General features: G+C 45.0%; 5 protein-coding genes across 14 annotated transcripts; 3 read left to right on the plus strand and 2 right to left on the minus strand.

Annotated features, from left to right (window-relative positions):
- Positions 1-7,549: 7,549 nt before the first annotated feature.
- On the minus strand, positions 7,550-108,306 carry UVSSA (UV stimulated scaffold protein A). Its single transcript, XM_069744902.1, has 14 exons — positions 108,205-108,306; positions 100,996-101,103; positions 98,489-98,819; positions 96,958-97,078; positions 93,813-94,178; positions 93,318-93,427; positions 92,790-92,918; positions 62,773-62,869; positions 39,008-39,173; positions 38,448-38,573; positions 18,452-18,635; positions 18,256-18,367; positions 12,940-13,120; positions 7,550-8,018 (listed from the first exon to the last, which is right to left on the minus strand). Exons 2-14 carry the CDS (start codon positions 101,091-101,093, stop codon positions 7,925-7,927), a joined length of 2,115 nt encoding a protein of 704 aa, XP_069601003.1. The 5' UTR covers positions 101,094-101,103; positions 108,205-108,306; the 3' UTR covers positions 7,550-7,924.
- Positions 108,307-133,923: 25,617 nt separating this feature from the next.
- MAEA (macrophage erythroblast attacher, E3 ubiquitin ligase) lies at positions 133,924-205,244 on the minus strand. Its single transcript, XM_069744903.1, has 9 exons — positions 204,819-205,244; positions 186,576-186,758; positions 169,239-169,442; positions 149,310-149,432; positions 147,939-148,015; positions 143,932-144,040; positions 141,144-141,277; positions 138,597-138,792; positions 133,924-136,261 (listed from the first exon to the last, which is right to left on the minus strand). The coding sequence occupies exons 1-9, from the start codon at positions 204,885-204,887 to the stop codon at positions 136,166-136,168; spliced, it is 1,191 nt and encodes a 396-aa protein (XP_069601004.1). The 5' UTR covers positions 204,888-205,244; the 3' UTR covers positions 133,924-136,165.
- An 85,275-nt stretch (positions 205,245-290,519) lies between these two features.
- Positions 290,520-786,886, plus strand: CTBP1 (C-terminal binding protein 1). Of its 10 annotated transcripts, none has more exons than XM_069744905.1 (12): positions 290,520-290,647; positions 498,055-498,214; positions 525,870-525,968; positions 672,445-672,501; positions 725,231-725,385; positions 736,556-736,700; positions 737,185-737,391; positions 752,593-752,807; positions 763,674-763,804; positions 764,755-764,882; positions 765,574-765,691; positions 785,611-786,886. In XM_069744905.1, the coding sequence occupies exons 2-12, from the start codon at positions 498,157-498,159 to the stop codon at positions 785,795-785,797; spliced, it is 1,500 nt and encodes a 499-aa protein (XP_069601006.1). In that variant the 5' UTR covers positions 290,520-290,647; positions 498,055-498,156; the 3' UTR covers positions 785,798-786,886. The 10 variants fall into 10 exon arrangements, with proteins under 10 accessions (XP_069601006.1, XP_069601008.1, XP_069601010.1 ...); XM_069744904.1 differs by lacking the exon at positions 290,520-290,647 and adding an exon at positions 295,386-295,527; XM_069744907.1 differs by lacking the exon at positions 672,445-672,501 and having other exon boundaries at positions 290,534-290,647.
- A 184,498-nt stretch (positions 786,887-971,384) lies between these two features.
- On the plus strand, positions 971,385-1,005,219 carry SPON2 (spondin 2). The gene is made up of 6 exons (XM_069744915.1): positions 971,385-971,577; positions 971,876-972,098; positions 986,069-986,292; positions 993,441-993,632; positions 994,071-994,245; positions 1,000,555-1,005,219. The coding sequence occupies exons 2-6, from the start codon at positions 971,885-971,887 to the stop codon at positions 1,000,731-1,000,733; spliced, it is 984 nt and encodes a 327-aa protein (XP_069601016.1). The 5' UTR covers positions 971,385-971,577; positions 971,876-971,884; the 3' UTR covers positions 1,000,734-1,005,219.
- A 54,097-nt stretch (positions 1,005,220-1,059,316) lies between these two features.
- Positions 1,059,317-1,088,617, plus strand: LOC138658371 (transmembrane emp24 domain-containing protein 11-like). Its single transcript, XM_069745819.1, has 5 exons — positions 1,059,317-1,059,539; positions 1,061,963-1,062,063; positions 1,062,663-1,062,788; positions 1,087,061-1,087,207; positions 1,088,426-1,088,617. Exons 1-5 carry the CDS (start codon positions 1,059,416-1,059,418, stop codon positions 1,088,573-1,088,575), a joined length of 648 nt encoding a protein of 215 aa, XP_069601920.1. The 5' UTR covers positions 1,059,317-1,059,415; the 3' UTR covers positions 1,088,576-1,088,617.
- Positions 1,088,618-1,153,433: the final 64,816 nt, after the last annotated feature.

A 1,153,433-nucleotide genomic window follows, 5' to 3' on the forward strand; every position in this document is an offset into this window, starting at 1 on the left:
TGTGCAGGTTTCTTTGCCAGGCCAAAGCAGTCAGGGTCAGGGAATCACCAGTTTCGTAGTAGGAAACACTGCATCTAGGGCACCGGCGGCAACAATACCATCTCCCACCGTCTCTCAGTCTGCCATGTCCACCGGCACCCCCGCTAGTTCCACGATCTCCAGCTCTCCAGTCCAGCTCACCCTACATGAGACTATGGTTAGAAAAAGGAAGTACTTAGCCTCGCATCCGCGTACACAGGGTTTGAACGCCCACATAGCTAGACTAATCTCGTTAGAGATGATGCCCTACCGGTTAGTTGAAAGCGAAGCTTTCAAAGCCCTGATGGACTACGCTGTACCACGCTACGAGCTACCCAGTCGACACTTTTTTTCCAGAAAAGCCATCCCAGCCCTCCACCAGCATGTTAAAGAGCGCATCGTCCATGCACTCAGGCAATCTGTGAGCACAAAGGTGCACCTGACAACAGATGCATGGACCAGTAGGCATGGCCAGGGACGTTACGTGTCCATCACGGCACACTGGGTAAATGTGGTGGATGCAGGGTCCACAGGGGACAGCAAGTTTGGGACAGTTCTGCCTAGCCCACGGTCTAGGAAACAGTTGGCTGTAGCCGTTCGCACCCCCTCCTCCTCCTCTTCGTCCTCCTGCAGAAGCGAGAGCTCGTCCACAGACCGTAGTCGCACAACCACTCCATCCGCAGCTGCCACTGTTGCACACCAGGTCTCCCATTATGGGGCAGCTACTGGCAAACGTCAGCAGGCTGTATTGGCTATGAAGTGTTTGGGCGACAACAGACACACCGCGGAAGTTCTGTCCGAGTTCTTGCAGAAAGAAACGCAGTCGTGGCTGGGCACTGTAGATCTTGAGGCAGGCAAGGTAGTGAGTGATAACGGAAGGAATTTCATGGCTGCCATCTCCCTTTCCCAACTGAAACACATTCCTTGCCTGGCTCACACCTTAAACCTGGTGGTGCAGTGCTTCCTGAAAAGTTATCCGGGGTTATCCGACCTGCTCCTCAAAGTGCGTGGACTTTGCTCACATATCCGCCGTTTGCCCGTACACTCCAGCCGTATGCAGACCTATCAGCGTTCTTTGAACCTTCCCCAGCATCGCCTAATCATAGACGTTGCAACAAGGTGGAACTCAACACTGCACATGCTTCAGAGACTGTGCGAACAGAGGCGGGCTGTTATGTTTTTGTGGGAGGATACACATGCACGGGCAGGCAGTAGGATGGCAGACATGGAGTTGTCAGGTGTGCAGTGGTCGAAGATTCAAGACATGTGTCAAGTCCTTCAGTGTTTTGAGGAATGCACACGGCTGGTTAGTGCAGACAACGCCATAATAAGCATGAGCATCCCCCAATGCGTCTGCTGATGCAAAGTTTGACGCACATAAAGGATCAGGCGTCTGCAGCTGAGGAAGAGGAAAGCCTTGATGACAGTCAGCCATTGTCTGGCCAGGGCAGTGTACAGGACGAGTTAGCGGGCGAAGAGGAGGAGGAGGATGATGGGGATGATTATATTTTTAATGAGGAAGCTTTTCCGGGGCCACTGGAAATTGGTGGCGCGGCAAGGCCGGGTTCTGGTTTTTGGAGGGACACAAGTGACGTGGATTTGCCTGAAACTGCCCCTCAACCCAGCACAACCGCAGATTTGAGAACTGGAACTTTGGCCCACATGGCGGATTATGCCTTACGTATCCTCAAAAGGGACACACGCATAACTAAAATGATGAACGATGACGATTACTGGTTGGCCTGCCTCCTTGATCCTCGCTATAAAGGCAAATTGCAAAATATAATGCCACATGAGAACTTGGAACTAATATTAGCAACCAAACAATAAACTCTTGTTGACCGTTTGCTTCTGGCATTCCCTGCACACAGCGCCCGTGATCGTTCTCACACGAGCTGCAGGGGCCAGCAGACCAGAGGAGTTAGAGGGGCAGAAATCAGAAGTGGCGTTGGCCAGAGGGGTTTTCTGACCAGGTTGTGGAGTGATTTTGCTATGACCGCAGACAGGACAGGTACTGCAGCATCAATTCAAAGTGACAGGAGACATTTGTCCAGTATGGTTACAAACTATTTTTCATCCCTTATCGATGTTCTCCCTCAACCGTCATTCCCATTTGATTACTGGGCATCAAAATTAGACACCTGGCCAGAATTGGCAGAATATGCATTGCAGGAGCTTGCTTGCCCGGCAGCTAGTGTCCTATCAGAGAGTATTCAGTGCTGCAGGTTCAATACTAACAGAAAAAAGGACTCGTCTGGCTACCCAAAATGTAGATGATCTAACCTTCATTAAAATGAACCACAACTGGATTTCGAAATTTTTTGCCCCACCTTGCCCGGCTGACACCTAGCTTTCCTATGAAAAGGTCTTGCCTGTGGACTATTCTGAATGCCTTTTCCAATCTCGTAATTTTCTGCACCTGATTGTCCAGCATCCGACATGTTAACACCTCCCTAAATGGCCAAACGCCCCACACGGGGCCGTGGTATCGACACTTGGCGACAGCACCCGTGAGAGTGCTGTTTGTCTGAAGAGGTGGGTGTGCCCGCTTTTGGTCGACGGCACTGCCACTGGGTCCCTCCTAGTACAATAAAGTGTCTCTGGCGGTGGTGGTGCGCACCCAACGTCAGACACACCGTTGTAATATGAGGGGCCCTGGGCCTGTACCGCCGGCCACAAGACAGTTTCCCCCCCCCCCAGCTCAAACAGTGCTCTACCACTTGCAAAATTATCTCACAGCTCCACCAATGTTTAGTCTATGCGCTGACATCCTTCAATGCCTGCCACTGACAATACCATTGTAATGACATTTTTGTTATGTTAGGCCTTCGAAGCCTGTCTGTGGTCACTCCTTCCACTATGCCTCCACTGACCACACCACTGCTGCCCGTGTACCCCTGGAACCAATTTAAAATTGCCTACAGCCAGCCCAATTTTTTTATTTTAGGCCTTCGATGCCTGTCTGCGGTCACTCCTTCCACTAGGCCTCCACTGACCACACCACTGCTGCCCGTGTACCCCTGGAACCAATTTAAAATTGCCTACAGCCAGCCCAATTTTTTTTATTTTAGGCCTTCGATGCCTGTCTGCGGTCACTCCTTCCACTAGGCCTCCACTGACCACACCACTGCTGCCCGTGTACCCCTGGAACCAATTTAAAATTGCCTACAGCCAGCCCAATATTTTTATTTTAGGCCTTCGATGCCTGTCTGCGGTCACTCCTTCCACTAGGCCTCCACTGACCACACCACTGCTGCCCGTGTACCCCTGGAACCAATTTAAAATTGCCTACAGCCATGTGTTATTATTTTAGGCCTTCGATGCCTGTCTGCGGTCACTCCTTACAATATGCCTCCACTGACCACACCACTGCTGCCCGTGTACCCCTGGAACCAATTTAAAATTGCCTACAGCCAGCCCAATTTTTTATTTTAGGCCTTCGATGCCTGTCTGCGGTCCGTTCTTTCTACTACTACTACACTGACCAGGCCACTGCTGCCCGTGTACCCCTGGAACCAATTTAAAATTGCCTACAGCCATGTGTTATTATTTTAGGCCTTCGATGCCTGTCTGCGGTCACTCCTTCCACTAGGCCTCCACTGACCACACCACTGCTGCCCGTGTACCCCTGGAACCAATTTAAAATTGCCTACAGCCAGCCCAATTTTTTTATTTTAGGCCTTCGATGCCTGTCTGCGGTCACTCCTTCCACTAGGCCTCCCCTGACCACACCACTGCTGCCCGTGTACCCCTGGAACCAATTTAAAATTGCCTACAGCCATGTGTTATTATTTTAGGCCTTCGATGCCTGTCTGCGGTCACTCCTTCCACTAGGCCTCCACTGACCACACCACTGCTGCCCGTGTACCCCTGGAACCAATTTAAAATTGCCTACAGCCATGTGTTATTATTTTAGGCCTTCGATGCCTGTCTACGGTCATTCCTTCCACTAGGCCTCCACTGACCACACCACTGCTGCCCGTGTACCCCTGGAACCAATTTAAAATTGCCTACAGCCATGTGTTATTTTAGGCCTTCGATGCCTGTCTGCGGTCACTCCTTACAATATGCCTCCACTGACCACACCACTGCTGCCCGTGTACCCCTGGAACCAATTTAAAATTGCCTACAGCCAGCCCAATTTTTTTATTTTAGGCCTTCGATGCCTGTCTGCGGTCCGTTCTTTATACTACTACTACACTGACCAGGCCACTGCTGCCCGTGTACCCCTGGAACCAATTTAAAATTGCCTACAGCCATGTGTTATTTTAGGCCTTCGATGCCTGTCTGCGGTCACTCCTTCCACTAGGCCTCCACTGACCACACCACTGCTGCCCATGTACCCCTGGAACCAATTTAAAATTGCCTACAGCCAGCCCAATATTTTTTATTTTAGGCCTTCGATGCCTGTCTGCGGTCACTCCTTCCACTAGGCCTCCACGGACCACACCACTGCTGCCCGTGTACCCCTGGAACCAATTTAAAATTGCCTACAGCCAGCCCAATTTTTTTATTTTAGGCCTTCGATGCCTGTCTGCGGTCACTCCTTCCACTAGGCCTCCACTGACCACACCACTGCTGCCCGTGTACCCCTGGAACCAATTTAAAATTGCCTACAGCCAGCCCAATTTTTTTATTTTAGGCCTTCGATGCCTGTCTGCGGTCACTCCTTCCACTAGGCCTCCACTGACCACACCACTGCTGCCCGTGTACCCCTGGAACCAATTTAAAATTGCCTACAGCCAGCCCAATTTTTTTATTTTCGGCCTTCGATGCCTGTCTGCGGTCACTCCTTCCACTAGGCCTCCCCTGACCACACCACTGCTGCCCGTGTACCCCTGGAACCAATTTAAAATTGCCTACAGCCATGTGTTATTATTTTAGGCCTTCGATGCCTGTCTGCGGTCACTCCTTCCACTAGGCCTCCACTGACCACACCACTGCTGCCCGTGTACCCCTAGAACCTATTTATAATTGCATAGAGCATCCTTTTTTTAATAGTAGGCGTACAAAGTCTGTCTGCGGTTCACTATTGAAATTGTCCTCCACTGCCCAGAGCACTGCAGCTTGTGTACCCCAGTAACTTTTTTCTGCTGCAGTGAGCCACATTTTTGGTTTGAGTCCTACTACCTGTGTCTGTCTGCGCCACTCAATTCAGCTGTGTTCCTTTGAAAAAAGCTGAGCGTCAATAGTCTTGTTTTCAGCCTCTAGGAATTTTAAAACTGCATTGGGTGTACAACTTTGGTAGGGCCTACTAACGGTGTCTGCCTCCCCAAGGTGTTCCCCAGGTTTCCTCTCCATTGCTTCAATCTTCATGCTCTCGTTTAGTAGTTGTTGGAAACTACGCTGCATTAGGCCTACAAATTGGGTATGGGGTGTAGAGAGATGGTGTGTTCCACTCCAAGGTGTTCTCCAGGTTGCCTTTCCTGAGCTTCAATCTTCATGCTCTCGTTTAGTAGTTGTTGGAAACTGCGCTGCATTAGGCCTACAAATTGGGTATGGGGTGTAGAGAGATGGTGTGTTCCACTCCAAGGTGTTCTCCAGGTTGCCTTTCCTGAGCTTCAATCTTCATGCTCTCGTTTAGTAGTTGTTGGAAACTACGCTGCATTAGGCCTACAAATTGGGTATGGGGTGTAGAGAGATGGTGTGTTCCACTCCAAGGTGTTCTCCAGGTTGCCTTTCCTGGGCTTCAATCTTCATGCTCTCGTTTAGTAGTTGTTGGAAACTACGCTGCATTAGGCCTACAAATTGGGTATGGGGTGTAGAGAGATGGTGTGTTCCACTCCAAGGTGTTCCCCAGGTTTCCTCTCCATTGCTTCGATCTTCATGCTCTCGTTTAGTAGTTGTAGAAAACTACACTGCATTAGGCCTACAAATTGGGTATGGGGTGTAGAGAGATGGTGTGTTCCACTCCAAGGTGTTCCCCAGGTTTCGTCCACATTGCTTCGGTCTTCCGACTCTCGTTTAGTAGTTGTAGAAAACTACACTGCATTAGGCCTACAAATTGGGTATGGGGTGTAGAGAGACGGTGTGTTACACTCCAAGGTGTTCCCCAGGTTTCGTCCACATTGCTTCGATCTTCCGACTCTCGTTTAGTAGTGGTTGGAAACTACGCTGCATTAGGCCTACAAATTGGGTATGGGGTGTAGAGAGATGGTGTGTTCCACTCCAAGGTGTTCTCCAGGTTGCCTTTCCTGAACTTCTATCTTCAGGCTCTCATTAAATTGTAGTTAAATGGAACAACTGCATTTGGCGTACTAGTTGGTTTGGGGCCTACTATCGGTGTCTGCCACTCCTTGCTGTTCTCCTGGTTTCCTGTCCTGAAATTCCATTTTCAGGCTCTTGTTAAGTAGTTGTTAATGTTAGACTGCATTTGGCCTACTAGTTGGGTTGGGGCCTACTATCGGTGTCTGCCACTCCTTGCTGTTCTCCTCAACTGAACAAAGCTGGGCCGCCTGTTTACTACGGTTGCCAATTTTGAACTGCATGTCGACTACTTACTGATTTGGGCCTACTCTCTGTGTCAGCCTCTCATTCCTGTTGTCCTCCACTGCAATGCCCCCTGGTTAGTCCTGTGTTACCAATTTTGAACTGCATTTAGTCCACTTTATTCTTTGGGCCTATATCTGTGTTTCCTCCTCATCCTGCCCATTGCCCAGCCAGTGATAGATGAGTCTGCTGGTACATTGACCCATAACGCAAAATTCCCCGTGCACGCTACACAGCAAGATTGTGACCCTGCTGAAAGTCAGGTTCCTCTTCCCGCATACCATACCACCTTACACGGGGACAAAGAGGAAGGTGCAGATGAAAGTGCAGGTTCCTTCATCAGGTGGGGGGAGGAATACTAGTTGGCGACGTCACTGGCACAGGGCCTCTCATAGTACGCAAAAGTGTTGCTGCCGGTGGGAGGCGCCCCCGCCGTGCAAACACACCGCTGTACTTTGAGGGGCCCTGTGCCAGTGCCAACGAGTGGGCCCCCCCTGCTTGCTCAGGATCACAGCACTTGCAAAGTTTAAATACTTACCTCTCCCTGCTCCACTGCCGTGACGTGGTCCAGATTTACTGGGCCCACTAATTACTTGAACCAGCCCTACCCCCCACAACTTTAGCCAAATGACCCCCAATTTCAAATGCCTTCCAATTATTATAAGGTAAATTACGATTGACAAGCTTCTTTAACAAGAATGGATGTTTTTGCCATTAAAATGGGCAGTGTAGGTGTTTTCCTGGCCTCCACTCACTGCCGACTATGCTCCCCCATTGACTTGCATTGGGTTTCGTGTTTCGGGCGATACCCGACTTTTCGCGATAATCGGCCGATTCCACTCGACTCGACTTCTAAGATAGTCGGGTTGTGCGAAACACGACTCGACTCTAAAAAGGTCAAGGTCGCTCAACCCTAATCCACACTAATCGAAAAAAAAAATGTGGAGTTACTTTCTGTAGACTGGAATAACACTTTAACTGCCCCCCAATTCACCGTTTGATTTTAACCTGATCACGTACAACAGAGCAAGTGCACAAAAAAAACACACAAATATTTGTCTTTAATTTTTTTTTTTTTTTAAAGATTCTTTTAAAACTTACTTACTCGGGGTTTGTACTAAAATTCTACTATTCTTGCAAATATAATATATATATCGTATATATCATTTTTTTTTTAACCAAGTAATTGCAATTTTCTTTAAAATAGCAAACACATCTTTAAAGTCTTTTTAAAAAAAAAATCCATAAAGTACAACAAATTATGCAAATAAGTTAAGCCATAACCATTAGGGGGAAAAAAAATATCTCAATATATTACAACAATTTTTCTTTAAAAAAAAAAAAAAGGTCCTTAAAACAAGTCTTCCATGTAAAAGGCGGCTCTGGATGCTTTATCTCTCTCTCTCTCTGGCGGGTTTTAATTTAATGCATAATTAAACTGGTTTGCAAACTTTTCGTGTCGCCGCTGATCCATTTGGTTCATTGCGCTTATCATTCGTTTTACTGATCGCCTGCAAAAGGGAAAAAAAAAAAAGAAAAGGAAAAATTAGACAAAAAAAAATAACATAGGTCGCGGCTTTACTTCTACCTTTGCCGGAGTGTTTATAAGGTATGTAAGAGGGAAAAAAAAATAATAATAATGGAGGCGGTATCATTAATTACCGCTCGTCCCTCCCGTTCTGATCAGGCAGAACAAATTGGACGTGTTAAGTAAATTAAGTGCCGCCATACAAATAGTTTTTAATTCAACAAGGTTTTAATAACAGGAGTAAACAAATTGAACTCCGGCTTTAATGTGCGCACTCCACCTTTTGTCATTATTCTTTACCGCCGACCTTACAAGATAAATGGCAGCCGTCCAAGCAGGACTTGCGGTAGACAAAGGCGCGGCATCCTTGTTATCCACATTGTGCCGGGCTACGACCGTCTGGATGTCCTGTCTTAATCCAATTTAGAAGCCTCTTCCTAATTCTCTGCCGCTATTGATCCTGGGCACATACATTATTTATACGTAGAGCCTGGGTATGGGGTGCACTGACGGATACACATATATTAATGTCTTGGCGCGTCGCAGATCCTGATCAACGTCAGTCATTGACCATATTCGAGATAGGTAAGGGCTTGTTCACACAAAAATAAAAAAAAAACAGTTTTACAGTGTCAACAAAATGAATCAGATTTGTGAAATATGCTTGGTTTTCCCTCTATAAACCCAGGGCTTATAGAGCTATAAGACGTTGTCTTATTCTAGGACCTTCTCTATGGTGGACAGTGGTGATCGGGTGTTGTCCGATCATGCTCGGGTGCCAACAGAGCATCTTCAGCATGCTCGAATATTATGTTCGAGTCCTCGCGGCTGTCAAACAGCCAAAACACATGCAGGGGATTGCCTAACAAACAGCCAAACTGTGTATGTGTTGCTGCTGTCTAACAGCCGCGAGACATGCCGCCGTGGGGACTCCAACATAGTATTCGAGCACGCTGAAAACACTCGGTTAGCACCAGTCCTTCTGTGCTTAGACCCCGCTCTACGATCTCCATGCTGAATACTAAGGAGACATAGGCAATCACTGTGCCGATTTGGAGAGTACATAAGAATATGGGGTCCTGAAGTGGTCTTCAGCCATCACTTGAGTGTTAAGACTTCATCTGTAAAATACTCCACTCAAGGCCTCATTCACACGTCTGTGTTTCCAATAGTGTGGTATGTTTTTTTTTTTACGGATAGCACACATAGCCATTATAATCTATGGCACTATACACGTCTGTTTTTCTAACGAGTCTGTGAAGAACAAGTGTTTGGTACACCTTAAGGTCATGTTCACACATTCAGTATTTGGTCTGTATTTTACATCAGTATGTGTAAGCCAAAACCAGGAGTGGAGGAAAAGTATAATAGAAACATATGCAGAACTTCTGTAATGATCACCCACTCCTGGTTTTGGCTACAAATACTGATGTAAAATACTGACCGTGTGAACATGGCCTTATGGTGGCTTCTTTTCTTGCACCTCTTCACAGTTCTCCTTCCTTGGGTTTTGTCCGCCTTTTGCTCGGCGTTATGGTTGTGGCATTCCTTATCCGGATGGTTTAGCCTAATTCATCATTTGCGACTTTTTTGAAAATGTTGCAAAACCTTTGTGCAAATGTGAAAAACTACTTGAAGACTAATGTTAAATGGGACCCCCCACCTTTCCCAAGAGTCCCATGTGAGTGGAGCGGTGGTTGACCATGTGCGCCTCTCCTCTATCCGTTCTCTAAGGGCCGCTGGAGATGGAGGAGCGCAGTGGTCGGCTGGTCTTCGGCACTCCCATTAAGTATGACTGGAGAAGAACTGCGCATGATCCACCACCGCTCCACTCACATGGAACGCTTCAGAGCCCCGGATGTCGAAATCAGTGGGGCTCATAGCGGTCTGAGCTCCAGCGATCGGGAAGTGATCCTCTATCCTAATGCTGGTTCCGCTATTCCTACCACCTCACATACACATGCAGTATGAGTGGGCATGTATCCCGCGTGGGGAGAGGACGGACATTTCGGGTGGTGACTAAGAAGATGCCTTTCACAACTGTTCCTCTCCAAATGCTAATTGAGCAATCCAATGGGCATCTCCAGGTCATGACTGGAGCCTCCTCTGTCCTGGCAGTTGAAGTCTCTCCAGCCTTGACTGCCATCATCGACTCTCACGCCTGCATAGTAGAGAACAAGAGCTGCGCAGGCGCAATAGGCTGTGTTGATAATGTCAGCTACATCAATGAAGGCAGGACAGACTGAGCCGAGCGGTCCGGTGGACGTCTACAGACCGCGTTCGGCCTTCACAATCTGTCTCTCCAGCCTTGACTGCCATCATCGACTCTCACGCCTGTGTAGTAGAGAACAAGAGCTGCGCAGGCGCAACAGGCTGTGTTGATAATGTCAGCTACATCAATGAAGGCAGGACAGACTGAGCCGAGCGGTCCGGTGGACGTCTACAGACCGCGTTCGGCCTTCACAATCGGTCTCTCCAGCCTTGACTGCCATCATCGACTCTCACGCCTGTGTAGTAGAGAACAAGAGCTGCGCAGGCGCAATAGGCTGTGTTGATAATGTCAGCTACATCAATGAAGGCAGGACAGACTGAGCCGAGCGGTCCGGTGGACGTCTACAGACCGCGTTCGGCGCACCCTTTGCCTTCACAATCGGTCTCTCCTGCCTTGACTGACGCCACCACGCGACATGTTGCGTTGCGCCTTCCCTAAAGTGGAAGCGGAACAGATTATGCCGACTTAGTCTCTTAGATGTACGAGAAGGGGCTGCAACGACAACACAAGGAGGGTTTATACAGTGATTATCTGGTGCCTGCTTCTCCTCACATGGCGTCAGGACGCCCCCAATAGATGTGGTCGGGTTCAGATGATGCGTACCATCTACTTCATATTAAATAAGCAACAATTTCCTTGGAGAATAAAACATAAAAAAAAGAACAGTACAAGGCAATCATCACCGTCTGTGAAGAACATGCGCCAGCTGCTTCTGGAGACATGGCGGGCAGAACGGCACCAGGACGTGGCCGCGTCAGCCGCCTGCCACAGGACATCTTATTTACAACAATCGGGAATTACTTGTCAGTGTTTCCACAGCTGGACGCATGATTTCCCTCCAATTCCCCAGAGCTAATTAAATCTGGTTTGTTCTCAGGGAAAGGGCGCCGTTAATTGATGTCTGGTACACTCCTATAGATGTCCATCCGCACGGTAATTAAGACCTGTTGCTGTCATATAATTTGTGTTGTGATAGCAGCTGTCAGGCGCCATGTTTTATGATGTGTACTGGGGTATGGAGCGGTGCTGGTGTACGGGGGGACCGAGGCGCAGACACTCAACCTAATTACGAGACTATTAGAAAACTTGTCTGGATGTGAAGAGTAAAAAGAGCCATGCAAAGCGGGGACGTTACCGCGCCATCTCCAGATCATTCTCATACATGTGGCCTAATCCTGACAACCTGACGCTCTCCAGCCTGCGATCAACAGTCTACAAAATGATCACCTATGTACCGTATAATGTATAGATTGGAGATGGGTCCCCCCCACTCATTGCCAGAACAAGGGCTCAAGTCCCAAACTGCCAGGAATGGATGTCGTGCAAAAAAAATGGCTACCTTCTTCATAGACTTTGGATGGAGTCCTGAGCTTCCGTACATCACAAATGGATCGGCAGGATGTGCGTGTGTAAAAGGCTGGTCAGACCACCAGAGACGAAGAAATCCCCATCCTGGTGATGGGTGGGGGTCCTCCTACCTGTGGTCTTCAGATTTGTTTTGCAAAGTGTCCTCCTGGGATATTGTGTTGTGTTTTTGCAGCCAGCTTAAAAGCTGTGGTTTGATTGTAACTGAGGCCAAAGCTCCTGGCTGGTAAGAGCCAAACAGAACCACTCGGGTCCCTGGTCCTTTTACAGACTGTCTGCCATGAAGTCTTGTGACAGCGGGCGGCCATATTGCTGTTGGAATACTGAAGCAGGTAGTTTCCATCATAGGTTGCTCGGGGGGGGCACTTACTTTTACAGCACTAGTGTAAAAACCACTTCCTTAGGACAATATTGCTCTATTTTTTTTTATATCTCGAGAGAGAAAGCACATGACATCATGTTTCTTCACATTCATGCCAAATTAAAGAAGAAATGATAATGAGAGGACAAAGGCGGCGGCTCATGTTCATTCTGCAGGAGCACATCGCTCCTCTGGCTCCCGGTCGGGGGCACTGCGCTCCTGATGGTTGACAATTTAGACCCGCTGCATGTCTGAGGCGCCCGGTCTGGAGGCAGTTTTGCCTCTTCAGTATCGGAGGAGTGCTTACAAGTAGCGATGAGCGAGCGTGCTGGGTTAAGGTGTTATCTAAGCATGCTCAGGTGCTCACTGAGTGTCTTCAGAGAGCTCGAAAAACATGTTTGTGTCCCTGCGCCTGCATGTCTTATGGTTGTTTGACAGCCGCAACACAGGTAGGGACTGCCTAACAAACAGACAATCCCGCATGTGTTGCTACTGTCGAACAGCCACGAGACAGGAACATATTTTTCGAGCACGCCGAAGACACTCGGTTAGCACCAGAGCATGCTCAGATAACACCTTATCCCAGTATGTTCGCTCATCACTACAAGTAACGTGTAAAAAAATGTGCTCCTTACCTAGGAGACCGACCACCGCTGATACACAGAGGTGGTCAGTAACCTACGCTACGAGCTGTACACTATAAATTAAAAATCCCTCCGTTCTCAAGAACAGAGAGGAGTTTTCAATAAAGTAAATAGTAAAGTTGCTTGCTTTTACAAACACAAAATAACCCTTTAGGCAGTCCTTCCTCCATGACATCAGATCAGCCCCCGGTACTGGAGGCGGTAGGAACCCCAGTATACCCATGCATCTGGGCTTAGAGGGCGGCGCTGGTCGGGGTCTTACGTGTTAAACACTTTCTTCTCCAGGCGGGAGCGGGACGTGTTGGCTTTCTGCTTCAGGTCCGTCAGGTTCGGATACTTTTTCTTCTTCTTCTTTTTCTTTCCTTTCTTGTGACATCTGGATGATCCCAGATCCTCCCCGGTGGCTTGCTCAATCTCCCACATCACTTCCGGGTCTCTCCAATCTGGGAAAAAAAAAAAAGAAAGAGAGAAAATGAAAATTACAATGAAAAGTGATTCCAGGACTTAGGGTATGTGCACACGTTCAGGATTTTTTGCGATAAAAACGCATTAAAAAAACGCATACATATGCATCCTATCATTTAGAATGCATTCCGCAATTTTTGTGCACATGTGTTTTTTTGCCGCAAAAAAAAAACGAATCGCGGTAAAAAAAAAAAGCAGCACGTTCATTAATTTTGCGGATTTTTCACGTTTATCCCGCTATTTAATGCATTGGGAAAGCTCTGGAAAAAAAGCGCAAAAAATGCATGCGGAATTCTGGCAGAAATGTCTGGTTTTTGTCAGGAAATTCCTGCAAGAAATCCTGAATGTGTGGACATACCCTTAATGCCAGGAGGCGGCGTAAAAATAGGGGGAACCTGGAAATGTATAAATCAATCCTTGCAGTTATCGGCAATCTTTCATTTTTCCTCCTTTTCACTGTTTCTTGGGTTTTGTGGTGACCCGGTGCCTGGATTCTAAAATAAACTTCTCCATTTTATTTTTCTATTTTAAGTCTTTTGAAAAATTAAAACGTCCTTTTTAAATTCCATTTGTGTTTCCGTTCTCCGAGACTTTTTTTTTTACTCTTCTGTTGATGGATATACGAGGGCTGGTTATTCGCATGGTGATCGGTAATATTTTATTGCTACCATGTTGGGGTACATACGATTTTTTAAATTGCCTTTTTTTGTGGGGTTTGGAAAAAAAAAAAAAAAATACAGAAATTTTCACGTTTTTTTCCCCAGACTGTCAAAATGGTGAGAGTGAAACTTTTAGCCTAAAATGGATCTACTCATAATATTTTTTTTTTTTTTACTTCCCCCTGGAGGAATTGAGCGCACTTGCACAATATATTTCTGTCCTTTAGAATTGCAGAATAATGAAAAATTAAGAGCAGAAATATGACGGCAAAGGTTTCCCGCACGCTCCCGGCTGTAGTCGTGAAGAGTCCGCGTTCTCCAGAATGGGCCAATTTAAATGCCGCGGTCAGCGATTCTGAGAATTAGCAGCGGTGACCCGAGAGAGCTCTGATTGCAACGTTTGGCGGCTGTACAACACAGCCAGCACCCGCCGTGTAAAAAGAGGACTGCGATCCTGAGCCCAATCCATATATATGTACCCCTGACGTGCACTGCATATCACATACAGAGAAGGGGTTTTCTGGTTACTGAAAAAAACAAAAAAATAATAAATAAAAATGGTGCATTACTCACCATCCCCCGGTCCAATTTTGAGTCTTCGCTGCTGCTCCTGCTGTTATTGTTTGCAGCCACTCAGAGCTCAAAGGCTTGGGCAGAGCAGCTGAGCTTAGTGATTGGCTGCAGCATTATTGCAGATAGCTACAAACCTCAGGAACAGAGGTGGAGACTCAGTGATGGACCTGTGGAGGGTGAGTAAAGCTTTTTTTTTTTTTTTTTTTTTTAAATGCATCTGGGAAGAGGGGTTTTCCTAAACCAGAAAATGCTTTTACAAAGGGTCATCCCAAGGCGGCCGGAAGCCAAATCCTCTTTTTGACCGCTGCACCTGGTCAGGTGGACGTTTCCGCTATCAGTAATGTTCCCAGCGGTCAGAACCCCAGGGATGAATACCAATGTATCCCCTATGCTGCAGATATGGGGGGGGGATGACCATTTTTCCATTCCCGCTATTGCCTTTTCCAAAGACAAGAGTGGAAATCCCGTCACTCAACAACCCGACCGACTGCTCGAGTTCAATCCCACCCCCCGTCTCTGCTTCCATGACTGGTGCGAGACGAGATACGGAGGATTAAGGGACCTCGCGCAAATAATAAGGCGTCACAGTTTAGTAACCGAGCGGACGAGGCGATTGTTTAAACACAAGGAAAGGAATACCGCCACTCAGTGCAGATAAAATGAGCGCTACAGCAAATGAAGGAGCAATTTAAAGGCTTTTCTGAAAAATCAATAAATGAAAAAAAAAACAGCAATTTTTTTCTTTTTTTGAGTGCTGATGGGGTCTTTGTGTATTGTTACCGAAATTTAGTGACGGGGGGGGAAGAAAATGACAGAGTTTGTGGACGGACGGGAGGAATCAATACTGTAGTTAGCGGAGAGATGCTATTTCACAAGTGACTGGCTCAGGTACGGCCTCCGCCGGATTGTCCTCGTACCTGCCCGCTAACAGGCGGCCCTCCTCGCCCGCCACACCAGAAATAGCCACTTAATTTGCTTTAGTGTTTGAAGCCGCTGGAAATGATGAACACTGCAGATTAACAGGTCAGAGCAATCAGGTTTAAACCGCAGGGGTCAGCTCCCAGCCGGAGGGGGCCGAGAACATGTGGTCGGGGGGCTGCGCATCTAATACCTTCCTCGACGCCTGAAGAATCAAACTTTACAATGGACTGGGGAAAAATAATATCAATAAAAAATATATTAAAAAAAAATCATGTTTAACCCTCTGAGGACCAGGTCGGTGTCATTTTTTTTTCGTTATTTTTTTCCCTCTCCTTTTGTCTACAGCCATAACTTTTTTTTTTTTTCAGTATGATTACAGCGATACTTCAGATAGAGATATATAGAGTTTAGTGGATAAAAATTTAGGCCCCGATATATCAAGACAGGTTTTTTATTCTTAGATTTTGATGAAGGGGCAGGGTAGAGAAAAAGGCTTGGACCTGGTCGACCGTTATTGTCGCATACCCTTTCTGGCGCCATGGGAGTGATTCAGAAAAGCTACAGGTACGGTTTGCATTCTATATGGTCCCACTTTAGGCCGTAATGGCACAGTGAATAAAACAAAAAAACGTAGAGTGGGACTAATGTGGTCTTTCGCCTAACATATTAAGGAGGCCGTAATGGCACAGCGAATATAAAAATCGCAGAGTAGGACTGCCCCATGGGAATGCCGTGACGTGGCGGGGTGGCTCAAAGAATTGATCAATTGTTTGCTAAATATCTCATTTTGATATACAGTCAGAAATTAATATGTGCATGTGCATTTTTAGTATTGCGTTCTGACCACTAGCAGCGCTGGCTTCTCCCTTTTGTTAGAGAAAAACGCACCAGAATCATTAAGAAGCAGAATTTGTGGCATAATACCGCCAAATACTGCCAGGATAACAATGCCTTATATAGGACACATAACACCGCCAAATAGTGCTAGGATAACAATGCCTTATATAGGACACATAACACCGCCAAATAGTATAACAATGCCTTATATAGGACACATAATACTGCCAAGTAGTGCCAGGATAACAATGCCTTATATAGGACACATAATACTGCCAAGTAGTGCCAGGATAACAATGCCTTATATAGGACACATAACACCGCCAAGTAGTGCCAGGATAACAATGCCTTATATAGGACACATAACACCGCCAAATAGTGCTAGGATAACAATGCCTTATATAGGACACATAACACCGCCAAATAGTATAACAATGCCTTATATAGGACACATAATACTGCCAAGTAGTGCCAGGATAACAATGCCTTATATAGGACACATAATACTGCCAAGTAGTGCCAGGATAACAATGCCTTATATAGGACACATAACACCGCCAAGTAGTGCCAGGATAACAATGCCTTATATAGGACACATAACACCGCCAAATAGTGCTAGGATAACAATGCCTTATATAGGACACATAACACTGCCAAGTAGTGCCAGGATAACAATGCTTTATATAGGACACATAACACCGCCAAATAGTATAACAATGCCTTATATAGGACACATAATACTGCCAAGTAGTGCCAGGATAACAATGCCTTATATAGGACACATAATACTGCCAAGTAGTGCCAGGATAACAATGCCTTATATAGGACACATAAAACCGCCAAGTAGTGCCAGGATAACAATGCCTTATATAGGACACATAACACTGCCAAGTAGTGCCAGGATAACAATGCCTTATATAGGACACATAACACCGCCAAGTAGTGCCAGGATAACAATGCCTTATATAGGACACATAAAACCACCAAGTAGTGCCAGGATAACAATGCCTTATATAGGACACATAACACCGCCAAGTAGTGCCAGGATAACAATGCCTTATATAGGACACATAAAACCGCCAAGTAGTGCCAGGATAACAATGCCTTATATAGGACACATAACACCGCCAAGTAGTGCCAGGATAACAATGCCTTATATAGGACACATAACTCCGCCAAATAGTGCCAGGATAACAATGCCTTATATAGGACACATAACACTGCCAAGTAGTGCCAGGATAACAATGCCTTATATAGGACACACATCCTAGCATTATTTGGCCATACAATGTGTTCTATAAATGGAATGGTTATACTCGCACTATTTGACTGTATTATGTTTACTGTATACGGAACTTTTCTCTTAGAACTATACAGCAGAATTATGTATATCTTGACACTATAAATGTGGAAACGTGTCTCCTGTATATGGCATTTTTTACTTTGTACTATTTGGTGTTATAACGTGTCCTGTATAAGGAATTATCTTGGCACTTTTAGGCAGTATGTGTTTTGTATATGTCATTTTTAGCTTTACAATATTTAGTGGTATTATGGGTCCTGGATTTGACATTTTAATCTTGGCACTTAATGGAAGTATTGTGCTTATGGCATCTTAGCACTACACGGCAGTATTATCTGTTCTGTATAGTGTGTTTTTTTAATCTCTGCACTACATGGCGGTATTATGTGGGCTACAAACTTCATTATTATCTTACCACTATATACGGGATTACTATGTGGCAAGATCTTATGAGCTATATGTGGCAATGCAGCGAGGCTCGTATATTGCACTATCATCCTGGCGCTATACGGGGGTCATTTGCTGAATTATATGAGCTGCATAAGACAATATTACCTTAGAACTATAAGCCAGTATGACTTCTGTTGGCTTTGTATGGCAGCACCGTCATCTTAGCACTATATGGCATATTCTTAGCAATATATGTATTATGGGAGATGAAATTATAAGATAACTGTTTTTAAAATGGAAGTAAGGGAGCGGTGGGCTACTTTGCAATTTCTTCAGCGTCTCTCCCCAGCAGCATGATCTCCCCTTTAAGTGCTCGTACAATAGGAATAATGGCGTCACACACAGACTGAGGACAGGCAGTGCTACAAACCTTGTTCTCTGGCCTGTTTCTCAAACTTCTCCTTGGCTTCTCTCTCTCGGTCCTCGGGATTCACAGGCACCCCGAGCTCATCTCGTGGGATTATCTTCCCGTGGAAAGGACACTTTAATAAGAGCAAAGCAAAAGGAAATCGGGTAAGACCCTAAATGACACCACGGGTACTAACCCACCCACGACGCGCGCCCACCTTTATCCGGTCTTGCCTCTCGCACAGGGACCCGTTGGCCAGCGGCGCCTTGCACTTGTGCTGGACGGGCACAAACTTTCCTGGGAAGGAGATGTATCGGGTTTTCAGCATCGCCTCCACCTCTTTATTCTCAACCTCCTCTTCTGTCTCATTGGGGGCCCAGAATCGATGCTGGGAGCTGAACCTGTATATAGGAAGAGGACGGCTCACTCATATATACATGGTATATACTGACAGTACACGGCCTCCAACCCAGGGGACCGATGGTTAATGGAAAACTCCAGCGAAAGCGAATGCCCCGCGCCGGGCCCAGCGAACACACTCCACACTGCTATATCTCTACTTCACCCCTAATCAGTCTGGTTCTGCTGTATCTATATGAAACGCAGGATGACAAACTCCGCTCCACTACATCGGACTGAGATACAAGTGGTCAAATTCATCCGTCACATCAAGATATTGCCAATAACAAGCCCCACAGAGAACAAACCCCTCGCTCCTATAACTATAGGGGGTTACAGATAACCAATCCCTCACTGCTTCTTCTATAGTGAACAAAATGCAGACAACGAGCCCCTTCTGCTCCCCCTATAGGAAGTTATAACGAGCCCCTTCTGCTCCCCCTATAGGAAGTTATAACGAGCCCCTTTTGCTCCCCCTATAGGAAGTTATAACGAGCCCCTTCTGCTCCCCCTATAGGAAGTTATAACGAGCCCCTTTTGCTCCCCCTATAGGAAGTTATAACGAGCCCCTTCTGCTCCACCTATAGGAAGTTATAACGAGCCCCTTCTGCTCCCCCTATAGGAAGTTATAACGAGCCCCTTCTGCTCCCCCTATAGGAAGTTATAACGAGCCCCTTCTGCTCCACCTATAGGAAGTTGTATATAACGAGCCCCTTCTGCTCCACCTATAGGAAGTTGTATATAACGAGCCCCTTCTGCTCCACCTATAGGAAGTTGTATATAACGAGCCCCTTCTGCTCCACCTATAGGAAGTTGTACATAACGAGCCCCTTCTGCTCCACCTATAGGAAGTTGTATACAACGAGCCCCTTCTGCTCCACCTATAGGAAGTTATAACGAGCCCCTTCTGCTCCACCTATAGGAAGTTATAACGAGCCCCTTCTGCTCCCCCTATAGGAAGTTATAACGAGCCCCTTCTGCTCCCCCTATAGGAAGTTATAACGAGCCCCTTCTGCTCCCCCTATAGGAAGTTATAACGAGCCCCTTCTGCTCCACCTATAGGAAGTTGTATATAACGAGCCCCTTCTGCTCCACCTATAGGAAGTTGTATATAACGAGCCCCTTCTGCTCCACCTATAGGAAGTTGTATATAACGAGCCCCTTCTGCTCCACCTATAGGAAGTTGTACATAACGAGCCCCTTCTGCTCCACCTATAGGAAGTTGTATACAACGAGCCCCTTCTGCTCCACCTATAGGAAGTTATAACGAGCCCCTTCTGCTCCACCTATAGGAAGTTATAACGAGCCCCTTCTGCTCCCCCTATAGGAAGTTATAACGAGCCCCTTCTGCTCCCCCTATAGGAAGTTATAACGAGTCCCTTCTGCTCCACCTATAGGAAGTTGTATATAACGAGCCCCTTCTGCTCCACCTATAGGAAGTTGTATACAACGAGCCCCGTCTGCTCCACCTATAGGAAGTTGTATATAACGAGCCCCTTCTGCTCCACCTATAGGAAGTTGTATACAACGAGCCCCTTCTGCTCCCCCTATAGGAAGTTATAACGAGCCCCTTCTGCTCCCCCTATAGGAAGTTATAACGAGCCCCTTCTGCTCCCCCTATAGGAAGTTATAACGAGCCCCTTCTGCTCCACCTATAGGAAGTTGTATATAACGAGCCCCGTCTGCTCCACCTATAGGAAGTTGTACATAACGAGCCCCGTCTGCTCCACCTATAGGAAGTTGTATATAACGAGCCCCTTCTGCTCCACCTATAGGAAGTTGTACATAACGAGCCCCTTCTGCTCCACCTATAGGAAGTTATAACGAACCCCTTCTGCTCCACCTATAGGAAGTTATAACGAGCCCCTTCTGCTCCCCCTATAGGAAGTTATAACGAGCCCCTTCTGCTCCACCTATAAGAAGTTGTATATAACGAGCCCCTTCTGCTCCACCTATAGGAAGTTGTATACAACGAGCCCCTTCTGCTCCACCTATAGGAAGTTATAACGAGCCCCTTCTGCTCCACCTATAGGAAGTTATAACGAGCCCCTTCTGCTCCCCCTATAGGAAGTTATAACGAGCCCCTTCTGCTCTACCTATAGGAAGTTGTATATAACGAGCCCCTTCTGCTCCACCTATAGGAAGTTGTATATAACGAGCCCCTTCTGCTCCACCTATAGGAAGTTGTACATAACGAGCCCCTTCTGCTCCACCTATAGGAAGTTATAACGAGCCCCTTCTGCTCCCCCTATAGGAAGTTGTATATAACGAGCCCCTTCTGCTCCCCCTATAGGAAGTTGTATATAACGAGCCCCTTCTGCTCCCCCTATAGGAAGTTGTACATAACGAGCCCCTTCTGCTCCACCTATAGGAAGTTGTACATAACGAGCCCCTTCTGCTCCACCTATAGGAAGTTATAACGAGCCCCTTCTGCTCCACCTATAGGAAGTTGTATACAACGAGCCCCTTCTGCTCCCCCTATAGGAAGTTGTACATAACGAGCCCCTTCTGCTCCACCTATAGGAAGTTATAACGAGCCCCTTCTGCTCCCCCTATAGGAAGTTGTATATAACGAGCCCCTTCTGCTCCACCTATAGGAAGTTGTATATAACGAGCCCCTTCTGCTCCACCTATAGGAAGTTGTATATAACGAGCCCCTTCTGCTCCACCTATAGGAAGTTGTATATAACGAGCCCCTTCTGCTCCACCTATAGGAAGTTATAACGAGCCCCTTCTGCTCCACCTATAGGAAGTTATAACGAGCCCCTTCTGCTCCCCCTATAGGAAGTTGTATATAACGAGCCCCTTCTGCTCCACCTATAGGAAGTTGTATACAACGAGCCCCGTCTGCTCCACCTATAGGAAGTTGTATATAACGAGCCCCTTCTGCTCCACCTATAGGAAGTTGTATATAATGAGCCCCTTCTGCTCCACCTATAGGAACTTGTGAATATATATGTTGAGGGGGCACCACGGCCTATAGAGTGGGATCACCCTGACCTATAGCATACGCATAACCAAAAGGACACAAGAGAAAAAGTAAAGGTCATACAAATGGGGATCACCACAACAAGGATTCAGCTAGGGTATATACAATCTTTATTAGTACACTACAGTACACATGAAAACAGGTAATAAAGTGAACACACACTTAAAAACAATTTAAAAATAGAATTATTCTTACCGTTAATTCGGTTTCTAGTAACTCACCACGACAGCACACCTGGAGGATGTTACCCCTTTCCTAATAGGGACAGGAAATGACAAGAGGTTAAATAACCCCTCCCTCATCCTCCCCCTCAGTGTTATTATAAAGGACCACAGGAGAATGAATGCTTCAAATTATATTTATTCTTTTCAGAACGTATAACAAGCATAGGGAGGGATTACTCCTGCTGTCGTGGTGAGTTACTAGAAACCGAATTAACGGTAAGAATAATTCTATTTTCTCTAGTAACCACCACGACAGCACACCTGGAGCAGTACCCAAGAGTAATCTATTAGGGAGGGACTATAGCCCCAAGGACTTTTTCTCCAAAGGCTAAGTCCTCCTTTGACATCAGGTCTAGCCTGTAATGTTTAGAAAATGTATGGACCGAGGACCACGTGGCCGCTCTGCATATTTGCTCAATGGAAGCACTGGCTTTCTCGGCCCAGGAGACAGCTGTTGCTCTGGTAGAGTGAGCTGTGAATTTCTCTGGCGGTGGAAGGCCTTGGATCTGATAGGCCTCCAAGATTGCTCTCTTGATCCAATTGGCAATTGTAGATTTGGAAGTCTTCTTTCCCTTATTCTGCCCATGAAGATGGATAAGTAAATTTTGATCCTTCCTAATTTTATCTGAGATCTGAAGGTAATAAAGTACCGTTCTTCGAACGTCTAAAGTATGGAACTGTTGTTCCTCTTCATTTTTTGGTTCTTGATAAAAGGAAGGGAGAATTATCTCCTGTGACTTATGAAAGTCAGAGACGACTTTTGGAAGAAATGATGGATCCAATCGCAGAATAAGCCTATCTTGTAGAATCCTCATGTAAGGTTCATTGATCGACAGGGCCTGTAGTTCACCTACTCTCCTGGCTGTCGTTATAGCTATCAGGAAGGTGGTTTTCCAGGCGAGTCTATCCATTGGTATTGATGACAAGGGTTCAAAAGGTGGAAGTGTAAGTCCCTTCAGAACTATATTGAGGTCCCAAGACGGGACTATATTAATGGATCTTGGAGATATGCGGGATGCTGCCGTCATAAACCTTCTTATCCATCTGTGTTCGGATAGAGGTTGGTCGAAATACGAGCTTAGTGCCGACACCTGTACCTTGAGGGTGCTGGGTTTGAGACCTTTTTCTAATCCATCCTGTAGAAAATCAAGGATTCGGGCTAAGTTCGGCCTATCTGGGTTGGGCCGTTCAGGAGCACTCCATGATATATAGGTCTTCCATATTTTCTGATAAATGGAATTGGTAACGGTCTTCCGGCTTTTCTGTAGCGTACTAATGACCTTCTTTGATAGCCCTCTGGTTCTCAGAATTGAGAATTCAGAAGCCAGGCATTCAGGTGTAATCTTTCGGGGTCTGGATGAAGTATTGGCCCCTGATAGAGGAGGTTCTTGATCGGAGGTAGTGCTATTGGTCCATCTACTTTTAGGCTGATGAGGGACCCAAACCAACTTCTTTTGGGCCAGAATGGAGCTACTAAGATTACACTGACTCTTTCTGTCCTTATCTTCTGTAGGACCTTTGGTAGAATTGGTAATGGAGGAAACGCGTAGGCCAGAGAGAATGTCCATGGTTGGGCCAATGCGTCTACTCCTAGCCCCGGATCGGTTGGATCTAGAGAAAAAAATTGATCCACTTTTGTGTTCTGGGCGTTCGCAAACAGGTCCACTTCCGGCTGACCCCACTTCCTGACCAAAAACTGAAAAGTCTCTGGGTCTAGACCCCATTCTCCGGGATGGATCTTTTCTCTGCTCAGGAAGTCGGCCTGTACATTTATTTCCCCTCTTATGTGCAGGGCAGAAAGAGAGAGAACATGTTCTTCGGCCCAGGAAAATATTCTGGCTGATATGGCCTTTAGATCCTCGTGTCTTGTACTTCCCTGATGACGAAGATGGGCAACTGTTGTCATGTTGTCCGAGTAGATCTTGATATGGGAATTCTGTACAAGCGTTACCGCTGCTTTGAGGATTTCCTCTACAGCCTTTAATTCTCTGAAGTTTGAGGATCGTTGACTTATCTCGCTTGGCCAGCTCCCTTGAAATATGTGTTGGGCTACCGTAGCTCCCCAACCTTTTTCGCTGGCATCTACTGTTATAGAGATTGCTGGATCCTGCGACCAGGAAATTCCCTTCAGTAGGTTTTCCTTTTGTAGCCACCACGTCAAGGATGACTTTACGTGCGGTGGTATCCTGATCTTTCTGTCCAGAGAATCTGGGGATCCGTCCCAATTTGACAGAATTTAAGTCTGGAGTACTCTGGTGTGGGCTTGTGCCCATGACACCATCTGGATGCACGACGTCATGGTCCCGAGAACCGACATGGCCCATCTTAGAGAAGTTATCTTCTTGTCCTTCAATGTTCTGATCTTTGCTGTAAGCAAGGTCCGTTTTTGATCTGGTAAAAAAGATGTCTGGCTGCGAGAATCTAGTAGGACCCCTAGAAAGACCTTTGTTGTTGATGGAACCATCTCCGATTTCTTGTGGTTCACTATCCAGCCTAGGGACGATAGGATCTGGACTACCTTCTGAAGGTGTTCCTGAAGAGTGGGAACTGAGGGGGCCACTATCAGTAGGTCGTCGAGGTATGGAATTATGCATATTCGTTGACCTCTGATGTAGGCCATTACTTCGGACATGATCTTCGTGAATATCCTCGGGGCGGAGGATAGCCCGAATGGCAGGACATCGAATTGGAAATGGTCTACGTCTTTTCCCCTGGCGACTGCAAATCTTAGGAATTTTCGATAAGCTGGATGGATTGGGACGTGGTAATACGCGTCCTGTAGATCTATCGTCGCCATGACGAAATTTTGTCCTATGAGGGGTACTGTGGACCTTACCGATTCCATCTTGAACCTTCTGTAGGCGACATGTTGATTCAGAGGTTTTAGGTTGATTATTATTCGATGGGATCCGTTTGGTTTCTTTATTAGAAACAAATTTGAATAATGTCCTTTGTTCTTCTCGTCTTCCGGGACTGAGGAGATTACTTTGTTGAGTAGAAGATCTTGTACTCCCGCTATCAATATGGACTGTAGCTTTGGTGTAGCTAAAGATGTTGTTCTTGACATCTTTTGAGGATATGATATCAACTCTATTTTTATTCCATCTCTGACTGATGTTAACGTCCATTGGTCTGAGCAGATTGCTTGCCAGTATGGGAGGAAGTTTGAAATACGACCCCCTACCCTGGTGGCGTCATTGTTTTCTCTGGTTTTGAGGCTGGGAAAGAAAGAGATTTCTGTCTCTCCCTCCTTTTGGGTAACTCCAGCGCCCTGTTTTACCCTTGCCTCTGTATTGAGGAGTATGCTCTTGTTGAGAGCGAAAGGGTCTTTTCCTAGGGTTTCTAGGTTCTGGCAATGTCTTCTTTTTATCTGAAGCTTTCTCCAGTAGATCATCCAGGGCCGGCCCAAACATATAATTCCCCTTAAAGGGAATCGAACAGAGCCTCATCTTTGAGGTCATGTCTCCAGACCATGATTTCAGCCAGAGTGCCCGTCTTACAGAATTTGATAATCCTGATGACCTTGCTGCCACCCTCACGGACTCAGCTGAGGCATCCGCTAGAAATCCTGTCGCTTTCTGGAAGATAGGTAGAGAGGCCAGGATCTCCTCCCTGGGAGTGCCTGAGGACAGGTGTTCCTCTAATTGACCCAGCCAGCGGTGCATTGATCTGGCTACACAGGTAGACACCGAATTGATATTAAGTAAAGATGCAGATGTCTCCCAAGACTTTCTTAGCAGCCCGTCCATTTTACGCTCCAGAGGGTCCTTTAACTGGGAGGCATCTTCAAATGGTAGCGTGGTTTTCTTAGCTACCCTAGCGATCTGGATATCTACTTTAGGAATCTCCGACCAGCATGAAGCAGTTTCGTCATCTACCGGAAAACGTTCCTTAATTTCTGCCGGGGTGGTCAACCTCTTTTCCGGAGTCTCCCATTCTTCTAGAACTAAATCACGGATGTTTCTGTGGATGGGAAATACTTGTTTTTTCTTAGAACGAAGACCCCCGAACATCTCATCTTGTACTGATTGAGCTGTTTTCTCTTCTTCAATCTCCATAGTCTTCCTCACTGCTGTAAGGAGTTCTTCTATGTCACTGGAGGAGAAGTAGTATCTCTCCTGCTGAGAAGCCTCTGAGTTTAAGGATATTTCACCTTCCTCTGGATGTTCGTCCGACATCTCCTCCTGAGATTCCTCATGCCTCTCATCCTCTGGATTAAGCTTCCTTCTCTTAGCTTCCGGAGGAGTACTGGGGGAGGGTGTGGGCTGGGAGAGTGTGGCCAGAGAGCTTCTGATCTCGTGCTGGATCAAGCCTTTAATCTCTTCCATTAGAGATGGCTGCTCTTCTCTGACCACTTTTTCTGTGCATTCTTTGCATAATGTCTTCTTATATGAAGAGGACAGTTTCTTTGCACAGACAGCACATTTTCGTGCCGCTTTGGATCTGCTTCCTGATGCGGGTTCCTTGTCCCCCTGAAAAAAAGGGGGAGAAGGAATCATAAGATTGCAACCCGCATCAGGGAGTGGACACCCAGGGCCAGATTACTTACTGGGGCCGGGATGGTGCTGGGATCTGCAATAGCAGAGCGAGAGGCAGACGTCTCCATGATTTTCACCACACCGTGGTCTTACCTGAGACGTCTTCTTGTCCGGGGCTCTTAAATAGGCGACCGGACACAGCACCTGTCCTCCTGTGAGAGGACCTCCTCCTCCAATGTCCGGATGTGGGGGGAGAAACCGCCGAAATCCACGCTAACTGACATGCGTTCCAGCGTGGAACGCAAAGGAGCTTCCTGAGTACCGAAGCCGGCCGGCGTCTGACGTCACTTCCTGCCGCCGGCTTCAGACCGGAAGCCCTCATTGCGCGCACAGCGCCGGAGGAGGAGAGGGGCTGGAGAGCTCAGAGAGGCCTCCAGCCGAAGAATGCCGCCCAGACCTTGCCTTGACGGTGCGGACTGGTGGCGGAAGTCCCGAGTCCGGAGAGACGGGAGCAGCGCTCGGGGAAGAGAGGTAAGTCTGCTCCCCAGCTGCCCGGCATAGAATCGCTTTCCCCCTGGTGACCGCTGCCGGCACAGCACACCTGGGATGACCTCTTCATCCCTAGTAGGGACAGGAAAAAACACTGAGGGGGAGGATGAGGGAGGGGTTATTTAACCTCTTGTCATTTCCTGTCCCTATTAGGAAAGGGGTAACATCCTCCAGGTGTGCTGTCGTGGTGGTTACTAGAGAAAAAGGCAACATTCTTGTCCCTTGTAACTTCAGCCCGAAATAGGGCTAACACCTGCACCATAGATCATAGATCAATACCTTATGAGGCAATACCTATGTGGACATCACCACAAAAATACACAGAGTTCAATAAAACAGACTGGTTATATGTATAACAGAAGACAGAGTAAAGGGCAACTTAACCAGAGTATCACATAATACCATGAATACAATAACTAATGCAGCCGTAAAGGGCTGCCCCTAAATGAAAACAAGTCCCTGTCTGGCATAGCATAAGAGCAATAAAGCTAACTTGCATCACCACAAGGGGTTAAATGCAAGTGAAAATATCACAGAGCCCTGAACCCAGCCCTGCAGTAACAATACCATGGGCTAGAAGTGTGTAACTGGTCAAAAAATAGCGCAGGTGAAGCGGAGACCCAACGCGTGTCGCCCCACTCAGGAGGCTTCGTCAGGGGTCCTGAGTGGGGCAGTTACACACTTCTAGCCCATGGTATTGTATTTGCTGGGCTGGGTTCAGGGCTCCGTGATATTTTCACTTGCATTTAACCCCTTGTGGTGATGCAAGTTAGCTTTATGGCTCTTATGCTATGCCAGACAGGGACTTGTTTTCATTTAGGGGCAGCCCTTTACGGCTGCATTAGTTATTGTATTCATGGTATTATGTGATACTCTGGTTAAGTTGCCCTTTACTCTGTCTTCTGTTATACATATAACCAGTCTGTTTTATTGAACTCTGTGTATTTTTGTGGTGATGTCCACATAGGTATTGCCTCATAAGGTATTGATCTATGGTCTATGGTGCAGGTGTTAGCCCTATTTCGGGCTGAAGTTACAAGGGACAAGAATGTTGCCTTTTTTAAATTGTTTTTAAGTGTGTGTTCACTTTATTACCTGTTTTCATGTGTACTGTAGTGTACTAATAAAGATTGTATATACCCTAGCTGAATCCTTGTTGTGGTGATCCCCATTTGTATGACCTTTACTTTTTCTCTTGTGTCCTTTTACCTATAGGAAGTTGTACGTAACGAGCCCCTTCTGCTCCACCTATAGGAAGTTGTACGTAACGAGCCCCTTCTGCTCCACCTATAGGAAGTTGTACGTAACGAGCCCCTTCTGCTCCACCTATAGGAAGTTGTACATAATGAGCCCCTTCTGCTCCACCTATAGGAAGTTGTACATAACGAGCCCCTTCTGCTCCACCTATAGGAAGTTGTACATAATGAGCCCCTTCTGCTCCACCTATAGGAAGTTGTACATAATGAGCCCCTTCTGCTCCACCTATAGGAAGTTGTACGTAACGAGCCCCTTCTGCTCCACCTATAGGAAGTTGTACGTAACGAGCCCCTTCTGCTCCCCCTATAGGAAGTTGTACGTAACAAGCCCCTTCTGCTCCACCTATAGGAAGTTGTACATAATGAGCCCCTTCTGCTCCACCTATAGGAAGTTGTACGTAACGAGCCCCTTCTGCTCCACCTATAGGAAGTTGTACATAATGAGCCCCTTCTGCTCCACCTATAGGAAGTTGTACGTAACGAGCCCCTTCTGCTCCCCCTATAGGAAGTTGTACGTAACGAGCCCCTTCTGCTCCACCTATAGGAAGTTGTACATAACGAGCCCCTTCTGCTCCACCTATAGGAAGTTGTACGTAACGAGCCCCTTCTGCTCCCCCTATAGGAAGTTGTACGTAACAAGCCCCTTCTGCTCCACCTATAGGAAGTTGTACATAACGAGCCCCTTCTGCTCCACCTATAGGAAGTTGTACGTAACGAGCCCCTTCTGCTCCCCCTATAGGAAGTTGTACGTAACAAGCCCCTTCTGCTCCACCTATAGGAAGTTGTACGTAACGAGCCCCTTCTGCTCCACCTATAGGAAGTTGTACATAATGAGCCCCTTCTGCTCCACCTATAGGAAGTTGTACGTAACGAGCCCCTTCTGCTCCACCTATAGGAAGTTGTACGTAACGAGCCCCTTCTGCTCCCCCTATAGGAAGTTGTACGTAACGAGCCCCTTCTGCTCCACCTATAGGAAGTTGTACATAACGAGCCCCTTCTGCTCCACCTATAGGAAGTTGTACATAACGAGCCCCTTCTGCTCCCCCTATAGGAAGTTGTACGTAACAAGCCCCTTCTGCTCCACCTATAGGAAGTTGTACATAACGAGCCCCTTCTGCTCCACCTATAGGAAGTTGTACGTAACGAGCCCCTTCTGCTCCCCCTATAGGAAGTTGTACGTAACAAGCCCCTTCTGCTCCACCTATAGGAAGTTGTACGTAACGAGCCCCTTCTGCTCCATCTAGCAGGGATGTCACACTCCAATACACAGAGAGTCAAAAATTAAAAGCTTGAATAAAGTCACCGCCCAACCCTGATATTTATTAATAAAAGGTCTACAATTGAGAGTTTTTAATTATCAAATATAACAATTAACTTTTTCTTATGGAAACAAACTAAAAAGGGGTTGTCCCATAAACAAAGTGCATTTTAATTAATAGATCTTATTATATTACACCAATATTTTATTTTATGATATGTAAGAGCAGTAAAAAGCATAAAGGATAAAAAAAACCTTAAATAAAGTATGATGCCAACAAAAGTGCCCTGACACAGTATCATAAGCCCACAGTAATTTCTTCCACAGTACTCCCCTCCGTCATTCCCCCCAACAAACAATGGTGCCCAATCACAGTATGATTCTCCAACTGTAATCCCCACACAGCCCTTCATATAGCAAAATGACCACAAAACGTGCTCCATATAGTATAACTGAGCCTTGCATTGCTTTCTATACAGTATAAAGGGCCCCACATAGTGATCCATACAGTATAACGACCTCATATTGCTTTATACAGTATAATGGACTTCACATAGTGCTCTATACAGTATACTGTCCTCACAGTGCTCCATACTGTATAATGGCCCCATTTAGTGCTCTCTACAGTATAATGGCCCACATAGTGCTCCGTGCAGTATAATGTCCTCACAGTGCTCCATACTGTATAATGGCCCCATTTAGTGATCTCTACAGTATAACGGCCCACATAGTGCTCCATACAGTATACTGTCCTCAGTGCTCCATACTGTATAATGGCCCCATTTAGTGATCTCTACAGTATAACGGCTCACATAGTGCTCCGTACAGTATAATGTCCTCACAGTGCTCCATACTGTGTAATGGCCCCATTTAGTGATCTCTACAGTATAACGGCCCACATAGTGCTCCATACAGTATACTGTCCTCACAGTGCTCCATACTGTATAATGGCCCCATTTAGTGATCTCTACAGTATAACGGCCCACATAGTGCTCCGTACAGTATAATGTCCTCACAGTGCTCCATACTGTATAATGGCCCCATTTAGTGATCTCTACAGTATAACGGCCCACATAGTGCTCCATACAGTATACTGTCCTCACAGTGCTCCATACTGTATAATGGCCCCATTTAGTGATCTCTACAGTATAACGGCCCACATAGTGCTCCGTACAGTATAATGTCCTCACAGTGCTCCATACTGTATAATGGCCCCATTTAGTGCTCTCTACAGTATAATGGCCCACATAGTGCTCTATACAGTATACTGTCCTCACAGTGCTCCATACTGTATAATGGCCCCATTTAGTGCTCTCTACAGTATAATGGCCCACATAGTGCTCTATACAGTATACGGTCCTCACAGTGCTCCATACTGTATAATGGCCCCATTTAGTGCTCTCTACAGTATAACGGCCCACATAGTGCTCCATACAGTATAATGGCCCACATAGTGCTCTATACAGTATACGGTCCTCAGTGCTCCATACTGTATAATGGCCCACAGTGCTCTATACAGTATACTGTCCCCACAGTGCTCCATACTGTATAATGGCCCCATTTAGTGCTCTCTACAGTATAACGGCCCACATAGTGCTCCGTACAGTATAATGTCCTCACATTGCTCCATACTGTATAATGGCCCCATTTAGTGCTCTCTACAGTATAACGGCCCACATAGTGCTCCATACAGTATAATGGCCCACATAGTGCTCTATACAGTACAATGGCCCATATAGCGCTCTACGCAGTATAATGGCCTAACAAAGTGCTTCATACAGTATAATGGGCCCTACATTAAAAAAACAAACTCCTCATCCTCCACTGCTCCGGTCTCTTCATGGTGTCTTCAGATCCTCTGTAAATCTCGGTACAGGGAGTGCGTTGCGTCATTGCGTCCGCTGCTCTAAGACGTCAGATGTAAAGGGGGAATGATGTGAGAGGGAGCGTCAGCTCAAGGATGCAGATATGGGTGAAAGTGGGATACTGGGCAGGAGGTCCGCCTGGCGGCAAGGGCCAAATATACTCTGGGGATCTGTCCGGCGTCGGTAGCCAAATATACGCACCCTGCGGGCCAGAGTCTGACATAGGAAGTTACAGATGAAAAAATCATCCCTGTATAGGACAGACCCCATTTCTGCTCATTTCTAGGAATTTGCAGATGACTACGATGATTCCTCTGTAACAAGCATGGAAGATGTACATCACAACAATGAAGAAACTACCGCCATACTCCATGTCCACTATCGCCATTATCTGCAGATCTAACTCTGTATTTTCCTCCTCCAGGAATGTGGAGCTCGCCGCTGTCCCATCTGCGCAGGCTAACGAGGTCTGCGAGTGCCGGCCGTGGATGGACGGATTACGCCATCACTGACCTGACATAAGTTTAGCTACAAATTCAGCTCGTCCAGAAAGCAATTAAACGACACAAGTAGCGGTACATGCTCAATACGGCCTTGGCGGAGATAACCTCGCTGTGCAGGAGAGGAGCACACAAAACGGTAAAGCTGCGGCTCAGGGTATGTCAGACTGACGCCATCTAGTGGTGACCTCACAAGAGCTGCAGTAACAGACACAGCCTCTGCAGAAGAGTGGCGCTGTCTCGGTATTCTTCCCATTTAGATGATTTTTTTTTCTCTAATTATTCAGGATTCTATACTTTGAAAACCTCACTTTTTTTCCCCTCTAACACTTCATGTTCTGCAGAGATCACTTCCCAACAGATTGTGTTTTAAGCCTATGAGGTCAGACGGGCACCGGTTGTGCTTTATCAGGCTATTTCAGAACTTGTATAATGGAATGGATATAAATAACACAGATGTGAACAGAGACTAACCCCCCTCTATTCAAGCTGGAGGCATAAAACACAAGGTCAAAATTTATAATAGACACATCTCACCTCCTCCTCCTCCCTGAAGTAACACCCACACAGGTGTCAGAGCATGCCCACAACACTCTCCCATAGAAGTAAATTGGAGTCAGTGACAGCTCACCTCCTCCTCCTCCCTGCAGGACCCCTCTGCGTAGGTCAGAGCATGTAGACATCACTCACACATGAACTTTTGCACAGGAGGATATCATGTATTCACCTGCACATGGTTCCCAGAGCATGCCCACAATACTCCCGTAGAGGTCAAGAGATGGTTACAGCTCACCTCCTCCTTTCTGGAATGACTTTTAAACAGATCACACTGCATCAGCCACATTTTCTACACCAGTCATTAGGTGATTGTCAGAGCCCAATATATATATTTTTTTATTTATTATATCAGTATCTGGTTTTAACCAAAAGAATAAGCAAACAATCAATGGATGTCTTCCAATCACAGGTGGAGGTTACAGCTCACCTCCTCCTCCTCCCAGTTGAGCAACTTCTGCCCAGATCACAGAGCATGCCCACACCCATTTTTTATAGAATTCAATGCTTACAGCTCACCGCCTCCACCCTGCACTGTGACTTCTGCACAGATGATAGAGCATGCCCACAACCCCTTTCAATTACATATAATGGTTACAGCTTGCCTTCTCCTTCCTCATCTGCGACTTTTGCACAGTGCATATCCACAACCCTTTCCTATAGAAATCAATAGTTACAGATCACCACCTCTCTCTTCCTGGCACAGATCACGGAGCATGCCCACTACATGTTACTACAAAGGTCCATAGTAGATGGTTGAATATCACCTTCCTTCTGCACAGTTAATTAAATGAGCTTTAGCAGCGGCTCAACAGCAGTTTTCCTAAAGTCGCGGACCCCTGATCTACAGAATTTTGGAATATTTTAAACAAAAAAATAAATAAAAAAAAATAAACAAATATGCATAAATTTTTAAACTTTTAAGAATGGAATCTCCTCCAGAAAGTCTTCCCATCCCCTCCTGCATCTTTCCTCGCTCTGGTCACTGCGGCCGCGGATGGAAGTAAATTATGTTTTGTTAGTTTGGCAGATCTGTAGTAATACGCTGTGAGGTTCAGAGGTGTGCCCTCTATTTTATGGCCAGGCATAAAAGGGAGAGCGTACAGCGAGCGAGCGACAGCCGGTGAAATATGCTTTTGATTTCACCTGTGACTTGAATAACTCAGCTGTAAAATAAAAATGCCAAGACTCCGACATGTGCCAGGCGAAGTGGGGAAACGGACGGAGCTGCTGCTACAGCCACCCCTACTAAAACCGCAGTACGAAACGGTGTCAGAGCTGCCATGATGGAAAGCCAAGCTGTACTACAGGGTCGAGATATTAGGAACATTCGGTCCGGTTGTGAACTGCGTTACAAACGGAGGACAACATTTCTGATTCCCTTTAAAGCAGGGATGTCAAACTCCAATAGGCAGAAGGCCAAAACTAAAAGCTTGGATAAATATAAAAGGTTCGCTGGCGACTTTAGAAAAGAATGTCTGTCTACAATTGAGGACGTTTTTCCTTATACTCAAATATAGCGATTAACTTTTTTCATATGGAAACCAACTTACAGGGGTCGTCCCACGGACAACCTAAATTTTAACGAATAGATCTTAGAATAAAATATTGAAGTAATAAAATGTTATCTAGGCGCAGTATAAAAAAAAAAAATCACCCTGACAAAGAATGGTGACCTCCATCACAGTACGATTCTCAAACTAATCCCCACAGAGCCCTCCTTACAGTATACCGGCCTCACATAGCTCCACACAGTATAATGGCCTCACATAGCTCCACACAGTATAATGGCCTCACATAGCTCCACACAGTATAATGGCCTCACATAGTGCTCCATACATTATAATGGCCTCACATAGTGCCCCACACAGTATAGCGGCCTCATATTGCTCCACACAGTATAATGGCCTCACATAGCTCCACACAGTATAATGGCCTCACATAGTGCTCCATACAGTATAATGGCCTCACATAGCTCCACACAGTATAATGGCCTCACATAGTGCTCCATACAGTATAATGGCCTCACATAGTGCCCCACACAGTATAGCGGCCTCATATTGCTCCACACAGTATAATGGCCTCACATAGTGCTCCACACAGTATAATGGCCTCACATAGCTCCACACAGTATAATGGCCTCACATAGTGCTCCACACAGTATAATGGCATCACATAGCTCCACACAGTATAGCGGCCTCATATTGCTCCACACAGTATAATGGCCTCACATAGCTCCACACAGTATAATGGCCTCACATAGTGCTCCATACAGTATAATGGCCTCACATAGCTCCACACAGTATAATGGCCTCACATAGTGCTCCATACAGTATAATGGCCTCACATAGTGCCCCACACAGTATAGCGGCCTCATATTGCTCCACACAGTATAATGGCCTCACATAGTGCTCCACACAGTATAATGGCCTCACATAGCTCCACACAGTATAATGGCCTCACATAGTGCTCCACACAGTATAATGGCATCACATAGCTCCACACAGTATAGCGGCCTCATATTGCTCCACACAGTATAATGGCCTCACATAGTGCTACACACAGTATAATAGGCCCCACAGTGTGATGCGCTCACATAGTGCTCCATACTGTATAATGGCCTCACACAGCTCCATATAATGCTCCATACAGTATAATGGCCCACACAGTGCTCCATACAGTATAATGGCATCACATAGCTCCATATAATGCTCCATACATTATAATGGCCCCACATAGTGCTCCACACAGTATAATGACCTCACACAGCGCTCCATACAGTATAATGGCTCCACATAGTGCTCCACACAATATAATGGCCCCACACAGTGCTTCATACAGTATAATGGCCCCACAGTGCTTCATACAGTATAATTGACCCCACATAGTGCTCCACACCACAGTATTATGCCCCACATAGTGCTTCATACAGTATAATGGCCCCACATAATGCTCCCTACAGTTAAATGAGCCCCATATAGTGCTCCATTCAGTTTAGGCTCAATATAGTGGTCCACAAAGCATAATGACCTCACATAGTGCTAAATACACAATTATTATTTTTTTATTCACATCACATAGTTAACATAGTAAGGCCGAAAAAAGACATTTGTCCATCAAGTTCAGCCTATATTCCATCATAATAAGTCCCCAGATCTACGTCCTTCTACAGAACCTAATAATTGTATGATACAATATTGTTCTGCTCCAGGAAGACATCCAGGCCTCTTTTGAACCCCTCGACTGAGTTCGCCATCACCACCTCCTCAGGCAAGTAATTCCAGATTCTCACTGCCCTAACAGTAAAGAATCCTCTTCTATGTTGGTGGAAAAACCTTCTCTCCTCCAGACGCAAAGAATGCCCCCTTGTGCCCGTCACCTTCCTTGGTATAAACAGATCCTTAGCGAGATATTTGTATTGTCCCCTTATATACTTATACATGGTTATTAGATCGCCCCTCAGTCGTCTTTTTTCTAGACTAAATAATCCTAATTTCGCTATTCTATCTGGGTATTGTAGTTCTCCCATCCCCTTTATTAGTTTTGTTGCCCTCCTTTGTACTCTCTCTAGTTCCATTATATCCTTCCTGAGCACCGGTGCCCAAAACTGGACACAGTACTGTTATGTTTGCTAATGACAGGTGTTATGAAGGCAATCCAGAAACACAGTGTGCTTAGCGATCAGAGCGCACACAGTGATCTGACAAATACCCAAAAATACAAGAACGAGCTCTGAGACGTGGAAACTCTGTAGACTGCACACCTGATCCTATCCTAAACACAACTAAAAGCGGCTGTGGATTGCGCCTAACAACTACCTAGGCAACTCGGCACAGCCTAAGAAACTAGCTAGCCTGAAGATAGAAAAATAGGCCTGACTTGCCCCAGAGAAATTCCCCAAAGGAAAAGGCAGCCCCCCACACATAATGACTGTGAGTAAGATGAAAAGACAAAACGTAGGGATGAAATAGATTCAGCAAAGTGAGGCCCGATATCCTAGGACAGAGCGAGGACAGTAAAGCGAACTTTGCAGTCTACAAAAAACCCTAAAGCAAAACCACGCAAAGGGGGCAAAAAAAACCCACCGTGCCGAACTAACGGCACGGCGGTACACCCTTTGCGTCTCAGAGCTTCCAGCAAAACAAAAGACAAGCTGGACAGAAAAAAAGCAACAAAAATGCAAAAAGCACTTAGCTATACAGAGCAGCAGGTCACAGGAACAATCAGGAGAAGCTCAGATCCAACACTGAAACATTGACAAGGAGCAAGGATAGCAGCATCAGGCGGAGTTAAGTAATGAAGCAGTTAACGAGCTCACCAGAACACCTGAGGGAGGAAGCTCAGAAGCTGCAGTACCACTTGTGACCACAGGAGTGAATTCAGCCACAGAATTCACAACACAGTACTCCATGTGCGGTCTAACTAGGGATTTGTACAGAGGCAGTATAATGCTCTCATCATGTGTATCCAGACCTCTCTTAATGCACCCCATGATCCTGTTTGCCTTGGCAGCTGCTGCCTGGCACTGGCTGCTCCAGGTAAGTTTATCATTAACTAGGATCCCCAAGTCCTTCTCCCTGTCAGATTTACCCAGTGGTTTCCCGTTCAGTGTGTAATGGTGATATTGATTCCTTCTTCCCATGTGTATAACCTTACATTTATCATTGTTAAACCTCATCTGCCACCTTTCAGCCCAAGTTTCCAACTTATCCAGATCCATCTGTAGCAGAATACTATCTTCTCTTGTATTAACTGCTTTACATAGTTTGGTATCATCTGCAAATATCGATATTTTACTGTGTAAACCTTCTACCAGATCATTAATGAATATGTTGAAGAGAACAGGTCCCAATACTGACCCCTGCGGTACCCCACTGGTCACAGCGACCCAGTTAGAGACTATACCATTTATAACCACCCTCTGCTTTCTATCACTAAGCCAGTTACTAACCCATTTACACACATTTTCCCCCAGACCAAGCATTCTCATTTTGTGTACCAACCTCTTGTGCGGCACGGTATCAAACGCTTTGGAAAAATCGAGATATACCACGTCCAATGACTCACCGTGGTCCAGTCTATAGCTTACCTCTTCATAAAAACTGATTAGATTGGTTTGACAGGAGCGATTTCTCATAAACCCATGCTGATATGGAGTTAAACAGTTATTCTCATTGAGATAATCCAGAATAACATCCCTCAGAAACCCTTCAAATATTTTACCAACAATAGAGGTTAGACTTACTGGCCTATAATTTCCAGGTTCTGCCCATTCCCCTTCTGCTCCGGTCTCTCCAGATCCTCTGCATCTCTGTACAGCGGGTGCGTTGCAATGACACCATCGCTGCGCTGAGACATTAGATGCTGAGGGAGAATGATGGAAGAGGGAGCGTCAGCTGATGCTCAGTCCTCCTTCACTGCTTTCAACTGGATAAGTATATAGGATGCAGATATAGTTGGAAGTGGCCAAACATACGCACCCTGCGGGACAGATTTGGCCCGTGGACTAGAATTTGACAAATGTGCTTTAAATTGTTGATGGGATTTTTTATATGATTTCACTGTAGTGTTCTGTGCTGGTGAGGAGAAGCAAGGATTCAGTGGATGTATCATCTGTTCTGTGCATAATAGTGGTTTGTAGGAACCACTATATCAGACAGCACTAATAGATACACATATCCTGTGCACAAAAGTGGTTTGTATAAGAGTACAGTAGCTTCCCACTAGGGAGACACTTGGCCAGGCTGCAGATTGCTTAATTGTGGTCTAAAGCTCAGGGGGCAATAAGTATACTGGAAATGGTGGGCTACAGCTTTTCTTTATTACTCTCTCTCTCCTAACGCCCCAGTCTGTACCTCCATTTTGGCCGACCTCACAGTCGTTGGTGATAAAGCACCAAGATTCTGGTCCTATGATGGCAGATCTCCAGGTGGTTCCTGGCCCGACATTCACCTCCTTGTAAACCGGACCATCCTGCATTTCCTTAATCTCAGCTCTGGTGGCCAGACCATGACCTCTGCTTAAACAAACCACCTCGTAAGAAAAACAAGCCCCCGTAATTAATACTAATAAGGCTGGGAACGCAGACATCCTCCACCCCACAAATCCCCACTTGTGAAAAAGACAAACAGTTTACTAACTTGATTATTTTGCCAGCTGTGGGCTGCTCCGTCCCCCAGTAGTGGAGATCTAATCCGAATGGGACGACAGGTGCTCTCGATAGCTCTTCCTCCCGCTTTACACTTTTACTGCTGGGCTCGCCTGAGCTGAGAGAGGAACACTCAAAATCAGTTAACGTTCACTGAGCAAGCGTGATCGGCTGATCGGTGACGATTCCAGACAGTACCACCTCCAGGTCACTGCAGTAGGTACAGAGTCCAGGAAAACGCACATTTGTAATGCCAGCCAATTAATGGCCACCAATCAACATTACAGAGTTTCGCTTGAGATAGATTTAGTATAAAACCAGGCTTTATTTAGGATATAGGGCTTCCACGCGTGGCCACCAAATTTACACAAGAGTACAACATAGAGCTTGGTGGACAATACAGGAGTCGGGGGCCCTAAACATTTGCCTAAAATATTTCTGACAGTGTTGCCCCAAAAGGTAGGATGTTTATTAAGCATTTCTTGTATATTCAATGGAAACTCCAGACAAAATGATCTGCGAGAAGATCTTGAAGGTGAAGTCACCAGATACCTTGATGCTGAGGAGGTGGAGGCCAACAGCCGGTCCCGCATGGCTTTTAGCGTTGCAGCAGCAGAAGTCGGATCAGATTCCTCATCCTTCCTTTTCGGTCTCCGGGGTCTGATGTGTGGCCTTTTGTTTTTCGCACGTTTGGTCAAATTTGGCGCAGTATCCAAACCTGGAACGATGACGTTTGTTAGTATAAAGTGGTCAACACAAGCGGGAAATACCAGGAGAGTGGACAATTCCATTGGTCAACCAAGCGAGAACCATCATAACAGGTGGCCACATTTTGTACAAAACGGAGATGAGCTGGACACGACTAATGGACAAAAAGTGGCCCCACATTCGGGAAAGAACATGGAACGTTTTTCTTTTTTCTCTGGAAATGGTGTGATCAAGTATCATGGGTGTCTTAAAGTATCTTTATGCATAGTAACCTCCTGATATTACTCAAGAGCTTCATTTATGAACAGGAGTGATCCACCGGAAAAAGCGGAACACAGGTGCAATGTCTAACGCTTCACTTTTTCTTTTAACCCCCCTACTGGAAGTTGGGCTATAGTGGTAATGATTAGTAAAATCTTTAAAAAATGTAAAAATAAAGTTTTCCAAGATTAAAAAGAAAAAAACTTTTTTCGGAAATAGTTTGACATGGCTAAGCTGCAATAACACATACAACCTGTGCATGGAGCTGTTTTTGTAAGAAATAAACAAGATTTTTTTTTTTTTTACAATCCTGGACAACTCCTTTACCATTTTAAGTAATTTATTACTTACCAAGACCCCAATTCACCAACTTCGGGGTTGGTTTTTGTTTTGGCGAGCGAGGTTGATTCTTTTCGGAGTAAAAATCTGCACAACTTCATTTCAATAAGCATTAACATATTGCGCAGAAGGTTCAAGATGTGTAAAAAAAAAAAAAAAAAAATTAAAGATGTTCTACTCTAATTGGGTCTCGGAGTTCCATTGTGCAAAAAGTCTAAGAATATGAATAAGCTGAAAACATCTGGATAATAAAAACCACCCTTAGTCACGGACTGAAAAAACTGGTAGAAAATGGGAACAAAAGCCGTAGTGAATTTAGTTCAAGAAAAAATACCCAACATACATAAAAGTAGTAAGAGTGAACTGTGGCCTAAGAGTCACCATGTGCCCAAACCTGTCTTGTAGTTTGTGCCATCTAAGTTTGGGAGGAACACTTGTCTGTTTTTCTGCTTCAAGGGTCCAACAATCAGCACAATCAGCTCATGCATGCCAGGTTGTCCTACTGCTGGGACCCTCAATGATCACTTGTGATCGTTGTAGAACCTTGATGGCAAGAGTTGAATACTCCCCTTCTAGGAAATGGAGGTGTGTGTGTGGGGGGGGGGGGGGTAGGGGGGGGGTGTAACCTCTCTATCAAACTATATTATAAATGTAATTCTTCGTACATGATGCAGGATGTCATTTCCAAGGGGAAGGTGGTGCACGACGTAGGATGTCAATTCCAAGGGGGAAGGGAGGAGGCGGTAAAACAACGCAGGATGTCAGTTCCAAGGGGGGGGTGGCGGTACACGAAACAGGATGTCCGTTCAGAGGGAGGCGGTACATGAAGCAGGATGTCAGTTCAGAGGAAGGCAGTACATGAAGCAAGATGTCCGTTCAGAGGTGGGCAGTACACGAAGCAGTATGTTAGTTCAGAAGGGGGCGGTACACGAGGTAGGATGTCCGTTCCGAGGGGAGACGCGGTACACGATGCAGAATGTCAGTTCCAAGGGCAGAGGCGGTACACGATGCAGGATGTCAGTTCAGAGGACGGAGGATGTACACGACAGAGGCTGTACACGACAAAGGCTGTACACGACGCAGTATATCAGTTCCAAGGGTGGAGGCAGTACACGATGCAGGATGTCAGTTCCGAAGGGGGAGGCGGTACACGAAACAGGATGTCAGTTTAGAAGGAGGTGGTACATAAAGCAGGATGTCAGTTCCGAGGGGGGCAGTACACGAAGCAGTTTGTTAGTTCAGAAAGGGGCGGTACACGAGATAGGATGTCAGTTCCGAGGGGGGAGACGGTACACGAGGAAGGATGTGAGTTCCGAGGACCGAGGCAGTACACTATGCAGGATGTCAGTTCCAACGACGGAGGCGGTACACGATGCAGGATGTCAGTTCCGAGGGGGGAGGCGGTACATGACATAGGATGTCCGTTTCGATGAGGGCGGTACACAAAGCAGGATGATGTCAGTTCCAAGAGGGGCCAGTACACAACGCAGGATGTCAGTTCCGAGGGGGGGGGGGTACACGACAAAGCAGGTAGACAAAGCAGGACGTCTGTTCCGAAAGGAGTGGCACATGAAACAGGATGTCCGTTCTGAAGGGGGCGGGACACGAAGCAGGGTGTCAGTTCTGAAGGGGGCATTACTCAATGCAGGATGTCGGTTTAGAAGGGGGATGGTGCACGAGGCATGATGTCTGTTCCGAGGGGGTGGTACTCGATGCAGGATATAAGTTCAGAGGGTGAGCTGTACACGATGCAAGATGTCAAACAAGCCATACACATCAGATTAGTTGGCTGAACCTGCAGAATTCGGCGAGATCATCCAATTGGTCCCTGAAAAATGATGCTGAGAAAGTGAAGGATCCGGCATGTTGAATTCCAAAGGCCGATCCCTCTATTCAGCACAGAGCTAAGCCCGCATTGCAGGCTCTCTCATAGAGAACACAGTAGTGACTGGCCGTGACGAATGTTAGCAGATATAGTCATCTAATATACACAGCCAACTTTAATCTACAACGTCGGTGCCACGCACCACCCCATAAGTCCAGTACTGGTGGTCTAGAACTCTTTTTCCTACAGTGCCATTTTTATCAAACCGCAAAATGGAAATTGCTTCTACGGTCAGGCATCACTGGCGATGTCACCAATTCACCGTTTATACACCTTTATGATAACCACTCATATGGTGGGTGAGGGGACCACAAAGCTATTACTATAGGGGGGGGGGGGGGAGAAAGATCATTTGTGTTGTAAAAGTGTATAGCTCTCCTTAAGTCCATTTTAAATATTATCGAATGTCCTGACGCAAATCTGCAGCAATCTCAAGTGAACAAATCTCTCGTAGGATCCTATAAAGAATCACATTAAAATGTTTGCGTGCAACGGCAACAACGCGGTAAAAGAATTCTCTCTTTTTATTCTCTTAATGCCTTAAATGACCAAATGGCACCTATTTGCTGGGAGAAATAAAGAGGACTGTGTTCAGGAAAATCAATCGATAGTGGGAAATAGAGAGGCAGGGCTCCCGGTTCGGAGATAGGCCGCGGAATGCTGACATTATTGATTTTAGCCAGTTCAGCTGGTCTGGTAATTAAAATGTAAATTTGAGAAAGAGATTATGTCCTGACAGAAATGGTGGGATTAGAGAGGGTGATAAAAGCCCCTGCGTGAAAATTCACTTGCCGGAGATAAAAGCGGAGTCTATGTACCGGGTCTTAACAGCTGTGTGGGCTTACTAAGAAAAACCTAAATAGGACTGCTCCGAGCTGCCCCGAGGAGTCACACAACACGCACGGCAAAAAAAATGTATGGAGACGACTCCGAAAATAAATAATCACCTCCGCTGTGGCTTATTACCCTCATAAAGTACATTCCTAGTTTTGTCATTTGAAAGGAAAAGGGCTAAGAAAATAAATTACGGTAATTAAAACAAAAGGTATGTCAAATCTGATAACTGCAAAAAAAAAAAGTGTCAAAATGTAGGTAATCAGACTACATAGGGTTTGTTTGTAGTCTGTTACCATGGAGACATAGAAACTGTACACACAAACTGATACATTTTAACAAAAGGTATTCTGTACAGAAGCATTCTTCAGCTACCCGCTTACATGAGTAAAATTCTAAATCAGGAGGAGTACAAATTAAGGGACGTGCATGGCCATTGCCGTCAGTCTTAAGGTTAGGCAGTCACGCCTAATGGAAGGAACCTTTAAAGGGGTTGTGCAGGACTTGGTATAGGGTCTCAGTATCAGACAGCGGGACACCCATGTCAGTCCCATAAAAAAATGCTTTTCAAAGACCATATCTTCCAGAAGTGAATACGGCGCTACTCAGTTTCCATTTACTCAATATGCGCTGAGCAGCAGTACCTGAGAATGGCCACTACGTGGTGTACGGAGCTGTGCTGTTCCACTTTGTGCAGTTTATTTCAGGCCCATGCGGGACAAGGAAATGGCTAATCTGTGTCGGACCCCTACAGATCTCATATTGATGGTGTAGCAAAGGGAAATGTCATCAATATCCAAATTCTGGACAACCCCTTTAAGTACATGCTGTCACTGCCTGTAAGGAAAAGATAGCTTCAGACACTGCAAATGAAGTAGATCACAAGTGCTCTTGGCTCTAGATCCCCGTGCACAGATAACGGCGTGGTGTAGGGCAGCCACGCAAGGGTGGTGATAAGACGGTGAGGGTAAAGCACACTGCAGGCGCGGGGCTTCTTCATGTAGTGCACAGATAAAGGAACATACGAGGTGCTCTCTGCTGTGGACGCTTCCTCCTCTGTGTCGCTCCCGGTTTATCGCGCTCGCTGGCAGACAGATTGAAGCGAGCGGAGCTGATGCTATCAGCCCCTGGACATCATTGTCAAACATAGTCTATACATTCAGCCCGTACTTCACGTATACCCTCAGCGATTCTAAGGACGGCGGACAGAGGCCTAGAAAGCTCCCGATTCATCAACTGCAGTTTTCTTTTAAGTCGCTTTATTTTTTTATGGTTTTGGAGCCAAAAACGGTTTATGAATGATGCACAAAATCAACTTTTTTTTTTGTCTATAAACTTTTTTTTTTTTTTTTTTAACTCAGAAAGGTGCATGTTCTGCAAAAAATGTAGGGAAAAAGGTGGGGTACATTTCTACTAAATCCACTCATAATATAAAAAAAAAAAGAAAACAGGTAAACACATAAAATAAACTTTAAAAAATGCACAAATTTAAAACAATAAAGGCACAAAAAAGACAAGCTAGATAGAACTAGGTAAAAAAGGTGCAAATGTAGCAATGAATAGGACCCAAAGATTCCTACTGCATTTTTACAGTCTCATCCCCTTATAAAAAAAAGAAAAAAATCTCTAATTCTAAAGGCAACGTACAACTTCTCAAAGAATTTTTAGATGCCACCAGGAAAAATATTTCATCAGAACAATCTACAGTCTTATGGGAAGGGATTCAGCGCAACCTAAATTTACTCTGCACTTTTTATGTTTTGGAGTCCAATGGGCGGTCTTATTCAGTGACTGCCTTTCACGTATGAGTAATGGGTAGGACCGCCCACTGGACTCTTAAGCCAAGACCCAACAGGAAATTTAAAGAATAAAATTCAAGTGTTACATTATCTATCCCCATGCTGCCTGCGACTCCGACACCTAGTTCAACGTAACAGGTTCCCTCTAATTTGAGCTGTTTTTTTTTGCTTTTGGTTATGCTGCTAATCTGTGTTGCTTGGGGTGAGCTCTGGACAAAATCAGTCTCCTTCCCCTTCTGGCATCTGACAATATAGCGAGGAATTCTTTTCAGTTATTCTGCCATGCGCCTGCAGAAATCTCTATCCTTTTCCTGACAAGGAGGCATTTTTCCTGCAGCGCCACCACTTCAATAAGAAGTCAACATTACCACTGCAGCCAGAGATTGGTTGCAGCGGTAAAGCGACTTGAAGAGCACGTCATTGGCGGTGTCTCTTATGACACACTCTTCTAGCGATCTGACCACTTATGGATCCGCCAAAGACCTCGGCTGCAGCTTGGGGGTGGATCCACAGGGTTACGTGAAGGCGAGTGTGCTCATTGGCTCATTGTGTTCCTCCAGGGTGGATCCTTAGCCATCCTACACCAGTGCACAGTAAGGGGGAGATCACCCCGTGCGCTGCTTACAGCCTACCCTTTGACTGTCGACAGATCCCGCCAGACTGCATCACTTCTTACCTATAAGGAGAAGCGCCTTCCATGGCCGGCAGTGGCACAGTCCGTTCCTAGTGATGAATTTATGACTCTATTAGGCTCCAGACTGTGTAAACAACATTTTTTTAATCAGCGACCGGGAAAACCAGTATCTACAAAAAGCAATTACTTCTTTGTTTTAATCATGTTTTATTCTCGTTTAATTACAAAGAGGAAATGATCACTTCCCCGATGCCTCGTATCAAAAGGCATAAAAGCAGCTCCTGCAAGAGGCAGCCTGATGGATGGACGCGCCACTCCACTCCCACAGCCATCTGCATCCTTCCGCCTCTACACATTCATCCTACAAGTCTTATACTTTGTTGGTGGGTTTTTTACCCCACCCCGGCAAAGTCATGTGATTCAGCATTAAAGGGAATGTGTCATCAGAAACAGACCTAGTCTTTAAAAGTTAGATGTATTTTAAGAAACTTTTTTTTTATTTTTCATATTACTATATTACAAAAAAAATAATCCTGCAAATCTAACATTTGCAATTGGCCCAATATTAGACTCAAACTTCCCGTTCCCTTTATTAGCCACATGGACTGTAGCGGCAACAGACTGACTCACACCTTGTATAGAAAAATGATCTAAGAATGTTCTATTCTGGGCAAAGATCATTGTGAACGGAGGCAGAGGAGGTGAGTTGTGACATCCCCTATTGTGAATGGTGGATCCTGTGTTATCTACTGTATATAGAGATGTTATCAGTCATTATACAGGAGGAGGTGAGCTGTGACATCACCTATTGTGAATGGTGGATCCTGTGTAATCTACTGTATATAGAGATGTTAGCAGTCATTGTACAGGAGGAGGAGGTGAGCTGTGACATCACCTGTAGTGAATGGTGGATCCTGTGTTATCTGCTGTATATAGAAGTGTTATCAGTCATTCCAAAGACATACTGATAGGGATTCTAGATTGTGAGCCCCATCAGGGACAGAGATGATAATGTGTACAAAACTGTAAAGCGCTGCGGAATATGTTAGCGCTATATAAAAATAAAGATTATTATTATTTATTGTGCAGGAGGAGGTGAGCTGTGACATCACCTATTGTGAATGGTGGATCCTGTGTTATCTACTGTATATAGAGGTGTTATCAGTCATTGTACAGGAGGAGGAGGTGAGCTGTGACATCACCTATTGTGAATGGTGGATCCTGTGTTATCCACTGTATACAGAGGTTATTGGTCATTGTATAGGAGGAGGAGGTGAGCTGTGACATCACCTATTGTGAATGGTGGAGCCCGTATTTACTGTATAAACAGGAGTTATCAGTCCTTGTACAGGAGGGGAGGTGAGTTGTGACATTGTGGATCCTGTGTCAGAGGTGAGCGGTGACAAATGGATTATAAAATAGAGAGGAGGAAATAGAAGTCCAACATTAGGCCTAATAGTGGGAAAAATTCAAGGATTCTGGTAGTAGTATGTATGTATGTATATATATATATATATATATATATGTATATATGTATATATATATATATATATATATATATATATATATATATATATATATACACACACATATACATACACACATATACATATACACACACATACCGTACATAGTAATCTAAAAATAAAATTTATCAAAAATGTAAAAAAAAAAAAAAAAGCAAGTTTATCATAACGGGATTTAACCAATAAATAATTTTCTCATGACATACTCACATTAAGTCACAGAAAAGCTGGAACTATAGGATATATTTTTTATTCTGTGGCTCCACTGTGCTAATGGATAGATCACATACAGGCGCATCTTATTAAGTACTTACTGATTTACGAGTTGGTTGTAAATTGAATTTTGCTTCAAGGGTGACACCACAAAATGCGCCTTGTTGTGCGGCCGAAACTCCGTCTGCCTGCCGCCGCCAATGGCCGCATGAGTATGGAACAAAACTGTGCAGCCGAGCACGTAGCCCGAATGCATGGCCAATCCAATCATGATCACAAATGACCTTCTGCCATCTCACAGATACACAGGAGTTCGTATCCATCACAAAATTACATACCAAGCGGGGAACACATTATATTATTCTTAATTGTTTCTGTGGCAGTAAATAATTTTTTCATTGTAATTTAAAAAGTGTGTTAATTTTTGCTCTCAATTACGAGCCAATTTGACTGAAGGATGCCCAAATTCGATGCTTTTCCTTAGATTCATTGACAGAAGGCATCATCAATCAGGACAAAGGTGAGAACTGTATTATTATACAACAGCCTTCGGCTCGATCTCAAGCCTTGGCGACTTAATGGATGAACGCTGTTGGAATTAGGAAGATTGATCTTGTGCAAGCCTTGATAGGTCCACCAGATTCTTCTCCGCCATTATCTTGATAGTATCGAGCCATTGGGTTGCTGGTCTTCCTCTTCGCCTTGTTCCTTCCATTCTTCCGACCATGATGTCCTTCTCCACTGATTGTTCTCTTCCTATGTCGTGTCCAAAGTAGGCAAGTCGTAGCTTGATGATCCTTGCTTCGAGTAACATGTCTGGCTTGATTTGTTCCAAGATTGATCTGTTTCTTCTTCCTGCCATCCACAGTATTGATAACATCATTCTCCAGCACCACACTTCAAAAGGAGTCGATTATTCTTCTGTCTTGTATCAATATCGTTCAGGTTTTGCATCCGTATGTTACCACAGAAAAGTCCAAACTATGTACAACCCGTGTCTTCGTCACCAGTGAAATGTTCCTCGATTTGAAGATCTTGCCCAGTGACTTCATTGTTGATTTGATCATAGGTATTCTCCTATCGACTTCCTGTTTTGTCGCTGCATCTTGAGTGATCATTGGTTGAAGTCCTTTACAACTTCCAGTTCGTCACCGTCCATCTCAAATGTGTCCCAGTCTTACCTGGCAATAGTTACTATTATGGTCTTTGTACGGAGTAGCAGTCCCATGTTTGAGCTTTCTATCTTGACACCACATAAGTCCTTTATTCCATCTATGCTCATTTCTATCAGATTTGTATTATCTGCGTATTTAAGATTGTTAATGATTCGACCAGCAATTTTTATTCTCTTTTTCCAGCCGTCCTGATAATAGGTCCTGCATATAAATTGAACAGAAATGGTGACAGGATGCAGCCTTATCGGACGTCTTGCTCTACTTTGAACCATGCAGTGTCACCATGTTCTGTTCGGACTGTTGCTTGTCGATATAAAGGTTCCTAATGAGGCTGATGATGTGGTTCGGTACACCCATATCCTTCATGATATTCCAAACTTTCTAGTGATCAACAGTTGAAGGCTTTGCTGTTGAACCAAAAACAGATGTCCTTTCATTCTTTGGTCTTTTCCATTATCCATCTAATGTTGGTAAATCACATCTTTTGTTCCTCTGCACTTTTCTGAATCCTGCTTGTTCCTCTGGCAGCTCTTTGTCAAAGTAAGGCTTAAGCAGTCTTTGTAGGATCTTCAGTAGTATTTTGCTGGTGTGAAGTGTGAGTGCAATAGTCCAATAGTTTCCACAGTTGGTACCATCTACCTTCTTCGGAACAGGAATAAACATCGATCTGGTCAAGTAATTGTACCATTTTTCCATATCTTGATGCAACCAGCACATGCGTTCATCACTGGATTATTGATGCATCCACACTTTGGTCAGATTGTGATCCGAGAACTCTCGTCTCGTCACACATACCCACAGGGTCCTATACACCAGGCAGACACCATGGAAGAGTCCTTCTGGCATCTGTTGGGATGATTTATGTTAGTCTAATTATTCTCAACTATACTGTACAGTAGTTGGGTAGACAAATTCTAGAGGCTTCACAGAAAAAGAAAAAACATAAGAAAATCCTATGCAGCATATGCTGTGGTTTTGTTGCTTTTAAAATGGGAGCCCTATGGGTGACGGAGGCCACTGGATATGGTACATAGTGGTGTACGGTTGCCACTGTATATGAGAGACAACGGGCGACTGATGTCACTATGTGGGAGAGAACAGGCAACTGAGGCCACTGTGTATGGCAGAGAAGGGGTGACTGAGGCCACTGTATAATGGGAGAGAACGGGCGACTGAGGCCACTGTATGTGAGAGAGAATGGGCAACTGAGGCCACTGTATAATGGGAGAGAACAGGCGACTGAGGCCACTGTATAATGGGAGAGAAAAGGCGACTGAGGCCACTGTGTATGGCAGAGAACGGGCGACTGAGGCCACTGTGTATGGCAGAGAAGGGGTGACTGAGGCCACTGTATGTGAGAGAGAATGGGCAACTGAGGCCACTGTATAATGGGAGAGAAGGGGTGACTGAGGCCACTGTGTATGGCAGAGAAGGGGTGACTGAGGCCACTGTATAATGGGAGAGAACGGGCGACTGAGGCCACTGTGTATGGCAGAGAACGGGCGACTGAGGCCACTGTGTATGGCAGAGAAGGGGCGACTGAGGCCACTGTGTATGGCAGAGAAGGGGCGACTGAGGCCACTGTATGTGGGAGAGAACGGGCGACCGAGGCCACTGTATGTGAGAGAGAAGGGGCGACCGAGGCCACTGTATAATGGGAGAGAACGGGCGACTGAGGCCACTGTATAATGGGAGAGAACGGGTGACTGAGGCCACTGTATAATGGGAGAGAACGGGCGACTGAGGCCACTGTGTATGGCAGAGAAGGGGTGACTGAGGCCACTGTATGTGAGAGAGAAGGGGTGACTGAGGCCACTGTATAATGGGAGAGAACGGGCGACTGAGGCCACTGTATAATGGGAGAGAACGGGCGACTGAGGCCACTGTATAATGGGAGAGAACGGGCGACTGAGGCCACTGTATAATGGGAGAGAACGGGCGACTGAGGCCACTGTGTATGGCAGAGAACGGGCGACTGAGGCCACTGTGTATGGCAGAGAAGGGGCGACTGAGGCCACTGTATAATGGGAGAGAACGGGCGATTGAGGCCACTCTATAATGGGAGAGAACGGGCGACTGAGGCCACTGTATAATGGGAGAGAACGGGCGACTGAGGCCACTGTATAATGGCAGAGAACGGGCGACTGAGGCCACTGTGTATGGCAGAGAACGGGCGACTGAGGCCACTGTGTATGGCAGAGAAGGGGTGACTGAGGCCACTGTATAATGGGAGAGAACGGGCGACTGAGGCCACTGTATAATGGGAGAGAACGGGCGACTGAGGCCACTGTGTATGGCAGAGAACGGGCGACTGAGGCCACTGTGTATGGCAGAGAAGGGGTGACTGAGGCCACTGTGTATGGCAGAGAAGGGGTGACTGAGGCCACTGTGTATGGCAGAGAATGGGCGACTGAGGCCACTGTATAATGGGAGAGAACAGGCGACTGAGGCCACTGTATGTAGGAGAGAACGGGCGACTGAGGCCACAGTATATGGGAGAGAACGGGCGACTGAGGCCACTGAATATGGGAGAGAACGGGCGACTGAGGCCACTGTATGTGGGAGAGAACGGGCGACTGAGGCCACTGTATATGGGAGAGAACGGGCGACTGAGGCCACTGTGTGTGGGAGAGAAGGGGTGGCAGGCCACTGTATGTGAGAGAGAACAGGCGACTGAGGCCACTGTGTATGGCAGAGAACGGGCGACTGAGGCCACTGTATGTGAGAGAGAACAGGCGACTGAGGCCACTGTGTATGGCAGAGAATGGGCGACTGAGGCCACTGTATGCGGGAGAACGGGCGACTGAGGCCACTGTATAATGGGAGAGAACGGGCGACTGAGGCCACTGTATAATGGGAGAGAACGGGCGACTGAGGCCACTGTATAATGGGAGAGAACGGGCGACTGAGGCCACTGTATGTGGGAGAGAACGGGCGACTGAGGCCACTGTATGCGGGAGAACGGGCGACTGAGGCCACTGTATGAGAGAGAGAACGGGCGACTGAGGCCACTGTATATGGCAGAGAACGGGCAACTGAGGCCACTGTATGTGGGAGAGAACGGGCGACTGAGGCCACTGTATATGGGAGAGAACGGGCGACTGAGGCCACTGTATGTGGGAGAGAAGGGGCGACCGAGGCCACTGTATGTGAGAGAGAAGGGGTGACTGAGGCCACTGTAAAATGGGAGAGAACGGGCGACTGAGGCCACTGTATAATGGGAGAGAACGGGCGACTGAGGCCACTGTGTATGGCAGAGAACGGGCGACTGAGGCCACTGTGTATGGCAGAGAAGGGGTGACTGAGGCCACTGTGTATGGCAGAGAAGGGGTGACTGAGGCCACTGTGTATGGCAGAGAACGGGCGACTGAGGCCACTGTATAATGGGAGAGAACAGGCGACTGAGGCCACTGTATATAGGAGAGAACGGGCGACTGAGGCCACAGTATATGGGAGAGAACGGGCGACTGAGGCCACTGAATATGGGAGAGAACGGGCGACTGAGGCCACTGTATGTGGGAGAGAACGGGCGACTGAGGCCACTGTGTATGGCAGAGAACGGGCGACTGAGGCCACTGTATATGGGAGAGAACGGGCGACTGAGGCCACTGTATATGGGAGAGAACGGGCGACTGAGGCCACTGTGTGTGGGAGAGAACAGGCGACTGAGGCCACTGTGTATGGCAGAGAACGGGCGACTGAGGCCACTGTATGTGAGAGAGAACAGGCGACTGAGGCCACTGTGTATGGCAGAGAATGGGCGACTGAGGCCACTGTATGCGGGAGAACGGGCGACTGAGGCCACTGTATAATGGGAGAGAACGGGCGACTGAGGCCACTGTATAATGGGAGAGAACGGGCGACTGAGGCCACTGTATAATGGGAGAGAACGGGCGACTGAGGCCACTGTATAATGGGAGAGAACGGGCGACTGAGGCCACTGTATGTGGGAGAGAACGGGCGACTGAGGCCACTGTATGCGGGAGAACGGGCGACTGAGGCCACTGTATGAGAGAGAGAACGGGCGACTGAGGCCACTGTATATGGCAGAGAACGGGCAACTGAGGCCACTGTATGTGGGAGAGAACGGGCGACTGAGGCCACTGTATATGGGAGAGAACGGGCGACTGAGGCCACTGTATGTGGGAGAGAAGGGGCGACCGAGGCCACTGTATGTGAGAGAGAAGGGGTGACTGAGGCCACTGTATAATGGGAGAGAACGGGCGACTTAGGCCACTGTGTATGGCAGAGAAGGGGTGACTGAGGCCACTGTGTATGGCAGAGAATGGGCGACTGAGGCCACTGTATGCGGGAGAACGGGCGACTGAGGCCACTGTATAATGGGAGAGAAGGGGCGACTGAGGCCACTGTATAATGGGAGAGAACGGGCGACTGAGGCCACTGTATAATGGGAGAGAACGGGCGACTGAGGCCACTGTATAATGGGAGAGAACGGGCGACTGAGGCCACTGTATAATGGGAGAGAACGGGCGACTGAGGCCACTGTATGTGGGAGAGAACAGGCGACTGAGGCCACTGTATAATGGGAGAGAACGGGCGACTGAGGCCACTGTATAATGGGAGAGAACGGGCGACTGAGGCCACTGTATGTGGGAGAGAACAGGCGACTGAGGCCACTGTATAATGGGAGAGAACGGGCGACTGAGGCCACTGTATGCGGGAGAACGGGCGACTGAGGCCACTGTATGAGAGAGAGAACGGGCGACTGAGGCCACTGTATAATGGGAGAGAACGGGCGACTGAGGCCACTGTATAATGGGAGAGAACGGGCGACTGAGGCCACTGTATAATGGGAGAGAACGGGCGACTGAGGCCACTGTATGTGGGAGAGAACAGGCGACTGAGGCCACTGTATACGGGAGAACGGGCGACTGAGGCCACTGTATGAGAGAGAGAACAGGCGACTGAGGCCACTGTATATGGCAGAGAACGGGCAACTGAGGCCACTGTATGTGGGAGAGAACGGGCGACTGAGGCCACTGTATATGGGAGAGAACGGGCGACTGAGGCCACTGTATGTGGGAGAGAACGGGCGACTGAGGCCGCTGTATATGGGAGAGAACAGGCTACTGAGGCCACTGTGTATGGCAGAGAACGGGCGACTGAGGCCACTGTATGCGGGAGAGAACAGGCTAATGAGGCCACTGTCCATACTGGAGGAGTTGGAACGGGAAAGTGCTCCCACTACTTCAGGTACATTCCCCACCTCTGTCGTCCCCAGATCCACCGCTTTCCCCCCCTTGTCATTGTACCCACAAGTTGAAATTTTCAACAAACTGGTTTTGGAAGATTTTAGAACTATCTCCGAAAAAAAGAAGGGAGATAATCTCACTTGGGTGCAACGTTAGGCCCTTAGGGAATTAAAAGCTATGAGGGACATTGTGATTAAATCAGCAGACAAGGGGGGGAATGTGGTGCTGTGGCCGACAGATGTACGAGAGGGAATCGTTCCGACAATTGAAGGATAAGGAAGCGTATAGTATGCTACCTCAGAATCCTACTGTGAAATACACAGCAATTTTGGAGGAAATCTTGGATAGGGCTTTTACGCAGGGTATCATCCCTAAGAAAATCCGTGATGGTTTAAGCACAAGGAATCCGGTGGTCCCTACCTTCTATCTGTTGCCCAAGATCCACAAGGATCCTTTAGTTCCCCCGGGTCGTCCCATTGTCTCTGGCATTGGAGGGCTGTGTGATGCGACTTGCAAATTTATTGAATATTATCTTCACCCACTTGTGGAGACCCTACCCTCCTATGTCAGAGACACAACGGACATCCTGGGGAAAATAAATGGCCTCTCCCTCGAACCAGATATGCTGATGGCGGCGATCGATGTGGAATCGCTTTACACAAGCATAGGACAAGTTGATGGCCTGAGGGCCGTATCTTTCTTTCTGCACAATAGCAATTTGGATGTTGATCTGTGTTCCCTGGTCCTGGAGCTCCTGGAATTTATACTGACACACAATTATTTTACTTTTAAAGATCGTTTTTTTCTTCAACAGCGTGGCACTGCGATGGGCGCGGCCTGTGCGCCCTCGTACGCTAATCTCTTTTGGGAGAGGGAGATTTTCGGGGAGGGCGTGCGGGCCGCCTCCCATGCGCAGTGCTGGTATCGTTACATAGACGATATTTTCGTCGTGTGGCAGGGTACCGAGCCTGGTTTTCGAAACTTCATCCAGGAGCTGAATTCAAATCCCTACAACATCAAATTAACGTATAAAATCAATGCCGAAGAGATTGACTTTTTAGATATAAAAATTCTGGTGGACAGTATGGGCAATATCCAGAGTGATGTTTTCCGTAAGGCGACTTCGGTAAACTCACTCTTACATGCCACCTCTGCACACCTGTCCTCAACTATAAAAGCAGTCCCAATTGGGCAATTTTTAAGGATGAAAAGAATCTGCTCTTCGGATGTTTTGTTTGAGGACCAGGCTCGGGACCTTTCCAGGAGATTCCGGGACCGGGGATACAGCAACAGGAGCATCAAAAATGGATACTCCCGTGCAAAAAGGGAACGTGATGGGCTACTGTGCAGAGTTCCATTTAGGCCTAGGAAGGATCCGCCCTTAAGGTTTATATCAATGTATAATAACCAGTGGGATACTATGAGACAAGTGCTGCAGAAGCACTGGGCAGTGCTTAGAACAGATCCCAGCCTAAAGCGTATTATTCCGAATCGACCGTTGCTGACGGCTAGACGAGGGAGAAATCTTAAAGATATACTTGTGAGGAGCCATTATGTAGCCACCCCCCCAAATATTTTTGGGACATCTAAACAGAGATGGGGTTGTTATCCTTGTGGATCTTGTTTGGCTTGCCGTAATATCGATCGGGCCACATCTTTCACTTCAGCAGATGGGGGTAGGGACTACTGGATTGTGAACTACATATCTTGTAGCACCACATATGTGGTTTACTATGTTGTATGTCCCTGTAAGCTCATTTACGTGGGACTTACCTCACGTGAGTTACGGATACGGACGAGGGAACATGTGAGGGACATCCAGGCTGCAAAAAATTGCACTGATCCATCTGACCTTAAGACGATCCCTGGACACTTCAGGCTGCGCCACAACTGTGACCCCACCGGTTTACGGGTACGGGGCATAGATAGGGTACATTGTGGTACCCGTGGTGGTGATCCTAAACGTGTTCTGTCGCAGCTTGAGTGTCGATGGATAGTCTCCTTAGGCACCATGTCTCCCCACAGTCTGAATGAAAAGCTTTCTTTTGCCCCATTTCTTTAATTTCGTTCCAATGATGCCCTCCCTCCTTCCTGCTTCCTTTCGGTTTTAATATAGTATGTTTTCAGATCATGTGTTTTATTCTTTTATTCTTTTCACTCACAGTGTCCTGTATATTTGGTTGTCCTTGTCTTTGCCTGTATAAACCCACTACTATAGTTGGCAACTGCCCTATGGATACACTTGGATTCGCCTTGGAGTTGATCCCGGAAAAATGAGGCTGTAATTACATATGGAGGATGCGGGAATAATTACGTTACTAAGCTCTTCACCTATAACAAAGAACTGTTGACAATCAAGCTTCGTTTCAACAATTGATATTCGGCACTCCTATAACATATAGATTCCTAGTGCATATGTATGTTAATCAGGTTTTTGTACTGTTTGTGTTTTTATTCTTTGGACCCTAGTTATGTATACATACTGTATTAAGCTATTGCACCATGACTTGATGTCCATCCTCAGCCATGGAAGTATCTTCCCTTTGTTATATTGTGCCACTGAGCGCTCCCAGACACGCATGCGCCGTGTGATCCCAGACTTGCCTGCGTCTCCAAAGTAATCCTTATGGCTGCGGTCCGGGCCAGTGACGTCACAGGAAGCTTTTCCTTTGACCCGCACCGCAAACCGGATGTACGGACGCGTCGCATGGCAACTTGGATCCCGCCCTGCATGCTTTCATACGGGCTGGCTCTCAGGGCACACATAAAAGGCTGAGACATGTCTGGTGTATCCACACGGCCCCCCGAAGAAGCCCGCAACGCGAAACGCGCGTCGGGGCAGTGCGGACACACGGTGGATAGCGTTATCATCTCCCCACATGGGTAAGCTATAATTAGAACCGATTGCTGCTATTCTTGCACTTTTTGCACCTTTTTGCACTGGCACCTTTATGTATATAACAGATGGTATGCAACAAGCAGCATTGGCTTGTTGTCAGCAGGCATCCGGATTGATTTTTTTCGGCCTGTTACACTAGTGTGACCCCTGCCTTTTGGTTCAGTGTGACAGGTTTTTGAGCCTACGCACTTCAGTGGCTAAGTACTTTCTCAGGCCTGTTTCTATAGGGATGATCCGCTTTGTGTCACCGTGTATTCGGTCTTTTTGCTCTTTCCTATCTGTATACTCGTCCAATTGTTACTATGTGTACATTAAGTGTTTCTGAGTTTGTAATATATTTAATAAAATGATTTTTTGATTGGATTTTATTCTCTATATGTGGTTATTAGATCTCAGATTTTGTATGGGTCTGGTGTTCCCTTTTCTCATGTAGGATTTATGTCGTCTTTGGGACTGACTCTTCTTGCTTTATGCAAGTTTAATAGTTGTACGGATATCTAATATGTCGGGTTATGTTAATTACTGAGGCCACTGTGTATGGCAGAGAACGGGCGACTGAGGCCACTGTATGTGAGAGAGAACAGGCGACTGAAGCCACTGTGTATGGCAGAGAACGGGCGACTGAGGCCACTGTATGTGGGAGAGAACAGGCGACTGAGGCCACTGTATGTGGGAGAGAACGGGCGACCGAGGCCACTGTATGTGAGAGAACAGGCGACTGAGACCACTGTATGTGGGAGAGAACAGGCTACTGAGGCCACTGTATATGGGAGAGAACGGGCAACTGAGGCCACTGTGTATGGCAGAGAACGGGCGACTGAGGCCACTGTATGTGAGAGAGAACAGGCGACTGAGGCCACTGTATGTGGGAGAGAACAGGCTACTGAGGCCACTGTATATGGGAGAGAACGGGCAACTGAGGCCACTGTGTATGGCAGAGAACGGGCGACTGAGGCCACTGTATGTGGGAGAGAACAGGCGACTGAGGCCACTGTATGTGGGAGAGAACGGGCGACCGAGGCCACTGTATGTGAGAGAACAGGCGACTGAGACCACTGTATGTGGGAGAGAACAGGCGACTGAGGCCACTGTATATGGGAGAGAAGGGGCGACTGAGGCCACTGTGTATGGCAGAGAAGGGGCGACCGAGGCCACTGTATAATGGGAGAGAACAGGCGACTGAGACCACTGTATGTGGGAGAGAACAGGCGACTGAGGCCACTGTATATGGGAGAGAACGGGCGACTGAGGCCACTGTATGTTTGAGAGAACAGGCTACTGAGGCCACTGTATAATGGGAGAGAACAGGCGACTGAGACCACTGTATGTGGGAGAGAACAGGCGACTGAGGCCACTGTATATGGGAGAGAAGGGGCGACCGAGGCCACTGTATATGGGAGAGAAGGGGCGACTGAGGCCACTGTATGTGGGAGAGAAGGGACAACTGAGGCCACTGTATATGGGAGAGAAGGGGCGACCGAGGCCACTGTATGTGGGAGAGAAGGGGCGACCGAGGCCACTGTATGTGGGAGAGAAGGGGCGACCGAGGCCACTGTATGTGGGAGAGAAGGGGCGACCGAGGCCACTGTATGTGGGAGAGAAGGGGCGACCGAGGCCACTGTATGTGGGAGAGAAGGGGCGACCGAGGACACTGTATGTGGGAGAGAAGGGGCGACCGAGGCCACTGTATGTGGGAGAGAAGGGGCGACCGAGGCCACTGTATGTGGGTGAGAAGGGGCGACCGAGGACACTGTATAATGGGAGAGAACGGGCGACTGATGACACTATCTGCCACTTGCACTCAGCACCTTTCTCTAGCCGTTGACCTAGTAAGATTTCCAGCAGGATGCCTTTGTCTGTATGATGCCAATAGACTAGGGATCCAATAATGACTTCATACATATACACCCCAGGACATGTGCATTTCAGTCCTGCCATATGTCCTCAGCTCATAGGAGCCGGCTGCCAACGTTGGGGACGGGTTGTAAATGTACAGAGACTTTATTAATGAAAGTGATTAAAAACACTGGACGTCATCGTTTGCTTTTGGCACTTGGTGATGGCTGACGGCTTCACAGCTTTTTATGTACATAATGAAAGGGAAAATGTAGTCGTTATGATCTTCTAATTGTCAGTCATGAGATCAGATCGGCAAAGTCCGTGATCTCAGATAAATCTAGTGATTGGACTGATCAATGATCTGTGCCGCGTCAAAAGGAGTCTGAGCGCTATGTGGATCACTGGAGATCAGTGGTGATCAGACATCATAAAAATAATGCAGAGGCGGTCACACATGCACACTTCTGCTATAGTTACACATGGACTTGGGGTCAACCCCAGTCTGGTCAGCTGTGGGGGTCCCAGTGATCATATCACTAATGGATGGGTGATGATTGTTTATGTTGAACCCTTTAAGAATTGGCAGTTCCTTCCCATACAGCTGTCGCCCAAATGTCCAATAGACAGAACATCTGCAAAATTTGCAGCAACTGACACACTAACCCATTGCCGTAACGAAAGCATAGCGGCACCATAAAGCCAATTTCCAGTGTACGTCATTAGCGCTCCTCCAGAAGGAAGAAAACTATCTCACATCTCCTACAATCATAGCCCAAAGTTCTCAGACTGAAATTCTGGTTTTCATACAGTTTGATGCTTCAGTGTTATTCAATCTTTAGCCAATTGTTTCTATAGCTACTAAAGTAAATTTATCAGCATTTCATAAGCGTTTACGGAGAAATACATCAAGGTTAAGGAAAGACTCAATATTCATAGTGTTGACACTAATTTTTCAAGACTTCTTCCTGGTCGTGGACTCAAAATGTAAATGTTTTGTTCGAGCCACTGAGTTATCACTTTTGTCTTCTGACACGGTCTCCATCATGCATGAGAAACCATTGGTCATCACCAAATTGCTCTTAGAGTGTTGGGAGAAGTTGCTCTTGGAGAATGTTTTGATCTCATTCTTTAGTCATGGCCGCGATCTTAGCCAAAATTGTGATCGAGCCCCCTCCATGGATGAAAAAGCCCCCCACGAATGAATAATCTCAGGAGGCTTGACTGTTGGCAGACACGGGACTCATGGTAGAGCTCACCTTCTCTTCTCTGGACAATCCTTCTTCCAGATGTCCCAAAAAGTCCAAGGGAGCTTCATCAGAGAAAAGAACTTTAACCCAGTCCTCTGCAGCCCAATCCATATACTTCCTGCAGAAGGTCAGTTTGTCCTTGATGTTATTCTTGGAGAGAAGTGGATTCTTTGCTGCCTTTCTTAACACCAAGCCAGACTCAAACAGCCTTCACCTCACTGTGACACCTGCCTGCTGCCATTCCTGAGCAAGCTCTGCACTGGTGTTAAACAACGCCTGTAGCTGAATCCTCTTTAGGAGATGGTCCTGTCACTTGCTTGACTTTCTTGGATGCATTGAAGTCTACTTCTCAGAAATAAAACCTTCTTATATGATCTGATAAATGATTGAAATAGGAGCAATCTTAAAAGCGGCAATGTCCTTTACTGTAAAGCCTTTTTGATGCAAAGCCATCATATGACAGCACGTTTACTTAACCATAAATAACAGAAAAAGACAATGATTTCAAACACAAGCCCCCTTTTCACAGCAACCAGTCTGCTCTTTTATTTCAATCAGACTGACGGAGTGATATCAGCTGCCTTGTCCCCATTAACACTTCCTCCTGAGCCAACAATATGATCACTGAAATGATGGAAGCATTGTGGCAGAGCTGAAATTCAGTGGAAATGTTTTTTTGTTATTAGGCTTATGCTCAAGGCAAGGAATAACTTTATAATTCATCGGATTGCTCTTCATATTCTAGATTTAATGCAAATTGCCACTATAGAAACTTTAGCAGAAAATGTGAAAACTAAAATTTGGGTCAATCTCAAAACTATAGCTATATCTGGGAGATATGCTAATGACACAACTCTCTTATATTAAACGTCCGGAGCTTGGCACAAATAAATATATACAAGATGCTTTCTTCTTCGTGATTAGATCTGGATTTACGAGCGTTCATCCTTTACATCCAACATGTTTCCACGAGCAGCTGTAGCTCAGAACGCAAGAACACGGAGAATAATATTCTCACACTTTATTATTGTGGTGCACACAAAGATCCAAAACCCTTCCCGACTGTCCGTTATCACGGGATCAATTTAATCCACTCATCAGATATTATCTCCGGGCCGCAAGTAAAAGATCAGCAATGTCAAGTACTTGGAGAGGCTTTTGACCTTGCAAGAAACAGAAGGTGAGCACGTGAAATACATTTATTTTGTAGCTTCGCTCGAGATTTTTTTTTTAGGTAAAACCGTAGCTTAAAAAATAAATAAATGGCAGAACATGCAACATTTCTTTTGTCATTTTATTTAAAGGAGATTAAAAAGTAAAGTTAATAATTGATAAAAGTTGCTAAAGCACAAAAAGAAATAAAAATTTGAATCAACTCTTTTCAACATGATAAAAAAAAATAATATTTTAAAAAAGCATATTTAGTATTGCTGTGTCCGTAAATGTCCGATCTATGAAAATATATTATTATCCTGTCTGACATATGCCAGGAAAAAAAAAAAATGTAAACGCCAGACTTACGGGTTTTTTTTTCAGTGCATTATATGGTAAAATGAAAGGTGTCGTTCAAAGCTACAACAACAAAAAAATAGGCCCTCAAACGGCGATGTTAATGTAATAATAATAAAAAAAATTGGTGTAAAGTTGGGGTGGGAGGGAGATGCAGCTGCAGATGTTCCTTTAGTGTAAGAGAGGAAAGGGATGAGCTGGCAGGAGACAGCTGATTGGCTGAGAACACAATAGGAAAAGCCCTCAGCAAGAGAGAGAGAATGGAAAACCACATACGTAATTGCAATATAAGGAATTTTACCATGATTTTTTTTTTTAAATTATATATATTTTTAGTGTAGAGGTTCAAGTGATCAGGTGGGTATTAGGTAGCGTTCACACAGGCAATGCGGTTTGCTTTCATAAAGCTCCAAGGGATCCAAACCCAAAAATGGCCTCTTCTGGGCACATAAGTATCACAGCAAATAAACAGTAGGGGCATATATAAGTGTGAGCTCACCCGGACAGACAACAGTTCTTTCTCCCAAATCAAACTTTACACACAGGAGAGGTACGGTCCTACCAGTATCGCCTTAAGCCTGAGCTCCAACTCCAAACAGAAGTGTTCAACTCCATACACTGCTCAGACTGAACAGGCTGCAGCTGCCACACAGTCCTCTGCGGCTCTAACACACAGACTGCTCAGCTTTCCTAGCTAGCCCGTGCAGTCTCCACTCAGAGAGAGATCCTGGCTTCTCTCTCCCAGCTATAGCGGACATTTTGGCTGGTCACTCACCAGCTTCAGCACACTTCACTCTGCTCAACACTGCTGCAGCAAGAAGGAAAGAAGAGGACGTCATCGTATGAAGATTGGAGGCGCTGTAGCCGGCCCGCGACGCACATCAGACGGGACCGCCCCTGGGTGAGTATAATCTAACCTGTTTTTCTTATCTTTCAGGATACATCAGGGGCTTATCTACAGCATTACAGAATGCTGTAGATAAGCCCCTGATGCCGGTGGCCTTAGTTTATAGGCCAATTTTGGGGTGACAGATTCCCTTTAAATGAATCAAGTCAACCAAATATTCTGTCCAAAGATAAAAAAAAAACTCGAGCGCACTCACCGGTATTCAGGCGTCAAACTTTATTCGGACATAACGTAGTGCAGCAGGGAGGGATGTAGATGCAGATGGACGACAGCCGTTTCGTGCACAAGGCACTTCAACAGGTAGTTAAAGAGGCACTAAGAATTCTATAAGTCAAACTATAACCTATATTAAAAGGGGTTGTCCGCCACTTAGACTGTTTTCATAACCATCATGGGTGGACCTGTGAGACCTGCAACCACACGTCAGTCCCAGCAGGAAGAGGAAGCACCTAAACCAGTGGGGAGACCAGAGGAAGATCGGGGGAACGGTAAGGGAAGTAACATTTTTTATTTTAATGAAAACCTATTTTAGGTGGACAATCCCTTGTAGAAATTCTGAAATAGAATTTGGCTCCTGGCTATTTTATGGAAAGCTTACATTACATAGACGACAACCCAAATCACAAAATAAAAAGCGGAAAGGGAGGGGCAAAAGGAAAAAAAAATTTAATCTTCCGCCTTTTCTGCCTTCGATCTCTCAGGCACGGCATTAAGATCCCCACTGTCGACTCGATTTTGCGCAGAGTTTACCGACTTAGCTAGACTCAAAATATTTAGCAAATTTTATTACAGGTACGTCGGCGGGGAACTTGCAAAATATGGCAAATGTGCATGTCTTTACACAGGCGAGGTGTGCGGCCGACGCTCTTTTATACAAACCTCCTATAGAGTGTAATTGTACAGTGCGCGGAAGTGTCAGATGGCTCAGCGTAATGGGATTTAATTAAACAGATTTACTGTAATTCGAGAGCTCCCCGGGAAGCAGTTTACAAGAGCGGCGTGTGAGGCTGGATATTTTTCTTCCACGGCAAATAAATATCCTTTTATAAATATTCCTTTGTAGTCCGCATAGCAGCGCTGGGCTTTAAACTACAAGGCTACATGACGGAATGAAATAAACCCGCAGTCTCAGAAGATACTTCCCCTACAAAGTATTTGTTTGTCTGCAACCAATCGTGGCGTCCCTATCTCTGTAATGACTTCCTCGGCCGGCAGTCGGAGAGATTACCCACAACAATGATCTCTTTATTACTTCATAATGGCTGTTTATTTAGTTTACTGCTGCAGTTACACGCCAGCACGGAGATTTTCACAGCTGGACAAACTCACCGTACTCGGAGCGAAGGTGGTCCGGAATGCGAGGCTCGTAACCTTCCTTCTCGGGGACTTCTTCGAAATCGTTGTCCTCTTCTTCACTGTCTGTCACCTGAGGAGGATATTAAAAAATGAAGGGCGATAAAGCTAATTTTGCCTTTTTTTCCATAACAAACCAAGGAAATGCAAAACCCATATGTAAACACAATCGGACCCCACCAGAAGTACCATCAGGCAAGGTAGCAAAATTGAAACAGTAGGATTATGGTCTTCACCATAATTACTGAAACCAAACTTATTATGGAGAACAGGGTCAGTATAGATTCAGTTTTTAGTAAGTTTCTCCTAGTGGTGACTGTGGGCAACCAGAATATTCCCATAACTTTTATCTAATTAGATGTGCAATTGCTCATCTTCTAACTACTAGAAATAAGAAGACCTACACTCCTGACACTCAGAGAACCTGTATCCTCTGCTAATGCTATAGAAGGGGTGATAACATAAGGAAAGGTTCAATAGTTCCCAACTCCACCTCCTGGGGACATTGGAGGATGTGGTTCCTGAGTTCCCAACCCCACCCGCTGAGGTTATTGGAGGATGTGGTATCTGAGTTCCCAACCCCACCCCCTGACGTCATTGGAGGATGTGGTTCCTGAGTTCCCAACCCCACGACTTCATTGGAGGATGTGGATCCTGAGTTCCCAAACCCCACACGCTGAGGTCACTGGAGGATGTGGTTCCTGAGTTCCCAACCCCACCCCTTGAGGTCATTGGAGGATGTGGTTCCAGAGTTGCCAACCCCAACCCCTGAGGTCACTGGAGGATATGGTTCCTGAATTCCCACCCCCACCCCCTGAGATCATTGGAGGATATGGTTCCCGAGTTCCTAACCCCACCCCCTTGGGTCATTGAAGGATGTGGTTCCTGAGTTCCCGTTCCCAACCCCCTGGGGTCATTGAAGGATGTGGTTCCTGAGTTCCCGTTCTCAACCCCCTGGGGTCATTGAAGGATGTGGTTCCGAGTTCCTAACCCCACCCCTTTGGGTCATTGAAGGATGTGGTTCCGAGTTCCTAACCCCACCCCTTTGGGTCATTGGAGGATGTGGTTCCTGATTTCCCAACCCCACCCCCTGGGGTCATTGGAGGATGTGGTTCCTGAGTTCCTAACCCCACCCCTGAGGTTATTGGAGAATGTGGTTCCCGAGTTCCCAACCCCAGTCCCCTGGGGTCAATGGAGGATGTGGTTCCTGAGTTCCCAGCCCCACCCCTGAGGTCATTGGAGAATGTGGTTCCCGAGTTCCCAACCCCAGTCCCCTGGGGTCAATGGAGGATGTGGTTCCCGAGTTCCCAACCCCAGTCCCCTGGGGTCAATGGAGGATGTGGTTCCTGAGTTCCCAACCCCACCCCTGAGGTCATTGGAGAATGTGGTTCCCGAGTTCCCAACCCCAGTCCCCTGGGGTCAATGGAGGATGTGGTTCCCGAGTTCCCAACCCCAGTCCCCTGGGGTCAATGGAGGATGTGGTTCCTGAGTTCCCAACCCCACCTCCTGGAGTCATTGCAGAATGTACTGGGGGAAGAGAAAAAGTTAACAGTCTGTGATCGGTAACAGGTGAGAACATGAAAAATGTTTCTCTCTCAGTAAAGGTAGTGCAGAGGGAATAAAATAGAGTAACAGGCTATGATTGGTAAGAGGGATGATAACATTAAAAAAAAAAAAAAAAAAAAAAAAAAAAAAAGGATCCTGTACTCCCCTGGGCAACAAGACAGAGGAGATATCACAGTAACAGGCTATGCTAAGTAAAAAGGGTCGTACAAGAGAAGACAGAAACATGCTATGATTGGTAAGAGGGATGATAATATGGAGAAGGATCCCATACACCCCTCCCCGCCTCCCCAACCACCACCGAGATGATAAAAAGCAATACAGGGAAGAGATCACAATAACAGGCTGTTAGGTTAAAAGCGAAAAAAAAAAAAAAAAAAAAGAGGTGATAACATGAAAAAAGTTCCTTCATCCATCTGGGCTCAGTGACGGTTGTACAAGTAGTAGTGAAGACAATAACATGCTGTGATTGGTATGAGGGATGATAACATGAAGAAAGGATCCTGTATCTACGAGGCGACAAGAGCAGAGTTTATAATATTTGGCTATGATAGCTAAAAAAGGTTAGTGGAGAATGTACAAGAAGAAGAGAAGACCGTTACATGCTGCGATTGGTAAGTGGGATGATAGCATGAAGAAAAGTTCCGGCACAGATAGATGCAATAGAAATAAAAACACTGCTTGCATCATCAGATGTCCGTTTACAGTTATGAATTTCCTACAGAAGTCAAAGAATATTTAAAGTATTACGCAAAAAAAAGGAAAAAAAAACAAAAAACAAAAAAAACACACACACACACACAAAGAAGCCCTGTATTCAGTGGGTCGAGATAAAAAAAATAAATAAAAAACAATAAAAACAAATCCAATATGGAATAACCACCCAGTACCCATTTACCCGCCAGGCTCACTTCACCCTACATACGAAAAATAGCCAAAGACCAAAAAGACTCCTAGCCATCCATGGACGGGGAAATTGTACATTTTATTGTAAATTTATGGTAAATCAAGATCTTTGAAGAAGTCCTGTCGAATTTACACAAGGACATTAGAGCAGAGCTGTGAAATCTAGTCATCACCTTGACCTCTCTAAAATATTCCTTAAAAAGGTAATACCTCAGCAGATTTTGGCTATGTAATCTTAGAGCAGCATGTTATAGGGGCAGAGACCCAGATTCCAGCGATGTGTCACTTACTGGGCTGTGTGTTGCTGTTTCAAGAACATCAGTGTTTTAACAGCAGGAGATTATCAGTAGAGGACTAGGTGTCTCGTGCCTCCTGGTCCAACCACATCCCCCACCACTGATTAGCAGCTTTCTGTCAATACACAGTGTACACAGAAAGTTGTCAATCACTGGTGTGGGTGGGTTTATACAGAGAGAAAGCTGCCAATCAGTGGTGTGGGTGGGGTTATACAGCGAGAGAAAGCAGCCAGTGGTGTAGGCGGGGTTACACAGAGAAAGCTGCCAATCAGTGGTGTGGGTGGTGTTGTACAGAGAGAGAAAGCAGCCAATCAGTGGTGTAGGCGGGGTTACACGAGAAAGCTGCCAATCAGTGGTGTGGGTGGGGTTATACAGAGAGAAAGCAGCCAATCAGTGCTGTGGGGAGTGTCACACAGAGAAAGCTGTCAATCAGTGGTGTGGGTGGGGTTATACAGCGAGAGAAAGCAGCCAATCAGTGGTGTAGGCGGGGTTACACAGAGAAAGCTGACAGTGGTGTGGGTGGTGTTATACAGAGAGAGAAAGCAGCCAATCAGTGGTGTAGGCGGGGTTACACGAGAAAGCTGCCAATCAGTGGTGTGGGTGGGGTTATACAGAGAGAAAGCAGCCAATCAGTGCTGTGGGGAGTGTTACACAGAGAAAGCTGTCAATCAGTGGTGTGGGTGGGGTTATACAGCGAGAGAAAGCAGCCAATCAGTGGTGTAGGCGGGGTTACACAGAGAAAGCTGACAATCAGTGGTGTGGGTGGGGTTATAAAGAGAGAAAGCAGCCAATCAGTGGTGTAGGCGGGGTTACACAGAGAAAGCTGACAATCAGTGGTGTGGGTGGGGTTATAAAGAGAGAAAGCAGCCAATCAGTGGTGTAGGCGGGGTTGCACAGGGTTCAGCATTCAGCGCTCTGCTAGAAATGCAGCAGAGAAGCGTGTTTGTATCAAAATGGCAGCATGCAGCCCATCAAGTGATACATCGCTGGATTCAGGCTCTTTGCCTCTACATCATGCTGTTCTCAGTTTTCATAACAAAAATCTGCTGACAGATTCCTTTTAAATAATTTATGGGCAGTTTTTGCAGATTGGCATGCACATTACCCTGTAGAAAGAGGGCCCTGCCATTAGGAAATATTGATGCCGTAAAGCAGTGTACTGGCTTTGGTATATCCACATGAAAGCCATAGTCACAGAGCATTGCCCCCACCATCAAACTGCCTCCACTGGCTTGTGTATCAGTACTTCATCCATTGCCGATTATTAAGGACCTTGGTTTTATATTGCACAGAACCTCAATATCTCACAGCCCACTTGAATGCTTGGCTAGAAAGAAGTTCTAGGTGTGAAAAAAGGATGAGCCTGCACTATGCAGCAATGCATCATCGTACCTGCAGAGGGAGCCACTCAGTGCCCCACAGTGCCCATGCTACCAGGCAAAGACCTGGCGGCTCTGTGCCACAACACCACAAGGCACCAACAGCAAGACAGTTTGGTGGTGTGACCCAGAGCCCAGCAGCATGGATCTTGTTGGATGCCCGGTTTGCTGCCGCTTTCATCACTTTTTCATGACTTATTGACGACACATACACCTTCCTACATGAGGCTTGAAGAGGTCACCATGACACAGCAGTGGACATAATACTTATTGATCCAAAGAGTTATTATGATTAAAGATCTCTTTTGTTACAATATGTTCTTAAAAATGATTCTTAAAGATTTCAGTTGTCCTTACTCTCCATCTCCAGAAATCTAAGGGCCTGGTCAAAAAAATAAGGATCAAAATTGTCCATTTATTTGTTCTCATTTTATTCCCACTTCTCTTCTGAGTTTTCCATTTTTTTTATTTTTTAAAATCCACCATACGGATCTTGAGATATGGATCTTTTTATTTCGTGCTTTATCAATAGGATCCTCTGGGGCGTGTCTCTAGGCTGCGCCGCATTACCATGTGAGCCACGCCCCCTTGCTTTACGCCATAAAAATGTGCACTCAATAAAAAGGTCCATATCTCAGGATCCGTATGGCGGATTTTAAAAAATAAACTATCGGTATACTCAGGGGACTGGTGGGAACAAGATAAGAACAAAAGCTGGTCACCTTTCACATTTGCTGTTAAATATGTATAAATTACAAATAGTCTGGAAAACATTGCGCCTCTTCGAATATTCCCATCTCCTGTTTGCCGCTACAATAGCCCTCTGTGAGTCCTGTCTAATGTACGGGTGGGGGCCAATCTTCACGCTGGAGAATCTGTGTACTGATAAAAAGAACATACTTTCCCCTTAGTCCTCTCTTCTCCCATAACCCGCCGACATAATCAGATGCAAATTCATTTTGTTTAGGTACGATGCATGAGCGATGCATTTAGACACTATGGGTCCCATCCATCACGGGAAACTGTAATTTTTGTTATCAGTCTAACACTAATCAAAAGGGAAACCCTGCCACTATCGCTGACCTGTGAAACGTCCCAATTATACTCCTGGAAATGACAGGAGCACTTAACTTCCTCGCTGAGCAAATGACGACGATCAATCAACTCTGAATAACAATGAGCTGCGGAGCTGAAAATTATTTTTTGTATAGAATCTCCCCGGGAATTTATGAAAGGTGAAAAGCAACCCAAGGTTTTAGGGGGCATTACCGCTTTCAGTGACAGCCGCGCATATCAAACACTAAACACAATTTATGGATTTTAATTTCCTAAAAAGGTAGATGCGAGTCTGGCTCTACAATGCATAACATATAGTGCCAAGCCTCCACAGGAGGAACGTTATCCTTATTTAGGACTTTCTTAAATATAGAAGTAGCTCCTTGACGCTGACCTCTGATACACAAGACCTTAAAGTCCTACTAGTTCCATTACATAATCCCTAATCACAAAAATGTGCTGACCAAAAGTAATCTCTTTTCATTAGGATTTTACTAAAACTACTGTGATCACTAGTGATCGATAAGAAATCAACAAGTGTTACATTTCCACACAGCACTCCCACAGGAGAAATGAGGAATTACACAATTCTCACTGAAATTAATGAGCTGGCACTTGGGGTTCTTCCAAAACTTTTTTTAATTTTATTTATTTATTTTTAGATCCTCATCTCTCTAATAAATGAAGGCGCATTTGGTTCTACAGTCCATTTGAAATTGGACTTTAGAACCATAAAAAAGCAGTTCCAGTCAGACAGACAATCTTACACCGCTACAGATATTTTTGTACATAGTTTACCATTTTTCGGAACTAAAAAATGTGATTAAACCAATAGCCACCACCTCACCCTGTCCCTCCTGCTGACATTGGCCCTGGTGGGCTGTTTGACTGGCCCAATATTTGCACTTAAACTTGACTTTGGCCCCGTTTCTTGACTTTGGCCCCGCTCTCGCTTTTGGGATTGATCATGCGTCTATTTCCAACCATTGACTACATCATCATCTCATCCTCAAACTGCAATATTCCTGGTGACCACCATTAGTGCCGTTCCTGCCTAAATTACTGGTCCATAAGAGAACCTGGTAGAAATTATTAATTTTTTTTTTTTTTAAACGACAACATTTTTAAAGAGCCGTTAAAAAAAACACATGATAAAACCTAGTCAGGACGTAGGGGGGAAATTAAGCGCAGTCATGAACGGATTAAAATATCCACATCACTGGTGTTTAACATAACATTGCTGATAATTTTCCTTATCAGAATTTTTTTTCACAGGTTTTTCTAAAAGTGTAACAGTCTTCTTCCCCTGCAACGTCTTTTTCACTCACTGGTAAAAGTCAAATTTCCAAGAAAAGGCGGGTTAGCAGCTCACTGAGGAATCAGGCTAACTGCTGCCTATAGAAGACTATGGAAAGAGGAGTCAGAAAGGAGCAGCTGCAGAGAGGGACAGAAGCAGAGAAATACAGACGGTGCTGCAGCTTTCTAGTAAGTGTTTTATATCATCTAATCTGCACTGCTAAACAAGGCTGTGGAGTCGATAAACCAAACCTCCGACTCCAAAATTTCCATGACACCGACTCCACCAAAATGGGCCCCAACACTAACTCCACGACTCCACAGCCCTGCCAAGGCCGTGGAGTCGCTAAGCCAAACCTCCGACTCCTCAATTTCCTTCACACCAACTCCACAGCCCTACTAAACAATGCTTCTTCAGAGAAGGGGGTGCTACAGGGAGGCAGGACCTGTTTACTTACAATTGCTCATTTTGCCTTTCTTCCCAGCTAATACTTCTCTTTTCAATTGGATCTATGACATCACATGACCAAAAACTGACTAGCGGAATCGGTCTAAGCTCTATGTAGAAAGGGGAGGTCAATTTTCTCAAACACAAGTCATGAGTCACTGCAAAAGTCCCTGGAAGGGAGGAGGGGGTTGGAGGTTGAAGAGGGAAATGAGTCATACTAGGACAAGAGACTTCCTGTTTCTACATAGGAGCAGAGAAAATAGAATTATTCTTACCGTTAATTCGGTTTCTAGGAACCTTCCACGACAGCGGTACTGGAGGATGTCTCCCCGCCCTAATGGGGGACAGGAAACACAAAGAGGTTAAATACCCTCCCCTTCCTGCCATCTCCAGTGTTTTTTCTGGACACAGTAGTATGTATAGTTACCACTTAAGTGCAGGAATCATCCAATAAAATCATCAGATAGGGAGGGAAATTAGTGCTGTCGTGGAAGGTTCCTAGAAACCGAATTAACGGTAAGAATAATTCTATTTTCTCCAGTCACCTTCCACGACAGCGGTACTGGAGTAGTACCAACAAATAATTTCTAGGGGGAGACAACCGCCTGCAGAACTGTTCTGCCGAAAGTTAAATCCCGGTTGAAATCAAGCCTGTAGTGCCTGGTGAACGTATGTACTGATGACCAGGTGGCAGCTCTGCAAATCTGCTCCGTAGAAGCGTCACCCCTCTCTGCCCATGATGTTGACACCGACCGTGTAGAATGGGCCTTCAGTGATGGAGGAGGTGGGATTGGGATGAGTATGCCAGAGATATGGCTTGTTTAATCCAGTTGGCGATAGTATTTTTCGTAGCCTTTCTGCCTTTGTTCTTCCCGGAGAGTTGAATGAAGAGATTTTGGTCAATCCTCCAACTCTCTGTTTGTGAAAGATAATGTAACACCACTCTGCGGACATCCAGAGTGTGGAAGGACTCTTCCTTCACATTAGAAGGATCCGGGTAGAATGAGGGCAACACTATGTCCTGACCTCTATGAAAGTCTGATGTTACTTTAGGTAGGAAGGTAGGATCTAGACGCAGGATTATACTATCAGATGTTACCCTTAAGTAAGGCTCTTGTATGGATAGGGCATGTAGTTCTCCTATCCGTCTGGCCGAGGTAATAGCCACTAAAAAGACCGTTTTTAGGGTAAGAACCTTTAATGAAATCTGAGATAAAGGCTCAAAAGGATCTCGAGTTAGACTCTTAAGGACCAGATTAAGGTCCCAAGGAGGAGTATTGTTGAGAACTCTGGGACGGATTCTAGTTGCTGAAGTAACAAAGCGCCTGATCCACCGATGTTTGGCTAGATCCTGATCGAAATAGGAGCCAAGTGCTGAAATTTGTACCTTTAAGGTGTTAGGCTTAAGACCCAATTCTAGACCCTTTTGCAAGAAGTCCAGAATTTTGGCAATATTTGGATGAAATGGATCAGGAATGTCTGGAAGATACCACGATGAAAACCTCTTCCAGATTTTGGCATAAATGGCATTTGTTATGGGTTTTCTACTGTTCTGGAGAGTATGAATTACTCCATCCGAGAGACCTCTTGCCCTTAGTATCTCGGCCTCAGAAGCCATGCTGAAAGATTCAATCTGTGAAGGTTTGGATGCAGCAATGGACCCTGACGAAGATTTTCCTTCTGAGGTAGACACACTGGACCTTCCTGAGCCATGTCTAACAGGGCGCTGTACCAACTCCTCCCTGGCCATGTTGGCGCTATCAAAATCGCCGTAACTCGTTCCGATCGGATCTTCTGTAGAGTTTTCGATATTAATGGGATCGGAGGGAATGCATAAACAAGGTCGAACCTCCATGGGTGAGAGAACGCATCCATGCCCAGTACTCTGTCTGTCATATTTAAGGAGAAATAAGTTCGCAGCTTGGCATTCTGACTGTTGGCAAAAAGGTCCACCTCTGGGATCCCCCATCTGGAAATCAGGGAGAGAAAGACCTCCTGGTCCAGACACCATTCTCCTGGATGCACATCCCTTCTGCTCAAGAAATCTGCCTGGGTATTGGCTGACCCCTTCAGGTGAATTGCTGAGATAGAGAGAACGTGTCTCTCTGCCCAGAAAAAAATGTTTGAGGCTAAGGTCTTTAGTTTCCTGAATCTTGTGCCTACTTGATGACGAAGGTATGCTACCGTGGTCATGTTGTCGGAATATATTCTGACATGGTGTCCTTGAACAAGGGAGGATGCAGCTCTTAATGCTTCTTCTACTGCTTTCAGTTCTCTGAAGTTTGAAGAGCTTGCTCTGATGTCTGGGCCCCAGGTGCCCTGGAAATGGTTTCCCTCGACTATAGCTCCCCATCCCCTTTGACTGGCATCCGATGTTAGTGTCTTTAGTGGGATCTGATCCCAACTGACCCCCTTTTGGAGGTTTCGAACCCGTAGCCACCATGCCAGGGATGCCTTGACATGATTGGGAAGGCAAACTCTCTTGGAGAGAGAACTCTGCTGACCGTCCCAGGATGATAGGACATGGGTTTGGAGGATTCTCGTGTGGGCTTGTGCCCAAGGTACCATCTGGATACAAGATGTTAGAGATCCCAGCACAGACATGGAATGTCGTAGCGTAGGAACCTTCAGGGTTCTGAATGCCGTTATCTTCTGTACCAGATCGAGTTGACGTTCTCTGGGCAGAAAGGATCTCCTCGCCTCCGAGCCCAGAAGGACTCCTAGGAACTCCTTCCTCCTGGAGGGATGAAGGTCCGATTTTTCTAGATTTGGGATCCAACCCAATGATTTTAGGATTTCTAGAGACCTTGTTAAGTCGGCACTGAGGCGGGAGACTGAGGGAGCGACAATGAGAAGATCGTCTAGATAGGGTACTATGCAGATCCCCTGAAGACGGATGAATATAATGGCTTCTGTCATGATTTTTGTAAAGACTCTGGGTGCTGAGGCGATTCCGAAGGGAAGGGAGTTGAACTGATAGTGTACTATCTCCCGATCCTGAGATATTGCAAATCTTAGGAACTTCCGGAATTCTGGATGGATTGGGACGTGGTAATAAGCGTCCCTCAGATCTACTGTAGCCATCGCCCAGTCCTGTCCTATCAGAGGGATCGCTGTCTTGACCGACTCCATCTTGAACCTCCTGTAGGTTATTACTTGATTCAGGGGCTTCAAGTTGATTATTATTCGGTGCTTCCCCGAAGGCTTCTTGATCAGAAACAGATGGGAATAGTTTCCTCTGCCAATTTCTTGCTGAGGTACTGGGGAAATTACTCCTTCCTGGAGTAAGTTCTGTAGGCCGGAAAGGAATGCGCCCTGAGGGCTGAGACTCTGTAATGAGGTTATCCTCATGTGATGAGGGGGAGGGCTCTCGAACTCTAATTTTAGTCCATTCTGAATAGTGTCGAGTACCCACTGGTTCGACGAAATGGACCTCCACTGGTTGATAAAGTTCGAGAGACGCCCCCCAACGCCCTGGGCGTAGTCACTGCTTTTCTGGGGTCTGCTGGGACTGGGGAACCAGGATGTTCCTACCTTTCCCCCCTTTAGGATAGCTCCAGCGTCCTGATTTGCCTTTCCCTTTGAATTCCCGTTGGAAGGGTTGCTCTTTTGAGGGACGAAAAAAACGTTTCTTCGGATTTCTCTGTTCCGGAAGCGCTTTCTTTTTGTCCGTTGCTTTATCTAGAATATCATCCAGGGCCTGCCCGAACAGATAGCGGCCCTGAAAGGGAATGGCACATAGTTTTGTTTTGGACGTTATATCCCCACTCCAAGACTTGAGCCATAGAGCTCTTCTGGCTGAGTTAGAGAGAACTGCTGATTTGGCAGCCACTCTTACGGACTCTGCCGAAGCATCGGCCAGGAAGCCCGTAGCTTTCTGGAGAAGCGGGAGAGAATCTAAGATTATTTCCCTAGATGTTCCCCGGGTAAGGTGGTCTTCCAGCGTGCGGAGCCAACGAAATAGGGATCTAGCCACGCAGGTGGACGCAATGTTTGTTTTAAGGAGATTGGTAGAAGTCTCCCACGATCTTCTTAGTAAACTCTCCATTTTGCGGTCCATAGGGTCTCTGAGTTGGGAAGAATCCTCGAAAGGGAGGGTTGTCTTTTTTGACACTCTAGAGACCTGCACGTCTACCTTAGGGGTATCCCACAGAGAGACATCTCCATCGAGAGAAAAACGATTTTTAAGTTCAGAGGGAACAGAAAGACCTTTTTCAGGCGATTCCCATTCATGAAGGATGAGACTCTGTACATTCTCATGTATAGGGAACCCTTTTAATTTTTTAGGTTTCAACCCACCGAACATCTCATCCTGCACCGATGGCTTCTCCTCCTCCTCCTCAACACCCATTGTCCCCCTGACCATACTGATTAACTCCTGTATGTCCTCTGAGGAAAAATAATATTTTTTACTCTCCTCTCTGGGGGTGGAAGTGGAGCCCTCATTCTCCCACAAATCCTCCGAGCCCGAGGAATGAACTTCACCAGAATCTGAATCAGAAGTAACCGCCGCCGTCTTCCTTTTTTTAGGAGGAGGTGGCGGAGGTAACAGAGACTGGGAAAGGGCCGATACCGAGGATTGCACTTCCTGTTTAATGAGGGATTTAATGCTCTCAAACAAGGATGGCTGTGCTGAGCGAATTATTTCATCGGTGCAGGGCTGGCATAGTCTCTTCTTGTAAGAAGAAGGTAGTTTTGATGCACAAACACCACATTTACGATCTTCCGATTTTGTCTTGGAAGATCTGTCCTTCCTAGGGGCAGAGGCCTTGTCTCCCTAAAAAAGAGAGAGAAGGGGACTAAGTATATGGCACCCTAAGGAATACAGGGATAAAGGGACCTTAACCCACTACTCACAGTAGGAGGGAGGACGCATGGCTCGGCAGAAGCAGAGATAGATCTGTCACCCTCCATGGTCAGTCAGCACTGTAGTCCAGTCAGTCAGACAGGGGGCCTTACCTGGAGGTGACTACCAGGGTTAAATACCGTGGAAGTTGCGTCCCATGTTGTGCTCCTCCTCCCGGTCCCAGGCGTAGGGGAAAGACCGCTATGCCGCCAACAGAAACTGCAGTCCGACGCGCGTGCGTTCCACCGCTGGAACGCACATGCCGAGAACCGGAAGTTCGGGTACTTCCGGTTCGCGCGTCCACTGTTTCCGACCATGAGGAGAGGAGGAAATGCCGGGGAGCCGCGCGGGGACCCCGGCCGCACCACACCGCTTTACTCCCGAAGGAGTGCGGGAGGAGCGGAGAAAGGGTCCCGAGTCCGCACCATGTGGGGAGACGGGAGCAGCGCCGCAGGGAGGAGACACATCCCGACCCAGGCTGCCCGGCTAGGTAAGACCTGAGTGCTCCGATCGCCGGCCACGGCAGCACTACCGCAGGACCTCTTCATGCCCCAATAGGGGACAGGAAAAACACTGGAGATGGCAGGAAGGGGAGGGTATTTAACCTCTTTGTGTTTCCTGTCCCCCATTAGGGCGGGGAGACATCCTCCAGTACCGCTGTCGTGGAAGGTGACTGGAGAAAAGAGAAGAATTAGCTGGGTAGAAAGGCAGAATGAGCAATTGTATGTACACAGTGCAGGATAAAAACTTTGATGGGAGGAGGAATGCTTCTTTAATGGGGCTGCCAGAGAAAGCAGGCGTATAGTGCACCCCCATAGACAATGAATGAAGCAGAGGTTGAGCATGCGCACTGCTGCAACAGTCAAAAGGAGGCTCGGAGTTCCAAAAGTTCCAATTTCCGGGATTGTGGTGGTCCTGGCAGTCGGATCCCCAGCAATTTACAAAATATCCACTATCCCATGGATGGGGAATAAGTCCTAGGTCTTAGGATCGACATTCAGTACAATGTCAGTATCCTGGGATCAGGCAAGATCCATAAATCAAAGGCGAAGAGGAAAGTTTCTGCAATGTGCGCCCGTTCCCAGTACTGCAGCCCTTTCTCATAGACAGGGCTGATCCGCGGCACCAGGCACAGTCACATTTATATGGGTCTAGTGCGGCAAAGGGGTAACAGGCTACTGACTGCACTGCAGCGCCTCTTTTCTTTGGAGGTCCCACAATCATAAGTTACAACATTAAAAGGAGTCGCCCCCTTTCTGAAAAGTTTTTCATATAAACTCCATAAATAACCTGTGCTTTATTCACCCTCCATGTGTCCGGGGCAGAGTCTCCAGGTGTCTGCAGCCAATGACGTGGACGGCAAAAGACGATCAAAGCCGCTGAGCTCACCGACTGGCTGCAGCGCTGTCGTCAGGACATCAGTGCTGCATAAAACAGACACCAGCGCCGAGCCTGGGGAGGGTGAGCAAGGCTCACTTTTTTTTCTGCTAACAGAGCCTAAGATTTTATTTATTTATTTATTTTTTTAAAGGTGACAACCCCTCTAATAAACCCGGCTAAACATATTGATTTTTCATTTAATAAAAAAAAAACTAAATAATCTGATAGATCTCGGTAATCAGCCCTAATAAACCGATGTAAAGTAATTATACAGGGAGGGGGGTACGGCCAGAAGCCATCACATATAATCCTCGGTGTCCACCCATTAAATACATTTGCCAATTAATCTGTTTTGCGACCTCAATTATTTCTCGCCCGCTTTTTACGCCTTTTGCCTGAAATAAATAAGTGAAGGCAGCGGAAGCCGTCCTCAGACACGAGAACTCTAAACTTCATTTGTCTTTCAGCGAGCTTGATGGCTGCGCATTTAAAAACCCATTCGGTCTTATAAAGTAAAAATTAAGTGTGCTCAGCTGTGATGGCGACCATCGCCTCTGCTATTTATATGCTAATACAGGTGGAAGCCTGAAAATTATTCTGCCATGCCAAGATCTCATGTGCATCTACTCAGCGAGGAGACGGGAGGTCTCTACCAGAAGGAGGTCATGGCCGGCGGATGGAACTGCTCCACTACTGCCCGGCCAGCACCCGGCTCTGCCCAACTACTGCACGGCCAGCACCCGGCTCTGCTCCACTACTGCACGGCCAGCACCCGGCTCTGCCCAACTACAGCACGGCCAGCACCCGGCTCTGCCCAACTACTGCACGGCCAGCACCCGGCTCTGCCCAACTACAGCACGGCCAGCACCCGGCTCTGCCCAACTACAGCACGGCCAGCACCCGACTCTGCCCAACTACAGCACGGCCAGCACCCGGCTCTGCCCAACTACAGCACGGCCAGCACCCGGCTCTGCCCAACTACAGCACGGCCAGCACCCGGCTCTGCCCAACTACAGCACGGCCAGCACCCGGCTCTGCCCAACTACAGCACGGCCAGCACCCGGCTCTGCCCAACTACAGCACGGCCAGCACCCGGCTCTGCCCAACTACAGCACGGCCAGCACCCGGCTCTGCCCAACTACAGCACGGCCAGCACCCGGCTCTGCCCAACTACAGCACGGCCAGCACCCGGCTCTGCCCAACTACAGCACGGCCAGCACCCGGCTCTGCCAAACTACAGCACGGCCAGCACCCGGCTCTGCCCAACTACAGCACGGCCAGCACCCGGCTCTGCCCAACTACAGCACGGCCAGCACCCGGCTCTGCCCAACTACAGCACGGCCAGCACCCGGCTCTGCCCAATTACAGCACGGCCAACACCCGGCTCTGCCCAACTACAGCACGGCCAGCACCCGGCTCTGCCCAACTACAGCACGGCCAGCACCCGGCTCTGCCCAACTACAGCACGGCCAGCACCCGGCTCTGCCCAACTACAGCACGGCCAGCACCCGGCTCTGCCAAACTACAGCACGGCCAGCACCCGGCTCTGCCCAACTACAGCACGGCCAGCACCCGGCTCTGCCCAACTACAGCACGGCCAGCACCCGGCTCTGCCCAACTACAGCACGGCCAGCACCCGGCTCTGCCCAATTACAGCACGGCCAACACCCGGCTCTGCCCAACTACAGCACGGCCAGCACCCGGCTCTGCCCAACTACAGCACGGCCAGCACCCGGCTCTGCCCAATTACAGCACGGCCAACACCCGGCTCTGCCCAACTACAGCACGGCCAGCACCCGGCTCTGCCCAACTACAGCACGGCCAGCACCCGGCTCTGCCCAACTACAGCACGGCCAGCACCCGGCTCTGCCAAACTACTGCATGGCCAGCACCCAACTCTGCCCAACTACTGCATGGCCAGCTGCCGCCTCTGCCCCACTACTGCCCGGCCAGCACCCGGCTCTGCCCAACTACTGCATGGCCAGCACCCAACTCTGCCCAACTACTGCATGGCCAGCTGCCGCCTCTGCTTGTCTACTGCACGGCCGGCACGAGACCTCAATTGAGAGGCGCCATGGCAGACATATCAACTCCTCCTAAGTCCATGCAAAAGTAACGACAAAGCCACAGGCAATCCACAATATACATTTATTCCCCAAAGACAGGTAGAGTATAAAAATATATAAAAAAAACAAACAAACACGTACCATAGGATGATTTTAAATATATTTTATTGTAGGTGATAAATATAAAATACAGATAAAAAAAGACTAATATTCTGAAATGTAAAAAAATATAAATATGTTTTTAAATTTAAAAAAAACAGTTTTTTAAAAAAAAACATGCAAAATGTAATATTTACAATAAAACAAAAAACATTGATAAATAGAATTTTTTCAGCTATTTATTTTTTTAATAGACTGTTTTCATTGAGGGATAAAGTGTTTCGGAGAATCTCTGTGCCCCCGTCACTCAAAAATCAGTACATTACAAATAATATAAAAGGTGAAAAATAATAATAAACTAAACACCTATAGTAGGCATAGTATAGTACAGTATGGCAAAAGGGAAGGGAAGAGAAAAAAAAAAACAAAAAGTGTATATCGGGGCCCTTAGGTGGACATTCATTCTCATTACCCCGGGATATTGTGGCGCAGTTTGGTTTTCATCTGAATTATCTTTATTTACAGGGCAATGAATTTCATGGCCAATTTCACTGAATTTGATATGGCGCCCAACTGCATTAGCCCTACACGGAGGGGGAGAAAAAAAATCTATCAGGTACCGAGATGCTAATTTCTCTCTGGGGACAAAAAACCCACAACCCTTTGTTTTCGGTCTTTAACAGGATTTCTGATTGCTTTATAGCGCGGCACATCACCGGGCTGTAATCAAATGGAAAGAGAAGCCTCACGGAAAATACGAGGGAGCTCAGAAATTATTATTATTATTAAAAATAAAAAATACAGGGGGAGATAAAAGTGTAAAATGTACCCACATTATATCATAACTGTATTATGTATTCTGCTGCAAATTATTATTTCGTATTTGTATCATAGCGTTTCACGCAGGTTGATAAATCTGTCTAAATTTTAAGACAGCGTAGTCCAACTTTACACTTATATTGTGCCAGAATCAAGACAAAATTTTGGTGCTTTTTTTTGGCGCATTAAGCCGCACCCCTTCCTCTACAAGCCGCACCCCTTCCTCTACAAGCCACACCCCTTCCTCTACAAGCCACACCCCTTCCTCTACAAGCCACACCCCTTCCTCTACAAGCCACACCGTTTTTATGCAAAGCCACGCCTCATGGGTCTTTTGACCTGAACTTGACAGCGTCCACTCCATGAATCACAACCCGTGAGCAGAGCATAAAACGCGGATGTGTGAACGCGGCCTTATGGGCATGATAAATATGGTAGAAGTCACAAAAGACGGCCCGATTTATGTAGAAAAATCTGTGCTCCATGGGTTGTCTCCTCTTCAGGAGCGCACCGCTCCCCGGCCTCTCGGCTTCCTGCACCTGATGGGGGAGCAGTGCGCTCCTGAAGACTGACAGTTCTGACTAGCAGCATAGTCACACCACTCTCCCCAACTGTGCCCCCCCCCATGCCGCTATATTAGACAGCATATTGCCTGCATTCAGCGATCGTCAACTTCTACAAACTTTAAAAAAAAAAAAAAAAAAGAGCTCGAAAGCACTGCCTAGGAGACCGGCCTCTGCTGATAAACCACAGTGGTGGCCGGTAACCTAGATAACAAGAAGTAAACTGTAGAATTTAAAAAATAAAAAAAGAATGAGGAGGAAAAAAAAATAAATAAAAAGACATTCACTTTTATTAATACTTTATATAGAAAAAAGCAGTTTTCTATTTTTTTTTTTTACCTCCTTGTCACATCACTGCCCCTATGGCAACACTTCCTGCTCTGCGCACCACTTTGCCACCAGCGATGTGGACGGTGATTATCGAAAATCTGTAATAAAACTCATCATCGAAGCCCCATGCAACCTATCCAAGCACAGAATTCATTATTTTATTCACAGTAATGGAAGAAACCGCAGCTGCAATCCTTTACTTTGGGCAACGAGGTTTTGTTTTTTTTAGCTTTGATCCGATATTGTTAACGATATCGTTGCATTTTGTGACGTAGCAACAATATCGTTAAGGAAATCGTTATGTGTGACAGCGACCAACGATCAGGCCCCTGCTGGGAGATCGTTGGTCGCTGAACAAAGTCCAGAACTTTATTTCGTCGCTGGATCTCCCGTGGACATCGCTGGATCGGAGTGTGTGACACCGATCCAGCGATGTCTTCACTGGTAACCAGGGTAAACATCGGGTAACTAAGCGCAGGGCCGCGCTTAGTAACCCGATGTTTACCCTGGTTACCATTCTAAAAGTAAAAAAACAAACACTACATACTTACCTACCGCTGTCTGTCCCCCGGCGCTGTGCTCTGCACTCCTCCTGCACTGGCTGTGAGCGTCGGTCAGCCGGAAAGCAGAGCGGTGACGTCACCGCTCTGCTTTCCGGCCGCTGTGCTCACAGCCAGTACAGGAGGAGTGCAGAGCACAGCGCTGGAGGACAGACAGCGGTAGGTAAGTATGTACTGTTTGTTTTTTTTTACTTTTAGGATGGTAACCAGGGTAAACATCGGAATACTAAGCGCGGCCCTGCGCTTAGTTACCCGATGTTTACCCTGGTTACCGGCATCGTTGGTCGCTGGAGAGCGGTCTGTGTGACAGCTCTCCAGCGACCAAACAGCGACGCTGCAGCGATCCGGATCGTTGTCGGTATCGCTGCAGCGTCGCTAAATGTGAAGGGGCCTTAAGACATACGGATCGATGCCAGACAGGAAGTGTTGTCGTAAGAACATAGGAAGAGAAGAGCAGCGGACATCGATTTCATGACTTTTCAAAGATATAAAGGTCTTCGATACGGTTATAGATACTTTTATTTTGCTTTTTTGAGCATAGCATGTGCTGATTGACACACACCAATGGGTTAAAAAAAATAATTATGAAGTCTTCATCAATGAAAGTGCTAAGCTGAAGAGGAAATACACTTTATATAAAAGGTGATGAATACAATCCCCGATCTGTCACCCTGTAAGTGACGACGCACCGGCTCCATTTATCTGGCCGGAAAGAAATTGTGTGTGCAAGGTGCGCCCTCTGGTGGTCACCACATAAAATGCGCTCTAGAGACAAACACTCCGGGATGGCGGGGCCTTACAGATGGGACAAGCATGTGAAGGGGCTCAATTATATACCTAAAGCATTGCCACGCACAGTATTATAAGCACCTTTGCATATTTTTTTTTTTTTTATTGCTTAGTGCTCAATGGCTTAGTTCTAAGAATATCCACTTTTGCCTCCCCAACCGATTCATACACAGCTTCTAATTTTTTTTTTTTTTGCAGCATGTGACACTATGGTTTCCCTCCATTCTCCTAAGGGCTTATGATCAAGTTTCTGGAAGTAAAAAAAAAAAAAAAACACAACAAAACATTCCTTAACCCCTTCATGACCTTGGGATTTTCCGTTTTTCCGTGTTCGTTTTTCGCTCCCCTCCCTCCCAGAGCCATAACTTTATTTTTCCGTCAATATGGCCATGTGAGGGCTTATTTTTTGGGAAACAAGTTGTACTTTTGAACGACATCATTGGTTTTACCATGTCGTGTACTAAAAAAACGGGGAAAAAAATTCTAAAGTGCGGTGAAATTGCAAAAAAAGTGCAATCCCACACTAGTTTTCTGTTTGGCTTTTTTGCTCGGTTCACTAAATGCTAAAACTGAGCTGATATTATGATTCTCCAGGTCATTATGAGTTCATAGGCACCAAACATGTCTAGGTTCTATTTTATCTAAGTGGTGACAAAATTTCCAAACTTTGCTAAAAAAAAAAAAAAAAATTGCGCCATTTTCCGATACCCGTAGCGTCTCCATTTTCCATGATCTGGGGTTGGGTGAGGGCTTATTTTTTGAGTGCTGAGCTGCCGTTTTTAATGATACCATTTTGTTGCAGAGATAGATATATATATATATATATATATATATATATATATATATATATATATATATATATATATATATATATATATATATATATATACACACACACACATACATACATACACACACACATATATACATGCATACAAACATACACACACACGTACGTGTGTATATATATATCTCTTTCTGTAAGTTTTTCAGTATATTTGTATGGTAAAGTGTATGCTGCCATTCAAAACAAAAACTTATCCAATCCCCCGCCCCCCCACAAACACCCAAAAAAAATAAATAAATAAAACAAACAAGAACAAGCCCTCATACAGCTATAACTACGGAGGGGGGAGAAGAGGGATTTTTGGTTCTTACTTTCTTGGAGCCTTCATTGGGGGGGGGGGGGGACACAGGTAACCATGGGTGTATGCTGTTGTTACTAAGAGGCTGACACTATGCAAATAAAAAAGAAGTAGCTCCTCCCCAGCAGTACACACCCTCCGACAGGCACCAGGCAACTCAGTTGGTGCAAAAGCAGTAGTAGGAACAGGTAATATAAAACTCAACCTATGTACCAACCCACAACAACGGCACGTTGGCCAACACGGTACAACTTCAAGGGAGGGCGCTGTGTCCCCCAATGAAGGCTCCAAGAAAGAGATTTTACGGTAAGAACCAAAAATCCCTCTTTCTTTCTCGCCTCATTGGGGGACACAGGTAACCATGGGACGTCCAAAAGCAGTCCCTAGGGCAGGATATTCTGCAGAAAAAGAGGAGTTAGGTCTGCCGGTCAGAAACCACCAACTGCAGTATCCTCCTACCCAGGCTCGTGTCCGCGGAAGCCTGAGTATGCACCTTGTAGAATTTAACCCCTTAATCCCATATGTCGTACTATCCCGTCGAGGTGGGGTGGGCCTTAATTCCCACCGACGTGATAGTACGTCATAGGCGATCGGCCGCGCTCACGGGGGGAGCGCGGCCGAGTCAGCTGACTATCGCAGCTGACATCCGGCACTATGTGCCAGGAGCGGTCACGGACCGCTCCCGGCACATTAACCCCCGGCACACCACGATCAAACATGATCGCGGTGTGCCGGCGGTACAGGAAAGCATCGCGCAGGGAGGGGGCTCCCTGCGTGCTTCCCTGAGACGATCGGTACAAGGTGATGTGCTCACCTTGTACCGAGCGTCTTCTCCCTGCAGGCCCCGGATCCAAAATGGCCGCGGGGCTGCATCCGGGTCCTGCAGGGAGCACTTCCGGGTCAGGAGCAGGCTGCAGCGACAAGTGAGACCGCCGATCTCACAGAGTGCTATGCAAACTGTGAGATCGGCGATCTGTAATGTCCCCCCCTGGGACAAAGTGAAAAAAAAAAAATTTCCACATGTGTAAAAAAAAAATTAAAAAAAATTACTAAATAAAGAATAAAAAATATTATTCCCATAAATACATTTCTTCATCTAAATAAAAAAAAAACCCAATAAAAGTACACATATTTAGTATCGCCGCGTCCGTAACGGCCCGACCTATAAAACTGTCCCACTAGTTAACCCCTTCAGTAAACACCGTAAGAAAAAAAAAAAAACGAGGCAAAAAACCGCTTTATTATCATACCGCCGAACAAAAAGTGGAATAACACGCGATCAAAAGGACAGATATAAATAACCATGGTACCGCTGAAAACGTCATAATATTGTCCCGCAAAAAACGAGCCGCCATACAGCATCATCAGCAAAAAAATAAAAAAGTTATAGTCCTGAGAATAAAGCGATGCAAAAATAATTATTTTTTCTGTAAAATAGTTTTTATCGTATAAAAGCGCCAAACCATAAAAAAATGATATAAATGAGGTATCGCTGTAATCGTACTGACCCGAAGAATAAAACTGATTTATCAATTTTACCAAACGCGGAACGGTATAAACGCCTCCCCCAATAGAAATTCATGAATAGCTGGTTTTTGGTCATTCTTCCTCACAAAAATCGGAATAAAAAGCGATCAAAAAATGTCACGTGCCCGAAAATGTTTTCAGTAAAAACGTCAACTCGTCCCGCAAAAAACAAGACCTCACATGACTCTGTGGACCAAAATATGGAAAAATTATAGCTCTCAAAATGTGGTATTGCAAAAAATATTTTTTGCAATAAAAAGCGTCTTTCAGTGTGTGACGGCTGCCAATCATAAAAATCCGCTAAAAAACTCGCTATAAAAGTAAATCAAACCCCCCTTCATCACCCCCTTAGTTAGGGAAAAATAAAAAAAAATGTATTTATTTCCATTTTCCCATTAGGGCTAGGGTTAGGGCTAGGGTTAGGGCTAGGGTTGGGGGCTAAAGTTAGGGTTAGGGTTTAGATTACATTTACAGTTGGGAATAGGGTTGGGATTAGGGTTAGGGGTGTGTCAGGGTTAGAGGTGTGGTTAGGGTTACCGTTGGAATTAGGGTTAGGGGTGTGTTTAGATTAGGGTTTCAGTTATAATTGGGGGGTTTCCACTGTTTAGGCACATCAGGGGCTCTCCAAACACGACATGGCGTCCGATCTCAATTCCAGCCAATTCTGCGTTGAAAAAGTAAAACAGTGCTCCTTCCCTTCCGAGCTCTCCCGTGTGCCCAAACAGGGGTTTACCCCAACATATGGGGTATCAGCGTACTCAGGACAAATTGGACAACAACTTTTGTGGACCAATTTCTCCTGTTACCCTTGGGAAAATACAAAACTGGGGGCTAAAAATAATTTTTGTGGGAAAACAAAAAGATTTTTTATTTTCACGGCTCTGCGTTATAAACTGTAGTGAAACACTTGGGGGTTCAAAGTTCTCACAACACATCTAGATAAGTTCATTGAGGGGTCTAGTTTCCAATATGGGGTCACTTGTGGGGGGTTTCTACTGTTTAGGTACATTAGGGGCTCTGCAAACGCAATGTGACGCCTGCAGACCAATCCATCTAAGTCTGCATTCCAAATGATGCTCCTTCCCTTCCGAGCCCTCCCATGCTCCCAAACGGTGGTTCCCCCCCACATATCAGGTATCAGCGTACTCAGGACAAATTGGACAACAACATTTAGGGTCCAATTTCTCCTGCTAACCTTGGAAAAATACAAAACTGGGGGCTAAAATAATTTTTGTGGAAAAAATTTTTTTTTATTTGCACGGCTCTGCGTTATAAACTGTAGTGAAATACTTGGGGGTTCAAAGCTCTCACAACACATCAAGATGAGTTCCTTAGGGGGTCTACTTTCCAAAATGGTGTCACTTGTGGGGGGTTTCTACTGTTTAGGTACATTAGGGGCTCTGCAAACGCAATGTGACGCCTGCAGACCATTCCATCTAGGTCTGCATTCCAAATGGCGCTCCTTCCCTTCCGAGCCCTCCCATGCGCCCAAACGGTGGTTCCCCCTCACATATGGGGTATCAGCGTACTCAGGACAAATTGGACAACAACTTTTGGGGTCCAATTTCTCCTGTTACCCTAGGGAAAATACAAAACTGGGGGCTAAAAAATAATTTTTGTGGGATAAAAATTTTGTTTTATTTTTATGGCTCTGCATTATACACTTCTGTGAAGCCCTTGGTGGGTCAAAGTGCTCACCACACATCCATATAAGTTCCTTAGGGGGTCTACTTTCCAAAATGGTGTCACTTGTGGGGGGTTTCAATGTTTAGGCACATCAGTGGCTCTCCAAACGCAACATGGCGTCCCATCTCAATTCCAGCCAATTCTGTGTTGAAAAAGTAAAACAGTGCTCCTTCCCTTCCGAGTTCTCCGGTGCGCCCAAACAGGGGTTTACCTCAACATATGGGGTATCAGCGTACTCAGGACAAATTGGACAACATATTTTGGGGTCCAAGTTCTCTTGTTATCCTTGGGAAAATAAATATGTGGGGGGCTAAAAATCATTTTTGTGGGAAAAATAAGATTTTTTTATTTTCGCGGCTCTGCGTTGTAAACTGCAGTGAAACACTTGGGGGTTCAAAGTTCTCACAACACATCTAGATAAGTTCCTTGGGGGGTCTAGTTTCCAATATGGGGTCACTTGTGGGGGGTTTCTACTGTTTGGGTACATCAGGGGCTCTGCAAATGCAACGTGACGCCTGCAGACCAATCCATCCAAGTCTGTATTCCAAATGGCGCTCCTTCCCTTCCGAGCTCTGCCATGCGCCCAAACAATGGTTTACACCCACATATGGGGTATCAGCGTACTCAGGACAAATTGCACAACAACTTTTGTGTGTCTAATTTCTTCTCTTACCCTTGGGAAAATAAAAAATTGGGGGCAAAAAGATCATTTTTGTGAAAAAAATATGATTTTTTATTTTTATGGCTCTGCATTATAAACTTCTATGAAGCACTTGTTGGGTCAAAGTGCTCACCACACCTCTAGATAAGTTCCTCAAGGGGTCTACTTTCCAAAATGGTGTCACTTGTGGGGGGTTTCAATGTTTAGGCACATCAGTGGCTCTCCAAACGCAACATGGTGTCCCATCTCAATTCCAGTCAATTTTGCATTGAAAAGTCAAATGGCGCTCCTTCCCTTCCGAGCTCTGCCATGCGCCCAAACAGTGGTTTATCCCCACATATGGGGTATCAACGTACTCAGGACAAATTGTACAACAACTTTTGGGGTACATTGTCTCATGTTACCCTTGGTAAAATAAAACAAATTGGAGCCGAAATAAATTGTGTGTGAAAAATGTTAAATGTTCATTTTTATTTAAATATTCCAAAAATTCCTGTAAAACACCTGAAGGGTTAATAAACTTCTTGAATGTGGTTTTGAGCACCTTGAGGGGTGCAGTTTTTAGAATGGTGTCACACTTGGGTATTTTCTATCATATAGACTCAAAATGACTTCAAATGAGATGTGGTCCCTAAAAAAAAAATGGTGTTGTAAAAATGAGAAATTGCTGGTCAACTTTTAACCCTTATAACTCCCTAACAAAACAAAATTTTGGTTCCAAAATTGTGCTGATGTAAAGTAGACATGTGGGAAATGTTACTTATTAAGTATTTTGTGTGACACATCTCTGTGATTTAAGGGTATAAAAATTCAAAGTTGGAAAATTGCGAAATTTTCAAAATTTTCGCCAAATTTCCGTTTTTTTCTCAAATAAACGCAAGTTATATCGAATAAATTTTACCACTAACATGAAGTACAATACGTCATGAGAAAACAATGTCAGAATCGCCAAGATCCGTTGAAGCGTTCCAGAGTTATAATCTCATAAAGGGACAGTGGTCAGAATTGTAAAAATTGGCCCGGTCATTAACGTGCAAACCACCCTCGGGGCTTAAGGGGTTAACAAAGGTATGCATGGATGACCACGTTGCGGCCTTGCAAACCTGCGAGGCCGTAGCTTGGTGACGAACTGCCCAGGAAGCTCCCACAGCCCGGATAGAGTGAGCCTTCACATCCGATGGAGGCCATTTGTCTTGAACACGGTATGCCTCCAGAACCGCCGAACGGATCCAACGAGCAATTGTGGACTTGGAGGCGGGGAGCCCCTTTCGCCGCCCTTTCGAGACGATGAACAGAGAATCGGCCTGGCGAAAAGAAGCAGTTCTGGTCAGATAAATTCGGATAGCCCTGACCACATCCAACTTGTGAAGAGATTTCTCCAAGGGATGAACCGGGGAAGGGCACAAGGAAGGGAGGACAATGTCCTCATTGATGTGAAAAGCCGAAAACACCTTTGGTAGAAGGGAAGGAACTGGACGAAGAACCACCTTGTCCTGATGCAGGACTAGGAAGGGAGAACGACAGGATAATGCCGCCAGTTCCGACACTCTTCTAATGGAGGTGATGGCGACCAAAAAGGCCACCTTCCAGGATAGAAGCGAGAAGGAAATGTCCTGAATCGGTTCAAAGGGCGTACGCTGGAGGACGTCCAAAACGAGGTAGAGGTCCCAAGGCTCAACAGGAGGACGATAAGGGGGAGCTATATGACCAACCCCCTGGATGAAGGTCCTCACCTGAGGCAGGGAGGCCAGGTCTCTTTGAAAAAGAATGGACAGAGCAGAAATCTGACCCTTCAAGGTGCTAAGGGAAAGATCCGAATCTAGACCAGCTTGAAGAAAACTGAGAAGGGATGGAAGGGAAAAAGTCATAGGAAACAGACTGTTGTCCTGACACCACCATAAAAAAGCCTTCCAACACCTGTGGTAAATACGCGAGGAAGCCGGTTTTCTCACCCTTATAGTCTGGATGACGCTATGAGAAAAACCCACGTCCTTCAGGACGGCGGCCTCAACGGCCATACCGTTAAACTCAGAGACCGAGCATTCGGGTGGAAGAGGGGGCCCTGCGAAAGAAGGTCCGGACGATCCGGAAGCCTCCACGGAACATCCGATAGCATGTTCACCAGTTCCGCATACCAGGCCCTGCGAGGCCAATCTGGAGCTACTAAGATTACGGGGACCCCTTCTGTCTTGATCTTTTTTACGACCCTTGGGATGAAGGGGAGAGGTGGAAACAGATAGGGCATCTGGAACTGGGTCCACGGGATCACGAGAGCGTCGCATCCGACGGCCATCGGATCCCGAGATCTGGAGACGTACTGGGGAACCTTGTAGTTTGCCCCGGAAGCCATCAAGTCGACGTCTGGGACGCCCCACCGCTGGCAAATCTGGCTGAAGATAGCGGGGAGGAGAGATCACTCGCCCGCCACGATGCCCTGGCGACTGAGAAAGTCGGCTTCCCAATTGTCCACCCCTGGGATGTGGACGGCTGACAGAGGGAACGTGACCTTCCCCCCAACGCAGGATTTATGCCACTTCCACCATGACTTGTGTGCTGCGAGTCCCTCCCTGTTGGTTTATGTAAGCCACGGCCATAGCGTTGTCCGACTGAATGCGGATCGGTTTTCCTGAAAGGAGAGACTCCCAGCGGATGAGGGCTAGGAAGATGGCTCTGATTTCCAAGAGGTTGATAGGGAGGCGCGCCTCCTGAGCAGTCCAGTGGCCCTGGGCCGTGAGGTGGAGAAAAACTGCTCCCCAACCTTGGAGGCTGGCGTTGGTGGTGATCACCTGCCAGCGGGGAGGGAGAAATGACCTCCCGCGCAGAATGGAGGTGGACAGTGTCCACCAAGAGAGACTGTTTCACTCTGGGAGAGAGGCGAAACGGGCGATCCAGGGAAAGTGGATTCCTGTCCCAGGCAGACAGAAGGGCCAGCTGGAGGGGACGAGAGTGGAACTGGGCACAGGGGACCGCTACCATGGAGACGACCATCTTTCCCAGAACCCTCATGGCGAGGTGGAGAGACGGAGGCTTCGGGCTCTTTAGAGCTCTGACCCCCCGACGAAGAGAAAAGAACTTCTTGGGAAGAAAGACCTGAGCCTGAGAGGTGTCAAATTCCATGCCCAGGAACTTCAGCCGCTGAGTTGGAATCAGGGAAGACTTCTGGTAATTGATTATCCAGCCGAGGCGAAGAAGCGTGTCCAGAGTAAGCTGGAGGCTCTGGCTGCAATCCCGACGGGACGGACCCTTGATTAAGAGGCCATGACAGCTACCATGACCTTCGTAAAGACCCTGGGCCCAGACGCCAGACCGAAAGGGAGGGCCGTGAACTGATAGTGATGACCCTGGATCGCGAACCGGAGGAATCTCTGATGTCATACGCAAATATGGACGTGAAGGTACGCATCTCGGATATCCACGAAACACAGAAACTATCCCGGTTCCATGGACGCGATCACCGAGCATAGAGATTCCACCCTGAAACGCCGAATCCGGAGATGGTGGTTCAGCTGCTTGAGATACAAAATTGGACGGAGAGAGCCATCCTTTTTTGGAACCACGAACAGGTTTGAGTAAAAACCCCAAAACCGCTTGCGACGAGGCACCGGAACTACGACTCCTGAGGCGAGGAGCGAATCGACGGCCTGGAGAAGTCCTGAGAGGTGGGAGAGCTGTTTGGGAGGACGAGAGAGCAGGAAAAATCTTCCTGGGGGCGAAGAAAATTCTATCTTGTAGCCTGAAGTGACGATCTCCCTGACCCAGGCATCGTCGACTACCGATAGCCAAACCTCTGAGAACAGAAGAAGCCGGCCTCCCACCCTGGATGGATTTCCAGGTGGGGGCGACCCGTCATTTATTAGAGAACCTGGGCACCGAGATCCAGATGGTCTTGCGGGGTGGCCCTTAGCCCTCCAGCGCGGTGGAGGCCTGAAAGAAGGTTTTCTTCGGTCTCCTTGTGAGGAAGAACGGTCCAGGTTGGGGTTTCCTGATGAGGTGAAGGACCGAAAGGGACGAAAGGACTGAGGGCCCCTCTAGTTGAAGGGACGTTTCGGCTTGGATTGGGTAAGGAGGTACTCTTACCACCCGTAGCGTCCGAGATCATTTGATCCAGCTGCGTGCCGAGGAGTATAGAACCCTGGAAGGGCAGACCAGTGAGAGATTTTTTTTTAGAAGCGGGGTCAGCGTTCCACGCCTTTAGCCAGAGAATCCGGCGAATGGCCACAATGTTGCTGTTAGCCTGGTAGAGCAGGCCGCTGCATCAAGGGAGGCATTCATGAGGTATTTACCCTCAAGAGAAATCTGATCCACCAAGACAGTTCCTCAGCAGGAGCAGAGGCCAAAATGCCCTTGCGCAGGGTCTTGGCCCAGGCTGACACAGCCTTGGCTACCCAGGACGAGGCGAAACTAGGATAGAGGGAGGCTCCGGAAGCCTCAAATGCCAATTTTGCTAAAGCCTCGATTTGCCTGTCCGTGGGGTCCTTAAGGGAAGCTGCGTCCAGGATAGACAGAACCGTCTGCGAGGATAGCCTGGAGACGGGAGGGTCGACCTTAGGAGACTCGGACCATTTGGAGACAAGGTCGGAGTGAAAAGGGTAGAGCACGTCAAGCCGTTTCCTGCCAGCGAAACGCTTGCCAGGGTTTTCCCAGTGTGTAGACGTAGTGTTGTCAAACTCCCTGTGATTAGGAAAGAACCTAGAGGGACGTTTAATCCGTTTAAATGCAACGGAGACGTCCTGAGAGCTCGCTTCATCCTCCTTAAGATCAAGCGTCTGAATGATAGCCGAAATAAGGCTATCAACTATCTCCTGTGTCCCGGAAGTGTGATCTGCATCCGAGTCAGATTCTGACAGAGGATAGGTCAGACCCGACGTCCGCCTGCGAGGAGGGGGAACGGGCAGATAGGGGAATCCCGTCCAGGGAAGTGGACGAGGATCTAGATAAGGTCCGTTTTCTGTCTCTTTTGTCCGGTCTGCCTCTGTGAGGGTCTAGGACAGGTGCAAGCGAATCGCCGTGTGAGGCGTTCGTGGCACTGGTGGCATTCGAGAGAAGCGGGATACGTTCAAGTGCCTGGACCAGGGACTGAGAAACCTTAGTCAGGTTGGACACTGATTGAGACATAGCAACAGCCCACTCTGGGGGAGGAGGGGGGTGCACTCATCCCGGGACCTAGGAACTTCCTGAGGGACGGACATGGTGGGAGGAATGCAGGATCGGCAGAAAGGTGAAGGCTGACCTGAGGCCCACTTTTTCTTACAGTGAGCGCAGGTGTAATGGATGGCCGTAGTGGCAAAGGCTGGGGTAGGGTCGGACATAGGTGGATATTACCTTGTCCTGGAGCGGAGAAGTACTGCCGGGAGGAGTTGAGCCCGAGAGAGCAGTAGCGCTGAGCCTGCTGACAAACAGCGACAGTGGTAGCCGCAGGTGCCCGTGTTCCCCCGAGATTCTTCTGTCCCACGCGGTGAGCAGACGCTGACAGGGAGCAGGAAGTCGTAGAAAGAGCGCTGAGATAGCGCAACGCTGTGGGCGGGCACAAGCGCTGAAGGGGGAAGCAGAAGAAACGCCCCCAACAGCGCTGAAAAATTCTCGGCCGCAATAATGCAGGCCGCCACAAGAGGGCGCTCAAGCACCAAAAAGGAGAAAAGCCGGGAGAGACAGAAAAGAATTGTGGGCGCGCGCCTGCAAGTTTAAATAAAAAGGAGGGAAAAATGCCAGCGTTATGCGATCCCTTACCCCTCGGTTTAGCGCATCCCGGCGTCTGAAAATGCGGCCCTCTCCCCTATCAAAAGAAAGCCTGGTAAGATCTGGAGATCACTGCCGAGCAGGGTGGGGGAAGGAAGGTGGGGGGGTTGTTGATTGAAGACTTCCTACCTGGAGATGAGGAACCATCAGGATCCCTGGTAGGAGAGGGTCCTGGAAGAAGTCCTCCTTCCCGCGCCACGAACTCTCCGGCGCAGAAGACGGCATCGACCCCTAACCAGGGGGAGAGGGTCACTGGAAGTGACCGCCGTCTTCCTCTCAGCCCACTCCGAAGAGAGGGATGAGGAGGGGAATGGGGCAGGACTGGCCACCGAGAAGAGGTCACCCTGAACACCCAAATGGGTGACAGGGGACAAGTCCTGCCCAGCGGGTCCGAGAGGGTGCGATGTGGGTAATACCACACTGCTCTCTCAGTCGCTCAAAGTGGGGAAAACAGGGTGAGAAAACTGCACCTTGTTACCCTGAAGAAAAGAGTCTGAAAAAGAAAGGGGAAAAGGTTAATGAACAAAACAAATCCCTGTAAAAGAAATGCGGATCTGGGGTTAGATCCAGGTCCGCCTCCTACAGACACTAAGCAAAAACTGAGTTGCCTGGTGCCTGGCGGAGGTATACTGCCGCGGAGGAGCTACTTCTTCTTTATTTGCATAGTGTCAGCCGCATACACCCGTGGTTACCTGTGTCCCCCAATGAGGCGAGAAAAAAAGTAATTGGTCTTGGAATAAAAAATAAAAAAAAAAGAAGGAGGGAGATCTTTTATTGCAGTTTTTTGCTTCACGGGACTAAGGCGGTCACAATTGCACCACATAAAGGGTCATGTCACTCACCTCTCCTCTGTTTCGGGACGTGCACTCGATATTCAGCTCCTTTTGCTTCTTCAGCGCGGCTTCTAGTTTAGTCTTCAGGTCAATTGCACATTTTAGGCTGTCGTCATTGATTCCAGCTTTTGTGAAAACCTTCATTGAAAAAGTAAAAAAGTTAAAATAACTAAATTTCCATAAAATAATGCTTCTGAAAGAATTTAGCCCAGTGCAGTTCCTTTAATATTACTCCTGGAAAGGTACAAGCTAACTAAAAATTGGGTGTATACAATTTTTAATGGTGTTAAGGCGTGATCATTACATACGCTGTCTAACCAGTGCAGACGGTACAGGGTTAAACCTTGTCAGGAAGGGGAATAGAGACAGCTAGTTATCAATTAATTCCTTCATTAATTTATTGCCAGGAGGTATAACAATGGAAAAGCACAAGACCAAGAAAAAAAAAATACTAATTTACTAAATTTGCATTAATAGATTTGACGACATGAAAACATGAACACAAAGTGGAGGATAAGACTGTTTTCCCACTGGTACCTGTATCCAGGACTGAACTGCTGGCCAGTACTTGTTCTTCGCCACTTTACAGGCATCCTTTAAGCTGTTGAGGACGTCGGTATTATCTTCATTCTCATTAACTTTCACGTCTATGCAAAATGGAGAAAGTTCTTTTCAGCGCATGACAAAAAGACAATGATGAGAGCGAGCAAGGACCAAGGGGAAAGCGAGAGCGAGCAAAAACCAAGGGGAAAGCGAGAGCGAGCAAGGACCAAGGGGAAAGCGAGAGCGAGCAAAAAACCAAAGGGAAAGCGAGAGCGAGCAAAAAACCAAAGGGAAAGTGAGAGCGAGCAAAAAACCAAAGGGAAAGTGAGAGCGAGCAAAAAACCAAAGGGAAAGCGAGAGCGAGCAAAAACCAAGAGGAAAGTGCGCTACAGAAAGGGGTAGCGAGCAAAAAAATAAAAATAGAGATAATCATATCATTTGCCAGATTACAGATTCACAAACGGTTTCCCTATCCCGCAGAGCTGTCACCTGTTGAGATTTCGATGTCCAGCGTGTACTTGTGAGAGCCCAGCCCATGTTCCCTGATGAACGACTCTTCCACAGGCTCAAAGTCATTGTCTGACTCATCCGAGCTGGATTCCTTCAGAGAACTTTCCACCTTTTCCTCTCCCTTAGATACATGGTTGAGGTTGGGCAGGTCTTTGCTGCAGCAGGGTTCCTCGTCATCGGCCTCGTGTAATCGGGCCTTCGGTTTAGGAGAACCACTGCCCATCGGTACGTCGCCTCTTTCATCTCCTCCACCACTGACCAGACTGAAGTCTTCAGGGTCGGGCAGTAACAAGATGAAGCAGTTCTCCATCTCCGTGAGGCAGGATTGGATGTCCTCTAACATCTCTGGAAAACAGACGGTAAAGTTAATTTTTTTTATATTTTAGTGGCTAAAAAAAAAATTCAGAACAGTGGGAAAAAGAAAAAAAAAAGTAGCTCGCGTAACCGTAAATTGTTTAGTTTTCTGTCGATGGAGGAGAGTGAGGGCTTAGTCTTTTGCGTGCTGAGCTGACTGTCTCAATGGTACCATTTTGGGGTACATACAGTGTGGCCGTAATGTTATATGAAACCCATTACAAACACTACTTTGCAGGACCACCTTTCACTGCAGTTGCTGCTGCAGTCTTTGGGGGTCTGCCTCTACCAGCTTTGAACATCTAGAGGTGACATTTGTGCCTCTTCTTTGCACATTCGCTCAGTGAGATTGGATGGAGACTTCTGAGCAGCAATTCCAATTTTTTTCACAGATTCTCAATGCGATTTAGGTCTCGACTGTGACTGGGCCCGTCACACACATTAATATGCTCTGGTCTAAACCCTCCATTGTAGCTCTGGCAGGATGTTTAGGGTCGATGTCCTGCTGGAAGGTGAATCTACGCCCCAGTTTCAAGTCTTTTGCAGCCTTTAACAAGTTGTTCTCCAGAATTGCCATGTATTTAGCTCCATCCATCCTCCCATCAACTCTAAACGGCTCCTAAAGAAAACATCCCCTACCTACAGCATGGTGCTGCCACCACCATGTGTGACGGTAGGCATGGTGTTTTCAGGGTGATTTTGTTGTTAGTTTTGCAGCACACATAGCGTACTGCATTTAGCCCAAAAGGTTCTGCTTTGATTTCATCTGACCAGATCACCTTCTTTCACATGTTCACTGTGTCCTCTACATAGTAACATAGTAACAAAGTTAGTAAGGCCGAAAAAAGACATTTGTCCATCCAGTTCAGCCTATATTCCATCATAATAAATCCCCAGATCTACGTCCTTCTACAGAACCTAATAATTGTATGATACAATATTGTTCTGCTCCAGGAAGACATCCAGGCCTCTCTTGAACCCCTCAACTGAGTTCGCCATCACCACCTCCTCAGGCAAGCAATTCCAGATTCTCACTGCCCTAACAGTAAAGAATCCTCTTCTATGTTGGTGGAAAAACCTTCTCTCCTCCAGACGCAAAGAATGCCCCCTTGTGCCCGTCGCCTTCCTTGGTATAAACAGATCCTCAGCGAGATATTTGTATTGTCCCCTTATATACTTATACATGGTTATTACATCGCCCCTCAGTCGTCTTTTTTCTAGACTAAATAATCCTAATTTCGCTAATCTATCTGGGTATTGTAGTTCTCCCATCCCCTTTATTAATTTTGTTGCCCTCCTGTGTACTCTCTCTAGTTCCATTATATCCTTCCTGAGCACCGGTGCCCAAAACTGGACACAGTACTCCATGTGCGGTCTAACTAGGGATTTGTACAGAGGCAGTATAATGCTCTCATCATGTGTATCCAGACCTCTTTTAATGCACCCCATGATCCTGTTTGCCTTGGCAGCTGCTGCCTGGCACTGGCTGCTCCAGGTAAGTTTATCATTAACTAGGATCCCCAAGTCCTTCTCCCTGTCAGATTTACCCAGTGGTTTCCCATTCAGTGTGTAATGGTGATATTGATTCCTTCTTCCCATGTGTATAACCTTACATTTATCATTGTTAAACCTCATCTGCCACCTTTCAGCCCAAGTTTCCAACTTATCCAGATCCATCTGTAGCAGAATACTATCTTCTCTTGTATTAACTGCTTTACATAGTTTTGTATCATCTGCAAATATCGATATTTTACTGTGTAAACCTTCTACCAGATCATTAATGAATATGTTGAAGAGAACAGGTCCCAATACCGACCCCTGCGGTACCCCACTGGTCACAGCGACTCAGTTAGAGACTATACCATTTATAACCACCCTCTGCTTTCTATCACTAAGCCAGTTACTAACCCATTTACACACATTTTCCCCCTAATGGCCCCATGGCTTTTTGAACACTTCAGACGGGACTTCTTATGGCTTGCTTTCAAAAATGGCTTTCTTCTTGCCACTCCCTCATAAAGGCCAGATTTGTGGAGAAGACAACTAATAGTCGGCCTGTGGGTAGGTTCTCCCACTTGAGCTGTGGATCTCTGCAGCTCTTCCACAGTGACCATGGGCCTCTTGGCTGTTAATCTAATTAGTGCTCTCCCTGCTTGGGATGTCTGCGTAGGTTGGCGGCCATGTCTTGGTACGTTTTCAGTTGTGTCATACTCCTTCCATTTTTGGATGATGGACTGAAAAGTGCTCAGTGAGATGTTCAGAGACAAATTATTATTTTTTTTTTATTTATTTATTTTATAACCTAACTCAGCTTTACTCATTTCCATAACTTTATCCCTGACCTGTCTGGTGTGTTCCTTGATTTTCATGATCCTGTTGGATCCCTAATGTTCTCAAACAACCCTCTGAGGCCTTCACAGAACAGCTGCAATTATACTGAGAAGAAATTACACACAGGTGGATTCAATGTACCAATTCTGTGACTTCTGGAGGCAATGGGTCACTCCAGATTTTATTTAGGGCTATCAAACTACTGGGGGCTGAATACAAATACACGTCACAATCTTCAGATTTCTTTATCACCTCACAAATACTTTCTACTTTGTGATAGCATATCACATTAAATCCAAATAAAATACACTTAAGTTTATGGGTATAAAAAAAAAAGTGAAAAACGTGAAAAAAAAAAAAAAAGTGGGAAAAGGTCGTGGGGGATATTTTTTCAAATATATTATTTACACACACACGCAATGTAAATTTGGGGTCTTACCTTCCATCTCAGTCTTTGCTTTTTTGGCTTTCTCCCGATAAATATTTTCTAAACGTTTCTGCTTTTCCTCTTCCCGTTTCCTCTCTGCTACCGTCCTGGAGCTAACATCCTGGAAATCCACCTGAAGTGTATCCACATAGAATTTAAGTACTTAAGATGCTCGTGCTGTACGAGAGGCAATAATAATCCTTGATAATACACAGAGCGTTGTGCTCCTTCAATACACGAAAATAAAACAAAACTCTGCAATAAACAGTATTTGCTTTCTCACCGTTTTGTGTACGCAGTTTTTATGCAAACTAGTGTAACTTAATAAATAGAAAATGAACAACCAGTGGCTTCTCCCAGGGTGTAATGCCCCAGAAGAAACCAGTATGGTGAAACTCGATTGGCCACGGAAGAAACCAGTATGGCGAATCTCGATTGGCCCCAAAAGGAGTCCATAATGGTGAAACTCAAGCGGCCCCGGTAGAAATTGGTAATGGTGAAACATGAGACACCGTGGAAGAAGTTAGTAATGGTGAAACAAGAGTGTCCTCAAAAGACATTGTTAACAGTAACACTCGAGTGGCCCCAGAAGAAGCGAATAATGGTGAAACACAAGACACAGTGGAAGAAGCTGGTAATGTTGAAGCAAGAGCGCCTCCAAAAGACATTGGTAACATTAACACTCGAGTGGCCCCAGAAGAAGCCAGTAATGGTGAAACACGAGACACAGTGGAAGAAGCTGGTAATAGTGAAACAAGAGTGTCTCCAAAAGAAATTGGTAACGGTAACACTTGAGTGGCCTTGGAATAAGCCAATAATGGTGACATGAAACTCGAGTGTCTCCAGAAGAAGCCGGTAATGGTAAAAATCTACTGGCCCCAGAAGAAGCAGATATTGGTGAAACGCCAATCTGGGTAGTCATGTAAAATGATATGATGGACTTTAACTGGTGTATTTTAGGTATAATACCGTATTTGCGTGGCTGAGCCCTGATTTAGCATTACTGCACTATATTGTAGCCTTTTGGGAATGCAATTTTCAACATCTCGCAGAAGAGACAGGTACAATAACTGTTCTAAATCCCAGGGTGAAGCTGGGGATATACAAACATTGACTGATCTGATTGAAGGAACAGCACAGCTGATTTTTTCAAGACTTGATCCTCAAACCAAGTCACAAATCGGAGTATAACACCAGTATTGAAACTGCCGCCATGTGTTAGGGTCATGCACCGGCCCCTCTCCTTACAGCTGCAGGATGAGACCCGAGGTGGTAATATCGGGTCTGGGAGACATGTCTATTACTTTTCCAGACAGAGATGAATCCAAGAACTAATTTTCTATGGCTGAAGAGATGTCTCAGCTAGAAGCTCAATGCAAACGGTTACTACATTGGACGCACTTACAGAACAGGTGGCTCCTGAGCGCCCCCTGGTGTCATTTGTGGATCATAATGGACATGTAAAAAACAAGTACGGTAGAAAAGGGGGAGCGAAAGTGGAAATACGACAATAACTACATCAGAGCCACACACTGATACTCACCTTTTTGTTCTGTTTCAAAAAGTGATATCCCAAGGAGAGTTTCTTGTAGGCTTCCCCAAACTTCTCGTTCCATTCCTGCACAGCCTTAATGGCCAAGATTTTGAGTTTCTGTGCCACTTCCTTAGGAGGCGGCAGTGGCTGCTCATAGTCTGTCTCCACAGTGAGCTCCAAGAACTCCTGAAAGTTGGAGATGAGCAGAGTCCTGAACAAGTGCGACCGACTGAACAGCTCGCTGACTATCTGAAAGGCGGACAGGCGGATTTCTGCATGCTCCTGATTCAGCTGGATCATCAGCAGGTGGTAGACGTGTTTAATCTCCTCATCTGAAGATCTGAAAAATAGAAAAAAAATAAGTTACATAACTTATTCTAAAATGATCCTGAGTTACATCCTGTATTATATCCCAGAGCTGCACTCACTATTCTGCTGGTGCAGTCACTGTGTACATACATTACTGATCCTGAGTTACATCCTGTATTATACCCCAGAGCTGCACTCACTATTCTGCTGGTGCAGTCACTGTGTACATACATTACATTACTGATCCTGAGTTACATCCTGTATTATACCCCAGAGCTGCACTCACTATTCTGCTGGTGCAGTCACTGTGTACATACATTACATTACTGATCCTGAGTTACATCCTGTATTATACTCCAGAGCTGCACTCACTATTCTGCTGGTGCAGTCACTGTGTACATACATTACATTACTGATCCTGAGTTACATCCTGTATTATATCCCAGAGCTGCACTCACTATTCTGCTGGTGCAGTCACTGTGTACATACATTACTGATCCTGAGTTACATCCTGTATTATACTCCAGAGCTGCACTCACTTTTCTGCTGGTGCAGTCACTGTGTGCACACATTACATTACTGATCCTGAGTTATATCCTGTATTATACTCCAGAGCTGCACTCACTATTCTGCTGGTGCAGTCACTGTGTACATACATTACTGATCCTGAGTTACATCCTGTATTATACTCCAGAGCTGCACTCACTTTTCTGCTGGTGCAGTCACTGTGTACATACATTACATTACTGATCCTGAGTTACATCCTGTATTATACCCCAGAGCTGCACTCACTATTCTGCTGGTGCAGTCACTTTGTACATACATTACATTACTGATCCTGAGTTACATCCTGTATTATACTCCAGAGCTGCACTCACTATTCTGCTGGTGCAGTCACTGCGTACATACATTACATTACTGATCCTGAGTTACATCCTGTATTATACTCCAGAGCTGAATTCACTATTCTGCTGGTGCAGTCACTGTATATACATTACATTACTGATCCTGAGTTACATCCTGTATTATACTCCAGAGCTGAATTCACTATTCTGCTGGTGCAGTCACTGTATATACATTACTGATCCTGAGTTACATCCTGTATTATACTCCAGAGCTGAATTCACTATTCTGCTGGTGCAGTCACTGTGTATATACATTACATTACTGATCCTGAGTTACATCCTGCATTATACTCCAGAGCTGCACTCACTATTCTGCTGGTGCAGTAACTGTGTACATACATTACATTACTGATCCCGAGTTACATCCTGTATTATACTCCAGAGCTTATCTCACTATTCTGCTGATGCAGTCACTGTGTACATACATTACATTACTGATCCTGAGTTACATCCTGTATTATACCCCAGAGCTGCACTCACTATTCTGCTGGTGCAGTCACTGTGTACATACATTACATTACTGATCCCGAGTTACATCCTGTATTATACTCCAGAGCTTATCTCACTATTCTGCTGATGCAGTCACTGTGTACATACATTACATTACTGATCCTGAGTTACATCCTGTATTATACTCCAGAGCTGCACTCACTATTCTGCTGGTGCAGTCACTGTGTACATACATTACATTACTGATCCTGAGTTACATCCTGTATTATACCCCAGAGCTTATCTCACTATTCTGCTGATGCAGTCACTGTGTACATACATTACTGATCCTGAGTTACATCCTGTATTATACTCCAGAGCTGCACTCACTATTCTGCTGGTGCAGTCACCGTGTACATACATTACATTCCTGATCCTGAGTTACATCCTGTATTATACCCCAGAGCTTATCTCACTATTCTGCTGATGCAGTCACTGTGTACATACATTACTGATCCTGAGTTACATCCTGTATTATACTCCAGAGCTGCACTCACTATTCTGCTGGTGCAGTCACCGTGTACATACATTACATTCCTGATCCTGAGTTACATCCTGTATTATACCCCAGAGCTTATCTCACTATTCTGCTGATGCAGTCACTGTGTACATACATTACATTACTGATCCTGAGTTACATCCTGTATTATACCCCAGAGCTGCACTCACTATTCTGCTTGTGGAGACACTGAACACATTAAGGCAGTCAGCAGTTACACAGTAGAGGAGGAGAGGGTAATCTGGGGTATACAGATGGTCCTTATAGTGGGCATATTACGCCCTGCATATAACGCAGCCTCACATTACACTCACCTGCAGATCTTCTTCAGCTGCTTGAGCTTCTCTGGGTTGGGCTGTGGCTCCCCGGACGTGGTCAGTGACTCCACCAGCTCCTCTAGTGTCGGCTCCATCCTCACATATCTGGGGAGAAGGATCAGGCATCAACAGAGGGAACCTTACTGGAAACAGCAGAACGCTGGAACTGTGTCATTGTGAGGACTTCTCACTGGTGAGAGCTCGTTACCATCTTATCTAGGCAGATTTATAGCAATCAGTGAGGGAAGAGGGGACCGCAGCGCTGCAGACAATCACTGAACTTGACGGTTCATAGTGGTTCGTGCAGGGACAGTTTCTGGCTGCTGTCAAACTACGATCAATGCTAAATCAGAGCTGCAGAGAATGGGACCAAGGAAGCAGAGGCAGCGCTGGACCCAGGGAGAGGGGGCAAGGCAGAGGTTTTGTTTCCTTTTGTTTATAAGAAACTGCAGCCGGGTACAAGGATTTTCTGACACTGGAAACCCCCTTTAAGAAAACATCACACTGTCCTCTATCTCCTCGCACAGGGGCTGTGTCTGTGGCAGGTCTCCTTTCCAAAAAAACAGCAGAACCAGCTGCCCAAATCACAATACGGCGTAAAAATAACGATACACTACAAGTAACAGCTAGAACGATGAGATATCACAATGTAAGAAACAGAATGTCCTATACGCCACCGCAAACCCCGGTAATAGTGGAAACGATGAGACATCACAATGAAAGAAGAGGCACGTCCTATACACCACCGCTAACCCCGGTAATAGCGGGAATGATGAGACATCACAATGAAAGAAGAGGCACGTCCTATACACCACCGCTAACCCTGGTAATAGGGAGAACGAGGAGACATCACGATGTAAGAAGCGGCACGTCCTATACACCTCCGCTAACCCCGGTAATAGGGAGAACGAGGAGACGTCACGGTGTAAGAAGCGGCACGTCCTATACACCACCGCTATCCCCGGTAATAGGGAGAACGAGGAGACATCACGGTGTAAGAAGAGGCACATCCTATACACCTCCGCTAACCCCGGTAATAGGGAGAACGAGGAGACGTCACGGTGTAAGAAGCGGTACATCCTATACACCACCGCTATCCCCGGTAATAGGGAGAACGAGGAGACATCACGGTGTAAGAAGCGGCACGTCCTATACACCTCCGCTAACCCCGGTAATAGGGAGAACGAGGAGACGTCACGGTGTAAGAAGCGGCACGTCCTATACACCACCGCTATCCCCAGTAATAGGGAGAACGAGGAGACGTCACGGTGTAAGAAGCGGCACGTCCTATACACCACCGCTATCCCCGGTAATAGGGAGAACGAGGAGACGTCACGGTGTAAGAAGCGGTACATCCTATACACCACCGCTAACCCCGGTAATAGGGAGAACGAGGAGACGTCACGGTGTAAGAAGAGGCACGTCCTATACATCACCGCTATCCCCGGTAATAGGGAGAACGAGGAGAAGTCACGGTGTAAGAAGAGGCACATCCTATACACCACCGCTATCCCCGGTAATAGGGAGAACGAGGAGACGTCACGGTGTAAGAAGAGGCACATCCTATACACCACCGCTATCCCCGGTAATAGGGAGAACGAGGAGACGTCACGGTGTAAGAAGCGGCACGTCCTATACACCACCGCTATCCCCGGTAATAGGGAGAACGAGGAGACGTCACGGTGTAAGAAGAGGCACATCCTATACACCTCCGCTAACCCCGGTAATAGGGAGAACGAGGAGACGTCACGGTGTAAGAAGCGGCACGTCCTATACACCACCGCTATCCCCGGTAATAGGGAGAACGAGGAGACGTCACGGTGTAAGAAGCGGTACGTCCTATACACCACCGCTAACCCCAGTAATAGGGAGAACGAGGAGACATCACGGTGTAAGAAGCGGCACGTCCTATACACCACCGCTAACCCCGCTAATAGGGAGAACGAGGAGACGTCACGGTGTAAGAAGCGGCACGTCCTATACACCACCGCTAACCCCGGTAATAGGGAGAACGAGGAGACGTCACGGTGTAAGAAGCGGCACGTCCTATACACCACCGCTAACCCCGGTAATAGGGAGAACGAGGAGACATCACGGTGTAAGAAGCGGCACGTCCTATACACCACCGCTAACCCCGGTAATAGGGAGAACGAGGAGACGTCACGGTGTAAGAAGAGGCACATCCTATACACCACCGCTAACCCCAGTAATAGGGAGGACGAGGAGACATCACGGTGTATGAAGCGGCACGTCCTATACACCACCGCTAACCCCGCGAATAGGGAGAACGAGGAGACGTCACGGTGTAAGAAGCGGCACGTCCTATACACCACCGCTAACCCCGGTAATAGGGAGAACGAGGAGACGTCACGGTGTAAGAAGAGGCACATCCTATACACCACCGCTAACCCCAGTAATAGGGAGGACGAGGAGACATCACGGTGTATGAAGCGGCACGTCCTATACACCACCGCTAACCCCGGTAATAGGGAGAACGAGGAGACATCACGGTGTAAGAAGCGGCACGTCCTATACACCACCGCTAACCCCAGTAATAGGGAGAACGAGGAGACGTCATGGTGTAAGAAGAGGCACGTCCTATACACCACCGCTAACCCCAGTAATAGGGAGAACGAGGAGACATCACGGTGTAAGAAGCGGCACGTCCTATACACCACCGCTAACCCCGGTAATAGGGAGAACGAGGAGACGTCACGGTGTAAGAAGAGGCACATCCTATACACCACCGCTAACCCCAGTAATAGGGAGGACGAGGAGACATCACGGTGTATGAAGCGGCACGTCCTATACACCACCGCTAACCCCGGTAATAGGGAGAACGAGGAGACATCACGGTGTAAGAAGCGGCACGTCCTATACACCACCGCTAACCCCAGTAATAGGGAGAACGAGGAGACGTCACGGTGTAAGAAGAGGCACGTCCTATACACCACCGCTAACCCCGGTAATAGGGAGAACGAGGAGACGTCACGGTGTAAGAAGCGGTACGTCCTATACACCACCGCTAACCCCGGTAATAGGGAGAACGAGGAGACGTCACGGTGTAAGAAGCGGCACGTCCTATACACCACCGCTAACCCCAGTAATAGGGAGAACGAGGAGACGTCACGGTGTAAGAAGAGGCACGTCCTATACACCACCGCTAACCCCGGTAATAGGGAGAACGAGGAGACGTCACGGTGTAAGAAGCGGTACGTCCTATACACCACCGCTAACCCCGGTAATAGCGAGAACGAGGAGACGTCACGGTGTAAGAAGAGGCACGTCCTATACACCACCGCTAACCCCAGTAATAGGGAGGACGAGGAGACATCACGGTGTATGAAGCGGTACGTCCTATACACCACCGCTAACCCCGGTAATAGGGAGAACGAGGAGACATCACGGTGTATGAAGCGGTACGTCCTATACACCACCGCTAACCCCGGTAATAGGGAGAACGAGGAGACATCACGGTGTATGAAGCGGTACGTCCTATACACCTCCGCTAACCCCGGTAATAGGGAGAACGAGGAGACGTCACGGTGTAAGAAGAGGCACATCCTATACACCACCGCTATCCCCGGTAATAGGGAGAACGAGGAGACGTCACGGTGTAAGAAGCGGCACGTCCTATACACCACCGCTATCCCCGGTAATAGGGAGAACGAGGAGACGTCACAGTGTAAGAAGAGGCACGTCCTATACACCACAGCTAACCCCAGTAATAGGGAGAACGAGGAGACGTCACGGTGTAAGAAGCGGCACGTCCTATACACCACCGCTATCCCCGGTAATAGGGAGAACGAGGAGACGTCACGGTGTAAGAAGCGGCACGTCCTATACACCACCGCTATCCCCGGTAATAGGGAGAACGAGGAGACGTCACGGTGTAAGAAGCGGCACGTCCTATGCACCACCGCTAACCCCAGTAATAGGGAGAACGAGGAGACGTCACGGTGTAAGAAGAGGCACGTCCTATACACCACCGCTAACCCCGGTAATAGGGAGAACGAGGAGACGTCACGGTGTAAGAAGCGGTACGTCCTATACACCACCGCTAACCCCGGTAATAGCGAGAACGAGGAGACGTCACGGTGTAAGAAGAGGCACGTCCTATACACCACCGCTAACCCCAGTAATAGGGAGGACGAGGAGACATCACGGTGTATGAAGCGGTACGTCCTATACACCACCGCTAACCCCGGTAATAGGGAGAACGAGGAGACATCACGGTGTATGAAGCGGTACGTCCTATACACCACCGCTAACCCCGGTAATAGGGAGAACGAGGAGACATCACGGTGTATGAAGCGGTACGTCCTATACACCTCCGCTAACCCCGGTAATAGGGAGAACGAGGAGACGTCACGGTGTAAGAAGCGGTACATCCTATACACCACCGCTATCCCCGGTAATAGGGAGGACGAGGAGACGTCACGGTGTAAGAAGCGGTACGTCCTATACACCACCGCTAACCCCGGTAATAGGGAGAACGAGGAGACGTCACGGTGTAAGAAGCGGCACGTCCTATACACCACCGCTAACCCCAGTAATAGGGAGAACGAGGAGACATCACGGTGTAAGAAGAGGCACGTCCTATATACCACCGCTAACCCCGGTAATAGGGAGAACGAGGAGACGTCACGGTGTAAGAAGCGGCACGTCCTATACACCACCGCTAACCCCGGTAATAGGGAGAACGAGGAGACATCACGGTGTAAGAAGAGGCACGTCCTATATACCACCGCTAACCCCGGTAATAGGGAGGACGAGGAGACGTCACGGTGTAAGAAGAGGCACGTTCTATACACCACCGCTAACCCCGGTAATAGGGAGAACGAGGAGACGTCACGGTGTAAGAAGAGGCACGTCCTATACACCACCGCTAACCCCGGTAATAGGGAGAACGAGGAGACGTCACGGTGTAAGAAGCGGCACGTCCTATACACCACCGCTAACCCCGGTAATAGGGAGAACGAGGAGACGTCACGGTGTAAGAAGCGGCACGTCCTATACACCACCGCTAACCCCAGTAATAGGGAGAACGAGGAGACGTCACGGTGTAAGAAGCGGCACGTCCTATACACCACCGCTAACCCCGGTAATAGGGAGGACGAGGAGACGTCACGGTGTAAGAAGCGGTACGTCCTATACACCACCGCTATCCCCGGTAATAGGGAGAACGAGGAGACGTCACGGTGTAAGAAGCGGCACGTCCTATACACCACCGCTATCCCCGGTAATAGGGAGGACGAGGAGACGTCACGGTGTAAGAAGCGGCACGTCCTATACACCACCGCTAACCCCGGTAATAGGGAGGACGAGGAGACGTCACGGTGTAAGAAGCGGCACGTCCTATACACCACCGCTAACCCCGGTAATAGGGAGAACGAGGAGACGTCACGGTGTAAGAAGAGGCACGTCCTATATACCACCGCTAACCCCAGTAATAGGGAGAACGAGGAGACGTCACGGTGTAAGAAGCGGCACGTCCTATACACCACCGCTATCCCCGGTAATAGGGAGAACGAGTAGACATCACGGTGTAAGAAGCGGCACGTCCTATACACCACCGCTAACCCCGGTAATAGGGAGGACGAGGAGACGTCACGGTGTAAGAAGCGGCACGTCCTATACACCACCGCTAACCCCGGTAATAGGGAGAACGAGGAGACGTCACGGTGTAAGAAGCGGCACGTCCTATACACCACCGCTAACCCCGGTAATAGGGAGAACGAGGAGACGTCACGGTGTAAGAAGCGGCACGTCCTATACACCACCGCTAACCCCGGTAATAGGGAGAACGAGGAGACGTCACGGTGTAAGAAGCGGCACGTCCTATACACCACCGCTAACCCCAGTAATAGGGAGAACGAGGAGACGTCACGGTGTAAGAAGCGGCACGTCCTATACACCACCGCTAACCCCGGTAATAGGGAGGACGAGGAGACGTCACGGTGTAAGAAGCGGTACGTCCTATACACCACCGCTATCCCCGGTAATAGGGAGAACGAGGAGACGTCACGGTGTAAGAAGCGGCACGTCCTATACACCACCGCTATCCCCGGTAATAGGGAGGACGAGGAGACGTCACGGTGTAAGAAGCGGCACGTCCTATACACCACCGCTAACCCCGGTAATAGGGAGGACGAGGAGACGTCACGGTGTAAGAAGCGGCACGTCCTATACACCACCGCTAACCCCGGTAATAGGGAGAACGAGGAGACGTCACGGTGTAAGAAGCGGCACGTCCTATACACCACCGCTAACCCCGGTAATAGGGAGAACGAGGAGACATCACGGTGTAAGAAGAGGCACGTCCTATATACCACCGCTAACCCCAGTAATAGGGAGAACGAGGAGACGTCACGGTGTAAGAAGCGGCACGTCCTATACACCTCCGCTATCCCCGGTAATAGGGAGAACGAGGAGACGTCACGGTGTAAGAAGAGGCACGTCCTATACACCACCGCTATCCCCGGTAATAGGGAGGACGAGGAGACATCACGGTGTAAGAAGAGGCACGTCCTATACACCACCGCTATCCCCGGTAATAGGGAGGACGAGGAGACATCACGGTGTAAGAAGCGGTACGTCCTATACACCACCGCTAACCCCGGTAATAGGGAGAACGAGGAGACGTCACGGTGTAAGAAGCGGTACGTCCTATACACCACCGCTATCCCCGGTAATAGGGAGGACGAGGAGACGTCACGGTGTAAGAAGCGGCACGTCCTATACACCACCGCTAACCCCAGTAATAGGGAGAACGAGGAGACGTCACGGTGTAAGAAGCGGCACGTCCTATACACCACCGCTAACCCCGGTAATAGGGAGAACGAGGAGACGTCACGGTGTAAGAAGCGGTACGTCCTATACACCACCGCTAACCCCGGTAATAGGGAGAACGAGGAGACGTCACGGTGTAAGAAGCGGCACGTCCTATACACCACCGTTAACCCCTTCCCATCGGGCGCAGTCTGTGTCACACAGCCAGCACATGAGCACTGATTGACAGAAACTGAAATACAAGTTATTTATCCTAGAAGAAAGAGGGGGAAAAAACAAAACACCCAATCAGGAAGGGGTTAATACAGACTGGCGGCAGCAGGTGCCGCTCCTGAGCTCATTATTATGGCTGAGCACAGATTATACCACATCCTGCCCCCCACACACAGCGCCGGACCCCCGGGAGCCTCCTACCTGCCGGCAGCTCACTGTACGGACTCCGCTCGCCCGGACTTGACCAACGACACCAAACGCACTCAGAAACCACGCCTCTTCCGCTGTAAACAACGACGTCATCACGTCACGCACAGTGAGGGCAGCGTCCTGGCTTCAGGCGGGGTATGATTTACGTGTCGTCATGGCGATACGTACCATTGAAGTAAATCTCGCAAAACTTTATTTAAAAACACAATAACTGATAGCCTTTCTTATAGCGACCAATAGGATAACTACTTTCATTTTGTACCGTAAACTATCCTCAGGACGGTTGCTATTGGCAACACCAATTTTTTTTTTTTTTGCAACTTTTTTTTTTAGATTAACCTACCCGATCATGGCTGTGTTAGCACCCCTATGAATGCTCCTGCTAGATGTGTTATTAAAGGCAGACGTCCCATTTAAAAATAAATAAAGCCCCCACCAAACTGTGGTACTGCTTTCGATGTCCCCAGCCAATCTGCTCCCTTCCCCGGGGGTCGTCATACGACCGCTGCAGTCAATTAGGGTATGTGCACATGTAGAAAGCTCCTCTGCGGATTTTTCCCCAGCGGTTCTGATAAATCCGCAGTGCAAAACCGTTGCGTTTTTTACTGCGGATTTATCGCGTTTTCTATTGCGGATTCCGCTGCGGTTTTATACCTGCAGTTTTCAATTGGAGCAGGTGTAAAAACGCTGCGGAATCCGCACGAAGAATTGACATGCTGCGGAAAATAAAACGCGTTTCCGCGTGTTTTTTTCCGCAGCATGTGCATTGCGGATTTCGTTTCCCATAGGTTTACATTGTACTGTAAACTCATGGGAAACTGCTGCGGATCCGCAGCAAAATCCGCAACGTGTGCACATAGCCTTAGAGGCCACACTCTGTCCGAGCAAGAAGAATCTACTTCCTAAGCTCTTGCTGCTGGGTCAGAGGGGAGTTGGCTACTGATTGACTGCAGCGGTCACAATCAGGAGAGGCGCCGGACACCGTACTGAGGAGTGGCGGGTTCTGGTACATCAACGAGCGGCGGTGGGGGGGTTGTTTCTTTCAATGTAAGACCACCATCACCCCATGGACTCCATTTTTGAAATGGACAAGTGCTTCAGTATTGATAGAGGAATATAAAACTTATTTTAATGATTTGGGATTTTTTACGCCTTTTTTTTTAAAGCTTTGTATTGGCCTTGACAGGGAAAAAAAAATAAGTCAGCGATTTCACTGCATGAGAAAAGCGGTCGGAGTTACATCCGGAAGAGTTTTATCATATTTTCTCTGACGGGGGGAAAAAAAAGTAACTTTTCTCCACCTTCTCATTTCACTTACTACGTATTGGGATATGATTTTGGAGATGGGAACGCCCCTTTAATTAGACACTTGGAATAACATCAAGACAAGTCTCCGCGATTTTGATCATACATCTGAACATCCCTATAAACTATCAATAGGTACAAGCGGTATCCGTGAAACACACGTTTAGCGTGAAAAACTGACGAGAAGTGAGCCCGTACAAGCGGATGGAGCTTTATGCATGCAAAAATTGTTTTCAAAGAAAAGGTTTTTTTAAAAAAAACACATTTACAGTAATAATTAGTCATGAGCGAATATACTCGTTACTTGAGATTTCCCGAGCACCTCCAGGGTCCTCCGAGTATTTTTTAGTGCTCGGAGATTTAGTTTTCTTCGCCGCAGCTGGATGATTTACCGCTACTAGCCAGCCTGAGCACATGTGGGGATTCCCTAGCAACCAGACAACCCCCACATGTACGTATGCTGGCTAACAGATGTAAATCATTCAGCTGAGGTGATGAAAACTAAATCTCCGAGCACTAAAAAAATACTCGGAGGACCCCGGAGCGTGTTCGGAAATCTCAAGTAACGAGTATATTCGCTCATCACTAATAATAAAAAAAAAAGCGCATTATGAAAGCCTTATATATAATAAATTTACTCCCAATTAAGATAATCTGCTCAGGGAGCAACACCTTTTCTAAAATGAAAACCATATATTGACCTGAAAAAATACTAAGGCTCTCCTAAAAAAAAAAACCTTGAAAAAACCTAGAAAGAGCTAAGGAGTATAAAGCCACGAATAAATAATAATGATTTTTATTGGTACATAAAAAGGGAATAAATATGCACAACATTAAAAACTGGAGATATAGGACAGAGATAAATCAAACCAAGGGTATGCTAGTTTATTTTCAACATTTTCTAAAATATTTAACAGCTATGGACACAGTTCACATAGTAAAAAATATATGTTTCTCTTTATTAGTGATGATTACATTTGTTTAATAACATTTCGCCAAGTTTCTGGCTGCAATCCGTAGGGTATGTGCACACGTTGCTGATTTTGCTGCGGATCCGCAGCGGTTTTGACGCTGCAGATTCGCAGCCGTTTCCCATGAGTTTACAGAACTATGTAAACCTATGGAAAACAAAATGCGCAGTTCACATGCTGCGGAAAAAAAGTGTGGAAACGCTGCATTGAATATTCCGCAGCATGTCAATTCTTTGTGCGGATTCCGCAGCGGTTTACACCTGCTCCACAATAGGAATCGGCACAAAACTGCATAAAATCCCCGGTAAATCCGCAGGTAAAACGCAGTGCTTTTTCCCTGCGGATTTTTCAACATAGGTGCGGAAAAATCAGCAGAGATTCAACTATGTGTGCACATAGCCTCATTCTTTATTTCATTTTCAGCTCACCTTGATATGCAGTTTGCAGCCTGATCCAAGTTACTTTTTGCTTGTCGGATGGTCTCTCTCAGTAATATAGGCTGGACATGATGTCTTTGTCTATATAGGCTGGGTGCGGACACCCATAGATTCCCTCATCCAAGAGAATCGGGCCAAATATGTAAATGTCACTGATCAAAGTGTGCTCTGATTCTCTCAGATAAGGAGAAGATGGAGGAAAAAGAAATCTCCATTTTGGGCGGAAATCTGTCTGCACTCAGATGAAGTGCAGTCTGATGTTTCCAACGCAGTTCCTTGATATGAATATCGGATCAAACTCAGGCATGCAGAGATTCAAAATTAAAAAATCAGACTTGTGCACAGCTCCAAAGACCAACATTGTTCCAACTGCGATCTGATGTTCTGACATCGTACCAATACTACAGTCATCTGCATGAATCCATAAACCCAGCTTCTATCCTTCACTTATTTGCTCTTGATGTATTTTCCTCCTTATTACTGATGAGCGGGTTATCTGAGCATGCTCGTGGGCTAACCGAGTGTCCAGTGAAGATAAGGGGGACGCTTGAACGCTGCAGCCCATCAACTGCATAATTTACAGTTTATCTGAACCAGAAACCAGCAAAGCCATGTCAGGAACTGCTGCACTCTGCACAATGACATAGCTCTGCCATGTGAGGTGCTGCTGTACTCTGTTCAGTGATGAAGTTCTGCCATGTCAGGTACTGCTGCACTCTGCAGAATGAGGTAGCTCTGCCATGTCAGGTAGTGATGCACTCTGCACAGTGAGGTAGCTCTGCAGTGTCAGATAGTGATGCACTCTGCACAATGATGTAGTTCTGCCATGTCAGGTAGTGATGCACTCTGCACAATGATGTAGTTCTGCCATGTCAGGTAGTGATGCACTCTGCACAATGATGTAGTTCTGCCATGTCAGGTAGTGATGCACTCTGCACAGTGAGGTAGCTCTGCCATGTCAGGTAGTGATGCACTCTGCACAATGATGTAGTTCTGCCATGTCAGGTAGTGATGCACTCTGCACAATGATGTAGTTCTGCCATGTCAGGTAGTAACATAGTAACATAGTAACATAGTTAGTAAGGCCGAAAAAAGACATTTGTCCATCCAGTTCAGCCTATATTCCATCATAATAAATCCCCAGATCTACGTCCTTCTACAGAACCTAATAATTGTATGATACAATATTGTTCTGCTCCAGGAAGACATCCAGGCCTCTCTTGAACCCCTCGACTGAGTTTGCCATCACCACCTCCTCAGGCAAGCAATTCCAGATTCTCACTGCCCTAACAGTAAAGAATCCTCTTCTATGTTGGTGGAAAAACCTTCTCTCCTCCAGACGCAAAGAATGCCCCCTTGTGCCCGTCACCTTCCTTGGTATAAACAGATCCTCAGCGAGATATTTGTATTGTCCCCTTATATACTTATACATGGTTATTAGATCGCCCCTCAGTCGTCTTTTTTCTAGACTAAATAATCCTAATTTCGCTAATCTATCTGGGTATTGTAGTTCTCCCATCCCCTTTATTAATTTTGTTGCCCTCCTTTGTACTCTCTCTAGTTCCATTATATCCTTCCTGAGCACCGGTGCCCAAAACTGGACACAGTACTCCATGTGCGGTCTAACTAGGGATTTGTACAGAGGCAGTATAATGCTCTCATCATGTGTATCCAGACCTCTTTTAATGCACCCCATGATCCTGTTTGCCTTGGCAGCTGCTGCCTGGCACTGGCTGCTCCAGGTAAGTTTATCATTAACTAGGATCCCCAAGTCCTTCTCCCTGTCAGATTTACCCAGTGGTTTCCCGTTCAGTGTGTAATGGTGACATTGATTCCTTCTTCCCATGTGTATAACCTTACATTTATCATTGTTAAACCTCATCTGCCACCTTTCAGCCCAAGTTTCCAACTTATCCAGATCCATCTGTAGCAGAATACTATCTTCTCTTGTATTAACTGCTTTACATAGTTTTGTATCATCTGCAAATATCGATATTTTACTGTGTAAACCTTCTACCAGATCATTAATGAATATGTTGAAGAGAACAGGTCCCAATACTGACCCCTGCGGTACCCCACTGGTCACAGCGACCCAGTTAGAGACTATACCATTTATAACCACCCTCTGCTTTCTATCACTAAGCCAGTTACTAACCCATTTACACACATTTTCCCCCAGACCAAGCATTCTCATTTTGTGTACCAACCTCTTGTGCGGCACGGTATCAAACGCTTTGGAAAAATCGAGATATACCACGTCCAATGACTCACCGTGGTCCAGCCTATAGCTTACCTCTTCATAAAAACTGATTAGATTGGTTTGACAGGAGCGATTTCTCATAAACCCATGCTGATATGGAGTTAAACAGTTATTCTCATTGAGATAATCCAGAATAACATCCCTCAGAAACCCTTCAAATATTTTACCAACAATAGAGGTTAGACTTACTGGCCTATAATTTCCAGGTTCACTTTTAGAGCCCTTTTTGAATATTGGCACCACATTTGCTATGCGCCAGTCCTGCGGAACAGACCCTGTCGCTATAGAGTTACTAAAAATAAGAAATAATGGTTTATCTATTACATTACTTAGTTCTCTTAGTACTCGTGGGTGTATGCCATCCGGACCCGGAGATTTATCTATTTTAATCTTATTTAGCCGGTTTCGCACCTCTTCTTGGGTTAGATTGGTGACCCTTAATATAGGGTTTTCATTGTTTCTTGGGATTTCACCTAGCATTTCATTTTCCACCGTGAATACCGTGGAGAAGAAGGTGTTTAATATGTTAGCTTTTTCCTCGTCATCTACAACCATTCTTTCCTCACTATTTTTTAAGGGGCCTACATTTTCAGTTTTTATTCTTTTACTATTGATATAGTTGAAGAACAGTTTGGGATTAGTTTTACTCTCCTTAGCAATGTGCTTCTCTGTTTCCTTTTTGGCAGCTTTAATTAGTTTTTTAGATAAAGTATTTTTCTCCCTATAGTTTTTTAGAGCTTCAATGGTGCCATCCTGCTTTAATAGTGCAAATGCTTTCTTTTTACTGTTAATTGCCTGTCTTACTTCTTTGTTTAGCCACATTGGGTTTTTCCTATTTCTAGTCCTTTTATTCCCACAAGGTATAAACCGCTTACAGTGCCTATTTAGGATGTTCTTAAACATTTCCCATTTATTATCTGTATTCTCATTTCTGAGGATATTGTCCCAGTCTACCAGATTAAGGGCATCTCTAAGCTGTTCAAACTTTGCCTTCCTAAAGTTCAATGTTTTTGTGACTCCCTGACAAGTCCCCCTAGTGAAAGACAGGTGAAACTGCACAATATTGTGGTCGCTATTTCCTAAATGCCCAACCACCTGCAGATTTGTTATTCTGTCAGGTCTATTAGATAGTATTAGGTCTAAAAGTGCTGCTCCTCTGGTTGGATTCTGCACCAATTGTGAAAGATAATTTTTCTTGGTTATTAGCAGAAACCTGTTGCCTTTATGGGTTTCACAGGTTTCTGTTTCCCAGTTAATATCCGGGTAGTTAAAGTCCCCCATAACCAGGATCTCATTATGGGTTGCAGTTTCATCTATCTGCTTTAGAAGTAGACTTTCCATGCTTTCTGTTATATTTGGGGGTTTGTAACAGACCCCAATGAGAATTTTGTTACCATTTTTCCCTCCATGAATTTCAACCCATATGGACTCGACATCCTCATTCCCTTCGCTAATATCCTCCCTTAAAGTGGACTTTAGACAAGACTTTACATAGAGACAAACCCCTCCTCCTCTCCGATTTTTACGATCCTTTCTAAACAGACTGTAACCCTGTAAGTTAACTGCCCAGTCATAGCTTTCATCTAACCATGTCTCGGTTATTCCCACTATGTCAAAGTTACCTGTAGATATTTCTGCTTCTAGTTCTTCCATCTTGTTTGTCAGGCTTCTGGCATTTGCGAGCATGCAGTTTAGAGGATTCTGTTTTGTTCCAATCTCCTCACTGTGGATTGTTTTAGAAATGTTCTTACCTCCCTTCTGAGTATGTTTTCCTGGGTCGTCTTTGTTCGAGTCTAATGTTTTTCTTCCCGTCCCCTCTTCTTCTAGTTTAACGCCCTCCTGATGAGTGTAGCGAGTCTTCTGGCGAATGTGTGTTTCCCAGGTTTGTTGAGGTGTAGTCCGTCTCTGGCGAGGAGTCCATCATACCAGTAATTCACACCGTGGTCCAGGAATCCAAATCCTTGTTGTCTGCACCATCGTCTTAGCCAGTTGTTTGCATCAAGGATCCTGTTCCATCTCCTGGTGCCATGCCCGTCTACTGGAAGGATAGAAGAAAAAACTACCTGTGCATCCAGTTCCTTTACTTTCTTCCCCAACTCTTCAAAGTCCTTGCAGATTGTCGGTAGGTCCTTCCTTGCAGTGTCATTGGTGCCAACATGTATCAGAAGAAATGGGTGGACGTCCTTGGAGCTGAAGAGCTTTGGTATCCTATCGGTCACATCCTTGATCATCGCACCTGGAAGGCAGCATACTTCTCTTGCAGTTATGTCCGGTCTGCAGATGGCTGCTTCGGTGCCTCTCAGTAGTGAGTCTCCCACCACCACCACTCTTCGTTGCTTCTTGGCTGTACTTTTTGCTGTCACTTGTTGCTGTGTGCCCTTTTCTTTTTTGCTTGCTGGTATTGCTTCATTCTTAGGTGTGCCATCTTCATCCTCTACAAAGATTTGATATCGGTTCTTCAGTTGTGTGGTTGGTGATTTCTCCATGGTCTTCTTGCTTCTTTTGGTCACATGCTTCCACTCATCTGCTTTTGGAGGTTCTCTGACACTTTTTGCACCTTCTGTGACCAGTAGAGATGCTTCTGTTCTGTCTAGAAAGTCTTCATTCTCTTTGATGAGTTTCAAAGTTGCTATTCTTTCTTCCAGACCCCGCACCTTTTCTTCTAAAAGGGCCACTAGTCTACACTTCTGACAGGTGAAATTGGATTCTTCTTCTGGTCGATCTGTGAACATGTAGCACATGCTGCAGCTCACCATGTAGGTTGTCACATCTGCCATGTTGCTCCTAGATCCTGCTGACTTGCTGTGTGTTTTCCTTCTTGTGTAATCTACTCAGCCAAGCTCTCTTGCAATAATGTCCTACAGGCAAAAATTCTTACGGCGCGCGGTTTGGTGATGCTTTCGAAGCAGCTGGTCCCGGCTGTACCCAACGATCTTCTAGCTTAGGGAGACTTCGCTTCTCCCAGAAGGCACCTGGAATATGCAAATTAGCCTCCTGAAGCTTGAATCCCTGGTTTGGTGATGCTTTCGAAGCAGCTGGTCCCGGCTGTACCCAACGATCTTCTAGCTTAGGGAGACTTCGCTTCTCCCAGAAGGCACCTGGAATATGCAAATTAGCCTCCTGAAGCTTGAATCCCTGGTTTGGTGATGCTTTCGAAGCAGCTGGTCCCGGCTGTACCCAACGATCTTCTAGCTTAGGGAGACTTCGCTTCTCCCAGAAGGCACCTGGAATATGCAAATTAGCCTCCTGAAGCTTGAATCCCTGGTTTGGTGATGCTTTCGAAGCAGCTGGTCCCGGCTGTACCCAACGATCTTCTAGCTTAGGGAGACTTCGCTTCTCCCAGAAGGCACCTGGAATATGCAAATTAGCCTCCTGAAGCTTGAATCCCTGGTTTGGTGATGCTTTCGAAGCAGCTGGTCCCGGCTGTACCCAACGATCTTCTAGCTTAGGGAGACTTCGCTTCTCCCAGAAGGCACCTGGAATATGCAAATTAGCCTCCTGAAGCTTGAATCCCTGGTTTGGTGATGCTTTCGAAGCAGCTGGTCCCGGCTGTACCCAACGATCTTCTAGCTTAGGGAGACTTCGCTTCTCCCAGAAGGCACCTGGAATATGCAAATTAGCCTCCTGAAGCTTGAATCCCTGGTTTGGTGATGCTTTCGAAGCAGCTGGTCCCGGCTGTACCCAACGATCTTCTAGCTTAGGGAGACTTCGCTTCTCCCAGAAGGCACCTGGAATATGCAAATTAGCCTCCTGAAGCTTGAATCCCTGGTTTGGTGATGCTTTCGAAGCAGCTGGTCCCGGCTGTACCCAACGATCTTCTAGCTTAGGGAGACTTCGCTTCTCCCAGAAGGCACCTGGAATATGCAAATTAGCCTCCTGAAGCTTGAATCCCTGGTTTGGTGATGCTTTCGAAGCAGCTGGTCCCGGCTGTACCCAACGATCTTCTAGCTTAGGGAGACTTCGCTTCTCCCAGAAGGCACCTGGAATATGCAAATTAGCCTCCTGAAGCTTGAATCCCTGGTTTGGTGATGCTTTCGAAGCAGCTGGTCCCGGCTGTACCCAACGATCTTCTAGCTTAGGGAGACTTCGCTTCTCCCAGAAGGCACCTGGAATATGCAAATTAGCCTCCTGAAGCTTGAATCCCTGGTTTGGTGATGCTTTCGAAGCAGCTGGTCCCGGCTGTACCCAACGATCTTCTAGCTTAGGGAGACTTCGCTTCTCCCAGAAGGCACCTGGAATATGCAAATTAGCCTCCTGAAGCTTGAATCCCTGGTTTGGTGATGCTTTCGAAGCAGCTGGTCCCGGCTGTACCCAACGATCTTCTAGCTTAGGGAGACTTCGCTTCTCCCAGAAGGCACCTGGAATATGCAAATTAGCCTCCTGAAGCTTGAATCCCTGGTTTGGTGATGCTTTCGAAGCAGCTGGTCCCGGCTGTACCCAACGATCTTCTAGCTTAGGGAGACTTCGCTTCTCCCAGAAGGCACCTGGAATATGCAAATTAGCCTCCTGAAGCTTGAATCCCTGGTTTGGTGATGCTTTCGAAGCAGCTGGTCCCGGCTGTACCCAACGATCTTCTAGCTTAGGGAGACTTCGCTTCTCCCAGAAGGCACCTGGAATATGCAAATTAGCCTCCTGAAGCTTGAATCCCTGGTTTGGTGATGCTTTCGAAGCAGCTGGTCCCGGCTGTACCCAACGATCTTCTAGCTTAGGGAGACTTCGCTTCTCCCAGAAGGCACCTGGAATATGCAAATTAGCCTCCTGAAGCTTGAATCCCTGGTTTGGTGATGCTTTCGAAGCAGCTGGTCCCGGCTGTACCCAACGATCTTCTAGCTTAGGGAGACTTCGCTTCTCCCAGAAGGCACCTGGAATATGCAAATTAGCCTCCTGAAGCTTGAATCCCTGGTTTGGTGATGCTTTCGAAGCAGCTGGTCCCGGCTGTACCCAACGATCTTCTAGCTTAGGGAGACTTCGCTTCTCCCAGAAGGCACCTGGAATATGCAAATTAGCCTCCTGAAGCTTGAATCCCTGGTTTGGTGATGCTTTCGAAGCAGCTGGTCCCGGCTGTACCCAACGATCTTCTAGCTTAGGGAGACTTCGCTTCTCCCAGAAGGCACCTGGAATATGCAAATTAGCCTCCTGAAGCTTGAATCCCTGGTTTGGTGATGCTTTCGAAGCAGCTGGTCCCGGCTGTACCCAACGATCTTCTAGCTTAGGGAGACTTCGCTTCTCCCAGAAGGCACCTGGAATATGCAAATTAGCCTCCTGAAGCTTGAATCCCTGGTTTGGTGATGCTTTCGAAGCAGCTGGTCCCGGCTGTACCCAACGATCTTCTAGCTTAGGGAGACTTCGCTTCTCCCAGAAGGCACCTGGAATATGCAAATTAGCCTCCTGAAGCTTGAATCCCTGGTTTGGTGATGCTTTCGAAGCAGCTGGTCCCGGCTGTACCCAACGATCTTCTAGCTTAGGGAGACTTCGCTTCTCCCAGAAGGCACCTGGAATATGCAAATTAGCCTCCTGAAGCTTGAATCCCTGGTTTGGTGATGCTTTCGAAGCAGCTGGTCCCGGCTGTACCCAACGATCTTCTAGCTTAGGGAGACTTCGCTTCTCCCAGAAGGCACCTGGAATATGCAAATTAGCCTCCTGAAGCTTGAATCCCTGGTTTGGTGATGCTTTCGAAGCAGCTGGTCCCGGCTGTACCCAACGATCTTCTAGCTTAGGGAGACTTCGCTTCTCCCAGAAGGCACCTGGAATATGCAAATTAGCCTCCTGAAGCTTGAATCCCTGGTTTGGTGATGCTTTCGAAGCAGCTGGTCCCGGCTGTACCCAACGATCTTCTAGCTTAGGGAGACTTCGCTTCTCCCAGAAGGCACCTGGAATATGCAAATTAGCCTCCTGAAGCTTGAATCCCTGGTTTGGTGATGCTTTCGAAGCAGCTGGTCCCGGCTGTACCCAACGATCTTCTAGCTTAGGGAGACTTCGCTTCTCCCAGAAGGCACCTGGAATATGCAAATTAGCCTCCTGAAGCTTGAATCCCTGGTTTGGTGATGCTTTCGAAGCAGCTGGTCCCGGCTGTACCCAACGATCTTCTAGCTTAGGGAGACTTCGCTTCTCCCAGAAGGCACCTGGAATATGCAAATTAGCCTCCTGAAGCTTGAATCCCTGGTTTGGTGATGCTTTCGAAGCAGCTGGTCCCGGCTGTACCCAACGATCTTCTAGCTTAGGGAGACTTCGCTTCTCCCAGAAGGCACCTGGAATATGCAAATTAGCCTCCTGAAGCTTGAATCCCTGGTTTGGTGATGCTTTCGAAGCAGCTGGTCCCGGCTGTACCCAACGATCTTCTAGCTTAGGGAGACTTCGCTTCTCCCAGAAGGCACCTGGAATATGCAAATTAGCCTCCTGAAGCTTGAATCCCTGGTTTGGTGATGCTTTCGAAGCAGCTGGTCCCGGCTGTACCCAACGATCTTCTAGCTTAGGGAGACTTCGCTTCTCCCAGAAGGCACCTGGAATATGCAAATTAGCCTCCTGAAGCTTGAATCCCTGGTTTGGTGATGCTTTCGAAGCAGCTGGTCCCGGCTGTACCCAACGATCTTCTAGCTTAGGGAGACTTCGCTTCTCCCAGAAGGCACCTGGAATATGCAAATTAGCCTCCTGAAGCTTGAATCCCTGGTTTGGTGATGCTTTCGAAGCAGCTGGTCCCGGCTGTACCCAACGATCTTCTAGCTTAGGGAGACTTCGCTTCTCCCAGAAGGCACCTGGAATATGCAAATTAGCCTCCTGAAGCTTGAATCCCTGGTTTGGTGATGCTTTCGAAGCAGCTGGTCCCGGCTGTACCCAACGATCTTCTAGCTTAGGGAGACTTCGCTTCTCCCAGAAGGCACCTGGAATATGCAAATTAGCCTCCTGAAGCTTGAATCCCTGGTTTGGTGATGCTTTCGAAGCAGCTGGTCCCGGCTGTACCCAACGATCTTCTAGCTTAGGGAGACTTCGCTTCTCCCAGAAGGCACCTGGAATATGCAAATTAGCCTCCTGAAGCTTGAATCCCTGGTTTGGTGATGCTTTCGAAGCAGCTGGTCCCGGCTGTACCCAACGATCTTCTAGCTTAGGGAGACTTCGCTTCTCCCAGAAGGCACCTGGAATATGCAAATTAGCCTCCTGAAGCTTGAATCCCTGGTTTGGTGATGCTTTCGAAGCAGCTGGTCCCGGCTGTACCCAACGATCTTCTAGCTTAGGGAGACTTCGCTTCTCCCAGAAGGCACCTGGAATATGCAAATTAGCCTCCTGAAGCTTGAATCCCTGGTTTGGTGATGCTTTCGAAGCAGCTGGTCCCGGCTGTACCCAACGATCTTCTAGCTTAGGGAGACTTCGCTTCTCCCAGAAGGCACCTGGAATATGCAAATTAGCCTCCTGAAGCTTGAATCCCTGGTTTGGTGATGCTTTCGAAGCAGCTGGTCCCGGCTGTACCCAACGATCTTCTAGCTTAGGGAGACTTCGCTTCTCCCAGAAGGCACCTGGAATATGCAAATTAGCCTCCTGAAGCTTGAATCCCTGGTTTGGTGATGCTTTCGAAGCAGCTGGTCCCGGCTGTACCCAACGATCTTCTAGCTTAGGGAGACTTCGCTTCTCCCAGAAGGCACCTGGAATATGCAAATTAGCCTCCTGAAGCTTGAATCCCTGGTTTGGTGATGCTTTCGAAGCAGCTGGTCCCGGCTGTACCCAACGATCTTCTAGCTTAGGGAGACTTCGCTTCTCCCAGAAGGCACCTGGAATATGCAAATTAGCCTCCTGAAGCTTGAATCCCTGGTTTGGTGATGCTTTCGAAGCAGCTGGTCCCGGCTGTACCCAACGATCTTCTAGCTTAGGGAGACTTCGCTTCTCCCAGAAGGCACCTGGAATATGCAAATTAGCCTCCTGAAGCTTGAATCCCTGGTTTGGTGATGCTTTCGAAGCAGCTGGTCCCGGCTGTACCCAACGATCTTCTAGCTTAGGGAGACTTCGCTTCTCCCAGAAGGCACCTGGAATATGCAAATTAGCCTCCTGAAGCTTGAATCCCTGGTTTGGTGATGCTTTCGAAGCAGCTGGTCCCGGCTGTACCCAACGATCTTCTAGCTTAGGGAGACTTCGCTTCTCCCAGAAGGCACCTGGAATATGCAAATTAGCCTCCTGAAGCTTGAATCCCTGGTTTGGTGATGCTTTCGAAGCAGCTGGTCCCGGCTGTACCCAACGATCTTCTAGCTTAGGGAGACTTCGCTTCTCCCAGAAGGCACCTGGAATATGCAAATTAGCCTCCTGAAGCTTGAATCCCTGGTTTGGTGATGCTTTCGAAGCAGCTGGTCCCGGCTGTACCCAACGATCTTCTAGCTTAGGGAGACTTCGCTTCTCCCAGAAGGCACCTGGAATATGCAAATTAGCCTCCTGAAGCTTGAATCCCTGGTTTGGTGATGCTTTCGAAGCAGCTGGTCCCGGCTGTACCCAACGATCTTCTAGCTTAGGGAGACTTCGCTTCTCCCAGAAGGCACCTGGAATATGCAAATTAGCCTCCTGAAGCTTGAATCCCTGGTTTGGTGATGCTTTCGAAGCAGCTGGTCCCGGCTGTACCCAACGATCTTCTAGCTTAGGGAGACTTCGCTTCTCCCAGAAGGCACCTGGAATATGCAAATTAGCCTCCTGAAGCTTGAATCCCTGGTTTGGTGATGCTTTCGAAGCAGCTGGTCCCGGCTGTACCCAACGATCTTCTAGCTTAGGGAGACTTCGCTTCTCCCAGAAGGCACCTGGAATATGCAAATTAGCCTCCTGAAGCTTGAATCCCTGGTTTGGTGATGCTTTCGAAGCAGCTGGTCCCGGCTGTACCCAACGATCTTCTAGCTTAGGGAGACTTCGCTTCTCCCAGAAGGCACCTGGAATATGCAAATTAGCCTCCTGAAGCTTGAATCCCTGGTTTGGTGATGCTTTCGAAGCAGCTGGTCCCGGCTGTACCCAACGATCTTCTAGCTTAGGGAGACTTCGCTTCTCCCAGAAGGCACCTGGAATATGCAAATTAGCCTCCTGAAGCTTGAATCCCTGGTTTGGTGATGCTTTCGAAGCAGCTGGTCCCGGCTGTACCCAACGATCTTCTAGCTTAGGGAGACTTCGCTTCTCCCAGAAGGCACCTGGAATATGCAAATTAGCCTCCTGAAGCTTGAATCCCTGGTTTGGTGATGCTTTCGAAGCAGCTGGTCCCGGCTGTACCCAACGATCTTCTAGCTTAGGGAGACTTCGCTTCTCCCAGAAGGCACCTGGAATATGCAAATTAGCCTCCTGAAGCTTGAATCCCTGGTTTGGTGATGCTTTCGAAGCAGCTGGTCCCGGCTGTACCCAACGATCTTCTAGCTTAGGGAGACTTCGCTTCTCCCAGAAGGCACCTGGAATATGCAAATTAGCCTCCTGAAGCTTGAATCCCTGGTTTGGTGATGCTTTCGAAGCAGCTGGTCCCGGCTGTACCCAACGATCTTCTAGCTTAGGGAGACTTCGCTTCTCCCAGAAGGCACCTGGAATATGCAAATTAGCCTCCTGAAGCTTGAATCCCTGGTTTGGTGATGCTTTCGAAGCAGCTGGTCCCGGCTGTACCCAACGATCTTCTAGCTTAGGGAGACTTCGCTTCTCCCAGAAGGCACCTGGAATATGCAAATTAGCCTCCTGAAGCTTGAATCCCTGGTTTGGTGATGCTTTCGAAGCAGCTGGTCCCGGCTGTACCCAACGATCTTCTAGCTTAGGGAGACTTCGCTTCTCCCAGAAGGCACCTGGAATATGCAAATTAGCCTCCTGAAGCTTGAATCCCTGGTTTGGTGATGCTTTCGAAGCAGCTGGTCCCGGCTGTACCCAACGATCTTCTAGCTTAGGGAGACTTCGCTTCTCCCAGAAGGCACCTGGAATATGCAAATTAGCCTCCTGAAGCTTGAATCCCTGGTTTGGTGATGCTTTCGAAGCAGCTGGTCCCGGCTGTACCCAACGATCTTCTAGCTTAGGGAGACTTCGCTTCTCCCAGAAGGCACCTGGAATATGCAAATTAGCCTCCTGAAGCTTGAATCCCTGGTTTGGTGATGCTTTCGAAGCAGCTGGTCCCGGCTGTACCCAACGATCTTCTAGCTTAGGGAGACTTCGCTTCTCCCAGAAGGCACCTGGAATATGCAAATTAGCCTCCTGAAGCTTGAATCCCTGGTTTGGTGATGCTTTCGAAGCAGCTGGTCCCGGCTGTACCCAACGATCTTCTAGCTTAGGGAGACTTCGCTTCTCCCAGAAGGCACCTGGAATATGCAAATTAGCCTCCTGAAGCTTGAATCCCTGGTTTGGTGATGCTTTCGAAGCAGCTGGTCCCGGCTGTACCCAACGATCTTCTAGCTTAGGGAGACTTCGCTTCTCCCAGAAGGCACCTGGAATATGCAAATTAGCCTCCTGAAGCTTGAATCGCTGGTTTGGTGATGCTTTCGAAGCAGCTGGTCCCGGCTGTACCCAACGATCTTCTAGCTTAGGGAGACTTCGCTTCTCCCAGAAGGCACCTGGAATATGCAAATTAGCCTCCTGAAGCTTGAATCCCTGGTTTGGTGATGCTTTCGAAGCAGCTGGTCCCGGCTGTACCCAACGATCTTCTAGCTTAGGGAGACTTCGCTTCTCCCAGAAGGCACCTGGAATATGCAAATTAGCCTCCTGAAGCTTGAATCCCTGGTTTGGTGATGCTTTCGAAGCAGCTGGTCCCGGCTGTACCCAACGATCTTCTAGCTTAGGGAGACTTCGCTTCTCCCAGAAGGCACCTGGAATATGCAAATTAGCCTCCTGAAGCTTGAATCCCTGGTTTAGTGATGCTTTCGAAGCAGCTGGTCCCGGCTGTACCCAACGATCTTCTAGCTTAGGGAGACTTCGCTTCTCCCAGAAGGCACCTGGAATATGCAAATTAGCCTCCTGAAGCTTGAATCCCTGGTTTGGTGATGCTTTCGAAGCAGCTGGTCCCGGCTGTACCCAACGATCTTCTAGCTTAGGGAGACTTCGCTTCTCCCAGAAGGCACCTGGAATATGCAAATTAGCCTCCTGAAGCTTGAATCCCTGGTTTGGTGATGCTTTCGAAGCAGCTGGTCCCGGCTGTACCCAACGATCTTCTAGCTTAGGGAGACTTCGCTTCTCCCAGAAGGCACCTGGAATATGCAAATTAGCCTCCTGAAGCTTGAATCCCTGGTTTGGTGATGCTTTCGAAGCAGCTGGTCCCGGCTGTACCCAACGATCTTCTAGCTTAGGGAGACTTCGCTTCTCCCAGAAGGCACCTGGAATATGCAAATTAGCCTCCTGAAGCTTGAATCCCTGGTTTGGTGATGCTTTCGAAGCAGCTGGTCCCGGCTGTACCCAACGATCTTCTAGCTTAGGGAGACTTCGCTTCTCCCAGAAGGCACCTGGAATATGCAAATTAGCCTCCTGAAGCTTGAATCCCTGGTTTGGTGATGCTTTCGAAGCAGCTGGTCCCGGCTGTACCCAACGATCTTCTAGCTTAGGGAGACTTCGCTTCTCCCAGAAGGCACCTGGAATATGCAAATTAGCCTCCTGAAGCTTGAATCCCTGGTTTGGTGATGCTTTCGAAGCAGCTGGTCCCGGCTGTACCCAACGATCTTCTAGCTTAGGGAGACTTCGCTTCTCCCAGAAGGCACCTGGAATATGCAAATTAGCCTCCTGAAGCTTGAATCCCTGGTTTGGTGATGCTTTCGAAGCAGCTGGTCCCGGCTGTACCCAACGATCTTCTAGCTTAGGGAGACTTCGCTTCTCCCAGAAGGCACCTGGAATATGCAAATTAGCCTCCTGAAGCTTGAATCCCTGGTTTGGTGATGCTTTCGAAGCAGCTGGTCCCGGCTGTACCCAACGATCTTCTAGCTTAGGGAGACTTCGCTTCTCCCAGAAGGCACCTGGAATATGCAAATTAGCCTCCTGAAGCTTGAATCCCTGGTTTGATGCACTCTGCACAGTGAGGTAGCTCTGCCGTGTCAGAGAGTGATGCACTCTGCACAATGATGTAGTTCTGCCATGTCAGGTAGTGATGCACTCTGCACAATGATGTAGTTCTGCCATGTCAGGTAGTGATGCACTCTGCACAGTGAGGTAGCTCTGCAGTGTCAGATAGCGATGCACTCTGCACCAATGATGTAGTTCTGCCATGTCAGGTACTGCTGCACTCTGCACAATGATGTAGTTCTGCCACGTCCGGTGCTGCTGCACTCTGCATAATGACATAGCTATTAGTGATGAGCGAATATACTCGTTGCTCGGGTTTTCCAGAGCACGCTCTTATGGTCTCAGAGTATTTGTTAGTGTTCGGAGATTTAGTTTTCATCGCCGCAGCTGAATGATTTACAGCTACTAGCCAGCTTGATTACATGTGGGGATTCCCTAGCAACCAGGCAACCCCCACATGTACTCAGCCTGGCTACTAGCTGTAAATCATTCAGCTGCGGTGATGAAAGCTAAATCTCCGAACACTAACAAATACTCGGAGACTACCCAAGCATGCTCACGAAAACCTGAGCAATGAGTACACTAGCTCATCACTAACAGCTATGTCATATCAGATGCTGCTGCACTCTGCACAATGACGTAGTTCTGCCATGTCAGGTCCTGCTGCACACTGCATAATGAGGTACTGTAGCTCTGCACAATGACGTAGCTCTGCTGTGTCAGGCGCTGCTGCACTCTGCACAATGAGGTAGCTCTGCAGTGTCAGGTAGTGATGCACTCTGCAGAAAGAGGTAGCTCTGCCACGTCAGGTGCTGCTGCACTCTGCACTGTTACATAACTCTCCCATGTCAGGTGCTGCTGCATTCTGCACAATGACGTAGCTCTTCCGTGTCAGGTGCTGCTGCACTCTGCACTGTTACGTAACGCTCCCATGTCAGGTGCTGCCGCACTCTGCACAATGCTGTTGCTCTGCCGTGTCAGGCACTAAAAGACGCTTTTTATTGCAAAAAATAGTTTTTGCGTTTCCACATTTTGAGAGCTATAATTTTTCCATATTTTGCTCCACAGAGTCATGTGAGGTCTTGTTTTTTGCGGGACGAGTTGATGTTTTTATTGGTGACATTTTCGGGCATGTGACTTTTTTAATTGCTTTTTATTCCGGTTTTTGTGAGGCAGAATGACCAAAAACCAGCAATTCACGAATTTCTTTTTTGGGGGGTTTATACCGTTCCATGTTTGGTAAACTTGAGAAGGCAGTTTTATTCTTCGGGTCAGTACGATTACAGCGATACCTCATATCATTTTTTTTATGTTTTGGCGCTTTTATACGATAAAAACTATTTTATAGAAAAAATAATTATTTTTGCATCGCTTTATTCTGAGGACTATAACTTTTTTATTTTTTAGCTGATGATGCTGTATGGCGGCTCCTTTTTTGCGGGACAATATGACGTTTTCAGCGGTACCATGGTTATTTATATCTGTCTTTTTTATCACAGGTTATTCCACTTTTTGTTCGGCAGTATGATAATAAAGCGTTGGTTTTTTGCCTCTTTTCTTTAATTTTTTTACCGCATTAACTGAAGGGGTTAACTAGCGGGACAGTTTTATAGGTGGGGTCGTTACGGACGCAGCGATACTAAATGTGTACTTTTGTTTTTTTTATTATTTCAAGAAATGTATTTATGTGAACAATATTTTTTTTCTTTATTTAGGAATTTTATTTATTTATTTTAATTTTTTACACATGTAAATATATATTTTTTTTTTACTTTATAACATTGCCCCAGGGGGGGCATCATGTTATAGGGTCATATCGCTGATCTGACACTTTGCACAGCACTGTGTTACATCAGCGATCTAACATGCAGGCCTGCAGGCTTACCAGCGCTAGCTCTGAGCAGGCGTTGTAAGCCACCTCCCTGCAGGACTCGGAAGTAGCCCCGTGGCCATTTTGGATCCGGGGCCTGCAGGGAGGAGATGCTCGGTACAAGGTGAGCACATCACCTTGTGATGAGGGTCTCAGGGAAGCATGCAGGGAGCCCCCTCCCTGCGCGATGCTTCCCTGTACCGCCGGATTGCTGCGATCATGTTTGATTGCAGTGTACCGGGGGTTAATGTGCCAGGAGTAGTCCGTGACCACTCCTGGCACATAGTGCCAAATGTCAGCGGCCGAACGCATGACGTACTATCCCTTCGGTGGTCATACGGGCCCACCCCACCTCGATGGGATAGTACGTCATATGGGATAAAGGGGTTAAAATTTGACTAAAGTTTTACCTATTGAACCTGTTTTATGCCCAGGTGTTGTACATTTTTATTGGTTCTCTTCCGATCCTCCCTCTTTCTCCTCTCCATCCCTCTCCCCCACCTTTTCTCTCTCCCTTTACCTTCTCTCTCCTCAACCTCTCTCTTTTCCTCCCTCTCTCCTCAACCTCCCTCTCACCTGCCCCACCATCTCTCTCCCACCCCCTCCCCCTCTCTATCCTCCCCGCCCTTTCTCCCCTCCCTCTCTATCCTCCCCCCCTCTATCTTCCCCGCCCTTTCCATCGTCCCCCGCCCTTTCTCCCCTCCCTCTCTATCCTCCCCGCCCTTTCCATCGTCCCCCGCTCTTTCTCCCCTCCCTCTCTATCCTCCCCCCCTCTATCCTCTCCCCTCCCTCTCTATCCTCCCGTCTCCCTCACCCTCCCTCTTTCCATCTCTCCCCTCACCACCCTCTTTACCTCCCCACCTCCCTCTTTTCTTCCCCACCCTCTCTCCCCCTCCCTCCCTCTTACCTCACCTCCCTTTCCCTCCTTAGGCTGTGTGCACAGATTGCTGATTTTTTGCATTTTTTTAGCGTTTTCCCCGATAAAAACGCTATAAAACTGCAAAAAAAAACAGCATACATTATGCATCCCATCATTTTTAATAAATTCCGCAATTTTTGTGCACATGATGCGTTTTTTCCGCAAAAAAAACGCATCGCGGTAAAAAACGCAGCATGTTCATTAATTTTGCGGATTTTTCGCGGATTTCCCACTATATAATGCATTGGGAAATGTCTGGAAAAATCCACACAAAAAAAAAAAACACCAAAAACGCGGTAAAAACGCGCAAAAACGCATGCAGATTTCTTGCAGAAAATCTCAGGATTTTCTCAGGAAATTTCTGCAATAAATCCTGAATGTGTGCACATAGCCTTACCCTCTCTCCCTTTACTCTCTCCTCTCACCCTCCCTCTCTCCTCACCACCCTCCCCCCTCTCCTCATACTCCCTCTCACCCTCCCATTCCTCTCACCCTCCCTCCCTCTTTACTGTACCTCACCCACCCTCCCGCCTCACCCTCCCTCTTTACCTCCCCACTCTCCACCTCTCCTTACTTCCCCACCCTCCCTCTCCTCATCACCCTCTTTACCTCCCCACCCTCCCTATTTACCTCTCCTCACCACCCTCTTTACATCCCCACCCTCTCCCCTCACCCTCCCTTTTTCTCCTCATACTCCCTCTCTCTCTCACCCTCCCTCTTTCCTCTCACCCTCCCTCTTTACCTACCTACCCACCCTCCCTCTCTCCTCACCTCCCTCTTTCCTGTACCTCCCCACCCTTCCTCTCCCCTCACGTCCCTCTTTACTATACCTCCCTCACCCTTCCTCTCCTCACCTCCCTTTCCCCCCTCACCCTTCCTCTCCCCACCCTCCCTTTCTTCACGTCCCTCTTTACTATACCTCCCCTCCCTTTCCTCACCTCCCCCAACCCTCCCTCTTTACCTCCCCTCACCCTCCCTCTCCTCACCTCCCTCTTTACTGTACCTCCCCACCCTCTCTCCCCCCCTCTTTACCTCCCCACCCTCCCCTCCCTCTTTACCTCCCCACTCTCCACCCTCCCTCTCTCACCTCCCTCTTTACTGTACCTCCCCACCCTCCTTGTCTCTCCTCACCCTTCCTCTCTCTTCATCCTCCCCAATCTCATTCTATTTCTCTTCACTCTCCCCACCCTCCCTCCATCAACCCACACCCCTCCCCAACCACCCACTCCCCCCTACCCACTCCCCCCCTCTCCCTCCCCACCCACTGCCTGTCCCCACTCCCCCCAGTCTCTCTCCTCACCAACCTGTTATTTCCACGGATATAGCTTCTTCAACTGTTGTCCTGGAGATAAAAACACCGCTGTGAAGCATGCGCGGATTCTTGCGCAGGCACCGAAGGCTTCGGACAGAAAAATCACATCTGCAGTTATATTATAGATATATAAAAATTAGATTACTCAAAAGAATCCCTCGGAGTAAATCTAAAGACCAGGAGGTGGCACCAAAACTAAACTGTTGAAGTCACAAGAATATTTTCTTCCAATGCATCCTTTTTATATGTTGAACATATTAACGTTACCTCAGAGGACTGCGACGATCCATGAATCAGACAGTTCTCATGATTAGTAATAACGATCACACCGGCGGCCCTCCTGCCATAGGAATCTCGGAGAGACAGTGAGGACCCTTCTCTGCAAAGCAACAACAATAACCTGAACAGTATTGTCTTTTGGGAAAGATCGGTGCACGCCTTGGGGCTTCTTCACAAGTCAATTCATTTTTTTGAAAGCAGAAACAACGGTCCAAGTTTCTTGAGTGTTTTTGATCAGACTCAGGCCGCCGTCACACATGCGAGTTTTACGGACGTAAGAGCGCAGAATCTACGTCCGTAAAACTCGCAAAAAATACGGCACAATTATTCTCTATGCCCCTGCTCCTATTTGCCGTATTTTACTGATCAGTATTATACGGCTTTCTACGGCCGTACAAAATCGCAGCATGCTGCGTTTGTCACCGTACTGCGCAAGAAATACGCCAATGAAAGTCTATGGAAGCGTGAAAAATACGGATTACACACAGACAAGCAGTGTGACTTGCGAGAAATACGCAGCGCTGTTAGAGAGAAAAGCCGGTAATTCAGTGCGGTGTACAGTAAAATCACACTGACAGCTTACAGTAGAATAGGTAGAATAAATGTGTACACGTAGAATAGGTATATATATATATATATATATATATGTCAGTGAGACACATATATGTATATATATTAATATTTATTCCAGCGCTATACAGCTTGAAAGCCGGTAATTCAATTACCGGCTTTTTCCTTCTCCTTCCTAAAACCCGACATGATTTGAGACATGGTTTACATACAGTAAACCATGTCTTCTCTCCATTTTTTTTGCAGATTCCACACTACTAATGTCAGTAGTGTGTATCTGCAAAATTTGGCCGTTCTAGCTCTTAAAATAAAGGGTTAAATGGCGGAAAAAATTGGCGTGGGCTCCCGCGCAATTTTCTCCGCCAGAGTAGTAAAGCCAGTGACTGAGGGCAGATATTAATAGCCTGGAGAGGGTCCACGGTTATTGGCCCCCCCCTGGCTAAAAATATCTGCCCCCAGCCACCCCAGAAAAGGCACATCTGGAAGATGCGCCTATTCTGGCACTTGGCCACTCTCTTCCCATTCCCGTGTAGCGGTGGGATATGGGGTAATGAAGGGTTAATGCCACCTTGCTATTGTAAGGTGACATTAAGCCTAATTAATAATGGAGAGGCGTCAATTATGACACCTATCCATTATTAATCCAATACTAGTAAAGGGTTAAATAAAACACAAACACATTTTTTAAAATTATTTTAATGAAATAAAAACAATGGTTGTTGCAGTATTTTATTCAACGCCCAATCCAGTCACTGAAGACCCTCGTTCTGTGAGTAAAAAAACATAATAAACCAACAATATACTTACCCTCCGCAGATCTGTAACGTCCAACGATGTAAATCCTTCTGAAGGGGTTAAAACATTTTGCAGCAAGGAGCTGTGCTAATGCAGGCTGCTCCTCGCTGCAAAACCCCAGGGTATGAGGCTAAAAATAGATCAATGATCTATATTTAGCTTCATTTGCGGTGAGGCGCCCTCTGCTGGCTGTTCATAGATCGTGGGAAATTACCTAGAAAGCTCCCAGGCTTTCTAGGCAAGTTCCCACGATCTATAAACATCCAGCAGAGGGCGCCTCACCGCAAATGAAGCTAAATATAGATCATTGATCTATTTTTAGCCTCATACCCTGGGGTTTTGCAGCGAGGAGCAGCCTGCATTAGCACAGCTCCTTGCTGCAAAATGTTTTAACCCCTTCAGAAGGATTTACATCGTTGGACGTTACAGATCTGCGGAGGGTAAGTATATTGTTGGTTTATTATGTTTTTTTACTCACAGAACGAGGGTCTTCAGTGACTGGATTGGGCGTTGAATAAAATACTGCAACAACCATTGTTTTTATTTCATTAAAATAATTTTAAAAAATGTGTTTGTGTTTTATTTAACCCTTTACTAGTATTGGATTAATAATGGATAGGTGTCATAATTGACGCCTCTCCATTATTAATTAGGCTTAATGTCACCTTACAATAGCAAGGTGGCATTAACCCTTCATTACCCCATATCCCACCGCTACACGGGAATGGGAAGAGAGTGGCCAAGTGCCAGAATAGGCGCATCTTCCAGATGTGCCTTTTCTGGGGTGGCTGGGGGCAGATATTTTTAGCCAGGGGGGGGCCAATAACCGTGGACCCTCTCCAGGCTATTAATATCTGCCCTCAGTCACTGGCTTTACTACTCTGGCGGAGAAAATTGCGCGGGAGCCCACGCCAATTTTTTCCGCCATTTAACCCTTTATTTTAAGAGCTAGAACGGCCAAATTTTGCAGATACACACTACTGACATTAGTAGTGTGGAATCTGCAAAAAAAATGGAGAGAAGACATGGTTTACTGTATGTAAACCATGTCTCAAATCATGTCGGGTTTTAGGAAGGAGAAGGAAAAAGCCGGTAATTGAATTACCGGCTTTCAAGCTGTCTAGCGCTGGAATAAATATTAATATATATACATATATGTGTCTCACTGACATAGAATAGGTATATATATATATATATATATATATATATATATATATATGTGTACACATTTATTCTACCTATTCTACTGTAAGCTGTCAGTGTGATTTTACTGTACACCGCACTGAATTACCGGCTTTTCTCTCTAATATATGTGTCTACTGACACATTATATATATATATATATATATATATATATATATATATATATATATATATATATATATAGACAGTATATATATATTTTCTTTTCTTTTTGGGACACATGGATCACTTCTATAGCGGTATGTTGGTTTTGCTAGCCTGCGAGAAAACCACGCAGTACGGATGCCATACGGATTACATACGGAGGATGCCATGCGCAAAAAACGGTGACACACCCTGCCTACGGAGGAGCTTCGGACCACTTTTTTCGGGACTTTTCAGCGTATTACGGCCGTAATATACGGACCGTATTGTTTTACGCTGTGTGTGACGCCGGCCTCAGGGTTTGGCCATATTTTTTTTTTTAAATAGTTATATTTTTTTTAAGCCTCTATCAAACAGTCCATGATAAATGCACACCATTCGGATGGCATCAGAAAACTGTCCAATTTTTTTCATGAACCCATAAACTTGCATTGACGAGTTTGATTCGCCACTCTGATTAACCCCTTCACACCAAAGAAGACTTTTGGTTTTCGTTTTTTTTTGTTTTTTTTTTTACAAGAACCATATCCCCCCCCCCCCCCATCCCCATCAATATAGCAGCCATGTGAGTGCTTGTTTTTTTTTTGCGGGACGAGTTCCACCATTTTTTTTTATTTACCATGTTCACTATATGGTAAAACTGACCGGGTAACATGATTCTCCAGGTCAGTATGGGTACACAGATACCAAATATGTACAGGTTCTTTTTTATTTATTTATTTAAATTAAATTAAAAAATCTGAAATTTGTAAGAAAAAAGTTTTTGCGTTTGGCAACATTTTCAAAGACCTGTAGTGTTTCCATTTTTCGGGATCTGGAGCTGGGTGAGGGCTTATTTTTTTGGGCCCTGAGCTGATGTATTTATTCATACCATTTGGGGGTAGATACGTTTTGATCACCTCATTGTAATGTTGCGGCACCAAAAAAGTAAAAAAATAAATAAATTCTGGCATTATGATCTTCTGATCGAGTGTGCTATACAGAACATTGCAAAAATCACGATCTCCTATGAAGGCTGGTCACAAGCTGGTGTTCACAGGAGGATCGTCATGAGGGTCTTCAGCAGACCCCCCGGGTATGATTGATGACAACCCATCGGCACGCCGCAATCATTTGACGGGAGCTGATGGGAAGGTTGAATGATGCACTTCCGGCTAGCACATATTAAATCCCAACTTTTTGTATCCGTGGGTATTGGAATAACAAAACAAAAAAAAAACAAACAAAAAATTAACATGTGTAACTACAATAATTTTTTTTTATTTTTGGCAACAATTTCAAGGGTGTTAACACTTGTGATCATGACTGTATATAATTTTAGCGAATAATACCATTATTATTATTATACCCATTCCCCATACTTTTTCTTCGTGAACTTTATTTGTTGCACAGCTCCCCACTATTTTAATCATTTTAATGAATTTAAAAAAAATTATACTTTTTCACCAAAAGTTTTATTGTTTTTGCAATTCTAAACTTTATCGGTAGCTTAGATCACGATTGACGGCGGCATGTGACGGGGTTAAACTGATGCGATTGGAGCAAGCAGCAATCACATCAGTTACTGTCGGTTATTGGCTATGTAACGTAGCCGTCAACTGTGCGGCATGAAGCAGGCTCAGCTCCTGCAATGTCAGACTCAAATACACGGAGGGACAAAATTAAAAACTTGGATAAAGTTGCGGGCCAACCTTGATATTTATTAGAAAAAGGTTTACAATTGATGAAGTTTTTCCTTATCACATGTAACAATGAGGATTTTCATGCGAAAACAAACTTAAAGGGTTGTCACCCTTTAATACCACCACACACACACGGTATGATGGCTGTAATGAACCCCCCTCAATCCTCTATGGTGACCCAAACACAGTATGATGCTCAACTATAACACACAACACAGTATAATGGGCCCCACATAGTCCACCTCGCAGAATAATGGTTCCCACATAGTCCTCCTCGCAGAATAATGGGCCCCACATAGTCCTCCTCGCAGAATAATGGGCCCCACATAGTCCTCCTCGCAGAATAATGGGCCCCACATAGTCCTCCTCGCAGAATAATGGGCCCCACATAGTCCTCCTCGCAGAATAATGGGCCCCACATAGTCCTCATCGCAGAATAATGGGCCCCACATAGTCCTCCTCGCAGAATAATGGGCCCCACATAGTCCTCCTCGCAGAATGGGCCCCACATAGTCCTCCTCGCAGAATAATGGGCCCCACATAGTCCTCCTCGCAGAATAATGGGCCCCACATAGTCCTCCTCGCAGAATAATGGGCCCCACATAGTCCTCCTCGCAGAATAATGGGCCCCACATAGTCCTCCTCACAGAATAATGGGCCCCACATAGTCCTCCTCACAGAATAATGGGCCCCACATAGTCCTCCTCACAGAATAATGGGCCCCACATAGTCCTCCTCACAGAATAATGGGCCCCACATAGTCCTCCTCACAGAATAATGGGCCCCACATAGTCCTCCTCGCAGAATAATGGGCCCCACATAGTCCTCCTCGCAGAATAATGTCCAAGCATTGTTGGCTTTCTTCTTCCATCATGGTTTTCAACTATATGGGCATCAGTAACACCTCTATATAAGTTTGATAACACAAGTCTCACAATAGGTGATGTCACAGCTCACCTCCTCCCCCTCCTGTACAATCATCAACATTAAACACATGTATACAAATTAGTAGGGTCAGTCCCTCGCTGCTAACGTCCTGGTGACTTTCGGAAAGGGACATAATGTATAAATCTAGTATTAGTCTTAGTAGCCAATGTGAATATTACTAGAAATCTGAATTTTTTTTTCTCATTTAACGTAGATTGTGATAAAAAACAACAAAAATCTGATTTAAACAATAGGTAATTTTCTGATGACAAATTCCATTTAAAAGGAAAAAACAAAAGCAAAAAACCAATAAGCTCTGAGGCCCCCTGTACAGTTTTTTTCACATTGTTCCCCATACTCCTCTATATTTTAAACCCCACTATCACATGCCATTTTTATTTGCCCCCTGGACGTGGCTGGCTGGTCACAATCTTAGAAAATCCAGGCAAGAATTAGGTAACAGTCATAATGTGCTGCAGTAATCTGCACCAAGAGCAATTAAGCCTCGGCACCGCTCCAAACCCATATTAAAGATTTCACTCCGAGACGTAAAGAAAAAAATTACGGTAAATAAAAACACCAGAATGGGCATCAAATTTACAATTTTTTTTTTTTTTATTAGCTAATGAACACCGACATGCAAAAATAAGCACTAAATACAGATTTCTACAGCACTGGTTCCTAATGACTCGGAAATACTAAAATGTTCTTCTGCGGTGGATGAAGATGGTTCCTGCGCGGCTAAAAACTGAACCGTGGCCTTTCCTGCAGGGTTGGGGGGAAGCCTCGAGGCTAATAACTTCTTAAAAACATAGGTCCCGGGAGCGGAACAGAGATCCAACGCAGGATGGAAGGACTGTAATGTGTCTCCATGTCAGTGGTACATTCTGAAAGCTAGGAATAAGGCAGCAATAGCGGATATGATCCCAAGACCTAACACAGAACTAACGCCGCCCCTTACCAAAAGGGTCAGGAGTTAAAGAGCCGCTTCAGTTTTCTCTTCTGTTTCAAAAATAAAAAGATTGCTCACAATAAAAAAAACAAAAAAAACAATTAATTTCCTAAAAGTTCAAAATGTTTTATTTCCGTTTTTTTGCACTTTTATGATTTTTTTTAATTATTATTTCTCGTTTTTGTTGTTGTTGCGCATTTATAAATCTTTGGTCGCAATAAAAGTGGATAAATGCAACCGTGAAGAAGGGCACCCGGCGTCCCCGGCGGCCCGTTGTGCGTGTGATGCTGCCGAATGTTGGACCCTTCTCCCCCCACCTCCGGCGGATCTTCGGCAGCGTTAGGGAGGCACGTCATTGACATCTACATGATGTAGACTTTCTCGGCTTGGGAGAAGTTGAAGACTTCTTTGGTTCTTGGGCAAGTCACTTTGTCATCTTGGCGAATAGAAAGGAGAGACTGAATGGAAGGGGAGAAAGAAAGAAAAATTCTAAATTATCACACGAGTTTTAGGACCCCACGTGTTCCCTGCGAGAAATTGTGAAAAATAGTCTCTCCCCCCAAAAAAAGAGAAGAAAATGGACCATAATGCCACCTTTTGGCAGCCATCGCTTTCCGAGAGGTTGTATACAAGGCAACATCTGACCAGGAGAAGTACCTTCGAAACCATCTGATCAGCACATGGGAGACTCTGGCTTGGCCACTAAAAATCATGGTAGTAGAGAAGAAATGGCGGTGGTGTCCAGGGATGCCAAGATGAACCAGGTGTCCAAAATTATTTTAAAACCGCGCGTTTTAGAGTTGGATCATCTTCAGGTGTAATACATAGGCAGTGCACCTGAAGGAGATGATTTTGCATCTCGGCTTTGGGAAAATGGCCACCGCGATCTCTAATGCGCACGCGCGGCATCCCGCGGCCATTTTCCTGAAGCCCCGTGCAGCAGAGCACTCGATCTGCGCACGCGCGGCCCCAGGAAGATGGCCGCCCCCACCGACGAAAGGGATGACAGCGCAGATCGCGCGCTGCTTCTTCACCACTACGCCACCAACGTAAAGCTGAGGAAGAACCAGCGATGTCACCACGCCCTCCCGACCTGACCAGCCTGATTGACAGGCGAAAACGGCGACTTTGGTAAGTTATTTCTCAGCATAGGTGGGGAATCGGGGTACACTACATACACTATAGGAACACACAGCGCAGGCCCTTTTTAACAGTATTTATAGCTCAATCTCAAAAAACGGGGTGACAGGTTCCCTTTAAGTAAATAGGGCAGCACACTGCAGCGCTGAAACATGCAAACTTGAAACACGAAATTTGAACTGCATTACTGCACTAGAAATGTGAAAAATGAGAGCGTTTAGCGCATAAAAATGGCCAATTTTGTGTGTACCTGGTAGCCCTGGTAGTCGTGTTTCAAGTTTGCATGTTTTGGCGCTGCAGTGTGCTGCCCTATTTACTTAACTATATACGAGTTGGCGACTCTAGGTTCAGCACCTGTTCACACTGAGTCTATGTTTGGATGTGCCGGTCAGGTTTTTGAAATGTATTCTCTAGCCTTCTGATCGTGCACTCCGCCTTCTAGCCACAGGTGTTTTAATTACAGCAGGTCCAATACCCCTCCACATAGAGAGAATTTTAGTCTAGGAAGAGGTTTCACATGTACCCATTCAGATGGAGACGTTTATTCTCAGCGAGGTAAGGCAAGTGTAGGACCTGGTATAAGAGAGATGCCGTAAAGGGGCTACCAGGTACACATAAAATTGGCCATTTTTATGCGCTAAACGCTCTCATTTTTCATATTTCTAGTGCAGTAATGCAGTTCAAATTTCGTGTTTCAAGTTTGCATGTTTCAGCGCTGCAGTGTGCTGCCTTATTTACTTATGATCTTGTCCCTGAAATCCTTATGAAGCTCTTTGGTCTTGCCCATGTTGTAGAGGTTAGAGTCTCACTGATTAGTTGAGTCTGTGGACAGGAGTCTTTTATAAAGGTGACTATGTAAGGCTACGTTCACATTAGCGTCGCGTCGCTGTTGCGTCGGCGACGCAGCGGCGACGCGCCCCTATGTTTAACATAGGGGACGCGTGCGTCTTTTTGCACGCGTTTTCCGACACGTGCGTCGTTTTAGACGCTAGCGTCGGACGCAAGAAAACGCTACAAGTTGCATTTTTCTTGCGTCCGATTTCGTCAAAAAACGACGCACGCGTCGCAAAACGCGCGCGTTTTTGCGCGCGTTTTTCCGTGCGTCGCGCGTTGCGTCGCCGACGCAGGGCGGCGCAACGCTAGTGTGAACGTAGCCTTTGACAGGTGTCTATAATGCAGGTAACGAGTTGATTAGGAGCGTCTAACTGGTCTGTAGGAACCAGAACTCTTAATGGTTGGTAGGGAATTAAATATTTATTTCTCACTGCAAAATGCAAATAAATGTATATAATTTATACAATGTGATTTTCTGGATTTTATTTTTGATATTCTATCTCTCAATGTTAAAATTAACCTACCCTTAAAATTATAGACTGTTCATGTCTGTCAGTGGGCAAACGTACAAAATCAGCAAGGGATCAAATACTTATTTCCCCCACTGTATATAGCATCGTCGCATCTACAACAGCACAAAGGATAGAATTAATCCTTGTGGTGAATGCTGTAAAAATCAAAAAACCTCAATTTGGTCACCGTACGATGGTTGGTTCTTGGAAAGAGGGAAGGGAGGAGTGAAAATGCCTTGTTAATGCAGCGGATCATCGGCTTTGCCGATCACCGAGATCCCGCGAAGAACAGAATTTGAGAACTCACGTTGTATCCGTAGACGTAGCCATTGGGCAGCATCATGGGAGGGTTGTTCTCATTCATCACGTCCCCCGAGATCTTGCACACCAGCCTGGAGTTGGCGCAGTGCGCCATGGGAAGGGGCTGCGCCAGCTTACTCAGGGACTTGCTGCACACCGGGCAGTCAGGGTTTTTGGAAGTCCCGTCCTCTTTGTAGCACTGTCTGTGAGGCGGTTAAGGGTAAATCAGAAGAACTGGTAATATGACATTTTAGATTAAAGGGGTTGTCCAGCACTGCTCACACCTTCATCGGTTACAGGGGCTAAAGTGTTTTTCTTCCAGTATAAACATTTATCCTAAAACTTGATCCATAAGGTTTTGTGAAACTTCTAGAAACAGCGCCACTATTGCCAATGGTCGTGTCTGGTATTGCAACTCATCCTATTTACTTCAAAAGGACAAGAGCTGCACTACAAGACATAGCTCAGTGGTAAGACTGGTGGGGTCTCCAATCAGGATGGATTTTTTATTCTAGCTATAGGATAATAGGCGGGAACAATACATGCTAGGAAGGTAGAGAAAGGTAGTCCTTGCACTTATAGTGCTGACAGAATGCCGATAAAGGGAAATCATGCCCAAAACAGGAATGCAAGATAATTAGGACAGTTCCTGGATATACATGTAAAGTGCACCAAGAGGAGTTTCACCTCGCTGTGGTAAAGGAGGGCAGCACGCCCACGCTTTTCTACTGGTATTTTGAGGATCTGCACCAATTGGAACTCTTCTCCTTGGCAGTGCGCATGCTCCACCAGTGCGCCATTCGTTCCTTATGGGGCGGCCGAGTGCGGTGTTTGGCAGCCCCATAGGGAATGAATGGAGCAGCTGTCAGACATCCCATCTGCCGTGCCACTTTGTAACAACAGGGATTCGATACCTCTTTTGGGAGACAAATTTTCCATTCTGCCAATTGGTGCCGGCACCAGCGGCCGGACTCCCACCAATCAGTAACTGATTATCTACCCTATGGATTCCTGATAACTTGTTTCCCCCGAACCACTTTAATGTGTCACATCCTTCTGAGCACAGTAGTATCTCGTCCCCTGGGTGCTCGCTATGCAGAAACCGATCACTAGATCACAGAGAGCCGTCTTATTCCCTAAACTTTCAGGACATTTCCCTGTACAGATCTGCTAGTTTCCATGCAGCAAAAGCAGTGGCGTTATTAGACACAGACGGGCCCCGATGCAACATTTGGACCTGGGCCCCATCTGCATGTTGGTCAGATGTATGGGGCCCTTGTAGAGTTCTAGATCTTAAATATATACGCGTTTGCCCCCCATGTAATGCTGCCCCCCATCCTGGGCCCCTTTCTGAAATAATGACTAACAACCTGGGCCCCTTCCTGTAATCATGTCCCCCATCCTGGAATAATGACCCCCATCCTGGGCCCCTTCCTGGATTAATGATCGCTACCATGGGCCATTTCCTGGAATAATGACCCCCATCCTGGATTAATGACCCCCATCCTGGGCCCCTTCCTGGAATGACCCCATCCTGGGCCCCTTCCTGGAATGACACCATCCTGGGCCCCTTCCTGGAATAATGACACTCATCCTGGGCCCCTTCCTAGGAATAATGTTCCGCATCCTGGGCCCCTTCCTGGTATAATGTCCCCCATCCTGGGCTCAATCCTTGAATAATGTCCCCCATCCTGGGCCCCTCCCTGGTATAATGTCCCCTATCATGGGCCCCTTCCTGGTACAATGTCCCCCATCCTGGGCCCCTTCCTGGTACAATGTCCCCCATCCTGGGCCCTTTCCTGGTACAATGTCATCCATCCTGGGCCCCTTCCTGGTACAATGTCATCCATCCTGGGCCCCTTCCTGGTACAATGTCATCCATCCTGGGCCCCTTCCTGGTACAATGTCCCCCATCCTGGTATAATGTCCCCTATCATGGGCCTCTTCCTGGTATAATGTCCCTCATCCTGGGCCCCTTTCTAGTGTAATGTCCTCCATCCTGGGCCACTTCCTGGTGTAATATCCCCCATCCTGGGCCCCTTCCTGGCATAATGTCTTCCATCCTGGGCCCCTTCCTGGTATAATGTCCTCCCTTTGCCACAACACATTTAAAAAAAAAACAATTCTTTGTACTTTCCTTTCTCCGCATCCTCTTCCATAGCCGGCGCAGAGGCCAGCAGCTGACTCTGGCAAGCCCGGCCACTGATGAGCATGCCGGCGTCAGCTGCCAGCCTCCGATTGGCCGGAGTCATTTATTGCAGTGCAGGGAGCCAGCATGTCTCCACACCGCAATACATTACAGCTGAATACACATCCTCGGACTCACATCCAGCTGAAACAGGCGCAGGAGACATCGGGCCCCTCTCCTTTACGGACCTGATTGCACCCTCTACAATAGCAATCATTACGCCCCTGAGCAAAAATGCCCCAAGTAATACATGAACCACAAAAACCATTCTGGCAGAGCGTGCAGCCCAGATCCAGGGGTATCACCGACAGACACTGAAGACTTTGTGAGGCCGCACAATCCAGGGGTCCGCAGTGTGAAGGATACGGTGTTTTGATGGCAGACAGCCCTGCTTGCAGAGTTATGGTAAAGACCGAGTTGTTTCCCAGCTGGTGTAGTCTATAGTTGTCATAGCGGAACTGTTGGATGAGCATACGCCACCGGGCGGGGTCCAGGAGGTCCTAGAAATAAGGGGATCATTATAGAGAGGTCTCATCACAGTCATTATATAGGTTTGCTATCAAAATGAATCTTCAGGAGCACATTGCTCCCCTGCCTCCCGATTTCCTGGTTGACAGGGGGCAGAGAGCTCCTTGTGATTGACAGTTTGGACCAGGATCTAGCCTGCATTGCGCTCTCATCTCAGGCAGCTTTTTGGGGGGTTTAGACCTCTGGGACCCCTACTAACCCTAAGAATGAAGGGGACACAGTGCTTGTGTAATCTCTCTCTGTACAGCACCATTCCCGGCCACGAGGCCGAGCAAGGACCTGCACAAGACTTGATCATTTAAACCACCGCTACGTCTCATCTCTCCCGATCACTGGTGGTCCCAGTTCTGAGACCTCCACCGACCATTACGTGACCAACCAGTAAAGAGGGACCCGATCAGATATCGCCCTTTCTTTTGAAAGAGGAACACTAAAAAGAGAAATATCTCCACTCTAAGCACAGACGGACCAGGAGAGATCACTCACTGATGAAGAGCGGAAGATGACGGCAAATCCCGAAATGGTGATTATAGCTTGGCGGACAGAACCTGTAATTTACCGCTGTCTCCCCTACAGGGCGATCCGCAGGGACTGGATGGAAAGCGAGGAGGTTAATTACACGGTATTACACATTTCTTGTGTTATCCAAACTCCAGGATTAGAACATCACTTACATGTGTAGATATCTCTCCAGTTCAGATTTCCGAGGCCTTAGAGGCTATGTACACCCTCATTTCTACTTTATTGCTCCTTTGCTTCCTAAATGCAGAGTTAAGCAACTTTCCAAACGTTCTACATTAACGACATTCTACATTATGCATGGCGCACCCAAACTCTCGGGGTTTATGTGGGTCAGAGAATGGTGGAGATAGATGGAAAACAAGTATGGTAAATGGGAAGGTGCTCCAAACCAACCTCTCTGGCCGCACCACGGGCGCCACAAACTCTCTGGCTGCACCACAGGCGCCACAAACTCTCTGGCCTCACCACGGGCGCAACAAACTCTCTGGCCGCACCACGGGCGCCACAAACTCTCTGGCCGCACCACGGGCGCCACAAACTCTCTGGCTGCACCACAAACTCTCTGGCCGCACCACGGGCGCCACAAACTCTCTGGCCGCACAACGGGCGCCACAAACTCTCTGGCCGCACCACGGGCGCCACTAACTCTCTGGCCGCACCACGGGCAACACAAACTCTCTGGCCGCACCACGGGCGCCACAAACTCTCTGGACGCACCACGGGCGCCACAAACTCTCTGGACGCACCACGGGCGCCACAAACTCTCTGGACGCACCACGGGAGCCACAAACTCTCTGGACGCACCACGGGCGCCACAAACTCTCTGGACGCACCACGGGCGCCACAAACTCTCTGGACGCACCACGGGCGCCACAAACTCTCTGGACGCACCACGGGCGCCACAAACTCTCTGGACGCACCACGGGCGCCACAAACTCTCTGGACGCACCACAGGCGCCACAAACTCTCTGGACACACCACGGGAGCCACAAACTCTCTGGACGCACCACGGGCGCCACAAACTCTCTGGACACCACGGGAGCCACAAACTCTCTGGTCGCACCACGGGCGCCACTAACTCTCTGGCCGCACCACGGGCAACACAAACTCTCTGGACGCACCATGGGCGCCACAAACTCTCTGGACGCACCACGGGCGCCACAAACTCTCTGGATGCACCACGGGCGCCACAAACTCTCTGGACACACCACGGGCGCCACAAACTCTCTGGATGCACCACGGGCGCCACAAACTCTCTGGACACACCACGGGAGCCACAAAATCTCTGGCCGCACCACGGGCGCCACAAACTCTCTGGCTGCACCACAAACTCTCTGGCCGCACCACGGGCGCCACAAACTCTCTGGCCGCACCACGGGCTCAACAAACTCTCTGGCCGCACCACGGATGCACTGAGCACCTGTGATTGGTTGGAACTGTCATTTTCTGTCGACAGACTCACTTTAACCTACCCATAGAAGCAAGAAGTATTTGACCGCTTCCCTTTAAGGTGAAATAAAAGAATGACGTACAATTAAAACAGAAATCTCCAAGAAATAACTGGAATCTTGGAATCCTAAATGAATGTGGATCCAAGCCAATAGATCCAACTGCACATAAGAAAAGGGGTCCACGACATGTGAGAAGGTGGTTTGCGGTGGAACTATTCTACCACTCGGGCGCTGCCTCGGTGCTCCTCTGCAGAGTCCTTTGTTAACAGGACACATGACCACTGCAGTCAATCACTGGTCTTCGCAGTCATACCCTGATATGTGATCTGTGAAGCCAATAATTGGCTGCAGCGGTCACATATTGTAGACCATATGTCAGCGCTGCAAAACTCTAAAGGGCACCAGAGTTCGATTATTTTTTTTTATTACCCCTGTAAGGCCATGTTCACACTGCCACAGTGTCTTACATCTGCAGCTAAATTTATGCACACGCTACATAACATCAACGTGACGCTTGGATGTAAATCGGCCTGCGGTGTACATTTTTACGGTTTATCATGCCAATCTACGCTGCGGATCTCCCCTTGCGCAAATGGAAATCTTCAGCAAATTTTGTAAGGTCGCTCCCCGTGCCGTACCCAGGCCGCACTCACCTTGTAGGGAGAGATGTGCGTGTCTGAAGGAAAGGCCAGCATCCCCATCACTTGTCGCACTTCATCCAACTGACTTCCTTCTGCCTGGCTAAAATGTTTCCTCGCATGTCTGGAAGGAAGGAGGTAAGAATTAATTCAAGAGACAGTACTGAAAAACAAGTGGCCATTACAGATAACAGGGGTCATCTCACGGCTGGGGGTCCGACCACAGGGTCCCCCTCCAATCACAAGATCGGGGGGGATAAAACTCCGTAGTGAGGAGGGGTCACAGAGTGTCTGCAATGCTTGGACTGTCCACTGGTGTCAATAGGCGCCATGCAATGCTTTATTTCCCCTGTGGGGGCACTGCAGGACAGTTTGTTTACTGTAGATCTCTAGGGGTCTAAAAGGCGGGACCCCCCTGTGATTTGGAGGGAACAGATCAGCAACAGATTCCAGCTGTAACGTACTGCCGACATCCAATAAAACGGTCAGGATCAGAGTCATCTCCGACGCTGGTCATTTAGATGCAGCATCTAAAGATTTTGACAGAGGGGGCTTCCTCTGTGCCAATCGGTCTCAAAAGCTGCCAGGGTCCGGATCGGCCTCCCTAGGTCTGCCTGCGAGATTTACCAATCGTGACCGATGCTACGTTCTAGAAACCCCAACGACCGCAAGAACGAAGACCCCGAGACCCCCATCCCTCCCTACTGCATGACCAAGGGACGAGCATGAATGGAGTGATGGTGGAGCAGGACCCTCGACACTCCTCCTTGGTCATGTACGGACCCCCGATTCTAGTGATAACCTGTATATCACCGGTCAATAAACACTCACCACCTTTAAAAGTGATCGTCCCACCCTGACATTCCATGTCCATGTACCCCACTAGGATATTTGGCCCCCACTATGTGCTGCTCTGTAACAGGGTCTCCTGCTCCATCAGACCCCGCATATCTGAGCATTTCATAGACAGCCTTTCTTTTAATAATGGTCGCCATGTAATTTTACACTTACCCCTGCAGGAGGCTAGCGCAGATTCAAAATATAAATGGACATGCATTTTCAAGGCAAACACACCAGCCTCATCAGGTCTAAGATATAGAATATATATAATATAATAATAATAATATATATATATCTTAGAAAAAAAAGTTATTCAGGTGATTTAGGACCACATCAAACTTTCATGTGGACATAAATCAGCTGAGAGGAGCTCAGTGAAAGACAGATACAAGAGTTATAACCTCTCCTGGCAAAATGAGCTCACTGACTGACCCTCAGATAACTCATTCTGCAGCCAGCAATTGACCATTTAACACTGTTACTATAGAAGGCAATCGGTGCAAACATGTTTAGCGAAACCCTATTGCCAAAATGATTTTTAGTCGAAAAAATTTAAGAAAAAAAAATACCAAAAACTGTTCAAATTTCTTTAAAAGGGTTGTCCAGGGCTTGAGGTTAAAGTTTGCAGTTGCTCTATGTGACTGCAGGCTTGTGAATCTTCAGTGCACGCTGTGAGAATTCTCCGATGCCGATGCTGAGAGCGGGCGGTCACATTACCGCAAGTATGTAATTTCCATACTTCCGGCCACATACCGACTAGACATGTGCAGCCTGGCTCAATTCAAGTCTAGTCTGCACGTGACATGCAAATCTCATACTTACAATCACATGCGCACTGCAAGGATTCAATAGTCCGCAGTCACCGCTGATATACAGCAAGGGACCCACACACAGTTCTAGCACAGGCTTCCCCCTGCTGTCCACTGCAATTTATGGTAAAAGAAAAAATAAGTGCATCCTTGGCTTCACCGCCAGCTTACCTTGTGTATAAGGAATTGCTGATAGTCCAAGATTTTAATCTGATGCTACTTTACATTTGCAGCCATTAGGACTCATTGCTGAACGCGCTTTCAGGGACGATTTTTAGAGTCATCCCTCAAATTGCTGCTCATCGTAATGCCGGCTCACGCGGCAGCAGGTTATTACTCTTGCGTTTTAAAGCGGATATCAATTGTGCGTTAAAATCCTTCTGCAGTTAAAATACTCATCATGGCGCCCACTGCAGCTATTTCCTTATATTCCTTATAGTTTAGAATGTCCTCGAGTCAAGTGCTGGTGGTCACACATGCCGAGTAGATCAGTCCCACCATCTGGCATTGGGGCATTTCCTGCTGCTTGATCAGCTGCAGGGAACTGCTGATACAAATAGCCGCCTCCCGATGAAACTCCTGCAGCTGCAGTCAAAATCAGCATCTAACTGGTTAGCCAGAAAAAGAGGGCTGCTAGATGTGGAGCCCGCAATACTGTATGGAGGGCTATGTGGGGGTCCATTATACTGTATGGAGGGCTACGTGGAGCCCAATATACTATAAGGAGGGCTATGTGGAGCCAATTATACTATAAGGAGGGCTATGTGGAGCCCATTATACTGTATGGAGGGCTATGTGGAGCCCATTATACTGTATGGAGGGCTATGTGGATCCCATTATACTGTATGGAGGGCTATGTGGTGCCCATTATACTGTATGGAAGGCTATGTGGGGCACATTATAGTATACTGAGGCCTATGCGGGGCTCATTATACTGTAAGGAGGGCTATGTGGTGCCCATTATACTATAGGGAGGGCTATGTGGTGCCCATTATACTATACGGAGGGCTATGTGGTGCCCATTATACTATACGGAGGGCTATGTGGTGCCCATTATACTATACGGAGGGCTATGTGGTGCCCATTTTACTATATGGAGGGCTATGTGGTGCCCATTATACTATATGGAGGGCTATGTGGTGCCCATTATACTATATGGAGGGCTATGTGGTGCCCATTATACTATATGGAGGGCTATGTGGTGCCCATTATACTATATGGAGGTCTATGTGGTGCCTATTATAATGTATGGAGGCCTATATGTGGGCCATTATACTATATGGAGGCCTATGTGGGGCTCATTATAGTATACGGAGGCCTATGTGGGGCTCATTATAGTATACGGAGGCCTATGTGGGGCCCATTATACTATACGGAGGGCTATGTGGTGCCCATTATACTATACGGAGGGCTATGTGGTGCCCATTATACTATACAGAGGGCTATGTGGTGCCCATTATACTATACGGAGGGCTATGTGGTGCCCATTATACTATACGGAGGGCTATGTGGTGCCCATTATACTATATGGAGGGCTATGTGGTGCCCATTATACTATATTGAGGGCTATGTTGTGCCCATTATACTATATGGAGGGCTATGTGGTGCCCATTATACTGTATGGAGGGCTATGTGGTGCCTATTATAATGTATGGAGGCCTATATGTGGGCCATTATACTATATGGAGGCCTATGTGGGGCTCATTATAGTATACAGAGGCCTATGTGGGGCCCATTATACTATAAGGAGGGCTATGTGGTGCCCATTATACTATACGGAGGGCTATGTGGTGCCCATTATACTATACGGAGGGCTATGTGGTGCCCATTATACTATACGGAGGGCTATGTGGTGCCCATTATACTATACGGAGGGCTATGTGGTGCCGATTATACTATATGGAGGGCTATGTAGTGCCCATTATACTATATGGAGGGCTATGTTGTGCCCATTATAATGTATGAAGGGCTATGAAGAGCCCATTCTATATGGAGGGCTATGTGGTGCCCATTATACTATATGGAGGACTTGAAGACCACGCCCACTTGGCTAACTAGACTAGAATTATATTCAGGGAAGAAATGGCCATATCTCAGGAAGAGAAAGGAGTAGGAACAAAAGAAAAACAATGAAGGATTCAGGAGAACAGTGTATTTTACACAAGGTTAAAAAAACAACAACACATTTATGGAAAGTGAAAGGTCCTCCTCAAGAATGACCATGTATACTATGCAGAAGATGTAATATGGAGACAACACATCATACATTTATCATCCGGGCAATGTTTTCTGTTGCATCCCTCCATTGCTATATGGTCATATATACGGTATATTTCTACTCTCCATACGGAACATGGCACTCGGAGTTCTTACCTAACAGCGTCCAGTCTCTTGTTCTGTCGGATTAGCTCAATGAACTCCTGGATCCTCAGGCTGAACTCCAGGCAGCTCTGGAGAAGGTAAAGAACATGAGACGTTACTTGTACGATAAAATAAGGACAAAACAATATTAGTAATTACCGCCACTTTGTGACTGGAACACAAACCAACAATGTTGTGATCGGATATTGACCCCATCAATGCCTCTATATGTAGCTCTCAGCTCCACAATACTCACATTCTGTATCCCTGACCAGTATATACCGTATACTACGCTGCCAATGGCTAAGTGTGGAGCCGACTTATTACAGTAATCAGTTTTACACCTTTTCCCAGGAACGCGAAGGTCTGTAGCTTTGACATTTTGAATCAAGAGCCTTATGCAATGTGCACTGATCTGATGATTAATCTCGGGACTTCATCCTCTCTGCTGGATATTGGATATTTGCATTTGTCAAGTCCCACTTGTCACAAGACTAATTACTTGTTTGGCAGCTTACTTTGTACTTACAGGTCCACTGGCATTTCCTCAAAACGTAATAACTGCAGGGGTGCAATCAGTAAGCCTGGGGCCAAATAGCCCGAGACGCCATCTTACTATGTCCACCAACCTTAAGGACACCATTACTACCCCAGTGCACCTCCTTGACTCCATGAACTTACACTTTTTTCCATTTCCAGACAGATTCCACGCTTTTTTTGTGGGGAAAATCCCCAGAATTAATCCAAGGTGAACCAAAAGCTTGAATGTTACAAAAAACTCAAGAATTGTCAAAATACATATTTGTGATTTGATTCGGGTGAATCCAACAAAATTAGCTGGATTTTAAAGGGTTGGGAAGGGTTTAAAAAATATATATTAATCCCATTTCCCTGGCCCTCACTTGTCTCTGGGCAGTACTCAGTCACGTCTTCTTCTAGGTTGCTCTGGTCCTTTTCTATTTTCAAAGTGATATTTGACACCTCCGGCGCCGACTAGGCCTCATCAGTTTATGATGTTGCGGCTGAAGAACGTTCTGACGTTGCATTAGGCTTAGTCAGTGACCATAGGTACCTAGACGAGGAACGGGAGGGAAGCTGCATGGATGGACTTTGTTATCTTTTGCTTATCCTGCTCTGGGATCTGTAGAGACTTCAGACCATACAAAGGCACGTTCGAATTTCCAGACTGAATTCAAGACAATCTCCAGAATTCAAAATTTTGCTCATCTCTACCCTTCGTCAGATCCTTTGGCGGTGGCCCCAAACCTCCATCCATAATAGCTATGCCTACAACCCAAAAACTACGACATTTGTGGTGTATCGTGAAACCTTGCAAAAATACCCAAAAGTGTATCATCGTAAATGAGCCATGGCTTCCCGTACCTTCATTTTCCTAAGTCTGGACTTGTTATCGTGGCACCATGCCAGGCAGGTCATGGTTTCTTGTCTTTCAAGGGATTCCTCCACTTCTTTTGCAGTCAGGAACATTTCTATATTTACCAAATCCTACAAGAATCAAAAAAGTCAATATATTAGTACATTGCAAAATTCCTCGGAAAAGAATGAGCCACATCAATGATGGCTGCTGTTCATATTCTTCCTTTGTCCATTGTCAGCATCCATTGCTAAGAATATTTTTAACGAGCACCACTTTAAGGGGTGCGACAAGTTCTGGTGCCAATGCAAAAGGTTTCAGAAGGGACCTAAATGTTCCCCATAATGTACCAGCAAAGCCAAATGGCACCATTAGGGCTTGGTGCTACCCGTGTTAGCTCCTACACTGTAGCAACTAGGGGGACCTGTGTTACTGACTGTTAGTTGCCAACAGTGAATTTCATTTTTTTTCCACCCATTATAACAGGACTATTGTCCTGCTTAGCTTCCTCTCTAATGAACGCTTAATACAGGCAAAGTAGACATACTGTACAAAAACAGTCAAAAAAATTTGGAAACGCCTACAATGGTTTGGCTTGTTTTTATTAGAATGTGCACACTGGAGATTCAGACTGAAGGCAGCAAAATCAGGAGGGAGCACAAATGGAAAGGAAGAGTAAAAAAAAACATGTGTGAAACAAACCAGAATGTGTTACACCTTAGATTCCTCAAAGTTAGCCTCCTTTTACTCAGATGACAGCTTTGCACTCCCTTGGCATCAGCTGCTACCAAAGCTGGCTTCCAATGAACAGGTCTGCCCCATCAAGAGTTCATTGGTGGAGTCACAGACCTTCAGATATGGTTTGTGATCAGGTAGGTTCTGCAGAGGCCATGTTGGTACACATCTCTGTACATTGTTCATTCCTACTCCACAACTGTTCTAAGCCAGAAAATGGCAAGAACGACTCAACTAAGCAAAGACAAACAACAGTCCATCATTGCTATAAGACTTGAAGATCAGTCAATTCAGAAAATTGCTAGAACGTTGAAGGCATCCTCAAAGTGTATTCGTGAAAACCATCAATGAAGATGATGAAATTGGCTGTCATGAGGCCACCCCTGGAAAGGATGACCAAGAATTGCCAAGTATCAAGTAGCAGACACAACTCAACATTAACGGTCCATCGAAGACTGAGAAGTAGGACATTTTGGTAGAATTGATGCCGCAACTGAGGACCTCAAACAAGAAGAAGAGATATGTTTGAGTCAAGCAACACAAAGACGTGACAATAGATCAGTAGAAATCAGTACTATAGTCTGATGGGGGCAAAATGTGAGAAATTAACTACTAAGCCCCATATCTTTGTGAGGCACAGAGAAGGGAGTGAATGCCTTCTACAAGTATGGAGCCCTCTGTGAAGCATGGAGGAGGAAGCGATGGTCCGGGGGTTCTAAGCTGGTGATTTATGAAGAATTCGAGGTACCCTTACCAAGCATGGCTACTACAGCATTCTGCAGAGACATGCCACTCCATGTGGTCTGTGCTTATTGGGTCAATCATTTATGTTGCAAAAGGCACATTTCTAGGGAATACAAGGACTATGTGACTAAGGAGGACAGGGAAGCGCAAGTGCTGCGTCAAATTACATCACCTCCATTACTCGAGCTGAACCCAATGGAGATAGTTTGGGATGAGGTGGACCGCACAGTGAAGGCAAAGCAGCTGACAAATGATCAGCACCTGAGGGAATTCCTCCAAGACTGCTGGAAGCCATTCCAGGTGGCGACCTGATGAAGCTGCCTAAATTAACGCCAAGGCGGTTTAAAGCGGTCATCAGAACAAAAGGGGTATAATTTGAGGAATCTAAGGTGTAACACATATATTGGCTTGTTTCATACGTGTTTCTTTGCTCCTTGTTTCCATATTGGTCCCTTTGAGTTATTGCTGCCTCCAGTCTAAATCTATAATGTGCACAATCCAATGAGAACAAAAAAAAAGCCACTGCATGAAAAGGCGAGTCCATAGTTTTGACATCACGTAACAGCCAAACACAGTAATGAGTAGGCATGGTTCAAGCTTTGTGGTTACAGTATGGTTTCTAGAAGATAACAAGGGGATTACATAAACCAACAAACTAAAGCCCCCATACACGTTAGATGTCTTTTGGCCAAATGATGGTTTGGTTGGTCAGCCGGCAGCTATCTCGCCCGGCTCTCCCATACACAGGAGTGCTTGCTCTACTGAACAATTGTGTTCTCTAAAAGAGAGCCACCGCCAGACAACAGGATCGGCAAAATCAGTCACGGCAAAATCAGTCATGTTGGATATCGACAGGTTCGACCCATGTTCATCTAATGTGTATGCGGGAGATAACACTCCATCTTGTCATGCAATTCCCCAGCACCGGCAATCTAAAACTCCGCCGATAAGAGGAAAGAGTAAACAGCTGTAAAAATAAATGTCAACTTATTTTTCACCGGCGTTTTCCTTTAAAGCTGAAAAGTTTTAACTATCAAATACAGAGGCAATAAAGAATACCGGAGGCTGAATTTCTGTGGTTCCCGCGCTCCCCTCCAAGAAAACCAAAGCCAATAAAGCAATATAAAGAACAGCTGTTCAATAGGAAGAAAACAATCACAAACAGGAAATATCACGACGCTCATCCTGGTTTGGCAAAAGATCTCAAATTCCAGAGATAGCTGTGAGAAGAGGATAAAAAAAAACTAAGCTAAAGCAAAAACCCATAATACACAGACAGTCATCGCTTGCCGATGTGTCACTGTATGTAAACGTGTCGGAAATCCAGTGCCGGTGATAGGAGGAAGATGTGCAGTACCTGGCCGCGGCCACCACCTGAAGACGGAGCAGCTCCACAACTGAGCGGTTCCAGCCGCCAACACAGAACAGCTGATCGGCGCAGGTTTCAGGGGTCGGACCCCAACTCATCAGACAATGATCGGTTGGGGTCATCAATGATAAAGTAGTAGACAAACTCTTTTAAGAGGAGAAGACCTTTTGAGAGCAAAAGGCAAGAAAGCCACAAGGATTAAGCAATATTACCGCTAGTCTTAAAGAGAGTGGTATCAGTACACACTACCGCGATACTCAAGACACATTCATAGTACAGGATAGATGTATAGAAGGAAAGTTGTTGGATACTAGGTCATATATGTACGCAAAACACATGAACATAAATTAGTGGACCACAGAAGCAGGGCTGTGGAGTCGGTAAGCCAAACCTCCGATTCCTCAATTTCCATGACATCGACTCCACCAAAATGGACTCCGACTCCACATCCCTGCACAGTAGGACACGTGTGTAGGGAGGACAATGGGACAATACCAGTTGATGCGATTCAACCAAGTGGTTTAGGAGTATCTTCACCAACGGTAAAGAGCAACTTGTGACCTTCTTCCTCGGTTTGGAGTAAACTCCTGAAGAATGCTTCGCGCCCTTCTTTTCACCGCTTGGGTGTTTTTGGAAACCTGAAGCGTTTATAAAAGCCACCTAAAAAACCTGAACATGTGAACAGCAAGTCATTTTTACATAGAAATGCTTATGTTCATTCTATTGAGCGTTTAGCTAGTGCTCTTTAAGGGGGTGGGGGGGGGGGGGGTTTCATACTGGAATCAGCATGAAAAAAAAAAAAACATTGGATACTTAGAATTGAGAGTCCTCGGTGGACTAACTGAAAAGATGGTAACAGAAATTAGTTTGACAAATACAGCTCTGCAATTGGTTAATAGGGGCAAATCCTGTTGTCAGGAACTGGGAGAATGATGGAGTAACTAAGGGACGGCTGTATACAAATTATATTGAAACAGATCTTCCGAATCCAGAGGAGAGGTGTTTGGTAGTGAGGTGAGAGTAGTCACTGTCAAACATATGAGCGTTCAGCCATCTATAGAGAAAGAAAAATGGTGCAATCTCAATATTAGAGGAGTATTCTATTATTGCCGTATAGTCAATCCTCCGATGTAATAGGGCAAGTAACCTGAGCCTCAGTTCGGCAAACAACATGGCTGCCTCCATCCTGACCCCCCCTCGGAGACGGCCCGATGTACAGATGAAGGATGGCGCCTATCGAAAGCATTAAAATGTTGCAGGCTAACGCGCTGAGTTTCTTAAAAGCTCCGCTGAAGGGAATCGAGACGTCTTGGAAGGAAGCGATGAACCTGATTTATTTTGAATTGGCATCCACAGAGATTATTTGGAACCGCATACATATGTCACGCTGTGACGGTTCATTCTTCAATGGAAGAGAATATAAAAAAAAACCTTCTCCTCTGTGGGGAGCGGCACAATCCAATGTGTTGCAAACACAATAATCCCGTCCTGCAAATGTTTGTATTAACATAAAAATGAGCTTGTTCCAGCACATTGAAAGAGGAGGCATTTCCGGAGGCGCGGGGACTGAAAACCCGCACAATAGAAACGTTCAGCATATGACAGTTAACCGGAACAGCCCCGGGGCGGACGAAGGCGCAACGCAGCAATATTAGTAATAGATAGTGTGGTGAAATATATATATATATATCTATATGTGTGTAGGGACATATGTCTAGGGTTATATGTGTGACCAGTGATAATTTAACATCTGTCCTGAAGGCAAGTCGTACCTAGGTGTTAATAGGTACTTCCTTGGAACTAGTAGAAATTTTGTCTCCAGATCTCACCAGGGGATCTGGCCAAGGCCAAGAACAAAAGGAACACTTGACACCTCTGAGGTCTTGGAGGGGAGATGCTAAATTGCGGCCTGAGGGAAGGTTTCCCTGGGAACCATTTCACACGTGTCTCCAGAGGAAAATAATATATATTCATTGGTAGAGCTGCCGTGCCCAATCAAACAGACCGCAATTATGATATTAACCTGGGAGGCCGGTCTAGAAACCTGACCTCAGACCAAAGTTATAAATTTAGGCTGCAGACAGAGAATTGTGTTCACATGTGAGGGCGGCCTGAGAAGCTGATGTGTTCCACCAACTCCATTCACCCCCCCTCAGGAAGCAGAAAGCAAACTACCAGTTAGATGATTTCTGCAAGTTTATCCTGTTTATTTTGACATTGTTTGCATAAGTTGTATGTCTTTTTATTATCATATATTATACCTTTTTCTTATTGTAAGCATTGAACTTTTTGCTATTAAAGTATAAAACCTTAACAAGTTGAACCTTGAATGTTCTAAAGAATCCATAGCCAAAAGGTGTGTGAGCCTTATGAGTGATAGACATATTTTTATTAGTATTATTAGTTCCAGGACTCATCGCCTGTGTATTCGATGAGTGGTGGCAGCACGTATGAGCGGGTGTGTGGCCTGGGTCGGTGTGTGATTTATGCTCCCATTACAGCATAGGACAGAGGTTGAATGCTGGACTGAGAGTGGGGAGATAGATTAACCCTTGCAGGCACAACCCCAAGTCACGTGTGGGAGCAGGCACGTGACGAATAAGTGACACCACGGAGAAGGGATCTGTGACAGATAGAGGGTACGAACATGCATGGCCAAAACAGACAGATATGGAGGATACATGTTCATGGGGTGGAGGTCATCCATCAGCCACATGCCACCAATAGACTCCAATGATGAAAAAGCTAGGGCTACAAAGAGACATTGCCCGTCCAACATTAGCTAGATTGGTCACCCCATAACCCCCCATATTACTCTTTCCTGGATGACATGAAATTGTATTAAACTGGTTTCATGACAACATATATACACATATACAGTACATACATATATGGGGCAGCTGAGAGCTCATGCTTTTATCCTGGAGGGGACCAATATCCATGACCCTTTCCTAGGCTATTAATATCAGCTCGCAGCTGTATGACTAGCCTTTGCTGGTTATTCATTATAGGGAGACCCTACGTCTTTTTTTGGGGTCCCCCATTTTAATAGCCAGTAAAGGCTAAGTATACAGCTGTGAGTTGATATTAATATCCTGGGAAGCTCCATGGGTATTACCCCCTTCCCAGGCTATAAACTTCTGCCCCTAACTGTCGGCTTTCCACCTGCTGGTTATGAAAATTACACAGGAGCCCACACCATTTTTTTTTCCAGAAAAATAATAATTTATTAAATACATGTACAGTAAATTGCACACACACTATACTAATTATATATGTGAATATTTTATGAGTATATATCCATTCTATTCTGTCGGGTCATGCTGCGATTTTATGGTATGCGGCAGATGAAATGTCGGGTTTTCAAGGACATGGATGTGTTATAAAAAATAAAAAAAATCGGACGGTAAAAGCATGGTCTGCGTGACGTGCAATTCTTTTCTCACACCTATTGACTCGCATTGGCGAATCTCATCCGATATACGAGGACATCGCAGCAAACTACGATACTATATTCTCAGTGTGTGTATTTATTTAACTCTTTACTTACAGGTTTAGTAATGAGGGTGCCGAGCTTCGCTACTAAACCTCGGGATTGGTGTCCGTGACAGCTGCTGGCACCAATCCCAAATCCAATTACCCCAATGTGTCTGCACCAGGAACAGCCTGCCAGAATTGGAGCTTCAAATATCTTCAAAAGTTTTCACTAACTTTGAAATTGTTATCATAAGTAGTTGCACTGCTCTAAGTCTTCCATTAATGGCCTATCAATACAAAAAAATTTTTTTATTTAAAAGGTAATCTGTCAGCAAGTTTTCATCATATAATCTGACAGCAGTATGATGTAGGGACAGAGACACCGCTTCCAGGGATGCATCACTTTGTTTACTGGGTGCAACTATTGTGTTACAATCTCTGCTTTCTCTGCTGCAGATCTAGCAGAGCTCGAATGCTGAGCTGTGTATAACCTGACCCCTCCACTGATTGGCAGATTTCTGTGTATACTGTCAATAGGCTGCCAATCGGTGCTGGGGGGGGGGGGGGGTTGGATCAGGAGGCACGAAACACCTAGTCCTGTAGTGATAATCTACTGCTGATAAAACACTGATTTTATTGAAATCGCAAAACACAGTCCAGTAAATGATACATTGCTGGAATAAGGGTCTCTGCCCCTACATCATGCTTCTCTAGGATTACAAAGCAAAAACCTGCTGACAAATTCCCTTTAAATTGTAAGGGGTGACAGAGACTGGTATATTCCCCCACTCCTTTAACCCCTCCATGACCTTGGGATTTTCCGTTTTTTCCATGTTCGTTTTTCGCTCCCCTCCTTCCCAGAGCCATAACTTTTTTATTTTTCCGTCAATATGGCCATTTGAGGGCGTATTTTTTTCAAAACAAGTTGTACTTTTGAACGACATCATTGGTTTTAGCATGTCGTGTACTAGAAAACAGGAAAAAAAAATTCCAAGTGCAGTGAAACTGCAAAAAAAGTGCAATCCCACACTTGTTTTTTGTTTGGCTTTTTTACTAGGTTCACTAAATGCTAAAACTGACCTGCCATTATGATTCTCCAGGTCATTATGAGTTCATAGGCACCAAACATGTCTAGGTTCTATTTTATCTAAGTGGTGAAAAAAAATTCCAAACTTTGCTTAAAAAAAAAAAAAAAAATCTGCCATTTTCCGATACCCGTAGAGTATCCATTTTTCATGATCTGGGGTCAGTTGAGGGCTTATTTTTTGCGTGCCGAGCTGGCGTCTTTAACCACTTCCCGCCGCAGCCCTTTTTCGTTTTTGCGTTTCCGTTTTTTGCTCCCCTCCTTCCCAGAGCCATAACTATATTTTTCCGTCAATATGGCCATGTGAGGGCTTATTTTCTGTGGGACGAGTTGCACTTTTGAACGACATCATTGGTTTTACCATGTCGTGTACTAGAAAATGGGAAAAAAATTCCAAGTGCGGTGAAATTGCAAAAAAAGTGCAATCCCACACTTGTTTTTTGTTTGGCTTTTTTGCTAGCTTCACTAAATGCTAAAACTGACCTGATATTCTCCAGGTCATTACGAGTTCATAGACACCTAACAGGTTATTTTTTATGTAAGTGGTGAAAAAAATTCTAAACTTTGCTTATAAAAAAAAAAAAAATGCGCCATTTTCCGATACCCGTAGCGTCTCCATTTTTCATGATCTGGGGTCAGGTGAGGGCTTATTTTTTGCGTGTCGAGCTGACATTTTTAATGATACCACTTTGTGCAGATACGTTCTTCTGATCGCCTGTTATTGCATTTTAATTCAATGTCGCATCGACCAAAAAAAACGTAATTCTGGCGTTTCAAATTTTTTTCTCGCTACGCCGTTTAGCGATCAGGTTAATCCTTGTTTTTTTATTGATCGATTGGGCGATTCTGAACGCGGCAATACCAAATATGTGTAGGTTTGATTTTTTTTTTTATTGATTTATTTTGAACGGGGCGAAAGGGGGGTGATTTAAACTTTTATATATTTTTTTTTTTTTTCACTTTTTTTTTTTTTTTTTTTTTACTTTTGCCATGCTTTAATAGCCTCCATGGGAGGCTAGAAGCTGGCACAACTCGATCGGCTCAGCTACATAGGAGTGATCATCAGATCGCTGCTATGTAGTTTAATAACAGGCTTGCTATGAGCGCCGACCACAGGGTGGCACTCACAGCTAGCCGTGATCAGTAACCATAGGACCTCTATGGTTACTATCCTGACGCATCGCTGACCCCCCGATCATGTGACGGAGGTCAGCGATGCGCTCATTTCTGGCCGGATGTGCCGGTTAAATGCCGCTGTCAGCGTTTGACAGCGGCATTTAACTAGTTAATAGCGGCGGGTGAATCGCGATTTCACCCACCGCTATTGCAGGCACATGTCAGCTGTACAAAACAGCTGACATGTCGTGGCTTTGATGTGGGCTCACCGCCGGAGCCCTGCATCAAAGCGGGGGATCTGACCTCGGACGTACTATCCCGTCCGAGGTCAGAAAGGGGTTAAGCAAGGCCCGGTTGAAGCTGGTACTAAATGCTGTATGTTCAATTTCTATATACCTACTGTTGTGTTTTGTAACACTTATGTTCTTCATGCTACCATTTGTATATTGAATATAGGGAAAGCGTAGTAACAGCCACTAGAGTGGGGCATTATAGCACAATGAGATTAGAGATAGGAACTCAGGAACAGTAACAGTTAAATTTGGAGGGGCCTGCTGTGGGTAAGAAATGGAATTTCCTGTTTTCTAGTCAGTGGAGCCAGGGAGCTGAGACACCTCAGGAGGGGCCAGTGAGCCCGGGTAATTCCGGAGGGCCTTCGAGCCCCGCAACGTTGAAGCAAAGGGACCCAGCCCTCCAGGGCAACCAGGCCAAAAGTGCAGCAGAGACAGCAGCAGAGAAAGAAGCGAAGACAGCAGTAGTGAGAGCAAGAGTCACAGCAGGACAGTAAAACAGGTCGCTCCCAAAAATGTGGCAGGTTGCTACTTGGGCAGACGCCCTTATGTCTGGTGCGAAACGGACAGGGGAACTCATAAGAGTAGTCAAGCTGGACAGGAAGGACACTGCGATACCATGCGGGTCGGGAAGTCCCAGATATGAAGTGAAGGACATAGGAAAAAGCACAGGGAAAGCGAAGGATATAAACTGTGTGGAATCTTATGTGGATGCTGCAAAAGACATGGATGTGCTGAGAGAAGAACCCAGTAAAGTTGTCTGTTTAAAGTTGAACGTGAACTCTGTCTCTATTTGTGTAACACCACCAGCAGCAGAACTTCGGCCGCTCAGATGGGACCCTGACGGTGCAGATGATGTAGCTGAAGGTTCGCTAAAAAGGGGACACTGTTTGCGTGCGGCGGGAGGCCAGGGCACGTGTAAGCAGATAGTCTCAGCCACGACTACGACCTTGGCCCTCTCTCACAAAAGGATTAAAAAAATATAAATAAATAATGATTAAAGAGGTTTTCCAGTTTTGGAAAACCAGTCTCCACTGGCGCATTTTGATTTCAAAATATTATTATTATTAATAATAATAATACGTTTACTCACTGTCCCCAGGTCCAGCATTGCGTCCTCACCACTGCTCCTGGAGTCTGTGATTGTCTATTTATTTACAACTAACTGCAGCAAGGTATGAGGGGTTTTTCAGATCCCAAAAAAAATCTCTGAAGAAAAAACTCATTGCCATGGAAGTTGTTCCGTAAACTACGATATTTTTCTTTATGTAATTACACCATTTCTTTGGCACACAACGTCTCCAAGACAAATGAAAAAAAAAATAAGGGGGTAACTTGAAAATAAAAGGCTTTAATGGGTTACCCAACTTGGCAGTAGCGAGATGCCCTCTGTTCACTTTATACATGTAGTGACAGCTTTCTACACACATTTCCATATAAGCACGCAAGCTTTAATTATCAATCACCTTCCCACTTTTTTTTTATTTTTTATCATCCACATCACGTTCGATATTCAGAAATCCTCCAGTGATTTTCTATTTCAGAACGAAAATTGATGCAAACCCATTATTGGCGAGGCTCCTTGATGATGGCTGCCATCGGGCGGTTTCTTTTTATTTAGACGGGTCTCGGTGATCAGTAGGAAAGGAACCTTTGCTTCATTTACCTCCTCGCGCAGCGCCCATAATGACATACAACTTACAGGCTCATTTTACATACATGCGTCAGAGACATCATATTGATAGATGCCCGTGTGGAAGATAATAAGGGCGGAACAGTTGCAGGGAAAAAAAAAAAAAAAAAGATTGTGAATAGTGAAGGGTGAACCCCTGAATGTTCGGGTTAGGCGAAACATCTAAAAAAAAAAAAAAAAGTTTGGTTCGGGTACCAGAACAGTACCGAAACCGGACCTCATTGAGATGAATGGGGAGCCCAAACATCCATTGTTTGTGACATCACAGCAAACATGGGCTCTGATCAGCAATAAGATCCTTATTGCCAGTGAGAGCGCTGCGGTTCCCACGCTTTTTACAGCCGGTCACAGGAGTCGGCTGATATGAGAGTACTACTCTCATCAGCGTACGCCTGCTGTCTGATGACCGCGAGAGAAGGTGCCACTGATGGGAGTATTCAACTGCCGTCGCTTATAAATAAATAATGACATGGGGTGTATCTTCTATTTTTGACAACCAGCGCAGGGAAAAACTGAAAACTGCGGGATGCAGCCCTCAGCTTTATCATGGCTGGTTATCAAGGGGTCCCACGCCTTTTTTTTTTTCTTTAATTAAATTATTGAAATAATAAAAAAAAAAAAAAAAAAAAAAAACACACATGGTGTGGGGTCCTGCCCATTTTTGAGAACCAGCAAAGCTAAAAGAAGACAACTGGGGACTGGTATTCTCAGACTGATAAGGGGCAATGGATATTGCCCCCCCCCCCCCCAGTCTACAAAATAGCAGCCCGTAGCTGACCCAGAAAAGGCGCATCTATTAGATGCAGATTACCCTGGTGCGGTGGCAAGTGGACTACTAGGGATGGGGCTGATGTCATCTGTTTTATAGCTACTGACATCAAGCCAAGCCTGTGATGGTTATCAAAAATATAAGAGGCCCCACAACATTTTTTAAATTTATTTTTTATTTATAGTACAAGAGCCAGCTGATGGTCATCAGTGGCGCCTGCTCTAGTTGTTATCAGTATGAGTAGTACCCCTCTCATCAGTCGAAGCCTGTGACTGGCGGTAACCTTTTTACCGGTCACAGCCGCTGGCTCACACTGTCATTTCACAACATGGGAACCGCAGATCTCTGACAGGAGGTAATAAACCTACCGTCGATCAGAGCCGCCGATGTTTCTCACACGGTCACACAGATGGGAAACAGCTGATATTTGTGGTGTCGAACACAAACATTAACACCCACTTCATAGAGAAGCCAGTGTTTGGGGTCAGTGCACGGACACTAGGTGTTCGGCCGGGACCCAAAACTTTACCGTTTGGATTCACCCATCTCTATTTGTGAACCCTTCAGAAGTATTAAAAAATCTAAACCACAAAAGTTGTACAATGCGATCCTTCCCCCCCAAAAAAAAGTCTTAAGCTTCCATACACAGATGGCTGGCCTCCAAACGAAGAATCGGCTGAACAATGCTTCGGCAACAGCCATGTTGGCCGTCTCCCCCAAAGTGGCACTCCTTCATCCGAGCGCTACAGTGTTCTGCATGAGAGAGCCAAAGGCTAACATTTCTGTGGGAGGCTTATCACCGGGAGAACAATGTGATCGGCAGTCCAAGATTGACCGTGCCCGACTGACATCTCCCCTCCAATGATCAGTTGGCCAGCAACTTCTTTTACACAGAGTTGACCAAACAGTGACATCTGTGGGTTTCGCAGACATTAGTCAAATGTGTACGGGGGTGATTAGTTAGGAAGAGATCTTTCACGGGGTAATACTTCTTACGAAGAGCTACCTAGTGTAGGAAAAGCCTTACAGACAATGCTCCCTGGGGAAAAAAAAAAAAAAGTATGCCAACTAATTCTACTTCCCAGTACCACCGACGAGAAGATTCTCAGCTTTTTTGGGCCTAATTTACCAACCTTGAGCTAAAAGGTTTGTTGTAAACTTCATCTTATGTCTCATTGGCAACGAGGTGGAACCATCAATGTGGTTATTCCCAATTCCTTCCGGATACTTTTATCTGTCTGCACTACCTTTACTGACTAAAGACCTGTTATGACCTGGTGGTCAGGACAATAATGGACCTGGTGGTTAAGAGCACACGGAATGACCTGATAGTTACTGATAATAAGGACGAGCTCTGGGACGTGGGAACTCTGCTGACCGCAATCCCTAAACCTATCAAACACACTAGAAATAGCCGTGGATTGCGCCTAACGCTCCCTATGCAACTCGGCACAGCCTAAGAAACTAGCTAGCCCTGAAGATAGAAAAATAAAGCCTACCTTGCCTCAGAGAAATTCCCCAAAGGAAAAGGCAGCCCCCCCACATATAATGACTGTGAGTAAAGATGAAAATACAAACACAGAGATGAAATAGATTTAGCAAAGTGAGGCCCGACTTACTGAACAGACCGAGGATAGGAAAGGTTACTTTGCGGTCAGCACAAAAACCTACAAAAAGACCACGCAGAGGGCGCAAAAAGACCCTCCGCACCGACTCACGGTGCGGAGGCGCTCCCTCTGCGTCCCAGAGCTTCCAGCAAGCAAGACAACAAATTAAATAGCAAGCTGGACAGAAAAATAGCAAACCAAAGAAATACAAGCTGGAACTTAGCTTCTGATGGGAAGACAGGTCACAAGAACGATCCAGGAGTGAACTAGACCAATACTGGAACATTGACAGGTGGCATGGAGCAAAGATCTAAGTGGAGTTAAATAGAGCAGCAGCTAACGAATTAACCTCGTCACCTGTGGAAGGAAACTCAAAAACACCCACCAGAGGAAGTCCATGGACAGAACCAGCAGAAGTACCATTCATGACCACAGGAGGGAGCCCGACAACAGAATTCACAACAAGACCACACACCCCAATCAAGACACTACTGATACAACGTCCAAGTCCAGCTAGAGTGCCATCTACTTTTGTCTCCTTCTTCAAGATGGTCTCTAGGCTTCCAGTTATGACCTACCAGTCCATAAGTGCTAATTAAAAACATATAGCCAAATTCTGCAAAATTGATATCAACGGTAAGAAAAAAAAAAAAAGACAGAGAGCAAAAGAGTAAAGGGTCAACGTCTGGGAAAGAATTATCCGTTATCTAATAGTATTTGATTTTACAGGCAATATTTACTTTGATTTCTTCTAATTGCAGCGTTATCTAACAGTGTTTGAGCTGCCCTCTGGGGACCCCAGAGAAAATGTTCTCTTTTACATCTAGAATAGAAAGCTTCCAGCAAAAAACTAAATAATACACAGACAGGAATGATTCATCACGTAGCAAGATCCATAATGAGGGGCTGCATGAAAGGGATTAAATGACAGATTTTTTTTGCAGAGATAAAACCATTTACACGGAGACACAAAGCACATAGACAAGGGTATCAATTAGTTGGTTAGCACTTTGTTCATTTTCGCGGAGCAATGTGAAAAGACTCCATTTGCATATGCTTTTCATATTCCCATTAAAAAAGAAAATAATGTTTTAAAAAAGTTGTTAATGTTTTGGTTTTTTTTGTACCAATCAAAGAGAAAAAGTAATGAACGCAAGATACTTTTCTTTTCCCCCCCATGTAAAAGTTTCTGCTGATCTTTAACCAATTTTGGGTTTCATGACCTCTGTAATCATCATAATAACATTTTCCAATATTATACTGGCCGATGAGAAGAGATTTTCTCTACAGTAATAACCCTACAAGACACAAGATGTCCAACTAAGGGGTTTCTCGGCCAACAGTTGCGTACAGAAATGTAGAATTTCAAATCGTCCAGTGGAGAAGTAATGACGATAGGTTAAGTTTCTCCTGAGCTTGCTTTAATCTTGATTAGAAAAGAGATTGGCCAGGAAATGTTTTTTTATGCTTTGTTAACTTTACTACAGATATGATGTCCACCAGATATAAGGTTACTGTACAGCTAGAAGGTTCCTCGGTTAACATTCAAGATTCCAAGTCATCCAATGAGAACATGGATTTCAGTTGAGTGTAGAACTAAGACCTTTCAGGTGGGCTTTCTTAACCAGCTGAGAATTTCATGATCTCAATTAATACCAAATTAATCAATCACAGATTGGCCAGCCATACATTTACTAATGTCAACCTTCCTATAGATCGTTTAACCGGCGACCTTAAGGTACTATAGATAGGTGATCTCCTGGCCAATATACAAGATTACTAGGTCTTCCAATGACGTCAGTTCTAGGGAAGTATTAAGCTGGGATCCCTCCAGTGAATAAGTAATGACGACAGGAGATTCTTCTTTTCTCGGTCAAGTTTCTGCCGAGCTTCTTTTAAGAAGCTGACCTCGATTAGTACCACACTTTGTTGTCCAATCTTCGATTGGCTAAGGGGAGGTTTTACATACTGTATCACCTTTAAAGGGATGGCCAGCAGGCATAATATAAAATTGCTCGATAGCTGAAAGGTGTCTTGGTCAACATTTAAGATGATTTTAGGTCATCAAAAGACAAGCTTTATTTCATGGACATGTACAGCTCGGACTCCTCCAGTGGAGAAGTAATGACGGCAAGAGTTATTGATTTTGATAAGTACTATATTAGACAATTGCAGATTTCCCAGCCCCACACACAGGGAAACAGATCTCACATACTGTGTCAACCCTATTAGAGACCTGATAGTCAGACATAAGTGTAATTGACATCTGTGTGGTCTCTTGCCCAATAGTCAAGATCAGTAAGGCTTCCAACGCCCAGATCAGTTTCAAGGAAATGTAGAGCTGGGACCTCGACAGTGGAGAACTAATGACTTTAGAAGATATTTTTCTCGTCAGGGTTCTGTTGGCCAATTTTAAACAGTTGACCTTGATTGGTCTATCTAATGTAGTAACAATCTTAGTTTTGGAGAGCTTTGTATACTGTGTTAACTTTACGAGACACAGGATGTCCACTATGAGGGTACTTCACAGATAGAATATCGCTTGGTCAACATTCAAGTTTTAAAATCATCCAATGACCAGATCAGTTTCAGGGAAGTGTAGAACTACGTTCCTTCAGGTGGAAAAGTAAGACTGCAAGATTCTCCTGAGCTTTTTAAAACCAGCTTAGAGTTTCTTGATCTCAATTAATACGTCACATATTAGCCAGCCCCCTCATTTAGAAGAAGAGATTTTAGGTCAACCTTCTTATAGGCAGGTTGTCCAACAGACAATGGTACTTTATAGATGGGTGTTTTTTTCCTTTGTCAGGTTTCTATGGAGCTTTTTTTAATAAGTTGACCTTGAATAACACCACATTTTATTGTCCAATCTTTGATTGGCTCAGAGAGCTTTCACAAACTGTATCACCCCTACTAGAGACAGGATGGCCAGCATGTATTGATCAACATTCAAGGTCAGTAGGTTATCCAATGACAAAATCTGTTTCAGGGAAGCGTAGAGCTTTGACTCCTTCAGTGGTGAAGTAGTGATGGCAAAAGAATCTCTGTCTACTTTCCGTTGAGTTTTTTTTTTTTTTTTTTTAACCAGCAGAGAGTTTCTTGATTTCGATAAATAATAAGTTCAATCAGTCAATAACAGATTGGTCAGCCCCAAGAAGAGATTTTACTGTGTCACTCCTACTAGAGACAGGATGTCAAACAGACATACGTGTAATTGACCATCTTGGTGGCCAATGTTCAAGATCAGTAGGTCTTCCAATTACCAGATCAGTTTCATGGAAGTGGAAAGCTTGGACCACTCGAGTGAAGAAGAAATAATGGCCGGAGATTTATTTTTTTCTCTAAAAATGCTCAGAAACATAACAAAAAGTTGACCTTGATTAGTATAACATTTAATCATTTAAGCTGAGATTGACCATGGAAGATTCTTTTTTAATATATACATACTACGTCAACCCTACAATAGACAATGTCCAACAGATGTACGGGAACTTGACATTTGGAGGGTCTTTTGTCAATAATAGAAATCAGTAGGTTTTCCAAGAACATGCTCATTTTCAGGGGAAGGTATATCTAGGACTTTTTGAGTCTGAACTACTTTGAAGTTAATAGGAGTAGAAAAAGTACAAGAAAATTCAGTCCACTGGGTTGTGAACATCCAAATCTGCAGACACATGCCAGCCCAACCAAGTCATCCAATGTCAAAAAGGACATTACGTATATATAAAGAAAATCATCTGACTCATACCTTCATGCTCCATATATTGTAGGCTTTTTAGCCCTAGAGAGGTGTCTTATCAGGACAGGGTCCCAACAATGAAGGACGCCTTGATGAAGGCCTCACATATATTGGCCAATCTATTCGCTAAGTACCTTCTTTTTACTGTAATTTTCCTATAGCTATTCTACAGCTCCAATTTTTCTTACATGACTCAGTGTAGTCTAGACGGCCAAGGATACAGGATCAAAGGCAGAAATCTCTTATCTCGACACACAGATTTTCTTTATTGGTCACCAAGGTCAACGAAAATCAAGGGAGAGCGGAATCAAGAAAAAGACATAGCTCAATTTCTCTTCTGGACTTTTACCAGATACAAATCTTAACTTTACTCATGCACTGACTAAAGAAGAAATAATTGACAGCTGTAACTACCCTCTGGACAAGAAAGTCACAGTATCTTCTGGAATCGGTAGCCTTCCTTGGCCAAAAATTTAGGCTAGGAATAAGTAAATGTCTCATATTAGCCTTAACCAAGAGGCCAATGCAATTACAATTGAGTGTTCTCCAATGAGTAAAAGACTCAATGAGTTCATGCACCCAAAAGAGACCTCACCCGGGGCAAGTCTGCAGCTCGGGCTTTCAAACAGATAGGGCTATGGCTTGGATTCAGAGAGTCAACCTACAGGTGGCTATGTGAGCCAACCATTGTAAACCCACAACTCGATGTTCACTAGAATTTGGTTTACTTTGCGGCCTTGCTTTAGTCTTGCCCACTGTCGACCATATCGTAGCCTTGTGGAACCTGTCGTAACCTCCTTAGCACGTCATTATACATTTCAGATCTCAGCCTCCCCCATTGTTTTTTTTTTCCAAAATTTTTTTAACTTTCATTAGTATGTGTGTGTGTGTATATATATATATATATATATATATATATATATATATATATATATATATATATTTATTATCTTTTTTTGTACACCTTTTTGAATTTATTATATTTCTATTCTATAAGCTGTGGGGTTTTTTCAGTAGGGTTTGCGTAGGTGTTGAAGCAAATTCCGCTGTCAGCGCATAAATCGGAGAAATTGACTAAATGCAAGAATATGATTAACCCTGATCGAAATCACATAAACTAGCCGATACACATGAAGCTCGTTGCGGGATCTGCGACTATAAAAATAAAATATTCTGCGTTTTTGTTTCCAATTGTGAAATCCAAGGTCATAACGGTATCAAAATCAAAATCATTCCCGAGTAACAAGCCAGCTCTGATGAGCCGCCTTTATAGCCCGCTCTATCAAAATCATTTGTTACGGCCGCTTCTATCCTTCTGACTCGCCGCTGTTTATCACCTCATTAGAGAGCTGAAAACCATTAGCAAATTACCTCAATAGTCAGATTTGATTAGCGCAGATTTTTCTGCCGCCACCTGTTGATGTACAACCTCTTCTCATTATTTTCTTGGGTAAAAAAAAAAAAAAAAAGAATAAAAATTCAGATAATTCCATGTAAAAGAACTTGCGGAGTGAATGTGGACGTGCACAGAGACAGAGGCCTCGTACGTAGGAGATGAAGGACTTCACATTCTGAATATATTGATGACTTTTTTTTTGGAAGGGGTCAAGCAGGGGATATTAAAGAGTCACATTAAATACGGAGATGGATTCTTGGGTACCCTAATATTTTTGTTGCCATTTTGCTTTTTTCATTGAGCAACAATTCAGTATTGCTGTGGCACATACAGTCCTTATAGACACTCTGCTTAAATTGCCCAACGCAAATACAACTTCCCTTCGGGACGCGATATCTGGTTACCGATGAGGGAGTATGGGGCTCCTCAACAAAGACTTTATCTAACTGTTTAGACGCCTCAGCTGTTATTGACCATGACGTCTACAGGGGTTACATACCGGAGATCGTCGGAGGTTCATCCGATTACACCAGAACTGTTGGAAGGCGGTAGTTCGTTACAGCCAGCACTCATCGTCTCCTCACACCATCACATAATCGTATGTCAGTGATCGGTAAGGAGTCGAGGTGGGATATACTTTCAAAATTGGAGCAATCAGCCACTAAAGTATCACCAGAAGCCACTGGACACATTGGATGGATCATGTTAAGGGATGGAATTAAGAGCGAAGGCCGCCACAACAAGCAACAGTCATATCTACACACAGGAGCATCACAACGGAAAATGTATACCTTATGTAATATATATATAAAAAAGAAAAGGTCATATGAGAATGTGATAACTAACAGTTTCTTCACCCTCCGCTGCCATTTTACAGAAATAGTTTACTTTATGTATGAATTACTTTATGCATCCTGTATTATACCCCAGAGCTGCACTCACTATTCTGCTGGTGCAGTCACTGTATACATACATTACATTACTGATCCTGAGTTACATCCTGATTTGTACCCCAGAGCTGCACTCACTATTCTGCTGGTGCAGTCACTGTATACATACATTACATTACTGATCCTGAGTTACATCCTGTATTATACTCCAGAGCTGCACTCACTATTCTGCTGGTGCAGTCACTGTGTACATACATTACATTACTGATCCTGAGTTAAATCCTGTATTATACCCCAGAGCTGCACTCACTATTCTACTGGTGCAGTCACTGTGTACATACATTACATTACTGATCCTGAGTTACATCCTGTATTATACTCTAGAGCTGCACTCACTATTCTGCTGGTGCAGTCACTGTGTACATACAATACATTACTGATCCTGAGTTACATCCTGCATTATACCCCAGAGCTGCACTCACTATTCTACTGGTGCAGTCACTGTGTACATACATTACATTACTGATCCTGAGTTACATCCTGTATTATACCCCAGAGCTGCACTCACTATTCTACTGGTGCAGTCACTGTGTACATACATTACATTACTGATCCTGAGTTACATCCTGTATTATACTCCAGAGCTGCACTCACTATTCTGCTGGTGCAGTCACTGTGTACATACATTACATTACTGATCCTGAGTTACATCCTGTATTATACTCCAGAGCTGCACTCACTATTCTGCTGGTGCAGTCACTGTGTACATACATTACATTACTGATCCTGAGTTACATCCTGTATTATACCCCAGAGCTGCACTCACTATTCTGCTGGTGCAGTCACTGTGTACATACAATACATTACTGATCCTGAGTTACACCCTGTATTATACTCTAGAGCTGCACTCACTATTCTGCTGGTGCAGTCACTGTGTACATACATTACATTACTGATCCTGAGTTACATCCTGTATTATACCCGTGTTTGGTCTATGCGGCAGTCTCACCTCTACGCCGCGGTCTCACCTCTATGCCGCTCTGCCTGGCAAGCTTCACCGCGGTGTTGTAGTAGCCGCAGCGTAGAAGATGTTCCACCATCATGCGGTCCATGCGCTTCTTCTTCCACATATTTACGGCAGGAGTCTGGTCGCTGCTGTGCTCCTTCAAGTGCTCGATTCGCCTTTTGCACAACTTGGCGCTCTCATCCTCCGCCTGGATGGACTCCACCGCCTGGACGGAGAGAAGTGACAGATAAAAGATGGGCACTGGTATCATTAAAGAATACACACTATTTGCTGCGATCAGGAGTGTAGACAGGCTCCTAATTTATTTAAAGAGGTTCCTTTTGTTTGTTTTTTTCATAAATAATTAATCACGGCAAATTTCTCTGAACTCCGGCTCCCAAACCTTGCGTCACCATAGCCATAAAATAATTTGTGTAAGGTGTTGAAAAGTCAGTAGAGACAGTTGGTGCTTGTAATGTTCTATGGAGGGGGAGGAGCTAGAGGCAGAAGCGGACATTCTCTGCAAGTTCTCCTGAAAAGACAGTTACACATACCCTTAAAATCCAAGTGGTTTTCATAGAAGAACAGCAGCAAAGAAAAAAAAAAAAAAAACTGGTGAGCGACAAAGTGCCACAAGAAGGTCAATGGGGATGAGAATTAGTGTTCTTGTCGTTTCAGGAGAACTTGCAGCAGAATGTCCGTGTCGGCCTCTATCTCCTCTACCTCCATAGAACTTTATGAGCACCAACTGTCATCTATCTCTGGAATGGGAAAATCTGTCTTTATTGAAGACTGTCCAGAAAGAGAAAGAAGCAGATTTTGCTAATATTTATTAAGAAAAATAAAAAAAAATATTATTTTCAGGTGAACTATTGATTGTGATAATAAAAATTTAAAAACGGCGATTACTCTTTAAAAGGGAATCTGTCGGTTGGATCAAACCCCCAAACCGCACATATAGGAAGGCTGGTATTAGAAGAAATAAAGAAGTTGATGGATTTACAGGTCAATGTGTTGCTGCATTCTCAACGATTTAGTTTTTGAACTCCTATGCAAATGAGACGTTAAGTGCTCTGGGTGTGACCGAGCACATCTGGAGACTCTGCCTCCGAAGGTTGTTGTTTCCCCGCCCAGCACCAGATTCTTTGGCTTGATTGATATCTCACTGATTTCACTGCCCGGTGTCAGGGATCAGCTGCAGCCCTGGCTTCCTCTTCATGTTCAACCCTTAGGTAGGCGGGGATAGTAACGCTAGCACTGATTGGGCGCCGGGGTCACATGTCACAACACCTTACATGTAAGGTAAAAATGACAAAACGTATGACAGAGCCTCCGACATGAGAGTGAGCTTAGCCTGACATCGCATTATCTGAGACAATTTACTTCTGGCACCTTCACAAATTTGGTGTCCTTGCTGGAAAACACTACCAGCGTTCATATCATAGCAACTACAGGAAACTTGTTACTCACTCCCTCTGTGTAATACTGCAGCTCACTACAATTGTCCAGAGTGTATATCTCCAACCTTCCTCCTTTACCCTGAGACACCAGAACGGTTTTAGGCAGGGAGGAAGGAGAAAACCGGCGCCGCCTCCAGCAAGTTGCCGCCTCAGGCACTGGCTCTGTGCTTTTTCACAAGTGCAGAGGTCATTGGACAGCAGAAAGGACACGAAGCTGAGCTGTGCCAAAAAAAAACGGTTAGCTTATTCCAGTTTTATAACAGGGATTAACTTTTATTGTAATTCTGCCCATAATAAAAACAAAGATTGGGGGGCGCTGTAGGGGAAACAAGACAGGAAGTGTTAATGCGTTATCATACCTAATCTAAACATCTGAAATATGCCACCCCGGGTTCTTAACCCCTTCACCCGCCCCCCAAGCCTTTTTTGACCTTCATAACCAGGCCAAAATTTATAATTATGACAACTTTAGGTGGTAATTACTCTGGAAATGAAGTTAAGGTAAAATTTAAAAAAAAAAAAAAAAAAAAAAACACACAACAACAACTTAAGACCCTAATTTTTATTCTAATACAAGGGTAACAGGAGAAAACAGATCACAACTGTCACGACAGAGCTGTCGGGTGACCCGGGACCAGGGGCTCCTTCCCTGTCCTTAAAGGGAACCTGTCACCCAGAAAATCGCGGGTGAGGTAAGCCCACCGGCTTCAGGGGCTTATCTACAACATTCTGTAATGCTGTAGATAAGCCCCTGATGTTACCTGAAAGAGGAGAAAAAGACGTTATATTATACTCACCCAGGGGCGGTCCCGCTGCTGGTCAGTTCGGATGGGCGTCTCTGGTCCGCTGCCGCGTCTCCCATCTTCAATCCAAGACGTCCTCTTCTGATCTTCAGCCACGGCTCCGGCGCAGGCGTACTTTGCTCTGCCCTTTTGAGGGCAGAGGATAGTACTGCAGTGCGCAGGCGCCGGAAAGGTCAGAGGCCCGGCGCCTGCGCACTGCAGTACTTTGTCTGCCCTCAACAGGGCAGAGCAAAGTACGCCTGCGCCAGAGCCGTGGCTGAAGATCAGAAGAGGAAGTCTTGTAATGAAGATGGGAGGCGCCGCAGCGGACCGGAGACGCCCGTTTGACCTGACCAGCAGCGGGACCGCCCCTGGGTGACTATAATATAACGTCTTTTTCTCCTCTTTCAGGATACATCGGGGGCTTATCTACAGCATTACAGAATGCTGTAGATAAGCCCCTGATGCCGGTGGGCTTACCTCACCCGCGAATTTCGGGGTGACAGGTTCCCTTTAACACTAGGGGGCGCCCTAGCTCGCTCTGCTCCCTGGGATACTTCAGATGGCGAAGATGCCGGGGCCTCCGTCCTTGCCTTATCTCCCGAGTTAGGCCTCGGTCTGTTCTTTTGCCCCACCAACCCGACAAACAAGGCAACACAAACAAGGGTTAACAGAAAACTCCAGACATACAAAATATTCACTCACACATAACAGAGGAATGCAGCAGGGCGTGGAGGTAGGGAAATAAACTAAAATAGAGAAGGATATGGAATTACCACACATACAAACCAAGCAACAGTCACTTAGAACTCCTCCAACACTCCTTCTCATAGAAACTCGTTTCCCTCCGTTAGCCATACAGCAATAAAGCTAGCTCTGATGAGGATTAGTAACAGAGCCCAGACTATAAAGAGAAAAGGAGTGGCTAACTGAGCACAGGGATTTCCAGCATGGCATATTCTTCCTTCTCGCAGAACAAATGAAGGAGAACTGCTTCTTCTCAGCGCCGAAGTAGGAGCAATCAGACGTTGTGGTCTTATGACTCCATGCTGTTGCAGTAACACCTGTGCAAGAACATTTGTTGTGCAATTTCTCTTGAGAACGCCAATACTCCATATGTGGGGGAAAACTACTGTTTCGGCACACAGCAGGGCTCGGAAGAGAAGGAGCGCCGTTTGACTTTATGAATGCTAAATTGGCTGCAATCTAGTGCAGATGTCCTGTCGCATTTGGAGAGCCCCTGATGTGCCTAAATAGTGGAAACCCCCCTGAAGTGACACCATTTTGAAAACTAGATCCCTCAAGGAACTTATCTCGATGTGTGGGGAGCACCTTAAACCCCCAGGTACTTCACAGAAATGCATAATGTTGAGCTGTGAAAAAAAAAAAAAACAACCTTGTAGTTATGGTTTGAGGGTGCAATGCCACATTGGCAAAGCCCCTGAGGTGCCAGAACAGCAAACCCCCCATAAGAGACTTCATTTTACAAACTACACCTCTCAACGATTTCATCTAGAGGTGCAGTGATCACATTGACACCACAGGTGTGTCACAGAAACTTTTGCCATTGGGCAGTAAAGAAGGAGTAATTACATTTTTACCACCAATATTTTGTCTTAACCCCAGGTTTTACATTTTCACAAGGGGAAATAGGTAAAATGACACCAAAATTTGTCCCGTAATTTCTGTTAAACGTGGCAATACCCCACATGTGGCTGCAATGTACTGCTTTGCCACACGTCGAGACTCGGGAGGGACGGAGCGCTCTTTGCCTCCTGGAGCTCAGATTTTCCTACAATAGTTTGCGGATTCCATATACAGAGCCCCTAAGAGCTAAAAGAGCAGAATTCCCCCTCAAGTCACTTCACATTTGGAAACTATAACCCTTTGGGAATTTATCTACAGATGTAGTGACGATTTTAACTCCACAGGCGTTTTCCAGAAACAAGCAGTGGTAGACGTTGTCGAGCGAAAATTGCTAATCTGCTATTGTAGTGCCCAGTACGTTGCAGTGCCCAGTACGTTGTAGTGCCCAGCTCATTCACCCATAAATTAGTGGGGCTTTTGGATCTGGGAGCACAATCTGCTGCATTTCTTTTTTTTTGGGGGGGGGCAGGAGCCATTTCGCTTTTCCAGAGTCTTTGTATTACCACTAATGTGGAAGCCCCCTTTATTTCTACTGACAGATGATGGACCTGTGGACTCTGTTGAAGCTTTTGTTGGGAACATTTTACATAATGTTTGGGATCACATTTATCCAGCGCTCTACGCTGACCACTTACCGTATATACTAGTGTAAAGCCGAGATTTTCAGCACATTTTTTTGTGCTGAAAACAAACCCCTCGACTTATACACGAGTCATTGTCCAGAAAGCTGGCAGGGGAGAGGAAGCGGCGGAGCAACGGCAGGAGACGGCTAACAGAAGACATTATACTCACTCTCCTGGAGAAGCCGCTGCATCTCCGCCCCGGTAGCTCTTCCTGTGCTGAGCGGTCACGTGGTACCGCTCATTAAGGTAATGAATATGCACGCATCTCCACTCCCATAGGCGTGGAGCGCATATTCATTACCTTAATGAGCGGTACCACGTGACCCCTCAGTGCAGGACAGCTGCAGCGCTGGGACAACGGAGATGCAGTAACGGCGCGAGTAGGGTGAGTATGACGGGGGGGGGGGGGGGAGAGGGAATAAGCCACACATACCAGGACAGGACGGGCAGGAGCCACACATAGCAGGACAGGATGGGGGTGCCACACATACCAGGACAGGACGGGGGTGCCACACATACCAGGACAGGATGGGGGAGCCACATACCAGGACAGGACGAGGGAGCCACACAGACCAGGACAGGACGGGGGAGTTACACATACCAGGACAGGACGGGGGAGACACATACCAGGACAGGATGGGGGAGCCACATACCAGGACAGGACGGGGAGCCACGCATAGCAGGACAGGGATGAGAGGACAATGCACCCAGTTATATTTGAGTCAATAAGCCTACCCAGTTTTCTGTAGCAAAACTAGGTGACTCGACTTAGACTCGGGTCGGTTTATACTCAAGTATATACGGCACTTTGAGGTTTCCATCTAAATCTCCGAGTGACGTGACACATGAAACCCCTGAGGGATCCATTCACTACAATGAAGCAGCAGAGTTACGCTGGACTCCATCTGGTCTCTGTTCAGCATTGTCCTTTTCAGAGTTTCACAAAACTAAGCTGGACTGCACTTTTATGCACACCTAGAAAGGACACCGCCAGATCATAGGCAAGACAGCATCCACAGTGCCTCCATCTGCCTCATTATACGGAATCTTCTGTAGCAGGTTCCATCTGAATCATGTATTTCAGAGATTAGGGTATGTGCACACGCTGCGGATTTGGCTGCGGATCCGCAGCTGTGGGTCCGCAGCGGTTTCCCATGCGTTTACAGTATAATGTAAACCTATGGGAAACGAAATCCGCAGTGCACATGCTGTGGACAAAAACGCCCGGAAACGCAGCAGTTTACATTCCGCAGCATGTCAATTCTTTGTGCGGATTCCGCTGCGGGTTTACACCTGCTCCAAAAGAAAACTGCAGGTGTAAACCCGCAGCAGAATCCGTAATAGAAACTGTGATAAATCCGCAGGAAAAACCGCAGCGGTTTTGCACTGCGGATTTATCAAATCCGCTGCGGAAAAATCCGCAGCCCTCACAGATATGTGTGCACATACCCTTACACTGAAACCCCGGTGTAAGCGCTCAGAGCAGTGCGCGGGATAAATGTGCACCAAGCCTTACTGCGATCTTTGGGAGACAGAATGGACAAAAAAAAAAAAACAGCAGGTGAAGAATTTTTTTACGCCGCTCCTCATGAGGTATAAGTGATTTAGGCGACTTTATTCTTCTGGCCGGTGCGATTACATCGATACCAGATTTATATCATGTTTTTAGGTTTGGCTGCTGTCACACACTAAAAGACACTTTTTCTTGTAAAAACTTTTTTGCATCACCACATTTTGAGAGCTATAATTTTTCCATATTTCGGCCAACAGAGTCATGTTATGGCTTGTTTTTTACGGGACAAGTGGACATTTCTATTGGTATCATTTTCGGCACATGACATGGATCGCCCTCTATTCAGATTTTTGTGAGGCAGAATGAACAAAAAACAGCAATTCAGGAAAGCTTTTTTTTTATGCCGTTCTGTGTGTGGTAAAATTGATAATGCAGCTTTATTCTTCAGGTCAGTACGATTATAGCGATGCCACATTTATATCTTTTTTAATGTTTTGGCGCTTTTACACAACTATTTTATTGAAAGTAAAATACATTTTTGCATCACTTTATTCTGAGAGCTATAACTTTTTTATTTTTCCGCTGATGCAGCTGTATGGCGGCATGTTTTTTTTGTGGGACAAGATGGCGTTTTCAACAGTACCATTTTTATTTACATTTATGTTCTTGATTGGGTTTTATTCATTATTATTCATTTATATTTATAATAAAGCATAATTTTTTTGGCTTTTTTATACTATGTTTACTGAAGGGATTAACTACTATGACAACATTATGGGGCTGATCATTTGGGATGCAGCAATACCAAACAATTTATATTTATATACTAGCTGAAGAGCCCGGCGTTGCCTGGGCATAGTAAATATCTGGGGTTAGTTATAGCACCTCACGTCTCTTATTTTCCCATCATGCCTCTCATTTTCTCCCTTACACCTCTCATTTTCCCCCTCACTCCTCTCATTCCCGCCTAACACTTGTCATTTCGACCTCACATCTGTCATTTTCCGATCACTCCACTATTTTCCCTCACTCCTGTCATTTTGCACTTACACCTTTTCATTTTCACCTCACACCTCTCATTTTCACCTCAGTATATACATGTTTGTCATCTCCCTTATATATAGTATACACCTGTATGTCATCTCCTGTATATAGTATATACCTGTATGTCATCTCCCCTGTAAATAGTATGTACCTGCTGTATGTCATCTCCTCCTGTATATTGTATATACCCATGTGTCATCTCCTCCCATATATATTATATACCTGTATGTCATCTCTTCTGAATATACTATATACCTGTATGTCATATCCTCCTATATATAGTATATACCTGTATGTCATATCCCCTGTATATAGTATATACCTGCTGTATGTCATCTCCTCTTTTATATAGTATATACCTGTATGTCATCTCCTCCTGTATATAGTATATACGTGTGTCATCTCCTCCTGTATATGTATATAGTATATACCTGTGTATCATCTGCTCCTGTATATAGTATATACCTGTGTCATATCCTCCAGTATATAGTATATACATGTATGTCATCTCTTCCTGTATATAGTATATACCTGTGTGTCATCTCTACTGTATATAGTATATACCTGTGTGTCATCTCCCCTGTATATAGTATATACCTGTGTGTCATCTCCCCTGTATATAGTATGTACCTGTGTGTCATCTCCCCTGTATATAGTATGTACCTGTATGTCATCTCCCCTGTATATAGTATATACCAGGTTGTCATCTCCTTCTGTATATAGTATATACCTGTATGTCATCTCCTCCTGTATATAGTATATACCTGTATGTCATCTCCTCCTGTATATAGTATATACCTGTGTGTCATCTCCTCCTGTATATAGTATATACCTGTGGGTCATCTCCTCCTGTATATAGTATATACCTGTATGTCATGTCCTCCTGTATATAGTATATACCTGTATGTCATCTCCTCCTGTATATAGTATATACCTGTGTGTCATCTCCCCTGTATATAGTATATATGTGTGTGTCATCTCCCCTGTATATAGTATATATGTGTGTGTCATCTCCTCCTGTATATAGTATATACACGTGTCATCTCCTCCTGTATATCGTATATACCTGTGTCATCTGCTCCTGTATATAGTATATACCTGTGTTTCATCTGCTCCTGTTTATAGTATATACCTGTGTGTCATCTCCTCCTGTATATATTATATATCTGTGTGTCATCTATTCCTGTATTAGACCGCGTTCACACGTTATTTGGTCAGTATTTTAACCTCAGTATTTGTAAGCTAAATTGGCAGCCTGATAAATCCCCAGCCAACAGTAAGCCCTCCCTCTGGCAGTATATATTAGCTCACACATACACATAATAGACAGGTCATATGACTGACAGCTGCCGTATTTCCTATAAGGTACATTTGTTGCTCTTATAGTTTGTCTGCTTATTAATCAGATTTTTATTTTTGAAGGATAATACCAGACTTGTGTGTGTTTTAGGGCGAGTTTCATGTGTCAAGTTGTGTGTGTTGAGTTGCATGTGGCGACATGCGTGTAGCAACTTTTTGTGTGTCGAGTTGCATGTGACGTTAGCGTAGCAAGTTGTGTGCAGCAAGTTGTGTGCAGCAAGTTTTGCGCATGGCGAGTTTTATGTGTGGTGCGTTTTGAGTATGTGCAAGTTTTGTGTGAGGCAACTTTTGCATGTGTTGCAACTTTTGTGCATGTGGTAATTTTTCCGCGTGTTTTGCGTGTGGCGAGTTTTCCATGAGGTGAGTTTTGTACGTGTGGTGAGTTTTGCGTGAGCCTAGTTTTGCATGTGGCGAGTTTTGCGCGTGGCGAGTTTTGAGCGGCGACTTTTGTGTTTCGACTTTTATGTGGCGAGGTTGGTGTATGTGTGGTGAAATGTGTGCTGAGAGTAATATGTGTTCAAGCACGTGGTAGTGTGTGGCGCATTTTGTGTGTGTGTTCATATCCCCGTGTGTGGTGAGTATCCCATGTCGGGTCCCCACCTTAGCAACTGTACGGTATATACACTTTGGCGCCATCGCTCTCACTCTTTAAGTCCCCCTTGTTCACATCTGGCAGCTGTCAATTTGCCTCCAACACTTTTCCTTTCACTTTTTCCCCATTATGTAGATAGGGGCAAAATTGTTTGGTGAATTGGAACGCGCGGGGTTAAAATTTCGCCTCACAACATAGCCTATGACGCTCTCGGGATCCAGACGTGTGACTGTGCAAAATTTTGTGGCTGTAGCTGTGATGGGGCAGATGCCAATCCCGGACATACACACATACATACATATATACACATACACACACATTCAGCTTTATATATTAGATATACATATAACACTTATGGGTACAACATATATACACTTCTTAGTATTTTTTATTTATTTTTTTTTTTATTTAGTCCCACTATGGGACTTTCAGGTGCCTGATCGCTGTGATAAAGCATTAAAATGCATAAGCATTGGTCTAAATGGCTGGTCAAAGCCTGGTGACCCGGATGTCGTCATGATGACCTCAGGTCACCATGGTAAAGATCGGGCCCTCACGATGACTTCGCAGGGGCGCAGATTGAAGGGGAGAGGGAGTTCCATCTCCTTGCTTTTCAAATGCTATAACCGATATCATTTGCAGCATTTAGGGGGTTAAACTGCCAAAAGCTGTGCAGGGACGGCTCCTGGCAGTTAGAGTGGGGTGTCAACCATCATGTTAGCTGAAAACCAGGCAGCAGTCGAGTGCGCAGAGCTCCTGCGGGCGCAAGTTCACCATGACGTACCCAGTATGTCCAAGATCGGGAAGTCATTCCCTTCCATAACGTACTGGGGACGTACAAGGTTGGGAAAGGATTAATATGCATAAACGCCATTCCAAAGGTACTTAATGTGTGCGAGTCTGTAGCCCACCACCGACAAGCCCAAGCCTGGTCCCCATGCATAAGTCATTAGCAAATTATTATGGAAAGAATTGGGGTCAGCCGGATTCTACTTGTACCTAGAAACAATGATAATTTGGTAATTCACAGGGTGCAAGGAAAAAAAGAGAAAAAAAATAAACATCCTAGACTATGTAATAAAATGCTGCGAATTGAGGGAGTGCGGAGGAACGCGGACGCGCTCTCATTGTCCAATCCATCAATGTCCCCGAGCTGCTGGATTGAAAAGCAAACATGCTGGGACCAGAATACATGTAAATCACGGTGATTGATTTGACGTCCCTTTCATTCACTGCGCCCCGGATCGGCGGTCACACATTGTTAACTGGATGCGAGTCCACTTCACATTCAGGCGGCGTACATGGCGGCATCGCAGACAAGCAACGTCAGACCTGGGACGTGCGAGTGAAGACCTCACAAATGAGGAGAAAACGCCGATCCTACCAAAGGACAATCCCCTAAAACTAAATCCCCCACAGTAAATCCATGAATCAGCTTTTTAGTGGGGGGGGGGGAGAGATTTCTCCGATGGGCTATGAAGCCACCCGGAGGATCCACGGCTGAAACCCCTGGTCAACTTGGGGGAAGATAAAAGGCGCCATCTAATAAATAGTTGCACAGAGTCCTTTTTAGAGAGAAGCAGAAGCAGCTCTTCCCTCGGTGGGACCACCCTCTATAATATTTACACTCCTAAAGAACCCAAGAACCCAAAAGTTTATTTATTCTTTAGATTTTTTTCCTCCACTTGTTCCAAGACCTTTAACTTGGTGTTTAACTCACCGCAGCCTCGAGTTGACAGTTTTATTCAGACCTTTTGAGTGTACATATGACATTTTAATCAATTTTTATTGTATTTTTTGAGAGAAAAGCCATGTAAATTCTGATGTTTTATAGATGTATAACATTTTTTTAAATTTATTTATTTATTTTCTCTTTGGGCTTTCAACGTACAATTAAAAAAAAATGTTATATTTTGATAGTCAAGACTTTTTTTCCACAAGATTATACCATTGTTTCCATATTAAAAATGAAGAAAAAATAGTCCTTAAGATTTTTTTTTCATTTTAATTTGTAAAAAAAAAACAAAAAAACTTTTCTCTCCTTCATTTTCTAGTCCACATAGGGGACTTGAACAGGTGATCGCTCCTTCGCTTATACCATTTAGATAAATTGTGGGTTCTCCTATGCAGTTCAGCCTGTGGCTATCATGGTAGTTACAAGGGCCCATCAGGTCTGATCAGCTTGAATGAAAAGTTGTCCCTTCCTCTCCCCATGGCTTCACCCAACCACTAACCATGAGTGGAGAAAAAGTTTTGGTGTTATTCATATTCTCTGAAAAAAAGGCAAAGAAAGCAAAAATTCTGCCGGGGTATGTACACTTTTGAGAACAACTGTATATACACTGCTCAAAAAAATAAAGGGAACACTAAAATACCACATCCTAGATATCACTGAATGAAATATTCCAGTTGTAAATCTTTATTCATTACAGAGTGTAATGCGTTGAGAATAATAAAACATAAAAAGTATCAATGTAAATCAAAATTAATATCCCATGGAGGTCTGGATTTGGAATGATACTAAAAATTAAAGTGGAAAATCAAATTACAGGCTGATCCAACTTCAGCACAAATGCATCAAGACAAGGAAATGATGCTCAGTAGTGTGTGTGGCCTCCACGTGCCTGTATGACCTCCCTATAACGCCTGGGTATGCTCCTGATGAGGCGGTGGATGGTCTCCTGAGGGATCTCCTTCAAGACCTGGTTTAAAACATCAGTGAACTCTTGGCCAGTCTGTGGAGCAACGTGGCATTGGTGGATGGAATGAGATATGGTCTCCCAGATATGCTCGATTGGATTCAGGTTTGGGGAACGGGCGGGCCAGTCCATAGCTTCAATGCCTTCATCATACAGGAACTGCTGACACACACACACACACAAGGTCTGGCATTGTCCTGTATTAGGAGGAACCCAGGGCCCCCTGCACCAGCATATGGTCTCACAATGGGTCTGAGGATCTCATCTCGGTACCTAATGGCAGTCAGGCTACCTCTGGCGAGCACACGGATGGCCGTGCGGCCCTCCAAAGAAATGCCACCCCACACCATTACTGACCCACTGCCAAACCGGTCATGCTGAAGGATGTTGCAGGCAGCAGATCGCTCTCTATGGCATATCCAGACTCTGTCACGTCTGTCATATGTGCTCAGTGTGAACCTGCTTTCATCTGTGAAGAGCACAGGGTGCCAGTGGCGAATTTGCCAATCCTGGTGTTCTGTGGTAAACGCCAAGCGTCCTGCACGGTGTTGGGCTGTGAGCACAACCCCCATCTGTGGACGTCGGGCACTCAGACCATCCTCATGGAGTCGGTTTCTAACCATTTATGCAGACACATGCACATTTGTGGCCTACTGGAGGTCATTTTGCAGGGCTCTGGCAGTGCTCCTCCTGTTCCTCCTTGCACAAAGGCTAAAGTATCGGTCCTGCTGCTGGGTTGTTGCCCTCCTACAGCCCCCTCCATGTCTCCTGGTGTACTGGCCTGTCTACTGGTAGTGCCTCCAGCCTCTGGACACTACGCTGACAGACCCAGCAAACCTTCTTGCCACAGCTCGCATTGATGTGCCATCCTGGATGAGCTGCAATACCTGAGCCACTTGTGTGGGTTGTAGAGTCCGTCTCATGCTACCACGAGTGTGAAAACACAGCCAACATTCAAAAGTGACCAAAACATCAGCCAGAAAGCGTTGGTACTGAGATGTGGTCTGTGGTCCCCACCTGCAGAACAACTCCTTTATTGAGGATGTCTTGATAATTGCCAATAATTTCCATCTGTTGTCTATTCCATTTGCACAACAGCATGTGAAATTGATTGTCAAACAGTGTTGCTTCCTAAGTGGACAGTTTGATTTCACATAAGTTTGATTTACTTGGAGTTATATTCTGTTGTTTAAGTGTTCCCTTATTTTTTTGAGCAGTGTATATACAAAAGAGATCTGCCTTGATGCTCAGTGTATTAGCGTGGCTCTTCCGTGCACGTATTTTAATTTTACAATTTAATTTGGAACAGGCACAATGTCTCAGAACGTCCCACATTATATGACGATGACAAAGGTAAAGGCTAAGTCTGCCGCTAAATAGTGATGAGCGAGTATGCTTGTTACTTGGGTTTTCTGAGAATGCTCAGGTGGTCTCCGAGTATTTTGGGCATGCTCGGAGATTTACTTTGTGTCACCACAGCTGCCTGATTTGCGGCTTCTAGACAGCCTGAATACATGTGTGGATTGCCTGTTTGTTAGGGAATCCCCACATGTATTCAGGCTTTCTAGCAGCCGCAAATCATGCAGCTTCGGCGACACAAAGTAAATCTCTGAGCACGCCCAAAATACTCGGAGAACATCCGAGCATGCTCGGAAAACCCGAATAACGAGAATACTCGCTCATCACTACCGCTAAACCATCACAGCTCATCATCCGAATATCAGCATCCCCATAGTTAAACATGGGTGGTGGTCAGCATCATGCTGTGGGGATGTTTTTCTGCAGCAAAGACAGGGAAAATGGCCTAAGTCGAAGGGAAGATGGATGGTGTGAAACAGGTTATGCTCAAGAATATCCCTGTATTTCAATCTGTCAGTGATTTGAGACTGGTACAGAGGTTCATCTTTCAACAAGACGATGACTCAAAATACTTTCGCAAGCCACTATAGGTACTTCAAAAGTCGTGACTCTGCCATTGATGCGGGCTCCAGCGCTGAGCCAACATCTTTTCAGACACACAACAGCTGACATGATCAGCTGTTATGTGCCTCTAACAGCTATGGGTGGATCAGAGATCCACCCACGGCTGTTAACCAGTTAAATGTCGCTGTCAAATAACCAACAGCGGCATTTAACACGAGCCAGGCGGAGGTGTGTAACAGATCCTGCCCAAGAGTTGCCATAACAGCCGTGGGTCATCGAAAGAACCCCCTGGCTGTCATATTTAATCCCCTACAAAAGTCAACTCGTGGCCAGCATTCATAGGAGATCATGATTTATGCTACATACAACTGTCGGGTATAGCACAGGTATTAGATGATCGCAGCTTTGTGTCTAAGGGGACTGTTGAAGTCAGTAAAAAAAAAAAAAAGTTAAAAAAACAAAATAGGAAACGCCACAATTAAATTTTTTTTCTCAACCGCAACATTGAATATCTACCCCAAAATGCTATTAATAAAAAGGTCAGCTCAGGGTGCAAAAAAGAAGCCCTCACATGGCCCCAGATCCCGACAAAATGGAGACCCTACAGGTATCAAAAAATGTGTCACTTAAATAATAAATGAACCCATACATGTTTGGTATCTGCGTACTCATACCGATCTGAAAAATTGCATTGCCAGGTCAGTTTTAGCATTAAACAATGTATAAAAAAAAAACAAAAAAAAAAACACCAAACTAATTGCGGAATTGCACTTTTTTTTTTTAGCAATTTCACTGCACTTGGAATTTTCCTCCAGTTTTCCAGTATGCTAAATGGTGTTATGCAAAAGTACAACTCGACCGGCAAAAAAGAAAGCCCTCATACGGATATATGGCGGGAAAAATAATAATAATAAAAAAAAGTTATGGCTCGGAAAATAGCAAGGTAGTGAAGGGGTTAAAAATCTAATGATGTGGAAATGATCTGATCTGCATAGAGGTTATAGTACAAGTAGGAGAGGAGGTGAGCTGTAACATCTATTTTGAATCCTGTGTTATCTCCTGTATATAGAGGTGTTATCAGTCATTGTAATCAGGGCCGGCTCCAGGTTTTCGTGGGCCCCAGGCAAATGTCTCAGTGGGCACCTTTGACACATACCACGATTCATGATGCACAGATACAGCAGAGAAATATAGGTATAGTACAATGCAGAAGATTTCACTTCTTACATTACATGAGTGATATCTATTATATATTCTACAATAGCTCAGAAACCAGACAGTATAATCCTCCATACAGTATTATGGGCATCACATAGTCCTCCATACAGAATAATGAGCACCATACAGTGCTCCATACAGTATAATGGTCCCCATATAATGCTCCATACAGTATATATGTCCCCATACATTGCTCCATACAGTATAATGGTCCCCATATAATGCTCCATACGGATTAATGATCCCCCATATATTGTGCCATGCAGTATAATGGTCCCAATATAGTGCTCCATACAGTATATATGTCCCCATATAGTGCTCCATACAGTATATATGTCCCCATATAGTGCTCCATACAGGATAATGGGCCCCATATAATGCTCTATACAGAATAATGGGCCCCATATAATGTTCCATACAAAATAATGGGCCCTATATAGTGCTCCACGCAGAATAATGAGCCCCATATATTGCTCCACACGGTATAATGCTCCCCATATATTGCTCCATACAGTATAGTGGTCCCCATATAATGCTCCATACAGAATAATGGGCCCCATATAATGCTCCATACAGAATAATGGGCCCCATATAATGCTCCATACAGAATAATGGGCCCCATATAATGCTCCATACAGAATAATGGGCCCCAAATAATGCTCTATACAAAATAATGGGCCCCACATTGCTCCATACAGAATAATGGGCCCCATATAATGCTCCATACAGAATAATGGGCCCCAAATAATGCTCTATACAAAATAATGGGCCCACCTGGCTACATACAGAATAATGTGCCAAATATAATGCTCCATACAGAATAATGGAGACCAGACCTACGGCCAGTTGGGAACGAGGAGAGGTGAGTATTTCAAACAGTTTAAAGCACGGGGGAGGCCCGACTCAAGGGCACCATAGCCTGCCGGTGTCCACGACGGAAAGTGGGCCCCCCCCCCGCTTGCTCAGGACCCCAGCACTGGTGGTAACGCCAGCCCTGATTGTAATACTGCCTCTGCCGATAATTAGATGACTGAAGAGAAATGATTTCATCAGAACATCAAGTATCAGCGCATCATAGGCCCAGTGACCAGAATGAAAACTGCAAATTTTAGGTTTCTTTTAGTGACTTACTGACTGGTAGTGGATCTCGCCAGCACTTTGCACAAAATGGTTGGACAGGCTAAATTTTTACAGGTCTTACCATTTGCTCACGTCTAACCGCTGCTTATCTCCATGCTTACAAATAATGTTACACCATATATATGGCAATGAGGAAGAACTATGTAAAGTTTATGGCTAGCATAAAATATAGCCATTTCTGCAGAAGTTTGGTAACAACATGAGGTCATTCAAGGTACACAGGGGCGGCCATTCAAATGTCCATCTCCCTCCCGCATACTTCCCCAAATACACAAAGATACAAATGAAGCATTCACTGGGATGAAAGACTGACATCAAAGGAGAGTCGGACTAGAAGAAGGACAGCCTCAATCTTCTGCTTCTTATCACTAGAACCACTGAAAAAATATCACCTGATAACATCAAAGTATGACGTGGCCTCTCGGAGGAGATGTGAAGTGGCAAAAAGTACAAGTGTATCAAACGTACATATCATGGTTCTCTGAAAAAAACAAAGACCTACCCCGAAATAAGCCCTAGTGTGATTTTACAGTTTTTTTGGAGTATGCTTTAAATAAAAGACCTACATCAAAAACAAGCCCTAGTTAGTCAAGACTGGTTTTTGGGGAAGATCTGGCAACAATTGTGTAATCACCGTCTGAGATATGCTCGATCTCCAGAGACAAGTCTGGAGACTCTGCAGGCCATGGTAGCACATTTAGGCCAAACAGTCTGCTCACAGAAACCTGAGCCACATGCGGCCGGGCACTGTCGTGTTGAAAAACGGCTCCTAGGACACTTGAGAAATGGTTCTTCATGGTGTTGACCATGTGGTCTCCAGATCAATCTCCGGCTACCATCGTGTCCAAGACAAAAATCGGTACTCCATTCCTGCCTCCGTTGCCATCTTACGCCGTACTAGGATAGCCTTTGAGAGCAAATGACGTGAGGTCAATAGAGTAAATTTAACTGGACGTCTGGCTCGTAGCCCAATGTAGTGCAAATGCCTCCTGATGGTTTAGATGCCATAGGCTCAGTATGTGATGTCCAATTTCACTTTTAGAACAGAATGGATCATTTTGGAACAACTGATGCTCCAGTTCTCCAAAATGTCCCAGCTGTTTTTTCACCACAAGAACACCAAGCCGCATTTAGTTTCTGCTACCGTGAGCACCCTGTGTGACCTAAGAATGCTACCATGGCCTGAAGCTTACCCGGACTTGTCTACCATCGAGCACATCTGGTACATCATGGGTACGGCAATTACACATGGAGCTGCCAGCAGCGTATAATATACATATCATATATACAGTCTACAAGTGATGACACTACAGTACACACTATGTCTCAGAAGATACATAAACTAAGAAGTAGGTTTACCTTTCTCTTAAGAACGCTCAGTTTCTCCACCACTCCGTCCAGCAGGCTGACCACAGAGTCTACAGCTGGGCAACTACTCAACGTCTTTTCCAGCTCGGCCACAACCATGGTGACGTGGCTAGTCTCTCGATCTATGTTTTTCTGCGCTGCCCGAAAGCGCTTGTTAAGAGTCTCATAAGGAACCTGAAAGAAAGAAAAGGGATATAACCGATGCTGGAGAAAGGTCCACGTATCCAACATAGTGCCTAGAGGGTCTCATTTCCCACCATGAGCAAAACACATGGCAGTATGACGGGCACAAGGGGGCATTCTTTGCGTCTGGAGGAGAGAAGGTTTTTCCACCAACATAGAAGAGGATTCTTTACTGTTAGGGCAGTGAGAATCTGGAATTGCTTGCCTGAGGAGGTGGTGATGGCGAACTCAGTCGAGGGGTTCAAGAGAGGCCTGGATGTCTTCCTGGAGCAGAACAATATTGTATCATACAATTATTAGGTTCTGTAGAAGGACGTAGATCTGGGGATTTATTATGATGGAATATAGGCTGAACTGGATGGACAAATGTCTTTTTTCGGCCTTACTAACTATGTTACTATGTTACCATGAGCAGTCTTGTTTCTGAGCTTTAGACTTCATCTAACATGACATTCTAGGTCTGGAACTTGCCGTCAGAGATCTACTAGAAATCGGCCATGTTAATGGTCACAGCGCTGATCTGTTTCTCACCCAGACAGTCCTCCATGTCCCTCTCGCTGTTTGCCATAGTGAGAGAACCCACTTATCCTTCCAATTGTGCAGGGACCAGCTTGAGTAAATCAAGGCCTAAAGAGCGACCAGAACATGATCTGATATCCGTGACCAGAGAAACAATAACGGCTAGCACCAGACAAATGTCAGGCTTTTCCTGGACAGTGCTATATGCTGCATAATTGGTGGTGGCCATATATCTGGGTCCACCATGGGTCCCCAGAAAGACAGGGCTCCAGAGTGGATTTAACGATACTTCTCCCTTCTAAGCTTTCCTTGCACAACGATCCACGGCTGCTTCTTTGTGCAGGAAGTTATAAACACCCACATCAACTTGAAAGGACAAACAATAAAGGGGACACAGACACTGTGCTTTATTTCCGTTGGCACGTACAGCTCTTAATAAATTGGGCACAGCTATGGGCTTCTCGTGTGCCCCAAACAGAGATCAACACCAGTCATCAGCTGCCATAATTTCATAATTGAGATCTAATGATAGTAAATCTGACGTAATTGGTCATCTCCATCTTCTGCTAAACCACGAAAAAAAGACCAAATGCAAAAGTTCAAAATGTTGCTTCCCTATATAATGATTAAGCTTTACGTATTAAAAAATGGAAACTTCCTTTAAAGGATCTGTTGACTACAATGGGCAGCCATTTCTAATAGGATTATATAATCTGATAATCAATTGCTCTTAAATCCTCCTCCAGACCAGGCAGGGAAACAACACATTGCATGGGGGTCCCCTACACCAGCGGACATGAATATTTAGTGCATCCAGGGCCCTTGGGATGAGTCTAGTTATCTGTATTGCACACTTTCCCAATGCATGAGACATCATAATCCTTCACAGCCCGTCTGCAATCTTTCCATAAACGCTTTCCCTGTGGAAGAGTGATGTGGCGGCTTCTCTCAGCATCATGGTGAGCCAGGAATACCATTACAAACACAAGCAGCAGAGTTCTGTGCAAACGCACGCACCCCGACCACAGACGCACGCACGTGCCCGACCACAGACGCACGAGCCCCAACCACAGACGCTCACGCACGTGCCCCGACCAGACGCACGAGCCCCAACCACAGACGCACACGCACGTGCCCCGACCAGACGCACGAGCCCCAACCACAGACGCACACGCACGTGCCCCGACCAGACGCACGAGCCCCGACCACAGACGCACACGCACGTGCCCCGACCAGACGCACAAGCCCCGACCACAGACACACACGCACGTGCCCCGACCACAGATGCACGTGTCCTGACCATACGCACGAGCCCCGACCACAGACGCACACGCACGTGCCCCGACCAGACGCACGAGCCCCAACCACAGACGCACACGCACGTGCCCCGACCAGACGCACGAGCCCCAACCACAGACGCACACGCACGTGCCCCGACCACAGACGCACACGCACGTGCCCCGACCAGACGCACGAGCCCCAACCACAGACGCACACGCACGTGCCCCGACCACAGACGCACACGCACGTGCCCCGACCACAGACGCACGAGCCCCAACCACAGACGCACACGCACGTGCCCAGACCAGACGCACGAGCCCCAACCACAGACGCACACGCCCAGACCAGACGCACGAGCCCCAACCACAGACGCACGTGCCCAGACCAGACGCACGAGCCCCAACCACAGACGCACACGCACGTGCCCAGACCAGACGCACGAGCCCCAACCACAGACGCACACGCCCAGACCAGACGCACGAGCCCCGACCACAGAAGCACGTGCCCCGACCAGATGCACGAGCCCCAACCACAGAAGCACGTGCCCCGACCAGATGCATGAGCCCCAACCAGACGCACACGCACGTGCCCAGACCAGACGCACAAGCCCCAACCACAGAAGCACGTGCCCCGACCAGACGCATGAGCCCCAACCACAGACGCACGTGCCCAGACCACAAACGCACACGCACGTGCCCCGACCACAGACGAACACGCACGTGCCCCGACCACAGACGCACACGCACGTGCCCCGACCACAGACGCACACGCACGTGCCCCGACCACAGACGCACACGCACGTGCCCCGACCACAGACGCACACGCACGTGCCCCGACCACAGACGCACACGCACGTGCCCCGACCACAGACGCACACGCACGTGCCCCGACCACAGATGCGCCGATCAAAGACACGCGCCCCGACCACCATGGCTGTGGAGTCAGTGCCATTTTGGTGCAATCTGAGTCCGAGTTGGAGTTGGTATAAAATGGACTGACTCCTAAAATATATAAAACATTGGATGCAGCAGTACAATGCAGGATGTGCTGTAAATATTTTCGCAATAATTTGGGAAAGTTCTGAAATGTCCTATAAATGTCTGTTCTGTTACTCATCTCAGGATCTAGGCTTTTCGGTGAGATGAATCTGTGCTGCACTTTATGCACACGCTCAGTAGTGACCAGTGCTGTGGAGTTGGAGTCGGAAGTCAGGAAAATTGAGGAGTCGGAGGATTGGCTTACCGACTCCACTGCCCCGATATCTTAGCAGAGAAATATGCTTCATTCTCCATTTAGAAGCCTCTTCTTCCCTTCTCTGCAGTCTACTGAACTAGTAATGTATTCATTATAACAATAAAAATAAAATTAAAAAAAAAAAACAAACAAACATTAACTCAAGACCGGCTGCCGGAAGTAAAACCTCCTATTATATTTTACAGAGAGGGTTAGAGGAGATAAGGAGGGAATAGCAAAGTGGAAAAAAGGGCAAAAAATAAAGGCGGAGCTTCCACACAAGTCTTTTAATCTTATCCCTGAGCTGGATTCATAGCTACACTGCTCAGTTCTACTGTAATGTCATCCTTGCCTCTGCCGCTTTTGTCTGTGTGGTAACTAAGGAATGGAGAAAATTAATGCATCCTAGTGTGCTGTGCAGCATGGTGGCTCAGTGGTCAGCCTTGCAGCGCTGGAGTCCAGGTTTCTAATCCCACCTTGGACAAGATCTGCAAGAAGTTTGTATGTTCTCTCCCTGTTTGTGTGGGTTTCCTCCGGGTTGTCCGGTTTCCTCCCACATTCCAAAAGACATACTGATACGGAATCTAGATTGTGAACCCCATCGGGGACAGCGATGATAATGTGTGCAAAACTAAAGCGCTGCGGAATATCTTAGCGCTATATAAAAATAAAGATTTATTATTACTAGATGGTGGCCCGATTCTAACGCATCGGGTATTCTAGAGTGAGTATGTATGTACGTATGTACAGTACAGACCAAAACTTTGGACACACCTTATTTAAAGATTTCTGTATTTTCATGACTATGAAAATTGTACATTCACACTGAAGGCATCAAAACTATGAATTAACACATGTGGAATTATAGACTTAACCATAAAGTGTGTAACATGAAATTATGTCTTATATTCTAGGTTCTTCAAAGTAGCCACCTTTTGCTTTGATGACTGCTTTGCATGTCTCGGCGTGTCAAGCTCCTAACCTTCCCTCTCCCCCCTCCTCTTTTCTTAAATAGTTATATACTCACCCTCCGGCGTCCAGCGAAGCTGTCCCTATGCGCGCGATGCTGCCGCCAGCTTCCTTTCCCAGCGATGCATTGCAAAATTACCCAGATGACTTAGCGTTCTCACGAGACCGCTACGTCATCATCTTGCGAGACCGCAATGCATGGCCCGGAGCGTCACGAGGAGCGGGAAAGGCGCCGGAAGGTGAGTATATAATGATTTTTTATTTTTTTTTTCTTATTTTTAACATTAGATCTTTTTACTATTGATATTGCATAGGCAGCATCAATAGTAAAAAGTTGGTCACACAGGGTTAATAGCAGCGTTAACGGAGTGCGTTACCCGCGGCATAACGCGGTGTAATGCAGCCATTAACCCTGTGTCAGCGCTGACTGGAGGGGGCACTGAGAGTAGGAAGGGGCGAATTCGCGGCCAGACTGCGCCCGTCGCTAATTGTCTGTCACAGAAATCCCAGCAGGCCGCGACCAGACAGACAGATGGAAGTGCCCCTTATACAATTATATATATAGATGTGCTCTGTATTAAAGACATCATAGCAGTTAGTCTCACTTACCACTAGCTCAGAGAGTACTGAAAATTTAGATAAGAGTCTGAAGTGGAGGTGGAGGTGAGGGGGTAGTGGTAAAAATGTAGGATGCAAGTCCATTGGCAGAAATTGCTTTATTCCTCACTAGATGGCGAATCGGGAGTCTAGAATCCATACTTTATTTATTCAAATGTAAGAATAATACAATTAATAAATAACAGTAAGAAAGAACAAAAATAATAGGCAGTATATGGAGAAAACACCAAACAAAAGTTCAAAATTGGTGTGAAAATGTCACTGAACCACTTCACAACTAAATATATATAGTTTTGGTAAATGGTATTATCATTTTTTTGACGAAATTCGGCAGGAGCTTGAAGAGCAACGTCACTGGGCCCGCCTCCACGCAGTAGAAACTTGCTGTGAGGTAAAAATTCAAAAATCACACCAAAATGGCGGGCGGAGTGTGTCACAGTACGGCACGTTTCTGATTGGTCGCTCGCAGCAGGCGGCAACCAATCAGACACTGGACACTGTTGACGTCACTTATCTCCGGACATTAACTCCGGACATTAGCTCCGGACATTAGCTCCGGACATTAGCTCCGGAAGTTGGCACAAATTGCAGGAAGTAGTATTCTAGGCAATTATATATTAGATGTGCATACACAGGACAGCTTATTCTAAAACAAAAATACAGCAAGCATGGTGCCTCATAGGCTTCCGTCCAGCATGCATATATATATATATATATAGATAGATAGATAGATAGATAGATAGATAGATAGATAGATAGATAGATAGAGAGATAGAGAGAGAAAAACTGCACTTACTAGAGATATAAAAAGCCAACCGGCAGCGCGAGTGTGACCCCGACCTTACTGTTACTGTCAAAGGGGCACACTTTCTAGGGGACAAATGTGGGCACTGTTTTCTAGGGCACTTGCACCCAACATTACTATATTATAGAGGGGTGCTTTAGAATTTAGAGGTCACAGGGAACCACACAGCAGGGGCAGTAATAGGGTCACATACGGCAGCAGCGGCTCAGTATTGGGGTATCAGGGGCAGTAATAGGGTCACATACGGCAGCAGCGGCTCAGTATTGGGATATCAGGTGTAGTAATAGGGACACATACGGCAGCAGCGGCTCAGTACTGGGGTATCAGGGGCAGTAATAGGGTCACATACGGCAGCAGCGGCTCAGTATTGGGGTACCAGGTGTAGTAATAGGGACACATACAGCAGCAGCGGCTCAGTATTGGGGTATCAGGGGCAGTAATAGGGTCACATACGGCAGCAGCGGCTCAGTATTGGGATATCAGGTGTAGTAATAGGGACACATACGGCAGCAGCGGCTCAGTACTGGGGTATCAGGGGCAGTAATAGGGTCACATACGGCAGCAGCGGCTCAGTATTGGGGTACCAGGTGTAGTAATAGGGACACATACGGCAGCAGAGGCTCAGTATTGGGGTACCAGGTGTAGTAATAGGGACACATACGGCAGCAGCGGCTCAGTATTGGGGTATCAGGGGCAGTAATAGGGACACATACGGCAGCAGCGGCTCAGTAATAGGGTATCAGGGACAGTAATAGGGACACATACGGCAGCAGCGGCTCAGTAATAGGGTATCAGGTGCAGTAATAGGGACACATACGGCAGCAGCGGCTCAGTATTGGGGTATCAGGTGCAGTAATAGGGACACATACGGCAGCAGCGGCTCAGTATTGGGGTATCAGCAGGATGAGGAGTTTGTGCAGGATGGGAATACATGAGGACGGTGGTGGAAATGTGAGAAGTCAAATGTGTTTTTGTTGTATTCTCTGCAGACGAGTTGTAGCTGGAGGAATTTGTCATGTCGGTCTGGGCCATATGGAAAAGACGGGAAAAGTGAATTATTCCACCATAAAGAACATCAGCGGTAAGTCACCATCTGTAACTGTGCTGTGATCTCTTATATGTTCTGTAGGGCTGGTATCTACCACTGACCATATGTCGGTAATATCAATATTGGTCTTTATATAAAAGATTATTTTCAGCAACAGCGCGGTCGTCTGCTAAGGTTCTCCTCCACTATTTGGGTTAGTCACCCAGGTGTAATCAAGGTTACCTGGTTAGGAGCCCACTCAGAAGTTTTGCCCCCCCTTGAACCAAAACCCTAGCTACGCCTCTGCCTAGAACCCCTACCACAACATCTAAAGTCCCTTTGTGTGTCCCTTACCATGGACCGGATTACTCATGGGCCACAGTTTGCCCAGATCTGTCCTGAAAGCATCTGAAAAATACAAGCCAACATTCTCCGTAAATGTGAACAAATGTCCACACGTCTAATATCTAGGGGCACCTATATTTCTCCCTTTGTTTCCCTGGCTTTCTTCTAATATTTAGCTAATTAAACCAACAAACACGGCTGTAGCCTAAAGGTTTAATTAAAAAGAAAAAACTAATAGCAAAATCAAAACTGACAACACAACAGAAAAACGGCATACAATTACATGTCCTAATAGCAGAAGATATTTGGAATTACGGTAATGTAGTTAATCTCTGAAAAGCTCCATCATCATATGCAAGACTGGTTTTACCCTTACAGAAAACCTCGCAATCATAGAATTATTTCCTGCAGTTTCTCCAGAATCTAGCCTTGAACACCAATACACATTAAAAAAAAAAAAAAACAAGAGCAAAGGAGGCCCAGAGTGAGCCATAGACAAGGAGACGCTCGAGAGCAATGGAGGCCAGAGTGAGCCATCGACAAGAGGAAACGCTCGAGCGCAAAGGAGGCCCAGAGTGAGCCATCGACAAGAGAAGACGCTCGAGCGCAAAGGAGGCCCAGAGTAAGCCATCAACAAGAGATGCTCGAGAGCAAAGGAGGCCAGAGTGAGCCATCATCAAGAGGAGACGCTCGAGCGCAAAAAAGAGGCCCAGAGTGAGCCATCAACAAGAGGAGACGCTCGAGCGCAAAAGAGGCCCAGAGTGAGCCATCAACAAGAGGAGACGCTCGAGCGCAAAGGAGCCCTAGAGTGAGCCACCAACAAGAGGGGATGCTCAAGTGCAAAGAAGGCCCAGAGTGAGCCATCAACAAGAGGAGACGATCGAGCGCATAGGTAGCCCAGAGTGAGCCATCAAGAGGGGATGCTCGAGAGCAAAGGAGGCCCAGACTGAGCCATCAACAAGAGGGGATGCTCGAGTGCAAAGAAGGTCCAGAATGAGCCAGACAAGAGGAGATTCTCAAGTGTGAATATGTCCTAGAACAAGACATCAACATAAGGAGAGAAGTGCAAATGAGAAATCGACAAAAGGAGATGCTCAAGTGCAAACGGGTTCTTGACTGAGCCATCGATAATAGAAGATTCTCGAGTGTGAACAAGTCAAAGTGACTCATCAGCACAAGCCAAGACGAGTATAAAATGAGCCCTAGGGTGGACCATTGAAAAGACAAGACGCTCAAATGAAAACAAGCCCTAAAAAGAGCTATCAAGAAGAGGTGATGCTTGAGTACGAATGATCCCTAGAGTGAGCCATCAAAAAGAGGAGATGCTCCAGCGCAAACAAACCCTAGAATGAGCCATAGAAGAGGCTATATGAGTGCCAATGAGTCACTGACAAGAGGAGATGCTGGAGTGAATGAGCCCCAAAGTCAGCCATTGATAAGTGGAGACAATCAAGTGCAAATGAGTCATAGACTAATCCATCAATAAGAGATTAAGAGTTCAAATGAACCCTAGAGTGAGCCATCAGCAAAAAGATACGAGTGTGAAAGAGCCTTACAACGTGAATAAGCTGTAAAATCGGCCATCAATTTAGGATATGCATGAACTTTTACAATCCACTACAACATTGAGATATACCCAAGTGAGACCAAATCCTAGATGTGGGCATAAGCATAACATCATTGGTTCATATGAGCAAAATGGAATAGAGAGCATCCCTGTGTTACACATGTGCTCCTATTCCTGCCTGCTGTATTTAGGTTTCTGTTCCTGGATCCATCTCAGTTGAGAAATAGAAGAAAACATACGGATCTGTAGGCAGTCTGTCCCCTCTTCTTACGGGACCTCTTGACCAATCATTCCAACTCCCCGCATTTGAAAAAGTAAAAAAATTACTGTTATTATGAAGAGTTAAGCAAGTTGAAGATGAAATGATCTCTAAAAGGCCTAAAGTTAAAGATCAGACATTTCTTTTGTATTTTTGAAGAGATATAGATATAGACGTATCACCACCTTTTCAAAGTACCACAGCTTGTATATGCTTTTTGTAGCCAGCCAAGAGTCTTTCAATTCTTCCATTTCTGTGAGATTCCTGGGTCATCTTGCATCCTCTACTATTTTGAGTCTAGTCACAGATTTTCAATGATGTTCAGATCAGGGGACTGTGAGGGCCTTTATAAAACCTTCAGCTTGTGCCTTTTGAAGTCGTCTATTCTGGATTTTGACATGTGTTTAGGATCAGTATTAGAGATGGGCGAACCCGAACAGTAAAGTTCAGTGTCTGTACCAAACACCTACTGTTTGGGCACGCACACTGGCATGAACTTCACCAGGAAGTCCATGTTACTGTTCAGGTTCGGCCCCCCAAACACCGGGTGCTTGTAGCGCTGTCTTGTGCATGACAGCACGGCAAACACTGCTTCTGACAGGCGGTAAAATTATCTCACAATGAAGAGGCAAGTTCACCGGAAGAATTTCACTGCGGTGAGTTTGAACTGCGGTGAACTCGCCTCTGCACCGTGAGACTTTCTCACTGAGCAAGTGGGGATCTCAAAGAGGTCACCGCAGTTCATTGGGCTGGCTGGGAACACAGCCTCAGTGACAACCTCAATGACGTCACTGCAAGTCACTGTTGTTGCGCTCCCAGCAGCTCATTCCCGTCGCATCTTGGCACCGCACAGGTTGAAAATTATTTATCCCCCCCGACATGGATTAAGGAGAGGTAGAGAACGTCAGAAAGGTGTAGGGATATTGCATTTTTTTATTTTTGTTTTATTACAGGAGATGAGGGCATCAGTGGAATTAGACGTTAGGCGAATATAACTGTGTTATTTTTGAATAAAAATGGAAAAGTGTTTTGTTTTATTTCAAATAAGACACTTTATTCTGGCTGCGTGTTTATTTACCACACATCTATAGGCTTAGTAATGGATAGGTGTCTCATAGATGCTTCTCTATTACTAAGCCATAAGCTTTAGGTCACTGGACAATACAAAGGTGACGTCAACCCTACAAATATGAACCCCACTTGCCACCGCTACAGGGCAAGTGGGAAGAGCCGGGCAAAGCGCCAGAATTGGCGCCTCTAATAGATGTACCTTTTCTGGGGCAGCTGCGGGCTGCTATTTTTAGGCTGGGGGGCAATGTTTATGGGCCCTTACCAGCCTGAGAATACCAGCCCCCAGCTGTGAGCTTTAGCAATGCTGGTTGTCAAAAATGGGAGGGGACCCAATGCCTTTTTTAAAAATTAAAAAAAAATTGGAGTGGGCACCCCTCTATTCTTGATAACCAGCCTTAGGCTGGGGTCACACTGCGTTAGTGCAACCCGTTTAGCGCTAAGCGCTAGCGGGTTGCGCTAACGCAATGTCTTTTTCGGGGTCGCGTTAAACGTCCCCGCTCTTGCAGATCCCCGATCTGCGAGAGCGGGGAACGGACCTCGGGCGCGCCGCGGACGCTGCAAGCAGCGTCCGAGGCGCGCTACAAAAGAACGGCACATCGCTAGCGCGTGCCGAAAATGACACGCGCTAGCAATGCGCTTTAACATTGCGGGCAATGGGAGCGCTAACGGACGCGTTGCACGGCGTTAATTTCGCCGTGCAACGCTGTCCGCTAGCGCTCACATTAAAACGCAATGTGAACCAAGCCTTACTGAACCTGACAGCTGAGGGTTGCATCTCCCAGCTGTTAGTTTTGCCTGGCTGGTTATCAAAAGTAGAGAGGAACCCACAACATTTTCTTTTCTTAATTATTTATTTACAACGCAAGTGCCAGGCGATGAATACTCCCATCAGCCGCTCCTGCTCTTGGTGTTATTAGCAGCAGCTGATGGAAGCAGTAGTGGCATCAGCTGACAGCAGTGACCGGAGGTAAAGTTTATGCCTCCGATCACAGCTGCGCGCTCACGCTGTCTTTTAACAGCGTGGGAACCACGGCTGTCTAACCGGCGGTGATGATTTTACCGCTGATCAGAAGTGGTGTTTGCCGCGCTTTCCTGCGCATGACAGCACGGCAAACACTTGATGTTCAGGCTCCCCATTCAAGTGAATGGGGTCCGAGTACTGTTCTGGTACCCGAACTTTTTGTAACTGTTTGGCCGGACCCGAATATCCAGGTGTCCTCCCATCTCTAATCATTATGCATTTGTAGAAGCCATCCTCTTTTCAACTTAAAGGGAACCTGTCACCCCGTTTTTTGAGATTGAGCTATAAATACTGTTAAATAGGGCCTGCGCTGTGTGTTCCTATAGTGTATGTAGTGTACCCCGATTCCCCATGTATGCTGAGAAATAACTTACCAAAGTCGCCGTTTTCGCCTGTCAATCAGGCTGGTCAGGTCGGGAGGGCGTGGTGACATCGGTGGTTCTTCCTCAGCTTTACGTTGGTGGCGTAGTGGCGTAGTGGTGAACAAGCAGCGCGCGATCTGCGCTGTAATCCCTTGCATCGGTGGGGGCGGCCATCTTCCTGGGGCCGCGCGTGCGCAGATCGAGTGCTCTGCTGCACGGGGCTTCAGGAAAATGGCCGCGGGATGCCGCGCGTGCGCATTAGAGATCGCGGCGGCCATTTTCCCAAAGCCAAGATGCAAACTCGGCTTTGGGAAAATGGCCGCCGCGATCTCTAATGCGCACGCGCGGCATCCCGCGGCCATTTTCCTGAAGCCCCGTGCAGCAGAGCACTCGATCTGCGCACGCGCGGCCCCAGGAAGATGGCCGCCCCCACCGATGCAAGGGATTACAGCGCAGATCGCGCGCTGCTTGTTCACCACTACGCCACTAACGTAAAGCTGAGGAAGAACCACCGATGTCACCACGCCCTCCCGACCTGACCAGCCTGATTGACAGGCGAAAACGGCGACTTTGGTAAGTTATTTCTCAGCATACATGGGGAATCGGGGTACACTACATACACTATAGGAACACACAGTGCAGGCCCTATTTAACAGTATTTATAGCTCAATCTCAAAAAACGGGGTGACAGGTTCCCTTTAAGCTTTTTTGTACAGATGGTGTTATGTTTGCATCAAGAATTTGTTGAAATTTCATTCAATCCCTCTACCCATGAAATGTGCCCCGTGGCATTGGCTGCAACACAACCCCAAAGCAAGATTGATCTACTCCTATGCTTAATGGTTGGAGAGGTGTTCTTTTCCTGAAGTTCTGTGCCATTTTTTCTCCACACACAACTTCAATCATTGTGGCCAAAGAATTTTATTTTAACCTCATCAGTCCACAGGACTTGTTTCCTTGCATACTTCTGACGTTGAATTTTATGATAAGGAATGAGGACGCAGGAGAAGTTCTCTTCTGATGACTTCCATGAAGGGCAAATTTGTGCAGGTGTCTCTGAACAGTAGAACAATGTACCACAATGCAAGAGTCTGCTAAATCTTTCTGAAGATATTTTGCAATCAAGTGGGGATTATGATTTGCCTCTCTAGCAATCCTACGAAAAGCTCTCACTGAAATTTTGCTTGGTCTTCCAGACCTTATCTTGACTTCCACTGTTCCGGTAACTTCCATTTCTATATTACTTTGCAAACTGTGGAAAGGACAACTTGAAAACGATTTGCTATCTTCTTATAGCCTTCTCCTGGCTTATGGGCCTCCACCACTTTCATTTTCAGAGTGCTAGGCAGCTGCTTAGAAGAGCCCATGGCTGCTGTTTTTTGGCACAAGGTTAGAGAAGGCTAGGTTTTTATAAGGCTGGGGAATTTGCATCACCTGACCTTTCCTAATGATGATAGTTAACAAGCCATAACTAACAGGTTAATTAAGGTCTAAAACCGTGGCCAAACTTTTGCAATTTTTAAAAATGTAAATTATGAAAAAAAATCTCATTTTTTGGCCTAAAATACAAAGTAAATGTGTCATTTTTAAACTTTCCTTACTTGGATATTGGGACTATAAAACTCTGACACCACCTATCTAATAAAGGATTCACTCTCTGAGCTCAGTTTGTTTATTTAAAGGGAACCTGTCAACAGAATTGTGCATAGCAACCTACACAATGTCAGGTCGGCGCCGTTATACTGATTAAAATGATATCTTGGTTGATGAAATCAGTCTTGTGGTTGTTTCTTAATTTTTATTTCCAGTTTTGTGTTAATGATATGCTCGTGTTCTAAGGCGGGGTTGGTGTATGTGGTCCTCTGATTAGATATTTATAATGCAGACTACTGTCAGGTCACTGATCTGCCCCCTAGTTTACATAATGAATGCCATCACATACTGAATAAAAAACAAAAAACACTTCTGCAGGCAGGTGCCAGCCATGGAACCTGCGCTGCAGCATACACGCATGGTTACTGTGCCCTTAATCCCTTTATTCAGATTTACTTGAGCAAGAAAAACAACAACAAAAAAAGTCATCTTGAAAATGGCGCCCAGGGAAGTCAGCGGAGGGGGGAGGCAGTGCTGCAGAGTGGAGTCTCATTACAAACACTTCTAGAATCTCTCCCCTTACAAAGTTCTGTCTGCTTTGCCAATCTTAAACATGTATCCACATACAAGGGGAAACAAATAACATGCCCCCGCTATAGCTTAGCACAGACTGTGTGTGAGACATAAAGACAGTCTGCTCTCCTCAATGCAGAGTTATTACATGTGCTGGAGAACAGCAGACTCGAGTGTGAGTAACAGTTTTCATCTCCCGCAGTCAGTGTAGGGAGGGAGGGAGTACAGCAGAGTAGGCAGCACACCTAATTTGGCAATGTTACTGTTAACTGGTCCTGCCAATAAAGTTCACTTGAAAGGTGATACTAGAAGTATTAGTAATGAGACTCAACTTACACCACTGCCCTCCCCCCACACTGACTGCTGGAGATAAAAACTGACAGTCAATCACACAAAGGTCTGCTGTGCTGCAGTGAGGAAAGTAGACTAAAGTATTGTTGGAGGCGTGCTTTTCTTTTCGTAGTTTGTCACTGCCTACTAATGATTGGTCAGCATCTGAAAGAGGAAGGGTTACACGCCCCCCAGTGAAATCTCTCTGGTAACGCCCACTGGAACTTTAGCATTAACTAGTTAGGCGCCAAATACTGCTAATATCTTGGAGAGGCAAAATTAAAAAATAAATAACGGTTTATTCTACTCTGCAGTGCCAATCACATTGTGTGCCTGGATGCACATGAAAGATTTGGTAACCAAGGCCCTTTTTGAGGTGATTCAGGATAGCATAGAAAAAAAGAATGACACTGCCATAATAGTAACAGAATACTAATATTTTACAGTTTTAAGGAGATAGTTTAATTGCCGTTCAAGTCAATGACATCCATTTAGTGCACAGACAGGACAGTTTTTGCCATGTGGGAGGGGCTACTCAACTTTGACAAGTTGCATAGGGCTGGCGGTGCAACTTTACTTTATCTGCATTCTAGGGAAGGAAGATGAAGTGCATAGGTGTCCATAATGAAGGTGGGAGAGCGAAAATCTTTCTGATATAGATAGATAACACGAAAACTGAAACCGGCCGCAATGACACTTTTCTGGCCTCCGTCTGGTGAATAGGGGTCCACAGGCATCCTAAATTCAATGCCTCCTGGACCAATGAGGTGGAGGGGGCACTGCTATAACAACAGGACAAGAGTCAAATGTGTGTGGGCGCCCTTGACAGTTGATTGCCAGAGGAGTTGAGGATTCGGCATGTCCAATTTAAGGAAAAGCCACAGCCAGAAATGTCTAACAGTGGTTCTCATGGAGAACAAGGGAGCACTCGGGCAAAATAGCCGCCACCTGAACAGTTGGTCAAACTATTGTTTGACCTACAGCTATCTTCAGTGCATGGGGGCATGAAGGTTTTCAAGGAAGGGTGGGGGGATTACTGGCTCGAAGACCTTTTTATAAATGTGTCCAGTTGCCTATATTTGATGGGCAGTACGTTGGCTCAGTGGATAGCATTATTACTGGGTCCTGGGCTAAAATTCGACCAAGGACAACATCTTCAAGGAGTTTGTATGTTCTCCCCATGTTTGCGTGGGTTTCCTTTGGTTCCCTCCCTCACTCCATGCCGTACTGGTATGGAATCTAGATTGTGAGCCCCAATGGGGACATTGCGGATAATGTCTGTACAGCGCTGTGGTATATGTTGGTGCTATAAAAGCAAAGTAATACACTTTCACATGGATGGTGCGGCACGGAATCCAAAAATCAGGCAGCAAAACCATGAAAAAAAAAAAAAAATACAGCGACGGGTATAATTTCTACAGTTGTTGTGAAAATCAACCAGTCATTGGTGATGATATTGGGCCTTGTAGTTCTCCACCTACTACACTGCTACAAGTTGCACCAGAATCAGTCGGATATAAAAACTTCTTCACGAAGTAGATGTTTTCCAGCAGCTGCACATTCCTGTGCATGAGTCAAACCTCTGCTCAGCAGAAAGGATGTGAAGTCACGAGGAGACCTGAAAAGAACAGGCTCCTCCAGAACCGTCTACACTATGCAAGAGCGCCGCTTCCTCACTATCATTACACAGGAAGCCATTAATGATACCCGCCGCTGCCACATCATAATAACACAGCGGCAACACATCTGTCCGGCCCAACAATATACACCGCAGACAACCGTGGATGTAGATAGTTGAACTATTTCTCATATTTTACACAATTACTTGACGAGTTCTTCTCTTTAACTTTTCTCTGATGTGAACCGCTTCTCAACATATGGTGGAGGAATGCGGGCAATAGGGGATTGCAGCTGAGGACTGCGAGAGGAGAGGAGTTGTTGCCATGTCTCAACAGTCAATGATGGCAATACTCCATAGATGCCACAAACATCTGCCAGTAAGACTTCATTCAGACGTGGAAAACCCAAACTCGTATGTCTACGTCGCTGGCAAGTTCAAGTCACTGATGGAAATTGGGTCCTATTTTTTCACAAAAATTCTTACCAAATTATAGCAAGGAGAAACCTAACAAAGCTACTCAACTGTAGGGATCTAGGTATCAGGTAGACCCTATCCATTGAGGATCTCCATCTATCAAACGGATGAAGACCTCCCAAGACTGTAAAGGATCTGTGACATACATGAGAATGGCAATCAGAGAACTCCCGCTCTTCTCGACACTTCCCCATGATTCAAGGATCAGCCAAAAATCCAAAATGTATGGGCCCTCACAGAAAACCAGTTATCTGCCAAATATCCATAATATCATACTGGGAACGTAAGAGAATAGATCTCTCAGACCACCAATACTCAAGACGACCGGTGTACCTCCAACCAACCAAGAACCACCAAGAATCTGCCCAAACTCCAGGACTGCTAGTCAACCAGTAGCCACGTTTCTTCCAGAGTTCCATCAAATCTCCAGAACAAGAAAAAGATCCCCCAGACATTAACCATCCGCAAACCCTTCTAGCAGAGATCATCTAAACCTCTGGGCCACCAGAGATATCCTATACTGGACTTAGTTAAAAAATAAATCTAGCATAAAAATGTATGATGGATCTCAAAGAACACCCGCTCTTCTGGGGACCTCCTAGGACCAACAGGGATCTTACAGACCTTCAAGAATCTAGAGAACGACCAAGATTATGGAGAACCAGCCAAACCACCAGCATCTGAGATTTATCTGTAACATTTCTTAAAACTCCGGGAATCGTAGAAGAACATGGATCTCCCAGACTACAAGTGAACCCCCAAACCACCAGGGCTCACCATGAATCTGTCCAAACCCCAGGACTGCTAGTCAATCACTAGCCACCATGTTTCTTCCAGGGTTCCATCAAACTTCCAGAAGAAGAAAGTGATTCCCCAGACATTTCATCAGCGACCTACAGAACCTTCAGCACTGGACCACTACAGTGCAAATGTTTTTGTTTTTAAGACTTTTACACCAACTTTTTGGGAAGTGCACAGGGCTTAGCCAAGAGGGGTGCGGCAGAGGACAACCAACAAATTCATCACAATTCATGTCACGAATTTGGCGTATATGACGACAGAATAATCCACGCGGCACACATCACCATAGAAATACACTCCAGTCCCCGTATGGAGCACATTTCTTGAGGTGCACAATGAGAGATGCACCAAATTCTTAAAGTGTTAGTTTCAAATTTGGAAGTTAATGGGGCAGGGGGATAACATTTCCAATCGCTGACGGCTGGGACCACCAAGATCCTGAGAATTGGGGTCCTGAAATACTATGTGAGTGGAGGCCGATCGTGTGCACTGCTCCTCCGTTCATTCTTATGGGAGTGCAGAAAGTTTCGCTTGGCAATCTCTGGTGGTCTCATTAAAGGGGTTGTCCTGTTCTTTAGTACTGATGGTGTATTTTTAAGATAGGTCATCAATATCAGATCGGTGGGGTTGTGACACACGGCACCGCACCGATCAGCTGTTCCCTTTGCCAGCAATGGCGAAACAGCACAGCTCCATCAGGTGCACAGTTGACGTAGCGGGGTACTGCAGTCACCCCTATAGAATGGAATAGGGGTAGATGTGCAGCACCCGGCCGTGAAGTTGATGGAGCTGTGCTGTTCCGCCCTGCAACTTATCACATCCAGCCACCGCCGGCACTGGGAACAGCTGGACGTCGGGGGTGCCAGGTGTTACACCTCCAGACAATCCCTTTAAGACTGACTAGAGCAGAAGTGCTCTCCTGCACTCACATGGGCTCTCCAGAGCATCGGATTAATGGGCGACCCAGCAGTCAGAAAGTGAACCCCTATCCCACCGCATTAGTTTAAGAATACCCCTTTAAGAGGCGACGAATTGCGGCGCAGCCTGGACGAATCCCGATCTAGTTGAGATCTTTTTTTTCTTTCTTCAGATCTCCTCTCGCTGTCAGCCAGCGACACAAAATCTCTCCTTAGTAGTTTGCTACAATGTATCGCAGGAGATACAATTGCAACAAACCTTCAGCTGTGTGACAACAACAACAAAAAATGCTTCCATTCGCTGACAGCAAGCACTTGACACTTCTCATTACTTTATAACATTACGGGGGAGGGGAAAGCAAAAAAAATAAACCGTGAAACGCGCATCGGGGCGGCGTGGTCAATCTGATCCGATCAGCACGTGCTTAGGAACAATTTTCGGCATTTTTGAACTGACGGCGTCGACGCTTTGTGGTAAAAACGGACGGGCTGGGAAGCCGATGCAGTACGCCGTACAAAGTGACGCGTTTTAGGAAGATGGAGCCGACAGTACACAGTGAAAGCGTCAACGCACGCCCCCAACGCCCCAATGTATGCCTGACCCCCGGTATGGGGCATCTAGGAGACGAGAACACAGCCATGCACCCTCACACAACATGACACACCTTCAAAGTGGGATACTCCTGAACCTTCAGAGCCATTGAGAGCTGAGCAGCTGATTCCTGGACCGCCATCTTGGACTGAAGGTGGGGGGAGGGGTTGACAGCACTACATGCCCACACTCCTGGGCATCATGGGTAATAATTACCGGACAGAAACAGACCCGAACGATAAATCGGTACAATCACTAAAGAAAAAAAAAATCGCTCAGGGCGGGCGCAGTGAAACGTACGATACAACTTGACAGCTCAGCGGCAAAACAATTAATGCCCCAGCGCATGCCCGTACAGCGCGTCCCCCTTGTAGCCACGCCCACTTTTTTTTTTCCTTTCCCCAGCTCTAGCCAATGAGTGATTGCGAGCGCGACCAATCAGAGGCATTAGCCTTCTGACACTTCGGGTCAACTCAGTGACGTAACAATGAAAGTGGGCGTGGTATTAGGGAGCAGCTGACAGTGGAGGAATTTCTCGCAACCAATAGCTTAAAAAAAAAAAAAAAGCAATGGCCCGCCCCTCTTCATTTGTAGGGCGGGATCGGATGTGATAGTGACAGGGAAACGGACGAATGGGACTGCGTTCTGTTTTGCGTGGCAGCCAATCACAACGTACGCTGTTTATTATGTGTGCCTACTCAATTTTACTGAAAGAAATGATAAGCGGGCGGGCAGGTAAAAAAAAAAAAAAAGTGACAGTTTTCCAGTGTTTTGGCTACTTATTTTATGACAGCTTTTTCTATTATTATTATTATTATTATTATGGACAGGAATAAAAATAAATGACTTTGGCTTATAAAAAAAATTATAAAATAACAATTAATGTTAATTCACACATTTTCTATTTTTGTCCAGATAAAATTGTGTTTCCTGTATTCTCTAGTCAGGGAAAAGCTGGGTGACAGAAAATACAGCCCTGTCGGGAGCCGTCATCCTGCTTTCCCGAGCTTCTAGGGCATAGGGGCGCCATATTGCTGGTTGCCATGGTTTCCTAGCGCTGTAACTATAACGCTGAGGAATTATCTCCTTATTTTTGTGTTTTTCTGGCCCTTTCGTACTTGGCGTCACAAGCTGGGATCTAGGGCAGAGCTGCATTTACCATTTTGAAAGGCTTCAGAGCTGAAATCTCCCAACATTCCTTGCTGGCTTGGATGCATGGCATTCTGGGTAGTCCCTGAGCCACTGTGGCCTACAATCTGTCCCCTATAATAGCGCTTGGGTGGGATAGGACGAGGCGGAGAAACCCCTGGCCCCCAGAATCCCTCAGAAACCGAATATTTCCCCGTCTATGCGGCGACGGCACTGACACGTAACAATCCGCACGTCTGCTGTGGAACAGTCTGTGTCTGGGGGTTTTATTTAATTCCTTCCTGATGGGGCAATTTTTAGTTTTTGCGCTTTTATTATCTCCTCCCCTTCTTCCGAGAGCCTTTTTTTTTACCCATCAACATTGGTCTTGTATTTTTTTTTTACGGAACGGTTGTAGCTTTCAATGACACATTTCATTACACATGTAATGTACTAGAAAAAGAGGTGAAACGGTGAAAATAAGACACAATTCCATTATTGTTTTTTGGGTATAGTTTTTCAACGGCGTTCACTGTGCAGTAAAAATGAACCGGTAATACAATTCTCCAGGTCAGCACGATTACAGCGATCACATACGTGTGACCCCCTCCCCATATTTTAATTATGTCCCCATCCTGTACTAATGTCCCCCATCCTAGCCCCTTCCAGTAATAATGTCCCCCATACTGGTGTAATGTCCCCATCCTTGCCCCTTCCAGTAATAATGTCCCCCATACTGGTGTAATGTCCCCATCCTTGCCCCTTCCAGTAATAATGTCCCCCATACTGGTGTAATGTCCCCATCCTTGCCCCTTCCAATAATAATGTTCCCCATCCTGGGCCCCTTCCTGGTGTAATGCTCTCCATCCTGTACCCCATCTGGTAATAAGGTCCCCAATACTGTGCCCGTTCCAGTAATAATGTCTTCCATCCTGGTGTAATGTCCCGATCCTGGGCCCCTTTCAGTAATATTATCCCCCATCCTGGGCCCCTTCCAAGTATAATATCCCCCATTCTGGTGTAATGTCCCAGTCCTGGTCTCCTCCAGTAATAATGTCCCCCTTACTCATGTAATGTCCCAATCCTTGCCCCTTCCAATAATAATGTCCCCCTCCTGGGCCCCTTCGTGGTTTAATATACTGTTGTACTCTAACACATTTTAAAAAAAAAAAAAAGATTCTTCTCACTTTCCCCCATTTCCATAGCGTGCGGCATCCTCCTCTATACCTGGCACAGAAACCAGCAGTTGAATTCAGCATGCCAGCTATGAGGGACAAATGACATCACTGCTATGAGCACTGCCTGTGACTGGCACACCGACGTCAGCTGCTGCCATCCTCTGATTGGCCGGCGGCATGTATTACGCTGCAGGGTCTCAGCAGGTTTCTGCACTGCAATATTTCAGGTGAGTGTGCATCATCTGTGGCAGTTCAACTCAGTCAGCAGAATACGGAAGTAGAAAACAGGAACACTGTCTCTTTAAATCTTCAGTTCCATTATTATATGGCGGCATAAACCAACAAGAAGGGGAAAGTAAACACAGCTCTTCAGGCAAAAACAGGAAAGCAAAAAAAAGAAATGCTGTACACAGTTCATACATTCCCTTTAAAAAAAAAAGTCATAATAGGAGACAAAGGCTGCGGTCGACAGGGAATCAGGATTAGGTGAGTATAAGCACTTTTCTGGCTAGTGTTCCAGAGTCCGGTTTGTTTGAGCCTGTTCCAGTATCCGAATCCTGTCCTGCCAGTGAGTCAGCGTCCAGTCTATCCGGTGACCCAGAACCCGTGTTGTCTGAACAGTGTCCGAATCCTGTCCTACCAGTGACTCCAAACCTATGTCTGTGTCTGCAATCCTGACCTCTGGGGTCAGCAATTGCAGTACTGCCTAGGAGTGGTACCTGGCGGCTACCTGCAGCTCAAGCCTAACTCCATCATCAGGAGCTCTAGCGAAAACCAAGTAGCTGCTCAGCCATGCCCCTCCTAGGTAAGCCCGGCATGTGGCACAGTGGGACCACCAGCCACATTTGTAACACCATCATACTGTGTGGGTGGGATTATACAGGCATCCTACGTGGTTTGGTGCTGTGGGTCCATCATAGTGTGTGTGTGGAGTGGGGGGGGGTGACACCTCAGGTTCCTGGTTGTAACAGTAGCATTGCTTTCCTTAGGCTAGGGTCACATTGCGTTAGTGCAATCCGTTTAGCGCTAGCGGATTGCGCTAACGCAATGTTTTCTATGGGGCAGCGGTCGGGGTCGCGGTAACGTCCCCGCTCTCGCAGATCCCCGATCTGCGAGAGCGGGGAACGGACCGCGGGCGCGCCTCGGACGCTGCAAGCAGCGTCCGCGGCGCGCCAGGAATCACTGGCGCGGCGCTAGCGCGTGCCGAACATGGCACGCGCTAGTGAAGCGCGTTCCCATTGCCTTCAATGGGCGCGTTAACGGCCGCGTTGCACGGCGTTAATTTCGCCGTGCAACGCTGTAAGTTTAACGCGGTCCCATAACGCAATGGGAACCCAGCCTTACGGGGAGAGTGATGTCATGCTTGGGAGCGAGGGAGGATCTTCTTTATCAGGTGAACACAAGCATACAACATGTTCACACTCCAGGCCAGAAGAAGAGGGAGCTGTGATCCAGCTTGTGGATGGCTCCCCTATATATACATTCTGGTCTGTAGGGAAAGTTAGTTGGTGAGAGGCGACAGTTAGTGCCAGACAGCTGACTGAAGCAGTCTGAGGCAGAAAAGAAGGAAGCTGAGGGGCCGTGCAGCAACGAGAAGTGCTGCAGCTCAAAGAGAAAGACGAACGGATTGTAGTGAGCTTGTAGAAGAACTGAAGCGCAGGAGAGTGAGAACTGTGGAGAATAGCTGCGAATGAGCTACCTCCCTGCAGAGGGCAGCCACCAGTAGCCGGAAGACCGAGGTTGTGAGGGACTCCAAGACTCAGAGCAGAAACCGGCAGGACAGCTGGACTACACCAATACTGTCCGCCCTAACACCTGGACACACACCTAACACCATAAAGTCCGGGTCATGATAGAGATCCTGTAAAAAGGCTTGAGCTACCTGTCATATGGGTTAGTGTCCCACCTTTAAGAAGGACAGCGAGAACAGTGAGGACCTTGACAGAAGCCACAGGCAGCAAGGGACTACACCACGGCGCTAGTAGGAAGGCTTCTAACTCCACCTGGTAAAGGGGACTCTGAACTTGCTTCCAAGCTGGCTGGACCCTGCCTTTACCTGTGATCTGGTACCCTGGACTGTGGCTGCCTGAAGTCTTCAGTAAACCAGGTAAAAAGACTGCAAACCTGTGTCCTCCGTTTCTTACTGCACCACTCACCATCTTCATCTACATACCGGGTTTCCTCAGGATCCAGCTTCACCTGTAGGAAGTTATACCATCTTAGCTGCCATAACATCACCCCAGCGGACCCCTTTATGCAGCATCGGTCATCCCTGACCAAATACCACAGGTGGCATCACAAACAAACGTTATTCACAAAACCCCTTTAAAGACTTTCCCTTTAACATGGGCACCCAGGGCCACAGACCGGGTCACCGCCGCCGTGTCACATCCGTTTAAGTACCGGACCTGGTACGGAGTACCCCACGACCCTTTCGGGCGTTCCAGGGGGACTGTGGAAGAATCATTCTGTGTGGAGGGAACTGTGGGGACATTATACTGTATATAGGGGAGGTATAGAAAACGGCACACCAGGGTTATTGAGTACCTCCTGAGAAACCAGAGGGGAGGCCGCAACACACTACCAACAAAAAGAAAGGAAAATGTGAGGAGAGATATGAAAACCCAAGGTGAGAAACTAAGACTCATTCAAATGAGAAGGAGGCGAGAAGGTTAAGGAGTACCAAAAATAAAAGGAACAAAAATGAAATCCCTAGAACCTAACAGTGGTAAAAGGAAAAGGTGATGGGAGCGAAAGCAAACCAAACTACAACAGGAACTGTTTACCAGCAAAGGTAAACCCCTTAGATAAAGAGCTGGAACTCCTAAATACACATCCACTAGAAAGTATAGCCAGCAAGGAAGTGCAGAGAAGGGATACTAGATAAAGTCCCGACCAGAATGTGATGGGGAAACCAAAAATGGAAAATGGAAAACATATGGAAAGGAGCACACCAAGAAGGGAGTCACGCACGCGCCCAGACTGAATGGCGCGGGCATACGGGGGTGGTTTGTGGCCCCACTGTGCCACAAACCAGACTACCCTGGAAGGGGCGTGACTATGACAGCTGCCTGGGTTTTCACTGGAGCCTCTGATGGTGAGGTCAGGCTTGTGCAGCAGGCAGCTGCCAGGTGCTACTCCAGGGTGGTGTCTGGCTGTGGCTGCTGATCCCACTAAAGAACGGAGCGGGCACGGCTGGCACTCTGGCTGACAGGCGGGCACGGCTGGGACACAGGCAGGCAGACGGGTACAACAGAGACACTGGCGAGCAGGCGGACACGGCTGGCTCTCTGGTAGGCAGGCGGGTACGGCTGGAACATAGGAAGAACCGGTAGGGACCGGTCTGCAGGCAGGTATGAGAAACATGTAGGAGCCTGTACAGACAGGAGGACTAAGTAACATGTAGAAGGTGGAACTAAGAGAGGAGAAGGAGAAGGCAGAGCCAAGGGCGGAGCCGCAAGAGGCGGAGCCAAGAGCGGAGACGCTGGAGGCGGAGCCAAGAGCGGAGACGCTGGAGGCGGAGCCAAGAGCGGAGATGCTGGAGGCGGAGCCAAGAGCGGAGATGCTGGAGGCGGAGCCAAGAGCGGAGACGCTGGAGGCGGAGCCAAGAGCGGATACGCTGGAGGCGGGGCCAAGAGCGGAGATGCTGGAGGTAACGCCAAGAGCGGATACGCTGGAGGTAACGCCAAGAGCGGAGATGCTGGAGGCGGAGCCAAGAGCAGAGACGGAGCCAAGTGCAGAAACACAGGAGGGGGAGCCAGATAGAACCGCAAAGAGCGGAGCCAGATAGAACCGCAAAGAGCGGAGCCACAGAGCAAAGCCAGAGAGTACAAAGCAAGGACTGAGTGCAGAGCTGCAAGAGTGCGGAGTGTAAGCAGACTGAGAACACAAGGAAAGAAAGCAGGGAAGGAAGCCACAGACGAGGAGACCGAGAAAAGACAAAGTACAGACAAGGCAATAGAACAAGACACAGGGACAAAGACACAGGGACCAGGATATTCTGCCTCCTGGAGGGCGGACTACAAGAACAAGGCAAAAGCACAAAGAAAAGCCTCCAGAGAGGGAGTAACTCAGAGCAAGGCCAGGCAAACTCAGCAGCTAAACACTAACTGAGCTAACACATTGCACAGGCCCAGACCACTGGGTGGAGCTGCACTAAATACAGGAGGCCTCTTGGTAATTGGTCAGGAACTGATTGGACAGGTGCACCTGATTCCTATAAGAACCAGAGAGTTCAGGCGCCGGCCCCCTATACACATAGCCATGAGGCATGCAGAGAGCAGAGACACAGAACATGGAGCTGGCATTAAACAGAAAGCACATCATGGCCTGGAGCAGTGGGTAAGATTGTGTGAGAGATGTGAGGCCATGCTGTGATGCCAGCAGAGTTGTTACAAAGGGAGAATAGGGACAAAGGATCAATCAGCATTTGGACAGGGAAGAAAAAGAGCAATAACAGGCAGAAGAACTGACCACAAAGCAACAGGTCATCGGATCGAATCCCCAAACCGAGCCATTACAGTGGGAACATCCTACTTTGAATGCGGGGGTAGTGGAGCCACCATCCTGGATATACAGTGAAAAGTGAAAGGTTAACAATGTTTTGAACTTTTGAGTTTCGGGCTCCATGTCTCACCATCCACTACTTCTTTGAGCTTGAGACTGCCATCATTTTATAAGCAAGCATCTTGGCTATCTCATACACAAATTTGACTTTCCGCTATGTAGCATATGATTACTTATGCAGATTCATTGCTACCAGTTTGCTCTTCACTGTAAGTAGCTGTAGGACCATCATACTGTATATAGGAAGCTGTGAGACCATCATACTGTTTATAAAGAGATGTGGGACCATCATACTGTGTATAGGAAGGTATGGGGACATCGTACTTTATGTAGGGAGCTTTATGGGCATAATACTGTGTGAGGCACTTTATGGGCATCATACTGTGCAGGGGTTATAGGAGCTTCATACTATATATAGGGAGCTGTAGGGTATCATACTGTGTGGGGGTTTGTGGGGACAACATAATACTGTGGGGGGATAACTCAGGACATAATAATGCATGACGGGCTGTGGAGGGATTATATTGTGAAGGGGCCATTAGGGGCTACATGAGCATTATTACTTTTTAAGTGGGGGCACTATTGGGGCATTATTACTTCTTAAGTGGCTTTTGGGACATTATAATTTTTGTCTTTGACATAGTTACTTTAGGGGGACACTCAGTGTTAAGGATAACAACAGGTAGATCCCACTGCTAACACCAGTTTGTCAAGGAATAACACTTCGCTGCCTGCAATCTTCAGGACAATTACGCAATTGACTGACGAGTAATGGACGAGGCCACAGCTGTTTTTAACACTAGGCCAGTTATTGAGGAATTGTCAGTGAGTGTCTAGTATATACCCATTTGATTCCAAAGCATGGAATATATATACTGCGGTACGGTCACGGCCAAACTCCACAATATTAAAAGGAACTAGCTGTCACCAATCATTATACAGGCTGATCGGGCACCTGTTCCACGTAGCGTATGGCTTCAGGGGTGCAATTTATAGAGCAATAGGCACAAAGCTATTCAATTTTATTTGTTTAATCTGAAAAGTATGCATTGTTTATAAAAATATACAAAGATGTTACAAAAGGGGCAAAACAATACAGTATATACAATTGCATATAATAAAAAGGATAAACAGAAAAAATGAACTAAATTAAATAGTGATGAGCGAGTGTACTCATTGCTCAGGTTTTCCCGAGCACGCTCGGGTGGTCTCCGAGTATTTGTGACTGATCGGAGATTTAGTTTTCCTTGCTGCAGCTGCATGATTTGTGACTGTTAGACAGTTTGATTACATGTGGGGATTCCCAAGCAACCAGGCAACCCCCGCATGTACTCAGGCTGTCCAGCAGCCGCAAATCATGCAGCTGTGTCAACAAAAACTAAATCTCCGAGCAGTCACAAATACTCGGAGATCACCCGAGCGTGCTCGGGAAAACCTGAGCAACGAGTATACTCGCTCATCACTAGTCACCACTAGGGTTGAGCGAAACGGGTCGAACATTTTCAAAAGTCGCCGACTTTTGGCTAAGTCGGGGTTTCATGAAACCCGATCCGACCCCTGTGCGGGGTCGGCCATGCGGTACGCGACTTTCGCGCCAAAGTCGCGTTTCAATGACGCGAAAAGCGCCATTTCTCAGCCAATGAAGGTAAACGCAGAGTGTGGGCAGCGTGATGACATAGGTCCTGGTCCCCACCATCTTAGAGAAGGGCATTGCAGTGATTGGCTTGCTGTCTGCGACGTCACAGGGGCTATAAAGAGGCGTTCCCGCCGACCGCCATCTTACTGCTGCTGATCTGAGCTTAGGGAGAGGTTGCTGCCGCTTTGTCAGAAGCAGGGATAGCGTTAGGCAGGGTCCATTAACCACAAAACCGCTTGTGCTGCAGCGATTTGCACTGTCCAACACCACCCTCGGTGTGCAGGGACAGTGGAAGTTTTTTTTTTTTTTTTTTTCCCCTCAGCGCTGTAGCTCATTGGGCTGCCCTAGAAGGCTCCCTGATAGCTGCATTGCTGTGTGTACGCCGCTGTGCAAACCAACTGCTTTTTTCAAAGCACAAATCCTCTTGTTCCTTCCTTTCTGCACAGCTATCTTTTTTGTTTGTCCACACTTTTTATTTCATTTGTGCATCAGTCCACTCCTTATTGCTGCCTGCCATACCTGGCTGAGATTACTGCAGGCAGGGAGATAGTAGCTGCCTGCCATACCTGGCTGAGATTACTGCAGGGAGATAGTAATTGTAGGACATTCCCTGTTTTTTTTTTTTTTTTTTTTTTGGTGGGAGATTAAGATTGGCAATTTGGCATTTCTGCTAGAGTGCCATCCCTGTGTGTGCCATCTCTCTCACATAGTGGGCCATAGAAAGCCTTTTCATTTTTCTGTATTTTTTTTTGTGGGGTGTATAAATTCTCCCTGATAAAAATACAGTGGGAGATTAATATTGGCCTTTGGGCTTGTGTGCCAGTCCTGAGTGTGCCATCTCTCTCACAAATAGTGGGCCATAGAAAGCCTATTTATTTTTTTTTTTGGTTTTATAAATTCTCCCTGAAAAAAAGGGAGATTAATATTGGCCTCTGGGCTTGTGTGCCAGTCCTGAGCGTGCCATCTGTGCCAGCCCTGAGCGTGCCATCTCTCTCACAAATAGTGGGCCATAGAAAGCCTATTTAATTTTTTTTTTTGTTTTATAAATTTTCCCTGAAAAAAGGGAGATTAATATTGGCCTCTGGGCTTGTGTGCCAGTTGTGAGCGTGCCATCTGTGCCAGTCCTGAGCGTGCCATCTCTCTCACAAATAGTGGGCCATAGAAAGCCTATTTAAATATTTTTTTGGTTTTATAAATTCTCCCAGAAAAAAAGGGAGATTAATATTGGCCTCTGGGCTTGTGTGCCAGTCCTGAGCGTGCCATCTGTGCCAGCCAGCCCTGAGCGTGCCATCTCTCTCACAAATAGTGGGCCATAGAAAGCCTATTTAATTTTTTTTTTTGTTTTATCAATTTTCCCTGAAAAAAGGGAGATTAATATTGGCCTCTGGGCTTGTGTGCCAGTTGTGAGCGTGCCATCTGTGCCAGTCCTGAGCGTGCCATCTCTCTCACAAATAGTGGGCCATAGAAAGCCTATTTAAATATTTTTTTGGTTTTATAAATTCTCCCAGAAAAAAAGGGAGATTAATATTGGCCTCTGGGCTTGTGTGCCAGTCCTGAGCGTGCCATCTGTGCCAGCCAGCCCTGAGCGTGCCATCTCTCTCACAAATAGTGGGCCATAGAAAGCCTATTTAATTTTTTTTTTTGTTTTATCAATTTTCCCTGAAAAAAGGGAGATTAATATTGGCCTCTGGGCTTGTGTGCCAGTTGTGAGCGTGCCATCTGTGCCAGTCCTGAGCGTGCCATCTCTCTCACAAATAGTGGGCCATAGAAAGCCTATTTAAATATTTTTTTGGTTTTATAAATTCTCCCAGAAAAAAAGGGAGATTAATATTGGCCTCTGGGCTTCTGTGCCAGTCCTGAGCGTGCCATCTGTGCCAGTCCTGAGCGTCCCATCTCTCTCACAAATAGTGGGCCATAGAAAGCCTATTTTATTTTTTTTTTGGGTTTTAGAAATTCTCCCTGAAAAAAGGGAGATTAATATTGGCCTCTGGGCTTGTGTGCCAGTTGTGAGCGTGCCATCTGTGCCAGTCCTGAGCGTGCCATCTCTCTCACAAATAGTGGGCCATAGAAAGCCTATTTAAATATTTTTTTGGTTTTATAAATTCTCCCAGAAAAAAAGGGAGATTAATATTGGCCTCTGGGCTTCTGTGCCAGTCCTGAGCGTGCCATCTGTGCCAGTCCTGAGCGTCCCATCTCTCTCACAAATAGTGGGCCATAGAAAGCCTATTTTATTTTTTTTTTGGGTTTCAGAAATTCTCCCTGGAAAAAAAAAGGGAGATTAATATTGCCCTTTGGGCTTGTGTGCCAGTACTAAGCGTTCCATCTCTCTCTCTCTCTCAGTCAGTGGGCCATAGAACGCATATTTTTGGTTTTATTTGTTTTCTAAATTCTCCCTGAAAAAATCATTTTATTTTATTTGGTTTCTAAATTCTTCCTGATAAAATCATATTTTTTTTATTATTTTTATTTCTAAAGTCTCCCTGAAAAAAAAAAAAAAAAAACAACCAAAAAAACAGTGGGAGATTAATATTGGCCTTTCTGCTTGTGTGCCAGTCTTGACTCCTGGGTGTGCCATCTCTCTCTCTCTCTCTCTCTCTCTCTCTCTCTCTCTCTCCAATTGTGGTCCATAGAAAGCCTATATTTTTTTTCCTTGATTTGGGTTCTAAAATCTACCAGAGAAAATAACTACATCAATCATTGGTAGAAAAATATTGGCCTCTGGGTTTGTGTGCCACTCCTGACTCCTGTGTGCGTCATCTCTCAGTCAGTGGGCCATAGAACGCCTATTTTTGTTTTTATTTGTTTTATAAATTCTCCCTGAAAAAATCATTTTATTTTATTTGGTTTCTAAATTCTTCCTGATAAAATCATATTTTTTTTATTATTTTTTTTTCTAAAGTCTCCCTGAAAAAAAACAAAAAAAAAAAAAACAAAAAAAAAACAGTGGGAGATTAATATTGGCCTTTCTGCTTGTGTGCCAGTCTTGACTCCTGGGTGTGCCATCTCTCTCTCTCTCTCTCTCCAATTGTGGTCCATAGAAAGCCTACATTTTTTTTCCTTGATTTGGGTTCCAAAATCTACCAGAGAAAATAACTCCATCAATCATTGGTAGAAAAATATTGGCCTCTGGGCTTGTGTGCCACTCCTGATTCCTGTGTGCGTCATCTCTCACTCAGTGGCCCATAGAAAGCATATAGTTTGTTACATTTGTTTTCTAAATTCTCCCTGCAAAAATCTATTTTTTTTTTTTTGGGGGGTTTCTAAAGTGTTCCTGAAAAAAATAAAAATAAAAAAAAAATAATAGTGTGACATTAATATTAACATTTGTGCTTCAGTGACAGTCCTGCGTGTGGGGCATCTCTCTAATTTGCAGCCACCAAAAAAAGAGTGTGTAACATTGGGCCTGATTTTCGCTGTGGTCTCACCAACCTGTAAAGGGGTAGCTAAATCATACTGAAGTTATAGCTCACCGTGTAAGTTGTGTGACTGCAACAAATAACGTTAGTTTGGTTACGTTTTTAAAACAATGAGGAAGTCTAGTGGAAGAGGTCGTGGCCGGGGGCGTTCATTGTCAGCTGGTAATGAGGGTAGTGGTAGTGGTGGAGCATCAGGTGGTCGTGGGGGAAAAAATATTGCACCTAAGTCTGGAGCTGTGGAGCCAGGTTCGTCGTCCGGCTACACAAGGCCTCGAACGCTCCCTTTTCTGGGATTAGGAAAACCGCTTTTAAAGCCGGAGCAGCAAGAGCAAGTTTTGGCTTATCTTGCTGACTCAGCCTCTAGCTCTTTTGCCTCATCTCGTGAAACTGGTAAAAGTAAAAGCAGCGCGTCGTTAGTGGATGTTCACGGTCAGGGACAAGTCACTTCCTTGTCCTCTTCAGCAAAAACAACAACAGAGAAGAATGCAGCAGGCGACACAACGGGTTACTCCATGGAGCTCTTTACACATACCGTCCCTGGCTTAGAAAGTGAAGCAGTTAACAGTCCATGCCCATTACAAATTGAATCTGACATGGAGTGCACTGACGCACAGCCACAGCCAGACTACTATGCTGGTCCTTTGACTCAGACCACAACATTGCCCTCGCAGGGTGCTGATCAAGAATCAGACCCTGATGAGACTATGTTGCCCCATCACGAACGCTATACCACCGAACGACACGGTGACACAGACGAAGTTGCGCAGGAGGTACAAGAAGAGTTATTAGATGACCCAGTTCTTGACCCCGATTGGCAGCCATTGGGGGAACAGGGTGCAGGCGGCAGCAGTTCTGAAGCAGAGGAGGAGGAGGGGCCGCAGCAGGCATCAACATCGCCACAGGTTCCATCTGCCGGGCCCGTATCTTGCCCAAAACGCGTGGCAAAGCCAAAACCTGGTGGAGGACAGCGTGGCCATCCGGTTAAAGCTCAGTCTGCAATGCCTGAAAAGGTATCCGATGCTAGAAAGAGTGCAGTCTGGCATTTTTTTAAACAACATCCAATTGATCAGCGCAAAGTCATCTGTCAAAAATGTTCTACTTCCTTAAGCAGAGGTCAGAATCTGAAAAGTCTCAATACTAGTTGCATGCATAGACATTTAACCACCATGCATTTGAAAGCTTGGACTAACTACCAAACGTCCCTTAAGGTTGTTGCACCCTCGGCCAATGAAGCTAGTCATCAACGCAACATCCCTTCCGGCAGTGTAGGACCACCATTTAGCGCACCACCTGCTGTATCTGTGCAGGTATCTTTGCCAGGCCAAAGCAGTCAGGGTCAGGGAATCACCAGTTTCGTAGTAGGAAACACTGCATCTAGGGCACCGGCGGCAACAATACCATCTCCCACCGTCTCTCAGTCTGCCATGTCCACCGGCACCCCCGCTAGTTCCACGATCTCCAGCTCTCCAGTCCAGCTCACCCTACATGAGACTATGGTTAGAAAAAGGAAATACTTAGCCTCGCATCCGCGTACACAGGGTTTGAACGCCCACATAGCTAGACTAATCTCGTTAGAGATGATGCCCTACCGGTTAGTTGAAAGCGAAGCTTTCAAAGACCTGATGGACTACGCTGTACCACGCTACGAGCTACCCAGTCGACACTTTTTTTCCAGAAAAGCCATCCCAGCCCTCCACCAGCATGTTAAAGAGCGCATCGTCCATGCACTCAGGCAATCTGTGAGCACAAAGGTGCACCTGACAACAGATGCATGGACCAGTAGGCATGGCCAGGGACGTTACGTGTCCATCACGGCACACTGGGTAAATGTGGTGGATTCAGGGTCCACAGGGGACAGCAAGTTTGGGACAGTTCTGCCTAGCCCACGGTCTAGTAAACAGTTGTCTGTAGCCGTTCGCACCCCCTCCTCCTCCTCCTCCTCGTCCTCCTGCAGAAGCAAGAGCTCGTCCACAGACCGCAGTCGCACAAACACTCCATCCGCACCTGCCACTGTTGCACACCAGGTCTCCCATTATGGGGCAGCTACTGGCATACGTCAGCAGGCTGTATTGGCTATGAAGTGTTTGGGCGACAATAGACACACCGCGGAAGTTCTGTCCGAGTTCTTGCAGCAAGAAACGCAGTCGTGGCTGGGCACTGTAGATCTTGAGGCAGGCAAGGTAGTGAGTGATAACGGAAGGAATTTCATGGCTGCCATCTCCCTTTCCCAACTGAAACACATTCCTTGCCTGGCTCACACCTTAAACCTGGTGGTGCAGTGCTTCCTGAAAAGTTATCCGGGGTTATCCGACCTGCTCCTCAAAGTGCGTGGACTTTGCGCACATATCCGCCGTTCGCCTGTACACTCCAGCCGTATGCAGACCTATCAGCGTTCTTTGAACCTTCCCCAGCATCGCCTAATCATAGACGTTGCAACAAGGTGGAACTCAACACTGCACATGCTTCAGAGACTGTGCGAACAGAGGCGGGCTGTTATGTTTTTGTGGGAGGATACACATACACGGGCAGGCAGTAGGATGGCAGACATGGAGTTGTCAGGTGTGCAGTGGTCGAAGATTCAAGACATGTGTCAAGTCCTTCAGTGTTTTGAGGAATGCACACGGCTGGTTAGTGCAGACAACGCCATAATAAGCATGAGCATCCCCCTAATGCGTCTGCTGATGCAAAGTTTGACGCACATAAAGGATCAGGCGTCTGCACCAGAGGAAGAGGAAAGCCTTGATGACAGTCAGCGATTGTCTGGTCAGGGCAGTGTACATGACGAGGTACCGGGCGAAGAGGAGGTGGAGGATGAGGAGGATGATGGGGATGAGTATATTTTTAATGAGGAAGCTTTCCCGGGGGCACGGGAAATTGGTGGCGTGGCAAGGCCGGGTTCTGGTTTTTTGAGGGACACAAGTGACGTAGATTTGCCTGCAACTGCCCCTCAACCAAGCACAACCGCAGATTTGACAACGGGAACTTTGGCCCACATGGCGGATTATGCCTTGCGTATCCTCAAAAGGGACACACGCATTACAAAAATGATGAACGATGACGATTACTGGTTGGCCTGCCTCCTTGATCCTCGCTATAAAGGCAAATTGCAAAATATTATGCCACATGAGAACTTGGAACTAATATTAGCAACAAAACAATCAACTCTTGTTGACCGTTTGCTTCTGGCATTCCCTGCACACAGCGCCCGTGATCGTTCTCACACGAGCTCCAGGGGCCAGCAGACCAGAGGTGTTAGAGGGGCAGAAATCAGAAGTGGCGTTGGACAGAGGGGTTTTCTGACCAGGTTGTGGAGTGATTTTTCTATGACCGCAGACAGGACAGGTACTGCAGCATCAATTCAAAGTGACAGGAGACAACATTTGTCCAGTATGGTTACAAACTATTTTTCATCCCTTATCGACGTTCTCCCTCAACCGTCATTCCCATTTGATTACTGGGCATCCAAATTAGACACCTGGCCAGAATTGGCAGAATATGCATTGCAGGAGCTTGCTTGCCCGGCAGCTAGTGTCCTATCAGAAAGAGTATTCAGTGCTGCAGGTTCAATACTAACAGAAAAAAGGACTCGTCTGGCTACCCAAAATGTAGATGATCTAACCTTCATTAAAATGAACCACAACTGGATTTCAAAATCTTTTGCCCCACCCTGCCCGGCTGACACCTAGCTTTCCTATGAAAAGGTCTTGCCTGTGGACTATTCTGAATGACTTTTCCAATCTCGTAATTTTCTTCACCTGATTGTCCAGCATACGACATGTTTCCACCTCACGAAATGGCCAAACTCCCCACACGGGGCCGTGCTATCGCCACTTTGCGCTTGGACCCTTGAGAGTGCTGTTTGTCTGAAGAGGTGGGTGTGGCCGCTTTTGGTCGACGGCACTGCCACTGGGTCCCTCATAGTACAATAAAGTGTCTCTGGCGGTGGTGGTGCGCACCCAACGTCAGACACACCGTTGTAATATGAGGGGCCCTGTGCCTGTACCGCCGGCCACAAGACAGTTCCCCCCCCAGCTCAAACAGTGCTCTACCACTAGCAAAATTATCTCTCACAGCTTCACCAATGTGTAGTCTAGCCGCTGACATCCTTCAATGCCTGGCACTGACAATACCATTGTTTTGACATTTTTGTTATGTTAGGCCTTCGAAGCCTGTCTGCGGTCCCTTCTTTCTACAACTACTACACTGACCAGGCCACTGCTGGCCGTGTTACCCTGGAACCAATTTAAAAGTGCCTACAGTCAGCCCAATTTTGTTATGTTAGGCCTTCGAAGACTGTCTGCCGTCACTCCTTCCACTAGACTTCCACTGACCATACACTGCTGCCCATGTACCCCTGGAACCAATTTAAAGTGCCTACAGCCAGCCCAATTTTGTTATGTTAGGCCTTCGAAGCCTGTCTGCGGTCACTCCTTCCACTAGACTTCCACTGACCAGACCACTGCTGCCCGTGTACCCCTGGAACCAATTTAAAAGTGCCTACAGCCAGCCCAAGTTTGTTATGTTAGGCCTTGGAAGCCTGTCTGCGGTCACTCCTTCCACTAGACTTCCACTGACCAGACCACTGCTGCCCGTGTACCCCTGGAACCAATTTAAAAGTGCCTACAGCCAGCCCAAGTTTGTTATGTTAGGCCTTGGAAGCCTGTCTGCGGTCACTCCTTCCACTAGACTTCCACTGACCAGACCACTGCTGCCCGTGTACCCCTGGAACCAATTTAAAAGTGCCTACAGCCAGCCCAAGTTTGTTATGTTAGGCCTTGGAAGCCTGTCTGCGGTCACTCCTTCCACTAGACTTCCACTGACCAGACCACTGCTGCCCGTGTACCCCTGGAACCAATTTAAAAGTGCCTACAGCCAGCCCAAGTTTGTTATGTTAGGCCTTGGAAGCCTGTCTGCGGTCACTCCTTCCACTAGACTTCCACTGACCAGACCACTGCTGCCCGTGTACCCCTGGAACCAATTTAAAAGTGCCTACAGCCAGCCCAAGTTTGTTATGTTAGGCCTTCTAAGCCTGTCTGCGGTCCATTCTTTCAACTACTACTACACTGACCAGGTCACTGCTGCCCGTGTACCCCTGGAACCAATTTAAAATTGCCTACAGCCAGCCCAATTTTTTTATTTTAGGCCTTCGATGCCTGTCTGCGGTCCATTCTTTCAACTACTACTACACTGACCAGGTCACTGCTGTCCGTGTACCCCTGGAACCAATTTAAAATTGCCTACAGCCATGTGTTATTATTTTAGGCCTTCGATGCCTGTCTGCGGTCACTCCTTCCACTAGGCCTCCACTGACCACACCACTGCTGTCCGTGTACCCCTGGAACCAATTTAAAATTGCCTACAGCCAGCCCAATTTTTTTATTTTAGGCCTTCGATGCCTGTCTGCGGTCCATTCTTTCAACTACTACTACACTGACCAGGTCACTGCTGTCCGTGTACCCCTGTAACCAATTTAAAATTGCCTACAGCCATGTGTTATTATTTTAGGCATTCGATGCCTGTCTGCGGTCCATTTTTTCAACTACTACTACACTGACCAGGTCACTGCTGCCCGTGTACCCCTGGAACCAATTTAAAATTGCCTACAGCCATGTGTTATTATTTTAGGCCTTCGATGCCTGTCTGCGGTCACTCCTTCCACTAGGCCTCCACTGACCACACCACTGCTGCCCGTGTACCCCTGGAACCAATTTAAAATTGCCTACAGCCAGCCCAATTTTTTTATTTTAGGCCTTCGATGCCTGTCTGCGGTCCATTCTTTCAACTACTACTACACTGACCAGGTCACTGCTGCCCGTGTACCCCTGGAACCAATTTAAAATTGCCTACAGCCATGTGTTATTATTTTAGGCCTTCGATGCCTGTCTGCGGTCACTCCTTCCACTAGGCCTCCACTGACCACACCACTGCTGTCCGTGTACCCCTGGAACCAATTTAAAATTGCCTACAGCCATATGTTATTATTTTAGGCCTTCGATGCCTGTCTGCGGTCACTCCTTCCACTAGGCCTCCACTGACCACACCACTGCTGTCCGTGTACCCCTGGAACCAATTTAAAATTGCCTACAGCCATGTGTTATTATTTTAGGCCTTCGATGCCTGTCTGCGGTCACTCCTTCCACTAGGCCTCCACTGACCACACCACTGCTGTCCGTGTACCCCTGGAACCAATTTAAAATTGCCTACAGCCAGCCCAATTTTTTTATTTTAGGCCTTCGATGCCTGTCTGCGGTCCATTCTTTCAACTACTACTACACTGACCAGGTCACTGCTGCCCGTGTACCCCTGGAACCAATTTAAAATTGCCTACAGCCATGTGTTATTATTTTAGGCATTCGATGCCTGTCTGCGGTCCATTTTTTCAACTACTACTACACTGACCAGGTCACTGCTGCCCGTGTACCCCTGGAACCAATTTAAAATTGCCTACAGCCATGTGTTATTATTTTAGGCCTTCGATGCCTGTCTGCGGTCACTCCTTCCACTAGGCCTCCACTGACCACACCACTGCTGTCCGTGTACCCCTGGAACCAATTTAAAATTGCCTACAGCCATGTGTTATTATTTTAGGCCTTCGATGCCTGTCTGCGGTCACTCCTTCCACTAGGCCTCCACTGACCACACCACTGCTGCCCGTGTACCCCTGGAACCAATTTAAAATTGCCTACAGCCAGCCCAATTTTTTTATTTTAGGCCTTCGATGCCTGTCTGCGGTCCATTCTTTCAACTACTACTACACTGACCAGGTCACTGCTGTCCGTGTACCCCTGGAACCAATTTAAAATTGCCTACAGCCATGTGTTATTATTTTAGGCCTTCGATGCCTGTCTGCGGTCACTCCTTCCACTAGGCCTCCACTGACCACACCACTGCTGTCCGTGTACCCCTGGAACCAATTTAAAATTGCCTACAGCCATGTGTTATTATTTTAGGCCTTCGATGCCTGTCTGCGGTCACTCCTTCCACTAGGCCTCCACTGACCACACCACTGCTGTCCGTGTACCCCTGGAACCAATTTAAAATTGCCTACAGCCAGCCCAATTTTTTTATTTTAGGCCTTCGATGCCTGTCTGCGGTCCATTCTTTCAACTACTACTACACTGACCAGGTCACTGCTGCCCGTGTACCCCTGGAACCAATTTAAAATTGCCTACAGCCATGTGTTATTATTTTAGGCATTCGATGCCTGTCTGCGGTCCATTTTTTCAACTACTACTACACTGACCAGGTCACTGCTGCCCGTGTACCCCTGGAACCAATTTAAAATTGCCTACAGCCATGTGTTATTATTTTAGGCCTTCGATGCCTGTCTGCGGTCACTCCTTCCACTAGGCCTCCACTGACCACACCACTGCTGTCCGTGTACCCCTGGAACCAATTTAAAATTGCCTACAGCCATGTGTTATTATTTTAGGCCTTCGATGCCTGTCTGCGGTCACTCCTTCCACTAGGCCTCCACTGACCACACCACTGCTGCCCTTGTACCCCTGGAACCAATTTAAAATTGCCTACAGCCAGCCCAATTTTTTTATTTTAGGCCTTCGATGCCTGTCTGCGGTCCATTCTTTCAACTACTACTACACTGACCAGGTCACTGCTGTCCGTGTACCCCTGGAACCAATTTAAAATTGCCTACAGCCATGTGTTATTATTTTAGGCCTTCGATGCCTGTCTGCGGTCACTCCTTCCACTAGGCCTCCACTGACCACACCACTGCTGTCCGTGTACCCCTGGAACCAATTTAAAATTGCCTACAGCCATGTGTTATTATTTTAGGCCTTCGATGCCTGTCTGCGGTCACTCCTTCCACTAGGCCTCCACTGACCACACCACTGCTGTCCGTGTACCCCTGGAACCAATTTAAAATTGCCTACAGCCAGCCCAATTTTTTTATTTTAGGCCTTCGATGCCTGTCTGCGGTCCATTCTTTCAACTACTACTACACTGACCAGGTCACTGCTGCCCGTGTACCCCTGGAACCAATTTAAAATTGCCTACAGCCATGTGTTATTATTTTAGGCATTCGATGCCTGTCTGCGGTCCATTTTTTCAACTACTACTACACTGACCAGGTCACTGCTGCCCGTGTACCCCTGGAACCAATTTAAAATTGCCTACAGCCATGTGTTATTATTTTAGGCCTTCGATGCCTGTCTGCGGTCACTCCTTCCACTAGGCCTCCACTGACCACACCACTGCTGTCCGTGTACCCCTGGAACCAATTTAAAATTGCCTACAGCCATGTGTTATTATTTTAGGCCTTCGATGCCTGTCTGCGGTCACTCCTTCCACTAGGCCTCCACTGACCACACCACTGCTGCCCGTGTACCCCTGGAACCAATTTAAAATTGCCTACAGCCAGCCCAATTTTTTTATTTTAGGCCTTCGATGCCTGTCTGCGGTCCATTCTTTCAACTACTACTACACTGACCAGGTCACTGCTGTCCGTGTACCCCTGGAACCAATTTAAAATTGCCTACAGCCATGTGTTATTATTTTAGGCCTTCGATGCCTGTCTGCGGTCACTCCTTCCACTAGGCCTCCACTGACCACACCACTGCTGTCCGTGTACCCCTGGAACCAATTTAAAATTGCCTACAGCCATGTGTTATTATTTTAGGCCTTCGATGCCTGTCTGCGGTCACTCCTTCCACTAGGCCTCCACTGACCACACCACTGCTGTCCGTGTACCCCTGGAACCAATTTAAAATTGCCTACAGCCAGCCCAATTTTTTTATTTTAGGCCTTCGATGCCTGTCTGCGGTCCATTCTTTCAACTACTACTACACTGACCAGGTCACTGCTGTCCGTGTACCCCTGGAACCAATTTAAAATTGCCTACAGCCATGTGTTATTATTTTAGGCCTTCGATGCCTGTCTGCGGTCACTCCTTCCACTAGGCCTCCACTGACCACACCACTGCTGTCCGTGTACCCCTGGAACCAATTTAAAATTGCCTACAGCCATGTGTTATTATTTTAGGCCTTCGATGCCTGTCTGCGGTCACTCCTTCCACTAGGCCTCCACTGACCACACCACTGCTGTCCGTGTACCCCTGGAACCAATTTAAAATTGCCTACAGCCATGTGTTATTATTTTAGGCCTTCGATGCCTGTCTGCGGTCACTCCTTCCACTAGGCCTCCACTGACCACACCACTGCTGCCCGTGTACCCCTGGAACCAATTTAAAATTGCCTACAGCCAGCCCAATTTTTTTATTTTAGGCCTTCGATGCCTGTCTGCGGTCCATTCTTTCAACTACTACTACACTGACCAGGTCACTGCTGTCCGTGTACCCCTGGAACCAATTTAAAATTGCCTACAGCCATGTGTTATTATTTTAGGCCTTCGATGCCTGTCTGCGGTCACTCCTTCCACTAGGCCTCCACTGACCACACCACTGCTGTCCGTGTACCCCTGGAACCAATTTAAAATTGCCTACAGCCATGTGTTATTATTTTAGGCCTTCGATGCCTGTCTGCGGTCACTCCTTCCACTAGGCCTCCACTGACCACACCACTGCTGTCCGTGTACCCCTGGAACCAATTTAAAATTGCCTACAGCCAGCCCAATTTTTTTATTTTAGGCCTTCGATGCCTGTCTGCGGTCCATTCTTTCAACTACTACTACACTGACCAGGTCACTGCTGTCCGTGTACCCCTGTAACCAATTTAAAATTGCCTACAGCCATGTGTTATTATTTTAGGCATTCGATGCCTGTCTGCGGTCCATTTTTTCAACTACTACTACACTGACCAGGTCACTGCTGCCCGTGTACCCCTGGAACCAATTTAAAATTGCCTACAGCCATGTGTTATTATTTTAGGCCTTCGATGCCTGTCTGCGGTCACTCCTTCCACTAGGCCTCCACTGACCACACCACTGCTGCCCGTGTACCCCTGGAACCAATTTAAAATTGCCTACAGCCAGCCCAATTTTTTTATTTTAGGCCTTCGATGCCTGTCTGCGGTCCATTCTTTCAACTACTACTACACTGACCAGGTCACTGCTGCCCGTGTACCCCTGGAACCAATTTAAAATTGCCTACAGCCATGTGTTATTATTTTAGGCCTTCGATGCCTGTCTGCGGTCACTCCTTCCACTAGGCCTCCACTGACCACACCACTGCTGTCCGTGTACCCCTGGAACCAATTTAAAATTGCCTACAGCCATGTGTTATTATTTTAGGCCTTCGATGCCTGTCTGCGGTCCATTCTTTCAACTACTACTACACTGACCAGGGCACTGCTGGCCGTGTACCCCTGGAACCAACATCAGAAAATATAAAAATAAGTATTTTGCTTATAAAAAAGAAAATACTGGTGAGATATCAAATGCAGACATTTTAACATTAAAAACAAACACACAACTCTAATCTGGTACAGTACTAAAAATGGCCACCAGCTACAATTACTTTCTCCTGCAAGTAGTTAACTGAAAGTTTTTTTAAATTGAAAACACACATATGGCATCCACCGAGTGTTGTCCTGTCGCGTCTTCTTTATATTATTGCCGAGAAGATGCAAAATAATGAAAATAATAAAATCATTAATTACCAAAATAATAGAGAAAGTCAACACCACATTGCAAATAAACATTCATTCCAAATAAAGAAGCAGGGCGCGTCCGAGGGTGAGTATATACCTAATAAGAATATAATCACCCTCAGACGCGCAATGCTTATTTCCAACAGCCTTCCTTCCTAAGAATCAGCCCTTCCGTCGTGTAGAGAGACGTTGTGTTACACTCCAAGGTGTTCCCCAGGTTGCCTTTCCTGAGCTTCGATCTTCCGGCTCTCGTTTAGTAGTTCTTGGAAACTACTCTGCATTAGGCCTTCAAATTGGGTATGGGGTGTAGAGAGATGGTGTGTTCCACTCCAAGGTGTTCCCCAGGTTGCCTTTCCTGAGCTTCGATCTTCCGGCTCTCGTTTAGTAGTTGTTGGAAACTACGCTGCATTAGGCCTTCAAATTGGGTATGGGGTGTAGCGAGAGGGTGTGTTACACTCCAAGGTGTTCCCCAGGTTGCCTTTCCTGAGCTTCGATCTTCCGGCTCTCGTTTAGTAGTTCTTGGAAACTACACTGCATTAGGCCTTCAAATTGGGTATGGGGTGTAGAGAGAGGGTGTGTTACACTCTAAGGTGTTCCCCAGGTTTCCTTGCCATTGCTTCGGTCTTCCGACTCTCGTTTAGTAGTTGTAGAAAAGTACACTGCATTAGGCCATACAAAATGGGTATGGGGTGGAGAGAGATGGTGTGTTACACTCCAAGGTGTTCCCCAGGTTGCCTTTCCTGAGCTTCTATCTTCAGGCTCTCATTAAATTGTGGTTAAATGGAACAACTGCATTTGGCGTACTAGTTGGTTTGGGGCCTACTATCGGTGTCTGCCACTCCTTGCTGTTCTCCTCCACTGAACAAAGCTGTGCCGCCTGTTTACTACGGTTGCCAATTTTGAACTGCATTTCGACTACTTACTGATTTGGCCCTACTCTCTGTGTCAGCCTCTCATTCCAGTTGTCCTCCACTGCAATGCCCCCTGGTTATTCCTGTGTTACCAATTTTGAACTGCATTTAGCCCACTTTCTTCTTTGGGCCTATATCTGTGTTTCCACTTCATCGTGCCCATTGCCCAGCCAGTGATAGATGAGTCTGCTGGTACATTGACCCATAACGCAACATTCCCCGTGCACGCTACACAACAACATTGTGACCCTGCTGAAAGTCAGGTTGCTCTTCCCGCATACCATACCACCTTACACGGGGACAAAGAGGAAGGTGCAGATGAAAGTGCAGGTTCCTTCATCAGGTGGGGGGAGGAATACTAGTTGGCGACGTCACTGGCACAGGGCCTCTCATAGTACGCAAAAGTGTTGCTGCCGGTGGGAGGCGCCCCCGCCGTGCAAACACACCGCTGTACTTTGAGGGGCCCTGTGCCAGTGCCAATGCCAACGAGTGGGCCCCCCCTGCTTGCTCAGGTTCACAGCACTTGCAAAGTTGAAATACTTACCTCTCCCTGCTCCACTGCCGTGACGTGGTCCAGATTTCCTGGGCCCACTAATTACTTGAACCAGCCCTACCCCCCACAACTTTAGCCAAATGACCCCCAATTTCAAATGCCTTCCAATTATTATAAGGTAAATTACGCTTGACAAGCTTCATTAAGAAGAATGGATGGTTTTGACATTAAAATGGCCACTCTAGGTGTTTTCCTGGCCCCCACTCACTGCCGACTATGCTGCCCCATTGACTTGCATTGGGTTTCGTGTTTCGGTCGATCCCGACTTTACGTCATAATCGGCCGATTTCACTCGACCCGACTTTGGACATAGTCGGGTTTCGCAAAACCCGGCTCGACTCTAAAAAGGTCAAGGTCGCTCAACTCTAGTCACCACCCATCTTACACATATACTAATGTGCCACAAGCAGGAAGTTGATATCACCAACCATTTCCATTTTATTTAGGTGCATCCATATACATGGCACACCCAGGTGTATCCATATAAATATCCCACCCTGTAGTGCATGAATATAGAACAAGAACCAAAATCAGTATATGAATATATCATTAGAGCCACCATAAGTAACTGAATACAGCAAATGGACCACCATCAGAACAGGAATACAGCACCAAACCGCACCAAAACTGTGATTAGTACCTGTACCATCATTAGTACATGAATACAGCACCAGAACCAAAAAATCATCAGTACATGAATATAGCATTAAAACTAGCAAAAGTACATTAATAGATCATCACAATGATCATCATCAAACATCATTTAGTACATGAATTTATGACCAAGTTTAGTACAGTGCAGCGATCAATTGCATTAACAGGTCATCCCCTACCATATATAGTTGCAGTACAGGAACCTACTAGATACAACTACCACAATGTCCTTTAAATGGTAAGGCGATACTGGTAATTGTTCTTCCCAGCCAACATCAGACTGTAGACTATAAAGGAACCACAGTACTGATACGTAGCAGGCAGTAACTGAAATAAACATTTATCCCCAGATACAGCACATGTCTGCAGACTTCTCTATTCCAGTCTTAAGGTACCTTCACACATAACGATATTGTTAACGATATCATTGCTTTTTGTGACGTAGCAACGATATCGTTAACGAAATCGTTATGCGTGACAGCGACCAACGATCAGGCCCCTGCTGGGAGATCGTTGGTCGCTGGGAATGATCAGGACCTTTATTTGGTCTCTGATCACCCGCTGTCATCGCTGGATCGGCGTGTGTGATGTCACCGCTCTGCTTTACGGCCGGCCGGCGCTGACACAGTGCAGGGAAGCTGACGCCGGGGGACAGACACCAGAATGTAAGTGCGTACTGTTTTTTTTTTTTTTAACTTTTACAATGGTAACAAGGGTAAACATCGGGTTACTAAGCGCGGCCCTGCGCTTAGTAACCCGATGTTTACCCTGGTTACCCGGGGACTTCAGCATCATCGGTCGCTGGAGAGCTGTCTGTGTGACAGCTCTCCAGCGACCACACAACGACCTAAACAGCGACGCTGCAGCGATCGGCATCGTTGTCTATATCGCTGCAGCGTCGCTAAATGTGACGGTACTTTTAGAAAGCACAATCTGACATGGTGACCTTAGCAATCACAGTGTCATGATAACATAGTTATTCAGGTTGAAGGAAGACTTTAAGTCCATCTAGTTCAACCCATAGCCTAACCTAACATGCCCTAAGCTTCACATTGGGGAAAAAAATTCCTTCCCGACTCCACATACGGCAATCAGACTAGTTCCCTGGATCAACGCCCTATCAAGGAATCTAGTGTATATACCCTGTAACATTATACTTTTCCAGAAATGTATCCAGTCCCCTCTTAAATTTAAGTAATGAATCACTCATTACAACATCATACGGCAGAGAGTTCCATAGTCTCACTGCTCTTACAGTAAAGAATCCGCGTCTGTTATTATGCTTAAACCTTCTTTCCTCCAGACATATAGGATGCCCCCTTGTCCCTGTCTCAGATCTATGATTAAAAAGATCATCAGAAAGGTCTTTGTACTGTCCCCTCATATATTTATACATTAACATAAGATCACCCCTTAGTCTTCGTTTTTCCAAACTAAATAGCCCCAAGTGTAATAACCTTGGTATTGCAGACCCCCCAGTCCTCTAATAACCTTGGTCGCTCTTCTCTGCACCCGCTCTAGTTCAGCTATGTCTTTCTTATACACCGGAGACCAGAACTGTGCACAGTATTCTAAGTGTGGTCGAACTAGTGACTTGTATAGAGGTAAAATTATGTTCTCCTCATGAGCATCTATGCCTCTTTTAATGCATCCCATTATTTTATTTGCCTTTGTAGCAGCTGCCTGACACTGGCCACTAAATGTGAGTTTGTCATCCACCCATACACCCAGGTCTTTTTCATTGACAGTTTTGCCCAAAGTTTTAGAATTAAGCGCATAGTTGTACATCTTATTACTTCTACCCAAGTGCATGACCTTACATTTATCCCCATTAAAGCTCATTTGCCATTTATCAGCCCAAGCTTCTAGTTTACATAAATCATCCTGAAATATAAAATTGTCCTCCCATGTATTGATTACCCTGCAGAGTTTAGTGTCATCTGCAAATATTGAAATTCTGCTCTGAATGCCCCCTACAAGGTCATTAATAAATATGTTAAAAAGAAGAGGGCCCAATACTGACCCCTGTGGTACCCCACTGCTAACCGCTACCCAGTCCGAGTGTGCTCCATTAAGAACCACCCTTTGTTTCCTATCCCTGAGCCAGCTCTCAACCCACTTACACATATTTTCCCCTATCCCCATTATTCTCATGTTATGTATCAACCTTTTGTGTGGCATTGTATCAAAAGCTTTTGAAAAGTCCATATACACTATGTCCACTGGGTTCCCTTGGTCCAGTCCGGAACTTACCTCTTCATAGAAATTGATCAGATATGTCTGACAGGAACGGTCCCTAGTAAACCCATGTTGGTATTGGGTCATGAGGTTATTCTTCACATACCCCAGTCATGGCCGCTATCAGGGCATTACTGCCCTGACTCGCGTATGGGGCCCGGTGGGCAGAGGAGGCCAGCATCAGGCCCCGTCTCATCTGCTCACCGAGCCCCTACCGCCGCTGCGGCAGTTTAACGCTATTGACGTGCGGGTGCGGGCTCGCGCCCGCATGTCAATAATTAACAGCCGCCAGCCAATCGGAGGCTAGCAGCTGATGTGAGCCGCAGCACGTACTTCGCTGGCATTTGAGGTCATTGTCAGCTGTCGGCGAGTGCGCGCTTCACCTGCGTGGAGGGAGGGAGCTGCGTCGGGGCACGGCCAGGTAAGAACTTGTTTTTTTTTTTTTGAGAGCCGCGAACCAGGGGGCACCGGAGCAGAATGCTGTACACACTGGGGCAGAATGCTGGAGCACTGGGGGCAGAAATGCTGGACACACTGGGGGAAGAATGCTGGACACACTGGGGGCAGAATGCTGGACACACTGGGCAGAATGCTGGACACACTGGGGCAGAATGCTGGACACACTGGGGGCAGAAATGCTGGACACACTGGGGGCAGAAATGCTGGACACACTGGGGGCAGAAATGCTGGACACACTGGGCAGAATGCTGGACACACTGGGCAGAATGCTGGAGACAGAAATGCTGGACACGCTGGGGGCAGAAATGCTGGACATGCTGGGGCAGAAATGCTGGAGACACTGGGGGCAGAAATGCTGGAGACACTGGAGGCAGAAATGCTGGACACGCTGGGGGCAGAATGCTGGACACACTGGAGGCAGAAATGCTGGACACGCTGGGGGCAGAAATGCTGGACACGCTGGGGGCAGAATGCTGGACACACTGGGGGCAGAATGCTGTAAACGCTGGGGGCAGAAATGCTGGACACACTGGGGGCAGAATGCTGGACACACTGGAGGCAGAAATGCTGGACACGCTGGGGGCAGAATGCTGGACACACTGGAGGCAGAAATGCTGGACACACTGGGGGCAGAAATGCTGGAGACACTGAGGGCAGAAATGCTGGACACACTGGGGGCAGAATGCTGGACACTCTGGGGCAGAATGCTGGACACACTGGGGCAGAATGCTGGACACACTGGGGGCAGAAATGCTGGACACACTGGGGACAGAAATGTTGGAGACACTGAGGGCAGAAATGCTGGACACGCTGGGGAAGAATGCTGGACACACTGGGGGGAAGAATGCTGGACACACTGGGGGAAGAATGCTGGACACACTGGGGCAGAATGCTGGATACACTGGGGGCAGAAATGTTGGAGACACTGGGGGCAGAAATGCTGGACACGCTGGGGGCAGAATGTTGGACACACTGGGGGCAGAAATGCTGAATACGCTGGGGGCAGAATGCTGTACACGCTGGGGCAGAATGCTGGACACGCTGGGGGCAGAAATGCTGGACACACTGGGGGCAGAATGCTGGAGACACTCGGGGCAGAATCTGGACACACTGGGGGCAGAATGCTGGACACAGTGGGGGCAGAATGCTGGACATACTGGGGCAGAATGCTGGACATGCTGGGGCAGAATGCTGGACACGCTGGAGGCAGAAATGCTGGACATGCTGGGGGCAGAATGCTGGACACCCTGGGGGCAGAATGCTGGAGACACTCGGGGCAGAAATGCTGGAGACACTGAGGGCAGAAATGCTGGACACGCTGGGGCAGAGTTGCTGGACATGCTGGGGGCAGAATGCTGGAGACACTGAGGGCAGAAATGTTGGAGACACTGGGGGCAGAATTGCTGGACACGCTGGGGGAAGAATGCTGAGCACACTGGGGGCAGAAATGCTGGAGACACTGAGGGCAGAAATGCTGGACACGCTGGGGGAGGAAGTCTGGACACACTGGGGGCAAAAATGCTGGACACGCTTGGGGCAGAATTGCTGGACACGCTGGGGGCAGAATGCTGGACACACTGGGTGCAGAATGCTGGACACACTGGGGGCAGAAATGTTGGAGACACTGGGGGCAGAAATGCTGGACATGCTGGGGGCAGAATTGCTGGACACACTGGGGGAAGAATACTGGACACACTGGGGGCAGAATGCTGGACACACTGGGGACAGAAATGTTGGAGACACTGGGGGCAGAAATGCTGGACACGCTGGGGGCAGAATGCTGTACACGCTGGGGCAGAATGCTGGACACGCTGGGGGCAGAAATGCTGGACACACTGGGGGCAGAATCTGGACACACAGGGGGCAGAATGCTGGACACAGTGGGGGCAGAAATGCTGGACATGCTGGGGGCAGAATGCTGGACACACTGGGGGCAGAATTCTGGAGACACTCGGGGCAGAATGCTGGACACACTGGGGGCAGAAATGCTGGACACACTGGGGGCAGAATCTGGACACACAGGGGGCAGAATGCTGGACACAGTGGGGGCAGAATGCTGGACACACTGGGGCAGAATGCTGGACACACTGGGGGCAGAATGCTGGACACACTGGGGGCAGAATGCTAGAGACACTGGGGGCAGAAATGCTGGAGACATTGGGGACAGAAATGCTGGACACACTGGGGGCAGAATGCTGGACACACTGGGGGCAGAATGCTGGACACACTGGGGGCAGAATGCTGGATACACTGGGGGCAGAAATGTTGGAGACACTGGGGACAGAAATGCTGGACACGCTGGGGGCAGAATGCTGGACACGCTGGGGGCAGAAATGCTGGAGACACTGAGGGCAGAAATGCTGGACACACTGGGGGCAGAATGCTGGACACACTGGGGGCAGAATGCTGGACACTCTGGGGCAGAATGCTTGACACACTGGGGCAGAATGCTGGACACACTGGGGGCAGAAATGCTGGACACACTGGGGGCAGAAATGTTGGAGACACTGGGGGCAGAAATGCTGGACACGCTGGGGGCAGAATGCTGGACACACTGGGGGCAGAATGCTGGACACACTGGGGGCAGAATGCTGGATACACTGGGGGCAGAAATGTTGGAGACACTGGGGACAGAAATGCTGGACACGCTGGGGGCAGAATGCTGGACACGCTGGGGGCAGAAATGCTGGAGACACTGAGGGCAGAAATGCTGGACACACTGGGGGCAGAATGCTGGACACACTGGGGGCAGAATGCTGGACACTCTGGGGCAGAATGCTTGACACACTGGGGCAGAATGCTGGACACACTGGGGGCAGAAATGCTGGACACACTGGGGGCAGAAATGTTGGAGACACTGGGGGCAGAAATGCTGGACACGCTGGGGGCAGAATGCTGGACACACTGGGGGCAGAATGCTGGACACTCTGGGGCAGAATGCTGGACACACTGGGGCAGAATGCTGGACACACTGGGGGCAGAAATGCTGGACACACTGGGGGCAGAAATGTTGGAGAAACTGGGGGCAGAAATGCTGGACACGCTGGGGCAGAATGCTGGACACACTGAGGGCAGAATGCTGGACACATTGGGGGCAGAATGCTGGACACACTGGGGGCAAAAATGCTGGACACTCTGGGGCAGAATGCTGGACACACTGGGGCAGAATGCTGGACACACTGGGGCAGAATGCTGGACACACTGGGGGCAGAAATGCTGGACACACTGGGGGCAGAATGGTGGACACACTGGGGCAGAATGCTGGACACACTGGGGGCAGAAATGTTGGAGACACTGGGGGCAGAAATGCTGGACACGCTGGGGGCAGAATGCTGGACACACTGGGGGCAGAATGCTGGACACTCTGGGGCAGAATGCTGGACACACTGGGGCAGAATGCTGGACACACTGGGGGCAGAAATGCTGGACACACTGGGGGCAGAAATGTTGGAGACACTGGGGGCAGAAATGCTGGACACGCTGGGACAGAATGCTGGACACACTGGGGGCAGAAATGCTGTACACGCTGGGGGCAGAAGTGTTGGAGACACTGGGGACAGAAATGCTGGACACGCTGGGGTCAGAATGCTGGACACACTGGGGGCAGAAATGTTGGAGACACTGAGGGCAGAAATGCTGGACACACTGGGGGCAGAATGCTTGACACTCTGGGGCAGAATGCTGGACACACTGGGGCAGAATGCTGGACACTCTGGGGCAGAATGCTGGACACACTGGGGCAGAATGCTGGACACACTGGGGGCAGAAATGCTGGACACACTGGGGGCAGAAATGTTGGAGACACTGGGGGCAGAAATGCTGGACACGCTGGGGGCAGAATGCTGGACACACTGGGGGCAGAAATGCTGGACACTGGGGGCAGAAATGTTGGAGACACTGGGGGCAGAAATGCTGGACACGCTGGGGGCAGAATGCTGGACACACTGGGGGCAGAATGCTGGACACTCTGGGGCAGAATGCTGGACACACTGGGGCAGAATGCTGGACACACTGGGGGCAGAAATGCTGGACACACTGGGGGCAGAAATGTTGGAGACACTGGGGGCAGAAATGCTGGACACGCTGGGGCAGAATGCTGGACACACTGAGGGCAGAATGCTGGAGACACTGGGGGCAGAATGCTGCATACACTGGGGGCAGAATGCTGGACACTCTGGGGCAGAATGCTGGACACACTGAGGGCAGAATGCTGGACACACTGGGGGCAGAATGCTGGAGACACTGGGGGCAGAAATGCTGGACACACTGGGGGCAGAAATGTTGGAGACACTGGGGGCAGAAATGCTGGACACGCTGGGGGCAGAATGCTGGACACACTGGGGGGAAGAATGCTGGACACTCTGGGGCAGAATGCTGGACACACTGGGGCAGAATGCTGGACACACTGGGGGCAGAAATGCTGGACACACTGGGGGCAGAAATGCTGGACACACTGGGGGCAGAAATGCTGGACACGTTGGGGCAGAATGCTGGACACTCTGGGGCAGAATGCTGGACACACTGGGGCAGAATGCTGGACACACTGGGGGCAGAAATGTTGGAGACACTGGGGGCAGAAATGCTGGACACGCTGGGGCAGAATGCTGGACACACTGAGGGCAGAATGCTGGAGACACTGGGGGCAGAATGCTGGACACACTGGGGGCAGAATGCTGGACACACTGGGGGCAGAATGCTGGACACTCTGGGGCAGAATGCTAGACACACTGGGGCAGAATGCTGGACACACTGGGGGCAGAAATGCTGGACACACTGGGGGCAGAATGGTGGACACACTGGGGCAGAATGCTGGACACACTGGGGGCAGAAATGTTGGAGACACTGGGGGCAGAAATGCTGGACACGCTGGGGCAGAATGCTGGACACACTGAGGGCAGAATGCTGGACACACTGGGGGCAGAATGCTGGAGACACTGGGGGCAGAATGCTGGACACACTGGGGGCAGAATGCTGGACACACTGGGGGCAGAATGCTGGACACTCTGGGGTAGAATGCTGGACACACTGGGGCAGAATGCTGGACACACTGGGGGCAGAAATGCTGGACACACTGGGGGCAGAAATGTTGGAGACACTGGGGGCAGAAATGCTGGACACGCTGGGGGCAGAATGCTGGACACACTGGGGGCAGAATGCTGGACACTCTGGGGCAGAATGCTGGACACACTGGGGCAGAATGCTGGACACACTGGGGGCAGAAATGCTGGACACACTGGGGGCAGAAATGCTGGACACGCTGGGGCAGAATGCTGGACACTCTGGGGCAGAATGCTGGACACACTGGGGCAGAATGCTGGACACACTGGGGGCAGAAATGCTGGACACACTGGGGGCAGAATGGTGGACACACTGGGGCAGAATGCTGGACACACTGGGGGCAGAAATGTTGGAGACACTGGGGGCAGAAATGCTGGACACGCTGGGGGCAGAATGCTGGACACACTGGGGCAGAATGCTGGACACTCTGGGGCAGAATGCTGGACACACTGGGGCAGAATGCTGGACACACTGGGGGCAGAAATGCTGGACACACTGGGGGCAGAAATGTTGGAGACACTGGGGGCAGAAATGCTGGACACGCTGGGGCAGAATGCTGGACACACTGGGGCCAGAAATGCTGAACACGCTGGGGGCAGAATGCTGGACTCACTGGGGGCAGAAATGTTGGAGACACTGAGGGCAGAAATGCTGGACACACTGGGGGCAGAATGCTGGACACACTGGGGGCAGAATGCTGGACACTCTGGGGCAGAATGCTGGACACTGGGGGCAGAAATGTTGGAGACACTGGGGGCAGAAATGCTGGACACGCTGGGGGCAGAATGCTGGACACTCTGGGGGCAGAATGCTGGACACTCTGGGGCAGAATGCTGGACACACTGGGGCAGAATGCTGGAGACACTGGGGGCAGAAATGCTGGACACACTGGGGGCAGAAATGTTGGAGACACTGGGGGCAGAAATGCTGGACACACTGGGGGCAGAAATGCTGGACACACTGGGGGCAGAATGCTGGACACACTGGGGGCAGAAATGTTGGAGACACTGGGGGCAGAAATGCTGGACACGCTGGGGGCAGAATGCTGGACACACTGGGAGCAGAAATGCTGGACACACTGGGAGCAGAAATGCTGGACACACTGGGGGCAGAAATGCTGGACACGCTGGAGCAGAATGCTGGACACACTGGGGGCAGAAATGCTGAACACGCTGGGGGCAGAAATGCTGGACACGCTGGGGGCAGAATGCTTTACTCGCTGGGGCAGAATGCTGGACACACTGGGGGCAGAATGCTGGAGACACTCGGGGCAGAATGCTGGACACACTGGGGGCAGAATGCTGGACACAGTGGGGGCAGAATGCTGGACACACTGGGGCAGAATGCTGGACACGCTGGGGCAGAATGCTGGACACGCTGGGGGCAGAAATGCTGGACATGCTGGGGGCAGAATGCTGGACACACTGGGGGCAGAATGCTGGAGACACTCGGGGCAGAATGCTGGACACACAGGGGCAGAATCTGGACACACAGGGGGCAGAATGCTGGACACACTGGGGGCAGAATGCTGGACACACTGGGGCAGAATGCTGGACACACTGGGGCAGAAATGCTGGAGACACTGAGGGCAGAAATGCTGGACACGCTGGGGCAGAGTTGCTGGACATGCTGGGGGCAGAATGCTGGACACACTGAGGGCAGAAATGCTGGAGACACTGAGGGCAGAAATGCTGGACACGCTGGGGGCAGAATGCTGGACACACTGGGGCAGAATGCTGGACACACTGGGGCAGAAATGCTGGAGACACTGAGGGCAGAAATGCTGGACACGCTGGGGCAGAGTTGCTGGACATGCTGGGGGCAGAATGCTGGACACACTGAGGGCAGAAATGCTGGAGACACTGAGGGCAGAAATGCTGGACACGCTGGGGGCAGAATGCTGGACACTCTGGGGGCAGAATGCTGGACATGCTGGGGGCAGAATGCTGGACACACTGAGGGCAGAAATGCTGGAGACACTGAGGGCAGAAATGCTGGACACGCTGGGGGCAGAATGCTGGACACTCTGGGGGCAGAATGCTGGACACTCTGGGGCAGAATGCTGGACACACTGGGGCAGAATGCTGGAGACACTGGGGGCAGAAATGCTGGACACACTGGGGGCAGAAATGTTGGAGACACTGGGGGCAGAAATGCTGGACACACTGGGGGCAGAAATGCTGGACACACTGGGGGCAGAATGCTGGACACACTGGGGGCAGAAATGTTGGAGACACTGGGGGCAGAAATGCTGGACACGCTGGGGGCAGAATGCTGGACACACTGGGAGCAGAAATGCTGGACACACTGGGAGCAGAAATGCTGGACACACTGGGGGCAGAAATGCTGGACACGCTGGAGCAGAATGCTGGACACACTGGGGGCAGAAATGCTGAACACGCTGGGGGCAGAAATGCTGGACACGCTGGGGGCAGAATGCTTTACTCGCTGGGGCAGAATGCTGGACACACTGGGGGCAGAATGCTGGAGACACTCGGGGCAGAATGCTGGACACACTGGGGGCAGAATGCTGGACACAGTGGGGGCAGAATGCTGGACACACTGGGGCAGAATGCTGGACACGCTGGGGCAGAATGCTGGACACGCTGGGGGCAGAAATGCTGGACATGCTGGGGGCAGAATGCTGGACACACTGGGGGCAGAATGCTGGAGACACTCGGGGCAGAATGCTGGACACACAGGGGCAGAATCTGGACACACAGGGGGCAGAATGCTGGACACACTGGGGGCAGAATGCTGGACACACTGGGGCAGAATGCTGGACACACTGGGGCAGAAATGCTGGAGACACTGAGGGCAGAAATGCTGGACACGCTGGGGCAGAGTTGCTGGACACGCAGGGGGCAGAATGCTGGACACGCTGGGGGCAGAATGCTGGACACACTGAGGGCAGAAATGTTGGAGACACTGGGGGCAGAATTGCTGGACACGCTGGGGGCAGAATGCTGGACACACTGGGGGCAGAAATGCTGGAGACACTGAGGGCAGAAATGCTGGACACGCTGGGGGCAGAATGCTGGACACACTGGGGGCAGAAATGCTGGAGACACTCGGGGCAGAATGCTGGACACACAGGGGCAGAATCTGGACACACAGGGGGCAGAATGCTGGACACACTGGGGGCAGAATGCTGGACACACTGGGGCAGAATGCTGGACACACTGAGGGCAGAAATGCTGGAGACACTGAGGGCAGAAATGCTGGACATTCTGGGGCAGAAATGCTGGACACGCAGGGGGCAGAATGCTGGACACGCTGGGGGCAGAATGCTGGACACACTGAGGGCAGAAATGTTGGAGACACTGGGGGCAGAATTGCTGGACACGCTGGGGGCAGAATGCTGGACACACTGGGGGCAGAAATGCTGGAGACACTGAGGGCAGAAATGCTGGACACGTTGGGGGAAGAATACTGGACACGCTGGGGGAGGAAGTCTGGACACACTGGGGGCAAAAATGCTGGACACGCTGGGGGCAGAATTGCTGGACACGCTGGGGGCAGAATGCTGGACACACTGGGTGCAGAATGCTGGACACACTGGGGGCAGAAATGTTGGAGACACTGGGGGCAGAAATGCTGGACATGCTGGGGGCAGAATTGCTGGACACGCTGGGGGAAGAATACTGGACACACTGGGGGCAGAATGCTGGACACACTGGGGGCAGAATGCTGGACACACTGGGTGCAGAATGCTGGACACACTGGGGGCAGAAATGTTGGAGACACTGGAGGCAGAAATGCTGGACACGCTGGGGGCAGAATGCTGTACACGCTGGGGCAGAATGCTGGACACGCTGGGGGCAGAAATGCTGGACAAGCTGGGGGCAGAATGCTGGACACACTGGGGGCAGAATGCTGGAGACACTCGGGGCAGAATGCTGGACACACTGGGGGCAGAATGCTGGAGACACTCGGGGCAGAATGCTGGACACACTGGGGGCAGAATCTGGACACACAGGGGGCAGAATGCTGGACACAGTGGGGGCAGAATGCTGGACACACTGGGGCAGAATGCTGGACACACTGGGGGCAGAATGCTGGACACACTGGGGGCAGAATGCTAGACACACTGGGGACAGAATGGTGGACACACTGGGGGCAGAATGGTGGACACACTGGGGGCAGAATGGTGGACACACTGGGGCAGAATGGTGGAGACACTGGAAGCAGAATGGTGGAGACACTGGAGGCAGGACTGGAGATATAGGGGGCAGAATGGAGATACGGGGCAGAATGGAGACACGGGGCAGAATGAAAGACATGGGCTCGTGATTAGAGACACTGGGGGCAGGATTGGAGACAGATCGTGCAGGATCATGGGGCAGGATGGATACGATGGAGACAGATGGGGCAGGATGGGGAGATCATATGGGGCAGGATGGATACTCTTGAGGGCAGGATGGGAGAACATATGGCTGGAGCCAGGAATGAGACACATGGGGGCCAGGATGGGGGATATTATTACCATAGGGGCTAATTAAAGGATATTATTACTGCAGTCATGTATTTATTTTATTTTTTGAGGATACTGATTTAAATGGGGGGGCAGTACTGTTACTGTGTAGAGTGACACTATGTCGCCTTTTTTTCTTCATGTGGGGTAATGTAGAAGTTGGGAAAAATTAAGTAATGTGTTCTGCAAGCGGAGCACGAGATAACTGTGTTATTTCCTGTAGAGACAAGTCCTGGCTGGAAGAAGTGACAGCGGTCTGTGCTGGATGAAAGATGAAAAACAAAGATGAAGGACTTCATCTAGAGACGTCACTGGTGAGTCAGTGTGTTACCTATACACTGACACTATACACTGTATACTATATACAGAGCTCCTGTGTATAATGTCACCAGTGATCACTGTATTACCTGTACACAGACACTGCATACTAAGTACAGATCTCCTGTGTATAATGGCACTTATGGTGATAGTATTGTGGTATTTTTCATTACTGATGATCAGTATTGTAGTATTCAGTCACTATGTGGTGGTAATATGTGGTCTGGACATGGTGTTGCAGTATGTGTCCCTTGTATGTGCTATTTGGTCACTTTGTGGTGGCAATATGTGGTCTGGTCATGGTGCGGTGGTATTTGTTCCTTGTATGTGATATTATTCAGTCACTGGTGGTAATATGTGGTCTGGACATGGTACGGTGGTATTTGTCCCTTGTATGTGCTATTTGGTCACTATGTGGTAGTAATATGTGGTCTGGACATGGTGTAGCGGTATTTCTTCCTTCTATGCGGCATAATTGGTAATTTTAAAAATTGAAAAATAAATAAAAATATACCTAAATTGTATTGCATATTTTAACAAATATTTAGTACAGCAGAGTAGGGTCCGGCCAAAAGTGTCTACCGTGTTATGGTGGCGGCTTAAAAAATCTTTTGGCCAAAACAAAAGCTGCCGGCTATATGTGTGATCTGGTGATGGGAACTGTTAATGTGTGATAGGTGAGAAGTGGAGTTTTTCCAAGAGAGAGCGGTGGGACTGTGGACAGTTCGAGGGGTGGAGCGTGGAGGCGGGGCTGGGGTGGAGCCTGGGCGGAGTCTCAAGGGGGCCCCGAAAAATTTGCCAGTAATTTCTAGTGGCAGCCCTGACCCCAGTATAACATCCCTTAGAATACCCTCCAGGATTTTACCCACAGTAGAGGTTAAGCTTACTGGCCGATAATTTCCGAGTTCAGTTTTTGTCCCTTTTTTGAATATTGGCACCACATTTGCTATACGCCAGTCCTGTGGTACAGACCCTGTTATTATGGAGTCTTTAAAGATTAAAAATAATGGTCTATCAATAACTGTACTTAGTTCCTGCAGTACTCGGGGGTGTATCCCTTCCGGGTCCGGAGATTTGTCAATTTTAGTGATTTTTAGACGCCGCCGTACTTCCTGCTGGGTTCCTCCTGTCCCTGAATTACATTATCTGCCCATACTGTGCCTCTGAATAAATAATTGCCCCTCACTCTGCTCCCTGCACATATACCATCCATATTGTTCATTCTTTTTGTATATGGCCCCTACACTGTCCTCTCTTTAATATATTGCCTCAACACCGCTCCCGTTTATGAACTTCAGCTGCAACACCATCACCCTTATGAACAACAAATGCCCCACCATCCTCCCTATGAACTATAACCACAACACTGCCCCCCTTATGAACTATAACTGAGCCCTCTCCACCCTTATTAGCTATAACAGCCACACTATACACCTTTATGAATTCTACCCACCGTATTGTCCTCCCTTATTAACTGTAACCTCAACACTGTCCTTCCTTATGAACTATGATACCACACCATTCCAACTAATGACCTATAACTACCACTCCGTCCTCCATTATGAACAATAAGCACCACTTCCCTTATGAACTATGGCCGCCTTACTGTCCCCTTTCTACTGTTTCTCCTTATGCTGTCTATATCTAAACACTGTCCCCGACACACTGCCCCCAAGGCTGCCATCTCCACAATGTCCCCTTCTTTACAGAATCCCACTCCTCAAAAACATTTCAAACTGCTGTGTGAAAGGTCTATATTGCCCCATGGCAACAACGGCCTTTCTCATAGTTTTCCATTAGTGGTTTCTGCTTAAAATGAAGATCTGCAGCAGCTGAGGTGTGTAGTCCTAGGAATAATATGCTATAAAATAATAGGATTAACAGAGTCTGTACAGAGGTTGTCAGTCTGTTGCTTCTGGCTTATAAAATTGTGCAACTCCTGAAGAGCTTCTCGTAATCATATAATTATCAGGAGAGGGTGCGTTGTATCTGGGCCATAAAATAATATTCAGCGGTGAAGATGGGCTCTAAATATCCTCACGTCCCTATTTCACCCCGATGCATATACTATGTATAGTATTCCCATACTGAAATAGCTTTGCCTGCGCAGCTGTTTACGTTAATAGGTAAGAACCATCTGGTTGGTCTTGTCTCTCCCGCGTGTCCTTGTCCTCCCTCAGTCTAGTTTACTCGATTGATGTTCTGTTCCTTTGTTACGTGCACTACAAAGTAAAAGCTTACGTTCTTTCTTCAGCATTACAATATTAGACCTCCACCTAGTTTACTTATAGAGAACCAGTCACTTCCCATAAATACGTACGCTTTTACCCTACAAATGCCGCTGTTCTCCTGAATCCGGAGTTGTTTTTATTTTGTTCCTGCGCCTCTCCATTCCTGAGATACGGCCTTTTTCTATAAATCTAATCCTGATAGACAACTGGGCGTGGTCCACAAGAAGACGCCCACGAGGAACAACTTATGACCACACCTACTTATTAGCGAGACTAGATTTAGATACGTGAAAGAAGTGGACATATCTCAGGAACCCAGAGGCCCAGGAACAAAAGAAAAACAGCATTGGATTCAGGAGAACAGCGGCATTTACAACAGGTTAAAACATTACATATCTATGGAAAGTGGCAGGTCCTCTTTAAAGGGTTATTCCCAACAGTTAAAGCTATAAATTGGTGCAACATTTCATTTTTAGCCTACATGTTGATGGCCCACCTTTGGAAATGGTTTAATGTATGTGCAATTAAGTACTTTTATGCTCAATTTTAACTTATGTCATAATAATTACTACTTTTACTACCTATTTTTATTTTGTTTCTGTTTTCGTAGACTTAATTATTTTTATAGTACATTGTCCTTTATACATTAATGTGCCGTAACAACAATCTGTGTGTTAGGACCTTTCTGGATCCTGTGGGCCGATTATCTGATGGATCTACAGTTCTTATTCGCATTTCTGGGATAGCCTGTGAGCCAACACCTTCTATGATGTCAAGGTCACTATTTTACCTTGGCAATCAAAGGACTAAATGGGACGTCCAGGATTTCTATATTATTGATGCCCCATTTTAACGATAGGTCATCAATATCAAATTGGTGGGATTTCTGCTCCAGGCGCCAACAACAATCACTTGCCTGCAGCTCCCACTGTGACCGACATTGTCAGTGTACAGAGCCGAAACACCACAGCGCCATACACTGTGTAGTGGTCATTCTTGGGTACTGCAGCCCAGATCTCATTTACTTTAATAGGAGCCGATCTGCAGTTCCAACAAAAGGCAACTAATCCATATATAGAGCCGCTCTTTTCCTCTTCATGCACTGTGTAGATCCAGATTTTTTTTTCCCAGTACGTTATATGATAAAAATGAATGGTGTCATTCAAAACTACAACTCGTCCTGCAAATTAGAAGTCTCGGAATGGCTATGTGGATGGAAAAATAATAAGCTATTACTCTTGGAAGACGAGGAGGAAAAGAAATGAAAGTGCAAAAATGAAAAATTGGCTGGTAAGGAGGAGTTAATTTTGCTTTGCCTTCATGCTTTACCCTGCAGCACTGCTTTCTCATAATAAGTCCTATGCAGAAATTATATCCATCAAAGCCAGGGCAGAATGATTATAACATAAAACAAATAAAATAACACCAACATAGGGTCCAGGCGATAAGGACGTATTTTTTCTTCTTATTTCCTTTCCTGCACTTAATGTGGTATTAACTCTTGCGTGATCAGTGGGATGTTACCATTTATTAACTTTACAATACAGGGTTTCCCTCCAGGATTGAGTAGATTATTGCAGCGTAAATCATGGCTGTCGTTCATTCATCACGTTTATGATCATTCGGGGAAATATGTTATTTAACTACTGCAGATTAAAGCCGTCACGACAAACACGTGAATTCTAGGGGAAATTTCAGGATGGGTTGGTAAATAATAAAGGAAGTCTAATATTATCAATTATTCATACACACTATGATACAAAATCACAAGTAAAAAAAACATAATACACGGCTGTTATCATCCGCTGCAAGGGAAGCATGGCAAGTGTTTCCAAATATTGTGTAAGGAGATGGACACATTGCTCACATTCCCCCTTGACAAAACAAGTATAACGTGTGAACGATGTTAGTGATGTTGATAATATGTGTAGTTTGACAGTGATAGTGAGAGTTAACACTTGGGGCTAGCCCAGAGTGGGAGAGGCTAAGCTGAAAAGAACGTGACGGTTTTCTGGTAGTGAGTCAGATACAGCCTGGAGTGCATAGAATGAGGACCTAAGGTACAATGTGAGCAGCGCCGCATTCTGGGGTGTCCCTAAAGTGAGAGGAGACCAAAGGAAAGAGATAGCGAGATCCAAAGCAGAAGTGACTAAGGCTAGGTTCACATTAGCGTTTCTGTGCGCAGCGTGTCATCTGCATACGCAAACGCATGCCAAAACGCATGGAAACGCCTCCGCACATGACACAAAGAATCCGCTGCGTGTGCATGCGTTTAAATGCGTTTTGGCATGCGTTTGCGTTGTTTATGCGAATGATGGAGTTGGTGACATCATTTCCTGGACATGCGCAGTCTGAAGTATGCATGCGCATCGAACGCATGTGTACGCATGTCCTTGCGTACCAATGCATTTCCATAGATAGTAATGCGTTTTTTTCATGCACTCAGCCTCAGCATGCACGTGATTGCGCAATATTTGACGCTTCAAAAAATGCAACATGATGTGTTCGCCGGAAACCGCCGCACACCAAGAAAACGACGCATGTGTACGTATCCGCATGCAAAAGCATGTCCCTGCGTACACCATGTTAAGAATATGTATGCATGACGCATGCGGATGTGTGCGCATCATACGCTGCGCACAGAAACGCTAATGTGAACCCGGCTTAAGAGACACAGACTGCTCCCCCCACACACACTACTCTTACTCCACACAGATTGCTCCCCCGCCACATAGACTGCTCCCCTCCACACAGACTTCTCACCCTCCACACAGACTGCTCCCCTCCACACAGACTGCTCCCCCTCCACACAGATTGCTCCCCCGCCACATAGACTGCTCCCCTCCACACAGACTTCTCACCCTCCACACAGACTGCTCCCCTCCACACAGACTGCTCCCCCTCCACACAGACTGCTCCCCTCCACACAGACTGCTCCCCCTCCACACAGACTGCTCACCCTCCACACAGACTGCTCCCCCTCCACACAGACTGCTCCCCTCCACACAGACTGCTCCCCCTCCACACAGACTGCTCCCCTCCACACAGACTGCTCCCCCTCCACACAGACTGCTCACCCTCCACACAGACTGCTCCCCCTCCACACAGACTGCTCCTCCTCCACACAGACTGCTCCCCCTCTGCACAGACTGCTCCCCTCCACACAGACTGCTCCCCCCACACACACTACTCTTACTCCACACAGATTGCTCCCCCGCCACATAGACTGCTCCCCGCCACATAGACTGCTCCCCTCCACACAGACTGCTCCCCTCCACACAGACTGCTCCCCCTCCACACAGACTGCTCCCCCCACACACACTACTCTTACTCCACACAGATTGCTCCCCCGCCACACAGACTTCTCACCCTCCACACAGACTGCTCCCCCTCCTCACAGACTGCTCCACTTCCGCACAGACTGCTCCACTTCCGCACAGACTGCTCCCCCTCTGCACAGACTGCTCCCCTCCACACAGACTGCTCCTCCTCCACAGACTGCTCACCCTCCACACAGACTGCTCCCCCCACACACACTACTCTTCCTCCACACAGATTGCTCCCCCGCCACATAGACTGCTCCCCTCCACACAGACTGCTCCCCCTCCACACAGACTGCTCACCCTCCACACAGACTGCTCCCCCTCTGCACAGACTGCTCCCCCCACACACACTACTCTTACTCCACACAGACTGCTCCCCCTCCTCACAGACTGCTCACCCTCCACACAGACTGCTCCCCCTCTGCACAGACTGCTCTCCCTCCACACAGACTGCTCCACTTCCGCACAGACTGCTCCCCCTCTGCACAGACTGCTCCCCTCCACACAGACTGCTCCTCCTCCACAGACTGCTCACCCTCCACACAGACTGCTCCCCCCACACACACTACTCTTCCTCCACACAGATTGCTCCCCCGCCACATAGACTGCTCCCCTCCACACAGACTGCTCCCCCTCTGCACAGACTGCTCCCCCCACACACACTACTCTTACTCCACACAGACTGCTCCCCCTCCTCACAGACTGCTCCCCCTCTGCACAGACTGCTCCACTTCCGCACAGACTGCTCCCCTCCACACAGACTGCTCCTCCTCCACAGACTGCTCACCCTCCACACAGACTGCTCCCCCCACACACACTACTCTTCCTCCACACAGATTGCTCCCCTGCCACATAGACTGCTCCCCTCCACACAGACTGCTCCCCCTCCACACAGACTGCTCACCCTCCACACAGACTGCTCCCCCTCCACACAGACTGCTCCCCCCACACACACTACTCTTACTCCACACAGATTGCTCCCCCGCCACACAGACTTCTCACCCTCCACACAGACTGCTCCCCCTCCTCACAGACTTCTCACCCTCCACACAGACTGCTCCCCCTCTGCACAGACTGCTCTCCCTCCACACAGACTGCTCCACTTCCGCACAGACTGCTCCCCCTCTGCACAGACTGCTCCCCTCCACACAGACTGCTCCTCCTCCACAGACTGCTCACCCTCCACACAGACTGCTCCCCCTCCTCACAGACTGCTCCCCCTCCACACAGACTGCTCCCCCTCTGCACAGACTGCTCTCCCTCCACACAGACTGCTCCACTTCCGCACAGACTGCTCCCCCCACACACACTACTCTTACTCCACACAGATTGCTCCCCCGCCACACAGACTTCTCACCCTCCACACAGACTGCTCCCCCTCTGCACAGACTGCTCTCCCTCCACACAGACTGCTCCACTTCCGCACAGACTGCTCCCCCTCTGCACAGACTGCTCCCCTCCACACAGACTGCTCCTCCTCCACAGACTGCTCACCCTCCACACAGACTGCTCCCCCCACACACACTACTCTTCCTCCACACAGATTGCTCCCCCGCCACATAGACTGCTCCCCTCCACACAGACTGCTCCCCCTCTGCACAGACTGCTCCCCCCACACACACTACTCTTACTCCACACAGACTGCTCCCCCTCCTCACAGACTGCTCACCCTCCACACAGACTGCTCACCCTCCACACAGACTGCTCCCCCTCTGCACAGACTGCTCCCCCCACACACACTACTCTTACTCCACACAGATTGCTCCCCCGCCACACAGACTTCTCACCCTCCACACAGACTGCTCCCCCTCTGCACAGACTGCTCTCCCTCCACACAGACTGCTCCACTTCCGCACAGACTGCTCCCCTCCACACAGACTGCTCCTCCTCCACAGACTGCTCACCCTCCACACAGACTGCTCCCCCCACACACACTACTCTTCCTCCACACAGATTGCTCCCCCGCCACATAGACTGCTCCCCTCCACACAGACTGCTCCCCCTCCACACAGACTGCTCACCCTCCACACAGACTGCTCCCCCTCCACACAGACTGCTCCCCCTCCACACAGACTGCTCCCCCCACACACACTACTCTTACTCCACACAGATTGCTCCCCCGCCACACAGACTTCTCACCCTCCACACAGACTGCTCCCCCTCCTCACAGACTTCTCACCCTCCACACAGACTGCTCCCCCTCTGCACAGACTGCTCTCCCTCCACACAGACTGCTCCACTTCCGCACAGACTGCTCCCCCTCTGCACAGACTGCTCCCCTCCACACAGACTGCTCCTCCTCCACAGACTGCTCACCCTCCACACAGACTGCTCCCCCCATACACACTACTCTTCCTCCACACAGATTGCTCCCCCGCCACATAGACTCCTCTCCCTCCACACAGACTGCTCACCCTCCACACAGACTGCTCCCCCTCTGCACAGACTGCTCTCCCTCCACACAGACTGCTCCACTTCCGCACAGACTGCTCCCCCTCTGCACAGACTGCTCCCCTCCACACAGACTGCTCCTCCTCCACAGACTGCTCACCCTCCACACAGACTGCTCCCCCCATACACACTACTCTTCCTCCACATAGACTCCTCCCCCTCCACACAGACTGCTCACCCTCCACACAGACTGCTCCCCCTCTGCACAGACTGCTCCCTCTCCGCACAGACTGCTCCTCCTCCGCACAGACTGCTCCTCCTCCGCACAGACTGCTCCCCTCTGCACAGACTGCTCCCCCTCCACACAGTCTGCTCCCTCTCCGCACAGACTGCTCCCCCTCCACACAGACTGCTCCCCACCACACAGACTGCTCCTCCTCCACACAGACTGCTACCCTCCACACAGACTGCTCCCCTCCACACAGACTGCTCCTCCTCCGCACAGACTGCTCCTCCTCCACACAGACTGCTCCCCTCCACACAGACTGTTCCCCCTCCACACAGACTTCTCCCCCTCCGCACAGACTGCTCCTCTTCCGCACAGATTGCTCCCCCTCCACACAGACTTCTCCCCCTCTGCACAGACTGCTCCTCTTCCGCACAGATTGCTCCCCCTCCACACAGACTGCTCCTCCTCCGCACAGACTGCTCCCTCTCCGAACAGACTGCTCCTCCTCCGCACAGACTGCTCCCCTCTGCACAGACTGTCCTCCTCCACACAGACTGCTCCCCCTCCATACAGACTGTTCCTCCTCCACACAGACTGTCCTCCTCCACGCAGACTGCTCCCCCTCCACACAGACTGCTCCCCCTCCACACAGACTGCTCCTCCTCCACACAGACTGCTCCTCTTCCACACAGACTGCTCCCCCTCCACACAGACTGCTCCTCTTCCACACAGACTGCTCCTCCTCCACACAGACTGCTCCTCCTCCACACAGACTGCTCCTCTTCCACACAGACTGCTCCCCCTCCACACAGACTGCTCCTCTTCCACACAGACTGTTCCTCCTCCACACAGACTGCTCCTCCTCCACACAGACTGCTCCCCCTCCACACAGACTGCTCTCGCTCCACACAGACTACTTCCCTCCACACAGACTGTCCCTCTCCACACAGACTGCTCCCTCTCCACACAGACTGCTCCCCCTCCACACAGACTGCTCCCCCTCCACACAGACTACTCCCCTCCACACAGACTGTCCCTCTCCACACAGACCGCTCCTCCACACAGACTACTCCCCCTCCACACAGACTGCTCCTCCTCCACACAGACTGCTCCTCCTCCACACAGACTGCTCTCCCTCCACACAGACTGTCCTCCTCCACACAGACTGCTCCTCCTCCACACAGACTGCTCCTCTTCCACACAGACTGCTCCCTCTCCGCACAGACTGCTCCCCTCCACACAGACTGCTCCCCTCTGCACAGACTAATCCCCTCCACACAGACTGTCCCCTGTTGTGAGTTCCGTTCTGGAGCTCCCTCCTGTGGTTGCTAATGGTATTTTTGCGGGTTCTGCCCTTGGGCTCCCTCTGGTGGTTTCAAGTGGAAATGCTGCTCCGTTGGGTGGCTGTAGCAGCTGCCTTCACTAATCGCCTTGCCTGGGTTTGTTATTTAAACCTGCTCTGGGCTTTAGTCTATGCCTGCTGTCAATGTTCTTGGTTGGATTTGGTTCTCTCCTTGGATTTCTCATATGGCCAGTCATTGTCTGCAAAAGATAAGTTTTGCTAGTTTTGTTTGTCCATTTGTTTGGACTCTATTGCTTGCATTTTGTCTCTTTTGTCCAGCTTGTCACTATGTCTTATTCAGGTTAGCTGGAAGCTCTGGGAAAGCAGATTTGCCCCTCCACACCGTGAGGCGGTGTGGAGTTCATTTTTGTAAACTCTGCGTGGATTATGTAGTCTTTAATACTGACCGCACAGTATCCTTTGCTCTCTGTCTATCTAGTTTAGTTTTGGCCTCCCTTTGCTGAAATCTAATTTCATTTCTGTGTTCGTCATTTCCCTCTCCTTTCACAGTCAATATTTGTGGGGGGCTGTCTTTCCTTTTGTGGGTTTCTCTGAGGCATGATAGCTTTCTATTTCCTTCTTTAGGGGTAGTTATATCTGAGGCTGTGACGAGGTGTCTAGGGAGAGTCAGGAACATCCCACGGCTATTTCTAGTTGTATTGTTAGGATTAGGGACTGCGGTCAGTAGAGATACCACCTTCTCAGAGCTCGTTCCATGTTGCGTTTTAGCCACCAGGTCATTTCAGTGTGGCTTCTTAACCACCAGGTCATAACAGTACAGCAGGCCAAGAATGAATTGAATGCATCTCAAAAGAAGGAAAAAAGATGAGTTCTGAACCATTTTTTTTTTCTGTGCTCTGTTCTGTCTTCTTTTTCCTCTTGATATCTGGGTGGTGCTGGATATATGCTCTGGCATGGAGGTTCAGGGTTTGTTTTCTCGTGTGGATCAACTTGCTGCAAGAGTCCAGAGTATCCAAGATTATATTGTTCAGACTCCGGCTCTAGAGCAAGAATTCCTACTCCTGATTTGTTTTTTGGGGACATATCCAAGTTTTTGAACTTTAAAAATAGCTGCAAATTGTTTTTTGCTTTGAAACCCCGTTCTTCTGGTGATCCCATTCAGCAAGTGAAAATCATGCTCTTGAAACAGGAAATCCGGCATTATTGAATGTAGATGCATTCTTTCAGGCGCTCGGATTGTTGTATGACGAACCTAACTCTGTAGAGCATGCTGAGAAAACACTGTTGGCCCTGTGTCAGGGTCAGGAAGCGGCAGAGTTATATTGCCAGAAATTTAGAAAATGGTCTGTGCTCACTAAATGGAATGAAGAGGCGCTGCCTGCTATTTTCAGAAAAGGTCTTTCTGAAACCCTTAAAGATGTTATGGTGGGCTTTCCTACGCCTACCGGTTTGAACGAATCTATGTCTCTAGCCATTCAGATTGATCGGCGCTTGCGTGAGCGCAAGGCGGTGCACCATATGGCAGTGTTCTCTGAGCAAAGTCCTGAGCCTATGCAATGTGATAGGATTTTGACTAGAGCAGAAAGGCAGAAATTCAGACGTCAGAATGGCCTGTGTTTTTACTGTGGTGATTCAGCTCATGCTATTTCTGATTGCCCTAAGCGTACTAGGAGGGTCCCTAGGTCTGTTACCATTAGTACTGTGCAGCCTAAATTTCTCTTGTCTGTTACCCTGATTTGCTCATTGTCGTCCTTTTCTGTTATGGCATTTGTGGATTCTGGCGCTGCCCTGAACTTAATTTGCCAAGCGCTGTGGTTTTTCCTTGGAACCTTTGCAGAGTCCTATTCCCTTAACCCCTTTACCCCCAAGGGTCGTTTGCACGTTAATGACCGGGCCAATTTTTACAATTCTGACCACTGTCCCTTTATGAGGTTATAACTCTGGAACGCTTCAACGGATCCCAGTGAATCTGACAATGTTTTCTCGTGACATATTGCACTTCATGACAATGGTAAAAATTCTTTGATAGTACCTGCGTTTATTTGTGAAAAAAACGGAAATTTGGCGAAAATTATGAAAATTTCGCAATTTTCCAACTTTGAATTTTTATGCAATTAAATCACAGAGATATGTCACACAAAATACTTAATAAGTAACATTTCCCACATGTCTACTTTACATCAGCACAATTTTGGAACCAACATTTTTTTTGTTAGGGAGTTATAAGGGTGAAAAGTTGACCAGCAATTTCTCATTTCTACAACACCATTTTTTTTAGGGACCACATCTCATTTGAAGTCATTTTGAGGGGTCTATATGATAGAAAATACCCAAGTGTGACACCATTCTAAAAACTACACCCCTCAAGGTGCTCAAAACCACATTAAAGAAGTTTATTAACCCTTCTGGTGGTTCACAGGAATTTTTTTAATGTTTAAATAAAAATGAACATTTAACTTTTTTTCACAAAAAATTTAATTCAGCTCCAATTTGTTTTATTTTACCAAGGGTAACAGGAGAAAATGGACCCCAAACATTGTTGTACAATTTGTCCTGAGTACGCCAATACCCCACATGTGGGGGTAAACCACTGTTTGGGCGCATGGCACAGCTCGGAAGCGAAGGAGCGCCATTTGACTTTTCAATGCAAAATTGACTGGAATTGAGATGGGACGCCATGTTTCGTTTGGAGAGCCCCTGATGTGCCTAAACATTGAAACCCCCCAGAAGTGACACCATTTTGGAAAGTAGACCCCCTAAGGAACTTATCTAGAGGTGTGGTGAGCACTTTGACCCACCAAGTGCTTCACAGAAGTTTATAATGTAGAACCGTAAAAATAAAAAATCATATTTTTTCACAAAAATTATCTTTTCGCCCCCAATTTTTTATTTTCCCAAGGGTAAGAGAAGAAATTGGACCCCAAAAGTTGTACAATTTGTCCTGAGTACGCTGATAGCCCATATGTGGGGGTAAACCACTGTTTGGGCGGATGGGAGAGCTCGGAAGGGAAGGAGCGCCGTTTGACTTTTCAATGCAAAATTGACAGGAATTGAGATGGGACGCCATGTTGCGTTTGGCGAGCCACTGATGTGGCTAAAGATTGAAACCCCCCACAAGTGACACCATTTTGGAAAGTAGACCCCTTAATGAACTTATCTAGAGGTGTGGTGAGCACTTTGACCCACTAAGTGCTTCACAGAAGTTTATAATGCAGAACCGTAAAAATGGAAGGGTAACTATGACCTACGTGCCCGAGCTCCCGCCCTTACAAGGGCAGTCCACAACTACCCCTGAGCAATATCATGCCCTGCACTCTCCCTACTGTCCCGACGCGTTTCTTCGCAGGCGGAATCATCAGGGGACCAGCCTGCCTGGGAGCTAAAGTGCATAGGTGCTATAACAAAGGACAAAGAGACCTGCCACCCTCCATGTTAGACTGTCTAGAGGTGTGGTGAGCACTTTGACCCACCAAGTGTTTCACAGAAGTTTATAATGCAGAACTGTAAAAATAAAAAATCATATTTTTTCACAAAAGTTATCTTTTCGCCACCAATTTTTTATTTTCCCAAGGGTAAGAGAAGAAATTGGACCCCAAAAGTTGTTGTACAATTTGTCCTGAGTACGCTGATACCCCATATGTGGGGGTAAACCACTGTTTGGGCACATGGGAGAGCTCGGAAAGGAAGGAGCGCCGTTTGACTTTTCAATGCAAAATTGACAGGAATTGAGATGAGACGCCATGTTGCGTTTGCAGAGCCCCTAATGTACCTAAATAGTAGAAACCCCTCACAAGTGACACCATTTTGGAAAGTAGACCCCCTAAGGAACTTATCTAGATGTGTGGTGAGCGCTTTGACCCCCCAAGGGCTTCACAGAAGTTTATAATGGAGAGCCGTAAAAATAAAACAAAAATTTTTTCCCACAAAAAATATTTTTTAGCCCCCAGTTTTGTATTTTCCCGAGGGTAACAGGAGAAATTGGACCCCAAAATTTGTTGTCCAATTTGTCCTGAGTGCGCTGATACCCCATATGTTGGGGGGAACCACTGTTTGGGCGCATGGGAGGGCTCGGAAGGGAAGGAGCTCCATTTGGAATGCAGACTTAGATGGAATGGTCTGCAGGTGTCACATTGCATTTGCAGAGCCCCTAATGTACCTAAACAGTAGAAACACCCCACAAGTGATACCATTTTGGAAAATAGACCCCCTAAGGAACTCATCTAGATGTGTTGTGAGAGCTTTGAACCCCCAAGTGTTTCACTACAGTTTGTAACGCAGAGCCGTGAAAATTAAAAAAAAAATCTTTCCCCAAAAATTATTTTTTAGCCCCCAGTTTTGTATTTTCCTGATGGTAAGAGGAGAAATTCGACCCCAAAAGTTGTTGTCCAATTTGTCCTGAGTACGCTGATACCCCATATGTTGGGGGGAACCACCGTTTGGGTGGATGGGAGGGCTCGGAAGGGAAGGAGTGCCATTTGGAATGCAGACTTAGATGGAATGGTCTGCAGGCATCACATTGCGTTTGCAGAACCCCTAATGTACCTAAACAGTAGAAACCCCCCACAAGTGACCCCATATTGGAAACTAGACCCCCCAGGGAACTTATCTAGATGTGTTGTGAGAACTTTGAACCCCCAAGTGTTTCACTACAGTTTATAACGCAGAGCCGTAAAAATAAAAAAATCCTTTTTTTTCCCACAAAAATTATTTTTTAGCCCCCAGTTTTGTATTTTCCCAAGGGTAACAGGAGAAATTGGACCCCAACAGTTGTTGTCCTATTTGTCCTGAGTACGCTGATACCCCATATGTTGGGGTAAACCCGTTTGGGCACACGGGAGAGCTCGGAAGGGAAGAAGCACTGTTTTACTTTTTCAACGCAGAATTGGCTGGAATTGAGATCGGACGCCATGTCGCGTTTGGAGAGCCCCTGATGTGCCTAAACAGTGGAAACCCCCCAATTATAACTGAAACCCTAATCCAAACACACCCCTAACCCTAATCCCAACGGTAACCCTAACCACACCTCTAACCCTGACACACCCTAACCCTAATCCCAACCCTATTCCCAACTGTAAATGTAATCTAAACCCTAACTGTAACTTTAGCCCCAACCCAAACTGTAGCCCTAACCCTAACCCTAACCCTAGCCCTAACCCTAGCCCTAATCCTAGCCCTAACCCTAACCCTAGCCCTAACCCTAGCCCTAACCCCAGCCCTAACCCTAGCCCTAACCCTAGCCCTAACCCTAAACCTAGCCCTAACCCTAGCCCTAGCCCTAATGGGAAAATGGAAATAAATACATTTTTTTAATTTTTCCCTAACTAAGGGGGTGATGAAGGGGGTTTGATTTACTTTTATAGTGGGTTTTTTAGCGGATTTTTATGATTGGCAGCCGTCACACACTGAAAGACGCTTTTTATTGCAAAAAATATTTTTTGCATTACCACATTTTGAGAGCTATAATTTTTCCATATTTTGGTCCACAGAGTCATGTGAGGTCTTGTTTTTTGCGGGACGAGTTGACGTTTTTATTGGTAACATTTTCGGGCACGTGACATTTTTTGATCGCTCTTTATTCCGATTTTTGTGAGGCAGAATGACCAAAAACCAGCTATTCATGAATTTCTTTTGGGGGAGGCGTTTATACCGTTCCGCGTTTGGTAAAATTGATAAAGCAGTTTTATTCTTCGGGTCAGTATGATTACAGCGACACCTCATTTATATCATTTTTTTATGTTTTGGCGCTTTTATACGATAAAAACTATTTTATAGAAAAAATAATTATTTTTGCATCACTTTATTCTCAGGACTATAAATTTTTAATTTTTGCTGATGATGCTGTATGGCGGCTCGTTTTTTGCGGGACAAGATGACGCTTTCAGCGGTACCATGGTTATTTATATCTGTCTTTTTCATCGCGTGCTATTCCACTTTTTGTTCGGCGGTATGATAATAAAGCGTTGTTTTTTGCCTCGTTTTTTTTTTTTTCTTACGGTGTTTACTGAAGGGGTTAACTAGTGGGCCAGTTTTATAGGTCGGGCCGTTACGGACGCGGCGATACTAAATATATGTACTTTTATTGTTTTTTTTTATTTATTTAGATAAAGAAATGTATTTATGGGAATAATATATATATTTTTTTTCATTATTTAGGAATATTTTTTTTTTTTTTTTTTTTTACACATTTGGAAAATTTTTTTTTTACTTTTTTACTTTGTCCCAGGGGGGGACATCACAGATCGGTGATCTGACAGTTTGCACAGCACTCTGTCAGATCACCGATCTGACATGCAGCACTGCAGGCTTCACAGTGCCTGCTCTGAGCAGGCTCTGTGAAGCCACCTCCCTCCCTGCAGGACCCGGATCCGCGGCCATCTTGGATCCGGGGCTGGAGCAGGCAGGGATGGAGGTAAGACCCTCGCAGCAACGCGATCTCATCGCGTTGCTGCGGGGGGCTCAGGGAAGCCCGCAGGGAGCCCCCTCCCTGCGTGATGCTTCCCTGCACCGCCGGCACATCGCGATCATCTTTGATCGCGGTGTGCCAGGGGTTAATGTGCCGGGGGCGGTCCGTGACCGCTCCTGGCACATAGTGCCGGATGTCAGCTGCGATAGGCAGCTGACACCCGGCCGCGATCGGCCGCGCTCCCCCCGTGAGCGCCGCCGATCGCGCTGGACGTACTATCCCGTCCGTGGTCATAGGGGCCCACCCCACCTCGACGGGATAGTACGTCCGATGTCAGAAAGGGGTTAAGGGGGATTGATGCTACGCCATTGGCCAAGAATAAACCTCAGTACTGGACACAGTTAACCATGTGCATGGCTCCAGCACATCAGGAAAATATTCGTTTTTTGGTGTTGCATAATTTGCATGATGTTGTTGTGCTGGGTTTTCCATGGTTACAGGAACATAATCCAGTGCTGGATTGGAGATCTATGTCTGTGACTGGTTGGGGTTGTCAGGGGATACATAGTGATATTTCTTTGATGTCCATTTCCTCGTCCCCTTCTTCTGAAGTTCCTGAGTTTTTGTCGGATTTCCAGGATGTATTTGATGAGCCCAAGTCCAGTTCCCTGCCTCCTCATAGGGACTGCGATTGTGCCATTAATTTGATTCCTGGCTGTAAGTTCCCTAAGGGCCGACTTTTCAATCTGTCTGTGCCAGAGCATGCCGCTATGCGGAGTTATGTAAAGGAGTCCTTGGAGAAAGGGCATATTCGCCCGTCTTCGTCACCGTTGGGAGCGGGATTTTTTTTTGTTGCCAAGAAGGATGACTCCTTGAGACCCTGTATAGGTTATCGCCTTCTCAATAAGATCACTGTCAAATTCCAGTATCCGTTACCTTTGCTTTCTGATTTGTTTGCTTGGATTAAGGGTGCTAGTTGGTTTACTAAAATCGACCTCCGAGGGGCGTATAATCTTGTGCGTATTAAACAAGGTGATGAATGGAAAACAGCATTTAATACGCCTGAAGGCCATTTTGAATATCTTGTAATGCCATTCGGGCTCTCTAATGCTCCATCGGTATTTCAGTCCTGTATGCATGATATCTTCCGGAATTATCTGGATAAATTTATGATTGTGTATTTGGATGATATTTTGGTTTTCTCCGATGATTGGGAGTCTCATGTGAAGCAGGTCAGGATGGTGTTTCAGGTCCTTCGTACTAATGCGTTGTTTGTGAAGGGGTCTAAGTGCCTCTTTGGAGTTCAGATAGTTTCTTTTTTGGGTTTCATTTTTTCTCCCTCGGCTATTGAAATGGACCCTGTTAAAGTCCAGGCCATTCATGATTGGACTCAACCTACATCTGTAAAGAGCCTTCAGAAATTTTTGGGCTTTGCCAATTTTTATAGTCGCTTTATTGCTAATTTTTCTAGTGTGGTGAAGCCTCTGACCGATTTGACGAGGAAGGGCGCTGATGTGGTGAATTGGTCCTCTGCGGCTGTTGAGGCCTTTCAGTAGCTTAAACGTCGTTTTACTTCTGCCCCTGTGTTGCGTCAGCCAGATGTTTCTCTCCCTTTTCAGGTTGAGGTCGATGCTTCTGAGATTGGGGCAGGGGCTGTTTTGTCTCAGAGAAATTCTGATGGCTCTTTGATGAAACCTTGTGCCTTCTTCTCCAGAAAATTTTCGTCTTCTGAGCGTAATTATGATGTCGGCAATCGGGAGTTGTTGGCTATGAAGTGGGCATTTGAGGAGTGGCGACATTGGGTTGAGGGAGCCAAGCATCGCGTGGTGGTCTTGACTGATCACAAGAATCTGATTTACCTCGAGTCTGCTAAGCGGTTGAATCCTAGACAGGCTCGGTGGTCTTTGTTTTTCTCACATTTTGATTTTGTGGTCTCGTATATTCCTGGATCTAAGAATGTGAAGGCTGATGCCCTTTCTAGGAGTTTTTTGCCTGATTCCCCGGGAGTTCTTGAGCCGGCTGGGATCCTCAAGGAGGGGGTGATTCTTTCTGCCATCTCCCCTGATTTACGGCGGGTACTTCAGGAGTTTCAGGCTGATAAACCTGACCGCTGTCCTGTGGGGAAATTGTTTGTTCCTGATAGATGGACTAGTAGGGTGATTTCTGAGGTTCATTGTTCGGTGTTGGCTGGTCACCCTGGGATTTTCGGTACCAGAGATTTGGTGGCTAGGTCCTTTTGGTGGCCTTCCTTGTCGCGGGATGTGCGTTCGTTTGTGCAGTCCTGTGGGACCTGTGCTCGGGCTAAGCCTTGCTGTTCCCGTGCCAGCGGGTTGCTTTTGCCTTTGCCTATTCCTGAGAGGCCCTGGACGCATATTTTCATGGATTTTATTTCTGATCTTCCTGTTTCTCAGAAGATGTCTGTCATCTGGGTGGTTTGTGACCGGTTTTCTAAGATGGTCCATTTGGTGCCGTTGCCTAAGTTGCCTTCCTCTTCTGATTTTGTTCCATTATTTTTTCAGCATGTGGTTCGTTTGCATGGTATTCCGGAGAATATTGTGTCTGACAGAGGTTCCCAGTTCGTTTCTAGGTTTTGGCGGTCCTTTTGTGCTAGAATGGGCATTGATTTGTCTTTTTCCTCTGCATTCCATCCTCAGACAAATGGCCAAACGGAGCGAACCAATCAGACCTTGGAAACCTATTTGAGATGCTTCGTGTCTGCTGATCAGGATGATTGGGTGACCTTTTTGCCGTTGGCCGAGTTTGCCCTTAATAATCGGGCTAGTTCGGCTACCTTGGTTTCGCCTTTTTTTTGTAACTTTGGTTTTCATCCTTGTTTTTCTTCAGGGCAGCTTGAGCCTTCTGACTGTCCTAGTGTGGATTCCGTGGTGGACAGGTTGCAGCAAATTTGGACTCATGTGGTGGACAATTTGACGTTGTCTCAGGAGAAGGCTCAGCGTTTTGCTAACCGTCGTCGGTGTGTTGGTCCCCGGCTTCGTGTTGGGGATTTGGTCTGGTTGTCTTCTAGTCATGTTCCTATGAAGGTTTCTTCCCCTAAGTTAAAGCCTCGCTTTATTGGGCCTTATAAGATTTCTGAAATTATCAATCCAGTGTCTTTTCGTTTGGCCCTTCCGGCTTCCTTTTCCATTCATAATGTGTTCCATAGATCCTTGATGCGGAGATATGTGGTACCTATGGTTCCCTCCGTTGATCCTCCTGCTCCGGTGTTGGTTGAGGGGGAATTGGAATATGTGGTAGAGAAGATTTTGGATTCTCGTTTTTCGAGGCGGAAGCTTCAGTATCTGGTCAAGTGGAAGGGTTATGGCCAGGAGGATAATTCTTGGGTTGTTGCCTCCGATGTTCATGCTCCCGATTTGGTTCATGCTTTCCATTTGGCTCGTCCTGATCGGCCTGGGAGCTCTGGTGAGGGTTCTGTGACCCCTCCTCAAGGGGGGGGTACTGTTGTGAGTTCCGTTCTGGAGCTCCCTCCTGTGGTTGCTAATGGTATTTTTGCGGGTCCTGCCCTTGGGCTCCCTCTGGTGGTTTCAAGTGGAACTGCTGCTCCGTTGGGTGGCTGTAGCAGCTGCCTTCACTAATCGCCTTGCCTGGGTTTGTTATTTAAACCTGCTCTGGGCTTTAGTCTATGCCTGCTGTCAATGTTCTTGGTTGGATTTGATTCTTCCTTGTATTTCTCATATGGCCAGTCGTTGTCTGCAAAAGATAAGTTTTGCTAGTTTTGTTTGTCCATTTGTTTGGACTCTATTGCTTTGCATTTTGTCTCTTTTGCCCAGCTTGTCACTATGTCTTATTCAGGTTAGCTGGAAGCTCTGGGAAAGCAGATTTGCCCCTCCACACCGTGAGTCGGTGTGGAGTTCATTTTTGTAAACTCTGCGTGGATTTTGTAGTTTTTAATACTGACCGCACAGTATCCTTTGCTCTCTGTCTATCTAGTTTAGTTTTGGCCTCCCTTTGCTGAAATCTAATTTCATTTCTGTGTTCGTCATTTCCCTCTCCTTTCACAGTCAATATTTGTGGGGGGCTGTCTTTCCTTTTGGGGGTTTCTCTGAGGCAAGATAGCTTTCTATTTCCTTCTTTAGGGGTAGTTATATCTGAGGCTGTGACGAGGTGTCTAGGGAGTGTCAGGAACATCCCACGGCTATTTCTAGTTGTGTTGTTAGGATTAGGGACTGCGGTCAGTAGAGATACCACCTTCTCAGAGCTCGTTCCATGTTGCGTTTTAGCCACCAGGTCATTTCAGTGTGGCCTCTTAACCACCAGGTCATAACAGTCCCCCTCCACACAGACTGCTCCCTTCCCGCGCAGACTGCTCCCTCCCCGCGCAGACTGCTCCCCCTCCACACAGACTGTCCCCCTCCACACAGACTGCTCCTCCTCCACACAGACTAATCCCCTCCACACAGACTGTCCCCTCCACACAGACTGCTCCCTCCCCGCGCAGACTGCTCCCCTCCACACAGACTGCTCCCCCTCCATACAGACTGTCCTCCTCCATACAGACTGCTCCCCCTCCACACAGACTGCTCCCCCTCCACACAGACTGTCCCTCTCCACACAGACTGTCCCTCTCCACACAGAATGCTCCCCGTCCACACAAACTGTGTCACGCTCGTGCCCTGACTGGTTGGCGTGAGCTGGGATTGTGGCCTCACTGTGCCACAAACTAGACTACCCTGGAGGGTGGGTGACTAAGCAGCTACCTTGGTGTCCACTGGAACCTCTAGTGGTGAGTTCAGGCTTGTGCGGCAGGTAGCTACCACTCTAGGGAAGGTCTGGCTGTAGCAACTGATCCCACTGGGGAACAGAACACTAAAGACAGGTGCGAGCAAGAACGGACGGGCACGACTGGTACTCTGGCAGACACGGCTGCCACTCTGGCAGGCAGGCGGCCACGGCTGGCACTCTGACAGGCAGGCACCGCTGGCACTCTGGCAGGCAGGCATGCGGGCATGGTTGGCACTCTGGCAGGCAGGTGGGCATGGAACACACTGGAGGAATCGGGATGGTCACGGGTAGGATAGGAACACAGGCAGGTATGAGTAGGATAAGGGAGCAGGTAGGAACCAGTTCAGACTGGAGGGACAGGAACTGTAAGGAACCGGTTCAGACTAGAAGGACAAAGACACACAAGGTGTGGAGCGGGAGCTGAGAAAAGCTTCAGGATGTGGAGAGCAGGGCAAAGCCGCAGGAGGCGAGTCGGGAGCAGAGCAGAGCCACAGGTTGTGGTGAGTAGAGCAGAGCAGAGCCGCAGGTTGCGGCGAGCAGATCAGAGCTGCCAGTTGCAGCGAGCAGAGCCGCAGGATGCGGGACGGAAGCAGAGCCACAGGATGCGGGACGGGAGCAAAGCAGAGCCGCAGGATGCAGGATGGGAGCGGAGCAGAACCACAGAATGCGGGAGAGGAGCAGAGCCGCAGGATGCGGGATGGGAGCAGAGCCACAGGATGTAGGATGGGAGCAGAGCAGAGCCGCAGGATGCGGGGCGGGAGCAGAGCAGAGCCGCAGGATGCGGGACGGGAGCTGAGCAGAGCCGCAAGTTACAGAACAGGAGCAGAGCCACAGAGTGCAGAACAGGAGCAGAGCAGAGCCGCAGGATGGGAGCAGAGCAGAAGGAGTGGACACAAGGATACACACAACTGAGTAGGAAAGGCAACAGACAAGGATACAGACAGGTACAGGTATAGGACGAAGTTCAGACAAGGACCGACACGGGAACAAGTTCAGGACAAAGGATTAAGGCCTGGGTATACAGCCCCAGTGTGGAAGAAACTAGACACGAAGAGCACAGAAACGGGCCTGGGTATGCAGCCCCCAGGGAGATGGAAACAAGACACAAAGAGCACAGAAACGGGCCTGGGTATGCAGCCCCCAGGGAGATGGAAAACAGGACAAAAAGAGCACAGAGACGGGCCTGGGTATGCAGCCCCAATGGAGATGGAAAACAGGACAGGACCTGGCAACTCAGTAGCAGAATTCAGACTGAGAAAGATTGTTGCTCAGGCCTCTCCCTATGGGTGAAGGTGCCTTAAGTACCTGATGCCTCTTGGCAATTGTCTGGGGACACCTTAGGAAGGTGCACACCGTCTCTATAAGAATCAGGAAGTGCCTGGGCTGCCGCCCTAAGCATACAGCCAGCCAGGAAGTATATAGAGAACAAAAAGAAAGATGATCAAAAGGCCAAAATATGAAAAAATGCCAAACTTTATTAAATAACAACCATATAAAAGCATATGATCACAGTGTAAAATACAGGGAAAGCACACCCACCCATAAGATACCATCATACATAAAATGCACACCCACAGGATATATATGACAACACACGATCATATATTGGGACAATGTAGGCACCCAGACTAACCAAATAGAACTAATACAGATCTATACTGACCCCTAGCCCAATCACTGCCCACGGGGAAACCTCGCTTAGTCATATGGAATTTACATCTGCACAACAGACCTCATATCCAGTATATCCTACTACCCAAAGTATCCCCATGCCCCCATAGTCTGTAGCATACACGGCTCCAAAGCCCTATAGTACCTAAATGATATCTGCATAATCACCTGCTCCAGACGGTGGGGGGAGTGTTGTCAGTCCTGCGGTAGCGCGTCCGCCCCGACGCGCGTTTCGGTCACCTTTATCAAGGGGTTGCACATGCACACACATCCCTAGTCTTCCTGTTATATAGTCACCGGCCGCCGCGTGAGACGCGCGACTGGATGTGACGTCCACACCCCCCCGGATGTGACGCGTACTGTTGCCCAGTCAACGGGCGACGCTGGCCGGCGTCGGCGTCACATGAGAGGCGGGGCCGGGGCGGGCCCAGCACTCATGTAGAGACGCCGAGAGCAGGCAAGCGCAGCGGTGAATGGACACAGCACGCCTCAGGGGGAGGACTTAAGATAAGCCACTTACGCCCAGATACAACACGTAAACATATGAATACCCTACCATAACAACCAGTGCCGGACTGTGGTAGAACAAAGAGATATTATCTACATAACGTATGCAATATATGGGAACATTTACAAACACCTGGAACAATATATTAAACAATAGTCATCACATCTCGAATCCTCCAATGAGAACATCGCAGCCACCAAAATATTCAGTATGACTTGAGTATTGTGTTCATAGTGCTATCGACGCTATTGCTCCAGTATGCGTGTCCAATCCTTTATTGCTCCCACTTTCGAATACATCACCACGGTGTGCATGAACGATCAAAACTGAAATATATTAAAATGAAATAATCAACCCATCATATAAAAACACCATATAATTAAAAGAAAATATGTAATGACAGTACCAAATACATATCGGCGGTACCGTGGTTATAAGAAGGGAGCATAACTAATATTGTCGTTGAGTCCAGATGGATGGACCGTATCCAAGGTCCATATCCACCTGGACTCTAGTTGGGCCAGCCTCCTAGTCATATTACCACCACGGATGTTCATATCCAACATATCGATCCCCCTACATCTCAACAGGTCCCCATTACAATCATGGTACCGTCTGAAATGACGGGGGATCGTTTTAAGTGCCGTGATGTCCTCGGCATTAGCCGCCGCCGTAATCCCTAAGATGTGCTCACGGATCCTTATCTTCAATGGTCTAGTGGTCATACCCACATATATTTTCTGGCAGGGGCACACTGCATAATAGACCACATATCTACTATTACAAGTGATCCTTTTCTTGATTGAGAACCTACGTGACCCTGCCTGATTCTCAAAGTGGTCTATTCGATCAATATTGGTGCATGCCACACACCGGCCGCATGGGAAACACCCATTTGGTGCCTTAACCTGATCTAAGAATGTACTCACAGGCGGTCCGGTGTAGTGGCTGCGGACCAGATGATCCCTCAAGTTTCTTGATCTTCTGGCTGCTATCGCTGCCTTTTCAGGTATAAACCTAGAGATCACTGGGTCCGCTTTAAGAATATGCCACGATTTGTTCAATATTTCTCTCATACGACCAAATTGAGAGTGGTAGTCTGTTACAAATCTAACTCGATCCTGACTATCCCTACTTGTCTGTTTAGGGCCATACAATAGTACATCCCTAGATGAATATTTAGCCCTATTGTAGGCCTTCTTAATCATTCGGTTACTAAACCCACGTTCTTGTAATCTCCGCTTCAAATCCTCAGCCTGTGTATAAAATTCTTCATTGTTTGAACACAGTCTGCGTAAACGGAGGAACTGTCCGGTGGGAACTGACTGGATCATGTGACCCGGGTGGGAGGAGGAAGCGTGCAACAACATGTTTGTAGAGGTGGGCTTACGGTATATACTTGTTTGCACCTCCCCCTTCTCATCTTTTGAGCGTAAGACATCCAGAAATTCAATGGTTTTAGAATCATACTTATAAGTGATAAATATGTTCAACTGATTGTCATTTAATGATGACATAAAACTTTCCAGGTCGTCACTAGACCCCTGCCAGATCAGCAAAATGTCGTCGATGTACCGCGTCCACGAAAGGACACGGCACATCGGCGACGACTGACCTGGCAGGGAGAGGTCCCTTTCCCACAGACTCCCCCTGGACGCCCTATTATTTCTGGAAGGGGCAATTATCTTGAACACGTAAACCGTTGGATAGATTCCAAACTGCAACCTATTGTGGAGGGGTTGCCATCATTTTTGAAAGATACGGGTGAACTGTTGAGGAGAGTAGACGGCCCGATGACGATATGGTGTTTGTGACTGGGGATGTGGAATCCTTGTATACGAGCATTAAGCATGTGAATGGGATCCATGCCACGGAGGTCTTTCTTAGTATGTCCAATCTTCCGATAGACATCCAGAAATTGGTGGTTGAATTGTTAAGGTTTACGTTGACACATAATTTTTTTGTGTTTAAGGGGTCCTTTTTCCTGCAGCTCCAGGGAACAGCGATGGGGGCGTCCTTTGCCCCGGCTTATGCCAACCTGTTCCTGGGGCTGTGGGAAAGGGACCTCTCCCTGCCAGATCAGTCGTCGCCGATGTGCCGTGTCCTTTCGTGGATGCGGTACATCGACGACATTTTGCTGATCTGGCAGGGGTCTAGTGACGACCTGGAAAGTTTTATGTCATCATTAAATGACAATCAGTTGAACATATTTATCACTTATAAGTATGATTCTAAAACCATTGAATTTCTGGATGTCTTACTCTCAAAAGATGAGAAGGGGGAGGTGCAAACAAGTATATACCGTAAGCCCACCTCTACAAACATGTTGTTGCACGCTTCCTTCTCCCACCCGGGTCACATGATCCAGTCAGTTCCCACCGGACAGTTCCTCCGTTTACGCAGACTGTGTTCAAACAATGAAGAATTTTATACACAGGCTGAGGATTTGAAGCGGAGATTACAAGAACGTGGGTTTAGTAACCGAATGATTAAGAAGGCCTACAATAGGGCTAAATATTCATCTAGGGATGTACTATTGTATGGCCCTAAACAGACAAGTAGGGATAGTCAGGATCGAGTTAGATTTGTAACAGACTACCACTCTCAATTTGGTCGTATGAGAGAAATATTGAACAAATCGTGGCATATTCTTAAAGCGGACCCAGTGATCTCTAGGTTTATACCTGAAAAGGCAGCGATAGCAGCCAGAAGATCAAGAAACTTGAGGGATCATCTGGTCCGCAGCCACTACACCGGACCGCCTGTGAGTACATTCTTAGATCAGGTTAAGGCACCAAATGGGTGTTTCCCATGCGGCCGGTGTGTGGCATGCACCAATATTGATCGAATAGACCACTTTGAGAATCAGGCAGGGTCACGTAGGTTCTCAATCAAGAAAAGGATCACTTGTAATAGTAGATATGTGGTCTATTATGCAGTGTGCCCCTGCCAGAAAATATATGTGGGTATGACCACTAGACCATTGAAGATAAGGATCCGTGAGCACATCTTAGGGATTACGGCGGCGGCTAATGCCGAGGACATCACGGCACTTAAAACGATCCCCCGTCATTTCAGACGGTACCATGATTGTAATGGGGACCTGTTGAGATGTAGGGGGATCGATATGTTGGATATGAACATCCGTGGTGGTAATATGACTAGGAGGCTGGCCCAACTAGAGTCCAGGTGGATATGGACCTTGGATACGGTCCATCCATCTGGACTCAACGACAATATTAGTTATGCCCCCTTCTTATAACCACGGTACCGCCGATATGTATTTGGTACTGTCATTACATATTTTCTTTTAATTATATGGTGTTTTTATATGATGGGTTGATTATTTCATTTTAATATATTTCAGTTTTGATCGTCCATGCACACCGTGGTGATGTATTCGAAAGTGGGAGCAATAAAGGATTGGACATGCATACTGGAGCAATAGCGTCGATAGCACTATGAACACAATACTCAAGTCATACTGAATATTTTGGTGGCTGCGATGTTCTCATTGGAGGATTCGAGATGTGATGACTATTGTTTAATATATTGTTCCAGGTGTTTGTAAATGTTCCCATATATTGCATACGTTATGTAGATAATATCTCTTTGTTCCACCACAGTCCGGCACTGGTTGTTATGGTAGGGTATTCATATGTTTACGTGTTGTATCTGGGCGTAAGTGGCTTATCTTAAGTCCTCCCCCTGACGCGTGCTGTGTCCATTCACCGCTGCGCTTGCCTGCTCTCGGCGTCTCTACATGAGTGCTGGGCCCGCCCCGGCCCCGCCTCTCATGTGACGCCGACGCCGGCCAGCGTCGCCCGTTGACTGGGCAACAGTACGCGTCACATCCGGGGGGGTGTGGACGTCACATCCGGTCGCGCGTCTCACGCGGCGGCCGGTGACTATATAACAGGAAGACTAGGGATGTGTGTGCATGTGCGGCCCCTTGATAAAGGTGACCGAAACGCGCGTCGGGGCGGACGCGCTACCGCAGGACTGACAACACTCCCCCCACCGTCTGGAGCAGGTGATTATGCAGATATCATTTAGGTACTATAGGGCTTTGGAGCCGTGTATGCTACAGACTATGGGGGCATGGGGATACTTTGGGTAGTAGGATATACTGGATATGAGGTCTGTTGTGCAGATGTAAATTCCATATGACTAAGCGAGGTTTTCCCGTGGGCAGTGATTGGGCTAGGGGTCATTATAGATCTGTATTAGTTCTATTTGGTTAGTCTGGGTGCCTACATTGTCCCAATATATGATCGTGTGTTGTCATATATATCCTGTGGGTGTGCGTTTTATGTATGATGGTATCTTATGGGTGGGTGTGCTTTCCCTGTATTTTACACTGTGATCATATGCTTTTATATGGTTGTTATTTAATAAAGTTTGGCATTTTTTCATATTTTGGCCTTTTGATCATCTTTCTTTTTGTTCTCTATGTAGTAATTGATGATAGGCTCTATTGTCCTATTGTTTCTAGCATGGTATATGATTTGGTATTTAGTGATTGATTTTCAATTTTTATATTACCATGTTTTTGTGTCATATTCACCTTTACAGCCAGGAAGTATGCAGCAAGCAAGGACATGAGGCCCACAGCAAGAAGCCGGCAAAGGACAGAGCTCACAGCATGGTCTGGAGTGGTAAGATGGGAGATGGAAAGCCATACAGTGATGCCGGCAGGAATGTTACAAACTGCTCCCATCCACACACACTGCTCCCCCTCCACAGACTCCTCCCCTCCACATATACTCCTCCCCTCCACACAGATTCCTCCCCCTCCACATAGACTCCTTCCCCTCAACACAGACTCCTCTCCTTCTACATAGACTGCTCTCCCTCCACACAGACTGCTCTCCCTCCACACAGACTGCTCTCCCTCCACACAGACTGCTCCCCTCCACACAGATTGCGCCCTTCTCTCCACACCTCCATCACCCCACTGCTTCCTCTTTCCTTCATACCCTAATCATAGAGATGAATGCAGGAAAATAAAGAGGGCTGAACTGTTTTTTTGTAATTAGACAGCTTCATTAGCTCTCTACCCGATCATTAGAGGTAGATCTCAATAAGTCTGTATGGGGGCACTATTTCCCTGATCCGATTGAGTCTTTAAGCTGGACAGATGTGCTGGTTAAATGGTACAATGGTGGTGGTGGTGGTGGTGGTGGACCTGTAGGATAGGGTCACACCTCTTAAACCTTTCCCATTGGATCAGAGACCTACTGATCGATTACTTCCCGTGGATCATGAGCCAACACTATGCGTACATTATGGAGAAATAAGACTTCACCATCTTCTCCAAATTCCTACCATCTCTATTATATCTCAACCAGTCACTTATGAAGCTTAATTAAAATGTACTCTCTAGATTCTAGATACAGAAACTACAAATACCCTGAGATGTCAGGGAACAGTTGCATCCTGTGCTTGAATGGACGCCAAGATGAATGCATAGACTATATATAAATATTTATCCCCACCTCCTCTGAGATGAATGAGTTGAGACATTCGGCAATTAAAGATGCCTGGGTGAAAATTCTCTATGTAAAGGTTAAAGACTCGACGCGCTCCCTCTCGTGTTTTACTACGAGCGCCCGCTGGTTCCTTAGACAGATGACTGCGGCTCGGCCATCTGTTCTATTAAGTAAAAACCCTTCCAGTTGGCTGCGATGTTTCTGACAAATGGTTATCAATAGATGTCAAACTGAAGGTGGGTTTAGTATATAAACCAGGCCAGCGCAGCAGGAAGAGCCGTAAGAGTCAGGCTTTGTGCATTATTTTGTGTGTTTGCTTTTATGGATCTCTTTAAGATGAGGAATGTTATGCCGGATGTGGAATAAATTACATGTTACAAATCAAAATGGTGAGACATGCGGAAGCGTAAGATCGGACGACGCAAATGTACACGTTCAGTAGATGGAAGAACTTAATAAAACTTGGATAAAAATTGATCTCCACCTAATTTCATGGTTCCCGATTCCTGTAGATTTGGGCTCTCACTTGAGATTGACCCTATCCTACCATGTAGTGATAGATAGTGAGAACTTTGAAGAGGTTCTTCTCTCCACATGTCTCATGCTGGACTATTGGATCCAGTAAGCTTGGCACTGGCTAAATAGGAATGAGTCTTGGGTATCTTCCCTTTCATCAACCATCATTCATTGACCATCTCTACCCTCACCTACTGTATCCTCACCCATCCCTTGTAGATTGTGAGCCTTCGCGGGCAGGGTCCTCTCTCCTCCTGTACCAGTTATGACTTGTATTGTTTAAGATTATTGTACTTGTTTTTATTATGTATACCCCTCCTCACATGTAAAGCGCCATGGAATAAATGGCGCTATAACAATAAATAATAATAATAATAATAAACAAGAATTATCATAAGTAGTCTTGTCAGAGTTTCAGAATTCCCAGAATCATTTGAAGGAGGTGAATTTATTCTGTGAATTTCCATGATGATTCTGTGATTTGCCGATAGATAAATATCGTACTGGAGTCCTGTATTCAATTGGTCTGGTGCTAGTTAGATGGTAGGGAGTCTATCCATTCTTGCCTATAACCGTTATAAAGAGGTATGGATTATGCATGTTATATTCCCAGGCTGTGGTTCCAAGAATAGTTGCCAAGTTGGGGGCTACTGTGTTATCGAAAATCATCAGGAACATAGCCCAGGATCTTCACCATGGAAAGTTCACGATACAATGAGTCACATAGTCATGGTCCATGGGTCAAAAGCAGCATCTAATAAGTCTCCAATCCAAGGAACAAGACACAAGCAAAATGTACTTTTGGCAGTGTGGACAGGTGCCAAGCCCTGCTGGAGAATGACATTTCCATCTCCAAAAAGCTTGTTGGCAGAGGGAAGCATGAAGTGCTCTAAAGTTTCCTGGTAGACGGCTGCGCTGACTTTGCTCTTGATAAAACACAGTGGACCTACACCAGCAGATGACATGGCTCCCCAAACCATCACTGATTGTGGAAACTTCACACTAGACCTCCAGCAGCTTGGATTGTGGCCTCTCTGCTCTTCCTCCAGACTCTGGGACCTTGATTTCCAAATGAAATGCAAAATTTACTGTCATCTGAAAACAACACCTTGGGCCACTGACAACAGTCCAGTTCTTTTTCTGCTCGGCCCAGGTAAGACCCTTCTGGCATTGTCTATTGGTCATGAGCGGCTGGACACAAGGAATGTGACACTTGTAGCCCATGTCCTGGATACGTCTGTGTGTGGCGGCTCTTTAAGCAATGACTCCAGCAGCAGTCCACTTCTTGTGAATCTCCCCAAAATTTTTGAATGGCCTTTTCTTAACAATCCTTTCCAGGCTGCGGTTATCCCGGTTGCTTGTGCACCTCTTTCTACCACACTTTTTTGTTCCACTCAACTTTCCATTAATATGTTTGGATTCCGCACTCTGTTAACAGCCAGCTTCTTTACCTTGCCTCAGAGAAATACCCCAAAGGAAAAGGCAGCCCCCACATATAATGACTGTGAGTTAAGATGAAAAGACAAACGTAGAGATGAAATAGATTTAGCAAAGTGTGGCCCAACTTTCTGAACAGAGCGAGGATAGGAAAGGTAACTTTGCGGTCAACACAAAACCCTACAAAAACCACGCAAAGGGGGCAAAAAGACCCTCTGTACCGAACTAACGGCACGGAGGTACACCCTCTGCGTCCCAGAGCTTCCAGCAAGCAGAAAAAAACAAATTGACAAGCTGGACAGAAAAAAAACAGCAAACAAATAGCAAAGAGGAACTTAGCTATGCAGAGCAGCAGGCCACAGGAACGATCCAGGAGGAAACAGGTCCAATACTAGAACATTGACTGACGGCCAGGATAAAAGCACTAGGTGGAGTTAAATAGAGAAGCACCTAACGACTTCACCACATCACCTGAGGAAGGAAACTCAGAAGCCGCAGTACCACTTTCCTCCACCAACGGAAGCTCACAGAGAGAACCAGCCGAAGTACCACTTGTGACCACAGGAGGGAGCTCTGCCACAGAATTCACAACAGTACCCCCCCCCTTGAGGAGGGGTCACCGAACCCTCACCAGAGCTCCCAGGACGACCAGGATGAGCTATATGAAAGGCACGAACAAGATCGGGAGCATGGACATCAGAGGCAAAGACCCAGGAATTATCTTCCTGAGCATAACCCTTCCACTTAACCAGATACTGGAGTTTCCGCCTTGAAACACGAGAATCCAAAATCTTCTCCACAATATACTCCAACTCCCCCTCCACCAAAACCGGGGCAGGAGGATCAACAGATGGAACCATAGGTGCCACGTATCTCCGCAACAATGACCTATGGAATACGTTATGTATGGAAAATGAATCTGGAAGGGACAGACGAAAAGACACAGGATTAAGAACCTCAGAAATCCTATACAGACCAATAAAACGAGGTTTAAACTTAGGAGAGGAAACCTTCATAGAAATATGACGAGAAGATAATCAAACCAAGTCCCCAACCCGAAGTCGGGGACCCACACAGCGTCTGCGATTAGCGAAACGTTGAGCCTTCTCCTGGGACAAAGTCAAATTGTCCACTACATGAGTCCAAATCTGCTGCAACCTGTCCACCACAGTATCCACACCAGGACAGTCCGAAGACTCAACCTGCCCTGAAGAGAAACGAGGATGGAACCCAGAGTTGCAGAAAAACGGTGAAACCAAGGTAGCCGAGCTGGCCCGATTATTAAGGGCGAACTCAGCCAAAGGCAAAAAGGACACCCAGTCATCCTGATCAGCAGAAACAAAGCATCTCAGATATGCTTCCAAGGTCTGATAGGTTCGTTCGGTCTGGCCATTAGTCTGAGGATGGAAAGCCGAGGAAAAAGACAAGTCAATGCCCATCCTACCACAAAAAGCTCGCCAAAACCTCGAAACAAACTGGGAACCTCTGTCAGAAACGATATTCTCTGGAATGCCATGTAAACGAACCACATGCTGGAAAAACAATGGCACCAAATCAGAGGAGGAAGGCAATTTAGACAAGGGTACCAAATGGACCATCTTAGAGAAGCGATCACAGACCACCCAAATGACTGACATCTTTTGAGAGACGGGAAGATCTGAAATAAAATCCATAGAGATATGTGTCCAAGGCCTCTTCGGGACCGGCAAGGGCAAAAGCAACCCACTGGCACGAGAACAGCAGGGCTTAGCCCGAGCACAAATCCCACAGGACTGCACAAAAGTACGCACATCCCGCGACAGAGATGGCCACCAAAAGGATCTAGCCACTAACTCTCTGGTACCAAAGATTCCAGGATGACCAGCCAACACCGAACAATGAACCTCAGAGATAACTTTATTCGTCCACCTATCAGGGACAAACAGTTTCTCCGCTGGGCAACGATCAGGTTTATTAGCCTGAAATATTTGCAGCACCCACCGCAAATCAGGGGAGATGGCAGACACAATTACTCCCTCTTTGAGGATACCCGCCGGCTCAGATACACCCGGAGAGTCGGGCACAAAACTCCTAGACAGAGCATCCGCCTTCACATTTTTAGAGCCCGGAAGGTACGAAATCACAAAGTCAAAACGGGCAAAAAACAACGACCAACGAGCTTGTCTAGGATTCAACCGCTTGGCGGACTCGAGATAAGTCAAGTTCTTATGATCAGTCAAGACCACCACGCGATGCTTAGCTCCTTCAAGCCAATGACTCCACTCCTCGAATGCCCAGTCCTGAGGATCGCCACGCAAAAAAGAAATAACGATCCTAACTTGTTGAACTGGGTCACCAGAGGAGCGAGGTTTCAAAGCCAGAAATAGTTTACAATTATTTTTGAAACTCAGAAATTTAGTTCTATCTCCAAAAAACAAATCAGGAATAGGGATTCTCGGTTCTAACATAGAATTCTGAACCACAAAGTCTTGAATACTTTGTACTCTTGCCGTGAGCTGATCCACACATGAAGACAGACCTTTAATGTCCATTGCTAGACCTGTGTCCTGAACCACCCAAATGTCTAGGGGAAAAAAAAGGCAAAACACAGTGCAAAGAAAAAAAAATGGTCTCAGAACTTCTTTTTTCCCTCTATTGAGAATCATTAGTACTTTGGGCCGTCAGTACTGTTATGAAAGGTAATTCAGTACCACAATGGACATAGAGGTCAGCGCACATACAGTGACCTGGCAATAACCCAAAAAACAAGAACGAGCTCTGAGACGTGGGAACTCTGTTGACCGCAATCCCTAATCCTCTCCAACCACACTAAAGGCAGCCGTGGATTGCGCCTAACGCTGCCTATGCAACTCGGCACGGCCTGAGAAACTAGCTAGCCTGAAGATAGAAAATAAGCCTACCTTGCCTCAGAGAAATACCCCAAAGGAAAAGGCAGCCCCCACATATAATGACTGTGAGTTAAGATGAAAAGACAAACGTAGAGATGAAATAGATTTAGCAAAGTGAGGCCCAACTTTCTGAACAGAGCGAGGATAGGAAAGGTAACTTTGCGGTCAACACAAAACCCTACAAAAAACCACGCAAAGGGGGCAAAAAGACCCTCCGTACCGAACTAACGGCACGGAGGTACACCCTCTGCGTCCCAGAGCTTCCAGCAAGCAGAAAAAAACAAATTGACAAGCTGGACAGAATAAAAACAGCAAACAAATAGCAAAGAGGAACTTAGCTATGCAGAGCAGCAGGCCACAGGAACGATCCAGGAAACAGGTCCAATACTAGAACATTGACTGACGGCCAGGATAAAAGCACTAGGTGGAGTTAAATAGAGAAGCACCTAACGACTTCACCACATCACCTGAGGAAGGAAACTCAGAAGCCGCAGTACCACTTTCCTCCACCAACGGAAGCTCACAGAGAGAACCAGCCGAAGTACCACTTGTGACCACAGGAGGGAGCTCTGCCACAGAATTCACAACAGACTGCTTGCTGGACATCTGTCAAGTCAGCAGTCTTCCCCATGATTGTGGAGCTACTGAAACCCACTAAAGGGACCTTTTTAAACACTTAGAAAGCCTTTGCAGATGTTTTTTTGTTAATTATTCTAATTTACTGAGATAGTGACTTTTGGGTTTTCATTGGCTGTAAGCCATAATCATCAACATTAACAGAAATAAACACATGAAATAGATCACTCTGTTTGCAATGACTCTATATAATATAAGAGTTTAAATAAATAACCTTTTTGATGATATTCTAAATTTGCGAGACCCACCTGTATCTTCTGCTGCGTCTTTTTGTAAACAATTTTTTTTATAAAAAAAAAAGTATAAAAATAAAACTTTTTTCACAATCAGACATGCCTCCTTTCAAACAATAAGCAATCAAACCATTTAACACCTTGCAGGTGCACTACCAAATTGTAACCACCAGGTGGTGATGAATAGAGTCCAGCGTTCCGAAGGTCCTCCTAATGCGTATTTTAGGCCATACGCAGACACTGCTACGTTACATTTAGTTTCATTAAAGTCATTCTTAAATCCTTTTTCTTGTCAGATTCAGCTTTTTTTTTCATTATTACCTTCTTTTCATTCATAAGCGGAGATTTGCTTAGTAAAAATGGACAAAATAAGAAAAAGGAGTACATTGCGTGTGCTAAATAAATGTTTTGGAGTTAAAAAAAATGTACCAAGACATGTACCAAATTAGCGGAATATGTATGGCAGTGTTAGATGGTGCAAGGTAGAGGAAAGTGCCTAATTAGCCAAGTGAATGATGCGCCATTTTAATACATTTTGCAAGTTTCACTATTTTTAGCAACTTTTACATTATATCAACGCTGTTTGGTTTTTTTTTTTCGAGCTTTCGAAGGGAAGGTGTCATCAGTAAGTCTTAATATCTTACAATTTGCACTTTGGCCACTAAATCTGGATTTACAGTGTACATTCTTCCACTTCTTGGCAATCATCTCATTATCATCACAGACATGATCCACCAATTACACTAGGCGATGTCACAGCTCACCTCCTCCCTCTCCAATGACCTCTGCACAGGTCACCGAGCATGCCCACAGTAATAGAGATGAGCAAATCTGGGAAAATTGAAATTTGGCTGGGATATTTCATATGCATAGATTTATCGATGTTTATTATGCTCTGAGTTAATAATAAATAATTTTCATGAAAAGCATAAGGGTTAAATAAAATAAATATAATACTCTCCTCAACCTGTCCCTCAGCTGAGCCACCGCACAGCTCCCTCTGGCTCTGATCACTCTTCAGTACCCTTGGGCACGTAGTGCTTTGTATAGTGTACTGTCCCACAATCCTGTCCCCTCTGACCACTCTTCAGAGCTCCTTGTCGCCTCCTGCGCTCTCCCACACTTAAAGCTCCCTTTAGCTTCAGTCATTCTTCATGGTTTTTGATAGCCATTGACTAGTCCTCACGCCACATCATGACGTGCTTTGCCACGTGACATAATGACATTGTGAGGCGAAATCAGTGACTAGAAAGAGCTAGACCAAGGAAGATGTATAGCGGGATAGAACATGAGGCAACAAAGCACCCTGATGTCACACCAGGGCAGAGAGATGCCCGGTGTGCGATGCAAAGGGAGAGGTGGAGAAACAGGAAAAGAGTGCACTGACAATAGGGAGAGGGAGAAGATGGTGACTCCTAAACATTCACCTAATGCTAAACCTTGCACTCCCTATCGCCCTAGATGGGTTCTTCCCCCCATGCGCCATCACGTGCCTAAGTCCTGGCTGACCCTGGGCTTAGCCCTGAATAGTGTGAAGGACAGCAAGACCCTAGTCTCAATACTGCGATAAGACAACACCGGGAAAGAAATGGTAAAGAGAGGAGCGCAATAGCGCAGTTACCAAAATAACAATCAGTTTACTGTAAGGCAAAATTCTCACTTTTACACGTTGTGAGTATGCACAACACATATAGTAAGTATGATAGGAGGGCTGCAGATGGCACCAGACCTGTGAAGGATCTTCAAGAAATTCTGGATAGGATATTTCAAGAGGCCGACAAATCCGCGCTCCTCCAAAATCAGGCAAGGGAATCACAGAGTTCAGAAGAGTTGCATACTTTATTCAGGGCTATAAAACTACGCGTTTCATGGACGTCCTGTCCACTTCCTCAGGTACATAGCCGAACTAGTTTCACCTGTGGTGGGATTATATATAAGAGCAATTGACACACAGTACTCACAGCCCCCTGAGGAAGCCCACACGAAACGCACGTCGGGGCTGATGGTCTGAGGTACTACATAGAGAGAAATTGTACATAAATCAACATCAGTTATTAATTATACCATATCTATATAAATATATATATAGATGGCGACTCAACTTACAATACTAATAAACAGGAAAAACAAGAGTCAAAAATAGCCAAAAAATTAACAAACTCACATTATTTATTGAAAATTCTTGTCAATAATTTTCACATAGAGCATACATAATGTTACCATGTAGCATATAGTAGATAGTTTTAAAAAATATTGTGACTACATCCGTGGATACAAACAATGATCCAAGTTCACAGAACGGGACAATAGTGAATATAGCAAAAACTAAAGATATTTTCAGGTAGGCAGCAAATGTGCTGCTAACACGAGTGCTAGTGTCTCAGATATATAGCGATCCAACCCAGTAATACAATCACACTAGTGGTGCTAATAAGGTCGCCATATGCCTGTGTACAAAAAGTGTAACATATGAAGTTAAATAGGGAAATTAATTACCCATATGTGCAGAAATTCCCGTCTGGATCCTGGTCACGTACCCCAACGCACGTTTCGCGTGCAATTGTTACCGCTTCCTCAGGGGGCGTGGCTTAATCAGGATCTCAGTCCAGTTTAAATAGTGATCATATCCGATCATGTGATAATACAAAACTGCACGCATGCGCACTCGCATTTTTTGTATTATCACATAATGGATTATCACATGATGGATTAATCTGTTTCAGAACCTCAAATGGTCCGATGAAGCAAGGACCCAGTTTATAAGAGGGCACCTTGAGATGGACATACTTAGATGACAGCCAGACCTTGTCCCCAGAATGAAACAAATGCAGATCCACATGTCTCTTGTCTGCGAGTTTTTTCATCTGTTCAGACAACTTCAACTTGGTGCACTCCCAGATGCTAGAAAAACTTTTGACGAGGGATTCAGCAGCATTAGTATTGGAGGTAGTGGAAACAGAGAACAGAATATTGGGTTGTTGATTGTAGGCCACAAAAAAAGGAAGATTTGGCAACAGATTCACTCACGTGGTTGTTGTACAAGAATTCAGCCCTCGGCAGGAGTTTGGACCAATCACTATGGTGGGCATTGATAAAGTACCGCAGGAAGTTGGTCAGGATCTGATTGACCTGGCCATTGGATTGAGGATGATAGGTCGAAGAGAAATCCAGAGTGACATTAAGTAATTTTCAGGTGGCCCTCCAGAAGCGATAAGTAGACTGGACGTCTCTGTCAGAGACGATATAGAGCGAAAGACACAAAGGCGTTTTCTGCCTCTGGAATCCATATCTTAGGATTGCTGGTCAGAGCAGAAATAGGAGCAATCCAAGAAGAGAAATATGGAACAAACTGGGGTAAATTCGTGAATTCGAGAAATTGGTGCATGGCTTTCAGACAGTCTGGACGGGGCCATCTTAAGATGGCGGATACCTTCTCGGGATGCATTTTCAAGCCGGTCTCAGAGTAGATGTGTGGAGGGGTAGCGCCTGGTAGAAGGTTGATTGAACAGTCATATGGCCTATGAGGCAGTAGAGTCTCAGCCTTCTTTTATTGAAAGACATCAGCATACATCCAGTACGCAGCAGGCAAGCCAAGTAAATTAGATAGAGAAGCCAGAGGCTGAGCAGAATGAATGGGATCTAAACATCTCTCGTGGCTCTCCTGACCCCAATGCAGTACTTCTCCGGATCTCCGATCCAAGACTGGTAAATCTTTTCACAGCCATGGGAGACCTAGAAGCAGAGGGTGAGACAGGCCTCACAGCACACAGAGATTACCTTCTTTGATTATATCATTCCTACTCAAAGTTCTACAGGTTTGGTCACGAATAGGATGGTTTCGGAAAGGGGTTTTCCATCCACTGAAGAAGCCACCAACGGATCAGGAAGACTTTGGATCAGAATCTGATATTGTTCCATAATCGGGTGTTTAATGAGGTTACCTGCAAAGCTGGAGTTGAGGTAGGCCGACACGACAAATTGGATGCTGCCACAGGACACAGACACTGACAGAGTCAGCGATGGAAAGGAGTGATTTTTGCCCAGGGTGACCTCTCCAACAAACCCTGGGCTCAGGCATTTCTCAGTCTCTCTGGGCAGGAGCGGATTACATGCTCAGGACTGCCACAATAAAAGCACCTTCCCTCGGACCAGCATTCCTCCTGATGATGCTTGGTCAGCTTCACCTGGTCTACCTCCATGGACTCAGGAAAGGGTGCCGAAGCTGAGGTTTGCTGCATGACCGATTTTTGAAAGGTTGGAGCCAGGTGTAAAGTTCTTCTCTTGCAGTTCACCTCCTTGGATGTCTATCCGTGTTGCTAGAGACACCAGGTCATCCAGTGAGGTGTATATGTCATGACGGGCCAGCTCATCCTTGATTCGCCCAGATAGGCCTTCCCACAAGGTGGCTACTAGAACCCCATTATTCCACGCGAGTTCAGACAACAATAAGGCTGGTTTTACACTTGCAGTGTTTTTGCGGCCCCAATAGATTTCAATGGGGCTGCAAAAACGGGCCGCCAAAAATCGTAGGAGTGCCGCACGCCGTATGGCTGTGAGGGCCGTATTTACGGCTGTGAAAAAATAGTGAACTTGCTCAATATTTTACACAGCTTACGGACACGGACCCCAGTGAAAGTCAATGAGGCAGCAAAAACGTCACTTCCGGTTTTGCGAACCGCCGTTTTTTTCCCCAATACTTTTGCTATAGTATTGGGAACCTGGAAAACAGCAATACACAAGTTTTTTGGGGTCAATTATTGCGGGAGACCTTGAAAATACGGCCTGCAAAAAAGACCCGCAATAACAGGCCGCAAAAAACCAGCCTAAGACTAACTGTTTGACACTAGAGGATCCCCTCTCTCCCATAGGGGGTTAATAGACGCAAAAGCCTTGCCAGTGAGATGTGACATAATGAAGGCCACCTTGCCCTATCTGAAATGAACTGATGAGCCAAGACTTTGAAGTATAACATGCACTGATTAATAAGCGCCGACATAGAGCAGGGTCACTGCCATAGCGTGGGGTAGAAGACAGATGGGGCCTGAAACCAGGTCCATAGCTGGCAGACTGTTGATTCACATCATCCCAAGTTGTTGCTTGGATAGATGTAGATGTGGCCAGAGTTGGCAGCCTGCCTAAATGTTTTTTTACTGTCTGCAGGTAGGATAGGATCTTGTACTATTAATCTTTCTGGCGGGAGATCTCCAGGAACAAGTCAAAGATGGAGGAACCTGACAGCCAGTGTATTCCATGGCCTGTGCAAACTATAATGGACTGGATGGTAGAATCACTGTGCTGTGATCCAAGGAGAGTCTGGGAGGGAGGTACCTGCCTCACCAAGTCCAACCTCGGATGCACATCGGCTGACGATACTGCTATCCGAGGAGGGGCAAGGGAGGCGTAGGCAGGTACTACACCAGAACTGACCTCGGGTGGATGGCAGCTGACCCCCAAGGGACAAGAGGCAGGAACAGTCAGGAACTGCAGACTTGGCAAGTACTAATTGGCACAGCTGGTGTAGTGACTGGAACGACAGGCACACAGGCAGGCAGGTATTGGTGGGCACAACTGGAATACAGGCAGGCAGGTGGGCATGGCTGATAGACAGGCAGGTGAGCACGGCTGATAGACAAGCAGGTGGGCACGGCTGATAGACAAGCAGGTGGGCACGGCTGATAGGCAGGTGGGCATGGCTGATAGGCAGGCAGGTGTGCATGGCTGATGTACAGGACAGGTATACTGTGATAGGAGCACTGGAACCTGAGAACTAGCAAGCGTGTTAAAGTAACAGACTAACAACATTACACAGGCACCTCCATGCAGGTGAAGGTGCCTTAAATAGTGTCTTTCAGCCACTGGCTGGGGACACTTTAGGATGGTGCATGTGTGGCCCCTTTAAGAAGGTGCACACCCTTAGCACAGTGCCTTGGGATCTGTGGACCATGCATGTACCCTGGGCAGTTTCAGAGCAGGAAGGAGGAGAGTGATGTCAGCCACGGCAGTTAGTAGGAGTCCCTGCCTGGGGAGAGAGGCAGCGTGCAGGGACACTACACCTATATAGTCTCCATACAGTATTATAGGCCCCATATAGTGCTCCATACAGTATAGTGGTCCCATATATAGCTCAATTCAGTATAATGGGCCCCATTTATTGCTTCATTCAGTGTAATGGGTTAAACAGGTCATAATAACCAATAAAACATTCCCTTTTATTTGCAGAGAATCTGGTATTGAGGGCTGCCAACCTTCTGGGATTTTTTGTACTGAGGATGTCAGGGATATAACTTATAACTTATTTTTGATAGATATATACTGTGGGGAACATAAGTAATTGATACACTGCCGATTTTGCAAGTTTTCCCACCTACAAAGATTGCGAGAGGTCTGTAATTTTTATCGTAAGTAGATTTCAACTGTGAGAGACAGAATCTAAAAATTAAAACCAGAAAGTCACATTGTATGAGTTTCACATAATTAAATTGCATTTTATTGTATGAAATAAGTATTTAATCACCAACCAGCAAGAATTCTGGCTCTCACAGACCTGTTAGTTTGTCTTTAAGAAGTCCTCCTACTCTGCACTCATTACCTATATAAAAGACACCTGTCCACACACTCAATCAATCATACTCCATCTTCTCCACCATGGCCAAGACCAAAAGAGCTGTCTAAGGACAGCAGGGACAAAATGGTAGACCTGCACAAGGCTGGGATGGGCTACAGGACCAAAGGCAAGCAGCTTGGTAAGAAGGCAATAACTGTTGGCACAATTATTAGAAAATGGAAGAAACACAAGATGATTGTCAATCTTCCTCGCTCTGGGGCTCCATGCAAGATCTCACCTCGTGGGGTAAGGAGGATTCTGATAAAGCTCAGGAATCAGCCCAGAACTACATGGGAGGACCTGGTCAATGACTAGAAGAGATCTGGGACCACAGTCTCAAACATTACTGTAACACACTTCACTGTCATGGACTAAAATCCTGCAGGGCACGCAAGGTCTCCCTGCTCGCGTCAACACATATCCAGGCTCATTTGAAGTTCACCAGTGACCATCTGGATGATCCAGAGGAGGAATGGGAGGTCATGGGGTCAGATGGGCCCAAAATAGAGCTTTTTGGTATCAACCTCACTCGCCATGTTTGGTGGAAGAAGAAGGATGAGTACAATCCCAAAAACACCGTCCCAACTGTGAAGCATGGTGGGGGAAACATCATACTTTGAGGATGCTTTTCTGCAAAGGGGACAGGGCGACTGCACGTATTGAAGGATGGATGGAAGGGGGCATTGAGAGACTTTAGTCAACAATTTACTTCTCTTAGTAAGAAGCATTTCAAGGTCTTGGAGTGGCTTAGTTAGTCTCCAGACCAGAACCCAATAGAAAATTTTGGGAGGAAGCTGAAACGTAATGTTGACCAGCGACAGCCCCGAAAGCTGAAAGATGTGGAGATCTGCATGGAGGACTGGGCCAAAATCCCTGCTGCACTGAGTGCAACCTTGGCCAAGAGCTACAGGAACCGTCTGACCTCTGTAATCACAAACAAAGGTTTTGTACCAAATATAAACTGTTTTTCTATTGTTTCAAATACTTATTTCATGCAATAAAATGCAAATTTATTATGTAAAAATCCTACAATGTGATTTTTCTGGATTTATTTTTAGATTCTGTTTCTCAGAGTTGAAGCGTACCTACAATTAAAATTGCAGACCTCTTCATTCTGTGCAAGTGGGAAAACTTGCAAAATCGGCAGAGTATCAAATACTTATTTTCACCACTGTATATTTGGGCTATATTAACCCCTTAACGTCCAATGACTGATATATCCGACATTGGATGCCTCCCACTGTTTGGTTCGGGCTCCGGCGATGAGCTCGCACCTTTTCCAGCACATGACAGCTGATCTGATAAGCTGCCATGTGCCCCTAACAGCCTCGGGTGGAATCGTGATCTACCCGCGGCTGTTAACATGTTAAATGCCGCTGTCAAACTCTGACAGCGGCATTTAACATGAACGCGCAGAAAGCGCATCATTAACCCCACCCATCAGTGCCCGTGTCACATGACGGCGGGTCGCCGATGGGTCGGCATGACAACATGGGGTCTGCAGGAGGCCTCTGTGGTTGTCATAGCCATCCAGCAGTAGGCGTTCATAGCAAGTGAGCATTTCTGCTACACAGAGTAGCTTCTAGTCTGCCATGGAGACCATTGAAGCAAGTAAAAAGTTTAAAAAAAGTAAAAAAAAAAAATAAAAAAAAATAAAAAAGTTCAAATCACCCCCCTTTCATCCCATTCAAAATAAAACAATAAAAAACCCAATTACCGTATATACTCGAGTATAAGCCGAGATTTTCAGCCCAAATTTTTGGGCTGAAAGTGCCCCTCTCGGCTTATACTCGAGTCAATGTGGGTGGCAGGGTCGGCGGGTGAGGGGGTGAGGGCGCTGAGGTATACTTACCTAGTCCCAGCGATCCTCGCGCTGTCCCTGCCGTCCCACGGGCTTCTGTGCTGCAGCTTCTTCCCCTCTTCAGCGGTCACGTGGGACCGCTCATTAGAGATATGAATAAGCGGCTCCACCTCCCATAGGGGCGGAGCCGCCTATTCATTCCTCTAATCAGCGGTGCCGGTGACCGCTGACAGGAAGAGCTGCGGCACCGAAGACCAGGCAGAGGGACAGCGCGAGGATCGCCAGGACTAGGTAAGTATAGCATATTCACCTGTCCTCGTTCCAGCCGCCGGGCGCCGCTCCATCTTCCCGGCCGGCGCCTCCATCTTCCCGGCGTCTGTGCTCTGACTGTTCAGGCAGAGGGCGCGATGACGCATACAGTGTGCGCGGCGCCCTCTGCCTGATCAGTCAGAGCAGAGACACCGGGAAGATGGAGGCGCCGGAACGAGACGCCGGGAGCTGCAATCAAGGGAGGTGAGTATGTGGGGTTTTTTTTTATTGCAGCAGTAGCAGCGGCGGCAGAGATTTCTATGGGGCACAATGAACGGTGCAGAGCACCGTATATGGCACAGCAATGGGGCACAATGAACGGTGCAAAGCACCGTATATGGCACAGCAATGGGGCACAATGAACGGTGCAGAGCACTGTATATGGCACAGCAATGGGGCACAATGAAAGGTGCAGAGCACCGTATATGAGCACAGATATGGGGCACAATGAACGGTGCAGAGCACCGTATATGGCACAGCAATGGGGCACAATGAACGGAGCAGAGCACCGTATATGGCACAGCTAGGGGGCACAATGAACGGTGCAGAGCACCGTATATGGCACAGCAATGGGGCACAATGAACGGTGCAGAGCACCGTATATGGCACAGCAATGGGGCACAATGAACGGTGCAGAGCACCGTATATGGCACAGCAATGGGGCACAATGAACGGTGCAGAGCACCGTATATGGCACAGCAATGGGGCACAATGAATGGTGCAGAGCACTGTATATGGCACAGCAATGGGGCACAATGAACGGTGCAGAGCACCGTATATGGCACAGCAATGGGGCACAATGAATGGTGCAGAGCACTGTATATGGCACAGCAATGGGGCACAATGAACGGTGCAGAGCACCGTATATGGCACAGCAATGGGGCACAATGAACGGTGCAGAGCACCGTATATGGCACAGCAATGGGGCACAATGAACGGTGCAGAGCACCGTAAATGGGCACAGATATGGGGTACAATGAACGGTGCAGAGCACTGTATATGGCACAGCAATGGGGCACAATGAACGGAGCAGAGCACCGTATATGGGCACAGATATGGGGCACAATGAACGGTGCAGAGCACCGTATATGGCACAGTAATGGGGCACAATGAACGGTGCAGAGCACCGTATATGGCACAGCAATGGGGCACAATGAACGGTGCAGAGCACTGTATATGGCACAGCAATGGGGCACAATGAACGGTGCAGAGCACCGTATATGGCACAGCTATGGGGCACAATGAACGGTGCAGAGCACTATATGGGGCACAGCTATGGGGAAATAATGAACGGTGTAGAGCACTATATGGCACAGCTATGGGGAAATAATGATCTATTTTTATTTTTGAAATTCACCGGTAAATGCTGCATTTCCACCCTAGGCTTATACTCGAGTCAATAAGTTTTCCCAGTTTTTTGTGGCAAAATTAGGGGGGTCGGCTTATACTCGGGTCGGCTTATACTCGAGTATATACGGTATACACATCTTTGGTATTGCTGCCGTCAGAATCGCCCGATCTATCAATATATAAAAATAATTAATCCAATAGGTAAACGGCGTAGCGAGAAAAAAGTCAAAACGCCAGAATTACGTTTTTTTGGTCGCTGCAACATTGCAATAAAATGCAATAACGGGCGATCAAAAGATCGTATCTGCACCAAAATGGTATCAATAAAAACCGATCGGCGTGCAAAAAATAAGCCGTCACTGGGCCCCAGATCCCAAAAAATGGAGACACTACGGGTCTCGGAAAATGGCTAAATTTATTTATTTTTTACAAACTTTGGATTTTTTTTCACCACTGAAATATAAAAGAACTTAGACATGTTTAGTGTCTATGAACTCGTAACGACCTGGAGGTCAGTTTTAGCATTGCAGGTCAGTTTTAGCATTGAGTGAACAAGGTAAAAAAAATCCAAAAAACAAATGGGAATTCCACTTTTTTTTTGCAATTTCACCGCATTTGGAGTGTTTTTCCCGTTCTCCAGTACACGATATGGTAGATAGGTAGATAATAGATAGACAATAAATAGATAATAGATAGATAAATAATAGATAAATAGATAGATAGATAATAGATAGATGATAGATAATGATAGATAATAGATATAGATCAATAATAGATAGATAATAGATAGATAATAGAGATAGATAATAGATAGATGATAGATCACCCGCCCCCCATGTCGAGCCACTACCACATCCTCGCAGAAACCTTGCACACCTAGACATTCACAGACTCTCAGACTTTCTCCTACCCCTGTCCTCCATATCTTCACTCCACGACACGGACAGCACCACCGCTTTCTATAACTCCACCCTCACATCAGCCATAGACTCAGTCGCCCATCTCATGCATGGCAAAATGCGACAAATCAATAGGCAACCCTGGCATAACAACTTCACCAAAAAACTCCGACAAGCATCCAGGGTCGCGTTGGAAAAAACATGCCTGCCAGACGACTTCACTGCTTTTAAACAAGCTACACTTGCCTTCAAACTAGCCCTCACTTCTGCTAAACAGACCTATTTCACTAACCTTGTATCTTCACTATCCTACAACCCAAAACAACTGTTCAGCACATTTAACTCTCTCCTCTGCCCGCCACTGCCACCTCCAACTCCCCTCATCTCTCCTGAGGACACCTACTTCAAAAACAAGATTGCCCAAACAAGGCAAACCTTTACTGTTCCACCTCCCCAACCACTCCTTTTCCAGACCTCTGCCCTTCGCTAATAACCTCCCTCTTCAACATCACTGAAGGAGAACTTACTCACCTCCTTTCCAAATCACACCTCACCACCTGTGCACTTGACCCCATCCCTTCCCACCTGCTGCCCAATCTCACTAGCATGCTCATTCCAGCCCTAACCCATCTCTTCAACCTATTGCCATTTTCTGGTACCTTCCCCTCTGCCTTCAAACATGCCACCATCACACCCATCCTCAAAAAGCTAACCTTGACCCATCTGCTATGCCCAGCTATCGCCCCATATCACTGCTCCCATTTGCTTCCAAACTCCTTGAGTAGCATGTCCATGGTCAACTTTCCTCCCACCTCTCATCTCTCTTCTTGACAACCTCCAATCTGGCTTCCGCCCCAACACCACTCCACCGAAACTGCCCTGACAAAAATTACTAATGACTTACTCACAGCCAAAGCTAACAGACAGTTCTCCATCCTCCTCCTTCTCGACCTGTCCTCTGCTTTCGACTCAGTCGACCACTGCCTACTGCTACAGATTTTTTCTTCCCTCGGCATCAAAGGCCTTGCCCTGTCCTGGATTGCCTCATACCTTTCCGACCGCACATTTAGCGTTTCCCACTCCCACACTACCTCCTCATCCCGCCCTCTCTCTGTTGGAGTTCCTCAAGGCTCTGTCCTAGGGCCCCTACTTTTTTCCATCTATACCCTCATAAAGTTCCATGGCTTCCAGTACCACCTATATGCGGACAACACTCAGATCTACCTCTCTGGCTCAGATGTCGCCTCTATGCTGTCCAGAATCCCGGAGTGTCTTATCAGCCATATCCTCCTTCTTCAACTCTCACTTTCTAAAACTCAATGTAGACAAAACCGAACTCATCATCTTTCCCCCATCTCACGTATCCCCCCTACCTGATCTATTATGGTAAATGGCATCACGCTCTCTCCCGCACCTGAAATCCGCTGCATCGGGGTAATTCTCGACTCTGCCCTGTCCTTCAAACCGCACGTCCAAACTCTTGCCACCTTCTGTTGCTTCCAACTCAAAAATATTGCCAGAATCCGTCTCTTCCTCAGCCCACAATCAAAACTCTTGTGCATGCCCTCATCATCTCCCGCCTCGATTATTGTAACACCCTCCTCTGTGGCCTCCCCGCTAACTCCCTTGCACCACCCCAGTCTGTCCTCAACTCTGCTGCTCGGCTAATCCACCTCTCTCCTTGCTACTCCCCGGCTTCTTCCCTCTGCAAATCCCTCCACTGGCTCCCAATTCCCCAACGAATCCAGTTCAAAGTACTAACACTGATCTACAAAGCCATCCACAACCTGTCCCCACCCTATATCTCTGAACTAATCTCCCAATATCTTCCCTCACGTAATCTTTGATCCTCCCAAGACCTCCTACTCTCCTCCACACTTAAGGTACCGTCACATTAAGCGACGCTGCAGCGATATAGACAAAGATGCCGATCGCTGCAGCGTCGCTGGAGAGCTGTCACACAGACAGCTCTCCAGCGACCAACGATGCTGAAGTCCCCGGGTAATCAGGGTAAACATCGGGTTACTAAGCGCAGGGCCGCGCTTAGTAACCCGATATTTACCCTGGTTACCATTGTAAATGTAAAAAAAAAAAAACACTACATACTTACATTCCGGTGTCTGTCGCGTCCCCCGGCGTCAGCTTCCCGCACTGACTGTGTCAGCGCCGGCCGTAAAGCAGAGCACAGCGGTGACGTCACCGCTGTGCTTTACGGCCGGCGCTCACAGTCAGTGCGGGAAGCTGACGCCGGGGGACGCGACAGACACCGGAATGTAAGTATGTAGTGTTTTTTTTTTTTTACATTTACAATGGTAACCAGGGTAAATATCGGGTTACTAAGCGCGGCCCTGTGCTTAGTAACCCGATGTTTACCCTGGTTACCAGTGAAGACATCGCTGGATCGGCGTCACACACACCGATTCAGCGATGTCAGCGGGTGATCCAGCGACGAAATAAGGTGCTGGCCTTCTAGCTCCGACCAGCGATGTCACAGCAGGATCCAGATCGCTGCTGCGTGTCAAACACAAAGATATCGCTATCCAGGACGCTGCAACGTCACGGATCGCTAGCGATATCGTTGTTAAGTTGTTCAGTGTGAAGGTACCTTTATTTGTTCCTCACAAAACCGCCTCCAAGATTTCTCCCGAATATCCCCCATCTTCTGGAATTCCACGCCTCAACACGTCCGATTGTCCACCACCCTCGGATCCTTCAGATGGAACCTGAAAACTCATCATTTCAGGAAAGCCTACAGCCTGCAATAACCATTCTGCCGCCTCACCAACCACCCGAGCTGCCGCCTCACCACCACCAGAGCTGCCGCACCAACACCAACCATCTGAGCTGCTGCCATGTCCCCAACCACCCAAGCTGCTGCGTCGCCACCGCCTCACCAACCACCTGAGCTGCCGCCTCATCACCACCGGAGCTGCAGCACCCTGACCTCCTGTGTCTTCCCCATTATCCCATAGAATGTAAGTCCGAAAGGACAGGGTCCTCTCCCCTCTGTACCGGTCCCTCATTGTAAATTTGTTTACTGTTAACGATATCAATAACTCTGTACGTAACCCCTTCTCATGTACAGAACCATGGAATTAATGGTGCTATATAAATAAGTAATAATAATAATAGATAAATGATAGATAGATGATAGATAATAGATGATAGATAGATAATAGAGTAGATAGATAGACTGAGATAGATGATAGATAATAGATAGATGATAGATAGATAATAGATAGATAGATAGATAATAGATAGAGTAGATAGATAGACTGAGATAGATGATAGATAATAGATATCTAACATATAGATAGATGATAGATAGAGACACAGATATGTGATGAATAAATAGATAATGTCTCTTTTCTGCAGGTAGACGCTTGATTTGTTTTAACCCCTGAGAGCCCAGGCTGCAGCTTCCCTGTAAGTTTCCGCAGCCCCTCTCCTCTTCTGTCCTCTCCTCTCCTGTGGTAATAATCACAATCCCCTCTTCTGCCCATCAACAACATTGCAGCCGACCCCCCCAGCAGCAGCAGCAGCAGCAGCCCCTCACAGAGGGGGGACCCCAGCCCCCTCCCTCCCCAATCCTTAATAATAATAAGTGATCCGCGATGAAACTTTGCAGAAGTGTCCGCGCCCCCCGCTGCGCCCCCGTGTCGCCTGTGGCGGCTGCCGGTGCGGAGCCGCATGGACTTGTGAGGCAGATCTTGTGATCCGCGCACAGCAGAGCAGAGGCGGCCACGCGTCCGGCCGGGGCAGCGACCACCAGCAGCAGCAGCAGGTTGGCCTCCTTATTCCTCCGTACCCCGCTTCTCCCTCCTCCGTCGCCTCCTCGCACACCCGCGCTGCGTCCCACCCTTATAATCGGCGTGTTTCGCCCCCTCCTGCGTGTCCGTGGAGCGGCTGTGTGCACCGTGCATAATGTGAGAGGAGGTGGGAGAATGAGGAGAAGCCGCGGCGCCTGCTTCATGCAAATCACCGCTCCGCCGTAACAAAAGGCTGCGAGGAAAAGCCTGTGACAGGAGCAGCCCGCGGCCACTCGCCATATTCTGTGCGCTCCTCTCCTCTATCCTCCTCTGTTCTTTCCTCTCCTCCTCTGTTCTTTCCTCTCCTCCTCTGTTCTTTCCTCTCCTCTATCCTCCTCTGTTCTTTCCTCTCCTCTCTTCTCCTCTGTTCTTTCCTCTCCTCTCTCCTCCTCTGTTCTTTCCTCTCCTCCTCTGTTCTTTCCTCTCCTCTCTCCTCCTCTGTTCTTTCCTCTCCTCTCTTCTCCTCTGTTCTTTCCTCTCCTCTCTCCTCCTCTGTTCTTTCCTCTCCTCCTCTGTTCTTTCCTCTCCTCTATCCTCCTCTGTTCTTTCCTCTCCTCTCTTCTCCTCTGTTCTTTCCTCTCCTCTCTCCTCCTCTGTTCTCTCCTCTCCTCCTCTGTTCTTTCCACTCCTCTCTCCTCCTCTGTTCTTTCCTCTCCTCTCTTCTCCTCTGTTCTTTCCTCTCCTCTCTCCTCCTCTGTTCTTTCCTCTCCTCTCTCCTCCTCTGTTCTTTCCTCTCCTCCTCTGTTCTTTCCTCTCCTCTCTTCTCCTCTGTTCTTTCCTCTCCTCTCTCCTCCTCTGTTCTTTCCTCTCCTCTCTCCTCCTCTGTTCTTTCCTCTCCTCCTCTGTTCTTTCCTCTCCTCTCTTCTCCTCTGTTCTTTCCTCTCCTCTCTCCTCCTCTGTTCTCCTCCTCTGTTCTTTCCTCTCTCCTCCTCTGTTCTCCTCCTCTGTTCTTTCCTCTCTCCTCCTCTGTTCTCATCCTCTGTTCTTTCCTCTCTCCTCCTCTGTTCTCCTCCTCTGTTCTTTCCTCTCCTCCTCTGTTCTTTCCTCTCCTCTCTCCTCCTCTGTTCTTTCCTCTCCTCTCTCCTCCTCTGTTCTTTCCTCTCCTCTCCTCCTCTGTTCTTTCCTCTCCTCCTCTGTTCTTTCCTCTCCTCTCTCCTCCTCTGTTCTTTCCTCTCTTCTCCTCTGTTCTTTCCTCTCCTCCTCTGTTCTTTCCTCTCCTCTCTCCTCTGTTCTTTCCTCTCCTCTCCTCCTCTGTTCTTTCCTCTCCTCCTCTGTTCTTTCCTCTCCTCTCTCCTCCTCTGTTCTTTCCTCTCCTCTCTCCTCCTCTGTTCTTTCCTCTCCTCTCTCCTCCTCTGTTCTTTCCTCTCCTCTCTTCTCCTCTGTTCTTTCCTCTCCTCTCTCCTCTGTTCTTTCCTCTCCTCTCCTCCTCTGTTCTTTCCTCTCCTCCTCTGTTCTTTCCTCTCCTCTCTCCTCCTCTGTTCTTTCCTCTCCTCTCTCCTCCTCTGTTCTTTCCTCTCCTCTATCCTCCTCTGTTCTTTCCTCTCCTCTCTCCTCCTCTGTTCTTTCCTCTCCTCCTCTGTTCTTTCCTCTCCTCTATCCTCCTCTGTTCTTTCCTCTCCTCTCTCCTCCTCTGTTCTTTCCTCTCTCCTCCTCTGTTCTTTCCTCTCCTCTATCCTCCTCTGTTCTTTCCTCTCCTCTCTCCTCCTCTGTTCTTTCCTCTCTCCTCCTCTGTTCTTTCCTCTCCTCTATCCTCCTCTGTTCTTTCCTCTCCTCTATTCTCCTCTGTTCTTTCCTCTCCTCTCTCCTCCTCTGTTCTTTCCTCTCCTCCTCTGTTCTTTCCTCTCTCCTCCTCTGTTCTTTCCTCTCCTCCTCTGTTCTTTCCTCTCCTCTCTCCTCCTCTGTTCTCATCCTCTGTTCTTTCCTCTCTCCTCCTCTGTTCTTTCCTCTCCTCTCTCCTCCTCTGTTCTTCTCCTCTGTTCTTTCCTCTCCTCTCTTCTCTTTTTCTCTCCGGCTTTCACTCCTCAGTCCCCTGCTTTGCCATTATTTCCTTTTTTTTTCATCCGCATTCCTCCTGTCCATCACTCCCATCATTGTTATGATGGTGGTGATGATGATGAGGGTCCTCACTCCAGGAGATGGGGGAGCAGAGTTTACATGTGCAAGAATTTTTTTTTTTACAAAAATGCAGATTTTTTTTTTTTTAATTGAAAGACGACAACGTGACTTTTTATACCTAAAAAGAAATAAAGAGCTCTTGGGTGGGAAGCCCCCTCCTAAACTAGAAGAAACCCCCCCCAGAAACCTTCCTCATCCCCCCAAGATAGAGGAGTTAGGGGTCATTGATCCCCCTTCCACCAGGGCTGCCATGCTGTCAAGGATGGATAAATCCCCCTTTCCATAGTCTACGATAATCTTTAATCTGGACTGAATCCTCTTCTAAATTTATACTAATCTTTAATCTGGAGTGAATAATAATAATAATAATAATCTTTATATAGCGCTAACATATTCCGCAGCGCTTTACACACATTATCATTGCTGTCCCCATTGGGGCTCACAATCTAAATTCCCTGTCAGTATGTCTTTGGAATGTGGGAGGAAACCGGAGTGCCCAGAGGAAACCCACGCAAACACGGAGAGAACATACAAACTCTTTGCAGATGTTGTCCTTAGTGGGGCTTGAACCCAGGACTCCAGCGCTGCAAGGCTGCTGTGCTAACCACTGCGCCACCGTGCTGCCCACGTGAATCACTTTCTCCTTAGTTTAAGGTAATTTTTAGTCTGGACTGAATCCCATTTTCCATAGTTTAGGGTAATCTTAAATCTGGATTAAATCCCTGTCCATAGATTAGGGTAATCTTTAATCTGGATTGAATCCCTGTCCATACATTAGGGTAATCTGCCATTGGATCTCCTTTGCTGACGTTTAGGGTGAGCCTCCACATGGGTTGCCATCCTGTCAAGGGTAAGGGTAAGGGTAAGAGATTGATCCCTTTCACCAAAGCAGAGGGAGAGATTCCACCAGGGCTGTTACCCTGTCGGTGGTCAGGGTCGGTGGTCAGGGTTCCCCTTATATGAAGCTTACGGAGAGATTCCATTAGGGCTGCCACCAAGTCAAGGCTCTGGGTTATTGAATACCCACCTTCAAACCTTAAGGAGGGCTTCCACCTGGGATGTCACCATGTTAAGTATTGGGTCAATGGATTAGGGAACGTTAGGGTGAGCTTCCACTTAGGCTGCCATCGTATCAAGGGTCAATAGAACTCCTTCCAGCCGGTCTTCCATAGTGTCGAGGATCGATGGATCTCCTTTTTTAAATTTTAGAGTGATCTTCCACCTTGGCTGTCATCGTGTTGAGTTTCGATAGATCCCCTTTAGAGTAAGCTTCCACTTGGGCTACAACCACGTGGAGCATCCGGGTCAATGGATCCCCATCTATGAAGATAGGGTGAGCTTCCACTTGGGCTGCCATTGTATTGACTGTTTGGGTCAATGGATGCCCTTCTTTGAAGTTTAGTAAGGCCTTCCACCTGGGCTCCCACTATATCAAGGTTCAGGGTAGATGGATCCCCTTCTTTAGAGCTTTGGATGAGCTTCCACTTGGGCTACTACCATGTCGATTAACTGGGTCAATGGATCACGTTTTTTGAAGATTAGGGGGAGCTTCCACCTGGGCTGCCACCATGTTGAGGTTCTTCAAATCTTAGAATGAGCTTCCACTTGGGATTCCACTTTGTTAAGGGTCAGCATAAATAGATCCCCTCTTTTGAAGCTTAGAGCGAGCTTCCACTTAGGCTACCATCTTGTCAAGGGTCAGACATTCATGGATTCTAAAAAACTTAGGGTGAGTTTCAATGTGGGTTCTAACCTGTCGAACGATGGGGGTCAATGGATCCCCTTTTCTGAGGTTTAGGGTGAGCTTCCACTTGGGCTACCACCGTGTCAAGTATCGGGGTCAATGGATCACGTTTTTTGAAGTTTAGGGAGAGCTTCCATCTGGGCTACCACCATGTTGAGGTTCGGAATCAATGGATTCCCTTCTTCAAATCTTAGAATGAGCTTCCACTTGGGACGCCACTATGTTAAGGGTCAGAATCAATAGATCCCCTTTTTTTGAAGCTTAGAGAGAGCTTCCACTTAGGCTGCCATCTTGTCAAGGGTCAGAGATCGATGGATTCTAAAGAAAACTTAGGATGAGTTTCAATCTGGGTTCTAAGCTGTCGAAGGATGGGGGTCAATGGATACCCTTTCCTGAAGTTTAGGGCGAGCTTCCACTTGGGCTACCACCGTGTTGAGGGTCAGGGTCAACGGATTTGCTTCTTCGAAGCTTAGGTAGATCTTCAATCTGGGCTGTCACCCTATCGATTTAGGAAGTTGGGTTGTCAGAGGGGGTTAAACGCATCTCATATTTTACTCCTAAGCAACCTGTCAATGAATAGAGATGCAAAACGGAAGATCAAGAGGGGGTCTTTATTATACTCCCCCCCACCTTCTCTAGCCCTTAATCCGTTCTGCTATTGTAATCTAACAAGCATGAATAGGGACTTCCTCACTTCACTCATGAGCGGATTGGATCGCAAGCTCTTGGGGTCAGCAGCTGATGGGTCAATTCGTCGAGATTAACCCCCTCTGTTGCTAGGGAACTGGGTTGGCTTGGCTGTGGAAGGGGTTAATCTATAAGAGTAGAGGGGTGGAGAGGTGACTATAGGAAAAGGAGAAGAAAAAAAAAAAATTACGGTCAAAATAACTCCACATCGTCTCCTGATCGTTGGGGCTGCGGAGAAGCTGACGGGGGGGTGCGGCGCGTGTCAGCGCGGACTGTGATAAAGGGATTTCTTATAGGATTTCCCGGGAGGTGAGTTCATTAAGCAGCGAGGTGGAGGGTCGGAGATGGGAAGAACATGGAGAGTCTTCGGTGATGTCTACCGGTGGTCAGGAGATGGAGGACATAATCGCACGTCTTGCCGGATCCTATAACCGGCGAGCTGCTCCTTCATTTTCTCACCCCCGGGGTCCGTTCTCGCCGGAGAGGCTCGGACAGATGTCTGATTGTTGTGGTGTTCATGGAAAGCAGAAGTGTGAAGGCATCAGGCATCTGCGGGGTCTGGAGTAATGCAGCATTTTCTTACCTCCTGCTCTTTGCCTTTTAATCCGAGGGGATTCGTTTTTTTTTTTTATGCAGTGGGGGGTGGGAGGTGGAAGTTTGGGGATTTTATGCATTGGATTACTTTGACGACAATGGGATTAGACGGATTTTTCTGGATGTTGGTAATGATGATCGTTGCAATGATGGGGGTTGGAGTGAGAGCGGCGGTTTAGGGCTGGATCTTAGCTCCATGCTTCTTTATCAATATCTGCTCCTCAACTTGTGACTCTCCAGCTGCCAGAAAAGTACAACTCCCAACATTGCTCCGACAGCCTGGGAGTCGTAGTTTTGGAAACAATTAAGATGGAATTGTTTTATATGTTCTAACTTACAGATGTAGCAGAGATGGATTTGTTACTTTCTGGAAAAACAGGAAAAACGCAATGTGTGAACATACCCGCTTTCACCTACTTCTTTATCATTTTTTTCCACAGATCTCTCCTTTAAATGTTGCTTTCAGCTGTTTCTTAACCGTTTTTTTCCACAAAGTTCTGCTTTAGGGTATATTGTTGGATGCTATACTTTTATATATAAGTGGATCGTCTTGCTCTATTATTATGTCACTAGTACCTGACTGCTCTGTTGCAATGAATAGAAGTTCTTAAACTTTTGTGGTTAACTTCTGACATTTGGGCTATGTGAGCGTTCCTACCTTTATATTGATTGCCATCTATTTGCAAAATGCTAAGAAAAAATGTTAGGGAGAGCTGGACATTGTTTGCATGTATGATTTTATAGGTTGGGTGACCGTGTGACCAGTGGCAATTCTCCTTAGCTTCCAAAATGGATGACTCTTGTTGCAGTTTCCTTTCTTGACTACAGTAGGAAGAGCAGCTCTGGAGCACAAACAGTAGGAAGAGCAGCTCTGGAGCATAAACAGTAGGAAGAGCAGCTCTGGAGCATAAACAGTAGGAAGAGCAGCTCTGGAGCACAAACAGTAGGAAGAGCAGCTCTGGAGCACAAACAGTAGGAAGAGCAGCTCTGGAGCACAAACAGAAGGAAGAGCAGCTTTGGAGCGCAAACAGTAGGAAGAGCAGCTCTGGAGCACAAACAGAAGGAAGCGCAGCTTTGGAGCGCAAACAGTAGGAAGAGCAGCTCTGGAGCATAAACAGGAAGAGCAGCTCTGGAGCATAAACAGTAGGAAGAGCAGCTCTGGAGCATAAACAGTGGGAAGATCAGCTCTGGAGCACAAACAGGAGGAGCAGCTCTGGAGCACAGACAGTAGGAACAGCAGCTCTGGAGCACAAAGAGTAGGAACAGCAGCTATGGAGCACAAAGAGTAGGAACAGCAGCTCTGGAGCACAAACAGTAGGAAGAGCAGCTCTGGAGCACAAACAGTAGGGAGAGCAGCTCTGGAGCACAAACAGTAGGAAGGGCAGCTCTGGAGCACAAACAGTAGGGAGAGCAGCTCTGGAGCACAAACAGTTGGAAGAGCAGCTCTGGAGCACAAACAGTAGGACAGAGCATCTCTGGAGCACAAACAGTAGGGAGAGCAGCTCTGGAGCACAAACAGTAGGAAGAGCAGCTCTGGAGCACAAACAGTAGGAAGAGCAGCTCTGAAGCATAAACAGTAGGGAGAGCAGCTCTGGAGCACAAACAGTAGGGAGAGCAGCTCTGGAGCACAAACAGTAGGAAGAGCAGCTCTGGAGCACAAACAGTAGGAAGAGCAGCTCTGGAGCACAAACAGTAGGGAGAGCAGCTCTGGAGCACAAACAGTAGGAAGAGCAGCTCTGAAGCATAAACAGTAGGGAGAGCAGCTCTGGAGCACAAACAGTAGGAAGAGCAGCTCTGGAGCACAAACAGTAGGGAGAGCAGCTCTGGAGCACAAACAGTAGGAAGAGCAGCTCTGGAGCACAAACAGTAGGGAGAGCAGCTCTGGAGCATAAACAGTAGGGAGAGCAGCTCTGGAGCACAAACAGTAGGAAGAGCAGCTCTGGAGCACAAACAGTAGGGAGAGCAGCTCTGGAGCACAAACAGTAGGAAGAGCAGTAGGAACAGCAGCTCTGGAGCACAAACAGTAGGGAGAGCAGCTCTGGAGCACAAACAGTAGGAAGAGCAGCTCTGGAGCACAAACAGTAGGAAGAGCAGCTCTGGAGCACAAACAGTAGAAAGAGCAGCTCTGGAGCACAAAAAGTAGGGAGAGCAGCTCTGGAGCACAAACAGTAGGGAGAGCAGCTCTGGAGCACAAACAGTAGGAAGAGCAGCTCTGGAGCACAAACAGTAGGGAGAGCAGCTCTGGAGTATAAACAGTAGGAGGAGCAGCTCTGGAGCACAAATAGTAGGAAGAGCAGCTCCGGAGCATAAACAGTAAGAAGAGCAGCTCTGGAGCACAAACAGTAGGAAGAACAGCTCTGGAGCACAAACAGTGGGGAGAGCAGCTCTGGATCATAAACAGTAGGAAGAGCAGCTCTGGAGCACAAACAGTAGGGAGAGCAGCTCTGGAGCACAAACAGTAGGAAGAGCAGCTCTGGAGTATAAACAGTAGGAAGAGCAGCTCTGGAGCACAAACAGTGGGGAGAGCAGCTCTGGAGCACAAACAGTGGGGAGAGCAGCTCTGGATCATAAACAGTAGGAAGAGCAGCTCTGGAGCACAAACAGTAGGGAGAGCAGCTCTGGAGCACAAACAGTAGGAAGAGCAGCTCTGAAGCATAAACAGTAGGGAGAGCAGCTCTGGAGCACAAACAGTAGGGAGAGCAGCTCTGGAGCACAAACAGTAGGGAGAGCAGCTCTGGAGCACAAACAGTAGGAAGAGCAGTAGGAACAGCAGCTCTGGAGCACAAACAGTAGGGAGAGCAGCTCTGGAGCACAAACAGTAGGAAGAGCAGCTCTGGAGCACAAACAGTAGGAAGAGCAGCTCTGGAGCACAAACAGTAGAAAGAGCAGCTCTGGAGCACAAAAAGTAGGGAGAGCAGCTCTGGAGCACAAACAGTAGGGAGAGCAGCTCTGGAGCACAAACAGTAGGAAGAGCAGCTCTGGAGCACAAACAGTAGGGAGAGCAGCTCTGGAGTATAAACAGTAGGAGGAGCAGCTCTGGAGCACAAATAGTAGGAAGAGCAGCTCCGGAGCATAAACAGTAAGAAGAGCAGCTCTGGAGCACAAACAGTAGGAAGAGCAGCTCTGGAGCACAAACAGTGGGGAGAGCAGCTCTGGATCATAAACAGTAGGAAGAGCAGCTCTGGAGCACAAACAGTAGGGAGAGCAGCTCTGGAGCACAAACAGTAGGAAGAGCAGCTCTGGAGTATAAACAGTAGGAAGATCAGCTCTGGATCATAAACAGTAGGGAGAGCAGCTCTGGAGTATAAACAGTAGGAAGATCAGCTCTGGATCATAAACAGTAGGGAGAGCAGCTCTGGATCATAAACAGTAGGAACAGCAGCTCTGGAGCATAAACAGTAGGAAGAGCAGCTCTGGAGCACAAACAGTAGGGAGAGCAGCTCTGGAGCACAAACAGTAGGAGAGCAGCTCTGGAGCACAAACAGTAGGAAGAGCAGCTCTGGAGCACAAACAGTAGGAAGATCAGCTCTGGAGCATAAACAGTAGGGAGAACAGCTCTGGAGCACAAACAGTAGGAAGAGCAGCTCTGGAGCATAAACAGTAGGGAGAGCAGCTCTGGAGCACAAACAGTAGGAACAGCAGCTCTGGAGCATAAACAGTAGGAAGAGCAGCTCTGGAGCACAAACAGTAGAAAGAGCAGCTCTGGAGCACAAACAGTAGGAAGAGCAGTAGGAACAGCAGCTCTGGAGCATAAACAGCGGTGAGAGCAGCTCTGTAGCACAAACAGTAGGAAGAGCAGCTCTGGAGCATAAACAGTAGGGAGAGCAGCTCTGGAGCACAAACAGTAGGGAGAGCAGCTCTGGAGCACAAACAGTAGGGAGAGCAGCTCTGGAGCACAAACAGTAGGAAGAGCAGCTCTGGAGCACAAACAGTAGGAAGAGCAGCTCTGGAGCACAAACAGTAGGAAGAGCAGCTCTGGAGCACAAACAGTAGGAAGAGCAGCTCTGGAGCACAAACAGTAGGAGGAGCAGCTCTGGAGCACAAACAGTAGGAACAGCAGCTCTGGAGCACAAACAGTAGGAATAGCAGCTCTGGAGCACAAACAGTAGGAAGAGCAGCTCTGGAGCACAAGCAGTAGGAACAGCAGCTCTGGAGCACAAACAGCTGGTACTGATTTTCTTACACAAGATGCTAAATGTTCCTAAAGAGCAACAGAACTTTCCAACGATTAAAGGGCAGGTATTGTATAAGATTAGTAAAATTGCTTCTTTTTTCCCGGTAACCGCTCCGCTGTCATCTGTGGCTGTGTCTGTATGAGATGATTCCGTATACAATATATATGATAATGTCTTAGTTGGTAATATCCCTTTAAGGAAAGGGTAAAGGTCTAGAGACCCTCCTTAATCTGAATTTGCATACATGTTAATGTAATTGTACTGCCTAGATGCATTATTATTCGTTTCTAAACTAATATGTATTGTTCCCCAAGAAATATCTGCTCTGAAATCCTCTGTGCTGCTGGGACCATTCTAGTAAACTAATGTAAATAATGTGCAATAACATAAAATCTTACAACACATTTTCTAGGCCGTGGCGTCACCTCTGTGTAATAACATGGATTGTTCTATCTATCAGTCTGTCTTCATTTACTGGCTTCCTAATGGGTCAAATCAGCTGCAGAATCTTCATGTGCCCCGGATGGATTTTGGTGCAGATTTCTAGTAACTCTTGGTATCTTCTCCTGTGTATTCCATAAACGTTGCCCTTATTTATTTAGTAATTGTAGGTATTAGTTGACACAAGAAATCGCCAGCTCCCCAATAATTGTCCTCTTTGTGCTGCTGCTTCATAGACTGTCGCTCCTGTTGCAGATTTCGGCTTTCAGCAGAATCATTCCGCCATTGTGGGAGAATTCACTGTTTTATTTGGGACACACAGTAAATGTTATACAATGTGGGTGATACAGGGAAGGACAGGTGCAAAGCTGCCGGCCAGAACCTGGTAGCATTAATATTCCGTGATTTATTTATAACCCATCACTTTAGAAAGGGGGTCTTTAACTTTTTGAGATCCCAAGTGTTCACATTTATACACAGTGGCTTGAGAATATTGTCTAGCACATATACTTAGCAGTTTTTAATTGTCATGAGTTAGAAGTTAGGAAAATCAAAGTACGGAACTACTTGGCTTCAATATTCTGGGCTGATTCACTTCCCAATATATTTCTAAAACCAGGGGCGTAACTAGAGTTCGATGGGCCCGATGCAAAATTTGGACCTGGGCCTCCAGCTGCATGTTGGTCAGAAATATTGTCCCTTGCATCGTTCTATATCCTATGAAGACATATGTGTTCGCCCTTCACCTCCTTGTAATAATGTCCCCATCCTATAATAATATCCCTGTCCTGGTATAATGTCCCCCATCCTAGGCCTCTTCCTGTTAAAATATCCCATCACCCTGAGCCCCTTCCAGTAATAATATCCAGTATTCTGTGCCCCTTCCAGTTATAATGTATTCCAATTCTGAGCTTCTTTCACTAATATTGTCCCAAATCGTGGTATAATTTCTCCTATCCTGTCCCTTTCAGTAATAATGTCCCTGACTCTGGCCCCTTCCTATATCAATTTCCCCATTCTGGTATAATGTCCCATCCTGGTATAATGTCCCCCATCCTGAACCCCTTCCAGTAATAATATCCCCTATTCTGTGCCCTTTCCTGTTATAATGTCTTCCTATCCTGAGCTTCTTCCAGTAAAAATGTCCCCCATCCTGGTATAATGTACCCCATCCTGGCCTTTTCCAGTAATAATATCCCCTTTTCTGTGCCCCTTCCAGTTATGTCTTCCCATCCTGAGCTTCTTCCAATAATATTGTCCTCAATCGTGGTATAATGTCTCCTATCCTGGCCCCTTCCAGTAATAATGTCCCTGATCCTGGCCCTTTCCTATATCAATTTCCCTATTCTGGTATAATGTCCCATCCTGGTATAATGTCCCCCATCCTGAGCCCCTTCCAGTAATAATATCCCCTATTCTGTGCCCTTTCCTGTTATAATGTCTTCCTATCCTGAGCTTCTTACAGTAAGAATGTCCCCCATCCTGGTATAATGTATCCTATCCTGGCCCATTCCAGTAATAATGTCTCCCATCCTGGCCTTTTCCAGTAATAATATCCCCTTTTCTGTGCCCCTTCCAGTTATAATGTCTTCTCATCCTGGGCTTCTTCCAGCAATATTGTCCCCAATCGTGGTATAATGTCTCCTATCCTGGCCCCTTCCAGTAATAATGTCCCTGATGCTGGCCCCTTCCTATATCAATTTCCTTATCCTGGTATAATGTCCCATCCTGGTATAATGTCCCCCATCCTGGTTCTCTTCCTGTTATAATGCCCACCCATCCTGAGCCCCTTCCAGTAATAATATCCCCTATTCTGTGCCCTTTTCGGTTATAATGTCTTCCCATCCTGAGCTTCTTCCAGTAATAATGTCCCCCATCCTGTTATAATGTATCCTATCCTGGCCCCTTCCAGTAATCATGTCCCTAATTTTGGCCCCTTCCTGTAACAATTTCCCTATCCTAGTATAATGTCCCCCATCCTGGGCCTCTTCCTGTTATAATGCCCCCCCATCCTGAGCCCTTTCCAGTAATAATATTTCCTATTTCCTTCCCATTATAATGTCTTCCCATTCTGAGCTTCTTCTAGTAATAATGTCCCCCATCCTGATATAATGTCTCCTATCCTGGCCCCTTCTAGTAATCATGTCCATGATCTTGACCCCTTCCTGTAACAATTTTCATATCCCGTTATAATGTCCCCCATCCTGAGCCCCTTCCAGTAATAATATCCCCCATTCTGTGCCCCTTCCTGTTAGAATGTCTTCCCTTCCTGAGCTTCCTCCAGTAATACTGTCCCCTATCCATGTATAATGTATCCTATCCTGGCCCCTTCCAGTAATAATTCCCCACATCCTGGGCCCCTACGCGATTGATACAGCCCTGTCTAAAACAGTTGAATTCAATGTTTCTAATATAGAACTCCAAATCCTTTGCAAAGCATCAGATGATAAATTTGTCTACCTGCAACCACCACTAGGGGGAGCTTACTGCATACTGTGTTATTAGTTAATTTAATGTAAGTACAGTATTCCGTTAGCTCCCTCTAGTGGTGACTGTAGGTGGTTGCAATTGTACTTTTTTTGTCTATGCAGATAATTTTAAGCTTTAATTAGAAACAAAATATAAGTTTTCCACTAGAAAACTTGTTCTATTTGTCTCAAAAAAAATTTTTTTTCAGAATTTTCGCTGCAGAAATTCTGCAACTCGACATTTAAAACTCATGGTTTCTAAAGAGTTTTTGCTTCAAAAATAATTAAAAAAAAAATACGAACACTCCCCTACCTTTCCACCACTTGTAGTAAACATGGGCGGTATACTCTATTTGTCAAACCCAGGTCCACCAGCACCCTGAGGTCCTTGAAATGACCCTTTTCCCACTACCTCATTTTGCACACCTATCTCTACGTGGCAGCACCGCTACAGCCAGACCCCCCGAGACTGCACCAGCGGTAGGGAGTTGACGCTGGACCCAGTGAGGGTGGTACCTGCTGAGTTTGTTATTTTAGAAATTTTACAAAATTTAGAGCTGACTTTCCTGAAAGTGGACAACCCCTTTAATTTACTTTTGTAGTTCAGTTATGGCATTTTCTCCAATCAACAGGTAATGGAGGTCCTCAGCTGGGAAATATGAATTATTGGCTGTTGTCTCCTTTTATCAGATTATGATTGGAGCAGTTCTAATGATACATGCAATTCCATAAAGCTGGTCATAGATCGGAGTTTACGTTGGGAGAGAAACCTACCGTAAATCCTAAAAAGAAGGGCAGAAACTGCTCATGGTCATTGATGGACTCAGGAGAGGGCCAGCCCCATGTGCTGACAGTTCAGCTTCACAGGGACCCGTGGGAGAGGGGAGCTCAGTCAAGATGCTGCTGTTTGTTTGGTTTCCTCCTCTCTTCCTCCATCTCAGGACATTGAGGGAGAGGCCTCCCCGGTCATCTGTCCGTGCTGGGTAGTTGCCTCCATTTGTACAGTAATTAGTTAATTATTTTAATAACCTCTAACATGGCAGGCAGAAAAGCCACAAACACTGCTATGTGTAGGAGGATTTTCTCTGCATAAAAGGCTAAACAGTATTCTTCTTTTTTACAGGCAAATTCTACTGTGTAGGCAGCCAACAGGGAGGATACTGGCCGGAGTGTAGATCTCTCCCAGAAAGTTAAGCTGAGTGACATATTAAAAGCCGAGTAGTACTGGTTGTTGCAGCAGTGTAGGCAGGGCCGGCATCAGCACTCTGCACACCCGGGATAGTACCGGGGCCCTGAGCAGGTGAGGTGGCCCACTCGCCGTCGGGGACACTGGTGCACTATGGAGGCCCGGTGTCTGCCAGTGCCGGCGCCCGCGAGTGAGCCGCTTGCTCACGGCCCGGCACTTGCCATACTTACCTCACTCCACTCCACCGCTGTGGCGACTTGGCTGGGGTATTCGGTCTAGTGGGCAGTCCTATCATTGAATGTCAGCTCCCTCTGTATGCACCGTTGTAGAAAGAAAGCTGTCAGTCACTGATAGGACCGCCCACTGGACCGAATACCCCAGAAAAAGCAGAGGATTAAATGCGGTCCTATCAGTGACTGACAGCTACCTCGATATGCACAGTTATAGAAAGAAAGCTGTCAGTCACTGATAGGACCGCCCACTGGACCGAATACCCCAGAAAAAGCAGAGGATTAAATGCGGTCCTATCAGTGACTGACAGCTACCTCGATATGCACAGTTATAGAAAGAAAGCTTTCAGTCACTGATAGGACCGCCCTCTGGACCGAATACCCCAGAAAAAGCAGAGGATTAAATGCGGTCCTGTCAGTGACTGACAGCTACCTCTGTATGCACAGTTATAGAAAGAAAGCTTTCAGTCACTGATAGGACCGCCCACTGGACCGAATACCCCAGAAAAAGCAGAGGATTAAATGCGGTCCTGTCAGTGATTGACAGCTACCTCTGTATGCACAGTTATAGAAAGAAAGCTTTCAGTCACTGATAGGACCGCCCACTGGACCAAATACCCAAGAAAGAGCAGAGGATTAAATGCCAAAAACATGGAATAAATTGAATCTTTTCCTACAAAACTATATATCAATCTTCTCAGCTCCTCTAACTCTATAGCATAGTGCCTGCACACCATAATTTCATGGTGACAGGTTACCTTTAAAAATAAAATCCAAAAAAACAAAGGCGGAGATTTGCTTTTTATTCATTAATTTAAAAAAATGTAAAAAAAATTGATAGCAGCTATACAACCTTTGCCCATTATCTGTACATATAGAACCTATACATAGTTTGTACCCCAAAATGGTGCTATTAAAATAATCAGATTGTCACACAAAACCATAATGTATTCTTAAAAATAAAAATGTTCTGACCCTTTGAATGCTATTATGTAAAACTGCACACAGCATTTTTTTTTGCAGTCAAAACCTGAACTCCTGCGTTTTTATGCTTTTTTTCGCTTCCCTTTTATGTGTGAGTTGTATAAATAGCCATGTTTAATAAAATTAATTTTATTCACCAACAAAAGCAAAAAATGCTGCAAAACCCGTTTGCTGTTTTTCTTTTTTGCAGCATTTTCGCACTTTTTCATTTCTTTCTATGGGTGAAAAAACACTGTAAAACATTGAAAGAATTGCCTTTCTTAAAAGATGCAGCAGTTCTCAAATTCTATAAGAAAAAAACAAACAAACAAAAACAAGTGTGAGCCTTCGATTCCCCAGGAACAACATCAAAAGCTGGAGTCTGGCTATTCATCACGTTTGTAGCAGGTTATAACATCCAGAGGAGCGCTGCTAAGTACTGATCGCGAATGTCATGATCCGTTCCGGGGTTTTGTCCTGTCTGCCCTTTTTACGGGCGGATCATGTCAAGGGTTAACTTTGCTCTGCCTAATTCTGGGGTTCAGGTTTGCTATTTAGCTCTGATGCATCCTGCTGGCAGTGTCAGCTATAGTTCTGCCTTCGGCGTGTGTACCTCACTCTGGTAAACCTTGATTTGTCCTTCTGTGATCCCTGACTTGCCCCGTGTCTGTTGACTCCCTCTGTCTGCCCTTTCCCAGTGTTTCACTTTAACTTTGTTTGATTTGGTTTTGACTCGGCTTGTATTTGGACTCGCTTCGGCCTTCTGTCTTTGTCTTATCCGCTTCCGACCGTTGCTGAACCCCCTGGCTTTTTCCTGACCACGTGTACTGCTGCAACCTCTGGTATTTCTGCTTATGACTGTTTTTTGACTCGGCTTATATGACCACTCTCTCGCCACTTGGTGGCGCCTGTGCTGCTGCTCTGTGGTGCTACTCTGTGTGTGCAGCCTCACGTCCCTCACCAGCTCCCCCTGGTGGATGCTGCGCTATACTGCACTGCAGCAGCATGACAACGAAGAGGGTCAATCATTCTGAGCCTGTAGTAGTCAGTAAAAGTGACATTTTTTGGTGGATTTAGAGAAAACACTTGCTGTATTAGTTGTCTTGAGCTTTTCACATTGTTCTTGCGTGATTGGCTTATTGCAAATTTTTGTAAATTTTGCAATAAACCGAATCTGCAATGAGCTCGGAATTAATGATTATCACCGGTGTCCAGCTTTCATCCCGGATACCATCCATGGCTATTTTATTTTATCAATTTATAAGAAGATATCAACACTAAAAATATAAAAATATAAATAATCTCCTAAACTCTAAAAATACTTCTCTAATTCTGTATTCCCAAGAGATGGAATTGCCAGTGGCACATTTTATTTGCCAAATTTGCACTTACAAAATGTGTTGTCCTGGAAACTATTTATAGTATTTCAATATTTGCAAGGAACTAATTATGCTTTGGGGCTTCCAGAAGAATTAATATTAGAACATGAGACCTGTCACATTCGTAGAAGATCATAGATATATTCCAGAAGGCCTGATTATAATAAAGCCGCGAGGGGAACAGTGTGATAGTGTATAATAGTCTATGAGCCGTTATATCCTCACGGTGTGACGGTGGCCAAAGAAGGAAAACAATCAATGTGTCGGTCATTGTTTTGTAAAGTTGCTGCCCATCGTACTAACCCTCATCATCATTGTCCAGCGTATTGACGTCAGTTATTATCAGGTATTGGCGCTTATAGAGAATGTATTAATGGGAAATAAGCGATTGTTTTTATTTTAGAAATATTTTTAAAAAACTTTTGGTGATGTCTTTTGTCTAATTTTCACGGGTTTCTATCTATATAGCAAAAAGAAATTCTGAAATGTTGCAGTTTTTCTTCTCTATAGAGATCTGTCACGCTGGGTGAGGGAGAAATAAGGTGCACAACAACGGGAATAGGGAAGGGGAAGCCCAAACACTAGGGAATTGGGGAGTGGAGACCCTTAGGCTGATCTAACAACACCCTGTCTGCCCTAAACGTCCCTAAATAGGTTTCGCACCTATCGCCGAGCAGTAACCTAATCCCTGCCTGACCCTAGCGAAAGGTCCTGGATAGAGAGGGAACGGGTAGACGATAGACAGCCCCCACTACAACTAAAGACAGAGGGTGGACAAATGAGGAGATACACTTAACTTGAGAAGACAACCGAGATATCGTACCAGAAATCCTCTAAGAGGCTCCAAGAAGACACTAGCCGACTGCTAGTATTTCCAACAAGTCAGAGGGAAATTGAGCTAACACCAGCATCATGCTGAAGAGATTGAATGTATTTAAACCTTCAGCAAAGGTGTGTTAATTAGCAGCAAAAGGTGGAGGTAACTGCTGGGTCCAAGAGGGAGAAGGATATCACCCCATAATAGAGATGCAAAAATCAAACAGGTGCTTGTAGAGCTAATCGCAGTGACCTTCTACAGCCGGATCAAGGATGACTGTCTGTCACACCTGATACACCCGTGATAAGATCACTCTCAGCAGTTTTTCAGCATAGACAGGATTGCAGTTGACGGCAACACCTGTATATTAGACATTAGTGAATACGTTTGCAGGACCCCGATCCAGCGGCTAAGTCCAGGAGCCCTGCGCACCACCTCCCTGACATCGATTTGATTGGCTAGCATGGTTCCATGTCATGTGTGAGACACACTGCAAAAATGGCGTCACTCAAGTCCAGCTCATCGAAAGAGAATGCCACCAGGTAGGAAATAGTTTGCGGGACTCCATCAGCTATGGAATACTGATCTGGCCGCTGGACCATAGTCCTGGAAATTATCTCAGAGCTACTATACTCAGTAGATAAGACAAAATTAATTAATCACAATATAAGTTTGTCACCCCTCACCTCCTCCTCCCTGTATAGTGACCCCTGCATAGGACACAGAGCATGACCATAACACTCGTGCATAAAAGTCAATAAACATCTCCAGCTGCAGATTACAGGTTCCTATGCTCCATGTGGTTGCTGTGGCATGTAAAAGTTTGGGCACACTTGGTCAAAATGACTGTTATTGTGAACAGTTAAGCAAGTTGAAGATTAAATAATCTCTAAAAGGGATAAAGTTAAAGATGACACATTTCCTTTGTATTTCAGGCGATAAAAATATATATGTATTGGAATTTTTTTTTCATTTTAAAAGTGCAAAAAGGGAAATGGATCGATGGAAAAGTTTGGGCACCCTTGGAGAATTGTCTGCTCAAATAACTTTGACCAAGGTTTCAGACCTTAATTAGCCTGTTAGGGTTAGGTCTTGTTCACTATCATTGTTAGGAAAGGCCAGGTGATGCAAATTTCCCAGCTTTATAAAAACCCAGCCATCTCATTTCACGTGAGACTAAATGAAATTAAATTTCAACAAATTCTTGATGTGAGCATAACACCATCTGTTAAAAAGCTGCAGGTGAAAAGACGATGGCTTCTACAAATTGGTAATGATTTTAAACACTTGTCAAAATCCACAATGGACGACCTCAAGAGACGCAAGCTGAAGGTTTTACAATGGCCCTCACTGTCCCCTGATCTGAGCATCATTGACAATCTGTGGCTAGACCTCAAAATAGCAGAGGATGCAAGACAACCCAGGAATCTCACGGAACTGGAAGAATTTTCCGAGGAAGAATGGATGAAAATTCCTCAAACAAGAATTGAAAGACTTTTGTCTGGCTACAAAAAGTGTATGCAATCTGTGATAATTTCAAAAAAGGGGGTGATTCTAGGTACTAACCATGCAGGTACCCAAAGTCCTGCATCGAACCATTTTCCTTTTTGTAATTTTTAAAATGTTAAAGATGAAAATATATACTGTATTTTTCGGATTATAAGACTCTCCGGATTATAAGACGCGTCCCAAATTTTGAGGAGAAAAATAGGAAAAAAACTTTTTTTTATATAAAATGGTGGTGCCTCTTATAATCCATGTGTCTTATTGCTTATTGGGGGTGGTGGCTGCGGTGAAGCGGGGTCCCAGTGTCGCTGCTGGAGGAGGCAAGAGTGGAGCGTTGCTGCAGGCCACAGGCAGGGATGAGGAGGTGTTCGGATGTGCGGCACGCTGCTGCGGGTGTCCGGTGCTGCGGGTGGTATCCGGTGCTGTGGGGGTCTGCAGACATTTTGTGAAAGGCCAGAGCCCCGCAGTTCCATGGTTTCCTATGCGGTGGACTCCGGGAAAATCGTTATCAACAGGTATGAAGGTGTTTTGACTGTTTGCTATGTCGGCCTCTGACCAGTGAGTTAAATGGGCTCACTGACTGGTCATTTCAATAGGTAAAGCTTTTTGCTGTCCCATCTGAGAACAAAATGCTGTGGGAGACCCTGATTCCAGTTGTAGGTTATTCACTGGGCTTCTTGTTGTAGTTTTGGTAAATCAATATTTTATCTCTTGCCACTTTCTGCCTATGCACAGTGTAGGCAGCAAGCTGTCAATAACATCAGTGGATTTAGATAGTGATTATGATTTTTATCAAAATGACGCAAGAAGCCCAATTACTTACTGAGCATTTTTTATGTGCTTTCAGTGTGGGAAGCATATAAATCTCATGACAGAATCCCTTTAAGCCAGCCTCCTTATCTGTCTGGGCCAAAGCAAAGACAAGATAAATGTAATGGCCTAGCTATTGAAATGAGCTTTTTCACTCACAGCAGTAGTCACATGCTAATATAGGAAATGCTGTCCTGAGATGAGCTGAAAGTGGTGCCGAAACCCGGGCTGATAGCCGGGGATACCTGTGATAAGAAAAGCATTTTTGAAAATTCCGAAACTTACTATTTTATACATATTTTTATTTGTTTTTTTTTTTTTTAACTGGACAATTACTTTAATAGTTGAGGGTCTACATAGCATAGAGGCAAAAAGGATTGTCTCCATGCCCATTCTCAATGGGAGTTCTTATATAGGCCTTCCCTCAGAGAAGCTGGATAGTTCGGAATCATGTAATTGTGGAACTGGCCCAAGGATTAGAAAAAGGGTGGAGGAGGAAACAAATACTCAGCACCATAATAAGGGGGCCCAGTTTGATCTTTTCTACGAAACCCCTCGTCATTTAGTGCTAAATTAAATCTAACACTACGGATTTAAGAATTGCTCACATTTTCGACCATTTGTATCTTATAGGACATTAATCATCTTTTCTCTCTAAAATGCGAAGCCGCGTGATATTATTACATTATATTATTTGCTTTTGGACACTATTTAATCTCGCTCGCTGCAGAATGTTCCCGGGCAGCTTTCAACGCTGTACATTTTGGCCAGAATATTTGGCCGACGTGAATCTTCTTGGAGCTGTAAACTCTGTGAACAAATTAGGACGAAAGCACCAAGAATTTGGGCCAAAATCTTAACGATCTTCTGTTCTTTAAAATACATAAAGAAGATGAACTGCTCGGCCGCACATTAATACAGATTTCAGCTCAACGTCAGCTAGTGGTTTTTTTTTTTATATATCTGCAATTATTTTGCTTTCTCCGAGATAAATGAAAGAAGAAGTGATAATGATAAAAGAGATGGAACTGTCACCACAACCGAGTAATATTCATAACTGCATTGATTTTCATATTAACGTTTTTAGAAATGCTTATCAGCTCTCCTGACGTGTAAATACTCCATCAAATAAAACTGGTGGAGCATTTTCCCATAAAGGACTACATTGTGTCGTCTTTCTGTCAAGCACCAGTCGAAATTTTTGACATTCTTTCAGACGAGTAAAAAGTTTTCTTAGACTGAAGGTTAAGTGGGTGGATTGATGAGTAGTTTTCAGGAGCACACCGCTCCCCTGCCTCTTGGCTTCCTGCTTGCCGGAGGAGCGGAGGACATCTGATGGCTGAATTGTGCGGCTCTGATGCAGCTTTTCCTCTGTAGCATTGGAGCAATGAAGTACCAGCCAGCTCCAGAGCACTGCTTCCAAGCTGTATAGCAAACGGCTTCCAACCTCGTGCTCCTTGTATAATGAGAAGGAAATTGCAAAGTTGTTCTTCTTCACAAACACTCTGCAGGCTCACCTATTAATAAGAGGAGACAACCCTTTTAAGGTTGATAAAGAACTTGTATTAATTTTTAGGTAACTTCTGTGTGGCTTATATAGGGCCACAAAGTAGCTATCATCTTTATAGGGGCACTTTAGCGGTCTCCCTTGCAGGGGCGCTTTACAGCCGTCTTCTTAATAGGGGCACTGTGGCTGTCTTTATAGGGAGGGGCACTGTGGCTGTCTTCTTTATAGGGAGGGGCACTGTGGCTGTCTTCTTTATAGGGGCACTGTGGCTGTCTTTTTTATAGGGAGGGACAATGCGGCTGTCTTCTTTATAGGGAGGGGCACTGTGGCTGTCTTCTTTATAGGGAGGGGCACTGTGGCTGTCTTCTTTATAGGGGCACTGTGGCTGTCTTTTTTATAGGGAGGGACAATGCGGCTGTCTTCTTTATAGGGAGGGGCACTTTGTGGCTGTCTTCTTTATAGGGACACTGTGGCTGTCTTTTTTATAGAAGCACTGTGGCTGTCTTCTTTATAGGGGCACTGTGGCTGTCTATTGGGAGGGGCACTGTGGCTGTCTTTATAGGGGCACTGGTTGTCTTCTTTATAGTGGCACTTTGTGGCTGTCTTCTTTATAGGGAGGGGCACTGTGGCTGTCTTCTTTATAGGGGCACTGTGGTTGTCTGCTTTATAGGGGCACTGTGGCTGTCTTTATAGGGGCACTGGTTGTCTTCTTTATAGTGGCACTTTGTGGCTGTCTTCTTTATAGGGAGGGGCACTGTGGCTGTCTTCTTTATAGGGGCACTGTGGTTGTCTGCTTTATAGGGGCACTGTGGCTGTCTTCTAGGGACACTGTGGATGTCTTTTTTATAGGGGCACTGTGGCTGTCTTCTTTATAGGGGCACTGTGGTTGTCTGCTTTATAGGGGCACTGGCTGTCTTCATTATAGGGGCACTGTGTCTGTCTTTATTGGGAGGGGCACTGTGGCTGTCTTTATAGGGGCACTGTTGTTGTCTTCTTTTTAGTGGCACTTTGTGGCTGTCTTCTTTATAGGGAGGGGCACTGTGGCTCTCTTCTTTATAGGGGCACTGTGGCTGTCTTCTTTATAGGGAGGGGCACTGTGGCTGTCTTCTTTATATGGAGGGGTACTATGGCTGTCTTCTTTATAGGGGCACTGTGGCTGTCCTCTTTATAGGGGCACTGTGACTGTCTTCTTTATAGGGGCACTGTGGCTGTCTTCTTTATATGGACACTGGCTGTCTTTTTTATAGGGACACTGTGGCTGTCTTCTTTATGGGGCACTGTGGCTGTCTTCTTTATAGGGGCGCTGTGGCTGTCTTCTTTATAGGGGCGCTGTGGCTGTCTTCTTTATAGGGGCACTGTGGCTGTCTTCTTTATAGGGGCACTGTGGCTGTCTTTATTGGGGGGGGTACTGTGGCTGTCTTCTTTATAGGGGCACTGTGACTGTCTTCTTTATAGGGGCACTGTGGCTGTCTTCTTTATATGGACACTGGCTGTCTTTTTTATAGGGACACTGTGGCTGTCTTCTTTATAGGGGCACTGTGGCTGTCTTATCTATAGGGGCACTTTCTGGCTGTCTTCTTTATTGGGACACTGTGGCTGTCTTATCTATAGGGGCACTTTCTGGCTGTCTTCTTTATAAGGACACTGTGGCTGTCTTCTTTCCAGGAGCACTTTGTGTTTCTCTCTGTTGTATAGGGCATTGTGGCAATTATTTTTATTGAGGCTCTGTGGCATAAGGGAGGTCATTATTTTTCTTAGATGACGAATATACGAATATTGCTTTGTTTTATATTCATAGAGGATGTCTTGTCGTTCACAGGATCAACACTGTAAGTTGAGCGCTAGGTTCTTTTGTTTCCGTTCTTGTTTTTTTTTTTTTTTTTAGGAGATCATTACAACATCCTTTTAATCCAGAGCAAAATTAAAATTCATCTCGCTGTATACCTATCTGTTTCCCCCCCTATTCGGTCGTCAATGCCATCTGGCCTTTTCTCCCTGCCTTCTCCTATCTTTTGACATCTTCTACTTCCTTCATCCTGCGCTGGGCTTCTGGTGGACATCTTGACATCATGGTCGCCCGAGGGCTAGTCACAATCACCGAGATGTCTAGCAGTCTTCTCGGAGATGGAAACCCCGGTACTGAGCGAAGAAGGCCAAAGAGGATATTGCACGACAGGGGAAGGAAGAAAGAAGAGGATGGACAACACAGAGGATTGGACTGCGAGCCTCAGCTGGGCAGGTGAATGGCGAGGTGAGTATTCATTTTATTTTTTAACGCTTTTCTTGGCCCTCTACAATTCAGCAAAATTGCTGCCAGATGACACAATGGAAATTACACAAAATTTGGATTTCGAGTCAAGGCAAATTCGGTTCACCTTCCAACACCTAGCACCCCCACCTGCTTTGAGCTATACCTATAAGCCTGGAAGCCCACTCCCATTTACTGTACTGTATAATTTTTAATCTTAAAAGGTGGACAAATGCTTTACGACTGCCCCGGTGGTCAAGACCATGTATCCGGCGAGAGAGGCAACTTTTTATAAGTGTCAGGTTTTGTGTTTCATGACAGTACGGTATTTATGGCTCTCGATAACTATGTTTGTAAACCTAATGGCCCCAACCCATTAAATAATTAGTAATTGTCTAGTAATCCAATTCGATGTTTCCATTTTATAATTCAGTCCCGACATTATTATCATCATTAATTTGTTGACAATAAAACATTTAATTAAAAGTCAATAAGTCCTTCATTAAAAACTTGGATCACAAAGCAGATTTACAGATATATTTTGGGTCCCAGCCAGGGAGAGGTTAAGGCCCCCTATTAAATATTGATGTGGTTCGGTTACTGTACCAGTTGGCTGTAAAACTGTTTTCTTTGTTTGAACACATTTGTATAAAGTGATTGTACTTGTAGATTTGCAGTACCCAGTGGTTCACTTTCCTTATCTCCACTTTTCACCTTCCAAAGTTAAAAACTACACAAGAAACTAAATGTTCTTGTATTCGTTTTCTACAACATCATGTCTTAATAAATAAAATTATTATTATTTATACACTGCCGACAAATTCACCAGCACTTTACAATTAAGCGGGGACATGTACAGACAATAAAGACAATACAAAGTAAAACATAAGTCCACCAGTTACAGGAATGAGGGCCCTGCTCGCAAGCTTACAATCTATCAGGAAATAGGGGGGACACAAGGTAAAAAGTGCTTGTCATGTATGGTCCAGCCATCATAATAATAAATAGGTTATTCAAATAACGTGGTGTGATCCGGTCGTCATCCAGTATCCGTCTAAGAACAAATGTCTAAAAGAGATGTGTTTTTAAAGCACGCCTAAGCTAAATATTGGTTGGATCTTATGGGGTAGTGCATTCCAGAAAACTGGCTCAGCACGAGAGAAGTCTTGGAGACGGAGATGCGAGGATTGGATTATGGAGGAGGTTAGTCTTAGGTCAGTTGCAGAACAGAGGGCACAGGTAGGGTGATAGATAGAGATGAGGGAAGAGATGTAAGGTGGTACAGAACCGCAAAGAGCTTTGCTGGTGAAAGTGATATGTTTGTATTGTATTCTGTAGTGAATGGGCAACCAGTGCAATAACTGGCACTAGGTGGAGGCATCAGTGTAGCGGCTGGACAGAAATATGACCCTGGCTGCGGCATTAAGGATGGATTGAAAAGAGGAAAGTTTGGTAAGAGGGAGACTGATCAGTAGAGAGTTGCAATAGCCCAGATGAGAATGAATAAGAGCAACAGTAAGAATTTTTCGAGTTTCAAAGGTGAGAAAAGGTCAGATTCTGGATATGTTTTTAAGGTAACATGAGTGAGTAAGCGATTGGATATAGGAACTAAAGGAAATTTCTGTGTCAAATATGACTTCAAGACAGTGAGCAAGCTGCTTGTGAATTATGGTTGCACCACCCGAGGAAATTGCAATATCGTATAGTATGGGTCGGTTAGTAGAGGGAGGAAACATGAGAAGTTCAGTTTTGGAGAGATTCAGATAGAGGGAGGACATGGCGTTAGAGACAGCGAACAGACAATCACTGGTATTTTGTACAGGAAAAATATATATTTTTGTACCGTGTTAGCCAGTAGATAGAATTTGAGAGTCCTGGGTGATACGTTTTAATGGCTAACTGAAAAGATGGTAACAAATTGCAAGCTTTCGAGACTATACAGGTCTCTTCATCAGCATTGAATTTTGTAGTAATGCGGGCGTGATTTCAGGAGATACTTTATAATTGTGTGTGGTCAGCATAGAGATGGTGTCGGAAACCAAATCTGGTGATGGTATGTCCAATAGGTGCGTTGTATAGGGAGAAGATGAGAGGACCTAGGACTGACCCCTGAGGAACCCCGATAGTAAGGGGAAGATTAGAGAAAGTGGAGCCAGCAAAAGATACATTGAAGGAGCGATCAGAGAAGGAGGAGGAGAACCAGGAGAGAACGGTGTCCTTGAGGCCGATAGAGCGGAGCATAGTGAGGAGGAGCTGGTGATCCACTGTGTCAAATGCCGCAGAGATATCCAAGAGAATCAGCATGGAGCAGTGATCATTAGATTTATTAGAAGATCTTAAAGACTTTAATAAAGGCAGTTTCAGTAGGTTTTAAGGAGCGGAAACCAGATTGTAAGGTCAACAAGAGCGTTATCTGAGAGATAACGCATTAGACGAGAGTGGACCAACCGTTCAAGGAGTTTAGAGATGAAGGGAAGAATAGAGACCGGTCTGTAGTTAGCGATACCGTTCTGGTCCAGGAATATTTTTTTTTAGTAAAGGGGTAATGATGGCGTGTTTAAATGAAGTGGGAAAGATACCTATAACTAAGAGCGAGGTTAAATATTTTAGTTAGGTTGGTAGTGACAACTGGGTCGAGAGACTGAAGAAGGTGAGAGGGAATAGGGTCACTGGTACAGGTAGAAGGGCAAGAAGAAGCGAGGAGCCTGGTAACTTCTTCAGCAACAGGTTAAAAGATGGAAAGTGAGCTTGAGGTGCGGGAGGAAAGGGGATCCAGGCTCTGAGAGGATTGAGCAAAAATGTCTTAATGGAAATGGTTGATTTTTCCCAGGATCTAAATGGTCAGATTGTCAGGGTTGAGGTTGATGACGGATCACTGAATCTGTCCAGTTTTAGTATCACTGCGCTCCTCCAATGCTCCAGAGGCAAAGATGCCTTTGCTTGCAGCATCAGAAAGCATAAGGTTTGTGCCAGCGGCACCACAGCAGCGTTTTGGCCGATGCAGATTTTTCTGATATTTGAGTATATTACACTCAAATTATTCGCTCATCTTTACCACTGATCCAAATTGTTAATTAGGAGAGTACAGGACCTCGGTAAGAAGGAAACTGGGAGGCTGAAAATCAGTGTGCTGCTTGTGATCAGAATGAGACAACACCTTTAGGGTATGTTTCCACGTTCAGGAAACGCTGCGTTTTTGACGCTGCGTTGAGCCGCAGCGTCAAAAACGCAGCGTCCAGATGTTACAGCATAGTGGAGGGGATTTAATGAAATTCCGTCTCCACTATGTATTAAAAGACGCATGCGGCATACCCGCGAAAACGCACATGCGGTGCGTCTTTTAAGAACGCAGCATGTCCTTACATTGCAGAAAAAACGCAAGGACAGCGCAGGTGACCTGCCAGTGACCTCAGGTGCAGATTTGGTCAGGATTTTACCTGCATAAAATCCCGACCAAATCCTGAAGCAATCCTGAACGTGGACACACACCCTTAAGGAGCAGCAATCACAAGACTGATCTCTTTATAACTGTTTATTCCCGTTCACTGCCCAGTAACAATAAATGAGGGAAGAACGAAACAAATGATCGTACAATTAAAGCCCCTCATGGTCCTACATTGTAGATAGTAGTCATTTATCAGCAGTTTACCTACCGATGTTTATCTACCTGTGTTCCGGAATCTATAAACTTAAGTCACATCCAGAGCAGCATGCAAATTGTTGTAGTTGTTTGTAACAGATTGGCGTGGTGTAATGTGCCCTTTCGAATACTGTAATATAAATACTTTATTAGACAGGTTTCCTCACTTAGGGATGACAAAATAAATGCCAGCAACAGTTCTTCGGGTGAGTTTTACTCATTTGCAGGCAACAAGCTTGTTACTTTAACTGGTAACAGGCTTAGGCTGGTTTCACACTTGCGTTTTAAAACGCATGCGTTTGTAAAAAAAAACGCATGGTGAAAAAACGCATGTAAACGCGTGCAAACGCTGCGTTTTTTAGACGCATGCGTTTTTGCATGTGTTGAAAAAAACGTGGCGTTTTGACACGTTTACATGCGTTTTTTCATGCGTTTGCGTTTTTTAAACGCATGCTGAGAAATGTGTGACAGCTGCCAATCATCAAAATAAAGTAAAAAACCCACTATAAACAGAAATAGCTAGGGTTAGGGTTAGGAATCCTAACCCTAAAGGGATCCTAACCCTAAGCCTAAAGGGATCCTAACCCTAACCCTTTTAGGGTTAGGGTTAGGATCCCTTTAGGCTTAGGGATAGGGTTAGGATCCCTTTAGGGTTAGGGTTAGGATCCCTTTATCACCTTTATGGTGGGGGGTGGCATAATAGTGTGTTTTCTGTTTTTTTTAATAACGCATGTGTTTTTAACGCAAACAAACGCATGTGCTTAAAAACGCATGCGTTTACATAGACATCAATAGGTTTTTTTGCCGCAAAAAAAGCATGCGTTTTTTGCGGCAAAAAACGCCGCTAAAAAATGCTACAGGTTGCATTTCTGCAAAACAATGCATTCATACAAAAGACGCATGCGGTGGCAAAACGCGGCAAAACACATGCAAAAAAACGCATGCGTTTTTAATGTTAAGTATAGGGAAAAAACGCATGCGCTTTTTTTTTGCGGAAAAACGCAGCGGCAAAAAAACGCAAATGTGAAACCAGCCTTAAACGGTTAGATGGTTAGTAACAGCAATGCAGGTAAACATTTGTTTGTACTTGTATCAGTGTGCTGGCAATCACTTCAGCAGAACCTCCTTATCTCAGAATGCATCTTTGTCTCCTTCACAGTACAACACAGCAAACCTTTAGAACGCTGGTGGTTACAACCTTCGACATGGTCACCTTTCTTGGCAGCAGTACCCTGCAATAGGTCTTATCTGTCTGGCGACTTGCTCACTCCGCATCACAAGTCCTCACACACAAGCACTGGATACTCAAATGTGTGGCAATTCTCAAAATTAGTAATAACGCTGTGTACCCTTCCTACCCAGCCCACTGTCCACCATGCATGTGCTGAAAGCAATGCTGAATGTTGGATTCAAGATGCCACAAGTGCAGCCCCAGCGGCGTCTCAGCCAAGAAAATATGCATATTTTGCTGCTTATATTATTGATTCTGTTGGATTATGGGATGCTCATGGGATGGCATGATGGGATGCCAATGATGTCACTTCCTGTTTGCTGCGGTTTACATTTACAAAACCGGAGCAAATGCGCAAAAAATTTTAATATTTGCTGATTTCAAGCGTTCCAATACAAGTCTATGGCAGCGGAATCTCAGCGATTCTGCGAAATAATGAACATTCTGCGTATTGTACCGCGATGTGATTCCGCTGCGGAAAAATATGCAGCATGGGCACAGCAATTGCGGAATGCAATTAAAATTAATGGGATGCGTTTTGTTAGCATTTTTTAAGCGCTTCCGCAACGGAAAAACGTGGCGGAAATGCTTAAAAAAACGCAACGTGGTCACATAGCCTTACTGTTAAATTATGTTACTGTATGCTGTCTCGTGTAGTTGACAAAGGAGGTCAGAGCCCAGAAAGGTGTTATACTCAGACCATAAAATACTGAATATTGTACCCTCCTGGATTGGACTTTGTGGACATTTTTGTGCGTGAAGATTGTCCTACAATATGTGCTAGTTGCTAAGAGTAACTGTATCTACAATATAGATTACCAAAAAAAGGAATGCATCAGCATCCAAGTAGAAAAAAAGAATACATTGCTTTATTGAGATTCCATTATGTCACCTGTCACTGTGACATAATGGGATCTTAATAAAGCAACATACTAATTGTTTCTGCTTGGATACTGACACGTTCTTTTTTTATTTGCTGTGATATCATTTGAAAAGTGCGGTGTGATTGTTCTGTCAGACGACTTTTGTTTCATTTTGTTATAAACTAGAACTCTATCTTCTACTGAGGCCTGGCTGCCTTCTTAGCATGTGCGGGTTTCGTCTGCATTTTCATATTTGATGTTCTTAATACTGTTGTACCTACAGTACAACCTCAATAGTTGAGACGCCATTTTTCTTTTTATCACCATGTCAAGACTTCATTCATGGATACTAAACCTACAAGCGCCTCTTCTTTTTACCTTTATCTGCCTCTCTGTAATGGCAGCTCTCCTATTCGGTTGGACTAATCTCTTCCACTTTGGACAGACTTCATCAACTGCAAGGCAGGATAGAGCCTCTTACATGCTCCTTTTTGGCCCTAACCAGTCCCTTAAGAGGAAAGAAAGAGGAAGGAATTGCCTCCTCAAACAACCAATGCTTCCAACTCCAGAACTAGGCAGTATCAAACTAACACTGGCAATCTGTGCTTGTCAGAGGTGAGTATATATAGCAAAGGGGAGTGGCCAACACAGAACAGCTGAGGTCATCAAAGCAGGAAAGCTCCAGGAGCTCTCAACTGAACAGATTAACCCCTGCACAAACACTTTAATGCACACAACACCAATCCCTCGCATCATACTAGACAGTCTCTGGTTTGGGTGTGGTGGTCACTGGTGGAAGCAGTAAAGAAAATATACCGACCTGGCTTCTAGGTCATAATGCATAGAGAGGTCCATTAGGACAAAACACCAGTACCAAAAAGAAAAAATGTAAAACATAACTTTTACTGTAAGCAATAAGAACATTGCGGAAAGATATACGAAGTTAAAACAAGGTTAGAATACATAAGGCTACGCGTTTTGAGTTGAAACCACCCTTACCCATAGCTGTCCATATTAACATGGCATGTTCACAGTGAAACAGCAATGTAGATGAATTTATCTAACTAATACATTTTTTATCTATCTCATATCTATCTGATTTGGTGATAGAGCTCATACCTCTGGTCCCTGCATGTGAAGAATGATGGAAATGATGACTTGTATATTTTCTTCCCGTCAACATTGGTCTGAATTGATGTCAATCCATGTGACATAAATATAAGTTAAGCATCCTGTAAGATTCAAAGTGTTACCGTCTTGTATATCTGGACTTGTCTAGTCGCGGCTACAGATTATCATTCATACTTGTGTTATTACTTGAGGCATCTCTTGACCTATAATCTAATGTAGGACTATAAATAGTAGTAACATGTTCTGGAAATGTCTCATCTTCTCCCCATACAAGGGAGTAGAGGACATCACTGAAACTTTTCGAACTAATTTGGTGAAACTTTTGTCTCCAATACTTTGAGTTTTTTTTTTAACTTTCCAGTAGGAATAAATATAAAATTGCTCCGTGTTCTATGGGTTGAGGGAACCTCTCTGTCTTGAGATCAGTTACGTAGCTATAAGTGAAGTGTTTCCCATAAGGAGATGCAATTACGGAGCTTTGGATCTTACTCATGAGTAGAGATTCTATACAGAAGGTTTTGGTGGTATTCGACAAGGAATACACTTAACCTAAAACTATTAGGTACAACTGATGGCTCATTGGTAATGAGGTGGTGTAGCCCCCTAATACTAAAATATAAAGAATTAATTAATGTATGTTGGTCAAATTTGTTCTTAGTTTAGGATGAAAGTTAGTGAAGGCTTTTGGGAAAAGAAGTTGGTTCGGAGCCATGACCTTAGAAGGTCCAGCTTCCCCATAGATCTGCGTTTCAGTATGCCAAGAGCTGGTGTTTTCTATTTTAACAGAATCCCTTGACTTTCTTTAAGGCAAGCTGAACTGGATTTGTCTGGGAGCCACTTTTGCTTCGGTAGTAATCATAAACTCTCAAAAACTTTTCTAGTTATCAGTCTTGGTCTATGGGACATCATGGCTCCACACATAAAGGATCTCATTCGCTAGACCTCAATAATCCATTTTCTGCTCCATAATAAAACTATTACCGTATATTACTGAAGGCAAACCAAAATTTGTTCAAAGATTACCTTTCACTAGATTTTTTAAAATGTAAACGGAGTACCTCCTCTAAAACGGCGCTTCCTCCTAATTGCTGCCGTGCTACTGATTCTGGGATAGTTTTTATTTTTCTTCTGTGCCCCTCCGTTCCAAAGTTTTACTCCAGAGAAACAAAGATGGAAATTTTAGCTTCTACCAACTGGGCGTCTACCACAGAACTTCCCTGAGGGTGTCTGTTTTATCTCCTCTGATGCTGGCCAATCAAAAAATGGCCACGCCCACAGAAAAACTCTGTAGTACACGCCTAGTAGATCTACGGGAAAATTAGCATTTTTATTTCCACAGGGCATAACTTTGGAACGGAGGGGCGTGGAAGAAAAAGAAAAACTGTTCCCGAATCAGTTGAGCAACACCGATTGGAGGAGGTGATAAGTTTAAATAAAAAAAAATGTGAAAAAAAAAATTTTTGAAAAAAAAAATAGAAAAAGGTCTCCAAGCCTATGTTTGTCTGCCGAATTTTGTAGGAAACACAGAGGTGGAGGCCCTTAGTTGTTAATGGCAGTTTCCTCTTAATCAGTCGCTAATCTTATACCTACATTAAATATAAAAAAATAATTTACGCACCTTGAAACTTATGGACCCCCCCCCTAAAAAAAAATAAAAAATAAAAAAATGCAATGGGCCCCTTGACTGTTTAAAATACAGCTACACAAGTAGGCATTAATTTCCATCTGGCAGCCAATTACATTTATTAGAAAGGGGACCTATTAAAGGAAATCTGTCAGCAGGTTTTTGCTATGTAATCTAACAGCAGCATGGTGTAGGGACAGAGATCCTCAAGGCTGGCACCAATTCGAAATGGACCATGACCCCTTAGATCAACAGAGGTCGCTCCAATCGGAAGGCTACGGAATATCTTAAGGTCTTATCCTTTAATAAAATAAATCTTTGTACCTGCATGACGGCGCACAGGTGAGTTTGGTGAGTAGTCACCCGTTAGTGTGGCAATTGGTGGCCATATTCCTTTTTTTTTATGGATCATTTATTTCATTATTCCTCAGTCACTGTAATCCATCTAGAACTAAATCTGGAAGGAGATGTGTCATTTGGATGTGTGAGTTTGCCGCCAGCTCTGCCAAATGCCAAGTACCGATTTTACTTGCTTGAGCAAAAAAATAAAAGAAGATGAATGTAGCTTTTTTTGTGCTGTTTTTTTGAAGGGATTTGCAATGTAAGCGCCAAGCCGGATTCTTTCTGGGTCACATTGTAAAATAAATTTGATAAATACAAGAAGTCTATTAACGCTTACACTACCGAAGGGTCAGGACCAGAACACCGGAATTAATTAGTCCATGAGGCTTCATTACCGGCAATAAAAACTTGACAAGGCAGCTGCTGTAGAAAAAAAAATAATAATGCCAAAAACTTTTGGAAAAGACTGAAAATTAACATCTGGGGCAAAGGTTGTCCGGTAACGATGCTGCTGATGGAAGGAGGCCCGGAGCGTTGTGCTCTGCATGTTAAAGGAATGTCACGTAATGATTTATTAATAATTCTCACCAGTCGCTGAATGGCAGAAGGCTAATTTAATAAAGCCCTGGAGCAATTGATAGCTATCGGTAAGGGTCAGGTCATGAGATCGGTGTAGGCCCATTTAGGTTATTAGTTTGTGTAAGACAAACGTAAAAATAACAAAACGTCCCCCAAAAAATAAAACAAATTAGATGAGAATGATCATTTCCAAAAATTTGTCAGTGTGTGCGACGGACCACACATGATCAGCGTACGGACCAGTTGTGGTGGCCAATGTGTAATTGTCCATAATCTGCATGGAAAAAATCACAGCACGCACCATTCTTGTCCGATTTATGGCCCAAAATAGTCTATAGAATAGAAAGTATAGCTAGATATTAGAGCAAATGTAATCCTGTTACTGAAAGATGGAAGATGAAATATGGTTGGGTGGTGTAAGCAAGTCCACCAAGGGCAAAATTATGAGGGGCAATTTCCTCTGACCCCCTAGCATCCAGAGGACTGAAGAACAGCCGCTATTCCTCTCTTTAAAATTTAATAACTGAATCTTATGAATGAAAACAGTTTAGTTACATAATTAAACTATTTTTCTCTTCTGATGTTGCAATTGTAATGATGAGTTGTGTATTCACATGTAAATTCTGCTGTGGTGGGCTCTACGGTATGTGCCAGAAGCCTCTGTGCTAAGGTGTCTGTCACTTATCATATATTAGTGGGAGCAGAGCCATGTGCAAGTTTATGGAGAGTGTTTTCTAACACATGCTCCTGCCTCAGTTGTTGTATGATGTTGATACAGTTATTTTTCACACATTTTTCTTCTTTTTATCCCATCCTTCACTTCTCTTCCCCTCCTTAATGATCATTTCTCATTCCCCTCCCCTACGTTCTTTTCCTTTCCCTTCTTCTCTTCTCCCATCCTTCACTTTCCTTGCCCTTCCCACCAATCCTGTATTTTTCTTACACTCCCTGCTGTCCTTTACTTTACTTCCTCTCTCTTCTTTTACTTTCTGTTTTCTCTCTTTTCAATTACTCGCCCTTCTCTTTTGTTCCCTTCCCCTTCTCACCTTTCCACAACTTCTCTTCCTCTCCCTTCTTTTTTCTTTTCCTTCTCTTCCTTCTGATAATCATCTACCATCCCTCGCTTCACTCCACTTCCTACCTCCCTTTATCTTCCCCCTTCCTTCTGATCTTTTGTCTTTTCCTACTCTCCCCTCCTTCACTTCTCCCTCTATTCCTTTTGCTTTTCCTCCCCTCCCTTCTTTTAACTTCCCATTTCTTCTGTCTTCTTCCCCTTCTTGCCCATCGTTACTTCTCCACCATTCCCTTACTTTCTCATTCTTTCTCTTCCCCTCACTTCTGTTTCCTTCTCCTTACCCTCACCTGCCTTCTGTTCCATTTTATTTTCCTCCTCACCCATACTTCATTTATCTCTCCTCCTTTTCTTCTTTTTTCTTTTCATCCCTTTTCCTCTGTTAACTTCCCATTGCTTCTGTTTCCTTTCCTCCCTGTCCATCGTTGCTTCCCTTCCCCTCCCTTCCTTTCTCCTTCCTTCTTTTACCCTCACTTCTTTTTTTTTTCCTCCTCTTCCTTCTGAACCGTTCTCTTTTACTCCTCTCCCATCCTTGACTTCTCTCCCCTCCCCTCCTCTTCCTTTTTTTGACTCACTACTGTTAACTTATTTTCACATTTGTTTCCCCTTCTTGTCCATCGTTACGTCTCTTCCCTTCCTTGCCCATCATTATTTCTCTTTCCCTAAATTTGTTTCCCTATCTTTTCCCCTAATTTCTATTCCCTCCTCCTTTCCTTCCTCATCTGTTCAATTATCTCTTCCTACTCCCCATCCCTCACTTCTCTCCCCTTCCTACCTCCCTTTTTCTCCCTCTTCCTTCTTATCCCTTGTCTTTTCCTCCTCTTTCATCCCTTGCTTCTCTCCCCTCCCTACTTCCCTTATTATTTTCATCCCCTTCCTTCTGATCTTGTCTTTTCCTCCTCCCCTCCTTCACTTCTTTCTCTCTCTTCCTTTTTGCTTTGCTTTTCCTCCCCTCCCTTCTGTCTTCTTCCCCTCCTTGCCCATCGTTACTTCTCCACCATTCCCTTCCTTTTTCCTTCTTTCTCTTCCCCTCACTTCTATTCCCTTTTCCTTACCCTCCCCTGCCTTCTCTTCCATTTTCTTTTCCTCCTCTCCCATCCCTCACTTATCTCTTCTCACTTTCTTTTTTTTCTTTTCCTTCTTTTCCCTCTGTTAACTTCCCATTCCTTCTGTTTCCTTTCCTCCCTGCCCATCACTGTTTGCCTTCCCTTCCTTTCTCATTCCTTCTCTTCCCCTCACTTCTATTCCCTTCTCCTTTCACTCTGCTCGCTACTGTTCCCTTCCTCTTCCTTCTGTCCCTCTTCTCTTCTCCTCCCTTCCATTCTCTTCTCCTTTCCCTTCCGTCCAATCTTTTCTCTATGACTTCTCCCCCTTCCTTTACTCTGTCCCATTCTCATAGTTTCCCCCAAGGAATAACTCAGTGCTGTTCTATAGAACTGTTGGACAGTGAGCAGATCAGGTCCTAAACCCCTCACCCATTTCCTTTCTTGTCCCGATAATCTTTTTTCCTTTTTTTTTTATCTCGTCTGCCTCGGCCTTTATTATTTTATACCTCTCTAACAGACTTGTCAGCTTCCATCACCTTTCTATACACTGTCACTGCGGCCCTATAAAAATAATCTACAGGCAATTCCATATAATGTCGCATTCATCTTGTTCCTTCCTGTATTAAACTGTGTCACTTCCTCACAGCGGAGGATGAAATACATACATAATATTGGGGAAGGTACAATAAAGATATCTCACCTAAGCCGTGATGTATTATTTAAAAGCCTGTACGAGTGCTAAAGTTGCACATTGACGTATTCATTACACTTTATATGTCTCTTCATGCTTCGCCAGGAGTGCATGAAATATGGCGCTGTATACTCTTTATTTTAGAGCATGTGAAGCCTCATTATTTATCACAGTCTGCAGACGACGAAGAAATGATATTTTATACAAAAGAAGCGAGGTATAATAAAACGATGTGTGGTGTACGGCTATGGGAACGTCGCAAACCCCCTGACTTTTGTTGTGAGGGCAGCAGGAGTTGCTTCTAATGTTTTCCACATTGTGCTGCCCACTACTCATGCCAGACGTCTGTACCACAAATGGGCATCACCAGAAGGCACAGGACAAGTGCCATAGCTGATGCCAAGGGTCCCAGTAAGTAAGAGGGGGCAGCTGGCCAGATAAAGGAGGTACGGGAAACTAGTAAGAGATGACTTCTGTAATCACCACTATTCTATTACTAGGACACACTTGCTGCAGACAGAGGTCATGGTGAAGAAGAGCCCCAACCTATGGGTCCTTTTGCACATGGACTAATTGACAATTCTTATAAATGATTATTCTAGTGTAAATCCTGAAGCGGATCTGCCAGCGGCCATAATGACTAGTGATGAGCGAATATACTCGTTTCTTGGGTTTTCCCGAGCACGCTTGGGTGGTCTCCGAGTATTTGTTAGTGTTCGGAGATTTAGTTTTCATCACCGCAGCTGAATGATTTACAGCTGCTAGCCAGGCTGAGTACATGTGGGGGTTGCTAGGGAACCCCCACATGCACTCAGCCTGGCTAATAGCTGTAAATCATTCAGCTGCCGCGATGAAAACTAAATCTCTGAGCACTAACAAATACTCGGAGACCACCCGAGCGTGCTCTGGAAAACCCGAGCAACGAGTATACTCGCTCATCTACTATATAATTGTCTAAGGGTCACTTCCGTCTGTCTGTCCTTCTGTCATGGTTATTCGCTGATTGGTCTCGGCAGCTGCCTGTCATGGCTGCCACGACCAATCAGCGATGGGCACAGTCTGATTAGTCCCTCCCCTACTCCCCTTCACTCACTGCCCGGCGCCCGCTCCATAATCCCCTCCACTCACCGCTCACACAGGGTTAATGGCAGTGGTAACGGCCCCCGGTGTAACACACTCCGTTACCGCTGCTATTAACCCTGTGTGTCCCCAACTATTTACTATTGATGCTGCCTAAGCATCAATAGTAAAAATAGGTCATGTTAAAAATAATTAAAAGAAAAAACCTGCTATACTCACCATCCGCCGCCTTGCTCGCTCCTCGCCACGCTCCCGGGACCGCTCCATTGCAAGCGGCAGCTTCCGGACCCAGGGCTGGTGTGCGACAAGGCCCTGCTGTGACGTCACGGTCATGTGACCGCGACGTCATCATAGGTCCTGCTCACACCAGCCCTGGGACCGGAAGCTGCCGCTTGCAATGGAGCAGTCCCGGGAGCGTGGCGAGGAGCGGGCAAGGCGGCGGATGGTGAGTATAGCAGGACTTCAACGGGCCTTCGGAAGGTGAGTATATGTTTTTTTTTTTAAAGTCTCTATACAACGTGCCTCTGTGCTGGCGAATATGCTACGTGGCTGGGCAATATACTACGTGGCTGGACAATATACTACGTGGCTGGGCAATATACTACGTGGGTTGGGCAATATACTACGTGACTGGGCAATATACTACGTGACTGAGCAATATACTATGTGACTGGGCAATATACTACGTGGCTGGGCAATATACTACGTGGCTGTGCAATATACTACGTCACTGGGCAATATACTACGTGACTGGGCAATATACTATGTGGCTCTGCTATATACTATGTGACTGGGCAATATACTACGTGGCTGGGCAATATACTGCGGGGGCTGGGCAATATACTACGTAGCTGGGCAATATACTACGTGGGCTTGGCAATATACTACGTGGGCTGGGCAATATACTACGTTGCTGGGCAATATACTACGTGGCTGGGCAATATACTACGTGGCTGGGCAATATACTACGTGGCTGGGCAATATACTACGTGGCTGGGCAATATACTACGTGGCTGGGCAATATACTACGTGACTGGGCAATATACTACGTGGCTGGGCAATATACTGCGTGACTGGGCAATATACTATGTGGCTCTGCTATATACTACGTGACTGGGCAATATACTACGTGGCTGGGCAATATACTACGTGGCTGGGCAATATACTACGTGGGCTGTGCAATATACTACGTGGCTGGGCAATATACTACGTGGGCTGTGCAATATACTACGTGGACATGCATATTCTAGAATACCTGATGCGTTAGAATCGGGCCACCATGTAGTCACTAATAATGACCTGAGTCATGTTACCAGATAATTTTTTTAGCAAAATGAACAAAAAAAACCGCAGAATTGCAGGATTTTCTTTTTACCATTTCACCTCACTTAGAATTTTTGAGCAACACGGTAAATTACCGTAAATGGCGTCATTCAAAACTACAACTAGTCCTGCAAAAATTTTTAAAACAATCTGTCATATGACTTTGTCCACTGTAAGATTAGAAGGTTATAGCTTTTGGAAGAAAAAAAACACAAAAAGCACAACGTAAAATGGACCAGTTTCGAAAAGCCTATAGGGGTCATCTTGTGTAGAGAACTCATTTTTAAAGACAGCATATATATTTTTTATAAATGGTTTGTCCAGGACTTTTACGGTACATTGATAGTCTATCCTTAGGATAGGTCATCAATGTCTGATGGGTGGGGGGTGGGGTATAGGCCAATCAATGTTAAGGTCCCAGACAGCCACTTTAAGTTAAAAGGGCTCTCCAGCAAAAACAAGTTATCACCTATCTGCCAAATAGGTGATAATTTTCTGATTAGTTTGTAGTCCGACAACTGGAACCCATAATGATCGAGAATTTTTATCCGTAACGTGGCACAATTTGGATTGGAAAGTCAGGTCGGATGCCCTGCAATCTCTCCTTTCACTCTCAGAGTGCAGGTCTCGTCAGCCCCCTAGGCAATGAATGGAGTGACGGTCGAGCGAGTGAACTGCCACTCTATTCTAAAGGCGATACAATTGCTCCAATCTGCTCATCGGTGCAGGTCCAAGCGGTCAGACCTCCAACAATCAACAAGTCATCACCCACTTAGCTTCTTTTCATCAGACAACCTATTTAATTGAAAGGCGTCTATTTTTTGGGACCTTATACTTGATGTAAGGTTCTCAACAGTGGGGCCTTATCTTATTATATGGGGCCTTTCTAACAAAAGAGATTGTGAAAAGATACCAATCGGTGCGAATCCTTTTTATAGGCACTGTATATTAGTAACATGAGTTCTGCCCTGCGGTGGCATTGCGGTGATATTAGCATTGTATTAGCATTGGATCATGATAAACCCTGGTATTAACGCTGTATTGGCCTCCTGCCATGTTCCTTCCTCGTGAAGAGGGGAGCGTGCTGGATGTGAGCGCCTGGAGTATTAGATTTTAACCTCTCTTGAAGTAAGTCAACTGAAGGAACAAGTGCACAGCAAACCCGTGCTACTAATAATACGAGTCTCTCTAGTATCGGGAATGAGATCTTTAATTACCATTGTGAATCATTGTATCTAGCTCATTTAGTTAATGAATGATGGCGTTCCGCCGCATGCTGCACAATGAGATGTAACCTTTATCTTGTATTCGGAGTTACAGTAGGGGATAATATAATATGTGGATCACTTTTCCAGGTTTTTCAACTTAGTCCTCGGAGACTTTATGGAAAATTGTCACTCACTGCCCCAAGTCACTGGGTCGGGCCTTTGCTGGCCGCTGAAGCCTGAGCCATGTCTCGTTGCTAGGTATCTGGACATACCTCTCCCGGCTGCGGCGATGTCTTCTGCTGTCGACCATGGTTCCACTGGACCTGTCTCTAAGACTGTGATGATGGGTTGCCAGGGTAACCAGGCTTCCTTGCTGATATAAGTCCTGGTGGCCTATTTAAAGGGTAACACCGGCCTTTCCGCCTCACCTGCAGTTTGAGGAACGTCCTTGTTCCCATTTGCTACTTGAAAGGGGTGTGCACTATCTAGACATTTTCTTAAATGCCCGAGTCCCCGCAGTAAAATAAGAAACTTTCTATTTACCTCCTGCACTGGTACCGATCCAGCAATGCCGGCGCCGAGTCTCCAAGTGACATTGTTAATAAACGTGAGCGCTGCAGACCGTCATCTGTCTTTATATACCGTAAATCAGACTAAGTCATCTGTCTGTGACGGAATATTGGTGAGCCGCAGACGATCAGCAACTTTACACAACAATGCCATGTCACCCATCGGGAACACTAACATTGCTGAAAAGGCGCCACTGCAAGAGGTTTTCTTTTCTATGGGGCACAGAATTTATAAAGCAGGGGATGTCCAGTAGGGGACAATGCCTTAAACTCTTGGCTTTATTCCTAAAATTTGTTTTGTTGCGCCACTTGGATTTGTGAATTGGAACCTGGGTCATGGTTTTTGGTCTCTGACATCTCATGTTCTTCATCTGTCTTTATACACCGTAAATCAGACTAAGTCATCTGTCTTTGACGGAATATTGATGAGCCGCAGACGATCAGCAACTTTACCCAACAATGCCATGTCACCCATCGGGAACACTAACATTGCTGAAAAGGCGCCACTGCAAGAGGTTTTCTTTTCTATGGGGCACAGAATTTATAAAGCAGGGGATGTCCAGTAGGGGACAATGCCTTAAACTCTTGGCTTTATTCCTAAAATTTGTTTTGTTGCGCCACTTGGATTTGTGAGTTGGAACCTGGGTCATGGTTTTTGGTCTCCGACTACATTGCCATCTCATGTTCTGGCTGGTTACATTTTGTAGAACCTGCAAAAGATGCCAGTATTATAAATGTCGTATGTTATGTGGGGGCCATGCCGTAATTTTTCCTTTTAGGATAAAAACACACACACACTTGGGGTAAGCCATGCCTTTATGCAGTTGGAGGGGTTTTTCCGATAGCTTTTTAATTCGCCACAATTTTGCTGGTATCACCACAATTATAGTAATGGCTGCACAGTTTTTGGGGACAAACTGCAGTATTATAAGGAAAGTCATGGGGCCAAATAAACTTTTTGACAACCCACCAACCATACGTGGGACTGCTTTAATCTGCGGCTTACACTCTATATGTTCTAACCCTTCAAGGGTTTGTAACAAGATTTAAAATTATCCCGTATCCATAGAATTGGGGATAACTTCCTGGTTTCTTGATGTCTGACCACTGTGACATCCATCAATTATAAGCATGGGATTCAGAAGAGCCCCATCTGAATGGAATAAAGTTCAAGCCATTTTCTTGGGGTCTGAAGAGATAATAGCAGTCAAAGCCCCAGCAATCAGTAACGTATCCCCTATATTTTGGATCTTTTGGACAGGGGATAGCTATAACTCTTGAAACAAACCCTATAAGGCCAAACTAAACCTTTGACAATCCACTGCTTTGTAGATATTTCACTTTACGGTGGTAATATTTTGGAACTTGACTATTGGCAGTATTGGACACCAATATTAGATTGGTGAGGATTCACTGACAACCACTGCGTTACCTTCATTGTTTAATAGGCACAACGCCAAATATTTTGCAGCGGATGTGCCTGGTTCTGTAGCTATGTAGCTCAGGCTTATTAAATGGAAAGGGACTGAGCTGCAATACCAGTCACAACCACTATGAAATGTACAGGATTTTGATGGCCTAGGCCACACATATCGAACACCTTTTGCCCAAATATACAACAAATATTTGCATGCTGTAATTTGGACGTAATTACATTGAGCAAAGTTGGACATTTCATAGCAAGGGAGACTCGCCTCATCTGTTACATCATAACCGTGCCTGACTAAATATTCAAGTGCTCTGTTTTTTTGTCTTGTTTTAGTCACTTGTCTGTGTTGTTTATAGGTCTAACATTCTGTGCTAAATATTTTTTCGTATTTTATCTTTATAATGACCGGTCTATATTTTTTCTGATGCAAGTACCCTGCATAGTCATAGAATTGCATGTCTGCCCACTAGGGGGAGCCCAGGAGCTTACTGCATACTGTTTCATTACTGAGGTCAATGTATACACAGTATGCAGTAAGCTTCTAAGCTCCCTCTAGTGGTGACTATAGAAATCAAATATTTCATCCTCAAGCTTTGTGTCTTTGCTGGAGATTTAGAAGCCTGTATCAGCAAAATTGAGCGCTATAATAAAAGATAAATATAGAAATAATCAGCACCAAATTTTGGACCTATTTACATGAAAATGAAAAGAAAAAAACATTCAGGTTGCTGAAATTCGCAATAATTTTTGATAGTATGATTCATTATTTATTTTTTAATTAGGGGACCAAGTGACATTAGCAGGGCCGAAGCTAAAATCTGATTGAAACACGATAAATTATTGCCCTCCTCTCCTACTATATGTCACAGTCAGCTGCTGTCGGCTTTAGAATGTCTGAGATTAACGTCCATTTTTGGAATTGCCAGGAGATTATAAAAATAAATGTGAATCTTCAGCAACTCTGAGTCTCTTTAATGATGCCCAGTCATTAGGAACATGATAAAACATTGGCAGCGCTTCAGATCAAATCCCATTTATCGACAGATGTGGACTGAAATTAGGATAACTGAGTACAATCAAGTGGGAGACATACTGCAGTCATTTTTCTTTCATCCTGGGGCTGCAAGGTTTTGTTGAAAATAATGGACATATTAGAAAGAGTCCACAGTCATCGAGTACAATGAAGTTGTGGGAACAGTTTAAAGAGAAAATTCAGGTTAAAAAGAAATTTATTGTAGTTAAATGGGTTTTCCAGGCACAAAATAATTAAAAAAAAGCATCAGAATAGTCTAAAATAGCAATAGAAATCTTACCGAACCTTCACCACTCTGGTTATGAAGCTTCCTGGGTCGTCCGCAGGCTCCACTTTCTAAGTATGAGGTTCCCGATTTAAACATATGACCGCTATAGCAATCAATGGCTATAGTGATCGTGGCAACAGCCAGTGACTGGCTGTGAGTCCACTCTGTAGCCTCTGTGACGTAGTGACCCCTGTTACAACTAGGGGGCGCTGTATGTGCTCCTCGGGATAGGCATGGAGGCGTATCTGTGATTATGATGGCGAAACAGTGACCGGCAGGATGGTAAATGGCCGGTATGTGTCGCAGAGGGAGTCCCAAGAGGGTTTGTATAGTTTGTAAAGGGAGGCTTGCAGGGTTAGCTGGTGAGCTGGGCGGGACTGGCTAACCACACACACCACCCATCTATGGGAGTGGTTACAACTACATAATGTGACCATGGTGTGGTCACATTGTCCCTGTAGTAGAGAGTGTTTGGACATGAATGGTCTCTGTAATGGAGAGTGTGTAGATCCTGGATGGCTTGTGTGGTGGGAGGTCTTGCGTGTGGACCGGATCCTTGAATAGCGCACTGGGAGGCTGTGGATCTGAAGGCTTGTATGTTGTGAGATCCTGGGAGTAGGATCGGATCCCTGAATAGCGCACTGATAGACTGGTGTGTTGGATGGTCCCAGGTGGGGACGGATGTCCTGAACAGCACACACAGTGGCCTGGGTGTTGGACGGTCCCAGGTGCAGACGGACATCCTGAAGAGCGCATGGAAAGGCCAAATGTATGCAGAGTCTGCAACGGCACTGCATTGGGAAGCTACAGCCCGTCTGAGGATCTGGACTGTCAGGTGGCCTGTTGAGCAAGGCATTGTCCAGGATGGTGATCCCAGTTCGGCAGCTTCCCTGGAGGAGAGATGACTGACAGGAGGTCAGCATGTGGAGCAGGAGCTCCAGAAAGGTAACACCCAGGATGGGGGGGCTATCATACCGGCAGAGAAGTATCTGCCAGTGGAACAGACTGTTGGTGCTTGTTGTGTTCCATGGACATTGATAAACTGTTCGGCGTACGGTCACCCATGGTAATTGGAGAAAGTGAGAAGTCTGGCGTGTTTAGTGTCTGTGAGTTGAAGCCATATAAAATGTATATAATGAACTGTGCATGACCCGGTTTATGTTGCATAAAATAAACTGGAGAGACTGTTTAGGTGGAAACCCGTTCCTGTGTGCCTGAATCCCGTGCTAAGCGAGTGTCCCCCAATACATTCAGTAAGCGCTATCTCACACCTCCCACAGACATACATCCGTGGCAGCCTTGGGTAGATGCTATGTAATTAGTGCATGATATGTCTGATAGCAGGACTTGTGTACTACTTGTCTAGCAAGGACTGTTAATGATCCTCCCTAGACAAGTGTGTCCTGAGTCAGAATTGATTTGGTACAGGCTAAACTGAGGTGCAGAGTCTAAGGACACTCTCTTTAAAAAGTATGGACTTTCCCAGTCTGATTTCCAAGTGGTGGTCTCCTGCGTAGTCACTAATTAGTGGTAGATATATATGTAGGAACGCCTCAAGCGTAAAGTCAAGGACAAAGACTTTTGTTGAGAGAATGTAATAAAGGGAGAGTGGCCTCAAACTGTCCCTGGAACTGGGGTACTCTTGAAGGTAGAGAGGCCCGAGTCTCTGACGGTACCCGGCACGGTGGTGCAGTGGTTAGCATAGCTGCCTTGCAGCGCTGGAGTCCTGGGTTTGAACCCCACCAAGGACAACATCTGCAAAGAGTTTGTATGTTCTCTCCGTGTTTGCGTGGGTTTCCTCCGGGCACTCTGGTTTCCTCCCACATTCCAAAGACATACTGATAGGGAATTTAGATTGTGAGCCCCATCGGGGACAGTGATGATAATGTGTGCAAACTGTAAAGTGCTGCGGAATATGTTAGCGCTATATAAATATTATTATTACCGTCACACATAACGATATTGTTAACGATATCGTTGCTTTTTGTGACGTAGCAACGATATCGTTAACGAAATCGTTATGTGTGACAGCGACCAACGATCAGGCCCCTGCTGGGAGATCGTTGGTCGCTGGGGAAAGTCCAGCACTTTATTTTGTCGCTGGATCTCCCGCTGACGTCGCTGAATCGGCGTGTGTGACGCCGATTCAGCGATGTCTTCACTGGTAACCAGGGTAAATATCGGGTTACTAACCGCAGGGCCGCGCTTAGTAACCCGATGTTTACCCTGGTTACCGTTGTAAATGTAAAAAAACAAACACTACATACTTACATTCCGGTGTCTGGTCAGGATCCTCGCCGTCAGCTTCCCGCACTGACTGTGAGCGCCGGCCGGCCGTAAAGCACAGCACAGCGGTGACGTCACTGCTGTACTTTACGGCCGGAGCTCAGTCAGTGCGGGAAGCTGAAGGCGAGGGACATTACCAGACACCGGGAATGTAAGTATGTAGTGTTTGTTTTTTTACATTTACAACGGTAACCAGGGTAAACATTGGGTTACTAAGCGCGGTCCTGCGCTTAGTAACCCGATGTTTACCCTGGTTACCCGGGGACTTCTGTTGTGAATTCTGTGGCTGAATTCACTCCTGTGGTCACAAGTGGTACTGCAGCTTCTGAGCTTCCTCCCTCAGGTGTTCTGGTGAGCTCGTTAACTGCTTCATTACTTAACTCCGCCTGATGCTGCTATCCTTGCTCCTTGTCAATGTTTCAGTGTTGGATCTGAGCTTCTCCTGATTGTTCCTGTGACCTGCTGCTCTGTATAGCTAAGTGCTTTTTGTTTTTTTTGTTGCTTTTTTTCTGTCCAGCTTGTCTTTTGTTTTGCTGGAAGCTCTGAGACGCAAAGGGTGTACCGCCGTGCCGTTAGTTCGGCACGGTGGGTTTTTTTTGCCCCCTTTGCGTGGTTTTGCTTTAGGGTTTTTTGTAGACTGCAAAGTTCGCTTTACTATCCTCGCTCTGTCCTAGAATATCGGGCCCCACTTTGCTGAATCTATTTCATCCCTACGTTTTGTCTTTTCATCTTACTCACAGTCATTATATGTGGGGGGCTGCCTTTTCCTTTGGGGAATTTCTCTGGGGCAAGTCAGGCCTATTTTTCTATCTTCAGGCTAGCTAGTTTCTTAGGCTGTGCCGAGTTGCCTAGGTAGTTGTTAGGCGCAATCCACAGCCGCTTTTAGTTGTGTTTAGGATAGGATCAGGTGTGCAGTCTACAGAGTTTCCACGTCTCAGAGCTCGTTCTTGTATTTTTGGGTATTTGTCAGATCACTGTGTGCGCTCTGATCGCTATGCACACTGTGTTTCTGGATTGCCTTCATAACACCTGTCATTAGCAAACATAACAGTACAAGGAGCCCAAACTAATGATTCTCAATAGAGGGAAAGAAAAAGTTCTGACATCATTTTTTTTTTTTTTTCTGCTCTGTGTTCACTTTTTTTTTTTTCCCCTAGACATTTGGGTGATTCTGGACACAGGTGGTGACATGGATATTCAGGGTCTGTGCTCTTCAATGGATAATCTCGTTATAAATGTACAAAAAATTCAAGATACTATTGATCAGAAATCTATGTTAGAACCAAGAATTCCTATTCCTGATTTGTTTTTTGGAGATAGAACTAAGTTTCTAAGTTTCAAAAATAATTGTAAGCTATTTCTGGCCTTGAAACCTCATTCTTCTGGTAATCCTATTCAACAGGTTTTGATTATTATTTCTTTTTTGCGCGGCGACCCTCAAGACTGGGCATTTTCTCTTGCGCCAGGAGACCCTGCATTGAGTAGTGTCGATGCGTTTTTCCTGGCGCTCGGATTGCTGTACGATGAGCCTAATTCAGTGGATCAGGCTGAGAAAAATTTGCTGGCTTTGTGCCAGGGTCAGGATGATATAGAAGTATATTGTCAGAAATTTAGGAAATGGTCAGTACTCACTCAGTGGAATGAATCTGCGCTGGCAGCTTTGTTCAGAAAGGGTCTCTCTGAGGCTCTTAAGGATGTCATGGTGGGATTTCCTATGCCTGCTGGTTTGAATGAGTCTTTGTCTTTGGCCATTCAGATCGGTCGACGCTTGCGCGAGCGTAAATCTGTGCACCATTTGGCGGTACTGCCTGAGGTTAAACCTGAGCCTATGCAGTGCGATAGGACTATGACTAGAGTTGAACGGCAGGAATACAGACGTCTGAATGGTCTGTGTTTCTACTGTGGTGATTCCACTCATGCTCTTTCTGATTGTCCTAAGCGCACTAAGCGGTCCGCTAGGTCTGCCGTCATTGGTACTGTACAGTCCAAATTCCTTCTGTCCATTACCTTGATATGCTCTTTGTCGTCGTTTTCTGTCATGGCGTTTGTGGATTCGGGCGCTGCCCTGAATCTGATGGATTTGGATTATGCTAAACGTTGTGGGTTTTTCTTGGAGCCTTTGCGGTGTCCTATTCCATTGAGAGGAATTGATGCTACACCTTTGGCCAAGAATAAACCTCAATACTGGGCCCAGCTGACCATGTGCATGGCTCCTGCACATCAGGAAGTTATTCGCTTTCTGGTGTTGCATAATCTGCATTATGTGGTCGTGTTGGGGTTGCCATGGCTACAAACCCATAATCCAGTATTGGATTGGAATTCCATGTCGGTATCCAGCTGGGGTTGTCAGGGGGTACATGGTGATGTTCCATTTTTGTCGATTTCGTCATCCACCCCTTCTGAGGTCCCAGAGTTCTTGTCTGATTATCAGGATGTATTTGAAGAGCCCAAGTCCGATGCTCTACCTCCGCATAGGGATTGTGATTGTGCTATCAATTTGATTCCTGGTAGTAAATTCCCTAAAGGTCGATTATTTAATTTATCCGTGCCCGAACACGCCGCTATTCGCAGTTATGTGAAGGAATCCCTGGAGAAGGGACATATTCGCCCATCGTCATCACCACTGGGAGCAGGGTTCTTCTTTGTAGCCAAGAAGGATGGTTCGCTGAGACCGTGTATTGATTACCGCCTTCTTAATAAAATCACTGTTAAATTTCAGTATCCCTTGCCATTGTTATCTGACTTGTTTGCTCGGATTAAGGGGGCTAGTTGGTTCACTAAGATAGATCTTCGTGGTGCGTATAATCTGGTGAGAATCAGGCAAGGAGATGAATGGAAAACTGCATTCAATACGCCCGAGGGTCATTTTGAGTATCTAGTGATGCCGTTCGGACTTGCCAATGCTCCATCTGTGTTTCAGTCTTTTATGCATGACATCTTCCGTGAGTATCTGGATAAATTCCTGATTGTTTACTTGGATGACATTTTGATCTTCTCAGATGATTGGGAGTCTCATGTGAAGCAGGTCAGAATGGTTTTTCAGGTCCTGCGTGCTAACTCTTTGTTTGTGAAGGGATCAAAGTGTCTCTTCGGTGTGCAGAAAGTTTCATTTTTGGGGTTCATCTTTACCCCTTCTACTATCGAGATGGATCCAGTTAAGGTCCAAGCCATCCAGGATTGGATTCAGCCGACATCTCTGAAAAGTCTGCAAAAGTTCCTGGGCTTTGCTAATTTTTATCGTCGCTTCATCTGTAATTTTTCTAGCATTGCCAAACCATTGACCGATTTGACCAAGAAGGGTGCTGATTTGGTTAATTGGTCTTCTGCTGCTGTGGAAGCTTTTCAGGAGTTGAAGCGTCGTTTTTGTTCTGCCCCTGTGTTGTGTCAGCCAGATGTTTCTCTTCCGTTCCAGGTCGAGGTTGATGCTTCTGAGATTGGAGCAGGGGCGGTTTTGTCACAGAGAGGTTCTGATTGCTCAGTGATGAAACCATGTGCTTTCTTTTCCAGGAAGTTTTCGCCCGCTGAGCGTAATTATGATGTGGGCAATCGAGAGTTGCTGGCCATGAAGTGGGCATTCGAGGAGTGGCGTCATTGGCTTGAAGGAGCTAAGCATCGCGTGGTGGTATTGACTGATCATAAGAACTTGACTTATCTCGAGTCTGCCAAGCGCTTGAATCCTAGACAGGCCCGTTGGTCGTTATTTTTTGCCCGCTTCGACTTTGTGATTTCGTACCTTCCGGGCTCTAAAAATGTGAAGGCGGATGCTCTGTCTAGGAGTTTTGTGCCCGACTCTCCGGGTTTATCTGAGCCAGCGGGTATCCTCAAGGAAGGAGTCATTGTGTCTGCCATCTCCCCTGATTTGCGGCGGGTGCTGCAAAAATTTCAGGCGAATAAACCTGATCGTTGTCCAGCAGAGAAACTGTTCGTCCCTGATAGGTGGACTAATAAACTTATCTCTGAACTTCATTGTTCGGTGTTGGCTGGTCATCCTGGAATCTTTGGTACCAGAGAGTTAGTGGCTAGATCCTTCTGGTGGCCATCTCTGTCACGGGATGTACGTACTTTTGTGCAGTCCTGTGGGATTTGTGCTAGGGCTAAGCCCTGCTGTTCTCGTGCCAGTGGGTTGCTTTTGCCCTTGCCGGTCCCAAAGAGGCCTTGGACACATATTTCGATGGATTTCATTTCTGACCTTCCCGTTTCTCAAAAGATGTCAGTCATTTGGGTGGTCTGTGATCGCTTTTCTAAAATGGTCCATCTGGTGCCCTTGGCTAAATTGCCTTCCTCCTCTGATTTGGTACCTTTGTTCTTTCAGCATGTGGTTCGGTTGCATGGCATTCCTGAGAATATTGTTTCTGACAGAGGTTCCCAGTTTGTTTCAAGGTTCTGGCGAGCCTTTTGTGGTAGGATGGGCATTGACCTATCCTTTTCCTCGGCTTTCCATCCTCAGACTAATGGCCAGACCGAACGAACCAATCAGACCTTGGAAACATATCTGAGATGTTTTGTTTCTGCAGACCAGGATGATTGGGTGTCCTTTTTGCCGTTGGCTGAGTTCGCCCTTAATAATCGGGCCAGCTCGGCTACCTTGGTTTCTCCATTTTTTTGCAATTCTGGGTTCCATCCTCGTTTCTCTTCAGGACAGGTTGAGTCTTCGGACTGTCCTGGTGTGGATTCTGTGGTGGATAGGTTGCAGCAGATCTGGACTCAGGTAGTGGACAATTTGATCTTGTCCCAGGAGAAAGCTCAACTTTTCGCTAATCGCAGACGCCGTGTGGGTCCCCGACTTCGTGTTGGGGATCTGGTTTGGTTATCTTCTCGTCATATTCCTATGAAGGTTTCCTCTCCTAAATTTAAACCTCGTTTTATTGGTCCGTATAGGATTTCTGAGGTTCTCAATCCTGTGTCTTTTCGTTTGACCCTCCCAGACTCCTTTTCCATACATAATGTATTCTATAGGTCGTTGTTGCGGAGATACGTGGCACCTATGGTTCCATCTGTTGAGCCTCCTGCCCCGGTTTTGGTGGAGGGGGAATTGGAGTATATTGTGGAGAAGATTTTGGATTCTCGTGTTTCTAGACGGAAACTCCAGTATCTGGTTAAATGGAAGGGTTATGCTCAAGAAGATAATTCCTGGGTTTTTGCCTCTGATGTTCATGCTTCCGATCTTGTTCGTGCCTTTCATGCGGCTCATCCTGGTCGGCCTGGGGGCTCTGGTGAGGGTTCGGTGACCCCTCCTCAAGGGGGGGGTACTGTTGTGAATTCTGTGGCTGAATTCACTCCTGTGGTCACAAGTGGTACTGCAGCTTCTGAGCTTCCTCCCTCAGGTGTTCTGGTGAGCTCGTTAACTGCTTCATTACTTAACTCCGCCTGATGCTGCTATCCTTGCTCCTTGTCAATGTTTCAGTGTTGGATCTGAGCTTCTCCTGATTGTTCCTGTGACCTGCTGCTCTGTATAGCTAAGTGCTTTTTGTTTTTTTGTTGCTTTTTTTCTGTCCAGCTTGTCTTTTGTTTTGCTGGAAGCTCTGAGACGCAAAGGGTGTACCGCCGTGCCGTTAGTTCGGCACGGTGGTTTTTTTTTGCCCCCTTTGCGTGGTTTTGCTTTAGGGTTTTTTGTAGACTGCAAAGTTCGCTTTACTATCCTCGCTCTGTCCTAGAATATCGGGCCCCACTTTGCTGAATCTATTTCATCCCTACGTTTTGTCTTTTCATCTTACTCACAGTCATTATATGTGGGAGGCTGCCTTTTCCTTTGGGGAATTTCTCTGGGGCAAGTCAGGCCTATTTTTCTATCTTCAGGCTAGCTAGTTTCTTAGGCTGTGCCGAGTTGCCTAGGTAGTTGTTAGGCGCAATCCACAGCCGCTTTTAGTTGTGTTTAGGATAGGATCAGGTGTGCAGTCTACAGAGTTTCCACGTCTCAGAGCTCGTTCTTGTATTTTTGGGTATTTGTCAGATCACTGTGTGCGCTCTGATCGCTATGCACACTGTGTTTCTGGATTGCCTTCATAACACCTGTCATTAGCAAACATAACAGACTTCGGGATCATTGGTCGCTGGAGAGCTGTCTGTGTGACAGCTCTCCAGTGACCAAACAGCGACGCTGCAGCGATCGACATCGTTGTCAGTATCGCTGCAGCGTCGCTTAGTGTGACGGTACCTTTACTATGCTCTTGTTAAACCCTGATCTGTCCTTTCCCCCACCCCATGAGGCATGGGACAGAAATCTAAGACATAAAGACAAAACGGGGATAACAGAAAACCTCTATCATACAAAAGCACTTACCAACAATAGGGAGGAGGACAGGGACAGGGAGGAATACGCTAAATGGGAATAGGGACCAGGAGATAAACACACATGTACTACAGTAAACTACAGATCACTGCTACAACAACTCTACTCCAAACACTTAGCTTTAGCACTGAGCACAGGAAGATGAATCTTTCACCAGCAGGGTCTTTCTGCCCAGAGGGAGTAAATGATAAGCAGTTGCAGCTGAGAACAATCAGGCTGTATGGTCTCAGCCAGCATGGAAAGAGTCATTAACCCTCTCAGCACCAAAGGAAACCAAGTGCATTTAAAATAGGACACGAATCACACAATCACTAAAGAAGACCTGTGATTCATTACCCGACATGGCTGTCTAACTCCAAGTCTTGCAGGGAGACTTGCCACCCTTTTGACACAAGCACAAAAGGCCACAGGAGATTTCATAGAGGATTAAAGTATAATGTGAACAGCATGTAAATAACAGTTTGCAATGTTTACAGCAAACAATGGGTTAACCAGCAGGTCTGATTAGCAGTAGATGGAAGTTGTAGAACCCACAGGAGAATGCAGAGGTGATTATTGCGTAATGTGAATAGTCTCTAAATAACAGTTCGTAATGCTTATTGCAAACTTTGGGTTAACCAGCAGGTCTGAAGAATAGTAGATGTAAGTTAGAGAACCCACAGGAGAAGGCAGAGTTGATTCCAGCGTAATGTAAATAGTCTCTAAATAACTGTTTGTAATGCTTACAGCAAACAATGGGTTAACCATCAGGTTTGAATAGGCATAGATACACATTGTAGAACACACAGGAGTTTGAAGAGATGATTGCAGGTGAAGAATTGAGGAAAACGCTGATTGAATACTCAGGCACCTCGTGTGTCTATTAGGATTTTAAAATTTCTTGGATGATGATATCAGTGAAACAATCAAAGCAACTTGTGAAATATGATGTGGAGAACAGCATAGGGCTGCCGTAGTGCCGTAAGGGAAGAAGTGTTGCCCGACCCTGAAGTTGACACAGATGTATAACAGCATCCTTCCACAGAGAAATGATATTCGCAGCTGCTATTGGGCCCACCCAGCCATGTTTTACTGCACTCTGGCCATATTCTTCATTCTAATGGTTGATTTCAACTGTGAAGGTCGTGGTCGTGCCACCCTTGTATGAACATGTATTTGGTGGTCTGTTCAGATGTGGTGGTAATGTGTTGACTGTAACCAGCAATAGAAAGTAGGTACCCAATAATTTACTCTTTCCGCCCAATGTACTCGTCTTTTCATAGACCATATACAGGAGTACAGTTGCCTTTTTAAACCCTGTGAAATGTAGCTGCAGGCAGTCATGGCCTCTAATATTTCTGACGATTGTTTACATTTCTGGAACATATATTTATTGTGCTGGGGAATTATTTACTGGAAATTCATGCCTTATCTTAAGAACTTAACCTGTTTAACCTGTACAAATTTCTCCTGGCTGCAAACACTTCCTTGGCGTTGGCAGCTGAACTCCGCAGGAAGCCACAGATCCGAGCTGTTGTAGACTATTATGCTGCATTAGGCCGATAAAAGTTCTATTTATCTCAGGAAAGTATTTCGGAATGCGCAACAAATTACAGTAAATCAGAGAAATATGTTTCCAAGGCATTCTAATTACCTGGAAAATCTGAATAAATGGAAGTGTTAGTGGCAGGACAACAGGAAACAGTGGGCACCTCCTTGTAGGTGATGTCCAGGTCTCAGAATTTTCTTCATTCCAACTATACCTACTCTTGGTCATAAATATTTATTAATAATATATCCATGCTGTATGTACGTTATTATTACTTTTTACAAGTTTGTATTTTTTTCATCCAGATTGCCTATGGGAATATCCATAAATGAGAAATTTCTTTGTAATGACGGACAAGGACAAAAAATGCTTAGGCGTCAAGAAGCCAAGATCCACTTCAAAATTGTCAAGTTCATATGTAAAGTCGTATCCAAAGTTTTATGACTTACAAAAATTTGGGTTGTCACAAACTTTGCTGTTTTAGTGTTTTTAAATCTTTTAGTACAATTTATGTGTTTTTGTTTGTCCACCTTCTTTTTGAGGATTGACCACAGGTTCTCAATGCTATTGAGATCTGGGATGGTTTTTTGCCATGGTGTCAAAATGTCAATGTTTTGTTCATCGAACCACTTGACATGGGGACATAATCATCTTTCATGCTGGAAAAAGCATTGCTTATCATCAAATTGACCCTGGATCGTTGGAAGAAGTTGCTTTTGAAGAATATTTAGATAACATTTTTATTCATGGCTGCTTTTTAGGAAAAACTGCGAGTGAGCTGACTCCTTTGAATGAAAAGCAACCCCATACATGAATGGTCTGAGGATGCTTTACTGTTGACATGACTTGGTAGCAATCACCTATTCTTCTCCAGACAATGATTCATCCAGATGTCCCATACATGCAGTCCAATCCATGTAGTTCTTGCCGAATGATAGTCTCTCTCTGAAGATTTTCTTGGAAAGAAGTGGTTTATTTACTGCCCTTCTTGACACCAGGCCAGCCTCCAAAAGCTTTCACCTCACTGTGTGTGTGCAGATGCACTAACAGGACACCTGGCTGCTGCCATTCCTCAGCAAGATCCCATAGCTGAATCTCCTGACCTTTAATCCAAGCTCTTGTTGGACTTTTTGGTTGCCTTGAAGCCTTTTTCACTACAATTGAACCTCCTTTTTGAAGTTCTTGATTATCCAATAAATGGTTGACTTAGGGGCAGTCTTACAAGCTGCAATGTCCTTGCCTGTAAAGCCCTTTGATGCAAAGCAATGATGGCTGTGTGTGTATAGGTAAGGTAACCAGAGTTAACAGAAGAAGACAAAAGATTTCAAGCACCAGCCCTCCTACTGAAGTCACCAATCTGCTCTTATACACTGAAAAGCAAAAGGGTAACAATGTTTTTACATTTTGACTCTCATGCTCCATATCTCACCATTCCCTTCTGCTTCAAATGTGAAACTACCATCATTTTATAGACGATCATCTTAGCTATCTCATACATAAATTTGATTTGCAACTATTTTGTATACGTTCCCAAAGTTGATGCATACTGAGTGCCTCATTTGGGTATGTATACAGTATTTTCTTTAACTCTACTCACAAGTGTTCCATTAGGTTGAGGTCTTGTGGGGGACAATCCAACGCCTCTACTTCATTGTTATTGAACTGTTTCTTTGCCAATCTCGACGTATGATTCGGGTCGTCCTGCTGGAACACTATGTCGTCCTTTTCATTCCCATAGTACTCAAGTGTATGAAGTAGCTCATCTTGTAGGATACTCACATATAGCTCATCATTGAGACCACCATCGATCCTGGTGAAGTATCCAACACATTTGGCTGTCAATCAACCCCGTGTAATCAGGCTTCCTCCACCGAACTTGACAGTACCTTCAACTTCTCGATCCGTTAGCCCCGTTTTCCCTAGTTTCTTCCAGACCAATTTGCACCCATCAGAACCTAGTCTATTGACTTTTGTGTCATTGATCCAAATCACCCGTTTCCAATCCTCTACTGTCCACTTTTCATACTTTTTTGCAAAACACGAGCTGACGCTTCTTATGACGATATTGAAGTTGAGGCTTCTTCACCTTTTACAGTTTAGCATTGCTGTATTCGTACTGACCTGAAGAATCACATTGCTAGATCATTTTTAATGCACACTGAATGATCTAAAAGCAAAACCCAAAGAACCTCACTTGATTTTTTTTTTTTTATTATTTTTCAGTACACTTTATGGTAAAGTGAATGGTGTCATTTAACCCCTTAGCGACCGCCGATACGCCTTTTAACGGCGGCCGCTAAGGGTACTTAAGCCACAGCGCCGTTAATTAACGGCGCTGTGGAAAAAGTACATAGCGCCCCCCAGAGGCCGATTTTCTCCGGGGTCTCGGCTGCCGGGGGTAGCCGAGACCCCAGAGAACATGATTCGGGTCGGTTTTCACCGACCCCGCTTTTGCGATCGCCGGTAATTAACCGTTTACCGGCGATCGCAAAAAAAAAAAAAACGCGATTAGTATTGTGTTTCTCTCCCCTCTAATGTGATCGGACATTAGAGGGGAGAGAAATAGGGTCCCCCGAGCCCCCCACGGTACCTTATGTACCGGAGAAGGTGCCCCCCCGGTCCCCGACCCTCCTCCTTCCTGCCCGGGCTCCAAAATGGCGGGCGCATGTGCAGATGCGCCCGCCAAAGCCTAGCTTCCCCCGGTGTATTGGGGTCTGTTTTTACAGACCCCCTGGAGCGATCGCAGACCCCCTGGAGCGATCGCAATCCCAGGGGTCTTTACAGACCCCCGGGATTGCGATCGCTGCAAATAGTTTGTAAAAAAAAAAAAATGCTTTGCATTTCTCTCCCCTCTGATGTGATCGCACATCAGAGGGGAGAGAAATAGAGCCCCCGAGCCCCCCACCATACCGCCTGCTCCTGTCCCCGGTCCTCAGTAGTGGTCCCCGGTCCTCAGTAGTGGTCCCCGGTCCCCAGCCCACTGCTCCTGGCCCCCCTTCTTCTTCTCTGCTGGAAGAAAATGGCGGGCGCATGCGCAGTGCGCCTGCCATGATCTGCCAGCAGAGACCCAGCAACCTATGAGAATTTTCTCATTGGCTGCTGGGTTTTGATTACTGTAATATGTCCAATTACAGTGATCAAAACCCCTAATATTTGATAAACATGGCAGCACTTGGGCTGTACCTTTCTCTTCTCTCCTTGTAGTTGTTCTAGGAGAGAAGAGAGAGAGACTACAGTTCAAGTGCTGCCCTGTCAGTGACAAAAAACATAATATCTGCCTCCGCCAGCATCCCATTTACCCACCCCCGTTCTCCGTAATCCCTGCATCACCAGCAGAGGATTATAAAAAAAAAAAAAAAAAAAAGAAAAAAAAAATTATAATTTTTTTTTTTAAATTTTTTTAGGGGTAGGGTTAGGGTTAGGGTTAGGGTTAGGGGAGGAATTAGATAAAATGGCTCGCAGAACTTTTAGCGCGGAGCAAGCTTACAGCCTGCTTTGCTCCGGCAGCTCCGGCAGCGAAACAGATTCTGCCCCTGAAGTTGAGCAGTTTTCAGACAGTGATGACGACTCTTCCTCCACGGGATCCCGCAGCCCGGTGGTAGCGGAGTCGGTCGTCACTGCTGAAGCTTCAGAGGCAGGACCAAGTACCGCAGTCCCCCCACCGCTGTGGTATAATGACACCTCATTTTCCCCTCAAATTCCCCCTTTTTCTGCAGTCCCTGGAATAAAAGTAGATGTCGCCAATTTTACCCCCATTGATTTTTTTGAAATTTTCATTAGCCCCGAAGTCCTGCAATTAATCGTCCACCAAACTAACCTATATGCCCGGCAATATATTTCCCAAAAACCCACTGCCTTTCATTCCCGTTCCTGGATCCCCACAAATGTCCCCGAAATTAAAAAATTCTTAGGCCTCACCCTGAATATGGGTATAGTAAAAAAACCCACTCTCCGCTCTTACTGGGCAACAAAAGCTGTCCACTGCACCCCTGTATTTGCAGCCATCATGTCCCGAGCCAGTTACGAAGCCCTGATGAGATTCCTCCACTTCAGTGACAATGCCCAAGCTCTCCCAAGAACTGACCCCAACTACGATCGGCTAAATAAATTAAGACCCCTAATTTCCCTCCTAAAAACTTCCTTTCTAAATTCCTATACCCAAGAGCAAAATATGGCAGTCGACGAGTCCTTGATGAGCTACAAGGGCCGTCTTTCATTCCGCCAATTTATTCCCTCCAAGAGAGCCAAATACGGCGTAAAATTATATAAAGCTTGCGAGAGCTCATCAGGGTACACGTCCACCTTCCTAATTTACGAAGGTAGGGACCGCCAAATAAACCCCCCAAACTGCCCCCAGACAATTGGTATCCCAGGCAAAATTGTCTGGGAGCTAATGACGCCCTTTCTCAATCAAGGGTACCAGGTGTACACAGATAATTATTACACGAGTATCCCCCTATACAAATCCCTCCATGCTGCAAGTACAGGGGCCTGTGGGACAGTGAGGAAAAACAGAGTGGGGTTTCCGTCACAGTTGGTGTCCAGACGTTTGGAGAGGGGGGCGTCATTTTCACTTGCAAGCGACCAACTACTTGCAGTGAAGTGGAAAGACAGGAAGGACGTCTATATGCTTTCCACACTGCATACGGACACCACTGTGACGGTCAGAGAGAGGGGTGCCACCAGGGACAAAGAAAAACCTGTCTGCGTCACAGAATATAATAGACATATGGGTGGCGTAGACCTGTCAGACCAGGTTCTGCAACCATACCTGGTCAAGAGGAAGACCAGGGCGTGGTATAAAAAGGTGGGAATCTATCTAATTCAGACTGCCACCTACAACAGTTTTGTCCTATACAAAAAATCTCAAGGACCACTAACTTTCCTGCACTTTCAGGAAAAAGTAGTAGAGAGCCTCATATTTGAGTCCATGGCACCGGGGGAAGCCTTCGACTCTGAGGATTCCCGGAGACTGTCAGAACGCCATTTTCCTCACCCTGTCCCTGTCACTCCCACCCAAAGGTATCCTCAAAAAAGGTGCCGAGTTTGCAGAAAGCATGGCAGGCGGAGTGATTCCCGATTTTATTGCCCCACATGCCCATCCCAACCAGGCCTTTGTATCTCCCCCTGTTTTGAGACCTACCACACCACCTACAATTATTAGTTTGTTTTTTTTTTTCAATCATTTTTATTTTCTGCTTAGTGGCCCCAGTAGTACAATTTGGAACAATTGATAAATATTTTAATTAGTAGATCCCATTTTACCCCATTTCACAATTAATTCCAGAATTTGATCAATCCCATACCAAACTACTATCCCAACAAATTCTCATCCACGTACCCACGTCTGTACGCTCTAGAGTGTGGACCCCACAAATGTTCTTGCAAAGTCAGGTCATCTGAAAATTCTACGACTCGATCAATCCCATACCAAACTACTATTCCAACAAATTCTCGTCCACGTACCTATGTCAATAAGCGTTAGAATGTGGACCCCAGAAATGATCTTGAAAAGTGAGATTATCTGAAAATGAATTCTAGGACTTTATTACTCAAACATTTTTGACCATTTATCTAACTTTGACTGTTTTTATAACTGTCTTGCTACACAAAACTTTGGCTTCCATTTATATTACTTATATTTATGTTGATGATACGGGCATGATCATTTTATTGTAGGATTTCTAAAAAATGAGGAAGTTCCGTACTTATACACTATGGGCTTTACTTTATGGTTCTTGCCGAACCTCTGGTACCAGACAATACTTTCTATAGAGAACTGGTTGTTTTGTGCATATAGCGGTTCTGACCTTGGCGGGTTGGAGCTTGCTATGGTGTACCACGTCTATTGGCACATTCGTCTCTCATATAGGGATTGATGGAGCTAAAAGGACGTTGTACGACCAGTCTCTGAAAGTGTCTGCCATTCTAGCCCTGATGGTGTTCTTTCATCTTTGGAACAAACTCCGCTTTGCCACATAGTTGGCTGCATTTTCCTACACATTATGCCCTTCATTCCAGTACAGTTTATTCTTCCTGCTACAATATACGCAAATGCGGGACAACTGTTTTGTTAGCAAGACCAATTTTATAGTCAGCCATTGTGTTTTAGGAGCATGCCTCCCTCTGTGAGTAATAATTCCTGGAAGGATTTTCTTTTTTGCTCAATGTCTCTAGAAGCTTTGAATGGGTCCTGGATCTTCAATTTCAAATAAAGCCAAATTTGTCACATTGTGCCCCTTTCTGTCCAAGCCCTGCCATTTGTCCAAACAGAACTTTTTTACTACATATGGGATATTGCTGCACTCATAATAAAGTGGGTAACGAATTGTGGGGTCCACTTTTTGATGTTATTTCTGAAAAATCGAGACATTCAGGTCTAAAACAAGATTCTCGTGGAAAAAAATGAATTTTTTCAATATGACAACCTAATGTTATCAAACTCTGTGTCATACATGTGGGTTCAAATTGCTCAATATACCCCTGATTAAAATCTTTGAGGGGTGTAGTTTCCAAAACGGGGTCAGTTGTGGGGGGTTTCTGCTGTTAGGCACATCTACAAACCCAAAATGACGTCCGCTCTCACAATTAAGAGATTAAAAAGTCAAACGGCGCGCCTTCCCTTCCAAGCTCCGCAGTGCGCCCAAACAGAGGTTTACCCCCACATACAGGGTATCGACATACTCAGGACAAATTGCACAACAACTTTTGGGGTCTATTTTGTCTTGCTACCCTTGAGAAAATAAAAAATTGGGGGTGAAAAGATCATATTTGTGAAAAAAAAATGATTTTTAATTTTTTCGGCTCTACGTTATAAACTTGTGTGAAGCACTTGGGGGTTCAAAGTGTTGACCACACACCTAGATAAGTTCCTTAGGGGGTCTAGTTTCCAAAATGGTGTCACTTGTGGGGGGTTTCCACTGTTTAGGCACATCAGGGGCTCTCCAAACGCGACATGGTGTCCGATCTCAATTCCAGAGAATTCTATGTTGAAAAAGTCAAATGGCGCTCCTTCCCTTCTGAGCTCTACTGTGCACCCAAACAGAGGTTTACCCCCACATACGGGGTATCGACATACATACTCAGGACAAATTGCACAACAACTTTTGGGGTCTATTTTGTCTTGCTACCCTTGGGAAAATAAAAAATTGGGGGTGAAAAGATCATTTTTGTGAAAAAAAAAATGATTTTTAATTTTTTCGGCTCTACGTTATAAACTTGTGTGAAGCACTTGGGGGTTCAAAGTGTTGACCACACACCTAGATAAGTTCCTTAGGGGGTCTAGTTTCCAAAATGGTGTCACTTGTGGGGGGTTTCCACTGTTTAGGCACATCAGGGGCTCTCCAAACGCGACATGGTGTCCGATCTCAATTCCAGAGAATTCTATGTTGAAAAAGTCAAATGGCGCTCCTTCCCTTCTGAGCTCTACTGTGCACCCAAACAGAGGTTTACCCCCACATACGGGGTATCGACATACTCAGGACAAATTGCACAACAACTTTTGGGGTCTATTTTGTCTTGCTACCCTTGGGAAAATAAAAAATTGGGGGTGAAAAGATCATTTTTGTGAAAAAAAAATGATTTTTAATTTTTTCGGCTCTACGTTATAAACTTGTGTGAAGCACTTGGGGGTTCAAAGTGTTGACCACACACCTAGATAAGTTCCTTAGGGGGTCTAGTTTCCAAAATGGTGTCACTTGTGGGGGGTTTCCACTGTTTAGGCACATCAGGGGCTCTCCAAACGCGACATGGTGTCCGATCTCAATTCCAGAGAATTCTATGTTGAAAAAGTCAAATGGCGCTCCTTCCCTTCTGAGCTCTACTGTGCACCCAAACAGAGGTTTACCCCCACATACGGGGTATCGACATACTCAGGACAAATTGCACAACAACTTTTGGGGTCTATTTTGTCTTGCTACCCTTGGGAAAATAAAAAATTGGGGGTGAAAAGATCATTTTTGTGAAAAAAAAATGATTTTTAATTTTTTCGGCTCTACGTTATAAACTTGTGTGAAGCACTTGGGGGTTCAAAGTGTTGACCACACACCTAGATAAGTTCCTTAGGGGGTCTAGTTTCCAAAATGGTGTCACTTGTGGGGGGTTTCCACTGTTTAGGCACATCAGGGGCTCTCCAAACGCGACATGGTGTCCGATCTCAATTCCAGAGAATTCTATGTTGAAAAAGTCAAATGGCGCTCCTTCCCTTCTGAGCTCTACTGTGCACCCAAACAGAGGTTTACCCCCACATACGGGGTATCGACATACTCAGGACAAATTGCACAACAACTTTTGGGGTCTATTTTGTCTTGCTACCCTTGGGAAAATAAAAAATTGGGGGTGAAAAGATCATTTTTGTGAAAAAAAAATGATTTTTAATTTTTTCGGCTCTACGTTATAAACTTGTGTGAAGCACTTGGGGGTTCAAAGTGTTGACCACACACCTAGATAAGTTCCTTAGGGGGTCTAGTTTCCAAAATGGTGTCACTTGTGGGGGGTTTCCACTGTTTAGGCACATCAGGGGCTCTCCAAACGCGACATGGTGTCCGATCTCAATTCCAGGGAATTCTATGTTGAAAAAGCCAAATGGCGCTCCTTCCCTCCTGAGCTCTACTGTGCACCCAAATAGTGGTCCCTCCCCACATATGGGGTATCGGCATTCTCCGGACAAATTGCACAACAAATGATGTGGTTCATTTTCTTTTTTTACACATGTGAAAATAAAAAAAATTGATTCTGAAGTAAAATATTTGTGAAAAAAAGTAAAATGTTCATTTTTTCCTTCCACATTGCTTCAGTTCCTGTGCAGCAACTGAAGGGTTAATAAACTTCTTGAATGTGGTTTTGCGCACCTTGAGGGGTGCAGTTTTTAGAATGGTGTCAATTTTGGGCATTTTCTGCTACATAGACCCCTCAAACTGACTTCAAATGTGAGGTGGTCCCTAAAAAAAATGGTTTTGTAAATTTTGCTGTAAAAATAAGAAATTGCTGGTCAAATTTTAACCCTTATAACTCCCTAATAATTTTTTTTTTTTTTTCCAAAATTGTGCTGATGTAAAGTAGACATATGGGAAATGTTATTTATTGACCATTTTGTGTGACATATCTCTCTGATGTAAGGGCATAAAAATTCAAAGTTTGAAAATTGCAAAATTTTCAAAATTTTCGCCATATTTCCGTTTTTTTAATAAATAAACGCAAGTAATATCGAAGAAATGTTACCACTAACATGAAGTGCAATATGTCACGAAAAAACAATCTCAGAATCAGCGGGATCCGTTGAAGCGTTCCAGAGTTATAACCTCATAAAGTGACAGTGGTCAGAATTGTAAAAATTGGCCTGGTCATTAAGTACCAAATTGGCTCTGTCACTAAGGGGTTAAAACTATAACTTTTTCCAGTAATAAAATAAACAAGCGATCATACGGCTATGTCAATGGAAAAAAAAAGATATTGCTCTTGGAAATAGGGAAGGAAAAATAAAGACACAGAAAAAGAACTTTGTCCTGGCAGGAAAGGGTGAATATTAGAGATGAGACAATGAATTCACAGGATCCTGGTCCAGCCGCCAAGTCAGTATTCTGTGACTGCTGGAAATCGCCTTCTACCTGCCGAAATTCGCGGCTTCTCTTTTGATTAGCTGGCCTGGCTTAAAATCATGTGTGCATCATGCCAGACTGGCTAATCAAAAGATGAGCCATGGATTCTGTCAGATAGGAGGCTGTTTGCTGGGCTCACATCCATCGGTCACCGAATACTGAAGAAGCCTCTGGACCAGGGTGCTGTGGATCGATTTGCTCATCTCTAGTTAATATACACTACATACAGTGCTCAGCATAAATGAGTACATCCCCTTTTAAAAAAAGTAAATTTTTAATCAATATCTCACTGAACACAAGAACAATTTCCAAAATTTTTACAGAACTGAGTTTCACAGAACATTTTTTTAACCCAGAACATGAACGTAAGGTTAATAATATAATTTTCATTACAAAAACATCAGTTTTCCTCAAATTAATTGAAGCAAAAATGAGTACACCCCACATCAATATCTACTACATCTGGTAATTTTGTATGACCTCTATGATTTTTAAGGATAGCACCAAGTCATCTAGGCATGGAATGAGCAAGTTGGCGACATATTGCAACATCTCTCTTTTTCCATTCTTCAAGAACAACCTCTTTCAGAGCCTGGATGCTGGATGGAGAGTGATGACAACTTGTTTCTTCAGAATTTGCCATTGGTGTTTAGGTTGGGGTCAGATCAGGATACACTTGGCCACTGAATTACTTTCACACTGTTTTTCACAAATGCAACAGGTATGTGTTTTGGATCATTGTCATGTTGGAAAACTGCACGTCTACTAGGAGCATGGAGTGATGGCGACATGTTCTCTTTCAATATAGAACAGTACATCTGTGAATTCATGATACCATCAATGAAATGTAGCTCCCTGACACATTCATTTTTCAAACTACATGATGCCTACAGTGCAACATGGTGGTAGCCATGTCATTTTGTGGGGCTCCATGAGCGTTGCTGGTGTCATGGAGCTACATATCATTGATTGTATCATGAATTATCAGATGTACTGCTCTGTATTAAAAGAGAAGATGCCGCCATCACTCCATGCTCCTGGTAGACGTGCACCTCTCCAACATGAAAATGATCCAAAACAAACATAAGGGACCGACCAAGTCCATGGCAATTCTCTCGAATGGCACCTCAATAATGGGCAATGGCACAAGGGGGCTCTGGAAATGAGTGGGGGCAGTTAGCTGACATGTAGGGCAGGACCTGCAATAGTTCACTATTTCCCGGTGACACCCAGGCCAATAGAACCTCTGCACAACCCGTTCCTGCGTTTTTTCCACCCTAGGTGTCCACCCAAAATGTGTGAATGGGCCATATCCAACACCTTCCGTCTATATGGACCCGGCACTACTAACTGTTCTACCAACTCCTCCCTTATTTTCGTGACCCGGTACAACAACTCCCCACTCAACAGAAAATAGGGAAATCTTGTGTCTGCCCCCGGCTCCTGTACAACCACAATAATAACTGTGACATTATTAAAGGCTTCCCTCAGAGTGGGGTCCCTATGTTGGGCAGTCCCAAAATTTTTGCCGGTTACCTCTAACTCCAGAATGTCAGATGCAGGGGACACTTCCTCCTCATCCCCAACCAGAACACAAAAAGGAAATCTGTCTGTCTCTGGGTGTGGCGACACCTTTTTAGGGCTCATTGGTTCTCTACTCTTGCTAGGGACCTCAGAACCCTTTCCCCACAAATCCCAAAACAAACAAATCCCGGCCAATAATTATAGGGTGCAACAAGTCCCGAACGACGCCGACTTCATGGGACTCAATGCCATATGCCGTTTCAATATCCACCCTGGCCATAGGGTAGTCCTTTGCATCACCATGTATGCATCGCACGCTGACTTTCTTTCCCGGGAGCAGGTGGAGAGGAAAAGTGGCCCTCACCAGGGTCATTAAGCTCCCCGGGTCTAACAGCGCTGTTGCTGCTCGACCGTTCACCTTTACGGGACACGCTTGAGGCCCCTCGTTGGGCGGAGAGTTCACACTGCAGGCTGGATATGCATAGTATGAACTATGGCGTCCCATGCTGCAGTCCATCAGTGGTCTGGGAACAACGGCAGCTATATGTCCTGGCCTGTGGCACCTCCAACAAATAATATCACCCGTAGGGACCTTGGGCACCACCTCCCCCGCCCTTTGTGACCTTGGACACCCCACCCCTTTTTGGGACTCAGCACCTTTCTGGGACCCCCAGTACGGCATGGGCTGCCTCCCGAAGGAGCCCTCAAACCCTTGGTATCTCTCGACCAGTCGATCAGTTCGTCGGCGTTCTGGGGATCACCCTGGGCAACCCAAGTCTGTATGGGCCTCGGGAGGGAATGCACAAACCGATCCATCATCACTCGTTCTACCATCTGTGCAGGCGTAGAGGACTCTGGCTGCAGCCATTTCTGGACCAGGTGCAACAGGTCAAACATTTGGGAGCAAGGCGGTTTGTCCCGGTGATAGACCCAGCAGTGAATTCGCTGTGCCCTAACAGTCAGTTTCACCCCCAAACGTGCGAGAATCTCGGCTTTCAATTTGTGATACTCCTTGGCATCCTGCAAAGTCAAGTCATAGTACGTCTTCTGAGGTTCTCCCGTCAGGTATGGCGCCAGTACCTCTGCCCACTGCTCTGGCGGCAGTTTTTCTCTCTCAGCGACCCTCTCAAATACCGTCAGGAAGGCCTCAACCTCATCCCCGGGGGTCATTTTCTGCAATGCGCGTCTTACCGTCTTCCGGACGTGGGTGTCATCAGCCAGAGCTGGGGTTGGGGCGCTCGTCTTGCCCTGGTTGGTGGTTGCCAGAAGCTGCATCTGCTGCCATTGCTCCTGCAGGCTCTGTTGTATCTGCTGCCGTTGCTCCTGCTGGCTCTGTTGTATCTGCTGCATCAACAGCCTGTTGGTCTCTTGCTGCTGTGGCTGCGACTGGACCAAGTGTTTCAGCAGGTCCTCCATTTTCCCCTGCAATGCTTGCTGCCTTGCAACAAACTTGATCCAGGACATTCAATAATAGACTTACTTCTCCGCTGGGAACGCTGCCCGCACGTCTACCACCAATTGTAGGGGTTTCACTCACTCAGGTGCGATGGCTGACACTCAGGAGGCACATTCCTTTAAAAGTTCACAGGGTTTATTGCTCCATAAACCACATAGCAAAATAACAGAAAGCAAATAGCCTTTAGCTCAGGAAAAGAAAACAAGTGTCCAGTCCTTCAGGCTCAGTCCTGGAGCCTTAACACACTCTGGAGGGTTTCTGTTATGATACGGTGGTCTAGGAGCAACATGGAACGAGCTCTGAAGGACGTGGTAACTGTACTGACCGCAGTCCCTAAGCTCAACACAACACTAGAAGTAGCCGTGGAATGCTCCTAACTCTCCCTAGGCATCTCGTCACAGCCTAAGAGCTAACTACCCCTAAAGAAAGAAGCAGGAAAACTATCTTGCCTGAGAGAAAATCCCCAAAGGATAGATTAGCCCCCCACAAATAATGACTGTGAGTGGAGAGGGAAAAGGCATACACAGAATGAAACCAGGATGAGCACAGGAGGCCAGTCTAGCTAAATAGAAAGGACAGGATGGAATACTGTGCGGTCAGTATAAAACACTACAAAAAATCCACGCAGAGTTTACAAAAAAAAAACTCCACACCTGACTAAAGGTGTGGAGGGCAAATCTGCCTCCCAGAGCTTCCAGCAAGACAGAATAAATTCACACTGATAAGCTGGACAAACATAGAAAGCACAGAATGGATAAGTCCACAATCTATGGACAGAAAAGAGCAAGCAAAAACTTAGCTTAGCTGAACTGGTCAGGATAACAGGGAACTCCAAAGAGATGTAAATCCAACCAGAAACCATTTACAAGTGGCACTGGCTGAAGACAGAGCCATAGTAACATAGTAACATAGTTAGTAAGGCCGAAAAAAGACATTTGTCCATCCAGTTCAGCCTATATTCCATTATAATAAATACCCAGATCTACGTCCTTCTACAGAACCTAATAATTATAGCCAGACCTAAATAGCAGAGCAGAAGAGAAGATAAGTGGAGGCAGCTGATGACAGCTAACTCCAAGGAGCAGCCATACCACTAGAAACCACAAGAGGGAGCCCAAGAGCAGAACTCACAAAAGTGCCACTTACAACCACCGGAGGCAGCCCAAGAGCGTTATTCACAACAGGTTTCACCTCCACACACACCTGCTGTGTTAAACATTAGCCTTTCTTTTATAGGACTAACCACACCCAGGAACCCATCACATGATTAGACATGTGGTGTTGACATCACCACAGGTCCTGAAACACACATAGATAGGCAGGGTTATGTTACAGCGGCAAGCCACCTATGTGACACATATCTCCCGTCGACTATACAACCGTTAGCCATGCTACAATATATATATATATATATATATATATATATATATATATATATACAGTGCTAAAAAAAATAAAGAGAACACTTAAACAACGGAATATAACTCCAAGTAAATGAAACTTCTGTGACATCAAACTGTCCACTTAGGAAGCAACACTGTTTGACGATCAATTTCACATGCTGTTGTGCAAATGGAATAGACAACAGATGGAAATTAGTGGTGGTAGAGTGGTTCTGCAGGTGGGGACCACAGACCACATCTCAGTACCAATGCTTTCTGGCTGATGTTTTGGTCACTTTTGAATGTTGGTTGTGCTTTCACACTCGTGGTAGCATGAGACGGACTCTATGACCCACACAAGTGGCTCAGGTAGTGCAGCTCATCCAGGATGGCACATCAACGTGAGCTGTGGCAAGAAGGTTTGCTGTGTCTGTCAGCGTAATGTCCAGAGGCTGTAGGCGCTACCAGGAGACAGGCCAGTACACCAGGAGACGTGGAGGGGGCCGTAGGAGGGCAACAACCCAGCAGCAGGACCGCTACCTCAGCCTTTGTGCAAGGAGGACAGGAGGAGCAGTGCCAGAGCCCTGCAAAATGACCTCCAGCAGGCCACAAATGTGCATGTGTCTGCACAAATGGTTAGAAACCAAATCCATGAGGATGGTCTGAGGGCCCGACTTCACAGATGGGGGTTGTGCTCACAACCCAACAACGTGCAGGACGCATGGCATTTGCCACAGAACACCAGGATTGGTATATTTGCCACTGGCACCCTGTGCTCTTCACATATGAAAGCGGATTCACACTGAGCACATGTGACACGTGACAGAGTCTGGAGACGCTGTAGAGAGCGATCTGCTGCCTGCAACATCCTCCAGCATGACCGGTTTGGCAGTGGGTCAGTAATGGTGTGGAGTGGCATTTCTTTGGAGAGCTGCACAGTCCTCCATGTGCTCGCCAGAGGTAGCCTGACTGCCATTAGGTACCGAGATGAAATCCTCAGACCCCTTGTGAGACCATATGCTGGTGCGAATGGCCCTGGGTTCCTCCTAATGCAGTACAATGCCAGACCTCATGTTGCTGGAGTGTGTCAGCAGTTCCTGCAAGATGAAGGTATTGAAGCTATGGACTGGCCCGTCCGTTCCCCAGACTTGAATTCAATTGAACACATCTGGAACATCATGTCTCGCACCATCCACCAACGTCACGTTGCACCACAGACTGTCCAGGAGTTGGCGGATGGTTTAGTCCAAGTCTAGGAGGAGATCCCTCAGGAGACCATCCGCCGCCTCATCAGGAGCATGCCCAGGCGTTGTAGGGAGGTCATACAGGCACGTGGAGGCCACACACACTACTGAGCATCTTTTCCTTGTCATGAGGCATTTCCACTGAAGTTGGATCAGCCTGTAACTTTATTTTCCACTTTAATTTTGAACATCATTCCAACTCCAGATCTCCGTGGGATATTAGTTGTGATTTACGTTGATTATTTTTAGGTTTTATTGTTCTCATCACATTCCACTATGTAGTGAAAAAAGATTTACAACTGGAATATTTCATTCAGAGATATCTAGGATGTGGGATTTTAGTGTTCCCTTTATTTTTTTGAGCAGTGTATATATAATTGTAGATTTGCCTCATGTTTCGGGCACGTATCACTAATGTTTTATCAATATGCTACTAAATTATACAAAAATAATAGAAATTTCCCAGTTTGTTCCTCGCGCGATGGAATGTGTAAATATCACTGACTTACTGCGATTAGCAGAATAAAAAACAGCTTCTCAGTAACCGCTCAAAATAGCGAGGATCAAATGTCAGGTAAGAGTGGTAATGGGCACAAGGCCTTGTCTGGAATTATTATGGTTGCCTAGTTACCAGATGTAAAATAACAGGATACCGGCTGCTTCGAAATCGTAAACAGTAGATAATTTGTGTGGCATTAATATTAGACGGATTCAGATGTGACACCATTTGTTTCACTCGCTGCCAGAATGCACTTTGTGACCAATTTCAGGAATGGGTAAATACTTAAAGTATTTAAAGGGAACCTGTCAGCTGATAGATGCGGAGCGAACCAGGCGCAGCGTGGCTCATACACCGACTTATTGTGTCCGCCAGGTGTGTAGCGTTTCATATATTCGGGGACTATGCCATTCAGGGGACTAAGCCAAGGGTTTATGTGTCCCTCTGGGAATTAGCAAGTCTATGGAGTGCGATGGCGCTAAATACCTTCCTATTTAAGGGGTTGTCTGGCCTTAGGGTACAAGTCTGCAGTCACTAAGACTTGTAAATAATCACTGCGCGCTGTGAGGATTCTCCTGCACCAGCAGTGGGCGGTCATGTAATCTAATGTATGTGATTTGCATACTTCTAGCCACATACAGACTAGACGTGTCCGGCTTCTCTCAATACACTTACGTTGATCGAGGCCGCGAACATCCAGAATCGGCAGTGGGCGGTCATGTAATCGAATGTATGTGATTTGCATACTTCCGGCCACATTCAGACTAGACGTGTCTGGCTTCTCTCAATACACTTACGTTGATCGAGGCCGCGAACATCCAGAATCGGCAGTGGGTGGTCATGTAATCGAATGTATGTGATTTGCATACTTCCGGCCACATTCAGACTAGACGTGTCCGGCTTCTCTCAATACACTTATGTTGATCGAGGCCGCGAACATCCAGAATCGGCAGTGGGCGGTCATTTAATTGAATGTATGTGATTTGCATACTTTCGGCCACATTTAGACTAGACGTGTCCGGCTTCTCTCAATATACTTACAGTGATCGAGGCCGCGAACATCTAGTCGGCATGTGACCACATGTATGCTGAAGGAGAGGATGTGTCCACCTGTCAGCGCTGATGGCACAATCAATCACTGTGCTGACAGATGGGCACAGTGATATTCTGCTACAGATGGATCTGGATAAGTTGGAAACTTGGGCTGAAAGGTGGCAGATGAGGTTTAACAATGATAAATGTAAGGTTATACACATGGGAAGAAGGAATCAATATCACCATTACACACTGAACGGGAAACCACTGGGTAAATCTGACAGGGAGAAGAACTTGGGGATCCTAGTTAATGATAAACTTAACTGGAGCAGCCAGTGCCAGGCAGCAGCTGCCAAGGCAAACAGGATCATGGGGTGCATTAAAAGAGGTCTGGATACACATGATGAGCGCATTATACTGCCTCTGTACAAATCCCTAGTTAGACCGCACATGGAGTACTGTGTCCAGTTTTGGGCACCGGTGCTCAGGAAGGATATAATGGCACTAGAGAGAGTAACTCAAAAAAACCTAAAACTAACAAGGATACCTAAAAAATAACCTTTATTAATAATCACTAAAAAAGTACTCTTTCCATAAACTGAAAAAATAGAACAAACATATAATTATGTACCTGTAGGGCCCTAGGAAGTATCTACACTGAGACCTACCTATCAGTGGAGGTTGGCACCCTAAGTTACTGCGGTAGGCGCCCCCACTCAACGTCGACTCACCCTAGGGAATCCCTAGAAGACCCTAAATCGGGAACCCTAGAAAGGACCTAAAGAAGTCCCTAACGGAAGCCCTACCTGGCAGTGGGGGTTGGCACCCTAATGTGAAGCGGTAGGCGCCCCCACTCCACGTCGACTGAACCTAGAAGCCCTAAGACGTCCCTAAGTAGGGATAGAATAAAGAAAATGTCCCAAAAACAAACCCAAGCACCCCAAAAAAAATACGAAACAGATAGAAAAAGAAAAAATATATACAAAAAAGAATATAATAATAAAGAATATGCAGTGAGTCTTATGCTGTTGCTTAAATATACGTATATTTTGTATAACAGATAGTTATGTCTATAGCAATATCTGCCAGCAAAGAAAAAAATAGGGTGAATGAGAAAATGCTAGTATTGTCCGTATTCAATACATAAATGCGATCTTTTCTGGGATAAGGAGTACAATACTTGAGGTTTAGTCAAATGCTACAATATAGGAACATGGTCACCTGCTATACAAAAAGTCAACCATATAGTATACTAACATCAGAGACCTCAGTTGGGCAGCAAGATACAGCAACCAAAAAACCAAATGTATAACTCCTTTCACCCAGATAGAGAATAATAAATATAAATGCTTGATAGAGATTGCCCGTTTCTCACATTGAAACAGTGCTTTATGATAAGTACCATCAAATTGCTCATAATATTATTGTAAATTCAATGTGTATTTCAAAAGAGCAATATATATTACAAAATGACATGTCCAACATAACCCACCACATCGAGACCCCCACAGGTACAAAAAATGATAGGGCAGGACATAATGATCCCCCTCATAGAAAGAAATCAGAGAGCATTCAATACTCATCTGCAGGTCCGTGGTGGATATACAGCAATGTTAGATAGATTCAGATAACATGGGTCCGTGGTGGGTATGTGGTTTCATCAGATGGATCCGGACATCTAATCAAGCAAAGACAGCAGTCTCCCCGACCAATGCCCGACGCGTTTCCCCCCCATATAGATAGAACGGGGGTTCATCAGGGGTATTGTAGCCGCAAGCAAGAAAAAGATAGGAGCTGTTCATGACTGCAATTTATTTTACTGCTTTTTACATTGGCCCACTGCAGGGCTGCCACTAGGCATTTCAGGGCCCCATACTTGTAAACATTTTCAGGCTCCCTTGAGACTCCACCCAAGCCTCGCCTCCACCCCTCGAATCTTCCACAGTCCCACCGCCCACTCTTGGAAAAACTCAACTTCTGCGCCACATCCTCATCAATAAGATATTAACAGTTCCCATCGAACACCACATCACATACATAGCCATCAGCTTTTATTTTGGCCAAAAGATGCTGTATATCCACCACGGACCTGCAGATGAGTATTGAATGCTCTCTGATTTCTTTCTATGAGGGGGATCATTATGTCCTGCCCTATCATTTTTTGTACCTGTGGGGGTCTCGATGTGGTGGGTTATGTTGGACATGTCATTTTGTAATATATATTGCTCTTTTGAAATACACATTGAATTTACAATAATATTATGAGCAATTTGATGGTACTTATCATAAAGCACTGTTTCAATGTGAGAAACGGGCAATCTCTATCAAGCATTTATATTTATTATTCTCTATCTGGGTGAAAGGAGTTATACATTTGGTTTTTTGGTTGCTGTATCTTGCTGCCCAACTGAGGTCTCTGATGTTAGTATACTATATGGTTGACTTTTTGTATAGCGGGTGACCATGTTCCTATATTGTAGCATTTGACTAAACCTCAAGTATTGTACTCCTTATCCCAGAAAAGATCGCATTTATGTATTGAATACGGACAATACTAGCATTTTCTCATTCACCCTATTTTTTTCTTTGCTGGCAGATATTGCTATAGACATAACTATCTGTTATACAAAATATACGTATATTTAAGCAACAGCATAAGACTCACTGCATATTCTTTATTATTATATTCTTTTTTGTATATATTTTTTCTTTTTCTATCTGTTTCGTATTTTTTTTGGGGTGCTTGGGTTTGTTTTTGGGACATTTTCTTTATTCTATCCCTACTTAGGGACGTCTTAGGGCTTCTAGGTTCAGTCGACGTGGAGTGGGGGCGCCTACCTCTTCACATTAGGGTGCCAACCCCCACTGCCAGGTAGGGCTTCCGTTAGGGACTTCTTTAGGTCCTTTCTAGGGTTCCCGATTTAGGGTCTTCTAGGGATTCCCTAGGGTGAGTCGACGTTGAGTGGGGGCGCCTACCGCAGTAACTTAGGGTGCCAACCTCCACTGATAGGTAGGTCTCAGTGTAGATACTTCCTAGGGCCCTACAGGTACATAATTACCGTATATGTTTGTTCTATTTTTTCAGTTTATGGAAAGAGTACTTTTTTAGTGATTATTAATAAAGGTTATTTTTTAGGTATCCTTGTTAGTTTTAGGTTTTTTTGAGTTGGTCTAGGATTCCACATATATTTTGATTAAAGGTTTTTTTTCACTAGAGAGAGTACAAAGGAGGGCAACAAAATTAATAAAGGGGATGGGAGAACTACAATACCCAGATAGATTAGCGAAATTAGGATTATTTAGTCTAGAAAAAACTGAGGGGCGATCTAATAACCATGTATAAGTATATAAGGGGACAATACAAATATCTCGCTGAGGATTTGTTTATACCAAGGAAGGTGACGGGCACAAGGGGGCATTCTTTGCGTCTGGAGGAGAGAAGGTTTTTCCACCAACATAGAAGAGGATTCTTTACTGTTAGGGCGGTAAGAATCTGGAATTGCTTGCCTGAGGAGGTGGTGATGGCGAACTCAGTCGAGGGGTTCAAGAGAGGCCTGGATGTCTTCCTGGAGCAGAACAATATTGTATCATACAATTATTAGGTTCTGTAGAAGGACGTAGATCTGGGGATTTATTATGATGGATCATAGGCTGAACTGGATGGACAAATGTCTTTTTTCGGCCTTACTAACTATGTTACTATGTTACTATGTTACTATGTTACCCTGCCTCCACTTTCCCTTTTCGCCTTCAGCATGCTCTATTATTTTCCATCTTGACATGATTACACCTCCCTTTAGTACGTACTGCCAGTCAGACCTTTACTATCCACCATTTTTAGGTTACTAGTTTACACCAGGTCCTTTTCTAACATGCCACCGCCTAGTACTATTTACATCCCTGCTGTATTCACATTACACGGTGGCAAAAGAAGGGAAGAGGACACCACCGATTATAGGGAATCAACCTATAGCATACCAAAAACAGTAACCGGACAAAAAAAAGAAAGAAAGAAAATATGCAATGAAAAGGGATCACCCATAAGAATCAATTTTCTTTAAACAATTAAGCCAAAATATACATAAAAATCCAAAACGCTAACACTAATAATAACCAACCAGAGCCATTAATAGAGAATACGTTTGCCACTTTAATCGTTGCCCCTCTGAAGAGGCCATAGCGAAACGCGTGTTGGGCATCAAAGCTAACACACGCTTTGCACTATGCATTTACTATTACTTTATGGCAATCTGGCAGTTAGTTTATCTCTGTTTTTTTACACTCTCTATGGTTATATACTGCAGGATGTACTTACTTTTCTTTTATATGCATTAGTTTCTATCTCTTGGTATTTAGCCCATATTGTCCGGTTGAGACATGTTGTCATCTCTTCCTTTTTGGCTGCTATGTATTACCGTTTGTGGCACTTTACTTATTCCGCCATGTAATATAGCTGTTTGCCATAGTCTGGATTCAGTATTTTCTAATCATTCCTTTTTTTTATTGACATTTACCATTTTTGCATCTATGCATTATTGGCTATACCCTATATCTTCTACTGTTCTTTTCTATGACAATATCACCCACAGTTATGTTCCATATTTTGTCTCACTATGTTTTTTTTCTGTACATTTTATCTTTTGATTCTATAAAGCTACTATTTTAATTTTATTTTATACTTGCGGTCATATTTAGAGGTTTTGTATTAGTATGCTGTTCATGACTGCAATTTATTTTACTGCTTTTTACATTGGCCCACTGCAGGGCTGCCACTAGGCATTTCAGGGCCCCATACTTGTAAACATTTTCAGGCTCCCTTGAGACTCCACCCAAGCCTCGCCTCCACCCCTGGAATCTTCCACAGTCCCACCGCCCACTCTTGGAAAAACTCAACTTCTGCGCCACATCCTCATCAATAAGATATTAACAGTTCCCATCGAAGACCACATCACATACATAGCCATCAGCTTTTATTTTGGCCAAAAGATTTTTTAAGCCGCCACCACGACAAGGTAGACTTTTTTGGCCAGGCCCTACTCTACTTTTACACTCAAAATTATTTACATTCCCATGGAACTTTTTCAAAGACAATTCCGGTAATACTTTTACATGGCCAGTCCGTTCCTGTATTACTGAGAAATTAAAGTTAGAAATGATTTGCAAATATCTATGTTAGATCTGAAGCCTATGTCACTCCAACTCTACTCCTTGCCTAGCACTGCCTCCTCTTGCTTGATTGACAACTCGTTTGTCTGAAGTCACACATCTCTGGGCGGGGAATAGAGCTGGAGTGACAGAGGCTACAAATCTACCATTGTATTTGTACATCAATTCAAATGCTGGTTTCTCAGTAAAGAAGGAAGGGACTAGTCATGTAAAGATATTTCTGGACTTGTCTTTGATAGAGCTACATATAGGGGTGAAATCCCTTTAACGTAACGTAACAAAAATCTTGGATAAACATAACAAAAAAGTTTAAAAAAAATAAATGTAGTAAAAAAAAGTAAAGTTTGTACAAAACCAGCCTAGCCAAACAGATTGTAAAAAATCATAACAAGGTGAAGTTGATGGGAATAGAAAGAGGCCAGTGCGTTTGCTCATCTTTGCGGTTCGAGCTTTGTATCAACTAACGATTCTCTGCAATATAACTTCTAATTATTTGGAGATATAAAAATGATTTATCCTCTCCTGCTGGACAGTGTTGATGTAGTCAATTATTCATTTTCAGGTTGTTAAATGACCTCCCTTCCCCCCTCCTTTGAGTTTAATAAAAACTACAATGAAGAAAGTACAATTTAGTTGGGGGGGGGGGGAAGGGGGATGTTCACATTGGAATATTAAAGTTCTTTCCTGAGCCAAACATGCAAATTATTGCAACTAATTCTCTAAAAGGCTTTTAGGACGACTTTATTAACACAATAAATGTATCAATGCCATAAATTAATTTGGTTACTAAGTGGCACTTTATATTGGGGGTTGATAGAATCTGCTGCCTTCGAGTTGGTAATTGATTTTTATTCCTTTTAGTATCTATTTTTTGCCCTTTTTTTAATCATCTCGATCCTTCTTTTTGTTACCGTCTGTTCTCGAAGGCCCATCGATGCCGGTCATTGTGGAATAATTGAGTTCGCCTTGTTGTGTTAAAAGAAAACTATTGCTCATCTTTTGTATTTATATTATACTTTACTGCTGAGTTTAATGCCTGTTTTGGCAAGAGCCTTATCTTAGCTCGAAAGGCATTTTCTTTCCCATTCATCTGCCTCTTTTAATGGTTACTTGTAGCTCATTGTTCAAAAACCAAGCAGTGGCTGTTTTCATCCATAAAAAAATCTATGGTAGTTTGATAGTAATTCATTTTTAGAGGCTGCGCATGATATTTTTAAAAGTGCATTTGCTTTTTTTTTTTTACAGCAGTCGAAAAAAATAATAATGAAAAAATAAAATTCCTGGCAGATATGTCAAATCTATGTCTTTTTCTATGCACTCGTTTTGTATTTTTGCAGTGTCGAGAATGAAAAAAATATATAGAGCTTTGAAACATCTGTGAGCAAATAATAATACCGGTTATCGTTAGATGGCAGGGCGCTGATGCATATTTATTCCCCTTTATTCTCATGCCTTAGAAGCTCGTTATGAATTACTTTTTGTTATGAATATTAATTATGGATGTTTTTGAAGTTGATCATGATGTATGAGGCATTAAAGTCATTGTTGCATTAAGGCACCCACTTTTCAGGTAAAGTGGATAGATTCAATGATCAGCGTGGGCTTAGTGTTAAAAAAAACAAACTAGAGTGATAACCTGTTACAGATGGTGGAAGATGCGGGCAGTAATACAATTAACAAATGAATGTAATGTATAAGCAGGAGTAGAATTATTGTTAACTATTACAGGATCTGTTGTATCAGGGGCTTCGGCCACCCAGTCCAGTATACAATGTCCTCATGTTGGCCAGGACTTGGATGAGTGAACGTGTCTGGATAAGGTGTTCTCTGAGCATGCTCGTGTGCTAACCGAGTGTCTTCGGCGTGTTCCAAAAATATGTTCAAGTCCCTGCGGCTGTATCTCTTACAGCTGTTCAACAGCCGTAACACATGCAGGGATTACCTAACAAACAAGCAATCCCTACATGTGTTGTGGCTGTCGAACAGCCTCAAGACATGCAACCGCGGGGTCTCGAACATATTTTTCGAGCACGCCAAAATCACTCGGTCAGCACCTGAGCATGCTCGGAGAACATCTTATCCGAGCACGTTCGCTCATCATTAGCCGCAATCTTGGTCAGTCCCTTGGACAAGGAATAGAGTGAACTGGGCATGATTGACCAGTTCACGCTAAAACATGCAAACTTGAAAACACGAAATTTGAACTGCATTACTGCACTGGAAATATGAAAAATGAGAGCTTTTAGCGCATAAAAATGGCCAATTTTATGTGTACCTGGTAGCCATTTTTATGCGCTAAAAGCTCTCATTTTTCATATTTCTAGTGCAGTAATGCAGTTCAAATTTCGTGTTTTCAAGTTTGCATGTTTTAGCGCTGCAGTGTGCTGCCTTATTTATTTAACTATATACGAGGTGGCGACTCTAGGTTCAGCACCTGTTCACACTGAGTCTATGTTTGGATGTGCAGGTCAGGTTTTTGAAATGATTGACCAGTAGGTCTCGATTCATTGTCAGAGAATGTGAGGAACAATAATAGATAAGTACCCTCATCTTAGTGATTTGTAGTGGTTCTAGCAGTTGCATCCCCATTAATCAGACATTTAACACCTATCCAGTGGACAGGTGATCATTGTCTTTAGTGGCAAGACCCCTCCAATAAGATTAAACATTACTTAAGTCAATGAGGTCCTCCGATGGTGCTGCAGAGCGCTCTGAGCATACTTGTACTATACAGCATCAGTCTCGGAAAACCTCAATAGTAAGGCCTTAAACTCCCAGCTGTCGCAGCAAAATCAAGGTGTGCAATTGAGGTTTTCATGACAACATGAGGCCTAAGAAAGGTCTCCAGATCCGCTATATACGAAGGCTTAATACACTGGAGTACAAAAGCGGGTCTCTACAAGGGACGTAATTATAATGTTTGCAGGGGATGAAATCACTCCCAGGCCCTGGAACCTATGACAATGACACTAAACGCTTTCTCGAACCACATGAGAAGACAATTCCATTAAATACCCTGTTGGAGATTTTGCATAAGGGTCAAGGCGCTGCAAAATATGGCACCTGATTCATCTATCTCCAAAAAAATGCTGTTCAACCACATAAATGCCACAATAACCAACAGTGACATTTAAATGGCTTAGCACTGGTGTCGCATCCCTCCAGACACCCAACGTAAACCCCTGCAACACGATCATGGTGGGCCGAGACAGTCGAGGACCTTTTGAAAGCGCCATCACCTCCATCTGTGACTTCTATGAAGCCCAGCCTTTGGATCCTGTGGCTGGGCTTCATAGTATATCTTGATTACTATGCACTGGGCAGCTGAATGATCATATTTAAAAAAAAGAAAAACGAGTGAAAAGTAATTATGGAAAAACGTCTTTAAAAATGTTACAAAAACAAAGAAAACATAAAAGTTTGAATCACCCCCTTTTCCCAATCCTAAAATCAAAAAACCCCATTCTTGGTAACACAGTGACAGCTGTAGCCTAATCTATGATAATACAACATTTGTTAACCCATACGATAAAAACATAATACCAGAATTGCCATTTTTTGTCTTTTTTGTAACTCCCTTCAAAGGAGCAGAAAAAAAAGCGATCAAAACGTTGTAGAGAAAAAGATGAGTTAAGGTCTCAGAAAACAGCGACACATACAAAAATTTGTTTTACGCAGTTCTGATTTTTATTTTACTAGCAAAATTAAAAAAAAATACTATACAAATTTGGTATCACTGTAATCATACTAATCTGGAGAATAATATTTACTAAGTAAATTTTACCCCCCAATGAAGTTTGTGAAAAGAAAACCTAAAAAAAATGCAGAAATGCAGGTTTTTAGTCACCATTAGATTATTTTTTAATCTGTTTTTTTTCTGTAGATTGTATGGTAAAATGAACACTTTTATTCATAACTACAAATTGTCAAACCAAAAAAATGTCCTTAAGGAGAGAGAATGTTAAAAATGGTTATGGATCTTGAAGAGGAAGAAAAACATGAATAGTCAGAACTGTCTATTATTAGAGCTATTGCTATTATTTGCTGGTTGAAATATCAGGGGACGCTAGACGCCACAATGGAGATGCATCCTCTGCCACAGCTTCTGCCTGCTCCCTGAAAGGAAGCGTCATCAGTGATATCTGTTTTATGGTCTGGGCTAGTCCCTGATCTACTGAGGATGCATTGGTTGGCTTGTCAATTCTGTCATATGCTAAGTAGAATTTTGTAACTGTGCAATATTCTTTTTAATGAACAGTGACATGCGCTCCCTAAGTGACTGATGAGAATTGATGAGCCGACATTGTAAGGAGAAAACCAGGTGAGCAAAGACCATCTCTGCCCCCCGAAGGCAGTTTTGGGCTAGTATTTGCTTTTCCTGCTTGCCAGATATTCTCCTTACAATGCACACTGACAGTGCACTCTCTTGACGTCTTGTCAGTTTTCATTTGAGCCGGTGAGGGAGCGCACTGTCACTGTGCATCAAAAACAAATATTGAACAGTAACAAAATCTTACTGAACATATGTTGGAATTGCCAATCAACGCATGGTTAGTATAGCAGGGACTAGCCCAGCCCCTGAAACGGACATCACTGATGACACTTCATTTGATGAAGTCTTTTTTAAGTATCCCAGCATGCATATTGCTTTCTCAAATGAAGTGTAATGAAATAGGAAGTAGGTTAAAAAAAAAAGCAATTAGAGTAATGCGAGAATGATAGGAACTTTTTAATTAAAGTATACTAGAAAAATGATTAGATTATTACATTAAATAAACAGACGCTGAGGATTAAAAAAAATGTTAGTTTTGGACCACCCATTTAAGAATTTTACTTCTACTCAGTGCCTGTAAGGATTTTTTTTCTGATCGCAGTTACAATTTTTCTCTTCACATCAAAATCACTCTTAGCCCCACAGACCTCCTATGGTTAACCTCTCCTCTACAGACCAGTGTGAACTACGACCGGACTGCCATTACTCCCACTTGTTGCTCTGTTCTTTGTTCTTTACCCATCATTATGAGTTACTTGGCTTTGCGCATTTTCCTGAAATTGTTTTCAATAAATATGTAATGTTCCCTCACAGCACCGACTGCTCTTAAATGGAAAAACGTGACGTTTAGGAGGGAAATGACACCTGAAAGAAGAACATTAGGCTTTTGCGAAATACATTTTCATCAGATGGTTCCTAATGTTCATTTCCTTTTGTGATGACCCATAATGCGGTAAACTTGCCACATATGCAGTTTGGATGCTAAATTATGTTTTTTTATTTAAATATTTTTGTAGCAATCAAATATAAAACACAGAAAAAATAATAATCCGACTGTGAATCGATTTGTTGTAGAGGTGAGGGGATTTTTTTCTACCATGTCTATGTCACGATTCCACCACTCATGGTGTCCTAAGGACGCAGCTCTATAGAATCAGGGGCGTTCTGGGCTGTCAGTATTGTGATTGACCGTCTAGTCGCCCAATCTGGCACGGCTTTCTGGGTTTACTCAAGGCGTCACCCGTTTTGGGCGAGTACCTGGCTAGTACCAGTCGTAGATTTTCATAAACTAGTCTCGGTGGTGTAGGTGTGTGCCTTGTGCTCTTTGTTTAGCTGTTCAAATCTTTGTTGCCTGACCTTGGACTTTACCTTTTGCCCATTCTTTTGTCTTACTCATTTGCTCTCTTGCTATCTGACCCCAGACTTCTTGAATTCCTTTTCTCACGGCTTGTCTGTGAGAAGTGACTCAACATCACATTCTATAACTCTATAATGTAGGAAAAATGAGGATTGTAGTCCACATGCATTACTGTTAGGGTTAGTGATGAGCAAGCGCACTTAGATATGGTGTTATTCAAGCATGATCGGGTGTTATCCGAGTATCTCAGGCATGCACAAGTAATATGTTCGAGTCTCTGCGGCTCATCATTCGCGGCTCTTAGACAGCCGCAACACATGCGGGAATTTACTGTTTGTTAGGCAATCCCCGCATGTGTTACCACGAAACATGCAGCAGTGGGGACTTGAACATATTTTTCGAGCATGCCAAAAATACTCGGTTAGCACCAGAGTGTAGCAAGGTGACACGGGGTGGTAGTCATGGGTGAGTCCAATAAGGCACAATCAGCCCTTTGCACATAGAAAGACAGACAAAGTCCCGGTTCTGCAGCACAGTCAGTTACTCATAGCACACGGTTGCTCCCAACACTTGAACGGCGTCCTCCGGATACACCACACGCCAGGCTTCAGTTCCAACGTTAACAAACGTTTTAATAGGGTTGGGGTAGATGACGTAAATGATGTAAAACTTCCTGTTCTTTCCCTATCAAGCTCTGTTACAGGATCAGCACCCATCCGGTTCCTGGGAAATGACAGTCCTTCGGTGGGCACTTCCACAGTCCTGGTGCCCGTTTTCACTGCCCGGCAGTCCTCGGCAGTGGCTTATTCACCTTCGGGGGTATATACTGCTCCAGTCAGTGGCGCACGTCCTGCCACGGGCATGCCTGTCCGGGCTCTGCTCCAGAAGCTGAGACTTCCAGCTTCTTTAAGACTGCTAACCCAGCCCTTTTTTGTTAGCCTGTTCTAACCATGAACTAATTACATACATGTTGTACAATATAGTGCACTCACATTAGTAAACAGTAGTACAATCTCAGACATACAGACACATTAATAAAACAGCAATACACAATGTCTACATATTGACTTATAGCCAAACCATCAGGGTACCGTATGGGGCACACATGCCCACCATATAGGAAGGAGGAGGCGTCTGGGGGTCCCCGCCACCTCCTTACACGAGCATGCTCGGATAACACCATATCCGAGCACGCTCGCTCATCACTAGTTAGGATAGATCTGGAGATGACTGAACACCGAATTGTATATGAGGCCTTAAAGCAGACAACTACAAATGGGTAGCCTCACATAGACACACATATGGTAAACATCTGACAGAATATTACATAGACACACATACTGTAAACATGTCCTGACAGAATATCACAAAGTCACTTTTTTTTCAAACCTGGTTATCTTGCTCCACGAATATAGGGAGATATTGAGCAAATACTACATTAAACACTTAAGATGTTTTTGAAGTCTATGTAATTCAATCTTAGAGGCTATGTACACCTTTTCACAGATCTTTTTAATTATTCATTTGCTTCCTGAATGCACAGCCAGGAATCTTTATAGTCTTAATTAAAAAAGTTCTACCATTTTCCTACTGCTGTGTCTAACTCTTTCATCTAGCTGAGCGATCTGAAAAATCTCTCAAAGCTCCTGGTTCTCTCCCTTCTCTCTGTATAAGAGATTTCTGCAGGAAGGTGGAGGGCATTGTATACTGATGTTCACAACATGGAGAGGGGAGAAAGTATTCACAGTGTCAGGGAGGGCAGAGAAAATGGGCAATAGATAAGGAGAAAAGCTTTGAAAAGGAAATAGGTGAAGGGTAGAAGTTTATCATCGAACTCAATAGTTGAAATGAAAAAATAAAAAGTTTTATTCCGCTCTGCAGCTGCAAGTACATTGTGTGCCCAGCTGAACATGACATTTTTTTAAAGGGAACCTGGCAGCTGATACACGCTACCCGGTTCAGCCATATATGCTTAACTCTGCAGCGTTTCAGAGAAAAACATAGCTTAATATCTTCTGAGAACCTAACCTTGCTGGAAACCAGTTGGGCAGACGGGTCCCCAGTGGCTTTTCCCCGTCCCTCTATCCTTGAGTGATAGCTCTTTCCCTACACACGCATGCAGGGAGAGACTTGTCACTGCAGTGCGGGGTGATGCCAACAGCTTTTAAACTACCGATATGTTTTTCTCTGGCCATGAAATCACATTTACATTCATTTTACTTGAGCTTTGATTTTCTGCAAAAAAAAAAAAAAAAAAAACGCATCGGAAAAAGCGCAACTTTTTATGCTACGTAGAAACATAGTCCAAGGTTGTATTTGCGTTGTCACTGCAAATTGTTTAGGGCCTATACGGTATTATGTAGGTTGTATTTTGGCACAATTATTTTGCCACTTTTTAGGTTGATATTAGGAGAAAAACTACGAGGGGCTGGGTTGTACTTTCCTTGTCGTCCAGGGTCCCATTCTTAATAGTCATCTCTAGATTCTGTGGCTCCTAAATAATTTTTGGAGCCACTGATATAACTGGTGTACTAGAACGGTGGCACGTTCGTGTAGTTGCATCCCGCTGATTTCTGTTCTTTTCCTTATCTCTTCAGCTCCGCATTTCTCATACTACAGAACATTATCCTTCTATTTTATCTTGGAGTGTTTTCATTCCTCTGGATCTCTTTTGTTATGTCAATTAAATAGGGAGAAACAAGGCGGCTCTTGTCCTCCTGTATTCATCTTAACATAATTAATAGGCTTGGAGAAGAATAAGACTTTGTAAGGAATTGACCAGCACCTTTAGAGATGGCCGGGATTAAATTAGAGTTGTAAATACCAATTATAATGGTTATTACCTATTATTATGATGGGTAGACATTGCATCTGAATACATGGCCCTATACAACATACAGGAGACTGCAGCCTACCCCATTGACTGGGTAGGAAGAACAAACATTATTATTACATTGTTATTACATGACCCTCATTTTCCCCCCTGAAAGGGGATCCAAGAAATGGACACTGCCAAGATCCATAGTATCCACAAGGCGCCCAAGGTGAATAGGGAGTAGTAGGGCGCTGCTTGACCTCGTTTAGCCTCTAGTTTTTATACTCAGAACCTGAGTGGAAATACCACCTTGGGAAGGAAGTTTGGTAGCAAGTAAAATAAATGAAGTGGTGGTGGCTCTCTAGGACAAACTCTGAATACTAGAGATGAGCGGATCGATTCCTGTCCGGCATCCAGGTCAGTGATACGTAACGGCTAGACAGGAGACCCATGAATCTCTTACAGATGATGTCGCACCAGGCCTGGCCAATAAAAAAGTGGACCCGTCTGTCACGCTCGGACACGCGTAAGTCTGGCAGGCGGACAACACAGCATATAAATAAGAAGAATGAAGACCAGAACAGAAAACATAACTGAAAATCTGCAGCAGGGGTCCTATACCTATGTGGGAAGGCCCAGTTCACGTCAGAATGAGGACACTCCAAAACTGAACAATACACAGAGCAATATGGAAGCCGCCTGAGGAAGCCGATGCGAAACGCGCATTGAGGCTGGTGGCGCATCATCCTTTATGTTGCATTATGGGTGAGAGCCTGTCTGGACATGGCGGGGTTGGCTTATGTTAGGTTTGATTCTAGGCACAGGCTTATAATGAAGTATTCATATCTCCCCCACTATTCCTTAGTGTCTCTTAGGTTCACATAAGCACTATGCATTTTGTTAGAACTGATTTATTTGTTGCCTACACGTACTGATACATATCTTGTGTTAACTCAATAAATGTATACCTTTTTATACACCATATTTTGGACATGCAGCATATAAATATGAGCTGATGGAAAAAGGAGAGGAAGGCCCTAACAGTAGGGAGCAGGGAATGGGACACCACTTCACACCAATCGGTGCCTGTCCCTAAGCTTCCCTAACGCCCTATGCGGGTCCTTCCCCCCACCGCCGTCATGTGCCTACTCCCTGACTGTCATCTCTATGTACCCTGGCAAGTCTACTGGCTGGTTAGGATGATAGCCTCCCCAATGCAGATGGTAAAACATGGGAAGAGATGAACAAGGGACAGACAAAAAGAAACCTACACAGCTTAGGCTCTGCTGCTAAACACCACCATCACCGGAGAGCTCCACACACCTAGCTGGTCTACAAAGAACAAAAACTCTATAATCAACTATCAGCTGATGGGTCATGTGACTATTTAAAGGGAGGTGGGTTACCAACCAACATCAAATGACCAGCTTAAAAGACAACTTTCAGCAAGAGACTAACATTAACTCTTGCTGGACCAAAAGGAAAACTCAACATTTAATTTTCAGCTGACCCAGATCTGCCACAAATCACCGTCATCCTGCAAATCCACTCGCTCATCTACTATATAATTGTCTAAGGGTCACTTCCGTCTTTCTGTCTGTCTGTCTTGTCTGTCTGTCTCTCTGTCACGGATATTTGTTGGTCGCGGCCTCTGTCTGTCACGGAAATCCAAGTCGCTGATTAGTCGTGGCAAAACAGCCACGACCAATCAGCGACGGGCACAGTCCGGCGGCAAAATGGCCGCTCCTTACTTCCCGCAGTCAGTGCCCGCTCCGTACTCCCCTCCAGTCAGCTCTCACACAGGGTTAATGGCAGCGCTAATGGACCTCATTATGCCGCGGTGTAACACACTCCATTAACGCTGCTATTAACCCTGTATGACCAACTTTTTACTATTGATGCTGCCTATGCAGCATCAATAGTAAAAAGATATAATGTTAAAAAAATAAAAAATCGTTATATACTCACCATCCGTCGACCCCACGGATCCAGAACAGGCCTTTCCCGCTCCTTGCGACGCTCCGGTGACCGCTCCATGCATTGCGATCTCGCGAGATGATGACGTAGCGGTCTCGTGGGACCGCTACGTCATCATCTCGCGAGACTGCAATGCACTCTTCAGACCGGAGTGCGCGAGGAGCGTCGGTAACCACTTTGATTCGGGGGCCAACGGAAGGTGAGTATATAACTATTTTTTATTTTAATTCTTTTAACAGGGTTATGATGCCCACATTGCTATATACTACGTGGGCTGTGCAATATACTACGCAAGCTGGGCAATATACTACGCGGGCTGGGCACTGTACTACGCGGGCTGTGCAATGTACTACGTGGGCTGTGCAATATACTACGCAAGATGGGCAATATACTACGCGGGCTGGGCAATGTACTACGCGGGTTGTGCAATATATTACGTGGGCTGTGCAATATACTACGTGGGCTGGGCAATATACTACGTGGGCTGTGCAATATACTACGTGGCTGTGCAATATACTACGTGGCTGCAATATACTACGTGGGCTGGGTAATATACTACGTGGGCTGTGCAATATACTACGTGGGCTGGGCAATATACTACGTGGGCTGTGCAATATACTATGTGGGCTGGGCAATATACTACGTGGGCTGTGCAATATACTATGTGGCTGTGCAATATACTGATGTTCGTCCTTCGTTTTCGAAGATGACCATGACTTCAGGGTTGGAAGAGAATTAGTAGTTATGGGTCCGGAGGTGGCTGATGAGTCCAATCCGGGCCCTGAAGGTTCGCCCACATACTTGACATAAGGAAGCAGATGTGGTCAGTACACCAGATTCTACTTGTGCCTTGCGTACAGCACGCTTTCTTTTTGCGTCAAAAATTTTCCTATCTTCAGCTGCATGTGCTCCTGAGGTGGTCCTGCCCCGCCAACCCGGACAATCCAGGGCAAGCTCTTCCCATTCATTGGTGTTGACTTCCAGGTTTTTGAGAGACACCTTAAGGCAGTCTTTATAGCGCTTCTTCTGCCCCCCAACTGCTCGCTTTTCTTGGCACAGTTCTCCGTACAGCAGTTGTTTCGGTAGTCGGCTGTCAGGCATTTTGACCACATGACCAGCCCACCTGTGTATATATGTGCTATATACTACGTGGCCGGCCGCGAACAATCAGCGACAGGCGCAGTCCGGCCGCGAATTGGCGCGGGATTTGAACCACGCTTCGCTAATTGGTGGCAGTCGGCCGAATCCTGTGTATTCAATGTATTCTAAAATCTTCATAAATAAACTACATACATATTCTAGAATACCCAATGCGTTAGAATCGGGCCACCATCTAGTCTCTAATATTTAGAGTTTTTCCTAGAGGGCTTCAACTTCTTATTTATGTTACGGTACTTATAAAGAGCCATTCATTCCACTTCACTTTACAGAGTTCAGTAGTAACTTTTGTTGTCCATGGACCAGAGCGCTGTGACCCTCCTCCTATCTGCGGCACTCCTTTTCTACTTAGTAGGGCCTGCATGATGTCATACGCGCGTCCCAACAATGACATGACAATGGGCCTAACAATCAGGACAAACCCTTGGGATGCCAGAAGGTAGCAAGAGGTTCGCAGGGCTCTGGTCTGGCAGCCAGGGACTACCGACGTGGCTGCTGGACCATGCTTAACTTTATTTGTTACATAATGCAATCAATCACAAATCAGTTTGCACTTTACTAAACAAGTGTAAGAAAAGGGTGAGGCCTGTCATATCCTTCTCTGCCTGTCGAGTGGTTCTCTGCAGGGGGCAGTAGTGTTGTGTGAGTGTCCCACATTGTGATAGTTTGGGGGACGATGTACACAACAGCTCATTCACAGAAACATATGACTGTTCTGCTGGTCAATTTTTGGACCTTCAGTGCAAGATGTGTCTCCTGGTGCATAAATACAAGTAGCACAGATTGCAGCCACGTCATTCTGCTATCTGCTATGCAATGAATTAAGAAAAACGGCTAAATAAGGGGATCAAGATTGGAAGAATTAAGTAAAAAAGTTTTTAGGACATATGTAAGGGGTTGTAAAGTCCATCATCTCTCACTAACCCTTTAAGTTACGCCCCGGTTGTATTTATTGCTGCTGTATGTATATTCATTGTAAATTCATGTAATATATATGTGTAATGTCATTGTACTGGTAGGGTGAGTGTAGTACCCAAAGTTAGCCACAAGATTGGGTACATTATAGGTGTAGTTATAGCGTTGTAATAGTTAAATAGGAGGGGCACGGTGGATAAGGCAGGGAGGACTCCCTTATAGATCTCAGTTGGGGCCAGGGTTCCCAATGCAGCTCATTTGGGCTAATTAACCCGGGGCAACACCATGTCACACAACGTTGGAGAAGTATAAGGCTCAGCCATATAGCATCCCTGGCCAGGACCTCATCAGCAACAGTGCTAGCAGTGCAGTATGAGTGGGACTGCAGTTGATAGAAAAGGCTAAGCAGGTCACTCATCATGTAGCAGCTTATTGCGTGGGCTAGCGCCCTAAGAACTGGTGCGAAACGGCTGAGGGAGTCCCCAAATGGAGTAAGGCTGAGCAGAGAGGACGCTAAGGGATCGAAAGGTATGGTCCGTTCTGGAAGTGAGCTTAGTGACAGAGAGAGAAGGACAGAAGAAGAGTTGCACGTTGTAAAACCTGATGTTGATACTGGAAAGAATATGAATATGCTACATAAAGAACCAAGTAAAGCTGTTGTTGTTAAAGTTGAGCTGGACTGTGTCTCCCTTTTTGCGGTGACATCTACAAAGAACCTACGGCGGCCCATAGTGGACCCTGACGGCGCGGAGACCCAAAACATAGGTATGCAGAAGAAAAGACATTATTGTATTGTGAGGGAAGGCCAGGGTGTGATACAGGGTTTGCTCTCAGCCATGACTGCCGCCCTGGCCCACCCCAACATGTGCAATACTGTGAATGCTGTGAGTAGAGAAGAACTAATTTGAGGCTGATGAAACTTGCCTCGAATTTCACAATAAATTTCGATTCGCCATAATCAGAGCTATTTTAGAGTAGCGTTGGACGAATCCAGCAAAATGTTGGCCGGCTGTCCATTTACTAGATTAGAAATGGTCAGGAAAAAGGTTAAAACATCTCATAGTCAACCTCTATTCAGCCCTCTCAATACCTGTCCTGCCACCGGTACTTTGATAGAAGATAGTAGAAGAGCCTATGTGGAAGGAAGATGGAAGAGTCAACCAGAATGACCAGTAGTGACGGGTAAGATCCGGGAATGGATGATTATAACATTTTTTTTAACCCCCTTCCTGATTCAATTTGCATCAGATTCATTTTATGCAAATTGACATCCTTTACTGACGCACCTCCTGAATTGAGAGAATGAATACACTTTGCAGCAGATGGGCAACCAGTGCAATGGCTGGTACAGGATGGAATCATCGGTGTAGTGGATGGACAGAAATAGAAGGATGGATGGCATTAAGGATAGATTTGAAAGGGTGGATAGTTATAGGTAATTTTACACTCTGTCACTGTACTGGGGTTCTGTATGGTGCTTTTATTTGGAAACTATATGATGGTATTATTTGAGCATTGGGTGGATGCCATATATAGCTGGGGACTGTAGTATTCCAGTTATTCACCTGAAGTCCTTGGGAGCTTGTTGCTGATTATTTTTTCCTCTCTGTATAAGGGGACTGCGCCAGTATTTCACGCATTTTTACACGTTTCTGCTGCTTTTCAACGTGCATTAAATGCGGGCTTAAATTTGAGTTAATGCAGAGACTTCTTACATAAAATTCTATTTGGTTTAGAAAAATGCATCGAGTTCAGAAGCTTTTGTGCAAGGTAATGTAATGGTAATGGGTAGCCTCTTCCTGGGAATTTTATGAACATTTTCACTTAGGAAGTTCTAGCATTCAGGCATGTGAATACATGTCGCTGAAGTGTTTTTATTGTTATCGGCGATGGTGTGCAGCATGGCTGATTTATCCTACATAAAGGCAGATTATAGAAGCTTTTATACCTACAAGTACATCTTTTAACTCCATTACACCCTGCCACCACCGACGTGCGAGCGGGCGATGTACGTAATGTATAATAAAATTTAATGGGATAAAGTAAACACCGCTATGTATTAACAGGGAGAGAATGGATTCTCATAAATCACACCGGTTCGCCCCTTCCAAAAAGGAGTTCAGGGGAAAAAAGTAATTCAAAGACTGGAAAGTCTTTTATTGCCACCATCTGGTCTTAGTCTGTTACAGGAAAATTTATATTCGGCTTTTTAATAAAAATTTAAACATTATTATGTCATCATAAATTATATTATTTTCTTTTTGTATGTATAAAAATTGAAAATTATTATGTAATTATTGATAATATCATTTTATGGGAATGTACTGTATGTATGGGAATGAAAAGACTGTCTGAATTGGCCACAGTCAATAGATATCCACCGATTTCACACAACGTGATTTTATTATAGTCTATAGATGACAGATGCCATATCCGAGTTGCGAACCAGCTTGATATCTGACTAGATCACAAAAGGTCTTTCTGCTGGGATCTTAAGGGATCAGCTATCAATTGTATTGAAACATCACAGTAAATGCTACAATCTACAAGTCTACAATCATTCTTTATGTCCTGTCAGGATTCATCTATGTGATTTGCTTACTTCCTGCCACATTCCGACTAGATGTGCCCAACCTAACTTCATTCACTTGTATTAAGTGAGCCCGCCGTGCAAGTCTAGTCATCATATTACTGCTGATGAGGCTCGTAGTGGAATTCGGAGCAGCAGAGGAACCGTGAGAGGTGAGTATTTTATTAAATTAGTGAGTACATTGTGATGGCCATAATACTGTATGGAGGACTATGGGGTGTGCATTATACTATATGTTTATATGGATGACGATGGGGGAGTTCATTTCAGAGGCGTATCTGGGGGGTGGGGCATGTACCCCAGGTGCAGCCTGCAGGGGAGAGCCGTTGGGCCTACTCATGTGGTGGTCTGAGGTGTCTTCCTAGCAGCTGGGAGTTGGCCAGTCTCTGAGCTAGATGTCAAGCTGACAGCCGGCTCAGACAAGGTGCAGCGTGCCAGCTCCCAGTGATCAATTGTGCTTGCATCTTTCAAATGCAAGGACAATTGAAGCCCTGACTACCGGGTCAAGGTGACATAAGTAGCATGATCAGGTCATGTGATCTTGCTGCTCATGTCCCTCACCCACGCTGCAGAGGCGCAAACAAAATTGTTGGTAAGTGCTCCAGTGGAGCTGAAGACAAAGATTTAGTGTAACGGGGTGGGGAAGATTTGAGGAGACAGTTTTAGGAGCAAGGAATCGATGGGTACAGACATAATATGGTGAGCCGGAGAAATTTGAGGACATAGTATGTGGAGCAAGTGAGGTAGATAAGGGGTATGTATGAGCAAGTGTAAGGTGGGATTGGTGCAGACACAGTATGGTGAGTGGAGGAATGGGTGCGGGCACAGTATGGGGAGCAAAGGAGGCAATGTATGTGGACACAGAATGGGGAGAATGGGTGCGGACTGGTATGGGGAGCGAAGGGGAAATGTATGCGGACACAGTATGGGGAGTAAATGGGTGCAAACACAGTATGGGGAGCAAGGGAGGGGATGATGCAAACACAGTATAGTGAGTGTAGGATGGATGCCGACACAGTATGAGGAGCGAGGGGGTAATGTGTGCAGACACAGTATGAGGAGCGAGGGGAAAAATGTATACGGTCACAGTATGGGGAGCAAGGGTGATAGGTTGGGTGTGGACAAGTATGAGGAGTCAGGGTATGAGTGAGGAAGCAGCATGGAGAGTGAGGGGCACTGATTGGGCAATGACAGACTGTACTAATTATGAAAACAGCTCATTAACAAGGGCAACAGTAACACCTATTTGCCATTTTATTCCTAAATTTGCAAGACTAACAACAGAAGAACGACACAAGTAACAATATATCTTAAAGGGTTTTTCCAGGACTATAATATTGATTACCCATCATTAGAATAAATCTATATATATAAGAGGCATCGTGATTACTCGATAATCCCGCCCCCTGCACAGTAGCTCTGCCCGCACCACATCACCACACACAATCCCGCCCCCACCACATTACCACACACAATCCCGCCCCACCACATTACCACACAATCCCGCCCCCACCCCATTACCACACATAATCCTGCCCCCACCACATTACCACACACAATCCCGCCCCCCACCACATTACCACACACAATCCCGCCCCACCACATTACCACACAATCCCGCCCCCACCCCATTACCACAGATAATCCCGCCCCCACCACATTACCACACACAATCCCGCCCCCCACATTACCACACACAATCCCGCCCCCCACCACACATAATCCTGCCCCCCACCACAATACCACACATAATCCCGCCCCCACCACAAATAATCTTGCCCCCACCACATTACCACACATAATCCCGCCCCCCACCACATTACCACACATAATCCCGACCCCCCACCACATTACCACACATAATCCCGCCCCCCCTCCACATTACCACACATAATCCTGCCCCCACCACATTACCACACGAGGCTCCGTCCACACACATTACCACACGAAGCTCCGTCCCCACAAATTACCGCACGAAGCTCCATCCCCACAAATTACCGCACGAGGCTCCATCCCCACACATTACCTCACGAGGCTCCGTCCCCACACATTACCACACGAAGCTCCGTCCCCACACATTACCACACGAGGCTCCGTCCCCACACATTACCACACGAGGCTCCGTCTCCACACATTACCACACGAGGCTCCGTCCCCACACATTACCACACGAGGCTCTGTCCCCACACATTACCACACGAGGCTCTGTCCCCACACATTACCACACGAGGCTTTGTCCCCACACTGTTATTAACATCATTTTAAGTTAATTTACCACCTGCATAAGCGCTATTGAATGTTGTCATTATTTACTTTAATCACCAGCAGCGTTAATTAGATAGCAATGAGCATGCCGAGCGTTAGCTGGCTGGAAAAAGCTAGTCATTAATATAATGTTAAGGGGGGTCCAACTCCCACCACCCCCTCTAATTAGCTGATTGAAGAGGCTACTGTGTACCATAACTGGCATAGCTCTGTACATTGAGTAGTGGCCATGAACGGTCCTTCAAGCTTTTATATACAGTAAGTATTTCGGTGATCGCTTTCAGTACCATTCATAGCGCAAGCGATGGCACTGTTTCAAGGGGGGCGTGTACCTCAAACAATCTAATATTCTAAAGAAAGTAAAACTGCTTTAACACAGTAACAATACAACGGTGCCTACAACTTGACTAAGTCCTTCAACTTTAATGGTGCTATGACATCATGCCATCTAAACTAGAATAATGATGATTTTGCAAGGGGAGCGGGGTCACTTATTTATCTCTTGAAGTATTAAGCACATGATTTGTCATTGCAATGTAAAATATGGCCATGACTCACTTGGAAGTACACATTCTTGTTTTCATCTCAAGATGTCTTCAGTGACCATGTAATAGACATGAGTACGGAGGGAGAAAGCTTTGAACCAGAAGTTGAGGTCATCCGGAGTGGGAAGATTTCCCTACAATTCTACCATTATTTTACCACTATAAATGTATGACATTATAGATTTTATACTGGGGGCCGAACATTGCACAATCATCACCCATGTAAGTAGATGTCCAAGCTTTCAAGATTGGTGCCAGGGTTATAGGAATGTCTTGGATCTTGCTGCTGAAATCTTCTGTAGTAATTCTGTAATCATCAGAGATACTGTACAGGTTCCAGAAAAGTCCAGATGGGCTTGAAAGGAGCAATAATGGTTGCAGGGGTATTCCCACCTCAGTAATGATTCCTGGTGATCCGACTTCTGGGAACCCCGACCACCACCGATTCGGAAGGTGGTATCAATTATATATCCCCATCCTATGTCCTCTTATTGGGGTCGTGTAGGATGTAGAGATAGATTTAGGACTGTCTTGCAAAAAGGAGAAATCCATAGTCACATTCAATGGATATAAATATTACAGACATAGTGAGGGTCGGAATATCTGCAGACTATTTTGAAACAGTTGGCTTGGTCATTAGATATATCAAGTAAGTTCTTGGATTTATTATTTGGGATGGGTAGGTTTTAATGAACAGGAGAAGTAAGTTCTCAGCTTAGTTTATTTCTCATCTTTACAATATGGTAAGATATGCTTTAGCCTGAATATTTATTTTTTTGTTAGTAAAGGAAAGGGTGCAGTCGACCACTCAAAGGGTCAAACATGGAACGCATTTCAATAATCATTGGGGAAATTCAAAGAAGTTACTCTTAGATATATAGATATATTTATTCTATCTACAGTATATACTTGAGTATAAGCCGAGATTTTCAGCCCATTTTTTTAGGCTGAAAGTGCCCCTCTCAGCTTATACTCGAGTCATTGTCTCAGGGGGTTGGCGGGGGAAAACCCGAGCAACGAGTATACTCGCTCATCACTAATTATGATGCATGTTTTTAGATTGGTTATAGAACAGAGCATGGGTGGGGTGGACAGAAATTAAAGCTGAGATTTAGGGCGGCGCAGAACTGTGAGAGGTTTGTGAGTGAGAGAGATGAGTTTATATTGGATTCTGTAGCGAATGGGTAACCAGTGCAATGAATGGCACAGGGTAGAGGCATCAGTGAAGTTGCTGGTCAAAAATATGACCCTGGCTGCTGCATTCAGGATGGGGTGTAGAGGAGAAAGTTTGGTTAAAGGGAGACTGATCAGAAGAGAATTACTGTAGTCCAGACAAGAGTGAATAAGAGCAATAGTAAGAGTTTTGAGGTTTGCAGGTGAGAAAAGGTCAGATTTTAAAGATGTTTTTAAGGTGCAGGTGACATGAGTGAGGGATACAGGGAATAAAGGAAAGTTTTGTGTCAAGTATGACCCCAAGACTGCTTGGGAGTTATGGTTGAACCATGCAAGGAAATTGATAAGTCGGGTATAGGTGGGTTACTAGGATGAGGAAACACAAGCAGTTCAGTTTTGGAGAGATTCAGTTTCAAATAGAGAGAGGACATGATGTTAGCAACAGCAGACGGACAATCCCTGGTATTTTGTACTAAGATGGGGGTGATGTCAGGTGAAGAGGTGTATAATTGGGTGTCTTCAGTATAGAGCTGATACTGGAAATCAAATCTACTGATGGTTTGACCAATAGGGGCAGTATGTGAGGCGAAGAGAAGAGGACCTAGGACTGATCCTTGAGGAGCCCCAGTTGTAAGGGGAAGAGTAGAAGAAGAGCTGGCAAAAGATACTGTGAAGGAGCGGTTAGAGATAGGAGGAGAACCAGGAGAGGACGATGTCATTGAGGCCGATAGAGCGGAGCATAGTGAGGAGGAGCTGGTGATCCACAGTATCGAATGCTGATCCAGGAGAATTAGCATGGAGTAATGACCATTGGAATTTGCTGTTAATAGGTCATTAAAGACTTTAGTAAGGGCAGTTTCATTAGAGTGTGAAGGATGGAAACCAGATTATAAAGGGTCGAGAAGAGAGTTATCTGAGAGACAATGGATGAGACGGGAGTGGACCAAGCGTTCCAGTAGTATGGAGATAAAGTTAAGTTTAGAGACCGGTCTGTAGTTAGCAGCTCAGTTCTGGTCCAGGGATAGCTTTTAAGCCCCACCTGACACCCCCAATGTCTCGGGAACGAAAGGAGATCTAACGTTAATTTTTGCTGATCAAACCGGATCTAACAAATATCTAACAGAATCCATCCAAAAAACAACAAATTTCAAAGTAGGGGGGGGGGCCAACCCATAGCTAACCCCCTACCTGACATCCCCAATAACTCGGGAGTGAGAGGAGATCTAACTTTAATTTTTGCTGACCAAACCGGATCTAATGAATATCTATCAGAATCCATCCAAATAACGGCAAATTTCAAATTTCCCTGAAAAAGATCATAAATATCTCATTTTGTAGGGGAGATCTAACGTTAGTTTTGGTTGATCAAACCGAATCTAACAAAGATCTTACGAATGGAATCATTTTTTTACCCAAATTCACAATAAGGGGAGCTAACCCAGGGTGTGTGTGAGGAGGTGGTGTGGGGGAGAGAGACACTGAATGTTCGGTCTGTTAGACATGACGAGATCCAGGATAGGGCCAAGATACAGAGAGGATCTGTAGCAGAAGGGAGGGGTCCACAGTGTCAAAGGCAGAAGACAGGTGCAGGAGAAGGAGGACAGAGTAGTGTCACTTGCTCTTGGCAGATAGTAGGTCATAGGTAACTTTATTTAGGGCAGTTTCAATTGAGTTATGGTGTCTGAAGCCAGATTGTAAGCGGTTAAAGAGGGAGCAGGAGGAGAGGTGGGAGGACAGTTCAAGATGGACATGCTGTGTAATGAAAATAAGCTTGAATAAAACCTCTGCGATCAACTTCAGCTCAGAACTGTGATATAGCCGTGCTCCTGTAAACTGTTACCTACCCTCTACTGTGAAGAATTATAATTAATGGTCGTCCCGAGTAAGATTTCCCCAGGATTCCAACAAGAACTTATATTTCCTTTTGTTTCGCCTACATATATTGAGTGGCGTGCATTTAACATGACTGCCCCACAGCTCCTCTCAAACGCAGTGTAATGCCCCCACACCCATAGCGTCCCTCACTCACAGTTTGATGCCCCTCAGCCTCTGGTACAGTATAATGTCCCCCGCAGCCACCACACACAGTATGATGTCCCCTACAGCCACCACACACAGTATAATGTCCCCCACAGCCACCACACACAGTATAATGTCCCCCACAGCTACCACACACAGTATAATGTCCCCCACAGCTACCACACACAGTATAATGTCCCCTACAGCCACCACACACAGTATAATGTCCCCCACAGCCACCACACACAGTATGATGTCCCCACAGCTTCCTACACAGTATGATGTCCCCAGTGTCCAGCCGAAACAGTATGATGCCCCCAGTCAAGCATCCTTGAACAGCTCGATGGATAGTACTGTTGCTTTGCCGTGCTGGTTTTCAGGGTTCATATCCCACCAAGGACAACATCTACTAGAAGTTTGTATGTTTTCCCCATGTTTACGTGAGTTTACTCTGGGTTCTCTGGTATCCTACCACACTGCAAAGACATAGTGATAGGGAATAAAGATTGTGAACCCCCTGTTAGCTGCTGTCTAATAAGAGGAATCTATAAACTAAATGGGTGTCATTTATTGTCCTAGTAACAGTCACATGTTGTAGTCTACAAAGAGTTAATGACACGTCTTAGAAATTCTATTTCTCATTTTGACATCTCTAAATAATAATCCTAGAAGAGCTTTGTGCTGTGTGTACTTGGTATGTGCTTCACATCTTATTGGGTTAATGAGACATAACACTGTTTTATCCACAGTTCTGTCAATTTCACGCTTCCATAAGGAGTTTTTCTTTATAAAATTGAGAGCATTTCCATCTTCCAGAATTTTAAAGATGATTTTACTGTATATCATTTGTCATTGCTGTTGCTTTTTTCCCCTGTAATATGCATGCAAAACATCTACAGAGGTCTGGAAGAAATATTACTGACCTTTTCAAAGTAGTGGAAGAATACTATATCATGTGTTACAGAATATATGACACATCTATCTATCTATCTATCTATCTATCTATCTATCTATCTATCTATCTATCTATCTATCTATCTATATATCTATCTATATTTTATCTATTATCTATCATCTATCAATTATCTATCTATCCATCTTTCTATCTATCTATCTATCAATCATCTATCTATTATCTATCTATCTTTTATCTATCTATCATGTATTATCTTTCTATCTATTATCTATCTATCATCTATCTATTATTTGTCTATCTATCTCTATCTATCTATTATCTATCCATCTATCTATCTATCTATCTATCTATCTATCTATCTATCTATCTATCTATCTATCATCTATCTATTATCTATCTATTATCTATTTATCTATTATCTATCTATTATCTATCTATTATCTATCTATCTATCATCTATTATCTTTCTATCTATTATCTATCTATCATCTATCTATTATCTGTCTATCTCTATCTATCTATTATCTATCTATCTATTATCTATCTATCTATCTATCTATCTATCTATCTATCTATCTATCTATTATCTATCTATCTTCTATCTATCTATTCATCTATTATCTATCTATCTATCTATCTATCTATCTATCTATCTATCTATCTATCTATCTGTTACCTATCTATTTATCTAACCATCCATCCATCCATCCCAAAATCGATTGCTTATCTCTTCTGGATCCGACTCTCCATATTCCTTGTGTCGAGGCCGCCTATCTTTGCTCTTCTTGTCAGTTTACCAACCTGGAGTACTCCAAGTGACATCAGACTCCCTCACCTTTGTCCAGCTCAGGCAGCTGGACACCTGAGTATTCAGGTAGCTGACGGCCATGGCAGTACTGTTTTCGGTTTTCATCTCTGTATTAGACATTGTAAAATTGAAAACAACCATCTCACAATAGATAGCTACACGGGGCTCGGAACCTTCCAACTTTCTTGGTGCATCTTGTATACCTAAAGAAACAACACACCATAAATAAGGGCACTTGATGCCAGAAGTGCGTTGGAGGAATGGATTTTTCACGGTTGTACAGTACCTATTTAAAACATTTTTGGAATTAAGCATTGAAGAAATTTTAATATTCTTTATTGAGATGGACCAATTTTTTGGGGGTTTAGACTTTATGGGAAACTCAACTCTACAATCATTAAGTCAACTCTGCCGCACCACTGTAAGTTCTCGACTGGACTTTATGACAAACTCGGCTCTGCTATATAGTCAACTCTGCTGTTTCTGAATACTACCTGCAGCAACTGATATCTGTTTGGTCCGTACATGTGCCCACTCTGGAGATGTTTGTTCTCGAGATGTGACTAGTTGCTGCGGTGTTGCTACTTGTCCACACCTGGTCTTTTTTAGAGGGTAATTCCCACCAATAAAAGTGATTATTTATCCAAAGGATAGGCAATTACATACAGAACGGTGGGGGGACCACTGGCTGCCATCGATCCCGAGATTGAAGGCCTAACATGCCTTTTTGGAATGTAGCAGGTGCCGCAAATGTACGACACTGCCCTATTCATTCTCTATGGGACTGATGGAAAATGGAATGGAGTAATGGATGCCAGTGACCTGTTGTGAAGATTGAGGTGGGGGTGGACTCCAGTAGTCAGTTATTTCCTATCCAAAGGATTGGTGATAACTTGCAGATGGGTGGGGTAAGTTGTAATGATGAGCGTCACCTCTCACTGGAGGCTCCAATATCTGGAAGAACCTGACACTCAGAATCATGACTATGAGGTCTGTAATTCCGCTTCTCATGGCTCCGGTTCTCAACTGAGGTTAATCTGATATCTAGGCTCTAAAGCTAACCATACACATTAGATAGCTATCAGATAAACGATCCTTCGTGTGCCACAGATATATCTCCGAACCTCCTATACACCGTAACGCTCATATGTTGGGAGGCCCCTATATATGGTAGCTGGTCAGGCCACCTTGCCAAGATAGGCTAACAGTTTAGCCAACATTTATCTAATATGTATGGGGCACTTTAGCTGCACAATCTCTGCAAACATCTGCTCTTTTATGGACTTTTCATCAAATTCACTTCTTGCTCATATTTCCTATGTTGGGAAATTCAGGTGCATGGGGACTAGGTGATACGGTGGCTTCTGCAGCGTCGGACTGGAGCACCTTGGGCCCACCAGAGAAAATCATTCTTGGGGCCCACTATGTAGCTACATAGAAATAGATACAAGACCACCAATTGTGCGGTAAAAAGCGCTAATATCAGGGTATAATATAAGGTAGTTCACGTCTTAATAATATAGCAAGGTTTGGGGTAGCCCCCTCACAGAATATAATGTAGTCCCTTGAGAGAATGCAGTTCCACCAGAGAATATAAAGCAGCCCCCCCATAGAGTATACTGTAGCCCCCCATAATATAATGTAGTACCCTGAGTATAATGCAGTCCCCCCACAGAATATAATGTAGCCCCCTCGGGCCGTATTTAGAGTTTCTGCTGCCCTAGGCACTTTTAGTGCTGCCTCTCCCTTTGGTGAGTATGACACTATCCGCAGTGACTTTGGCAAGAATCGCTGATGTGAAAGTCGCCTTTTTCAGCAGATCCGGCAGTTTTTCCGCATCTGCCGCGTAACGGATCACTTACAGCAACACTGCATTCGGCCTCATTCATTCCCTATGGGATTTGTGGCACTTTGCCGTGATCTGGCAAATGTGGTACCATACCTCCCAAATTTTGAAGAAGGGAAGGAGGTATAAAGTTTGCGGCGCGCGTAGTGCGCTGCGGCAAATTTTAGGCCACACCTCTGACCACACCCATTTCACAACTAGTCACACCCATATCCACGTCCCAACCACACCCATTTAGCACTGCTGATCACACTGTTTTATATACAATAATTATAAACAAAAAGAAATATGGCCACAAATAGCCACACATGATGCTCCATACTGTATAATGGCCACACACAGTTCTCCATACCGTATAATGGCCACACATGATGTTCCATGCTGTATAATGGCCACACATGATGCTCCATAGTGAATAATGGCCACACAGTGCTCCATACTGCATAATGGCCACACATAGCGCTCTATACTGTATAATGGCCACACAGTTCTCCATACTGTATAATGATCCCACATGATGCTCCATACTGTATAACGGCCACACATGATGCTCCATACTGTATAATGGCCACACATGATGCTCCATACTGTATAACGGCCACACATGATGCTCCATACTGTATAATGGCCACACATGATGCTCAATACTGTATAATGGCCACAAATGATGCTCCATACTGTATAACAGCCACACATGATGTTCCATACTGTATAAAGGCCACACATGATGCTCAATACTGTATAATGGCCACACAGTGCTCCATACTGTATAATGATGCCACATGATGCTCCATACTGTATAACGGCCACACATGATGCTCCATACTGTATAACGGCCACACATGATGCTCCATACTGTATAACGGCCACACATGAAGCTCCATACTGTATAATGGCCACACATGATGCTCAATGCTGTATAATAACCACACATGATGCTCAATACTGTATAACAGCCACACATGATGTTCCATACTGTATAATGGCTACACATGATGCTCCATACTTTATAATGGCTACACATGATGTTCCACACTGTATAATGGCCACACATGATGCTCAATACTGTATAACGGCCACACATGATGTTCCATACTGTATAATGGCCACACATGATGCACCATACTGTATAATGGCCACACATGATGCTCAATACTGTATAATGACCCCCCCCCCTCCTGTATGCATGGCGGCTCATATCCCCCCCTCCTGTATGTATGGCTCTGGCTCATATTCCCCCCCCCCCCCGAATGCATGGCTCATATTCCCTCCTCCTGAATGCATGGCTCTGGCTCATATCCCTTCCTGTTGTGAATTCTGTTGTCGGGCTCCCTCCTGTGGTCATGAATGGTACTTCGGCTGGTTCTGTCCATGGACTTCCTCTGGTGGGTGTTTCTGAGTTTCCTTCCACAGGTGACGAGATTAATTCATTAGCTGCTGCTCTATTTAACTCCACTTAGATCTTTGCTCCATGCCACCTGTCAATGTTCCAGTATTGGTTTAGTTAACTCCTGGATCGTTCTTGTGACCTGTCTTCCCAGCAGAAGCTAAGTTCCAGCTTGTATTTCTTTGGTTTGCTATTTTTCTGTCCAGCTTGCTATTTTTATTTTGTCTTGCTTGCTGGAAGCTCTGGGACGCAGAGGGAGCGCCTCCGCACCGTGAGTCGGTGCGGAGGGTCTTTTTGCGCCCTCTGCATGGTCTTTTTGTAGGTTTTTGTGCTGATCGCAAAGTAACCTTTCCTATCCTCGGTCTGTTCAGTAAGTCGGGCCTCACTTTGCTAAATCTATTTCATCTCTGTGTTTGTATTTTCATCTTACTCACAGTCATTATATGTGGGGGCTGCCTTTTCCTTTGAGGAATTTCTCTGAGGCAAGGTAGGCTTTATTTTTCTATCTTCAGGGCTAGCTAGTTTCTTAGGCTGTGCCGAGTTGCATAGGGAGCGTTAGGCGAAATCCACGGCTATTTCTAGTGTGTTTGATAGGATTAGGGATTGCGGTCAGCAGAGTTCCCACGTCCCAGAGCTCGTCCTTTATTATCAGTAACTATCAGGTCATTCCGTGTGCTCTTAACCACCAGGTCCATTATTGTCCTGACCACCAGGTCATAACAGTACAGGTGGCCCAAAGTACTAATGCATCTCAATAGAGGGATAAGAGAAGTTCTGAGACCATTTTTTTTTCTTTGCAGTGTGTTTTGTCTCTTTTTTCCCCTTTACCTCTGGGTGGTTCAGGACACTGGTGTAAACATGGACATTCAGGGTCTGTCCTCTTGGATGGATAATCTCACTACAAGGGTACAAAACATTCAAGATTTTGTGGTTCAGAATCCGATGTCTGAGCCTAGGATTCCAATTCCTGATTTGTTTTTTGGTGATAGATCTAAGTTCTTGAATTTCAAAAATAATTGTAAATTATTTCTTGCCTTGAAACCTCGCTCCTCAGGTGACCCTGTTCAACAAGTAAAGATCATTATTTCTTTGTTACGTGGTGACCCTCAAGACTGGGCATTTTCCCTTGCGCCAGGAGATCCGGCATTGCGTGATGTTGATGCGTTTTTCCTGGCGCTTGGATTGCTTTATGACGAACCTAATTCAGTGGATCAGGCAGAGAAAATCTTGCTGGCTCTGTGTCAGGGTCAGGATGAAGCAGAGATATATTGTCAGAAGTTTAGAAAGTGGTCTGTGCTCACTCAGTGGAATGAATGTGCCCTGGCAGCAATCTTCAGAAAGGGTCTCTCTGAAGCCCTTAAGGATTTCATGGTGGGGTTTCCCATGCCTGCTGGTCTGAATGAGTCTATGTCCTTGGCCATTCAGATCGATCGACGCTTGCGTGAGCGTAAAGCTGTGCACCATTTGGCGGTACTATCTGAGCATGGGCCTGAGCCTATGCAATGTGATAGGACTTTGACCAGAGCTGAACGGCAAGAACACAGACGTCGGAATGGACAATGTTTTTACTGTGGTGAATCCACTCATGCTATCTACGTTTGTCCTAAGCGCACTAAGCGGTTCGCTAGGTCTGCCACCATTGGTACGGTACAGTCTAAATTTCTTTTCTCCGTTACTCTGATTTGCTCTTTGTCATCCTATTCTGTTATGGCATTTGTAGATTCAGGCGCTGCCCTGAATTTGATGGACTTGGAGTATGCTAGGCGCTGTGGTTTTTTCTTGGAGCCCTTGCAGTATCCTATTCCATTGAGAGGAATTGATGCTACGCCATTGGCCAAGAATAAGCCTCAGTACTGGACCCAATTGACCATGTGCATGGCTCCTGCACATCAGGAGGATATCCGCTTTCTGGTGTTGCATAATCTGCATGATGTGGTCGTTTTGGGGTTGCCATGGCTACAGGTTCATAATCCAGTATTGGACTGGAAATCTATGTCTGTGTCCAGCTGGGGTTGCCAGGGGGTACATGGTGATGTTCCATTTTTGTCTATTTCGTCATCCACCCCTTCTGAAGTTCCAGAGTTTTTGTCGGATTATCGGGATGTATTTGATGAGCCCAAAGCCAGTGCCCTACCTCCTCATAGGGATTGCGATTGTGCAATTAATTTGATTCTTGGTAGTAAGTTTCCTAAGGGCCGATTGTTCAATTTATCTGTGCCAGAACACGCCGCTATGCGGAGTTATATAAAGGAATCCTTGGAGAAAGGCCATATTCGCCCGTCGTCATCACCGTTAGGAGCAGGGTTCTTTTTTGTGGCCAAGAAGGATGGTTCTTTGAGACCTTGTATTGATTACCGCCTTCTTAATAAAATTACAGTCAAATTTCAGTATCCTTTGCCGTTGCTATCTGATTTGTTTGCTCGTATTAAAGGGGCTAGTTGGTTCACCAAGATAGATCTTCGAGGGGCGTATAATCTTGTGCGTATTAAACAAAGCGATGAATGGAAAACAGCATTTAATACGCCCGAGGGCCATTTTGAGTACCTGGTTATGCCATTCGGGCTTTCCAATGCTCCATCAGTATTTCAGTCTTTTACGCATGACATCTTCCGAGAGTACCTGGATAAATTCCTGATTGTGTATTTGGATGATATTTTGGTCTTTTCGGATGATTGGGAGTCTCATGTGAAGCAGGTCAGAATGGTGTTCCAGGTCCTTCGTGCTAATTCCTTGTTTGTGAAGGGGTCAAAGTGTCTCTTTGGAGTTCAGAAGGTTTCATTTTTGGGGTTCATTTTTTCCCCTTCTACTATCGAGATGGACCCTGTTAAAGTCCAGGCCATTTACGATTGGACTCAGCCGACATCTGTGAAGAGCCTGCAGAAGTTCCTGGGCTTTGCTAATTTTTATCGGCGCTTCATCGCTAATTTTTCTACTGTTGCTAAACCGTTGACTGATTTGACCAAGAAGGGTGCTGATGTGGTCAATTGGTCTTCTGCAGCTGTAGAGGCTTTTCAGGAATGGAAGCGTCGTTTTTCTTCTGCCCCTGTGTTGTGCCAGCCAGATGTTTCGCTCCCGTTTCAGGTTGAGGTTGATGCTTCTGAGATTGGAGCAGGGGCTGTTTTGTCACAAAGAAGTTCTGATGGCTTGGTGATGAAGCCATGTGCTTTCTTTTCTAGAAAGTTTTCGCCTGCTGAGCGTAACTATGATGTTGGTAATCGTGAGTTGTTGGCCATGAAGTGGGCATTCGAGGAGTGGCGTCATTGGCTGGAAGGAGCCAAGCATCGCGTGGTGGTCTTGACAGATCACAAGAATTTGACTTATCTTGAGTCTGCCAAACGGTTGAATCCGAGACAGGCTCGATGGTCGTTATTTTTCTCCCGTTTTGATTTTGTGGTTTCGTACCTTCCGGACTCTAAGAATGTGAAGGCTGATGCCATGTCAAGGAGTTTTGTGCCTGACTCTCCGGGTGTTCCTGAGCCGGCGGGTATTCTCAAAGAGGGGGTAATTTTGTCTGCCATCTCCCCTGATTTGCGGCGGGTGCTGCAAAAATTTCAGGCTGATAGACCTGACCGTTGCCCAGCGGGGAAACTGTTTGTCCCTGATAGATGGACTAGTAGAGTTATCTCTGAGATTCATTGTTCAGTGTTGGCTGGGCATCCTGGAATCTTTGGTACCAGAGATTTGGTGGCTAGATCCTTCTGGTGGCCGTCTTTGTCACGGGATGTGCGTTCTTTTGTGCAGTCCTGTGGGACTTGTGCTCGGGCTAAGCCCTGCTGTTCTCGTGCCAGTGGGTTGCTTTTGCCCTTGCCGGTCCCGAAGAGGCCCTGGACGCATATTTCTATGGAATTTATTTCAGATCTCCCCGTCTCTCAAAAGATGTCAGTCATTTGGGTGGTTTCTGATCGCTTTTCTAAGATGTTCCATTTGGTACCTTTGTCTAAATTGCCTTCCTCCTCTGATTTGGTGCCATTATTTTTCCAGCATGTGGTTCGTTTACATGGTATCCCGGAGAACATCGTTTCTGACAGAGGTTCCCAGTTTGTTTCGAGGTTTTGGCAATCCTTTTGTGCTAGGATGGGCATTGATTTGTCTTTTTCCTCGGCTTTCCATCCTCAGACAAATGGCCAAACCGAACGAACTAATCAAACTTTGGAAACATATCTGAGATGCTTTGTTTCTGCTGATCAGGATGATTGGGTGTCCTTTTTGCCGTTGGCTGAGTTCGCCCTTAATAATCGGGCCAGCTCGGCTACCCTGGTTTCGCCGTTTTTCTGCAATTCTGGTTTCCATCCTCGTTTCTCTTCAGGGCAGGTTGAGTCTTCGGACTGTCCTGGTGTGGATACTGTGGTGGATAGGTTGCAGCAGATTTGGACTCATGTGGTGGACAATTTAACATTGTCCCAGGAGAAGGCTCAACGTTTCGCTAACCGCCGGCGCTGTGTGGGTCCCCGACTTCGTGTTGGGGATTTGGTTTGGTTGTCGTCTCGTTATGTTCCTATGAAGGTTTCCTCTCCTAAGTTTAAGCCTTGTTTCATTGGTCCATATAAGATTTCTGAGGTTATCAATCCTGTGTCATTTCGTTTGGCCCTTCCTGCTTGTTTTGCCATCCATAGTGTGTTCCATAGGTCGTTGTTGCGGAGATACGTGGCGCCTGTGGTTCCATCCGTTGATCCTCCTGCCCCGGTGTTGGTTGAGGGGGAGTTGGAGTATGTGGTGGAGAAGATTTTGGATTCTCGTGTTTCGAGACAGAAACTCCAGTACCTGGTCAAGTGGAAGGGTTATGGTCAGGAAGATAATTCCTGGGTTTTTGCCTCTGATGTTCATGCTGCCGATCTGGTTCGTGCCTTTCATTTGGCTCATCCTGGTCAGCCAGGGGGCTCTGGTGAGGGTTCGGTGACCCCTCCTCAAAGGGGGGGTACTGTTGTGAATTCTGTTGTCGGGCTCCCTCCTGTGGTCATGAATGGTACTTCGGCTGGTTCTGTCCATGGACTTCCTCTGGTGGGTGTTTCTGAGTTTCCTTCCACAGGTGACGAGATTAATTCGTTAGCTGCTGCTCTATTTAACTCCACTTAGATCTTTGCTCCATGCCATCTGTCAATGTTCCAGTATTGGTTTAGTTCACTCCTGGATCGTTCTTGTGACCCGTCTTCCCAGCAGAAGCTAAGTTCCAGCTTGTATTTCTTTGGTTTGCTATTTTTCTGTCCAGCTTGCTATTTTTATTTTGTCTTGCTTGCTGGAAGCTCTGGGACGCAGAGGGAGCGGCTCCGCACCGTGAGTCTGTGCAGAGGGTCTTTTTGCGCCCTCTGCGTGGTCTTTTTGTAGGTTTTTGTGCTGATCGCAAAGTAACCTTTCCTATCCTCGGTCTGTTCAGTAAGTCGGGCCTCACTTTGCTAAATCTATTTCATCTCTGTGTTTGTATTTTCATTTTACTCACAGTCATTATATGTGGGGGCTGCCTTTTCCTTTGGGGAATTTCTCTGAGGCAAGGTAGGCTTTATTTTTCTATCTTCAGGGCTAGCTAGTTTCTTAGGCTGTGCCGAGTTGCATAGGGAGCATTAGGCGCAATCCACGGCTATTTCTAGTGTGTTTGATAGGATTAGGGATTGCGGTCAGCAGAGTTCCCACATCCCAGAGCTCGTCCTTTATTATCAGTAACTATCAGGTCATTCCGTGTGCTCTTAACCACCAGGTCCATTATTGTCCTGACCACCAGGTCATAACACCTTCCCCCCCGGATGCATGGCTCATATTCCCCCCTCCTGTATGCATGGCTCTGGCTCATATTCCTCCCCCCCCCAATGCATGGCTCATATTCCCCCCTCCTGAATGCATGGCTCTGGCTCATATCCTCCCCCTGAATGCATGGCTCATATTCCCCCCTCCTGTATGCATGGCTCTGGCTCATATCCCCCCCCCTGAATGCATGGCTCATATTCCCCGCTCCTGTATGCATGGCTCTAGCTCATATCCCCTCCCCCCTGAATGCATGGCTCATATTCCCCCTCCTGAATGCATGGCTCTGGCTCATATTCCCCCCTCCTGTATGCATGGCTTCTCTCGAACACCACCCCTCCCCCCCGCTCCTGCATGGAGCGCCGGCTTATGTCCTCCTTCATCCCCCCGTGCCCCCGTCCCTCATACTCACCTGACCGGCGTCACCTGTCCCACACACCGCGCATGGCTCTGGCTCATATTCCCCCCCCCCAATGCATGGCTCATATTCCCCCCTCCTGAATGCATGGCTCTGGCTAATATCCCCCACTGAATGCTTGGCTCATATTCCCCCTCCTGAATGCATGGCTCTAGCTCATATTCCCCCCTCCTGAATGCATGGCTCTGGCTCATATCCTCCCCCTGAATGCATGGCTCATATTCCCCCCTCCTGTATGCATGGCTCTGGCTCATATCCCCCCCCCTGAATGCATGGCTCATATTCCCCGCTCCTGTATGCATGGCTCTAGCTCATATCCCCTCCCCCCTGAATGCATGGCTCATATTCCCCCTCCTGAATGCATGGCTCTGGCTCATATTCCCCCCTCCTGTATGCATGGCTTCTCTCGAACACCACCCCTCCCCCCCGCTCCTGCATGGAGCGCCGGCTTATGTCCTCCTTCATCCCCCCGTCCCCCCGTCCCTCATACTCACCTGACCGGCGTCACCTGTCCCACACACCGCGCATGGCTCTGGCTCATATTCCCCCCCCCCCCCAATGCATGGCTCATATTCCCCCCTCCTGAATGCATGGCTCTGGCTAATATCCCCCACTGAATGCTTGGCTCATATTCCCCCTCCTGAATGCATGGCTCTAGCTCATATTCCCCCCTCCTGTATGCATGGCTTCTCTCCAATACCCCCCCCCCCGCTCCCGCTCCTGCATGGCGCGCCGGCTTATGTCCTCCTTCATCCCCCCGTCCCCCCCGTCCCTCATACTCACCTGACCGGCGTCACCTGTACCACACACCACGCGGCCGCCGACTTCCCTCTGCCTCTGTCCCGACTCCCGGCGCATATTCATGACCTTAATGAGCGGTACCACGTGACCGCTCATTCAGAAGGAGCTGCAGACGCCGAGACCAGGCATCGCTGGAGCAGGGTCAGGTGAGTATCGTCTTCAAGGAGGGTGGGTGGGAGGTAGGCGGGCGAGAGCGGGGGGGCCCCTGGAGCAGTGGGGGCCCTGGAGCAGTGGGGGCCCTGTGTCAGTGCCTGGGCCCACCGGAGAATCCTCCGGTTCTCCGGTGGGCCAGTCTGAGCCTGGGCTTCTGTGTATGTTACAAGCAGATGGAGTTGACCTTGTGTAAGGCACTGACCTGCTGACTTATGATCACGATTATGTCATAGTTCCTTTTGAGAAGGTAGACTAGACCTTGTATTGAACTCCTAAACTCTAAGAAGAAACCCTAATAGTATCTCTTAGCCAGGTAACATTACACAAACTTTCATCATGCAATGACATAATGACATTTACCGTAATTCGGAACATCACTTCAATATTCTCGAAATGGGCTTATTAAGGTTGCCACTTTAATTGAGTCATCATGGTTCATGAAAAAAATGGGTCAATGACAAATTCAGAAATGATATCGTGCCATGATCGGAATGAAGTTCCAGTGTATGCCATCTCCTCGTTGGTTCTAAAGCTGGCCATGCACATGACATGACTGTTAGCCCAATGATGCTTCAGATGATCATTTGGCCGGAAGCAATCTCGGCCAGCTCTCCCATACACTAAAGCGCTCGTCCAGCCAAGCGATCCTATGTTCTCTATGAGAGAGCTTTCAGAATTTGGACATGCTGGATCGATGCCTTCCCCAACAATAAATTGCCCGGTGCTCCCATACACACTAGAGTGTTGGCCAAACCTCTCGAAATCGGGCCTTAGGTCATTAGAAACTTGAGTCTTGACTCCACTCTATGGCAGAACCTTGCACCTTTTGGTTACTAGATAAGTCTCATTGTACTGTACATACACAGGTGTTCCGCGATGTCAGGCAGCTTGATAAATGTTTGTGTTCGGAGCTGTCATTGCTTAGCATATGTTTTCTACACGAAGCGAGCTGCAAGGTGAGTGTTGTGAGCGATACTCTCAGTGTGAGCGCCGCTTGTCTACGCGGTGAAGAAAACGTTGGCTGCTAAATAAGCTTCCGGCGCTGGGATTTTCTGTGACAGCGGCTCTGATCTGTGTTTGGAGGGAAATGACAAGAGATGTAATCTCTCGAGCACATGTCACTTAACCACACTGCTGCGCTGGAGAGTAATGATACCTTGATAAGTACGTCGATATAAAGTACACTATTACATAAAGCCTCTACTTTTTATACACGTCGGGTTTTTTTGGTGCTGAATATAAAGCACTAAGATATTTGCTTTAGACTTCATGTGCTATTATAGTTTAGCCAAGTGAATATTATTGGAAAGGTGGCATCTTTTAACTCATTGGGTTCCTCCTGTAGATTTATGGTGAGAAAAATCTCCTTTCATGCAGAAATGCTGTTTTTGCCGCATGTAAGCGATTAGCACCATGTTTATATAGACCAATCAAGACTTGTTCAGACAATTTGGGATCATTTGTAGAAGACCCTTATAAATTTTTGTTGGTGGCCGTACATCTCTCTATCTAAACAGGGGAACTGAATAAAAACAATTGTGCTTCCCCATACAGATTGCGTTTTAAGAGGCTTCATTGCATTCATGTACTGATGGTGGATTTGATGCTGCATTCATATACTGACAGTGGTTCTGGTTCTGCAACTATATGCTGATGATGGTTCTGATCTTGAAAATATGTTGCAATCCAAAATGTGCCTCCTGGCTGTGTTAAAACTTAAAAATCCCAAATCCTCAAAATTTAGAATTTTGAGATTATGAGGATTTGGCTAGTTTCTGTTCTGAAAACTCAGTGTATTTTCACACTTATTTTTTTGGAGTAGAAATTGAGCAGAATCCAACTCAAATACTCAAAATGTGGTTCTGTTGATGTGTTACTGTACTGTTAATGGTTCTGGTTATGTATCCATGTAATTACCACTTTACATTTTTTGCGGCCCTTGGGATTAGTTTAGTGTGGCAATGTGACCCTTGAACTAAAAGATGCTGTGTACTCCTGGTCTAGGGCGACCGTCCATGCCTGGTAAAGTAAGCATAATCTTCGCAACAAGAAGTGGAGCAAACTATGATGGAAATTTAATTTAATTTGTTTCTTATGGTGGTGCTCGACAGCTATACGATATAGCTACTTCCTTAAGAGACATACTTGCTACAAAATCCATTGAGGCATGTAGGCCTCCATACTCATTAAACTGATGTGGGTTGAACTAGCCGATAATGGTAGTCTCGGTCGATAGTTTAAAGTGTGTGGGGGACTTAGGACTCTCCTCTAGCAGATGATGTTGGGGAGATAAGGATCCGCCATGTCCAATTTCGGACTGTTGATCCTTTTGTTTTTAGTGAGATAAGTTGCCTCCATACACAAACAAACAAGCAATCCGTATATGTGTTGTGGCTGTCCAACAGCCACAAGACATGCAGCCGCGGGGACTCGAACATACTTATCAAGCACGCCGAAGACACTCGGTTAGCACACGAGCATGCTCAGATAACACCTTATCTGAGCACATTCGCTCATCACTAACTAGGACTAATTAGCTGAGATCTTCAGAGTTTGGAGAACTATTACTTCGATTCTGAAAAATCATCTTAGAGAATCATTAGAAAATATGATGTTATTTGCATCAGGATTTCATTATAAACATGTCTTTTGGTACTTTAAAAAAAAAAAAAGTATTTTCCACTTATAATATGTATATATGCTCTTAAATTGGCCAAGAGAGCACGCACAACAGGCTGACACTTCTTGTTTTCTGCAGCTTATTTACCAGGTTTACTGTACAGACAGGGACAGAATGTGCAGAGTAATCTCAATATCATTAGTGGTATTGTCATCTTTATTGATTCGCTGGAGGCCTAAATAATGCAGGACATTCCCAGGATTATTTCTACTTTAGCCTTTTATGGCCTGAGATGAGAATAACCCTCTAATAGATACAGATACAACTTCTCTGACACCTCCTGGGAAAGAGATATTAAGTAAAAAAGATAACATTTTTATTAAGAATAATAAGAATAATAATGTGTGAATACAAAAAATATATAGAATATCCAAATCTTATAAATTTGAATCCGATGTTATGATTGTAGGGGATGAGAAGAGGTGAACGTGAGCTGTGACATCACCTATTGTGAATGGTAAATCCTGTGTTATCTACTGTATATAGAGGTGTTATCAGTCACTGTACAGGAGGAGGAGGTGAGCTGTGACATCACCTATTGTGAATGGTAAATCCAGTGTTATCTACTGTATATAGAGGTGTTATCAGTCATTGTACAGGAGGAGGTGAGCTGTGATATTATCTATTGTGAATGGTGGATCCTGTGTTATCTACTGTATATAGAGGTGTTATCGGTCATTGTACAGGAGAAGGAGGAGGTGAGCTGTGACATCACCTATTGTGAATGGTGAATCCTGTGTTATCTACTGTGTATAGAGGTGTTATCAGTCATTGTCCAAGAGGAGGAGGTGAGCTGTGACATCACCTATTGTGAATGGTGAATCCTGTGTTATCTACTGTATATAGAGGTGTTATCAGTCATTGTACAGTAGGAGGAGGTGAGCTGTGACCTCACCTAATGTGAATGGTGGATCCTGTGTTATATACTGTATATAGAGGTGTTATCAGTCATTGTACAGGAGGAGGAGGAGGTGAGCTGTGACATCACCTATTGTGAATGGTGGATCCTGTGTTATCTACTGTATATAGAGGTGTTATCAGTTATTGTACAGGAGGAGGAGGTGAGCTGTGACATCACCTATTGTGAATGGTAAATCCTGTGATATCTACTTTATATAGAGGTGTTATCATTCATTGTACAGGAGGAGGAGGTGAGCTGTGACATTACCTATTGTGAATGGTGGATCCGTGTGTAATCTACTGTATATAGAGGTGTTATCAGTTATTGAACAGGAGGAGGTGAGTTTTGATATAATCTATTGTGAATGGTGGATCCTGTGTAATCTACTGTATATAGAGGTGTTATCAGTCATTGTACAGGAGGAGGAGGTGAGCTGTGACATCACCTATTGTGAATGGTGGATCCTGTGTTATCTACGGTATATAGAGGTGTTATCAGTCATTGTACAGGAGGAGGAGGTGAGCTGTGAAATCACCTATTGCGAATGATGGATCCTGTGTTGTCTACTGTATATAGAGGTGTTATCAGTCATTGTACAGGAGGAGGAGGAGGTGAGCTGTGACATCACCTATTGTGAATGGTGGATCCTGTGTTATCTACTGTATATAGAGGTGTTATCAGTTATTGTACAGGAGGAGGAGGAGGTGAGCTTTGACATCACCTATTGTGGATGGTGGATCCTGTGTTATGTACTGTATATAGAGGTGTTATTGTACAGGAGGAGGAGGTGAGCTGTGACATCACCTATTGTAAATGGTGGATCCTGGAATATCCACTGTATACAGAGAGGTGTTATCAGTAATTATTCAGGATAACCTTCTATGTGGCTTGATTCATACATCCTTCGCAAAGATTAACCTGCCCAATTCTAGCCTTGCTGAAGCATCCCCAGATCATCACCGATCCTCCACCAAATTTTATAGTGGAGACACAAAAGCGCACAGAGAGGTAAAAAAAATACTCTGTTGTAAAAAGGTCACAGTAAATAAGCAAGTGCTAGTCAAAAAAGGAAAAAATACAGGGTATTTAGTTAATACGTTTTGACTAGCACTTGCTTATTTACTGTGACTTTTTTACAACAGAGTATTTTTTTTACCTCTCTGTGCGCTTTTGTGTCTTCAAGTTCTTTGGTGGTGTGAACAGGTTTCTACAGACTTGTTCGCTATCCAGGTGGCCCTTGTGTTTTTGGTTTTAAAATTTTATAGTGGGTTCAAGACACTGTGGCTTTTACGCCTCTCTAGGTCTCCGTCTAACCATTAGACAACCAGGTGTTGGGCAAAGCTGAAAATTAGACTAATCAGAGAAGATTACCTTACTCCAGTCCTCTATGGTCCAATCCTTATCGTCTTTGGCAAACTTCAGTCTGGCTCTCCTTTGCTTCTCATTGATGAAAGGCTTTTTCTAGCTTTACATGACTTGAGCCCTGCCTCTAGGAGCCTATTACGAACTGTTCTTGCCGTGCACTTCACCACAGCTGCCATTTGCCATTCCTTTTGTAGGTCACTTGATGTCATCCAGCGGTTGCTGAGTGACATTCGAATAAGTTGACGGTCATCCCGGTCAGTGGAGATTCATTTTCGCCCTCTGCCGGTCTGTAGCTTTGTTGTTCCCAATGTCTGCTGCTTGACCTTGTTGTAATGGAGTGCCGTCTTAGAAATTTTAAGGATGGAGGCAACATGACGCTCACTGTGTCGCTCTGCTAGTAAAGCCAGAATTGAGCCCTTCTTTTTCTTACTCAAGACTTTTCTTTTCAACTCCTTTTGTGCATGACTAAAAGTTATTTTTTCATTCCTATTACTTTTGGGATATTACTAGCACTTGTTTTGCCATCCAGCTTGTCCTATTGCAAGAGGATTGTGAACACCACAGCAGGGTTTTCTATACTTTCCTTCATTACATAAGATTTGGTTCAGGTGATCACCTAATCAGAAGCACATTAAGTAGAATGAGGTTTGCTCTGGTTGGAATTCAACTGACACTGGAATTGAATGGCTGTCAGACATGTAGAGAAGTTGATTTTTATAAAACTGTGCAGTGGTCTCTTAATTTTTGCCAGAGCCGTATGTCAGTGCCTCTTAGGTGCAGAAATGACTTTCTCTGTGATTCTGCTGTGAAGGGCAAGAACAGGGCCGTAGTCATGGCCGAGAGCGTATGCCTAGTCGTGCCCTGGTCTCTCATCACATGAAAACAGTTCTCATTGTTCTGCATACCTGTGGCTCCATTTTTGGCACCATCAGGGTCTCCCTCTGGGCGGCTTTGTAGACATTGAGACACAGTCCATTTCAATTTTCAAATGAACAATTTTACTGGTTTCCTTACACAGCATATAATAATAATAATCTTTATTTATGTAGCGCCAACATATTCTGCAGCGCTTTACAGTTTAACAGCATATTCATATTCATTACAGCATCATCAACAGGTTCCATTATGCACACTTCTTCCTCTTTCCCTGTAGTCTTCTCCCTGTCACACAGCATGTGCCCGGGACGGACCGTATCATACGGTTCCTCAGCGTCCTCCCTGTCCAGACTTACTACGCTTGAGGATTTCCTCAGCCGTTTCGCATCTTCCAATGCTATAAGCTGCCACATGGGGAGCGACCTGTCGTCTGTACTGCTGTGTTATTGCTATCAGCTCCAGTTGTCACTACTGCTGTACTGCTGCTGTTCTGTCCTAATGGCACTGGATGGCTGGGCTCCAACTTAGAACTTTGCGTGATCATTGCTTCTATCCCGGGTTCTATAGCCCATCCGGATGGTTTGGACACCCTGGATCAACTGAACTTTAGAGGAAGTCCTTCCTCCCTTAATTGCAGGTGACCCCTCCTATCTGAACTATGTGCAATGTGTGGACTAACTAGAGACTGTCGGCCTCCATCTTGTGGACTATACGGATACTACACTTTCCGTATTACCAACAGAGTGGTATATGTACAGTTAGGGCCATATATATTTGGACATAGACAACATTTTTCTAATTTTGGTTATAGACATTGCCACTAGGGTTGAGCGAAACGGATCGTTCATTTTCAAAAGTCGCCGACTTTTGGCAAAGTCGGGTTTCATGAAACCCGATCCGACCCCTGTGCGGGATCGGCCATGCGGTACGCGACTTTCGCGCCAAAGTCGCGTTTCAATGACGCGAAAAGCGCCATTTCTCAGCCAATGAAGGTAAACGCAGAGTGTGGGCAGCGTGATGACATAGGTCCTGGTCCCTACCATCTTAGAGAAGGGCATTGCAGTGATTGGCTTGCTGTCTGCGGCGTCACAGGGGCTATAAAGGGGAGTTCCCGCCGACCGCCATGTTACTGCTGCTGATCTGAGCTTAGGGAGAGGTTGCTGCCGCTTCGTCAGAAGCAGGGATAGCGTTAGGCAGGGTCCATTAACCACCAAACCGCTTGTGCTGTAGCGATTTCCACTGCCCAACACCACCTTTGGTGTGCAGGGACAGTGGAAGCTCCTTTTTTTTTTTTTCCCCCTCAGCGCTGTAGCTCATTGGGCTGCCCTAGAAGGCTCCCTGATAGCTGCATTGCTGTGTGTACGCCGCTGTGCAAACCAACTGCTTTTTTCAAAGCACAAATCCTCTTGTTCCTTCCTTTCTGCACAGCTATCTTTTTGGTTTGTACACACTTTTTATTTAATTTGTGCATCAGTCCACTCCTTATTGCTGCCTGCCATACCTGGCTGAGATTACTGCAGGGAGATAGTAATTGAAGGACACTCCCTGTTTTTTTTTTTTTTTTTTTGTGGGAGATTAAGATTGGCATTTCTGCTAGAGTGCCATCCCTGTCTGTGTCATCTCTCACTCAGTGGGCCATAGAAAGCCTATTTATTTTTTTGCTGGAACAAAAAAAAAAAAGTGGGAGATAAATATTGGCCTCTGGGCTTGTGTGCCACTCCTGACTCCTGTGTGCGTCATCTCTCACTCAGTGGGCCATAGAAAGCCTTTTTTTGTTTTATTTGTTTTCTAAATTCTCCCTGAAAAAATCATTTTATTTTATTTGGTTTCTAAATTCTTCCTGAAAAAATCATTTTATTCTTTTTTTTTCCCCTAAAGTCTCCCTGAAAAAAAAAACAAATCAGTGGGAGATTAATATTGCCCTTTCTGCTTGTGTGCCAGTCTTGACTCCTGGGTGTGCCATCTCTCTCTCTCTCTCCAATTGTGGGCCTTAGAAAGCCTATTATTTTTTTAGCTTGATTTGGGTTCCAAAATCTACCTGAAAAAATCACTACATCAATCAGTGGGAGATAAATATTGGCCTCTGGGCTTGTGTGCCACTCCTGACTCCTGTGTGCGTCATCTCTCACTCAGTGGGCCATAGAAAGCCTTTTTTTGTTTTATTTGTTTTCTAAATTCTCCCTGAAAAAATCATTTTATTTTATTTGGTTTCTAAATTCTTCCTGAAAAAATCATTTTATTCAATTTTTTTTTTCCTAAAGTCTCCCTGAAAAAAAAAAACAAAACAAATCAGTGGGAGATTAATATTGCCCTTTCTGCTTGTGTGCCAGTCTTGACTCCTGGGTGTGCCATCTCTCTCTCTCTCTCCAATTGTGGGCCATAGAAAGCCTATTATTTTTTTAGCTTGATTTGGGTTCCAAAATCTACCTGAAAAAATCACTACATCAATCAGTGGGAGATAAATATTGGCCTCTGGGCTTGTGTGCCACTCCTGACTCCTGTGTGCGTCATCTCTCACTCAGTGGGCCATAGAAAGCCTTTTTTTGTTTTATTTGTTTTCTAAATTCTCCCTGAAAAAATCATTTTATTTTATTTGGTTTCTAAATTCTTCCTGAAAAAATCATTTTATTCTTTTTTTTTTTTCCTAAAGTCTCCCTGAAAAAAAAAAAAAAAAAATCAGTGGGAGATTAACCCCTCTGTGACCTTAGACGTACTATCCCGTCGAGGTGCCCTGGGCTTATCTGACCCTGGACGGGATAGTACGTCATAGCCGATCGGCCGCGCTCACGGGGGGAGCGCGGCCGATCGCGGCCGGGTGTCAGCTGCTTATCGCAGCTGACATCCGGCACTATGTGCCAGGAGCGGTCACGGACCGCCCCCGGCACATTAACCCCTGGCACACCGCGATCAAAGATGATCGCGATGTGCCGGCGGTGCATGGAAGCACCGCGCAGGGAGGGGGCTCCCTGCGGGCTTCCCTGAGACCCCCGGAGCAACGTGATGTGATCGCGTTGCTGCGAGAGTCTCTCCTCCCTCCCTGCTCCCTCCAGCCCCGGATCCAAGATGGCCGCGGATCCGGGTCCTGCAGGGAGGGAGGTGGCTCAGAGCAGGCACTGTGAAGGCTGCAGCGCTGCATGTCAGATCAGTGATCTGACAGAGTGCTGTGCAAACTGTCAGATCACTGATCTGTGATGTCCCCCCCTGGGACAAAGTAAAAAGGTAAAAAAAATTTTTTCCAAATGTGTAAAAAAAATAAAAAAAAATATTCCAAAATAATGAAAAAAAAAAAAATATTATTCCCATAAATACATTTCTTCATCTAAATAAAAAAAAAAAAACAATAAAAGTACACATATTTAGTATCGCCGCGTCCGTAACGACTCGACCTATAAAACTGTCCCACTAGTTAACCCCTTCATTAAACACCGTAAGAAAAAAAAAAAAAAAACGAGGCAAAAAACAACGCTTTATTATCATACCGCCGAACAAAAAGTGGAATAACACGCGATCAAAAGGACAGATATAAATAACCATGGTACCGCTGAAAGCGTCATATTGTCCCGCAAAAAAAGAGCCGCCATAGAGCATCATCAGCAAAAAAATAAAAAAGTTATAGTCCTGAGAATAAAGCGATGCAAAAATAATTATTTTTTCTGTAAAATAGTTTTTATCGTATAAAAGCACCAAACCATAAAAAAATGATATAAATGAGGTATCGCTGTAATCGTACTGACCCGAAGAATAAAACTGATTTATCAATTTTACCAAACGCGGAACGGTATAAACGCCTCCCCCAATAGAAATTCATGAATAGCTGGCTTTTGATCATTCTTCCTCACAAAAATCGGAATAAAAAGCGATAAAAAAAGTCACGTGCCCAAAAATGTTTTCAATAAAAACGTCAACTCGTCCCGCAAAAAACAAGACCTCACATGACTCTGTGGACCAAAATATGGAAAAATTATAGCTCTCAAAATGTGGTATTTTTTGCAATAAAAAGGGTCTTTCAGTGTGTGACGGCTGCCAATCATAAAAATCCGCTAAAAAACTCGCTATAAAAGTAAATCAAACCCCCCTTCATCACCCCCTTAGTTAGGGAAAAATAAAAAAAATGTATTTATTTCCATTTTCCCATTAGGGCTAGGGTTAGGGCTAGGGTTAGGGCTAGGGCTAGGGTTAGGGCTAGGGCTAGGGTTAGGGTTAGGGCTAGGGTTAGGGCTAGGGTTAGGGCTAGGGTTAGGGCTAGGGTTAGGGTTAGGGTTAGGGCTAGGGTTAGGGCTAGGGTTAGGGTTACAGTTAGGGTTGGGGCTAAAGTTAGGGTTAGGGTTTAGATTACATTTACAGTTGGGAATAGGGTTGGGATTAGGGTTAGGGGTGTGTCAGGGTTAGAGGTGTGGTTAGGGTTACCGTTGGAATTAGGGTTAGGGGTGTGTTTAGATTAGGGTTTCAGTTATAATTGGGGGGTTTCCACTGTTTCGGCACATCAGGGGCTCTCCAAACACGACATGGCGTCCGATCTCAATTCCAGCCAATTCTGCGTTGAAAAAGTAAAACAGTGCTCCTTCCCTTCCGAGCTCTCCCGTGTGCCCAAACAGGGGTTTACCCCAACATATGGGGTATCAGCGTACTCAGGACAAATTGGACAACAACTTTTGTGGACCAATTTCTCCTGTTACCCTTGGGAAAATACAAAACTGGGGGCTAAAAAATAATTTTTGTGGGAAAACAAAAAGATTTTTTATTTTCACGGCTCTGCGTTATAAACTGTAGTGAAACACTTGGGGGTTCAAAGTTCTCACAACACATCTAGATAAGTTCAATGAGGGGTCTAGTTTCCAATATGGGGTCACTTGTGGGGGGTTTCTACTGTTTAGGTACATTAGGGGCTCTGCAAACGCAATGTGACGCCTGCAGACCAATCCATCTAAGTCTGCATTCCAAATGATGCTCCTTCCCTTCCGAGCCCTCCCATGCGCCCAAACGGTGGTTCTCCCCCACATATCGGGTATCAGCGTACTCAGGACAAATTGGACAACAACATTTAGGGTCCAATTTCTCCTGCTAACCTTGGAAAAATACAAAACTGGGGGCTAAAATATAATTTTTGTGGAAAAAAAAATATTTTTTATTTGCATGGCTCTGCGTTATAAATTGTAGTGAAATACTTGGGGGTTCAAAGCTCTCACAACACATCAAGATGAGTTCCTTAGGGGGTCTACTTTCCAAAATGGTGTCACTTGTGGGGGGTTTCTACTGTTTAGGTACATTAGGGGCTCTGCAAACGCAATGTGACGCCTGCAGACCATTCCATCTAAGTCTGCATTCCAAATGGCGCTCCTTCCCTTCCGAACCCTCCCATGCGCCCAAACGGTGGTTCCCCCCCACATATGGGGTATCAGCGTACTCAGGACAAATTGGACAACAACTTTTGGGGTCCAATTTCTCCTGTTACCCTAGGGAAAATACAAAACTGGGGGCTAAAAAATAATTTTTGTGGGAAAAAAATTTTGTTTTATTTTTATGGCTCTGCATTATAAACTTCTGTGAAGCCCTTGGTGGGTCAAAGTGCTCACCACACATCCAGATAAGTTCCTTAGGGGGTCTACTTTCCAAAATGGTGTCACTTGTGGGGGGTTTCAATGTTTAGGCACATCAGTGGCTCTCCAAACGCAACATGGCGTCCCATCTCAATTCCTGTCAATTTTGCATTGAAAAGTCAAACGGCGCTCCTTCCCTTCCGAGCTCTCCCATGCGCCCAAACAGTGGTTTACTGCCACATATGGGGTATCAGCGTACTCGGGACAAATTGGACAACAACTTTTGAGGTCCAATTTCTTCTCTTACCCTTGGAAAAATAAAAAATTGGGGACAAAAATATAATTTTTGTGAAAAAATATGATTTTTTATTTTTACGGTTCTGCATTATAAACTTCTGTGAAGCACTTGGTGGGTCAAAGTGCTCACCACACCTCTAGATAAGTTCCTTAGGGGGTCTACTTTCCAAAATGGTGTCACTTGTGGGGGGTTTCAATGTTTAGGCACATCAGTGGCTCTCCAAACGCAACATGGCGTCCCATCTCAATTTCTGTCAATTTTGCATTGAAAAGTCAAACTGCGCTCCTTCCCTTCCGAGCTCTCCCATTCGCCCAAACAGTGGTTTACTGCCACATATGGGGTATCAGCGTACTCAGGACAAATTGGACAACAACTTTTGAGGTCCAATTTCTTCTCTTACCCTTGGAAAAATAAAAAATTGGGGGCAAAAATATAATTTTTGTGAAAAAATATGATTTTTTATTTTTACGGTTCTGCATTATAAACTTCTGTGAAGCACTTGGTGGGTCAAAGTGCTCACCACACATCCAGATAAGTTCCTTAGGGGGTCTACTTTCCAAAATGGTGTCACTTGTGGGGGGTTTCAATGTTTAGGCACATCAGTGGCTCTCCAAACGCAACATGGCGTCCCATCTCAATTCCTGTCAATTTTGCATTGAAAAGTCAAACGGCGCTCCTTCCCTTCCGAGCTCTCCCATGCGCCCAAACAGTGGTTTACTGCCACATATGGGGTATCAGCGTACTCGGGACAAATTGGACAACAACTTTTGAGGTCCAATTTCTTCTCTTACCCTTGGAAAAATAAAAAATTGGGGGCAAAAATATAATTTTTGTGAAAAAATATCATTTTTTATTTTTACGGTTCTGCATTATAAACTTCTGTGAAGCACTTGGTGGGTCAAAGTGCTCACCACACCTCTAGATAAGTTCCTTAGGGGGTCTACTTTCCAAAATGGTGTCACTTGTGGGGGGTTTCAATGTTTAGGCACATCAGTGGCTCTCCAAACGCAACATGGCGTCCCATCTCAATTTCTGTCAATTTTGCATTGAAAAGTCAAACTGCGCTCCTTCCCTTCCGAGCTCTCCCATGCGCCCAAACAGTGGTTTACTGCCACATATGGGGTATCAGCGTACTCAGGACAAATTGGACAACAACTTTTGAGGTCCAATTTCTTCTCTTACCCTTGGAAAAATAAAAAATTGGGGGCAAAAATATAATTTTTGTGAAAAAATATGATTTTTTATTTTTACGGTTCTGCATTATAAACTTCTGTGAAGCACACATCCAGATAAGTTCCTTAGGGGGTCTACTTTCCAAAATGGTGTCACTTGTGGGGGGTTTCAATGTTTAGGCACATCAGTGGCTCTCCAAACGCAACATGGCGTCCCATCTCAATTCCTGTCAATTTTGCATTGAAAAGTCAAACGGCGCTCCTTCCCTTCCGAGCTCTCCCATGCGCCCAAACAGTGGTTTACTGCCACATATGGGGTATCAGCGTACTCGGGACAAATTGGACAACAACTTTTGAGGTCCAATTTCTTCTCTTACCCTTGGAAAAATAAAAAATTGGGGGCAAAAATATAATTTTTGTGAAAAAATATGATTTTTTATTTTTACGGTTCTGCATTATAAACTTCTGTGAAGCACTTGGTGGGTCAAAGTGCTCACCACACCTCTAGATAAGTTCCTTAGGGGGTCTACTTTCCAAAATGGTGTCACTTGTGGGGGGTTTCAATGTTTAGGCACATCAGTGGCTCTCCAAACGCAACATGGCGTCCCATCTCAATTTCTGTCAATTTTGCATTGAAAAGTCAAACTGCGCTCCTTCCCTTCCGAGCTCTCCCATGCGCCCAAACAGTGGTTTACTGCCACATATGGGGTATCAGCGTACTCAGGACAAATTGGACAACAACTTTTTGGGTCCAATTTCTCCTGTTACCCTTGGTAAAATAAAACAAATTGGAGCTGAAGTAAATTTTTTGTGTAAAAAAGTTAAATGTTCATTTTTATTTAAACATTCCAAAAATTCCTATTAAACACCTGAAGGGTTAATAAACTTCTTGAATGTGGTTTTGAGCACCTTGAGGGGTGCAGTTTTTAGAATGGTGTCACACTTGGGCATTTTCTATCATATAGACCCCTCAAAATGACTTCAAATGAGACGTGGTCCCTAAAAAAAAATGGTGTTGTAAAAATGAGAAATTGCTGGTCAACTTTTAACCCTTATAACTCCCTAACAAAAAAAAAAATTGGTTCCAAAATTATGCTGATGTAAAGGAGACATGTGGGAAATGTTACTTATTAAGTATTTTGTGTGACATATCTCTGTGATTTAATTGCATAAAAATTCAAAGTTTGAAAATTGCGAAATTTTCAAAATTTTCGCCAAATTTCCGTTTTTTTCACAAATAAACGCAGGTACTATCATGAAGTACAATATGTCACGAGAAAACAATGTCAGAATCACCAGGATCCGTTGAAGCGTTTCGGAGTTATAACCTCATAAAGGGACAGTGGTCAGAATTGTAAAAATTGGCCTGGTCATTAACGTGCAAACCACCCTTGGGGGTAAAGGGGTTAATATTGCCCTTTCTGCTTGTGTGCCAGTCTTGACTCCTGGGTGTGCCATCTCTCTCTCTCTCTCTCTCCAATTGTGGGCCATAGAAAGCCTATTATTTTTTTTAGCTTGATTTGGGTTCCAAAATCTACCTGAGAAAATCACTACATCAATCAGTGGGAGATAAATATTGGCCTCTGGGCTTGTGTGCCACTCCTGACTCCTGTGTGCGTCATCTCTCACTCAGTGGGCCATAGAAAGCCTTTTTTTGTTTTATTTGTTTTCTAAATTCTCCCTGAAAAAATCATTTTATTTTCTTTGGTTTCTAAATTCTTCCTGAAAAAATCATTTTATTCTATTTTTTTTTTTTCCTAAAGTCTCCCTGAAAAAAAAACAAAAAAAAAACAAATCAGTGGGAGATTAATATTGCCCTTTCTGCTTGTGTGCCAGTCTTGACTCCTGGGTGTGCCATCTCTCTCTCTCTCTCCAATTGTGGGCCATAGAAAGCCTATTATTTTTTTAGCTTGATTTGGGTTCCAAAATCTACCTGAAAAAATCACTACATCAATCAGTGGGAGATAAATATTGGCCTCTGGGCTTGTGTGCCACTCCTGACTCCTGTGTGCGTCATCTCTCACTCAGTGGGCCATAGAAAGCCTTTTTTTGTTTTATTTGTTTTCTAAATTCTCCCTGAAAAAATCATTTTATTTTATTTGGTTTCTAAATTCTTCCTGAAAAAATCATTTTATTCTTTTTTTTTTTTCCTAAAGTCTCCCTGAAAAAAAAACAAAAAAAAAACAAATCAGTGGGAGATTAATATTGCCCTTTCTGCTTGTGTGCCAGTCTTGACTCCTGGGTGTGCCATCTCTCTCTCTCTCTCTCTCCAATTGTGGGCCATAGAAAGCCTATTATTTTTTTTAGCTTGATTTGGGTTCCAAAATCTACCTGAAAAAATCACTACATCAATCAGTGGGAGATAAATATTGGCCTCTGGGCTTGTGTGCCACTCCTGACTCCTGTGTGCGTCATCTCTCACTCAGTGGGCCATAGAAAGCCTTTTTTTGTTTTATTTGTTTTCTAAATTCTCCCTGAAAAAATCATTTTATTTTCTTTGGTTTCTAAATTCTTCCTGAAAAAATCATTTTATTCTATTTTTTTTTTCCTAATGTCTCCCTATAAAAAAAAAAAAAAATCAAATCAGTGGGAGATTAATATTTACATTTGTGCTTCAGTGACAGTCCTGCGTGTGTGGCATCTCTCTCATTTGTTGCCACCAACAACAGAGTGTGTAACATTGTGCCTGATTTTCGTTGTGGTGTCACTCACCTGTAAAGGGGTAGCTAAATCATACTGAAGTTATAGCTCACCGTGTAATTTGTGTGACAGCAACAAATACCGTTAGTTTGTTTACGTTTTTAAAACAATGAGGAAGTATGGTGGAAGAGGTCGTGGCCGGGGGCGTTCATTGTCAGCTGGTAATGAGGGTAGTGGTAGTGGTGGAGCATCAGCTGGTCGTGGAAAAAAAAATATTGCACCTAAGTCTGGAGCTGTGGAGCCAGGTTCGTCGTCTGGCTACACAAGGCCTCGAACGCTCCCTTTTCTGGGAGTAGGAAAACCGCTTTTAAAGCCGGAGCAGCAAGAGCAAGTTTTGGCTTATCTTGCTGACTCAGCCTCTAGCTCTTTTGCCTCCTCTCGTGAAACTGGTAAATGTCAAAGCAGCGCGTCGTTAGTGGATGTTCACGGTCAGGGACAAGTCGCTTCCTTGTCCTCTTCAGCAAAAACAACAACAGAGAAGAATGCAGCAGGCGACACAACGGGTTACTCCATGGAGCTCTTTACACATACCGTCCCTGGCTTAGAAAGTGAAGCAGTTAACAGTCCATGCCCATTACAAGTTGAATCTGACATGGAGTGCACTGATGCACAGCCACAGCCAGACTACTATGCTGGTCCTTTGACTCAGACCACAACATTGCCCTCGCAGGGTGCTGATCAAGAATCAGACCCTGATGAGACTATGTTGCCCCATCACGAACGCTATACCACCGACCGACACGGTGACACAGACGAAGTTGCACACGAGCTACAAGAAGAGGTAATAGATGACCCAGTTCTTGACCCCGATTGGCAGCCATTGGGGGAACAGGGTGCAGGCGGCAGCAGTTCAGAAGCGGAGGAGGAGGGGCCGCAGCAGGCATCAACATCGCAACAGGTTCCATCTGCCGGGCCCGTATCTTGCCCAAAACGCGTGGCAAAGCCAAAACCTGTTGGAGGACAGCGTGGCCATCCGGTTAAAGCTCAGTCTGCAATGCCTGAAAAGGTATCCGATGCTAGAAAGAGTGCAGTCTGGCATTTTTTTAAACAACATCCAATTGATCAGCGCAAAGTCATCTGTCAAAAATGTTCAACTACCTTAAGCAGAGGACAGAATCTGAAAAGTCTCAATACAAGTTGCATGCATAGACATTTAACCACCATGCATTTGCAAGCCTGGACTAACTACCAAACGTCCCTTAAGGTTGTAGCACCCTCGGCCAATGAAGCTAGTCAGCAACGCAACATCCCTTCCGGCAGTGTAGGGCCACCATTTTCCGCACCACCTGCAGTATCTGTGCAGGTTTCTTTGCCAGGCCAGAGCCGTCAGGGTCAGGGAATCACCAGTTTCGTAGTAGGAAACACTGCATCTAGGGCACCGGTGGCAACAATACCATCTCCCACCATCTCTCAGTCTGCCATGTCCACCGGCACCCCCGCTAGTTCCACGATCTCCAGCTCTCCAGTCCAGCTCACCCTACATGAGACTATGGTTAGAAAAAGGAAGTACTTAGCCTCGCATCCGCGTACACAGGGTTTGAACGCACACATAGCTAGACTAATCTCGTTAGAGATGATGCCCTACCGGTTAGTTGAAAGCAAAGCTTTCAAAGCCCTGATGGACTACGCTGTACCACGCTACGAGCTACCCAGTCGACACTTTTTTTCCAGAAAAGCCATCCCAGCCCTCCACCAGCATGTTAAAGAGCGCATCGTCCATGCACTCAGGCAATCTGTGAGCACAAAGGTGCATCTGACAACAGATGCATGGACCAGTAGGCATGGCCAGGGACGTTACGTGTCCATCACGGCACACTGGGTAAATGTGGTGGATGCAGGGTCCACAGGGGACAGCAAGTTTGGGACAGTTCTGCCTAGCCCACGGTCTAGGAAACAATTGGCTGTAGCCGTTCGCACCCCCTCCTCCTCCTCTTCGTCCTCCTGCAGAAGCGAGAGCTCGTCCACAGACCGCAGTCGCACAACCACTCCATCCGCAGCTGCCACTGTTGCACACCAGGTCTCCCATTATGGGGCAGCTACTGGCAAACGTCAGCAGGCTGTATTGGCTATGAAGTGTTTGGGCGACAACAGACACACCGCGGAAGTTCTGTCCGAGTTCTTGCAGAAAGAAACGCAGTCGTGGCTGGGCACTGTAGATCTTGAGGCAGGCAAGGTAGTGAGTGATAATGGAAGGAATTTCATGGCTGCCATCTCCCTTTCCCAACTGAAACACATTCCTTGCCTGGCTCACACCTTAAACCTGGTGGTGCAGTGCTTCCTGAAAAGTTATCCGGGGTTATCCGACCTGCTCCTCAAAGTGCGTGGACTTTGCTCACATATCCGCCGTTCGCCCGTACACTCCAGCCGTATGCAGACCTATCAGCGTTCTTTGAACCTTCCCCAGCATCGCCTAATCATAGACGTTGCAACAAGGTGGAACTCAACACTGCACATGCTTCAGAGACTGTGCCAACAGAGGCGGGCTGTTATGTTTTTGTGGGAGGATACACATACACGGGCAGGCAGTAGGATGGCAGACATGGAGTTGTCAGGTGTGCAGTGGTCGAAGATTCAAGACATGTGTCAAGTCCTTCAGTGTTTTGAGGAATGCACACGGCTGGTTAGTGCAGACAACGCCATAATAAGCATGAGCATCCCCCTAATGCGTCTGCTGATGCAAAGTTTGACGCACATAAAGGATCAGGCGTCTGCAGCTGAGGAAGAGGAAAGCCTTGATGACAGTCAGCCATTGTCTGGCCAGGGCAGTGTACAGGACGAGGAAGCGGGCGAAGAGGAGGAGGAGGACGAGGAGGATGATGGGGATGATTATATTTTTAATGAGGAAGCTTTTCCGGGGCCACTGGAAATTGGTGGCGCGGCAAGGCCGGGTTCTGGTTTTTTGAGGGACACAAGTGACGTGGATTTGCCTGAAACTGCCCCTCAACCAAGCACAACCGCAGATTTGAGAACTGGAACTTTGGCCCACATGGCGGATTATGCCTTACGTATCCTCAAAAGGGACACACGCATAACTAAAATGATGAATGATGACGATTACTGGTTGGCCTGCCTCCTTGATCCTCGCTATAAAGGCAAATTGCAAAATATAATGCCACATGAGAACTTGGAACTAATATTAGCAACCAAACAATCAACTCTTGTTGACCGTTTGCTTCTGGCATTCCCTGCACACAGCGCCCGTGATCGTTCTCACACGAGCTGCAGGGGCCAGCAGACCAGAGGAGTTAGAGGGGCAGAAATCAGAAGTGGCGTTGGCCAGAGGGGTTTTCTGACCAGGTTGTGGAGTGATTTTGCTATGACCGCAGACAGGACAGGTACTGCAGCATCAATTCAAAGTGACAGGAGACAACATTTGTCCAGTATGGTTACAAACTATTTTTCATCCCTTATCGATGTTCTCCCTCAACCGTCATTCCCATTTGATTACTGGGCATCAAAATTAGACACCTGGCCAGAATTGGCAGAATATGCATTGCAGGAGCTTGCTTGCCCGGCAGCTAGTGTCCTATCAGAAAGAGTATTCAGTGCTGCAGGTTCAATACTAACAGAAAAAAGGACTCGTCTGGCTACCCAAAATGTAGATGATCTAACCTTCATTAAAATGAACCACAACTGGATTTCGAAATCTTTTGCCCCACCTTGCCCGGCTGACACCTAGCTTTCCTATGAAAAGGTCTTGCCTGTGGACTATTCTGAATGCCTTTTCCAATCTCATAGTGGATGCTTTCCTGAAACGGAAAGTACTTGCAAGCAGCATAATACAAAGAATAGCAGGTTTTCCAATCTCGTAATTTTCTGCACCTGATTGTCCAGCATACGACATGTTTACACCTCACTAAATGGCCAAACTCCCCACACGGGGCCGTGGTATCGACACTTGGCGACAGCACCCGTGAGAGTGCAGTTTGTCTGAAGAGGTGGGTGAGCCCGCTTTTGGTCGACGGCACTGCCACTGGGTCCCTCCTAGTACAATAAAGTGTCTCTGGCGGTGGTGGTGCGCACCCAACGTCAGACACACCGTTGTAATATGAGGGGCCCTGGGCCTGTACCGCCGGCCACAAGACAGTTTCCCCCCACCCCAGCTCAAACAGTGCTCTACCACTTGCAAAATTATCTCACAGCTCCACCAATGTTTAGTCTATGCGCTGACATCCTTCAATGCCTGCCACTGACAATACCATTGTATTGACATTTTTGTTATGTTAGGCCTTCGATGCCTGTCTGTGGTCACTCCTTCCACTAGGCCTCCACTGACCACACCACTGCTGCCCGTGTACCCCTGGAACCAATTTAAAATTGCCTACAGCCATGTGTTATTATTTTAGGCCTTCGATGCCTGTCTGCGGTGACTCCTTCCACTAGGCCTCCACTGACCACACCACTGCTGCCCGTGTACCCCTGGAACCAATTTAAAATTGCCTACAGCCATGTGTTATTATTTTAGGCCTTCGATGCCTGTCTGCGGTGACTCCTTCCACTAGGCCTCCACTGACCACACCACTGCTGCCCGTGTACCCCTGTAACCAATTTAGAATTGCCTACAGCCATGTGTTATTATTTTAGGCCTTCGATGCCTGTCTGCGGTCACTCCTTCCACTAGGCCTCCACTGACCACACCACTGCTGCCCGTGTACCCCTGGAACCAATTTAAAATTGCCTACAGCCATGTGTTATTATTTTAGGCCTTCGATGCCTGTCTGCGGTCACTCCTTCCACTAGGCCTCCACTGACCACACCACTGCTGCCCGTGTACCCCTGGAACCAATTTAAAATTGCCTACAGCCAGCCCAATTTTTTTATTTTAGGCCTTCGATGCCTGTCTGCGGTCCATTCTTTCAACTACTACTACACTGACCAGGGCACTGCTGCCCGTGTACCCCTGGAACCAATTTAAAATTGCCTACAGCCATGTGTTATTATTTTAGGCCTTCGATGCCTGTCTGTGGTCACTCCTTCCACTAGGCCTCCACTGACCACACCACTGCTGCCCGTGTACCCCTGGAACCAATTTAAAATTGCCTACAGCCATGTGTTATTATTTTAGGCCTTCGATGCCTGTCTGTGGTCACTCCTTCCACTAGGCCTCCACTGACCACACCACTGCTGCCCGTGTACCCCTGGAACCAATTTAAAATTGCCTACAGCCATGTGTTATTATTTTAGGCCTTCGATGCCTGTATGCGGTCACTCCTTCCACTAGGCCTCCACTGACCACACCACTGCTGCCCGTGTACCCCTGGAACCAATTTAAAATTGCCTACAGCCATGTGTTATTATTTTAGGCCTTCGATGCCTGTCTGCGGTCACTCCTTCCACTAGGCCTCCACTGACCACACCACTGCTGCCCGTGTACCCCTGGAACCAATTTAAAATTGCCTACAGCCATGTGTTATTATTTTAGGCCTTCGATGCCTGTCTGTGGTCACTCCTTCCACTAGGCCTCCACTGACCACACCACTGCTGCCCGTGTACCCCTGGAACCAATTTAAAATTGCCTACAGCCATGTGTTATTATTTTAGGCCTTCGATGCCTGTCTGCGGTCACTCCTTCCACTAGGCCTCCACTGACCACACCACTGCTGCCCGTGTACCCCTGGAACCAATTTAAAATTGCCTACAGCCAGCCCAATTTTTTTATTTTAGGCCTTCGATGCCTGTCTGCGGTCCATTCTTTCAACTACTACTACACTGACCAGGGCACTGCTGCCCGTGTACCCCTGGAACCAATTTAAAATTGCCTACAGCCATGTGTTATTATTTTAGGCCTTCGATGCCTGTCTGTGGTCACTCCTTCCACTAGGCCTCCACTGACCACACCACTGCTGCCCGTGTACCCCTGGAACCAATTTAAAATTGCCTACAGCCATGTGTTATTATTTTAGGCCTTCGATGCCTGTCTGTGGTCACTCCTTCCACTAGGCCTCCACTGACCACACCACTGCTGCCCGTGTACCCCTGGAACCAATTTAAAATTGCCTACAGCCATGTGTTATTATTTTAGGCCTTCGATGCCTGTCTGCGGTCACTCCTTCCACTAGGCCTCCACTGACCACACCACTGCTGCCCGTGTACCCCTGGAACCAATTTAAAATTGCCTACAGCCATGTGTTATTATTTTAGGCCTTCGATGCCTGTCTGCGGTCACTCCTTCCACTAGGCCTCCACTGACCACACCACTGCTGCCCGTGTACCCCTGGAACCAATTTAAAATTGCCTACAGCCAGCCCAATTTTTTTATTTTAGGCCTTCGATGCCTGTCTGCGGTCCATTCTTTCAACTACTACTACACTGACCAGGGCCCTGCTGCCCGTGTACCCCTGGAACCAATTTAAAATTGCCTACAGCCATGTGTTATTATTTTAGGCCTTCGATGCCTGTCTGTGGTCACTCCTTCCACTAGGCCTCCACTGACCACACCACTGCTGCCCGTGTACCCCTGGAACCAATTTAAAATTGCCTACAGCCATGTGTTATTATTTTAGGCCTTCGATGCCTGTCTGTGGTCACTCCTTCCACTAGGCCTCCACTGACCACACCACTGCTGCCCGTGTACCCCTGGAACCAATTTAAAATTGCCTACAGCCATGTGTTATTATTTTAGGCCTTCGATGCCTGTCTGCGGTCACTCCTTCCACTAGGCCTCCACTGACCACACCACTGCTGCCCGTGTACCCCTGGAACCAATTTAAAATTGCCTACAGCCATGTGTTATTATTTTAGGCCTTCGATGCCTGTCTGCGGTCACTCCTTCCACTAGGCCTCCACTGACCACACCACTGCTGCCCGTGTACCCCTGGAACCAATTTAAAATTGCCTACAGCCATGTGTTATTATTTTAGGCCTTCGATGCCTGTCTGCGGTCACTCCTTCCACTAGGCCTCCACTGACCACACCACTGCTGCCCGTGTACCCCTGGAGCCAATTTAAAATTGCCTACAGCCAGCCCAATTTTTTTATTTTAGGCCTTCGATGCCTGTCTGCGGTCCATTCTTTCAACTACTACTACACTGACCAGGGCACTGCTGCCCGTGTACCCCTGGAACCAATTTAAAATTACCTACAGCCATGTGTTATTATTTTAGGCCTTCGATGCCTGTCTGTGGTCACTCCTTCCACTAGGCCTCCACTGACCACACCACTGCTGCCCGTGTACCCCTGGAACCAACATCAGAAAATATAAAAATAAGTATTTTGCTTATAAAAAAGAAAATACTGGAGAGATATCAAATGCAGACATTTTAACATTAAAAACAAACACATACAACAAAAATCTGGTACAGTACTAAAAATGGCCACCAGCTACAATAACTTTCTCCTGCAAGTAGTTAACTGAAAGGTTTTTTCAATTTTAAACACAGATATGGCATCCACCGAGTGTTGTCCTGTCGCGTCTTCTTTATATTATTGCCAAGAAGATGCAAAACAATGAAAATAATAAAATCATTATTTACCAAAAAAATAGAGTAAGTCAAAACCACATTGCAAATAAACATTCATTACAAATAAAGAAGCAGGGCGCGTCCGAGGGTGAGTATATACCTAATAAGAATATAATCACCCTCGGACGCGCCCTGCTTCTTTCCGACAGCCTTCCTTCCTAAGAATCTGCCCTTCCGTGGTGTAGAGAGAGGGTTTGTTACACTCCAAGGTGTTCCCCAGGTTGCCTTTCCTGAGCTTCGATCTTCCGGCTCTCGTTTAGTAGTTGTTGGAAACTACGCTGCATTAGGCCTACAAATTGGGTATGGGGTGTAGAGAGATGGTGTGTTCCACTCCAAGGTGTTTTCCAGGTTGCCTTTCCTGAGCTTCGATCTTCCGGCTCTCGTTTAGTAGTTCTTGGAAACTACACTGCATTAGGCCTACAAATTGGGTATGGGGTGTAGAGAGATGGTGTGTTCCACTCCAAGGTGTTCTCCAGGTTTCCTCGCCAATGCTTCGATCTTCATGCTCTCGTTTAGTAGTTGTTGGAAACTACACTGCATTAGGCCTACAAATTGGGTATGGGGTGTAGAGAGATGGTGTGTTCCACTCCAAGGTGTTCTCCAGGTTGCCTTTCCTGAGCTTCGATCTTCCGGCTCTCGTTTAGTAGTTCTTGGAAACTACACTGCATTAGGCCTACAAATTGGGTATGGGGTGTAGAGAGATGGTGTGTTCCACTCCAAGGTGTTCCCCAGGTTTCCTCGCCAATGCTCCGATCTTCATGCTCTCGTTTAGTAGTTGTTGGAAACTACACTGCATTAGGCCTACAAATTGGGTATGGGGTGTAGAGAGATGGTGTGTTCCACTCCAAGGTGTTCTCCAGGTTGCCTTTCCTGAGCTTCGATCTTCTGGCTCTCGTTTAGTAGTTGTTGGAAACTACACTGCATTAGGCCTACAAATTGGGTATGGGGTGTAGAGAGATGGTGTGTTCCACTCCAAGGTGTTCCCCAGGTTTCCTCGCCAATGCTTCGATCTTCATGCTCTCGTTTAGTAGTTGTTGGAAACTACACTGCATTAGGCCTACAAATTGGGTATGGGGTGTAGAGAGATGGTGTGTTCCACTCCAAGGTGTTCTCCAGGTTGCCTTTCCTGAGCTTCGATCTTCCGGCTCTCGTTTAGTAGTTGTTGGAAACTACACTGCATTAGGCCTACAAATTGGGTATGGGGTGTAGAGAGATGGTGTGTTCCACTCCAAGGTGTTCCCCAGGTTTCCTCGCCAATGCTTCGATCTTCATGCTCTCGTTTAGTAGTTGTTGGAAACTACACTGCATTAGGCCTACAAATTGGGTATGGGGTGTAGAGAGATGGTGTGTTCCACTCCAAGGTGTTCTCCAGGTTGCCTTTCCTGAGCTTCGATCTTCCGGCTCTCGTTTAGTAGTTCTTGGAAACTACACTGCATTAGGCCTACAAATTGGGTATGGGGTGTAGAGAGATGGTGTGTTCCACTCCAAGGTGTTCTCCAGGTTGCCTTTCCTGAGCTTCGATCTTCCGGCTCTCGTTTAGTAGTTCTTGGAAACTACACTGCATTAGGCCTACAAATTGGGTATGGGGTGTAGAGAGATGGTGTGTTCCACTCCAAGGTGTTCTACAGGTTGCCTTTCCTGAACTTCTATCTTCAGGCTCTCATTAAATTGTGGTTAAACGGAACAACTGCATTTGGCGTACTAGTTGGTTTGGGGCCTACTATCGGTGTCTGCCACTCCTTGCTGTTCTCTTCGTTTCCTGTCCTGAAATTCCGTTTTCAGGCGCTCGTTAAGTAGTTGTTAATGTTAGACTGCATTTTGCCTACTAGTTGGGTTGGGGCCTACTATCGGTGTCTGCCACTCCTTGCTGTTCTCCTCCACTGAACAAAGCTGTGCCGCCTGTTTACTACGGTTGCCAATTTTGAACTGCATTTCGACTACTTACTGATTTGGGCCTACTCTCTGTGTCAGCCTCTCATTCCAGTTGTCCTCCACTGCAATGCCCCCTGGTTATTCCTGTGTTACCAATTTTGAACTGCATTTAGCCAACTTTATTCTTTGGGCCTATATCTGTGTTTCCTCCTCATCCTGCCCATTGCCCAGCCAGTGATAGATGAGTCTGCTGGTACATTGACCCATAACGCAACATTCCCCGTGCACGCTACACAACAACATTGTGACCCTGCTGAAAGTCAGGTTGCTCTTCCCGCATACCATACCACCTTACACAGGGACAAAGAGGAAGGTGCAGATGAAAGTGCAGGTTCCTTCATCAGGTGGGGGGAGGAATACTAGTTGGCGACGTCACTGGCACAGGGCCTCTCATAGTACGCAAAAGTGTTGCTGCCGGTGGGAGGCGCCCCCGCCGTGCAAACACACCGCTGTACTTTGAGGGGCCCTGTGCCAGTGCCAATGCCAACGAGTGGGCCCCCCCTGCTTGCTCAGGTTCACAGCACTTGCAAAGTTGAAATACTTACCTCTCCCTGCTCCACTGCCGTGACGTGGTCCAGATTTCCTGGGCCCACTAATTACTTGAACCAGCCCTACCCACCACAACTTTAGCCAAATGACCCCCAATTTCAAATGCCTTCCAATTATTATAAGGTAAATTACGCTTGACAAGCTTCATTAAGAAGAATGGATGGTTTTGACATTAAAATGGGCACTCTAGGTGTTTTCCTGGCCCCCACTCACTGCCGACTATGCTGCCCCATTGACTTGCATTGGGTTTCGTGTTTCGGTCGATCCCGACTTTACGTCATAATCGGCCGATTTCACTCGACCCGACTTTTGAGATAGTCGGGTTTCGCGAAACCCGGCTCGACTCTAAAAAGGTCAAGGTCGCTCAACTCTAATTGCCACAATGAATTTTAAACAAAACAATTCAGATGCAGTTGAAGATCAGACTTTCAGCTTTCATTTGAGGGTATCCACATTAAAATTGGATGAAGGGTTTAGGAGTTTCACCTCGTTAACATGTGCCACCCTGTTTTTAAAGGGACCAAAAGTAATTGGACAATTGACTCCAAGGCTATTTCATGGACAGGTGTGGGCAATCCCTTTGTTACGTCATTCTCAATTAAGCAGATAAAAGGCCTGGAGTTGATTTGAGGTGTGGTGATTGCATTTGGAAGGTTTTGCTGTGAAGTAAACATGCGGTCAAAGGAGCTCTCCATGTAGGTAAAACAAGCCATCCTTAAGCTGCGAAAACAGAAAAAAAACCATCCAAGAAATTGCTACAATATTAGGAGTGGCAAAATCTACAGTTTGGTACATCTTGAGAAAGAAAGAAAGCACTGGTGAACTCATCAATGCAAAAAGACCTGGGCGCCCACGGAAGACAACAGCGGTGGATGATCACAGAATAATCTCCATGGTGAAGAGAAACCCCTTCACAACAGCCAACCAAGTGACCAACACTCTCCAGGAGGTCGGCGTATCAATATCCAAATCTACCATAAAGAGAAGACTGCATGAAAGTAACTACAGAGGGTTGACTGCACGGTGCAAGCCACTCATAAGCATCAAGAATAAAAAGGCTACACTGGACTTTGCTAAAAAACATATAAAAAAGCCAGCACAGTTCTGGAAGAACATTCTTTGGACAGATGAAACCAAGATCAACCTCTACCAGAATGATGGAAAGAGAAAAGTATGGCGAAGGCGTGGTACAGCTCATGATCCAAAGCATACCACATCATCTGCAAAACACGGCGGAGGCAGTGTGATGGCTTGGGCATGCATGGCTGCCAGTGGCACTGGGTCACTAGTGTTTATTGATGATGTGACACAGGACAGTAGAATGAATTCTGAGGTATTCAGAGCCATACTGTGTGCTCAGATCCAGCCAAATGCAGCAAAACTGATTGGTCGTCATTTCATACTACAGATGGACAATGACTCAAAACATAAAGCCAAAGCAACCCAGGAGTTTATTAAAGCAAAGAAGTGGAATATTCTTGAATGGCCAAGTCAGTCATCTGATCTCAACCCAATTGAGCAGCATTTCACTTGTTAAAGACTAAACTTCAGACAGAAAGGCCCACAAACAAACAGCAACTGAAAAACACTGCAGTGAAGGCCTGGCAGAGCCTCAAAAAGGAGAAAACACAGCGTCTGATGATGTCCATGAGTTCAAGACTTCAGGCAGTCATTGCCAACAAAGGGTTTTCAACCAAGTACTAAAAAGGTACATTTTATTTAAAATTATTGAATCTGTCCAATTACTTTCGGTCCCTTTAAAAACAGGGTGGCACATGTTAAGGAGCTGAAACTCCTAAACCCTTCATCCAATTTTAATGTGGATACCCTCAAATGAAAGCTGAAAGTCTAAACTTCAACTGCATCTGAATTGTTTTGTTTAAAATTCATTGTGGTCATGTCTATAACCAAAATTAGAAAAATGTTGTCTCTGTCCAAATATATATGGACCTAACTGTATAGTAACAGAATAATACATAAAATGCATAATTCAACATAAGGGAACGAATACAGGGCCAAAGAAATGGTACCGCCTTTGCACCCCCTTACACTGCCATGTGCAACACTTTGCTAGTGACTATGATTAGACAACTACCCTGTGGTTTACACCAGCTAGTACTTCTTAATCCTTTCACCTCTAATGATTTTGTCATTCAATGTGTCTTTACTCTGGAAAGCCATCAGTAATCTGCCATTAGATTTCTATTTTGTTGAAACCTTAAATTTAAAAAACAGACAATGAATTTATTGACAAGTGTTTTCTAGAGCAGAACTGTAAATGATTGCATTATTTATGCCCCTGGATGATGTATACTGGTGTACTTATAGGGGTCTATGAAGCTAGATGAAATGTCTTGCTTTTTTTTCCCTGAAACAGCGCCTCTCTTGTCTATGGACTGTGTTTGGTATTGCAGTGTTCACTTCAAGAGGATCTGTCACCAGGTCATACGTGTCCAATTTTTGCTATTATTTTACTCCCACTGCTTCCCTGAGTATTCTGTTTTTTTGTTTTTTTTTTAATAATCCTTTATACAGATCCAGAGATATGGGCTTTTTTATTCAGTGCACATTTTTATGGTCTTTACTAAGGGGGCATGGCTCACAGGGTAATAGTACAGAGCAGCCTTAAGACACGCCCCAGAGGATCTTATGAGCCACAAACCTAAATAAAAAGGTTGATATATTTGGAACCCTTTGGCAGATTTAAAAAGAAAACAAAACAGCATACTTAGGGGACCATTAGAAATAAAATAAGAACAAACACTGGACACTTTTGACCAAGTTGCAGGTCCTCTTTAAATTGGGCTGAGCTGCAATCACATAAAAAACCCCTATGCACATGGATTTTTTAAATCTAGTTTTTAATTTTCTAAAAAAAAAAACCTGTAATCTTGTCCAGCACTCATTCTCCAAATTTTCCAAGTATAAAAATAGTTTTATTCATCCATTAAAAAGCTATGAAAAACATACAAATTTAAAAACAGGATATCCTGCAAAAAAATCACACTTTTCAAGCCTAGAAATATGTATGGTTCTTAATAATTTTTTAGACACAACTGCAGTCCCTTTTTGCTTGATGTTTCTCGTGGACACTTTTTATCACAGCACTACTTGTAGTCAGTCATGGGATTGCGAGCATAATTATGAATTTAACCCCTTGACAATCGATAATCGAATAGATACGTTATCAATAGAGATGGATGTTCGGTCTGGCGAGTTCGGTAGAACAGTTAAAAAAAAGTTCAGGTTAGAGTTAAAAAAAACGATGCGAGGATCCCTCTGTTCTTGATACCAAGACTTGCTAAAGCTGACACCTGAGGGTTGCAGCCCGAGGCTGTCAGTTTTGCCTGGCTGGTTATCAAAAAAACAGGGGAACCCACACTGTTTTTTTTTTAATTTATGTACAGCCAGGCGCTGGCTGATGAATACTCCCATCACCTGATGCCTGCTCTTGCTGTTATTAGTTACAGCAGGTGTAGGCTGATGGGAGTAGTAGTCCCATCAGCCGACACCAGTGACCGGAGGTAAACTTTTTACTTCCGATCACAGCTGGGGGCTCACGCTGTTATTTGACAGTGTGGGAACCGCGGTTGTCTCACCACCAGTAATAATTTTATCACCGAATAGAGGCAGTGTTTGCTTTGCTGTCATGCATATATCAGTGCAAGAAACACCTCGTGTTGAATGTGCCAAACTCAAACAGTAACACAGACTTCCTGGTGAAGTTTGTGTTTGGGATCCGTGCCCGAATAGTAGGTGTTCTGTTCAGCTGTCATCTGCATCTAACAGGTGAGGGTGGATTCGCGGCTGTTAACATGTTAAATGCTGCTGTTAATATCTGGGTGAAAATCCTGTGGAAGCCTGCGGTACCTCATGAATGGCGAACATCAAGTAGTGCAACATGTCCCAATCCCTTCCATCCTTGGAGACCACTTTCTTCAACATGGATTTAAGGGTTCTGTTGAAGCGCTCGACTAGTCCGTCCATCTGTCTGAGGGTGGTACACCGATGTGCGAGTCTGCACAGTTCCTTCGTCACTTTGGACATGAAAGGAGTCCCCTGATCAGTAGTATCTTCTTCGGTAGCCCAAGACGACAGAACATGACAAACAACTCCCGAGCATTAAGCATAGTCGAGGTATGCCGAAGTGAAATGGCCTCCGGGTACCGGGTGGCGTAGTCTACGACTACTAATTAGTGATGAGCGAGTATACTCGTTGCTTGAGATTTCCCGAGAACGCTTGGGTGTCCTCCGAGAATTTTTTAGTGCTCGGAGATTTAGTTTTCTTTGCCGCAGCTGAATGATTTACATCTGTTAGCCAGCATAAGTACATGTGGGGGTTGCCTGGTTGCTAGGGAATCCCCACATAAACTTATGCTGGCTAAGAGATGTAAATCATAAAGCTGCGGTGAAGAAAACTAAATCTCCGAGCACTAAAAAAAAAATACTCGGAGGACACACAAGCGTGCTCGGGAAATCTCGAGCAACGAGTATACTCGCTCATCACTACTACTAATGTGTTGGTGGCCCCGGGCGGAATTTACTATTGGCCCTACCATTTCCATCACAATCCACTCTAAAGGTACCTCTATAATAGGCAGAGGCACCAATGGACTCCGGTAGTTCGCGGTGGGTGAGGTTAGTTGGCACTACGGACATGTAACACAGTACCGCTGGACCTTAGGGTAGACCCCAGGCCAAAAAAAAACGCAGCAGTATGCGCTTCTGCGTATTTTTGTCCCACAAATTCCCTCCTAGCATGTGGATGTGAGCCATGTCGAGCACCGCCCAATGGTAGAATTGGGGCACTACCAGTTGTTCAACCACCTCATCCCAGATTTTATCAACCCTGTATAATAAGTCATGGTTGATCGCCATACTTGGGAACACTGTTTGAACACCCGGTTGCTGAGCCACCGCATTTACCTTGATTATTCTCTCCCGTGCCCGAGTCAGAGTTGGATCCTGGAGCTGTCCCATACTTACCAGGGCCCAATCTGCACAAAGGAACAGCGCTCCACCGGGTGTATGAATCAAAAGAAATCCTTTATTCAGCCATTAAGCACAAGCGACGTTTCGACCATATGCTGGTCTTTTTCAAGCATACAAACATGGCTAACAGGCGGTCTTAAATAGTGTGGACACCACGCAGGGTCCCTGTTTTGAGAAGGGGTGGGGACAGGCTACAAATGCTGAAAACTAAAGAGATGAAATGGATCTATACCTTAGGTTAATTACAACCAGGGGGATTGAATATCGATTTCAATCTTCAAGGATGTGCTCATTGAATCTAGTTCCCCTTTGATAAAGGTTTCCCCCTTTTTTGATATATGTTGCTCATCATGTTTTTAACATTGTTGGTATTTTAATTGATTTTCTATGTTTTTATTAGATCAGCCACACATGTGACAGTCGGTGGATGGATATGGATGAAGATGATGTGATATATTAAAATTGGACAATTTATGTGGATAAAGAGTTTCTTTGTCTTTAAAGATGATGCTTCTCCAAGTTCCCGACTGCCGCTGTGTGGTTGTTATATGTTATATGTTCACTATTGTGGTGGTAGATATGTAATATATAGGTTTTTTTCTTGATCCGCATTCATGTTCTGACCTGTGATCGCTTTATATACTATTTAGTAACATACTATAACCAGTGAGGAAATATTACTATGATGCTCCCCTGTAGTTAAAGTATATATAGTGAATACTATGCATTATGTGATCTTTGAGATGACTATTCAGTATATCCTATGAGATGAGCCCCATTACATGTGTGCACTTCCTTGGTCTTTAGCCTGCTGGACAGTGCCGGGATAGGAGTATTGGCTGAGCAGCTTTACATTGCGTCTGAGCGGTTCCTGCGGGTCCCTGTCTTGACGCACTGCGCCTGTGCCGATGCTCTGTGTCCTGGACTGGCTGGGGGGGGCGTGGTCTAGGGATGACGCGGTAGTGTTTACCAGCGTTCCCTTGTTGACCTGCTCGGCTTGGAGGTATGTGGAGGTGCGGCACTAGTCTGTGTCATTTCCGGGCGCGGCCTCTGTCGGGTCATGTGACGAGGCGATGTTCCGGTATGACGGGACTGTGCCTGCGCCCCTCTGCCTGCATGCCTGTTCAGCGGTCATGACGTTGGTGGAGGCCGACGTAGGTATGTGGAGATGCAGATATAAGGGGGTATACGATTGGGTGAATTTTAGGTGTTAAATGCTAGGCTAGACCGGATTGGCTATATCTGTGAGCCCCATAATGAGACACCTCACAGGAAGCTCTACGTCATATGGGTTACTGATTACTATGGCAACGATGATACATGGAGTTATCAAAGAAGGAAAATTGTAAACAAGCACTTGATTTTAATTTTCTAGTTATATTTTCACCAGTTTGTAGATGATGTTGATTGTCTAATAATGTCTATGTATATATTATAGTACCTGATGTTTATTTTGTACATGTTTGTATAATGTTAGTTTATACTATGAGATGGGCGGGACTTGGTGGTGATTGGCTCCCTGCGTGGTGTCCACACTATTTAAGACCGCCTGTTAGCCATGTTTGTATGCTTGAAAAAGACCAGCATATGGTCGAAACGTCGCTTGTGCTTAATGGCTGAATAAAGGATTTCTTTTGATTCATACACCCGGTGGAGCGCTGTTCCTTTGTGCAGATTGTGACGTGTTACCCAGGTGGGTTCCCTGGATATGGAACGAGCGCCCGAATAAGGGAGTGCTGTCGGTCATCTACATTTGCTCTACACCGAACTTACCAGGGGACACTTCCAGCTTGGGGATCGGTGAGGTCTCCTCGACCTCTCCTGCCAATACCTCTAGGGGAAACCTATTGGGGTTACACTCTGTCCCTAGGTTGGCGACCCCTAGGGCAGGTATTCCTGACTCAGGATCTTTGGGTTCCGCAACTGGAATAACATTTACCCTGGAAGGGCTAACCCTGGTCTCCCACAGGGACCAGAACAGGGGTAAGTCTCTTCCCAAGTGAGTCGCATATGAAAGAGTACCACTCCCACCACATGTCTTATCTCTCCACATGGGGTGGAAAACGTAACCTCCGCAGTCGGGTACTCTCAGAGTTCCCCATGTATGCATTCACCCCCACCTTCCGTCCATTGGGGTTGTCCCCAGCAACAAGGGGGCCATGTACCAGAGTCACTAAGCTCCCCGAGCCCAAGAGAGCGTCTGTCTGGTACCCATTTAAGAGTAGGTTGCATAGCTGGGGTTCGGTACCAGCAGTGCCTGTAGTGGCGGTGCAGACTGGCTGGGAAAAGATAGACACACGGCGAGTATACCCGCAGTCCATGGGTTCAGCTGTCATGGGGCAGTTGGCAGCCACATGTTCAGGGTCCTGGCACCGCCAACACTTGATAACTGTGGCGCGACTGGACCTTGGGGCCGAATTAGGGGACACAGGTCTGCTGTCACTCTCCCTTCAGGATACCCCCTTGGTACGGGCTCGGTCCTGATTGGCCCCAGTAGAGGGGCGTGGATTTTTCCCAGGCTCCTAGGTTGGTGGGGCCCGACGTGACAGCTGTAATGGAGCAGTGTCCCATATAAAGTCCTGAGTGGCCGTGTACCGTTCAATCAGTCCCACCACCTGGTCTAGAGTGCCTGGTTCCCCTTGCCCCACCCAACGCTGTATGGCTGCTGGCAGAGCCCTCACCAGCCGGTCAACCACCACCCTCTCCACCATCTGGGCCAGAGTCAAAGTCTCAGGTTGGAGCCACCTTTTCACAAGCTGCAGCAAGTCATAAACCTGAGACCGGGCAGGCTGGGCTTCCACAAAAGTCCATCAAAACACCTGTTGGGCTCTAACGTAGGTGTCATGCCCTCGGTCGCAGGTCCAGTCTCCGCTGCGCAGGGAGACCGGCGCCTATCATACAGCAATACTCACCCTGTCCATGGCTCCAGACGATCAGCGGCTCCTTTCTCTGCTAAGAACCTGCATTGGCTTGGCAGGTCTCCTGGAAATGCTCTTAGGAGCCGCGCCCCGCTTCTTGCACATACTTTAAACAGCAGGGCACCTGTTCGTTATTAGGGCTGTCTGTGTTATGATGCTCTGTGCATAAAAAGCACTCTCCCCTTAAGGGAGGTGCCTGGGCAATGTGTTCATTCTCTGGATTGTTGCCCCAGCTTCAGGCCACGCTCTGCAATTTACTTATACCTCTATTTTCACAGAGTCCTCTTCTGGCGATTCCCATCCTGGACTCCTCTGGTCTCTCCGGTTCCCACTCCAAGTTGTCTTGCCTCTCCTCACGGAACCCTCCAGACCCTGCTACCGGTGGGATCAACCTTTCTGGATTTCATGGAGCTTCTGGGATACTCTCCACCAGCAGGCCCAAGTATTCTATAGTGTTGCTAGTTTGTCAGTATGGGTCGTCGTCTGGTCCTGGTTTTGTGGCATTCAGGCCACCTGGTGTTGTGATGGGGGAATCCCTGTATAGGGGCACACCTTGCCCGGTGCTCCACTACGTGGTACAGTGTTGTGATCCAGAGGTTCTTTCCCTCTGACACATTTTTCCTTTTTGTTTTTACCTCGTTAATAAATATCTTTTGCTTTATGAGATCCACTTTCCTGTGTTTTTAGTTCGGGTATACAGCCGCCACGGCACCATCAGTGGTCTAGTGAGTCCACTATACCTTGTCACACCCTGTGGGCGTTACAGTAGGTATTAACCCCCAGTCAGCCAAGGATCTCACTTATTAACCCCCAGTCAGCCAAGGATCTCACTTTTTAGATTGGCATAGTCCTGGGCATCCTCTCGACTGAGGACAAAGTAGGCCTTTAGCGCGTCAACCCTCAGAAACAGAGCCACCACTTTGGGGCAGGTTCTCGCGCTCTGCTGTGCGCTCCTAGACGCTGAGGAAAGCTTCTACATCGTCTTCCAGACTCAGTTTCCTCAAAGCGGAGCGGACGTTGCCTTAGGCCTCACGACGTTCTGGCGTCGGCGCTGGAGGTTCCTCACATAGGGCTGCAATTTGCTGCAGCAACAGGTTATTTGGTCTGTTGCTGTTGTTTCTGTGTGAAGACCAGCTGCCTCAGGATTTCCTCCATTTTTTCCGCAGGCCTGGGTTTCAGTGTGGCAGGCCTAATGACAGACATGCAGCTGGCGTTGGGGTATGCCTCAATTCACACTGCCCGCATTCTCCACCAACCCGCTGCACTATATGTCCCCATTTAACACAGTAAATTTGTCTTTCTGCCGCCATTGTTATGGCATATACTTGTGTATTGCAGTTGGTGTGTACTTTCAGCTGTTGCACACCTGTCCTGGGTCTGGGCTCTGCTCCCTATACCCGGGCCGCCAATCTCTCTTGTGCTCCACATGCTTTGCAAGTAGTCCTATGTGCTGTTCTTCCTATGCTTATATCACGCCTCCTATGACAAGACACCTGTGTCCTAGTATTAAGACCTTCTAGTAGACTTTTAGTTTGTCTGTGTACAGTTCCTGCCCACAGTATCCAGGATGTCTCATGGCCGCCTTTGGTTTCCAGTCCCTGAGTTGCTTGTCTGCAACTTTCAGTGTTACTGCTGTCTACTGTCACCAGGACATTTGTTGTTTCCAGTCCTTGAGTTGCCTTTCTATGGCTTTCAGTACCACTGCTATCTGTCTTTGGTCTTCTGGACTTCTATCTGTCTGCCGCTTCCATGGTATTCAGACTTCCAGCTACTCCAGAGTACTGTCTACTACCTGTACCCTGTCTCCTAGGACCTCTCGTGCGTGTCCGCCGGTAGTTTCCATAATGTCTCCTAGCTGCCTGCGGCTTCCATGATATTTAGACTTTCTTGTTATTCTGGAGTTTTGTCTGCTACCTGTTTGCGGTCTCCATGACACCTCCTGTCTGCCTGCGGCTTCCAGTCCTTCAGTCTCCTGTTTGTATGCGGTCTTCAGTAAGTCCGCAACTTGTCTGCCTGTGGCTTCAAGTCATTCATACTCTAGTTTGCCTGTGGACTTCAGTAGCTCTGAAACCTGTCTCTGGCCTTTAGGTTGTCTCCTGGCTGCCTGCGGCTTCCAGTCCTCCAGTTAACTGTCTGTGTCCTTCCGTGGCTCTTGTGCCCATCCTGACTTTGTACTTAGAGTAATCACCTCATCTTTTGAGCCCCTTCTTGTAACATCACCACAATTGAGTTGTATAATTGAGTTATATATTATACACTTCTTTGGTTTTCTTGTATCTACAACAAAATAGTGGGGTGTCTGCACATCTGAAGTTTAGTCCACCTGCAGTGGGCCATGGCCTCAAAATTGGGATGCAAATTCATTAAACAAATGTTTTGGCTGCATGTTGCCAGTTGCATCATCTGGCTGCACCCAAAATACTGACCTGCATTTTGGTATATTAGCTGTCACATACCTGACCAATCTATGTGCACCCAACAAACACAAGTCCTATAGTATTAGAACAAAAGGAACTTTTGGGCACTTCTAGGCTCCAGGTCATGCCTAAAACTGTTTCTCCCAACTGGAGTCTGATTTTTTGGAGGTTAGTTTTTTATTAAAATCTCCTATCTTTGATACTTTCTTTTATATTTCCTATACGTTTAAACTGAATTGTTACTCCAACCCTTGTCATGTCCATACCACAAGCTAAAGAGCAGAATCTGTGGACCGAAACTGATACGTAGTCATCAATGCCATTAAAACGTCAGTTTGTAAGATTTGATCCACGATGATGACAGGAGTGTTTTTCTGTGCTAGGATTTCTGTTGTAGAGCTTTGACTGTCACGCATTTCGCAGTAAGACATTAATTTTTCTATTCTGACATGAAACGAATGGGGAAGAGATCCCATCCTCCATCCTCCATCACAGTAAGACAAATATTTAGTGTTACTAAGCAGTCACTTTACAATGACAGCGTGACATTTGACCGGTTTATTTCTCTGAAGGAAGAAATGAATTTAAAAAATGGCCCTCAAATTCTAATAACAGGGGAGATGTTTGGTGACAAATCTGAAGATAGGGTGGTGAGGGGGCCTTGATGTACGTCACATTGATGTCATGGCGAAAAATTTGAGAACAGAAGGAAATGGAGCAAGGGTATTGTGATGATCGAATTCTTATGGTACCAATAGAATAAACCAAGTGGACGGCACCATTTCATATGAAGTGAGACCCTTTCCCATTGCTTTGGTTACAGACACTCAACAAGCCCCAGGATTTAAGGCCCCCATACAGATTAGAAAAGTGTTTTTCAAACTCCAGTCCTCATGGTCCCTCACAGGTCATGTTTTAAGGATTTCCATAGCATTGGACAGGTGAGAGAATTCCTGATGCCTTGATGATACTTCCACCACCTGTGAAACACTAAGGAAATCCTGAGAACGTGACCTATTGGGGGCCTTGAAGACTGGAGTTTGGAACACACTGGATTAGACTAACGTTGGCCAAAGGGGGCTCAGTGGAAGGTCTAATGTGTACGGGAGCCTCAAGATACTCCCTTGACATGTGATAAGATGTGTCTGATTTTGGATAGCTGATCCTCTTGTTCTCAACAAAATAAGTCACTGCCATAGGAGTCTGGCAGCGGCTCTCTCATAGAGAACAAGAAAGCGCTTGGCAAAGTGTACGGAACTCTTGGTAGTCAGTTGTCCCATAAACAACTTATATCACTTTTACACGTGGTAAGTGATAAATGTATGATTTCGAAGGGTCCAAACACTGGTATATCTGCAGGTCTCAAGAACGAGAGGGCAAAAAGTCCCTTCCGTGAATGGAGTAGTAGTGAGCATGTGCTGCCATGACTTTAACCACTGTCTGTAGGAGTGGAGAACGAAAATGCTCACTGCCACTTCATTCATACAGGTTTTTTTTGTGACTCATGTTCTCAAGATCGATAGGGGTGTCGGCAATGGGAGACTCAACAATTCTACACTTTACGTGCCCAGGATGTTGGGCAGAGAATGTTGGCCTCAGAAGTGGTTCAGTTGCAATGGAGGCCCTGATTGGATGCTGGACCAGGGCAACGCTCAACTCTAATTTATATGTTTATTAGACAACCCCTTTATTTGTCTGAATAATGTTAGTCGATAGGGAAACAGACAACAAATAACATAATACCATGGGTATCGACAAAAAAAGTCAATATAATTCGACCAAGGAAAAAGGAGGAGGAAGAAGCCAGGTCTGAAATCGGCAATAGGTCAATCATGTAGAGATATTTCACATTTTCTATTTTATATCCTTTAGTTCTTGCTAATGCAGGGATAGTTTTAGAGGATGACAAAAAAATCAGTAGTGTCATGAATGTGCCGCACCCTTCTGGAATGTCTGGGATCAGAAGATCACAGAGATTAGCTGATCACAGGTCCTCTTTGGAATCTATGCAGCAATTCAGATGAGTGGTGCAGGTGTATTGTTTCTTATGGTGTGGAAGGGGTTAAGAGTTCCTGGTTTTAATCTCCTGAGATTCCATTTGGCCTTTTGTCTTAGCAGCTGTTCATTGGGACCACTCCCCTTCATTATTAAACCCACTCCTGGCTTACCCTCATGCCAGCAATAGAGTTTCTATCCTGACCCTGACTTCATTGGAGAAAGATGTTCCTGGAGAGTCTGTTGTATCTTCCATTGATTCCGTGGAGTTCTATTTGTTTGTGTGTTTTCCCCTGCTTGTCTCCTTCCCTGTGTTGTCTTGTTGTAGTAGTAAGACCAGTGTCTTGCTGCCCATTTCATTAGCCAGGGCAGAGCCTAGGGTTAGCCAGGGCTTAGGCAAGTGATGGCGATCGGGGGGGAGGACCACTCTAGGGCATTAGAGAGTGCACGGTTCAGCCTTAGCTGAGCGTTGAGGGCAGAGGGATATCTAAGGGGGCAGCTGGGGCATGTGCCCTGGGTGCTACCAGCAGGGGGTGCACAGTCAGGCCATCCAATGCGGTGGTGCTCAGTGTCTCCTCCGGCAGCTGCATTCTGCCCCCCTTCTCCCGGATTGCGAGACAGCTGTTCTCTGCAGCACGCCGGCTCCCTGTGGTCAACTGTTCTCACATCTTACAGACGCAAGTACAACTGAAGCTTTGACCTCCGAGTCAGAGCGACGCCAGCAGCGTGATCAGGTCATGTGATCACGCTGCTGACGTCACTCGCCCATGCTGCAGAGGTGCACATTGGTGGTAAGTGCTCCAGTGGAGCTGCAGACACCAACGAATAAGTGCACGGGGGTTTGGGGAGGGGGGTAGATTTAATGTGTGTGGGGAGATTTGGAGTGAGGATGGGGTATATGATGTGTTGGGAGATTTGGAGTGGGGATGGGGAGATTTAATGTGTGTGCTGCATGTATTTCTATGCAGCCGCACAATCCGGTCCCGAGTGCCGGCGGCAGTGTCGGGTATTGGTGCGAGAGACTCGAGCGAGTTTCTTGCATCACACTTGCAAGTGTGACCCCGGCCTTAGTGTACAAATCACGTATGTGCTTGGGGGAGCGGGGGGTGCCAAGCTGAATTCTGGCCCCGGGTGCTGGAAAACCTAGATATACCTCTGGCTAAGGGGTCACCATCTCCCCTCTCCCTATTGTCAGGGCCCTCCCTATCTTGTTTCCCCCTCTCCCTTTGCGCCGCTCACCGGGCATCTCCGGGCATTATAATTTTACAGTTTTGATAAATTGTGTGCAAATGTTGAAATTAACAAAAACTATTTAAACCTAATAATACTCATGGAAAGATGGACCATCCAAAAGGTTGTTGCCGTCAGTGTTAAAATAAACCCAAAAAACACCCAGTATCAAGTATAAATGTAGAGTATAACGGTATTATTTGGGATTTGAATAGCTGCATAGGGCAATATTATGTGAACTTTTTAATGGTTTAATAACTGCGTACTGCAACTTGTTTTACGGTAATATATTAGCTATATAGGTAGTATTCAGTTGAGTATTATTTAAGCAATGTAAGGCAGTATATGTATACACATTGGGAGAAACAGGCTAACCGGTAAACTACCCAGTATTATTTAGACATGTATGACGGTATAATTATTTTGGATTTGAAAAGCTTTATTATTTGGATACTATATGATGGTATTTTGTGACATTTTTAATGGATTATTAACTGTCTACGCCATAATATTTGTCGGTATTATATTGGTTGTATTTGAAGTATTAGGTAGATACTGTATGGGGGTATTATTAAGCAAATGTCAGGTGGTATTTGTATACATCTCAGGTTAACATATAAACTATCCAGTATTATTTTTTAGCCATTGTATAGCGGTAGTATTTTGGATCTGAATAGCTGTATTATTTGGATACTTTATGATGATATTTTGTGAACATTTTTATGGATAATGCTCAATGATATTTGTCGGTATATTATGGCCTGTATTTGAAGAATTATGTGGATCATGTATGGGAGTATTATTTAGCTAATGTAAGGCGGTATGTTTATGCAACTTAGGAAGATACTGTGTAAATATGATGAGTTGAAGGTAGGGCTTCTTTGGATCTTGCTCATGGTCAAGCCGGTCTTGCCGGTCTATGCCACGACTTAATTGTAGAGGCATGAAGTGGCAGAGGAAGGGAGCCCATTTTGATTTTTATCACAGGGTCTCTTATCTACAGATCGGCATGAGCCACAATAGGCTCCTAAGTGGTAGTACTAGGAATCAATTTTGCTTTGGGACGCCCCCAAGAGGTTTTATCGACCCCTGATTGTGAAACCTTATGTATTCTCATTGTTATATTTATTTCATTAGTCTGAAACACTGCAGCCTTTTTATGTGTTCAGCCACGAAACGATCATTTCACGTCAAGATTATATTCTACTGAAAGACGTTTCCAAACAGCTACATGTTGAAAGTGAAAAATATGACAGTGATATATTCTGCTTATAGATCTCGCCTGTAAAAAAAAAAGCTTTCACGTGAGAGCGTGCAATCAGTAAGTCATACTTCAGCGACGACGGCTAATGATGATTAAAAGCTGAAAAGCGTCGATGCGACGGCGAGCAAGATCTATAATGGCGTCAGCAACGCAGAAGAACATTTACTTTGTGGGTCATAGACATAGTAGTAACTGAAATCCAACCATTCTATGTATACAGGGAGGCCACGCTGTAGAATGTGCATCTTATCCCGCCTGCCAAAAATATGGGGCGAGTATCACAAAACTGCATCCTTTAGAGGGGTATGTGGCTTGGCTTCTATCCCTGATCATGTCAAGAGATGTCATAGGAGGGTTAGATATTAATGAATAGGGGAGTTGTTGGGAGAAGAGATGAGTGCTAATCTTCGGTTTGCTCGAATATTATGTTCGAGTCCCCGCAGTTGCATGTCTCGCAGCTGTTCGACAGAGCAACACATGTAAGGATTGGCTGTTAGGTAATCCCCACATGTGTTGCTGCTGTCTAACAGCCACAGAGACTCAAACATATTTTTCGAGCACTCGGTTAGCACCTGAACATTCTCGGAGAAGACCTTATCCAAACATGTTCCCTCATCACTAATTGGGAGTTATTCACAACCTGGACCTCCTCAATCACACTTTGTTGGAACATTCGGCTCAAGTCCCTTTATTCTCTTTAGGTCCCAAAATATAATACTTTTGGAAATTAGCCACAGATAGAAATATTAGCCACTGAATCTACTGCAATTTGATGAGCTCCTTGGCCCCGGCCTATGGCACTTGTTAGTGGAACGAAGTTCTCTAGATTGTGCGCGTCGAGGAACCAGGGCGATAGCAAGTAGCAATGAAGAGTCTCTTAGATGACAAATTGGGTCAAAATCACATAAAAAAGGTAGAACACAGTGCCAAAGTATAGACAACAATGTAGAGTTGTCCCAAAGCATTTTTAAGTCAGAATTGGAGTAGACGGTACAGGAGGACATGCGAGAGCAGAAATTTGCCGGGACTGGTACATGATAATCCCAGGTACATAGCATGGAACATGATAATCCCAGGTACATAGTATGGTGCATGATAATCCCAGGCACATAGCTTGGTAAAAATAATCCCAGGTAAATAGCATGGCACTAGATAATCCCAGGTAAATAGCATGGCACTAGATAATCCCAGGTACATAATGGTACAAAATAATCCCAGGTACATAGCATGGTACAAGATAATCCCAGGTACATAGCATGGTACGTGATAATCCCAGGTACGCAGCATGGTACAAAATAATCCCAGGTTCAAAGCATGGTACAAAATAATCCCAAGTAAATAGCATGGTACAAAATAATCCCAGGTACATAGCTTGGTACAAAATAATTCCATGTACATAGCTTGTAACAATATAATCGCAGGTACATAGCATGGAACAAGATAATCCCAAGTAAATAGCATGGTACTAGATAATCCCAGGAGCATAATGGTACAAAATAATCCCAGGTACATAGCTGGGTACAAGAAAATCCCAGGTACATAATGGTACAAAATAATCCCAGGTACATAGCATGGTACAAGATAATTCCAGGTACATAGCATGGTACGTGATAATCCCAGGTACGCAGCATGGTACAAAATAATCCCAGGTTCAAAGCATGGTACAAAATAATCCCAAGTAAATAGCATGGTACAAAATAATCCCAGGTACATAGCTTGGTACAAAATAATTCCATGTACATAGCTTGTAACACTATAATCGCAGGTACATAGCATGGAACAAGATAATCCCAAGTAAATAGCATGGTACTAGATAATCCCAGGAGCATAATGGTACAAAATAATCCCAGGTACATAGCACAGTACAAAATAATCCCAGGTACATAGCATGGTAGAAGATAATCCCAGGTACATAATGATACAAAATAATCCCAGGTACATAGTTTGGTACAAAATAATCCCAGGTACATAGCATGGTACAAGATAATCCCAGGTACATAATGATACAAGATAATCCCAGGTACATAGCTTGGTACAAGATAATCCCAAGTAAATAGCATGGTACTAGATAATCCCAGGTACATAGCACAGTACAAAATAATCCCAGGTACATAATGGTACAAGATAATCCCAGGTACATAATGATACAAGATAATCCCAGGTACATAGCTTGGTACAAAATAATCCCAGGTACTTAGCATGGTACATGATAATCCCAGGTACATAATGATACAAGATAATCCCAGGTACATAGCTTGGTACAAAATAATCCCAGGTACATAGCATGGTAGAAGACAATCCCAGGTACATAATGATACAAGATAATCCCAGGTACATAGCTTGGTACAAAATAATCCCAGGTACAGAGCATGGTACAAGATAATCCCAGGTACATAATTCTACAAGATAATCCCAGGTACATAGCTTTGTACAAGACATTCCCAGGTACATAATGGTACAAGATAATCCCAGGTACATAGCTTGGTACAAGATAATCCCAGGTACATAATGATACAAGATAATCCCAGGTACATAGCTGGGTACAAGAAAATCCCAGGTACATAATGGTACAAAATAATCCCAGGTACATAGCATGGTACAAGATAATTCCAGGTACATAGCATGGTACGTGATAATCCCAGGTACGCAGCATGGTAAAAAATAATCCCAGGTTCAAAGCATGGTACAAAATAATCCCAAGTAAATAGCATGGTACTAGATAATCCCAGGAGCATAATGGTACAAAATAATCCCAGGTACATAGCTGGGTACAAGAAAATCCCAGGTACATAATGGTACAAAATAATCCCAGGTACATAGCATGGTACAAGATAATTCCAGGTACATAGCATGGTACGTGATAATCCCAGGTACGCAGCATGGTACAAAATAATCCCAGGTTCAAAGCATGGTACAAAATAATCCCAAGTAAATAGCATGGTACAAAATAATCCCAGGTACATAGCTTGGTACAAAATAATTCCATGTACATAGCTTGTAACACTATAATCGCAGGTACATAGCATGGAACAAGATAATCCCAAGTAAATAGCATGGTACTAGATAATCCCAGGAGCATAATGGTACAAAATAATCCCAGGTACATAGCACAGTACAAAATAATCCCAGGTACATAGCATGGTAGAAGATAATCCCAGGTACATAATGATACAAAATAATCCCAGGTACATAGTTTGGTACAAAATAATCCCAGGTACATAGCATGGTACAAGATAATCCCAGGTACAAAATGATACAAGATAATCCCAGGTACATAGCTTGGTACAAGATAATCCCAAGTAAATAGCATGGTACTAGATAATCCCAGGTACATAGCACAGTACAAAATAATCCCAGGTACATAATGGTACAAGATAATCCCAGGTACATAATGATACAAGATAATCCCAGGTACATAGCTTGGTACAAAATAATCCCAGGTACTTAGCATGGTACATGATAATCCCAGGTACATAATGATACAAGATAATCCCAGGTACATAGCTTGGTACAAAATAATCCCAGGTACATAGCATGGTAGAAGACAATCCCAGGTACATAATGATACAAGATAATCCCAGGTACATAGCTTGGTACAAAATAATCCCAGGTACAGAGCATGGTACAAGATAATCCCAGGTACATAATTCTACAAGATAATCCCAGGTACATAGCTTTGTACAAGACATTCCCAGGTACATAATGGTACAAGATAATCCCAGGTACATAGCTTGGTACAAGATAATCCCAGGTACATAATGATACAAGATAATCCCAGGTACATAGCTGGGTACAAGAAAATCCCAGGTACATAATGGTACAAAATAATCCCAGGTACATAGCATGGTACAAGATAATTCCAGGTACATAGCATGGTACGTGATAATCCCAGGTACGCAGCATGGTACAAAATAATCCCAGGTTCAAAGCATGGTACAAGATAATCCCAAGTAAATAGCATGGTACTAGATAATCCCAGGAGCATAATGGTACAAAATAATCCCAGGTACATAGCTGGGTACAAGAAAATCCCAGGTACATAATGGTACAAAATAATCCCAGGTACATAGCATGGTACAAGATAATTCCAGGTACATAGCATGGTACGTGATAATCCCAGGTACGCAGCATGGTACAAAATAATCCCAGGTTCAAAGCATGGTACAAAATAATCCCAAGTAAATAGCATGGTACAAAATAATCCCAGGTACATAGCTTGGTACAAAATAATTCCATGTACATAGCTTGTAACACTATAATCGCAGGTACATAGCATGGAACAAGATAATCCCAAGTAAATAGCATGGTACTAGATAATCCCAGGAGCATAATGGTACAAAATAATCCCAGGTACATAGCACAGTACAAAATAATCCCAGGTACATAGCATGGTAGAAGATAATCCCAGGTACATAATGATACAAAATAATCCCAGGTACATAGTTTGGTACAAAATAATCCCAGGTACATAGCATGGTACAAGATAATCCCAGGTACATAATGATACAAGATAATCCCAGGTACATAGCTTGGTACAAGATAATCCCAAGTAAATAGCATGGTACTAGATAATCCCAGGTACATAGCACAGTACAAAATAATCCCAGGTACATAATGGTACAAGATAATCCCAGGTACATAATGATACAAGATAATCCCAGGTACATAGCTTGGTACAAAATAATCCCAGGTACTTAGCATGGTACATGATAATCCCAGGTACATAATGATACAAGATAATCCCAGGTACATAGCTTGGTACAAAATAATCCCAGGTACATAGCATGGTAGAAGACAATCCCAGGTACATAATGATACAAGATAATCCCAGGTACATAGCTTGGTACAAAATAATCCCAGGTACAGAGCATGGTACAAGATAATCCCAGGTACATAATTCTACAAGATAATCCCAGGTACATAGCTTTGTACAAGACATTCCCAGGTACATAATGGTACAAGATAATCCCAGGTACATAGCTTGGTACAAGATAATCCCAGGTACATAATGATACAAGATAATCCCAGGTACAGAGCTTGGTACAAAATAATCCCAGGTACATAGCTTGGTACGAGATAATCCCAGGTACATAATTGTACAAAATAATCCCAGGTACATAGCTTGGTACAAGATAATCCCAGGTACATAATTGTACAAGATAATCCCAGGTACATAGCATGGTACAAGATAATCCCAGGTACATAATGGTACAAGATAATCCCAGGTACATATCTTGGTACAAGATAATCCCAGGTACATAATTGTACAAAATAATCCCAGGTACATAGCTTGGTACAAGATAATCCCAGGTACATAATTGTACAAGATAATCCCAGGTACATAGCATGGTACAAGATAATCCCAGGTACATAATGGTACAAGATAATCCCAGGTACATAGCTTGGTACAAAATAATTCCAGGTACATAGCTTGGTACAAGATAATCCCAGGTACATAATTGTACAAAATAATCCCAGGTACATAGCTTGGTACAAAATAATCCCAGGTACTTAGCATGGTACATGATAATCCCAGGTACATAATGATACAAGATAATCCCAGGTACATAGCTTGGTACAAAATAATCCCAGGTACATAGCATGGTAGAAGACAATCCCAGGTACATAATGATACAAGATAATCCCAGGTACATAGCTTGGTGCAAAATAATCCCAGGTACAGAGCATGGTACAAGATAATCCCAGGTACATAATTCTACAAGATAATCCCAGGTACATAGCTTGGTACAAGACATTCCCAGGTACATAATGGTACAAGATAATCCCAGGTACATAGCTTGGTACAAGATAATCCCAGGTACATAATGATACAAGATAATCCCAGGTACAGAGCTTGGTACAAAATAATCCCAGGTACATAGCTTGGTACAAGATAATCCCAGGTACATAATTGTACAAAATAATCCCAGGTACATAGCTTGGTACAAGATAATCCCAGGTACATAATTGTACAAGATAATCCCAGGTACATAGCATGGTACAAAATAATCCCAGGTACATAATGGTACAAGATAATCCCAGGTACATATCTTGGTACAAGATAATCCCAGGTACATAATTGTACAAAATAATCCCAGGTACATAGCTTGGTACAAGATAATCCCAGGTACATAATTGTGCAAGATAATCCCAGGTACATAGCATGGTACAAGATAATCCCAGGTACATAATGGTACAAGATAATCCCAGGTACATAGCTTGGTACAAAATAATCCCAGGTACATAGCTTGGTACAAGATAATCCCAGGTACATAATTGTACAAAATAATCCCAGGTACATAGCTTGGTACAAGATAATCCCAGGTACATAATTGTACAAGTTGATCCCAGGTACATAGCTTGGTACAAGATAATCCCAAGTACATAATTGTACAAAATAATCCCAGGCACATAGCATGGTACAAGATAATCCCAGGTACATAATTGTACAAGATAATCCCAGGTACATAGTTTGGTACAAGATAATCCCAAGTACATAGCATGGTACAAAATAATGTACATAGCATGGTACAAGATAATCCCAGGTACATAGCTTGGTATAAGAAAATCCCAGGTACATTATGGTAAAAGATAATCCCAAGTTAATAGCATGGTACAAAATAATCCCAGGTACATAATTGTACAAAATAATCCCAGGTACATAGCATGGTACAAGATAATCCCAGGTACATAGCTTGGTATAAGAAAATCCCAGGTACATTATGGTAAAAAATAATCCCAAGTTAATAGCATGGTACAAGATAATCCCAGGTACATAGCTTGGTACAGTATAATCCCAGGTACATAGCATGGTACAATATAATCCCAGGTGCATAGCATGGTACAAGATAATCCCAGGTACATAGTTTGGTACAGTATAATCCCAGGTACATAGCATGGTACAATATAATCCCAGGTGCATAGCATGGTACAAGATAACCCCAGGTACATAGCTTGGTACAGTATAATCCCAGGTACATAGCATGGTACAATATAATCCCAGGTGCATAGCATGGTACAAGATAATCCCAGGTACATAGCTTGGTACAGTATAATCCCAGGTACATAGCATGGTACAATATAATCCCAGGTGCATAGCATGGTACAAGATAATCCCAGGTACATAGTTTGGTACAAGATAACCCCAGGTACATAGCTTGGTACAGTATAATCCCAGGTACACAGCTTGGCACAAAGCTTAATTCATCATGACCAGCTGGGAGTGGAAAGGCAGAGTGACTTGTAGTTTGTTCAGCTGAGATACTGAAAGGTTTCCTCAGCTAATGTCTTTGCCATTGGTTAGACGCAAAGCTTCCACATGTCCCCTGCCCATATGTAAAATGTAAATCTACCCAAAGCGCCTTTAACCCCTTCCCGATTTAGGCCGTAATAGTATATCCTCCAATAGGCCCACGTGCATGGTAAGGCCAGAGGAGCTGACTCGGTGCCATACCCGGCAGCTGCAGGAAAAAAAAATCAAAATAGAAGATTTGCTTTTGTTTTAGGTTATCTCACCTCCTTAAAAAGTGCAATATAAGCGATAACAAAAATGTGGTCGTAATGGAAAAATAAAAAAAAATCTTAAAGGGGTATTCCCACCTCCAAGAACCTATGCCAATATGTAGTAGGTGTAACAATAATAATATTAGCAAATACCTTCAATTAGAAATGTAGTATAGTTCTGATAACCTAAGTTGCTTACCCCATGTGCAGGGCCTTGTAGTAGCTTAGGTATCCACGGTTACGACCACTCACATAGTGACAGTTAATTGTCAGTGTTTGTAACCATGGAAATGTACTCAGCGCACACTTTGTGCTGTGAGGACTCACAAGTCTGTAGTCACAAAAAGTGACTGCAGACTTGTACCCCAAGGCCGGGATAACCATGTTAGTCACTTTTTTTTTTTTTTGCAAGCTGCGAAATTAAACTTTCATTACACAAATGTCACCAAATGTAATTACTTAACTGGTCATTGTTAATAGGAAACGTTTTCCAGGAAAAATAAATGATATATTCCATAACGCAATTGGCAATGGCGATAATTAATTAAGATTGCGGATCCTTTTAAATTGAATCTCCAAGAGCTCTCCCATCCCTCGCCCTGCGTTTATTAAAATGTTCCTCACGATTTTCAAACACAAAATTCTGATACCTCTCCCAAGTTCTTATGTTACTGAGCAAAACATCGTTATGATAACAAAGAGTAGAGTAAGATGTGTATAAGGCTACTTTCACACTAGCGTTAACTGCAATCCGTCACAATGCGTCGTTTTGCAGAAAAAACGCATCCTGCAAAAGTGCTTGCAGGATGCGTTTTTTCCCCATTGACTTGTATTAACGACGCATTGCGACGGATTGCCACACGTCGCAACTGTCGTGCGACGGATGCGTCGTGCTTTGGCGGACCGTCGGGAGCAAAAAACGCTACATGTAACGTTTTTTGCTCCTGACGGACCGCTTTTTCCGACCGCGCATGCGCGGCCGGAACTCCGCCCCCACCCCCCCCGCACCTCACAATGGGGCAGCGGATGCGCCGGAGAAATGCATCCGCTGCTTCCGTTGTGCAGTGCGTTAAACGCTAGCGGCGGAATCTCTGCCCGACGCATTGCGACGGGGAGATTCCGACGCTAGTGTGAAAGTAGCCTAACTTCTCAGAGATCAAAAAAATGTTCTAAACCGGAAACACTCCCGGGATGACTAAAACCACTGCTGCAGGTTTCCTATATGAAGTATACCTGACATGTCTAGGGATTAAAAGGGATTAATTTAACTAATATCTGATATTCATTCTCTGCTTGCAAAAGTTTACCTCTACATTTAAAATCCAAATGTTGGCTCTTTTCTCTGGTGTAGACAATCTCTCCTGTGTGGTGTAGTATATAGAGGATGTGCCCCGTGTGGTGTAGTATATAGAGGACGTGTCCTGTGTGGTGTAGTATATAGAGGATGTGTCCCGTATGGTGTAGTATATAGAGGACGTGTCCCGTGTGGTGTAGTATATAGAGGACGTGTCCTGTGTGGTGTAGTATATAGAGGATGTGTCCCGTGTGGTGTAGTATATAGAGGATGTGTCCTGTGTGGTGTAGTATATAGAGGATGTGTCCTGTGTGGTGTAGTATATAGAGGATGTGTCCCGTATGGTGTAGTATATAGAGGATGTGTCCCGTATGGTGTAGTATATAGAGGATGTGTCCCGTGTGGTGCAGTATATAGAGGATGTGCCCCGTGTGGTGTAATATATAGAGGATGTGTCCTGTGTGGTGCAGTATATAGAGGATGTGTCCCGTGTGGTGTAGTATATAGAGATGTGTCCCGTGTGGTGTAGTATATAGAGATGTGTCCCGTATGGTGTAGTATATAGAGGATGTGTCCTGTGTGGTGCAGTATATAGAGGATGTGTCCCGTATGGTGTAGTATATAGAGATGTGTCCCGTATGGTGTAGTATATAGAGGATGTGTCCCGTGTGGTGTAATATATAGAGGATGTGTCCGTGTGGTGCAGTATATAGAGGATGTGTCCCGTGTGGTGTAGTATATAGAGATGTGTCCCGTGTGGTGTAGTATATAGAGGATGTGTCCCGTATGGTGTAGTATATAGAGATGTGTCCCGTATGGTGTAGTATATAGAGGATGTGTCCTGTGTGGTGCAGTATATAGAGGATGTGTCCCGTATGGTGTAGTATATAGAGATGTGTCCCGTATGGTGTAGTATATAGAGGATGTGTCCCGTGTGGTGCAGTATATAGAGGATGTGCCCCGTGTGGTGTAATATATAGAGGATGTGTCCCGTGTGGTGTAGTATATAGAGATGTGTCCCGTGTGGTGTAGTATATAGAGATGTGTCCCGTGTGGTGTAGTATATAGAGGATGTGTCCCGTGTGGTTTAGTATTGTAAGACTCATGCTGGTGTGGTAGTTGGAGGCAGGTATATCTCGCCCAGGTGTTTGTCCTATGTGAATTAGGCCACTCAGTATCTTCAGGGTGCTAATGGGTTAATAAGTGCAGGAATAAAAGATGACCAGCTGGGGGTTTCCAGCGTCAGCCTGGGGCACACAGATTGCCTGTCTGTGTGAGACAAACGTGAGTGAGAGCTGTGTTCAAGAATGGTGTAATGTTAGCTGGGTGGGAGAAGCCCTCCCCAGCTGTTGAGATAGCAACGTGTTGGTTTAGTTAGCGCCGGACAGGCTAGGATTTATTTTTATGTTTTGTTTTTCTATGTTGCTTTCACGTTAATAAATCTGACCTGAGGTCAGCTTGCTCAGAAACCTGCTGTACGCCTCAGATTCAATGCACAAACCACGTGGCCTTTGACACCTGCAAAGGCGATCCCAGACTGTTGTGTCACAAGTATATAGACGATGTGTCCTCTGTGGTGTAGTATATAGAGGATGTGTCCCGTGTGGTGTAGTATATAGAGGATGTGTCCTGTGTGGTGTAGTATATAGAGGATGTGTCCCGTGTGGTGTAGTATATAGAGGATGTGTCCCGTGTGGTATAGTATATAGAGGATGTGTCCCATGTGGTGTAGTATATAGAGGATGTGTCCCGTGTGGTGTAGTATATAGAGGATGTGTCCCGTGTGGTGTAGTATATAGAGGATGTGTCCCGTGTGGTGTAGTATATAGAGGATGTGTCCCGTGTGGTGTAGTATATAGAGGATGTGTCCCGTGTGGTGCAGTATATAGAGGATGTGTCCCGTGTGGTGTAGTATATAGAGGATGTGTCCCGTGTGGTGTAGTATATAGAGGATGTGTCCCGTGTGGTGTAGTATATAGAGGATGTGTCCCGTGTGGTGTAGTATATAGAGGATGTGTCCCGTGTGGTGTAGTATATAGAGGATGTGTCCCGTGTGGTGTAGTATATACAGGATGTGTCCGGTGTGGTGTAGTATATAGAGGATGTGTCCCGTGTGGTGTAGTATATAGAGGATGTGTCCCGTGTGGTGTAGTATATAGAGGATGTGTCCCGTGTGGTGTAGTATATAGAGGATGTGTCCCGTGTGGTGTAGTATATAGAGGATGTGTCCCGTGTGGTGTAGTATATAGAGGATGTGTCCCATGTGGTGCAGTATATAGAGGATGTGTCCCGTGTGGTGTAGTATATAGAGGATGTGTCCCGTGTGGTGTAGTATATAGAGGATGTGTCCCGTGTGGTGTAGTATATAGAGGATGTGTCCCGTGTGGTGTAGTATATAGAGGATGTGTCCCGTGTGGTGTAGTATATAGAGGATGTGTCCCGTATGGTGTAGTATATAGAGGATGTGTCCCGTGTGGTGTAGTATATAGAGGATGTGTCCCGTGTGGTGTAGTATATAGAGGATGTGTCCCGTGTGGTGTAGTATATAGAGGATGTGTCCCGTGTGGTGTAGTATATAGAGGATGTGTCCCGTGTGGTGTAGTATATACAGGATGTGTCCGGTGTGGTGTAGTATATAGAGGATGTGTCCCGTGTGGTGTAGTATATAGATCTGTGAGCTCTGCTGTGTCTTTATGGACTGTACATTTTCACACGTGCAGATAATTTCCCTTATTTTTGCAACACTTGACAGGTCTCAGAGTGTGAAAGAGATTTCTGAATGTCTCTGAGTTGGGAGCAGACTCCATAATTTCTTTATCAGTTCCTCCAGCCAATCCCATGGAGGGTCACTGACCACTATCATGTCTGATGAAGCGGTTTCCATGGAAACTCAAAACTGTTATTTACGGCAGATTGCTTGCACCGATGGTCAGGAGATAATAGAGCGACAGGTAATGACGGCTCCTTAACTGAACACCACTGATATACACGCGGGGTCTGGTCATTCATTGTAAAGATAACCGGCAGCCACATGATGGAAATCATGTAGAGGATTACTTTAAGAAGCCGAAAAGTGCCTTAAAGAGCCACTAAACCTGAAATTATATGGAAGATTACTTGTAAAATCTGAAAAGTGTTTTAAAAGGACACTAAACCTAAACATTTTTGATGATGGGCAGATCAGTAAAGTGTGTGATCGGGGTAGGTTTCTTCTACAGCATGCTACCTCCCCGAAATAAGCTAGACGTCTGTTATGAACTGGTGGTTTAGGAGCAACATGGGACGAGCTCTGAAGGAGGTGGTACCTGTACTGACCGCAGTCCCTAAGCTCAACACAACACTAGAAGTAGCCGTGGGATGCTCTTATCACTCCCTAGGCACCTCGTCACAGCCTGAGAACTAACTACACCTAAAGATAGAAACACGAAAACTATCTTGCCTCAGAGAAAATCCCCAAAGGATAGATTAGCCCCCCACAAGTAATGACTGTGAGTGGAGAGGGAAAAGACATACACAGAATGAAACCAGGATGTAGCACAGGAGGGCAGTCTAACTAGATAGATAGGACAGGATAGAATACTGTACGGTCAGTATTAAAAACTCCACTTAGAGTTTACAAAAATCTCCACACCTGACTAAAGGTGTGGAGGGTAAATCTGCTTCCCAGAGCTTCCAGCTAACTGAATCAATCCATACTGACAAGCTGGACAAAACATAGAAAGCACAGAACGAATAAGTCCACAACCTGTGGACAGAAAAGAGCAAGCAAGGACTTAACTTTGCTGAACTGGTCAGGATAACAGGGAAATCCAAGAGAGATGTGAATCCAACCAGGAACCATTGACAAGTGGCACTGCTGAAGGGAAGAGCCAGGCATAAATAGCCGAGCAGAAAGACAATCAGTGGAAGCAGCTGCAGACTGCTAAATCCAAGGAGCAGCCATACCACTTAAAACCACCGGAGGGAGCCCAAGAGCAGAACTCCCAAAAGTGCCACTTACAACCACCGGAGGGAGCCCAAGAGCGGAATTCACAACAGACGTCCCAAAACAATGCAAGTTCAGGTTCGTCAGGTTCTGCCGAACTTTAGTCCAAAGTTCGGTTTGGGTACCAGAACTTGACCCTGGACCCGAACCCTATATGAGTCAATGGGGACCTGAACTTTGGTGCTGTAAAATGGCTGTCAACTTGTCATAGGGCTTGGTGGCTGCAAAAGGAAGCAAAATGGGTATACGAGCAGGAGAATTGCCCTGTAACAAATGTCGATAGGGAAATTTCTTAAAATAACATTGAATAAAAAGTATAAAAATAATCTTGAACCAGGAGGCGGAGGTCCAAGTGGAGGACGGAGCAGTGCCTTTCTTGTGTAGTTTATGGTACTTATTAATAAAACAAAATGAAAAAGAAAAAAACGACATTTTTAATAACCAGCCAAAGGATAGCAGACAGCTGTGAACAGGTCTTATTATGCTGGGAAGGGGCCAATATCCATGGACCTTCTCAACTTATTAGTATCAGCCCTCAGCTGTCTGCTTTGCCTTTGCTGGTTATTAAAATGGGGGACCAATCAAAATCACCTCAGAAAGATGCTCCATAGGTTGAAGGAGAGCATCGCTGGACATCGTCACAACCACAAATGATTACGCCGGAGCTGCTGGAATTATTTTTAAATAATAAATGGGTAAACCAGGGAATGTGCGTGGGAGTCTTTTTTTCAAATAAACTATTTTCCCTGTTTGTGTGTGTCTTATTATTTTTAAATACAGGGTTAGTAATGGGGGTGTCTGATAGATGCCTCTCCATTACCCACCACTGTGCTTGATGCCAGCTGACATCACCCCATGTCATTTTTTGGGGGTCCCTCCTTTTTTTTATTGCTGTAATTTTTATTACATTTATAGTTTTAATATTTGAAAACAAGAATCCAAACAATTACATATAGAAAACAATTTTCGGAAAATAACTTTAAGAAACCTCAAAGATGGAGTGCAATAAAAATGGATTATTTGGGAGCACTCCCCCCAGTGTTGACAAATCATATTGCATAATAAAACCATAAGAGTTGAAGTTTAATTATGTCTCCAAAGAGATTATATTTGGTGCCCATTTAAACTTATTCCGTTCTTAAATTTACAGCAGAATACTTGACAGAAGAACATCACATAAAGAGACAAGACAGATACACAAAGTGGTGGGGGAGAGAAAGCACAGGGGTCCAAAGAAACAGAAAACCTAGCTAATATTGTGAGCCCAATAATAGTTCCAGGGGGCCCAAACAACTTCAAAGCTGTCCACGCTTGATCCCAACAAGGTCGTCATGTGTTCCATCCTACGAATGTCAGTTAATGGGTCCCTACGTTTTTATTAACTAGCAAAAGGCAGAGCAGAAAATTGGCAGCTGATACTAATAACCTAGGGAGGTCAAGGATATTGGCTCTTTCCCAGCATAAAAAAACAGCTCACAGCTGTCTGCTTTCCCTTGGCTGGTTATTAAAAACTAGATTGTGGCCCGATTCTAACACATCGGGTATTCTAGAATATGCATGTCCCCGCAGTATATGGACAATGATGATTCCAGAATTCGCGGCAGACTGTGCCCGTCGCTGATTGGTCGAGGCAACCTTTATGACATCATCGTCGCCATGGCAACCATTATGACATTTACGTCGATACTGTGCCCGTCTCTGAATCAGAAACGTGGGATTTCTACGTCCTTTATGACATCATCGTCGCTGTGCCCGTTGCTGATTGGTCGAGGCCTGGCGGCCTCGACCAATCAGAGACGCGGGATGTCTACGTCCTTTATGACATCATTGTCGCTGTGCCCGTCGCTGATTGGTCGAGGCCTGGTGGCCTCGACCAATCAGAGACGCAGGATTTCCAGGACAGACAGACAGAAAGACAGACAGACAGATGGAAAAACCCTTAGACAATTATATATATAGACTAGATTGTGGCCCGATTCTAACGCATCGGGTATTCTAGAATATGCATGTAGTATATGGACAATGATGATTCCAGAATTCGCGGCAGACTGTGCCCGTTGCTGATTGGTCAAGGCAACCTTTATGACATCATTGTCGCCATGGCAACCATTATGACATCATCGTCGCTGTGCCCGTTGCTGATTGGTCGAGGCCTGGCGGCCTCGACCAATCAGACGCGGGATGTCTACGTCCTTTATGACATCATCGTCGCTGTGCTCGTCGCTGATTGGTCGAGTCCTGGCGGCCTCGACCAATCACAGAGGCGGGATTTCCAGGACAGACAGATACACAAAGTGGTGGGGGAGAGAAAGCACAGGGGTCCAAAGAAACAGAAAACCTAGCTAATATTGTGAGCCCAATAATAGTTCCAGGGGGCCCAAACAACTTCAAAGCTGTCCACGCTTGATCCCAACAAGGTCGTCATGTGTTCCATCCTACGAATGTCAGTTAATGGGTCCCTACGTTTTTATTAACTAGCAAAAGGCAGAGCAGAAAATTGGCAGCTGATACTAATAACCTAGGGAGGTCAAGGATATTGGCTCTTTCCCAGCATAAAAAAACAGCTCACAGCTGTCTGCTTTCCCTTGGCTGGTTATTAAAAACTAGATTGTGGCCCGATTCTAACACATCGGGTATTCTAGAATATGCATGTCCCCGCAGTATATGGACAATGATGATTCCAGAATTCGCGGCAGACTGTGCCCGTCGCTGATTGGTCGAGGCAACCTTTATGACATCATCGTCGCCATGGCAACCATTATGACATTTACGTCGATACTGTGCCCGTCTCTGAATCAGAAACGTGGGATTTCTACGTCCTTTATGACATCATCGTCGCTGTGCCCGTTGCTGATTGGTCGAGGCCTGGCGGCCTCGACCAATCAGAGACGCGGGATGTCTACGTCCTTTATGACATCATTGTCGCTGTGCCCGTCGCTGATTGGTCGAGGCCTGGTGGCCTCGACCAATCAGAGACGCAGGATTTCCAGGACAGACAGACAGAAAGACAGACAGACAGATGGAAAAACCCTTAGACAATTATATATATAGACTAGATTGTGGCCCGATTCTAACGCATCGGGTATTCTAGAATATGCATGTAGTATATGGACAATGATGATTCCAGAATTCGCGGCAGACTGTGCCCGTTGCTGATTGGTCAAGGCAACCTTTATGACATCATTGTCGCCATGGCAACCATTATGACATCATCGTCGCTGTGCCCGTTGCTGATTGGTCGAGGCCTGGCGGCCTCGACCAATCAGACGCGGGATGTCTACGTCCTTTATGACATCATCGTCGCTGTGCTCGTCGCTGATTGGTCGAGTCCTGGCGGCCTCGACCAATCACAGAGGCGGGATTTCCAGGACAGACAGACAGACAGAAAGACAGACAGACGGAAAAACCCTTAGACAATTATATATATAGATAGGGGCAACACCAAGTCATTTGTTTATTTTACACTGTCCTGTGTCTATACATGCCGGATCACGTGCTGCGCCAGTTGATCAGAGCCATGGCAAAACTTGGCATGACTATGATGGCTCCTGATGTGCCCACAGCCTAATAGCTTGTTGACGGGCTATGGTGCAGCCTTTCAACAAACTTTCTTTGGCACCAAACCTTAACAGTAATATTTTCCTGTACTGGAGGGGAGGGGAGATAAAATGGACACTTCAAATCACACATATTTAGTCAAGGACTGCCAGAAGTCTTTTTTTCGTAACTGTCAAAAACCACAGTGGACCATCTTGTCCACATGCAAAAATTGTAAGTGTTTCATAAGGCGACCCTATTCCACAATGTGCAGTGCCAGCAAGTGGTGTTCTTCAAACTTTGTGGAAGACATGATGTGTGGATTACAGTGACCACTAGGACACTTCGCCTGTTGCAACATGCATAACAGCATTGAAGATGCACATTTTTTTCTCCAGGACTTTTCTGTCTTGCCAAGTTTCAGACCAGCTTGCTAAGGCTACGTTCAGATTAGCGTTTCCCGACGCTGCGTCGGGAAACGCAGCGGCGACGCACGCGTCATGCGCCCCTATGTTTAACATGGGGGACGCATGCGTTTTTCTTGTTGCGTTTTCCGACACGTGCGTCGTTTTTGTCGCTAGCGTCGGACGCAAAAAAATGCAACAAGTTGCATTTTTCTTGCGTCCGATTTCGTCAAAAAAACGACGCACGCATCGCAAAACGCAGCGTTTTTGCGTGCGTTTGCACGCGTTTTTTCGTGCGTTGCGTCGCCGACGCAGCGGCGTGCAACGCTAATCTGAACGTAGCCTAAGGTGGACCTATTGCACCTACACAGAGTGAAAGCCACATTTCTAATCTGCTGCCTTCTTCCTCCTTTTATCACCTCTCCTCCATGCTCCCCTACCGTGCACTCCAAAGCACTAGAGCCCTACTCCTCCCTCAGTGTTGGTCTCTCTCTGAAGCGAAGTTCTTCATCCTTCAAGATGTATGCTAGAAAATTAAATTTCCAGGCAAAGGTCGATGCTGACTGCTATGTCTCACTTGAAGAGGTGGCTCCTTGAAGCTCTTGGTTGAGAGGAGCAGTTGGAATGCAGCACAGACTCACTATGTTGCTACAGCAGGACAATCTGGTTGGAACTGCAGAGGCTGTAGAAACTAGATAGCTGCTGGAAAAGTAAAGCAGTAATGCTGAAGCAGAGTCATTAGAGCAAATAAAAAAATAGAAAAAACGCAATAGCACTCACCAATCAGTGGCAATTCAAACGTTCTTTATTAGAACATGCAGCAAATCATCTTCACGGTTCAAGGGAGGGAGTGAAAGTAGGAGTGCGACAGGCAAGACGACGACGATCGTTTCGCGCTAATACCAAGCGCTTCCACGGGTCTCTTAGTCATTAGAGCAATGTAGTAAAGTCCACTGATGTAGCAGAGCAGTGTAAGTCTAAAGACTCACTATAGTAAAGTAGCAGGGTCAAGTGATGTAGCCGAGTTGAGTACATTAGGAGGAATACTGTGGCACTGTAACAGAACTAAACATAGCCAGAGGCATTGCCACACGGTTATCGATACAGTGTGGAGCCAGAACACCACAGCGTCTGATTATTCCTACTCCGGTGCTGAGAATGAGCGCTTCTCCTTCATTTTAATGGTGTTTATTCCTTCTGGGAGAACAGGGGTTAATGGGCCATGTTGGAAATCCCTGTGCTCGCAGTTGAGCTTGGTTAGCCACTCCTTTCCGCTTTATAATCTGGGCTCTGATACAAATCCTTGTCAGAGCTAGCATTTGCTGCATGGCTAATGGAGGGAGAGGAGTTCATATGAGAAGGAGAGTTGGAGGTGTTGAGTTATCAGTGACTGTTGCTTGGTTTGTATGTGTGGTAATTCCCTATCCTTCTCTATTTTGGTTTATTCCCCTACCTCCACACCTCGTGGCATTCCTCTGTTATATGTGAGTGAATATTTTGGAGTTTTGGAGATTTCTGTTAACCCTTGTTTGTGTTGCCTTGTTTGTTGGGTTGGTGTACTACAGTCCACAGTAACACCCCTCTTCCCTGGGTGGATGAAGAGAACAGACGGAGGGCTAACTCAGGAGATAAGGCAAGGGTGGAGGCCCCGGCATCTTCACCTTCAGAAGGATGCCATGGAGTAGGGCGAGCTAGAACTCACCCTAGTGTGAGGGACCAGGGAAGAAGCCCTTGGTCCTGAGTCACCCGACAGCTGTGTCGTGACAGACATACAGCAATGATGTAGCATAGTCCGATAATATAGTAGATCTGGGTATTTCACGAAGCACTCAGTGATAATGTAGTATAGCTGAATATGTCAGAAGGGAGGGACAGCTTTAACAGATTGGAACTATGATGAATGAAGCAAAGTAGTTGCATGGACGCGAGCTACCTAAAATCTCAGTTGGTCTGTTGCCGCCTGAGCCGGTGGCTGAAGGGGTAATAACGGAGCATTTGGCACTGGGGCAAGGAGAATTGACGCTTAGCAGCCAAATAAGCACAGGGTAGAAAAATAGGGACTATGATTGATGAAAGAAATAAGGACAATCGAGAGACATAAACAGAAGACAGAGCAGCAGATACAAAACACTAATTTAACATATCAACCGGTTCAATTCTCTTTAGAGCCATACGTGTAACCACATTGAGCTCAGCTGCCGGCCTACTCCAACTAGTCCTTTTTGGAAATACAGTCTTGGACTATCAGCAATAGGTTTCCCTGTCTTTGTCCCCCTGATATTAGGCCACCTATAAGTAGGACTGAGATCCTTATATACCTTTATCCTTGGAAGAAAAAAAAAAATCATGAGATTGGTGACTTTGAACACACATGATGCTCAAGACGTTCTCAGATCCTGGAATTTGTAGGGATTTTCAGAATTTTCTTAATGATATCCGTGAATTTTATTTTTCTCTAGTAACCTCTCATGTTAAATGCATTTCCATTTCCTATAATCTCACAGAAGAAAGACTTCCTCATTAGAATTGTTATACCCTACAGACTTTCCTCCCATGAATATTTTTTTCTATGATTCTGGGCCGTTAATGTTATTATGTGTGCGCTATTTTTAATGCGGTAGGATGCGTAATATAAATAAATGGCATAAAATTATCAGGAATAACACGGATGAAGAATAACACTGCTCACTTCAAGATCTGTATGATTGTCAGGAATAATAATGTGTAATTTCTGCCGTTTAACAATGACACCAGAAACGTCAGCCTGCCCACACATGTGCTGAACAGATGCCGCCATATAGTGTGCTGTCCTACCCCACATACAGGACATTGCCTACATATGGACACATTTACGTAGAGGATATGCTTGTCCAGATGCCAATATTAATATTTCATGTTGGGGGTTGTAGTGTTTCATGGATACAGATTGTAATATGTTAGGACTGAGTCAATTGTGGAAGTTGAAGCTTGTCAACCCCATTGCTAAATCTTCAACGCGGCTCTCAGCTATCATAGGTCTATAATAGGGTTGGACTAATGGCCGCATGGACCTTTTGGTCCCACCTAGACTCCAGGGCCTGATTGTAACAGCATTACTTGTACGCACAATAGTTACTGCACTTATGGAGCTTGTAGATTTCTATGTTTAGAGTATGATGCAGTTATATTACGGTCACGTCCAATGGTCAGGTCATGCTAGGGGTCATAGTGTTCTATGTATATAATGTAATAAAATTTAATTCTGTCCAGTAATCAGGTCATGGTGAGAGTTGTAGTGTTTTATATAGAGAGTATAACGGAATTGTTAAATGAAAGTGAACCTATCACTAGGTTTGGCCGATATAAGATATGGCCATCACCTTTCAGACCTGATATACAGCCTTCTATAATTCTGTACTGTATATCTGCCCCCAAACCTGACCTGAAAAAGACCTTTTGTTATACTCACCTGCGGGGTGGTTCGGTTCGAGGTGTGCAGCTGGTCTTGGTCCGGCACCTCCCTTCTTCTTCCTTCATGTGGGTGATACATCTCTACGTCATCCACAGAGTCTTCCCGGTATCGCTATCCTGTGCAGGCGTACTTCTCTGCACTGAGTAGGGCAGAATAAAGCAGTGCAGTGCGCATGCGCTGGAGTTATTTTGCGCACTGCCGTACTTTATTCTGCCCTCAACAGGGCAGAGAAGTACGCCATCGCAGGAGCGCGATGCCGGGGAGATTGTGTGGATGACGTAGGGATGCGTCATCTACACGAAGCAAGAAGGAGAGCGGCGATTGTAAGAAGATGGCAGACACCGGACCAAGAACATCGACACTCCTCGGACCGGACTCTCCCGCAGATGATTATAATTAAAGCTCGTTTTCTTCTCTTTCAGGTTAGGTTGGGGGCATATATACGGCATTATAGAACGCTGGATGTGATGGTGTGATATGCTATGTGGGTATCGTTTTTGTGTATATTTCTATTTTACTTATTTTCATGGTGATCTCTTGTAGAAGGAGTTATTTGCTAATTGATGAATGGCTGTGGTTGCCATCTGATATCAGTACTGTATTGTTGTCTTCTCACAGGGTCGGTGAATAAACCTGTTTGCTAATATGCTAATGACATATTGAACTAGCTTGTTGAAACAATGACCCCCTGTAGTGCCTTATTCCCCAAGGCACCTTTGTCAGGTCTGGGAGGCCTGAAAACCACCCAACCTGTCTGACTACACCTGGACATAAGGAGGGGGCTGCGGAGGACATAAGCTGAGAAATCAGTCCTGTGTGGAGTGATGATGTGGACACAGCATATCAGAGAGAAGGAAGAGTATATGGACTATGCTATCCTCTGCTGGATTGTTGGACTTTTATCCTGTTACTGAACTGCATTCGTGTTCTGGACTATTTTATCCTTTGTGTGGTGGATCGTATATGGACCTTTTGTATTTTTGCCTAAATAAAGATCTTGGAATTGTTTACTATACTCTAGCTCTGTTGATTGTGTGATACCGGAGAAGGACTCCGTGACACTGTATATTAGGCCTGAAAGCGGAAGTCTTACCTCTTAAATCGGCCAAACCTGGTGACAGGTTCCCTTTAACATTGTAACATTAGATGGATAATGGAAAAGACCAAAGAACACAACAAGGAGATCTATTTTAGCTTTGTCGAATACAGCAAAGCATTCGACTGTGTTGATGACCAGAAACTTTGGAATACCATGAGGGATATGAATGTATCAATCCATCTAATCAGCCTCATTAGGAAGTTTTACATCGACCAACAAGCAACAGTCAGAATGTAACACGGTGACACTGCATGGTCCAAAGTAGAGTGAGGCGTCAGACAAGGCTGCATCCTGTCACCATTTCTCTTCAATTTATGTGCAGAAGCTATTTTCAGGAGGGTTGGACTTGCTGAAAAAAAAAGGAGGAATCAAAATTGCTGGACAAATCATCAACAATCTTAAATACGTAGATGATACAACTTTGATAGCAACCAGCGTAGATGGAGAGAAGAACTTATTGCTGAGTGTCAAGATGGAAAGCTCGAACATGGGACTGCTACTCAATACAAACAAGACAAAGATATTGACTAATGTCCATTACGACCGAGAAACATTTGAGATGGACGGCGATGAACTGGAAGTTGTGAAACACTTCAACCTACTCAAGTCAATGATCACTTAAGATGCAGCGATGACACCAGAAGTTAATAGGAAATTAGCTATGAGCAACTCAACAATGAAGTCACTGGACAAGGTCTTCAAATCGAGGAACATTTAACTGGCAATGAAGACACGACTCATTGGGCTTTTCTGTGGTAACATACTGATGCGATGCCTTGACGATAAAGATACAAGACAGAAGAAGAGTCCACACTTTCAAAATGGAGAAGGATGTTATCAATACCATGGATGGCAAGAAGAGCAAACATATTAATCTTGGAACAAATCAAGCCAGACATGTCAATCGAAGCAAGGATCACAAAGCTATGACTTGCCTTCTTTAGAAACATCATATGAAGAGCGTAATCACTGGAGAAGGACATCATGGTCGGAAGAATAGAAAAAAAACTAGGCAAAAAGGAAAACCAGCAACCCAATGGCTTGATATTATTAAGATAGAAGACCCTGGTAGACCTATCTTGGACAATATCGATCTTCCTATAGAGCGTTCAACCATCAAGTCGCCATGTCCCAGGACTGTGTCGAAGGCCCTTAAATAATAATAATAACAGAATTGTATTACAATTACTCAGAGTTTGCAGCATGTTGTGGGTTGTAGTCTTCTATAAAATGGAGTATAACACAGTTACATAATTAATACGATTAAAAAAAGACATATGTCCACCAAATTCAGCCGAGGGATGGGTAAAGACAAAGCCGATGCGGTGTATGTGCAACCAGAATGTATGATCCAGTCTACCCCAAAAAGGTTAATCTTTACCTCCCAATTGTCATTAACTGGACCAAACTTCCAGAAAATAACATTATGCATGTACGTAATTATTTATTTTCTTCTAAAAAGAATCTAAGCCTTTCTTTAAACCATAGATGGTTCCTGTTATAAACAGTTCCTAAGGTAGACTATTCCACAGATTAATAGTTCTCATGGAGAAGAAGCCTTGTCTCCTCTGGAGATTGAACCTTTCTTTCTCCATATGGAGAGAATGACCTATTGTCTTTTGAGGAGGTTTTATATGGAACAGCTTTTGACTATACTTTTTGTATGGGCCCTTTATGTACTTGTACAAGTTATTCATGTCTCATCTTCAGACAAAATAAATGTAATTAATTTTTAGTCTTTCCATGCCCATTATGTGGGTCTTCTTTGTACCTTTTCTAGCACTAGGTATTCCTTTCTATAAACTGGTGCACAAAACCGAACTGTATATTGCGGATAAGGTCATGCTAACGCTTTGTAAAGTGGTAAAATACGTCCCTGTCCTGCTTGTACATGCCTTGTCTAATACATGACAATATCCTGTTGGCTTTAGAAGCTGCTGATTGACATTGTGCTATTATTTAATCTGTTCTACAAGCTTACCAAGATCCTTCTCTGCAAGTGACTCTCCTAGTTTTATTTCCAACATATGCTGCTCACATGTTATTAGTGCCTACGTGCAGACCTTTACATTTCTCCACATTGAACCTCCTCTGCCAAATGGGTACCCAATCACTCAGTTTGTCCAAGTCACCCTGCAACTTATGAACATCTTCCATAGACTGTAATAAGTTATAGACCTTTGTATACTCTGCAAAAAATAGAAACAACACTAATAATCCCATCTTCTGTATCGGATGTGTAGTGCTATTTTGCCTACCCTTTGTCTGTTTCCAGCATGACGTTACAGACAATGCGGATTAATAAAATACTTTTTTGTATTTTTTTTTTTACCTAACACAGACTCCTCTAATAACACTTCTAAAATCTGGATTCTGCATAACAATAATATTGCGCAGACATGACAAGACGTTCAGTGCACGCAATCTGCGGGAGTGATGTTCGGGGGGCTCGTGGATGTGTATCTGCCTCTGGAGTGTCATAAAAATGTTTGTATGAAATGAGCGTCGCCTCCTTTTAATGAATACTACACACTGTTTCTTTTTTGTGATTTCAATCACCCCTTAGGCTTGTATGTGGGGATTGGATTAAATAGAAGTCTATGAATGCAGACAGGTTTGACCTTTCGCTAAGAAATGAATGTTAAAAGGTTATGTTAATTATTTGTTTTCCTTTGCATTCAGATTGCCACCATGTGAAATAATAATACCGCGGATAAGTGCATCCAGTGTCTGATGTGGCCAGAGGCCGAACCTAAAGTTCCTGAGCCCCAGTGCAAGATCTAGAACAGGGTCCGCCACCTACCATGTGCTGTTTATACCACTAGTGACTTCATGTGACAGATGGGTCTTTGGGTCCCCCTAGGCAAGGGCCTGGTGGCTACGGCACCTCGGCACCCCCCATAGTTATACCTATAGCTGCGAGCTGTCATACATTATCCAGCGAGAGCTGCAATCAGCTGATCAACTGGAATTGAGGATAAAGCATCGGGAATTATAGTTTTATAGACATGTAATCTTCCAGGAGGTATTGTATAGGGAAAAAATGGGAAACCCAAACATACATCACTAGGTATATACTAACACATAATAATGGTATTGTGACAAATGGCTAAAGGGAAACGTAATGTTAATGGTAAGGTCATCAATATCAGATTATAGAGAGGAAGGTTGGACACTGCGGACCCCTACCGATCAACTGTTATAAGTTTTGGCGGCAACTGGCTGTAAACACATGGACCTCAAATGATCAAGACTGGCATTGTTCACACTGAGCTTGATGAGGGGGCACACTGGAGACCGAGGCAGATGATTCATTAAAGGGAACCTGTGTTAGGAGTCGAGTTTCCTCTGCTGCACAGGGGGAATCTCGATCCGTGTCTGCTGCGGTCTCCCATTCTGCTTTGGCCGCAGTGGACTCTGCTCAGCGGAGGCGTCGCTCCCAGCGTCTTGCTGGGACTGATTCTGTGCAAAGGGTTACTGCTGCCTTTTCTGGCTCTCCTGTTGTACCCTGCACTGATCTGCGGCGAGCGGGCTTCTCTGGGACTAAAGGTGCCGTCACACTGAGCGACGCTGCAGCGATACCGACAACGATCCGGATCGCTGCAGCGTCGCTGTTTGGTCGCTGGAGAGCTGTCACACAGACAGCTCTCCAGCGACCAACGATCCCGAGGTCCCCGGTAACCAGGGTAAACATCGGGTTACTAAGCGCAGAGCCGCGCTTAGTAACCCGATGTTTACCCTGGTTACTATCCTAAAAAGTAAAAAAACAAATGCTACATACTTACCTACCGCTGTCTGTCCTCGGCGCTCTGCTTCTCTGGTCTGGCTGTGAGCGCCGGGCAGCCAGAAAGCAGAGCGGTGACGTCACCACTCTGCTTTCCGGCCGCTGTGCTCACAGCTGAGGACAGACAGCGGTAGGTAAGTATGTAGCGGTTGTTTTTTTTACTTTAACGATGGTAACCAGGGTAAACATCGGGTTACTAAGCGCGGCCCTGCGCTTAGTTACCCAATGTTTACCCTGGTTACCAGCGAAGACATCGCTGAATCGGTGTCACACACGCTGATTCAGCGATGTCTACGGGGAGTCCAGCGACCAAATAAAGTTCTGGACTTTGTTCCCCGACCAGCGACAGCACAGCAGGGGCCTGATCGCTGCTGCCTGTCACACTGGACGATATCGCTAGCGAGGACGCTGCAACGTCACGGATCGCTAGCGATATCGTCTAGTGTGACGGTGTCCTAAGTCCTTATTTGCACACACTGAGCATGCCCAGGGCAAGATCTCCCGTTGGAGATCGAGGGTCACATGCTCAGGTACTGCAGCACATCCCATTGGTCCTTTTGGCAGGTCCTGAAAGGGCAAAACTTCTGTAGCTGTTTCCTGTGCTGCCGCTATATAAACTGCGCATGACCGCACGGCCATGCGCTAGTATTGTCTTGATATTATGTGTGTGTGTGTAGATGGATGGATGAAAGCTCCTAAGTATCCCTCCCTAGAGTTGTTGACTGCTCGCGGATGATGGTAGCTATCTAGCGCCCGACTAGCCATCTGCATGTAACACACATCACAGCGTCCTGTTGCTGTGCCCGCCAGTACGGCGCCGTGCGCTTCCTCTGCGCTTTCCTTACCCAAGCCTGGGTGGTTAGTGGCGTCCGTCAGTGCGGCACCGCACGCACTCTCGTGCCTATAGATTCTATTTTATAAGTTTCCTTACACACCCAGTTGCGGTGTTGTGCCAGCAAGTGTCTAATCGGACTTCAATCCTGTGTAGGGGTTGAGTTCGCTGACTTCTTGCTCGCGCTCTATGTGCGGTACCGCGGTCCTGTGACGCAACAGGATCGCTTCCTTCACGCAGGGTGAAGTTAACCCATGTGTGTATACTTAGTACCGCCATATAGTCCGTCTTACTAGCAGCAGGGTCTTTTACCTGCACGGTGGACCTCGGACTGCGAACGCACCTAGTTTCATATTATCTATACTTGGTGCGTTCCGCCGGTCCTTAACAACCTGTCACCCCGAAAATCGTGGGTGAGGTAAGCCCACCGGCATCAGGGGCTTATCTACAACATTCTGTAATGCTGTAGATAAGCCCCCGATGTATCCTAAAAGATGACAAAAAGACGTTAGATTATACTCACCCAGGGGCGGTCCCGCTGCGGTCTGGGTCCGACATCTCCCATCTTCATCAGATGACGTCCTCTTCTGGTCTTCACGCTGCGGCTCCGGCGCAGGCGTACTTTGTCTGTCCTGTTGAGGGCAGAGCAAAGTACTACAGTGTGCAGGCGCTGGGCCTCTCTGACCTTTCTCGGCGCCTGCGCACTGCAGTACTTTGCTCTGCCCTCAACAGGGCAGACAAAGTACGCCTGCGCCGGAGCCGCGGCGTGAAGACCAGAAGAGGACGTCATCCTATGAAGATGGGAGGCCCCGGACCAACAGCGGGACCGCCCCTGGGTGAGTATAATCTAACGTCTTTTTCTCATCTTTTAGGATACATCGGGGGCTTATCTACAGCATTCCAGAATGCTGTAGATAAGCCTCTGATGCCAGTGGCTTACCTCACCCGCGATTTTGGGGGTGACAGGTTCCCTTTAAGAGACGTACCCTGTGTGTTATATACTGATATGTGTGTTATATACTGATATGTGTGTGTTATATACTGATATGTGTGTGTGTTATATACTGATGTGTGTGTGTTATATAGTGATATGTGTGTGTTATATACTGATATGTGTGTGTTATATACTGATATGTGTGTTATATACTGATATGTGTGTGTTATATACTGATATGTGGGTTACATACTGATATGTGTGTTATATACTGATATGTGTGCTATATACTGATATGTGTGTGTTATATACTGATATGTGTGTGTGCTATATACTGATATGTGTGTGTTATATACTGATATGTGTGTTATATACTGATATGTGTGTGTTATATACTGATATGTGTGTGTTATATACTGATATGTGTGCTATATACTGATGTGTGTGTTATATACTGATATGTGTGTGTGTTATATACTGATATGTGTGTGTTATATACTGATATGTGTGCTATATACTGATATGTGTGCTATATACTGATATGTGTGTAATATGATATGATATGTGTGTGTTATATACTGATTTGTGTGCTATATACTGATATGTGTGTGTTATATACTGATATGTTTGTGTTATATACTGATATATGGGTTACATACTGATATGTGTGTTATATACTGATATGTGTGCTATATACTGATATGTGTGTGTTATATACTGATATGTGTGTGTGTTATATACTGATATGTGTGTTATATGATACTAGCTATTGAACCCGTTCTACGCCCGGGTGGCGAGCATTTATATTGGTATATGGTCTCCATCCTGGTATGTGCTGCTCCATCCTGCGTCCCCATCCTGTCATGTGCTGCACCCATCCTGCGTCACCATCCTGTCATGTGCTGCACCCATCCTGCGTCCCCATCCTGTCATGTGCTGCTCCATCCTGCGTCCCCATCCTGTCATGTGCTGCACCCATCCTGCGTCCCCATCCTGTCATGTGCTGCACCCATCCTGCGTCCCCATCCTGTCATGTGCTGCACCCATCCTGCGCCCCCATCCTGTCATGTGCTGCACCCATCCTGCATCCCCATCCTGTCATGTGCTGCACCCATCCTGCGTCCCCATCCTGTCATGTGCTGCACCCATCCTGCGCCCCCATCCTGTCATGTGCTGCACCCATCCTGCGTCCCCATCCTGGTATGTGCTGCACCCATCCTGCGTCCCCATCCTGTCATGTGCTGCACCCATCCTGCGTCCCCATCCTGGTATGTGCTGCACCCATCCTGCATCCCCATCCTGTCATGTGCTGCACCCATCCTGCGTCCCCATCCTGTCATGTGCTGCACCCATCCTGCGTCCCCATCCTGTCATGTGCTGCACCCATCCTGCGTCCCCATCCTGTCCAGTGCTGCACCCATCCTGCGTCCCCATCCTGGTATGTGCTGCACCCATCCTGCGTCCCCATCCTGCATCCCCATCCTGTCATGTGCTGCACCCATCCTGCATCCCCATCCTGTCATGTGCTGCACCCATCCTGCGCCCCCATCCTGTCATGTGCTGCACCCATCCTGCGCCCCCATCCTGTCATGTGCTGCACCCATCCTGTGTCCCCATCCTGTCATGTGCTGCACCCATCCTGCATCCCCATCCTGTCATGTGCTGCACCCATCCTGCGCCCCCATCCTGTCATGTGCTGCACCCATCCTGCGTCCCCATCCTGGTATGTGCTGCACCCATCCTGCGTCCCCATCCTGTCATGTGCTGCACCCATCCTGCGTCCCCATCCTGCCATGTGCTGCACCCATCCTGCGCCCCCATCCTGTCATGTGCTGCACCCATCCTGCGTCCCCATCCTGTCATGTGCTGCACCCATCCTGCGTCCCCATCCTGCGTCCCCATCCTGTCATGTGCTGCACCCATCCTGCGTCCCCATCCTGGTATGTGCTGCACCCATCCTGCATCCCCATCCTGTCATGTGCTGCACCCATCCTGCGTCCCCATCCTGGTATGTGCTGCACCCATCCTGCGTCCCCATCCTGTCATGTGCTGCACCCATCCTGCGTCCCCATCCTGTCATGTGCTGCACCCATCCTGCGTCCCCATCCTGGTATGGGCTGCACCCATCCTGCGTCCCCATCCTGCGTCCCCATCCTGGTATGTGCTGCACCCATCCTGCGTCCCCATCCTGTCATGTGCTGCACCCATCCTGTGTCCCCATCCTGGTATGTGCTGCACCCATCCTGTGTCCCCATCCTGCGTCCCCATCCTGGTATGTGCTGCAACCATCCTGTCATGTGCTGCACCCATCCTGTGTCCCCATCCTGTCATGTGCTGCACCCATCCTGCGCCCCCATCCTGTCATGTGCTGCACCCATCCTGCGTCCCCATCCTGGTATGTGCTGCACTCATCCTGCGTCCCAATCCTGTCATGTGCTGCACCCATCCTGCGTCCCCATCCTGGTATGTGCTGCACCCATCCTGCGTCCCCATCCTGTCATGTGCTGCACCCATCCTGCGTCCCCATCCTGTCATGTGCTGCACCCATCCTGCGTCCCCATCCTGGTATGTGCTGCACCCATCCTGCGTCCCCATCCTGCGTCCCCATCCTGGTATGTGCTGCACCCATCCTGCGTCCCCATCCTGTCATGTGCTGCACCCATCCTGCGTCCCCATCCTGGTATGTGCTGCACCCATCCTGCGTCCCCATCCTGGTATGTGCTGCAACCATCCTGCGTCCCCATCCTGCGTCCCCATCCTGGTATGTGCTGCAACCATCCGGCGTCCCCATCCTGGTATGTGCTGCAACCATCCTGCGTCCCCATCCTGCGTCCCCATCCTGTCATGCGCTGCACCCATCCTGCGTCCCCATCCTGGTATGTGCTGCACCCATCCTGCGTCCCCATCCTGTCATGTGCTGCACCCATCCTGCGTCCCCATCCTGTCATGTGCTACACCCATCCTGCGTCCCCATCCTGGTATGTGCTGCATCCATCCTGCGTCCCCATCCTGCGTCCCCATCCTGGTATGTGCTGCACCCATCCTGCGTCGCCATCCTGTCATGTGCTGCACTCATCCTGCGTCCCCATCCTGGTATGTGCTGCACCCATCCTGCGTCCCCATCCTGTCATGTGCTGCACCCATCCTGCGTCCCCATCCTGGTATGTGCTGCACCCATCCTGCATCCCCATCCTGTCATGTGCTGCACCCATCCTGCGTCCCCATCCTGTCATGTGCTGCACCCATCCTGCGTCCCCATCCTGTCATGTGCTGCACCCATCCTGCGTCCCCATCCTGTCCAGTGCTGCACCCATCCTGCGTCCCCATCCTGGTATGTGCTGCACCCATCCTGCGTCCCCATCCTGCATCCCCATCCTGTCATGTGCTGCACCCATCCTGCATCCCCATCCTGTCATGTGCTGCACCCATCCTGCGCCCCCATCCTGTCATGTGCTGCACCCATCCTGCGCCCCCATCCTGTCATGTGCTGCACCCATCCTGCGTCCCCATCCTGTCATGTGCTGCACCCATTCTGCGTCCCCATCCTGTCATGTGCTGCACCCATCCTGCGCCCCCATCCTGTCATGTGCTGCACCCATCCTGCGTCCCCATCCTGGTATGTGCTGCACCCATCCTGCGTCCCCATCCTGTCATGTGCTGCACCCATCCTGCGTCCCCATCCTGCCATGTGCTGCACCCATCCTGCGCCCCCATCCTGTCATGTGCTGCACCCATCCTGCGTCCCCATCCTGTCATGTGCTGCACCCATCCTGCGTCCCCATCCTGCGTCCCCATCCTGTCATGTGCTGCACCCATCCTGCGTCCCCATCCTGGTATGTGCTGCACCCATCCTGCATCCCCATCCTGTCATGTGCTGCACCCATCCTGCGTCCCCATCCTGGTATGTGCTGCACCCATCCTGCGTCCCCATCCTGTCATGTGCTGCACCTATCCTGCGTCCCCATCCTGTCATGTGCTGCACCCATCCTGCGTCCCCATCCTGGTATGGGCTGCACCCATCCTGCATCCCCATCCTGCGTCCCCATCCTGGTATGTGCTGCACCCATCCTGCGTCCCCATCCTGTCATGTGCTGCACCCATCCTGTGTCCCCATCCTGGTATGTGCTGCACCCATCCTGTGTCCCCATCCTGCGTCCCCATCCTGGTATGTGCTGCAACCATCCTGTCATGTGCTGCACCCATCCTGTGTCCCCATCCTGTCATGTGCTGCACCCATCCTGCGTCCCCATCCTGTCATGTGCTGCACCCATCCTGCGTCCCCATCCTGGTATGTGCTGCACTCATCCTGCGTCCCAATCCTGTCATGTGCTGCACCCATCCTGCGTCCCCATCCTGGTATGTGCTGCACCCATCCTGCGTCCCCATCCTGTCATGTGCTGCACCCATCCTGCGTCCCCATCCTGTCATGTGCTGCACCCATCCTGCGTCCCCATCCTGGTATGTGCTGCACCCATCCTGCATCCCCATCCTGTCATGTGCTGCACCCATCCTGCGTCCCCATCCTGGTATGTGCTGCACCCATCCTGCGTCCCCATCCTGTCATGTGCTGCACCCATCCTGCGTCCCCATCCTGTCATGTGCTGCACCCATCCTGCGTCCCCATCCTGGTATGGGCTGCACCCATCCTGCATCCCCATCCTGCGTCCCCATCCTGGTATGTGCTGCACCCATCCTGCGTCCCCATCCTGTCATGTGCTGCACCCATCCTGTGTCCCCATCCTGGTATGTGCTGCACCCATCCTGTGTCCCCATCCTGCGTCCCCATCCTGGTATGTGCTGCAACCATCCTGTCATGTGCTGCACCCATCCTGTGTCCCCATCCTGTCATGTGCTGCACCCATCCTGCGTCCCCATCCTGTCATGTGCTGCACCCATCCTGCGTCCCCATCCTGGTATGTGCTGCACTCATCCTGCGTCCCAATCCTGTCATGTGCTGCACCCATCCTGCGTCCCCATCCTGGTATGTGCTGCACCCATCCTGCGTCCCCATCCTGTCATGTGCTGCACCCATCCTGCGACCCATCCTGTCATGTGCTGCACCCATCCTGCGTCCCCATCCTGGTATGTGCTGCACCCATCCTGCGTCCCCATCCTGCGTCCCCATCCTGGTATGTGCTGCACCCATCCTGCGTCCCCATCCTGTCATGTGCTGCACCCATCCTGCGTCCCCATCCTGGTATGTGCTGCACCCATCCTGCGTCCCCATCCTGGTATGTGCTGCAACCATCCTGCGTCCCCATCCTGCGTCCCCATCCTGGTATGTGCTGCAACCATCCGGCGTCCCCATCCTGGTATGTGCTGCAACCATCCTGCGTCCCCATCCTGCGTCCCCATCCTGTCATGCGCTGCACCCATCCTGCGTCCCCATCCTGGTATGTGCTGCACCCATCCTGCGTCCCCATCCTGTCATGTGCTGCACCCATCCTGCGTCCCCATCCTGTCATGTGCTACACCCATCCTGCGTCCCCATCCTGGTATGTGCTGCATCCATCCTGCGTCCCCATCCTGCGTCCCCATCCTGGTATGTGCTGCACCCATCCTGCGTCCCCATCCTGTCATGTGCTGCACTCATCCTGCGTCCCCATCCTGGTATGTGCTGCACCCATCCTGCGTCCCCATCCTGGTATGTGCTGCAACCATCCTGCGTCCCCATCCTGCGTCCCTATCCTGCGTCCCCATCCTGGTATGTGCTGCAATCATCCTGCGTCCCCATCCTGCGTCCCCATCCTGGTATGTGCTGCACCCATCCTGCGTCCCCATCCTGGTATGTGCTGCACCCATCCTGCGTCCCCATCCTGGTATGTGTTGCAACCATCCTGCGTCCCCATCCTGCGTCCCCATCCTGGTATGTGCTGCAACCATCCTGGGTCCCCATCCTGCGTCCCCATCCTGGTATGTGCTGCACCCATCCTGCGTCCCCATCCTGCGTCCCCATCCTGTCATGTGCTGCACCCATCCGGGGGCCTGAGCAGGCGGGGACACCGGCGCGCTGTGGGGGTCAGGTGCCGGTATCGCCGCCAGCTCAGGCCCCCCAGCACTTACTATACTCACTTGTCTGTCCCGTTCCAGCGCTGCGCGCCGCCATCTTCCCGGTCTCCTGGCTGTGACTGTTCAGTCAGAGGGCGGCGCCGGCGCGCATTAAGCGCGTCATCGCGCCCTCTGAACTGAAGGTCACAGGCCGAAGACCGGGAAGATGGCGGCGCTCAGCGGTGGAACGCAGGACAGGTGAATATGGCCGATACTCACCCTCCTGGCGGTCCCTGCTTCTCTGTTGGAGATCGCGGTGTGCGTTCAGTGTGAACGCATACCGCGATCTCCCAGGAGCGTCACTCTGTGAGGCCCAGACTGCGCCGGCGCTTGCGCCTGCGCAGTCTATAAAGGCTTCGGACAGAGTGACGCTCCCAGCGTTATATTATAGATGTGTGTGTTATATACTGAGATGTGTGTTATATACTGATATGTGTGCTATATACTGATATGTGTGTTATATACTGATATGTGTGTGTGTTATATACTGATATGTGTGTTATATACTGATATGTGTGTGTTATATACTGATGTGTGTGCTATATTCTGATATGTGTGTGTTATAAACTGATATGTGTGTTATATACTGATACTGTATGTGTGTTATATACGGATATGTGTGTTATATACTGATATGTGTGTTATCAGTATATAACACACACATATCAGTATATAACACACACAGGGCATCCGCATAACCCTGTGACACCGCCGCCCGACACTATACTGAGCAACCAAAGTAGGGACTGGAACCATCAGTTGACGCATGCATCCCTCCCCTTTGCGTTTCTCCTCCATACTTTGTTACGTGACCACCCACCTAAAGATTTGGGCCAGTTTTGGGTGGTCTCGACCTTTTTTATTTGGGGTTCACTAACCCCGCAGCTCATCCTGTGACCTAAGTACTTGCCTTCGAGCCCTTGGTACCCTTTCCTCCATTCCCTTACCCGTGCCTTGGTGTCTATGTCACACTGAAAGGCAAGAGGTCCACCCCGACACCTCCGGGCATACATCCGTACCACGTCGCACCCAAACCTGAACCTCCCGATGCTTCAGTCGAGCGGTTCCTCGTGCGTACATCCCTAGCCTCCATGACCACACACTCCCGATTCCTCCAAGCTTTCTTTTTATACATGGGTTTTTTTATACCTGCGTCTCTGCGTGGGAGTGAGACCCTGGAACTGAGCTGTCCCAAACTTACCAGGGGACATTTCCAGCTCAGGGTTCAGTGGGGTCTCCACGACCTCTCCTGCCACAACCTCTAGCTGAAACCTATTGGGGTTACACCCTGACCCTAAGTTGGCGACCCCTATGGCAGGTATCCCTGACTCGGGATCTTCGGGTTCTGCCCTCGAAACAACATCCTCAGCCTCTCCTGCCAATATCTCTAGGGGGAACCTATCGGGGTTGCACTCTGTCCCTAGGTTGGCAACCCCTATGGCAGGTGTCCATGACTTGGGATCTTCGGGTTCTATGCCCGGAACAACATTTACCTTGAGAGGGTTGACCCTGGTCTCCCACAGGGACCAGAACAGGGGCAAGTCTCTTCCCGATACAGTCCCATGTGGAAGGGTCTTCACCACTCCCACCACATGTTTAATCTCCCCACATGTGGAAAAATTATCTTCCGCGGTCGGGTACTCCCAGATTTTCCCATATATACCCATCACCTCCACTTTCCATCCTTTGGGGTTGTCCCCGGCAACAAGGGACCCATGGACAAAAGTCACTACTCTCCCCGAGTCCAGGAGAGCCTCTTTTTTGTATCAGTTCACGAGTACCTGGTGCAGCCACGGTTCGCTGCCGGCAGTGCCTGTAGTGGTGGTACAGACTGGCTGGGCATACATAGACACCCGGCGAGCATACCCACAGTCCATGGGCTTGGCCACCAGGAGACAGTTGACAGCCACATGTCCAGGCCCTCGACCCCGCCAACACTTAATCGGCATGACTACACTTTGGGGCCTCTTTAGGGGAAACAGAACTTTTGTCACCCTCACATCGGGCTTCCCCCTCATCACGGGCTCGGTCCTGGGTAGCCACAACAGTGGTTTGTGGACTTTCCCCATGCTCCTGTACAAAGTCCTGAGTGGCTGTATACTGCTCAATCCAACTTATCAGCTGGTCCAGAGTGCCCAGGTCCCCTTGCCCCACCCAACGCTGCAGGGTGGCCGGCAGAGCCCTCACCAGTGGGTCGACCACCACCCTCTCCACCATCTGGGCCGGGGTCAAAGTCTCAACCTGGAGCTATTCCTCCACCAGTCCCTTATTATTATTAATTAGATCCAGAGGATGAAAAACCAGGACAAATCTAATACTTCCACTCAAAGACCAACTATGGCACATCGGCTGCACAAATGCCTCTCCTGACATGAATTTGCTGCTGCACTCTGCATAGGCAGCGACTGAGATGTCAAAGTTCACAGTATAATGAAGTGAACTATGTCATCTTGACGGCTGCCTATGCAGAGCACAGCAGCCTGTGACAAACTCACCAAGCAAACAGCACTCTGCATAGGCAGCAACTGAGATGACAAAGGCTGCACTATGCTTCCCCTCATCCCCCCACTTTTTCTCTCACTTGTAATTTTGTGAAAGAAAGGGCAGAAACCCATTGGCAGAGTCGCCAGAAATTGAAGAGAAAGTGTCCCCTTTAAAAAAAAAAAAAAAAAAAAATGAAATTAAAAAAAAGGGGACTGGACTGAATGAAGGGATTCAGGGCTAGGGGGCAAACAGTGCTCTGGGCACTGGCGATGCGCCCTATACCGCTGCCTGGGTGTCTTGTGGTTACTGAATGTGGACAGCAGAGGGCGCTGATAGATCACTGCAGCCCGGCCAGTTCCCCATAGAGCGCAGCACTGGGATGATGGGTGTGGGATGACAGCTCCGCATTATTGGCAATGATGCAGCGTATGCCCCCAGACCGGCGGCACAATAACCCTATGATCCATGCAGGCGAAGCAGCAGGATGAGCTCTGGGATCTGACCTTACAAATGGAAGTTGCAGCCTCTGACTGCTCTCCGGCTCCTGAGAGAGGGAGTAATTATTTCTACCCAGTTAGAAATAATGACAAGGATGATTCCCAATGTACTGGATCTGTTGTTAAAATGTGACCTGCAGAGACCCGGTCATCCCTAGGGAGCTACGCGGACTCCATGTCTTTTAATCATAGGCTTCAGAGTCCATACATCATAGAACTGATGAACCGTCCTAATAAAATAATCCCTATGCTATATGTAGCAGAGCTAAACATGTAAAAAAAAAAAACATTGGTAATGTTTGGGATTGTATTATCATGCACTTGGCTTATCTGTAGTGCAATGAAAACCGTAACACGTTCAGAGTTCATCATGTGCAGGGTTAAATATCAGAGTCGGCTCTGCTACATCTGTTGTTGTAAAAGTACATGTCTACCTTTATCTTACAAATGTTATTGAGGTACAATGACACAGATGTACAGTCACGACTCCCTGTGTACCAGTGATCAAATGGTGGTAGAAATGTACAAGTTACTAATATGTAAATTAAAAGGTATAACTACTATAATACTGCCCCCATATACAAGAATATAACTATTATAATACGGATCACTATGTACAAGAATATAGCTCCTATAATACTGCTCCTATGTACAAGAATATAACTACTATAATACTGCCCCTATGTACAAGAATATAACTACTATAATACTGCTCCTATGTACAAGAATATAACTACTATAATACTGCCCCCTATGTACAAGAATATAACTACTATAATACTGCCCCTATGTACAAGAATATAACTACTACAATACTGCTCCTATGTACAAGAATATAACTACTATAATACTGCCCCTATGTACAAGAATATAACTACTATAATACTGCCCCTATGTACAAGAATATAACTACTATAATACTGCTCCTATGTACAAGAATATAACTACTATAATACTGCCCCCTACGTACAAGAATATAACTACTATAATACTGCCCCTATGTACAAGAATATAACTACTACAATACTGCTCCTAAGTACAAGACTATAACTACTATAATACTGCTCCTATGTAAAAGAATATAACTACTATAATACTGCTCCTATATACAAGAATATAACTACTATAATACTGCTCCTAAGTACAAGACTATAACTACTATAATACTGCTCCTAAGTACAAGACTTTAACTACTATAATACTGCTCCTATATAAAAGAATATAACTACTATAATACTGCCCCTATGTACAAGAATATAACTACTACAATACTGCTCCTAAGTACAAGACTATAACTACTATAATACTGCTCCCAAGTACAAGACTATAACTACTATAATACTGCTCCTATATACAAGAATATAACTACTATAATACTGCTCCTATGTACAAGAATATAACTACTATAATACTGCTCCTATGTACAAGAATATAACTACTATAATACTGCTCCTATGTACAAGAATATAACTACTATAATACTGCCACTATGTAGAAGAATATAACTACTATAACACTGCCCCCTATGTACAAGAATATAACTACTATAATACTGCCCCTATGTACAAGAATATAACTACTATAATACTGCTCCTATATACAAGAATATAACTACTATAATACTGCTCCTAAGTACAAGACTATAACTACTATAATACTGCTCCTAAGTACAAGACTTTAACTACTATAATACTGCTCCTATATAAAAGAATATAACTACTATAATACTGCCCCTATGTACAAGAATATAACTACTACAATACTGCTCCTAAGTACAAGACTATAACTACTATAATACTGCTCCTAAGTACAAGACTATAACTACTATAATACTGCTCCTATATACAAGAATATAACTACTATAATACTGCTCCTATGTACAAGAATATAACTACTATAATACTGCTCCTATGTACAAGAATATAACTACTATAATACTGCTCCTATGTACAAGAATATAACTACTATAATACTGCTCCTATGTACAAGAATATAACTACTATAATACTGCCACTATGTAGAAGAATATAACTACTATAATACTGCCCCCTATGTACAAGAATATAACTACTATAATACTGCCACTATGTAGAAGAATATAACTACTATAACACTGCCCCCTATGTACAAGAATATAACTACTATAATACTGCTCCTATGTACAAGAATATAACTACTATAATACTGCTCCTATGTACAAGAATATAACTAGTATAATACTGCTCCTATGTACAAGAATATAACTACTATAATACTGCCACTATGTACAAGAATATAACTACTATAATACTGCTCCTATGTACAAGAATATAACTAGTATAATACTGCTCCTATGTACAAGAATATAACTACTATAATACTGTTCCTATGTACAAGAATATAACTACTATAATACTGCTCCTAAGTACAAGAATATAACTACTATAATACTGCCACTATGTAGAAGAATATAACTACTATAACACTGCCCCCTATGTACAAGAATATAACTACTATAATACTGCTCCTATGTACAAGAATATAACTACTATAATACTGCTCCTATGTACAAGAATATAACTAGTATAATACTGCTCCTATGTACAAGAATATAACTACTATAATACTGCCACTATGTACAAGAATATAACTACTATAATACTGCTCCTATGTACAAGAATATAACTAGTATAATACTGCTCCTATGTACAAGAATATAACTACTATAATACTGTTCCTATGTACAAGACTATAACTACTATAATACTGCTCCTAAGTACAAGAATATAACTACTATAATACTGCCACTATGTAGAAGAATATAACTACTATAACACTGCCCCCTATGTACAAGAATATAACTACTATAATACTGCCACTATGTACAAGAATATAACTACTATAATACTGCTCCTATGTACAAGAATATAACTACTATAATACTGCTCCTATGTACAAGAATATAACTACTATAATACTGCTCCTATGTACAAGAATATAACTACTATAATACTGTTCCTATGTACAAGAATATAACTACTATGGTAGTTATAGGTACATAGAGAGTGTGAAATATAATACTATTTAAATCATTAAAGGGAATTATTGTAAATTTAACCCTTGATACAAATTTTAGATCGCCCCTTGTGTTCCTGCAGAGAGCGCGCTCAGGGATCATTCAGGAATATCATATCTCTGTTTCATGTATTTCGAGGAGACTCGCAGGACGTTGACGTTACATCATCATTTGGCTCTTGTACAATTTCTTCCAGCTGTTTGACATTTGCTCTGAAACACGGAGAAACAGATGGACCTACAAATCTAGAGCCGCTGTGCGGTACGCTACCTCTGCGCCTCCTGTCAGAGAGCATTTGTGTCAGGAGGACAAGGAGATGGCTGTGATCACAAACACGCCGCTTGTGATTGTGTGAAGAGGAGTTATTTGTTTCAGCCGCTGCTGAGCAGTCGGTAATGGAGAAACCTGAAGGATTGAAGTTAAAGAAAGGAGACAAGATACGGGTTCGGGTTTTAAACATTCCTGGGTTCATAATGGAAAAGAGAAAACAATAAGCTCAGAGTAAAAGGCATCCTCCAGCCATATAAAAAGTCATAATCACTTTACCAATCTGGTTTCATTGCTTACAAGGTTGGAAAAGACACTGATCTATTGACTGATGTTTCGTGCCTCTTGCTCCTCATTAGTGCAAAACAGGGAACTAGCTGATTAGGTCAGATGTCTTTGACAAAGGTCACTGGGGGCTGCCGGCTAATGTAGGGAGTTTTACAGGGAAGGTTTCCAATATTGAAGAGGCTATCCTTAGAATAATAAATGAATGGGTACACAGTGATGTGGCTAAGCTTGGTACCCGACACAACCACAATCAATATGTATTGTTCTGTGTCTGGGGTGAAAAAAAATGATCTAGTGAAGTATTTAGTAGATGCTGAGCTACTGGAGATGATCAAATCGATCTACGAATCGACTTCCAAGTCAATCTTTATTAAATTCACAGGTCCCCGGGAGTACAAACACTTTGCCATTTCCCCCCAAAAATTTTCATGCATTACCTAAGATTGCATTGGTCAGAGAGCAGGTTCATATGACGTCAAATGATGTTACGTGGGTTTTTTCATAATGCATTACAACTGTTACATCACGGCGCAGCTAATAAGTCACTAAAAAAATGAGAGCAAGGAAATCATCGGCCAATTTATTGTTTTATGGCCTAAACATAAGAGATTAGAGCTCACTGCTTATCAAAAGAGATAGGGATAGAAAAGATTTGTGACTGCATTAGCCTTTGTGCCCGTCACATGTTCCGAAGTAGCATTTATTTGATACTTAAACAAAAAGTACCACTGACAAAAGACGTGGTGGTGTGTCTGAGAAAAAACAATTGAGAGATAGAATATCACAAATAAAATCCAGAAAATCACGTTGTATAAATTATATAAAGTTATTTGCATTTTGCAGTGAGAAATAAGTATTCGATCCCTCTGGCAAACAAGCCTAAATACTTGGTGGCAAAACACTTGTTGGCAAGCACAGCAGTCAGACATTTTTTTTAGTTGATGATAAGGTTTGCGCACATGTCAGGAGGAATTTTGGTCCACTCCTCTTTGCAGATCTTCCCTTGGCAACTCGGAGCTTGAACTCCCTCCATAAGTTTTCTATGGGATTAAGATCTGGAGACTGGCTAGGTCACACCATGACTCCAGAACTACCAAATGCAGTTCACAGTTGTCATCCTTTGCTGCTTCTGATAAGCATATTAGTGAGCTGGAAGGAGAAGACATAATGGAATATGTAACATCACTCATCTTAGTCACAGCAGAATAATGTTACCTCTGACACCGACACCATCAGCTTGAGTCTGTGTTTTACTGCTACCACCATAACACTTAGGGGAAGATTCATTAGGACTGGCGTAGCACAACAAGCTGCCAAATTCATTAACAGAGGCACGCCTCTTAATGAATTTGATGTATCTCCATGCGCTGCACCAGCAATACCACTCCAGTCACCAACCAGAGTAGTAGTGCATGAAATGCTGTCACTTATAATTAATTGTATGGGTTTGGGTAGCTATGCTCTGTTCTTCCCTAGCTGCTCTCCAGTGCTGATTCAAACTGGAGTGAAATCGGCAAAATTTTTCAAAATTTTTGCATAAAAATATGTTGCAATGAAGTTTACCATCTTTTTAAAGCGTTTACTCCAGTTTTCTGGCATAAAAGCTTTGATGAATAGATCCCATAATGTTTTATGTAGCAGACTTTCAATTTCACCAATGAAACTTGTATCTGTTCTGCCCCTTAGTTCCCTGACCAACAGGACCCTAAAGAGCTAAGGGAGATATTTCACAAGAGCAACATCTTCTGGTTGAGTTATTGGAAGAGTCAGCCTGTCATGATCCGTTCCAGGGTTTAATCCTGTCTGCCCTTTTTCCGGGCAGATCATGTCAAGGGTTAACTTTGCTCTGCCTCATTCTGGGTTCAGGTTTACTATTTAGCTCCGATGCTTCCTGCTGGTGGTGTCAGCTATAGTTCTGCCTTCGGCGTGTGAACCTGACTCTGGTAACCCTTGATTTGTTCTGCTGTGATCCCTGACTTGCCCCGTGTCTGTTGTCTTCCTCTGTCTGCCCTTTTCCCAGCGTTTCCGTTTCTTGGTTTGATTATCTGGTTTCTGACTTGGCCTGTATTCGGACTCGCTTCTGCTTTCTGTCTTTGTTTTATCCACTTCTGACCATTGCTGAACCTCCTGGCTTGTTCCTGACCACGTGTACAGCTTATTCCTTTTTGTACTTTGCCTCTGAACGTTTTTGACTCGGCTTGTCAGACCACTCTTGGTGGTGCCTGTGGTGCTGCTCTGTGGTGCTACTCTGTATACGCAGTCTCCCTCTGGTGGAGGTTGCACTACACTGCACTGCAGCAGCACGACACCGCCTTTGTACTCTGATGACAAGGGTAACAGATGCTCGCTGCTTGGCATATGCCCTCAATTTGTGCCATATTTTTTTACAAATACATACCCGAGGGAACAAGCTTGTGTTCTTGGCCAGGAGAGTGTGTAGGTACTTCAACCATTCTTGGTGGCAAATAAATGACTCTCCAGCTGCCCAGGATCTGTCGTGAAAAAGTGGTATAACTAGTCTACTGCCTGATTTGTGCAGTTGTGACATGGTCAAATGGTCAAATTCACCACTACATGTGTTGCAGCATCTGTACAAGTAACATGAGGAGGTGACGCATAATATTTACAATATTTTATGACAGAGAAACTGGAGCTTGTGCTACTGTGATAACCACCCCTGAAAATGATAAGGGCCATGTGTCACTTATTGAGGCCTGTCAATGGGGAAACAAAATGGAACAAACTGTGCCATCAGCAGATAAGGATGGAACAAAGCATTGAGGAAGAACGACTTCCAACTTTATCCCACTGATGTTGGTCTTTTGCTGGCCCATGATGATTCCCACTGCTTTTTAAAAAAAAAAACAATAAATTTTTATTGAATTTTACAAATAGGGTGAAGAAAACCTCAATACAGCCATAATTAATAATAATCGGAGGCGTACTCGCCTTCCAGCTCCCCGACGGATCTATTGCATTGGCATTATGGTCATACCAGGTTTTTTGTCTAGACTGGGCCATTCGCTGATGTTCTTTAGCCAAGGTAGCTAGCTGGGCGAGACGGTCTCTGAACTCTAGAACATAGGGAATGATGGGCATTCCGGTGTCTGAGATATCTCCATCCAAATGTTCTTTCAGAAGAGTGATAGGCCCACGGACCTTCCGGCTAAACAGTAGTTCGAAGGGAGAGAACCCTGTGGACTCTTGGGGAACCTCCCGATAGGCGAAGAGGAGATGTGCCAAGTACGTTTCCCAGTTTTTTTCAACGTCAACAAAAACCCTCAGCATATTTTTTAGGGTTCTATTAAAGCGTTCACATAGACCATTGGTCTGCGGGTGGTATGGGGTGTTGCGAATGGCTCGAACACCACAGGTATGCCATTAGGGACTGGACAAGATCTGACATGAACTGAGTGCCTTGATCCGATAATATTTCACTAGGAAACCATACCCGGGTAAAGATGGTAACAAGGGTCTCGGCTACCTTTACTGCTGTAATACTGGACAGGGCCACAGCTTCAGGATACCGAGTGGCATAGTCCACCACTGTCAGGATAAATTTTTTCCCCGACCAGATGGGGTGGGCCAGGGGACCTATGATGTCGACAGCTACACATTGAAATGGTTTTTCAATTATGGGCAGGATTGCAGGGGTACCATATCTCGAGCTCCTGGATGCCGCATTTGCTGGCACACATCGCAGGTGCTGCAATAATGGGCTACCCACTGTGAGATGCCAGGTCAGTAAAAACTTTGGGCGAGTCTCTTTTCAGTCCTTTTCCTCCCTTGATCCCAGATGGGATGTCATGGGCTAGTTGGACTAGCTGTGCCCTGTACTTCTGAGGGACAATGAGTTGCCTGGGTTACCCTTGTCACTGACCTTTGTTACACGATAATACTGTCTGTTTTCTCGAGTGAAGCCATCCCCACTATCTCCCATGTGCCCAGTTTCTGCCCTTAGCCTAAGGGCTGCTAAGGTAGTGTCACCCTCTATTTTTCTCCTAAACTCCTCTCTTTCCCAAGACTCTCCCAATGTAGTAGCAGCGAACATATTGCTTACCAACTTTGATGCGGTTTGTGGTGGTTGCTCCCCGATGAGTTCCAAAAGACGTAGTGATTGAAGGGCCTGTAGTCGGGTGACTGCTCCCACAAATTGGCACTGTAACTCCCCAATGTCGTTCCCAAGGAGAATATCTGCAGGAAGTCCTCCCATAACTCTAATCCAACACAGTTTTTCTCCACGACCATAATCCAAATGCACAGAAGCTCACTGTATATATTTGCGGGCACCCCCCGCCAGGACAATGGGACTTCCCGGACCCTGGTGAATTGGCTCGGTCGAACCACACGGGGGGTCAGCGATAGTCAGGAATGCCCCTGTGTCTCTAAATCTTGACACTTTGTATCCATCAATTAAGACATCCTGCAGGTGGCGTTGCCGTTGCTCTGGATAGCTAAAGGACAAAGGCCGGAGTCCGTACACTCCAGGAGGAGTATCTGTGGTGCCTTAGTCGGTGGTCCACTCTGGTGGGGGTGGTGGTAGCTCTTCCTCAGGTGAAACGGAGTGTACAAGATGCACTAGACGAGGTGGGGCAGCATGGGGCTCCTTCCGAATCCTTGAGGGACAGCCAGACTGCAAATGTCCAGATTGACCACACCCATAACATCTTTCTGTGATACCCCCAGGTCGTGGTCGGAACTGTTGAGGCCCAGGATTGTGAGGTGTGCATGTCATCGGCTTACGACTAGGTGGAAGGGCAGATATAATCGGAAGGGGAAGGGGCGCGGGAGCAGGCCATGGTTTATTGTCCAGAAGCCTCCTCCATTGCGGTCGGATAGTAAGGGCATCATCGACCAAGGCTGCAGCTCTATCCACAGTACCCGGCGTGCGCTCCCGGACCTATTCCCGTACCTCTGCGGTGCACTTGGCAAGAAATTGTGCTATAAGGAACGCCTGTATAACATCTTCCACAGTAAAGGCGTTTTCTGCTTCCAGCCATCTCCGACACGCCTGGGACATCTTATGTGCATACATCCTAAATGATTCCCCCGTGGTGCATGGGAAGACTCGGGACTTGGCCCTATATGAGTCTGGGGTGACAGCATGGTAATCCAGGATAGTCCACTTTACAATGTTATAATCCCGATTCCGCTGTGAGTCAATGGTTCGGTAAGCCTCCGCCATGCTTCCGTTCAGGAGTCCCACTAACAAACGCATCCAGCCAGAGTGGGGCACCTCCATCACAGCACACTGTTGCTCAAAGTCGTTGAAGAACCTCTCCACATTTCTGGAAGCCTCATCAAATGGCTTAAACTCTGTCTGGGCGATCCGTACAGGCTCCTGGATCGTTGGGTTTACACTCCACTTTGCATTACTCCCTCTTTCAAGCTCCATTGCTTCTTGTCTCCGCTGTGCCCGGCGAGCAGCCTCCTTCTTAAACTGCTGAGAGATGCCTGGACCCAGAACCGCCATCTCTTCTTCGTACCACACCAACCACTGGCTTTTGGGGTGGGGATCCCTGTCTCCAGTGCTTGTCCTTCGGACATCAGGGAGGAGGTGGCCGGGCTAGCACCCGCCAGTAGGTCAGTTAAGGCTTCTTTAGTCAGTCCCTGGTAGTTCAGGCCCAGGTCTCTGGCTCTTTCCTGTAAACTGGATACAGTCCAATTTCTGTACTCACTCTGTGGGTGGTTCTCCATTGGGTTACACTCTGTTGATCCCACTGGTGCCACCAGTTGTCACGGGGTCCTTCTCCGATACCACACAATCAACAGAGCGAGGGAAGTGTGAACAATCCCAAGACCTTTATTATTGGCAAAACTAAAAGGTCCATAAACAATCCACCACACTGAGGATACAATAGTCCAAAACACGAATGCAGTTCAGTAACAGGATAAATGTCCTAGGAGATGAGAGTCCAATAATCCAGCAGACAGAGGATAAAAATGGTCCATATGCTTCCCTTTCTCTCTGACGTGCTGTGTTCACACCATCCTCACCACATGGAATCTGACTTCCAGCTCCTGTCCTCCCAAGTCCCCTCCTTATGTCCAGGGGAAGGTTGGGGAGGTTTTCAGGCCTCCCAGACCTGACAAAGGTGCCTCGGGGATTAAGGCACTACAGGGGGTTCATCAAGAGGCATAGATACAGTCAGGCTGCCGACAGTAAAGGTACCTTCACACTCAGCAACTTTACAACGAGAACGACAACCATCCGTGACGTTGCAGCGTCCTGGATAGCGATCTCGTTGTGTTTGACACGCAGCAGCGATCAGGATCCCGCTGTGCCATCGCTGGTCGGAGCTAGAAGTCCAGAACTTTATTTCGTCGTCAGGTCGGCGTGTATCGTCATGTTTGACAGCAAAAGCAACGATGCCAGCAATGTTTTACATGGAGCGAACAACCAGCGAGAACGATAAGTGAGTCGCCGTTACGTCACTGGATCGCTCCTGCATCGTTCTGAAGCTGCTGTGTTTGACGTCTCTACAGCGACCTAAACAGCGACACTGCAGCGATCGGCTCGTCTATATCGCTGCAGCGTCGCTGAGTGTGACAGTACCTTAAGTGAGCTAATTCAGTTATCAGCCTTTTGGAAGTTAATTGAGACTCTAGACAATATGGGGAACACCTGGAATGATACAGGGCAACAAGAGAACACTATGAAAATCAGTAAAATATAAATATACACAAAATGATACCCACACCATCACACTGAGCTTGTGCCCGCTGCTTCTCATTTATTCCGCAGTAGTTTACAACCGGGCCGGTTGCATTACCACCACTCCCAGTTGTAAACTGTACATTTCCCAGATATGGATTACGGCGTGGGACTGACTGAACGCCAGACAGGTATGGGTATATTTTTGTTTTTTATTTTTTTACAGCTCGAGGGCTTCTCTTGGATTACCAGTATAATAAAGATGGCAAAACTGTGTGGTGTACGATTTCATTAAAATACTTAATTCTTACTTTGTAGTGTTTTATTAACCCTTTAACAACTATAGGATTAGTAATGGATAGGTGTCTTATTGACACCTCTCGATTATGTCACCTTACAATAGGAAGATGACATTAATCCCTCATTACCCCACTTGCCACCGCAAGTGGGAAGAAACAGGCAAAGCTCCAGATTTGGCGCATCTAAAAGATGCGCCTTTTCTGGGCAGCTGCGGGTTGCTGTTTTTAGGCTGGGGGGCCCATATCCATGGCCCCTTACCAGCCTGAGAATAGCAGTCTGCACCTGTGAGTTTTGCTGGGTTGGTTTAAAAACATAGGGGGACCCCACATCGGGTTTCTCATTCATTCATTCTCCCCTGCTCGCCGCCAGAGCAGGGGACAATGGATGAAAGCCGCGTTCATCACCAGCCGTCGGGGAACTGCGGCTTACGGTAGCGCTTCTTTCCTGGCGGCCGTCCGTGCACACAGTGTTCACTGTTCTCTGTGTTCACGTGTGTGGCACGTTTTGCGGCCTGTGTGTCCGGGTGAAAACGGACATGTCTGCGTGTTTTACATACGGACACACGGTCTGTTAAAACACATTGACATGTGCATAGACCTATTCATTTGAATGGGTCTACGTGTGTCAGTGTCTCCGCTACTTAGTGGAAAGAAACGTGTGCACTACTGGTAGGGTGGTGCTAAGGTAGGCTCCCACACCTTCAGCAAATAACAAAAAGAACCTAGCACTCAACTTGATGCTTATGTGCAAATTTTATTGTAGTACCCAACAAACGTTTCGGTCCATCATACGGACCTTCATCAGTAACTACATGTGAAAAACAAACAACCAAAAATGAACCAAAAAAAAACAACAAATAAACAAAGTATATACATAGCATGTAGAAAGAGAGAACAGCATCAATATCAAAAACAGGTCTCATGTGCAAGCGACATATATGCTAAAGAGGACCATACCGAGTACCGAGGCACAGAACTGTTCCACAACATGGAGTCAGAAAAGAAAAAAGAACAAAGAACAAGAAAACAGGGAGTGTAAGGCACGTACCGTACTATATTGGAGTAAGAGCAAAGAGACCATAGAGTCTCGGGGCACTAATGAATGCGGCGTCTAAAGATCATAAGAGAGTGAAATAAGACTAACGTCAACCTGTGGTGCAATGGTGAGAGGGAGTGCTATATTAGGCGTACCCGCAATTACTTTATGTTTCAGGACGACTTCTACCTACAGATCCGGGGTACCGCGATGGGCTCCAACGTAGCGCCCCCATATGCTAATCGCTACATGGCCGACTTCGAGGAGAGCCAGATATACTCTCACTATTTATTCCGCGATAACGTAATCCTGTGGAGACGCTACATTGACGATGTCTTTTGCATATGGGGGGGCTCGTTGGAAGCCCTCGCGTTCTTGACTGGCTCAACACAGCCTGGCCGGGCATCTCCTTTACCATGTCACATGATCCTACTCGGATCAATTTCCTTGACACTATGGTCATCCTCCAGCCAGACGGCTCTATCTCCACTGACCTGTACACCAAAAGTACCGACCGTAACAGTTTGTTACATTTTACGAGCTTTCATCCCCCTGCCACTAAGAATTCGGTACCCAAGTCCCAATTTCACCGGGTCTCTAAAATTGTGTCTGATACGGATCTACGGCCACTCCGTCTTCAAGAAATGGCCACTAAATTCTCCCAACGTGGCTATCCGTCATCTGTTCTACAAAAAGCTGCTTCACCTCCGCTTCCACGACCTAACAAAGCCACCAATCGGGTCCCGTTTATGCATTCTTATCACCCATTTGACTATATTTTACATAGGTCCATTCGCCAAAACTGGCATTCACTGTCTAAAGCCTACCCTAACATTGCTGAATTTCAAAACCCATTTCTCCCCTGCTTCAAACGCCCACCTAACCTGAAAGACTCTTTGGTGAGGGCAGACTTGGGGTCTGGTAAATCGTCCCCTCGCCAACGGTTTTTACAAAATCCCCGTACAGGGACCTTTCCGTACCTTAATTGTTCACAGTGCCATAACGTCCTCAAGGGCTCCACCTTTCACCATCCTCGCTCGGGTAAAATATTCCGTATTCCGGACTACTTCACCTGCGCCTCATCATGGGTCATATATTTGATCAAATGCCCGTGTGGACTTCTATACGTGGGGGAAACCACGCAATCTATACGCGATCGTATCTCTAAGCACAAATCTACGGTCCGTTGCAAAAACCTTTTATTACCCATCCCGTCAGTCACACTTCAATACTCGAGGCCATAATGTCTCACAATTACAGTTTCAGGTTATTGAACACATTCCCCCCATTCGACGCGGTGGGGATCGGGTGGCCCGTTTAAAACGGAGGGAGGCTTTTTGGATCCACACGTTGGAGACCCTTCACCCATTGGGCTTTAACAGAGACTACGATTTGGCGTCATTTCTCTGAACACCTACTCAGGCAGTAATTTCTCCCCATGGTACATCCACACCACTTCCCTGTAGGCCCCAGATGAGGCCGTCCGTATCCATGTTGTGGAACAGTTCTGTGCCTCGGTACTCGGTATGGTCCTCTTTAGCATATATGTCGCTTGCACATGAGACCTGTTTTTGATATTGATGCTGTTCTCTCTTTCTACATGCTATGTATATACTTTGTTTATTTGTTTTTTTTGGTTCATTTTTGGTTGTTTGTTTTTCACATGTAGTCACTGATGAAGGTCCGTATGATGGACCGAAACGTTTGTTGGGTACTACAATAAAATTTGCACATAAGCATCAAGTTGAGTGCTAGGTTCTTTTTGTTATTAGTGTCTCCGCTACGTGAGAAAACTGTCACCACACGTACCGGAGACACTGATGTGTGAAACTGGCCTTAATCGTAGTTGAAAATTAAATTTATTTTAGGAACACTTTTTTGCTGTTTCAAAGGAATTTCTATATCTGATTCGTCCTGGATTTTATTATATATAGGATTAAACTTGCAATTGCTATTTTATCCACAGAAGAGTTCTGAACTTCGTTTCTTATGTCTACACTGTGACAGGAATTATATTCTTGTACATAGGGGCAGTATTATAGTTTTATTCTTGTACATAGGGGCAGTATTATAATAGTTATATTCTTGTACATAGGGGCAGTATTGTAGTAGTTATATTATTGTACATAAGTGCAGTATTATAGTAGTTATATTCTTGTACATAGGGGCAGTATTATTATAGTTATATTCCTGTACATAGGGGAGGTATTATAGTAGTTATATTCTTGTACATAGGGTCAGTATTATAGTAGTTATATTCTTGTACATAGGGGCAGTATTATAGTTTTATTCTTGTACATAGGGGCACTATTATAGTAGTTATATTCTTGTACATAGGGGCAGTATTATAGTAGTTATATTCTTGTACATAAGTGCAGTATTATAGTAGTTATATTCTTGTACATAGGGGCAGTATTATAGTAGTTATATTCTTGTACATAGTGGCAGTATTATAGTAGTTATATTCTTGTACATAGGGGCAGTATTATAGAGTTATATTGTTGTACATAGGAGCAGTATTATAGTAGTTATATTCTTGTACATAGGGAGCAGTATTATAGTAGTTATATTCTTGTACATAGTGGCAGTATTATAGTAGTTATATTCTTGTACATAGAAGCAGTATTATAATAGTTATATTCTTGTACATAGGGGCAGTATTATAGTAGTTATATTCTTGTACATAGGAGCAGTATTATAGTAGTTATATTCTTGTACATAGGAGCAGTATTATAGCAGTTATATTCTTATACATAGGGGCAGTAGTATAGTAGTTATATTCTTGTACATAGGAGCAGTATTATAGTAGTTATATTCTTGTACATAGGGGCAGTATTATAGTAGTTATATTGTTGTACATAGGAGCAGTATTATAGTAGTTATATTCTTGTACATAGGAGCAGTATTATAGTAGTTATATTCTTGTACATAGAAGCAGTATTATATTAGTTATATTCTTGTACATATGGGCAGTATTATAGTAGTTATATTCTTGTACATAGGAGCAGTATTATAGTAGTTATATTCTTGTACATAGGAGCAGTATTATAGTAGTTATGTTCTTATACATAGGAGCAGTATTATAGTAGTTATATTCTTGTACATAGGGGCAGTATTATAGTAGTTATATTGTTGTACATAGGAGCAGTATTATAGTAGTTATATTCTTGTACATAGGGGCAGTATTATAGTAGTTATATTCTTGTACATAGGAGCAGTATTATAGTAGTTATATTCTTGTACATAGGGGCAGTATTATAGTAGTTATATTCTTGTACATAGGGGCAGTATTATAGTAGTTATATTCCTGTACATCGAAGCAGTATTATAGTAGTTATATTCTTGTACATAGGAGCAGTATTATAGTAGTTATATTCTTGTACATAGGAGCAGTATTATAGTAGTTATGTTCTTATACATAGGAGCAGTATTATAGTAGTTATATTCTTGTACATAGGGGCAGTATTATAGTAGTTATATTGTTGTACATAGGAGCAGTATTATAGTAGTTATATTCTTGTACATAGGGGCAGTATTATAGTAGTTATATTCTTGTACATAGGAGCAGTATTATAGTAGTTATATTCTTGTACATAGGGGCAGTATTATAGTAGTTATATTCTTGTACATAGGGGCAGTATTATAGTAGTTATATTCCTGTACATCGAAGCAGTATTATAGTAGTTATATTCTTGTACATAGGAGCAGTATTATAGTAGTTATATTCTTGTACATAGGAGCAGTATTATAGTAGTTATATTCTTGTACATAGGGGCAGTATTATAGTAGTTATATTCTTGTACATAGGAGCAGTATTATAGTAGTTATATTCTTGTACATAGGGGCAGTATTATAGTAGTTATATTCTTGTACATAGGAGCAGTATTATAGTGGTTATATTCTTGTACATAGGAGCAGTATTATAGTAGTTATATTCTTGTACATAGGAGCAGTATTATAGTAGTTATATTCTTGTACATAGGAGCAGTATTATAGTAGTTATATTCTTGTACATAGGAGCAGTATTATAGTAGTTATATTCTTGTACATAGGAGCAGTATTATAGTAGTTATGTTCTTATACATAGGAGCAGTATTATAGTAGTTATATTCTTGTACATAGGGGCAGTATTATAGTAGTTATATTGTTGTACATAGGAGCAGTATTATAGTAGTTATATTCTTGTACATAGGGGCAGTATTATAGTAGTTATATTCTTGTACATAGGAGCAGTATTATAGTAGTTATATTCTTGTACATAGGGGCAGTATTATAGTAGTTATATTCTTGTACATAGGGGCAGTATTATAGTAGTTATATTCCTGTACATCGAAGCAGTATTATAGTAGTTATATTCTTGTACATAGGAGCAGTATTATAGTAGTTATATTCTTGTACATAGGAGCAGTATTATAGTAGTTATATTCTTGTACATAGGGGCAGTATTATAGTAGTTATATTCTTGTACATAGGAGCAGTATTATAGTAGTTATATTCTTGTACACAGGGGCAGTATTATAGTAGTTATATTCTTGTACATAGGAGCAGTATTATAGTGGTTATATTCTTGTACATAGGGGCAGTATTATAGTAGTTATATTCTTGTACATAGGAGCAGTATTATAGTAGTTATATTCTTGTACATAGGAGCAGTATTATAGTAGTTATATTCTTGTACATAGGGGCAGTATTATAGTAGTTATATTCTTGTACATAGGAGCAGTATTATAGTGGTTATATTCTTGTACATAGGGGGCAGTATTATAGTAGTTATATTCTTGTACATAGGAGCAGTATTATAGTAGTTATATTCTTGTACATAGGAGCAGTATTATAGTAGTTATATTCTTGTACATAGGAGCAGTATTATAGTAGTTATATTCTTGTACATAGGGGCAGTATTATAGTAGTTATATTCTTGTACATAGGAGCAGTATTATAGTAGTTATATTCTTGTACATAGGAGCAGTATTATAGTAGTTATGTTCTTATACATAGGAGCAGTATTATAGTAGTTATATTCTTGTACATAGGAGCAGTATTATAGTAGTTATATTCTTCTACATAGGAGCAGTATTATAGTAGTTATATTCTTGTACATAGGAGCAGTATTATAGTAGTTATATTCTTCTACATAGGAGCAGTATTATAGTAGTTATATTCTTCTACATAGGAGCAGTATTATAGTAGTTATATTCTTGTACATAGGAGCAGTATTATAGTAGTTATATTCTTGTACATGGGGCGGGATTATAGTAGTTATATTCTTGCACATAGGAGCAGTATTACAGTAGTGATATTTTTGACCACAGACGTATGTTGACCCATTCATATTGATTGTAGCTGTTCTTGCTCTTTCCAGTTAGATGATTTCTTCATCATAGACTCCCTTGTAGTCATGTGTGATCAGTATAAACGCCCCTTTCCATTCCATCTTTGATAACTTAACCCAGTCACATAATTGCTCAGTTAATTACAATAGCCAGTGCGGTTTTAATTGCAAGTCGGTTTGTTGTCTCAGTGAATGTATCTTCTCTCGGCTTCATGTCCGATTGTGTTTCCTAATATTCTCTCTGACGCGACCTGGAAGCCATGAGAACAATACAAAGAGACATCTGTATTACACAATTAGGATTAAACCTGGGATCTCTATCCAGTCTGCAGTACAGTGCTGGGTTCTGATGGGACTTTGGGTGTAGGTGATGATACAGATCTCTGGGAAGATGACTGATTCTGGTCCAGGCAGCTGAAATAAAGAGGTTTAGTGCGAGATGTGGCTGTACGGTGATTGGAAAGAACAGACAATGACAATTCATTATCTTTGCAATTCGTCAAGATGCCACCGGTGGTTAAAGATTGGGTGTAAGACAGAATTTGTAGAGAATGGATTCAATGCTGTTCTTCATGTGGTGCATAATGTATGACAAGGTATTGCAGTTATCTTCCTATTAGGTGTGGTGCAATGAGGCATTGTTACTATGGTCCTCAGATGGGAATAGCAGGCGTGGGGGATGAGACTTGGGCAGGTCAGTGGGGGCTCCTGACAAAAACATTATCAATACGAAAATAATACCGCCATATAGTGCAGAAAAATAGCTCCACCACAATACTAAATAACATAGTAGGATCTAAACAATATCGTCATATAACTGCGCACAACATTATTTTCATTAGAATACAAAATAACAGAGTTTTATAGGTTCTAAGTCATGTCACCATATAATGCACAAAACAGCACTGCAAAAATACCAATTAATAGTGCGTAATAGTTTGAAATATATAATGAACATAGCATATATAATACCAAGTAACAGAGCGTTATAAGTTGCAAATAATGTCACCATATAGTACATTAGAGTATCACCTTCACACTACCACATAACAGAGCTTAATAGGTTCCAAATAATGTTGCCATATAATGCTCATAAATAGCACCACCAGAACACCAAGTAATAGAGCTTAATAGGTTCTAAATAATGTCACCATATAATGCACATAAATAGCACCACCAGAACACCAAGTAATAGAGCTTAATAGGTTCTAAATAATGTCGCCATATAATGCACATAAATAGCACCACCAGAACACCAAGTAATAGAGCTTAATAGGTTCTAAATAATGTCGCCATATAATGCACATATATAGCACCACCAGAACACCAAGTAATAGAGCTTAATAGGTTCCAAATAATGTCGCCAGATAATGCACATAAATAGCACCACCAGAACACCAAGTAACATAGCTTAATAGGTTCTAAATAATGTCGCCATATAATGCACATAAATAGCACCAACAGAACACCAAGTATGTCACTTTTTAAATACGGTATTTTTTATATTTTATTTCATTTTCACTGATGTTTATGCAATGATTAATTATGGGATGTTTACAGTAACATATTAATTGTATGCAGATTGCCATCTGTGGGCTGTGATGTCCTTTGGCCTACTGATTGATTGAAGCCGCACAGAGGTAGCGGTAGGTAATAGGAGGCTGAATAAAATGATACCCTGATATCAGCGTTCCTTTGTTTTATTCCAGAGAAATCCACATTATTCTTAATATGTAAATGTACTGTTAAGAACTGTGGGTGGGACATAGATCTCCCCGAGAATCCGTCTCTAGAACTTATTTTTCATGAGCGTGGCGTTACCTGTGTGAGACGTGTAATGACTGACAGTCTGATCTCCTGATCTACATGTCTCACACTGGTAACGCCTCGATCATATAAAATAAGCTCTGGAGGCAGATCTTCAGTAAGATCTATATTCCGCCCATAGATCTTTACAGCTCATTTACATATTATGAAAGACGTGGATATCTCTGGAATAAAAGATCGGATCACAGCTATCAAGGTGTCATTTTATTCAGCTTCCTATGACCTACGTGTCCATATAGACAGCTTAGGAGGGGTGATCCTACTGACGTATTCCCTTTAAGTAATTAGAATTAAGGCACATAATAGCAATGTAAACTTTGAAATGGTGATGGAAGAATACCGACTCGTGGACTTCTACTGATGTTTTTACTGACAGTGACAAGTCATAAGATTAGAGAAGTCAAAACCTATAGTAAGCCCCATACTGAGAAACATCTACAGCTACCTCTTTGCGTCCTCAATCCATCTGTAGACCATAAGACATCTGTAGATCATAGGAAAAAAAAGTTGTAAAAATACCCTATGTAAATATTCCCTTACAATACTCCGAAATATGCATTTATAAGATTGGGTTTCCTAGAAATTGTTTAAAGCTAATTTCTATAGGCTTCTCCTAATGGTGGACAAAAATGTATACTGGGTATGGATCTTATTGAGTTCTGAAGGCTGTCATTGACATTTATTGGGGTTGTCATTTGTCTTTTGTGTTTTTGACAGCAAAAATAGCACAGCAAACTAATCTCTTCTTGTTATCCAAAATCAGGAACCAATGACAAAAAGGAGCATAGCATTAACAGAGCCTTAAAGAGGACCTTCACTTGTAATAAATAATTAATACATATTTTTTTAACCTGGTGTAAATGCCGCTGTTCTCCTGAATCCGGCGTTGTTTTTCATTTTTTCCTGCGCCTCTCCATTCCAGAGATATGGCCCCTTTTTCCTGGTATGTAAAACCCATCTTGTTAGCTAAGTAGGTGTGGGCCTCGAAACACACCAACTGAGAAGAGTCAGTGACCACGCCCAGTTTTCTAACAAAACTAGTTTTGCATACAGAGAAAAGGAGGCCATATCTCAGGACTGGAGAGGTGCAGAAGCAAAAGAAAAACAACGCCGGATTCAGGAGAACAGCAGCATTTACACCAGGTAAAAAAAATTACATTTTATGGCAAATGACAGATCCCCTTTAAGGGGGTTTTCCCATAAACAACATGTATCACCTATACAAGGTGGGATAGTACATGTGTGAGCAGTGATTACCCAGGTAATAATTAATCTTGAGAACAATGAGGCCCAAAATCTCCTGTGTGAATGGAGTAGTAATGAGCATGTGCGACCACCACTCCTGGATTAATGATCGCACATGCTCACTTCTGCTCCATCTAAACAGGACATTTTTGTGATCTGTGGTGGTTTTAGCGATCGGACCTCTGATGATCATACTTTTGGCACCAATCTTGTCCTATTTCTGCACATATTGCCAATATAACAGATTGATTGACCCTTCTATAAACTTTTTTTTACCCCACTCTAAGCAAATTGTATGGGGACCGAAAGGTTCTTAACATACAGTCAGATAACAGGAGAAATGTGACCATGTTTAGTGAAACCCTGCCATCACTAGATCTGGGAATTTATATACATATATATTATATTATATATATATACTGCTCAAAAAATAAAGGGAACACTTAAACAACAGGATATAACTCCAAGTAAATCAAACTTCTGTGAAATCAAACTGTCCACTTAGGAAGCAACACTGATTGACAATCAATGTCACATGCTGTTGTGCAAATGGAATAGGCAACAGATGGAAATTATTGGCAATTATCAAGACACACTCAATAAAGGAGTGGTTCTGCAGATGGGGACCACAGACCACATCTCAGTTCCAATGATTTCTGGCTGATGTTTTGGTCACTTTTGAATGTTGGTTGTGCTTTCACACTCGTGGTAGCATGAGACGGACTCTACAACCAACACAAGTTGCTCAGGTAGTGCAGCTCATCCAGGATGGCACATCAATGCGAGCTGTGGCAAGTAGGTTTGCTGTGTCTGTCATTGTAGTGTACAGAGGATGGAGGCGCTACCAGGAGACAGGCCAGTACACCAGGAGACGTGGAGGGGGCCGTAGGAGGGTAACTACACAGCAGCAGAACCACTACCTCAGCCTTTGTGCAAGGAGGAACAGGAGGAGCACTGCCAGAGCCCTGCAAAATGACCTCCAGCAGGCCACAACTGTGCATGTGTCTGCACAATCAGTTAGAAACCGACTCCATGAGGATGATCTGAGTGCCTCACGTCCACAGATGGGGGTTGTGTTCACAGCCCAACACCATGCAGGACACTTGGCATTTGCCACAGAACACCAGGATTGGCAAATTCGCCACTGGTGCCCTGTGCTCTTCACAGATGATAGCAGGTTCACACTGAGCACATGTGACAGACGTGACAGAGTCTGGAGATGCCGTGGAGAGCGATCTGCTGCCTGCAACATCCTTCAGCATGACCAGTGGGTCAGTAATGGTGTGGGGTGGCATTTCTTTGGAGGGCCGCACAGCCCTTCATGTGTTCGCCAGAGGTAGCCTGACTGCCATTAGGTAACGAGATGAGATCCTCAGACCCCTTGTGAGACCATATGCTTGTGCAGTTGGCCCTGGGTTCCTCCTAATGCAGGACAATGCCAGAGCTCATGTGGCTGGAGTGTGTCAGCAGTTCCTGCAAGATGAAGGCATTGAAGCTATGGACTGGCCCGCCCGTTCCCCAGACCTGAATCCGATTGAACACATCTGGGACATCATGTCTCGCACCATCCACCAATGCCACATTGCACCACAGACTGTCCAGGAGTTGGCGGATGCTTTAGTCCAGTTCTGGGAGGAGATCCCTCAGGAGACCATCCGCCGCCTCATCCGAAGCATGCCCAGGCGTTGTAAGGAGATCATACAGGCACGTGGAGGCCACACACAATACTGAGCATCATTTCCTTGTCTTGAGGCATTTCCACTGAAGTTGGATTAGCCTGTAACTTCATTTTCCACTTTGATTTTGAGCATCATTTCAACTCCAGACCTTCGTGGGATATTAGTTGTGATTTATGTTGATCGTTTTTAGGTTTTATTGTTCTCAACACATTCCACTATGTAATGAATAAAGGTTTACAACTTAAATATTTACCGAAATTCAGTGATATCTAGGATGTGGGATTTTAGTGTTCCCTTTATTTTTTTGAGCAGTGTATATATATATATATATATATATATATATATATATATATATATATATATATATATACTTCATGTATTCTTTTCTGCAGAACACTGTAGCGTTCGTTCGTCATTTTTCCGCAGCCGATGTGATTTCTTCCTGAGTAATGTGTCCTTGAATTGGCTGCACAAGCTTTTATGTATTGAGTGCTGATATTTTCTGTCATTGAAATATTAAGATGTAGAACTAGTAAATGGTCTTCTGTCTTCCGCTAACAGCCGCTGCAGAATAGAAAAAAAATGCGCAAATGCTCAGAAGACTCTCCAGCTTTTTATCCACCTTTTAATAATTTTTTTTTATTGTACTTCATAACATAGAATTGGAGTACAGAAAAGAGCAATCTGCCCATTGTTTTGGTAGAAGAGGTTCTATAACATTAGTTTGTTATCGGAAACGGCACCGCAAGGTATTGCAGCATTCACGTTAATGAAGCTAAGCTGCAATATCAGACACGGCCTGTGGATAATGGTGGCGCTGTTTCTATAAGATAGTAGTCTAATCTCATACAATTGAAGGATTCTGTCTTTTTGCTCTTAGAATTCTTTACAATTTGATCTAGAATTATAAAAATGGATAAAACTGCACAACCAGTCTATGCTTTCTGTCTTTTATTTATGTCCCCCGCAATAATTCAGTTCTGTCTCTCCCTACCTTCCACCATTGCAGGACTGTCAGGTTTCCTGAGACATACTGATAGCCACGCGTGCCGCGTTCTCAGGCAGATGAGCGCCTCCAAGCACAACAAATGTGATTATGTCTAGTACTCCGCTCCCTTTTAATAACTTAAAAAGAGTGTTCAAAGTTTATGATATGCCATCATCAAAGGGAATCTTTCCGCAGGTAATGAAAGAACAGTATGATGTAGGGGCAGAGAGCCTGATTCCGGTGATGTATCATTGACTGGACTGCTTGGTTCAGTTTTGATAAAATCCCTGTTTTTTCTGTTGTAGATGTAGTAGTGCTATGAATGCTGGGCTGTGTATAACCCCACCCACACCAGTAATTGGCAGCTTCCTGTGTACATCATCAGCAAGCTGCCAATCAGTGGTGGGGGCGTGGTTACACAAATTAGCTGGACTGTCTGGCACGTGACACCTAGTTCAGTAGTGATAATTTCCTACTAATAAAGCACTGATTGTATTGAAAGCTGCTGAGCAAGTGACTCATCACTGAAATGAGGCTCTCTGCCCCTACATCACAATGCTTTAATCTAAAAAAAAATCTGTTGACAGATTTCCTTTAAAGGGTAATAAAACACCATGCTGCAGTGCTGTTTCAGTGACCATTTTATGCTCCTTTTGAAGCTGCTTTCAACTGCTGCTCTGCTAGACCCATGTACTATATTCAAGCATTCCTAGTATGAGACTTTCTCTGTCTGAGGATGGAAATAGTGAACGGAGAGACTCAGAGAAGGAATATGCTGTTCACAGATTGTGTGATTATAGTGTGCGGTTCTATCCGAGCAGCAGTTCTCTACTGGTCCATACACCACTCTTAGTACAGTGAGATGGACATATAGATTTATTATTGATCTTGTATAATGCTCTGGGTGAGAGCACTTCCAAGTGGTATACAGAGCGATTGATGGTGGTACCAGGACCAAGACACCCAAACTAAGCTGTTTTGAGCTGCAGTACCAGACAGTGTGTATGGTTCTGTATCTTTGTAAAAAAAACTGAAGGGTAATCTCAATCAGCTGATGGGATGGACTGGGGCTGCTTGGCGTTAGACCCTATAAATTGGAATGAATAAGAGAATACATTATCAATACTACGGTATAGGACTTTCCCTGTCTGAGAATATGGTTGAAGAACAGAGTGGCTCAGATAGGGAAAATCCAGTACACGGTTTCAGTATGTCTATGGATGTGTACACCACTCTCACTACAGAGCAGTGTATGAATCTATAGACGTACTAGTCCCAGGACACCAGGCTTGGACATAACTCACATATTTTGATACTAACTAAACCTTGGTTAGATAAAATATATTATCATGACCCATAGGTTATACAAGGCCGAGGAGTTGACATTATTGGCATTAATATTTATCTATTTTTTTTTCAGGTAATTTTCTTCTTGGGAAATAAGGTTATATTTTCTGCGGTGGACTATCCTTGAACCAGTGGTGGAAAACTGCCTGGGGACAACTGGTGGTGCCCAAGTCTCATGTCTCTCATGGACAAACACAAAGTGAAACGCCAGAGATTAGATCGGATATTTGAAGGTGAGGATCTCACATTTTCTTCAGAAAATGTTAATTTAAATTTGCAATTAACAGAATAATTATTTTAGGAGCAACATTTAGAGATATTGCATGTTGACCAAATTGTGCACCTAAAAAAATAGCTTTGCCAGAATCCGGTCAGTTCACCTTCTGACGCCATCTAGGATCCTTCATGATGGCTGAAACAGTCCTCAGTGTAGTATCCCACGTACTGAAAGCTGATACTACAAGTCTCAGGGTTTGAAGGATAGATATCAGGCTGAGGAAGGCAAAAAATGTAAATCAGTCAGGAGGGTGGACTTGGGGTCTATAATGTTCACTTCAATGATCAGAAAATGGAGAAAAAGAGAAATCGAATTGCAAATAGTACTGGTGCACTCATGGAAAGTGCTACACCCAAGACATCTGGGAGGCTCCCAGAAAAAGAGGAGACCTTCTGGAAGAGTTGGAATATCTTCTGGACACCATGAAAGCCCTTAGAAATCAGGATTTGTGCTTGATGGCATGGTGTTTCTTCCTCTTATGGGGTCTCGGTATCCATCTGCACTTCAGATGGTGCAAAACAGTGTTGCAGAAGGGGTATGGTCTGTAAAATATAGGCACAGTTCTGCCAAAAACAATTTTGCTCCTAATCAGATTCCCTCAGGGCCGCTTACAAAAGTTGGCAGATGTGACCAAGGAGTAATCACCAGAATGCTTTCTCAACATGTGTTCTAAAAATGTCCTCCTGATCTGCAAGGGCTCTTTTTTTTTATAGGGTGTAATAGGATGTCCTTCTTGGAGATCTAGGTGGACTTTGGCCTTTGAGATTATCACAACCCCACACTATTCAACTTTCCTCTTCTGATCAAACAAAATGTCATATTTCAAACCTATGGGACGTTGTCCGGTAGTCTGCGATCATGTAGAAGCTCACTTACTTGGTGGTTACACAATGTAGGCACAAACACATGGTCGTTACAGTCCGTGGTATCAAACTTGGCATTTTCACTGAGACACGTTTTTTTAAGATTGTGTTCACAAAGTGGCTCAATGTAGAGCAGCTCGAGATACTGTGAATTATCTCCTATATCTCTTTTACTAAGCTACTTCATGGGCAATATGAGTCCACGACAAAGTTCTGGCCTGATTTAATATCTTGATCCAACTGATGAAATCGAGGAGACCATATTGGATATTGGTGAAGGTGTAACCAGATTGATGAACACAAAAGTTATTTTTGCCTGTAAACGGAATCTGTCAGTAGGATCAACCCTCCTAAGCCGTCTATATGTGCACACAGGTCATAGAAAGTTGAATAAAATAATACCTTGATATCTGCGATCCGATGTCTTATCCCCGAGAAATCCACATTTTCCTTAATATGCAAATGAGATGTTTAGATCTATGGGCCAGACATAGATCTCCACGAGAATCTGCCACCATAACGTAAAAGAGGGGTGTTACAAGTGTGAGACATGTAATGACTGACAGCATGCCAGTGATTACATGTCTCACACTGGTAATTCCCACTTTTATAAGCTCTGGAGGCACATTCTTGGGAAGATCTATGTCCGGCCCAGAGATCTTATCAGCTCATTTACATAGCAAGAAAAATGTGCATTTCTGTGGAAATAAGACATCGGATCGCAGATATCAAGGTGTTGTCACGCCGTTAACGGCGTTAAAGGAGCAGGACGGCATACTGGGACCCGCACCTGTCTCTGCCACTATAATGGGGCCCAGGCTTTCCCTTATCTCAGGGGTACCTATGATGGTTAGGAGGCCTGAGCCACCAGCGTGTCCCTGTCTCCTGAGCAGGCCCTATCAGTGGCCCCCTCTCCCCCCAAGGGAGGTAGACTGCACCAGTGTATAAATACAACAATTAACAGGGTATACAGACAAGATAACTGAAAGTCTCAAACTCACCAAATGCTCACTCAACCACAGAGTAAACACAGAGAAGGGAAGAGAAGGAAAAAACTAGGAAGGAAAACAGGTTTAACATGGAACCAAAACAGCAGACACCAATCTCTGTAAATAAACATCCAAGCTCCTAATACCACGCTCCTTCAACCTCCAAGCCAGGCAGCAGAACTGATCACTGACAACAGTTGTAGACAAAGCTGAGTCTATATAGGAGTGCAGATTACCAAAACCAAATCAGCTGAGAGACATAGCTCTCAGTAACTTCAGTAACAAGGTTTAACTCCTGCCCTGCTGGCACAAGACAGCCATATCAGAATTCAGGAGAAGAGCTTCTGTTCATCGTGTGTGAATGAGGCGATAAAGGGGCAGGACGGCATACTGGGACCCGCACCTGTCTCTGCCACTATAATGGGGCCCAGGCTTTCCCTTATCTCAGGGGTACCTATGATGGTTAGGAGGCCTGAGCCGCCAGTGTATCCCTGTCTCCTGAGCAGGCCCTATCAGTGGCCCCCTCTCCCCCCAAGGGAGGTAGACTGCACCAGTGTATAAATATAACAATTAACAGGGTATACAGACAAGATAACTGAAAGTCTCAAACTCACCAAATGCTCACACAACCACAGAGGAAACACAGAGAAGGGAAGAGAAGGAAAAAACTAGGAAGGAAAACAGGTTTAACATGGAACCAAAACAGCAGACACCAATCTCTGTAAATAAACCTCCAAGCTCCTAATACCACGCTCCTTCAACCTCCAAGCCAGGCAGCAGAACTGATCACTGACAACAGTTGTAGACAAAGGTGAGTCTATATAGGGGCGCAGATTACCAAAACCAAATCAGCTGAGAGACATAGCTCTCAGTAACTTCAGTAACAATGTTTAACTCCTGCCCTGCTGGCACAATACAGCCAGGTCAGAATTCAGGAGAAGAGCTTCTGTTCATCGCGTGTGAACGAGGCCTAGAGCGCTGCGGTTCTCTGGAACCTCTCTGTGGTGGTAGCCCCGTGACAGGTGTCATTTTATTCATCATTCTATGACCTGCGTGTCCACATAGATTGCTTAGGAGGGTTCATCTTACTAGCAGATTCCCTTTAAATGGCGTACAGTAGTTACGGTAGGTGAATTTATCTTATTGGACCATATTTCCCTTTAAATTATGTAGTTATTGCTAAGCAGTGACATGCTATGAACTTAATATTCCTGCAATTTCTCTGCTTATTCTCATGTGCTACTTATCTGTATAAATGTGAGATTTATTGCACGTTTCATCTATAATATTCATCACGGCGCCGTAATTGAATTTGCAGAATTTTACACAAAATGAATATCAAGTTGCAGCTGAAATTCTAATTTAATATGCATACATTCTCCAGATAGAAAATAAACAATGAAAAAAAAAACTGGGAAAAATAATTATTCCAGACTGCTGTCTACTCAACTGAGCCATGAAAACGTGTCATTTGAAAAATTGCATATTCTTCGAAAATGAATGGCTTTGTTTTTTTATTCTCCTCCATTAATATAGCATCAACATATTACACAGTGCTGTTCAGAGAATTCGCCAATCCGTCCCTCTGCCTGTCCCAGTGGAGCTTACAATCAAATTTATCAAGCTCCGGTGCATGAATACTCGAAAGACTAAGACTAATTAACACTGGGGTTTCGCACTGCAATATTAATGAAAAGTGCGCTGGAGTAAGAGGTGCACACCCTCTTCATGAATATGGCGCCTCGTACAACCGGCGGGGGTCTCCGCCAGGAGGTCTACATTTTTGGCATAATTTAGAAAAATTATGATCAATCTGATGGTCGGATTCCACCACGTTCTGTCCAGTACCAGCTCTGCCAACCTTGGATGAAGCTGTCTCGGGACTGGCGTAAAAACGGCAAAAGTCGCAAATTCTATGATAGAAAACTTGAGAAAACTCATTGATAAATTGGGGCCTAAATTCTCAAACTGTACAGGTACACTGCCATAACTTTAGGGCAGGGGTGTGCCACCTTTCGTGACCTAAAGGTCAGTGTATCGGATTCTTGTATTTTTAAGGGAAATAATAAAACTAAAAAAGGGTATTGTAATGCTGGATGAGGGAGCAGCTAGGTACACAACAACGGGAAGAGGGCGAGGAAGCTCAAACACTAGGAAAGGGGAAAGTGGAGGCCCCTAAGCCTATCTGACAACACCGTGACTCCCCTAACGTCCCTATATAGGTTCTGCACTAGTGATGAGCGAATATACTCGTTACTCGAGATTTCCCGAGCACGCTCGGGGGTCCTCCGAGTATTTTTTAGTGCTCGGAGATTTAGTTTTTCTTGCCGCAGCTGAATGATTTACATCTGTTAGCCAGCATAAGTACATGTGGGGGTTGTCTGGTTGCTAGGGAATCCCCAAATGTAATCAAGCTGGCTAAGAGATGTAAATCATTCAGCTGCGGTGATGAAAACTAAATCTCCGAGCACTAAAAAATACTCGCAGGACAGAATAAGCAATGACATCAGTGACTCACAGGTGATATCTTCTCTAATCGTAATAGTTTCTCCTCCTTATCTTCTCCATCCGGACCAGACCGTTACAACGACTTCTCCCAGTTGAAATGCCTTTGGCTGTTTATTTTAATAATAGAATCCCAAACTCTAAGGCTATGTGCACACGTTCAGGATTTTTCGTGTTTTTTCGGCCGTGTTTAAAAAACGCATACATAAGCATCCCATCATTTTTAATGCATTCTGCAATTTTTGTGCACATGTTCATTAATTTTGCGGATTTTTGGGGTATCTACAGTTGTGCTCAAAAGTTTACATACCCAGCAGTATTTTTGCTTTCTTGGCCTTTTTTTCAGAGAATATGAATGATTACACCAACACTTTTTCTCCACTGATGGTTAGTGGTTGGGTGAAGCTATTTATTGTCAAACTACTGTGTTTTCTCTTTTTAAATCATAATGACAGCCCAAAACATCCAAATGACCCTGATCAAAAGTTTACATACCCTGGTGATTTTGGCCTGATAACATGCACAGACGTTGACACAAATGGGTTTGAATGGCTACTAAAGATACCATCCTCACCTGTGACCTGTTTGCTTGTAGTCAGTGTGTGTGCATAAAAGCTGAGTGAGTTTCTGGGATCCAGACAGACTCTTGCATCTTTCATCCAGCCACTGACGTTTCTGGATTGTGAGTCATGGGGAAAGCAAAAGAATTGTCACTGGATCTACGGGAAAAGGTAGTTGAACTGTATAAAAAAGAAAAGGGATGCAAAAAGATATCCAAGGAATTAATAATATCAGTCAGCAGCATTCAAACTGTGATTAACAAATGGAAAATCAAGGGCTCTGTAAAAACAAAACCACGGTCAGGTAGACCAACAAAAATGTTGTCCACAACTGCCAGGAAAATTGTTTGGGATGCAAAAAAAAACCCACAAATAACATCAGCTGAAATACTGGACTCTCTGAAAACTAGCGGTGTGGCTGTTTCAAGATGCACAATAAGGAGGCACTTGAAGAAAAATGGGCTGCATGGTCGAGTCACCAGAAGAAAGACATTACTGCGCAAATGTCACAAAGTATCTCGCCTACAAAACACAAAACAATACAGAGACAAGCCTCAAAACTTCTGGAACAAGGAAATTTGGAGTGATGAGGCCAAAATTGAACTTTTTGGCCACAATCATAAACGTTATATTTGGTGAGAGGTCAACAAGGCCTATGATGAAAGGATCACCATTCCTACTGTAAAGCATGGAGGTCGATCACTGATGTTTTGGGGATGTGTGACGTACAAAGGCACAGGAAACTTGGTGAAAGTCGAAGGAAAGATGAATGCAGCACGTTATCAGCAAATACTGGAGGCAAATTTGCACTCAAGAGCCCGGAAGCTGCACATGGGATGTTCTTGGATGTTCCAACATGACAACAATCCAAAACACAAGGCAAAGTTGACCTGTCATTGGCTACAGCAGAACTTTTGAACAAGGTCATTTGGATGTTTTGGGTTGTCATTATGATTTAAAAAGAGAAAACTTTGACAATAAATGGCCTCACCCAACCACTAATCATGGAGAACAAGTTTTGGTGTTATCATTCATATTCTCTGAAAAAAAGGCCAAGAAAACAAAAATTCTGCCGGAGTATGTAAACTTTTGAGCACAACTGTATATGGAGGTGTTTTTTAGCCATCATATGGTATTTTATGCTATATGGTGCTTATACAGTGTAGGATACTTTGCAGGTCACCATTTTTCTTTAAAATGACCCTGCCGGTGTGGAACTGTTAAAGGGAACCTGTCGTCAGATTTTTAGACTCCAAAGTAGCATCATCACAGTAAAGTACCAGTAATGATCATTATTTTCATACGTTTGCATTACAAATCCCTGTCTCTGTTGTCTTGTAATCCGTCAGTGGATTCTTATCTAAATGTGCTCACAATTGAAGGGGCTTGGTCTGCACTTACAGTTCTCTGGCTTCTTTCTCCTCCCAGCGCCGGCCTCCTGCCAGTGATTGACAGGTCACTCTCCTGAGTGACCGGCTGCCCCGGCCTATATCTCAGACACGTGCCATCATTCCTTTGGTGGCGCATGCTCTGTATCGTTCCGAGGTTTCGAAAGCTGGACTTTTCATATGTGCATGGGCCGCCCCTTGGAATGACAGCGCCTGCTGAGATGTTTGTCTTTGTGACTGCTGCCTGACTTCCCGGGTGGGGGGCGATGCATGAGCTGATGGATATCCTGACTCTCACAACCTCAGCAGGACCTTACGTTTCATACGCTATCCCCCAAAATGAAGGCACCTGCGTGAAATTTCGGCCGGGATGGACAGGTGGCAGAGATTTGTGACTTGTCAATCACTGGCAGGAGGTCGGCGTCGGGAGAAGAAAGACGACAGAGCTGTAAGTGCTGATGGATGGATTACAAGAAAACATGGATTTGTACTATGTGAGTAATATGTGAGTAATCATCAGGACAGGCAATTTATCATGATGATTACTCTGGGGTTTAAAAACGTGCTGAAAGGTTCTTTTAAGTGATTTTTTTTATACGGCACTATTATGTGGACACTGTAAGGCAGTGTTATAAGGATAACTATATGGCACTATAATCTGGACAGTATTTTCAGACTGTTGTATAAAATTCGACAGGCTCCCCAATTTTTACAAACAATTTTTTATTTTTGAACCTAGAGATTCTTGAGCTTTTCTCGTGCCCGTACTCTACTCTACGTGCGGATGACTGCAGTTGAGTTCTTCCAATATCTACATCTCGTTCTTTATTGACCGGGTGATGAGATTACCGACGCCGTTATGTAGTTTGCTTTTCTCATATTGCGTGTTATGTATTGGAAAGTTGGAAAAGAAAAACATCTGACAGATGTGCTGCTCCGAAGTTTTACATTCAAACGTCATTACCCTCCCGACAACACAGGCCTCCCAGACAAATGGTGTCCATTCCCAAAATCACATTAGGACATTTCATAGACGCAGAGGGGGTGAAGTCATACAGAATAGTCATTCATGGTTGAACTTAATCCTTTTCTTGCCTCCAGAGAAGAGAAATTGACATTTCCCATCTATCGCTGATATCCTTGCATCTATCCCTAGATGATGGCGGCACAAAGCGTGCGTGGTGTGGAATCACTCTACGTTGGGGGCAACGTTGGGGGAGTGAGATTCGCACCTGTTTTGATATTGGATCCTCTCTAGGAGGTTTTGCTGGTGTAATAGCGAGAGGTGTAAAGTTACTGTCTAGAGTGAAGGGTAATTTCCTCCCGGGGCCACAAAATTTGCACTGTGAGTATGCAAAAATATTACACAAGCTATGTCCCCTTTTTTGAGCCTCTGCATATCCACCATGTGGTACTGACTTAAATCCCCACAATTCCCCAAAAGGATGGACTTTGATGCCCTGACGGACCCCTATAAAGCTTTTACAACACTTATGATACTTACAGACATCGGTTACTAAAATAGCCCCAATCTTAGGGTTACCCAAAGGAGGGTATGAACTCACTTTTGGATTTAGTTTATGCCCACATTTGCTGGAATTATTTCTTAAAATTCAGGACAGTTCTGATAAATCCAGGACTGTTAGCAGTTATGCTGATAGAGCAAAATATCTGAGTGGGACCCTAACCAGGTAACCTTTAGTACAACTATTGTGTCGCATCCTAATAGTGGATGTCAGAGAACCACAGCAGATGACCGCAGGGTTACCAAAAGAAATCTCTATACAAAGACCAACATTGATATTACCGCTATATGGTGACCATATTGTGGTAGATATCAGATCTGCAGAATGTGTGATAGATTACAATACAGTGATTGATGGTGACTTACCACTGAAGTCCTTCCTGGTGGAATCATTCACTTTTCCCTTCTTTTCCATCGGGCCCAGACCGACATGACAACTTCTTCCAGCCTGGACTTAGCTGCAGAGATTACAATAAGGACACATCTGACTTCTCATATTTCCAGCCCCGTACCCATCTATTCCCAACCTGCACAAACTCCTCATCCTACTGATACCCCAATGCTGAGCCGCTGCTGCCATATGTTTCCCTATTACTGCACCTGCTGTGTGTTACTGTGTGTCCTCTAGATAGTGAAACAAACCTCTAGAATATATCAATGCCCTATGTAAGTTCCCTAGAAAATGCTGCCCACATTTGCCCCTTAGAAAGTAATATTGCCCTGTGTGCCCCTTTGACAGTCATAATAACCAGAGTGCCTCAATAACAATTAGTGTCTACTTAACATTTAATAATGCCCCGAGTCTCCCCCCTGTACAGCTCCCCTATACACAGCATGATGCTCTCTTATACACTGTATAGTACCACCAACACAGTATACTGACCCCTTGGTGGCTCCCCAAACTTTTTGATAGCCCCTATGCTGTATAATGGCCCCCATATAGTATAATGCACCCCATAGTCCTCCATACAGTATAATGCACTCTCCATAGTCCTCCATACAGTATAATGCACTCACCATTGTCCTCCATACAGTATAATGCACTCACCATAGTCCTCCATACAGTATAATACACTTCCCATAGTCCTCCATACAGTATAATGCACTCTCCATAGTCCTCCATACAGTATAATGAACTCTCCATAGTCCTCCATACAGTATAATGCACTCACCATTGTCCTCCATACAGTATAATGCACTCACCATAGTCCTCCATACAGTATAATACACTTACCATAGGCCTCCATACAGCATAATGCACTCCCCATAGTCCTTCATACAGTATAATGCACTCACCATTGTCCTCCATACAGTATAATGCACTCACCATAGTCCTCCATACAGTATAATACACTTCCCATAGGCATCCATGCAGCATAATGCACTCTCCATAGTCCTCCACACAGTATAATGGACTCCCCATAGTCTTCATATAGGATAATGGATCCTCCATATTCCTCCATATAGTATAATGCACCCCATAGTCCTTAATATAGTATAATGCACTTCCTATAGTCTTCAATATAGTATAATGCACAGCCCATAGTCCTCTATACAGCATAATGCACCCCATAGTCATCAGTGTAGTATAATGCACTAACCATAGGCCTCCATATAGTATAATGCTCTCTATAGTCCTCAGTATAGTATGATACCCTCCCCATAGTCCTCTATATCAGAGGTGTCAAACTGCATTCCTCAAGGGCTGCAAACAGGTCATGTTTTCAGGATTTCCTTGTGTTGCACAGGTGATAATTTAATCACCTGCACAGAATGATTCCAGAACCTTGTGCAATGCTAAGGAAATCCTGAAAACATGACCTGTTTGCAGCCCTCGAGGAATGCAGTTTGACACCTCTGCTCTATATAGTCTAATGGACTCCCCATGTGCCTCCATATAGTATATGCACTCCACATAGGCCTCTATATTGTAATTCGCTCCCTATAGGCCTCCATATAGTATCTTCACTCCACATAGGCCTCTATATAGTATAATTCACACCCATAGGCCTCTATATAGCATAATGCACTCTGCATAGGACATAATGCTGCGCGCACTGATGCAGTTAAAAGTAGCAAAGCTGCCCCCCAATTGCTATGCTGCTGGCCGTGAGTGTTTCTCCCTCAGAGACAGGCAATGCTTCTCTTATGGGTCCAAACAGGTGGGCTTGCAGCATTTCGCAAACTTTTTAGTGAAAATTAAACTTTACTTTTGTTGTGTCACACCTGAAGAGGTGGATCCTCTAAGCCCTTCCTCTGTATGAGCAGTATTAGTGCAGCACATGCAGGTGGCACTGGCACAGCAGAACACTCAAATTGGATCAACTGGACACCAGTGACTTAAGTAGCTGAGCTAGCATCCACGATGAAGCAAAGTAGGCACCACAATGATGCACAGTCGACAAAGAAATATGGAACTGATGCAGCAGAGTTGAGTTTGTAATGATTAAAGTGTTGTAAAAGCAGAGTAGCAGAGGTAAACAACAGAGACTGATTTAGCAGTGCTGGCACCACAGAGGAGCAAAGCTGAACAGCCGAGACAGATGTAGCATTATTGGAATGACAGAGGAGCAGAGCTGAACAGCCGAAACAGATGTAGCATTGCTGGGATGACAGAGGAGCTGAGCTAAACAGCGGAGACTGATGTAGCAATGCTTGAACCACAGAGTAGTGCTGCTGAACAATGGAGACTGATGTAGCAGTGCTGAAACCACAGAGGAACAGAGCTGAACAGTGGAGACTGATGTAGCAATGCTTGAACCACAGAGTAGTGCTGCTGAACAATGGAGACTGATGTAGCAGTGCTGACACCACAGAGCAGTGCTGCTGAACAGTGGAGACTGATGTAGCAGTGCTGCAACAACAGAATTGCTGAACAGTGGAGACTGATGTAGCAGTGCTGAAACCACAGAGGAACAGAGCTGAACAGCCGAGACTGATGTAGCAATGCTTGAACCACAGAGTAGTGCTGCTGAACAATGGAGACTGATGTAGCAGTGCTGAAACCACAGAGCAGTGCTGCTGAACAGTGGAAACTGATGTAGCAGTGCTGAAACCACAGAGTAGTGCTGCTGAACAGTGGAGACAGATGTAGCAGTGCTAGAACCACAGAGTAGCAAAGCTCAACAGCGGAGACTCATGGAGCAGTGTTGGAACACAGAAAAGCAGAGAGATGGTTCCCAACATGACATAATTTTGGATGCCAACTGCCTGAAAACTCAGGCAGCGGTCCTAGACCGGACTAAATGGCCCTAGAAGTCGGCACACCCGATGTGCAATAGGGCAGACGGGCCCAGAACCAGGTAAGGGTTGATGCTGGAGCTAAAACAACAAGTGCCCAAAAGAAGGAAGAATTCCATCTAATGTATCTGATATATATGGCGCCTGTGCTCTTTTTACCTCTTTTACACTGATGTATCTAAGGGTGGTTTCACACTTGCGTTTTTGTCTGCAGCGTTTTTTACCAAAAAACCACATGCGTTTTTTTCCCTGTATTTAACATTGAAAACGCATGCGTTTTTTGGTGTACGCGTTTGCACGCGTTTGTGAACGCATGCGTTTTTTTACTGCATGCGTTCATTTTCTAAAATGCAACTTGTAGTATTTTGAGGGGCGTTTTTTTTTTACCAAAAAAAACGCATGCGTTTACATGCGTTTTTTTTGGGGACAAAAAATGCATTGGAGTCAATGGGGACGCATGCGTTTTTTTGGACATGCGTTTGCATGCGTTTTTTTGACGCATGCGTTTTTTTTTAAAAGATTGAATTAACTGTAGATAAGGTTGTCTAGACACTGATAAGCCTCCCCCATAGCAGCAGGGTTATAAAAGGAAGGTTGGGGGAAGTTTCTGGTCACTTCTCATCAGACTCCAAAGAAGACAAGACCCTGCCCGGACGCATTGTTGGACAAGACCCAGAGCAATGTGAGTATATCCTAGCCAATGCATTCATTTTCAATTTTTTGGATCTACATGTCCTAATTTCTTCTATTTTTTTCTTTCAACATGCATCAGAATGTCTTCTGCGGAGTCTTTATCTGATGAGGAGTTCCAGCCACGTCAATCAGAAGTGGATCACGTGAGCGAGGTAAGTTTTTTGTCCGTCAGCTTGGTAAGTATTGACTGTCACATCGACACATGAGGCAATTTGATTTTTTTTATTTTATAGAGCACTTCAACTGAGGGACAGACGGAGCAGCGGAGTCAAGGTCCGGTGGGAAGACGGCAGCGGGTATGTATACCAGGCAGACTGTCCTTATTGTAATATTCTTGAATCTTCCTTTCTGTACCCTTGTTTTTCTTTACATTTTTCTTGTATCATCCTTTTCTGAAAGTTGTCTTTCATATTCCTGCCCTTTCTCATCTTCGTGTCTTTTTTTTTTCCCAATGTGGTTGAGCAAACTTAAATGATTTTCTTTTAATTTTAGGTTTCACAACGGGACGATGACCGGATTGATAATGACCTGCTGATCACTCTGGTCCAGGAGCGAGTCCCGTTGTGGGACAGCCGGGATCCACAGCACGCCGTCAATAGTGTTCTCCGTCGTTTGTGGAGTGAGGTGGCCCAAGCGTTGTGGGATGGCTGGGAGAATTCCCCGCCACGGGTCCGTAATGCATTTGGTAAGTATTGCACGGCAGTGTGAAGCAACAGACCTTGGCCATGCTCTCTTGACTGTGTGTGATGAAAGAAACTTTTCGTAGTTTCTGTCATCACACACAGTCACGAGAGCACGGCCAAAAGTCCTTTTTCTGACCATTATATTTTATTGTTATTTCACAGTGGACAAAGTAAGAACACGTTGGCGTTCCATGAAGGACCGCTTCAACAAGGACCTGCGTGCAGAGAAGAGTGCAGCTAGTGGTTCTGGAGCAAGGCACCGGCTGTACAAATACCACCGTGTGCTGGCCTTCCTGAGACCGGTCCTTCTCATGAGAACGTAAGTATTTCTCACATGCTTCCGGTTGTATTGCATTGAGATAATCTGTCATTTTTAATTCCACAGGATGTACCGTCTTGTTATATTTTGGAATTAATTTTCTGTTTTCTTTTTTCACAGAACACACTGCACGACTGTCGCCACAGGTTCTGGAGCGGTCCTTCAGCCGGCAGCCACGGACCCGTCCCAGCCATCCAGCAGCGCAGCACCAGGTGGGTCTTCCACACTCACTGGAGAACAGGGGGCTGGCCCATCAGGTCTTCCCCTTTCGCAGTCCTCTTTCGCTGCACCCATTTTTGCGGGCTCATCCCGGCAGCGACAGTGGGCTTCGGATAGGTCCCTCATGCCCGAGTTTTTGCACTTGAGCTCGGTTTTACACGAAGCTATCAAGGCTTTAGGTGACAGAATGGATGTGTCCCATAATCTCTTAGATTGCCGCATCCAGGATGTCGCCAAAAGCGTTGATCAAGTGAAAGCCGACTTCCAGAAGCCAGCTCATCATTTTTTTAATCAAATCCAACAGGGCATGTCGGAACACCTTAGCCCTGATCTCCAGCTGAGTGTGATGCAGGCCTGCAATGTTGCTTTTGTGCAGGCTATGCAGCAGAGTCAGAGTCGTAATGTGGCGGCATATCCAACTGTGCCGTCACTGTCACTATTGAACACCATTCCTACCTCTGCTGCATACCACTGCACGGCCACCTCTATTCCATCCACAGGTGTACTTCACTACAGCGCCAACACGATGACGAGTGCTGTTGGACATCCCACCGCCACCACCGTGACAACCGCTGCTCCGCCTTGGACCTCCTCCGCTGACACCACGATGACGCAGGACCCTGGCGTGGCTTATCAGCCCGGCCCCCTCCCGATGCAGCAGGACCCATCCATGCCATATCGGACCGGCCCACCCCCGATGCAGCAGGACCGAGGCCTGGCATATCGGACCGGACCCACCCCGATGCAGCAGGACCGAGGCGTTTCTTTCCGGGCAGGACACCCTCCCATGCAGCAGGACCCAGGCCAGGCGTATAGGACGGCCCACCCCCCCATGCAGCAGGACCCAGGCATGGCGTATCGCACCGGGCCCCCCATGATGCAGCATTACCAAGCCATACCTTTCCGGGCAGGACCCACCCCGATGCAGCAGGACCCATCCATGACTTTATGTTCCCCCCCACCAGCAATGCAGCAGGACACTGGTATGGGCTTTGTTTCCCCCCCCCCCCCAACGAGGCACCAGGATCCTGGGAGGGTTTTTGTTTCCCCCCCCCCCCCCCAACGAGGCACCAGGACCCAGGCGGGACTTTATCTTTCCCCCCCACTACAATGGTATTGGACTCAGACATTGCCGAGCGCTCCACAATGGAGACGGACTGTGTAATTGTGGAGCCGGGTCCTGATGTGTCTCCCGCCCACACTTTACAACCTGGCCCAAGAAGACTTCCCCCAACCAGGAAAACCCAACGGAAAACAGACAAAACGCATAAAAAACAAAAAACTTTGATTATTCCTCCCCCATCACCTACCGATGTGTCTCAACCTTCCAGTGTGTCTCAAGCCCCTCATGTTTTAAGCCCCATCCCCGAACTTCCTGACCCTTCCAGTTTTATTGCCCCTTCTCCTGCCACCTCTGCCTCCTCCACGGTGAGCCAGGCTTCAGTTCTCAACACCCCCCGGTTACGTCACTCTACCCCAAGCCGGCGTGGTACAACCCGGCGCGGTACCAAAAAACAAATTTGGTTGTGTTTCCTCAATAAAAAAAAATTTATTTGCAACAATTACCGTATATACTCGAGTATAAGCCGAGATTTTCAGCCCAAATTTTTGGGCTGAAAGTGCCCCCCTCGGCTTATACTCGAGTCACGGTAGCGGTGGGGTCGGCGGGTGAGGGCGCTGAGGCATACTTACCTAGTCCCAGCGATCCTCGCGCTGTCCCTGCCGTCCCACGGGCTTCGGCGCTGCAGTTTCTTCCTCTCTTCAGCGGTCACGTGGGACCGCTCATTACAGAAATGAATAAGCGGCTCCACCTCCCATAGGGGCGGAGCCGCTTATTCATTTCTCTAATCAGCGGTGCCGGTGACCGCTGATAGAGAAAGAAGCTGCGGCACCGAAGACAGGAGGGGACAGCGCGAGGATCGCCAGGACTAGGTGAGTATAGCATATTCACCTGTCCTCGTTCCAGCCGCCGGGCGCCGATCCATCTTCCCGGCCGGCTCCTCCATCTTCCCGGCGTCTCTGCTCTCTGACTGTTCAGGCAGAGGGCGCGATGACGCATATAGTGTGCGCGGCGCCCTCTGCCTGATCAGTCAGAGCAGAGACGCCGGGAAGATGGAGGCGCCGGAACGAGACGCCGGGAGCTGCAATCAAGGGAGGTGAGTATGTGTTTTTTTTTCTTTATTGCGGCAGCGGCGGCACAAATTTATGTGGAACATCTATGGGGCACAGTGAACGGTGCAGAGCACCGTATATGGCACAGCACAGCTATGGGGCACAGTGAACGGTGCAGAGCACCGTATATGGCACAGCACAGCTATGGGGCACAGTGAACGGTGCAGAGCACCGTATATGGCACATCTATGGGGCACAGTGAACGGTGCAGAGCACCGTATATGGCACAGCACAGCTATGGGGCACAGTGAACGGTGCAGAGCACCGTATATGGCACAGCACAGCTATGGGGCACAGTGAACGGTGCAGAGCACCGTATATGGCACATCTATGGGGCACAGTGAACGGTGCAGAGCACCGTATATGGCACAGCACAGCTATGGGGCACAGTGAACGGTGCAGAGCACCGTATATGGCACAGCACAGCTATGGGGCACAGTGAACGGTGCAGAGCACCGTATATGGCACAGCACAGCTATGTATGGGGCACAGTGAACGGTGCAGAGCACCGTATATGGCACAGCACAGCTATGGGGCACAGTGAACGGTGCAGAGCACCGTATATGGCACAGCACAGCTATGGGGCACAGTGAACGGTGCAGAGCACCGTATATGGCACAGCACAGCTATGGGGCACAGTGAACGGTGCAGAGCACCGTATATGGCACAGCACAGCTATGGGGTACAGTGAACGGTGCAGATCACCGTATATGGCACAGCACAGCTATGTATGGGGCACAGTGAACGGTGCAGAGCACCGTATATGGCACAGCACAGCTATGGGGCACAGTGAACGGTGCAGAGCACCGTATATGGCACAGCACAGCTATGGGGCACAGTGAACGGTGCAGATCACCGTATATGGCACAGCACAGCTATGGGGCACAGTGAACGGTGCAGAGCACCGTATATGGCACAGCACAGCTATGGGGCACAGTGAACGGTGCAGAGCACCGTATATGGCACAGCACAGCTATGGGGCACAGTGAACGGTGCAGAGCACCGTATATGGCACAGCACAGCTATGGGGCACAGTGAACGGTGCAGATCACCGTATATGGCACAGCACAGCTATGGGGCACAGTGAACGGTGCAGAGCACCGTATATGGCACAGCACAGCTATGGGGCACAGTGAACGGTGCAGAGCACCGTATATGGCACAGCACAGCTATGGGGCACAGTGAACGGTGCAGATCACCGTATATGGCACAGCACAGCTATAGGGCACAGTGAACGGTGCAGATCACCGTATATGGCACAGCACAGCTATGGGGCACAGTGAACGGTGCAGAGCACCGTATATGGCACAGCACAGCTATGGGGCACAGTGAACGGTGCAGAGCACCGTATATGGCACAGCACAGCTATGTATGGGGCACAGTGAACGGTGCAGAGCACCGTATATGGCACAGCTATGGGGCACAGTGAACGGTGCAGAGCACCGTATATGGCACATCTATGGGGCACAATGAACGGTGCAGAGCACCGTATATGGCACAGCTAGGGGGCACAATGAACGGTGCAGAGCACTATATGGTTCACACCTATGGGGAAATATGAACGGTGCAGAGCACTATATGGCACAGCTATGGGGAAATAATGATCTATTTTTATTTTTGAAATTCACCGGTAAATGCTGCATTTCCACCCTAGGCTTATACTCGAGTCAATAAGTTTTCCCAGTTTTTTGTGGCAAAATTAGGGGGGTCGGCTTATACTCGGGTCGGCTTATACTCGAGTATATACGGTATGTTTGGTTTATTGTGTCTTTCACCGCTCTCAATACACACCAAGAAACTTCGCCACACACTTATTCTTTTGGCCAAAACATATCTCCAGTAGTATAAAATACCAGACAACATCTATATGTGTTTCTTAAGTATACAGATATGAGTTGGTCAAAAAATAGTAGTTATTTCCATACTCTTATTTTTGTACCTAGTGTAGTGTCACTGTACAAAGAGAAAATGGTGGAAATCAAGTTCAGAACTCAACTGAACCGGTCAGATGTCAAAATAGACACCTGACCTGTTTAGTTGATTACTGACTTGTATATTCACCATATTCTATATAGCACATTATGTGACAATGTTTGACAAACTGATGGGACAATGGTTGTCACACGCTAACTATCTATCCTCACCTGGCCAGGTGTAAGAAATTGTGAATTCATGAGCATGTATATGTTCATCATGAATTCATTATTTCTTACACTTGACTTGACGGGTATAGAGAGCGTGCCAGTCTTGACGCAATGACGTCAAGAAGATTACCAATAAATAATTAAAAATTTAGTTCCATTATTATAAGTATGCGGCCGGTGTTTTATATCATTCTTTGTAAACCAAAATAGGGAGTGCAACTGAGGTCAATTATGATGAAAAAATAAAAATTATTACCTCATCAACTATCACCCACTCCTGGTTTTGGATTACAATATATGATATACTGTACATATCTACTGCCCATCTTTGTTCAACCTTTGTTTAGAGAGGAAAAAGACAGGAGACATGGTGAACACAAAAAAGTTTATTATTAGAAAAATTTGTATCAGTATTTAATAATTGGTAAACATTAACATACAACAGGACATTTACACAACATTGTCCTGCCATGAAACCCGTCCAATATCGGACACAAAATAGGCCGCAAATTGGTCCCGCATAAGACCAACGGCTGCAGTTGACCGCATCGGGTGATGCTGAAAATCTGGCAGTGGGTGTGAAACTGGTTCATCAAGTTCAATGTGGGGTCGCTCCTTAGCCATTATATATTGTGTAGAACCACACAGGCTTTGACCATCTCGTCCACTGTTTCCACTTTTAGATTGATGGCTGTTGCAAGAATGCGCCATTTAGCAACCAGAATGCCAAAGCTGCACTCTACGGTTCTTCTGGCCCTGGTCAGTCTGTAGTTGAATATTCTTCTAGTGTGGTCCAAGTCCCTACTAGAGTAGGGCTTCAGGAGATTTTCACACATCTGGAAGGCCTCATCCCCAACCATAACAAATGGCAGCGGTGGGCCTTGAGTGTTGGGGAGAGGCTGTGGAGGGGGAAAATTAAAATTGTTGCCATACACCCGACGGCCCATATCCGAGCTCTTGAAGGTCTGGGAGTCATTGCCACGGCCAAAAGCTCCAATGTCCACGGCGATGAAGCGACACTCCGCATCCGCTATTGCCATGAGAACTACAGAAAAATATTTTTTATAATTAAAAAACTCAGATCCGGTTCTGGCAGGTTTGACAATGCGGATGTGCTTCCCATCCACCGCCCCTAAACAGTTTGGAAAATCACACATGTTCAAAAATGTATTTGAAATTTCCCGCCACATGTCCACGGTGGGTACTGGTATAAACTCCTCACGGAGTACATTCCATAACGCACGACAGGAGTCCACAACAATTCCGGACAGGGTTGATATTCCAAGGCGGTATTGGAAGTGCAGGGAAGATAAACTCTCTCCTGTGGCAAGAAATCTAGAAGAAAAAGAAACAAAAAAAAAAATTAAAATCGGCTCTTAATGGTGTGTTTAAAAAAAAAAAAAAAAAAACACATAGAAAACATGTCATAACAAAAAAATTGCACGGTCATTGGTTTGGTTTTGGAACGTACCGTAATGTCACTAACAGACGTTCCTCAGGTGGAATTGCTCTACGGAGCCGTGTGTCCTGTCGCCTTATGGATACTTCGACACGAGCCAGTAAATCCCGGAAAGAATCTTGAGACATTCTGGTATAATCCTGGAATTTCTCCGGGTTGGCATTCAGCTCCGCATAGAGCGTGTGATATGCTCCACGGGTTTCACGCACTTCAATGATGGGGTGCCTCCAAAACCGCCGACGCTGTCTCCTTCTCCATCTTTGGCGGTTTCGGTCTTGCTCCCAAGCAAAAACACAGGCAAGGAAAATTTTGAAGCTGAACTCCAGTTTGAAATAAAAGTTCTCCATTGAAAGATCCATCATGACACCGGAAACAGTAGCAAGCTGTGAAAATTTCGGTACCCCTAGGGTCTATATATTGAGAGCCAATCATATACGCCCTCTCTATTCCCATTGGTTGTGTTACTGGTGACCTTTTTTTTTGGTTTTTTTTTTCTGAAAATTGCTCAAAAAAACGCAAACGCATACAAAAATGCATGTAAACACTGCATTTTTTTGAAGCACGCGTTAAACGCGTGCGTAAAAAAAACGCAGCGTTTACACGCGTTTACATGCGTTTTTGTACCATGCGTTTTTTTAAAAAACCGCATGCGTTCAAAAACGCAAGTGTGAAACCAGCCTAAGGGGCTGCAGCTCACGTTTGTACCTATTGATTACATTCACACTCCGCTTATTGAAAATGACCTTTTATCTCTTGAAGTGAACTTTTCTTTTTTCCCTCTTGACATTTTCATGTTTCATGTGATCTTTAGTGACAGGTCTGTGACATTCAGAATCCAGTCACTGATCCTATAGACTGTGCCTGGCCATATGACAAAGATGCATCTGCGTGCTTTCTTCCAGGTAGATGTCTTAATAATGTAGTGATATATAGTATGTATGACAACGCAGGCTGTATTTACTGATATAAAGGCGACAGATATGCATCCACACACATGGGTCTGCATAGGAGCTGTATACCAATAACTGGCAGCATTTTATCCAGAATATTTGAACACTTGCTTAATTTTTCTAAAATCACATATACATGAATAGAAAGGAAAAATAGAAGAATCTCTGTTGAGGAATCTTCTAAGTGAAGTTTGTGACCTCCTGGGTATTATTATTATTATTATTTATTGTTAAAGCGCCATTTATTCCATGGCGTTTTACAGGTATTGTATTATACCACTGTGGCCCCTTTTTTGGCTATACTAAATTTTGGTGGGACATGCACCTCCATCCTAGGGATGGACCATCAATATTAGAGTTTATGAAAGCCTTTTAAGCAGATTCTCTGCCCCACACCAGCAGGGATGCTGACTATAACCCCTTTGTTGCCCTAAATTGTCTTTGGGTGAAGTCAACCCTCAACGCCATGTACCAATTTGGAATTGTTAAATAAACCAAATAATTGGAGAGTGCTATACAACATAGTTAAAAAATATTACAAAAATTATTAACATAATTTAAAAGAAATATTATATATTAGACATAATAAAGGTTTCAGCAAGGACAGGGAGCCTAGTAAAGAGCCAAAAACTGAGATGGACAAACAGCCAGTAAAATAATATTGTGGTTGGTGTCCCCCAGGATGCGGTGCAGTCCCAACCCGCGTTTCACAGTAGCTTTTTCACAGGGAGTATTTTTGCCAGAGTTTGCTCTGTTACCCTAACAGCTAAATATATTATATAGTTGTTACTTAGTGGTATTCTGTGTCATGGGACTGTTGCAGGATATCCCAGAGCTAGGGGCTCCTTGCTTATCTATAAAGCTACGGGCGCTCTAACCATCCCTGCTCCCCGGATTACTTCTGGTGGTGAAGACACCAGGGCCAAGTGCCTTGCTGAGCTCCTAAATCAGCCCTTTTCTGTCTCGTCCCCCACCCAGGGAAGTGGGGAGGTGTAGTGTAGAAGATTACACAAACCAGACTAACAAGGGAAGATGTACAGGGATAAATGAAAATACCAATCATACAAATATGCACTCACAGACAACAGAGTGGAACAGAGTGACGTAAAGAAAGGAAAAAAACAAATAGGAGAAGATGAGGATATGCACACAGACAAATCACCAAGCAACAGTCTTCTGAAAAACACTCCAAACGCCTCCTCAAAAGACCAACACCTCCAATGAACCAGGCTGAAAAATTATTCATACCTTGTGACCTTTTCCGCTTTTTAATAAAATAAGAATGCATTTGTTTAAGCAAGTGCTTGTTGGGCAAATGCCTGTGAGAAAAATGAGTCCCCTTCTAATACCTGAATAAGTCTCAGGTTAATGATAGAGATGACAACAGGAACAATATAGAAGATGTTACGTACGAGATAGATTCCCAAAACCCCTAGTCTGGATGAGCAGTTCCTGAGAAACACCCCAGGTGGCGCTGGTGCAGCAGGATGGCTTAGATGGGGTGTAGTGATGTAGCAGAGCTGGGACAATGATGACTTATATAGCAAAGCTGGGACAGTGATGGATGATGTAGCAGAGCTGGGACAATGTTGGCTGATGTAGCAGAGCTGGTACAGTGATGGCTGATGTAGCAGAGCTGGGACAGTGATGGATGATGTAGCAGAGCTGGGACAGTGATGGTTGATGTAGCAGAGCTGGGACAGTGATGGATGATGTAGCAGAGCTGGGACAGTGATGGATGATGTATCAGAGCTGGGACAGTGATGGATGATGTAGCAGAGCTGGGACAGTGATGGATGATGTAGCAGAGCTGGGACAATAATGACTTACACAGCAAAGCTGGGACAGTGATGGATGATGTAGCAGGGCTGGGACAGTGATGGTTGATGTAGCAGAGCTGGGACAGTGATGGATGATGTAGCAGAGCTGGGACAATGGTAGTTGATGTAGCAGAGCTGGGACAGTGATGGCTGATGTAGCAGAGCTGGGACAATAATGAGTTATATAGCAAAGCTCGAACAGTGATGGATGATGTAGCAGAGCTGGGACAGTGATGGATTATGTAGCAGAGCTGGGACAGTGATGGATGATGTAGCAGAGCTGGGATAGTGATGGATGATGTAGCAGAGCTGGGACAATGATGACTTATATAGCAAAGCTCGGACAGTGATGAATGATGTAGCAGAGCTGGGACAGTGATGGATGATGTAGCAGAGCTGGGACAATAATGAGTTATATAGCAAAGCAGGGATAGTGATGGATGATGTAGCATAGCTGGGACAGTGATGGATGACGTGGCAGAGCTAGGATCGTGATGGATGATGCAGCAGAGCTGGGACAGTGATGGATGATGTAGCAGAGCTGGGACAATGTTGGCTGATGTAGCAGAGCTGGTACAGTGATGGCTGATGTAGCAGAGCTGGGACAGTGATGGATGATGTAGCAGAGCTGGGACAGTGATGGTTGATGTAGCAGAGCTGGGACAGTGATGGATGATGTAGCAGAGCTGGGACAGTGATGGATGATGTATCAGAGCTGGGACAGTGATGGATGATGTAGCAGAGCTGGGACAGTGATGGATGATGTAGCAGGGCTGGGACAATAATGAGTTATATAGCAAAGCAGGGATAGTGATGGATGATGTAGCATAGCTGGGACAGTGATGGATGATGTAGCAGAGCTGGGACAATGTTGGCTGATGTAGCAGAGCTGGTACAGTGATGGCTGATGTAGCAGAGCTGGGACAGTGATGGATGATGTAGCAGAGCTGGGACAGTGATGGATGATGTAGCAGAGCTGGGACAATGTTGGCTGATGTAGCAGAGCTGGTACAGTGATGGCTGATGTAGCAGAGCTGGGACAGTGATGGATGATGTAGCAGAGCTGGGACAGTGATGGTTGATGTAGCAGAGCTGGGACAGTGATGGATGATGTAGCAGAGCTGGGACAGTGATGGATGATGTATCAGAGCTGGGACAGTGATGGATGATGTAGCAGAGCTGGGACAGTGATGGATGATGTAGCAGAGCTGGGACAATAATGACTTACACAGCAAAGCTGGGACAGTGATGGATGATGTAGCAGGGCTGGGACAATGTTGGCTGATGTAGCAGAGCTGGGACAATAATGAGTTATATAGCAAAGCTCGAACAGTGATGGATGATGTAGCAGAGCTGGGACAGTGATGGATTATGTAGCAGAGCTGGGACAGTGATGGATGATGTAGCAGGGCTGGGACAATAATGACTTATATAGCAAAGCAGGGATAGTGATGGATGATGTAGCATAGCTGGGACAGTGATGGATGATGTAGCAGAGCTGGGATAGTGATGGATGATGTAGCAGAGCTGGGACAATGATGACTTATATAGCAAAGCTCGGACAGTGATGAATGATGTAGCAGAGCTGGGACAGTGATGGATGATGTAGCAGGGCTGGGACAATAATGAGTTATATAGCAAAGCTGGGATAGTGATGGATGATGTAGCATAGCTGGGACAGTGATGGATGACGTGGCAGAGCAGGGACAGTGATGGATGATGTAGCAGAGCTGGGACAGTGATGGATGATGTAGCAGAGCTGGGACAGTGATGGATGATGTAGCAGAGCTGGGATAGTGATGGATGATGTAGCAGAGCTGGGACAATAATGACTTATATAGCAAAGCTGGGATAGTGATGGATGATGTAGCAGAGCTGGGACAGTGATGGATGACGTGGCAGAGCAGGGACCGTGATGGATGATGCAGCAGAGCTGGGACAGTGATGGATGATGTAGCAGAGCTGGGACAGTGATGGATGATGTAGCAGAGCTGGGATAGTGATGGATGATGTAGCAGAGCTGGGACAATAATGACTTATATAGCAAAGCTGGGATAGTGATGGATGATGTAGCAGAGCTGGGACAGTGATGGCTGACGTAGCAGAGCAGGGACAGTGATGGATGATGTAGTAGAGCTGGGACAGTGATGGCTGACATAGCAGAGCTGGGACAGTGATGACTTATATAGCAAAGCTCAGACAGTGATGAATGATGTAGCAGAGCTGGGACAGTGATGAATGATGTAGCAGAGCTGGGACAGTGATGAATGATGTAGCAGAGCTGGGACAGTGATGGGTGATGTAGCAGAGCTCGGACAGTGATGGGTGATGTAGCAGAGCTCGGACAGTGATGAATGATGTAGCAGAACTGGGACAGTGATGGCTGATGTAGCAGAGCTGGGACAGTGATGGGTGATGTAGCAGAGCTCGGACAGTGATGGGTGATGTAGCAGAGCTCGGACAGTGATGAATGATGTAGCAGAACTGGGACAGTGATGGCTGATGTAGCAGAGCTGGCTAAGCAAAGTATGACTAGTAGTGATGAGCGAATATACTGGTTGCTTGAGATTTCCCGAGCACGCTCGGGGGTCCGAGTATTTTTTAGTGCTCGGAGATTTAGTTTTCATCGCCTCAGCTGAATGATTTACATCTGTTAGCCAGCATAAGTACATGTGGGGGTTGCCTGGTTGCTAGGGAATCCCCACATGAACTTATGTTGGCTAACAGATGTAAATCATTCAGCTGAGGCGATGAAAACTAAATCTCCGAGCACTAAAAAATACTCGGAGGACCCCCGAGCATACTTGGGAAATCTCGAGTAACAAGTATATTCGCTCATCACTAATGACTAGTGGTGCTAGAACAATGATGTAGCAGATTTGGAACCACATTGTAGCAGAGTTGTAGCAGAGAAAGCCCAGCATAATGTAATGGCAGAACACCAAGTACCTGAATCCTCGGGATGATGGTGTAATTTGCGATGGCACCACCTTGATTCCCAGGAGAAGACTCGGGGCCCCAGCAGCGCTGGAACCAGAACAGGTGAGCCACAGAGGACTCTTCATACTGGCTTTGGAATCAAGGATTGACTTCCATATTGTGGATCCAAGCCGCAGTCATTGGTAGCAGCTGGGTCGACTTTTGATGTCATCTGAACCAGGTGACCTGAAGACTGGAGAAAACCTTCATGGGTTTGTCTGGTGAAGAAGCCGCCATTTATTTCCTTGTGCGACCGGTGAATTTGATAAATTTTGGAAAGGATGATTAGATTTGTTCAGCTAGAAACATTCTTGCTGAATTTCTGCTTTTGAAGGATGGAGAACCATTGTTTGTCAGATATCCGCCAGTATCTGCCATTAGTCTTCTGGAAGCCGAGGACAATCTGTACGTATCATAGAGGATAAATGGCTCACGAGGCCGAGGTGATGATTTTGTTCGTATGTATCAGGACAGGAGAGAGAAGAATCATTTTACACCGCACCTGACACACATGGAAGCTGCAGGGCCGATGAGGTTCGTTCTGCACACAGATCAAAGATAATCAAAGACAAGGAGGAAAGTGTGTTATATTTAGTTGGCAATGAAAGTGATGTCTTTCTGAGTCATGGTGATTCCAACTCCCTCACTTACCCCGTTATTAGCCCGCCTGGGCTTATCCTGGGCTATTTACATTTTTTTTTACTATGGGCCTAAGAACTAACAAGCAGGTAGCTGTAAATATCTGCCTCCTATGCCTGGCGCCGATCTCAGCCAGCACAGAGTGCCGCTCCTACCAGTGATCCAGTGGCTTCCACTGATGTCACGTCGACAGAGCAGCTTCTTCTCTTCTGCTGCCCTCTGTTGACAGGGCATGATGTCATGCTGATTGACAGCCAGCTCTTTGCAGCCTAACTGCTGTCAATCAGCATCACATAAGTAGTTACGCCCGGTTGACAGAACAGCCCAGAATTAGAAAAGCTCTGTTGACGCTCTGTTGACAGGGCATGATGTCATGCTGATTGACAGTCAGTTCTTTGCAGCCTAACTGCTGTCAATCAGCGTCATGTCAGCAGTTATGCCCAGTCGACAGAACAGCCCAGAATTAGAAAAGCTCTGTTGACAGGGCATGATGTCATGCTATTTGACAGCCAGCTCTTTGCAGCCTAACTACTGTCAATCAGCATCACGTAAGCAGTTATGCCCGGTCGACAGAACAGCCCAGAATTAGAAAAGATCTGTTGACGCTCTGTTGACAGGGCATGATGTCATGCTGATTGACAGCCAGCTCTCTGCAGCCTAACTGCTGTCAATAAGCATCACATAAGTAGTTATGCCCGGTCGACAGAACAGCCCAGAATTAGAAAAGCTCTGTTGACACTCTGTTGACAGGGCATGATGTCATGCTGATTGACAGCCAGGTCTTTGCAGCCTAACTGCTGTCAATCAGCATCACGTAAGCAGTTACGCCCAGTCAACAGAACAGCCCAGAATTAGAAAAGCTCTGTTGGCGTGGTGCAGCTGAATCATTGAAAGGAGTGGTTGGTGGCCACTCTGGTCCGGCGCCGGGTAGAACAGGCACGTAGTTGCCTCTGTTAGCAACTATCAGCCTGTTAGTTTCTACGTCCATAGAAGAAAAGTAGAATAGTCCGGGAGAATCTCTTTTAATGACTTTGAGAAGCTCATACCTGGTCCAGCTTCCCCTCACATCCGTGTCCGGGCTAAAACGCCAAAGCCATGTGAGGTGACCAACGATAGTCCCAACATCTCACCTACCCTGCACTTTTGGGCTAGCGGGTCTGTAGGCTGGCTTGTTCTGCACAGACTTGACAAGGGGGGTTGCAGAAGCAGGAAAACCTAAAATGTCAAAAGCATCCTTTATAGAATAGAGTAAGAAAGTGCAATTTTAAGAAATACGATTATGAATGATAGGTGCTATATCGGATTAAGTCAGAATTCAGAGTTAAAAAATATACCATAAAAATGAATTTTTATTACGTATGCATTAAAAGACTACCTGATACTACATGGCCTGGCTTGTTATGGGTCTGTGTCATCTGTCCCTTACTATTTAGTATTGACCTTCATGTTCTTTTGACTAAGGCTTTATCATAAGGATCTTAAAAAGGGTCTGATATAGACCACAGGGCCTGATAGGGACCAGAATGCCAACCTCCGCGGATCGGTAGGGCCTGGTAGGGATCCTAATAGGACAGACCCATTTAGCTACTCGTCAGGGTATAATGCCCAGTTTGTTTTTAAACAATTAGTTTGTTTTTTTCTTTTTTTCCTTAAATGAGGACTTCTTTTAATGCATAATTAATAAAAGCTAATTATTACGGTATATTATTTTCTGTGAACTCCAGTACAATGTACTTTACAGCCGGTGATGTAAAGCACTGTATTTTATATTGCATTCCTCTTTTGCGGCACTAGATGGTGCCAGGATAACAGAAATTACCGCCATCTGGTGGTCTATGTGTAGCAGTTGCCATTTTATTTCTAGCGATTTGCCGTTTTTTATGAATCTGCGCCAGCTGTAATGTAAATTAGCGCTACATTCACTGGCGGTACAGATGTGTCACTCTGGACAAGCAGAGCTGCAGTGTAAAGCATTGGGGAGAGACAAGAACAACAAGCTGACCTCTGATGAGGCAGAATATACAGTTAAAAGTAATTCAGTCTTCAACAAATAATACTGCTGGGCAAAAAACGATCCAGTATAATGTAATTTCTAGAATGTGATGTAGATCTTCTGTACTAATCAGTAATGAGAGCAATGTGAGAATATAGTCAGGATGTTTCGCAGCAGCTGTAAAATGAGACTGGTCTATCAGCCAACCTTTCTGCTGACATCTAGTGGCCAACAGGAAAAGTGCAGGATAGGTAAAATCTGAGACAGTTTTTCAGAAGGACAATAACTCTAAGCAGCCCTGACAACCTGTGGCTTTCAGATCATGATGAGAGTAGTAGTTTCACCATTGGATTGTTGTAGGTTATTGAACCCTGCCTTATGTTACGGTGGGTTCAGAGATTGAGGGAGCTAGTAAATAGAATGCTGCTTGGTTAATAAATCCTCATAACCTCATGGGTTTTTTTTTTGCAGCTCCATACCCTCTGGCTTGGAGGGCTCAGCATGCTCTGGCTCCTTCATCTGGAAGCAACACAACTCCTTGGCCAATGATGCGAAGTTCGCCCGAAGCAGGTAAATAATGGCTTCCTATTATATTCTTATGCTGTACGTATCACATCTAAGGAATATTTTGGACTGTTTTTGGAACTTCCATATAAATTATCTATCTTAAAAAAAAATCCAGATTTTTCAGAGTTGTTATATTAGCTACTGCACTCCATAGCTCTTCCTGTCAATTTTCAGCTTGTGCTGTGTACACTGGGGGCAGGGTCATCTCACGATCACTACAGGCAGGATAATATTGAGAGGTAGCTTCCTTGTTACAGTGACAGCTTGCGATGGATCTTGGTCACCTTCTCATTTTTTCTTCAGCAGATTGCTTCTTAGACTCTGAATAAAAAGGATATTGTTGTGTTCACGGCGGTTTAAAAGGAAGCTCCGCCTTCAACTATCGTTTACTATAAGCATCATTCAGACGTTATATTGTAACTATGCAACTATCGTTTGCTATAAGCACCATTCAGACGTTACATTGTAACTATGTAACTATCGCTTGCTATAAGCACCATTCAGACTTTACATAGTAACTATGTAACTATCGTTTGCTATAAGCACCATTCAGACGTTACATTGTAACTATGTAACTATCGTTTGCTATAAGCATCTTTCAGACGTTACATTGTAACTATGTAACTATCGTTTGCTATAAGCATCATTCAGACGTTACATTGTAACTATGTAACTATCGTTTGCTATAAGCACCATTCAGACGTTACATTGTAACTATGTAACTATCGTTTGCTATAAGCACCATTCAGACTTTACATAGTAACTATCGTTTGCTATATCTTGTAGAAAACTTGGCACTCAAGTATATGTTGTAAGCAGATAATTTTATTTTGTGCAGGCAATCCAAAAATAAAGAAACGTTTTGACCCTGCAATGACCTTCATCAGTCAGACAGTTTGCAGTGTGCACAGGGTTACAGGCAGAAACGAACGCTCAGGATATTCAGCACATGCCACACATTGCTGCATTGTAGGACCAAAATGTTTCTTTATTTTTGGATTGCCTGCACAAAATAAAATTATCTGCTTACAATAGTTACCTGAGTTTCAAGTTTTCTATAAGATTTACATGGGATAGAATCTTACTTGGGCACCATCCACAGGAATGCCATAATTACCATTTTTATCGTTTGCTGTAGGCATCATTCAGACGTTATTTTTTTTTACTCTTATGCCAAAAATGGACGGAGTTTCTTCAGTGTTATCAGAGTTTGGTCAGTGTCAGTTTTTATCATCAGTTTCATCAAAGTTTAATTAGATTTTTTCGCATGGAAATAAAACTGATGAAGATTTCTCAACAGTCCAAGAAAAACAGGCTGAACATGGATGGCATCCAAATTTTGATGGACCTATTGACTTGCATTGGCAAGTTTGATCCTACACTCGGATGAATATGGGACATGTCTCTGTGCTCTTGTGTGGACCACTCAGTCCGAAGAAAAAAATGTGAACCGCTTCATAGACTATCATAGGTACCAGTGGTATCTGTGAGAGACTGGCGTCTCAATGAAGCCTTATGGTCATCCTCTTCTGCATCTTCGCAACATGAATTCATTATTGTTTTCATTTTATTTTTCGCTCAATTCAGTGTTGTTATCCACAAGCAAACAACAAATTCCATGTTCTCTGATCTAGTCATCATATTATATGGCTTTACAACTTATTACATATATGTGATGAATTATACCTGTTTGTATATAACTGTTTTTGCCCTACCACTCATGATACGATTAAGGGCTACAATGGCTTGAAACGCATAATCGGATGATTTTTTTTGTCCTCATTGTGTACCGCTGTGTCCGGAGCCCCTCCATGGTGTCCCCTACTCCTTCCATGCAGGGACACCGGTTTACTCACTGCTCCGGCCCTCGAAGTCCTTGGCGGGCTTCTGCTTTTTGCTACCTTGTCTGTGTGTGCGCACCACAGTTCCCAGTGGCGCACCTAGTGCACGCGCTCCCCTGTTCTTAGAGGGGCAGAGCGCGCATATACTAAATGCCCTCAGCTTATTGCCGAGATGCATTTAGCATAATTAGTACACCTGCCAGATGGCTCCCTGCCAATTGCTGGGAGTCATGCTGTATAAAAGACTCCCTTTCCCTTAGGGAGAAGTGGAATCATTAGTGAGTAAGGTGCCCTACTAGTGAGTTGTGAGGTCCCCTGGTCCCAATGCCACCAGTGTCCTGAACCTGTATCCCTGGTCCTGGTGTAACCAGTCCTGTATGGGAAGTCCCCTCATCCCAGTGTGGGCAGTCATGTATCCAAAGTCTCCTGGTCCTAGAGCAGCCAGTCCTGTTCATGACGTCCACAGGTCCCCGAGCATCAAGTACCTGAACATTGTCCCCTGGTCCTGGAGTGGACAATGCCTGAACCTCATCCCCTGGTCCCGGAGCGGTCAGTGCATGAACCTCGTCCCCTAGTCTGTGAGCGTCCAAACTCTAATCCAGTATCCTAGACCATCGTGTCTGAACCGAGCCCGAATCTGTGTCACTGACCGTTCTGAAGAGGTGCCAGAACTTACTAGTCTGAGCAAAGCCCTATTCAGTGTCAGCGGACCTGAGCTGCAGAACCAGGTTCTGCCCAGGAGTGGTACCCGATGGCTACAGACCGCTCATTCTGTCTCCACCATCAGGAGCTCCCGTGAACACCAGGTTGCTGCTTAGCTACGCCTCTTCCTGGACAGGCCCGACCCTGTGGCACAGTGGGTCCACAAATCCACGTGTGCCACCGTTAGGCGTAACACCTTGTCTGATATGGCACACTGCTATTTTAAGAATTAAAAAAAAAAACATAAAACAGAATTGATTGTGTTCCATTTCGGATGCTGGCGTCGTTTTTCTTCCTGTTATACTGGCTCCATTGCTGGTTTTCCTGTCCTTGTTTCCAGCGTGAGCTGAATGCTTTCTTCATATCTTATTGTATATAGGTATATATTTTTTATATTTTTTTTAAATTAAGACCCAAACAAGACTTGCACTTCATGTTATGTACAGAAAACGCTTCGGTTTTTCAGAGAAAACCTAGTTTGAAGACCCAGGGACTATATGAGAGATGAGACTAGTCCAGCGCCACCACCGTCCAGCTTCTCCCTGCACTGCTCTAGTTGATTGACACGACTCGGATTATGTCCAAACATGGGTGAGACTCATCAATCAAAGAGGTCCAGGAAGAAGTCGGTCAGTGGTGGCTCCAGACTAGTTTAGTGTCTCCCAACAGTCATTAAATTTTATAGTTTCAGAGAAAAATATACCTGGTTGAAGTCATGCTGCCATATTCTGGTTAATGCTTACAGTGGTTTGGACAGCATGAATCGAGTGACAGGTTCCCTTTAAATTAGTCCTTGTCAGGCTCACTAGACGAGGTGGGTCCTCAAAGCCCAAGGTCTGGCTGGTACACGGGCCATGGGCGTCATTACAGCAGACATATGAAGCATGTGGGAAACAGCAGAGATACTAGAAGCTGCAGGCAGACAGGAGGCAACCGGAAGACCGTAGACAGATAGCAGAGGTACTTGAAACATCAAACTGGTAGCAGTGGTACTGGGACATCTGGGAAATCGCAGACAGGTAGAAGAGGTCCTGGAAGACTGGGAACAGGTAGAAAAGGTATTGGAAGCTGCAGACAGACCGTAGAAGTCCGGAAGACAACAGATTGTTATCAGAGGTATGGAAGCTGCAGTCAGACAGGAGATGTCCGGGAGACCACAGATAGGTAGCAGAGGTATGGAAGCTCCAGGCAGACAGGAGATGTCCTGAAGACCACAGATAAGTAGCAGAGGTATGGAAGCTGTATTCAGACAGGAGACATCCGGGAGACCACAGATAGGTAGCAGAGGTATGGAAGCTGCAGGCAGACAGGAGACATCCTGAAGACCACAGATAGGTAGCAGAGGTATGGAAGCTGCAGGCAGACAGGAGACGTCCTGAAGACCACAGATAAGTAGCAGAGGTATGGAAGCTGTATTCAGACAGGAGACATCCTGGAGACCACAGATAGGTAGCAGAGGTATGGAAGCTGCAGGCAGACAGGAGACGTCCTGAAGACCACAGATAGGTAGTAGAGGTATAGAAGCTGCAGGCAGACAGGAGACATCCTGAAGACCACAGATAGGTAGCAGAGGTATAGAAGCTGCAGGCAAACAGGAGACGTCCTGAAGACTACAGATAGGACTACAGATAGGTAGCACAGGTATAGAAGCTGCAGGCATACAGGAGATGTCCTGGAGCCCACAGACAGAAACTGCAAATAGGCCATGGTGCACCAACAAACTAAGAGCCTTAATACCAAGACACAGGTGTGTGTTTGGTAGGCCTTATATAGGCCTAGGTAGATAATTACTTGGGAGCAGTCCGGGTTACTTGCAAAGCGCAATGTGGTGCACAACAAAGTTTAGCGGCCCGAGATATTGGATAAGTGTGTTCTCCTTTAGGCTATGTGCCCACGTTGCAGAAATGCTGCGGAAATGTTCGCAGCATTTCCACAACTCTCTGCTGTGGCTAAAATTCCGCATGCGTTTTCCCGCAAAACACAAGCGTTTTTAGCTTGCAGAATGCTTGCGCTTTACAAGCGATTTGAAGCATCACTTGGAAAAGTGATTGACAAGTTGGTCACACAAGCATAGTACTTGACAAGTGTGACCAACTTTTTACTATTGATGCTGCCTATGCAGCATCAATAGTAAGTGATAGACTGTTAAAAATAATGAAAAAATAAAAAATATGGTTATTTTCACCTTCTGACGGCCCCCGATCTCCTCAGCGGTGCTCCCGGTACGTTCCGTTCCCAGGGATGGTTTGCGCAAAGGACCTTTGTGACGTCACAGCCGCATGACCACAACGTTATCTCAGTTGATTCGCGCAATGCATCTCTGGGAATGGAAGCCGCCGGCGTGCACCGCTGAGAGTCGGGAGGACTCCGGGGGCCATCGGAAGGTAAGTACTGTATATCCCTATTATTTATTTTAATTCTCTTTTTACTACAGGAATATTGTACCCAGGACCCGGATGAGAGCCTCCTCTCCTGCAGACCTGGGTACCATCCGCACATGAAGCGCTCACTTTACGCATGGTGGGCATAGACACATGCATAAAGGGAGCGTTTCAATGCAATCCTATGGCTGCGGAATCACCGCGATTCCGCAGAAATAATGAACATGCTGCGGATTTTACCGCTATGCGATTCCGCAGCAGGAAAATCCGCAGCAAGGGCACAGCAACTTCGGATCCCCATAGGATTGCATGGGAAGGCGTTTTTTAAGCGTTTCCGCTGCGGCAAAACCGCATTTAAAAATGCAACGTGGGCACACAGTCTTAAGAAGCAGTGTATATATAACAAATATATATATATATACACACACGTCCTTCCTTCCATACAATGTTTTTTCTCCACAGAAAAGTTTGACTTAAGACTTTAATTTGAAGTCAACCTCGTTCCCGGATTTTGCCCCTGGTAATCTTGGCACGGGGCTGTTTACCAGGGCAACAATCCAGTTGTTCATCTTATTGAAGGTGAATTGAACAAACAGAGGCAGCACATTCTGTAATGAATAGGAAATTGGATAGTCCCAATCTGCATGTGTAACCGACGAACTGCGGCTTTTGTTCCAAAGAAAACAGCTTAGAATAAAATGTAATTCATTATATGGATGAGACAGAGACCCAGCAAGTCCCTTATGAACGTCGCCTGATTGTCAAGTGCCAACCCGGGTATACATGGGCAAAGACCCAATGTGTGGTCATAAGAAAAGCGTCCAATTGTGCGGGGTCCCTCCGGTCAATATTTTGCAATATTTTTTTCTGATCGAAAATAAATGAAATTTTTCCAATATTGACCCTGACCGCTGTTTATTTTTACCTTAAACTTCAGAAAATTTACACGTAGATTAGCAATGATGAGCAGACTGACTCTTTAGTATTGAAGCATATAATGCGCGTGTGCAAATGTCAACGTACAGGAAGAGGAGGTCAACCGTGACATCGCCTATTGAGATTGGAGGTCAATGGCTTCACTCTTTACATAACTCCCATACACTTCAAACTACACAACTGGGCCTCTATGTGTCTGCACTAGTTGGCCAGGTGGGCTGTGTTTCAAAGGTGGAACGTAGACCCCCACCAACCTTTTTGTCCATTAGATCTCCACCAACTTTAAAGGGAATCTGTCAGTTGGTTTTTACTATGTAATCTGAAAGCAGCATGATGTAGGAGCAGAGTCCCTGATTCCAGCAATGCATTGCTTACTTGACTACTTGATGCAGTTTTAATAAAAACCTTGTTTTCTTTGATGAAGATGCAGCAGCGCTCGGAATGCTGAGCTGTGTATAACCCCGCCCACAGTCCTGATTGGCAGCATTCTGTGTGCACTGTCAGCAAGCTGCCAGTCAGTGTTGGGGGCAGGGTTACACAGATTTGCTTGGACTGCCTGGTATGTGACACCTGGTCCTGCAGTGATAATCTCCTGCCGATAAAACACTGATTGTATTGAAACTACAACACACAGAATAATAAGTGATATATTGCATGAATCGGACTCTCTGCCCCTACATCATGCTGCTCTCATATTAAATAGCAAAAATCTGCTGACAGATTCCCTTTAATAGTGCCTTTCTCACCAATCCCATTCTGTGGATTTGTAGGACCTGCCACTACTGATCAGCGGCTACTACCAGTCTCTTCTGTGGGTGCATAATGGCGATCCCAAAGGTTCATCCCACTCCAGTCATGATGTGTGGACACATATGACCGCTACAGGAAGTGATTGGCTGCAGAATTCTAACGTCAACACGTCACGTCATCGTTGGAGGCCCCAAAAAAACAGAATAGGTGGCAAGAAAGTTAATGGCCAATTGGCAAACTGAAAAGTAAAAGAGGAACGTCCTGGCAATGCAATGCGAACCATCTGTGTTGGGCGGTCCGACGCCCTTCAACATCGGTGTCCGCTAATGGTTCGGCCCCAACTTGCCGGATCTGTCCGTTTGTGGGTGAGGTTGTACAACCCTGCACCTTCTTGGTTCCGGACGCTGAAAATTTTCCTGGAAAAATCAGGACAGTCCCAACAAATTCAGGACTGTCGCTATATCTGCACCCTCTTGTTTTTGCCGAATTACTCATGTCAGGTTTTTAGCCAAAATAGAGCGAGTAATTAAGAAAATGATGGTGAGGAATCTAGGTCACATCACGCCCCGGGATGAAGGTTACACCGCCCAGATGTGGAGTCCTTTGTTCACCGAGACGTCTGTTTTCTATTGATGAGGGGAGAACAGAGTCTTATGTCTGCACCTCAGTCCCTTTTATACAATCTTTATATCTATATTTCTTTGTTTTAGCCTGTTTAGGCCATTTTTTATAGCACCAACAAGTTCTGTAGCGCTGTACAGTGATTCTTATCATTCACATGTGTTCCCTTCCCCAATTAGGCTCAGACCGCTTTCATACCTGACTCATACATTTGCCAAATCCTTAAAAATCCAAGGTCTGTTCATGCAGACTGACCGGCGGCACAATGCCACCGCACCGCTGGCTGGTAAACGGTTCCGACCAAAACACTAAACTGTATCATTCACTGAGCACACACTGCCAAGAGGCGCTGCGAGTGCTGGTTACACCTATAACCTATCGGTGTGTTTGGCAGATATGTAGAAACTTTGGAATACTTTCATATTGGAACCCAGAACGCTTTCTAAATTCCCCTAACACCAGGTCTAACTCCCATCCTGTCTCATCTCTTCCCGTCCTTTCTATTTCATCCATTTATTACAATTATTTGCCTATTTACAATTTTCATTTTTTTAGTTTTTATTTCCAGTCATTATTTCTATCTTTATGTCTTGTTCCCCCAACTTCCTCTCTCCACGTGTTTTCCTTCCCCCCTTTCCATTTCTCTTCTGTTTTGACTTTTCAAGTTTCTTCCTAATTATCTCTTATCACGTGGTACTTCTTCCTCTTACTTGCTCTTGGTTTATATTTTTCTAATCTCATAATATAAATTCTCTTCCTGTCTGAAATTCTACATCTTCTTTTGCCTCAATTTTTTCACAACATCTCTCAATTTTCCAGTTTCCTTTTTCTGTCACTTCCCTTTTCACTTTTCCAGTATCTTCGTCTTTTTCTCTTTTTCTTGTCTTATTTTTCTAGTATCTTCCTCTTTCTATCTCACGTTTTCAGTTTCTTCCTCTTTCTGTCACTTCCCGTCTCACTGTTCCATTGTCTTTGTGATGGTGTGATTGTCATCGGCTTGCGACTAGGTGGAAGGGCAGATATAATCGGTGGGGGACGGGGTGCGGGAGTAGGCCGTGGTTCATTGTCCAGAAGCCTCCTCCATTGCGGTCGGATAGTAAGGGCTTCATCGGCCAGGCCTGCAGCTCTATCCACGGTACACGGCGTGCGCTCCCGGACCTATTCCCGTACCTTTGCGGGGCGCTTGGCAAGAAATTGTTCTATAAGGAACGCCTGTATAATATATTCCACAGTAAAGGTGTTTTCTGCTTCCAGCCATCTCCGACACGCCTGGGACATCTTAGGTGCATACATCCTAAACGATTCCCCCGTGGTGCATGGGAGGTCTCGGAATTTGGCCCTATATGAGTCTTGGGTGATAGCATGGTAATCCAGGATAGTCCGCTTTACAATGTTATAATCCCGATTCCGTTGTGAGTCAATGGTTCGGTAAGCCTCCGCCATGCTTCCGTTCAGGAGTCCCACTAACAAACGCATCCAGCCAGAGTGGGGCACCTCCATCACAGCACACTGCTGCTCAAAGTCCTTGAAGAACCCCTCCACATCTCAGAAAGCCTCATCAGATGGCTTAAACTCTGTCGGGGTAATTCGTACAGGCTCCCGGATCATTGGGTTTACACTCCACATTGCATTACTCCCTCTTTCAAGCTCCATTGCTTCTTGTCTCTGCTGTGCCCAGCGGGCAGCCTTTTCCTTATACTCCTGAGAGACGCCTGGGCCCAGAACCACCTTTATTTAGGCAAAAAATACGAAAGGTTCATATACGATCCACCACAAAAAGGATAAAATAGTCCAGAATTCGAACGCAGTTCAGTAAGATGGGAGATGAGTCCAACAATCCAGCAGAGGATAACAGTCCATATATGCTTCTTTCTCTCTGAGGTGCTGTGTTCACACACTCACTGATATTTTAAAAAGTCCCCCTCCTCATTCACAGGTCAGGAGGGAGAAGGTTGCAGGAGGTCATTGTTTCAACAAGCAAGGTCAATATGTCATTAGCATATTAGCAAACAGGATTATTCACTGACCCTGTGGAGAGATAACAATACACAGTACTGTGGGGGCTGATATCAGATGGCAACCACAGCCATTCATCAATTAGCAAATAACTCATCCTACAAGAGAGCACCATGAAAATAAGTAAAATAGAAATATACACAAATAGGATACCCACATAGCATATCACACCATCACAACCTCCTCTTTCTGTCTTTTCCTGTCTCACTTTTCCAGTCTTTTCCACTTTCTTTCATTTCCCATCTCACTTTTCTAGTCTCTTCCTTTTTCTGTCACTTCCCGTCTCACTTTTCTAGTCTCTTCCTTTTTCTGTCACTTCCCGTCTCACTTTTCTAGTCTCTTCCTCTTTCTGTGACTTCCTGTCTCACTTTTCCAGTCTCTTCCTTTTTCTGTCTCTTCCTGTCTCAATTTTTCAGTCTCCTCCTATTTCTGTCTTTTCCTGACTTACTTTTCCAGTCTATTCCTCTTTTTCACTTCCTGTCTCACTTTTCTAGGCTATTCCTCTTTCTGCCTTTTCCTGTCTGACATTTCCAGTCTTTTCCGCTTACTGCCTGTTTCTGTCTCACTTTTCCAGTCTCTTTCCATCTCACTTTTCCAGTCTTTTCCTCCTTCTGTCTCTTACCCTCTCACTTCATCAGCATCTTCCTTTATCTCTCTTCCTGACTCATTTTTCCAGTCTCTTCCTCCTTCTTTTCCTGTCTCACTTTTTGCTATCTATTCCTTTCTGTTTTTTCCTCTCATCTTTCAAGTCTCTTAGTCTTCTTTTCTCTTCCTATCTCACTTTTGCTGTCTCTTCCTTTCACACTTTTCCAGTCTCTTCTTCTTTCTGTCTCCACTTTTCCAGTCTATTCTTTTTCCTGCTTTTTCTTGTCTCTTTTTTTCTAGTCTCCGCCTCTTTCTGTCTCTTCTTGTTTCACATTCCCAGTCTCTTCCTGTTTCTGTCACTTCTCATCTCACTTTTCCAGTCTCTTTCCATCTCACTTTTCAAGCCTCTTTCCATCTCACTTTTCCAGTCTTTTCCTCCTTCTGTCTCTTTCCATCTCACTTCATCAGCATCTTCCTTTTTCTCTCTTCCTGACTCACTGTTCCAGTCTCTTCCTCCTTCTTTTTCTGTCTCACTTTTTGCAATCTATTCCTCTTTCTGTTTTTTTCTTCTCATCTTTCAAGTCTCTAAGTCTTTCTGTCTCTTCCTGTCTCACTTTTACTGTCTCTTCCACTTACTGTCCATTCCTTTCACATTTTTCCAGTCTATTCTTCTTTCTGTCTCACTTTTCCAGTCTATTCTTTTTCCTGCCTTTTCTTGTCTCTTTTTTCTAGTCTCCTGCTCTTTCTGTCTCTTTCCGTTTCACTTTCCCAGTCGCTTCCCATTTCTCTCACTTCTCATCTCGCTTTTTCAGTCTCTTCCTTTTTTTGTTCTCACTTTTCTAGTCTCTTCTCATGTCTGTCTCTGTTTCACTTTCCTTGTCTCTCCCTTTTATTGTCACTTCTCATCTCACTTTTCCAGTCTCTTCTTTTTTTCTGGCTCACTTTTCCAGTCTTTCCCTCTTTCTGTTTCACTTTTCCAGTCTCTTCCTCTTTCTCTCTCTTCCTGTCCCACTTTTCTAGTCTCCTCCTTTGTTCCTGTGTGTCTTTCTTTTTCCTCCCCTGAGTCTTTTCTCGTCTACTTCTCTCAGGGCTCACTTTTCCAGTACTTTCTCTTGCTGTTTCTCTTTTCTACTTTGGTTTCATTGTCTGTGCCTTTCTATCTCCTTCCCCCCATCTTCTTTACCTCTCTCAGTCATTAGTTCAACTAGTACTTTCTCTTCCTGTTTTTCCTTTCTAGTCTCTTCTTTCCTATCACTGTGTCTTTTATTTCCCTTCCCTCCATCTTTTCTTATCTACCTATCTCTGTCCTTGCTTTACAGGTACTTTCTTTTACTGTCTTTTGCTTCTCTCATTCTTTATATTTTACGAACCTCAATCTCTTTCCAGTTTTCCCTCCGTCTTCCTCTCTAGTGCCCTCCCTGTGTCTTCCTCTCCCCTCTCTATCTCTTTTTTGGCTAGATGAGTTATCTATGTACACAAATAAATTGCTCTGGCATCCTCATCTCTGCTTGTCCCTTCCACGACTGCACATAAAAGCTATTTATTTACATCCTCAGCGTGGAAAGAAAATCAATTTCACAGAAACAATGTAACAGTAGGTGGAGCCATTATCATGTCATTTTCTTTTGCATTATTTGTAAGGAGGAAAAATAATGGTTTTATCTCAAGGTTTTCACAACCTGCGGCACAATGGTTTTTTATGTACTTTTACTCGCTGCTGCTCTGCTAAAAATGGTACAAGCTTCTCCCTGCAGGCTTTTCACTTTTGCAATCTTCTATGCAAAACGGTTCATATAGCCCCTTGGATCGTGGACAGTAGTCTGTTTCCAAATGTGATATATACAGTATATATATATATATATATATATATATATATATATATATATATATAATATATAAAGCTGAATGTGTGTATGTGTGTGTGTGTGTGTATGTGTGTATGTATGTCCGGGATTGGCATCTGCACCGTCGCAGCTACAGCCACAAAATTTTGCACAGTCACACGTCTGGACCCCGAGAGCGTCATAGGCTATGTTGTGAGGCGAAATTTTAACCCCGCGCGTTCCAATTCACCAAACAATTTTGCCCCTATTTACATAATGGGGAAAAAAGTGAAAGGAAATGTGTTGGAGGCGTCGCAGCTACAGCTACAAAATTTTGCACAGTCACACGTCTGGACCCCGAGAGCGTCATAGGCTATGTTGTGACGTGAAATTTTAACCCCGTGCTTTCCAATTCACCAAACAATTTTGCCCCTATCTACATAATGGGGAAAAAAGTGAAAGGAAAAGTGTTGGAGGCGTCGCAGCTACAGCTACAAAATTTTGCACAGTCACACGTCTGGACCCCGAGAGCGTCATAGGCTATGTTGTGAGGTGAAATTTTAACCCCGCTCTTTCCAATTCACCAAACAATTTTGCTCCTATCTACACAATACGAAAAATTGAAAGGAAAAGTGTAGGAGGCAAATTGACAGCGGCCAGATGTGAACAAGGGGGACTTAAAGAATGAGAGCGATGGCGCCAAAGAGTATATACCGTACAGTTGCTAAGGTGGGGCCCCGACATGGGATACTCACCACACACACGGGGATATAAACACACACACAAAATGCGCCACACACTACCACATGCTTGAACACATATTACCCTCAGCACACATTTCACCACAAATACACCAACCTCGCCACATAAAAGTCGAAACACAAAAGTCGCCACTCAAAACTCGCCACGCGCAGAACTCGCCACATGCAAAAACTAGGCTCTTGCAAAACTCGCCACAAGTGCAAAACTCACCTCATGGAAAACTCGCCACACGCAAAACTTGCACACGCGGAAAAATTGCCACATGCACAAAAGTTGCAACACATGCAAAAGTTGCCTCACACAAAACTTGCACATACTCAAAAGGCACCACACATAAAACTCGCCACGTGCAAAACTTGCTGCACACAACTTGCTACACTAACCTGTCACATGCAACTCGACACACAAAAAGTTGCTACACGCATGTTGCCACACAAAACTCATCTCACAAAAGTCGCTACATGCATGTCGCCACACGCAACTCAACACACACAACTTGACAAACGAAACTCGCCCTAAAACACACACAAGTCTGGTATTATCCTTCAAAAATAAAAATCTGATTAATAAGTAGACAAACTACAACAAATGTACCATATAGGAAATACGGCAGCTGTCAGTCACATGACCTGTCTATTATGTGTATGTGTGAGCTAATATATACTGCCAGGGGGAGGGCTTACTGTTGGCTGGGGATTTATCAGGCTGCCAATTTAGCTAACAAATACTGAGGTAAAAATACTGAGCAAATAACGTGTGAACGAGGTCTAATACAGGAGGAGATGACACACAGGTATATACTATATACAGGGGAGATGACACACAGATATATACTATATACAGGAGAGATGACACACAGGTATATACTATATAGAGGAGGAGATGACATACAGGTACATATATATACAGGAGGAGATGACATACAGGTATATACTATATACAGGAGGAGATGACACACAGGTATATACTATATACAGGAGCAGATGACCAACAGGTATATACTATATACAGGAGGAGATGACATACAGGTATATGCTATATATAGAAGATGACATGCAGGTATATACTATATACAGGAGGAGATGACACAGATATATACTATATACAGGGGAGATGACACACAGGTATATACTATATACAGGAGGAGATGACATACAGGTATATACTATATATAGAAGGAGATGACATTCAGGTATATACTATATATAGGGGAGATGACATACAGGTATATACTATATACAGGAGATGACATTCAGATGTATACTATATATAAGGGAGATGACAAACATGTATATACTGAGGTGATGAGGTGAAAATGAGAGGTGTGAGGTGAAAATGAAAAGGTGTGAGTGCAAAATGAGAGGAGTGAGGAAAAATAGTGGAGTGATCAGAAAATGACAGATGTCAGGTTGAAATGACAAGTGTTAGGGGGGAATGAGAGGAGTGAGGGAGAAAACGAGAGGTGTGAGGGGGAAAATGAAAGATGTGATTGGGAAAATGAGAGGCGTGATGGGAAAATAAGACAAGTGAGGTGCTATAACTAACCACAGATATTTACTATGCCCAGGCAACGCCGGGCTCTTCAGCTAGTATATATATATTTAAGAACCAGATCTGCTCATCTGTCAATAATATTGCCACTTGCAGCAGGAGCACGGTTGTGGGTTTATTGGGCATTTACCACAGGATACCAGTAATTGGGTGGATGCCGAGTGTAACACTGCAGCATCGGACGTTTCACCTTACTACTCTGCTCTGGATAGAGGTCTGTTCACACTTGTGTCATGGTTTCCTTTTGTAAACATGGTGCTTAGTGAGATCCGTCTCATGGTATATACTCCGAGTCACTAACAGACCTCTTTGACTTACATTTGCACCCATGGGGTTCTTCCGAGACATTAGTCGGCAGATGCTACTTTACAGTTGTGGCCAAAAGTTTTGAGACTGACCCAACTTTTAGTTTTTACAAAGTTTGCTGCCTCAGTATTTTTAGATCTTTTAATCACGTGTTTCTATAGTTACTGACGTACAATGATAAGCATTTCATACGTTTTTTTTTAACTTTTGACAAATACATGAAGTTTAGGTTAAAGACTCTACATTTATAATGTTGGTTCTTCTCATTTTTCCAGATTTTTGCCCTCCGTCTTGATAGCTGGATCTCAGTTTCTGGGACAAATCCTGATTGATAACAACCTATTCTTGTTTCATCAGTGCTTGGAGTTCTTCACAATTATTGTGTTTTTTGTTTGTCCTCCTGCTTTTTGAGGTTTGACCACAGGTTCTCAATGGGATTGGGTTGAGAGCTGGAGAGTTTCCTGGCCATTGACCCTAAATGTCAATGTTTTTTTTAGGAGACGTTTCTCTTGATATCATTCTTTAGTCATGGCAGTGTTCTTAGGCAGAATTAGGAGTGAGGCCCCTACATAGATGAAACCACCCACACGGGAATGGTCTCTTTACTGTTGGAGTGACACAGGACCCCTGGTGGTGCTCACCTTTTCTTCTCTAGTCATTCTTCCAGATGTTCTAAACACTCTGAAGGGGCTTCATCAGAGAAAATTACTTTACCCCAGTCCTCTGCAGTCAAATCTCTGTACTTTCTGCAGAAGGTCAGTCTGTCCTTGATGTTTTTCTTGGAGAGAAGTGGCTTCTTTGCTCTTTGCTGCCCTTCTTGACACCAGGCCAGTCTCTTTGCCTCACTCTGCGCGCAGACACCTACCTGCTGCCTTTCCTGGGCAAGCTCTGCCTTGATATTGCCTTGATATTGAACCGGTCCTGTAGATGAATCCTCTTTAGGAGGCAGTCCTGGTATTTGCTGGACTTTCTTTCATTCCATTAAGCCGTTTTCGCAGCAAATTAACCTCTTTCTTTGAACTTCCAATAATGATCCAATGAATGGTTGATTTAGGGGCAATCTTACAATCGGCAATGTCCTTGCCTGTAAAGAATTTTAGCTGCAAAGCAATGATGATTGCACGTGTTTCCTTGGAAGTAACCATGGCTAACAGAGGACAATGATTTCAAGCATCAGCCCCCTTATAAGGAACCAGTCTACTCTTATAATTCAATCAGCATGACAAATTGATATCAGCTGCCTTGTCCTGGTTAAAACTTTCAAATGAGAAGATCACTGAAATTTTGTAAGCAGGTTATTATGTGACGGGTGAAATTCTGTGGGGTTTTTTTGTGATTAAGTTGGCAATTCATCTACTCCCTCTCCATAAGTGTTTAGAATTAATGCAAATTGCCACTATAAAAACTAAAACAACAAATAGAAAAACAAACTTTTGGTCAGTCTCAAAACTTTTGGACAGGACCAGAGTCCACCTAGTGGCTATAACCTGGACTACTTTTATGCTCCATCTACCTTTCCGGTTTCTCCTTTATTATATGTCATTTATTGACCTTTTGACAGTAAATTATAACACATTAGATAATTAAATGATGGAAATAGGTTAAAAATGTCAGAGAACTATACTAAAATGTTTCCTACTCTAGGCTGGTAAAATTTGTAGTGTTTTGGGTTATTTTATCACAATTTCTTTTTACAATTTTTTTTTTACAAAGTCGAGGCTTTGACTGTGGTTAGCGGTTGATATGCAAATATTTAAAAAAAAATAGTTTTTTTTTAAACATTTGCAGAGTCACTTTTCTTTTTTGGCTTGTGGTTTTCGCTGACATTTTCGGCATCAAATTCATCACAATTCATGAATTTTGCAAAGCCCAAAATTGTTCCTTTTTTTCTGTCTTTAACCGTTTTTGCGCTTTTTAGCGGGAAAACTTGCACTGTTTGTAAAACGTCACATGCAGAAAAAAAGACCTGCCGTTCATAAAATCACTCCAAGAGGGCACTAGATTAAAGCTGCACCAAAATCAGTCGAGTATTTTTTTTTTTAAGTGAACTGCAATACCATGTTCAACCTGTAGTCAGGGGGTGGCGCTGTGTTGGAAGAAGGAAGCCATTTTTACTCAAATGCTGGACAACCCTTGTGATCTAATCTATGTTCCACCTTGCATGAGATCATCTATATTGGTGTAGGGTCCTCGTAGGAGAAAAATAAAGAGGGTCAGCGCCGTGAATGGTCCTGAGTCAGCTGCTGCGGCGGCGGCAGGTGTTCCTCGGCATCCACAACATCTGCCAGCACACTGTGGGCTGTGTCCCATCCCTCTCTTGCCGCCCGCAGATGGTCTTGTTTGCATCTCCCCGGCGTTCTCCAGAATCCCCCAGCCCTTTCCTCCCGTCGCTGTTCTCCCCTTCTATTCCAGCAACAAGTTATTTATCAAACTCAAACAATCTCGCGTCCGCCATTCCCCCCTCGATAAATAAAAGCATCTGCAGCCTCTTAGGTCCTTATCAGCATGAACGCACACAGTAGCGGCTTCACTTTTATTCCGCGCGTCCTAATATTTGGAATGGAGGGCGCGAGGCTCCGTCCGGCCGCGCTCGGAATGTACAATAATTCTGATTATTGAATGAGTTCCCATAGCAACCGCCTTTGTTGTGGGGTTCTATTTTTTGTCATTCGCTCAGACGGTGAATAGCACGCGCACAAACAGAATTAGACGGAAGCGTTAATTACACTCCCGGATTGTTGGGAAGTCAATGGCTCTTTATTAAAAAATTAAAAATAAAAAAATCTGAATTAATTTTGCTTTGCGCGGCAAATGGAAAAAATAAATAGAAGGGGTTTTTTTTTGTTTATTTTTTATTTGTGGAGGGGGATGCTTAATGTTCGCGGGGTTTCATTGCCGACAAGCGAGCTCTGTAATGTTATGCATACAGGGAAAATGAGGCTTATTGTTCAGCCAAGCGAACGCAAGAAATGCCTAAATGCATTTTCACAGGCGACGCACAAGAACTTCCAAAGCAATTATGCTAAATACACCTCCAACTTAAGGGAGTCTTTTGTCCAAAATGACATCTGCTCAGTTCAATGACTGTTTTGCGCGGGGATGACTTATGACTTCTCGGCTGCTTACAGTAAGACGCGCCCTTCTGTCTTAAAGGATCATTAATCCGAGCATTTTTTTTTTCTTAAAGGGCCTCTCCGGTCACTGTTGATATTAACATCAACGATGCGGTACACGTTATGAAGTTAGACGGTAAAAAAAAAAATTGCAAAAAAAATTGGCTTCCCTAAAAGCCTTTTTTTTTTCATCTGAATTTTACTCCCATCATGCTTTTTGTTTATTTTGGGAGGAGTTTTAAGTCTGTGCTCACTGTCGCCCTCTGCTGGCCATTGCAGTTTTACTAAGATATCAAGTAGGGAGGAGGAAAATGATTACTACTTTTGATGTTACCGTTAAAATCCAAGTTTAATACTTTTATCAGTACTGGCAATAATGGAATAATAATGGAATAATGCTTTCAATAAGGGGTGGCTACAGGGGGCTCGCCCAACGCAAGGCACCAGTATTAGCTATGGTAGGTGGAAGGCTTTGTTACAGATTTTGCAACATGATGGTCATATGCTACTCGCCTCTATCTGTCCTTTCTTCTACTGTCTGTATATAATGAAGAAGAGAGAGCAGCGAGCAGTGAGGACCCCATAACTGCAGCCTCAGACTACAGAGGGCTGGTCTGTATTGTATGTAACCTGTAATTATGGAAGCACAAAACTCAATATAAAAGCCAAGTACAACCTGAAAAGCCCGGGATCGTGCACTTATAACAGAGGTTACATCAAACACTGCACCTGTAGGAGGGAAAGCATGAAACAATGCACCTTTAAGACCAGTCTGCGGCCATGCAACTAGAACAGCACCATAAAATAATGCAACTATAAAGGAACCAACATTTCACCTATAGGAGAAACATCACAAAACTGTGCACAGATAACAGCCATGAAATAGTGCGCCCATAATGGAGCCACAATATCGTGCAAATCTGTCACAGCCATGGAATAGAGACCATAAAAAGGAGCCGCACCTATGTCACATAGCTGAGACTTCACACAGTGTCTGCACAAACCATCAGGAGGCGTTTGCGTGATATTGGGTTACGAGGCAGATGTCCATCTCCAGGTGCTCCAGTGGCCTCATGCCCCCCCCCCTCTCAAAGGCTGTGGTGCGGAGCAACAGGTCAATGAAGGTCTGTGCTCTTCACCTAAGTCCTGCTTTTGTCTTAAACACAGTGGTAGCCAGAGATTGGTCTGCAGACCTCAAGAGCAATGCCGTGAAGATGCCTTCACAAGGGGAATGTCACACTGGTCTTGTTCCCAGGATTATGCTGTGGGGTAGCCGGACCCATCTAGTCTCCATTCCATAGTCTCCATGTCATGAGGATACCGCGACAGAGAGGGGCCAGAAGATCGCAGTTTCTGATGTCACAAACTCCTGCACTGGTTAGAAGTAATTCACCTTCTAATTAAACAGTGCAGTTTTTTTTTCATTGCTACCAGTGCAAGGGTTAATCAGTTAAGCTGATCTCCCGGAGCTTTCCTACCTGGATTGTCTCAGCTGTTCAGTGTTGGACACTCCCCTTGCTATATATGCTCTCCGCTGGCACTTCGGAATTGTCAGTGTTAGTTCTTACTGCCTAGTTTGGAGTTGGAGTTGGCGTTTAGAGTGTTGTTCAGGAGATTGTTGCTTGGAGATTTGTTTGTATGCACATCGTAATTCTCTCCTATTGGTTCCTCCTTCATTTAACTCCCCTGTGTTCCATTCTGTTGTTTGGTGTGTGCATTTTGTATAGTAAGTATTTTCATTTATTCCTGTCCATCATCCCTTGTTTGTCTGGTCAATGTTATCCATTACACTTCGGCATCCCACCTTCCTGGGTGGAGGAGGGAACAGATCAGGGTTGATATAGAAGGTACATGAGCCCAACGTCTCCGCCTTCAGGAGCAATCCATGGGACAGGAATAGATGAGTGCACCTCTAGTTCTAGGGACCTGTTTAGTGCCCACAGTCCCAAGGTACTGCATAACAGTCCATGCATTGAATTGATTGTGGAACCAGTGGTAGGATCATTTCACCAATGTGTCCCAAAAGCCATTTTTCAACACAAATACATCAGGCCTCATATTGCTGGTGCTACTGTGAGCAGCTTGCTTGACCTAAAAGTGCTACCACAGCCTGCAGCATCTCCAGACTTGTCTCCTAGCGAGCACATCTGCGATGTCATTCGTCGATGATTACACAGGAGCTGCCAGCAGAGTATTTTGATGATGTTCTCAAGTATATACAACATGGCAGAACCTTCCTCACATAACCAGTAGCAACCTCATTGATAGCAGCCGAGGCTGAAAGTGCGGGGATTTTTGCACGTGGCCCATTCATAAATCAAGAAATTTTGAAATGTTGTTTCCATTTTTCATAATTTTGCAGATTAATAACATGTCTATGCATCCTGATTGCCATCATTCCTTGACTTTTCCTTCTTGGTGTTGCAGTTGTTGAGGAGAGTATATAACATGACTCTACTATGCATTACGTACATGCTGCCCTCCGGAATGATAAAAGCGATGTTTGACCAACGTTTTAATTTCCAAAATAGAAACAACCTGAAGCACTCACGCCTAGGTTCTGGATTGCAGGACTGCCCTTGTAAAATTGTAACTTTTGCCAAGATTACGATCAGGAAGGGCGAACTTTGGTGATCATCAAAGAACTGCAAAATCTGTCACTGCCATGGTATAAATGTAGAGGACTGTTGTGAATTCCGCTCTTGGGCTCCCTCCGGTGGTTGTAAGTGGCACTTTTGTGAGTTCTGCTCTTGGGCTCCCTCCGGTGGTTTTAAGTGGAATGGCTGCTCCTTGGATTTAGCAGTCAGCAGCTGCTTCCACTGATTGTCTATTCTGCTCAGCTATTTAGCCTGGCTCTTTCCTTCAGCTTGTGCCACTTGTCAATGGTTCCTGGTTGGATTCACATCTCTTTGGATTTCCTTGTTATCCTGACCAGTTCAGCAAAGTTAAGTCCTTGCTTGCTCTTTTCTGTCCACAGGCTGTGGACTCATCCGTTCTGTGCTTTCTATGTTTGTCCAGCTTGTCAGTATGAATTATTTCAGTGAAGCTGGAAGCTCTAGGAAGCAGATTTACCCTCCACACCTTTAGTCAGGTGTGGAGATTTTTGTATACTCTGTGTGGATTTTTTGTAGTGTTTTATACTGACCGCACAGTATTCCATCCTGTCCTATCTATCTAGCTAGACTGGCCTCCTGTGCTCATCCTGGTTTCATTCTGTGTATGTCTTTTCCCTCTCCACTCACAGTCATTACTTGTGGGGGGCTATCTATTCTTTGGGGATTTTCTCTGAGACAAGATAGTTTTCCTGTTTCTATCTTTAAGGGTAGTTAGATCTTAGGCTGTGACGATGTGCCTAGGGAGTGTCAGGAGCATCCCATGGCTACTTCTAGTGTTGTGTTGAGCTTAGGGACTGCGGTCAGTACAGGTACCACTTCCTTCAGAGCTCGTCCCATGTTGCTCCTAAACCACCACATCATAACAGAGGACATGGCATTTTTACCAGTGCCACAGCTGGTGATGATCGTCATAGTCTTTAAGATGGACCACCAATGATATACTCCCAGAGAATCCCTAGGAATATGGATGACTGAATGTGTCTATGGATCATTGATGTTACCACGATTCCTGTGTTTGATAATGTGTTTCACGAAACCTGTTCTTGTGCCGAGCTATTAAACAGCGTAGAGAAGAGCCGCGATCTCAGTTATTTTGGTACGATGAAATGTTCTCGCGAAGCAGAGCGGGATATGGAGAGTCAAGTTGAAGATGCTTCCAGTAAATAGTCGGGTTCTGAAATTACGCTGCACCCACACTTTTGGCAGAGAGGAAACACATATCATGGTCAATAAATAGTACAGCTTTGTTTATACAAAGTAGCAATTTAAACCATATTCCCGATGCCAAAAAGCAAACAGCTTGCGGAGACGGGTTCATCTGGAGCGAGTCAGTTGTGTTACACCTCCTCTACTCTACTGGAAATCCACATCTTCATTCTGCTTTGTGAAAATGACAGAATAAATTAGTTTTCAGAATATGTTCCTGGTAGCAGACAACCTGCAAAGTAGTATAGTTTTTTTTTGTTTTGTTTCCCGAAGTGATCATTTTTGTGCAGACTCAATGGGTTAAGCCTTCAGGTCTACTGTCTTCAATGACCCTTTCTTTAAAGGGAATCTGTCAGCAGGATTGCACCTCTTAAACTATTATATGCACATGTAGTTCTTTCAAAGACAAGTCCAACAATACCTTTACATGGCCGGTCCGTTCCTCCGTTATTGAGAAATCAGCGTTTGAAATGATATGCAAATGAGGCTGAAGAGCTTTGGTAGATTGGAAGCCTTTGTCAATCAAGCTCTATTCTCCATCCAGAAGGAGGCAGTCCTGGAGGGAATAGAGCTGGAGTGACAGAGGCCTGAAATCTACCATAGCTCTTCAGCCTCATTTGCATACCAATTCCAAAGCTGATTTCTCAGTAATGGAGGAAGGAACTGGTCTTGTAAAGGTATTGTTGGACTTGACTTTGAAAGATATGCATGTGCATCTAAATAGTTTGTGTGTGAAATCCTGTAGACAGATTCCTTTTAAAGGTCTAATTGTCACAATCCATTTTTGGATTTGTGACAGCTCTGGCTCTGCTTTAATTTAAACGTTGTTTTTTGCTTTCGTGTCAGCAAGGGTTAATGTCAGTTTTCCTTGCTGCAATTTGCTGGGTTGCTAGGTCAGCTGATGTGGGTGGTGACCACTCCCAACATCCTTTAAATAGTAACATGATGCATCAGCTGACTGCTGATGATAGAGTTTTCTATGTGTGCCAGCCTTGGAGTTGCTGCTTGACTAGTATCAGCGCTGTATATGCTACTTGTGTGGAGTTTGGGGTCCTGTTTCAGTATCCTCTGTCGCGTGGAGCTTGGCAGCGGAGCCTGGAGCTAAGTTGCTTTATTATTTACCTTGTTTGTCTCATGTTTGCCACTATCCCATTTGTACCATCTGCAGTGGTGACGCTAGCGTCCTTACCGGCCATTGCACTAGCCAGGGTTTAGTGAGATGACAGCTAGGGACCAGGTTCGTGATGGCGGCGGGGTGAAGGACCCACATAGGGTGTTAGGGGAGGTTAGGGATAGGCACAGGCTGAGTTAGGAGTTGCCCCATCCCTCGCTCCCTACTATTAGGGCCTTCCTCCCCCTTTTCCCATCCCATTGTTGGTGTTCGTTGTGCCGTCCGCTGGACCAACCCTTGTGGTCGTGACAGTAATATTGTTAGTAAAAGTAATCACCTATCCAAAGGCAGTTGAAGATTTGTCAAAGGTTGGGATCACTGCACCAATCTGAGCACGGTGCTCATTACTTCCCCATCCAAATGGAGTGGTGGCCTTTATGGTGAGACACTGCTTCATTCATTCTCTGTGGGACTACTGGATTTTGGTAGATTTCTACTTTGTATAAAGAGGTTCTCTGCTTTGGATAATCCCTACTTGTTTGTAGAGTCCCTTGACAATTAACTAGTGTGAGAGTCTGCCAAAAATTTATGTAAATTATGTGTACATTATTATACTCAGACCCCAAACCATTATAAACAAATGTAAAACCAGATTTAAAAAAAAAAGTTACTCATCTGGAGCTCACCTTCCGTGATGAACAGCCCTGCTCTGATCTGGTCACTGGCGTGGACTTTACTGGACCATCTTGGGCATATTTCAGCTCTCTGCATCTTCAGTGTCTACTGCATTGGCTATGTCATAATGCCAGACAACAGCAGACTAGTCAGCATAGTAATCACTGAGGATGTCCACTGGTGGAAGATGCTGAAGATGGAAGATGTCCAAGATGGCCAAGTTAAGACCACGCCAGTGGCCGTATAGAATAAACCAACTGGACCAGAGTAAGGCTACAAGACAAGTCAACACCAGGTGAACGTTTCGGAAGTTTCTGGTTCTATGAATGTTTTGGAAGCCCCTACCTGGCCTTTTATAATCCAACAAAATGATAGCATTTCTCTGCATTTGCACGCATTGAATGGCAATTTTTTTTTTAATTCTGCTGAATCTGAATTTTTGGTGCATTTGGAGACACTAAATTGATCAAAAATGTCCCCCACTGAGAACTTTAGCAATCACCTGGATTTTATGGGCAAAGCTGGACATGAGTGCTCAATTTCCCCACAGCACCACTACAGGCGAAATGAAGTATTACATAAAAGCAGGACCGGATGGGTCCTCCAGAGCCAAAGACGCACTCCAAGAGATGTTACAACTACAATGCGTAGACCTCTAGCTCAGATCAATCTTTTTACATTATGCTTAGTTTTCCCAAGTTCTTTCCTATCACCTTTAGTACAAATGGTGTTCAGTTCTCGCAATGTGTTAATATCCCTTTTACAATCTCATCTAGACCACGGGCAACGTTACACGAGATCCTATAATAGTTCCCAATTATTTTTCCCCCTTCTTGTCACATTTTTGCTATGGCAGCTGAGCTAACACCAGTCGTTTTGTATGTTTTCAAAGAGTCTTTGTTAGATTTAGCGTATTAATGGCTTTAAACCATTCTGGATCAATATATCGTCGCTCACTGCCTTGTACAACTAAAAGGATTAAGACGTAATTGGAGCTGGGATGTCAAAATACTTTCCACTTATGTTCCTGAGGGTTTTACATATGGTATTTACATGGTGAAGGAGACATTGTGGTGTAATCCTACATGAGATGTGGAAGGAGGCAGTGAAATCTTTCATCCACGCTGAGACTTGTAGACGGAATATATACTGTACATACGGGGGTGTAATTACAGTATTGGATCAAAGACACAATGTGAAGCTCCTGGTCCCTATCCAAAAGCTATAACGGGCCTCAACCTACCATGTGCCTTTCGTAATACTGCTCTTTTTACATGGTAGAGAGACCTTTGAGCTTTATCGGGCAACAGTAACCAGTGTGGTTTCTATATCTATACCTCTGAATCAGAGATTTGGATGGTGCTCTTGTATCTGAGCTAAAAAAGGTCCAAAAGATCTTATTTGAGGATATCATGATACCTTGGTAGTTAGGGTTGCAAAAGAGTTAGAGGCGCAGTATCATCAGTGCCCTGTTTTAAAATTTGCTATAATTCTCTATCATAACTATTGACACCACTTCTTATGGCCAACCTTTACCCAAGAGGTTATCACATGGGGGCCTTCAGATGAGAGCCTTCTCCTTGCCTGTCATGGCTGACTCATCCTGCTGCCAATCTTTGTCCGCTGGAGAACGAAGGGCCATTACGAGCTAGGAAAAGATGATGATGCTCCTGGCAGAAAACCAAACCCATCATAATATGTGAAGGCAAAAGACTATACATTAGATTCTCAGCAAATTATTTTGGCAGTTGGCAGGTTCAACCAACACTAATGGCCATCTGCAGAGTATGGTTGAGGTGTCATGCCAGAGACTGGAGAACATTGGATTGCCCCTTGTTCCTGTGTCCATCATAGAGAGCTTGGGAAAGGTGGTGACGTACCCAGCACTCTTGGGCAGAAAAATCCAAACTATCCAATCATCACACGTGAAGACCACATACATTTAAGTCTCAGAAAATCCCTCCTAAAATTGGCAGGATTAACCAATTGCCAATGGCCGTGATCTAAAGTAAGATTTTGGATTTTATACTCCTCTGGTCTATTATTGCCATCAAGTTTCTCCATTGTTAAAAAGGCCATGGCAATGGAAGCCTTCTCTTGGACTGGAGTACAATAGGCATGTTCTTGCTTAGGAACCCTGTCTAGCACCATAGGGAACTAGGAAAGGTGGGAATGCAGTTGGCGTTCCTGAGAAGAACAAAAGCTAACCTATGTTATCATCAGATCATTAGATTCTCAGCAAATCCCTATTGAAATTGTCAAACAGTAGAGTAAAATTTTGGTCAGGCCTACCATAAGCTTACTTCCACCAGGGCATTTTCCTCTACCTGTCTCTTACTGAAAACAATGTTTTTCCATTGCTGATGATGCCATGATTTAGGTGTCTTGTCAGGGAGAACAATGGGTGTGCTTTTGCACACGGGCCCTTTTAACCCATGTCAAACATTTGGGAGCTTACGAAAGGTGGTGATGCAGTCTTAGGCATCTGGCCATAAGATTTGTAGATCTCATTGAATGTTAGAATCTAATAAATCCATCAGTCAACTATGTAATGCCTCTGGGCAGAGACCATAGTGTAAAATTAATGTAATGCCTATCATAGCCGACTTTAACCAGGGGCTTCTACTCCTCTGATTTCTTACTTCCACCAATGTTTCTCCATTGATAGAGAAGCCATGGTGAGCGGTCTTGCCAAGGACTGGAGAACAATGCTCCTGGTTTTACACAGTGAGGCTCTTTTTCCTGTGTTCACCACAAGTTGGGAAAGGTTGTGATCCTCCCTGCAGGGTTGAGCCTAAAATCCAAAGCCACTTGCGCATCAGATGTAAAGACCACATAGATTAAATTCTTTTGTAAATCCTATAGAAATTGATAAGGATAAATCAAAACCATATGAAGTCCATGAGCAAAGCATATAGAGGAAAATTCCGGGCTTTCTCCTCTACCGGTATCTCCATGGTTGAGGTCTTGTCAGGGACTGGAGAATAGTGAGTATGGCATTGGATAGGAGTCTTTTCTACCACCATTGGGAGTCAGGATAGGTGGATTTGCATTTGCCAATCTTGTGCAGATAATCCCAAGTTATCCAGTCATGAGTATTGACATGGAGACCACATACATTAGAGTCTCAGCAAATCCTATCAAAATTGGTAACGGTCTACCAAAACATTATAATACCTGTGAGCAAAGAATATAGAGTAAGATTCAGGGCTTTCTCCTCTACCAGTATCTCCATTGCTTTAGATGCCATGGGTGAGGTGTCTTGTCATGCACTGGAGAATAAAGGTTATGTTCATGGACAGAAAAGCTCAAGTCTAGAGTCTTTTCTACCTTCATTGGGAGCCAGGAACAGTGGAAATGCCCTTGACAGTCTTGGGAGAGAAAATCCCAAGCAATCCAGTCATGGGTATGGATATTCAGACCACATACATTAGATTCTAAGCAAACCCTCTTGAAATTATCAGTATTAGACATCATGCTTAGAATAGCCAATTTCCACACGGACCTTCTTCTCTACCTGTCTCTTACTGGTGCCACCAGTGTTTTTCCATTGCTATGGCTGGCTATAATTGAGGTATTTTGCCAGGGACTGTGGAGAACAATGGGTGCATATTTGCACAGAGGCCCTTTCCACTTGTGTCCAACATTGGGTAGGATAGTGATGCAGCCTGCATTTTTAGGCCAAAAAATCATAGCTGTCTGGTCATAAGATTTGGAAACCTCATACTGTAGAATCTCAGCAAATGCATCAGTCACCTATTTAATGGCTCTGGGCAGAGCATATAGTGTAAAATCAGTGTAATGCCTATCATATCCGACTTCAACCAGGAGCTTCTACTCCTCTGCTTTCTTACTGCCACTAATGTTTCTCCATTGATAGAGAGGCCATGGTGAGATGTCTTCGCCGGGGACTGGAGAACAATGTTCCTGGATTTGCACAGTGAGGCTCTTTCTTTCCCTGCTCACTAATATTTGGGAAAGGTTTTGATCCACCATGCAGTCTAGAGTCGAAAATCCAAAGCCACTTGATCATCAGATGTGGAGACCATATACATTGGATTCTCATTAAATTCTATAAAAATTGTTAAGGATAAACCAAAACTATAAAACGACCATGAGCTATGGATATAGAGTAAGCCACAAGGCTTTCTCCTCTACCGGGATCTCCATTGCTATATACGGTAAGCCATGGCTGAGGTCTTGTTATGGACTGGTGTATAATGAGCACGGTTTTGGACAGGAGTATTTTCTACTACCATTGGGAGCCAGGAAAGGTGGAAATGCACTTGATAATGTTTGGGAGATAATCCCAAGCCATCCAGTCATGGATATGGAGACCACAAACATTAGAGTCTCAACAAATCCTATCAAAATTGTAAGGATCAACCAAAACTAAATAATACCTGTAAAAGTAAGATTCATGGCTTTCTCCTCAACCAGTACCTCCATTGTTATGGAGGCCATGGCTGAGGTGTCAAGGACTGGAGAATAAAGGGTACAGTCTAGGACAGAAGAGTCCAAGTCTAGAGTCTTTTCTACCACAAGTGTGAGCTAGGAAAGTTGGAAAAATGAACTCAGCAATCTTGGGCAGAAAATCCCAAATCATCCAAGTGAACATCTATGGAGACAAAATTCATTAGAGTCTCACCAAATCCTATCAAAATTGGTTAGGATCAACTATCAAATATATATAATGCCCATGAGCAAAGCATGTAGCGTAAGATTTGGGGTTTTCTCCTCTATCAGTATCTCCATTGTTCTAGAGGCCATGGCTGAGGTGCCTTGTCAAAGACTTGAGAATAATGATTACGTTCTTGGAAAGAAGAATCCAAGTCTAGAGTCTTGAAGACCAGGAATGGTGGAAGTGCGTTTGGCAGTCTTTGGCAGAAAATCCAAGTTATCAGATTTGGAGACCACATCCATTAGAGTCTCAGCAGATCCAACTGGAAATTGTCAGGATCAGTCAACACTATCCAATGGCCTCGGGCAGAGCATATAGAGGTAGATCTGCTTCATGGCTGCCATCGCTGACTTCTCGTGCACATGTTATGGGAAGTTAATTAAACACATTATGACATTCTCTTGACTTTGCTTCTTGCTGTAACACAAGCGGTTGCCTAATTACTAATTTTATCTTTGAGCACCAGCGAGTTAATCATTCTCCGCATGTATCTAAACAAATGATTTATTGTCTTTCGAAATAATTTGGCACCATTAAACAAATGATTATAATAATCAGTCTTCTACAGTATCCTAAATCCCTTTTTTATTTCCGAGTTTATATTCCATGGCAGTGAAAGAAAAGCTGCTCGACAGCCGACTGGCAAATTGCGACACAAGCAGATATGTTATTATGCTTTTTCAATCGCTTTGCTTCTTTCATCTGTACTTTATACTAAATCACATATTAAATGAATATTGTATAATTACAGATCATTTAACGGCACTTTTTTTGTTGTTTGCTTTTTAAATTACCCCTTTTTACATGGGGATCATGTGACTCTCGACATTTGGTTTTGGAAATCATTTCCAGCAAGATCGAGAAATTTTAGAAATAGATTTTAGATATATCACAGTTTTCAAAATAAAAGTGGAATATAAAAATCTGACTTTAATGGGAATGGGCGAAGTATCATCAGTGATGTCCGTTCCAGAAGTTGGACTAGTCCTTCCTCTACTGAGAATTCGTCGGTTGTCAATTCTGATGCATGGTCTTTTTGCGCTCCCTGCTCTATATTCCTTTGAATGCGCAGTGACAGTGCGCTCTCTTTCCGGGTATAAAGAGAAGTGATGTGGAAAAGGAGAGAAAAACCCCTGAAACCAACGCCACCACCCTGAAATGGAGCATCATCAGTGACGTCCATTTCTAGTACTGGGCTGGTCTTTCTTTACACTGCTTGCTGCATTCTCTCCTTTTCCATGCACACTGACAGTGCACTCATTTACCGGCTCATCACTTTTCTTCAGACCTGGTGAGGGAGTGCACTGTCAGTGTGCATTCAAAGGAATATTGCATTGTGAGAAGGTTGCACATACTGATCATGTGTTAGAATTGACAACTAGAGCATGCTCAGTAGAGGAGGGAGTAGACCAGCCCCTGAAAAAAGCATCACTAATGACACTTCATTGCAGGGTGGGAGACAGGGGCTGTGGTAGTTACCGCAGCCCCAGCCCCCCGATGACGTCCCGTTTGAGAATCCCTAGTGCATGCTCGGATACTCAAACAAAACATCATAACAAGTAAAACAAAAGAGTAGAGTAGAAAGTATGGAATCTTGTATCGATGTACATTAGAAAAGTGCCAAATGCATCACTATTGTGGTCAGCAGTTGATAGCCTTAGTTATATGGTGCTAGGCAGCACATAACAGGAAATGACAGATCTGTTTTTTTCTTGCAGCAGAAAGTCTGTGTGTTCCTGCGTGTTGATAGAGCGGGCGATTCTGAATGCGGCAATACCAAATATGTGTAGGTTTGATTTTATTTTTATTGTTTTATTTTGCGGCGAAAGGGAGGTGATTTGAACTTATGTTTTTTTTTTATTTTTTTTCATATTTTTAAAAACATTTTTTTTAATTTTGGCATGCTTCAATAGCTTCCATGGGAGGCTAGAAGCTGCCATAACTCATTCGGCTCTGCTACATAGGAGCGATGCTCAGATCGCCTCTGTGTAGCAGAATTACTGCATTGCTATGAGCGCTGTTATGAACAGGTAATTCAGAACCACAATGGACCTTGAAGTTCAGAGCATACAAAGTGACCTGACATTTACCAAAAACATATGACGAGCTCTGAGACGTGGAAACTCTGCTGACCGCAATCCCTAATCCTATCACACCACACTAGAGGTAGCCGTGGATTGCGCCTAACGCTCCCTATGCAACTCGGCACAGCCTGAGAAACTAACTAGCCCTGAAGATAGAAAAATAAGCCTACCTTGCCTCAGAGAAATTCCCCAAAGGAAAAGGCAGCCCCCCACATATAATGACTGTGAGTAAAGATGAAATACAAACACAGAGATGAAATAGATTTAGCAAAGTGAGGCCCGACTTACTGAATAGACCGAGGATAGGAAAGATAGCTTTGCGGTCAACACAAAAACCTACAAACAACCACGCAGAGGGGCAAAAAGACCCTCCGCACTGACTAACGGCACGGAGGTGCTCCCTCTGCGTCTCAGAGCTTCCAGCAAGCAAGAAAAACCAATATAGCAAGCTGGACAGAAAATATAGCAAACAAAAATAACATAAGCAGAACTTAGCTTATGCAGGATAGACAGGCCACAGGAACGATCCAGGAGGAAGCAAGACCAATACTAGAACATTGACTGGAGGCCAGGATCAAAGCACCAGGTGGAGTTAAATAGAGCAGCACCTAACGACTTAACCTCATCACCTGAGGAAGGAAACTCAGAAGCCGCAGTACCACTCTCATCCACCAAAGGAAGCTTATAGACAAAACCAGCCGCAGTACCACTCACGACCACAGGAGGGAGCTTGGCCACAGAATTCACAACAGTACTCCCCCCTTGAGGAGGGGTCACCGAACCCTCACCAGAGCCCCCAGGCCGACCAGGATGAGCCACATGAAAGGCACGAACCAGATCGGCAGCATGGACATCAGAGGCAAAGACCCAGGAATTATCTTCCTGACCATAACCCTTCCACTTAAGCAAATACTGGCGTTTCCGTCTCGAAACATGAGAATCCAAAATCTTCTCCACAATATACTCCAATCTCCGCAACAATGACCTATGGAACACGTTATGGATGGAAAAAGAAGCTGGAAGAGTCAAACGAAAAGACACAGGATTAAGAACCTCAGAAATCCTATATGGACCAATGAAACGAGGCTTAAATTTAGGAGAGGAAACCTTCATAGGAATATAACGAGATGACAACCAAACCAAATCCCCAACACAAAGTCGGGGACCCACACAGCGCCTGCGGTTAGCGAAACGTTGAGCCTTCTCCTGGGACAAAGTCAGATTGTCCACTACATGAGTCCAAATCTGCTGCAATCTATCCACCACAGTATCCACACCAGGACAGTCCGAAGACTCAACCTGCCCTGAAGAGAAACGAGGGTGGAACCCAGAATTGCAGAAAAACGGCGAAACCAAAGTAGCCGAGCTGGCCCGATTATTAAGGGCGAACTCAGCCAAAGGCAAAAAGGACACCCAATCATCCTGATCAGCAGAAAAAAAAACATCTCAGATATGTTTCCAAGGTCTGATTGGTTCGTTCAGTCTGGCCATTTGTCTGAGGATGGAAAGCCGAGGAAAAAGACAAATCAATGCCCATCCTAGCACAAAAAGCTCGCCAAAACCTCGAAACAAACTGGGAACCTCTGTCAGAAATGATGTTCTCTGGAATGCCATGTAAACGAACCACATGCTGGAAAAACAACGGCACCAAATCAGAGGATGAAGGCAATTTATACAAGGGCACCAAATGGACCATCTTAGAGAAGCGATCACAAACCACCCAAATGACCGACATTCTTTGAGAGACGGGGAGATCCGAAATAAAATCCATAGAGATATGTGTCCAAGGCCTCTTCGGGACCGGCAAGGGCAAAAGCAACCCACTGGCACGAGAACAGCAGGGCTTAGCCCGAGCACAAATCCCACAGGACTGCACAAAAGAACGCACATCCCGCGACAGACGTCCACCAAAAGGATCTAGCCACCAAATCTCTAGTACCAAAGATTCCAGGATGACCAGCCAACACCGAACAATGAACCTCAGAGATAACTTTATTCGTCCACCTATCAGGGACAAACAGTTTCTCCGCTGGGCAACAGTCAGGTCTATTAGCCTGAAATTTTTGCAGCACCCGCCGCAAATCAGGGGAGATGGCAGACAAAATGACCCCCTCTTTGAGAATACCCGCCGGCTCAGACAAACCCGGAGAATCGGGCACAAAACTCCTAGACAGGGCATCCGCCTTCACATTTTTAGAGCCCGGAAGGTACGAAACCACAAAGTCAAAACGGGAGAAAAACAGCGACCAACGAGCCTGTCTAGGATTCAACCGTTTGGCAGACTCGAGATAAGTCAAGTTTTTGTGATCAGTCAAGACCACCACGCGATGCTTAGCTCCTTCAAGCCAATGACGCCACTCCTCGAATGCCCACTTCATGGCTAGCAACTCTGGATTGCCAACATCATAATTTCGCTCAGCAGGCGAAAATTTCCTGGAAAAGAAGGCGCATGGTTTCATCACCGAGCAATCAGAACTTCGCTGCGACAAAACAGCCCCTGCTCCAATTTCGGAAGCATCAACCTCGACCTGGAACGGAAGCGAAACATCTGGTTGGCACAACACAGGGGCAGAAGAAAAACGACGCTTCAACTCCTGAAAAGCTTCCACAGCAGCAGCAGACCAATTGACCACATCAGCACCCTTCTTGGTTAAATCAGTCAACGGTTTAGCAATGCTAGAAAAATTAGCGATGAAGCGACAATAAAAATTAGCAAAGCCCAGGAACTTCTGCAGACTCTTCAGAGATGTTGGCTGAGTCCAATCATAAATGGCCTGAACTTTAACAGGGTCCATCTCGATAGTAGAAGGAGAAAAAATGAACCCCAAGAATGAAATCTTCTGAACACCAAAGAGACACTTTGACCCCTTCACAAACAAAGAATTAGCACGCAGGACCTGGAACACCATTCTGACCTGCTTTACATGAGACTCCCAATCATCCGAGAAGACCAAAATATCATCCAAGTATACAATCAGGAATTTATCCAGGTACTCTCGGAAGATGTCATGCATAAAGGACTGAAACTCTGATGGAGCATTAGAAAGTCTGAATGGCATAACCAGGTACTCAAAATGGCCTTCGGGCGTATTAAATGCTGTTTTCCATTCATCGCCCCGTTTAATACGCACAAGATTATACGCACCACGAAGATCTATCTTGGTGAACCAACTAGCCCCCTTAATCCGAGCAAACAAATCAGACAGCAGCGGCAAGGGGTACTGAAATTTGACCGTAATTTTATTTAGAAGGCGGTAATCAATACAAGGTCTCAGCGAACCATCCTTCTTGGCCACAAAAAAGAACCCCGCTCCCAATGGCGACGATGACGGGCGAATATGACCCTTCTCCAAAGACTCCTTCACGTAACTCCGCATAGCGGCTTGCTCAGGTACAGATAAATTAAACAGTCGACCCTTAGGAAACTTACTACCAGGAATCAAATCGATAGCACAATCACAATCCCTATGCGGGGTTAGGGCATTGGTCTTGGGCTCATCGAATACATCCCGGTAATCAGACAAGAACTCTGGGACCTCAGAAGGGGTGGATGATGAGATAGACAGAAATGGGACATCACCATGTACCCCCTGACAACCCCAGCTGGACACAAACATTGATTTCCAATCTAATACTGGGTTATGGACTTGTAGCCATGGCAACCCCAACACGACCACATCATGCAGATTATGCAACACCAGAAAGCGAATATCCTCCTGGTGCGCAGGAGCCATGCACATGGTCAGCTGGGTCCAATACTGAGGCTTATTCTTGGCCAAAGGCGTAGCATCAATTCCTCTCAATGGAATAGGACCCTGCAAGGGCTCCAAGACAAACCCACAGCGCCTAGCAAACTCCAAGTCCATCAAATTCAGGGCAGCGCCTGAATCCACAAATGCCATGACAGAATAGGAAGACAAAGAGCAGATCAAAGTAACGGACAAAAGAAATTTAGACTGTACCGTACCAATGGTGGCAGACCTAGCGAACCGCTTAGTGCGCTTAGGACAATCGGAGATAGCATGAGTGGAATCACCACAGTAGAAACACAGCCCATTCTGACGTCTGTGTTCTTGTCTTTCAGCTCTGGTTAAAGTCCTATCGCACTGCATAGGCTCAGGTTTATGCTCAGATAATACCGCCAAATGGTGCACAGATTTACGCTCGCGCAAGCGTCGACCGACCTGAATGGCCAAAGACATAGACTCATTCAGACCAGCAGGCATAGGAAATCCCACCATGACATCCTTAAGGGCTTCAGAGAGACCCTTTCTGAAAATAGCTGCCAGCGCACATTCATTCCATTGAGTGAGCACGGACCACTTTCTAAACTTCTGACAATAAATCTCTATCTCATCCTGACCCTGACACAGAGCCAGCAAATTTTTCTCTGCCTGATCCACTGAATTAGGTTCGTCGTACAGCAATCCGAGCGCCAGAAAAAACGCATCAATATTACATAATGCAGGATCTCCTGGCGCAAGGGAAAATGCCCAGTCTTGAGGGTCGCCACGTAATAAAGAAATAATAATTTTAACTTGTTGAACTGGGTCACCAGAGGAGCGGGGTTTCAAAGCCAGAAATAGTTTACAATTATTTTTAAAATTCAAAAACTTAGCTCTATCTCCAGAAAATAACTCAGGAATAGGAATTTTAGGTTCTAACATAGGATTCTGAACCACTAAATCTTGAATGTTCTGTACTCTTATAGTGAGATTATCCATCAAAGAGGACAGACCCTGAATGTCCATGTCCACACCTGTGTTCTGAACCACCCTGATGTAAAGGGGAAAAGAAAGACAGAACACAGTGCAAAGAAAAAAAAAATGGTCTCAGAACTTCTCTTTTCCCTCTATTGAGAAGCATTAGTACTTTGGGCCTCCAGTACTGTTATAAACAGGTAATTCAGAACCACAATGGACCTTGAAGTTCAGAGCATACAAAGTGACCTGACATTTACCAAAAACATATGATGAGCTCTGAGACGTGGAAACTCTGCTGACCGCAATCCCTAATCCTATCACACCACACTAGAGGTAGCCGTGGATTGCGCCTAACGCTCCCTATGCAACTCGGCACAGCCTGAGAAACTAACTAGCCCTGAAGATAGAAAAATAAGCCTACCTTGCCTCAGAGAAATTCCCCAAAGGAAAAGGCAGCCCCCCACATATAATGACTGTGAGTAAAGATGAAATACAAACAGAGATGAAATAGATTTAGCAAAGTGAGGCCCGACTTACTGAATAGACCGAGGATAGGAAAGATAGCTTTGCGGTCAACACAAAAACCTACAAACAACCACGCAGAGGGGCAAAAAGACCCTCCGCACCGACTAACGGTACGGAGGTGCTCCCTCTGCGTCTCAGAGCTTCCAGCAAGCAAGAAAAACCAATATAGCAAGCTGGACAGAAAATATAGCAAACAAAAATAACATAAGCAGAACTTAGCTTATGCAGGATAGACAGGCCACAGGAACGATCCAGGAGGAAGCAAGACCAATACTAGAACATTGACTGGAGGCCAGGATCAAAGCACCAGGTGGAGTTAAATAGAGCAGCACCTAACGACTTAACCTCATCACCTGAGGAAGGAAACTCAGAAGCCGCAGTACCACTCTCATCCACCAAAGGAAGCTTACAGACAGAACCAGCCGCAGTACCACTCACGACCACAGGAGGGAGCTTGGCCACAGAATTCACAACAGAGCGCCGACCACAGGCCGGCGCACACAACAATCTGGCATCAACAACCATTGAGGTCTCAAGGAGACCTCTGGTTGTTATGCTGACGCACCGATGTCCCCCGATTATGTGATCGGGGTCAGCGGTGCGCGCATTTCTGGCCAGATGGCCGGAAGCGCTTGTTAAATGCTGCTGTCAGAGTTTGACAGTGGCATTTAACTAGTTAATAGCTGCGGGCGGATCGTGATTTCGCCCTTGCCTATTATGGGCACATGTCAGCTGTTCAAAAGAGACATGTCGCGGCTTTGATGCGGGTCCGATGGCAGTAAGGGGTTAAAAATTGCAAAAAGGAAAATGGGCCGATGCAAAACTTTAAAAGTTTGTGCACCGTGCATGGTTCGTACCTAGTAATACCCCCTTTTGCAAGTATCACAGCTTGTAAATGCTTTTTCTAGCCAGGCAAGAGTCTTTCGATTCTTGTTTGAAGAGTTTTCATCCATTCTTCCTTAGACAGTTCCTCCAGTTCTCTGAGATCCCTGGGTCGTCTTGCTTTCTCTGCTATTTTGAGGTCTAGCCACAGATTTTGAATGATGTTCAGATCAGGGGACTGTGAGGGCCATAGTAAAACCTTCAGTTTGCGCCTTTCGAGGTAGTCTATTCTGGATTTTGCTCTGTGTTTAGGATCATTTTCCATTTGTAGAAGCCATCCTCTTTTCAACTTCAGTTTTTTTAAAGATGGTGTTATGTTTGCATCAAGAATTTGTTGAAATGTCATTGAATCCATTCTTCCCTCTACCCATGAAATGTTTCCCATGCCATTGGCTGCAACACAACCCCAAAGCATGGTTGATCCTCCCCCATGCTTAATGGTTGGCGAGATGTTGTTTTCCTGAAATTCTGTGCCCTTTTTTCTCCACACATACCTTTAGTCACTGTGGTCAGTGTTCTATTTTAACCACATTTCAAAAAACTGACCGTCACATCCAAACATAGACTAAGTGTGAACAGGTGCTGAACCTAGAGTCGCCAACTCGTATATAGTCAAGTAAATAAGGCAGCACACTGCAGCGCTAAAACATGTAAACATGAAACACGAAAATTGAACTGCATTACTGCACTAGAAATATACCTGGTGTATATGATATGTGTACCTGGTAGCCACTTTACGGCATCTCTCTTATACCAGGTCCTACACTTGCCTTTCCTCGCTGAGAATAAAGGTTTTTGAGAATAAAGAATAGAGGTTTTCTTCTGATGACTCTTCCATGAAGGCCATATTTGTGCAGGTGTCTCTGACCAGTAGAACAATATACCACAACTCCAGATCTTTCTGAAGATCTTTTGCGATCAAAAATGGGTTGTGATTTGCCTCTCTAGCAATCCTACGAGCAGCTCTCACTGAAATTTTACTTGGTCTTCCAGACCTTATTTTGGCCTCCACTGTTCCTGGTATCTGCCATTTCGTAATTACATTTCAAACTAAGGAAAGGGCAACTTGAAAACACTTTGCTATCTTCTTATAGCCTTCTCCTGCATTGTGGGCCTCCTCCATTTTCATATTTCAGAGTGCTAGGCAGCTGCTTAGAAGAGCCCATGGCTGCTGCTTTTTGGCACAAGGTTAGAGGAGGTTGGGTTTTTATAAAGTTGAGAAATTTGCATCACCCTGGCCTTTCCTAATAATGACAGTGACCAAGCCATAACCCTAACAGGCTAATTAACCCCTTTCTGCCATTAGACGTACTATTGCGTCCATGTGGGGTGGGCTTTTCTTCCCAAGGACGCAATAGTACGTCATATGCGATCGGCAGCGCTCACGGGGGGAGCGCCGCCGATCGCGGCCGGGTGTCAGCTGTTTATCGCAGCTGACATCCGGCACTATGTGCCAGGAGCGGTCACGGACCGCCCCCGGCACATTAACCCCCGGCACACCGCGATCAAAGATGATCGCGATGTGCCGGCGGTACAGGGAAGCACCGCGCAGGGAGGGGGCTCCCTGCGGGCTTCCCTGAGCCCCCCGCAGCAACGCGATGTGATCGCGTTGCTGCGAGGGTCTCACCTCCCTCCCTGCTCCCTCCAGCCCCGGATCCAAGATGGCCGCGGATCCGGGTCCTGCAGGGAGGGAGGTGGCTTCACAGAGCCTGCTCAGAGCAGGCACTGTGAAGCAGCCTGCACTCCTATCAGATCAGTGATCTGACAGAGTGCTGTGCAAACTGTCAGATCACTGATCTGTGATGTCCCCCCCTGGGACAAAGTAAAAAAGTAAAAAAAAAAAATTTCAAATGTGTAAAAAAAAATTAAAAAAAATATTCCAAAATAATGAAAAAAAAATAAAAATATTATTCCCATAAATACATTTCTTTATCTAAATAAAAAAAAAAAAACAATAAAAGTACACATATTTAGTATCGCCGCGTCCGTAACGGCCCGACCTATAAAACTGGCCCACTAGTTAACCCCTTCAGTAAACACCGTAAGAAAAAAAAAAAAAAAACGAGGCAAAAAACAACGCTTTATTATCATACCGCCGAACAAAAAGTGGAATAACACGCGATCAAAAAGACAGATATAACTAACCATGGTACCGCTGAAAACGTCATCTTGTCCCGCAAAAAACGAGCCGCCATACAGCATCATCAGCAAAAAAATAAAAAAGTTATAGCCCTGAGAATAAAGCGATGCAAAAATAATTATTTTTTCTATAAAATAGTTTTTATCGTATAAAAGCGCCAAAACATAAAAAAATGATATAAATGAGGTGTCGCTGTAATCGTACTGACCCGAAGAATAAAACTGCTTCATCAATTTTACCAAACGCGGAACGGTATAAACGCCTCCCCCAAAAGAAATTCATGAATAGCTGGTTTTTGGTCATTCTGCCTCACAAAAATCGGAATAAAAAGCGATCAAAAAATGTCACGTGCCCGAAAATGTTACCAATAAAAACATCAACTCGTCCCGCAAAAACCAAGACCTCACATGACTCTGTGGACCAGAATATAGAAAAATTATAGCTCTCAAAATGTGGTAACGCAAAAAATATTTTTTGCAATAAAAAGCGTCTTTCAGTGTGTGACGGCTGCCAATCATAAAAATCCGCTAAAAAACCCGCTATAAAAGTAAATCAAACCCCCCTTCATCACCCCCTTAGTTAGGGAAAAATTAAAAAAATGTATTTATTTCCATTTTCCCATTAGGGCTAGGGTTAGAGTTAGGGCTAGGGTTAGGGCTAGGGCTAGGGTTAGGGCTAGGGTTAGGGCTAGGGTTAGGGTTAGGGCTAGGGCTAGGGTTAGGGTTAGGGCTAGGGTTAGGGCTAGGGTTAGGGCTAGGGTTAGGGCTAGGGTTAGGGCTAGGGTTAGGGCTAGGGTTAGGATTAGGGTTAGGGCTAGGGTTAGGGCTAGGGCTACAGTTTGGGTTGGGGCTAAAGTTACAGTTAGGGTTTAGATTACATTTACGGTTGGGAATAGGGTTGGGATTAGGGTTAGGGGTGTGTCAGGGTTAGAGGTGTTGTTAGGGTTACTGTTGGGATTAGGGTTAGGGATGTGTTTGGATTAGGGTTTCAGTTATAATTGGGAGTTTCCACTGTTTAGGCACATCAGGGGCTCTCCAAACGCGACATGGCGTCCGATCTCAATTCCAGCCAATTCTGCGTTGAAAAAGTAAAACAGTGCTTCTTCCCTTCCGAGCTCTCCCGTGTGCCCAAACAGGGGTTTACCCCAACATATGGGGTATCAGCGTACTCAGGACAAATAGGACAACAACTTTTGGGGTCCAATTTCTCCTGCTACCCTTGGGAAAATACAAAACTCGGGGCTAAAACATATTTTTTGTGGGGAAAAAAAAGATTTTTTATTTTCACGGCTCTGCGTTATAAACTGTAGTGAAACACTTGGGGGTTCAAAGTTCTCACAACACATCTAGATTAGTTCCCTGGGGGGTCTAGTTTCCAATATGGGGTCACTTGTGGGGGGTTTCTACTGTTTAGGTACATTAGGGGTTCTGCAAACGCAATGTGACGTCTGCAGACCATTCCATCTAAGTCTGCATTCCAAATGGCGCTCCTTCCCTTCCGAGCTCTGCCATGCGCTCAAACGTTGGTTTCCCCCAACATACGGGGTATCAGCGTACTCAGGACAAATTGGACAACAACTTTTGGGGTCGAATTTCTCCTCTTACCCTCGGGAAAATACAAAACTGGGGGCTAAAAAATAATTTTGGGGGGAAAGATTTTTTTTTTTAATTTTCACGGCTCTGCGTTACAAACTGTAGTGAAACACTTGGGGGTTCAAAGATATCACAACACATCTAGATGAGTTCCTTAGGGGGTCTAGTTTCCAAAATGGTGTCACTTGTGGGAGGTTTCTACTGTTTAGGTACATTAGGGGCTCTGCAAATGCAATGTGACACCTGCAGACCATTCCATCTAAGTCCTCATTCCAAATGGAGCTCCTTCCCTTCCGAGCCCTCCCATGCGCCCAAACAGTGGTTCCCCCCCACATATGGGGTATCAGCGCACTCAGGACAAATTGGACAACAAATTGTGGGGTCGAATTTCTCCTTTTACCCTCGGGAAAATACAAAACTGGGGGCTAAAAAATAATTTTTGTGGGAAAAAATTTTTTTTTTATTTTTACGGCTCTCCATTATAAACTTCTGTGAAGCCCTTGGTGGGTCAAAGCGCTCAGCACACATCTAGATAAGTTCCTAAGGGGGTCTACTTTCCAAAATGGTGTCACTTGTGGGGGGTTTCTACTGTTTAGGTACATTAGGGGCTCTGCAAACGCAATGTGACACCTGCAGACCATTCCATCTAAGTCTGCATTCAAATGGCACTCCTTCCCTTCTGAGCCCTCCCATGTGCCCAAACAGTGGTTCCCCCCACATATGGTGTATCATCGCACTCAGGACAAATTGGGCAACAAATTTTGGGGTCCAATTTCTCCTGTTACCCTCAGGAAAATACAAAACTGGGGGCTAAAAAAATAATTTTTGTGGGAAAAAAATTTTGTTTTATTTTTACGGCTCTGCATTATAAACTTCTGTGAAGCACTTGGTGGGTCAAAGTGCTCACCACACCTCTAGATAAGTTCCTTAGGGGGTCTACTTTCCAAAATGGTGTCATTTGTGGGGGGTTTCAATGTTTAGGCACATCAGTGGCTCTTCAAACGCAACATGGCGTCCCATCTCAATTCCTGTCAATTTAGCTTTGAAAAGTCAAACGGCGCTCCTTCCCTTCCGAGCTCTCCCATCCACCCAAACAGTGGTTTACCCCCACATATGGGGTATCCGCGTACTCAGGACAAATTGTACAACAACTTTTGGGGTCCAATTTCTTCTCTTACCCTTGGGAAAATAAAAAATTGGGGGCAAAAAGATAATTTTTGTGAAAAAATATGATTTTTTATTTTTACGGTTCTACATTATAAACTTCTGTGAAGCACTTGGTGGGTCAAAGTGCTCACCACACCTCTAGATAAGTTCCTTAGGGGGTCTACTTTCCAAAATGGTGTCACTTGTGGGGGGTTTCAATGTTTAGGCACATCAGTGGCTCTTCAAACGCAACATGACGTCCCATCTCAATTCCTGTCAATTTTGCATTGAAAAGTCAAACGGCGCTCCTTCCCTTCCGAGCTCTCCCATCCGCCCAAACAGTGGTTTACCCCCACATATGGGCTATCAGCGTACTCAGGACAAATTGTACAACAACTTTTGGGGTCCAATTTCTTCTCTTACCCTTGGGAAAATAAAAAATTGGGGGCGAAAAGATAATTTTTGTGAAAAAATATGATTTTTTATTTTTACGGTTCTACATTATAAACTTCTGTGAAGCACTTGTTGGGTCAAAGTGCTCACCACACCTCTAGATAAGTTCCTTAGGGGGTCTACTTTCCAAAATGGTGTCACTTGTGGGGGGTTTCAATGTTTAGCCACATCAGGGGCTCTCCAAACGAAACATGGCGTCCCATCTCAATTCCAGTCAATTTTGCATTGAAAAGTCAAATGGCGCTCCTTCGCTTCCGAGCTCTGCCATGCGCCCAAACAGTGGTTTACCCCCACATGTGGGGTATTGGCATACTCAGGACAAATTGTACAACAATGTTTGGGGTCCATTTTCTCCTGTTACCCTTGGTAAAATAAAACAAATTGGAGCTGAATTACATTTTTTGTGAAAAAAAGTTAAATGTTCATTTTTATTTAAACATTCAAAAAATTCCTGTGAAGCACCAGAAGGGTTAATGAACTTCTTGAATATGGTTTTGAGCACCTTGAGGGGTGTAGTTTTTAGAATGGTGTCACACTTGGGTATTTTCTATCATATAGACCCCTCAAAATGACTTCAAATGAGATGTGGTCCCTAAAATAAAATGGTGTTGTAGAAATGAGAAATTGCTGGTCAACTTTTAACCCTTATAACTCCCTAACAAAAAAAAATTTTGGTTCCAAAATTGTGCTGATGTAAAGTAGACATGTGGGAAATGTTACTTATTAAGTATTTTGTGTGACATATCTCTGTGATTTAATTGCATAAAAATTCAAAGTTGGAAAATTGCGAAATTTTCATAATTTTCGCCAAATTTCCGTTTTTTTCACAAATAAACGCAGGTACTATCAAATAATTTTTACCATTGTCATGAAGTACAATATGTCACGAGAAAACAATGTCAGAATCACCAGGATCCATTGAAGCGTTCCAGAGTTATAACCTCATAAAGGGACAGTGGTCAGAATTGTAAAAATTGGCCCGGTCATTAACGTGCAAACCACACTTGGGGGTAAAGGGGTTAAAGTCTGAAATCTTGGTCAAAGTTATCTGAGCATACAAATCTCCTGGGATGCCTAAACTTTTAACTTTTGCAGGAGCCCATTTTTCCTCTTTGTAATTTTTAAAATGAACAAAAAAATAAAAAAAATTGACTATATATACATATATATATTTTTTTTTTTTTTTTTGCCTAAAATAAAAAAGGAAATGTGTCATCTTTAACTTTAGGCCTTTTAGAGATTATTTCATGTTCAACTTATTTAACTGTTCACACTTACAATAGTTTTGGCCAGGGGTGCCCAAACTTTTACATGCCACTGTACATGAGAGTTTTTTAGCCTTGGGCAATTATTAGTTATTAGAAAAGTTTCTTTGAAAATAAGCAAAGTGTCCGTAGACCTGGACCATAAGTGATCAGCTTCAATCTGTGAAGAAACCTGGCAGCAAGTGTCCAGTTTTCCCTGCAGCACCCCAACAGGCGAAATGAAGAATTACACATTGTCCATTCATATTAATGCGTTGCCTGTGTAATAGAGAACAGGACAGGTCCTCCAAAGTGAGAGACTTCTCAGAACCGCTCTTCATTTTGGCCAACAGATGAGAAACCACCATCTTTTACTTTATACCATTATTTTTTTTTTTTCATTACATATAAAATCAGTTTTGCAAATGTTTTTTTTTTTTTTTACAAATTGTGCATTATTTGGCATTTAGAGGCGGTCTACGATCATAAATCAGCTGAACGGAGCTCATCTTTCAATTTCCTTGCTCTCACTGATGGATTCTCAGTTAACTCATTCTGCAGCCAGAGATTTTTTTTTTTTTTTCACTGCAACCAAATTGAAAAAAATTATTTTTAGTCCCCAATGCGGTAAAAGATGTTTAGAGTTGAACTTCAGGGCCAGAAGATAAACACAAGAGCAGAAAAGTTTATATTAAAAACTAAAAACTTTCTTAGAGAAGTGTTTAAATAGCCGCCTGTAATGATAATACACATGGCTTCCATAAACCGAGATGAGGTACCGCAACTGCGGGCGATCAAATGATATGGATCTGTAAAACAATCTTTACGACGTGCGTTTGTACAAACATTGCCTGTAATGAGCTTTAAATGAAAACTCCACTTAGATTTAATGAGATTGCGCATTTTCTGCCCACATGGAAATAATCAGTCAATCAGCAGAGAAAAACATCGGATTTTTCTTTTTTTTTCCCCCCTCAATAAAGACTGATCAAATCTTTACTGAAGCGATTGCTCGGGGATTAGAGACCCTGAAACGCGTCAGTGAGTGGTTTGATTCGTTACAGCTCGGCTTTTATTCACGCTACGCAAGAAAAAGGAGGAATTGTTACAAATGATCATAAATTAATTCTTTATTACAAGGAAATTAAATTTTCATCTATTTCTAATTATAAATTCCGTGTAAGGTTCTTTCATTTTTTATTTTTTATTTTTTTTATTGAATGGATTTAATGTTATGGAGAAGAAGAAGTATTTTTACTAATGGACTAAATTTTGTGGGGGGTCCGAGGGTGGCGGCATTTTGGTAGTTTGGAAATAAAAAGATACAAAACTCAGTACTATAAATTAAGCAGCTGAGGTGTATTATGAGGTTCTGCAGCAGCTGAGGTGTATTATGAAGTTCCGCAGCAGATGAGGTGTATTATGATGTTCTGCAGCAGCTGAGGTTTATTATGAGGTTATGTAGCAGCTGAGGTGTATTATGAGGTTCTGCAGCAGCTACAAAAAAATGCTATAAAATCTTCCTTGTAGCTGCAGAAAAATATGTATTTTATGAGCGAGCAATATAGACACAGACCAGTTCAGCAGAAGACAGGAGGTTTCACAAGAAGACAGGAGGATGCGCCAGCAGAAGACAGGAGGATGCACCAGAAGACAGGAGGATGCACCATCAAAAGACAGGAGGATGCACCAGAAGACAGGACGATGCACCAGAAGACAGGAGCATGCACCATCAGAAGTCATGAGGATGCACTAGCATAAGACAGGAGGATGCACCAGAAGAAGACAAGAGGATGCATCAGCAGAAGACAGGAGGATGCAACAGCAGAAGACAAAAGGATGCACCAGCAGAAGACAGGAGGATGCACCAGCAGAAGACAGGAGGATGCCCTAGCAGAAGACAGGAGAATGCCCCAGCAGAATACAGGAGGATGAACCAGCAGAAGACAAAAAGATGCACCAGCAGAAGACAGGAGAATGCTCCAGCAGAATGCAGGAGGATGCACAAGCAGAAGACAGGAGGATGCACCAGAAGAGAGGAGGATGCACCAGAAGACTCGGCGTGGGTCCTGGCCTGACAATGGATCCCAGCTATGAGGGTCCTATGAGTTTCAGCAGCGTTAATGATACCTTGGAGGGGAAGATGCAATTTGATGGTGCAGCCCCAGTCATATGTCCTGAAGGACGTCCGCTGCCTCCCTGCAGCTCTACATAGGAGCCGATCATTGGTTGTACAGCAAGGAGTCAGGAAGAGATCAGCAACGCCCACGAGGAGCTGCTCATCTGTATACACTTCAGATTGTGATATTCAGGCTATGTGCACACGTTGCGGATTAGGCTTAGGAATTTCTGGTGCGGATTCTGCCTCTCCTGGCAGAAAACGCACCTGCAGATTTGTTGCGTTTTTTGTGCGGTTCTGCAGCGTTTTTTGTGCGTTTTTGCTGCGGTTTTCTTGCGGATTTTCTGCGTGTTTTTACCCCTGCGGTTTTCTATAATGGAATGGGTACAAAAACGCTGCAGATTCACAAAAAAAAGCAGCATTTCCGCAGCTGATTTTCTGCAAACTGTGCACAGCATTTTTTTTTCTAATTGATTTACAATGTACTGTAAATCAGTTGCGGATCTGCAGCGTTTCTGCACTGCGAAAAACGCTGCGGATCCGCAACGTGTGCACATACCCTTATATTAATATGGAAAACCCCTTTAACTTTCTTGCTAATTTTCACAGGACAATGTGTGATACCATATAGAGAGGAGAGGAGTGCGCACGGCGAGGACATTGCTGTGATACAATATTGCTGCGTCATGTGTAAAGCACACTGACACTGCTATCCCACAAATGTGCTGCCGAGTATTCTTATCTTATCTTTATCAGTTTGTGGCAGTCGTCTCTTACAGATTTCTGCAGCCGCCGATCCTGCGCAGCCGCCGATTTTGCGCAGACGGCATTGTTCCCGGTTACTCAGTGGTTTTCATATAGCACAAAGCAGATCGGAGATAGAGCCCCCCGAGCCCCCGGTATCTGCCAACTAAAACATCAGCGCTCACTAACAGCTTGTGCTGGAGAGAGTCCAGAAATATATGTGGTCTGCACATTGCTGGGCCATTTATATGCATCTGCCCGTGAGCGGAGCGGCGCGCTCTGTCACTTTCTACAGGATTTCTAATATGTGTGAAGCAGAATTCCGCGGCTCGAAGCGTTTCTTCTCTTCTAGACATTTCCCTCTGCCCCTCCTTTACAGACAAAAGTTTAATATCAACACAAAAAAAGTATCTAAAGGGGTTGTGCAGCCCACCCCCAAAAAAAAGTACAAATTTTTTTTCACCTATTGTGAATGGTGGATCCTGCATTATCTACTGTTTATAGAGGTGTTATCAGTCATTGTACAGGTGGAGGAGGTGAGCTGTGATATCATCTATTGTGAATGATGGATCCTGTGTTATCTGTTGTATATAGAGGTGTTATCAGTCATTGTACAGGAGGAGGAGGTGAGCTGTGACATCACCTATTGTGAATGGTGGATCCTGTGTTATATACTGTATATAGAGGTGTTATCAGTCATTGTACAGGTGGAGGAGGTGAGCTGTGACATCATCTATTGTGAATGGTGGATCCTCTGTTATCTATTGTATATAGAGGTGTTATCAGTCATTGTACAGGAGGAGGAGGTGAGCTGTGACATCACCTATTGTGAATGGTGGATCCTGTGTTATCTACTGTATATAGAGGTGTTATCAGTCATTGTACAGTAGGAGGAGGTGAGCTGTGACATCATCTATTGTGAATGGTGGATCCTCTGTTATCTATTGTATATAGAGGTGTTATCAGTGATTGTACAGGAGGAGGAAGTGAGCTGTGACATCGCCTATTGTGAATGGTGGATCCTGTGTTATCTACTGTATATAGAGGTGTTATCAGACATTGTACAGGAGGAGGTGAGCTGTGACATCACCTATTGTGAATGGTGGATCCTGTGTTATCTACTGTATATAGAGGTGTTATCAGACATTGTACAGGAGGAGGGGGTGTGCTGTGACATCACCTATTGTGAATGGTGGATCCTGTGTTATCTACTGTATATAGAGGTGTTATCAGTCATTGTACAGGAGGAGGAGGTGAGCTGTAACATCCCCTATTGTGAATGGTGGATCCTGTGTTATCTACTGTACATATAGATGTTATCAGTCATTGTACAGGAGGAGGAGGTGAGCTGTGACATCGCCTATTGTGAATGGTGGATCCTGTGTTATATACTGTATATAGAGGTGTTATCAGTCAATGTACAGGAGGAGGAGGTGAGCTGTGACATCACCTATTGTGAATGGTGGATCCTGCATTATCTACTGATTATAGAGGTGTTATCAGTCATTGTACAGGCGGAGGAGGTGAGCTGTGACATCCTGTGATATTTGTATGTTATAGAGGTGATTCCTCTCATTGTAACACTGTCTGTGATGATAATGATACAGTACTGAAAAAGAAATGAGTCTTGTGTACGATCTAGTGGTAAGTTTTAAAATTGCACATTTTTTTAAATATAGATATTAAAAACAAAGTGCCATCATGTGATCGCTGGCTGCAATAGAAGCGTTGGCCACGTAGCTCCCATATATCCGGCTCTATGTATCCGAGGCCTCACTAATCCCTAATCAGAGGCCCAAGGACAATCCTTACAGAAACCCCACACTGCTTCTTTAAATATCCAAGGTTTCTTTGTGCTCCCTGTGGGATCGATAATTACATATTGCCGCGGCCCAGGCTGGATGTGAGGAGATGTATGCTCAGCATCAGGTTCCCCGCACAATGGCTGCCTTGTACGTCTACTATTCCTAGGCCAGGACCGGTCACACCAGGAAAATACTGATACGTGTGAAATCTCCAGGCGCTCCTCCACCAGAAAAACAAAGCCGGATTATTATTAGCAATTTACACAAATGATTTACAGTCTCGGAAGAATTGGCTTTGTGGGAAATGCACAGAATATACTATATAATATATCATTGTGTGAGACTAAATCTCTGGTTATTGCTATCATTATAGCATAGCACATACATCTGTAGTCCTCCTTTATCACTTTACCTGTATGGAAAACTTGCTGGTAATCTCTGGATCGGTTGACTTATTTTCCCTGGTGGTCTAGGGTAAGGAAAGTGTTAATGTAATCCTCCCTGGTGGCCTAAAGTGTCCAGGGTCCTGGGAACAGCTGGTACCAGGTAAGGGAACCCCACCGATCTGATATAGATGGCCTATCCTAAGGTCATCAGTATCTTTTTATTGGTCAGCCTCTTCAATTTTAGCATCCCTGATGGTCTGGAGGTTAGAGGTCAATGTAATTATTCCTGGTGGTCGAGGGCTGTGAAGGCTCCCATCTTCGTTAGGTGAAAGTTGGTGGAAGCCGCTGATGTTGATGGGATTGGCCAAGCACTCAATAGATAATGTCGATTGAGTGAAGGATTGTGCAGTTGGAATTTCAACACCCAATCCTCTTGTTTTCCGTGGAGATAAGGCTACTTTCACACATCAGGTTTTTTGTTTCAGGCACAGTCCGGCAAGTTTTAAAAAAAACAGATCCGTTTTTTTAAACGCCGGATCAGTTTTTTTCTCACAGAGTTGTATTAGCGCCGGATTGCGCCTGATGGCCAGATGTTTCATCCGTTTTTTTCCAGATCCGTCCAAATAGTCCTTTCCGGCAGACCGAGAAAACGTCCAGAGGAACATTTTTTAGCCGGCGAAAAAAGCGCACATTGACGGAGCCAGCCAAAAACGTCTGAACCTCCTTCTTCTCCCTTCAGATATGGGAGGGCATTATTGATGTGCAGACACTACATTGGAGGGCATTGTTACTGAGTGTACGCTCTATGGGAGGGCATTGTTGATGTGTGGAGACTATATGGGAGGGCATTGTTGATGTGTGGAGACTATATGGGAGGGCATTGTTAATGTGTGGACGCTGTATGGGCGGGCACTGGTAATGTGTGGACGCTGTATGGGCGGCCTCTGGTAATGTGTGGACACTGTATGGGAAGGCATTGTTGATGTGTAGAGACTATATGGGAGGGCATTGTTAATGTGTGGACGCTGTAAGGGAGGGGATTATTAATGTGCGGACATTGTGTGGGAGGGCATTGTTAATGTGTGGACACTGTATGGGAGGGCATTGTTATTGTGTTGGCAATGTATGGGAGGGCATTGTTAATGTGGGCACTGTATGGGAGGGCATTGTTAATGTGTGGGCACTGTTTGGGAGGGCATTGTTAATGTGTGGGCACTGTATAGGAGCGAATTTTTAATGTGTGGACACTGTATGGGAGGACATTGTTAATATGTGGACACTGAATAGGAGGGCATTTTTAATGTGTGGACACTGTATGGGAGGGCATTGTTAATGTGTGGACACTGTATGGGAGAACATTGTTAATGTCTGGGCACTGTATGGGAGGGCATTGTTAATGTGTGGGCACTGTATAGGAGGGCATTGTTAATGTGTGGGCACTGTATAGGAGGGCATTGTTAATGTGCGGACACTGTATGGGAGGGCATTGTTAATATTTGGACACTGTATGGGAGGGCATTGTTAATGTGTGGACACTGTATGGGAGAACATTGTTAATGTGTGGACACTGTATGGTAGAGCATTGATAATGTGTGGGCACTGTATAGGAGGGCATTGTTAATGTGTGGCCACTGTATGGTAGGGCATTGATAATGTGTGGACACTGTATAGGAGGGCATTGTTAATGTGTGGACACTGTTTGGGAGGGCATTGTTAATGTGTGGGCACTGTTTGGGAGGACATTGTTAATGTGTGGGCACTGTATAGGAGGGCATTGTTAATGTGTGGACACTGTATGGGAGGGCATTGTTAATATTTGGACACTGTATGGGAGGGCATTGTTAATGTGTGGACACTGTATGGGAGAACATTGTTAATGTGTGGACACTGTATGGTAGAGCATTGATAATGTGTGGGCACTGTATAGGAGGGCATTGTTAATGTGTGGCCACTGTATGGTAGGGCATTGATAATGTGTGGACACTGTATAGGAGGGCATTGTTAATGTGTGGACACTGTTTGGGAGGGCATTGTTAATGTGTGGGCACTGTTTGGGAGGACATTGTTAATGTGTGGGCACTGTATAGGAGGGCATTGTTAATGTGTGGACACTGTATGGGAGGACATTGTTAATATTTGGACACTGTATGGGAGGGCATTGTTAATGTGTGGACACTGTATGGGAGAACATTGTTAATGTGTGGACACTGTATGGTAGAGCATTGATAATGTGTGGGCACTGTATAGGAGGGCATTGTTAATGTGTGGCCACTGTATGGTAGGGCATTGATAATGTGTGGACACTGTATAGGAGGGCATTGTTAATGTGTGGACACTGTATGGGAGGGCATTGTTAATGTGTAGGCACTGTATAGGAGGGCATTGTTAATGTGTGGAGATTATATGGGCGGGCACTGGTAATGTGTGGACGCTATATGGGCGGGCACTGGTAATGTGTGGACACTGTATGGGTGGGCACTGGTAATGTGTGGACGCTGTATGGGCGGGCATTGGTAATGTGTGGACGCTGTATGGATGGGCACTGGTAATGTGTGGACGCTGTATGGGAGGGCATTGGTAATGTGTGGACGCTGTATGGGCGGGTATTGGTAAAGTGTGGGTAAAAAAGTTTTATGTGGGGTATAACAGGCACTGAAGCTATTGAGGACCTAAATGAAAATGGTATTACTGTGTGAATTCTACAAGAGAAACTATTACTATATGGGGTCCAAAGGGGGCACTGTTACATTGTGAGACACGTTTTGCATGTGACGTCCTTAGGGTAGCAAAAGCAAACATATAATAATAAAAATAATAATAATAATAATAATAATAATACTAATAATAATACTACATGGTAATTGTAACTGTACTTATAGACTATAAATATTACTTTATATGTTTTGATCAAATCAGCAGCAATAAATACAATTGTTAAAATTTAAAAAATATAAACGTTATTTATTTATTCATAAGTAGAACCATCTATAATCAAAATAAACCAAAACAAATGACAAAAAAAGTATAAAAAAAAGAGAGAAAAAAGTGTAATTATAACTGTACTGCTTGACTACAAATATTACGGTATTTTACATTTTTCGATCAAATCAACTGAAATTAAAAAAATTTTATAAAAATATTTGAAATTTAAAAAATATAAAATGTATTTATTTATTTTAAAGTAAAATCACCCCTAACCAAAATTAAACAAACAAACAAAAAAATGGCATAAAAAGAAATACAGGGGTTTCAATAAGGACTAAAGCGCATTAGTCGTTAAGCGGGTTACTAATTAAATATATATATATGTACAGTTAGGGCCAGAAATATTTGGACAGTGACACAAGTTTTGTTATTTTAGCTGTTTACAAAAACATGTTCAGAAATACAATTATATATATAATATGGGCTGAAAGTGCACACTCCCAGCTGCAATATGATAGTTTCCACATCCAAATTGGAGAAAGGGTTTAGGAATCATAGCTCTGTAATGCATAGCGTCCTCTTTTTCAAGGGACCAAAAGTAATTGGACAATGGACTCTAAGGGCTGCAATTAACTCTGAAGGCGTCTCCCTCGTTAACCTGTAATCAATGAAGTAGTTAAAAGGTCAGGGGTGGATTCCAGGTGTGTGGTTTTGCATTTGGAAGCTGTTGCTGTGAGCAGACAACATGCGGTCAAAGGAACTCTCAATTGAGGTGAAGCAGAAAATCCTGAGGCTGAAAAAAAAGAAAAAATCCATCAGAGAGGTAGCAGACATGCTTGGAGTAGCAAAATCAACAGTTGGGTACATTCTGAGAAAAAAGGAATTGACTGGTGAGCTTGGGAACTCAAAAAGGCCTGGGCGTCCACGGATGACAACAGTGGTGGATGATCGCCGCATACTTAATTTGGTGAAGAAGAACCCGTTCACAACATCAACTGAAGTCCAGAACACTCTCAGGGAAGTAGGTGTATCTGTCTCTAAGTCAACAGTAAAGAGAAGACTCCATGACAGTAAATACAAAGGGTTCACATCTAGATGCAAACCATTCATCAATACCAAAAATAGACAGAAAAACACCTCAAGAAGCCAGCTCAGTTCTGGAAAAGTATTCTATGGACAGATGAGACAAAGATCAACCTGTACCAGAATGATGGGAAGAAAAAAGTTTGGAGAAGAAAGGGAACGGCACATGATCCAAGGCACACCACATCCTCTGTAAAACATGGTGGAGGCAACGTGATGGCATGGGCATGCATGGCTTTCAATGGCACTGGGTCACTTGTGTTTATTGATGACATAAGAGCAGACAAGAGTAGCCGGATGAATTCTGAAGTGTACCGGGATATACTTTCAGCCCAGATTCAGCCAAATGCTGCAAAGTTGATTGGACGGCGCTTCATAGTACAGATGGACCATGACCCCAAGCATACAGCCAAAGCTACCCAGGAGTTCATGAGTGCCAAAAAGTGGAACATTCTGCAGTGGACAAGTCAATCTCCAGATCTAAACCCAATTGAGCATGCATTTCACTTGCTCAAATCCAGACTTAAGACGGAAAGACCCACAAACAAGCAAGACCTGAAGGCTGCGGCTGTAAAGGCCTGGCAAAGCATTAAGAAGGAGGAAACCCAGCGTTTGGTGATGTCCATGGGTTCCAGACTTAAGGCAGTGATTGCCTCCAAAAGGATTTGCAACAAAATATTGAAAATAAAAATATTTTGTTTGGGTTATGTTTATTTGTCCAATTACTTTTGGGCTATGTTCACACCTTGCGTCGGGTCCCTGCGGGTTCTCCCGCAGCGGATTTGATAAATCTGCAGGGCAAAACAACTGCGGTTCTCCCTGCAGATTTATCGCGGTTTGTTCCGCGTTTTCCGCTGCGGGTTTCCGCCTATACTATTGATGCTGCATATGCAGCAATATGCAGCATCAATAGTAATGTTAAAAATAATAAAAATTGGTTATACTCACCCTCTGATGTCCGGATCTCCTGGGCGCTGCACCCGGCGGTCCGGTTCCTAAGATGCTGTGGGAGAAGGACCCTTCGTGACGTCACGGTCATGTGACCGCGACGTCACCGCAGGTCCTGGTCGCACAGCAACTCTGACCGGACGGCCGCGTGCAGCGCCCAGGAGCTCCGGACATCAGAGGGTGAGTATAACCAGATTTTTTATTTTTTAACCCCAAATATGGTTCCCAGGGCCTGGAGGAGAGTCTCCTCTCCTCCACCCCGGGTACCACCCGCACATTATCCGCTTACTTCCCGCAACGTGGGCACAGCCCCATGCGGGAAGTAAGCGGTTCAATGTATTCCTATGGGTGCAGAATCGCAGCGATTCTGCACAAAGAAGTGACATGCTGCGGGTTGTAAACCGCTGCGTTCCCGCGCGGTTTTTCCCGCAGCATTTGCACAGCGGTTTGCGGTTTCCATAGGGTTTACATGTTACTGTAAACGCTATGGAAACTGCTGCGAACCCGCAGCATCAAAATCGCGGCGGTTCCGCGGTAAAAACCGCTAAGTGTGAATATAGCCTTGACCTCCTAAAATGTGGAGTGTTTGTAAAGAAATGTGTACAATTCCTACATTTTCTATCAGATATTTTTGTTCAACCCTTCAAATTAAACGTTACAATCTGCACTTGAATTCTGTTGTAGAGGTTTAATTTCAAATCCAATGTGGTGGCATGCAGAGCCCAACTCGCGAAAATTGTGTCACTGTCCAAATATTTCTGGCCCTAACTGTATATATATATAAAATGGTATAAAAAATATATATATAATGGTATAAAAAAGAATGCAAAAACAGGGCAATCATAACTGTGCGTGCTGATAGACTCTAAATATTATTTTAATTGTGTCGATCAAATAAGCCGCAATAACTAAAAAATAAAATACAAAATAGTTGAAGTTTAAAAAAATCTAAATTTTGTAATTTATTTTTTAAAATTGTTATACTTATAAAACAAAATTCATTAAAAAATTAGTAGAAAAAAAAGAAAACAGCCTAAGAAATTGCAGAAAAAAAAATCATATTAGAAGAAATGCAGGGGGTTTCATTAAGTACTAAAGCGCATTAGTCGTTAAGGGGGTTAATAATTAAAACAATATATATATTTATACATTATATATATATATATATATATATATATATATATATATATATATGAGTGGAAGGTCGAAATCTTTTGGAGTTTTCAGAGTCAATTGAATCGCAAATAATTAATATGAGAAAAGGGAAAAGTGCGTGTTCTCATGTGGATGGCGGTAATAAATATTTCATATCACCGAGAACAATAGTAATATTCTGTCTGAAATGTTAGCAGCGTGAGGTCCCGGGGGGCAATGGCCTCATGTCACACCCCTTGGCAGCTATCATGTCATCACTCGATACGGTTCTGATGTCATCGCGTTTTTTCTCCATGAGTTATTATTTCAGTGATGTTAAAGGGTCGTCAGAACGCTCCAGTTGGTAACGAGACATAAATACCACAGCGGTAACACTTATGAACAGCCCAATAAATGTAGCAGCTCATCCCAGGGGGCCCCTCTGACCGCCGCTGTAATAACGTTACTCGGGGGTCCCTGGGCACTTGGCGCTTTTTAAAATAAAGAGAGTATTCTTGATGATTGTTTTCTAAACCTCTTGTGTTCCGTAACTATGACGACCACAAGCTAAACCGGGCATCGCAAAAAAACATCCATTTTGACCTCTTGGAATTTTCTTTATTTTTTCTTAGATTTAAATGTACCGTATATATATATAATATATAAATAATACATATAAAAAAATATATATATAAAAAAGTTATAAAACACATTTTTACTTGCCCGAAATAATATGTACAGTGCCTTGGGAAAGTATTCGACCCCCTGGAACTTTTAAAGCTTTTCCTACATATCATGCTTCAATCATAAAGATACCAAATGTAAATTTTTGGTGAAGAATCAACAACAAGTGGAACACAATTGTGAAGTTGAACAAAATTTATTGGTTATTTTAAATCTTTGTGGAAAATCAAGAACTGAAAAGTGGGGCGTGCAATATTATTCGGCCCCTTTACTTTCAGTGCAGCAAACTCCCTCTAGAAGTTCATTGTGGATCTCTTGAATGATCCAATGTTGTCCTAAATGCCTAATGATGATAAATATAATCCACCTGTGTGTAATCAAGTCTCCGTATAAATGCACCTGCTCTGTGCTAGTCTCAGGGTTCTGTGTGAAGCACAGAGAGCATCATGAAGACCAAGGAACACAACAGGCAGGTCCGCGATACTGTTGTGGAGAAGATTAAAGCCGGATTTGGATACAAAATGATAGTAGTTTTCAAACTTTTAAAGTAGTTCTCCACTACTCAAACAACCCCTTCCTAGCAACTTTCACGACATGGCTATTTTAGGCTGTGTGCACACGTTACAGATTTGGGTGCAGAATTTTCTGCACAAAATCTGCATAGCCTGGCAGAAAGCACAACTGCGATTTTACAAACTAGTCCTGCGGATTTTATGTGGTTTTTATGCGTTTTTTGGTGCGTTTTTTATGCGTTTTTGACTAGCTAAATAAAGAGACAAACTTCAAAAAAAAAATAAAAAATGGATGTGATGTCATTTCCTAATCCAACCTCTTCTCAATCTCCATTTTGGAAAGCCATAGCACACTTTCTGAAAGTCATCACCATGAGTGCTCGTACTAATGAACAACCCAGCGAAAAAAGTAGCCCACCGCATGCCGAAGAGCGTGTGGAAAGTAATCTACGGATACGCAGGCCACAACGCCTCCAGATGCTAGGGGTTTTGCTGGAGTATCTGAATCAGCAAAGATTGCAGGTAAGCTACACTATGTGTAAAATAATATTACAGGTGTCTTTTTTTGACTGTGTTGTGCAGTAACCCATATTGTTTTCTACAGTCGCAGACCAGAAGAACCCGAAAAATGTGGGTACACCCAAAAGTTGCACAACGTACTGTCAAGGGACATTTTCGTGTTCTATATTAAGATTTGAGGAGGTAAGTTTTTCTTATGTGAAATGACTTCCTGTAAACTTATCCATGTCTGACCGAATCTTCACTCCTTTTTTCCAGATACCCAGATAAATTTGTGTCGTTTTCTCGGCTCAGCATCCAAGCGTTTGATCGGCTTTACTCCGAGCTGAACTGACATACACGGACACAGTCATTCGGAAGTCCATCTCTGCTGAGGAAAGGCTGCTCATCACCTTGCGGTAAGTATTTTTGGAATTTTTTGTTTTGTATGTCATAAGTCCTCTTTGACACGTCAATGTCTCCAGTACGTGTGGTGAAAGTTTTCCCATGTCCTGGAGACAGTGACACATGGAACCTGTCCCCCCCAAAAAAAAAATCTACGCTGAGCTAAGCCCACCGGCATCAGGGGCATATCTACAGCATTCTGTAATGCTGTAGATACCGTAAGCCCCCGATGTAATGTAAAGAGGAGAAAAACAGGTTAGATTATAGTCACCCAGGGGCGGTCCCGCTGCGGTCCGGTCCGATGGGCGTCGTGGTCCTATCCGGCGCCTCCTATCTTCATCAGATGACGTCCTCTTCTGGTCTTCACGCTGCGGCTCCGGCGCAGGCGTACTTTGCCCTGTTGAGGGCAGAGAAAAGTACTGCAGTGCGCAGGCAACGGGCCTCTCTGACCTTTCCTGTGCACTGCAGTACTTTGCTCTGCCCTGAACAGGGCAAAGTAAGCCTGCGCCGGAGCCGCAGCGTGAAGACCAGAAGAGGACATCATCTGATGAAGATAGGAGGTATCGGATCGGACCGCCCCTGGGTGAGTATAATATAACCTCTTTTTCTCATCTTTCAGAATACATCGGGGGCTTATCTACAGCATTACAGAATACTGTAGATAAGCCCCTGATGCCGGTGGCCTTACCTCACCCTCAATTTTGCGGGTGACAGGTTCCCTTTAAATAATTGGGTGTATGCACATGTCAGCTTGGTTTCATGGAAATTGTGGTGTTTTTTTTGTTGTTTTACATTTTCCGGGCGCATGGTACACAAACACGTACACACACGGATGGCAACCATGAAAGAAGCAAAGCGCTGTTCCCCAGCGGAAGGTGATGAAGAGGATCTCATTATTCTCCCCGACTCAGCACATGAACTCTTTATCACCTGCGCTTTTCTTCTTCCATGGTGGCCATCCATGTGTTACTAATGCCTCACACAGTTACACACCTACACACAGATATCACTGGTCAATTTGTCTTTACCGTTAGTATTGTGACATGTGAAACAAACCTGTCAGCCTTTTTGGCCGCTATAGAACATGTTGAAAACTGACGTATCTACTGCATTGCTAAATTGATTGTGTAGCCACGCAGGTCAACCAGCCAAGCTATTTACCTGTGGGGCCGTATGCTCACATGGGTGACACAGGTGTGGCTCATGCGCCTCCTTTTTTTTTGCGATGCAACCCTCCTGCTTGCTTCATTGTTGTAATGTGGATGCTTACTTTTCTGCCATGCTGAGGATAGAGCAAAGTACTAAGGTGCGCATGTGCTGGGACTCCAACGTTCAGCTCTAAATTTTTGGCCTTATAATGTTTGACTGGGGAGTTATTGACAGCATTCGAAGATGCTCTTGAAAAACAACAGAAAGGCGGTGTCATAGCTGCCCTAGCTGCTGACAGGTTTCCTTTAACTTGAGGGTGACATTGCTAATAATCTCTTCTTTTCCTTGCAGATTTCTGGCCACAGGAGAGAGCTATACATCCCTACACCTCCTATTTAGGGTTGGTAAATCTACAATCTCTCAAATTGTGAGGTGCACATGTACCGTCATCTGGCAGAAGTTGCAGCCCATCGTGATGCCTTCCCCAACCGAGGAGACTTGGCTGCAGGTTGCAGCAGTCTTTCAGTCTGTGGCCAATTTCCCAAACTGCATAGGTGCAGTCGATGGTAAACATGTAAGGGTTCAGCAGCCGCCGCCACGATCAGGATCACGCTTCTTTAATTTTAAGAAGTATTTTTCTGTGGTCCTGATGGCGGTGGCTGATGCCCATTACAAATTTGTTGCCATTTACGTTGGTGCCTAAGGTAGTACTGGGGATTCTCGGGTGTTGCGAACTTCACAAATTGGGATGCAAATTCTTCAAGATGGCGGAATGCTCCCAGCCCCAAGACCTTTGCCGGGTTCCACACATCCAGTGCCCTTTGTGATGGTATCGGATGAGGCCTCTGCTTTAACGACCAACCTGCTGCGCCCATACCCACGAAGGGGACTGGATGCCCGACGGAGGATTTTTAATTATTGGCTGAGTCGTGCACGAAGATATGTGGAATGCACCTTTGGGATCATGAGTAGTCAGTGGAGGATCTTTCACACACCATCCAGCTGGATACTGACACCGTTGACACTATGATTAACCCCTTAATCCCATATGATGTCAAGGTGACCTGGGACTTAATTCCCAAGGACGGAATAGTAAGCCATATGCGATCGGCCGCGCTCGCGGGGGGAGCGCGTCCGGCCGAGTGTCCGCTGACTATCGCAGCTGAAATCCGGCACTATGTGCCAGGAGCGATCACGGACCGCCCCCGGCACATTAACTCCCGGCACACCGCAATCAAACATGATCGCACTGTTCCGGCGGCATAGGGAAGCATCGCGCAGGGAGGGGGCTCCCTGTGGGCTTCCCTGAGACCCTCAGTACAAGGCAATGTGCTCACCTTGTACCGAGGGTCTCCTCCCTGCAGGCCCCGGATCCAAAATGGCCGCGGGGCTACATACGGGTCCTGCAGGGAGGTGGCTTACCAAGCGCCTGCTCAGAGCAAGTGCTGGTAAGCCTGCAGCCCTGCATGTTAGATCGCTGATCTGACACAGTGCTCTGCAAAGTGTCAGACCAGTGATCCGACCCTATGACATGATGTCCCCCCCCTCGGGGCAATGTTATAAAGTAAAAAAAAAAAATTTAGATGTGTAAAAAAAAAAAAATTCCCAAATAAAGAAAAAATATATATATTGTTCCCATAAATACATTCCTTTATCTAAATAGAAAAAACAAACAATAAAAGTACACATATTTAGTATCGTCCGTAACGACCCGACCTATAAAACTGTCCCACTAGTTAACCGCTTCAGTAAACACCGTAAAAAAAAAAAACAAGGCAAAAAACGCTTTATTATCATACCGCCGAACAAAAAGTGGAATACCACGCGATCAAAAAGACAGATATAAATAACCATGGTACCGCTGAAAACGTCATCTTGTCCCACAAAAAACGATCCGCCATACAGCATCATCAGCGAAAAAATAAAAAAGTTATAGTCCTCAGAATAAAGCGATGCAAAAATAATACTTTTTTCTATAAAATAGTTTTTATCGTATATAAGCGCCAAAACATAAAAAAATGATATAAATGAGGTGTCGCTGTAATCGTACTGACCCGAAGAATAAAACTGCTTTATCCATTTTACCAAACGGGGAACGGTATAAACGCCTCCCCCAAAAGAAATTCATGAATAGCTGTTTTTTGTTCATTCTGCCTCACAAAAATCGGAATAAAAAGCGATTAAAAAATGTCATGTGCCCGAAAATGTTACAAATAAAAATGTCAATTCGTCCCGCAAAAAACAAGACCTCACATGACTCTGTGGACCAAAATCTAGAAAAATTATAGCTCTCAAAATGTGGTAACGCAAAAAAAATATTTTTTTGCAATAAAAAGCGTTTTTCAGTGTGTGACGGCTGCCAAACATAAAAATCCGCTAAAAAACCCGCTATAAAAGTAAATCAAACCCCCCTTCATCACCGCCTTAGTTAGGGAAAAATAAAAAAATGTATTTATTTCCATTTTCCCATTAGGGTTAGGGCTAGGGTTAGAGTTGGAGCTAGGGCTAAAGTTACGGTTAGGGTTTGGATTACATTTACGGTTGGGATTAGGGTTAGGGGTGTGTCAGGGTTAGAGGTGTGGTTAGGGTTACTGTTGGGATTAGGGTTAGGGGTGTGTTTGGATTAGGGTTTCAGTTATAATTGGGGGGTTTCCACTGTTTAGGCACATCAGGGGCTCTCCAAACGCGACATGGCGTCCGATCTCAATTCCAGCCACTTCTTGAAAAAGTAAAACAGTGCTCCTTCCCTTCTGAGCTCTCCCGTGTGCTCAAACAGGGGTTTACCCCAACATATGGGGTATCAGCGTACTCAGGCCAAATTGGATTCCCCCAACTTCTGGGGTCCCATTTATCTTGTTACCCTTGGGAAAATAAAAATTTGGGGGGATAAAAAACCATTTTTGTGGGAAAAAAATGATTTTTTATTTTCACGGCTCTGCGTTATAAACTGTAGTGAAATACTTGGTGGTTCAAAGTTCTCACAACACATCTAGATAAGTTCCTTAGGGGGTCTACTTTCCAAAATAGTGTCACGTGTGGGGGGTTTCAATTTTTAGGCACATCAGGGTCTCCCCAACGCAACATGGCGTCCCATCTCAATTCCAGCCAATTTTGCATTGAAAAGTCAAACGGCGCTCCGTCCCTTCCGAGCTCTGCCATGCACCCAAACAGTGGTTTAACCCCACATACGGGGGGTATCAGCGTACTCAGGACAAATTGCACAACAACTTTTGGGGTCCATTTGGTAAAATAAAACAAATTGGAGCTGAAGTAAATTTTGTGTGAAAAAAAAGTTAAATGTTCATTTTTATTTAAACATTCCAAAAATTCCTGTGAAACACCTGAAAGGTAAATAAACTTCTTGAATGTGGTTTTGAGCACCTTGAGGGGTGCAGTTTTTAGAATGGTGTCACACTTGGGTATTTTCTATCATATAGACCCCTCAAAATGACTTCAAATGTGATGTGGTCCCTAAAAAAAAATGGTGTTGTAAAAATGAGAAATTGCTGGTCAACTTTTAACCCTTATAACTCCCTAACAAAAAAACAAACTTTGTTTCCAAAATTGTGCTGATGTAAAGTAGACATATGGGAAATGTTACTTATTAAGTATTTTGTGTGACATATCTCTGTGATTTAAGGGCATTGTTCTGTCCTCACTAGCTGAGGCAGGCTCATACGTAGCTATACAGTCAGCTAAACCGCTATACCGGGGTCCAATAAGGAGACTGTGGTTGAGTCTGTGCTTTATTAAACGTAGTGGTATATTGATGCGGTGAAACTGTGAACAATGATATACATAGAATCAGTGCATGGCATAGAACAGATACATAATACACATGATATACATTATGCATAACATTTAGAAAGCTAGTGACTAAACTGGGAGTACAACTGGTTAAACTAAGCTAATATAGAGCAGGAATATCTATATGAAGCATAAAGACATACCGGCAATGCAATCGCAAGGGGGATGAAGTGAAGCGTCTTTCCTTGAAGGCAAACTGAAGAAAGTGAAAGGAAAAATGGAGGGAAATGGAGGCTGAACTACCATAATGCATTGCAAAGGAGGAGGAGAATCAGACATGGATAATACAAAAACAAGATTGAACTGCCAACATAACTCTGACCGCTAGAGGGAGCCAAAGCATCACAGATGAATAAAGGCATGAATATATCAATACTGTATACTGAGGAAACTGCAATTATGCAAGCAAATAATCAGGGTAACAATATTAGATGGCGGAGACAGAACACTCCCCGTCTGGCATCAACGGATGTCACTACTCCTTTCTTCCGAAGGCAACAATAGGACCAGTTCAGATACCGGTCTGGAAAATGTCTTAGGTTCATTCCCTTTGGTCATCCTTAGCTCAACTTTGCGGACGTTGCCGTCCTTGCTCGGGAACGTTGCGGTAACTAGACCAAGTGGCCACTGGTTCCGGTGAATCTGACAGTCTTTCACAAGAACAAGGTCACCTATGTTCAGATTAGGTTTAGTAGATTGCCACTTCGTCCGTGGCTGCAGGGTAGACAAATATTGTTTGCGCCACCTGTCCCAGAAAGTATTTGCAAGACTTTGTACCTGTCTCCATTGGCGCTTGTAGAGGTCCTTCGCGTCGAATCCTCCTGGAGGGGCACTGGACAGTCCTGTTTTCTGGGTAAGTAAAGTAGCTGGAGTCAATAACAAAGGCTCCTCAGGGTCGTTAGGAACTGGAACCAGGGGTCTTGCGTTAATTATAGCTGCAGCTTCAGCCATGAAGGTGATGAGACTTTCGTGGGTGAGTCTCGCTGCTCCTTCTTGAAGAAGAGTGGAGTCAAGAATTCTCCATACTAGACCAATCATTCGTTCCCAAGATCCTCCCATATGTGAAGAGTGAGGTGGGTTGAATGACCATGTGCAGCCTTGGTCACTGAGGAACCTCTCGAGAGTCTTATAGTTTAGATTTGAGGGTATTCCTAATTCCTTTGCTGCACCAACGAAGTTAGTACCTCTGTCTGAACGTATGTGCTTGATAGGACCACGGATGGCCATAAAACGTCTTAAGGCATTGATGAAGCTTGACGTGTCAAGGGACTCGATGACCTCTATGTGGACGGCTCTGATTGACATGCAAGTGAACATGACTGCCCAACGTTTACTATTGGCTTGGCCGCCTCTCATACGACGTGTAACAACTGACCAAGGCCCAAACACATCGAGACCAACGCTAGTAAAGGGAGGGTCTGGGCTGAGTCTATCTGCTGGTAGGTCAGCCATCTTTTGGGTTTGAGTTGAACCACGAAGCTTACGGCAGGTAACACATTTGTAGATGACACTACTGATGAGTCTCTTTGCACCGATGATCCACAAGCCAGCAGATCTGATGGCTCCTTCTGTAAATAGTCTTCCTTGGTGCTTGACCAGATTGTGGTAATGTTGTACGATTAGGTAGGCAACATGACATTTTCCGGGAAGTATAAGAGGGAATTTCTCCACAAACTCCATCTCAGCTTTTTTGAGTCGGCCTCCTACCCTCAGCAGGCCGTTGTTGTCGATGAATGGGTCGAGTTTTCTCAATACGCTGCTCGCTGGTATTGGAGCTTTGTTAGTAAGACATTGGATTTCTGCCAAGTAGGTTTCTCTTTGAACAGTGAGGATGATGTGATTTCTAGAGAACTCTAAGTCGGAGGTAACGTAGGTATTTTTACAAAGATGCCAACCTTTACATTTTTCTGTGCCACAAGTTCTGGTAGCCATGAATGAGCGAGCTATATGTGTCAGGCAGGTAATGGCTCGAGTAAGTGACTTCCAACTTGAGAATCTGTCGAACCTGCAAGATCCAAGCTGGATAACAGAGGTCATTGTATGTAGTGTAGACACCTGAGGGCGGATTTCAGCATCTGAGTCCTCTCCTACAAGTTCGAAGGTGTCTGGAAAACATTCCTCAATGTACAATAGTTTTGGTCCAGAGAGCCACGTTGTGCTTCCTAGTCGACTTGCGTCAACTGCTCTAGTTGCATGATCTGCGGGATTCTGGTCTGTGGGTATGTAATGCCACTGCTGTGGGTGAACTGATCTCCTGATTCGTAGCACTCTGTTATTGACATAAACGTAGAATCGCCTGGTTTCGTTGTGGATATATCCCAGGACTACTTTGCTGTCTGAGTAGAACTTGGCTTGTGTCAGGTCGATATCCATTTCGGATGCGATGAACTCCGCTAACTCAACGGCTAAGACTGCGGCACAAAGCTCTAACCTGGGTATAGTGTGCTCTGGTTGTGGTGCGAGTTTGGCCTTTCCCATGACGAAACCAATGTGGCACTGACATTTGGAGTCTACAGTTTTGAGGTAGGCAACAGCGGCAATTGCTTTGACAGAAGCATCTGCAAATACGTACAGTCTTTGGCTCTGTATCTCAGTAGATGGCACAGGGGTGTATGGTCTCGGCATATGCAAGTTGGAGAGTGCCGCTAACGAGTTCTTCCACTCTTCCCACTGGATCCTCTTATCAGGTGGCAGAGGTGCATCCCAGTCAGATGTTTCCCTAGTTAAGTCTCTTAGTAGGGCCTTGCCTTGTATAGTAACAGGAGCTGCGAAACCCAAGGGGTCGTACAGACTGTTGATGGTAGACAGGACGCCTCTACGTGTGAAAGGCCTTTCTTCCTGGCTGACCTGAAAGGTGAAAGTGTCTGATTGTAGATTCCAGAGAAGCCCGAGGCTGCGTTGCATTGGTGCGGGGTCTGACCCCAGGTCCAGGTCTCTGAGACCATTACATAGGTCTTGAGAAGGGAACGCTTCCATGAGTTCTTGGCTGTTTGAGGCTATTTTATGAAGCCTAAGGTTCGAGCAGGCAAGCATGTCCTGAGCTCTCCTGAGAAGACTGATGGCAGTCTCATTTGAAGGCATGGCTTTTAGACAGTCGTCGACATAAAAGTCCTTTTCTATGAATTGTCTGACATCTGCTCCGTATTCTGGTTCTCCTTCCTGAGCTGACCTTTTGAGTCCGTAAATGGCGACTGCAGGTGAAGGACTGTTGCCAAAGATGTGCACTCTCATGCGATACTCTGTCACTTCTTTAGTAGGATCATTGTCTCTGTACCAGAAGAATCTTAGGAAGTTCCTGTCTCTCTCTCTCACAAGGAAACAATGGAACATTTGCTGGATGTCAGCGATGAAGGCAATGGAATCCTTACGGAAGCGTATAAGTACACCCAGTAGTTTGTTATTGAGGTCTGGTCCTGTCAGCAGAACATCATTCAGGGAGACATCATTAAATTTAGCACTGGAATCAAACACGACTCTGATCTGGCCTGGTTTCTTAGGGTGGTATACTCCGAACATGGGTAGGAACCAGCATTCTTCAGAGTCTTTGAGAGTGGGAGCTAGTTCTGCGTGACGGTTTTCAAAAATCTTTGACATGAAGGAGAAAAAGTGATCTTTCATCTCTGGTTTCTTTTGCAGATTACGAATGAGAGAGGAGAAACGTTGTAATGCCTGATTTCTGTTATTCGGTAGACGTGGTCTGTGGGTTTTGAAGGGAAGAGGTGCGACCCAGCTGTTGGTCTCATCTTTAACGAGTCCCTTGTCCATTACCTCTAAGAACAACTTGTCCTCTACCGACATTGCCACTTGGTTGTCCTGCTTAGTTCTCTGGAAGACTGTGCCCCCTAACTGATCCTCATAGCTTCCCGACACTATACTGCTGTCGTGAGTAAAGTCTATTAAATGATCAGGTAGTTGGATGCTGTGTGGCAGTTCCCTGACATGGAACTCATTGTTACAAGGTTGAAACAAAGATGGACGTCCTTTCTCCAATGTATTTGTCAGCATGCTTGTCACAGAAGATGGGGCGTGCATGCGTCCCAAGCATACGTTGCCAATTATGACCCATCCTAGGTCTAGCCTTTGGGCATAGGGAGCATTGTGGAGTCCGTTGATATGACGTCTCACTTTATGAACCTGTAGGATATCTCTCCCCAACAGCAGAATTATCTGGGCCTGATGGTCGAGTTCCGGTATGAGGTGTGCTATTTGTTTTAAGTGAGCGTGATGGATTGCTACATCTGGCGTAGGGATTTCAGATCTGTTGTCTGGGATCTGGTTACATTCGATGATCGTAGGTAGTGGTAGGCAGAATTGTCCGTCTAAAAACTCGATCTGGTAGTCAGTAGCTTTCCTGCCTGCTGTTGTCACAGTACCTGCACACGTCTTTAAGGAGTAGGGTGTGCTTGGCCCTTTGATGTTGAATAGGTCAAAGAACGTTGATCTAGCCAAGGATCGATTACTTTGGTCATCTAAGATAGCATACAGTCTTACAGCTTGGTCTCTATGGCCCTTCGGGTACACTTTGACGAGGCATATTTTTGAACAGGACCTACTGTCTATTGTCCCTTTGCAGACCTCGGTGCATTGTGAAGTGATCTCTGGCGTAGCTGTATCAGTGTTCCTTTCCTCCCCGCCATGCTCACTGTCAGCTGGCGTGTTTTGTGTACTCCATGGAGCTGGGCCAGGGTGTAGAGCGGTGTTATGATCTGTGGTGCCACATTCTGTGCATTTTACACTGACCTTGCAATCCTTGGCGAGATGAGCTGTGGACGAGCAGCACTTGTAGCAGATACCGTTTTCTTTCAGGAAGCTTCTGCGATCTGGCATAGATTTTCCTCTGAAGGCTCTGCATTTCAGGAGAGGATGAGGCTTCTGATGAAGTGGGCACTGCTTGTCAGGGTCCTGCACCTTTGTCTCTGATTGGGAGCAGCCAGTAGACCTGTAATTAGAACCTGGAGAAGAAACATAAGTCTTGTGTACTGCCACAGATGTTCTGCATGGATTTGCAGGTGGTGATGGTGTGGCATATGGTATTGCAAAGTCAAAGCTGGGATCGTTTCTAATTCTCGCTTGTTGGTGTATGAAGTCTACAAAAACGGAGAAGGGAGGGAATGGAACGCTGTGTTTGTATTTGTACGTGGAACCATGTGTGAGCCACCTCTCCTGTAGATTGTAGGGCAACTTCTGGACTATAGGGTTAACACCTCTGGCTGTGTCGAGAAATGCAAGTCCCTGTAGGTCGTCCTCGTATTTGGCAACTTGGACTTCCTTTAGCAAGTCGCTTAGCTCTCTAAGTTTCTGGAGACCTTTGTTAGATATTTTAGGAAAGTCATCGATTCTTTTGAACAAGGCTCTTTCTATTACTTCTGCTGAGCCGTAACACTCATCCAGCCTTTTCCAGATCTCTTTGAGGCCAGTCTCAGGGCGGTTTATATTAATGTCTCTGATCCTTACTGCGTGTTTGACTGACTCTTCTCCCAGGTATTTGACTAACAGGTCTATCTCTTCCCTGTGTTGTAGCCCCAAGTCTCTAATGACATTTTGGAAGGAAGCTTTCCAAGCTCTGTAACCTTCAGCTCGGTCAGTGAATTTCATGAGTCCCTTGGCAACCAGTTCACGTCGTGTGAAGAACTTGGCAAATTCTGTCGTGAACCAGTTGTCAGCAGAATATACTGGTGATGGGTCGCCCTGATAGTGATGTGAGGTGCGTTCGTACCTGTTAGTGTCCTCATGGTGGCGCCAGCCGGTATCGTATTGCTTCGGTCTGACGTAAGGTGTGTCAGCAGGGGGATTCATGTTGGTTACCTGGTGAGGGGCAAGGTAGTCATTAGCAGAGTTGTTTTGCCTCACATTTTCGAGTTTGTTTCTGTCCTGAGCCTCGTGACGACAATTGCTCACTTCGCTGGAGGTGTCGTATTCTGGTTTTGGTATTGGTTCAGGGTTATAGTTTGGATCAGGAAGTTCATTAACATACTGAGATGTGCATTGTGGTGAGTCTTGCAGTGGAAACTCCAGACTCAACGTACTGCTTTGGCTATGCAGCTTGGGATTTTGCGCGGCTTCTAGCGATTCTGCTTCGGCGAGGGCTGCGGCAGCTTCCCTTTTTGCTGCCAGGCTTTCTAAGGCGGCATCCACACGTGCCTTCTCTAAATGCGTTCTTCTCTCTTGGTCGGCTCTCTCTAACTGCATTCTTCTCTCTTGGTCGGCTCTCTCTAACTGCATTCTTCTCTCTTGCTCGTCTCTCTCTAAGCGTGACCTTCTCTCTTGCTCGTCTCTCTCCAAGCGCAACCTTCTCTCTTCGTCATCTAGGCGTGCTTTTTCTAATTTAAGTTGCATCTCTTGGTCAGCAAAGCTCGCTCGTATTTTGGCGGCTTCAGCATTTGCGCGGGCAATGGCGACCGCGCTGCTGATGGATGTTGTCTTTGAGGAGACGGAAGTAACAGATCTTGTCCTATGTGATTTGTGAGACATGGTGTCTTGGGAAAGTGCTTGGCTGTGCAGAGATTGCTGTAGCTGTATTCAGTCTCTGTGTAGCCGGTGACTTGAATCCCACTAGTTGGATGGCTGCCGTTTCACTGTTCTGTCCTCACTAGCTGAGGCAGGCTCATACGTAGCTATACAGTCAGCTAAACCGCTATACCGGGGTCCAATAAGGAGACTGTGGTTGAGTCTGTGCTTTATTAAACGTAGTGGTATATTGATGCGGTGAAACTGTGAACAATGATATACATAGAATCAGTGCATGGCATAGAACAGATACATAATACACATGATATACATTATGCATAACATTTAGAAAGCTAGTGACTAAACTGGGAGTACAACTGGTTAAACTAAGCTAATATAGAGCAGGAATATCTATATGAAGCATAAAGACATACCGGCAATGCAATCGCAAGGGGGATGAAGTGAAGCGTCTTTCCTTGAAGGCAAACTGAAGAAAGTGAAAGGAAAAATGGAGGGAAATGGAGGCTGAGCTACCATAATGCATTGCAAAGGAGGAGGAGAATCAGACATGGATAATACAAAAACAAGATTGAACTGCCAACATAACTCTGACCGCTAGAGGGAGCCAAAGCATCACAGATGAATAAAGGCATGAATATATCAATACTGTATACTGAGGAAACTGCAATTATGCAAGCAAATAATCAGGGTAACAATATTAGATGGCGGAGACAGAACAGGCATAAAAACTCAAAGTTGGAAAATTGCAAAATTTTCAAAATTTTCGCCAAATTTCCATTTTTTCCACAAATAAACGCAGGTAATATCAAATAAATTTTACTACTATCATGAAGTACAATATGTCTCGAGAAAACAATGTCAGAATAACTTGGATCCGTTGAAACGTTCCAGACTTATAACCTCATAAAAGGACAGTGGTCAGAATTGTAAAAATTGGCCCGGTCATTAATGTGCAAACCACCCTTGGGGGTAAAGGCGTTAAGGCTTGCTGTGTGCTCCACATCTACGCTCGTGACTACAGCACTGACATAGATGTGGAGCACCAGCAGCCAGTATTTGGCCAGTCTCACACGTCCAGATAATTCCGGTACCGGAAAAATCGGTACCGGAATTATCCGTGTCCGTGTCTCCGTGAGCTCCCGTGGTACATCAGTGTGGCACACGACTGGGTACCACACGGAGCGTGCAGGAGACCGCGCTAGAGATAAGCGCTGTCCCCTGCATCTGTTGCTGAAGCGGCCATTCATATCTTCTTTCCAGCAGCGTTCGCTGGCTAGAAGATATGAAAAATCCTTTTTTTTTGTCCTCGTGTTTAAAATAAAGATCCCTGTCGCCACCCCCCTCCCACCCCCTGTGCGCCTCCCTGCTGTTACTAAAATACTCACCCAGCTCCCTCGCAGCGTCCTGTCCTCGCCGCACCTTCTCCTCTATGAGCGGTCACGTGCGGCCGCTTATTACAGTAATGAATATGCGGCTCCACCCCTATGGGTGCTGATGGAAAGAAAATATTAATGGCTGCTTCAGCACCACATGGGGGGGACAGCGCTTACAGTAGTGCTGTCTCCTGCACGGCACATGGACTGCACATGGACAGCGTCCGTGTGCGGTACGTGTTTTACATGGACCCATTGACTTTAATGGGTCCGTGTAATCCGTGCTCTCCCACGAACACTGACATGTCTCCGTGTTTTGCACACGGACACACGGTCCGTGAAAACACGCTGACATGTGCAGAGACACATTGATTTCAATGTGTCTACGTGAGTCAGTGTCTCCGGTACGTGAGGAAACTGTCACCTCACATACCGGAGCCACTGACGTGTGAAACCAGCCTTTAATCCAGTGGTTAACGAGGGTCTGGGAAGACCATCCAGCTCCGGTGCGTGTGTGAGAGAAACCTTTGCTGACTACTTTATGAGTCCAGAAGGTGCTGTGCACTGGCGGCAATACTCCTGTGTCGGTGATGTGACCAGCAGAGGACGGACGAAGACTAAACCGAAGACTGAAAACTACACTGAAGACCAAGAAAAATTATTACACTTTTTTGGCCAAACATTTGTATTATCTTTTCGTTTATTAAAAAAAATATAACTAATCTTACTATTTTTTTGCTTTATTTCAAATTATACTGTTATTTTTTCGCTTTAGTATAATTATGAGTGATGGGAAAAAGAGACCGTCACATTGTTCTCTAGTCTCGATCACTGGTTGTGTGATTATGTTATATAATGCTGAGGGCCAATTATTGTGTGTGTGCGGTGCCGTGAACGGAGGGTAACCACAGTGGCTTCATCAGGGCCCAGTCGTGAGTTATAGGCCTGGAAAGATATTTTTTTCCTCGTATATTCTATAGATCCCACAATCATTTTTTTTTTTAATCCGGCAAATTTTATGGAGTTGATTACTGTATTCTCACCCATCCCTTGTAGATTCTGAGCCTTCGCGGGCAGGGTCCTCTCTCCTCCTGTACTAGTTGTGACTTGTATTGTTTAAGATTATTGTACTTGTTTTTATTATGTATACCCCTCCTCACATGTAAAGCGCCATGGAATAAATGGCGCTATAACAATAAATAATAATAATAATTGATAACAAATTTGGGGGTTAATACAAGCCATGTTATATTCCCCTTATGTTATTGTAGAATAAATACGCCATGGAATGGTGAAAATATAAATTTATTTATAAATCATTGAAACACGGTATGGAAAAAAGTTGTCATTGCTTAGTTAAACTTCAATTTTTTCTAAATAAATTTTAATTGTAACAATCTCAATTATAGGAAATGAGTTGATTTTTATATTGATTGAAAAACCAAGTCTGGTGTGGCTGTACAAAAACAGTGTGACAGACTGTATGAAATGGACCTGCATTATGACTGTCACCCTTTTAACTAATTTAAACTAGCATAGTCCGGCCCAAATCCAAAGTTTTCGGAGTTGCTATCTGAGTAATAATAATGGTTGGTAGGCGGGTGATAGTGTAGCTCATGCTGCAGTGGCTGTGGCGGCGGTGGTGGCGGCGGCGGTGATGGTGGTGGTTTTGGCCTTTTTGTTGTTTGTCTTCTTTTTTTTTTGGGGGGGGGGGAACCAAGTAATTGGCATCGGATTGACAGAGGTTTGTTGGTTTTGTGTGGCATCATTTTGGTCCGCCGAAGCCGTCCCAGAAGATGTGGAACCGGAACATAATGCAGCAGAAGTTCCTGCTGCAACAGGTATTGAGGCTGGTGCGCCAAAAGAAGATACATCATCTGCTCAAGGACTCAACCCCAGATACATCTGGAACATCGGAGTCCGATGTTCCAGATGTATCTGGGGTTGAGTCCTCTCCGGGCTGTTCAATAAGACGCCAATCCATTATTAACCCCCACAAAAAAAAATGGCATAGGCTCAGACCCAATTTTCTTGTCCAGAAAGGGAAAGCCAGCGACTGCGTACTGATGATTAACCCCTTCCCAGGCTACAAATTTTCCCAGGCTATGAATATCAGCCCGCAGCTGTCTGCGTGACCTTACTGGCTATTAAAATAGGAGGACCCCAGAAAAAAGTGACATGAGGTCCCCCTACATTTTACAGCCAGAAAAGGCTACGCAGACAGCTGTGGGCTGATATTCATAGCTTAGGCAGGGGCCATGGATATTGGCCCCCCCCGGCTACAAATACCAGTCCGCAGCCGCCCCACAGATGGCGCATCTCTAAAATGCGCCAAATCTGGCGCTTAGCCTCTATCTTCCCACTCCCGTGTAGCGGTGGGATATGGGGTAATAAGTGGTTAATGTCACCTTGCCATTGTAAGGTGACGTTAACCCTAGTTAATAATGGAGAGGCGTCAATAAGACGCCTATCCATTATTAATCCCAAATTAATGAAACTCAAAAAAGAAGACACAGAAAAAAGTATTTTAATATTCTAAATTTTACCATACTTACAAATCCCTCAATGATCTGTAGTCTTTTCCGGCGTAGTCCATTAATATCTAGTGTCCCACAACGATCTGCCATGGAGAACAGCCACATCAGGCTGTGACTGCTCTCCATGGCTTCCCAAGCACACTGACAGGAGCAAAAGCTCCTGCAGTGTGACTGCGCATGCTCGAGAGCTTACCTTAGTTCAATTAACTCCGGGACTCTCACTTTACAACACTGCTGCGTGAGAAAACTTCACAGCAGGTCAAGTGTCGTAAAGTGAGCTCCCGGAGTTCATTTAACTCCAGGAAGCGAACGGGTAGCTTCGATACACTGCAGGAGCGATTAACTCCTGCAGTGTATCACCGGAGGACGTCGTGGGACGACCTATATTATGGATTACGATGGAAAAGGGTTTTTTTTTTTTGAACGGGATCATCGTGGATGGTGGCCTACGGGGACGTATGTGGTGAGTATGTACTACATGTTCTATGTTGTATGTTATGTATGTTTTATGTGTGTTTGTGTTTTTAACCCATTGTAGTCAGTCGCCTGACGACGGGACAACTCTCCCATCATCAGATTTTGATGGGAGTAGTCCCATCCGACGAACGACTATAACGAGTCACCACCGACAGACTGACACAGACAGACACACAGACAGACACTACATACCATTTCCACCATACGCCTCACATCGATCCCCATGCGACGGTACGACTCCATTTTCCCTACACTCGGCCCACACACTTCCTCCACACTCATGACATTACTTCCTTCTGCAGCGTTTTTGACACCCAAATCCACAGCTAATCCGCAGATGGTTTTTACATCTGCGGTTTAACTGCGGATTTGACCCACACAATGGAAGTCAATGGGTGCAGAAACGCTGCAGTTCCGCACAAAAGAAGTGACATGCTGCGGAAAATATACCGCAGCGTTTCAGTGCGGATTTTTCCGGGGCATGTGCACATCTAGTGTGCGGTTCACATTGACCAACATTACTTTAGCACTACATTGCGGATATAATGCAATTCCGCACGGAAAAATCCTTATGCTTTTGTGCTTTTCTTTTTTTTCATTTTCCCCGAGCCATAACTATTTTATTTTTCCATCCACTTAGGGCTTATTTAGTTTTGCAGGACGAGTCGTACTTTTCAATGACACCATTAATTTTAGCATTTGATGTACTAGAAAGTGGGAAAAAAATTACAAATGCGGAGAACTTGTGAAAAAAATTCAATTTCACAATTGTTTTCTTGCATTTTTTTATTTTTTTTATTTACCATGTTCACTATATGGTAAAACCGACCTGGCATTATGATTCTCCAGGTCAGTACGATTACCCAGATATCAAACATGCAGTCTTTTCCTTTTCATTAAGTGTTGAAAAATTTTTGTAAAAATTTTTACATTTTTGCTTATGTCCCCATATTTTGAGACCCGGAATGTTTTTTCAATTTTTGGTTGATGGAACTGTGTAGGGCATATTTTTTACACCCTGAGCTGACATTTTTATTAATACCATTTTGGGGTAGATAACGATGTTTTGATCATCTCGTATTGCATTTTATTGCAATGTTGCGGAGGCTGAAAAACGAATTCTGGCGTTTCGATTCTTTTTCTCCTCATTATGCCATTTACTTATCGGATTAATTAATTTACGATTTTGATGGACCTGGCTTTTCCGAACATAACAGCACCACATACAGGTCCTTCTCAAAAAATTAGCATATAGTGTTAAATTTCATTATTTACCATAATGTAATGATTACAATTAAACTTTCATATATTATAGATTCATTATCCATCAACTGAAATTTGTCAGGTCTTTTATTGTTTTAATACTGATGATTTTGGCATACAACTCCTGATAACCCAAAAAACCTGTCTCAATAAATTAGCATATTTCACCCATCCAATCAAATAAAAGTGTTTTTTAATAACAAACAAAAAAACCATCAAATAATAATGTTCAGTTATGCACTCAATACTTGGTGGGGAATCCTTTGGCAGAAATGACTGCTTCAATGCGGCGTGGCATGGAGGCAATCAGCCTGTGACACTGCTGAGATGTTATGGAGGCCCAGGATGCTTCAATAGCGGCCTTAAGCTCATCCAGAGTGTTGGGTCTTGCGTCTCTCAACTTTCTCTTCACAATATCCCACAGATTCTCTATGGGGTTCAGGTCAGGAGAGTTGGCAGGCCAATTGAGCACAGTAATACCATGGTCAGTAAACCATTTACCAGTGGTTTTGGCACTGTGAGCAGGTGCCAGGTCGTGCTGAAAAATGAAATCTTCATCTCCATAAAGCATTTCAGCCGATGGAAGCATGAAGTGCTCCAAAATCTCCTGATAGCTAGCTGCATTGACCCTGCCCTTGATGAAACACAGTGGACCAACACCAGCAGCTGACATGGCACCCCACACCATCACTGACTGTGGGTACTTGACACTGGACTTCAGGCATTTTGGCATTTCCTTCTCCCCAGTCTTCCTCCAGACTCTGGCACCTTGATTTCCGAATGACATGCAAAATTTGCTTTCATCAGAAAAAAGTACTTGGGACCACTTAGCAACAGTCCAGTGCTGCTTCTCTGTAGCCCAGGTCAGGCGCCTCTGCCGCTGTTTATGGTTCAAAAGTGGCTTTACCTGGGGAATGCGGCACCTGTAGCCCATTTCCTGCACACGCCTGTGCACGGTGGCTCTGGATGTTTCCACACCAGACTCAGTCCACTGCTTCCTCAGGTTCCCCAAGGTCTGGAACCGGTCCTTCTCCACAATCTTCCTCAGGGTCCGGTCTCCTCTTCTCGTTGTACAGCGTTTTCTGCCACATTGTTTCCTTCCAACAGACTTACCATTGAGGTGCCTTGATACAGCACTCTGGGAACAGCCTATTTGTTGAGAAATTTCTTTCTGGGTCTTACCCTCTTGCTTGAGGGTGTCAATGATGGCCTTCTTGACATCTGTCAGGTCCCTAGTCTTACCCATGATGGGGGTTTTGAGTAATGAACCAGGCAGGGAGTTTATAAAAGCCTCAGGTATCTTTTGCATGTGTTTAGAGTTAATTAGTTGATTCAGAAGATTAGGGTAATAGGTCGTTTAGAGAACCTTTTCTTGATATGCTAATTTATTGAGACAGGTTTTTTGGGTTATCAGGAGTTGTATGCCAAAATCATCAGTATTAAAACAATAAAAGACCTGACAAATTTCAGTTGGTGGATAATGAATCTATAATATATGAAAGTTTAATTGTAATCATTACATTATGGTAAATAATGAAATTTAACACTATATGCTAATTTTTTGAGAAGGACCTGTATGTGTAATAGGGGAAAGGTGTAATAAGGAAAAATGGGGTAATTTGTACTTTTATTAAAAAAAAATTATGCAATGAAAAAATATTTTTTTTAACTTTTCACATCATTTTTTAGCCTCCTTATGGGACTTTAACCTGCGATCGCCAGAGTATTGCTGTTTATAACAAAAATCTCGGTCTCCTAGGAACACTAGCCACAGGCTGGCTTAGTACCAACATGACAAGCACAGGAGTCTTCAGTAGACCCATCAGTGTTGCATGATCACGTCATGTTGGCACCAATCGGTACATGGAATGATGCATCCCCCTGCCAGCGTCCAATAAATGTCACTGTCAGAGATTGACAGCAGCATTTAGCAGGGTAATATTCGTATTTGGCAGCCATCATCTGCCGAGATTGCAGCTCTCAGAATGTTCTCACCGCGACGCTCAATGGGGTCACACGCGGTCAGCGGCAGGCAGGAGCGTGAGATTTTCAGTGACTGCCTCTGACCGCGAGTGAACTATGAAGTCTCGCTCCGAGAACTTTCTCACAATGAGACTCAATAGGATTGGATGGGATTTTTCAGTATTGGATTACCATCAGAAACTCCAACCTATTAATATCAGTCTCCGGCTGTCTACTTTGCCTTTGCTGGTTATTCAAAATGTGGGGACTCTGGAAAAAAAATGACTTGAGGTCCCCCATATTTTTAATAACAAAGCAGAAAGATAGGGGCTGATGTTAATAGTCTGGAAAGGGACATGGATATTGGCGCCTTCCCAGCCTAATAAAACCAGCCCTCAGCCACCCCAGAAATGGCGCATTCCATTAGATGCGCCAATTCTGGTGCTTAGCCTTGGCTCTTCCTGATTGAGGTGACAATAGGAGTTAATGGATTGTGGGGTTGATTCTTTAAAAAAAAAAAAGTGAGAAAAAAAAATATTTATTTGAAAAAACTCCCCAACAAATTCCCTCGTTCCCCCATTTATAAAAATCCAGAGGGTCCACCGTAATCCTCAATATGGAGGTGCCACATCAATCCCAGTCTTCTTCATCCAGTCTATGGAGCTCCACTGCCGGATCTTGCTCTGTGCGAGTCCCGGCTTCTGTGAACTGAGGTGATGTCAGTATCGATAAGGTTATCTCAGTTCACAGCTGCTGGTTCTCACGAGCGCAGTACGAGTCCCAGACTGATGAGTGACCGCGAGTTTGACACTCAGCACTCATTAGTCTGGCACCACTTGAGCTGCCATGAGACCAGGTGGCTTTGACTTCAGGTAACCTATAAGGTTATCAAAGTTCACAGCCACTGGGTCTCCCGGCAGCTGTGAGGCCTGAAAACCTTAAGTTAGCCTTTAAGGCAGACTTTAATATTACTCCAAGTTTCCAGCTACTGGAACACCCGGAGAGTGTGAACTAAGGTTTCCAGAGTTCACAGCCTCCAGGTGTTCCAGCAGTTGGAAACTCCAATAATCTCTCCCTTAAAGGCTCCATGGCTGATGCTCCAGTCTATGGAGCTACGTTCTCTGAATGGCGCTCCATATACTGGAAGAAGACTGGGATCGTCGCGAGATCTCAATATTATGCATTAGGGCGGACCCTGTGGATTATTATTTATTTTTATTATTTTTTAATTAATGGGGGAAAGAGGGAGATTATAGGGGAGGTTTTTTTTCAAATATTTTTTTCTGTGTTTTTTTTCCAAAGATTTTATGTGCTTTCTGTTCTATTTACTTACTGGGTTAGTAATGGGGTGTCTGATAGACGCTGCCCTATTACTATCTTCGGGGCTTGATGTCAGTGGACTTTACACAGCTGACATCAACACCACAATCCTATTACCCCCGATTGCCACTGCACCAGGGCAATCAGGAACAGTTGAGGCTAAATGCCAGAATTGGCGCATCTATTGGATGCGTCATTTATGGGCGGCTGAGGGCTGGTCATATTAGGCTGGGAAGGGGCCAATATCTATGGCCCTTTCCAGCATATTTATATCAGCTGCTAGTTGTCTGCTTTATCTTAGCAGGTTATTAAATATAGGGGGACCTCATGTCATTTTTAGGGTCCAACCATTTTTAGGAAACAGCAAAGGCAGACAGCTAAGAGGCTAATTAATAGATTTGGAAGGTCCGTGGATATTGGCCCTTTTCATAATAATAAGACCAGCTCACAGCTGTTTGCTTTCCCTTGGCTGGTTATTAGAAATAGGGGGAACCCTTCTTTGTTTTTTACAGTGCCTACAAGTAGTATTCAACCCCCTGCAGATTTAGCAGGTTTACACATTTGGAATTAACTTGGCATTGTGACATTTGGACTGTAGATCAGCCTGGAAGTGTGAAATGCACTGCAGCAAAAAAGAATGTTATTTCTTTGTTTCTTTTTTTTTTAAATTGTGAAAAGTCTTTTCAGAGGGTCATTTATTATTCAACCCCTCAACCCACCAGAATTCTGTTTGGTTCCTCTAAAGTATTAAGAAGTAGTTCAGGCACAAAGAACAATGAGCTTCTCATGTTTGGATTAATTATCTCTTTTTCCCGCCTTTTCTGACTATTTAAGACCCTCCCCAAACTTGTGAACAGCACTCATACATGGTCAACATGGGAAAGACAAAGGAGCATTCCAAGGCCATCAGAGACAAGATCGTGGAGGGTCACAAGGCTGGCAAAGGGTACAAAACCCTTTCCAAGGAGTTGGGCCTACCTGTCTCCACTGTTGGGAGCATCATCCGGAAGTGGAAGGCTTATGGAACTACTGTTAGCCTTCCACGGCCTGGACAGCCTTTGAAAGTTTCCTCCCGTGCCGAGGCCAGGCTTGTCCGAAGAGTCAAGGCTAACCCAAGGACAACAAGGAAGGAGCTCCGGGAAGATCTCATGGCAGTGGGGACATTGGTTTCAGTCAATACCATAAGTAACGTACTCCACCGCAATGGTCTCCGTTCCAGACGAGCCCGTAAGGTACCTTTACTTTCAAAACGTCATGTCAAGGCTCGTCTACAGTTTGCTCATGATCACTTGGAGGACTCTGAGACTGACTGGTTCAAGGTTCTCTGGTCTGATAAGACCAAGATCGAGATCTTTGGTGCCAACCACACACGTGACGTTTGGAGACTGGATGGCACTGCATACGACCCCAAGAATACCATCCCTACAGTCAAGCATGGTGGTGGCAGCATCATGCTGTGGGGCTGTTTCTCAGCCAAGGGGCCTGGCCATCTGGTCCGCATCCATGGGAAGATGGATAGCACGGCCTACCTGGAGATTTTGGCCAAGAACCTCCGCTCCTCCATCAAGGATCTTAAGATGGGTCGTCATTTCATCTTCCAACAAGACAACGACCCAAAGCACACAGCCAAGAAAACCAAGGCCTGGTTCAAGAGGCAAAAAATCAAGGTGTTGCAGTGGCCTAGTCAGTCTCCTGACCTTAACCCAATTGAAAACTTGTGGAAGGAGCTCAAGATTAAAGTCCACATGAGACACCCAAAGAACCTAGATAACTTGGAGAAGATCTGCATGGAGGAGTGGGCCAAGATAACTCCAGAGACCTGTGCCGCCTGATCAGGTCTTATAAAAGACGATTATTAGCTGTAATTGCAAACAAAGGTTATTCCACAAAATATTAAACCTAGGGGTTGAATAATAATTGACCCACACTTTTATCTTTAAAATTTATAAAAATTAAACTGAGCAACAAAACTTTTTGGTTTGTAAGATTTATGCATCTGATAATAAATCCTGCTCTTGTTTGAAGTTTGAAGGCTCTAACTTATTTGCATCTTATTAAACCTGCTAAATCTGCAGGGGGTTGAATACTACTTGTAGGCACTGTATATTTATTTATTACCATTTTTCATTTATTTATTAGTAATAAATACATGAAAAAATGCCGTTGGGTCTCCCCTATTTTTAATAACCAGTTAAGGGAAAGAAGACAGAAGTGGGCTGATATTAATAGGCTGAAAATGCTCATGGTTATTGGGCCAATCCTAACCTACAAATATCAGCTTTCAGCCACCCCAGAAGTGGCGCATCATGTTTGATGTGTCAGTTCTGGAGCATAGCCTAAGCTCTTCCCAACCCGACTGCCAATGCACAATGGCACCCCCATTACTAATCCAGTAGTTGAAATAAACAAACACAGAAAAATTGATTTTATTTGAATAAAGACTCCTCACATTATCCCTTGTTTTATTTAATAAAATGATCGCACAAAGTAATCTACATCTGTCATCTTGTCTCTGGCGCCTGTGGATAACAGTAAAGCTACCGTTATATACAGGTGTCGGCTGATGAATATTCTCATCAGCGTCACCCGCTCCCTGCTATCGGCGAGAGCAGAGGACGCTGATGACAGTAGTAGTCATCATCAACCGGGGTCTGACTGGCGGTAACCTTGTCACCGCCGGTCACTTTTTCTGGTTCACACGCTGTCCTCTGTGTGACAGCATGGGAACGGTGATACCCAGCGGCTGTGACAAGCGGTGACTTCAGTAAGGTACTTTGCGTTCCATACAACATACCGCGTGAGAAGTGACAAGCCGGTGAGTCAGAGCCAGTGTTTCTCACGCTGACACACAGAGGACAGCGTGGGAACCGCCAGATGTCCGGGCCACCCCATTGACTTGAATGTGGTTCGGGTTGAGGATCAAGTTCAGGCACCGTTGTAGTACTCGTACCAAACTTTTAAAAAAAAAATTCGGGCGAACCTGAACATCCACGGGTCTGCTCATCACTACTCACGAGGTACATTGTATGGAATGCAAAGTATATTATAACATGAACCAGGATGAAGGCATGGACCTCATGTATTAGACTGTCAGGGATGCTATCTGTAGCTCCTTTACTTCCCCAGACCTCCAGGAATGGTATTATTTACCCCTTTCCATTCCCTAGATCACCAGGAATGTCATTATTTAACCCTTTCTTTTCCCTAGACAATCAGCAATGTTATTTTAGATACTCTACTACCCCAGACCACCAGGAATGTTATTATTCACCCCTTCTATTCCCTACATTATCAGGAATGTAATTTATAGGTCTTCCTCTACCCCAGACCACCAGGGATATTATTATTTATCCCATTTTCTCTCCTTGACCACCAGGAATTTTTTTTACTGTCTTGGACCATCGGTGATGATACTATTAAACCCTGTGCTGCTCTACATTGCCAAAGACAGACCCATTGCTGCTATAAAAATTACCATTATCCAACTGTTTTCCCTAGCGATTAGCCCCCCAATTTTTTTACTAATATTATTTTTTTCTAAGTATGTGATGTAAGCTGGAGGTATGATTGCAAAAGGATCCTCATTTTTTTTTCCCCACAGGGTCCCACAGTTGTTTGCAGCAAACCCTAGATTTAATCCTGGTTATATTTTTCCATTGTTTTTTTACCCATGCCATAAAGTCAAGGACTGAAGGGCAGCATTGGACTATGTACTCCCTCACAGTTTTTTAAGGAGTTTTTGAAGCAAAAACTCTCCAAATCTCAATAACGCTTCCAAAATTTTGAGATTCTGCTCAGCTTCAGTTCCAAAAACTCAGTAAAAAACTCAGTGTGCACATAGCCTTACTACTATATACATATATATATACATACATATATATACATACATATATATACATATACATACACACATATACACATATATACATATACACATATATATACATATACACATATATATACACATATATATACATATACACATATATATACATATACACATATATATACATATACACATATATATACATATACACATATATATACATATACACATATATATATACATATACACATATATATACATATATTATTATTTTTTTCCCCACAGGCTCCCATTGTCTATGACTATGGTAGGACTTTTATACCTATCCCACAGCTGCAGCTGGAACGTCTATGGCAAGTACACAGTACTTTACCCCCAGGGCGTTCCGTCACCCCCCCCCCCCCCCCAAATAAATGGCAAATTTCCCTTTTTACTTTCAATGCGACCTGTGTCCCCTTTGCCATCCACCTATTAACACGTAGTGCGGAACAAATGGCCACATCCCCATCCCTGGTGGCACTAAACCCCCTTTTTAGCTCATCAAGCGTAAGACCTCAATAAACATTGATGAGATTACTCCGCACCGTCATTATCTGTTACGGTCAGCTCTCCAAAATGAGTTTTTCTGTGGTCGGCAAATTAAAGCTGGAAAACAATGAGCAATCATTGAAGCTGAATTTGCACTCAGGTATTCATCAGGAACTTCTAAGAGACATGATTACATCCAGATAGATCTTCTGCGTCCTGAATGACTCAATTATTGAAATTAATAATTATGTCGGAGCTGACTGGGCTTTGTCGGAGGTTTTTTCCTCCGGGAGACAATAGAAGTTTATCTCCACGGATCGATTCCCTTTGTTGCCTTCTGTTACTTTGATGTTGGTTGGAGGAACCTTGAATTAATCAACAGTCATTGTGTTTAGTAAGAAAAGTGTCTGGTTAATGGTGAGTCAACAGGAATGAGGAAGACAACAATTTGAGAACTTTTTAAGGATGTCTAGGTAGTTGAGAGTCTCATATACGATGACTTATGGGACACAATTATTCAATATCCAGTATCAAAGGTTCAAGGATTCCGGACAAAGAGTTGCCGATACGGAAGTGACCGCTGTCCTGAAGGGCTGTCACAGTGTAGAGGGATCATCCTTATTCTCATTTATACATGTAGATACAAGAAGCAATGGCATGAAACTAAAAGGGAGAAGATACAGATTAGATATTAGAAAAATCTTTTTGACAGTGAGGGTGATCAATGAGCGGAACAGGCGGCCACGAGAGGGGGTGAGTTCTCCTTCAATGGAACTCTGGGCAGACATCTGTCTGAGATGGTTTAGTGAATCCTGCCTTGAGCAGGGGGTTGGACATGATGACCCTGGAGGTCCCTTCCAACTGTAACAGTCTACGATTCTATGGTCTGGTTGCCAGGATTGGATCAGAGTACTTTGAATTTTTGGGCTCATCTCTAGTGTGAACAGACCCTTAGATGAAAAGATGGCAAAACCTAAGTATCATCATCATCAAACAGTGCTGTGACTGCAGTACATCGATTGATGTGGTGGGTCTTGTGGCTGAATATCTGCGGCTCAGAAACCAACACCCTTAAAATAACCCCCGTTAGGGGCAATTATTTGGGCTTTGTGCCTATTAAAAAGTAACGGTACAGTAAACTTTGCAAATGAGTCGTGTCAGCTGTGCAACCTACACCTTTCCAAGGGACATGGAGGTAAAATAACAAGAAATGGTTTGATGCAGAATGGGAAACAGATGTGCTCATTATACACCCCTAGTATACACCTCGACTAGCCGAATCAGCAACACCTGACAATGCTGGGGCACAAAGCTTACCCATAACAAACTTACTAGGGGGCCTAGAGGTCAGAAATTTCCAGTATCAAACTTAGAATGAAAAAAAAAAAAAAAAAAAACTCGAGCTCCAACTCCGAAGAATAAAATCCAAGAATGTATTTAGTCCATATATAAAAAAATTGGGCTCAGATAAAGATTGCGGGATTACGATCAAAACACATTGCCTTCTCCTCCTCATGTGGGGGCTATTTTAGGAGCTTGTTAAATTTTTATATGGACTAAATACATTTTGGATTTTATTCTAAGAAGCCGGAACATACCTCGAGTTTTTTTTCAGTGTCATATCCATGCACCAGTCACTGCTGATAGTAGGCTAGCTTTACATCACATAGGAAACACTGAGACTGCTGTATATACCTCACATAGGAGACATCGAGACTGCTGTGAAAACATCACATAGGAGACACAGCGACTGCTGTATATACATTACATAGGAGACACCGAGACTGCTTATAATGAAAAAAACTTGAGCTCCAACTCTGAAGAATAAAATTCAAAATGTATTTAGTCAAGATATAAAAAAAATTGGGCTCAGATAAAGATTGCGGGATTGCGATCAAAACGCATCGCCTTCTCCTCCTCATATGGTGGCTAGTTTAGGAGTTTGTTAAATTTTTTATATGGACTAAATAAATTTTGGATTTTATTCTAAGGAGCTGGAACATACCTTGAGTTTTTTCAGTGTCTGCACCTATCACTACTGCTGATGGTAGGCTGTTTTTTTTTTTTTTTTTTTTACTTTTTTTCATGTTGGAAACAAACTTATAATACTTGGTTTTTTTAGCAGTAGATGATGGTATTATTTGAAAATTGAGCTGTAGTGGGAACCATATGACAGTATTATGAGTGAATATTATTTGGCAAGTGCTTTAGGGATTATAGGGCAATATCTAGGATGGACAGTGACAGCACAGGGTTCCTGGATGGGCACCTCTTTAAATTTCAAGAAAACACACAAAAAGGAGTTTTTCTGATTAAAACAAAAGTTTGTTTATTAAAAATAAAAAATGCACACATGCCACTCACAACTGTGTGCACACGCTACAAATACACTGCTATGTGTTGCACAGAGAAGTTTCACATGGGTTTAGTACATGTTGCACACAAGTCACTCACAGGATAGAACCGTGGTGCTCATGCATTACTGCACCCATGGGCACATTTGATAACCATAGCGAGTATACAAATTGCCTTTTCACAGAGGAAGAGGACTACAACTTTTGAGCCAGCTACTGTAAGTAGCAATCCTAAAGGTCAATATCGACCCTTTAACGAGCCTTGCCACATAATGTACAGTAGGATAAAAGCCAAAACCAGAATCTCTTTTGCAGATGTGTTTCGGGATGTTGCCTCTCATCAGTGCAAAGCAAGATATCTCATTTGTCCATATGAGAGGCCACTGGCTGGAGTGTAAGGGCTAACATCTCTCCCTGTGAAGAGGGACATGCCAGTGTGAGGAGACTTATAGGCAGTGCAATGCTCCTCTGGGAAATTAAATATTAAATTTGCATATTTAATTTCCCCGAGAAGCATTGCATGGCCTGTAAGGCTCCTCACAATGGAATGTCAGTCATGTCACTTTCCACACAAAGAGACGTTACTCCTTAAACGCAGGTAGCGTGGCTACTTGCTGCACATGCGCAACTCACACATTGGATATTTTATTTTCATGCACCACTCACTGACAGTAGACATTGTGTACAAGCGGTGCCATTCATGCACCACTCTTCACTGTGAGCCCAGTTTTCCCATCCAGTCTGTGATTTAGCAATACCATGTTTGTAGATAAACCCCCTCCCGTGCCATACTTACCTTGCCAAACACTTGATATAGCTCGTCAGTTATCTCTCCTGAATGGGGAGAAAGGAGAAAATCACTGTCAGACCCCTCTAGCACTGGCTCATCTGTAGAGGAAGAGTATGGAGCCTCCCATAAACATCAGATTGTCAGTGGTTCCAGGTGACCTTCATCTAATGTAAACATGCACCTCCAGGTAGTGAACAATCACTTTTTAAAAGAAGTAGCCCCTCTTGAAAATAAAAAATATATATATACTCACCTCCCCGACCGTCACCGTTCCAGTGATGTCTGCTCTGGGTCTCCCGATGCGCGCGCGACATTGTTATGCCTCATGAGCTCTACAGCTCTATTGAGGTTGCTGTGCGTCACTTCTTCCACTTGTCTGACATTCAACCAAGGGAAGAGCGCAGCAGCCCCAATAGCGGCCATGGATCAGCTGCAGGGCTCTCAAAGATACAGAGACTGCTGTATATACATCACATAGAAAACACTGAGACTGGTGTATATATATCACATAGAAAACACTGAGCCTGCAGTATATACTTCACATAGGAGACATCGAGATGCTTTATATACATCACATAGGAGACACAGACTGCTGTATATGCATCACATAGGTGACACCAAGACTGATGTATATACATCACATAGGAGACACCGAGACTGCTGTATATACATCACATAGGATACATCAAGTGTGCTTTATATACATCACATAGGAGACACTGATACTGCTGTATATACATCACATAGGATACATCAAGTGTGCTGTATATATATCACATAGGAGACACTGATACTGCTGTATATACAGGTCCTTCTCAAAAAATTAGCATATAGTGTTAAATTTCATTATTTACCATAATGTGATGATTACAATTAAACTTTCATATATTATAGATTCATTATCCACCAACTGAAATTTGTCAGGTCTTTTATTGTTTTAATACTGATGATTTTGGCATACAACTCCTGATAACCCAAAAAACCTGTCTCAATAAATTAGCATATTTCACCCATCCAATCAAATAAAAGTGTTTTTTAATAAACAAAAAAACCAACAAATAATAATGTTCAGTTATGCACTCAATACTTGGTCGGGAATCCTTTGGCAGAAATGACTGCTTCAATGCGGCGTGGCATGGAGGCAATCAGCCTGTGACACTGCTGAGATGTTATGGAGGCCCAGGATGCTTCAATAGCGGCCTTCAGCTCATCCAGAGTGTTGGGTCTTGCGTCTCTCAACTTTCTCTTCACAATATCCCACAGATTCTCTATGGGGTTCAGGTCAGGAGAGTTGGCAGGCCAATTGAGCACAGTAATACCATGGTCAGTAAACCATTTACCAGTGGTTTTTGCACTGTGAGCAGGTGCCAGGTCGTGCTGAAAAATGAAATCTTCATCTCCATAAAGCATTTCAGCCGATGGAAGCATGAAGTGCTCCAAAATCTCCTGATAGCTAGCTGCATTGACCCTGCCCTTGATGAAACACAGTGGACCAACACCAGCAGCTGACATGGCACCCCACACCATCACTGACTGTGGGTACTTGACACTGGACTTCAGGCATTTTGGCATTTCCTTCTCCCCAGTCTTCCTCCAGACTCTGGCACCTTGATTTCCGAATGACATGCAAAATTTGCTTTCATCAGAAAAAAGTACTTGGGACCACTTAGCAACAGTCCAGTGCTGCTTCTCTGTAGCCCAGGTCAGGCGCCTCTGCCGCTGTTTATGGTTCAAAAGTGGCTTTACCTGGGGAATGCGGCACCTGTAGCCCATTTCATGCACACGCCTGTGCACGGTGGCTCTGGATGTTTCCACACCAGACTCAGTCCACTGCTTCCTCAGGTTCCCCAAGGTCTGGAATCGGTCCTTCTCCACAATCTTCCTCAGGGTCCGGTCTCCTCTTCTCGTTGTACAGCGTTTTCTGCCACATTGTTTCCTTCCAACAGACTTACCATTGAGGTGCCTTGATACAGCACTCTGGGAACAGCCTATTTGTTGAGAAATTTCTTTCTGGGTCTTACCCTCTTGCTTGAGGGTGTCAATGATGGCCTTCTTGACATCTGTCAGGTCGCTAGTCTTACCCATGATGGGGGTTTTGAATAATGAACCAGGCAGGGAGTTTATAAAAGCCTCAGGTATCTTTTGCATGTGTTTAGAGTTAATTAGTTGATTCAGAAGATTAGGGTAATAGGTCGTTTAGAGAACCTTTTCTTGATATGCTAATTTATTGAGACAGGTTTTTTGGGTTATCAGGAGTTGTATGCCAAAGTCATCAGTATTAAAACAATAAAAGACCTGACAAATTTCAGTTGGTGGATAATGAATCTATAATATATGAAAGTTTAATTGTAATCATTACATTACGGTAAATAATGAAATTTAACACTATATGCTAATTTTTTGAGAAGGACCTGTACATCATATAGGAGACACCGAGTCTGCTATTTATACATATCTGTTAATGACTATGTCCTCTGCATCATTCAGTCTCCACTTGTTAGAACGTTCCCTTGACAAATAGCTAATCACGACGATCGACCCAGTGATCCGCTACAATCTGTGGGGAACCTGACAATAAGGGCCCAATTCATTAGTGTTTGCTCCTCTTTTTTTTTTTTTACATGTGCCCAATTCTTGAGTTGCACTTTTTTTTAAAGATCATCTTGTATGTGGTTGCCTGTGTTTTATGTTTGCCAGAGTTTTTCTTTAGTTTTCTAAACGTTTGCAGCCCATTTATCAACTGTAACTTTTTACTCAAACTTTTTGTGCAAAGTTCCCCCCAACTGGAGTGATTTTTTTATCTTTCTTTTTGTATGCCAGAAATGTTTGCACAAATGTCAGAATTGTGTGCTACTTTTTAACTGGACATGTTCTTTTTTGCTCAACAAAAAAAAAAAAAAAAGGCAAAAATAATGACCATTTTTGATTTGGACAAAATTTATGAACCGCGTTTTGTAGAATTTGGTGAAAAAAAAACATTAAGGAAAACCACAAGACAAAAAATAAAAGTATCCTGAAAATAAGAGCGATGCTCTTTATAACCGCTCTTACGCTCCACTCTAGGGATGGGGATAACACCTCTATTAACTAAGAATTGAAGATGAAAATAAGCGGGTTTCTAATTTAGACAACCCCAGGCTTCCTAAATAATAATCGTATACATTAAATAAAAAGAAAAATGCCTTTAAGGGAACTTTTTTGCATTTTCATGAACCTTAATACATTCACGTTGCACTTGATGTAATCTTTGCGCGTCAGTAATAATGACATGTTGTCTTCTCACGCCGCTACATCAGCGCTCGCTCTTTATATAATCACACCATCGTATGTCCTTGGGCCCGGTTCTGACATTATGGCTAGTGACAGGGTCTCATTGTAGAGAAGTTTTTTCACTTAGTCAGATTTGCACTCCAGAAAAAAAAAAATAGACAAGCTGTAATATGTAGTCATCCAATTCTTTTAAGATGGATTGGCAGCAATTACAGCTCGGAATTTGTGGGGATGGGTCGGCTATGCTCATATGGACACTGGAATATTTCTCGTAAGGTAACATTATTTGCCAATCTAATCCAATGGGATAATAAAGGGAGAGGAAGGCCCTAACGGTAGAGAGAAAGGGATGGGACAACTCTTAACAACAATCTGTGCCACACATTATGAAGCCCCCACAAATTGATGCCCCCCACATGCATTATGATGTCTCCACAGGTCCCCCACACATTATGATGTCCCCACAGGTCCCCCACACATTATGATGTCCCCACAGGTCCCCCACACATTATGATGCCCCTCCCTCTCCACTCACAACAGTGCACTAGCTAAATAGAAAAATAAACTCACCTAGCCCTGTTCCCAAGATGAACTGCTCCAGTCTATACAGTATGGGCTCTGTGAAGCTGTGACAAGACACATAACTTGTTGATCGTGAAGGGTCCAGCCTATGCGACCCCCAACAAATTCAAAAGACAGACTTTAAAATGCCCCACCAGGCTGTCCCCTAGACAATAATCAGGGCCATGGTGGACATGTATCGCCACCACTTTATTATGTCGGGCCATTTCAGTTGCCGGCAGCCCCGGCTAGAGATGTCAATCAAGCCAGTAGCTGGATCATATGAAGCATTTTTGGGCAGTTTTACAACATTGTCAATTTATCTAAAACAGTCGTAATGGAAGTTCAGGGGCAAAAAAAAAAAAAGAATTAACAGGTTCCCTTTAAAAATTACAAACAAATCTGCATTAAATTAATGTTTGCACAAAATAAAGATTTGGCTTCTCCCGTAAGCGATTGATCTTTTCTACAATGGTAAGAGTAGATGTGTCTGACATTTGTGGAGATATACAAGGATCGTGAATCAGAGGATTGAGTTTAGATAAAAGGCAATTGTGGGCTTAATGGAAGGGTATAATGTGTATTGCCGAGCTTGTATTGGGAAATTTGGACGTCTGTGTCATGTTTAGCAGCCAAAAGTCTAAGTCTTCCAATGATCACGCAGTTTCCCTTCTGTAGATGCCATGTATTATTCATAGGATAGTTTTCCAGGCAGCTGCCTCACTGAACTTTAAGTCTATGGTAGAAAAAGTGAGAAAAAGTCACATCATGTCCTTACGAGATATTGGTTCTCTGTCCCAGGGTAGGGGTCTCAAGCCATATAAATAAAATATTAATGCCATGTCTTACCTTTCTGTCTAAGCAGTTATGTCCCATAGCTAATTTCTATGAGAATGAGGAGAAGTTAGCTACTTCCTGCTCCACTGAGCATCTGAACTTCCCAACACTTCCTGTGTTTATAGAGTTGGCGCAGTATATGCACCCTTATTGTGCAAGGTGTCCTCTGTTCAGGGTCTGACCTAAACTCATGATCGGAGTGTTACAAGGAGCGTCACTTTCTCTCTGGAGGACCTGTCCTGTTCCGCTTTACACAGACAACTCATTGATGTGAATAAGCATTGTGTAATACTTCTTATCCCCAGAGGAGGCGCTGCAGGCAAACACTACAGGTTTCATCGCAGATTACAGCTGATCACTGGGGTTCTTCTCAGCAAATGGTCACTTTTTGAGCAGCCTAATCTCATAGGAAGTCTATTTGCTTGGTGATCCACCGGGTCTGAAGAAATAATGTTTTGGGGCTCGTAAAGAATTATCTACCTTATACACCCCTGATAAAACAAAGACCCCCACTGTGTGAACATCTGAGCAAAGAAGCTCACATAGGGGGAGCGTTTATAAGGCTAGGTTCACATTGCGTTAATGGGTTAACACTAACGGACTGAGTTGCGCAGCGAAAATGTTGCAATTAACGCCGTGCAACGTGTTCGTTAGCGCACCCATTGACAGCAATTTTGATTTTTAGCTGAAGCGCATCGCTAGCGCATGCTATGTTCGGCACGCGCTAGCGATGTGCCGTTCTTTTGTGACGGACCTCGGACGCTGCTTGCAGAGTCCGAGGCCCGTTCCTCGCTAGCGCAGATCGGGGATCTGCGCTAGCGGGGAGGGTGAACGCCGACCCTCTAGAAACATTGCGTAAGCGCAATCCGCTAGCGCTATGTGCTTAACGGATTGCCCTAACGCAATGTGAACCTAGCCTAAACAGTATCTAATGCACCAGTAGAAATCAGCTTCTAAAAAGCATAAACTAGGCCGAGAAACCAGCGCCTTCAGTATGGTGTTTGGGAGAGAAGGAAGAATAATAAGGTATGGTATATTAAAAAAAAAATCAAATTTTCCGCTACACATTATGATGCCCACACAGTTCCCCACACACATTATGATGCTTCGACAGTTCCCTCACACATTATGAGGCCCCCTTGGTTTCTCCACATATTATGAGGTCTCCCACACATTAGTATGCTCCACCGGTTTCCCCACACAGCATGATGCCCTCACAATTCTCACACACATTATGATGACCCAATAGTTCCCTCACACATTATAAGGTCCCCCACATTATTATGCTCCTTAAGTTCCCCCACACATTATGATGCCCCCTCAGTTCCCCCACATATTATGATGTCCTCACACGTCTACTACACATTATGAGGTCCCCACAGATTTCCCACATATTGTGATCCTCCATAAGTTCCTCCAAACATTATTATGCCCGCTCAATTCCCCCCACATATTATGATGTTCCCACAGATCCCACACACATTATGATGTCCCCAAAGATTTCCCACATATTATGATCCTACATAAGTTTCTCCAAACATTATTATGCCCCCTCAATTCCCCCACACATTATGAAGTCCCCACAGGTTCCCCGCACATTATGCTGCCCCCTTGGTTCCACCACATATTATGGAGGTCCCAACAGGTTTCCCACACATTATGATGACCCAATAGTTCTCTCACACATTATGATTCACCTCAGCTCCCCCACACATTATGAGGCCCCCTTAGTTCCCCCACACATTATGAGGCCCCCTTAGTTCCCCCACACGTAATAGTCCACTAGCTAAATAGTGCAAGAAATCACAAAAATACCAATATGCCTGGAAGTAAAATAGGTTTGCCAAACTTTCATCAGTGACTCCTGATTTACTTATATATGGCCATTTTATTTTCATGTTGGGTGAAAACCTTCCTTGCAGGAGTTGTATGAAATTAGAAAAGAGAGTCCTGAAATGGCAACAACGTAGTATTGCACCATTCAATTGAGTGTAATACCAGTTGTGGCCTGTAGACAAGAATGGTGCTGTTTCTCACATGCATATTTTTTGCTTGTCAAAGGTTGTATACATTATTTATGTTTTTCCCACATCTCCCAGTCTATAAACTTGCTCTCAATCGCCTGCTGATTTCATTGTTCATGCAAACCCCATTACTCATTTACTTTTTGTTGTTGTTGTTGTTAATATTTGGCTGCGTTTCCTCACACAGATCTCTCCGCTCTCTCCTACTGGGCCCATCCACCTGGTTTGGCAGATGGAGACCTATTTATCCTGGGCAAGATAGGAAGCACATATTGCTTAATGAGGACGCATTTTGTCATTGTTAATGCTGAGGACTCTTAGTCCCACGTTCCTGCAGTCATGACACAGTTATATGGAAATTACTACTTGACAACCTGTTTTTGTAGCTTTTGAAAACAAAATTAAAAAAAAAAAAAAAATGATATACTGAACACAAAATGAAAAATATACAGAACGATAGTGCTTTGCAAAAGTATTCAACCCCCAACAAACAAACAAATTGATCTGGAATATAAATGGCAATTAGAAGATTGGCATTTTGCCCGCCGGTAAATTTCTTGAGATGTCGCAAGGCAGGAGTAAGAAGTGCCAAATTCATGAAAAAGGCGTGCGCCACCTAATTTAGTGAATCTTCCACCTGCCGAGCACTTAGGGATTGACATACATTTGTGTCGCAAATTACTCCAACTTCGTGGCATTAATTGATGAATTTGTCGTCCGCGCTCGTCCATCCCCTCCGTAGGCTAAGCTCCGTCAAATTTTCAAAAAAAAAAAACCTGGGGTAAAAAAAAAAAAACAGCAAAAGTCAGCAAAATTTTTCAACATTTCACACTGTTTTATGCCAGATTTCTGGCAAAACCCAGTTTGATAAATTGGCCCTGTATGAGTTTATACCAACTTTAATACGGCACCGTAAAAATAAATAAAAATCGCAGACTGTACTATTTATTCCGTAAATCTATGGGTTAAGCTTTATATACGGTAGGTTTTTGTTATAAAGCTTAACCAAAATCCAAGTTGTAAATTGACTTATCATTGGATCTATCAAATCATAGAAGAGTTTATCATTTTACAAAAAAAAAAAAAAGTAATGATATAAGAAAAATAAAGCAAATTAACAGATTCAATTTTTTTTTTATCGACCACCACTAGAGGGAGCTTAGGAGCATGGAGTATGCAGTAAGCTCCTAAGCTCCCCCTAGTGGTGGCTGAATTCAGTCAAAATATTATCTATTTCTCATTTCTATAACGGGGATTTTGGAGCTCAGTAACTAAATAACAGAGAGCTCTGGTCCGTATGAAAATAAAAAATAGAAAAAAAAAATCACAGATTTTATTAATTAAATTCAACATGGTGGATTTAATTGCGTTCTCTAAATTTCTGTTCTGTTTGGTTTCAACCCCTTGTCAAGAAATCTACCTACTGTCAAACCCCAGTGGGTATCACGGCATATATAAGATGCCGCGTGCACAATCCCTTATACTTCCTCTTGTCTTCAGCCTCCAAAAACTGCACGTGTGATTCCATTCTCGCAAAGTTTCAGGTGTGAACATGGTCCCATTCAGTAACAGCAAGCAATGGTTTTATAAATGGCGAGAAAACACAAAAGGGAGATTTATCACAGCATTTGCACCAGTTTTCTGGCAGGGAAATTAAAACAAAAAAATGAAAATGTAGGCGCGCTCCTGTTTTGCTTACTTAAGGGTATGTTCACACTGAGTTTTCTGATGAATCTTTTTGATGGACAACTAAGCAGAGACTTTTCAAAATCCTCCTTAAAAACTAAAAAATCTTCCAAAATTTGGAATTTCTGCTATGTTAGGCTCCAAAAACTCAGCAAAAAAAAAAAAAGATTAAGGCTATGAGCACACTTTGCTTTTTTGCTGCTTTTTTTCTGCAGGCAAAACCTGCAGAAAAGAAGCTGCTTACAAAATGTGGATTTTGCTGCAGTTTTGTTGTCTCTTGTGGATGTTGATAAAGTTTTGTGGCAGAAAAAAAAAAAAAAACGATCCAATTTCCTTAAGGTTTTTGCACCAAAAACTCAACAAAACCTGACACCGGCATTTTTGTCTGAATTTTTTTGCCTTTACTCATTGCTTTCTGTGGGTGAAAAAAAAGCTGCAAAAACGCAGCAGTTTTCCAAATCAGTCAGGAAAAAAAAAAAAAAAAAAGCGTGTGCATCAGATTTCTGAAATCTCAGAGTTTGCTGGTATTGTAAAACGCAGCTGAAAATGTGCATAAAAAAACTGCAAAAAAAAAAAAAATTGCAGCGTGTGAACATACTCTTAGCTTATGTACAGCAGAGTTTTTTGGAGCAAAAAAAATGCTCAACAATTCAGCTAAAAAAAAAAAAACACTTGAAACTCTTCTTCCTGATCTGATTAATGCTAGTAATCCTCACTTTGCTGCTCATATGTTCAGTTTTTGAGTTTTTTTTATTTTTTTACTCCTGAATGATGCATGCTGGGAGAAAAGAAGTGCATGGCATTTCTCTAAGCTATGCACTGTCCAATCAAAAGGCTGCAAAAAAAAAAAAGCGATAGAGGAAAAAAAAAAACTCACAAAATGCTTCAGAGCATGTTCACATTGAGTTTTTCAGGTAGAAATTGCTGCAGGAAGCTCTCCTTTCTGACGGGAGATTTTGATGGAGTTTTTTTTTTCTCCTACAGCCTTTTTTTAATTAAACAGTTCCTACTTTGGATTGGTTTCCTTCAGGAACTGTTTCAAAAGGAAGTCTCGTGCATTTTCTTTTCTTCCACCGGGTGATTTTCAAAACCTATCCAGGAAGGAAAAAAAAGCTCCAAAAATTCCTCAAATAAACAGCAAACTAACTCCTATAAGGCCATGTTTACACGGAGTCTTTTTGCAGCAGAAAATTTAGTTTAGGAAGATTTTGGAGAGTTTCTGCTAAAAAAAAACAAACAAAAAAAAACCTCCCGCATTGTTAACACATTACAAAAATAAATTGGAAGAATTTTTCAAGAGTTTTTTTAAGGAGACTTTTGAGGAGTTTGAACTAAAAAAAACTGTAAAAAACAAAAACAAAAAAAAAACCCCCCGAGTATGAACATACCTTCACACTTGTAGATTGTGAGCCCTCACGAACAGCGTCCTCTCTCCTCCCGGCTCATTTTGTTCAAGATTATTGTACTCATTTTTATTATGTACACCCCTCCTCACGTGTAAAGCACCATGGAATAAGTGGCGCTATAATAATAAAACTCATCGAAACCGCTGAAGGGAGATGCTTTTGCGAAAAAAAAAGAAGCCTCCAAACATTCTCACAATTCCAGAAATGGTTTCTGGCTGAAAAACCTCCATGAGAACTTATCCTAATCAATCTTCATCACTCTCTAAGGCCGTGTACACATGACATCTTTTTTCAGGCGGATTCCACCTGAAAAAGCTCCTCGAAACCTCCTCCCCCCAAAAAAATGGACATAACACACAATCCGCCACCATGGTGTGCACATACCCGATGGAGCCGGCTCACACAGTTTTTCTGCTGAGTTTTTGAAGCAGAAACGCAAAGATTTTTCAGGAGGATTTCAGGGTTTCTGCTCCAAAAACTCATCAAAAAGACATACTAAATTCAGACTTCATCCAGAGGAGGAGGGCGACGACCACCCCGTGCACCTCCTCCTTCAGGCGTCGGCTCTACCATGAATAGATTAGCCATCAGCTGTGTTCTCTGATTGTCAGCAGCGCCGTTAGATAGGTTGGATACTTAAGTGCAGCCGATCTGTGGCTCTCCTGTAACAGAGAACTTAGGCCTGGCTTAGATACTATTGTGATTGGGAGTAATCGGCGTAGGCCATTACCAGCGATGGGATCAGCAGCAGCCGCCTACTATACCGAAATAATCTGGAGACTGGAAAATGCCTTGCAACGTTTTGGTTAGTGATTTCTCCTGACTGCTGGGGTGTAATATCCATGCTGGTAGTGGATCCCACCCCGCTGGTAGTGGATCCCAGCGCACATGCATATATGACCTCACCATGTAATACGAGGACCAAAATCTATATTCCACTGCTCTCACTTGGGCTGGGTTCACGTAAGCTTATTTCCTAGTCCTAAACATGGCCCACAGGTGTCTGTGCACATGAGGACCATGACTTGCAGGTTCTTTGCACACTGTAAAAAAAAATAAATAAATATCACCTCTGCGTTAGACCCACACACAAGCTTTTGAGTAAATCCCCCTGCAGACCCCATGATTGTATGTTCATGCTGAGACTTTTTACTGAGTATCTGGACTAGAAACCTTTATGAAATTCTTTACAAAAATTCGAAGTTTTCTCTCCAATGACTCGGTGTGAACTGAGACTGACTCGATTCTTCAGGAATGTTTTTCTCCTGGGGAGAAGAAAAATTTTATATATCTATATCTGTATCTATATCAAAATTCACCCCTGTGGTCTGACGCCTACATTGCTTTGCCACTTGTCTATGACTATTGGTGGGTAAATGGCAAAAAGTGGCAGATCTATATTTTGTACATATTTGAAATTACGGTAAATAATTTGTGCAATTACTGCATTAAAAAAAATAAAAAAACAATTTTTAAAGCTCACCTAGACTTTATTTATTTTTTTTAAATCACAGCAAAGGTAATTATGCAGGAAACTGATACTAAAGTAAAATTTCTAATGATGCTGACTTTCAAAAATGATTTTGGTCTTCGATGTATGCATCTTAAAAAAAACAAAAACAAAAAAAAACCTGTATGTACCCTGCATTGTGCAGTAAGGGGGTCATCCTGCGCTGATGACTGCACATATTGTATCTGCTGGGACAGACGCACCATCAGGTATGATTGGCGGGAATGTTCCTCTGTAGCAGCGCAGATGTGATCGGTGGCTCATTACTCACCAGGTAAACTGACTGCACCGCTCTGTACACACCATGTGTTCTGTAGGGCATGCTGAATATTGCAGGGATGTACTATAGGCGCACCTCCCAGAGCTGAGAGATGGTGACAAGCATTTTAGTATTTATTGCTAAGTGGTGCACTTAATCCTGCCCAGCTTACCTTGTGCTACTTGCCCCAGTGTTAACACATGGTGTGATGGCTGACACATACTCACTCACTGTGATGGTGCCCATCCCCCCCCTCTCCCACATGGTGTGATGGCTCTCATCCCCCCCCTCTCCCACATGGTGTGATGGCTCTCATCCCCCCCCTCTCCCACATGGTGCGATGGCTCTCATCCCCCCCCCCTCTCCCACATGGTGTGATGGCTCTCATCCCCCCCCTCTCCCACATGGTGCGATGGCTCTCATCCCCCCCCCCCTCTCCCACATGGTGCGATGGCTCTCATCCCCCCCCCCTCTCCCACATGGTGTGATGGCTCTCATCCCCCCCCTCCCACATGGTGTGATGGCTCTCATCCCCCCCCTCCCACATGGTGTGATGGCTCTCATCCCCCCCCTCCCACATGGTGTGATGGCTCTCATCCCCCCCCTCCCACATGGTGTGATGGCTCTCATCTCCCCCTCTCCCACATGGTGTGATGGCTCTCACCCCCCCCCCTCTCCCACATGGTGTGATGGCTCTCATCTCCCCCTCTCTCTCCCACATGGTGTGATGGTGCTCATCCCCCCCTCCTCCCTCCCACATGGTGTGATGGCTCTCATCCCCCCCTCATGGTGTGATGGCTCTAATCCCCCCTCCTCCCCCCCTCATGGTGTGATGGCTCTCATCCCCCCCCTCTCCCACATGGTGCGATGGCTCTCATCCCCCCCCCTCTCCCACATGGTGTGATGGCTCTCATCCCCCCCCTCTCCCACATGGTGTGATGGCTCTCATCTCCCCCTCTCCCACATGGTGTCATGGTGCTCATCCCCCCTCCTCCCTCCCACATGGTGTGATGGCTCTCATCCCCCCCCCTCTCCCACATGGTGCGATGGCTCTCATCCCCCCCCCTCTCCCACATGGTGTGATGGCTCTCATCCCCCCCTCTCCCACATGGTGCGATGGCTCTCATCCCCCCCCCTCTCCCACATGGTGTGATGGCTCTCATCCCCCCCCTCTCCCACATGGTGTGATGGCTCTCATCCCCCCCCTCTCCCACATGGTGTGATGGCTCTCATCCCCCCCCTCCCACATGGTGTGATGGCTCTCATCTCCCCCTCTCCCACATGGTGTCATGGTGCTCATCCCCCCTCCTCCCTCCCACATGGTGTGATGGCTCTCATCCCCCCCCTCATGGTGTGATGGCTCTCATCCCCCCTCTCCCACATGGTGTGATGGCTCTCATCCCCCCCCTCTCCCACATGGTGTGATGGCTCTCATCCCCCCCCTCTCCCACATGGTGTGATGGCTCTCATCCCCCCCCTCCCCCACATGGTGTGATGGCTCTCATCCCCCCTCTCCCACATGGTGTGATGGTGCTCATCCCCCCCCCCTCCCTCCCACATGGTGTGATGGCTCTCATCCCCCCCCTCCCCCACATGGTGTGATGGCTCTCATCTCCCCCTCTCCCACATGGTGTGATGGTGCTCATCCCCCCCCCTCCCTCCCACATGGTGTGATGGCTCTCATCCCCCCCCTCATGGTGTGATGGCTCTCATCCCCCCCCCTCCTCCCTCCCACATGGTGTGATGGCTCTCATCCCCCCCCTCATGGTGTGATGGCTCTCATCCCCCCCTCTCCCACATGGTGTGATGGCTCTCATCCCCCCCCCTCTCCCACATGGTGTGATGGCTCTCATCCCCCCCCCTCTCCCACATGGTGTGATGGCTCTCATCCCCCCCCCCTCTCCCACATGGTGTGATGGCTCTCATCCCCCCCCTCTCCCACATGGTGTGATGGCTCTCATCCCCCCCCTCTCCCACATGGTGTGATGGCTCTCATCCCCCCCCTCTCCCACATGGTGTGATGGCTCTCATCCCCCCCCTCTCCCACATGGTGTGATGGCTCTCATCCCCCCCCTCTCCCACATGGTGTGATGGCTCTCATCCCCCCCCTCCCACATGGTGTGATGGCTCTCATCCCCCCCCTCCCACATGGTGTGATGGCTCTCATCTCCCCCTCTCCCACATGGTGTGATGGTGCTCATCCCCCCCCCCTCCTCCCTCCCACATGGTGTGATGGCTCTCATCCCCCCCTCATGGTGTGATGGCTCTCATCCCCCCCCCCTCTCCCACATGGTGATGGCTCTCATCCCCCCCCTCTCCCACATGGTGTGATGGCTCTCATCTCCCCCTCTCCCACATGGTGTGATGGTGCTCATCCCCCCCCCTCCTCCCTCCCACATGGTGTGATGGCTCTCATCCCCCCCTCTCCCACATGGTGCGATGGCTCTCATCCCCCCCCCCTCCCACATGGTGATGGCTCTCCTCCCCCCCCCTCTCCCACATGGTGTGATGGCTCTCATCCCCCCCCTCCCACATGGTGTGATGGCTCTCATCTCCCCCTCTCCCACATGGTGTGATGGTGCTCATCCCCCCCCCCCCTCCTCCCTCCCACATGGTGTGATGGCTCTCATCCCCCCCCTCTCCCACATGGTGTGATGGCTCTCATCCCCCCCCTCTCCCACATGGTGTGATGGCTCTCATCCCCCCCCCTCTCCCACATGGTGTGATGGCTCTCATCCCCCCCCTCTCCCACATGGTGTGATGGCTCTCATCCCCCCCCTCTCCCACATGGTGTGATGGCTCTCATCCCCCCCCTCCCACATGGTGTGATGGCTCTCATCCCCCCCCCTCCCACATGGTGTGATGGCTCTCATCTCCCCCTCTCCCACATGGTGTCATGGTGCTCATCCCCCCTCCTCCCTCCCACATGGTGTGATGGCTCTCATCCCCCCCCTCCCACATGGTGTGATGGCTCTCATCCCCCCCCTCCCACATGGTGTGATGGCTCTCATCTCCCCCTCTCCCACATGGTGTGATGGTGCTCATCCCCCCCCCCTCCTCCCTCCCACATGGTGTGATGGCTCTCATCCCCCCTCATGGTGTGATGGCTCTCATCCCCCCCCTCTCCCACATGGTGTGATGGCTCTCATCCCCCCCCTCTCCCACATGGTGTGATGGCTCTCATCCCCCCCCTCTCCCACATGGTGTGATGGCTCTCATCCCCCCCCTCTCCCACATGGTGTGATGGCTCTCATCCCCCCCCTCCCACATGGTGTGATGGCTCTCATCTCCCCCTCTCCCACATGGTGTGATGGTGCTCATCCCCCCCCTCCTCCCTCCCACATGGTGTGATGGCTCTCATCCCCCCCCTCATGGTGTGATGGCTCTCATCCCCCCCCCCTCTCCCACATGGTGATGGCTCTCATCCCCCCCCCTCTCCCACATGGTGTGATGGCTCTCATCCCCCCCCCTCCCACATGGTGTGATGGCTCTCATCTCCCCCTCTCCCACATGGTGTGATGGTGCTCATCCCCCCCCCCTCCTCCCTCCCACATGGTGTGATGGCTCTCATCCCCCCCTCTCCCACATGGTGCGATGGCTCTCATCCCCCCCCCTCCCACATGGTGATGGCTCTCATCCCCCCCCCTCTCCCACATGGTGTGATGGCTCTCATCCCCCCCCCTCCCACATGGTGTGATGGCTCTCATCTCCCCCTCTCCCACATGGTGTGATGGTGCTCATCCCCCCCCCCTCCTCCCTCCCACATGGTGTGATGGCTCTCATCCCCCCCCCTCATGGTGTGATGGCTCTCATCCCCCCCCCTCATGGTGTGATGGCTCTCATCCCCCCCTCTCCCACATGGTGCGATGGCTCTCATCCCCCCCCTCTCCCACATGGTGATGGCTCTCATCCCCCCCCCTCTCCCACATGGTGTGATGGCTCTCATCCCCCCCCCCACATGCCCAGTTGTACAGTGATTTAGAAAAAAAAAAAAAAAACCTTGCTGAGCCCCACTTCCATGATAAGTCTCCTCTCTGTGGAGTGGGGGAGGTTCAATATGGTGGATGGATTAAGGAGCCGATGGTGCCCTGATCTACCTCTGCCTTCAATATGCAGATAGTTGATTTCTAGATATACGGCAGGGACCGCTTCCCAAAGCCAGCAATGTTCTGCAGGATCAGTTGGAGTCGGGATTTGTAGGACTCATCATAAAAGCTGCTGAATTTTCCTTAAGGAGTCAGTGGTGCAATCTAAACTACTGATGTATCGAAGGACAACAATGCCCAGCTGTAAGATTGGGGTGTTATTTGTACCCGTTAATATTTCACCCAAGGTATCCCAAAAATCTGACCTGTTGTGGGGGCAATTAAAGGGCATCTATTGGCAGAGGAATCTCACCTTGATACAATACGTGGGTTTGTGGACTTCAACACTATGATGTGACCCACCAAAGTGCTTCTCCAGGGCTCGGAGCCCACCCTTAATTTATATGCTAATCTTGAGACTGCATTTGGGGCGGACCAGTACACAGAAGGCTTCTGTCTTTATTACTGCTGCCACCACTGTCCTCTCTGACTGCTTTGTCTACCGCAAGTTAAGGGTTTTTTGCTAGATGAAGAGTAAAGAATGAGACCCCACAAACAACTCTCCTGATCAAGGGTTGTAATGTCCCAAAATAAAATGCAGAAACCTATTTTTATATTTAGAGGACCATTGATTCCATGGTGCTGTACATGAGGTTTACATACAAAATACAGATAGAAAAGACAGAACAATGGTGGACGAGGGGAGAGGACCCTTGTGGGCTTAGTCTACAGCAGGGTTCCCCCAACTCCAGTCCTCAAGAGCCACCAACAGGTTGTTTTCAGGATTCCCTTAGAATGGCCCCGGTGATGTAATTGTTGGCTGTCTAGATAGAATTCTCACCTGGGCAATACTAATAAGAATATCCTGAAAACCTGACCTGTTGGTGGCTCTTGAGGACCGAACTTGGGGAACACAAGATCTACAGGATAATGGGAAGGAGACAGTAGGTTGGGGGGGGGGGGTTGTGACAGCTTTGGTGAAGATGGAAGTAGTCTTTGCAGGCTGTAAACTTTCTTGTAGAGATGGGTTTTCAAGTTCCGCCAAGAGAAGTCTTGGTGACTATGTGGTGGAGAGGAGGTCTTCAGAGGACCAGAGATTGTGTGAAGATATCTGGAGCTTAGGTCAGACAATTATGGATGGCTTTGTAGGTTTGAACCATGATATGTTGGGGGAAATGGGAGCAAATGAAGGGATTTGTGGAAGAATAGCAAAGCGAGAGGTGGATTAGTCGGGCAGCAGGGTTAAGGACTGACCAGAGAGGGGCGAGCGTGCTGGCAGGAAGGCCACAGAGGATATTGAGGAGGAGATGAGGGCATGCGCCTAACATTTAAGTAGCTTCAGGGTTGAGGAAAGAAAGGATTCTGTGAATATTCTTGAGTTTGAGGTGGTCAGAGCTTGGATGTGTGGAGGCTAAGGAGTTGAGGGTTACTCCGAGGCAGCGGACTTCCTGATCAGCAGAAGGCATGGTGTTGTCATAGATTAGGTGAGATGGAGGAAAGCTGGCGAGCTGTTTTGTCTACACGAAGTGCGGTGAGGAGGATATGGCTGATGGACGCTCTGGGATTCTGGACAGCAGAGGTGACATCTGGGCCAGAGAGGCTGATCTTGGTGTCCTCCGCGTATAGGTGGTACTGGAAGCCATAGGACTTCATGAATTGTCTCAGGCCAAATGTATATTGGTACTCAACAGAATTGGATGAGTATTAAACCTCATTGTACTGCCGACTAACTGGCACATACATCACGGCAGCCTGAAGATGTCGCTACATCTGCGTAAGAAGGTATAGATTTACCTTTTGGCAGTTATCTTGGAAAAATAACTTGAGATTTCTACAGTCTATGTAGACCCCACTACATGTGAGAACGTTGGACTATTGTATTAGTGACCAGCAGACATGGCCTGTACCGCGACCTCCATACGACATAGGAGAAAGCTGCACTCGCGCAGCAGAGCGTCACCATGCGCCGTACTTGTCCTAGCGAGGAATATTATTTCTATTTACCTTCATAATAGGAACGATGCTTCGAATAAGGTTGAGCGTTGCGGTACAATACTGATACAATGTGGCGGCATAATGAGATTCCCTGTTTGGAAAGTGAGTATCACAAATAATAAACCTAATAATAAGCCTTGTGTCTAGGAGGGGAAAAAAATGGAGGTTACAAGGTGAATCGGGAGGCCGTCGAAAGTCATTATTAGGCGAGTATCTTACAAATGGCGCCCGGGTGTCTTGTCTCCTCGTTACGGATTCTGCCGGTTTATTGACTGCCGTTGTATAACCTGCGGAATATTCCTCCGCTTTATCACGCGCGGCCACATTTGCTTAGCACGTCATTTAATCTTCTGCTCCATAGCCTCCCTATTACTTTGGTTATCGCAGAGAGGAGGGGGGGAAGCTTCCGCCTTACGATCTATATTTTATTAATTTGGTGCCTGGGTTTATCGATTGTCACAGATGCTATGAATTTGCCGTTCGTCAAAGTTATTGGTGGCCTGTCTGCTTTTACTGGCGGCTCCGGATGGTGGAGTTTGAGGGCACCTTGCAAATAATTCTTACCTGATGCGAGACGCCAGGAGGAATTGGGCGAGGAAACTTTGTGTTTTCTCCGGCTGCATGGGTGGAAATTAATGTATTGACGCTGAAAAATGTAAGGGGACTTTATGGCTTGTTAGAAGGGGTGCGGGGGTCTGATATATTGTGAATGAGTAACTTGGGTGGACTAGATTTGGGGTCCATGCAACTTTTGTATAGATGGGCGCCACTTGTATCCATTCATCTTTCAAGGCAAATCAGGTCTCATACTTTGCACTGATGAGGGGCAAAATCCCCAAACACCATGTCTGCAAACTCAGATTATGGTTTCTTTTATCCTACTGCCAGGGTCGATATTGACTTGCAGGATCGCTGCTTCCAATAGGTGGTGCTAAAGATCAGTCCCCTTTCCCTCTGGGGACAATTGTGCATATTTTAATTTCCCAGAGGACCCTGCACGGCCTATAAGTCTCCTCACTCTGACATGCCAGACTTGGCTCTCTCAACAAGCAAGGTTACTGGGGTCAGGGGTGCGACTGTCATGTGCTGATCACACTGCTGCCAAGGTGTTTATTTATTTATTTTTTCCCTTCTGTCCATGCCAGGCTGCACACTGGCTCATTGTGGCGGTCTCGCTAGCTGTGCCGCTGACTTCAGTGCCGCATCCAGGGGACATCTCTTCTTGCTCTTTTATTGCTGAGAACATAAAGATAAAATCTCTGTAAATGGATCTAGTGCTTGATCAGCTTTACTGCGAATATCGCTTCCTCCACTGCACCAAGAACGATAAATATAGGGGTCCTGATTGTGGACCCCCCCATTATATAAAGTGAGGGAATCGCTATTCAGGATGATGGCGGAGGGGTCATCTGCTGTACTGGGGATAATCTGGGGCAGATAAAGGATCTTCCATTTCCTCCAATTGTTACAGTAACCATGAGCAATGACTACAGGAGTTCAGGATCTCCGCTTGCTGTCACTGAATAGGAACCAGTGCGGTTTATTGCCCATCGATCCCCGATTGACACCTTGGTGCTGCACTCGTTACTCACCAGGGATTCTTTATTCTGAGATTAATTCTGATTGGATGAAGCAGGACATTGGGACGGCCGGGTATAGAGGAGCTTCATCTGTCTCCTCACATCTACATGGATCCACCACGAGGAGACCCCCCAGTGGCCGTGTACTACCCGGAGGTGCAGGGTCCACAATGGGTGGATTTAACACGGACACCAGTGTAAAAGGGTCACATGCAGGATACCCCATATGCCACTCCACCTAGAATGCTGTGTTCTGAGTGATCCCTTACCCTCTGGATGGGGGGGGGCTTCCTGACCGCTGGCCCCCAATGATCCCGAGAATCGGGGCTCCTGTGTGGATGGAGCAGTGGTCAATCGTACGCTCTGCTGCTCCGCTCACTTATAGGACCACCTGGTACGGCCGAGCGCTGCTTTTTTGGCTTGGTGGGCGAGTGCTAGTGGTTGGGGATTCGCCACTCATCCCCCTCAGTGAGGGATAATTAAAAAAACTTGAGGAATAACCCCCCCTTTTACTAGGGAACTGTGGAGGACCCGGCATGTCCTTGGATTACATGGATTGACTACTGCTCCATGTTACGGAGCTGTGATCTGTGGAGGCTAGGTGTGCTGCCCCCCACCTTCCTTATGAAGCTCAGCTCTGGGATGGGTGTCCCCCCTTGTGGGGAGTGTCCCCCCCCCCCCCGCCCCCCTTGTGAGGCTTGGCTCTAGGTGGGGTGCCCTCCTTGTGTGGCTTGGCTCTGGGTGGAGTGTGCCCCCTTGTGTGGCTTGGCTCTGGGTGCCCTCCTTGTGAGGCTTGGCTCTGGGTGGAGTGTGCCCCCTTGTGATGCTTGGCTCTGGGTGCCCTCCTTGTGATGCTTGGCTCCTTGTGAGGCTTGGCTCTGGGTACCCTCCTTGTGAGGCTTGGCTCTGGGTGCCCTCCTTGTGAGGCTCGGCTCTGGGTGGGGTGTGGCCCGTTGTGAGGCTTGGCTCTGGGTGCCCTCCTTGTGAGGCTTGGCTCTGGGTGGGATGTGGATTGGCTCTGGGTGCCCTCCTTGTGAGGCTTGGCTCTGGGTGAGGCTCGGCTCTGGGTGCCCTCCTTGTGAGGCTCGGCTCTGGGTGCCCTCCTTGTGAGGCTCGGCTCTGGGTGGGGTGTGGCCCGTTGTGAGGCTTGGCTCTGGGTGCCCTCCTTGTGAGGCTTGGCTCTGGGTGCCCTCCTTGTGAGGCTTGGCTCTGGGTGCCCTCCTTGTGAGGCTTGGCTCTGGGTGCCCTCCTTGTGAGGCTTGGCTCTGGGTGCCCTCCTTGTGAGGCTTGGCTCTGGGTGCCCTCCTTGTGAGGCTTGGCTCTGGGTGCCCTCCTTGTGAGGCTTGGCTCTGGGTGCCCTCCTTGTGAGGCTTGGCTCTGGGTGCCCTCCTTGTGAGGCTTGGCTCTGGGTGCCCTCCTTGTGAGGCTTGGCTCTGGGTGCCCTCCTTGTGAGGCTTGGCTCTGGGTGCCCTCCTTGTGAGGCTTGGCTCTGGGTGCCCTCCTTGTGAGGCTTGGCTCTGGGTGCCCTCCTTGTGAGGCTCGGCTCTGGGTGCCCTCCTTGTGAGGCTTGGCTCTGGGTGCCCTCCTTGTGAGGCTTGGCTCTGGGTGCCCTCCTTGTGAGGCTCGGCTCTGGGTGAGGCTCGGCTCTGGGTGAGGCTCGGCTCTGGGTGAGGCTCGGCTCTGGGTGAGGCTTGGCTCTGGGTGCCCTCCTTGTGAGGCTTGGCTCTGGGTGGGCGCCCACATTAGCTCTATATTGGTGACTCCTGCAGCACATAAGTACCCCTATACTATAGCAAGTGCTGCTAGTCCCAGCACTGTCAGTCTCGCTACGTGGCTGCTGCAGAACTTCTTTAGTAAAGGAAATGTCAGATCACTTAGATTTAGAACTCAAGAGGTTCTGCAGCAGCTGTCAGCTATTATGCTGCCGCTCGGTCCCCAGAACTCCTATATCGCCATTCCAATAATCCGGCATCCTCCATGAATGGAGTCCCGTGCTCCCACGGCGGCTGGTTCCTGTGTATCTCTCCCTCCGTGTCCCCGCAGCTGCGGCCGCTCCTCCTCCCCGTCCTCCTCCTCCTCCCGCGCTGTCCCTCGCAGCCATGTCTCGGGGAGGAGGCAGGGCCCATTGTATTTATCTCCCCGCTGTCTCCTCCCCCCCACGCTCCAGCCCTGTGTGCGGCCCGTCGCCATTGGCTGCCCTCCAGCCTGGCTGCTCGCTGATTGGCCGCTCCGCACTGCTCGTATGAGCTGATTGGTGGGCTGTTACCTTGTTTCATATTTTCACAAGCCGCAGCATAAACAGCTCGGGTCCCGTCCTCCAGGTGGAGATGCAAGGTCTGTGACATTTCCACACGGGTCCGTGTCCCTGCGGGGCCGGCGGGGGCCGGGGTGGGCTCTGCTGCCGGCAGCTGCGGCTCCGGGGACGGGGTGGCTTTGATCCCATGCTGTGCTCCTGATCTGAAGGTGGAGGGTAGTGGGCTGTGCTGTGGGGGCTGTGCTGTGGGGGCTGCACCGTATGTCACACGCATGTGCCGGCCCGGGGCTCAGCTGTGCCTGTATGCGGGGTATTACTGGGGGCAGGGGCCCGATATTACCTCCTCCCAGCACTGATGGTGGGGATTAGCGTGTCAGGTCAGGCAGGCTGCAAGGGAAAGTTTGTGCCCCCCCCTATTGATTGCTATAGATTAATATTGGGGGCGTGCATGGTATAGTGGGGGGCACCCAGTGCCATGGACAGATCACTCCCTGTGGACCATGGGTCATTGCTGCACTGATGGATATATTGTGTACGCTGCTGTATAGTCATGATGTACTGCGAGATGTGAAGGGGTTAATCTCTAGCATAAGACACAATGGGGTATGTATGTATGTATGTATGTATGTATGGTGTGTGACATGTAAGGCTGCGGTCACATGTAGCGGTGCAGCAGAACTCAAGGGAGAGGGAAAAAAACAATAAAGGGAAATCTCATCAATAGACTAATCCAATAGAGCTGCGCTGGATGACACGCTCGCCTCTGTTGTGCTGCATCTGCTGTGCTGCGTCTGTACGGCGGTGCCCGGCCTCTGCTGTGCTGCGTCTGTACGGCGGTGCTCGGCCTCTGCTGTGCTGCCTCTGTACGGCGGTGCCCGGCCTCTGCTGTGCTGCCTCTGTACGGCGGTGCCCGGCCTCTGCTGTGCTGCGTCTGTATGGCGGTGCCCGGCCTCTGCTGTGCTGCGTCTGTACGGCGGTGCCCGGCCTTTGCTGTGCTGCCTCTGTACAACTGTGCTCGACCTCTGCTTTGCTGCCTCTGTACGGCAGTGCCTGGCCTCTGCTGTGCTGCCTCTGTACGGCGGTGCTCGGCTTCTGCTGTGCTGCGTCTGTATGGTGGTGCCCGGCCTCTGCTGTGCTGCCTCTGTACGGCGGTGCCCGGCCTCTGCTGTGCTGCGTCTGTACGGCGGTGCTCGGCTTCTGCTGTGCTGCGTCTGTACGGCGGTGCTCGGCTTCTGCTGTGCTGCGTCTGTACGGCGGTGCTCGGCTTCTGCTGTGCTGCGTCTGTACGGCGGTGCTCGGCTTCTGCTGTGCTGCCTCTGTACGGCGGTGCCCGGCCTCTGCTGTGCTGCCTCTGTACGGCGGTGCCCGGCCTTTGCTGTGCTGCCTCTGTACGGCGGTGCCCGGCCTCTGCTGTGCTGCCTCTGTATGGCGGTGCCCGGCCTCTGCTGTGCTGCCTCTGTACGGCGGTGCCCGACCTCTGCTGTGCTGCGTCTGTACGGCGGTGCCCGGCCTCTGCTGTGCTGCCTCTGTACGGCGGTGCCCGGCCTCTGCTGTGCTGCCTCTGTACGGCGGTGCCCGGCCTCTACTGTGCTGCCTCTGTACAACTGTGCTCGACCTCTGCTTTGCTGCCTCTGTACGGCAGTGCCTGGCCTCTGCTGTGCTGCCTCTGTACGGCGGTGCTCGGCTTCTGCTGTGCTGCGTCTGTATGGCGGTGCCCGGCCTCTGCTGTGCTGCGTCTGTATGGCGGTGCTCGACCTCTGCTGTGCTGCCTCTACGGCGGTGCTCGGCCTCTGCTGTGCTGCGTCTGTATGGCGGTGCTCGACCTCTGCTGTGCTGCCTCTGTACGGCGGTGCTCAACCTCTGCTGTGCTGCCTCTGCTGTGCTGCCTCTGCTGTGCTGCGTCTGTATGGCGGTGCCTGGCTTCTGCTGTGCTGCATCTGTACGGCGGTGCCCGACCTCTGCTGTGCTGCGTCTGTATGGTGGTGCCCGGCCTCTGCTGTGCTGCCTCTGTACGGTGGTGCCCGGCCTTTGCTGTGCTGCCTCTGTACGGCGGTGCCCGGCCTCTGCTGTGCTGCGTCTGTACGGCGGTGCTCGGCTTCTGCTGTGCTGTGTCTGTACGGCGGTGCCCGGCCTCTGCTGTGCTGCCTCTGTACGGCGGTGCCCGGCCTTTGCTGTGCTGCCTCTGTATGGCGGTGCCCGGCCTCTGCTGTGCTGCCTCTGTATGGCGGTGCCCGGCCTCTGCTGTGCTGCCTCTACGGCGGTGCTCGGCTTCTGCTGTGCTGCGTCTGTATGGCGGTGCCCGGCCTCTGCTGTGCTGCGTCTGTATGGCGGTGCTCGACCTCTGCTGTGCTGCCTCTACGGCGGTGCTCGGCCTCTGCTGTGCTGCGTCTGTATGGCGGTGCTCGACCTCTGCTGTGCTGCCTCTGCTGTGCTGCGTCTGTATGGCGGTGCCTGGCTTCTGCTGTGCTGCCTCTGTACGGCGGTGCTCGGCTTCTGCTGTGCTGCCTCTGTACGGCGGTGCCCGGCCTCTGCTGTGCTGCCTCTGTACGGCGGTGCCTGGCCTCTGCTGTACCTATCTGCACCTCGGGGGGGCTCTGCAGTGTGGTGGGATTCGGAGCCTTTCAGTACAGAGTTCATATCTGCAGCCGTCATTGTGTTGGATATCGTCAGCGCTTCATTCCTGCTTGTGTTATTTTGGAGGCGCAGACAAATTTCCACTTTGGTGCCTGCGAGAAATCAATGGGGCGTAAGTGAAAGGGGTCGTCACGGTGTACTGGTTTTTCTAAAATTGCATGGTTCCTTAAAAGAAATATAAATATATATATATATATTTTTTTTTTTTAGTTTCAATATATTTTTTTTAATGGGGATCAATGTAGCTCCGTAAATCAAGGAAATCCTCCTGCTATGGAGGCTTACCATTATATGTAAATAGTCGTTTTTTGTTTTTTTTTTGTTTTTGTTTTTTTTGTAGCCAAGTGGGTGAGGTAATCATACCTTCTTTATAGGGGTCTTTAGGACCACTCCCAGTTAGTTAACACACCTAGATTTATATAGAGGGGGGTGGGATTAGAAGTCATTTTAATCAGATGGTTAAAGTGAGGTCCCTTTTACAATGGATCTGTCCCTAGATTTCACAATACAAACTGTGTACGATCAAGCTGTCTAAACCTGATGACATTGGTGTACTTGTGTTGATCCATGTTGGAATGACTTCCTATATTTTATGTATTGTGAAGACCAGATGTCCCTTAGATGACGACTGAGGATCTCGCCCACTGACAAATGGTTGAACTATTTGGCTTCTTTCATTCACGTTTAGGTTTGGTGCCTCTTTAAGAGTTGTGGGCGTCTTCTGGCTTCACATGGTCAGCGCCTCCTCATAGTGATGCTTTATCCCAGACCCAGCCATGACAGCAGACACTATTTTCATTCCCATCACCAATAAATAAAGCGTGGAGGTCGGTGTCCTCTCAGCTCTCCATGCACAACACTGTGGATCCGGCATATTACTAGTGACAGATTTGACAAACACAAGCTGCTTGACCATGTGGACGAGACGTGGGATGGAATCTGTAGATGACAGATTTATTGTCTCTGCTTGGAACACTTTCATGTTGTCAAGGAGCTGACCTTGAGACCCTCAACATCAGGAGACCCTCGGTATCCAGCTGGGTTACTCTGATTTGTCAAAGCTTAAAAAGTATTTGACTTCTCTGCCCCAGAATCAATTCATAAGATTTGCTTCAATTTTGAAGACCTTCAATATGGCCAAAACCCAACTGGTATCTTAGGGAGGTTCTGCTGGTTAGGTCTCTTGCTGTAGTATAGCTGTGACTTTGTTGGCCTGAGACGGTCATGTGCCTTTATGCCGCTAAATGATCAACTTCTGTCTAATTCTTCTATTTTATATCTGCGGGGGCCATTGTGTAGCCTCCATTCTTGCCAACTCTCCTGGAGGTAAAAAGGAGATCACCTGGAATCCCAGACAAGTTGGGTTCTAGAAGGTTTCTTGTGTTGGACAACTCAACACCTCTTCCATGCCACTGGAATGATGCATCTATGAAGGCCTCCAAACTTTCAGGAAAGTGGTGTTGGGAATGGCTATATGGGGTCACCAAAAAAAATGAGTGGACAGCCATTTTATGATAGAATTTCTTCCAACAAGGATGAAGAATATTTTATAATGTGCTCAATCCAAATTAAGAAAACTCCTTCATATGTTGGGGAATGGTGTTAACGGTGGGGGTCTCTGTTCAAGTTCCTCACCTCTTAAGCTTCATTACCCATGAGACTGCCGAATGATGGCTTGGTGGATCATTTCTCCGTCAGCCACCGATCCAATCAATGGAAGCGTTCAGTGGAGCGCTACCGGTATTCTCTATAAGAGGGTCGCCCCATCACCAATCTCCAAGAAAATTGTCAGTCTGCAATCGGTCATGTTCCCTGATCAGTCAGCACATTGTCAGCCAAAGCCAGTGATACGGGCAGGTTCAGCTGTCATTGGACTAATGTGCTTGGGGGCTTAAAGGACAGGTCTTCCAGAGAGATGTCCCATTACTTTAAATGAAGACTGCACAATACTTAATTTCCTTGTGGTGCAACTACACTGCTCAAAAAAAATAAAGGGAACACTAAAATCCCACATCCTTGATATCCCTGAATGAAATATTCCAGTGGTAAAACTTTATGCATTACATAGTGGAATGTGTTGATAACAATAAAACCTAAAAATGATCAACGTGAATCACAACTAATATCGCACGGAGGTCTGGAGTTGGAATGATGCTCAAAATCAAAGTGGAAAATCAAATTACAGGCTGTTCCAACTTTAATGGAAATGCCTCAAGACAAGGAAATGATGCTCAGTATTGTGTGTGGCCTCCACGTGCCTGTATGACCTCCCTACTGTACAACGCCTGGGAATGCTCCTGATGAGGCGGCGGATGGTCTCCTGATGGATCTCCTCCCAGACCTGGACTAAAGCATCTGCCAACGCCTGGACAGTCTGTTGCAATGTGACATTGGTGGATGGTGCGAGACATGATGTGTTAAATCGGATTCAGGTCTGGGGAACGGGTGGGCCAGTTCATAGCTTCAACTTCAATGCCTCCATCTTGCAGGAACTGCTGACACACTCCAGCCACATGAGGTCTGGCATTGTCCTGCATTAGGAGGAACCCAGGGCCAACCACACCAGCATATGATCTCACAAGGGGTCTGAGGATCTCATCTCGGTACCTAATGGCAGTCAGGCTACCTCTGGTGAGCACATGGAGGGCTGTGCGGCCCTCCAAAGAAATGCCACCCCACACCATTACTGACCCACTGCCAAGCCAGTCATGCTGAAGGATGTTGCAGGCAGCAGATCGCTCTCCAGGGAGTCTCCGGATTGTCACGTCTGTCACATGTGCTCAGTGTGATCCTGCTTTCATCTGTGAAGAGCACAGGGTGCCAGTGGTGAATCTGCCAATCCTGGTGTTCTGTGGCAAATGCCAAGCGTCCTGCACAGTGTTGGGCTGTGAGCACAACCCCCATCTGTGGACGTCTGGCACTCAGACCATCCTCATGGAGTCGGTTTCTAACAGTTTGTGCAGACACATGCACATTTGTGGCCTGCTGGAGGTCATTTTGCAGGGCTCTGGCAGTGCTCCTCCTGTTCCTCCTGCTGGGTTGTTGCCGTCCTACGGCCCCCTCCACGTCTCCTGGTTTACTGGCCTGTCTCCTGGTAGCGCCCCTGGACACTACGCTGACACACAGCAAACCTTCTTGCCAGAGCTTGCATTGATGTGCCATCCTGGATGAGCTGCACTACCTGAGCCACTTGTGTGGGTTGTAGAGTCCGTCTCATGCTACCACGAGTGTGAAGGCACAACCAACATTCAAAAGTGACCAAAGCATCAGCCAGAAAGCATTGGTACTGAAGTGGTGTGTGTGTGTGGTCCCCACCTGCAGAACCACTCCTTTTTATTGAGGGTTTCTTGATTGCCAATTTCCATCTGTTGTCTATTCCATTTGCACAACAGCATGTGAAATTGATCGTCAATCAGTGTTGCTTCCTAAGTGGACAGTTTGATTTCACAGAAGTTTGATTTACTTGGAGTTATATTCTGTTGTTTAAGTGTTCCCTTTAAATTTTTTTGAGAACTGTATATCACTTAATGCCAGGATTCTCCCGTAAAGTACTTTGAGATCAGCCTGAAACCAAAGGACTTATCTAAATAAGTAATGATTGACCAAGCAGACAAACGGCTTTTTTTTTTTAAAGTATTACCCAACTTTAAAAACTTTGGCTCCATTCTTCCTAGAACGGAGCCATTCTAGCCAATGCTTGTTTCTGGTATTGCAGTAAACCAAGCACTACTATAGACAGCTATGACAAATGCGTGTGCCTGTTTGACGTTGCATTGACTGGCTTAATTAAAGAGCGTTGACCTACTGGCTAAGGCATTGAGCTTGTGGAGTGTTAGTGGTGGAGCACAAGATTGCAAACTTCAGCACCTCTCCTCGACATTTATAAAAATAATAAAGTAATTCAGGTATTAAACTATAGAACACCAAACTAGTGTTAGGAGACTTTTTGGCTATCTAGTTCACCATCAGAAATGTTTGCCAAAGTTTTTGCCCAGTGACCAATGTCTTATCATAGAATGGTAGAGTTGGAAGGGACCTCCATACACATAGGGTTCATTTTTGGCTAATTGTTGAAGGTGTGTGTGGACTCTCTAGAGCTTCCTAAACTTGTCCCCCATCTTAGTCACCATTTTTAATGACTTGGCTGTAGACCAGAGAGTGCCCTAATGTGTAGCCACCCGTCGACTCCAGGAGAGGCATAACCTTTTCGGAACGTTAAGCTTCATATTGTGCCATCCTCCTTCCTCCAAGCTGTTTTTAACGACTACAGTTCCCAGGCAGATGGTGATATTTGGTTTCCTGACAGTTTTAATGAAATTTTTTTGACAGAAGCGATAAGAACACTTGCTTCACTTAGTAAACTTCCTCTCCTGGATTTTAATTAATGGGAAAACTCTGAAGTTTACTTCTTAGGTGTGAAGCAAGTAATGATCATAAATGTAACTAAGGGGATTCTCAAAGTTAATGATGTTGAATAATTAAAAGGCTTCACTTATTGATGATTTTTTTTTTTGATGGTGCCACATCTGTCAACAGGTCATGTCTTTTATTGCGTTTCAGCCATATGCACTTCAATGGTGTATAGCTGCAATACCAGACGTGACCAATAGACAGAGGTGGTGCTGTTACTGGAAAATGGTGACTGTATAAATGTGGATCATGACTGAGTCAGACCTTACAGACCCGTTTCGCTGTTAATATCCACACACAATCAGGGAATAAGACATTGTGAAGATAGGGGGGGGGGGGAGGTGACCTGTGATATCTCCTATTGTGAATGGTGGATCCTATATACAGTAGATATCTCAGCTCACCTCCCCCCCCCCCCCCCCCCCCCCAACGTCACAATGTTGTTCCTGATTGTGTGTGGACATTAATAGCAATTGATGGGTCCACCTCCTCCTGTGCAATGACTGATAATACCTATACTGTAGAGATCAGTGACTGTACAGGAGGAGGTGAGCTGTGACATCTTTCATTGTGAACACGAAAGCGCTGGAAAGTAGCGGCTACAGAATACAAGTATTCAACCTAGTAATGTGAAAACTGCAGTCTTGATTTGTTTATTTTTTATGTTGGGGAACACTCTGCATTTTGTAGATCCTCTTTTTTCATATCAATAATTTTCCTCTTCATTTGTACACTTCGGTTACATGTTGGGATTTTTCTTCTTCTGAATATTAGTGGTGCCTCGCTGTAAACTGTCGCTTAGGGCAGGCGTTAATAGTATTTAATTATGGAAGTCCTTGTGTCGGGCTCGATAACGCGTCAGTAACAGTAACAATCAGCACTTTTTTTTTTTTTTATGCCGCTGCGAAGACTCTGATAAAGATTGATGTTATCAGGATCTCCGCCTTTCATGTGGTTGGAGGAATATAATTTACTGCCGTTAACTGCTTATCGTTGTGTCCCATCTGCTGAGGTTATGGATGCAATGCTTCATGTTAAATCGACAATTGCACTCTTGCTTCCTGATTGAGGCGAGCGCCGGATTCGGACGCTGATCACTTGGGAGATGGCGGACCTCTGCTACTTATTTGGTGTCCTGCATAGAAGTTTGTGGTGCTAGTCGTCTTCTAGGACCGGGACCTATAAGGCTTCCTCTTGGAGTCTTGGATATGTAGAAGACATAGGGCTCACACAAGACTGTAGTGCCCATAGAACTCTATGGTCATACATGGTGCTCATGTGGAGCTGTACAGGAATACCGCCTTCCCGATCTGATGACCTCCTGCCCGTGATCCTGACGCACTGTTCATTGCCCATAGATTTAGTTGATCTGTATTTTTGGGGTTCAGGCTCACGCGGTATTTTGCATTATGTTACAGCATCACCTATGTGATACTCATTGTATTTTCTTCAGGGGTGTTTTTTTTTTTTTTTTTTTTTAAGTCTCCTTCCAGAATTGGGTTTTGCTCACTTATTATTCTTCTCTAGTAGGTCGGATCGGGGCAGATATACAGCATTCTAGAATTCTGTTTATAAGACCTGTAAGGGGGTGGTCGTAACTCTAAAGGGAACCTGTCACCAGGTTTGGCTGATAAATGACGTGAAGTTCTCACCCCCCTTAGTTCTCACAACTAGCCAAGGTAAAGCAGACAGCTGGGGGCTTATTACTGTATCACAGGGAAGGTCCCTAGGTATGTGGCCCTTCCCAGCCAAAAAAGACCAGCCCGCAGCGGCCCCAGAATTGGCACTTCACATGAGATGTGCCAATGCTAGCACCTTGCCTGGCTCTTCCAGATTACCCTGATTGCCACCGGACCATGGCAATGATGGTTGGGGGTTGATATCCGCTTTGACTTGTCATACATCACAGATGGCATCAAGCCATGGGTTTAGCAATGGGAATGGGTGTGGGGGGACGTGGATAGACTCCTCTCAATTACTAACCCAGTAAGCAAAAATAAAGCACACACAGAAAAATAGGTTGAGAACTCCCCCCACTCCCACACTTTTCCTGGCTGAACAATATGTTAAAGTCCTGGGAATCCTCCGTAATCCACAAATTGATATCTGAAAGGTATAAAAGAGAAAAGACAAGACACTGTCCCTCATTCACCAATTTATTAGAAAACCGTGCCTTGTCTATTATTTCTCTTGTCTTGGGTCGTTCAGGTATCAACTAGATGGTGGCCCGATTCTAACGCATCAGGTATTCTAGAATATGCTTGTCCATGTAGTATATTGCCCAGCCACGTAGTATATTGCACAGAGTATACAGCACAGAGCCACGTAGTATAGAGACTTAAAAAAAACTTTAAAAAAATAAATAAATAAAAAAATAAACATATACTCCCCTTCTGAAGGCCCGTTGAAGTCCTGCTATACTTACCATCCGCCGCCTTTCCCGCTCCTCGGGATGCTCCCGGGATCGCTCCATTGCAAGCATCAGCTTCCGGTCCCAGGGCTGGTATGAGCAGGACCTGTAATGACGTCACGTGACCGTGACGTCACGGCAGGTCCTTGTCGCACACCTGCCCTGGGACCGGAAGCTGCCGCTTGCAATGGAGCGATCCCGGGAGCGTCCCGAGGAGCTGGAAAGGTGGCGGATGGTGAGTATAGCAGGTGTTTTTTTTTTTTTTTTTTTTTAACGTGACATATTTTTACTATTGATGCTGCATAGGCAGCATCAATAGTAAATAGTTGGGGACACACGGGGTTAATAGCAGCGGTAATGGAGTGCGTTACACCGTGGGCCGTTACCGCTGCCATTAATCCTGTGTGAGCGGAGGGGATTATGGAGCTGGTGCCGGGCAGTGAGTAGGGGAGGGACTAATCGGACTGTGCCCGTCGCTGATTGGTCCCGGCAGCCATGACAGGCAGCTGCCGAGACCAATCAGCGAATAAATAATCGTGACAGAAGGACAGACAGACGGAAGTGACCCTCAGACAATTATATAGTAGATTTGTGGACTATGGCAGATTCCCTGGCTTCATTTATTAAAAAAAAAAAAAAAAAAATCAGCCTGCAACTGCCCCAAAGTGGCGCAACATCAGTTGTGATTTGTCAAAAACGGATAAGCAAGTTTTTGAAAAAGCATCATTCTCCTTGGCTTTTTTTTTTTTTTAAGGCTGGGAACATCCATGGTTATTGGGCCATTCCCAGCCTAATAGTATCAGCTGTCTGCTTTACCTTTGCTGGCTATCAAAACTCATGGGGGGGACCCCACATATGTGAAGAAACACATCGCACATGGATGTATTGGGCGGTGGATCATAATCCACTCGAAATTATTACCGTGACACAGTAGACAACTTTTATAGATGAAAAGGGTGTAAATACTTTTAATTGTAACTAGAGTCCGATGGGCCCTACTGCAATATTTATACCTGGGCTCCCATCTGCATGTTGGTCAGATGTACAATATGGGCCCTTGTAGCTTTCTAAATTCTATAAAGACAGATTTGTTCAACCCTCCTATAGTAACCCCCATCCTGGATCCCATGAGATATAGATAGATATAAATTATAATTATTATTATTATTATCATTATCTATAGCCAGCAAAGGCAGCACATGACATCAGTGGCTATCCGACTCGGGCCGACTGTGTATTGCAGCGCAGGCAGATGGCAGGTTTCTATGCCACAATAAATTTCACCTGAATGTGAGTCTGAGGAAGCGCATCCAGGTGTAATTTGCTTTTGTAGTCACAGCATGGTCAGTCTGCTGTTGCAATCGTTACCCCTCACCCATAACTCATTTCCAAATTACCCCCTCCCTCCAGGGGTGTATCTGGTATAATAAAAATGATCATGGTGAAGTTCATGATTCCAGTGTGGAGGAGTTGGCGAATACCAGGCTCCCACCTTGGGCGCCACTACTGCTTGTCCTGCCCTAGTCTATGTATCGGACCTATTAACTCCAGAGGGAAGCGAGGATAATTGGCTCGATTGGACAAGTGACACAGCGATTATGAGCTCTTGTCACTAAATGGCCTCTTCGTCTTATTTTGTGAAATCCTATTGTCCTGGTGTAGAAAGTAGCCGGCCCGTGAAGGTCAAGCAGTGCTGCCATTGTCGCTGCTCCAGCACCAACCATCCCTCCCTCCCCAAGGACTGGAGCCGTTCTACATCTGTTCTAAAGTGTTTTTTTTTTTTTTCTGGCAGATGCTCTTTTTAAGATGCCTTCTGCTTGAGCGACTGGCAAATGAGTTCTGACACTGTAGTAAGAAGAGAAATCTGCTTCTAGGTCTGAATGTCGTCATTTTACGTTCTGTAGTCGCACCTCATGGATGCAGGTTGTCTCTTGTGGCCTTTGCGCTGAAGCTCGTGCTGAAAACTACAAGATGGAACATCTGTTCCGATGATCGCTGATGATTAGACTTCTCTATGATCATGCTATAGATCATGTGTATGAAGGTGCCTGAAGTCACCTGCCGTCATCAGAGGATCATTATAGCTGACACTGAAGAAAAATGCCAGAAAATGCCTCACAATCCAAAGGTCCATCTAAGTTCTTCCACTGGTGGTGGTCTCTTCTGGACCACTAGCTGAAAAGGCACTGGAGGCTGTCCTTAAAAGTCCCCCCATATAGCAATGTGTAGGATGAACTTAGAATAGCCATCATATCAATAGCACACGTGAAATTAACCTTTTTTTATAATCTTATTGGAGAGGTCTGCTTCTGCACAGATTTGATCTTTCGCTTCAAAAATCAATTAGTGCTCATAAGCTTCTATGGAGGGGAGGAGTTAGAGGTAGTTTCCTGAAACTGAGGAATAATTTTTCTGTTTTGGCTCCTCTTTATCCTCTCCACTCCATTAAAATCTTATGAATTGACAGTTGGTGCTCATATTTTACAGGGAGGGGAGGAATAATCTTTATTTAAATTTTTTTTTTATATAGCGCTTTACAGTTTGCACACATTATCATCGCTGTCCCCGATGGGAGTTACGATGGGGCTCACAATCTATATTACCTATCAGTATGTCTTTGGAATGTGGGAGGAAACCAGAGAACCCAGAGGAAACCCAGGCAAACACAGTGGGAACATACAAAGTCCTTGCAGATGTTGTCCTTGGTGTGATTTGAACCCAGGACTGCAATGCTAACCACTGCGCCACCGTGCTGCCCAGAGTTCGCACTGCATGTTCTCCTGAAAGTTTCACTGTCTGACTGCCTCTGGCTCCTCCTACTATTCTCTCCTCCCCTCTACATTGAATCTTATGAGCACCAAATGTCACATCCTACATCCACAAGGGGCAAAATCTGTAATCTCCATTTTTTTTTTTTATTCTCTCCTGGGAATTGAGCGTGAAAGCACATCTCTGATGGTACACACTTGCATATTTTCATGTTTAGCATTTTTATTTAATGGTTCTGTTGAATGTTTTTTTCCTAACCAACCATGTGGTATTAATACAGGTGTTATATGGCCATAACATGGTTTTCTGAGGTGGCAATAAAAAAATATTAACCTGTTAAATGTCACTTCATTATTTGTGCTCTCTGTATTTTTTTGGCATGTGCAGCCATAAACTGCATGTGACCACTGCAGCCAATCACTGGCCACCCCAATCTTAAGATGTATATCTTGTACCATTTTCTCTTGTCTAGCAGCTGCTTTTTTTTTTTCTTTTTTTTTTCGCTTTTTGATTTTTTTTTTTTTCTTTTTTTTTGTTTTGAACCTTAGGATTATTGAACATGGGAGCGGTTGGCCTTTTTATTTTGGATTTGGGGGGTGTTCTAATATATCGAGCCTGAGCTTCCCCTTGTGATGGCTCTAGTTCTATGGAGGGGATTTTACCCTTAATAAATGTGAGTGGTGCATGCACCGTGACCAGTGAAGTAGACACAAGTCATCTGGAGTTGCCAAAGGGTCTTGATCCTTTTTCTTCATCTCAGACGATGCATGTAAAGTCCAAATGTGCCTTGTTGTTCCTTCTGGGTTTAAGAATGTGTTTCATGTACATTTTTACTTATAATTTTTATTAACACTATTGGGTACATTTTAAGTGTTAATTGATAAGATGCTGTACATGATGTGGTTTGTGAGAATCGATTTTTGTAAGTGACATCTTGACAATGTTTAGAATTAGTAGTAGAGATATGCAAAGAAATTTATAATATTATTATTATTATTATACATTTTTATAGCGCCATTTATTATATAGACATATATAATTTTTTTTTTTTGTGGGGCTAATTTAGAATCATTGTATGACCACATTCCGTTTTTACAGCTGATGTGTCACCATAACTCAGACTGATTAACTAAATTTTCGGCTTGATGAGACTGGTGTGATTACTTTAAAAATCCCATAAATTAGCTGTATATTACTATTTTTTTTCCCCTGACACTAGCATTCTTACACAAGCCAAGCCATTCATGATCATAAGTCATGTTTGTTTCAGCTCTTATTAAAGTGAATGGTGCTGAGCTGTAATACCACATGTGGACAGACGTGGCACTGTCTTTGGAGATGAAAATTAAAATTTAGCTGTGGTGGGCCTGGGCTTTAAAGGGGGCTTTTGTTTGAATAATACCTTGGGCAGAACGTTTAGTTCTCCTCCAACTGCTCTATAAACCCATGTTCGGAGAAAGGTGGGTCAATTCACAGGGAAACCTGTCTGGCATCCATGGACTGCTGAACCCAGGGTCTTACAAATAGATTCACTCATCTGTCATTGGAAAAATGACAAGCAAGATCTTGGTCATTTTTGTGTTGATATTTGGGGGTTCAAAACAATACATATTGGCCAACAGTATAACAGACCATGACAGAACCAACCTGCTAATATGTTTGAGGACCTTGAGTCATACCATCAGTCTTCAGTCTCAAGTCAGCCCTTGACATTTCATAGACCTTTCTTAGGCTCAATCTACTAAAATTCCATGAGAGACCCTCACTCTGCACAAGTGACCAGATTTTCCTCCCACCCTTTGACAATGGGGTCATCTGGAGAGGACAGTCCTTCAGAAGTCAACGCCTCATCTTGAGATGTTCCGTCAATTACTTGTGTATTTTTTTTGGCCTTCTGATCATTCCATGTTTTGCCTCTATAGAAGAAAAAAATTGCACAATGGATATCTATTACGGTTTGTACGTATGTGCTACAGCGACACTTAATTGTGCGTTGTTCTCAGCCTGTCGTGAAGGGTTTAATATTTAACACCTTATCTCGATGAACAATAAACTCTTGTTGCACCAGCTAGCTTCAAGCTGAATAGATCTTTTCAGATTCATTCATTTCTGGCACGTTGTGGGAGGGGATGCCTACTCCTTATCTTCATCATCATAAATGACATAAATTAGACCAATTTGCATTGTACCCTCCCTTCTAATTCTATGGGAAGTACACTCGATTATTTGATTAGAAAAATTAGACCCCCGATGATAGACTTAGAAATGAGACTTAGTCAGAAAAGTAAAGGCCGGAAGCTTTAGGTTCCAAAAAAAAAAAGTGCTGGATGGGGTGTAAAAGCCAGTCATATATTCCATGACACAAGTGGAGTTTTCCTTACTGGATAAATTAAGTGTACTTGCATCTAATTTTACGTAGAGGATGGGCTGTTTCCTGGCAAGTGCATGGATCCTTGTCTTTAGCCTGTCAATGGTGAGCTTTAGGGTAGTTGACGACAAGCTCTTTACCCATACAGAGACATGTCCTCTCTGATCGAGTGGTCATGAATTTACGACAAGGGACAGGAGAAAGTAGCTGCCAATCTCCTCTGAGAACCAAGTGTTGGATGTTGACGTGCTAACCGGTAACTTCCAATTCTGATTTTCATAAATTTTTGTCCGAGAGTCGGAGGCCCAATACACATCAGATAGTAAATCGATAGCATAAAAATCTGACTCTTCTGTACACAGGAGCATTCCTGGGGGCTCTACAAAAGACTCCTGTAAGTATGGCTTATTTCACAAAAAAACAAAATGATCTACAGTCCAAGATGAGACCAGCCTGATCCTTACCTGTTGACGTGGCCACATGCCCACTTGATGTCTGTCGGCCAAGCATTTCTATATTTTTCTTTGAAGGCCACCAACACGTCAGCCGGCAGCACCTCAAAGACCACACGATTAGAGTCCAAAATCTGACAGGCTTGATCAACGGCTCTCCTGACAATCAGTTGGCTGATGCCCCAATACACATTAGACCATCGGTGGTTTCAGACTATTTAGGTCTAATGTTTATGGGACCTGTGACTGTTGGCATAGCCAATCAATAAAAGCAATTTAGACTGAAGTTTGTGCGATTTTAAAGGGAATCGGTCAGTAGGGTCAAGCTTCCTTAGCAGTCTATGGGCATGTAGGTCACAGAAAACTGAATAGAGTGATATCTGCAATTCCCTGCTTTATTACCAAGAAAAAATTTTATGTCTTTATATTTAAATGAGTGAAGATCTAGGGGCCAGACATGGATTTCCCTGAGAAACTGGTAATTTTACTCTTAATTTAAAATACAAGCTTTGGAAGCAGTATGAGACATGTAATGACTGACAGTCTGCTCTCATCTATAAGGGCTCACCCTTGTAACTTGCCTCCCTTTTGATTTACAATAATCTGGAGGCAGATTTTCAGGGAGATCTATGTCCAGCCCATAGATCTTAACTCATTGACATAGAAAAAATGAGGATTTCTCAGGAATGATATCAGATCGCAGATATCAAAGAAATTAAATTCTGCTTTCTATGACCTACGTGCTCATGTAGACTGTTCAACAGGGTTGCTTCTGACAGATGCCACTTCAACAACAACAACTGAAGAGCCAAGAGTCACACTTGTGCCCTTTCTCTTACTCAAAATTTTGAGCTTATAGCAGAGGTAGGTGAACTTGTATGGTAACTTCATTGAGTTTCTTTTTGTGGAATTTTTTTAGATTTGTTTTTTTTTGAGTACTTGGCACTAGGCGCATTTGCTGAATAGTTTTCCCCTCTGCAGTCTCCTTGTAACCACCCCCAACTTCCTTTCTGATCCAGACATTAATCAAAAATGGTAAAGTAAGGGGAGATTTCTTTCTTAGGAGAATGTTGTATATTACACATCTCACTTAAGGCGCAAGACTTTCAACACTTACCTGTCGTAAAGCCACTTTGCTGGTCATATGGTCACTCATTTTTGAGCACTTTATTTCCTCTTTAGGTTTGAAAAATACCAGCTAACAGAAGGGTGTAGGTCACATCTTGGAGGACACTCCTGATGGAATCTGCTCCAAACTAGGCATTGTCCACTTGGGTTATTAAAAAAAAAAAATAAAAAAAATAAATAAATTGCACATACCCTTGGGCAATGGTCAGTGTTTTTTGTTTTTTTGGGGGGGCAGAAGCCGAGATTTTTGAGGATGTGAAGTTTCTGCTCTAAAAAAAAGCTGCAAAATACTTTTATTTACGGTACATAGTTTTAGCAAAAGTGGAAGGTTTTAATAATTGGATGACCTTTCCCATAGGTTCAGGAGTCCTATACAGTATGTAGAGGTTTAGGGATTACTTCAGGTTTTATACCCTAATTTTGTCATTCAGGTTGTCATGCGTGTTTTAATTTTTCACCCTGCAAATTAAGAGCAAATTATTTACTCCCCCCCCCCCCCCCCCCCCCCAAAAAAAAAAACAAAACAAGTAAAATAAATTCTGCCTTCTTGCACCATTTGTACTCTACAGTTAAAGAATCTATAAGACTCTCGTCTAGTGGTCACACCAGTAGTCCATGGGACCCTCCCGTAACATCTCCAGCGCCTCCTCTGATCAGCAGGCCCCACGATGTCATTGCATTGAAGCGTGACGCACACATGATGTTGTGAGGACCTACTAACCAGAAGAACGGCAAGTGAGGCTGTGGCCACTGGTCCAGGACCCTACAAATATTTGAGGGGTCCTAAGTAGTTCAATCAAAAGCTTTACTGGTGTTACGTTTCTACTTCAGCCCGTGTGGTTAGAGGCTAATGAAGCACAGGGTGACCTTTTTTATATGGTAGAGGGGCATTGAGGGCCCAGTATTCTGACCACCTGTGGAGTAATAATCGTGGCCTACTTGAGTTTTGTGGAAAGTTTTGTCTATTTATTTATTTTTTTTTCTATAAACTTTGATCCTCTGGGGTCAGTAAGTGTAGAAGTCAAACCTTTTGTCTTCACAGCACCTCCTAGGGGTTCACGGTGTCATAACACCCAATGATTTTTAAATAGTACGTGCTTGGAATCCTCTACTAGCATTAGAGGGGATAAAAAAAAAAATATGCCCATCTTCTATCCATTGTGATAAAGTGCAGTGTCAGTGCGGTAACCAAATGCATAATTTAAGTCATGCAGTGTTCTGCTTATTACTCTTGACTGCAGTTTAATACTTCTCCCTGTTTCCATCGCGATGTCGGCGCCGTCCTCATGCATTCTGCAGTGACACATTCCACATAATTTAATCCCCGCTTAACTATTTATTATGCGCAGGTCATAACTCTTGGAATGGAAAAGTCGCTTGAAGGACCAATCTTCTATTTTTCTTCTGCCGAACTGTAAATAAATGAGTATTTTCAGCTCCGTCATGTCACGCTTACTCAATGTCATCAAGGTTTTTTTTTTTCATTATTATTTCTAACCAATGATACCTTAAGTCGTTCTCAAGGTAATTTGCATCCATCAGCCTGGTTCAAAATGCGTTTTAAGAAAGGGAGCGAGGTGATTGATGAGGATGGAGTCCTCGAGGTGTAAAGAACTAGACCGCACAATTTGTTTTTTTTTTTCAAAGGGTGGCATCAAGATGGGGATCATTTAGGCGACTTGGTAGATCGTTCTTGGTACGAGGTCATTTTACTTTATTTCGAAGAGCTAATGGGACAGTTAACAGACACGGCATATCATTACTCGAAGCAGTGATGTCTTCACAACCGCTAGTCTCCTTCCCACTGATTAGCTGCAGTGGTCAGGATGTCACTACTTCCAGTGTGACAGCCAACTCATCAGTCACCTGAACACTGCAGCCCATCTATGATGACATCTCAAACTTGATGGAGACATCAGAGCTGGAGAAACAGGAGGTTAGTGGTAGGTATCGCTACTTCCATAAGAACCCTACCATTTAACAAAAAAAGTATTTATTCATGAACAGAAGTCTTAAATGGGTCATTCGAAGTCATCGGTCGATCAGTTCTACGTGACGTTACCACTGCACACACTTGCATGATGATGGTTGAACGTGCAGGCCTCTCAGCAGGTTGTGGGGTCATAATGTCGTCCGCAATACTGACTCTGCTGGGTAACTAATCTTCCATCTTCAAGTTGAGAACATGACGTGTTGGCCTCGTAGAATCTTGGACAGATGGACTTATTTGTCCTTGAAAGGATATACCGTATATATTTTTTTTTTCAATGCTTTCACACATTGCAGGAAATCTGACTTGGTTGCAAATTTCCAAGTAATGCACATGGGTTTAATTGTGGACTACAAAGCATCAAAAAGGGTGATGACCGTAATGACCATAATTCTTATCGTGCTGTGTGGTGACTCCATGGTTTTTTACAGTTAACTTTTAATAGAGAGGAGATAAAAGCACTAACCTGCACCAGACGTAACCCCCTTTCGTGAAGCCGTATATTTCGAAGCGGTTTTTATGGTCCCTCATAGCTGTGAGCAATAAAATGGTGACAAGCAAGTAAAATTTTCTTTTCAATAGTCTAACAAAATTCAGTCCAGAGAACAAAATCTAAAGTTTAATGAGGCTAGATGGTTCTGAAATGCGGTGGTTGCAGAAGGAAAGCCTTTTAAGTAGGAATTTTGGACAGATTTCCATAACTGGGGAAATAATATGCCAGCCTCTAGCAGAGCTGGAGTTAAGCGGGTCGTTAATGCTCCTTGGGCTCTGTTTTTAACATTGGCCCTTCTTCTGTGGCTGTGAAACTCTTGCGTGTTCTCTTAAGACCTTTAATTAAAACGCTTCTACTGCCAGATGGCGAAGTAAGGTGAGCCCGAGGTCATGGCTGGGAAAGCCTCTATGGGAGCACTCTGTAAAAAGCGTGTGCACTTCACACCATAAAACTCCCAACGAGGGTGTAATAATCCACCATCTAAACTGTAGTTATTAACATTACACTCTGAAGCGTTCACGTCATCCCATGCCTGGTGCCCTGCGGTGAAATCTCACCATCTTCGAGTGGTTCCTGGATGTGGTAGTGGAAAGGTTATTGTGAAGACCTCTTTATGGTGTGAGCAGACGTCATGAACCCAACTATAACCCCTCAAAGCTTGAGTAGTGGTCCTATCCTGGGGCCACCCTGCTTCCCCCTCCTCCCCATGATGCACAATCTGAGAACTTTCCTATTTAAGTCCATACCTGTCCATGTTGCTCTTAGATTTTGAGGTCCTCCCTGGCTAATGGACCCCTTCTGCTACAATTCCCCATGTCCTTTTGAAAAACCAGGAATTGGTCTGCCGAATACCGTAAAATCAGTGACCCGACAATGGATATGTACACATAGAATAGATGGATATAAAGATGCTATTCACATGTTTAATTAGTAGTGCTTGTGTAGTTTACTGTAAATGTCTTTACATACCAAAATATTTTCTTAGTCATTGGATCCCCCAATATCTTACTAACCAGCAGAGAGAGGGCTGACAGCTGGGGGCAGATATATAATAATAATAATAATAATAATTTTATTTATATAGCGCCAACATATTCCGCAGCGCTTTACAAATTATAGAGGGGACTTGTACAGACAATAGACATTACAGCATAACAGAAATACAGTTCAAAACAGATACCAGGAGGAGTGAGGGCCCTGCTCGCAAGCTTACAAACTATGGGGAAAAGGGGAGACACGAGAGGTGGATGGTAACAATTGCTTTAGTTATTCGGACCAGCTATAGTGTAAGGCTCAGGTGTTCATGTAAAGCTGCATGAACCGGTTACCTGCCTAAGTATGTAGCAGTACAGACACAGAGGGCTAATACTGCATAAAGTGTATGAGAACATGATGCGAGGAACCCTTTTTTTTTTTTTTTTTAATTATAAATAGGCCACACAGGGATCGTTAGGTTAATGCATTGAGGCGGTAGGCCAGTCTGAACAAATGAGTTTTTAGGGCACGCTTAAAACTGTGGGGATTGGGGATTAATCGTATTAACCTAGGTAGTGCATTCCAAAGAATCGGCGCAGCACGTGTAAAGTCTTGGAGACGGGAGTGGGAGGTTCTGATTATTGAGGATGCTAACCTGAGGTCATTAGCGGAGCGGAGGGCATATATGGCCTGTGAAGAGGATAATGCCCATGGAGATTCCCAGGCTATTATTATTTATTATTGTTATAGCACCATTTATTCCATGTCGCTTTACATGTGAGGAGGGGTATACATAATAAAAACAGGTACAAATATCTTGAACAATACAGGTCACAACTGGTAAAGGAGGAGAGGACCCTGCCCATATCAGCCCATAGCTGTATACTTGCCCTTTCCTGGTTAATAAAAATGGCGGGGGACCCCCATTAGACCACTCTTCCTCAACTAATAAAGTAGGGTCCCCCATAATTAACCAGCAAAGGTTAGGCAGACGGCTGCAGGCTGATATTAATAGCCTAGGAAGGGGCTATGGATATTGGTGCCACCCCAGAAAGGGCACATCCAGAAGATGCTATGAGCCCAGTTGTTGATAATGGAGAGGCTCTTATAGGGGGACCCTACTTCTATTTTTTTTTCCCTCAGATTTCAGCTGAGAAGAAAATCGCGTTTTTTTTTTTTTGCATTCGTCAGTCTTCCTGAGTATGAGCCCTAAAGTCATGGCTGCTGGTTTAACTTGCCAGTCTAGCTGTTTTACTACACATTCTGATGCATTATAAAGTGGCCATCAGCAGACGTACACTGTTCCCAGTATTGGCACTAGGATTTACTGTATCATTGCTTTGACTGTTTATTATAGCAGTGTTTTAGGACATGAACGGTGTCCCCACCTAACCTGGTTTTGGTTTATTCAGCGCGGTGCAGTAGGGGGACCAACCCCTGGTGTTCACACTGATCGCTCAGACCGTCTAATCTCCAAACCTCAGACCTCTTCCTGTCTCCCCTCTGCTTCCTGACCTGGGGGACTGTATTATGAATGCACCAGATTGCAAGAAGTGGATTGGGTCCAGGTTTAGGAATAAAGCTCCTTTGCTCTTGACAGATGAGTCTGGTGGTTTGTTTTCATATCAAACTCACTGTATTTTCTTCCATGGCAGAGGCACAGCTTTTTGCTTTGTGCTCCAGGAGCTTCAAGATAGAAGTGGCTCTCTACGTACCATATGATTATCTTGGTGCCTCCTGTACTATATAGCATATACAGTTGTGGCCAAAAGTATTGCCACCCCTGCAATTCTGTCAGATAGTACTCAGTTTCTTCCTGAAAATGATTGCAATCACAAATTATTTGGTATTATTATCTTAATTTAATTTGTCTTAAATGAAAAAACACAAGAGAATGAGGCAAAAAGCAAAACATTGATCATTTCACACAACTCCAAAAATGGGCCAGACAAAAGTATTGGCACCCTCAGCCTAATACTTGGTTGCACAACCTTTAGCCAAAATAACTGCGACCAACCGCTTCCGGTAACCATCAATGAGTTTCTTACAATGCTCTGCTGGAATTTTAGACCATTCTTCTTTGGCAAACTGCTCCAGGTCCCTGATATTTGAAGGGTGCCTCCTCCAAACTGCCATTTTTAGATCTCTCCACAGGTGTTCTATGGGATTCAGGTCTGGACTCATTGCTGGCCACCGTAGAAGTCTCCAGTGCTTTCTCTAAAACCATTTTCTAGTGCTTTTTGAAGTGTGTTTTGGGTCATTGTCCTGCTGGAAGACCCATGACCTCTGAGGGAGACCCAGCTTTCTTACACTGGGCCCTACATTATGCTGCAAAATTTGTTGGTAGTCTTCAGACTTCATAATGCCATGCACACAGTCAAGCAGTCCAGTGCCAGAGGCAGCAAAGCAACCCCAAAACATCAGGGAACCTCCACCATGTTTGATTGTAGGGACTGTGTTCTTTTCTTTGAATGCCTTTTTTTTTTTTTCTCCTGTAAACTCTATGTTGATGCCTTTGCCCAAAAAGGTTTTTTCAGGAAAGTTTTGGCCAACTCCAGCCTGGCTTTTTTTATGTCTCGGGGTAAAAAGTGGGGTCTTCTGGGTCTCCTACCATACAGTCCCTTTTCATTCAGACGCCGACGGATAGTACGGGTTGACACTGTTGTACCCTCGGACTGCAGGGCAGCTTGAACTTGTTTGGATGTTAGTCGAGGTTCTTTGTGCGGATGTTGGATAATCTTGCATTGAAATCTCTTGTCAATTTTTCTTTTCCGTCCACATCTAGGGAGGTTAGCCACAGTGCCATGGGCTTTACACTTCTTGATGACACTGCGCACGGTAGACACAGGAACATTCAGGTCTTTGGAGATGGACCTGTAGCCTTGAGATTGCTCATGCTTCCTCACTGTACAAATCCCTAGTTAGACCGCACATGGAGTACTGTGTCCAGTTTTGGGCACCGGTGCTCAGGAAGGATATAATGGAACTAGAGAGAGTACAAAGGAGGGCAACAAAATTAATAAAGGGGATGGGAGAACTACAATACCCAGATAGATTAGCGAAATTAGGATTATTTAGTCTAGAAAAAAGACGACTGAGGGGCGATCTAATAACCATGTATAAGTATATAAGGGGACAATACAAATATCTCGCTGAGGATCTGTTTATACCAAGGAAGGTGACGGGCACAAGGGGGCATTCTTTGCGTCTGGAGGATAGAAGGTTTTTCCACCAACATAGAAGAGGATTCTTTACTGTTAGGGCGGTGAGAATCTGGAATTGCTTGCCTGAGGAGGTGGTGATGGCGAACTCAGTCGAGGGGTTCAAGAGAGGCCTGGATGTCTTCCTGGAGCAGAACAATATTGTATCATACAATTATTAGGTTCTGTAGAAGGACGTAGATCTGGGGATTTATTATGATGGAATATAGGCTGAACTGGATGGACAAATGTCTTTTTTCGGCCTTACTATGTTACTAATTTGGTTTCTCTAGTCCTCACAGTTGTTTGGTCTTCTTTCTTTTCTCCATGCTCAATGTGGTACACACAGGGACACAGGACAGAGGTTGAGTCAACTTTAATCCATGTGAACTGGCTACAAGTGTGATTTAGTTATTGCCAACACCTGTTAGGTGCCACAGGTAAGTTACAGGTGCTGTTAATTACACAAATGACAGAAGTATCACATGATTTTTCGAACAGTGCCAATACTTTTGTCCACCCCTTTTATGTTTGGTGTGGAATTATATCCAATTTGGCTTTAGGAAAATAATTTTTGTGTTTTTTCATTTAAGACAAATAAAATGAAGATAATAACAAAGAATTTGTTTGCAATCATTTTCCGGAAGAAACGAAGCATTATCTGACAGAATTGCAGGGGTCACAAAAGCACACAGAGGTAAAAAAATACTCTGTTGTAAGAAAGTCACAGTAAATAAACAAGTGCTAGTCAAAAAATGAAAAAATACAGAGTATTTAGTTAATACCTTTTTTTGCAAAAAAGTATGTGAAGCTGCTCCACCAATCGCCAAGGTATACCCATAATAGAGCAGTCCTATCTAATGTATATAATCCCTGATCATCTGTATAGTACCTGTATGAGCAGGGTTCAGAGAGAAAATATCCATGTAGAACATGCAGGATGGAACAGCTACAATGCAAATGACCCACAGAGGAGTGGTGGACTGTTGTGAATTCCGCTCTTGGGCTCCCTCCGGTGGTTTTAGGTGGAATGGCTGCTCCTTGGATTTGGCAGTCAGCAGCTGCTTCCACTAATTGTCTTTCTGCTCGGCTATTTAGCCTGGCTCTTCCCTTCAGCTTGTGCCACTTGTCAATGGTTCCTGGTTGGATTCACATCTCTACTTGGATTTCCCTGATATCCTGACCAGTTCAGCAAAGATAAGTCCTTGCTTTGCTCTTCTCTGTCCACTTGTTGTGGACTTCATTGTTCGGTACATTCTATGTTTTTGTCCAGCTTGTCAGTATGGATTAATTCAGTTAAGCTGGAAGCTCTGGGAAGCAGATTTACCCTCCACACCTTTTAGTCAGGTGTGGAGATTTTTGTAAACTCTGTGGTGGATTTTTCTAGTTTTTAATACTGACCGCACAGTATTCCGTCCTGTTCTATCTATCTAGCTAGACTGGCCTCCTTTGCTACATCCTGGTTTCATTCTACGTATGTCTTTTCCCTCTCCACTCAGTCATTATTTGTGGGGGGCTATCTATTCTTTGGGGATTTTCTCTGAGGCAAGATAGCTTTCCTGTTTCTATTTTTAGGGGTAGTTATTTCTCAGGCTGTAACGAGGTGTCTAGGGAGTGACAGGAACATCTGCTTCTAGTGTGGCGTTGAGCTTAGGAACTGCGGTCAGTACAGGTACCACCTCCTTCAGAGCTTGTCCCATGTTGCTCCTAAACCACCAGTTCATAACAGTGGACCCACAGAGGAGTGGTGGACTCCCCAGTCTTGTAGAAACAAGAGAACAATTATAAAACCAAAAACACATGGGCTACCCATGTGTTTTTGGTTTTATAATTGTTCTCTTGTTTCTACAAGACTGGGGAGTCCACCACTCCTCTGTGGGTCATTTGCATTGTAGCTGTTCCATCCTGCATGTTCTACATGGATATTTTCTCTCTGAACCCTGCTCATACAGGTACTATACAGATGATCAGGTTTTTAAATACATCAGATAGGGATTCTATACATTAGATAGGACTGCTCTATTATGTGTATACCTTGGCGATTGGTGGAGCAGCTTCACATACTTTTTTGCAAGAAAACGTATTAACTAAATACCCTGTATTTTTTCATTTTTTGACTAGCACTTGTTTATTTACTGTGACTTTCTTACAACAGAGTATTTTTTTACCTCTCTGTGCGCTTTTGTGTCTTCAAGTTCTTTGGTGGTGTGAACAGGTTTCTACAGACTTGTTCACTGTGCAAGTAGCCCATGTGTTTTTGGTTTTAGAATTGCAGGGGTGTCAATACTTTTGGCCACAACTGTAGGCACGTGGTAACTCTGCATGCCCCATAGCCAGGGCTGGCTCCAGGTTCATACAGCCTTGATGAGTTGCTCCTATCCTCATTTATCTTCTCTGATGGACTTGAGGAACCCTAGGAGAGATTGGTCCACCACTGTCTGTTTTCATTTATTTATTTTTTTTTTTTTTAAGACAACAGTATTCTTCTTTCCTATATCTTGGGTACTCTGGTAAATGTCTTTTGAAGGACACTAATCCATTTCTTACCAAGGAAGGTTAGATGACCTTGCGATCAGACTGGCTTATAAGAGTATGACTTCCATGCTAATCCTTAATTCGTAGATGATTTATTTTCCCTGTTCATTACCCTTCTGCATGTCCTAATATTTAGTATGAATTATTATGCATGTATTGCTTGGCACCAGCCTTGTTTTATCAAAACAAAAACTAGACCAGGTTAAATCTGTTCAGAAAAATTCTTAGTCCATAAGGGGTGTGGAGGGCAGGCTTGACTTCATGGTCACTTGTAGAGTGTGGGCTACTGGGCAACATGCCACCTGTCGGGTCACTATCTAATACCCTATAATTCTGGCTCTTCACGCTCTAGATTATCAAAGTCTTCTGTAGTTTCCATACAACATTTCAGTACTAAATTTTGTCTCCAGCACTAAGGATTTTGGCAAAACAAGACTAAAGAATTGAGGTTCTCCCTTTCAACCTGTGCTAGGCTCTGAAACAATTGGCAGAAAATGCTAAAAACAAATGCAGCCTTAATAAAAAAAAAAAAAGAAAAAAAAAGTGGTTTGATCATTTTCCCTACAAGTAGACCCTAGTGATTGGGAACAATTGCTTTAGCAACTGGTCCCAGCTGAGGATAGTCAAATAGTATATTTTTATTTAACCCCTTCAAGACCAAGCCTATTTTGACCTTAAAGACCTTGCCGTTTTTTGCAATTCTGACCAGTGTCCCTTTATGAGGTAATAACTCAGGAACGCTTCAACGGATCCTAGCGGTTCTGAGATTGTTTTTTCGTGACATATTGGGCTTCATGTTAGTGGTAAATTTAGGTCAATAAATTCTGCATTTATTTGTGATAAACACGGAAATTTGGCGAAAATTTTGAAAATTTCGCAATTTTCACATTTTGAATTTTTATTCTGTTAAACCAGAGAGATATGTGACACAAAATAGTTAATAAATAACATTTCCCACATGTTTACTTTACATCAGCACAATTTTGGAAACAAAATTTTTTTTTGTTAGGAAGTTATAAGGGTTAAAATTCGACCAGCGATTTGTCATTTTTACAACGAAATTTACAAAACCATTTTTTTTAGGGACCACCTCACATTTGAAGTCAGTTTGAGGGGTCTATATGGCTGAAAATACCCAAAAGTGACACCATTCTAAAAACTGCACCCCTCAAGGTACTCTAAACCACATTCAAGAAGTTTATTAACCCTTCAGGTGCTTCACAGAAGCAGAAGCAACATGGAAGGAAAAAATTAACATTTAACTTTTTAGTCACAAAAATTATCTTTTAGCAACAATTTTTTTATTTTCCCAATGGTAAAAGGAGAAACTGAACCACGAAAGTTGTTGTCCAATTTGTCCTGAGTACGCTGATACCTCATATGTGGGGGTAAACCACTGTTTTGGCGCACGGCAGGGCTTGGAAGGGAAGGAGCGCCATTTGACTTTTTGAATAAAAAATTGGCTCCACTCTTTAGCGGACACCATGTCACGTTTGGAGAGCCCCCGTGTGCCTAAAAATTGGAGCTCCCCCACAAGTGACCCCATTTTGGAAACTAGACGCCCCAAGGAACTTATCTAGATGCATAGTGAGCACTTTGAACCCCCAGGTGCTTCACAAATTGATCCGTAAAAATGAAAAAGTACTTTTTTTTCGCAAAAAAATTCTTTTAGCCTCAATTTTTTCATTTTCACATGGGCAACAGGATAAAATGGATCCTAAAATGTGTTGGGCAATTTCTCCTGAGTACACCAATACCTCACATGTGGAGGTAAACCACTGTTTGGGCAGATGGTAAGGCTCGGAAGGGAAGGAGCGCCATTTGACTTTTTGAATGAAAAATTATTTCCATCGTTAGCGGACACCATGTCGCGTTTGGATAGCTCCTGTGTGCCTAAACATTGGCGCTCCCCCACAAGTGACCCCATTTTGGAGACTAGACCCCCCAAGGAACTAATTTAGATGCCTAGTGAGCACTTTAAACCCTCAGGTGCTTCACAAATTGATCTGTAAAAATGAGAAAGTAATTTTTTTTCACAAAAAAATTCTTTTCGCCTCAATTTTTTCATTTTCACATGGGCAGTAGGATAAAATGGATCATAAAATTTGTTGGGCAATTTCTCCCGAGTACGCCGATACCTCATATGTGGGGGTAAACCACTGTTTGGGCACTCGGCAGGGCTCGGAAGAGAAGGCGCGCCATTTGACTTTTTGAATGGAAAATTAGCTCCAATTGTTAGCGGACACCATGTCGCGTTTGGAGAGCCCCTGTGTGCCTAAACATTGGAGCTCCCCCACAAGTGACCCCATTTTGGAAACTAGACCCCCCAAGGAACTTATCTAGATGCATATTGAGCACTTTAAACCCCCAAGTGCTTCACAGAAGTTTATAACGCAGAGCCATGAAAATAAAAAATAATTTTTCTTTCCTCAAAAATGATTTTTTAGCCTGGAATTTCCTATTTTGCCAAGGATAATAGGAGAAATTGGACCCCAAATATTGTTGTCCAGTTTGTCCTGAGTACGCTGATACCCCATATGTGGGGGTAAACCACTGTTTGGGCGCACGGCAGGGCTCGGAAGGGATGGCACGCCATTTGGCTTTTTAAATGGAAAATTAGCTCCAATCATTAGCGGACACCATGTCACATTTGGAGAGCCCCTGTGTGCCTAAACATTGGAGATCCCCCAGAAATGACACCATTTTAGAAACTAGACCCCCAAAGGAACTAATCTAGATGTGTGGTGAGGACTTTGAACCCCCAAGTGCTTCACAGAAGTTTATAACGCAGAGCCATGAAAATAAAAAAAAAAAATTATTTTCTCAAAAATGATCTTTTAGCCTGCAATTTTTTATTTTCCCAAGGGTAACAGGAGAAATTTGACCCCAAAAGTTGTTGTCCAGTTTCTCCTGAGTACGCTGATACCCCATATGTGGGGGTAAATCACTGTTTGGGCACATGCCGGGGCTCGGAAGTGAAGTAGTGACGTTTTGAAATGCAGACTTTGATGGAATGCTCTGTGGGCGTCACGTTGCGTTTGCAGAGCCCCTGATGTGGCTTAACAGTAGAAACCCCCCACAAGTGACCCCATTTTGGAAACTAGACCCCCAAAGGAACTTATCTAGATGTGTGGTGAGCACTTTGAACCCCCAAGTGCTTCATAGAAGTTTATAATGCAGAGCCGTGAAAATAATAAATACGTTTTCTTTCCTCAAAAATAATTATTTAGCCCAGAATTTTTTAATTTTCCCAAGGGTAACAGGAGAAATTTGACCCCAATATTTGTTGTCCAGTTTCTCCTGAGTACGGTGATACCCCATATGTGGGGGTAAACTACTGTTTGGGCACATGCCGGGGCTTGGAATTGAAGTAGTGACGTTTTGAAATGCAGACTTTGATGGAATGCTCTGCGGGCGTCACGTTGCGTTTGCAGAGCCCCTGATGTGGCTTAACAGTAGAAACCCCCCACAAGTGACCCCATTTTGGAAACTAGACCCTGAAAGGAACTTATCTAGATGTGTGGTGAGCACTTTGAACCCCCAAGTGCTTCATAGAAGTTTATAATGCAGAGCCGTGAAAATAATAAATACGTTTTCTTTCCTCAAAAATAATTATTTAGCCCAGAATTTTTTATTTTCCCAAGGGTTACAGGAGAAATTGGACCCCAAAAGTTGTTGTCCAGTTTCTCCTGAGTACGCTGATACCCCATGAGTGGGGGTAAACCACTGTTTGGGCACACGTCGGGGCTCAGAAGGGAAGTAGTGACTTTTGAAATGCAGACTTTGATGGAATGGTCTGCGGGTGTCACGTTGCGTTTGCAGAGCCCCTGGTGTGCCTAAACAGTAGAAACCCCCACAAGTGACCCCATTTTAGAAACTAGACCCCCCCAAGGAACTTATCTAGATATGTGGTGAGCACTTTGAACCCCCAAGTGCTTCACAGACGTTTACAACGCAGAGCCGTGAAAATAAAAAATCATTTTTCTTTCCTCAAAAATTATGTTTTAGCAAGCATTTTTTTAGATTCACAAGGGTAACAGGAGAAATTGGACCCCAGTAATTGTTGCGCAGTTTGTCCTGAGTATGCTGGTACCCCATATGTGGGGGTAAACCACTGTTTGGGCACACGTCAGGGCTCGGAAGTGAGGGAGCACCATTTGACTTTTTGAATACGAGATTGGCTGGAATCAATGGTGGCGCCATGTTGCGTTTGGAGACCCCTGATGTGCCTAAACAGTGGAAACCCCTCAATTCTAACTCCAACACTAACCCCAACACACCCCTAACCCTAATCCCAACTGTAGCCATAATCCTAATCACAACCCTAACCCCAACACACCCCTAACCACAACACTAACCCCAACACACCCCTAACCCTAACCACAACCCTAATTCCAACCCTAACCCTAAGGCTATGTGCCCACGTTGCGGATTCGTGTGAGATATTTCCGCACCATTTTTGAAAAATCTGCGGGTAAAAGGCACTGTGTTTTACCTGCGGATTTTCCGCGGATTTCCAGTGTTTTTTGTGCGGATTTCACCTGCGGATTCCTATTGAGGAACAGGTGTAAAACGCTGCGGAATCCGCACAAAGAATTGACATGCTGCGGAAAATACAACGCAGCGTTTCCGCGCGGTATTTTCCGCACCATGGGCACAGCGGATTTGGTTTTTCATATGTTTACATGGTACTGTAAACCTGATGGAACACTGCTGCGAATCCGCAGCCAAATCCGCACCGTGTGCACATAGCCTAATTCTAAAGGTATGTGCACACGCTGCGGAAAACGCTGCGGATCCGCAGCAGTTTCCCATGAGTTTACAGTTCAATGTAAACCTATGGGAATCAAAAATCGCTGTACACATGCTGCGGAAAAACTGCACGGAAACGCAGCGGTTTACATTCCGCAGCATGTCACTTCTTTGTGCGGATTCCGCAGCGGTTTTACAACTGCTCCAATAGAAAATCGCAATTGTAAAACCGCAGTGAAATGCGCAGAAAAAAACGCGGTAAATCCGCCATAAATCCGCAGCGGTTTAGCACTGCGGATTTATCAAATCCGCAGCGGAAAAATCCGCAGAGGACCAGAATACGTGTGCACATTCCTAACCCTAACCCTAGCCCTAGCCCTAACCCTAGCCCTAACCCTAACCCTACCCCTAGCCCTAACCCTACCCCTAACCCTACCCCCTACCCCTAGCCCTAACCTTAACCCTAACCCTACCCCTAACCCTAACCCTATTCTAACATTAGTGGAAAAAAAAAATTTCTTTATTTTTTTATTGTCCCTACCTATGGGGGTGACAAAGGGGGGGGGGTCATTTATTATTTTTTTTATTTTGATCACTGAGATAGATTATATCTCAGTGATCAAAATGCACTTTGGAACGAATCTGCCGGCCGGCAGATTCGGCGGGCGCACTGCGCATGCGCCCGCCATTTTGGAAGATGGCGGCGCCCGGGAGAAGACGGACGGGACCACGGCTGGATCGGTAAGTATGATAGGGTGGGGGGGGCCATGGGGGGGGGGATCGGAGCACGGGGGGGGGGGAATCGGAGCGCGGGAGGGGTGGAACGGAGCGCGGGGGGCGTGGAACGGAGCACAGGGGGGCTGGAACGGAGCACGGGGGGGTGGAACGGAGCACGGGGGGGGTGGATCGGAGTGCAGGGGGGGTGATTGGAGCACGGGGGGAGCGGACACGAGCACGGGGGGGAGCGGAGCACAGGGCGGAGGGGAGCCGGAGCAGTGTACCGGCCAGATCGGGCGGGTGGGGGGGCGATCGGTGGGGTGGGGGCACACTAGTATTTCCAGCCATGGCCGATGATATTTCAGCATCGGCCATGGCTGGATTGTAATATTTCACCCGTTATAATGGGTGAAATATTACAAATCGCTCTGATTGGCAGTTTCACTTTCAACAGCCAATCAGAGCGATCGTAGCCACGAGAGGGTGAAGCCACCCCCCCTGGGCTAAACTACCACTCCCCCTGTCCCTGCAGATCGGGTGAAATGGGAGTTAACCCTTTCACCCGATCTGCAGGGACGCGATCTTTCCATGACGCCGCATAGGCGTCATGGGTCGGAATGGCACCGACTTTCATGACGCCTACGTGGCGTCATGGGTCGGGAAGGGGTTAAAGATGTTCTAGCTAACTTGGCTTCAGTAATCAGTGGTGGTCTGGTTTCAGTAGGACCCCTTGGGTCAACTTTCTGTATAATTTGCTAGATTTTTTTTTTTTTTACACTGTTAATATAAAGTATACAGCTCCTCTGAGTCACAAACACTCATTTCCACCTGCACCTCTGGGTAACGTTTAATTCCTCATAGTCAGAATGACTAATAGTGACTAGGACATATATCACCGCCATGTATACACACTGCGCTGTCTGCAAGAAAGCGGTAAAGGAAGTAGAAGGTAGATAAGTGTCTGTAGAATACATTGCTTCGTCAAAGATTGGAGGGGAAAAAACAGTAAACTTAGTTCGGACGGTATTAAAGTGTGTATGCTGGCCCTTTGTGGGTTCTGGCAACCAGGAGTGCACAGCCTCCAACAAGCTGGGACGCTGTTTACTCCAGAAGGATGAAGTTGTGACAAACTTAAAATATGGAGGTGGAATTTAAAGGCTTGAAGCATTTGTGGTGTACTTGGCGGGGGAAAAAAAAAAACTACAAAGGCAAACTTTTTTTTTTTTGTCTTGTGTAGTTCCATTCTAAGCATCTGCTACTCCAAACAAACCCTCTTCTGAATATAAACTTGGGTCCCTTAGGTAGAACCCGCATCTGTTAAATGCCCATGAGATGGCTAAAACCTACTTCAGTTTGTATAGAAGAAAAATTGTAAATGTTGCAGAGGTAGTATAGCATAATGTGTGGCTACTGTACTCCACCCAGAGTGACCAGACTTAAGCGAATTTATCTACTTTGTCCAAGTTTCTAGTTTAATCACCTATACTACAATATCATTTACCAGGAGATCCACTTCCGTGAGGTCTAGTCCTGGTTGTCTTTTAGCTGTAACAATAGTGTTTGGAAGGAAAGAAATAAGTGCTTGGGAATATTTAGCGACGTTGCGCTTGTTCATCAATTCCCATTTTAATCCTGTAAGATGTTATATGATGCTGATTTTTGGGTGCTCAAAGTACAGAAGTTCAGAAATTCACTCTCAAATTTACATCATGCTTTAAACTTTGTGTGATGGCACAGCATTTTATCTAATTAACCAGACTTCTATTTTCAGTAAGCCAAGAGTCAGACTGTTATCTATATGTTGACACTTGTGTCTTTCTGGTTAGTAACGAAAACAGACTTTGTAAGTCTGTAATATTGACTTGTAAGTTGACACTTTTGTTGTAGCACATTGTGCTGTTATCCTGGATGACTAGAGATTCAGGATAACTGAACAATATGTGCTGATATGTTGATTACACATTGTCTAGACCAGCTAGTTTGTTGACTTGCATTGTTTAATTAGGTCATCTATTTGCATAGTTTTTCCTACTGTTTTGCAAGTTATTTTTGTCACCATTCTTTCCATTTACCTGTGAATGCTGGCATGAAGGATAGTTAGAAACCAAAATTCAATATTACCTATAGGTCAAAGAGAATCAAAGTACAACCAAATAACCTATAATCCTCAAATAACTATATAAAACAATACTTTTTTTTTTTTTTCATGAAGGATAGTTAACTATAAAAAGGTTCTATGCCTCTGTATCAGGCAGAGATACAACATTCTTAAGAGTCCCTGGCTGGAAAAATACAGATTAGCTCCATTGACAAGCAGTAAACCATGGATAGGTAGTCAGTATTTGGACCCACCGGTCACCATGGATATGTTTAAGGCTACTTTCACACTAGCGTCAATACGGGGCCATCGCCATGCGTTGGCCCGACGTACCGACACAAACTGCAAAAATAATGAACGGGGGCAGCGGATGCAGTTTTACAACGCATCCGCTGCCCCATTGTAAGGAGGAGGGGGCGGAGTTCTGGCTGCGCATGCGCAGTCGGGAATGGCGGACTCGACGCACCAAAAAAACGTTACATGTACGTTTTTTTTTTGTGCCGACTGTGCGCCAAAACACGACACATCCGTGTGGCCATACATCGCAATGCGTCGCTAATGCAAGTCTATGGAGAAAAAACGCATCCTGCAAGCACATTTGCAGGATGCGTTTTGTCTCAAAAATGATGCATTGCGACGTACCACAAACAATGCTAGTGTGAAAGTAGCATTAGAAAGCCAGGGAAGGGTCCCACTGGTCACCTCGGCTTCATGAAGAACTTTTTTTTTTTTTTTTTTGTGAAGCCAGGTTGTGACCCTCCAGTCAACTGGCCTTGCATCTGAATGGACTAATATCTTCCTAAGCTAGTCATTGCCTTCTCTGTTTGCATGACACAGGTGGGGTAGTCTGCCTTGGAAGCTCTAAAGGAACAGCTGCTCTTATCCTGGCACGTCAGCAGAAGGATGGGACTTTGTAACTTACACCATCTTGGGTATTTTGCTGGGACTCGTCTACATGTGTTTGAACCACCAAAGTATTGCCACTGTTTTACACTCACCCTGTGTTGTCTGTCTGAGTAGTATTACGCCCATGGTGAAAGAGTGGGCGCTCTATGGTATGGTCTCTGGTCCATACGGCTTCTTTCCCCCCATTTCCATCATGGTGGAAAAAGCATTGTGCATCACTAAATTGCTCTTGGATGGTTGGGAGAAGTTCTTTTTGCAGGAAGTTTAGATCCCATTCTTTAATTCATGACAATGTTCTTGGGCAAAATTGTGGGTGAGCTCCTCCATGAAGAGCCCCCACACAACGAATGGTCTCAGGGTGCTTTACTGTTGGAATGGGTGGTGCTCACCTTTTTCTTCGTTGGACAATTACTCTGCCAGATGTCCCTAAACATTCTGAAGGGGGGCTTCATCAACAGATTTAACTTTTACATTTTCTCTAGACTGAGATAAAAATGTTGAATTGCAGAATACTCAGAACTGTTTGTGTGAAGAAAAAGTGTCATACCAACAGTAAATCATCCTTAGACCCTTCGTGTGGGGGGGTTGCTCTTCATCCAGATGGGCTTTGTAGGAACACTACCCAAACTGTTAATGCCCAGCACTGTCCAGTCTAAAACTGACAGCCCTGATTTTTGAAGCTTCCTCCTTTTGGCAAGGAGAATCGTAACATCCTATTTTATACATTTTCTTCGAGATGGAATGCGTGCTGTACATGTGGTGAGTTGACATGAATAGAATACCAACAAGTACAATAAGCAAACTGACAGCTATAGAGGACCCCATCGATTTGATATTGATAACCTATCCTTTGGTCATGATATGTCCATTCCAGACAACCTCTCTAAAGGGTTGGAACAGTATTGGTGGCAGCAGCAGTGTTGTAGGCTTTCCTTCAGCGATGAGTTCTTAGGTTGCGTCTGTCTTCCATGATCAAAGCCTTCAATCTGATATGCTGAGGTGGGAAGTTCCAGAGGATGGGAGATGTTCGGGAGCTTTCTTGTAGACAGTTGGAGAAGGAAAGGAGGTCTTGTGAAGACCAGAAATCTCATTGTAGGATTTATCAGGGGATTAGGGCAGAAATGTATGGGGGAGACAGATTATGGAAGGCCTTGTAGGTCATTCATATAATTAAACTGGATTCACTAACTGGCAATACCTTCACTATTTTGCAGAGGGGAGAAAGGTGTTTAGGGGAAGGGTGGAGTGATTGGGTTGCAAAGGTAAGAATTGACTGGAGTGGTGCAAGTGGTTTTTTATTTATTTTGGAGGCCACATAGGATATTGTGGGAGATGAGGGTGTGTAATAACATTGACTTGCCGTTGAGGAAAGGGTGGGAACTGTTTTGAGTTGCAAGTAGTTAGCTCTTAGCTATGTAACGTGAAGAGTCGTGGATTTCGCCTAGACAGTGGAGTTGATATATTTAACGATGATGGATCTGGTGGGATCTCTAAGATGAACTGTTTGGTGCAGACTGTGTTTAGAGATGAACATGGTAGAGGTAGATTCTGGAAGTCTGCAAGGTGCCATCTTGGCCATAGGTACTGTGGATTGGCGTGTCATCAGTGTGTGTATATAGTTGGTGCTAGAAGCCATGGGACTTTGTTGTCCCATGCTGAAGGTATAGATGGCCAAGAGAAGGGGTACCGGAACAAGAGCCTCTAGGGACCCAGAGGGCAGTATAAGGAGGCGAGAATAGGAGATGCTAAATGTGAGATATGAGGATATCCAGGTGAAGGCCAGGTCTGAAAAAAACATCTTCTGATTTTACTAACACTACATTCTTCTACTCAACAAGCCGCCACTATAACTTAGAATTTTAACATGAAAACGTTATAAAATTAGGGCACTGGGTAACCCATAATAATTGCAGACCTGGTGGTTATGGTTAACATAAGGAATACAAATCGTATACGGACATTTCATACAGTCGCGTAGCGCCGTTGCTCCAGGACTGTAGTTCCGTGTCTTCTATAGAGAAGTCATTTATTCCCTTTTGTTAATACTTTTTTTTTTTTCTTTTGTTGTTTTTACCTTGTGAACACTTCCTTCATTGTTTCGGTGTCCTAGCCGGGGGGATAATTACATATGACCTGCTTCTCTGGAGGAATAAGCCTTGGCGGCATTACGTCCAGATTGTTGGACTAATTGCTAGCGAATAATTTTTTTTTTTTAAAATGCAGATTTAACCCCTTTTGTCCCACCCTACCGTGATCTGGTGTCATTAAATATAGTTTGGAAACCTTTGTAGGGTATTGCTGTTACATTTTATCCCCCTATTTATGGGATAAATCTCTGGTCCATTCATTCTCTTCAGAACTTATAACAATATCATGGCTTACTTTCTGATCACGAAGATCTCTGAATATGTATAGTGGAATCCATCCTTACAAATTTGGTTAACTTTTTTTGTGTAGATGAATTGGTTTACACAATTTTTTATTTTTTTTTTTAAATTCCACTTTTCAAATTGATATAGATGGTGACTTAGTGGTCCCAGTTTTCCCCCTCTTTTCCCATCGGTCTATAGCAACTTCACCAAAGGCTGTGAAATGATTCTGAATCTGTATTTCTAAGCGTAGAATTTCCTTAATTGATAGTTTTCAGGTACGTGCTTTATCATTTTTTTTATTTTTTATCCTGCCCTTTCATATAGAGCCCAATTCATCAAGACTAGCATTCTTCACACCAGTCTTAGGCTACATTCACATTTGCGGTGCGTCGGGCGCAACTGCGGCGACGCATGCGCCCCTATATTTAACATGGGGGGCGCATGGACATGCGTTTTGGGCGCAAGCGTCAGGGCGCAGAGGACGCTGCTTGTTGCAATTTTTTTGCGCTATAAAAATGAATGCATGCGTCACAAAACGCAGCGTTTTGCATGCGTTTTTGCGTGCGTTGTGTGTTGCGTCGCCGACGCAGCACACAACAACGCAAATGTGAACGTAGCCTTAATGACCTGTCCTGGAATCGGATGCTGAGGCCACATCTTACTCCAGTCCCTGCTGGAGTAAGATTTGTAGAATCAGTCGCTCGTCATAACTGCTGAGGTTGCTCTAACGTTTTGCACCTCTTGGCATCCTACGCCATTTTTCACTAAGCTCCAAGTTGCAACTTTTCAAAGATTTTATGTAAAGGCCTTAAATTGGGCCCAGAGACAGGTAAACGTCTGTACAACCCGACTGAAGTTACTGGCATCTATCAATCCCTGACAGCAGAAGCGAAATGGCACAATTACAAATGTAGACCGGCTCCTCTTAACACCTCCCCTGCAACCGCAGCTTGTCGATGGATTGTGATGGCTGCTGGGGGCCGGCTTGAAGCTCCTCATGGGTGTCAACCTTTTCCGATTTATTGCTAGTTATGTACACAGCAATCAATGTTAGTTTCACTAAAGTGACTAAATGCATTTTTTTTTGACTTGTGGAATGTTGGAGCGGTGTACATTTATGTATATTCTTTAAAAAAAAATTCAAAATTCTATACATTACACACATTAACTTGGTTTTTTGGTATTTCTCATGTTTTTTTTTTATATATGGGGTGTATGAAAACATTGTCAAAGCTAAACAACCTGTTAGGCGCAATCAGACTGTAAAATGCAGGAAATTGTGACTGCGGATAACAATTTGTAAAAACATGATAAAGAATTGAGTTTGAAGGCTGCAAGTCAGTCGCTGCCCATAGCTATAATTCACACTGCGAAGCTCCCAAGAAAAAGGAACCTTATTTCCTTTGTTAAATGCACTTTATTTTTTATTTTTTTTTCTCCTAGTTACGCCTGGCTGAACAAAAATTCAGGTTGTTCCCAAAGATATTTTGTCTGGGTTCTCCTTTTCCCGGTGACATTGACAGTCAGCACTCTGAGGCTGGGAGTGGGTGCAGCTGTGCAAGGAAAGATAATGGCTCTCTGAGTTTTTTTGGGCCAACTACTCATTCTCATCTGTCATCTGTGGTTGGAAATGTTATGCAGATTTTTTTTTTTTCTTTACTTCCTGTTACAGATGAACCTTTGACACGTTATACTGCGATGCTTGATCCCTTTTCCAAGAGGCACTTAAAAAAAAAAAAAAAAGTCCCTTTCTGTTAAAATGGTGGTAAAAATTAATAATTTTATATATATATATATATATATATATATATATATATATATATTATATTATATTATATTATATTATGTTTATATTATATTATAATATATATTTATTTATTTTTTTTTAAATTTTTTTATTTTTTTTCCTGGCCTCAATCACTGACTTTGAGGACATTGGTCAACAACAAATGATCACTATGCCTTGTATCGGCCAACATCCTGGGCACATGTGCCACTTACCAGGGTCTGCAACGTCCTGATGTTGAGCTGCCATGCACACAGTGATGTCATGGCGCCTAGTAAATGCTAGACGCAGCCAGAACGCGGGGCCAAGATGCCGCCTGCAGAAGTGAACTGAACGCTGCAGTCAATCGGTGGCCTCTGCGGTCTCGTGCCTTACATTCACAGGACATGTACAATGATTGACTGCAGTGGTCATGTGAATGAATAACAGGTCCACAACAGGACTCCTGAAGGAACAGCACTGAGGCTGTAAGGGATAAATGGCTTGTACATAAAGTGGGGTTTTTTTTTTTTGTATTTTTTTTTTTTCTGTTTATTTTCCCGATTTACAAAACTTTATTTTTTTTTTTTTTTCCCTCTAGGGACGACCTCACATTTGAAGTGACTTTCAGGGGTTCTATGACAGAAAATACCCACAGCTGACACCTTTCTAAAGACTGCACCCCTCAAACTTCTTGAATGTGTTTTCAAGCACCTTATTAACCCTTCAGTTGCTTCACAGGAATCTTAAATGTACATTTTTTTTTTTCCTTCCACATATTAAACTATTTATATTGTTTTTTGCTTTTAGACTTAGCCTTGTAAAATAAAAAAAATAAATAACTGGAAAAATTGACTCCAAAACTTGTTGTTCAATTTCTCCTGAGCATGCAGAAACTCAATGTGTGGGAGGGAAATCCACGGCAGGTCTCGGAAGGGAAGGAGCACCACTTGACTCTTTGAATGAATGCAAAACTTGCATTTGGAAGCTAGACCTCTCAAGGAATGTATTTAATGTGTGGTGTGCACCTTAAACACCCAGGGCCTTCACAGAAGTTTGTAATGTAGTGCTTTGAAAACTATATTAAACTTTTCCGACATTATTTTAGCCCTTTTTTTTTCACATGGATAACAGGAGAAATTGGAACCCAAAACTTGTGCAATTTCTCCTGAGTACACAGATACCCCATGTGTGGTCAAATACTAATTTTGAATAAGTGAGTTCAGATTTTGCTGGACTAGTTTGGGGGTGCCATGTCACACGGCTTAGCCATGTAGTGAGACGCTGGAGGGACAGAGCGCTATTGACGTCCTAGAATAGTTTGACTCTATATACCGAACGCCTAAGTGCTGGGGCAGTGACCAGGACGTTGTAGTGACCAGGACGTTGTAGTGACCAGGACGTTGTAGTGACCAGGACGTTGTAGTGACCAGGACGTTGTAGTGACCAGGACGTTGTAGTGACTGCTCATCCATCTGTAAATTAGGTGAGCTCTTGCATCCACATGTTTAGCATTTCTGTAGAGACAACTGCTGTTTAGGCACACTGTGGGGCTCGTGGAGGATATGGGAGCGCAGAATTTAATGAATTTGTTTTGGGGGTGCGAGGAGCAATTTGGCTTTTCTAGAGCCCATGTACAAGTGATGTGAAAGTCACCCATACTTCCGTTAACAGGTGATGGAGCTGAGTGGGGACTTGCTGGTGGTTTATTTATTTTTTTTAGTTGGAGCTTTTGTTTGGAACCTTTTACACAACATTTGGGATCACATTTATTCAGTGCTCAATGTTGAGCACTTTTGGGGTTTCCATCTAAATCTGAGTGACATGATTCAGATGAAAGCCCTAAGGAAGCCACTCGCTAGAATGAGGCAGCAGAGTTAACTCTGGCCTCCGTCTGGCCTCTGTTCAGCGTTGTCCTCCTCCCTTTGTCCCACTAATGGACTTTAACTGTTTTCAGGCTGATCATTTGTAAAACCTAAACATTCAGGGTCATCCCTATACTTTACAAACTGTCAGTGCTGCACTGACAAACTTGCTGCATCATTATCTGAGCATGATGTAGCAAGTTTGGTAGCACTGGTGTAGTCATGACTACATCACGTCACCATGGCAACGATCGGCCCCTCGTGATGACGTTTTGGGGGCACCGATTGGCAAATCGAAGGGGCGCCCTCTGCATACTTGTAAATGCTGGCTCCTCTGCCTATCCATAGATGAAAAATACTTGCCTCCCGGACAGACCCCCTTCATCAGATCAGAGCGCTCTTATTCCGTCAGTCCATAGACCCAGGGCTCCGGTCAGATGAGCGCCACCATTTTTTATAGTGTGCAGTGAATCTATGAAGTTGTCCAGTGCCTAAAATTCATCCACAAAGGCGCAAAAAGTTAATTTGCACAACGGACCAGCCTCAACTACAAGTGTCCGCTTCATTAATTTTACAGCAGCCCCTCCTTGTGAGTTCTGCTTGTCTCCTCGAAGATGCTCCAAAGGGCCTTGTGTGGATGGCGGTCAGAAATGTTTCTTCTCCAGGAGAAGCTCTGCCGTATTCTGATTCCAGCTAGATCTTACAATGCAATGAGAAAATTATTTGCTCTTTCCGAACATTCCCGCTTATTGCTAATCTGGCTCTATGAATGTCTACTGATCTTTAGGAAACTAATATTTGCCAAAATTATAAATTCTTAGTATTGTATGCGACATCGGCTCCCCTTTAAGAGAATTAAGGCTGGGTCCCAGGCTTACCAAGTCAACTCGTGTCATCTCTACATGTCAATCTCATTAGCGTCTCCTCATAAATTGCTGCCCTCCAGGAGGCATAGATCTGAAATTGGCTGGTTTTGGAGGGTCCAACTGGTCCATTGCTGGGAATTGTAGTTTCAAATAATCTTGGAAGTCTACAGGGAGTTGACTTGTACCAACTGAGCTCAACAATTAAGGACTAGTCATGGCTCTTCACAGATTAACGGTTTATGGGGGCATGATGGGGACACTGTATTGGGGGAGTAGGGCCGTTCTTATGTAACGTTGTAAAGTATGACTTGCATGGTTGCATTGTATGGAAGTATTTAATAACTGGTGATGTTAGTAGGTGATCGTCTTTCTTCAGGTCTTGTTTCCTTCTCTAGCTCCGTGCATATGGCCAGACCTTCCTTGGGATAGGCCACCGATGTTTGACAGGTGGTGGAGGGGTGCCCTTGTGATCATCTTCTTGAACAGATTGTGGGGTACAAATTAGGTCTTAAGATCTATCTTCTCAACTGGACATAACATTATGGAAAATGACCCATTTTAACAATTTATATGGGAGCCCAAAACCCTGAGAAACTGGCTCCTTCATAGTCCAGAATTTGAATAATTGCTGTCCTGTTCATGATTGTCAGCATATTGTATTGTAATTAATGTGTATAATGTGTGTATTTGTAACATATTAAAGGGGGTTCTCCAGATCTCAAACATTGGCGGCCTGTCCTAAGGATTTCTTGTCTTTTGTTTTTAGCATTAGACTATGGGACGCTGAGGGATGTTCTTGGTTTGGACCCCTTGAGAAAGTCTTGTAAGTATGATATACCCGTATATTTTCTGTGACGCTAGGAGGCTTCATTATTTATGTGCGTTATTAGGTTTCAAAATATGCAAAGCTGTGCACAAATATACGGTGCCGTCCTTGTAGAGATGAAAGACGTTCTGCCTCCACTTTATCATCAATAATTCATCACTTATCCTTGCCATTAATGTAACCTGGATGCTGGAGCATTATTTATCTGGGCTGTAAATGTGTGGCGTAGAGAACAAAATGCTTCACTTTTTTTTATTTATTTTTTTATTTTGTTGGTGACTGTTTGAGATCCTCAAAGGTCAAAAGCACAATAGATTTATTTTGGTATCCGTATTAAATAAGTGGGTTTTTTTTTTCTCCAGCCCGGTGTAGCTTGTTCTTAAGATCAGGTCTAAGTTCCCCCACGGGGCCTAGTGGCTCGGGCTTTAGATGCTCCACTCATCCCACAAATGTGTTAGGGTGGTGTCATTTAGGCTTTTATGTCGTATTGGGACACCAAGATGCATTTCATTGACTCCCACCAAGTATAGTTCAGAAATGAGGATCCTTTTTTTTTTTTTTTTTAAATCTTATTTTTTTTAGTTCACTTTGTGGTTTGAGCAAGGATGGATGATGGCATGACTTCCAGGAACCTCAGTAAAAGCATGTAGATGGACTTTTTTATGAAACCCCATCCCAATATTCCTTTGAGGTGTATCGACAATACTTTTGACACCATCTAATTGATATTGGTGTAGAGCGGGGCAATGAGATGGGATGTCCTAGACTTGGGTCCCCATTAGGACTTAGTTTGGGGTTTGAAACTTATGTATTTTTATAGTTAGACTAGCTGAAGAGCCCAGCGTTGCCTGGGCATAGTAAATATCTGTGGTTAGTTATAGCACCTCACTTCTCTTATTTTCCCATCACATCTTTCATTTTCTCCCTCACTCCTCTCATTCCCCTCTAACACTTGTCATTTCGACCTCACATCTGTCATTTTCCGATCACTCTACAAAATGAGAGGAGGGAAAATAGTGCTCACACCTTTTCATTTTCACCTCACGCCTCTCATTTTCACCTCGGTATATACATGTTTGTCATCTCCCTTATATATAGTATATACCTATAAGTCATCTCCAGTATACAGAATATACCAGTATGTCATTTCCCCTGTATATAGTATATACCTGCTGTGTGTCATCTCCCCTGTATATAGTATATACCTGTATGTCATCTCCTTCTATATATAGTATATACCTGTATGTCATCTCCCCTGTATATAGTATATACCTGCTGTGTCATCTCCTCCTGTATTAGACCGCGTTCACACATTTGGTCAGTATTTTTACCTCAGTATTTGTAAGCTAAATTGGCAGCCTGATAAATCCCCAGCCAACAGGAAGCCCTCCCCCCTGGCAGTATATATTAGTTCACACATACACATAATAGACAGGTCATATGACTGACAGCTGCCGTATTTCCTATATGATACATTTGTTGCTCTTATAGTTTGTATGCTTATTAATCAGATTTTTATTTTTGAAGGATACCAGACTTGTGTGTGTTTTAGGGCGAGTTTCGTTTGTCAAGTAGTGTGTGTTGAGTTGCGTGTGGCGACATGCGTGTAGCGACTTTTTGTGTGTTGAGTTGCATGTGACAGGTTAGTGTAGCAAGTTGTGTGCAGCAAGTTTTGCGCATGGCGAGTTTTGCACGTGGCGAGTTTTGTCTGGTGCCTTTTGAGTATGTGCAAGTTTTGTGTGAGGCAACTTTTGCATGTGTTGCAACTTTTGTGCATGTGGCAATTTTTCCGCATGTGCAAGTTTTGCGTGTGGCGAGTTTTCCATGAGGTGAGTTTTGCACTTGTGGGGAGTTTTGCGTGAGCCTAGTTTTTGCATGTGGCGAGTTCTGTGCGTGGCGAGTTTTGAGTGGCGACTTTTGTGTTTCGACTTTTATGTGGCGAGGTTGGTGTATGTGTGGTGAAATGTGTGCTGAGGGTGGTATAGGTGTTCAAGCACGTGGTAGTGTGTGGCACATTTTGTGTGTGTTCATATCCCCGTGTGTGGTGAGTATCCCATGTCGGGGCCCCACCTTAGCAACTGTACGGTATATATTTTTTGGCGCCATCGCTCTCATTCTTTAAGTCCCCCTTGTTCACATCTGGCAGCTGTCAATTTGCCTCCAACACTTTTCCTTTCACTTTTTCCCCATTATGTAGATAGGGGCAAAATTGTTTGGTGAATTGGAAAGCACGGGGTTAAAATTTCGCCTCACAACATAGCCTATGACGCTCTCGGGGTCCAGACGTGTGACTGTGCAAAATGTTGTGGCTGTAGCTGCGACGGTGTAGATGCCAATCCCGGACACACACACACACACACACACACACACACACACACACACACACACACACACACACACACACACACACACACACACACACACATTCAGCTTTATATATTAGATTAGCTTTATATTATATTTAAAAAAAATTAATTTGTTTTTCCTGGGGTAAAAAATATCCGCCTCTGCAACTGAAAATAGTTAATCCACCTGTAACAGAACCTATATCACAAGGAGAACTAACTGCAGCTCCGAATTCCTTCTGTGTAGACTTTGGGCCCAACAAGGTGTTGGGGATGGAGCTCCTATTTATTTATTTCTTATTTTTTTTTTCTCTTATCCCTATAACTTGTATAAAAGCCATCATAAGGAAAATTAGATGGCGATGGTAGACTAATGCGTGTTAATCCACACACTGGCAAGTGGCCGGCGTCCTGGATCGATCTCCTCTTGTGTGGCTGTTGGATGTGCTGTAATTCTACGCCGATCAATTCTTTTCTTGAAGGTGGCAGGAATGTAATTTACGCGGCCTCCGTGATAAAATGGCCTTTCAAGAGGAAGAATATTTCTCTCCGTGCTCAGACCTGGGTGTAAGTGCTAGGTACGAGGCTGACGTGTCCACCTTGGCAAATAATTGCTCTGTCGATACACATTCTCCTCGACCACAAATTGCCTCTAGTGGAGCTGTAATTGTTGGTGAAGATGTAAGGTCGGATCTGCTGGACGTATTAAGGATGCGATGTCGTCTGCATCGCTCTACAAAGCTGAAACTGGGCCCCCGTTATGGTGCCGGACTTTGATTCTTCATTCTTTTCTAGGACTGTCGGATACTCCAGAACAAAGCAGGGATGACGGGTGATCAGAGGACTGGAACTCCAGGTCCTTATCTACAACGTGATCATCTAACACTGCTGCTATATTGATCCTGAACATCAGATTGTAATATTTCTTCTTGCCCTGATACATTTATGGCTGCTGAGAGCAAATATTGCGTTTAGATATCCAGCAGAATAATGAATACAGCTCTGGAGTATAAAACACAATGCTGATCCTGAGTTACAGCCGAAGATGCGTTACATGTTCTGTAATGCCCTTGAGCTGCACACTGTAAATACAGTAATGCATGTATAATTTTGATTTCACCAGCAGATTGAGTTCAGCTCTGGAGTATAAGTATAATATCTTGTGTAATGGCCCAGTTAGAGATGCACACACTACATACAGTAATGCATCTTCAGCTGTAATTCGAGATCAGTTTGTTTTATACTTCAGAGCTGCATTTGTAATTTTGTTCGAGCCCAATACTGGATGGAACTAAAAAAAAAAAAAAGCATATGTAATGTATGTACAGTGCCTGCACCAGCAGAATGGTGAGTGCAGCTCTGGAGTATAATACAGGAGGTAACTCAGGATCAGTAATGTAATGTATGTACACAGCGACTGCACCAGCAGAATAGTGAGTGCAGCTCTGGGGTATAATACAGGATGTAACTCAGGATCAGTAATGTATGTATGCAGTGCCTGCACCAGCAAAATAGTGAGTGCAGCTCTGGGGTAGAATACAGGATGTAACTCGGGATCAGTAATGTATGTACACAGTGAGTGCACCAGCAGAATAGTGAGTGCAGCTCTGGAGTATAATACAGGATGTAACTCAGGATCAGTAATGTATGTACACAGTGACTGCACCAGCAAAATAGTGAGTGCAGCTCTGGGGTAGAATACAGGATGTAACTCGGGATCAGTAATGTATGTACACAGTGAGTGCACCAGCAGAATAGTGAGTGCAGCTCTGGAGTATAATACAGGATGTAACTCAGGATCAGTAATGTAATGTATGTACACAGTGACTGCACCAGCAGAATAGTGAGTGCAGCTCTGGGGTATAATACAGGATGTAACTCAGGATCAGTAATGTATAATGCAAAATAAGTAATAGTGACATCTTTTTGTGCAGCTTATATGCACATGAACAGTATATAATATTTGGATTCCTGGATACCAGCCTAATGGGTTTATTCTTCTATAATGCGTATTTTGTGTTGCTACCCAGTCACTCCTGGCATCTTGCTCCCAAAATTAACAAAGCGTCATTAGCGGATCATTACTGATTGTATCGAGCAGCTGCCGCACCGACAATGTAAGAGTCCTGGTGTAGTAGTATTTGCAGGCGGGGTACTCCAGAATTACAATCCTCCCTATAACCTGGAGCAGTTATGGAAAGTGAGGCTTGTCCCTGTCCAGAGCGGACCCCTCAGGAGCTGTGCTCATCCTACACCGGATATGTCTATATACACACGCGCCTTCGCGTTATCCCCACTCTCCGTGCATCCTGCACAGACCTGTTACCTGCAGGCTCTCCGGAGGTTGCAGACACTCAGTGACTCTTTTGCTTTGGGCGATGTGACGTTGTGCCGGCTGTCGCTGCTCCCTACAAATGGATCCCTTACATTCCAGCCACTAATGAGGGGTGATCTCCAGGGTCCTCAGCACAGTGTCAAGTGAAATATATTTAATACCCCCTCTGTAAGGCTTTGTGCACATGTTGCAGATTTGGGTGCAGAATTTTCTTCATAAAATCTGCATCTCCTGGCAGAAAACACAGCTGCATTTTTTGTTTTGTTTTTTTGTTTTTGTTTTTTGTTTTTGAAAGCAGACAGATGGAATGAGATGGATATATGAATAGATGGACAGATAGATCTATAGATGTATACATCTGTGTCCACGTTCAGGATTACATCTGGAATAGCTGCGGATTGGATGCTGTGTACAACCGAGCGTTCAACCCGCAGCGTCCAGATGTTACAGCATAGTGGAGGGAATTTTATGAAATCCCGTCTCCATTATGCATGCGAACACGCATCCGGCGGCCCTGCAGCGCGTCTTTTTAGAAAAATCTTTGACAGTGAGGGTGATCAATGAGTGGAACAGGCGACCTCGAGAGGTGGTGAGTTCTCCTTCACTGGAAGTCTTCAAACAGAGGCTGGACAGACATCAGTCTGAGATGGGTTAGTGAATCCTCCATTAAGAGGGTTTGGACACTGACCATGGAGGTCCCTTCCAACTCTAACAATATAGATTTTTTTATTTTATTTCTGTAGCACTTTACATTTTTGGAGTGGACTTATACAGACAAAGACATTGCATAAATCAAGATACCAAGAGGAACGAGGGCCCTGCTCACAAGCTTACTTAATCTTTGAGAAAATAGGGGAGAAACAAAAGGTCGATGGTAACAGTTGCTATCACTGTACGGTCTAGCCATCAATGTAATCAGGTGTTGATGTAAAGCTGCATGAACCGGTAACCAACCAGTATGTGTAAAAGTACAGACTCCGAGGGCTATTAAATCCATAAGGGGTGTGAGAACAGATAGGAGGGTGCAAGTTTTGAACAAAATTTTGATTGGGCAATACACAAATAGTTATGTTGAGGCAATAGGTCAGTCTGAAGAAATGGGTTTTTGAGCAACACGTGAGAGGTCTTGGAGACCGGAGTGGGATGTTAGGATTGTTGAGGATGTTAGTTTTGGTCATTAGCAGAATGGAGGGCACGGGAAGGGTGGTAGCCTGAGACACAGAAGGAGATGTAGAGTGGAGAGCTTTGTGAGTGAGTCTATATTGAACTCTGGAGTGGATGGGTAACCAGTGTAATGACTGGCACAAGGTAGAGGCATCAGTGTAACGGTTGGCGAGGAATATGGTCCTGGATGCTGCATTCAAGACAGATTGGAGAGGAGAGTTTAGTAAGGCCAGTCTCACACGTCCAGATAATTCCGGTACCGGAAAAATCGGTACCGGAATTATCCATATCCGTGTGCTCTCGTGGCACACGTGTGGCATCCGTGTGCCGACTGGGTACCACACGCACCGTGCAGGAGACAGCGCTACAGTTGAGCGCTGTCCCCTGCATCTGGTGCTGAAGCCGCCATTCATTTATTCTCTCCAGCATCGTTAGCTGGAGAAGATATGAAAAATCATTTTTTTTTTTTTGGGTGTTTAAAATAAAGATCCCTGTCCCCAACCCCCTTCCCCCCTGTGCGCCCCCCCGCTGTTAATGAAATACTTACCCGGCTCCCTCGCTGGTGCTGCTTCCTGTCCTCGCCGCAGCTTCTTCTGTATGAGCGGTCACGTGGTGCTGCCTATTACAGTGATGAATATGCAGCTCCACCTCCCATAGGGGTGGAGCCGCATATTCATCACTGTAATGGGCGGCACCACGTGACCGCTCATACAGGAGAGGCTGCGGCGAGGACAGGAAGCAGCGCCAGCGAGGGAGCTGGGTAAGTATTTTATTAACAGCGGGGGGGGGGGGGACGGCGCACAGGGGGGAAAGGGGTTGGGGACAGGGATCTTTATTTTAAACACCCCAAAAAAAAGAAAAAAATTCATATCTTCTCTCCAGCGAACGATGCTGGAGAGAAGAAATGAATAGCGGCTTCAGCACCACACTGGGGGTCAGCGCTTACTGTAGCGCTGTCTCCTGCACGGCACACGGACAGCGTCCGTGTGCGGTACGTGTTTTATACGGACCCATTGAATTTAATGGGTCTGTGTAATACGTGCGCTCCCACGAACACTGACATGTCTCCGTGTTTTCCAAATAGACACACAGTCCGTGAAAACACGCTGACATGTGCAGAGACACATTGATTTTAATGTGTCTACGTGAGTCAGTGTCTCCGGTACGTGAGGAAACTGTCACCTCACGTACCGGAGCCACTGACGTGTGAAACCGGCCTAAGAGGGAGACCGATTACCAGAGGGTTACAATAGTCCAGAGTCAAAAGTAAGAAAAGGTCAAATTCTAGATGTGTTTGAGGTGTAGATGACAAGTGCGAGCCAGTGATAGGATCTAGGGGATGGATGAAAGATCTGAATCAAGTTTGGGTTATTTAAATCAAATTAGTATTTGGTGCGATCAGTCTTCGCCTTCATCAGTTCTTCTAGTTACACTTGTTGCCTGCACATGTTTCCTTTTTAAAAAGACGAAAAACCTGCAGGAAGGTTGTTCCAAATATCTTGGACAACTGACCCTAGATCTTCTGTGAATGACTTTGGTGCAGATCTTTCTGTCTCTTCGTGTTATCCCAGACGGACTGGATAATGTGAGATCAGGGCTTTGTGGGGGCCGGATCATCACTTCCACGGCTCCATGTTCTTTAAGCAGAAAATTATTCTCAATGACGCTGGTTCAAAATGTATAATGCAGCAGAATATTGACTCCAATCAGACACCACCTTGATGTTTTTACATATTTAAGTATGTGCCGTTATTTCTCCGCTTTGAAACCACCTTTAATTCTGATCAAATCGTCTGACTTGGTTTGACGTGCAGCCCCAAACTTGCAGAACCTTCCTATGCTTCATTGTTGGCTACAGTGAAAAATTTCCCATTTGACGCCTCAGTCCAGAGCAAATGCCATCATTTTTCTGCAGCTCAGTTCCTATGTTTTCATTAGAATTGCGTCAACTGACTTTGCTTGTATGTAGAATATATGGCCATTTGGCCACATCTGGCCAGAAGTGGTGCTTATGGAAATCTCCAAACAGTAGTTGGTTTCCACTTCTTTTTGCCTGTTCTGAGCTGATGGCACTGCTGGACATCTGACTTCAAAGAGAAGTAATTACGATGCACTAATCTTCCTTAGCTGACCACGGTCTACAGTCCTCAATGTTGCCAATTGCGGTTTCTTTTTACACCGCTTGAACAGCATATTTCGAGGTGCCAGTCTGACTTTAAATATCTGCATGAGAAACACCTTGTTGATGAAGTAGAACTACCTTGTTTTTTTTTTTTTGTATTGCCATGGTGTATGTGTAAGAAGATGGACATATTGCCCATGTTTCCTCTTGATGTACAAAGTTATACATTTGTACAATCTGAACGGTTAATGTTGGTAGTGTGTGTTGCCTGACTGTTGGGAGAGTTAGTTTGGGACAATCCCAGAGTGGGAGATGCAAAACTGAAAGAACGGTTTCCCATCAGAATGCCAGAAAGGGGCCCCATGTGCATTGAAAGCAGACTCGAGGTCTGATGTGACTATACAGAAATTAACAGATTAATGGCCAAAAATAAGGGCCATGGTACAAAAAACTAAATGGGGGAACTCCCAATACAATTAAAATTACCTGGAGCATGTGTACCCCACAAAGTAAGACCTAAATCATGGGAAATTTATTTGTAGTTTATTAAATATAGTAAAAATGGGTATAAAATGAAGCACTGTGTAAACTGTCCAAAAAACGGTGACACAATGGGACAACGCAAAGGGCAGACAATGCATTATTTTACTGCCCTTCTAGAACATCTACAAGATAGAAGTACAAATGCTAGTTACATGTTGGTGAAAATTGGCAATCATAAACCAAGGTGTGTGTGGTATACACAACTGTGCAGTAGCATAATGTAGCCACTAGATGGCACTCCCAGGTGCTGCACAATAATTCGAGTGGTGAAAGTGTGAAGACAATGGAAGTTCCATGTAAGAAAGTTGACCTTCCTCAGTTCATGCATGACATATCCTAGTGCACAAACTGCTGTGGAGAGACTGACCAGGTAAAAACCAGTACTGGGCTCAGCGCACTTTATGGATAAGAGCATGTGTGCTTCCGAGCCCTGACGCGCGTTTCTGGTGGGTCTCATCTGAGCAATACTGCATGGTGTGTTCATACTGTGAGGAGACCGTGACAGGATAGCGAGATCCTAGCAGAAAGTAGGCGAGCGCTGACCGAAAGGCAGTGGTCAATTGGAGACATGCGGGAAGACTCCTAGCAGTATGGCCAAGTGTTAATAACTCCAAGAGGTAACTGGACAGAACAGAGTATGTGAGGTGAGGAATACCCAGGGAGTGAGTTCCTGAGCGTCAGGGACGTAAGATGAGTACCCGCTATACTGGCAATATAATTTCCTAGAGGGGGGAAAAAAGATGCGGATATGTGGATTGAGTAAAGGACTCTTGCTAACTGAAAAACACCTACTGTGTATAATTATTATGATGAAGAATATAGCACCATTAAGTCCATGGTGCTATACATGAAAGGGATTAAAGCAGCTCAGGTCGGGTTGCAGCACCTCCAGTGGTGGTGAGGCAGCATAATGGTTATTTCAGGTTCTGTCTGAGGATCCGAGGGTGGTGGATAATCAGACGTGTTGATGCGTGGAATTCCAGAGGATGGGGAATATTCGGGAGAAATCTTGGAGGAGGTTGTGTTGAGGAGAGTAGGAGGTCTTGTGAGGATCGGAGATTACGTGAGGGAAGATATTGGGAGATTAGTTCAGAGATATAGGGAGGGGACAGGTTGTGGATGGCTTTGTAGGTCAGTGTTAGTAGTTTGAACTGGATTGGTTGCGGAATTGGGAGCCAGTGGAGGGATTTGCAGAGAGGAGAAACGGGAGTATTGAGTAGAGGGGTGGATTAGTCGGGCAGCAGAGTTGAGGACAGACTGGAGTGGCGCAAGAGTTAGCGGGGAGACCACAGAGGAGGGTGTTGCGGTAATCGAGGCAGGAGATGATTAGGGCATGCACAAGAATTATAGTAGATTGAGGGCTGAGGAAGGGACGGATTCTGGCAATATTTTGGAGTTGGAGGTGGCAAGAGTTTGGACTTGTGGTTTGAAGGACAGGGCAGAGTCGAGAGTTACTCCGAGACAGCGGATTACAGGTGCAGGAGAGAGTGTGATGCTGTTTACCATAATAGATAGATCGGGTAGGGGAGATATGCGACATAAAGGAAACGAGTTCGGTTTTGTCTGCATGGAGTTTTAGGAACTGAGGAGGAGGATATGGCTGACACACTCCGGTATTCTTGACAGCAGAGAGGTGACATCTGAGCCAGAGCGGTAGATTTGAGTGTCGTCCGCATACAGGTGGTGCTGGAAGCCATGGGACTTTGAGTTGTCCTAGGCCAAGGGCATAGATGGGGGGGGAAAAAAGTACAGGCCCCAGGACAGAACCTTGAGGGACTCCCAACAGAGAGAGGGCAGGATGAGGAGATAGCGTAGGAGTGAAACTCTAAATGTGCAGTCGGAAAGGTATGAGGCAGTCCAGGACAGGGCAAGGTCTTTAATGCCACCAAGTTATCGTTTAGTAAAAAAAAAATTTAACTGGAAATCTCTCTCATTGAACTTCCAAAAATCTGGTCCTGGCCATTGTCATTGGTTATATCCTGCCTGCAATGGTGTAGCGCCCCCATAGTACAAGCCCAGACAAGACCCACACCTTAAAATAACATGACGTAAGACTAATACCTCACCCACTATCGCCTCACACAACGTTGCACATGACCATGAAACTGTCTTCCATCACCTCACCTACTTGTAGCAGTTTGGCGGTTCCTCGACTAGTTTTAGGCCTCGTACACGGCTGTTTGATGGGTGAAGTCTGCAGTCACTCTTGCACACTTCAGACATCACGTCATTCACTTGTGTTGAGCAAGGTTGGTCACGTCTAGTCGGCATGTGACTGTGTGCAAATCGGAAATTCTTAAACGTGAATGTATGGGTTCACAGGTCTGTAGTCACATATATTGACTGCGTTCTTACACAACAACCCCTTTAATGGCTGTTGCCCTTTGTATAAAATTTAAAAAAAAAAATACTTGTACACTTGACTGTAGGCCTCCCAAATCCCTGACTTTGCCTTCATGTTAGCGTCAGTTCTTCTCCGTACACTTGCACAAAAGGGCTGCCACATCGTGTGAAATTTTTATTTTTTTTTTTCATTCCCTCAAATTTTTTTGCATGGTACGGTTTTCTTACAATCCCAATGATCTGCCAGTAACTCTGCCTGATGGACATCGTCTCCATACTTCTAAATGGCCCCTTCTGACTGACACGTTTTGGACCGGCACATTCTGTGAGTGCTTTATAGGCGATTTATCAGCATGTGGTGGTGGTGAGCGTCCCTCCATAATAATAAAATGTGAATAACCAATGTGCACACTCGGCCTCCAAGGTCATGAGCACTAATTAATGTTTCTTAAGTTAAATATAACTGCTTGGACATGGAAAAAATGTCTCTATGGCAACAAACCTGCCCCGATGGAGGTCTGATGTGATATATTTAACCATTTGGATGGTCCTGTCAGATTTGAGATGACTAGAGATGAATACGTGTACATTAAAAATGTATTTTTTTCTTTAGACTTGATTTTTTTTTTTTTTTTTTTGCTTTATTATACCTACGCGTTTTGACACCAGGCTGGAGCCTCTTTACGAATTGAGAAAATTTGATTCACGTGAAACTGCTCAAGTCTGGTGTCGAAACGAGTTGTGGAAATAAAGCATTCTCCATGGTATAAAATCAAGGTTTATTACACCAACGCGTTTCGACACCAGACTTTGAGCCGTGTCACGTGAATCAAATTTTCTCAATTCGTAAAGAGGCTCCAGCCTGGTGTCGAAACGCGTTGGTGTAATAAACCTTGATTTTTATACCATTGAGAATGCTTTATTTCCACAAGTGCAGTCCAAGTAACGTAATAAATAATGTTTACGACGGCTTAGTCCTCCGCTCGGTAGGTTGGGGAGCTGTTAGGTTTATGGATTTCTCCACCTGGTTGGGATTTTGTACATTATTGACCAGAGGGGAATATTTCACTTTCTATTAACAATTCTACAGAGTCCCAAGTACTGGCGCTTCGCTATACTCCTAATTTACCATGATAAATGCCAGCACTTTATTCTTTCCTGCATAGATAATTAATCCTGTGGTTCCACAAGATACCGAAAGTTGTAAATTTAGTTCTTAATCTTGAAGTAATTACTTTCAGTACCTGTTATTAAATGATTTTCACAGCTCAATCATCATGATGTGCGACATCACCCACTTGCACCCATTTTGTTGTGCAGTGAGAACGTTTTTTTTTTGTAAATGACTTTTTTTTAATGCATTATTAAAAAAAAAAAAAAAAAAAATGAACGCGTTGGCATGTGTGCTCGTTCTGTAATTGTGAAGAAGCCTTGTGTTGGCAGGGGGAAAAAAAATCTGCGAGAAGCATTTTGTGCAACTTCCACACATTCTAATGGGTGAAAACTGCATCGAATCTTCCACCGTTTTTGCTGCAGATTTAAATCTGCAAGGAAAAAATAAGTTACGTGTGAATCAGATTTGAAGATCATTCACTTTGCTGGTACTAGGAAATATTTCAGGTTGTTACAGCTACACAGAAAAATTGGCATGCAATGTGTTTTTTTTTTTTTTGTTTTGTTTTGTTTTTTTAATGCGGAAATTGATTCCGGTAACTCCTTTTTGGTGTAGGGTGTTTGGAGAGCCGTGCCTAGTTTGGAGAGCCGTGCCTAGTTTGGAGAGCCGTGCCTAGTTTGGAGAGCCGTGCCTAGTTTGGAGAGCCGTGCCTAGTTTGGAGAGCCGTGCCTAGTTTGGAGAGCCGTGCCTAGTTTGGAGAGCCGTGCCTAGTTTTGAGCATTTTCCATCAGGACTCTCTAAAGCCGCATCTTGCACCTTCTTTTCTCCCAACAGGAAATTATCCAACACTTGAAGAAAAATGCTCAAAACATAGGATATGGACAGGTCCTCCTACACTAGAAATGAATATGGAGGGTCTTTTTTATTTTTTGTTCTAGGGGTAGGGGTCAGGAAACTGTTTTTAAAAGGCTCCTCAAAAGCTGTGCACATACCTGTGTTTTGATGCAGATGTGCATGATGGCATTTTGTAATTGGGCATGTTTAGAGGCTTGCAAAATTACCCCGACCCCCTTGGCTTTTTTACCTATTTTGTTACATTACAACCTGTTTAAATAGTTTTGTAATCCAATTTGTGTTCGTGATGCATCAGCACTAAATAAGTTGAAGTGACAAAAATATAGGCTTAAATTTAGGGGATCAAACAACAAATATTTGGCACGTGCATATGTATTCACACATTTTGCTGTGAAAAATTGTGTGAAGCATGTGGTCACTTGTATTATGTGACAAGATTTGCAGCACGGTGGCTCAGTGACTAGCACTGGTTTGCATCACTGGAGCCCTGGGATCAGATCCCATGAATGACCACATCAAGGATTAGTAGATTCTCGATTTTGGCCTGGGTTTCCTCCAACACTTCAAAGATCTACTGTCCACTGGGGCACTCAATGTCTGTAGTGATATGGATTATGATGGCGCTATAGTACGTAAAGATCCAAGTATTAATGTTTGCTTAGTATAATGGGGAGCTTGTCTTTTGACCCAAGTAGTGTCTCCCCAAATGTCCATGTATGATGCTGTCAGGGGAGGCTGGAGCTTGCACACAGTGTAAGACATCGAGAGCACATCATTGGCCATGCAGCAGGAACTGGCTCTTAAAGGAAAGGCCATCATGATGATGCGAAGGCCATATCTTTTACGGTCCATTATAGGTAAGACCCAAACTTGGCATTATTTACCTATAATGGACCATGAGTGTTGGCTTGTAGACCGTGACGGCTGGACTGACCTGAACTCTATGGCCTCATGAGTGTATGAGCCTGTATTGGTCAGGAGAACCTGTCCCAGTCCAGACTGCATAGTGCTTATTAGATTGAATGTCGGACTTGTAGTATGTTCCATGATACTGGTTAGGACGGCTTCACAAATCCATGGGATGTCTATTCTGTAACGTGTATGGCCACTTGTAGGCAGGAGGCGGTTGGTTGGCCTCAAGTACCGATTTCCACAAAGCTGGACATCCAGTAGAATATGCAGAATCTGTCTTTTCTGCACATGGCACCGCGAGCTTGTTGGCACTGTGATGAGGATGCCGGTTGTAGAAGTGAAGACCGTCTGCCATGAAGGACTGGTTAGGTGAGCAATTTACTCATACGATCAACCATGTGCTAGAGAAGGGTGTGGGTGGGGGTCCACCACACATTTTCCCCAGACATTTCGCAATGGTCAGGTTATGCAGTACTTTACTTCTTGGTACTGAAAGGGGTTAATTCGATCAACACTTGAAGACCTTTGTAAGGGTCAAAGCTCTGCCATCGCTGAAGTATAGGAATGAATGAAAACAACTGTAAAGGATTGTGTAAGGAGCTGCTGAAGTAAGGGAAGGAGTGCGATGTAACTGGTGTCGGCCATCATGAAAACCAGTAAGCCAAGCCATTCCCATCCTTCCCGTTGGCATTGAAGTCCATTGTCAATCTTAAAAAAAAAAACAAACAAACAAAAAAAACCTGCCACCTAGTACACAAATATTACCGCAATAGTGGCTTACAGGTAGTCTGTCACCCCCCACAATCCAGAATCAGTATTGCACTATATAGAGCCATGTTGTAGCGGTTTAATATACCACTAATTAGCATGCAGATGAGGGGCCTTGGCACCATTGCACCCCCGCTTTCCATAGTGGGCGCTTTCCTGCACAGAATGTGGGTGGTCTTGCTCCTCTGTATACGCCACCCACTATACAAGGAGTGTATCTTGTGATGTCCGCAGGGAGAACACTCCTGTCCATGCTGTGACCAGGCTTGGGGTTTGGAGTAGGACTGTACAGTGTAGCCGCCAGGGGCAGCACAGTGGTGGTAAGCGTTGCGTTGGCACTTTTTTAAATTGGGCACTATATGGTACGATATAGGAGGGTCACTAGACTGCTGCCCAGGACACCATCCAGCCAGATTATCACAACAGTAGAAAGTGTAGTAAGGGTTTACCACAAGGAGGTGGGACAACGCCTGAGTGGGCACCAAACCTGGGTATCTGGAGGTGAGCATCCGAATTCTAGTGGACACCTCAGCAGATGACCATGCTGTTAATTGAGAAGTTGCAATTAAGACTGATGTCGCCGTATGGTGCCAGTATAGTGCTAGATGCCAGTCCTGCAGAATGAGACTATAGATGCTCCAGTTACATAGTAACATAGTAACATAGTTAGTAAGGCCGAAAAAAGACATTTGTCCATCCAGTTCAGCCTATATTCCATCATAATAAATCCCCAGATCTACGTCCTTCTACAGAACCTAATAATTGTATGATACAATATTGTTCTGCTCCAGGAAGACATCCAGGCCTCTCTTGAACCCCTCAACTGAGTTCGCCATCACCACCTCCTCAGGCAAGCAATTCCAGATTCTCACTGCCCTAACAGTAAAGAATCCTCTTCTATGTTGGTGGAAAAACCTTCTCTCCTCCAGACGCAAAGAATGCCCCCTTGTGCCCGTCACCTTCCTTGGTATAAACAGATCCTCAGCGAGATATTTGTATTGTCCCCTTATATACTTATACATGGTTATTAGATCGCCCCTCAGTGTTTTTTCTAGACTAAATAATCCTAATTACGCTAATCTATCTGGGTATTGTAGTTCCTTCACTTTTCCACTTAGCCCAGACCGCCATGACTACTCATCCACAAGTAGTCTGCAAAGATCAGATAACCTTGACTTCCCAAATTTCCATCTCTGTGCAGGTTGGAATAGATGGGTACAAATTCCTCATCCTGCATCGCTGGTTTCTGCAATAGTGCTCCCTATTACTGCCCCTGCTGTGTGGTGCAAAAAAGTGCTCCATTGTGCCTGCACGCTGCCGCCATTGTGCTCCTTGCTGCCCCGCATGCTGCCGCCATTGTGCTCCTTGCTGCCCCGCATGCTGCCGCCATTGTGCTCCTTGCTGCCCCGCACGCTGCCGCCATTGTGCTCCTTTGCTGCCCTGCACGCTGCCGCCATTGTGCTCCTTGCTGCCCCGCACGCTGCCGCCATTGTGCTCCTTGCTGCCCCGCACGCTGCCGCCATTGTGCTCCTTGCTGCCCCGCACGCTGCCGCCATTGTGCTCCTTGCTGCCCCGCACGCTGCCGCCATTGTGCTCCTTGCTGCCCCGCACGCTGCCGCCATTGTGCTCCTTGCTGCCCCGCACGCTGCCGCCATTGTGCTCCTTGCTGCCCCGCACGCTGCCGCCATTGTGCTCCTTGCTGCCTTGCACGCTGCCGCCATTGTGCTCCTTGCTGCCCCGCACGCTGCCGCCATTGTGCTCCTTGCTGCCCCGCACGCTGCCGCCATTGTGCTCCTTGCTGCCCCGCACGCTGCCGCCATTGTGCTCCTTGCTGCCCCGCACGCTGCTGCCATTGTGCTCCTTGCTGCCCCGCACGCTGCCGCCATTGTGCTCTTTGGTGCCCCGCACGCTGCCGCCATTGTGCTCCTTACATAGTAATGCGCGTCTTCTGCCCTCTAGATGATAAAATTACCCCCCAGAAAATTAGTGCCCTAGAATGTGCCCTCCACTCATATTGGCATAACTTTAAAGGGGAATTATTTACCTTAAGTGTCCCCTTTAACTTTCAAGTAATGCCACAAGTGCCCTATAAGTAATTCCCCCAATGCCTCAGGTGGGGGGAAAAAGTGTTGCGCCATCAGAAGTAATTTCCTGGTGCCCCAATGGATGATCGATCTCTATGCCCCTCAGTTCTGCACATGGTGGTAATGCCCCACAAAAAGTGGCTCTATGTACCCTATATTTTAATGCCCCCCATGCCGTCCTCACAAAAGTAGCCAAGGAAACCATGTAAGTGGGCCCGGTGACTGCAACACTGTCTCCTGCTGCATTACTAGCCTGAACCGGGCTCTTATGGGAGCAGCCACCCAACTTTTCTAGAGTCCTGATTGGCAAATCTAACGGATCTGTAAGAATGGAGGGTGTACCGCTGCAGAACTAGGGAGAATTATTTTTTTTATTTAAATTTCGACCAAGTTGGCGAATTTCCTTTATAAATAATTGAGTTGTGATCTTGCATTAAGAGTTCAGCTCCGGGATGAGAAGCCATTACTGGCGGCAGGAAGTGCTGTAAAATGAAAATCTGCTTTGAAACTTTTATGCGGAGCCACATAATGCAGTTATTCATGTCTGACTTCCTGGAGACCATGTATCTATGGGGGTGGCTGGGGGATTTGGTGCTGCGATGAGCCGTTATTAGGCCTTCTGGTATCCGCCTTTATTTAGGCCTGATTGTTCCTTTAATAGATGCCGCTTGCATACAGTTCTGTTATTGAAGTCAGCTGACCACGCCAGCTAACTATCATAGGGAGAAACCAGACAAAATCTTTGCTTTGTGTCCCTGCCCACACTTTTTTTTTTCTCCTACTCTATGAAACCAAATGCAAATCATAATTATATTAGTGATTATCCCTTTAAGCATTTACAGCTTTGAAAAAAGTTATGGTTATCCTCATTTGTGGGTAAAAAAAAAGTGCAACATTTTTATTGAAACCCAAACGCATATTTTACGGCACCCCAATTTTTTGCTAATTTTATTTTTATTTTTTTATACCTTTAATTCAATTTTAGACGTGGTCTATTGTCCTACGTAAGCTGAGAACAGCTCAGAAAGTTTAAGCTACCAACTCCCTGTCGCAAGGAACTTGCTGATGGATACTCTGTTAACTCATTCTACAGCCTTTGATAAACTTGCATATTCATCTGTTTTGCTATTTTTATGTGGATTTTTTGGCCCACCCACTCTATTTTCACGATGGATAAGTGCAAGGCACAAAGATGTCTAAAAATTCATACTCTTAAAAGTTTAAATAAAAAGTTAACATGCACTGCTCAAAAAAAAATAAATTGCTTTTTGTTTAACTCTTAAGTCAATCACACTTCTGTGAAATCGACCTGTCCAGTTATGAAGGAGCAACATGGATTGTGAATCAAGTTCTCTGCTGTTATGCAAAAATACAGGCAATTGGCAAGACAACCCCTATAAAGGAATGATTCTGCAGGGGGTGACCACAGACCATTTCTGTGTTCATCCTTTTCTGACTGTTTTGGTTACTTTTAAATTGTCATTGCTCTCACCTCTAGAGGTACTGCACAGTAGCATGAGGCGGTGTCTACAACCCACAGGAATTGCTCAGCTAGTGCAGCTCATCCAGGATGGCTCATCAATGCGAGCTGTGGCAAGAAGGTTTGCTGTATCTGTCAGCGTAGTGTCCAAAGCATGGAACAGATATCAGGAGACAGGCCAGTACACCAGGAGATGTGGAGGGGGCCATAGGAGGGCAACAACCCAGCAGCACCTCTACCTCCTACATTGTGCAAGGAGGAGCAATGCAAAATTACATCCAGCAGGCCACTGACATCCATGTACAGTATTTGCTCAAACTGTCAAACACTCCATGAGGGTGGTATGAGGACCCGATGTCCAGAAGTGGGTGTTGAGCTTATAGCCCAACACCATGCAGGGCGATTGGCATTTGCCAGAGAACATCAAGAGTAGCAGATTTGGCATTGGCGCCCTGTTTTTTTTACGGATGAGAGCAGGATCACACTGGGTACGTGACAGCCAGGAGTCTATGTGAAGAATATTCTGCAGCATGCAACATCTTTCATCATGACCGGTTTGGCAGTGGGTCAGTAATGGTGTGGGGTGGCATTTCTTTGGAGGGCTGCACAGCTCGCCAGAGGTAGCCTGACTGCCATTAGGTACCGAGATGAGATCCTCAGACCCATTGTGAGACTGTATGTTGGGACTTTGGCCTCATGTGGCTGAAGTGCGTCAGCAGTTCCTCCATGATGAAGGCATTGGTGGTATGGACAGGCCCACCCGTTCACCAGACGTGAATCCGATTGAACGCATCTGGGACATCATGTCTCGCTCCATCTACCAACACCACAGCCTATCCAGGAATTGACTGATGCTTTAATCTAGATCTGGGAGGAAATCTCGGACCATCCGTCGCCTCATCAGGAGCATTTCCAGGCATTTTAGGGAGGTCATACAGGCACGTGGTGGCCACACACACTACTGAGCATCTTTTCCTTGTCATGAGGCATTTCCACTGAAGTTGGATCAGCCTGTAATTTTTCCACTTTGATTTTGAGCATAGTTCCAAATCCAGACCTCCCATGGGATATTAATTTTGATTTACAGTATTCATTATAGTGGAATGCGTTGAGAACAAAAAAATATATAAAAGATCAAAGATTTGAGACTAGAATATCTTTGTTACTTGGGATGTGTTATTTTAGAGTTCCCCTTTTTTTTTTTTTTCTTTTTTGCGCAGTGTAGAAGACACAACTCTCGTAGCTGAGAGGTTGATATGTCTACTTTTTGGAAATCTGTATTATGCTGTCCAAAACGTAACTTTTCATGGTATATATTATTATTCACCTTTTTCATTCTAAGTATTAAACGGATACCAATGTGAAGGCATCAAAAAAAGGTTCATGCATAGAAGTTATGATCCAAGTTACATATCCTAAAGGGCATAAGCTCATAAGTATGGGTATAATGAGGCACAGTGGCAAAAGTCTCGCTAGTCCATGAAAAAAAGCTCCCGACGCGCGTTTTGTACCAAGCTTCGTCAAGGGATCATTCTACAGTCTGCAATATAGTGCAATGCATGGGGGCTATATAAGGCAATTTATCTGAATATTTTAACAAAAAAGAAAAGGGGTGTGTCTAGATCCCGAGTGCCATAATGGTCAATGAGACGTTGCGCCAGATCGGTGCTATCTGATCTCATTTAAAGAACCACTCCAATATACAACATTTAGAAAAGGAGAAAAATGCGGAGTATTGGTTTAAAAAGCTTGTATTTTTTATTGAACAGAAAAAAAAATCACACTTTTAAAAACTGTTTAAAAATGGACACAGGCAACATGGACAGTGGATTGACTATATTCAACAGGGTGATGTCCGCAAGATTGAGCATTGGTAATATATAAATGTAGGATATACAGCGCAGGTCAGTATAGAACCATCAAAAGAAATGCTAATGGCTAATCGGGTTACAGTGACCCAATCATGTATAAACTGACCAAAAACGCTGAACTAACAACTCAAACATTCAATCAAGTGAGTAAAAGCCATCTTACCCAATGAAGGAATACAATGCAGCGCATAAAAACCGGGTGGTTCCAACCCCAACGCGCGTTTCGCGTGGATATTTCCGTAATTTCTCAAGGGAGCATCAAGAGTCTCTTGATGGAAAGTTCTCTATAAATAACTGCAAATGGCCTAATGATCATGAAGATTTTCAGTGGGGCCCATTGCCTGTAATGCCATTGCTTTTTTTTTTCTTCTAATGGCTAGTGTCCTCACAATACTATTGGATTCAGGATATTTATTGCATAGATCCCAATATTCACTGTACATCCCACCATGGAGGTGTCTAATCTGGCCTAGAAGCTGCAAACTAGTTTACACAAATGGCTTTTGGTCATGTGACTTGTTAGAAGGATGGAGGATAAACTGATGCTTCAGCAATTGTCTATTTTTTTTTCTTCCCCCTCCCTAGCCTTCTCTCTATTTTCCCCTTCCTAGCCTTCTCTGTTTTTCCCCTCACTAGCCTTCTCTCTATTCCCCCCCTTCCTAGCCTTCTCTCTATTTCCCCCCTCCCTAGCCTTCTCTCCATTTTCCCTCCCTTGCCTTCTCTATTCCCCCCTTCCTAGCCTTCTATTTTCCTCCCTCCCTAGCCTCTCTATTTTCCCCTTCCCTAGCCTTCTCTCTATTCCCCCCCTTCCTAGCCTTCTCTATCCCCCCCTTCCTAGCCTTCTCTCTATTTTCCCCTTCCTAGCCTTCTCTATTTTCCCCCTTCCTAGCCTTCTATTTTTCCCCCTCCCTAGCCTTCTCTCTTTTTCCCCCTTCCTAGCCTTCTCTCTATTTTTCCCCTTTCCTAGCCTTCTTTTTCCCCTTTCCTAGCCTTCTCTCTTTTTCCCCTCCCTAGCCTTCTCTATTTCCCCCTCCCTAGCCTTCTATTTTTCCCCCTTCCTAGCCTTCTCTTTTTCCCCTTTCCTAGCCTTCTCTCTATTTTTCCCCTTTCCTAGCCTTCTCTCTTTTTCCCCCTCCATAGCCTTCTCTCTATTTTACCCCCTTCCTAGCCTTCTTTTTCCCCCCTTCCTAGCCTTCTCTCTTTTTCCCCTTTCCTAGCCTCTCTATTTTTCCCCTCCCTAGCCTTCTATTTTCCCCCCTCCCTAGCCTTCTCTATCCCCCCTTCCTAGCCTTCTCTCTATTTTACCCCCTTCCTAGCCTTCACTCTTATTTTTCCCACTTCCTAGCCTTCTCTATTTTTCCCCCTAACCTAGCCTTCTCTATTCCCCCCTTCCTAGCCTTCTTTCTATTTTCCCCCTTCCTAGCCTTCTTTCTATTTTCTCCCTCCCTACACTTCTCTCTATACCCCCATCCCTCAGTTTAACCCAATACAGGAAACTGCATTTTTACAATGTCAATATGGTTAAATTATTATTTTTTTTTCTATAAAATGCGTACAATCATTCTCCACCTTGTACATCTGTATCCTGTGACATTTTGTATTTTTGCCTCCCTCCCGCCTGGCCCTTCCCTCTGCTGCAGCTTAGAAACATCATATTTTTTCTTTTCCTCTTGCAGAAGCGTCTCCTCCCCTCCCGCCTCTCCCACTCTTGCAGAGACGGTCACATTTGGGCAGTGTGCGCCTGTGTCTTTTTTTTTTTTTTTTTTTTTTTTTTTTACTTCTGGGAAAAATTGAAGTGGCGGCCATATGCTTGGGATTAATTCTCCATATCTGTCATTTTTAGAAAGGCTGGACACCCCACACCTCAATGGGAAGTTCTCACTTGCTAAACAAGGGGTTGCCTCTAGGTAATGCCACATTAAAGCTCATCTCATTGTTATTTCCTTGTTGTCCCATCCCCCCCTTCCCACCTCTGTCCTTGCTTCATTCCTCTCCGGCTTTTGTGTGTCAGTGAGAGATTGGCTGCAGAATAAAGGGATTATTAATATCCCAGCGCTGCTGATGGCGCGATGTGCGGGGCCGTGACAGCCGCCGGACCAATTCTAGCTGCATCGCTGCCTTCACACTTAATTTTTAAATTTTTTATTTTTTTTTAGCAGTCACGTGATTTATTTTTGTTTTTATATATATATATATTTTTTGTTGCATTTGCATGGATATGATTTCTGGCCGCATGAATATCAGAATTTAAAACTTTATTTTTTTTTTATTTTTTTTTTTTGGGACCTCCTATGGATCGCAGGTAACGATGTATTTTTAATTTTTTTTTATTTTTTTTTATATGAATTGCTTTTATAGTTTTGCCAGTCGGAGGTCCTGGTAGGAAAGGGGTTAAATAGTGTGTGGTTCCAGTACAATTGACACATGTTGGTTTCGAATCCCAGATTTTTTTTTTTTTTTTTGTAACTGGCTTACTCTTTACCCTCCTTCTAATTCTTCTTCTTTGTTCCCCCCACCCCTTGGCACTACAACCGCATTAAGTTGAGATCATAATCCCAACTGAAAAAGTGTGTGGCTATGTTTTTTTTTTTTTTCTTTCCTTTCCCGGAAAGAACTTTCCAAGAGGAAATAAAATCTGTTCGTTTCGAAAGGGTGGGTGGGGGGGGGGAAATAATTGCTAGGATCAGCAAATAAAAAAACGTAATTTGTCGCAGCTCGTGCCGGGAGACAGCGAAGATTCACAAACATACACCCAAATGCAAAATATTCCTTTTTTTTTTTCATTTTTGTTACTTTTATATATATATATTTTTTTTTTATAAGGATCTGTGATGGAGGTTCCACTTGGTCCTGCGTTGATTGAGAGGAATCCTTGTCTGCCGTAGGATCTACTACGAGAGTATCGCTGGGATATATTTTGAGACTTGGACGAGGAAAAACTATTTTTTTTTTTTTTTTTTGTGGTTTTTTTATTCTTTTGGCATTTAAAGATATAAAAAAAAAAAAACCCTGTGGCTTGAAGTTCGTCGGAAGGAAATTGCTTCTAGTGGTTATTTGGTGCTTAGAATGCACGCCTGGAACTTTTTCCCCTTGGCGTCAGAAAAATGTAAGTTACGTTAAAACCTACTCTTCGAGGGGGGTATGTGTATTGACCCCTTTATAACCAAGAGGGGGTTTATTGGGGAGGTGGGGGGTTCTGGCTTGGAGAACACTGTGGTCTTGGTTTTGTTTCCATTTCTTTTTTGCACCCTATAGAGCTTGCCATATGTCACTCCTTCGGCTCACTGAAGGCTTGGGGGGAGCTAGCAGCTTTTTAATATTAAGGGGGTGACTGCGGGGTCGCTTGCTCCCTACCGTTCCGATTAGGCTTGCGTTTCCTGATTTTTAGAGGCATTGTTCTGTGCAGCAGTCGGCTCTATTAAGGTTATGGTCGACCTTACTGCAAAATACATTGTCATTGTCATTCAAAAAAGTCTTTATGAATTTTTTTTATATATATATTTTTTTGTTTGTTTTTGTATTATGCAAGTTTGACTTGTATATGCAATTTATTATTTTTTTTTTTTTTTAATGGATATATCTGCATCTGTTTAATGTTTTTGCCCTGTCCCCGGTCTGGGAACAATGGCTGATCATGTATCGACCACAAGGCTTCCTGCCTTATTAGCATATAAAGAGGTCCACCGCTCCTTCTAGATCTCTGCGGAAGGTTTATTCTGTAGGGTGGAGACTCGGAAGAATTCAGGGTGTCAAACCTGTTTTTATGTTTGACGGCGACAAATAAGATTGTAACCCACAATGCTTAATCTGATTATGTAAAAAATATATATATATATATATATATATATATATATATATATATATATATATATATATATATATATAATTTTTTTTTTTTTTTTTGAGTATCCTAATAAACAAGTGGCCGCTCTCTCCTTCTTTCGAGGAACTGAACATTGCGGTTTTGGCTTGTGTATTCTGTAAGGGGCTCATCGGTCCCTCCTGTGTGCGACTGTTCATGAAGGTGCAGTTCTGATCAGTTCGTGCTGGAAGTTGTAGTTCGCATTCTTGCTGTTTTGCAATAGTGATGGTTGCAGGAGATTGTTGGTGCTTATCGTTTGTTTTCTTGTGTCAGTTCCTTCCTGTTCTAAAGGCTGCGCCAACTGTGTTCTGCATGGTCCATACAGAAGTGTATTCTCCGTCCTCCCATTACCCAGGTAGCCGTGGCAGTCAAATTGTTTTTTTTTTTGTGTTTTTTTTAACCATATAAATGAGAAAAATAATCGGCCTACAGGAGGCAGACTTCATAATTTGATGCACATTTCACACTTTGCAATGCAGCAGTTTTTCCACACTGAAAAATTTCATATAACCTTATTCTGGGATTCTGGGTGCGTTGGCAAAAAAAAACAAAAAAAATTTAATTGGTAGTCGCCTAACACCCACCTGTATTCAGCATGCTGCACTGCCGCCAACACAGGAAAAGGAAGCTACGTTCCACCAGTTCCTGGCTGCAGTGATCACGTGACTTTAAAGATCGTATGGTAGGGAAAAATCAAAATTATGTCCTTCCAAAATCACCTGACCGCTGCAGTCAATCACTGGCTGCATCGGTATTGCAGCTGGTGTAGACCATGGAGCAGGATCCAGGTGGAATCTGTGTGATTCTCATATATTTTTATTTTATTTTATTTTTTTAGGTGCTTTGATCTGATAAACACATACGAATCAGACCCCACCTAGATCCAATGGATGCTGCTCCATGGTCTACACCAGCTGCAATACTGATGCAGCCAGTGATTGACTGCAGCGGTCAGGTGACTTCAGCAGGACCCCCCTTAGGGAGAGAATCATTTAAGCAAAACTTTCCTCTTAATTTTAAGAGCTTAAATCATAGTTACATAACATGGTCATTAGATTGTCCCTCAGTCCATTTTTTTTTAATTTTTTTTTTTTTCTAGACTAAATAATCCTAATTTTGATAGTCTCTCTGGTCATTGTAGTCCCCCCCCCCCCCCCAATCCCCTTTATTAATTTTGTTGTTTTTTTTTTGTATTCGCTCTAGTTCCATTATATCCTTCCTGCGCGGTGCCCAAAACTGTACACCGTCCTCCATGTGCGGTTAACCAGTGATTTGTACAGAGGCAGTATAATGCTCTCATCTGTGTCCAGACCTCTTTTAATGCACCCCATGATCCTGATTGCCAATCACTGATGTTTAAAAAAAATAAATAAAAATAAATTTCCTTATTACTGTGCCATGCAGTTGTAAAGTTCTGCCTCCCCGAAATAAAGCTGAAAATTATTCCTTCAACCATCTGGGCGTATGCCACAACTTCTTTGTGTGTGTTTGGCCAGCATCAGGGGAAAAAGACCGATCCAAATAAAGCTGCACCCACAGGAGTCTTGTGGTATGCGCCCAGTTAAAGGGGAAGGCTTCTACCTTTCTATATATTTGGGGACATAACTATCTAACAGAGGAGGAACAGAAAAAACAAACCCAAACTTTTACAGTGTCAAGTGGAGGAGGTACGCAGGTTAATGGTGCGCTGGATCCAACATTTATCCAGTCTTAGTCCACTTAAATCCAAGGTTTCTTTTTTATTTTTTTTGTCCCCCCCCCCCCTTACCCCCTTGTATGCAAATTGTCTAGCAACTAAGAATTTAAAAATAATTAAAAAAAATTGGGATGAAACACTGATGGCATAATATTAGCGCTTGTATTCGCGAAAGCACGTTCAGCGACATGGCATTCACCCCATGGCTGTAATTTTCAGAATCCTGGTCCGGTGGCCATGTTGGTAGCCAGATGACCAGAGCGCTGCAAAGCTCCCACCTGTTGGCAACCGGGACCCCTCTGGTGATTGGTGGTCTCGCTGTGACCACCCCTCCCCCATTGTGTGAATCGCTGGGCCTACTGATCACAAGAGATGGCAGATAGGAGATTCATGGGCCAGTGGCCTCGGACTACCGGCGTGACCACTGAACCAGGGTCCTGCTGATCCTTCCGCTCCATTATACATGGGTGCAGATCGCCACAGGTTACAATCTGGAGACTTTAATGGCTCCCATATTAACGCTTTCACTGCTGAAATGGTCAAATAAAAGAAAATCATACCTTTGGGCCATTGTGAGGTGCGTGGCAAGTTCGGTATGATCTAGTCAGTCCAGGCTCTTCCCAAAATACAGGATGTAAAGTGAAGCAATAGAAAGGAATTTGGTTTCATTGTTTCCAGCATCTGCCCCAATCATAATGCAGCTTTCAGTTTATCCCAGCTGTTGAAAAAAATGAAAGCTGAGCTCTGATTGGTAGTGAAAGGGTCCTTGAAGAAAGGAGGACTATGATTTTTATAATTGGGTGGGAGGCGTGATTCTCCCTCTAGAACCATCCAGCCACAAATGTATGGAGGACTCTACGTAACCAGATACGTTTTGGCAACGTGAGGTTATAACGCAAGTACGCCCCATTTCCTGTAATATGGAGTACCTATAGGCTCCCATACATATTAATGTCGACTGATCCCACCAGGTGACCATCCTTTTTGTGTGTGGGGGGCTTTTCCTACGGATGATATGTCAGACTGAAGAACATTGGGCCCACCAGAGGATTTGATTCTCAGGGCCCACCTTTCTCAACCTAGCAGCTGCAAGGTTTGCACTATGAGCTCTCCTGAAGAAGCCAGGGCCCACCGGAGGAATCTCCATGTCTCTGGTGGGCCAGTCCAACCTTGGATGACATTGTGGGAAACCATTCAGAATCTGATCCAGTTATTCCCATGTTACATAAGCCACCATTGTAGGACTCTGTGCATGCATGAGTGTTTAATGGGCAAAAGGGAGTGGGCAGTCAGACGGAGTGTGCATGTATGTGAGGGTTTAAGCCTTAGCTAAAGGTGAGGTGTGCTGGTTTAGATTTTACGGTCAACCCACACTGCACGGTGTCCCTATGGTGCCCGTGTAGGAAGCTATGGTGGCTCGGTGGTTAGCACAGCAGCCTTGCAGCGCTGGAGTCCTGGGTTAAGCCCCACTAAGGACAACATCTGCAAAGAGTTTGTATGTTCTCTCCGTGTTTGTGTGGGTTTCCTCCGGGTTCTCCGGTTTCCTCCCACATTCCAAAGACATACTAACAGGGAATTTAGATTGTGAGCCCCAATGGGGACAGCAATGATAATGTGTGTAAAGCGCTGCGGAATATGTTAGCGCTATATAAAAATAAACATTATTATTATTATTATGAAGAGCTTTCCTTAATGAGGACCTGTCAGTTGCCATAACTTTTTTTTTTTTTTTTTTTTTTTTTTTTTTTATATATGATATATTTATTTTTTTTTGTAATGCTTCTGTTCTAAATCTGTAGGTTAACTTTTGTTCACGTGCCGCTCTGTCCTAGGAAGGAGGCACACTCTCAGGAAAGAGCAGTGTTTGTTTTTTTATTAGTGGGGGTGGCCATCTTTTCTATTTGGGTGTCTTTCTTTGAGGACCACACCCATTCGCTAAAGTGTACACTTATAGACGGATGAGGCCGTATCTCATCTGCATTCATAGTGGTGAAAGGGAGAAAGTGTGGTCAAGTACAACCTAAAGCAAATTTTTGCCATAATGGGGCGTCTGGACCGTGGCTCGCGCATCTTTTTTCGGTGTTTGTATAACTGCTCCTTTAAATCAGTGTAACACACCCATTTTGAACCTTGGGGTCAATTTTCTAATATAGAACGCTATTGGTTCATAAAGGAAGTATTTCCGATGGTAACCTCCTCCACCATGGGAATTGCATCTTGAGCAATTCTCCTCTCCAACAAATATGCAGCACTAGCGTATAGTTTAGCCTTCCTCTCATTTCCTAAGACTGTCGGCTCATCATCCCATTTTTAAAATCCGATTATGGCGTCTTTGGGCTTCTTGAGATGCAGCTGTCAACTCTAAAGACGCGGCTTCCCTCCCTCCCCCCCACCGTCTTCTGCGGCTATAGGAAATCCCTTCCGGTGAGCCATCTGTACAAAGGTAGTGGTGTAAGGGGGGTTAACGACGAGGGTCACGTGTCAATTTGTGAAACCCTTTGCTTGTGGCGCAATCCCATTGAGCGTGGCGCCATCTCATTTGTGGTTTTTAAAATGTTGCGCAGTGTCTTGTGACAAACTTTTTTTTTTTTTTTTTTTTTTTTTTTTACCTACCAAACCTATGGATGCCTTTACAAATTTAAGAAAATTACAAACACTATAAAGAGAAAAATGTGATTTTTTTTTTTTTTTTTTGATTTTTTTTTTTTTTTTTTTTTTTTTTTTCCTCATGGTTGACTGGTGGAAAGTGAACTAATACCAGTTATCGCATCTGCAGAATATTCAGGGCTTCGCGTCCCCCGTGGACCCTTCTGAATGGGTAAGGGTTAGGATACCGTCCAATTGATGTCTTGCAGGCGCTATTACATCCTTATTTAGAACAATGAGGAGCCCAGGGAATAGATGCATGACCTTGGGAATAGCAGGCCTGCCGCGGCTCCGAGCGGAGAGGATGCAGTGTACGTTTTTCCCTTATGTCTCGGCTACAATGTGGGGCAGACCTGGTAATAAATGAGGTGTAGAGGTGATTACCAGATTCTTGTATGATAACATCTTGCAGTCCTATGCAAAACATGAGCTTTCTTTAGTGGAGCATGGGATTAGTTCCCTCTGTTGCCACCAGAGTGGCTGCATAGCATTTTTATACCTTCAGATTTCATAACGCTGGTGCACCCCGATAATGGCTGCATGGCAAGCTCCAATATATAGCAGCAAACTGGTTGAGAACCTTGTTTGAGGCATCAGACGAATCAATAATTGCCTCGCTCCTCTGTACTCCAAGAATTGCCTTGGGGAGGAATTAGAAAAAATCGTCCATAATTGCATACCGGCGCGAGAGAGCCACCGCTTTTGTATAAACCCATAGTGTTCCACCCTGGGCTGTGGCAAGCGCTGTGCCGCAGTGAAAAAACGCCAAAACAGGATTGGTGCTAGAGGAAGCGGGGCGTAACAACTTGGGAAAGTGATGATTTAATCACTGGTCTTTGTGGTTCTTGGAAAGCTTGTTGAGTCTTGGGGTTGTCACTTGGCTCATCTAGACTTTGAAACTCTAAAGTCAACAATTCATTCTTCGCAACCTCCATAATGCAGCTGATGACATTCCTGACTCCAAATAGTATCTACCTGGCTTTATCCAGAAATGGTGGCATTAGTCTTGTGACCCTCTGGAAATACAGGTTGCCAGATTTAGAAGAAAAAGCCTTCAGATGAGGTACCACCAGACTGTGGACAATTTGGTCCTCCCCTTGGTCAGGCCAACCCATAATACATGTTGGACTATTCGCTTCCATGATCATCATGTAATACTTGAGTGTCTGGAGTCATGTTATCGGATCTAGCAGTTGATAACCCTTGTAAGGAGTCCACACCAGCCCATCATTAAAGTAAAGGTTTGTAGTCTACTTGTGGAGTCATATATTTTTTTTTTTTGGAAAGTTGTTTTCTTGAGGAACCTCATCATGCTGCAGGTTGTCAAGCACCATTAATTAGAAAGCACTAAGGTGGATTTTTTTTTTTTTTAAAGATGTAGGCTCAGCTGTAAAGATGTAATGTGGTCCCCTGCTTAGCATTACAATCTATATGAGCAGAGAGATAGTTGGGCACCGAAGCCTTGTTTGACATTGTCCCTACACTTACGAAAATGCTTGGTTAAGGTTTTCTCAGAGCATGCTTACATGCGAACATGGCGTCTCTGGCGTGCTCGAAACATATGTTCGAGTAACCACAGCGGCATGTCTCGCTGTTTTTCGACAGCTGCAACATATGCAGCCGCGGGAACTCAAACCTATAACTTCGGCACACCAAAGTCACTTGGTTAGCACCTGAGCATACTTGGATAACCTTATCTGAGCACTGTCGCTGATCAGTAATGGTTGAGTTCTGAATATTGTTTTTTTTTTTTTGTTCCTTATTTGTTGTGTAAATTTTGGCTGTGATGGAGACAGAGCTCGAGGCCAAGCATCAGCATAGCTATTTTATTAGGTCATGAGATTAGATGGCCAGTCTCCATTTTTCTCTTGGCCGTTTTTCTGGGAGCTTCCTTGGAGGCTGTGTGGTCAGTGGAAGACCTTTGAGTTTGTTCGAGGGTTTTTTTAATCAAAATATTTTCGCTTGTAATATCTTTCACATGATACCTAAAGGGTTATTCCCATAGGAAGTTATACGTTAGGAGCTAACTTGATGACTTGGGATCTAACTCCTTTAAAATCCCAAGGATTGGGTTCTGCCGGACACCATCTTGACTGCAGCAGATGCGTGCATGATTGACCACTATTTTACCTGGAACTACCAGAAAAAGCTGAACAAGTGTCAAACTACTCCCAGCAGTTCCATAGACCATGAATGGAGCAGAGGTTAAGTATGTACACCTCCCGTTTCATTCAAAAGTAAGTTGTTTTTTTGTTTTTTTAGAGCCCCGTTCTTTGAATTGCTGGGGGTCCAATCTGTAAGACCCCTGTTATCACAACCATGGCTGTGGAGTTGGGAAGCCAAACCCTGACTCCGAGTCCACAGCCCTGATCACAACCTTTTTATTAAAAATAAAAAAAAAAGGCAACTAATAAAGGATTTTACCCATGACGCTAAAGCTGTCACCCATTATATATGACCTGTGAGGGAAATCTGAGTAATGGAGGTCAGAGGCTGTATTTATGGTCTTCTAGTATGTTCTTTTTTTTTTTTATTTGCCTTAGGGGCATCTTGCATGATTTAAGTGTATAAAGGTATCCCATGGGCATAATGTGCTAATGTTTTGCCTTTTTCTCCCCCTGATATTCTGTTTTCTGTTTGGTTGACATTGTGTTGTGTGTTGCCTTTGCTTTAGAAGGGCAATCAAAAAAAAAAAAAAAAACAACCCAAAATATTCTTTTGTACATCACAATACATGGCATTGATGTGACGTTTCCATCTCCAATGACTTGTCCTTTGCTGCGAGCGCCCAGTTACATAATACTCCTTGATTTGAAGATGGCTGGATGTGACGTGACCACTGATTTTTGTGCTCCGCGCTCCTCTGCCTGCGAGCAAACTCCTCTGATGTCGCACGAAGGAAACGGTCTCGAATTCCTCCTGCTTGGTTAACCCATTTTTACCCTCCTGGAGTTAAGCTTTTATAGATTTCTTCTAAAGGACTTGGGAGGAACTCACAAATGAAGGCATCTAGAACATGCTCAGATACAGAAAAGCTGTTGGGTCCAGTAAGAGCCATAAGCCAATAAATCACCGGTTTTGGCTTAAATCCATTTTATTGTCTCCTCCTAGAGGTTGGGCTCTAGTTACGTAGAAGACTGCAGCAGTAGAGGTCTTTGTACCTATCCCGTTCACAGAGCAAAATTTCTTTAATGTGACTGCATGGCATTGCTGCCTGCTGTGCCTCCTTACACTTGGGGTCACCATACTGAATAGACTACATAGCCGTATAAATGGCACAGCCTGCGGAACGATTGTTGCCTCCACAGTATAGGCAACCGGAGCTCAGCCGAAGGTTAATTGGAATTCAATGTGTGATTTGCACATCTTCTACTTGGTTTGAACAATTTCTAGGGAAGTTAAAGTGTGATAAATAAGAAGAAAAAGCAATCAAGACAGTGGTGACGCTTGGAAATGTCAGCGGTAGATCTGGTGTGAAGGCTTTTTGTAAAGGGCAGTCGGGAAAGCTTCTAACGTGCGCTGTGATCTTCCATTGTTGGCACCACATTGATGTTTTAAGGGTTTTTTTTGCTTTATTTTTTGCTAGCAATGTACCCCTCAAAATAAACTTAAGCTGAGACATTGGGCCTTAGAGATGGGTTGTGGGCCAAAAAAGCTGGCACGAGGAGAGGAGTCGTCTTCCACTTGCACTCTGACTTGGCTTTCGTTTGATGTAAAATTATGCTATTTGTCAGTGTGACCAAAACTGTTGTCACCCAGAAGGTAAAATCTTCAGCGTTGCGATTACTTTCTAGCAGCAGGTTGGCGGTAGTTTTACCACATCGCGACTCAACTGTTATTAATCACTTGGGATCCAAGGGTCGGCCCTTTTTGGTGATCGAAGCCAAATGATCCAGTAGGCCAAACACTAAGAAGTGTGTTGCAAATTTCTTGAATGAAATTGCTGCCGAATGGAAATAAATGGTAAAGCATTTTGACCGCTTTGGATTCTTAATGTGGTGATCCAGATGTATGGAGTCTTGGAGCCAAAGCTCCCTGAGATGGGCACGCAATTGAACTCTCCTCCAAATGGAAAAGAACTGTCTCTCCAGTATCGCCTATAATCGGCTACCCTCCTCCGGTGTTTTACCCAGGATCGTTTCCTGGAAGACCGTCTCACAACTGCAAGATGTCTCAAAACGAGAATCTGTTTCTCCTCCATGGCATTCAGGTTTGTAGCTACTTCATACAAAGGTGGCGAGACATCTGGTGTACGGAGACTTAAAGGCAGTGTTCTGTGGGATAAAGGCATGCAAGTGAAGTCTACTCCACAAAGAGGCCTTCTCTAGTGCCAAGTAATGTTTTAATTTGCATACTTGTTTCCCCCCAAGGAGCACCGCCTGTAAAGCTGGCCAAAGATAGCCAACAGACTTTTTTTTTTTTTTTTTTTTTTTTTGAGTAAAGCCTGTTGGGTTGCTAAATTATAGACTGCTACTTTGGATCCTTGAATTGAATGTGGCTGAATTGAGTAGAGTTGTCCTTTGGGAGGAAGTTGTAGGCTCCTTCAAGGAAGGCTTAGTGAAAGTTTATAGTGGGGTTGAATACTTAAGATTTCCTGTGCCTTCTCATGCTGCTTGTGACTCGTATGGGCCTAGGTCGCTATTTTTTGGACTCTGCACAGGATACCAAAAATATAATGTTGGATATGAAAATTAAAACCTACATTTGTAGGATTCTGTAAATCTTAATAGCCCTAAATTGCCAATGGTCTAGACCAGGGGTGTCAAACTGCATTCCTCGAGGGCTGCAAACAAGTCATGTTTTCAGGATTTCCTTGTACTGCACAGGTGATAATTTAATCACCATCACCTATGCAGTACAAGGTAATCCTGAAAACATGACCTGTTTTTCAGCCCTCAAGGAATGCAGTTTGACACCCCTGGTCTAGACTACTAAAGATTTTTCAATACGAACTGATTAAGTTTTTAAAGCGATCTTGTTCTTGATACTTATTGGTTGTGAAACTTTTTTTTTTTTGTCAGTTCCCCTCAGCTCACCTAAAATGATTGAATTGTCCTCGCTGCTGAATCTCCTCCCACCAGCCCAATTGACCTTTCCTCAGTGTTCCTCCTCCCTGCTGCTCCTGAGTTCTCACACTGCTCAGTGCAAGCTGCAACTGGCAACCTGACTAGGTGGGCAGAAAATGAATTCCCTCGAATTCAGCACTTGTCACTGGTTATAAAATGCTAAAAATTATACATGGGTCTTTTTTTTTGCTCCAAGTACACCAGCCTCATCAGGTCTAAAATCTGATTCCTTTAAAATAATGTAAAATTTTGAAGGAGTAGGGAATGTTAATTAAATAATTGAATCATCAGACATCCCAGTGGAGCCATCTACTTCCGCAGTGATGACTTTTCACCTTTTTGTGACTGCTGCAGCCGGTCGCTGGCCTCAGTGGTGATAACACTCCTGTGAATAATGGACAGGACATCACTGCGGCAGTGGATCACTGGATTTAACAGCGAAGATTTTTATTTATTTTTTTTATTTTTTTTTTAGCACTCAGGGGAACTCGGACGTTTTTGGAGGACTAACCCCTTCACCCCTCACAAAAGCCCTGTACCTCTGCATGATCATTGATTCCGTTTAGACTCCTTCCACACCAGCTTTTCAGATTAAGGGCTTTCATAACAGCAACGGTAACTCGGAGGGTTGCTAGGTCACTTTCCTTAGCGTTTTGTCCTGAATATTTTTCCCTGTTGCCATGACAACAGTTCACCATTCATATAGACATAAATGTACGGTATGTATATGTGCTTACATGTTGAATGGTTGTTCTGGTTTTTTTTACATGCTCTTCTGAGCGTTTTGAGTTTGACAGTTACTGCCAATTTTGTTTTGTTTTTCTTTGTTTTTTTTTCTTGTTTTTTTTCTGTTTTCTCTTTAGTGATGCTTCCATCCTGCGCCCTAATCTTGTCCTGCGCCCCCTTCCTGTCATGTGCAGCCCCCATCCTGTGCCCTCATCCTGTTCTGTGAACCTCCATCTTGTCATGCGCTACTCTCTTCCTGTGCCCTCATCCACTCATGTGCTCCCATCCTGCGCCCCCATTCTGTCATGTGCTGCTTCCATCCTGCACCCCCATTCTGTCAACTCTTTAGCATAAGGCAGCCCCTGTAGGCAGACCCTGTAGTATAAGGCAGCACCCCCTCCCCACAGGCAGACCCTGTAATATAAGGCAGCCCCCATAAAGAAAAACAATATACTCACCTCTTCTTCCTGGTTCCTGCGCTGCTCCTGCTCACCTCCGGACCACGGGCGCCAAGCAGTGACATTGTGGCCCCTATCGGCGTCGGTGACGTCACACACTGACAGGGGGATGATGGGAGGAGCGTAGCCCTCCTTCCCTCATCAATGCAGTCAGCTGGATGCTGATAACGCTGACCAAGCGATGACAGGAGGGGGGGCCCACTGCTGGCACCGGCCCCCCCTGTCCACTAACCCCCCCCCCCCCCCCTCCCTTAGTGGCCGGGCGGCAGAGCAGGGAGATTAATTCTCCCTGCTCTGCTACAGAATGTAACTGTATCGGCATTACAGCATCGTAGCTCCGGGTGGCCCCCTCTGAGCATCGGGGTGATGTCCCCCTCTGCCCCCCCCGGTAGCTATGCTACGGCCAGATGCGTAGCTCTGTGGCGTCCAGACTGCGCGGGCGCATCACGCTTGCCTAGTCTATAAAGGCTTCAGTCAGAGTGACGCTCCTAGCATTATATTATAGATGAATCAAGAAAGCTGTCACTTACCTCATGTGCAGGGCATTGCCGCAGCTTGGGCATCCATGGTTATGACCACTCTTAGAGTGACCTTTTGTGGCCGTAACCATGGCTACTGCAATGCCCTGCACATGAGGTAAGCGACCGTGAATCAGGAAACCTAGACTACATGTCTAATTGGAGGTATTTGCTAATATTACACCTACTACATAATGGGTAGGATCTTAGAATGGGAACACCCCCTTTTTAAGGCCTCCATAAACACCAGATGAATTTCTGTATGGGGAAATTCAAGACCATTCCCCTCACCTACACATCAGGTAATGTTGGGGCAGAGAAAAATAGGGCAGTTAACATATCGACAGCATCGGGTCTGGCAGTGGCGGCTTTTTCTTATCTCTCCATTAAAAACTCGAAAGCCATGGCCATTCCCATCACTTGTGTAGGGAGCGAATCTAGAGAGGGCGATCTGCCAGAACCATCGGCTGAACGTTTATCTTGTGTAGGTAGAGACCCCTTTGCAAGAACCGTATTTTGCCCCTGTTGCAGCCCAATAGCTCTTTATAATGCACAATTCCTCCTGCTTTGGTGAAATAGGCTTCTTTGTATGGTCAGCATTGGTGGGCTTTGGTGAAATGGGCTTCTGTGTATGGTCAGCATTGGTGGCCTATTCCACTTACCCCTTTGGCCAGCCCTCTCAGACGTGCTGACTTTTTTTTTTTCTCTTAATCCCAATTTAGTCTAGCTTTATAAAAAAAAAAAAAAAAAAATAAATATCCTTGTTCTCGCTCTACCTCCTCCACCCTGCTATTATTTATACGCTGCCCTTAGGAAATAAACGGTTAATTACTAGCTTTAGGGGCTACACACATATTTTTTTTTTTTATTTTTTTTCAATTAGAATTTTGTTTTTGCATAAACCGGTTTTTGGCTTCAGAGCCATTTGCTTATGCAACTTCTCGGATATTCTCCAAGTGGCATATTTGTCTGCACATTGTCCCCAATTCTTCAAGACGGCGTCTTTCACACCAGTCTTGATGAGGGATGCTGGAATCACGCTCCTGAAGCATTCATGCTTTAGGGGCTGTGAGGGACGAGGGAGACTCCATTTTGGATTTATTAATTGAGGCCCGAAAAAAAATTATCCAGAGATCTCCCATCCCACTCCTGAAGTAGCCCCCCCACCCTTGAGATAAGTACACCATTCCCAAAAGAACAGGACTTTCCCATATGGCCAGAGAATTGGAGGCCACGTGTTTAATGAACGCAAGGAGGAGCAGAGCTGGGACCTCCTGCTGTCTTTTGTGCAAGGCAAAGCTCTAGACACTTGGGCACCGACATCTAGAGATGAATGAGTACCGTGCATCTCAGGGTTATGTCTGATATACCACTAGATTGCTGAGAGCCCTCCGCACACACCAGTGTCTCCTTTCTCTAGCTCTCCCGGATACCGAGTTATTGGTTGGCTAAGAGGTTCTGGACAGCCAGTCTCAAAGTTTGGACTCTCCAGATGGGTCCAGCCCCAACAAACTCGTTGAGATGTCATCCCCCCTCCCCCCAGGAAGTTATGACCAGTCCTAGATATCGGGAATTACCTTTTTTAGCCTTTTTGTCATTTTTCTGCCGTGGAAGCCATGGCACATGTGGAGACGGACCAGAAACTAAGAAGGTGCCTATGGATGAGAACCTCCCTCCATCCACAAGTTATACGGAACGGTAACGTGATACATACAGCCAACTGCTATCCCAAACCTGTACCCTACTTTTATCTGTACTTCTGGCTGTAATATCTGTATATTACTCTGTATATATTTGTAGTATCTAGTGCACCTTTCGGCAATTAAAATATCAATTTATTTTAAGCTACTCCTCTCGAAACCTGATTTCCCACATCCGTGAGTCCGGCTAGTACTTGCCGTATATGCTACCTGGGGCTGGTTTCTGAACCGATATAAGCATGTTAATGGACCAGGCTTATATCTAACAAGGAATTGGTGGCAGCATACCATTCTGGTGTTATTGGGGCATTCTGGCAGTGACGGACCGGAGGTTTATAGATCTATTCCCGGCCTGAGACAAGATAGATAGATATACATACCGCCCTCACTGCAGAGTTCCCCAATAACCAATACACGACAGGGCACCTTCTTCGGCGACTGCTTATCCTAGGTGCAGTTTCCTGACGGACCTGAGGGTAAGGGGGTGCTGGAGAGCTGAAACTGTAAGTTCCTTCACAGATTGACAGTGGGGGGAAATCCGTATTCCAGGCTCTCCTCTCCTGTGTGTTCTACTTGCAGGGGAGCATCTGAAAAGTGATGTGTACCTCGCCACAAATCTTACTCAAGTTGGTTAAGGGACCACTGGAGGTAAATTCGGTCCTCAGTAGCTTGTTTCTTTTGGCTTTCTTTTGAAGCCTAGTGAGTTTTTTTTTCTCTACCTGTTTGTGTTGGTAGACTTCTGACACTACTTTTAATCCATGTTGTATTCAGTCTCCATTATTTACTTTCTTTTTTTTTTTTTAACCTTTGTCAGGCTACATAATTTTACAATGTTAACAGGCTGCAGAGGTACAATTGTACCTTCATATATATTTTATTGAAATTTGGCCAATATATTCTGGACCAAAACTGCAGAGATGTCACGAAATTTCAGCCCTCTACGGCTTTTCGAAAAAAAGTTATTGCAATTTTAAAACTGAATAGTTACAATTGTACCTACTCAACCGGACGAAGGTTAATGAGTCGACTCTGGGTTGTAGTTGTGAAAACTTTCTTAGAATTAGGGATTTTTGGCTTTCGGGGAAATTTATCGAATGCGTAAAGTTCACACTACACTGATATTTTATCATGAGTAGGGCATTTAAGTAGAAGCTTTCAATAGTCATTTCCTCATCTAAAACAATTTATTGAAACAAAGCCAACAGTGGTGGGTATGCTCCCCTCCCCCACAAAGTTAGTCTCAATAACTTGACATATGGCCTTCTGTCAATTACAGCTTGACAATGACATCTCATGCTTTTCACAAGACGAATTATGGGCTGCTAAGGCATGGCATCTCACTCTTCTTGAAGGGTGGCCCTCGAGGTTCTGGGGTATAGTTACGAGCCTTTACACGGTGACTTGGTTGATAGGTTTTCTATGGGATTCAGGTCTGGAGAAGGTGCAGGCCACTCCATTTGAGGTAACGCAGTCTGCAATGATGCGTCCCTAATGATGCGTCCTCGATGAGCTGGAGCATTGTTGTCCATGAAGTTGAAATTAGGCCTGTGTTCGTGCAGAGGAACAATGACTGGATTACTGTTATTCATGTGGTATTGGCTTGTTACTGTACCATTCACAAAGTGTAGGGCAGTTCTTTATTGACTAGACACACCTGCCCACACAAGTGCCACCACCAAAGGCTCTTTGGGTGACAAGTGGCTGATGCATGGCACTTTCCATGACTTCTCCAACATTGTTTGGCAGTCTATTCACATTGACCAGAAATGATGGCTATCTGTGAACAGCACGGAGGCCCACTGGTCCCTCGTCCAATGTAGATGCTCTGTGGCCCATGCCCGATAACTCCTGTGCCTGGTGGTGTGGTCAGGTACCCTTGTAGGTTGTCTAGCAGGCCGACCACACTGATCTAAACTGTCTTGAATAGTCTGACGTGACACTTGGGTGCAACACATCTCCCTTAACTGCCTTGAGTCGTGGCATTAATCTGGTGCCAAAGGGCATTGCTCACAATGAAGTGGTTATCGGTTTGGGATGTGGCCAAAAAAACATTCACTTGTCTTTCTGTGACACTGTTCAGTCTCCCTCTGTTGCAACCTGCTGATTGCGTGGTGGTCACTTCCGTCTGAGAACATCCTGTTGGAAGCCTCTCAATGGCGATGTACTGTTGATCAATTATTAGGTGTCGTCTTGGTCTCATGGTGTCAAAATGTGAACAACATGAGGACTGTTAAATGCAAACTATAATTGAACCCTGAAATTTATTGGGCAATTAATGGATCAAACTCCTGTTTTTGAATTTTACCATTAAAGGGAACCGGTCTCAAGGTTTGCCCCATATGAGATGTGGCCTCCACCTTTCAACCCTCATATAGAGCATTCTTATGCACTATAGATCTGCCCACCAATACGGCCTGCAACAAAAGAAATGGGTTTGGCTTGCTGACCCTGCGCCTCCCTTCTTTCGAATCCGCAGGCGAGTATAATAATAGGCGGTTTTCATTTGTTGCCGACCAGATTGGGGGCATAAACACCACATATTGGCATGCTGTATATGAGGGCTGAAAGAGGTGGTGGCCATATCTCATATGGGGCAAACCTGGTGACTAGTTCCGTGTGTTTTTTTTTTTTAAAGCTCTGTATTGGAGAACCGCAAGTTGTGCAAAAAATACTGAAACGTTGGACATATGCAATCAAAAGTTTAGAGAAGGTCCCGATAAGTTCACCTGAAAAGGTTGGAGAGCAGTTTAGGTTCATGCTGAAATTTAACCCGAATGCCAAATATCCCTAAATTTTGTGAGTATTGTAGTTGAAAGCAAAACTCCATAGAGTGTTTGTCTAATGCAGCATTTAGTGTTTGAGTTTTACATCCGATTGCATTCCAGTTTTTTGGGTAATAAATGGTAGAGGGCCACTTGGCGATGTCCACTCAGAAGCACATGGGTTCGTCAAGCCACCTGGGCTTAGTCTCTGGTCGTCGTCCAATTCGGCTGCGCCCAGTAGGCACCAAATTGGATAAGATATAGATGATTTTTTCCAGGGCCAGCATTTCAGTGCTTTTGTGGTTAACTTCTACTAGTGTTTTGCAGAAAATTAAACTAAACCCCTATTTGATCAGTCTTTTGTTGGGCTTTCCTTTTGGGAATACCACATACATGGGCAGAAATGTTTAAAACAATGCCAACCCAAAAAATAGCCACTTATATTTTTTCCTATAGTTAAATGGGTTGTTGCTTGTTCTTGTGGACCACTTCCTGGGTTCTTTGGGGAGGTGTGCTCCTGAAGATTCGAGTTTGCAGTCCAATAACTCGGCCAAGCTCCAGATTGTGCACTAACCTCTGCGGTATCGGCGTTACTGAGCTGGCTTATGACCACATCAAAGTTCAGCTCAAATTTTTTCTTTTTTTTTTTTTTTTCTAGCAGATTTTCTAAACCACAGTAAGCACATTGTGAGAGGGAACTGGCAACAGATTCTCGGCTAATTGTTTTCCTGCACACTGCTAAATTATAGAGCATGTAAAAAATCAGGTGTGCAAAATTTAATGATACCCAATTGCAAGGGTTTTTTGGAGAAAAATACTTTTAGTTAGATTAGAAAACACTTTTTAGAAATTGAATGAATTCATTCATTCATCTTTTGTGATCTCTTAAAGTTGACAACTACCCAGACCAAATGAGATCTCAGAGCTCGTGAGGTCTTGAACACCACCATCCTTGAAAATCTGTGTCCCACGTAGCTGAAGATATTTCTGCCTTGCACATATAAATGGGTTCTTATCTATCTAAAGAGGTGAGACAATGCTGTGTGCAGGCTATGTAGTCTGGTTTCTATTGTGATGCAGCTTCATCCTCCCTTGCCTTCTGCTTGTAAGAGCTGACAGGGAGAAACCCATCACAAGTAGTAAAGACCTTCTAAAGCTGCTTCATATAGATCAGTGACATATACTACCTACTTGTTCTGAGCTAATGTCTAATGGCAGCAAAAGGACTCTGTGCCTCTCAAGGTGTGGTAGGAGTTCACACCAGAAGTAGTATGGAGATTTGTCCCTCTATGGTTCTCAATACAGAATAAGGCCGAGAGAATTGGGGTTGATTTTGCAAATGACACTCTTCTCAAACTGAGATTGAGACAAGTCTCTTCCATTGCCGACGTCTTTGGTAATTGCACTGCACTTGGATGTCATCCAAGTGCAGTCCATTGTTTGCCAAGCACCCATAGGTTTGCGCGGGTGAGTGTGATCCGATTCTCAGATGCATCGGCAGCATGCTGTGATTTGTTTCTCAGGCCAAATTGGCTGGAAAAATGTTAGCTGCTCGTTTACGTTATCACTAGTGGAGAACGCTGCAGCCTTGAAAGGAGTCGTGTGGTTAAATCCGTATATTGGATCTGAGTGTATCCTGGTCCGTAGATATCAGAAAGCGTGACTATTGTAGTGTATATGTTGTCACTTTGGTATTGCTAAGGCTAAATGGTGATGCCAAACTGTACTTTTGGAGTTTTTACACATTTTAGAATTAATAAAAAAAAAGTCGAGATTAAAGATGCCTTCTTGCGATTTAACTTCGCTAGTGACAGAGAAAATGCAATATTGGGTACGACAGTCAGACTTCTGTTAAAAAAAATAAAATAAAATTAGTGTTGTGACAAATTTTGTAAGACTTAAGCTAAAATTTGTGGTGTTTAATTCTGGTAGTTGTCATAAACACTATTTTTTTTATTTTTTTTTTCCCCCCTTTTAATACTAATTGTGCAGCGTCTGACTGCTGCACCCAATACCGCCACTTGTATTTTCTCTGTTTTTTAACTACCAGATTTGAACACCACTAATTTTAAACAGAGAAAATATAATTGGCGGTATTGGGTGCGACTGACTCGGTCAAATGCAAAATGAGAGCTTGTCATAACGAACACGCGAGGCTCCAGAATATGGGGTCCGGAGAGATATCTGATGGCCAACAGTCTATTGTGTATGGGGGGTGGGTCAAGAGTCTGAGTAAAAGATAATTAATTTCATTATAAGGAGCTCAGTGACGCCTTACAGCAGTGTTCCCCAAGTCCGGTCCTCAAGAGCCACCAACAGGTCATGTTTTCAGGATTTCCTTAGTATTGCACAGGTGATAAATGCATCATCTGGACAGGCAAGCATTCAATGACCTGTGCAATACTAAGGAAATCCTGAAAACATGACCTGTTGTTGGCTCTTGTGGACCGGAGTTGGGGAACACTGCCTTAGCATACAGCTAACATCTCAGATAATGTCTCTAAGTGCTCTCCTGTCCACTCTACTAAAAATGGCCACATTCTCTTCTGCTTGGACTTTTATAGTGGCTGCAAGTCATGAGTGACTCCTGACCTGTAGCCCTTAGTGTCTGGCTGTGCCATAGGATGGGGTGCCTATACAGCATTATAGAGAAGTTGGCCTGACTTTGCCCAAGATCATGTGGTCCTTCTGTCTTAACTGTAATTTGGCAACAGCCATAGTGGGTCAAAAAAATAGTGGTAAAAAATTTGGCTTAATTTTGAAACGTCCAAATTTTGAAATTGTATGGAAGTAGATCTATGCAGAATGGGTTTGTTGATCTCATCCAATTCGTGGGTTATGTTTTGTAAAAAGGCTTCCACTGACAGGGTTTGGGTCCTTTTACAATGCGCTGGAGTACAGTATTTGTAGAACTACCGATTTTTGAACTGCACTATAAAAAAAGGAGTGTTTAAAAGGTGTTTCTCCCATAAGAACAAAGGATTGGGCATGTTGAATTACAGAATGCCCCATGTTAATTTCCCCTATGTAAGAGGAAGAGTAAGGACACTGCCATGCCAATTCTGAAGTGTTCAGACTGTTGTACTTTAGCCCTCCATTGATACCAATAGTAGTCGGTTCTCCAAGAACTCTTTAAATGGTATTCTTGGCATGCTTCCACTATCGAAACAATGCAGAATTGAGCATGCAGCTGTGAGCAGGTACATATTGTCTCTAGTATTGTAGTTTAGCTTCTGTTCCGGTAAATGTGGCGATGTCAATGGTTGCCACACTTGTCCATTGGCCAGATTAAACATTCTAATAGGGAAATGCCAAAAAGTCACCGCAGGTCAAACTCGCATCAACCCAGAAAATGGCTTTTGACCAGTCGGGCAATTCCAGTGAATAAACAATTCTCCAGTTTGGCTCAGGGTTCCATAGCCTAATACATATGGGTAGTGTTTGTCTGGGTCAACCTTTTCAGAATTGTGTAGATTCACAGGTTCTCGAAAGTGCGGAATTCTACTACTAAATTTGTGAAAAATGGGGAAAAGGTACAACGCTACCTCTGATGTCAAATGAGGGATTTTCTCTAATTGCACAATTATGAGACCTTGCATTTCACATCATGGCCTCTGCTTAGAATCTACGTTTCCTGCTCTTTAGTTTCTTTATTGGTCATGGAGAAAGTCAATCTCTCCCTCTTGTACCAATTCTCAGCTATTTTATGCCTCTAAAATACACCAGTTACTCAAAGAAATATCAACTTCCTGCTGAAACTTCTGCCTTTAGTTTCGTGTTCAGTAGTAGGTTCCATCTTGATGATTATTATTATTATTATATTTTTTTTTTCCGGTGGTTTCTCTCTTGTTCCGTCATCTAATTTCTTAATTCTCAGAGCGAATCATTGTACCAAAAAGGATGGATGAGAACAGTCCGTCTGGTCAGGAAGAATACATGAAGGGTTGGTCTGGAAATGTGAATTATTGGAAGATCAACCTGTGGTCAAGGACTCCCACATATGCATTTAGAGTGGCATCTAGTTAACCAGTGAAGGTTACCCCAAAAGCCTGCTCTACATTTAGCTAGTGCCTAGAAGAAAACTTTCCAGTTCTTTCCCCGACATTTCCAGAAGCGTACCCTTTTTTTTTTTTAGTTTGTGGATTTGACGTTTGGTAACTACATGGGTTTGAGGCAAGATTGTCGGACACTCCTAGCTCCTTGCAGAGGGATGATGGACAAAACTGAGAATAATCTTGGCTCCTAAGGGATCCAGTCAACCTGTTTTATGCCATTCACAAAGTGGAATCTACTACTGGTTTCCAATACAGTTAACTGGTATACTCCTCAGACCAAAACTGCTTTTGAGGATCAGAGATGTCATCTATGTATGTAGAGGGACCCACCAAATGTGGTGTGCCCAGCTGTATCATGAGCACCGTTGAACTAGTGTAGGCCTCCTGCTAGAAGTGTTAAGGCTACACAGGCTCCGTAAGGATCCAAATATTGTTGAGAAGCAAGGACTGACGAGCCCTGCAGCTTGTGCATATTCATGGACCTTGGCATCAGCGGATCCCTCAGATCCAATATGTATGAGGAGCATTGTGATGTTGGCCACTGGAAATGTTCAGTTACTAAAATTTTATTCTCATCGTCTAGGGTGTGGGACATGGCTTGTACCCCTTCTGGAGAATGGCGAGCTCACTTCTCCATGATTATGCAATAAAAGATTCATGATAGAAGTGGAGAATTGTAAGGGTTTACGTAATATTTTCTGTTATAATCTACAAATCTCATGATTCTCCTAAAAACTTAAGGTTTTAGAAGTTAGCGGCTATTTTGGCTTTGTCATATCTACGCGTGTAGACCAGGATTACAATGGTTGATAATCCAAGATTCACCCTGCGCAGTTGGGTATCTACTGTATATAGAGGCGTTGGAAGTCATTGTATAGTAGGAGGAGGTGAGCTGTGATATCGTCTATTGTGAATGGTGGACTGTGTGTTTTATCCTAGAGTTCATTTCAACACCTATCCTAGAGTTTATTTCAACACCTATCCTATGTGGCTTACCCTATAACAGAGGGAAAAAGTGTGCCTTAGAAATGGATAGTTTCAAATGTATGTGAATGAGTCTTAAAGAATTAGTCTGCAAAAAGTGTGGCTTTTGCTTATTCATTATCCTAGTGTTTCTTAGAAATAATTAAGATCTTGATCTTATTAACATTGGTTTGTTTCCCATTACGTATATAACACTTTTTTTTTTATTTTGCAAAGAGTATTGTATGTATTGACAGTCACTGGCAAAGTGCTGAAGGGTGAGATGCGTTTCACTGAGGCGTTTGGCTTCAGTGATTTGAAACCAAATAGTTTTCTCCAGCACAGTGTTGCAGGGTTAAACAGTCATTTTATGGGCTGTGTTTTTGTGGAGCAGGTGGGAGGTTGTCCACCTTATCTCCACCCCAGGGTGTGGTCTTGGACTTTAATTAAAAGCCTTCTGAGCTGTTCAGTGTGTCTGGAGTGGCTAACTCCAAACAAGTGTTTGGGCTAACCTGATTTGTTTTTGTTTTGTTTTATTTTTTCCCTCAGAGCCATAAGGATGGATCCCCACTACCACAAGGACAGTGCTTTGTTACCTCTGTTTTGTGTTCGTTTTTGGCCAAAAGTTCCATCATGTTTATTTTGACTTCACTGGTTTATTAGATATGCAGCATAAACCAGTAAAGATTAGACAGTGTTCCTATGACTACCTCAGAGTGAGCAAATCTACCACATAAATTTATATTTATAAATTTAAAATAAGATGCTTCAAAATTTAAGTTCTGTTATGTGCTTGTTTGCTCATTTAATACATTTACATTTTTTTCTTAAATTTAATTAATTTTTTTTTTAAATACCATTTGCAGCAGGTGAACTTTTGGCGCCTTTATTTGAATGCCAATACAGCGCCCCAGAGACCTGGTCGTTGCAGTATGACGCTCTGCCGCTAAGGGGAGTGATGGTACGTCTGGCACTAAAGGAGTTCTGACCAGGTATCACCAGAACACATGACACTTCACACTCCGGCCACCAGGGGCGGTGGTTCTATCTAGTAGGCCACTCTTCACACTCTGGTAAAACTGGGGGTTGGACAGGAAGTTAGACAGAGCCCGGGAGAGTTCGGGAGAGGACCTGTCAGGGGTGGGATCCTGACGGCGGTCTAGAAAGAGAACAGATCGTTACGGAGCCGCGCCTGCACTACTTGCGGCGGTATTCTAAGAAAGGACACGAAGCGAAGTTGATTGTGGAGAAGTGAGAAGCGGGATCACAGTGTAAAGGAGATAGAGCCAGTAGGAGTCGTGCCGTGAGACCGAGGCAACATCCTTCTGAGGCGCATAGCGGTGGCCGGAGCACCGAGAAAGTAAGAGACTTTACGCATTACTTCAACACGGCAGGACAGTTAATTATAGGTTGGCTGTCTCACCTAAATCACCTAAGCAGACAAGGGAGGCAACTGTGGGAGAGGGGTGTCTCTAGGGTCCCAGAATAACTCCAGGCCTACCCGTCATACGGGTGCGTCCTAACCATATCACCTGGGGGACGAAGAGAGAGAAAGAACAACGAACACAGACACAACAGTTGTGAGGACTATCCCGTGGTGCTCAGCAGGGTAGCACTACAACACACAGGCGCTAGTTGGCAGGCACTGATTTCCACCTGCAAAGGAAACTCTGGATGTGCCTTCGGACCGGCCGGTCTCAGCCAGCCCTGTTAGCAGTGCTCTGGGTGGGGGATAATAATAATAATAATAATCTTTATTTTTATATAGCGCTAACATATTCCGCAGCGCTTTACATTTTGCACACATTATCATCACTGTCCCCGATGGGGCTCACAATCTAAATTCCCTATCAGTATGTCTTTGGAATGTGGGAGGAAACCGGAGTGCCCGGAGGAAACCCACGCAAACACGGAGAGAACATACAAACTCTTTGCAGATGTTGTCCTTGGTGGGGTTTGAACCCAGGACTCCAGCGCTGCAAGGCTGCTGTGCTAACCACTGCGCCACCGTGCCGCCCAAAGCCTTCAGTAAAGAGACTGCAACCCTGTGTCCTTGTTATTCATCGCGCCTCGCACCACGCATCACACCATCACCTTTCATTGGGCGCACCTTAGCAGGGTCATGGATCGGGTCTAGCCACCGTGACGACCCCAATACAGAGACTGAGGGGCCCGGTATCGAGAACCTGTGGCCCTGTGTCTGGGGGCGCTTCACCAACTTCTCCCACAAAGCTGTGTGTCAGTGCGTCTGTATTGTGGTTGTATCCTGAGGAATAATTTTGATAACGTAGAAACTCTTCGATAATGAAATCGCGCGTCTTCAACCTCCTACGTGTCCTGGATCGTTCCTGTGGGACTCCACCAGCAGTTAAGAAAAACCACGCCATTTTCCTCTACAGGAGTATCCATCTATTTTGAATGATGGCTTCTGTTATCTTCTGTACAGTGACTACCTCTACATACAGGAGGAGGTGAGCTGTGACCTCCATATGGTGGAACCTGTTATCTGCTGTATATAGAGGTGCTGCCATGGCTCGCCACTTCCTCTTCCTGTACAATGACTGATGTGACATCTACTATATAGAGGGGTTTACAGACTCCACCTCTCACAGTAGGTGTCACAGCTCACCGCCTCCCCTCCCTGCACCATTACATCTTCTCCAGACTAAAGCTTGCTCTGATAATGCGTCCATACAAACAATTGGGATGAGTCGGTGCGTTACTTCTGTTGGCCTCTCTCCTGACGGAGTCGGTCTTGGCTTTTTTTTTTCTGCTGAGAATGGAGTTCCCAGATTGGCTCGGCTGTGATGTGAATGCTGTATATACCCCAAACGAAAAACACTTAGGAGAACCTACCATAGACCTTTTTGTCTCTAGTGGAATTTGTAGTCCCCTGAGCTATTTCCCATATCCCTGGTGTTCGCATACGGAGAACCTTCTCCCGGTGACGTGTTGGAAAATAGAAAAGTAATTTGTGAAGTGACTTCTTGGGAATTGGGCAGGGCTCGGCCATGTATGTGGTGGCTTGAAACCTAGAAAGTCTTCCTTCCATCACTTACCTTCCGGCTTGGTCCTCGGAGCACATGACTTGTGGTAGAAGCACAATTCTTCTCTTGTGTTTTTTTTTTTTTAACTTTATATTTTAACAGAAGTTCAGCCAAACTTTTGTCTGAACTTGGATTCAGCACTGTTCTTCCTCGACTAATCTAAGTTGTTGTTTTTTTTTTTTTCTCCCTTTTAGTTTTTTTTTCCATTAACTCTTGAGTGTATGAGGGTACAGTTATTTGCCTTGTTTAAGTTGGGCTGTGCATGTATGAGGGTACAGTTATTTGCCTTGTTTAAGTTGGGCTGTGCATGTATGAGGGTACAGTTATTTGCCTTGTTTAAGTTGGGCTGTGCATGATTAGACAAACATGTCCACACGTTGTCGTATCCCGCCTCTGCCTCATTTCATTTTTAATCTCTTCAAACTGCAATTCTAGGCACAGCCTGTAGTTTGGGGTGGCGCTGTTACAAATCCCCTTAGGCTAGTGTTCTGCCAGATTTATGATCTCTGAAATGAAGTGTTTTCATTCAAGAAATATAATAGATGAACTAATGTGGTGAATCAATGTTTATGCCTTTTTTTTGTAGGTGGTAGGTCACTTTTTTTTTTTTTTCTGCATTAAAAAAACAAAAAATCTCTCCATGATTGTTGGTGTATCATAAGGACAGCCCATGTAGTTATTATGGGGTTCCTGGAGAGAGGGGACCCGGATGGCTGTATTAAATATTTCCATTCAGTTCTACAATACAACAAATTAAAGAAAAAAAATATATAAATAAAAATCTAGAATTAAAGGGAATCTTTCCGTAGGATTAACCCTCCTAAGACTAACTAGTCATGGGAAGCTGAAAAAATGAATACCTTGAGACTTGTTATCCGATCTTTTATTCCGATAAAATCCGCATTTTTCTTAATATGTAAATGAGTTAAGATCTATGGGCCGGACATGGATCTCCCTGAGAATCCCCCTCCAGAGATTATTATAAATAATAGTGGTGGTACCAGTGAGACATGTAGAGCAGTCGGTCCGTCATAACACGTCTCACACTGCCTCCAGAGCAAAAAAAAAAAAGGTGGATACTAGATTCTTGGTGAAACCTATGTCCCGTCCACAGATCTTAACAGCTCATTTACATATTAGAGAAACTCTGTAAGAAAAGACATCTAATCGCAGCTGTCAAGGTGTCTTTTTATTCAGCTTCCTATGACCTACTTACCCATATTGACGGCTTGGAGGGGTTGATCCTACTGACAGATTCCCTTTACCGCCATTATCTAGCTTGTCAGGTACGTTTCTTATCGAATATGGTTGGTTAGATGCCAGGTATCTGGATTATATTGTGGTTTATGAATTGTGGGGATAAATCTGTCTGCACACTGTTCTTGTCCTATTGTATGTGGCCTAATGCAAGGTTTAAGGACCCCTCTACATATTGGTTATGAAATGTCTCACACAAAGCTTGTAGCCCCAAAAATTAAACGTGGTCCACTTACAGTGGGGCAAAAAAGTATTTAGTCAGTCAGCAATAGTGCAAGTTCCACCACTTAAAAAGATGAGAGGCGTCTGTAATTTACATCATAGGTAGACCTCAACTATGGGAGACAAACTGAGAAAAAAAAATCCAGAAAATCACATTGTCTGTTTTTTTAACATTTTATTTGCATATTATGGTGGAAAATTAGTATTTGGTCAGAAACACACAATCAAGATTTCTGGCTCTCACAGACCTGTAACTTCTTCTTTAAGAGTCTCCTCTTTCCTCCACTCATTACCTGTAGTAATGGCACCTGTTTAAACTTGTTATCCGTATAAAAAGACACCTGTGCACACCCTCAAACAGTCTGACTCCAAACTCCTCTATGGTGAAGACCAAAGAGCTGTCAAAGGACACCAGAAACAAAATTGTAGCCCTGCACCAGGCTGGGAAGACTGAATCTGCAATAGCCAACCAGCTTAGAGTGAAGAAATCAACAGTGGGAGCAATAATTAGAAAATGGAAGACATACAAGACCACTGATAATCTCCCTCGATCTGGGGCTCCACGCAAAATCCCACCCCGTGGGGTCAGAATGATCACAAGAACGGTGAGCAAAAATCCCAGAACCACGCGGGGGGACCTAGTGAATGAACTGCAGAGAGCTGGGACCAATGTAACAAGGCCTACCATAAGTAACACACTACGCCACCATGGACTCAGATCCTGCAGTGCCAGACGTGTCCCACTGCTTAAGCCAGTACATGTCCGGGCCCGTCTGAAGTTTGCTAGAGAGCATTTGGATGATCCAGAGGAGTTTTGGGAGAATGTCCTATGGTCTGATGAAACCAAACTGGAACTGTTTGGTAGAAACACAACTTGTCGTGTTTGGAGGAAAAAGAATACTGAGTTGCATCCATCAAACACCATACCTACTGTAAAGCATGGTGGTGGAAACATCATGCTTTGGGGCTGTTTCTCTGCAAAGGGGCCAGGACGACTGATCCGGGTACATGAAAGAATGAATGGGGCCATGTATCGTGAGATTTTGAGTGCAAACCTCCTTCCATCAGCAAGGGCATTGAAGATGAAACGTGGCTGGGTCTTTCAACATGACAATGATCCAAAGCACACCGCCAGGGCAACGAAAGAGTGGCTTCGTAAGAAGCATTTCAAGGTCCTGGAGTGGCCTAGCCAGTCTCCAGATCTCAACCCTATAGAAAACCTTTGGAGGGAGTTGAAAGTCCGTGTTGCCAAGCGAAAAGCCAAAAACATCACTGCTCTAGAGGAGATCTGCATGGAGGAATGGGCCAACATACCAACAACAGTGTGTGGCAACCTTGTGAAGACTTACAGAAAACGTTTGACCTCTGTCATTGCCAACAAAGGATATATTACAAAGTATTGAGATGAAATTTTGTTTCTGACCAAATACTTATTTTCCACCATAATATGCAAATAAAATGTTAAAAAAACAGACAATGTGATTTTCTGGATTTTTTTTTCTCAGTTTGTCTCCCATAGTTGAGGTCTACCTATAATGTAAATTACAGACGCCTCTCATCTTTTTAAGTGGTGGAACTTGCACTATTGCTGACTGACTAAATACTTTTTTGCCCCACTGTACAAACAAATGGGTCATCATTTGACATTTAAGGTTTGTATTTTTAAGACCATTACCTGTATTTTGAATGGAAGATACTTCACGAAACAGTAAAGTCCTTTGGCCGCGATCGCTTGTTAAATGACCATTTATCCGGCAACACTCTAATCCAAAGCTTGGCACTAGGTTGTCCAAGCTTAAGTTTGGAGTTGATGTCAAGGTTTTTCCTATAGACTTTGAGCCCCCCCTCCCATACTTAAACAGTGTGGGGTGTGGGAATATTGTGGTCTCTACATCCAGTTCTGATGAAACCAGTGATGTATGGCGTGACCTCAAAACAGTTGATACTCAAGCCTGATCGTTCTTTATCCTAACATCAACACCCCCCCGATGCTTTTGGTCACCATTTATGGAGAGGGACGATCGAAGGTGGCAGTTGACTTCTGATTGAAAACAAATGGCATTGGGACCAAGTGTACAAGTCCTAAAGATGCCATGTTGGCTTTCTTTGCTTGAATGTTGGGTTTAAAAGGTCCTGGTTAGAGGGACTCTCACCTTATGACTTTTGGAGACCACTTAGAAAGGATAAAGGAAGTCTTGAGAGAATACAGGAGAAACCAAGCTAAGATGATGATTTTAACACTTTTTTACATGTTTTTACTTTTTCCGAAGGTGGCTTCTACAGAGGGATAGGTTATAGCGTGTAGTAACTGAAAGTTCATGTGAGGTATCGTTAGTACTGCTCGGTAGATGAGGCATGGATGGTGCCAATTACTAACTACATTAGTAACGGCTGCGCTCAGAACGTGACGGAAAGGTTGGAATAAAGGGGAAAAGTTCAAGGCATTGGCTAGTTTCCAAGAGAAAGATGGGAAAAGGCAGTGCCGTTGTTATCCTGTGTGAACTTGTTCCTGGTAACTGTACACTCCAGGTTTTACATCCGGAAACCAAATAACTTCCATGGGCAGTTTATCAAATTTCTAGCTAAAGGCAAACAATTCCTGAAGGGTGTGGGTACATAATAGAAGATCTGTTTGAATCATGAATTGGCTTTTTCCAGTTTTAGGAAAATATAATTCCACAAACTTCCACAGTTTCATTACGATGGATAATCCGAGATTCCACCATGAGGCGCCTATAAAGGAATGTAAAGCCTAAATATTCCAAGTATTCATAAGCAAGTCATCTGACCTTAAATGCTTCTCGTAAAAAAAGATTGTGAAAATGTAGGGAATGTACAGTAACTCTTAGCTTCAATGTGATGCGTACGCTTGATGCCACCTTCTCCAAATCCATAGTCGTAGCCAAACTTTTTCACAAGTTTTTGACCAAGATCCAAAGTGTTGACCTCTCTTCCATAGGTTCCTCGGTTGGCAGTGATGTTTCCACCACCCTGGCAGAATATCCTTTGGGGCAGTTTAACGTTTGTCATCTGTAGAGTCACATAGACCATTCTGGGGGAAATTTGCCAAAGATTTGAAGTTGGTTGTCTCATCCAGGGATGGTTTATATTGATTTTTTTTAGGTCTATGGCCTATTTAACACCCAATGATAAATTTTTTGCTTAGAGGGAGATTTCCCAGCAAAAACTAGAATTTTAATACTTTGGTTGGAGCTCACACTAATCTTATACCCCAGTATTTTGAGTTGAGATTTCTGCTTTTAAGCCATCATTAAATATCTTGAAATTAAAAATGGTAGGATTGTATAACCTGCGCCGCACTTAACGAGGAGTACACCACTTCGTGAATTTGGCACACTTAAGTGTCGTGTACCACCCCAGAAATGTTCACTTTCCAAGCTATGCCCACAAAAATGGCGTGAAATCACCAATTCAAATTTATTTTTTTTCTTGGTGGTTTAAAAATATAGCTCCCCATATTGTCTAGATTGGTTTAGTCTTTCCCTAAATTTATCTGTTTATTATACCTGTATATTGCTAAAGGATTAACATTTTAGAACCTAAAAAAGAAAAATAAACTATTATAGCATTGTCTTGCCCCAATTTAGCTGTTTTAATCTATATATTTTTAAGCCATTAGTTAAGATCTCTAATGTACTCACCTGATTCTTGGGTAATTAAGGGACTTAATACAAGCCAGGAACGTATGCTGAGACACACTGCCTTTTTTTTGTAATATCCTCTGCTCATGACCAACTTGTCTTAAGAGCGCTATTCTAACTTTTTTTTTTTTTTTTTCTTTGCTCCCTTAGGCATTCGTCCTCCAATAATGAACGGGCCGATGCACCCGCGCCCACTTGTGGCTCTGCTGGATGGCAGGGATTGTACAGTAGAAATGCCGATCCTCAAAGATGTAGCCACAGTGGCGTTCTGCGACGCACAGTCAACGCAAGAAATCCACGAGAAGGTAACGTCACCTTGTAATCTCTGAGTGACTAAAAAAAATTGCATGAATTTTTACTGATTTTTGAGAAATGATCGAGTTTATAGAATAATTTCCAAAAACATTTGAACAATGCAGAATTTGTTATTAAAGATGCTTAATCTTTAGGAATAAAGGAACCTACATTTGGGTGGTAAGATCAGGAAGACTTGTACTTTTATACATTTAGAAAGAAGAATCTGTCATGCAGAAGCACTTATTGCTATATTTTTCCCGTTTTTTTTGGCGGGTATTTGTTTTTAATACAAATTGTGATGAATTAAAAAATATTGCAATTTTATACTAACCACTGGAGCTTTCGAAGACTCCAACTCCCTGTAGTTCGAGGAAACACATGAACATTAGCAACAATGATCAGACTCCTCCCCAAAGCGCTTGTATTGACGCATCTAATAAGCGTGTGCAAAGGTCAGGGAGGAGGAACTGTGAAATCACCCATTGTGATTGGTGGATCAGTAGTGTATTGTGTTTTTTTTTTTTTTGTTCTTTTTATAAAGTAAAGCATCCATTGTGTAAACTGCAATTGTTTTTAAATAGCCATTAAGATATGAAAATAAAATCATAAGCTGCCACCAACTGGAAGAGGGCACCTTACGTGGAGCAGCAGTTCTCATGGTGGACCGCCATCCATTTATTACCTAAGGGGGCTGACATGCACTGCCCTCAAGTATGTGTGTGTGTGTGTGTGTGTGTGTGTGTGTGTGTGTATATATATATATATATATATATATATATATATATATATATATATATATATATATATATATATATATTATAGTAATTACCATTTCCATTATTACTAGGAATAATTAATATATCTAATTAATATATATTAATATATATATATATATAAACATTTTTTTTTTTTTTTTTACTTCATTGCTGTAATTGCCTCCAAATATGCAGTTGTAGTTGCTCCCTGGCATTCGCCTCTGAGGAACGAACAAGTAACCTGATAAATCCGGAGAAGAATTGACCTCCTGCATCCCCCATTTGAGTGGAGCCTGGGCCCATCTCCAGCACATTTCATGCTGGAGCTTCCCGCTCCTTGGAGGGTCGCCAGCGCATGGTACGGAGCGTCTTTGGTCAATGGAAGGCCATTAATTTTGAATGAGCCCCATCGCGAGGTGCTGATTTGGCAAGTTGTCCACATTGCACGGGCCGGTGAGGGCTTGTAAATAGGACTGCATGGGTTCCTCACTCTTGTCACTCTGATTTCTCTAAGCTTGGGGTGAATGCGGGCCAGAATGGGTGTCGGCGGGATTACAGCAAAGCGCACCCCAATGCTGAGGAACTCGTTGTCCGAGCATATGTAGGAGTCCGGCCAGCGCGAATGACCGGACGAGGGCCGGGAGGGTGTATTCTTACCAAGCGACATAATCCAGGGGCAAATAATACTTCAAGTCTCCACTTTCCCAGTGGCAATCTATCATTTATGGGTTTTCTGGCCTTAATTAATCACTAATTTGCCTACTGTAGGTGGGACGACCCCTTTAAGCGTTCCTTTACAATCTCCAAGATCCTATCCCAATATGTAGCAGGTGTAATAGTAGTAGCAACAATTATTATTCCTAGTAATAATGGAAATGGTAATTACTATATTTTACGATTGTTTTACTTTTACCATTTTTATTTTTTTACATTTCAATGTCTTTCCTTATGTGCAGGCGTTGGTATCCATGGTTACGACCACTGATGTAGTTAGTTATCTAGATGCTAGTGGTCGTAACCATGGATACCTAAGGTCCTTCAATGCCTGCACATGAGGAAAGACATGGCGAATTAGAAAAACTATACTACATTTCTAATTGGGGGTAAAATAGCCATAATCCTACTACTAATACATATTGGGATGGGATCTTGGAGATTGGAATACCCCTTTAACTTTTACATATTTGCCTCCAACTTTCTGCGTGTCTTTTTCAATGAGCAATGATTTCCTTACATCCATTCTCCTCTGTAGCATTTGTGGTCTTAAAGGGGTTGATCCCACCTTCAGGAATGTGTATCGTTGGATAGTGCATGGAATCTAGCAATTTACTGCTTAATATCTCAATGGCTGAAAATTGTAATTTGTTCACAACGTTTTGCCTGAAAGACTCAATCCTGGCCAGCTTCAGTACAGTGCTTACAAGCTCAATATAAGAGCTTGTAAGCAGTGCACATGTTCTGTCTAGAAATGTCGGTCGGTCTCCAGGGCAATGAGCTGTAAAGCTTTATTGCCTTGATGACCGTCCACCATTTCTAGGCAATAGAACATGTGCAGTGCTTACAAGCACTTTTCTGTTGAGCTTGTAAGTGCTCTCCAGTGATCCTGGGGAGTTTAGGTTATGAGCCCTAATGGGGACAGTGGTTAAGAGTTGCAGAATGATGGCGCTATGTAAGCAAAGCATAATGAGGGCCGCAAACTGAGTTAGTCCTTGTATGCTCTAAAGTATCCACAACCATTTGTCAAAGTTTTAAGCTTCTACTATATAATTGTCTAAGGATCACTTTCATCTGTCTTTCTGTCTGTCACAGATATTCATTGGTCGCGGCCTCTGTCTGTCATGGAAATCCAAGTCGCTGATTGGTCGTGGCAAAACGCCCACGACCAATCAGCGACGGGCACAGTCCGACAGCAGAATGGCCGCTCCTTCCTCCCTGCAGTCAGCGCCCGCTCCATAATTCCCTCCAGTCAGCCCTCACACAGGGTTAATGGCTGCATTACACCACGTTATGCCGTGGTGTACTGCACTCTGTTATCGCTGCTGTTAACCCTGTGTGACCAACTTTTTTACTATTGATGCTGCCTATGCAGCATCAATAGTAAAAATAGCTAATGTTAAAAATAATAAAAAAAAAATTAAAAAATCATTATATACTCACCGTCTGTCGGCCCCTCGGATCCACAACAGGCCTTTCCCGCTGCTCGCGACGTTCCGGTGACCGCTCCATGCATTGCGATCTTGCGAGACCGCAAGGCACCGCACGATTTACATCCCGCTTCGCTGATTGATTGCGCCCAGCCGACATTGCCGCGGGGTTTAAATCCTGCTTCGCTGATTGGTTGCGTAAATAAAAAATCACTATATACTCGCCTTCCGCCGCCTTTCCCACTCCTCGTGACGCTCCGGGGACCGCTCCATGCAAGCGTCAGGTTCCGGTGCGAAGGATGGTATGCGAGAAGGACCTGCCATGACGTCACGGTCATGTGACCATGACATCCTCACAGGTCCTGCGCTCATACCAACCCTGGGACCGGAAACTGCCGCTTGCATGGAGCGGTCACCAGAGCGTTGCGAGGAGCGGGAAAGGCGGCGGAAGGTGAGTATATCATTTTGATAATGATGATGACTTCATTGGGCCTTCGGAAGGTGAGTATATGTTTATTTTTTATTTTAAGTCTGTATACTACGTGGCTGGGCAATATACTACGTGGGCTGGGCAATATACTACGTGGCATATTCTAGAATACCCGATGCTTTAGAATCGGGCCACCATCTAGTTTTAATATAACAAAATGCAGTAATTACACGAAAATGTATTAAGAGTAAAGCGACAAAAGTAGATGGAAGCATGTAGGCATTTTTGTCTCTTTTTTTAAAAAGTTGCTCTGTTTCCTTGAGGGAAGGAGAAGTGTATGGATTACATCACTCAGGCTTACCACCACATGCATGACACTTTTCCATGGTTTAGTTCATCTTTTATATGTCTGGTAGTGATGAGCGGATATGCTGGGATAAGGTGTTATCTGAGCATGCTTGTGTGCTGAGTGTCATCGGCATGCTTGAATATGTTCGAATCCCCACGTCGGCATGTCTCGCGGTTATTCGACATCTGTAACACATGCAAGGATTGCCTAACAGACAATCCTTTCATGTATTGTGGCTGTCGAACCATGAGACATGCAGACGCAGGGAATCGCGTGTTAAATTTTTACTACCTAGTTTTGGCATTTAATAAACCTTTTTGACAGTTGAACAGATTACATGTGTTTTTTTACCTGCAGATTTTTCTCTTAAGGTCTCCAATGGCTCAGATCTATCGTGGTAGTGCCTTACTGGAGACTTTATAATTGCGCTACAAGTCCATTTCTGTAGGGTGGAGAACAAAAAAGCGCAGCAGACATGAGCTTTATATGGATCCCATGCACATTGCTGGCAATGTAATACTTTGTAGTAACTTTAGCCTAAGGATGCAGCGTCCTAAAAACCTATCTGATGGAGAATCAGGGCTGGAACAAGGGGTAAGCACCTGCCCTAGGGTACCACCTCCTTCCTACCCCAATGGGGCGCACTTTGAGGGGGAAAAAAGTGCTGAATGTCTGTGGTTGCCTGACATCTTCATGTGGCCGCAGACATTCAGCACCTTAACGGCTGGGGCACATTCACGGAGTTGAGTGATGTGTCTGGCACAACTAGCAGATGATCAACCAAGGCAAAAAATTGTGTATTAGGCTAGGGAAATGGGCAAATTTTGCCACATGCTTTACTCTTCGAATTAGAGATTAAAGAATCCTAAGATTAAAGCTGCCAAAAAGGAAACAGAGAAGCACATTGCTAAGGAGAGTAAAACTAATCCCAAACTGTTCAACTATATCAATAGTAAAAGAATAAAAACTGAAAATGTAGGCCCCTTAAAAAATAGTGAGGAAAGAATGGTTGTAGATGACGAGGAAAAAGCTAACATATTAAACACCTTCTTCTCCACGGTATTCACGGTGGAAAATGAAATGCTAGGTGAAATCCCAAGAAACAATGAAAACACTATATTAAGGGTCACCAATCTAACCCAAGAAGAGGTGCGAAACCGGCTAAATAAGATTAAAATAGATAAATCTCCGGGTCCGGATGGCATACACCCACGAGTACTAAGAGAACTAAGTAATGTAATAGATAAACCATTATTTCTTATTTTTAGGGACTCTATAGCGACAGGGTCTGTTCTGCAGGACTGGCGCATAGCAAATGTGGTGCCAATATTCAAAAAGGGCTCTAAAAGTGAACCTGGAAATTATAGGCCAGTAAGTCTAACCTCTATTGTTGGTAAAATATTTGAAGGGTTTCTGAGGGATGTTATTCTGGATTATCTCAATGAGAATAACTGTTTAACTCCATATCAGCATGGGTTTATGAGAAATCGCTCCTGTCAAACCAATCTAATCAGTTTTTATGAAGAGGTAAGCTATAGACTGGACCACGGTGAGTCATTGGACGTGGTATATCTCGATTTTTCCAAAGCGTTTGATACCGTGCCGCACAAGAGGTTGGTACACAAAATGAGAATGCTTGGTCTGGGGGAAAATGTGTGTAAATGGGTTAGTAACTGGCTTAGTGATAGAAAGCAGAGGGTGGTTATAAATGGTATAGTCTCTAACTGGGTCGCTGTGACCAGTGGGGTACCGCAGGGGTCGGTATTGGGACCTGTTCTCTTCAACATATTCATTAATGATCTGGTAGAAGGTTTACACAGTAAAATATCGATATTTGCAGATGATACAAAACTGATGGATCAGGATAAGTTGGAAACTTGGGCTGAAAGGTGGCAGATGAGGTTTAACAATGATAAATGTAAGGTTATACACATGGGAAGAAGGAATCAATATCACCATTACACACTGAATGGGAAACCACTGGGTAAATCTGACAGGGAGAAGGACTTGGGGATCCTAGTTAATGATAAACTTACCTGGAGCAGCCAGTGCCAGGCAGCAGCTGCCAAGGCAAACAGGGTCATGGGGTGCATTAAAAGAGGTCTGGATACACATGATGAGAGCATTATACTGCCTCTGTACAAATCCCTAGTTAGACCGCACATGGAGTACTGTGTCCAGTTTTGGGCACCGGTGCTCAGAAAGGATATAGTGGAACTAGAGAGAGTACAAAGGAGGGCAACAAAATTAATAAAGGGGATGGGAGAACTACAATACCCAGATTAGCGAAATTAGGATTATTTAGTCTAGAAAAAAGACGACTGAGGGGCGATCTAATAACCATGTATAAGTATATAAGGGGACAATACAAATATCTAGCTGAGAATCTGTTTATACCAAGGAAGGTGACGGGCACAAGGGGGCATTCTTTGCGTCTGGAGGAGAGAAGGTTTTTCCACCAACATAGAAGAGGATTCTTTACTGTTAGGGCAGTGAGAATCTGGAATTGCTTGCCTGAGGAGGTGGTGATGGCGAACTCAGTCGAGGGGTTCAAGAGAGGCCTGGATGTCTTCCTGGAGCAGAACAATATTGTATCATACAATTATTAGGTTCTGTAGAAGGACGTAGATCTGGGGATTAATTATGATGGAATATAGGCTGAACTGGATGGACAAATGTCTTTTTTAGGCCTTACTAACTATGTTACTATGTATTCACAGGGCTCTGTCCATCAGCCAGGGCAGTACTCATGACCATTGCATGGGAGGCGCCTTCTGTTTTGATACTGACTGCACCCACCCCATTTTGTTGCCTTCTTGAATGATCCTTTGTTCCCTAAGGGGACATATTAACCCTTTTATACCTGAAAATTCAGAAAATGAACCTAAGCAAAATATATATATATTTTTTTTGGCGGGGGGGAGCTGTTAGACTAGTGAAAAGCTTATTGAATTTCCGACACCCGGAGGATCTAGGAAAGTCCCTAGAATTTTTTGTTTCTGCAAGTACCAGTAATTTCATATGGTTCCTTGTAGGACTAATCTCTTCATCCTGAGCCGAGGCAATCAGAAGAGTAGGCACAGATTTAGAATATTGAAGAAGTAGCTTGTTAAAGATTTACAAATTGTACATTGCCGCTTCTAGAAGGAACAAAACTGAAATTAAGCCCCACATCATTAAAGGTCAAGATAACCCATAATATTAGTATAGTCTTTGCATTGGTTTTTGGACTTGGAAGGACCTGTCACTTGTCATTCTGTAACTTTTTGTACTTTTTTTTTTTTTACCTGTTAGGAATACCGTTGTTCCCCTGAATCTGGCATTGTTCTTTTATTTATTTTTTTTGGTTGTTTGAGATATGGCCCTCTTCTTTGTATGTCATTCTAACCTGTTAAGCTAAGTGGGAGTGGTCATCTAAGATGTGGACCACACACTGACAACTTACACAAATGGTGTGGTTCTCAACAAGAGTTGTGGACATCTTCTTGAGAACCTCACCCACCTGGCTAAAAAGACTAGAGTTCTCTACAAGTAAGAGGGGGGCCATAACTTGGGGACAGAGGCACATACGGTAAATGAAAAAGGTCACCGGATTTAGGAACTAGAGCAGCCTTTACACTTCAGGGTGGGGCATATTACATGGTTATGGCAAGTGACAGATTATCTTCAAAGGGCCTCTTGATGGATATACTGGCTTTAAATAGTCAAAATTAACCATTTTGTGTTCTACTCTTCAATTCTTCCTGCTGAAAATTTGACTACTTTTAACAACTGGACTTTTAGGGACACCTTTGACAATGGGGAAGACTACACCCTTGATCGGACAATGGCCGTGTAGGGATATATCGCCACTTGGTAAAGCCCAATTTATGGCTGTATTTTATGAGGTGGCAACAGAGGAACAACCCAATGAAGTCCCAATATTTTTTTTTTTATATAATATAATAATCAATTAGAAAGATATCTTAATATTAAAGGAATCGGTCAGGATCAACCCTCCGAAGCCATCTATATGGGGATGTAGGTCCTAGGAGGCTGAATAACATGATGCCTTGATATCGGTGATCAGATCTTATTCCTGAGCAATCCACGTTCTTTATCCAACATTACTGTCTCACCAGCATTTATCGCTTCCACCAGCAGAGATGGTCTTGAGCGCAGATCATAGAGCATTTGAGGATAACTGGAACCCACCGAGCTGATAAAGCAGGGCAGATAGTCTGATGCTTGTGCCGTGCCGCTGCCGGTCATGCCTGGGACTTTTCTGGTGATCTACAGGGAAAAGGAGGTGACTGCAGCCTGGTCTGCTATCAGGGCTTGTGATGCGATCCCAGCCACTCATTGTGGGCTTGTGGGGCTGGTGTAGCTCATGGTTGGGCCGCATTCAGTATTTGTAAGCCCAAAATCAGGAGTGGAGCAAACCCTGACCAGTCGGTGGAAAAGTATACTAAAAACACGTGCACCAACTCTGCATGTTTGACCCACTCCTGTTTTTTTGGTTTTAAAATACAGATATAAAATCATTGAACGTGTGAATGTGGCCTTAATGGAACTTATAGCCTAGTTATGAAAATGGATGGCACTTGCATAGGACATAAGTCACACAGTTAACCAACAAAGGGCCTGGCTGTACCCTACAAAGATTGGGGAAAAATGTGCAATAAGAGGTGAAAAAATATTTTGGCCAAAATATGAAAGCTCACAACCCACCTCAAGGGTCCTCATACTTGTGAGTCCTAACATTAACTTCAAAAACTGCTCACAAAGACAAATTCAAGACCTCCTACAAGTTGTGATTGGTGTTGAATTTGTGAGCCCTTATGGAGCTTTGTAGCACAGCACTCAGAACTGACTCACAGCAGTATGATGCCTCTCCAGGGACCGGAGGCCTAGCCAGGGGTTCAGCTCAGGTGGGTGAAACTTCTGAGTGGGCCCCTAACCGGGTAACCCGGTCTACAACTATGGTAGCGCACCCTAATAGTGGGTATAGGAGAACCTCAGCAGATGACCAGACCGAAAAAAACAGATGAGAAAGGATACTACCGCCATACAGTGACATAGTGGTAGATACCAGTGCTGCAGTCCATTCAAGTGGTTACACGGTATAGGGGGCCCACAGCTCCCCTATCCACAGTATAGGGGGCCCACAGCTCCCCTATCCACAGTATAGGGGGCCCACAGCTCCCCTAGCCACAGTATAGGGGGACCACAGCTCCCCTAGCCACAGTATAGGGGGACCACAGCTCCCCTAGCCACAGTATAGGGGGCCCACAGCTCCCCTAGCCACAGTATAGGGGGCCCACAGCTCCCCTAGCCACAGTATAGGGGGCCCACAGCTCCCCTAGCCACAGTATAGGGGACCCACAGCTCCCCTATCCACAGTATAGGGGGCCCACAGCTCCCCCTATCCAGAGAGTAGTAGAGCAGGGAGGATGCGTCTCCGTGCTCTATTGCAGGTCTGGACTTTATATACATGGCATGTGCAGCAAAGCCTAAACAGTTAGATGGCATAGCCCCGAGTGGGCCCCTCTCAGCCCGGGTCAACCGCATATATTATATTAGTCCTTCAGGTGCTTTCCTGGGTTTGCAAAGTGAACGCCTTAAGGTTAAACTTAAATTTTGATGCAAGAACTGCAAAAAAAAAATCTAATCGTTACTTAATTTGAGTATAATCTTTTCCTACAAACTCGTATAAACCCCCCAGACCTGGACCCTCCAGGTTTAATACCAAAAAATAATTCTACAGATTAATGAACTCCATAATCAATATCGGACCCCCTAGTCTTTTAGATCATTTTGGGCAACGGACCGCTAAACTTATTCTTATGCTAGACGAAGCCCCTCTGAGTCAAACCTGTAAAATGTATTGGGGGGGTATAAATTTAAGGGGCTCGGGGCCTGAATTAAAGGCTGCCTGTCCTTCTTAGAAGGCCTCCTAATGATTGTGTGCTAAAATTGTTTCAAAATGCATTTACACATGATTGTGGCATCTAGTAGGACAAAACTAGGCGAAGGCTGGGTGGTGATGCACACATTTATGGGTCTGTGATCAAAAAGGGTCAAGTGGCAACTTACCCCTTGGGGCCCCTGTGGTTGCTGCACAGGTTGGACCAGGGGAAGACATAACTTTGGGCCAAAGGCTTAGAATGGTGTTGACTAACAGCTCCAATGATCATATTGAAGACTTTAATTTCACTGTCCCCAGGGATTGGGGGACACCTCCCTTGCTCCAACCATCCCAACCCTTACGAATTAATGAACATCACTCAATTTTGAAGACCTATTTCACTGCTCAGAAGATGGGGGTTGAACATCGGTGACTGGGCAAATGCAACCATAAAACTGGGGTGAGAAGGTAAAACCTCTTCTCTGACCTATCGAAGAACCAGTGTCTTACGGGAAGGCTAATGACTGTATATTTTTCTGACTTAAGATTCCAGTTTTGGGTCTGTTGAAAGTCCAAAAATAAAAAAAGTCCCTCTTGAAGTCTCTTCCTAAGGAGCGTTGCATTAGCTGGGTGTCCCCATGCAGAATCTGTATTTTTGAAAAGTTTATCACAGATTCTGCTTCACCTTTTTAGTTTATGAGGAGGACTTTCCATTTGGTGTCCCTGGCGTATTGAGGTTTTCTTTTTGTACTAGTTTTTTAGGTAGAGTATCATCATGAAATTACCACATTTTGATATGTTCAGGTCATCAGGGGTTGACTCATTTGCACACGGAATCCTCCTTTCCTTCGGTCATGATTTTAAGTTCCATGTGACATCTGTCTACGTTATCCACTTGACCCATTGTAGAGCTCCACAATATGGATCCTAAAATGTGTCCTAAATACAGTTTAATAGTTGTCCTTTGTATATGGTGAGAAAGAGGTCTAAGGATGCTCTTTATTTTTTGTATTTGGGATATTGTACGTCGTCATTCCATATTCTGGAACTTAAGCTAATTTTCTTGCCTGAGGTCCCCGGGTTTCCAGCTTGAGTTTTTGATATGCTGTCCAGAAAAATAAAATCAAGGACAATCAACTTTAACGGACCCTTTGGAAAATTAGTAAAATTATCTAGATTTTAAGTGATAAAGGTCTATGTAGCCCAAATTCCGATTTTGAAGACATTACCTGCACTCTGTATGAAATTCAAGCTTCTTTGCTGACTGTCCAGGATTTTTCGGAACAATTGGCAATACTGCTAAATAATTTCTAACTTGAAAACATTGAAGCTGGCACAATAGACTATTATTTGGGCTGAACAAAGGGAAGAAGGCAAGTAGGGAAGAAGGCCTCCCAGTTTCTCAATCTGCTGTCCACAAAAATCTCTTCTGGTGGACCAAAACCAGTGTGGTAAGGAGACCATCAATGTGGACTATTGGTGCCTTCATAACTTAGATGGAGGGGATTTGGGTAGAACTTGATAGACCGGAGACTATTGTTGGGTTTATATTGTCTGCCGAATTCTCAAAATACTATTGACCCTGTTTTGTTTTTTTTTGTTTTTTATTTCAGGTACTAAATGAAGCAGTGGGCGCCTTGATGTATCACACGATCACTTTAACAAGAGAGGACTTGGAGAAGTTTAAGGCGCTACGAATAATAGTCCGGATCGGGAGCGGGTTTGACAACATTGACATCAAATCGGCTGGAGATCTAGGTATATTTTTCCATTTTAACATGGGCTGAAAACTAATCTGATGCCTTCATGATTTACGGTTATGGCCGTGCTGTGCAATATGGGTGAATGCCAGACCTAAATCTTCATGAAAGTTTGTAGAGTTGGCAGTCCTTGGGGAATTAAACCTCTAGAATAAGACTTTTCTGTGAGGGACAGATGGGAGAGGGGGTCTGAAAGTGGCCAAAATGAAGTTCCTCCTCTGCAAACTGGTCTTTTTTTTTTTTTACCAACGTGCTAAATAGTGAAGTGGCCACTTTGCTATTGAGGGGGGTCCATGTCAAATCTATGAAGGATATAATTAAGGCCATATGCACAATACATAAGACGTGGCTATCTCGGAGGTTGTTGTGACACATTAGGATTGTTGGTTGGGTGACCTTTCCTTTTGAGACCAACTTTATTATGTGCCAAAAACTAGTAGTCCCTTTTCTGATATCTTGCGATCACTTGATTATCAATCCAGGTATAGCGGTGTGCAACGTGCCAGCAGCGTCCGTAGAAGAGACGGCGGACTCTACCATGTGCCACATCTTGAACTTGTACAGGAGAACCACGTGGCTGCACCAGGCGTTACGAGAAGGCACAAGGGTCCAGAGCGTGGAGCAAATTAGAGAAGTTGCATCTGGAGCTGCTCGCATTCGGGGAGAGACCTTGGGCATTATAGGACTGGGTAAGCCTTGTTGAAAGTAATAACCTTTCCTAAAGTAAAAAACCTAAATAGACCGGCTACCCAGATGGTTTTGTTGTAGTGTTGTAAAGCTGAAGCTACACCGTGGTGTCTGTGAGAAGTCCAACTTGCCGGTCAGAATGTCATGTCTATGTTCAGCTTCGTCAAAATTGCTTTTGGGCATTTTGGGTCCATAATGCTTTATGGTGGTCGGTTTCCAGTCCCTTTTTGATTTCCATGGGCAGGAGGCTTTATTTTTGTTTTTTTCTTTTGATTAGTGATGTAAGTGAGCAATAAACACTTAAGTATATATATTTTACAGAGATTATTCCGTAAACAGGAGATGTGCTTCAGTTCTCGCCCCAACCACTAGACTGTGAACGTTCCTGGTTTACATCCTACCAGAATGAACAATGGGTGGACATGTTAGGTGTTGGACCCTCAGTTTCGGAATTGATGACTGATCCTATAGATAGGACGGCCCTATTAATACGCGAGAGAAACTTAAATTTGTAACTGGTCTCATTTTTTTTTTTTTTTTTTGTTACACTGACTGTAAGGGTTGTTTAATAATGATGAGCGAGTGTGCTCGTTACTCAAGTTTTCTGAGTATGCTCAAGTCTCAACCAAGTATTGCCGGTGCTCGGATGCGATGTTCGGACCCTTGCCCTGCATGTTGAGAGGCTGTAATACAGCCAATAAACATGGCTACAGCTTGACCATGTATGGCAGGCAATCCCTGCATCTTTAAGCAACTCAACATGCGGGCCAGGGATCTGAGCATCGCATCCGAGCAACGCCAATACTCACTCGAGCATACTCGAAAAGCTTGTAACGAGCACACTCGCGCATCACTAGAGGTATTCTTTGCAGCATGAGATGGGGCATTGTCAGCATGAAGATGATTTTGCGCCTGAAGGCACGTTTCTGCTTTTTGACCATGGAAGAAAGTTGTCAGTCAGAAACTCTATGTACTTTGCAGAGGTCATTTTCACACCTTCAGGAACCTTAAAGAGTCCTACCAGCTGTTTCCCCATGATTCCGGCATAAAACATGACTCCTCCACCTCCTTGCTGATGTCACAGCCTTGTTGGGACATGGTGGCCTCCACCAACCATCCACTACTCCATCCATCTGAACCATCCTGGGTTGCTCGACACTCATCAGTAAACAAGACTGTTTGAAAATAAGTCTTCATGTATGTCTGGGCCCACTGCAACCGTTTCTGCTCATGAACACTGTTTAGGGGTGGCCGAATAGTAGGTTTAGTCACCACAGCAGGCCTTTGAAGGATCCTACACCTTGAGGTTCGAGGGACTCCAGAGGCACCAGCAACTTAAAATACCTGTTTGCTGCTTTGTAATGGTATTTTGGCAGCTGCTCTCTTAATCCAATGAATTTGTCTGGCAGAAACCTTCCTCATTATGCCTTTATCTGCATGAACTCTGTCTGTGCTCTGTTTCAGTCACAAATCTCTTCACAAAAACTTTGTGATCATCATACTGTGAAGTATCTAATTTTTTCATACCTTGTCCAAGGCATTGCACTATTTAACGCTTTTCAGCAGCAGAGAGATCCTTTTTATTTCTCATATTGCTTGAAAACTTTGGCCTGCTTAATAATGTGGAACATCATTTTTAAGTAGTTTTCCTTTAATTAGAATTACCTGGAATACTAATTATCACATGTGTTTAAGATTGATTTCAGTTATCTATTGAGCCCTGAGACACAATACCATCCATGAGTTTATTTGAAAAACAAAACAATTAAATCTTTGACACTTAAATCCAATTTGCATAATAATTTGGAAAGATATATATATATATATATATATATATATATATATATATATATATATATATATATATATATATATATATATATATATATATATATATATTCATTATTTTTTTTTTATTATTTAACTTCCATGCTCCCCTTTTTCACTCTATTCTAGACATCGCTATGGTATTCCCCTTTCTGTGAGCATTTAGAAACCCTGCTTGGTTCCACAAATTTTTTTTTTCCGTCTAAAACAGTAAATGGTGGAAAGCAGAACAAGAAGGGGGATGCAGCTGCACATACAGTAAAATCCCTCCTTCAAGACGAGCTGGATCATCTGTCAGTTGATCTCTATGGGGACTGAAAGAGAGAGCAAAAAGGCACAAACCCCGTGGTCATGCCTTCTAGTAAACATTTGTCACCATTGCACTGGATTCACATCTACATTGCACTGGATTCACATCTACACTGCTCAGTACTTCTGTTTATTCACCTCCATTCTACTGCTGCTTCTAAATGTTACATTGAGAGAAGGCATGAAGGATTCCTGCTCCCTTAAGTTGTCAATGTCTCCCATCATGAATTTCTCTCCACTAGCTCAGAGACAACGAAGACTAAGTGAGCCTGCGGAGATGGATATAGATTGTTATATAGGCAGAACTCTAAATTTAGTATGACCACTGTATGACCAACAGATACTAAGTGATATATTTTTTTTATGATCTGTGTTTAATTTTCTGTTTCCCTTTTTGTTTTCTGTCCCGGATGTTCTGGCAGGGTGAAATATCTAGTTAGTGATGGAGCATGGGCATCTAGACTGCTGCTGTTGAATCTTGGCAGCGCTGATCTCCCCGGTTCAGATTTAATTTGTTGTGCCAAATTTTCCATTACAGCTTGGACAACAATAAAAGCAGCTGCAGAACCCGACCTGACAGGTTTTGGCTACTGCATTATTCACGTGCGTGCTGCGATTTCCACTGGACCCAGGAGCTGAGAGATCTGCCCGGGCTGTCGGTTCCAAGTAATAGGGAAAAGTTTAGATAGAACTAGTTATGCCCAAAGCACAGAATCGCGTGCCAAGTGAGATACTTAAAGATTTTTTTTTTGTTTTTTTTGTTTTTGCAAAATAAGTAAAATGTAATCGCTGTTGTGGATTCACCTTGGTTGTCTGAGGATTTGGGTTCTCTGTAAAGACTAGCCATATCTGTTATCACTAAGTTTATGAGGTGGTGCCATGTTTGGTTTGTAGTTACTGAGGATTTCTAGGACTTTTCAATGCTTAAAGGTCTGATGCGTTTTCTTGATTTTTAGAAGAAAAAATTTAATTGCAGTACCATTTTCAGCCACATGGTGTGCTGGTAGGCACATTGGTTTTTGCTTCTGCACATTTCATGAAGACAGGTGTAGTGTATTGTAATGCACCACCTAGTGGATGGGAGTATGAAGTGCAGGCATTGTGGAATGGTATTCTGAGATGAACAGCCAGTTTTATACAATGAATCTTAGTAAATAGTATGAGTAACTTTATACATACCATCAATTTCTCATCTTGCGTTGATCCGGAGGCCTACTCGGCTGCAATCACCATTCTGCTGGTGCAGTCACTGTGTACATACATTACATTACTGATCCTGAGTTACATCCTGTATTATACCCCAGAGCTGCACTCCCTATTCTGCTGGTGCAGTCACTGTGTACATACATTACATTACTGATCCTGAGTTACATCCTGTATTATACTCCAGAGCTGCACTCCCTATTCTGCTGGTGCAGTCACTGTGTACATACATTACATTACTGATCCTGAGTTACATCCTGTATTATACCCCAGAGCTGCACTGACTATTCTGCTGGTGCAGTCACTGTGTACATACATTACATTACTGATCCTGAGTTACATCCTGTATTATACCCCAGAGCTGCACTGACTATTCTGCTGGTGCAGTCACTGTGTACATACATTACATTACTGATCCTGAGTTACATCCTGTATTATACCCCAGAGCTGCACTGACTATTCTGCTGGTGCAGTCACTGTGTACATACATTACATTACTGATCCTGAGTTACATCCTGTATTATACTCCAGAGCTGCACTCACTATTCTGCTGGTGCAGTCACTGTGTACATACAATACATTACTGATCCTGAGTTACATCCTGTATTATACCCCAGAGCTGCACTCACTATTCTGCTGGTGCAGTCACTGTGTACATACATTACATTACTGATCCTGAGTTACATCCTGTATTATACCCCAGAGCTGCACTCACTATTCTGCTGGTGCAGTCACTGTGTACATACATTACATTACTGATCCTGAGTTACATCCTGTATTATACTTCAGAGCTGCACTCACTATTCTGCTGGTGCAGTCACTGTGTACATACATTACATTACTGATCCTGAGTTACTTCCTTTATTACACTCCAGAGCTGCACTCACTATTCTGCTGGTGCAGTCACTGTGTACATACATTACATTACTGATCTAGAGCTCTATCCTGGGTTGCTCCAGAGCTGCACTCACTATTCTGCTGGTGCAGTCACTGTGTACATACATTACATTACTGATCCTGAGTTACATCCTTTATTACACTCCGGAGCTGCACTCACTATTCTGCTGGTGCAGTCACTGTGTACATACATTACATTACTGATCTAGAGCTCTATCCTGGGTTGCTCCAGAGCTGCACTCGCTAGCCTTACTGGTTTGTTGATAGTTTGCTTTATCTGTCTGCTCTTGTCCTGGCTGCATTATCAAATCCAGAATTAAGGAATGCGTGTCAAACTACGTATCATGAGGAATGGATAGTGTGTAGTACTTAATTTCCCCAGTGGTGGCGCTGCAGGGAAATTGAACACTTAGAGTTCTCCCACATGTGATCGCTGTGATCATATTATTTTTTCTTTCTGGCTTCTCTTCTCACAATTGTAACGTCACTTGTAGATAATTTGTCTTTATAAAGTTGCTGGACTGATTAGTGTAGACTTGTGCTCCGCTGTGAAATGTGCGGTTCTGTCAGCGGTTCTGATGAGACGTCCTTGTAGATGAAGGATTTTGCAAGCGGAGACTTTAATCCATGGGAAGGGAGTGGTGCTGATGGGTGGTGGATTCTCACCCAGTGTCGTATTTCCACAGGGCTGTCTGGCTTTGTCTGTTCCAGTTGACTTAAAGGCCCTCGCGCCACGCCTTGTGTCCTCCATGCCAAGATCCTGTCTTACAGCCCTTATTGTCAAGCCTGCAGGGGAGAAATTCCCAGCATCTATAATCTGTAATGGTTACTATACCGCCACATAGTGAGGCACTGACCGTCCCTTCCCCATTTAAAGGAGCACTACGCCTAATAACTATAAACTACTGCGTACAGCATGTAACTTCTCTGGGTGCAAAATTGGCATGGGAGGGGAATCCCGACTACCCAAATCCTTCATCCAAAAGTCCAGCCAGCCTTTACTCCTTTTTTTGAAGTCACTGATAACTAGGGAAAAAAAGATTGCATTCAACTTTAGATTTGGTGTATAGTGTTTACTTGAGCCACTAGGTGGCGCTTACTGCTCCCCCTTCTAGCTGTCAGAACACCAAAGCTCCCCCTAGTGGATGCAGCAGGCAGTCTGGATACTTAAGCTCCCACTAGTGGTGGTCGTTGGTAATCCAAATGGGCTCCCTCCTAGTGGTGGTCATTGGTAAGTGGTGGTCATTGGTAATCCAAATAAATGGGCTCCCTCTAGTGCTGGTCGTGGGTATTCCAAATAAATGGGCTCCCTCTAGTGGTGGTCGTGGGTAATCCAAATAAATGGGCTCTCTAGTGGTGGTCATGGGTATTCCAAATAAATGGGCTCTCTCTAGTGGTGGTCATTGGTAATCCAAATAAATGGGCTCCCTCTAGTGGTGGTCGTGGGTATTCCAAATAAATGGGCTCCCTCTAGTTGTGGTCGTGGGTATTCCAAATAAATGGGCTCCCTCTAGTGGTGGTCGTGGGTATTCCAAATAAATGGGCTCCCTCTAGTTGTGGTCGTGGGTATTCCAAATAAATGGGCTCCCTCTAGTTGTGGTCGTGGGTATTCCAAATAAATGGGCTCCCTCTAGTGGTGGTTGTGGGTATTCCAAATAAATGGGCTCCCTCTAGTGGTGGTCGTGGGTATTCCAAATAAATGGGCTCCCTCTAGTGGTGGTTGTGGGTAATCCAAATAAATGGGCTCCCTCTAGTGGTGGTCATTGGTAATCCAAATAAATGGGCTCCCTCTAGTGGTGATCGTGGGTAATCCAAATAACTGGGCTCCCTCTAGAGATGGTAGCTGTCTGTCTGATTCTTTAAGCTTTCTCTTAGGGTATGTGTCCACCTTCAGGATGGCCGGCGGTATCGTCGGAGCGGCTTTGCCGCTCTGCGCTAAGACCTGCCCCCTTCTGGGACGCGATGATGCCGGATGTGTTCATAGCACACATCCGGGATCATCGCACCCATCGCATAGGGTCCTGTGCTATATCTTGCGGCGCCGCAAGATATACGGACATGCTGCGATCTGAAAAGACGTGCAGCATGTCCGGAGTCGCAGGGCCGCCGCGTGCGTGTTACCACGCATAGTGGAGACGGGATTTCATTAAATACCCTCCACTATGCTGTAACATCTGGACGCTGCGTGTCTGACGCTGCGGCTCTATGCAGCGTCAAACACGCAGCGTTTACTGCACGTGGACACATACCCTAAGGCAGGGGTGTCAAACTGCATTCCTCGAGGGCTGCAGATAAGGTCATGTTTTCAGGATTTCCTTGTGTTGCACAGGTGATAATTTAATCACCTGCAGAGAATGATTCCAGCACCTTGTGCAATGCTAAGGAAATCCTGAAAACACGCATGGTTTGAGGCCCTCGAGGAATGCAGTTTGACACCCCTGCTCTAAGGGAAAGTGTTAACTGTATTGCCGTTATAATTTGGGACCCTCTATATCATCGAAAAATGGCCGATTGCTTAAATCTAGTTGGGGGGAAAAAAATGTCCCTAAATTGCCATCAATGAATTTTTTTTAAGTCCCACAATTTTTGCCCCATGCCATTCAAAACATTTGGTAGTGCAAGTGTAAACCACTCCTTAACCAAAGAAAGTACTCTCATTTCCAAAAAACTTTGGGTGGGAATCACAAAAAAAAGCAATCCCAGTAATTTTTTATTATTTTTTTGTCTAGCAAATTCAGAATAGTTGGCATGTAAATTTTTTTTTCTTTTCTATTTACCAACAATTATCATTTTTACAATATTTGCAGTCATTGAAAGGCCTTGTAAGAAGTCGGCGGTCATTATACAGATGTCCCGATCTTACATCATGCGCACGTGAACGGTGTGAGACCGCGCACACATTTCTCTCGCTTCCTGAGAATCCTGACAGTGTGTGATGCACACCCTGCAAGGACTCAGAAGTGTGCAGTCAGTGCGTGCACCGCACACTGTCAAGATTCTCCGGTTTTGCTGGAGCGAACGGGTTGGTGGCATACCTTAAAGTTGTATGGGCCTTTTGATTGCCATTACCCCTCTGTCAAATGTTGCTCAAATAAAAAGGTCCCAGTGGCCCTGCCAGAGCCTGTAAACATGCGTGTTCTATAATTAAATAAAAATATGGTAGCGAGAAATCTCAGTGCAGCATTAAGATTGTTTTCAGAGTGAAACTTCTGAATATTGTAACCAAATAACAAAATATCACTGGTCCATGACCACATGGCACCACCATGTAGTGTCTACTATAGATACATGATGGAAGTTCTATTAAGACAAAACCCACTACTGTACAAAGATAGATATAGATATAGATATATATGTACAGGTCCTTCTCAAAAAATTAGCATATAGTGTTAAATTTCATTATTTACCATAATGTAATGATTACAATTAAACTTTCATATATTATAGATTCATTATCCACCAACTGAAATTTGTCAGGTCTTTTATTGTTTTAATACTGATGATTTTGGCATACAACTCCTGATAACCCAAAAAACCTGTCTCAATAAATTAGCATATTTCACCCATCCAATCAAATAAAAGTGTTTTTTAATAACAAACAAAAAAACCAACAAATAATAATGTTCAGTTATGCACTCAATACTTGGTCGGGAATCCTTTGGCAGAAATGACTGCTTCAATGCGGCGTGGCATGGAGGCAATCAGCCTGTGACACTGCTGAGATGTTATGGAGGCCCAGGATGCTTCAATAGCGGCCTTAAGCTCATCCAGAGTGTTGGGTCTTGCGTCTCTCAACTTTCTCTTCACAATATCCCACAGATTCTCTATGGGGTTCAGGTCAGGAGAGTTGGCAGGCCAATTGAGCACAGTAATACCATGGTCAGTAAACCATTTACCAGTGGTTTTGGCACTGTGAGCAGGTGCCAGGTCGTGCTGAAAAATGAAATCTTCATCTCCATAAAGCATTTCAGCCGATGGAAGCATGAAGTGCTCCAAAATCTCCTGATAGCTAGCTGCATTGACCCTGCCCTTGATGAAACACAGTGGACCAACACCAGCAGCTGACATGGCACCCCACACCATCACTGACTGTGGGTACTTGACACTGGACTTCAGGCATTTTGGCATTTCCTTCTCCCCAGTCTTCCTCCAGACTCTGGCACCTTGATTTCCGAATGACATGCAAAATTTGTACAGAAAAAAGTACTTGGGACCACTTAGCAACAGTCCAGTGCTGCTTCTCTGTAGCCCATTTCGGCACCTGTAGCCCATTTCCTGCACACGCCTGTGCACGGTGGCTCTGGATGTTTCCACACCAGACTCAGTCCACTGCTTCCTCAGGTTCCCCAAGGTCTGGAATCGGTCCTCCTCCACAATCTTCCTCAGGGTCCGGTCTCCTCTTCTCGTTGTACAGCGTTTTCGGCCACATTGTTTCCTTCCAACAGACTTACCATTGAGGTGCCTTGATACAGCACTCTGGGAACAGCCTATTTGTTGAGAAATTTCTTTCTGGGTCTTACCCTCTTGCTTGAGGGTGTCAATGATGGCCTTCTTGACATCTGTCAGGTCGCTAGTCTTACCCATGATGGGGGTTTTGAGTAATGAACCAGGCAGGGAGTTTATAAAAGCCTCAGGTATCTTTTGCATGTGTTTAGAGTTATTTAGTTGATTCAGAAGATTAGGGTAATAGGTCATTTAGAGAACCTTTTCTTGATATGCTAATTTATTGAGACAGGTTTTTTGGGTTATCAGGAGTTGTATGCCAAAATCATCAGTATTAAAACAATAAAAGACCTGACAAATTTCAGTTGGTGGATAATGAATCTATAATATATGAAAGTTTAATTGTAATCATTACATTATGGTAAATAATGAAATTTAACACTATATGCTAATTTTTTGAGAAGGACCTGTGTGTGTGTATATATATATATATATATATATATATATATATATATATATATATATATATATATATATATATATATATATATATATATATATATATATATATATATATATATATATATATATATATATACACATACACATACGAGGAAGAGGACAGCTGACCGCACTATCGCTACTCACACCCGCAACATGAAACCTACAGACTGTAGCCAGGCAGCAGACCTGAGGTGCTGTAGCCAGAAAGACGACCATCAATGATGCAGCGATAAGGAAGAAACTGTGGCAGCACTCACCGATCTTCTAAAACAGGTACTTTATTAGCCAAACTTCACGGCTCGGGGGTGTGTACAGAGAAGGTGGCAGCCGAACGACGGCCGTTTCGCGCCTTCCCGTTGAAGCACCGGGAGGGTGCGAAACGGCCGTCGTTCGGCTGCCACCTTCTCTGTACACACCCCCGAGCTGTGAAGTTTGGCTAATAAAGTACCTGTTTTAGAAGATCGGTGAGTGCTGCCACAGTTTCTTCCTGATCGCTGATATACATACCGTATATACTCGAGTATAAGCCGAGATTTTCAGGCCAAATTTTTGGGGTGAAAGTGCCCCTCTCGGCTTATACTCGACTCACGGTAGCGGTGGGGTCGGCGGGTGAGGGCGCTGAGGTATACTTACCTAGTCCCAGCGATCTTGGTGCTCCCCCTGCCGTCCCACGGTCTTCTGTGCTGCAGCTCTTCCCCTCTTCAGCGGTCACGTGGTACCGCTCATTAGAGAAATGAATAAGCGGCTCCACCTCCCATAGGGGTGGAGCCACGTATTCATTTCTCTAATCAGCTGTGCCGGTGACCGCTGATAGAGGAAGAGGCTGCGGCACAGAAGACCGTGTGACAGGCAGAGGGAGCCGGACGTCGGGACCAGGTAAGTATGTAATATTCACCTGTCCGCGTTCCAGCCGCCGGGCGCCGCTCCATCTTCCCGGCGTCTATCTGCACTCTGACTGTTCAGGTCAGAGGGCGCGATGACGCATATAGTGTGCGCGGCGCCCTCTGCCTGATCAGTCAGAGCGGGGAGACGCTGGGACCGGACGCTGGGAGCTGCAATCAAGAAAGGCGAGTATGGCATTTTTTTTTTTTTTTATTGCAGCAGCAGCGGCGGCACAGATTTATACCGAGCATCTATGGGGCAGTATGAACGGTGCAGAGCACTATATGGGGCAGATATGGAGCAATATGAACAGTGCAGAGCACTATATGGGGCAGATATGGGGCAATATGAACAGTGCAGAGCACTATATGGGGAGATATGGGGCAATATGAACGGTGCAGAGCACTATATGGGGCAGATATGGAGCAATATGAACGGTGCAGAGCACTATATGGGGCAGATATGGGGCAATATGAACAGTGCAGAGCACTATATGGGGAGATATGGGGCAATATGAACGGTGCAGAGCACTATATGGGGAGATATGGGGCAATATGAACGGTGCAGAGCACTATATGGGGCAGATATGGAGCAATATGAACGGTGCAGAGCACTATATGGGGCAGATATGGGGCAATATGAACAGTGCAGAGCACTATATGGGGAGATATGGGGCAATATGAACGGTGCAGAGCACTATATGGGGCAGATATGGGGCAATATGAACGGTGCAGAGCACTATATGGGGCAGATATGGGGCAATATGAACGGTGCAGAGCACTATATGGGGCAGATATGGAGCAATATGAACGGTGCAGAGCACTATATGGGCAGATATGGGGCAATATGAACGGTGCAGAGCACTATATGGGGCAGATATGGGGCAATATGAACGGTGCAGAGCACTATATGGGGCAGATATGGGGCAATATGAACGGTGCAGAGCACTATATGGGCAGATATGGGGCAATATGAACGGTGCAGAGCACTATATGGGGCAGATATGGGGCAATATGAACAGTGCAGAGCACTATATGGGCAGATATGGGGCAATATGAACGGTGCAGAGCACTATATGGGGCAGATATGGAGCAATATGAACGGTGCAGAGCACTATATGGGGCAGATATGGGGCAATATGAACAGTGCAGAGCACTATATGGGGAGATATGGGGCAATATGAACGGTGCAGAGCACTATATGGGGCAGATATGGGGCAATATGAACGGTGCAGAGCACTATATGGGGCAGATATGGGGCAATATGAACGGTGCAGAGCACTATATGGGGCAGATATGGGGCAATATGAACAGTGCAGAGCACTATATGGGGAGATATGGGGCAATATGAACGGTGCAGAGCACTATATGGGGCAGATATGGGGCAATATGAACAGTGCAGAGCACTATATGGGGCAGATATGGGGCAATATGAACAGTGCAGAGCACTATATGGGGCAGATATGGGGCAATATGAACAGTGCAGAGCACTATATGGGGAGATATGGGGCAATATGAACGGTGCAGAGCACTATATGGGGCAGATATGGGGCAATATGAACGGTGCAGAGCACTATATGGGGCAGATATGGGGCAATATGAACGGTGCAGAGCACTATATGGGGCAGATATGGGGCAATATGAACGGTGCAGAGCACTATATGGGGAGATATGGGGCAATATGAACGGTGCAGAGCACTATATGGGGCAGATATGGGGCAATATGAACAGTGCAGAGCACTATATGGGGAGATATGGGGCAATATGAACGGTGCAGAGCACTATATGGGGCAGATATGGGGCAATATGAACGGTGCAGAGCACTATATGGGGCAGATATGGGGCAATATGAACGGTGCAGAGCACTATATGGGGAGATATGGGGCAATATGAACGGTGCAGAGCACTATATGGGGCAGATATGGGGCAATATGAACAGTGCAGAGCACTATATGGGGAGATATGGGGCAATATGAACGGTGCAGAGCACTATATGGGGCAGATATGAGGCAATATGAACGGTGCAGAGCACTATATGGCAGAGCTATGGGGAAATAATTATCTATTTTTATTTTTGAAATTCACCGGTAAATGCTGCATTTCCACCCTAGGCTTATACTCGAGTCAATAAGTTTTCCCAGTTTTTTGTGGCAAAATTTAGGGGGGTCGGCTTATACTCCTAGTATATACGGTATGTATATATATATATGTATGTGTGTGTATGTGTGTGTATGTGTGTATATATATATATATATATATATATATATATATATATATATATATATATATATATATATATATATGTGTATATATATATATATATATATATATATATATATATACATGTATATATGTAATGTATATATGTGTGTGTCTAAGGGGTACTTCCGTCTTTCTGTCTCTGAAATCCCGCGTCGCTGATTGGTTGCGGCAGCCAGGACAGGCAGCTGGCGAGACCAATCAGCGACTGGCACAGTCGGGCCGAGAATCAGTCCCTCCCTACTTCAGTCCACTCAGTGCCCGGCGCCCGCTCCGTACTCTCCTGCCGTCACTGCCCGATCCATACTCCCGTCCAGTTACCGCTCACACAGGGTTAATGCCAGCATTAACACCACTATTAACCCTGTGTGACCAACTAATGTTAAAAATAATAAACAAAAAGAAAACCTGCTATTCTCACCTTCCGTAGTCCGACGATGAGCTCGCGCCTGCCGCCAGCTTGCGTTTCGAGAGATGCATTGCAAAATTACTCAGAAGACTTAGTGGTCTTGCGAGACCACTAAGTCATCTGGGTAAGTTCGCAATGCATCCTGGGAATAGAAGATGGCAGCAGTATCGGCACATCTTCGCTGGATCCCGGCGCGTGAGTATATAACTATTTTTTATTTTAAATAGCTTTTTTTTAACAGGGATATGGTGCCCACACTGCTATATACTAAGTGGGCTGTTTTTATGTACCGCGTGGCTGCTATATACTATGTGGCCAGTGTTAGATACTATGTGGGCTGTGTTAATATACCGCGTGGCTGCTATATACTACATGGCCACTGTTATATAGCACAGCCCACATAGTATGTATTACACCATTGTTTACTATGTGGCCAGTATTAGATACTATGTGGGCTGTGTTATATACTGCGTGGCCTGTATTCACGCATCAGGTATTCTACTGTATGTATGTATGCATATATGTGCCACATAGTATATAGCACAGGCCACAAAGTATATAGCAGACAAATACTATGTGGCTGATGCATGCATACATACATATTCTAGAATACCCGATGCGTTAGAATCGAGCCACCATATAGTAGTGACATAAATGTGAAAAAAGCACCTCCGTTACAAACACCATGACCACCGTACAGAGATGACTGAATAATACACCAGGAAAAACCACTGGACATTACTATCTCCAGAGCTCCTGTGTAGTGTGCACTGCATTTACTGTATACAGTCTCCACGGCTCCTGTGTAGGGTGCCACACATTTACTGTATAGTCTCCAGAGCTCCTGTGTAGTGTGCACTGCATTTACTATATACCGTCTCCAGAGCTCCTGTGTAGTGTGCACTGCATTTACTATATACCGTCTCCAGAGCTCCTGTGTAGTGTGCACTGCATTTACTATATACCATCTCCAGAGCTCCTGTGTAATGTGCACTGCATTTACTATATACCGTCTCCAGAGCTCCTGTGTAGGGTGCACTGCATTTACTATATACCGTCTCCAGAGCTCCTGTGTAGTGTGCACTGCATTTACTATATACCATCTCCAGAGCTCCTGTGTAATGTGCACTGCATTTACTATATACCGTCTCCAGAGCTCCTGTGTAGGGTGCACTGCATTTACTATATACCGTCTCCAGAGCTCCTGTGTAGGGTGCACTGCATTTACTGTATACAGTCTCCAGAGCACCATCACCACTTTTCCAACCTATCTGCGCAGTGTAGAAGTGAAGATAAGTACTAGTATTACCTCGCTGCCCAACACAGTAACAGTACCTCTTGTCCTGTTTCTAAACTCTCCCTCATAAGATTCCCCAAGAATAAGTAGTGATGTCCCCTCTTACAGTAGAAATGTGCTCCCTTTTGGCCCTTTATGGGGCCACAATGGGTTACATTAATTATTTTCCCTATTGTGTTCATAAGAGTAAGAGTTTGTCCACTTTATCATTGAACTTTGATTAGGATAAGTCATCAATGTCTGATTGTCCGGAGTCTGACACCCGGCACCCCTGCCTACCAGCCATAACTGCCTAATTGTGGATCTGCTCCGTTTTCGGTGGCAGCAGCCGGGTACTGCACACTTGATGCCTGTTGTTTGAATAATTTGTATACGAGGCGGGTGTGTAGAACTGGGCTGTGGCCACTACCAGAAGATGGAGCAGCTCCTTTAGTTGAGCATTTCCCGCCGCCACTGACACAGAACAGCTGATCAGCTGTCGGACCCTGACAGATTTTAACAAGCAGTTTTCTGTACACTGTGCATAGGCAGAAAACTGACTATCAGTGGTGTGGGTGGGGGTTATACAGGAGGACATTTAATTAGACAAGTCCTCTAGAGATAATCTCCTGCTGATAAAACATTGATTGTATGGAAACTTCACCAAGCTTACCAGATCTGGGTCTCTGCCCCTACATCATGTTGCTCAGATTAAACAGCAGACATTTTCTGACCGATTCCCTTGTGTGCTATCGAAGCTGCCAATGTGATGCCGTTCACAGCATTATGCGACATGGATGCATTATGCAGAGTCTGTTCTCCAGGGTATGGCACTGTGGTCGGATTCACCTACTGTTTCTAGGTGCAAATGAAATCTGCTTTATTAAGTCAGTATCTTTCAATTGATCATTTGTCAGAGCTTCCTCCTTCCACGCAATGTTTAGCCAAAGCTCCATATAGTCAACTGGTCCCTCAAGATTGTCGGTTCTTCTCTAACATCTGGTTAAAAATGTGGTACATTGCCTTACTCGGGATGTTGTCCTGTAAACTTGCCCCAGAAGGAGCTACCATGGCGAAACCCAGGGTAGGGCGGAGACTGGCGTGCTGGGTGGCTTATAATGTGGTGTTGAATATTACTTACCCATGATATATTTGTCTTCGGTGTGCTGACGTTTTCCATGGTCTTGTCTTACAGGACGGGTTGGTCAAGCAGTCGCTCTAAGGGCAAAGACTTTTGGTTTTAATGTCATTTTCTACGACCCTTACCTGTCAGACGGCATCGAGCGGGCTTTGGGCCTGCAGCGGGTCAGCACCCTACAGGATCTTCTGTTTCATAGTGACTGTGTAACTCTGCACTGCAGCTTAAATGAGCACAACCATCATCTTATTAATGACTTCACCATCAAACAGGTAGGAGCCCGTCGCGTACAGTTGGGAGGTGCGAAGAACTGAAACGGCGCATGTAGGTTTCGCCGACTGAGGTGCTCAGCTTGAGACCCCATTCATTATTTTTTAATTTTTTTTGGTCAGGTTACCTTGTAAATGGTCTTATCTTGCTTGTGAATATTTATATTGTGTTGACTGATGCCCCCATTGTCGCTGTTGTGTCCTTTGCTTGGTATTTTTAGACCTTAAAAGTTCAGATTTCTTTTAACTTTAGTTTCTCCTCATGGAAATGCTTGTACCAAACACCAGAAGTCCATTTCCATGGATGTAGCGATTTGGTCCCACGAATGGCCATAAATTACAATTTCTACCTGCTTTATCTGGTCCCAGTCACCAAGTTTGGGAGTTCTGGGGGCAACCAAACTGGTCCACATCTCCCAGGTTAAGGAGGGGCAGCTGGTTGCTGCACGTCACGGCCAAGGAGTTGAACAAAATTTTGCACACCATTTGTCTTGGGGTTGAGGACCAAATTTGAAGGGCTAGGGGGCATCCAAAATGAGGCAATGGTCGAGTGGCCCAAATTACCGCCCCTCGTTGTGAGAACGGAGAACAATTGGTGGTGGTGACAGCAGCTGCACCCCATCGCCTTGGGGTGGAATGGGACCAAAATGCACAACTCTTTGCCAAAGGGAAAACCAGATTGGGCGACCCACAGCCATTAGGAAGTCATATTCCACCACTTTAATGCCATGGAGGAACCAAACCGCTGCATTGGATTGCCACATTGGAAGCCAAATGACATGACCCATTCGGTGGTGCCAGATTCCCCCTAAACAGTATTGTGGGGGACTCGAGACATAACACTGCGATTGTCCCTGGTTCACCCACCACCCATGGAAACCAGTTTAAGCATCAAATGGGAAGACACCAGGTGCCCAAGGGCTTTCAGTTTGTTGTGCCCAAGGATTGGGTCTACGCTCCAGCTGAGATTTCACAAGGTTTTGTTTAAAATTTTTATTTTTCTGGGAAGACTAAGTGGAGGAAGTGAAGTGTTCAGCCGGGGAACCAACCACATCTCCACCGGTAGTCCATCAGGATGGGATCGTCTCTACATCACTACAACTCTGGGGTTAAAGGGAAAATAGGAATAATTTAAAGGCTGGAGTCACACCCTCGCCTGCCTGACGTGTGGGCAAATATTTATATCACTGCTGCTAGGAATAAATATTACTTTGTGTATACCGCCAATGAAACGTCTGTACCGAGACGCCCCGGCAGTCAACATCACGGGAGGAACGTTTATTGATTCAACAAACGCCTACAATACGGAAATAAATGTGTATGTGTATATATGTATGTGTGTATATGTATATATCTACCGGTATATATCTTTATATTTATATATCTATATCTGTATATTATAGCCAAAAGCGATTTGGGCCAACACCATCTTTTACATCCATGTGGGTCTTCTTCAGATTGTCACGGCACAGATACCAGGCAAAGGGGTCTGATCGTCCTATGGATTACTGTCAGGTGTTATATGGCATTTGTCTAATATCCTTTAGGTATTTTTTAGGATATATTTGGGGCTATTTAAGCCCCGCACCCATAACTCTTCTGGAATGCCCCCAACATGACCAGGACTACCCATTTTGGGTGTCATTTTTAAGTCCCAACGCTGTTGCCAGATAGTCCCGATTTAAAAATAAATAAATAAATAAATAAATAAAAAATTTGTTTTAATGGCCTGTCAAAATCTAAATTTCTTTCTTGATGTGCAATTTTTTGTTTTATGGCTTTTTTAAAAATATTTTAAACTACAACACCTGACTTCATAGGTGCCATAATTTTCAGATGACACTGATTAACTCTCAGCCTGTAGATCATCCCTTGAACTAGCAGTGAGATGAGAGGAACAGCAAATTAAAAAAAATAAATAAATAAAAAATGCACCTCTCCAAAATAACAGGTGACGTATTATGGGATCTGCGCGAACTGCAGAGCTGGCAGATTTCTGATTGCAGCTCTGGGCGTTTAATAATAACGCTTAAGCTGTAGTGACTTTAGTAATGCAAACATTATGGGGCAAAATATGAAGTGTAAAAGCCATTAGCCTGTATAAGGAGCCAGGAACGTCTCCACTACATCCGTTTATATCCATTAGAGCTGACAGAACCACAAATCAAAGGCCCAAAGTAAAGACATCTAATGCAAGTCAGTAAATAATTGAAGGAGTAGTGCTGTGTACTCCAGGCCTGGGTGGGTGGGTGAACATAAAATATGCCTGTCTTAAGATCTCAAACTCTCCTCGTCTGAGATCTCAACCTCTCCTCGGCTAAGATCTCAACCTCTCCTCGGCTAAGATCTCAACCTCTCCTCGGCTAAGATCTCAACCTCTCCTCGGCTAAGATCTCAACCTCTCCTCGGCTAAGATCTCGACCTCTCCTCGGCTAAGATCTCGACCTCTCCTCGGCTAAGATCTCGACCTCTCCTCGTCTAAGATCTCGACCTCTCCTCGTCTAAGATCTCGACCTCTCCTCGTCTAAGATCTCGACCTCTCCTCGTCTAAGATCTCGACCTCTCCTCGTCTAAGATCTCCTTTGACCCTTCCATAATCTACAGATTAAGTTTGCAGGACTTCGGTCAAACCTCACCCTTTGTGTATCTAGCCAATGAACTTAAGGCTTGAGTTCCTCCAGAATGTTAACGAGTATCAGTCCAGAAAATTAACGTTACTGCCAAAGCAATATTGGAACATAAGATTCTGAGTTAAAGTATATTTATCAGCTTGCTTGATGTGTGTGTGTGTGTGTATATTTTGAGGTTTGGACTAGCCGACAACACAACAGGAGAATCCTCTGGTGGGTCCCTCCATGTAAGAATCTTCTCGCCATTCCACCTATGAGAAGTAGCTGGCATGATACATTTTTCACTATGTACAGACAAGGGCATCATCTCAAAATTCATTTAACAAGCTCCCTTTTATTTAGAAACGTAGACCAGTTTGTGAATGATTGTGATGTTTGCATGTAGCTGAATAGTAGGCCACCATAGTCTGTTACATTGCGCAATGTTATGGCTACTTAAAGCCACCATGGACTCACTGAAAACCACCATCTTGGTCTTTTAAACTGCCTAACTGTGTACTATACCCTCCATTAGGATTGGGCCCCACTGGCCAGTTCTAGCCGTCGTATAACTTTGGGTTTGCAACTCAGATACTTGCAGTCACGTGTCTAGTAGCCACTTAGGCCGGATGAGCCTCAACTATTCTCAGCCACAGCTCCCTAATCGGCGTGTAAACTGTATACTTGAGGTAAAGTGTCGACTTCTTGAGCAAACACGCGGAGCCCAATGTGAACTGTGTGTATAGCTCACACTGATGAGATTTGGCAAGTTACTGTTACAGGGATTGTACACCGCTGAATAAGTTTCCAGCAGGCACGAATGCCCCCTGTACAACCTTGGTTATACCGCACTGTCAAGGATAACAGTTGGAGGGCTTACGCAGATCCCACCGCGGTTACCACTTGGTCAAAGATGACATCAGAAAGATCACAGATCTCACCTCTGCCACCAGTTTGTCAGAAAGCAAATCCACTGCCTCCATTCGTGTGGACAATTGACTGAGTGATGAGGCCGCGGCTGCTTCCACCACTACGCCGGGTATTGGGGAGCTCAGTGAGCCTATGGTGTATGTACACCGCCGATTCTAAGTCGTGGCGCATGTTTTTATTTTATTTTTTATTTTTTTACACCTTATGGTCACTGCTAACTCAACAATAAAGGAGCTAGTAGCTGCCACCGATAACTGTTAATACAGGCCAATTAGACACCCGTTACAGCTGGCATTCGGCTTCAGGGGTGCGGTTTACAGAGCAAGAGGAGCAGTGCTATTAAAATGTATATATGTAATCCAGAAAAGTGGGCAGTGTATGGCTCTGCAGTATGAAGGGAAGCACTCCGATTGAGAAAATCCTTATCTCTGGAAGAGTTCTCTGTGAGAGCACACAAAACCGAGACCCAAACTTTAACTATTAGCTCAAGGCTGCACCCACATACCTCCCCATGATAAGATTACATGGGAGCTGGTTCTGGAATGTACTGGGTCCCTGACAACTCCAATAGATCCCCCCCCCCCCCCCTCCCACCCAGCTTGCAGCATTTTAATTTGTCCCTGGATGTTCTATGCGGTGGATTTTGTCATGTTTCTTAATTATGATTTTTTTTATATTGGGATAAAGCATGGTGTGGATAGAATAGCCCATCGGACTGTTAAGTTGGGTTAGAATGGCCTTAGTGATTCAAGTAACTGTTATGCGTCCCTATGCTGTGAATAAATCTCCCATAAATATCAGATCAATGCAAAACCAATATTAACTGACCACTGGCTACGAAAAGTCTAAGATTACTAGATAAAGATTGATCCGAGGAAGCTTTATCCCTGGGAAAGGCACTTCTGTTGTGAATTCTGTGGCTGAATTCACTCCTGTGGTCACAAGTGGTACTGCAGCTTCTGAGCTTCCTCCCTCAGGTGTTCTGGTGAGCTCGTTAACTGCTTCATTACTTAACTCCGCCTGATGCTGCTATCCTTGCTCCTTGTCAATGTTTCAGTGTTGGATCTGAGCTTCTCCTGATTGTTCCTGTGACCTGCTGCTCTGTATAGCTAAGTGCTTTTTGCTTTTTTGTTGCTTTTTTTCTGTCCAGCTTGTCTTTGGTTTTGCTGGAAGCTCTGAGACGCAAAGGGTGTACCGCCGTGCCGTTAGTTCGGCACGGTGGGGTTTTTTTGCCCCCTTTGCGTGGTTTTGCTTTAGGGTTTTTTGTAGACTGCAAAGTTCGCTTTACTGTCCTCGCTCTGTCCTAGAATATCGGGCCCCACTTTGCTGAATCTATTTCATCCCTACGTTTTGTCTTTTCATCTTACTCAGTCATTATATGTGGGGGGCTGCCTTTTCCTTTGGGGAATTTCTCTGGGGCAAGTCAGGCCTATTTTTCTATCTTCAGGCTAGCTAGTTTCTTAGGCTGTGCCGAGTTGCCTAGGTAGTTGTTAGGCGCAATCCACAGCCGCTTTTAGTTGTGTTTAGGATAGGATCAGGTGTGCAGTCTACAGAGTTTCCACGTCTCAGAGCTCGTTCTTGTATTTTTGGGTATTTGTCAGATCACTGTGTGCGCTCTGATTGCTAAGCACACTGTGTTTCTGGATTGCCTTCATAACACCTGTCATTAGCAAACATAACAGTACAAGGAGCCCCACTAATGATTCTCAATAGAGGGAAAGAAAAAGTTCTGACATCGTTTTTTTTTTTTTTTTCTGCTGTGTTCACTTTTTTTTTTTCCCCTAGACATTTGGGTGATTCTGGACACAGGTGTGGACATGGATATTCAGGGTCTGTGCTCTTCAATGGATAATCTCGTTATAAATGTACAAAAAATTCAAGATACTATTGATGAGAAATCTATGTTAGAACCAAGAATTCCTATTCCTGATTTGTTTTTTGGAGATAGAACTAAGTTTCTAAGTTTCAAAAATAATTGTAAGCTATTTCTGGCCTTGAAACCTCATTCTTCTGGTAATCCTATTCAACAGGTTTTGATTATTATTTCTTTTTTGCGCGGCGACCCTCAAGACTGGGCATTTTCTCTTGCGCCAGGAGATCCTGCATTGAGTAGTGTCGATGCGTTTTTCCTGGCGCTCGGATTGCTGTACGATGAGCCTAATTCAGTGGATCAGGCTGAGAAAAATTTGCTGGCTTTGTGCCAGGGTCAGGATGATATAGAAGTATATTGTCAGAAATTTAGGAAATGGTCAGTACTCACTCAGTGGAATGAATCTGCGCTGGCAGCTTTGTTCAGAAAGGGTCTCTCTGAGGCTCTTAAGGATGTCATGGTGGGATTTCCTATGCCTGCTGGTTTGAATGAGTCTTTGTCTTTGGCCATTCAGATCGCTCGACGCTTGCGCGAGCGTAAATCTGTGCACCATTTGGCGGTACTGCCTGAGGTTAAACCTGAGCCTATGCAGTGCGATAGGACTATGACTAGAGTTGAACGGCAGGAATACAGACGTCTGAATGGTCTGTGTTTCTACTGTGGTGATTCCACTCATGCTATTTCTGATTGTCCTAAGCGCACTAAGCGGTCCGCTAGGTCTGCCGTCATTGGTACTGTACAGTCCAAATTCCTTCTGTCCATTACCTTGATATGCTCTTGGTCGTCGTTTTCTGTCATGGCGTTTGTGGATTCGGGCGCTGCCCTGAATCTGATGGATTTGGATTATGCTAAACGTTGTGGGTTTTTCTTGGAGCCTTTGCGGTGTCCTATTCCATTGAGAGGAATTGATGCTACACCTTTGGCCAAGAATAAACCTCAATACTGGGCCCAGCTGACCATGTGCATGGCTCCTGCACATCAGGAAGTTATTCGCTTTCTGGTGTTGCATAATCTGCATGATGTGGTCGTGTTGGGGTTGCCATGGCTACAAACCCATAATCCAGTATTGGATTGGAATTCCATGTCGGTATCCAGCTGGGGTTGTCAGGGGGTACATGGTGATGTTCCATTTTTGTCGATTTCGTCATCCACCCCTTCTGAGGTCCCAGAGTTCTTGTCTGACTTTCAGGATGTATTTGAAGAGCCCAAGTCCGATGCCCTACCTCCGCATAGGGATTGTGATTGTGCTATCAATTTGATTCCTGGTAGTAAATTCCCTAAAGGTCGATTATTTAATTTATCCGTGCCCGAACACGCCGCTATGCGCAGTTATGTGAAGGAATCCCTGGAGAAGGGACATATTCGCCCATCGTCATCACCACTGGGAGCAGGGTTCTTCTTTGTAGCCAAGAAGGATGGTTCGCTGAGACCGTGTATTGATTACCGCCTTCTTAATAAGATCACTGTTAAATTTCAGTATCCCTTGCCATTGTTATCTGACTTGTTTGCTCGGATTAAGGGGGCTAGTTGGTTCACTAAGATAGATCTTCGTGGTGCGTATAATCTGGTGAGAATCAGGCAAGGAGATGAATGGAAAACTGCATTCAATACGCCCGAGGGTCATTTTGAGTATCTAGTGATGCCGTTCGGACTTGCCAATGCTCCATCTGTGTTTCAGTCTTTTATGCATGACATCTTCCGTGAGTATCTGGATAAATTCCTGATTGTTTACTTGGATGACATTTTGATCTTCTCAGATGATTGGGAGTCTCATGTGAAGCAGGTCAGAATGGTTTTTCAGGTCCTGCGTGCTAACTTTGTTTGTGAAGGGATCAAAGTGTCTCTTCGGTGTGCAGAAAGTTTCATTTTTGGGGTTCATCTTTACCCCTTCTACTATCGAGATGGATCCAGTTAAGGTCCAAGCCATCCAGGATTGGATTCAGCCGACATCTCTGAAAAGTCTGCAAAAGTTCCTGGGCTTTGCTAATTTTTATCGTCGCTTCATCTGTAATTTTTCTAGCATTGCCAAACCATTGACCGATTTGACCAAGAAGGGTGCTGATTTGGTTAATTGGTCTTCTGCTGCTGTGGAAGCTTTTCAGGAGTTGAAGCGTCGTTTTTGTTCTGCCCCTGTGTTGTCAGCCAGATGTTTCTCTTCCGTTCCAGGTCGAGGTTGATGCTTCTGAGATTGGAGCAGGGGCGGTTTTGTCACAGAGAGGTTCTGATTGCTCAGTGATGAAACCATGTGCTTTCTTTTCCAGGAAGTTTTCGCCTGCTGAGCGTAATTATGATGTGGGCAATCGAGAGTTGCTGGCCATGAAGTGGGCATTCGAGGAGTGGCGTCATTGGCTTGAAGGAGCTAAGCATCGCATGGTGGTATTGACTGATCATAAGAACTTGACTTATCTCGAGTCTGCCAAGCGCTTGAATCCTAGACAGGCTCGTTGGTCGTTATTTTTTGCCCGCTTCGACTTTGTGATTTCGTACCTTCCGGGCTCTAAAAATGTGAAGGCGGATGCTCTGTCTAGGAGTTTTGTGCCCGACTCTCCGGGTTTATCTGAGCCAGCGGGTATCCTCAAGGAAGGAGTCATTGTGTCTGCCATCTCCCCTGATTTGCGGCGGGTGCTGCAAAAATTTCAGGCGAATAAACCTGATCGTTGTCCAGCAGAGAAACTGTTCGTCCCTGATAGGTGGACTAATAAACTTATCTCTGAACTTCATTGTTCGGTGTTGGCTGGTCATCCTGGAATCTTTGGTACCAGAGAGTTAGTGGCTAGATCCTTCTGGTGGCCATCTCTGTCATGGGATGTACGTACTTTTGTGCAGTCCTGTGGGATTTGTGCTAGGGCTAAGCCCTGCTGTTCTCGTGCCAGTGGGTTGCTTTTGCCCTTGCCGGTCCCAAAGAGGCCTTGGACACATATTTCGATGGATTTCATTTCTGACCTTCCCGTTTCTCAAAAGATGTCAGTCATTTGGGTGGTCTGTGATCGCTTTTCTAAAATGGTCCATCTGGTGCCCTTGGCTAAATTGCCTTCCTCCTCTGATTTGGTACCTTTGTTCTTTCAGCATGTGGTTCGGTTGCATGGCATTCCTGAGAATATTGTTTCTGACAGAGGTTCCCAGTTTGTTTCAAGGTTTTGGCGAGCCTTTTGTGGTAGGATGGGCATTGACCTATCTTTTTCCTCGGCTGTCCATCCTCAGACTAATGGCCAGACCGAACGAACCAATCAGACCTTGGAAACATATCTGAGATGTTTTGTTTCTGCAGACCAGGATGATTGGGTGTTCTTTTTGCCGTTGGCTGAGTTCGCCCTTAATAATCGGGCCAGCTCGGCTACCTTGGTTTCTCCATTTTTTTGCAATTCTGGGTTCCATCCTCGTTTCTCTTCAGGACAGGTTGAGTCTTCGGACTGTCCTGGTGTGGGTTCTGTGGTGGATAGGTTGCAGCAGATCTGGACTCAGGTAGTGGACAATTTGATCTTGTCCCAGGAGAAAGCTCAACTTTTCGCTAATCGCAGACGCCGTGTGGGTCCCCAACTTCGTGTTGGGGATCTGATTTGGTTATCTTCTCGTCATATTCCTATGAAGGTTTCCTCTCCTAAATTTAAACCTCGTTTTATTGGTCCGTATAGGATTTCTGAGGTTCTCAATCCTGTGTCTTTTCGTTTGACCCTCCCAGACTCCTTTTCCATACATAATGTATTCCATAGGTCGTTGTTGCGGAGATACGTGGCACCTATGGTTCCATCTGTTGAGCCTCCTGCCCCGGTTTTGGTGGAGGGGGAATTGGAGTATATTGTGGAGAAGATTTTGGATTCTCGTGTTTCTAGACGGAAACTCCAGTATCTGGTTAAATGGAAGGGTTATGCTCAGGAAGATAATTCCTGGGTTTTTGCCTCTGATGTTCATGCTTCCGATCTTGTTCGTGCCTTTCATGCGGCTCATCCTGGTCGGCCTGGGGGCTCTGGTGAGGGTTCGGTGACCCCTCCTCAAGGGGGGGGTACTGTTGTGAATTCTGTGGCTGAATTCACTCCTGTGGTCACAAGTGGTACTGCAGCTTCTGAGCTTCCTCCCTCAGGTGTTCTGGTGAGCTCGTTAACTGCTTCATTACTTAACTCCGCCTGATGCTGCTATCCTTGCTCCTTGTCAATGTTTCAGTGTTGGATCTGAGCTTCTCCTGATTGTTCCTGTGACCTGCTGCTCTGTATAGCTAAGTGCTTTTTGCTTTTTTGTTGCTTTTTTTCTGTCCAGCTTGTCTTTGGTTTTGCTGGAAGCTCTGAGACGCAAAGGGTGTACCGCCGTGCCGTTAGTTCGGCACGGTGGGTTTTTTTTGCCCCCTTTGCGTGGTTTTGCTTTAGGGTTTTTTGTAGACTGCAAAGTTCGCTTTACTGTCCTCGCTCTGTCCTAGAATATCGGGCCCCACTTTGCTGAATCTATTTCATCCCTACGTTTTGTCTTTTCATCTTACTCACAGTCATTATATGTGGGGGGCTGCCTTTTCCTTTGGGGAATTTCTCTGGGGCAAGTCAGGCCTATTTTTCTATCTTCAGGCTAGCTAGTTTCTTAGGCTGTGCCGAGTTGCCTAGGTAGTTGTTAGGCGCAATCCACAGCCGCTTTTAGTTGTGTTTAGGATAGGATCAGGTGTGCAGTCTACAGAGTTTCCACGTCTCAGAGCTCGTTCTTGTATTTTTGGGTATTTGTCAGATCACTGTGTGCGCTCTGATCGCTAAGCACACTGTGTTTCTGGATTGCCTTCATAACACCTGTCATTAGCAAACATAACACACTTCCCCCTCATGACCCACAAAGATATTGTCCTACAGTCACTAATTGATGTGACCCACTGTTACAACGGCCCCGTCTGGCCCTAAAGCTATACACAATAGGATATTTTATGACCTCACTTATTTTTAGCCCACTTCCGATAACATCATTTTTTTTTTTTTCTTTTCTGGTGGCCGATCACTCCCTCTAGTGGTCACAGGACATAGCACGCTTTGCATTTTGGGGCTGTATTCTTACCAGCACTTCTTCAGTGGCCGCGTCAGCCTGTAGTCCTGCTTCATACTCATCGCTGATCAGCCGATTGTCCTAGTTAAGACCTTGTTCACATTGAGAACTCCTGAATCTGGTTACGGATTTGTCATGAGATTTAGAAGTATCTACTTCTGCAGATGGAAAGGGAGCAGATGGGTCTAATCTGGTGCCTCTTTCCCCATTTGTGGTGCCTGTAACACTCTCATCGTAGCCCTGGGAGGAGCAGTGTAGCGGGACTTTTTCATACCGCCGCTATACACCGCAGATCTAATATACCGTACAGCACGTAAGTAGCCATGCCTGAAAATGTAGTCACACTGCTCAAAGGTCAGCCCTGCTTCTAACTATGCCATAAAATGGGGGAGATCCTAACATCTAAACTTGTAAGGTTCTGGTTTGATGGTCTTTGGATCTTCTCTACAGATGAGGCAAGGAGCGTTCCTGGTAAACACAGCCCGAGGCGGCTTGGTGGACGAGAAAGCGCTAGCACAAGCATTGAAGGAGGGAAGGATACGAGGAGCCGCATTAGACGTCCATGAATCTGAACCTTTCAGGTATTGCGTGTTTTTACCTCCGTTTGTCCTTGAGTGGTCTGGTTTTAAGAATGTTCAGGCATCATTGTCCAAGTCCATGTTTCTGAATGTTCCGGCAACTAGAATGGCACAGTCGGCAGGTCCACTGTACGGTGGCGGTTCAGGACCTGTGGCCCCATGATCGCTCTGTGTAGGTCCTTGTATCAGGAGTTAAAAAAAAGGCAGCACACTGTAGCGTCAAAACTTTCAAACATGAAAAATTAAAATTGAATTGCATTACTGCACTAGAAATATGAAAAATTTAGATTTTGGCGCATAAATTGGCCAATTCATGTGTACCTGGTAGCCACGATAAGGCATTTCTCGTATACCAGGACCTAACCATTCCAATCCTCACTTATCTGTATGGGAACATGAATCCTCTTGGACTAAAATCTATATCTCCGGGGAGGGCTAGTTGGTGAGTGTAGGTTCAGCACCTGTTCACACTTAGTCTATGCTTGGATGTGACGGTCAGTGTTTTTTAATTTTTTTAATTTCTTATATCCGGAGTGTCCGGAACGGTGTATGGAGAATTGTGGGCTAAGCAGTGATTATTTCCCAGGAAAGGAGCCAATGAGGCAAAAGTAATAAAAAATCAAAATGTATATACAACACCACTACAGAAAAAAATAAAAAATGTAAAATAAGGAAATAATGAAAACAAGGGGAGGCTAAGAGACACAAAACGAAGGTAAAAAATAATACAAAGAGTAACCGCCAGATATGTAAATATACCTGGGTCATATTCCACTACGTATACCCGCAAGGTTAATTACAACTCTGAAAATTGGATGTACGATATAATGCACACACACAATGCAATGTAATACACAAAAATGAAATCCATACATTGGAGGCTTTAATGGCCGACTATTCTGGCAAATCTGAATGTTAAATTCACAAGTTTTTTTTTTTTTTTTTTCTTTCAGCTTTTCTCAAGGTCCATTGAAAGATGCCCCCAACCTCATCTGCACGCCACATGCAGCCTGGTATAGTGAGCAGGCGTCCATAGAGATGAGGGAGGAGGCGGCCCGGGAGATCCGCCGAGCCATTACAGGTAAGGTTACCCACCCTAGATAACTAGGACAAGTGAGACTTTGCCCCGTCTTCCATTATTCATACTGTCTGGGGGTAACACTGGTTGATGGCTAGTAACACTGGTTGAGATCTAATTTTTCAGATGGTGCAAGGGTCATTAAAGGTAATTTTGGAGTAGAAGCAATGCACCAATAATTTTAAGCCTATTTAAAATACTGGTCTGTAATTACTTTAAAGGGAAATGGTAAACAAGCAGAACTGACCCTGTGATCACCATACAGTTCCTTTGATGAATCCTGTTTGCAATGAGCTCCCCCTAGTGGCGACTGTTGGCAGTCATTGAACTTCATTAATCCATTTGCAGTGAGCTCCCCCTAGTGACGGACAAAATAATTTTGCTATACTGTGGGGGGCACTAATAGGACCCCCTCAGCACAATACAGTTCATGTATAAAAAAAAAAAAGTCTGTTAAAAAAATAAATAAAAAAAAATAAAAATTGAAAACTGTCTTGATTTATATTGGGCCACTGTAACAAATGATTATCCACATGGGTCAGACTGCGGTAGATTTCATCAAGTCGTTAGTTTTGAGACCATAAATGAAACCGGGCTGCATTATACAAACTCTACGTTGTTTTTAATACCTATGTTTTTTGTTTTGTTTTGTTTTTTTTTGTGGTATATTTTTTTTTTCCCCTCTTCCCTGCAGGTCGTATTCCCGACAGCCTGAAAAACTGCGTTAATAAGGATCACCTAACTGCAGCAACACATTGGGCCAGTATGGATCCAGGGGTGGTTCATCCAGAACTGAACGGAGCTGCGTACAGGTAAATGGCGCGCTCTGCCGGACCGGGGCGATACGGGCAGTGTCACGGTGACTTAGATTCTGGTTTATAGGTCGTGCCGGGGTAGTGCATTACTGCTGGAGAAAATTGGTTAAGAAAACATGCATGGCATATACATTGGCCGGTTCAGGTGTGCTCAGCAGCCATCGAGGCGTTCCCCATGGTTTGGACCCTGACCTAACATGATGCCTCTCCCAGGCTAAATCTCCCAGGCACGCCCTGATGGGTCTCTGCAAACCAAGATCCGCTCCACCAGCAACTTGAGTTACTGCTTTCCCTGAAAAACACACACACACACACACACACACACACACACACACACACACACACACTCACTCACACACACACACACACACACACACACACACACACACACACACACACACACACATACATACACACATACAAAACACTGTTATGGCTGGCAATCAGGCAACACAGCGTGCAGTAATCAGCGCACATACAGAGATCTGGCAAAAACCCAAAACAATAGGACGAGCTCTGAGACGTGGAATCTCTGTAGACTGCAGTACCTGAACTGTCCTCACACAACTGGAAGCAGCAGTGGATTGCGCCTATCACTACCTATGCAACTCGGCACTGCCTGAGGAGCTGACTAGCCTGAAGATAGAAATACAAGCCTGACTTACCTCAGAGAAATACCCCAAAGGAATAGGCAGCCCCCACATATAATGACTGTTAGCAAGATGAAAAGACAAACGTAGGAATGAAATAGATTCAGCAAAGTGAGGCCCGATATTCTAGACAGAGCGAGGATAGCAAAGAGAACTATGCAGTCTACAAAAAACCCTAAAACGAAAACCACGCAAAGGGGCAAAAAAGACCCACCGTGCCGAACTAACAGCACGGCGGTGCACCCCTTTGCTTCTCAGAGCTTCCAGCAAAAGATAATAACAAGCTGGACAGAAAAAACAGAAAACAAACTAGAAGCACTTATCTAGCAGAGCAGCAGGCCCAAGGAAAGATGCAGTAGCTCAGATCCAACACTGGAACATTGACAAGGAGCAAGGAAGACAGACTCAGGTGGAGCTAAATAGCAAGGCAGCCAACGAGCTCACCAAAACACCTGAGGGAGGACGCCCAGAGACTGCAATACCACTTGTGACCACAGAATTCACAACAGTACCCCCCCCTTGAGGAGGGGTCACCGAACCCTCACCAGAACCCCCAGGCCGACCAGGATGAGCCACATGAAAGGCACGAACAAGATCTGGGGCATGGACATCAGAGGCAAAAACCCAGGAATTATCTTCCTGAGCATAACCCTTCCATTTGACCAGATACTGGAGTTTCCGTCTAGAGACACGAGAATCCAAAATCTTCTCCACAATATACTCCAATTCCCCCTCCACCAAAACAGGGGCAGGAGGCTCCACAGATGGAACCATAGGTGCCACGTATCTCCTCAACAACGACCTATGGAATACATTATGTATGGAAAAGGAGTCTGGGAGGGTCAGACGAAAAGACACCGGATTGAGAATCTCAGAAATCCTATACGGACCAATAAAACGAGGTTTAAATTTAGGAGAGGGAACCTTCATAGGTATATGACGAGAAGATAACCAAACCAGATCCCCAACACGAAGTCGGGGTCCCACACGGCGTCTGCGATTAGCGAAAAGCTGAGCCTTCTCCTGGGACAAGGTCAAATTGTCCACTACCTGAGTCCAGATCTGCTGCAACCTGTCCACCACATAATCCACACCAGGACAGTCCGAAGACTCAACCTGTCCTGAAGAGAAACGAGGATGGAACCCAGAATTGCAGAAAAATGGAGAGACCAAGGTAGCCGAGCTGGCCCGATTATTAAGGGCGAACTCAGCCAACGGCAAAAATGACACCCAATCATCCTGGTCAGCGGAAACAAAACATCTCAGATATGTTTCCAAGGTCTGATTGGTTCGTTCGGTCTGGCCATCAGTCTGAGGATGGAAGGCCGAGGAAAAAGATAGGTCAATGCCCATCCTACCACAAAAGGCTCGCCAGAACCTTGAGACAAACTGGGAACCTCTGTCAGAAACAATATTCTCAGGAATGCCATGCAAACGAACCACATGCTGGAAGAACAAAGGCACCAAATCAGAGGAGGAAGGCAATTTAACCAAGGGCACCAGATGGACCATTTTAGAAAAGCGATCACAGACCACCCAAATGACAGACATCTTTTGAGAAACGGGAAGGTCAGAAATGAAATCCATCGAAATATGTGTCCAAGGCCTCTTCGGGACCGGCAAGGGCAAAAGCAACCCACTGGCACGTGAACAGCAGGGCTTAGCCCTAGCACAAATTCCACAGGACTGCACAAAAGCACGCACATCCCGCGACAGAGACGGCCACCAAAAGGATCTAGCAACCAACTCCCTGGTACCAAAGATTCCTGGATGACCGGCCAGCACCGAACAATGAAGTTCAGAGATAACTTTACTAGTCCACCTATCAGGGACGAACAGTTTCTCGGCCGGACAACGATCAGGTTTATTAGCCTGAAATTTCTGCAACACTCTCCGCAAATCAGGGGAGATGGCAGACACAATGACTCCTTCCTTGAGGATACTCGCCGGCTCAGATAACCCCGGAGAGTCGGGCACAAAACTCCTAGACAGAGCATCCGCCTTCACATTTTTAGAGCCCGGAAGGTATGAAATCACAAAATCAAAACGAGCAAAAAATAACGACCAACGGGCCTGTCTAGGATTCAAGCGCTTGGCAGACTCAAGATAAGTAAGGTTCTTATGATCAGTCAAAACCACCACGCGATGCTTAGCACCCTCAAGCCAATGACGCCACTCCTCGAATGCCCACTTCATGGCCAGCAACTCTCGGTTGCCCACATCATAATTACGCTCAGCAGCAGAAAATTTCCTGGAAAAGAAAGCACATGGTTTGAACACTGAGCAACCAGAACCTCTCTGTGACAAAACCGCCCCTGCACCAATCTCAGAAGCATCAACCTCGACCTGGAACGGAAGAGAAACATCAGGTTGACACAACACAGGGGCACAGCAAAAACGACGCTTCAACTCCTGAAAAGCTTCCACGGCAGCAGAAGACCAATTAACCAAATCAGCACCCTTCTTGGTCAAATCGGTCAATGGTCTGGCAATGCTAGAAAAATTACAGATGAAGCGACGATAAAAATTAGCAAAGCCCAGGAATTTCTGCAAACTTTTTAGAGATGTCGGCTGAGTCCAATCCTGGATGGCCTGAACCTTAACCGGATCCATCTCGATAGTAGAAGGGGAAAAGATGAACCCCAAAAATGAAACTTTCTGCACACCGAAGAGACACTTTGATCCCTTCACAAACAAGGAATTAGCACGCAGTACCTGGAAAACCATTCTGACTTGCTTTACATGAGACTCCCAATCATCTGAGAAGATCAAAATGTCATCCAAGTAAACAATCAAGAATTTATCCAGATACTCACGAAAAATGTCATGCATAAAAGACTGAAAAACAGATGGAGCATTGGCAAGTCCGAACGGCATCACCAGATACTCAAAATGACCCTCGGGCGTATTAAATGCCGTTTTCCATTCATCTCCCTGCCTGATTCTCACCAGATTATACGCACCACGAAGATCAATCTTAGTAAACCAACTAGCCCCCTTAATCCGAGCAAACAAGTCAGAAATCAATGGCAAGGGATACTGAAACTTAACAGTGATCTTATTAAGAAGGCGGTAATCAATACACGGTCTTAGCGAACCATCCTTCTTGGCTACAAAAAAGAACCCTGCTCCCAATGGTGACGACGATGGGCGAATATGTCCCTTCTCCAGGGACTCCTTCACATAACTGCGCATAGCGGTGTGTTCAGGTACGGACAAATTAAATAAACGACCCTTAGGGAATTTACTACCAGGAATCAAATCGATAGCACAATCACAATTCCTATGCGGAGGAAGGGCATCAGACTTGGACTCTTCAAATACATCCTGAAAGTCCGACAAGAACTCTGGGATGTCAGAAGGAATGGATGACGAAATAGACAAAAATGGAACATCACCATGTACTCCCTGACAACCCCAGCTGGTTACCGACATAGAGTTCCAATCCAATACTGGATTATGGGTTTGTAGCCATGGCAACCCCAACACGACCACATCATGCAAATTATGCAGTACCAAAAAGCGAATAACTTCCTGATGTGCAGGAGCCATGCACATGGTCAGCTGGGCCCAGTACTGAGGCTTATTCTTGGCCAGAGGTGTAGCATCAATTCCTCTCAACGGAATAGGACACCGCAAAGGCTCCAAGAAAAATCCACAACGTTTAGCATAATCCAAATCCATCAGATTCAGGGCAGCGCCTGAATCCACAAACGCCATGACAGAATATGATGACAAAGAGCACATTAAGGTAATGGACAAAAGGAATTTGGACTGTACAGTACCAATAACGGCAGAGCTATCGAACCGCCTAGTGCGTTTAGGACAATTAGAAATAGCATGAGTAGAATCACCACAATAGAAACACAGTCTGTTCAGACGTCTGTGTTTGTGCCGTTCTACTTTAGTCATAGTCCTGTTGCACTGCATAGGCTCAGGCTTACTCTCAGACAATACCGCCAGATGGTGCACAGATTTACGCTCGCGCAAGCGACGACCGATCTGAATGGCCAAGGACATAGACTCATTCAAACCAGCAGGCATAGGAAATCCCACCATTACATCCTTAAGAGCTTCAGAGAGACCCTTTCTGAACAAAGCCGCTAGTGCAGATTCATTCCACAGAGTGAGTACTGACCATTTTCTAAATTTCTGACAATATAGTTCTACATCATCCTGACCCTGGCATAAAGCCAGCAGATTTTTCTCAGCTTGATCCACTGAATTAGGCTCATCGTAAAGCAATCCCAGCGCCTGGAAAAATGCATCAATATTACTCAATGCAGAATCTCCTGGTGCAAGAGAAAACGCCCAGTCCTGTGGGTCGCCGCGCAAAAAAGAAATAATAATCAAAACCTGTTGAATAGGATTACCAGAAGAATGAGGTTTCAAGGCCAAAAATAGCTTACAATTATTTCTGAAGCTCAGGAACTTAGTTCTGTCACCAAAAAACAAATCAGGAATCGGAATTCTTGGTTCTAGCATCGATTTCTGATCAATAGTATCTTGAATCTTTTGTACATTTACAACGAGATTATCCATTGAGGAGCACAGAGCCTGAATATCCATATCCACAGCTGTGTCCTGAAGCACTCTAATGTCTAGGGGAAAAAAAAGACTGAAGACAGAGCTAAGAAAAAAAAATGATGTCAGGATTTCTTTTTTCCCTCTATTGGAAATCATTGAATGGGCTCCTTGTACTGTTATGGCTGGCAATCAGGCAACACAGCGTGCAGTAATCAGCGCACATACAGAGATCTGGCAAAAACCCAAAACAATAGGACGAGCTCTGAGACGTGGAATCTCTGTAGACTGCAGTACCTGAACTGTCCTCACACAACTGGAAGCAGCAGTGGATTGCGCCTATCACTACCTATGCAACTCGGCACTGCCTGAGGAGCTGACTAGCCTGAAGATAGAAATACAAGCCTGACTTACCTCAGAGAAATACCCCAAAGGAATAGGCAGCCCCCACATATAATGACTGTTAGCAAGATGAAAAGACAAACGTAGGAATGAAATAGATTCAGCAAAGTGAGGCCCGATATTCTAGACAGAGCGAGGATAGCAAAGAGAACTATGCAGTCTACAAAAAACCCTAAAACGAAAACCACGCAAAGGGGCAAAAAAGACCCACCGTGCCGAACTAACAGCACGGCGGTGCACCCCTTTGCTTCTCAGAGCTTCCAGCAAAAGAGAATAACAAGCTGGACAGAAAAAACAGAAAACAAACTAGAAGCACTTATCTAGCAGAGCAGCAGGCCCAAGGAAAGATGCAGTAGCTCAGATCCAACACTGGAACATTGACAAGGAGCAAGGAAGACAGACTCAGGTGGAGCTAAATAGCAAGGCAGCCAACGAGCTCACCAAAACACCTGAGGGAGGACGCCCAGAGACTGCAATACCACTTGTGACCACAGAATTCACAACAAAACACCTCCTCATTTAAAGATTTTTCTGTATTTTCATGACTAAGAAAATTGTACATTCATACTGAAGGCATCAAAACTATGAATTAACACGTGTGGAATTATATACTTAACAAAAAAGTGTGAAACAACTGAAATTATGTCTTATATTCTAGGTTCTTCAAAGTAGCCACCTTTTGCTTTGACTGCTTTGCACAGTCTTGAAGCTCATCAAGAGAATGCCAAGAGGTTTCATTTCCTAGTTGTGCCCTGTCAGGTTTAATAAGTGGGATTTCTTGCCTTATAAATGATGTTGGGACCATCAGTTGTGTTGTGCAGAGGTCTGGTGGATACACAGCTGATAGTCCTACTGAATAGACTGTTAACTGCTTTTTCTCTGTCTCCCATGACAGCACTACGGAGAGAGGGGATCCGCCCTTCAGGGACAGGAAACCTACAGATAAAAGGGCGGTACCTCTCCCTCGCATCAGTTGGTTTCCTGTCCCTGAACAGGGAACCTCTTTCCGGTGGTACGGTTAACATCTAAGGCCGCTGCTCTCTCCAACGCAGCCAGAAGAACCTTATGGCTCAAAAGCTGGCCTGGGGATCTCCAGACAAAGCTAAAGCTATGTTCTATTCCGTGTGAAGGAAATTTTCTGTTTGGAGAGACCCTGGATGACATTCTCCAAAAAGCAGGAGACAAAAAGAAAGGGTTTCCAAATTTGGGCCCAGCCCCATTCAGGCAGTCCTTTCGGAATCGGAGATTTTTCCGCCGCAGACCCCCCAGGGAGCAGAATAAATGGGAAGAAGGCAGGAGAAGAGATAGAGGTTACCTCTTTGGCAACACCTCTCGTGACAAAAAACCCGCCAAATGACATTGTGCCTAGGGTAGGGGGAAGACTCACATCTTTCCTTCCCGCCTGGGAGAAAATATCCAACAACACCTGGATTCTAAACATCATACAGTACGGTCTAAAAATAGATTTTATTTCTTTTCCTCCCCGGAAGTACATAGAAACGAAAATAAGATCTTCAGTGGCAGAACAAGCAGCTTTAGAGAAAGAAATCATTTCCCTACTGCAAAAATCTGTGATTCAAGAAATCCCTCCTCAGGAAGTAGGAGAAGGGTTTTTCTCCCCTCTTTTTTTTAGTACCAAAACCCGACGGGTCCTTTCGGACCATTATAAATCTAAAAAACCTAAACAAATACGTAAGAAATCACAAATTCAAAATGGAAACAATAAAGTCCACCATAAAAATCTTGTTTCCGAATTGCTACATGGTCGTGATAGACCTAACCGATGCATATCATCATGTGCCCATCCACAATCAGTCTCAAAAATTCCTGAGATTGGCAGTTCCCATAAAAGGACAATTAAGATTTTTTCAGTACAGAGCTCTTCCGTTCGGAATCTCTATAGCTTCTCGAATATTCACGAAGGTAATAGCGGAAATGATGGCCCACATAAGGGAACAAAATATATTAATAGTCCCTTACCTAGACGACTTTCTCATCGTAAGCAACTCGGCCCAAAGTTGCAAAGAACAGAGGGACCGGGTAATGACTATCTTGACGGACTTGGGGTGGCTCATAAACTTAAAAAAATCAAAGTTGGAACCCTGTCAAGTACAGGAGTTCCTAGGTCTGACATTAGACTCCCGAGTACAAGAATGCCGACTTCCAAACCCCAAAAAAGACAACATATTAGCCATGATAACGCGAACTTTTCACCATCCTTCCATGACTCTAAGGAGAGCAATGTCACTACTAGGCTCTCTGTCCTCATGCCTACCAGCGATACCCTTTGCACAGTTCCACACAAGAGAACTTCAGTGGCATGTACTCGAATGGCAGTCAATACTAAAAGACAGATTGGAAAGTCAAATCACCCTGAGTTCCTCAGTTATTCATTCCCTTCGTTGGTGGGCAGAGAACCAAAACTTATCAAAGGGAGTTCCTTGGGTGACACAAATATCCCGGGTGATAACAACCGATGCGAGTCCCACAGGGTGGGGGGCTCATATGGGGGACAGAGTGGCCCAGGGAACCTGGTCAGTTCAGGAAATATCAGCATCCTCAAACCAAAAAGAACTTTGGGCAGTGCTTCAGGCTCTTCTTTCTTTTCTGACCTATATTCAGGGACATCATGTCCGAATTTTTTCGGACAACAAAGTGACTGTAGCGTATATAAACCACCAGGGAGGAACAAGGTCTCAGGCACTCATGAGTTCTTCAGCCAAAATTTTCAACCTTGCAGAAGAAAATCTACTATCCCTCTCTGCGCTACACATTCAGGGTTCAAACAACGAGAGAGCAGATTACCTGAGTCGATCGCTGTTAAAACAAGGCGAGTGGTCCCTAAACCATTCCATCTACGATCAGATCACAAAAATGTGGGGAGCACCGACAATAGATCTATTCGCCAATTACAAAAACAAAAAGGTGAACAAATTCTGCTCGCTGAACCCGGTAGGGAATCCACAGGCTCTAGATGCCTTTATGATTCCATGGACTCAAAAATTAACTTATGCCTTTCCTCCAACTATTCTGATCCCGGCAGTCATTCGGAAAGTCAGAGAGGACAAAGCGAAAATGATCCTCATAGCCCCGTTCTGGCCAAAAAGGACGTGGTTCTCCTGGCTGAGGATGCTTTCGGTCTCGGACCCATGGGTCCTGCCGAATATACCAGACCTTCTACATCAAGGGCCGATCTTCCACCCACAGGAATCGAACTTACATTTGACAGCCTGGTTTTTGAACAGGGACTATTAAAAGAAAGAGGTTTCTCAGATAACTTAGTTACCACGTTGTTAAAAAGTAGAAAACCATCACTACTAAAATATATGGGAAAACTTGGAAAAAATTTCTGTCCGTCTCCAAAGTAAAAATCGAAGATGGGCCCTCAATTCCTAAAATACTGGAGTTCCTACAAAAAGGTCTGGAACAGGGGTTGTCGGTTAGTACTCTTAAAGTACAAATAGCAGCTCTAGGAGCACTCTATAACCATAATATTGCGGCCAACCCATGGATAATTAGATTTGTTAAGGCGGTGACAAGATCAAAGCCATTAGTCGCTCAGAAAGTGCCCTCATGGGACTTAAATTTAGTCCTCTCTGCATTAACGGGTCCTCCATTCGAACCCATAGAGACGATTTCCATTAAAACTCTATCACTTAAAACCATTCTCTTGGTAGCGTTAACATCCGCACGCATATTCATCCTCGGGGAATGAGATCCCAAATGGTATAAGAGCACATTCCACAAGAGCAGTAGCTACCTCATGGGCTGAGAGGTCAGAGGTATCAATAGAGCAAATCTGTAAAGCGGCCACCTGGTCATCACCATCGACCTTTTTTAGACACTATAGATTAAATCTAGCCTCTGTGTCTGACTTAACCTTCGGACGAAGGGTTCTCGAGGCGGTGGTCCCTCCCTAAGCTTAGTCTCTGCAATTCTCTCCGTAGTGCTGTCATGGGAGACCGAGAAAGTCGTAGTTACTCACCGATAACTGTGTTTCTCGGAGCCCATGACAGCACTCGCTTATTCCCTCCCATCACGTGTGCGGTGAGCACCTTTAATTACATATAATTTATATACTGTATATAGTTTGAGTATAGGCACGGGGTTCCTCTTTTAAGAAATGTTGTAATATGATTTTTTCTCTGTTGTAAACTAACCTGGAGGTCCTCCGATGCTCTGTAAACCAACTGATGCGAGGGAGAGGTACCGCCCTTTTATCTGTAGGTTTCCTGTCCCTGAAGGGCGGATCCCCTCTCTCCGTAGTGCTGTCATGGGCTCCGAGAAACAGTTATCGGTGAGTAACTACGACTTTTCTTGCCATAATACAAATTCTCAGTAAAGGAAAAACAAGTGGCCATCATTACTTTAAGGCCGGGATCACACATACACGAGATACGGCCGAGTCTCGCAGGTGAAATCCCTCCTCTGGCGCCGGCACTTGGGAGCGGAGCGTGCAGCTCCATGTATTGCTGTGTGGCTGCACGCTCCGCTCTGGAGTGCCTGTGCCAGAGGAGAGATTTCACCTGCAAGACTCGGCCGTATCTCGCGTATGTGTGATCCCGGCCTAAGAAATGAGTCAGTCTGAAAAATTTGGAAAGCTTTGAAAGTGTCCCAAAGTGCAGTTGCAAAAACCATCAAGCGCTACAAAGAAACTGGTTCACATGAGGACCGCCCCAGGAAAGGAAGACCAAGAGTCACCTCTGCTTCTGAGGATAAGTTTATCCAAGTCACCAGCCTCAGAAATCGCAAGTTAACAGCAGCTCAGATTAGAGACCAGGTCAATGCCACACAGAGTTCTAGCAGCAGACACATCTCTAGAACAACTGTTAAGAGGAGACTTTGTGCAGCAGGCCTTCATGGTAAAATAGCTGCTAGGAAACCACTGCTAAGGACAGGCAACAAGCAGAAGAGACTTGTTTGGGCTAAAGAACACAAGGAATGGACATTAGACCAGTGGAAATCTGTGCTTTGGTCTGATGAGTCCAAATTTGAGATCTTTGCTTACAACCACCGTGTCTTTGTGCGACACAGAAAAGTTGAACGGATGGACTCTACATGCCTGATTCCCACCGTGAAGCATGGAGGAGGAGGTGTGATGGTGTGGGGATGCTTTGCTGGTGACACTGTTGAGGATTTATTCAAAATTGAAGGCATACTGAACCAGCATGGCTACCACAGCATCTTGCAGCGGCATGTTATTCCATCCGGTTTGCGTTTAGTTGGACCATCATTTATTTTTCAACAGGACAATGACCCCAAACACACCTCCAGGCTGTGTAAGGGCTATTTGACCAAGCAGGAGAGTGATGGGGTGCTACGCCAGATGACCTGGCCTCCACAGTCACCAGACCTGAACCCAATTGAGATGGTTTGGGGTGAGCTGGACCGAAGAGTGAAGGCAAAAGGGCCAACAAGTGCTAAGCATCTCTGGGAACTCCTTCAAGACTGTTGGAAGACTGTTCCCGGTGACTACCTCTTGAAGCTCATCAAGAAAATGCCAAGAGTGTGCAAAGCAGTCATCAAAGCAAAAGGTGGCTACTTTGAAATTATGTCTTATATTCTAGGTTCTTCAGTTGTTTCACGCTTTTTTGTTAAGTATATAATTCCACATGTGTTAATTCATAGTTTTGATGCCTTCAGTGTGAATGTACAATTTTCATAGTCATGAAAATACAGAAAAATCTTTAAATGAGGTGTGTCCAAAGTATTGGTCTGTACTGCGTATATATGTATATAAGAAAAAAGGATCCAATTAAATAAGAAAAATGAAACCAAATGTCTTATTTAACTTTTTATAAAATATATCACTTCTCAATTAATTTGTATATTACTGTACAAAAATACATAAGCCTATATTCAAATTGTCCCTTCAGAGAGGAAGAGAACTAGAACTCTAGTGCCACCTATTGGAAGTAGCGATCCTAACAGTCAGTCGACTCTCTAACGAGCCGTGTCACATGACTTGGGATAATAGCCAAACCAGAATCTGTTTGCAGACACTGTGTTTCGGGGTATTGCCCATCGTCAGTGCAAAGTGGAGATCTATATTCGCAGATACAAGATGGTAATTTGAAATAACGAGAACCATAAACCAGGAAGTTTCCATTTTTCCTTTATTTGCATTAAAAATGTTAAAAACCCTCCCGATACTGTTAAGTACAATACGCCCCCCCCCACCCCCTCCCATCGCAGATACAAGCACCTAAAGTTTACCTTTGAGCTAACTTAACAACTAGGCAGGAAGGGGGCTTGAATGGAAGGTGCCAGGATTATTAGTTTTGGAATAATTATATAATCCATTTTTAATTCAAAATGAAATGTACTGTGTGGGGTTTTGTTTTTTTCAGCCACTAAGCGCTGCCATTTTAATTTGCTAGTGTGTGCGACACTTGGACACTCTGAGTACGGCAGCCCCTGGCCATAAGACTGTAGAATCTCCTACACTGTGGCGGCCTTCTGCTGGGACTTGGGCATGCCCACTGGGCTAACCAGGTCACAGCTGTGGGAGGAGATTGTGGCCATTTTGTTGTAGCCCGCCGCTATGCTTCAAGCTCCAGTTCCCCTCTGTCACTGCCCGCAGCACTCGGCTCACCCCAGACCTCCGCTCCCCCGCACTTCTGCTCAATGTATGAACTGAGTATCCGCAGCAGTGAGTGGTGATCAGCAGCCTGGGATTAGTAGTACATTATCAGCCTGCTGATCACCACTCCACCACTGTGACCAGTGTTCAGGGCACAGCAGAGTAATTATCACCCTGCGGTGCCCTGATCACTGACACAGCTCTGCGATGTCTCTGTAATGCCTCTGAAGGAAGCATTCACTGCAGTAGCAGAGTTGTGTATTTAATGCCAACATGCATGATCTGCCCCAAAGCAATGGAGGACAGATGTGCATTTTACTATATGGAGGCCTAATGGGGGGTGCATTATACTATATGGAGGCCTAATGGGGGTGCATTATACTATAAGGAGGGCTAATGGGGTGCATTTTACAATATGGAGTCCTAATAGGGGTGCATTATACTTTATGGATGTCTAATGGGGGTGCATTATACTATATGGAGGCTTAATGGGGGGGTGCATTATACTGTATGGAGACCTAATGGGGGTGCATTATACTATATGGAGGCTTAATGGGGGGTGCATTATACTATATGGAGGCCTAATGGGGGTGCATTATACTACATGTAGACCTAATGGGGGTGCATTATACTATATGGAGGCCTAATGGGGGGTGCATTATACTATATGGAGGCTTAATGGGGGGGTGCATTATACTATTTGGAGACCTAATGGGGGGTGCATTATACTATATGGAGACCTAATGGGGGTGCATTATACTATATGGAGGCCTAATGGGGGTACATTGTACAATATGGAGACCTAATGGGGGGTGCATTTTGCTATATAGGGGGTGCATTATACTATATGGAGGCTTAATGGGGGGTGCATTATACTATATGGAGGTCTAATGGGGGTGCATTATAATATATGGAGGTGTAATGGGGGTGCATTATACTATATGGAGGTCTAATGGGGGTGCGTTTTATGGAGGCTTAATGGCGGGTGCATTATACTATATGGAGGCCTAATGGGGGGTGCATTATACTATAGGGAGACCTAATGGGGGTGCATTTTACTATATGGAGGGCTAATGGGGGGTGCATTTTACTATATAGAGGCCTAATGGGGGTGCGTTATACTATATGGAGGCCTAATGGGGGTGCGTTATACTATATGGAGGTCTAATGGGGGTGCGTTATACTATATGGAGGGCTAATGGGGGTGCATTATACTATATGGAGGGCTAATGGGGGTGCGTTATACTATATGGAGGTTTAATGGGGGGTGTTATACTATATGGAGGCTTAATGGGGGTGCATTATACTATATGGAGGCTTAATGGGGGGGTGCATTTTACTATATGGAGGGATAATGGGGGTGCATTTTACAATATTGAGGCCTAATGGGGAATGCATTATACTATATGTAGTCCTAATGGGGGTGCATGTTACAATATGGAGGTTTAATGGGTGCATTATACTATATGGAGGCCTAATGGGGGGTGCATTATACTTTACTAGCTATTGAACCCGTTCTACGCCCGGGTGGCGAGCATTTATATTGGTATATGGTCTCCATCCTGGTATGTGCTGCTCCCATCCTGCGCCCCATCCTGTCATGTGCTGCTCCATCCTGCGCCCCATCCTGTCATGTGCTGCTCCATCCTGCGTCCCCATCCTGTCATGTGCTGCACCCATCCTGTGCCCCCATTCTGTCATGTGCTGCTCCCTTCCTGCACCCCCATTCTGACATGTGCTGCTGCCATCCTGCGCCCCCGTTCTGACATGTGCTGCTTCCATCCTGCACCCCCGTTCTGTCATGTGCTGCTTCCATCCTGCACCCCCGTTCTGTCATGTGCTGCTGCCATCCTGCACCCCCGTTCTGTCATGTGCTGCCCTATTCTGTCATGTGCTGCTTCCATCCTGCGCCCCCATTCTGTCATGTGCTGCTGCCATCCTGCACCCCCGTTCTGTCATGTGCTGCTCCCATCCATATGCCCCATACGCTGCTCCATAAAGGTTTATGACCCCCATCAGGTGGCGTAAGTAACAAATAGCTGTGGCATGAAGTGCCACAGCCTCATGGCACAGCAATTTGTTACTTACGCTACCTGATTCTTTTCCGGCGCCATTGTCTTGCTCCTCCTGGTGCCGCAATCGGCGCCTGCGCAGTCTGCACTTTCCGGCGCCATTTTCTTGAAGACACACTGCTGTGTGTCTTCAAGAAAATGGCGCCGGTAAGCGGGGACTGCACAGGGGCCCATTCCGGCACCGGGAGGAGCAAGACAATGGCGCCGAAAAGGAATGGCGTAAGTAACAAATTGCTGTGGCATGAAGTGCCACAGCCTCATGGCACAGCAAGTTTTTACTTACGCTATTCGTTTCGGGCGCCATTGTCTTGCTCTTCCTGGTGCCGGAATCGGCGCCTGCGCAGTCCGCGCTTTCCGGCGCCATTTTCTTGAAGACACACAGCAGTGTGTCTTCAAGAAAATGGCGCCGGAAAGTGCGGACTGGCAGGTGCAGATTCCGGCACCAGGAAGAGCAAGACAATGGCGCCCGAAACGAATAGCGTAAGTAAAAACTTACTATGGCGGCGGATTATTTGCATAATCAGGGCGCACATATGTAGACGGCGTCCCCGTGCTCCCGACCCCCTGCTCTCGGCGGCATTTTTTCTATAATGTAATGCTAGGAGCGTCGCGCCTGCGCAGTCTATTAAGGCTTCGGACACTGTGACGCTCCCAGCGTTATATTATAGATAGTGGGCTGCGGGGGCCATTATACATTGGCAAGGTGTGGGGACCAAAATACTGTAAGTAGGCCCATTATGCTGGGTGGGGGATCATACTGTTGGGAGTGATATACTTTGCCCTGGGGAGATGAGGTGGGTACTGCAGGGTCATCACAAGTTACAAATTATTCTTCAAGGTAATCTAGTGATGTATATTGGAGCGGCCATGTGCCCCAGGACACCTATAGGATCTCAATATGTAGATCAGACCACTGTATCTAATCCCATCCTGTGGTACACTACCCGTGCTGCGATTAGGTAAGCGGAGTGGATCACGTGCTGGGATTTATCGCATATGCTCCATCTTCTGTAACACTCCTCACATCTCAGAATAACTTTGCAGTCCCAGCAGAATGTCTCCGCACTGTGATCCTGAACTTCATCCGCTTCTCCTTTTGCAAACGCCCAGAAAGGGCGGAGATGAGCGACATCACACATGAGCAGACCCCGCCACATTTTACTGCAGTCGAAAATGTAGTGTAGTGCTAGTTCACATTACATGACAAAGTTCAGCAGCAGCTCCCCCTAGTGCTTAAAAGTGGAAATTCAAACCTTTTAAATTATTTTTCATATTTTACTCCATTAAAAATGATATTTTAAAGAATCAAAAAATAACCTTAATACTTTAAAAAATATATCTTTTGCAAATAAACCTCAAATGAAATCAGCTTTTGGGTTTCCGGCACCCGCCACTAGAGGGAGCTAATTTTGAAATTCGTGTACATTACATGTTCGTTCAGCGCCCTCTAGTGGTGACCAAAGACAGGAAGAAATGTGTAATTAATCCCAGTCTATAGGATTTTGGCTTTGTATCATAAAGAAGCTCTAGTCAACATAAATGACTGTAGATATTAATCTAAACTGAATTAAAATTAAAATCCTTTTTTCAAGAGGACAGACATGGCGATAAATACTTGCAATTTCGGCAAAAAAAATCTTTTTTTTTTTTTTTTTTTCTACCGGTGTCCCTAGGACAACACTTCTTGCTTCTGTACTGTGGCATAGTGTTGCTGTGATAAAGTCCAGTAGGCTGTGACAAGGCTTTAACATTACATAGTTGCCTGAAATGTGGACTGATATGGTCATGCAGAGATCTCAAAAAGCTGACTAGTGTTACGGCTTGTAAATGCGAGCAATTTACTGCTTATTAAAATGTTCAGCCGTACTTAAGATACTAGCACTTTTTTGTTCAGCAGCGATGGTCGGTGTCCAAAGCAACGAGCTTGCAGACAGGAGAAAACAGCCTGGAAGCGCTGCGCATGTTCAACTGTTTTGTAGCTTGCCAGAGTCTCTGGATTACAGTCACCTAATCCTGGACAGCTTCACTGCACCGCTTACAAGCTAGACAGCAGCAGTGGTCGGTCTCCCAGGCAACGAGTTGGAAACTGTAAAGTGAAAAAACAAATCTCAAGAACAGCTGCAAACTTGACTAAGCTGTAAATTGTGACAATGCTTGATTATAAAAGCACAATCCGATTATGAAGAACTAACCCTTTTTAAGGTAGATATCAAATAAAAATCAAATTTCCAACTAATCTATGTAGTGCTTACAATGGCCGCTAGATGGCGGTGGTGTTTTGGCTAGCCTTTTAATGCAGTGACAGGGGTCTTGTGCTTTTACAATTGTCACTCCTGCATGTCCCATAAAGCTGGAGTGATCGTAAGGGGCTCATGGAAGGAGGGGAAAAAAAAACTCTGGCAGAGCTGAATTTGCCACAGGGTTTTTTTTTTTAAGGAACTCTCTGGCAAATTCAGCTCTGCCACAAATTTTTTTTTTTTTTAAGGGAAAACTGTGGCAGAGCTGAATTTGACATGGTCCCTTTTTTTCTAAGTTTATTTAGACCCGTTTATATACAATCTGACATGTCGCACAGCTCGGCAACATTTGTAGCATTAGAATTTCCCTTCCCTCTAACACATCAGCTCAGGTCGTTCGGGTTTCCTTATCTCATCTCATCCAATCCATGCAAATAAATTTGTTCCGCTACCTAGAAGTGTCACCCTGGTAAAATAAGAGGCTTCCCTGTGTAATTTCGTTTGTGGCCGTGCTCTCTATCCGCGCTTTCATCTTCAGGCTAAACTAACTCCCGCTATCACGAATACATAAATATTTAAGACGTCATGAATATAAGTGACTAAGGCACAAGACTGCATTAGGCGCACACTTTTTATCGTCTTGTTATATCGATTTGGATCTCGCGCCTCCCGGAGGAAATGCTGACTATTGTAGGACCAGGGAATATTCACTCGCTGATGTATTTTTGTGATATAATCTGACACCGCTCTTCTCTGAGAAATTGCTTGTCGGCCCACAAAATAAAAAATGTTTAAAAAAAATTGCTGCTTAGTGATTAATGAAGCTTGTAAACCATATTCTGAATATAGGGGCTCATCAAATCTAGTGTGATTTTCACCCATGGTCATTAGTTATTTAGTTCAAATGATATCTATTTAGCTTCATTTTCCATGCTTTTTTTTTAAAAAAAATATACCCTGGGATGGCCTAATATTGGATTATGTCCCTTTACATACCATGTCTTGACTCCCATTACCAGCATAGCCCTACCAGAGCTTATAACCACATTGTCTAACTCCTGAGTATATTAACCGATGGGCCAATAAACTAAATGACTTAAATGACCTGGGGTGAAATACTAGTTACTGGTTTATCTACAATTATAACGAAGTTGTTTTAACAATCGCCTCCCTTTGCAATTTCCAAATAATGATTTCCTTGATGGGAGACCAGTCCAGAGACTCTTCAGGCCATGGCAGCATGTTTAAGCCATGCGGCCTGCTCACAGGAGCACCAGCAACATGCAACCTGCCATTGTCATCTTGCCAGACTGCTCCTGGCACACTTTTTCATTTGGTGGTGGAACCAGTGGTATGGCCGTTTCTCCAATGTAATGTCAAGCTGGAATGAAGACTAGACTCATCCAGCTACCGTACATTATGCCACTATACACCATAATCCCATGAATAGGACCTCTTCATGGCATTGTCCACATGGTCCCCAGATTAATCACCAGCTATCATGGCATTCAAGACCAAAGCGGGACTCATTGAACAATGGAGGTCTGTCCTCTTCAGCAATCAGTTTCTCTAGTCTCTGTTAAGAACACGTGAGCAGCGCCATAGAGGCCTTCAAGAGGGAGAGTCCCGTGAGTCCCACTTCCCGAATTATGGTGTGGGTTGGCCAGACCTCTCTAGTCTTCATTCCAGGTACACTAACCGCTCGGCACTTTAATTTATATGGTCATGGAACTGGTGGTACGTTTTTCAAGATGAAAACGCCAGTTCACATGTTGCTGGTGTTACTGTGAGCAGCCTAAACATGCTAACATGGCCTGCAGCATCTCCAGACTGTCTCCCATCGAGCACATCTGGGATGTCATTGGTGATCAATTACAAAGGAAGCTGCCAGCAGCGGATATTCATGGACATATGGAATAAATTACATTTTGTCCATGTTGATGCTTGTGTTTCCCATGATTAGTGTATTATCACTGTCACGAGGTATGTCACGGTTTACGGGGAAGATACCTTTATCATCCCCACCACTGACAACAATTTGTCACGAACTGGGGTTGTTTGGTTGCCCCTGTTTCTTCTGAAGGGGATTGATCTATATCCCACTTCCAAGTTCCGATTTGGAACTTGCAGCTCTCTGGCGCCCCCCTTACCCTCAGGTCAGGGAGGGTACTGCACCAAGGGTAATTAGTCACCAGAAAGGCTGCCTGCTATGTACTGGCTTTTGGGCCCGCTGCAGCGAGGGCAATATAACTACTCCCACACAGGCAGGAACAATAATTATCAACGCTGCCGGTTGCTGCAAAGACGCCCGATTGCACAGGACAAAGTATGCTACCACCAGCTCCGATTAACTGGTCTGGAGCCAACCCAAATCAGTAGCGTAATTCACCTCAGAGGATGCACAGTTTGTTATAGAGCGAGAAGAGACAAGCTGGGAATTTTATATTTTACTCCAAAAAAAGGTAGGCAGTGTTTACAAAGTATAAAAAGATATAAAGAAGACAAATCATGTGTACAATACAAATTGCAAATAAAATGGGATTAAAATGGAAAAGAACACTTACAGGCCTTTGTCATGGTATCATCTTTACTGGTCGTGTGCTGGGGGGGGGGGAGGGTGAGCATATATCCAGGTGCATGGCACCCCTCTGCACAGCGGCAGGACCCCCAGACAAGACACTGAAGCCTCCTGCTTAACACAGATATTTCCTAGCCTAAGACCAAAGCACTCCCCCCTGTCGTGACATCACTCTCCCCTGTCTTAGCAGTATGAAAAATCATCATCCCACATATATCGGCGTCAGAACCTCGTAGAAAGACAACACCCGTGGCGTTATGCTCAGCGTGCAATAGGGATTCGTTTTAAGTATTGGGTGGTTGGGTGACCCAGTTCCATAGTAATCGGATTCTCAACTGTGCTGGTTCTGGAACCCAGAAAACTCACTGGCTGACAATGCTACCGAAGCCCATGTCAAAAATGTATTTGTCCCACTTCTATCATTAATTGGCGCCATATTTACATTAGCAAAGACAAAAACTTTTTGTTTCCCCATGTGCTTCTACTTTTACTTTCACTTTGAGGCCATAAAAATTCTTGAGGGGGGGGGAAATGATTGGCTTCAATTTCACTAGGCTGCAGCAGAGGAGAGAAGGGGGGTCAAATCTGCAGCGTGTGTCTGTGCCATGGTACCTTGTAGAACTAAACTCGCATTATGGCATTTTTACATTATTTACATTGTAGGAAGTGAGATTGCCACGATAAACATTTTTTTTTTTACAAATCCCAAGCTGCTTCAGGGCCGATAATCCATTGGCCCCTCATCTCAAGTGGATGAACGCCATCTTGGGCTTCAGATGGAGGAATGCCAGATTATATTGTGCTTTTCAAAAATATCTTGATTTTCCTTTGATCATTTCTTCACTTGATTGACCCCTGTCGTTATTTCAGCAGGTATCCTCCAGGAGTAGTAAGCGTAGCCCCAGCTGGCATCCCAGCGGCAGTGGAAGGAATCGTCCCCAACTCCATGCCTTTATCGCACGCCCATCCAGCCGTGGTCCATCCGCCTCACGCCCCTTCTCCTGTGCAAACAGTCAAACCAGAAGCTGACAGAGACCACCCAAGTGACCAATTGTAGCCAATGACAATAGCAGATGACCATTCCCATGCATAGGAGACCTGGAAGTCCACAAAAGACGACCGAAGATGATGATGATGCATCAGAAGCAGCGGTGTAAAAAGAAAAAAACATGATTTAAAAATTCTGGATTTTGGATGGAGGCAAAAATAATGAACTTTCATGCAGATCATAAGTTGTTTTTAGAGTTTTGGTCCAAATATACAGAATGCAGAACGAGAAGAGGATTTGGCAAACTTTTTTTTTTTTTTTTTTTTAATCCCTCCCCATTACCCTCCTCCCATTAAAGAAGTTGTAGTTTGTCCCCGTTCAGTGGACTGACCTCACTGTCCTGTGTCCTCCTGTTGGTCCTAAGTTAAGTGAGAGAAGCTAGTAGTTAATTATATCATGAATGTATTTGTCTGTGTACAGTTTTTAGAACATTACAAAAATCGGGGTTTATTTGCATAATTGTCAACGGGAATAACATAAGGGAGGCGTTCAGCAAACCACTTTTGAAATATAGAAAAAAAGCCTAAAAAAGCTATTTTCTTTTATATTTTGACATGCCCAGTAATCATGACAGTTGGCAGACTTCTCAGGACAATACATTTTTCCCATTTTTTTTAAATTTTTTTTTGTAAGACCACAGTGCATTTTTCTTTAACTACCTGCTTGTCTTGTGTTTATACTTATGTATTTTTTTTTATAATTTTTAATTTTGCTTTTCCGATCCCACTTCCTTTTTACGTTTTTTTTTTATTTTTTTTACATGAAATCCCTTATTTCAGACATGACATGATTTTTAATTGTCGTTTTCTTGTGAAAGGAATTTGATTTCATATCAACGAGCATAAAGCTTCTTGTCACCAGTTTAAAGAAAAGTGGAAAAAAAAAAAGAAAATATATAATATTGGTGGTATGCGGGAAATCTAGACTACTGAAAGGTAGTACATTTCATTGCCTACATTGATTCCTTCCTGGTAATGTGGTAGGCTAGCAATATATATATTTTTTATTTTATTTTTTTGTTAAAATCATGTTTGTGCGTGTATCCATTTGTATGAATTATTTTAAAGGAATAAAAAACAAAAAACCCCAGATGTTTAATAGGTTGCATCAGATTTTTTTTTCTAAGCTGGAAAATGTCATGGGTAGAGATGGGCGAACCCGAACAGTAAAGTTCGCTGTCCGTACCGAACACCTACTATTCGGGCACGGACACTGAACACTGACTTCACCAAGTAGTCAATGTTATTGTTCAGGTTCGGTCACTCTGTCATATGCATGATAGCGCGGCAAACACAGCTTCTGATTGGTAAAATCATCACCGTCGGTCAGACACCGGCAGTTCTCACACTGTCAAATGACAGCGTGAGCCAACAGCTGTGATCAGAGGTAAAAAGTTCACCTCTGGTCATTGATGTCAGCTGATGGGACTACTGCTCTCATCAGCCCATACCTGCTGCTGGAAATAACAGTGAGAGCAGGAGTGGCTAATTCATCAGCCTGCACTGTAACTAGTGAGGAAAATAACCAGCGTGGGTTCCCCTGTATTTTTGATAACCAGCCAGGCGAAACTCACAGCTGGGAGCTGCAACCCTCAGCTGTCAGCGTTAGCAAGGCTGGTTATCAAGAATAGGAGTACCCACTCCGCTATTTATTTTTTTTAATAAAACATGGGGGTTTTCCCCCATTTGACAACCAGTCTTGCTAAAGCAGACAGCTGAGTGGCTGGTATTCTCAAGCTGGTAAGGGGCCATGGCTACTTACCCACCCCTGCCTAAAAATAGCAGCCTGCAGCCACCCAGAAAAGGCTCATCTATTAGATGCGCCAATTCTGGTGCTTTGCCCGACTCTTCCCACTTGCCCTGTAGTGTTGGCAAGTGGGGTTAATATTTGTGGGGTTGTCTCCTTTGTATTGTCAGGTGACATCAAGCCCACAGCTTAGTAATGGAGTAGTGTCTAAACACCTATCCATTACTAATCCTATAGTTGTATGGTAAATAAAGGCACGGCCAGAATAAAGTGTTTTATTAGAATTTAAATGAAACAAAACGGAGTATAATTGCACGGAATCCCTTGTTTCCTGTAATAAAACAAATATAAAAAAACAATATCCCTCGCCTGTCTGTCCTGTCCCACCGCATTCTCCATGTCTGTGGGGAATAAACAGTTTTCAACCTGGACGGTGCCAAGATGCAACCAGGCTGAGAAGCACTGATGAATGAGCTGCTGCTGAGCGCAGCCGCAGTGACTAGTGGTGATGTCATTGAGGTTACATCTGGTCACTGAGGCTGCATTCCCAGCCGAGTTGAAATGTGGTGACCTCGGCGAGATCCCTGCTAGCACCGTGAGAGTCTCATGGTGCAGAGTTGAGTTCACCACAGTGAAATTCTCCCAGTGAACTCGCCTCTGCACCGTGAGACTTCTTATCACTGTGCTAGCAGTTCTTACAGGTCACCACAGTTCAGCCTGGCTGGGAAGGCAGCCTTAGTGACCTGCCGTAACCTCAATGATGTCACCACTAGTCACTGAGGATGCGCTCAGCAGCAGCTCATTAATCAGTGCTTCTAAGCCTGGATGGTCGCATCTTGGCACTGTCCAGGTTGAAAACTGTTTATCCCCCTAGATGTGGAGAATACGACGAATTTTTTGTTTTTTTTATTACATGAGATGAGGGATTCAAAGGAATGGGCGTTGGGTGAGCATAACTGCTTAGTTTGAAATAAAAACGGAGGTGAGTTTTTTTTTCAAATAAGACTTTATACTTGCCGTGTATTTACCATGCAACTATAGGATAGGTGACATCAACTCCACAAATTTGAACCCCACTCTCCTCTGCTACAAGGCAAGTGGAAAGAGCCAGGCAAAGCACCAGAATTGGCACATGTAAAAGATCTGCCTTTTCTGGGCGGCTGTGGGTTGCTTTATTTAGGCTGGAAGGGGGGGGGGGGGTGCAATATCCATTGCACCTTACCAGCCTGAGAATACCAGCTCCCAGCTGTCGGCTTTAGCAAAGCTGGTTGTCAAAAATGAAGAGAAGGACCCCATGCATTTTTTTATATTTAAAAAAAAAAAAAAAGGGGGACCACTCTATTCTTGATAACCAACCTTGCTGAAGCTGACAACTGAGGGTTGCAACCCCCAGCTGAGTTTTGCTTTTGCCTGGCTGGTTATCAAAAATACATGGAAACCCACTTTTTTTTTTTTCTGCTTAATTACAGTGCAGGCACCAGCTGATGAATGCTCCTGCTGTCATCAGCCGACAGCAGTGACCAGAAGTAAACTTTATGCCTCCGAATAACAGTTGCTGGCTCACGCTGTCATTTGACAATGTGGGAGCTGCAGCTGTCTGACCGACGTTAAAGATTTTACCACCTATCTGAAGTGGCGTTTGCCACACTCATTTGCGGGACTGCACTGCAAACTCTGGATTGTTTGGGCCCCCATTCAAGTGAATGGGGTCCGAGTACTGTTCTGGTACCCAAACTTTTTGTATCGTTTGGCCAGACCCAAACAGATAGGAGTCCTCCCATCTCTAGTCATGGGTTGGATACTTTACTCCATAATGACTAGCCGGTGGGATGCCGAATAGTCTAATTTTTCATAAAGCAAACACTTCTCATCTGGTCTCCATGCCCCCATAACTCCTCATCCACTTCCAGAGGATGACTATGGTGGCAGTCACTGACTCACTATTTTGTTCCTTCCCGCTCCATTCCTTTTTAATGGGGATGTCCACCTCCTGAAGATTTTTTTTTTTCTTCTCTGAATTGCAAACGTTTATTTTAACTCCCAAATACAAGAATTTAAGTTTTAGTAAACATTTTGCACAGTTTGGTTTTCCTTCACTTGGAGGAAAGATTTTTTTTTTTTTTTTTTAAAGTCAAACTACGGTATAACTCCAAAAATTTTCCTTCCACGAAGGAACTTTTTTTTTCTTTGGGGGGGTTGGAACCACACCACCTCCATAATTTTGGACCGTAAGCTACTAAATTGCCTATGGCACTACGAAGATGAGGAGGCATCATGTAACATTCAGAATTATAAAGGCTGTCTAATTTATGCACATGCTTTATATGCTACGTGGACAAATGTATTGGAATCTATTTTAAACATTGACTTTGGGATTTTCATTCAGTCCTTAAACATGAAAAATCTAGAACACAGGTAGACCCCTGACCCTCTCAAACATGAGTGTCTGAACTTTGTGGGAATTTTGCCCAATCTTTACGAACAGACTTCCCCCAAAATTTTCTAAAAATCCTTCCCAGAAGAGCAGGAGCTGTTATATCTGCAGTGTGCAACTCTATATTGAGATCTATAAGCGAAGAATGGAAAGTCTGAAAAGGTCATGTAGAGCAGAGGTGTCAAACTGCATTCCTCCAGGGCTGCAAACAGGTCATGTTTTCAGGATTTCCTTGTACTGCACAGGTGATAATTTAATCACCAACTCATTATTTGTGTAGGTGATTAAATTAGGTCATGTTTTCAGGATTTCCTTGTACTGCACAGGTGATAATTTAATCACCTACACAAATAATGAGTTGGTGATTAAATTATCACCTGTGCAGTACAAGGAAATCCTGAAAACATGACCTGTTTGCAGCCCTCGAGGAATGCAGTTTGACACCCCTGATGTAGAGGGAATGTGGTGGTCAGAAAAGCTTCTGTAGGGGGGGAAGAATGTGGAGGTAAAAAAAATAACTCCTGTAGAGGGGAATGTGCTGGGGGCACATACTTTTGAATGTATGGTGAATCTGACCTTCGTCTGAAATTTTTTTTTTTTCTCAATCGTAACTGTTTTGTTTCCTATCACTGTTATAGGGAGATAAAAACTGAATATTTAATAGTGAGATCGCTGTAGGGAACTTCTTGAGTAAAGATGAAATGAAGCCGCTTCCTTCCTCCTCCTGTGTACATAGAATCTTATAAGCACCAACTACCGCCTCCTATCTTTGTAATTGGAAAATCTGTCGGTGAATACAGAATGAGAAATTTGAAAATGAAACATCAGTCCATTACTTAATTTTTATTTCATAAAATAAAAACACAAAAATAACACTTTGAGAACTAATCGGGCTCCATCTGCGCTATGCTCCTATTCATTCTCTATGGGACTACCAGATATGAGTTTTGTCCTGCCATCTCTTGCACTCCCACACAGAATGTCACCCATGTGCGATAATTTGCTCCAGCGGGGGAATCTGAGTCCTGCTCTTGGAGCATCTGATCACTGGGACAGGCCATCTGATTTAAGGTGCTTGACACCCTGTACTGCTTTGTGTTGTGCCATTTGACTAGCTTAAAGGGAATGGAGAATTCTGACAAACTATATGCTTATGTATCTCTATCAAAGATGCGTTCAGTGATACTTGTACTAGTCCTTTCCTCCATTAATGAGAATTGGTAATCAAATAAGGATGAAGAGCTATGGTAGATCTGAATCCTCTGTCACTCCAGCTCTATTGCTTATTACTTGACTACTCCTTTGTCTAAATTCACAAAGCATAGAGGCTATCGTACAAGCCGGAGGTGGCGGCGCTGTGTAGGGAATTGTCACGAGAGTGTCACGTCCCCCTAGAAGACCTAGAGTTGGCTGGTCACGTCAGATAATGAATCACTGGCTGCCTTTAGGGATGTGATTCATGTCCTATCTTAAATTATTTCCTTTATAAATTTATTTGCCTCTGGGCGTTAAGTCCTTGCTGGTGAAAGATTCATCTTTCTGTGATAAAGCTGGAGTGGAGTTGTAGTCATAGTGATCTGTTGTACGTAAGAGTTTATCTCCTGGTCTCTATTCCTATTTAGTTTATTCCTCCCTGTCCCTTTCCTCCTCCATATTGTTGCTTAGTGCTTGTGTAATGATGGTGGCTTTGTTATCCCTGTTTTGTCTGTCTTGTTTTTACATTTCTGTCCCATTCCTCGTGGAATGGGGGAGGGGACAGATCAGGGTTAAACAGGAGCATAGTAAGGTCATAGTAACACCTGAGCCTCAATACCTTCAAGAGTACCCCTGGGACATTGATGGTTAGGTTCCCAATTCCAGATTAGTAATAGAGAGGGGCCTCAAACTAAAGACTGTCATAGCGTGACAGCAATAGGCCTGTAGTGACTGAGGCTTCAGATCTACCATAGTCCTTCAGCATCATTTTCATATTAAATCAAACTCTGATTTCTCAGTAATAGAGGAATGGACTAGCATTCCAATGTTTTTTGCAGGACTGGTCTTTCAAAAAGCTACAAACTCGCATAAATAGTCTGGAGGGTGAAATCATACCGAAAGCATTCCCTTAAATTGGTTATTAGATTGCTTCACTAGAATTGCCACCAGTGCCTACCTTACATAGTTGGATCTAGAGCAGGGGTGTCAAACTGCATTCCTCAAGGGCTGCAAACAGGTCATGTTTTCAGGATTTTCTTGTACTGCACAGGTGATAATTTAATCACCTACACACATAATGATTCCAGCACCTTGTGCAATGCTAAGGAAGTCTTGAAAACCCGCATGGTTTGCGGCCCTCGAGGAATGCAGTGTGACACCTCTGATCTAGAGCTCAGTGGCCAGTTGCATAATTAGAGTCCCATGGGCCTCGGTGAAAAATTTCAACCTAGCCTGCTTCTGCTATAGGGCCATAGAGCCTCCTTTCTAGTATATGTTCCCCATCCTGGTATACTTGTCTCGTATCTTGGGCTCCATCCTGCTATGTGTCCCCCGGCTTGGGCTCCATCCTGCTGTAAGTGTCCCCCGGCTTGGGCTCCATCCTGCTGTAAGTGTCCCCCGGCTTGGGCTCCATCCTGCTGTAAGTGTCCCCCGGCTTGGTCTCCATCCTGCTGTAAGTGTCCCCCGGCTTGGGCTCCATCCTGCTGTAAGTGTCCCCCGGCTTGGGCTCCATCCTGCTGTAAGTGTCCCCCGGCTTGGTCTCCATCCTGCTGTAAGTGTCCCCCGGCTTGGGCTCCATCCTGCTGTAAGTGTCCCCCGGCTTGGGCTCCATCCTGCTGTAAGTGTCCCCCGGCTTGGGCTCCATCCTGCTGTAAGTGTCCCCCGGCTTGGTCTCCATCCTGCTGTAAGTGTCCCCCGGCTTGGGCTCCATCCTGCTGTAAGTGTCCCCCGGCTTGGGCTCCATCCTGCTGTAAGTGTCCCTCATTCTGCCGCTGTTATTTAAGGCCCCAGTCGTTGGCTTCTACAGGTCTGTTTTTTTTTGTTTGTTTTTTTGGCGAAAGTTTGGAAATTGTTTAAAATTAAAAAAAAAACCTTTGTTGCCTTTTTTTCAAGAGCTGTGATTTTTTTACTTCTGTCGCTGTATCCTGGTAGGGGTTTTTTTTGTTCTTTTTTAATACCCTGATCCATTGTTATTGATATCAATTTTGGGTAAGTGCGATGTGTCGATCACTGTTTATTGCATTCTTTTTTTACAATGTCGTAGTGGCCAAAAACATGCGATTTAGGAATTTTCTTTTTTGTTGCACTGTTTATACGGATTTGGTTTTAATTTTGATTTTGATCAGACTTTTATGACAGTGTAGATGCCACATGTGTATTTTTATTTTTTTTGATTGGCACAGGGGGTGATATGAACTTTCATTTTTTTTCATAGTTTTACGTGTTTGTTAGTATCCTTGGGGATTTGAACCTGTGATCATCTGATTGCTTGTGCTATATACCGCAAATACAACAGTATTGCTGTCTGGCAAAAATCAGTCTTGTATGAAAGTCGGCTACAGGCAGCTGTCACAGTAGTCATGACAGGCAGTGGGGGTCTTCTTTGGGTCTTCTAACAGGTTAAGAAAAGTGGCTGTTAGTGGCAGATGATGGGTGAATTACAATCATCAGCAGGCAAAAATGGGGGCTCAGTTCTTGAGCCTGCCTCAGTCAGGGCATACTGGAACGTATTTCAGTAAGGGTGTAAAACCACTATCGATTTGCAGTAGCAAACTACAGAGCTAGACACACAAAATGATGCAATAAAAAGGTGTAAATGCGCTGCCCACTGATGGCACATAATTCTGGGATTTCTTGCTGTGAGAGGGGGAGGCAGCTGCTTCATTCAGCATTTGGACAGTGTGTCGATTGGTACATCATAGATTTATTTGAGGGGATCCAGCTGACACAGATGAGGGTTACGTTAACTTTTGCCTCCTATTGTTACAATTTCATAGCATAAAACAGAGGACTAATACTGTGGTATTTGAAGTCCAGTAACTGAGGGGGTAAAGTATGACATTAAAATTTTTAAAACCAACCAGTCAATACCCCTAACTGTTCAAAACCGTTAGGGTAGTGCTATGCTGGATACTAAAAAGGTATTTTGAGTGGCCAAAAATTGGTTACGAACCCCCTTCCCTGCCCCAATTACAAATGTAATTTTTGACTTTGGCATTTTAGTGCCTCCTATCTGCAAGCTGCAGTTTGCTATGTGAGAAATTCTGAGGAAGAACTGGAATGAATAGGGAAGCATTTAATATTAAAATGCCTCCGATTTGCTTCGCTCTGTCAAATAAGTTTTCCTCCATTCTTCCTATTAGCCAATATGCGACACTGAAAGCAATTTTCATCAATTTTCTTTTGTTCCAGGGGTTAGAAATTGCCAAACAAAGGCTTCTTTTTTTTTTTTCCTTTTCCAAAGACGTGAAGTTGATGGAATGACAAGTAAAACATTCCTAATCATCTCTAATTGAATCGCTTTATAATTTTCTTGTTGGAAGCAACATGATACTTTTCTGAAATTGCTGATTTAATGAAAATGAGTGAGCTGCTGGAAGCGAGAATTTACTGCAAATCTGAAATGCATTATGAAAAATGTTTTAATGTTGTTCGACTGCTCCCCAGGCAGCTGAAGTCTCTAACTGCTACAGATTCAGAGTTTTTTTTTATATACAGGACACAAAGAATTACCGTATAATACCTCTATAATAGATTTCTTGCACTTATCTATACCTATCGTAACCTGGGCAATTTTTGTCCAGCTTGGTTATGAGGAATTTTGGCCTGTCCTAATGCAGTACCAGACCAGTGTGGACTAGAGATGAGAGAAAATATTCGCCAATCTCAAATTCGGCACAAACCTAGCACATTCGGGTTTGTGTTCGGTTTCCCGAGCATTTTTCCTCAGTCGACAAAATTCGGTCAGTTTGGTAAATTATTGCATTGCCACTCATGCTTTTGTTAGGGCTTTGGCTAGGATAGTGGTGCTGTATGATGATGAAGGGTGTGTAAAGGTAAGAGGAGTGCTGGAGTGTACTTTTTTTTTTAAACCCCTTTCTGACATCTGCTTTACTATCTCATCGAGGTGGGGTGGGCCCGTGTGACCACCGACTGGATAGTACGTCATATGCGATCGGCCGCACTCACGGGGGGAGCGTGGCCGATCGCGGCCGGGTGTCAGCTGACTATCACAGCTGACATCCGGCACTATGTGCCAGGAGCGGTCACAGACCGCCCCCGGCACATTTACCCCGGGCACACTGTGATCAAACATGATCGCAGTGTTCTGGCGGTATAGGGAAGCATCGCGCAGGGAGGGGGCTCCCGTGGGGCTTCCCTGAGACCCCTGGAGCAACGCGATGTGATCACGTTGCTCTGAGGGTCTCCTACCTCCTTCCTCCCTGCAGCAGGCCCGGATCCAAAATGGCCATGGTATCCGGGTCCTGCAGGGAGGTGGCTTCACAGCGCCAAAAAATATATATATATATTCACGTGTAGAAAAAAAAATAAAAAATTCCTAAAAAAAAAAAAATAAACAGACGGATATAAATTACCATGGTACCGCTGAAAACGTCATCTTGTCCCGCAAAAAACGAGCCGCCATACAGCATCATCAGCAAAAAAATTAAAAAGTTATAGTCCTGAGAATAAAGCGATGCAAAAATACTTCTAATTTTTTCTATAAAATTGTTTTTATCATATAAAAGTGCCAAAACATAAAAAAATGATATAAATGAGGTATCGCTGTAATCGTACTGACCCGAAGAATAAAACTGCTTTATCCATTTTACCAAACGTGGAACGGTATAAACGCCTTCCCCAAAAGAAATTCATGAATAGCTGATTTTTGGTCATTCTGCCTCACAAAAATCGGAATAAAAAGCGATCAAAAAATGTCACGTGTCCGAAAATGTTACCAATAAAAACGTCAACTCGTCCCGCAAAAAAACAAGACCTCACATGACTCTGTGGACCAAAATATGGAAAAATTATAGCTCTCAAAATGTGGTAACGCAAAAAATATTTTTTGCAATAAAAAGCGTCTTTCAGTGTGTGACGGCTGCCAGTCATAAAAATCCGCTAAAAAACCTGCTATAAAAGTAAATTAACCCCCCCTTCATCACTCCCTTAGTTAGGGAAAAATAAACAAAAATTTATTTCCATTTTCCCGTTAGGGTTAGGGCTAGGGTTAAGGCTACAGTAAGGGTTGGGGCTAAAGTTAGGGTTAGGGTTTGAATTACATTTACGGTTGGGGTTAGGGGTGTGTCAAGGTTAGGGATGTGGTTAGGGTTACCGTTGGGATTAGGGTTAGGGATGTGTTTGGATTAGGGTTTCAGTTATAATTGTGGGGTTTCCACTGTTTAGGCACATCAGGGGCTCTCCAAACGCGGCATGGTGTCGGATCTCAATTCCAGCCAATTCTGCGTTGAAAAGGTTAAACAGTGCTCCTTCCCTTCCGAGCTCTCCCATGCGCTCAAACGGTGGTTCCCCCCAACATATGGGGTATCAGCGTACTCGGAACACATTGGACAATAACTTTTGGGGTCTAATTTCTCCTGTTACCCTTGGAAAAATACAAAACTGGGGGCTAAAATTTGTGGAAAAAAATATTTTTTATTTTCATGGCTCTGCGTTATAAACTGTAGTGAAACACTTGGGGGTTCAAAGCTCTCACCACACATCTAGATAAGTTCCTTAGGGGGTCTAGTTTCCAAAATGGTGTCACTTGTGGGGGGTTTCAATGTTTAGGCACATCAGTGGCTCTCTAAACGCAGCATGGCGTCCCATCTCAATTCCAGTCAATTTTGCATTGAAAAGTCAAATGGCGCTCCTTCCTTCCCGAGCTCTGCCATGCGCCCAAACAGTGGTTTACCCCCCATATGGGGTATCAGCGTACTCAGGACAAATCGTACAACAACTTTTGGCGTCCAATTTCTTCTCTTACCCTTGGGAAAAGAAAAAAAAATTGGAGCTGCAGTAAATTTTTTGTGTGAAAAAAAGTTAAATGTTCATTTTTATTTAAACATTCCAAAAATTCCTGTGAAACACCTGAAGGGTTAATAAACTTCTTGAATGTGGTTTTGAGCACCTTGAGGGGTGCAGTTTTTAGAATGGTGTCACACTTGGTTATTTTCTATCATATAGACCCCTCAAAATGACTTCAAATGAGATGTGGTCCCTAAAAAAAAAATGGTGTTGTAAAAATTAGAAATTGCTGGTCAACTTTTAACCCTTATTACCCTTACCCTAAAAATTTAGTTCCAAAATTGTGCTGATGTAAAGTAGACATGTGGGAAATGTTACTTATTAAGTATTTTGTGTGACATATCTCTGTGATTTAATTGCATAAAAATTCAAGTTGGAAAATTGCGAAATTTTCAACATTTTCGCCAAATTTCCATTTTTTTCACAAATAAACGCAGGTAATATCAAAGAAATTTTACCACTATCATGAAGTACAATATGTCACGAGTAAACCATGTCAGAATCACCAGGATCCGTTGAAGCGTTCCAGAGTTATAACCTCATAAATGGACAGTGGTCAGAATTGTAAAAATTTGCCCGGTCATTAACGTGCAAACCACCCTTGGGAGTAAATGGGTTAACTAAATGCGTGTGCATTCTGGCAATCAGGGCGCAGAAATCATCATAAGAGATTCTGTCATTGGCTGCTAAAGTCACTTGTCCCTCTCCATATAAAAAGCAGACATGTTGTTTGCTGGTGCCATTTTATCAATGTTACAGCGCAGAGAGGCTGCTGATAGTTGTCAGTTAGGATCCTGTCCTGTCTGAAATCAACCTGCCAGCACTAGTTTGTGCTAAAAGTTTTGTGGAGGCAGGAATCCATATTTGCTTATCAAAATAGTTTGGGCTAATATTGGGGTGCAGTCAGGCCTCATAAAGTCACATTTCCTTAACAAATTAGTTTGGGCTAATATTGGAGTGCAGGCACATGATCGCAGAAAGTGAATACGGATTGTTAATTTGGGGATCGGTGACAGGTCTGGACCTGTTTGTGTAACGGCTGGTTAAGAGGGGAAGGGTACGTCTTACATGAGTTAGGAAAAAGCAAGTTCGTGGTGGAAGGAGGGAATAGTCTTGATGTGTATGGGTTAGTTGGTAATGTTGAAACATTTCCTGTTGGGGCCGGACAAAGTAGGGTCCCAGCAGAATCCAGACCCTTGTCACCAGATGTGCTGGTGATCCTGATGAGGATGACTGAGGTTGTAGATCCCACTTGGTGTGATGCAACCACAACAAGCACTGAATCCTCAGCCACAACTCGGGATGTTGCCTGCATTGGTCGGGAGTCTGCAGTTCGCAAGGGCGGCAAGGGTTACTTAGCTTGGGCCTTTTTTGAGACCGCAAATGATGACCCAACTCATGTTATCTGTCAACTTTGCAAAAAACTGGGTAGAGGTAAAAATTGCAATAACACTGTTCCAAAGCTTTTGTCCCTTGGTCAATTTTGAGTGTTCCTGATAGATTTTTTTTTTTTCATGCTGATTTCAGAAATTACTTCCGATTTTTCCTATCTCGTAAGGTTTTTGAGAAATGATACGAAACATTATAATATTCTGTTATAATTCTATAAACTTATATGAACTTTTTCTGAAACTGTATATTCTGAATTTTCCACCGAAATAACCTAAATCGCTGATCTACACATATGCAAGCACTTATGCGAATTCCGCGCAGGCGCAGTGAATTATTCAGCTGACCGTGTACGGAGCATACCACATCTCCTGGGCAGGGGAGGAATCAAAAGACAATACTGACATTACAGCAGGGGATCACAGAGGATTCATTTTGTGAGGTAAAATATTTCACTGACTGTTCTAAACAATATTTTACCTCACAAAATGTATCCTCTGCATTCTCAAGAGAGCACAGACGGGAGAAGTCGGCACATGGGGAAAGAGAGTGGATAGGTGGTGAGCACATGGGGGAGAGATTCCCAACGCTGCAAAGCCTGCCCTCATTATGACATTACCGCCCTCCTGATGCAATGGCATCGGGCCTCCATCTAGTTACTATCATATATGCAATTCGCCTGTATAATTTTCATTTTAAAACCTGAAGATTTTTTTCGAAATGTCGCGTCGGTGTCTTAACAGCAGTGATAATTTCTACTACATATGCAGAGAATATACAATGAAAGGAGGAAACTACTCCACTTGTTAAACATATGAACTATACTTTGAATGTTCAATTGGAGATCAGGACAAACAGTGGGCACCTCATATATGCTGTGCATCTTGTTCTAAAAGCCTTAGAGCATGGCTGAATGGATCACGACCTTCAATGCCGTTCGCTGTCAAAATGATATGGAGAGAGCAGAGAGACCATGGAACAGATTGCTGAATAACCTGTTACGTTTGTAAGGCAGAAGTAGCAAAGAACAAAAAATCAATAGAATATCCTAATCTTCCTCAGCTATAAGACCAGTGCAACTTGATGAAAGTCTGTTCCAAAGCCGCCTAAAGTATGAACAATGGAGGACGACGAAGATGAACTAACAATGTCAGTGGAAAATGAAACCGCTGCAGACCCAGACTTTGAGCCTTCTACATCTAATCCACATCTGTTCAGTCAAGCTGATCTGAGTGACTTGGTCAGAGATTTGAAATTGTCAAAGAGGCGGGAAGAATTATTGGGATCAAGGCTACAAGAACGGAATCTCTTATTACCAAGAACAAGGGTTTTTTTTTTTTTTGCAGTCGTCAAGAAGACCTTAATCAATTTTTCAACCATGTCGACAGTTTAACCTTTTGCAACAACGTCTTGGGGTTGTTTGGCGCTCTTGGATGCGAGCACGACCCGAAGGAATGGCGACTGTTCATTGACTCGTCTGTTTTACTGCACAACGGAAATATTTATCCTTCTTTACCTATTGGACATGATGCCGTACTCATACGTTTCTTTCATGTGAATATGGAGTTACTGTTGACCCACATTAATTATAGAAATTATGACTAAAACATATGTGGTGATCTAAAAGTTGTTGCACTTCTTCTTGGACTGCAGCTTGGATATACCAAGTATTGTTTTTTATTTGTGAGTGGGACAGTCGTGCACAAGAAATGCACGAATTCAGGTAGGACTGGCCACTCCGAAAACCAGGTTGCTGGACAGAAGAATGTTAAACCTAATCCTCTCGTTGATCCAGCAAAGATATTTCTCCCTCCTTTGCATATTAAACTTGGGCTTATGAATAATTTTGTTAAAGCAATTAACAAAGAATTGGAAGCCTTTTCTTACTTGCGACAAATTTCCAAGAATAAGTGATGCAAAGATTAAAGAAGGTCTTTTTATTGGCCCACAGATCAGAAATATAATGAATGACCGTAGCTTTGATGGTTTTTTTGCAAGGTGCTGAACAAATGACGTCGAGAGCCTTTTAAGATGTGACCTTCAACTTCCTTGGCAACAGCAGAGCACCGAACTTTCAACAACCTGTGGACAACATGCTCACAGCATATCATTCGATGAAATGCATTATGTCACTAAAAATGCATTTTCTACATTCTCTTGGTGCCGTTAGCGATGAACACGGTGAAAGATTTCACCAAAACATTGCGCTGATGGAGAAAAGGTGCCAGGGAAAGTGGAGTGCGTCAATGCTGGCCGACTATTGCTGGAATCTTATTCGAGAAGCATCCGGCACTGATTATAAATGAGTCTGCAAAACACTTTTTAACAATTGCTTTTGCTACTGACATCGATGCACATGTTTGTAGTGTCTCGGACGTCATAATGTAGACTATAAACTGTTGTTTCCTAACCCCTTTCTGCCAGCTGACTGAATAGTACGTCATCTGGAAGTATCCCCCCGCTTTGAGAAGAGCTTAAGCAGTAAGCCCACCATGTCAGGTGTTTTTAATATGTACCCGACATAGGCGCGAGCGGAATTGCGATCCGCCCACGCCTATTAAGTAGTTAATGTCGCTGTCAAACTCTTATGGGGCATTTAAATGCACTTCCCGGCGTCGGTCCGGAAATACACACAGTAACGACCCCCGTCATGTGATCGGGGGTCATCGCAGCCTTGCAATCACAACCAGAGGTCTCCTCGAGACCTCATTGGTTGTTGATGGCAGATTGCTATGAGTGCCTCCCTGTGGTCGGCGCTCATAAAAGCCTGTAATTCTGCTGCATAGAGGTGATCTGAGCATCACCTCTATGTAGCAGAGGCGATCGCGCTATGGCACCTTCTTGCCTTCTATGGAGGCTATTAAAGCATGCCAAAAGTGAAAAAAAAGTGTTTAAAAATATATATAAAAAGTTCAAATCACCCCCGTTTCGCCCCAATCAACCCAATCAAAAAAAAAACCATAAAAAATCAAACCTACACATATTTGGTATCGCTGCGTTCAGAATCTCCCGATCAATAAAAAAAAATTAACCTGATCGCTAAACGGTGTAGCGATTAGAAAAAAAAAATCAAAACACCAGAATTAACTTTTTTTTGGTCGCCGTGACACTGCATTAAAATGCAATAATGGGCAATCAAAAGAACGTATCTGCACAAAAGTGGTATCATTAAAAACGTCAGTTAGTCCCGCAAAAAAATAAGCCCTCACACGCCCATATTGATGGGAAAATTAAAAAAGTTGTAGCTCTGTAAAGAAGGGGAGTGAAAAACCAAAAAATCGAAAAAAAGCTCTGGTCATGAAGGAGGTAAAAACCTTACATAATACAGACTTTTGGAGCACATATTCGTGTTCAGCATATCAAAATCTATAAGATACAATAACATTTTCTCAGGGGACAAAAACTTCCCTGAAATTTGTTGCGCAGCTTAATTTGACTTCTACCGACACATGTGCGATTAACATGCCTTAGTCTGGGAATCTGTGGACTAGCAGGCCTAGCCAACCAGCGGCCATCCCATCAATCACATCTGCTGCTTCCTCCTCCTTCACCATGGCAAGTGTTCTAACACAGGTCTCTGGCTGCAGAACCCCATTTGTTTACCCCCTACAGTTGAGGTGAGTTTGAGCCCATCACCTGTTAAGGAACTGGAGATGCTTGCTGTTTTGTGGTTTTTGTTTTACCGAGCACATCACATCGTTTTCAATCCACCATAACCTCTCTGCCCGCACCGCACTCAGTCCAGCAGTTTGTCATGTTCACCCTACTCCACCCTCTCTCGGCACAGCAGCCAGCCCTCGGTCCCGCAGTTGTGGCACATAAAAGAATGTTTCCTCCTACACATGCCAAAGCTGAGCTTGTATTCCACCATCTCCATTCTGTTGCTAATGGAAATGCTGCCTTTCCAGCCTGGTAGATACAGACTGTTTCCAAAAGTTGATGGCCCCCAATAGTAGTTGCCTAGTTACCATTACTCCTCTAAGAAAGCTGTGCCTGTGCTACACCAGCATGCAGACATGCACCCTAAAAGACATTTTTGTTCAAGGAACAGGTGATTTCACCACTGACACCTGGACGAGCAAACATGGGCAGGTGCGTTACATACAAACCTTCCTGGACTGCTTTTGCCTCCTCCACCTCCTCTAGGATCTCAACCTCTCCCTTAATGAGGCACTTGTTCCAACAGTGTAGTGTTGAAATGAATATGCTTTGGAGATCGCTGTTGCACAGCTCAAGAGTTGTGGACCACTATCCAGGCCGCGTTTGAGCAATGGCTGTCTCCAATGAACTTGGAGCCAGGGAAGGCCGTGTGTGATAACCGTGCAAACCTGGTGGCAGTCCTACGCCAGGGCAACCTCACACACATGCCTTGCATGGCTCATGTCCTCAACCTGGTGGTACAGAAATTTCTCCGCCACTATCCCGGCCTGGATACAATGCTGCAGAAAGCGCGGTCGCTGTGTGCTCACGTCTGCTGTTTGCGTTCTGCAGGTCATCGACTTGCATCGCTACAGAGGTCTTTTGGCTTACCGGTTAACTGTTTGATTTGCGATGTGCCGACATGGTGAAATTCCACTGTTGCAACGACGAGCCCTGGTGCAGTATGTCCTTTTGCATAGCCTGGGACAACGCAGTATGGACATGGTGCAAATCACGCTTACGGAGTGAGCACAGATTAAGGACCTATGCCACCCATCCCCAGAGTTTCAAAATGGCTACTAAGATAGTTAGTGCTGATGATGCCATCATCCGCATCTGTATTGCAATCATCTATATGTCTATATACGGTATATCTATATATATATCACACTTTGAATAGTCTACGGAAGAAGGTAGTGATCCCAGAGGAGGTGGAAGAATAGAAGGATGCAGAAGGGATAACCAGATCTCTAAGCTCCGGACTGTCATTGGCAGGAGGGGATGGAGGAAGCAACCTTGAGTTTTACCCTGACACCAACACACTATGGACTTGGACCTCATGGAAGCGCCAGACACATGAGCGCCTTCTTGCTGCACCATGATGCCTGTATGGTTAGGATTAGAAATGGTGCGGACTACTGGGTTGCCACTCTTAAATCCATGGTACAAGAGTAAATTTTGCCAGATGCTCTCCCCCACCCATCCTCCTCGAAAGGGATGTGCGCATGCTGGAGTATCGAAACATGCTTGCAGACAATCTTAAAGGGAACCTGTCACCCCCCAAAATCGATGGTGAGGTAAGCTCACTGCCATCAGGGGCTTATCTACAGCATTCTGTAATGCTGTAGATAAGCCGCCGATGTTACCTGAAAGGAGAAAAAGAGGTTATATTATACTCACCCAGGGGCAGTCCCGCTCCAAAGGGTGTCTCGGGTCCGGTACAGCGCCTCCCATCTTCATTCCATGACGTCCTCTTCTGGTCTTCACGCCGTGTCTCCGGCGCAGGCGTACTTTGTCTGCCCTGTTGAGGGCAGAGCAAAGTACTGCAGTGCGCAGGCACAGGAAAGGTCACAGGCCCAGCGCCTGCGCACTGCAGTACTTTGCTCTGCCCTCAACAGGGCAGACAAAGCACACCTGTGCCAGAGCCGCAGCATGAAGACTAGAAGAGGACGTCATGGAATGAAGATAGGAGGCGCCGGAGCGGACCTGCGACACCCATTTGACTGGACCAGCAGCGGGACCGCCCCTGGGTGAGTATAATATAACCTCTTTTCTCCTCTTTCAGGTAACATCGGGGGCTTATCTACAGCATTACAGAATGCTGTAGATAAGCCCCTGATGGCGGTGAGCTTACCTCACCATCGATTTTGGGGGTGACAGGTTCCCTTTCAGAGAGTTTTTCCCCAAGACAGCAGTGAGACGCACAGTTGGCATTTCAGTTATAGATTTCCATCCCCGGAAACGTCGAATTGTCAATGCAAAAAAATCATCAGCAGTGTAAGTGGCAGATGCAATTTTTCTGGGAGTTGTTTCACACTTTCTTTTTTTTTAGACCCTTTTGCATTTTGGTCTTCAAAAATGTATGAGTGGCTTGTCATGCCTTGAAGGTTTTGTCATTGCTGGCAGCCAGCATTCTCTCAGAATGTGTTCAGTGCTGCCGGTGGTGCTCTGATGGATAAACGCATCCGGCTGCCTCGTGAAAGTGTAGACTGCTTAACCTTCATCAAAATGAACAAGTTGTAGATCTCCAATGACATTTGCAGCCTGGGCAGACTAGGCGATGGTGTAGTTTTTAATGTGATGCGTTGATCTTGCATTGTTGCAGTCTGTGAGACCTTTCTCGTGGCTTCTGTGCCTGCTGTTGCTACTGCTGCTGATGTTACAAACAATTTTGTGGAGACTACCAAGTTGTCTCCACCTGGTGTGTTGCCTGTCGTGGAAGGGGTGTCAGAGACTCATTATACTATTTCTTCTGGGGAATCTGATGCCACTTTAGTGGTATGTGAGAATGTTTGGAAATGTGGAGACACCAAGTTGGGTCTCCTGCTTGTGTGTTGCGTGTAGCAGTAGGACTCCCAGACCGGCAGGGCAGGCCTGCACTTACTCTTAATCAACTATTTGTGTTACTTTCCTTACATTTTAGTGGTCTATGAACCTGATATTTGTGCCACCTGAGTAGCTTGGACTGTTGCATGAGGGAGGTATCAGTGCTCCCAGCACAGCGGGCTTACACTGGTCACTCACCCACCTCGTCTTAATTAAAACTTCAATTCAAAGCTGTAAATGCTGGCCCAGACCCTGATACCTCATGCATGGCACGTAGCTGACTGCTGCTGGGTCATTATCAAATATCTACTGTAGGTCAATTGATGCCACTTTTCCTGGTGTCTGCCCCTAATTTTTGCAAATGTTTGGACTCCAAGTTGGGTCGTCTTCATGTGCGTTGCCTGAATTTGGCAGACCTCTCAGAACACCAGGTCTACACCTCTCACTCATCCACCTGTTACTGATCCATATTTGAGCTAGAAGTGCTGGTCCAAGCTATGTCCAAGGCCCTGTTCCATGCTGCACAATTATTCTCTTTATTGTTTGCCTCCTATTGAATTCAATGGTTTTCAGGTACGTTCGACAAACCGATTGGCAAACATTGGGACATTGCTGAACTGAACCTTGAAAGGTGTTCTCATTTTTAGTGGTGACAGCCCCACCGATCAGCTGATTAAAGGTGGCACAGCCCCATACGTTGTCGAGTGACTGTTACTAGTACTGCAAGCTACTGTATCTCCTAGAATAGAGAATGGGAGAGATCTTGCAGTACCATTCACTGCCACTACACAATGTACGGCGCTGTCAAAATCAGCTGATCATTGGGTGCAAAGAGTCTCTTATTTTGGAGGACCCAGCATGTCCTATAAATGGGTTTTCTCATTAAGGAAACCCTTGTCCATATGCCCAGTGCATTATATGGACAGCCATTCATTTGGCTTTCCCCGGTAATGACGGGTGAAAGAAGCCAACTTCCTTTAGAAAAATGTTTGATACAACCACTTTAATATTGATGGAGATGGATCCCATACGTAGCCAGTGTATACACTACCCGTATACATAGTGACTCTGCTAGGAGTGTAACTAAAATAATGTAGGAAACCAGTTAGTAACCATTTGACATAGGATGAAGACCACCTAGGTCCTCAAGATGGAGGAGGGCTGGTGGCATATGTTATGTCCTTACAATTGAGCCTCAACCCCATGTAATTGTTAATGTCCCTTATGATGACTCTCTAGGGAAATTAGATACTAATTACTGTGGCATCCATCAGTGGCATATCCTCTTCATTTGCTGATTTTTGGCAGGACCACTGCAATAAAAAAAGGATCATCATGCAGGCAGATTAGTTTTTTGAGGGTATAGGGACAGCTGGCTATTCTCAACATTTTAGCTGGATATTGTTGGAAAGTTGTTGAAAAGAGTATTTTTGCAGTTTACTACTTATTAATGTTTGCAGCCGATCCTGATATATTAACTTTTTTGTCTACAGCTCGTTGCCTTTGAAACCGACCACCATTGATGTCTAGATTTTAAGCATTGTACTAAAACTGCTAGAGATTGGGAAGTAATGGCGGACTCCTGCTATTCGGGACAGCCTTGGAAGAGCACTTATAAGATAAACAGAAAAGAGCTTGTAAGCACAGCACTTTTTCTGCTGTCTAGCAGTGGTGGTCTGTCTCCAAGGCAACAAGCAGTTAACAAATGTGTTAATATCTCAAGAACGGCTGAAAATTTTTGTGGTGAACTGCAGAAGTGCTAGGTTGTACAAGCTTTATCTGACCATACCTATTTCTGAAGGTGGGAGCAAGTCTTTAAGGAACCAAAAAGCCCCTTAAGACCAATTCCAGGAGCTAGCTTTGACACAAATCTAGGTGCTCATCCTTGGATTACACAATACATGGCATTTATTACAGTAATCTTAGTATTACAAAAGCTTTTATATGTGCATTGTGTGAAGGATTTAGTCATTATGCATGGGGTTCTGGGCTGCCATTAGGCATTACTGCCTTTACTGGCATATGGGACCCAGTGAGCGGCCCAGAGTGGCCTCCCTCCTTTTTGCTTCTGTTCACCGAGCCCCAGTGGTAGGATCCAGCAGGTTCAGTAGCTGAACGTGCTTCCTCGGATGCACATTCAGTTAAAATCTATTGCAGTGCTGGAAGCAACAGTTAACAGCCTCCAGCCAATCACAGGCCAGAAGTGATGTCAGCACGCATGTTGCCGGCATATGATGTCGCTGCCATGTGACGGCGTGTCCACACCTCAAATGACTCTGCTGAACCACTGCCAGGTAAGGAGAATCTTTTACTTTGTACTGAAAGCCACAATGTGGGTGCAGGGTGGACACACATGTGGCCAGGGTGGGGACAATTGGGGGAAGGGTGGGAAAACATATGGGGCCAGGAATGAGACAAGGGAGCTAGGATGGGGTATACTATCACTGTAGGGACTAAATAAGGGATTACTACTGTAATGTATTTTATTTATTTTTGAGGATACTGTTTTCAGTGACTTGTGTGAAGTCCCGTTAGTGTGCAGGGCGACATACACTTTTTTTTTTTTTTGTCTTAATCTGGTGTGGTGTAGAAATTTGGGGAATGTGCCCTGGAAGCAGTGCTCTAGATAACCTTGTCATTTTTGCAGAGACGTGTCCTGGCTGGAAGAAGTTATGGTGGTCTGTGCTAGATGAAGAAGAAAAGCAAAGATGAAGGACTTTGAGAAGACATCGGTGAGTCAGTGTATTACCTGTACACTTATGCTATATTGTATATACAGAGCTCCGGTGTATGTTACTGGTGAGTTATGATTTCATCTACTCTATACACTATATACTATGTACAGAGCACCTGTGTATAATGTTATTGGTGATCCCTGTATTACCTGTACACTGACACTATATACAGAGCTCCTGTGTATGTCACTGGTGATCCCTATATTTCCTGTATACTGACACAATATACAGAGCTCCTGTATATAATGTCACTGGTGATCACTGTGGAGTGCCCGCTACTACCGTGGGGTACTCGGGCCGGGTCCAACTGTTCTTAAGGAGGTTGTCACGGCAGCAGTGACCCGTTCCGTGGCCCTGGGTGTCCAATAAAATAAGTGAAGTGAAAGGAAAAAAAAGTTTATAGGGGATTTGTTTGTGATGCCACTCGTGGGGTTCGGCAATAGGAGAATGGCCGATGCTGCGGTTCAGGTCCACTGGGGCAGTTGGTAATACAGCAGGGATGTTGCAGCTCTCCAGGAGTAGAGAGGCCCCAGGGCAGTTAATGAATAAAAGTCAATGATGATGGATGTTGTGGTGCAGGGCAGGTGACGCAATAAAAAATTCTGAGGACACAGCAGGGTGCAGTTTCCACACTTTACTCAGTTCTTATATGCAGTCCTCAGCCGGGTGCTGTGTCCTCCGGGTCTGTGGTCCAACCAGCTCTCGGGTAATTTGGAGTACACTTTGCCAGAACCCCCTTTTTATGTTCCTTGTCTGGCTGTTTCACTGCGCTGGCGCCCGCCTCTCCTGCCCTGCGCCTCAGTGTCCCAAGCCAGCAGCCTCGGATCCTGTCGAGCGACATCCTCCTAGTCCCCTTGACCCTATGTGGCAGCCTTTTCAGCGAATGTGTGGTTGTGGCACATACAATTACCACAATATCCGGCTTGCTAGCTGAGCATTGTACTTCACTAGTCTGGGGGCCGGTTCCCCCACTGCAACCTGGTCCCTCCACCCGACTACAGTCGGCGTGGATTATTCACTTCCCGTGCCCCTAGGACCCCTTCTTTCTTTTCTCTCAGGAGCTTCTCTCGACATCTGTTCCCCTCAAATTCTCCTCGCCAACTCCTCATTGACTGACTACCTAACTCCTCCCTTTTAATGTCACTCTCTCCACCCACACCCTCTACCTATTCCCTACCTGGCCTGGAGAGGTCTAGTGTTGGGTGATAGTGTGTCGGTACTAGGTAGTGTCCCCTCCTTACCCGAGAGCAGAGTACCACACCTCTGGCTGAGGTGCAGTATTTCTGTGGTGACTGGATCAGGGGCGCCACAACTGTATTACCTGTACACTGACAGTATTTACAGAGCTCCTGTGTGTCACTGGCGATCACTGTATTACCTGTACACTGACAGTTTATACAGAGCTCCTGCGTATGTCACTGGTGATCCCTGTATTACCTGTGCACTGATGCTATATACTGTATACTATGTTCAGATCTCCTGTGTATAATGGCACTTAAGGTAATATTATTGTGGGGTTTTTTTAATGATCAGTATTGTAATATTGTCACTATGTGGTTTCTGTTATGGGTGGTCTGATCTGTATTTATTTGGGGATTGGGCTGTGTATTGTAGGGTTTTGCTCGATGCTTAGTATTATTGTAGGGGGTCTGGGCTCAGTATTGATTTTGAATTTGATGAAGGTGGTGATGGGCACTGCTTGTGATGGAAGAGCCATAGGTTGAGATCATGAATTATATCAAGTCAGGTTTTTTCTTTTTGTAAAGACGTGACCCTTTTTTTTTTACCTCCTTGATGTCACTTCTCCAAACGAGATCAATATGCAAAAGATTTTTAGAGACTAATAGTTGTCAGGAATATGGCTGTGAAGGATCTAGGGATATAGGGCGCGATGTGGACGACAGGGACTCATTACTGATGCGGTTACTGTCCCATATAGAGTATCCCGTATGTTTAGCCATAACATTTCTGGCTGAGATTGATCATCTGTGTATTCAACTCCGCACTCGTGAGACACATTCGGCTGATAAACCAAAATAATCCGGGCGGCTTTACAGTGGCGTAAAGAATGCGCTGACGCACTTGAGCAAAAACGGTCTTAAAACGTCAGCCATACCGAGTAACTTTTATGAAGTTCACGTCGGATTTTATACTCTGGCAGTAAATTGAGATGCTTTTATTAACAGTCTAGTATAAGCACTCTCTCCTTATTGCCTGTGAGTAATGATCGAATGGCAGAACTCCCAGCTACTGTGCCCAACTGAATTTACTTCCACGGCACACACTGGCACTCTGTGAACTATGACACTATTAGTAAGTTTATTTCTCATATCTAAGTATGGCAATTTAACTCCAAGACGATAGATCACCTTGGGGATTCTTGTCTTTTTTTTTCCCACTCTTGCTTTCCATTGCAGTTCAAAAAAAAAATCTGTACCTATAATAGGACCGCCGTTGCGGTAATGCAGGAATCCTGCTATGCTATGGAAAGTAATGACCCAATTTAGTAACAGTGACATTATTTGAAAATTGCCTTGTGCTGCAGGTAGCTCTAGATTTCCAGCTCGGGGAAGAATATTAACATTTCCCATCAGAATTGGCCTCTGCGTGTCACGGAGGTAATCGCCCGCCACTCTGTGGAGTTATTCTTTCTTTTCTTTTACAGATTCTTCAGTACTGTTAAATGATTCGTCTCTGTATACTATACAAACCACAACCATATGGCCAAGAATAGTATACGGACATGTGATCATCACGCCTCTATGAACTTGCTGGACATCACGTTCCAAAATACGGGGAGTAGATATGGAGACGAGCACCTTTTTGCAACTACCATAGAACAGCCATCACTCTCATGGGAAGGCTTTCTATATTTTGCATCTCTAGGCATTTGAGGTTACGCAAAAATATTTGGGTGGTGGAGTAGGTGTAGCCATCAGTATTCCAACTCACCCCGAATGTGTTGAATAGGGTTTGGGTTCACTTCCATTCTCCATACCAACTTTTCAAACTATGCTTTACACCCCACTGGCCTATACTGGCATCGTGCATGAAGGCTATAAAACTGTCCTGAAGCTTCATTAGGTGCTGGGAGACCAGTTTATCTCTTGGCCAAGTAGTGATGGACATTCTGGATATTTTTAGTAAGCTGGATCATTTGGCGCTGCTCAACAGAGACCCGACTCTTGGATTGCAAGAGTCTATTAGATACTAATTCACACTCAAGATGAACTAATGTGTAGGGCAAAATCACACTGTTACGAAACTCACCGTTTCCCTGCAGTTAGCTAATGGTGCAAACTTGAAGGTTTTCCTCTGAGCTGCTTGGTGAGTGTACAGGGTTTTGGCTCTGAGGGAAGATGGCTCGTTGTTCCAGCTCATTTGGAAACAACCCATCACTAGGGTCACAAAGAGAAGCCCTGTATATGACCTTGAAGTGGTTTGTGCCAGTTTTTATGATCCCATCAAGAAGGCCATTCATTGGCAAACATAGGGAGGAGAGTGTTGAGCGCAGACAGCCGAGAACGCCAGGAAAAGAACTATGGAGCCATCATGGAAGAACTTTGCCCAGGATGTTATGGCACTTCTAACTGAGGTTCAGGAAGAGATGGGAAAGCTGCAGATTGTAGGATTGACAGGCTGTTTTCCTTGACAAGGCTACCTCATGCTTGCTGCAGCTGAGAATGTAGTAAGCACGGCTACCTCGTTAAAAACTGGCCAGCTAAGGTAGGGGGAAAAAGCACCACGATTCAACTAGATGGTGCCTTGGTTGCAGGCCAGATCATGGTGGGCAAGTACAGTGGGTATGGTATTGTTTCATTGCAGCCATTTGGTAAATTCAAAATAGTTCATTTTTTTCTCATTAACTTTCACTCTGCACCCCATCAAGACTGAAAAAAACAGAAATGTAGTAATTTTTGCAAATTTATTAAAAAAGAAAAACTGAATTATCACAGTCATAAGTATTCAGACCCTTTGCTCCGTATTGAGAAGCACCCTTTGAGCTAGTACAGCCATGAGTCGTCTTGGGAATGATGCACCAAGTTTTTCACACCTGGATTTGGGGATCCTCTGCCATTCTTCCTTGCAGATCTTCTCCAGTTCAGTTAGGTTGGATGGTGAACGTTGGTGGACAGCCATTTTCAGGTCTCTCCAGAGATGCTCAATTTGGTTTAGGTCAGGGCTCTGGCTGGTTCAGTCAAGAATAGTCACAGAGTTGTTCTGAAGCCGCTCCTTTGTTATTTTAGCTGTGTGCTTAGGGTCATTGTCTTGTTGGAAGGTGAACCTTCAGTCAAGTCAGAGGACCAGAGCACTCTGGAAGAGGTTTTCATCCAGGATATCTCTGTACTTGGCCGCATTCATGTTTCCTTCAATGGCAACCAGTCATCCTGTCCCTGCAGCTGAAAAACACCCCCATAGCATGATGGTACCACCACCATGTTTCACTGTTGGGATTGTATTGGGCAGGTGATGAGCAGTGCCTGGTTTTCTCCACACATACCACTTAGAATGATCACCAAAAAGGTCTTTCTTCGTCTCTTCAGACCAGAGAATCTTATTTCTCGTGGTCTGGGAGTCCTTCGTGTGTTTTTTTTCTTTTTTTTTTTTTTAGCAAACTCTATGCGGGCTTTCATATGTCTTGCATTGAGGAGAGACCACTCTGCCATAAAGGCCCGACTGGTGGAGGATTGATGTGATATTTGACTTTGTGAAACTTTCTCCCATCTTCTTGAGTACTGCTGAAAACTTTTTGTAACCTTGGCCAGATCTGTGCCTTGCCACAATTCTGTCTCTGAGCTCCTTGGCCAGTTCCTTTGACCTCATGATTCTCATTTGGTCTGACATGCACTGTGAGCTGTGAGGTCTTATATAGACAGGTGTGCGCCTTTCCAAATCAAGTCCTATCAGTTTAATTAAACACAGCTGGCCTCCAATGAAGGAGTAGAACCATCTGAAGGAGGATCACAAGGAAATGGACAGCATGTGATTTAAATATGAGTGTCTGAGCAAAGGGTCTGAATACTTACAGTATGTCTAGTGATGAGTGAATGTGCTCGTTACTTGAATTTTCTGAGCATGCTCGAGTCTCAACAGAGTATTGGCGTTGCTCGGATGCGATGCTCAGATCCCTGGCCTGCATGTTGAGTGGCTTAAAGAAATATGCAGGGATTGCCTGCCATACAGGGTTAAGCTGTAGTCATGTTTATTGGCTGTATTACAGCCACTCAACATGCGGGGCAGGGATCCGAACATTGCATCCGATATACACCAATACTCTGAGACTCGAGCATGCTCGGAAAACTCGAGTAACGAGCACACTCGCTCATCACTACTTATGACCATGTGATATTTCAGTTTTTGTTTTTTAATAGTTTGGTGCAGAGAAGGCAGTTTCTGGCAACTAAAGCCATGGCAATTATGTGGCCTGTGTATTTAATAATTTTACTCACTTATATAGCACCATAAATGGTTACCCAGGGGTCCACCGTGATAGGAAGGAAGGGTGAAAGTTCAGTTGAAAAGAATTCCTCTTGCTATTGAGACCCATTTTTGGTATTAAACCCCAGAGGAGGTGTCAATGTAGCCTCGATTTAGAGCATGCCTAGGATAGCATTCAATAGTGGGGAAAAGTAGAAGTACTGATACTCTTTATTTTTATATAGCACTAACATATTCCACAGCGCTTTACAGTTTGCACACATTATCATCGCTGTCCCCGATGGGGCTCACAATCTAAATTCCTTATCAGAAACCCACGCAAACACAGGAAAAACATACAAACTCTTTGCAGATGTTGTCCTTGGTGGGATTTGAACCCAGGACTCTAGCGCTGCAGTGCTAACCACTGAGCCACCGTGCTGTCCTAATAATGGAGTCTGCCGCTCTTACAAAATAGGGACTCACATTACATAAACCCCATGTTGTGTACAGGACCTCTATACAGTTATCACTTTTAGTTCGGTATGTTTGCAACACTTTATGATGAATTGTCTCTTTACTTGTATGACAGATTTGTGACATGTAAAAATGCTAAACTGCATGCATTATATTTGTAAACTGTTTTTTTTTTTTCAACATATCCTCTGAATCAGGAAATATCTTTAGCAGAATGGTCGTTGGGTACCGCTGTCAGGAATAGTGGTTTTCCGGTGTGTCCTAAATACTTAATGCGTATCAGTAGTGGACACAGACAGAAGAGGACCCCTGGGCAAAACCAATATATTGGCCTTTTGCAGTCCAATAGCTCCTTATGTTACACCTCTCCACCTTCTTTGAAGGTGGTAGTGGGCACCCCAACATCATGGGTCCTTTTTCAGATGCACAGGTTGCACCAATGCGGTGTCCATCCATCCTTGATGTGCATGGAGTTACTAGTTACATGTGCAGGTAATGGAAGTGTTCTTATGCCAACTGGTAACATTCCTGAGAGCATATAGGGGAAGTGCTTTCCCTCGAGTAGAGCTCACACACACATATAGCATTAACAAGAGGAGGAAGTGAAACTGTGCAGCGGTGTCAAAGGCCTCCATCATAGCCATCAAGTGGGTGTGAGCAGCATTAGGCATTAAGTTGTGCCAATCCCTGCATGTGTTGCGGCTGTCTAACAGCCGCGGGGACTCGAACATATTATCTGAGCACGCGGAAGATACTCTTAGCATGCTTGTATAACACCTTATCCGAGTACGCTCACTCATCACTAATACCTAACTGTAACTGTAAGAGGAGTGCTGCATCAAAGTCGTCTAGGCGGGACTGTGATACGTAAACTGTAGAAGAGTTGAACAAGTTAACAGGAGTTTGAAAAGTTCCAGAAAAGCTCCTATAAATAAGGTGTTGAAGGTGAGAGTGGTTGTGATCAGTAAAGAGAGAGATGTGTGCTGAACTGTTGAGAAAAGTGACTCATAGATTCTGGCAGTGTGAAGGAGGTGCTGCTGATTAGATTGCCAGCGGCTTTCTTAAAAAAAAAAATAGCAACACCCTTTTACATCATTTATGTCTAATAATAATAAATAATCTTTATTTTTATATAGCGCTAACATATTCCGCAGCCCTTTACAGTTTGCACACATTATTATCACTGTCCCCGTTGGGGCTCACAATCTAAATTCCCTATCAGTATGTCTTTGGAATGTGGGAGGAAACTGGAGTGCCCAGAGGAAACCCAGGCAAACACGGAGAGAACATACAATCTCTTTGCAGATGTTGTCCTTGGTGGGATTTGAACCCAGGACTTCAGCGCTGCAAGGCTGCTGTGCGAACCACTGCGCCACCGTGCTGCCCATATCTAGTATGCATTTGAGTTGTGGGCCATTGCTTTACAGAGTATCCTTTGACTAAAGCTGCATAGTTATTTCTGGTCCAGCGGGGGTCAGTTTTTAAGAGTTGTCCAATATTAGAAAAGGCAGCCTTTTGCCTACTCTTGTCCATAGGCTGTACTAGTATTCAAGCTTCCACTTGAAATAGGATGAGTTGCATTACCAAACAGTTTAACCAGAGTGGCAATGATTTTTTTTTTTTTAAATTGTCCCCAGTGACTTTTTTCCCTTCCTCCATGACAACACCACCTGAGAGAGGGTATCTGCCCACCAAGGACAGGAAACCTACTGAATAAAAAGGCGGTACCTCTCCTCTGCATCAGTTTTGGTTTCCTGTCCTTGTGGGAACCTGCAGAAGTAAGTGGTACTTAACTTACCCAGGAGGGTGTCCAGGACGAGGGATACCTTCCACGGGTCAGGTAACTCCGGCTGGGAGGTTGGTGCAGCGCCATTCAGGCAGAGACCTCTTAGATCAATGTCTCTGGCCGACACAAGGTCCCGCGTCTACGTGAGCTATGGTTTGCAGGAGTGCACCGGGACTTTCTTCTGGGTCTGCGCACGTGCCAGATACACTGGATGGAGCTGGAGTGCCCTGGTGACGAGTGCGCCAGAAAGCAAGGCTGCCTGGGTCTGCGCATGCACAGGAAGTCCCAATGACGTTGCACACTGGCAACTACAGCGACCATCCGGGATTGTGCATGCGCAGGGCTACTGAGGATCCCTGCACACAGCACGCCAGATTTGAATATTGTAAGACTGAGCCAGATGGAGGGTGATCTGGGCCGTCTGGTATACAAGGGGATATGCCCAAGAAGATGGTGGCATAATCTGCATCATCCTGATCATGGATGGACCGCAGCAACCACGGTAGCAGCGACAGCCGACACCACCGCAGCAGCTGATGTATACAATAGACTGTCTTGGAGTAAACCTCCAAGTTCACTATGGACCTGAAGGCCATCATTAGATCTGAGGTCCAGGAGTCATTGAATCACCTGATGGGACATAGAGAGGAGGGGAAGCCAGAACTACTGTCATCAGAGTCTGAGAGATCAGTAGTGTTTAACACTAGAAGTCCCAGAGAGGGGTCATTTAACATTTCTACCTTTTGGAGCTCAAACTTTCTGGGACTTCTAGTGTTAAGGGGGAGGATTCGGACCTGACGGATTCCTCCTCTGATGAGGACACGGGGGGGTAAACCCTGCTTCCAAGCTGAGGACACAGACAGGCTGGTTAGGGCAATCAGGTTGGCTATGGGCATAGCTGATTCCAAGACTACTAGGACAGTCCGGGACATTATGTTCAGTGGCCTGGAGCAGAGGAAAAGGCGTTCCTTTCCAGTAAAGGAAATGGTCAAGTTGCTCATTAGTAGACAGTGGAAGAGGCTGGAAAGGAAAGGTCCACTACCATCTTCCTCAAAGAGGAGATGTCCATTTGATGAACAGGATGTTGGCATATCGGAGAAGACTCCAAAGATCGACGTAGCGGTTGCAAAGTCGGTTAGAAAATCAACGTTGCCCTTTGAAGACCTAGGGGCTCTCAAGGACCCCTTGGGTAAAAAGGCAGAGGTTTTCCTAAAACAGATTTGGGAATCATCGGCAGGGTCATTAAAGCCAGCAATAGCGGCAACCTGCACTGCCAGGTCTGTTTGTGTGACTGCAGCAGCTTGAGGACCAGCTTAGAAACACCCCTAGGGAAATGATCTTCCACTGTTGCAGGGAGCAGCTGCCTTCCTGGCTGACACCTTGGCACATTCTGTTGGGATAGCAGCCAGATTAGCGAATCCATTCAATACTGCCCGAAGAGCTTTATGGCTCAAAAGCTGGCCAGGAGATGCCCAGTCCAAAACCAGACTTTGTTCAATTCCATGTGAAGGGAAATATCTTTTCATTCGGGCTCTGGACGATATATTAGACAAAGCAGTGGATAAGAAAAAGGGCTTTCCAAATGTTCCCCATCCAAAATTTAAGAGCTCCTTTTGTAGGAGAAGATATAGCAGAAACAGACCGCCTAAGGAACAGGGCGATTGGAAGGACAAGAAACCAAGAAGCAGAAGTTTTATGTTTGGGGGTTCTTCGGCAAGGAGCCAAAAACCATCTAAGTGATGGCCTCTCCTGGGTGGTAGGAGGAAGGTTGTCCCACTTCCAACCTGCCTGGGAGGAAATCTCAGCCAATACCTGGGTAGTCATTATAAGGACTGAGGCTGGAGTTCAGATCCACTCCCAGGCACAGCTTCAAGATCTCGTCCACCAGATCCTGGAAGGAGCAGCAGACCCCAGAGGTGGAAGGATTATTTTGCGACATAAGGAGGTGCCTGTTTAGTAGCAGGGGATGGGATTTTATTCTCCCTGGTTTCTGATAAGGAAGCCTGACCAGTCCTTCAGGACAATATCAACCTGAAGGGTCTCAACAAGGTCCTGGTCTACAGACTGTTCAAAATGGAGACAAAATAGGCAATAAAAATCTTGTTCCCAGGCTGCTACATGAGTTTCTTAGACTTGAAAGAGGCATACTACAATGTTCCCATCCATTAGGAAGATCAGCAATACCTGAGAGTAGCAGTGTATATCAACAGGCCGCTCAGACACTTCCAATACAGGGCTCTGCCCTTCGGTCTAGCCATGTCCCCAAGAGTTTTCACAAAGATAATTCTAGAGTTGACTGCACATTTGCGGGAAAGGAACGTGTTGATAGTGCCATATCTGGACAATTTTTTGGTGGTTGGCAGAACAGAGGATGACTGCAGTTCTCAGCGAAGACACATCCGGACCACTATGTCACGGCTAGGTTGGCTGACAAATATCGAAGTCGAGGCTGCAGCCCCTGAAGGTTCAATCTTTCTTAGGGCTTATTTTGGACTCAGAGGCAGGTCTGTCTCCTGCCTGAGTAGATTACAGACAGGATTATAGCCCTTATATCAGCAGTAGTGGCCAATCTGGTCATGTCCCTAAGGAAAGCTATGTCCTTAATATAATCAATGACGTCATGCATTCAAGCAGTCCAGTTGGCCCAGTTCATTCCAGAGCCTTACTGCAGGATGTCCTAGAGGGAGAAAGGAAGCTTGCAGGACACTTAGAGGGGAAGATTATACTCTCCCAGAAAGCAGTAGACTCTGTGACTTGGTGGCTGGAAACAGAGAATTTGTCTCAGGGAATTCCATGGTCCTTCGAGATATCCAATGTGATTGCGATGGATGCAAGCGCAGAAGGGTGGGGCGTACATCTCAGGGACCGCATAGTCCTGAGGATCTGGTCAAAGGCAGAAGCTGGCCATTCCTCAAACTGCAAGGAGCTACTAGCAATAAAGAAGGCAGTAATAGAGTTCCTTCCCCATTTAGAAGGAAATCATGCTCGCGTAATGGCAGACATGTTCTTTTGCCCTGTCCTGTATTTGAATAATATGCCATTTGATGTATGTAACTGTTCTCTGGTTTCTATTAGCTGTATTTTATGTATTTTCTTGTGCTGGGAATTCACCTGTAACAATATGTCTCCTTCCCCCAATACTTGCAGCCCTAAGCTATAATGTAATTAAGCTTTGTCAACACCACTAGTGAAAGAATAGCCATTCTTCCTCACAGCAGGTGGCTAGTCAAATGTACATACTACATAGACTATGTGGAGCCCACCAGTTTAGAATCTTCTGGTGGACCCAACCATTGAATAGAAGGTGTGACCCCTACCCCCCTTCATGGGCGGATCCCAGGAGCTCAGACAATCCATTCTTATTTTGAGATCAGATGTGAGTTGATCCTTGAAGGAGAAGGAGTGGGGATTCTTAGCTGAGGCAAGACCCCATGTCCATCTGTGACTGCGGAAGCAAATGGGGCGAGACTTGAGCTGAGGACATATCTCGTCGCTTGTGGGATTGTTTTGGGATCCCTTGGACTAATTGTGGACTATTGCTTTGTTACCTGGCACAAGGATTATCGGGAGGTGCCCCCGAACCTGTTCCATTGGACTAATTGTGGACTCTGTAGATCTACCTGCATGTGTTGTTCCAGCGTTCTTAATAAATCTGTTGAATCATCCCTCCGCCTGTTGTCCCTTCTTGCTCTGCCGTACACCCCGTCACAGTCACTTGCCTATATCAAGTAGCAGGGGGGCACAAGATCCCAAACCCTGATGCAGCTATCTGGAGCAATTCTCCAGTTCATGGAGGAACATTATCTACAGCTATCTGCTCTGCACATAAAGGGGAAGGAGAACGAAGAAGCAGATTTTCTCAGCCGGACAACCCTAAAAGAAGGGGAATGGGAACTGGATCCGTCAGTTTTTTGGCAGGTTGTGGATCTTTGGGAGCAGCCAGAAATAGACTTATTTGCCAACAGGAAGAACAGAAACACTGAAATCTTCTGCTCTCTAAACCCAAGAGAAAAGCCATATGCGGTAGACTGTCTACAAATCCCTTGGGATTTCCAACTGGCTTATGCATTTCCCCAGTTGATATTGATCCCGGCAGTCCTGAGGAAGATTCGGGAGGAGGGAGCAAAGATCATCCTCATTGCCCAAAAAGGCCCAAAAGGCCATGGTTCACATGGATGAGGATGATGTCCTTATTGGATCCCTGGATTATTATTATTATTATTATTACCTGCATCTCAAAAACATTTCTAGAATTCGCCCTTTTCTTAATTTCGACTCTGCAAAAACTCTGACTGTTTCACTTATTCATTCTCGTCTGGACTATTGTAACTCTCTACTAATCGGTCTCCCTCTTGCAAAACTCTCCCCGCTCCAATCTGTCCTGAATGCTGCAGCCAGGATCATATTCCTCACCAACCGTTACACCGATGCCTCTACCCTGTGCCAGTCATTACACTGGCTACCCATCCACTCCAGAATCCAGTACAAAACTACTACCCTCATCCACAAAGCACTCCATGGCTCAGCACCACCCTACATCTCCTCCCTGGTATCAGTCTACCACCCTACCCGTGCCCTCCGCTCCGCTAATGACCTCAGGTTAGCATCCTCAATAATCAGAACCTCCCACTCCCGTCTCCAAGACTTTACACGTGCTGCGCCGATTCTTTGGAATGCACTACCTAGGTTAATACGATTAATCCCCAATCCCCACAGTTTTAAGCGTGCCCTAAAAACTCATTTGTTCAGACTGGCCTACCGCCTCAATGCATTAACCTAACGATCCCTGTGTGGCATATTTATAATTAAAAAAAAAAAAAAAAAAAAAAGGTTCCTCGCATCATGTTCTCATACACTTTATGCAGTATTAGCCCTCTGTGTCTGTACTGCTACATACTTAGGCAGGTAACTGGTTCATGCAGCTTTACATGAACACCTGAGCCTTACACTATAGCTGGTCCGAATAACTAAAGCAATTGTTACCATCCACCTCTCGTGTCTCCCCTTTTCCCCATAGTTTGTAAGCTTGCGAGCAGGGCCCTCACTCCTCCTGGTATCTGTTTTGAACTGTATTTCTGTTATGCTGTAATGTCTATTGTCTGTACAAGTCCCCTCTATAATTTGTAAAGCGCTGCGGAATATGTTGGCGCTATATAAATAAAATTATTATTATTATTATTTATTGTTATAGCGCCATTTGTTCCATGGCGCTTTACATGTGAGGAGGGGTATACATTCTCCCTGATGTTCCGGGTCTCCTCAGGCAGGGCCCAGTGTCACATCCTCAGAGGTGAGGTCTACATTTGACGGCCTGGATTTTGAGAGGGCACTATTACCTTATTCTCTACTCTGCTGCAGAGTAGGAAGCCGGTAACGACTAGGATATACGGCAGAATATGGGCTAAGCTTTTAGCTTTTTCAGGGCAGTCTGTGGGGAGTAGGGTCCCAATCAGAGCCATATTAGAGTTTCTTCAAAGGGGTATGGAGATAGGCCTAGCTAACAGCACCCTTAAGTTGCAGGTATCTGCCTTAGCAGCCCTATGCAACTATAACATGGCAGCAGATAAATGGGTGGTTAGGTTAATTAAAGCATGTCATAGGTCAAGATAAATGCCGGCTCCACAGATGCCTGCTTTGGACTTAAATCTAGTTCAATCATTGACAAGATCCCTTTGAGCCCCTGCTTGAAGTACCAGCAAAATTACTAACACTAAAGATTGTGATATTAGTGGCCCTGACATCAACCCGCAGGGTTAGTGATTTACAGGCTCTATCCATTAATCATCCATTCATGCAGATATCTGATGATAGGGTAATTTTGAGGCCAGATCCGGCTTATCTCCCCAAGGTAGCCTCGAAGTTTCATAGAAGTCAAGAGGTCGTTCTTCCCTCCTTCTGTAGAAAACCAAAGACTACAGAGGAACGTAGAATTCATACATTAGATGTTAGGAGGGCCTTGATACAGTACTTAGAGAAAGATAAACTTAGGCACTCAACTTAAATGAGGTAGGTAGGCGTCCTACCAGCGTCTGCAGACTAGCGGTGGATACCGCGTCACATAAGCGCAATCCGGCACCAGTCTCTTGATACTTCAGTGTGAACATTCTTATCCGGACAGCATTACCTTGAGCACTGTTTACTGCATCTGTGCCGTTTTTCTCACACCATGTCCAAAGGATGCCTTTATATCTTCCCTGTTGAATTGTTACTGAAGAAGGCCCGGCATTGAGGCCGAAACATTTATTTTGATGACTTCAATAAAAATCACAAAAACCTCATTTAAGTTGAGTGCCTAAGTTTGTCTTTCTCTATATACGGCAGAAGTGTCCATCGACAGAATATGTAAAGTGGCCACATGGTGTTCCCCTTCCACCTTCTATAAACACTATTGTCTTAAACTGTCTTCCTCTGTTGACCTATCCTGTAGGATGAAGGTTTTGCAAGCGGTGATCCCTCGCTAGGGTGCTTGATCTATAAAAAATATCTCAGGTGGTGATGTCATGGGGGAAAGGAATAAAATCGTAGTTACTTACCGGTAACAGGATTTTACAGAGCCCATGAGAGCACCCTTATATTCCCTCCCCTGCTTTGTCACTTGTGGTGTGCTCTTTTAAGGGTGCTAAGGAAAATATATTTAGTGACAATTATGTTACTTACTGTCTGAAGGTCTTCTCATGCTCTGGAACCCAAACTGATGTGGAGGAGAGGTACCGCCTTTATATTCAGTAGGTTTCCTTTCCTTGGTGGGCGGATACCCCCGCTCAGGTGGTGCTGTAATGGACTCTCTAAAATCCCGTTACCGGTAAGTAACCAAGATTTTTTTTTTTTTTTTGCATCAAGAGGTGAGTGTTGCCACAGGCCTGACAAGTGATGTACATGCCTCCCAGTCTAATATTAAAATACCTGCCTGGTGTGCACAAGACCTGTCAATCGGCCGAGAAATACAGAGCCAGCGGCGCTTCTTCCCTCCCCATTCGGAAGTGAGCGGTGCTAGCCTACTCCCTTTAAGCATTGATTAAGCAGGAATAGTTGTTAACCAGGTCTTCACAATACCATCGAAGCAAAGGCGTGTGAACCTGACAAGAGTGTTAGTTACAGATTTATTTTAAAATCAGAATCTCAGGAAATATTTTTCTCATCAGACTCGAAAAAATATGTAAATTTATTCTGAACACTTTTCATTACAAAGAGCGACAGTGGTAGCACGGCGGGGGCTGCCTGCTTTAATAAAGCAAAGTTTCCATGTCATATTGTATTTTCAGCTGCTTATGTTAAACCAATCTTCATGTTTACAAGCAAGAACGCTCTGTATAAGTTACCGGCAGATGGTATTTACTCTATAGCTCGGCGGTAAGTTGTTATAATTTAGCGGCTTATGAATCGCTGCACACGATTTGTCAAGAGAGATTTGTGCCAAGTCCCGGAAAATAAATATATTCATTTTCCGAGTGCGGCTCAGTTTTTCTCTAAAGCTCCGGCAGCTAAATCACATTGAAGAATGCAAGGACCGTGCTCTAAACCAATATTAGGAAGTGGATAGACTTTGATTTAACCTTCGTATGCAAAATTCTCATTTCCATATTGTATTTGCAGGCTGGAATAGCAGAACAGGCTCCATATTAGGATCACTTCCTCCAGACGTGGATATGACAAGACAAAGTTATCGGCCACTCTTACTGATGAAGAGTTCTGGGATCCCAACATCTGTCTCTCACTGAGGCCGCCTGTTTACACATATATTACATGATGGCGCTAATGGAGCGCCCCAACCAGGGCAGCGGGGTTCTCTGTACCGGGTCCGGTCTTAAAGGGGATGTCACGGTGGCTGCGACCCGGTCAATGGCCCTGGGCGCCCATTCAAAGGGAAAGGTCTTTAAAGGGATTTGTAATGTCTATTGTTCGTGACGCCACCTGTGGTATTCGGTCAGTAGGGACCGAGGCTACTTAGAGGTTTTCTGGGGTGATGTTCTTGCAGCAAGATGGTAACGCTTCCCACAGGTGAAGCGGGGTCCCCAGGGCTTCCCAGATGTATGAAAAGATAGTGTAAGCCGACGAATAAGTGGAGGACACAGTTTGCTGTCTTTTACCTGGTTTACTGATGGTAGCAGTCCTCAGTCCAGGGTACCAGATGTAGGGTAGCTGTAGTCTGGCCGGCTTGGAGGCAATAGGAGATCCCTCTACCAGGTGAGGTCCGTAAACCTTTCCTACTTGCACCACTTGCACCTACTTGCGAGGTCCCTGCGGCTTAAAGCTTGATGACCGGTTCCCCTCTCTCCTGTCCTAAGACAGATGTCTGTACGATAGGCAGTTTGAGCCTGTTTATAGGATCTCTTCGATGACCTAGCTCCTAGGGTTACTGCTTCACCTCAGACTTGTTACAGGCAATTGACATATAGTCCTATGTCCACCGGTTCTGTCGCGCGTCCTGGAGAACAACACGACCTCGAGCTCCCGGTACCTGGCTTCTGCGCTCTGGCTCTGAGGGTGTCCTTCCGCTGTTCCCCTCCTGAGCCCTTTCCTCCACTGTGCTTCTTCCCTCTCAGCTCCTTCACAATTCAACTCTCCTTCTGGTTCTCTCTCTTTCCAGGGGTAGCAGCTCCCTCCTGGCTGCTCGGCCCCTATGTCTGCTCCAGACGTCCTTCTACTCTCCTCAGTCCTCTGACTCACTACTGACTAGCTCCTTCTCCTCCAGACCAGGATACATATAACTAAGGGACGCTCCCCTGAATCCAGATTCAGAGCTCCCCCTCCTGGCCTAGATTCGGATGTGTTGAATGTAAATGCCTTACCTGATAGAAAGAATCCCCCTTGTCTCCAAGCGTGATATCACCTTCCCAGAAGGGAAGGCAACATCACTGCAGCAACCTGCTACCTGGGGTGCTGCACTAACATAACCTCCTACTAAATATACTAAGCCATTGTTTAGAGATGCACAGATAAGGAGGATTTGTGGATAATCTGCTCTGCTGATATCCCATTTAGTAGATCCACGTCCAGACGAAGTATTTGCTTTTTTCTTCAGTCAACGTGTTTCGAGGTGCTACAGACTTCATCAGTGAAAAAGCTACAGTTAGGTGGATTCATAACTGGCTCAGTGATCGTTCTCAGAGTGGTAATAAATGGTTGCACATCCAATTGGAAGTGTTTTTAAAGTAGTCTACTGCAAGACTCTGTCCTGGCCCCAGTGTTGTTAAACATTTTTATAAATGATCTAGATAAGGGAACTGAAGGTAAACTAATCAAATTTGCAGATGATGCAAAGCTAGGAGGGATATCTAAAGGTACCTTCACACTCAGCGACGCTGCAGCGATACCGACAACGATGTCGATCGCTGCAGCGTCGCTGTTTGGTCGTTGGAGAGCTGTCACACAGACAGCTCTCCAGCGACCAACGATCCCGAGGTCCCCGGGTAACCAGGGTAAACATCGGGTTACTAAGCGCAGGGCCGCGCTTAGTAACCCGATGTTTACCCTGGTTACCAGCGTAAAAGTAAACAGTACATACTTACCTACCGCTGTCTGTCCCCGGCTCTCAGCTTCTCTGCACTCCTCCTGCACTGACTGTGAGCACAGCGGCCGGAAAGCAGAGCGGTGATGTAACCGCTCTGCTTTCCGGCTGACCAACGCTCACAGCCAGTGCAGGAGGAGTGCAGAGAAGCTGAGCGCCGGGGACAGACAGCGGTAGGTAAGTATGTAGTGTTTGTTTTTTTTTACTTTTACGCTGGTAACCAGGGTAAACATCGGGTTACTAAGCGCGGCCCTGCGCTTAGTAACCCGATGTTTACCCTGGTTACCAGTGAAGACATCGCTGGATCGGTGTCACACACGCCGATCCAGCGATGTCTGCAGGGAGTCCAGCGACGAAATAAAGTTCTGGACTTTCCTCAGCGACCAGCGATCTCCCACAGAACGATTTCCTTAACGATATCGTTGCTACGTCACAAAAAGCAACGATATCGTTATGTGTGAAGGTACCTTTACACTAGAGAAGACAAAGGACTCAGAAAGATCTAGATAAGCTTGAACAATGGGCAGCAACCTATAGAATGACATTTAACAGGGAAAAATGCAAGATTCCACATCTGGGAAAGAAAAATTAAAATTACATCTGTAGAATGGGAGGAAAAGAACTAAGCAACAGCATGTGTGAAAAAGACTTGGGTATACTAATAGATCACAGACTGCACATGAGTCAACAGTGTGATGCAGCTGCAAAAAAGAAAAAAAAACAGTTCTAGATGTATTAAGAGAAGCATAGTCTAGATCACGTGAAGTAATTATCCCCCTCTACTTCTCCTTGGTAAGGCCTCATCTGGAATAGTTTGTCCAGTTCTGAGCACCACATTTTAAAAAAACATTGAAAAATAACAAGCAAATTCGGAGAAGAGCTACCAGATGGTGAATGGACTGCAAAGTATGTCCTACGAGGAATGGTTAAACGATTTGGGAATGTTTAGCTTGCAAAAATGAAGGCTAAGAGGAGACTTTGTAGCGGTCTTCAAATATCTGAAAGGATGTCAGTGTACAGGGATCATCATTCTCATTTGCACATGGAAACACAGGGAAGCTAAGAAATGAAACAGAAAGGGAGAAGATACAGATTAGATATTAGTAGGGTTGAGCGACTTTTCATTTTTTGAGATCGAGTCGGGTTTCACGAAACCCGACTTTCTCAAAAGTCTGGTCGAGTGAAATCGGCCGATCTTATTGAAGGGTCGGGGATCGGCCGAAACACGAAACCCAATGCAAAGTCAATGGGAAATTTTCTTTTTTTTATATATTTGCTTCAGCGCGATATATCAGAAAAGCCGGTAATTCAATTGCCGGCTTTTCATTTCTCCTGCCTAAACCCCACATGATATGAGACATGGTTTACATACAGTAAACAATGTCATATCCCCCTTTTTTTTGCATATTACACAATACTAATGTTAGTAGTGTGTATGTGCAAAATTTCGGTGCTCTAGCTATTAAATTTAAGGGTTAAATCGCGGAAAAAAATTGGCGTGGGTTCCCGCGCAATTTTCTCCGCCAGAGTGGTAAAGCCAGTGACTGAGGGCAGATATTTATAGCCTGGAGAGGGTCCATGGTTTTTGCCCCCCCCCCCCTGGCTAAAAACATCTGCCCCCAGCCACCCCAGAAAAGGCACATCTGTAAGATGCGCCTATTCTGGCACTTGGCCACTCTCTTCCCACTCCCGTGTAGCGGTGGGATATGGGGTAATGAAGGGTTAATGTCACCTTGCTATTGTAAGGTGACATTAAGCCAGATTGATAATGGAGAGGCGTCAATTCTGACACCTATCCATTATTAATCAAATTGTATGAAAGGGTTAAAAAAACACACACACATTATTAAAAAGTATTTTAATGAAATAAACACACAGGTTGTTTTAATATTTTATTGCTCGCTCAATCCACCTGAAGACCCTTGTTCTGTAACAAATTAAAAATAATAAACCAACAATATACATACCTTCCGTTGATCTGTAACGTCCCACGCTGTAAATCCATCTGAAGGGGTTAAAATATTTTACAGGCAGGAGCTCTGCTAATGCAGCTGTGCTCGTGGCTGTAAAACCCCGGGGAATGCAGGCAATATAGGTCAATGACCTTTAGTTACCTTCATTCGTGGTGATGCGCCCTCTGCTGGATGTCCTCATATGAACTCGAGCCTGGGAACGTGTCTTTTTTTTTTTTTTTTCCACGCTCGAAGGACATCCAGCAGAGGGCGCATCTCCGGGACTGAAGGTAACTATAGGTCATTGACCTACATTACCTTCATTCCCCGGGGTTTTACAGGCACAAGCTCAGCTGCATTATAGCAGAGCTCCTGCCTGTAAAATATTTTAACCCCTTCAGATGGATTTACATTGTGGGACGTGACAGATCATCGGAAGGTATGTATATTGTTGGTTTATTATTTTTCCTTTGTTACAGAGCGAGGGTCTTCAGGTGGATTGAGAGTACAATAAAATATTACAACAACCTGTGTGTTTATTTCATTAAAATACTTTGTAATAATTTTAATGAAATAAACACACAGGTTGTTGGTTAATGTTAGTAGTGTGTAATATGCAAAAAAAAAGGGATATGACATGGTTTACTGTATGTAAACCATGTCTCATATGTCGGGTTTAGGCAGGAGAAATGAAAAGCCGGCAATTGAATTACCGGCTTTTCTGATATATCACGCTGAAGCAAATATAAAAAAAGAAAATTTCCCATTGACTTTGCATTGGGTTTCGTGTTTCGGCCGATCCCCGACCCCGACTTTTCAATAAGATCGGCCGATTTCACTCGACCCAACTTTTGAGAAAGTCGGGTTTCGTGAAACCCGACTCGATCTCAAAAAATGAAAAGTCGCTCAACCCTATTGGTGAGTTCTCCTTCAATGGAAGTCTTCAAACAGAGGCTGTACAGACAACTGTCTGAGATGGTTTAGTGAATCCTGCATTGAGCAGGGGGTTGGATACTATGATCCCAGAGTTCCCTTCCAACTGTAACATTCTATGAGGACAAGAATCAGAATTTTTTTTTTGTACCTAATAAGTCTGTAGCACTTCGAAACACGTTGACTGAATAAAGAAGAAATGCAAATACTTTGTCTGGACCTTGATCTATTATATGGAATACCATCAGAGCAGATTATCCGTAAATTCTCCTTATGTGTTTTCCTGGTCTAATGACCCGTTGGACCTGCAGCAGCTGGATTTATATGTGATGGAAATGTTGTGTATACACAACTAAATCAGGTTAGCATATCCTTATTTAGCACCATATCTCCCTTGGATACAGCCCTATTTGGCTGTCTTTTCCTCCTGTTTTTTGTTGTTCGAGATGACTGCCATGTCATTAACTGAGAAAGAGCCACCATGTACCATTACTATGCCACACAGATGAAAATTACACTGCAGGTGTCCTCAGTGGGAAATTCATTACTGCTCAAATTTTTATTTATAAAACTCAACCAGTGGGAGATCTGCAGTATACATAACATAGAATACATCGAGACTGCTGTATATGCATCACATAGGAGACAGACTGCTGTACATACATCGCATAGGAGACACTGGGACTGCTGTATATACATTTAAGTCCATATATATTTGGACAGACATTTTTCTAATTTTGGTTATAGACATTACCACAATTAATTTTAAACCAAACAATTCAGATACAGTTGAAGTTCAGGCTTTCAGCTTTCATTTGAGGGTATCCACATTAAAATTGGATGAAGGGTTTAGGAGTTTCAGCTCCTTAACATGTGCCACCCTGTTGTTAAAGGGACCAAAAGTAATTGGACAGATTAAATAATTTTAAATAAAATGTTAATTTTTCGTACTTGGTTGAAAACACTTTGTTGGGGGCCTTTCTGTCTGAAGTTTAGTCTTTAACAAGTGAAATGCATGCTCAATTGGGTTGAGATCAGGTGACTGACTTGGCCATTCAAGAATATTCCACTTCTTTGCTTTAATAAACTGGACTTAACTGTACATCACATAGGAGACACAGAGACTGCTGTGCATACAACAAATAGGAGACACCGAGACTGCTGTACATAAATCACATAGGAGACACTGACACCGCTGTTTATACATCACATAAGAGACATTGAGAATGCTATTTTGTTTATACATCACATAGGAGACAGTCTGCTGTATATGCATCACATAGGGGACACTGGGGCATACACATCACAGGAGATGCCAGGGCATAAACATTACAGGAGGGCCTTGGGGATATACATCACGAGAGGCTGGTGGCACATACATCACAGGAGATATCAGGGCATATAAAGCACAGGAGGGTCTCTGTGAATATATACATAACAGTATGGAATGGGGGCATATATATCTCACATAAAATGCCAGGGCATATACATCACAGGAAGGACAGGGGGCATATACATCATAGGAGGGGCTAGAGGCATATATTACAGGAGATGCCTGGGCACATATATCACGAGACGCCAGGGCATATATATCACAAGAGGGGCTGGTGGCATGTACATCACAGGGGATGCTGGGGACACATACATTACAGGAGATGGCAACGCATATACATCACGGGAGGTGTTGGGGCACATATAGCACATGAGATAACAGGGCACATATATGACAAGAGATGCAGGAGACATATGCATCACAGGGGACGCTGGGGCATATACATCACAGGGGATGCTGGGGACACATACATCACAGGAGACGGCAGGGCATATACAGCACAGGAGGGGCTGGGTGCATATATACATTACGGGAGGAGCTGGGGGCATATATATTACAGGAGATGCTGGGGTACATATCACATGAGACACCAAGGCTTATACGTCACTGGAGGAGCTGGAGGCATGTACATCAGAGGGAACACTCGGGGCCAAATACATCAGACGCTGCTGTCCTTTACATCACAGGAGACTGCAGAGCATATACATTACAGGAGGGTCTTGGGGCATATACATCACAGGAGATGCTGGGTCATATACATTACAGGAGGGGATGGGAGGCACACATCACAGGAAAATGCTGAGGGCACATACAACACATGAGGGGTTGGGAGCACATATCACATGTGACGCCAGGGCATATACATCACAGAAGGGGCTAGGGCTATGTACACAACAGGAGGGGTAGGGGGCACATATATCACATGAGATAATTGGGCTCGTATATCACAGGAGATGCTGGGGGGGCACACACATCACAGGAGATGTCAGGGAATATACATCACAGGAGGGGCTGAGAGCATATATACATCACAGGAGGGGTTGGGGCATATATTTATCACATGAGATGCCAGGGCATATACATCACAGAAAGGACTGGAGGCATATAGAAGCATCACAGGAGGGGCTGGGGTACAAATATCACATGAAACACTGGGGCATATACATCACTGGAGAGGCTGGGGCGCATATACATCACAGGAGGAGATGGGGGCATGTATACATCACATGAAGGGCTTGGGGTATGTACATTACAGGGGGGTCTGCCGCTGCTGTTGTCATTGATGGGATTGGAGTGTTGAACACGGAGCGTGCTGACTCCACCCACAAAGTATATCCTGACGCAGGACGTAATCCTTTATTTCACAGTCCAGTACACGCAGTATCAGGAGCAATTACAGGTCCGGCAGGCATCGTTTTGCTGGCTGTTGGTCTGAGCACTTTGAGCCCGGCCCGAGCACTGCGGTCCATGGGAATCTGCACGGGGGCTGGAGAAAAGGAAGTCGTGGGATGTTTACGATTCCCCACCCATGGGAATCAGTTAGCTACCCACTGGGCGACTAGGGATATCGGAATACTGGGAGTCTCACCACTGGGAGCTTCTGCGATTCAGAGAATGAAGCTCAGAAACCCAAGAACCAGGCTCTTCAGAGCGCACATGCTCTCAGTTCATTGTTTGAGACTTCGGGATGAAGCCAAACTTCTGTACTTATGCTCCATTCAAGGTTTGGCTCTGTGGAGCCTTTTCTTGGATTCCAGAGCCCCGATCTTGGGAACACTGGATAGGGGATAACTTACTATCTTGGGTATAACCCTTTAAAAACAAACTCTACCTTTTTCTTCCATACCGTCCCATTCTTTTTTTTTTTTTTTGGGCTCGTTGACGAGCAGCTTTGTGATTGATACCGCAGAACAGAGAATATTTATCGCCACAGTTCTTCCTGTTCTTCACATTTCCAAGAAAACAACCGTCGTGATATTCTGATATTATTCACAGTAACGGGATGAATTGTCTGGCGTGAGATATGGATCGCACAGTGTCGCCTTTACAGCAGTAAAAAGCATGAAATACCTTTTGTTCGCGACTAGATGAAATGTATTCACCGCCGGCTGTAATCTGTCAGGCGGGCGGAAATAACAAGGCTATTTTTTTTTTTTTTTTTTTTACCTCTATCTATGTAACAGATGCCCCTTGAGTTTAATCTGCCTGAGTTCTCCAGATTCTGTGTCTGAGAAATGCATGTTTTTCTCATTTAAGCAAACGCGGGGGAAGGATAACGATGAACCAGACAAGACTCCCAACCACATAATCACACATATAACCCTTCATTTCTGGTGTCACGAAAGTCTAAATGTCACCAAAACGAAGATCCTAAAAACAAAGTGAGGGTAGAAAACGCAAATCTCAGCCGTGGAACTCAAGAAACCCTGTTGTAAGACCTGGTAGTGGCTTCCAAATCTCTCCTTTTCCTCAGAGTTCTTCTCTTGTTCCGGGACGATCCTGGTCAGTCTGGGAGAATTGGTAAATTTTGTTTTTCCCCACCATCACAGTGCTGGCCCCTAGTCTCACAAATCCACCGCTTTAGGATAATTGTTTATTCTGACATGTGCTAACGATCCTACATCCAAATCCTTACCAGTTTCTGCCACTTTTTCTTGAATTTGCTGTCAATTCTCTAGGTGGGTTGATTTATTTTTTTAAGTCCCTTTTCTCTCTTTTTTTTTTTTTTTTTTTTTTTCACTCATGGTGTTTGTAGACCGTTTTTTTTTTTTTTTTGTGCCAAATTGTTCAAACTGGCACATGTAGTTCATTTATTTTGAGCACAATCAAAAATACTCTTCCTTTTTTGCTTTTCAACTTTTTTTGAGAGAAAAGTTGCCAACAGGTGACGCTATAGAGTTCAAGTTCTTTTTTTTTTTTTTTCTCTGAAGAGGCAATTTGCATATTATATTTCCCAGAGGAGCATTGCACGGCGAATAAGCCTCCTTACCTTGACAAGCCAGAGCTGGTATGTCGCTCTTCACAAGGAGAAACCTTACCCCAGTCCAGAGCCTCTCACCTAGCCAAATCAGTTCTCATACTTCACATTGACGAGGGCCAACAGCCCGAAACATCGTGTCTGCGAACTGAGATACTGATTTGGCTTTTATCCTAAGTCATAATGCACGACTCGTTAAATGGTTGTTTGTGACTTGTAGGATCGCTACTTCCAATAGGTGGCGCTATAGTGTTCAAGTCCTCTTTTTCTCAGAAGAGGCAATTTGCATATTGGCATACATCTAATCATTCTGATGGGGACAGGATAACATTTGTGCATCTTTCAACTTTATGAATCAGATGAAAAGAAAAAATCTGGAAAACCCTATCTGGTGCCCACAGTGGCGAACGTGCTATAAAAACAGGTGAACACTAGTGATGCGTGAACGTGCTCCTGTTTGTTAGGCCACCCCTGCATGTGTTATGACTGTCAAACAGCCGTGAGACATGCAGCCGTGAGGTCTTGAACATATTTTTTGAGCATACCGAAGTCACTCGGCTAGCACCCAATCCTGGGCTGAAAACGCCTTATCCAGGTTCGCTGATCACTAGTGAACACATATAAAATAGACTTTTTTTTAACAAAAGGATCATATTAAGTGCAGGTGAAAAACACCCAAAATTAGACAAAAAAAGAGCAATAGTAAAACAGACCATAGGTCTTTCTGCAAAACCTGCAACCCGGTACCTGCCATGTACCATTTACAGTGGATACGGAAAGTATTCAGACCCCTTTAAATTTGTCACTATTTGATTCATTGCAGCCATTTGGTAAATTCAAAAGTTGTTTTTTTTTCACACTAATGTACACTCCCTGACAGAAGTTGTCGCTTATCCATGTTATATAAATAAAAGCTTATAACCTGACGTTAAATTCATCCATTGGTTGTATAAATTATTCTTTTGAAAGCTGAATCCTTCCGAAATGTGGTTTAGGTTAAGAAAATAAATTTGCATTTAATGCAGAAATATTGATCATTTAATGGACACAGAATGGTCAGATTTTGGCAAGACAAAAGTTTTGTCGCCTGGTCATATAATGCTCCCAATCCTAGTTTACATCCTCACCTGTGCTCAGTAAATGATCGGTTAATTAGTGTGTGTGTATAAAAAGAAACCCAGCACCCCAGACCTTCACTTTAACTGCAACTTGAGCTCTGACAACATGCCAAAAATCCACCCTTCGACCAAAGCCTATCAAGAGGCTTAAGACCAGATCCACTGCAGAGGTGGCTGGAACCTTTAATGGGTCTCAGCATCATGTACAAAGAATTTAAAAAAAAAAAGATTTGAAGAGACTGGAGATGTGTTTGACAAGCCCAGGTCCGGCAGACTCCGCAAGACAACTGCTCAGGAGGAACGTTTGTTGGTTAGAAAATCCAAAGCAAGCCCCTCTTCCTCTGCAGCAGAGCTCCAACAGGCCTGGTCACCTCAAGTCCCTGTGTAGGAGGGTGGTGCTGTTATGAACAGTAAGGAACATGCTGTTACTTTAAGAGACTGCAACCCCTTGTCTGGCGTGATGGAATGTTTTTCTCCTCCCCTGCAATAGACTGTATAATGGACTGAACTGTGCAGATGGCAGGGGTGGAGCCTGAACTGTGTGTGTGAGCTGAGGCTGCTGGAGAGAGAACTTTGTGCTGATAGCTGCAAGAGAGGAGAACTGTGTCCTGATATAGCTGCAAGAGAGGACCCACAGCCTGTAACGGAGTGGGCTTGTGAGATTTGACAGACTTTTCCTGGTGCAGCAAGAGTGGCTGTCCTGTGTTAGTTCGAGCCACGAAGATACAGAGAAAGGGATTTACAGTTTCCAGGAGCACCTCCAGGACCAGAAGCAAGGAGAAGACCACGTTTCATGGAGCGGACAGAGCCGTGCGCACCACTATACTAGACTTCTGCCCCCCCCCCCCCCCCGGACTGGATTGAGTCCCCAACATCACCGTGAGTTTGTTCCTGTTTTGTGCACAAGTCAGGGCCTAGTGTAGGCTTCAATAGTCAGAACATGGCAGCCGTGTGGCCTGCTTAGTAAAGGCCAGGGAGGTTATACGTAGAGTAGCATAATTCTTTGTTTATTGTTTGCATTTACTTGTGTGATGTATGTGGAGTCTGTAACAGTTGGAGCACCGTGCTATGTTACGGACAAGCTAAAAAATATACCGTATATACTCGAGTATAAGCCGAGATTTTCAGCCCATTTTTTTGGGCTGAAAGTCCCCCTCTCGGCTTATACTCGAGTCATACCTAGGGGTCGGCAGGGGAAGGGGAGCGGGGGCTATCTAATTATACTTACCTACTCGTGGTGCGGTCTGTTGTGGATTCTGTTTTTGGGCTCCCTCTGGTGGTTACAGATGGTACTGGGTGACTTGTGTTCTCTGCGGTCTCTGGTGTCCACCTGTTCTATCAGGATATGGGAGTTTCCTATTTAACCTGGCTTTCTTGTCATTTCCTCGCCGGCTATCAATGTAATCAGTGTGTCTTGTTACCTCTGCTTCCCGCTTCTGTATTCTTCAGGACAAGCTAAGTTTTTGATTTTCCTGTTCCACGTTTTGCTTAATTTTTGTCTTAGTCCAGCTTGCAGATATGTGATTCCTTTTTGCTGGTTGCTCTAGTGGGCTGATATTACTCCTCATGTTCCATGAGTTGGAACATGAGTTCAAGTAATTTCAGGATGGTTTTTTGTAGGGTTTTTCGCTGACCGCGCAGTTCACTTTTGTATCCTCTGCTATCTAGCTTTAGGGGGCCTCATTTTGCTGAATCTGTTTTCATAACTACGTATGTGCTTTCCTCTCATTTCACCGTCATTACATGTGGGGGGCTGCTATTTCTGTGGGGTGTTTCTCTGGAGGCAAGAGAGGTCTGTGTTTCTTCTAATAGGGAAAGTTAGTTCTTCGGCTGGCGCGAGACGTCTAGAATCATCGTAGGCACGTTCCCCGGCTACAGCTAGTTGTGTGTTGAGGTTCAGGATCGCGGTCAGCTCAGTTTCCATCACCCTAGAGCTTGTTTTGTTTTTTGTGCTTGTCCTTTTGTGATCCCCTGCCATTGGGATCATGACAGCGGTCCCTGCGCGTCCCTGCTTCTTCCAGCGCTGCATATTCTTCCTGTACTGAGCGGTCACATGGTACCGCTCATTACAGTAATGAATATGCAGCTCCACCTCCCATAGGGGTGGAGCCGCATATTCATTACTGTAATGAGCGGTAATGGTGACTGCTCAGTACAGGAAGAATATGCGGCGCCGGGAGAAGCAGGGACTGCACTGCGCCAGGAGCAGGTAAGTATACGTGGAGGGGGAGTGCAGCGCTGCGCAATATTTACCTCTCCTCGTTCCAGTGCGGCTCCGTCTTCAGCGTCCTCTGGCTGTGACGCTCAGGTCAGAGGGCGCGATGACGTTGTCAGTGCACGCCCTCTGCTGAACGTCAGTGCTGAGGACGGAGCCGCACCCGAACGAGGAGCAGATTTAAGTGCCGGGGTCCTGAGCGACGGAGAGGTGAGTATATGATTTTACTTTTTTATCGCAGCCACAGCATATGGGGCAAGTGACTATGGAGCATCTTATGGGGCCATAACGATTGCGCAGCATTATATGGGGCAGTGACTGTATGGAGCATCTTATGGGGCCATAATGATTGTGCAGCATTATATGGGGCAAGTGACTGTATGGAGCATCTTATGGGGGCCATAACGTATGTGCAGCATTATATGGGGCAAGTGACTCTATGGAGCATCTTATGGGGCCATAACGATTGTGCAGCATTATATGGGGCAAGTGACTGTATGGAGCATCTTATGGGGGCCATAACGTATGTGCAGCATTATATGGGGCAAGTGACTGTATGGAGCATCTTATGGGGCCATAACGTTTGTGCAGCATTATATGGGGCAAGTGACTGTATGGAGCATCTTATGGGGGCCATAACGTTTGTGCAGCATTATATGGGGCAAGTGACTGTATGGAGCATCTTATGGGGCCATAACGTTTGTGCAGCATTATATGGGGCAAGTAACTGTATGGAGCATCTTATGGGGCCATAACGATTGTGCAGCATTATATGGGGCAAGTGACTGTATGGAGCATCTTATGGGGCCATAACGATTGTGCAGCACTATAAGGGGCAAGTAACTGTATGGAGCATCTTATGGGGCCATAACGATTGTGCAGCATTATATGGGGCAAGTGACTGTATGGAGCATCTTATGGGGCCATAACGATTGTGCAGCACTATAAGGGGCAAGTGTCTGTATGGAGCATCTTATGGGGCCATAACGTTTGTGCAGCACTATAATGGGGCAAGTGACTGTATGGAGCATCTTATGGGGCCATAACGATTGTGCAGCATTATATGGGGCAAGTGACTGTATGGAGCATCTTATGGGGCCATAACGATTGTGCAGCATTATATGGAGCATCTTATGGAGCCATAACGATTGTGCAGCATTATATGGGGCAAGTGACTCTATGGAGCATCTTATGGGGCCATAACGTTTGTGCAGCATTATATGGGGCAAGTGACTGTATGGAGCATCTTATGGGGCCATAACGATTGTGCAGCATTATATGGGGCAAGTGACTGTATGGAGCATCTTATGGGGCCATAACGTTTGTGCAGCATTATATGGAGCATCTTATGGAGCCATAACGATTGTGCAGCATTATATGGGGCAAGTGACTGTATGGAGCATCTTATGGGGGCCATAACGTTTGTGCAGCATTATATGGGGCAAGTGACTGTATGGAGCATCTTATGGGGCCATAACGTTTGTGCAGCACTATATTGGGCAAATGTGTCTATGGAGCATCTTATGGGGCCCTTATTACCCTTTATGCAGGATTATATGGGGCATATTTTAATATGGAGCATTTAATGGGGCCCATCAAACTTTATGGAGCATTATATGGGCTCCTGATTCAATATGGATATTCAAAAACACTTAACCTACTGAGGTCTCAATTAATTTTACTTTTATTGGTATCTATTTTTACTTTTGACATTTACCGGTAGCTGCTGCATTTTCCACCCTAGGCTTATACTCGAGTCATTAAGGCTACTTTCACACTAGCGTCGTGCACTGCACGTCGCTATGCATCGTTTTGTAGAAAAAACGCATCCTACAAAAGTGCTTGCAGGATGCGTTTTTTCTCCATTGACTTGCATTAGCGTTGCATTGCGACGCTTTGCCACACGTCGCAACCGTCGTGCGACGGTTGTGCAGTGTTGTGGCGGACCGTCGGCTGCAAAAAAGTTACATGGAACGTTTTTTGCTGCCGACAGTCCGCCATTTCCGACCGCGTATGCGCGGCCGGAACTCCGCCCCCACCTCCCCGCACCTCACAATGGGGCAGCGGATGCGCTGGAAAAATGCATCCGCTGCCCCCGTTGTGCGGCGCATTCACTGCTAGAGTCGGTACGTCGGCCCGACGCACTGCAACGGGCCGAGTACGACGCTAGTGTGAAAGTAGCCTTAGTTTTCCCATTTTTTTGTGGCAAAATTAGGGGGGTCGGCTTATACTCGGGTCGGCTTATACTCGAGTATATACGGTAACTCATGTAAATTACTTTTGCCATTGCATACCCGTTTGCATCTTCCTCATCCACTTCATTCCTTGCCTTCCAATAAATCTACCCTTTGTTGTTTGCACCTCATCTTGTGTACAGTAGTCTTCCTGCACCGTGGTGGTCCCTCAGCCATCGCTTCACCTGTGTCAACTAGAATGGTTTGTAGGATTCTGTCTCGAAATGGCCTCCAGGGGAGGAACTTCTGAGGTTGCAGGGGTCGCAGCTGCAACTGGGCCCGAAGTGCTTAGGGGCCCGCCCAGTCCAGCGAAGACTGGGCGGGCCCCTAAACACTGAGCTACAAAATGGGCCACTGACCTTTTAAATCAGGGGGTGGCTTATCATGCGGCCCGTGGAAAGGTCCCTGGAGTCCACAATGCCGACCCCTTAACTCCTCAGTGCAGGGTAAGCAGCGTTCATTACAGAATGCTGCCTGCCCAGCACAGGAATGATGTCATCTGGGTGGGCGGAGTTACCGCCCAATGCTCTCCAGTCCTCCTGTCCCAGAAGAGAAGCTGCTGCCAGAGCCCAGAGCAATCTCTGTGCTGGCAGCTCAGTTCCTCTCTGCAAGTGATCTGTGCCCCTCAGCTCTGTTGCCCCCCCCGCTGTGTGCCCCAATATGATCTCTCTGGCACCCTGCTATGTTCCCCAATATGATCTCTGTGCCCCCCGCTGTGTGCACCAATATGATCTCTGTGCCCCAATATGATCTTTGCCCCCTGGTGTGTGCCCCAATATGATCCCTGTGCCCCCCACTTTGTACTCCAATATCATCTGTGCCCCACTGCTGTGTGCCCCAATATGGTCTCTGTGCCCCCGGCTGTGTGCACCAGTATGATCTCTGTGCTCCACCGCTGTGTGCACCAATATGATCTCTGTGCTCCAATATGATCTTTGCCCCCTGGTGTGTGCCCCATTATGATCTTTGTGCCCCCCCACTTTGTGCTCCAATATGATCTCTGTGCCCCACTGCTGTGTGCCCCAATATGATCTCTGTGCCCCAATATGATCTCAGTGCCCCCCCACTTTGTGCTCCAATATGATCTCTGTGCCCCCTGCTGTGCCCCAATATGATCTCCGTGCCCCCCCACTGTGTGCCCTAATATGATCTGTGTGCCCCAATATGATCTCTGTGCCCTCCCGCTGTGTGCCCCAATGTGGTTTTTGCCCCCCCCCGCTGTATGCCCCAATATGATCTCTGTGCCCCCCCACTGTGTGCCCCAATGATCTGTGCCCTCCCGATGTGTGCCCCAATATGATCACTGTGCCCTATGTGATCTCTGTATCTCCTAGCTATGAGCCCCCCGTGATCCCTGTGCCCCCAAGCTATGTGCCCTCTGTGATTTTTGTGCCCTTTGTGAGCGCGGCCCTCATTTGTGCTTGCGCGTGCGTCTGCAGCCCTGGTCAGTGCGGGCAAACAGGAGAGCGTGCGCACACCAGGGCCGGTGCAAAAGTGAGAAAAGGCCGCACAGACGCCTGAGCCTCACTCTGAACAGCGCTCTCCTCACCAATCCCCGGGCGACATCCGCTCCAAGTCCTCAGCACCTCCAACACGCTGGCTGGACAGTGGACCATCCTCATCCTCCTCCATCTCAGGTGAGTACCAGGATGAAAGCTTTTTATGTATATGTCACCCATTTTTAAAGCGCTGTGGAATATGTTGGCGCTATATAAATAAAATTATTATTATTATATGCAGCATTTGCAGTTTGACCTGTATACTGTATATAGACTGCTATATATACACATTATATAGCTGACACTGCTGTATATAATCACTCTATCACCTACAATGTATGTACAGCAGTCTATATACATTACATAGGTCACACTGTAACTAATGTGTATGTACGTTATATAGGTGATAATGCTGTTTGTATATACTGCGCCTATACACTGCAATCAGTCTCACCTATGTATGTACAGCAGTCTATATACATTATATAGGTCACACTGCTACTGATGTGTATATACAGTATGTTGTATAGGTGATACCGATGTGTATATATACTGCACCTATACACTGCAATTGCAGTATCACCTATATAATGTATGTACAGCAGTCTATATACATTATATAGGTGAAACTACGACTGCGGTATGTAAGTTATACCACTGTGTAATATACCGCGACTGCTGTGTATAGCCCATATAGGCCATCCACATTGTGTTATATACACACATATATACACATATATATATATATATATATATATATATATATACACACGTACCCATACACACACGTACACACACACGTATACACATGCACACACGTACACACACACACACGTATACACACACACCACTCTGATTGTGATAAGTGTCGGACTGTTTATTGGCCCAAGTGGCAACGTTTCAGATCAATAACATTTCTCTGATATGGAACTGAAATATTGCCACATGGGCTAATAGAGTACAGGGGGATTGTCTCCCCACTAGGACAACCTTGTCTTAAACTAAAGGTTGGGCCCCAATCTATATATGTGAGGCATCGTGATTACTCGCTAATCCCGCCCACTGCACAGTAGCTCCGCCTCCCACCACATCACAACACACAATCCCGCTCCCCAACACATCACCACACATAATCCCGCTCCCCAACACATCACCACACATAATCCCACCCCCCAACACATCACCACACATAATCCCGCCCCCAACACATCACCACACAATCCCGCCCCCCACCCCATCATCACTCATAACCCCACCTGTTGTGAATTCTGTGGTCAAGCTCCCTCCTGTGGTCATGAGTGGTACTTCGGCTGGTTCTGTCTATGAGCTTCCTCTGGTGGATGTGAGTGGGGCTGCGGCTTTTGAGTTTCCTTCCTCAGGTGACGAGGTTAAGTCGTTAGGTGCTGCTCTATTTAACTCCACCTAGTTCTTTGTTCCTGGCCTCCAGTCAATGTTCCAGTATTGGTCTTGCTCTCTCCTGGATCGTTCTTGTGGCCTGTCTGCCCTGCATAAGCTAAGTTTTGCTTGTGTTACTTTTGTTTGCTATATTTTCTGTCCAGCTTGCTATATTGGTTTTTCTTGCTTGCTGGAAGCTCTGAGACGCAGAGGGAGCACCTCCGTACCGTTAGTCGGTGCGGAGGGTCTTTTTGCCCCCTCTGCGTGGTTGTTTCTAGGTTTTTGTGCTGACCGCAAAGCTATCTTTCCTATCCTCGGTCTATTCAGTAAGTCGGGCCTCACTTTGCTAAAATCTATTTCATCTCTGTGTTTGTATTTTCATCTTAACTCACAGTCATTATATGTGGGGGGCTGCCTTTTCCTTTGGGAAATTTCTCTGAGGCAAGGTAGGCTTATTTTTCTATCTTCAGGGCTAGCTAGTTTCTCAGGCTGTGCCGAGTTGCATAGGGAGCGTTAGGCGCAATCCACGGCTACCTCTAGTGTGGTATGATAGGATTAGGGATTGCGGTCAGCAGAGTTCCCACGTCTCAGAGCTCGTCCTATGTTAGTAACTATCAGGTCACTTTGTGTGCTCTTAACCACTAGGTCCATTGTGGTTCTGAATCACCTGTTCATAACACCCACCCCCACCCCATCACCACCCATAATCCCCCACCCCACCACCACCCATAATCCCACCCCCCACCCCATCACCACCCATAATCCCGCACCCCCACCCCATCACCACCCATAAGATTCTCTGATCTGATGCGACAAGGAAAGACCTTTTTGGTGATAATTCTCAGCGGTATGTGTCAAGAAAACCAGGCACTGCTCATCACCTGCCCAATACAATCCCAACAGTGAAACATGGTGGTGAGACAGAGACAGAAGAACTGGTTGTCATTGAAGGAAACATGAATGCGGCCAAGTACAGATATATCCTGGATGAAAACCTCTTCCAGAGTGCTCTGGACCTCAGACTTGGCCGAAGGTTCACCTTCCAACAAGACAATGACCCTAAGGACACAGCTAAAATAACAAAGGAGTGGCTTCAGAACAACTCTGTGACCATTCCTGACTGGCCCAGCTAAAGCCCTGAGCTAAACCCAATTGAGCCTCTCTGGAGAGACCTGAAAATGGCCGTCCACCAACATTCACCATCCAACCTGACTGAACTGGAGAGGATCTGCAAGGAAGAATGGCCGAGGATCCCCAAATCCAGGGGTGAAAAACGTTGCATCATTCTCAAGAAGACTTATGGCTGTACTAGCTCAAAAGGATCTTCTACTCAATACTGAGCAAAAGGTCTGAATACTTATGACCATGGGATATTTCAGTTTTTCTTTTTTAATAAATTTGCAAAAATTACTACATTTCTGTTTTTTTCAGTCAAAATGGGGTGCAGAGTGTACATTAATGAGGAAAAAAATGAACTTTTTAGTATTTACCAAATGGCTGCAATGAAACAAAGAGTGAAAAATGTAAAGTGTTCTGAATACTATAACACTGGCATTTCACAAATACTCAGCAGCTCGGATACACCGGCTACAGTACCTCAGCACCCCTGTAACTATTGTAGGCGGCCACATTATAAACTGTAGATGTGTACCACACTGAGCATCACAGTAGATGGCGATATTGCCCAGTTGAATGCTGCACATCTTTCTTTCCTGGTAAGTTTTTGCAGATCTTCTTACTTCACATTGATCTGACATCGTGCTGCAAACAATCTCCTTGTGTAGCATGATTACTAAGTAGTGAATGTAATAGTCATAGCCAGGACCAGTTTTAGAAAAAGTGGGGCCCCAAATTATAATATTGCATTATTGTGTAACGTGAAGCAGTGCGGTAGCAGTGGCGAGGTACTCGTCTCTTAAACCTCACCACGTTACATGAAAGTGGAGGTCCTGGTTTGGTGTGTGGACTTATGCTGTGGAGGCGCTACGCCCATGCAGATCGCATGTAACTGATGGTGTTAGTTTACAAATGTTGAAGGGCTGGACACATCTTCGTGCCCTTTTGTTCCTTCTACTCTCACAATAGCCAGGGCCTTCTTGTGCTGAGCCACTAAACACCAGTTTAAAGTTCATACCCTGAGCCATCGTAGACCGCATAACGGTCGTCACCATCCTCTGCGTCTCTGCTCTTCTAGCTGCAAGACTCGATCTGACTACGCCAACATGTAGCTACTTGTAGCATGGCACGGGACAGTAGTCATGGGCGATGTTCTTCTCTCTTGAGCCTCGACACGTTATATGAAGGTAGAGGTCCTGGCTGGTGTGGACTTGTGTTGTCAGGGTGCTACACTCGTGCAGGCTACATTAACCAATGATGCTGTTTTGTCAGGACTAGGTGTTGGACAGCTCAATGAGGGAGACCACCATGCCGTGCCGCACAAGAGATTGGTACACAAAATGAGAATGTTTGGTCTGGGGGAAAATGTGTGTAAATGGGTTAGTAACTGGCTTAGTGATAGAAAGCAGAGGGTGGTTATAAATGGTACTAGACTGTGGCCCGATTCTAACGCATCGGGTATTCTAGAATATGCATGTCCCCGTAGTATATGGACAATGATGATTCCAGAATTCGCGGCAGACTGTGCCCGTCGCTGATTGGTCGAGGCAACCATTATGATATCTACGTCGATACTGTGCCCCTCCCTGAATCAGAAACGTGGGATTTCTACGTCCTTTATGACATCATCGTCGCTGTGCCCGTCGCTAATTGGTCGAGGCCTGGCGGCCTCGACCAATCAGACGCGGAATGTCTACGTCCTTTATGACATCATCGTCGCTGTGCCCGTCGCTGATTGGTCGAGGCCTGGCGGCCTCGACCAATCAGAGACGCGGGATTTCCAAGACAGACAGACAGACAGACAGACAGACAAACCCTTAGACAATTATATATATATACTAGATTGTGGCCCGATTCTAACGCATTGGGTATTCTAGAATATGCATGTCCCCGTAGTATATGGACAATGATGATTCCAGAATTCGCGGCACACTGTGCCCGTCGCTGATTGGTAGAGGCAACCTTTATGACATCATCGTCGCCATGGCAACCATTATGACATCTACGTCGATCCTGTTATGCTGTAATGTCTATTGTCTGTACAAGTCCCCTCTATAATTTGTAAAGCGCTGCGGAATATGTTGGCACTATATAAATAAAAATTATTATATTATTATTACTGTGCCCGTCCCTGAATCAGTGACGCGGGATGTCTACGTCCTTTATGACATCATCGTCGCTGTGCCCGTTGCTGATTGGTCGAGGCCTGGCGGCCTCGACCAATCAGAGGTGCGGGATTTCTACGTCGATGCTGTGCCGGTCTCTGATTGGTCGAGGCCTGGCGGCCTCGACCAATCAGAGAGCCGGGATTTCCAGGACAGACAGACAGACAGAAAGACAGACAGACGGAAAATCCCTTAGACAATTATATATATATAGATAGATAGTCTCTAACTGGGTCGCTGTGACCAGTGGGGTACCGCAGGGGTCGGTATTGAGACCTGTTCTCTTCAACATATTCATTAATGATCTGGTAGAGTGTTTACACAGTAAAATATCGATATTTGCAGATGATACAAAACTATGTAAAGCAGTTAATACAAGAGAAGATAGTATTCTGCTACAGATGGATCTGGATAAATTGGAAACTTGGGCTGAAAGGTGGCAGATGAGGTTTAACAATGATAAATGTAAGGTTATACACATGGGAAGAAGGAATCAATATCACCATTACACACTGAACGGGAAACCACTGGGTAAATCTTACAGGGAGAAGGACTTGGGGATCCTAGTTAATGATAAACTTACCTGGAGCAGCCAGTGCCAGGCAGCAGCTGCCAAGGCAAACAGGATCATGGGATGCATTAAAAGAGGTCTGGATACACATGATGAGAGCATTATACTGCCTCTGTACAAATCCCTAGTTAGACCGCACATGGAGTACTGTGTCCAGTTTTAGGCACCGGTGCTCAGGAAGGATATAATGGAACTAGAGAGAGTACAAAGGAGGGCAACAAAATTAATAAAGGGGATGGGAGAACTACAATACCCAGATAGATTAGCAAAATTAGGATTATTTAGTCTAGAAAAAAGACGACCGAGGGGCGATCTAATAACCATGTATAAGTATATAAGGGGACATGTTGTGAATTCTGTTGTCGGGCTCCCTCCTGTGGTCATGAATGGTACTTCGGCTGGTTCTGTCCATGGACTTCCTCTGGTGGGTGTTTCTGAGTTTCCTTCCACAGGTGACGAGGTTAATTCGTTAGCTGGCTGCTCTATTTAACTCCACTTAGATCTTTGCTCCATGCCACCTGTCAATGTTCCAGTATTGGTCTTGTTCACTCCTGGATCGTTCTTGTGACCTGTCTTCCCAGCAGAAGCGAAGTTCCAGCTTGTATTTCTTTTGTTTGCTATTTTTCTGTCCAGCTTGCTATTTTTATTGTTCTCTTGCTTACTGGAAGCTCTGGAACGCAGAGGGAGCGCCTCCGCACCGTGAGTCGGTGCAGAGGGTCTTTTTGCGCCCTCTGCGTGGTCTTTTTGTAGGTTTTTGTGCTGACCGCAAAGTAACCTTTCCTATCCTCGGTCTGTTCAGTAAGTCGGGCCTCACTTTGCTAAATCTATTTCATCTCTGTGTTTGTATTTTCATCTTTACTCACAGTCATTCTATGTGGGGGGCTGCCTTTTCCTTTGGGGAATTTCTCTGAGGCAAGGTAGGCTTTATTTTTCTATCTTCAGGGCTAGCTAGTTCCTTAAGCTGTGCCGAGTTGCATAGGGAGCGTTAGGCGCAATCCACGGCTATTTCTAGTGTGTTTGATAGGATTAGGGATTGCGGTCAGCAGAGTTCCCACATCCCAGAGCTCGTCCTTTATTATCAGTAACTATCAGGTCATTCCGTGTGCTCTTAACCACCAGGTCCATTATTGTCCTGACCACCAGGTCATAACAGGGACAATACAAATATCTCGCTGAGGATCTGTTTATACCAAGGAAGGTGACGGGCACAAGGGGGCATTCTTTGCGTCTGGAGGAGAGAAGGTTTTTCCACCAACATAGAAGAGGATTCTTTACTGTTAGGGCGGTGAGAATCTGGAATTGCTTGCCTGAGGAGGTGGTGATGGCAAACTCAGTCGAGGGGTTCAAGAGAGGCCTGGATGTCTTCCTGGAGCAGAACAATATTGTATCATACAATTATTAGGTTCTGTAGAAGGACGTAGATCTGGGGATTTATTATGATGGAATATAGGCTGAACTGGATGGACAAATGTCTTTTTTCGGCCTTACTAACTATGTTACTATGTTACTATACAGAAACTTGGTAAGAAATTTATGCAAGAGACAGCGGGTACATGGTCTTCTGAACGCTTCTGTTCCACACATTTTCAGTCCTCTATCTTCACCTTTACTGTGTTTGTCCTCCATATCCACTGTTTCTCACTCCTTCACCACAACCCAGCTCAAAACTACAATCCTGTTTAGCAAGAGTCCTTTACTCCAGGGGTCCCCAACTCCAGTCCTCAAGGCCCACCAACATGTCATGTTTTCAGGATTTCCTTAGTCTTGCCCAGGTAATAATTGCATCACCTGTGCAATGCAAAGGAAATCCTGAAAACATGACCTGTTGGTGGGCCTTGAGGACTGGAGTTGGGGACCCCTGCTTTACTCCACCTGCGGTTTTGCATCTTCTTTCCCCGTAGGGAAGCTATGGGGCCAGTATGGCCAACCAACTAGAGATTGGTGCCCAGCTAGGGCTGGACCTTTTCTCGCTCATGGTCCCATAGTCTGCCGGTGCAGTACATTGTATCTGCTCTTGGTCAATACAGAGTTAATGAGAAATTATACGAAGTTCAGGAAGATTATTAGGACATTAGTCTGCAATATATTAATGATCTCCACTAACCTAACCACATTATGATCCACCTGACCATGTGTCTCCTGGATCTCCCAGGGTGGAATTAATCATAAGAACCAACTTCAGCCCGTCATCTATTTTTCCTTGTGAAGAGATAAAAGAGGAATTGCTGCCTCTGGAAATTAGAAACCTGAAGTTAATGGCGCTTCTTTGCCGCCATAACCGTGTGACACGTTATCTCCAATTTCTTGGCCGTAAGATAGGAACATAATTAAATCTGGGAGGGGAGAGGATAATAACCCTTCAGTTAGATTTCCACCGGCGTAGTATTGATTGAAGGCGCAAAGTAATGACTATGAAAATTTTCTACATACGATGTGGCTCTTATCTGCAATTGTTTTCTAATTAGAAAAAAACATCAGGACTCGCCTGTTCTAATTACATGCATTATTAATAGCCGCAACTGCATCATCCGGGCAGCAGATGTAAAGGTTTCGAATAGCTTGTGTGACTTCTTTGAAGTGCGGGGTAACTTATTTATTCAAAATGTACAGTGGAATGATGGATTTTATTCTTCAACATTCATTTTTTTTGACAAGTTACAGGTAATGGAATAATAAGCATGATTGGACATTGAGAGGTGTGAGAACTTTTGCAACTAGTTTTATTTCCTTTAATGCAGTGCTGCTCAACTCCAGTCCTCAAGACCCCCTAACAGGTCATGTTTTCAGGATTTCCTTAACATTGCATAGGTGATGGAATTAATGGTTGAGCAGGTGATGAAATTATCACCTGGGCAATACTAAGGATATCCTGAGGATCTGTTTATACCAAGGAAGGTGACGGGCACAAGGGGGCATTCTTTGCGTCTGGAGGAGAGAAGGTTTTTCCACCAACATAGAAGGATTCTTTACTGTTAGGGCAGTGAGAATCTGGAATTGCTTGCCTGAGGAGGTGGTGATGGCGAACTCAGTCGAGGGGTTCAAGAGAGGCCTGGATGTCTTCCTGGAGCAGAACAATATTGTATCATACAATTAGGTTCTGTAGAAGGACGTAGATCTGGGGATTTATTATGATGGAATATAGGCTGAACTGGATGGACAAATGTCTTTTTTCGGCCTTACTAACTATGTTACTATGTTACTATGTAAAACGTGACCTGTTGGTGGGACTAGAGTTGAGGAACATTGCTTTAATGAATCTAAAATAAAAATTGATGCAAATTTGCAAATAGTGTTGATTGAAAATCTCTGGCTGTTTTTGTGTTTACAGCCCCTAGGCTGAATGATATATTTCAATACTTACATTTATACTTCAATACTACAGTCGTGGCCAAAAGTTTTGAGATCTTTTAGTTCGAGGTTTCTATGGTTACTGAGTTACAATTATCAGCATTTCATAAAGTTTTCAACTTTTATTGACAAATACATCAAGTTCATTTTACAGCGTTGACCCTTTTTTTTTCCCCAAGACTTCTACCCTTCACCCTGGCAACTGGATATCAGTGTCACGAACCGACTCTGTTAAGTCCAACAGATGACACAACAAACACCCACGACGGAGATGGAATAGTTTAAGGAAGGCCCTCACCATGGTGAACGAGGGATGAGGCACCTCCTAACTCAGCCTGTGCCTATCCCCAAGCTTCCCTAACACTTCTGGACCCTCAACACCGAAAATGACATCTCAACCGACTTGGATTCACCTCCACAGTCACCTAATCCTCAAGGTTATGGCAACTGCAGTGAGATGGAGATGGTAATAACGTTGGCTCTGGAGGAACAACAAATCTCCAGAGCGCTGACCTGTGGAATACGTTGTGTACCTGCATTACTGGGAATGGCTGACACCTAATAAGGTCTGATCACCCTAGAACTCCAGGTCCCAGATGTGTACTTCCACTTGATGTTTTTAGTTGGCACCCACACGTACTCATTCACACACAGGTCCGAACCTGAGCGTTTATTTCCACGCATATGCTTGCCAACAGACGGTAAATTCCCTGAGGAACAGACCACAGAGGTGTTCCCCCATGTCACCAAACACATACCCTCACTACATTCAGGGGGAACCATCACCCTCCCCTGATCCCTCCTCCTGAGAGGACACCGAGACTCAGGGTTTCTTTGTGGCGAGGGTTGAATCCTGCCCCTATTCCCCGGTAACACCTTTTCTGCCTCCACCAGAGAAGAAGGGGTAGGATTGATAAGGATGGCATAGATCCGAGGCAGCAGTCTTTACAAGACTGGTACCAACTAACTACTTCACTGGACCACTAGTCTATGACCGTATTATGTCTTTTCAGCCAGGAAAGGCCTAAGATAATGAGAGTTGGCATACCCTCCGACGTAGCACAACAGGGAATCTTCGTGAAGAGTTCCTATACGCAGGTTAATATTATCTACGACTTGGGTCACACTCCCCTGGCTGAGAGCCAATTGCTGAACGGAAATGGGTCTCGCCAGCGTCCTACCAATCTGACCGTGGGTTTGAATAAAGCGAGCATCCACCAAATTGACCCTTGCTCCACTGTTCACAAGAACTGTTATAGTTTCCAACCAACAACCACTTCAGCCGGAATGGTGCACTGAGATGAAAAAATGGAGGAAACGTACACACCCTGTTCGTCTCCCTCCACACGACCAGGGGAATGCGGCTTTTGTGACCACAGAAAAAACATGCCCTCGTCCCACCCTAGTCTGAGAAGAGACTCCTCCCACCTGCATAGGTTTGTCTGTCTGCACCAGTGTTTCCTCCTCCCTAGAAAGAACAACAGGGGTAGAATAGGTGTATGTCTGTCCCTGAGGGTTCTATCCACCCAGAAAGCAAGTGTCATGGTGGATTCCAACGACCCAGGAGTAGCATGCTGCACCAGAGTATCCTAAAGCCTACCTGACAGACCCTGACAAAAATGCAGAGTCGTTCCACTGTGTGTCAGTGGCCCATCTCTGAAACTCTGAGCAGAACTCCTCTGCCGGCTGGCCTCTCCACTTGAATTTTACAGAGTCTAGACTCGGCCAGGGAGACGCCATCAGGATCCCCATACATCAGTGCCAAAGCTGCGAAAAACTCGTCCACCAACTGCAAAGATGGTGAATCCGTCCGTAGAGAGAAGGCCCAGGATTGGAGATCACCCTTGAGAAGGGAGACTATAATCCCAACACACTACTGGTCACTCCCTGAAGAAGAAGGGTGAAGCCTGAAATATAGCTTACAAGCTTCTATGAATACAATAAATGTATCTCTCCCTCCAGAGAACCAGTCAGGGAGAGATTTTTTGGGTTCCGGTTGGGCCTGGATTTGAGCCAAGACCAAGAACCCCAACACCTGCTCAAGCTGCTGCACCACCTGACACCACAACTCCTTAAAGGGACACTGTCACCTGAATTTGGAGGGAACAATCTTCAGCCATGGAGGCGGGGTTTTTGGGTGTTTGATTCACCCTTTCCTTACCCGCTGGCTGCATGCTGGCTGCAATATTGGATTGAAGTTCATTCTCTGTCCTCCATAGTACTACGGAGGACAGAGAATGAACTTCAATCCAATATTGCAGCCAGCATGCAGCCAGCGGGTAAGGAAAGGGTGAATCAAACACCCAAAAACCCCGCCTCCATGGCTGAAGATTGTTCCCTCCAAATTCAGGTGACAGTGTCCCTTTAACCTCATCAATGAGGGTCTGGTCAGGTGAGCAAAAGCATGCACTTGAGCCATAGTTTCACCAGAAAAAGTACTGGTTGGTTATAATGTCGCAAACCGACTCAGTTAAGTCCAGCTGACGATACAAAGAACACCAACAATGGGGATGGAAAAAGGGAGAGAAAAGCCCTCACAAAAAGGAACAAGGGATGGGGCACGGTTGTGAATTCTGCTCTTGTGCGCCCTCCGGTGGTTATGAGTGGTAGTGCTGCTGTCTGTGGATCGCAGCATTTATCAGGTGTGTTCAATTTGGACTCAGCTATTTAGTCCTGCTTGATCCTTTAGTCAGTGCCAGTTGTCCATTGTTTTTGGAGGATTCACATCTCTTCTGGTCTCTCCTGTTTGCTGTGCTTTTCTTCAGTCCTGGCTTTGTTTTTGCTGTCCACCTGCTGTGGACCTTATAGTTCTGTGCATTTTCATGTTTTGTCTTGTCCAGCTTTGTCTGTGAAGGATTTTTTGCAGCCAAGCTGTGTCTCTGGAGATGCAGATATACCCTCCATATCTTTAGTCAGATGTGGTGATTTGTATTTTCTGTGGTGGATATTTTCTAGTGTTTTAATACTGACCGCATAGTACTCTGTTCTATTCTTTCTTTTTAGCTAGTATGGCCTCCTATGCTAAATCCTGATTTCATGCCTGCGTATGTTATTTCCCTCTCCTCTCACAGTCAATATTTGTGGGGGGTTGTCAATCCTTTGGGGATTTTCTCTGAGGCAAGATAGGTTACATGTTTCTGTCTTTAGGGGTAGTTAGTTCTTAGGCTGTGTCGAGGGGTCTAGGGAGTGTTAGGTACCCACCACGGCTACTTCTAGTTGCGCTGCTAAGTTCAGGGTTTGTGGTCAGTACAGGTACCACCTTCTCCAGAGTACGTCTCATGCTGCTCCAAGGCCACCAGATCATAACAGGGCACCTCCTAGCTCAGCCTGTGCCTATCCCTAAGTTCCCCTAATGCCCTATGCGGGTCCTTCCCCCTGCCGCCATCACAAACCTCGTGTCTAGCTGTCATCTCACTATACCTTGGCTAGTGCACTGGCCGGCAAGGACGCAAGCCTCACCACTGCAGATGGTGAAAACACGGGGTTGTGACAAGCACAAGACAGGCAAAGACAAGGAATAAGGAAATTTAGCTTCCAAGCTACTGCTCCAAACTTCACACAGCAGAAGATGCGGAACCAGGACCTCAGCCAGCTGATACACGCTGACACCAGAGAGCGCCACACTCATCGGCTGGTCTCCAGAGAAACTCTCAGGTGACTAATTAAAGGATGGTGGGAATGGTCACCACCCAAATCAGCTGACCAGCAACACCGCAGCTGCCAGCAAGGAAAACTGGCTGGTTTCAAAGGAAAAAAAGCTACATATAAATTATAGCGGAACCAGAGCTGCCACGAATCCAAAAATGAATCATGACAATCAGCTTCTAGGTTAAATTCTGACTGTGTCGAACACTGAAATTTTAGACCCAGTAAGAGCCATTGAGATAATTTAGTGGCTCTCACTGACACTGAGGGTGATCAATGAGTGGAACAGGCTGCTATGAGGTGGTGAGTTTTCCTTCAATGGAAGTCTTCAAAAAGAGGCAGGACAGACATCTGTCTGAGATGGTTTAGTGAATTTTGCATTGAGCAGGCGGTTGGACACGATGACCCTTTAGGCATACCTCCCAACTTCTGAAGAAGGCAAAGAGGGACAATGGTAGCGGCGTGCGCAGTGTGCCGCAGCAAATTTTAGGCCACACCCATGATCACACCTATTTCACAACTAGTCACACCCATATCCATGCCCCAACCAACTGTTTCGTAAACAATAATTATAAACAGAATATGACCACACAGTGCTCCATACTGTATAATAGCCTCACATGATGCTCCATAATGTCTAATGGCCACACAGTGCTCCACACTGTATAATGACCCCACATGATGCTCCATACTGTACAATGGCCCCACATGATGCTCAATACTGTATATTGGCCACACAGTGCCCCATACTGTATAATGGCTCCACATGATGCTCAATACTGTATAATGGCCACACAGTGCTCCATATGTATAATGGCCACACATGATGCTCCATACTGTATCATGGCCATACAGTGCTCCATGCTGTATAATGGTCATACAGGATGAGCCCTACTGTATAATGGCCACACAGTGCTCCATACTGTATAATAGCCCCACGGTGCTGCATACTGTATAATGGCCACACATGATGCTCAATACTGTATAATGGCTACACAGTTCTCCATACTGTATAATGGCCATACATGATGCTCAATACTGTATAATGGCCACACAGTGCTCCATACTGTATAATGGCCACACGTGATGCTCAATACTGTATAATGGCCACACTGTGCTCCATACTGTATAATGGCTACACGTGATGCTCAATACTGTATAATGGCCACACTGTGCTCCATACTATATAATGGCCACACAGTGCTGCATACTGTATAATGGCCACACATGATGCTCAATACTGCATAATGGCCACACCGTTCTCAATACTGTATAATGGCCATACATGATGCTTAATACTGTTTAATGGCCACATAGTGCTCCATACTGTATAATAGCCACACGTGACGCTCAATACTGTATAATGGCCACACAGTGCTCCATACTGTTTAATGGCCCCACATGATGCTCCATATTGTGTAAGGGCCCCACATGATGCTCCATACTGTATAATGGCCACACATGATGCTCAATACTGTATAATGGCCACACTGTGCTCCATACTGTATAATGGCTACACGTGATGCTCAATACTGTATAATGGCCACACTGTGCTCCATACTGTATAATGGCCACACAGTGCTGCATACTGTATAATGGCCACACATGATGCTCAATACTGTATAATGGCCACACAGTTCTCAATACTGTATAATGGCCATACATGTTGCTCAATACTGTATAATGACTACACGTGATGCTCCATACAGTATAATGGCCACACTGTGCTCCATACTGTATAATGGCCACGCGTGATACTCAATACTGTATAATGGCCACACTGCGCTCCATACTGTATAATGGCTGCACGTGATGCTCAATACTGTATAATGGCCACACAGTTCTCCATACTGTATAATGGCCATACATGATGCTTAATACTGTATAATGACCACACTGTGCTCCATACTGTATAATGGCCATACATGATGCTCAATCTATATATATAATTGTCTAAGGGTTTTTCCGTCTGTCTGTCTGTCTGTCTGTCCTGGAAATCCCGCCTCTCTGATTGGTCGAGGCCGCCTGGCGGCCTCGACCAATCAGCAACGGGCACAGCGACGATGATGTCATAAAGGACGTAGACATCGCACGTTTCTGATTCAGCGACGGGCACAGTATCGACGTAGATGTCATAATGGTTGCCATGGCGACGATGATGTCATAAAGGTTGCCTCGACCAATCAGCGACGGGCACAGTCTGCCGCGAATTCTGGAATCATCATTGTCCATATCCTACGGGGACATGCATATTCTAGAATACCCGATGCATTAGAATCGGGCCACAATCTAGTACTGTATAATGGCCACACAGTGCTCCATACTGTATAATGGCCACATGTGATGCTCAATACTGTATAATGGCCACAAAGTGCTCCATACTGTATAATGGCCACACGTGATACTCAATACTGTATAATGGCCACACTGTGCTCCATACTGTATAATGGCTGCACGTGATGCTCAATACTGTATAATGGCCACACAGTTCTCAATACTGTATAATGGCCATACATGATGCTTAATACTGTATAATGGCCACATAGTGCTCCATACTGTATAATGGCCCCACATGATGCTCCATATTGTGTAAGGGCCCCACATGATGCTCCATACGGTATAATGGCCCCACATGATGCTTCATACTATATAATGGCCACACAGTGCTCCATACTGTATAATTGCCCCACAGTGCTGCATACTGTATAATGGCCAAACATGATGCTCCATACTGTATAATGGCCCCACATGATGCTCCATACTGTATAATGGCCACACATGATGCTCAATACTGTATAATGGCCACACAATGCTCCATACTGTATAATGGCCACACAATGCTCCATACTGTATAATGGCCCCACATGATGCTCCATACTGTATAATGGCCCCACATGATGCTCCATACTGTAAAATGGCGATGCCAATGTACAGTCGGGGCTGTAGATGTGTCACAGCAGCTCTGCTTACAATGCAGGCAAAGATTTCACCACCTGTGGCTGAGCACACTGCTGCCTCACAGATCCTGCACATTGAAATGTAGCCCAGCTCTGCAAACTCTTTATGCACTCAGACAACACCACTATCTACTGGCTCCACTCCATAACTGCTGTAGTATATAAAGGATCCATATATATATACAGTATATATATATATACTGTATATATATATATATAAATACTAGATTGTGGCCCGATTCTAACGCATCGGGTATTCTAGAATATGCATGTCCCCGTAGGATATGGACAATGATGATTCCAGAATTCGCGGCAGACTGTGCCCGTCGCTGATTGGTCGAGGCAACCTTTATGACATCATCGTCGCCATGGCAACCATTATGACATCTACGTCGATACTGTGCCCGTCGCTGAATCAGAAACGTGAGATGTCTACGTCCTTTATGACATCATCGTCGCTGTGCCCGTTGCTGATTGGTCGAGGCCTGGCGGCCTCGACCAATCAGACGCGGGATTTCTACGTTCTTTATGACATCATCGTCGCTGTGCCCGTTGCTGATTGGTCGAGGCCTGGCGGCCTCGACCAATCAGAGACACGGGATTTCTACGTGATACTCAATACTGTATAATGGCCACACTGTGCTCTATACTGTATAATGGCTGCACGTGATGCTCAATACTGTATAATGGCCACACAGTTCTCAATACTGTATAATGGCCATACATGATGCTTAATACTGTATAATGGCCACATAGTGCTCCATACTGTATAATAGCCACACGTGATGCTCAATACTGTATAATGGCCACACAGTGCTCCATACTGTATAATGGCCCCACATGATGCTCCATATTGTGTAAGGGCCCCACATGATGCTCCATACGGTATAATGGCCCCACATGATGCTTCATACTATATAATGGCCACACAGTGCTCCATACTGTATAATTGCCCCATAGTGCTGCATACTGTATAATGGCCAAACATGATGCTCCATACTGTGTAATGGCCCCACATGATGCTCCATACTGTATAATGGCCACACATGATGCTCAATACTGTATAATGGCCACACAATGCTCCATACTGTATAATGGCCACACAATGCTCCATACTGTATAATGGCCCCACATGATGCTCCATACTGTATAATGGCCCCACATGATGCTCCATACTGTAAAATGGCGATGCCAATGTACAGTCAGGGCTGTAGATGTGTCACAGCAGCTCTGCTTACAATGCAGACAAAGATTTCACCACCTGTGGCTGAGCACACTGCTGCCTCACAGATCCTGCACATTGAAATGTAGCCCAGCTCTGCAAACTCTTTATGCACTCAGACAACACCACTATCTACTGGCTCCACTCCATAACTGCTGTAGTATATAAAGGATCCATATATATATATACTGTATATATATATACTAGATTGTGGCCCGATTCTAACGCATCGGGTATTCTAGAATATGCATGTCCCCGTAGGATATGGACAATGATGATTCCAGAATTCGCGGCAGACTGTGCCCGTCGCTGATTGGTCGAGGCAGCCTTTATGACATCATCGTCGCCATGGCAACCATTATGACATCTACGTCGATACTGTGCCCGTCGCTGAATCAGAAACGTGAGATGTCTACGTCCTTTATGACATCATCGTCGCTGTGCCCGTTGCTGATTGGTCGAGGCCTGGTGGCCTCGACCAATCAGAGACGCGGGATTTCTACGTCGATGCCGTGCCCGTCGCTGATTGGTCGAGGCCTGATGGCCTCGACCAATCAGAGAGGCGGGATTTCCAGGACAGACAGAAAGACAGACAGAAAGACAGACAGACAGATGGAAAAACCCTTAGACAATTATATATATAGATATATATATATACTGTGCCTATGACTAACAGGCTGCACTGGATTGCTCTAACTGCTGCAACTACTTCTGGTTATAATGCAACACACACACACACTTACTTCAGAATGTCCTCTCTCCCTCTCTGAACCAACGCACCTGGAAGAAGATATGGAGGGGGCGTGGCCTAATACAAGGAGCGTGTCTCCTGCTGGCTGTGCCGAAATGTGGAGTCCCGTGCGGGACTGTGGGGCACAGCCTCAAAATCGGGACAGTCCTGCAGTATGAGGGACAGTTGGGAGCTATGCTTTAGGTCCCTTCCAACTCTAACATTCTATGATTCACTGGGGTACTGGCTCCCATAGATCACAGCAGGAAACATACTGTCATGCCCTCAGTTGCAGGTCCGGTCTCCACTGGGAAGGGAGACCGGCACCTTTCACACAGCTCCACTGGTACTGCTCACCCTGTCCGTGGCTCCAGATGATCAGCGGCTCCTTTCTCTGCTAAGAACCTGCATCCTCTTGGCTGGTCTCCTGGAAATGCTCTTAGGAGGCGCGCCCGCTTCCTGTACATACTTAAAACAGCAGAGCACCTGTTCTCTTATAAGGCTTTATGTGCTATGATGCTCTGTGCATAAAATGCATCCTCCCCTTAACGGAGGTGCCTGGGCAATGTGTTCATTCTGTTGTTTGTGGCCTTCTGCTCAGGCCACACTCTGCCGTGCTCTGCAAACTATACTTTCGGTTTTCTAATTCCTCTGTCTCGTCAGAATCCTCCGCTGGCAGTACCCTATTCTGTATCCTTCTGGACTCTCCGGTTTCCACTCCAGGCTGACTAAGCTTCTCCTCATGGAACCATCCAGATATTGCTGCCGGCCGGATCAGCCTTTCCGAGACTACACAGAGCTTCCAGGATTCTCTCCACTGACAGAGCCTGAATTTCATCGTCTTGTTAATACGGTTTGTACGGGTCGTCCCTCTGGTCCAGGTACTGCGGCATTTAGGCCATCTGGTGTTATGACAGGGGAATCCCTGTATAGGGGTACACCTTGCCCGGTGCTACCACTACTTGGTTCAGTGTTGTGGTCCAGAGGGTTATTCTCTCAGGCACCTCTTTCTGTTTGTTAAAGCTTCCTTTAATGGGAACCTGTCACCTGAATTTGGCACGAGCAGTATGCTTTGCCCAACTGCGGGCGGGCAAAGCCGAAAAGCATTAGTGCGCATGCGCCGGCGCACTATGTCCCGGAAGTATTTCACTGTGCAGTGTATATATACAGGAGCAGTGGTACTGTGCAGTGTATATATACAGGAGGCGTTTTACTGTGCAGCGTATATATACAGGAGGAGTGGTACTGTGCAGCGTATATATACAGGAGGAGTGGTACTGTGTAGTGTGTATATACAGGACAGGAGGAGTGGTACTGTGCAGTGTATATATACAGGAGGAGTGGTACTGTGCAGTGTATATACGTCAGCAGACCCCGGGCCCCTAGCACCTGTATATACGTCAGCAGACCCCGGGCCCCCAGCACCTGTATATACATCAGCAGACCCCGGGGCCCCAGCACCTGTATATATGTCAGCAGACCCCAGACCCCCAGCATCTGTATATGCTTTAGCAGACCCGGGCCCCCAGCACCTGTATATACGTCAGCAGCTGCCCAGGCCCCCAGCACCTGTATATGCTTCAGCAGACCCCAGACCCCCAGCACCTGTATATGCTTCAGCAGCTGCCCAGGCCCCCAGCACCTGTCGTGTGTGTGTGTATGTGTAGGAGAACGTGCTCTCTCCGCCCACAAACAGTCACGCTGTGTTCTTAACCCCTATGTGCCTGCCTGCCCTGACTGAGTCTGAGATTCTTGTGCCAGGCCAGCTCCCGCTGTCCGCACCTGTAGATCTGCTGTGCCCGCAGATTTAAAGGGCCGGCGGCAGGAAAAATAGCTGGCAAGCTGCCAATGAATCTCAGACAGTGTGAGTGGGCCCCCCCGTCTCGCCAGGGCCCCGGCACTTGCCCGGGTACGTCGGGTGCTGTCAGTGAAACTACATGTCCCAGCTGGCCACTCTGCAACATCTGGCGCCTCACCATGGCTCAACACACATGCAGTACTACATCACTAAGCATAATGCTGTGCATCAGATGGAGTGGTGTAAAGTAGTCAGCATTGTACTCTGGAGAAACGTGTTCTGTGCAGTGACGGCTCACACTTCTCTATCTCGTGTCCAATGGACGAGTTGAGGTTTGGTGAATCGCAGAAGAGTGTTGCCCGCCTGACATCATTGTGTCCTGTACAGTTTGGTGGAAAAGGGATAATGGGCTTGTTTTTTCTGTTCAAATAATTTTTATTATAACTTTGAAATTTAATATTAGCATGTGGAAATAATCATATAGTCAGCTCGCAAGGGAATAAGGGTAAGGAGAGGGAGGGAGGTAGGGGAGATGGGTTTGGGGAATGGTAACCTGTGATCATACTTATTCAAATAATTTTATTATATCTTTGAAATTTAATATTAGCATGTGGAGTCAGCTCACAAGGGAATAGGGGAAGGAGGTGGGGAGGGTTTGGGGAAAGGTAAGAACAACATTGTGGACACACTGTCCATTTTAAACAAAATTTGATAATGATTAACAATTTTTAACAGATTAACATATAGTAACATATAATAGCATATAATAATAGCAAAGAGCATTTTCTTCGTATGTCTTGTGTAATTTAATTTGGTCTATAATTTCAGTAAAAGCCGGTAAAGTCGGATTCTTCCAATGGAAAGCTATGGTTTGTTTGACCACAAGGCAGATATGGATGATAAGAGATCTCACATTTGTGTCTATTTTTTCCCAGTTCAGGGACAACAAGGCCATTGCAGGGGTAACTATGATATTACCTGTTAATAATTTGTTAATTAATTTTATGGCTTGCCTCCATAAGGGTTTTACCCGGGGGCATGACCAAAACACATGTAGCAAACGTCCACGCTCTCCACATTCTCTCCAGCATAATGAAGATCCTCCTGACGGCAGATGAGAAAGGCGAGCCGGAGTATAGTACCATCTTGTTATTATTTTATAATAGGCCTCTTTCAGTGTCATGCAGATGTTTGATGCATAAGTAAAGTGGATTGCATTTTCCCACTGTTCTGGAGTGAACGTTACATTCAGATCCCCTTCCCATTTTATCATATGAGCTAACTTATTGAATTGTATGTCATTGTTAAACCACCGATATATTTGCTTGTTATTCCAAAATAAATTGTGTGTGGGATTTTTTAGTAAATTAATAGTTGCTTCAGATATTTTTGGTTTGTTTGTAATGAATTTTTGAACTTGGTCCTTTAGTACCATGTAAGGGAAAAAGGCTGAGGAGGGTATTTAAAATTTTTGTTTAATAGAGCTGAAGGTGAGAAATTTAACCCCATCATGAATATCATTTAATTTTTGAATCCCTTTGTCTCTCCATATGGGGGAGGGGTTAATATTTTGGGTAAGCATGATAATCTCTATAGGGGTATTTTGGAGGAGGATTTTCCTGTTGGAGCCTCTCTTTCGTTTGGACAATTTATTCCAGGCATATATAATGGGAGAAAAGATAGGGTGATGGGCGTAGGCCTTATAAGGTCTGTTGAGAATATGGTCAAAAACCAATTCTTTGGGAGATTTCCTATGGTTAAGTTCAATTTCAAGGTCAAGCCAATTCGGAGGATCTTCTTTCATGAACCAATACTGGCTTTGTTTTATTAAATTCGATAGATATAAAGCTGTAATGTTTGGTAAGCCTATGCCCCCAAATTCCTTGCATTTATATAGAATGTTTGTGGAAATGCGGGCCCTTTTTTTATTCCAAATAAACGTATTTATTGTTGATTGGAAGCTATTCAGGTAGGAAGTGTTGATTTTTAGGGGAAGTGTTCTCAGTATATAAGAGATTTTTGGGACAATAAAAATTTTAGTTGCCAATGCTCTGCCCCACCATGAGAGGTCTTTTGTACCGAGGAAACCCAGGTCTTTGTTTATATTTTCCAAGAGTTTGTTCAAGTTTTTCTTCATTAATGTGTCTAAGTTTTTTGAAATGATTATACCTAGATAGTCTAGGTCTCCTTCCGACCAACTGAATGAAACTATATCTTTTATTTTCTTTGTTTCTAATTCCGTCAAGTAAAATGGCAATATTTTGGATTTATTTTCGTTTATCTTAAAAAGGGTAATAGTTGAAAAAAATTGAAGGGTTTTTTGTAGCTCCGAAACTGATTCATAGGGGTCCGTCAGGGTAAACATCATGTCGTCGGCAAAGAGCCCTATCTTATAATGGCGTGTTCGCGTTTGTAGACCTTTTATGGAATTATTTTGCCTAATTGATTGCGCTAGTGGTTCCATTGATAAAATAAAAAGCAGCGGAGATAAAGGGCACCCTTGTCTTGTACCATTTGAAATGTTAAATGGTGTAGAGGAGTAGTTGTTTGCATAAATTTTGGCTGTTGGTTTTGAATAGAGTGCCATTACGCTGTTGATATATTTTTCATTAAACCCAAATTTTTGAAGTACTGATGTTAAATAAAGCCAGTTTAATCGGTCAAAAGCCTTTTCGGCGTCTAGAGTAATAATTACAGATGGCACTTTAGAGGAATGAATCAATTTAATTGAGTTGATAAGTCTTCTAGTACCATCTGACGCTTGACGACCTGTTATAAAACCCATTTGGTCCCCATGAACCAATAACGGCAAATAGGATTTGAGCCTATTTGCAATTAGCTTGGAGTAAATTTTCAGATCTGTATTGATTAAGGAAATTGGCCTGTAATTATTAACAAGGGTTAAGTCCGAATTGTGTTTGGGAATTAAAATAATTGTCGATTCTAACATTTCTGCTGGGAATTTACCTGAGGAACTAGCTATATTAAAAAGGTTTTGTAGATGTGGGGAGAGTAATTTGGTGAAGGTTTTATAATATTCGTTTCCAAAACCATCAGGGCCTGGCGATTTAAAGTCCTTGAGTTGAAGAATGGTTCTTTCTATTTCTTCTAGGGAGAAAGGGGAGGTTAGGTTTTCTAAATCATCAAGGGTCAATTTTGGAAGGCTAATTGAGGTCAAGAATTTTTCAATGTCAGAAACATTTGGAAGTGGGGTGGAGGGCTGGGAATGTAAATTATATAATTTGCTGTAATAATCTGCGAAGGAGTTGGCTATATCTTGGGGATGAGATACCGTTGTACCATTTTTTGTTTGTATTTTGGTGATCCTGTTTGCTTGTCTTATTTTTTTCATTCTATTAATCATGTAACGCGTTGGCTTATTAATTGAGGAATATTGCTTCATTTTGGAAATTTTGACCATGGTGTGGAATGATGAAAATATGATTTTCTTAAGCTCCTGCCTGAGGTTCAGTAGCTCTATTTTAATTTGAGTAGACGGGGGGTTTAAACTTAGTTGTTCGTTTTCTTTGTCTTTTATTTTATTTTGAATGTCTTCAATCTGAATTCTAAGCAACCTTTTCCTTTTTGCAGAGATTTGGATCATGATACCCCTCATGACTGCCTTATGGGCACACCAATGGGTGAAAGGGGATGTTTCAGTAGGTGAATTCTCTGTGAAATAATTTGTTAGTGATTTTTCTAATATTGATCTATGGTCAGGGTGGTGTAGTAGGTTAGCGTCACATTTCCATAGTGAATTTTTATTAACCGAGTGGCCAATTTGGATTTCTGCTGAAACTGGGGAGTGGTCCGAGAAGGTTTTCCTTTCTATTGTGATTCTATAGATTTTAGGGAGCGTAAAAATGTCCGATAAGATTAAATCAATTCGTGACGCTGATTGATGAGGGTCAGAGAAATGGGTGTATTCAATTGAAGTGGTGTTTAGACACCGAAAGATGTCAAATAATTCATTTTGGTGTATCCAATTGTCTAAAGTATGTGGTCGGTATCTATTTGGGGTGGAGGAATCCATATTTGCATTTGGTACCAAATTAAAGTCTCCCAACCAAATCATGGCACCTCTCTTGATTGACATTACTTTTTTATTTACTTTGTTCAGAAAACCTATTTGACCTGTGTTGGGGGCGTAAATATTGATGATTGTGCAAATCTGGTTATTCAAGGAACAAACAAGAATATGAAACCTCCCTTTAGCATCTTTGATCTCCTCTAGAAATTCAAATGAGATAGTTCCTTTAACGATTGTGACCACACCGGCTTTCTTTTTTGTGTTGTCCGACTTGTAAATATGTGGGAAATTTTTATGCGAAAATTTTGGGTTGTCTGAGTGTTTAAATTTGGATTCCTGTAAACAAATTATATCGGCATGGCTTTTGGATAGTTCTCTCCAAAGGGTGTGTCTTTTGTGTGGACTATTTAAGCCTCTAACATTGTGAGATAATATCTTTAAACTCATTGTGTAGCAGCAAACCTGTGAGGATTAAGAAATCAATATACGTTAAGTAAGAGTAAGAACAATAAACAATAAACTGTAATGTCCACTTGAAGTGGTCCACTACGGTGAACCTGACTTCACCTGTTGGGGGAAAAGTTTGTGTTACTAGCTCCCAAGCAACACCTTCTTGGTTGTTGAACTTATACCCATGTAACATTAACAAGAACGACCAAAAATAGGTATTAGCTTCTTATCGGGATAGTTTCCCATTTAAGTAAACAATAAACTTGAACAAAAACTCTTCATGTTTTACCATCAGAGTCAAGGCGATCCTTATGTCGTGGTTGAAGAGGAATACTGATGGAGTGCAAGAAGTCTCTGCCTTCTTCTGGAGAATTAAGAACGATAAAGTTGCCTTTGTAGTTGACTATTAACTTGAGTGGGAATCCCCACTTATAGGAGATTTCATTGTCCCTGAGAGGTATGGTAATGCTTTGAAAAGTTTTCCTCCCTTCAATCGTTTCTTTGGAGAGGTCAGCATATATTTTTAGTTTTTCAAATGGCTCAGGGAAATGTTTATTTTCTCTAAAGTAATTTTGGATTCTTTCTTTTGTTTTGAAGAAGTGCACTCTCATGAGTGTGTCTCTGGGTAGGTCTTTAGGGATGGTGGGCGGTTTTCGCAGCCTATGTATTCTGTCAATTTCTAGCTCTTGCTCTGTTAGGGAGGGAATAATTTTCCTGAATAATTTTTTGGTAAATTCCTCCAGTTTGTTTGGGCCTATGGTCTCGGGGATGCCCCTAATTTTAATATTGTTTCTGCGATTTCGATCTTCTAAATCCGCTACTTTGAGCTTCAGCTTGTGCAACTCTTTTGTGATGTCTTTATTTATTTTAGAGGTTAGATCTGGCCTCTCTTCTATTTTTTTAATTCTGTCCTCAAACCCGTCCATCCTTTTGCTGAGGAGGGACAATGAGTCTTCTAGTAATTTATTTTGTGTATCAAATTTTTCATTCATACCATTTTCGAATTTGTCCATTTTCTCTGTCAATTTAGATATAACAATCCCCACAGAATTCAGATCAAATCCCTGGGTATCGTCTATGTTTGGGTTACTTATTTTTTGCTTGGATTTAGCTGGACTCAAGTTAGGAGAGGTTTCTGAGACCTCGTCAGATGAGTCATGTGGAGTAGTGTATTTTTCGGCTATAACCTCTGGAATTTTCCTCTTTAAAGAGGTAGATGAATCCATCTCTATAATAGTAGTGGGGGAGGATTGTTTTACTTCATTTTGGTTAGAGAGTTTTTCGTGGTCTGAATCTTGGACCTGGACCTATTGGGACTTGTTTTAGTTATCAAGTCTTTTGATGTATTTCGCCCTACCCCTTTAAATTTTTGGGCTTTTTGAGAATTAGATAAGGCCATGTTTGAGAATTGGGGTTTGGCCGAGGATTTACTCATAATTATCCCCGATCCGTGCTCTAGAATTCAGATAGTAGTAACTAAGACAGTCACAGAATAGGGTAGGAGGGTTGCCCACACTCTAAATCTCCCAGCAAAGTTGGAGTTATATAGAATGATTTATATGTTGTCGTGGAAGAATTTTGGGGAGGATTAATCAGAATTCTCTACTGGTAACTCTGAAGTAAGAGACAAAGGGTTGCTTATTAGAATAACCCTAAGAATATAATTTAGGAGAGAGAAGGTACTATATAGGCAGACAGTAGTTATGACTATGCAGAGATGCAGAGGGGTGTGTAAACTAATACTATTCACCTGGGTTTGATCCTACCAGAGAAATTAGGTTATAGCTCTTTTGCATTAAAAGCCCTTCAGGCTCCTAACTAGTCGTCAGCAGGATTAGTTGTGTTGTAGTCTCCTCTTCTTGCTAGTGGATCTGGCAGGGTCTTCAAAGCCAACGGCTGGAACTCACCACCTCCAGAAATGGCGCTGAAGCAGTCCGGCCGGCTGTCTAAGTCCTCAGCTTGTGTTGCCGCGCTGTCGTCTTCTGGTGCAGGGACTTTCCCAGCCAGGAGCTGGAACTTACCGCCGATTAGATTTGCAGCGGATCGGGTCCAGCTTGGGTTGTCCAGCGCAGCTTTAACAGGAGTCGGTCGTGTGTGTCGCCTGGTCCGCCGCTGGCCACCAATAAAATGGCGGCGTCTTCTGTTTTCTCCTATGATGCGAAGTCCAGGGGAGTGTTGGAGGTGGCGAGAAGCGCTGTCTGTCACTTCACCGGATCCTCCCTGAATCCTTAATTGTTCTTTTCTGCCTCCGCCTTTCAGACCGGGGAGGCTTGGTGCTGTATAGAGATGGGCAGGTAAATACTCCTATTGTGTCAGATTTTCTAAGATGGCGCCCGGAGAGCTGGTACTTCTCTAATTAGCCGGGCCGGTGTCGGGGTGAAGGTAATAAACTCTGTGACCCATTAAATTTTGAGGGTTCTTCTGTTGTCAGGTGGGTTGTCACAGTACTGGGTGGACAAGTTGAGGAATCACAGTCAATTTAACAGGGAGAAAATCGGCAGGAAAAACAGCTGAGGATTCCTGTCACAAAGATTGACAGGCCTCAAAATGCTGACAGGAATTTCTCTCAGAAGAGACAATTAAGTCACAAATTTAGGCTCTCTGTTATCCTAGAGAGATACTGGGAACATATCCTCGATTATTTTTACCAAAGGATGCTGTTTTTCCACGGTTTGAGTTGATTTCAGACGATGTCACTCAGGAGCTTAGGCACCGCACACCTTACACCATTGCTGCCTAAGCCACGCCCCCTCTGTTTTTTCAAGACATTGTGGACAATGGCAGCTTCCAGCTTAGTCGGAACAATTTAGTAAAGGACATTTTCTGTTCCCCATGACTGTGTCCAGTGCACAAGATACACACACACATGGTTGGGGGAGTTTGATTTGGAAGGACATGATCAGCAGCACTGAGCCCGGACTTCAACCCCATCCGACACTTTGGGGATGAACTAGAATGGAGATTCTGAGCCCAGCATCTTCCCAACATCAGCGTCTGACCTCACAAATTTTCTTCTGGATGAAAGGACAAAAATTCCCACAAACACCTCAACAATCTTGTCAAAACCCTTCCCAGAAGGGTGGGAGCCGTTCTACTGCTGAGGGACTCCATATTAATGTCTATGGATGTAGAACCAGAGGTTGAAAAAGCTCCTGGTGCTACGTATACTGCAGAATCAGGAGCAATTTCCCTGGATCAAATGTTATTTTAATGGATTTTATTATAAACCTGTCACAATCTCATTGTGAATATTGGGTCATGTCTTAATCTCCTGCCTCTCCTTCTGTCATGATGGAAGGAGATAATATAAGCAAGGAATGCTTGTATGTGGTATGGTGGGAGCCATTATTCAGCAGATGTCCTGCAGAGCTGCAGTACAGTTTATGAGATGTTGTAAAGTGTCCACAACCTGAGAGCTTCGCATGGTTTACTGTAAGTCGCGGTGCCCAACCTGGCACTGACGACATACTGAGCGAATGTTCAGTGAAATCCTGTACCAAGGGGGAAAAACTCGTAAAACCAAGCGGAGGGAAGGCTGGACTCTGCAGACAAGAGCGGATGATGTCTTGCTTCATGCTCCACAACCTATAGACTGTTCCTGAACCTTCACATAGAATGCACGAAGCTTCCTTTCCTGGAAGAATGTGACACATTATTACAATGAAGTCACAAACAAGAAATGTAAACTCATCTCATGATAGCCATCGAATCTGCTGTAAACAGCCACATGGTGAATTACAACACTCATTGCTGACATTCTGCTGGAGGGGTGACATATAAATATGCTTTTATCCCTTATTGGAAAGAATTTGTCCCTGGAAAAATAACTTTCAAACTTCCAAGGAGAAATAAACATGAAATAATCAATCCGGAGACATCTGTTCAGCCCGTTATATGTAACACAAGTATCACTCACTGACAGAAAACCAATAGTCGCTTTTTAGTTGTTGATTCCCATCATCCAAGTCCTCTTTCTTCTTCTATGCACAAGGTCAAGTTATAGCCAAACAGCAGCTCAACTCCTGCATGTGTCAGTCACAGATGCTCAAGTCACAATGTGATGGTCAAATACCCACATAACCCCCCGTAGCAATGTGTGATCCATACATCCTCTATAGCAATACTTCAACCCACAGATCCACCATAAGTGTTTATTCCACAGGTCACCTATGACTGTGTAACCCACATCCCCTGCAACAATGCTTCAACCCAAAGATATTCAACAGTGTGTCGGCCACAGATTTCCCCATAACAGCTGCACTTTGAATTGTACCTCTAGAAAATTGGAACTGCATTACTGCAATAGAACATTGGTTAAGTGCTATATTACGTACCGTACATATGAAATTTAGAAAAATTGGAAATGCAAAATTTGCTGTAGGAAAATTTACAGTAAAATGACGGTACTTGGCACATAGATTGGTCAATGTATATGAGCCCAACTGCAACGTCAATGCGTACCATATAGTTGGGTCCCTTTCCTGATAAGATACCTCTCCTGGACTAAAAAGCCTACAATATACAATATATGGGGCCGGAAGGAACCAGCTAGTTAAAACCACCTGAATCTGCTGGAATTGGGGTGGGAGTGCACATGTCACATGAGTTTGCTGCAAAAAGAAAAAGATTGACCAGCTCATCCCTACTAGTCTGAACAGGTGCCAACTAACATAATTCTAAGAAAATATAAAGCTGCACTCTGAATTGTACCTCTAGAAAATTGGAACTGCTGTAAGAGGGTGAACTGTAGTCCCACTGAGAGGGCACTAGGACCCTGTGGTTTTTGCCTGTTGCAGCAGAGGACAGACCTCCCAGAGACAATGTGTGCTGCGGGGTGGGGTCTAGTGTCTCGAGTGTAAAGTGAAACTAAGAAGTGAGAGCTGAGAGAGAAAAGGCAGGAAGAAAAGGAGAAGCTGCTGTGAGATCTTAAAAAGAGACTGTGTGGATTTACTGCAAGTGTTTTTGGAGGAAAAGAAGCTTTTGAGAGACTTTTTGTTGCTAACGTTCCCCTGGAGAAGAGCTAACCTTTTGTTTAACTCTGTGAGAGACTTGTGTTGCTAACGTTTCCTGGAGAGGAGCTAACCCTTTATCTAAGAAAAGACGGAGACTTTGCTAAGAACCCAGTACGAATTTGGAAGTCTGTGGATTCCCTGTGCATTGAGTGGAGGAACAAGTCTGGACAGACTGCTGATACAGAGACGGACGGATTGTCGTGGAACCATTCCTAGGAGCTACAGAAGCAGAGACTACATCGTGAGACCACTAACTAAGTCCCCGGCGTTTGGGCTCGGCATCGGCCGACAAGACAAGAGGAGCTTGCTGTAACTTATTGGCGCTGAAGATATGAACTGGCTACAGCCTCTGCGGATTCCTGCCTGAGAGGAAATCCATCTCAGGATACGGTACCATAGTTATAGATACCCGGGTATCTCTGCTCAGAGTGTTAAATTGTTACTTTAGAGGTGTATCTTATATTAGAGTTGTGTAAGTTATACTCAATGTGCCATTCCAGGGGCTCCCTTAATAACACTACATTCAATTTACACTTGTTCCTGTTTTTAGTTGCCTGTTAGGTAAATTTCTTACTAGTCTGTTGTAGTACACAGTTCTCAGGAGACCTTTGAGTGGCACAGTGATTTCAGCTGCTGCTGAATTAGTGTATCTTTGGGGTGCATCTGCCTTAATATTCTCCATATTACCTTGATTAATTTGCCTTTGAGTAAATACCGTTGGAGATTTCTGCCTTGGTCTTGGTTTGTGACTAACTGGATCTTATTCGGACCTCTGGTCATTACATTTTTGGCGTAGTCGGCAGGATCCAGTGTTTGTCATGGACGAGGGCGAGGGTGGAAATGACCCCGCTGTATCCGCATCCTCCTCGGGGGTTGGGGTTCCCCTGGCAGCCGCTGCGACTCCGGGAGGGTATGTGCCTGTAGGAGCTTTACTTCAGCACATGCCGAAATACGATGGGCGCAATATGGCGTTGCAAGATTGGGCTGAGAGAATCCGGAGTATTCTGCGCATGTGTAATTTGACCCCCGCGTTACGCGCTGAGCTGGCATTAAATGCACTGGAGGGTGATATTAGGCGTATGGTGATGGTGCGCCCAGAATCAGAGAGGGATACATTAGAAAAGATTTTGGAACTGTTAGAGGGGAGTTTGGGGGGCCGAGCGCGTGTGGCCCAGCTTCGGTACCTATTCTTTAATCGTCCCCAGAGAGAGTGTGAGTCCCTGATGCAGTACTCTAATATTTTACAAGAGATGTTGAATGAGATGCAGCGACTAGACCCGGGGGCCATGGGGGCGTTCCAGGAGGTAGACCGCTTGCTCCGGGACCAATTCATCACCGGTTTAGCCCATAGACTTCTCCGGGACAAGCTGTTGGAAATGGCCCGGGTTGCACCAGAGTTATCTTTCTGGCAGATTTACCGAGCTGCAGTGGAAAGGGAAGAGAAATCAGCCTATGTTCCCGAGGGGTCAGTGAACAGTGCCCAGCTGGAGGAAAGTGTGTCATCAGGGTCGGGGGGAGAGGGGCTTGTAAGCGTGGTACAAGCTTTGCGTGCTGAGGTGAAGGAGTTGAAGCTGAAATTGTCTCAACTGACAGTTGATCCCGCCTCTACCACCTCACGGGAACCTCCTGCCCCACCCCCTGGAACGGTGACCCCGCAAATGGCCAGGTCGTCCTATCAGAATGAGTCAAGCCCTCGCCCACGAGGAACAATCACCTGCTGGAAGTGTGGCCGCCAGGGACACATCTCGCGTTACTGCCGGGCGCTTACAGCCCCAGAAACCCCGTCGCCGGCTTTAAACTTCCGGCCGCTGCCATGAGAGGGCAAGCAGCAGCGGCCCCACCCACACAAAGCCCTCGACGGAATGAACAAGATTTGTTTGCATGTAGTCCAATGATAGAAGCAGAGTTTGAAGGGCGGAAGATGAGGTGCTTGGTTGACACGGGATCCGAATGTACTATAATGCCTCTAGAAGTATATGAGAGATACTTCAGTTGACTAGTGATTCCAGAGGATGGCCGAGTGATACGACTGACCGCCGCAAATAATGGTCAATTGTCAGTCAAAGGGATCGTGTGGATGCAACTAAAAATGTTTGGTCAAGAGCTGGGGCAGAAAGGGGTAGTACTGGTGGATCACCCCCCTAGAAGAGGGATGGAAGTGACGCTCGGAATGAACGTGCTGCGAGATTTGAATCACCAGATGTATGCCAGTGAAGGACCCCGATACTGGGCCCGTGCGACAAGACACCGACCCACACAGAGAATTCTACACCGTCTAGTGCTGAGTTGCGACTTGCTGAAAAGTGCGGTCCCAGGTGGCCGGGTGGGCCGGGTCCGAGTGACTTCGAGGGCCCCGATCCTGCTGGGACCCAGACAAGAGGAACTCTTAATGCTGCCTGTGGGAGCTGCACAGAGATTGAATGGGCTTGAAGTGCTACTTGAGCCCGCCCGAGAGGGTTCCTCATTTGCCAAGGTACATGTGGCCCGGTCTTTGGCGATTGTGAAGAATGGACGAGTGCCGGTCCGATGCATCAATGTTTTAGATGAAGCTGTTGCAATTCCCGCTGGGACCATACTGGCTGAACTGTTCGTGCCGGCAGAGAAGGTGCCGGAAAATGCAGGGTTCGAATTGCGACCAGACCAACAGTCATCCTGGACATTCGCGGTCGAGGTAGGCCGGACTGAACCTCCTACGGAGGAATGGAATGTTCATGTGATCATGGAGCAGAGGGGAGTGGATCGGGAGAAGCTGACCCCCGTGCAGTTGGAGCAGTTGGAGAGAGTTTTGTGGGAACATCAAGAGACATTTTCCCGACATGGAGAGGACTTCGGGTGTACCCAGACGATTGAGCATGAGATTCCAACGGGGGATACTCCACCCATTAGAGAAAGATATCGTCAAATTCCTCCGGCGCTCTATCAAGAGGTGAAGAGCATGGTGGCCAGTATGCTGGACAACCAAGTGATCCGAGAGAGCCGGAGTCCCTGGGCGGCCCCTGTAGTCTTGGTCCGCAAGAAGGATGGGACACTCCGATTTTGTGTGGACTATCGGAAATTGAATGCCCACACCGTACGGGACGCATATCCTTTACCCCGTATTGAAGAATCCCTGTCGGCCCTGGGTCGGGCCAAGTATTTCTCAACGTTGGATTTGGCAAGCGGGTACTGGCAGGTCCCAATGGCTGAAAAAGATCGGGCCAAGACGGCGTTTGTCTTGCCAATGGGGCTCTTTGAGTTCAACCGGATGCCCTTTGGCCTCGCTACCGCCCCAGGAACCTTCCAACGCCTGATGGAACATTGCTTGGGCGATCTAAATTTTGAATCAGTCCTGATATATCTAGACGACATTGTGGTGTTCGGAACCTCATTTGAAGATCATCTGGAGAAGCTGCGTCAAGTTCTCCGGCGGCTCAAGAGCTACGGCCTGAAAATAAAGCCAAAAAAATGTCAACTGTTACGAAACCAGATTGAATATTTGGGGCATCTGGTGACCCCGGACGGGGTACTACCTTTAGCCAGTAAGATTAAGGCAGTACAAGAGTGGCCACCTCCTTGTGACCTGCGAGAAGTGCGGGCCTTCCTGGGCCTAGCAGGATACTATCGGCGGTTTGTGCCTAAATTCTCACAAGTGGTGAGTCCCTTGAATGAACTTTTGAGAGGGACAGCGCTGGGTCCTCGAAATCGCCCCATTCCATGGGGGCCCCTACAGAAAAAGGCATTTGATGGAGTGAAAACCGCCCTAACGAGTGCCCCATTGCTGGCCTACGCCCGGTTTGACACCCCTTTTTTGTTGTATACCGATGGTAGTCTTCATGGGTTGGGGGCAGTACTAGCACAGGTGCAGGACGGCCGAGAACGAGTGATTTCTTATGGCAGCAGATCTTTAAGAGACTCCGAGCGAAATCCGGCTAACTACAGCTCATTCCGGCTGGAATTGCTGGCCCTGGTGTGGGCAATGACAGAACGCTTCGCCGAGTATCTAATAGGGGCTGAGGTGCTAGTCATGACAGATAACCCGCTAGCTCACTTAGAGAATGCAAAACTGGGGGCGTTGGAGCAATGGTGGGTCGCCAGACTGGCCAAGTTCAATTACCGCATTAAATTTCGCTCTGGTCGAGAGAACGGCAATGCAGATGCATTGTCAAGGGTGCCCCTTCGGTCATCCGGGGAAGATGTTGACGAACAACTTGAGGATACTGAAACTCCAGCTTTGGGGCAGATACCTATCTTCCAAAGTGTGGTACACTCAAGTGGGGTGGCCACCGGGATGCCCTGTGTCCTGGGTAAAACACCCTCAGATTGGACAAGAGTCCAGGATGAGTGTCCGGACATTGCACTTGTGCGCCGTTGGGTACAAAACAAGGCCTGGCCCAGTGCAGAGGACAAGGCTCAGTTGTCCATGGAAGGAATGAAACTCCTTCGACAATGGGATAAATTGTGTGTGGAGCAAGGTCTTTTGTATCGTAAGGTGTACCTGCCATCGGAGCTGCAGCATCGGTACCAACTGATAATTCCTGTGGGGATGGGGCCAGTGGTCGCTCGTGAGGCGCATGAGAAGGGGGCCCATTTTGGAAGTGAAAAGACACTTCAGTGGTTGCAGCGAGTCCTCTACTGCCCTGAGTTGGGAGGGATGGTGGCCAACGCGTGTCGGCAGTGCCGAATTTGTGGGCTCAACAAAAGCCCTGAGCAGCGGGCTCCCACACAGTCTATTAAGACTTCAGCTCCACTGGAGCTACTCATGATTGACTACGTGTTGATAGGGTACTCTACGTCAGGGTACTCCTATTGCCTGGTGATGACAGATCACTTTACCAAGTATGCTGTAGCGGTGCCGACAAGAGATCAGACGGCCAAGTCGGCGGCTGAGTCAGTGTGCCGACATTTCTTCCAAGTGTTCGGGTGTCCGCAGAGAATACATTCAGATCAAGGGGCCTGCTTTCAGGGGACGCTGATGAAAGAGTTGCACCAGCTCTATGGTATCGAGCAGTCGAGAACAACGCCTTACCACCCTCAGGGTAACGGGGCGTGTGAGCGTTTTAATCGGACCCTGTTGCAAATGTTGAGGTCCTTAGAGAGTCAGCAACAGACATGCTGGCCTGAGTATCTCCCCGAATTGATGTGGGCTTACAATAACAGGGTGCACAGTACTACTGGTTACTCACCACACATGTTGATGTTTGGTAGACCTGGCCGAGACATTGAGGATTTGAACATGCCAGATCCCTCCTCCGCCCCCCTTCGGACTGCATCCGAGTGGGTACGAGAGCATCGGCGGCAGTTGAGGGTGGTGCATCAGGTGGTGGGCGACCGCCTTCGACAGGTGGTCCATAAGGACACGCGACCTGTACAGAGCTGTTCTCTCCGGGGGACAGAGTGTTGGTGAGGACAAAACGACGGTCAGGAAAGCTGAGTGACCGATGGGAGGCGATACCGTATCTGATAAAAAAACAGGTGAACCCTGAGATTCCAGTGTACGAGGTCGAACCGGTGGGGACAGGGGGGCCAACCCGTAATTTGCATCGTAACATGTTACAACAGTGCTGGTTTGAAGATTCGGCGCCTACCCCCCTAGAGCCAGAGGCCATGTTCCAAGGGGCGGAAGCTCTGAATGATCTTGAGTTTGATGGTGTGCTTACTCCTGCGCCTGCTTATTTGCCCCCTGTGACTGATCTGGCCTCGGGTGGTGAGAATGTTGGGGATATGGAGGATGTTGTTGAGGAGAGTGCATCAGGTCAACTGCTTGGTCCTGACGCTGTATCACAGGACATCGAGCCGCAGGAGGAGACAACTCCACTTACGCCCACTAACACGACCACGGAAGAGACTCTAGCTCCCTCTAAGGTCGCACCTGTTGATGTAGGACTCAGGAGAACTACACGATCTACGGCAGGAATACCGCCTCAGCGATATGCTCAAGATGAATTTGAGTGGGAAGGTATGTCGAGGACGCCAACCTCTAGTGGGGTGGCATGTAAGAGGGTGAACTGTAGTCCCACTGAGAGGGCACTAGGACCCTGTGGTTTTTGCCTGTTGCAGCAGAGGACAGACCTCCCAGAGACAATGTGTGCTGCGGGGTGGGGTCTAGTGTCTCGAGTGTAAAGTGAAACTAAGAAGTGAGAGCTGAGAGAGAAAAGGCAGGAAGAAAAGGAGAAGCTGCTGTGAGATCTTAAAAAGAGACTGTGTGGATTTACTGCAAGTGTTTTTGGAGGAAAAGAAGCTTTTGAGAGACTTTTTGTTGCTAACGTTCCCCTGGAGAAGAGCTAACCTTTTGTTTAACTCTGTGAGAGACTTGTGTTGCTAACGTTTCCTGGAGAGGAGCTAACCCTTTATCTAAGAAAAGACGGAGACTTTGCTAAGAACCCAGTACGAATTTGGAAGTCTGTGGATTCCCTGTGCATTGAGTGGAGGAACAAGTCTGGACAGACTGCTGATACAGAGACGGACGGATTGTCGTGGAACCATTCCTAGGAGCTACAGAAGCAGAGACTACATCGTGAGACCACTAACTAAGTCCCCGGCGTTTGGGCTCGGCATCGGCCGACAAGACAAGAGGAGCTTGCTGTAACTTATTGGCGCTGAAGATATGAACTGGCTACAGCCTCTGCGGATTCCTGCCTGAGAGGAAATCCATCTCAGGATACGGTACCATAGTTATAGATACCCGGGTATCTCTGCTCAGAGTGTTAAATTGTTACTTTAGAGGTGTATCTTATATTAGAGTTGTGTAAGTTATACTCAATGTGCCATTCCAGGGGCTCCCTTAATAACACTACATTCAATTTACACTTGTTCCTGTTTTTAGTTGCCTGTTAGGTAAATTTCTTACTAGTCTGTTGTAGTACACAGTTCTCAGGAGACCTTTGAGTGGCACAGTGATTTCAGCTGCTGCTGAATTAGTGTATCTTTGGGGTGCATCTGCCTTAATATTCTCCATATTACCTTGATTAATTTGCCTTTGAGTAAATACCGTTGGAGATTTCTGCCTTGGTCTTGGTTTGTGACTCACTGGATCTTATTCGGACCTCTGGTCATTACACTGCATTACTGCCATAGAACATTGGTTAAGAGCTAAAGGGCAGAAATGGCGGATCAGTTGATAATTGAGTCCACATCAGGTAGCCTTCCCCTCAGAGCTATGCTTAGCAATATATCAAAATTTACGGGTGACTACTTAATGATGAGGGACTGGGTTGAACATCTAAAGAGTATGTTACTTATGCACCCTATCACACCTGCGTTACAGGCGAAGCTAGCCTTGCTGACCTTGGATGGAGAGGCCTGACAGATGGTCATGTTCAGAGACTGTGATACTGTATATAACGTGATCAAGATTCTAGAGGACATGCACGGCGATAGGACCGATTTAGGAACACTGTACGTTCGCTACTTTCATCTTGTTCAGAGAGAGGGAGATATGGTTGCCCAATATGTGAATGTTATGCAAGAAGTAACTGCTCATATCATCAAAAAAACCCTAAGGTGAATATAGATGAAGTATTTAGAGATCAGCTGGTTACGGGTGGAAGAGACATCTACCTGAGGCATGCCTTGAAAGAATGTCTGTGCTATGATCCCAACATGAGCTTCCTCAAGGTCGGAGCAGAAGCCAGAGTTCGAGAACAAGAAGCCCTGACTGTGGTGGGTATAGTCCGAAGCTATGAAGTATCCACCTCAAGGGTGCTTAATGCCAAACCAGAGTGGGCCTGTGAATTACAGCAGGAAATGGGGGAAATCAGGAGAGAGTACGGAACATAAGAAAAACCCTGGCAGTGGCACGAGAGCCAAATTCCGTAACCCGGTATGAAGAGCGAGTAGAGAGGGGGTATCCCCCTCCCGCAGATCCGTGATACAGACCTAGACGCCAATCAGACGAGCGCACAGTCAAGTGTTGGAGTTGTGGAAGAATGGTACACATGTCAAGGAATTGCCACACCTGAAGCAGCCAGCAAGAAGGGCGGCCGTTAAACTAAAGTGTCCTGCAGTCAGGGAGCATACCATGGAGCAAGTTCCTACTGAGTGAGGGATTGAAAACTTCGAAGATGCAATTTTCAAGACTCCCAATACGTGGGCTAAGTGGAACTGGGAAAGTATATTTCTGCCAATGCTTCCCAAACATCACATGATCAACAGGGGGACCAACTATTCGATTGATGGATGTAAATCAGTTGCTCATACCGGTGGCTGGGGAGGTATGGATAAACATACTTGTCTGTGGACAGAACGTAGGAAAGAAGGGAATCGTGCTGTTGAAGGGCCCCATCGGGGGTGGACTTATCATGACATTGGGAATGAATTTCCTGAATGAATGTCCTGGTGGACAGCTGGGGTGGAAGTGATTGGTGCGATGCCACCAATCACTGGCATAGTAGAAGAATATTCCAACAACTAATCTGGGCCAGTCAACTCCAGAAGTTGCCAGTTGCCTTCCAAACAAAAGTGACCCTGCCATTTCCTGTACAGATTAGATATCCTGACTCCGCAGTCCCTAGTGGGGCCTGTCTGTACAGAGATAGCCCTAACTTCAGACTAGGAGATGGCATCTCGGACCTATCCTGCCTAAACGTCCGTCGAGTTGCTTCACATTCCACCTAAAGAACCAGAGGGCAGAGCAGAGTGTGAATTACCTTGGAGAGGAGAAGTGTGCTAAACCAAAGAAAGATCACAGAGTGAGTAAAGTAAATAACAAAAAACCAAACAAAGAATAAAGCAAGTACTCTTAACAAATATACTGCCTACTTCCTAAAGATAAACAGAAGATGGGTTCAAAGTATAGTAAAGAAACAGAAAAGAGGAAATCCTTAGCTGAATTATCGCAGGCTGGCTTCAAACATGAGTAGAATGTCAGAACAATTTAATGAATCTAGTACCAGGAGCAAACACAAGCTGGGGGACAGAATATAAAGCTGCACCCAAAAGGTGATAGGTGGACCAATGACATCACCTGTATTAAGCTAGACAGACTGTAGCCAGTATAACAGAAGTCACATAACCAGAGAAAAGGTGCCTCATGTAGCTCCGCAAAAAGAGAAGCCGACCACAGAACACAAGCTCAAGATAGCGAATCCATGAGCATGACATCTGATATACGTGAGCAACATCATAACTTACTCCACCGTGTTTGAAGAGGATCTTGTTAGACTCGGGCAGGTGCTGGAGTGGCTTCAGAAATATGAACTGTAGATAAAGCCTGGAAAGTGCCACCTGTTCAATAAGGAAATAGAATACCTCATGCATACCCGGCAAAAGAGAAGGTGGCAGCCGTGCAGAAGTGGCTTACACCTGTAAGGGTATTATCAAAGCTTTATGACGAATTTTGAGAAGACTGCAGCTACATTGCACAAACTACTGAGGGGGACGACAGGAAGTCCAAGGGTTTGCTGACCCAGTGGGGGTTGAGGCAAGAAGAGGCCTTTGAGACACTATAGCTCACATTATCGCCTATCTTGGCCTACGCAGACTTCTCTCAAACATTTGTGCTATACACAGATGGAAGTCTCTATGGTCTGGAAGCTGTACTGGTTTAGGTGCAGGAGGGGCAAGAACGAGTGATTGTCTGCTCCAGATGAACCCTATGGGATACAGAGAGACATTCGGAAAATGAAATGTCATTCAAATTGTAACTTAGCCTTGGTATGGGCCAGATGCTAAGCATATTGGAACATAATCAGAATATGAAGTGGCCTGAATTTGTTGCAGTTAGTGTGGGTATACAATAACCGAGCTCTTGCTGTAACTGGGTATGCGGTGCCCCAGGGTCCTGGTCATCGCAATGGTACTGCTTTCCTCTCAGGGAGAGTGATGCTACGTTTGGAGGCAAGAAAGGATAACTGCATCCAGGTATCAAAAACATGCAACACATTCACACTCCAGGCCACCAGGGGGAGCTTCTGCTCCTGTTTATTAGGTCACTCCCCATATATATATATAAACTGGTAGTCTGTAGGAAAAGTCAGAAAATTCCAGACAGTAGTCTGAGGAGGACAGAGGGTAAACGGAGCTGTGCATGCCCTCAGAGCTGCAGCTCCCAGAAAGAGACATTTTGAAGGCAGAATTGTATTGCAGCAAGCGTGAAGGAAGTCGAAGCAAAGGAGAGGATACCAGAAGGGGACCAGCCCCGAACAGGCTGCCTCCTTCTGAGGCGCAGAATCCTGGTAGCCGGAACACCGAGGGAGTAAGGACCTCTACGCCTTATTTCAGAGACCGGCAGGACAGCTAATTGCAGGTTACCTGTCCGTAACTAAACCCAGGAGGCACGGTGACACCCACAGAGCCGGGTTATCTAAGAGACCCTATAAACAGGCTCAAGTCACCAGTCATACGGTTTTTGTCCTATCCTATACGGGAGACAGAGAGAGCGAAACATCGCATCTGTGAGACCCTTATGTGAAGCCATAGGCAGTAAGGGACTACACCACTGCAGCGCAAGGGAAGGCTACTGATTTCCACCTGGACAAGGGGACTCTGGACTTGTCTCCAAACTGACTGGACTCTGCCTGTCCTGTGGTCTGGTGCCCTGGACTGTGGATGCTGAAGTCTTCAGTAAAGATAAAGAGACTGCAATCTTGTGTCCTCGTTCTTCACTGCACCATTCACCATTGACCATCTACACACTGGGAAGCCCTGGGGATATACTTCACCTGTGGTAAGGTATATCATCTAGCTGCCATAACATCACCCCAGTGGACCCGTTAAAGCAGCGTCGGTCCCCACTGACCGAATACCACCGGTGGCATCAAGAACATAAACTCCTTCCCTTTAAAGATCTTTTCCTTTTACATGGGCGCCCAGGGCCACGGACCAGGTGCAGCCACTGTGACATCCCCTTGTGAACACCACCAGACCCAGTACCGAGTAACCCACGACCCTGACGGGCGACTCATTTTGGCATCACGAACAGGATCTACTAAACACTGTAAATTGGGTCATGTGCGCCTAAAGACTGTGCCAGAGCTGTGCCTGAACCGTACTTTATTGTGAGACTGTGTATTGCAAAAGACCACCAAAATCGGCACCATCACAGCGCCATGTGGCGTGCAGAAGGAGTGGGGCGTGTCGTCGTGGGCGTAGCCTGGGAAAAAGGGTGCGAAAATAGAAGCCGTCCCTCACAAATGCTACTGTCAGAAAGATATGCTCATCAACTAAAGGGATCCGCCTCCTAGTCTGAGATGGTGGAGGGAGAAGAAGGAACCGCCCTCCAGAAGTGGAGGAGCAGAAACAACAGTAAGACGCCGACACAGACCTGGTTGGCAAGTTGGCGAGCGGAGGTCACCCAGGGAAGGGGGAGAAAGCCCACGGTGCATCGCACCAATCGGAGAAAGAGAAGGCCCCATCATCACTCATGAACCCAGAGGTTCTTGGCACGGAGGTCGAGGAGCTGTGTCGTCAGCTCCGGAGCTCTTGGTACTGTGCGGCTGCCAGTGCACAGGAGCGGCAGCGCAACCAGCCATCAGAGCCTCAGCCTGCAACGGAAGAGACCGGAGATGCCGCGGTAGCGGGTAAGCCTACTGACCCTGCCCCAGTAGCCAAGGACACCACCCTGCTAGTAGCCATAGACTCACCCCCGCCACCACCACCCGGCCAGTTGTGTAGCCACGTAGAAAGGCCCTCCGACGCCCCGCTGCAGCCGACTAAACAGACTGTGGACGTCCAAGGGGAGTGGATGACTTTCAGGTGGACCCACACCACCACCACCAATCTGATCGGGCTCCCTGGGGAGGCGCAGCCAGAAAAGGGGAGCAAATGGAGGTCATCAGCCAACAGGAGTATCACCAGCAGCAGGGATCCAACAAGAACAGAAAGAGCGGGATGAGGAGCGCCGACGCCATGTTGCCCATGAGAAAGATCTGCAGGCCAAAGCCCGGGCCCCGAAGGTGGGTCGTGAGGACCTAGGCCCGCGGAGGTGTCGAACCGTGGTCATATTCCGTCTTAACTCTGGCTGGGGTTTCATCAAAGAGCCAGATCTCTACCCGGAAGTCTTCGTGACCAGGCGAGATGTAGAGGCACACCTAATGGAGGGACACCCAGACAGGGACCTCTATCCTGGAGACCATGTCACCTACACCAGACATTGGGGAGACAAGGGATGGTACGCCCTCCCTGTCCACAAATGTGGACTTAATGAGCCAAAATCGCCACCTTGCGGCCTGGAGCCACTACCTCCAGCAGTACCGTGTTACCCAGCATCGCCTCAACCTGAACAGGTGACCCCTGCACTGGTCACCATGTGTTCAAAGTGCACCCAGAGTGTCATGGAGCAGAGGTCAGTAAGCACTCAAACTCCCATCAGGAGTGCAGACGCAGTTTATGTGGTACCTGGTAGCCGCCCGTATCCAAAGGGACTGCCTTTGCCAGTGTTACCCCAGTAAAACAAATTTGAAAAATGACCGTAGATAGTTCCATGTTCATCTTCTGCTACTGTTCAAAAGTTCGTTAAACCCTACCAGGGTTTCTTCTTAAAGGGGTCCTCTGTTTTTTAAGGATCCCATGTTTTGCACAAGTTACTTTATTTAGAGACACTGGAGTCATGAACAGTGAATGGCTCAAAACTTTCGTGTAAATAGTTTGCACCTTCTTAAAGGTGCTTCTAACTTGTTTTACAAAAGAAGTTTTAAAAGACTACTTCTAACATTGTTGTGAGAACTGCTTTGTTGTCCAGAGACCTGAAGAAAAACCAATTTTGGCGCGGCAGGATTCCAGGTCTGATACACGCCTTGTAGCCCGCCCAAGGCCAACATTGAGGGTTAATGACAGGTCCCTCGTTTCATTGCTGCTGTTTTAAAGAATTGATTGACTTGAATATTAATGTAATTGATACATTTGCACTACCTCATTAAGGAAAAGCTACTGATTTCCACCTGGAGAAGGGGACTCTGGATTAGCCTCCAAACCAACTGGACTCTGCCTGCCCTGTGGTCTGGTGCCCTGGACTGTGGATGCTGAAGTCTTCAGTAAAGGTAAAGAGACTGCAACCTTGTGTCCTCGTTCTTCACTGCGCCATTCGCCATTCACCATCTACACACCGGGAAGCCCTGGGGATATACTTCACCTGTGGGAAGGTATACCATCTAGCTGCCATAACATCACCCCAGTGGACCCGTTAAAGCAGCGTCGGTCCCCACTGACCGAATACCACAGGTGGCATCACGAACATAAACTCCATCCCTTTAAAGATCTTTCCCTTTTACATGGGCGCCCAGGGCCACGGACCAGGTCGCAGCCACTGTGACATCCCCCTGTGAACACCACCGGACCCGGTACTGAGTAACCCATGGCCCTGACGGGCGACTCAGGTACATGCCTTAAAAGTTGCTGCTTGGACATTATTGGCTCAAAATAATTGAGTTGGAGCTTGACTCAGATGAACATTCTACTGGGATGAGTACATCCACCTGGATGCGGGAGCACTGGCATGTGGAAGCACTGGCACTGGTTGCAGATACATGGTGAGGCGATTCGTTGAGCAAAGTTGATGAGTCATCCTGATGTTACCCCGATGCAAAAGGCATTCCCTACAACACAGAGACCGAGTGCTAGTATGAGCTGCATGCCATAGGAGCAAGTAAGATTACAGATAGGAGGTGACTTCTCACCAAGTAATGAGAAGAGTGCACTCTGAAAATCCGGTATATGAGATCTGACCAGAGGGAGAAGATGAGGCACCAGGAAGGTTGCTGCACCGTGACATAGAAGGGTTAATGTTTTTCCCCCTTGTTCTAGAATTTGTTTTTATATTAGTGTCGAAGTATTATAGTAAGCTTGCAAGTAGGGACCTCACCCCTAATGTCACTGTTTAAATTGTCTTAACTTGTGCTGAATTTATTGTCTGTACATGTCCCCGCTTAATTGTAAAGTGCTGCGGAATTTGTTGGCGCTATATAAATAAAAATTATTATTAATTATTATTATTATAGTCTCATATTCAAGGATTTTATACTTCTTATCTCATAAACAATGTCTGCATAAACATGTTTTGGGTACACAGTAAATAAAGTCATTATAACCTGGGTAATAGGGGGCTACAAGAGTTACATTGAGTTACATTGCTGTAAATGGTATAAGAGACAGCATTCTTGTGTGAATAAACAGAAAAGTGACCAGTGTGCATTCTTTTCTCCAAGCTCTTGTTATTTCAGAGCCTATTCTCTTAATTCGGCCTCACTGTTGATCCAGCATATCTAACTTTGGGTCAGAACGAAAACAGCTGCAACAATCGCAACATTCTTCGTCCCTGTTTGTCTGAAGGGAAGAGACAGACTGAACTCCAGAAAGAGCAGAGGAATCCTGCGTCAAGGAGGTTTGTGGATAATGAGGATGAATGGTGTGTAGTGTTGAGCATTCCGATACCGCAAGTATCGGGTATCGGCCGATACTTGCGGTATCGGAATTCCGATACCGAGATCCGATACTTTTGTGGTATCGGGTATCGGTATCGGATACATAGAGATGTGTAAAATAAAGAATTAAAATAAAAAATATTGATATATTTACCTCTCCGGCGGCCCCTGGACTCAGCGCGGGTAACCGGCAGGCTTCGTTGTTCAAAATCAGCGCTTTTAGGACCTGAGAATCACGTCCCGGCTTCTGATTGGTCGCGGGCCGCCCATGTGACCGCCACGCGACCAATCACAAGCCGCGACGTCACCGCAAGCTATTAACGCGCTCATTTTTAAAAATGAGCGCGTTAATGGCTTTCAAAGATGTAGCGGCTTGTGATTGGTCGCGGCCACGCGACCAATCACAAGCCGCGACGTCACCGCACGCTATTAACGCGCTCATTTTTAAAAATGAGCGCGTTAATGGCTTTCAAAGACGTAGTGGCTTGTGATTGGTCGCGGCCACGCGACCAATCACAAGCCGCGACGTCACCGCACGCTATTAACGCGCTCATTTTTAAAAATGAGCGCGTTAATGGCTTTCAAAGACGTAGCGGCTTGTGATTGGTCGCGGCCACACGACCAATCACAAGCCGCGACGTCACCGCACGCTATTAACGCGCTCATTTTTAAAAATGAGCGCGTTAATGGCTTTCAAGAACGTAGCAGCTTGTGATTGGTCGCGGCCACGCGACCAATCACAAGCCGCTACGTCTTTGAAAGTCATTAACGCGCTCATTTTTAAAAATGAGCGCGTTAATAGCTTGCGGTGACGTCGCGGCTTGTGATTGGTCGCGTGGCGGTCACATGGGCGGCCCGCGACCAATCAGAAGCCGGGACGTGATTCTCAGGTCCTAAAAGCGCTGATTTTGAACAACGAAGCCTGCCGGTTACCCGCGCTGAGTTCAGGGGCCGCCGGAGAGGTAAATATATCAATATTTTTTATTTTAATTCTTTATTTTACACATCCCTATGGATCCCAGGGCCTGAAGGAGAGTTTCCTCTCCTTCAGACCCTGGGAACCATGAGAATACCTTCCGATACTTGATGTCCCATTGACTTGTATTGGTATCGGATATCGGTATCGGCGATATCCGATATTTTTCGGGTATCGGCCGATACTATCCGATACCGATACTTTCAAGTATCGGACGGTATCGCTCAACACTAATGGTGTGTAGTACTTGCAGTGCCAAAGGAAGCAATACCACCACCGCAGGCTGATCAAGAGAACAGATAGAAGGCTCAAATCGTGAGAGGACTGCCAGAAGGCCCGAGTTCTCCTGAACAGACAAGTCAAGAGGGGTCTCGTAGAACTGAGCTCACCAACTCTGGTGTTCACCAAGTGGTACGTGGAAGGTGATTTAATCTGGTAATACATTATGCAAGAGACATGCCCCAAGATATTAGCAAAGCTGGGGCTGCCCACAAGGAGCATCTCATTTTGAAGTCATCCTTGCCTGAGGACTAGCTAATTTAAAGAAGGGAGGAAAGTAAGAGGATGAATGAGTGAGAAGACACCCACAGTAATGCATAAACCGAGTATCTGCAAGTGAACATCGCTATCTGCTGACTGAAAATGATATGAAAAGAGAAAGCAAAGAGAATTAAAGTAGTAGGAACTGAAGCGCAAAGTACACGTCCCCTGAGGGAAAAAATTAGAGCAGGCACCAGGTCAGGTGACAGCTGTGACGAAGTTAATAATTAGAAAAAGCCCAGGAATGCATAGAAGGGGAAGAGTCGGCACCTTGACCTGTGAGGACATATGTACGGTGAAGTGGAGTTGACTTAGAGCCGCCATGACAAGTAATCAGATGTGAGTGAGGTACCAAGTAACCAGAAGCGAGTAAAGGACCAAGTAACCATATCTGAGTGAGGAACAGAGTGACCAAATCTGGGTGACCAGAGACAGAGATGAGAGACCAGAGCTGGGAGATCCAGGCCTAGTGAGCGGAGTCGGGGCCAAGAGACGACCAGTGTTGTGAATTCTGTGGCAGAGCTCCCTCCTGTGGTCACAAGTGGTACTTCGGCTGATTCTCTCTGTGAGCTTCCGTTGGTGGAGGAAAGTGGTACTGCGGCTTCTGAGTTTCCTTCCTCAGGTGATGTGGTGAAGTTGTTAGGTGCTGCTCTATTTAACTCCACCTAGTGCTTTGATCCTGGCCTCCAGTCAATGTTCTAGTATTGGACCTGTTTCCTCCTGGATCGTTCCTGTGGCCTGCTGCTCTGCATAGCTAAGTTCCGCTTTGCTGTTTTGTTTGCTGTTTTTTTTCTGTCCAGCTTGTCAATTTGTTTTTTCCTGCTTGCTGGAAGCTCTGGGACGCAGAGGGTGTACCTCCGTGCCGTTAGTTCGGTACGGAGGGTCTTTTTGCCCCCTTTGCGTGGTTTTTGTAGGGTTTTGTGTTGACCGCAAAGTTACCTTTCCTATCCTCGCTCTGTTCAGAGAGTCGGGCCTCACTTTGCTAAATCTATTTCATCTCTACGTTTGTCTTTTCATCTTAACTCACAGTCATTATATGTGGGGGCTACCTTTTCCTTTGGGGTATTTCTCTGAGGCAAGGTAGGCTTATTTTCTTTCTTCAGGCTAGCTAGTTTCTCAGGCTGTGCCGAGTTGCATAGGGAGCGTTAGGCGCAATCCACGGCTGCCTCTAGTGTGGTTGGAGAGGATTAGGGATTGCGGTCAGCAGAGTTCCCACGTCTCAGAGCTCGTTCAATGTTTTTGGGTTATTGTCAGGTCACTGTATGTGCTCTGACCTCTATGTCCATTGTGGTACTGAATTGCCTTATCATAACAGACCAGGCTGCAGAAGGAGGACGTTCGTGTGAGCCGTAACGTGTTGACGTATGATACAAAGGGTACAGGGGTCGTGCTTCAGGATATGGAGGTGGCCAGTTGTCGGGTGTGCATCCTAGACTCCTATTAGGGCCTGTATGTTGATCTGTACTGTTTAGAGAGTGACCGAGTGTTGACGGTGACAGGTCTGATAGGACTGTGACACGTTTTAGATGGAGTTATTGGACTCAAGACACCACTGCGTGTTAATAATCTGTATAAATTCCCCTTTGTAAATAATAACCTGCTGCATTCCCATTGCTTGTTTTACCCTTTGATACTGTGCCCTAGGCACCACATATATCTGTGTTAAGTAAATAAATATCTGTTGGTTAAGGTACTACTAAAGGCCCCGTCACACATAGCGACGCTTGAGCGATTCCGACAACGATACGACCTGTCAGGGATCGCTCAAGCGTCGCTATGTGGTCGCTGGTGAGATGTCAAACAGTGCGATCTCATCAACGATGCAGCAGCGATGCGGTGACCTGTAGCGACCTGTAGCAACCTGTAGAACGATGCTATTTCATGATGATTCAATGGGACGTCCTGTCAGCGAGGTCGTTGGTAAGGTGTCAAACACAGCGATGTGTGCTACCCAGCGGGACCTCAACGATCAAAAAATGGCCCAGGCCATTCCGACACGACCAGCGATCTCACAGCAGGGGCCTGGTCGCTGCTACGTGTCACACATAGCGAGATCGCTACTGAGGTCGCTGTTGCGTCACAAAACTTGTGACTCAGCAGCGATCTCGCTGTGTGTGACGGGGGCTTTAGTCTTCATTCTTTGCGCTGTTGCATCCATGTATGTGTGAACACCTACTAGGAAACTTTTCAATGATTCTCAAAATATGGAGCAGTTCCTATGAAAAATTGGACTGGGTTGGTATTGGTTGTTGGAACTAGTCACAGGGGCATACATAGAAATCATGGGTCCCCTTAGCAGAAGTTCTAATTGGGCCCCCCACCAACAAAAACAAAACAATATTTGGCCGAGTCAAATAATAGCATATCGCACAACTTTGCAATCTTTAGGAAGTAATTTTCCACCTACTGAAGCTCTAGATTCCCCTTTCGGTGCCCCATAAAGTATAATGCCAACAAAAGTGCTTCACAAACACTATATGGTACCTCCACAGTGAGTTCCTCCACATGCACGGTATGAAGACCCTGCTGTATCTCTCCTTAACTCCCCCTCCAAAGTATGGTGACCTCAACGCTGTATGATCCCCCAACTGAGACCCCCATGCAGCCATCCATGTGGCCACACACCTCTTCACATTGTATAATGGCCTGCACTATCCAGCCAAACAGTATAATCACTCCCACACAGTCTTTAACACAATATGATGGACCCCACACAAACCTTCACACTGTACCCTTTAATCACAACCACATAGGCCTCTATTAAGTATAAAGGCTTCCACATAGCTATGCAAATATTTTAATGGCCCCCACATAGCCCTCCACATATTATAATGGCCCCCACATAGCTCTCCATTAAGTATACTGGTCCCAATAATGCCTTCCATATGGTATGATGTACCCCATAGCCCTCCATATAGTATAGTTCACCCCATAGTCCCCAATATAGAATTTACGCATGCCCTATTGTCCTCCATACACTGTAATGCACTTCCCATAGTCCTCCATGCAGTATAATGCACTCCCAATAGTCCTTCATACAGTATAAAGCACTCATCATAGTTCTCCATACAGTATACTGCACTCTCCATAGTCCTCCATATAGAATACTGCACTTCCCATAGTCCTCAGTACAGTATAATTCACCTGCATGTTCCATCATACAGTATACTGCACCACCCCATAGTCCACCAAATAGTAAACTGCACTCCCCATAGTCCTCCATCCAATATACTGCACTCCTCATTGTCATCCATACAGTATTATGGCCAACACAATGTACTCACTGATTTGTACAAGAAAAAAAATACAATACCTCTTCTCCTCGTCTCCCCGTTGCCTTCGTCTATGCAGCAAGCGTTCTGAAGTGCAGTATACCTCAACACAGTAGGTGCCATCATGCCCATTGTGCTGAGACATCAAATGCCGAGGGAGAGTGAATGAGGAGGGAGCATAAATTTTCAACTATATCAGCATCTAGGATGCTGATACGGTTGAACATGTGATGACAGGTGTGGGGGTGCCCGGGGCTCCTGACTCACAGGCCCCGTGGTGGTCATGTGGCCTGCCATCATTGGTGGTACGCACTGACTGGTCAGCATTCTTCCTCTTGTACTGGACATCTACACACTATTCTATCTACATGTTTTATTTTTACACTATCTTATCCACATGTTTCGTTTCCGCTCTATAGTTTGATATCAAGGCTGCGGGCAGAAGCTCTAACTCCTTCCTCTATTTCTTTGTGTTGGACAACATTTGGAAAACATAAAAAGACAGGAAATTAACTCTATTAGGGAACAGTTGAGGATCAAACGTGTTCCAGATCTCACGGACAGTTCTCTGGAGGCTTATTGTGTTGCCTACTGTCGTTCTCTAAATCTGTGACATTGTATGAGGGCAAATGAGTGAAGCAGTCCATCCCGTAGTATTCTCCGTTTCGAATTTTCAGCCGAAAAGATTTTGGATTAGCTGTCTGAGAAATGTCTTTACAGCGGGCACTTTATTGTATCTGAGGGTCTAATTGAGCCGTTTAGAGGATTTAGTCAACAAGCTTGGTGGCTAATATCATTCTGCTGAAGTGTGAATGCAGCACTGGACTGTAGGCATCAAGTACACATGGTCAGCACATCATTACTGAAGGAATAGTTGGAAAAACCCAATTTGGACCACCAGAGCAGTGGTGATCAATCTCTGGGAAAATTGGCAAAACCAAAAAATGATGAAATGTATTAATCCTTAAACTCCCCTAGTCCACCAGAGATGGTAGATTAGTTTGGAGCATAGTAAAGGAGATCCATAAGTTATAGGATATTCGAAGAATCTGAAAATGACCTTCTGGAATATTTGGAAAGTAGAAGATTTCTTCTCCGGAGCACACTGGCAATGTTCACGTCCAGCTGAAGAATGTAAGGAATTTTTATACTGCTCCTTAGTATAATACCCTGTGGTTTTATAGCATAGAAATCAGCAAATTTTCATCCTGAAATCCATCAAACATTGAGTGAAGGTAAAATCTTGATCTATGACTACCTTATCGGAAGCGTTCGCTCCAGCTGGACTAAATAAAATCTAGTCCTTTTGCCAATTAGAAAATGCTTAATCCTGAGCTCATGCAGAACTTACACTAAAATTCTTGGATTGAATCATGACTTCTTCAGCCACCAGTTAGCGTGTCTGCTCGGGATAAGCCACACTCTTTCTCACGGAGGAAACACAGTATAAATCAGTGACGGCATTTTCTAAGAATTTGAAGGCTGTATATACAGTATATATGTATATATATGATATAATTGATTTAATCTTTCCGAGCCTAAAGGTGGTCAAAGACAGCTGGATGTCCCACGCCAGCTGTGGTCAAAACATCTGCCTACTCCACTGGCAGCTAAAACTGGGGCCAATTTAAATGAAAGAGTGAAATAATCTTTTGAAACATTCAATATGTTGAAAAATAAGGGTTTTAAGAGTTTTTAAAGACTTCAACTTAAGGTACTTTGGATAGACCATGTTTGATAGACGGAGCTCCTCCATCCTTCATTATATCAGCCTGCCGATGTGTAAGCAATGAAGGGGATCTATGTTCTTCAGTCTTGAATGTCCTGACTCGGGGAAGGGGTCCTAAAAGTCGGATAACTGCCATTTCAAAACTCAAGCCGTGTCTTGAAATGAAAATTGAGCAATGTAAAAATATTAAAATATTTGAATAAGGAATTATGAATTTGAAGCCAATAAACCATTTTTGGTCAAATGTCCCCATCATGCAATGTCATCGCTAGTGGGGGACTGGGCAGTTACAAACAGTAGCAGAAAGGTGATTGGGGAGGTGGGTTTTGCTATGTTTATTTTTTATTTTTTTAAACCATTGTTGGCATCAGGTTTTTCTCCCAGGTGACCTCTTTAAAAATTAATGTCTGACTAAGTACCATTTTTTTAGTCATTTTACCAATAAGAATATTATTAGCATGAAGAACTTTCCCATGAAGATGGAAGGTGTGCGCACCTTCCCCATTGTTGGTATGTGCTGTGGTGTAATGCATTATAATGTTTTACATTGCTATGTGATAGAGTTGTCTTCTGCCCAGCAACAGGCAGCCCTGCTATGGCTGTGAATGGCCGGAGCATCCTGTGACCCGGTATAAAGGCAATTCTCTGTTCAGAACTTGGTGTATACTGCCCCAACAGCCAGGTAGTTGTGGGAGAGGGCCTCATCTTCGAAACTTTTTCAAATCTCGTGCTGTCCTGTCTGTATACTCTTTGTTTCCTCTCCTGCCCAGGAGCTGTGGTACGATCAGACCATGTTCCTGTACGGTCAGACACAGCCATTACACAGTACACAGTAGGGGCACATTTATAAGATTATCTCAGCACAGGAACATTTTATTTGATCATCCAATTGTGAAGCTTACTATTATTCCAAGATCTATTGATTAAAATGAACGTTGTTTGTGGGAAAACCCATTTGTCATTTGCCTATCCACATTCTTTGCACCCCAAAAAAGTCTAGCGCATTACATGGCCTGTTTACAGAGAGTGGCCAACAAATACACTGCCTTGATACAGAGTGCCCCCCCCCCCACAGAGCCTAATTTCAAAGTACCCCCAATAAAGCAAAAAACAGTGTTGGCTTTCTCCTTCTCTGCGTCTTCCACGTACACCGCCATGTCCACCTGCTCCTCCTCCTCCACTTGGACCTCCGCCTCCTGGTTCAAGATTATTTGTTTATTATTTGTTTGCAGGGGAATTGTCCTGCTCTTACCCCCATTTTGCTTCCTTTAGCAGCCCCCTATCCCCGTGAAGTTCGTGTCCCCATTGACTTCTCTCGGTTCAGGGTCAAGTTCTTACACCGGAACCAAACTTTGAACTACAGTTTGGTTAAACTCGAACATCCACGGGTCCTCTCATCCATAATTTTAATGGTCTTTTACAAGGGTTGGCTGGCACTTTTCAGCCTGGGAGGCAATCACAAGGCAGTGGCCCTTGAGTTGCGGTGGCCCTCCTTTTTAAAAACAGGCTGGTACATAGATATGGGATATATAATATGATGTCCCCACTGCCTCCTATATATAGTGTGAGGCTTTACAGTTTTCTATATACAGTATACTATAGCTCCCCACAAATAGTATGTCTCCAAAACCCCCTATATATAGTATGATGGTACCCTACCGCTCTCTAATTGCGATATTATGTACCTCACCGCTTCCTATATATATTATGATTCCACATCCCATCTATATATATTATCATGTCCCTACAGCGCCCTATACGGAATATGGTGGCCCAACAGCCCCCCATATGATGGTCCCCACAGTTTCTTTATTTATATATATATACTGTATGTTACATATAGTATGAAGGTATCCCACTGCGCCATATATATAGTATGATGGTCCCCACATATATAGTATATACATAGTATATACAATGCGATGGCCCCAGTTCCCACCATAGATATAGTACGATGGCACCAAGGGGATAAAGCGGCGTTCCAGCCAGTGAAATGCGCGTCGGGATCCACATCCTATTGGGGGTCACCACCATTTGGTTCTTACTATCCTGGTAAGCCATTCCTTATTTGTTGTTAGACATTAGATGGTGCATTTGACTCTTATGGTTGGTAATTAACTTGGTTTGGCTGCTAGTGAAGGTGTTAATATGCACTGGCACGTTATCTTTTGTTACTATGGAAAGGTGACCCTTACCTATTGTGTACTATCCTGGGTGTTTTTATTTATTGTGTTATTGTGACTATTTGCTATTGTGATATTTAATAAAATTTTATATTTGCCACTTTAGCACTTGATACTCTTTTTTTTCTCCGATATGTTTATGTATTATAGAGTGGGTTCAGTTTTTTGAGGGGGTGCCTCGGCTACCAAGGGTGCTTCACCCCCTCTAGTATTATAAAACTGGTTTGGTTAACACTTCATTATGTGCAGTCCCTTTTCTCTCACTTCATCATGTGCAGTCACCCTTACCCCCCACTTCATCATGTGCAGTTTACCTTACCTCCACTTAATCATGTGCAGTCCCCCTTATCCCCCAATTCATTATGTGCAGTCCCCTTACCCCCACTTCATCATGTGCAGCCCCACTCACATTTCATGTGCAGCCCCATTCCCCCTTCTTCATCATGTGCATCCCCATTCCCCCTTCATCGTGTGCAATCCCCCTTACCCCCACATCATCATGTGCGGCCCCACTCCATCATGTACAGCCCCACTCCCTCCACTTCATCATATGCAGCCCCACTTACCCCCATGCCATCATGTGCAGTCTCCGTTAACCCTCAAACTCCATCATGTGCCGTGCCACCTCACTCCCCCTTCATCATGTGCAGCCCCACTTACCCTCCATTCCATCATGTGCAGCCCCATTTACCCTCCACTCTATCATTTGCAGTCTCCTTTAACCCCCAAACTCATTAATGTGGAGCCCCACTCCCCCTTCATCACATGCAGCCCCACTTACCCCCCACTCCATAAAGTGCAGTCTCCTTTAACATCCAAATTCCATCATGTGCAGCCCCATTCCCCCTTCATCATGTTCAGCCCCACTTACACCCCACGCCATCAAGTGCAGTCTCCTTTAACCCCCAAACTCCATCATGTGCAGCCCCACTCCCCCTTCATCATGTGCAGCCACACTTACCCCCACTCCATCATGTGCAGTCTCATTTAACCCCAAACTCTATCATGTGCAGTCCTCCTTACACCCCCCACTTCATCACTTGCAGTTACCCCCACCCATTGAATTCATTTTATAAAGAAAACAAAGAAACAAGTTTTTCATACTTACCTCACCAGTCGCTCCCCTACAGCGCCTCTCTGTTTCCAGCGTCCGGGACATGTCGGCGTGTGCACGATGACGTCATCGCGCATGCCCGACACCTTACCCGGAAGTGCAGAGGACATAGAGGGAGCAGGAGCTGCGCAGCCATCAAGGTGACGGCTTTGCACAGCTCCTGGCCCCGACGCACAATTTCCATCAGGCGGCCGGCCCTGTACTGCTCCTGGGGGAGCGGCCTCGGGGGCATTTGCCTCTCTGCCACCCGTCCCAGCCAGCCCCTGGTCTTTTACAATTCAGAAAAAATATCTGCCATGTTGTAATATTGATTCTTTCTTTGATTAGTTTTCAAAAATTTTTCCAAAATCTATGGTGGCAAAATATCGTGATCTTAGTAAATGAGAGAACGTCTATTGTTCCAGGAAACGTATTACACAAGTAACCTGAAGACACAAAAGAGAATGGTAAAACCAAAAACACTCAGTTTGAAAAAATGTTTGCAGTAATCCGCAAGTGCTAGTAAAAGATGTAAATAACAGGGTATTTGGTTGATACGTTTTTTGCAAAAAATGTATACTAAGCTGCTCTACCAATCTTCACGGTATACCCATATCAGAGCAGTCCTAACTAATGTATGCAATCCCTATCTGATGTATTTAAAAACCTGATCATCTGTATATAACCTGTGTGAACAGGGTTCAGAGAGGAAAAATCCATGTGTGCATACAGGGCAGAACAGCTTTTGTGCAGCTAGCCCAAGAGGAGTGGTGGAACTCCCCAGTCTTGTAGACACAAGAGAACAATTATGGAAACAGGAACACATGGGCTACTTGCACAGTGAACAAGTCTGTAAGAACATGTTCACACACCACCAAGAAACCTGAAGACAAGTAATCCGCAAGTGCTAGTAAAAGATGTAAATAACAGGGTATTTGGTTGATACGTTTTTTGCAAAAAATGTATACTAAGCTGCTCTACCAATCTTCACGGTATACCCTTATCAGAGCAGTCCTAACTAATGTATGCAATCCCTATCTGATGTATTTAAAAACCTGATCATCTGTATATAACCTGTGTGAACAGGGTTCAGAGAGGAAAAATCCATGTGTGCATACAGGGCAGAACAGCTTTTGTGCAGCTAGCCCAAGAGGAGTGGTGGGTACCTCCCCAGTCTTGTAGACACAAGAGAACAATTATGGAAACAGGAACACATGGGCTACTTGCACAGTGAACAAGTCTGTAAGAACATGTTCACACACCACCAAGAAACCTGAAGACAAGTAATCCGCAAGTGCTAGTAAAAGATGTAAATAACAGGGTATTTGGTTGATACGTTTTTTGCAAAAAATGTATACTAAGCTGCTCTACCAATCTTCACGGTATACCCATATCAGAGCAGTCCTAACTAATGTATGCAATCCCTATCTGATGTATTTAAAAACCTGATCATCTGTATATTACCTGTGTGAACAGGGTTCAGAGAGGAAAAATCCATGTGTGCATACAGGGCAGAACAGCTACCCTGTTATTTACATCTTTTACTAGCACTTGCGGATTACTGCAAACATTTTTTCAAACTGAGTGTTTTTGGTTTTACCATTCTCTTTTGTGTCTTCAGGTTTCTTGGTGGTGTGTGAACATGATCATACAGACTTGTTCACTGTGCAAGTAGCCCATGTGTTCCTGTTTCCAGTATTACACAAGTAAATAGCATCTATCTGCTGGATGTAAATGCGATCGGAGATGGTTTATTGGCCATTCTCAGTGGACCCGGTTATGTGATACTTCTGTTTCTTTGACAGACCTTGAAATTGTTACTCGGGAGATTGGTTGGGAAAGACGGTGATATGTTTCATGTTATAGATGTCAGGATAAGTTAGTGGTTGAATGCTGAAACACAGCAGTGAATTAGCGAGCATGGCAGGAACAACTTTCCTAAATGATTTATGGTCTTCCTTTTTATGACTTTCTGCGTGATTGGAGACATCTTTTTTGCTTAGACTCTTTGTAAGTCACAACAAAATATTTCCACCGGGACGGCACGCAAGAATACGACAAGGCTGTTCATCGAAAGGTTTAATGCAATCAGCAGGGCAGGTGTAATTATAGAGCTGGGGGGAGAGTCCAACTTCATGCCCTGAGGCCTAACACAATCCATCTTTTGTCTTTTTTTTGGATAGAATCCATGTTGAGCATTCTAGCATTTGTCAAAAAAAAAAAAAACAGATGTCCCCCAGAATTTGACCATGAAAAACCAGACCGGTTAGGAAATTTCATGTGAAAAGCCAATTACTTTTTTTTTTTCTCCGAAGTAGGATGGGATGGTCACAATAAAACATCTGTATTTCACATTACCCAAACTTACAGAAGGTGTCCAGGCTTCAAATAATGGAGAATTGAACAAGGATATTTTGTGTCAGTTTCCTGGATGAAGCCGTTTCCTCTGTCTATGATTTTTTAATGGTCTCTCCCAGTTTTTATTTTCACGCTTATGTAACTCTTAGTCAGCTTTCAAGCTTTTTTTTATGTACTTGATCTATGAAATCCACAAGAGGTATTGGGTAGGTGCAAAATGTTTGCAGCTTTATTCCATATAAATGAATGAGGTTCATCTACCTGCTCGTAGACAGGTATGGTGCTGTTTTTGACAGAAATAAACTTTCTTTTTTCTAAGCCTTCAAAACCCCTTTTTATGACTTTAAATCCTGATGAAAGGTAATGTATCACTTATATTATTAATTTTTATTATTAAAACCAGCTAATAAAATCTTTTATTTTGTCTAACCCGTTGTATTTTTTTTTTTTGGTTTACGTATAACTACAAAAACAATAGCATCAAATTTCAGAATCTGACTCAATAAGGAGTATGGTAGACAGTTGTGTGCATGCTCTGTGACCTGTGCAGAAGTCACTGTGCAGGGAGGGAGAGGAGGTAAGTTGAAACCACAGCTTGATGCAATTTTTAAAAGTATTAGACCTGTGTAGGGTCTTAACTTCTGGCTAGAAATAAAAATGTTCTGGTCTTTTTCACAGAGTTTTTTTTAAAAGTGGTAAATTATTAAAATAGTAGTTACAGAACTTTTCATTTAGACAATGATAAAGCTATTTTTTATATAAAAGCTGAAATCTCCTTTAACTACTTCCATACCGCCCACAGACTATGAACGTACTCCAGACGGTCTGCTTTTTACTCCGCAGTGACGTTCTAAAATGTCACTGCACAGTATAGCAGCTGCACAAAATTTTTACAGCTGCAGGAGACAGGAGCTGACTGTGAGACAGTCGGAATCCCCATAGAGAAGGCAGAGACAATTTGTTACCATCTCTGCCTTCCTGATCATCGATGTATGTACAGCCCTGAACAAGTGCTATTCATGCCACAATATTAAGCGCTGATGGCGATTTCTCCTCTGGACCAAGTGATCAGGTGATTACTGGGTGTAATGAAGGAGCAAGAGCTACTCAATACTAGGAGGCCTAGTCAGCTCTTTTATGTGCTCAGGAGTCTGTATTTCCACTGTAACTTGGCCTAGTATACCATCCACAGTTACAGTGGAAATCAAGTAAAGAAATAGCCCCCTAAAGTTCTTTAAAATATACAGTACAGACCAAAAGTTTGGACACACCTTCTCATTTAAAGATTTTTCTGTATTTTCATGACTATGAAAATTGTACATTCACACTGAAGGCATCAAAACTATGAATTAACAAGTGTGGGATTATATACTTAACAAAAAAGTGTGAAACAACTGAAATTATGTCTTATATTCTAGGTTCTTCAAAGTAGCCACCTTTTGCTTTGATGACTGCTTTTCACACTCTTGGCATTCTCTTGATGAGCTTCAAGAGGTAGCACTGGGAATGGTCTTCCAACAATCTTGAAGGTCCAGCTCACCCCAAACCATCTCGATTGGGTTCAGGTCTGGTGACTGTGGAGGCCAGGTCATCTGGCGTAGCACCCCATCACTCTCCTTCTTGGTCAAATAGCCCTTACACAGCCTGGAGGTGTGTTTGGGGTCATTGTCCTGTTGAAAAATAAATGATGGTCCAACTAAACGCAAACCAGATGGAACAGCATGCCGCTGCAAGATGCTGTGGTAGCCATGCTGGTTCAGTATGCCTTCAATTTTGAATAAATCCCCAACAGTGTCACTAGCAAATCACCCCCACACCATCACACCTCCTCCTCCATGCTTCACGGTGGGAACCAGGCATGTAGAGTCCATCCATTCACCTTTTCTGCATTGCACAAAAACACGGTGGTTGGAACCAAAGATCTCAAATTTGTACTCCTCAGACCAAAGCACAGATTTCCACTGGTCTAATGTCCATTCCTTGTGTTCTTTAACCCAAACAAGTCTCTTCTGCTTGTTGCCTGTCCTTAGCAATGGTTTCCTAGCAGCTATTTTATCATGAAGGCCTGCTGCACAAAGTCTCCTCTTAACAGTTGTTGTAGAGATGAGTCTGCTGCTAGAACTCTGTGTGGCATTGACGTGGTCTGTAATCTGAGCTGCTGTTAACCTGCGATTTCTGAGGCTGGTGACTCGGATAAACTTATCCTCAGAAGCAGAGGTGACTCTTGGTCTTCCATTCCTGGGGCGGTCCTCATGTTAGCCAGTTTCTTTGTAGCGCTTGATGGTTTTTGCCACTGCACTTGGTGACACTTTCAAAGTTTTCCCAATTTTTCGGAGTGACTGACCTTCATTTCTTAAAGTAATGATGGCCACTCATTTTTCTTTACTTAGCTGCTTTTTTCTTGCCATAATACAAATTCTAACAGTCTATTCAGTAGGACGATCAGCTGTGTATCCACCAGACTTCTGCTCAACACAACTGATGGTCCAAATCCCATTTATAAGGCAAGAAATCCCACTTATCAAAACTGACAGGGCACACCTGTGAAGTGAAAACCATTTCCAGTGACTACCTCTTGAAGCTCATCAAGAGAATGCCAAGAGTGTGCAAAGCAGTCATCAAAGCAAAAGGTGGCTACTTTGAAGACCCTAGAATATAAGACATAATTTCAGTTGTTTCACACTTTTTTGTTAAGTATATAATTCCACAGGTGTTAATTCATAGTTTTGATGCCTTCAGTGGGAATGTACAACTTTCATAGTCATGAAAATAGAGAAAAATCTTTAAATGAGAAGATGTGTCCAAACTTTTAGTCTGTACTGTATGAACAAAAAAAATTGGAATATGCAAACAATCAATTTTTTTTTACAGCTTTTGAATGAAAACCTGAATGAAAATATCTCAAAAATATGTCTGGTCAGGAATGTGGGTAATTAGCCTTGATTTGGTAAATTTTGTGAGTCAAGTGATGATAAAATTATATTCATTATTCAGTAGAACTGTGGGGTCCTTTCCAGATGATATACCCTTTTGGTTGTCCTAGACCCAGTCATGCATTGTAAATCTTTAGAGGTCTCATCCATATATAATGATGCAATTTGTAACCTGCTGTTTGCTGCCCTCAAGCAGTTGAGGTCAGGGGGCAAACAGGCATCGTTTCCAGCAGAGGAGACACTGGATGTTCTGATTCCCATATTCCCCCATTTACTTAGCGCAGAACTAGAAGTTCTCCCCTATAAAACACAATCACGTGCTGGAGTTTAATTCTGTAGTGAGGACTGACAACTAAGAGGTCAAATGTCAAATCCAGATCCTGCCTCAGTTACAGTCCTGTTGAGACATTGCATGGCACAAGATGACCCTAATGACCCTGTCATCCCTCAATCCGTAATATAACAAAAAAACGCTACATAAAATATAATAGGCTGCCTGAGAGCTGCTATGGTCACAGCCGGACAAGTAAAAAAATAATTCCCGTCTTGGCCAAAACTCAGTCCAAAGGACTTTGAACTGATTCCAGTGGGTGCTTTTAACACAAAACTCTCTCCAAGAATTCTTTTTTTCTTCCATACTTTCAGTACAAACCTCATTTATTTAAATTTGCACTTACAAATAAACCTTAAAACCCTAATTACATCCAGTTTCCTGCTAATACTCAAAGTCAAAAATAGCCAGCAAAATATATCTACAATATATAAAACAGAAAAATGGCATTTGAAGCCATATGGGATGGCATGTTCTGTCTCCTTATGTATGGGTTTATATAAGAAGTCCATGGAAGCATACCATAGTTAGTTTTTATTAAAAGGGATCAGGGTTGGGTTCAGATGAAAATTGGACCTTAAATTGCAAAAAGGAGATGAACAGCACACAGACTCATTATATGCTCGTCTGAACAAGCCCTATCTTTGTGTGGTTGTATATTATGTGGGACGCTAATACTACATGGTTCCACAAACATGGCCCCAATTCATCAAAGCTTCTAGGCCAGAACTCTGGCATAAAAGCTTCCAAAAGATGTAAAATTTAGATGCAACGCGGAGTTGCACGAAAATTATGTGACTCTTGATGTTTGTACGCTAATTACTCCCACAAAATTGGCTAAACTGGGGTAGGACAGGGAGTCGGCAGGGAAAGGATGCCATATCTCGTCTAATTCATGGTGAGCTGTGACGTTCCCTACACCAGAAATTTCACTCCAGTTCCTGACTGTAATGAGATTTCTGGTGTGGTGCACGGAGATGGACGCCACTCCTGAGATGCTCCAGATTCATGAGGAGGTACGCACTTCCTTATGAATCAGGAGCTTGTGACTCCAGCACACGCCCCCACCTCAAGACCGGTGTGAATAACACCGCTCTTGATAAATTTGGCCCAATATTTTTATCTGGAGCACAATGTTGAGCACTATTTTTGTCTACAGGAGGTAGACCTATTGATGATGTCTCTATAAATCTGACACTGTGATTTATGAGTAATTATTCGTTTAGGAATTTTGGATGAACTATAGTTATGACACCAATATTTTGGCATATTCTTTTAATTTGTTCTAAACTTTTTAAAATACAGTTTTTCTGTAGCACACAAAACAGTATAGATATTATTGGGGTGGTCAATTAAGGCAGCAACGGCCAGGTACAGGATGGTGGTTACCTTTAGGAACAAAAGTCTGCGTAGTCAGAAATAGGTTGGAAGAACTCAGAGAAAACAAGAAGATAAAAATGTGTGAGCGGCAAACACAAAACCAATCGTGAATAGAATAAGTCTTCATTCCTCTGGATCAACATGTTAGGCATGTTAGGTTAGGCTATGGGTTGAACTAGATGGACTTAAAGTCTTCCTTCAACCTTAAAAACTATGTTACTATGTTCATGTCGGTCTAGGCTGCATGGAGGAGAAAAATGGACATCACGCACGAGTCAAAAACGCTAAAGATTCTATGAAAAATACATCTCTAGAAATAATTTTCATGTTAATTATGGAGCATCCAAAAAATTAAGTTTCCACTGTAGCCATCTACACTATGTTCCAAATTACTATTCAAATCGGGTTTGGGTGTCAAAAAGATGTAATTTTTTGTTTTTCAAATAAACTCATTGATGATATTTTGTCTAAGGGCTCTTTGGATCACTGAAACCAATCTCAAACACCGGTGATAATAATATTACCAGGTGAGCCCAATTAAAGAAAATGTAATAAGGATGTTCCATATTATTAAGCAGCCACAAGAATATGGGAAAGATACAGGATCTGCCTTTTGATGGAAAGTGTCAAATAGTGCAATGCCTTGAACAAGGTATAAAAACATTAGATAATTCACGAAAAATTAAGAGTGATTATCACAGTCTTGTTTACTGATGAGCGTTGTGCAACCCTGGTTGGTCCAGATGGATGGAGTAGTGGATGGTTGGTCGGATGGCCACCATGTCCCAAGGCTGCAACGTCAGTAAGGAGGTCATGTTTTGTGACGGAGTCATGAGGATAGAGCTGATAGGTCCCTTTAGAGTCCCTGAAGGTGCGAAAATGACCTTGACAAAGTATATAGAGTTTCTGAATTACCACTTTCTACCATGGTATAAAAAGAACAGGGTCATCCAAAGCAAAATCATTTTCATGCGCGACAATGCGCCATCTCATCCTGCAAAGAATACCTTTGAGTCATTGGCTGCTATGGACATAAAAGGAGAGACATGCATAGTGTGGCCGCCATCTTCCCCTGACCTCAACCCTATTGAGAACCTTTGATTTATTCTCAAGCAAAAGATCTATGAGGCTGGGAGACAGTTCATATCAAAACAGCAGCTCTGGGAGGCTATTCTGACTTCCTTCAAAGAAATTCAAGCAGTAACTATCCAAAAACTCACAAGGTCAATGCATGCAAGAATTGAGAAGGTGACATCAAAGAAGGAGTCCTACATTAACATGTAACTTGGTGTGATGAGGGTGGGTGTGGACGCACTAGATGGGCTTATCCTGGAGGGGCATAACTAAGTGGCTCCCTGGTCTTCACTAGAGCCCCTGATGGTGAGGCTAGACTTTGGCTGTTAGGGTAGCCACCAGGTGTCACTCCAGGACAGTGACTGGACCTGCAACGTCTGACCAACTGGTCCAGGCAGGTGTAGGAAGTACTGAGGGCTCAGGCAAGGTGTGGAGGGAGGAGCTTCCAAATATACCACCTGCTGGTATGGGATAGGCCAGGGGTGCAGAACTCCGCTTGTACAATAGACCCATGTCTGTTATAACAACCTGGGTACCGATGCACACGCCATTTAAATGCCACTTTCGGAGATTAATAATGGCATTAAAGATTATTAAAAATAATAAAAAAGATTAAATGATAGACCGGAATCTTCATCCGGTTAAAATGAATGTATTTGTTTTAATTTCATTGATGACTCTGCAAGGGACGGTAGCATGGCACCATACTAGGTAACATGGCTTCTAAGGTGAACAGCTAGGCTAGATCCATATTCAGCTCAGAATAGTTTTGCAATAGTTGAGAAGCTCGCGCCTTTCTGTCTCTCCATTTTTCTTACAAAAACACTATAAGCACGGAGACCGATGTGACTGAAAACTATTTTGATGGAACATTCACAGCAATTATCTATATGTTTATAGAATGAATCTGTTTTTATAGGGGGAAATCTTTTTAATATACCTTTAAAAGGGTACTCCTGAAATATAAAATAATTATATACCTAAAGAAAATGCAATTACTAATGAACTGCTAAATGCTTTTAATTAGTAAATCGCAATCGCTTTATCTTGAAAGGGAATCACTTTTTTTTTAAAAATGGCTGCCGCCTCGATATACTGGCAGAAACCGATTGTTGAATATTAGGGAAGGTGCCTGTGAGCATGTGCAGTAGGAAGCTCCACTGCTTTGATTGCAGTGTCATTTAGAAAGACCAGGTATACAGCAGTCTGAGTAGTCTCTTCTTACCTCAGCACCCTTGCTATCTCCAGTATTAGATATAGTATCAGATAAACTGAACAGCAGTGTGAACAGACTTTTCTTCCAGTATTAGATGATTTCATCTAATACTGAAAATACAAGGTGGAACTGTGATAAGAAGAGGCTGCTCACACTGCTGTCCACCCTATCTATCCTATTTCAGTGATGGACAGCAGTGTGAGCAGCCTATTGTTACCTCAGCACTCCTGGTATCTCTAGTATTAGATGAGATAGACAGAATAGAAAGCAGTGTGAGCAGCCTCTTCTTATATCAACTCCCCTGGTATCTCTAGAATTAGATTAAATCAGACAGTGTGGACAACAGTGTAAACAGCCTCATCTCTTCTTATCTCAGCACCCTGTTATCTCCAGTACTAGATCAGATAGTCAGGGCGGACAGCAGTATGAGCTGCCAATTCTTAACTCAACATCCCTGATATCTCCAGTATGAGAGGACAGCAGTGTGAGCAGCCTCTTCTTACCTTAGCACCCCTGGTATCTCCAGAAGTACATGAGATAGACAGGATGGACAGCAGTGTGAACAGGCTTTTCTAATTACAGCTCCACCTTGTATTTCCAGTATTAGATTAAATAGACAGTGTGGACAGCAGTGTAAGCAGCTTATTCTTACCTCAGCACCCCTGGTATCTTTAGTATTAGAGTAGATAAACAGGGTGGACAACAGTGTAAACAGCCTCTACTTACCTCAGCACCCTGTTATCTCCAGTACTAGATCAGATAGACAGGGTAGACAGCAGTATGAGCTGCCAATTCTTAACTCAACACCCCTGATATTTCCAGTATGAAATAAGATAGACAGAGAGGACAGCAGTGTGAGCAGCCTCTTCTTACCACAGCACCCCTTGTATTTTCAGTATTAGATTAAATAGACAGTGTGGACAGCAGTGTGAGTAGCGTATTCTTATCTCAGCATCCCTGGTATCTCCAGTATTAGATGAGATAGACAGTGTGGACAGCAGTGTGAGCAGCGTCTTCTTATCTCTGCATCCCTGGTATTGCCAGTATTAGATGAGATAGACAGTGTGGACAGCAGTGTGAGCACCGTCTTCTTATCTCAGCATCCCTGGTATCTCCAGTATTAGATGAGATAGACAGTGTGGACAGCAGTGTGAGCAGCGTCTTCTTATCTCAGCATCCCTGGTATCTCCAGTATTAGATAAGATAGACAGGGTGGACAGCAGTGTGAGCAGGCTCTTCTTGCCACAGCACCCCTTGCATTTCCAGTATTAGTTAAGATAGACAGTATGGATAGCAGTGTGAGCAGCCTCTTGTTACCTCAGCATCCCTGATATGTCCAGTATTAAATCAGATAGGGTGGACAGCAGTGTGGGCAGCCTCTTCTTACCTCAGCACCCCTTGTATTTTCAGTATTAGTTAAGATAGGCAGTATGGATAGCAGTGTGAGCAGCCTCTTATTACCTCAGCACCCCTGATATCTCCAGTATTAAATCAGATAGGGTGGACAGCAGTGTGGGCAGCCTCTTCTTACCTCAGCACCCCTTGTATTTTCAGTATTAGTTAAGATAGGCAGTATGGATAGCAGTGTGAGCAGCCTCTTATTACCTCAGCACCCCTGATATCTCCAGTATTAAATCAGATAGGGTGGACAGCAGTGTGGGCAGCCTCTTCTTCCCTCAGCACTCCTGCTATCTTCAGTGTTAGATCAGATAGGCATGCTGGATAGCAGTGTGTGCAGCCTCTTCTTCCCTCAGCATCCATTGTTTCTCCAGTATTAGATCAGATGGACAGAGTGGAGAGCACATTTTCCTACACATAAAAGAGGGGAAGGGGTTTCTACTGCACATGCTCACAAACAACTGTCCTATCAACATTCTAAGACAGGCAGCAGCCCTTTTAATTCTACATTGATTACTTCCTGGATAAAACACTTGTAATTCACTAATTTATAGTATGTAGTAATTTATTCATTATGAGACTACCTTTAGTTATTTTTTTTATATTCCCAGAAAACCCCTTTAAGTCTAAAGGTACCGTCACACTTAGCGACGCTGCAGCGATACCGACAACGATCCGGATCGCTGCAGCGTCGCTGTTTGGTCGCTGGAGAGCTGTCACACAGACCGCTCTCCAGCGACCAACGATCCCGAGGTCCCCGGTAACCAGGGTAAACATCGGGTAACTAAGCGCAGGGCCGCGCTTAGTAACCCGATGTTTACCCTGGTTACCAGCGTAAAAAAACAAACAGTACATACTTACATTCAGCTGTCTGTCCCTTGCCGTCTGGTTCCTGCAGTGACTGCTGGCCGTAAAGTGAAAGTGAAAGCACAGCACAGCGGTGAGTCACACAGCGGTGACTCACCGCTGTGGCTGTGCTCTGCTTTCACTTTACGGCCAGCAGTCAGTGCAGGAACCAGACGGCAAGGGACAGACAGCTGAATGTAAGTATGTACTGTTTGTTTTTTTACGCTGGTAACCAGGGTAAACATCGGGTTACTAAGCGCGGCCCTGCGCTTAGTTACCCGATGTTTACCCTGGTTACCAGTGAAGACATCGCTGAATCGGTGTCACACACGCCGATTCAGCGATGTCTACGGGGAGTCCAGCGACGAAATAAAGTTCTGGACTTTCTTCCCCGACCAGCGATCTCCCAGCAGGGGCCTGATCGCTGCTGCCTGTCACACTGGACGATATCGCTAGCGAGGACGCTGCAACGTCACGGATCGCTAGCGATATCGTCTAGTGTGACAGTACCTTAAGCCGTTTCCAATGACTGTAGAGGCTTTGACATCATACAAATTGACACCATGTGTAGATTATACAATAGATCACAAGAACTAGTCATTATAATCAGTAAAGGTTTTGCAGGCGGCTTTACGTGTTCCTAGGACAGTGTATTTATTTAATTTGGATTGGTTATAATAGGAAGAATGTGGAGATTTACATACAAGCGTCTTTAGTTTTTTTGCCTTTTCAGATAATAATAGTTGACTTTTAGAAGTTTATCTCTACTAAATGTGTTTTACATTGTTCACATTTGTTTTCGGTTCTGCTTTCTGCAGGTGGTCTTGGAATACACATGAAGATATAAACACAGACACTTTAACTATACAAAAAAAATGTCAAAGCGGCACAGAGTGATTGGAAATATGTAACTGTTACAGTGAAAACATAAAATGAAGGCTGTATGTAATAACATACAGATCATACAAGTGATGACCATATGCAGAATAAGCTAAAAAGATGTGTACATGCTGTGACCAAATAATGGCCCCCAACAGTCCCATTTGGGAGTGATTTGGAAGTCAATTACTTGTCACTAGTCTGTTTCGTTTGTGACCATTTATAAATAACCTATTAGATTGTATGTCCAGAGGCAGGGGTGTAACGACGGAATTCGCAGAGGTTGCGACCGGGCCCGTGCGGTTGAGGGGCCCACCAGTGCAAGTGCAAACTTTACCTGGATCTGTGTTCTCAGACACACATTCATCTGAAGCGTATAGTGGTGCAGAGACCCATCGGGTCCGTGCATTGTAACCCGCATTCACAGCAAAGCTAATAGAGTAATGGCTGCACTCAAAATTAATCTGTGATAGAGCAAGGAAATGTGCGATACATGAAATGGGAATAGCATAATGGCTTGTGAAATATATGAAAAAACACATGAGATTATTAGCACAAGATTTGGCCAAAAGTTGTGAGCCCATCCACCCAGAGGCGTAGCTAGAGCTTTTGCCGCCCGGGGCTGTTCCCGAGTTTGGCGCCCCCCCCCCTCCCCTGGCTCAATACACACAAAGGTTACCAAAAATGGTTTTCCTGTTTTGTAGAACTTAAACTGGGCCTAATGGTGTCACCCCCACATGCCAAACCTGTGACTTAATACCACCACACCATGACCAGACCACATAGTGACCGAATAATACTACATTCAAGGGACAAATACCACAACACCATTTCCAGACCACATATTACCACTACATAGTGACTGAATACTACAATACTGATCAGTAATAAAAAAAAACACAATACTATCACCATAAGTGCCAGTATTCACAGGAGATCTGTACTTAGTATGCAGTGTCTGTGTAGAGTTAATACAGAGATCACTGGTGGTATTATACACAGGAACTCTGTATATAATGTATAGATAATACAGTGATCACTGGTGACATTGTACACAGGAGCTCTGTATATAATGTATAGGTAATACAGGGATCACTGGTGACATTGTACACAGGACCGCTGTATATAGTATACAGTGTATAGTGTCAGTGTATAGGTAACACTGACTCACCAGTGACGTCTCTAGGTGAAGTCCTTCATCTTTCATCCAGCACAGACTGCCATCATTCCTTCTAGCCAGGACTCGTTTCTGCAGGAAATAACACAGTTATCTCGAGCTCCGCTTGCAGAACACATTACTTAATTTTTCACAACTTCTACATTACACCACATGAAGAAAAAAAGGTGATATAGTGTCACTCTGCACAGTAACAGGACCGCCCCCCCATTTAAAACAGTATACTCAAAAAATAAAATAAATACATCACTGCAGTAATAATATCCCTTAATTAGCCCTTATGGTAATACTATTCCCCACCCTGGCCCCGTTTATCTCATTCCTGGCTCCAGCCATATGTTCTCGCATCCTGCCCTCATGAGTATCCATTCTACCCCATATGATCTCCTCATCCTGCCCCACCAGCCTCCATCGTATTCGTCCTGCCCCATGATCCAATCCTGCCCCATGATCCAATCCTGCCCCGTGTCTCCAATCATGCCCCGTATCTACATTCTGCCCATGCCTCAAGTCCTGCCCCAGTGTGTCCAGCAATCTGCCCCAGTGTGTCCAGCATATTACCCCCAGTGTGTCCAGCAATGTGCCCCAGTGTGTCCAGCATATTACCCCCAGGTTGTCCAGCAATCTGCCCCAGTGTGTCCAGCATATTACCCCCAGTGTGCACAGCAATCTGCCCCAGTGTGCACAGCAATCTGCCCTAGTGTGCACAGCAATCTGCCCCAGTGTCCAGCATTGCCCCAGCGTGTCCAGCAATCTGCCCCAGTGTCCAGAAATCTGCCCCAGGGTCTCCAGCATTGCCCCAGTATATCCATAAATCTACGCCACTGCATCCACCAATCGTCAAGGTAATCTCAGAACGGATGGGTACCTGAGCTGACTGCCTAGTGTGAACACTTACCTATGGCTAATAACGTGGTAAAGCCTGCTTATTTGCTATATGACTTTTTTGGTTATGCACCAGTTCAGTTTAGATTGCTGTTCAGTCAGTTTTTCTATATCTACTATGTACTATTTTTTCTGACTTGAACGCCCCGCCCTTCACCATGCTGTGATTTTAATTACATCCTAACACAGTTGGTTCTAAGCTTCCTATAAATGCAGGCTTTACCACGTTATTAGCCATAGGTAAGTGTTCACACTAGGCAGTCAGCTCAGGTACCCATCCATTCTGAGATTACCTTGACGATTGGTGGATGGGCTCACAACTTTTGGCCAAATCTTGTGCTAAGAATCTCATGTGTTTTTTTCATATATTTCACAAGCCATTATGCTATTCCCATTTCATGTATCGCACATTACCTTGCTCTAGCACAGATTAATTTTGAGTGCAGCCATTACTCTATTAGCTTTGCTGTGAATGCGGGTCCCTGGTCACTGCCTATCACTTCTGGGACCCCATATCTGCGTATCTCATCTCTGAGGGTAGTCTCTTTGCAGTAGTCTTTGCTGACTGGTTCCTCACTGGGAAAACTTCTGGCCATCCTGAGAACACGTCCACGACAACAAGAGCACATTTGAATCCTCCACTTGGCAGCATCTGGATGTGGTCTATCCGGATCCTCTGGAAGGGATACAGTGGTCTGGCAAGATGATTTGTGGGAACTTTCTCCATTCCTCCAGGGTTGCATTTGCCGCAGGTCAGACAGCTGCTAGTGAATTTGGCTGTTAGGGTGGAGATCCCTGGAGTGAACGAGTAAGCACCAATCAGATCATTCATCTGTGTCTTTGATCTGTGCATGGGCCCATGTGCCCACTGGACCACCATAGGGTACATGCTTCGGGGTAAACAGGGTTCGTAGTCCATTGCGTATACCCTTCCTTCTTCATGTGTTGCTCCCTTCCGCATCCAGCATTCCTTCTTGTCCTTTTTGGGGCTTGCTCTTGCAGCTTTTTGAGCAGATCCCGGGACGTCATCTGGTCAGGTTTCTTGTCTTCAGTCGTCATGTAGTAGCCTTCCGGCTCTACGACTTCTCCCACTTCTCCATATTGTTTTCCCTTGGCTGCTTCTTTGGCTGCCATATCTGCCATGTTGTTGCCCCGTGCCTCTACTGTGTTCAATTTTCCATGTGCTTTGACTTTTAGTACTGCCACCATTTTTTTTGAAGTTGGAGGGCATCCAACAGGTCCTTGATGGCTCCATGATGCTTCACGGTTGTTCCACTTGCTGTGATGAAGTCTCTTGCAGCCCAGACGGATCCAAAGTCGTGTGCTATGCCAAGCGAGTACCTTGAATCGGTGTATATGTTCGCAGTTTTGCCTTCTGCAATCTGGCAGGCCTTCGTCAGCGCTATCAGTTCTGCTTCCTGGGCTGACAGACTAGGTGGCAGACTTCTGGACCACAGGATCTCTTGATTGCTGGTCACTGCACATCCCGTGTGGAATCTTCCTTCATCATCTGCAAATCTGGAGCCATCCATGTAGAGGATCAACTCTGGGTTGGTCAGCGGCTCTTCTGCCACCTTGGGTAGTCCTGCTGTTTCCTGTTGCATGATGCTGAAGCAATCATGGTCACCTGTCTGGAGCAAATTCAGAACCCTACGGAAGGTATCATGCAGATTTTGATCCGAGGGTCCATATCTGTATCCCCCTTGGGAGTGGGAGTAGAGAGGACGGCTTGAGGACTGTGCATCTGGAGATGGTGACATTGTCGGGCAGGAGTAGAGAGCACTGGAAGCGAAGATGCCTGGTGGTGGAGAGATGTTTTAGCTGGGTTTGGTTGAGGATTGCTGAGATGTCATGCGGAGCCAGGATTTCCAATGGATACCCAAGAATGATGACAGCAGTCTTGTCCAGGAGGGCCGGTGCTGCAAATGCTGCTCTCATGCAGGAGGGGGTGTCCCTTGCAACTGGATCCAAGCAAGCTGAAAATTAGCCCAAAGGTCACGGCTTTCCCCCCTGAAGCTGCGTCAGGACTCCAGTAGCAAGGCCTTCTTTTTCCATCAGGTAGAGACGGAATGGCTTCTCGTAGTCAGGTAAGCCTAGTGCTGGCGCTGAGACTACAGAGTCTTTTAACTTCTTGAACGAGCTGAAGGCTGCATCTGTCAGGAGGAACGGGGTTATGTTGACACAGTCATACAGAGGCTGCATTAGGACTGAAGCATCAGGGATCCAAGCTCTGCAATACGAAACTAGACCAAGGAAGGCCTGTAGCGCCTTTGGAGTTGTTGGAGGAACCATTTTCTCCACTGTGGTCTTCCGGTCATCTGTCAGGTGTTTCGTCTGGTAAGCAATACAGTGTCCCTGGAACATAACTTGCTTCAGACACCATTTGACATTGTTCTTTGAGACCTTGCAGTGCTGCTCCGCCAGGTAGAGTAGGAGAGACAAGGAATGGGCTTTACACGTGCACAAAGGAGTAGATTGTCCACATATTGTAACTTGGCTGGATCTCCTTTTACAGTCTTTTTTTTTTCTTGACCGGGAAAAGCGGGGTATTGCAAGGCGATGTGCAAGTAACAATGATTCCTATTTCCAGGTAGACCTTCAGTTGGTCAGAGGCAGCTTGACTGTAGGTCTGGCCTGGGCCTTACGAGGGTACGGGGTACCTGGCTTGAGTGACACCCGTATTGGGGCAACTTGAGGTGTTCCCACGTCCTGGGGTCCCTTAGACCATAGACTCTCTGGTACTACGTCCACTACCTCCTTGGGTAGGCCTCATCGGTTGTTTGAGGTTCTTGTAGGGCCGCCAGCATGATTCTTCTTGGGTCAGGGATGAAGAAAGTGTCACGGTCCCATCTTCCTGGAACACTGTGGTTGCCTTCAGCTTCTGCAGTAGGTCCGCTCCCAGCAGGTTGAGTGGCAGGTTCTTGACACCACAAACTGGGACAGGATAGAGTGTCCTGGCTGAGTGCACACGCTCAGAGGCTTTGTAAGCTGAGAATGTCTGACTTGACCATCTATGCCCATGGGGGACACAGAGGGGTCTGATAGGCAGGTGGGATCAGCGAGTTCAACAGGTCTCATCACACTTCTGGCTGCACCGGTGTGAAAAGAAAACATCTGACAACGCCATCCACTTTCAGGGCAATTTGAGGTATTGGCCCTGCAGACGGGGTTTTACATGTCAGGAGCGTAGTGTCTTGCGGACCTGGCTTGCTTACCCCTGTCCCATGGACTGGGTACTTCACTGCCTTCTGTACTTCTTCCTTGACCTGTTTCTCTGGACCAACTCTTGGGTTGCACGGGTGCTCTGCACTGGTTCCAGGAATGGCCAAACTTGCCATAGATGTAACACTTGACACTTCTTCTGTCTTTGTAGGGTGGTTGCGCTTCCAGGTCAGTGGTCACCATGAGAGGGGCTATCTTCTGCACTCCTGGTTGGGACTCAATCCCTTTGGCTACTGTGGACAACGGCATGATGGACACTGTAGCGGCAGCGGGGTCCGGCCTGCTGATTGAAGCTGCGGTAGTAAGATGGGGCCTGCAGGTGCATCCGTGGCGAGGCCCGGGTGTGCCATGAGACCGGCTGCTGCATCCAACCCAAGGTCTTGGGGCATTACAGGGGCTGCGGCTGCATCTGCCATCACTTCTTCTCCCTGCTTTGACATAGTTTCTCCCCTTTGCTAACCTTATTGAGGTCGGTGTCTCCTCTCCGGAGTCTGCAGCGGTTCTTCCGGCGTGTCGCTTGACACTTTGCAGCATCTTCACTTCTGGCTCCCCTTCAGGCGTTCTCAGCAGCACGGCACACGTTTCCTTCTTCGCGCTCTTTGTGGTGCTATAATGGTAGCAATTTTGGCGACAATTGGCAATAAACAGTCTCCCAGGCACACATAACCCGTTTTGTTTAGTCCACTGCCATTGACCTGTTCTCGGGCCTAGCCACTATCAGTGGTTTCCTGATTGGCTGTCTCAGTCCATGCACAAAGGCCTGTGCCAACATTTGCGTGTGTATCTGGTCATGAATGGTGAAGCTCAAGCTTGGAATACTTGCATTACACTGCCATGAAACTTCTTCACAGACTCTGTCTTGTCTTGGCTCATGTCATGTAAGCTGAGGGCTTGTCCTGCCAATCTGCCTTTGGCCCACTCTCTGAGCTGTTCAATTAGCTGTGGCCCTGACTCCCAAGCGTGTACATCTTAGGCTACGTTCACACTAGCGTTCTGCTAGTGTGCGTCGCCTTAGCGTCGGGCGACGCAGCGGCGACGCACGTGTCATGCGCCCCTATGTTTAACATGGGGGACGCATGCGTTTTTGTTTGTTGCATTTTGCAACACTTGCGTCTTTTTTGCCGCTAGCGTCGGACCAAGAAAACGCAACAAGTTGCATTTTTCTTGCGTCCGATTTTCGGCAAAAAACGACGCACGCGTCACAAAACGCAGCGTTTTTGCGTGCGTTTTGCCACGTTTTTGTGTGCGTCGTGCGTTGCGTCGCCGACGCAGCGGCGCGCAACGCTAGTCTGAACGTAGCCTAATTCTGCTGGAAGTTTGAACTGTTCCTTCATGATTAGCCAGAGTGCCTCACCTGCTTTTATTTCCATTTATGGCCCAGAGATCATTCCAGGTGGCTATATATGTTCGCTTGTTCTGCTACATTCTTCAGTAAAATGGCATGGGATGCATCCCTGGGTCTGGAAGGTTGTCACCTGACTTGAAGTGCAGTGCACATAGTGTAATGGTGGTGCCTCTATCTGCCCCTGCATTCTTGGTGCCTGTGGGTTTCTTTTCCTAGTACTGGGCAGCATGTATGATGTTCCCTCTTCATCTTCATCAGAGGAATAGTTGTGATAGCGTGTGCTGGGGTCATACACTGGCTGATTTTGGACTTAGAAGCTGCCTTTTTGTATGAGGATGACTCCCCCCTTGCTGAAGCTGTGGTGGACTAGGCTTATAGCTCTATGTTGGTGTGAATGTAGGCAGCTCTGACCGGTGCTGAAGTTGCACATTATCAACAGATGGTGAGTCCTCCCCCCTCTGCACCCAGGGCTGAGCTGTCTGCTGCCTGATGTGTCTGTATCTTGGGGGGGTGCCTTCTACTGGGGGATCTCCACCTTCCTCCCCCGATACCATGACTGTCAGAGGCTGGGCTGTATTGGAAACATATAATGTGCCTTGTGCTGTGAGCACCGGATACCCGGATACAGAGACACCTCTGCTTGAATCTGGCATCTGGCATAAGTACTCGGCTAGGGATGGCTGATGCTGCTTAAAGGGGTCCACTGGGGATGATGGTACTGCAGCAGAGGTGGTATAGTTCCCCACAGGTAGAACTTGGTTCCCAGGGCTCCCAGGACAGTTGGTAAGGGATGATAGATGGTGAAGTTCAGGAAACAATAAGTGAACACAAGGTCTCTTTACCTTTTACTGATGCAGTTCAGGTACAGATTTCAATTAAATTAGAAGACACCGCACACTCTAATGGTTAAGTATGCAAAAATCTGGGTAAAGTTTATTAAACATGGGAGCAAAGAACAACTATACAAGTGATCAAGGTAGTGACATGACGTTTCGACTCTCCCGAGTCTTATTCATATATCGCTTGGTATGCAAGCAATGGTAATATATAGCAACTCCTTTATCAAAGGTATGAATAATGCTGAAAGATATAGTCTGGTAAGCGGCGCTCCTGCGCCCTGCTGTTAGCTGTCATTATACCCTGTTTACAGGTACAGATTACAGGCGGTCTTTGGAATCCAGGCAGCCTGGAAGCGATTCGGAATCCCTCTAGCCAGGTGGGGTTGGAAGCAGGGCCGTATTTGCCACTAGGCACGTGAGAGCACGTGCCTAGGGCGGGGACAATGCAGGGGGTCGACACCTGAGCAAGTTTAAAAAAAAAAAAACACATTTTTTTTTTTTAAGTCCGGGGGTCCCCCCGCCCACCCACCTTAGTCCCAGTTGCTGCGGGGGGAGGGGGTCTCGGGAGCAAGGCAGCCATCAGGGCATTGCTGCCCTGACTACTGTATGGGGCAGAAATGGGTGCTGTACCTTTAAGCAGCAGCAGCCCAAGTGCATCATGTTCCTCCTGACGCCGGTCATGTGACACGCTGCGCGCTCTAAGAGCACTGGAGCAGACTGCAGAGAAGCAGGTTTGTGGGAGAAGATACTGAAGTCGGCGATGAGCAGGGAGAGGAGGCGGGCAGTGTGTGTCTGTGTGAGGACTCAAGAGGAGAGGAAGCTGCAGAGAGGAGTGAGGTGAGAGAGGAGACGGGAGTCTGCTGATGTGAGTGAGTGAGGAGAGGGGAGGCTGCTAAGGAGAGGAGAGGCTGGAAAGGAGATGAGAGGCAGGAGAGGAGAGGCTGGAAAGGAGATGAGAGGCAGGAGATGAGGCAGGAGAGGAGAGGCTGGAAAGGAGAGGAGATGAGAGGCTGGTAAGGAGAGGAGATGAGAGGCTGGAAAGGAGAGGAAATGAGAGGCTGGAAAGGAGAGGCTGGGAAGGAGAGGAGATGAGAGGCTGGAGAGGAGAAGCTGGAAAGGAGAGGAGAGGCTGGAAAGGAGAGGAGAGGCTGGAGAGGAGAGGCAATGAGAGGCTGGTAAGGAGAGGCGATGAGAGGCTGGAAAGGAGAGGAGATGAGAGGCTGGAAAGGAGAGGAGAAGCTGGAAAGGAGAGGAGATGAGAGGCTGGAGAGGAGAAGCTGGAAAGGAGAGGAGAGGCTGGAAAGGAGAGGAGAGGCTGGAAAGGAGAGGAGAGGCGAGGCAGGTAAGGAGAGGAGATGAGAGGCTGGTAAGGAGAGGAGATGAGAGGCTGGAAAGGAGAGGAGATGAGAGGCTGGAAAGGAGAGGAGAGGCTGGAAAGGAGAGGAGATGAGAGGCTGGAGAGGAGAGGCTGGAGAGGAGAGGCTGGAAAGGAGAGGAGATGAGAGGCTGGTAAGGAGAGGAGATGAGAGGCTGGAAAGGAGAGGAGATGAGAGGCTGGAGAGGAGAAGCTGGAAAGGAGATGAGGCTGGAAAGGAGAGGATATGAGAGACTGGTAAGGAGAGGAGAGGCAGGAGAGGAGAGGCTGGAAAGGAGAGGAGAGGCTAGAAAGGAGAGGAGAGGCTGGACAGGAGAGGAGAGGCTGGACAGGAGAGGAGAGGCAGGAGAGGAGAGGAAATGAGAGGCAGGAGAGGAGAGGCTGGAAAGGAGAGGAGAGGCTGGAAAGGAGAGGAGAGGCTGGACAGGAGAGGCAATGAGAGGCTGGTAAGGAGAGGAGATGAGAGGCTGGTAAGGAGAGGAGATGAGAGGCTGCAAAGGAGAGGAGATGAGAGGCTGGAAAGGAGAGGAGATGAGAGGCTGGAGAGGAGAAGCTGGAAAGGAGGAGAGGCTGTAAAGGAGAGGAGAGGCTGGAGAGGAGAGGCTGGAAAGGAGAGGAGAGGCTGGAAAGGAGAGGAGAGGCTGGAGAGGAGAGGAGATGAGAGGCTGGTAAGGAGAGGAGATGAGAGGCTGGAAAGGAGAGGAGATGAGAGGCTGGAAAGGAGAGGCTGGGAAGGAGAGGAGATGAGAGGCTGGAGAGGAGAAGCTGGAAAGGAGAGGCTGGAAAGGAGAGGAGAGGCTGGAGAGGAGAGGCGATGAGAGGCTGGTAAGGAGAGGAGATGAGAGGCTGGTAAGGAGAGGAGATGAGAGGCTGGAAAGGAGAGGCTGGGAAGGAGAGGAGATGAGAGGCTGGAGAGGAGAAGCTGGAAAGGAGAGGCTGGAGAGGAGAGGAGAGGCTGGAAAGGAGAGGAGAGGCTGGAGAGGAGAGGCGATGAGAGGCTGGTAAGGAGAGGAGATGAGAGGCTGGTAAGGAGAGGAGATGAGAGGCTGGAAAGGAGAGGAGATGAGAGGCTGGAAAGGAGAGGAGATGAGAGGCTGGTAAGGAGAGGAGATGAGAGGCTGGAAAGGAGAGGAGATGAGAGGCTGGAGAGGAGAAGCTGGAAAGGAGAGGCTGGAGAGGAGAGGCTGGAAAGGAGATGAGAGGCTGGAAAGGAGAGGAGATGAGAGGCTGGAGAGGAGAGGCTGGAGAGGAGATGAGAGGCTGGAAAGGAGATGAGAGGCTGGAAAGGAGAGGAGATGAGAGGCTGGAGAGGAGAAGCTGCAAAGGAGGAGAGGCTGAAAAGGAGAGGAGAGGCTGGAAAGGAGAGGAGATGAGAGGCTGGAGAGGAGAGGCTGCTGAGGAGAGGAGATGAGAGGCAGGAGAGGGGAGGCTGGTGATGGGAGGATGTGAGAGGCTGGTGAGGAGAGGGGAGGCTGCTGAGGAGAGGAGATGAGAGGCTGGTCTCATGCTGTATATGTGGAGGCTGTGTGGGGCTCATGCTGTATTTAAGGGGCTGTGGGGGTTTAAAGATATATAGGGGGTGTCAGCATCCTTAATTCTGCTCAATATTAAGTGATACAATTAATATTAATTAATATTGAGTAGAATTATTTTCATGCTATTGGTTCGGCCTCCACAACAGTCATGGTCTTTCATCTGGCCCCTCGGGAAAATAAATTGCCCACCCCTGATGTAGAGACATGGAGTGAGAAGCCCACAGATTAGTCCGTTCTCTCACTAAATTACCCATCCAGCTCTTCAAACTATTCTCTCTGAAACGTCCCAGCATTGCAGAGTTAAACTTCCCTGTTTGCAGTCTGAGTGATGCTGCCGTGGTTTTGGTAGTATGAATCGACTGACATGTTCCCCTTAAAAACCTGCCAGCCAAACCTTGCAACCGTGGCAGAATCAACTGACCATGTACTGTGTATGAGATCCACCAGATTCTCATATGACAACTAATGGAAAGGTTTGCTAAGGCTCCTTTCACATCAGCGATTTTCTCAGTTCGCGGCAGATACTGCAGTTTTTCCGCCTCTGTCGTGTAACATATCACTTACAGGCTGGCAACTCTGTGTTCGGCCTCATTCATTCCCTATGGGACTTGCGGACATGTGCGGCACTTGAGGTGAGACAAAAAAAAAACACTGCTAGCAGCATTTTTTTTCCTGTTGCTGCAAGTACTGCATTTGCCGGATCGCAGCAAAACCGCAAGTGCCGCAAGTCCCATAGGGAATGAATGAGGCCAAACACAGTGTTGCCATAAGTGATCCATTACGGATGCGGAAAAACTGCCGGATCTGCCGCAAATGTCAAAAATCGCTGATGTGAAAGTAGCCTAAGTCACTGCCGATAGTGTCTGCATTAGTCATACTCACCAATGGGGGAGGCAGCACGAAAAGTACCTAGGGCAGCAGAAACTCTAAATACGGCCCTGGTTGGAAGCCTTCCTTACTGCGCTGTAGTGTGCTTCCCTTGCTGCCTGATGCTTCACACAAGGTCCTCTTTCACTCTCTGTCCTTTTAGATGGACACTACCCGCATGGCAGGCAACTCGAGCCTTTTTACAGGTGTCCCTACTCGTAGTGACTCTGGGCTCTCTCTTCTGCTGTGCCTTTGGGTGTAATGAGTAGAGTAGAGTCTCCTTCCCGCTGGTTTCTGCTGTGGGGCATACAGTTACCCCCACAACCTTGTAATTCTGGCCTCCAGTTTCTGCGCTTGATCCTGAGTGAGTCCAATTGTGGCTCCACTACAGTTTCTCTCTTCTCCTCCTTTGCTCCTTCTCCCCTCACTGTCTCTTATAGACTGTCTGTCAGGAGCTGCAGAGCTGCATGTCTGCTCAGCTCCAGCTCTCCTCACAGACTCTCCTCACAAACTGGCCACTAACTGCTCCAGCCAGAATATATAGGGGAGTTACCCTCAAACCGGGTCTCAAGCTTCCCCTTCTGGCCTGGAGTCAGAACAGTGTTGTGTGTACGTGTTACCTGTTAAAGAGATCTTCCTTGCTTCCAGGCATGGCATCACCCTCCCCGTGAAGAAGGCACTACCACTGTAACAACTGAATTCCTGGGGTGTTACATATACATAATAAAAAACAAGTACAATATTCTTAATCCATGCAAGTCAGGACTGCTACATAAGGAGAGAGGATGCTGCCTGCGAGGACTCACAATCTACAAGGGATGGGTGAGAATACAGTAGGCGAGGGTAGAACTGGTCATGCAGCGGTTTGGTGGATCGGTGGTTACTGCGGGTTGTAGGCTTGTCAGAAAAGGTAGGTCTGATGTGTTGGGGTAGAGAGTTCCAGAGCATGGGGGATGCGCGAGAGAAATCTTTTATGCGATTGTGGGAAGAGGAGATAAGAGGGGAGTATAGAAGGAGATCTTTTGAGGATTGGAAGTTGCGTGTAGGTAAGTAGCGGGAGACGAGGTCACAGATGTATGGAGGAGACAAGTTATAATGAACCCCAACCATTCGATCAAGACATTTCAACCACGGGGACTCAAACATACAGCTCTGGCAAAAATTAAGAGGCCACTGCAAAATGTTCAGTTTCTCTGATTTTTCTCTTTATAGGTATATTTTTGAGTAAAATGTAAATTGTTCTTTTACTCTGTAAACTTCTGACAACGTCTCAGAATTTCCAAGCATTAAATTTTGTATTTTTTTTCTGAAAAGGAGAAATGGTCAAAAAAAAAAAACCCAGTGCTTTCAGACCTCAAATAATGCAAAGAAACCAAGTTCATAATCATTTAGAAACAACAATACTAATGGTTTAACTCAGGAAGAGTTCAGAAATCAATATTTTGTGGAATAACCATGATTTTTCTTCTTTCAGTTCTTCTTTGTTTGATGGCATCATCCTCTTGATTACATTCCAGAGGTTTTCAATGGTGTTCAGGTCTGGAGATCGGGCTGCCCATGACAGGGTTTTGATGTGGTGGTCTCTTAATTTTTACCAGAGCTGTATTTTTCAAGCACGCCAAAGACACTCTGTTAGTATCTGAGCATGCTCGGAGAACACCTTATCTGAACACGTGAGCTCATCACTAGTGGTCACATCTCTACCATGTGTACCATATCCTTTTTTCCGTGAGCCTTTGCAAGGGTTTTGTTGCAGTCTAAAATATTCTAGATGATTTAGAAGGGTATATCAACGTATACAAGCCTGATAGAAGGAAAAAGAAGGCACCTTTGGCCCCCCACAGGGTAAATGTGGGCCAATGGTGTATGCACAAGGAGCTATACTGATACATGTATGAAAGGAACATTGCAAATGCAAAGTGAAAATTTAAGTTTATTAGTTATTAGGAGACAGATTCCTATCAAAGGATAAGCTTATGAGACAGTATAACAAAAAATCTGACCTCTTTGATCAGTAGAGTATAATTGTAGAAATTCACAGTGGCTCGGTTTTATATATAAGTTGCTTCCCCGGGAGCAACACATCCCGGCAGTTCACATTACAGTATATGCCAATCTTCATTACTGTTACACAATGGTCGTCCATCGTACCATATAATTGTCATTGAGATTTATTATATATCATCGCACTTTACTGTAATCCTGCATCAAATGTAAATATATTTAACATTTCTGCAGACATCGCCATCTGGATCTCATGAGCTTGATCAAAAAGAGAAAGAAAATCAAATATAATTCAAGTAAGATAAGAAACAAGCAAAATCCAGAGAAGCCGCACAAAGTCCTTCAGATAAGAGTTAGGGGGAGTAATGGGTGTTCGGACTAGGCAAACGAAGACGAAGGTTCGGCATTTGCACCATCATAGGAGTTGGTTTAAAGGGAACCTGTCGGGTCCGATAACGTTTTTAACTTACCGATGCGGGGTCAATCTGCAGGGTAATAGCATTATGCAGGTGACCAGCTGCTTTACTCAAAGTGCGGCCCCAAGGAGAAAATAAATTTTACTTTACCTGTGAGCCGCTGGCTTTCAGTCATGCTGGTGTGCCCAGAGCATTTACAGTCACCACTCACAGCACTTAGAGAAGCAGCAGTAATCACACACTGGATCTGACTGACAGCCAGATGTGCACTTATGCACTGCACAGCCGGCTGTCAGTTAGTACCAGTGTGTGACTACAGCTGCTGCTCTCTGTGCTGTCAGCAGTGACTGAAAGCTAGAGACTCCCAGGAAAAATAAAGTAATTTTTCTCCCTGGTGCCACAGTTTCAGTACAGGTACAGCAGCAGGGTATATCCGAAAGGGTTGGCACCCTTGAAATTGTTCCAAAAAAATGAAGTATTTCTCCCAGTTAAGTATTGCAATTGCATGTATTTTGTTATACACGTTTATTTCCTTTGTGTGTATTGGAACAACACAAAAAAAAACAGAGAAAAAAAGGCAAATTGGACATAATTTCACACAAAACCCTAAAAATGTGCCAGACAAAATTGCTGGCACCCTCAACTTAATATTTGGTTGCACACCCTTTGGAATAGATAACTGCAATCAATCGCTTCCTATAACCATCAACAAGCTCCTTACACCTCTCATCTGGTATTTTGGGCCATTCTTCTTTTGCAAACTGCTCTAGGTTTCTCATACTTGAAGGCGTCTTCTCCCAACAGCAATTTTAAGATCTCTCCACAGGTGTTCAATGGGTTTTAGATATAGACTAGTGATGAGCGAGTATGCTCATTACTCGAGTTTCTCCGAGCATGCTCGGATGGTCTCGGAGTATTTCAGCATGCTCGGAGATTTAGTTTGTCGATGCAGGTGCATGATTTACGGCTGCTAGACAGATTGAATACATGTGGGGATTGCCTGTTTGTTAGGCAATCTGTTGTGAATTCTGTTGTCGAACTCCCTCCTGTGATCGTGAATGGTACTTCGGCGAGTTCTGTCCATGGACTCCCTCTGGTGGCTGTGAGTGAAGCTGCTGCTTCTGAGGTTCCTTACACAGGTGACGTGGTTTATCCTTTGGTTGGCTGCTCTATTTAACTCCACTCAGATCGTTACTCCATGCCAGCTGTCAATGTTCCTGCATTGGTTCAGTTCGCTCTTGGATCTTTCTGGTGACCTGTCTACTCCAGCAGAAGCTAAGTTCCTGATAGTTATTATTTGTTCATTGTTTCCTTGTCCAGCTGGTTATCATGATTTTGTCTTGCTAGCTGGAAGCTCTGGGATGCAGAGTGGCATCTCCGCACCGTTAGTCGGTGCGGATGTCTTTTTGCACACTCTGCGTGGTCTTTTGTAGTTTTTTGTGCTGACCGCAAAGATACCTTTCCTATCCTCTGTCTGTTTAGAAAGTCTGGCCTCCCTTTGCTGAAACCTGTTTCATTTCTGCGTTTGTGACCTTCATCTTTACTCACAGTCAATATATGTGGGGGGCTGCCTTTTCCTTTGTCACCTGTGTAAGGAACCTCAGAAGCAGCAGCTTCACTCACAGCCACCAGAGGGAGTCCATGGACAGAACTCGCCGAAGTACCATTCACGATCACAGGAGGGAGTTCGACAACAGAATTCACAACAGCAATCCAAAGATATTCAAGCTGTCTAGCAGCCGTAAATCATGCACCTGCATCGACAAACTAAATCTCCGAGCATGCTGAAATACTCCGAGACCATCCGAGCATGCTCGGAGAAACTCGAGTAATGAGCATACTCGCTCATCACTAATCTGGACCTATTACTGCCACTTCAGGACTCTCCAGTGCATTTTTTCAATCCATTTCTGGGGGCTTCTTGAAGTATGTTTGGGGTCATTGTCCTGATGAAAGACCTAGGAAGCAAACTCAGCTTCCTTACACTGGGCACTATATTGCTACCCAAAATCCTTTGGCAATCTTCATATTTCTTGATGCCTTGCACAGAATTAAGGCACCCAGTGCCAGAGCCAGCAATACAACCCCAAAACATCTTTGAACCTCCACGATATTTGACTATAGGTACTGTGTTCTTTTCTTTGTAGGCCTCTTTCCATTTTCAGTAAACAGTAGAATGATGTGCTTTACCAAGAAGCTCTATCTTGGTCTCATCTGTCCACAAGACACTTTGCTAGAAAGATTTTGGCTTACTCATGTATATTTTGGCAAACTGTAGTCTAGCTTTGTCTCTGTGTCAGCAGTAGAATCCTCCTGGGTCTCCTGCCATAGCGTTTGATTTAATTCAAATGTCAACGTATAGTTTGCACTGACACTGATGCACCATGAACATGGAGGACAGGTTGAATTTCTTTGGACCTATCCTTCTTTTCCAGGACGCGTACACCCGGCTTCAGATGCTCAATGTAGTGAGAGAAAGAAACTATGCGCATGTGAAAGGTTTGTATAGCACTGGTCATGTTGCCGGCACTTGTAAATCATGTTATCACGACCACAGGGGCATGATAATATGCTATGTGGGCAGACTAGTCTGGCGACACTAAAGCCCCATCGACTAGTCAAAGCCCTCATATACATATTATAAACAGACTTTAGAAATACTTTTTCTGAAGATCTGTTTATGAGTTTAATGTAATAAAGGGACTGTTAGGCAGGGAATTTAGATATGTAGACACAACTGCTGGTGGTTAAGGGGTACGGGAGACCTGGCAGGTTCCCTTTAAAGAATTTCTGGGACACACAACAAAAAAAAACCTATTTTTAAGAATCACAATTTAGAAGAGATCTGTTTGTCTGAAACTGAAATGCAATTCGAGGCACAGCGCACAGACCAAGTGTCGCGCTATTTCTGGAAAGGAAAGCATGATTTATTTATTCTATATATTTTGAACAATAGAAACCTGTAGAATGGAGATAACTCACTGATTTGTATCGGAGAGTGTTGTGGGCAAGCTCTGTGGTTTGTGCAGAGATCACTGTGAAGAGAAGAGCTGAGCTGTGCCATCACTTATTGTGGGTGGTGGATTCTGTGTTATACACTGCAGAGCAAAAGGGTAACTTTTTTTGAACTTTTGACTTTCATGCTCTAAATTTGACTTGCATTTATTTAGCATATGATTAGTTATGTAGATTCTTGTCATGTCACTTCATTGTTACTGTTTTGCTCCTAAACATCTAAATTTTAAGTATTATTTTGTTAATCTATCTTAGGCTTTTAACACTGCCTGAATCTTTCTGGCCATGCTATCGATCAGATTCAAATATGCTTTGACCAAAATCGGAAGCACTTTCACAAAAGTTTGTGCATACTGGTCGCCTCACTTTGGTATGTATACAGCTTTTTCTGTAACTCTAACCACAAGTGTTCGATTGAGTTAAGATCTGGGGACTGTCGGGGCCAATCCAGCACCTCTATTTCTTTGTCATTGAATCATTGCTTCCCCAAACTCGACATATGCTTCTGGTTGTTGTCCTGTTGGAACACAATGTCGTCCTTTTCAGACCCATAGAACTCGAGGGTGTGAAGTAACTCATCTTGTAGGATACTTACATATAGCTCAGAATTGAGACCACCATCCATCCTGGTCAAGTATCCAATGCCTTTGGCTGTGAAACAACCCCATATCATCAGGCTTCCTGCACTGAACTTGACATTTCCTTCAATTCTTTGATCCATTAGCCCCTTTTTCCCTTGTTTCTTTCTTTTTTTTGAGACACCATTCCAGATTTGTGTAATTGTGCTTGCATGGGCATCTGTGATTTCAATATTACGAAACATACGAGCCTCCTCCACTGCCATGTTTGTCGAACTAGAACTGATAGACCATGTGGAGAGCTGACTTGTTGACGCCAATATTTTCCCTCTTCTGAATGGATGGACCGGCTTCATTTCGTATTCTTCCAACTGTCATGGCAATCACATGATACAGTTTAGTAATTTTCTTGGTGGAGAGACCACTATTGATCAGATGATTATGTTTTTCTTTTCTAGGGAAATCATCTTCATGGCTGCTCCTCGATTCGAATCAATGACCTTTCACTTGGGAATCAGCCTAATAACACATTGAGCTATTAGGGAATGTGAGGACTGATTGTAATTTGCAGTATACAGGAAGAAAAAGATTTTTCCAAAACCAGGAGCAAAACAGTAAGAATGAAGTGACATGACAAAAGTTAATAATCATATGCTAAATAGCTGCAAGTAAAATTTGCATATGAGATATCCAAGATGGTTGTCTATGAAATGATGGTAGTCTCATGTTCAAAGCAGTAGTGGATGATAAGTTATGGAGCCTGAAAGTCAAAAGTTCAAAACATTGACACCCATTTGGTCATCAGTTTATACAATGTAAAAAGGTGTTATCAGTCGTTGTGGTCCTGTCTGTGATGATAATGACGCTGCTGAGAAGTCATGGGTCTCGAACAAGAAGTGTCATCATGAGGCTCAGTAGCCTGAGTGAAAACTGCAAGATTTCAGGATTTTTCCTTCAAGAGAGACATAAAAATGTAAACAAAAAATAAACCCCTCTAGCTTCTTGAGTTTTCATGTGGTGCAGAGATATGAGTTTTTCTACAACATTTAGTCCTTTCCAACATCACAATTAATGAATCATCTGCTTTTTTTCTTAATAATTTCAAATCTATTTTCATTTATATATGTATGGTCTCCTGTAATGATCTCATCTTTTCTCTACCGTAATCCCTTTCTGGGAAGACTCCATCCATGTTTGATTTTCTTCCTACAGACAATACTAATTTTCTGCTTTGCTTATGCTGTTATAATGTGCGTCTGGAAATCATGCGCCAGGTAAAATATGTTCTAGAAATGCAATCAGTAGTTCACTCCTCTTAAAGGGAACCTGTCACCCCCAAAATCGAAGGTGAGCTAAGCCCACCGGCATCAGGGGCTTATCTACAGCATTCTGTAATGCTATAGATAAGCCCACAATGTATCTTGAAAGATGAGAAAAAGAGGTTCGATTATTCTCACCCAGGGGCGGTCCCGCTGCGGTCTGGTCCGATGGGCGTCGCGGTCCGGTCCGGGGCCTCCCATCTTCTTACGATGACGTCTTCTTCTGGTCTTCACGCTGCGGCTTCGGTGCAGGCGTACTTTGTCTCCCCTGTTGAGGGCAGAGCAAAGTACTGCAGTGTGCAGGTCCCGGGAAAGGTCAGAGAGGTCCAGTGCCTGTGCACTGCAGTACTTTGCCCTCAACAGGGCAGACAAAGTACACCTGCACCAGAGCTGCAGCATGAAGACGAGAAGAGGACCATCACCCTATGAAGATAGGAGGCGCCGGACCGCGACGCCCATCGGATTGGACCATCCACCCAGGTGAGTATAATCTAACCTCTTTTTCTCATCTTTCAGGATACATCGGGGGCTTATCTACAGCATTACAGAATGCTGTAGATAAGCACCTGATGCAGGTGGGCTTAGCTCATTTTCGATTTTGGGGGTGACAGGTTCCCTTTAAAGTGAGCTTTCCCAAAATAAAGCTGAGACTTATGCAGAAACTGCGTCTTGTCAGCCATATTAGCCCTCACGGAGATGATTTATCTGCCACCTGGTCAACCCAAAGATTCCCATGCCATCACAGCATTTACAGCCCTCTCTTTATTAATCAATTAGTGCTTTTACAGTCTATAATGACAGGTGATGGTTCTAGCAATGTCCAATTTAAAGCAAAGGTCATGGTTTCAATTTGTTGACCTGGTAAAATCGATTGACAGGTGATGGTTCTAGCAATGTCCAATTTAAAGCAAAGGTCATGGTTTCAATTTGTTGACCTGGTAAAATCGATTGACAGGACTCAATCCATTGACCACCTCAGCAATCTCTTGCCACTGAACGATAGGTCTTAGAACCACCTCTTCGGTAACGACACCTGCGGATTTTCTCATGATTCGTGGCAAAGCCCGGAGACATCACATATGCAACACTAATGTGGGAGATGCCACTGGAGACAGGGAGCATATAGCATGGCATTATAGGAAAAGTCTGTGCTGCTTTCCTACCTAATGCTGGATATAATTGTATAAAAAGACATGTAAGTTGTGGAGAACTTCTCGGACAGCAGAGGAAGGAGGATATGGAAAATAGAAACTGCAACTGAAGCAAGTCTTGTCGTAGCTTCTCAATGTGTTGTGGCTGTGACTTCTGGATGTGTTTAGCATGTAGGGAGGGACTTGAGATAAGCCTTTACAAGCAGCTATGTCCTCCTCTTAGAAAGTTACTCTTTACAAGCTGCTGTATTCTTTTCTTTTATCTGGGCTGCAACACTGGCAGACACAGACAGAAGAGAGTCCCTATGCAAGAACAGTATATTGGCTCTTTGCAGTTCAACATTGCACCAACAATATGTCCGCCCCTAGGCTTCATAATACAGAGGGACATCTTATTACATAGCTAAAAGTTCTGGTCCCTTCTGGAGGGGGAGTACATTTTTGCATTTTGCGGATTTGCTGCCCACTGTTATGAATTGTAGAATTAGTTTATCATGATTTTACTTCTCATTGACTGAAATGATGAGATAAATAGGTGAATCAATTTCTATGAGTTGACAAAACGACGCAACTTGCCGAATCCTGCCAGATGTAAGCACAAGGTTCCACTATGTCATTCAGAAGGGGCATAGAATTAACTCCTCACCTCAAAGGTGGTATCACCCAGAAAGTCTGTGGTCCTGTGCAAATTCCTGTAAACTCACGGCCACAAAGAACTGTCAGCAGTGAGCTCTGGTATCTGATTTGCTTTGCTGGGTGCTGATGCCAGACCTGCCTGTGATGATAATGAGATGACTGCTTTCAAATGATCTCTACACAACAGAAAGTGTCAGTCTACTATTAGACCGGAGAGAAAACTGTGAGATTTCAGGATTTTAAATTTAGATACTGAAATTGAAAATGAAAAAAAAACAAAACAATCATCAATAATTCTCTAAAATATGTTTACCCAATTCAGGACTGGGCCATTTTCCCCCCATTCTTGACCAGGCACATTTTCAGGTTTTTCTTTCATACATGGAGTCTATAGTCGAGGAAAACCTTTCGACACAACAAGGAATCTTGAGCTAAATAACATTTTTTATTGCAGACACACTTCTTTCATCACGCTGTTCTCCTTGACCACTGCGCTTCATTTTCAGTTCATAGAATTCTTTTACATCTAATATAAATAAAATATTTATGTTTTATTTAGATAACCGTACTAAAGGTCGAAGTAGGCCAAAATGTTGGTTCCGGTTTTTATGCCAAGTATGTATCTGCAGTAAAACACATTATTTATTTCACGATTGCTTGTTGTGTAGAAAGGTTTTCCTCTACTATATGCAACTGCTTTTTCTGGACGGCACGTTTTTATGGGATTGCGGTTCCCTTCTCCTGATATTATGCATGAAGTCTAAATATATCTGTTAAAAAATGTTCTTCGGATAGTCAAATCATTTTTGTACCTTTTTTCGTAATACATGTGGAATGCTTTTTATGTTAATTTCATACTAACCGCTTTCATTTTTTACCAATATCAATCGATATCAGTGGTAAAATAAAGAAAAAACTATGTCAGCATTACTTCGTTGTAAATCGCGGAGGCATTTATGAACTGCCTAATTCCATTGATTTTCTGGTCATATATATTAGTGTGATTGCTTTAGCAGAACTTTTTTGCGAGAATTTTTTTTTCGAGATCTAGGGCTGATGTATGCATTTTTTTTTTAAAGAATCCAATCAGGATATTTTCCGTCTCAAAAAATTCTGGTGTGTAATTTCAGGTATTACGCAAGAAATTTCCCTTTCTGACATAATGCCACCCATTCTCCATAATCGATGTTGTGTAACGCATGTCAAAGTGAGGTTTAAAGTTATGTCCTACAAGGAAATCCCCCTACTGTATTTGACTGCGACTGTAAGAAATTTATTTCTTCCCGTCCTAATGAAGATCTGATTTTTATGTTGATGAACTACTAATTCCAACTTTTTCAAATTAGTAGGTGCTGCAGTTTCCAACTTCAAAGGCAGGATAGTGTTTCAGATCCATTCGAACTCCTCACTTATGAAGTAAGAAAAAAGAGAGAACTCATGGTCCCCATTCAAGTGATTCGTAAAGGTTCCAGTGGCTGGGTGCCAAAGTCTTAAATATTTATCACCCATGTTATGGGTTCCTACCCATAAAAAATTCCCGGTAGAAACTCTGGGCAAAGTTGAATGTCTAGAGCCGGACAAGGTTGGCTGTTGCCCCACCATAACTTCCCATCTGCTAACTTCTATGTTATTACCTCTTTTTCTCTGTGGATCCTCCCAAAGGTGGGTTCTACCAAATACTGTGGGTGCTACCAAATGGACCATCACCAGCCAAGGTTAATCCCATCTTGTAAAGGAAGCAATCCCCCCCATCAGGAAGGTTGGGCACTTTGTCTAATAGTGCTACTCTCAATTGCCACAGTCACTTCTTGTTGAACGGGAAACAAACCACTTTAAACATATGCCACAGAGCCTATTAATATTCAATTAAATTGAGCACTTTTTGTGTTTTCCATCATACATTCTGAGTATCTACATGCCAATCCAAATTATTATGCAGATGCTATTTTTCTCAGATTTTTCTAAATAATTAATGCAAATGAGTCTGCATAATACTCAAATCATCAACCGCTAGAGAATAAATCAATAATAATCCTCCCAATAACAACATTTTTACTGAAATCAAAAGTTTTTCAATAAAAAAACATCCTAACAGGCCAAGTTACATGTTAACATAGGACCCCTTCTTTGATGTCACCTTCACAATTCTTGCATCCATTGACCTTGTGAGTTTTTTGGATAGTTTTTGCTTGAATTTCTATGCAGGATGTCAGAAAAGTCTCCCCGGAGCTGCAGTGTTGATGTGAATTGCCTCACACTCTCAAGGGGCTTTTGCTTGAAGATAGTCCAAAGGTTCTCAACAGTGTTGGGGGAGGATGAGTTTCTCTCTTTTTATGCCTGTTGCAACCAATGACACAGAGTTTTTCTTTGCTGCATAAGATTGTACATTGTCATTAAATAGTATGATTTTTCTCCTAATGGCACAGTTCTTACTTTTGTACCATGAAAGAAAGTGTTCACTCAGAAACTCTGCATACTTTCCCAAGGTCATTTTCACACCATCAAGGGCCCTAAATGGACCTACCATCTTTCTCCCCATGATTCCGGTCCAAAACATGACTCTGTCGCCTCCTTGCTGACGTTGCAGCCTTGTTGGGACATGGTGGACATCCTCCAACCATTCATTACTTCATCCATCTGTACCATTCAGAGTTGCATGGCACTCAACAGTGTTAGGACATCGCTGGCACAAGCCCCCTTCCTCTTCTTGGCAGCAACGCCATTGTATGCACTTACCCTCCCGCTCTGCTCCAGTTGCTGCAGCATCTGCTTCCTCCAAGGACCTACACATGTTCCCCAGGAGTCCTGGGCGGGTGCTTAGGACGCGATTCTGAAAATGTCAATAGGTATTTAAGGCACCCTCCCCTATAGGGAGGGTGCCTTAGCACCTGTAGTTTTTTAGTGTTTACAAGTCTGTCTAAGTAGTAAGGTCCCTATACCCATGCTGCCTGGTCCTGATCCTGCCCATCCTCCTGATGCTGTCTGTCCTATCCGAACTTGCTCCTGATCCCATTCTGCCTATACCAAGTCCTGATCCTGACTGGCCTGTTCTGTACCTGTTACCACCTCCCTCATCTGTCAAGTCTTGACCAGCTCCTGTGTTCCTGCACCTTTCCATCCGGTGTTCTGTAACCTTCCTTATCTGTTCCTGTGTTCCAGTTACCATCCTACCAGCCGTGCAGTATCCATCCTCCTACTATCCAGTTCCTGGACGTCCTGACTCTCCAAGTCCATCCCTGCTTCCCTACACCCCTTAAGGAATCATCTGCTGCAGCTCTGGGTCTGTCCTGGGGTCCTACCTGTCGTCCACCTGGGTCCAAGTCTGACCACACCATCAGTGGCACCAGTGAAGAACCAGGTGGTCACTGAATTATGAACCTCCAGGCTCTTCCTGGATGTGGCACAGTGGTTCAACAACTATGTGTGTAACATTTTGCTAAGGTCATGGAATCCGCTGACTCCCATACCCTCCAATCAGGAGCTGTTCCAAGAGATGACCCATCAGAGAGACCAGCAAGATAAAATGTTGTTATATCTATGGACAGTGAACATGCCAGGACGCTCTGACATCAACGGCCGCATCCGCTGCTACCAACCTGCGGAAACCTCAACAGTCACTATTGAGTCCACAAGTCATGCTTCAGGTCCTGGACCCTGTCTGCTTCATCATGATTTGACATGGATCCCAAGCAATGCCAAGGGTTCATTAACCAATGCTATGTGCATTTTAAACTGCTGGCTCACCACTTTTCATCTGATCGGGCGAAGATGGCATTCCTAATGTCCTATCTTGGAAGAGAGGCCCTGGATGGGCTCAACCCCTCATGTCATCTCAGACCTGCAGGCCTTCATGGAGGCGTCAGGCAAAATCTTCAATGAGCCTGGCAGAGTTACCTCTGCGTCATCATCTCTTCTGACTAAAGGCCAAAATGACGTCTGGTTCCGCATCCTGGCATCTGACCTCTGCTGGAACAACGAGGCAGAAGAATAATGGATGAGCTGGCAGGTTGAAACATTCCTGCTACTCTGGATGACTTAATTTCCCTGGCTATCAGTATCGACCTCAGATTCCGAAAGTGCTTCAGAGAGACGGCATGTGAAAGAAAACTACTTAGTTGGGGACAGTCTTATCATGAGAAGTGTCTTGTTCCTGTATGTCTGGTTCAGCTGCCGGTAGCACCGGAATTTCCATCCGTTTCCTGCTTGTATGATGACATCTTCGACAATAAGGAAGCAGAAGTGCTGCCTCCACGTAGGCCTTACATCTGCCCCATAGACCTACTTCCAGGATCCTCACCTGCACAAGGCCATATGTATCCCATCCCAGGCGGATACCCTAGCCATAACCTACTATTTAAAGGAGAATCTGGCAATGGGATTTATTCAGAAGTCCTCTGAATCGTCAGGAGCCGACTTCTTCTTTGTCAAGAAAAAGGATGCGACTCACTGGCATTGCATAGATTATAGGGATCTCATCCATATCACGGTTAAGAACAAATATCTGTTGCCTTTGATCACGGAATTGTTCAATTGTCTCAGAGGTGCCAGGATTTTTAAAAAGCTGGATCTAAGAGGAGAATACCATCTACCCTGGATATGCTGAGGAAATGAATGGAAGACTGCTTTCAACGCCTACAGTATATGAGTACCAACAGGGCCGGCTCAAGGTTTTTGAGGGCCCCGGGCAAAAGAGTCTCAGTGGGGCCCCCCCTTTAACACATACCCCGATTCATGATCGCATATAAACACAGCCATAGTAGTATATAACACTGCCCACGTAGCATATAGCAGTCCACGTAGCATATAGCAGCCCACGTAGCATATAGCAGCCCATGTAGTATATAGCACAGCCCACGTGGTATATAGCAGCGCAGCCCACGTAGTATATAGCAGCGCAGCCCACGTAGTATATAGCAGCGCAGCGCAGCCCACGTAGTATATAGCAGCGCCACTCACTCAGGCACTGGTAGGACTAGGAGCTCCTCCTGAATCTGCCTCATAGCTTCAGCAGCGGCAGCCAGCCAGGGGCGGAGATCAGAGCAGAGAACGTGCTCTCTCCGCCCACAAACAATGTCACACTGGCTGCCTTCTCTTAACCCCTATGTGTGCCTGCTTGGCTTTCACTGACTGAGTGAGAAGATGCTTGTGTCAGAGCTGGCACATAGGGGTTAAGAGAACGCAGCCAGCAGTGACTTTGTGGGCAGAGAGAGCATGTTATCTCCTGCTCTGCTCTCCCAGCTGTATCTATGACAGCGTGAGTGGGCCCCCCTCTCTCTCTAGGGCCCCGGCATTTGCCCAGGTGCGCCAGGTGCTGACGCCGGCCCTGAGTACCAAGTTATGCCATTTGGGCTCAGCAATGCCCCAGCTGTCTTCCAAGAATTCCTAAGCAACATCTTCCGAGACCGCCTGTATTCTTGTGTTGTTATCAGGATGATATCCTTTTCTTCTCTCAAGATTTGCCCTCTTAGGCGGAATGATTGCCAAGTACTGCAATGACTTAGGGAGAAACTCCTGTCTCTGCTTTTCCTAGGTTATATAATTTCAGACATGGACTTGAAGACAGATCCAGAGAAAGTGTCTTCCATCCTCAAGTGGCCACGCAATGCTGGCGTTAAGGCCATTTAGCGATTCCTAGCATTCAACGATTAGTACCAACAATTCATTCCATATTTCTCATCCCGGATGAGAAAAAGCTGTGCACACAGTGCCAAGCCTGCCAAAAATTTCAAGCAGGTTCATCTATACACCCGTGAAGTCACCAACTTTAGTGCCTCATTCAAATATTAAGAAAGTGCAGTTGTGGTACTTCTACACTCAAAAGGCTATGCACACAGTTCAAAACCAGAAAAAAAAGTTCTAAGGAAGTTCATCTATACACACTTGAAGTCAACTGAAGTGCCTCATAAAAAAATTAGAAAGTGTAGTTATGCTACTTCTACACTCATAAAGGCTCTGGACACAGTGCAAAGTAAGAATAAAATTGTAAGATGGATCATCCATCCTTCCTTGAAGGCAACAACTTTAGGGCCTCTTTCAAATATTGAAGATTAAAAACACTGTGTGCTGCTGTCATCCGGTGGTGTGGAAAAGTTAAGGCTAATCCAGGCTTTGTTCATTGTTATCAGTGAGCTTTTTCTGTTGACAAGCTGAAGCACCTATCTGTTATGAATTCCCCCGGCAGCACTAAAAATCCACTCAGACAAGACGCTAGTGGCAGGGTAGCGCAACCCCTCCGAGGCAGAAAGGGACAGCTCATGACAGGTGTCCAGCTTTGAGACCCAATAGCTGAAGATGGCAAAGGAATTAGGGAGTATGATGTTTTTTGTCAGCCAGGTATTGCTTGACCATTTTTAAAAACTTTTTCTTCCTTGTCCAAAAATATCCTGTCATCAGGGCCTGGACGCTGAGAGGATGTGATGAAATCGGCTCAGGCCTTTGACAGTATACCTCTGCTGTACCTGGTGTGCGTCTGCGGAAACCCAGGGTCCTGGTCATGGCAGTGGTATTGCTTTCCTCTCTGGGAGAGTGATACTACGTTTGGAGGCAAAGAAGGATAACTGCATCCAGGTATCACAAACATGCAACACATTTCACACTCCAGATCACCAGGGGGAGCTTCTGCTCCTATTTATTAGGTCACTCCCCATATATATATATAACTGGTAGTCTGTAGGGAAAGTTAGTTAGTTCCAGACAGTAGTCTGAGGTGGACAGAGGGTCCAAGGAGCTGTGCATGCCCTCAGAGCTGCAGCTCCCAGAAAGAGACATTCAGAAGGCAGAACTGTATTGCACCGAGCGTGAAGGAAGTCAGAGCAAAGGAGAGGATACCAGAAGGGGATCAGCCCTACACAGGCTGCTTCCTTCTGAGGCACAGAATTCCAGTATCCGGAACACCGAGGGAGTAAGGACCTTTATGCTTTGCTCCAAAGACCGGCAGGACAGCTAATTGCAGGTTACCTGTCCGCACAGTGGCACCTCTCAGAGGCCAGGGCGTGCTAGAGTCCCTATAAACAGCCTCAAGCCACCAGTCTTACAGGTTTTGTCCTATCATATATGGGGGACAGAGATAGTGAAACATCGCATCTGTGAGGACCTTATGTGAAGCCATAGGCAGTAAGGGACTACACCACTACAGCGCAAAGGAAAGCTATTGATTTCCACCTGGACAAGGGGACTCTGGATTTGCCTCCAAACCGGCTGGACTCTGCCAGCCCTGTGATCTGGTGCCCTGGACTGTGGATGCTGAAGTCTTCAGTAAAGGTAAAGAGACTGCAACCTTGTGTCCTCGCTCTTCTCTGCGCCTCTCAACAACCACCATTTACACACCGGGAAGCCCTGGGGATATACTTCACCTGTGGGAAGGTATACTATCTAGCTGCCATAATATCACTCCAGCGGACCCCTTAAAGCAGCGTCGGTCACCCTGACCAAATACCACAAGTGGCGTCACGAACATTCCTCTTAAAGACTTTTCCCTTTGACATGAACGTCCCAGGGCCAGGGGCCAGGTCAGCCACGTGACATCCCCCTGTGAACCGAAGGACCCAGGACCGAGTACCACACTGCCCTTGGGGGGCGATCCATGTCTCTCTCATCTCTCCTCCTTGGTTGGGCAAGTAAGCTTGCTCCCTGCCACTAGTGTTGTATGATTTTTTTCAACATATTTTCCATATATATTTATATGCACTATTTTAGTAGACCTCTCCACCTCAGGAAGGAGAGATGTGAGGTTCTTCTTGTAACGTGGGTCTAGCTGGGTGAACAACCAGTACTCTTTTTTTGGCCAAGATGAATATTTATTATGCTTTGCTTATTTAGCACTATCTTATTCTGCAGTGCTTTACATACATTATCATCACTGCCCCCAATGGGGCTCACAATCTAAACTCCCTATCAATTTACTTTTGGATTGTGGGAGGAAACCGGAGTACCTGGAGGAAACCCACCCAAACATGGGGAGAACATACAAACTCCTTCCAGATGTTGTCCTTGGTGGGATTTGAACCCAGGCAGTGCTAACCAATGAGCCACCGTGCTGCCCAATGTATAATGTATATTATATGAATATAACGCAAGGGTCATGGAAAAGGCAGCTATACTAAAGTCGGCCATATGTGCCAAGCTCCCTAAAGCCAACACTTCCCTGCCTCCATCATAATGATTACTCTCCATCTCCTCCTCCTGCTCCTCCTCCTCCTCAGTCCATTCACGTAGGAGAGACGGGACGAAGCTTGTGTGGGCACTAGCCTCTGTTTCGCTAGGCTGGGATTGGTAATATACAGTTAAACTCTGCACTATCGCATCTCAACCTGGTCCACATGCAAAGCTTCATGTTTAATTGTCAGCAGCGACTGTTTAAGTAGGCACAGACGTGGGATTGTTGCTCTGGTTGTGGCATAATCACCGCTCATCAAGTTTGTTGAATTCTCAAAGTTTTGGGGAACGACCCAAATGTCAGACATCCATGTCCACTCTTCATTTTTTGCTGACCAGAATACTGATGGGCGTGTTGGAGCTGATATTCCACAACTGGCCTCTGATGCTCACAAAGCCTTGCCAGCAAGTGCAGTGTAGACTTCCAGCACATGGTCATGTCGCATTCCAGTCGGTGAACTGGCACTTGCATTCACAACTGCTGGCGCCAGCATGGGAGGTGAGTATAGGCTTTAATATTTTATCGGGGCCGAACATTTGGTTTAAAAAGGGGTTGTCCTAGTAGTTTTTCTTTAATCAGGCTCACCTGGCAAACTAATTATTACAGGTGTTTGAGATTGATTTCAGTGATCCAAAGAGCCCTGAAACACAAACCATCCACTAGGTTGTTGGAAAAACAAAAAATTACATCTTTATGAGACATAAATCCAATCGGTATAATAATTTGGAATGTTGTGTATTTTTCATCTTTGTTGAAATTACTTTACGCTTCCTTATTTGTGCCTTCTCTGATGTCATACCACATACAAACTTATGTCGCAACCCTTCCGTTCATTTTTGGGTATGTAGGCGTACACCATTGTATTATGGCGGAAATATCCTGTATGAACAAGATATGAAAAACAGGTTTCGGAAGCTGATAAAATGAAGATAAGACACCTTACCATACATGGAAAATGTTCTGTAATGTTTAGAGATTTCACAGACATTTCTATGAACGTAGGCCAATAGACGTAAAGTTGATGAGAATTGATTTGTAGGACCCCGTTCTATCAGCCACGTTAGTGATTTGTGGAACCTCTGCCTCCTACCTAACAGCTTACGCGGCTCTTATTTTGATTATCAAGAAGCAGGAAGTCCAAATTTAGTACCTCCTTCTTAAAGGACCAGAGCCATTATCGGTAAAGTACACTACATTTTTTTAGTTTTCCTTAAGTTTTATATTTTTGACTCCTTTAAATTTCATGAAGTTTTCCAGCAGGGGATGGATCCGCTTTAAGCGGACTGAAGAGCTCATTTTTATTTTGTTTCCGCAGTTTAGGGTCTGCACCTATGGAAATATTCATACGAGAGTCTTTTTATCTCCTGTCTCTAGGACTGGGCTTTATTCATTTATATGGTCTTTTTTTTTTGCCCACCGTGTACTCACTCTATAGTTGATCCCCCTGAGACCTGTGGTCATAAAACAAGCTTCAATTTCTTGGCTCTGAAGTTGGAAACTACAGAACACGTTTTAAAACCCTCTTGGAGAAGGTGAATCTAGGATTAGTGGTTAAATTAAGAGTTTCTTCAACATAAAAATCAGATGTTCACCGAGGAGCCTGAGGAAATCATTCTCTTACAGTTTGGAGCCCTAGTCAAATAAATGTTTAGTGGAAAAAAACAGAGGCCTTGTTACCGGGCAGTGTTACCTTTTAAATTGCACATTACAAGCAATTTTATTTCTGGATTTCAATTAAAATGACCTGGTGTGAGTAACCGGAGGGCTTAATGGCATCATAATTCCTCCATCATTCTGCTTCGTGGGCAGAAAAGCAGTGTAGCTCTCCTAGGATGATGAGGTTTAATGGTAATGTAATTACACATAAAATATCTGACAAATTTGGAAAAGTGTGAAGGCATGTAAGTGATGGGAAATATAAAAATACTGAGAGAGGTTAGGAATCATACAGTTTTCCCTACTGGTTTTTAAATCAGCTGAGGTCTGGTTTTATGGAATATATGTGAGCCATGTCATGATCTTACAGGATGTTCGTACCTTATAGCAGAGGGAGCTTATGTGGTTGTGCATTTATTGTATGCACAATTACAGTGTCCATATCCATAAAAGCAAAACTGATTTAAAGTGAACCTGTCAGCAGGATTGTGCTCAGTAACCTACACACAGTGTCAGGTTGGCACCGCTATACTGATTGAAATGATACCTTGGTTGATGAAATCCATCTTGTGGTTGTTGTTTAATCTTTATTTGCAGTTTCCAGTTAATGAGATGCTCGTGCTCTGGGGTGGGGCAGTGGGCGGGACTGTGGGCGGGGCTTTATGTGGCGCTCTGGGGTGGGGCTGTGGGCGGGGCTTTATGTGGCGCTCTGGGTTTCCTCTGGGTTCTCCGATTTCTTCTCACACTTCAAAAACATACTGATAGGGAATGTAGATTGTGAGCCCCAATGGGAACAGTGATGATAATGTATGTAAAGCGCTATGAAATTAATGGCTCTATATAAGTCAGTAAAATAAATAAATACTGTGTATGGAGAGCTGTGGGGACATCATTCTGTATATAGGAGCTGTGGGGACATCATTCTGTATATCATCATTGTATATATAAGGCCTACGAAGGTATCAAACTGTATATAGGGGAGCTATAGGAACATCATACTCTGTAGGGGAACTGTGTGACAATTTGACCTTCCAGAAGGAACAAAAGGGGCATTTTACTTTGTAAGAGGCACAGTAGTGGCATCATTATGGGAGGCACAAAGAGAGGTGCTGTTTTTGTACAACACAGCGTTCATTACCTGAACCTCTGGCGCATCCTAATAGTAGCTGTCAATTGTGCGCCCGTCGTCACAGGCGTATGACGTCAGTGTCATGCGCCACGTGCGACAGGCGCACATCAGCCACCAGCCTCTGAAAGGTCGGCAGCCATTTTACTATTTGCGCGCCGACCTGCAGGAAGATAAGAGGAAACTTCTGTCTGTCTGTCTCTCTAATTGTCTGTGTCTCTCTGTCTATGTCTCTCTGTCTGTCTGTGTCTCTGTCTCTCCATGAGGCCAGAATAAGGAGCCAGGATGGATAAAAGAAGGGGGGGGGGAGCAGGAAAAAAGGACCAAGATATGGATATGCAGGTGGGGCAGCAGGTTGGATATATGGGGGTAGGGGCAGTGTTGTGAATTCTGTGGCAGAGCTCCCTCCTGTGGTCACAAGTGGTACTTCGGCTGGTTCTCTCTGTGAGCTTCCGTTGGTGGAGGAAAGTGGTACTGCGGCTTCTGAGTTTCCTTCCTCAGGTGATGTGGTGAAGTCGTTAGGTGCTGCTCTATTTAACTCCACCTAGTGCTTTGATCCTGGCCTCCAGTCAATGTTCTAGTATTGGACCTGTTTCCTCCTGGATCGTTCCTGTGGCCTGCTGCTCTGCATAGCTAAGTTCCTCTTTGCTATTTGTTTGCTGTTTTTTTCTGTCCAGCTTGTCAATTTGTTTTTTACTGCTTGCTGGAAGCTCTGGGACGCAGAGGGTGTACCTCCGTGCCGTTAGTTCGGTACGGAGGGTCTTTTTGCCCCTTTGCGTGGTTTTTGTAGGGTTTTGTGTTGACCGCAAAGTTACCTTTCCTATCCTCGCTCTGTTCAGAAAGTTGGGCCTCACTTTGCTAAATCTATTTCATCTCTACGTTTGTCTTTTCATCTTAACTCACAGTCATTATATGTGGGGGCTGCCTTTTCCTTTGGGGTATTTCTCTGAGGCAAGGTAGGCTTATTTTCTATCTTCAGGCTAGCTAGTTTCTCAGGCCGTGCCGAGTTACATAGGGAGCGTCAGGTGCAATCCACGGCTGCCTTTAGTGTGGTTTGGAGAGGATTAGGGATTGCGGTCAACAGAGTTCCCACGTCTCAGAGCTCGTTCTTGTTTTTTGGGTTATTGCCAGGTCACTGTATGTGCGCTGACCTCTATGTCATTGTGTTACTGAATTACCTTTCATAACAGGGCAGGAAAAAAGGACCAGAATGGATATAAGGGGGGAGGAGGATGAATATATGAGGAGGGCAGGAAATAAGGACCAGGATGGATATAAGGGGGAGGGCAGAATGAGGACCAGGATGGATATAAGGGGGGGGGGGGGGGCGGCAGAACGAGGAGCAGGAAGGATATATGGGAGGGCAGGGAAAAAGGACCAGGATGGATATATGGGAGAGCAGCAGGATGGATATATGGGGGGCAGGAAATAATGACCAGGATGGATATAAGGGGGGCGGCAGAATGGATATATGGGGGGGCAGGAAAATAGGACCAGAATGGATATAAGGGGCGGCAGCATTTAGATATGTTGGGCAGGAAAAAAGGACCAGGATGGATATAAGGGAAGCGGCAGGATGGATATATGGGGGGCTGGAAAAAAGAACCAGGATGGATATAAAGGGGGCTGCAGGATGGATATATGAGGGGGGGGGGGGCAGTAAAAAAGGACCAGGATGGCTATAAGGGGGCGGCAGGATGGATATATGGGGGGCAGGAAAAAAGGACCAGGATGGCTATAAGGGGGGCGGCAGGACAAAGGACTAGAATGGATACATGTGAGGAGCCAAGATGGATACATATGGGAAGACCAAGATACTGTGTATATGGGGGAGGCAGGACAAAGGACCAGGGTGCATATATGGGGGGCCAGGATGCAGTTATATGGGGGGCCAGTATGCATATAAATGGGAAGCCAGGATGGATATATGGAAGAGCCAGGATGCATTTACAGTATATGGGGGCCCAGGATCCATATATGGGGGCTAGGGTGGATTCATGGGGGGGCAGGACAAGAGAAGAGGATGCATATATATGGGGGCCATAATGGATAGAGAGAAGATGCATATGCAGTATATGAGGGGCCAGGATCGATATATGGGGGTGGGGTGGGGGGTGGGGAGAATGGATTTATGGGAGGGGCAGGACAAGGGAACAGGATGCACATATATGGGGGGCCAGGATACAGATATATGGGGGGCCAGTATGCATATAAATGGGAAGCCAGGATGGAAATATGGTAGAGCCAGGATGCATTTACAGTATATGGGGGCCCAGGATCCATATATGGGGGCTAGGGTGGATTTATGGGGGGGCAGGACAAGAGAAGAGGATGCATATATATGCGGGCCAGAATGGATATATATGGGAGGCCAGGAGGGATATATGGGGGGCAGGACAAGAATGAATATACACTGTGTGCAGAATTATTAGGCAAGTTGTATGTTGATCACATGATACTTTTTATACATGTCGTCCTACTCCAAGCTGTTCAGGCTTGAGAGCCAACTACCAATTAAGTAAATCAGGTGATGTGCATCTCTGTAATGAGGATGGGTGTTGTGTAATGACATCAAAACCCTATATAAGGTGTGCTTAATTATTAGGCAACTTCCTTTCCTTTGGCAAAATGGGTCAGAAGAGAGATTTGACCGGTTCTGAAAAGTCCAATATTGTGAGATGTCTTGCAGAGGGATGCAGCAGTCTTGAAAGTGCCAAACTTTTGAAGCGTGATCACCGAACAATCAAGCACTTCATGGCAAATAGCCAACAAGGTCGCAAGAAGCGTGTTGGGCAAAAAAGGCACAAAATAACTGCCCATGAATTGAGGAAAATCAAGAGTGAAGCTGCCAAAATGCCATTTGCCATCAGTTTTGCCATATTTCAGAGCTGCAACGTTACTGGAGTATCAAAAAGCACAAGGTGTGCGATACTCAGGGACATAGCCAAGGTAAGGAAGGCTGAAAAACGACCACCTTTGAACAAGAAACATAAGATAAAACGTCAAGACTGGGCCAAGAAATATCTTAAGACTGACTTTTCAAAGGTTTTATGGACTGATGGACTGACCATCTGGCCAGATGGATGGGCCAGAGGCTGGCTCAGTATAGGGCAGAGAGATCCACTCCGACTCAGACGCCAGCAAGGTGGAGGTGGGGTACTGGTATGGGTTGGTATCATCAAGGATGAACTTGTGAGACCTTATCGGATTGAGGATGGAGTGAAGCTCAACCCCCAGACCTACTGCCAGTTTCTGGAAGAAAACTTCTTCAACCAGTGGTACAGGAAGAAGTCGGTATCGTTCAAGAAAAACATGATTATCATGCAGGACAATGCTCCGTCACATGCCTCCAACTACTCCACAGCGTGGCTGGCCAGTAAAGGTCTCAAAGAAGAAAAAATAATGACATGGCCCCCTTGTTCACCTGATCTGAACCCCATAGAGAACCTGTGGTCCCTCATAAAATGTGAGATCTACAGGGAGGGAAAACAGTCCACTTCTCGGAGCAGTGTCTGGAGGCTGTGGTGGCTGCTGCACGCAATGTTGGTCGTAAACAGATCAAGCAACTGACAGAATCTATGGATGGAGGCTGCTGAGTGTCATCATAAAGAAAGAGGGCTATATTGGTCACTCATTTTTTGGGGTTTTGATTTTGCATGTCAGAAATGTTTATTTCAAAATTTTGTGCAGTTATATTGATTTACCTGGTGAAAATAAACAAGTGAGATGGGAATATATTTGGTTTTTATTAAGTTGCCTAATAATGCTGCACAGTAATAGTTACCTGCACAAGCAGATATCCTCCTAAGATAGCCAAATATAAAAAAAAAAAAAAAAAAACACTCCAACTTCCAAAAATATTAAGCTTTGATATTTATGAGTCTTTTGGGTTGATTGAGAACATAGTTGTTGATCAATCTACTATATAATTGTCTAAGGGTCACTTCCGTCTTTCCGTCTGTCCTTCTGTCATGGCTATTCATTGGTCGCGGCCTCTGTCTGTCATGGAATCCAAGTCGCTGATTGGTCGTGGCAAAACGCCCATGACTATTGCCACGACCAATCAACGACGGCCACAGTCCGGTGGCAATATGGCCGCTCTTTCCTCCCCGCAGTCAGTGCCCGCTCCATACTCCCCTCCAGTCATCCAGTCAGCCCTCACACAGGGTTAATGCCAGCGTTACCGGAGCGCGGTGTTCCGCCAATGTGCGTCGCTGTTGCGCCGGCGACGCAGCGGCGACGCAGCGGCGACGCGCCCCTATGTTTAACATAGGGGACGCGTGCGTTTTTTGGGTGGCGTTTTTTGACACTTGCGTCGTTTCCGACACTAGCGTCGGACGCAAGAAAATGCAACAAGTTGCATTTTCTGTGCGTCCGATTTTGGTCAAAAAACGACGCACGCGTCGCAAAACGCGCGCGTTTTTGCGCGCGTTTGCGCGCGTTTTTCAGTGCGTCGCGCGTTGCGTCGCCGACGCAGGGCGGCGCAACGCTAGTGTGAACGTAGCCTTACACAGCTATTAACCCTGTGACCAACTTCTTGCTATTGATGCTGCGTATGCAGCATCAATAGTAAAAAGATCTACTGTTACAAATAATAATAAAAAAAAAACGTTATTCTCACCCTCCGACGTGTCGTCCTGTCCTCAGCAGTGCAAGCGGCAGGTTCCGGTGGTAAGGATGCTATGCGATAAGGACTTGCCATGACGTTACAATCATGTGACCGTGACGTCATCACAGGTCCTGCGCTCATACCAACCCTGGGACCGGAAGCTGCCGCGTGCACCGCACACAGGCGATAGGACTACAAGGAGCCCTCGGAGGGTGAGTATATGTTTCTTTTTTATTTTTTAACCTGTTACATACCTGGCTGGGCAATATACTACGTAGCTGGGCAATATATTACGTGACTGGCCAATATACTACGTGGCTCTGTGCTGTATACTACGTGGCTCTGTGCTGTATACTACGTCGCTGTGCAATATACTACGTGGCTGGGCAATATACTATGTGGCTGGGCAATATACTACGTAGCTAGGCAATATACTATGTGGCTGGGCAATATACTACGTAGCTGGGCAATATACTACGTAGCTAGGCAATATACTACATGGGCTGTGCAATATACTACGGGACATGCATATTCTAGAATCGGTCCACCATCTAGTAATAAAAATAATCCTCTAAAATACAATTTGCCTAATAATTCTGCACACAGTGTATATAGTGGAGCCAGGATGGATATATGGTAAAGCCAAGATGCATATATATGGGGGGCAGAATGGATTTATGGAGGGGCAGGACAAGTGACCGGGATGCATATATATGGGGGGGGCCATGATGCAAACATATGGGGAGCCAGGATGGATATACATTGGGGAGCCAGGATAGGTATATATAGGGGGCTAGGATAGTCATATATGGGGGAGCCAGGATATTTATATATGGGGGCCAGGATGGCTATATGAGGGAGCCAGGATGCATATATAAGTGGGATCAGGATGGATATATGGGGGAGCCAGGATGAATTTATGGGGGGGGGGGGGACCCGGACCAATGGACTAGGATGGATATATGGTAGGGGGGGCAGGACAAGGGACATATGGGGCCAGTATGGATAGCTGGGGGGTAGGATGAATATCTAGGGGCCAGGCTGCACAAGGGAAATAGGGGGGCAGGTTGGGGCATATTATAAAATAAAGGAGACCATGCTGGGTGAGATTATTAAATAAAGGGGTCCAGGATGAGGGACTTAATTACTGTTTGGGGGCGAGAATGAGGAACATGCTATATTAGTTTATGGTGACAAGTGGGGAGCATAATTTCTTTAGGGTCCAATTAGAGACATTATTACTACTGTAATATAATTTACTTTTCAGGAAACAGTTTTTCATGGAGGGAACAAAATGGGTGGTCCTGTGACTGTGCAGGGCAGCACTACGTCGCTTTTTTTCTTCATCTGACGTAGTCAGAGAAAAAGTGGGGAAATTGCTCTGGAAGCGATCAGCAATTGATGACTGTGTTATTTTTTGCAGAGATGAGTCCTGGCTCGAAAAAGTGATGTGTTCTGGCTGAAGAAGAAAAGCAAAGAAGAAGGACTTCAACTAGAGACGTCACCGGTGAGTCAGTGTATTACATGTAGACGCACACTATACACTGTATACTGTGTGCAGCGTTCCTGTGTATAATGTCACCAGTGATCACTGTATTACCTGTACACTGACACTATATACAGAGCTCTTGTGCATAATGTCACTGGTGATCCCTGTATTACCTGTATATTAACACTATATAAAGAGCTCGTGTGTATAATGTCACTGATCACAGTATTACCTGTACACTGACACTTATATACAGAGCTCTTGTGCATAATGTCACTGGTGATCCCTGTATTACCTGTACACTGACACTATATACAGAGCTCTTGTGCATAATGTCACTGGTGATCCCTGTATTGCCTGTATATTAACACTATATAAAGAGCTCGTGTGTATAATGTCACTGATCACAGTATTACCTGTACACTGACACTTATATACAGAGCTCTTGTGCATAATGTCACTGGTGATCCCTGTATTACCTGTACAGTGACACTATATACAGAGCTCTTGTGCATAATGTCACTGGTGATCCCTGTATTACCTGTACAGTGACACTATATACAGAGCTCCTGTGTATAATGTCACTGGTGATCCCTGTATTACCTGTACACTGTCATTTTATACAGAGCTCCTGTGTATAATGTCACTGGTGATCCCTGTATTACATGCACATGGTAAAATATGTGGTCTGGTCACAGTGTGTTGGTATTTATCCCCTATATGTGGTATCATTCGGTCACTATGTGGTGGTAATTTGTGGTCTGGTACCGGTATGGTGGTATTTATCCCCTGTATGTGGTGTTATTCGGTGACTATGTGGTAGAATATGTAGTCTAGTTATGTGTGACAGTATCTCTCCTTGTATGTGGTATTGTTTGGTGCCTATATGCTGGTAATATGTGGTGTTATTCGGTCACTATGTGGTCTGGTCATGGTGTGGTGGTATTTCTTCCTGTATGTGATGTTATTGGTCTTGGTATAGTGGATTGTGTTGTGTATGGTGGTGACTTGTTCTCTCTGATGTTGATTAGAAGAAGATTCTTTATTTCTATTCGAGATTACATACTTGGATCACAGCGACAGAGATGCACTTACAGGCGTTCTCCTGCGTAAAAAGTAATCACCTCTCCACAGGATTCGTGATAATGTATTGATTAGTGGTGGTGGTGTGTTTGACTGCGGAGACCCAGTCAGCAGAATGCGGAACTTTTATCCCCATTAGACTGGTGCGGTATGTCCGACTTGACCACTGATCCAGTCATTCACTCTGTAGCTGCGAGCGCTGCTCTTGTTTTTTTCTGGAAGCCCTAAAGAAAGTGAATGGAGCTGCAGCCAGACATCTGAACTGCTGCTGCATTTTAAAATGGGGATAAGTGTCCTGTCATGGATAAAACTTCCTCATTCTTCCGATCGGTATAGTTTCTAATGGTCGGACCTATGTGATCACCTATCCTGTAGAGCCCATGTATATATAAAAAGAGCCTGAAGACCCACCTCTTCTGACAAGCCTACAACCTGCAGTAACCACCGATCGACCAAACCGTTGCATGACCAGCTCTACCCTCACCTACTGTATTCTCACCCATCCCTTGTAGATTGTGAGCCCTCGCGGGCAGGGTCCTCTCTCCTCCTGTACCAGTTATGACTTGTATTGTTTAAGATTATTGTACTTGTTTTTATTATGTATACCCCTCCTCACATGTAAAGCGCCATGGAATAAATGGCGCTATAACAATAAATAATAACAATAATAATATACCCTGCTCAAAAAAATAAAGGGAACACTTAAACAACAGAATATAACTCCAAGTAAATCAAACTTCTGTGAAATCAAACTGTCCACTTAGGAAGCAACACTGATTGACAATCAATTTCACGTGCTGTTGTGCAAATGGAATAGACAACAGATGGAAATTATTGGCAATTATCAAGACACCCTCAATAAAGGAGTGGTTCTGCAGGTGGGGACCACAGACCACATCTCAGTACCAATGCTTTCTGGCTGATGTTTTGATCACCTTTGAATGTTGGTTGTACTTTCACACTCGTGGTAGCATGAAACGGACTCTACAACCCACACAAGTGGCTCAGGTAGTGCAGCCTATCCAGGATGGCACATCAATGTGAGCTGTGGCAAGAAGGTTTGCTGGGTCTGTCATCAGCGTAGTGCCCAGATGCTGGAGGCGCTACCAGTAGACAGGCCAGTAAACCAGAAGATGGGGAGGGGGTCGTAGGAGGGCAACAACCCAGCAGCAAGACCACTACCTCAGCCTTTGGCAGTGCTACTCCTGTTCCTCCTTGCATAGAGACCTGCAAAATTACCTCCAGCAGGCCACAAATGTGCATGTGTTTGCACAAACGGTGAGAAACCGACTCCATGAGGATGGTCTGAGTGCCCGACGTCCACAGATGGGGGTTGTGCTCACAGCCCAACACCGTGTAGGATGCTTGGCATTTACCACAGAACACCAGGATTGGTAAATGCGACACTGGTGCCCTGTGCTCTTCACAGATGAAAGCAGGTTCACACTGAGCACATGTGACAGATGTGACAGAGTCTGGAGATGCCATGGAGAGCGATCTGCTGCCTGCAACATCCTCCAGCATGACCGGTTTGGCAGTGGATCAGTAATGGTGCGGGGTGGCATTTCTTTGGAGGGTCGCACAGCCCTCCATGTGCTCGCAAGAGGTAGCCTGACTGCCATTAGGTACCTAGATGAGATCCTCAGACCCCTTGTGAGACCATATGCTGGTGTGGTTGGCCCTGGGTTCCTCCTAATGCAGGACAATGCCAGACCTCATGTGGCTGGAGTGTGTCAGAAGTTCCTGCAATATGAAGACATTGATGCTATGGACTGGCCCGCCCGTTCCCCAGACCTGAATCCGATTGAGCACATCTGGGACATCATGTCTCGCACCATCCACCAATGTCACATTGCAACACAGACTGTCCAGGAGTTGGCGGATGCTTTAGTCCAGGTCTGGGAGGAAATCCCTCAGGAGACCATCCGCCGCCTCATTAGGAGCATGCCCAGGCATTGTAGGGAGGTCAAACAGGCACGTGGAGGCCACACACACTACTGAGCATCATTTCCTTGTTTTGAGGCATTTCTACTGAAGATGGATCAGCCTGTAATTTAATTTTCTACTTTGATTTTGAGTATCATTCCAAATCCAGGCTCCCATTGGTTAATAGATTTGATTTTTAAATTTTAAATTGATGATTTTGGTGTGATTTTGTTGTCAGAACATTCAACTTTGAACAGAACAAAGTATTCAATGAGAATATTTCATTCATTCAGATCTAGGATGTGTTATTTGAGTGTTGCTTTTATTTTTTTGAGCAGTGTTTATTAAAAAAAAAAAATCATGTTTCCAGGTTATGTTTATGGCGCAATGAACACCATAAATACAAAACCACAAAAACATTAGCGGAAATGTAATTTTTTTTCACAATTTCATTCCACGTGAAATATTTAGGATTGATGGGTTGAGGAACACTTTCAGAAGAGAACCGAGGGCACTTCAGTATTAGGGTCCCCCTCCTGCAGACAATACTTATGAAGCAATGCACCAAAATAAGTCTATGCTTTCTCAATGATGCTGAGAAAGATATGTTTAAGCACGAGGATCAAAACTGCTGAAAGGCTAATTTCGAAAAGTAGTGAGAAAACGATAAACACAACATTAAGCGATACGTAAAATGCATTTCTACAGATGTGAGCAGGATAATTGTCTTAAAAAAAAATAAAAAATTATGGTTTACCCCTTAGGTCCAGCTCTGGAGCTGATGGACTTGTGTATGAGAGGATCGTGTGGTCAGACCATAAAAATTTGCATTAAATGAAAAGGCACCTATCTCTGAAACAGTATAGGGACGGTGGCGCAGTGGTTAGCACAGCAGCCTTGCAGCGCTGGGGTCCTGGGTTCTAATCCCACCCAGGACAACATCTGCAAAGAGTTTGTATGTTCTCTTCGTGTTTGCGTGGGTTTCCTCCGGGCACTCCGGTTTCCTCCCACATTCCAAAGACATACTGATAGGAATTCTAGATTGTGAGCCCAATCGGGGACAGTGATGATAATGTGATGTAAAGCGCTGCGGAATATGTTAGCGCTATATAAAAATAAAGATTATTATTATTATTATTTAAAACCCCCCAACAATAAATGGATTATGCAGGGGAGTAGCCAGAATAAAATAAGAGCAGATAATGAACACTTATTACCTAGCGACAGGTCCTCTTTAGGGAATACTTAAAATATTCTCTAAGAAATGTAATAAATAACATAAATTTAAATATTAAACATTTTTCTAAATACCTTTAATTTGCAAAAAGTTATGCTTTATCTAGTGCACGCTGTGAGGATTTTAAAGATGGCAACTGTCATCAATCACAACCCATCCTAGATTGCAGAGGACACACAGTATGACGGGCTGTGTGAAGAACATCTGCTCAGGACATATGTTGAGTCAGGGCAGTGCAATTTCAGTATTAAATATAAAATCAATTATTTTTTGAGAACCATTTACACAATACAAGGGAAAAATAGTGATATTCATCCCTGACGTCTTATATTTGTATGCAACAAATATAGTTTGCACAAATTTGATGGTGGTTCTGGTGGTATATTCATGTACTGATGGTGGTTCTGGTGTCATTTTGTGGTTTTGGTGACATATTTATGTAGCTATGATTGTCCTGGTGCTGTATTCATGTACTTCTGATGGTGTTGGTGATGTATTCATGTAGTGATGATGATTCTGGTGATATATTTATCACCAAAACCATTGTCAGTATATGAATATGACACCAAAAGTGCATAGTTAGAGTATCAGAGCCATCAATAGTACATGGACCTACAACCCCAAAACTCCCAGTATGTCCTTAGCAATGGTAAGGAGATACTGGGAGTTGTTGTAACCGGACATCATCAGACTGCGGACCATACATGAACCACAGTACTGATGAAGCTGTTATGAAAGGTAATTCAGTACCACAATGGACATAGAGGTCAGTGCACATACAGTGACCTGGCAATAACCCAAAAAACAAGAACAAGCTCTGAGACGTGGGAACTCTGTTGACCGCAATCCCTAATCCTAACCAACCACACTAGAGGCAGCCGTGGATTGCGCCTAACGCTACCTATGCAACTCGGCACGGCCTGAGAAACTGGCTAGCCTGAAGATAGAAAATAAGCCTACCTTGCCTCAGAGAAATACCCCAAAGGAAAAGGCAGCCCCACATATAATGACTGTGAGTAAAGATGAAAAGACAAACGTAGAGATGAAATAGACTTAGTAAAGTGAGGCCCAACTTTCTGAACAGAGCGAGGATAGGAAAGGTAACTTTGCGGTCAACACAAAACCCTACAAAAACCACGCAAAGGGGGCAAAAAGACCCTCCGTACCGAACTAACAGCACGGAGGTACACCCTCTGCGTCCCAGAGCTTCCAGCAAGCAGAGAAAACAAATAGACAAGCTGGACAGGATAAAAACAGCAAACAAATAGCAAAGAGGAACTTAGCTATGCAGAGCAGCAGGCCACAGGAACGATCCAGGAGGAAACAGGTCCAATACTAGAACATAGACTGGAAGCCAGGATCAAAGCACTAGGTGGAGTTAAATAGAGCAGCACCTAACGACTTCACCACATCACCTGAGGAAGGAAACTCAGAAGCCGCAGTACCACTTTCCTCCACCAACGGAAGCTCACAGAGAGAATCAGCCGAAGTACCACTTGTGACCACAAGAGGGAGCTCTGCCACAGAATTCACAACAGTACCCCCCCCTTGAGGAGGGGTCACTGAACCCTCACCAGAGCTCCCAGGACGACCAGGATGAGCCATATGAAAGGCATGAACAAGATCGGGAGCATGGACATCAGAGGCAAAGACCCAGGAATTATCTTCCTGAGCATAACCCTTCCACTTAACCAGATACTGGAGTTTCCGTCTAGAAACACGAGAATCCAAAATCTTCTCCACAATATACTCCAACTCCCCCTCCACCAAAACCGGGGCAGGAGGATCAACAGATGGAATCACGGGTGCCACGTATCTCCGCAACAATGACCTATGGAATACGTTATGTATGGAAAAAGAATCTGGAAGGGTCAGACGAAAAGACACAGGATTAAGAACCTCAGAAATCCTATACGGACCAATAAAATGAGGTTTAAACTTAGGAGAGGAAACCTTCATAGGAATATGACGAGAAGATAACCAAACCAAGTCCCCAACCCGAAGTCGGGGACCCACACAGCGTCTGCGATTAGCGAAACGTTGAGCCTTCTCCTGGGACAAGGTCAAATTGTCCACTACATGAGTCCAAATCTGCTGCAACCTGTCCACCACAGTATCCACACCAGGACAGTCCGAAGACTCAACCTGCCCTGAAGAGAAACGAGGATGGAACCCAGAGTTGCAGAAAAATGGTGAAACCAAGGTAGCCGAGCTGGCCCGATTATTAAAGGCGAACTCAGCCAAAGGCAAAAAGGACACCCAGTCATCCTGATCAGCAGAAACAAAGCATCTCAGATATGTTTCCAAGGTCTGATTGGTTCGTTCGGTCTGGCCATTAGTCTGAGGATGGAAAGCTGAGGAAAAAGACAAGTCAATGCCCATCCTACCACAAAAGGCTCGCCAAAACCTCGAAACAAACTGGGAACCTCTGTCAGAAACGATATTCTCTGGAATGCCATGTAAACGAACCACATGCTGGAAAAACAATGGCACCAAATCAGAGGAAGAAGGCAATTTAGACAAGGGTACCAAATGGACCATCTTAGAGAAGCGATCACAGACCACGCAAATGACTGACATCTTTTGAGAGACGGGAAGATCTGAAATAAAATCCATAGAGATATGTGTCCAAGGTCTCTTCGGGACCGGCAAGGGCAAAAGCAACCCACTGGCACGAGAACAGCAGGGCTTAGCCCGAGCACAAATCCCACAGGGCTGCACAAAAGTACGCACATCCCGCGACAGAGATGGCCACCAAAAGGATCTAGCCACTAACTCTCTGGTACCAAAGATTCCAGGATGACCAGCCAACACCGAACAATGAACCTCAGAGATAACTTTATTCGTCCACCTATCAGGGACAAACAGTTTCTCCACTGGGCAACGATCAGGTTTATCAGCCTGAAATTTTTGCAGCACCCGCCGCAAATCAGGGGAGATAGCAGACACAATTACTCCCTCCTTGAGGATACCCACCGGCTCAGATACACCCGGAGAGTCGGGCACAAAACTCCTAGACAGGGCATCCGCCTTCACATTTTTAGAGCCCGGAAGATATGAAATCACAAAGTCAAAACGGGCAAAAAACAACGACCAACGAGCTTGTCTAGGATTCAGGCGCTTGGCGGATTCGAGATAAGTCAAGTTCTTATGATCAGTCAAGACCACCACGCGATGCTTAGCTCCTTCAAGCCAATGACGCCACTCCTCGAATGCCCACTTCATGGCCAGCAACTCTCGATTGCCCACATCATAATTTCGCTCAGCAGGCGAAAACTTCCTGGAAAAGAAGGCGCATGGTTTCATCACTGAGCAATCAGAACTTCTCTGCGACAAAACGGCCCCTGCTCCAATCTCAGAAGCATCAACCTCGACCTGGAACGGAAGCGAAACATCTGGTTGACACAACACAGGGGCAGAAGAAAAACGACGCTTCAACTCTTGAAAAGCTTCCACAGCAGCAGAAGACCAATTGACCACATCAGCACCTTTCTTGGTCAAATCGGTCAATGGTTTAGCAATACTAGAAAAATTACAGATGAAGCGACGATAAAAATTAGCAAAGCCCAGGAACTTTTGCAGACTTTTCAGAGATGTCGGCTGAGTCCAATTATGGATGGCTTGGACCTTAACAGGGTCCATCTCGATAGTAGAAGGGGAAAAGATGAACCCCAAAAATGAAACCTTCTAGACACTAAAGAGACACTTTGATCCCTTCACAAACAAAGAATTAGCACGCAGGACCTGAAACACCGTTCTGACCTGCTTCACATGAGACTCCCAATCATCCGAGAAGATCAAAATGTCATCCAAGTACACAATCAGGAATTTATCCAGGTACTCTCGGAAGATGTCATGCATAAAGGACTGAAACACTGATGGAGCATTGGCAAGTCCGAATGGCATTACAAGATACTCAAAATGGCCCTCGGGCGTATTAAATGCAGTTTTCCACTCATCGCCTCGCTTAATACGCACAAGATTATACGCACCACGAAGATCTATCTTGATGAACCAACTAGCCCCCTTAATGCGAGCAAACAAATCAGATAATAATGGCAAAGGGTACTGAAATTTAACCGTAATCTTATTTAGAAGGCGGTAATCTATACAAGGTCTCAGTGAACCATCCTTCTTGGCTACAAAAAAGAACCCTGCTCCTAATGGCGACGATGACGGGCGAATATGCCCCTTCTCCAAAGACTCCTTCACATAACTCCGCATAGCGGCGTGCTCAGGCACAGATAAATTAAACAGTCGACCTTTTGGGAATTTACTACCAGGAATCAAATCGATAGCACAATCACAATCCCTATGCGGAGGTAAGGTATCGGACTTGGGCTCATCAAATATATCCCGGTAATCAGACAAGAACTCAGGAACCTCAGAAGGGGTGGATGACGAAATAGTCAGAAATGGGACATCACCATGTACCCCCTGACAACCCCAGCTGGACACAGACATGGATTTCCAATCTAATACTGGATTATGGACTTGTAGCCATGGCAACCCCAACACGACCACATCATGCAAATTATGCAACACCAAAAAGCGAATAACCTCCTGATGTGCAGGAGCCATGCACATGGTCAGCTGGGTCCAGTACTGAGGCTTATTCTTGGCCAAAGGCGTAGCATCAATTCCTCTCAATGGAATAGGACACTGCAAGGGCTCCAAGAAAAACCCACAATGCCTAGCATACTCCAAGTCCATCAAATTCAGAGCAGCGCCTGAGTCCACAAATGCCATGACAGAATACGATGACAAAGAGCAGATCAAGGTAATGGACAGAAGAAATTTTGACTGTACCATACCAATGGTGGCAGACCTAGCGAACCGCTTAGTGCGCTTAGGACAATCAGAGATAGCATGAGTGGAATCACCACAGTAGAAACACAGCCCATTCAGACGTCTATGTTCTTGCCGTGCAACTCTGGTCCAAGTCCTATCGCACTGCATAGGTTCAGATTTAAGCTCAGGTAATACCGCCAAATGGTGCACAGATTTACGCTCGCGCAAGCGTCGACCGATCTGAATGGCCAAAGACATAGACTCATTCAGACCAGCAGGCATAGGAAATCCCACCATGACATCCTTAAGGGCTTCAGAGAGACCTCTTCTGAAAATAGCTGTGAGCGCACCTTCATTCCACTGAGTGAGTACAGACCACTTTCTAAATTTCTGACAATATACCTCTATCTCATCCTGACCCTGACACAGAGCCAGCAAATTCTTCTCTGCCTGATCCACTGAATTAGGCTCATCGTACAGCAATCCGAGCACCAGAAAAAACGCATCAACATTACTCAATGCAGGATCCCCTGGCGCAAGGGAAAATGCCCAGTCCTGAGGATCGCCACGCAAAAAAGAAATAACAATTCTCACTTGTTGAACTGGATCACCAGAGGAGCGAGGTTTCAAGGCCAGAAACAGTTTGCAATTATTTTTGAAATTCACAAACTTCGCTCTATCACCATAAAACAAATCAGGAATAGGAATTCTTGGTTCTAACATAGGCTTCTGAACCACCAAATCTTGAATCTTTTGTACATTTATAACGAGATTATCCAATGAAGAGCACAGACCCTGAATATCCATGTCCACACCTGTGTCCTGAACTACCCAAATGTCTAGGGGAAAAAAAAGGCAAAACACAGTGCAAAGAAAAAAAAAATGGTCTCAGAACTTCTTTTTTCCCTCTATTGAGAATCATTAGTACTTTGGGCTTCCAGTACTGTTATGAAAGGTAATTCAGTACCACAATGGACATAGAGGTCAGTGCACATACAGTGACCTGGCAATAACCCAAAAAACAAGAACGAGCTCTGAGACGTGGGAACTCTGTTGACCGCAATCCCTAATCCTAACCAACCACACTAGAGGCAGCTGTGGATTGCGCCTAACGCTACCTATGCAACTCGGCACGGCCTGAGAAACTGGCTAGCCTGATGATAGAAAATAAGCCTACCTTGCCTCAGAGAAATACCCCAAAGGAAAAGGCAGCCTCCACATATAATGACTGTGAGTAAAGATGTAAAGACATACGTAGAGATGAAATAGACTTAGCAAAGTGAGGCCCAACTTTCTGAACAGAGCGAGGATAGGAAAGGTAACTTTGCGGTCAACACAAAACCCTACAAAAACCACGCAAAGGGGGCAAAAAGACCCTCCGTACCGAACTAACGGCACGGAGGTACACCCTCTGCGTCCCAGAGCTTCCAGCAAGCAGAAAAAAACAAATAGACAAGCTGGACAGAAAAAAAACAGCAAACAAATAGCAAAGAGGAACTTAGCTATGCAGAGCAGCAGGCCACAGGAACGATCCAGGAGGAAACAGGTCCAATACTAGAACATAGACTGGAAGCCAGGATCAAAGCACTAGGTGGAGTTCAATAAGGTAGCACCTAACGACTTCACCATATCACCTGAGGAAGGAAACTCAGAAGCCGCAGTACCACTTTCCTCCACCAACGGAAGCTCACAGAGAGAATCAGCCGAAGTACCACTTGTGACCACAAGAGGGAGCTCTGCCATAGAATTCACAACATGAAGCGTAGTCGGTATCACAAATAAACATTTACATCCAAGTACCTTATAGATGACATGTTCTCTGGAGTTGTCTCCTTCTTTTCATCTACATCTTGTCTAGATGCCATGATGACTTTTCACATCCACAGCTCATCTCTGCAGACCTCCATCTTCTCCTTTCTTCTGCAACACAAACCAAAACAATACCCTTAAAAATAAGAGTGTTATTAAAATGCATTCTGCATAAAATTTCTGTCCATACTGTAATTCTAATTCATCTTCATGTGGTATATGGCTTAAACACATGCTGGTCACACCACTACTTCTTCCACTGTTTTGCGTAGAAGCCAATCCCCAGTACACCGTGCATGTAAAGATGCCTCTAGCCCTGCACCTGTTGTGGCCCACAGTCAAGCAGCACCATCAGCAAGCCCGTCCACGTCCTATTCCCAGCACAGCGTTCAGTTGTCTATAACCCAGTCTTTGGAACGCAAGTGGAAATACCCAGCCAACACCCCACAGGGCACAGTCCTCAATTCTAATATTTCTCTTCTGCTTGCGCTAGAAATGCTGCCTTTTAGGCTTGTTGAGACGGAAGCTTTCCGCAACCTGATGGTGGTGGCCAACCCAAGGTACTCTGTCCCCAGTCGCCACTATTTCTCCCGGTGTGCCATACCGGCATTACACCGGCATGTGTCCCACAACATTACCCGTGCCCTCAACAATGCTGTTACCGGGAATGTCCACCTAACCACGGACACATGAACAAGTGCTTGTGGTCAGGGACGGTACATCTCAATGATGGCACACTGGGTTAACATAGTGGAAGCCGGGACCCAGTCGGACCTTCGGATGGAACACATCCTACCCACACCAAGGATTGCTGGCCCTATGTCAATCAGGGTTGCCCCCACAGTCTACAGCTCCTGCACGTCCTCCTCCTCCTCATCCTCCATCTCTGAAATCAACACATCAGTCAGAAGCTGGAAGCACTGCAGCACTGCCTCAGCCAAAAACGCTGCGTCTGAACTAAGCCTAAGTGAGAGAGGAAATTTTTGCTCTGGGGTTAAATATTTGTCCTTACAGGCAAGTCATTCACCTGCAAAGGATGTACCCAGCAAAACCCATTTTGGTTTCGTTTTAATGTGGTTATTGTGGCATCGGGAAAAATGGCATGAATCTCGGAAAAACCTGATTAATGCTGTGAACTAGGAGTCAGGAATGCTTCCAGGGGTGATCCCCATGAGGTTCCTGTGTCATTTGAGCAGTGTTTCCATAATTTTCAGCCATTTTTAGACCTTAAAAAGACCCCTGGGGGGGATCGTGGTAAAAATATTCGGGTCTCCCAGAGACTTACATTGGGCTCGTTGTTCTAGCCGAGTACCCGAGTATTCCAATTTGCTCGACCTGAGCAATGAGCACCCGAGCATTTTAGTGCTCGCCCATCACTAGCCACAATCCAAGCAGCTTGAGGTCTAGTGTGAAGTTTCCACAATCAGTGATGGTTTGAGGAGCCATGTCATCTGCTGGTGTAGGTCCACTGTGTTTTATCAGGACCAAAGTCAGCACAGCCGTCTACCAGGAAATTTTAGAGCACTTCATGCTTCCCTCTGCCAACAAGCTTTTTGGAGATGGAAATTTAATTCTCCAGCAGGACTTGGCACCTGTCCACACTGCCAAAAGTACCAATACCTGTTTTGCAAACAACCGTATCACTGTGCTTGATTGGCCAGCAAACTTGCCTGACCTTAACCCCATAGAGAATCTATTGTCAAGAGGAAGATGAGCTACCAGACTGAACAATGCAGATGAGCTGAAGGCGGCGATTAAAGCAACCTGGGCTTCTATAGCACCTCAGTAATGCCACAGGCTGCATTGATGCAGTGATTGATGCAAAAGGAGCCCTGTCCAAGTATTGAGTGCATTTATTGAACATACATTTCATTAGGCCAATATTTTAGATTTTAAAATAATTTTTCAAGCTTGTGTTATAAAGTATTCTAACTTACTGAGATAATGACTTTTTGCGTTTTCATTGGCTGTAAGCCATAATCATCAACATTAACAGAAATAAACACTTGAAATAGATCACTCTGTGTGTAATGACTCTCTATAATATATGACTTTCACTTTTTGTATTGAAGAACTGAAATAAATTAGCTTTTTGAGGATATTCTAATTTTGTGAGAAGCACCTGTAGATCTGATGGCTGGCTGGTGCTACCGAAATCAGTGGGTTTGGCTTACTTTATTCAATTGGGAGCCTAAAGACCTCTTATTATTTGCTATAATTATACCATTTTTTTCCTGCTTAAAGTGGGATAATTGAGAACAGCCAGTAGACTTTCATGAAACATCTATGGTCCATGTTAAGTAGACTTGAAGGCTACATGAGAAGATTTACTTTACTGCATCAACAGTCTGAAGTCATGATAAACGTGTCCGAGACCTTATTATAGACCATACTAACTGGTTGGAAAGAGATGAGACTGCTACATATTTTTCAAAATATGAAGAAGACAATTTTTTTTTCTGTTTACAATAGTAAATTTAATCTATAGAATGTTGGTATAATCTATAGGATATGTTCTTCCAATATGGCAGACTTTTCTGGTGGAGTATACAACAGCTGCAGGCTAGTGCTGAAAGGACTGTGTTGAGCAGCGGGCTGATGGTGTGTGTTAATTGTTAGAGTTAATATAATACTAGTTATTTATTTACTGACATATAGCATCATTAATTCCACAGTGCTTTACAGACATTATCTATTTAACCTTTTTCGTTTTGTTTTTAGTGTCAGTTTTTCCCTTCATTCTTCCTCATCATCATGATTATTAATATTATTATTATTACTGTATGTCCCAATTAAAACAGTTCTTTCTCCCACAATGTCTGAATGACAATGATTCTGCTGAAAGCTGAAATCTGCAACATTTTCCATCAATTTACAATGACGTTTGTATTTTTACTGTGCTAAAGGTTCTTTAAATGGTCATGCTTGTCCTAAGTTCTCTTTGAATATTTAGTCTGTCCTGTCTTCTGGAATTTCCATTTCGGATGCTAGATTTCTAAAGTTTTTCCATTTCTACGCTTTTTTCCTTAACTGTGGTTAAATAATGAAATGACAATGATGCAGGGAGTCTACAATGGATTTAAAAGGACCTAAAAAAAAGTTGCGGTGAAATGACGGCAGTGACTAATAGCTTGGTAGCTGGGTACTTTCCAGATTATGACGGAACCTGCACTTTTGAAGTCTACAGTAGTTTTACAGACTTTTTAAGATGTTTGCACCCTTACCTTGGTATGCCAGAGTCAGTATGTTACTCTCCACAAGGAGAAATGTTCCCCCTTAGCCCTCAGTCCCAAGCCTCTCACCTTGCCAAATCAGTTCTCGAAGTTTGCACTGACGAGAGGCAATAGCCCAAAAACACCGTGTCGGCAAACTGAGATTCTGATTTAGCTTTTATCCTAAGTCATGTTGCAAGACTCATTAAAGGATCGATAGCGTAAAGCGCTGCGGAATATGTTGGCGCTATATAAATGAAATTATTATTATTAGTGACTTGTAGGATGGCTGCTTCCAAAAGGTTCTGCTATAGAGTTCAAGTCATCTTCCTCTCTGAAGAGTCGATTTACTTATAAGATTTTTCCAAAATTTTGAGTGGCAATTTTGTATCTACTAGACCCATTCTTTGTAAAACTGGATATACATTGAGATGTAAATGTATGACCAGTAGTTGACATCGGCATCGGCACTATTGTCAGATCTTCCGTTTTGTATGAGAAAATTAGAGGATTCAGTAATTGCAAGGTCACCTTCCCCTTGGATCTCTGACTATTATGAAGCTCTGGTCTCATGCTGCCGTCTTGGTGCGATATTTGTCCACAACTGTGACCCAAAAAAATACACAGTTCACCATGATTTTTGTAAAAGTTTTGAAAATCGCGACAAAGATTTTGAAATCTTATCACAATTGCAGTAGAAAAAAAATATTACAGCCAAAGCATGTGGCTCAATCACTGCACTCGTGGAATAGTCCAGAGCCTTCAGTGGTCGGGGTGCTTAGAAGAGAGAGGACTCCGTTATATTGCCATGATTTACCACCAGGTTACAAGGACCTCCATATCCTTTCCACCAATCTAGGACCAGTAGACAACCCTCTTGTCTGCCCAGTATGCAGTTCCTCTTCCCGTTACCAGTTCTCATCACCCATTACCAAAGGAGATGCAACAAACCAAGCCTGGAACCTCTCTCACCAAGCACCCCGTGGTAGCTGCAATTATTTCTTTGATGGTGCGCATGGTATGCATTGGCCTCAAGCCTACCATGTGTGCCTCTTATGTCAGGGCTTAATAAAGGAAAGGTAAAAAACTAGTGCATATGTAGCAGTCACTTCTGGCTTCTGATGCCCAAAGTACATAGTAGATGGACGTTCTGTAATAGATTTCTTTTGTTGGAGCTAAGCCTGCACCAGTACCTTCATTCTTTCTGCTCTGTCCAACTCCTGTTTCAACCTCCTACAGATAATATTGTCAGTTCTCTGTTCCCTTCCAGATTACTTTCTCAGCTTTTTGGTCAAAATGCAGAAGAAATCAGGTAAAAGGACACCAACACCTCTCAGAATTACCAATATTATGTGAATAATGAATGCAGGGGGGGAGGAGGGCAGAGCAGGAAGTCTTAGAGGTGCAGCTTCAGCCAATAAAGGCAAAACAGGAAGTGATGTCACTGGCGGGAGGTCGTATTGGCAACTTTCTTCTACTGCCCCGCAACTCGCCAGACACTGTGATTTGTTTTTAGGGTTCTATATGGGCTTCAAAGGACAAGAGCGAAAATAATTAACAGCTTTGTAATACACAGCCTTAAGTATCTTCATTATGCTATATAGGAAGATTTACCCGGACTTTAAGTTGAAGCTATTTTGCAGCACTAGATGAGTAGAGAGGTAGCATATTTTAATGTCCTGGTGACCTTTATAAGGACACATCTATGACAAACAATGACATACAATATGCATCCAAGAGATGTGGCTTGGCAGTAAATCTGAATTCACATAAAAGAGTTGAATGCATCAGGAAAATAAAAAAGAAAGACATGAACATTCAAACACATGAATGAGAAAATTTGGGATTTTATTGCCAAATCATCCGTGCTTGCTAAAAACTTTTTTTCCAGTAATATCAATAACTATTTCATAAATATTGTATATGCACCAAAAATATTTACATTGTACATATATTAATACCTTTTCCTAATTTTTGCAAACTCTAAACCTATGGTCCGTTTAGCTATCGGCAGCACATTTTTTAATGTAAATAGGGGATGTGCTGTCGATAACATGATATTGTATGGGACAGAATTATCGTTTTAACAAACATAATGTTCCCATTGGCTAGTGTAAACAGGCCAGTAAATGAATGGTGATCGTCTTGTATATAGTCCATCGGCGCTCAAAAATGGGCCGAAATCTAAACCGACCTTAAGCAAATTGTTACTCATCTGCTCCAGCAGCAAGTCTTTCTCTCTTCTTCTATGGATGGTTTACCCTGTACAGGGCTGGTTTTAGACAAAGTGGGGCACTCGGCAAAAGTTTAGAGTGGGGCCCCATTTACATTGCACCATCACACAGAAACATTTCGGTTGTATATGCGCTGAGTTCAGGTAATTAAACGAGCGTGATCGACAATATTGAAGTTGTTTGACCCTTGTTCCCAAGTTTTTTTTACACCAGCTGAAGAAGAATGATGGGGACAGATAGTCCTCGATACAGAATAATGCAGGTCCCATATAGTATACTGCACCCCCCATGGTCCTTGATAGAGTATTCTGCAGCCCCCCTCATGGAGTATACAGCAGCCCCCTCAGAGTATACTGCAGCCCCTCTCAGAATACACTGCAGGCCCCCTCAGAGTATACTGCAGCCCCTCTCAGATTATACTGCAGGCCCCCTCAGAGTATACGGCAGCCCCCTTATAGAGTATAATGCAGCCCCCATACACACAGTATAATGCAGTCACCCTCAGAGTATACTGAAGCCCCCCTCAGAGTATACTACAGCGCCACACACGCAGTATAGTGTAGCCCCCTCAGAGTGTAATGCAGCCCCTCAGAGTATAATGCAGCCCCCTACACACAGTATAATGCAGCCCTCTCCCACTCACAGTATAATACAGCCTCCCCACAAAGTATAGTGCAGCTCCCCCACTCGCAGTATAATGCAGCCCCCACAAACAGTATAGTGCTGCCCCCATACAATATTGTACAGCCCCCACATACAGTATAATGCAACCCCCCACACAGCATAGCTCAGCCCCCATACAGTGTGGCTTAATATAATGTAGCCCCCACACAGTATAGTGCAGCCCCCCACATAGTGTAATGCATCCCCCCACACACACAGTATAGTGCAGCCCCCCACACAGTATAATGCAGCCTCCTACACACAGTATAGTGCAGTCCCCCACACACAGCATAGTGCATCCCCCCACACACAGTATAATGAAGTCCTTCCCTCTCACAGTATAATGCAGCCCCCCACTCACAGTATAATACAACCCCCACAAAGGCAGTATAGTATAGGCCACACAGTACACAAAGTGTAATGCAGCCCCCCACACACACAGTATAGTGCAGCCCCCTACACACAGTACAGTGCAGCACACTGTACAGACATACACACACACTACTTACATTTCCCTGTTCTCTAGCTGCTCTGGCTCCTGCAGTGCATCTCATCAGCTCCACTGCTGGCACAGTGAGCTCGCTGAGTCACAAGCAGAGGAGGAGACGGGAGTGATGGGAGAGGAAGTGTCATCTGACGCGCTCTCCTCCATCACTACTTTTAACTGTATCGGCATCTATGATGCTGATAAGTTGAATATGCAATGCGGAGGCGGTGCTGGGCTGCTATTAGCAGCATACCACTAGCTGAAGATTTCTGGAGGAGCGGGGACCCTAGGCAGGTGCCTAGTCTACCTGCCCCTAACGCCGGCCCTGACCATATACTACTTTGCTCTGGATTACTCTGGTAGCTTAAAAAGTAACTGATGTCATCACTCAAGTACTTCTGAGGCAGACTCAGGCAACTACGAGTTGCCTGAGTATTTAGGAAGTATAGCACATTGCTACCAATATGCTTTTGCAGAAGTTAGCCTCATCTTCCTCTAGACTAGACTCTGCTACAAGCAAGTAACTAACAACTCCTGCATGGTTGCACCATCCATCTTCCACTTTTTAGCTCAGTGCAGTGAATCCTGTTGCTATTGCTCTCTCAGTTCTGATGGGTCAAGCTACATGTTTCAAACTCATCTCTGCTAAAAAGGTATGCTGAGTCAAGCTACAAGTTTCAAACTAATTTCTGCTATCAAATTACCAGATTGCATTTTCTTGTTATTCCTGTGGTTAACTGAATCCCTGCTGCAAGATTCCTGTTTGTATCTACATATCTGCTCTTCCTGTGGTTAACCATATCCCTACTGCAAAATACCTTATTACATATACAGTACTTCTCTGCTGTTCCTCCTTAACTGCAATCCAGCTACATCTACTGCTTCCAGCATCACTTGCCCATCTGTCATTCTACTCTCCTGGTCCTTGCTAATCCATGTGCTGCCTGGCAAGTTCAGTTCTGTGCATCATCTTCTCTTTTCCATGCTGCTCACCCTAACCGATGGCTTAGAGAATCCACCTCACAAGGTGAGCTCATAACACAACGTTTCACAAATTTGCTCATCTACAGGACTGTCTTGAGTCTTGATTCTTGAACAGCAAAAAATTAAGGAGGTACTCTAAAAACCCCATAGTCCTCCCAAAAATTAAATTTCTTGACTTTATTGGTAAAACATTTTGCCTTTTAACAGGTTTTGTGGTTAACACAGTTTGTGTAAACTGTTCATAGCATATGGTATTTATGAATAGACTTATTTATATTTCCAGAGAAAAGTATAGTATTACATAGTTATTGAAGTAGTAATCTTGATATAATGGGTTCCTCTAATTTGATTGCAAAGTCTCCCCAAACAATTAGCTGAAATCTGTGAAAGAATGTGACTGTAATTGCTCAATTTTTCTGCAGCGTCACCACAGGCAAAATTACAGCATTACACGATTTCTATTTAAATCCATGTGTTATTGTCTAAATAATGAAGGACAAGACAAGTCCTTCAGATCCAGAAATTTTCTTTGTTACTGTAGGAGAGAATAACGGGCTGTGGGTGCTGACAGGGCACCGGGTCCGGAACTGCTGGGCCAGCACTTGCTGTTGCAGGCGGAAGGAGACTGAGGAAGGAGCAAACCATGAACCCAAAAAGTGGAGTGGTGAGCCGGGAAGGTACTGTTATGTGTTACTGAACCACTCAGCACCCAGAATATGTTGTGCAGTTATATGTATGTATAATAGGTTCCATGTGAGATGCATGTCCCTAATGCATCAGCCCACAGGCTGCGCCCCTGGGCAGAGGGAACACGATATTCCCCTTTTGTCCGCCCCCCACCTTTGTAATTCCCACAGTAAATATCGGCAGGCTCCGGCCACCTGCAGCTATTGTAATGTATGTCTGGCCTGCCGCTTTTCTATTGGCCTGCCCTCTGTATCTGTGTGATATATTCTGTGTCCTGTGAGTAAAGTGTTGTCAGACTGGAAATACGTGGAGAAGCAGTGATCTTTTATATGCGCCCATGTAACCAAGCAATTCCAGCCAGCATCCTTCATTCAGACTCCAGCCAAAGCAGCGTGGACCTCCTGAAAAACGGGGTGGTACTGAAAGAGGTACCCCAGCTTGGTACAAAAGGGTTTATGCGGGAAGCGAGAGGGGGAAAAGCAAGAGTGCGGACCTGCGTCATGCTGTGCTGCGGGTAGCGTTAGGCTGTGAAAGAGGACGAGTGCAGGAAGAACCGGGGAGCGTCGGTGGGCGTGCAGGGCAGAGCACGCTGAGCGGGAGATTTTTGTGCGAAACTCCAGGCTGCCGAGCAGCTAAATGGACTAGGGGCTCAGCAGGCAAAACCGGTGACCGCCCGCTGCCACCAGAAGTAGGACCGTTTGTCACATGCAAGGGAAACTGGAAGACTCAACACCACTCCAGAACAGAATAATCTTATCAGTTTTGTGTTTGCAGTGGGCTCACTGACTAGCCAAGACTGCCAACTTCTCTGTCTATACATTAGTCATGGCAGACAACGGGGCTGTACACAGCGTTGATGATGTGCCGACAGAAGAAACTCTCCCATATGTCAAACATAAGTCAGGAGTGAAGCCGCTGGGACCTGGGATCGTGTGAAATCTGACGATTGGAACAACTTTGATAATAGACGTTGTTAGCGTTGAAATTATGTGGATTTATATTTCAAACACAATCTAAAGACAATTAGTTCTTCAAGTTTTTTTTTTATCTTACAAAACCTATTCATACCCTATTAGGGATTTCTAACTTAGAAGAAGAGAGTCCTCTATTGAGGATGCTTACCCTCATCACTAAGATGGTATCCCTGGTGGCCTTCATTAGATACCTGGCTGCCTTGGTTGTGCCATAACACACTGGATTCCAGGGGAAGATAGGGATGAAAGTGGGAATTTCATCATAACTAACCATTTAGATGACACGGTCACTATGTACTTTAGCATCTAAGAAGTTAAGCTGCCGGGATTGGAGTTATCTCTGATTCTTGCAGGCAATTATCTTATGTATAATGCAGCTGGCACCTGCTGTGTACTGAGCACTGCTCCATACAACTTCTTATGACTAGGCTTGAGCGAAACGGATCGGACAAATTCAAAAGTCGCTGACTTTTGGCAAAGTCGGGTTTCATGAAACCCGACCCGATCCTAGTGTGTGATCGGCCATGCGGTCGGCGATCTTCGCGCCAAAGTCGCGTTTCGTATGACGCGTTTTGCGCCATTTTTTCAGCCAATGAAGGAGCGTGGGCAGAGTGATGACATAGGTCTTAGGGGCGTGGACGCTTGTGCGCTGTAGCGATTTGCAATGTGTAACACCAGCTTTTCTGTTCAGGGACGGAGGAGAGAGAGAGAAAGAGAGAGAGAGAGAAAAAAAAAAAAGAAAGATTTCCCATTGACTTTGCATTGGGTTTCGTGCTTCGGTCGATCCCCGACTTTTCGCCATAATCAGCCGATTTCACTCGACTCGACTTTTGAGATAATCGGGTTTTGCGAAACCTGACTCGACCCTAAAAAAGTAAAAGTCGCTCAACCCTACTTATGACTTCTCCAGAAGGATTTAGTAACATATAAATGGAAAACATTGTATTTTTTTACGATCTACACCAGGAGTGGGGACCCTTTTTTCTGTCGAGGGCCATTTGAATATCTATAGCATCATTTGGGGGCCGTGCAAATTTATCAACTTGAAAATTACCCTGCTATATTTCGGCAAGCATTTAATTAACTCACCAGAAATGTGATGGCTGGAACTGGTTCTCTTTGGTGTGGCTGTAATGTTAGGTGGTAATGATGATGTTGTTACTTGTTACTGCTTTGCCTGATTTCTGTCAGTCTGCAGCACAGTCGTCTCTTTGCGATGATACATTTTGTTAAGAACTCACAGAAGTTGATCATACTGACCACAGATGTATATTAGACTACATATCTCCTCAAAGTGGGAAATCTATTGCTACTCAGGTTACATTTCTAGAACTCAAGCAGTGGGAGATCTGCTGTATACATTACATAGGGGACAATTAGAATGCTGTATATACATCATATAGGAGACACTAAGACTGCTGTAAATACGTCACATAGGAGACACCAAGACTGAATATACATCACATAGGAGACACCAAGACTGCTGTGTATACATCATATAGGAGACACCGAGACTGCTGTATACATCACATAGGAGACACCAAGACTGCTGTATATACATCATATAGGAGACAAAGAGACTAATGTATATACATCATATAGAAGACACAGAGACTGCTGATAATACATCACAAAGGAGACACCTAAACTGCAATATACATCACATAGGAGACACCTAGATTGCCATATACATCACTTAGGAGACACCGAGACTGCTGATATACATCACATATGAGACACCAAGACTGCTGTATATACAACACATATGATTTACTGAGATTGCTGTTTATAAATAACATAGGCGACACCAAGACTGCTGTATACATCACATAGGAGACAGAGAGACTGCTGTATTCCTCACATAGGAGAAACTGAGACTGCTGTGTATACATATCACATAGGAGACACAGAGTCTGCTGTAAATACATCACAGTTAATACACTGAGACTGCTGTATATAGATCATATAGGAGACGCCAAGACTGCTGTATAGATCACATAGTTGCTGTTTGTGAGTTATTATTCTCTGCAATATATTTCTGCAGATCATCTCTTATAATGTTGTCAAAAACTTTGCACACTACTGATGTCAGGCTTACTGGATGGTAGTTGCCTGGATCCAACGTCTTACGTTTCTTAAATACTGGTATCACATCAGCCACCCTCCAATCTTGTGGCACCACCCCTGCTACAAGAGTCTATGAATATGAGATTCATCATTCTGTCAATTACTGAGCTCAATTCCCTCAGTATCCAAGGATGAATGACATCTGAGTCGGGGGATCTGTCAATGTTTAGTTTGCTCAGATGCAGGCAAACGTCTTGTGTCAAACTAGTTATATCAGGTTGCATCTCTCTCCACCTTTGTCTGTCCAATGTTTGGCAAATTACCCCAATACAGGAGGCTAGATCTAAGTTCTATTTATCACAGTAACTTCTGCTTCTCATGTGGTCTCAGCCACCGGCGGACAAACTTTCTGCATACAGCCACTATTATAGATGGAGGATCTGAGTGGGTTAAGGGAGGGATAGGATGATAATCTGTATGAGAAAGCAAAACGTAGGCATTTGCAATAGTCTGTTTTGCTACAGACCTGTGGTTTAGTGAAAGTAAATGCATATGTATTCCAGACAATACGTCAGAGATAACTTATAAAATGGAGAATAGTTTTTGCTAATGAAAGGAAAAAACATATTTCATAAAACCATAAAATCCTGAGACACTAAATGTCAAACACAAGTTTAATATCAGGAGCCCACAACAAATGCAAAAAGTGAAAATTCACAAAATAAATTGAAAAAATACCTCTCAAATTCCTCCCTCAATCTCAATATTTCCTTTGATCCTATTTTCTCTCATATTACAATTATAACTGGGAAATATATAAATTCATAAATCTAGGGTTCTCAGGAGCTCGGTCATGTCTCCCCTTCTCCTCCTTTCTTGTGTCTGACTGTAAGACACATATCTCCAGCAGGAACCTCCCCCCACTGCCCTGCCTGCAGTAGGAGAAAAGATCCGTCCCCCTGGGCTTCTATGGCCTCCCTCTCCAAATCAGAACACATTGCAGAAATGACAACTCCCTGCTGCAAAAATGGGAACAGGCTCGCCAGCACTATATTCCCCCAGAAAACAATGAGACAAGGCATCCACTTTGATCATTTTAACCCCCGGACGATAAGTCACAAAAACGTTAAACCTAGCGAAAAACAAAGACTACCTTGTCTGTCTAGAAGTAAGTAATTTAGCAGATTGCAGATACAGTAATTTTTTATGATCAGTGATGACCATGACTGGATGTACCCCTCCAAAAAATGACGCCATTCATTGAAAGACAATTTTATGGCCAAAAGTTTCCTATTGCTGATATCATAAATCTTTTCGGCAGGTGACAATTTTTTAAAGAAAAATGCACACGGACGCCATTTACTTGGAGACGCACCCTGTGACTATGGAGCCCCTACCTCCTATTCATCTACCTCTACAATGAACGGTAGGGTAACGTCAGGCTGTATGACAACCGGAGCAGTAACAGACACAAACGGTTCACTGGCCGGTCTAGACGATCTAGAAAAAGTCTGTCCCTTTTCTGGTCATATCCGTTAGTGGTTTAACCACTATCAAAAAGTTTCTGATGAACTTGTAGTTGGCAAAGCCAAGAAACTGCTGGAAAACCTTCACATTTTCAGGAAGATCCCAATCCAGGACTGCCTGGACTTTAGCAGGATCCATACGAAAACTATAGATACCCCAGAAAAGGAATCTCTTGAACAACGAACATATATTTTTCCGACTTGTCAGAGTTTATTATCTCTAAGTACCTGTAGCACGTGCCTAACATGTATCTGGTGTGACTCAAGATGAGCCTAATACGTTATGAAAAACGATAAAGGTTGCACCATTATTTACCAAGAATGATTATTATAGAACATTGAAAACACATTACTGCCATAGAAAATAGGAAAAAAGCGCTATGTAATGTACACATGAAATATTTATCTGCAAAAATTGCTATGAAAAAAGGAAGGTACTTTGCACATAAATTGGCCAATGTATATGAGCTCAATTGCCACGTCAAGGCGTTCTTCGTAATTGGGTCCCTGCCCTGTTTTGTCACCTCTCCTGGGAAAAAAAGCCTACAATTTATGGGTCAGGAGTGGACCAGATAACTACTTAAAATCACCTGTGGCTATTCGGAATGGGAGTGCACATGTCCAAAAAGGCTTAATAGAAATAAAGAGCAAGACCAGCACATCCAAGCTAGTGTGAACAGGCGCCAAACAAAAAAACATATAAGTTGAAAAACAATAAAGGTTGCACCATTATTTACCAAGAATGATTATTTTTTGCCCAGGAGAGGTGACAAAACAGGACAGGGACCAATTACAAATAACACCCTGACATGGCAATTGGACTCACATACATTGGCCAATTTATGCGTGAAGTACCTTCCTTTTTTCATAGCAATTTTTGCAGATAAATATTTCATATGTACATTATATAGCGCTTTTTTCCTATTTTCTATGGCAGTAATGCATTTTCAATGTTCTAGAATAATCATTCTTGGTAAATAATGGTGGAACCTCTATCGTTTTTCACCTTATATGTTTTTTTGGTTGGCGCCTGTTCACACTAGCGTGGATGTGCTGGTCTTGTTCTCTATCTGTATTAATACATTAGTATATCGTCCAAATAGACTACTGCAAATCTAAGCGCTAAATGTCAGAAAATATCATTTAGAAAATGCTGAAAAACGGAGGAGGCATTCGTGAAGCCCAATGGCATGACAAGGTTTTCATAATGCCCCTCTGAGGTATTGAAGGCCATCTTTCACTCATCCCCCTCCCTAACACGGATGAATTTATAGGCCCCCTAAGATCCAGTTTGGTAAACCATTTAGCCCCAACGAACTGAATGAAAAGATCCGGGATGAGAGGAAGAGGGTATGGATCCTGAACAGTTAGCTGATTCAGTTCATGGAAGCCCAAGCAGGGGCGCACTACCTCATCTTTTTCCTTAACAAAGAAAAACTATGCTGCCACAGGAGATGAAGATGATGTGATATGCCCTTTATTAAGGCTCTTTATGATATGATATCATCCTTCATGGCCTGCCTATAGCTTGCTCTTTGGCAATTTGGTTCCTGGAATTAAAGTGGTTGAGCAATCATAAGGGTGGTGAGGTAGCAACTTCTGACACCTCTGTTCCGAGAAAACATCCTCGAAATCAGACAAATACCTGCCTACCAATGACCTGGTAGACACCCTTGATATACAGGTGCTCGTGCAGCTATTTAAACAGTAATTCTTCCACCTCACTATCTTTCGTGACTTCTACCACAGGATTGACCAACAACCATCAACCATCAGAGTGGGCAGACCCTCTAACACATGACAATCGATCGTTTTAGTGTGCATGGCACCTACTTAGGCAACTTATAGGAATTTAGGCCCTGGGTCTGAACAAACCTGGCATCAACAAGATTGAATCACGCCCCACTATCCAGAAAGGCAGAAATAGACACCTTTCTTACACCTAATAGGACCTTGATGGGCAAAAACAATTGCGACCTACCAACGGAGGAGATATACAGTACAGACCAAAAGTTTGGACACACCTTCTCATTTAAAGATTTTTCTGTATTTTCATGACTATGAAAATTGTAAATTCACACTGAAGGCATCAAAACTATGAATTACACATGTGGAATTATATACTAAACAAAAAAGTGTGAAACAACTGAAAATATGTCTTATATTCTAGGTTCTTCAAAGTAGCCACCTTTTGCTTTGATGACCGCTTTGAACACTCTTGGCATTCTCGTGATGAGCTTCAAGAGGTAGTCACTGGAAATGGTCTTCCAACAATCTTGAAGGAGTTTCCGGAGATGCTTAGCACTTGTTGGCCCTTTTGCCTTCCCTCTGCGATCCAGCTCACCCCAAACCATCTCGATTGGGTTCTGGTCAGGCGCAGCACCCCATCATTCTCCTTCTTGGTCAAATAGCCGTTACACAGCCTGGAGGTGTGTTTGGGGTCATTGTCCTGTTGAAAAATAAATGATGGTCCAACTAAATGCAAAGCGGATGGAATAGCATGCTGTGGTAGCCATGCTGGTTCAGTATGCCTTCAATTTTGAATAAATCCCCAACAGTGTCACCAGCAAAGCACCCCCACACCATCACACCTCCTCCTCCATGCTTCATGGTGGGAACCAGGCATGTAGAGTCCATCCTTTCACCTTTTCTGTGTCGCACAAAGACACGGTGGTTGTAAGCAAAGATCTCAAATTTGGACTCATCAGACCAAAGCACCAATTTCCACTGGTCTAATGTCCATTCCTTGTGTTCTTTAGCCCAAACAAGTCTCTTCTGCTTGTTGCCTGTCCTTAGCAGTGGTTTCCTAGCAGCTATTTTACCATGAAGGCCTGCTGCACAAAGTCTTCTCTTAACAGTTGTTGTAGAGATGTGTCTGCTGCTAGAACTCTGTGTGGCATTGACCTGGTCTCTAATTTGAGCTTCTGTTAACCTGCGATTTCTGAGGCTGGTGACTCGTATAAACTTATCCTCAGAAGCTGAGGTGACTCTTGGTCTTCCTTTCCTGGGGCGGTCCTCATGTGAGCCAGTTTCTTTGTAGCGCTTGATGGTTTTTGCAACTGCACTTTGGGACACTTTCAAAGTTTTCCCAATTTTTCGGACTGACTGACCTTCATTTCTTAAAGTAATGATGGCCACTCGTTTTTCTTTACTTAGATGATTTTTTATTGCCATAATACAAACTCTAACACTCTATTCAGTAGGACTATCAGCTGTGTATCCACCAGACTTCTGCACAACACAACTGATGGCCCCAACCCCATTTATAAGGCAAGAAATCCCACTTATTAAACCTGAGAGGGCACACCTGTGAAGTGAAAACCATTCCCGGTGACTACCTCTTGAAGCTCATCAAGAGACTGTCAAGAGTGTGCAAAGCAGTCATCAAAGCAAAAGGTGGCTACTTTGAAGAACCTAGAATATAAGACATATTTTCAGTTGCTTCACACTTTTTTGTTAAGTATATAATTCCACATGTGTTAATTCATAGTTTTGATGCCTTCAGTGTGAATGTACAATTTTCATAGTCATGAAAATACAGAAAAATCTTTAAATGAGAAGGTGTGTCCAAACTTTTGGTCTGTACTGTAAATACCCCGATTGCTATCCTTCAAACAAAATGGGCCTTTTAGTTTTTTCGGCGACAGTTTACAGTTACGTATTGAGGCGCAAGTACCTACAAAATGCCCCTTACAGCTACAAAGAAAACAATCTCCCGTTTTGTGTCAAATCAGTTGTGGATTGGTACCATGAGTAGATTCCCCCCCCCCCCAACTGCATGGGTTCTTCAGTGGGTTCAGACCTAGCTTTATTAAGCGCAAAACCCCCAGTAGATATTGGTGCCTGCATTGCTCTTTCCCGGAAATGACGATCCAAGCGGATAGCAAGAGACATGATGGCTTCTAAGGGAACCAAGTTTTCATACAGGATGAAGGCGTCGTTTACTTTCTCAGAAAGACCCTGACAAAAATGACTCCGGAAGTGCGGGGTCATTCCACATCGTGTCTGTGGACCATCTGCGAAACTCCGAGCAGAACTCCTAAGCTGGCCGGTCTCCCTGCTGGAGTGACATAGTTTGGATTCAGCTTTGGATTTGTGGTGGGCACTGCAATATCACAGAATGCAGGTTTACCATCTACAGTGACAGAGCAACAACAGGGTCCATTATTGACCCGAATAAAGTGGGCCAGTGATAATGTCATGCTCCACTAACAAGCCAGATGATGCACGGCAGGACAGATGGTAAGGGAAATACTGCAACTAGGCAAAGTTTAAAGGGGCCACCTTGAATCTTGCCTTGCACAACACTGGGCTCCGTGACATCCCCAGATGTGTTCTTTCACTCCGTGTGGCAATCTTGATCCTAAGCCCTGTGTTGCCCTAAGCATGGCCCTGGCTAGTGCGTGTGGCAGCAGTAACACTAGACCTGCTCTATAATACAGACACAAAGAGAGGCAGATAAGGGTAAAGAAAGCAGCATTCACTCTCAGCGCTCCCAGACTAGGAATGGTATATAAGGGGAGAAGAAGGGTGAGATAACCCAAACAGGAAGATAAGGAGAAGGATAACAAAGAACAAACTTCCAAACAGCAATCTCCAGAGGTGACTCCTAAATGGCTTCTCAAACCACTGCTCACAGCTCCCAAACCATCTCCAAGGTATGGCAAGCTATCACTGGCAGTTACTAAAGCAAAGAGGTCAGCATTTATATCAGAGGGGAATGGAGAACTACCAACAGCTAAGACAACTCGGTATGGAAAGCTCTAGGTGACAAGTAGAACACTTTAACCCTTGAAACAACAGAGCAAGTGATATCTGCACAGCTACCTGGAAGGCAAAGCAGATTCATCCAGTGCAGGGGCACATGTAGCCAGGCACCCAATCTTCTGACCCCAAAGGGGACATTTCATTGAGACTGGCGTTGAGCATGTCAGTCTCAACAAACGGCTCACTGGAGTAGAATGAGTCGTCAAATTCATTAAGCGGCACACGTCACTTATTGAATTTGGCACATCTTCTGAGTGGTGTGCGCCTACTTGTGCCTTGCCAGAATTGCTATTCAGGGTGACTGGAGTAACATTTCTGGTGGACAAAACAGCAACATTTTTAATGAAGTTGGCAAACCCCGACAAGCTTAGACTCCTCCACAGCTCCTTTCGGTGGAGTTGCTTCAAAAGATGTGACTTTTCAAAGCTTTTACACCAAAGGACTCTAATAAAAACTTTGATGAATCGGCTCCATAATATGCTGGGGGGGTGGAATGGACACCACCAGAAGCAATTGCACAGTGTACCATTTAATGGCAGTCATGGCTACGTCTTTTAATAACTAGATCAACACCTCTAGTGTCCCTCCTCACTGAATCTCCACCTGACAGCTCCTCAGCTTCCTTCCTCTCTGCTGCTGCTGAATCTCCACCTAACTTGCAGGATTCATGGATCCTCAGTGTCCCTCTTCCCTGCTGCTAACTCTCTACCCACCAACCCTGTATGACATCTTCTCATTGCCCCTCTCCCTGCTGCAGCTTATTATATGCCCACCGAGCCTGACAGCTCATCAGTGTGCCTCCTCTCTGCTGCTGCTGAATCTCCACCTATCTCGTCTGATTGACAGCTCGTCAATCTCCCTTCTCCCTGCTGGTACCTCATGTGGCTCAGTACAAGCTGCAGCCATCAGTCAAGCTGGCTGGGCAGAGACTGAATATGCTTTTAGCTACTTTTCCACTTTCAAGAGTCAACGGATTATGCAGTCAGTCTAACATGGACTTTCAAAGTAAGTACACCAGTCTCATAAGGTCTAAGAGATCTAGGCATGCAGTCTACATTGTGACATGTGATAACAGATCCACTGGCGGTTTCCCATTGTGTGTTTGATTTCTCATTATCTTCTTGTATCATCCGGGGCAGCCATAATTGTGTAATTAGGGACACCTTAGATTGAAGAAATAACGTTATATCTGCTTGAATGTGAGCACAGCATCTCTGATCTCCCCCTCCGTGGAGAAAGAATCTTCCCAAAACTCCCAAGATTCCGATGTGAAGTTATTAAATCCCAGAAATGAATCCCCCCTTCCCCCGAAAGTGTAATGGTTAAACTTTCCCTCCGAGAGTCATTACTTTCACGTATGAGAATGTTTGACTTCGTGACATTTCCCAAATGGAAGAAGAAAAAAAAAAGTCCATGGGGGCTGGGTAATAGAGGGTCGGGGGGCTGGGTAATAGAGGGTCGGGGGGGCTGGGTAATAGAGAGGGGTTAGTACTTGTGCAAAACCTAAATTGTTTAGTCAGCGGTCTCTGATTTCTTTTTATTGGAGAAACTTGGACCAAGTGGCACAGAGGCGCTTCCAATAAGTAAATGGTTGCTGAACACAGCGGGGTCTTAAGGTTACAATCATTTTGGACACAGAGGACCCTCTGGAGGCATAAATAGATCAGATCCTCCTTTTCCTCCTCACCAAGTGTGCAGCTGCCAGCAAACGCAGGTGCCACCGTCTCCCCAGGACAAGACTTGTAAGTAACTTTCCTCCTGAAAATCAGCAATAATTTCATCTATTTTTACGCAGGCAGATGTAGCAGAGCCGAGTCCGTCTTTTAAGACTTTTGCCTAAAAACCTCAACTCGTTATAACAAAAGGATATGCCTGACTACACACTCGGCTCTGCTACATCCATCCACATTTCTATGGAATCTGAGCGGAATACTGATTCCAGGCAGATTGCTGTTAATTAAACCAATGGCAGATGTTTTCTTCTATAGATAAAGATTTTTTTTAACATTTTTTTTTCTTTCTTCTTTTTTTTTTCTGCAGAGAGAGAAGATGATTCCGTGGTGTAAAACCTACAAAGTCGTCCTGACTGTGTTATCGATCGCGGCGGGTTATTCCAGCTGTCTGCCCCTAAGGGAAGATCCGATTTGCACCGCAGAAGAGATCGCGAAGTATAGCATCGTCTTCACTGGGAAATGGAGCCAGACGTCCTTCCCCAAACAATATCCCCTGTACAGACCCCCGGCTCAGTGGTCGTCATTGTTGGGTAAGTGACCAGCCATGGGATATATATATATATATATATATATATATATATATATATATATATACTGGAGGGTGTCGATGTGCAGAGCAGAAGTTATCAGTTACTTATGGGCAGCTCCATCTATAATGTAAAAGGATAAGGGGAAAAGGGGAAATAACCTGCACCGTCATCCTATAATAATCACAGGACAGAAAACTGAGACCCTCAGCTCTGCTGCATCTGAAAAAGTAATTCTCTCTCTGCTACATGTCAAAGTATTCTGCTTAGTTACATCTGTCAAATATCTTCTGCTACATGAAACATAACCCTTCTGCTTCTGAAAATCATGTCTCTGCTACATCTCTACATCCACACTGCTCTGCTACATCTCTATATCCACACAGCTCTGCTACATCTCTATATCCACACAGCTCTGCTACATCTCTATAGCCACACAGCTCTGCTCCATCTCTACATCCACACAGCTCTGCTACATCTCTATATCCACACAGCTCTGCTACATCTCTACATCCACACAGCTCTACTACAACTCTATATCCACACAGCTCTGCTCCATCTCTACATCCACACAGCTCTGCTACATCTCTATATCCACACAGCTCTGCTACATCTCTATATCCACACAGCTCTGCTACATCTCTATATCCACATAGGTCTGCTACATCTCTACATCCACACAGCTCTACTACAACTCTATATCCACACAGCTCTGCTACATCTCTACATCCACACAGCTCTGCTACATCTCTATATCCACATAGCTCTGCTACATCTCTATATCCACACAGCTCTGCTACATCTCTATATCCACACAGCTCTGCTACATCTCTATATCCACAGCTCTGCTACATCTCTACATCCACACAGCTCTACTACAACTCTATATCCACACAGCTCTGCTACATCTCTACATCCACACAGCTCTGCTACATCTCTATATCCACATAGCTCTGCTACATCTCTATATCCACACAGCTCTGCTACATCTCTATATCCACACAGCTCTGCTACATCTCTATATCCACACAGCTCTGCTACATCTCTACATCCACACGGCTCTGCTCCATCTCTACATCCACACAGCTCTGCTACATCTCTATATCCACATAGCTCTGCTACATCTCTATATCCACACAGCTCTGCTACATCTCTATATCCACACAGCTCTGCTACATCTCTATAGCCACACAGCTCTGCTACATCTCTATATCCACACAGCTCTGCTACATCTCTATATCCACACAGCTCTGCTACATCTCTATATCCACACAGCTCTGCTACATCTCTATATCCACATAGGTCTGCTACATCTCTACATCCACACAGCTCTACTACAACTCTATATCCACACAGCTCTGCTACATCTCTACATCCACACAGCTCTGCTACATCTCTATATCCACATAGCTCTGCTACATCTCTATATCCACACAGCTCTGCTACATCTCTGTATCCACACGGCTCTGCTGCATCTCTATATCCACACTGCTCTGCTACATCTCTATAGCCACACAGCTCTGCTACATCTCTATATCCACACAGCTCTGCTACATCTCTATATCCACACAGCTCTGCTCCATCTCTGTATCCACACAGCTCTGCTACATCTCTACATCCACACAGCTCTGCTACATCTCTACATCCACACAGCTCTGCTACATCTCTATAGCCACACAGCTCTGCTACATCTCTACATCCACACAGCTCTGCTACATCTCTACATCCACACAGCTCTACTACAACTCTATATCCACACGGCTCTGCTACATCTCTACATCCACACAGCTCTGCTACATCTCTATATCCACACAGCTCTGCTACATCTCTATATCCACACAGCTCTGCTACATCTCTATATCCACACAGCTCTGCTACATCTCTATATCCACATAGGTCTGCTACATCTCTACATCCACACAGCTCTACTACAACTCTATATCCACACAGCTCTGCTACATCTCTACATCCACACAGCTCTGCTACATCTCTATATCCACACAGCTCTTCTCCATCTCTGTATCCACACAGCTCTGCTGCATCTCTATATCCACACGGCTCTGCTACATCTCTATATCCACACAGCTCTGCTACATCTCTACATCCACACGGCTCTGCTACATCTCTATATCCACACAGCTCTGCTACATCTCTACATCCACACAGCTCTGCTACATCTCTATATCCACACAGCTCTTCTCCATCTCTGTATCCACACAGCTCTGCTGCATCTCTATATCCACACGGCTCTGCTACATCTCTATATCCACACAGCTCTGCTACATCTCTACATCCACACGGCTCTGCTACATCTCTATATCCACACAGCTCTGCTACATCTCTACATCCACACAGCTCTGCTACATCTCTATATCCACACAGCTCTTCTCCATCTCTGTATCCACACAGCTCTGCTGCATCTCTATATCCACACGGCTCTGCTACATCTCTATATCCACACAGCTCTGCTACATCTCTACATCCACACAGCTCTGCTACATCTCTATATCCACACAGCTCTGCTACATCTCTATATCCACACAGCTCTGCTACATCTCTATATCCACACAGCTCTGCTACATCTCTGTATCCACACGGCTCTGTTGCATCTCTATAGCCACACAGCTCTGCTACATCTCTATATCCACACGGCTCTGCTCCATCTCTGTATCCACACAGCTCTGCTACATCTCTGTATCCACACAGCTCTGCTACATCTCTACATCCACACAGCTCTGCTACATCTCTACATCCACACAGCTCTGCTACATCTCTACATCCACACAGCTCTGCTACATCTCTACATCCACACAGCTCTGCTACATCTCTACATCCACACAGCTCTGCTACATCTCTACATCCACACAGCTCTGCTACATCTCTACATCCACACAGCTCTGCTACATCTCTACATCCACACAGCTCTGCTACATCTCTATATCCACACAGCTCTGCTACATCTCTATATCCACACGGCTCTGCTACATCTCTGTATCCACACAGCTCTGCTACATCTCTATAGCCACACAGCTCTGCTACATCTCTGTATCCACACAGCTCTGCTACATCTCTATATCCACACAGCTCTGCTACATCTCTACATCCACACAGCTCTGCTACATCTCTACATCCACACAGCTCTGCTACATCTCTATATCCACACAGCTCTGCTACATCTCTATATCCACACGGCTCTGCTACATCTCTATAGCCACACGGCTCTGCTACATCTCTGTATCCACACAGCTCTGCTACATCTCTATATCCACACAGCTCTGCTACATCTCTGTATCCACACGGCTCTGCTGCATCTCTATATCCACACAGCTCTGCTACATCTCTATATCCACACAGCTCTGCTCCATCTCTGTATCCACACAGCTCTGCTACATCTCTGTATCCACACGGCTCTGCTGCATCTCTATATCCACACTGCTCTGCTACATCTCTATAGCCACACAGCTCTGCTACATCTCTATATCCACACAGCTCTGCTACATCTCTATATCCACACAGCTCTGCTCCATCTCTGTATCCACACAGCTCTGCTACATCTCTACATCCACACAGCTCTGCTCCATCTCTACATCCACACAGCTCTGCTACATCTCTACATCCACACAGCTCTGCTACATCTCTACATCCACACAGCTCTGCTACATCTCTACATCCACACAGCTCTGCTACATCTCTATATCCACACAGCTCTGCTCCATCTCTATATCCACACAGCTCTGCTACATCTCTATATCCACAGCTCTGCTACATCTCTATATCCACACGGCTCTGCTACATCTCTATATCCACACGGCTCTGCTACATCTCTATATCCACACAGCTCTGCTACATCTCTACATCCACACAGCTCTGCTACATCTCTACATCCACACAGCTCTGCTCCATCTCTATATCCACACAGCTCTGCTACATCTCTATATCCACAGCTCTGCTACATCTCTATATCCACACGGCTCTGCTCCATCTCTATATCCACACAGCTCTGCTACATCTCTGTATCCACACAGCTCTGCTACATCTCTACATCCACACAGCTCTGCTACATCTCTACATCCACACAGCTCTGCTACATCTCTACATCCACACAGCTCTGCTACATCTCTACATCCACACAGCTCTGCTACATCTCTACATCCACACAGCTCTGCTACATCTCTACATCCACACAGCTCTGCTACATCTCTACATCCACACAGCTCTGCTACATCTCTACATCCACACAGCTCTGCTACATCTCTACATCCACACAGCTCTGCTACATCTCTATATCCACACAGCTCTGCTACATCTCTATATCCACACGGCTCTGCTACATCTCTGTATCCACACGGCTCTGCTACATCTCTATAGCCACACAGCTCTGCTACATCTCTGTATCCACACAGCTCTGCTACATCTCTATATCCACACAGCTCTGCTACATCTCTACATCCACACAGCTCTGCTACATCTCTACATCCACACAGCTCTGCTACATCTCTATATCCACACAGCTCTGCTACATCTCTATATCCACACGGCTCTGCTACATCTCTATAGCCACACGGCTCTGCTACATCTCTGTATCCACACAGCTCTGCTACATCTCTATATCCACACAGCTCTGCTACATCTCTGTATCCACACGGCTCTGCTGCATCTCTATATCCACACAGCTCTGCTACATCTCTATATCCACACAGCTCTGCTCCATCTCTGTATCCACACAGCTCTGCTACATCTCTGTATCCACACGGCTCTGCTGCATCTCTATATCCACACTGCTCTGCTACATCTCTATAGCCACACAGCTCTGCTACATCTCTATATCCACACAGCTCTGCTACATCTCTATATCCACACAGCTCTGCTCCATCTCTGTATCCACACAGCTCTGCTACATCTCTACATCCACACAGCTCTGCTCCATCTCTACATCCACACAGCTCTGCTACATCTCTACATCCACACAGCTCTGCTACATCTCTACATCCACACAGCTCTGCTACATCTCTACATCCACACAGCTCTGCTACATCTCTATATCCACACAGCTCTGCTCCATCTCTATATCCACACAGCTCTGCTACATCTCTATATCCACAGCTCTGCTACATCTCTATATCCACACGGCTCTGCTACATCTCTATATCCACACGGCTCTGCTACATCTCTATATCCACACAGCTCTGCTACATCTCTACATCCACACAGCTCTGCTACATCTCTACATCCACACAGCTCTGCTCCATCTCTATATCCACACAGCTCTGCTACATCTCTATATCCACAGCTCTGCTACATCTCTATATCCACACGGCTCTGCTCCATCTCTATATCCACACAGCTCTGCTACATCTCTATATCCACACAGCTCTGCTCCATCTCTGTATCCACACAGCTCTGCTACATCTCTGTATCCACACAGCTCTGCTCCATCTCTATATCCACACAGCTCTGCTACATCTCTATATCCACACGGCTCTGCTACATCTCTATATCCACACGGCTCTGCTCCATCTCTATATCCACACGGCTCTGCTACATCTCTGTATCCACACAGCTCTGCTACATCTCTACATCCACACAGCTCTGCTACATCTCTGTATCCACAGAGCTCTGCTACATCTCTACATCCACACAGCTCTGCTACATCTCTACATCCACACAGCTCTGCTACATCTCTATATCCACACAGCTCTGCTACATCTCTATATCCACACGGCTCTGCTACATCTCTATAGCCACACAGCTCTGCTACATCTCTGTATCCACACAGCTCTGCTACATCTCTATATCCACACAGCTCTGCTACATCTCTGTATCCACATAGCTCTCTACAGCACTGCTACATTTCTACATCTGTATAGCTCGGCTACATCATTATATCCAAATGGCTTTGCTCCATCTCTATATTTGTACATCTCTATTATGTTTCAATATCTGTATAGCTGTACTATAAATACTTTGTCACTGTAGCTTTGATACATCTGTATATCATTATAGCTCTGCTACTCCCACAATGTAGTAACAGGTATATATCAAAATTCATTATTTATCCCAGGATCGCTGCAAAATAAGTATAGTACAAATAAAGTAAAGTAATGATATAGGATCAACAATGATGAAGAATATTAAATGAGTTTTCCATTTTTAGCAACTTCTTTAAAGGGAATCTGTCACCCAAAAATGGCGTATAAACTAAGGCCACCGGCATCAGGGGCTTATCTACGACATTCTGTAATGCTGTAGATAAGCCCCGGATGTATCCTGAAAGATGAGAAAAAGAGGTTAGATTATACTCACGCAGGGATGGTCCGGGTCCGGCGCCTCCCATCTTCATACGATGACGTCCTCTTCTTGCCGCGACTCCTGCGCAGGAGTACTTTGTCTGCCCTGTTGAGGGCAGCGCAAAGTACTGCAGTGCGCAGGCTCCGGGAAAGGTCAGAGACAGACAAAGTGCGCCTGCGCAGGAGCCGCGGCAAAACAAGAAGAGGATGTCATCGTATGAAGATGGGAGGCGCTGGAGTTGGTCCACACTGCCCATTGGACCGGACCACAGTGGGACCACCCTTGGGTGAGTATAATATAACCTGTTTTTCTTATCTTTCAGAATAGATCAGGGGCTTTTCTACAACATTACAGAATGCTGTACATAAGCCCCTGGTGCCGGTCGCCTTAGTTTATAGGCCATTTTTGGGGTGACAGATTCCCTTTAAGATGTTCTTCAGACATAATTTCACAAAAAAACAAAAATGGGTCTAGCAAAATTTAAGTCATCTTTCCAAAATTGTGGGTAAACAACATTGTTTCAAGCATGTGATGCTCATTGAAACTCACCTGTGGCAAGTAACAGGTGTGGGCAATATGAAAATCACACCTGAAACCATATAAAAAAGCGAGAAGTTGACTCAATCTTTACATTGTGTGTCTGTGTGTGCCACATCAAGAATGGAGAACAGAAAGAGGAGAAAAGAACTGTCTGAGGACTTGAGAACCTAAAATTGTTGTAAAATATCAACAATCTCAAAGTTAAAAGTCCATTTCCAAAGATCTTGATGTTCCTTTGTCCACGGTGCACAACATAATCAAGAAGTTTACAACCCATGGCACTGTAGCTTATCTCCCTGGGTGTGGACATCAGAGAAAAATTGATGAAAGGTTGCAATGTCGGATAGTCTGGATGGTGGATAAGCAGTCCCAATCAAGTTCTAAAGGAATTCAAGCTTTTCTGCAAGCTCAGGGTGAATCAGTGTCAGCGCCAACTGTCCATCGACATTTGAATGAAATGACAGGAGACCTACGAGGACCCCACTGCTAACACAGAGACATAAAAATGCTAAAGTGCAGTTTGCCAAAATGTATGTGAGTAGGCCAAAACCCTTGTGGGAAAGCGTCTTGTGGACAAAGGAGACCAAGATAGAGAACATCATTCTACTGTTTATGAAAATGGAATGAGGCCTACTAAGAAAAGAACACAGTACCCAATAGCATAATTAACTAAGGTATTGTGTCTGAATGAAGGTTTGTTTTACTAAAATGCTGTGGGCATTTCAGAAAAAAAATTCATCTCAAAGCTGGCAAGTCTTCTCCTCACTCGCTTCCTTTGAATGACAAGTCTCTCCATATATGTGTGTGTATAGGGAGAAACCTGTCACTCAAGGGGAGAAGGTTGAGGAAAAGCCACCAAGGACTGTCCTCTTGGACTAGTCACAAGAGCCACAAAGTCCCTGAATAGCCTTTCAGAGTAAAACATACCTGGCAGAATATATCTTCTGTCAGGTTCTTTCTAAAGAGAACCTGTCACATCGTATTTGCAGTCTGATCTGTAGACAGTCTGGTATAGAGAAGGAGAAGCGGAGTAGTGTAGGGATTGTACTCACTCAGGTGCATCAGGAGGAAGACAGGAGACTCGTTCCTTTCAAAGTTCATATGGGTTTATTTGCTTCATAACCCAGAAAGCACCAACAGAAAGGAAAAAAACAGCCTTTAGGGCAGGCAAAAACAAAGCATTAGTTTCCATAGCACAGTCCTCTACCTCCTCCGAGAGCTATGTGGGAGTTCCTGCTCTCCCAAGACACCAACAGCCACTAACTCACATGGCCAGGTCACATGACCCTGACCTCACACAAGTCTTTGCAGGATCCTGCTCCCTCAGGCCTGTGGGTACACAGGCTCAGGTAATGTCCAGATACACAAGAAGACTTCTTCCTCTCTGCACACATACCATGGAGGTCTCCACACCTCCAGCCACAGCCCCTGTGCCAAAACAATAGCCTCCATTACATAAGCTGTAATCAAACCCACAGGGGTGGTATATGGGTAACCAGACCTGCCCATCTCTCATAGCTACCCACAATCTGGACCCAAATGCACTAAACGACATCTTAGTGCTCACGTGCACTAAAGCAAAATACTCCAGGTTGCATCGCAGGGAGCAGCCATCTCTGCAACACATACCTCCCATCGATTATATGGCCATTAGCCTCCTTACATACCTCCCCCTCTTCCTAAAGCCATGGTAATTGGCACCTTCCATTACCCAACCAGAGACCCTACTGGGTCGCCTTCGGACGTAAATCCGTTTATCAAAATCGGGCTTTGTCACTGACCCATTTTGGACTAGTAGGTTGTCTCAGTCCGTCACCTCCTCTGACAGGGTTGCCCCTTTGTCGGACCACCCTCATCCCCGGTGGTCAGTATGGTGTTGTGATTCCCTTGGTCCCATACCTTCTGTCTGGTCTGACCCTCTGTTACCATGTCCGCTACAGGGTCTCATGCCTAGGTCAATCAGCATTGAGCTAACACTAGTCACTAGTTCTAACTCTTCCATTAGGCCACCTTCGGTTGTCTCTCTGTTGGCAATTTCGCCTATTGTCTTTGTTACCCAGAGAGCAGTCATTCCATTTATCTTCAGGTTGGGTACGTCCACCCTTTAAAGAACCCTTTCATCTTTCCATACCACGGGTTGAAAGTGGCCGCCATCTTCTTCACATTTCCTGAAGCTGTTTATTAATTTGCAGTCTCTAAAGTCTTAGCAGCTCTACCTCTCTTAGTTATGCCACCCGATATTAAAGGACCATTTGGATATTCCTAAGGCTTTCCATTGATCCAACATTGACGAATGGAACAATCCCATCTTCACCAGCAGCCTGGGCTTTGTCATCAGCCGGAATCCTCACTCTCGCCACACCAGATCTATTCATGATTTCCTGCATCACTTTTCCAAGTCTCCCAATGACTTTCCTCACCAGAATTCTGGGCACTTGAACGATGTCTTCCACAAACCTCAGCTGACTTTGAGCTTTCCTTGTATGCGCCAGACATCGAGCGGCTTCCTTATTCCTCAACAGGATGATCTGTTTTGTGCAGAGGCAGTGTCACTCAGGATAGCCATCCGCTTCACTGTGACTTCCCTAGTCGACAGTATGACCAACTGCCAAGTCTTTGGAGCCCAGTTCACACTACAAGCCTCCACTGCCTTTCATAATGCCTCATGTACAGGCTTACTGGCACACGCTTCTTGCACGTCTTCGGGTAACTCTACCATGCCCTGGAAGCCACTTCTTTGGTCAGTGTCTCCAGCTCACTCCCCTTCATTGTGATCAGATCGGGAGGGCGCAACAGTTCATTCTGTAGAGCAGAGAGCTAATTTTCTCCTTCGCCTCATTGGGGGACACAGACCGTGGGGTGTATGCTGCTGCCAATAGGAGGCTGACACTAAGTGATACAAAAAAAAGTTAGCTCCTCCCCTGCAGTATACACCCTCCTTCTGGCTCTCAGCTAACCAGTTCTTCTTGCTTAGTGTCTGTAGGAGGCACATGGGTCTGTTTCAGACCCCAACGTTTCATCGACCATGATGGCATGGTGAATTCTTTTCACCATCCAGGAGTCCTTCCGTGCTAGATGTCAGCCTATCTCCCTGTCTATCAAGGGTCCTAGGCACCAGGCTTCAGCAAGGCACACCTGCAAGCTTGCGGATTCGTCCAGTCCGCATGCATTCTTGAAGCATTATAATTGCCACACTTCCACAGATGTGAGTCTGGGCAGGCGGACTCTGCAGGCCGCGGTGGCGCACTTGTAAGTAGCGGTTACACAGGGCCTGATCTATTGTTGTCCCCACCCAGGGACTGCTTTGGGACGTCCCACGGTCTGTGTCCCCCAATGAGGCGAAGGAGAAATAGGGATTTTTGTGTACTCACCGTAAAATCCTTTTCTCCGAGCCATTCATTGGGGGACACAGCTCCCACCCTGTTTTTAGCTTATGCTTGTTTTTTTAGAATATGACATGCTATACGCTCATATATTGTTATTGATCTCCTACTGCTTTTGCACCAAACTGGTTAGCTGAGAGCCAGAAGGAGGGTGTATACTGCAGGGGAGGAGCTAACTTTTTTTTGTATCACTTAGTGTCAGCCTCCTATTGGCAGCAGCATACACCCCACGGTCTGTGTCCCACAATGAATGGCTCGGAGAAAAGGATTTTACGGTGAGTACACAAAAATCCCTATTTTCTGTCCATCCATGTGCTTCTGGAGCTGGGCCTTAGCCTCCTGCTTAGTCTCCTGCTCACTCTTGAGTTTTCGGTGAACTTTATCCCACCTCCCTGCCAGGCAGCACAACTTGTCCTCTCTCTGGAGAAGCTCCTGCTGATGCTTCTCATTGGCCTCTCTGATGTATGCGACCTTCTCCTCCACATCTGCGGACAGTTCCCGGAGGTCTTGTTCAATTTGTGTCCTTGCTTTCTGCACTGAAACCAGTTTAGACTCCAAGGCAGCGATTTCCTCAGCCTTCTGCTCTTCCAGACATTTTAGTTCGCCTTGCAAATCTGCCACTTTTTCCTTCTCATGAACAAACTCTCTGGCGAGGTCCTGGAGCTCCTGTGCTTTGCTGCAGCAGGTCAGTTCCTGCTGGGATACGTGTTCTGCGACCTCTTCTCCCATCGAGCGCAGCTTCTCCTCGGTAGAGTGGATGGTATGAAGCAGCTTCTGCTGCTGCTCTTCCTTCTCTCCGAGGTGAGGCTTGACTGCCGAGAGCTCAGACTCCAGGTGACGCACCTGATCCAGCTGCGCGGAGTTGGTGGCTTCCATACTTGACACCTTCAACCTCTCATTCACCAGCTGATGACAGACCTCATCATACTCTTTCCATGTGCACCTTTTCTTTGTCAGTTTGTCGATTTTATCCTCTCGTTGCCGAGTGGCAGCAGTCAATTCGGACAGCTTTGCCTGCAGGATCTCCATTTTTACTGAGCGTTCTTCCCGTACTGCAATTTTCGCTGTAGGATCCCTTCCGCCACGCTTTGTCAGCTTTATCTTCCGTACATGATCGACTACCTCTGTGCTAAGGTTTTTCAGTGGTAAAGTGACCCCCTTATCAAGGACATTAACCTTGTTGGCACCTGTCCCTGTCTCTTCTTTATCTGTCTTCTCAGAGGGTGTAGCCTGACCTGCCTTTCTGAGGCCACTGTGTCCCTGGCGACGTGAGGAAGACTGGCCATTTGTACCCGGGTCAACCTTACTGCAATCTATCCTCCTTGCGTCACCATCTGTATGGGATTCACCACTACTCAGTCTGTCATCATGGAACCAGCAGTCCCCACTTCAATAGGTGTCGTACCCCTCTCTTGGATCTACCCCCACTTCAACAGTCACACTTTTGGTCACCTCTGCCAAGTCCCAGAGTTGGTCAGACCCACACTTCTGTCCTTACATACTATTTTGTATTGCCTTCCCCTTCGTGTCGCTAAGTTGGGCCTGTCCAAAATTTCCCTTGGTCATGCCTAACTCAGGACTATCAACTCTAGGGGGTGCATTCTCCTCATTATTAGATCTTATGCACATTCTTTCTACAGACACCTTTCCCTTTATCCAGAAGTTCCACAGTACTTCCAAGTCCCAACCTATTACCACAGGTTACCGCAAGTCCGTGACTACACCCGCCTCATGGTACGTGGAAGCCTCAGCCGTGACAATGTAAAGGCAAGCTATCAGAAGACCTTTACTGTCCTCACATCCGCTGCTTACTTTTGACCCAGGTGACCTACAGTGTTCTGGAGGGGCTCTCCACTCCCCGGGTCTATCAGTCCCATCACGTGTTCTCCATCCAGCCAGATGGGACACAGTCATGACTCTTCATTGGCCGAGCAATCCACATTATAAAATGGACCTGCATAGTATGAATCTCGCTGTCCCCGGCTACAGACCAATGGGACAACTGTCACCCCTTTTTGGGCCACCACCCCTATTTGGGTCACCGCCCCCATTTGGGACTCCACCCACCTTTAGGGTCACTGCCCCCTTTTGGGACACCACCCCTTTCTGGGCAACCATCCCTGTTTGGGTTACCGCCCCCTTTTGGGACTCCACCCCTTTTGGGCAACCATCCCTGTTTGGGCCACTACCCCCTTTTGGGACTCCATCCCCTTTCGGGCATCCATCCCTCCTTCGGGTGCACGCCGTGGACTCTCAATGCCCTTTCAGGCCCTCACCGCCTGTGCATGGCTGTCTTACCTCCCCAACAGTTCCTCACAGCGAGGCTTCACACCGCTCTGCCTGGCTCTGCACAGCGAGGCTCTGCAGAGCTCCTCAAGGCTCTGCACCACTCTGCACAGTTCCGCTCCATTCAACATGGCTCTGCACCTCTCTGCACAGCTCTGCAGACCTCCAGATGGCTCTACAGACCTCCAGATGGCGATGTGGACCTCTTGGTCCTGGCACACTCCTCCGAGCCACTGCAAATCTTCGTAACCCCGCCGAGTTACCGCCACAAGCATGTAATCTTCATGGTCCCTCCGTGCCACTGCCAGATGCTTGGAGTTCGGGGACGCGCCGATCCACAGCAAATATCTGCTGTAGTCCTCCCAGGTACATCCTGGACCGATGCCCGCAGTCTAGCACCAATTGTAGGAATGGTACTCACTCAGGTGCATCAGGACGAAGACAGGGGACACGTTCCTTTCAAAGTCCGTATGGGTTTATTTGCTTCATAACCCGAGAAGCACCAACAGACAGGAAAAAACAGCCTTTAGGGCAGGCAAAAAACAAAGCATCATTGTCCATAGCACAGTCCTCTAGCTGATCCGAGAGCTATGTGGGAGTTCCTGCTCTCCCATGACACCAATAGCGCTAACTCACATGGTCAGGTCACATGACCTCACATAGGTCCTCGCAGGATCCTGCTCCCTCCGGCCTGTGGGTACACAGGCTGGGGGTAATGTCCAGATATACAGGAAGACTTCTCCCTCTCTGCACACAGACCATGGAGGTCTCCACACTTCCAGCCACAGCCCCTGTGCCAAACAACAGCCTCCATTACATAAGCTTTAATCACACCCACAGGGGAGGTATATGGGCAACCAGACCTGCCCATCTCTCATTAAAGCAAAATACTCCAGATTGCATTGCAGGGAGCGGCCATCTCTGCGACACATACCTGCCATCGATTATACAGCCATTAGCCTCCTTACAGTAGATTGTGGGAAAAGATTCTGTATGACATCCCTGGTATTTGTATGGATGAGTTTAGTGGGCAGTCCTAGTTGTGATTTACAGTTATCTCTCCATGCACCGCCATGTGGGAAGGCTGTCAATCACCTATAGGACCGCCCACTGGACTATCCATGCAATTACCTTGGATTTTAATGAGTAATGTACAGATCTCACTGAGGCTTTTTCACTAAAAATATTTATCAATCTGATCAGCTCTTCCTGCTCTATAACATCCCGTCTGAAGATTAGATACTATTTTGAATATGACAGGTTCCCTTTAAGGTCAGAAATGCAATACATCCTATCCCGTTTTTCGATTTCAGACATGGTCTGAATCCAGCCGTAAGTAATATCTATTGTCCTTTGTTGCCCTGAAGAAGATGAATAGTTTCCCACATGTTCTGGAGTATGTGATGTGCAGCACTAAAAGTCCAGTTTGACAATATCCAGAACTGCGAGATGACACTAGATTCTCTTATCCAACAGGAGTGAGTCATAGCTCTGACTACCACATGTGGAAAAGACATGACCATGCCAGCAATGGAGTGCGTGACTTCACAGAAAGAGGAGAAGCCTGGGCCCTAATGAAGGAGATAGAGGCAGCTGGGGAGAAAATCCAAAGTGTTCATGGGATTTTCTCAGCTCCGTCCATATCTAGCGGGACGGGCCAGTCCTCAACTGAATTGGAGACACATTCGAGACACCCATATGTAAGTACAAGAGGCTTATGTACAAGAGTATAACTATTATTATACTGCTCCTATATAAAAGAATATAACTACTATAATACTGCCCCCTGTGTACAAGAATATAACTACTATAATACTGCCTCCTATGTACAAGAATATAACTGCTATAATACTGCCTCCTATGTACAAGAATATAACTGCTATAATACTGCTCCTATGTACAAGAATATAACTACTATAATACTGCTCCTATGTACAAGAATATAACTACTATAATACTGCTCCTATGTACAAGAATATAACTACTATAATACTGCCCCTATGTACAAGAATATAACTACTATAATACTGCCCCTATGTACAAGAATATAACTGCTATAATACTGCTCCTGTGTACAAGAATATAACTACTATAATACTGCCCCCTGTGTACAAGAATATAACTACTATAATACTGCCCCATGTACAAGAATATAACTACTATAATACTGCTCCCTATGTACAAGAGTATAACTACTATAATACTGCCCCTATGTACAAGAATATAACTACTAGAATACTGCTCCTACAGTTAGGGCCAGAAATATTTGGACAGTGACACAATTTTCGCGAGTTGGGCTCTGCATGCCACCACATTGGATTTGAAATGAAACCTCTACAACAGAATTCAAGTGCAGATTGTAACGTTTAATTTGAAGGGTTGAACAAAAATATCTGATAGAAAATGTAGGAATTTTACACATTTCTTTACAAACACTCCACATTTTAGGAGGTCAAAAGTAATTGGACAAATAAACATAACCCAAACAAAATATTTTTATTTTCAATATTTTGTTGCAAATCCTTTGGAGGCAATCACTGCCTTAAGTCTGGAACCCATGGACATCACCAAACGCTGGGTTTCCTCCTTCTTAATGCTTTGCCAGGCCTTTACAGCCGCAGCCTTCAGGTCTTGCTTGTTTGTGGGTCTTTCCGTCTTAAGTCTGGATTTGAGCAAGTGAAATGCATGCTCAATTGGGTTTAGATCTGGAGATTGACTTGGCCATTGCAGAATGTGCCACTTTTTGGCACTCATGAACTCCTGGGTAGCTTTGGCTGTATGCTTGGGGTCATTGTCCATCTGTACTATGAAGCGCCGTCCAATCAACTTTGCAGCATTTGGCTGAATCTGGGCTGAAAGTATATCCCGGTACACTTCAGAATTCATCCGGCTACTCTTGTCTGCTCTTATGTCATCAATAAACACAAGTGACCCAGTGCCATTGAAAGCCATGCATGCCCATGCCATCACGTTGCCTCCACCATGTTTTACAGAGGATGTGGTGTGCCTTGGATCATGTGCCGGTCCCTTTCTTCTCCAAACTTTTTTCTTCCCATCATTCTGGTACAGGTTGATCTTTGTCTCATCTGTCCATAGAATACTTTTCCAGAACTGAGCTGGCTTCTTGAGGTGTTTTTCTGTCTATTTTTGTTATTGATGAATGGTTTGCATCTAGATGTGAACCCTTTGTATTTACTGTCATGGAGTCTTCTCTTTACTGTTGACTTAGAGACAGATACACCTACTTCACTGAGAGTGTTCTGGACTTCAGTTGATGTTGTGAACGGGTTCTTCTTCACCAAATTAAGTATGCGGCGATCATCCACCACTGTTGTCATCCGTGGACGCCCAGGCCTTTTTGAGTTCCCAAGCTCACCAGTCAATTCCTTTTTTCTCAGAATGTACCCAACTGTTGATTTTGCTACTCCAAGCATGTCTGCTATCTGTCTGATGGATTTTTTCTTTTTTTCAGCCTCAGGATGTTCTGCTTCACCTTAATTGAGAGTTCCTTTGACCGCATGTTGTCTGCTCACAGCAACAGCTTCCAAATGCAAAACCACACACCTGGAATCCACCCCTGACCTTTTAACTACTTCATTGATTACAGGTTAACGAGGGAGACGCCTTCAGAGTTAATTGCAGTCCTTAGAGTCCATTGTCCAATTACTTTTGGTCCCTTGAAAAAGAGGACGCTATGCATTACAGAGCTATGATTCCTAAACCCTTTCTCCGATTTGGATGTGGAAACTATCATATTGCAGCTGGGAGTGTGCACTTTCAGCACATATTATATATATAATTGTATTTCTGAACATGTTTTTGTAAACAGCTAAAATAACAAAACTTGTGTCACTGTCCAAATATTTCTGGCCCTAACTGTATGTACAAGAATATAACTACTATAATACTGCTCCCTATGTACAGGAATATAACTACTATAATACTGCCCCTATGTACAAGAATATAACTACTATAATGCTGCCCCCTATGTACAAGAATATAACTACTATAATACTGCTCCTATGTACAAGAATATAACTACTATAATACTGCCTCCTATGTACAAGAATATAACTACTATAATACTGCCCCTATGTACAAGAATATAACTACTATAATACTGCTCCTATGTACAAGAATATAACTACTATAATACTGCTCCTATGTACAAGAATATAACTACTATAATACTGCCTCCTATGTACAAGAATATAACTACTACTAGATTGTGGCCCGATTCTAACGCATCGGGTATTCTAGAATATGCATGTCCCCGTAGTATATGGACAATGATGATTCCAGAATTTGCGGCAGACTGTGCCCGTCGCTGATTGGTCGAGGCAACCTTTATGACATCGTCATCGCCATGGCAACCATTATGACATCTACGTCGATACTGTGCCCGTCGCTGATTGGTCGAGGCGAATTCGCGGCAGACTGTGCCCGTCGCTGATTGGTCGAGGCAACCTTTATGACATCATCGTCGCCATGGCAACCATTATGACATCTACGTCGATACTGTGCCCGTCACTGAATCAGAAACGTGGGATTTCTACGTCCTTTATGACATCATCGTTGCTGTGCCTGTTGCTAATTGGTCGAGGCCGCCAGGCCTCGACCAATCAGACGCGGGATGTCTACGTCCTTTATGACATCATCGTTGCTGTGCTCGTCGCTGATTGGTCGAGGCCTGGCGGCCTCGACCAATCAGAGACGCGGGATTTCCAGGACAGACAGACAGACAGACAGACAGAAAGACAGAGAGACGGAAAAACCCTTAGACAATTATATATATAGATAATACTGCCCCTATGTACAAGAATATAACTACTATAATACTGCTCCTATGTGCAAGAATATAACTACTATAATACTGCTCTCTATGTACAAGAATATAACTAATATAATACTGTTCCTATGTACAAGAATATAACTACTATAATACTGCGCCTATGTGCAAGAATATAACTACTATAATACTGCTCCTATGTACAAGAATATAACTACTATAATACTGCTCTCTATGTACAAGAATATAACTACTATAATACTGCCCCTATGTACAAGAATATAACTACTATAATACTGCTCTCTATGTACAAGAATATAACTACTATAATACTGCTCCTATGTACAAGAATATACCTACTATAATACTGCTCTCTATGTACAAGAATATAACTACTATAATACTGCCCCTATGTACAAGAATATAACTACTATAATACTGCTCTCTATGTACAAGAATATAACTACTATAATACTGCTCTTATGTACAAGAATATAACTACTATAATACTGCCTCCTATGTACAAGAATATAACTACTATAATACTGCCCCTATGTACAGGAATATAACTACTATAATACTGCTCCTATGTGCAAGAATATAACTACTATAATACTGCTCCTATGTACAGGAATATAACTACTATAATACTGCCCCTATGTACAGGAATATAACTACTATAATACTGCCCCTATGTACAAGAATATAACTACTATAATACTGCTCCTATGTGCAAGAATATAACTACTATAATACTGCTCTCTATGTACAAGAATATAACTAATATAATACTGTTCCTATGTACAAGAATATAACTACTATAATACTGCGCCTATGTGCAAGAATATAACTACTATAATACTGCTCCTATGTACAAGAATATAACTACTATAATACTGCTCTCTATGTACAAGAATATAACTACTATAATACTGCCCCTATGTACAAGAATATAACTACTATAATACTGCTCTCTATGTACAAGAATATAACTACTATAATACTGCTCCTATGTACAAGAATATACCTACTATAATACTGCTCTCTATGTACAAGAATATAACTACTATAATACTGCCCCTATGTACAAGAATATAACTACTATAATACTGCTCTCTATGTACAAGAATATAACTACTATAATACTGCTCTTATGTACAAGAATATAACTACTATAATACTGCCTCCTATGTACAAGAATATAACTACTATAATACTGCCCCTATGTACAGGAATATAACTACTATAATACTGCTCCTATGTGCAAGAATATAACTACTATAATACTGCTCCTATGTACAGGAATATAACTACTATAATACTGCCCCTATGTACAAGAATATAACTACTATAATACTGCCCCCTATGTACAAGAATATAACTACTATAATACTGCTCTATGTACAGGAATATAACTACTATAATACTGCCCCTATGTACAAGAATATAACTACTATAATACTGCCCCCTATGTACAAGAATATAACTACTATAATACTGCCCCATGTACAAGAATATAACTACTATAATACCGCCCCTATGTACAAGAATATAACAACTATAATACTGCTCCTATGTACAAGAATATAACTACTATAATACTGCTCCTATATACAAGAATATAACTACTATAATACTGCCCCCTATGTACAAGAATATAACTACTATAATACTGCCCCCTATGTACAAGAATATAACTACTATAATACTGCCTCCTATGTACAAGAATATAACTACTACTAGATTGTGGCCCGATTCTAACGCATCGGGTATTCTAGAATATGCATGTCCCCGTAGTATATGGACAATGATGATTCCAGAATTCGTGGCAGACTGTGCCTGTCGCTGATTGGTCGAGGCAACCTTTATGACATCGTCGTCGCCATGGCAACCATTATGACATCTACGTCGATACTGTGCCCGTCGCTGATTGGTCGAGGCGAATTCGCGGCAGACTGTGCCCGTCGCTGATTGGTCGAGGCAACCTTTATGACATCATCATCGCCATGGCAACCATTATGACATCTACATCAATACTGTGCCCGTCACTGAATCAGAAACGTGGGATTTCTACGTCCTTTATGAAATCATCGTCGCTGTGCTCGTCGCTGATTGGTTGAGGCCGCCAGGCCGCCAGAGATTTCCAGGACAGACAGACAGACAGACAGAAAGACAGACAGACAGACAGACAAACGGAAAAACCCTTAGACAATTATATATATATAGATAATACTGCCCCTATGTACAAGAATATAACTACTATAATACTGCCCCTATGTACAAGAATATAACTACTATAATACTGCTCCTATGTACAAGAATATAACTACTACTAGATTGTGGCCCGATTCTAACGCATCGGGTATTCTAGAATATGCATGTCCCCGTAGTATATGGACAATGATGATTCCAGAATTTGCGGCAGACTGTGCCCGTCGCTGATTGGTCGAGGCAACCTTTATGACATCGTCATCGCCATGGCAACCATTATGACATCTACGTCGATACTGTGCCCGTCGCTGATTGGTCGAGGCGAATTCGCGGCAGACTGTGCCCGTCGCTGATTGGTCGAGGCAACCTTTATGACATCATCGTCGCCATGGCAACCATTATGACATCTACGTCGATACTGTGCCCGTCACTGAATCAGAAACGTGGGATTTCTACGTCCTTTATGACATCATCGTTGCTGTGCCTGTTGCTAATTGGTCGAGGCCGCCAGGCCTCGACCAATCAGACGCGGGATGTCTACGTCCTTTATGACATCATCGTTGCTGTGCTCGTCGCTGATTGGTCGAGGCCTGGCGGCCTCGACCAATCAGAGACGCGGGATTTCCAGGACAGACAGACAGACAGACAGACAGAAAGACAGAGAGACGGAAAAACCCTTAGACAATTATATATATAGATAATACTGCCCCTATGTCCAAGAATATAACTACTATAATACTGCTCCTATGTGCAAGAATATAACTACTATAATACTGCTCTCTATGTACAAGAATATAACTAATATAATACTGTTCCTATGTACAAGAATATAACTACTATAATACTGCGCCTATGTGCAAGAATATAACTACTATAATACTGCTCCTATGTACAAGAATATAACTACTATAATACTGCTCTCTATGTACAAGAATATAACTACTATAATACTGCCCCTATGTACAAGAATATAACTACTATAATACTGCTCTCTATGTACAAGAATATAACTACTATAATACTGCTCCTATGTACAAGAATATACCTACTATAATACTGCTCTCTATGTACAAGAATATAACTAATATAATACTGTTCCTATGTACAAGAATATAACTACTATAATACTGCTCCTATGTGCAAGAATATAACTACTATAATACTGCCTCCTATGTACAAGAATATAACTACTATAATACTGCTCCTATGTACAAGAATATAACTACTATAATACTGCCTCCTATGTACACGAATATAACTACTATAATACTGTTCCTATGTGCAAGAATATAACTAATATAATACTGCTCTCTATGTACAAGAATATAACTAATATAATACTGTTCCTATGTACAAGAATATAACTACTATAATACTGCTCCTATGTGCAAGAATATAACTACTATAATACTGCTCCTATGTACAAGAATATAACTACTATAATACTGCCCCTATGTACAAGAATATAACTACTATAATACTGCTTCTATGTACAAGAATATAACTACTATTATTCTATACCTTAGACCTCGCATACACTGTAGTGTACAACGGTTTTTCTATTATAAGACTGGGACTGAGGAGGATAATACTGCTCCCTATGTACAGGAATATAACTACTATAATACTGCTCATATGTATAAGAATATAACTCCTATAATATTGCCTCCAAGAGACAAGAAATTAATCTGAACAGATATGATAGAACTGATATTATGTTGTAGTTACTCTTTTAAAAAAATCATGATTTGCGTTTTTTAGTGTAATAATGTGACAGTCGGTGTTACTTTGGCTGTAATATACTATAGCACTATTTTTCATTTACTGTTTAACCTTCTCTATTGTCAGGTTTCATTTATGGTTCGGATAGTGCCAAGTCCTGACTGGTTTGTGGGAATCGATAGTATAAACCTCTGTGATGGGAAGACTTGGAAAAAGAGCTTATCAGTAGAGCTTCACCCTTATGATGCTGGGACAGACAGTGGATTCACATTCTCTTCACCAAATTTTGCCACCATCCCACAAGGCACTGTGACTGATGTATGTATGTTATATTTACCATAGAGGGAATGTATATTCAGAATTTGCCATATTTTTTATTATCTATATGAATAACTCATGGAATGTTGCAGTTTTCACACTAGAGCAGTCACAATAGGCTGATACTTTCAATTTGCTGTGCTTCGCTGTATAGACTGAGGTAGAATGAGTAGAGTCACTTCAGTCACGTAAAAGGGATTTATTTCTAGTTTTATGGTAGTGATGAAGGTTTAGATAATGTAAGGAAGCATAGCAACACCTGCCCAACAGTTTTATAGGTTTAATCATGACTGTCCTTTATCATAAATATCCCATTATATTTGTCAGTCGTGCAAATATTTCATCCTTGCCTCACGTGAAGAATTTATTAAAAGCTATTTGAACTTTCACCTCTTGAAGTGACATTTCAGATATGAAAATATTTCTCTTCTCTGACAGATTACCTCTTCCTCGCCAAATCATCCGGCAAACTCATTCTTTTATCCCAGACTAAAGAACCTGCCGCCAATTGCAAAAGTGACATTTACGAAACTCAAAGGGAAGATAACGTCCTTCCTTGATATAGCATCAAACGTGACCACTAGAGGGAATGAGATTGAGGAGAATTACTCAGGTAAGCCGCCTCTTATTTATCCTATCTAGATAGCTTTCATGAAATAAATTAATTAACTGGCAATATTTTAGCTCTTGCTTATAAAAATCAGGTTTAGGGTGAAAAATTAAAAGAAACTGACACTTCCTGACATTCCCTATTTTATATTTTTCTTCATCTCCGATACCAGATAATGCTTCAAACTCACTATAAAAGAGAAGTGAGAGGAAGTGGCAAAACTAGAGTCCGATGGGCCCCGGTAAAAAATTTGGGTCTCCCCCCATCCTGGTATATACAGTGCTCAAAAAATAAAGGGAACACTAAAATCCCACATCCTAGATATCACTGAATGAAATATTCCAGTTGTAAATCTTTATTCATTATATAGTGGAATGCGTTGAGAACAGTAAAACCTAAAAATGATCAACGTAAATCACAACTAATATCTCATGGAGGTCTGGAGTTTGAATGATGCTCAAAATCAAAGTGGAAAATCAAATTGCAGGCTGATCCAACTTCAGTGGAAATGCCTCAAGACAAGGAAATGATGCTCAGTAATGTGCGTGGCCTCTACGTGCCTGTATGACCTCCCTACAATGCCTGGGCATGCTCCTGATGAGGCGGTGGATGGTCTCCTGAGGGATCTTCTCCCAGACCTGGACTAAAGCATCCGCCAACTCCTGGACAGTCTGTGGTGCAACATGACGTTGGTGGATGGAGCGAGACATAATGTCCCAGATGTGTTCAATCGGATTCAGATCTGGGAAATGGGCGGACCACTCCATAGCTTCAATGCCTTCATCTTGTAGGAACTGCTGACACACTCCAGCCACGTGAGGTCTGGCATTGTCCGGCATTAGGAGGAACCCAGGGCCAACCGTACCAGCATGTGATCTCACAAGGGGTCTGAGGATCTTATCTCGGTACCTAATGGCAGTCAGGCTACCTCTGGCGAGCACATGGAGGGCTGTGTAGCCCTCCAAAGAAATGCCACCCCACACTGTTACTGACCCACTGCCAAACTGGTCATGCTGAAGGATGTTGCAGGCAGTAGATCGCTCTTCACGGCGTCTCCAGACTCTGTCATGTCTGTCACATGTGCTCAGTGTGAACCTGCTTTCATCTGTGAAGAGCACAGGACACCAGTGTCGAATTTGCCAATCCTGGTGTTCTGTGGCAAATGCCAAGCATCCTGCATGGTGTTGGGCTGTGAGCACAACCCCCATCTGTGGACGTCGGGCACTCAGACGATCCTCATGGAGTCGGTTTCTAACTGTTTGTGCAGACACATGCACATTTGTGGCCTGCTTGGAGGTCTTTTTGCAGGGCTCTGGCAGGGCTCCTCCTGTTCCTCCTTGCACAAAGGCGGAGGTAGCGGTCCTGCTGCTGGGTTGTTGCCCTCCTACGGCTCCCTCCACATCTTCAGGTGTACTGGCCTGTCTCCTGGTAGCACCTCCAGCCTCTGGACACTACGCTGACAGACACAGCAAACCTTCTTGCCACAGCTCGCATTGATGTGCCATCCTGGATGAGCTGCACTATCTGAGCCACTTGTGTGGATTGTAGAGTCCATCTCAAGATACCATGATACCATGAGTGTGAAAGCACAACCAACATTCAAAAGTGACCAAAACATCAGGCAGAAAGCATTGGTACTGAGATGTGGTCTGTGGTCTCCACCTGCAGAACCACTCTTTTATTGAGCGTGTCTTGATAATTGCCAATAATTTCCATCTGTTGTCTATTCCACTTGCACAACAGCATGTGAAATTGATTGTCAGTCAGTGTTGCTTCCTAAGTGGACAGTTTGATTTCACAGAAGTTTCATTTACTTGGAATTATATTCTGTTGTTTAAGTGTTCCCTTTATTTTTTTGAGCAGTGTATGTCCCATCCTGTTATATATGTCCCTTACTCTGGAATATACAACCCCAATCATTGTATATGTATCCCTTATCCTGGACCCCAATCTGACCTGACGGGTCTCTGCACGACAGTACACTTCAGCTGAATGTGCTTCCGAGAATGCACATCCAGTTGAAGTTTGTGCTGGTGTTGATTGGCTGCCCAGCTCCACGGGCCCGATCACGGTCGCAACCTCTGCAACCATGGCCATTATGCCCCTGATTCATTTGGTAGCTTGTCATAGCTTAGTGTTTCTGTTACAGAGCTCGACATCCTCTACGTAAGCATATAGTAAGAGAAGAATAAAGTGTTCCTGCAGCTTCCACTAGAAGGAGCTTACTAATGTCCAACTCACAAGAAGAGCCTTAGAATATAAGTTGGGGCTAGAGTTGATGCTGATCAATTTGCAAGACTCGGTCCTGCGGCCACCTCTTAACTGATGGTATCCATGGCTCTTCTTTAGATTAGCCGGCCTGGCAGGATGTCATTAAAGCGTGACACACAAGTATGTGATTGTAAGTCAGGCCTGCTAATCACGAGAAGAGACGCGCATTCTGGCAAGTAGGAGAACGTTCGCAGGACTCCCACCACAGATGAGGACATGAACATTGCAAATTGATTCACAACATCTCTACTTGGGGCATTGGCCAATTCAGACTGCTTTTTCTTTGGAAAGTTCAAGACCTTAACTTTCTTCACCCAAGTGCAAAAGGTGGAGTGAGTATATAGGAATGTGGTCTATGTCATGCCCTCTCCAAAAGGAGAAGGTCCCCCATCAAACCTTCCTCAGGACCATAAAGCCAAAATTTCCAGGAAAAGGCTTCTCCTTGTAGAACATGAGTGGGAGCCAATCTTGTTCTTAGCTTGCATATGGACTACCATCCTGGTGTCCATGTGTGTGCACCATCCAAAGGACAAACGAGGTGAACATAGAGTTGCATTGGCAATGAAGAGCCAGATGATCACTAGGTCACACACCTGACCTAGGCTTCGAGGGACATACTTTAAGGCAGGGGTGGGGAATCTTTTTTCTGGCAAGGGCCATTTGGATATTTATGCCATCCTTCGGGGGCCGTACAAACTCCGCCCACAAAGTACATCCTGACTCTGACACTGGTGTCAGGATGTAATCTTTCATTGCCTGACCTTCAGTGTTAAGTAGTGAACTCTGCGTGTGTGTGCTAACAGAGCAAGAAGAAATTAATGAGCTCGAGGCAATCAAAATACAGCTCCTTGCCCAAGAATTCAGTCCCTGAGAATCTGCTCGGGACCTGATACAAGGTTATCGAGGGCCCTAAATGGCCCTGGTGCCTGAGGTTCTCCACCCCTGCTTTAAAGGGATCTCATCCTATCAAGTTCTTATGACAAATGTAAAACAAATGATAAAACAAATGTAAAAAGTATGACATAAAAATAAATTTAAGAAATAGTGATGTGTATTGTGAAACAGGTCCTGACATCCAGATGGAATTATAAGAATTTATCATATTGCGAAGCCAAAAGACCCCAACTAGAAGGAAACCTGCTTAAACTGATTAAAAAGTGAAGTATGTAGAAATATGACTTTGAACAATTTGCATTTTGACTTGCGCGAATTGATTAAAAACATATCCTTTGCCATTTTGCACACTGCAGAAAATGTCATCATCTCCCATGTGGGCTTCCCTTGAATACCTTGAATCTCATATCACATGGTATAGTACAAATAATAAGTATAAACTTTTCATAGCCTATATAAAAGCAGAGGCAGGGAATGCAGAAGCCATTTTAGGGTGTTTTATAACAGTGAGAGGACATCAAAAGTCACAGCTAAGCAATTGATATAGAAAGAGAAGGCCTTAAACCACTGAAAAAATATTCCAGATTAGAACGTTTTGCACAACGGCAACAGTGGAAAATATGAGTAGTAGTCTGTGAATAAAACAGACACTAAATTGATAGGGGAGAGAAAGATAGGAGAGTTCCCAACAGCAGTGCTAGACTCAGTGTGAATGATCAATTATGTGACGTAGCTGGCATCTGCCTTGTCACATGCGAATTACAATAAAACATGTTTCTTCATGCACTAGAACACAGCAAGCCAGCACAATAGTGTTTGATGAAAAGAATTTCTGAAATTAGTGTCAGTCAGAGACAGAGTGCTTGCTTGTCCGAAGCGACTATACTGAGTTTTTGCATTTCTTGTGATCAAATGTCCTCATTTCTTCGTTTTGTGAGGGAGGAAAAGTGTGCATGTCACAATTATATTTTTAGCACTAGCCAAATTTTACATCCTTAAGTGCCGCAACAATTCAACGCTCTGTTGCAGGTGTTGGCTTTTTGGTTGCTTTGCTTATTATGTCAATTTGGGGAATAGGGTTAAATTTTGATAAATAGAAAACAAGTAAAAAATGCTGACTTTTAAGTGTCCATGTGTGTTTTTGCACACGTTTTACTAATCCAATTTCACAGCTGTACGCACCATACCTATTTTGCGATCTGCTGTCATTATTTGCTAATGTACCTACCTACCAGGCATTTCTTATTTTGCCCTATTTGTCAAGGGTTGATTAATTGAGGTTCAAAAAATTGTCCAAAATGAATCATAGTGCTGTACAACATGAATGGTAAAATAAGTGTCAATGGCAACAGACCACAAGCACCAACCACCTGGGCAGTAGTGCTACCAAAAACTGGTCACAGTTGGCCTCCATTGCCTCTGCCAAGAGTATTAGTAGGTAGGAATTGGAGGGATTAATGGAATATACAGCTCATTGTTTATCTCTGTCACAGCAGGATCATGTTATCTCTGACAGTGACACTGTCAGTTTGAGTTTAGTGTTCTGCACAAGTTGATCTGTCTGATCACGAATGACTAAGATGGATAATTTTTGGACAGTTTTTTAATTAAAATAAACGTTCGGTCATTTTCACATTACTAAAGCAGTGTTTATGTATAGAAAAGGTTTGAAAAAAACATTGTCGAACCTGGTGAATTTGAAAAGATATCCAGTGCTATCATGTTTTGTGTTTCTGCACAAACAGAATACGCTGACATTGGTCCAGAATCTGTTCTTTTCTTACTGTGGAAAGCTCTCAAAAACTCTTACTCTCCAATTCATCAAAGAGTTTACACTTATTTTTTGGAATAAAACTCCTGGAAATGTCACCTATTTTTGGCACAATTCGAAATAGCATCAGCATGACGTCAGTCAGATGTCAGGAAGGGGTTAAAGACCCATTCACATGGACCAATACTACCCGAGCAATATTTAATTTCATAGTGTGGTCCCAAATCTCTTTATTGGCCCTTGAACGGGACCTTAAAGGGAACCTGTCACCCCGTTTTTTCAGTAGGAGATAAAAATACCGTTAAATAGGGCCTGAGCTGTGCTTTACAATAGGGTATTTTTTGTCCCCTGATTCCCTACCTATGCTGCCGAAATACCTTACAAAAGTGGCCTTTTTCGCCTGTCAATCAGGCTGGTCAGGTTGGATGGGCGTGGTCACAGCGCTGTTTCTTCCCCCAGATCTTGCTTATGTTCCCGTTGGTGGCGTAGTGCTTCTCGCATGCGCAAGTGCCGAATGCACTGCGCACCTGTAGAAAAAGAGCGCGCTCGAGTAATCTCGGCTTCAGGAAAATGGCCGCCGCGATGTCCATCTGCGCACGCGCGGCATCCCGCGGCCATTTTCCTGAAGCCCCGGGAAGCAGGAGACTCCATCTGAGCACGCGCGGCCTCAGGAAGATGGCCACGCCCACCGAGAAACCGCTAAATAGCGGCGAGCGCGCTCTTTTTCTACAGCTGCGCAGTGCATTCGGCACTTGCGCATGCGAGAAGCACTACGCCACCAACGGGAACATAAGCAAGATCTGGGGGAAGAAACAGCGCTGTGACCACGCCCATCCGACCTGACCAGCCTGATTGACAGGCGAAAAAGGCCACTTTTGTAAGGTATTTCGGCAGCATAGGTAGGGAATCAGGGGACAAAAAATACCCTATTGTAAAGCAAGCTCAGGCCCTATTTAACGGTATTTTTATCTCCTACTGAAAAAACGGGGTGACAGGTTCCCTTTAACTATTCACTAATCTGTATCTCCTTATACTGATTTATCCTGAATTTATCCTCTTACTTCTGTCCAACCACCATCCCGATTCATCAACCATGTACCAGTCACTGCACTGGTTACCCATTCGCTAAAGAATTCAAAATAAACTTACTCGGCAAAGCTCTCTACAGTGCTCTCCACCCTACATCTTCTCCCTCATCTCTATCTACCACCCTACCTGTGCTCTCCATTCTGACAACAATCTGAGACTAACATCTGCCATTATGTGAACTTCCCACTTCTGTATTCAAGACTTTCCCTGTGCTGCACCAGTTCTCCAGAATGCGCTACCCTGAACAATTAAATTTATTCATTTTTATATTCACCTCTTTCATTTAGAAACGCCTTTGGATTGCGAAGTCTCCTTGTGGTCTTCCTGGGGTCTCTGTAAAGGCAGCTGCGGATCCAAGGGAGTAAAAAGTCGAACCCGCTATATCCGAATGAAAGCTGCCAACAATGGGACAGCTTGTCCATCGCTCATCGACGACAATGAATGTGAACCGGAGAACTGTGTATAAGTCACAATGAAGGGGGCAGTAACTTATTTTAGGAATGACATCAATGCCTTAGCTGTAAATTATATCTAAGACTATACAAATGTATTATGTGATGGTTGTATACTGTCTAGAGCTGAAGGAAGGCAGAACTTTAAATTCTGGGCCCCAAATCTGTAACAAGGCCCCACCTCCCATATGCCATTCATGCAATAGTGTAGCAGAGACCTCTTTGGGCCCTTTCTTCAGGCACGAGGGCGTGGGTGTCACTGCAATGGGTGCTCCTCCTATAGGTGCACCCATGAATATAACCAGACTCTTACACTACAGTCTTGCAGATAAATAAGATAGTGGTCAATCATCTTGGCCATAAAAATTTATCCCAGAATCGTGTGTGTGAATTTTGTGGTTACCATTACATGAACCCCTACAGCCATAGACCCTGTCAACCGCTATAACAGTGGACCAAAAGCCCTTTTCAAAAAAAGTTTGAATGGAATAGCAGTCACACATGCGCATGAGCGCAGCATACGCGCTGCATTCAAGGTCTATGGGAGTGGCAAAGATAGGCAAGTATTAAGCACTGAATATAGTGGTATAAAGGGGTCAAGTGTAACCACTGCTCCATTCATCTTTTTCGAAAGAGGTTATCTCAGGACCCCCATTCTAATGACTGAGGATATCCCAGCAGAGGCGTCCCAATTATAGATTTTTCACAGATGCTATGGATAGTTGTCCATAGCTTGTGGGATATCCTCTTTAAAGAGCAATATTAGTCAGATCCAGGCATCTCCTGTCCGTTCAGGTCTAAACTCCTGTCCATAGGGGGCACTGTTACAGTGGTTAGTGGAGGTAAAATACAGATTCACGCTCCTCCTAAGGAATGGAAATGATATCGAAGAGTCATACTTGGTACAAAAACTACTATTTTTATAATTATATCCGATCTGGACACGTACAAATGATTACTGATCCTAATAATAGTTGGAATTACCCTTTAAGAAAAATCGTTGAGTTCCAAAACCAGAACTCATGTTCTCAAGTGTTACCCTGGATAAAATCCACTTTCAGAAATCACATTTCTGAAAACTTACGTGAAAGCCCCACCCCTCCTGGTTATTTTTTTGGGGTGGAATTATATAGACTCAACCCTTTTTTGGCCCGGGAGTCTGGGATAATTTTTGGAACGGTTGGCAACTATGCATTACAGACCACAAACTAATCTACTGGAAACCTTACATACCCCATTATTGTCTATACATGACAAACGTATCACTTTGGTGGCAATATTTTAAGTTGGGAATCTATTGTGCTTAAAGGGGTATTACAGCTTCAGCATATAAAGAATTTTTAATACTCTTTGCAACTTTTGTTTAAAGGATCTCTGCTTGTTGCAAGTGAATGGAAACCTATTATTTACTTAAAGAGGATGAAACAAACTGTCCTGATCATGTGACAGACATATAAGTACTTGATTGGCCGTGGTTTCAGTACCACGAGTAGATATCTCATTACATGACCAAGACAATTTTCTGAAAGTAAGCAGTATCATTCAATAACTGCAAGCAGAGATCTTGAAAACTGCCAAGGATTGGTGAAAATTGAAGAATATTTGGGATTTGTGACATTGAGACTTTCTGAACTGTCAATGATTGATTTTAAAGAGTAACCGTTGTTTCAATTTTTCTCTCATAAATCAATAGTACACATGAAAATAAGAAACTTTCTGATATATCTTATCAAAATAATCTGCTTCTTTCTACTCCAGGACTGATTTTTCATTCTCAAATTTCTAAATTCACAGGCAAAATCTGTCTTTAATACACTTTTCCATTACTGGGATAGGAGATGATAGTTGGAGCTTATAAGACTCTATGGAGGGGAGGAGCTAGAGGAACACACAGACATTGTAGGGAGGAGCTAGAAGAACACACAGACATAGTAGGGAGGAGCTAGAAGAACACACAGACATTCTAGGGAGGAGCTAGAGGAACACAGACATTCTAGGGAGGAGCTAGAGGAACACGGACATTCTAGGGAGGAGCTAGAGGAACACACAGACATTATAGGGAGGAGCTAGAAGAACACACAGACATTGTAGGGAGGAGCTAGAAGAACACACAGACATTGTAGGGAGGAGCTAGAGGAACACACAGACATTCTAGGGAGGAGCTAGAAGAACACACCGACATTGTAGGGAGGGACTAGAAGAACACACAGACATTCTAGGGAGGAGCTAGAGTAGCACAGACATTCTAGGGAGGAGCTAGAGTAACACAGACATTCTAGGGAGGAGCTAGAGGAACACACAGACATTGTAGGGAGGAGCTAGAAGAACACACAGACATTGTAGGGAGGAGCTAGAAGAACACACAGACATTGTAGGGAGGAGCTAGAGGAACACACAGACATTCTAGGGAGGAGCTAGAGGAACACACCGACATTGTAGGGAGGGACTAGAAGAACACACAGACATTCTAGGGAGGAGCTAGAGTAACACAGACATTCTAGGGAGGAGCTAGAGGAACACAAAGACATTCTAGGAAGGAGCTAGAGGAAGACAGACACTCTAGGGAGGAGCTAGAGGAACACAGACATTCTAGGGAGGAGCTAGAGGAAGACAGACACTCTAGGGAGGAGCTAGAGGAAGACAGACATTCTAGGGAGGAGCTAGAGGAACACACAGACATTCTAGGGAGGAGCTAGAGGAAGACAGACATTCTAGGGAGGAGCTGGAGGAACAGACATTCTAGGGAGGAGCTGGAGGAACAGACATTCTAGGGAGGAGCTGGAGGAACACACATACATTGTAGGGAGGAGCTAGAGGAACACACAGACATTGTAGGGAGAAGTTAGAGGAACACAGACATTCTAAGGAGGAGCTGGAGGAACACACAGACATTGTAGGGAGGAGCTAGAGAAACACACAGACATTCTATTGAGGAGCTAGAGGAACACAGACATTCTAGGGAGGAGCTAGAGGAACACACTGACATTGTAGGGAGGGACTAGAAGAACACACAGGCATTCTAGGGAGGTGCTAGAGGAACACAAAGACATTCTAGGGAGGAGCTAGAGGAAGACAGACATTCTAGGGATGAGCTAGAGGAACACAGACATTCTAGGGAGGAGCTAGAGGAACACAGACATTGTAGGGAGGAGCTAGAAGAACACACAGACATTCTAAGGAAGAGCTAGAGGAACACAGACATTCTAGGGAGGAACTAGAGGAAGACAGACATTCTAGGGAGGAGCTAGAGGAACAGACATTCTAAGGAAGAGCTAGAGGAACACACAGACATTGTAGGGAGGAGCTAGAGGAACACAGACATTGTAGGGAGGAGCTAGAGGAACACAGACATTCTAGGGAGGAGCTAGAGGAACACACAGACATTCTAGGGAGGAGCTAGAGGAAGACAGACATTCTAGGGAGGAGCTGGAGGAACAGACATTCTAGGGAGGAGCTGGAGGAACAGACATTCTAGGGAGGAGCTGGAGTAACACACATACATTGTAGGGAGGAGCTAGAGAAACCTACAGACATTCTATTGAGGAGCTAGAGGAACACAGACATTCTAGGGAGGAGCTAGAGGAACACACTGACATTGTAGGGAGGGACTAGAAGAACACACAGGCATTCTAGGGAGGTGCTAGAGGAACACAAAGACATTCTAGGGAGGAGCTAGAGAAAGACAGACATTCTAGGGAGGAGCTAGAGGAACACAGACATTCTAGGGAGGAGCTAGAGGAACACAAAGACATTCTAGGGAGGAGCTAGAGGAAGACAGACATTCTAGGGAGATGCTAGAGGAACACAGACATTCTAGGGAGGAGCTAGAGGAACACAGACATTGTAGGGAGGAGCTAGAAGAACACACAGACATTCTAAGGAAGAGCTAGAGGAACACAGACATTCTAGGGAGGAACTAGAGGAAGACAGACATTCTAGGGAGGAGCTAGAGGAACAGACATTCTAAGGAAGAGCTAGAGGAACACACAGACATTGTAGGGAGGAGCTAGAGGAACACAGACATTCTAGGGAGGAGCTAGAGAAACACAGACATTCTAGGGAGGAGCTAGAGGAACACACAGACATTCTAGGGAGGAGCTAGAGAAACACACAGACATTCTGTTTCAAGTTCCCCTGAAACAACAGTTACACTTTTAATGATTAAACTGCAACTGAGATCAAAGGAATTAATTGGGCTACATATTATATTGTGAACGGCAGGGGCCAATATACAGATAAGTCAATCGTTGCACTATTTTAAGTCTCCTTGTAACCCAAGTTTTAATTGCTAAATTTCAAATACTCCTTTAATTTGCTGACTGTTCACTCCGTTTGATTTGCTGGTTGTTTTTAGCACCCTCTGATGGCAGGATATGGAACTGCCATTAAATGCAATTACCGTATTGTTTTTATTTAAATATATGCTGTATATAGGAGCTCAAATATCAAAAAACACACTTTTTGACCTTAAGATTAAATTAAAAGGCTTATTTTAATTTATTATGGATGTGGCTTAATTATTGTATTACAATTATTAATAATGTTAGAGTTTTCTGTGGAGCTATAATGTGTCTGGCAAAAAAAAAGGTTCATAACTACAATGTGGTATAAAGTAGTGGTGTATTATGGGTAATCAGCGCCTGGGGCAAGGTGACTATTTTGAGCCTCTAATTGTGAATCCTTAAAAGTACTGAATCCCTTATCCCCTAGAAAATACTGATGCCATTATAGTTTGTCTTTGACCCTTTCCTTTTTTTGTTACATAGTAACATAGTAACATAGTTAGTAAGGCCAAAAAAAGACATTTGTCCATCCAGTTCAGCCTATATTCCATCATAATAAATCCCCAGATCTACGTCCTTCTACAGAACCTAATAATTGTATGATACAATATTGTTCTGCTCCAGGAAGACATCCAGGCCTCTCTTGAACCCCTCGACTGAGTTCGCCATCACCACCTCCTCAGGCAAGCAATTCCAGATTCTCACTGCCCTAACAGTAAAGAATCCTCTTCTATGTTGGTGGAAAAACCTTCTCTCCTCCAGACGCAAAGAATGCCCCCTTGTGCCCGTCACCTTCCTTGGTATAAACAGATCCTCAGCGAGATATTTGTATTGTCCCCTTATATACTTATACATGGTTATTAGATCGCCCCTCAGTCGTCTTTTTTCTAGACTAAATAATCCTAATTTCGCTAATCTATCTGGGTATTGTAGTTCTCCCATCCCCTTTATTAATTTTGTTGCCCTCCTTTGTACTCTCTCTAGTTCCATTATATCCTTCCTGAGCACCGGTGCCCAAAACTGGACACAGTACTCCATGTGCGGTCTAACTAGGGATTTGTACAGAGGCAGTATAATGCTCTCATCATGTGTATCCAGACCTCTTTTAATGCACCCCATGATCCTGTTTGCCTTGGCAGCTGCTGCCTGGCACTGGCTGCTCCAGGTAAGTTTATCATTAACTAGGATCCCCAAGTCCTTCTCCCTGTCAGATTTACCCAGTGGTTTCCCGTTCAGTGTGTAATGGTGATATTGATTCCCTCTTCCCATGTGTATAACCTTACATTTATCATTGTTAAACCTCATCTGCCACCTTTCAGCCCAAGTTTCCAACTTATCCAGGTCCATCTGTAGCAGAATACTATCTTCTCTTGTATTAACTGCTTTACATAGTTTTGTATCATCTGCAAATATCGATATTTTACTGTGTAAACCTTCTACCAGATCATTAATGAATATGTTGAAGAGAACAGGTCCCAATACTGACCCCTGCGGTACCCCACTGGTCACAGCGACCCAGTTAGAGACTATACCATTTATAACCACCCTCTGCTTTCTATCACTAAGCCAGTTACTAACCCATTTACACACATTTTCCCCCAGACCAAGCATTCTCATTTTGTGTACCAACCTCTTGTGCGGCACGGTATCAAACGCTTTGGAAAAATCGAGATATACCACGTCCAATGACTCACCGTGGTCCAGCCTATAGCTTACCTCTTCATAAAAACTGATTAGATTGGTTTGACAGGAGCGATTTCTCATAAACCCATGCTGATATGGAGTTAAACAGTTATTCTCATTGAGATAATCCAGAATAACATCCCTCAGAAACCCTTCAAATATTTTACCAACAATAGAGGTTAGACTTACTGGCCTATAATTTCCAGGTTCACTTTTAGAGCCCTTTTTGAATATTGGCACCACATTTGCTATGCGCCAGTCCTGCGGAACAGACCCTGTCGCTATAGAGTCACTAAAAATAAGAAATAATGGTTTATCTATTACATTACTTAGTTCTCTTAGTACTCGTGGGTGTATGCCATCCGGACCCGGAGATTTATCTATTTTAATCTTATTTAGCCGGTTTCGCACCTCTTCTTGGGTTAGATTGGTGACCCTTAATATAGGGTTTTCATTGTTTCTTGGGATTTCACCTAGCATTTCATTTTCCACCGTGAATACCGTGGAGAAGAAGGTGTTTAATATGTTAGCTTTTTCCTCGTCATCTACAACCATTCTTTCCTCACTATTTTTTAAGGGGCCTACATTTTCAGTTTTTATTCTTTTACTATTGATATAGTTGAAGAACAGTTTGGGATTAGTTTTACTCTCCTTAGCAATGTGCTTCTCTGTTTCCTTTTTGGCAGCTTTAATTAGTTTTTTAGATAAAGTATTTTTCTCCCTATAGTTTTTTAGAGCTTCAATGGTGCCATCCTGCTTTAGTAGTGCAAATGCTTTCTTTTTACTGTTAATTGCCTGTCTTACTTCTTTGTTTAGCCACATTGGGTTTTTCCTATTTCTAGTCCTTTTATTCCCACAAGGTATAAACCGCTTACACTGCCTATTTAGGATGTTCTTAAACATTTCCCATTTATTATCTGTATTCTTATTTCTGAGGATATTGTCCCAGTCTACCAGATTAAGGGCATCTCTAAGCTGGTCAAACTTTGCCTTCCTAAAGTTCAGTGTTTTTGTGACTCCCTGACAAGTCCCCCTAGTGAAAGACAGGTGAAACTGCACAATATTGTGGTCGCTATTTCCTAGATGCCCGACCACCTGCAGATTTGTTATTCTGTCAGGTCTATTAGATAGTATTAGGTCTAAAAGTGCTGCTCCTCTGGTTGGATTCTGCACCAATTGTGAAAGATAATTTTTCTTGGTTATTAGCAGAAACCTGTTGCCTTTATGGGTTTCACAGGTTTCTGTTTCCCAGTTAATATCCGGGTAGTTAAAGTCCCCCATAACCAGGACCTCATTATGGGTTGCAGCTTCATCTATCTGCTTTAGAAGTAGACTTTCCATGCTTTCTGTTATATTTGGGGGTTTGTAACAGACCCCAATGAGAATTTTGTTACCATTTTTCCCTCCATGAATTTCAACCCATATGGACTCGACATCCTCATTCCCTTCGCTAATATCCTCCCTTAAAGTGGACTTTAGACAAGACTTTACATAGAGACAAACCCCTCCTCCTCTCCGATTTTTACGATCCTTTCTAAACAGACTGTAACCCTGTAAGTTAACTGCCCAGTCATAGCTTTCATCTAACCATGTCTCGGTTATTCCCACTATGTCAAAGTTACCTGTAGATATTTCTGCTTCTAGTTCTTCCATCTTGTTTGTCAGGCTTCTGGCGTTTGTTAGTTTTTTTCTCCCTGAAATCTGACATAACATTTTTAAAATAAAAAGTTACTCATTGTTACATTATACTTATTTTCCATTTTTTATTATATCAGACGTATCTCAATTCTGAATCTCTAGCCATAATCCTAGTTGTGTTGTTAGCCTAGCCTTACTCCTAAACCTAATCATAGCCCTAACCCTAGAAAGGGCTTGTAAAGGTGTAAAAATGTAAGAGCAACGCTTACTAATGAATGAAGACAGTATTGAGTCATGTGTACAGCAAATGATTCAATTATGTCTTCCTTCATTAGCTACTCAGCTTGTCATCTCAAATACTGCCTATGCAGAGCGCATCAGCCGATGACAAGCCAATCCTGACTGTTGCACTCTGCAGAGGTAGAATCTGAGATGACAAGCTGAATAGCTAATGATTGAAGGCAGTATTGATTCATGTGCACAATACATACTCAGCTTGTCATCTTAATTGCTGCCTTTGCAGAGCGCATCAGCTGGCGACAAACTTATCTCAACTGCTGCACTCTGCAGAGGCATAATCTGCTATGGCAAGCTGAATAGCTAATGAATGAATGCAATATTGATGTGCACAATACATACTCAGCTTGTCATCTCAATTGCTGCCTATGTAGAGCGCATCAGCCAATGACAAACTCCTCCCAACTGCTGCACTCTGCAGAGGTAGACTCTGCGATGACAAGCTGAATAGCTAATGAATGAAGACAGTATTGATTCATGTTCACAATACATACTCAGCTTGCCATCTCAGATTCTACCTATGCAGAGCGCATCAGCGAATGACATACTCAACTGCTGCGCTCTGCAGAGGCACTCACTAAGCGATGCTCTAAGAAAAGGCGGTGCTTGCTGGAGTTGCTCATTTAACAGTAGTAGTTTGTACCCCCATAGGCTGACACCCAGGGCCTAAAGAAATTAAATGATGAGGTGGACGTGGAGCTTCAGAGATGGGCGAAAGAAATTCAGGTCTCTAAAGCCAAAAAATTCCAGCGTGATGTCCACGATAAGCAAACGTCAAGGATGTATAGGTGGCAGAACCCATCTGGACGAGCCCGTACCAGATCTCGAAATGGTTTCCACTCTAGATCTAGATCCAATACCACCCGCTCTAATAAGTCCGCCTATGACGAGGATATTATCCCCGCCTCTCAACCCAGTGGTTCGGTTATTCCGGGGCCTGGTGACAAAAGAATGGCCACAAGACAACAGAATAAGACTCAGACCTCCGGAGGGAGGGCTGCCCAGGTTGGTACGTAAGGGCACTTACAGGTGCTCAATCTTTCTACTCATGCTCTCTCTGAGGATCAGTTAGATGTCCTCAGTAAAGGTTTGACCTTTTCTCCCACAAACTCTTTCAATTATTTTTCAGCGGTAAAAGACCTCCATTTATTCTCCCGTAAACTCATCCTCAAGAAACTCCATTCTGGTAGAGATCTGTTTATGGGGATGGATGACATTGAGAGGGAGACCCTTCGTGACTTGGAGGACTTGCTTGAGGAACAGCAGACAACTGACGTAAGTAAATTTCCCCCGTCCACCCGTCCCAGATCAACCAGGTTTCCCCCCTTGTCCCTGTCCCCGGCAATAGAGGTCTTCGCCAAATTAGTCGATGAAGACCTCAAAAAATTGTCTGTATGGCGGACATTTGACAATCTTACCTCTAGGCAGCGTCTGGCCATTCAACAACTCAAATCTATGAAGGACGTTGTCTTTAAACAAGCGGACAAGGGGGGAAATGTGGTGATCTGGCCGTGTGTCAAATATGAGCGGGAAGTGTTCCGGCAGCTCAGAGATTCAAACACCTACCTCAAGCTGTCCTCCAATCCCATGGCTCCCTTTCTACGGGAATTGCAGAATATTTTGGTTGGAGCTCTTGATGCAAATGTGATCACCAAGCAGGTGTTTGAGGGTTTGGTGATTAAGTCACCGAGGGTCCCAACCTTTTACCTGTTGCCCAAAGTCCATAGGGATGCCCTCGACCCACCGGGACGTCCTATCGTGTCTGGGATCGACAGCATCTGTGATCCTGTCTGTCGTTTCATTGACTACTACCTTAAACCATTAGTGGAAACGTTACCATCCTTTATTAAAGACACGACGGACGTCCTGGCTAGGGTCGATGGCATCCTTGTGGACGAGGGCACGATATTTGTGACAGCCGACGTCGAGAGTCTGTACACCTGCATAGATCACTCTGATGGTTTGGCAGCTGTCCGCCGCTTCCTGGGGGCCTCCGACCTGGGCGGCGCTTTGTGTGAGCTGATCCTCGAGCTGGTGGGGTACATCCTCACCCACAACTTTTTCGTCTTTAAAGATACTTTTTACCTTCAGAAGCGTGGCACGGCTGTTGTGAATTCTGTGGCAGAGTTCACTCCTTTGGTCACAAGTGGTACTTCGGCTGATTCTCTCTGGGATCTTCCGTTTGTGGAGGAAAGTGGTACTGCAGCTTCTGAGTTTCCTCCCTCAGGTGATCTGGTGAGCTCGTTAGTTTCTTCTCTACTTAACTCCACCTGATGCTTTGATCTATGCTTCCTGTCAATGTTTCAGTGTGGGACTTGTTTTTTCCCTGGATCATTCCTGTGGCCTGCTGCTCTGCAAAGCTAAGTTTTGCTTATGTTATTTTGTTGCTATTTTTCTGTCCAGCTTGCTTTATTGGTTTTTCTCGCCTGCTGGAAGCTCTGAGACGCAGAGGGACCACCTCCGTACCGTTAGTCGGTGCGGAGGGTCTTTTTGTCCCCTCTGCGTGGTTTTTTATAGGTTTTTGTGCTGACCGCAAAGTTATCTTCCCTATCCTCGTTCTGTTCAGCTAGTCGGGCCTCACTTTGCTAAATCTGTTTCATCTCTATGTTTGTGTTTTCATCTTACTCACAGTCATTATATGTGGGGGGCTGCCTTTTCCTTTGAGGAATTTCTCTGAGGCAAGGTAGGCTTATTTTTCTATCTTCAGGATTAGCTAGTTTCTCAGGCTGTGACGAGGCGCCTGGGTTCTGGTCAGGAGCGCTCCACGGCTACCTTTACTGTGGTTTGATAGGCTTAGGGATTGCGGTCTGCAGAGTTCCCACGTCTCAGAGCTCGTTCTATTATTTTGGGTTATTGTCAGTTCACTGTATGTGCTCTGACCTCCATGTCCATTGTGATTCTGAATTGCCTTTCATAACAGTACAGGAAGCCAAAAGTGCTAATGATTCTCAATAGAGGGAAAAAAGAAGTTCTGAGACCATTTTTTTTTCTTTGCACTGTGTTTTGTCTTTTTTTTCCCCTAGACATTTGGGTGGTTCAGGACACAGGTGTAGCAATGGACATTAAAGGTCTGTCTTCATGTGTGGATCAGCTCACGGCAAGAGTTCAAAATATTCAAGATTTTGTGGTCCAGAATTCTTTGCTTGAACCGAGAATTCCTATTCCAGATTTGTTTTTTGGAGATAGAACTAAATTTCTGAGTTTCAAAAATAATTGTAAACTATTTCTGGCTTTGAAACCTCGCTCTTCTGGTGACCCAATTCAACAGGTTAGGATCGTCATTTCTTTTTTGCGCGGCGACCCTCAGGACTGGGCGTTTTCTCTTGCGTCAGGAGATCCTGCATTGAGTAATATCGATGCGTTTTTCCTGGCGCTTGGGTTGCTGTACGATGAGCCTAATTCAGTGGATCAGGCAGAAAAAAATTTGCTGGCTCTTAGTCAGGCTCAGGATGAGATAGAGGTATATTGTCAGAAATTTAGAAAGTGGTCAGTGCTCACTCAATGGAATGAATCTGCGCTGGCAGCAATATTCAGAAAGGGTCTCTCTGAAACCCTTAAGGATGTCATGGTGGGATTTCCTATGCCTGCTGGTTTGAATGAGTCTATGTCTTTGGCCATTCAGATCGGTCGACGCTTGCGTGAGCGTAAACCTGTGCACCATTTGGCGGTATTACCTGAGCTTAAACCTGAGCCTATGCAGTGTGATAGGACCTTGACCAGAGTTGAACGGCAAGAACATAGACATCTGAATGGTCTGTGTTTCTACTGTGGTGATTCCACTCATGCTATCTCTGATTGTCCTAAGCGCACTAAGCGGTTCGCTAGGTCTGCCACCATTGGTACTGTACAGTCAAAATTTCTTCTGTCCGTTACCTTGATCTGCTCTTTGTCATCATATTCTGTCATGGCATTTGTGGATTCAGGCGCTGCCCTGAATTTGATGGACTTGGAATATGCTAAGCGTTGTGGGTTTTTCTTGGAGCCTTTGCAGTGTCCTATTCCATTGAGAGGAATTGATGCTACGCCTTTGGCCAAGAATAAGCCTCAATACTGGACCCAGCTGACCATGTGCATGGCTCCTGCACATCAGGAGGTTATTCGCTTTCTGGTGTTGCATAATCTGCATGATGTGGTCGTGTTGGGGTTGCCATGGCTACAAGCCCATAATCCAGTATTAGATTGGAAATCCATGTCGGTGTCCAGCTGGGGTTGTCAGGGGGTACATGGTGATGTTCCATTTCTGTCAATTTCGTCATCCACTCCTTCTGAGGTCCCAGAGTTCTTGTCTGATTACCGGGATGTATTTGATGAGCCCAAGTCCAATACCCTACCTCCGCATAGGGATTGTGATTGTGCTATCAATTTGATTCCTGGTAGTAAATTCCCAAAAGGTCGATTGTTTAATTTGTCCGTGCCTGAGCACACCGCTATGCGCAGTTATGTGAAGGAATCCCTGGAGAAGGGGCATATTCGCCCGTCATCGTCGCCATTAGGAGCAGGGTTCTTTTTTGTAGCCAAGAAGGATGGTTCGCTGAGACCTTGTATAGATTACCGCCTTCTTAATAAGATCACGGTTAAATTTCAGTACCCCTTGCCATTGTTATCTGATCTGTTTGCTCGGATTAAGGGGGCTAGTTGGTTCACAAAGATAGATCTTCGTGGTGCGTATAATCTGGTGCGAATTAAGCAAGGTGATGAATGGAAAACTGCATTTAATACGCCCGAGGGTCATTTTGAGTATCTCGTGATGCCGTTCGGACTTGCCAATGCTCCATCAGTGTTTCAGTCCTTTATGCATGACATCTTCCGAGAGTACCTGGATAAATTCCTGATTGTGTACTTGGATGACATTTTGATCTTCTCGGATGATTGGGAGTCTCATGTGAAGCAGGTCAGAACGGTTTTTCAGGTCCTGCGTGCTAATTCTTTGTTTGTGAAGGGATCAAAGTGTCTCTTTGGTGTGCAGAAGGTTTCATTTTTGGGGTTCATCTTTTCCCCTTCTACTATCGAGATGGATCCTGTTAAGGTCCAAGCCATCCATGATTGGACTCAGCCGACATCTCTGAAAAGTCTGCAAAAGTTCCTGGGCTTTGCTAATTTTTATCGTCGCTTCATCTGCAATTTTTCTAGTATTGCTAAACCATTGACCGATTTGACCAAGAAGGGTGCTGATGTGGTCAATTGGTCTTCTGCTGCTGTGGAAGCTTTTCAAGAGTTGAAGCGTCGTTTTTCTTCTGCCCCTGTGTTGTGTCAACCAGATGTTTCTCTTCCGTTCCAGGTCGAGGTTGATGCTTCTGAGATTGGAGCAGGGGCTGTTTTGTCGCAGAGAGGTTCTGGTTGCTCAGTGATGAAACCATGCGCTTTCTTTTCCAGGTAGTTTTCGCCTGCTGAGCGTAATTATGATGTGGGCAACCGAGAGTTGCTGGCCATGAAGTGGGCATTCGAGGAGTGGCGTCATTGGCTTGAAGGAGCTAAGCATCGCGTGGTGGTATTGACTGATCATAAGAACTTGACTTATCTCGAGTCTGCCAAGCGCTTGAATCCTAGACAAGCTCGTTGGTCGTTGTTTTTTGCCCGTTTTGACTTTGTGATTTCGTACCTTCCGGGCTCTAAAAATGTGAAGGCGGATGCTCTGTCTAGGAGTTTTGTACCCGACTCTCCGGGTTTATCTGAGCCTGCGGGTATCCTCAAGGAAGGAGTAATTGTGTCTGCCATCTCCCCTGATTTGCGGCGGGTGCTGCAAAAATTTCAGGCTAATAAACCTGATCGTTGCCCAGCGGAGAAACTGTTTGTCCCTGATAGGTGGACGAATAGAGTTATCTCTGAACTTCATTGTTCGGTGTTGGCTGGTCATCCTGGAATCTTTGGTACCAGAGAGTTAGTGGCTAGATCCTTTTGGTGGCCCTCTCTGTCGCGGGATGTGCGTGCTTTTGTGCAGTCCTGTGGGATTTGTGCTACGGCTAAGCCCTGCTGTTCTCGTGCCAGTGGGTTGCTTTTGCCCTTGCCGGTCCCGAAGAGGCCTTGGACACATATCTCTATGGATTTTATTTCTGACCTTCCCGTTTCTCAAAAGATGTCAGTCATTTGGGTGGTCTGTGATCGCTTTTCTAAGATGGTCCATCTGGTACCCTTGTCTAAATTGCCTTCCTCCTCTGATTTGGTGCCTTTGTTCTTCCAGCATGTGGTTCGTTTGCATGGCATTCCAGAGAATATTGTTTCTGACAGAGGTTCCCAGTTTGTTTCGAGGTTTTGGCGAGCCTTTTGTGGTAGGATGGGCATTGACTTGTCTTTTTCCTCGGCTTTCCATCCTCAGACTAATGGCCAGACCGAGCGAACCAATCAGACCTTGGAAACATATCTGAGGTGCTTTGTTTCTGCTGATCAGGATGACTGGGTGTCCTTTTTGCCTTTGGCTGAGTTCGCCCTTAATAATCGGGCCAGCTCGGCTACCTTGGTTTCACCGTTTTTCTGCAATTCTGGGTTCCATCCTCGTTTCTCTTCTGGACAGGTTGAGTTTTCGGACTGTCCTGGTGTGGATACTGTGGTGGACAGGTTGCAGCAGATTTGGACTCAGGTAGTGGACAATTTGACCTTGTCCCAGGAGAAGGCTCAACGTTTCGCTAATCGCAGACGCCGTGTGGGTCCCCGACTTCGTGTTGGGGATCTGGTTTGGTTATCTTCTCGTCATATTCCTATGAAGGTTTCCTCTCCTAAGTTTAAACCTCGTTTTATTGGTCCGTATAGGATTTCTGAGGTTCTTAATATTGTGTCTTTTCGTCTGACCCTTCCAGATTCTTTTTCCATACATAACGTATTCCATAGGTCATTGTTGCGGAGATACGTGGCACCTATGGTTCCATCTGTTGATCCTCCTGCCCCGGTTTTGGTGGAGGGGGAGTTGGAGTATATTGTGGAGAAGATTTTGGATTCTCGTGTTTCTAGACGGAAACTCCAGTATCTGGTTAAATGGTTATGCTCAGGAGGATAATTCCTGGGTTTTTGCCTCTGATGTCCATGCTCCCGATCTTGTTCGTGCCTTTCATGTGGCTCATCCTGGTCGGCCTGGGGGCTCTGGTGAGGGTTCGGTGACCCCTCCTCAAGGGGGGGTACTGTTGTGAATTCTGTGGCAGAGTTCACTCCTGTGGTCACAAGTGGTACTTCGGCTGATTCTCTCTGGGATCTTCCGTTTGTGGAGGAAAGTGGTACTGCAGCTTCTGAGTTTCCTCCCTCAGGTGATCTGGTGAGCTCGTTAGTTTCTTCTCTACTTAACTCCACCTGATGCTTTGATCTATGCTTCCTGTCAATGTTTCAGTGTGGGACTTGTTTTTTCCCTGGATCATTCCTGTGGCCTGCTGCTCTGCAAAGCTAAGTTTTGCTTATGTTATTTTGTTGCTATTTTTCTGTCCAGCTTGCTTTATTGGTTTTTCTCGCCTGCTGGAAGCTCTGAGACGCAGAGGGACCACCTCCGTACCGTTAGTCGGTGCGGAGGGTCTTTTTGTCCCCTCTGCGTGGTTTTTTATAGGTTTTTGTGCTGACCGCAAAGTTATCTTCCCTATCCTCGTTCTGTTCAGCTAGTCGGGCCTCACTTTGCTAAATCTGTTTCATCTCTATGTTTGTGTTTTCATCTTACTCACAGTCATTATATGTGGGGGGCTGCCTTTTCCTTTGAGGAATTTCTCTGAGGCAAGGTAGGCTTATTTTTCTATCTTCAGGATTAGCTAGTTTCTCAGGCTGTGACGAGGCGCCTAGGTTCTGGTCAGGAGCGCTCCACGGCTACCTTTAGTGTGGTTTGATAGGCTTAGGGATTGCGGTCTGCAGAGTTCCCACGTCTCAGAGCTCGTTCTATTATTTTGGGTTATTGTCAGTTCACTGTATGTGCTCTGACCTCCATGTCCATTGTGATTCTGAATTGCCTTTCATAACACACGGCCATGGGCGCGGCTTGTGCGCCCTCGTACGCCAACCTCTTCCTTGGCGCCTGGGAAAGGGAGGTTTTTGGCGACGGGGACTCACCGCTTGCTGCCCATGTGCTGTGCTGGCTTCGTTATATTGACAACATTTTGTTTTTGTGGGGGGGGGGGGGGGGGGGGTCTGCCCGCCAGCTCGGGGAATTCATGATTAGCCTTAATAAGAACCTGTTTAACATACGGCTCACTTACAACTCTAGTGAGGCTGCGGTCGACTTCCTGGATGTCCGTTTGGAGGTCGATGGTGACCGGCGCATCCGGACGGATGTGTACAGGAAGCCGACCGCTGTTAATTCTCTACTACATGCCTCTTCCGCTCATTATTCTGCCACCATTAGGGCCGTCCCGGTCGGACAGTTCCTCGGGTGCGGCGGATTTGCTCTACTGAGGCCCTTTTTGAGTCGCGGGCCTTGGATTGAAAGGAGAGATTTGCGGCTCGTGGGTACAGCTGCAGATCCATTAAAGCTGCGTACGATCGGGCCCGCAATACACCACGGAGTGATCTTTTGCACTCCAACATTCGACGTCGGTCTGTGGGTGGTGATGAACGTATCAGGTTCATCTCCACCTACAATCATGAATGGGAGAGCATGAGGTCTATCCTGAAAAAACATTGGCCTGTCCTCCAGGTTGAACCTTCCTTGCGTGCTGCCCTGGGCTCCTTTCCCCTCATGATCCCGAGGAGAGGCACCAACCTTAGCAACTTGTTGGTGAGGAGCCATTATATCCCAACCCCGGAAAAGAATTTCTTTGGTTCCAGTGGTCCCCGCCCAGGGTGTGTTCCGTGCGGGCACTGTCTTGCCTGCGCCAATGTCCTGCGCTGCTCTGACTTTACTTCCAGCGATGGGTCTAGAACATTCCAAATTAGACAGCGTATATCCTGCGGCTCCACTAATGTCATATATTATGTGACGTGTCCGTGCCCCAGGATATACGTTGGTCTCACTACGCGCGAACTGAGAATCCGCGTACGGGAGCATGTGCGGAACATTGGCGCAGCCAGTACGGTGTCCGCCGTGGTGGACCTTAAAACTATTCCCCGCCACTTCAAGTCGCACCATAATTGCAATGAGAAATTACTTGGGGTGCGGGGAATTGATGTACTTCATTTGGGGATTAGAGGTGGGGATAATAAGAAAAGACTGGCACAAATGGAAACCAAGTGGATTGTCATTCTTGATACTGTAACCCCTAAGGGTCTCAATGAATCCCTTAGTTTTGCTCCGTATCTCTAGTCTCCATGATTTTCTCTTGGTGTGGTATACTCCATCATATGGTTTTTTAGTCCCTCCTGTGGTTTTTTGTTCCTTATTTGTTTTTAATCATGTTTTTATTTTTCTTCTTTGTTATTAGCTCTTTACTCTATGTGTGCCCTGTCTGTGGCTCCCCTGGCTTTGGGTTGCGTCCATCCCTTTATACACTGTGCTGTTATCTACACTTGCCACACGTGCGGACAACAAGATCTTTGATAACCAAGCGCCCTGTCTACAGAGCTTATGGAACATCGGCAGCACAAGCGATATGATTCCGGCTCCATGGCGGATCGGTCGATCACCGAGCATTGCTTCTAGTTATTGTATATTGTATCCCAGTGTAATTCTCTGTATATTTCGGCATGATGTTTTTACACACAGTTGGGGATTTGTTACACTTACGTCACCTCTTTTCTGTACCTGTTCTTATGACCACATCAGCTGAGCACGCCACCTTGCGGCCGTGCGCATCGCCCTGCGTGTGGGCGGCATCGGTATGTGGGCTGGCGTCCTATCTGTCCAGTGCATGGTTTTTGGGGGCGTTTTCTCCCGACCTATGCACTGGGCTGGGCGCCAGGTCCTCCTGCCGGGCTTTCCCGCCGCAGCGCGCATGCGCCGATAGCGCCACTTGGATTGGTCTAGATAGGACAAGTGACCAGGGTCAGGGAGGTTATAGGCAGGTCCTGTGTCACTTTTCCCTATACTCCCCTTGAGGAAGCGGCGTGTTTACGCCGCGAAACGCGCGTCGGGGCGTTCTCACCGGCGAGATCCCCTCACCCCTCTCCCCCCACGGGCATCAGGTGAGCTTTCCTTGCATTTATGTGCTTTAGGCCGGCGTCACACACAGCGTAAAACAATACGGTCCGTATATTACGGCCGTAATACGCTGAAAAGTCCCGAAAGTAGTGGTCCGTAGCTCCTCCGTAGGCAGGGTGTGTCAGCGTTTTTTGCGCATGGCATCCTCCGTATGTAATCCGTATGGCATCCGTACTGTGTGTTTTTCTCGCAGGCTTGCAAAACCAACATACCGCTATAGAAGTGATCCATGTGTCCCCCCCAAAAAAAAAAAAAAAAAAAAAATATATATATATATATGTCAGTAGACACATATATGTATATATATTAATATTTATTCCAGCGCTATACAGCTTGAAAGCCGGTAATTCAATTACCGGCTTTTTCTTTCTCCTTCCTAAACCCGACATGATTTGAGACATGGTTTACATACAGTAAACCATGTCTTCTCTCCATTTTTTTTGCAGATTCCACACTACTAATGTTAGTAGTGTGTATGTGCAAAATTTGGCCGTTCTATCTACTAAATTAAAGGGTTAAATGGCGGAAAAAATTGGCGTGGGCTCCCGCGCAATTTTCTCCGCCAGAGTAGTAAAGCCAGTGACTGGGGGCAGATATTAATAGCCTGGAGAGGGTCCACGGTTATTGGCCCCCCCCTGGCTAAAAACATCTGCCCCCAGCCACCCCAGAAAAGGCACATCTGGAAGATGCGCCTATTCTGGCACTTGGCCACTCTCTTCCCATTCCCGTGTAGCGGTGGGATATGGGGTAATGAAGGGTTAATGCCACCTTGCTATTGTAAGGTGACATTAAGCCAAATTAATAATGGAGAGGTGTCAATTATGAGGACAACCAGCAGAGGGCGCCTCTTATGAACTCGAGCCTGGGAGCTTTCTAGGAAAGTTCCCACGATCTAGAAACATCCAGCAGAGGGCGCCTCACCGCAAATGAAGGTAAATATAGGTCATTGACCTACTTTACCTTCATTTTCCGGGTTTTTGCAGCCATGAGCATCATTGCATTAGCAAAGCTCGTGGATGCAAATTAATTTAACCCCTTCAGATGGATTTACATTGTTGGACGTTACAGATCTGCGGAGGGTAAGGATATTGTTGGTTTATTATGTTTTTTTTGTTACAGATCGAGGGTCTTCAGTGACTGGATTGGGCGTAGAATAAAATACTCCAACAACCATTGTTTTTATTTCATTAAAATAATTTTAAATAATGTGTTTGTGTTTTATTTAACCCTTTACTACAATTGGATTAATAATGGATAGGTGTCATAATTGACGCCTCTCCATTATTAATTTGGCTTAATGTCACCTTACAATAGCAAGGTGGCATTAACCCTTCATTACCCCATATCCCACCGCTACACGGGAATGGGAAGAGAGTGGCCAAGTGCCAGAATAGGCGCATCTTCCAGATGTGCCTTTTCTGGGGTGGCTGGGGGCAGGTGTTTTTAGCCAGGAAGGGGGGGGGGGGGGCAATAACCGTGGACCCTCTCCAGGCTATTAATATCTGCCCTCAGTCACTGGCTTTACTACTCTGGCGGAGAAAATTGTGCGGGAGCCCACGCCAATTTTTTCCGCCATTTAACCCTTTAATTTAGTAGATAGAACGGCCAAATTTTGCAGATACACACTACTAACATTAGTAGTGTGGAATATGCAAAAAAAATGGAGAGAAGACATGGTTTACTGTATGTAACCAGGTCTCAAATCATGTCGGGTTTAGGAAGGAGAAAGAAAAAGCAGGGTAATTGAATTACCGGCTTTCAAGCTGTATAGCGCTGGAATAAATATTAATATATATACATATATGTGTCTCACTGACATATATATATATATATACCTATTCTATGTGTACACATTAATTCTACCTATTCTACTGTAAGCTGTCAGTGTGATTTTACTGTACACCGCACTGAATTACCGGCTTTTCTCTCAGCGCTAACACCGCTGCGTATTTCTCGCAAGTCACACTGCTTGTCCATGTGTAATCCGTATTTTTCACGCTTCCATAGACTTTCATTGGCGTATTTCTTGCGCAGTACGGTGACAAACGCAGCATGCTGCGATTTTCTACGGCCGTAGAAACCCGTATAATACGGATCAGTTTAATACGGCAGATAGGAGCAGGGGCATAGAGAATAATTGTGCCGTATGTTTTGCGAGTTTTACGGACGTAGTTTCTGCGCTCTTACGTCCGTAAAACTCGCAAGTGTGACGCTGGCCTTACACTGGGGCCGTTCTGGTCACTCATGGTCACTGGCTGTGCGCTCTGCATTGGGTGTCAGTGCAGTGGCGATCCCCTCTCACGCCATATTACTTTTACTATATGATTTACTTGTTCTTATTGGTGTGATAGGGAACGTCAGGGGTGTGATCACTCACTAGCCAGGCACTGCCACCGCTGCAGGGGTTTTTTCTCTGGCCAGTGCACATTTGGCCCCCGCCTGTTTGGTGGGACATATTCAGTACTGTGACCCCATTTATCCAAGTTTATGGCATTACGTTTTGTGCAGAGGTGCTCTCTTTTATTGCCAGATTACATCCATCTAATTACTCTGCGTGGGGGTGGTGGGATGTGGGATGTTTTTCTCCCCCTTTTTCATGTTATGTCATGGTCTACACGATTACGCTCATTGTGTGTCCTATATCCCTCTTTTAACCTTATTATATTAATAAAGATTGTTTTTACTATATGCTCCCGTTTCTCCTTCTATTTCATAATCCTAGTTGTGTTGTTAGCCTAGCCTTACTCCTAAACCTAACCGTAGCCCTAACCCTAGAAAGGGCTTGAAAAGGTGTAAAAATGTAAGAGCAACGCTTACTAATGAATGAAGACAGTATTGAGTCATGTGCACAGCAAATGATTCAATTCTGTCTTCCTTCATTAGCTACTCAGCTTATCATCTCAAATACTGCCTATGCAGAGCGCATCAGCCGATGACAAGCCAATCCTGACTGCTGCACTCTGCAGAGGTAGAATCTGAGATGACAAGCTGAATAGCTAATGATTGAAGGCAGTATTGATTCATGTGCACAATACATACTCAGCTTGTCATCTCAAATACTGCCTTTGCAGAGCGCATCAGCTGGCGACAAACTTATCTCAACTGCTGCACTCTGCAGAGGCATAATCTGCTATGGCAAGCTGAATAGCTAATGAATGAATGCAATATTGATGTGCACAATACATACTCAGCTTGTCATCTCAATTGCTGCCTATGTAGAGCGCATCAGCCAATGACAAACTCATCCCAACTGCTGCACTCTGCAGAGGTAGACTCTGCGATGACAAGCTGAATAGCTAATGAATGAAGACCGTATTGATTCATGTTCACAATACATACTCAGCTTGTCATCTCAGATTCTACCTATGCAGAGCGCATCAGCGAATGACATACTCAACTGCTGCGCTCTGCAGAGGCACTCACTAAGCGATGCTCTAAGAAAAAGCGCTGCTTGCTGGAGTTGCTCATTTAACAGTAGTGGTGGATGCCAAATTTTGCACCCCCATAGGCTGACACCCAGGGCTCCTTTGGCCTCACCTACAATATGCGAATGGTATAAAGTAATATATAGTTTATAACAGAATTAAGGTGGTAGCATCTTCAATCAAGAATTCATCAAGGGAGCAAAAAAATGAGGCAAATAGTTCAGAATATATCAATTTTTACACAAGGGACAAATTTGAAACTGGTTTATCCTAATGTCTTAAAGCTTTGAAACATGCGGAGAAATAAACCGCCTCACTTGTTCTCCTCTCGTCTCGTCATCTATCAAGGACAGCGCAGGGTTAACCCACTCGTTTCTGTTTTTTCTTTGAGGGCAGAAAAGAGGCACAGGTGCAATAAAATTGGTCTTCCCTAAATCATATAAGGCAAATGTAAGCCTCTTCAATGGTTGTGTGAACACAACCCAACCAGGTGGGCACGATTGTGCAATTCTACGTATACAGTTTACCCAGATAAAGACCCTGTTGCGCTTTTTTGTAATTTTTGTCATTGTCTCTTTTCTGTCCACAGCTCAGTGTCAGATCTTCTTTTTAGCGAAGGTCTGTGTAAACCGAGAACAAAAGAGGTATTATTTCTAATAATAATAATGATGATGATGATGATGATGATGAAAAACCTTAAAAAAAACTAAAGGCTTTCATCGTTCACAGTGAATAAAATGAAGCTAAAATACCAAAATCTTCACAAAATGTAATAGACTGTTAAGGGGATCACAATGATTGAAAAAAAAGTGACACCCAATGAAATGAAAGGAAACTTAACAAACGCAAAGAAGAAGACCCTGCACACAAAAGAATGGGGGCGTCAACGTTTCTGACTGCTTCCATCTGCCTAAGTGACCCAAGATAAGGCGACCACATTGATCTACATTACAGTAAAGGCAAAATAATACAAATGTTCATAGATCACCGACCTGCAGATACCATAAGATAGAAAATCCCTATAACACAACGTCCTTTTATTTCAGCATCCATAGTGGTATACCTGCCACAAACGGAAAGATTCCTTCAGTTCCTCCACACTTTTTTCTCTTCTTATTTTCAGTCTGCCATCTGTGAGTCTTGATATAGCAAGAAATGGCGCAAAACGAATGAAAAAACCTTAGAAATAGCGTGGGCCCAAAAAATGGGAGGAAAGGCGGAAAATTCCAGTGAGGGACTTGGAAAAGAAATGGCATGCAGCTATGTGCCACCTAAATGCTATGGGTGTGACCGGGGTCCCCGACTGTGGCACTAAATAACAGCCCCTGCCACCTAAATACTATGGGTGTAACCGGGGTCCCCGACTGTGGCATTAATAACAGCCCCTGCCACCTAAATTCTATGGGTGTGACCAGGGTCCCCGACTGTGGCACTAAATAACAGCCCCTGCCACCTAAATACTATGGGTGTAACCGGGGTCCCCGACTGTGGCATTAATAACAGCCCCTGCCACCTAAATTCTATGGGTGTGACCGGGGTCCCCGACTGTGGCACTAAATAACAGCCCCTGCCACCTAAATACTATGGGTGTGACCGGGGTCCCCAACTGTGTCACTAAATAACAGCTCCTGCCACCTAAATTCTATGGGTGTGACCGGGGTCCCCGACTGTGGCACTAAATAACAGCCCCTGCCACCTAAATACTATGGGTGTGACCGGGGTCCCCGGCTGTGGCATTAATAACAGCCCCTGCCACCTAAATACTATGGGTGTGACCGGGGTCCCAGACTGTGGCACTAAATAACAGCCCCTGCCACCTAAATACTATGGGTGTGACCGGGGTCCCCGGCTGTGGCATTAATAACAGCCCCTGCCACCTAAATACTATGGGTGTGACCGGGGTCCCCGACTGTGGCACTAAATAACAGCCCCTGCCACCTAAATTCTATGGGTGTGACCGGGGTCCCCAACTGTGGCACTAAATAACAGCCCCTGCCACCTAAATTCTATGGGTGTGACCGGGGTCCCCGACTGTGGCACTAAATAACAGCCCCTACCACCTAAATACTATGGGTGTGACCGGGGTCCCCGACTGTGGCACTAAATAACAGCCCCTGCCACCTAAATACTATGGGTGTGACCGGGGTCCCCGAATGTGGCACTAAATAACAGCCGATGCCACCTAAATTCTATGGGTGTGACCGGGGTCCCTGACTGTGGCACTAAATAACAGTCCCTACCACCTAAATACTATGGGTGTGACCGGGGTCCCCGACTGTGGCACTAAATAACAGCCCCTGCCACCTAAATACTATGGGTGTGACCGGGGTCCTCGACTGTGGCACTAAATAACAGCCCCTGCCACCTAAATACTATGGGTGTGACCGGGGTCCTCGACTGTGGCACTAAATAACAGCCCCTGCCACCTAAATACTATGGGTGTGACCGGGGTCCCTGACTGTGGCACTAAATAACAGCCCCTACCACCTAAATACTATGGGTGTGACCAGGGTTCCCAACTGTGGCACTAAATAACAGCCCCTGCCACCTAAATACTATGGGTGTGACCGGGGTCCTCGACTGTGGCACTAAATAACAGCCCCTGCCACCTAAATACTATGGGTGTGACCGGGGTCCTCGACTGTGGCACTAAATAACAGCCCCTGCCACCTAAATACTATGGGTGTGACCGGGGTCCCTGACTGTGGCACTAAATAACAGCCCCATGCCACCTAAATACTATGGGTGTGACCGGGGTCCCTGACTGTGACACTAAATAACAGCCCCTACCACCTAAATACTATGGGTGTGACCGGGGTCCCCAACTGTGGCACTAAATAACAGCCCCTGCCACCTAAATACTATGGGTGTGACCGGGGTCCCTGACTGTGGCACTAAATAACAGCTCCTACCACCTAAATACTATGGGTGTGACCGGGGTCCTCGACTGTGGCACTAAATAACAGCCCCTGCCACCTAAATACTATGGGTGTGACCGGGGTCCTCGACTGTGGCACTAAATAACAGCCCCTGCCACCTAAATACTATGGGTGTGACCGGGGTCCTCGACTGTGGCACTAAATAACAGCCCCTGCCACCTAAATACTATGGGTGTGACCGGGGTCCCTGACTGTGGCACTAAATAACAGCTCCTACCACCTAAATACTATGGGTGTGACCGGGGTCTCTGACTGTGGCACTAAATAACAGCCCCTGCCACCTAAATTCTATGGGTGTGACCGGGGTCCTCGACTGTGGCACTAAATAACAGCCCCTGCCACCTAAATACTATGGGTGTGACCGGGGTCCTCGACTGTGGCACTAAATAACAGCCCCTGCCACCTAAATACTATGGGTGTGACCGGGGTCTCTGACTGTGGCACTAAATAACAGCTCCTACCACCTAAATACTATGGGTGTGTCCGGGGTCCTCGACTGTGGCACTAAATAACAGCCCCTGCCACCTAAATACTATGGGTGTGACCGGGGTCCTCGACTGTGGCACTAAATAACAGCCCCTGCCACCTAAATACTATGGGTATGACCGGGGTCTCTGACTGTGGCACTAAATAACAGCCCCTGCCACCTAAATACTATGGGTGTGACCGGGGTCCCCGACTGTGGCACTAAATAACAGCCCCTGCCACCTAAATACTATGGGTGTGATCGGGGTCCCTGACTGTGGCACTAAATAACAGCCCCTGCCACCTAAATACTATGGGTGTGACCGGGGTCCCCGACTGTGGCACTAAATAACAGCCCCTGCCACCTAAATTCTATGGGTGTGACCGGGGTCCCCGACTGTGGCACTAAATAACAGCCCCTGCCACCTAAATACTATGGGCGTGACCAGGGTCCCCGACTGTGGCACTAAATAACAGCCCCTGCCACCTAAATACAATGGGTGTGACCGGGGTCCCCGACTGTGGCATTAATAACAGCCCCTGCCACCTAAATTCTATGGGTGTGACCGGGGTCCCCGACTGTGGCACTAAATAACAGCCCCTGCCACCTAAATACTATGGGCGTGACCAGGGTCCCCGACTGTGGCACTAAATAACAGCCCCTGCCACCTAAATACTATGGGTGTGATCGGGGTCCCTGACTGTGGCAGTAAATAACAGCCCCTGCCACCTAAATACTATGGGCGTGACCAGGGTCCCCGACTGTGGCACTAAATAACAGCCCCTGCCACCTAAATACTATGGGTGTGACCGGGGTCCCCGACTGTGGCACTAAATAACAGCCCCTGCCACCTAAATTCTATGGGTGTGACCGGGGTCCCCGACTGTGGCACTAAATAACAGCCCCACTATTAGGAAAGTGTTTTGCCTCTTAGCTTTCTTAAGGGTTCACACACTAGTTATAGCAGGCTGTTGGGAACTTTTTTTTCGATGAGTGAGGGGCATGGCACCCATAGGGCCGCTTTGTCAATCAAGGTAAAGGGAATCTGTCAGAAGGATTCCCCCAAAAAACTCTTTATGTGCATGTAGTTCTTTCAAAGACGAGTGCAACAATATTTTTACATGGCTAGTCCGTTCCTCCATTGCTGAGAAATCAGCAATAGCATTACTATGCAAATAAGGCGGAAGAGCTATGGTAGATCTGAAGCCTCTGTCACTCCAGCTCTATTCAACACCCAGCACCCTCTAATTCCTGCTTGTCTGACAGTCTTTGTGATCTGTGCCTTCAAATAAAAGAGTCATCCGTTAAGCCGGAGGAGGGGAATCAATTAAAGCACCGATCTCTCAGTAATCCAGGAACGGACCGGCCATGTAAATGTATTGCTGGACTTGTCTTTTGAAAGGGCGACATGAACATATAAATAGTTTGGGGGGAGGTGAAACCCAGCTGATGGCAGGTTAAGGTTAATCTGGGGGATTTCTTGGGATGGGCATAGCTCAGGGTGTCTCTCATGGGTACTGTGGCTACCACTGTTTTGGGAGCACTGTGGATGGGGGCACTAATAGGAGTCAAATATCTGCCGTATTAATTGTGGGGGAGAATATGTAAGCAAAATATTTGTCCCACTAATGTCATAACAAAAAACCTTGCAGATATTATAGGATCTTAAAAAAAGGGCACTTGGTCTGGATTAGTCCTGCGCCCTTTTCTTCTGAGCTTGCACAGGACTCCCATCTATGGAGCCATTGAATTATTAACAAGAAAATAGGGGGCGAAACTGTCCTAAAGGTGACGGAAATGGTACGAAGAGGACGGAAACACCAGATGTTCTGGATCCAGGTGTCAAAGCCTGACACTTTAATAGAATCTTATATTAGTTTTTATTTAAAGTTTTGTGCTTTGGAGTACAATTACAGTGCAGTGTCCCCACTGATGTAAGCTTGTATAAACCTGCATGTGGCAGCAACAATGTCCTTTCCCTTGTAACAAAATTGACAATAATGAGAAAAACATATTCGATATATAAGAAAGACAGAAGTCCGAAAATGCTTGGATGAAGCATTGGAACGAGATTCGAACTGAGTGAATCCCGCTTGTTCTGTAGAGAGTTCTAATTCCTGGGCACTCTCAGCTTCCGCACTGGCAGTACATATTCTAATGCTTGGAGTTGGCCACATGTGCAAAGTTCAAGAAATTCTAGCTTTTTGCTTTCTTAAGGTTTTACTGGGACATGACAATACTTTAAATACAGGCATCACTAACTAATCGGATAACATTAGTAAAAATCTGCAATAACTTTCACTTTCAGCTAAATTTTACTGATAGCATTTTAGAATTCTATGCAGTTCTAGGGTTAAAATGAATCTGTCACTAGGAAGTTCAGGGCCCCATACTGGCAACATTTTTGGGCCCCCTTGAGACTCTGACAAAGGCTCCACCCCAGCTCCGCCTTCACCCCTCAAACCTTCTACAGTCCCACCGCCCAGTATTGGAAAAACTCCTCTTGTGCACCACATCCTCATCGATCACACATTAACACTTCCCATCGAACACCAGATCACATACATAGCCTTAAGCTTTTCTTTTGGCAAAAAGATTTTTTAAGCTGCCACCATGGCAAGGTAGACTCTTTTGGCCGAGCCCCTACTCTACTGTAACCTATTAAAAATGTCTTAAAATATTCAAAACTTTTTTCAGGTATATTTTTATTTATTTTTCTTTAAGGGAATGTGTCACATACAGTACAGACCAAAAGTTTGGACACACCTTCTCATTTAAAGATTTTTCTGTATTTTCATGACTATGAAAATTGTACATTCACGCTGAAGGCATCAAAACTATAAATTAACACATGTGGAATTATATACTTAACAAAAAAGTGTGAAACAACTGAAATTATGTCTTATATTCTAGGTTCTTCAAAATCTTTAACCCCTTCATGACATGCCCCGTACTAGTACGGCGCATGTCGTGTCTCCCCCTTTGATGTGGGCTCCCTCGCGACATGTCAGCTGTTTTGTACAGCTGACGTGTGCGCGCAATAGCGGCGGGTGAAATCGCGATTCACCCGCCGCTATTAACCAGTTAAATGCCGCTGTCAAACGCCGACAGCGGCATTTAACCTGAGCTTCCGGCCGCGCGACCAGAAATGTTCCCATCGCCGACCCCCGTCACATGATCGGGGGTCAGCGATGCGTCAGGATAGTAACCATAGAGGTCCTTGAGACCTCTATGGTTACTGATCTCGGCTTGCTGTGAGCTCCACCCTGTGGTCGGCGCTCATAGCAAGCCTGCAATTCAGTTACATAGGAGCGATCTGATGGTCGCTGCTATGTAGCAGAGCTGATCAGGCTATGCCAGCTTCTAGCCTCCCATGGAGGCTATGGAAGCATGGCTAAACTAAAAAAAAAATGTTTTAAAAAATATGAAAAAAAAAATAAATAAAAGTTTAAATCACCCCCTTTTGCCCCATCCAAAATAAAACAATTAAACACAAAATCAAACATACACATATTTGGTATCGCTGCGATCAGAATCGCCCGATCTATCAATAAAAAAAAGGATTGACCTGATTGCTAAAAAGCGTAGCAAGAAAAACATTAAAAACGCCAGAATTCCATTTTTTTTGGTCGCCGCGACATTGCATTAAAATGCAATAACAAGGCGATCAAAAGAACGTATCTACACAAAAGTGGTGTCATTAAAAATGTCAGCTCAGCACGCAAAAATTAAGCTCTCACCTGATCCGAGATCCCGAAAAATGGAGACGCTACGGGTATCGGAAAATGGCACAATTTTTTTTTTTTTAGGAAAGTTTTGAATTTTTTTTTCACCACTTAGATAAAAAATAGCCTAGACATGTTTGGAGCCTATGAACTTATAATCACCTGGAGAATCATATTGGTTGGTCAGTTTTAGCATTTAGTGAACCTAGCAAAAAAGCCAAGCAAAAAACAGCACGGTGGCGCAGTGGTTAGCACAGCAGCCTTGCAGCGCTGGGGTCCTGGGTTCTAATCCCACCCAGGACAACATCTGCAAAGAGTTTGTATGTTCTCTCCGTGTTTGCGTGGGTTTCCTCCGGGCACTCCGGTTTCCTCCCACATTCCAAAGACATACTGATAGGAATTCTAGATTGTGAGCCCAATCGGGGACAGTGATGATAATGTGTGCAAACTGTAAAGCGCTGCGGAATATGTTAGCGCTATATAAAAATAAAGATTATTATTATAATTATTATTATTATATTGCACTTTTTTTGTAATTTCACCACACTTGGAATTTTTTTCCCGTTTTCTAGTACAAGACATGGTGAAACCAATGGTGTCATTCAAAAGTGCAACTCGTCCCACAAAAAATAAGCCCTCGCATGGCCATATTGGCAGAAAAAAAAAGTTATGGCTCTGGGAATGAGGGGAGCGAAAACGAAAACGGGCTGCGGCGTGAAGGGGTTAAATGAGAAGGTGTGTCCAAACTTTTGGTCTGTACTGTACATTTTTTTAAAAGGCTAATAATACCACATACAAGGAAAAAATACTGTCACACTGTAACCAGACCACATATTACCACCACATAGGGACCGAATAAAACCAGGTACAAGGGAGAAATGCCACCACACCATGACCGGACCACATGTTACCATCATATACAGTAGTGATCAAATAATACCACATAAAAGAGTCAAATAGCACCACACCTGACCGGATCAGATATTACCACAACATAGTAATCGAATAATACAATGAACAAGGGAGAAATACTGCCACACCATGGCCAGACCGCATATTACCATCAAATAGTGGCTGAATTATATCACATACAAGGAACAAATACTGCCTCACCATGACCAGACCTCATATTGCCACCACATAGTGTCACACCTATGATGGTCTTCTGTAAGGGAGAAGGGCCTCAAACTGTTCCTGGAACTGGGACCCTAACTATCCCTGTCTCGGGGTTCTCTTGAAGCTAGAGAGGCCCGGGTCTCCGTCCTTGCTATGCTTCAATTAAACCCTAATCTGCCCCTCTCCCAATCCATGAGGCATGGGACAGAAATTTAATGTAAGCAAGACACAAAGACCAAACCAAATAATACCACATATAAGGAAATTATACTAAATTATACTGTCACACCATGACTTGACCACATATTACCACCACATAGTAACTGAATAAAACCACATACAAGGAACAAATATCACCACACTATGATCAGACCACATATTACCACCAAATATTCACTGAATACTACATTACTGATCATTAATTAAAAAAAACACACTTCTAACATTACCATAAGTGCCATTATAGGTTCAGTGTACAGGTAACACACTGACTCACCAGTGACATTATACACAGGAGCTCTGTATATAGTATTAGTGTGCAGGTAATACAGTGATGACCAGTGACATTATAAACAGAAGCCCTGTATAAACTGTCAGTGTACAGGTAACACATTGACTCACCTGTGACATTATACATATGAGCCCTGTATATAGGGTCAGTGTACAGGTAATACAGTGATCAATAGTGACATTATACACAGTAGCTCTGCATACAGTGTCGGTGTACAGGTAACAGTGATGATCAGAGAATTTATACAAAGGAGCTTTGTACACAGTGTATAGTATACAGGCAGTGTTGATTTTAGACAAAGTGGTGCCCTGGACAAAAGTTTAAAGTGGGGCCCCAAATGCTAACATATTGCACAATCACACAGAAACATTTTTGTCGTATTTAAATGCGCTGAGTTCAGGCCGTTTAAAAAAGCATGATTGACAATAATGAAGTCATTTGACGCTTGTTTCCTGGCCTCTTTACTGAGAAAGAATGATGGGTACTGATAGTCATCGATACAGTATAATGCAGGTCCCATATAATACATGTAGTATAATGCACTCCTTGATAGAGTATATTATAGCCCCCCTCAAAGTATAATGCAGCCCCCCCTCAGAGTATAATGCAGCTCCCCACACACACAGTATATTGCAGACCCCCACACACAGTATAATGCAGTCACTTCCACACACAGTATAATGCAGCCCCCCACACAGTATAATGCCCTCCCACACACAGTATAATGCAGCCCCCCACACACAGTATAATGCCCTCCCACACACAGTATAATGCAGCCCCCCACACACATAATAATTTGCCCCTCCCCAAAAACACAGTATAGTGCAGCCCCCCACACAGTATAGTGCAGCCTCCACACATAGAATAGTGCAGGCAGCCCACCCACACAGTATAATGCAGCACCCACACACAGTATAGATCAGCCACACACACAGTATGATGCAGCCTACCCACACACAGCATAATGCAGCCTACCTACACACAGTATAGTGCCGCCCCCACACACAGTATAGTGCAGTCCCCACACACAGTATAGTGCAGTCCCCCACACACAGTATAGTGGAGCCCCACACACACAGTATAGCACATGAACACACCTTACCTCTCCTCTTCGTTCCCCCCGCTGCTCTTGCTTCTACAGTGCATTTCATCAGCTCCACTGCTGGCACACGCTGCTGAGTCAGAAGCAGAGGTGGAGTGAGGGGAGAGGGACCATCATCTCTCTCTTTTATCACTGCTTTCAACTGTTAAGTTGAATGCACGATGCAGGGGGTGGTGGTGCTGGGCTTCTTTTACTCACGGGCAGTGTGGTGTGCCTCTATTAGCGGTATGCCACTGGCTGGGGGCCCCTGGATCAGTGGGGACCATTGGCAGCTCCCTGGTCTGCCTGCCCCTAATGCCAGCCCTGTGTATAGGTAATACAGTGACTCACTAGTGACATTATAGACAGGGGCTCTGTGTATAGTGTCAGTTTACATGTAATACAGTGATCACCAGTGACATTATACCCAGCAGCTCTGTATATAGTGTATAGTGCACAGATAATACGGTGATCATCAGTGACATTATACACAGGAGCTTTGTATATAGTGTATAGTATACAGGTAATAGTGATTCACCAGTGACATTATACACAGGAGCTCTGTATATAGTGTCAGTGTAAAGGTAATACAGTGATCACCAGTGGTATTATACACAGGAGCTCTGTATATATTATATAGTGTATAGTTTAAGTGTACAAGTAAGACACTGACTCACCAGTGACGTCTTTAGTTGAACATATTCATTTTCATTTTTCTTCTAGACCGCCATCACTTTTTCCAGCCAGGACTTGTATGTACAGAAAATAACAGTTATTTAGAGCACTGCTTCCAGAGCATATTCCCCAATTTTTCCCCAATTTCAACACTATGCCTGATGAAGAAAAAATGTGACAGTGTCGCCCTGCACAGTAATAGGACCCCTCCCCCACCAAAATCAGTATCTTCAAACATAAAATACAATATAGCAGTAATAATAACAACCCTTAATTAGCCCTTTAATAATGTCCTACATCCTGGCATTTTCCTGTAATAATGTCCTCCATCTTGCCCCCATGTCTCCATCCTGCCCCCCATATGTCTCCATTCTACCCCCATATGTCTCCATCCTCATTATGTCTCCATCCTGCCTCCTCATATGGCTTCATTCTGCTTCCTTATGTCTCCATTCTGCTCCCCATACGTCTCCATAATGCCCCCTTAAGTCTCAACTCTGCCCCTATATGCCTCCATCCTACTCACGCATATTTCTCCATCCTGCTTCCTCATATGTCTCCATCCTGCCCCCCATATGTCTCCATCCTACACCCCTCTGCCTGTAAGGGCAGAAATGCCCTGATGTTCTGAGTGTGGGTATTCTAGTTTCATGTGAGCATTCTACATACTGTCAGCATTCTTGAGTTCTCTATTGTGTGAGCATTCTAGAGTTGTATGTAGCCTGAGCACTTGAGCTCTATTGTATTTACTATGAACATTTTCAAATTCTATAATGTGAGCAATTCTATATAGTGTGAGCATTCTAGAGTTTTGTATAGTGTGGGCATTATAGTTTAGTTCCAAAGACATACTGATAGGGATTCTAGATTGTCAGCCCCATGAGGGACAGTGATGATAATGTGTGCAAAACTGTAAAGCGCTGCGGAATATGTTAGCGCTATATAAAAAAAAAAAAAATAAAGAAAATAAAGAAAGAAAGTTTAATTTGGACATTCTATTAGTATAATTTGAGGCTTTGTATGTTTCCTGTGATTACAAAACTTGACTGTCTTGTAAAGTGTCAGCGTTGTATTGGCCCTAATGATTTGAGCCTTGTTTTATTTTATGTGTGTCAAACAGAAATCAGTCCCAGGAGCGCTGAAGGAAACTCAGACAACATATGTCGTTTTCCACAACGCGTTTCAACGGTAAACACCGTCTTCTTCAGGTGGGAAACTCCCACCTGAAGAAGACGGTGTTTACCGTTGAAACGCGTTGTGGCAAATGACATATGTTGTCTGAGTTTCCTTCAGCGCTCCTGGGACTGATTTCTGTTTGACACACATTCTTATCCTCCTTTGGAGGTATTCAGCTGGAGCTGCGGTGGTGCTCGACAACTCCCTTTCATCTCCCCTTCCCTAGGTCAATTCCTCTGCGCTCCCCTCTGACTGCTTTCACTTATCTTGTTTTATTTTATAACATTTCAATGCTCTAATCCTCTTTATGATGTTAAGTGCCACCATCAGGGCATTACTACAACTACTGGCATATGGGGCCCGGTAAGTAGACGCAAAGTTGGGAGGCCCAGAGCCCAGAGACAGGGATGGGTTGCGGTGCTCATCTTGGCAATGGGAGCTTATACACTTGTACACTTACACTATATACTGAGCTCCTGTGTATAATGTCATTAGTGAGCACTGTATTACCTTTACATTAACAACATATACAGAACTCCTGTGTATAATGTCACTGGTGATCACTGACACTATATACAGATCTTCTGTGTATAATGTCACTGGTGATCCCTGTATTACCTGTACCCTGACACTATATACAGAGCTCCTGTGTCTAATAGTGATCACTGTATTATCTTTATACTATATACAGAGCTCGTGTGTATAATGTCACCAGGGATCCCTGTATTACCTGTACACTCACACTATATACAGAGCTCCTATGTATATTGTCACTGGTGATCACTGTATTACCTGTACACTGACACTATATACAGTGCTCCTGTGTATAATGTCATTGGTGATCCCTGTATTATCTGTACACTGACACTGTATGCATAGCTCCTGTGAATAATGTCACTGGTGATCACTGTATTACCTGTACACTGACACTATATACAGTGCTCCTATGTATAATGTCTCTGGTGATCACTGTATTACCTGTACACTATACACTATATACAGAGCTCCTGTGTATAATGTCACTGGTGATCAGTGTATTATCTGATACTGACACTATATACAGAGCTCCTGTATATAATTTCACTGGCGATTCCTGTATTACCTGCACACTATGCATTATATACAGGGCTCCTGTGTATAATATCACCGGTGAGTCACTTCATTACCTGTACAATATACACTGTATACTATGTGCAGAGCTCCTGTGTATAATGGCACTTATGGAATTATTAGTGTTATTAGTATTGTGGTTTTTATTCATGATCAGTACTGTAGTATTTGGTCACTATGTGGTGGTAATATGTGGTCTGGTCGTGGTGTGGCAGTATTTGTCTCTTGTATGTGGTATTATTCCAAGAGTGGGCAGTGGGACTGTGGAAGGAGTGGGGAGTGGAGAATGGGTGGAGTCTCAAGGGCGACAGAATATTATACCAGTGTGAGACCCTGAAATTCCTGGTTACAGCCCTGCTCCCATGTTTGATATGATGTGAGCATTCTAGTGTTTTATAAGACTTGACGTGATTATGCTACTTTGCGTGATTTCTCTAATAGTATGTATGTTGTGATCCCGCTTGCATGTGAGCCATCCAGCAGTCTCTATGATTAGAGTGGGGTAGTCTTCTTCTCTGTATATTAGAGTGTCAAAGTGTTCATTACTTGATGGCATTTTAATGGTTAACGAGATGTTGTACATTCTACAACTGGTGTGTGTGAGCAACATTTGCAATATGTAGATTGTATTTGTTTCTGTAATTTATGAACATTCTAAGGTTCCACAATGGGGGAATCTAATTTTCCCTAATGATCTGTTGGAACAGTTTAGAAAAGCTTGCAATCTACAATAACCCTGCTATCACTACACTGCTATTTAAGTGGCTTTCACCTTCATCTACTGTCGCCTTTCTTTGTGGATTGTAATCCCTCATGGGCGGGTTCTCCCGTTCCCATGAAACCATTTACTTTGTGTTTATTGAACAGTGCAATTAAATAATAATAATAATAATAATAGCAATAATAATATTCTACTGTAATGATCTGTATGATGGGAGCATTCTAATGTTGATACATCTAATCCACTATTCACCAACTGACCCTATGGATATTTATGGCACATACAGTAAGCTAGGAGCTTTGTCCGGCACATAGAATACCAATACAGTGTGTACAGGGCCCAATTATGGATATAACATTAGCACACTATTGTGTGACTGAAGTTTCATATCATGTGTATTCTATATACCCAACGTAAAATTATGAAAACAAGAAAATATTCTTATATAATCCTCAGGTTTAGAACATTTTAACCTGATCTCTAATTCCTTCAAATTTCTGGTTAACCAATAAGTGTAACTATTCGATGTGGTATTCCCATTATTATAATAATTTATTACATTTCAGGTCTCTGTAAAACATTGTTCTCCCTTTCATTGGAAAGGAAGGGTTTTAATAAAAGAAAATGAAAAACATAAATTTGAGTATATGTGGATGGATTTTACTTACTTGTGTGTTGATGCATCCAGCTGCAGTTCTCATTAGTTGCGCCATTCACATGATAAGGCGTGGTGTGATATCTTTCATCCATTCCAATGAAAACTCACATATCTGTCATATGGATTTTATGTCAGGATTTCTTATTTGTAGATGGACCTCTGGACTGCTGTTGACTCACCAATTTTGGCTGAACAAGACGACCATATATATTTTGGGGGTATGTAAAGTGTGGTTGTCTGTGGTCGATTAGAAACAAGCTTTGAACCAGCTACTCTATCAATTCACTCAGTACACCCTATAATACCTGTACAAGGATTTGGACTTACATAGGGACCCTAGCTCAGTTCTCAGCGTAGTTGCTGGCTGTTGAAGCTGGCTGGCAGGAATAGTCAAAGAGTTGGGTCAAAACCATGAGGTACAGAAGAGGAACAAAATCGCAAGTCAGAAGAGTAATCAGCAAATGGTCTGAGATTGGAAACGCTAGAAATACCAGAGGTTAGTGCAGAAGTATGGGTCAGATAAAGAAGGACTTATAACTGGACTTATAACTGGCAGCAGAAGACTGAGACTCAGGAGTTTAAATTCAGAGGAGCCTCGCCCAATGGCCATAACAGGGAAAACTACTAAGTTGCCAGGACTTAACTCCCAAGCTTTGAGGTGTGTGGTATCGCAAGTCCCAGGAGTAGAGTTGAGCGACCTTGACCTTTTTAGAGTCGAGCCGGGTTTTGCGAAACCCGACTATGTCCAAAGTCGGGTCGAGTGAAATCGGCCGATTATGACGTAAAGTCGGGATCGACCGAAACACGAAACCCAATGCAAGTCAATGGGGCAGCATAGTCGGCAGTGAGTGGGGGCCAGGAAAACACCTAGAGTGGCCATTTTAATGTCAAAACCATCCATTCTTCTTAATGAAGCTTGTCAAGCGTAATTTACCTTATAATAATTGGAAGGCATTTGAAATTGGGGGTCATTTGGCTAAAGTTGTGGGGGGTAGGGCTGGTTCAAGTAATTAGTGGGCCCAGGAAATCTGGACCACGTCACGGCAGTGGAGCAGGGAGAGGTAAGTATTTCAACTTTGCAAGTGCTGTGAACCTGAGCAAGCAGGGGGGGCCCACTCGTTGGCATTGGCACTGGCACAGGGCCCCTCAAAGTACAGCGGTGTGTTTGCACGGCGGGGGCGCCTCCCACCGGCAGCAACACTTTTGCGTACTATGAGAGGCCCTGTGCCAGTGACGTCGCCAACTAGTATTCCTCCCCCCACCTGATGAAGGAACCTGCACTTTCATCTGCACCTTCCTCTTTGTCCCCGTGTAAGGTGGTATGGTATGCGGGAAGAGCAACCTGACTTTCAGCAGGGTCACAATGTTGTTGTGTAGCGTGCACGGGGAATGTTGCGTTATGGGTCAATGTACCAGCAGACTCATCTATCACTGGCTGGGCAATGGGCACGATGAAGTGGAAACACAGATATAGGCCCAAAGAAGAAAGTGGGCTAAATGCAGTTCAAAATTGGTAACACAGGAATAACCAGGGGGCATTGCAGTGGAGGACAACTGGAATGAGAGGCTGACACAGAGAGTAGGGCCAAATCAGTAAGTAGTCGAAATGCAGTTCAAAATTGGCAACCGTAGTAAACAGGCGGCACAGCTTTGTTCAGTGGAGGAGAACAGCAAGGAGTGGCAGACACCGATAGTAGGCCCCAACCCAACTAGTAGGCCAAATGCAGTCTAACATTAACAACTACTTAACGAGAGGCTGAAAATGGTATTTCAGGACAGGAAACCAGGAGAACAGCAAGGAGTGGCAGACACCGATAGTAGGCCCCAAACCAACTAGTACGCCAAATGCAGTTGTTCCATTTAACCACAATTTAATGAGAGCCTGAAGATAGAAGCTCAGGAAAGGCAACCTGGGGAACACCTTGGAGTGTAACACACCATCTCTCTCCACCCCATACCCATTTTGTAGGCCTAATGCTGTGTACTTTTCTACAACTACTAAACGAGAGTCGGAAGACCGAAGCAATGGCAAGGAAACCTGGGGAACACCTTGGAGTGTAACACACCATCTCTCTCCACCCCATACCCAATTTGTAGGCCTAATGCAGCCTACTTTCCGACACCTACTAAACGAGAGCATGAAGATCGAAGCTCAGGAAAGGCAACCTGGGGAACACCTTGGAGTGTAACACACCATCTCTCTCCACCCCATACCCATTTTGTAGGCCTAATGCTGTGTACTTTTCTACAACTACTAAACGAGAGTCGGAAGACCGAAGCAATGGCAAGGAAACCTGGGGAACACCTTGGAGTGTAACACACCATCTCTCTCCACCCCATACCCAATTTGTAGGCCTAATGCAGCCTACTTTCCGACACCTACTAAACGAGAGCATGAAGATCGAAGCTCAGGAAAGGCAACCTGGTGAAAACCTTGGAGTGTAACACAACCTGTCTCTACACCCCATACCAAATTTGTAGGCCTAATGCAGCGTAGTTTCCACCAACTACTAAACGAGAGCCGGAAGATCGAAGCTCATGAAAGGCAACCCGGGGAACACCTTGGAGTGTAACACAACCTCTCTCTACACCACGAAAGGGCTGATTCTTAGGAAGGAAGGCTGTTGTAAATAAGCATTGCGCGTCCGAGGGTGATTATATTCTTATTCGGTATCTACTCACCCTCGGACGCGCCATGCTTCTTGATTTGTAATTAATGTTTATTTGCAATGTGCTTTTGACTTACTCAATTATTTTTTTAATTATTGATTTTATTAAATTAATAGTTTAACATCTTATTGGAAATAATTTAAAGGAGACGCGACAGGACAACACTCGGTGGATGCCATATCTGTGTTAACAACTCCAAAAAACTTTCAGTTAACTTCTTGCAGGAGAAAGAAATTGTAGCTGTTGGACCTTTGTAGTACAGTTCCAGATATTTGTTGTGTGTTTGTTTTGATTGTTAAAATGTCTGCATTTGAGATCTCAACACGATCTTATTTTTTATAATCAAATTAATTTTTTAAATATTTTATTAGGTTGGTTCAAGGGGTACACGGGCCGCAGTAGACAGGTCAGTGGAGGCCTAGTGGAAGGAGGGACCGCAGATGCGCCACTGTTTCACCCATACACAATTAGTAGGCCTAATGCAGCGTAGTTTCCAACAGCTACTAAACGAGAGCCGGAAGATCGAAGCTCAGGAAAGGCAACCTGGGGAACACCTTGGAGTGTAACACAACCTCTCTCTACACCACGGAAGGGCTGATTCTTAGGAAGGAAGCCTGTTGTAAATAAGCATTGCGCGTCCGAAGGTGATTATATTCTTATTCGGTATCTACTCACCCTCGGACGCGCCATGCTTCTTGATTTGTAATTAATGTTTATTTGCAATGTGCTTTTGACTTACTCAATTATTTTTTTAATTATTGATTTTATTAAATTAATAGTTTAACATCTTATTGGAAATAATTTAAAGGAGACGCGACAGGACAACACTCGGTGGATGCCATATCTGTGTTAACAACTCCAAAAAACTTTCAGTTAACTTCTTGCAGGAGAAAGAAATTGTAGCTGTTGGACCTTTGTAGTACAGTTCCAGATATTTGTTGTGTGTTTGTTTTGATTGTTAAAATGTCTGCATTTGAGATCTCAACACGATCTTATTTTTTATAATCAAATTAATTTTTTAAATATTTTATTAGGTTGGTTCAAGGGGTACACGGGCCGCAGTAGACAGGTCAGTGGAGGCCTAGTGGAAGGAGGGACCGCAGATGCGCCACTGTTTCACCCATACACAATTAGTAGGCCTAATGCAGCATAGTTTCCAACAGCTACTAAACGAGAGCCGGAAGATCGAAGCTCAGGAAAGGCAACCTGGGGAACACCTTGGAGTGTAACACAACCTCTCTCTACACCACGGAAGGGCTGATTCTTAGGAAGGAAGGCTGTTGTAAATAAGCATTGCGCGTCCGAGGGTGATTATATTCTTATTCGGTATCTACTCACCCTCGGACGCGCCATGCTTCTTGATTTGTAATTAATGTTTATTTGCAATGTGCTTTTGACTTACTCAATTATTTTTTTAATTATTGATTTTATTAAATTAATAGTTTAACATCTTATTGGAAATAATTTAAAGGAGACGCGACAGGACAACACTCGGTGGATGCCATATCTGTGTTAACAACTCCAAAAAACTTTCAGTTAACTTCTTGCAGGAGAAAGAAATTGTAGCTGTTGGACCTTTGTAGTACAGTTCCAGATATTTGTTGTGTGTTTGTTTTGATTGTTAAAATGTCTGCATTTGAGATCTCAACACGATCTTATTTTTTATAATCAAATTAATTTTTTAAATATTTTATTAGGTTGGTTCAAGGGGTACACGGGCCGCAGTAGACAGGTCAGTGGAGGCCTAGTGGAAGGAGGGACCGCAGATGCGCCACTGTTTCACCCATACACAATTAGTAGGCCTAATGCAGCGTAGTTTCCAACAGCTACTAAACGAGAGCCGGAAGATCGAAGCTCAGGAAAGGCAACCTGGGGAACACCTTGGAGTGTAACACAACCTCTCTCTACACCACGGAAGGGCTGATTCTTAGGAAGGAAGGCTGTTGTAAATAAGCATTGCGCGTCCGAGGGTGATTATATTCTTATTCGGTATCTACTCACCCTCGGACGCGCCATGCTTCTTGATTTGTAATTAATGTTTATTTGCAATGTGCTTTTGACTTACTCAATTATTTTTTTAATTATTGATTTTATTAAATTAATAGTTTAACATCTTATTGGAAATAATTTAAAGGAGACGCGACAGGACAACACTCGGTGGATGCCATATCTGTGTTAACAACTCCAAAAAACTTTCAGTTAACTTCTTGCAGGAGAAAGAAATTGTAGCTGTTGGACCTTTGTAGTACAGTTCCAGATATTTGTTGTGTGTTTGTTTTGATTGTTAAAATGTCTGCATTTGAGATCTCAACACGATCTTATTTTTTATAATCAAATTAATTTTTTTTATATTTAATGATGTTGGTTCAAGGGGTACACGGGCAGCAATAGACAGGTCAGTGGAGGCCTAGTGGAAGGAGTGACGGCAGACAGGCATCAAAGGCCTAACATTGGGCTGGCTGTAGGCAAGTTAAAATTGGTTCCAGGGGAACACGGCCATCAGTGGCCTGGTCAGTGTAGTTGTAGTTGAAAGAACGGGACGCAGACAGGCTTCGAAGGCCTAACATAATAACATAGGGCTGGCTGTAGGCAAGTTAAAATTGGTTCCAAGGGAACACGGCCATCAGTGGCCTGGTCAGTGTAGTTGTAGTTGAAAGAACGGGACGCAGACAGGCTTCGAAGGCCTAACATAACAAACTTGGGCTGGCTGTAGGCACTTTTAAATTTGTTCCAGGGGTACATGGGCAGCAGTGTATGGTCAGTGGAAGTCTAGTGGAAGGAGTGACCGCAGACAGGCTTCCAAGGCCTAACATAACAAACTTGGGCTGGCTGTAGGCACTTTTAAATTGGTTCCAGGGGTACACGGGCAGCAGTGGTCTGGTCAGTGGAAGTCTAGTGGAAGGAGTGACCGCAGACAGGCTTCCAAGGCCTAACATAACAAACTTGGGCTGGCTGTAGGCACTTTTAAATTGGTTCCAGGGGTACACGGGCAGCAGTGGTCTGGTCTGTGGAAGTCTAGTGGAAGGAGTGACCGCAGACAGGCTTCGAAGGCCTAACATAACAAAATTGGGCTGGCTGTAGGCACTTTAAATTGGTTCCAGGGGTACATGGGCAGCAGTGTATGGTCAGTGGAAGTCTAGTGGAAGGAGTGACGGCAGACAGTCTTCGAAGGCCTAACATAACAAAATTGGGCTGACTGTAGGCACTTTTAAATTGGTTCCAGGGTAACACGGCCAGCAGTGGCCTGGTCAGTGTAGTAGTTGTAGAAAGAAGGGACCGCAGACAGGCTTCGAAGGCCTAACATAACAAAAATGTCAAAACAATGGTATTGTCAGTGCCAGGCATTGAAGGATGTCAGCGCCTAGACTACACATTGGTGAAGCTGTGAGAGATAATTTTGCTAGTGGTAGAGCACTGTTTGAGCTGGGGGGGGGGAACTGTCTTGTGGCCGGCGGTACAGGCACAGGGCCCCTCATATTACAACGGTGTGTCTGACGTTGGGTGCGCACCACCACCGCCAGAGACACTTTATTGTACTATGAGGGACCCAGTGGCAGTGCCGTCGACCAAAAGCGGCCACACCCACCTCTTCAGACAAACAGCACTCTCAAGGGTCCAAGCGCAAAGTGGCGATAGCACGGCCCCGTGTGGGGAGTTTGGCCATTTCGTGAGGTGGAAACATGTCGTATGCTGGACAATCAGGTGAAGAAAATTACGAGATTGGAAAAGTCATTCAGAATAGTCCACAGGCAAGACCTTTTCATAGGAAAGCTAGGTGTCAGCCGGGCAGGGTGGGGCAAAAGATTTTGAAATCCAGTTGTGGTTCATTTTAATGAAGGTTAGATCATCTACATTTTGGGTAGCCAGACGAGTCCTTTTTTCTGTTAGTATTGAACCTGCAGCACTGAATACTCTTTCTGATAGGACACTAGCTGCCGGGCAAGCAAGCTCCTGCAATGCATATTCTGCCAATTCTGGCCAGGTGTCTAATTTGGATGCCCAGTAATCAAATGGGAATGACGGTTGAGGGAGAACGTCGATAAGGGATGAAAAATAGTTTGTAACCATACTGGACAAATGTTGTCTCCTGTCACTTTGAATTGATGCTGCAGTACCTGTCCTGTCTGCGGTCATAGAAAAATCACTCCACAACCTGGTCAGAAAACCCCTCTGGCCAACGCCACTTCTGATTTCTGCCCCTCTAACACCTCTGGTCTGCTGGCCCCTGGAGCTCGTGTGAGAACGATCACGGGCGCTGTGTGCAGGGAATGCCAGAAGCAAACGGTCAACAAGAGTTGATTGTTTTGTTGCTAATATTAGTTTCAAGTTCTCATGTGGCATAATATTTTGCAATTTGCCTTTATAGCGAGGATCAAGGAGGCAGGCCAACCAGTAATCGTCATCGTTCATCATTTTTGTAATGCGTGTGTCCCTTTTGAGGATACGCAAGGCATAATCCGCCATGTGGGCCAAAGTTCCCGTTGTCAAATCTGCGGTTGTGCTTGGTTGAGGGGCAGTTGCAGGCAAATCTACGTCACTTGTGTCCCTCAAAAAACCAGAACCCGGCCTTGCCACGCCACCAATTTCCCGTGCCCCCGGGAAAGCTTCCTCATTAAAAATATACTCATCCCCATCATCCTCCTCATCCTCCACCTCCTCTTCGCCCGGTACCTCGTCATGTACACTGCCCTGACCAGACAATCGCTGACTGTCATCAAGGCTTTCCTCTTCCTCTGGTGCAGACGCCTGATCCTTTATGTGCGTCAAACTTTGCATCAGCAGACGCATTAGGGGGATGCTCATGCTTATTATGGCGTTGTCTGCACTAACCAGCCGTGTGCATTCCTCAAAACACTGAAGGACTTGACACATGTCTTGAATCTTCGACCACTGCACACCTGACAACTCCATGTCTGCCATCCTACTGCCTGCCCGTGTATGTGTATCCTCCCACAAAAACATAACAGCCCGCCTCTGTTCGCACAGTCTCTGAAGCATGTGCAGTGTTGAGTTCCACCTTGTTGCAACGTCTATGATTAGGCGATGCTGGGGAAGGTTCAAAGAACGCTGATAGGTCTGCATACGGCTGGAGTGTACAGGCGAACGGCGGATATGTGCGCAAAGTCCACGCACTTTGAGGAGCAGGTCGGATAACCCCGGATAACTTTTCAGGAAGCACTGCACCACCAGGTTTAAGGTGTGAGCCAGGCAAGGAATGTGTTTCAGTTGGGAAAGGGAGATGGCAGCCATGAAATTCCTTCCGTTATCACTCACTACCTTGCCTGCCTCAAGATCTACAGTGCCCAGCCACGACTGCGTTTCTTGCTGCAAGAACTCGGACAGAACTTCCGCGGTGTGTCTATTGTCGCCCAAACACTTCATAGCCAATACAGCCTGCTGACGTATGCCAGTAGCTGCCCCATAATGGGAGACCTGGTGTGCAACAGTGGCAGGTGCGGATGGAGTGTTTGTGCGACTGCGGTCTGTGGACGAGCTCTTGCTTCTGCAGGAGGACGAGGAGGAGGAGGAGGAGGAGGGGGTGCGAACGGCTACAGACAACTGTTTACTAGACCGTGGGCTAGGCAGAACTGTCCCAAACTTGCTGTCCCCTGTGGACCCTGAATCCACCACATTTACCCAGTGTGCCGTGATGGACACGTAACGTCCCTGGCCATGCCTACTGGTCCATGCATCTGTTGTCAGGTGCACCTTTGTGCTCACAGATTGCCTGAGTGCATGGACGATGCGCTCTTTAACATGCTGGTGGAGGGCTGGGATGGCTTTTCTGGAAAAAAAGTGTCGACTGGGTAGCTCGTAGCGTGGTACAGCGTAGTCCATCAGGTCTTTGAAAGCTTCGCTTTCAACTAACCGGTAGGGCATCATCTCTAACGAGATTAGTCTAGCTATGTGGGCGTTCAAACCCTGTGTACGCGGATGCGAGGCTAAGTATTTCCTTTTTCTAACCATAGTCTCATGTAGGGTGAGCTGGACTGGAGAGCTGGAGATCGTGGAACTAGCGGGGGTGCCGGTGGACATGGCAGACTGAGAGACGGTGGGAGATGGTATTGTTGCCGCCGGTGCCCTAGATGCAGTGTTTCCTACTACGAAACTGGTGATTCCCTGACCCTGACTGCTTTGGCCTGGCAAAGATACCTGCACAGATACAGCAGGTGGTGCGCTAAATGGTGGTCCTACACTGCCGGAAGGGATGTTGCGTTGATGACTAGCTTCATTGGCCGAGGGTGCAACAACCTTAAGGGACGTTTGGTAGTTAGTCCAAGCTTTCAAATGCATGGTGGTTAAATGTCTATGCATGCAACTAGTATTGAGACTTTTCAGATTCTGACCTCTGCTTAAGGAAGTAGAACATTTTTGACAGATGACTTTGCGCTGATCAATTGGATGTTGTTTAAAAAAATGCCAGACTGCACTCTTTCTAGCATCGGATACCTTTTCAGGCATTGCAGACTGAGCTTTAACCGGATGGCCACGCTGTCCTCCACCAGGTTTTGGCTTTGCCACGCGTTTTGGGCAAGATACGGGCCCGGCAGATGGAACCTGTGGCGATGTTGATGCCTGCTGCGGCCCCTCCTCCTCCTCTGCTTCAGAACTGCTGCCGCCTGCACCCTGTTCCCCCAATGGCTGCCAATCGGGGTCAAGAACTGGGTCATCTAATAACTCTTCTTGTACCTCCTGCGCAACTTCGTCTGTGTCACCGTGTCGTTCGGTGGTATAGCGTTCGTGATGGGGCAACATAGTCTCATCAGGGTCTGATTCTTGATCAGCACCCTGCGAGGGCAATGTTGTGGTCTGAGTCAAAGGACCAGCATAGTAGTCTGGCTGTGGCTGTGCGTCAGTGCACTCCATGTCAGATTCAATTTGTAATGGGCATGGACTGTTAACTGCTTCACTTTCTAAGCCAGGGACGGTATGTGTAAAGAGCTCCATGGAGTAACCCGTTGTGTCGCCTGCTGCATTCTTCTCTGTTGTTGTTTTTGCTGAAGAGGACAAGGAAGTGACTTGTCCCTGACCGTGAACATCCACTAACGACGCGCTGCTTTTACTTTTACCAGTTTCACGAGAGGAGGCAAAAGAGCTAGAGGCTGAGTCAGCAAGATAAGCCAAAACTTGCTCTTGCTGCTCCGGCTTTAAAAGCGGTTTTCCTAATCCCAGAAAAGGGAGCGTTCGAGGCCTTGTGTAGCCAGACGACGAACCTGGCTCCACAGCTCCAGACTTAGGTGCAATATTTTTTTCCCCACGACCACCTGATGCTCCACCACTACCACTACCCTCATTACCAGCTGACAATGAACGCCCCCGGCCACGACCTCTTCCACTAGACTTCCTCATTGTTTTAAAAACGTAACCAAACTAACGTTATTTGTTGCAGTCACACAACTTACACGGTGAGCTATAACTTCAGTATGATTTAGCTACCCCTTTACAGGTTGGTGAGACCACAGCGAAAATCAGGCCCAATGTTACACACTCTTTTTTTGGTGGCTGCAAATTAGAGAGATGCCCCACACGCAGGACTGTCACTGAAGCACAAATGTTAATATTAATGTCACACTATTATTTTTTTTTTATTTTTATTTTTTTCAGGAACACTTTAGAAACCCCCCAAAAAAAAAAAATAGATTTTTGCAGGGAGAATTTAGAAAACAAATGTAACAAACTATATGCTTTCTATGGGCCACTGAGTGAGAGATGACGCACACAGGAATCAGGAGTGGCACACAAGCCCAGAGGCCAATATTTTTCTACCAATGATTGATGGAGTTATTTTCTCTGGTAGATTTTGGAACCCAAATCAAGGAAAAAAAATATAGGCTTTCTATGGACCACAATTGGAGAGAGAGAGAGAGAGAGAGAGAGAGAGAGAGATGGCACACCCAGGAGTCAAGACTGGCACACAAGCAGAAAGGCCAATATTAATCTCCCACTGTTTTTTTTGTTTGTTTTTTTTTTTTTTTTTTCAGGGAGACTTTAGAAAAAAAAATAATAAAAAAAATATGATTTTATCAGGAAGAATTTAGAAACCAAATAAAATAAAATGATTTTTTCAGGGAGAATTTATAAAACAAATAAAACCAAAAATAGGCGTTCTATGGCCCACTGACTGAGAGATGACGCACACAGGAGTCAGGAGTGGCACACAAGCCCAGAGGCCAATATTTTTCTACCAATGATTGATGTAGTTATTTTCTCTGGTAGATTTTGGAACCCAAATCAAGGAAAAAAAATATAGGCTTTCTATGGACCACAATTGGAGAGAGAGAGAGAGATGGCACACCCAGGAGTCAAGACTGGCACACAAGCAGAAAGGCCAATATTAATCTCCCACTGTTTTTTTTGTTTGTTTTTTTTTTTTTTTTTTCAGGGAGACTTTAGAAAAAAAAATAATAAAAAAAATATGATTTTATCAGGAAGAATTTAGAAACCAAATAAAATAAAATGATTTTTTCAGGGAGAATTTATAAAACAAATAAAAACAAAAATAGGCGTTCTATGGCCCACTGACTGAGAGATGACGCACACAGGAGTCAGGAGTGGCACACAAGCCCAGAGGCCAATATTTTTCTACCAATGATTGATGTAGTTATTTTCTCTGGTAGATTTTGGAACCCAAATCAAGGAAAAAAAATATAGGCTTTCTATGGACCACAATTGGAGAGAGAGAGAGAGAGAGAGAGAGAGAGAGAGAGATGGCACACCCAGGAGTCAAGACTGGCACACAAGCAGAAAGGCCAATATTAATCTCCCACTGTTTTTTTTGGTTGTTTTTTTTTTTTTTTTTCAGGGAGACTTTAGAAAAAAAAATAATAAAAAAAATATGATTTTATCAGGAAGAATTTAGAAACCAAATAAAATAAAATGATTTTTTCAGGGAGAATTTATAAAACAAATAAAACCAAAAATAGGCGTTCTATGGCCCACTGACTGAGAGATGACGCACCCAGGAGTCAAGACTGGCACACAAGCAGAAAGGCCAATATTAATCTCCCACTGTTTTTTTTTTTTTGTTTTTTTTTCAGGGAGACTTTAGAAAAAAAAATAATAAAAAAAATATGATTTTATCAGGAAGAATTTAGAAACCAAATAAAATAAAATGATTTTTTCAGGGAGAATTTAGAAAACAAATAAAACCAAAAATAGGCGTTCTATGGCCCACTGACTGAGAGAGAGAGAGAGATGGAACGCTTAGTACTGGCACACAAGCCCAAAGGGCAATATTAATCTCCCTTTTTTTTTCCAGGGAGAATTTCTAAAACCCAAAAAAAAAAAAAAATAGGCTTTCTATGGCCCACTATTTGTGAGAGAGATGGGACGCTCAGGACTGGCACAGATGGCACGCTCAGGACTGGCACAGAAGCCCAGAGGCCAATATTAATCTCCCTTTCTTTCTGGGAGAATTTATAAAACCAAAAAAATATTTAAATAGGCTTTCTATGGCCCACTATTTGTGAGAGAGATGGCACGCTCAGGACTGGCACAGATGGCACGCTCACAACTGGCACACAAGCCCAGAGGCCAATATTAATCTCCCTTTTTTCAGGGAAAATTTATAAAACCAAAAAAAAAATTAAATAGGCTTTCTATGGCCCACTATTTGTGAGAGAGATGGCACGCTCAGGGCTGGCACAGATGGCACGCTCAGGACTGGCACACAAGCCCAGAGGCCAATATTAATCTCCCTTTTTTTCAGGGAGAATTTATAAAACCCAAAAAAAAATAAAATAGGCTTTCTATGGCCCACTATTTGTGAGAGAGATGGCACACTCAGGACTGGCACACAAGCCCAAAGGCCAATATTAATCTCCCACTGTATTTTTATCAGGGAGAATTTATACACCCCACAAAAAAAAATACAGAAAAATGAAAAGGCTTTCTATGGCCCACTATGTGAGAGAGATGGCACACACAGGGATGGCACTCTAGCAGAAATGCCAAATTGCCAATCTTAATCTCCCACCAAAAAAAAAACAAAAAAAAAAACAGGGAATGTCCTACAATTACTATCTCCCTGCCTGCAGTAATCTCAGCCAGGTATGGCAGGCAGCTACTATCTCCCTGCCTGCAGTAATCTCAGCCAGGTATGGCAGGCAGCAATAAGGAGTGGACTGATGCACAAATGAAATAAAAAGTGTGGACAAACAAAAAAGATAGCTGTGCAGAAAGGAAGGAACAAGAGGATTTGTGCTTTGAAAAAAGCAGTTGGTTTGCACAGCGGCGTACACACAGCAATGCAGCTATCAGGGAGCCTTCTAGGGCAGCCCAATGAGCTACAGCGCTGAGGGGAAAAAAAAAAAAAAAAAAACTTCCACTGTCCCTGCACACCGAGGGTGGTGTTGGACAGTGCAAATCGCTGCAGCACAAGCGGTTTTGTGGTTAATGGACCCTGCCTAACGCTATCCCTGCTTCTGACAAAGCGGCAGCAACCTCTCCCTAAGCTCAGATCAGCAGCAGTAAGATGGCGGTCGGCGGGAACGCCTCTTTATAGCCCCTGTGACGTCGCAGACAGCAAGCCAATCACTGCAATGCCCTTCTCTAAGATGGTGGGGACCAGGACCTATGTCATCACGCTGCCCACACTCTGCGTTTACCTTCATTGGCTGAGAAATGGCGCTTTTCGCGTCATTGAAACGCGACTTTGGCGCGAAAGTCGCGTACCGCATGGCCGACCCCGCACAGGGGTCGGATCGGGTTTCATGAAACCCCGACTTAGCCAAAAGTCGGCGACTTTTGAAAATGTTCGACCCGTTTCGCTCAACCCTACCCAGGAGCAAAACAGATGCAACCCAGAGACAGAAGTAGAAACAGAGGGGACAGGAGCTGGCATGGGTGTTACAGTGTGGAATTTTCACCTTCACAATCGAGTGCCACCACTTTCTTCATTTTCTCATGCTAGAGAATCAGCTCCATGTTGTGTGATATCGGTCAGTGGGAATCATTCATGTGGAGCAGATGTCATCTGTCGGTGATGGGATAATCACCTGTATGATGGCTGACAATGGTTTCTGACCTCTGTGTGATGAGATTCCTCTGCCATCCGGCCACAGTGACCGCACAGTAGTATCATGTAATATGGATTCCCATAACTTACATTTTATTTATTTCTCTTCTCATAGGCTCCATCTTCCGCTGGATGTTATCATTCTGCCAGCGTGGATTATCCAGGGCTGCTCACATATTTGCATGTTATCACTGTGCCCCTAAAGACATCTAGAAGACAGGACACCTTCACATCTGGCACCCTGAAGTCCAGCAGATCCACCATCACTGCTGGACCTGTATAGAAGGACCTTCACCATCTACCTGTGGCCTCCTGTTATATCTCTGCACGGTCATGTATCGCCTCTGTCACCAGGCTCCGTGGTATTCATACTGCTCGTCTGACTGGGCTCTTACTGGTATCTGACCCCGGCTTTCCTCATGACTATGATTTTGCCTATTGATTCTGTTCCAGATCTTCTCCCTCCCTTTTCCTTCTATCCTATATCAATAAAAAAAAATATATTTTTACTGAGATTTTTTTTCATCTATTAATGATCAAACGTAACTCTGCATTTTGTTCGTTGATAAAATAATATAGTAACACTTACATATGAATGTCTATATAAACAGCATATAAATTATTGATTTTACTCAGTTATATACAGCCATTAATTCCACAGCGCTTTACAAACATTCTTGAAATTGTCCACATTGGGGCTCACAAGCTAAATTCCATATCAGATTGTGGGAGAAAACCAGAGAACCTGGAGGAAATCCACACAAACATGGAGAGCATTCAAACTCATTGCAGAAGTTGTCCATGGTGGGATGTGAACACAGGCAACAGTGCTAACCGCTGAGCCACCACACTGGCTAAGTGTATGCAGTCTGAATATACCTTTGAAACTGCAAAAGCTCTGACTGTTCTTCTGATTCCTTTTCATCTTGAACTCACTGTTACTTGCTCTTCTCCTCACTATATGTATTTCTCATTGTCCTGAATGCGACAGTCAGGCTCATATTTTTGTCCAGCAGCTACACCGACGCCTCCATCCTGTTCCAGTCATTGCACTCACCCACATAGCTCTCCACAGTGCTGCACCATCCTACATCTTCTCCCACATCTCGATCTGCTGCCATATCTACACTCCAATGAGCTCAGACTAACTGTCATGATTCCAATGGCAGGGAATCACAAAAGGACAAGCACCAACGAGCTCTAGGGTGATGGAACCTGAGCTGACCGCGACCCTAAACCTGAACACACAAATAACAATAGCCGGGGAACGTGCCTACGTTGATCCTAGACGTCTCGCACCAGCCGAAGATCTATCTTCCCCTATTAGAAGAAACACAGACCTCTCTTGCCTCCAGAGAAATACCCCACAGAAATAGCAGCCCCCCACATATAATGACAGTGAAATGAGAGGAAGGCACATACACAGTATGAAATCAGATTCAGCAAAATGAGGCCCGCTAAAACTAGATAGCAGAGGATACAAAAGTAAACTGCGCGGTCAGCAAAAAACCCTTCAAAAAACCATCCTGTAATTACTTGAACTCATGTTCCAACTCATGGAACATGAGGAGCAATTACAGTCCGCTAGAGCAACCAGCAGCAAAGAAACAATTATATGCAAGCTGGACAAGACAAAAATAAATCAAAACGTGGAACAAGAAAATCAAAAACTTAGCTTGTCCTGATGATTACTGAAGCCAGAAGCTGAGGTAACAAAACACTCTGAAAACCTTGATAGCCGGCGGGGAAATGACAAGAAAGCCCGGTTAAATAGGAAACTCCCAAATCCTAATAGAACAGGTGGACACCAGAGACAGCAGAACACAAATCACCCAGTACCATCAGTAACCACCAGAGGGAGCCCAAAAACAGAACCCACAACAGTACCCCCCCCTTGAGGAGGGGTCACCGAACCCTCACGAGAACCACCAGGGCGACCAGGATGAGCCCTATGAAAAGCGCGGACCAAATCATCAGCATGAACATCAGAGGCAACCACCCAAGAATTATCCTCCTGACCATAACCCTTCCACTTGACCAAATATTGGAGTTTCCGTCTGGAAACACGAGAATCCAAGATCTTCTCCACAACATACTCCAATTCTCCCTCCACCAGCACCGGAGCAGGAGGCTCAGGCGAAGGAACAACAGGTACCTCATACCTCCGCAACAACGACCGATGGAACACATTATGAATAGCAAACGATGCCGGGAGATCCAAACGAAACGACACAGGGTTAAGAATTTCCAAGATCCTATAAGGACCGATGAACCGAGGCTTGAACTTAGGAGAAGAGACCTTCATAGGAACAAAACGAGAAGACAACCACACCAAGTCCCCAACACGAAGTCGAGGACCCACGCGGCGACGGCGATTAGCAAACTGCTGAGCCTTCTCCTGGGACAACTTCAAATTGTCCACCACATGACTCCAAATCTGATGCAACCTATCCACCACCATGTCCACTCCAGGACAATCAGAAGGCTCCACCTGACCAGAGGAAAAACGAGGATGAAACCCCGAATTACAAAAGAAAGGAGAAACCAAGGTAGCAGAACTAGCCCGATTATTAAGGGCAAACTCGGCCAGCGGCAAAAAGGTAACCCAGTCATCCTGATCAGCAGAAACAAAACACCTCAAATAAGTTTCCAAGGTCTGATTAGTTCGCTCCGTCTGGCCATTCGTCTGAGGGTGGAATGCAGACGAAAAGGACAAATCAATGCCCATCTTAGCACAGAACGTCCGCCAAAATCTAGACACAAACTGGGATCCCCTGTCAGAAACGATGTTCTCCGGAATCCCATGCAAACGAACCACGTTCTGGAAAAACAGAGGGACCAACTCAGAGGAGGAAGGCAACTTAGGCAAGGGTACAAGATGAACCATTTTAGAAAAGCGGTCACACACAACCCAGATGACGGACATTTTTTGAGAAACAGGGAGATCCGAAATAAAGTCCATGGAAATGTGCGTCCAAGGCCTCTTCGGGATAGGCAAAGGTGACAACAATCCACTGGCTCGAGAACAGCAAGGCTTAGCCCGAGCACAAATCTCACAAGACTGCACAAAAGAACGCACATCCCTAGACAAGGAAGGCCACCAAAAAGACCTGGCCACCAAGTCTCTAGTACCAAATATTCCAGGATGACCTGCCAACGCAGAAGAATGGACCTCAGAGATGACTCTACTGGTCCAGCTATCCAGAACAAACAGTCTCTCAGGCGGACAACGATCAGGTTTACCCACCTGAAACTCCTGCAAAGCACGTCGCAAGTCTGGGAAGACGGCCGACAAAATCACCCCATCCCTAAGGATACCAGTGGGCTCAGAATTTCCAGGGGAGTCAGGCACAAAACTCCTAGAAAGAGCATCCGCCTTCACATTCTTTGAACCTGGCAGGTATGAAACCACAAAATTGAAACGAGAGAAAAACAGTGACCAACGAGCCTGTCTAGGATTCAGACGCCTGGCAGACTCAAGGTAAATCAGATTTTTGTGATCAGTCAAGACCACCACACGATGTCTAGCACCCTCCAGCCAATGACGCCACTCCTCAAATGCCCACTTCATGGCCAAAAGTTCCCGATTACCCACATCATAATTCCGCTCAGCGGGCGAAAATTTTCTAGAAAAGAACGCACATGGCTTCATCACCGAGCAATCGGAGCTTCTCTGTGACAAAACCGCCCCCGCTCCAATCTCGGAAGCATCAACCTCAACTTGGAAAGGAAGCGAAACATCAGGCTGACGCAACACAGGAGCAGAAGAAAACCGGCGTTTCAGTTCCTGAAAGGCCTCCACAGCCGCAGGAGACCAATCAGCAACATCAGCACCCTTCTTAGTCAAATCCGTCAAAGACTTAACAACACTAGAAAAATTAGTTATAAAACGACGATAGAAATTAGCAAAGCCCAAGAACTTCTGCAAACTCTTAAGAGATGCAGGCTGCGTCCAGTCACAAATAGCCCGAACCTTGACGGGATCCATCTCAATAGTAGAAGGGGAAAAAATATACCCCAAGAAAGAAATCTTCTGGACTCCAAAGAGACACTTTGAGCCCTTTACAAACAAGGAATTAGCCCGCAGGACCTGAAACACCTTCCTGACCTGCTGAACATGAGACTCCCAGTCATCAGAAAAAAACAAAATATCATCCAAATACACAATCATAAATTTATCCAGATATTCACGGAAAATATCGTGCATAAAGGACTGGAAGACTGAAGGAGCATTAGAAAGTCCGAAAGGCATTACCAAATACTCAAAATGGCCCTCAGGCGTATTAAATGCGGTTTTCCACTCATCACCTTGCTTTATTCGTATAAGATTATACGCACCCCGGAGATCAATCTTAGTGAACCATTTAGCCCCCTTAATGCGAGCAAACAAATCAGTCAACAAAGGCAAAGGATACTGATATTTTACGGTAATCTTATTCAAAAGACGATAATCTATACAAGGTCTCAAGGACCCATCTTTCTTGGCCACGAAAAAAAAAACCTGCTCCCAAAGGGGACGAAGATGGACGGATATGTCCCTTTTCCAAGGACTCCTTAACATAATTCCGCATAGCAGTATGCTCTGGCACTGACAGATTGAACAAACGACCTTTAAAAAATTTACTACCAGGAATTAAATCTATAGCACAATCGCAATCCCTGTGAGGAGGAAGTGAACTGAGCTTAGGCTCCTCAAAAACATCCCGATAATCCGACAAAAATACAGGAACCTCAGAAGGAGTAGATGAAGCGATAGAAAATCGGAGGTGCATCATCATGAACCCCCTGACATCCCCAGCTTAACACAGACATTGTTTTCCAGTCAAGGACTGGATTATGAGTTTGTAACCATGGCAGACCAAGTACTAGAACATCATGTAAATTATACAACACCAGGAAGCGAATCACCTCCTGATGAACGGGAGTCATACGCATGGTCACTTGTGTCCAGTACTGAGGTTTATTCATAGCTAAAGGTGTAGAGTCAATTCCCTTCAAAGGAATAGGGACTTCCAGAGGCTCAAGACTAAACCCACAGCGATTGGCAAATGACCAATCCATAAGACTCAGGGCAGCGCCTGAATCTACATAGGCATCAACGGAAATGGATGATAATGAGCAAATCAGAGTCACAGACAGAATGAACTTAGACTGTAACGTACTAATGGCAACAGACTTATCAACCTTTTTTGTGCGTTTAGAGCATGCTGATATAACATGAGCTGAATCACCACAATAAAAGCACAACCCATTTTTCCGCCTATAGTTTTGCCGTTCACTTCTAGACTGAACTCTATTACATTGCATTGTCTCAAGTGCCTGTTCAGAAGACACCGCCAAATGGTGCACAGGTTTGCGCTCCCGTAAACGCCGATCAATCTGAATAGCCATAGTCATAGACTCATTCAGACCCGTAGGCGCAGGGAACCCCACCATAACATCTTTAATGGCCTCAGAAAGGCCATCTCTGAACTTTGCAGCCAGGGCGCACTCATTCCACTGAGTAAGCACTGACCATTTCCGAAATTTTTGACAATATATTTCTGCTTCATCTTGCCCCTGAGAGAGAGCTAATAAAGCTTTTTCAGCCTGAATCTCTTGGTTAGGTTCCTCATAGAGCAAACCCAATACCAGAAAAAACGCATCCACATTAAGCAACGCAGGATTCCCTGGTGCCAATGCAAATGCCCAATTTTGAGGGTCACCCCGCAGGAAAGATATAATAATCTTAACCTGCTGAGCAGGGTCTCCAGAAGAGCGAGATTTCAAAGAAAGGAACAGCTTGCAATTGTTCCTAAAATTCAGAAAACTAGATCTATCTCCAGCAAAGAACTCTGGAATAGGAATTCTAGGTTCAGACATAGGAGCATGTACAACAAAATCTTGTATATTTTGAACCTTAGCAGCAAGATTATTCAAGCTGGAAGCTAAACTCTGGACGTCCATGATAAACAGGTAAGGTCAGAGCCATTCAAGGATTAAGAGGAGGAAAAAAAAAAAAAAAAAATCAGCCAGGCTGCAATTAGGGCTAGGCAGCAACCTCAGAGGAGAAGAAAAAAAAAAAAAAAAACTTCCTCAGACTACTTTTCCTCCTACTTCAGCCCAAACATTTTTGGCCGGCTATACTGTCATGATTCCAATGGCAGGGAATCACAAAAGGACAAGCACCAACGAGCTCTAGGGTGATGGAACCTGAGCTGACCGCGACCCTAAACCTGAACACACAAATAACAATAGCCGGGGAACGTGCCTACGTTGATCCTAGACGTCTCGCACCAGCCGAAGATCTAACTTCCCCTATTAGAAGAAACACAGACCTCTCTTGCCTCCAGAGAAATACCCCACAGAAATAGCAGCCCCCCACATATAATGACAGTGAAATGAGAGGAAGGCACATACACAGTATGAAATCAGATTCAGCAAAATGAGGCCCGCTAAAACTAGATAGCAGAGGATACAAAAGTAAACTGCGCGGTCAGCAAAAAACCCTTCAAAAAACCATCCTGTAATTACTTGAACTCATGTTCCAACTCATGGAACATGAGGAGCAATTACAGCCCGCTAGAGCAACCAGCAGCAAAGAAACAATTATATGCAAGCTGGACAAGACAAAAATAAATCAAAACGTGGAACAAGAAAATCAAAAACTTAGCTTGTCCTGATGATTACTGAAGCCAGAAGCTGAGGTAACAAAACACTCTGAAAACCTTGATAGCCGGCGGGGAAATGACAAGAAAGCCCGGTTAAATAGGAAACTCCCAAATCCTAATAGAACAGGTGGACACCAGAGACAGCAGAACACAAATCACCCAGTACCATCAGTAACCACCAGAGGGAGCCCAAAAACAGAACCCACAACAACTAACATCCTCCATAATCAGGGCTTTGGGTAGCATGGTGGCTCAGTGGTTAGCACTGCAGTCTTTCAGTCCTGGGTTCAAATCCCATCAATGACAACATTTACAAGGAGCTTATGTGTGTTTCCTCCCACATTCCAAAGACATATTGATAGGGAATCTAGATTGTGAGTCTCATGGGGGAAAGTGATGGTAATATCTGTAAAGTGCTGCAGAGTATGATAGTGCTATATAAGCAAAGCATAATAACTAAAAAAAAAAAAAGACTTTCTGTTTCCACATCCAACACTCTTTAATGCTGCACCAGCTCTATGGAGTGCACTACTCCAGACAATCAGGTTAATTCCCACTGTCTACAGTTTTAAGTGTACGCTAAAGGGCTCTGCGTTAAAAAACAGATTGCACTTTGACTTAAGGTACCTTCACACTCAGCAACTTTACAACGAGAACGACAACGATCTGTGACGTTGCAGCGTCCTGGATAGCGATCTCGTTGTGTTTGACACGCAGCAGCGATCTGGATCCCGCTGTGACATCGCTGGTCGGAGCTGGAAGTCCAGAACTTTATTTTGTCGTCAGGTCGGCGTGTATCGTCAAGTTTGACAGCAAAAGAAACAATGCCAGCAATGTTTTACATGGAGCTAATAACCAGCTACAACGATAAGTGAGTCGCCGTTACGTCACTGGATCGCTCCTGCATCGTTCTGGAGTTGCTGTGTTTGATGTCTCTACAGCGACCTAAACAGCGACGCTGCAGCGATCGGCTCGTTGTCTATATCGCTGCAGCGTCGCCGAGTGTGACGGTACCTTAATGTAATTCAATGACTCAGTGCTCATCTGCAATTATTTGCACAGCTCAGTTCGAACTGAGAAAAAAAATGAAGTTGCGAGTGGCCACGTACATCACAGGAGACTTGCTAAAGCAAGTCAATGGATGTCAGAAAAAATCGCACAGCACACGGACCATGCATGTTCCATTCAATTTTTTACACCCCCATCTCATAGGAAACACAACATTTCATCAGCCAAATACAGTAAGTTCACAACCTGAACTCTCAGAATAGAACAGAAGAGATATGCACTGCTAAAAAAAAATAAAGGGAACGCTAAAATACCACATCCTAGATATCACTGAATATAATATTCCAGTTCTAAATCTTTATTCATTATATAGTGGAATAATGTGTTGTGAACAATAAAACATAAGCATGATCAATGTAATTCAAAATTAATTTCCCACGGAGGTCTGGATTTGGAATGATACTCAAAATCAAAGTGGAAAATCAAATTACAGGCTTATCCAACTTCAGTGGAAATTGTGTGTGGCCTCCATGTGCCTGTATGACCTCCCTGCAACACCTGGGTATGCTCCTAATGAGGTGGTGGATTTTCTCCTGAGGGATCTTCTCCCATACCAGGATTAAAGCATCAGTCAATTCCTGGACAGTCTGTGGTGCAACGTGACGTTGTTGGATGTAACGAGATATGATGTCTCAGATGTGCTTGATTTGATTCAGGTCTGGGCAACCGGCAGGAGTCCATAGCACCAATGCCAGCGATGTCTGCGGGAGTCCAGCGGCGAAATAAAGTTCTGGACTTTCTGCTCCGACCAACGATGCAGGATCCAGATCGCTGCTGACTGTCAAACACAACGATATCGCTAGCCAGGACACTGCAACGTCACGGATCGCTAGCGATATCGTTGTTAAGTTGCTCAGCGGCCCTGCGCTTAGTAACCCAATGCTTACCCTGGTTACCCGGGGACTTCGGCATCGTTGGTCGCTGGAGAGCTTTCTGTGTGACAGCTCTCCAGCGACCAAACAGCGACGCTGCAGCGATCGACATCGTTGTCTAGATCGCTGCAGCGTCGCTTAATGTGATGGTACCTTTACTGTTTGGTTCGCCCATCTCTACCTCCATTACATCCAAAGCCTGTCAGAGTCAGATGTTCTCATCAATGGAAAATTAGCATACATCTTAAGAAAAGATTGGGGATGTTCAGAATTTGGTATGAAAGCCCAGCTCATCATTTTGGAATGGGATATCCAACAATTTTGAAAAGATGTGAGGGTCAGATGTCCATATAAAAGCGAGAAAATAGGAGATTCTTTCTCCCATGATGTATGGCCATCTTCTTACACAGCTTCCATCTTATTGCCTATCCTTTAAGGTTTGATTTACCAGTAAAGAGATTAATTCTTGAAGGGTCTACTTCATCCATTTTAACCTGTAAATTAAAAACACAAAAAAGTTCCCAATATATGGTAATTAGATACAAGGATTTAAAATGCGGAAGAAAGTTATTTAATTTCCTTGACATATTGAACCATTGTTTTGATTAAATCCTGGATAATCCATGGTAATCCCATTATTATAGTTCTACATAAAAAATATTATCATCAGTACAATCCCCAGAACACGATTTCATTCTCCATTCTTCTCCTCCTTTTTCTACTGGAATGAGATCAGTCATTAACCTGAATAAGAAGCAGATGGATTTTCCCATGAAAATCAATACCTGAGTGCTATTCACTGTAGAAGACGACCTAACCAACAGTGCTACCGCCACGTGTCCTCTCATTCCATCCATATTTTTGGGAAACAAGGAACTCATGGCGATGCGACCAGTAGTCATCTTCTGCTTATGGTCGGTGGTACATTCGATGTACTATCATTCTTTTGAAAGAGAGGAGAAATGTGTCATAGAAGACCTCCCGTCCGATATGTTGGTCACAGGTAGGGTGATATTCCTCATTATCATGTGATTATCATTCTTTCTGTTAGATTTATTTGATATACTTGTTATTATTATGGTTATACATTATTTATTATACTGTGTGGTTGGATGTATAAGTTTATAAATCACAAGTACATATTTGAAAAATTTAACTTTTTTTGTTCAAGTTTTCCAAAAGTGCTAAGGTTGGTGGTGTCAGCACTAAGCAAAACTTGGGTAGATATCAGGTCTATTAGGCTTAATGATCCATGATGATCTCGGTAAACATACTCCATGATCATCAACATGATAGACAGAGAAAAAAAATCCTGTGTTCTCCAAAAGTCCAACTTAACCCTTGAGCAAAACCTAGAAAGAACAGGTAGTAGATTCAGCTGGGTAGTGTAGCTGGCTCCTAATTTTACCCTCTATGTTCTACATGACAGGCAGTTTTTTTTTTGCATATTTAGAGCCCAATTAATAATTTTTGAGGTTTTTTTAAGCCACTTTTTTTTAAACCTTTTTTGTGATTTATTTTTTTTTGCTCAAAAAGTCACAGATTCTGGTAAAATGTTACAAAATTTGCACAAAAATGACATACAATCAATCTGAGGGGGGAGACAAAAGAACAATTGTGCAATTTTTTTTTTGGAAAAGTCACAATTGAAGATTGAGCTGAAACCCTACCCACAATAATAAGCATGTAAAACAGGCAAGCACATGGAAAAAAAAAAACACAAACCATCATAAATGGTGCACAAAAAGCACCACTCCTGCAGAGTGTTTTATTTCAGCGCTGGAGTGATGCCACTAACGTAATTTCCTTGACCGTAGTATTATACTTTCCAGCCCGCGCTCCACTAGTGGCACAAAGAACAGAAGGGGTGTCTCTGGAAGGTGGCAGATGAGGTTTAACAATGATAAATGTAAGGTTATACACATGGGAAGAAGGAATCAATATCACCATTACACACTGAACGGGAAACCACTGGGTAAATCTGACAGGGAGAAGGACTTGGGGATCCTAGTTAATGATAAACTTACCTGGAGCAGCCAGTGCCAGGCAGCAGCTGCCAAGGCAAACAGGATCATGGGGTGCATTAAAAGAGATCTGGATACACATGATGAGAGCATTATACTGCCTCTGTACAAATCCCTAGTTAGACCGCACATGGAGTACTGTGTCCAGTTTTGGGCACCGGTGCTCAGGAAGGATATAATGGAACTAGAGAGAGTACAAAGGAGGGCAACAAAATTAATAAAGGGGATGGGAGAACTACAATACCCAGATAGATTAGCGAAAATTAGGATTATTTAGTCTAGAAAAAAGACGACTGAGGGGCGATCTAATAACCATGTATAAGTATATAAGGGGACAATACAAATATCTCGCTGAGGATCTGTTTATACCAAGGAAGGTGACGGGCACAAGGGGGCATTCTTTGCGTCTGGAGGAGAGAAGGTTTTTCCACCAACATAGAAGAGGATTCTTTACTGTTAGGGCAGTGAGAATCTGGAATTGCTTGCCTGAGGAGGTGGTGATGGCGAACTCAGTCGAGGGGTTCAAGAGAGGCCTGGATGTCTTCCTGGAGCAGAACAATATTGTATCATACAATTATTAGGTTCTGTAGAAGGACGTAGATCTGGGGACTTATTATGATGGAATATAGGCTGAACTGGATGGACAAATGTCTTTTTTCGGCCTTACTAACTATGTTACTATGTTACTATGTTACTTAGCTGGGTTTTGGACCAATTTTTGTAACTTGGCACTTTTTTTTCTTTGTCTAAAATAAAATTCCACAGATGGTTGCAAATCATTGCGTTAGAGTGTGCGGTGGATTTTTGCTATTTATTTCTACATTTTTTTATTTGCATTTTCAAATCCTTTAGAATTCATCTATTTACATATTGACATCATTTTGGATATTTAGCTGTAATACGCGTATTTTGAACAATTCTATCTATATATGTTCTTGCAAGCATATGCTCAATGATCAACCATGTGCACATACATACCACATATATTCAATTTACCTGTCACACTAGATGGGTTGTCCACACATGACAATAATTTTTGATTGCAATATTACACTATATTATATGGTAAAACTCAACAGAAAGTGTTAATTTTACCTACGGTGCCTCTGCAGGAAAGATAAGGTATTACATCTTCGTAAAACATGAGTCCTCCAGAACGAGAAATATACTTGGTAGACGCCTTCTCTGGCTAATAGATTGATCCTTCTATTAATGTTTAATTATCCAAATAGGTAACTGAACCAATGTTTTCTAAACCAGACAGTCTCTTTATATGACATCATCGGCTTGTGCAGTGATGTCATCAACGCTAGTTGCATTTTTAGTGCTTCCTTCAAACCCTCTCAGAATAGTAAATTGCCTAAAGATAAAAATCAGGTTCTTAATGTTTTATTTTTTTAAGGCCGCTACAAGATACAAAAGTGGGACATGAGCAAACATGACTTCCTCCCCTCTGCTCCTGGCCTGGGAATGGTTGTGACTGTCAAAGCTCCAAATGAAGAGGTAAATATTTCAACGTGCCCTGTTCATTCAAAACCAAAACAGCCTCTTCTGGGCAAAAATGTATCACAGCAAATAAACAGTTCATTTAGCAGCTACATTTATGTCAGTGGGAGTTCACCCAAACAGATTACAGTCCGTTCTCCCGTGCAAACTTTACACACAGAAGAGGTACGGTCCTTTAGACTGAGCTTCAGCAGCTTCCAGAGTCCAACACAGAAGTGTTCAACTCCATACACAGATCACACTGATCAGGCTGCAGCTTCCACTCTGTTCTTTGCAACTCCAACACACAGACTGCTCAGCTTTCTGAGCTTACCCATGCAGTCTCCATTCAGAAAGAGACTCTGCCCTGTCTCTCTCCCAGCTAAAGCTCACATTTTGGCTGGTCTCTCACCAGCTTCAGTACACTCCTTGCTGCTCAACCGCAGCAGACTGAGAGCTTCCAAGTGAACAAAGGCCCTGCTTCTTGTCAAAGCTAGCCATGTGCATCTACTTAATCCTGCAGTGATAGTATTTAACCCAGTCCTACCTGAATTTCAAACATACATATTCAACTTACTCTATATGTCTTAAATATATTTCCATTTGTTCATTTACAGGTATTACTATCAAAATTGTATGGACCAGATGGAAAATTTATTTTCACCACACATTCCCCTGGGCTTCATTTTATCTGTCTACAGTCAAACTCTACAAATCCAATAGCATTTGCTTCAAGTAGACTGGTAAGTATCAAGAGATACGTGTCTATAACTTGTCTCTTTTGGTCACTGACAACTAGAGTTGACTGAACTTTGCAAAATTTGGTTCAGATTACGATTGCCGATGAATGTAGTATTTGCAATATTCGCCGAACACATTGCCAAACGTCATTGGAGTCAGTGGGAGTAGAGTTGAGCGGATATGTTCAGAACCGTTCGTCAAATATAAAATAGAGTACAAATATGGCACGAAAATGGCAAATTCTGATTCGGCGATCGTTACTGAACATATTCGCTCAAGTCTACTGACAACATAAATATATAAAAAATGGAAATTTATTATCTGACACTCCTTTAAAATTTGACAGAGAGCAAATTAAGTAAAACATATGTAAAATTAAGCAACTTGCCTTACCGAAAATAAGGTAAGCCTTATGTATTGGTTCTTCACATTTCAATTCTATGAAGATCTAAGGAATGGCATAACTTGAAATTTCTTTGCCCCCCCCCTAATATGACATTTTTGTATGTAGAAAATTCCCTGCTCTTAGCCCCATGGTGAGGCCCACTTTTATACAGCCTGAGAGTAATTTGATTGTATTTTCATAGATTTCTCAAATTTGGGCTAAAAGCAATGAATGGTATGAAATTAAAAATAAGCATTAATTACCAATTGAACTCATGATCACTCCTGTGGCCCCTGCTGGTGCCAAATGATGTATTAATAATTCTTTGCTATATAAGTAGCAGTAGTTGCACAGCCCAAAAATGCATTATAAAAATATTACAATAATAATCATCCCTCGTATGACTGCTAGAGCCAACGTGGGTTTGTACAGCAAATTACTAAATAGGCTAGTGATTGACTACAGTGACTGCATTATTGTTGGACAGGACATTATTATTTCTAGTATCAGTGGGGACCACTAGTGCAGCATCACTGGAGCGATGGCGAATTCATAGGGTAGGTATAGATTATTTTGTCATTTTATAATATTCTCTACTCTTTGCCTTCTTACTAAGTGGGGTTGTCAAGGACTAATATACTGACAGAGACAAATCTAGGTTTTCCTGCACCCGGGGCAAAAATTCAGTTTGGCACACTTTCCTATTAACAGCTATCAGGTAAACCCTCTTTCCTGGGAGAGCTAATTTGGGGTGGGACACAGGAGATCTCTAGATCTGCCGCCATTGGTCAAATTATGAACAATGGATTAGAGACAAGAGCATACACAGGGGTTTTTATTGTACTTACAGGAATACATCACCAGAACCACAATCAATACAGGAACACATCACCAGAATCACCATCAGTACAGGAATACATCACCTTGAACCACCATTAGTACAGAAATACAGCATCACAACAACCCTCAAAACAGGGATGAAGCACCAAAACCATCATATGAGCAGGAATGCATCAGCAGAACTGTCAACAGTACATGAATTCATAAACGGAACCACCATCAGTGTAGGAATACATAATCAGATTCACCATCAGTACAGGAATAAATTACCAGAACCACCAACAGCACAGAAATGCAGCATCAGATCCACCACCAGTAAATGAATGCAACACCAGTAGAACAATACATGACCAGAAGCAACATCGATATATGCATACAACACCAAGCTTAGTACAGCGATCAGTTGCGATGTCAGGTCAGCACCATATATGATAGTGACATAAACCTAGAACTCCTGGTATGACCTTAACAGTGATAAGGAGATACTAGAAGTTATTGTTAACCGCCTTCACCAGACTGTGCTCTATAGAGGATAACGATAAGCGAGTGAGTGTGCTTATTACTCGAGTTTTCCGAGCATGCTCGGGTGTTCTCCGAATATTTGGGGCCTGCTCGTTGATTATGTTTTTGTCTCCGCAGCTGCATAATTTGCGGCTGCAAGACAGCCTGAATACATGTGGGGATTCCCTAGCAAACAGGCAATCCCTGCATGTGTTCAGGTTGTCTAACAACTGCAAATCATGCAGCTGCGGAGACAAAAACATAATCTAGGAGCACACCTAAAATACTCGGAGAACACCCGAGCATGCTCTGAAAGCTCGAGTAACGAGCACACTCGCTCATCACTAATAGAGGAACAACAGCACTGATGAGTCATCTACTATATAATTGTCTAATTGTCACTACCGTCTGTCCTTCTTTCTGTCATGGATATTCATTGGTCGCAGCCTCTGTCTGTCATGGAAATCCAAGTCGCTGATTGGTCACGGCAAAACAGCCACGAACAATCAGCGACGGGCACAGTCCGGAAGAAAATGGCAGCTCCTTCCTCCCCGCAGTCAGTGCCCACTCCATACTCCCCTCCAGTCAGCCCAAACACAGGGTTAATGGCAGCGCTAATGCACCGCGTTATGCAGCGGTGTAACGCACTCCATTAACGCTGCTATTAACCCTGCGTGACCAACTTTTTTACTATTGATGCTGCCTATGCAGCCTCAATAGTAAAAAGATCTAATGTTAAAAATAATTTAAAAAAAATAAAAAAATCATCATATACTCACATTCCGGCGCCTTTCCCACTCCTCGCGACGCTCCGGTGACCGCTCCATGCAAGTGGCAGGTTCAGGTGGCAAGGATGGTATGCGACAGGGACCTGCCATGACGTCATGGTCATGTGACCGTGACGTCATCACAGGTCCTGCGAAAAAGACCTGCCATGACGTCACGGTCATGTGACGGCGACATCATCACAGGTCCTGCGCCCATACCAAACCTGGCTGGGCAATATACTACGTGGCTGGGCAATATAATACGTGACTGGGCAATATACTACGTGGCTGAGCAATATACTACGTGACTGGGCAATATACTACGTGGCTGGGCAATATACTACGTGGCTGTTCAATATACTACGTGGCTGTTCAATATACTACGTGGCTGGGCAATATACTATGTGGCTGGGCAATATACTACATGGCTGAGCAATATACTACGTGGACATGCATATTCTAGAATATCCGATGCGTTAGAATCGGGCCACCATCTAGTAGTATCATAAATAAACATTTGCAGGTACTTTATAAGTGACATGCTCGCTGATTGGGGTCATTATCTTTCTTTTTTTCCATCTGGTCCAGACACCATGATGACTTTTCACATCCAGATTTCGTCTCTGCAGACTTTTCTATTCTTCTGCAGCACATCCCGATACAGTACCCTTAGAAATAAACATCATTAGAATGCTATTGAATAAAAATATCTGTCCTATGCAGTGCCTCTGAATAATTGCCCCTCACTATGCTCCCTGCACAAAATATGACCTACACACTGTCCCTCTTATGGTAAATGGCCTTCTCACTTTCCTCTCCTTTCGACACTAGGCTCGCTCTTCACATTATCCTCTCACACTGTGTCCTTCCCATACTTCCCAGTTACTATATTGTGCCCCCGCCTCACACTCACCCTCTGTGCATAATATCCTCTCCATACTGGCCTCTTACACTGTTCACGATGCTGCCCCAACTCTTTATTGCCCCCCACACTACCCAGTCTCTATATTGTGCCCCCCAACACTTTTATCAGCCCATACTGTCTCTTCACACTTTCTTCCTCCCCAAACTGTCTCTTCACGCATTCCTCCTTACACAAACTGTCTCATCACACTTTTCCTTCTCTGTTCATACTCTGTCTCCTTACACATTCACCACTCCCTTACTACCTCGTCAGACATTCTCCCTTGCCCATACTGCCTCCTCATTCTTCCTGCCCATACTATCTCCTAACACAATCCCACTTCCCATAGTTCTCCTGATACATTCTCCCATACTGTCTCACCACACATTGCCCCTCCCTGCAATACTGTCTCCTCAGACATTCCCCTCTCTGCTAATACTGTCTCCTCACATATTACTCCCTCTGCCCAAGTTATCTACTATTATTATTATTTATTTATATAGCACCATTAGTTCCATGGTGCTGTACATGAGAAAGGGGTTACATACCGAGTTATAGATATCATTTACGGTAAACGAATTTATGATGACAGACTGGTACAGAGGGGAGAGGACCCTGTCCTTGCGGACTTACATTCTACAGAATAATGGGAAAGAAGGGCGGGGTGCAGCAGCTCCGGTGTTGATGAGGCAGCAGCTCAGGTGGTGGTGAGGCAGCAGAATGGTTATCGCAGGCTGTAGGCTTTCCTAAAGAGATGGGTTTTCAGGTTCTGTCTGAAGGATCCGAGGGTGGTGGTTAATCGGACATGTTGAGACGTGAAATTCCAGAGGATGGGGAATATTCGGGAGAAATCTTGGAGGCGGTTGTGTGAGGAACGAATAAGTGTGGTGGAGAATAGGAGGTCTTGGGAGGATCGAAGATTATGTGAGGGAAGATACTGGGAGATTAGTTCAGAGATATAGGGAGGGTACAGGTTGTGGATGGCTTTCTAGATCAGTGTTAGTAGCTTGAACTGGATTCGTCGGGGAATTGGGAGCCAGTGGAGGGATTTGCAGAGGTGAGAAGCAGGGGAGTAGCAAGGAGAGAGGTAGATTAGTTAGGCAGCAGAGTTGAGGACAGACTGGAGTGGTGCCAGAGAGTTAGTGGGGAGGCCACAGAGGAGGGTGTTGCAGTAGTCGAGGCGGGAGATGATGAGGGCATGCACAAGAGTTTTAGAAGATTGAGGGCTGAGGAAGGGATGGATTCTGGCAATATTTTTGAGTTGAAGACGACAGGAGGTGGCAAGAGTTTGGACTTGTGGATTGAAGGACAGGGCAGAGTCGAGAGTTACTCCGAGACAGCAGATTACAGGTGCGGGAGAGAGTGTGATGTCATTTACCATAATAGATAGATCGGGTAGGGGAGATATGCGAGATGGAGGAAATGAGTTTGGTTTTGTCTACATTGAGTTTTAGGAAGTGAGAGGTGAAGAAGGAGGATATGGCTGATAGACACTCCGGGATTCTGGACAGCAGGGAGGTGATATCTGGGCCAGAGAGGTAGATCTGAGTGTCATCCGCATACAGGTGGCACTGGAAGCCATATGACTTTATGAGTTGTCCTAGGTCAAGGGTATAGATTGAATAAAGTAGGGGCCCCAGGACAGAGCTTTGGGCGACACCAACAGAGAGAGGGCGGGATGAGGACGTAGTGTGGGAGTGGGAAATGCTAAATGCGCGGTCGGAAAGGTATGAGGCAATCCAGGACAGGGCAAGGTCTTTGATGCCAATGGAAGAAAGAATCTGTAGCAGTAGGCAGTGGTCAACTGCAGAGGACAGGTCAAGAAGGACGAGGATGGAGAACTGTCTGTTGGCTTTGGCTATGAGTAAGTCATTTGAAATTTTGGTCAGGGCAGTTTCTGTGGAGAGGTGGGGGTGGAAACCAGATTGGAGATTGTCAAGGAGAGAGTTAGATGAGAGGTGGGAGGAAAGTTGAGCATGGACATGCTGCTCAAGGAGTTTTGAAGCAAACAGTAGCAGGGATATGGCGCGATAGCATGTCTAATAAGACATTGGGACATAGCATGTCTAATCAGACACTCACCCTTTCTATGCTTCTCCTCACACATTCCCCAATATTGTCTCTCCAAAACGTTGCCCATCCCTGCCATACTGTCTCCTCACACATTTCCCCCCTGCCCATACTTCTCCTGCTCCATACCATCTCTACACACAATGCCCCTCCCCACCATACTGTCTCTTCAAACATTCCACCTTGCTGCCCATACTGTTTTCTCACATATTATCTCCTCACACATTGCCCCCTTCCCATACTTCTCCTCACACATTCCCCTATATGGTCTCTTCACACATTACCATTCCTCTCATATTGTCTCCTCATATATTTCCGCATAACCATTCTGTCTCCTCACATATTCCCCATCCTGTCCATACTGTCTCCTTCCACATTCCCCCTCCCCTCCTTCTGTTTTTCCTGTCTACAGCTCTCATTTAAACCTATGTACCCTTATGGTTACAGACTAAAACAAAAACCTTCTAAAGGACTAATCCAACAATGATCACCCCATCCATCTCTCCTCATACATTTACATTAGCAAGAAGAAGGGGACAGAACATAGAATGACCAAAGAATCAGACTACACAGGGTTTGTTTGTCTACTGTCACCATCGAAACCTTAAAGGGAACCTGTTACCACGTTTTTTCAAGAAGAGCTAAAAATAGCGTTAAATAGGGGCAGAGCTGTGCTTTACATTAGTGTATTTTGGAGCCTTTATTCCCCACCTATGCTGCTGAAATACCTTTGTAAAGTCGCCATTTTCGGCTGTCACTCACGCTGGTCAGGTCATATGGGCGTGGTGACAGCGCTGTTTCTCCCCCAGATCTCCGTTGGTGGCGTAGTGGTGTGCGCATGTCCAAGTGGCGAATCCACTGCGCAGCTTCAAGGAAAATAGCGCGATCTGCGCTATTCAGCCGTTTATCGGTGGGCGCGGCCATCTTTGTGAGGCCGCGCGTGCGCAGATGGTTCTTCTCGGCTTCCCGGGGCTTCAGGAAAATGGCCGCGGGATGCCACGCGTGCGCAGATGGAGATCGCAGCGGCCATTTTCCTGCAGCCGAGATGTGAACTCGGCTTCAGGAAAATGGCCGTCGAGATCGCCATATATAAATGGATTTTTTTGGTAGATCATGTCCCTTTATTTAGTAAATGACTATTAGCTGCACAGTCAGAAATGAAATGAGGAATATGGCTGAAACGCCTCACAAACGTCTCCTGATCAACTGACTATTAGCTGAATCCCCAGTTTTCATACTTCCGCTGTGTATCCGGCCCTCGTTAACGTTTCATCACTGTTTAAGATTTGCATTTTAGAAATGATTAAACGAAGCGAAATCTGCAACAGCTGTTAACCATCCATTATCAAGTAAGGACGTATTGAAAGAAATAATTCAGAAAATTTGTCTAATCGTTCTCTGAACGAACATAAAATATTTAGACTGAGATTTTACTGAAACTCAAAGAGTCAGGCAAACAATCCACTTAGGAGTTAGACAATTTCACACTCCATTTTCCCAGGAGTTTGTCGGAGAGACTGCGCTAAAGTGGATGTGATCACGCTTCAGAAATGTAAAATTGAAGTGATTCTGTAAGATGCTTCAAAAATCGGAAAACTATCTGCCAAATTATTCTGCTTCACTGATGTGGAGATTAGCAGCCCGGGCGGGAGGATAGTCCTCAGCGTCAGTGAGGGTGTAGTGGAGGGTAGTCAGTGTCTCTCTCCTCATTACACTGATCAATGTCAACCCAAAAACATCTACATCAGATGCCTGTACGGATCGTTAGAATGGCATGTGCTGGAAATCCGGTGATGCCTTCATGTTTTTTTTAACGTTAAAGACTCGAGTATTTCCAGGGATGGAGCAGACTGATGTATTTTTTTGTGCATCGTGATGGCTGTGAGTTCCATGGCTTGTCTGCATTAATTATCCATATGCTCAGAGGCGTAATCATAGGGGGTGCAAAGATGGGGCACTAATACCGAAGTAGCAGCAATATGGAAAATTCCAGCACCTACAGGAACTGAGGTAAAACCCCTTCACGACATTGCGATTTTCCATTTTTGTGTTTCCATTTTTTACTTTTGAACAACACAATTGGTTTTACCATATAGTGTACGGGAAAAAAAAATTCAAAGTGTGATGAAATTGCAAAAAAAAAGTGCAATTCCACAATTGTTTTCTGGGTGTATTGCTTACCGTGTTCACTAAATGCTACAACTGACCTGTTATTATGATTCTCCAGGTCATTACAAGTTCATAGATACCAAACATGTAAAGGTTCTTTTTAATTTAAGTAGTGGAAAAAATGCAAAGTTTGCAAAAAAAAAAATTATCAGAGACCCATAGCGTCTCAAATTTTCTGGATCTGAGGCTGGGTAAGGGCTTATGTTTGTGCGCTGAGCTGATGTTTTTATTGATACCATTTTGGGGTAGATACGATCTTTTGATTGAAAGTTATTGTATTTTATTGCAATGTTGCGGAGACCAAAAAAACGCAATTCTGGTGTTTTCATTTTTTTTCTCGTTATACTGTTTACCAATCAGATTAATTCTTTTTATATTTTGATAGATCGGGCGATTGTGAAAGCGGCAATACCAAATATGTGTTTTTTAAAATTTTTTTAATTGTTTGATTTTGAATGAAGCAAAAAGTAGGGTATTTTTTTTTACTTTTTACTTGCTTCAATTTTCTCCATGAGAGACTAGAAGCTGCGATCATCTAATCGCCTGTGCTACACACAGCGGGACTTCAGCCCTGCTATGTATAGCTAAAATGATCATCTACTACGAGCACCGGCCTCATGGTTGCGTTCATAGCATATCTGCAATGACAACCACAGGGGTCTCCTGCAGACCCTTGGTTGTCATGCCAACCCATTGGCACCCCACGGTCATGTAACACGGGCGTCGATGCGTGGGTTTAGTGACGCTCTTCAGGCGCGATCATGTTAAATGCCACTGTTGGAGATTGACATTTATCATTTTAACAGCCGCAGGTGGATCGCGATTCCACCCATTGCTGTTACGTGCACATGTCAGCTGATGAAATCACCTGTCATGTACTGGAAAACATACAAGCTTAGCACTGGAGCCTGAACGGAGTGCAGGGACACAACCTATGACGTACATATATGTAACCCCTTTCTCATGTACAGCACCATGGAATTAATGGTGCTATAAAAATAAATAATAATAATAATGTCATAGGTCATGAAGGGGTTAAAACAATCTTACTTCATTTCCTATGGATGCTGGATTTTTCCATTTTGCTGCTATATCTACACCCAAAAGTCAGCCTGAAGCCGACGCTCTCCCCTGCATCACTGCTTTCAACTGTATTGGTGTCTATGATGCTGATTATTATTATTATTATTTATTTACATAGCACCATTAGTTCCATGGTGCTGTACATGAGAAGGGGTTATATCAAAATACAAATATCACTTATAGTAAACAGACTAACAATTACAGACTGATATAGAGGGGCGAGGACCCTGCCCTTGCGGGCTTACATTCTACAGGATTATGGGGAAGGGGACAGTAGGTCGAGGGTTGCAGAAGCTCCGATGGTGTTGAGGTGGCCGTGTGGTCTGTAAGGCTGTAAGGTTCTTTGAAGAGATGGGTTTTTTTAAGTTTCTTTTGAAGGATCCAAATGTGGAGGATGTGGTGGGTAACCGGACGTGTTGGGGCACAGAATTCCAGAGGATGGGGGATATTCGGGAGAAGTCTTGGAGGCGATTGGGTGAGGAGCGAATAAGCGCGGAGGAGAGGAGGAGGTCTTGGGAGGACCGGAGATCACGTGAGGGAAGATATTGAGAGATTAGTTCGGAAATGTACGGAGGAGAAAGGTTATGAATGGCTTTGTAGGTCAGTGTTAGTAGTTTAAACTGGATACGCTGGGAAATTGGGAGCCAGTGAAGGGATTTGCAAAGAGGGGAAGCACGAGTGTAGCGAGGAGAGAGATTAATTAGTCGGGCAGCAGAGTTAAGAACGGACTGAAGGGGTGCGAGAGTGTTAGTGTCATGCAGCTGCAGTGCAGTACAGTGCAACCTCCACCAGGGGGAGCCTGGTAGTGAAGCCAGACTGCACACACAGAGCAACTGAACAGACGCCACCTAGTGGCGAGAGCGAGGTCAGGAAAACCAAGTCTGAGCACAACAGTACAAACGGATTTAGACAGAATGGATAGTCAGGACATAGCTAGGGATCAGTAAACCAGGACGGGCAAAATACGGTACTATACGGAAAAACTGAAACTGAGTCAAAGAGCCAAGCCAAGATCATAACCAGGGAGTCAATCAGATATACAGACAAACAAAGAGACACTGGGAAAGAGCAGGCAGGGGGAGATAACAGACACAGGACAAGTCAGGGTTCAGTAGGACAAACCAAGGGCTTCCAGAGTCAAGTTCACACGCCAAAGACAGAGCTATAGCTGACACCACCCTCAGGATACCTGGGAGCTAAATAGCAAACCCGAGCCCAGAATGAGGCAGATCAAAGTTAACCCTTGACATGATCCACCCAGAGAAAAAGCAGACAAGACTAAACTCCGGAACGAATCATGACAGTACCCTCCTCTCAAGGGGGGGCCACCGGACCCCCAGGTTTCCCAGGATAACGTGCATGAAATGCCCGGACCAATCGATCAGCATGGACAGATCGCGCCGGGACCCAAGATCGATCCTCAGGACCATAACCCCTCCAATGGACCAAATACTGAAGAGAACTACGGACCATGCGAGAATCCACGATCCGTTCTACTTCAAACTCGGTCTGACCATCCACAGAGACAGGAGGCGGAAGGGATGGAGGCCCAGCGGAAGATTGTGCAAAGGACTTAAGAAGGGATTTATGGAACACATTGGGGATCCGAAGCGACTGAGGAAGGTGTAAACGAAAGGCAACTGGATTGACCACCTCAATGATCTCGTAAGGACCAATAAACCTGGGACCAAGCTTAGCCGAAGGAACCTTGAGACGAATGTTCTTGGTAGACAACCACACTTTATCTCCTACCAGGAATATCGGTCCTACAGACCGTCAATTATCAGCAAAAAAGTTTATGTTTGCCCTGAGTCTTCCCAACGTTCTTCTGGACCTCCCTCCACACCTCCCCCAACCGTTGCACTGCCGTATCAGCCCCTGGACATCCTGAATCCAGCCTAGAAAATTCACCAAAATGGGGATGAAAACTGTAGCTACAGAAGAATGGAGAGATGCCCGTGGACTGGTTAATCCGATTATTAAATGCAAATTCAGCCACGGGCAATGAAGAACACAATCATCCTGCTGAGATGTAGCAAGACACCTCAAAATCTGTTCAAGTGACTGATTGGTCCTCTCCGTCTGCCCATTGGCCTCAGGATGGTAAACAGAGGAGAAGGTCAAACAAATACCCAATCTTTTACAAAATGCCCTCCAAAATTTGGACACAAATTGTACTCCTCTATCAGAAACCACACTCAAAGGCACACCATGCAGCCGTACAACGTGCTCAACAAACAATCTAGATAGTGTCTCAGCATTAGGCAATCCTGCCAGAGGTACAAAATGCGCTTGCTTACTGAATCTGTCAACCACTACCCAGATTACAGTTTTGCCATTGGAAGGAGGGAGATCAGTGATAAAATCCATGGACAAATGAGTCCAAGGTCTATCTGGAATTGGCAATGGCACCAATTCCCCGGCCGGCCGGTTATGGGAGCTCTTACCACGGGCACAGGTATCACAAGCAGGCACAAACTCAATAATATCAGAATTCATGGAGGGCCACCAAAACAGCCTAGCAATATCTTTCCGGGTGGCAGAGATCCCCGGGTGACCACTAAGAGCAGAATCGTGGAACTCCCGGAGAATCCTCAATCGGTACTGAACTGGGACAAAAAGTTTATTGTCAGGCAAAGAGGGAGGAGCAAGAGACTGAGCCTTTCGAATCTCCAGCTCCAATTCGGAGGATCCCCCCGCAACAACCACCCCATGCTAAAGAATGGAGGAAGGAGGTTCGGGGGGTGATATCGGATCAAAACTGCGAGATAAGGCATCAGCCTTGACATTCTTGGAACCAGGCCGAAAAGTGATTGAAAAATGAAAACGAGAGAAAAATAGCGACCACCTAGCCTGTCTAGGAGTTAACCGTTTGGCGGTTTCAATATAAGACAAATTTTTGTGGTCATTAATCACCGTGATCCGATGAACCGCCCTCTCCAAAAAATGCCTCCATTCCTCAAAAGCCAATTTTATGGCCAATAACTCCCGGTTCCCAACATCATAGTTCCTCGCAGAAGAAAACTTACGGGAGAAAAAGGCACATGGTCTCAAGTTGGTCAAAGTAACGGGTCCCTGAGACAACACCGCCCATGCTCCCACCTCTGATGCGTCCACCTCTACAATGAATGGTTTAGATGGATCGGGCTGAACTAATGCAGGAGCAGACATAAAACATTTTTTTTATGTAATAAATGCTTCAACTGCCAAGGATGACCAAACTTTGAGATCAGCCCCTTTGCAAGTGAGATCGGTGAGTGGCTTGACTACCTGAGAAAACCCTTTGATGAATTTTCGGTAATAATTGGCGAAACCCAGAAACCGTTGCAACCCCTTGAGGTCTCTGGGTTGCACCCAATCAACAATGGCCTTTACCTTTCCGGGATCCATCCGAAACCCATTTGCAGAAAGGATGATCCCCAGAAAAGAAAGCTCCTGGACACAAAACAAACATTTCTCTGGTTTAGGCAAACAAAGAATTACCCCGTAACCTGTGAAGAACAGCACGTAAATGACCAATGTGAGATTCCTTGTCAGGCGAGAAAACAAGGATATCATCCAGGTATACAACCATAAAGCGCCCGATAAAATCAGAAAACACATCATTCATGAAGTTCTGAAACACCGCGGGCGCGTTGTGAGACCAAAGGGCATGACCAAATTTTCAAACAGGCCCTCGGAGGTGAGAAATGCTGTTTTCCACTCATCCCCTTCCTGAATGCGGATAAGGTTATATGCTCCCCTAAGATCGAGCTTGGAAAACCACTTAGCCCCAGACAATTGGTTATAGAGATCAGGAATGAGTGGGAGAGGGTAGGTATTTCTCACCGTAATTTTATTTATTTCCCGGAAATCGAGGCATGGGCGTAAACCACCATCTTTTTTCTTGACAAAAAAAACCCCGTGGCCACAGATGAGACAGAGGAACGGATGTGACCTTTGCGTAGACTATCATGCAGCGCCCCAGAGATCTGGTCGTTGCAGTATGACACTCTGCCGCTAAGGGGAGTGATGGTGCGTCTGATGGCACTGAAGGAATTCTCCTGACCAGGTATCACCAGAACACATTACACTTCACACTCCGGCCACTAGGGGGAGAAAAAGGCTTTATTTATTGGGCCACTCCTCACACTGGTAAAACTAGGGGTTGGGGAGGAAGTTAGTCAGAAGCTGACTGGGTTGGATTCAGGCAACATCCCATGGCAGGGGGTGTTGCAGGGAGAAGACACAGGGGGGTCCCTGTCAGGCGTGGGAACCTGGCAGGTGCCTAGCGAACAGAACAGAACGTAACGGAACCGCGCCTGCACTACCTTGCGGCGGTATCCTAAGAAAGAGACATGAAGGGAAGGATATTGTGGAACAGTGTAAACGAGATCAAGCACAAAGGAGAGCCAGTAGGAGTCGTGCCGTGAGACCGAGGCAACATCCTACTGAGGCGCGTAGCCGGTGGCCGGAACACCGCGGGAGTAACTGACTCTAGGCCTTACTTCAAACTCCGCAGGACAGTTAATTATAGGTTGGCTGTCTACCTTAAATTTCCTACGAAGACATAGGGGGCAACAGTGGGAGAGGGGCGTCTCTAGGGTCCCGGAAGACCTCTAGGCCTTCCCGTCATACGGGTGCGTCCTAGCCATAATATATCTGGGGGACGAGAAACTAGCAACATCTGGAACTAAAGAGAGAGAGAGCTGTAGAGAACAACAAACGAGAACAGCAGTTGTGAGGACTATTCTGAATGCTCAGCAGGGTAGGACTACAACACAAACAGGCACTAGTGGTAGGCAACGATTTCGATCTGCGAAGGAAACTCTGGAAGTGCCCATCGGACCGGCCGGTCTCAGATAGCCCTGTTAAACGTGCTCTGGATTGAGGATCCTGAAGTCTTCAGTAAAGAGGTAAAGAGACTGCAACCTTGTGTCCTCGTCATTGACTGCACCTCACACCATCACCATCCACCTTACTGGGAAGCCCTGGGGACATACTTCACCTGTGGGAAGGTATACCATCCAGCTGCCATTCCATCACCCCAGCGGACCCCACAGCAGCGTCGGTCACCCTGACCGAACACCACAGGTGGCGTCACGAACCCCTGACAGACTGCTCCACCTTTATTGGACGCCCCTTAGCAGGGTCGCGGACCGGGTCTAGCCACCGTGACAGCCTCAGAACCGAACCAGAGAGGCCCGGTACCGAGAACTCGTGGCCCTGTGTCTGGGGGCGATCCAACTTGGCGTCACGAACAGGATCCTACTTAAGCCTGAGAAGCAGGTCATGTGTGCCTTGGAACTGTGATTGAAACGTGTTGGACTGTGATTTATTGCAAAGACTGTGTATTGCTCCCTGCCGCAAGGCAAGGTTCCCGCCAAAACTGCCGCCATTATAGCGCCACAAAGAGCGCAAGAGAAGAAGAAAGGCGTGGAAGTGGGTGTGAGTAAGCTGGAGAGCGCGAAAGATAATGCCGCCCAGTCTAAATATTTCTGTACCTTGAGGATGTGTCCGTCAGCAACCGAGATCGAGAGCTTGGATGTGTGGTTTGAAGGACAGGGCAGAGTCCAGGTCCAGCGGAAAGTGTGATTTCATTTATTTTGATAGATAGATCAGGTAGGGAAGATATCCGAGATGGAGGAAAGATGATGAGTTCAGACTTGTCCACATTGAGCTTGAGGAAGCTAGAGGAGAAGAAGGAGGATATGGCTGATAGACACTCTGGGATTCTGAAGAGCAGAGAGGTGACATCTGGGCCAGAGAGGTAGATCTGAGTGTCATCAGCATGTAGATGGTACTCGAAGCCATAGGACTTTATGAGTTGTCCCAGGTCGAGTGTATAGATTGAGAAGAGCAAGGGTCCTAGGACAGAGCCTTGAGGGACACCAACAGAAAGGAGGCAAGATGAAGAGGTAGTATGTGAGTAGGAAGCGCTAAATGTGTGGTTAGTAAGGTATGAGGAGATCCAAGATAGGGCTGATGCTGATAAGTTGAAAGTGCAATGCTAGGGGCAGCTATTAGCGGCACGCCACTGGCTGGGGGCCCCTGAAGGAGCGGGGGCCCTAGGCAGCTGCCTGGTCTGCCTGCCCATAAGGCCGGCCCTGAAAAGGGTAAATGGTGTGTGGAAAGCAGCAATAGGCATTACCTAGTGATAGTGAAATGATGGTCCCCTGAACAATTGCAGCACACACCCCAACGCGCTTTTCGGAGCTTTGTCCTTTGTCATGGGGTGAACAATATATAGGTCCTTTACATTCCAATAACTCATCATAATGCACAATTCCGCCTGTTTTGGTGGAAAAAGTGGCTTCTGTACCTATTGGGCCCCTATGCTGCTTCACAGGTTGCACCAGTGATATATCCGCCCCTGTGCCAGAGGCATCTCTACCACATATAAAGACAATACTAAGGTAGTGTTCTAAAGGGGTTATTTCCAAAATCATAAGCTATTCCCTATCAATAAGATTTGTGATAACTTATTCATTTTTGAGGGTCCTACAGATGGGTCCACAACAATCTTGAGAGCACAGCTCGAGAGCCTAGAAGTCATGAATGGAGAGGACGTGTGCTTGATCTCTGCTTTGTTCATTGTCTATGGCACTGCTGAGCTTCTCGTATTCTCTCAGTCTCAATTCCATGATTCTTCTTAATACAAAAATTATTTTGCAAAGTCACACTCAACCAACCCACCTCTTACTTTCCCTCTATCACAAAGTCCACTTGATTTTCATATGGCCTCATTTACATGTCAGGGATTTTCTCATATGAGAGAAATCAATCCAAGTTTCATCAGTGTTTTTTTTGTATCAGAGTTACATCAGAGGTTGATCACTGTCAGTTTCTAGCATCAGAGGTTGGTCACTGTCAGTTTCTAGCATCAGAGGTTGGTCACTGTCATTTTTTAGCATCAGAGGTTGGCCACTGTCAGTTTCTAGCATCAGAGGTTGGTCACTGTCAGTTTCTAGCATCAGAGGTTGGTCACTGTCAGTTTCTAGCATCAGAGGTTGGTCACTGTCATTTTTTAGCATCAGAGGTTGGTCACTGTCAGTTTCTAGCATCAGAGGTTGGTCACTGTCAGTTTCTAGCATCAGAGGTTGGTCACTGTCAGTTTTTAGCATCAGAGGTTGGTCACTGTCAGTTATTAGCAGCAGAGGTTGGTCAAAGTTTCATCAGGATTTCTCGAATGAGAATCAATGAGAGACAAAAAATCCAAAACCATTTCTCTACCTTCATCACCATCACAGATCCATAGACTTGCTTTGCTGATTCAGATCCGACACTCGGATCATCAAAATCAGACATGCATCCAAAATTTTGAGCTGATCACCTAGTTCCCAAAAAATTAAGGATAAGTAAATGGGCCCAATCACTGCTATTGGTATGAGTGCTATCCATGAAAAACATGCATAACACTTGTATGGGAAAAGATAAAGAGTGAATGAGCCCTAATATGAGATTTTAGGAAGAACAGTTGTAAACCCCCTTACTTGTTTTTCGGTGAGTGCGGAAATTCTGAAAATTAAGGCCAGGTTCAATGAGATATAGTAGGGTAGGCGCATCTGACAAGTGCATGCAGGGCATTTTTCTTTAACAAAATAAGCTAATTATATTTGCATTAAACATTGATTGATAAAAAGAAATATAATTAAAATCCATATATCATAGACTATAACCATAACCTGCCTATTTTCAGCTTTTTGTGAGCATAGCCAACGCCAGCCATCCACCTTACCATTCCGGCAAAGGGCTTGTGGGACTCTCATTCTGGAGACAGGTGTGGGCTCCAGAGATGGGTACAGCATCTATCAGACATATATGGCATATCATATGGATATTCCATAAGGGAATACCCTGTCAGGACCTACTATTGGTCATGAAGAAAGTATTGGTGGAGGCAGGGGTGGACACAGACTGCAGACTGTGCAAGAAATCTTACCCCCCCCCCCCTTCATAGCACAACAAAGTTATGTAAACACTAGATGGTGGCCCTATTCTAACGCATTGGGTATTCTAGAATATGTATTTATGTATGTATATAGCAGCCACATAGTATATAGGAGCCATGTAGTATAAAGCAGACAAATACTACGTGGCCTGTGCTATATACTATGTGGCTGCTATATACATACATATTGTAGAATAGCCGATGCGTTAATACAGGCCACGCAATATATAACAGTGGCCATGCAGTATATAACACAGTCATGTAATATATAGCCCAGACCACGCAGTGTATAGCAGCCACATAGTATATAACACTGCCCACGCAGTATATAGCAGCCAAGTAGTATATAAGACTGCCCACGCAGTATATTACAGTGGCCACGTAGTATATAGCACGCAGTATAGAACATAGCCCACGTAGTATATAGCACAGCCACGTAGTATATAACACTGCCCACGTAGTATATAACACAGCCCACATAGTATATAACACTGCCTATGTAGTATATAACACAGCCCACATAGTATATAACACTGCCTATGTAGTATATAACACTGCCCACATAGTATATAACACTGCCTATGTAGTATATAACACTGCCCACGTAGTATATAACACTGCCTATGTAGTATATAACACTGCCCACGTAGTATCTAACACAGCCCATGTAGTATACAGCAGTGTGGGCACCATATCCCTGTTAAAAAAATAATTAAAATAAAAAATAGTTATATACTCACCCCTGGGATCCAGCGAAGCTCCGGCGATATGCGCGCGGCTGCCGCCGCTATCTTCCGTTCCCAGGATGCATTGCGAAATTACCCAGATGACTTAGCGGTCTCTGGGTAATTTCGCAATGCATCGCCGGGAATGGAAGATGGCGGCAGGCGCACGCGGTGACTACGGAGGGTGAGTATAGCAGGTTTTTTGTTTTTTTATTATTTTTAACATTACATTTTTTTACTATTGATGCCGCATAGACAGCGTCAATAGTAAAAAGTTGGGGACACACAGGGTTAATAGCAGCGGTTACGGAGTGCGTTACCCGCGGCATTACGCGGTCCGTTACCGCTGGCATTAACCCTGTGTTAGCGGTGACCGGAGGGGAGTATGCGGGCGCCGGGCACTGACTGCGGGGAGTAAGGAGCGGCCATTTTTATCCGGACTGTGCCCATCGCTGATTGGTCGTGGCTGTTTTGCCGTGACCAATCAGCGACTTGGATTTCCATGACAGACAGAGGCCGCGACCAATGAATATCCGTGACAGACAGACAGAAGAACAGACGGAAGTGACGGAAGTGACCCTTATATAGTAGATATAGGTTGTAATATTTATCAGTTTAGAACACAACTATCAACTCTACATAATAAATTTAAGTTCCATATTTAACAACTGAATATAACACAAAGCAGGCATGCAATTGATGTCATATCTGCACAGAAGACACTTGCAGATTATCCTGTCAGCCAATCACAGATGTGCTTGTAAGGCAGTGTGTGATTGGCTGAGAGGTAACCATGCACAAATGTCACTGTGCAGATCTCTATCACACTCTGTAGATCTCCATCTCCATCGACCCCCTATATAGTGCATCGATCATTTTAATACATTTATTCCAGGGGGGCCGGCCCTTCCCCTACCTAGACCAGTGATTAATTAATTCCTAATACAGCAAAAAGGACTAATAAAACGTAACTTTTAATACTCAAAAAGTAACCTAAAAAAAAAAAAAACACAAATCACCCAAGTGAAAAATAAACCATAACAGGGGCTATGTCTCTACCATATAACGTGATGGTCCATAGAGACTAGTGAGCCCTCTATAGGATAAAACAGAACTCGACTGCAATAACAACAGAGGGCTCGCTAGTCTCTATGGACCATCACGTTATATGGTAGAGACATAGCCCCTGTTATGGTTTATTTTTCACTTGGGTGATTTGTGTTTTTTTTTAGGTTACTTTTTGAGTATTAAAAGTTACGTTTTATTAGTCCTTTTTGCTGTATTGGGATTATTTATAGGATTATTTATTGTATTTATTACACAGATTTTGCTTTGTTATGATTAATTAATTCCTCCCTTCACTCCCCCCATTTTCATGTGTAATGTAAAGACCCAGTCCCGCGGATCACTGAGGCTCTGGGAAGAGTGCACGAACTACTGCCCGTGCACAGCAACAGTGAGTCACAAGCAGAGCAAGCAGGGGTGGGATTAAAATTTTTAACAAGAGGTTTTGTGTTTGTGTGTAGGAGAACCACACCCATTTTTTAAGCCACACCCATTTACACACACCTTTTCCTCAAACATATACAAGTAGGGGCGCAGTTAAACCATACCTCCCAACTTTTGAAGAGGGGAAAGAGGGATAAAATTTGCTGCGCTCATAGCAAATGTTAAGCCACGCCTCTGACCACACCCATTTCACAACTAGTCACACCCATATCCACATCCCAACCACAGCTATTTAGCGCTGCTGATCACAGTGTTTCCTAAACAATAATTATAAACAAAAAATATGGCCACACAGTGCTCCATCTACTATATAATTGCCTAAGGGTCACTTCCATCTGTCTGTCTGTCCTTCTTTCTGTCACGGATATTCAGTCGCTGATTGGTCTCGCCAGCTGCCTGTCATGGCTGCCGCGACTAATCAGTGACGGCCACAGTCCGATTAGTCCCTCCCTACTCCCCTGCAGTCAGTGCCCGGCGCCCGCTCCATACTCCCCGCAGTCACCGCTCACACAGGGTTAATGCCAGCGGTAACGGACCGCGTTATGCTGCGGGTAACTCACTCCGTTACCGCTGCTATTAACCCTGTGTGTCCCCAACTTTTTACTATTGATGCTGCCAATGCAGCGTCAATAGTAAAAGGATCTAATGTTAAAAAAAATAATAAATCCTTATATACTCACCTTTCGCCACCTTTCCCGCTCCTCTCGACGATCCGGTAACTGCTCCATGCAAGCGGCAGGTTCCGGTGGCAAAGATGGTATGCGACAAGGACCTGCCATGACATCATGGTCATGTGACCGCGACGTCATCATGGGTCCTGTGCTACCAACCCTGGGACCGGAAGCTGCCAAGTGCACCGCACACAGGCGACATGACTACAAGGGGCCCTCGGAGGGTAAGTATATGTTTATTTTATTTTTTTTAACCTGTGACATACGTACTTGGCAATATACTACGTGGCTCTGTGCTGTGTACTACATCACTGGGCAATATACTACGTGACTGGGCAATATACTACGTGACTGGGCAATATACTACGTGACTGGGCAATATACTACGTGACTGGGCAATATACTACGTGACTGGGCAATATACTACGTAACTGGGCAATATACTACGTGACTGGGCAATATACTACGTGACTGGGCAATATACTACGTGACTGGGCAATATACTACGTGACTGGGCAATATACTACGTGACTGGGCAATATACTACGTGACTGGGCAATATACTACGTGACTGGGCAATATACTACGTGACTGGGCAATATACTACGTGACTGGGCAATATACTACGTAACTGGGCAATATACTACGTGACTGGGCAATATACTACGTGACTGGGCAATATACTACGTGACTGGGCAATATACTACGTGACTGGGCAATATACTACGTGACTGGGCAATATACTACGTGACTGGGCAATATACTACGTGACTGGGCAATATACTACGTGACTGGGCAATATACTACGTGACTGGGCAATATACTACGTAACTGGGCAATATACTACGTGACTGGGCAATATACTACGTGGCTGGGCAATATACTACGTAACTGGCCAATATACTACGTGGCTGGGCAATATACTACGTGACTGGGCAATATACTACGTGACTGGGCAATATACTACGTGACTGGGCAATATACTACGTGACTGGGCAATATACTACGTGACTGGGCAATATACTACGTGGCTGGGCAACATACTACGTAACTGGCCAATATACTACGTGGCTGGGCAATATACTATGTGACTGGGCAATATACTACGTGACTGGGCAATATACTACGTGACTGGGCAATATACTACGTGACTGGGCAATATACTACGTGACTGGGCAATATACTACGTGGCTGGGCAATATACTACGTGACTGGGCAATATACTACGTGGCTGGGCAATATACTACGTGACTGGGCAATATACTACGTGGCTGGGCAATATACTACGTAACTGGCCAATATACTACGTGGCTGGGCAATATACTATGTGACTGGGCAATATACTACGTGACTGGGCAATATACTACGTGACTGGGCAATATACTACGTGACTGGGCAATATATTACGTGACTGGGCAATATACTACGTGACTGGGCAATATACTACGTGACTGGGCAATATACTACGTGACTGGGCAATATACTACGTGACTGGGCAATATACTACGTGACTGGGCAATATACTATGTGGCTGGGCAATATACTACGTAACTGGCCAATATAATACGTGGCTGGGCAATATACTACGTCACTGAGCAATATACTACGTGGCTGGGAAATATACTACGTGACTGGGCAATATACTACGTAGCTGGGCAATATACTACGTGGCTGGGCAATATACTACGTGGCTGGGCAATATACTACGTAACTGGCCAATATACTACGTGGCTGGGCAATATACTACGTCACTGAGCAATATACTACGTGGCTGGGAAATATACTACGTGACTGGGCAATATACTACGTGGCTGGGCAATATACTATGTGGCTGGGCAATATACTATGTAACTGGCCAATATACTACGTGACTGGGCAATATACTACGTCACTGAGCAATATACTACGTGGCTGGGCAATATACTATGTGACTGGGCAATATACTACGTGGCTGGGCAATATACTACGTGGCTGGGCAATATACTACGTGACTGGGCAATATACTACGTGACTGGGCAATATACTACGTTGGTGGGCAATATACTACGTGGACATGCATATTCTAGAATACCCGATGCGTTAGAATCGGGCCACCATCTAGTACTGTAAAATGACCACACATGATGCTCCATACTGTATAATGGCCCCATATGATGCTCCATACTGTATAAAGGCCCCACATGATGCTCAATGCTGTATAATGGCCACATATGATGCTACATGCTGTGTACAGTATAATGGCCACACATAGTTACTCCTAACACTGCGGCTCCGCTCCGTACACCTTGCATACACGGCTTCGCTCCGTACACCTCATACACACACGGCTCCGCTCCGTACACCTCATATACACACGGTTCCGCTCCATACACCTCATACACACACGGCTCCGCTCTGTACACCTCATACACACACGGCTCCGCTCTGTACACCTCATGCACATAACTCCGCTTCGTACACCTCATACACACACGGCTCCGCTCCGTACACCTCATACACACACATGGCTCCGCTCCGTACACCTCATACACACACACGGCTCTGCTCCGTACACCTAATACACACACACGGCTCCGCTCTGTACACCTCATACACACACACACACGGCTCCGCTCTGTACACCTCATACACACACGGCTCCGCTCTGTACACCTCATACACACATGGCTTCGCTCCGTACACCTCATACACACACGGCTCTGCTCTGTACACCTCATACACACATGGCTCTGCTCTATACACCTCGTACACACACACGGCTCCGCTCTGTACACCTCATACACACACAGCTCTGCTCTGTACACCTCGTACACACACACGGCTCTGCTACATCCACACTGTAAACAACTCCTGACCCCACACATAAGCTTACTGTCTAGCACCATGACAGCACAGCAGAGTCCTGCAATACACAGAGGCCCCTGATCATGTGACTCCTGACTCCTCCCCTCCTGTGACCTCATCACAGGTCCTGTGCGCACAGAGCAGCGGCAGCCATACATGTGATGTGCGTCTCTCTGCGGGTGGAGGGATGCAGCTCTGCAGTGCTGGACCACGGGGCACTCTCAAATCGGGACTCTCTAGCGGGATACAGGGAGGTTGGGAGGTGTGGTACTGGATCGCGGCTCTGAATCTCCCCGGTTCAGGGAACCGGCTGCTTTTTTAACAAGTGGTTCCATCGAACCGGGGAGAACCGGCTGAATCCCACCCCTGTGAGCAAGCTTCAGTGACTCACTGTGACTGAGAGGCCCTCCCTCCTCCTCCCTCCTCCCTTCCTTGTCCAGCGTCTGCTACCCGTCACCTCACCGCAGACCACAGCAGTGACAGCCGGCTGGACAGCAGCATAATATATGCTAGCAGGTGAGGAGGGGGGCCCGTTTAACTGTCATATCACATGCGTGCAGCAGAGCGGGCCCCCCTGCTTCTCCTGTTCGGCTGTCATTCACATTCATTGCTTTGTATGCCTGTCGGGGGCCCCCTCCCGCTCTGGGCCCCTGTGCGGTTTTACAGGTTGAACAGGCGGTATGTCCGCCCATGGGTGGAGGTTAGACCAAAATGACACCAGCAAATCATGAAAGGCCTATTTTATTCTGATTTGCTGAAAAAAATAAGTAGTTTAAGAAAAGATAGTCTATATCATGTTCAATTGGGTAATGTTATTAGGAGAAACCCTTCAAAATAGTCAATGAAGACACACTTCCTCCATCACACTAATTTCTCTCTATGGCTCCTTTGAATCTATTGACAATAGTGTTATGACCAATTTTCAAGGAGATTTTCGATAGTACAAGTCACATTCAAGAACTGGCAAGCGTTCATGGTGAATATTACCGAAGGTGATGAATAGAGATAAGTACTGTAAATCGGCTCAAGGTGAATTGAATTGTGTTGAATTTTTAGGAATTTGCTGAACCAGGTGAATTCGAACAATTTGGGATTCACTTAGTGCAAATGGCCTAAAATAGTTTCCACTATATAATAATAATAATTATTATTTATTTATTTATATAGCACCATTAATTCCATGGTTCTGTACATGAGAAAGGGGTTACATACAGGGTTATAAATATCGTTTACAGTAAACAAATTTACAATGACGGCCTGGTACAGAGGGGAGAGGACCCTGTCCTTGCGGACTTACATTCTATGAGATAATGGGGACATAACACATTGCACAAGATTGCATCAGCCAGAGAAGGATCGATTACTTTGGAAAAGTTTTCCCATATTGCCTTGCAGGTATCACAGCACATGATGTAGCACAGCCAATCAGCAGGAATTGCTGTAGCCAGTATAAAAGCAGAGGTAAGAAATGCAGCAGCTGTATTACGGTGAATCTGGATAGTGAGAGGACATAACAGCTCGTGGCTTAGCCATAGAGATAAAATTATGTAAGGCTACATTCACATGTTGCGGCTGCATTGCACTTTTTTTCTTCTAAAATTACAACAAAAACACTGGTCATTCTACCATCATCACGTGAAAAAAAAACCCCGCAACGCTACTGTAAAGTGTGAACACAGCCTGCGGTGAAGAAGATTAGTTTGTGAGGAAAAGAGAATGGTGTCATACAGGTCTTTCCGGGCATTTTCAGGCTCCGGAGTACTTTTAATGTGGATCAAATTTACCGGGAAACTACAGCGAATCTGGCAAAATTAAATTTTAAACATTCATTAATTTAATTAATTCATTAATTAAGTGCTAATCTTTTTTTCCTCAGAGGGTACACCTGGACGTTCAGGTTGGGGAGCATCCCTTGGATTATGCAAGTGTTGATCCAAAGGACAAAGTGAAGGAAGTGTCGTACAGCCTTGAGCATCTTCGAGGAGAAGTTGATCATATTACGAAGGACCAAGAATATCAAAGGGTGAGCGGTACTGCCTTATTTGTGCACACAGATTTAGAGAAGGTCAATTAAAGACTGTGTTCAACTTTGCAGACATTTTTTTATTGTTCATTTGATACCTTACTGTAGAATTAAACAACTTGCTAAATAGTTTTTATTCAGATTTGCTGCTGTAGATGTCTGTAAGTCCTCTACATAGCTGAGCACTTTTTCAAAACCAACACAAATCATTTAGAGCTCCTGCTCCTAGTTCTGACGGCTCTTTCTGCTCCCACTCCCTTCTCTCAGTTGTAGAGATAACAGAGGGAAAGGGATATACACAGATCTGCGAGAGAGAGGGAAGAAAGTATCTAAAGTCTTATGGAAATGAGAGATAACAGGCTATAGAGAAAGGGGAAAAGCACATTCGAAATCAAGTAAGGACAGAAACGCCGTGGATACACACAGCACTTACATACAGCCTGTATTACTGAGACAGAAAATCTCACAAGTAAGGATCAGAAACTTGGATCAGGCTGCAAACTGCATATCGGAGGGCTTGAAAATGAATGAAGGCATGAAGATTGCAGACTGAAACTTAGAGGAACTTTATTAACTAACTGTAAGGGCTAACATATGTAAACATAATTTTGTCCATGTCCAAGGTGTCCATAGCCTTTAGATTTTTCTCACATTGGAACTATGACTTGTATCCAGAAATCAGTCATCAGCTGGTTTTGATATAATGTACACATTGTCAGACTGAGATTGTTTGGGTCCACCAGAGAATATGATTCTGAGGACCCATCCTTTATAATTGTTAGACCTTCACACACAGGACACACCATCGGTAAGCTTTTATTTTATTTTTAAGATATAGACCCCGAGTGATCTTCAAAAATGTTACAAATCTGTCAGAGCTTCTGCTCCTGGTTCTGGTGGCTCTCTCTGCTCTCCTCCTGCTCTCACTGTTAGAGATCACAGATAATGGGCGGAGGGGAAAGTGTATCCAGATCTACACACTGTGGAGAGGGGAAACAGCAGATACAGTCTCAGTGGAGTGGGGAGAAGGTAAGACACAAACAAGGATAGAAAAGCACATGAAGAGGAAATAAGGAAAACCCCAGTAAAGTAATTTTACATTTTAAGCTGATTCTTTTACGACCTGGTAGGCGAAGCAATCAATTTCTTACATGAATAACTAAATATTACCATAACATATAACATATCATATCAGCCTTTTTCTCTTTTTTGCCACAGAACCGTGAGGAATACTACAGACGGAAGAGTGAAGACATGAACGGGAATGTCTTGTGGTGGGCAATCGCACAAATCGTCATTCTCACAACTGTGGGCATCTGGCAAATCAAACACTTAAAAGATTTCCTTATTGCCAAGAAAGTTGTGTAAAATTTATCAAAACCGTAACCAATAATAAAATTTCACTTCTGTAGAACATTCTTGCTTGAATAATTTAAAGGGATATCCACTTTGCATAAATGATTTCATAAATAAGTATAGGATGAAGCAAACAGACTCTGTCTTGTAGAGCTGCCACCCAGTGGTTATGATGTGTACTGCAGCCTTAAATTTGTATAAAATTATAGGCCACGCCCTTAACCAAACCCTAAAGCCACGCCCATTTACCATTTCTTTCTTCCTGGCCACCTGTGGAAAATGTTAGAAAGTGGTAAATGACTACTCTATGGAAAAATGGATTCAAAATTCACTTTTATGGAGAAAAGCTGAATTCCTCTAGTTGGCCGGTGACCACCCACTCTCATCGGCAATACTTGGGAATCGTGACAGTGCGATTATTTCACGATATTGCAATTCAACAGTCTGCAGTCACTTTTATCCCAATCCTGGACAATCTCTTTAATATGTCATTTCTTTAATATGTCATAAATGTATTTTTTTCTTTTTTTCTTACTTTCTTGGGGCACTTTAATTTTTTTTATTTCCCTATATATACAGTCATGGCACATTGTATTGGTACAGAGAGATACTATAAAGTCATGGCCGAAAGTGTTGGAACCCTTGAAATTATTCCAGAAAATGAAGCATTTCTGCCAGAAAACTTGTAACCTTGAGATTGTTAACATATTTGAACAATTTTGGTTCTCAAGTCCTCGGACAGTTCTCTTCTCCTATTTCTGTTCCCCATGCACACACACAGACACACAATACAAAGACTGAGTCACCTTCTCCCATTTTTATTGGATTTCAGGTGGGATTTTCATATTGTCCATACCTGTTACTTGCCACAGGTGAGCTTGAACGAGCATCACATGCTTGAAACAAAGTTGTTTACCCACCATTTTGGAAAAGTGCCAACAATTTTGTCAGGCTTATTTTGGGTGAAATTATGTCCAATTTTCCTTTTCTCTGTTTATGTTTTGTGCTCTTCCAATACACTCACAGGAAATAAACGTGTAGAACAAAACATATGTAATCGCAACAATTTTCTGGGAGAAATATTTCATTTTCTGGAGCAATTTCAAGGGTTCCAAAAGTTTCGGCCATGACTTTATAGTATCTCTCTGTACCAATACAATGTGCCTATAAAGAAGAACATCATTTAGAAGAGATGTAGCCTGAGAACATTCTACTACCTAAAGCAGCTGCCTGCCATGCAAGAAGTTCAAATCCTGGAGAAGACAAAACTTCAAGAAAATGAATAATGTAGAACGGCCAGGTGAGGAAGGGAGATAGTTCTCTATGCTGCAATATTGAAGTTTGAACATATCCCTGACTTCCAATATAGTGGGACATCTCCTCCAGTTTGGAATTATGTCTCTGCATCCAGGATGGTCGGGAAGCATGAGACAGATGATATCTTGCTGAACGGTGAACGTCCGACTGCTCAGACATGGACTGATTAGAAGATTGGGATTCATTTATCCCCAATAAAATGTAGCGCAATGTTCATGCTCAACCACCATTCCATTCATTCCCTATGGAGCTACCAAGTTCTGTACTCGGAAGTCCCATAGAGAATGAATGGCTCGGTGGTTGGCCATCTGTCCTAACTCCAGATTTTGCAACTGGGATACGATTTCCCTGTCGGGGATAAAAATCCCCATTCTGGGGGTCACAATGGTTGGACCCCCGCTGACCAATTTATCACCTATCCTGCGTATCCATTAATCATATATAAATATTGCAATGAATCTCGTTTGCACATGGAAACACGAGAAGCAATGGGATGAAACTGAAAGGGAGAAGACACAGATTAGATAGTAGAAAAATCTTTTTGACAGTGAGGGTGATCAATGAGTGGAACAGGCGGCCTCGAAAGGTGGTGAGTTCTCCTTCAATGGAAGTCTTCAAACAGAGGCTGGACAGACATCTGTCTGGTTTAGTGAGTCCTGCTTTGAGCAGGGGGTTGGACACTGACCATGGCGGTCCCTTCCAACTCTAACATTCTATGTTTGCGTGAATAAATAATTAGGGATTTAACTATGGTGGGTGCTGAAGTTGCAGGCACACCCAGGACCTGGAGTCTAAGAGTAGCCATATGAAAAGACCAATATTTGTTAATAATTCTAAGACCTGTGATAGTTGGGAACCCTGACAGAGATTTTACATTGGGGTTCACAAACGTCAAGGAGCCCTATTGATACCAGCGTTCCACCACCGACCCTCAGCTGTCAGCTTCACAAGACTGGTTATAAAGAATAGAGGGGTTCCCATGCCATAATTTTTAATGATTTAAATAAATAAGGCATAAGTTCCTTCCCATTTTTACAACCAGCCAAACCAAAGCAGACAGCTGGGGGCTGGTATTCTCTGGCTGGTAAGGGAGCATGGATATTACCCCCTCAGCCTAAATATAGCAGCCAACAGCCACCCTTGAAGAGGCGCATTTATTAGACTTTTTCTTGCTGTGCTAGCGCGGCGATCTCACTGAGGTCACCGCAGATCAGCCCGGCTGGAAACGCAGCCTCAGTGACCAGCGGAAACATCGATGACGTGACAGCTAGTCACTGATGTTGCGCTTGCAGCAGCTCATTGCTCAGTGGTTTTCAGCCTGGACGGTCGCATCTTGGCACCATCCTGGTTGAAAATCTGCTTATCTCCAGACATGGATTACGGCATGGGACAGAATGACGGATAGCTGAGGGATATTGTTGTTGTTTTGTTGTTTTTTTATTACAGGAGACCATGGCTTCAGTGGACTGGGCGATGACGTGAGTATGGCTTAATTTAGTTTCAATAAAGGAGTCTGTGTCATTCTTTCAATTAAAAGACTTTATTCTGGCTGTGTCTTTATTTGTAATAAAACTATAGGATTAGTAATGGTGAGATGTCTTATAGACGCCTCTCCATTACTAAGCTGTGGGCTTGATGTTACCGGACAATACAAAGGTGACATCAACCCCACATATCTCAATCCCACTTGCCATTGCTACAGGGCAAACAGGAAGATCCAGGCAAAGCGCCAGAATTGGTGCATCTAAAAGATGCGCCTTTTCAGGACAGATGGGGGCTGCAATTTTTAGGCTGCGGGGTCAATATCTATTACCAGCCTGAGAATATCCCTTACCAGCTTGAGAATACCAGCTCGCAGCTGTCTGCTTTAGCAAGGCTGGTTATCAAAAAATATGACGGAATCCCACTTCATTTTTTTTAATTTTTTTTATTTATAGCACAATTGATGGGTCTGTTGATGCCACTTTTCCTGGTTTCTGCCCCTAATTTTATCTGTTTTGTTAGCTCTTTGCTCCTCTTGAAGGAGTTGTATATGCGTTAGATTTTGCCTCCCATTGAAGTCAATGGAGTTCGGGCATGTTCGCAGAACCATTTGCCGATCCGAACTGAACCAAACCTAACCTTGAAAGGTTTAATCATCTCTACTTATGACTGTTACAGAAGTGAAGGGGCGCTAAATTACTATTTTGGGCGTTGATATATTTTTTTAAATGTTATTTTGATCTGTTTGATTATTATTCCCACTTTAACAGATGAAAAATGTACTTTTTTCATGTTGTTACCTGATAATTCTGCACACACAGATATTCTCCTAAGAAAGACAAAAAACCTAACTTTTATTCCTAAATATTAAGGTTTCGGGTTTATTAACCTTAAGGATTGAGCGAGAACTCTGGAGTTGTTCAGTAATTAAATTAATCATCAAAAATACAGATTTCCTAATAATTGTGCGCACGATATGCGTAATTTTAACTTGCTATAGTTTCTCAACTGTAGTTTGCAGTGTAGACAGCAGATGGCGCCAAAGTTCCACAGACAAATAGCAAATCTGTTTATGTTAATATTTAGCTGGTTAATAGCGAATTATCACATAGAACAGATAAAGTGAACCCAAGGCTTTCCTGGCACATTAATGCGTACGAACGTCTCATAAAGACAACTGTTACATTACACGCCATTTTATATGCCAGGCTTATGTGTAATGCAGCTATAAACATAACACTACGTGTAATCTAAAATCTGAAATCCTTCGAGAATCCGTTTTCCATTAAACCAGAAATTAATTTTTCTCTCATATGGAGTCTCACATCGATGTGTTGCTTAATAGGGTTATAAAAAAAAGTCAAGTATAAATATAAGTATATATTATACATATAAATAGAGCGCTCATTTTCAGCTTTTTTTTGTGTGGGTTTTAATAGAAAAAAATAGAAAAAACCTTCTACATAATGATATCACAAGCAGCAAAAAATTAAAATAAAATAATGAATATTGTAAAAATAATAAAAAAATAATATTTATCATACATTCGTTACAAATACCAGGTAGAAAAAACCTTGTGCAGCAAAAAAAAAAAAAAAAAAATAATAATGAATATTGTAAAAATAATAAAAAAAATAATATTTATCATACTTATGTTACAAATACCAGGTAGAAAAAACCTTGTGCAGCAAAAAAAATAAAAATAAAAAATAATAATGAATATTGTAAAAATAATAAAAAAATAATATTTATCATACTTATGTTACAAATACCAGGTAGAAAAAACCTTGTGCAGCAAAAAAAATAAAAATAATAATAATAATGAATATTGTAAAAATAATAAAAAAATAATATTTATCATACTTATGTTACAAATACCAGGTAGAAAAAACCTTGTGCAGCAAAAAAAAAAAAAAAAAAAAATGAATATTGTAAAAATAATAAAAAAAAATAATATTTATCATACATATGTTACAAATACCAGGTTTATGTATAATGAAGCTATAAATGTAACACTGTGTGTAATGTGTAATCCAAAATATGAGAATCCATTTTTAAAATAAAACGTAAATTAATTTTTTTCTCATATGGAGTTTCACAGTTGCAGTGAGTGAAATGTAACGTATAATTTATTAATATAATATACTGTATATAATAATATTAGTAATGATTTTCGGCAATAACTAATAAATAGTAATAATAATAAAAAATATCACATACAGTATATAATAATATCACTTTGTTAAAGAATAATAATAATAGAACAGCACAGTCGTAAAATAGATATATTGATATTTTTTTAAGCTGGTCGGTGAATGGGACCCCATGGAAGTGTTCTATTAGTATCTTATTTATAAACTGAAAACACCACAATTCTACACATAATTATAAATGTTCCATGTATTATAATAATAATAATAATAAAGATAGTAACAGTAATACAAAAATATATTATTAGAGAGGCAGCAAAATGTATAATTTTTTTACCATTTTGTTTTACTATTTTTACTGGTCTTTGCTGCCACCTGGTGGCCATATCTGGTATTATCACCGAGTCAGTATTTGGTCAGTATTTTACATCAGTATTTGTAGCCAAAACAAGGAGTGGAACAATCAGAGGAAAAGTATAATAGAAACATATGCACCACTTCTGTGTTTATCACCCACTCCTGGTTTTGGGTTACAGATACTGATGTAAAATACTGACCAAATACTGAACATGTGACCATAGCCATATTATGATTTTTCGTGCAGAAGCAGGATGATGTTCTTTCGAGAAGCCAAACCAGTTCTCACACGTTGCACCGATGAGGGGCCAGCACCCAGAAACAGTGTCTGCAAGTTGAGATTTTGGTTTTGTCTGTTATCCTACGTCATGTGGTGAGGCTCGTTAGAGGGTTGATATCCTTCTAATATGTGGCGATAGAGTTCTAGTCCTCTTCCTCTCTGAAGAGACAATTTGCATGTTTCCCAGAGGAGCGTTGTAGCTTTAAAGTCTCCTCACCTTGGCATGTCAGCCTCTGTGAGTAGAAACGTTACCCTATGGGGAAGAAAAACACTTGGAACCCATTACATTATTATATTTATGTATTTTCTTGTCTGCTTTTTTTTTTGAGTTTTTCACCTGTTTCTCATTTACGTATTTTCCTTTCTTTGCGTTTGCGGTGTTTAGGTTTTCCAGATGTTTCTAGCTGATTCATCAAGGTCGTTTTTTTAAAAAAATTGCTAAATTTTCGCTCCAATGTGCATCAATCTTACCTTGGAGTGACTTTCTGTACTCCTGAATAATTTTTGGGGGTGCAAATTTTTTGACATTTTATCAAATACTTTTTTGAGCAAAATTCATGAATTACATGTGCAACACCCCAGGTAACCGGTTGTTGCAGTGAGGTTGCCTTCCTTTTGGGGAGGGAGTTATCATGCTTGGAGGCAATGGGAATTTCCTTCACCGTAAGGCACCCACAAACAACACATTCTGAATCCAGGCCAGGAGGGGGAGCTCAGGACCCGGATTCAGGGGAGCTTCCCTCACATATGGATATATGTCCTGGTCTGGAGGAGGAGCTAGCCAATCTGAGAGAGACAGTGGAGGGAGAGATAGAGGAAGGAAGTCTGGAACAGACAGAGAGGTCTGGCAGCCACGTGGGAGCTGCAGCCTCTGGAAAGAGAGATAACCTGAAGGGTTGTATGTGGAGGAGCTACAAAGGAAAGGAGCCCAGGAGTGAAAAAGGGCTCAGAGGGGAACTGTGACAGGGCACCCTCAGAGCCAGAGCGCAATAACCGGGCACCGGGAACCCGAGGCTTTAGTGGGACTCTAGGACACTTAGCAGAACCAGAGGGCTAAGATCTTTATGTGATTCGCCCACACCACACCTGAGATGCAGCAGCACTTGAAGAGCCCAGGGCATGATAGAGTCCGTATAAAACGGCTCAAGCTGCCCGTCATGCAGGTACCTGTTCTAGGACAGAGGAAAGAGGACTTTTACAGTAGGCTTCAGGCAGCAGGGACCTTATACAACAGCGCACGGAGCAAAGGCTCACGGACCTCAACTGGGAAAGGGAGCTTCTATTGCCTCCAAGCCGGCCGGACCACAGCTACCCTACACCTGGTACTCTGGACTGAGATGCACTACTACCATCAGAAAACCAGGTAAAAACCTTACAACTTGTGTCCTCCACTTATTCATCGGCATACAACATCCTTGCCACATACCTTGGGAGCCCTGGGGACCCCACTTCACCTGTGGAAAGTGTCACCATCCAGCCACCTTACCATCACCCCAGAGGACCCCTTTAAGCAGCGTCGGTCCCTACTGACCGAGAACCACAGGTGGCGTCACGACCAATAGACTTTATCACAATTCCCTTTAAAAACCGTTCCCTTTTAATTGGACACCCAGGGCCAGAGACCGGGCCGCAGCCACCGTGACATCCCCTTTAAGACCGGACCGGGTACCGAGTGCCCCACTGCCCTGGTAGGGCGCTCCACAGGTAACCAAGAATGTGAGGTAAAAAAAAGTCAAGAGAAAAAAGAAAAGTGACTTGAAAACCTCCATAAATGATGAATTTTTATACTCACCACCAGTGCTAGTCCCTCACCTGACTCCTTCTGCCACCACTCCCACCTCACCCCAATTCACTGTGCAGGTCTTTGGCTTCTTCAGCGCCGAGACCCATGTAGTCTCATAGGGACGCAATGCCTTTTATTGATGTACGGTAAATGACATACTTTGCCTCCCGAGAGCTCAGCACAGGAAGAACCAAACACCTACGCGGTGCACCGGAGGGCTGCAGTGGAGATGGAGACAGTAGTCACTTGTGGGCCAAACCTAGCACAAGTGAGAAAGAGAAATTAAAAAAAAAATTATTTTAACACCTTCCTGGCACTTCAAAAATCCAACAAATTGAGGGCTGGCTTCTAGATTCATGCTAACTGAATCCCAAAAATGTTGAAATCTGCAGACTAGTGCATAAACACACCAGTTCTGCAAAGGCTCCTTGGTGGGCCATTCACACCTGGTGGATGCCGTAGCACACTGCACTTGTGTCTAGTAATTGAAAAAAAATCTATTCCAAGTCATTAAAATTCTTTTAGAATTTTACCAAAAATTCAGATTTGCCAGAATTTTTCTTTTCTTTTCGTTGTGCTCACATAAATCAGATTCATTTTAGAAATAGGAAGGAAAAATAACCAACAATACGCACGACTCCACTGCTCTCACCTGTCCCTAGTGTCATACACATTGGACGTTCAGAGATCATACAGAATGGACATTCACACTCAGTCACTGTGGACGTTCGCAGCTCCATCAGAGCGGTCATTCACAGTTCAGTGGAGCAGATGTTCACAGTTCTATCAGAGCTGAGTTCCATGGATCAGTCAGGGTAGACGGAAGTTCATGGTTCCTTCGGAGCAGATGTTCACAGTTCTGTCAGAGTAGGCATTCATGGTTCAGTCAGAGTGGACATTCATGATCAGTCAGAGTGGACGGATGTTCATGGTTCAGTCAGAGTAGGTGGAGGCTCATGGTTTCATTAGAACGGACTGTCACAATTCAGTCAGAGTAGGCGTTCATGATTTCATCAAAGCTGCCATTCATGGTTCCATCAGAGCAAATGTTCACAGTTCAGTCAGAGTAGACGTTTATTGTTCAGTCAGAGGAGGCATTCATGGATCAGTCAGAGTGGACGTTCACAGTTCAGTGAGATCGGATGTTCACAGTTCCACCAGAGCTGATGTCCATCGATCAGTCAGGGTGGACAGACAGTCATGGTTCCATCCGAGTGGATGTTCACAGTTCAATCAGAGTAGCCGTTCAAGGTTCAGTCAGAGTGGACGGACGTTCATGGTTCAGTCAGAGTAGATGGATGCTCATGACTTCATCAGAGCAGAGAGTTACAATTCAATCAGAGTAGGCGTTCACAATTTCATCAGAGCTGTCATTCATGGTTCCATCAGAGCGGATGTTCACAGTTCAGAGTAGGCGTTCATGGTTCAGTCAGAGTGAACGTTCACAGATCTATCAGAGCGGACATTCACAATTCAGTGAGAGCGGATGTTCACAGTTCCACCAGAGCTGATGTTCATCGATCAGTCAGGGTGGACGGATGTTCATGGTTCCATCCAAGTGTATGTTCACAGTTCAGTCAGAGTAGAAAGATGCTCATGATTTCATCAAAGCTGACGTTCATGGTTCAGTCAGAGTGGACATTCACGATCAGTCAGAGTGGATGGACGTTCATGGTTCAGTCAGAGTGGACGGATGCTTATGGTTTCATCAGAGCGGACGGTCACAATTCAGTCAGAGTAGGTGTTCACGATTTAATCAGAGCTGTCATTCATGGTTCCATCATAGCGGATGTTCACAGTTCAGAGTAGGCGTTCATGGTTCAATCAGAGCGGACATTCACGGATCAGTCAGAGTGAACGTTCACAGATCTATCAGAGCGGACATTCACAGTTCAGTGAGAGCGGATGTTCACAGTTCCACCAGAGCCGATGTTCATCGATCGGTCAGGGTGGACGGATGTTCATGGTTCCATCCAAGTGTATGTTCACAGTTCAGTCAGAGTAGGCGTTCATGGTTCAGTCAGAGTAGACGGATGCTCATGACTTCATCAGAGCGGACAGTCACAATTTAGTCAGAGTAGGCGTTCACAATGTCATCAGAGCTGACGTTAATGGCTCAGTCAGAGTGGACATTCATGGACCAGTCAGAGAAAATGTTCACAGCTCAATCAGAGCAGACATTCACGGATCAGTCAGAGTGGATGGACATTCACAATTTTATCAGAGCAGACATTTACAGATCAGTCAGAGTGGACGGAAGTTCACGATTTCATCAGAGCACTAAGGGATAAGGTTTCTGCTTGTGGAGAGTGACATACCAGCTCTGGCTTGTCAAGATAAGGAGGATTATTTGCTGTGCAATGCTCACCCCAGTCCAGAGCCTCTCACCTAGCCAAATCAGTTCTCATACTTTGCACTGACGAGGGCCAAAAGCCCGAAACACCGTGTCTGCAAAATGAGATTCTGATTTGGCTTTTATCCTAAGTCATATTGCATGATTCGTTAAAGGGTCAATAGTGACTTGTAGGATCGCTACTTCCTACAGGTGGCCCTATAGAGTTCAAGTCCTCTTCCTCTCTGAAGAGGTAATTTGCATGTCCATCAGAGCAGACATTCACAGAACAGTCAGAGTGGACATTCAAAGTGTAGTGGGAGTGAATGCTCATGATTCCATCATAGGGGATGTTCACAGTTCCAACAGAGTGGACGTTCACAGTTCTTTAAGAGCAGACATTCACAGCTCCGTCAGCGTGGACGTTCACAATTCCATAACCATGGACGTTCATGGTTCCATCAGAGTGGACATTCATGGCTACATCAGAGCTGGAGTTTACAGTTCACTCAGAATGATAGTTCATGGTTCCCTCAAAGCAAACATTCACTGTTCCATCAGAATGGACGTTCATGGGCCCCTTAGATCAGACGTTCACAGTTGAGTTAGAGCAGACATTCACGGTTCTATGAGAGTAGGAAAATTGTGATATAAACAATATCCACAGACTGCAGGGGAAAATATATTTTGGAGCTGAGGATCGGCACTTGTATGGGAGTTAATTATTCTTTTTTGTATTGTTTTTTAATATATTGAGAAAATTAGGGAAATTCCAAAAAATGGAAAACACCTAACACCGAGTCCTTGTTTGCCTGGGGTGAAGGATAATGGGCACAGAACATAATGATATGGCACTCACCTGTTCCTGTGCTGTGAGTTATGAGAAGGTCCTGCTGCTGGTTCCTGGCTCACTTACCACTGCTAGCTACACACTGCTCATCCCATTCTCTTCCCATCATGTTTCTTACCTGTCTCCTCTATTCCTTTCCTTCTTGTCTCCTGCAATTTTCTTCTTGCCTGTGCTCTGTATTGTTCAACATCCTTATCAATGATTTAGATGAAGGAATTGAGGGTACACTGATTAAATTTGCTGATGATACAAAGCTAGGAGGGATAGCTAATACTAGAGAAGAGATAGAGAGGATTCAAAAAGATATAAATAAACTGGAGCAGTAACTAACAGAATGGTTTTTAACAAGGAAAAAATACAAAGTACTACATCTGGGCAATAAAAATGAAAAAAAGCATATACAGAATGGGAGGAATAGGACTAAGCAACAGCACATGTGAAAAAGACTTGGGTATACTAATAGATCATAAACTGAACATGAGTCAACAGTGTGATGCAGCAGCAAAAAGGGCAAATACAATTTTGGGATGTATTAACAGAAGCTTACAGTCTAGGTCACGTGAAGTCATTATTGCCCTCTACTCCTCTTTGGTCAGACCTTATCTGGAATACTGTGTCCAGTTTTGGGCACCACATTTTAAAGAAGACATCAACAAACTGGGCAAGTTCAGAGAAGAGCAACCAGAATGGTGACCGGTCTGCAACCATGTCCTATGAGGAACAGTTACAGGATTTGGGAATGTTTAGCTTGCAAAAAAGAAGACTGAGAGACTTAATAGCTGTCTACAAATATCTCAAGGGCTGTCACATTGTAGAAGGATCATCTTTATTCTCATTTACACAAGGAAAGACTAGAAGCAATGGGATGAAACTGAATGGGAGGAGACACAGATTAGATATTAGAAAAAACTTTTTGACAGTGAGGGTGATCAATGAGTGGAACAGGCGGCCACGAGAGGTGGTGAGTTCTCCTTCCATGGAAGTCTTCAAACAGAAGCTGGACAGACATCTGTCTGAGATGATTTAGTGAATCCTGCTTTGAGAAGGGGGTTGGACCAGATGACCCAGGAGGTCCCTTCCAACTCTACCATGATATGATTCTTTTTTCTCCTTCTGCAGCACTGAGTAGGCTCGGTCCTTCTCTCTTGATTGGTCAATTTCTCCTCCTGCCTTTACTCCTCTGCATTGCCCAGCAGGGGGGGAGAAGCATGGATTGGACATCACCATTTTTCCCAACCTCCCTGAAAGCAGAGGCCTCCTGTGCTTGCGGATTGGTTAGCGTATTCTACCTATTACATGCTGATCTAGTATTAGCCACTGATGTGACACTTCTGAAGAAAGGAGGCCCACCGGAGGATTCACCTGCTTTCAGGTGGGTCAGTCCAAGACTTGCCACACAGCTAACTTCATCTTCGGTCACTCATCGGGGCTCTATGGTGCCTTTAGAGCTGACTAGGGCTCATAATGTGTACTTAACATCACAATGTGATGATGGAGCGCCCCCAGAGACATGGCCACGCGTTCTCGGTACCGGGCCTCTCTGGTTCGGTTCTGAAGCTGTCATGGTGGCTATACCCGGTCCGTGACCCTGCTAAGGGGCGTCCAATAAAGGTGGTACAGTCTGTCAGGGATTCGTGACGCCACCTGTGGTGTTCGGTCAGGGTGACCGATGCTGCTGTGGGGTCCGCTGGGGTGATGGAATGGCAGCTGGATAGTATACCTTCCCACAGGTGAAGTATGTCCCCAGGGCTTCCCAATAAGGTGGATGGTGATGGTGTGAGGTGCAGTCAATAACGAGGACACAAGGTTGCAGTCTCTTTACCTCTTTACTGAAGACTTCAGGATCCGCAATCCAGAGCACGCTTAACAGGGCTATCTGAGACCGGCCGGTCCGATGGGCACTTCCAGAATTCCCTTTGCAGGTGGAAATCGTTGCCTACCAATAGCGCTTGTGTGTTGTAGTGCTACCCTGCTGAGCATTCGGAATAGTCCTCACAACTTCTGTTCTCGTTCGTTCTTTCTAATATGCTCCAGATGTTTCTAGTTCAATGTCCCCCAGGTATGTTATGGCTAGGACGCACCCGTATGACGGGAAGGCCTGGAGGTCTTCCGGGACCCTAGAGACGCTCCTCTCCCACTGTTGCCCCCTATGTCTTCGTAGGTGTTTAGGTGAAGTAAGGCGTAGAGTCAGTTACTCCCTCGGTGTTCTGGCCACCGGCTACGCGCCTCAGTAGGATGTTGCCTCGGTCTCACGGCACGACTCCTACTGGCTCTCCTTTGTGCTTGATCTTGTTTCTCACTGTCACACAATATCCTTCGCTTCGTGTCTCTTTCTTAGGATACCGCCGCGTGGTGTGCAGGCGTGGTTCCGTAACGTTCTGTTCTGGTCGCTAGGTGCCTGCCAGGTTCCCACGCCTGACAGGGACCCCCCTGTGTCTTCTCCCTGCAACACCCCCTGCCACGGGATGTTGCCTGAATCCAACCCAGTCAGCTTCTGACTAACTTTCTATCCAACCCCTAGTTTTACCAGTGTGAGGAGGGGCCCAATAAATAAAGCCTTTTGCTCCCCCTAGTGGCCGGAGTGTGGAGTGTAATGTGTGCTGGTGATACCTGGTCAAAGGAATTCCTTCAGTGCCATCCGACGTACCATCACTCCCCTTAGTGGCAGAGTGTCATACTGCAACAACCAGATCTCTGGGGCACTGCAATGACATTTTGTGGCCTAGTCAGTGCCAGAAGTGTTGAAGAACCCCAAAGAGTGAGGAAAGCCAGAGGGAGATGAGGGTTAGTGGCATGAGGGCAGGTGAGTGGTGAGTACTATATAATTTTGTTTTTAACTCTGAAAAAGGCTCAGAGTTTAAAAATGTATTTAAATGCCAATTTTATTCTCATCAACTAAATTTAATGCAGATAAAATTTCCTTGCCAAATTTGAGTAAATCTGCCGAATTTTGGTAGATTTGCTCTTCTCTATTCCTCAACCTCTGTGCATCATGGGTCTATTTTACTGAATTATAAATTGAGTTTAATGTCCAATATACAGAAACAAAGTAAACTGACAAATAAGTAGAGGCGTGCATCCGTCACAACCATGTAAATCACATCTAATCAAAAAATAAATGCACATCCTTGGTTACTATAGCAACGGGGGCCTGAATCCACAAGTATGCATTACAGCTGCAAAACTAACATATAATCTATCACTCAGGGGGGAATATACTCAATTTAGATGTTAATATTAATTATAAAAACAATAATTAACACATAGCTTAGCTGTATAAACTGAGGAAAAGAGCACAGATGTCACCGGCTGGCATCTAAACACAGTTTAACGCCTTCCTATGCCTCACCACTGTAGTGTACTTCCTTAAAATGACCTGCATTTTGGGGTGGGTTCTTGAGCTTTTTGTTGGGGGTGTTTCCAGGCAGGCATGGGGGCAGGGCTTAAGTGTCCCAATTTTGGGATAATAATACTATTATACACTGTCCATTTAATGGGTAGGAGAAGCTTGGAATTTTTTTGTTGCATACAACAAAAACAGATGTCACATTGGTGGTGAAACAGACACATGGGCCAAAAATGGCTGAAAATTAGATCCAGCTAGACATAACATCGCAATTCATGATTTCACGTTGTTCACCTTGACAGCACTGCACATAGTGACCTCCAAAGCTTTGGCCATGGAGAAGACTTGGCCTGGAGTGAAGATTGTGAAGAGAATAGGGAAAGGGAAAAGTAGAAGCGCCGAAGACCGGACGTTGGGCTTCGGGAAAGATGGGCGGTGAGGTGATTCTTCTTTTTTTTTAACCCTTTGCGTGGCCCTCTACGGTTTAGCAAAATGGTGGCTGCAGCTGAATTTGAGAGTAAATTGCAAAAAAAAAAAATCTGTATTCTGGTGAATATGCATTTTTGTAAAGTTCAAGAACTCAACTCCATTGGTTTTTCTCATCTCTACATCAAGTAAACTGATGAAAATCAGTAATTTTATTCTCTTGCGCAAAAAAAAGGAAAACATGGATATTTCGATGAGGTCTAATTGTGTGTATACGACTCCTGAGCCTGAAATATTAGTAATGGGTATCAACTACAACATACAGAATAAAAGCCAACATTCAAATAGCAAAAATCGAGACATTTAAGTCCCAGCCCAGGAACTCTCCTAATAAAATGTGCTCACTTTTAGGCAGAGTTTGCACTAGTTTGTGGCATTGTTGGTAAATTTGGGACTGTTGGCAAGGATAACAGTCCCAAATTTGCTGCTAAGTTCAACATTGATTTGATTCTGTCCATTTAACGCCACAGATGGAACAGTCAATATTGACCGTAGCGTGTGAGGCCGGTGTCACACTAGGCGTACGAAAATACGGTCTGTTTTTTACGGCCGTAATACGCAGTAATTGTCCCAAAACACTGTTCCGTATTCAATGCGAGGATGCGATTTTTACGCACAAATTTATCCATGTGTCATCCGTATGGCATCTGTTGTGAATTCTGTGGCAGAGTTCACTCCTGTGGTCCCAATGGCGACGACGTCATGCAGATTATGCACTGTGATTTGTCTTTTTTTTCCCCTAGACATTTGGGTGGTTCAGGACACAGGTGTTCAATGTTCCAGTGTTGGACTTGTGTTTCTCTGGATCATTCCTGTGGCCTGCTGCTCTGCATAGCTAAGTGCTTCTTTGCTATTTGTTGCTATTTTTTCTGTCCAGCTTGTCTATTTGTTTTGCTGGAAGCTCTGGGACACAAAGGGTGTACCTCCGTGCCGTTAGTTCGGTACGGAGGGTCTTTTTGCCCCCTTTGCGTGGTTTTCTTTAGGGTTTTGTGTAGACCGCAAAGTTATCTTTCCTATCCTCGTTCTGTCTAGAATATCGGGCCTCACTTTGCTGAATCTATTTCATCCCTACGTTTGTCTTTTCATCTTACTCACAGTCATTATATGTGGGGGGCTGCCTTTTCCTTTGGGGTATTTCTCTGAGGCAAGGTAGGATTATTTTTCTATCTTCAGGCTAGTTAGTTTCTCAGGCTGTGCCGAGTTGCATAGGGAGCATTAGGCGCAATCCACAGCTGCCTCTAGTTGTGTTTGGAGAGGATCAGGAATTGCGGGCTACAGAGTTTCCACGTCTCAGAGCTCGTTCTATTATTTTGGGTTATTGTCAGATCACTGTATGTGCTCTGATCGCTATGTACATTGTGTTACTGAATTGCCTATCATAACAGGCATCCGTATGGCTTCCATACGGCGATTTTTTTCTCGCAGGCTTGCAAAATGGACATATCATGGATCCATCGGCTCAAATATTCTTAAAAACATATATACAGTCTATATATATACTGTATATAAATATATATATGTATATATATATATATGTGTCAGTGAGACACATATCTATATATATATATATATATATATTTATATTTAATTCAGCGCTAGATAGCAGAAAAGCCTTCTCTTCCCGTTTCGACCGACACAGCGGTCTTTGTCACAGCTGATCTAAGTAGATCAGCTGTGACAAAGACCGCTGTGTCGGTTGAAACGCGTCGCTTGCCTCACAAGTGTTATGGTGTTGTCCCAGGAGCAATTCTGATTTTAACCATGTCGGATTAAAGTTTCATATCTTATCATTAGAAGCTGGAACCAATTTTTCTTTCTTGTGAAATTCCGCTACGTCTCATCAGGATGGAGTTCCGAGCTTCTTCTACTAATCGGTGAGCTGGCTTTTTCGTCTTTCCTTTTGTATTCATCATTCAGCATGTCTCGGTTTGGAAGTGGGTCAGTAATGGTGTGGGGTGGCATTTCTTTGGAGGGCCGCACAGTCCTCCATGTGTTCGCCAGAGGTAGCCTGACTGCCATTAGGTACCGAGATGAGATTCTCAGACCACTTGTTAGACCATATGCTGGTGCGGTTGGCCCTGGGTTCCTCCTAATGCAGGACAATGACAGACCTCATGTGGCTGGAGTGTGTCAGCAGTTCCTGCAAGATGAAAGCATTGAAGCTATGGACTTGCCCGACCATTCCCCAGACCTGAATCCAATTGATCACATCTGGAACATCATGTCTCCCTCCATCCACCAACGTCACGTTACACCACAGACTGTCCAGGAGTTGGCGGATGCTTTAGTGCAGATCTGGGAGGAGATCCCTCAGGAGACCATCTGCCGCCTCATCAAGAGCGTGCCCAGGCGTTGTACAGTAGAAAGGTTATAGAGGCACATGGAGGCCACACACAATACTGAGCATCTTTTCCTTGTCATGAGGCATTTCCACTGAACTTGGAGCAGCCTGTAATTTGATTTTCCACTTTGATTTTGAGTATCATTCCAAATCCAGACCTCCATGGGATATTCATTTTGATTTACATTGATAATTGTTATGTTTTATTGTTTTGAACAGATTCCATGTAATGAATAAAAATTTGCAACTGGAATATTTTATTCAGAGATATCTAGGATGTGGTATTTTAGTGTTTCCTTTTTTTTGTTGAGCAATATATATATATGTATATATATATACATATATATATTGTAGAGGTTGTACTCGCTCAGGTGCGACGGCTGACACTCAGGAGGCATGTTCTATTAAAAAGTTCACAGGATTTATTGCTCCATTAACCACATAGTAAATAACAGAAAACAAATAGCCTTTAGCTCAGGAAAAGAAAATACAAGTGTCCAGTCCTTCAGGCTCATTCCTGGAGCCTTAACACACTCTGGAGGCTTTCACCTCAACACACACACCTCCTGTGTTAAGCATTAGCCTGTCTTTTATGGATCTAACCACACCCAGGAACCCATCACATGATTAGACATGTGGTTATGACATCACCACAGGTCCTGAAACACATATACAGTTAGGGCCAGAAATATTTGGACAGTGACACAAGTTTTGTTATTTTAGCTGTTTACAAAAACATGTTCAGAAATACAATTATATATATAATATGGGCTGAAAGTGCACACTCCCAGCTGCAATATGATAGTTTCCACATCCAAATCGGAGAAAGGGTTTAGGAATCATAGCTCTGTAATGCATAGCGTCCTCTTTTTCAAGGGACCAAAAGTAATTGGACAATGGACTCTAAGGGCTGCAATTAACTCTGAAGGCGTCTCCCTCGTTAACCTGTAATCAATGAAGTAGTTAAAAGGTCAGGGGTGGATTCCAGGTGTGTGGTTTTGCATTTGGAAGCTGTTGCTGTGAGCAGACAACATGCGGTCAAAGGAACTCTCAATTGAGGTGAAGCAGAACATCCTGAGGCTGAAAAAAAAGAAAAAATCCATCAGAGAGATAGCAGACATGCTTGGAGTAGCAAAATCAACAGTTGGGTACATTCTGAGAAAAAAGGAATTGACTGGTGAGCTTGGAAACTCAAAAAGGCCTGGGCGTCCACGGATGACAACAGTGGTAGATGATCGCCGCATACTTAATTTGGTGAAGAAGAACCCGTTCACAACATCAACTGAAGTCCAGAACACTCTCAGTGAAGTAGGTGTATCTGTCTCTAAGTCAACAGTAAAGAGAAGACTCCATGACAGTAAATACAAAGGGTTCACATCTAGATGCAAACCATTCATCAATACCAAAAATAGACAGGCCAGAGTTAAATTTGCAGAAAAACACCTCAAGAAGCCAGCTCAGTTCTGGAAAAGTATTCTATGGACAGATGAGACAAAGATCAACCTGTACCAGAATGATGGGAAGAAAAAAATTTGGAGAAGAAAGGGAACGGCACATGATCCAAGGCACACCACATCCTCTGTAAAACATGGTGGAGGCAACGTGATGGCATGGGCATGCATGGCTTTCAATGGCACTGGGTCACTTGTGTTTATTGATGACATAAGAGCAGACAAGAGTAGCCGGATGAATTCTGAAGTGTACCGGGATATACTTTCAGCCCAGATTCAGCCAAATGCTGCAAAGTTGATTGGACGGCGCTTCATAGTACAGATGGACAATGACCCCAAGCATATAGCCAAAGCTACCCAGGAGTTCATGAGTGCCAAAAAGTGGAACATTCTGCAATGGCCAAGTCAATCTCCAGATCTAAACCCAATTGAGCATGCATTTCACTTGCTCAAATCCAGACTTAAGACGGAAAGACCCACAAACAAGCAAGACCTGAAGGCTGTGGCTGTAAAGGCCTGGCAAAGCATTTAGAAGGAGGAAACCCAGCGTTTGGTGATGTCCATGGGTTCCAGACTTAAGGCAGTGATTGCCTCCAAAGGATTTGCAACAAAATATTGAAAATAAAAATATTTTGTTTGGGTTATGTTTATTTGTCCAATTACTTTTGACCTCCTAAAATGTGGAGTGTTTGTAAAGAAATGTGTACAATTCCTACATTTTCTATCAAATATTTTTGTTCAACCCTTCAAATTAAACGTTACAATCTGCACTTGAATTCTGTTGTAGAGGTTTCATTTCAAATCCAATGTGGTGGCATGCAGAGCTCAAATCGCGAAAATTGTGTCACTGTTCAAATATTTCTGGCCCTAACTGTAGATAGGCATGGTTATGTGTATCAAAGAAAACACTCCGGGTTACATCACAGCGACCAGCCACATATGTGACACATACCTCCCGTCGACTACACAACCTTTAGCCACGCTACATACCTCCCCCTCTGCCTAAAGCCATGGGGCTTGGCATTTTCCCCCACTAGACAAGGGATTCTTGATAGGGCATCAGCGTTACAGTGCAGCTTCCCGGCCCTATGTTCCACATGGAAACTGAACTCCTGCAGGGCTAAGAACCAACGGGTGACCCAAGCATTTCTACCCTTCGTTTCCCTCATCCATCTAAGTGGGGCATGGTCGGATTTACGTCCCAGCAGATGGTACCGTAACGTGTCCACCGCCCACTTTATGGCCAAACACTCCTTCTCTACGACTGAGTAATTCCTTTCAGATGAGGACAGCTTCCTACTCAGATAGAGAACAGGATGCTCCTCCCCATGTAGCTCTTGGGAAAGGACTGCTCCTACCCCAACATCTGAGGCATCTGTCTGAAGAATAAACTCTTTCTTAAAGTCTGGGGCCATCAGAACGGGTTGCTTACATAGAGCCCCTTTCATTTCTTGGAAGGCTGACTCTGTCTCTTCAGACCATTTAACCATTACTGATTTTGTCCCATTTAGCAGATCAGTCAGAGGCGCAGCCACCATGGCGAAGTTTGGGATGAACCTCCTGTAATATCCCACGATCCCCAGAAAGGCTTTAACTTGCTTTTTGGAGAGTGGTTTTGGCCATGTTTGAATTGCCTCCACTTTACTGATTTGGGGCTTTATTTCTCCACGACCCACTACATATCCTAGGTACTTAGCTTCTTCCTTACCGGAAGCACACTTCTTTGGGTTTATTGTAAACCCCCGCCTCCCTTAGAGCATCAAAAACGGCTTGGAGTTTTTCCAGATGGCTCTCCCAGTCCGGAAAAAAGATGACGATATCATCCCGGTACGCAGCAGCGTATGGCTTATGGGGTGCAAGGATTCTATCCATAGCCCTCTGGAAGGTCGCCGGAGCTCCCAGTAGGCCAAACGGCATCCGGACATACTGGAAGCATCCATCTGGTGTAGAAAACGCTGTCTTCTCCTTGGCTTCCTGTGCCATGGGGATCTGCCAATACCCTTTTGTCAAATCCAAGGTGGTTATATACCTGGTGGGCCCAAGTCTTTCGATGAGCTCATCAACGCGGGGCATGGGATATGCCTCGAACTTGGAGACCCCATTCAACTTCCGATAGTCATTGCAAAACTTCCACTCCCCATCAGGTTTTGGGACCAGGACAATTGGGCTCGACCAACCGCTCTTTTATTCCTCAATGACTCCAAGCTTCAACATACGCTCCACCTCCTTGGAGATTACTCGACGGGCCTCAGGAATTCGATAGGGATTCACGTTCACCTGCACATGTGGCTCTGTTAGGACCTCGTGCTCTATGACCTTTGTGTACCCTGGCAACGATAAAAACAGGTCCTTGTTCTTCTGGAGTAACTCCCGGCACTGCTGTTTCTGGGCCTTTGATAGCATCTCCGCTATAGTAACCCCTCCAACCTCACCTTCTGGGTTGCTTAGCAAAGATGGAGTTACTGCCGGCTCTCTATCTTGCCATAGCTTAATGAGGTTGACATGGTAAACTTGGATTGGTTTCCGTCTTCCTGGTTGGTGAATTTTATAGTCTACCTCACCAAGCTTCTCGACGACCTCATATGGCCCTTGCCATTTGGCCAAGAACTTGCTCTCCACCGTCGGAATTAACACAAGAACTCGGTCTCCCGGATTGAACTGCCTAACTCTTGCAGACTGGTTGTAGACCCTGGCCTGAGCCTCTTGTGCCTGGCGGAGGTGTTCTTTCACGATAGGCATCACCTTTGCAATCCTCTGCTGCATCAGGGCCACATGCTCAATGACGCTTCTGTGGGGCGTGACTTCGGCTTCCCAGATTTCCTTGGCTATATCCAGGAGACCTCGCGGATGTCGGCCATAGAGAAGCTGAAACGATGAGAACCCTGTGGAGGCCTGTGGAACTTCACAAATGGAAAACATCAGATATGATAAGAGACAGTCCCAGTCTCTACCGTCTTTTTCTATGGCTTTTCTCAGCATGCTCTTCAGCATCTTGTTAAATCTCTCAACAAGGCCATCCAACTGAGGATGGTACACCGAAGTCCTCAACTGGGAGATTTTTAGGACTTTGCATAACTCCCTCATCACCTTGCTCATGAAAGGTGTCCCCTGGTCAGTCAGGATCTCCTTCGGCAAACCTGTTCGGGAAAACACATGGACCAACTCGCGGGCTATACTCTTCTAGGAAGAATTTCTCAGGGGAATTGCCTCAGGGTAGCATGTGGCATAGTCCAGGATGACTAGTATATACTGATGGCTCCGGGCTGATTTAACCAAGGGACTGACCAAGTCCATGACAATTCTCTCGAATGTCACCTCAATAATGGTCAATGGCACAAGGGGACTCCGGAAATGAGGAGTGGGGGCAGTTAGCTGACTTGTAGGGCAGGACCTGCAATAGTTCACTATTTCCCAGTGACACCCAGGCCAATAGAACCTGTGTACAACCCGTTCCTGAGTTTTTTCCACCCCTAGGTGTCCACCCAGGATGTGTGAATGGGCTATGTCCAACACCTTCCGTCTATATGAACCCGGCACTACCAACTGCTCTACCAACTCCTCCCTTATTTTCGTGACCCAGTACAACAACTCCTCACTCATCAGAAAATAGGAAGTCTTGTGTCTGCCCCAGCCTCCTGTACAACTGAATTAATAACTGTGACATTATTAAAGGCTTCCCTCAGAGTGGGGTCCCTATGTTGGGCAGACCCAAAATTTTCACCGGACACCCCTAACTCCAGAATGTCAGATGCAGGGGACACTTCCTCTACCAGGACACAAAAAGGAAACCTGTCTGTCTCTGGGTGTGGCGACACTTTTTTAGGGTTCATTGGTTCCCTATTCTTGCTAGCGACCTCAGAACCCTTTCCTCACAAATCCCAAAACAAACAGAAATTACAGCCAATAATTATAGGGTACAACAAGTCCCGAACGACGCCGACTCAGTGCCACATGCCGTTTCAATATCCATCCTGGCCATAGGGTAGTTCTTTGCATCACCATGTATGCATCGCATGCCGACTTTCTTTCCTGGGAGCAGGTGGAGAGGAAAAGTGGCCCTCACCAGGGTCACTAAGCTCCCCGAGTCTAACAGCGCCATTACTGCTCGACCGCTCACTTTTTTGGGACACGCTTGAGGCCCCTCGTTGGGCGGAGCGTTCACACTGCAGGCTGGATATGCATAGTATGAACTATGGTGTCCCATGCTGCAGTCCATCTGCTCAGTGGTCTGGGAACAACGGGCAGCTACAGTGGGGCAAAAAAGTATTTAGTCAGTCAGCAATAGTGCAAGTTCCACCACTTAAAAAGATGAGAGGCGTCTGTAATTTACATCATAGGTAGACTGTTATGAAAGGCAATTCAGTACTACAATGGACATAGCGGTCAGAGCACATACAGTGATCTGACAATAACCCAAAATCATAGAACGAGCTCTGAGACGTGGGAACTCTGCAGACCGCAATCCCTAAACCTCTCCAAACAACACTAGAGGCAGCCGTGGATTGCGCCTAACTCTGCCTATGCAACTCGGCACAGCCTGAGAAACTAACTAGCCTGAAGATAGAAAATAAGCCTACCTTGCCTCAGAGAAATACCCCAAAGGAAAAGGCAGCCCCCCACATATAATGACTGTGAGTTAAGATGAAAAGACAAACGTAGAGATGAAATAGATTCAGCAAAGTGAGGCCCGACTTTCTTAACAGATCGAGGATAGAAAAGGTAACTTTGCGGTCTACACAAAACCCTAAAGAAAACCACGCAAAGGGGGCAAAAAGACCCTCCGTACCGAACTAACGGCACGGAGGTACACCCTTTGCGTCCCAGAGCTTCCAGCAACAAATTAGACAAGCTGGACAGAAAAAATAGCAAACAAATAGCAAAGAAGAACTTAGCTATGCAGAGCAGCAGGCCACAGGAATGATCCAGGGAAAAACAAGTCCAACACTGGAACATTGACAGGAAGCCAGGATCAAAGCATTAGGTGGAGTTAAGTAGAGAAGCACCTAACGACCTCACCAGATCACCTGAGGGAGGAAACTCAGAAGCCGCAGTACCACTTCCCTCCACCAACAGAAGCTCACAGAGAGAATCAGCCGAAGTACCACTTGTGACCACAGGAGGGAGCTCTGCCACAGAATTCACAACAGTACCCCCCCCTTGAGGAGGGGTCACCGAACCCTCACCAGAGCCCCCAGGCCGACCAGGATGAGCCACATGAAAGGCACGAACAAGATCGGGAGCATGGACATCAGAGGCAAAAACCCAGGAATTATCCTCCTGAGCATAACCCTTCCATTTAACCAGATACTGGAGTTTCCGTCTAGAAACACGAGAATCCAAAATCTTCTCCACAATATACTCCAATTCCCCCTCCACCAAAACCGGGGCAGGAGGATCAACAGATGGAACCATAGGTGCCACGTATGTCCGCAACAATGACCTATGGAATACGTTATGTATGGAAAAAGAATCTGGAAGGGTCAGACGAAAAGACACAGGATTAAGAACCTCAGAAATCCTATACGGACCAATGAAACGAGGTTTAAACTTAGGAGAGGAAACCTTCATAGGAATATGACGAGAAGATAACCAAACCAGATCCCCAACACGAAGTCGGGGACCCACACGGCGTCTGCGATTAGCGAAACGTTGAGCCTTCTCCTGGGACAAGGTCAAATTGTCCACTACATGAGTCCAAACCTGCTGCAACCTGTCCACCACAGTATCCACACCAGGACAGTCCGAAGACTCAACCTGTCCTGAAGAGAAACGAGGATGGAACCCAGAATTGCAGAAAAACGGCGAAACCAAGGTAGCCGAGCTGGCCCGATTATTAAGGGCGAACTCAGCCAAAGGCAAAAAGGACACGCAGTCATCCTGATCGGCAGAAACAAAGCATCTCAGATATGTTTCCAAGGTCTGATTGGTTCGTTCGGTCTGGCCATTAGTCTGAGGATGGAAAGCCGAGGAAAAAGACAAGTCAATGCCCATCCTACCACAAAAGGCTCGCCAAAACCTTGAAACAAACTGGGAACCTCTGTCAGAAACGATATTCTCTGGAATGCCATGTAAACGAACCACATGCTGGAAGAACAATGGCACCAAATCAGAGGAGGAAGGCAATTTAGACAAGGGTACCAGATGGACCATCTTAGAAAAGCGATCACAGACCACCCAAATGACTGACATCTTTTGAGAAACGGGAAGATCAGAAATAAAATCCATAGAGATATGTGTCCAAGGCCTCTTCGGGACCGGCAACGACAAAAGCAACCCACTGGCACGAGAACAGCAGGGCTTAGCCCGAGCACAAATCCCACAGGACTGCACAAAAACACGCACATTCCGCGACAGAGACGGCCACCAAAAGGATCTAGCCACCAACTCTCTGGTACCAAAGATTCCAGGATGACCAGCCAACACCGAACAATGAACCTCAGAGATAACTTTATTGGTCCACCTATCAGGGACAAACAGTCTCTCCGCTGGACAACGATCAGGTTTATTAGCCTGAAATTTTTGCAGCACCCGCCGCAAATCAGGGGAGATAGCAGACACAATTACTCCTTCCTTGAGGATACCCGCCGGCTCAGACAAACCCGGAGAGTCGGGCACAAAACTCCTAGACAGAGCATCCGCCTTCACATTTTTAGAGCCCGGAAGGTACGAAATCACAAAGTCAAAACGGGCAAAAAACAGCGACCAACGAGCCTGTCTAGGATTCAACCGCTTAGCAGACTCAAGATAAGTCAAGTTCTTATGATCAGTCAATACCACCACGCGATGCTTAGCTCCTTGAAGCCAATGACGCCACTCCTCGAATGCCCACTTCATGGCCAGCAACTCTCGGTTGCCCACATCATAATTTCGCTCAGCAGGCGAAAACTTCCTGGAAAAAAAAGCGCATGGTTTCATCACTGAGCAATCAGAACCTCTCTGCGACAAAACAGCCCCTGCTCCAATCTCAGAAGCATCAACCTCGACCTGGAACGGAAGAGAAACATCTGGTTGACACAACACAGGGGCAGAAGAAAAACGACGCTTCAAGTCTTGAAAAGCTTCCACAGCTGCAGAAGACCAATTGACCAAATCAGCACCCTTCTTGGTCAAATCGGTCAATGGTTTGGCAATACTAGAAAAATTGCAGATGAAGCGACGATAAAAATTAGCAAAGCCCAGGAACTTTTGCAGACTTTTCAGAGATGTCGGCTGAGTCCAATCATGGATGGCTTGGACCTTAACAGGATCCATCTTGATAGTAGAAGGGGAAAAGATGAACCCCAAAAATGAAACCCTCTGCACACCAAAGAGACACTTTGATCCCTTCACAAACAAAGAATTAGCACGCAGGACCTGAAAAACTGTTCTGACCTGCTTCACATGAGACTCCCAATCATCCGAGAAGATCAAAATGTCATCCAAGTACACAATCAGGAATTTATCCAGGTACTCTCGGAAGATGTCATGCATAAAGGACTGAAACACTGATGGAGCATTGGCAAGTCCGAATGGCATCACTAGATACTCAAAATGACCCTCGGGCGTATTAAATGCAGTTTTCCATTCATCTCCTCGCCTGATTCGCACCAGATTATACGCACCACGAAGATCTATCTTGGTGAACCAACTAGCCCCCTTAATCCGTGCAAACAAATCAGATAACAATGGCAAGGGGTACTGAAATTTAACCGTGATCTTATTTAGAAGGCGGTTATCTATACAAGGTCTCAGCGAACCATCCTTCTTGGCTACAAAAAAGAACCCTGCTCCTAATGGTGACGATGACGGGCGAATATGCCCCTTCTCCAGGGATTCATTCACATAACTGCGCATAGCGGCGTGCTCAGGCACGGATAAATTAAACAGTCGACCTTTTGGGAATTTACTACCAGGAATCAAATTGATAGCACAATCACAATCCCTATGCGGAGGTAGGGCATCGGACTTGGGCTCATCAAATACATCCCGGTAATCAGACAAGAACTCTGGAACCTCAGAAGGGGTGGATGACGAAATTGACAGAAAAGGAACATCACCATGTACCCCCTGACAACCCCAGCTGGACACCGACATGGATTTCCAATCTAATACTGGATTATGGGCTTGTAGCCATGGCAACCCCAACACGACCACATCATGCAGATTATGCAACACCAGAAAGCGAATAACCTCCTGATGTGCAGGAGCCATGCACATGGTCAGCTGGGTCCAGTATTGAGGCTTATTCTTGGCCAAAGGCGTGGCATCAATTCCTCTCAATGGAATAGGACACTGCAAGGGCTCTAAGAGAAACCCACAACGCTTAGCATACTCCAAGTCCATCAAATTCAGGGCAGCGCCTGAATCCACAAATGCCATGACAGAATACGATGACAAAGAGCAGATCAAGGTAACGGACAGAAGAAATTTTGACTGTACCGTACCAATGGTGGCAGACCTAGCGAACCGCTTAGTGCGCTTAGGACAATCAGAGATAGCATGAGTGGAATCACCACAGTAGAAACACAGCCCATTCAGACGTCTGTGTTCTTGCCGTTTAACTCTGGTCAAAGTCCTATCGCACTGCATAGGCTCAGGTTTAAGCTCAGGTAATACCGCCAAATGGTGCACAGATTTACGCTCACGCAAGCGTCGACCGATCTGAATGGCCAAAGACATAGACTCATTCAAACCAGCAGGCATAGGAAATCCCACCATGACATCCTTAAGGGCTTCAGAGAGACCCTTTCTGAACATAGCTGCCAGCGCAGATTCATTCCATTGAGTGAGCACGGACCACTTTCTAAATTTCTGACAATATACCTCTATCTCATCCTGACCCTGACAAAGAGCCAGCAAATTTTTCTCTGCCTGATCCACTGAATTCGGTTCATCGTACAGCAATCCGAGCGCCAGGAAAAACGCATCGATATTACTCAATGCAGGATCTCCTGGCGCAAGAGAAAATGCCCAGTCCTGAGGGTCGCCGCGCAAAAAAGAAATAACAATCAAAACCTGTTGAACTGGATCACCAGAGGAGCGAGGTTTCAAGGCCAGAAATAATTTACAATTATTTTTGAAACTCAGAAACTTAGTTCTATCTCCAAAAAACAAATCAGGAATAGGAATTCTTGGTTCCAACATAGCTTTCTGATCAATAGTGTCTTGAATCTTTTGTACTCTTGCCGAGAGCTGATCCACAAATGAAGACAGACTTCTAATGTCCATCGCTACACCTGTGTACTGAACCACCCAAATGTCTAGGGGAAAAAAAAGGCAAAACACAGTGCAAAGAAAAAAAAAATGGTCTCAGAACTTCTTTTTTCCCTCTATTGAGAATCATTAGTACTTTTGGCTTCCTGTACTGTTATGAAAGGCAATTCAGTACTACAATGGACATAGCGGTCAGAGCACATACAGTGATCTGACAATAACCCAAAATCATAGAGCGAGCTCTGAGACGTGGGAACTCTGCAGACCGCAATCCCTAAACCTCTCCAAACAACACTAGAGGCAGCTGTGGATTGCGCCTAACTCTGCCTATGCAACTCGGCACAGCCTGAGAAACTAACTAGCCTGAAGATAGAAAATAAGCCTACCTTGCCTCAGAGAAATACCCCAAAGGAAAAGGCAGCCCCCCACATATAATGACTGTGAGTTAAGATGAAAAGACAAACGTAGAGATGAAATAGATTCAGCAAAGTGAGGCCCGACTTTCTTAACAGATCGAGGATAGAAAAGGTAACTTTGCGGTCTACACCAAACCCTAAAGAAAACCACGCAAAGGGGGCAAAAAGACCCTCCGTACCGAACTAACGGCACGGAGGTACACCCTTTGCGTCCCAGAGCTTCCAGCAACAAATTAGACAAGCTGGACAGAAAAAATAGCAAACAAATAGCAAAGAAGAACTTAGCTATGCAGAGCAGCAGGCCATAGGAATGATCCAGGGAAAAGCAAGTCCAACACTGGAACATTGACAGGAAGCCAGGATCAAAGCATTAGGTGGAGTTAAGTAGAGAAGCACCTAACGACCTCACCAGATCACCTGAGGGAGGAAACTCAGAAGCCGCAGTACCACTTCCCTCCACCAACAGAAGCTCACAGAGAGAATCAGCCGAAGTACCACTTGTGACCACAGGAGGGAGCTCTGCCACAGAATTCACAACAGTAGACCTCAACTATGGGAGACAAACTGAGAAAAAAAATCCAGAAAATCACATTGTCTGTTTTTTTAACAATTTATTTGCATATTATGGTGGAAAATAAGTATTTGGTCAGAAACAAACAATCAAGATTTCTGGCTCTCACAGACCTGTAACTTCTTCTTTAAGAGTCTCCTCTTTCCTCCACTCATTACATGTAGTAATGGCACCTGTTTAAACTTGTTATCAGTATAAAAAGACACCTGTGCACACCCTCAAACAGTCTGACTCCAAACTCCACTATGGTGAAGACCAAAGAGCTGTCAAAGCACACCAGAAACAAAATTGTAGCCCTGCACCAGGCTGGGAAGACTGAATCTGCAATAGCCAACCAGCTTGGAGTGAAGAAATCAACAGTGGGAGCAATAATTAGAAAATGGAAGACATACAAGACCACTGATAATCTCCCTCGATCTGGGGCTCCACGCAAAATCCCACCCCGTGGGGTCAGAATGATCACAAGAACGGTGAGCAAAAATCCCAGAACGACGCGGGGGGACCTAGTGAATGAACTGCATGTTGCAGAGTGCGTCTTCTTGCAGTCACCGCTGTACTTAGGAAAGCTTCAATCAGCAAGATATCTTGAGTAAACAGTATTTACTTCATACTGGATAAACATGAGATACAATTCAGTGTCACACAGTCCGTGCACTGAAGACAACACATTCATGAAGAAAAGCAAAACCGAAAGTAAGAAAACAACCAACCAACCACTGAGAGCTTCCCTCCCCACATTACAGCAAGTATATAACTTTACACACTATCGCCATCTGCTGTCTGGTTAGTATAAAGTCCTCCTTTCACTTATAATAAGTCCCAATCTGTTGCATATGCCAACACCCTTTCTCAACAGTAAGGACTTATTCAATCAAACCCAACTTTTTTATTAGTCTCTGATGTTTATCAGCCTTCAACGCCTTCGTGAAAATGTCTGCTGTCATTTCTTCAGTAGGACAGTACTCTAACTTCAAGACTCCGTGTTCCTGATGATCTCTCAAGAAATGATATTTCACATCAATATGTTTGGTTCTTGGATTGACTCTTTCCATCTGAGCAAGAGCAAGACATCCTTGATTGTCCTCTTTCAGTTTTGTTGGTGCCAACTGTGGTTGTCCTAATTCTGTCAACAATTGTCTTAACCACAGTACTTCTTGACTCGCGTGTGCTGCGGCAACATATTCTGCTTCTGTTGAAGATAGTGTGTTTGACAACTGGAGCAAATGTCTCATCATAGTCTTCTCCAACAGGCAGTTTAGATATTTCTTCCCAAGAAGTAGGCTCATAGATTTTTCTTGTGCTTGTCTTGTATGAGAGACGTTTTGGTGGTTTTCCTTTGTTCTCTCTCATTGAACGTCTTGGTTCTGTGTCTGTTTGTAGTTGTGATTCTTCACTTTCAGCATTTTGTTCTTCATTAACTTCTACTTCTTTCTCATCAGATATTTCTTCAGTTGTGTCATTATTGGTTTTCTCATTTTTTGTTTCAACTGAAATCATAATATCTTCATTCAAATCTTCAATGAATGTCACACTGTTACTCACTGTAACTCTGTCTGTTTTGGGATCTAGGATTCTGTATCCTTTGCAATTTTCACTATATCCAACAAATATTCCTTCCATGGATCTGTTTTGAAGTTTGGAACGTTTTTCTGTTGGAATGAATATGAAAACTTTACATCCAAAAACTTTTAAATGATTGACACTTGGTTTCATACCTTGCCACAGTTCATATGGAGTTTTCGTCAGTTTTTTGGAAAAAAGTCTGTTCTGTAGATAAGTAGCTGTCATTGCTGCCTCACCCCAATATTTCTCTAGTAGTTTGGAATCCGTCAGCATACATCTTATCATCTCTGTTAGAGTTCTGTTTTTCCTTTCTGCTACTCCATTTTGTTCAGGTTTGTATGGAACCGTTTTCTGGTGTTCTATTCCATTTTGTCTTAAGTAGTCTTCTATTCTGTGACCTGTAAATTCACCTCCATTATCACTTCTGATGACAATTGGCTTCCTTTGAAATTTGTTACTTGATCTTGTTACATAGTCTACAAGTTTATCAAAAACTTCACTTTTGTTTTTAATTAAGTATGTGACTGTGTATCTTGAGTAATCGTCTATAAAAGTCAACATGTATCTATTGCCTTCTGATGTAGTCACTTTCATGGGTCCACATACATCAGTATGCACCAAATCAAGTGGTCTTTCGCTTTTCATCTCACTTTCTTTTGGAATAGATATCCTTGTGGCTTTTGATTTTATACAACAATCACATCTTATGGTAATTGAGCAATCTGATATCTTTAAATCTTTTGTCAATTCTTTTCTCTGTAGTTCCCTTATACTGTCAGGGTGTCTATATCCTAGACGTCTATGCCAAATGTGAATACAGTTTTTGTGATCATGTGTACATACCTTCATCTGTTCCTTTGGTGTGTCAAAATGATATAATTGTTCATCTGCCTTGACTTTGGTTATCACCTTGTTTCCTGCAATAATTGCACACTCATTGTCTTTGAATTTCACTGTAAGTCCTTTTGCTGTTAAACCTTTCACAGATAATAATCCACCTTCCAATTTTGGAACATACAACACATCTTGTACAAGTATCTTTGAATCTTGTCCGAACTTGTTTGAACAATTTAGCATACCTTGTCCGATACCTTCTGCGGTTATTTTGCTTCCATCTGCGAGATAAATGGCTTCTTTCTTATCTAAATCAAGATCAGTAAAGAAATTCTTGTCACTTGTCATATGACTCGTTGCTCCTGAATCAATAAACCAACCAAGTGATGATTTCTTGTCTGTTACTTTAAATGTGCCATTCCAATTATTCTCACATGAATCGGAAATTGTGTTTTTTACTTTCTCTGTATGCTTTTTATGTTGTAATTTTTGTTGTTCTGCTTTCCATATGGTACAGTCTTTCTTTAAATGACCTTTTTTCTTACATCTGAAGCATTCTCTTGTCTCTTTATTATAGGGTTTTTGGAATTCTGTAGCTTTAAGAGCGTTTTCACTGTCCTTTTCAGTAGAAGAATCATTTCTTTGTTCTTTTCTTCTCTGATATTCATCTATTAGTCTTGTTTTCACAAAATCTAATGTAATGTCAGTTTCTGGTCTCGTCTCAAGGGCATTTATCAAGGCTGTATATGAATCTGGTAAACTGCACAACAATATAGCTGCTACATGACTTTCTTTAATATCTTCACCAATAGATCTTAGCTGTGATATCACTTCCATCATTGAGAATATGTGCTTCTGCATATCGTCATTTGCACTCAATCTCATACTGTACAGCTTTCTTAATAAAAACAACTTGTGATTCAAGCTAGGTCTTTCATACAGTTTTCTTAATGCTTCCCACATTCCCTTAGCTGTTTCTTCATTTCTTATATGTATTAATTGAGCATCATCCACTAATAAGCTAATGGTGGCTCTCGCTTTTATATCCTTCTTATCCCATGTCTGATTATCTTGATCTGGTCTTGCTGTAACAATTACTTCCCATAGATCATCCTTAGATAACAACATCTCTACTTTGAATTTCCATAACTGATAATTTTCACTATTCAGTTTAGCTACTGTAAATTTCAGTTCTGTGTTACTCATCATCTTTATATAGTCTTACTTGTTTAGAGAGTTGTACTGAAGATATTCTCCTGTATGTCCTGTGAATTCTCTGCAATTATATCCAGCTCCTGGGATGCTGAATTCCTCTGTCACTCTGTATCTGGATTTAGTTCCTTCTGTTTACAGAGCTTATCTGTGTGCTCCGTTATCTGGGCTATAAACCAGGATCCTTCTGCCTGAGCTTGTAGTGCAGACCTGTAGTGTCTGGGGTGCCTGGGTTTATCTGGGGTGCCTGGGCTTATCTGGGATTATCTGGAATGCCTGGGGTTATCTGGGGTGATCTGGGCCCATAACCTGTTGCAGAGTGCGTCTTCTTGCAGTCACCGCTGTACTTAGGAAAGCTTCAATCAGCAAGATATCTTGAGTAAACAGTATTTACTTCATACTGGATAAACATGAGATACAATTCAGTGTCACACAGTCCGTGCACTGAAGACAACACATTCATGAAGAAAAGCAAAACCGAAAGTAAGAAAACAACCAACCAACCACTGAGAGCTTCCCTCCCCACATTACAGCAAGTATATAACTTTACACACTATCGCCATCTGCTGTCTGGTTAGTATAAAGTCCTCCTTTCACTTATAATAAGTCCCAATCTGTTGCATATGCCAACACTGCAGAGAGCTGGGACCAATGTAACAAGGCCTACCATAAGTAACACACTACGCCACCATGGACTCAGATCCTGCAGTGCCAGACGTGTCCCACTGCTTAAGCCAGTAACATAGTAACATAGTAACATAGTTAGTAAGGCCAAAAAAAGACATTTGTCCATCCAGTTCAGCCTATATTTCATCATAATAAATCCCCAGATCTACGTCCTTCTACAGAACCTAATAATTGTATGATACAATATTGTTCTGCTCCAGGAAGACATCCAGGCCTCTCTTGAACCCCTCGACTGAGTTCGCCATCACCACCTCCTCAGGCAAGCAATTCCAGATTCTCACTGCCCTAACAGTAAAGAATCCTCTTCTATGTTGGTGGAAAAACCTTCTCTCCTCCAGACGCAAAGAATGCCCCCTTGTGCCCGTCACCTTCCTTGGTATAAACAGATCCTCAGCGAGATATTTGTATTGTCCCCTTATACACTTATACATGGTTATTAGATCGCCCCTCAGTCGTCTTTTTTCTAGACTAAATAATCCTAATTTCGCTAATCTATCTGGGTATTGTAGTTCTCCCATCCCCTTTATTAATTTTGTTGCCCTCCTTTGTACTCTCTCTAGTTCCATTATATCCTTCCTGAGCACCGGTGCCCAAAACTGGACACAGTACTCCATGTGCGGTCTAACTAGGGATTTGTACAGAGGCAGTATAATGCTCTCATCATGTGTATCCAGACCTCTTTTAATGCACCCCATGATCCTGTTTGCCTTGGCAGCTGCTGCCTGGCACTGGCTGCTCCAGGTAAGTTTATCATTAACTAGGATCCCCAAGTCCTTCTCCCTGTCAGATTTACCCAGTGGTTTCCCATTCAGTGTGTAATGGTGATATTGATTCCTTCTTCCCATGTGTATAACCTTACATTTATCATTGTTAAACCTCATCTGCCACCTTTCAGCCCAAGTTTCCAACTTATCCAGATCCATCTGTAGCAGAATACTATCTTCTCTTGTATTAACTGCTTTACATAGTTTTGTATCATCTGCAAATATTGATATTTTACTGTGTAAACCTTCTACCAGATCATTAATGAATATGTTAAAGAGAACAGGTCCCAATACTGACCCCTGCGGTACCCCACTGGTCACAGCGACCCAGTTAGAGACTATACCATTTATAACCACCCTCTGCTTTCTATCACTAAGCCAGTTACTAACCCATTTACACACATTTTCCCCCAGACCAAGCATTCTCATTTTGTGTACCAACCTCTTGTGCGGCACGGTATCAAACGCTTTGGAAAAATCGAGATATACCACATGTCCGGGCTCGTCTGAAGTTTGCTAGAGAGCATTTGGATGATCCAGAGGAGTTTTGGGAGAATGTCCTATGGTCTGATGAAACCAAACTGGAACTGTTTGGTAGAAACACAACTTGCCGTGTTTGGAGGAAAAAGAATACTGAGTTGCATCCATCAAACACCATACCTACTGTAAAGCATGGTGGTGGAAACATCATGCTTTGGGGCTGTTTCTCTGCAAAGGGGCCAGGACGACTGATCCGGGTACATGAAAGAATGAATGGGGCCATGTATCGTGAGATTTTGAGTGCAAACCTCCTTCCATCAGCAAGGGCATTGAAGATGAAACGTGGCTGGGTCTTTCAACATGACAATGATCCAAAGCACACCGCCAGGGCAACGAAGGAGTGGCTTCGTAAGAAGCATTTCAAGGTCCTGGAGTGGCCTAGCCAGTCTCCAGATCTCAACCCTATAGAAAACCTTTGGAGGGAGTTGAAAGTCCGTGTTGCCAAGCGAAAAGCCAAAAACATCACTGCTCCAGAGGAGATCTGCATGGAGGAATGGGCCAACATACCAACAACAGTGTGTGGCAACCTTGTGAAGACTTACAGAAAACTTTTGACCTCTGTCATTGCCAACAAAGGATATATTACAAAGTATTGAGATGAAATTTTGTTTCTGACCAAATACTTATTTTCCACCATAATATGCAAATAAAATGTTAAAAAAACAGACAATGTGATTTTCTGGATTTTTTTTCCTCAGTTTGTCTCCCATAGTTGAGGTCTACCTATGATATAAATTACAGACGCCTCTCATCTTTTTAAGTGGTGGAACTTGCACTATTGCTGACTGACTAAATACTTTTTTGCCCCACTGTATATGTCTTGGCCCGTGGCACCTCCAGCAAATAATATCACCCGTAGGGACTTTGGGCACCACCTTTGTGACCTTGGATGCCCCACCCCTTTTTGGGACTCAACTCCCTTCTGAGACCCCCAGTACGGCATGGGCTGCCTCCCAAAGGAGCCTTCCACCCCTTGGTATCTCTCAACCAGTCCGACCAGCTCGTCCGCATTCTGGGGATCACCCTGGGCAACCCATGTCTGTATGGGCCTCGGGAGGGAATGCACAAACAGATCCATCACCACTCATTCTACCATCTGTGCAGGTGTAGAGGACTCTGGTTGCAGCCATTTCTGGACCAGGTGCAACAGGTCAAACATTTGGGAGCGAGGCGGTTTGTCCCGGTGATAGGCCCAGCAGTGAATTTGCTGTGCCCTGACAGTTAGTGTCACCACCAAACGTGCTAAAATCTCGGCTTTCAGTTTGTGATACTCCTTGGCATCCTGCAAGGTCAAGTCATAGTACGCCTTCTGGGGTTCTCCCGTCAGGTATGGCGCCAGTACCTCTGCCCACTGCTCTGGTGGAAGTTTTTCCCTCTCAGTGACTCTCTCAAACATCGTCAGGAAGGCCTCAACATCATCCCCGGGGGTCATTTTCTGCAATGCGCATCTTACCGTCTTCCGGACGTGGGTGTCATCAACCAGACCTGGGGTTGGGGTGCTCGTCCTGCCCTGGATGGCGGCTGCCAGAAGCTGCATCTGCTGCCATTGCTCCTGCTGGCTCTGTTGTATTTACTGCAGCAACAGCCTGTTGGTCTCTTGCTGCTGTGACTGCGACTGGACCAAGTGTTGCAGAAGGTCCTCCATTTTCCCCGGCAATGCTTGCTGGCTTGCAACAGACTTGACCCAGGACATTCAATAACAGACTTACGTCTCTGCTGGGAACGCTGCCTGCATTATCCACCAATTCTAGGGGTTGTACTCGCTCAGGTGCGACGGCTGACACTCAAGAGGCACGTTCTATTAAAAAGTTCACAGGGTTTATTGCTCCATAAACCACATAGCAAATAACAGAAAACAAATAGCCTTTAGCTCAGGAAAAGAAAATACAAGTGTCCAGTCCTTCAGGCTCATTCCTGGAGCCTTAACACACTCTGGAGGCTTTCACCTCCACACACACCTCCTGTGTTAAGCAATAGCCTGTCTTTTATGGATCTAATCACACCCAGGAACCCATCACATGATTAGACATGTGGTTATGACATCACCACAGGTTCTGAAACACATATACAGTGGGGCAAAAAGTATTTAGTCAGTCAGCAATAGTGCAAGTTCCACCACTTAAAAAGATGAGAGGCGTCTGTAATTTACATCATAGGTAGACCTCAACTATGGGAGACAAACTGAGAAAAAAAAATCCAGAAAATCACATTGTCTGTTTTTTTAACAATTTATTTGCATATTATGGTGGAAAATAAGTATTTGGTCAGAAACAAACAATCAAGATTTCTGGCTCTCACAGACCTGTAACTTCTTCTTTAAGAGTCTCCTCTTTCCTCCACTCATTACCTGTAGTAATGGCACCTGTTTAAACTTGTTATCAGTATAAAAAGACACCTGTGCACACCCTCAAACAGTCTGACTCCAAACTCCACTTTGGTGAAGACCAAAGAGCTGTCAAAGGACACCAGAAACAAAATTGTAGCCCTGCACCAGGCTGGGAAGACTGAATCTGCAATTGCCAACCAGCTTGGAGTGAAGAAATCAACAGTGGGAGCAATAATTAGAAAATGGAAGACATACAAGACCACTGATAATCTCCCTCGATATGGGGCTCCATGCAAAATCCCACCCCGTGGGGTCAGAATGATCACAAGAACGGTGAGCAAAAATCCCAGAACCACGCGGGGGGACCTAGTGAATGAACTGCAGAGAGCTGGGACCAATGTAACAAGGCCTACCATAAGTAACACACTACGCCACCATGGACTCAGATCCTGCAGTGCCAGACGTGTCCCACTGCTTAAGCCAGTACATGTCCGAGCCCGTCTGAAGTTTGCTAGAGAGCATTTGGATGATCCAGAGGAGTTTTGGGAGAATGTCCTATGGTCTGATGAAACCAAACTGGAACTGTTTGGTAGAAACACAACTTGTCGTGTTTGGAGGAAAAAGAATACTGAGTTGCATCCATCAAACACCATGCCTACTGTAAAGCATGGTGGTGGAAACATCATGCTTTGGGGCTGTTTCTCTGCAAAGGGGCCAGGACGACTGATACGGGTACATGAAAGAATGAATGGGGCCATGTATCGTGAGATTTTGAGTGCAAACCTCCTTCCATCAGCAAGGGCATTGAAGATGAAACGTGACTGGGTCTTTCAACATGACAATGATCCAAAGCACACCGCCAGGGCAATGAAGGAGTAGCTTCGTAAGAAGCATTTCAAGGTCCTGGTGTGGCCTAGCCAGTCTCCAGATCTCAACCCTATAGAAAACCTTTGGAGGGAGTTGAAAGTCCGTGTTGCCAAGCGAAAAGCCAAAAACATCATTGCTCTAGAGGAGATCTGCATGGAGGAATGGGCCAACATACCAACAACAGTGTGTGGCAACCTTGTGAAGACTTACAGAAAACGTTTGACCTCTGTCATTGCCAACAAAGGATATATTACAAAGTATTGAGATGAAATTTTGTTTCTGACCAAATACTTATTTTCCACCATAATATGCAAATAAATTGTTAAAAAAACAGACAATGTGATTTTCTGGATTTTTTTTCTCAGTTTGTCTCCCATAGTTGAGGTCTACCTATGATGTAAATTACAGACGCCTCTCATCTTTTTAAGTGGTGGAACTTGCACTATTGCTGACTGGCTAAATACTTTTTTGCCCCACTGTAGAAAGGCATGGTTATGTGCATCAAACAAAACACTCCGGGTTACATTACAGTGACAAGCCACCTATGTGACACATACCTCCCATCGACTACACAACCTTTAGCCACGCTACAATACTGTATGATTCCCAAGTCGTGGGACATGACAACAATATTTTCAATCAGTATCGAGCAGTGCCAACATGTAGAGCCAAACATAGTAACATAGTAACATAGTTAGTAAGGCCGAAAAAAGACATTTGTCCATCCAGTTCAGCCTATATTCCATCATAATAAATCCCCAGATCTACGTCCTTCTACAGAACCTAATAATTGTATGATACAATATTGTTCTGCTCCAGGAAGACATCCAGGCCTCTCTTGAACCCCTCGACTGAGTTCGCCATCACCACCTCCTCAGGCAAGCAATTCCAGATTCTCACTGCCCTAACAGTAAAGAATCCTCTTCTATGTTGGTGGAAAAACCTTCTCTCCTCCAGACGCAAAGAATGCCCCCTTGTGCCCGTCACCTTCCTTGGTATAAACAGATCCTCAGCGAGATATTTGTATTGTCCCCTTATATTGTCCCCAAAGAGCATCCAAAGAATGTTATACCGTGCACATATACTGTAGCGCTAAATAGTGCCCATACTTTGGCCCCAAAAATAGTGTATACAGTGCTTAATGCCATAAATCTGCAACTGTCTCATTACATGTAAGATACTTGGATGATCTAATAGTTCATGTGAATACATTTAAAGGCCTAATATGAATATGATTTTTTTACGTTGTTTAAATGCTGTTATTCTCTTGAATGCGGCACTGTTTTTCATTTGTTCCTGCGCCTCTCCATTCCTGAGATATGGCCTCCTCTTCCCTGTATATATTTGCAGTCTTTATTGCCAACTGGATGTGGTCCTCCATAAAGAAAATCTGATGATTACACCCACTTGGCTAAAAAGACTAAAATTATATACAGCGCAGAGGGTTTGAAATCTCATAAAATGAATTATTCTGGTTATAAGAAGTGATTGATTGCAGTTATTTATTCCAAAGGGTGTGCAACCAAATATTAAGTTGAGGGAGCCAACAATTTTGTCCGGACCATTTTTTTTTGTTTTGTGTAAAATTATTTTCAATTTTACTTTTTCTCATTTCTTTCTGTTGATCCAATACACACAACGGAAATAATCACGTTGTGGAAACACGGGGTGAAAGAGGGGGGTCATCAGGTGCCCTAATCCGCTAGCTGAAACTGCATGGACCAGGGATCATGCCTCCGAACACGTGCTCTCCTTATTCCATGGGCGTAATAATAATACTCAGACAACACAGGGTGAGGGTAAAATAGGCAAATAACACATACAACAGTCCCAGCAGCAAAATACCCAAGGTTGTGCAAAATTACAGAGCTTCACCCTTTCACTGATTCATTGGATTAAGAGCAGCTGTGACTTCAGAGCTTCCAGGGCCAACTAATCATACCTTTGGCATGCACAGTGAGGAGGTAACGACAAGCTTAGGAAGTTGACAGTGCATTGAGCTACAAGGCCAGGTGACCAGAGGGTCACAATCTGGCTTCTCCGAACATTTCTATGGAGCCAAGTGACTGGTGGGTCCCAGTCCTGGTTGTCCCAAATGCATCCATGGGGCTCAGGTGACCGGTAGGTCCAAATCCTGACTATTCTAAATGATTCAGTGATGGGCAATGGAGCAGATCTGTATTCTTTAAGCTGGGGTCATGATCCCCTAAGCTGTCCAATCTGCATCCCTCGTGATGGAGCCATGATCTGGCATCTATCCTGTAGAGTGCTCCTGGCTGTGGTTTTGTAAAGAGTCTCTGGTACTTTGGATCTCTGGATTTCTTGTTACAAAGGCATATCTTGTTTTTGTAGTTCACAACTATTGTCTTTCAAGGCATCATTCACAGGTCAAAGGAAAAGGGTTATGAGGTTAACCCACATTGTTTGATTATTTCTAGTTTATTTTTCAATGTTTGCAAGTCAACAAACTGCATGGCCTGGTGTAATGTGTAATCAACATATCAGCAAACGTCATTGTTCAGTAACCCTGCTTCCCTGTTTTGCAAAGACAATAAACTGTTTGAGCTGACATAAGAGGCAAATAACAACCATTCATCAATTTACAAATAGCAAATATCAATTAAACGAACAAGAAGAGTCAACATAAAGATAATAGTCTATGCCTCCTGGCTTGGTGAAAATAGACGTGTGGATGATTAAGATAAAATCCTGTGTTGTCACTTATGTATATAACAAAACATGTGTAATTGCAATAATTTTATGGGAAAAATGCATTTCTGGAACAATTTCAAGGGTGCAAACACTTTTGGCCATGACTAGGGTTGAGCGACCTTGACCTTTTTAGAGTCGAGCCGTGTTTCGCGAAACCCGACTATCTTAGAAGTCGAGTCGAGTGGAATCGGCCGATTATCGCAAAAAGTCGGGTATCGACCGAAACACGAAACCCAATGCAAGTCAATGGGGGAGCATAGTCGGCAGTGAGTGGAGGCCAGGGAAACACCTACACTGCCCATTTTAATGGCAAAAACATCCACTCTTGTTACAGAAGCTTGTCAATCGTAATTTACCTTATAATAATTGGAAGGCATTTGAAATTGGGGGTCATTTGGCTAAAGTTGTGGGGGGTAGGGCTGGTTCAAGTAATTAGGGGGCCCAGGAAATCTGGACGACGTCACGGCAGTGGAGCAGGGAGAGGTAAGTATTTCAACTTTGAAAGTGCTGTGATCCTGAGCAAGCAGGGGGGGCCCACTCGTTGGCATTGGCACTGGCACAGGGCCCCTCAAAGTACAGCGGTGTGTTTGCACGGCGGGGGCGCCTCCCACCGGCAGCAACACTTTTGCGTACTATGAGAGGCCCTGTGCCAGTGACGTCGCCAACTAGTATTCCTCCCCCCACCTGATGAAGGAACCTGCACTTTCATCTGCACCTTCCTCTTTGTCCCCGTGTAAGGTGGTATGGTATGCGGGAAGAGGAACCTGACTTTCAGCAGGGTCACAATCTTGTCGTGTAGCGTGCACGGGGAATGTTGCGTTATGGGTCAATGTACCAGCAGACTCATCTATCACTGGCTGGGCAATGGGCAGGATGAGGAGGAAACACAGATATAGGCCCAAAGAATAAAGTTGGCTAAATGCAGTTCAAAATTGGTAACACAGGACTAACCAGGGGGCATTGCAGTGGAGGACAACTGGAATGAGAGGCTGACACAGAGAGTAGGCCCAAATCAGTAAGTAGTCGAAATGCAGTTCAAAATTGGCAACCGTAGTAAACAGGCGGCACAGCTTTGTTCAGTGGAGGAGAACAGCAAGGAGTGGCAGACACCGATAGTAGACCCCAACCCAACTAGTAGGCCAAATGCAGTCTAACATTAACAACTACTTAACGAGAGCCTGAAAATGGAATTTCAGGACAGGAAACCAGGAGAACAGCAAGGAGCGGCAGACACTGTTAGTAGGCCCCAAACCAACTAGTACGCCAAATGCAGTTGTTCCATTTAACCACTATTTAACAAGAGCCTGAAGATAGAAGCTCAGGAAAGGCAACCTGGAGAACACCTTGGAGTGGAAGACACCGTCTCTACACCCCATACCCAATTTGTAGGCCTAATGCAGTGTAGTTTCCAACAACTACTAAACGAGAGTCGGAAGACCGAAGCAATGGCGAGGAAACCTGGGGAACACCTTGGAGTGGAACACACCGTCTCTACACCCCATACCAAATTTGTAGGCCTAATGCAGTGTAGTTTTCACCAACTACTAAACGAGAGTAGGAAGATCGAAGCAATGTGGACGAAACCTGGGGAACACCTTGGAGTGGAACACACCGTCTCTACACCCCATACCCAATTTGTAGGCCTAATGCAGTGTAGTTTCCAACAACTACTAAACGAGAGCATTAAGATTGAAGCAATGGAGAGGAAACCTGGGGAACACCTTGGAGTGGAACACACCGTCTCTACACCCCATACCAAATTTGTAGGCCTAATGCAGTGTAGTTTCCAACAACTACTAAACGAGAGCATTAAGATTGAAGCAATGGAGAGGAAACCTGGGGAACACCTTGGAGTGGAACACACCGTCTCTACACCCCATACCCAATTTGTAGGCCTAATGCAGTGTAGTTTCCAACAACTACTAAACGAGAGCATTAAGATTGAAGCAATGGAGAGGAAACCTGGGGAACACCTTGGAGTGGGACACACCGTCTCTACACCCCATACCAAATTTGAAGGCCTAATGCAGTGTAGTTTCCAACAACTACTAAACGAGAGCATTAAGATTGAAGCAATGGAGAGGAAACCTGGGGAACACCTTGGAGTGGAGCACACCGTCTCTACACCCCATACCCAATTTGTAGGCCTAATGCAGTGTAGTTTCCAACAACTACTAAACGAGAGCATTAAGATTGAAGCAATGGAGAGGAAACCTGGGGAACACCTTGGAGTGTAACACACCGTCTCTCTACACCCCATACCCAATTTGTAGGCCTAATGCAGTGTAGTTTCCAACAACTACTAAACGAGAGCATTAAGATTGAAGCAATGGAGAGGAAACCTGGGGAACACCTTGGAGTGTAACACACCGTCTCTCTACACCCCATACCCAATTTGTAGGCCTAATGCAGTGTAGTTTCCAACAACTACTAAACGAGAGCATTAAGATTGAAGCAATGGAGAGGAAACCTGGGGAACACCTTGGAGTGGGACACACCGTCTCTACACCCCATACCAAATTTGTAGGCCTAATGCAGTGTAGTTTCCAACAACTACTAAACGAGAGCATTAAGATTGAAGCAATGGAGAGGAAACCTGGGGAACACCTTGGAGTGGGACACACCGTCTCTACACCCCATACCAAATTTGTAGGCCTAATGCAGTGTAGTTTCCAACAACTACTAAACGAGAGCATTAAGATTGAAGCAATGGAGAGGAAACCTGGGGAACACCTTGGAGTGGAACACACCGTCTCTACACCCCATACCAAATTTGTAGGCCTAATGCAGTGTAGTTTCGAACAACTACTAAACGAGAGCATTAAGATTGAAGCAATGGAGAGGAAACCTGGGGAACACCTTGGAGTGTAACACACCGTCTCTCTACACCCCATACCCAATTTGTAGGCCTAATGCAGTGTAGTTTCCAACAACTACTAAACGAGAGCATTAAGATTGAAGCAATGGAGAGGAAACCTGGGGAACACCTTGGAGTGTAACACACCGTCTCTCTACACCCCATACCCAATTTGTAGGCCTAATGCAGTGTAGTTTCCAACAACTACTAAACGAGAGCATTAAGATTGAAGCAATGGAGAGGAAACCTGGGGAACACCTTGGAGTGGGACACACCGTCTCTACACCCCATACCAAATTTGTAGGCCTAATGCAGTGTAGTTTCCAACAACTACTAAACGAGAGCATTAAGATTGAAGCAATGGAGAGGAAACCTGGGGAACACCTTGGAGTGGAACACACCGTCTCTACACCCCATACCAATTTTGTAGGCCTAATGTAGTGTAGTTTCCAACAACTACTAAACGAGAGCATTAAGATTGAAGCAATGGAGAGGAAACCTGGGGAACACCTTGGAGTGTAACACACCGTCTCTCTACACCCCATACCCAATTTGTAGGCCTAATGCAGTGTAGTTTCCAACAACTACTAAACGAGAGCATTAAGATTGAAGCAATGGAGAGGAAACCTGGGGAACACCTTGGAGTGTAACACACCGTCTCTCTACACCCCATACCCAATTTGTAGGCCTAATGCAGTGTAGTTTCCAACAACTACTAAACGAGAGCATTAAGATTGAAGCAATGGAGAGGAAACCTGGGGAACACCTTGGAGTGTAACACACCGTCTCTCTACACCCCATACCCAATTTGTAGGCCTAATGCAGTGTAGTTTCCAACAACTACTAAACGAGAGCATTAAGATTGAAGCAATGGAGAGGAAACCTGGGGAACACCTTGGAGTGTAACACACCGTCTCTGTACACCCCATACCCAATTTGTAGGCCTAATGCAGTGTAGTTTCCAACAACTACTAAACGAGAGCATTAAGATTGAAGCAATGGAGAGGAAACCTGGGGAACACCTTGGAGTGTAACACACCGTCTCTACACCCCATACCAAATTTGTAGGCCTAATGCAGTGTAGTTTCCAACAACTACTAAACGAGAGCATTAAGATTGAAGCAATGGAGAGGAAACCTGGGGAACACCTTGGAGTGTAACACACCGTCTCTCTACACCCCATACCAAATTTGTAGGCCTAATGCAGTGTAGTTTCCAACAACTTCTAAACGAGAGCATTAAGATTGAAGCAATGGAGAGGAAACCTGGGGAACACCTTTGAGTGGGACACACCGTGTCTATACCCCATACCAAATTTGTAGGCCTAATGCAGTGTAGTTTCCAACAACTACTAAACGAGAGCATTAAGATTGAAGCAATGGAGAGGAAACCTGGGGAACACCTTGGAGTGGAACACACTGTCTCTACACCCCATACCAAATTTGTAGGCCTAATGCAGTGTAGTTTCCAACAACTACTAAACGAGAGCATTAAGATTGAAGCAATGGAGAGGAAACCTGGGGAACACCTTGGAGTGTAACACACCGTCTCTCTACACCCCATACCCAATTTGTAGGCCTAATGCAGTGTAGTTTCCAACAACTACTAAACGAGAGCATTAAGATTGAAGCAATGGAGAGGAAACCTGGGGAACACCTTGGAGTGGAACACACCGTCTCTACACCCCATACCAAATTTGTAGGCCTAATGCAGTGTAGTTTGCAACAACTACTAAACGAGAGTAGGAAGATCGAAGCAATGTGGACGAAACCTGGGGCACACCTTGGGGCGGCAGACACCGTTAGTAGGCCCTACCAAAGTTGTAGCCCCAATGCAGTTTTAAAATTCCTAGAGGCTGAAAACAAGACTATTGACGCTCAGCTTTTTTCAAAGGAACACAGCTGTATTGAGTGGCGCAGACAGACACAAGTAGTAGGCCTTAAACCAAAAATGTGGCTCACTGCAGCTTAAAAAAGGTTACAGGGGTACACAGGCAGCATTGCTCTGGGCAGTGGAGGACAATTTCAATAGTGGACCGCAGACAGACTTTGTACGCCTACTATTAAAAAAAGGATGCTCTATGCAATTAAAAATAGGTTCCAGGGGTACACGGGCAGCAGTAGACTGGTCAGTGTAGTAGTAGTAGAAAGAACGGGCCGCAGACAGGCTTCGAAGGCCTAACATAAAAAAATATTGGGCTGTAGGCACTTTTAAATAGGTTCCAGGGGTACACAGGCAGCAATGGTCTGGTCAATGTAGTAGTAGTAGAAAGAACGGGCCGCAGACAGGCTTCGAATGCCTAACATAATAAAATTGGACAGGCTGTAGGCACTTTATGATTGGTTCCAGGGGTACACGGGCAGCAGTAGACAGGTCAGTGGAGGCCTAGTGGAAGGAGGGACCGCAGACAGGCTTCGAAGGCCTAACATAATAAATTGGGCTGGCTGTAGGGAATTTAAAATTGGTTCCAGGGGTACACGGGCAGCAGTGGTCTGGTCAGTGGAGGCCTAGTGGAAGGAAGGACCGCAGACAGGCTTCGAAGGCCTAACATAATAAAATTGGACAGGCTGTAGGCACTTTATAATTGGTTCCAGGGGTACACGGGCAGCAGTAGACAGGTCAGTGGAGGCCTAGTGGAAGGAGGGACCGCAGACAGGCTTCGAAGGCCTAACATAATAAATTGGGCTGGCTGTAGGCAATTTAAAATTGGTTCCAGGGGTACACGGGCAGCAGTACACAGGTCAGTGGAGGCCTAGTGGAAGGAGGGACCGCAGACAGGCTTCGAAGGCCTAACATAATAAATTGGGCTGGCTGTAGGCAATTTAAAATTGGTTCCAGGGGTACACGGGCAGCAGTGGTCTGGTCAGTGGAGGCCTAGTGGAAGGAGGGACCGCAGACAGGCTTCAAAGGCCTAACATAATAAAATTGGACAGGCTGTAGGCACTTTATAGTTGGTTCCAGGGGTACACGGGCAGCAGTACACAGGTCAGTGGAGGCCTAGTGGAAGGAGGGACCGCAGACAGGCTTCAAAGGCCTAACATAATAAAATTGGACAGGCTGTAGGCACTTTATAATTGGTTCCAGGGGTACACGGGCAGCAGTGGTCTGGTCAGCGGAGGCCGATTGTAATGAGTGTCTGCCAGTTAGTAGTCCAAAACAATAAATAAATGTGAATGTCTCGCATTAAAACAAAACGAAAACACTAAAGGGTGCAATCATTAGGTACAGGGGTTGGATCCTCTGCGTAGTTTCAAACCTACTAATTTAGCGCAAAGTATTTACTGTGGTAAATAGAGGACACTGCCCCTGACTATGTTAAGTACCATCATACATGTCAACACAATGGTATTGTCAGTGGCAGGAATGGAAGGATGTCAGCGCATAGACTAAACATTGGTGGAAGTGTGAGAGATAACTGTGGAAGTGGTAGAGCAATGTTTGACCTGGGGGTGGGTGAACTCTCTTGTGGCCGGCAGTACAGGCCCAGGGCCCCTCATGTTACAACAGTGTGTCTGACGTTGGGTGCGCACCACCACCGCCAGAGACACTTTATTGTACTATGAGGGACCCAGTGGCAGTGCTGTCGACCAAAACTGGGCACACCCACCTCTTCAGACAAACAGCACTCTCACGGGTGCTTGCGCCAAGTCGCGATACCACGGCCCCGTGTGGGGAGTTTGGCCATTTAGGGAGGTGTAAACATGTCGTATGCTGGACAATCAGCTGCAGCAAATTAGACATTAGAAAAGTAATTCACAGTAGTCCACAGGCAAGAGCTTTTCATAGGAAAGCTAGGTGTCGGCCGGGCAAGGTGGGGCAAAAGAATTTGAAATCCAGTTGTGGTTCATTTTAATGAATGTTAGATCATCAACATTTTGGGTAGCCAGACGAGTCCTTTTTTCGGTCAATATTGAACCTGCAGCACTGAATACTCTTTCTGATAGGACACTAGCTGCCGGGCAAGCAAGCTCCTGCAATGCATATTCTGCCAATTCTGGCCAGGTGTCTAATTTTGATGCCCAGTAATCAAATGGGAATGACGGTTGAGGGAGAACATCGATAAGGGATGAAAAATAGTTTGTAACCATACTGGACAAATGTTGTCTCCTGTCACTTTCAATTGATGCAGCAGTACCTGTCCTGTCTGCGGTCATAGCAAAATCACTCCACAACCTGGTCAGAAAACCCCTCTGTCCAACGCCACTTCTGATGTGTGCACCCCTAACACTCCTGGTCTGCTGCCCCCTGGAGCTCGTGTGAGAACGATCACAGGCGCTGTGTGCTGGGAATGCCTGAAGCAAACGGTCAACAAGAGTTGATTGTTTGGTTGCTAATATTAGTTCCAAGTTCTCATGTGGCATAATATTTTGCAATTTGCCTTTATAGCGAGGATCAAGGAGGCAGGCCAACCAGTAATCGTCATCGTTCATCATTTTAGTAATGTGTGTGTCCCTTTTGAAGATACGTAAGGCATAATCCGCCATGTGGGCCAAAGTTCCAGTTGTCAAATCTGCGGTTGTGATTGGTTGAGGGGCAGTTTCAGGCAAATCTACGTCACTTGTGTCCCTCAAAAAACCAGAACCCGGCCTTGCCACGCAAACAATTTCCAGTGCCCCCGGGAAAGCTTCCTCATTAAAAATATACTCATCCCCATCATCCTCCTCGTCCTCCACCTCCTCTTCGCCCGCTAACTCGTCCTGTACACTGACCTGACCAGACAATGGCTGACTGTCATCAAGGCTTTCCTCTTCCTCTGGTGCAGATGCCTGATCCTTTATGTGCGTCAAACTTTGCATCAGCAGACACATTAGGGGGATGCTCATGCTTATTATGGCGTTGTCTGCACTAACCAGCCGTGTGCATTCCTCAAAACACTGAAGGACTTGACACATGTCTTGTATCTTCGACCACTGCACACCTGACAACTCCATGTCTGCCATCCTACTGCCTGCCCGTGTATGTGTATCCTCCCACAAAAACATAACAGCCTGCCTCTGTTCGCACAGTCTCTGAAGCATGTGCAGTGTTGAGTTCCACCTTGTTGCAACGTCTATGATTAGGCGATGCTGGGGAAGGTTCAAAGACCGCTGATAGGTCTGCATACGGCTGGAGTGTACAGGCGAACGGCGGATATGTGAGCAAAGTCCACGCACTTTGAGGAGCAGGTCGGAGAACCCAGGATAAGTTTTCAATAAGCACTGCACCACCAGGTTTAAGGTGTGAGCCAGGCAAGGAATGTGTTTCAGTTGGGAAAGGGAGATGGCAGCCATGAAATTCCTTCCGTTATCACTCACTACCTTGCCTGCCTCAAGATCTACTGTGCCCAGCCACGACTGCGTTTCTTGCTGCAAGAACTCGGACAGAACTTCCGCGGTGTGTCTGTTGTCGCCCAAACACTTCATAGCCAATACAGCCTGCTGACGCTTGCTAGTAGCTGGCCCATAATGGGACAACTGGTGTGCAACAGTGTCAGCTGCCGATGGAGTGGTTTGGCGACTGCAGTCTGTGGAAGAGCTCTCGCTTCTGCAGGAGGACGAGGAGGAGGAGGAGGGGGTGCGAACGCCTACAGCCAACTGTTTCCTAGACCGTGGGCTAGGCACAACTGTCCCGAAATTGATGTCCCCTGTGGACCCTGCATCCACCACATTCACCCAGTGTGCCGTGATGGACACGTAACGTCCCTGGCCATGCCTACTGGTCCATGCATCTGTAGTCAGGTGCACCTTTGTACTCACAGATTGCCTGAGTGCATGGACGATGCGCTGTTTAACATGCTGGTGCAGGGCTGGGATGGCTTTTCTGGAAAAAAAGTGTCGACTGGGTAGCTCGTAGCGTGGTTCAGCGTACTCCATCAGGGCTTTGAAAGCTTCGCTTTCAACTAACCGGTAGGGCATCATCTCTAACGAGATTAGTCTAGCTATGTGGGTGTTAAAACCCTGTGTACGCGGATGCGAGGATAAGTACTTCCTTTTTCTAACCAGAGTCTCATGTAGGGTGAGCTGGACTGGAGAGCTGGAGATCGTGGAACTAGCGGGTGTGCCGGTGGACATGGCAGACTGAGAGACGGTTGGAGACGGTATTGTTTCCGCCGGTGCCCTAGATGCAGTATTTCCTCCTACAAAACTGGTGATTCCCTGACCCCGACTGCTTTGGGCTGGCAAAGAAACCTGCACAGATACTGCCGGTGGTGCGGAAAATGGTGGCCTTACAGTGACGGAAGAGATGTTGCATTGCTGACTAGCTTCATTGGCCGAGGGTGCTACAACCTTAAGGGACGTTTGGTAGTTAGTCCAGGCTTGCAAATGCATGGTGGTTAAATGTCTATGCATGCAACTTGTATTGAGACTATTCAGATTCTGACCTCTGCTTAAGCTAGTTGAACATTTTTGACAGATGACTTTGCGCTGATCAATTGGATGTTGTTTAAAAAAAATGCCAGACTGCACTCTTCCTAGCATCGGATCCCTTTTCAGGAATTGCAGACTGAGCTTTAACCGGATGGCCACGCTGTCCTCCAACAGGTTTTGGCTTTGCCACGCGTTTTGGGCCAGATACGGGCCCGGCAGATGGAACCTGTTGCGATGTTGATGCCTGCTGCGGCCCCTCCTCCACCTCCGCTTCAGAACTACTGCCGCCTACACCCTGTTCCCCCAATGGCTGCCAATCGGGGTCAACAACTGGGTCATCTATAACCTCCTCTTCTAGCTCGTGTGCAACTTCCTCTGTGTCACCGTGTCGGTCGGTGGTATAATGTTCGTGACGGGGCAACATAGTCTCATCAGGGTCTGATTGTGGATCAGTACCCTGAGAGGGCAATGTTGTGGTCTGAGTCAAAGGACCAGCATAGTAGTCTGGCTGTGGCTGTGCATCAGTGCACTCCATGTCAGAATCTACTTGTAATGGGCATGGCCTTTTAACTGTTTCACTTTCTAAGCCAGGGACGGTATGTGTAAAGAGCTCCATGGAGTAACCCGTTGTGTCGCCTGCTGCATCCTTCTCTCTTGTTGTTGTTTTTGCTGAAGAGGACAAGAAAGTGACTTGTCCCTGACCGTGAACATCCACAAATGACGCGCTGCTTTTACATTTACCAGTTTCAGAAGAGGAGGCAAAAGAGCTAGAGGCTGAGTCAGCAAGGTAAGCCAAAACTTGCTGTTGCTGCTCCGGCTTTAAAAGCGGTTTTCCTACTCCCAGAAAAGAGAGCGTTCGAGGCCTTGTGTAGCCAGACGACGAACCTGGCTCCACACCTCCAGACTTAGGTGGAATATTTTTTTTCCCACGACCACCTGATGCTCCACTACCACTACCATCATTACCAGCTGACAATGAACGCCCACGGCCACGACCTCTTGCACCAGACTTCCTCATTGTTTTAAAAACTTAACCAAAGTAACTTTATTTGTTGCTGTCAAACAACTTACACGGTGAGCTATAACTTCAGTATGATTTCGATATCCCTTTACAGGTTGGTGAGACCGCAAGGAAACACAGGCACAATGTTACACACTCTGTTTTCTGTGGCACCAAATCACAGAGATGCCACACACGCAGGACTGTCACTCAAGCACAAATGTCAATATTAATCTCCCATTTTTTTTTTTTTTTCAGGGAGACTTTAGAAACAAAATAAAATAAAATGATTTTTTCAGGAAGAATTTAGAAACCAAATAAAATAAAATTATTTTTTCAGGGAGAATTTAGAAACCAAATGAAAAAAAATAGGCTTTCTATGGCCCACTGAGTGAGAGATGGCACACACAGGAGTCAGGAGTGGCACACAAGCCCAGAGGCCAATATTTATCTCCCACTGATTGATTTAGTGATTTTTTCAGGTAGAATTTAGAACCCAAATCAACCAAAAAAATAAATAGGCTTTCTATGGCCCACTATCTGAGAGAGAGAGATGGCACACCCAGGAGTCAAGACTGGCACACAAGCAGAAAGGGCAATATTAATCTCCCACTGATTTTTTTTTTTTTCAAGGAAGACTTTAGAAACAAAATAAAATAAAATGATTTTTTCAGGAAGAATTTAGAAACCAAATAAAATAAAATGATTTTTTCAGGGAGAATTTAGAAACCAAATAAAAAAAAAAATAGGCTTTCTATGGCCCACTGAGTGAGAGATGGCGCACACAGGAGTCAGGAGTGGCACACAAGCCCAGAGGCCAATATTTATCTCCCACTGATTGATTTATTGATTTTTTCAGGTAGAATTTAGAACCCAAATCAACCAAAAAAATAAATAGGCTTTCTATGGCCCACTGAGTGAGAGATGGCACACACAGGAGTCAGGAGTGGCACACAAGCCCAGAGGCCAATATTTATCTCCCACTGATTGATTTAGTGATTTTTTCAGGTAGAATTTAGAACCCAAATCAACCAAAAAAATAAATAGGCTTTCTATGGCCCACTGAGTGAGAGATGGCACACACAGGAGTCAGGAGTGTCACACAAGCCCAGAGGCCAATATTTATCTCCCACTGATTGATTTATTGATTTTTTCAGGTAGAATTTACAACCCAAATCAACCAAAGAAATAAATAGGCTTTCTATGGCCCACTATCTGAGAGAGAGAGAGATGGCACACCCAGGAGTCAAGACTGGCACACAAGCAGAAAGGGCAATATTAATCTCCCACTGATTTTCTTTTTTTTTTTCAGGGAGACTTTAGAAACAAAATAAAATAAAATGATTTTTTCAGGAAGAATTTAGAAACCAAATAAAATAAAATTATTTTTTCAGGGAGAATTTAGAAACCAAATTAAAAAAAAAATAGGCTTTCTATGGCCCACTGAGTGAGAGATGGCGCACACAGGAGTCAGGAGTGGCACACAAGCCCAGAGGCCAATATTTATCTCCCACTGATTGATTTAGTGATTTTTTCAGGTAGAATTTAGAACCCAAATCAAACAAAAAAATAAATAGGCTTTCTATGGCCCACTGAGTGAGAGATGGCACACACAGGAGTCAGGAGTGGCACACAAGCCCAGAGGCCAATATTTATCTCCCACAAAAAAAAAACAGGTATGCCAGGTATGGCAGGCAGCAATAAGGAGTGGACTGATGCACAAATTAAATAAAAAGTGTGGACAAACAAAAAAGATAGCTGTGCAGAAAGGAAGGAACAAGAGGATTTGTGCTTTGAAAAAAGCAGTTGGTTTGCACTGCGGCGTACACACAGCAATGCAGCTATCAGGGAGCCTTCTAGGGCAGCCCAATGAGCTACAGCGCTGAGAAAAAAAAAATGTAGCTTCCACTATCCCTGCACACCGAAGGTGGTGTTGGACAGTGGAAATCGCTACAGCACAAGCAGTTTGGGGGTTAATGGACCCTGCCTAACGCTATCCCTGCTTCTGACGAAGCGGCAGCAACCTCTCCCTAAGCTCAGATCAGCAGCAGTAACATGGCGGTCGGCGGGAACGCCCCTTTATAGCCCCTGTGACGCCGCAGACAGCAAGCCAATCACTGCAATGCCCTTCTCTAAGATGGTGGGGACCAGGACCTATGTCATCACGCTGCCCACACTCTGCGTTCACCTTCATTGGCTGAGAAATGGCGCTTTTAGCGTCATTGAAACGCGACTTTGGCGCGAAAGTCGCGTACCGCATGGCCGACCCCACACAGGGGTCGGATCGGGTTTCATGAAACCCGACTTTGCCAAAAGTCGGCGACTTTTGAAAATGAACGATCCGTTTCGCTCAACCCTAGCCATGACTATATATATTTATAGCAAGTAACTGGTCACAAAAATGGCAAAACACAAACAAAAACAAAGCTGACGGTCCTTGTTCCAGCTCTGGCTGATCTAATGGTTCCATGACAGTGCCATGCCATAGTTGGTAATTATGAAGGGCATCTTCTACTTCTAGTTATTTTAGCTCCTTGTGTTGTCTCCTTTATGCCACCATAAGAATGTTTCGTCTGTACGTGTCTGCACATCCCGTGCTCTCCTATACATATTTATAATGTATTTTTAGCCCGAGCTTCATTTATAAAGAGCTTTGTTTAATAGTTACGTGGGCTTCCTGAACAGTGATGTTCTGAGCAGCGGTGTCTGGGTGATCTCACCACTGCTGTCCCCTTCTCACTTCCAGAAATGACTCCTTGGACCGACAACAAAGCCTCATGTATTTATAATGAAAGCTGCTGTTTGCTTCTTGCAATGCAAGAATGTTGCTTTATGTCTCTCCAGCAGCGAATTCTCCTTGTAAGGCTCACGGGAGGGACATTTTTATAGTCTGAAGCAGCCGATCACTAATTATCAGATAATAACTCCGCGTATCGAAAGACCACGGGATAGATTTATTTGCAGATGCTGGTGCCAAGGGCTTCTTTGAAGTCAATTGAGATTTACCGTACTTGAACAGTGCAGTGAGGAGAGTGCGCACACCCAACTCTTGGCAAAATTCTTCAGCATGTCATACTCTGTCTCCAAAAACACTGATTTTGGTGGCATACTTCTAATATCTTTGGCCTGAGCCTACAAAAAACTTGATATCATATTTTGAATTGAAAAAATCCCGGAAAGTAGCTATGAAAGGTCCATATGTTGTGAATGTCTTGGTGAGAACAATATTTAGAATTGAGAGTCCTTGGTGAGAACATACATTGAGATGTTGGTGAGAACATACATTCTAAGTCTTCAGGAATGCCCAGGAGGCTTATAGAATGGGGTGGATATGGCCTGCCTGAAGTAGGACATGGGTTGTGAAAAGAGGGTGTGTTACACTGATTGGCACTCAGTAAAATAATAGTAGATAAAATATCAAAATAAATACATCAAAAAATATATGTATATATAAAATATTGTGAAAAAAATATATATGTGAATATACTCTATTGTTTGTGCCTAAAAATATTTCATAATAAAAAAGAATAATAATCAAAGTGCTGGTGCCATTAAATATTATAATTAAAAATAATTGCTAAGCAAAACAATAAAAAATATATATAGTAAAAAAGTGTGCTGAAATTTTAATCATAAATATTCTGATTATAAATAATTCATGAACAAACACATGTATAAAAAAGTGTGCACTTCAAATCATAAGTGCAAACACCAAATGTGCAAAAGTTGATGAATAATACACAAATGTGATCCAGAATATACAAAATATCCAGTGCACAAAAGAAAACCACAATACCAAGCAGTATTAGCACGCCACTGACCCTGCACACACCACTCCAACGCACGTTTCGCATGGATAATGTTCTCCTTAGCAAAACCTTATTTTAGGTATTAGGGTATACATTGGGAGGTTTCCTCCTTTTCCTGAGAAGGATTTAGAAATCAGGCAGGACTTTTGGACCTATTGTTACATATATACATTCTTTCTATAGATCCTTTTCTGATATAGGCACTGGCAAATATCCAGCTTATATGTCTTTCCAATTCCAGCATTGTTGTGGGATGTATATTTATGCATACTTTATTTAGCCTATGTAAGGTTTCTTTAATTATATATTCTTTATTGTTGTAGTGCATATTGCATATGCTGTGGGGTTGGTTCTCCAAATTTGTGGTTTCATATGTACACTTGGACGTCTCGATAGGTCCAGCAAGTCCTATTTGTATATATAGGGGGTGAAGTTCATTGGGTTGTGTGCTGTATTTTAAATGTTTTTAAATTGATTGTTCAGGGTTAAATAAAGGTTATTTATTTTTACTTATGGATGTGCTTACCGTTATCAGTCTTGTCTTTCCTTCTTCCCTTTATTATGATTAACATAAAGACTAGGTATAGCACTCCATCTCTATGAATATATTTTTGAAAGTTGTGCACCCTCTTTTTCAATTTCTCATGATGCTTGAGACATCTGTGAAGGTCAGACTTTGATAGACCCCTTTTCTTTGAGTAAAACAGGTCACCCACTCACACCCGATTGTCATCCCATTGATTAAAAAACACCAGACTATATTTAACCTTCAAATCATTTGCTAATACTAAAGATTCATGCAATTAGATTACTCACAGACATGTCATATTGGATTTTGCTTCTAAATAAAAAAAAATTGTAAAACTATTATATTTTTCAGTCAGCTTTTTGATTTGATTCTCTTTATCTACAAATGTAGTATTTGGTCAAATTCATGTAGAAATATGGAAAATTCCAAAGGTTGACAAAATTCTAAGCTGTTATCTATGTCAACATATGATATTGTAATACTGCCCCTAAAAACAAAAATAAAGATAGGAAAATCCTTCAGTGTCCCTTTGTTTATTTATTTTTTTTACATTTTTAAACTACAAAATGCCTAACGAGAATCATTGAGCAGCCCGGGGGAACTATTTAAGAACATTGGCAACACTGTAAATCTGCCTTTTAAACAGTTTGTTGCACACAGTTTGCCTGGAATGTTTGACTTCATTAAGGACGCCATCCATATGTAAATGTATTCAGGATGAAAAGAACGTCTTACTCTATTGGCAATGGACAAGGTTTGTTTTAAGGGTCCTGGCACAGACGCTCACAAGCTTCGGCTGCATTTGGTCGGTTTTCCAAAAGCCAACTCCGTAAATAAGTCGGAATAGGAAATTGAATCCAATCTTAATCTTACATACGTGGGAATTATTCATACATAATGGCTGGCATCAGAAATAATCTAATTCAGGCCGTATTATTTTTGGATTTCTGGATTTTATGAAACTATGTTGAGGCTACAGGTTTTAGGATGTTCTCCTTCTAATACCATGAAGCTTTATATATAAATATGCTTCCATTAAGGCCAGAAGAGTGAAGAGTGATGTTTCCATCAGTTTTGCTAAGGGTGCAGTTAGGCTACGTTCACATTTGCGTTGTGCGCCGCTGCGTCGGCGACGCAACGCACAACGCAAATAAAAACGCACCAAAATGCACGCAAAAACGCTGCGTTTTGCGATGCATGCGTCCTTTTTTGCCAAAATTTGGACGCAAGAAAAATGCAACTTGTTGCGTTTTCTGCGCCCGACGCTTGCGGCAAAAAAAACGCATGCGTCGCACAACGCAGCACAACGCATGTCCATGCGTCCCCCATGTTAAATATAGGGGCGCATGATGCATGCGTCCCCGCTGCGTTGCCCGACGCAAACACGCAAAACGCTAATGTGAACGTAGCCTTAGGCATGTCCCTCGGGGGGCAAATTGTAGTTCCAAGAAGTCATGCTGACCTGACCTAACTCAACTCAAATTAGTCCAAAAGTAATGGAAAGTAGTATGGAAATAATCCCATAACTATCTATTACGACAACAGAATTATTACGACAACAGAATAGGCAACTCTCCTGTGCGCAACTGTTTTTAGCTTTTTTTAACCAGCCATTTTTAGTCCTTTAATCATTCACCTGTGCTTAGAGATTCTTCCTGCTCTGTCCTTCCCCTATGTTTTCTCTCCACGTTTTTTATTTTTTTAATTTAATCCCATAATTTTGCCCATGTGCCTGGGCAGAGCAGGGACTATACATTTCTGAAACATCAGGGTGACAGACATCCATGTGTAATAGCCCGTAATTCAAGGACCGGTCGTGGTACTCCTGACCCAAACTCAGGCATATATGAGGGTTACAAGTTTGGGTTAGGAGACCCCTGGTCAATCCATACTTGGACCAGGACACAAGGCAAATGAGTATACTATATCCATTACCAATGGTTGCTGGTGGGTCAAATATAAATGAAAGAAGGGAGTGACCTAGGCAGAAAACATAATCACAGTGAAGTGAAAAAATGGAATTTCTGGCCTAAATTCTGAATTGTATATACAGTAGGTTGCACAGTGGAGTGATAATGTCTTTGTATAATAGAGCTCTGAACTGAACCATAATACACCCCCCAAGAAGTCTATAGGGTACTTCTTCTTTAAATAGTGCCATACAAAGAGCACATCGTCACCTTATGAAGGCACACGGACCATACCTATCACTTGTAAGGACAGACAAGAGAGACAGTTATTTGTTTGCAGCTGAGCGACCTGCTCATCTATTTTGTGTATTTGTAAACCTGAGAGAGGGAGTCGCGAGTGAGCTCCTGTCCGGTTTCGCTCTGGCACTTTACAGACAAGGGGTGTCTCAGTCCCAATGTGCTGTAGGGTGTGAGGTGCATCGCACTCACTTGTAGGCCGCAGGCCTCCACTGCCTCCATTCTCAGGAGCCGCAGCATACAATGCATGGGACACCAAGGTCTTTGCTGCAGTCAAACTTTTACTAAACAGTCCTAGTTCAAAAGGTGGGGACAGGTGGGATAGGGCACAGCGATTCACAATTCCTTTCTCCTTAGGACAACTCCCCTTCTGTCTTGCCACCCGTTCATTCTAGACTACCCTCCAAGCCCACTGACTCCATCAGCCTCAGGGAATCGCTGTCCACTCAGGCAGCGCATCCGGGACCAGCCACCTGCCCCCCATGTAACTCCATGTCCACTGACCTCATGATGTCAGATCACCAGGCCCGCTCCATGGTACCCGGCTCGAGCCCCAGGCTCCGGACGCAGTAGGAATGTCCATCAGGGGACTGTATTCAGCCTTCCACTGCCTCGAACGGATAGCTCATACTGCCAATAGCAGCCCATCGCACCTGAACTTGGCCTTCACTATGCACTTCACTAGCTCTCCCTCTAACCAGGAAGTGCCCCCCTTTTATCCCCTCTAAAATGTAAAGTGCTGCGGAATATGTTGGCGCTATAGAAATAAAATTATTATTATCATTATGACTACTAGTTCAGTGCTAGTACTATGCTTGTTCTAATCTTAACCATTTCCTATCTTATATGCTAAACCTATTATTCCTATTCTATGTCTTATGCTATCCTCACATTATACATTAACACTTTACATACTGTACATCTCTATAACGCATTACATTAGACACATGTAACTTTTACATATAAAAACGCACAAAGGTATTCACATAGTGCATCTGTTGTCTTCAGGGACAGGAACAGAGTAAGACATTCCACATTCATGCATATTCATATGACCCCACTCTCATTGATGCCTGCACAATGCACCATTACCAATACAGAATGGTGCCACCATAGTGCCTACTTTACACATTTTGAAGTCCTCACAATGACCCCACACAATGATGCCCCCAACAATACCACACACATTATGATGGCCCCACAGTGTCCTCCCAAAATGTATTATGCCCTTTGTTTCCTTTTCACATAACCCCACAGTTTATACTCCACACATGATTCGCCCATAGTCCTCCAAACACAAAGTATGATGCCCCATATCTTACTTCTCACAAACATATATTATGACCCTTATGCCATAAATTTTACTCCAGCCATCAGGTGTCTCTGATTCCACCCTGTTCCCTCATCGTGAAAAACGCCAATCTTGATGAATCGGAACCTATGGGTGCCATTCTTTTGGATGCATGAGCCCATTAGATCATATGGACTTGGCAGGAAGTAAGGATAAGCGTGTTCTTCAGGTTCGACCAAACTTTAGTCGAACTTGAACCAGAGGCGTAGCTAGAGCTTTTGCCGCCCGGGGCTGTTCCCGAGCTTGGCGCCCTCCCCTCCCCCAGCAGGAATAAGACCTCAGATGGAGAAGTTAAATTGTTTCGCTGGTGAATGTTACCATCACATGATCGGGACTGCAAAAAAAAACAAGTTCTGCTTACCTGACCGCGCTCCTGCTCTCTCCACGCAGCTGAAACGTGCACTCGCCGGCGACTGACAATGATGTCAGACGCCGGCGACATGCACACTGGGACTGACGTCAGCTGCCAGCCTCAGATTGGCTGGCGGCTGTTAACTATTGTCGTGCGGGCGCGGGCCCGCATGTCAATAGCGTTAAACAGCTGCAGTGCCGGCCGCGGCCCGGTGACGCACCCCCAGGGACGGCTCCAGGTTTTTGAGGGCCCCGGGCAAAAGAGTCTCAGTGGGTCCCCCCTTTAACACATACCACTATTCATGATGCCCAGATACGGCAGAGAAATCTAGGTATAGTACAATGCCAGATTTCACTTCTTACATGAGTGACAGCTATTGCAAATTCTACAGTGTATATATACAGGATAGGAGGAGTGGTACTGTGCAGTGTATATATACAGGGCAGTGATGGTACTGTGCAGTGTATATATACAGGAGGAGTGGTACTGTGCAGTGTATATATACAGGAGGAGTGGTACTGTGCAGTGTATATATGCAGGGGAGTGGTACTGTGCAGTGTATATATACAGGGCAGTGGTACGGTGCAGTGTATATATACAGGGCAGTGGTACTGTGCAGTGTATATATACAGGGCAGTGGTACGGTGCAGTGTATATATACAGGGCAGTGGTACTGTGCAGTGTATATATACAGGGCAGTGGTACTGTGCAGTGTATATATACAGGAGGAGTGGTACTGTGCGGTGTATATATACAGGGCAGTGGTACTGTGCAGTGTATATATACAGGGCAGTGGTACTGTGCAGTGTATATATACAGGAGGCGCAGTACTGTGCAGTGTATATATACAGGAGGAGTGGTACTGTGCGGTGTATATATACAGGGCAGTGGTACTGTGCAGTGTATATATACAGGGCAGTGGTACTGTGCAGTGTATATATACAGGAGGAGCAGTACTGTGCAGTGTATATATACAGGGCAGTGGTCCTGTGCAGTGTATATATACAGGGGAGTGGTCCTGTGCAGTGTATATATACAGGGCAGTGGTACTGTGCAGTATATATATACAGGGGAGTGATGGTACTGTGCAGTGTATATATTTCAGCAGCTGCCCAGGCCCCCAGCACCTGTCCTGTATATATATTATATATACTGTCATGCAGGCTGTACAGATACAGTATATACATATACAGGACAGGTGCTGGGGGCCTGGGCGGCTGCTGAAGTATATAATATACAGTATATCAGCTGTGGCCGCCCCAGGTCACCCAGACTGTCAGAATACCTCAGGGCGGCAAGGAGCTCCTCCGGAATCTGCATCTGTCCTGATAAGTTCAGCAGCCAGCGAGGGGCGGGCGGGAGAGCAGAGCAGGAGAACTCTCCGCCCACAAACAATGTCACGCTGGCTGCATTCTTAACCCCGATGTGCCTGCACTGCCTGGCCCTGCACTCACTGAAAAGATGCTTGTGCCAGCAGGGCTAGATGCCCGCCCCCCGCATTGTGCCGCCCGGGGCGGCCCGCCCCCCGCACCCCCCTTCCTACGCCACTGACTTGAACCCGAACCAACAGAAGTCAATGGGGACCCAAACTTTGGTTCTCTCTCTCTTCTCCCTCTAGTTTCTATCTCTCACCGAACACTAAAACAGACTTTTGGGAGAAGTCCATGCTCGGAGTTCAGCACTAGGTGTCTGGTGCGAACCCCGAACTTTACAGTTTGGGTACACTCATCTCTAGTAGAAAACAAACAACATGGCTCATCTTAAGTTAAACCCCCACAAATTACCATAAATTACACTGGTCTACCAAAAAAAAAATTTCTGGCATGGACTTTAAGAACAGTTTTAGACTAATTTGAGGGTGCTGAATTCAAATCTGATCTTATAATTTCTCTTGAAGACACCAAAAAAGCACAGTGAGGTCAAAAATACTCAGTAATCACAGTAATAAGCAAGTGCTTGTCAAAAGATGGAAAAAAACAGGGTATTTAGTTGATATGTTTTTTTTCACAAAAATGTATACTAAGCTGCTCCACCAATCGTCAAGGTATACCCATAATAGAGCAGTCCTATCTAATGTATATAATCCCTATCTGATGTATTTAAAACCTGATCATCTGTATAGTACCTGTATAAGCAGGGTTCAGAGAAGGAGTATCCATGTGGACATGGTGGATGGAACAGCTTTAGTGCAAATGACCCACAGAGGAGTGATGGACTCCTCAGTCTTGTAGAAACAAGAGAACAATTATAGAACCAGAAACACATGGGCTACTTGCACATTGAACAAGTCTGTAGGAACCTGTTCACACCACCAAAAAACTTGAAGACACCAAAAAAGCACAATGAGGTCAAAAATACTCTGTTGTAAAAAAAATCACAGTAATAAGCAAGCTTGTCAAAAGATGGAAAAAACAGGGTATTTAGTTGATACTTTTTTTTGCAAAAAAATGTATACTAAGCTGCTCCACCAATCGTCAAGGTATACCCTTATAGAGCAGTCCTATCTAATATATATAATCCCTATCTGATGTATTTAAAACCTGATCATCTGTATAGTGCCTGTATAAGCAGGGTTCAGAGAAGGAATTATAATTTCTCTATCACATCACGTTTTTGCGCTATAGGTATACAGCCCATTTTCATGAATTCCATGATAAATATAAGTAGTGTTTGAAAAGTGGCGGTTTATACGGTTCGCTAAGGTAAATTTAGTTTTCATTTAGTCTCCCAATAAATGTGAGAATATCTTTGTTTTCTTTGAACATACATAATTCCCATTTGTTGTGATAACACCCTTGTTTTCTGTGCTACTGGGACAGTAGAGCTACAGCAGAGCATTGGGTGAAAACTGAATGGCCTCAGCAGCAGAGTTTGGCATCTGGCAATAAGAATGTCATCCATGATCCTCTAAGTGGAGAGGAAGGACATTGTCTTTCCTCCCTTACACATAAAACTTGGATTGATGAAGCAGTTCGTCTAAGCTCTCATTCACAGTGGAGAATGCTTTAACTATATATGTTCAACTTTTCCGGGTCTTAGTGAAGAGAAGAAAAAGGCTGGAATATTTGATGGACCTCAAATAAGAACACTTATGAGAGACCCAAATGTTATCACATCAATGAATGAGACAGAAGAAATATATAATACAAAGAATAGCAGGTTTACCCAGAATCCTTTGCAGTAGGCGGAGCTATGCAAATCATCTCTTTCCACCCCGCTCTAATCCACAGCGCTTGGAACCGCCAGGCGTGCAATGCTGCGGATTAGTTTCTAAATTTACACAGCCAACCAATTCCTACCTGTGGACATGTGTTTCGGGCTTTAGGCCCTCATCAGCACAGGGCTGGAATTGGTTGGCTGTATGGAGTGGGGCTCGGTGAGCAAGCGATACATATATGCTAGCCACCTTAGGGAGAGACCCAAGTTGGGCGAAATGTAGCGGGACGAAAGAGACCGAAAAGCCCTCTACTTAAAGGAAATACATAGTGGATGCTTTCCTGAAACGGAAAGTACTTGCAAGCAGCATAATACAAAGAATAGCAGGAATAGGGAATAAGAAAGCAGACAACTATGAAGAGATTGTGGAAGAGCTACTAATGAGCCTGCAAAATCTTGGATGTAGAATAAGTATCAATATTCACTATTTACACAGTCATTTGGACTTTTTTCCAGAGAACCTTGGGGATGTGAGCGAGGAACAAGGGGAGCATTTTCATCAGGACATTAAAGGGACACTGTCACCTGAATTTGGAGGGAACAATCTTCAGCCATGGAGGCGGGGTTTTGGGGTTTTTGATTCACCCTTTCCTTACCCGCTGGCTGCATGCTGGCTGCAATATTGGATTGAAGTTCATTCTCTGTCCTCCGTAGTACATGCCTGCACAAGGCAAGATTACCTTGTGCAGGCATGTACTACGGAGGACAGAGAATGAACTTCAATCAAATATTGCAGCCAGCATGCAGCCAGCGGGTAAGGAAAGGGTGAATCAAAAACCCCAAAACCCCGCCTCCATGGCTGAAGATTGTTCCCTCCAAATTCAGGTGACAGTGTCCCTTTGAAACAATGGAAGAACCTTATCAAGGCCGGTGGGACTCACATATGATGGCTGACTATTGCTGGAGCTTGATGAGTGACAACCCAGAAGCTGTACATCACAGATCAGCCAAGAAAACAAAGTTCAAATAACGGCCATTTGTCATTCAGCTGTGTGCCATATATATATATGTGTTTTTATATTTTGTAGTTTAATTCTGTAAGTATATTTGATTTGCTGTACATAGACTTTGTAATCTTTGTTATTCCTTGATTAAAAGTATACAAAATGTAGTACCGAAAATCATGTGCTTTTATCATAAAACATTAGGAGTAATTTTCATCAAAAATTTAAAACATCTCGAAATCCTGATGTGATAGCCAAAAACGGAGTTCATATTCGTAATCAGCAGCCAAAATTAACTTATAATATGTTTTAAAACCTTTTGCCAGAAAAATTGCGTTGACCAGTGTTAGCAGCAAGGATCTGACACAGTTTTGTAAGCAAATCAAAATTGCCAAATTTTTAGATAATTTTGTAATTGTGATTAATCCACTTTGTCTCCTTTTATCTTATTGATGGACAACGCAGCCTCTCCGGGACCTAAAATAACATAATATTCTCATTTGGAAAGCTATAATATTATCCCAGCCCTGGTATTATGGTGATACTATTATTAGTAGTCACCACGGTCTAGAATATTTCAGCCATTGTCGTCTACATGTCCAGACTCGTTACAAGTAGGGGACTTTATTACAATCGCCATGTCTCCTTCATTCATGTTTTTCACAGTCAATTAAAAGTGAATAAGCTTCAGTGTTTGGAAATGTGGGGAACGTATTTATACAAGTCTGCGGAGGAACGTCCAGTAACAACGTATTATTATCACCGAGAGCCAGAGAGTAGTTTATAGAGACTGCTGTGATATTGAAAAAAATGTCTGAGATTCTAACAGGTCTGCGAACGTAGTCTGGACTGCTGTAATGTAAGAATTTTATAACTGATGGGATTATAAGGTTTATGCTGTAAAGATTCGGAGAACTGGAAATGTACAAAATCATCAGCTCCTTATCTCAAAACCTGATAAATAAAAGGGATTGATAAATAAAAAGGATATGGACATTTTTGGCTAAAAGTCTCTTTTGCAATTTGTTGTACTGTTTATTCCTATCTGCAGAGTGAGTTAGCTAAGAATCCATCGTTCAGCTCATTCTGATGGAAAGTTTATAACTTTGTCTTTTTTTAGGTCTTCTCAGCTGATTAAGACCTTCTGTAAGCACAGTTCAACTTTCACATGGTGTGTGGTCATAAGTCAGCAATATTCTGCAGGGCTTTACAACATTGCCTTCACTGACCCCATTGGAGCTCGCAAACTAAGTTCCCTATCAGTATGTCTTTGGAGTGTGAGAGGAAAAGGGAGAAACTGGATAGATGCCACATAATATTACCTTTGTAGAACCCCAAGAATATGCAATGTTAAAATTGTACATGTAAGGGTAATTATTGACTCATTGTAAGCGTCCAAGGACAGATTTGTGCTGGCAGGTCCCACGAACTCTTTATCCTTCACCCCTTCATCTCATACACGGGTCTGGACCCAACAGAGTTGAGAGATATGACGTACTCTTGTTGGGTTGGTACCAGAGAGGTGAGGACAATGAATTGGATAGAAAAGCATAAACAGGGGATTGGAGAGTTTAAGTCCAGAAGGTCTGGCAATAACACAAGTGTAGTCCAAGGGTCAATTTGAGAAGGTCATCAAGGGGTTTAAAAGCAGAAAAAGGGAACAAAGCCGGATTAAAACAGAGGTAAAGCCAAAATAAATGCACAAGAATAGTATAGGATACGTAACAACTGTCAAAGAAGAAAAATCTACTGGGAATTTTAATAAAGCGCCCAGTGTGCGTATTGGTCATAAAACCCATCTGTAACAGGCCAGCCATGAATAACAATCTTGACTAACGTGCCACCCAGTATGACCAGAAGTGAAAAGTCTGCATGTGGCAACGGAGAAGACTTAGTGTCTCTATGAGTCAACAGAATTTTGCCCCATTTTCCCTATAAAATACTGCAATTCAGTTCACAAATAATAATACCACCATATTCCAGTATGTAATACTATAATATAAAACTAACTGCTGGTTTATTTTAGTCTTCGTTAGTTTTCGTTGGCCCCTAAGATAACTCGATTAAGTGAGGATCCTGGGCAAATGTCAAAAACCATCCCCGGGTGTGCAGTCATTGGTGTAGTGACCAGGAGATCCAGTGATTGTTACAAAGAGCACATGTCGGTAATGTCAAGGGAAGGAGTATTACACTCAGAAGAGGAATCTGGGTCTCTTAAATCCTGAAGGAACACAACTTTAACTCAAATAGCAAGATTTGATGTACACATTCTAAATAGTGACAACAGTGAGGCTATAAACATTCATAGAAGTGGAATAAACATCCTCCAGGTATTTATTAAATGCCCAAATGTGATAAGTTATAAAAACAAATTGTTGTTGACCATGTATCTCAGTTTC

This window comes from Ranitomeya imitator, chromosome 1 (genome assembly GCF_032444005.1).
Source record: "Ranitomeya imitator isolate aRanImi1 chromosome 1, aRanImi1.pri, whole genome shotgun sequence".
NCBI lineage: Eukaryota > Metazoa > Chordata > Amphibia > Anura > Dendrobatidae > Ranitomeya > Ranitomeya imitator.

Excerpts from the sequence above, each read along its gene's own strand:
- UVSSA (XM_069744902.1), bottom strand. The coding sequence starts at position 101,093 with ATGGAGCCGACACTAGAGGAGCTGGTGGAGTCACTGACCACGTCCGGG. Across the intron at positions 38,574-39,007 it reads TCCACCTCCTCAGCATCAAG|CTCAGGCGAGCCCAGCAGTA; the intron begins GTATCTGGTGAC and ends TTCCTCTCTCAG. Across the intron at positions 18,636-38,447 it reads ACAGCTGGCAAAATAATCAA|GTTCAGCTCCCAGCATCGAT; the intron begins GTTAGTAAACTG and ends TCCTATATACAG.
- MAEA (XM_069744903.1), bottom strand. The coding sequence starts at position 204,887 with ATGGCGGTCCAGGAATCAGCTGCTCAGCTCTCAATGGCTCTGAAGGTT. Across the intron at positions 141,278-143,931 it reads CGCACATCTCTCCCTACAAG|GACCTCCTGGACCCCGCCCG; the intron begins GTGAGTGCGGCC and ends CCTTATTTCTAG. Across the intron at positions 138,793-141,143 it reads CTGTCTGCCATCAAAACACC|ACAGTGCTACAAAGAGGACG; the intron begins GTATCCTTCACA and ends ACCGCCTCACAG.
- CTBP1 (XM_069744905.1), top strand. The coding sequence starts at position 498,157 with ATGTCTCTCATGGACAAACACAAAGTGAAACGCCAGAGATTAGATCGG. Across the intron at positions 672,502-725,230 it reads GGACCCCTTGAGAAAGTCTT|GCATTCGTCCTCCAATAATG; the intron begins GTAAGTATGATA and ends TTGCTCCCTTAG. Across the intron at positions 763,805-764,754 it reads CATGAATCTGAACCTTTCAG|CTTTTCTCAAGGTCCATTGA; the intron begins GTATTGCGTGTT and ends TTTTTCTTTCAG.
- SPON2 (XM_069744915.1), top strand. The coding sequence starts at position 971,885 with ATGATTCCGTGGTGTAAAACCTACAAAGTCGTCCTGACTGTGTTATCG. Across the intron at positions 972,099-986,068 it reads TCAGTGGTCGTCATTGTTGG|GAGTGAGTCATAGCTCTGAC; the intron begins GTAAGTGACCAG and ends CTTATCCAACAG. Across the intron at positions 993,633-994,070 it reads CACAAGGCACTGTGACTGAT|ATTACCTCTTCCTCGCCAAA; the intron begins GTATGTATGTTA and ends CTTCTCTGACAG.
- LOC138658371 (XM_069745819.1), top strand. The coding sequence starts at position 1,059,416 with ATGGCGATGCGACCAGTAGTCATCTTCTGCTTATGGTCGGTGGTACAT. Across the intron at positions 1,062,064-1,062,662 it reads TCAAAGCTCCAAATGAAGAG|GTATTACTATCAAAATTGTA; the intron begins GTAAATATTTCA and ends GTTCATTTACAG. Across the intron at positions 1,087,208-1,088,425 it reads AGGACCAAGAATATCAAAGG|AACCGTGAGGAATACTACAG; the intron begins GTGAGCGGTACT and ends TTTTTGCCACAG.